This window comes from Apteryx mantelli, chromosome 3 (genome assembly GCF_036417845.1).
Source record: "Apteryx mantelli isolate bAptMan1 chromosome 3, bAptMan1.hap1, whole genome shotgun sequence".
In the NCBI taxonomy this organism is placed as follows: Eukaryota; Metazoa; Chordata; class Aves; order Apterygiformes; family Apterygidae; genus Apteryx; species Apteryx mantelli.
Genome location: NC_089980.1, coordinates 21,417,210 through 22,555,840, shown reverse-complemented (window position 1 = coordinate 22,555,840; position 1,138,631 = coordinate 21,417,210). Strand labels below are relative to the sequence as shown.

The 1,138,631-nt window shown below is 39.9% G+C and overlaps 7 protein-coding genes, 1 long non-coding RNA gene, 1 other non-coding gene and 1 pseudogene across 22 annotated transcripts; 5 read left to right on the top strand and 5 right to left on the bottom strand.

Annotated features, from left to right (window-relative positions):
- Window positions 1-2,266: 2,266 nt before the first annotated feature.
- LOC106498274 (uncharacterized) lies at window positions 2,267-15,019 on the bottom strand. 2 transcript variants are annotated; one of them, XR_001294940.2, is made up of 5 exons: window positions 14,582-15,019; window positions 5,425-5,551; window positions 4,312-4,393; window positions 4,037-4,199; window positions 2,267-2,731 (listed from the first exon to the last, which is right to left on the bottom strand). It is a non-coding gene; the product is annotated as an uncharacterized lncRNA (long non-coding RNA). The 2 variants fall into 2 exon arrangements; XR_001294946.2 differs by lacking the exon at window positions 4,312-4,393 and having other exon boundaries at window positions 14,582-15,015.
- Window positions 15,020-15,590: 571 nt separating this feature from the next.
- Window positions 15,591-36,552, bottom strand: BROX (BRO1 domain and CAAX motif containing). 2 transcript variants are annotated; one of them, XM_067292901.1, is made up of 13 exons: window positions 36,486-36,552; window positions 34,316-34,446; window positions 30,653-30,759; window positions 29,022-29,118; window positions 27,591-27,686; window positions 26,852-26,924; window positions 26,361-26,466; window positions 25,723-25,812; window positions 24,820-24,905; window positions 23,404-23,485; window positions 22,139-22,289; window positions 20,517-20,676; window positions 15,591-20,031 (listed from the first exon to the last, which is right to left on the bottom strand). In XM_067292901.1, exons 2-13 carry the CDS (start codon window positions 34,414-34,416, stop codon window positions 19,945-19,947), a joined length of 1,236 nt encoding a protein of 411 aa, XP_067149002.1. In that variant the 5' UTR covers window positions 34,417-34,446; window positions 36,486-36,552; the 3' UTR covers window positions 15,591-19,944. The 2 variants fall into 2 exon arrangements, with proteins under 2 accessions (XP_067149002.1, XP_013815064.1); XM_013959610.2 differs by lacking the exon at window positions 36,486-36,552 and adding an exon at window positions 35,592-35,847.
- A 248-nt stretch (window positions 36,553-36,800) lies between these two features.
- On the top strand, window positions 36,801-68,080 carry AIDA (axin interactor, dorsalization associated). 2 transcript variants are annotated; one of them, XM_067292899.1, is made up of 11 exons: window positions 36,801-37,027; window positions 40,497-40,566; window positions 47,405-47,458; window positions 49,614-49,668; window positions 55,258-55,321; window positions 55,773-55,879; window positions 57,893-57,904; window positions 60,661-60,783; window positions 63,516-63,638; window positions 64,137-64,254; window positions 65,206-68,080. In XM_067292899.1, the coding sequence occupies exons 1-11, from the start codon at window positions 36,918-36,920 to the stop codon at window positions 65,300-65,302; spliced, it is 933 nt and encodes a 310-aa protein (XP_067149000.1). In that variant the 5' UTR covers window positions 36,801-36,917; the 3' UTR covers window positions 65,303-68,080. The 2 variants fall into 2 exon arrangements, with proteins under 2 accessions (XP_067149000.1, XP_067149001.1); XM_067292900.1 differs by lacking the exon at window positions 57,893-57,904.
- An 815-nt stretch (window positions 68,081-68,895) lies between these two features.
- On the bottom strand, window positions 68,896-97,242 carry MIA3 (MIA SH3 domain ER export factor 3). 5 transcript variants are annotated; one of them, XM_067292897.1, is made up of 29 exons: window positions 97,212-97,242; window positions 95,999-96,132; window positions 90,370-90,456; window positions 86,369-89,327; window positions 85,077-85,358; window positions 83,201-83,310; window positions 81,700-81,831; window positions 80,421-80,442; window positions 78,199-78,287; window positions 77,969-78,046; window positions 77,772-77,882; window positions 76,915-76,986; window positions 76,599-76,703; window positions 75,681-75,803; window positions 75,448-75,571; window positions 74,502-74,557; window positions 74,330-74,420; window positions 74,054-74,192; window positions 72,716-72,817; window positions 72,565-72,625; window positions 72,406-72,441; window positions 72,238-72,305; window positions 71,859-71,956; window positions 71,649-71,780; window positions 71,373-71,441; window positions 71,173-71,249; window positions 70,950-71,021; window positions 70,155-70,311; window positions 68,896-69,782 (listed from the first exon to the last, which is right to left on the bottom strand). In XM_067292897.1, the coding sequence occupies exons 2-29, from the start codon at window positions 96,125-96,127 to the stop codon at window positions 69,451-69,453; spliced, it is 5,913 nt and encodes a 1,970-aa protein (XP_067148998.1). In that variant the 5' UTR covers window positions 96,128-96,132; window positions 97,212-97,242; the 3' UTR covers window positions 68,896-69,450. The 5 variants fall into 5 exon arrangements, with proteins under 5 accessions (XP_067148998.1, XP_067148995.1, XP_067148996.1 ...); XM_067292894.1 differs by lacking the exon at window positions 97,212-97,242 and adding an exon at window positions 96,757-96,907; XM_067292895.1 differs by lacking the exon at window positions 97,212-97,242 and adding an exon at window positions 96,757-96,907 and having other exon boundaries at window positions 70,950-71,018.
- Window positions 97,243-101,162: 3,920 nt separating this feature from the next.
- TAF1A (TATA-box binding protein associated factor, RNA polymerase I subunit A) lies at window positions 101,163-113,897 on the top strand. Of its 4 annotated transcripts, none has more exons than XM_067292891.1 (11): window positions 101,163-101,319; window positions 102,996-103,165; window positions 104,379-104,492; window positions 105,786-105,984; window positions 106,112-106,147; window positions 106,836-106,966; window positions 108,642-108,692; window positions 109,830-109,896; window positions 110,673-110,793; window positions 112,211-112,371; window positions 113,555-113,897. In XM_067292891.1, the coding sequence occupies exons 1-11, from the start codon at window positions 101,211-101,213 to the stop codon at window positions 113,695-113,697; spliced, it is 1,302 nt and encodes a 433-aa protein (XP_067148992.1). In that variant the 5' UTR covers window positions 101,163-101,210; the 3' UTR covers window positions 113,698-113,897. The 4 variants fall into 4 exon arrangements, with proteins under 4 accessions (XP_067148992.1, XP_067148990.1, XP_067148991.1 ...); XM_067292889.1 differs by having other exon boundaries at window positions 108,534-108,692; XM_067292890.1 differs by lacking the exon at window positions 106,112-106,147 and having other exon boundaries at window positions 108,534-108,692.
- Window positions 113,898-114,648: 751 nt separating this feature from the next.
- On the top strand, window positions 114,649-138,481 carry HHIPL2 (HHIP like 2). Of its 4 annotated transcripts, XM_067292888.1 has the most exons (10): window positions 114,649-115,561; window positions 116,820-116,875; window positions 126,234-126,886; window positions 127,947-128,090; window positions 128,457-128,788; window positions 130,258-130,384; window positions 130,769-130,914; window positions 132,474-132,555; window positions 136,784-136,866; window positions 137,677-138,481. In XM_067292888.1, exons 2-10 carry the CDS (start codon window positions 116,837-116,839, stop codon window positions 137,991-137,993), a joined length of 1,923 nt encoding a protein of 640 aa, XP_067148989.1. In that variant the 5' UTR covers window positions 114,649-115,561; window positions 116,820-116,836; the 3' UTR covers window positions 137,994-138,481. The 4 variants fall into 4 exon arrangements, with proteins under 4 accessions (XP_067148989.1, XP_013815171.1, XP_013815245.1 ...); XM_013959717.2 differs by lacking the exons at window positions 114,649-115,561; window positions 116,820-116,875 and adding an exon at window positions 118,435-120,068; XM_013959791.2 differs by lacking the exons at window positions 114,649-115,561; window positions 116,820-116,875 and adding an exon at window positions 118,435-120,068 and having other exon boundaries at window positions 132,474-132,569; window positions 137,677-137,763.
- Window positions 138,482-141,108: 2,627 nt separating this feature from the next.
- On the bottom strand, window positions 141,109-141,181 carry TRNAT-UGU (transfer RNA threonine (anticodon UGU)). The gene has a single exon. It is a non-coding gene; the product is annotated as a tRNA-Thr (tRNA).
- Window positions 141,182-210,850: 69,669 nt separating this feature from the next.
- Window positions 210,851-1,114,474, top strand: MACROD2 (mono-ADP ribosylhydrolase 2). Its single transcript, XM_067292887.1, has 19 exons — window positions 210,851-211,053; window positions 216,251-216,367; window positions 244,772-244,879; window positions 422,806-422,835; window positions 505,419-505,535; window positions 748,359-748,480; window positions 826,511-826,541; window positions 854,404-854,477; window positions 1,021,793-1,021,874; window positions 1,036,337-1,036,378; window positions 1,044,302-1,044,385; window positions 1,056,926-1,056,988; window positions 1,060,194-1,060,262; window positions 1,069,644-1,069,721; window positions 1,070,354-1,070,428; window positions 1,071,101-1,071,199; window positions 1,101,807-1,101,893; window positions 1,107,639-1,107,707; window positions 1,110,453-1,114,474. Exons 1-18 carry the CDS (start codon window positions 211,008-211,010, stop codon window positions 1,107,698-1,107,700), a joined length of 1,386 nt encoding a protein of 461 aa, XP_067148988.1. The 5' UTR covers window positions 210,851-211,007; the 3' UTR covers window positions 1,107,701-1,107,707; window positions 1,110,453-1,114,474.
- Window positions 329,630-336,965, bottom strand: FLRT3 (fibronectin leucine rich transmembrane protein 3). The gene is made up of 2 exons (XM_013959964.2): window positions 336,688-336,965; window positions 329,630-335,537 (listed from the first exon to the last, which is right to left on the bottom strand). Exon 2 carries the CDS (start codon window positions 335,490-335,492, stop codon window positions 333,543-333,545), a length of 1,950 nt encoding a protein of 649 aa, XP_013815418.1. The 5' UTR covers window positions 335,493-335,537; window positions 336,688-336,965; the 3' UTR covers window positions 329,630-333,542.
- On the top strand, window positions 638,743-638,902 carry LOC136991718 (U2 spliceosomal RNA; annotated as a pseudogene).
- Window positions 1,114,475-1,138,631: the final 24,157 nt, after the last annotated feature.

The window sequence follows — 1,138,631 nt, the reverse complement described above, 5'->3', positions numbered from 1 at the left end:
CCTTGATTCGTTTCCAGCTCATGTTCTCCATAGCTTTCCCTTTTACTGTGAATTCAATAAATAAATCTAATTTCAGCGCTTGCTGGGTGACTTTGCGGAGTGCTAGAGGCGAGGGGAAACCCAGGACTCAACCCAGTGTCGGCGCTGGCTTTCTCGGCCTCGTTTAGAGCTGATCCCGAGGGGGGGTCTCGTTAGCGGGGCTGCACCCGGGAACGAGCTGACACAGTGCTTTAACCCAAAAGTAGCAGGAGTAAAATAATAATCTGTCATTTTTCACTTTTTTTCAGCCATCTAAAATAGTGGTTGATGTGTAAGAGAATAAGCCAAGAGTAGCAATCGCTGTAATTTTCTGTGTTAAACATCCAGCTGTGGTTCCTTGCAATACAAACTAAATCTTGCAAAACATAAGGAAAGCAAAATATGTCTTGTAATACTGGGCACATAATTGACATTTTCAGTCATTTCAGATTAGCAGCAATTGCAATAAAACATATGCCACAATTCAGTGAGATCATTGGTTGTATTCATATAATCACCTAATACCTATAAAAAGAGAGGTCTGGAAAGGGATTCTGCAATGAGAGATTGAAGCAAGGGTTTCCCTAAGTGGCTACTGTAAATCTGAAAATATGATCAGTGTGTGTTTTGAGATGCTAGAAAGAAAAAAGGTGCAATTACCTAGCCCACAGAAAACATATGAATGGATGTTTTCTAGAACTCTCCGAAGAGCAAGCATTTCAGTGACAGTTTGATATTCACACTTCTAAGCAGATGTAAGCAGAGATCTAACCAGAAGGAAAGTCGTGTCTGGGGTTAAGATGGTTCTTTTCAGCATAACATTGTTTGAAAATAATCATGATAATAATACTGTAGTAAGGAAAAGAAAATTAGCATAATTTTACCAGCTGAAAATCTGTAAGGTTCTAGAGAAACTCTAACTACAGGAATTAGGCTCTTTCATCCCAGCTATCCCAGCAATCATGCTGTAACTTTAGGTTGTCTCAGAGGACTTCTCACACCACAGTGAGAAGCAATATGGCAGAAATGTCAAGAACAGCAAGAAGAAAAAGAGCCACGATTAGCCTAGGTCCATCTCATATCTGACTCCCGCAGCCAAACCCAGCGGAGGCCCAACACGGGCCAAAGTGATTCCAGGACAGTTTCTTTCCAGATGTGACACATGCTTCAAGGGACCTTTCTCTGGCCTGCGCAACGTGGGCTGCAGTGTCATAGTGTATATATGGCATTGTACTTGATTTTTTTTTTTTTTTAATTAAATGTTGTATATAAAATTGCATATAGGAAATATTGTCTAGATGGGTAAGTCAAGTGCTGAAATGCTAGGATAGGCTTGCTATAGCCATAGTTGTGCTGTCTTGTGAGTGTGCTTTATGCTACAGTTTTTAATTACATGAACACATACTGTTGTGTCCCAAAGAATCTCTGCCTCATGTAATGCACAGAATAGGCTGAAATACAGTTGCATTGTTACTCATAGACCTGGAATTTCCTAACTTCTGAGGGCTTGCTTCTACATTTTAAATAAAACTATGTATTCCTAATTTTTAAGACCAGAATAAAACATCAAATAATCTGCAGTCATCCCTTGCACGTGACAGGCCTTTGCATTTTCACCCCATTGCAAGGATAATTGGCCCTTTAAGAGCAGGCTGAAGTGTTGGAAACCCTCTGAGTCAGGCTGTCCGTTGTTTGCGAGTCAGGGTTTGCAGCCTGAGTCAGAGACACTGATTCCCGCCCCAGTTCCCGCCTTGTCCCAGGGGTGACTGGCCTCGTCCTCAGCAGGCAGGTCCAGCGGCAGTCCTGGACAGAGCATGGGACACACTTAATATCAAATTCTGCCCTTTAATCTCAAATCGTCCTCATTTCTTCTATAGGTTTGAGCGACTACTGAGTCATGTAGTATAGTTTCTGTAATTCTGTGATGCTTTCCCTTTTTTTCACAAAATAGATCTACAGAATATCTGTTTTGCTTCGTTGAACCTCCATTGAAGTACACGAACCTCGAGAAATTTAAAATACATCGCAATTTTAACTACATAGCTGCTGTCTTTCAGTGCCATCTAGTGTTCACATGTGAGAAGATGTTGCGACTAACGGAATTGTTCCTCATCTGATCTATTTGCTGTAATTAAAACATTTTGGAAATTCATAGATTTCATTAATAAAACTTATCACTGTAAATTAATAAAATATGCCTATGTATAAAAATTAGAGATATATCTATTAATATTTTTATTTTATGGCATTAATTTCTGACACTGATCTCTCTTACATTATTTAAAATCAATAACACTCACAAATCAAATGTATATATCAGCTATTTACTTCTAGCTACACTGTTCGTGGGGACTAAATAAACTACTTCAAAAGGCAGCAGTTGCAAAAAAAAGAAATGCACTGAAATAACCTGTCATCCAACTTCATTTTCAGCTCTCCCAAAAGGAAGTGGCCACCAAGGTCAAAGCCCAATCAAAATTTACTGCAAAGCTAGGAGTGACAGATCTTTCAGCTCCTCTAGTGAAAAGGAGTTGGGTGGCTTTTGGTACATAGAGAAGAAAAAAAAGAGGGATTATCCAGAGGTCATCAGTCTTCAGCTTCTTATCTTCTCTCCCTTGATGTCTTTCTTTACAGTGACTTCTGGTTCTCATCCTCGTCCATGATCAGCAGCTAAATAGTTCATGACCATTGACAATGTCTTTGTCTGGCTTTGCTATTAAACACATAAAGTTGCTTAAGATAAGAACATGAGGGACTTATGACATTATAAATTAAGATACAAATTCTGCATGTAACAAATAAAAGGAATATAAAGACAGAATTTCATACAATAGTTTTGTGCATACTCTGATCCTTGAAAAAAACAAAATGGAAAAGATTACACTCCCACCTAGTCATGAAAGAATATGAAAGTCATTATTATCTGAATTAGTCTAGTTAAAAAGAAAACAAGGCAAGGTGCTTAGTTATTTTCATTCCAATGAGAATTTAATTTAATTAGTATAATTTCAGATCACATTTCTGGCAGCTGTGTTTATCACACTTTCTTCAAAGGATAGGAATTAGCATTGACTGACATTAGCATCAAAGCTTATTTATCCACCCACCCACATTCTCCCAGCCTCCTGAGTCTGTCTGTTTATTTAGAGCTTTAGTAATACCACAGTAAATACGATTTCATTTCAGAATATACACATTTTTGTCAAAGCATTTAGCATGGACTTCTTATAACATCATGTTACAACCCATCATTGTAGGTGTGACAAAAGAACAGCGAGAAGTGCTACAGGATAGATGTTTTAAATAATAATAGATTGGGAAGACAACAAGGACATGGAGTGGGATCTGGAGTTTCCGTTTCCTTCTTTTTGCCAACAGCATACCTTCAGCTGTTGAAGACTTCTTGAATCCTAAGGCAGCCAGGTCATTGGTGTTTGAACTTACAGAGTTTGAGGAAGCTGGGTCCTACTGAAGACTCAGCTGCCTTTTTCATAGCTGCTTTGTCCTTGCCAGCTCGTAAGGAGGCATAAGCACTATCCACTCATTTACTGTGCATAACTGTTATAATCTATTGTGAACTAAAAGTCATTTCTCACTGGTAAAGGCCATCTTTTATTTCTTATTTCTGCAGCACCTGGCAAAATGAGACTCAATCCCTAATTAGAACTTCTGGAGCACAGGAACAGCGTAAACATGCAATAGCTCAGCTGCCTTTCTGGAGGCTCACATAGACTACTGCCGCATCAGACAAGATGCTGAAGATATCAACAGCAGGAATCTGCTGCCTACACTGCAACCGCAAGCCTTGGGGTGACAAAAACAAGGAGTTAGGATAGGGGCCCGAAGGGTTTATTCTCCCAGTATCATCAGTAGCTTGCATATAGTTATGATTATTCAGGGATAACAAAGAAAATAAGAGGAAATAATGCCACAAGAGGAGACACAGCTCCTTTCAGTTGTTTTCCAAAAAGGAGTAAAGCAAACAACTCTATTTTAATTTTCAACAAGTGGAACCCACCTGACTTGTCGTACCAGTTTCACAGCTGGGTAACCTGTTAAAGATTCCCTCCAAATCTCCATCACATTTCCTTTTTCTCACTCTTGCTCCCAGCTTCCCAACACTGGGAACTTGAACAGTGAACAGCATAGCTCTAAGTTGCCTCCTCAATAGGTATATGATTCTGAAAAGAAGTCAAAATAAATTCAGTTTAGATTGAGCCATACAAGTATAAATTCAATTAGTTACCCTTTGACTGAATATTACTCCATATTTCTTCCATATGGGAGACATACTTCGTTACATCTTCACTGAAAGGACAGAAGAACTGCTACAGACAGAGCCTCTAACCATTGCTGAAGCAAACTTCCCAGAGACCTGCAGGAAGAAAGGAGATGGTGACATGCAAAGAACCTCCTGTACCAATATACTAACACCTGCTTGCACTCCAGGGCTAAATGGTAGATGAAAGTTTAGTAACATGTAGTACTGTGCAAAGTTCATTGCAGATGTTGAATGAAAATTGTAAATTCATAATCCTTCCTCAATTCTCTCTCTCTCTAAAATTCCTATACTTGCTACAGTAGTATCTTCAGCAGCTCTATAATTGCTGCAGATTATGGTATGGTGTACACCAGCTTATTAATAATAAACCTGGCTGCGTTGTAAAGGTCACTCTCTTTTACAGCACAGCTGCCGAACCTCTGTGCAGCAAGGCTGAGAGCCTCCCAGAGGAGGGGGGATCTGGCCGCGGCAGGCAGGAACCTTCCCAGCCGTCCTGTTCGGAGGAAAGCCATTCCCACTAGTCCAAGGCATTAGACCCGTCTGCTCTTGCTGATATTGTACAGGATACTGGACTTAAGAGATAGCACTTGCTCTTGCTTCGGGGCAACAAGGCCGTGGGAACAGATGAATTTCATTAGTACAGATGGCTACACCTGGAATTTTCTGTAAAAGCAAAAAATGCTTCAAGATCTGGTTCCTTTAGCATTGAAGACTGTATATATCAGGTGCTAAAGTGTCCAAAAAAAAAAAAAAAAGATGGGAGAATGACTAATGGGAATAATTTCCACTGTTCTGACCACAGCATTACATTATAAAATCCTAGGACTTAACATGCAGAAGACTTATCACAAGACAATGGTTCTGTGTAATGGAAATCATTTATGTTTCAATATTTCATCCAGCAGTGCAGACAGGTCTGTGGAGTGTTCCACATCAGCTGAAATATTTATTGATTCTGGCCACTAGTTTACATAGCAGGAGTTGAAAGGTTAAGAATTCAAATCTCAAATTTTAAAATTGGGAAGAAAACAGAAATGCCAAGGAAACTAGACACTCAGCAGCCCGCAAGAGGGCCTTTCAGTCATTCACATCATTTATTATGCAGAGATGGGCTAAACACTCACTTTTGCTTGGAGGTCGTGTCATTTTCAGTCTTTCCTGTGAGACTCAGGCATGGGTTATAGTGTGATTTGCATGTAGATGAACGGATCCTCTGCTTTCAATGACTATGTTTCGGAAACTTAGTTTTCACTAGTTCAGAAAGAAAAAAGCTTTTGAGGGGAATATTACTACTGTGAAAATAAAAAAAAACCCTGATGTTCTAAACCATTACACTCAGTCTACCTTTCTTTTTTTTTTTTTTTAAGGAAAAAAAGGCACAGTACATACAACAGAGCACCACTGATTGCATTTTCAGCTGACAGCCCAGTGACTGGAGAATTTTGTTTATTCCATTTAGTCAGCCAGAAACCACACAGACCCATACAAAACCAAGTTTGGAACATGCTTTTCCTCAACTACGATGGAACTGTCAGGGAAAAGCATATTTTAGAAATCCACTCAAAATGTTGTCCAGAGAACTCATCTTGCATAGCACTTTCCATAATGCGCTCTTCCAGATGTTCTTCTCACTGTCTTGATGCGTGTATGTAATCCAAAAAGTGCAAGTAGCTTAGGCAATCTTCAATGTCTCATAATGAGATTATTGTAGGAGCACATCAACTAGGATAAGTATATTCTTCTATTATCTTGCTTGTTCTATAAAGCCAATATACCTTCTTATGATTATTGACCAAGATTTGAGTTTGCAAGGAAAATGCAGAAGCCAGAGAGCAAGAATTCATAAAATCATGATTATTAGTGTTCAGCCACTTGCTTTATTGAATATTTAAAAGGATAAGCTTTACACATTTTCAGTCAGCTAAAATTATTTTTTAAATCATTCTGCTACTCTGATGAATGAGGAAAAATCAGTAGTCACCCAGAACAAAACAGGACTTGAAGACTGCATTAAGTGTTCCAGAATATTGAATTGCGCTGTACTGACTGAAGCAGTACATTTTCCATCTTGGAGAAGTAATCAGCTAATAATGACGGGTCCAAGATCCATGCATCAGAAAGTAAGAGTTTCAGTTAAATGGGAACCAGATGGCAGAAGCTCCAACTATCTCCTTAGCTTAAATAAAGTAAGTTGTAGACACTACAAAGGCCATATTAGACCCTTACTGAGCTCCTTTCTCTCTTCAGTGATGGTGTTGCTCTTTTCTCCACTGAACACAGAAATCGTGCTGTGCTGGGCAGAGGGAGGAGATGTGTTACTCCATGGCCTGCTAGTGATTCATTCATGGCCTATAAATTATTTTCATCAGGGACATATCAGAATGGCAACATTCAGTATTTAATAGCTGAGACACTTTATGGATCATGTTCTGAAATTTCATTAATCTTTGCAAAAGTACTTCTTTGAGAAAAATCCAGTGTCCTTAACTGTTTCATATTCAACACCTTGTACTCCAAGGCATTTTTCACTCAAAGAGTGTTTATCATTTCTCTCAGAACCCTCTTCATCATCTTCAGGTTCCTGAAGACAAAACAATACAACATTCACTAGACAAAATGTAACTGATTTTAGTGACTTCCGTTAGGAGCACTGACAAATGATAGCTATCCCAGTGTTTCTAGATACCTTGAGTATTAGTGGCTCCATTGCATAAGGCTGATATATGGCTGTAGCTTACATGGTGAAGAAAGACACTTGCAATATGAAGAAGCCACAGAACATTTAAAATATATCTTGAAAAGCAACAGAGTGGAAACACTGGCTGCAAACCTGCTATTGTATTTTAGAAATAGACCAGTTTTACTTTAATGACAAAAAACTGCATGAAGTCCATATTAGATATGGAGCTGGAAGGGTGAACTGGATTATTTTACAGCCCAGGTTTCAAGCAGAGTTCCAATTGCAAAGTCTCCTCTGTTACCCTTTTACTCTCAGGTTACTCCTTCCTCTACGTAAGCCCAATAAAATGTGATTAAACAGGCTTGTGTAGATGTATCGGAGGTTTAAATTTAAGACAGAGTTACCAGGAAATAGAAATAGCATTTGATAAAGAAGAAATCAAACCCAAGTGCACAGATCTCTGGATATGTCAGTAGATCTCCTGAGTAGATCTGAGATCTCCTTTTAAAGTTCTGCTCTACCACACCTACAATTTGGAAAACCACACCACCATTTTTCTATGTCCTCTATTTCGAAGTAGACATTCACTTTAAAGAACAAACTGCCACAAACTGGAACTTCAAACCTTAAAGGAAGTGGTGTGGTGACTAATTTGCAAGAATTCATGCCTGATTCATCTCTAAAGTTAAAATTCTATGTAAAATTATCAACTTAGAATTTGAAATACAGACTCAGACATTTTCAAAAAGTTTTTGGGTGCCTCCACCTATAATCAGTCCTCAACAATGCAAAGTGAGCTTAAAATGAGAAAGTGTTCATAAGCTTCTATTCCCATATGTTAAAAAAAATAAAAAATAAAAAAGCTCTTTCTTGTAAAATTTTAGTGCTAGAAGAACTGGACTTCATTGCACTTTTCCTCCATCCTTACTTACAAAATGTCAGCTGCTTGATCAACTATGCAGTGTTTTCTCAAGAAACACTGGGACGTGCCTATGATCAACTAAATGTACAGTAAAATAACCATTATCACAGCAGTCAATAGCTGGTTTCTCAGCATAACAAAGCAGGGCAGCTTATTTGTTCCTGGGAGGAATCAGTAAAAGGATAATTGCAGTTATGCTACATTACTCAACAAGATTACCCAAGAGCTAACAATATTAATAAAACCAGGAATGTTGCAACAGAGTTACACACTTCTAGACACTTTCAGTGGGCTGGTGATAGAAAAGGAAAAACATTTTAGAATTAGATTTTAGGGAGTGGTTTTGTATTACCCACATTCCCAAGAGGTCTTTGCGATTAGACAAAGTTTTCTGAGGTGCTCTGCTATTTCTTGAGATTTATCCCTATGAGGTCCTGCTAACACAATACCCTGACTTTGGCCCCCAACTTGGGCAAATATTGGTCCCCAAAACCCAGGTTGATGTTGATTTCTGATTCTGCTACCAGAAAGTGATACTAGAGCAAACAATCTCACCTCCGACCACTAGGAAACACATCTATATCACCTCTGCAGTGCACCTCCACCTTATCAGCCTGGGGAATAGCACTCCTAAGGTCATACTGACTTTTTATTTGTCCACTTTCAAAGATCATTTACAATCAAAATCCAGTTTAAATACAGTAACTTCAGAACATATAGTACACTAGGACTGGTACACTTTATAACACATAAATTAACAATCATAGTCAAAGCTCTACTAAGGCTTTGAAATAATTTTAAGTAAAACAGTGAAAAAAAGTATTAAAGAGCCAAATTTACTTTGACAGCAAACTGTTCAGGGTTGAAATTGGCTTGTAACATCTTTTGTTGCTTAAATCACAGTAGTAGGGCTTAATAAAGCACAATAAAGCACATCCTATCCATTCTCCTAAGCAAGATACATATCTTATCTATCTTATTCTGTGTCTTGTAGTATTCGTCTATTGCATATTTATATCTAGGTTCGTTGAGGCCAAGCAGTGTGGCCATCTTACCTCCAAGGAACTCACAAGCTGAAAATACACACAAAAAAAGAAATAGTAACTGGAACATCCTCCTTTTACTAAAGGGCTTTTTGCAATGGGCATTTTGTGTGGTGGCAGAAAATGATATGCAACAATCATACATACAAACACATAAGATCAGAAGAGAAGATGATCCTGGGCATATCCATTTATTTGGTGCAAATCTATGCCTTACTCAAGAAAACTCCTTTTTAGCCCAGCCTTTGAAATTTTTTCCAAAGGGTTCTCCAGCATTTCTGGGATAGTCATACCTCACTTACCCTTTTTACTGTCTTTAAAATGTCTTCCACACTATGCTTCAATTAAATCCACCTTGGTTTAATTCATCGTAAGACCTCATTACTACCTCAGAAGAATTCTCTCTTCTATCTACTTACATACACCTGCCTTGCTCTGTATAGGGGAAGAAGAAATGGGTTTGACATCTCTTGTATTGTAGGAGGCTGCTGATCTTTGAAGAAAGTGAACTCATTGCAACTTCTTTCAGGCCCTGCCTCTACAGACACAGCGCTGCCCTGCCTGCAGTGAACCGACAAAAATGGTCTGGAATCAGCCTCAGCCAACAGAGTCATAGTCTCAGAAAGCTGGCATCCAGACAATATGTTATTGGCAGCAGTTATTATTATGACCCATTTTCTTTTTCTTTATGCCCTCAGTTCCTGCCTCTAGGCCAGTTTCTACTATTTCACTAGTCCTTGTGCCTTTTCTTTATTTGCACCATGCTTTCCATTTAGTTATGCTAGTCCAATCTCAAATGCCCAGCTGTTTTTCCCAGACTGGTTTATATTTTGTTTGAACATAACTTATTTGCTGCCTGCTAATTAATATACCTTACTGACTGTCATACCAACAGTGATATCTTTCATTAAGTTTATGCGACACTTATCTGAAACATTATTTTCAGTTGTTGTTAGAGCTGAGGTATTTTATGCCATGCAGGAAAAAAGGGACTTCAAAATGTTAGAAAACATGAGTATAATCATGGATTTTCTTTAGTCCACATTAAAACAACTCTTCAACCTTTTCACTGCTGTAAATCACAGAGATACCAGAGCATTTCAGAGTCTTGAAATCTGGCAGGGGCAAAGGGCTACTGATTCAGCTTTTGCTATCCTTTTGAAAATTTGCCCAGGATCCAAATACCCAAGTTGTAGAGAAGATCCATAAGTGGAAGGGACATGGGGCATTTCACAGAATTATGGTTTGTTTTTTTTTCAGAATGGTTAAGTTTTTCAGAAAGATGAATTTAGATTGGACTTAAAGAGGTTAAAACAATGCTGAGTGGCAGAGTCCAGTGCTTGAAAGTTAGGAAATATGTTTTGGAGTTTGTTTCATTTTGGAGGGGATCCTAAATCCCCTACTTATCTTGAATAATGGAAAAGGGACTGTGTATCATGCATCATACTTCTGCCTACAACTCACACCTCCTTACCAGTGGGACAGAGCAGGCAATGACTTTGGCTGGATGAGAACTGCAGAGTGAGGAATGCCGCTGTCTGCAGCAACCTCACCTGTAACCACTGTGAACCTGGCAGATGCCACTGAAACTGAAGCCTGGGGAGTGAGAAGGAAGAAAAGGTGGTTTCATAATAAAGGCAGCTGAAAGGTGACTCAGAGAGTTAGATACTACGGCAGGCTCTGCCTTAGAGTTCCCATATGATCCCTACGTGAATTTTGACAGTTTGTAATTGCATGATGTGTTCTTGCTGGGCTCCAGTTTGAAACACCTGCAGTCTGCTGGCAGAAGTGTTGACCATTCATAGTTGCTATAGAAGGCTACAATAGGAGCACTATCCACAGTGTAAAACGCTTAATGACCCATAGCATTTCTAACTGGATACCCTAAATGCTGACAATTTTGGCTCTCATTTCTCTATTGTAAAAATTTATATTTACAGAGCATTCAGATACTTTTTGTGACACCACTCCTGAAGAGCCCAGGAGGAATGAACAAGTCCTCATTCTGGACTGCATTTGGATGTTGCACAGCAAATAAAAGAGGACAGACTGCATGGGTATATAAAAGACACTAAGAACAGACCATGCACTCTTGAATGAGTAACTATCCTATCCATAAAGTCAGGCAGTGGTCTTCCGGAAAAAGTGGTTCATGATCTTGTAATTAAAGCCTATCATGATACATAAGAACAAGGGACTGAACTGAGATTCCATAAGCAACCCTAGTTCTAGCTATTCATACTTTTTGAGTAACTAATATTGCCATCTTAAGTTGTTTTTCGGTGTTTAACTGCAATATAATAATTTTTAACTAATACATTGTATGGTAATAAGCAAAAATTATTCTAAGCATCTGCCATAATGTTATAAATAGAGATGTGGTGTTTATTTTAAAAAAACACTGGCAGGAAAAAGTATATTTAATATAAGAGGATGGAATGAGAACAAATAGCTTCATATGGCTGCAAATAAAAAGGGTCAGCCATGGGTCTGATTGTTCTTAGAAAAATTGTTTTTCTGTGAAAGAATATACAGAGATTAGTTCACAATATTTCACTGTCAGCACAGAGGGACGTACAGAGCAGGGCTCTGCTTTGGACATTTATACTTAATATTTTCATTAGCAAATGGGTTGATGCAATAGATAATATATCTATAAAAATATCTTTGCAAACAAGCTGAGAGCAATATGTAAAAGAGGAATACAATTCAAAAGAATGTCTATAAAAGAAATAATTCTGAAAAAAAAGGCTATAAGGAAATAATTTCAGGGTTCTGCACTTAGCCAAGATGGGAAACAGCTGCTTAGGTAGCAGTCATGCACTATTCTGCCTCCATGAGCCCCAGCTGGAGGCTTCTGTTCTGTTTTGGGCATGACAACATTTGAAAAGCATGTGGCCCTGTTAGAGAATGTCCAGAGTTACTCATTCTTATTGCTGTCCTATCTCAGAAGTAAGACTAAGGCAGAAAGATGCAAAGAGCTGGTGTTGTTTAGACTACAGATGGAAAAGCTAAGGGGAAGCATGGCAATAGTCAAATATGGAAAAAGATAATGAAAGACAAAAGAGTAATTTTGTTAATAGGATGAGAAATAAACTTAAAATTCAGTCAGCAAGATCTAGGTTAAACACAAAGAAAAGCTTTCTAATGGAAAGGGTAACAAAACACAGAATTGATTACCTAGGGAGGTGATGCAGTAACCATTGCTAGGAGTCTTTTAGAATAAATTTAACAAGCATGCCAAGAATGTCCAAATGGACAGACAAAATGCTCAATCCTTAATTAGAATCATCCTATTTTGATATTATTGCAAGTGCTTTCCGCCACATTGTTCTAACTATGAAAGTAGCACAAAATTTATAGCGTACCTCACATGCTCTATTTTGGTAATTAGCTACTTTTACAATTATCAGGCTTTTGCCATTGTTTTTAAATTGCTCTTTTACCCACACTGAGGCCACTTCTAGTTACCCAAAAGCAACAGGAGTTCCTGTTTTGCTATGGTAAAAAATGTCCTTTCGAAAAGACTGGTAGGCTAATACCAAGCTATCTAGTCTTAAATTCTTTCATTTTTCATACTGTTTATGATGTCTGACTGAAGGAAAATATTTAGTTTGAAGTATTTTAAATCCTGGTGATAAACCCTTGAGATAATGCCAGGAAATATTAAAAAGAGGACTTTGTTTTTTGAATAATGATTGCATTCCAATTAATCTATCCTTAAAGTAAGCTAATCAATCATTAACTTACTTAAAGTTTAACTTACTTCAGAATAACATACTAAGAAATTAAGTGGTTGCATTTCAAACTGTTCAAAACCAGAGATACAGCCCCCAGGAGAGTCTGGACTACAAAGCAAAAACAAGAAGAAAGCTTTAATGTAAAAAACAAAGCCAAGTTCATCCATGAAGTTGCACTAAACACTGTCCTGTACCATGCAGCTGGCAATATGAAATGATCCACCAGCATGCAAAGAAGAAAACTAGTGGCCTGTTTAATTAATCTCCTCAGGCTGTTGTCCCTGGCCAGATTCAGATAATATATCATGTGCTTTGAATAATCCCTCCATGAACAGCAGTTTTCTTAACTACAGTGAACATACATAACAGCTATGCAGCGATCTGAATTTGAAAAGATGTCTCAGAGAAATATTACCTGGAGGCACTTGTGGGAGTAAAATCATTTGAACCACTTCCAAAATCAGGCCAAAATGGGGTAGTTTTAAATATTTTTACAGACTTTTTTCCTTTCCCCCTAGCAAGAGCATCATCTTTCAGACAAATGACCGTGCTTAGCTTATTAAATGCTTTAGTTTTTTCTCAGGTCTTTAGAAACTTGTTTCATTCATGCTGCATTCCCTTCCTCCTGCTATCCCTCCTGAGCTCCAAAAGACCAATAGCTGGGGCTCACTATGCCAAGAGGCTGCTGCTCCTCCTGCTCCTCTTCTTCCTCTTCCGTGCTGTGTTCTTCCACGGCGTCACCATTTGCAAAATAAATTATCCTCTTTGGAGGTTTTGCTCCTTCAAGGTCCTTTTTGTCCCTCTCCCTCTTCTGTAAGCTAGCATCCTCTTCTTGCTCAAAGATGCCCATCAGGAGCACAATTTTAGTATAGTAGATATAGAAGGTACAAGGCTATTCTTGATGTTTAAAGGATTCTTATAATTCAGAATAGCATGATTGAATGTGAGGATTTCTTTTAACCCATCTTCTCCCTGAATTATAAAGCATTCCAAACAGTTCAGTCTAGAAAAAGAGACAAGAGCCCAGGACTAACATCAGAAATAGCCAAAAACCAACTTGTGCACAGCTGCTTTAGAGCAGCTTTTGAATAGCTATGATTAGCTGCATCAGCTACGGACTCTTCTATTGATCTACAAGTATGCAGCTTTTTTCAGTTAAGTCAAAATATACAGTGTCATTCAGTAGGAGAAACTGAAAATAAAAATGTATTAAAAAAAAAAAAACTCAAGAGGACCAAATCCTGCATCGTAGAGACGGGCCAGTATCTCAAAACATAAGCCTACATGCGTAATTTGCTGTAATTAAACAAGCAACACCTCAAAAGGGCAGCAAAAGGCTGACACCCTAGACAAATTACATTTTTTTAAAGATTGTGCTCCTTTTATGCCTATTTTTAATTAATTTTTGCTTTTTTTGCTTGCCTAACAACTTGATCTTTGGTGGGAATGCCCAGTAAGGCCTGCAGAAATATTTTCATTTTTAACTGAAGTTATAAAACAGAAGATACAACTACACATCAAATAACTAAAAAATCCTTGAGAACATACAGCATCATTGATATTCTCTTAATCAAAAGTGCAGTTATATTTGTGTACTGCTATTTATTCTTTATTTGCATCTCTCTTGCTGTAAGCCAGTTAGGGGAAAATAGCATACATATATTTGTTACTATATATATGTGAGACTTTGTTACCGGATAAAAGTTAAGGAAAATAAAGATTTATAATGATAAGAAAATTAGACAATGAAATTACTACCACAGTGCCATACAAGAGTAATGTATCAAAGCTCCTTATGGTAGAATTTTAGCATTAAGCCACTTTAAGAAGCTATGGCATCAAATAGATACATTTGTGAAAAATACCTGGCATCAACAAATTAAAAAGGAAACTCACCTGTAGAATTTCTTGGGGGTTTTCCATCACATAAAAAAAATGCTGAAGAAAAGTATTTCCCATGACAAATAAAGAGGAGAAATAAATTTACTCACTTAAAAAAACCCTTGCCTTGCAGCATTAGCGGCAATGCAGAGAGGGTGGCAGATGAGAAAACCCAAGCTTAGAGCTAGAGGACGCAACTATCTGAAAGGACTGCTTGTATTTGAACTGTGGGTAGCTTCTGACAATTTGCAGGCTTAGCCTGAGATTAAGAACAGGTAAAATGGGGAGCGGTGCAGCAAAAAAAAATCATGAGGCACAAAGGCACAAGCCTATGTAAACCGATACTCTTCACGAAAGTGTTTAAGAGGCAGCTGCAAGTTTTCAAGTATGCTATACTTGGGAGTAATTTTTAGTATTCTGCCTCCTTAGGCTAATTTTCATATAGAAACTGAACCAAAGCTTCAGAGGCTAAGTCATTAGTGTGTGTTTTACACAAAAAATTGAAAGAGCCAATGCTGCCTCTGAAAATGAAAAATCATGTTTATCATGTTTCCTACTAACCTATTTGCCATCTGCTGGCAGTTTAGAGAAGTGTCCAGCAATCTGCATTTGCCAAATGACCCTTTAATGTAGTATACTGAATATCCCGCAACGGCACAGAACTTTGCAAGCACTCCGATTTTGCATTGGCACACAAAAAACAAGCCTTAAAAAGAAAAAGCCCAAAACAAAAAAACCCCGAAGTCTGGAAATTCCACCTTCTCTCTTCCTGCCACATAACTTCATGTGCATAATTGTAGCTACTAACTTGCTTCCTTATGTACCCAAATCACATAACTGTGTGAACTGTGTAACTGTCACACAACTGTGACTTGCTTAGTTAAACCCTCCTTTAGACATACTCCAAGCATAAAGTGTTCTCTTTTCATTACTATATTTGAATTAAATTGGAGAAAGTAACATTCGACACAGACTCATATTATTTCTGCTAAAAATTTTAAATAATGAAACAAAAAATAACACATTGATTGCTTATTTTTATTTTAAATAGTATTCTGAAACTGGTGGTTATATACAAATTTTCAAACTATCAAACCTAAGACTGCATGGTGACTGTCTTCATAAAATAAGGCTGTTTGAATGGAATAAACCATGGTGAGATTGACCAATTAATTAATCAGAGTATACACTTGCTTGAAACACTAGTTTGTAACCCATAAAGACGCCAGCGCCAAACAAGGTGGGCCTTACTACACAAAAAGCTGATCAAGAGCCCCCTCTGTTGCTGAGTGACATTTGTTGGAAAAGTGTCTCCAGTGGGGAATGATCTGAGCAAATCTATGATCTGTTGTGGAAGGGCAGCAATGCTGCACACTCAGGATCTGGAAACAGAACCCCACTACAGGGGTCTTCCATGCCAGACAGTCATTTTCAATGGGTTTTATTCCTCCCTTAATTGGGCCAGTCTAAAAAAACCCCATCTAGCTCACACTGCTTTGTTAATTTGGCAATAATGATCTCTAGAGACAGATTTTTAGGGATAAGTAATAAGCATAAACAGGATTGATGTTAATGCTGAAGCTTCGGTTTCAGATGCTAGGCATAGGAACGAGACGAAATATTATATATGATCCCCCAGCCAGTAGAGATAAACTTAGCTTTTCTTAATTGACATGGAAAACAGATGAATTACTGTCTCATGTTCCCTCTGTACTGAAGATAGAGATATGCTTCATAAGTTCATTTTATACATAGACAATTAAAAATACATTTTAGTAATGTTTCCCATAAAAATTGTACCAATACCACAGTACTGAAATCAGCGCAACAAAATTAAAAAGACAGGAAGGAATATTTACAAACACATTGTATTGTACTGAAATTGCAAGATTAGAAATTTCTAAAGTGCAAAGTTGGCTATATTCTACACAGATACAGGTATTTTTTCTTGCTTATACTATGAACCAATACCATCATTACAGACACACCACATATTCATGCTGAACATTCAAGTGACCAAATGTTATCCTTAGGCTGACAAGCAAAACTCCCCACTGGATCCAGTGGCAGGCAGGCATTGGCATCCAAGGGCTAAATTCAGTCCTTCGGTTCTAGGAGTGTCACACACCAGATGGAGATTAACTGCTGTAAACCCAGGAACATGAAGCATCAAGAAGTGTAAAGGTCTCAAAGTCTAATTCTTAGAGAACTTAATGATTTGCTTTTTAGTATACTAAGATGATCAGTGCGTTTTTAAAAGCACAAAAATAGAGGGCCCAATGCTCAGTATTTTATTCAGCAGCAGTTTTGTCCTAGTTCAGACTGAGCACAAGTTTTTAAGACATTATTATATGAATGACATCTGCAGGTTTAGCCATCAGAGCCTCTAAACCCAGAGACAGGCCACAAAAATGGGCTCTTGCAGCATGAGGATATTAAAAAGTCAACATTCAAAATACATTATTAAAAAAAATTATTACAGGAAACCATAACAGAAGGAAAGTGGCTGCTAGGTTTCCAGATTAACTGAAACTCCCAGTCAAGTCACCTAAATTCCTCAGGCTATTGGACAGTTATTCTAAATATTATGTACAATAATTCTCACCACTTTCAAACAAAACCAAAGAGAAAAACTGCCTGTTGACTGACAGCATTCTATATATTTGCTTGGCAAAGCAAACAATCTCAGGTTCCTTATTCTTGGGCAAAACCCTTCAATGTTTGCCATAGGATTTTAAACTACAAGTAAACAAAGTTCGTCTTGAAAAGCAACATAAGTAAATTAGTTTGTTCCATTAGGCTATTTTTAAACTACTACATCATATTTACTGAAACAGCTATGGCATAAGAGGTTACACAGCTAGGCTTAAGTAATGCCATAATCTGACACAATCCAGTTGCTTATACCCAAAGCTATTTACAGGGAATTTGATTCAAACAAACCACTTGGTTTGAGAAAGCCTCCAAAGAATTAAAAATTGCAATTCCATAAAATAATCTTTTCTAAGATATTTTTTGGGAGTGATTTAGTCAAGATTTGCTCTTTTTATTTTAAGATACACATACACTGAAATACACCCATGGTGAAAAGCCTCACTGGAAATGAGTCCCAGCACACATGTGTGCATTAGCAAACAAAGGTGAGTCTGTGCCATAGTGTGTAGCAGATGGGAGGGAAAGTGAGGGGGAAGAAGGAAAACGGAATCTAGTGTGTTTAGAAAGAACCATTAAGTAGGTTGAGACCTATCAGCATTGACAGACACAGACTTCTGAAAAACAATGAGCAACTGACAATTCATGATTATGAAATCCAGTTAATCGAATCCTGATCCTTAAAGGGGTCAGGCTAAGCAGATGCAGATGACTACAGCTGTAATAAGTTTTTAAGGGTATTAAAATCTGTATTGGCAGAGTAGCTCCACACTCCATTCTGGCAAATCCTAAACTCAGTCTTTTAACTATGCAAGAAGCCTAAGAAGTCAACTGATCAAGTTATGAAGAGATCTGAGTAATTCTTCATCAAATACACCCCAGTCACCTCTTTCTGTATGCTGTGCAGTTGGAAGGAATGGACATAAATTTCTGATATAAATCTCTCTAGATACTTACTACCCACCACCCACATAAGCCCCTTCAAAACAGAAACTTGTTCTTCCAAAGTGATCCTCTGGATTTTGTACTTATTTTTAACGTGCAGAACTGGTTGAAAGAAAGATTTATCACTGGATGGAGTGAGTTTTGCATTTGATTCACCCATGGCAGTCAGCATTAAGATCCTCTTTGTCTTTTACAGCAATGAATTGTGTACTTTGGTCCAATATCCAAGGAAGTCTTGTGTTCACATTAACCCCCTCTATAGCTTTTGTTCCACAAGCCTTCAAGGAGCTACACACCTGGTAAGCTGGTCCAGTCCCACAAAAGATTTCAAACACAGAACCACTGAATTAGTGGTTCTTGCTTAGAAGAGCGAAAGGTGAACCAAACCAAACAGTACAATGCAAGGAATGTGTTCACAGTATCTGTCATGCTAAATGCATGTATCACCATGCTTTGTTTAAACAGGAACATTTTCAGGCTGTTCAGTTTCTTTCTCAGATAGAATGAAAGGCAGCAACTGGGACCTGGAGACTGCAAGGCTCTCACTTCAACACACACACCAGATATCATTCTTTTACATTTGCAACAAATCAGAAAACTTGTTGACATGGATGTTTTGGAGTGCTCAGTACTAAAGAATACTGTCAGGTTTTCCACAGTAGGAAGATATGGAAGAAGCAAGTTCTACAAAATACTTTCCTCCTCAGTCTTCTCTGGACTTGGCTTTCGGTAAATTCTCTTCATATGCAGCTGATTTCAGTGTGATACTGAGAAACTGTTTACATACGGTGTAAAGGAAATCTAGAGCTTTATGTCCCAATTGTGTCATTAGCTCTTCAGCTAAACTTTCCTACCTGTTCTCCTGATGGCTTCTTACAGACACTACCCAGATGGAAACAAAGCATCTTAATTACAACCCCATTATCTTATGCATGACAACTTCACGCATCCAAATTGAGCTTTTCTAGTGCCAGGGGATTTTAACCATCTGCAGCTCTCAACCTTTTAAAATCTTTCTAGATTCAAGAACTATGAATGAATGACACTGATGCATTACCTTTAAGAGCTTCCTCATTACTTGCTGCATCACTTTCAAATGCAATCTGATATTAAAGGATTTTAATTTAAGGACAGTCAAGCTAAAATACCTTACTGTAAACTCTGATAAAGGAACCCAAATCTATAAAGGAAAGAACAGAGTCCAATACTTTTAGAAGAATATAAACTGTGCTCCAATTATGCAGAACTTCAAGTTTTCCAAATTCTGTGAAAGTCCTGTGAAACACTGTACAAATGCTACATAACAAATCCAGCTTTTCTTCAGTCACTACAGTTAAGTGAATCAGAACATGACAGGGAGTTAAGCCTTTGGGACAAACCTAAATAAACATAACTGTTCATGCTCATATCTGTTCGTAGAATTTGACATTATGTAGCATATAATTTAATGGAAAATCCTCAAGTGTTACAGCCATGATTTTTCCTTTGCTATTTGTGGGTAGAAAACTAAACCCATAAAAAGAAACTCTCTAGAGGCACAATAGGGACATTTAAGCCCATTCATTCTATGATATTCCGCTAAAACCAAAAATAAGTCAAATATAAATACATTTCTTCCAGAAATCCACCACATTCTCAAGCAAGATAGACTCATACTAATAAAAACAAATTAAATTAGTATTCTAAATTAAAAAGAAGAATCAGAAAAAGGAGGATCAGAACTAAGAGCCCCGAAGTCCAATTCATATAGTTTTAAAGGGAATTCAAAGCACTTATGGCACTTAAGAAATCTGGCAGCCGCTGTCTTTTTGAGGCTTTATATCTGGTTCCTTCAGAGGTTTTACATCTTCATCTGGTTTCGGTTTAGCCTGCAAACAAAAAGAAAAAAGATTTAAAATACCACAAGTAAAAACCACTATGTCTGCCAAGTATTCATGTACTGCTAACTTTACATATGCTAATCTAATAGTCCCCTCTCTTCTCAAAGCTGAAGGCTTTGAACAAAGAGGGGGGAAAAAAGTCAAGTCTTCTCTATTTCAGTAACCTTAAATGGATCTCTTTTAAAAAGAAACTTTCTGTAGCATTCACTCCTGAAGCATCTCAGTATCTTACACACGTTACTGAATTTCCTCCTACTCAGGACTTGGTGACCCCATAACTTCCATATGCTGACAGTGCAACAAAGAGATTAACTGACTTGCCTCTTTGCACAGTGGAAGTCTGAACTCAGGTGGTAGCCTGATGTCTATGCCCTGCACTGAGCTGGGGAGCATGTCAGAAGAGCAAAATGGCAACTTTGTATTATACATACAATAAAGCTGATGGGAAAGAACAGTAAATAAGAGAATCTTACAGTGTCATCCTTTGGCCTCTTGGTGAGATCAAATGCAGCAAGTGTTTCAGGAGTCCAGTGTGCATTCAGGGCAGGAAATTCAAAAGGAACAGGCTCTACTAAGCCATAGTTTGCTTTCAGTTCCAGCTGGGGAGCCTCTGCTGGCACCTTTTGAAAATAACTGCAATAGAATATGGTAAGATGTTTTAAACACAGCACACTATATCTGCGGGTCTCATTTGCAATTCCAAAGGAAAACAGCCTGGCCTTTCACAGTGGCTACCATTGCTGCTCTCATTCCATGTCATTACGGCATCATCCGACATGCATTCTATCAACAAGCTTCACAAGAACAAAAGCAACTCCTCCTTGACATTGTTCCTCCCCAAATAACTAGTTGGGTTCTTTCCTATTTGATAACCATTCTTCCCAATGCTTCAATGAAAAGAGCAATTTTTGCCCCGCCCCAAAATCTTAAAAATCCAAATGAGGATTTAAAATACCTCCCAAAAAAGGTGAAGAGGCTGATACAGCTCTTTTCCTCTGCTACTGCAAAATCAGCTTTGGTATTCCAAAGTGCATAATAGTACCAACACTGCAACATCCATAAAGACTTGCTACAATACACAGCCTGAACGAGGATATAAATCTATCCTATTTGATAATAACTGAAAACTGACAATTACTGGTACACACTACCCTGCTTCCTGTGCTCCAGGCAGAGCTCTACGGCAGGCATATCTCTGAAGACATGCAAGGGTTACCTGGTTTCTCCTTCACATTTTGGTTCTAGAGGGACATGGATATGTTGAAATCTCCAGCATATTGCTGTTATAAGCTATGAACTATCAACAGTTATTGAAACCAAAGCAGAGTAGAGCATTTTTTTCCTTTCTTCAGTTTATCTTGATGTACCTGACAATCCTTTGTGTTTAGTCAATTCCCCTACTATACAGGTCTTTAAATATTGTAAAGGAGGAAATATTATCTATTATGGAATACTAAATCATAAGAGGAGAAGAGGAAAGAAGGAAATCAGCAAGAGAATTCTAAAGCTGAACTAATAATGCTATTTTAAACTGCTTCCAAACTCTTTTTGGAAGAGACAATAACTAAAGCATACCCTATTCACACTATTAGTTACGCTAGTAGAGCTCCTAGCACTCTAAGCATATTCTTTACTGATGGCACGACTGTGTTTCAACTTTCCTGCTAGCAAGGCACAATAAACTACTAGTCTTCTCCATTTCCCCTCTGTCCTCTTTGCCTGCTAGACCCCAGCAGCAGGGAAGAGGGCATTAGAGCAACACAGAAATCTCTGCAGGACTCTCTCTTGTGCAGAAGCAAAAAGAACAAAAAGGCAGATGACAGAAGGAAGAAGACAGCTTAACCTCTCCAGCATGTCAGTCCAACCTGCCCAGCTGAACTGGCATAGAACAGGGAGAGGGCAACAGTTAACACCAGACCGACAGTAAATCTGCTGAGAGGATGTCAAAGATAAATTTGCAATTCTGCAAATTACATGCTGTGCCTTAAAGGTGTATCAGAATTGGAGAGTAAAATTTACCATCCCATCCCAAAGCAAAAGCAAATGAGGTATTAACAATCCATACAGAGTACTATACCAACCAGGAATTACTCACATGAATCCATTCTCTCTCTGGCATTTTTCTAGAGTGTTCTTAATCAAACTTCCTAATTTCCTAAAGAAGAGATGTCCAGAAGGTTTGGCTGTAGTCCCAGGTCCTTTGGTTTCTCCATATTCTTTGCACAATGCTTCAGCCTTGGCAAAAACTTCACAAGAAAGCATTGTAATAAAAATCAGTTACATGAGTCTATTAAATGGCAGTTCTGATTTACAGTTGCTTTAGTTTTAAGAGATACCAGACTCCATTCAGGCTTCTTATTTCTTGGAAATAAAATAAACATGCTCAAGGGCAGCACCTCCAGCCAAGATTTACTGCATTCAAAAAGTGACTATGAACAAAAAAAAAAGATAAGCTTTCTGGGTAGGGAGAAGGGAAGAATTCTTATTTGTGGGGCAAAATATATGAGTAAGCCTAAAAACTCTGGAACACAGTAGGAAACACGAGTGGGTATGAAGGTGTCTGTGCAGTGTTGATACCCAAAAATAAACAGTAGTACAATAAGGGGTGGGGAAAGAGGCACTTTTCTCTGAACAGAAGGCACAGTAAAAAAAAACAAGATTTGTTTTATGGAAAGTAATCCAATTTAATTTATGCTTTCATTCCATTTTTCCCTTATCTACTTTTGAAATTGATATTAAAACTTTCAAGTTAGATGATTTGAATGTTTTTATTTGTTGTGGTAAAGTAACGCAGTGCAGGCCACTGGGATACAACAAAAGTCACCCCTCTTTAGGCAAGACAGTTTGAGCAGTATCTTTGCATATAAGCAATACCTTTGAAGAGAAAAGGATGGGGGAAAGACCCTGAATTACTGTAACAACTCTAGTTAGCTCCCCTAATCTGCCTTCCAAAGGAACAGAAAGGACAGAAAGCATCAAAATCTGTTTAAAAAAAAAAAAAGCTTTGAGAGGAATCATAGTGTATTTTTACTATTTAATGCATGATACTGCAACTTTGTGATTTGGAGGTTGCTGTAACTTAACACACAGACCAGAAAATACAATGACCAGACAACTGTTTTTTAAATGGTAATGTAGACGGCTCAAAGCCAGTCTTCATAGGCTGAGAAGGAAAGTTGAAATTTTCTGCAGCCCCATTATGAAAGACAGTCTTCAGTAAGACAGACCTAAAACAAAATATACTGCCTCTGTTCAAAACTGTGCTGGATTTTCACCAGGAAAGCAAACACCACACAATACAGCAAAATAAAACACACGTGTCATCATCGCACCCCGCAATCCATTCTCAATCACACTTACATTTTTCTGATTCCTGTAGAGATCTGATTGCTTCCCCACACTTATCACTGGTCAGCAAAGTCTGACCATGGTAACAGTATGCCTAATGAGAGAGGACAACATCATTATCAGTATCACTGGGCACTTCCCACACCAGTTAACTTCTGCTCTTCCTTCCTTCCATCAGAGCTGCATCTCTTTGAAGCTGTCATCACCTGCAGAAAGCTGACAATTTGGGAAGGCAAGTCAAAGCAGCACTCACCAATGACTGAGCACATTTACGCTGAACAATGCAGCTCAGCATACCTATTAGACCTAAGCTAGGCCTAAAGCAAGCTGTCGCAGGTCTGGATGTAGTTTAGTCAACAGCAACTTGGAGCTTCAGGAGGGCTATTTTACCAAAAGCAGTAGTACGTAGCCTAATTCTCTCCACTGCATCAGTGTGTAGCATTAAATCCCACCAGCAGAAAGATGATGAACCCCAGTCAAGTTTACAAAAGTGAAGACTAAAAACTAAACCACCTGAATACTCAATAACTGAGACTGCAACCAACATCACATAATCTAGAAGAGATGAAGGATTCTACTGCCTGTTTGAGATATTTTGCCATAGTCCAAATAACTTTTGCACCCAAAAAACTCCCATTCCAGCAAACTCATGCTTAAAGATAGTACTGTATTCTGCTGAGAACTGAACAGCCTCTTTTCTATTATTAGGAGATACTGAGTTTAAATTACTTAAGTACCAAATTCTGTAAGCACAGAAATATTCCCATGAACTAATGCATACGTTCCTGGCTATACCATCAGAAGAGACATGAAAATATTACCTAACCTGCCATAGCCCATTTTATACAAATTAGGTACTTCAAAAAAAGTACCACAGCTCTGACTCTCCCTCACCTCTCATGCTTGCTAAAAAACATGCAGCTTTTAGATACAGTTTTAAAGCAAGATAAAGATGACTTGCACTGTAAAAAAGCCTGAAACTAAACAGTTAAAAAGAGCCAGATCATAGGTTCTGACATAAACAGCAAGTCCAGTAGCGGATGATCCCTAAAGTGCCACTACACTTGCTAAGAGATCAGTCACACAAAAGGGACAGGACCTGGAATGGCAACAAACATTATTTGATGCGGTTTCATTCAGAGCTTTAGAAAAGATGATCATCTCTGAATTATGTCTAGAATCAGATTGTGATACAGATAATGGAAGATAAGTATTATGCTCAACCTGACCTGATTCACTTAGAGATAAGTGATGGCAATAAATTCTATATAGCAGGAATTTCACCTGGCTCAATAAAAACACTTCAAATGCCATTGACACTGCAGAGTATCTCTTCACAGCATGATAACAAGGTCAAGACAATACTCATCCCCCATTCCCTGTCTAGACAACATTAAAAACTGTGAGCAATGTCAACCCAGTACTTACATAGGCCATATAGAAACAGGTCTTCAAGTTTAAGTACTTCCTCCATTTACCTACATAGGTTGGATCCAAACTGGATAATGTTTGATCTATGAACAGGTAAGCAACATTACTCTTTAAGACATTTGGAAACATAAAAATCCTGTATAAACTCAAAGAGCAGAATTCTTAAAGTCAGCAATGGATCTTAACTACAAAGTGGTTAGAAACAAGTGACAAAAATGATTCCTGCAAAGGCACAGAGAAACCATGAAAAAAACAAGTATGCAGTTCATTGAGCTATCATGCAGTTGCTCCTAGAACCCCTGGAAATGCTGTCCACTAAGCCTGGAAGGCTAATTTTCCTAAATACTTTTAGGCAGCATTTCCAAGTTTGTTCCTAGCTTAATTTCAAGTAGTGACCTAAAAAAGTCTATGTTTGTTACAGTATTCCATCTCCCATACTGACTCCTGCATTTTTGCCCTTTTCTGACTCGCCTCAGTAAGCCCACAGATCAACTTTCTTATTTGGAAGGATGTACATAATTAACCTGCTGCACGCTTTACAGTCTGCATCATACTCTGCTTGCCAAAGAGAGCTGAACATGCTCTGTTTACATCAACCATTTGTTTGCTGGCAAGACCTGCTATTACATATCTCAAGACATTACTCTGTCTTCTAGCTCCTCTCACCAGCATTTCCTACTAGTAGCTACAGAAAAAGATGCCTACAAAAAAATAAGGCCTTATCAAAATATATCTGTCACATTGGTAACTGAAGCCTTGAACACACTAAATAGAAACTAAACATGCAAAGCGTATCCACTGAGAAACAGCATTAATACCACAATTGATGGGCGGGTGAAGTATGTCTGCTGGCAAGAATGCATAAACCAGGTCACTAAGGATACAAAACAAGACACTTACCAGCTTTTTGGTAGAAGTTAGCTGTTTCATAAGCAAGAGCAGCTATTAAACCTGGATTATGTTTCAACTCAATAGCCCGGGCAATTGTCACTGAAAGAAAATCCGACACCACAGTACTAAAGTCTAATTGAAAATGTCTCAACAAACCTAGAAAAGCTATTTAGCATTTTAACACCCCTGCATAAGCAGAAAACAAGTATTATATTCTCACAAGTCAAACAGACTACAGAATGAAGACAGACTGTTACTTGAATAGGATGATTCCAAATTAATAGAAAAACTGAAAGAAGATTAACCAGAAGACTAACAGAAGCACCAAATATTTTTAAGTAAATGAACTGGAATTTATGTTAGGTAAGAATGGTGTTGGAGAGACTGCATGAAAGGAAAAAAGGAGGGGGGAGGATTGTCACAAACAAGTTCTTCAAAACTGGTCAAATTTGTAATATCAGACTGATCTTTGGTGTTTCCTCCTCCTATAACGGGAAGTTTCTTTGGAAACAACCCTCCCCACTAAGCCACAGTACTTCAGGAGAAAACTATCATCGCTACCAAGTGGACTTCATGAGACATCAAAGAAACCCACAGATATAGACTGTCACTTCCCACCCCCAACAAACATGCATATTTAAAGATACCTTCTTGAGCTTCAGCTTGGCACTGTATGATGTAAGAGTCTATAAGTCGAGCTTCTAAATCTCTTCCCTTTTCTACAGGTGTAATCAATTTTGGAATATGACTTTCCTAAGTATAAAGCAAGTCTCAAAGTTAGTTAAGCTTAGTATCACTATCGCTAATTCAAAGCAAGTCCCTAAATGGGGAATATTTGATGCTTTTCCTAAATGGATGCAACGCTGAGTGAGGATCACAAGATGCCTGGCTACATTGTTGCACATGCTACTGCCCAGACTTGATTACTACTCCACTGCCACTGAGAAAGAGCAGCAGAAACTGAGTGGTAGCACAACAAAGTAATACCCTTTTCTTTTCTGTATCATTCAGAGAGTAGGAGGTGTTTGTTCAAATATTCTCTAACTTCATCAGAAAAGCAAAGTCCTTCTAAGACAAGAAGCCAAGTACTCTAATCAGAGACAACTTAGGGAACAGACAGCAAAGAAAATTTTTCTACCTTCAAATGCTTAAAAATCCCAGCTGCTATCTTCAGGCTTCTGTGAACATCTTTCGCTTCATCTTCTGTTATACTAAGAAAGGGCAGAACACAGAATGAATCACAGAAATGTTGGTTGGAAAGGACCTCTGATGTCATTTAGTCCCACCTCCTGCTTGGAGCTGGACTATTGCCAAAAGTAGAACTGGTCAGCTATGGCCTTGTCTAGCTGAATCTTGGTGTCTTGCAAGAACAGAGAGCCCACAGTCCCTCTGAGTAACCTATGCAGTGCTACCTTTCTGGTGAAGAAGTTTCTTGTAACACCCAATCACTAAATAAACAAATGAAACTAATTTGGGGAAAAAAAAGTAACACCTTGTACTGACTTTCAACTGAAAGGGAGCCTCAGTGTTAAAAGCCAAGAGCTTTAGAAACCTGTAGGGTTAAGAGGCAGCAGAGCTGTGATTTTGGGAATTCAAATCTTGGAACTAGACATCTAGAGTAGGACTGATGAAGAGTTTATTTACAGCTAATGCTTTCCCTATATCACAGTCATATAGTATTAATACACTGTTCATAGATGCAAGGAGGGATTGAGGTGCACTTGGACATTAAAGCACATGAATGAAGGCCAGCTGCCTCCTTGGAACTTATAGCTGTGTCTGTTGGACATATGCTACAGCAGTCAAAACTCAGAACCTACTAAATTTTTCATGGAATATTGCTGCAACGGAATTACTAAGAAAAGAAAAACACTTACTCTTCTTTTCCAGCGAGTCTTGATGCATATTTTGTGTACCACAGAGCTACATTAAATCCCATGGAAACCAGTTCAAACACTGCATCCTGCTGGGAACTAAAGAAAGAGACAGAAATCCCAAAACAACCTCCAAACAATTTAATGCTTTCCATTTTGTTCTGACAAATTCTCTTTTAGAATTCTGCAGCATAAGTTGGCATTTCTCTCTGTAAAATAGTTTTAATTTAAGAAGTCAATAATTTCCAATTCAGAACTTCCTATTTGTTGAAATGACTAAAAGAGACTTCAGTTTTTGCTTACTCCCTCCAAGAGCTCATAATTATAATTTCCCATATTCAAATGCCTACCCTTCACATTTGGGAACTTTTATTTTAAAACAGTAACTTGAGATTTGTTTAGCTTTGGGTGTGGCTGACATTTTTCCATCTTTTTTTTTTTTTTAATTGCACATTTTGTGGAAAGCCTCACTCTGGAATGCCTACTTTAAAGTTGTAGCTGCTAAGTTCATTCTACATTCATTGCTACATCTCTCAAAACGTATTTTATTGCAAGCATGTATATAACTGCAGTCAAATGGCATGTATAAATAGCAGGACATTTCAGAAGTTAAAAACATGCTTGTTCTTTGAAAAGAGTTAACTTGCCATCACAAGCTCAGTGTAGCTTAGAAACTAAACATCTTTAAAACGAAAGGTGTGAGTGTGGGAGAAATAATGTTGGCACAAGAACAAACGGGTACAACCGTGAGAAAATTAAGAGAGAATCCTAATCAATATATTGTCTTTCAAGGGGAATAAAAGCTGTAAGGGAATTGAACACTACTTCTAGATAACATTTGAAAAATCTGTAAGTGTAATTATACAATGGGATCATCAACAATAGCCAACAGGCGACTGAATAATCCAGGAGGTTCTTTCCAGATCAATATTCCTATTTAAAACAAAAACTTTGTTTGCAGCTTCCACATCTACTAGGAGTTTTAGAGAACAGGAGCAAAAAAATCAGACTCGGAGCAACATGTGGACTTCAGAAAAGTCAGAACACACTAATCAAGCAACAGGGCCAAATGAAAGAGTCAGTTTTAAACAGCAGTAATCTATACTATCACATTTAATTCACAAATACTCTCAAAGCTCTTTTTTTGTACTCCTCTAGCTAACTGTACATATAATTTGTAGAAGGATTCACTGTGTTTTAGTTGATCCATCATGTAACTGCATTATCACAAATAAGGCAACACATGCTTCAGAACATTCAGCACAGAAGAGTACAGCAATTATTAAAAACATAAAGCAACAAGCTTTTGGAAACTACCGTGTGGCCAAAATTTTGCTACACTTAAGTTTTCCCTCACACACCAGCTGGCACAGGTGCATGTAACAGACCAAAAGAAAATATCTGCGTACCCTGTAATGGTGGAAGCACACATACCTTGGAACTTGTCCTTGTAATGTGTCTGTCCATTTGAAATTCTGAATATATCGCAACTTGCATTCCTGGGAAGAGTCATCCAGTGAAATAATAAAACCTATAAAATAAAACATGTACCAAAAGGCAATCTCAAAATGAGAAACAGAAACAAGTAATGAAAGGAATGGGGACCAATGAGAATACAGATATAGATAAAGGAATGTTTTTGCTGTAGAGCTTAAAGATCTGTGTTATTTCCCGAGGCTTTTATTCCTCAATATCTTGAGAACAAGGCTTGCAACAAGACAAAATAGCTAGCATAAGAAACTCCTTGCCCAGTAGCTTATCAGTTCAATCCTGTGAGTTGTGATTGTTCAAGGAAAATCTTGCAGATGTCTGCACGCCCCCATATGGTGACTAGTGGGGATTTTGGCTGGCCCAGGTACTGGATGGCTGGGGCTACTCAAGGTGAGTCCATGACTGTCCCTGCTACTACAGTGGTGACAGGGGAATTTCAGGAGAAACTGCTTGGTCAACAGGGAGAGGAAAAAGGGCTTGTAAGCAAGGACTCGCTTAGAGGTCAGCTATTTTATCTCAAGGGCTGCAGGAAACTGATTCTTTATAGCCAGCTGCTCAGAAAGGGACAGTGAGCAGGAAGGAGCTCTTCCTACGGGATGTACAAATGCTAGCATATGCAGACCCAAGGAGGAATTTTCTTGCGTGAAAACTGGCTTACGCCTGCTAGCATTTTACAGAGTTCAAAAATTCAAGACTTGCAACAGTAGCCATTTAGGCTACAACGCTAGATGTTGTCAGATGTTCAGAAAGAGAGAATAGTTGTTTCTTCCACATGAAGAAGATTTTAGCGACCAATTATGGTGCTTTCTTGAAGACACTCTTCAAATCTTGTCTGCAGCAACTTGGACTGTTATCTTACCTTTATCTAGAATGTCTAATTAGCTTACACCCTCCTAGAGACTAAGTGTGCTACAGCAACTTGAACTGTTTCACTTGCCACAAAGTGGAAACAAAACAAAACAAAACACTTTGTTTTCATGAATCAGCTGATTTCTGACAACTCTCAATCTTAAGTAACTTGTCCAAGTATCTGACTGCAAAGAGGAGGTTATCAAAATATTGGTAGGAGGAAGGTTTCAAGGAAATGCATCTGAGCCATCATAGGTGACCATTTACTGAAAATGTAGATACTACAGTAACAAGAAGCTATATATGCACCTAAGATAAGCAACAGAAGTGTAAACCGGCAAGGAGTCTATTATCTAGCTTTAGACAAATCAGGAGTTTACACTAAAGAACGACCCCTATCGACTAAGTAATAGATTCAATTTATTCTAAAGGAGCAATTCAGTACAACAGTCTCCAGCAGAAAGCTGAGTGAGGTTAAAAACAAGAGGACAGGACTGCCAACACCTGGTACTGGCAGGTCACAAAGGATACTGAAACCTGTAGAAAGGGCCTGGTGAGCGCTCATGATTGGTAACAAGCAGGGAACCCACAAAGATACTTGTCTTCCTAAGAAGCACAGAGCTTCTTTATATAAGATTAGTACAACATATACTCTTAGCAGTGTCATTAAAACTCAAATTATATGAAAGACCTCTTGACTTATCAGCAGTTTTGCATGTTCCTACCTTGCAAGAGTGAGAAGTACAAGTCAGTTGCATTCTTCATCATTTCTGGATTACAACTCAGGTCAGTAAACAGCTCCAACAGTCGTGTTCGAGATAATCTTAAATCACTGTACGGAGGGAAAAAAAAGGAAGAAAAAGGAAACCAAGAAACTCTACACCAAAATATTCTATTAAAAAAAAATGTACCCACCCATGCATACCATCATAGCTTGCTCTTTTAGCTAAGAAAGTGAAGCTGGTGTTCAGCTTAGCTATCTTAACACAAGGAGAGGTACTTTAGTTACGTAGGTGACTCTGGTGGTCAAGGGTCTGGGAGTCCAGGTAATTTTCTCCTCAATCCTGCCAGTGAGGGGGAAGGATGGGAGGAGGAGGAGACAGATTTTCTAAGTTAACAACTGGCTGCGCCGCTGGTCTTGGCAACAGGGTTTTGGTTTCTACTATCATGGGACCCTGTTTGAAGATCAACAACTCATGAGGAGAGATGGGATCCACCTCACTAAGTTGGGCACATGTGCCTTTGCCAACAGGTTGGCCAACCTGGTAAGGAGGGCTTTAAACTAGGAAAGATGCAGGAAGGGGAGAGTTATAGTGACAGGGTAGTTGGCACTGTTGTGGGTGTTTACTACAGGCCACCTGATCAGGAAGAGGAAGTCGATGAGGCCTTCTACAGACAGCTGGAAGTAGCCTCACGATCCCAGGCCCTGGTTCTTGTGGGGGACTTCAACCACCCTGATATCTGCTGGAAAGACAACACAGCTAGGCACAAACAGTCCAGGAGGTTCCTGCAGAGCACTGGTGACAACTTCTTGACATAGGTGGTGGAGGAGCCAACAAGGAGAGGTGTGCTGCTGAACGTTGTACTAACAAACAAAGAAGGACTGGTGGAAGATGTGAAGGTTGGGGGCAGCCTTGGCTGCAGTGACCATGGGATGGTGGAATTCAGGATCCTGCGTGGAGGAAGCAGGGCAATAAGTAGGATTGCAACCCTGGACTTCAGGAGAGCAAAATTTGGCCTCTTCAGGGACCTACTTGGAGGAACCCCATGGGTTAGGGCCCTAAAAGGAAGGGGGGTCCAAGACAGATGGTTAATATTCAAGGATCACCTTCTGCAAGCTCAAGATCAGTGCATCCCTATGAGTAGGAAGTCAAGCAAAGGGGGCAGGAGACCTGCGTGGATGAGCAAGGAGCTCCTGGCAAAAGTCAACCAGAAGAAGGAAGTATACAGAACGTGGAAAAGGGGACAGGCCACTTGGGAGGAATATAGGAACGTTGTCAGAGTATGCAGGGATGCAACGGGGAAGGCTAAGGCCCGTTTGGAATTAAATCTGGCAAGGGATGTCAAGGACAACAAGAAGGGCTTCTTCAAATACATCAGTATTCATCAGTATTCTCAGGAATCCGAGACCCTGGAGACAAGAGAGAGAGTCTGGAGAAAGGAAGACTTTCCCTTGGTCGAGGAGGATCGGATTAGAGATCATTTAGGCAAACTTGACACCCACATGGGCCCCGATGGGATGCACCCACGAATGCTGAGGAAGCTGGCGGATGTTATTGCTAGGCCACTCTCCATCATCTTTGAAAGGTCATGGAGAACAGGAGAGGTGCCTGAGGACTGGAAGAAAGCCAATGTCACCCCAGTCTTCAAAAAGGGCAAGAAGGAGGACCTGGGAAACTACAGGCCAGTCAGCTTCACCTCCATCCCTGGAAAGGGGATGGAGCAGCTCATCCTGGAGGTCATCTCTAAGCATGTGGAGGAAAAGAAGGTGATCAGGAGTAGTCAGCATGGCTTCGCCAAGGGGAAATCATGCCTAACCAATCTGATAGCCTTCTATGATGGAATGACTGCCTGGGTAGATGAGGGGAGAGCAGTGGATGTTGTCTACCTTGACTTCAGCAAGGCTTTTGACACTGTCTCCCATAACATCCTCATAGACAAGCTCAGGAAGTGTGGGTTAGATGAGTGGACAGTGAGGTGGATTGAGAACTGGCTGAATGGCAGAGCTCAGAGAGTTGTGATCAGCGGCACAGTCTAGTTGGAGGCCTGTAGCTAGCGGTGTCCCCCAGGGGTCAGTACTGCGTCCAGTCTTGTTCAACTTCTTCATCAATGACCTGGATGAAGGCACGGAGTGCACCCTCAGCAAGTTTGCTGATGATACAAAACTGGGAGGAGTGGCTGATACCCCAGAGGGCTGTGCTGCCATTCAGAGAGACCTGGACAGGCTGGAGAGGTGGGCGGAGAGGAACCTCATGAAGTTCAACAAAGGCAAGTGCAGGGTCCTGCACCTGGGGAGGAATAACCCCATGCACCAGTACAGGCTGGGGGCTGACCTGCTGGAAAGCAGCTCTGCGGAGAAGGACCTGGGAGTGCTGGTGGACACCAACTTAAGCACGAGGCAGCAATGTGCCCTTGTGGCCAAGAAGGCCAATGGGATCCTGGGGTGCATCAGGAAGAGTGTTGCCAGCAGGTCGAGGGAGGTGATCCTCCCCCTCTACTCAGCCCTGGTGAGGCCACATCTGGAGTACTGCGTCCAGTTCTGGGCTCCCCAGTATGAGAGAGACATGGCACTACTGGAGCAAGTCCAGTGAAGGGCTACAAAGATGATTAGGGGACTGGAACATCTCTCTTATGAGGAAAGGCTGAGAGAGCTGGGCCTGTTTAGCCTAGAGAAGAGAAGGCTGAGAGGGGATCTTATCAACGTGTACAAGTATCTGAAGGGAGGGTGTCAAGAGGATGGGACAAGACTCTTTTCAGTGGTGCCCACTGACAGAGCAAGAGGCAATGGATACAAACTGAAACACAGGAAGTTCCATCTGAATATGAAGAAAAACTTCTTTACTGTGAGGGTGACAGAGCACTGGAACAGGTTGCCCTGAGAGGCTGTGGAGTCTCCTTCTCTGGAGATATTCAAAACCCATCTGTACATGATCCTGTGCAACATGCTCTAGGTGACCCTGCTTGAGCAGAAAGGTTGGACTAGATGATCTCCAGAGGTCCCTTTCAACCTCAACCACTCTGTGATTCTGTGATACTTAGCAAGAAGCTAATAAACATAGAAAAATCTTCCTATCTCCTCTGAATACATAAGACTGTCCAAAATGGTCTGTACTTTAAACCAAAGAATCAGATAGCAACAGATAACCACTACACACTATCAATTTCTTGTTCAAACACAGACTAAAAAGAGATATTTCTTTATCCACAAAGAGGTTGGGTGCAGGGGAAGGGAAGAGAAGTAACAAGCAGAAATATTCTTCAATGTTAGAATGGGATGAGCACACGAATAAATAAGAACAGATCTGCAAAATAAACTGAGATCTCTTTTCATTATATTCCTGTCTACAATAGAACACTCATGCCTTATTCACTTATGGAAATTACTTAAAATAATCCTTTTGCAGAAGAGTGCACAGTCATCAGAGACACAATGAAATGTTTAGTCTTTTGCCTCTGAGTTATTATAATAGGCCTTGCTATACAGTAAAAGACTTGAAAACTGGATAATTCATTCTTTGTAATGAACTGCTCAATGCTATCAGTGTTTTATTGTCTTCCAGCCTACACATTTCTAGTATCTTCAGAACAAAAATTTATGAGTAACCATCACTTGCCAAGATGTCCTCTAAACTGTGAGAGACAGACTGAAGTTGATCACAAGCACTTACTTGCAAATCTTTGTTGCACCAGGAGTGGTAGCTACCCCATAAAAATTGAAGGAAACAGGAGCTGTAGCCTTCAAAGGGTTGCGATGAAACCAGTGGGTCATTTTCTTTCTGTAGTGTTGATTATGCCAAATCTAAAGAACGGAAGGAAATGATTAGCTCTAGTGACAGGTAAAACTGAGGTGCTGTATGTGTCATGCTTGTCAGCTCAGAAAAACACATTCAAAATGTAAACAGTTAGAAAAGAAATGAATTTGCAAAATTTTACAAATAATTACAAGGAAGAGATTACTTGAACTTGAAGCACTAAGCTTTCATAGACTTTGTCTTCATCATCCACACACTTAGTATTACAACTTCATTTTGTTGAAATACATAATTTTTCTGAAACAAAGTAGGGTAGATATATTACTGCATATTTTCTTACTCAAAAGAACAATTATTAGCTCTTCTATGAGGTCATATATTTCACATCTTAAGTTACAGGTACATCTCAATTTGTTGAAGTCATTATGATGTGCCTGGTCAAACTATTACTAGCTTTTATTGTGCCATTATGAATATAAAAGAAACCAAGCTGCCATTACATAGTAAACAATGCTGTAAACATGGATATGGTTACGTACATGCAACAGATCGGGAAATTTGGTAGAGTACAGCTAAAATGGATTATTTTCTATTCTTTCATTTCAATTTCAGATAACATATATAATGTAAGCATTCCTATGAGATGCTTTTACAAGCTTTTCCCAGTGGTGAACTGTGGGAGGATGAGGTATCATGGGCATAAGCTAAAACAAGGGAGGTTTGCACTGGATAAAAGGAGAAACTTTTTCACCACAAGGACAGTCAGGCAGTGGAACAAGTTGTCCTAAGAGGTAATGCAGTCTCCATCCTCAAAGTTTTTCAAGACGCAACTGGAAAAGCCCTGAGCAACCTGGTCTGACCTCATAGCTGATCCTGCTTCAAGCAAGAGGTTGGACTGGAGAACTCCTAAGGTCCCTTCCAACATGAATTATCCTACGATCTTTCTTGAATCTGTAAATTCATCATCATAAACACTGTGCAGCTTAGCTGAAAGAAGCAGATCTGCCAAAGTAGCTATCCCTTACTGTATTCAAGGTCACTGACCAGCACTTTGTGACTGACCTCTCTATAACCTCAATAACTATCAATGAATCTTTCATCCACCTGCACAGCAACTCGGTTTAACAGCGGACAGACGCTAAGACAACCTTCAGGCTCATTCAAGGCAACAGACAGTTTGACAGGTGCTTACCGAGAGAACACTTCTGGGCAACTTTTATCACCTGAACCGTCTTTTGCTCCCTGCAGGTGACAACTCGGCAGTTTTTACTCGACGGGGGGGGAGACACTGATCGAGACAGGTTGCGACTCCGGCCCACCTTGCTGCCCGGCCTCCCCGGCCGGTCCGGGCCTGGCCGCCTTCCCCAGGCCGCTTCCACACAGCAGCAGCACCGTTACCTCGCCGAAGGCCCCGGGCAGCCGCCGCGGGCTAACGGCGCCCCGGCACCTGCCCGAGCACGCGGCGGCGCGGCGCGGCTCCCGGCGGCGCGAGTCCCGCTGAGTCCCGGCGGCCCCGGCAGCAGCCGCGCTCCCCCCGGCCGCCCCGGCCCAGTCCAGCCCGCCGCCCGCACAGGCCCCGCCCCGGCGCTTCCGCCCGCGGCCGCTTCCGCCCCTGCCCTGCCCCGGCCGCGCGCTGCCGTTGGTGCGTCAGGCAGCCCCCCGCCGCAGGCGGCGCGAGTGCAGAGCGGATGTCATCGTTCCGCGCGGTACGGCCGGCCGATCGCATCGATCCCGCCGGTTGTCCCGGCCCCCCCCCGCGCCCGCCGCCCTCCCGCACCCCGGCGGCAGCGAGGCGGCGCGGCTGCCCCCAGGCCGCCTGCGCCAGGCGCGAGTGGGCGGCGAGCCCGGGCAAGGCCGAGCTCCCCCTGTCCGGCACTGCCGTGCCCCTGGCGCACGGGCGCTGCCCCGGCTCCGGCCCTGCCCGCCGCGGCGACGCCCCGGGCCCGGGAAGCGCCCGGGGAGGCCCCACCAGGCCCCGCGGCCCCCCCGCACCACGCACGGGGACGGGACGGGCTCCGTGGAGAGCAGGGGCTCGCCGCGGCCCGGCGGCCGCCCCGCCCGGCTGCACAGGGGCGCCGCTACTCACCGGGCACGGGCGAGCTTCCGCGGCGGTACCGCCGGCCGGGAGCAGGGGAAGAAGCCAAGCGGTGCCGCCCGGCCGCCGCCGCCGAGGCCTGCAGGGAGCGCCCGGAGCCCTCCGGAGCGCAGCGGCCACGGCCACGTGACCCCCGCCGCCATGACACCTACCGAGGCGGAAGCGCGCCCCTCCCCAGCCTGCGGGCGGGCCAACGGGGGGCGGCGGTTGCCTCGGTAGCGATGGCGCCGGCGGGGCGCGGCCGGCGCAGCCTACCTCGCTGGGCGGCGCTGGCGGGAGGCGGCCGCAGCGCTTGGTTGTCGCGGCGGCTGGGCTGGGCTGGGCTGGGCTGGGCCGGCGGCGGCGGCGGCGGCGCTGGCGGGAGCGGCTGCCCGGCGCGATCCCCCGGCCCCGGGGTGAGCATGGTGCCCTAGTGCTGGGGCTATGTCGGAGGCGGCCCGGAGCCTCCTGCAGCGCTGGGGCGCCAGCTTCAGGAAGGGCACCGACTTCGACTCCTGGGGGCAGCTGGTGGAGGCCATCGACGAGTACCAGATGTGAGTGGGGCCGCCGCGGGCCGCGCCGCCGCGGGGGCCCGGGCGGGAGGCGCGGGGGCGGCGGCGCCTAGGCCTCGGGCCCCCGCCCCGTCGCCGGCGCCCGGCGGGCTGCCCGCGGCTGTGTGGCGCGGCGGGGAAGCGCGGGGCAGGTGCCGCCAGCCGCCGCTGGTGCCTCCCGTGGGGAGGCGGCGGCCAGAACCCGCCCCCGGCGGCCCCGGGCGGACCTCTGACCGGTGGCTGCCCTGCCCCGGCCCCGGCCCCGGGGGGGCCCGGCGGCGGCGGCGGCAGCGAGGCGGGAGCCACCCCGGCCGCCGCGCTCGCGCGCGCCCCGGCAGCCCGTGGGCTGGCGAAAGCCGTGGCTGGTGCACCCCCGAGAGGGTGGGTGTACCCGGGGGGCCCCCAAAGCACCGGGGAGCGTCGGTGCTGTCGCCGGAGAGCCGCTGCTTGTGTCCTTAGAAACACCCCGAGAGCTGTAGCCAAATGCGCTATTTTAGTGCGCTCTTGGCCGTGAAGATGGGAGCTCTTTCCGTGTGGTCTGAGTAGTGCAGGATGAGTTTCTTCGGTGAGTTTTCTGGAAGAAGTCCAGAGGGTTTGCATTTGTTCCCCCAGAGAAAGCCAAAGAGATGCCATCTGAGAAGTCTTCTAGAGCTATTCAGGGCTGCTCAAGTTATGGGCTCTAACTCTGTGCTGGCTGCTGGCTCACCTGCCGTTCAGAGCAAAGAGAGTGCTGGCCAGGTGCAGCACAGAGTCAGGAGATGCTGTAATCTCATCAGGTCATTCCCTCACCAGATAGGATGGGTGATGCAGGTTCAGTTATTTGCAGTTTGCTGATGGTCTTTGGATCAGGGCAAGCTGTCACTGCAAACCTTGGCACTGGGATGGAAAGAAGTTCTTTTCCAGATCTGCATCTGAGAAGAAAAAACATTCGTCAGAAAGTAAAGGAAGATATTTTGAATAACTGCCCTTATACAGACATCTGTGAGGTGTCTAGTAGGACCCTAATGCTCCAAACCATCATGACAGTCTCAGCAGTCGGTTTCCTTTAATGACATTTTTCAGGCGTTTCACTCTGAGCATACTTCACTAAGAAGTAAGGTCTCTAAACTTCTGCAGACAGTCCAGTTTGAGAGTTGAACTATAACTTCCATTCCCTTTCTCCCAGCATCACGTGTATCTGACAAGAGCTGAGGTGATCTCTGTGCCCTTGCTTCCTTCAGACTTCATAGCGGTGTGATGTCTTTGTAAGAAAGCTTGCCTTGGATAGTAGTACTGTAAGATACTCTCTCAAGCTTATCAGTGAATTTCTGCTGAAGGACAGAAGTAGTCAGTAGACGAACTCTTTGGGGTTCCAGCATGGAGGAGAAAGGGAAGAGAAGATCAAAAGATTACAAGGAGATATTTCTTGGAAAGGAGCAGAACCTTCTCAGTGTGCATATCCACTTGTAGTATCACAGATGGATTAATAGCAATTTCAATCAGTAGGGTAGAAGCTGCCAGTAAGAGGCACAGAGTGAGATATCTACTTGTAACTCTGGAGAGAAATATCATCATGGCTTTATGCTGTTGCCTGCTCAACCGGTAATCTGCAATGGGATTAACAAGTGTGTTGCTGCAGGTGGTTAGGTGCAGCTAACATTAGCAAGGTCTGTACTGATCAACATGGGAAGGCTGGGGATAATTTGAGTATGGTGAGCTTGCTGACACTGAAGAACATTTCCGTGAGCCTCAGCTAGTTCATTTCATGGATTTAACGGCTGTTGACACAGAACACAATTATTTGCCTCCTGTGTCCAGAGGGACCTACATCTGCTTAGGTCTTTATGTTACTCCTGCAAGTGCAGGAAGCTTGGCCTAAAGATTGTCCTATGTTCAGTCAGGCACTCACTCATGCAAGAGCCCTCTGAGCCATCATCAAGACCTTCTCTGTTGGATATCCCTGTTGATGGAACTTGGTCTGATCCAGCTTTGAACAAACTTAGGGTGGGATAACAGATGCATTTATTTGGATTAGGGTGGGTTTTTTTGTATCACTGACAAATAGAAAGATTGTTGTGTTACTGATGCTTGCACAAATGTTAATTCTGTAATGCTGTTTCTTGTGGGTGGCTTATTGCTGCTATGGTGATGTTTTCTTAAATCATGATTCTTCAATGCTCTATGTATTGTGCATCCGACACTTGCCTTGTATCCTTTCAGGCACACCACCAGGGTGGCAGGAGAGGACTGTGTATTTGGGTGCTAGTATGTTTGTGCTTTTTGACTTTTCTGTCACCATCTTCTCCCTTTTATAGAGGAGGGTAATGCCACTGAGTTGTGTTGTTATCTTGTCCCCTTTGGTTGGTTTTTCACTAGCACTAGTTGAAAGCTACAGTGGTGACTTCAATCCTTGTGTCTTTTTAATGGAGCTTATTTTTTTATAAAAAGTAAAGGAAGAATTGGGTTCTGCCGAAGACTTTGATGGTAATCTGTTTTGATGGTAATCTGTTTTTGTGTATGCTTCTATTTTAACCCCCCCCAAATCAGGCTAATGTCCACTGCACCAGTGGTGAGAAGCTGAATTCCTTTAACAATGTAAAATTGTGAGGAGATTCCGGACAGAAGTGTATTAAGATGTCTTGAGTACTGTTGTTGTCATTGGTTATTTCTCCCCCCCTGCATTTTTTTTTTTCTAAATTATTTACAGGGAATGGCAACAATTGCACAGAGGTTTTGCTTGTTTAATTTTCTCCTTCCTCCCCGGACGGAAACTATAACTCTTCCCATAGATTCCCTTCAAATGCTCTCTAGCTTCCTTTCGCTTTCTTGTGCTATTTGCTTACTGTTACTTTCCAAACCCCTTGATACTCTTGCCTCCGTGGTGATAATGGGTGGAGTCTCAGCTCCACATGTGATGCTGACAGGAGCAAATGTGAACTAATACACCCCGAGAGCCTTGGCCAAGCCGCCCTGCGCTTGGTTTCCAGCAGCAGGAGAGCATGTGGCCATTACCTAGGGCACCAGCTGCCTCTCTGCCTGCGCGCGCTCGCTCGCTCCTCCTGGCAATCAGAGTTGCCTCAGATTATCCCTGTGAAATGCATGGGGGCTTTTACTGCAGTGGGTCTTCTCCACAGGCAGTATAGTGTTAGGTTTTTTTGTTTGTTTGTTTGTTTTTAAAAAGGGGGGGGAGAAAAAAGGTCAGTACTTGCAAAAGGGGCTGTTGGCTAGAAGGGCTTCCTTACCTGTTCTCCCTACATGATACGTTATATATGTAGTTATGTAGTTATTCTCCCCTAATATAGTTGTATACTTTGTCCATCTTCTGTGTTGTTGTTTTTTTTTTTCTTAGTATGGCCTACCATAGCTATAGAAAACTGTGTGAAAAGGAAACTGTTTGGAGCAGTAGTCTGGGGCCCTTTTTCTGGAGACTGTGTTGGGGGAGGGGGGCTCTGCATTGTGTTCCCACTCTACAATTTTGTTTCCCCCCATCCAGATTAGCAAGACATCTACAAAAAGAGGCCCAGTCTCAACACAACAACTCAGAATTCACAGAAGATCAAAAGGTACGTATTCCTGTTTGCTCAGTCAAGGAGCTTGACTCCATAGATGTTGATGTGTGTTATGGTTCTTTGCATCTCGCAGACCTGAGTGTTAGAAGACCTTTTTTCCTCCCTCAATGTATAAACAGAAACAGAGCCCAGCATGGCTGAAATGGTTGCTATCATTAGATGTGACAGATGCTCTGCTGTGTAATATTGAATGTCTTGCATGCTGGCCGGAGTCCTTCATAACCTGGGTTTTTCTTTTTTTGGGTGACCTCTCGATAACTTGCTTATACAACGTTAGCACGATTTATGGTGTGAAGTCTGAATACAAAATGTCTTGAACTGCAGACGTCCAGGGGGGTGCATGGAGGATGTTAGCTTAACACATGACACCTGACTGGGAAGGGTCCTGGCAGAAGACTCCCTATTAGTCTCTTAGAATGTTATTTGTTTATAATCTTCAAAAATTTTCAAATGACTTTAGTCCTTCCTCTCTCCCTCAGCTGAAAAGGCTGTTTCTTGTCTCAGCATCATGTTGATGCAATTCTGTGACAGGATTTAAGAGGAAAATGCTGATTGAGTTCTCACACACTCAAGCATCTTCAGTGTAATAAAACAAAATCTTTTAAGAAATATGACCCTGATAAATTTTAGTATGTTGCATAAATGTTTTTCTGAGGAATACCTAATTGGGAAATGCCTGTATTTCCAGACTTCTAAGTAAGATCACTTGCTTGAGCAATGGCATTACCTGAAGAGTGACACTTTCTGGCCCAGAAACCCAAATATCATATTAGGGTGCTACAGTAATGGGATCTGTGTTGGGAAATGTCTGCTGTGAAAATGGGTCCTGGCTACAGAAATTAGAGATGAACTTAATGTGTTTAAAAAACTCATCTGTCACAAAGAAATACACCTTTACATAGAGTCTGACAGTAGTTTCCAACTTCCTTGACATGTACCAATAAAAAAGCAAAGAAAAAGCCTTCCACATCCTACTTACCTTTTGTAAAGAAGAGGATTAGGGTCAGGATGTGCCTAAGCAATCATAATCTAGAGAAAGATTGGGACCACCTTTCCTGAACTGAGTGTTTGGGAGCTTTGTTAACATGGGACTGCTGTTCACTCTTTGGTTGTTTCTGCTCTCTGTCCCTTGCTGATACCTTCCTTCATCATTATTAGCTCTAGTAATTTTTACTGCTCTGTGGATGCTTTTGAAAGCATGGTTACTTCACGAAGAAGAAGCTGTTAATGTCACTGTGGAGGCATCATCTTCTTTGAGTATGGGAACTAGAACCATGCTGGGCTTTTGCTTCTAGGTGTTCCCTGAGTCTTGTGGAAAGGCCCTTGGACAAAATTGGGGAAGTAGGTAAGGTCAGCCATGAGGGAAGGCCTGGGAGGCTCAGGAAGCAGAAGTAACTGATCTCTGATGCGAGATGCACAACTGTGAGCTTGTATTAAGGTGACAGTCTTCTGAAAAGAAAAAATGAGGAGTGGCTGTTTTGAATCTCTGCAGAGTGATACCTGTTTCTAAAGTGGATACAGCTTACAGAAGAGGTTGACATTTAAATGTATCCTTTGCTTTTTGGCAGATCAGAAAGGGGCGGATGCACCTGATTTTCAAAGAGCCTGTCATTTGAGCCTCACTCTCAAATGGCGGTGCCTGTTTTATTAGCCACATACATACCCAAACTCCTCAACTTGTTGTGAGGTGTTTAAGTAACAGCATTCTCTTCCCCTCCCCTAGCAATAGTAATGCTAGTCACAGCAAAAATGAGTCCTGTTACTGCTTACAAAGAAGCACTTAAAACTCTTTATATAGCAAAATCTTCTAGTCTGACATTAAGCTTCTTACTCTTCTGGTCTTTCCTATTTCTACAGGAGTTGGGCTGATATAAGCTAGTGATCGTGAGCAATTACTAGCAGCCTTCAGTCAGAGTGTAGGAGTAGAGTTTAGCACACATTTTTCCAGGTTTTCAAGCAGTATATTTCAATAGAAGCATATTTTCTCTCTTCCCACCCCTTAAAAATCTACATACCTAAACATCTACTTTTGCTCAATTCAGTTCCTGCTGATGCATCCACTAGCATGCTATTTCTTCCTCCTGTTTTTGGAAAGCCTTTCTTTCCCTAATTTCTTGTCATTTCCAGGTACTGTTTGTCATATGAGAGCCACCTCTTTGTTTTTCTGAAGGCAGATTAGTATGTTTACTTCAGTGTTTGTTCATCTGATTTCACTGGCTCAGACTGAGCACAGAATTTCAGATTGGGGAAGGGGGAAGGCAAAATCATGAAGCTAATTATAATTCCGTCAATCTACCCTCGTTCCAGTCTCTATGTAGATTTGCAACTAGGTGTTTCCCAAAGGACCATGCACACTGTGGAGAGTTACTGTGAAGTTGTCATTGTTTCTAACTTGATGTAACATGTGGGGAAGATGGACCTAAGCAGAGATTTCTCCGTACCAAGGAAAAACTACTGTCTTTGCAGCTGTGGGGAAAGGAGAAGGCTAGGTTCAAATTCTCAGCCCTATCTCTCTCTATATTAGGATTATTTTATGTATCACAGGTGATGGTGCAGTGCAGTTTATAGCCACATCATAGTTGATGGTGTATTACTTGCTAATTTAATCGTGCAATCTGTTAATTCAACAACACTTGATGGATGCACCAAATGCCTTCTTAGGTGTAAGTAGTGTGAACTAGTTATCATTTACCTTATAGTAAATGTATAATTCACTATAAGAATTTAAACTTTTCAATATTCATCCATTTTACCTTTTTGCAATTGATCTGAAGAGTCTGTTTTGAAACACTGTGTGCTACTTCATTTGATAGGGAAGACTGGTCTCCAGAATTCAGTGTTCATTCCTGGATTCTCAGCTTATGGGGGCTTGTCTGTCTTCTTGTATCTACTGCCGGATGTAATTCTGGAGTTTTCATCCTTAGGGAAGATGGTGTCATGCCTTGGATAATTGACAATGTTGGAATCTTCATTAATGATTATGAACTTGGTTGAAGACTGCACAGAAATACTGTAAACAGCAAATCATTGTTTGTGTTTAAATCTAGCCACTCTGCGATGGTTTTAAGGAGGCTGTGCAACACTTCCATCACCTAGAAACTCCGTATATGGGATATTAGCACAATATTGTTACTGACAGACTTACCTCAGCCTTAACATCTGCATCCCAGCTTTCTTTATTTTGCCTTCATTCCCTAAAACCCATCCTCATTCATGACCATCCATTGTATTTTGCTTTGTGAATTGATCCACTTAGGTTTGGCCATGGTTGTCAGCTTGCCTCCAGCTATGGTTATTCTCACCCAGTTCTCCACACAATGAATGTGACCTTTCAAGCCCTCTGCTAACCACAATTGTTGCTTCTTGTGTAACTTTTTTGTGCTAAGCTAGTATTAAAAAATCATGCGTTTTGTGCAATGGCAGCTTGCTGAAATAACAGCGTTGTTGTATAGTCTTAGTATGATTCATTAAACTACTGGTCTCCTAACAGCCTAGACCTCCCTTTAAAGCCAAACTCTGCTCTGGCTCTGTATTTATGCAAACATCTTTGACTGCATTACAGTTAGCACAGTCATTACTCACACAACTGCACAGAAGAAACCTTGACTACAAGATCAACTGACTTTTTCCCTTTCTAATCACTAGTTTACATAAAACTGGATCTTAACTATTTTAAACTAGCAAAGTTAATTATAACTTCAGTCCTTCTAATGAAATGCAGAATGTTTTCCCTGCTGGAAAAAAGAGCCCTTGCATGGGATAGTTGCAGCTGAAAATGATAGCAGTGTTTAGCTGCATTTTTAACTTTTGGGTTGGGTGTGGTCCCTTAAAAAAATAGTTATGAATAATGCCTGCTGGGAGCTTGCCATATTTCAATAGATTCCATATAAAACCTATTCTTTACTATTTTAAGACTCCCAAACTCTCTTCAATTAATCTGTTTCTAGAGCCGTTATTGCCCTTCAGCCCCCAGGAGCCAAAGGACAAACATTTTGTATAGCTGTCAGTCCTATTAAGAGGTTCCTAGTTCAGGCAACTTTAAGAATACAGAGTTAAGAATCAGCAGGATAAGGGACAGTAGCGTTGCTGAGCTTATCAGTGAATTAACAACAGAGACATGAGCTGAGCAGCATTTGTTGAGACCTCATTCACGGTGTGGGCTTAATGCTCTGTGTGGGAGACCGTGCGAGGAAGAGCAGCGTGAAACTGTTTACGTGTTCTGACTCCTTTGTGGAGCACTCGGACTGTGTGCTAGCACCCTGCAAACTCTGAACCCTCTTTCTCTGGTGCAGTTGAGGGGTTGTGATCTAACATGGAATTGGCACTCTCTTTGCTCGACAGTCAACACCCAAACCATAGGAACAGCTGGCTTTTTGCAAATGTTAGAGTTGTAGTCAAACTTCAGAGATTTCCCCTCCCTTCCCAAGGGAGCCTCTGTGGATTCCTCTCTTTTAATCATTATTTCACACCTTCTTCTTTGAGGCTCTACCTTTGCAAACATACCTTCCAGATGTTTTCAAATGTAAGAAGGAATTTCTTGTGTTATACTGTGGCTGATTAGAAGGATCCAGTGCATTCTCTCCCTATGGATTGAGAATCTGCTTCTGTAGTCCTACCTGGTGTCCTCCCACAAAGCCTCAATCCACAAATCCCGTGTGTGGAGTGTGTGTCTGAAGGTGTTGAAATGAATCCAGGACTGTATGTGTTCCTTTCCTTTTCAAAAATCTGTGTTTTCTCAAACTATGCTGGAGATCCAGCTGCGGATCTCTGTTATGTAGCAGAAATTATTTCAGGGAGGCAGAAGTTTGTTGACTGGACCTAGACTGTAAAACAAACTGCCACAGAAATGAAAAACCATAGTATTTTTTACTCTGCCATGTTGCATGCAAACATACAGTCATGTAGCTCTATATTAAAATTCCCAAACAACACACTGCTGCACACACTGCATCCCAGGGAGAGGAGAGAACAATGTGTGTCCTGTGCTAAGACACATCACTCACCGCTTTCTTGGAAGGTGCTCAAAGAAACTGAAATCTTATATAGGACCTCCATACAATGGACAGTAATGTAAACTACAAGGATGCAAAGTCTGGATTAATGCCATGTTGTAAAAGAGTGTTTAAAACCAGAGGAGATACCAGTTGGGGAGAAATGGCTTTGAAAGCTTTGATGGGCATGTGGTGGCAGATGAAAATCAGGTATCTGAGGCTTTTACAGACTCCAGCTATTGGCTTCACCCATAAGGTATTGATGTCTGATCTGCTCATGAATCAACTCCTGAACTCTTTCAGCTTTCAGTGTGGCATAAGGTAAACTGTAATCGGAGCCTCAGCTTTCAGCCCCGTACATTGAAAGTAAGGGTGGCTGAGGGGTTGATTTAGACACGGTTCTGACATGCCATTGCGGGAGAGTCAGTACAGATGACTGGGGAAGTTAGCTGTGAAAGCAGGCCCATTTTTTATCTGCTGCTGCAAGTCTCTTGGAGCCCTAATGTAACACTTCCTTTAAAAGGAAGTTTTGGCTTTTGACTAATACCACTTAATTTGCCAGGTGCCCATACTCTTGAAGTTTTTCGATGCTGGAGTTGCGCACTAGGACGTCTTTTTCTTCCCCTTGCATCCAGCTTAGAGGGAGAGCTGTTTTTTTGATACTGCCTAATTTAAAAGAAGAGAATGAGTTTCAGGTGCATATTTCAACTTTTATCTTCCTACTGGGGGAAAACTTACTTTGAAAATAAACTGCTTTTTTCTAGATTCATTGTTGCCATTTTTCATGCCCTATAAATGTTCTACAAAAGTATTGGACTTACTTTTGGCCTCACCTGGGCAGATGGACTTACTTTTTTTTTTTTTTTTCCACTAAAACCTTTTAGTTGATAAACTTGTGGTGCTCAAGCAAGGTAAAAATTACTCTGCCACTGTGTCCATTTGATGTGAATTACAGACATCTTAATTCCTCCAGACATTTTTCAGTTGATAGTAGTAGAAACTAATTTGACTGCTGCTTGAGGTTCTTATTTTGTGAGACATAAGAACTTCAGTAGCATTGTCCTCAAAGCAGACTGCTAGAGAATGGCTATACTGAAGCCCTTCCCTTTCTTCTACATATTAAATACAAACACAAAGTTATGTCACAGTTCTGCTGTGGGGTGTTTTAGATGGCTGACAAGTTTGAATCAAAGAAAATCTATTTGATGCTTCATTCAGAGTTTAGATGTCTTCGAAAATTAGAAAAATAAAACATTAGAACAATAATCCCATTTATATTTCCTTTCCCACCAAACCCACAAAAATGGACTGTGTTTTTTTCAGTGCTGAGATACTGGGCATCCATGACTTCTGAGGAGGGCTGACTTGGTCTGCTAACACTATAAACTAGATAAATGAACTGTAGGCATGATTCCTAAAAGGGCAAATTAGAACAAACCACTCAAGTTCTCTAAAGCTAATATACTGGCTTGTTTTGATTTTTTTTCTTTTTTCTTTTTGGCTCTTCCCTATCACTTCAGAGTAGTTGAGTTTATAAACAATTTATGATGTGGTAAGCATTATTACGGTTTCTGCTGAGTGAACAACTCCCATCTGTGCTGATGAACCATGGGGAAGGGAGTTCAATGGCAGATGTTTCAGTTACAACTATTGCACTTTCAGTAAATTTTGCTTGTATATGAAAAAGCTTTTGATGCTGAATGATCTGATACCGAATAATAGATTTGAAATCTTTGCAGGAAAAAACAATTGTTCGTATTTATATTTTTTTAAGAAAAGAATGTCAATATGGACAAATGCAATTTCAGTATTAAATTATTTCCTCTTTTTTTCCCTTTCAGAAAACCATAGCAAAAATTGCAACATGCTTGGAACTGAGAAGTGCAGCTTTACAGGTATAGCTCCTTTTCCCATGTGATTTCACACTTCAGTGATAGACAGCTGTAGTGCTTTTTTAGCTAGTTTAGTGTCTTTAGACATAGCCAAACTTCTAAAAACAGAATGAACAACCCCATTAATGCTTGGACTTTCCAGGCTGTCAACATAATAGCTCAGGTGGCTGCCTGAAGATCTTTGAGTGCTTGTAAGAGCATGTATTAGAGTTTGTACAGGAATGAAACTGCATACTTTGTGCCTCTGGTTCTTTGTCTCATTTTCCTCCTGCAGAACTGATTAGTTTCTCTGCCTAACCTATGTGCAAGAGTAGGAAGATCCTTGGAGTGACCCTTGCACTAATCCAGCCTCTTCACAAGTCATGAATTGAGCTGAGATGTGGTAGCTTGGGTTACTGTATTAGCTCTTTCCCAGTGAAGGATGGCGGCAGGCAAATTTTGCACCGAATTACTTACAGCAGCACCTCTGTCTACTTCGTGTTGCTGTTCAAGGTACAGCAGATCCATTGTGCTGCCTTCAGTTGTCTGTGAGGCTGGGGGAGAGTGAAAATCTAAGCAGCAGGCTGGAGCTGGACTAATGAGGTAGGAGCTGACCAGTCTAGATGCTGTGCAGCATTCAAAGAGTTATTTAATTAGCTCTACCTGTCTTTCTGTTTTGATCCAACCTGAGGTCTTTGAACAGTGGTACATTTGTTCTGAGTCACAGTGGTTTTGTGATGAGGGCAGACTCTCCGCTGTGAGACAGTTTAATAAGTCAGGTCACTTGTCAGAGCAACAGCAGATGATGCAGAAACATCCTCAGCTGCTGAACTGAAGAGACCCCGTCTCATAGGAACAGCCTTCCTTGTTGTTGATTCTGTATTGTAGCTTTGTTCAGGGGTTTATAACCGGGTTCATGGCCTTTTTGTTTGTTTGGGGTTTTTTCTTTTTGTCTTTTGGGGGTTTGGGTTTTTTGTTTTGTTTTGTTTTTTAAGTAAGATGAAATGGAAGTCCCCCTGACCTTTTGAGGAGAATAAAAAAAGATCTTGTTCATTTTTGGTGACACTGGCTTTTCCTGACTCACCCTTTCCCCAGTTGAAGCTTATGTCACTCTTCCCTCAGCAGAAACTCAAGAATTTTATAACCTTCTGTGAGGGTACTAGAACTTCTCATCCACCTCACTTTGAGAAGCGTTTTACATGCTGCAGTTTTGTTACGGTTTCTTAGCAGAGTTAATGAGTGTGGTCATCTTTTAGTGTTCTTCTAACAGTATGCGTATATTCACTATCCTGTAGTCTTCTTTGGTCCCTTGTTGACACCTAGGCAAGATCAAGAGAACTGTCAGGCCTTAAAGAAGTGTTGAAAACAATAGGTAATCCTAAAAGATGCTGAGGGTGCAATTAGACAATAGGTAATCCTCTGCCAAAAAGAGGATGTCTGGTGTCAATCCCCTTATTTGCACCATTTTTTTTGTGCTGTCTCTGCCACTCATCATCTCAGGATAGGCAAGTTCAGCTCTCCAAACTGGTGGTGAACTAATTCAGAAGAAAAAGTTAATAACTTTTCTGTAGAGTTAGTAAGTCAAATAGGCTTACTGAGAGAAGCAGACCAGTGCCCTAGCCAGATGAGGAAACTGCATGGTCAGGGTTGGAGAAGGCAGAAACAAGAATCCCTCTCCCATTTGCAGCAACCTCTTAGGTTGGCTGTTTTTTGTCAAACTCATCCTGAGTATGCTAATTTCTGCTGCTGTTACAATGTTGGAAGTATTTCTTCAACTACTTCTGGAGCATCACTTTGCAATCTTAGAGCTTATCTTGCTTCAGAATCGTTTGATTGGGGAAGAATTAAAACAAGTCCCTCTGTCTTAATGTTCCCATGTGTAGTGAGTACAGAAGATCAACTAGCTACTTTAAAAATATTTATCCTGTGTTAGAGCTTGGAATTTTGGATAAATTTGTTGCCAATACATGAGAAGTAACATACATTCTGCCTCATCCATGAACCTATTCTCTGTTGGGGAGTTTTTGTTTGGGATTTTTTGATGACATAGCTTTGAAGTAGCTTGATATACTTGAACTAAGGACATGCCTTACATGCTTATTATAAGATATGGTAGCTTTGTCTGGGGAGTGGGGGGAAGTGCATAGCAGGTTCTAACTCTTTCTTTGTAATGTCCTAGTCCACACAGTCGCAGGATGAATTTAAGCTTGAGGATCTGAAGAAGTTGGAACCAAGTAAGTAGTATCTTTGTTTTTTAAGTGAGTGACATTTATCATTGCAGTGGAAAATCTGACAGCAGCATGAATACTGACTGACCACAGTGTGGTTGGCCAGTAATGCTGTTTTCAGGTGGTTCTTCCAAATATCTGATACCACATAGACAAAACTTGGCATGCATTAAGAAATGTAATGTGGATATCTTTGAAGTATAGTAGTCCTAATGTTTCAGATAATGTATTATTTTTTTTCTCTAACTTCATTAATTCTTTGGATGTTAATTTTGCAGAGAATAGTATTTTAAGCTGTCAGTACTGCAGTGTATAATCAGGTGTAATCTATGAAGTTTGACCCTTTACCTCCATATTACTTATTTGAACAGAATTTCAACACTTTGTGGTCTTCCTACTTGCAACATCAAATGTGTTTTTCTTTTAAAAATATTTAATGTGCACTCATTGTAGCCAATCACCTGTCACCTACCATGGTAATGCTACTAGACTAATGAAGTTAGAGTCAAACTAAGGATGTGAGTCAGTCCTTGGAGGGTTTTTTTTCCCAGCTGATCCTGGATCAGTTTTTGGTATGTCAATCCAGAAATAACTTTCTTGTAGGAAGTACATTTATCTGCTACATTTTCCTTCTGGTAACAGAGGCTGCTTTATTTTCAAAGCATCCCTGTGATCAGATCTTCCACATCTAAACAATATTATCCTGAATGCTAACATTTCTTTTATTCTTGGGGAACAGGAAATGTGGAAGAGCTTCTTTCATGCTGGAAAAAGTTGGTTCTATTTTACTCCTGCCACAATTGTACCATTTAGGGGAATATTGAGATTAAACATTGTAGGTAGGCAAATGTTGCTGTACTCACTTCATGGATAGCTTCTTCACACTCCCTTTCTCTAAGTAACTGGCGCAAGATCCTACAGGAAGCTTATGGTGAGGCAGGGCATTGAACTGAGGTTCCTAATGTCTCTACCAAAGTACAGAGTCCAAATGCATTTAAACTGTTCCCCCAAAATGGAAAGTGAAGGTACATAACAAGAGTGCTGTGTCTATGAAGACCATAAACTCAGGAAAGGATTTAAGTATGTGTTAAAAGTATTATTTCTTTCTCGTGCTGCATATTGTGTGTCTGGAATCTGCATCCTGTGATTCGGGATTATTTCATACCAGAAACCTAGGTACTCCTGCTCTTTGTTTACAAGGTATTTTAAATGTTGTAATCATTTACTGACTATGAATTTTAGACTCTGCTATGTAAATGGTCTGCGAGTGACTACATGAGGAGAGAGGGAGAGGAATCATGTTTTAATTGATCAAACTATTCTACAGACCAAAGGAAGTGGATATTGAAGGGTTTAGTCAGAATTTGCATTCTGCCTAAAAGACTTACTTAATGCCTTCCTTGAAATGCCTCCTTTTCTTAAAAGGTGAAGTCTTAATTTACACTGTAACAGTCCTGTTCCTTATCTTGCCCTTCCTCATAGAATTGATTTTTAGCTGTCAAAAAACTGCTCAGCAGTGCGAACCACACTTAGCCCACTCTTCATACAACAAGCAACTGTATTAAAACTGAGGGAACAGTGTGTGGCCATCAGTCTTTAAAAACACTGAATTATTTTCCTTGGAGGAAAATGGGTAGAATGGGTGCTTCTACAACAACAATTGAATGCTGCAGTTCTTCGTGTTGCTGTCTGACTTGGACCGTTCTGATAATGCATTGACCTGTTTCTCTCTGAACTGGGCCTTTGTTTTGTGGTTTTTAAGAATAGCTTGTTGAATAGGTTAAATCTTAATCAGGCCAACACCAGCCATTTCATAAAATATACTAGGAAGTGTTTTAATTTAGCATTTTGTCGATTTCCTCTTACATCCTACCAAAATGGGCTAAAAACTCTGGACTGGCAATGCAAATAAGTGATTCCTCTGTTAGGCCAAGTCAGTCTGTTAGGGTGCAATGAAAACGGTTATTCACATAATATGGGTTGTTTTAATTACTTTTGTGTGTCAGATTTTCAAAATGGCTGAGAAATTTGGTTTTGGTGTTGTTATAACAACCAGGACCCTTAGATTTATCCATTTTTTTCTGTGTTGTAAAGTCTAACAGTTTTTCTACTTGTTAAGCTCACATTTCATGCCGCATGTGAAGTAAAACAGTTGGCTAGTTTTGTTTGTTTATAGGATTTGTCACTGAATCTTTCATGCTAGAATAATGCTATAGAAAGGTCTGTACAAATAGTTCTTTTGAGAATACACTGTGTGAAATCATTACTAGCACACTGGATCTTGCAAATCCTTTTCTTGTGAAAGCTTATACCACTGTTAATACACATTAAAAATAGGTGGGCTGTGACATCCCATATAACCAGTACTGGCTTTCATGTGTAAATGGGATGAAGTGGATCAGGCAGTGTTCTAGTTGAAAACCAATGCTTTTTGCCGGGCCAGTTTGGTGACCTGCATGAGAGTTACTGCTCGGTAAGAGTGCAGTTGGGAGCATGCATTCACAGTGAGGACAGGACTGTCCCTCCTGCAGCAGCCCCCACTTAAAGAGTAATTTTATGATTGCTATGAACCATCTTAAGTGTCTGTGTTCGTAAGTGTGATAATTCTAGTCACTAAGTGACTAGTGCCAAAGCTCTTAGTATGTATGTGTTACAAGACAAGTAGGTACTGGGGAACTTGATGTTTGAATTGATTTGTGTATCATCTATTTAAAATGATATACATTACAGGTATACCTCAAAGGCTGTCCAAAAAATTTAAATGGACAGTGATCTTTACCAAATGAACGCTTACTGGTCTTACTGCTCATGCTGATATTCTCATTTGCCATCTTTCAAGAAAAAAACAACTGCTGATAAAAACAATGTGATATTGTCCAACATCACAAAAGAAATGTCCCTCTTGAAAAGGTAGCTTCTGCATGTAAGCCTGCCGAAGAGTCTTTAAAAAAGACTTCTCGTGGGAAAACCAACATAAAATACAGGATAAGTTCCTGGGGATCTGCCTCTTAATTCTGAATTCTGCGTTAGCGGCATGGAGTCTCTGTGGACTGTGTTCTCAGCAGCAGCATTATCGAGGGGAAGTGCTCTTTCCTCAAGAGGAGATGCGTGCTAAAACAAAACAAAACAAAAAAGTAGCTCAATAAGTTTGGGTATCTTATGCAGGTTTTCAAGGGAGAGTCTTACACATTATAACCTAGTGTTTCTCCTGTATCTGGTTATATTGTTTTAAATAACTGAAATTCTAATTTTTGTGATAGGTGAAAGAGGGTTTTCTTTTCCCCCTAGAAGAGCGATTGTTACATTGCTTTTGCATTGGTTAGCTTTATCCTTAGTGGCTTTGAGTAAGTGTTTCATCAGACTGAAGGCTGCAGATACAGTACTTGTCCCTGATTACATGTGTTTAAAGGGGCATGTTTAATAAATCCCAGTAGTAAGACTTTGCAAAATTATCCTCTGTTGGTGATTAAACAGTGTGTATACGTAACACCGGGTTGAGACAGTGACAAGCTTTCAGACGCTGAAGCTGTTTGCTTTTTCTCTGTGGCAGCATATTTTGTGCCCTCTAGTGATGGCTGGCGTGAATTACTGGAAGGCTTTTCCAGAGGATGTTCGTCCACGCACTAGAAAGAGAGGAGATCCTGGTGCGGGCCCAGCGTTACAGAGGCGGGAGGAGGGCTGCTGTGGCTTGTATTGCTACTTTATAATCTGTCTGTGCTCTGTGAGAGATTTTCCCTTCCTGAGATTCTTCTCTTTGGGGTAGTTTCACTTTCCTTCTCTGGCATGGTGCAGCTCCCCAAGGCTGGGGGAATTCTGAGAGTGATGAAAATCCCCTTCTTTTCCTGAGCCTCGACTGTGCTCTCAAGTTGTCATCTGCTGCTAATCAACTGCTTTCCTTTGGGGAGGTGGCTGTGGTTCTTCGCCAGCATATTGAGATCTCCGCCGATGATCCCGCAGGGCAGGAGGCCCCGGCAGAGGGAGAGGTTTGGCGTTTTTAAATATGCCATCAGTTCTGGCTGTCACATCTCTGACTGAATGCAGCTTAAAGCTTTCTGTATATCCGTGTACTGTGTCCAGTCAGAATTAAGCAGCTACCTGGTCTCTCACATGGTGGTACAGAAATCAGAAAAAAGCAGCATGAACAAAGACTGAAAAGGTTTGCTCGTTTATTCATAGTTGCCCTGTGGGGTTCTCTATTCACTGTAGGGTTTGGATGGCGTCTTGTAAGTTCACGATGAAGCCCACACTGAATGATGTGAATATAAAGAAATAGAGGAGCTCTCCTGGTACCCTGGCTGAATTGCCACGTGCAGAGACTGAAGGGTCTAGCAGTGATTGCTCAAATGTAACTGGCTTTTTCATACTTATGAGTATTTGTGTGATTTTAACGCTATTTAAAAACATTTTTGTTATCATCCAGAAGGCGTAAGGGGAGATTTCCAAAGCTTGCTATGAGAGGGCTTATTGCAAAGTGAAACTCAGTGAGAGGACTTGGCTTTTTGCACTCCCCCTCCCTCCTGGCCAGTCTCAGATACTCATTATCTGCCAGGAGATTGCCTCCCCTGCAAGCTCTCTCTCTTACGTTTTTAGGTCCTTTAACTATCATGACTAGAACAATACTGCTGAAGAGAAAGTAGGCACATGACCCTTTTGGAACTCATTAACAACTGAATATTGAACAGTCATTTGGCTTGAAACTAACCTAGTTTTTAACTGGTCCCTGACATGCAAATTAATATCAGCTTGCAAATGGATATCTAGGTTTTTTAAATCAATATATGTATTTTCTACTGCCTTTGTTTAGCACTTTGAAAGTGCCACCTTCAGCATCTCTCAGTTTAAATGCTTATTTCCTTTTTGTGTTGTTAGAAATATTACCTTTACTAGTTAATGCTTTTAGAAATACAAGCTAAATCTAAAAGTATGGTAACTAAAACTTGATTAAGTTTCCTATGCAAAAGGCAAAGCTGTGAAATTTCAGCGAATGCTGGAGAGTATAGCTGGTTTCTGTGGATCTTAATGCTCAGATACTCTACTGCATCTCTTCTGAATGTTTCTAATCTGCCCAGACATCCAAGGGAAGTAAAATTCCACACATGCATGAAGAAGTGGGAAATCTCAACTAAGTTATGTGTTCCCAGCATGCCTGGACTTCTACAGTTGCTGTTTGGATCTGCAGCCTATATGTGTACTTACGTCTGTCAGCTTTGGAGCCTTCAGTCTGTTTGGAGCTGATGCCAGTAACAGCACAACCCTCCTCTGAAAAACTACCAAAGATTGCTACCATTACCCCAGGGGCCTGTAGCCTTTCCTCATGATGCTTTTAGTTATTGCCATATTTATCTTCCCTGGCTGTGTAAATGTGGTAGTGATTAGGTACTGGAGTTGCAGTTAGCCGGTCTGAATGCTATAGTGATATGACTCTGACCAGGACTGTATTTATGTTTAAAACATGAAAAGACGGATTTTTTTGGCATGATATGATGTTTTTTGTGAAGATGCTGTGACAATGGACATAGCTCTGCAAAGTGGTGAAATTAATCCTAATTTACAGATATGGATTCTTAGCAGTTTTTTTTTTTTCCCTCTCTACAGTCTTAAAGAATATCCTCACTTATAATAAAGAGTTCCCCTTTGATGTTCAGCCTGTCCCACTCAGGTAAGAGAGAGGACTGCATCACTGGATGTACAGATAAGTGTCTGAAAGGGAGCATGGTCTGGGAACTAGTGTACGTCTGAGACGTGAGAATTTCTAGAGCCACACACATGCTGAATTGCTTTTGGTAAACTGCAGTTTAAGAAAGAACTTTTGAATTCTGGTTATCTAGGTACCACTAAAAATTAAGCCCTTGCTCTTTGCAGTTGGTAGGCCCATAGGTGTCTCTGAAATTGCATCCTTTTTTGTTTGTATACTTTCTGCTCTCTTTGTGTGGACTGAGCTCCTGCAACCTCTGTCAGGTTCCAGAGGGTACAACAAGTGGCTAATTAGAAGCATGAGATGACATTAAAATATGTTGCTTCATCTCTACACTAACATGCTGACTTGTGAGTGGAAAGCCAGATGATAGCTCACTACCTCTGGTCTCACTTTTCTTTTTCATATTTTACAGGAAGATTTTAGCACCTGGAGAAGAGGAACACTTGGAATTTGAGGAGGATGATGAGGAAGGAGGAGCTGGAGCAGGGTCTCCAGACTCTTTTCCTGCTAGAGTTCCAGGTAGGGGCGCCAGCCTACGTAGCATACGTAAGTTCTGTCTCTGAGAAACCCCTTTCTCCACCTGTGATCTGAAAAGTTTGGATGAGGAACAACAGGCTAATGTAAACTCTAATGGTGTGTAGGAGAACCATGAAGGTGGCTGGTGTTTTTTTTCCTCAACAAACCATTTTTTATTGCAAAACAGATAACCTGTGTGATGGTACCATCTACCTTAAGTAATTCATCTTTATTTCTTTTTCAAACTTAGTATTTTCATTCCATGCACTTTCTTAATTGTATTATGTGAAGTGTTTCAAAGGCATTCAGATGTAAACTGTGGCAATGTTTGCTCCTGTAAGTAGCATCACCTCCTGCTGGGAATGTGATAAGTTGTTGCTGGTTAGTTTTCTGTTGCATTATCTGGTGAGAACAACAGTTTGGATTTAAGCCCTGCTGGGGAAGGATAAAGATGGGTAGCACTGGTTTTACTAGCTTATGTTCTTGTCCACATGAAAGCATTTGTAGAAATGGTTGTACCTGCTGATTCTGGAGAAGGTCTTCTCGTAGCTTCAGCTTTTGACAATTTACTAGGTAATAGAGCGGTACTTTCCAGTGGAAGGTCTTTTGGTTGCTGATCTAGTTTCTTTGCAGAAAAAATGAGTTTCTAGTTTTAGAGCAGCCTGGGAAACTTCTGAGTTCTGGAAAGCAATAACAAGTAGGGAAACTAGTGCTGGAATTATGGTTGAAAGAGCTGGGGTGTAGCATTACTTATACCTGAAGAAAACATGACCCTTTTCTTAGAATTGAGCCCATGGGTGCCACTGAATATTGTCCCTGTAGGCTATACTGATGTAGACTTGCAGAGTCTACAGTTGTTTACAGTAAGCTCACGAATAGGCTATAATACATTGTAATATTTCATTACTGACATTCTACTATCCTTATCTTTGTAATCCGTCATGATAAATCCATATGTGAAGATACATTCTGTCTGTCCTGATAGAACTTTCCATCTTTTGGAAATTTCATTTGGGCTTCCTCTGAGTGTATGTATATTTATCTCTAGTTATATTAATGTCCACAATTCTAGATTTTTCTGAGTGGAATTTAGCATTAAATCCTGCTTCTGCTGTTTGATGCTGACATCTCTAGGCAGCTAGATGGTTGACAAGTTTGAGGAAGAGGGAGACACACATTTCTAGGGTCTTTTTTCTTTACCTTTCAGCACACTGGTTAGATAAGGTTTAAGATGTGGAAAAAGTGAGAGAGATCTTGAGTAGCTCACTGGAATGGTGGTGAATCAGTAAGGTTGTGACCATTTACCATGGTGCCAACAGTTAACCTCTGTGCAACCCATTGAAGCTATATGGATATAATGGACATGGTTAGGGGCCTTGTATGTGCTTAAGAAAGAATCAGAGTTGACAGTAGACAGGTTGAATTTACAGTTAAATCCTTTTCTAAGAAGTCAGATATCCAAATCAGAAAGAAAAGAAGTTTGGGGCATATATTTTCTTACAGAATTACTCCTCATGATAATTCCATGCTTTAAGAGGAGGTGATAGTAATTCCTAAATTTACTGATGTTTTACATTGTAATCTTCATGAATTGCATATCTGTCTTTTCTGTTTGTTTGGTTTTTTTTTTTTTTTTTTTTTTTTTTGCATTAAGATAAACTTTCCCATAGCTATGTTAATCTAAACCCCCTGATTTGGTTTTGTACTACTTTGATAACACAGACCTTGTTTCCCTGTTGAATGTAAATTTTTGTGCGGTTTTCTCAGCTAATTCGATGTTGGGTTGTTGCTTTCTCTGGATAATGAGGCTTAAACCAAAACAGTTTGCAGCCTTCTAAGCTGAGCCTTATAAGTCTTAAGTAGATTTCCTTATTGAATTGATAGAACTGTGTTGCACTCTTTGCTTCTATATGCCTTTAATCCACAGTGCATAACTGTATTGTCTAACTGACCATGATCTTGTCTTCTACATGCATGGCTTCATCGTTATCACATTGCACCATTCATCTAACTCAGGAGCCAATGAAGGTATGATAACCTTTTAATACATACTGTAATTTCTTTGATCATGTTCATGTAGCTGTGACATCCTTCATTTAGCTCTTAATTTCAACCCTCAAAATACAGCCTCTGGTAAGAGTCAAAGAACTGAGCGTCTATTTGTTGATCTTTATCTGCCTCCTGTGCCAGAAAAAGGGAAGGTCATATTTGGTGATGTACCTTATATAGCGCTCTAGAAGTCTTGTGCTAATAAAAACATGCTGACTTGCAGTGTTGCCAAAGGTAGGCATAGCTAGCTTTTCTTTAGTGGAGTGCATGTTTGATGGGAAATCTTACACTAAATGTACTCATGTACTTATGACTTCAGTCCTATAAGGAGATGAGCTGATCCAATGGCATGCTGCCCCTAATGGTGAAGGTCTCCTGGCTGTGTACTCCTTTATTCCAGTGCTGTGCTGGCAGCAGACTCTTTTGTGAGCCATTTCCATTTGTGAACCCAGAAGGAGACTTGTTGTTCTTTCCCCTTTTCCTGGTGAGCTGAACTGGGGGCTGGGGCTGGAGAGACAGGACCCCTCTGTCTTGGTGGCAGTGAGCTGTTAGATTGGCTCCTGAAGGTGAAATGCACCTGTAGGAGGACACTTATTTCATCTGTAGGTGCTCTGTGCCTTCTCTGGCAATGACTCCCAGCCACCACGTCTGAAATGACTGCCACTTCCCTAATGAAAAGCCTCAGTGTGAGCCTGCTAAAGGCTAATGGGCCCAAGCCACGATGGCAGACTGGCATTGCAATGGCCAGCCCTACTAAAGATACCTCAGAGAGGTTACTGTCAGCTGATGTCTCCTATGTGAAATGACTACAGAGGCTTCAGCAAAAGACCTGCTGGGTGGCTGTGGCTCATATGAGCCGGGTGTATAGCTGCTATATTGCTTTGCTGGCTTGGCTGTTCCTCCAGCTGAAGTGGCAAAGAAACCATGTTTCCTTAGACACCATCTGTCCTACTGTTCTCTCACCCACTGAAAGTGAGCTTGACTTTTCTGTTCATTGCAACTCTGCAATTTCTGAAAAGCATTTTGCAGTAGATTTTTTCTTAAGCCGATTTTTTAATAATAAAAGGCAAAGTCTGATGCATCTATTAGGTTATTTTACATGTCAAATATCCTATCACTTGGTCCCTTTGAGTGATGGATAGGAAAACTGGAAGTTACAGCTGATTATGACTCTTGGCTGGACATGCTGCTCTTTGGAGGTAACTGAAAAGTAGCAGACCAAAATTTTGTGCCAAAGAGAAAATAGACTTGCTTCTGCCTTCCATAAGGTTGAAATGAGAACCCTGACTTTGAACATCTGTTCAAGAGATATAGCAGGATGAAACAGTTGTGTATATGCTTTTGGGCAGCAATAGATGTTCTCTCATAACTTTATTTTACCATTTCTCACTTTATGGTCAGAAGCCCATCCTGTTACTCCAGAAGGGTGGGTCAAATTCTGCCGTGATATGTTCTGAAGTGTCCGCAGATGTGGTACCAGAAGGTCATGAGTAGTAGCTAAGACAGAAGTACTAAAATGTACTGTATGGTAGATGTGATTCAAGCCTTGCTGATGATCCCAAGAGGGGGACTGAGTATGGGTGTGCTCATGAAATCATGCTGAAGCTGTGGCTTTAGTTCTAAGAGCAGAATATATGGTCCCTTTTCAGAGCCAGTCCTGCTAATACGGCAAAAAATCCTCAGTTCTCCAGCCCTTCAAGAATATCAGGGAAAAGAAGGATGAAGGAAAGCCCTCACTGGACTTGCCAAAGGAAACTATTAGTTTAGATCTCAAAGCCTTGGGATAGCGTTTTGTTTTTGTTTTTTGTTTTTAATTAGAAAATCAAAACTCTAAATGAAACTTGCTCATGAGTCTAAGCATTTTCTGTCTTGGTGCTTATTCGTTTAATACTAGAGTCAGGCTTTAATTAAGCCTGCCAACTTCTTCTAAAATCACCATGAAGAAACTACCCCGTTGTTGATTACAGAATCCCATGGCTTTCAGTGAGTTTGTACAATTTGAATTTCTTGCCAGCTGCACTCTATTCCTTAGTACTGCAAGGATTCACCTAAATTGACATCAGCCTGTGACCACAAAGATACCTGATGTTAAAGTTTCTTCATACAGAGCTAGTAACTCCTTCCTTAAAGCAGAAGGGATGCAAAAACTATTTTCCCCCACTTCCTTTAAGTCCCTGCCAATGGGATTTAGATAATTAAGAATCTTTCTTCTGCTTTCCTTTTGTCCAGTGGGATTCTCAACAATGCCATTTTCCTCCTTATTCTTCCAGTCTAAATGCTCAACATGAGGCCAAGTCATGTTCAGTGGGGTCAGTACTCCTGATTAAGTGTCTGAACTTCCTGCACTGCAGCTTGAATCCAGCCTCCCAAGTTTAATTCTTAAAAATGATATAAATTGAATTCCATGCATGAGTTATTTTGCATGAGAGCAAGAAAGAACACTTTAAACAAAGTTCCACTCTGTAGGGCATTACAGTTTTCTGTGGATTTATTTAACTTGAGGCAGTCTTGGGGGTTTTTTGGTGCAGGCTTTGAAGTCTGTCAAATGATGTTGTGTATCTGTGTACACAGACTTTCCCATAGTGCTGTGTGCTCTCAGGGTATGAATCCTTAGGCTTTGAACCCTCTCTGGAGAACAGCATCTTCCATGAAAGATGATAAACAGTAGATGGAATAAGCAAGGCCTCTGCTGTAAGATTACTTAAAGGGTTAATAATATGCTTTACTCTTTCCAGGTACTTTATTACCCAGATTGCCATCTGAACCCGGGATGACTTTACTCACCATCAACATAGAGAAAATTGGTCTGAAAGATGCTGGGCAGTGCATTGATCCTTACATCACAGTCAGTGTAAAGGGTAACGATTTCTGTTCCTGGCTCCTCATATCTGGTGTGGAGAAAGTGTGTTTTCTGAAAACTGTATTGATTTTTAAACCTACAGGGAGAAGTATTTGTTGCCTCTTTTTGATGCTTGCATCTTCTGTTGTGGACTTAGGGCTTTTATTTTAATCAAGGATAGGAAAATTCTATATTTGAGAGATACTGAGAGGTGAATCTCCTCCCTGCTCACTGAAGGAGAGACACTTGTCTTTGCACCCTGGGGTGTTTTCCCCAAGCTGGGAGCTGAGTATCAGTGACTTGGCAGACTGTACTTCTCTGTCCCATATTCTTCAGCTAACTCTGGAGAGCAGGTCCCTTTGGACTACTTGTACTCCCCAATACGTATTGGTTTCTGGACTTTGTGGAGGCAGAAAACCACCCCCCACTGGCACCATTATAAAGTCAGGAAGCAAAGCTTACAAGCGAAGTAAAACATAAAATGCAGTTCAGCCTTGGCAGTGAAATATCTCAGCCAAAGTCTAGTGGGCTAACAGCCCCCCCTCTGATAGCTGCCTTGAGTCTGGAAGAACCTCTCTCTGTCAGTCCAGGGTAAGTAGCATCAGGATTTCTCTCTATTTCAGATGGCGACATAGTTGATGGCTTTTGCTTGAGGCTAAGATTTTTGGTATTCTGAGTCTTTCTACTGGGAGTATCTGCCTCTTCCTCCTTCCCCATTTCTTAGCAGGAAGCTACTGTAGTCAGGATTGCTTACCCTTAACCTGCCCTGCTTGACTCATGCTTATCTTTACAATTTTTTGAGGTATATCATTTTTTGATTATCAGATAAAAAATATGTGGCTGAGCCCACATCCTCTAATTGTGTTTAGTTTTGATAGTGACCTTGTACATATCCTCTCTACATGTGCTATTAGAGACTAACGGTAGGGATAAAATATTTGTTAGATGTGTAATCAGGCTGCTTCCTCCACCAAACAAGTTCTTTGGTGGAGGTGAGGGTCATGGTATCTAATGTCACTTGAATCCCAGTGATGCTTCAAATGTTACCCGACAAATATGTAGACAGAAAGCTTTATCTAATCCTGCTTCCTGTGATGATTTTTCAATGGTCAAACCTTCTGCTTCACTCTGAAGCTTTGAGTTGTTCTCCTGGTTAGGGTGGAAGGCTGAGACATGACTCTAGTCTTCTCCAGCTGATACACTTGCCCTTTTTGTTTTCATTCTGGGAAAAATGCAGTATTTATTTGTTTATCATGTTGCTGTAGGTTTGCAGCATTATTTTTAGATTATGTAACTATTCTTCAGGCTCTGTTTCTCTAGTCACTTTTGGATCTTTCTTTGCCCCCAGTATGCTAGAAAGCTGAGGGACAGTGATTTCAATGGCAGGGCTAGCCAGACAGACGTGGTTTTGATCGAACTTAATTCTTTCCTGTTGAGTTTCTCTTGGCCAGCAGGGAAATACCAGTGCTAACGGGGTTCTAACACTGAATCCTGGAACTTATCAGAATTTGTAAAGCAAATAGTCAGTGTTCCCTTCCACTGAAGTGTTTGCCTTTCTTAACGTTGTTTGTCTTCAGAGCTAGCTTTTGTTTCCTTTCTGGAGCTAAGGGAGACTGTACTTTGTTAGGTTTGTTTTCCCGACAAGTGTCTCTGTTAACAGGTGGCGCTCTAGTTGCAGGCTTTTAATAAGCAGTTACCAAAGCTGCCAAGTAGTGGTGTAGAAAGTAGAATCAAAAAGAGTATGGGAGGCTATCATCTATTCTGTTAATAGTGATTTTATACTTTACTTCTCAAGATTTTTGGTGACAAAAAGTAACTCTGAAAAGTCATTTTGTCTGTCTTAAAAGAAGCCTCAAGATGCCTAGTAGTCACTTTCCCAGTCATCTTATACCAGGTCTGCTCTGCTATTGGCTTGGAGTGAGGTTTCCTGCATCATGCAAATGCATCATTGGTGACCCTTGCCTGCTCCCTGAAAGAAGTGTGTTCAGGGGCACTTTTGGGCCCCAGACTGAGCCTGTACCCTAGGCACACTGTCCATTACGTACTTGTAATCTTGACCACAACATTAGCAACTTGGCTCCACCTGAGGGAAAGGAAGCACTAATGAGAGAGAAGGAGAGTAAGAGGACAAAAGAGCACAAAGGTGCTGGTGTAAACAGCAGAAATTTATTGAGAAACAGTATTGTCTGTTCCGGCTTGTGCTTGATCAGCACAACCCGTGGCCAGTGCCGACTGCAGGAACGCAGCCCAACGGTCCCCGTCCCTCTACCTGTGAAGAGTTAAGAGGAGTAATGCACGCTGTGCCTAGGCAACAAAGCAAGGGGGCTGCAACGACTGCAGCTTGTGCAAGCTGTGCTATTTGCGCCATGCAGATCCTGTGTGGAGGGGAGCCTTGCGGTGCCTCTGCCTTTCTGCCTGTTCAGTGGCAATTCTGAAGCCCTGCTCAAGTCCTGCTTGCAGAGGGAATGGAATCCTTTGCTGGCAGCAGCAAGAAGTGTCCTCTTGAAATAAAGAGGGATAGTTCCAAATTTTCTTCTTAAACATTGTCAGAAGTTCACCTGCTTTCTCTTTGCAGTCAAAAGATAAGATTGCCTGTAGAGTATGATTGCCCCTTTTTAAGGTTAGGGAAAAATCCAGATGGACATTAATTTTCTGCGGATGTTTTAGAAGTTATTGTTAAATCTCTTGAAGAAAGCAAGACTTTAAAGTCTGAGAAGCTTCTGCCATTCTCATGGTATTTCTTTCCTGCAGATTTGAATGGGATAGATCTGACTCCTGTGCAAGATACTCCTGTGGCTCTGAGGAAGGAGGACACGTATGTCCATTTTAATGTGGACATTGAGATCCAGAAACATGTTGAAAAACTAACAAAAGGTATGTAGTGTCAGATATTGGAAATGGGGCCCAGGAGCTTTCAGAGTGTAGACACTAGGCTGCTCCTGATCTAATAAACAGGTTGTGCATGAGCTGCTACTGTAGGGCTCAAAATCCAGAAGTGGATAAAAATAGACCTTTACATCCTGTCTTTTTCAAATTGGTCATTGTGATGACTTGCAGACAAAAGAGGAATGAAAACAGATAAAAATGCAGCAGTCTGCTCTGTTACATATTGAGTTGCTTTATGACCTTCTCAAATCATTGGACTGTCATAACTGTTACCTGTATATGAGTAACTGAGTTGGGAGTGCAAGCTCACGTGAGTGTGGTGAGCAGTGTAAGAACATGGTGTATCTTTTGAGTAACTTATGAAATTGTTGGAGATAATTCTCTCCACTGTATGTAGAGCACCTTAATGGCAGATAAGTTTTCTGATAATTGTTGCCCATAATTTCCTTTCCATACTAACTTTCTAATAAACTACTTACGCTCTAGGTGCAGCTATTTTCTTTGAATTCAAACACTACAAGCCTAAGAAGAGGTTTACTAGCACCAAGTGCTTTGCTTTCATGGAGATGGATGAAATTAAACCTGGGGCAATTGTTATAGAACTGTAAGTGACTTGCGGTTATAGATGCCCGTGGCAGGTGCTACAGAGGAAACGAACTAGGCTTCAGTTACAATGAGTTGCTTGTTGCATCGAGGAAGGTTTTATGGACTCATTGGATTGACTTCCATAAGAAATATTCTACTTTTAATAAGAATGGAAGATAAAATGCTTTTAGACAAATAAAATGGCTAGAGACCTTTCTCAAAACTAGACTATTTCCAAATGAAATTGTGGTGTCTGTAACTGAATGAAGTTAACAAATTGTGTGTGGGAGTCTTTCATTTTGACCTTAGCTTGAGCATCGGATCAGCTGTATAAGAAAATATTGAACTCTCGTGAATTTCTAGTACAGAACTTCTATAAAGGAAATATGATTTGAGATGTTCGATATTGATTTAAATTTGAATTTTTATGAACATTTCAAAGCATTGTCTTTTTTTTTTTTTTTTTCCTCTAAGCAGGCAAGGAAATAGATTAGCCAGTTACACTGCAGTGTTTGTGATGTGCATCCTGTCCTTACTGTGTGGGTGAAGGTGTGTTGAGGGAGGTCTTTGGGGGGTTTTTTGAGAAAGAAGGGGAACTTGCAATTCAAAGCATCTTGAAGAAGTGTTTAACAAATGTCTCCATTGGCTGCAGTACTTCTGACATCCTGAATTAACTGGTACTGTATTTCCTAGGTTCCAGAGTATTATATCGGGAATTCTCCTTACATAAAGCTTACATGATTTTAAAAATTGAAATCTTTATTTTGCCAAAATAATATTCCAGAGAAAATACTGTTTGGAGTTTCTTCATGTGAATCTATTCATTATTGTTCATTTCAGTAAATCCTAACAACAGATGTATTTGAAAGATTATGGCAATAGGATCTGGACAGGACAAGCTTTTTAATATGCTTTCATTTTCCTGCATAGTCTTTAGCACTTGCATTAACTTACTTTCTTGTGGTTACAGGTACAAAAAACCCACTGACTTTAAAAGGAAGAAATTGCAACTGTTGACCAAGAAACCACTTTACCTTCACCTCCATCAAACATTGCACAAGGAATGACCCTATTTGTGAGACTTCTGTGAACTAAACCACAAGTCTGGTAGCTGTGTGTAGTAGCCTTAGCCTTCAAGGGGCAAGAAAAAAACAACTGTATTCATGCCAGTAGGTCAAATGGGACCATCACATACTGCACAGCACTACTACAGGGTCAGAGGCAAGCCTACCATTCAAGTGCAAGTTTTTTCAGTACCTTCCGGATACAGGTTTTTCTGAGAGCCCTGAAAAATTTTGACTGCTTTTCCTAATTTTGCTGTTCAGAATTTTTTTACCTTAACCATTATTCTCCTTTGCCTCAAACTCCACTGAAGGATGGAGACTGCCCCTTTGCCAAACCTGTAGCAATAAAGATGTGGCAGGCCTACTAACCTGGCTACACTTGCTGTGCTATTGTAGTTCCTCTCATCTGCATTTCAGAGTCCTCTGTAAAGGGCTGGGTGGCAGAAAACCAGGAAAAAGACAAGGTGAGGTGGGAAGGAGCTTGAGCTATCGCAAGTGGTGTAAAACGAGGGAGAGGAGGATGCTAGGTCAAGGCTGGGAGACAAGCTGGCCTCAGAAGAGCTCATCAGTCAGCTGGTCTTCTTTGATCAGGCTAGGAGGAGGAGATAACTGCAGATGAGAAAACTGAACTATGATTTTAGCAGCTGAATCTTAGTTCTTAGACTTGCCCAATCCACTTTTCCTAGTTTTAGATAAAATATATATTACAAACCTTTAAATCACAGTTACTCCCAGGTAGAGTTATTTTTTTTTCCTGTATCTTGTCACAGAACAATTTGCAAAGATGGGTGGAGAAAGAAGAGAGGCTTCATTTAGGGCCTCATGCTCATCTTGGGGGGGAATTTTACTGTTTTGGTGATAGCAGGACTGGCCCCTTAGTGTCTAACAAACAGTGTCAATTATTTTCCAGAGCTTTTAATAAAGTAGATCTGGCTAGCAGGTTGACCCACCTTTTACATGAAACTGCTGTTTTTTATGGAAACTGATTGTATGCAGTTTTCTGCATATTTTGTGCAAGTCTGGAAACTTATTCTAAAATTACCTTTTTATGTAAGTAGATAGGATTATCCTTTATTTTCTATATTATTGATTCAGTGTGTAATAAGCTGCAGGACATTGGCTTATTATAACACAATTTCACTCACTTTTTGACCTAATAAAGGGACAGAAGTAGAACCCAGTCAAACCTTTCATATATTTGAGTGGATATTTAATACAATACTTTAAGGTCTGATATACTTCTTGCGTATCTAACTAGTGCCTAAATATTCTGCTATGCTAACAAAAGACCCAGCACCCAAAACAGTGTCAAATGTTAGGTTTTTTTAAACCATCTGGATGAAGATGTATTACTAATTCCTCTTCTCTGTCATGTAACATTAGGATGTTGCAGAATGCTTTAAGAAAAAGGATGTTACTTCTCCTTGTGACCCTTTGTCTGTTCATAAGGAGGTATTCAGAATTCTTTGTTTTACCATATTGATGAGGATAAAAAGCTGCTTCTGAATGTCCTTATCTTCTCTCTTTTCCTCTGTTCTGGCATAACCAAGGACATAAACTTTCCTCACTCAACACAATTATTTAACTGTTATGACAAAAACAGCAACAGTTACTCAAATTCCATTAATGGTTGAAAAAAAAACTATAGAAGTACAATTGTATTTTCCTGTTTACAGGTCTTTGAAAGACCCCCAGTGGTATTATGTCTGATACTTCAGAATATCAAGTCCTAAAAAAATCCCCATGAGTTACGGAAATACCTCTAATTGATTGAGGCATGCCAGATACCATCCAAAAGAAGGATGCATACATTCTTAGAAACAAAACAAAAAAAAGCCAGCAACTTTATCCTTCAAACTCTGTAAAAAGGCTGGACAAATCCTGATGGAGCAAAACATTAGTTTAACTTCTACAGTTGCAAATAAATCTGAGTTAAGTCAATAGCTGTATTGATTTGCCAACAGTGCTTTGCTGGCTTAGGCCTCTTTCTAACCTAAAAATCTATAGCACCAGGCTTTTGCATGACGCATACATCTCGTCTTGCTCAGCAAGTGAATATTCTGTGGCTCTGTCTCTGGTCTGACATCCTACTGTTTCTTTTAGCGTCACTCAATACCTGGTAAAAGCACTGAACTAAGTTGTGCGTTCTGCCTGTGACTAACAGCATGCTTGCCCTCCTCCTGCTGCTCCCAGAGGATGATTCCTTCCAGCTGAAAGTTGTGTTAATGCTAACTGAAGTGGGCAAGGGAAGAGACATTAAATATCATAAAACTTTGTGTTGGGGAAGAAGAGATGCTAAACTAGGAGAATCCAACTTTCAAATACATATGTTCAATGTCTATGTAATTAGCCACCATTCAAATTGAACATTTTCATTTGAATTACAAACCCACTGTTTCAGCTACTTACCTTGACTCTTCCCTAGCTTGTAGATGTCTGTATTAACTCCAGTTATATGACATGTCAACTTTGAAGTATTTTTGTTAAATACACAAGTAGAGCTTTGTATTTAACTAATTGTGAATTAATGTTTGTAGTGTGAAATACCATTTTTAAAGTTGCTTCTATTCTTTGCATTTTTTTCTGCAAACTGGCTTTCATTGAAAGAACTACTCCACAAAACACAAGCTCCTACATGTATTGTTTTATGCTTTAGTGATGTTCTATCTTGTCTTTCATCTTAAATCTAAAGCTTACTACTTGTACTGTAAGAATGTAACACCTACATGACAAGTTTAATGGCTGCTTGTACTCTGGCAGTAAAGCTATAATGGTCTTTCATTAGGTTTTTTTATTATTTCTAATTGTTTTCTCTTCCCCTGTTTCTCCCTAAGTATTTCTGTACAGAGTATTGTTAAAACTGCTTAGTGTCTAGATAATTGGCCTGCTATGCCCAATATTACATATTTCTTCAAAGGGCTAACCCTTACCTTCAGGGATTTCATTGAACATCTGCAGGCGTACAGTGTGTTTTTAAAGTTATCTCATGTTCTGTGTATATAAGCTGATTTGAAGCAATATAGGTTAATAGGGCTTACTTAAAACCACTCTGCTTGAGGAAAAAAAATTTTTTTTTTTTTTAAATACAATGTTAAGTGAAAAAGGCTGTAAAACACAGACTTAATGCCAGGGAAGCTGAATTGTTCTTGAACACAAAGATTTAAACCTCAGTTCTCAAACCCTGCTTAATATGCTGCTTTCTGCCTCTTCTCTTCTGAATGCTCTAGGAAGCCAGTTTTGAAAGCAGAAAGTGGTTACTAAATTTCTTCATTTCTAGAATCCTAGAGCCCTAACCTGTATTTCTGAACTAACCCCATGATTGTGGCATTCAAGAGCTCAGGCTGTCCATAGTTTCCAGCACTATACTGCCTTTCAGTTGAGGTCTGCATCCCCCACTATCTTCATACATGAAGCAAGTCAGTAATGTGCTAGACCAGTTCAGCATAAGGTTAACACAATCATTAATTTTACAACCTATGCAATTACTCAGCCTTGATTCAGTTCTTAACTTGATCATGGCTCTAGCATTCTTTGGTTACATGACTGAAGCGATGTCCTTTCTGAATAAAAAAAGAAAAAGGCACTGGAACAAAGTCTTGAGGGTTTAGCAAAAGGAATTTTGCTTTTTATTATAACTTGCCTTTGAATACAGTATCATTTGTGCTTCTGATCTCTGACCAGACATCTTTAAAAAAAAAGTCCTTAGACTCCTATGTAAACCCCTGGTCTACAATAACTGCAGCTTAATGATGTGATGGAGAAGGCAGGTAAGATAGCATTTTACTTAAAAATTATTTCCACAGGAAATGATTTGATTTACATTTTTCACGAAATTAGTTCATTCACCAATTGGTTACATAGGCTACATTTAATTAAAACTAGCCACACCGGTACTTCCTTTCTATTGCACGTTTAGAGTAGGTTCAAGTCCATCACAAAAAAGTTCTTGCAGCCCAAGAGGATGGATGAGTTTAAGGTGATCATAAATGCACATAAGATGTCTGTAGCAATTGGATAAAAATTAATCCTGCAAAAGCTGAAATATACTGAAATGAGATAAACGGCTTTGAACAGAGAACCATCTTCTAAAGTCCTGACTGCAGGAAGTGTGCTAGAGTCCATTCCATTGAGCTGCTGATCAGACACTGCAGTTATGGTTTCTGTGCTGGAGGCTGTGTATAGTCCTTTGAGCCTGCCGGTGGTGGTGGTGGTGGAGGGCTTGCTGGGTAGTCTCTAGGTCCTGATGGTGTCAAGTCTCTATTAGGAGAAGGCGTATAGTCTCTCAAGCCAGGTGGGGGTAGCCGTGGGCCTGGAGGATAATCTCTTGGGCCATGAGGACCTAGGGGTCGAAAAGGAGGATGCCCACGTCCATATCCTCTTGGATCTGGAGGCGGTAGTGAGCCAGGAGGCAGATCTCTCATTCCTAAGGGCGGGCCAGGTAAGAAGTCTCGTACAGCTGCAGGTGGTAAGGGAGCACCACGAACTAGAAGAAAAAGACACTGAGTTAAGAGAAATTTTGCTCAAATCTAAACATTAAGCTCCCAACTTGTTCCTCATTTTGTAATTTGTTGAAGCATCTCTGGGGTGGATCACTATCACATGCAGACTTCACATGCCATGAATTATATTCTAGTGCCTTTTGGCAGCTGGTTTCCAGTTTAGACTTAACAGGGAGAAACACCTAGAAATTAAGGAGGCTTGAAAAAAGCCTGTCCAGACCTACTGGGCAAGACAGCTAAGCCTCATGAAGAACAGGGAAGCTGTGTGCTAAGAGATGGCAGATTCTCGGTTCTGCAGTAGGCTTCTGGGAAGCACAGGGGGAGATCAGTTTCAGGACAAAGCAGTGGAACTATACCTAGGGGCCCAGGAAGAGGTCGAGGCCCAAAGTGCCCACGGAGAGGAGCTGGTGGAGGTCCATATCGAACAGGTGGTGGAAGTGGAGGTCCCATCACTGGAGAGGTCATGATAGGTGTCCCAGGGAAAGAAGGTGGGCCTTTCGGACTAATATTAGCCTGTGCAAGATTAGGTTAATACTTCAATGTGTGACTCACTGCATCAGAGAAATATTGACACTGCTGAACACCACGATCACTCACCCAAATGCGAAGAGACAGAAGAAAAATATATATATTAACCAATTGGAAAATAGCAAGATTCACTGCACCTTCATTGCCCCTTTGCACAGAACATTGCTTGCTCTACCTAGGAGTGAATACTTAGTGTACCTTCTGGGAGGACAGTTTTAGCTAAAGAGCACTTCCATCCCTTTCAAAGTGTCCTTGACCACCCCTTTGGGCCTCAGAGCTCCTAAAACAGCCAGCAACCCTCCAAAGGTAAAGGGCCTGGCTCCTTATTTTACATATGGAATAGTGCTTAAATACCACAGGTAAGACAGCTTCTCAGGATTATTGTTGTAGTCACTCCAAAGTGAAGTGTTTGTCTGCAGTCCTTAACAAGAAAGACCTCATTTTCTCAATTCCATGAAAATGAAACAGCAACTGTTCATCATTAAAGAGACCTTTTGAGACAGAGGTATAAGCCCTTGGTTAGTTTTGCAGAGCATTTTGTTATTTAGAAGTTCAGAACACCAAGCCTGTTATTCCTCTCCACCAAAGCAGAGTAACACCATATTCAGTCTCTGAATACTCACTGTAGCTGGTTCAAAAGATGAAGATGAATCAGTAGTTACACAAGGGGCTTCAGACTCTTTGGGAGAGGGCTGCTTTTTTTGGGGAAGGGGGGGAACGGACAGCAAATAAGGATAGTGACATGATATAGACAAGACAGAACATGATACAGTTAAAGAAGAAGCAGGAAGTACAGTAAATCACATATTAGAAATGCTTCCTGAAGGTTTTTTTTTTCCAGCTTACCACTCCATCCATTGCTGCAGAAGGGGAGGAGGTTCTTGGTGCAGTACTGATCAGGGATGCTACTGCAGGCCCCAGATCTGTAAAGAGAGCCGCAATTGCATGCCTTATCCTGCTTTGGGCAAAAGGAAGATGGTTTTTCAATTTCTGAAATGAAAGAATAGCTGAGTGAGTTGCAGTTGGCTGCATGCCACATAACTTACCAGGAACAGACATCCTTCCAGATAGCTCTGGTGGCCTTCGTGGAGCAGAGGGGCCATCTACCACTGTACCTTAAGGGAAACAAGAACCCCACAGAGCCTAATCAACACATGCCTGAGCTATTTCTATTAAAAAACAAAATAAACAAAAAAACCAACAGGTTTATTATAAAGCAGGTGTCAATACTTACACTACCCCCAGAATCAGACCAAAACTTAGCATTCTTGGGGTTTTAGCATGAGAGATACTTGTGACAGAAAGGAAGCTTCACCACTTACCAAATTCACCTCTTGAGCCTTCCCTTCGAGGAGCAGAAAGGGGACGACCAGAAACTTCAATCATCTGTGTGGGAGAAGGATTTCCTCCACTCACAGGCGATGGGCCAAAAGAGCCATCTCGGCTTAAGGGCCCTACATGAAAGAAACATTTGATTTACTTCTCTAAACTGACTCAGAGACCAAAGTTTTGGGAGAAACAGCAGCATTTACCTCTTCGTGGAGGGACCTGGCGATCAGGTCTGCCTGGAGTTGGCTTGACAATTAATGGTCTTTGAAGCATGACAATTTTTTGGTTCACTTCTATTAATCTATTTTTTAAAAAAAAGATTTTTTTTATTCAAGTAATACATACGAGTTATTTATTATGATGTAACACTATCATAAGCAAGCTGCATTGTGAAACATTAGAGTTTTTCACCAAGAATGTGTATTTACACCATCAAAACAGTTTAACTAGTTTAAAATTAGTAACTCAGATGTGCACTGCACATTCCAGGCTAACAAGCACTTGCATAGTTTGAGCTTCTTTTCTCCTAAGTCACACAGAGCATGTTCAAAAAGCAGTACAAATGATCTGTCCTGTACTTACTTTTGCCTCAAGTTGGCTGCTTCTCTTTTTTCTTCAGCCAAGGCCCTCTCAGCAGAGCGAGCAATAAGCTATTAGGGGAAAATATTGTCAACTGCATTAACTGCACCAACCTGAAGCTAAATGCAAAGTGTTTGCTTTATACAGTCTGAAAAGGAAGAACATTCTTACCCAATTGTCATGTGCCTTTTTCTCATGAGCAGCAATCTGAGAAGAAAATAAGTGTTTTAGCTTATTTTTTCCAAAAACTAATACTGCCAACAACTCACTACAGAGCATTAGAATGATGAAGTAAATTGTGACACAGTAACAAGCAAGCAGGAAGTTTACCTGATTTTTGTAAGATCGCTCTGTTTTTTGCAATTCTTCTTCCATATCTTGAATCCTTTGCCTGTCAAAAAAAAGAGGGGAAGGGGCTTAAATGAATTTTCTTCAACAGCTGAAATAAAGGAAAACAACAATCTTAAGAAACTGAAGTTACTTGTAAACTTTCACTTCCTCAATGGCCAGCACTGCTTTTTCATCTGCAGCAGACAATTTCTGCTCCTTCTCCTGGCGCTCATACTCTTCCTGGGTGAGTTTTCTATACAGTGGAAAAAAATGTTTATGTATGCGTGTGTATACATACACACACACACACACGTATATGTATGTATAGACACACAGCCTTTTTAACCTTATGGTTCATCAATACTTGCATTTTTGACATTTTTCTAGTAGTATTTAAAAGAGGCCAATAATGTGTTCATGTCTTACAATAGCTATCCCATAAGAATGGAACCATTAAACTAGTATGTCAATTATGGCTAATAACCAATTCAACATAAGCCATTTCCTTAGCTACATGTGGAAACAATTTTCCCCAAGAAATTTGTGGGAAGTCCTTCATTCAAATCAAGAGGCAGCAATGGGCAATGCAACTTCCTAAAAGTTTTTGAAGGAATATAAATCCTTCAGCTACAGAGGTCAAGAGGAAGCTTTTCATGAAAGGTGGGTTATCCTTTACCTCCCTATTACGTGTTTACTACATCAGAATGCTGAGTAACGAGATCAGTCAGTTTCACTTTTGAGCCTCAATACCTTAAATTCGTTCCAACCTTGTGCTTCAGCCCAACACACACTTGAGCCCTAGAACTTTCAACTGCTTCTCTACCAGAATTTCAATTTTCCTGAAGAATTTTTTAGATGAAAATATCTGAGTCATATCTCAAATTTTCCCCACAAAATTGAGATAGTATTACAGACATTTCAACAAGTGAGTAAAAATAAATGAGGAGTGAACACAACTGAGAAATACACAGCTAGTTCTTCACTCCTGGTAATTAATTCATTTCAGCTATTGCCAGGAACCCAATCTTAATTTAGCCCTTTGAAAATGCAAAAAGCACACAAGGCTAAAATACTAAGTTCCTACATTATGAAAGATAGATTCATTGAACTGAGGCTCAGAATAACTGAAACAATCAATAGTCACCATCTTCTCCTTGTCATTTCTGAACAAGATGACACACCAACCACAGAGTTTGCAGACCAAGCTACCTGGACAAAAGTCTGAAGTTTCACCTGTTTCCCTCCAAAAAAGTTTTTACACTAGAAACAATATTGTGTGTGAAAAAAATTGAGTTTTTGAGAATCTGTGGAATGGCAAAAAAAAAATAAAATAAAAAATAAAAAATTTGGGCTTCAACCATACTGAAGCAGTAGCCATCACCATTCATTCAATACAACTTGAAGTCATTTGAGCCTACTGAGCAAAGATCACTTGAACAGTGCATGTCATACAATATGCTCTCTTGTAGAAAAATAATGAAAGACTTACTTCTGGAGCGCCATCTCTTTCTGCTGGTAAAGTTCACTGAGAATCTCCACTTTCTGCTGTAATGTTTTGCATTCATTTTCCAGCCGAGCTTTGGCTGACTGCAGTGAACAGGAGTCATGTTCTAATTTTTTTATTTGCTCTGTTGGAGAAACAAGGATAGGTGAGGAAGTCAAAGGGAGTTGCTATGAGAACCATTATGCAACTTAAGTGTTCTAAGGTTTCTTTTTAAGCCACAGACAGAATTTTTACAGCAAACAATTCTTTTGCTACGGCTACCTTCTAGCTCATGTCTTGCTGTTACTTCATCACTCAATTTGGATTGCAGAAGATCTCTGTCTTCTTCAGCTATGGATAACATAGTTTTTACCTGAAAACAGGAGCAAGAAGTTTATCATCATATGTACAGCAGTAATGGGGCTGTATTTATTAGATATCTTGTGCAGCATACCCTCGAGACATCCATCATTTGCTTTATCTGAGTCTTCATCTTCTCACTCTCATTATCTAAGAAAAAAAAAAATATATGTATATTTTTCCCCCCATTTCTTAACCCCAATTCCCTGGAATCAAAAGATGTTAATAACAACATACTCCACTTTTTAAACTGGGATAAGTTTCTTTACATGTTGAAACAAAGGGGGAGGGGGAGAAGGGGGAAAACAAACACAGTAGTAATTATCTGATATCGCAATTCAGTGACCAGCACAAGAGAACTAGAACATTTATTCCAAAAGGCATTCAGAAGGTTTTTTGTCACTCCTTCTAGCCACCACACTAATATTAATGCGAATGCAGTATCTGCTATTGGAAATAGTATCTGAAAATCAAGAACTGGGAATTTCCAGCCCATAGATGATGTAAGGTTAAGAGAGAAAGATGAAGAAAAAAAGAAAGAAAAACAGGTCTTCAAAACCAGAGATATAGCAAATATGAATAACAGCAAGGATTCTATACTTCCTAAATAGTTTTGAAAACTTCTATTTCAGTCTCTCACACTTAAAAAATGTGATTATCTAAAGTAGTTATATATGCTGAGGTACCCATAATACTTGTACAAAAAATAAACCTAGCATAACAGCAAAGCTGAGATTCTCAGATTTTGCAATGGTCTTAACTGCTAATCTTTAGGCCCTTCATCTTTATAGCTTTCATTACACTTACAATACACCCAAACACTATTCTAAAAGCAATTATAATCCTCTTAACCATTTTTTCCCTTGGAGTTAGGAAGCATTTTGTGTTGTTTGAGGATTAAACCCTTCAGTCTCTTAACTCATAAGCAGCTACAAGCATGGATTCTCCCTGTTCCCCATGATAAAGCATATAATAAAGGTGGTATGTTCATGTTGTATCTACCGTATGTGTTTAATAGCCAAAAGGCAGGATTATTGTACCTGGTAACTCTCCATTGGCCAGATCGTCTTCTGTACTCCATTCATGCCCTTCACCATCCTTCTTAGCCTCAGAGGCAGGAGCTATGTCAAGCTGCTTCAGCTGCATAATGCAGTTAGTTAAAACCTAATGAAGAAATCAAAGGATCACTCAAGGAGTATTGCTCTGCATTCTATAAAGTATTCCACACTATTTTACAGTGTGTAATATTCAAAGCTTGTTGAAGAGAACTTACTTCAATTTCATTTTCCTTGTAGGCGAGTGCTTCTTCTATGTCTTTCTGAGACTTCTGATACAATTTAATTTGCTCACTGAGCTCAGTATGTCTCTCACTCCAACCTTCAGCTTCTTTTAGTAGCTGTATGAAGAATCAAGGCAAGGTTTTTGTTTTTTTATTCTTAGTACAGGATAGATGTAATTAAAGTCTTTTACTACTAGCTCTGGTGATAACTGATCACCGAAGATCACAGAAAAAGGGTAAGATTCACAATTATCCCATTCATCACTAGTCTACTAGTAGAACTGGATGTTGGAAATCTTTCTGCAATTTATATTACTAGGCACTTCTACAAATTTGATGTTTTTTCATTCAATATTCCAACATTAGAACCAAACTGCTCACATGCTTCAAAAATAATAGGAATTAACTGCAATCCAGTGACAACTAAACCAGGTTCCTTAAAATGACTATTACTTCATATACAGAGAAAGAGAACATAGATATTTGCAATTAATCTGTAGAAGGACAGTCATAACATTTCAAGGCTAAAGGGCCTGCCTATCTGTCTTAGCTTCAGAACTGCTTCTTGGCAATTCTTTAGTGTGACTTCCTTCAGTCTTGTCCCCAAACAGAATCTCCTGATCACAGGGACCATCACGTCAATATAGACTTTCTATGAAGTTACTGATAAAAACTGAATCACTGGAACTGGCAAAGCCATCATAATGGAAACACATGGCTCATTTGCACAAAAAAAACTGTTAAAACAAGTGGTTTAAGTTTCATCATAATACTATGAAATACAAAATCCTGACGTGTTAAGAAACAGAGGAGAAAGAATCAGACTGAAGTTATACTCAAGAAGACTAGGAAAAATGTCCAGACATTTCATTCAAAGGAGAAACAAAGTTGCCTGGCCTGGAAATAACTTACTTGCTCCTTGCTCTTTTTCAGCCTAGCATTCTCTTCCTGCACATGATGAAGCTCAGATTTCACCTTTTCTTCGCTTAGTTTAGCTTCATTAAGGGCTATCTGCACCTATGTATTAAACAAAAATGAACAAAAAAAGAGAGAAATTTAAACTGAATGGAATAAGAACTACATATTGCTTGGTAACATATAAAGATATACACGCACAAACAACCTGGAACCTGGCAAGCTAGCATCTGCTATTAGATCTTAGACATGAGTTTTCCCTGTACAAAATATTGTACCTATGAATGTTGAGAAGATGTAGGTAATGCTTTACCTCCGAAAGCTCTACAGAATGCACACTGATAACTTCTTGAAGTTTCTCCAAGGACTTCTGGGTTTCAGAGATCTATATAAGAAAAAGATGAGCAGTGACTTTGCATTAGCCTGGTACATGCCTTAGCATGTAATTATTTTATCTGTATATTTTGGAAGCATAAGAAGAAATTCAAAGCACCAACCAATCCCTAATTAGAACAACCACTGGACTAGTAGCACCACAGCGCTGCCTTAACAGCCATGCAGAACATAAAAACAAACTGGAGGTTAGAATCAGCTTCCCCCGTGACTCTGCCTGTCTGTGGCTGGGAAAGTTCCGTGTTCATCTGCACGGTCTAGAACGAAAGTACCACGTGCTGCTGTCATTAGCAATAACCTTTGATCAAAAACAACACCAAAGTACTTGCTGGAACTTACCATTATTAGAACAAAAAGGGGGGGGGAAGACTAGAAGACCTACAGACAACAAGAACAAGGGGCAGCTCAGAGTGTCACTCCTACTGAAGAACTAGGTGCTTCTCCTCAGCAAAAGGAAATTTCTTATACCAACCTCAAAGCCTCAGCCCATATTTTTAAGGAACTTCCTGGCTTTGGTAGGAAGCACTAGACCAGCCCAAGACTGGAGTACATCTGTTTGCATGCGAAGGCACATAACTGCAGAGATTCATCAACATCTTACAGAATCAATATAAATTTCAGTTCATCCCAAGTTCAAGGGGGCAATTCATTTCAGTTCTCCTTCTGAAGTGGTTCATCTTGTTTGCTCTACCTCTATCTGTTCACCCATCAGAGAGTGACCACCTTTAAGGCACATAAGTTAAGGACAACATAAGCCATTAGTGTGATTGCTCTTACCTTGCTCTGTTTCTTCTCATTCTGTTTTCTCTCTGTTTCAAGCATTGTGTGCAGGTTTTTTACTTTGTCATCCAGCAGACGATTTGTTTCTTCCAGCCCTTTGACAGTATCCTAAAAATAAAGGACACATGACCGACTAAAGCAAGTTTTTATTAATGTCTTTACTTTCAGTACAACAAGAATGAACTGCATGTTACCTTAAGCTCTGCAGCTTCATCTGAGAACACATTTTTTTGTTTTTGGGCCACTTTCACCGATTCCTTTGCTTCCTTTATCTAAGTACAGAAACAATCAAACAGAGCTGAGGAAACCGTCAACATAATATTCAGTAAGAACAGAAAATTAAAAGATATTAGCTGTTGTATTGACTGTGTCATTAAACCAAAAATAGAAAGTTATGAAGCATGACAAGAACACAGAATGATACCTTCTTATCGTACTCTGACATCTTTTCTAGGATTTCTGTTTTTTCTTGTAGAAGGTTTTTAATCTTTTCTGCAAGTTGCTTTTCAGTCACTAGGAAGAAAAATAAAGTTTGCAGTAATTGTACTTCCTGGAAAAAATTCAGAGCTATCATTACTACCACTTTAGGGAACATTTTCAAGTAGGGACTAAAGCACAAATCAGGATACCGTCAGTTCCTTGGCAGTCAGCCCCTTCTGCAGAAGTCTAAGCATCTTGAGCTTTCATGTAAAGTTAGGACTCAAAACAACTTCAGACAGTTAAGCACCAAACACTGACACAAAGCATATAGCTCTTGCATTTGCTTCATAGAAGCCAGTCACAGAATGCACACTAGAGCAGACTGAGGTGCTTGCTATACCTAGATGATATATGTTCAAGGGAAGAACTGCCAGTGAGGATGTCAGCGCACCCTCAGACTGCTGCTCTGAGACTCAAGGAGATGCAAACACCTTCCCTAACAACCAGTTCTTTCTGCTGTACTGAAACTGAAACTTTGGTCAGCAAAGAATAGGACAAAAGCTTTGAAAGATCTACTGTGAACAGAAAGACACTGTCAGCTAGCAGATGGCATGAGTAAGCCTCAAAGAGCTGCATGCTTTTCTAACAGACACTATTTCTGGATTTCACAAAGGGCTGCGATCAAGCAGCAGTTTTCTGAGGCATACGTGTGTTTCTCAATCTAAACAGCTTGCTGACCAATCTTTAGGATTCAATGCTTAGCATACTTAACATTACATTACTTTAACATACTTAAATTACTTTATTGCAAATTAATTTAGAAGAAGCATCCAATTGGCATTCTTTTTCAAGTCCTAAAGTGCCCCCATATTTGACCATCCCAAGCCTCATTTGCCTCACAGCAAATCCTGCAGCTCAAACAACAGGAAGCACTGGTTGTTCCAATCACATCCTACAGGTTGTAATGGCAACTGCTACTCCTCCTTCCTCTCCCACATCAGGGCTTTTGGACTACAGGATCCCCATCCCTTCCTGCTCTGCTGAGAGGAGAGGCAACAAACGACTGCTGAGAGATACAAGATCATTCTCAGCAGTTTAAACGAGGCATGAATCCCTGCATTAACTTGGTCTCCTGACTTTACTACTGTGATGAAGAGTGGATAACAGATTTTGCCAGTGGAGTTCCAAATGAAGTCTATATTTTAATGCATTTTATCACTGTTAATATTTCATTTCAGATAGAGATTTTAATAACAAAATGAACTTTATCATGCTTGAAGAATATTTATTTGCTCTTAGCTTTAGTAGTTTCTATACTCTAACATACAAAACAATATTTTGAAATAAAAAGTGGATTAGACATGTTCCTCACTTCTCTTTAAGAATGGCTGCTAAGCAGTTTCTATACCACCAATACTAGTACTTCCTCCTCAATAATATTTATTTTACAGCACAGAAATCTTCTTGCAGACCTAAAATGGATTTTTTTCAGCTCATCAATTCTGCATTAATCATATAATAAGAAACTGCAGTATAACTACACCAAAACTAGAGGGGAATGACAGATAAGAAGCGCAGTTTGTGAAGAGGAAACAGGCAGAGAGTTCATGAGAAGACAATTCTTCCATATTTTTGTTTTGCATTCACTTCTGAATTTCCGCAATGGTCCTACTTTGAATTCTTATCCCTTTCTATTCAGTACACTTTAATTTTATATATTTGAAGCTGGAGAAATGCTCTTGTAAAAAGCTGTGTGCTAGCCACAGAGTATGTGTATTCATGTTTTTAGGAGGTCTCTTTGCAACCACACAGTAGCCAGTATCAAGCTCCTCTCATCAGAAAAGGCAAGATGTATTAGATGCTGCTTTTTGCAAGAAGGAACAAGCAAAAGCAGATTCACTATTAGTCAGAAAACCAAAACAAACTCTGCCCCACTACCACCCTAGCAGCAAACCAAAGGATCACATTTAAGTTTCATAGAGTGGAGCTTTTCCTTGCCCTTATCTTTAATTTGCAGGTGTGGGCTGCATCATTTCTCCTCAGCCAAGCACATTCCACATCCTCAGTTTCAGAAGAGTATCATCTATAGGCCTTACACTTAACCCTACACTTAACATTCTCCTGGAAGAGGAGGGAAGATAAACACTTGGTCCTCAGAAAATCTTCAAAATTTGTATATGCATAAACGTAAGCATCGAGTACACTGAAAAGTACAGCAAAACTCACCTTGATACATTCTACTCTTTACCTACAGAAAAAAAGAAAAAAGTAATTAGCCGTAAAGTGATAACTGAAAACTTTTATTTATTTTTCCTACAAGGAAAAAACATCATCACTTAAACATACATGGATTAAAGAAGCATATGGAAAGTTCTGTACACCCATCACTGCCAACAAGAGTGTTGAATAACACTACACAAACAAGCTTAAGCAGTTTTCTAATAAAAGCTTCTAGGTTAATGCCCTATCTTTGGGCCTGAGTAAAGGTCTGATTACTCTGGCACTAAAAGGATACAAATAACGGACCACATCCAAGTTGCCATAAAGAAAATTAAACCATTTTTATCAGGCAACAATCATGGACTTTCAACATAAAAGATACCTGCACCCCACTTTTGGTTCACCATTTAAAGGAGGGTATGTTTGCTTCACTGTTGCTCATTTCAAAATAAACACCATTAAAGAAGAAATGCAGAAGCTATTCTTTTTTTCTGTTATATATTAACAGTATTTTGCATTTGAAACTGATCTAGTTCATTAAATATCAAAGCTAGAGTAATGAAAAACACACCGATGTTGTTCCAGATAATATTTAGTTTTAATATATTTTTATAAAGCAAAGAAAGTATTCCATAGATTTCAAGCGCATATCATCAATGAACTTGACAACTGAAAATAATCCGTCTTATTTGTTTTTCATATATCCATTCCCAAGGAGATATACTGATATATTTGAGAGGTGGTGTTTTTCTTGAACAGAAAGTTATCTGTGTAGGGAAGAGGGGAACAAGTGCAAACTGTGAAACAGATTAGGGAAGGGGCTTTGCAGTCAGAATAAAAATCAGGTTTTTAGGTTTCCAGATGTGGCATCTGCAGTTAAAAGCAACTGAACAACGTGAAGGGGGGAGGATTAACTGCTTGTTTTGGAGATTGTTAGCAACAGGCTCAAGCCCATGGAAGGCATCTCATCCCAAAGACAAACCGACCCTTTTCTTCAGCCTTCTAGGTTTACACCACACTCTCCTATTTTGCTTTGGGAACTGCCTCAGTTTACTAAGAAATCTTCAAATGAAAGCTAAAGGGAATGCTTTCTTAACTTGAAGAAAATAGCTTCAGCTATTAAGCCCAGCATTAAGTTCTTCTTAATGATCTAAATGGAAAAAGTAAAAATGCAAAAGACTAGATACTGCTTTGACACCAGCAGTGCTGAAATAGTTTAAATCATACAAAAAATGCACTCAGTGGGTTAAATATCAGCAGGCTTGCAAGCATGAAGTATACTCACTGAAAGGCAGGTTCTCCAGAAGATTATAGCAAGTGTGGCAACTCCCACCAAGGCAGTGATAATGACAGGCTCCCATGGAAGTCCATGGAAATCAGGCCCAGGACGGATATCCTCAGGCAGGGTAGCAACCAACTAAAAACCAACAACATTGACAACTATGAATATGTTTTCATTAATACTCAGGTAAAACGCACAGTCTGAAAAATGCTTTTCTTGCTCTCATAAAAATCATAGAATCATCTAGAGCTTTCCTGGATCTGTCTCAGAATGCAGTAAAGAACATGTGAAGAGAATGAAAAAAATAGGGCAGCTTTTCTATAAACTGAAAATCAAAAACAAAGCAAACTGCAAAGCAGTTTAGTGCCTGCATTACTACTCAAAAGTCCGAATATCTGAAAGACACCTGCCAGGAACAATCTGCAGGCAAAAAACCAGGCTGTTATGTCAAAACAAGCAGATGCACACATTTTGCATTAGAAAACACTAGCGGTTATGAGATTCACTTCAAAATAAAACTATAAGGATAGAAAAATATAGAAAAAACAGCTTCACATCTGGATGTTGAAAACAATCCAGTGAAAATGGCTAAGATCTTTTCCCAAGTTTTACCCTCATAAGTCTCTCTCTGAAGACCGTAAAGCACCAACTGGCTGAAAAAGGTGCAAATACCTGGTACAGTTTACAATGCCAATATGGAAATGGCTCTTGAAAATAAACCATATGATGTGCACCACAGAAACTACTCCCTCCTCCCGGATCAAAATTCACACGGGCACGAAAAAAATTAAATTTGGGGCCTTCAAGGGCCAAACTAGGGCTGTTAAACCTAGGAAAGCGCTCTTATCTTCTCAAACACCCTCCCTCCCAAAGCGTCAGGGTGCGACAAGCTGCCACGCAGCAATTCCTCACCACGTTTACAACGGCGGACGCCTCCGCTCGCTCGGGATTTGCCCTAAATCGGAGAGGGGAGAGGAAAAAACAGCTCCTTGCTAAAGGGCTGGGAGCGGGGATGACCCACGGCACCAAGTCACCCCCCTCGGGGACACGGAGCAACGTCCGCCTCGGCCCTGCAGGCTCCGCGTCCCCGGGGGGTGGGGGGGGTGACTCGGTGCCTTGGGCCCGAATGGGGGCGCCCCTCCCCCCCGGCTCGACGCGGCCGCCCGCGCGCCCGTTAACGGCTCCCAAAGGCCGGCGACGCGGAAGGGCGGCCCCACCCGGCGCGCGCCCCCTCCTTCCGCCCTTCCCCCCCGCTCACCTGCAGCACCGCGGCGGCGCAGCCGCGCGCCGGAGGCCCCCTAAGGCGCGCGCCGGCGCCCGCGGGCTCCATGGCGGCGGCGCCGGCGCCCCGGCGCGAGCCCAACTTCCAAGAACACGTCAGCCCGGAGTGACCCCCGCCGTCAACCCGCCGCGAGCGCGCGCGTCATCGCCGCGCGCCGCGGCGACCCGGAAGCGGCGCCAGCCGCAACGGCCCCGGCGGCCTCCCGCCCCCCCCGGGACTCACCAGCTGCGCGAGCGGCCGCAGCCCGTCCTTGGCCGCCGCCACCGCCTCGCCGAGGGCTCCCCGTGCGGCGGGACCTGCCTCCGCGCCGGCTCCTGCGCCGTCCTCGGCGGCTGTGGGCAGAGGGAGAGCGGCGTTCACCCCGCGGGGCCCGGCCCTGCGCGCCCCGGGCACCGCGTTGCCCCCCCCTCACCCCCCGCCCCAGTGCGGCCTGCGTACGGGGGGGGGGGGAGGAATTTCTCCCTCTCGGCTGTTAGTGCCCTCGGAGGCTACAGGGAACCCCACCAGCATCAGGGGATGCGCAGCCTTCATTTAGGTGAGATTTCAAACTGTGATCCCTGTTTGTCCAGGGCATTGAAGAAGAGGCAGAAGTCCTCAGGAATGATAGTGATTTTCCTCTGGACTTCATTAGGAAAGGTGCTGTGAAGAGGGACAAGGAAACAGAGCTCTGGTTGTTTACACAAGCCTACCTCAAATGCACACAGTCAGCAGCTCCCTCCCTCTGACTCAACAAAAGGGGGCATACTCTTTGATCCCTAACCAAAAGACCCACATCAGGTTCTAATAAATTTACAGCACTGTGAGTACAGTGCAAGAGTTTTAAGTCATCTTTATTTCTACCCTGTGCTGAAGCTTGCCTCCTTCCCTCACTGCTATTGTTGCCATGAATTCACGTTAGCAGATTCAAATAACCAGTTGCATAGGCTGATGTTATATCGTGGAAGAGCTTCTGTAACCAATGGTGCTACAAATGCCTGCCCTATTTCCTCCCCAGCATTTCCAGCAGGCTTCATTGTAATTGCTGGCAAACAACATTTGACCACAGTTAATTTGATGTTACCATGAAGGAAGGGAAGAACACCTGACTACTTAACCACATGCTAGTAATCCACCAGCCATTTAAAATTCATTAAGTACCTTTACATTAAACATAAAGTTTCCCTTAGTACTTAAACTTGCTCAAAAGTGCTTGACTGGGGACAGAGGTACTATACCTTAGTAGGATCCTTAGTAGGATACAGAGGCTAACAAGACATGCCTAAATTTTGTCTAAATCCTCAGTGAAACATGGTTTGTTAAGCAGATGATGATCAGAGATGAATACATACCAAAGCTGAGCTTAGCAAAAAGAGTGGAGTCAGAGCCAGTTTCATGCCAAAACAGAACCAGGGACAATGGCAGTAATAGGAGCTCTCCTACCTCTCTCTCTCTCTGTCATAATGACCATTCAGCACAGCTCAGCACATGCACCTCCAGAGGAAGAATGCCTGAGTTTAATTTTGTCCTGAGAGGAATTGAGTCAAACCTCTTTCTCCTACTCCAACAAATACCTTAGTCAGAAACTACAGAATCGCTTGAGTGGAGCTACACTCCATCATTCCTGGAAAAGTATTTTTGGCAGGAATATAGTCCAGAGTCATGGGTTAAAAAGAGAGCCAGAAGAGACAGAGCATGATTCTACATCCTAGTGGTTAGATCATCAGTCCCTTCCATAAGAGGGAGGAAACCTCAGTCTGTCCTTCCAATGTGGGTTTTTTGGTTTTTTTTTTATTTTTTTTGTTTTTTAATGCACTACCATTGTGAGACACAATCCACCACGCTAGCACAGGGTTCTGACAATGATGCTTACAAGAGAACTTTACTTTTGTAGTGCAAAAAGGTAGTGGGGAAAAAAAAAAAATCTGTCTATTAAGATCAGTGTAGGCTAGAAAATACTGCCACTAGAGACTCTGTCTTGGATTACTGAAAAAAATGTTAGAATTATAGTACATATAATTAAAACATTAGTGAAAAACCTCAGTATTTGCATAAAAGAACCAGTCAACTGTACTCATCTTTAAAAGCAAAAGAAGAAAACAACAGATTTCAAAAGTTTTACCTGCAGCAGTATCTTCCCTGGAACCTTGTCCTGAATCAATCGACCCAAAGGAAGCATCTGCTGGTGGCAATCTGCTTTCGTTGTTGTACCCTTCCTCGGCATGCCCAGCATCTGAGAAGCTGGTCTCTTCATGCTCAGGTGGAATGTTAACAGCTTGCTCATCCTTTTCAGTAGGCAGAACTGGCCTCTCATGGTCTGGTTGCTGAAATATCTGACTGCTCTCATCAATGGCATTTGGGTTCCTGAAGGGAACTCTGTCATATTCAGCTTCTTTTGCAGCATCTATGGCAACAAAAACATGAATTTAGCATTGAACTGATATGCATTTCCTACTAGCAGTTGTCTCTAGTGAAATACTGCATTTGACAAAGCCTTGCTGACGCTTTTTAACACCAGCTTGTATGTTGCTTTCATTATATTCTTAGTCAAGTTTCAGTGACAACTAATTAAATGTTGATATGGAATTTATGCAAGGTATCAACTACTGACCCGATAGTGAGATTTTTTTTCATTGTTGGTGATATGAGTTTATCAGAAATTACATGCTGAACATTTATTACTGTGAAAGGAGCCTTGCTAAGAGTATATCTTACTGCCTTACACATTAATTAGAAAAAAACCAGCAAGTTTATAGCAGACTCTAGTGCAGGTTCTTCCCCCTGCCAAAAGATAGGTTTGTTCAGTATTTCTTCTATTTATGCACCATCTTTTATGAATATGGAAAAAAATACGATGATAGGGACACCTGAGATTTTAGGTGTACGTTTTTAGTGCCTGAGTTTTGTATTAGTCACTGCACATCTTAGAATTACGTGCTAGTTTGGGGAAAATAATCTCTAGACCCTGTAGAAAATTCAGCACATGCTACAGATGTGAATCCCTATGTTGTGGGGGGTGGGGGAAGGAAGAGACCCAAGTGGCTCCTTCTAGCCATATCTATCCACTGATCCCACTTCCTTACGCAGAGCCTGGCTCATAAGAACAGACATGCAGAGCTCAACATTTTCTTTCTCAGGATTTCCCAGGGCCACCCATCATCATGGCAAAAATTGCATCAAAAGTAAGCAAAATCCCAGTGATTCCTCAGGACCTCTTCCAATTCTGCTTCCTCAACCCCTTCTTAAAGCTCCTCTGGGTTACATAGCTTGGTCTGGGATAGGGTTTTACTTCCATTTCATCTATTCATTAACTAGTTCAGGTTTAATGTTTTATTATTTTTCTTCTGCAAACATAGAACACAATTCTCACAAACTCTCCAGAACAGCCATCATGCATGCATTTTAACATCCTACCTTCACGATGGAGCTGGTAATCTTCCTGTTCTGGAACAGCTGCAAGTGGGACACTCTCACTAGCAGATGAGTATTTGCTCCTTAAAGAATATATTAATTCTTGAATATCATCCATCAGTGCACTCTCTTCATCATACAAATCCATTTCTTTCACCACCTCCTCTTTATTTTCTGCCACTCTGGAATCTAGAACTTTTCCTACAACGTCCATGATACTAGATTCTGAAAATTCAAGTATCTGGTCCAAAACTTTTTCTATTTCTTCATTATTATGACTTGCCTTCCGAGCAAGCTCCAACTCTATCTTCATGTCCTGAAACATGGCTTCTATCCTAACCACATGATGGAGCCCAAGGTACTTTTGTAAACGTGCTATACGCTTTTCATCAAGGAAATCCCTCATTATTGTGAGCTGTTTCACAGACTCACTGTAGTCTGATATGACAGCGTCATTTATGGTCACTGAGACAGCAGGGCTGGGGAGATACACAGACTGCTGGTGATCATTTTTTGTGTGCTCTAAATTTTGCATCTCTTTTGAGTCTTTTTGTGGAACAGCCTCTGGGAGAGGTTCTTTTCTTTGGTTAAAGTCATCGCTGTCTTCTGTTTCAGAAGATTTGAAATTATGTTCTTCCACAGCTGATGGTTCTTCAGCTTCAGAAGACTCCTCGTCATCTTCCTTGACACGTTCCATTTCATCCAGTTTAGAGTCTTCACCAACTTGTACGTCATCCTCTTTGTTCCCAGTCTCAATTGCATCTTCCATGCTGATCATTTTCTTTGCTTCCTCAGAAAATGCATTTATTTCCTCTCCTGTTTCATCAGTTTTGTAACTAGGATTAGCAGTTCCTGAAGTAGCTTCACTTAGTGCTTCTAATTCAAGGTTTGTACTTCTAATATTTAGTTTATTACCTTGTACATTTGCAAGTCTTGCTTGTGACAACTTTGCACTTGCAGCATTCTCGTCCTCCAATAGCTCTTCCTCTGCTTGTTTCAGATCAGGGTCTTCTTCAGCATCCAACTCTTCAGATTGGAATTCTTGTCTTAGTGTTTTTTCTCTAGCTAAATGTGTGCCAAGATAACTGTCTGAACCTCCATCCTCAGTACGATTAATTCCTTGCTGAGTAAAATTCCCTGTATTAGTATTCTGTGTGGTGCCTTTTGATTTTCCTTCAGGGAAACTTTTCTGAATGCTTTCTTCAAATACTGTCTCCTCACCAAGATTTCTTGAAAGCTGTTCTTTCACATCTGCCTCCGAATACTCAGTCTCATTTTCCCATGGCCTGGGTTGCTCAACTGCTTCTCTACTCACATGCTGATGGTTTGGGTCTCCCTCCCCTATAGGGCTTTCTTTCATGTTTACGCTTTTTATTTTAGGTTCTTCTTTAAAAGGGGTGTTTTTTAGATTTTCCTGATCAGCCTCTGTTTGTTTTAAATCTTCTTCATGTTTCAGAACTTCTTTCTCCACAGCAGGCATTCCATGCTCCATTTTGTCTTTTAAGAGGTCAGTATCTCTCAAGTCGTTTTGAGATGCATTTTGTACCTCTTCCACTGGTTTGGCTGAAACATCAACAGAAGGCTTATCCTCTGCTCTTCCTTTCTCCTTTGTTTTCTCCCATAACATTTTGTGCTTTAAATCACTTTCCAAGATCTCCTCCTCCTCCAAGTTCTCATCATCAGTGTTTTCCTCCTCCTCAATTGTTTCAGCAAGTGGCGTTCCTTCTGGACTTCTGTTGATGTCACTGAGGGATGGTTTTAAAGCATCTTGCTTGCCTTTAATAGATGATTCATCTCCTGGACTAGGGAAAACATGGGAATCAGGCACAGATGTACTCTTCAGCTGTTTAGTATGTGATTCAGTCCCACCATCCATGAGCTGTTCTTCAAACTGTTCAGTATTATTTGTTTCTCCCTTTGAACCAGGATCGCCTGCAACTACAGGTTCCTTTCTAAGGAGCTCTTTGGAGAGATCCTCAAGTTGAGGTGTTGCTGCTGCTTCTTTCTTACTAATTAGCATTACCTCATCCTGCTTCTCCTTTGTTTCTACAGATTCAGACCTATCCACATTTATATTGTCACCTGACCTCCTGCTTTCACTGAAGGCATGCTCAAGAATTAATGTATCTGAATCATATTTTTTCTCATCATCTTTTTGGTTATTTAGCTCTGTAGCACCCTTTGCATTTTCATCAAGTTCATTTTGTGACTCAATGCCATTGTTTTCATCAGCTTCCGAATCCTCTAGGGATACAGTTTCTTCTTCTGTCATAAATGACAGCAAAGGAATTTCTTCAGGCTGATCTGCAAAGTCTTGTTCCTCCTCTGTATAATGAGCATCAATGCTCAAATCTTCATTAAAATCATCTTCCGGTGATGTAACAAGGCTAGTCACCTCATCATCAGATACAACAGCATCAGCAGTGGAGCCAAATTTTGTTTTCAAGTTCACAGACAGCTCTCTGTTTAAAAGTGTATAGGCATTGGCTTCTTCACTCTGTTTGTCAAGTTGACTGGTTTCATCCTGAGGAATACTAGTGTTTTTGGTATTTTCACTTTCTAGCCCTTTTAGTTTCTCATGTAGCATGCCTTTCAAGTGCTCATGTGCAATTTGATCTCCCTGAGAGTTTTCTTCGTGACTATTTACACTGGTGTCTCCCCCAGTGTTTTCAGTTCCTTCTGTAAAAGGACTGTCTATTTCTTCTGTCAAAGAGGGGGCTTCCTTGTCTTCCTCTGTGTTTAGCTCAAGTTTGTCCATCTCCAAAGCAGCAAGGAACTTTTTTGTATCAACCTCTTCCACCTCTTCATCTCTTTTGATTCCTTCAACTGGTTTTGTCCCTGAATCACTTGATTCCGTTTCCCCTTCATTTGGTATGGTCTCTCCTGATGACTTCAAAAGCTCATCCACATTATAATTATCAAAGTCATCCCTTCCGCCATCAAAACAAACAAAATCTGTTTCCTGAAATGGGAAAAAAAAGAGTGTCAGTCACAAAAATTATTATTTTCTTTATTACAGTGATGAGACCCAATCCATTTGGTTGGTTAGAAAGAAATACAGCAGCAAAGTAAGTGTTATTAATTGTGCCAGATTAACTCCTTGAGTCCTTAACCAAAACTCTCATTGAAATCAGTGGATGTTTTGCCCAAGAACCCATTAAAAAAAAAAAAAAAAAAAGCTCATGATTAGCCAGTTCTAAGACCTCCTAGTGAGGAACAAATTGGAAGTCAGCAATGGAGTTGATAGTGTTATAATACCACCATATGCATCTTTGAAATAAGAACAATTCCATTGCCAAATGACAATGAGGAGTTCTTAATTGTATAGAGGGAAACCAACTTCACTGAGCTTATTTGTCCCAGTCTTCATTAGTTGGTCCCTCCTCCAATAACAAACTCCTCCACGCAAGACTGCCCGTCACACAATTTCTAAAAAATAAGAGTGGTGCAAGCCACAGAATTCAATTTTATAATGGTCTGAACCTGTCTCCACAAACAGGCCTTACTCACACAATTCTGGAGTTAATGAGCTATTAGTGCATGAAAACCATTTATGTGAGGAAGAGTTGAGGGATCAGCTCTAGAATCAGAGTGCTAATAGTGCAGATTTTGTTTCTGATAGTACTTTAAACTTCTGAAGTTTGGAAAAAAATTCTGAATACATACCAAATAGCCTATGTGCAAGCCAGCTAGCAACATTTCTAGAGCTTGCTAATTAGAGGTATTCAAACAGGTTTTGTTAGAAGAAAAACATAACATTCAGAAAAAGAAAAAAAATAAGTGCCCACATTATGGACTGATGTTCACCCACCTATCCACATACATATCTGCACAAACATTCCACCTCCCCTGACATGTATGTGCATGTGCGTACTTATGTAGTTGCTGACTTACAGAAAAATAACTAAGGTTTACTGATACTCCTATTCTCCTCAGCGATTTTACTGAATGCTAAGGTAGGAAGTAGTAAAAAGCTTAATTAAAAAATAACAACCAAAACTTACATCTGTTGGTAATTCTAGCTCCTCATTGGTATAATTATGGTTTATTTCAAGTAAATCCTTTGGAAAATATCCAAAATCACTTCCAACCTGCCAGAAAACAAAAGCAAATAAACAAGAGTTAAAGAAACTGCTGAAATCATGAAATTATGAACAAAGTACATGTTAGAATCCTAATTACAGACACTAGTCACAAATACATCAAACTCAAGTATTTCTAGATGAAGTTTAATGCAATGAATAGAAGAAAATAATTAGTAATACCTGATTTGTACAAGAGTTCTCATGGAAGTTTTATACATATAACTTTCACAACAGCTTTGTGTGGCTGGGAAGTTTTATTTTTCCTGCTTTAAGATTGACTTATATAACAAATTATTAGGAAAGTTAGAAATGAAACCCAAGCATTCTGGCTCACGTGCTTTATCTGCTAATCTGTGCTCTCCCTAATACCATATTTGTCTTGAGTATTTTCTTAATTAGTAAGCAGAAGAGACTCTGACTAGTAGGACTTACCTCCTTGTAGATTATTATTATTGTACAGTAATAATATTGTAGCCTGTAAATATACTCATTTTGTAATTCAAGGAAAAAGTATTTCTTAGAGCAGATTTTATGAAAATATAAAATTGTACTCAAGTTAATATAATAATCTAAGACCTGTATGCAAAACACACCCCCTCTGCAAATATATTATTGATCTTTAGTGACTACTGTGAGCAACAATTAGTTGCAGGTAGCTATTTAAAAGCAAGGTAACAGCTGAGACAAGGTAAATAGTGGAAGACAAGAACATCTCTTATCACTCACTGGATAAGATCTACACAGTAATGCTCTCACTTGAGAGTTCTGACAGCTGCTGTCAAGAAGCCAATAATAATAGCATGCTATCACTACGCAGATTAGATAATCCAGGCAAACAGAGCCTGGTGGACACACCCAGAAGGGTAGAGTTCCTAGAGGACCAAAACGTCCAGGAGAAGAAAGTATTTCTCATTTCCTGAATGTTTTGTTATAGGAGGAAGACAACTGCCAATTTTCTTGAAGAGTTTATTTCTGAAGAGCACTCAGTTAAAGATCAAATTAAAAAGAAAAACAGTTATGTCAAAACAATTAGGGAAGCCAAGTTTTGTTACATTGATATAACTGAAACCAGTTAAACTTGGCTGAAGTTTTCTGGATTTACAATGGCATAAAGAAGAGAAAAATCTCCAGTGGATAAGATGTATTTGTACTTTTTTGTTTATGCAAGCAAAGTAAGTGCTGATATGTTATGGGATTTCCTTTTGCATTCAAATCCTACGTTCCATAGTTAAGATTTCTAAAGTTAGTTATTGGGGGGGGGGAGGGGAAGAAAAGAAAAAAGAAAAAAAAACCCACACTATTAACTCCCTCCCTACACACATACACATTTTATAAACATGCAGCAGACCAACAACTAATTACTCTCTTATGGAAAAGAGATCCTGTATGCAGTTTTTATAGCGCAAACCAGTTCTTGGGAATGGAAATTAAACTGGACAAGCCAAATCAAAAGCTTGTTCCTGTGTTACATACTACAGTTTTACTCTAAACTGACACATTTCTCTCCACAAACTCTTATTCCAGTTTTAAAACTTTGCAAAAACAAAAGCCAAAGCTTTCAAATAGCCTCCTTACAGACTAATCTCCATGACTATCATTATAATTAGACATCGCAATTTGGAACTGATTTAGTATAATCCAAGCTGTTGACTGCACAAGTCCTCTGCAGTGACCCAGTTTGCAACTTACATGGTTTATGACCTGTGCAGGACCTGTGTGCCCAAATTTTATCTGTTCCTCTCCCTACAATTCCTATCCTGTAAGGGAAAAATATGTCAGCTTTGTACCATTAGGCAGGGAAAGGAAACATTCTTAGTTCTGTATGTATATGATAGAGGAAAGGCAATATGCATGCCAAGTAAAAAGGGAGAAAAAGATACATCCCTCAGACCATTCAGGGGACAGCTTCACTCTCTTGTCAGCTACAATGCCCAGGGTGGAAAACAACGTGTGGGTGTGTACAGCATCTGTCCCCACCTGTGACAGCAGCCAGCTGTTGCAGGTTCACCAAGCACCACTGACCAAGAAGCCAGTCCCTCTGGCTACTCTACCTACCTTAGTGACAGAAAACAGGGAGTTTGGAAAACAAGATGTTCAAATGTTTTTAATCTTAGCCCACATCCCTAAAGCACAAACATCAGCAGGAGGGCTCTCATCACAGGTAGCAAGAACTGCCAAAACATTGGTCCAAGGAGGGTGTTGTTTTGGTCTGCCCTTACTAAGTGCTGGCATTGTTCAGAAAGCACAGAAACAATAGGAACAAATCCCCTGATTCTGTGGGTCTTCCAGAAATACTCTGTCTTCTGATCTTACTTTAAATTTACTTCACCTTTCTTTCTTTTCTGCTATGTCCCTACGAGATTGGGGGGGGGGGGGGGGAGGGAAACAAAAAAGCAAGCAATCAGCAGTCAAGTCCATTTCTTGAGGCCAGAAACGTTTTCTTCAATCATGCATCAAGAAAAACAAAGCTCAGATCTTTGCCATAAGGTAAAATAATAGTCTTGCGCAGCAAGAACATGAAGCATCTTTGCTAAAGTGTTTGTTAAAAAAGAGCAGTTTTTACTTGAGTTATCTGAAATAGTTTTGGAGTTCTGGACCCTGCTAAAGATGAGGGGAGTGTGCAGAAGAACCATATAAGAAAGTCCGTATCACAAAACTTGATGATGTAAACAATGTGAGGTGTATGCTCAAAGAGGAGGCTAGTTTTAGAGTAGGACATGGAGCACTAGACAATGAAAGTACCAAATATGCTCCATCTCTGCCTTTGTGAAAAACTCAAGTGTTTTTTGGACTTGAGGTATTCATGAAGATTATAACATAAAATCACTCAAAATACTGTCCCAGCATTTGGCTTTGCAGTAATAACGAGGTTTAGACAGCTCTGCTAAAAGCTGCATGCCGTGTAATATAGAGAATAGATACTATAGCTGGGTTCCAGAATTTTTTCACAAGTGAAATACTTGCAGAGCTCAATGGGAATTCTGCAAGCAATATTGTACAAAGTATATAAGACTGGGTTCATAAAACAAAGATTCTGTTTTGTTAAAACAAAGATGTTTACTGGCACAGGTCAAAACTCAACAATAGCTCGATTAGGGCAGAGTGAACTTGATAAGTCAAGGCAAATAAAGCCCAACTCCAACTGTTTTAGATTTTCTGGCCTAGATGAATCCTTTCTTGTTAGATCATCTCCTTTCAGGTCAATAGTATTTCTCATGGCTCCTCAAAATCAATTCCAGGATTAGAACCTGTATTTATAACTTGTTTGGAACAAGCCCCAAGTTCCAGTAGTTCAAGCTTCTCACACACACTTTCCCCTAACCTTTGTCCCAAATCAAGGGGGGAGCATCTGCTAGGAACATCCATGAGTTAGTCACAAATTAAACCCTCCATCTGCAAGGGGAAAAAAATCAAAGCTTAAACATTATAGTAGAAATTCATACAATATATTTCAGACTATAAACTTTTCATAAAAGATATGATTCAATGACTTCCAGTTTTCAAAAAACTGTAGTTGGTTAAGTTGGAGTTATCCCTGGATTTCAGTTTTCATTATGCTCTAAGAAATGTTTTCCCCCAAAGCTTTGGCAAATAGAAAAAAGCAGTAGGGTCAGATGACAGACATGAGCACATGTGAAGTCCTGTGACGAGATTCCCAAAGGGGCTGCAGCAGAAGGTAACATGCCTTCCACTGGAATTTCTTTGAACACAGACCTCACAAGGTGGCCTGTTTCTAATTTGCAAACAACAGCCTCTTCCCAGCTCCAGGACACTGCATAGCAGGCACAGCTGGTCTGCATAAATCAAGTTGCCCAGCTGAATCTGGCACGTGAAGTCATATTGCAGGAGAGAAGGACTGCTGCACTATCTGCAAGTGCATGACTGCAGGATCAGCGGCAGGGTCAGGCATGCCAGCCCCCTACTGAACATGCAAGGGTAGGCAGGTCTCACCACTCTGCAGCATTTGCAACCTATTTGTTGCATTATTAGGATCAGTGCAGAAGCAGTCAATGAAATTGGTGGTGGTGTGGGGGGGGACCACAGTCACAGATTGAAAGGAATTAGTCTGTATTCACTGTCCTAAGGGCAATATAGGAAACTCGGCAACACAAAATAAATAAATAAGTAAATAGGTGTTTTACAATTCTTTCAAACCTGCCAACTTCAGCTATTATTTGCTAAAGTCAAAGCAAAAGTCCTTTTAACTCAGAGACACACACCTACTGGTTGCATTAGCTATCTATCAGTGAATATAGTTAAACTGTGTATTGACTCGCAATTACTGAAAACCTGCAGGTCTGATCTTACACCTTGTTAGCAGAAGATGCAAAATTGGCCCCTGGTTACTACTTCGCATCTGAAGAACTGTTAGTCATGAAAACCTGTACCATCTAATTATCCAGATTATTTATGGTACAGTACATGTCAGAAGGGAATTACCAGCATGATACAATTATAAACTCTTCTCCTTTAACCACATGCTGCAATTTTCTGGTCTCTTCTGTGTCATTTTAATTGGATTTGACTCCTGCTGAGAGCCTGGCTGTCCACACCCAGCCTGAACAGGTTAGAGAAAGTGATACATCCTGCTTTTTGCTAAACCACTAGTCCCACAATAAACACACAGGTGTGGCTTTGACCAGTCTAGACCACTGTCAAAGGCAGTATATCTCTGGTAGCAGAGCAGAGTAAGGAAGGAGGCTGAAGTAAACGATTCTGACACAAAGAACAAGGGAAGGAGAGGGGAGAAAAAAAGCAGGGGGAGGGAGGAACAAGGAGGTGGACTAAGTAACCTCTGAACTGCCAGCATTTTTGTGGGAAGCCCAGGAAAATAGTTCTTTTGCAGGGATATCTCAGAGGAGATATCTTAGAGGAGTTGAGAGAAGTTTTCTGTGGAAAAACTGCAGGCTCACACCCAGAGAAGCACTTGCTGTAAAGACCTTCCTTTCACATTAACATTGCCCTCTCGGAGTCCTTACAACTGTTCTGCAAACTGCTGCAATCGGTTACTAAAGCTGAAAGATAGACCTTTTAAAATCCAATATACCTTAACTGTTTTTAGTTTTACTACTTTTTTTCCCCTCCAGCTGTGCATACAGCTTAGATAAAAGGGGGAAGACAGCAGCTGAATATTAGGACAAGAAATTTATTTGAAATACACGTTGAACAATCTTTAGCAAGATTACACAGGGTGCATGGGTCATGGGTAAAAGCAAGCTGAGGCTTAAGTCTCTCTAGGTGGGAAGGGAAACATAGTATCTACTAGATAGGTCCATGGGCCATCAGTTAGTGTTGCAATGTGGGTTTTTCAACACAAAGAAAGTTTCCTAAAAGAAATTATGTTTATCACATATTAGCATGCCCATTTTCACAGAACTTAATGTTTTAGGTTTGATGCAACCACACACTAACCTCAAGACAAAAGAGCATGCATGACATTTTTTGGTAAAAGCTTAAAATTTTCTCATAAGAGGCAAAAGGAAGAAAAAAGGATTACCAAAGAAAGTGCCAACAAGATCAAGTGGAATAAATGCTTTACAGTACTTACGCTTCCAGCCCAAAGCTCAGTTGATTTTCCTATTAGTTTGTAATATACATACACTGCTTCTCCTTTCTTAAAATTTACAAAACGACAGTCTGGACCTTTGAAGTCCTGCATTGCCTTCCCTCGGCACATTAACACTGTACAAAGAATACAAAAAACAGAGCATTACTTCAAAAAATTAAAGGTCACAGTTCTGTGGAAAGGATCTTTGCTAATCAGCAGGAAAAACGACCTCTCCGCACGCACAGCTTTTAAGCACTGGGTCAAGAGATGGGAACGTAACTGAAAGTACAACTAGGATAAGAAAGGAAAAATACTGTAAAAGCCCACAGATGGAGACAAGAGCTTAGTAAAGCACTTGAGTATTACATTTGAGAAGTGCGCTATGAAGCCAGTTATTAATATTAAATAAGAAGGGCTGAAAGATGACATCCGTTTCATAATGAATCAGCCCGTTTGTTACTCGGGGTATAAACAGTACCCAGCCGGCGTCTGTACGAGGGGGTTCTGCAGAAGAGAAGAGCTGCGGGAATCGGAAAACTTGCCCCAAGAGACCGAGCGGGTAAGTAAATCCCAGCCCACCCCGCTCCGCCCCGCAGTTTCACAGCATTTGCGCGTGAAAACAGCGCTGCTGAGAACTGCGCGCGGCCCCCCGCGCCGCCGGCACCGCTCCTCGCTCCCTTCTCCCGCGCCGCGCCGGCAACAAGTCGCCGGGAGTCCCGGCGCGGCGCCCCGGCGCGGCCCGGCCCGGCCCCACTCACTGCTGCACTCGGGGTCGGCGCAGCGCTTGCGCTCGGCGAAGCGGCGGCCCAGCTCGGCGCCGAGCGGCCGCGGCAGCAGCAGTAGCAGCAGCGGCGGCAGCAGCAGGGCGAGGAGCGGCCGAGGGGCCGGCGGCGGCGGCGCTGCGGCCATGATCGCTGGGCGCCGGCGGCAGGGAGGGAGCAGACACGTCAGCAGAGCCGGCGGCAGGAGGCAGGGAAGGAGGGAGGCAGGCGGCGGGGAGGGCCCCGCGTCCGGCGGCGGCGGCGGCAGCAGCGGGCGGCGCCCGGACCCTCCCTCCCGTCGCCATCGCGCCCGCCCCCAACCCGCCATGTCGCCTCCGCCCACCGCCATTTCGCCTCCTCCCGCCCCCCGCCGCCATTTCGGCTCCGCCCCGCGGCCCCGGTCTCCAGGCGCTGACGAGGGCCGACCGCCCCGCGGCGGAGCCGCCACTTACGCGTGTGCTGGCGCTTCTCGTCAGCTCTTCGCTACGTCCCCGACAGCCGCGTTAGCGCAGGCAGCCCCAGCGGGAGAGGAACAGCGGTTGCCGCGGTCCTGCTCGAGAGAAAAATGGAGTGACTGTCTTCCCCGCCGCCTTTTGCGGCGCGTGTTAATCCTTCAGCGAATGGAAAATTCCTTGTACGAAGGGCGCAAGACATAGCCCAGGAGGGGTAGGGGGCAGGTAACGGAGTGCTGCTGCTGGCTTATCAAACGGCAGATTTTCCCCTCGGCAGCCAGAGGGCAAGCTCTGAAGGTGCTCCAGAAACGAGCAGGAATGCGGCAGGACTGGCGGTCAAGGGCTCTGCCTCTCCGTGCATATCAAAAGCGCCCTTTTAAGCGACGCATTTGCAAGCGCTCTTAGCATCAGCTCTTTGGGGTTTATTCTGCAACTACAACAGAAGCTGATCCTCCTCTTCCACTTACTGCCGGCCCTTATCACCAGCAGTTAGCAGTCACCGCTGCTGATTGCGTTAGCGGTACTGCTCCTGTTCTTATCATATCCTCACGGTTATTGATTTTGTTTTACATACTCTCACTTCTACAGCCCCATGAGCCCTACAGCTTGAGAGCCAAGCATAGGTAATATTACATGATCTCTGAAAATCAGGTATTTTATTTTTACTCCCCTCCCTCCAGTCTAGAGCAGTTTAATATTTTATCACATTATGAAAAGGCATCAGGGCAGAAATAGGTACCTTCCTAATTTAGTCCTGCAAGGAGAGGCTTCAGTGTCTCACAGTCAAACTTACCTTAAACATCTCACCACTCCTTATAGCCCCATCTTTCCCGAGATTAAAGAAACACCTATGTGCTACAGGAATGCAACGGTTCATCCAGTATTATTTCCTCCAGGAAGGTGCCCACACGTATTCCCTAGGCCTAGCACGGTATCGTGGCTGTAGAACGCAGTATTTGCTGATTGCTTCCCTGGAGTTTTGTTGACGTTTCTCAGTTTCACATCCTATAAAATGAGGTGATACCTACTTGCTATTAATGATACTGTCTGAGGAAAAGCTCTAGGAGAGTCTAACTCATAAAATTTAAATGTGGATTTCATCACAGCTTGCAACCAGCCTGAGCTGTTAGATGCAATTCTCTTGAAATATACCCCATAAGAGTTAACTCCAAACATAAACATAACAACAGATTTTACTGAAAAACTATGAAATACAAACATGGCAAAATTAGAAAATTTTAACACACTGCTGTATATGGAAACTAGTATATTCAAGTCATACAATTTATGAGACTAAGAATGAAAGACAAGTAATTTTTTCCTTAACATTAACATTTCTTGTGGTTTAATTCCCATTCTGATCTTTAGATCCACTTGCTGTGAAGATATAGCTGTTGGATAATTCCCTGCTAGCACCAGGTTATCAAGCTTATCTTTATTAAAAGACCAAGATAAAAAGTAATGGTGTCTATGATCATAAAAAACAAGTGCAGGAAAGTGAAATGTGAAGAGAAACAAGATCACTTTTTTTTTTGCATGAGTCATTGCCATTATTGTACAATAATGAATAGCTTGCTGTCAATATACATACATGGGTTTACCACTGCAACCATCCAAAACTCCCTACAATTTCAAGTATTTCGTAGTAATGATATGTATGCAGCTTTCCCTAACGTGTGACACAGAAGAGGAATATTTCACTTGTTTAGATGTTTTAGGCAAGATTTCCTTCAGTCTTCAACCCTAATCTTGCAAACGTGTATTCAATTTCAAGTATGAGAGTAGTCCCATTATGCACATGGAATCTTGATATCTGTACATGTTCACAGTTATAGTTTCCCCATCTCTCCTGCACTAAAGCATCTACCAAATGAAAAACTAATACCCATGAGTAAGACCAATTGGCAAAGTTCACACAGGAATCAGCAAAGACACAGAAAAATAGAAAAACCAAGAGAAACATATATCTGCCTCTAAGCAAATGCGAGAACTTTCAGAAATAAAGCGGGGGAAGCCGAATACTGAAACTAGGGTATTGATGTAACAGAACATCAGAAATGTAGGATGCGACACCGCACTTTAGGAATACCAAAAATCAATGAGACACTCATACAAGGTGCTGATTATATAAAGGGTAGACAAAGAAAATATGTAATAAAAAAGGTTTATAGTCTAATTAGTTGAATAAGTTAATTGTATCTACAAGTAATACCGAATACTTACGAACTGAAATTCTGGGCCTAAATTGGAAGAGCGCGAGATTAAGACTACACTCTTGTGATAACACCAGGGACTGTGAGAGGCCAATATCAGAAAAAAAAGAGCAAAGAAAACCAGTAAGGTGAGACTTCTGTTATCCCCACATAGATTTATTGAATGTCATAGTAGGGTATGATACTGAGGTTAAATGTGTAGACACTACAAAAAAACTGCCCTGCCTTAAACTTTTCCCTTGACACCTGTTCTGGATCATAGTTGAAGACAGGACACTGGAATAGATGAACCTTTCATCTGAGCCAGTATTTTCACTTACTCACCTTCACCTGGCAGAATTGTTCTGAAAAAAATGTACATTCTTATTCAGAAAGCAGGACTTTAAACATACCAAAACACTTGAAGGTTAAGTCAGTTGCTGAAAGTGATTCAATGAAGCAAGTTCCAGCATAAATTTATACAAACCATGCTCTGTGTAGACAGACTTCTAGAATCGGGGTATCCTTTAGGAACACAGGCATCACTATTACTCTACAATGCACAAGACTGATTTGGGGTCCTTTTCTTCCGTAGAAAAATGGTGCTCTAGATTACAGACCCACGGAAAAGTACCAGTACACCTAAAGGAAGAAGGTGACAACCGGATCCAGTTAATGATCACTTTCAGAGTTACTAGTCGCAGGTGTAACAACACTCTGATGGTGCTATGTGTTAAACAGTTCTCTGCCAGCTCTTGCGCACACACCCAGTAAGTCTCCCGTTCTCCTTCTATTTCCTCACCCTGCCGTTTCTCATTTCCCCACCTCCACACGCAGATAAAAGCCAGCACATCTCACGAACACGTGCTGCCTGGACCTAGAAGGCTTCCTCCGGGCAGCTAGTGTGCTGCACTTCCTTGGCAGAGCCTGTGATCAGCGACAGCTCTCAGTCCCTGTGCTGCTCACCGCAGGAGCACAGCGGTGAGAGCAGCACCTTCAGGCCATACAAAACCCTTACGGCCCACAGCCCCCAGCCCTGCTCTAGCCGGCTGCTGCAGGTAAACGCACAGCCCCCCCCCCCCCCCCCCACACACACACTTTGGGATTTATTTCAGCTGGAAGCAGCCACCGCCGCACCCTGACCCGCAAGGGGCGCTCGGCACTGAGGGTGAGCGGCACCTTTCTAGGGTCGATCCCAAGGCAAGTACAAAGGACCAGGGCACCTGCCCACCACGAGGAGAGCAGACGAGTAACCCCACTCGGCACAACCCCCTCCTCCCGCGCCTCCACTTGGCCCCCGCTTCACTGCGCAGGTGCAGGCGGCGATCCCCACCCCCTTTCATCATGGCGACGTGGTTGCCCAAGTTCTTCAGCGCGCAGGCGCAAGAGGCAGTTTTCCCCGTTTCATCATGGCGGTGAAGCTGCCCAGTGTCCACAGGGCGCATGCGCCCTGTGAAACTTGGGCAACAGCTGGCCCAGGCTCTAGGAGCCAGAGGCTATTTGGGGGCGGGAAAAGGTCGTCATCTTTAAACTGAGCTCCGGCTTAGCTCGCCAGGATGGAGCGGCTTCGCCTTTCTCACAGGATAGCTTAGCGGCTCAGCTTGGATTAGACAGACTAGAAACTGTAGTCAGGTCGCCCCGTAGCGAGGCCGCCCAGAAGTCGACCGCCAGGGTCAAAGATGGCCGCTGCCGTCAGGCGGTGCCCCCTTGTAGTCGCGTGGAGGGTCACGTGAGGGCGGCTCGCGCAGCGGCGCCGTTAGCGGCCGCCGTAACGGCCACCCGGCGTATCGGCCCCTTCCTGCAGGCCATGGACAGCCTCATGGAGCGGGCGGCGCCGTGCCCTGCCGCGCAGGCGGGCAGCGTCCTGCTGCCGGCCCTGCACCTGCCCCTGCTGCCGCCGCACCTCTACCGGCCGGGTAAGGGGGGAGCGGGTCCCTGCAGCCCCCGCCGCAGCGCCTCGCGCTCCGCCGCCCGCCCCTGCGGCCTGAGGGGGGAGCGCCGCCCGGTGCGGGTGTCCCGCCGCCCCCGGGGTCCGGCTGCCTCCCTTCGCCGTGCACCCTGCGTCGCTCCCCCGTGAAGAGAGCGAGGAGGGTCTCTGGCGGCCCCCCCTTTTCCGTGGTCTGCGCTTGGCCGGCCTGTCTAGCGGCCTTTGAGGTGCTCCAAGGTGTCATTTCTGCCCCGTGCTGGGAGGTCGCAGTTAAGCAGGAATGACGGGTGGCTGTCCTGTGGCAGTCTTGCCCCTCTCCCCTCCATGTGGGCAGCCCGTGCAGCCTCGTGGCTTCAGGGGCCTGGAGGATGCTTGGTGCCGCAGAGACTGATGTCTTTAATGTTAGCATCCCTGTGTTGTTTCTCCGTTTCTGTGGGTAATAAGCTGCATGTGGCTTATTCTGCATTTTCACTATTAGTAAATAAGGGTAGTTGAAATGACTATACAAAAGTATAGTGGATGTAAGTAACTGGAAAACCTCTAGCAAAGTTCTTGTTTCAAATTATTTTTGTAGTGAAACACTTAGCAGAGCCTTTACATCAAATCTATCTATATCAGGTGTCTTCTCAGCAGCTTATATGATAGGACTTACCTACAGTAACCATAGTCCTTGATATAGTTAATCTTTCAATGTTCATTGTGTTTTTCTATTCTAAGTAGTTGGAACCTGTGAAATTAAAAATAACTTAAATGTTAGCCCAGGTGTGAAGACACTATTGCTCTACTCTAAGAAGCTTCTTTTAGAATGGTGGATATGATCTTGGGTAGGTTGGTTAGAGGTGATTTTGTACAATGCACTGTAATAAAAGTGCTGCCGGCCTATGTTTGAGTCATTGCTTTGCCTACAGCATCCATGTAGGAGCTGCTTTGGCCAGCTCTGCATCTTCTTTGCAGTAGGTTTTTGTGGCTTGAAAATTGTTGCAGGGGCATGTTAGATCATGGCATGCAAATATTACATAGCCATGGACTTTAAAAAGATGTGGAAACAGATTCAATTTTGTGCTATAACAAGGGCAAACCAGTGTCTTGCACCCTTTATGTAAAAGGAGTAAGTGGCCTCCTTCCCATTTAGTACTCACAAGAGAATAATTTGCTATGTGTGTCTTTGTGTTTTGCTTTTTGTTTTTAATGGGAATTGTTTAGCCTTTATTACTGGAATGGCCCATTTGTATATGTGTATGTGACACTTCAGCACAGTGGGGTCACAAGGTCAGTTCAGGATTAATAAAGGAAGAGAGACATGTCCTCCCCCCCCCCCCCCCAATATATCGGAAAACACTACTAAGTTACCGAAGCACCATGATTTTCTAATACCTCTAGGGAAGTAGTGTGCAACAGCTAGTTCTTGGCTATTTCAGAAGTGTCTTCATCTGTGTTGCTTGTGAAAATGCTATTTTATATTGTATTTACAGCTTTTGTCATAATCTGTTGTTCTCCTGTCAGGTTTTTCAGAAAGTAGGTGTGTTTACCTTCAAAGGTATGTAAGTGAAGATCGGTTTCTGTAGTGTCTGAGAAATCATTTTTTCTTTGATAAACAGAGAGACACACTAAAAGGGTAGGCATATTATTATTTGAATGAATACTGTTTTTTTTGTTTGTTTTTAGCAACTTCCCATGAACACAAATTAAACTTCAGGAAGAGCAAGGAAGCATGTTTAACTTACATTCAGGATGCCATGCTACAAAAGCAGTGGAAGAGGGCTGCAGAGTTTCTGACCTTCTATATTGAGTCATTGGAGAAAGACTTTTCTACAGAATACATGGGTCCTTCAGAGGTAAGTAAGTCAACGTTCTTTGTCGGAGTTCTTTTGCAGTTGAAAAAAATAATTGCAAGAAGCATCTATAGTACTTCAGGGCTAACAGTTGTCTTAGTTAAATAAATTCCATAGGCTTGATTTAGGAAAAAGTGTCAAAGATAAGACCTGAAAAGTCAGGAAACTTTCATAAGCTAAGTAAGTTCCTTTTTGTTTTTTTGTTTGTTTGTTTGTTTTTTTAATAAAGTCATTGTATAACAGAGAACGTATGGATTTGAGCATGGTGTTACAAAGGGGGAAGAGTGTCAGTATAAGCAGCTATTCAAGTACTGATAGAGAAGTGGAAGGTCTTGGATGACAGGCTGCAGAAAGTACACCAGGCTTTGTTATTGGTAATGCTCAAGGCGGTATGTTGCCCGATTACTCATTAAAAGTATGTCAGGCTGGCATCTGCACAAGCATGCCTCTGTGCTACGGGGTTGACCAGTCTTGCTGGGCATTGAATTCTGCTGAGATCTGTCTTTCAAGAGTGCTGATAAATTATTGTACTCTCTGATGTCCTCCCCAACAGTGTTTAGTGCTCTGGAAAAGTTCTCTTGACTTGCAGGCTTTTTTACATAAGCCAGTGCCACAACAGATGAAAACTGGGCTTTGTACAAGTGAATTCCGTCAGTGGCATATCTAACAAAAGTCGTCTTAATGTAGTCTTCTAAAATGGAGAAGCAGTAAATGTATTTGCCTCTGGCATGTCATCAGTCAGAATCTGTTTGAAAGTTAGTGGCTTATTTAGGTCTTTACTAGCTTTTCTAGTACCTACAAAACTCCAAACAGGTACTGAGATAGAAGCAGGAGGAAAGGGATCAAGCTGAGTTGTTAAATAAATGAATTATGTATACCCTGCACTTCAGCAGGAACATATCAAAGAAAAACAAGCTTTTCGGTAACAGGAGGGGGAACCTTCTGACATGCAGTTTCCATATGCTTTGCTGAAGTGCTGGACTTTTCATGAGCAATTGTGAAGTACCCACTGAATGATTATAAAAATGTACTAGATAATCATGTAAGTAGCTATGTCATTAGACAACACTTAGAATTCTATTTTTAATTTGCAGTTCAAATGCGTATTTTATTCATATGTTACAGTAGCTACAAGCTTGCTAAGATTACATGTATGGTGACTGTTTCCGTTTTTATAAAAAGGTTATTTTTGGATCTTTTTCCCCCTCATTGATAGATGATTTGGAGAATAGGAACAGAAATTCTGTGCCATCATTCGTATAGCAGCATGAAAGACTTCAACTCTTTCATAGAACAGATGAAAACTTTGGGAGTAAAAAGGTATTTGAAGGTAAGAGTGTACTTAATGCAGCCTTGATGACTTGCCACACATGTTTATCTAAACATTTACTTGAGTATTACTGTTTCTGAAAGTTCTATATCTTTTAGGGTGTATTACTGACAATAGTCAAGGATTGTAAATCTGTGTTACCAATTCCATGATGTTTTTTTAATGTTATTTTATACCTACCAGTATCTCACTGGTCTATGTATTTGATCACAGTTGCATATTGTCAGTCCTTAGTAGTCTCTAGATCTCTTAATTGATCATTTACTTTGAAACCTCTATAAAGCTGGGGCACGTGTGAAAATCAGTTTATCAGCAACATCTAATTTCATGTTAACATCTGCAAAGTTTTCTTTGTGGTACTTCATTTGGCCACTCTGCTCCTGACTAAACTATATAGTTTAACTTAAATTTTTGCTGTCATTATCTACTCACTTTTCAAGTAGTTAATCTCTATATAAAACAGTAGGCCTTATACAGTGGACCCTTTTGTCACCCAGCTGTTTTTCTTTGTCCATGATGGCCCATTCAAACATACATTATTTTGGTCTTTCTGACTGTTTCTCATCTGTGACAATGTTTCTGCCTCTCTTGTCATACTAGTTCTAGTAATCGCTTGTGAAGAACTTCTGGCAAAGGTCTTCAACTTAAGGCTCAGACTTCTATCCATTCCCTGATCAACATGACAGGGTAATAAGACATCCCTCTTTCGGGTGTGCTGCAGTTGGGTAACCAAATGAAAAACTCAGCAAATGTGAACCTGACAAGATTTCCTCAGGTCATTTCTGAATCTTCTAAAATAGATACAGCATTGACTAATGACAAGCAAGCTTTGTGACAACTGCTTTTGATAAGTACCACTGGATATAGACCACCTGGGTTGGTGATTTTCTGCCCCGCAAATTATCAGAAGCTTTAGCCTTCTCACTTCCCTGGGACACATCTTAGTATCCCAGAGATCCTTTTCATTCATGTTTTTCCAGCATCTTCAGATAGATAAATTGCTTAGGTTCTAGGCACACCCCTTCCCTCACCCCTCCCAGGGGCATTTGTATTCTCGCATTCCTGCATTTTTCTCCAAAATTCCCTGTAAAGATACTCTTTGGATAAGAGAATACATGTAAAATGCAATTCTAATTAAATTGTTTTACTAACAGTGTGTTTGGAATACTTATATGGATTTCAATAGTGAGGTTCTTTTCTCTCCCTGTGCTTCTGTATAGAACTTTGCTGCATTGCTAAGATTCCCTCCATTTATGATGTGACATGCTGTGGTATGGACTGTTTGAATTGTAGGTGTGTTTGGAGCATGCCTTTCATCTCCTTTGTAATGGACAAACAGATGAAGCTTACCAAAACTTGTCCCTGGCAGAAAGCTGGAGGTTTGGAGAGCAAACAACTGCTCAGGATAAAGAACTAAAACTGATTCAGGCTTACAGAGGACTCTTGGACTACTATAGCTGGTCTAAACAGAAGAATGTCCTGCTAGAGTATGGTAAGTCCTAGTACTGCTTTTTGTACTGAGCTGTACATTTCAACTTGCTTATTCTTGCGGGCACCATGGTTTGAATTAACATTTTTCTTCATGTGGGCTGCTCTTCTACCTTTATCTGCATAACAAGGCACCAAAGGGACCTCAAAAGTTCAGAGTACAAACGGTACGTAATTCTGTATCACCGGTGATGGTGGTGCTGGGAAGACATACTGACCAGCAAATTTCTTGGCGCTTTTTAAAGAGTCTTGAAATGCTGTTCTGAAACAAAGTAACATTCCCTCCCACCATCACAGTTCTTGCAGTATCACCTAAAACAATGGCCAAAGGAATGTATCTGTCTATAGCAGTGGCTTCTTTGTAGGTGCATAAGGGTTTGTGACTGCCACTGGAATTTTGAGCGCTAACAAAAAAACCTCATGTGTGTTTGGGTTTTCTGTTTAAAGATAGCATGTATGGGTTGCTGCTTGTGCGTGACCTCTAGCCCTGCGGATACCTGCTGGCTCTGTGTTATTAGTTGCATTGGATCTCTGCTTGTTTCTATCGAAAATTCAGTATTGAATTTGATTTGTAGACCTTGTATTGGTAGTGTCTTTTCTTGGAACAGTGCATCTCATGTCTGATGAGTCAAAGTTTGGTGAATATAAACGTGAATGCAGAACAGTGGAAATTTCTTGTTGTTCTGATACTGAGGGTTTGCTCTGAGGATTTTTTCTTTTTTTGTTTGCTTTCTTAAAAGTTCTGTCAGTCGAGTCCTTGCTTAGCAAAATGTGATCATCTCAGGTGTACCACTTCTTCAAGATACCTCTTGATTAACAAAGCTAACTTTGTGTCATTCTGTCATATTTTGGTAGATAAGGAAGGATTTGAAGACTTGTCTGTTGAACAGGAAATGCACAGTTCCTTCCGGAAGGCAGCAGTGAACTTAAAGGAGATTATTCAAATACCTGGAGTCTGGGATGTCTTTGTGAAATGCTATGTAGATGTAAGAGCATGTTTTACAGATCTCAGTTTTGTGTTTCCCTGTCTGATTTTTCACTGTCAGAGTAAGATATGTCTACAGTTTTATTGTGTATATGTGGGTGACAGTGAAATATTTTTAAAAGCAACGTATCTAGTACATGCATCTCATTGGCTTTGATTTAGAGCAACAGCAGAGCCTGTATAGAATACAAACAGGGTTTCATCCATGCCTTGCCAATAAAAAGACAACCAACTTGCAGATTTTGTTTTTATAGTAGTGCTGGTAGAGAAATTTGAGCACAGCTGCTTTTTTAAATTTCTGAACACAAATTCTTTGGCAGGACAACGAGAAAGGAATTGGTTTTTTTCTGATTATACTAAACCTTAAAGACACCAAACATGCAATCCCTCACTTTCTTTTAAATATCCACTTAGAAATTCTGATCAGGAAATAAAATTAATCTTAAAATCACTTTGAAATTACTGTTGCGAAAGGAGTGATGCACTTCCTTCGTAAGAGGGAAGCAGAGCACTACATTTGTTGCAGTAAGACAGCGACTTAACAAAGTCCAATCATAAATAAGAACGATTTAACGAGGTTCGATTGGCAAAGTTCACTCAGTTATTTACTGCATGAAGGACAGGGTCAGATGCATGTGCAATAGAGACCCTCCCGTTGAGTCATGAGGTTCAGACTGGACCCCCTTGCTTTCTAAACTCCTTCAGAGAGGAGCCTAAGTGCAGCTGGGCCAGTCCTAGTCTCAGATTTGGTCGATGGTTTATGTCTAAAGGATTATGTGCGCAATTAGTCAGAGATATAACTCAGCAAAGTTTCGTGAAGTTTGCAAAAGTTCAGCATGCTATTAATCACTTACCGAGGATCTGTCGCGGGTAAGGAATCTCTCAACCTCGAGGAGTAACCTTGAGAGGCGTCCCTGCTTGAGAGGAGGTTCTGCAGTGCAGCCCGCTGCCGTGCAGGAGAGCTCAGTGGGCTCTGGGCTGCCCCCTGTTTATCGGGGGGGGGGGGGAGATGATTGACTCAGTCGTATTTGCATGCTAGACGGGCCTTAGTAGGCGCATGCTCAACTAGCCCCTACATAGGTGCTGCTTACAGGGAGGTCAGGTTGAGGGGGAGAGAGCACATCAGTGGGGGGGAAAGGAGCACACCATCACAATTACTTAATATTTGTAATTATTGATAAGCTCTGACTTCTCTTACCACATCTTATGGAATTTTACCAGGTACTGATAACTGCCAAGTTCTCTCATTGTGTTTTCTCTTAAAAGACATGGCAGACTGCTGCAGTGTCTTTTTCCTGTGAAGAAGTGATGGTAATTCTTAAACAGATAAGTGTTAAAGGAATGTTCTCCTATGGCTGCTTCTGTATGTGAATTTTTGTCTGCATGTGATAAGAGCAGTAGCGTTAGGGACCAGTAAGATTAAAATAGACTGATCCTATTCTGTTCTGATATGCTGTATTGTTATATACAGACTCTGCTGCTGGACAGTTCTGTGGCAACCCAAAATTAGCTGTAAGAGTTTGATTGCCCATATGTGGCAAACGAATGATAGACTTATCTTTTCTTAGTTGTTGGAGTTCTACGGGGACCATGATGAAGCCCGCCAAGTATTAAGTGAATATGCCTACAACTCAAAGTTTCCTGCTAATCCCAATGCTCATGTTTACTTTTATCAGTTCCTAAAGAGACATGGTGAACCAAAGAAGTCGTTGATCTCTGTGCTCAAGGTATATATTATATAGTAGATATAGTTCATGTTGCATGGTGGTCTGACTGTTCAGCTGTGCTCCTGTTACTTTATTTGCCCTGTTACATTCTCTGTGGGAAGTAGACAACTGGAGGAAAGTCAGATGGAGGGATGCTGATGAGCAGAGCAAGCAGCATCCTTTACTATCTTCCTTTCCTCTGTTAGCTTAAATTCAAGCCTCTGTTCTGCCTGTGTAACTTAACACACCACAGCTTCTTTAAGTCAATAACTCTAAGCTCAGAGAGGATGTTTGTATGGTCCAGAAGTCTGTACCAGCAGTATTGAACATGATGTGTTGATTTCTGTTACAGTTTGAACTTTATTGTATTAAAGAAATGACAGGGTGCTTGCTTTCTTCACAATTGTCTAGCAATTAGTTTCTCTGCTTGTTTTCAATGAGCCATGCATTTAAGCTACAATACAACTTTGTTTCTGCTGACTGTTGACAGACAAGACTTTGCTGTATTAAGCTTTTGTATAGTTGCTTTTGAATTCCCACTTTCCTTGCCCTTGCTCACTGATCTTGGTAATTCCTTGCCAACAGTGTTTTATTATCTCTTTTGCCACTTGATGGCACTAAAATACTTTCACTAGGGTGGAAGCTTTAACACAGCTTCATAAAGTTGACACTTTTAAACTGTAGCCTGTGGAAATAAAATTCTGATTTCCCAGAGTTGTTCAGCAGTGGTTTTATAAGCTAATCTTTTACAAGATAGTGACAAATCAAAGAACTGGTCTGAGAGATCCTGAAACTATTACCCAATGCACAGAGCGGTAAACAGGGGAGTTAGAACTGGCCTAGGAAGGAGATGATGTCACCCTCTAAAAAGGAGATACTGGATATAGATTTGGGCTGCTTCTGGAGGATGTTATATTTTTATGCAGTTTCTTGACTCCCATCAAGGTATTTCATCTATCATGTCACAGGGTAGTGTCACAGAGCTGCAAAATGGCCCTTAGATATTTGTTATATCAAGACACTAAGGTACCTGATTGCTTAATTTTTCTAATTAAAAAAAAATGAATAAATCTGAAGTTTGTGCTTCTACCTGACTAAGCTAAGTCTTTGAAAGTTTTTATATCAGAAATGATGTCTCTGGTTTTTGTTCTTTTTCAGATTTTGCATGATATTGTTCCGTCTCATGAACTAATGATAGATTTTAATACCATGCTTCAAAAGTCAAGTAAGTCTTTAAATATCTTTGCTCTTTTCCTTAATGTTAATCTGATATCTAATGATATTCTGAAATTATTTTATAACCCTGTGTGCTCCTTAAAATAGTTCTGTTTTAAAAAAAAATCCATAACTTTCAGATCATAGAAACCTTGAAGTCAGTTACTGCAGGCATTTACAAGCTTCTGTAAAATGCTTTTCTAAGTTAAAAGGCTGATCAAAGCAAAATGTTGTAACACGTATCTAGGATATCAAAAACACTTTTTTTGAGGTACCATAGTCTGAATGCCAGACTTGCTGTTCCCTTGTGGAGTCTCTAATTCTTATGCCTTAGTTCAGTGTTATTGAATTGCCCCCCTCCCCCCCCCCCCCCCCCCCACCCGATAGCATCTCAGGACTTGAAATGTCACGGAGGCAAGGTGTTCAGTTCCCATGGGCAGAACAAATTGAACAGCAGCTCCATTTGGGAGCATTGATTAGTGAGCTTTGGAAGCAGCAGCTGTGCTGCAAGCAAGGGCAGTGCAGGATGGGTGAGCAGTTCTATGTGCACCTTTTGCATGGGCAATGTTTGAGCAGAATGGGAGTAGGGACAGAGTGTCTCTAATATGAATTGTGCTCTAGACCCAGAAAGTCTTCCTTTACTTAGTCTCTTGGATGAGGTAGTAGGTAGAAGGGAAGAACCCTCAGCAACAAGGAAAGTAGCAATGTGTGGGAAGGCAGGATGAATGGAGAACTAGATTTCACTTGTGGTTGCTTACTAATGAATTCAGACTAATTTAATTTCAGAGAAAAGAAAAAAACGTCGACTAGGGCTAGAGGTTATTTTTGCAGCCTTGGATTATGCTGGGTGGAAGGAAAATGTAAAAGCATGGAGTTGTTTGGCAAGACAAGTTAAACAAATTATAATGTAAGTATGGAATCTCTGATAAAACGTACTAAAAACAAATTTGAGTGTGTCTGGTCTCCACCTGTGGACACTTGACAAAGTGATCCTTTATCGAGTTTGTCTTCCATGCTGGTGAATGGAAGAGTCAGCTGGCCTGCTCTGAGTTCTGTGGCAGTGCTTGGCTGCAGCGTGCTTTCATGAGGAGGAAAGAAGAAATATTATTGAAGAGATTCCTGAATTTCAATTATCATCATCGCCTGAAAGGGTTTTTTTACCAGGCTATGTGCTTCTGCAGAAGGAGTTGTTCAGATGTTTAGGTAGCATTTGCCGCCCGTCACCATTTTTCCTCTTCTTGGGGGGGAAAAGAGTTTTTGGGTCTTCTGAATGTCTCCTGTGCATACATTACTTGGATTTGTTTGAGAATCCCTGGGTGATGACATGGGCACAGCTGGCACTGTATAGACTGGTGTGTTGTGTTCTTTGCTGTGTGATAGTGGTAACTGTTGAAGAATGCAGCCAGTGTAGTATCAAAGGCTGAGCCAACAGGCCCAGGGATTGATGTATCCTGGTCAACACTGACAGACATGGACTCCAGAGGGAGCCGGCTCCAGGCAATCCATGCCCAGAAGGCCTCTAATGACTAGACTTTATTTTACCCAACATACAACTTTAAAAAACAAAAAACAAAAGAAAACAAAAAAAACCCCAAAAAAAGCCCTGTATATTTACAGTAAAACTAATTCAGTACTTAGTTTGACCCATTTTGCTCTTTCCTGGCTCCTTCCCTACAAGGCTAATGCCCAGAACTTGATGCATTAAAGCTAGGAGTGTTGATGTATATTGCTAGTAAAAATGGTGTGATACTCTAACTTTACTTGCAGTTTTGTGTTTGAAGACACAGCTTCAGAGTATCTTGAAATATACTGAGTATTCTGCTCATTTTTGGAATATCACTTGCATATTATAGTTAACTTCCATTTCTGAAATGCTTGGTTTAAAGTCTTTATTGTGTAACAGTTATTGGGATAAGTTAGTCTTTGAGTATACAGACTCTTAAAAAAAATATATATATATATATATATATATATCAAAATACTAACTTGTTGACAAATTTGTCAATAGTAATAAGAAAGTTTTTTTAAACTGGCACGCAAGTCAAAAGCTTGCTTTGTTTCACCATAATCTGTGTCACTGTAAAATCTAGAGACTGCTAGAATTTACCTCCTGCCTCATTAACATTGCCAGGGATAATAAAAAAAAAAAACAGTGGATGTTTCTGCCTAGTTCAGTGTTTCAGTTTGCAGTGCAAGGTCAATGCATCTATGCTAGCAGTTTCTGAAACTTGTAGTGAGCTGATTATAAAAATCAACCCTCCCGCCCCCAGTCATCATCTCAGCCCAATTTAAACTCTTCTATAACTTGTTTTGCCTTTTTCAAGCTCTGAGAAGCATCTTGACTGGATCAAGCAGGAGTGGAACTCCAGAAAGGACTGGTGGCCGGCCTTCCATTTTAGCCGCTACTTGGCAAAAAGGAATTGGCAGGAAAATGAAAGCCTTGCGTATGAAAAAGCTCTGGTGGCTGGAATCTTACTGGGAAAGGGTAATATTAAATGTTTCCTTTTCACTCCAGAAATATTGTCTAGTCCTAGTCCTAATGAAATAGGATGCATCTGATCTACTCCCTTGAAGAAAGACAATTTCATACTTCTAGGGAAGATTGTCTTCTCTGAAGCTGAACATGAGAAAAATATCCAAAATGGTTTGATATTTGTCAGTGAGACATATTTCACGTAACTTGTTTCATCTTGGTTTAAAGTTCTGTTTTATTTGGCCTTGTTGAGCAGTCTCAGTATTCTTGTTTATAACCCTGAAACCACAATTTCAGAAATACACAACGTGCTCCTGAGTGAATGTTGTGAGGACTGTGGAGACTTTACTTGCTGGATGCCAGTCTAGGCAGTGTCCCAGCAAATACTGGGGAGTAGCCAGTGCTTAAGGGTCATGAGCATATCATAGTACAAGAAAGAGAAGGAGGGAGGCCTTGAGTATAAACTGTCAGCAATTTGATAGGAAGGTCATGAAGATCATGACCTCCTTGGTAGCATTCTTTGAAATGCTGACAAAACCAAGTGGAAGATCAAACCAAGAAGCAGCCACTGAGCTGAGAATGAGAAAATGGCGTAGAGAGCATGGCTTGTAGACAAGTTTGGACTTCTGGATGGTCACTTTGTTCTTTGTCAGCTTTGCTATAACTAATACCTTCTGGACTTCATAAAACAATTTCTCATGTTGAGAGCTTTTTCGTTTTCAGTAAAATGTTATCAAATGTCTCCTGGGCTTTTATCTCTAGATGACTAATAAGATGATTCCAGCTGTGACTTTCTTTAATGAACCTATCTGTGCTTATTGGTGTAAAATAAAGTCTTATATGAGTCTGTATTTCACTTATCCAAGATAATACGTTAATGTGTGAAATAAATGCTTCTTTACACTTTTGAAATCTTACTTTCTAGTATATCTGAAGAGTAAAACAAAAGAGGCGTGTGCTGTGTCTTGTGGAACATGTGCATGTTTTATGGGTCAAATGAGGACTATATTTAAAGCTGCAGCTATGCCTCTAATGTGCCTATCTTGGATTATAACATTTTATTACTGAAAAACTTTGAGATGCTTGTGTGTAAAGATACTGTTATTTTTAAAAAAACAGAACATTTTGTTTTGGCTTGTATCATGGTATAACTTACATCATGGTATAACATCACTTTTTTTTTTTTTTCTGTTAGATTGCAAGTACTTTAAATATGTATCACACCAAGGCTGTAAAGATCAGAAGAAAAGGCTTCGGACACTGAAGAAATTTGTGAATAAGCACAGTCCTGTCTACCTGAGAATATCTGGTCTTTCAGATTCTTCTGTACAAACTTGATTAGATATCCTTAAGGTTCTCGCTGTACCTTTTCCTCTCTGTGAAACTGGGTTCGTATCAGTGCTACCCTAAAACTTATAGGCAAACCCTATCAGCTCAGTGCTAGACTTTGTTTATGTTTCTGTAAACAACTTGGTTTGTATTTATTTTATAATGAAATCAATATATGTCAACTGATAAGGTTAAAGGATTTCTTTTAATATTAGTCTCATTTTTGTGAAATGGAAACAAAATTGTTTTCAAATACATCTTAAAATATTTAATTACGGAACAGAATTTCTGTGGCAGTAGTATAGCAGGGTTGATTCTTCTTGTATTTAGATACACAGAAGCTGATTTAAATGGCTGCTGGAATGTAGTTCAAATCCATTCAGGATTAGCTGTGGTATTCATAATAAGTGGAGTGTCTAAACCTAGGAATGCTGTATGATGCAGTGCAAAAATATACTTCTCAACCTGTAAAGGTTACAAAACTTGCTGCTTATAATTATTTTTCCTGAAATAAATGGAAAATGAGGCCTATATTGTATTTTTGCACTGTATATTTAGTAGAATTAGAGGTCGTGAAGTTCTATTACAGTTTGTTCAAATGGATGATGCACTTCGGCATATCCAAAACTACTTTTCAAACATGTCATGCTTGTGGGTTGTGTCCGGTTCAGGAAACGCTTTCGCTTCCTTCCTGGTAGGAGGGAAGGAAAGGTCATCTCAATTGCATGGCTACATAGGAAAGCTGGTGTCACAGTGCTTTGAGAGAGCAAAGAAACAGAACTACCAAAAACTCTACTGCCTGGTGGAAGAGGTTTGCTAGAACGTTCTTGCAGTCCTGCTCATGACAGTTGAAATATGTGCTGTTGCTGCTTCTGGAAAGCAAATGCTAATGTGTTGTCACAAACTAGCCGTACAGTTGTTTTTGTTTTGTTTTGTTTCAAAAAAATTTTTTTTCCAAATACTTGCTTCTGTTTTAACTTTGCTAATGACAGCTCCCTAGAACTCTGGTGGATGAACCAACACAGGGGATGTCTTTAACAGGACAGGAGAGTAGTATATGGATGAGAGTAGCTGTGCTTTAAAAGCTGAGTGTTTGTTATCTGGGAGTTTGGTCTGGGTTAATGTTGAGCCTTGTGAAATGTGCTTTGACTCTTAAACATTAAGTGAGCCACTTGTCGTAACTTCAAACTTAATCTAAAAATTAACAATTATCCAAGTGACTCCTGATCTGAGCACTAGCTTAGTTCTGACCCACTAACAATGCTGCTTATTCTGTAATGCTCAACATTTTGCTGGAGGTCTTCCACTCAGTTTTGAGTGGAAGCTTTGAGCTTTAGATTGTGATGCTGTCCCAGTTTTACTAAGCCATGTGGTAGCAAGCCAGCATTACACATCAGGGCAGATCATCTCCTCTGTAAAACTCGAGATTTGCTCAATATTACAGTTAAAAGTTTAATTGTAACTTAGGGTTTTTCTAATATTCTTGTGAGAAGTTGTTTTTCCTGAACTCTTCTCTCAAAAGAAGAGGGTTTCAAGAGTTTAGTTTCGGGATAAGTATTTTTAGAACTGTTGATTTACACTGGGAGAAGGGATTAGCATTGGGATATGAACAACTTTGAGTCTTCAAGTACAAAATCTTTTATAAGAAAAGTGGCCTTTGATTTCAGACTTCTGTAAAAAGCTGCAGATGACTACTCTGGAATAGTAAAGGGATTGAATGCTAGTGTTCCTGCTGCTTGTTGAGAACTCCCATGTAATTTTCCCTCTATCCCTTTAGCTGCCTGTGGGAAATGTGTGTACCTTGTAGCAGCTGAGAATCCATCTTGTCACTGAGGAAGAAATGGGAACCAAAGCAGCAAAGATCTGAGTAGAGGTGAGGAGAATGAGAGGACAAAGAGCAGCTTGATGCCTTTGAAGAATCTATTAATTGTGCTTGTAGCTTTCTTCTGTAATCTTGGTTGTAACTGTTGTCAACTTTAAGTGCTCAGACCTAAGCTCTGGAAATAGCATATTTGCCAACACTGTCTTACCCCAAATCCCCTGGGTTAGGGAGAGGAGGGAAGGGAACCCCTTGTTTGTAGTTCAGTTCCTCAGAGGTTCCTTTTGTAGCTGGTTTGCAGCCAGGGATTGTTTTCTCTCCTGGTGCTGGAGCTGCAGGGCTGCAGTCTGCAAGTGGAAGAAGAGCGCAGTCCCAGCCTTGACATAATCAATCTCAAGCATTGCTCTTTCTTGCCCTGTAAAAAAACCATGCTATTACCCAAGGCTGTGGTATTTACACTTGAGCCAAAACTGCACATCTCAAGTCCTGAGTGGAATTTCCTGTGCAAATTATTCAACACATGCTGTGTTTTCAAGCCTATGCATTGTACTTTGAATATGGTAACTCCCAGTGGACGGGAACGTTCTTTGGCTCTGTATTCTGCAGTTTTCTTATGAACGGTCCTCCTCATCCTGTGTACAAAACTTCTGTGTTTTTTTTAATTTATTATATATATTTTTTTTTCCATGAAACAAACATCACATACTTTACTACTCTCCTTTATGCTGAGATAAGGAACTTGCCCAGGGAAACCACATCTTCAGGTCCATAGACCCAGTGCATATTGTCCCTGTTATTCCACCTCTCATTCTGGTATTTTTAGTATTCAAATCTAATTTGATGAAGATTTACACAAAACTGCAATTCATTTTAGCTTTACTCTCTGCCTTCCCTGTTGTCTCATCCCTGTTTGTGATGCTGCTGCCTCTGCTTTCCTGTTTTAAAAATTCATGTCTCACCACAGATCAAGAAGAGTGAGCTAATGAGGTGTCTGCTGCTTATAAAGCATATTGATCCCCTTGTGCTTTGACATCTCCCCCCTCTTCCCTTACCTCCTCTCCCCCCACTTCCTGAGCAGCTGTCTCATACTGGAAGCTTGGGCAAGACTTGCCTTATCTTTCAGAGCAGTGTAAGCATGTTGTCAACACTAAAAAGGGTATATCCATTACCCTTGGAGTGGTGCCTGCTGAATCAGAGAACTGCTGTGCTGTGCACTGGTTCGACTTTACAGTTCTGTGCTTTCAGTAACTGGTGTTCTGATCTGTGATGGTAAATGGCAAGTTCCACTGAGTCTTGTTTTGTTGCATTTAAGGAATTGCTTGAGAGGATATGTTGGCTGAATTAGACCGCTCACTGAAGAGTTTTCAGGTAATGTTAATAGTCTCTGTGGGAGGTTGTTTTCTGTCCTTGTCCAAACTTGATTAAAGCTATTCTAGTTTTTATACCTTCTTCAGATGAGCAGCAAGGAATATTCTTGCCTCCTGGTCTGAAGTATCAGAAGTGCAGTTCTTTATGAATGTAAATATTCTGAGTTTTTGTCTAGAAGCACCATGTCTCCAGGAAAGGGAGAGAAGGGCTTAAGTTCTCTTAACAGAAAAAGTCAATCTGATGAATAAGGTTAGTTACCCCAAAGAGCTCAGTAAAGCTAAAGGAATGAAAAGCACAGGAAACTTGAAGGGCTCTAGTTACAAATGAAGAATACGCAAGGATCCTAATTTGTCGTCCTTGCTGTTTGTTGTGGTTTCAAAATAATTGCACGATTGCCAGGGGATACCAAAGAAACGCTTAAATTTCAATGATTGTGATGTTTGAGAGCAATAGAGTTAGACTGGTATTTGAGGGGATCCACATACTTGAATTTTAAGTGCTTTATCTCATGACAGTACTGAATCTTGCAGCTGACATATTTCCAAATCATTGAAGCTTAAGCAGAGACAATATTGTCAACAGACTGCTGGACAGTCAAGGTGCCACAATTTAGAGCCACAGCAAAACAACAGGTGATGGTTTAAAAACCCAGTGGTGTCTTTTTTTCTTCTTCTTTTTTTTTTTTTATTTTTTAAACAAAACAATCATTTCCCAATAAAGACTAAGAGACCAATAGTCACAGAGCATTTCTAGCTGTTGCTTTGCACTGGTTATTTTACTGGGAATCTAGAACTGGGAACTTCAATTTCCCCATGAGCCACATGCAGCTAGACTGTTGTGAGTAAGTGATGATGTGTGGGGAGAGGGGAAGGACTTTTAAATGAGCAGAAGTGTCCCTAAACATGACATTCTCCCTTCAGCTTCCCTTTCCCCACTCTCTACCCCTCTGCCCCATGGAGGAAGAACAGTAAGTAGAAAGTTGTGGAAACTGCAAGAAACAGCAGAAATGACATCTGTGCATTGGCTATAATCATTTCTCCCAAGATTTGTGGGGAGGAGAAACATCTAATTGGCATTTTATTTTTTAAAGGCAGAAGCTAGAACACTCCCCACAGCATGTGGGGTTTTTATATTGAAGAACAGTCTGGATATTGAAGCATGTCTGAAAGTGTTCTCCCCTCCTCCCCCGAGGTGGTTGGTTCAAGGCTAGCTGGACACACCTGAACATTTTGTCAATGTTGATCTACCCTAAACAGCAATTAGATTTTTTTCCTAAGCTGAGATTTGTGTAGCCTTGGACTATATGAAACTTATGCAAAATGACTATGTGAAGATGGATTTTCAAGTTATAAATGATGCCTTCATGACTCCTTCTGGAACCAGTGTCCTTTGAAATCACTGCCTGCAGGTACTGTAAAAGTGCTATGCAAACTTTAGTGGTCACTTAATGAGAAAGGAGCTTGTTTCAAATGACGGTGTCTCTGGGTGAAAAGGTTCTGTAATACTGAGTTGCAGGAATTGCTAGTTTCTTGCTAGTGCTTCAGAAGCAATAGAACAGATTGCAAAGCCTTGTTCTTTAAGTTCTGTTGTACAGAAATGTCTAGCCGTTAGGTGCATGCTAAAGGCTTTTCCTCAATAGAATCAGACCTGCTGCATTACTCCTATGGCTGTAAAGAAGAGCACTACTCTCCTCTTCATTGGATCACTTGGGCTCACAGTTTGAGGAGTGCGCTGCTGTTTTAAACTTGTGTGTCTCGTGATGTTTACAGCACAGTGGTGATGAATGTTATGGATGGGTGTAGGTTTGTTGCTGTGTTACGAATAGTGATGTGTTTTCCTCTCGCATACACTTGTTTTTGGTGAAATGGTAAAGGATCTAGGTTGTGGTCAAAGGGGTCTCTGCTTGCAGAAGAGTGGGGTTAGGAAAAGGTGTTGTTCTCAGAAACCAAGGTTGAGTACAGTATGTACAAACATAGTACACTTACACATGCAGCTGATGCTGTACTTAGCGAACTCTGGAGGGAGCTCTCAGACTGCTCTCCAGAGAGGAGATAGCGGGCAGAAATCTCATGCATCTTTAAGTATCAGTTTAACAGCACCTGGGTCAAAACCACTAAAATCAGTTAGCTTAAATGCAGGGTTACTGCATAATATCACAGCTGAGTTCTGGTTGTTTAGGTGCCTTAAATGTGTGTTTTCTGCTTCACTATTTTTGAATTTCTTTTCAATTTAACCCTGAATTTGTACCTGGATTTGGAAGTTCCTGCAATACCTCTGTAAAGCTTTTGGTCTTGAAGTTACTTGTACCTATGGTCCGCTGCTGCCTTAATGTATGTGTGTGTGTGTGTGTGTGTGTTTTTTGTTTTTTTAATGATCCCTGGTCACAGGGTAAGAATCCCTGTTCAGTCTTTATGAAACCAGGCCCAAGTCTGGTCCATTTTAAAAGTAGAGTAAAATGGTAGTTAACAACTGAGAAGAATTCATCTTGTGTTTTGTAAATGGAGAGAGAGAATCAGATTCTGTATATAGGTATCATACATTGTATTATTTATTTTGTGTCCATATTTCTTCATGAATGATTTCTGAGCCTATTTTAAACTAAGCTGTAGGATTAGATTTGTGAATGCTTCTAGGGACATGAGAAATGTCCGGGGGGGAGGGTTCAGCAGTGTGACGTGTGAAATACCAAAGAGGCAGTCTGCAGGGTTTCTCTCCAGCCAAATGGTAAACTTAGAAAGAGGGAGAGAGAATGTAAGCAAACCTGGGCAAACACTGAGCTCTGCAGCTGGCAAATAATAAAGCACAGAGGATGAATGAACCATACCATGAAGAGGTCGAGAATTTCTATACATCTGACCTCAAGAAACCTCCAGTGGAGAAAGTGAATGTTTGGCCATGCACTGGCGGGAGCAGCAGCAGCTCTGGAGTTTCCTTTTCTTGCCCACATGTCTTTTTTTGCCTCTCCTTGTTATGCCAAATAAGCAATCTTCTGGGGCATCCTCAGTGCCTGGATTATGGGCCGCCTTTCCAGCCCCCTTTTCACTTGGAGTTTTGCACTGCCTATGAAAACTTTGGCTGCTGCGACCAGGAGAGAGACAACAGCATTGCAGCAAAATACTGGGAGATCATGGATTATATTGATCCCCAGGGGCATAAGCTGTGTGGAGCATATATCAAAGATATCCTGTGTCAGGTAAGGCAGAAAATTAGCATCTGAATCCTACACTTTGGGCTGACCATGGGGGTGGTTTGTGGTTCTGATTGTCTTTATAGCTGTGTCACTCTGAAAAGAGGTGTGGGAGCAGGGGGAAAGTGGGCTGTCATGTCAGAGTAATGATACCTGATTCCCAGCATGCATTTTGTGAAGTGCCTTGTGTAGGGCACCTCGCTTTGTGGTATCTGGCAATATATAGTGATGTTTGATAGCAATAATGATTTATGAATCATTGCCCAGCTCATGATGATGGGAATCCTGCTGCTCTGTTTATTTTCTTGTAACAAAGGGGAGAGTTACAGATCAATATTTATTTTCTATTGTGCTTGCAGCTACTAGGTGGTGGATGGCAAATTCTACAGGATCAAATGATACAAGAATTATCAGGCACAGTATTTGGATTCCTAGGTTCCATGAAGGATGTGTTAAGATTGTGTTCCTGCCTAGGATGCTTCAAATGTTGTGGTTATTAAAATATAACAACGTTTCATAGACAGTAGCTTCATGTGGCTGCATGGTCCAGATGCTTCAGTTGCTCCGTTTCTTTCAGTGCTGTCTTCACACTGTCCATCTGGCTCACAGAAGCAGGTATTTGCAGTAACAAAAGACCAAGGGCACAGTTCTTCCTGGGCTCTCTCTTTTAAAAAAAAGAGCAAAACTGACCTGCCTTTAACAACTGTGTTAGTCATGCAGAGCAGGACTTAATGCATGCCAGAACACAAAGCAGCCAAAAGACACACTTGTTCTTAAGAACACAAAAAACTCTTCTAATTAAAATTTCCTTAGCCTTAAAATTTTATTTGTTTATCAAATGTGTTGGATACTGATGGGATTCTGGCATCTCCTTGGAGAAGAATAATTTTTGGCACTGGGGCTAAAAAAGAGTAGGCTCAGGGTTCTCTCTGTCGTTTTACAGTTGGTAAACCAGAAAAAGGTGCATTATAGGTCCTAGAAGAACCACCAATATTTCCGTTTAGAAAATCTTTTGCATTTTGCAGGTAGAAAAACACAATAAAAATGTGACAATTGCCTCTTTAGACTTGGATTGCTCATTCTGCAGGACATAGTTTAATTTCACATTTGATGGAATTGTATTTTACAGCATATAAACACACTGGGATATATATTTTCTAAGTAATGAATTCAGACTCTTTCATATCTTTCTAGAGTAAGATTGCTGTAAAGTATTTGATGGTAAGGAGCTTGTAATTGCATTGTTATGTTGTCTTATTCCTGTTCAAGTTAGTGACAGCCATGGAAATAATGTTGGGTTCTTTTGACAAGTGTTATTTGGCTGTTGAATTAGTGGAGGAGCAAAAAATCTACCAAATGGTCTCGTTTTAGTGATGTCACTTTGCTGGATCTAATTGTTACTGGTGATCTCACTTGGAGGGGGTGGAAAATGATGACAGATTTCCATTCTACCCTGTTCACAATATCCTAATAATTAGTAGCCACTACCTGTGACATGTCAACACATGCTTAGTGCCACATCAAATACAAGACGACACACTCGCATATGCTATCTGGATGTGATTCTGCTAAGTGCTTATTACCGTTGTCTACACCAGGACATTGGGTAGACCGCTCTCAATAACAAGCACTTTTTTGATGTTGTTAGTTTGGAACTTGGGACATGAAGATTAAACACAGAAGCAGTGACAGATGAAATAACATTATTGGTTTTTGTCTTCTGAGCAAAACACATTTCAAGAAAGATATAGGTGCTTATTGATAAACCTAAATTCAGTGTCTGCTCTAATACTGTGAAGATAGCATTATTTCACATTTTTTGGGGAACTGGAGTAGTAGGGATGCATTGTAACACAGCCACAGCAGCCCATTCAGTCAGGTGTTTCTTCAGTGCCCAAAACAGTGGACAGTAAACAACAGTCCAGCTGTTTTTTTTCCTTGCCTTCCTGGTGTGGTAGTGAGTGGTGTGCTGGGAGTTGAACAGAGGAAACTGTTTTTGGTGACTGCAGCAGCCTCACTGGTCCTGCAGAGCCCAAGAAGGAGCTACAGAACGCCCCTTACCTTGGCACTGTAGCTGTGTGTTTCTTTACAGATGGAAAATGATTGATTGGGGATATGTTCTGGATCATAGATTTCCTGCTGTCACTCTAAATCAGCTGTTTCTATTAAAAACTGACTTGAAGAGGCATCCAGATTGTCTATAAAGCAATCTGGCTCTGCTTGGTAGAGCTACTTCAGTTTACACCTGGCAAGATCTGGGGCTATATTTGCCAGTTACGCTTGTTGTAAATGTTTGCAGGTTTAGAACCTAGCCCTCAGCTGAGCTGTCCTAGGATTTAGCCTAAAAACTGAACACGAAGCTCTGAAAACTGCCTGTAATGTTCTTAAGGAGATGTTGTACAAGTTGCATGGCTGCTGAAACTCACTGGATGCATACCTTGCTACATGTGCTAGAACCGTTGTATGGCCACTGACTGAGAGAATGTTTCTCTACTCAAAAAGCAGTCTTGTTCAAGCTGATTGAAAGCCATGATACAAGCACGTGACAGGAGCCTAGTGCAGGCAAAACAACATATTTCTTAAGCCAGTTTTAATCTGAGGCCTGACCTGTGATTGCTTGAACGCATAGTGTTAGTCTATTGTGTCCTAGTTTGGACCAGTAGGAGATTGTGTACTGCACATACAGGTCAGTGCTTTAGAGGTTCTGTCTCCTTGGTGGGGGAGGGTCTGGTGTGGTGATAGGCAGCCCCAGCTTTGTAACGTAGCATGATGTGGTTCTGCACACACTTATTTGCAATGACAAGGAAGAAACCCGATACTCTTGCAGAGAAACTATTATAAAGTGGCACAGAAGTATCAACTTGATCTTAGCATCTTCTGCTTCTTCTGCTCTATTAAGTATCTGGATTAATTGTACTGTTTCATGCACACTAGAGTGAAATGAATGCAGACAACCAACAATTACTGCAAGGCCACGTAATCCTGGGAGTTTACGTCCACCCTGAGGAATGCCTCCACCTCGTGCATTTTGCCAGAATTGTGCTGCAGACATTCTTTGCCAGGCAAATGATGTGTGGGAAGCTGAATGACTGGAAAAACAGCAACTGCTCAGGGGCTACACTTTGAGATCATGAACTGTAGGAGACCCTCATACTGCAGACTGTCAGCAGAATGGAGATGACTGAGCTCAGAGGTGCTGAGAAAATGCCCTGTCTCAGAGGAAGCTGCTTTACTGTTGGTAGTAGCTCTCATATCCTGTGCTGGGAGTTTGATTCTGTTCTAACTCCTACTGAGGCAAATTAAAAATGTTTTCAGAGAACTTAATAAAGTTATCACTGCAGAACAGAATGGAGAAGAGCTTTAAACTGCAAGTGAACTGTGGAGACTCAGGTGCAATGAAGAACATTGAACTAGCTGCAAGGACACAGTGGGTTCAAGTAAGCTTTCCAGAACTCAATATGCAATGCAGGTTAGGCTCTATCTACTCTTTCCCACCTTTCTTGGTGAATCCCTATCAGGCTAGGTGACTTCTAGTCACTTGAAACTAGTACCATATTTTGTGGAAGCTGCAGTTTAACTAGAAGTTCGACATATTTGGGTGTATATGAGTGCATGCTGGCAGAAGCTGAGGGGGAAAGCAATGGATAATGGACTTACTAGACTGGAGGAACACGCCAGCCAGTTGTGGTTGAAGTGCTTGCACCAAAGCTGCTTTCTTTCAGGGAGACAAGGACAGAAAGGCACGCACTTGTGGCTTTGGCTTTTTTGGACAAAAGGTAATCAGGACATAATGGTGCCCTTCTTTGTTCAGGGAAGAGCTTAAACACAGGAAAAATGCTGTGGTTTTGTCATCTGAGGCTGGGCTCAGGCTGTAAGGGCAGGCCTGGGGGACTTGTCTTCACTTTGCAGATGGAGAGTTCTGATTTGGAAGGAGATGAGTGTGGCGTAGAAAAGAGGTACAGACCACTGACACTCACACAGAAGAAGTCTGTCCTGGTATCTAGCATTGACCTGGGACAGCTTTGTCTATCTTCGATTCCTTACAGATGTGATGTCAAAGCAACAGAAACCAGTTTGTTCCATGCAGTTTTATAATCAAATAGCAACAATGAAAAGTGAGAAACCTAGCACATGATCCAAGAACTGGATAGGCCTTTGGTACTTTGAAGAGATCATATCTGTTCTTAGTGTGGTCAAAAGCCATTGAGTTCTTCTGTAAACAAAGGATAGTTTGCTATGCTAAGTTTAGAATGAGGGTCTCTAGCCTTCACATTCAGTATTCTGGAAAGGCTGCTATTTGCAACAGAAATAATGACTATACTTACATAAATGCCTCAGATTTGTTTAATGAATTTTGTTTAATGAAGCAGAAAAAAACCCCTGGTATAGTAGTTCTTCATTCTTGGACTTGTCTATGTACTTACCTTCCTACATATCTGTGCAATACAAACTCTGGATAGACTTTTTCAGGCTGCTGACATGAAAAACAGTAAAATCTTTCTGCAGAATTTAGCTCCTTCTGTTAACTTCTGCAGTTTTGTGCTGATTAATATAAATAGGTGGGATTTTAATAGAAATATTTTACAGAAGTTCTGGCCCAGAATTTTTGCAAGATGAGGAATTTGAATTTAAGCACAAATTCAAACACAGTGCATGATTTCCAGTATTTAACCTGTATTTTGTGCAGCTAAAAATTTACTTGCAGATGAAGGTGTATGATTATAGATGCATGCATTTGAAAATTTTGCCCAAAGTGACTGTTTCCAAAGATCATGTATAGAATCAATGGTACCTACATTAATTGCTTAAGATAAGATTTATTTATTCCAAATAGTTTTAAATCTCAACTATAGTTGACTTCAGTGATACTCTACATGTGAGAACATGACCGTTGTACAGCATCAGGACAAAGATTCACTTAGCCCAGGATACTGTCTGACAGCAGCCAAAAGCTGTTGGAGGAGAGTATAAGAGGAGAGCAAATACAAATACTTCCGCAGAATATGCTCCCAGCCTCCAATCCCGTTCAGCTTAGGAACTTCCCGAACTGGATGTAATTTCTGTGTATTTAGTGATCGTCAGTGGCTTCTTTCATGCAGTCATACAGGCTCCCCTTGAACCCATATACATCTTTAGCATTTACAGTTTCTTTTGACAGAGTTTCACCTCCATTTTTTAATCTAGCTTCTGCTAGCTTTATCTGATGCTCCCTCACTTTTCTGCTGGGGGAAAGAGTGAACAACTGATCCCCATCCATCCTCCACTGTCGCTTGTGATATTTACAGATCTCTGTCAGACTCTTACCCCACTCTGATCATCTCTCTTCAAGACAGCTCAGTCCCACCTTACTTAACTGTTCTGTATCTTGGTGGCCTTTCACTTGTAGTTTTGCCATGTTGCTTTTGAGAAGGAGACCAGAACTGTGCAGTGTTGAAGGTGCAGGTCAACCGGTATCTGTTTTGTTCGTTCTTTCTTTTCTAACACTTGATTAGAGCTAGGTATGTGCTTAAGTAGTTTAAAGAAGCAAGATCTACATATATCTGGAAAAGGCAGTGATACCAATTGACTTGAAGGATATGACCAGATTTGGCACTCCATTTCAAGAAAGGGAAAGTCCAGGGAAGAGCAGTCAGCGTGACAGACATATAGAAAACACCACCTGAGGGAGAAGATTGAGGGAAGTGGGATTGCTGGTCTGGAGAAGACGGGAGGCTAATGTTCTTTAGAGTGCAAAAAGTTGCTACAGTGAGGGCATGAAAAAATTCTTTTCCCAGTCTGTTAAGAATAGGATACGAAGTACCTGGTTTAAAATCTAGCGGCAGAGACTAGGGAGATCTCTAATGCTAAGGGTACTTATTGACAAGAACAGATTGCCTGTCACTTTCTTAAACCTCTAGTAATGGAAATTCCACAGCATCCCTAGACAAACTTCTTTTGGGAATAATTTAGGTACAGCTGATTGTGCTTTGGTAAAGGAAAGTACTACCAGCCTCTGAATTCACTTTAGCCATATTCTCTGTTTTTTACTATGCCACTTCAAAGATGATTCATTGCGCTCTTTGCCTTACTAATTATTTTTCATTTTATTTATTGATTTGCTTCCATGAAGGTATCCCTGCTTCTCCTGGATGTGTGTACACTGCCACATATTTAGTTTCTTTTACTTTCTAGGAATGTTCTCCATATGCTGCACATCTTTATGATGCAGAAAACCCTCAGACGCCTCTTCGAAACCTCCCAGGACTTTGCTTTGACTACTGCTCTGAGTTTCACTTCAACTGCCACTCCGCTATCAGCCTGCTGACTGGTGATAAACACATCCAAGAATGCTGCGAGACAAACAAGACGCGCTTCTGTAACCTCCTTAACCTACATGATAAGGACTACTGCTTCCCCAATGTGCTAAAGAACACAGCCCTCAACCGTAACCTGGGCTTGGTGGTGGAGGACCGCAAAGGCTGCCTCCAGCTGTGCCTGACAGAAGTTGCCAACGGCCTGAGGAACCCAGTTTTGATGGTCCATGCGAATGACCATACCCATCGCATGTTTGTAGGTGAACAAGTGGGTGTGATCTGGGTCTACTTACCTGATGGCAGTCGGCTGGAGGAGCCCTTTCTGGATATTAAAACTATAGTGTTGGCTACACCGTGGATAGGGGATGAGAGGGGCTTTCTGGGGATGGCTTTCCACCCCAAGTACAAGTACAATGGGAAGTTTTATATCTATTACTCTTACATGGATAAGAAGCAAGTGGAAAAGATCAGAATCAGTGAATTGAAGGTTTCAGCATCTGATGTCAACAAAGCTGATCCACACTCAGAAAGGTAAAAGTTCACATTGAATGCTACTGTATACCATGATGAGGAATGATTTTCTGTCCTTGTCCTCCTCCTTCCTTGCAGAACCAGCAAATTTCCAATCCCAGTTTGCTTTAGGCATGTGACTGGACCTGTTGTGAAGCTACTGGAGGCAGGGTGGCTCAAGGTCATGTGGCAAACTAGATGGAAACAAAACTGAAACTAGAACCAAGGATCTGGACTCACAGGTTTCCTTCCATCTCCATCTTGTACCCTTGCCTTTTAAAAAGCAGTACGTTACAGCCTTATCTGGAATTAACATCTGCCCTGATGTTGCTTAATACTGTAGAACAAACTGAAAAAACTTTCTGGTTTTAGTACTCACTACAGGGATGTTTCACTTAGGGTACTATACATTCATCTAATTGATCTGATATGTGCTTCTCCCTCTCGTTCCCCCCTGCCCCCCCCCCCCCCAAAAAAGAAAAAAGCTAATTATCAGTCATGAAGAAGAATTTGTTAATAGTACAAACTCAAAATGAGTTTCACAATCACCATAGACCTCAAAGATCCTTCTAAAGCCCTCAGATTCACCAATTACTTCTCATATAGGGAAACAGAACCCATTTGTGACAAGCAAAGTTTCCAGGTCAACTGTTCCATCTAGGCAAAAGCTTTATATATTTTTAGCCTTGTTTTTAGATGAGTTTTGATATTCTTATGCCTACAGTGATGGGTGAGTTCTGTATCAGAAAAGGTGTTGATAGGGCTGGCTAAAGCCCTAGTTCATGGGCTGTCAAATGGCAGAGAGGCCATGGTGCTATATGGTTCATGGGAAGCATGTTTCCTCAAGGGACTCTGTACTGAAAGGACACCTGCTAGAAAGCATGCAGCCAGCCTTGTGCTGCAGGTTCTTCCTGTCAGAAAAAGGATGCAACTCAGCCCTTGCACTGTATTTGACAAAGCTGAAAAGACTGTACAGCTGGGAAATTTTGATTTCTTTTGTAGAACGTGTGATGCAGTGCTTCTGCAAACTAACCAAATGTTCAGTAGCTGCATGTGGAGCTATTTCTCTTTTTCTTTTTAGGAATCTTCTGGAGCTTGAAGAACCAGCTGCTAATCATAATGGTGGACAGATTCTCTTTGGTGTGGATGGTTATATGTACCTGTTCACAGGGGATGGAGGGAAAGCTGGAGACCCTTTTGGAAAATTTGGAAATGCTCAGAACAAGTAAGTAGGAAGGCAGGCAAAAGCCTTGAGCTGGTACACCAAGAGATAAGGCTTGGAGGTAAGGCAACATGGAAGAGCAAACTAAAAGAGCTTCCCAAAAGTGCTTGTGCATCTGCAAGTCAGTCTGCAGTATTTCAAAAATTAGTTAAATATTACATTTCGAAAGCTGAGGGGACCCACTTCCCTGAGAGGGGAAAGAGTCTTTTGTGACTTGATTGATTGCAAGACATACCAGCTGTTGGTTTATTTCTTCAGGACAGAGAATTTTTCTTCTGGAAAGGGGGAAGGAGGAGAGAATTGTTTATACTTTCACTTGGTTCTCATGCTGGGGTTTATAAATCTGTCTTTATCTGCCATTTTCTTTAGGAGCACTTTGCTGGGAAAAGTCTTGAGGATTGATGTGGATGGAAAAAGCCCAGATGGAAAGCCTTATCGCATCCCTCCTGACAATCCTTTTGTGTCTGATCCCAAGGCCTGCCCTGAGGTGTATGCTTATGGGGTCAGGAATATGTGGCGCTGTGCGGTTGACAGAGGGGACCCTGTCACAAGAAAGGGAAGAGGGAGGCTCTTCTGTGGGGATGTTGGGCAGAACAGGTTTGAAGAAATTAACATCATCGTGAAAGGAGGGAACTATGGCTGGAGAGCAAAGGAGGGATTTGAATGCTACGACACAAAGCTTTGCCATAATTCCTCTTTGGGTAAGGAAGAAGTTTCTTGCAGGAGACTACTTAAAGAACACTTATTGTGCTATATGTATTTAATCAATTATAGTGCCATTTTTCCAGTGAAGCTAAATCTATTGTTATGTGTTGAAATGGAGTTTGTTTACTTGTTAAGAGCAGAAATCCCTTCTCTCCAGTCTTAGAGCGTTGGGGTGTAATGATGTCCTGTGTCTTCAGGGAATTTCCTGCCATGCACTGCACTGAATAAGGAGTTTAGGGTCAAAGCCTGTGCCTCTTGCAGACAGTTTTTCCAGAGTCAGGAAGACAATAGATTGGGTTTAAGTACAACAAGTAATATTTTGCTTTCTTTAGAAGCTCTGAGCCATGTCTACAGCTAAGGCAAGGGGACCAGGCTGGGGTTGAGATCCTGAAACAAATCCTATGGAGGGGGCAATGTACCCCAGCAAGTAGGACACTGCAGCAGAACACCCAAAAGCTATGCTCTGCGTCTGACTGTGTGTGACTGGACAAACTGTCTCTTTCTGCCTTTGTGCCGCTCTCTCTAAAAAAGAATGGATACCACTGGTCTTTGTAAAGATCTTGGAAAAGCACTGTAGAAGAACTGGGTATTATTATAATGTTCCTTAAGCCATTGGAAGCAAACACTTGGTCTCAAGCTCATGTAGATGATTCTGAAACATTTGTATGAACAGGCAAGTGTAACTGTGGAGCGTGTTATTAATGTTTCTCCTCTTCAGTGCTGGTATCCACATGGCTCTGTTATTCTAAAACTATTCTAATAGTGGTCCAAGCCTCAGCTGACAACACACCTGCTTTAGATTTTGCTGTTAAACCACAGCTTTTAATGAATGACATTTATCCTCAGCATTAAAGACAAGCTATTTGTTCCAGAGGAAAAAAGTGAGGACAGGACTAAAATTTTGTGGGATTTGAAATTCTGCTCCAAGTAAGGGATGAATTCAATTTTAATGTTGTCAGAGGCAAAGCCTTTACTTTTTATAAGTCTCATGACGCATCTTTTCTATAGATAGTACATTTATGCATGTTCTGTGCTGAGAATGACAGCAAATCCATAAAGGTGTGGAGTTGACTTGCAACTGTTTGATCGCATCCTCTTCTGAAGAAATGCTGGCATTTGCCAAGACAATCTGTTCAAATGACTGGTGCCGTGACATACCTATAATATTTCCTGCAGGCTGATACTGTTCTATATTGCTTACTGGATGCAAAGAATCTTGGTCCTATGCATTATGGAAGTTCACTGACCAAGCCTTGATGAACTACACAGAAAGCTCTTTAAAGCCCCTGAATCAGTTCTGTACTGGAGTAAATAATCGAATCCCTACTGAAATTTAACTATGCTGTTTATTCAACTATACCAGTCCTTCCAGTCATTTTTGTGCCCATCAGTGTTACTGACCAATTGCTTTTTGATGCTCCCTAAATGTAATTCTTTCTGCTTTTCATGCATATGCATTTAATAGATGACGTTCTTCCAATATTTGCATATGGCCGCAATGTGGGGAAATCAGTCACTGGAGGTTATGTATACAGAGGATGTGAATCACCCAACCTGAACGGCCTGTATATTTTTGGTGATTTCATGAATGGGTAAGATGGAATTCTTTTCTCTCCAGTTCCCATTTTGTACATGTATTTGCCTTGTCTGAGCAGAATAAGCATGTCAGAGCATCCTGAAACCTTTGAGCTGGAGTAAATGAGAATTCCAGATGTCTGGGCATTAGATTAAGGGCTCTGTTTGACCATTATAATGACATTCTGATTGGGATCTGAACTTCCTCCAAGTTAGGGTCCTTAGGATAGTGGTGGGATTTTTTTGTTTATTTGTTTTAGGCCTGTTTCTCCTAAAGAAAAAATTAAAGCTAGTGAACATTCACAGTCCTAATTGACATTTTATTTCAGTAATGCATAATTTTGGCAGGTTCTAATTTTGATAATGGAAACATAAAACACAAGGTTTTATTTTTCATCTAGTCGACTTATGGCTTTACAGGAAGATGAGAAGACAAATAGATGGAAGAAGCAAGATATCTGTATTGGTAACACAAAAGCTTGTGCTTTCCCTGGAATGATCAGTTCTTACAGCAAATTTATCATCTCATTTGCTGAGGATGAAGCAGGTAGGGTATCTCAGTAGCCATATCTTTACTGGAAATTGTACCCTGTTAGTTTTGTGTTCTAGGACAAATTGTGTTGAAAGTGAAATTATGTTGCACCTCATAAATGCTACTAAAGAGCAGGCACTGCACAACAGGTTTGTAGCTATCTCGGCATGGCAGGTAGGGTTGGTGTGTGGTTCAGAGATGTCTCCTGCCCTGTGAGGCTCTTGCAGGCATGCTTGATGGAGAGCTCAGGAAATAAATCCTCATGTGAACTGAGTCTGAACACTTCAGGCACACTGAGGAGTTTGAACTCGTGTTTGTTTCAGGCTTATCTCTCCTTTTGGTGCTGTTTATGCTGCTCTATTAATGAAAAGGCTATGTCAATAGTTTGTTCTTGCACTGTAACAGCTCATCCTTACTTGAGTTCTTATAGTTTGTCTGAATCTCTCCCTCTTTCTTAGTATAAATTCCTCAGACTTCACAACAACAGCACTTCACTTTGTGGGTTATAGACCAAAGCTTCATTTGGGGATGAAGAAAGCCACTGATTTCAAAATTTAGTGCAAATGTCTTAATGCACAGGATTATTATGGTCCTGATGACTAGAACTTTCACCAAATGCATATGTTGTTCATTTTTATACAAGTCTCCTGACAAAGGCCTATGTGATGCAAAATATTTGCAAACTTCTTGAGAGAATCTAGATGTGCTTTAGCAAGTTCTGATATTTCACGATTCAGCAGAAAACATTTTTTTAATGGAAAGATCCTACCTGATCTTGCTTGCATATTCTGTCAGAGATGCAGGGAGACCTAGGAAATGTGGCTTTATTATGAAATATGTACAAATTTTTTCAACATGTGGATGCTAAATGTCCCTTCTACTGGCTACTCTTTTATAAACTAGTGTGGTGCTGTAATGTAATTTGAAATGCAAACAATAGTTTTGCCTTTTTTTTTTTTTTTTCCCCCAAGCTACAATAATTTGCCTGGATACTGTACCAGTGGCTGCTGAAGGGAAGGCATGAAGAGTAGTTGCTTTCCTCAGTCACAATATAGTAATAAGAGGCTTCTATTTTACATGGATGGCCAATATAGCTCCTGTTGGATTTTTTTTTTTTTTTTTTGGCTATGGTTATGAGATGGCTAAATATTTGTTGATATTTGTTGTGTGGTTTTTCCCTCTATTTGTAGCTTCTGGCTGCTTCTTTGGTACAAACAAGCTTTTAAAAATACATATTTATGTAGAGGAAAGTAACCTTTTAGAAGGCCATTGACATGAAGTAATGAAGGTTCTGCTCGTGCATTGTGCTTGATATAGGACCGCTAGTTCTGCATGGTACGCTACTGAAATCAAGAGCTCATTCTGTGTCCCCAGCAGTCTGCCTACACAGGTTAGGGTGAGACCAAAGCCCCCTCTTTGCAAGTAAGACACTGACTGAGGGGATGACTGAAGGGGTGTTTTTTTCTGACCATGTGAATTAGTGGAAAAGCCAGGGAACAGAGGGGAATGAAGAACAGGGATTTACCTTGTCATTTGCATCTGAAGGTTTTCTTACTTTTTTCTTCTCTCTTTAGGTGAGCTGTATTTTATGTCTACTTCTTATCCCAGTGCCTATGCACCACATGGGTCTCTCTACAAGTTTGTTGATCCTGCAAGGTTAGTAATTAAAGGTCAGTTTTTCTGTGCCAAATTCTTCTATAATCACTATGTGTTCTACAGCTATCACACTAGATAAAGAGCACTAAGTACTACTGATACACAGTCTTAGCAACCCGCACATCCAGACTTTGGTCTCTGTTAGCCTGCTGTACATCTGCTTCATCTTTATCAGTTTCAGTGAAGTTATTCCACACTCATATCTGTGCACCTGGAAATAGATCAGGTTCAGAAAATAATGTTTGCTTGTTTGCATGTCTAAAGTATAGCACAGTGGTGCCTTAAAAAAAATGACAATTCATATTCTTCAGGGTTGTGAAGGAGATAGATAATATTTTGTCTATACTTGAGCCAAGGACCTTGTAAAATTAAACAAACCTAATTTTGCAACAGCAGAGAGACTTCTCTCTTCTGTTTTACTTCATACTGGCTGGCATGTATCCCTTTCCATCATAAAATGCAGGTAAATCACAGTAAAAGGCTGATGGTATATGACTGCATGAAGAGAAATAGTTACGGTCTTCAAGGCTTTTGCCCCATCTCATAAGTTCAAACCTAGCCCAAACTGCGTAAGGCTGAAATTAAGTTGCTAGTGAAATAGAAATAATGACACAAATTGATGGTCTTGCCAAACATCCTAGCATGGCTTGATTTTTCTACTCAGATATGCCTGGGAGGTTGTCCTCCAGCCTTTGCAAACAGGCCCAGACTGGGGCGGGCCATGCGGAAACTGGTGACCTTATGCTCATGGATGTGTGTGCAGCCTGTTTGTGGGAGAAAGCTGGTGCTGCTAGTCCTCACACCACCCAGCATCTGTGTACAAAGGACTCTGATATCCTGGATGGTCTCAGTAGTAGTCTCCCTTGCTGCTAAAGCAATTTAAATTGAAAACAGATGTAGAATGCTTTACTGAGGCCAGCCTCTGAGGCTCCCACAAACTCTGGCTGTTACATGGTGAGGCTAATGCAGTTTGACAGGATTGGCTATGAATCTTCCTCAGGCTGGTTAAAAGGCTATCATTAAGGTAACTGAAAGGCACTGGGAGGCAGATTCTTCCATGACTTACTGCCATTTCTGACTTGACAGTAGTACTGTGGGGATGTCTGTCCCTGACTGCATGCAAGGAAAACCGGCTCACTGGAGTCATCATGTGCCCTTAAGAACTGCCACTTGGAAGGCAGATGAATAACTTTGAATCCTTGATTAATTTTCCATGTGAAAACCCTTCTCCTTATGGAAAGTGGGGGAGAGGATTAGCCCACACTGTAGAGACCCTGATGAAGGTCTCACATAGATGAATATTAAAGCTGATGGTGGAGGGGAGAAGGCTGTGAGAACACCTCTTGCAGGTTAGGCACCTAATTCTCCCTGAAATCAGTGAGACTTAAGTCGTCTAGTGAAAACTTCAAAAATGCCTGCATTTGTAGAGATCTGAAATGACACCAGATCACTGTGAAGGACTTTGGTTAAATAAAAAAAAAAAAAAGTGCAGTCCACAGATTAGCTGCAAGCCCTCTAACAAAAAAGAGTGAAACCTGGTGGTTCATGCAGTATTCAAATAATAAGTGGAACTTGAAAACAGAATTTTCCAGGCATTTTTTTTTCCTTTTAAGCAGTTATCCCTGCTAAAGTCTGCTTTTATAATAAGCATATTTATGCAGTTTTTACCTTCCCAAGCTTTTGGATCTTGCTAAAAATCATTAAATGAGTTTCAAATCGTCCTGTAAGGTAGATAAAGTACTAATGTGTCTATTCTGTTGCTGAGACCTCAGACACTAACAACATGAGGAAATCAAGAAATGTTTTCTTGGGAAGGTAAATCAAAAATTAGGTAGTTCACCCAAAGTCTGTACCAAGATGGTGGGAATAGGACTTTGAGTCCTTTACTCTAGATGACTTTGCTGTAACTACTTGAGGAGACTCCTGTCTTTAACAGCTTATTGTCTGCCAGGAAGCCTTTGAACTGCGTAAACTGTGGTTGACCAAAATATAAGATTTTCATCTTAACAAAAAAAATATTGTGAGCTAGCCTAAACACAGAGAGTTTGAGCATCCTGTGTTTTATAAATAAAAGCCCTGCAGCCTCTGTGTGACTGCTTAATGCTTCATCAAGACTATTGGGATGATAAATCTTCTCCCCTTGCTGTCTGTAAAGCGTGGAATGCAGCTTTTTGTTTTACAAGCAGCCTGAAGAAGCCTTTCCAGAAGGCTGCCTGCCTGAGAACAGTTGGAGGGGCCGTGCAGTAATGCACAGTGTTACTATGACTCCATGGGGGTAGCAAGCCCCCCCTGCCAACAGTAAGGTGATTTTGTTGCTCTGAAAGGTTTTCTGGAAACAAGCCAGTTCCTCCTTGTGCTTTTGGAGCTTTCATATTCATCATTTCTAGAGCAGGATCAGGCACTTAATCTGTTGGCTCATTGGAATTCTATTTTCTGGTTGCCCTTGTTACCTTAGCCCCTGTCACTGTTCAGCTTTGCCCTTGTCTGTTTGGTTAAGCACTTAACAAGCTTGCCCGGGGTGTACAAAGCACTGGCAGTTCCTGTGGAAGTTGAGGTTGCTTGGCTATGGAGCAAATCAAGTCCTGACATCTCCAGATCCTTGACTGTACTCTGGCCTCCTCCTGATCCCATTATGAATAGAGACTATCCATTTTTCTGTGCAATTTAATGCTGTTTATAGGATTCTTCTGTTTCCTCCCCCCTGTGAGCTATGGCTTGGCTGACTAGTTCCTCTGTGACACCTTGCCAATGGGTGTAGTCCTGTTCTGTCCAGCCCACGCACTCCCTGCTTCCTGCCCACACTTCAACACACACATTGGCAAGGGTAGCAAGCCATACAAATGCCTGCTCTGAACCGGTGGTGGGACCACTGCCATCTCCCTGAGGGCAAGCCTATAATTTCCCTATGGACCTCACAGAAAAACAGAAAGCAGCAGAGCCAAGTGTCCCTGCTTTAAGTTTGTCTCTCAAACAGTGCTCTGAGAGACAGCAGAGGGGGGGTTTGACCTCTGCCTGGATTGGTACCAAATTCCCTCAGTCAGGAGGAGAGGGAAGAGGTGTTAGGTGTTGCTTCAAACCCCCCCCCCCAAACATGTTCTACAATCCTGCCTTAATTAATAGCCTGTTCTTTTTTTTTTTAATTGAAATGGTGTGGAGGAAACACTTGGCAGTTTCCCATGTCTGAAGGAGAGTGCTAGTTAGCTAGTTACAAGAAAATATGTCGTCTCAGGTCATGCTTTGCTCTGTGCTATTAAGCATAGCAAACTGGAAGAGCCTGCTCTTATGTGTCTTAGAGCAGTTCCCGGGGGGGAGGGGGAGGGCAGAAAACACAGCTATGTTTCTCCTCTTTGTATCCCCCCCTCCCCTTCCTGTCACTTAGAGGTGACAGCTTTGCCTTGGAGAAAGTGCACATGGTGCTTTTGTACTGGGGGAAGCTGCCAGGGAATGCCAGCAGGAGAGGAACTCGAGTACAGCTTCTCTGCAGCCATCACTTCCTCCTGGTTCCCTTCTTTTGTAAACCCTCCCTTCTCGATGTAACAGTACCTTATAACCAGCCAGCACCCTTGGCAGGTTGTGCTAACTTCTGTGGAGCTGCATGGGAATATTCTGCTGAACGGACAGAAATCCTTACGCTGTACTGCAAGCATGCAGAAAGCATTCTCACTGACTGGCCCTATGCCCGTGAATATGAGACTCCCCCACCTCAAGGTGGGATGCAAGAGCCAGTATTGGTGTGGACAACTCAAAGTGATTTGGAAGTCTGAAATATATTGCATTATACCAAAAAGGTTCTGGAAATAGTGATGCACTGTACCTCCAGCAGCAGAGACATGTAACTGAACATGCCTAATCAGCATTCTTGACTTAGTGGTGGGCCATAAAGAATATTGAACAGGACATGCAGGCAGGTCAACATCCCATGGCCTAACACACCAGCTGTCAGTGATGAAGAAAGAATCCAGACTGCATGATGGCATGAAGTTGGCCAAAATGGTGGTAGAAGAGAAACTTCAGGATTCCAGCTGCTATTAGTAATCAGACAGGGATTTCATGGATTGTACCCCTGCATTAGGCTCAGATTCCACCAAAATTGCACTCTAGGTGCCTATGTGCTTTTATGCCTCTTCCAGCAGAGGCAAATGACAAGGGAGGACTGATATGTGCCTCTGGAACAAATAAAATTCTAATGATTTCTCAGATATCTGCATATCTTTCTGTGTTTTTCAAGGAGAGCTCCACCAGGGAAGTGTAAATGGAAGCCTGTCCCAGTGAAAACAAAGAGTAAACGTATTCCATTTGCTCCACGTGCAAGTAAGTTGTTAGGCTTTATTGTTATTGAGAAGCAAAACTGTCAACAGTCTTAAAGGTATGTGATTGAAAGGGTTAGTGATCTTTAAAGCACTGAGCAGAAGCAATCTTTGAAGTTAGATAATCTTGCTTAATGAATGCTTCTGTTGTCTAATTGATACAATGGCTTTTTAATCCCCATCATTCTAAATCTTGTCAAGCAACAGTGTGAGTGGGCATCACAAGGGAATGGATGGCTTTGGTTTAGGCATTGGATTTGGACTGGGAAGTTCTGAGTGCCTGTCCCAGCTCTGCAACAACCTCCTTGAGTCAAATAATGTAATCCCCCCATGTTACAGAGCCTTTTCCATAAATCTAGGGGAGTTAATCTTCCTTTCTCCTGGCCTTTTTCAGTCCTAGGACCTAAGCAACTAGAGCAGGGATTGCCTCTTATTATTGAGTAGAAGCAATGTTTAGTGAGGTGAGGTTATGTTTTCTGGGATTTCCAGATATTAGTGTAATATGAATAATTTGTAATGTTAAATCTGCCAAAGAGAAATGTGCATGCTTTCATCTTATTTCTGGACTTATTTTCCCAAATATATATTAATCATTTCTCTTCTAAAACTAAACACATTTTATTTCTAAGAAGTCCAAGGCACCTATGATAGAAAGAAAGAAGTAGGCAGGTTTATGCAGTCTGTATTTCTTTTCTTAGACTGTGAGATATTTTTCTTAGCTGTAGCTCTAGTAAGACTTTATATCAGCCATATTTCTGAATCAGCCTTTTGCCTCAGAGCAGAGATGCTGAAACATGTTAATTACTTTCCTCAGAGACCATCCTTGAGCTGCTTAATGAGCCTTCAACAACCCAGCCTCCTGAAAGATCATCTTCCCCCACTGGAGTCACCCGAACAATTTCTTCTAAGAAAGCTAAGAAGACCCAACCCACTAAAATAAAAGCATCAGCAGTGAAGCCAGCTTCAGCTGGTAAAAAGACACAAAAAATCAAAGCCAAGGCTAAACGTTACAAGCCAAAGCAGAAGGTGAAGGTGACAAAGGTTTCCAAAACTACACCAGTGCCGTCCTTGACAAAAAAGAACTCCCACCTAACCAGAACCAAGAAGCTTCCCCAAAGAAAGGAGCAGTAACTAAGGAGAAACTGGTGGAGAAAAGAGTAGATTAAGAAACAGCTTTTGAAACTGAGTGAGATTCCCAACAAAGCAAGTCATTTAGAAGATGGTAACTAATTTGACAGGTAGGAAGAACACTTTCAATAGAGACCAAATTAAAAAAAAATCAGTTCATTTGTTATGCCAATGATGTTTCTTGGGGTAAATTCAGTATTGATCCTAGGTGCTTTTCCATTAATGTCAGTCTATATATTCTATTAAACTTTAACAGCATCAATATCCTAATGTTAACTTTCTTTGCAGTTACTGTTGTGAAGTCCTTTTCTGACATAAGTAGTTATGAGAGTCTCTGATAAACATTTGCTGGTAAGATTTGGCTTTGTATGTCTATGGCTAACAAATACAAGTGCCTGCAGCTTTCAGAGCAGTTATAGCAAGCTTGCTAGTAGGTTTGCATCTTTAATACAAAAATATTATGAAATAAACATGTAAATGATCTCACCTTTCTTTCAGTGTTATTTTGTGGTCCTGAACACTGAATTTCAGCTGAAGCAGATTTTAAGAGTAGTCACCTTTCAGATGATGTAATCAGCAGTGATTTTTTTGTTAAACAGTAGTTTCTTCAAGTTATGGATCACCTGCAGGTCCCACAGGATGCAATTTGGGCTAGAAATGTCCAGCAAATCTTTAACACCCTCCTCCTTCCCCCCCCCCCAAAAAAAGACAGAAAACAAACAAAACCACAAACCACCCCCCAAAAGGCCAGCTATGGCTGGGCAATTTCATTGAACTATCTGCTGGCTTCTAACTGAACAGATGTTTTCTGTTGGATTCTGTCCTCCTATGTCTCATGACATTATAAAGTTCCTATGTATCTTACACCTCTTGTATTATATAAGCTGCAAGAACTGATTTTTTTCTTCCTCCACATTCCCCAAGGTACCCAGAGGTACCCAGAGCAGAATTATTGCAACTTCACTGTATGGCCAGTTTAGACAGTTGAAATAGCTCCAGCATGCATAACTGTTTCACCAAGACTGCTAATACTCTGTGTGCGAGAGGTAGGGCCATGGACATACCCCAAACAGGCCCATTTCCCTCTTGACACTGCGTGGGGAAAAAGCAGCGTTCTCTGAAGCTGCAGGTAATAACCAGAGGGGCACAAAGACATCACTCTGAAGACAGAGAAAGGAATCTTTCCTCCAAACTGTCTGCAAACTTTGTCTCCCCAGAGCTTTAGAAGGGTCCTTTATTTAACACTTGCATTAGAAATCATTAGACTTGAAGCTCTGGATTCAGAAGCTTAGCACATCTCTGAACATAACTGTCAGAAACTTGTGTGTCTAGGGGCAGTTACTGTGCAGCTCTCCACTGCTGCATCTTTTCCTTTTGAGCACAGGGTACAGTCAATGTTGGAGCTAGAGCCCCAAGCTCGAGGGTTCCTGGGGGCTCAGCCACTCTGGCAATAGCTATATTCCTTCGTACACAGAGCACACTCTGAAATTAATTTGCATGGGCATCTGCAAAGAGAATTAAGCAAGTGAGGATCACTGCCCCTAAAAGGGTTATATTATTTTTGGTGTAAGCAGGGGAATCCTAAACCTCAAATGTTTTCTAAAGAAGTATATTTATTTGAGTTGCAGAGCCACAGTCTAGCTTAGCCTGTGCCAGCACCTCATACCCTTAGGCTAAGATGGAGCCAAAATAAATTGCATCATTTTGCAAGTTCAACTTAAAATGGAACTGCTTTCAAAGTTATGTTTTCTCCTACTGCCATCTTCTGGACTTGCCTGTTTGGGATGTAATGTTGCCATTAAGCGAGGTTCAACTTGGAATGGTACAACTGCTGTGTAGAATAACAGCCTACAGCATTTGAGACAAACTGCTTGAGAAGGTGTAATTGATAACTAGCTGTAGGAGTTTGGTAAGAAAAACAACCCTCAGGTGTAAGGCAAATACCGGCAGAACAACCACACAGCTCAGCTGACCAACTTCTCATTTTCTGGGGGCAATCCATGGTTCTTTCATTTAGAATAAGGTGGAAGAGACCTCAACAGGTGCTGAAACCCAAAACATAAAAAAAATGGGAGCTGCCAGGTAAGGAAATGTAGTGTCAGCCTTTCCTTGTGTCAGCCAAACTACAGTCCTAGCCTGTTACTGTTACTCCCTCCTCCTCGCACAGAATCAGCGTGGCTGCTGATGGATTTTACAGAACTGTTATGGAAAATGCAACAAGCGGGAAGAACACAAAAATGTTCTGCTGTCCATATAACTCAGGTCTTCACCCAATAATCGTAGATGCTGGGGAAGTTTAATGAAAATGGACTTGGAAGTGGCCAGCCTCACATGGTCTCATTAAGTAGCATTGCCTGTTACCCCTCCTATATTCTCCCATAGGGCTAGGTGCTAGTCCAGCTCTAACAAAACATTAAAGCTTTTCTAGGGAAGAGAAACCCTAAAGGAAAAAAGAAAAACCACAGAGAAAACAACTGGCTGTGGGAGATAAAGGAGTGCGAGGGTCACAGGATCAAAAATGCATTGCTTGGGAACCTGAGAGGGACACGGAGCAGGGCATCCACATCTCCCTTAAAGATGCCGGGGGGATAGATGCTGCCCGGCATTGCTCTGCCAGGAGACAGGGGAGGACAGGAACGGAGGTGGCCCCCACAGCTGCAAGGAGCCCCCCGAGAAGCCTTCCCTGGGGCACCAGCCGCCGGGGCTGAGAGGAGATTGATAAGGAGGGCCGCGGCCTGGCCGGGCCTCTGAAGGGGAGGGTATAAATAAAAGGGGAGGCACAGCCAAAACTCTTCAGAGTTTCCGAAGGGCCTGGAGAAGGGCCTGTGCCGAGGCCTGCTGCCGCCACGCCTCTGCGGGATTCGCCCTTTACCCGGACCCAAGGGAGGATCCGCGGCCGCTGCCCCGCTGTCCCTGCCGGATGCGAGACGACCCCGCCCCAACGGCCGCCAACGGCCGCGCGCGGAGGCGGCGCCCCCTGTCGGCCGTGGGGCCGTGGCCGTGAGGCGCCCGGGCGACGCAGCGTAGGCCCACTGCCCCGGGAAGCGAGGCCCGGGCGGCTCCGCGACTGAGGAAAAAAATTTACCCGTCTTGGCAGGCGGAAAACGAAAAGCACAGAAGGCCCCAGCGAGGATCGAACTCGCGACCCCTGGTTTACAAGACCAGTGCTCTAACCACTGAGCTATGGAGCCACCTATCATTTCCACCCCTGCCGACAGGTGCTGTGCGCTTCGGCGCCCGCCCGCGGGGCGCCCGCCCGCGGGGCGCCCGCTGCACCCCTCTCCGCGCCCCCGGCGAGCACCTGCGGGCCTCGCGGGTGCCGCCGGGGCGCCTGGGCGGGCGCTGCGTGGCGGCAGCCACCCGCGAGGCCTCGGGGAGGCTGGAGCCGGCTCCCGGCATGGCCCCAGCGGCTGCCGGCCGCCACCGCCCGCCAACGGCTTGGTGCTGCTGCTGGGCCGGGCCGGGGCCTGCTGCTGTCGCTCTCGGCTCGGGGACTCCGCCGCCCTCTGCCTGGGTTATTTCACGCAAAGCCGGTTTTCCTCGCAGGGAGGGGACTCTTGCCGGCGCAGGTGGCCGCCTAGGCCCCGCCTCTGTAACTGCCCGCGGCTCTTCTACACCTGCAACGCATCTAGCCCGGAGTCAGGGAAATGGCAGGCCGCATGGGGCCTGCTTCTTGTCTCAGGGCTCTCTGAGGGCGTTTTGTCCTTCTGATCCCCCTACTCCGAGTCCCATCCTTTGCGTTTTCCCTGGATCTGTTCCCTCCCCCTGGAAAAGTGACCTGTGACTGTGGTGAATGCTGGTCCCAGCAAGCTCACCCTCAGGGTATCCCCCCGGGGCAGCCAGGTTAGTCCTGCCCAGTTTGTTAATGGGGTATGGTGCCTGCAAGTATGCTGACTGCAAACTCAGGATGAAGTAGACTTGTGTATAATTAAATATGCTGTTGTAATGGACAACGTTTCAATGACAAATTAAGCCTTGCAAAAGGATTACCTCAAGGATTGCTACAATATTCTTCAGTCCTTAAACCATCTAGTTTTGTAATCCATGCTGTGAAAAAGCTAGTAGGTGTTCCTCACAGTGGGAGCTGATTCTACATTTTGGGATATAGAGCTGCACAACATACAATTTTTTGCAAAGTGAAAACTCTTAAAAAAAAGTTTAGAGATTATAATCAACTTGGTGTTGTAAATCTTCTCAGCTTTTGTGAAACCTGATGGTATGGAAAAACTGTGGTTTAATTTTCTTTCAAATAAACCACAAAACTAGGTTGATTAGGATATGAACTCTACTGCGAGATAAATAGGCATTGTGTAGCCTTAATTTTTCTTCTCAATTTCACAGAATAATGAAGTTTGAAGCTGCTGAAGATTTTCTCTTCCTTGCATAAGAAAGCCAGTCTTTCACATTCAGCTCTCATCCATGAAAGTTTGGATAGAAGTGAAAAGGTAAGCTGTGAAGAGGAAGTTGAGAGACCCTGCTCTGGAACAATACCCTGTGCTGGGCTCTCTCAATAAATTTGATTCCTGTTGAACACTGGAAGCACATTTTAGAAAAGCAGACGTGACTTGCTAGGTGCCAGGCTTAAACAGAATGTGATAAAAAATAAAGCTCCTTGAAATGAGAATGGACAGAAAGAGCTGCATTAAGGAATTAAAGACCTTTTTTCCATTCCACACTCCACAATCATGAATTAGGTCAATCATGAACTAGGTCTTTTTTTTTTTTTCTCTCTCCTTACACCTTTGCTTTAAATGGATATGATCTCTGCAGACAAACAAAACCAGTTCTGGTGAACTCAGTCTTTTTGTTTATATAAGACAGTATAATTACTTTAAAATACCTGCTTCTGACTGCTGGTGTGGCAGCTGATAAATTCATTAAGTTTCACATTTCTCTGATAGTTTTTTTCCCTTCCCTTTGAGGATGGTGATTCTTTAGAGATGGTGAAGCTCTTTTGAAAAGGGCTAAAATGTCAGTGGTTACAGGCTATGCCTTGGGAAACTGAAATATAAACATAGCTTGTTTTATAACTTTCCTTTTAAACTAGATAGGAGCAGAACTGTCCTATATCTTTCCTAGAGTAAGACAAACCTACTTTAACCAGTCTAGCAGTGCTGAGCAGCAGGGTGAACCTCAGAATCAAGCTGTCTGTGGTAGTATGGCTACTTGTCACCTTCATCTTCTCACTTAGTTGCAAATTCTGTAACTCTGCTGTAATTGCCCTGCTTCCAGATTCCTTTTACTGTCTCCTTAGCGCTTACTGTGAGGTGGCTTCAAATTCTGTGTAGCAGACAGTGAGAGTCTGTCAGACATGCTGCGTGGGATTCAAGATATGATGTAGATATCATCCTATCAGTAAGTCTTCTACTTTCCCTTTATAATGGAAATTAAGGAAATGACATGCTTCTAGGATGCAGTTCATCTCATCTGAAGGTAGACCTCTAAAATAGCTTGGCTGAATCATGATCTAGGAATGCTTGTTTCTCAGCTGACTGTACAGAGAGTCTATGCTGAAAACGTCATCAGTTAAGTGGGACAGATCTCACTGGTCATGACAGATTTTTTACCAGCAGAATTCTGCTCGTGGCCCACATAATCAGACAGATATTCCTCGTGAGATGTGGCTGGGGATGGACACAGCAGTTGTTTTAACAGGCACAGCAGCACTACACAGCTCCTGTCTGCAAGCTACTAATGCTCTTAACCAGTTCATCCTCTCAGGCCATGTTTGCACGGGAATAAGCTTTAGTGTATATTAGGACCTTTCTGATTTAATGTTTGAAATAGCTGGAAAATTCTCATGGATAAAATGTTACAATAAGTTTTAGTATTTACATTATTTTCTATGTACTCACTGAGACCCATTAGGACTAGGCCAAGAGAGTTTTTAGAGAGATAGCAAGATAAAATCTATGTCCAAAAAAAAAAGATTTTAGTTGTATTCTGCAACTAAATACAAAGATTTAGAAATTTAAGCGTTTAGGGCAATAATACACCTGTCTTCTCTTCAGGCTGACGTTATTACTGTTGAAAGCCAGTAGGTGGAACCTAAGTACGGTGTAAAAGGAAAGGGATAATACGGGTCCCTTAACAGACTTCAAATGCTAAAAAGGGTGTGTGTGGTTTTTTTAGCTCACAGTTTTTTTAAAAAAAATCTGTAGAACAAATTACCTTTAAAGATGTGCCCCAGACATGAAAAGATCTACCTCTGTATATGCTCGATAAAGTTTCTGCTGATTGGAGTAGGATTAAACTTATGTTGTGTGTTCCCCTTGTAATATCAGGGCTTACCCAAGCATTCTGTCTTTTCATCTGGTTCAGTGAATTAGTGCTGATTAAAAGTGGAGGGCTAATGACAGCTGTTTAGTGAAAAGCATGGTAAAAGCAAGCAGGCAGGCCCTTTGCAAACTGCCCAGCTGACATAACACATTTGGCTTTCTCTTTCATATAGAAGAATTCTGTAACAGAGTCACTCCCAAGGTAAAAAGGAATACTTAGTTATTGGAAGGAGCATACAGAAAAGTTTTCCCCTTCCTGAGGACAGCTATTAAGAAGGAGCAGGATATGAAAGATATATCCTAGACTTTCTCTACTCCAAGGAAAATAAGATGTTTAGTGTAATGTCAGATGCAGTCTTGCCTTCAGTCTGGACCAAGGCTGGTATTAAAAAATAAATTAGTTGTTCCTGATTAGCTCTCTGCATGTTCTTACAAGCCCTCAGAGCAAATGTGTTTAACTGCGTGTAAAGCTGATGTCAGTAGCAGATGTCAACCATGTTACTGTGAATTTACATCCATCTCATTGCTAAGAGCAGTGTGCTGATCTCATGCGTATTCCATATGATCTTGTTGCCATATCTTATATTCAAATGCTAACAGGAGAAGCAAATCAAAGGAATGACTCTTCATACAGCTGGCTCCTGAATTATCCCTGGAAATTCTGTTGTACTACAGTAGGTTTTTTTCTAAACTTCTTTGCCTGGCTGTCCATCAGCTCCCTGCTGAATTTGGTTTTACTGCTATTTTGCAGGATTCATCCCTTTGTTCCACCAACCAACTTTGGGCTGCAGTGGTATGAAATAAATAGCAGTGGCAGTTTTCTCTGCAAATGTGGTGTGCCTCATAACAAGTTGTCATGGCTTGCCTACCTTTGTCCTTTTCACAGCTGATTCTCTGTGTCCTGAGGGCAGTCTAGTACCCCATGGTTTATCTCAGCAGACATACAGATCAGCAAAACTGGCATGCTTGCCTTTCTTTGTCAACATCTGTGAGAAAGGACTTGTAGCATAGCTCTTGTCCTTTTATGAAGCTGGATGTTCTGAAGGTTTTAGTTGTGTTTGACATATCCAGAAATATTATTTCATTTCTTAAAAGAACCCTGTAGTAACCTAAAGGTGTCTGTATGTTTGATATATTCATTTTAACTGTCAAGTTCTGGCGGACAATTTTGTCTTGTACAAACACAATGTGTTTTGAGTAAAAGGCTATCAGTTTGGGTGGACTTTGGAGCTGGTCCTTGGGGTATTTTGAGCATTGAAAGATCTCAGAATGTGGTTGTCTTGGCTTCTCTTCTGCATGTGAAATTTTCAGGTCCTGTTTGATCAAGAACTGCCTGAGGAAATGTCCTATTGTTCTGTGGTTTTGACCCAATCAGTCCTTTTAAAAAGACAGTGTTCTTTAAATTACACAGGAGTGATCCATTTGTCCTTGACACGTGGAGGACAACACAAAACTGTGAGCTAGAATTAGATAAAAATCGGTAAAAATAAACTTCCATGTTTTTTTCACTAACAGTTGCTGTTTGCTACAGGGTCTGGATAATGTACCACAAAGGCTATGTACAGGTTTGAGCTTGTGCACTGCTTGCACCCCAGCATGAGATCATGGTGTGCACCCTTCCCCTTCTCTGATACCTTGTTTTCCACAGGAAGGAAGTTTGGCTATCAGTGAAAATTTGTGTGGATTTTGTTTCCTTGGGATGTAGTTACAGGGCCAAATATGAGCCAGGTCTCATATTTGAGATACCTGGAACCAGTGCATAAATTCAAGGGATTTTGAGAACTGTGGTCTGGGTATCACAGTAGCCCATATCCTCTTCTTTGCTTTTATTTTTTCATGATTTAAATAACTTCAGCCTGAGATTCATTTCATGCAGGAATTCCTCACCTACTGATTTGTGGTACTTTGTTATTTGAATGCTGACACTTTCGTTTTCAACCCAAAACAATAATGAAACTGAGAACAGGGCTGTCAGGTGAGGACATTCATATCTCCAACAGCTGTGGTCAATGAGCCAAGCTTGTGCAAACCCAGTGCTTAATCAGCTGGGGGGAATCTGCACATCTTGTTTGCCTGAGTCTGCTACCTAAAGGATTTTCTATTAGCTAAAAGTTTGAATGAATCATTGGGTTGCCTGGTGTTATAAGCATGTGTTGACATCCCACCTGCTGTAATTAAAGACAGGGATGTGCTATTAAAAAAAAAAGACAGCAGTGCACTGCTGGATTAAGGATAATCTTTTTTTTCCCCCCCAATTTTGTTAATATTCAAATTATATAGCTTGACTTATCTCTGTTTGTCTTAATGGCAAGACCATTAGCTGTGATGGGCATGTTTAGCTCTGGAGACACTTCTTCAGTTCTTCATGATCACAGGACAACAATGTTATGGAAAATAGTTTTGTCAGCAATGTAGGAACAGAGCCTGTCAAAGTGAAGTATGGAGGGCGAAGGCAACCTGCCAGAAGGAACTGTTCAATAGTGAGGACTGTCAGCTTGGGGCACAGGTGAACGAAGTTCAATTTACTGCAGTTCTGCAGACCTCAGGTGAGTCCTTAGGTTGATCAGACATCTGTCTCTTCCTAAATTCCTTACCTGCAAAATAGGGATAATAGTATATCCTCAATCTCAAGGAGATGAGATACATTCAAAGAGAATTATGAGCTGCTTGAGTATTGCAGTACTGGGGCCATAGTCTGATAGATGGAAGTATGGAAGTTGCAGTGTACATGCACTGTGCAGTTATTGTATGTTAATGAAAGTTTCTGCCACTGATAAACTCAACAAATTAACTCATTTAATCTATTGGGGAGAAGGCAGTTAAACCAGCTATATCTATTGGCATATCTGAGAACTTTAAAACTGGACTTAAGCTTAATATCATTAGATAGCTCTGAGTTCCCATGGAAAGAAAATACCTTTCCTGACATATAAAAAGCAGGTTAAATCTTCCAGATCATGATTCTCTCTGTTTATGTCTCCTTTCTAAAAGGAAACCTGTTTATGAAGTCTGATTCCCAGTGTTGGTAAGATGCTAAGTTACTTAGAATAATAGTGTTCTTGTAGCTTTGATGGCCCAAGGATGTGAGGCAAATAGTTTGTCTAGATCCGCTGATATAGCTAGAACAAAATAGGTCCTATAGAAGGCCAAAAACTTTTTTTTTTTTTTTTGCCTATGTCATTTGGTCTTATACAAGCCATATATATCTTTCCATATATATATGTGTGTGTGTCTGAGACATATATATGTCATATATATCTTATATCTTTATACTCTGAGCTATTAAGAATAATGAAAATGTTTAACCTTAAAACTTTTTTTAATTCAATGGGGAATATTCTGATGATATTTTTAATTGCTTCTTTCCTATTGAGAGTTGAAAATCAAAATGAATCAGAGCTCCCATTTTTGTGCTGCCTTCCAAATACTTTACTGCTGCTGCAAATACAGCAGTCTGGGTAAAAGCATAAGCAGTGGACAACTAAAGATTGGGGCCTGATCCGCTTGTTCGCAACAGAGAAATCCACAGACTTTGGATTTTGGATCAGGGCAATTTGCTTTCATTTGAACTGATTCCAGAATATGTGTGGGAACTTAACTAGGACTAGAGGATGACGCATTATATAATCCAGTTCTCATGACAGTCTCTTGGGAGACATGACTCTTACGTGGAAATGATCTGCAGATTTCAGTTTGTCTCGACATGGCTAACACATTTGTTTGTGTCTTGGCTGAAAAATAGTTTAAACAGTGAAAGCAAACAGGTGGCAGATAACTCTGTGTGTGTGTGAGAAGGTCCAAAATTGAACTTTTGAACTTTCAAGCAGAAGCCTGTTACTTGCTAACTACAACCAGTACAGGCTGGGTATAAATTTTGATAATACCTGGACTAAAAAGAAGTGGCAAGTCTCAAATCCTCCAGTTAAAGTCCTGAATCCTCCAATTAATAAAGAAGATATGAGACACAGCCACCAATTAGAAGGCTGATCATGTGTTATGCTTTTGCACTCTAGACTTTAGGTTGGGAAAACCAGAGGCTTGGGGTATTGGAAGGAAGAGGAGGCCCAAAAGAAGGCTTTCTTAAAAGAAGTGATTTTGGAAAAAAGAAGGGGGCCTGGAAAGAAGATGGTGAAGAGCCCAACTGGAGGAAAGATCCTGGAAGTGGAGGAAGATTGTGGAGGTGAGAGAACTGCATAGAGATGAATTCTGGGGTAATACATGAGCATGAACTGACACAACTTTCTGCCCGACTTTTCTGGACCAGCAGCGATCTCTTTGCCAGGAAGGGAAGCTGAGACACAGTGAATGTAGTGCAGTGTGGGGAGCAAGTGATTTTGTGAGCTAATCAAGTAGGGGAAGAGCTCTAATCTCGCTGGTTCTTAAATAAACCCCAGTATCTAGATCCACTATGTGTTGCCATCTACTCTGTTCCACCCATGACACTCTGCTGTACTACATCTGTAGTGGGAAAGATGTGGTCCACTCTCACGGAATGAGAAGTAATTCTGTTTATTGAACATGAGAAACGTCATTCTGTATTGGCATCTTTTCTTGTCATTGCAATGTTTTTAAGAAATAAATCAATACAGTTAATTTTAGTGCCTGGGCAATATGATTGACAGTTCACAGGGGAACAAGCCTCTGGTTTTCAATTAGTTACCATATAGGACAGCTTTGATACAGGCATTCCCATACTATAATTATGTCTCAGTGATAGCCTGGCAAACTTTGTGGAGTTTGCTTTCTGTTAGGACTGTTAACAAGATGTTACCTGGAGCAAACAGTGGTCCTTGTAATGTAGGCCTTTCTTCTCGGATTGAGACAAGACACAGAGGGTCTTTTGGAGACCACAGCCATTTGTTACTGCTCATCTGGTAGGAATTCAAACTGAAAACCTGGAGAAGAGGGAAAGCAAGAGACTGTATGAAGTAGCTTTTTAAAACTATTTCAGATTTAAGGTTAGGACTCTATTTTGAAAAATGTTGAGAGGATCTTTGGGAATGCAAGATTGTACCCTGAAGTATGAAAAAAACCCCAACTCTTCTGTACTCATGCAGTTTTCGTAGCAACCTGATATTCTTTCAAATCAAGCCATGACAAGTGCGAAGTGCGGTCCACTCTGCTTGCTGAATGGAAACTCACTTCGGTATCATTTATTTGTACCTAAGCATGTCAAGCAGGCTGAAGCCAGAGCCAAGCAGAGTTATACTGGAATTTATCAGAGGACCAGGATTCATTAAGTTACTTTACACAAGATCAGTGGGACCACTGGGAATAGCCTTGATACTTTACTGCTTTCTTGGCTTAGCTTCAGCGAGGTTTGATCTGCCATTGCCTCTGTATTACCATGGAGTATTTCTAAACAGGGGGCAGATTTCTCTGGAATCATCTTTTTAAAACAGTCTTTCATACGTGGATGTGTATTTTGGACAGTAACACACAAGGGGAAGTGCTAAGTGCTGATATTTAATGCTGGAATAAAGTAATCACAACCAGTTTTATGAGAGCTGCTAATCAGAATTAGATACAGATGGAAACCGCCATTGGATCCTCTGCAAGACTGAATGCTGAAGTGTAACTTACTGTTGGCAATCGTACCTCAAAGGTTTTGGCCTTGGAGGTTGCGGTAAAATAGGCTGCTGTTGCAACTGATTAATATTGCTTTAAAATGACTTGCAGTACATTCATCTGCAGATTTTAAAATGTTCACAGAAGTGCATATGCCACATGTTTCCCCCTAAAAATAGAAACAGAGGCATGTGGGAGTTCACTGGATTGCCCACATTTTTTGCAGTCAGCCAGTGACAAAAACAGTAAGGGAATCCAAGAATCTTTGATTAGTCTTGCTCATTTGCTTCATGTACGATTTAAGAAATAGAAGCCCTTTTATAGAGGTTATTTTTTCATCAACTCCCATTTGAGGGCATCCTCTTCAAACATCTCTCCTAGACCTCTGATCTTCTTCCCCTTATCTCTGAGTTACATTAGGATCTTAAATTGGTTCAGCTTTCTCTATGCTTGGTTTCAGTGCTCTAATTGTATCACTGATACAGCTGCCTCTGTGCTCTTACCTGGGGTCTCCCTATTTTCTGTACAAATGGCTGCCACACACAATGTAGGTAACATCTACAAGCTTTCTCAGTGGCATACTAACCTGCCAGCTCTTGCTGGCTCTGTTTGGAGCTCTGCATTCAGATTTGTTGCGTGTGCAGCAGATGGGCTTGCTTTCAAACTCATGACAACTTTCAGAAGACATTGTAAACATTTCTATTTCTCTCCTGTTAACTTGACTTTCTAGACAAAGGAAAAAAAGGGGTGTTAATCCATCTGATCTTAAAGGAAAGAGTTGATATGATGTCTCTCTAGAAACTGATAGGGAGGATGGACAATGGAAAGATCAGTAGAAAATCTCTAAATTGGGCAATCATCTGATAGAAGAAAATGACACAAAATGCGTCACTGCGAAGAGAAACGTTAGACTAGCTGGATTTTTTTGGTGGAGTTAATCAACAGTTAGTTTGTACTGATCTTGTTTAGCATTTCATTAACAATTCTCGTATAAAATGTAGTGTGTTAACAATATTTGCTGATGACACTCCTTTTGGAGATAAGACAGGACTCCAGCTCAACTTAGTAGTGTAATTAAAAGCTCATCTGTCCTTTTTGAACACCTTCATGATTATTTTATTTGTATCTGTGCCTTCTTTTAAGTGGTAGAAAAAAGATTCCTTGAGCCCCTCCTTTTTTTTATTTTTTTTTTATTTTTTCATTAGACATGTTAAAGGTTTAGTTTGGCCAAACTACTTGAAAAAATGTAGAAATGTTCTGAGCTGTCGATGAGCTGTTGATGTATCGATGAGCTATCGATACCTATTGATATCGATGCCTATGGATGGGTTTGACAATGGGCAGGCATTGATGCCCCTCGATATTGAGAGGTATCAGTGTCAGTATCGGTCAATGCTGTCGACTAGGAAAATGGGTCGGAGACAGAAAGCGATTGATGCGTGTGGAGATGGAGAGGTATCGATGTGTTTCGATAGTGATGGCTATGGAGAGGTATCGATCTTGAGAGAGGTATTGATGCCTGTGGATAGGGATCGATATGTGTGGATGTTGTTCTGAGGTGTCACGTATGGAAATGGCTACTCCTGGAGGCGTGTTGATGTTGTGAAGGGTCAGTGCTGATAGTCATTGGTGCCTACTGAGAGCAAAATGGGTCTGAGAGGGAAAGGTAGCAATGGCTCGGGAGACGGAGAGGTATTGATGCCTCTCGATAGGCATCAATATCAATAGTTACCTATCGATACCTATTGATATTGATGTCTATGGATGGGTTTTGGCAATGGGCAGGCATTGATGCCCCTCATGTCACGGGGGGTGGGTATTATTATTGACTTTGGGTTTATTGCAAACAAGTTGACGGCGATACAGTGCAGTCATAGCAAGTGAATTTTAGTGTGCATTTGTTATTGCCCAAGCCTTGGTTTCTTACCACTCGAATGGTTTCTTGTCAGAGGTTCTCTTAACTCCCAGAGAGTAACCTTGAGATGTGTCCCAACTCAAGGGGAGATTCACCGCTGTGCAGCCTGCTGCCGTACAGGAGAGCTCAATGGGCTCTAGGCTGCAGCAGTATTTATGGGCATGGAGTTTGACTCATGGTCATACAATATTTGGTGTGGAGATGTACCTTTTTGCTGACCTCATGCTGTGTTGGGGAATATATACCCCTTTTTGCTGATCTCATGCCTGTTTCTGGCCTCACCAGTTGCAACCAGTATCACCTAGTTCCTCCTGGTCAGCACTGGGCGCTGTCAGTTATTTGTGGTCAGCTGGGGCCCAAGATAAGGTGGGGCAGGGGAGGGGTAGCTGCGCTCCGCCACACTTTGGGCCGGAGGTGGGTGGGGGAGTAGTTGCGCTCCACCACAACTCGATATTGAGAGGTATCAGTGTCGGTATCGGTCAATGCTGTCGACTAGGAAAATGGGTCGGAGACAGAAAGCGATTGATGCGTGTGGAGATGGAGAGGTATCGATATGTTTCGATAGTGATGGCTATGGAGAGGTATCGATCTTGAGAGAGGTATTGATGCCTGTGGATAGGGATCGATATGTGTGGATGTTGTTCTGAGGTGTCACGTATGGAAATGGCTACTCCTGGAGGCGTGTTGATGTTGTGAAGGGTCAGTGCTGATAGTCATTGGTGCCTACTGAGAGCAAAATGGGTCTGAGAGGGAAAGGTAGCAATGGCTCTGGAGACGGAGAGGTATCGATAAATATTAATACCTACATATATCGATATCAAACCCTATTGATAGGCCCCGAAACCACTTGTTCTCCACAGGCATGCATAGCTCTTGCTCTGGGGCCAATGTTGCTCTCGGTAGGCGCTGATGACTATAGATATGGACCGTTTTTCATAGTGACGGGTCTTGATGAATAGCAATTTCCTACCTATCACTAGAATATTGATATCAAAGCCTATTGGTAGGTCTGGAATTGGACAGACATCGATGCTGCTCAAGATGGAGAGTGAGCAAAGTCGATCCCCTTCCATGGCTCCCAAGAGCAAAATCAGTCTGAGAGTGAAAGCCACAGATGCATGTCGAGAGCGAGTGGCATCGATGGCTATCGGCAGGGATTGATTGACACTTCCCAATAATTATTGGCACCTAGTGCTTTGGATCCCTGGAAGTAGGTATGGAAATCCTCTTGAGGCCTCTTGAAATCGAGAGGCATCACTGCGTACCGAGAGGGATCGATAGTTAGGGATGTGGTGCACTAGCGATAGGTAGGGTAGGGTTAGGGTTGAGAGAAGGAGAAAGTGTAGAGGCGCCATGGGCGTGGGTCTCGAAAGGGGCTGCTAAAGGAAGGTGTTCGCTGTCAAGAGACACGTCCTGCGAGGACTTTGTGGTTGCGGCCAGAAATGAAGGCTCTTAATGCCAGCAGTGGCTGGGAAAAAGCTTGTTGTCTTCGGGTTAGGTTTGAAAGCAGGAGCAAGCGTATAGGCTCCATGGGAGTGGTTCTCGAAAGGGGTTGCCAAAGGAAGGTGTTTGCTGCGAAGAGAGCCGAGAGCCGTCCTGCGAGGACTTTGTGGTTGCGGCCAGAAATGAAGGCTCTGAATGCCAGCAGTGGTCGGGAAAAACCTCGTGCTCTTGGGGTTAGGGTTAGGGATAGGGTTAGGGTTAGGGTTGAGAGCAGGAGAAATCGTAGAGGTGCTGTTGGCGTGGGTCTCGAAAGGGGTTGCCAAAGGAAGGTGTTTGCTGCCAAGAGACGCGTCCTGTGAGGAGTTTCTGGTAGGGGCCAGAAATGAAGGCTCTTAATGCATTCAGTGGCTGGAAAAAAGGCGGGTCGTTAGATTTAGGGTTAGGGTTGAGAGAAGGGGAAAGTGTAGAAGCGCTGTGGGTGTGTGTGTCGAAAGGGGCTGCCAGAGGAAGGTGTTTGCAGCCAAGAGAGCCATCCTGCAAGGACTTTGTGGTTGGGGCCAGAAATGAAGGCTCTTAATGCTAGCAGTGGCCGGGAAAAAACTTGTGCTCTTAGGGTTAGGGTTAGTGTTATGCTTCAGAGAAGAAGAAAGCATAGAGGCGCCGTGGGTGTGGGTTTTGGAAAGGGTCTGCCTAAGGAAGGTGTTTGCTGCCAAGACATGCATCCTGCGAGCAGTTTCTGGTTGCGGCCAGAAATCAGGGCTCTTAATTCCGGACGTGGCTGGAAAATAGCTTGTGTTCTTATGGTTAGGGTTAGGGTTAGGGTTGAGAGCAGGAGAAAGCATAGCTAGCCATGCCTCTCAGTTTGCACCGCTCCGTCTCGATGTCGAGAGGCCCCGAGGCCCGTCCCTTTGCATACCTCCTCCTAAGGATCGATAGCACTAGGTGTCCGTAGGTATCGGTAGCGGAAGCTAGGGATGCCTGCTGAATGCCATGGCTACGTGTTGCTCTCGACAGGCATCTGTGGCTTTTGCGCTCAAGGCCAGTTTGCCCTGGGTAGGCATCGCAGGCTATCGACAGGGATCCATCTGAAGATGGAGCGTCAGCAATGCGTGTCGAATTCCAGACCTATCGCTAGTGGTTGAGGTACATGATAAGTGGCTTGATGCATAAGAAGAGCAGGGGGTGGTGTTGGGGGGGTGTATTAACTAGATGGGGTGGGCGTATTAAGTGGCAGGGGGTCGTAATATGTGGCTGGCGGGGCGTAATATGTGGCTGGCGGGGCGTAATATGTGGCTGGCGGGGCGTAATATGTGGCTGGGGGGGCGTAATATGTGGCTGGGGGGGGCGTAATATGTGGCTGGGGGGGGCGTAATATGTGGCTGGAGGGGGCGTAATATGTGGCTGGGGGGGCGTAATATGTGGCTGGGGGTGCAATAAGTGGCGGGTGTGCTTAATAATTGGTGGGGGGCGCTAAATGTCATAGGGGGGTGTACTACTTGAAAAGGGAGAGTAATAAATGGGAGGGCAGCAGTTGTTGTGGCTGGGCGATAGTGCTCGATGTCGAACGCCCTCGACGGGCCCCGAAAGCGCTCCTTCTCGACAGGCATGCATAGCTTTTGCTCTGTGGCCGCTGTTGCTGTCGGGAGGCACCGCTGCCTATCGACATTGACCGTTTTTGATAGCGACAGGCCTCGATGAGTATTGATTTGCATATGTATTGCTGGGGCATGACATCCGTAGCTAGCCATGCCTCTCGGTACGCATCACTGCGTCCCGATGTTGAGAGGCCCCGAGGCCCGTCCCTTTGCATACCTCCTCCTAAGGATCGATAGCACTAGGTGTCCGTAGGTATCGGTAGCGGAAGCTAGGGATGCCTGCCGAATGCCATGGCTACGTGTTGCTCTCGACAGGCATCTGTGGCTTTTGCGCTCAAGGCCAGTTTGCCCTGGGTAGGCATCGCAGGCTATCGACAGGGATCCATCTGAAGATGGAGCGTCAGCAATGCGTGTCGAATTCCAGACCTATCGCTAGTGGTTGAGGTACATGATAAGTGGCTTGATGCATAAGAAGAGCAGGGGGTGGTGTTGGGGGGGTGTATTAACTAGATGGGGTGGGCGTATTAAGTGGCAGGGGGTCGTAATTTGTGGCTGGCGGGGCGTAATTTGTGGCTGGCGGGGCGTAATTTGTGGCTGGGGGGGCGTAATTTGTGGCTGGGGGCGTAATATGTGGCTGGGGGGGCTGAATATGTGGCTGGGGGGGCGTAATATGTGGCTGGGGGGGCGTAATATGTGGCTGGAGGGGGCGTAATATGTGGCTGGAGGGGGCGTAATATGTGGCTGGGGGAGCGTAATATGTGGCTGGGGGTGCAATAAGTGGCGGGTGTGCTTAATAATTGGTGGGGGGCGCTAAATGTCATAGGGGGGTGTACTACTTGAAAAGGGAGAGTAATAAATGGGAGGGCAGCAGTTGTTGTGGCTGGGCGATAGTGCTCGATGTCGAACGCCCTCGACGGGCCCCGAAAGCGCTCCTTCTCGACAGGCATGCATAGCTTTTGCTCTGTGGCCGCTGTTGCTGTCGGGAGGCACCGCTGCCTATCGACATTGACCGTTTTTGATAGCGACAGGCCTCGATGAGTATTGATTTGCATACGTATTGCTGGGGCGTGACATCCATAGCTAGCCATGCCTCTCGGTACGCATCGCTGCGTCCCGATGTTGAGAGGCCCCGAGGCCCGTCCCTTTGCATACCTCCTCCTAGGGATCGATAGCATCCGTAGGTATCGGTAGCGGAAGCTAGGGATGCCTGCCGAGCGCCATGGCTACATGTCGCTCTCGACAGGCATCTGTGGCTTTTGCGCTCGAGGCCCATTTGCCTTGGGCATGGATTGAACCCTTTGAACATGTAGGTATCGTAGCCTGTCACACTATTGATCTCAAATCCTCTCGATAGGTGTGGAATTGGATAGGCTTTTATGGTGTGGAATTGGATAGGTATCTGTGTTGCTCCATATTCAGGGGGATGGAGTTCAATAGGTTTCGTGCCTGTCAAGGGGAAAATGGGAGTGAGCATGAAAGCCTGTCAAGATGGAGAGGTTTTGAAGGCTGTCATCAGGGATGGATACAGAAACTTTAGCAATAGCTCTTGATGCCTCTAAGTGGGTCTGGAAATGGAGAGGCGTGGATGCCTCTCGAGATGGAGAGTTACTGATGCGTCCTGAGAGGGCTCGATATATCTGGATGTGGTGGCCTAGCGGTCTGTCTGGAAATGAATATTCATCAAGGCCCATCGATGTCTAAAACGGTCCATGTCGATAGTTGTCAGGGTGTGGGGAGAGCAGCATGGGCCGCAGAGCATAAAGTATGCAAGGGTTTGGGGAAGCAGAGGTATCAGTGGCTATTGATAGGGTTTCGTATCTTTATCGATCGATTATTACGCCACCCCTGCCACTTTTTGCGCCAACCCTGCCACAGCTAACGCCCCTGTGCACTTAGTACACCCCTTGCAATTTATGAACTCCCTGCTGACATATCATGCCCCTGTGCCATTCATTCTTGATTTCGATATCGATGCGTTTCGATAGGTGTGGCATTGGATAGGCATTTGATGCTGCTCGATATTGAGAGGGGTCGATGTCGATACGTTCGATGCCTGGCAAGAGGAAAACAGGTGTAAGAGCGAAAGCAATCAATGCCTGTTGAGATGGAGAGGTCTCAATGGGTGTCGGCAGGAATGGATACGGACAGTTATTGATAGCTATCGATGCGTAGTGCTCTTGATGCCTCTAAGTGGGTCTGGAAATGGAGAGTTCTTGAAGCCTGTTGGGATGGAGAGGTAAGGATGTGTCCCGAGAGGGATGGATATGTCTGGATGTGGTGCCCTGGCAGTCTGTCTGCAAATGAATATTCTTCCAGGCCCGTTGATGTAAAAAACGGTCAGTGTTCATAGTCGTCGGTGCGTAGGGAGAGCAGCATGGGCCGCAGAGCGAAAGGTAGGCATGCGTGTGTGGAGCGAGAGGTATTGGAGCCTATCAACAGGGTTCAATATCAATATTGATATCAATAGGTGTGGAATTGAACAGGCATCGATGGTGCTCAATATTGAGGGGGATCGTGATCGATAGGGTTGATGCCTGTCAAGAGGAAAATGGGAGTGAGGGTGAAAGCAAGAGATGCCTGTGGAGATGGAGAGGTCTTGCTGGCTGTCATCAGAGATGGATACGGACACTTAGCGATAGCTCTGGATGCTTCTAAGTGGGTCTGGAAATGGAGAGGTGTGGATGTCTGTCGAGATGGAGAGGTATTGATGTGTCCCGAGAGGGCTGGATCTGTCTGGAAGTGGTGGCCTAGCGATCCGTCTGGAAATGAATATTCGTCAAGGCCCGTCAATGACAAAAACGGTCAGTGTCAATAGTCATCAGTGCGTAGAGAGAGCAGCATGGGCCACAGAGAGCAAGGTATGCATGTGTATGTGGAGCGAGAGGCATCAGAGCCTGTTGACAGGATTTGATAGCAATCGATACCTCTCCATCTCAATGGGCATCTCTTGCTTTCATCCTCGCTCCCACTTTCCTCTTGCAAGCCTCGAACCTATTGACCACAATCCCCCTCAATATTGAGCACCATCAGTGCCTTCGAATTCCTCATGTATTGTTAGGGTTCAATATCAGTACTCGATATCAGTACTGCATGAAAGGCCAGCGGATGTCTTGCCAAAATCCGTGTGAAAAACTCCCCTAAAGACACAGTGGAAATTGCTCAAAAGGAGAGTAGGAAATGCCACCAAAGGCGAGCGGGATTTTTACCAAAATCTGTGCAAAAAACCCTTCTCCCAAGACACCACAGAAATTCCTCAAAAGCAGAGTGGGAGACGCCGCTACAGGCAAGCGGGAAATTTGGTGAAATCTGCACAAAAAAGCTCTGGCCAAGACACTGTGGAAATTCCTCAAAAGCATAGCGGGAAATGCCACCAAAGGCAAGCAGGATTTTCAGTGAAAAGTGCATGAAAAACTTCGCCCTAGACCCTGCGGAAATTCCTTGAAAGCAGAGCGGGAGACACCACCAAAGGAGAGCAGGAAATCCAGTGAAATCTGCATGAAGAAGCTCTTTCCAAGACACTGCAGAAATTCCTCGAAAGCAGAGCAGGAGATGCCACCAAAGGCAAGTGGGAAATCTGGTGAAATCTGCATGAAAAACTCCTCCCAAGACAGTGTGGAAATTCCTCAAAAGCAGAGCAGGAGACATCACCAAAGGTGAGTGGGAAATTTGGCAAAATCTGCACGAAAAGCTCCTCCCAAGACAAAGGGGAAGTTCCTCGAAAGCAGAGCGGCACAGGCCTCCAAAGGCGAGTGGGAAATGCAGCAAAATCTGCATGAAATGCTCCTCCCAAGACACTGCGGAAATTCCTCGAAAGCAGAGCGGGAGATGCCGCAAAAGGCTAGCGGGTATCTCGCCAAAATCCGTGTGAAAAGCTCCCCCAAAGACACGGTGGAAATTGCTCGAAAGGAGAGCAGGAAATGCCACCAAAGGTGAGCGGGATTTTCGCCGAAATCTGTGCAAAACACTCCTCCAAAAACACCTCGGAAATTCTTGAAAGCAGTGCGGGAGATGCCGCCAAATGCGAGTGGGAAATTCAGAGAAAGATGTGCCAAAAAAGCACTGCAGAAGTTCCTGGAAAGCAGAGCGGGAGACGCACTAAAGGCGAGCGCGAAATCTGGTGAAGTGTGCATGAAAAGCTCCTCCCAAGACACTGTGGAAATTCCTCAAAAGCAGAGCAGGAGACGCTGCCACAGGCAAGTGGGGAATTCAGTGAAATCTGCGTGAAAAGCTCCTCCCTAGACACTGCTAAAATGCCTCAAAAGCAGAGCGGGAGATGCTGCCAAAGGTGAGTGGTGAATCTGGCGAAATCTGTGCCAAAAAAGCGTCTCAAGACACCATGGAAATTCCTTGAAAGCAGAGTGGGAGACGCACAAAAGGTGAGTGCAAAATCCAGTGAAGCGTGTGTGAAAAGCTCCTCTCAAGACCCTGTGGAAATTCCTTGAAAGCAGAGTTGGAGATGCTGCCAATGGTGACTGAGAAATTTGGCAAAATATGTGTGAAAAGCTTCTCCCAAGACACTGTGGAAACTCCTTGAAAGCAGAGCGGGAGATGCCACCAAAGTGAGCAGGAAATCCAGTGAAATCTGCATGAAAAAGCTCCTCCCAAGACTCCCAGGAAATTCCTGGAAAGCAGATCGGCACATGCCACTGAAGATGAGTGGGAAATCCAGCGAAATCTGCACGAAAATCTCCTTCCAAAAAGCCCCAGAAATTCCTTGAAGGCAGAGCAGGAGATGCTGCCAAAGCCAAGCAAGAAATTCGTCAAAATCTGTGCCAAAACATCATCCCAAGAGACTGTGGAAATTCCTCAAAAGCAGAGAGGAAGACGCCACCAAAGCCAAGTGAGAAATTTGGTGAAATCTGCGTGAAAAGCTCCTCCCAAGACACCGCAGAAATTCCTGGAAAGCAGAGAGGGATATGCCGCCAAGAGTGAGTGGGAAATCTGTCGACATCTGTGCAAAAAGCTCCTCCCAGGACACCTAGGAAATTCCTGGAAGGCAGAGCAGGAGATGCTGCCAAAGCCGCATGGGAAATCCAGTAAAATCTGCACAAAAAGCTCCTTCCTAGACACCGTGGAAATTCCTGGAAAGCAGAGTGCGAGACGCTGCCACAGGCGAGCGGGAAATCCAGCCAAATCTGCATGGAAAAGCTCCTCCCAAGACACTGTGGAAATTCCCCAAAAGCAGAGCGGGAGACGCCACCAAAGGCAAGCAGGAAATCTGGAGAAAGATGCGCCAAAATGTTGTCTCAAGACACTGTGCAAATTCCCTAAAAGCAGAGTGGGAGATGCCACCAAAGGCGAGTGGGAAATTCAGCAAAATCTGCACGAAAAGCTCCCTCCTAGACACTGCAGACATTCCTGCAAAGCAGACTGGGAAATGCCACCAAAGGTGAGCAGGATTTTTGGCAAAATCTGTGTGAAAAACTTCTCCCAAGACACTGTGGAAATTCCTTGAAAGTAAAGCAGCAGACGCTGCCAAGGGCAAGTGGGAAATTTGGTGATATCTGCACAAAAAGCTCCTCCCAAAACACCACGGAATTTCCTTGAGAGCAGAGCGGGAGACGCCACCAAAGGCGAGTGGGAAATCCGGTGAAATCTCTGTGAAAAGCTCCTCCCGAGACAGTGCAGAAATTCCTCAAAAGCAGAGCAGCAGACGCTGCCAAAGGCAAGAGGGAAGTCCAGTGAAATCTGTCCGAAAAACTCTTCCCAAGACACCTTGGGAGACACCTTTCTGAAGTGCCTGTACACAAATGCACACAGCATGGGGAATAAACAGAAGGAATTAGAGATCTGTGTGTAGTTGCAGGGCTATGATCTTGTTGCGATTACATAGATATGGTAGGATTGGTCGCATGACTGGAATGCTGCAGTGGATGGCTACAGGCTCTTTAGGAAGGACAGGCCAGGAAGGCGAGGAGTGGGAATGGCCATTTATGTGAGAAAGCACGTTTAATGTATGGAGCTCTGCCTAGGGGTGGATGATGGACTGACTGACAGCTTATAGATAAGGATTAAGGGGCAGACTAACACGGGTGACACTGTTGTGGGTGTTTGCTACAGGCCATCTGATCAGGAAGAGAATATAGATGAGACCTTCTACAGGCAGCTAGAAGTAACCTCGTGATCACAGGCCCTGGTTCTCATGGGGGACTTTAATCACCCTGATATCTGCTGAAGGAACAACAGAGCAAGGCACAAGCAATCCAGGAGGTTCCTGGAGAGTGTTGATAACTTTCTGATAGAGGCGATAGAGTAGTAGGCGATAGAGACCAACGAGGAAAGGTGCTCTGCTCTACCTGTTACTTCATTGGAACCTTCCCCCCCTCCCACACACACAATATAAGTTGTAGCCAGAGTCACAATTGTGTGAGTGTTGGACTTTGTTTTTAGTTCTGTAAAAAGATGCATCTTCACAGTTCTAGGGTTTAACTTAATGACAGTGTAACCGTTTTAATAAAAAAAAAAAAAGTTCCTATGAAACTGAAGGATCATGTTTCTTTCTAAAACATGCACGCTGCTGGATGTTTGCATCTATCTCTGATTAACAGTTGTATTCCATATGTTCTAAGAATTTAAATGCTGGTGGACTTCTACTTTTAGTTTATTCAAGAGATAGTGTTTAAAAGTAAGTATTAAAGTATTTGCAAGAAACATTTTTAAGTTCATAAACTCAATATGAACCTTTTGGTGAAACAGAGAAAAGCATGTAGCAGTCCATTGCTGGCCTCCATCAAATTGAACTGTACTGTTCCAGAAAAAGAAATTCTTATGCAGGAGAAATGTACTCAGGTCTATTGTTCAGAAAGGGTCACTGAAGAGACGTGTTAAAGTTTGTAAATACATTTTTTTAGAGACTATATCATATTTTATCCAGTAAATCAGTGCATCTTCATTCCCAAGTAGCTAAAGAGCAGAGATCTTAGTAAAGTGGAAATTGAAATTCTTACCCTTCTTGTAAAATGTTTTGGGACTGACAACAGAAGTACATGTAAGTGCGAAGAAAAGCCCTGTTTCCCAAGGAGTTTCAGATGTAAAAATGCAGGTATGGGTGAGTTTGGAAGCTCTCTGCAAGGCCAAACAAATAAAGCAGCATTATTGTTCATAGTAAGACTTGCATCATAGTCCAGTATTTATTTTTCTGTGCTGTGATTTTGTAGGACAGGTTTTTACTGTCTACTGAAAGCAGAACATCTGTGCTATGTAATGAATGTCAATAGCCATTGAAATATATGCGGAATGTAATAGGTCCCTGCAATGTCAGTGCTGTCTTCCACTAGCATTCTCTTACATAACGCAGAAATTACATCTAAAGGAAAAAATAAGGTTACTCAATTACAAACACAAATCTTAACTCTCGGGAGAAAATGAGAATATAATGTTAATGAGATTTTGCTTGGGAAAGACACTTCAGTGCTGCAGTGATGAGAACAGCAAAATATTTCTTCACATGACTTTCATAGGTCAGAGATTTTCTGTTGAGTCATTCTCACAGTTTTCTTCTGAAAGAGTTGCATACGTCTTATGGCTCAAGTTTTGCAATATAGTCCCAGGCAAACTGCTATACATGTTTGTATCCTCTTCATGCAACAGTCAATATTTGGTACTGGGACATAAAGAGACCTCCATCAGCCAGCAGTTCAAACAGAAAACTGTTTTTAGAGTGTTTTCCTAATAATTATATTTTCAGCACGTTCTTACAGAACAGAATTTCTGAGCATACTTCATAAAAGTTTATCTCCAAAACAATGCTCACAATATTTTTACTAAGTGGTACACCTGAAGACTTAAGGTACACTTTAAGTCCTTAAATAGTAATGACTTACAACATTAAGAGTCAGTGTTTTATGGGCCAATTAAGGTTGTGTTTTAATAAAATATGCATCTTTTCTTTTGGATAACGTTTTGCAGAAATATAAAATTTGATTACTCCTAAGCATTAGCTTTTTAAGTGTCTGCATTTGTAGTTATTGTCACTTCTATTAAGTTGTTACTTTGCGGCTTGTCCTGCTCTGTGGAATACAGCTAACTGTGGTTTGTGTTTGTATTTGACTTGATTTTTCTTCTCCAAATACAAAAAGGCACAATATTTTATAAAACACTCTGAAATCCCTGTTCTGGTAAATTTTAGTCAACGGCTTGCAGTATAAATTGACCACAGGAGAATGAAGTTCTACCTGGAAGGGAAATGTCATTTGAAAGGGTACAGCTACAGTAGATGAACAGATGTGTGATACCCCACAACACCTGCTGTTTTTACCAAGAAATGGAATAGCAAAGGCGAAAGAAGGAAGCTAAGTCAGGAAAGGACAATGGCTGACATTTTGTGTAGCAAACTTTAAGTTCAAAATAATAACAAAGACTTAAAGAAAATGTATTACTTTTTTTTTTTAATCTTGATTTAGTAAAAAGTAATTTTTTTTTCTTTAAGCTTATTTAATACTTCCAGTTGTTTAATGTGTATTCTTTCCATTTCACCACTTCTAGCTCTGCATTACCCTTTATGTAGTGTGGGCGACTCTCTACTAGTTTTTCATTTTCAAGTTGTGTTGTTTAGAGGTACCCAATCATAAGCCACAATGGTGTGTTTCTTTCTATTTACCAAATGAAAGAATGCACATTATTTCTGAACTGAATGATAAGTTAGGTTGCCACAAATGCTTTGGCTTAAGACCTTGACATTCATTCCCTCTCCAAAGACATTAATGTCAGGAAACTCAATTGTCTGAGCACTCACAGAAAATAAATGCAAGAAGCACCTTGGTATGACTAAAGCAAACTCACGGGAAAAAAATGAAAGTCCATGGATGTTTTTCAGTGCTTTTCGTAACAGCCAGAACTAGAAACAAAAGAGAAATTTCAACGCAACTGTGAACTGTGACTTTTTAAATTCAAAAATGAATGGATATTGATATGAAAAAAGGTGACCAATTAAGATGTCTACAGAACCCAACAGCAAATATGTACTTTCTGCTGATGTGATTACATGTGTAAATAAGCAGTGTAGCTGGCTTGTATTATGTATGCTTTTTTGATTACTTATGCAGAAAGTAATTGCATGTAAAATCTGACAGTGGGTAACACAACTCTTGTGGCTAGAACAGGTTTGCTGCTGTAATCTGTGGCCTCCAGATTACTGAGTTCTCACTATCTGTATTTTTCGGTGCTGAATTATCTTGTGTTCACTGTTGTTTTTTAAAGCTGATAATTATTACTGCGTGCTGCTCTGAAAGGGAATAAAGGATGTAGCTACAAATAGTGAAGCTGGCGTTTATGGCCTGCATGTAAATAATGGCATCACTCTAGTTGGTCCTAGACAGTTTCAGGGCTGGAAGGTCCAGTCTAAGGCAGCAGGCTCCTCATGAGTGTGCCTCTGCAAAGGAAGAACAGGAGGTACAAAAAATTGAACAATGAATCTTTCTCGTAGTTGTGTCATACTGACATACATCAGGCTTCATACCTTTTCCCTATCAGCCATATTGTCCTTCCACTCATTCAATAATGTTCTCTGAATAGGCACTTTTCTGTTTGCTGGTTATTATTGCTCAGGCAGTGAAGGACAGAGCTTGGAAAGTGGCTTGAAAGTTTTCCCTGTCTTTTTTTTCCCCAAATTGAATGGCAGTGGCTGTTTAGAGCAGCATATTTGTTATAGCTGTGTGCTCAGTCTGCAAGTAGAGGCATTTGATCACTTACCACAATTCCTTTGTTTTGGGACATGAATGAGAGAGCACTTTTTCTTCCTCTTCTTTCCACCAGTAATAAAAAGTACTATTAACATAATGATGTTTGCAGCTATGCCAGGGAAACTGTGTTTCTTTCATGTGATTGCACATGTGTAACTACTTAGAACTTGGAGGGGGGAAAGTATGAAAGCAAACAAAATCCCACTCCATATACCACAGTTACAGTAGCTCCACAAGCCTAACCAAAGTGAGGAGTAAGAAAATTTTCCTTCATCACTGAATGGTGAATAGAGCCAATATATTACAAATTTATCTAGACCAGCACTCTGAATTAAAATTTTCTATTTTTACAGTTTTGTTCTGAAGTGACTTGGCTGCCCCTGCAGATAGGCCTTGGAAATGGACTAATGTAAAAGTTTGAGAGTACAGATAGCTGAGTCACTAAAAGCTGTCTTTTTTTCTGTGTATTTTTCTAGTCTTTAGGCAGCCCAGAGGAAGGCAACTATTCTAGATTATCCCTAGCTGATGGTACAGAGGTGTATTCCAAAACCGTCCAATCCCCTTTTGGCTCAGTTTATCTAATGCTGATTGCACAGCAATTACCTCACTACCACAGAGGGACGCTAAGTGAGAATCACCAAAGGGAGAGGATAGTCAATGGAGTGTCAGAGCACCAGAGCTGAAAGACCACACAACTGACTTTCCTTATGACTGGTACTATTTCAGTGTGTACCTGTCTATTATGGTCTACTTCATCCTTCTTTTTAAATTTTCTCTCATATGGAAGATTGCCTCACCCAGCCTTCTTAATCAGGGTAATAATAAATTAGCTGTAATAATTCAAATTATCAATTACTATTTTTGTTCATGTTAATTTTCTATATGGTCGACTTTTCCATGTTACTCAATGGAGGACCTAAACCATGTTCTTCCATACACACTGGACTGAACATGGATCGAGTACTGCTGTAATCAGCTGTATCATCTGTTCTGCAACTTTAGGACTGAGACTGTCTGATTTCAATTCTAGGAAATGTATTGCTGACAAAAATAGCAAGATATAGTTCAAGTTATTTTTTCTACAAAACTTTGATGAAACTTTTTTTCCTTTTATGTGTTGTTAAAATGAAAAACATATGAAGAACTTCACTTTCTATGATAGAAATCCTGTGATTTATAATCAGTAGGAGAGATATGAGGAAAGGTGGTGGGGGAGATGTTTTAAGCCAAAATCCATAGAGGATATCCCAAATAGAAGGACAGTAGGAAGAAGGTGTTAAAGTAGTGACAGAGAAAACTATGAAAAGGACTTGGAAACAGGACATTTGGAGTGGATAACTCAGATGGCACCATAGGCTAAACAAAAGCCTGAGGTGTAGGTTCAGGTAAGAGTTGTAGAGTTTTGAAGCTGAAAATGAAAAGCTTGAATCTGATGTGAAAGATCAAGGAATGACAAAACCAGGTGCCAAGAGGGAGTTTTAGCAGCAGTACTCTCAATAAATGAAAGAGAGCAAGATAACAAGCAGGAAAAGGGATAATGTCAAAAGCATCTGCTATGGTTTCAGAATCAGAGAGAGAGGAAAACAGATTTAGAGAACAATGAGAAAGGAAAGCAGATAGGATTTAGCAGTATCTTAGCTAAAGGAGAGATAGGTTTGAGAGTTCTGATGACAGGGAAGAAAAGAGAAAGTTTGATAGAAGGGAAAAAGATCTAACAAAGTGGAAAAGCTAATTTTTCATTAGTTAGCTAGAGGTGACAGGACACACCTTCAGTTCTCCTGCTCAAAGTGGGAGCTGGGAGTACAGCCAGAGATGAGAAGAGATTTAGATCGTTTAAAGACAAAAATGACTTTTCGATGTAATGAGAACAGGTGAAGTCATTTAGGTGAGAGAGATGAAGGGCACCAAAAGAGCTCTCCTCTGGATTGCAGGAAATGGAAATTTTTCTTTATCAGTTTATTCAATGTGGTGAAATTGTAGAAAGAGGAGTTATAATGTCAAGGAAGAAATGAGAAGTAATATGGAATGATAGATGCAATCATCAAAAAGATATAAAAAAAATACTATGGAGATGTGTTTGGGACTTTGCCAGTGTCTTCCTGGTCACTCTGGTAAGTAAAGTTTCAGAGAACTGAGGAAGGGAAGGCAAATATGTGCTGTAAATTGAATGAGATTAGAACCAGCAGGGCAACAGGAATAATTTGAAAACACTTCGAAAAAGTTTTGGAGAGTGGTTAGCTGGAACAGATTCAGTAGAGATTAGAGACTGAAAATAAGAGAACAGTCAGTGTGGGGAGTGGTGTGGACTGACGCTATGCTGTAAGAGAAATTCAGGGAAAGCTCAGTATTTCTCAACACTCTGAACAAGTTTGTGTTTTAATGCCCAGTAGTTGAGGGAAAAATCAATTTCCCCTTCCAGAGAAGATGAAAACTGACTCCTGTGGCTGCTTCTACCACCTGAGGGAGTAAGTCTGCTGCCATTGTAAACAAGAAGAGGTCAGCCACAGAGGCCTGGCCACCCCATGCAACCCAGAGAGTCTCTTCTTGTCTTCTCCAGTTGTGCTTTTTCCATTGCATCAGCCTGCAAGGCTATTTTCTTTGCCTTCCGTCTTCTCTCTCTGTAACTGCTTGCTTTGCTGATGATAGGTGAATGAATGTGAGGAAAAATATACAAATTGTTAGACAAAGGTAAGGATGCTGATAGGGATGAAATCACTTGAGAAAACATCAATAGCAAAATTAACCAATTTAAATGAGCAAATGTTTCTGTTTTCAGAATAAATATCTTAAAATCTAGATGGAAAAGTTATGTCTGGCAGCAAGAGTAGGCTGTTTTAAAGATACAGGTGAGGTAGTATTTAAGGATATCTATTTGCTTCATGCTGGCAGCTTCATAAGATGCACTCCATTAGTTTTTGAAGGCTTCAGTAGAGTCCTGTTTGCTTCAAAACATCTTTGAGTTTTTCACAAGCCTTTTGTGCCTAGGGTCTTGACTGCTTAATTAAGGGGCTTCTAATCTGTCTTTGTGTCATCACCACATAGGGGCACAATGCATAATACTGAATGGGACTGAATGCCTGAACGACTTCAATAAAGGACCTGTAAGACATTTAATGTTGATGTAAAGACCTCAAATGCCAGAGAACCTACTGCAGACCTTATTTTCAGTGGTTAAATACTTTCACTTTAAAAAAGTGAACCTTATCTTGAGCTTTAAATCTTCAACTTCCAGCCAGCGAATAGATTATGGTTTGCTATATTAGACTGTTGCCCTTTACTGTCAAAAAAATCTTCTCCCTCAAGAGGGGGTGGTGATCAAATTACATTTTAATACTTTACTGGATGAAGAATCAACTAAATGTTTTTTTTAGATCTCAGATTGATCTTGAAATACTATTTAATTAAACTAAGTACTGTATATTTAAAAAGGAACATCTTTTTACCTGCTTTCTTCATTTTTTGTGCTTAATTTCCTTCATTTTTTTATGAGGGAACAATTTTTTTTTTTTTTTCTGGAAGATATTCATTTAGCTAAAGACACCTTTTTTACAACTTTAGTGGTTGTAGATATACAGATTATAGATGGTAGATAATTTTTGATGTAAAGTGTATTCATGTATGATGATTATAAATGAGTAACATGGTGGTTGTACGGCATGAGGATTTAAAAACCTGTATAGCTATTGTTTTTAATGTTTAAGGCTTTATGATACATATTGTATGTTGTGAACTGAAAATTCAAAAACAAATCCCTTGATGACAGAATAACTAAAGTTTGTAGTACCAAACCAAATATGAATTGATTTCACCAATTTGAGAAGTAAAATATGCAGTACAGATGTTCTTAGACCAGTTCACAAACACTTTAGTAAAGCTGTACAGCAAACCAGCAGTAGAGCTAAGTGATGAGATTTTACATTTACGCAGCACATGCGAGCAAGCAGAGGGACCTTAGTGTTTTAATATGCATAATCTGTTCTATGGTTTAATGAGCTATTGAGCTATTGGCCTAGCACCCTAGTGAATAGGCCTTCAATCTTCAGACATACAGTGAAAGTTTTGCTGCTTCTTTCAATTCAATTCAACTTCTCTGCTAGAATTTATTATTTCCCTAAATACAAGCAGCTGCAAAATTTCATTACATTTTATAGTACTCCTTTGTGCTATATTTAACTTTGTGTCATTAAGTGGATTACATGCTTTCCTGTTGTAATCAAGTATAAATCAAATACAATATGGAAATATTATAAAAAAAAAAAGCAAGAAATGCAATACCTTTTCAACTGTCATTCTGAAATTCTTCAAGTCAGGAATATTACTCTGATGCTCATGTTTTCTTCTAGAAACACCTCGCCAATTTAAACAGTATATCTTCTTATAGATGTCATAGTGAAGTCACAAATATTGTACAAATGAAACGTTCTCTGTTCTTTCTCACTTAAATCCCATTTAAAGACAATTCTTTCTCTGTCTATTTTATCCTGGGTGACTTTGATCTTCAAAGGTTTCTGTTGTGTATGGATCTTCTGGACAACAGCAATCCTAAATATTAGTAGAGCTTAGGGGACAGGGACAAAAAAATCTGAATCTAGTAAGGGGTTATCCATTAACTTGTTAAGTTTTGGGTTTCATTTGGTAACAAAATAACAACTTTTCTATTTCCACTAGCTACTTAGTATTAAATACATGAGTCTATATGAGAATTACTCATGAAAACTTTCTTCCACTTTTTTTTTTTTTTAAATTTGATCAAGGCAAGCATTGTGGACCTAAACCTGTTGTCTTATGAACTTGCAGAGTCCCAGGTGTAAATTCAATGCATTTAACATCTGGCACATAGCTAAAGTACTTCAGTTAGAATTCTCTCTAGAAATAACAGAGGGATTGGCCAATCGAGAAATTTGATCTTCACCTAAGATTTGCATCACCCTTGAAGGCACCTTTCTTCCTTTATAGGATAGTGCAAGGGCACCACACTCCTAATCTAGGTGCCCCTGTAAATACCTACGGTTGGGGGCATGAACTCAGTGGTCTTCACTGAGCTCAATGTAACTGAAATTCTCAGTGTGACTTGGTTCTATATCTTTGGAGACAAGTATCAAGTAGTATGCAAATCTCCAGCATTTCTCCAAGGCTGGTTCAGATATGATTTAAGTATAAACGAAATGTATATTATCAGTTATCCCAGTCTGTGTCGTAGAGGTATTTCTTGTGATAATACTGTTGCTAACTCTAGTTCATCTAGTTTCAAACTTCATCAGTAATTACATCATTTCTAAGAGCTCAATTCTATTCCCAGCTCTATGGGGTAAGCAGCAATGAGAGGAAGGCTAGTTTACTACTGCACTTAAGAGAAAACAAATGGTTCCCATTACGTATATGTGCTGGCTCTGTTTGGCAAAGCTCTGCCCTCTACTCTTTTCCCCTCCTGCATAGTTATGATGTAGTAGCAATCAGCCCATTCTGTTGTCAGTGCCTGAGTCAAGCTACAGCATTTTCACAAAAAGAACAGAGGGCAGACATCTTACCACTCTTATTTACCTGAGCAACTGCATTAGACCTAGCCATTATCACAGCCTTAATTATGGCAATTTATCAAATTAGACTTAAAATAATACATACCTTTTCCCAAATGCCAAATCACTAGCATTTCCTGTTTTTGCTTCTTTACAAAATAGTAGGAAGCTTTCTTCAAAACAAACAAAAAAGACAACTTTTTTTTCATGTAAAGCTGAAACAATTTCAATATGTTTTACATTTTTGCTTTGTTTCATGTGGACTGAAAAGTGCTGAAACACATAAAATGGCTTTCCCTGGTTCTTAATCTGTAAATTCTTGCACAAAGGGGTTAATGTATGTGCAGTTCCACTCAACAGAATTATTCATTACAGGAACATAGCTGTAGTTTAGCATGGGAGATGGAAAGTGGCTGAATTTAAGGTCGTATGAGAACAGTTGCATATTTCACCTGAAAAGACTTTCCTCTAAATAACAGGGTCAGCTTAACTCTGCTAGAGCAATACAAACCAGTATATTGAAATTCTTGTTGCAGTGAATCAGTACGTATGGAAGGCACATTACTTTTTGTGAAAATATGAATTAATGTTAATAAGTATTATCACTTAAAAATACTCTCCCTAGTCTGCCCCAAATGATGATAGTGTCTCCAAAAGTGCTCAGCAAAGTATAAAATGTAATCAATATATATACATTTTATATATGTGTGATTTATATTTACATCTTTTTAAGAGGGCAAGCCTTAGGCATAAGAAAGCACTTGCATCTTTTTTATTTTGAAAAGCCTTAAGGTCTACACTGACCTAGAAAGTCAGAAGTTGTTCCATCTTCTCTTTTGATAGTAGGAATAGAAAGAGAAGAGATTCACTTTCTGATTTAATTACTTTTCCTACAGTACTAACACGAGAAGAAACTTTCTCCTAGTTTCATTGACTCTGGCAGTGTTATCTGAATTATTAACTGAACTTGCGAATTTCACTTCAGAAGGAATTTAAATGGTTAAGATTTAGGACCGGAGCACCTTTCTTTGAAGCTGCCAAGAGTGAGCAGAGGAGGAACTCCTAATCAGTGTTAGCACTGATGTTCGTCCTTCAAGTTAGGAACATCCTGGGAACCTGTATATATCTAATCAGTCAGCAAAAAAACAACTAGCTGTAACCACGAGTGAACTTTCTTCATTATAATATCATTATGATGCTAAAAATCACACCCACTAGGATGAAGACCCCTAATTGTGGGGAGACCCTTCCCCACTGGGCATGCGTAAGTGCGAACTGCAATGTAAGCAATATGCAAATAATTTAACCAATCATGTAATAGGGGCAGAACAAGAGGCAGCTCTTGGCTGAGAAAAACTGTATAAATAGAATGATAAAGAAATATTTGGTGTGCTAACTTTGTGGATTTACCACCTAGCACCCGACTTTACGCAATCTCAAAACGATATCTCGACTCTGTGTGTGGATTGACTTGTTGCACACCGGGTAACGAATCCCCGATTTGGGACAACAGCAGCTGAGGTCCCCCTTCAGCTGGAGATCTAGAGCTTACTTTAATTCCAGATTTGCTACTTATATCTTTTTATATCACATTTATAATGGTTTATAATTATTGCAATATTATCAACTGTTAGGATCTAGATCAGGGCTTCATTATTCTGGGCAAAGTGAAAAGAGTTAGAAGAGCTAGCTTCCATTTTAAAAGCTTTAGAACATAATCTGCTATTCTGTGAGCTTTTCAGTTCTGTAGACTATGTCTGTGTCAGCGAACAGTGTGGAGCAACGGATGTGGATCTGCAGATTTAAAAAAGTGGTGTTGCAGACTCAGTGTGCTCACTATATGCATTTGGGTGGGGGCAGGGGGATATTTTGGGCTAGTTCAGATCTCAGTCTATGAACAGAATGCCCATTAATGGTTAGAGTGCACTTCCAATTTAGTTTCATCTGAAACTCATCTAGTTAACGCAACTCCAAAAATATGAGCCAGAAAATCTGAGCCAGAGCAGGTAAGTGGGACAAACAGGAGATTTACTTTGAAAGTGCATTATTAAGCAAAATAGACACACCCATGATTTGGTGGAGGGTAAAAGATGCTACTGAAGTAGTTAATACAAACACATGATCTGTGCCCAAGGAGTTTGTATGCTAAGTACACAATCAAATCCATGTATCTGAATAGACTCCAACTGAAATCAATGGATTCATACCTTCCAATGAATCCCCAGTCTCTTTTCCTCTGTATGCCCAAAATACAGGCCCTAATGACTTATACAATTACAGTCCAAGTACTTTGGTGTATGACAGTGACTGGTCTTGAGCAAAATTCAGAAACAGCTGTTAGACCCTTGGCTAAAACCCATTCACATAAATACCCAAAACAGTGCTTCCTTTCACGCTGCTTCCTTTTTGGTTCCATGATCTGATTTTTTTTTTTTCCCCCAAAGTGGAACAATTTTAACACAACATTGAGAGTATCCCTGAACCCTCTTCCCTTATGTTAGCCCAACACATAGCTTAATGGTTCTCAACTTTTTAAACTGGTATATCTTCAAATTTTTTCTAATTTATCAGCAGTTTGTAAACTCCAAGAGCTAAAGCTGAGATGAAATAGCCGTATATAGCAAAACAAAGATATCAAGCCAGCCATTATATGTTAAATATAATCAATGAAACTATGTATAATCTTGATTAGCTAACTAAAATAAACATGTACAAGAAAATATTTCCAATGCTCTACTTTTCTCCTTTTAGTAATTATTAAACTGTTCAGAAGAGCAAGAATAATATCTAACTGTAAGATCACTTCTTACTATTGGAAAAAAGGAAAACTCCTGAACAAGTCAGTACAAGGTGGGTTGTTTTGAGGGGTGGGAAATAATACCTTGGCTCTACTATTCCTTTTGTGGTATGATTCAGGATATCTGACATGACTCCTGGTCTTGTGTACCCAAGAATATTGGTGAAATGGGAAAGCCTCTAGCAAATCATAATACTGGTTGCTTTGCTAATGGCTGAACAGAAGCCGAGTCTGAGAATAAGTAGATGACTGTAGGAGACGAGCAGGTATAGCCTCTGCTATTTGCCTTCTGCGAGGCAGAACATAATAGAGTTGGAAGAAGTGTCAGTGCCAGAACTTACACTGGAAATTAACAACAGTTTGCCCTTCATATGGCTGCAGATACAAGACCAATAAGAGATGAGAAATAATGATCATATTTACCAGCATTCAGTGTGTTTATGCTAGCTCTATACTTAACATTGTTAAATTAACATAACAATTTCAGGACCACTGGTTTTCAAAATAAGATATTTCCTGGCAACATTTTAAATAATGTCAGTAATTCTTTCTGCCATCACTCATGTAAACTTGATGTTCTACTGATTTTGCATTACAGATAAAATAGTCTTCTAAGAAAACAATCACAAGAATTAATAATATAAAAAACTTCAAATTGCTTACATCAGCTTCAAATGATAAAATATGGTTTTAGTTATTACAATTACAATTTCTCATGATGCTCACTGTACTTTGGAAACAAATGACAAAGCTAAAAGTAAGAATGTATAACTTCAAAAAATGTAGCTATGTTGTACTTGAACTGCAATATAATCTTGTGAATTAGGGAAACTTCTAGGTAACACTTCAATATTAGGGTTAACTTTGCTCCTGTCACTACCCACCTACCACTTATAGAATGGAACGCATCACCAGTTCCCACAGGAAGCTTAGTTGGCTCTGTTAAATAAATTACAATGGTATGGTTTTAAATTGTATGATAAAACTTAACAACTACTCTTGCAGTTAATGTAGGGTGTAGTCAGTTGTAAAGAGAAAAGTATTTGGAGAAGCCATAACTCAAATGGTTGAGCAGATTTTGCTTATAACATCAGTGAAGCAGTACAGGTCTCATGAGCTTTGGCTTTGCTGGCTGAGCTTAATTTCTATGAAATCTGAAATGTAGTTCTCTCCTGCTTTACAGGACTAAATAGGGCGTAAGTATAATCAAACATGAAGCTATTAAAGCTGTAAAATTCTAGAGTCAGATTAATTGCATGGCTTAAAGCACTAGGGTGCAGTTGAAATTTATTTGAGAAGCAAGTCTACAATGACACAAAATGTATAAACATCTAGTGGAAAATTTCACAATTTTTTTGTGGAAAATGTCAGCTAATCAAATCAAAAACATTTTTCAGGAAAAAGTATATTCATCTGATTAGTAAAAATTTCAGAGAGAATTTGGAAATTCTGATAAAAACTGGGGAAAGAGTTAATTGGGTGGTGGTGAAGTTCAAGTTCCTTCTCTGTGCAAGTCATCTGTTTTTTCATTAAAAAAAAAACTTTTGTTGGTCATGGCATTTTGATTCTTTTCAGTATTGCCTACTGTAAAACTATAGGAAGTGTCTCAAAGGAATTACAGATCTGTAAGGAAAAGAAATATATTCTTGAGGATCTCTGTGGGAGACTAGAGTAGTCTGCCAGGCAGAAATTTCAAAAGAAACATTGCTTTGGGACTGTGGAACATTTGAAGAACAGTGAATTACTATTACACAAGGCTTTTAGTTCCTGCTGAACAGATAGATAGATTTCTTGTAGAAGATGAAGTTATGAGTTAATGCAAATCCCTAACATATGTGACAAGGAAGTGTCATAGCAAAGTGGGAAAAGGCCTACACTGCTGGAGCTCTAGCAGGATGAATCTGAGGGAATAGTGCCTTAAGTGTCTTTCTGTGGGGTACATCAAATGAAGTGGAGCTGCATGAAAACTGTTTTACTGACAAAAAAGTCTGGTGTGCTGAGAGTAGAGCAAGCAGGTCTGACTAGCAGGAACATGGAAAGGAGGCTAGTGGGGCTGGGACAGCAGGTTCCTTTTCTTCTCTCTGCCTGATGCCATCCAACAAGGCAGTGTGCATCAACTCCTCTGTAGTGGGCTGGATTTCACTGAAAGGGTAGGTATGTATAAAAATGTGCCAGGTGCTGTATCCCACTCCTCTGAAATGCAAACTTACATGGGGAAGAGCAAATGCAGATCCTCCTGATGTACTCAGTGGACTTAATCCAGCCTTGAACCCTTGTTTCTTTCATCTTATGAAGGAAGAAAAAAAAAGGCAAAATGAGTGAAGAGAAAGCCCTCACTTTGGAGAAGAAATTATTTCTGAATCCAAAAGTAGGCAAAGTTGACACAGATAAATAGTTCTTGGTCTGATTAGCATGCAAGTCATTTACAGCTATTTATGTGGCTTTTTCCCTAATACTTTTGTCCTAAACTGATCATGTCTTGCTTTACAAAAGGGAGCTGGTTATCCACTGTTTTTCTGTCATTGTTTCTGAGGCAACAGAGCTGTGCGGGTGCTGAATTACACTCAGAATAGTGGAGAATGATCGCCATGAATTACAAGCAGGCTTCAGGTCAATACCCTGCTCAGAAAGAAAAGGAACAGGTTCTGATCAAAGAAAGATAACTGCTAGAGGTCTGAAACTTAAACAGGGTCATCGTCCCCGCCCCCACCCAGAATCCCAAGTTCAGTCAACTCCAGAAACATGGTAATCGCTACATGGGTCATTTACCTAAGTATTCTAGTGGTTGCAATAACTATTCGTTACAGTACAGCTATTAAAGTGATGGTTCTTCCCCCACCCCCACCCCTCTGCTATAGACTTCCTTTCCTGAGCATATAGAGAGTTAAGCAGGAAAGCTGTTATATTAAACAGCTCTTAAATAAGGTGGAACAATGAGGTTGATTATGACTAGTGTTTATAAATGCCACTGAAGAAGGAAAAAATCCACATAGGAAATTCTTACGTCTATTAATGCAAATGATTTTCATGCACATGGATTTGGAAAGGTCTTAGTCTAAGTTAGCATAATTTCCTAGATTTATGTGAATAACAGCACAAGAGATTGATAACCTTTCCTTCTGAGCAAATGAGTAGAGGAATAAAGCTAGGAATTCAAATCAATGTCATCTGATGAAGGGTAAGCTCAAGCCAAAGAAATCTGGAAGTTCAGTCTGCCTAAGACACAACTTAGCACATAACAGTTGAAAAAATTTATTCAAAGCTGCATGTTGGCTAGGTTAAAGAGGTCAGACACTTTACATTCATTAAAAAGAGAGATGTTCCTATGCTGAGAAAACTGATTTGTTTGCTGAGACATTCAGCTGGGATGTAGAAGACCTATGTTCAGTTTCAAGGCTTTACATAAAAGACACTGCATGCCCCCTGGACAGCTACTCATGCTCTGCCTTGGTTCATATCTGAGAAACTGGTTTAATAGTTCTTTTGCTCAAGGTCATACACTAATAACCAGCTGAAAAGATTACTACCAAGGTGTTCTAACTCAGAACTCAATCCACTAAAAGTTAGTTCAGAGAGACAAGAATGGACATTTTCTTTCTATAAGTTTTGCTTATGAAATCTTTTCTCAATGGAACTCCTTATTCAAAACATGCTCTGATGGATGGTTATTTCCCTGGTCTAATGTTTACTGATGTCAGCAGAGATCTTTCAGTGTTTAATGTTTTTCTTCTGTCTTGCTGCAATACTTTATGGTCAGGGGACCAGCTGCGGAAAAATGCCCAAGAATAAAAGCTCTTGGTATGGGTGTGATGATACAAGGATCCAAAAAATGAATTGTAATCGTTACATCATTCCTAATTAAAAAGTAATGGTAACCTCTTTTAGTTAAGAGACTGTGTTAGTGTAAGTAGTTTTGGAATCATGATGGTTTGAAGTTATAAAGGAAATAAAAGATTATTTAATTTAAGATCTAAATCAGCTTTAAATATAAATATTCTTACTTACTCTTTTTATGCCTATCCCCGTAGTCTGAACTGCAGAGCACATTGCAAAGACACTGAACACTGACCCAATAAATCCTGCATGTTTCATCACTTAGCTTTTGAAGATATAAGTGCCTTTATTTGACCTTCCAGACTTCTTTGCCTTGAGACATACCCTTCATTAATGAACATTGACTTGAATTTGCCGGACTTTCCACCAAAGTCTGAGAATAACCTTGAATGAAGTCCGTACGCAGGAAACAGAAGCAGAGGGACTTCATGTGCTGCAACATGTCCTGCCAGAAGCTTGTTTCTAGTATCAAATCCACTCAGCGCATGTAGCGATCTTTTTAGCAATTTACCCTCTGTAGGGAGAGTTCAGTACTGTGGCTTCTGACCAGAGTTTTTCTAAACTTTAAGCTCAAACAGACAGGTCTGCTGTGTAGACAGTAGTGTACACTGGCTCCATTGACCACCTTTTGCACATAAAGTGAGCATGACACTTGCCTATCTGGACTTGGATATATAATATCTATTGCATACTATTCAGTTCATATTTACTGCCTAGTAAGTTTATGAGGTTATGAGATGGCTTCGTAAAAATGTTTTGGTAAGACCAATAGGTACTACAGAGTAGGAAAGCCACAGTAAGTCTATCCTGAAATCACATTTCAAATGACTTTAATGCATAAATTGAAGTTTCCACAAATTTTCTGTATTTCCATTATGTCTTTCTACATTTCAAGACTTAAAGTATTGTGATTCTGCAATGAAAATTCTCCATGTTTTCATTTTAGCCACTAAGCCTGGGGAAACATAGAGATGCTAAAATTTTCAACATTAGATCAATATATTTTAAGAAAGTGTTGAGCAAAAAAACCCCTCATATGTTTTAGCTACAGATACAAATAATATGGCTAGGGTTGTGTAAATATGTACATTAATAACTAATTAGAAGTCTCATTCACAGCTGGGGGAATTAAAATTTGTTAATGCAATGAAGACATTTAAAGCTGGTACAATTAAGAGGTAATTTGCTTTTTTCCTAGGAAAAGACTTATTTCACTTGCCAGTTACTGATCTTTTGCAGGCTCTAGGTAGTACAGATCCAGCATTTGTCACTGTTGGCCTATTTCAAATTAGATCACTTTGAAAGGGAAGGGAAACTGAAGAAGGCAAATAGGAGAGGGATGCAAGAGTCTTCCTGTTCTGGTGATAGTTAATTTATGTGCACATGCATGATAATGAGAGGAAGAGAGTATTGGAAGATAGAGGTAACAGGGAAGACAGTCAAGTAATTTGTTATGATAGGAGCTAATTACTGCAGATACTGTGAGTCTTGTTAAACAAAATGTTACACCTTTTTTTTCAGACTGAAACTTTATTCCAAATATGCAATGGCTACGTACTAACTTTAAACAAAACTATTCTCTGACTCCTTCAGTAAATCTAACTAATAGATGCTCATCTGGCTTTACAGATCTTTCCTTAAAAAAAAAAAAAAAGATATCTTCAGAATAATCTTCATATTATCTGACTTCACATGTATCAAGAAAATTTTTAAACTCAATTTGTTTTTGACTGAATTGGAACTCAAGAAATGTACAGTTTAGTACTATATTCTACTATATCTTCAAATGAGTAAGCCTAGTCTTGATTCATGACATAAAATGCAAGGTCAGTTGCTAATAAAGTTTATGATCTTTGATTAAATCATGGATGAGGACTCTGACATAGCATGTAAAACTAACATATGTCTGTAAGAGGCTTTGGAATGATTACTTGCCCAGCTGAGCCCCACTGGGCATTTAATTCAGCATGAAATCCATGAAGAAGTCATGAAATAAGTTCTGTGGTTTTTATGCCCCATCTCAGACTCAGGAGGTTATCTTCTGTAAGGCCGCTGTTCAGCAATGAAGGTAAGGACATGCGTAACATGCATATATTGGAGCATATCTTTAGCTCCTTTAACAAATAGGACTTATGTGATTGTATGTGTACACTAAAATAATTCTGTACTTTTCAAGACAGTTACATCTGTTTTTGATTATATAATTATACTTGAGTGTTTGATTTGGGCTTAAAACTGGATCTTGCTGAATGTCCCTGTGAAAGTATAAAAGTTGGATACAGACAGCTGTAGAGCTGATCAATCGGCTCAGCAGCAGCAGATGAATCTCTGTGACTGTGCTCTTCAATGGTGGTATTAGTGGAGATACTTAGCTATGTCTGTGCAGACAAAGATTCTCTTGCGATTGATTCACTGGAGCAGAATCAGACAGTAATAAATTAATTCCTATGTGCAATTTCTCTTCTTTGTGTCACATGGGCAATTCTTCTACAGCACTTTGTAGCAGTCTGATGTTGCTGCTAGAAGCTCTGCTCCTCACCACTCTGGACCCTGGGAAACTGGAAAATTTTTTTGAATTTGTTTTCTTGTAGTAATATCTAAATCTCCTGTTCTGACTACTCTTTTCCTCCCCTTTGGGGGAACGTTGCCATACAGAATCCAAAGAGGAAACTTCTGTAGACAGGATGGGTTCTGCTCCCAAGTTTTATCCCTATATCTACCTGTAGAGAATGGCAGATGATGAGACTTTTACTTCCCACTATCAGTTAGACGGTTTCATAGTCTCGTGTAATTCAAATCAATTTCCTTCTTTGATGCAGGTTGAATGGCTTCCAGATGCCACATGCACTCCCTATGTAGTCAGACAGCATAAAAGATGCCGCTTCCACCCTGCTTCTCTAGTACCACAGAAATGCTATGGAAATGCAGGGGACCTCAAAACGATGTTGGCTCATCCATCTGATTTTGTCAAAAGACAGTTGGCCCTCAGCTACCTTCCTCAGACTGGTCAGGCCAAACTCCAAGAAAGCATTGATGAAGTACCAATTGAGTAACCTTTCCTCTGGATTTAAAAGTTACAGTGGGGGCTGCACCTATGACTGATCTTTTTTAAAACTTTACAGGATAGCAAAGGCACTGAATTGGTTGTGAGGATGTGGCTACAGGGTGTTTTCAGAGAGCTGGTGGTGGTAAGGCCCAAGGCTGATTTGTTCCACCAGTATCAGCTCCATCGGTATTTAATGTGCATGGATGTGGACAATGCTGAGGGAAGGCAGGGAGATCCTGAAATTACAAGATTTTGCTCTGATGAGAATAAGGAGGATTTCAATTTTTGTCTCTCCTGGAAAAAAATAAAATTGTGTACAATCCCCTTTCTCTCACTTTCTTTTTTTGTGATTCACATATCCTGATTTTTTTTATTATAAATGGGAGCTACATGACAAGCTTATCTAGTCATCATTTTGGTGGTTTTAGCCTTTAGTCTTTTCACATTCAGGTGCTTATTCAATAAATACCTGGAACACGATTTGTGATGACTGGAACTTTCTGTAAAACTTGGCATGTCCACAAAGTATTTCATTATAATCTGGTTTTGTTATCTTTCTGGTAATGGTTTCTGGAGTAGTTTTTATACCTCCAAAACAAATTATCTGATGAACCTGGATTGAGAAATAGGATTTAGTCCTAGAGCCTGAAATTTCTAGGTAGTCTTCAAATTCTATAGCTGAGGGATTTTTATGAATGAAATAAGGAGCTGCACACAAGAGGTCATCAGGTAAGACATCTTCCATAGTATGTATATTATGTGAAAATGTGTTTTGAAAATTCTGCCCTCATTTGATATCTAAAATTATTCTACTATGCATTATGCAGTCTTTAGAACTATATTTTCTATGCCATATTATTATACAGTGATAAGTGGTTCAACAATTTAAAAATTAATATAATGAAAAATATGCAACGAGAATATAGACTTTTAGTATGACCTTTCCAGTTTGTACAGATAAGGGAATATATGAAATATAATGTTATCACTTTAATCTATGCTACTTTGAACATTTCCATGCTTATAGTTTATTAGCAGTAACATTTTTGCTGTGTAGGTTTTGTAACAGTTATGTTGCTTAGCAACCTTAACTCCAAGATAATGATGTCTTACTGTCTGTGATTAAATAATGTTTTTTTCCTGTATTCTGTTTATGATATATCTAGCTTTGTTATTTGTTGTTTGCAAACTCTGCTCTTTATTTTTCATTCCAAATATAGCAAGGTCTGTATATATTACTCGAATAGTTTTATATTGCAGAATTTACCACATAGAGTCATCTACTCAAGTGAATGCAAATAGCACAATAGTATTATGGAAGAAGGAAAAGCACTGTACAATAATACAAAGAACACATGATGGAGAAGCAGTCTGTAGAATTAATACTGAAACTGATGAATAAATCTAATACCTTTTCAGCAGAAGTGCATTGCTAGTAACTGTACATAATGCTCTAGTTCTATGATTTAATTTTCCTCTTAAATAAATAAATGGAAAGCTATGGGACTTCAGCCATACGTAATGCTAAACTTTGGAACTGACCCAGAAAAGTGTAATACTATACTTTAAATGGCAGCAAATGTCTTCAGACACTGTTCATAGATAGATCAATTATTTTAATAGTATTTATGGAAGTCCACTGGAACTTAATACTAATAGTATTATGAGCTAATATCTGAGGGATGGCACACATTAAGATGGATATTGGGTGACTTTATCTATTTAATATATTTTGAAAGATTCTGCTAATTCCTGCAGAGCTTATCACCATGGTAACAGTGTCAGAAATTAAACAAACAGCAAAATTTAAAATTGATCCATCCTGAGTAAGGTTCTGATGGGCTCTAGAATGTCATTTGAATACTGGGACCCAAATTTAAGAGTGGCAGCTCTTCAGCTAATGGTACAGCCCAGGCCTACTAGAAGGAGGGATTCTGTCCCCAGATTTGTTCTCTTATGTACCATAAATTACTTTCCAGGTTCCAATATGTAGGAAGTGCTGGTTTTGGAATGGAGGGCTAGATAGGAGCTACTGATGTAAACTGCCTACTTCCAACAGATTGGAGATAAATCAATAATACTTCATGGTGTAGACATTTGTAACTAAAATATTAAGACTGGTAAGAATGCAATATGAATGGAAATGTGTGTATGTGACAGCATCAGAAGTAAGAGAAAAACAACTATTACAAGAATGGCTTGTATGGAGCTCTCAGGACACTGCTCCCAGAACACCCTACACAGTAGTAAAATTGAGGAATATGGTTTTTATATCCAAAGGAGAAAGTCCAGCAGGAAAACATATATTTCAAACAAAAGGAAACAGACAGTGAAAAACCACCTTAGCTAAGATTTATGTAGACTGAACCGTGCAAAACTCTGAAACAGAGGACCACCCTATAACAACTATTGACTCCAAAAGTGTGTAAAAATGTGTCCCAAGACCAGTTCATCATCACCAGCCGAGTCAAGAAGAACCCCAGAGACATAATGAGGACACAGTAGCTGCCATCCCTTGTCCGCTGTGTCATACATCAGTAATCCTGGCCAGGCCGCCTGGATGTACATGTCTTGGTGCTTGTGAGGATGTGGCTATGAGAGCATGAGTGAATGAAATCTGTGGGAGAATGAATGTGAGGGTTTAAAATCAATTTAGAGATTTTGTAAATAAAAAACATCTTCCATAAAATCTTGCGCTATATTTTGTTAAGCTGTGTTTCCTACAGTGGGTGACAGTAGCAAAAGTAACTCATATAACTAATGAAATTTGTATGCCCTGGTATTTTCTTTGCTAGAAGTCCTTAGATATTAGTAATTTTATTTGTATGTCTGTTTGGTATAGATCTGTGATAAGAGAAGTGCAGTCAGAAGTAGTTCACTGATTTCTGCAAGACATTTCCTAAAAGCATCATGTCTGTTAGGTTCAGGACATAACAATGGACCAGACAGGCTGTCAAAGTTCATAAATGGCTACAAGAGTCAAGAACAAAGCACCAGCTGCTAAGACATAGGTGAACAGCTTGTCTTTTTGCTCCAATATTACTTTCATTCTAAATTCAGTTAACTTTATCAAAGAGATGTGAACAACTCCTTGTAGCATGACATTTACCTACCATTTTGAAGGGCTTCTAATATATCAAGTTGCTTACAGTTCCTAACTGTTTATTTTTACATCAACAATTATCCTTACTTATAAATACAGAATTTCTGATCTAACTGAGCGTTCTGAGTAAGTTTTTAGTGACTGGACTTGACTGATTTTCATGGCAATTTTTGTTATGTGAGGATGACAGAAAACATGAGGAATGTGAGGAGAAGGCTCAGGGGGGATCTTATCAATTTTTATAAATACCTGATGGGAAGATGTAAAGAAGATGGAGCCAGACTCTTCTCAGTGGTGCCCAGTGACAGGACGAGAGGCAACAGGCACAAACTGTCACACAGGAAACTCCCTTTGAATGTATGAAAAAATTTTTTTACTGTGAGGGTGGTTGAACACTGGAGCAGATTGCTCAGAGAGGTTGTGGTCTCTCCATCCTTGGAGATATTCAAAACCTGACCGCACATGGTCCTAGGCAACCTGCTGTAGGTGACCCTGTTGAGCTAGGCAGTTGGACCAGACAATCTCGAGAGGTGTCTGCCAACCCCAACTATTCTGCGATTCTGTAAAGGTATCTGCAATATGCAATTATGATATTGTCTATAATTATCTTATTGTTACAGTAGTTTCTTTAGACCAATGGTGTAAAATGTTGGTATTTGTGCAGTCTTAGATCAGCCTGGAATTTCAAAAATATTTTTGTAAAGGACATTTTAAAAAACAGATGCATCATCTCAATAGAAGTTAGAAGGTAGCTTGTTGTAGGATATAGTCTCTCCACATAAAGTGTTTGCTTCAAATGCATACTTTGCATTTGCAAACACAAGATTGTGTTTGGTGGTTTGTTTGAATCAGAAACCCTCTCTGGTCATCCAGCTTTTGCCATGGTTGCCAGGAATTCAAGCAAACCAAAAAGCATCCTTCACAAGGAAATTAATGCAGCCAAAATGCAGAAACCTTGTTAACAGCAATGCTGAGGCATAACAGCTCATATAAAACACCCTCTTCAATGACAGGGAAATCTGCTATGTTTTGTTTACGTTCACTCTATTCTGTATCTTGCACCAAATGAGCATACACATACAAGTCAATCTTTGGCATCTGGAGACCTCCTACACTTGAAATCAGATATAGTATAGCTAAAACACTTTTACTTTTGCTGGACTAAATATTAGTCTGTACAAAACAGCCAGTGAGAAACATCCAGGAAGCTATTAACAGACAGACAAGGTTGAGGATATTGTCCACTAATAATTATGAATAAAATTAATAGGATTTGGAGTACCCAATTTCTTTTCATAATGAGATCCATTACAGAGAATTCATTGTGGTGAATGTTGGCTGGTTCTGGAGCTGAAGGTAAGCTAAAATGATAAAGGGAGTCATAATGGGAAGTGAACCTTGTATGATTCAATAGAAAACTTAAGCAACTGGGAACAAAACAGAATTTTTAAAGGAATCTTTATAACCCATGAAGTCAGTGCATAAGTCACTGCAAAGGAGTTTACTCAGCCCAAAATTTTTCTAAATGATATTTAGTATATAAGATACTTGAGAAAATCAGAAAGATTGCATTGTGATAAACTAAAATATTTTGTATTTTTTTATTACAGCTAACGTTTTCGCATGGGAAAACCTGTAAACCCTGATAACGTTCAGAGACAAACCTGTAACTTCAACAACTAAATAGAGTTTTCAGTGGTAATGTACAAACATTTAAAGAAAAATAATCAAAACAACTATCATATTATAGATTTGTTCAAACTTCAGGTTTAAAACCTTCATGGAAAATCATACTTAATTTTTAGTTAATCCTTGTCATCCCTGTAACCACAAAATAAAACAGAGCTCTAATACCTGAGATTGAACAAATGAGATGGAACACTCTATTCCAGTATGAATGAAGTTCTGAGCATATTAGTCATTTTAACGAATAAAAATGAAGTAGCTTATAAAGATTCAGTGGCCCTCACTAAAATTAGTTATTCTCAACACTGATCAGGAAATGTGATCCTCTTAAAAGGATCTCGAAGAGGATACTGTAGCCTTGATAATATATGCAGTCCCAATTTATGCGAACATATATGTAAAAGTAAACTACATCTTACTGCTTTTCAAATATTTATACGCTTTCCAGCTGAGAAGTGCTAATTAAAGCTTTATTTACTTAAAAAAATTACTGCTTACTGCTTGGCTTTTATAAGATCCTTTTTTACCAAGGTGTCATATAGCTCCACAGCTAGAATGGCATTATTTGCAGGTGGCCAGGATAACAGAAGAATAAAGCAAGAACTAGTATTTCTATTGCCTTCAGTTTTCCCATATCTGTTGCTTTGTTGGCACTGGTAGGTTCTAATTCAGAACTGTGGGATTCAAATTTAGTTATTTAATTTTAAAGTTTCCCAAGGCCTCTAAGGATAGTTATAGAGGGTGTACAGAACCTGTCTGAACACTGCTAGCTATCATTCCAGAGTCTGCAAGCTAACTACAATATAATTCTTTGGCAACAGAGACCTTTCACATTCTGCTTCTCCTCCCACACTCTCAGAGCAGTAGTTTCAATTCAATGTGACTATTACTTGGTAACTTACTATGGCGACATATTAATGTCTGGTTAGGGTTAATAACATTAAAGAAATAAAAAAGATGAACTGGAAGCTAACTTTTAGAGATAAAGTGCCTTGTTCAGGCTTACACAAAGCCTCTGGTGAGAGATGGGACTCCTAAAGCCCTTGCACTTTTTAAAGCCAGACTCGGATGTACAAAATAGGTGCACGCTTTCTCTCTTCACTGTCTTTTCCCACCTTCTCCCCGTGTTCTCCTTTGACTAGACAAATGCTTGACTGTCTTCTGGTGAGTCAGATGGAGGAACAAGTTGAAATTAGCCCTTTTTTTTTTTTTTTTTTTTGTCAAATTACTTTTAACCGAGATCATTTCCCTGTCACCAACGCTTGTGCCAGTGCCAGAGGAGGATGGCATAGGGCAAGAACATGGGACCAAGGTAGATGTAAGTGTGATTCTTTCTTTTGGCACCAATGCTCTTTGTAATTCTGACAGTGCCAACTTAAATTTTATGTGAAAATATAAGCTAATTGTCTTTGGTGTAAAGGAAATTCTGCTTAAGGATTATCAGAGTGTTTAAGCTCAACCAGCTGAAAAAGCAGAAGAGAAGAAAGCATTTTCCCACATTTCGCCTAAAGTGATCACGAGAAATTCTTCCAGGTTGGAAATGTATTGTTCTGAAATCTGATTTCTGAGTTGAAAGTACATGGTTTTGGAGGCCTTGTTTCTACCTTTTTTCTACCTCTATTTTTTCCCTTGGCGAAGAAGAAGAGGGACAGCATGTGTATGCATATGTACGTGCATGTGTATATGTGTTACATTAATGCTCTGCACCTTGGTAGTCAGTTGTGCTGTTCTGGGGAATAAATGGAAAAGCATTTACTTAAAAATGAAAAAAACATGCCATGCAAATTCTCGTTTCAAATGTTTGCCACTAAAATAAGTGTTTGGTGCTGATATTACTTAATAAAGGTGATACAGGTCGCAAGACTGCAAAAGTTGAAACAGAGGAGTATTTTCCCTCTTGTAGGGCACCACAGCCATGAGCGAAGCTCTGAAGAGACTACTGCGCATCAGACAGCAGCTCTTTGTAGAAGGGTGTCTTAGCTACTAAAATCTTTCAATGCAAGTGTCTTACTACTTTCTTGTTAAGCATGCTGGATACCTATTTGTTTCTACCATAACAAAGATGAGCGAGGGCACTCCACTTCAAGTTACTTCTTGAATTTTTTAATAGATTTGTGCTCTGAATGGCTGCTAGAGAAGTATAAATTGCTGTTTCATTATGAAGAACATGCTTCTCAATCTATGTTCTTTCATCTTCAAGTTCTAAATTAGATTTTCAGCTATTTTTGTGTGTGTTATTAAAGATAAAAATTAGCATTACCTTGCAAAGTTCTCTTTTGCTTTCATGGTATGTTAAAACCTACATCTACTTTAAGCAGATGCTCATATTGAAGATTAGAACTTATAAAATCTATTACAGCTTAATGCAATATTTTATTCAGGTAATATTGTGCCTATAATTATTACCTTGTTTTTAGATAAGCTGCAATCTTCACATAAAAGAAACCGTTACTTTAAGTCTAATTGAGTTTCACTACTTTGAAAAGCTTTGTTTCAATACATTATTTCTTTATGATGTAGATAATATTTTATATAACTTCATAATTTTTATAAAAGTATTCAATTTATAGTAGTAATGTATTGATAAAATACAAATTATTAGCATTATATTATTATAGTGTGGGTAATCACAATATAATTGCATAATGTAATGTTTTATTATAATATTATGAAATTATGCATGCTATTATCACATTTACAGTAATACAGTTTGTGTTTATGACATTTGACAGTGGTCATACAGTTCAGACCACAGATATGTAGACTTTGAGAGTGGGTGCACAGACCACCACTGTGCAGTGTTCACCAGCTCTTGTATACCTTGAGAGAGCAGTGAGTGCTGTCAAGGTTGGTCTAGATCCCTTCCAGTTCCCTGTTTTTACATTTTTTAACTTTTTGACCTTCCCCTCCACCTATTTTATTTCTTATCTCCTGTAATTATATGTTTTCTCCCCAGTCTCTTGTTCCTCCTGCCCTCCTTAGGAAGGGTACTTCAGGCTTAGCAGGAACAGGTTTCTGCCTATCCCAAAAAGGAGACTCAAAGGAACAGTGGCCATATGAGAATGTTTCTGAAAGATCAAAACCAGGGTGAACACACAGGATATTTTCCAGTCTCCATCTACTGGGTAGCTCAGAGACTTCTTGACCTAGGTGTGGTGCCCAAGTATTTAATAACCCTCAGGGGATTTATTTTCTGTGAAGTTGTCCAGTCTCCCCTTGAACTCCTGTAAACTTTTGGAACTCACAACACCTTTTGGCAAGGAGTTCCACAAATCTACTCACCGCTGCATGAAGAAAAGTTTCTTTTGTTTGTTTTCAACCTAGATCCTAATAGCTTAATTTGATCCCCCACAGTGTTTGCTTTGGAAGAGGCAATGAACACTTGGCCTCTATCCAACTCTCTGTACCACTCACGATTTTGTAGATCTTTGTCAAATCCCTCCTTACTCATTGCTTTTCCAGACTGGAGAAAAACATGCATTTGACAAGTTAAAAAAAAAAAAATCATTCTGTAGAATGATGGCCAATATTCTGTTACACTCTGTGAGTAACAGATGGTCGTACTTTCTGCTTTTATGCTTGCCCTGCCTTTATCATCACTAACAGGGACTGTCCCTTTACTTGCAAGGTAGTATTCCTTACCATAATGAGATTCACTGTGGCCTGCCAGGCTGCTTTGCAGGCAAACAGAACCACAAAAATGAGGCACCAATAGGCAAGTGACATTTTCTTCTACCTTATCTAGTATCTTACTAAAACAGCTTTAGTAATGAAGAGTTAATCAACAGAGACCTTCCAATGTATTTTAAAAATATTGTCAATCACACTAAAAGTAATGTCACTCTATCTGCAATCTGTAGTTAACATACAGAAAATGACATCGTCATTTCGATCACCTTCCTCAACAAGGAATCATCTTGCCCGGCTGGCAACATTCCTCCTAATGCAGCCCAGGATGCCATTGGCCGCCTTCACCACGAGGGTGCGTTGCTGGCTCATGGTCACCTTTGTGACCCCCGATCCTTCTCTGCAAAGCTGCTTTCCAGCAGGTCAGCCCCCAGCATGTACTGGTGCATGGGGTAATCCTTCCCCAGGTGCAGGACTTTTCATGTTCCTTTCATTCAATTCATGAGATTCCTGTTAACCCATTTCTTTGGCCTGTTAAGGTCCCCCTGAATGGCAGCACACCCGCCTGATGTATCAGCCACTCCTCCCAGTTTTGTATCCTCTGCAAACCTGTTGATGATGCACTCTGTTCCATCTTCTGGGTCATTCATGAAGATGTTAAACAGTATTTGCCCCAGTATTGACCCCTGGGGCACACCACTGGTGACTGTCCTCCAGGTGGACTTCATGCTACTGATCACGACCCTCTGAGCCCAGCAGCTCAGCCAGTTTTCAGTTCGCCTCACTGCCCACTTGTCTAGTCCATACTTCTTCAGCTTGTCAATGAGGATGTTATGGCAGACAGTATCAAAAACCTTACTGAAGTCAAGGTAGACAACATCCACGGCTCTCCCATCATCCACCAGCCATCTCATTGTTGAAGGCTATCAGGTTCGTGAGACAAGATTTCCCCTTCATAAATCCATGCTGACTACTCCCAGTAACCTCCTTGTGCTTCATATGTTTTGAAATGGTTTCTGTGATTACTTGCCCCATCAACTTCCCAGGGGTTGTGGTAAGGCTGACTGTCCTGCAGTTTCCCGGATCGTCCTTCTTGAAGACAGGAGAGACATTTGCTCAGGAATCTCTCCTGATCACCATGACCTATCAAAGATAATCAAGAGTGGCCTTGCAATGACATCAGCCAGCTCCCTCAGCACTCATGGGTGCATCCCGTCAGTTCCTATGTGCATATCCAGTCTGTTTAAATATTCCCTAATCTGTTCATCTTCTCCCAGACTTTACCACTGGTCTCAGGGGCCTGGATTTCCTGAAGGCTGATCTTACTGAGGTTAAGAAGGCATTGAGTACCTCAGCCTTTTCCATATCCTTTGTCACCTGGCTGCCATTCTCATTCAGCAACAGGCCCACATTTTCCTTAGTCTTCCTTTTGCTGCTGAGGTACCTGTACAAGCCCTTTTTGTTGCCCTTCACATCCCTCAACAAATTCAGCTCCAGATGAGCCTCAGTTTAAATCTAACATGATTTTAGATAGATTTACCTAATTCTAAGATCTGTTGCAAATTAATCAGGCTCTAGTAAAGGTTTTAAGACTGAGCTTTACAGATGCTACTCATTACTTGAAGCACTAGTAATTTAAGAAGAATTAAAATGAGATCCCCAAAGCAATGCAGCCGTTGCTTTTAACTTGAGTTTCCTGAATATAAGTAATCTATTTTCAGATTAGTATTTTCAGTGTAGGCAAACCAAATTCTCCTGGACCTGGTATAGCTGACAAAGCACTTGGAAATGGAATGACCTATACGAAAACTGAAGTAATTCATTATATTGTTCAAACTGACCTTCTCTGTTCAATACTTTTCCCGTAAAAGAATGCATAGTACTTCCTGAAGAGACAAAATTTCATTGTCACTCAACTCAGCTGGAACTTATGTGAAACAGGTAGCTTCTTATTAGAATTGTTTGATAATTAATATAAATTTTTATGGTAATTTTAAATATTTAATTGATTTCCAAGTAGGCATTAAAAGAAGATTTGGCATAGATTATTCAATACTCTAAAAGCACTAGCTCAGAAAATTCTTTTGCCTCACAAATCCCTCTGACACATACCACAGCACTGTAAATTAGTATTGACCACAGTATAGACAAAAAATCTGCATATTTCATAGTTGAAAATGCATTGAATGTTGTCCTGAGTTTAAGAACATTTCATGTTTTTCCTCCAACTGTGACCATTTCTTTGCTCTGATCTGTGTTGACTGCACACTTTTCCCCCACTGAGTCACTCACTTTTATTATGAATCAATAAAATTTTAAAGAAAACTTTTTGAAAATATTTTCCTAAAATACATAGTCTACTCTCAAACGCTAATTAAGTAAGCTATGACGAATTGGGCCCTCATTCAAAAAAACACTCAGTTAAAAAATTAAGCAAATGCTCTAACATTTTACCATATGGAAGTACCTTTAAGCACAAATTCAAAATTAACCCTGTATGGAATTAACATGCTGAATGGGGAAAACAAATCATGTTTGTAAGGCAAAAAGGTGAGCACCCAGAAGTCAGATGTAACTCTTCTGTTCACTGACTGATCTACTGTTCTCTTTTATAGAGATAGTAAGGAAGATGAGACTGAGGAATGTGGTCTCTCCACACTTGATCTGCAGGCAATAGAGGTGGTTCCTTCTACGCGTATGCATTACTCCTGCCTGTAGTTGTTTGGTGCATGTATGAATAAATTTTTATACCATATGCATGAAATGTGAGGCAGAAATGACCTTTTACCATAATTACCATGGTGACAAGCTTCATTTTGTTTTCTATGAACTGTTTATTAATATTGAATTAACTACAGTTGACACCTGGAGTAGACAAGATAAAACATGTAAAAGTAGAATAAAGTGAAACTGAAAAATTTAAAGTACATAACCTTTACCAGCAGCATCTATTTTTAGAAAAGCTTTTGCATTGTCTTATACAGTCAGCATGCTTTGCACAAGACAAACAGCATGTGGGGAAAACAAGTATTTACAGCCAAGGCTGTTAACTTGCAGAGAAGCTGTGTCTTACATTCTTAATCTTTGACTTTCATTCAATGTGCCCTGGATATGAAGAAGAGAAGAAATTATGCCCCATTTTCATTCAAAACCATTTTTTAATTTCTGATGTATACATAGGTGTATGTATATTTCTATACATCATATTTCATTCATTCATTCAGCAATAATAACTGAAATAAGATGTTACTTGCTTCTCTACTTTTATTCTTAATATATAGAGAGTATAAATTAAACATAGTCTTGTTACACTGCTGTATAAGCTACTGAGCCATATTTGCAACATTTGTTAAAACCCAAATCCCATAAATAAAACATCTGAGAATTCAGCTTAGATGGCACAAATGTGCTCACATATTGTGTGAATGGAAAGAATCTAGCCCTTTTCTTAGCTCGAAGGAAAACAGATTAAATTTGATAGCAGCAAATAATGTGATCAAGAAAATGTACATTATATTTATTAATTTTTAATAAACATGAGTAATAGTCCATTCTCAGTGCTTTGCACAAGACATTTCATTAAGTATTTAAGGATTCTTCTTTCTTATCACTAGGAATTGGTAATATCAGCTAAGAGATACCTCCAGTGTCATCTGTGAAATCCAGTATTTAATGATATTTATTATTTGTTTGATTCCTCAGAAAAGAAAAAGCAAGAGAAGGTACAGTTGTATGACACTTGGATCTTCTTTTTATTGCTATCAATAATTTTGCACCTGTGCTTCATTTTTTTTCTAGAATTGTTCTCATTCTAAGATTATGTTGTTTTCCAGACTTCTGTATTTGCTTACATTTATGCATCACAATTATTTCAGCCAAGTCAATATGTTTCTATATTTTGCAGACTTGAAACCAAAACATGCATCTCAATAAATTAAGCAAATCTGATAGGCTATTTCCAAATGTAGTATTTTTCAAATGAACTTCAAATGCAATTATTTTGGGACTCTCTTTTTTTTTTGCGAGTTGAGGCTCACTCTTTAGTAATGTGTCATGAAATGTTACCATCTTGATCTAAATTCTAAGCACCAGGTGAAGCTGTTCCCTGGGGTAGTGTGTCCCTTTTTAGTGGTAGCTGGGCCAGCATGGACATTTGTAAGGCTGCTGGCTTGCAGCAAACCAGACTTTTAGCCCAGGATCTTGTGGTTAATGCTTGCAGATCCAGAAGGCTTCACTGCTGACCACTCAGCAGCGCATATGATGTAAAATACACTCACTTCAGTGCAAGAGTTTGTTTTGGAGTAGGGTCCAGCATTTCTCTGGTAATTATCAATTTTCCTAAACACAGTGCCATAATAGTCTATTGAAAGTAAAGATCGGTTTTGTTCCAGGCTGTTTGCTTCTACTTAAAAATAGCAGCAGTGTCAAAAGTGTCTGAATTAAACTGAAGAGATCTTATTTTGAGCCACCATGTGGCTGTGAATTAAAATTTTTTAGGTACACAATTTCTTAAGTCACAGTAAGTGAGATCCAGGCTATTGTGGTTGTCTTGTATTAGTCTTTACAAGCATGATAGGCACTGTGTGATAACTGCTTTTCTTAGAGGTTCCGTCTTTAACATTTATTGAATTTTGGTGACAATTCTTCATCATATATTGTTGAGTTAAGAGTCTTATATTCCTGATTAAAGCACACAAGAGTCCTCAGAAATTGTCTAACTTGTGATTTATTTAGTGCCAGTGCCATGGTCAGCAAAATCACTTAAACATTTTTTCTAAATGTCTGTCTGACTGCATTCACATCAGCCTCACCTAACATACCCAAATCTGAAAGGTCATGTTAGGTTTCATTCATTGTAAGTCAGTATAGCCTCTGCTGACTGCCTGGGGTTATATACAGATCTAGTGAAAGTAGCTATATGCCTTGTTTTATTGTTGTTTTAATTTGACCTATAAGAAGAAACCACATTTCAGTTTTTATTCTACAGAAGCTGTTTCTTAAGCCAAGGAACCAAAATTCTGTTTTTCCCTAAAGTTCTTTTCTGTCCCATATTTGAGTAGACTACTGAAAGGTTTCTGTGGTTTCTGAAAAGCTTACTGTTGTTTCCCTATACTATTAAAAAAACCCAACAAACTACACACAAAATATATTGTTCATGGCTTCTGACATAAATCTTGTTAGTGCCTCTCACAGTTATTTCACATTTTGGCCTATTCTTGATCTACTTGTCCTTCAGGAAGGGGAATCTTACAGAAATCTCTTCTATAAAGGGAGAAGCTTGTAATTCTTCTCAGAAATCAAATTCCAGTATCCTCATTATGATTTCATTAGAATTTGGAGGGCAACTTCTTTAGTTAAGGTAGATCCTTATCCCATTTAGTTTTCTCTTTCAAGGCATTACTTTTTCAACTGGAATTTGACAACATTTTTGAAATGGCATTTATGACCATCATTACTGTATTTAACCATCATTAAGGGCAGCTTGTGCTTTTATCTACAGCACCTATCCTTTAGGACTAAAAAACTCTTCAGATTCTGTTTAGTCCCACTCAGATGCAGGAATATACAGTAAGAATCCAGTAAGACTCTATCTTCGGACCACTTTTGACAGTTTTATACAGTCTACTTATATTAGGTTAGCATACCAGAAAAAGAATCTGTATTGTCAGACTAATCTGAAGTTTATAATCATGAAGATACTATTGCTGAATCATTATAGTATTTCATTTGAACAGCATAATGTGAAACTGCATATGTCAGGTGATGACCAATTAAACATAGAAAGAAAGGTAGAGATAGAGCTTTTAGAAGGCTGGATAACATAAATGAAAAAGTTTGCTGGTAGAGTTATATCAGTAAACAATATAGTGGAGGGTTAGTACAAAAATATCATTAAAATATTATTCGCTAGTGATTCTAAATCATAACTTTTTTACAGGGGATATAAAATCATTTTTCTCTAAATAACTACTGCTAGGATTTCTAGTTTCAGAGTTTGCATTTCCCTTTCTCCTATTCATGATTCACATTCTACTGGCCTCTTTAATTTAGTCCTTTTAAATTATTTTTATCAAATTAAGACCAAACTATCTTATCTTGGTATTATACTATTAATATAATTTGTTGTTTTCAGCTTAGAAGTCTTGTTCAAGAATACACATAATTTACACTCTGGTAAGACTTAATTTGCATGAAGGAGTTCAACTGCAGCAGCTTTTCTATTTTCCCTCAAACATTTTTCACATTTTAAACATGTAACAACTCTAGATCACCTTTTCCATAGCTTGTGTAAGTCTATTAAAATCAAATGTGCTTCAGGCAGTAAACCAGCCTAAAGCTGAAATACTGACTGTGACCCTTTGGAAAGAAATAAAGAATTTATCTGAAGAAGCGTTTTATCCCTTTGGCAATGCCACAGTTAATTACCCCTGTTCTATTGTATGTCTAGCATGTATATCACCATCCAATGGCCAGAGCAAACTGAAATGCATTGTTATTCCCTATTTCATAAAGAAATTATTTTAAAATTAAGCTGATATTGTTATTTTGGAATGGGGAAAATTGTGAAAACTTACTGCAAAACTCTGTTAAGACAGGTAGAATCATAAAGTTCTTAGCAAACCATTAATCTAGCATTTTTACATCTCTTAAATGTTATGGTACAAAGCTCATGGTGCTAACTTAAGTTGTACATGCAACCAGCATAACAGAAATAGAAAACAACTAATCTACAATTAAATCATAGCTGAACTTGTGACTGTTTAATGTGAATTTTACCTGCTGTATCTAGATATATGGCTTAGTGTTGGGGGACTGACATAAAGTTGTTCTGTCAGCTCTACTCCCACTAACCTCATTACTCTCGGATTTTTCCCTGAGGCTATTTCTACCCATTTTGTACAACTAGAGCAGCATGAAAAGACTGAAATTTTGCAGAGACTTGAGCCTAAGACATGAACTACTAATTTATCTAACTTGTTTTTGTCTGAATAGCTGGCTTTCTTTGTACAAGAAACTCACTAAGAATAAGCTGTCCAATTAGATTGTCAGAAGGAACATTTCATTATTAAGGTCTGAGGAGGAATGTTCAAGGCTTTTCTTTCGCATTTTTAAATGTCATCATTCAACAATATTTTTGCCATGCCATTTCAGGTTATTTAATTTTTATGCAGAAATTAAATATGGGAAATGATCAGCAAATAAGATGAGTGTCAAAAGCAGAAGTCATCATGAAAACTGTTTTGCTCTCTTTACTGAGGCAGCCTATAGTGATAATCTTTTTAAAAAATGGAATACATATTTCAATCACAAAAATTACTGTTTCTATTTCATAAACTATAAAAGTTCTCTATGCTGAACATAGTATTTTTCTGTTTGCCATGATGTTTACCTATTTAGTTAACATTATTTTTCAAAAGCAATTTAAGCAATGTCCAAAGAACCAACTGAATTATTTAATAAACATACACTGGTTTCAGACTGATGTTATAATAAGCAATCTTTTTATTACTCCATATGAAAAGCAGCAGCAAAAAAAGTTCAGTCTAAAATACATACGAATCTGTGTCAGAAAAAGATTAGCAATAAAAAGCCTATGGAAAGCACCCTATGATAACACTATTCATGGATAAAAACGTTCTTTGAAATAGCTTCATATTTCAAATAAAGACATTGCAATGCAACTAGATTTATGCATAAAAGGAGATAATATTTTAAAAATGCACTACTAAAGTAATTACTCTGATAGATCTGGAAGCAGGTATTTGGTAAGCACTTCTCACATACACCACAGCTATAGCTTAACACTGAAAATAGATCACAGTAAGTAAATGGCGTCTTCCCAAATCATGTCTCTGGGATATTAATTTAGATATTAAAAACGAATATATCCAAAATCAATGGCCACTTTTAAAAATGTAGTTGCATTCCCATATTCTAGGGCAACTCTAGATGGATTTGGGGAATTTCCATTCCCACCTGATTGCTAGTTTAAGAACAACTCCTGGACAGATTTATTGGTCTTAGAAGCACTAAGAAGTACTTAGAGTTCACTGCTACTTAAGTTTTTCCTATAATAATGTTTCATTTCACCACAATAGTGATAATAATGCTATTGTTATATCATAATTCTAATACTAAGATTTTGTTAAAAATTTGCAATTTAACCATCACATGAGAGAGCACTTACTATAAGTAACTGATTTTAAGACACTAGGCTTAAAAAATTAGCTCTCAGTTGCTCTGCCCATTTCAGATGCTCAGCTTTCAAATATGTATCACTGACTAGCTATGTTCTGGTAGCCTATTACCAGGAAGATGTATGCAAGATGGGAGAAGTTTGTAGCTCAGCTGAAAACTAGTAAGTCTGTCTGTAGTAATATATTCATTTACAAGATGGAGCATGACTTCTGTGAGGCGGTGGCTATTTACTGATTTCACTGCTGGCATCCTGAGAACAAATAAAAGCCAGCATATCCCACAGATTTTCCTGCTCCACCCTGAGCATATGGCACGGTGGCTGGACTTTGCTGCTGTCACACAAAACCACAGAATCACACAGAATGGTTGAGGTTGGAAGGGACCTCTGGAGATCATCTAGTTCAACCCCCCCTGCTCAAAGAGGGTCACCTACAGCAGGTTGCCCTGGACCCTGTCCAGATGGCTTTTGAACATCTCCATGGATGGAGAACCCACAGCCCCTCTGGGCAACCTGTTCCAGTGCTTTGTCACCCTCACAGTCAAGAAGTTTTTCCTCATGTTCAGACACAACTTCCTGTGTTTCAGTTTGCACCCATTGCCTCTTGCCCTGGCCCTGGACATCACTGAAAAGAGTCTGGCCCCATCCTCTTGACACCCTCCCTTCAGACATTTATACACGTTGATAAGATCCCCCCTCACTTTTCTCTTCTCCAGGCTGAACAGTCCCAGCTTGCTCAGCCTTTCCTCATATGAGAGATGCTCCAGGCCCTTAATCATCTTAATAGCCCTTCACTGGACACGCTCCAGTAGCTCTATGTCTCTCATACTGGGGAGCCCAGAACTGGACCCAGGGCTCCAGGTGTGGCCTCACCAGAGCTGAATAGAGGGGGAGGATCACCTCCCTCAACCTGCTGGCAATGCTCTTCCTAATGCAGCCCAATGGCCTTCTTAGCCACAAGGGCACATTGCTGCCTCATGCTTAAGTTGGTGTCCACCAGCACTCCCAGGTCCTTCTCAGCAGAGCTGCTTTCCAGCAGGTCAGCCTGTACTGGTGCATGGGGCTATCCCTCCCTAGGTGCAGGACCCTGCACTTGTCTTTGTTGAACTTCATGAGACTTCTTTCTGCCCATCTCTCCAGCCTGTCCAGGTCTCTCTGAATGGCAGCACAGCTCTCTGGTGGATCAGCCACTCCTCCCAGTTTCGTATCATCAGCAAACTTGCTGAGGGTGCACTCTGTCCCTTCATCCAGGTCATTGATGAAGAAGTTGAACAAGACTGGACCCAGTACTGACCCCTGGGGGACACTGCTAGCTACAGGCCTCCAACTAGACTTTGTGCTACTGATCACAACCCTCTGAGCTCTGTCACACAGCCAATTTTCAATCCACCTCACTGTCCACTCATTTAGCCCACACTTCCTGAGCTTACCTATGAGGATGTTATGGGAGACGATGTTCAAAGCCTTCCTGAAGTCAAGGTAGATAACATCCACTGCTCTCCCCTCATCTACCCAGCCAGTCATTCCATCAGAGAAGGCTATCAGATTTCCCCTTGGTGAAGCCATGCTGGCTACTCCTGATCACCTTCCTATCCTTCATATGCTTGGAAATGGTGTCCAGGATGAGCTGCTCCATCACCTTTCCAGGGATGGAGGTGAGGCTGACGGGCCTGTAGTTCCCTGGGTCCTCCTTCTTGCCCTTTTTGAAGACTGGAGTGACATTTGCTTTCTTCCAGTCCTCAGGCACCTCTCCTGATCACCATGACCTTTCAAAGATGATTGAGAGTGGCCTTGCAGTGACATTGGCCAGCTCCCTCTGCACTCATGGGTTCATCTCATCAGGCCCATGGACTTGTGGACATCCAGTTTGCTTAAGTGATCCCTAATCCAATCTTCCTCCACCACAGGAAAGTCTTCTTTTCTCCAGACTTTCTCCCTGGTCTCCAGGGCCTGGGATTCCTGAGGGCAAATACAGGCTTGATGTCTCCTACTACTTCTGGTACAGATTCACATGGGAACATGTGGCCCTTAACATCTGCAATGACCAGCATTGGGCAGCTAAATTTTGAATGCATGTAGCTTCACTCTAAGTGCCTGGCAGGCACTTCAAGTGGTTTATACAATCAAATAACAAGCACAGTATTTCTTTAGGATGGCCATGTTCAGGAAACTCAGGATCCACATGCTGGCTGACCCTACCTATTGCTCAGTTACACAAATGTGAATGGTGTCTGCTCCTTTCTGCCATGCTGAGTATGGCCTACCTCATTAACAAGGCACCCAGAGGAGAATTAAACCATATTCTCAGCTCCTTCTGGCTTCCATAGTATTGCTTTTGGATAGCTGCAGATACTACCTTGCAAGGATGCACCCTGAGCATCCTGAAAGCTGCTTCCCAGGTGGGCACTGAATGCTCAGCTCCAAAGGTTCCCTTAACAGTGAACATGGTGGATTGCTGGCTACCTATGCTACTTTTAAATGACTGGATGGATGCATCCCTGTGTTAGTCAAAATACACGTAATTTAAGACAACTTTTCAAATTTATTAGCAGAAGAGACAATATCACCAATTATAAGGACCATACAGAGCAGTCAGTTTGTAAGGGACTAAGCCTCCCTCCTGATAAATTATACTTTGAAATGAATTTGCTTGTTTTGAAACATTTTTAATTCATAGTTTTAAAAAGTGTTTTCCATTTCTTAACATTTCCATTTCTTAACATAAACAAGTTATCAGTAAAGGTACATTTTTTTATAAAACTGTCTTGTTTCTTCTATTCAGACAGAATGTATTTGGGAGATAAATTTTCTTAATTTGCTAACTAATAATATTATTCTTTTTCTTAGAGATAATCCTAACACCTTAATAACCCTGTAGGATACTTATTAAAATATGAGAGAGTAAATTCAAATGAACACACTACAGCCCTCTTAAGAGGGCTTCCAGGAAGGGATCACTGTAAGAAAAAAAGGAGATTAAATTCATTTTCCAAACTATAACAAAAGATAGCATGTAGAGCATAGTTGTAAACACCTGCATGAATAGCCATACTTTAAATAGTATTTTCCTGGTTAGCTAGCCATTTGTTCTCTAGACTGCTATGTATGAGCAGGCTGAAAGTCTGCATTTTCCTCAGAATAGATAATTTGGAGACTTTGCTATGTATCAGCCTTAATTGTACTTCTTCTTGTAAATAAGTATTGTAGGATTTATGATACAGAGGATGCCAGAACCTTTGACAAACTTGTGTAGATGACCCATGGAATAGGATAAACAATGCTAAGACCTTTTGCATTACTGCGTGTCAAAAAAAATGGCCTGGGAGGAAGACAGCATTATAGAGCCATGGTGGTGATACTGAATCATGGAGACTCCTCAGAGGAGATATAAACAGGCAGTGACCATTATTCTAGCCCTATCCAATTCATAGTTGAAGTGAAGCACTTTATACTCCCTGCTTTCTCCAACATTGTTAGTACCTAGGCCTTGGATTTTACTCACTCTGTTTCAGCCAAAGTAAAAAAGAGGCTTTACTGTTGAGTTCAATAGGAGCGGGCTAGCTCATAATACAGTTCTTGACTGACTTGAAGAAAAAGAAACAAATCTGTTTTCCAGAGTAAGATCAGGAAATACTTGTGAATCATGGATTATTGTTAACATGTATATTGGAATTGTTTTTAGCTCATTAAGGAAAGAAAAGTCATTAATATACTAGCGACAAAAAATATTGTAGTGAGGTAAAACATGTATTAAAGCTAAAGGTGATGAATAGTACAGAAAATGAAAGTTAGAATTCTGGGTTAAATCACACAGATGTATTACATGAAACACAAAAATATTTAATGTTTCCTAATTTTTAATTTTTTTAAAAAGAATTATGATGTTAATAGCCTATTTACTATATTACATACTGTAGTGTCAATAATACCGTAATTTGCTATTTAATAACACAAAGTAATCAAATACAATTGATGAGGAGGACATTTTAATTACCATCATTTAGCCTGAGTAACAGACATTATGACTCTCCTGTACTCCTTACTTACCTTTACTCCTAAATTATAAACAATTTTTTGCAAAACAATACAGCATAACTAGACTAAAAATAGTGTGCACAAATTAAACTGTTATGATGACCAGGTGATCAAAGGTAAAGCAGTCATTGATGTTACCTTTCTCCCTTCAGACCAAACAAATAATTTAGGACAATTTAGTTGAGAGGAAAATAGCAAAGTGGATATGTGGTATATTGCACTAAGATAAAAGAAAAATATAAACAAAAGATAGATAAACTTTCACACTGTTAAAAGCTCCTGAAAGTCCTACAAGTCCTGAAAGACTTGTAATCTAGTGTGAAGTCCAAGATGACAAGCAAAATGAATGTACGGTAAGAAGGGTAAAGGCGATACACTCATATAGTTACATGTGGTGTTGTACATCAGTTGATTGACCTGAAATTCTCTAAAATATTTTATAAAATTTGAGTGATGAAAGTACAAGAGGGCTGTTGATAAACTTCAGCAAATCCAGCAGAAGCTGGGACAGGTTGCCCAGAGAGGCTGCAAATTCTCTGCCCTCACTCGGAGGTTTTCAAGACCTGACTGGGCAAAACCATGAGCATCCCAGCATGAATTCAGTGTGAGCCTGCTTTGGGCAGGGGCCTGGACTAGAGACCTCTCACGGACCCTTCTGGATGAAGGGAGTCTGCAGTTCCATCATTTTGTACAAGCTATAACTCCGTAGGTATCACAAGCACTATCTCACTAATAACAATTAGCTGAGGTACTCCTGTAACTGAAGTGTGCCTTGAGAAGTGACTTGCCTCTACTCTACAAAAGGTACACAGGAATTTCTGAATTTAAAACAACAGAATCAAACAGAAATAGAGAACCATGAAGAGAGGGCAGTGTTGGTTAAAAAAAAAAAAAGGATGGAAAAGCAAATGCTTGAAAAATTAATTCAGTTATTTCTTGCTGCATATGAACGAAACATTTATTTTAACAGTGTAACTCCACTGATTTTGATGATGCAGTAGCTAAAAGCGTGCATATCTGCTAAAATAAAAAGAATAAGATGTATACAACTTACATTCAGGATGGCCTAACTTCTGTATTAGCTTTGCACTATATATAATTTTAAAATTTTGATTTGTCTTTATAATTATTATATCTTTCACCTGCTCTCTCAGTGTTCATTGTTTCAACTCTGAACCACATCTCTTAGCTCTTTTTTAATGTCTGGTTACAAAGTTGTTGTAAAGGACACTACAGATAAAATAGCTAAATAATGAAAGTGAATGTACCCTCTGGTGAGTTCTATATTTTCTCAGTGGAGAGTATATGACCTTTTTTCATTTTTGACACTTGAAAGCTTTTTTTATAATGTCATTTCAGTGTAATTTTATACAGTGAACGTTAGATGTCTTTTAAAAGTGCTCCCATTTATTGTTTTAGCAACAAATTAGTTCCCAGCTCTAGTCCCAGTTGCTCAGCTGGATAACAGGGATTTGGCACAGCATGTGCAATAAATCACTCATCTGCCCCTTGCAGTCTTAAAACACAAATCGAAGCATAGATGTGGACATGTACAGTGACAGTGGAGGAACTTACAGAACAAAATGCATCTTCTCTTCTTATAGGCACCCCAGATAACCATTTATAATGCCAGGATGTTGGGTTTTTTTCTGGAAAGAAAGAAGCAACATTCATTTAAGGAATTCTACATTTAGGAAATATATCAATTACTACTGCAGATTAATACCATGTTTTTCTCTGGTAGGCCTGAATGGAGTTAATTATTTTCCGTGCTTGCGAAGCCACTTGATGATATGACTCTTTTGACTACAAGAAAGTAGTACATAGCCAGTGGAGGGTCAAGCTCCCAATGGTCACATGGTACATAAGTAGTGTGTATGAAGTCAACAGAATTATTTTTATGTACTTTAAGCTTGAACACATGGTTAAGCCCTGGGGTTTTTTTTTTTGTTTTTTTTTTCTTTTGAGGTCAGTTTGACTTTTTCAATCTATTTGTGCTTTCAGTCTCCATTTTTACTGAGGACATTGTAGGCTGAGCAGGAATTCCACATTTTTAAGGGACATACTGAAAAGTGTTTTTCTGCTTAAAAGTTTTCCCCTTTAATAGGTGCTTTCTAGAATATATCTTAGGTCATTCTGATACAGACTGATTAAGACTAAATGGTAGCTAGCAGCCACTGGCAGAGACCTGAAAAAACTTCTGCAAGCACAGCCATCAGAACTACAAACATCTAAACTATGGCAAACTTTCTGGTACTTGGGACAAGGGTGACAATTTGGCATTCCACTCCCTACTCCTATGATTCAGATCTAGGGTGAGACACTTTTTTTTTCTTCCTCTTTTCCTTTCTGCAGCAGGAATAGTTCCTGGAGCAGGAGACAGTTTCAGTCTAGATCAACTTTTGTTTTTTCTTGTATTTTTATCTCTTGCATATGACACTGATCCCAGAGGGGAGCCCAAGGTGAATGTTCCTGTCTTTTTTCTGGCTCCTCTTCTGTACATAAGAATTCATATCTCTGAGTTTCCTTTGGAACCTCTGAAAAGCTCTTTCTTCACTGTCTTTGCAAATGTGAATTTTGATCATGGGATAAAATTTGTGTGAACAGTAACATTTAGTACTGCAGTAATGCAGTACTGCAAACAGTAACTGCAGAACTGAGTTACACCATGGTAGCAACTGGATTAACTAACAAATAGATCAATCTCACATGTATACATGATCAAGACTGATATTTCTGAACCACTATTAAGTTTTAGGACTTCTACAAAGCTTGGGAACAGGTTCTACTCTCATTTAGATTACAAGGCTGAACTGCATTAGGGAGTTATTGTGTTGGAACACAGTTTCTCAAAATAGTTACCTTAAAATAGATCTGATTTCAATCTATAGATTTCTCTTCCAAAAATATTTGTGATGTTCTAACAAATCACATAAAGACAAGTGTTTACCTAAATACTAGAAAATAAAATTAATAATCTTAGTGGTCAAAAACCCCCACCTAAGAACATGTCTAAATTAAATTATTATTATTATTTGAATAATTATTCTAAATTAATTGAATCAGTGTTTTATTTCTCTACTATTACTAAAGATCATTTCTAAATACAAATAAAACCTCAGTGGATAAAAGATATTAAGCGAAAATACTATGAATCTGACTACACATGAAAGAATATCTATAGTAAATCATATAAACAAACATATCATCAGTAGAGAAACATTCTTTTTCTCTCTGTTTGAATAGTTTAGTTACCACATTATTTGATGGACCAAAATGTATTTGCCTGACAAAATGCATTAAAATCAAAAAAACTGTAAGGAACACATGAGTTTCCTTTCATCTTTCTCTCCAGTCACCCAGCTGGACAAACTGAGCTTGTAATTAACTTGACTCCTCTTTAGCTCATTTGCCCAAGGCAAAAAGCCAGAGAAATTACAGGTACTTGTTAACTTTATAACAATTTATCAAATGCTTACAGTCAGTTAACTCCCTCTCTGCCTGTCACTGGGCATAACTTTATGAACAGAAACTTGACCCAGTAGCTTGAAAGTTCAGAAGATAGGATACAACTCTCAACATAAAAAAAAAAAAGATGAATGTTGTACATTTTATGTTTCAAATGAATATTAGCATACCTGAAAGAAGACATGCTAATAAAAGGTGATGTTTTATCAGCAATATTGTGGAAGACCAATGAAGACACTCAAAGCAGTTTCACCAAGTGATATGAATGGGCAGAAGGTAACACTTAATGCTTAGTGTACACAGGCCACAAGTTTGCATTAGAATTTCCAGCTGTGGAACTGTGCATTGGCACAGGATTTCATTGAAATCAACCAGCCTGTGCATAACACACTTGCGCCTGCTACACAAGGAAGCTCTGATTTAGAATTTAAGAACAATGGCTCTTAAAATATATTTTTTATTAAATATAAATCATTCACATCTAATTATATATTTTTCTGTTGCTCTATTATTGGTATATCACTTATGTTTATTAGCTACTGAAATTATGCATTTCAAAATGTGCATACATGTACATCAAGTAGGACTATTTTCCTAATACTTGAAACTGTACACATAGATCTATGTGGCAACAACTTCTGATGGTTGTTTTCATGATGAAGAAAATACGATACATTTGCTTCTTTTTAAACATTGAATTATTTCTTGCAGAACTGCTCAGTTCAAAATCTACAAATGTAGGGTCTGGCACTGCATCATGCTGTATTCATGAACATTCATTTCAGTCCACTTGCACCTGACTCAATGAAAGACTCTAAATCATCTGCTTGCCATGTTTAAGCACTCTCCTCTCTCTTTTGCACAGAATTTTGCAAATGCTCTCAGGAAGATCAGCAACATGTGGAATGACCTACTTCCATTCCTGTCCTCTCTATTTCCCCAGTAACTGATATTTTCATCCTTCATTTAAGATCTACTTCTCAGATCAACCATGAGCCTTCTCTTTTCTCTCCCTTTACTAAGCTCTTTCACTCCTCTGCCTCTTCAGAAGAGATGTCTCTTGATCCTACCTGCTTTTTCAACTGGATTGACTGCCTGTCCTGGCCTCAGCTGGTCCCTGTCCCCATGGAGGTGCTTGATGCTGGGGGCTGGGGGCTGCCTCCTGGCCTGTCCTGCTCCCTCAGTGGGGCAGTGGGGCACTGGCTGGCGAGGCCCTGCCCTGCTGGCCCAGGGAGCACCTGCAGCTCCTGATGCCCGGCCCCCAAGGATCTGTCAGCCTGTGCGGTGCCCTGACAAAATAAAGGACCTAGAATAGCATGGTACATTAGGTATGCAACTGAGAGTAAGTCATCATATTGGAGAAAACAGAATTTGAATGACCGAAGCACCACACCGGAAAAAGAGTTTCTGCCTGGATTTAAGCAGAGGTCTCTGGAGGTACTGGAGTCCAGCATAGGTCCCATATCACCAGCTCTGTATACAGCTGTTGCTCGCTGTTTCCACAGTTCACTTATTGCCCTTGGCCCTCGCTCTTCAGGCGCACCAAGGACCCCACACCATGACTGACCCCCAGTTGGGTTCCCCCAGTGTGGCATCTGTCATGACAGTTTCTTTATTTTGGTTGAGATGATTGAGAGCAATCGTAACACTGTGTGTAGGTGCCCTAACGTTTGTTTGGCCCAACAGTTCAGCAGGCTGAATTCAAAGAATCTAAGCTGTAGCTCTCCTTTGGTACATTTATTCTGTTACTTATATAGTGCATTATTCATTTTGTTATTAATTTATGTTTCATATTATGCCTCTAACAGGAACTCTCTAATTGGTCATTACTTTATCCATATGCTAAATGTTCATTTTACAACCACTGGTAGAAATATATATTCTCTTCAGGCCACATATCTTTTAAACACTATTTATGGACATTTCCCACTTCTGTCTTCCTCCATAGAATGTCACAAGTGTGTTCACTAGGCCTTTAATGGACTAAATACATCCAGATCATTAGTATAATATCACTTTCCTATCATCAGTCACATTTTCATGCTCATTGTTTCAACAGAACATTTTAAGCCTTCAGAGCACTGCTTTAGCCTACAGTGAATATAACTCACTAATTTTTTTGGAAAACTAATCTCCTATTCTTTAGCTGATTGGTTTTCATCAAAATACTGAAATACTGCTTTTTAGACAATTTTTCTGACTACATTTGATACTGTTGATCGCTTCTCTTGATTGCTTCTCTCAAAGATCACTATCTTTGGCTTCCATGCTTCTGTCCCAGTGATTCTGCTCCTACTTTTCTGGCTATTTGTTGCATTGGTGGGTTTTGTGTGGACTTTTCCTCCTTTCCTCTTCATTAAAATCTCCTGTGATTTCTGTTCATGCTCAGTCTACCACTTTGCTATAAATCTAGCATTATCCTTGAACAATCTCGTAGACTTACATGGACAGTTAAGTGCCTGCCTAGAGGAAGAAGTTAATTACTGTATTGTGTGTTATACATATTAGCAGTGTCTAAGCATCACTCCACTATCAAGACATTGTCTGTTGGGAGACATTCCTTGCTTGGTAACAATGGGCAAACTTACCACTTCAGGCTAAATCTCTGCTCAGTGTTAGGAAAAAGGAAAATAAAAGGTATTTTTATATATATTTAGTGTTATGCCCCTGTGCCTGCTACCCTGTTGCAGAAAGAAAAAGACATTTTTTCCCTGCTTTCCTTAGCTGTCATTGCAGTGTGTTAGTCTGCTGCTAGCATCCAGGGACCAGGATTATTATTCTTGTCATGTGGTCATTTTCTTCCCTCTGCTGACAGAGAGCCACAAACTTGTTAGACAGAAAGTCTGATATATTTGTGCCTTTGTTAGTTCAAAATCCACCCATGGTAGATGTTACATATACTCAACCAGGGAAAAACTTCTTTCTTTGTAAAGAAATTAGGTGTGTTCCCCAAACAGCCTTTCTAACAGCCCATTTCCCATATATTATTCTAGCTTTGGCTGTGGGAATTGTATGCTTGCAGACAGCTGTGGAATGATTATTCATGTTTCATATCTACAAAGCTGAATGTTTTGTTCCTATTCAGGAACAGCAGGGAAAGCCTACCCCAAGGTAGCTGGTAAATGACTTACGATTTTACTTGACCTGGAGGATCAGCGATCTTTGGAAGGTTTAAGGATTCCAGAATCAACAAGTACAAAAAGCAAAGGCCAAGCCATGCTCATAATGAAGTCAGTGACACAATTTCTTATTGCTCCAGTGGAATCAATTGTACCAAGAGCAACTATGAAAAAAAGTATAAAAAGCAATAATTATTCTTGTTGGAACTGGAAAATTTGAACATTCTTATTTTTAGCTTGAAAAAAAGTTTTAGTCCCTCTTTTATCTCTTCTTCCATTTTGGTCCTGGCATAAATATCAGGCTTCATAATCTTTTCCTTTTGTAAAAGTGTACTTTTAAAATGTTTTTTTTTCCCCAAAATTATGGCTGTTTTAGCTGCTTTTACATATGAAATTGAAGAATGAATGCAGATGCCCTTTATGGGAAGAGAATTAAGTTTTCTCTCTCTCCCCTTCTAGTCCAATAAACATCAATTTATAAAACCTGGAACAGATCCCACAGGGCTCCAGAATACTTAACAAGTCAGTAAATATGGCAGTGATCTAGAATATGGTTCAAATACCTGCTCTACATCAAACAAGCAAGCCTGATTTGAACTGAGATCTCTTTTATGCCTGTTTACCTGTTGGCTTCTCTCACATTTTCATTATCAGAATCACAAAACTTTGCTTGGGCTAGCAGATCCCCTGGCCAAAATGAAGAAGTCAAGAAAACAGTGAAAATAGAGGATAATGTACCCTTCTAAAAGCAACCTTTCCTTTTATACAATACATTTAAATTAATTATAACTGTTATAGGATCTAACACAAAGTGCACAGGGGGTGAAGGCATTTTCCTGTTTTGTGTTTCCTTTCCAGGTTGTCAGAGGATCACTCTCTGTGTAAAATGGTTACCCACTCTGTGAAAGTGGCTTTATTTCACCAAAGATGAAATAGCTCCTTCCTGACATAACCTGATAGAAAACATCAAGGTGCTACAAAGCCTCAAACTGCTGAGAAAAGAGAATACAGAAGGAATATTAGGGGGCTGAACTGGGATTATTTGCAAGTGGTAGTACGAAATATGGAAAATTTTAATAGAGATAGTTCTGTCTAGGCAAAAAGAGAACTAAAAAGGATGGTCAAGAATCTTTTAAGGATGAGAACTGCTGAAGAGAACTGGCAGAGAACTGGCTAAGGAAACCTGCTGCACAGCAGGATTACATAGTTGCACCTTGGTATAGAGAAGGAAAAATCTCCATCAGGGCAGACTGAACCCATGAACAAGAGAATTAATTCTAGTAGGGGGAAGACTAATTTTTCTTTCATGGAGGTGAAAAGGCAACTATTAAACTCAACCTGTCTGCAAAATGCGGGCAATGTGGCCAGTCCCGGAGAGTGCAGAAAAACTGAGGCAAAAGTCTTCTGTATTTGTTGGTTGGCCAGAAAGAGGATACCTGGGCTGAGTGGGCTATGCATACCCATGACTTTTTACCCAAACCTTATGGCATAGACTAAATAGTGAAATGCCTGGAACTTAGAACAATAAAGAGGAGTTTCAGAAAAGAAATTGTGTTTCTCCCCAAACCTGTTAAATAAATCTATGGACAGAGGAAAGTCATTAACAAAAAAAAAGTATCTTTTTTTTCTTTCAAGCATAAACTATTCCTGTACTCTTCAATTACACTTAGACTGTATTTTTACTGAAAAGACTTTTACAGTCTTACAGCTTAACTGTGAAAGTTGAGACTTGCTACTTACACGTTTACAAATCTATAATCTCTTAATTCCCTCAATGCAATATCTTTAGACAGTTTCTCAGTAAAGTGTTTTACCTTAGGTTGTCTCTTTCATATATATTTAGGAGGAAGATGGCAGTTTTCTGTAACTTTTAAAACAGAAGTAATTTGTAATTATCTCATGATGCTTTCAAGCACTTATACCAGGGCTCAATATCTCTTTTAACACTGTTCTATGTCACGTCACTTGATTTTTTCATTTTGCTTGTTGAAGGTTTTATAAGCAGCTTACTTACTAAAAAAATTGTACTGGCAGAAAGACAAAGTCCATCCAAATAATCCATACTTTTTTATGTAGTATTAAAAAGAGGAGAAAGTTTTAGATATGCTATGTTGTGTCTCACCTTTTTGGTTACAGGTGAAGCAAAAGAATGTATCACTATAGGAAAGCCCATTCCTAACCTGAAGATATATGTAAGATCCACTCTATTTGTATGATTTAACTCAAATGACACATTATTCATGTGGACAGATGCAACTTTGTATGTTTGACTCAAGTCAGAAGGCATGTCTAAGTCACACTGTGAAATACCCTTTATATCTAAAGATGTGCTTGTTGGTTTGTAAACTTTACATGATAAGTTAATGGTCAGAGCATGCAATGTGACATACTAATCTTCTGGTAACACCTATGGAGGTCGGAAGAAGCATCTGCCAGCACCCAGTTTGTTCCAGGCCAAGATTCATTTGCCTAGATGAAGAAGGGCCCTCATGTCCATGTGTAGTGCAAATTAAGCTAATAGGATCCATATGGCTACACAATTACATGAAGTTTTTATATATACACAGAAAAAAATAATCTAAACTCTTCCTTGCAGTGCTTGCAACCCGAGCAGGCAACAGCTATGTAAGAAAAAAAGACAGTAAAAGTGAACACAAATGGCTGGGATAAACTTTCATCAACTTTCAGTCTTCAAGAGTAACGGAATTTGTACAGGGTGTATGTCTGTAGCAGTGAATTAGATTTTTCAAAACAATAGTACAATGAGATTAAAGTGCATATACTCAGTAAAACCCCTGCCTAGAATATTGACACAGCACCTATGCCTAAAACACATATTTTAAAAACTGCTTTTAATATTTCTACAGACTACTCACTTTCCCACTTACCTCAATGTGTGCAAAGAAAATCAATGAGACAATTGCACTTTTCTTCAGCTGATTTCTGTTTGAGTACTTTAATACTGTACTAGCCCTACCGCAATGTTTAGGTTATTGATTTTATTTTTTCAAGTTTTCAGTCCAGGATGAGTTTTAAATTGAAAACACTTAGACCCGGGTCATTACATAGCCTGGATCATTACAGAGCATTGTTCTAGAGCCGCCAAGCTGGATCTAAGCGTTGGGACGTTACTCCGTTAATGCTGAAGCGATTTCCCCCTCCTTCACCCTACCTAGCAAACCGTCCCACGGTCCTGCCTGCTCAGCTCGACCCCGCTCCGGCGGAGAGGGGCCGCTTCTGCCCTCAGGCCGCCGCCCGCGGCGCCGCGAGGGGCGGCGCGCGCTGTCCGTCACCGCGCGCGGGCTGCCCGCGCCGTTCAACGGCATCGCGGCCCGCGCGCGCCCCGGGCTCTCCAGGACCCGCCGCCGCCATGCCTGGTCCCCACGCCGTCGCCTAGCAACCGCTCCCTTTCCCCCCCCCGGCCAACCGGCCGCGCGCTTCGGCACCGCCCGCAACCCGGAAGCAGAGCGAGCGTTGCCCCGCCCCTGGCCCGGCGGGGCGGGGCGAGCGGCTCGGCCGGACGAGGCCCAGTCCCGGGCGCGGCGGGACGACGCTGCGGGCCTCTTCTCCGGGCGGCGAGGCAGGTGCCTGCCCGCTGCCGCCGCGCACGGCGAGCTAGCGTCGCACCAAGCACACCCCGCAGCCCGGCCCGGGCGCAGAGCTCCGTGTCCCCCGCCCGGGGGCGAGGCGCCGCACGGAGGAGCTCGCCCCCAGGCCGCCTACCCCCGGGCGGCCGGTGGCCGCCGTGGCCTGGCGGGAGGCGAGCTGCCTTTTGCGCTTTTCTCCGCACCAGCCTGCCGCTTTAAGGCCCCTCCCGGCCGCCGCGTTAGCCGGCCCGGGCCCGGTGGCGGCCGGCGGAGGAGGGGGCTCCTGAGCGGCGGCTGCCGGAGCCAACGGGCGGCGGGGAGGGGGGCGGGCGCTGCGGGGGTGTCGGGTTAGAGCGAGGCGTGACCCAGCTGACAGGCGCCGTGCGGAGCCGGGCGGGCGCGGAGCCGGGCAGCGGCGAGCAGCGCACGGTACCGGCGGTCGCGGGCGGCGCGGCGTCTCCCCGCCCCATCTCCTGTGAGCCTGGGGAACCTGCAGCTCAAAGCCGCCGCCAGCCACAGCACCATGTACCCCGGCAACAAGCGGAAAAAGCTCTGGCGGGAGGAGAAAGGTACTGCTGCCTCCCCCCGCGCCGCGCCGCGCCGCCGGGGCAAAGTCCTCCCGCCGCCGCCCCGCGCCCCTCGCAGGCTGCTCTCCGGCGGGACAGGCCGCCGCCGCCGCCCCCGCGCCCGCAGCTTCCCGCGCCGGCAGCGGGTCCCTCTCGCCTGGTGGCGGGGGGCTGCCGCGAACGCCTGCGCCTCGCCCGGGCTCTTCGGTGCCCGCCCGCGCCCCGGCGGGGCGGCGGCGCCCGGGGCCTCCCGCCGGCTCCTGCCTCCTGCGCGCCCTTTTTCCCTCCCCTTCTCGTCCCCGGTGTGTTTTGCCCCCCCCCGCTGGGCTCTTCTCCGCTCCCTCGTAGCGGGGACAACTTAGAGCGTGGCTCTCGGGGCGGGGGGGCTGCCCCATCCCCCCACGCCGGGGCGGCGTGCGGCCCCTGCCCCCGGCTCGCGCTGCCGGTCGGAGCGCCGCCGTGCTGCGCGAGCGCGTGGTAACGGGCGTAACGACTGCTCGCCCGCCGCGGCCGTTGGGAGAGGCGGGGCGGGGGCAGGTGCGGGCCGGCCTCGCTGGGGCGGCCCCTGTGGAAGAGGGGCACCGCGGGCCTGGGGGGGAGGTGCGTTTCCTAAACTCCCTTCTCAAACTCCACTATTGCGAGACTTTCTTTCTTTCTTTCTTCTTCTTCTTTTTTTTTTTCCTGAAGGCTGTAAGTATTAAAAAAGTAGGGGAAAAAAAATTCCAACGTGGGTAAATAACTCAATTTGTGAAGAATTTCTGCTGTAAAACTACTGCATGGAAGAACTCCTATTTTAGATGGGAAAGGAGAAGTTGTATTTGCTGGAAGGTACACGCATAATCAAAACATACCTTTGCTTTTTGAATGTGTACGGCTTCTGCTGTTTATGGGGAAAAATGGCTTACTTGTATTACCAATGCCGTGCCCTGTGAGTTCTTTAATCAGTGTTGATTACACCAGTAGGAAATATTTAGGCTATAGTGTACTTGCTGCCCCCACCCCTCTGGAGTCTTAGTCTTTATTAAAGAACTTTTTCCTTCTCCCCCTTCCTGCCAGTGCTATCGTGTTTTTAAAACCAAGGCCAAACATGAAAGTTGACATCTCCACAGACAGCATGGCACAAGCATTTTATGCTGACCTTGCCATTTCGGTCTTTTGTATTGACCATCTGGAAAACAATGCAGTTATTAACACAGTAATTGACCCAACAAAAATATATTATTGACATCAACTAGTAGAAATCGTTTCAGGAAAACTAGCGTTGACTTAGCCTGGAACTCTTACAAATAATTCAGAGATACATGAGGATGAAGAACAAAACTTAAAGTATGATCTACTGGTGTATTTTTGTTTTTCTTTCTTCCATCATCTCTATGATATGCATATTTGAAGTCAAGAAGACAAAAGACCTACTCAAGAGAGAGAGCTCATCCTCTTGGTCTGTGGCAGAAACCAAATATGCAGCTCTAAAGAAAAATGTAAAAGCACAAAGAATTAATAAACGGATTAGCTTCTGTCAAACACAAATCTGGAAGTGAGTTATGTTGCCTACTGTCTTCTTTCAGAACTGTCTTGCAAAGAATGTTTCTATAGTTCAGGTGAGACAAGCAACTTCTACCACGTAGTTAAGTTTGTGTTTTCAGCAACAGAAAAGATGCAGTTAACTCTCCTTAACACATTTATATATAAATATTTTTATATGTGGTCAGCTGTTACTAACTTGTGGAGATCTTCAGTGCTGCATGTTGTTATTTTCTAAAATACTGCCTTTTTTACTGGGGGCAGGTGGGGAAAGGATTATGGAAGGTTCTGGTGAGTGTTTCCATTGCTCCCACTTGCCTCTTTCAGTCCTGCTGCTGGTTGTGACTGTCTCAGTTCCCGTGGGGAGCTTCTGCCCAGGCTGGGACAAGTGTGAATTTATAGACTGGCAGGTTCACTTGAACCCTCAGTAAGGAGGGGGTCAAGTTAAGGGACTGGACTGCAAGTTGGAAAAGCTGAGGTGCAGGCATATGTTGTCATCTTCTTAGTCTGCTGTGAAGATGATGGTCTCTATCAGTACAGTGAAAGCCATCACCTCTGAGGTAAGGTAAGAATAGCGAACACGAATTGCAGCTCATGAGCACTGATGAAATTTTTTTGTTTTGTCCAGTGAAGCATGTTTCTGAGTGTTAGCTAGCCAGAACTTGATACCTGTCTGCCTGGTGAGTTTGAACAGTGTTTGCCAGTCTTCTGCTCTAGTAACCGCTTTCCAGCGTTACGGTGGTGAAGTTGGCCCTGGATGTTTCAAGTGAGGAAAACTTCGGCATTATCATTTGCATTGCTCTTCACCTTGTAGCCCTCTGTGACTGTTCTTACCAGGTATTTTCTTTACTACCTGTCAAAACTTTAGAGGCCCAGCTTCCTTCCCTCTTCCCAGATTCTTTTTGAAAACAAATTTTATGCTGGGTCTGTCTCTGCCATTCCCAAGTGTTCTCAACCCTATGTAAAACTAATAGCACCTGCAAGTTCTGCTCTTCCCACAAAGTTCTGAGTACAGGAATCATTTGTAACCTTTTGTATTGTAAAGTGTGGGGGTTTTTTTCTTAAGAAAGAGGAGGAAAAGAGGTGCAGCTTGCTAAATCGTTCAAACCCACTGACAATAAGCTGCTTTCCTTAATTACTTTTGTGGTAATTGAGAAATGGTCCACATTCTCCCAGGGTGGATCTTGCTGGAGAACCATTGAAACAGAATAAGGACAGAACTAGTGCTGGTTTCAGAATCTTGGGCATGAGACTGGTCTGTCTGCAGACTTTGAAAGCACTTCATTAAACTACATGCAGGAAACTACAGATATTAGAAGCATTTTCTAGGAGACTTGTGTGCAACTAAAACTCGGTTTAAAGTCTCACTGCTGACTTGCCAGAGTCAAGTTTTATAAACTCTTCCTATAGAGAATAACTTGTGTTTTTTGAAGGCAGGGTGTTGACTTTGTACCCTCTTCGGGAGACAGTAGTAAAAACTTTCTGTGCTGGTTACTCCTTCAAAGCTGATGCATACATGTGTGCACATACACAGATGCAGTGTATCTAATATCTTCAGGTTTGCTTTTCTGTAATACCGCTAACGTGCATGCAAAATATCTTGTATTTTGCATGCCTGAAGACTAGGCAGTGGAGCTAAGTGCATATCCGTTATGCATAATGGCAATTGTAATAACATTGGATATTTACAAAAATAAAACTAATTAAGATATCAAGCCTGAATAAGGAGAGAGATTTTTTCTTTTTTATTTTTTTTGCCAACTGAAGAAGAAATCAAAAATATAAAAATGTTTATATTTTGGTATGGGAGTCTGCTCAGGATCTGCCTTTGGACTATACTGATTAGTCTGCACCATTAGATTTTTTTTTTTTTTTTGGAAAACAAAAGGTAAAAGTGACTTTTTTGGGGGGAGGGGGAAAAGTTTGGTCTTAGAGGCAGTTTCCATATTCCACTCATCCAGTATTCCTTCAACTTGGTATGAAAATACTGTTACTCTTTGTGTTCATGTAGTCCTGGATGTCAGAAGTCAAATATAATATTGGTCTACCTCTCTCCCCCACACCCCTCAGAATACTTGAATTATCAAGTATTGACTGATTAATGTGTCACTATGGTTCAGCTGCAGCGCCACTGCCAAAATGTGTACAGAAGCTTGATTGGTGCATGGAATGTGCTCTACTATTTTTCCCTCCTTCCTCCTTATGGAAGGACACATCTTGTGCAAAGCTAATACTAAGCATTTAAAAAAGGGGGGGGGGGGAAGAAAAATACGGATTGTGTTCCTCTGATTCCTCTGAGCATATCTGTCCTGCTTGGTGAGATGGAGAAGTAAACAGGCTTGTGATTGTAATTTAAAAAAAAAAAAAAAGTCTTAACCAGTGAACAGGATTTAGCTGAAGCTGGTAGAAACAGCAGTTGTGGCTGCTGCTGGGTTTGTTTGTAGTGTTGGGTCACTAACTTTTTTTTTTTTTTTTTCTTGGAACTTAGCTGGTTTATAGCAAAGTCTGAAGAAGAGTGAAGTTGGCAGTAGCTGTCATAGTTGTACAAACTATGAGGCTTTAGTTTTTGTGAAATGTTTTTATATTAAAAACAAAAAAAAGTAATGGTGACTGTTTCTCAACATTTCTCCGGGAAAAAAAACCCCAACCATCGATATGTATTTTGGTGTGATAACTCTGTGTTATTAGCATGCAAAAAAATTTTTAGCTTTAAAGCTTAACCCATGCTACTTACTTTTTCTTAAACCTGAGTTCCTTTTTACAGTGCTTTAAACTAAGTGTATTTGGTTCCTGCTGGCCTTTTTGTGCTTTTTTTATAAATGGTGCATGGAAGTGGGCTTATCTAACACTTGGGGATTCTCATCAACCACAGTATGTCAGTCAAACTTGCATACTTGTATTACTTACTCTTGGGTAACATGTATTCTAGTGTTTTCTAAATCTACTGTTTTTTGGTGCAAAATGGGGTTAAATGCTGTTGGAAGTGTCTAAAGCAAAGGACAGCAGATTTCTCTTCTTTAAACTTACATAACTTGGAGAACAACTAACAACCAACCAAAAATCTTTCCTTTTTCCCCAAGAGTCTAGAAAATCATGTAAGATTTGCTTAAGCTAGTTTCTTTTGTAATATGTTAACACTTGCTTTGTTAATTCTGTGCCATTCTCCCTGTTTCTCCCTGCTGGCATTTGTAAATCTGACTTAGTAAAATATATATTGGTTTTGATACTCTTCAGGGTTTTTACAAAAATTTCTGGTTTATGAACACAGAACCTAAAGAATATATTTTAATACCTGAAAACTATATATAACATAAGTTTCATATTTAGTGAACCTGCTGTTAGTTGTCTGATCCTTGAAATAAAGTGACAGGAAGAAGTAGTGCAGTAGTGGTGGAGGGAGGAAGTTTGGACAGCTGAGAGAGCAGTGAAGAGGCACTTATTTTTTGCTGAACTGGGATATCCAGAAATAGGTGCATGCCGTTCTTCAGATACACTGTGTGTTCAGCTCCTATTATTTGTAGCTATTTGAATCACCCATGCTTGTTTCTCTCAAACAGAAACTGTTTGCATCAAGGACACTGATTTGGTCACTATTTGGCCAATGTGCAAGAACATAAGAAAGCTTGCAAGAACTACTTCTTTTTTTTTTTTTTTTCCCGCCCCCCCCCCCCCCCAACAGAGCGTTTGCTGAAGATGACCTTGGAGGAGAGACGCAAAGAGTATTTAAGGGATTATGTTCCATTGAAAGATATTCCAACATGGATGGAAGACACAAAAAGCAAGAATGACAGTGATGGTAAGTAAAGTGGGGGATCTTTTTAAATGGAAACCGTGCTGTTTTCTTAGCTTGAAGTTACTTTTAAGAGAATTGAGACTTAGAATCCCTACTGTTAATAATGATGTCAGTCTTATGTGGGGACAGAAGTGCTTCAGGGGAAAAAAAACAAATTTCTTAAAGCTTTACTAGTGTCCACTAATTCTGCAAGTATCACCAAACAGTCTTTAAGTTTGTAAAATAGCTATTCTCTGCATCAGTTTTACTTGCAGATACTTTGACTGGCAGCCGTGCCTAATGAATGTTGTCTTCAAAACTAAACTAGCACAGTGTTATGGGGAATCTGAGCAAAATAGTGTTGTTCTTGTTGGTGGCTGAAAAACAAAGTGTGCAAGTTGTGGTGCTTTATGAAAATCCAGGAAGAAAAGAAAATTGGATTTGAAGGCTCTGTTGAAAATAGCATTTCTTACTTGTGGTCCTACTTGCTTTCTTGGGCTGAGGAACGTCAGCATGGCCTGGATAACTCCACTTCTTAGTGTGTGCAGCATTATCGTCAGGGTTCCCATCACCAGTAGGCTTGTTCAAATACTTAGTGAAAGATGGGCAAAAATGTGAATCTGACTCGCATTAAAAAAAAAAAAAAAAAAAAAAAAAAGACTGCATGGTTTAGGCAGATATGAACATAATTCTAAAAACCCTGCCTTCTAGTCCTCCTTCATCCACATACGTGTGGAAGAAGAGGGACTTTGATCTGGTCTCCTCCTGCTTTTTCTTTCTATATCTTGTTATCCTACTTGGCCAAAGCTTGTTCTCAGAATGTTGCTACCAGGACTAAAGTGTCCTCTGCTGCCAGTCTTCCTACTTCTGCAGATATGGGACTAGTTTTTCAACACTTTTGTTATCATTAGAGGTGAATGCTGGCCAATATGAACAGGTGAGTAGAGTAATCTTGTGACCGCAAGAGAACATAGTCTTTCTGGTAATATTCCACAATGAGATGTAGCCTGGAACTAATCAACTGTTTTTGATAAAATGGGAAGGCTGTAACAAGTTTTCTTCAGTGCAGTCTGGAGGAGCTAACAGACTTGCTGATGCCAGTTTCATAGGCATATAATGCTGTCATCTATTCCTAAAAGTGTTTTGAATGATTTTTTTTTTTTAAAGTGAAAATGTGTATCAGAAGACGCTGAGCTCTTCAACTCTGTTTGAGAGAAATAGGTGTATTACAACAGTAGCTGTAGACCTTTACAGTAGGTCTTTTGTATCTTATACATCAAGAAGTTTGTCCACCTGGAAGACAAAGGCTGCATAAAAATGGTACATCAAAAGATTACCTGACTTTTCCAAGTTCATTTAGGACATCTTTGATGCATGGGAATATTCAGTCTGTCAATCTGTCCTTCCTATCCTAAACTATGGTTTTCTTTCTGAGTACTCTAGAATTCTGTGTAACTTGCTAAATTTCAGATTCTACTTGGGCTGTTGAATGTGATAAGGTGTGGATTTACATTGTGATTGCTCTTATACCTCTCGTAAGCAAAATGTCAGTGTCTAATATGTAGGTATAGAATCATGCCAGTGGTGAATTTAATTTGTAGTACATTCTCTTGCATTCTTTCTGTTAGTACCTAGTACACTGCAAAAATGCTGCAAGACAGAAGCTGAGCTGAAACACTTTTTTTCTTTTTTTTTTTGTCTCCCCCTCTTCTCTACTACTTAAAGCTTTTGTTATACTGTGTATTCAGGAGAAAATACTCAGTCACTTGTTTTCTTTTATATATTTGTTCAAAATAAGCCATGTGGAACAGTGAACATGTAGAAGGTTAGACTGCTGAAGTACTTCTACATTTCAACTGAACAGTGCAATTAAAAGAAGCTTGTATATTAATGTGACTTCATCTGTATCAAACTTTGTTTCCCTTAAATGTTGACTTCATTCTGAAGGTATCAAGAGTATTTAAGAGCTGTTCTTCTGAACTGAAATACTGAAAAATTAGAGTTTAGGTCTACTTGCTGATGAGAACTTCTGCTTCATATACTGGGACGTGGAGGGCAACTAGTACAACGTAAAGAAAATTGTGGAGAGGGCAAATAAAGCCCTTATGATGAAGTCTTTGGTGGCTTGAAAATGCCATGCCCAAGTTCTGCTGTTTTCTTCTAGTGAAAGGCTACTTCTTGCAATGACAAACTAAGGTGGTCTGAAGAGGAAGGGGGAAATCAGTACACTTGACAAGCCAAGAAAACAACTGATGAGGAATGGGAAAAAGTTCTCTATCATTTACTCCTAACACTGTATACTGTGAATAAATGACAAATTGATTAGTAAAATATTCAGAAAGAGTGATGAGACAAATTGAAGGAAGGAACTAAGAACAAATAAACTGAAATAAGTGTGATCAATCACCTGCTGGAAGTAAGAAGTTTTAGGAAAAGGGGAGAGCATCCAGTGTCAATAGATATACTAAACTAACTGGGAATGAAAGGTGTTCAGTACTGTACAAATTTTGGGACTGACTTTTTTCATGAATGTTCATTTAATAAAAAATCATTGGATGAACAGTGCAGAAGTTCTGTGGTACCAGTTTTTAAATCTGAGTGAGTTAGTGGAGTGTGTTGTGAGATTTCAGTTAGGCACACCTTTTTATTATCTGGAAGTTTAACAGATGAATATTAAAAGTCTTTGGGTAGAACTGCTGAAACTGAAATAGTCTAAAACTTTAATGTTGGAAAGGAACCAACCTGACTGCTAGAGTCTCTCTACATGTTCTTTACTGAGAAGTTTGGAGAACATACCTTAGTTTGAGTAGGAAAACATTTCCCCACCACACCCTTTGGCATGAAATGGCATTCAGAATTAAACTGAAGACTACCAGTAAAGCCTGGTGTACGCTGGTCTTAAAGTAAACTCTGACAAGCCTGGAAACCTTTATAATTGAGGGATGCATAGCACTTCCCCCCCCCCCCCCCCAAGCTGTGTATAGTTTTGTCTTAGTTTTACTCTTCTGTGATGAAAATAAAAATCAATAATTTTTGCAGGTTTCCTTATAGGGAGGCGAGTCTTGATTAGTCACAAGAAATTAAGTTGCTGTATATTTCGACATGGAAATTGGCCAATATTTCTGATGCTTTTTGACTGGAGGGAGGAGGGGGGCAAATCGGGGAAGTAAGCCTGATACATGCTGCTCTGAACTGAGGGAAGCAAGGCTACACTGGCATATGCGTTTCCGTAAGGGCTGCCTTTTCAACATTTCTGGCTTTTGGTATACAGTTTCGCAAAGTTGGACAAGTGGTCTTCAGAGATCAAGTATCATAATGTTGTCTGTTTTCCTTCCGCTGCTATTATTGACAAGTTGTCCTTCTTTGCCTCATGGAGGGAATGATAGGAAGGGAAATAACTTCTTGTTCTTGAGGTAGTTCTGTAAACACAAAACCTTTGTTGTTTTAATCTCACTTTTTAGAGAAATGAGAAATTGTGTGCTTTGGAAACTAAGAATGACTGTCATACAAGGCTATTTGGCCTTGTATGTACTGCAATCCATCATTCCTCCCATTTCTCATCCTTCATAAATAGCAAAGCCAGATCAGCTGTTGTATTATGTGCCTTGAAGTAGCACTCCTTCCTGACAACTAATGAATTTGTTTTCTGAAGCACTGGAATTTGTATACCTTTATTTCAATGCTATTTATTAGAATAACACTTTATGCTAGATGCTTATCCCGAACAGCACTGTTGATTTGTTTTTGTGATGCTCAGTGAATAAAAAGTCACAATGTAGAGGAATAACTAGTATGTGGTTTTTTTTTTTAAGTTTGCTTTTTCATGAATAAACAGTTACTCCAGAAGATCTCTTTACTCTTCAGTGAGAAACTTTGGGAGATGACTTAAGAAAAGCTTTCGAGGAAAAGTTTTCTTAAAAACAGGATCTTGGGAATTGTTGTTGCTGAGTTTGTGCATCATGGGTAGAAAAATGCTTTTTTTTTTTTTTTTTAAAAAAGAGATCAATTATATAGTTTAACTCAAGGTACCTGACAGTCCTGCTGTATCCCAGCCTGGGAGATTCATTGGTGTATTCATTTGTGTAGGATGCCAAGAAAAAATGGTGATTTTGGGTGATAAAGAGATTTGCTAATGATAAGAACTGCTTTTGAATAGATGATTAAAAGGAAGGCTATAATAACTCCTGAGGGGTGTGGTGTTTTTTATGAAATGATGTTAGGGTCTATAGTTCTGTGTTAAGCAAATCTTGAAATATGTTTAGATGTCTTGACTGTCTCTGGATTTTCTTAATCTGCTATATTTTTAGAAAATGATATGATTCAAACAGTATTCAAATTAATCCACTTTAACACTGAAGGTTTTATGTATAATGGTAAGGTCTGGATTTAATAAAAGTGTCTTGGCACTTTAAAATCTGTAGCTTTCTGAATAGTCCAAGTGAATTGACCCAAGATTATAGAGACAAAGCATCTAGATAAGCACCTGAAGATGCTTATTGTTGCAAATAAATTACATAGTAATACTGAGCTCCACTGACCAGTGTTTCTTGATGATTAGTTAACCACAGATAATACTGGCTGTTTCAGAGCTTTTCCCTGTGACCCTGTTTATGATGTGAATATCTGTCCTGCAGTAACTGGGAATCAAGTTGATGATTATTGTAAATAAGTCATCAAACAGCTAGCAGAAAGTAATGCCCCTACTAAGCCACAGTCAAATACAACCAGTAACCTGAAAGTAAGAAATTGCATCTCATTTAAACCACTGATTATCTTCTGTGGGTCATTTAACAAAGAAAAAAAATTTCTACTAGAGCATTAAGGTTTTTCAAAAGTTGCCTGAACATCAGTATGAGTTCTCCTTATAACTGTAATAGCTATGTAGATACAGCACACTTAAAGACCACCCCTGACCATCAGCTTGCATTTATCTTCTTTCCTCCTTCTAGTGGTTTGAACAACTGTCTTTAGAACAGACTTGTACCTGAGTGACAAGGATGAAAGTAAATTGAGACATGTTAGCTCAGTGTGATGCTTGCTTGCTTGCTTGCTATCTGTCAGTCAAAAGAGAACTGTGGTCTAGCTGCTGAAATTCTTTGCTTAAGTTAGTAATTCAGGAGTTCTTCAGTTGAGGCCACATATGAAATTGAAATAACTTGCATGCCACAGTTCAGGACCTCCTGGTACTAGCTATGACCTTGAATGTGAATTCTAACTTCACTTAAACTCAGTGCTGTATTTGTTTTTGGCTTTATTTTTTCAAATATTGGCTTGCTGTTTTGTTACTCTTACTAAACATTTTGTCACAAATTGTCTTGAATTCTTTTTCTCTTCTCTCTAGTATGTTTAGGTTAGGTAGCTAGGTCACTTGAATACACATGGAGAATATTGCTTATTAATTGCTGTGTATAATACCTTATGGCAGAGGAACCGCACTAAAAGACTAAAGTCCTTTCTGCATGATTTCTATGAATTGTATGAAGATCATGATAGTAAGGTATTTTAGATAATTATATGAAATGACTTTCCTTCTATGGATGTGGTTATAAGTCTGATTACTTGTTTTTGTTGTCTGTCCTTGTTGTGCATATGTTAAGAACGCAATAAAGGAATTGGAATGGTAACAGCTGTAGACCATGTGTGCAGCTTATTAGTATGTTCTGAAGTCGTCCAGAACTTTGCTTGCCCATGGCACAGTGGCTTAAGGCTGAGGTGATTTATGCTTGGTTGCAGCTGATTTCGAAGGCTACCAGAGCAATAGGGAATAACCGGAGTGCTGTATGCTTTGCTTGTTCCAGGCGCTTTGCTGCCAGCTGCAATTTGGGGATCTGCCCCAATGGATGCAGGATTGCAGAGCAGTGCAGAACTGACAGTGTCATCTACAGACTCTGCGCACCTTTCTGTCTTTCTAAACATACAGCTTAGGCATTCTTTCCAAAGATAGCTTTGAGATGCACAAAGATGTCTAAGACCTCTTTGGATGCAAATTTACTTGAGAGTAAATAACCTGAGAAGTAACAGTTTTTTAGGTGGGCTTGGTGGTACAGGCAAGTATTACCATTTACTTAGTGTTATCCCTGATATAAATGGATATACAATCCAAACAGTGAGTTAGCATGGTGGAAAAACATTATGGTAAACAAAAAGGAACCAGTGTGTGTTCAATTGACCTTGTAACTCCCTGATGAGCAGCATGCGTTTAACCTTTATAGGATGAATTAACTGTCTAAGAAGTGACACTTGTATTGCCATTCTTTTTAAAGTGCTTTGGAAAAAAGAAATCTTGCTTTCAGCAAGTGTGAGAGGCGATTATGAAAAAGCAAAAAAATCATCTCTCTTATATAAATTAAGAATTTATAATCTGGTGTGGCTAATTTTCTCTAAGAAAACAAATTGCTTGTTGTTGATATCATTAAAAAGACTTTTTCCTTTTTAAGCTGATATTCCATGATTTCTTTAATGAGTTAAGGACCTTTACAAACTTAATGCTGTGTGGAAGTTGATACAGTTGTCATTTGTGGCCCTTCTGTATGCCCCTGAGAGAACCCTCTTCTCTTGAATGGCAGCTGTCTCCTTGAGCGGCAAGGATTAACTGTAAGAAAGGATGCTGCTCTCACCAATAAGTTAGTACTCCTACTGAAACTCTACAAGCTCTCAACATGCTCCAGAGTAATAGTAGGTGGAGATGCAAGGGGAAGTTAAATATGTGTCTTTGCCAGAAATAATATGCCTAATGCTTAAGTGCTGGTCATTTAGATTAGAATCTTGACCGGATTAATAATTCTAAAACCACTCTGTTCCCTGAAATATAAGAACCAGTCCTTTTCTGTAGTCACTGAATATATTGTGCAATGAAGTTGAGTACAGAGGTCCCTAAGGAAGTGCCAGCCTGAGTCAATAAGTCCAGATGATGCAGTGCAATGTCAGCAGGTAGGCTAGCTCAGGTTGCAAAGAAGTATAGCTTTATCAGCAGTGATGCTGTGTGTAAGTCAATATGTGCTGTTCCTCAGAAACTGCTGAAAAAGTGTAGGTTTTCTGAAATTCTAACTTGGAATTTTTCAGTGGCTGACTTGGCTAATATTCAAGACTACTAAGAGAAAGAAGAAAATAATACTTTGAGTGAGACAGCAGCTTAATACATGTGTGCAAAGACTGATAGGTCATATATTTTTCTTGGTTTCGAGTAATATGTGCTTATGGATGTCTTTTTTTTTCTCCTCTGCAGAATTTTTCTCCTCTTTTTGCGTATGATGGATGATCTTCCTTTTGAGGAAGCGGATTGCAAGATCAAGTCCCCAAATTAATTTCTTGCTCTACAAAGGCAGTTCCAGTAAATGTGGCTTTACTCAGTGTGGTAGCTTGGCTAAAGCCATAATCTGTGACTTGTGATTAAATGATGGCATATGTCCTCAGTCTTTTGCAGAGAGATGTGAGCAAGTGTGCCAGTCTGAGTAGAAGCTATGTGTCTGATTAGCTTGAGACCAAGACCAAACTGTTAAGCAATGACAAGGGTACAACTTACTAGTCTTGACCTGGTGCCCTGCTGACTGGCTATGCTACTTTCAGGTAGCTTTAAGTGTAGACAGAAGGAGCTTATGTCTGCCTGCAGAAGACTGGGAGCCTTCCTGAATTATTGTATTACTTCAGCTAAGATTTGCTGCCTGGGACTAATAGCAATTAGTGACCACATCAGCTAAACCTGTCAACTACTGTTCTCTGACTGGGGGAGGCTTGCATCAAGTCTGAAAGTACACTAGTATCTTTCTGTGGTGGTGGTTAAACTCCCTTGATAAGGTAGCATTGTCACTGCCGTAGTTTAAGCTCACTGTGCTCTTTGGATGATGTTAACCAGCTTTCATGCATAACTGCGTTTGCTTCATGCACAATTAAATACATGATTATATGTGTGCTTAAAAACCCAATCACTGAAAACCAAATAAGCTTGATTTCTCTTGATCGGTTCACTGGAGCCAAACTGATCGGTTCACTGGAGCCAAACTGCTCACCATACAGAAACATCTATAATGAACTGACTAATATCATGAACAAGTTGTAGTACTTCCTATGCAGAGTCGTGTGTGGCTTCCTCTGTGAGGTGGTATCTAGATGATATGCAGTCAGAAAATACAGTTGCTATAGAATGCATTAGCCCTGTAGGAAGTGTCATGTACATGTCTGTTACATGCCCAGAAAATGTCCTTGTGTGCTGCAGGGAAGGCTTAACAATCCTATTTAAATGTAACCTTTAATTTTGCACAGCTTAAACTGTTGCAATTATAATTTTTCATGTGGCTCCATTTTACTAAGATATGTTTCTTATATAAATGTGGGGGAAGAAACAAATTTTGTGCACAAGAAAAGTACTGAAGCTTGTGGCTGGAATGTGGCATATTGACTTATGTTCACTGAAGTGTATGTCATAGGGGCCTTTACCGAAGGTTCCAGCTGTCCTTATGGATAGGACGCTATAGGATGCACATCTTGCAAAAGCAGACTTTTCTACCTTGCACCAATATAGCCAATACACTTATATCTGAAAGGGGAAATAATTTTCTACATGCAGCTTTACACTGATAACATCTCTAGGAGCTTGTAATCAAACACTGAGTTAGAAAACTCTGTTTTATAGTTTACCAAGAGGAACCTGTCCAGAAGGCTCAGTCCATCCATAATGCAGATTAAAAAAAGTGTAGAACTGTTATACATCTGTTCTGCTTTAACTTATTTACTTGCTTTTTCCTGCTGCTTGCTTTTTTCATAGAGGCATGCTTGTGGAATGTATGGGCCTTTTCTGTTGTCTCTTAGAGACTGATGGTTAGTATGTGAAATGTAGGTTACTTCTCGTATTTATGTAGCAATTGAAAAAATTCTAATTGAAGAACAACCTATGTCAGATTGATTTCTGTATGCTTAATGACATCCTTTCTGTATGAATAAGGAACTGCTTGAAAAAGGTGCTGTGGGATTCTGTTCTTGTATATACACATACCCTTTCTGTGTGTTGCCTTGCTATCTTTTTGTGGGAATACTTAAGTAATCTCGATTAACTGAATTCAAACCCCAGACTTCCTGCAACTTTCACAGAGGGTATGGATCTGCTAGGATCATCTTAAATATAAAGAAAAAGCAGAGTTTGATTTCCTCCCCCCCCCCCCAATTGCCACCACAGTTCTTACAGGGTGAAATTTTATAAGCGTATGGCAAATGACTAAATTCAATCAGAATAGATGGTGCTAACAAACATGTGCCTATAATGGCTATGGTGTGATATTCTAGGGTTGTGAGGTTTGGTGTGGAATTTTTTTTCTTTTCAGGTAGACAGGCAGAAAAAGGCAGAAGGGCTAAATCTTTCTCTTAACTGCTAAGGAGTGTGTACTGCATTCTATTTTTAAAGTCCTTAAAGAAAGCCAGTAGAACTCATGACATTAGTGGGTCTTAGTAAAGTCGTCTTCAAACATTAAAGACTTGGTCTCAAAAGCAAGGTACAGAACTAAAGTCCTGTTGTTTCTTAGAGTAGCAAATTAGATGTGGTACCTTAAAGAAAAGGCAGGGGGGCACAGCGTAAGCACTACCCAGGCCCAACGACTTCATGCAGGAGACGTTATCTTCTGTGCTTGTATTAAAAACTTACCTATCTGTCCCCTGGTGCTAGAAAACTGAAGTTCCTCCTCTCGTTTGGTCAGCTATTGCAAATTTGTCTCAGGCAGAGAAACTCCTGAATGATAATCCTGTGAAATGTTTGCTGACAGTTTTGGAGAAGTCTCATAGTTTGCTGGTAGAAACTCTTTTATTTCCAATCTCCCCACTCCTGCACCTGGGGGGAAATAACCCCCCAAATGCTCTGTTGCTCAACTGTACAAGCTGTTGCCAAAGCAATAGTAGTGAATTTGAAAAGCAGAGAATGTAGAATAAAAAATGGTTGCTTAAAAAGCTAATGAATTCATGTGGTTGTGTGTTATGAACTTATTTTAATCCTGCTTGATGCTACATGTGCTGTGTACACCTATAAAATGAGTTTACAGTTCTTAGTAAAATAAGTGCTGCTGAAGGTGTAACACCTGATTGCACATAAATAGGCATTCTTTTTTCCAGCCAGTTTGTAAAGTTGGATTAAAGAAGAATACTGTGCTGTTAGTGTAAGTTTTGGGTGAAGGTTTGTAATTACCTCAGGAGCTACTGGATTGTTTTGAACATACCAGGAATGATATTATAAATGCAGTGGTATTACCGAGCCAGAAATCTTACAGTGGATGTGATCTACTTGGTCTTTGAAGGGATCTGACAAGCTGGGATCACTTGTAGTCTCTTCTAGCTTTAAAGAAAGTATCAACATATATTATACTTTCTATACTCTTTATTGCCTCAGAGAAATGTTTTTCTCTCGGTTTTTGAACTTCTGTTGTTAATTGCAAGCTCTCTATAGTAGAGAGAGGGTATAAAGTAGGAAGTGAATCTGAGATGATGCGGTGTAGTTCTTGTCCCCATATGATAAGCTGACTGTTGAACATACTTCAGTCCAACTTGCACTGCCATTCTGGAAGGAGGATTTGTGTATCAAAATTCTTGGTATCCCTCAGATTCAGGTACTGATAATCGAGCTTGGGCCAGAACTTAGTAAATATGCTATCCAGTGGCATTTTTATTCCAATGTATAGTGACAAAGCCTTGAGTCCCACTGAAACCTTACATTAAAAAAAAAAAAAACAACCAAAAAAACCAAACAAAATAACCCAGGCAGTGACTGAGTGCATTTCTTTAAATGTGCAAAGCGTAGCTCCTTCTGGGTCACAGCTATAATAGCAACCATGCCTATGGACCTTAAATAGTGAAATCTCAAGCCAGCATAAGCAAGCAAACCATAGCAGCTGGATGCTGACTCTCCAAATAAACACAAAAATACCCTAGGGCCTCAGCCTACTTACATTGTGTCCTTTGCTCTGTCACTGTGCATGCCACTGAAGTGAGAAGACTTTGATTTATGAATCGACAATTGTGTGTCCCTGCAGACCAGGTTGTATCACAAATAGGGATTGAGTATGTATTCCTTTTCTTATTCTCCTTGTTTGCTATTACTGCTTTCTCCAACTTTCTTCTTTTGTACTGTTGCATCCCATAACAAGTCTTCACCTTGAGTTTGCCAAAAATTTCAGGAAGAGGCCCAGCGTTTATTCTGTCTCTCTCTCCATCTTCCTCCCCAGACTTAAAGGGTTATTTTTTTCCTCTCCATCTTATGTTTGGGGGACAGATAGAACTGTATGGGATAGTTTGAGAAAGGGTAGGAATGTGACAGTGTAGAGACTGTGCAAGACCTTTGTAATACAGAAATAACTGCATTTTGCCAGTGTTGTATGGGTTGTTAGGACTGACTGGCTATTTTTTGTTTTTACCAGTTCGTATGGTGCACCACTTCTGCTACTCTCTCATTCTTCCTTTAATGTATAACATAGCCTTCTAATGCAATGTCATGGCTGAAAAGTAGTGACTCTTATGTACAAACCTGTTCATGGGCTGCTGCTGACTGTGCCACCGTATTAACACGGACCAAGTGACTGACTTCTGGGCTATTTGCAATACTTTTTTAGAGAAGTGTGTTTACAGCAGTTGTTGAATTCCGTTAAGGTGTGGCTCATTGGATATGAGCTCCTTAATTAATGAGTAGACATTAAATGATGCTCATGTTCTCACTTGGGGTGTTTGATACTTGAAGAAAGATCTTGAATGGGAGAGTTCCAGGACATCTTCTGACCTAGGTGATGGGACAGAGTGCACCCTCAGCAAGTTTGCTGATAATACAAAACTGGGAGGAGTGGCTGATCCACCAGAGGGCTGGGCTGGCATTCAGAGGGATCTTGACAGGCTGGAGAAATGGGCAGAGGAACCTCATGCAGTTCAACAAGGGAAAGTGCAGAGTCCTGCACCTGGGGAGGAATAACCCCATGCACCCTCAGTGTATGCTGGGGGCTGACTGCCTGGAGTGTGGTTTTGTAGAGAAGGACCTGGAAGTCCTAGTGGACAACAAGTCGACCATAAGCCAGCAATGTGCCCTCACAGCAAACGTGACAATATTCTGGGCTACTTCAGGAGGAGTGTTGCCAGGCAAGGGAGGTGATCCTTCTCTTCTCAGCCCTGGTGAGATACACCTGGAATACTATGTCCGGTTCTGGGCTCCCCAGTACGAGACGTATGTGGACTTACTGGAGCAAGTCCAGTGAAGGGCCACGAAGATGATTAAGGGATTGGAGGATCTCTCATGCAAGGAGAGGCTAAGCGAGCTGGGACTGCTCAGCCTCGAAAAGAGAAGGTTTCAGGGGGATCTTATCAGTGTGTACAAACATCTGACAGGGGAGTAAAGAAGACGGACTCTTCTCGGTGGCACCCAGTGACAGAATGAGAGGTAATGGGCACCAACTGAAATACAATAAATTCTGTTTAAACATAAGAAAAAAAACCTTTTTCACGGTGAGGGTAGTTGAACAAGTTGCCCAGAGAAGTTGTGGAGTCTCCATCCTTGTAGATACTTAAAACCCGACTGGACACAGTCCTGGGCAACCTGCTCTAGGTGACCCTACTTGTGCAGGGGATTTGGATGGGGCAATCTCCATAACACCCTTCCAACCTCAGTGTTTCTGCAATTCCTGTTGTCTGTATGCCTCATAAGCTCCATGCTTGGCTATAGTCCTCGGCTAATCCAATTAGCCCACTTTGTAATTAGCTGAAACAGAGCATATTAGCAGTGTGTGCAGCCAGAGAGAAGGTGTTAATCATCAAATGACTTAGACTTGAATGTTGTGCTACATCTTTAGTTTGGTAGAAAGTGATTTGTCAGCGACAGGTGTTTCTTCCTTGTCTTCAGGTTCTGACTGCGTTTAAGTTCAACAGTCAATCTACACTATAAATCTAAAGTATTACAATGCTGTCGTGGAGGAGTGATGCACTTCATTTGTAAGAGAGAAGCAGCAATATGTTTTATTGATATAAGACAGTGATTTAGCAAAGTTCAATGGTAAATAAGACAGTGTTTTAACAAGATTCGATGGCATGGTTGTTGTGGAGGAGTGATGCACTTCACTTGTAAGAGAGAAGCAGCACTATGTTCACTGCGGTAAGATAGCAACTTAACAAAGTTCAATCATAAATAAGAATGATTTAACGAGGTGCGATTGGCAAGGTTCACTTGGTTATTTACTGCATGAAGGACAGGGTCAGATGCACATGCAATGGAGACCCTCCCGTTGAGTCACGAGGTTCAGAAAGGACCCTCTTGCTTTCTAAACTCCTGAGAGGAGCCTGGGTGCGGCTGGATTTACTCCTGGTCTCAGGCTTGGTCAACAGTTTATGTCTAAGGGATTATGTGCACAATTAATCAGAGATATAACTCAGCAAAGTTTCACAAAGTTTGTGAAAGTTCAGCATGCTATTAATCACTTACTGAGGATTTGTTGCAGGTAAGGAATCTCTCAACGTGGAGGAGTAACCTTGAGAGGTGTCCCTGCTCGAGAGGAGGTTCTGCAGTGCAGCCTGCTGCCATGCAGGAGAGCTCAATGGACTCTGGGCTGCCCCCTGTTTATGGGGGGGGGGAGGGGGAGATGATTGAGTCATAGTCATATTTGCATGCTAGACAGGTCTTAGTTGGCACATGCTCAATTAGGCCCTGCATATGTGCTCTCTCTCCTTCAACCTGACCTCCCTGTAAACAGCACATCTGGGGTGGGTGGGAAGGAGCACACAGTCACTAAGGTACACTCAGTTATTTACTGCGTAGAGGATAGGGTCAGATGAAATTGTCAAGGAGACCCTCCCATTGAGTCATAAGGTTCAGAGTGGACCCCCTTGCTTTCCAAACTCCTTTTCAGAGGAGTCTGGGTGCAGCTGGATCCAATCTTAGTCCCAGACTTGGTCGATGGTTTATGTCTAAAGGATGATGTGCACAATCAATCAGAGATGCAACTTAGCAAAGTTTGCAAAGTTTCAGCATGCTATTAGTCTCTTACTGAGGATCTGTTCTGGGTAAGGAATTTCTTGACCCCGAGGAGTAACCTTGAGAGGCGTCCCTGCTCAAGGGGAGATCCTGGCATGCAGCCTGCTGCAGTGCAGGAGAGCTCAACGGGCTCTAGGCTGCCCCTATTTATGGGGACATACCAGCCGTATTTTGGTTGGCACACACTCAATTAGCCCTTGGCTATTGCGCTGTTATCTGTGTCCCCGGAGTCCAGTTTGAGCCGGATGCAGCTATCACGACTGGACGCATCCATCACGACTGTCACTAGTGGTCATCACTTGAGCTGGGTTATGGGTGAAAGATCAGGTTGGGGCGGGGAAGGGGGTGAAGCACACCGTTACAAATGCATCTGTGAATGCTTTCCCATGATGATAAAACATATGGAAATAATGCTTATCAGGATTTAAATAAGCGATTACCTTTCCTGTACAATCATTCTGTTAGGAATAAAAGCAGGCACATAATGTAACACATCTTACATTGTGTCTTTTCTAACATTCTATAAGTGTATGTAGAAACAAACAGAATGGAAAGCTGTGTTAAATGTGAGGTTAGTAATTGCTAATAGTTTGCCATTTTTAATCTGACTGTACTAGGCATTTGTAAAACAAAACATTTAAAAAAAGAACTGAAGAGAAGAATGCACAGAGTAGCTTAATAGAATGGTTGCTGCACTTTTTTTTTGTCTCCAAATGTACTCAGTATTTTGCAATAACATGAAATGTATTTCTGCCTTCTCATCAAGGTAATCAAACTTTATGCTATCACTAGAATTAATTTCATGTTCAAACTGTAGCAAAGAATTTTTCTCATGACTCGCAAGGATTAAACCTAATTCTAAGTTTAAATGAACTGACAGAGTCGTGCTGTCAAACTTAATTTTGAAGTAAGGGAATACAATCATGCATCAGTAGTGTAGTGCTAATGTGAAGGTAGCATGGTGCCAAAGGTCATAAGGAACTTGTTCTGCCATGCTGCTTTTGGACAAGGTAGTATTCTGTTTCAGTACTGTGAAAGCAAAGATAAATTTGTCTTAATGTCTTGCTTACTGCTAATGTTTAGAGTTTACCCCAAGATTTAATATGGATGGGTACACAGTTGCAGCCCTGTGGTGGTAAATGGGAGGCAGAACTAGATTGAGGCATGGGCTCCTTATTCAGGGAATTAAACAGCTAGTTTGATTTCCATGTAGAGATCTAAGATGAGGTTGACTCAAATTGTGGTACTCTTTCAAAGACAATGCTAATGTGCTGGCTGCATTTTTTTCTTACAGTGCTACTATACTAAAACTTCTTTGCTCAGCAGCCCAAGAAAAATGGAAACAGTGTAATAGTCCAGCCCTTTTGTTGAGAATTCCCTCTAGCAATAGAAGGGGTGGCTTGTGTTTGGGGTCAGTGCTGGGATTCTTGTCACTTGCTAAGGCCCTTTGCCCAACAATGTTTCCGATCGTATTGCTGGAGAAGTCTTCCTTATGGGGATACGTGTTTCAACAAATAGTCTTTGTAGCAAGGATGAAATAGCAAGAAAAATTTTAAAAATTTGGCTTAACTTGAGTTATTTCCTTCAGTGAATTCTAAAGCTAACTGTAAATGATGAAAGTCTCTTATTTTTAGCTTTGTTACCTGCAGTGCAGTCTGTTGCTTCTCTTTTTATGAATAAGAGGAGAAAAGCTTGAGAAGTCTGATTTGCTAAACAATTCCACTGTAACACTACAAGCTTGTCAGCCTGGCTGCATTATGTCCTTTTCACTTGTTCTTCCTTTGGCTTATTCTCATATCTACTTTTGGTCATGGAATGCCTAGACCTTTTTTACTGTAGGTATTGCTTTATGCTGTGGGGTTTTAATAACTATTTTTACTACTGTCTGTGCTCTATTTGTTCATTATCAAGCAGTTTAAAACTGAAAATATATCTTTTTTTAACAGAAGCTCTTCCAGTTGCAGTATTTTTCGCCTGCCTCTAGATGAAAGCTCCTTGGTATTGCTGTAGGGATTTCTGTAAGTGGATTTTTGAAAATCGAAACGCTTAAAAGTGTGCTAGACTTCAAAATCCTTTTCTTCTGAGCTGAAGATCAGAGATTAGGTAGGTCACACTTTCAACACAGGTATTAGTCAACCATGATATTACCTATTTAAATTTAAACCTAAACCTTGAATACTTATATGCAATGAAGGGGAAAACATGTATCTAAAAAACCAAGAATCCAGTTAAAGAATACATATTAAAAAGGAGCTCTGTTGAAATACCTCTACTTTTACATTGAAGGTTTTCTTTTGGGGAGGAGAGAGGGAGTGTTTTCTAGTTAGAGATGAAAATGCACCTTTTAAGCTTTTCAGGTAGCAAATATTTGATGGAAACTATGCAAACATTCTGGATATTTTAGCAATGACTGTGGGTTCAAATTTGTTTTACAGCGATGTTAGCTCTGTGGCATCCTTTTACATTGGTCAGTCTAGTATACTCATGCCCTTTATGGGGGCTCCCTCTAGTGAGCTGTTAGATAAGTCCTTTTTTCTTCTTAGTTCTGAAGTACTTAACATCTTTACTTCCAAGACACAGTTTTTGTTCACTTAATTTTATTATGCTTTTTTTATACATGTGTAAGCTGCTCATGAGTGGTGTATCTGTCTTTTTCCTTTGGTGCAAGCTGGATGGAGTTGTAATGAAGCTGAAGACTAAGACTGCCTGCTCTGCAGGGGTGTGTGTGTGTGTGTGTAGGGGGGGAACCTCACTAAGCTGTTTTCTTCTGTGCAACTCAAGAATGTAAAAATAGGTGGTTAGTTCCGCCGAAACTACTATTCTGTACTGTCAACTTGTCATCTAAAAGTATAAAGCAGCTGGGGAAACTACTGAGGAAAGTGTGGCTTAAAACCTTTTTAGAAAAAACAACCCCACCCCCCCCAAACAAACAAAAAAACTTTTCAGAATGTTAGTGTTACTGTAGCTTACCTGGCTAATGAGGCCTAGCTATTTGGGCAGTTAATGAAAATAAAAGGGTGGAGGGCTTGGAGAAGACTGAGATCAGAAAACAGTTGAGGAATTCCTGACTGTTATTTGAAATACTGGAGATCTGGCATAGGTGGGGGAACAGGGCCCTGTTCAGTAGGAAAATGGGAAGCACTGTAGTTAGATGGGGGGGGGGGGAAGCACACTGATAGTTGTTCTGCAACAAAAGATCTTGGGATTGTTGCAAGCCAATGAAGCTGTGATGTTGGTAGAAAAAGGCCGATACCATGCCAAAACAGAAATATGGTAAAGCTGAAGGAAGCTGGGTTGGGTAGACTGAATGATAGAAGACTATGGGATGGATCTGGAGGAAAAAAGTGGGTGTGGGACCCAAATTTTCAACTGTTTATGTTGAAGACCTTTTGAACTCTAATATATTGCTGGGGGCGGTAGTGGCTAGAGAGTTTGTGGGTCTCCACTGTTGTGCATCTTTAATAGTCTAAGCAAAACAGAGTTTGGGAACAGTATGACAGGATCAACTCTACCTTTCAGGCAGGTAGATACGCAGTGACTTAGTGATGTTACTTCCAGCTGTGTGATCATCAGTTTCACTTCCTGATAGGATCTACAGTAAACTTGTTAGCCATACTAAGGTAGACTTTTTTTTTTAAGAAGCTCTGGAAAACTGTCTTTATTTTGTTTAATTTCTATATTTGACACTTTTCAATATATTGCTAGTTTTCCCTATAGAATGTTATTTCTTGATGTTCAGTCAAAATGACATCACAAAGAGATGGGGATGATCTGAATAGGGCTAAGCAGGCAGAAAAGTTTGAGAATTATTCAGATCAGAAAACTGGCAAAGAGACCCAGAATAGATGCTCAAAAAATTCAAAACTTAATTTTATGTGTTACTTTCATGTTGGGCATTTCCTTAGGGTTTCTGTTAGCTCCTTACCCACTTGTGAATATGGAGTTTTTTGGCACGTGTATTGGGTGTGGGGATCATTTTACATGTGTCTCACTTTCCTTTTCTTGTCTTTTGAATGAATGGGCTTCAATACAATGTAATTGAGCCTGTGATCATTTTAGGATTACATTTCTATCATGTGCTGTGGAAGGAATTTAGAAAGATACTTCAAAGGTTTGTTGGTGAATATTCCATTTGCCTTCTTTCTTAATTGTTTTCTGTGTGTACCAATTAATTTAAATTCATCTGAACCTGAACACTAAATGATTGTGAAATCTGTCTGTGTGGGAGATCATCAATTTGCTGATGCTTTTAGCTGAAGATCTTGAACTAATGGCCCTTTATTCCAGAGCCAGGGCTGGGTTTAACTGGTTCTGGGAAGTTATTTGGGATGAAGACTGTAGGATCATATTGTTTCAGGAATTGGACGTCCAGACTTGAAATTTTACAACATGTGTTCACGCAAAGTCAAACAAAAAAAAAAATCCCCAAATGTGCTATATTCCGAAGTATTAAGAATCTTTATGCTAGTTTTGTAACCTTACAAGGTGATCTTTGTTCTAATCTCAGTGCTCTGCAATGCAGCTGTCTGGTTTTACTGCGAGTCGGTGGCAAGCAGTGGAGAGTAGGGAGAGGTGGGATCATACAGTTGAACCTGAGTCCCCTTTTCCTTGGGTTCATCTGTTTTACAAACCTCTGTGGGGCTGGGCAGGAGTAAATGTGAACAGATTAATTAAACTCTTCTGTGGCTCTGCATTTAATTTTGCTGGTATGCAGTTTTCTGTGTGTAGGAACAGCAGATTTGGCTCAGAACCCTTCAGGAAGAGGAAGAAGTTAGTTCCAGGTTACTGATTTAGAAAGAATTTCACAATGAAATAAGATGAGAGGAAGAAAATGCCACAGGTGAGTGAAGAGAGGATAGTGGCAGAAGTTAGGTGGATGAGGAAACAGCAGAAAGATGGGCTTTGCTTTGTTATTTTGCTTGGAAAACTTTTGACAAAACTCTTCAATATAAGCTAGTGAAATCCATTCACAGCTAATGCTTTTTAAAAACCAAATTTGGCACCCTTGAGGCCTAACAGGTACAAATACTGTGCATTGCAGGCTGTTGAATTGCAATCTGAGGAATTTCTAGAAAGGGGAGCAAGAGCAAATAGCTTGTGGCTATTTAGCAGGTACTACCTGGCATGCTTGGGAAGAAACATCTTTGCTTGCAAAATCACCTTCTAATATCACATTAGATGGACATTTTTTACTGACTTGGTTGAGACACTGGTTTTCCTTGTTTACCTTGGCTTAAAAATGTAAGTTTGACTATACAGGATCAGACCAAGGGTCTGTTAGCCCAGCTTCCTTTTTCTGTTATGGCCAACTGAGGATGCCAAAAGCAGAATATAGGAGCTGAGAAAGCAGACCGAAATACTTTTCGGAGATACTGTTTTAGCTTCCATCAGCCTGTAGATAGGGGTATCTTGATCTGGCAGTAGTATCTTTGTGCTTAATATGCTCCAAAGGATCTTTTGGTATGAATTTACCCAGTTGCTGTTTGAATCTGTGTAATTCTTTGCTGTTAATGCTGTGGAAGAGTTTCATACTGCATGAAGTGGAAGGATTTCTCTCCCCCCCCCCCCCCCCTTTTAAATATGTAGTCTAATGGTTTTATTTTAATGCCTCCTAATTGTTATGTTATGAAAAGCAGCCAACAATCTTTCAGTTTACTTTCTCCAGCTTCCCCATCCTCCCGTCCCATTGCATTGCTTCCTCAGTGATCTCTTTTCCAGTTTGTGGAATCCTAATTTATTTTGGACCTTCTCTGTGCTTTTTCAGTTTAACAACATTCTTGCTGAAGTAAAAGTCAGAACTACACAGTTTTCTGGATTGGGCGTTCTGTGGATACATACAGTGATAGAATAATGTTTCTTCCCTCCTTCCATTTTTCATGCCATTAAGTAGAAAGCAAAGCTGTCAAAATTAAAATTTGATACAGAAATGTATAGGAATTATTAGAGGAAAAGACAGGACAACCTTAGGTAATTATGACTTTAAACAAATGTTATCTTTTTAGTAGCATTTTATTATGTTAAATTATGAATCGGTTGGTGTAGTTATATATTAAATGACTTCCATTCCTTCAACTCAACATTAAAAACTACATAAGACTAGTCTTTTGTTTACTGCTGAGTGAATGCAGTATCAAATTTTGTCCAAATTAACTATTTTCTTAAGGGGGGAAAAAAGGAAACACCAGTGCCATGTCAGAAGAAAATGGTCAGGTGAAAGATCTGTGTTTAGCTCAGTGTCCTGTTCTGACAGCCAATAACAGATGCCTCAGGAAGAGCGTAATAGCAGGACAAGCATATGGTGATATTTCCTTGTATATTCCTAGCCACCTGTTGTTTGTACCTTGGAGATCTTTTAAGCCAAAAGTAATATCTTTCTACTTAATAGCTTCTGATAGAATTTTCTTCTGCGGATTTGTCCAGTTCCTACTTTTTTTCTAATGCAAGTGTATTTTTTGGTATTCACAAAAATGAATGGGATAAAGACTTTCCGAATTTTTTTTCTCACAACTCATAGCTGCTGCAAAAAGGCTCTCCCTTCTCTTCAAATACAAAAAGAAGACATTAGTCAAACTCAGTCACCTGTTTGAATTCTAATCTTACTGAGACAAATTAATTTTGGTTATTATATTAACACAAGACATTAACTCTGGGGAGGGTCCTGAGCTTTGGTTTCTCTCAGTCTTTGGTGATATACCCAGTTATATATATATATTTTTCTGTTTGACTACTTCCCTTCCAAATGAGGGCAGTACTCAGAAATGTATTTCTTTTCAGATTCTGTATAAACCTGACTTTTCCAACAGTGTTCAAATGTGTCACTTCTGTTCTAGAGTACTTGGCTTAGGAAAGAGAGAGCTTCTCTTTGTTTTCTTGTCCTTGAGATTCCTTTTGAATGAAACTTGCCAGACCACTGATATTTGTTCTTTCAAAAACTTGTCTCCTTCCTTTCTTCTTCCACTTGCATGAGGTTTCAGAAATATACTTGCTTTTGACATGAACACATAATTGTAGTGCAGTATCTGAAATGTTAATGTGCTTAAACTGCTGTTCAAGTCCATTTTTAATCTTGACTGGTGTCTGTTCACACAACATAAAACTGTTCTAAATCTAAGAAAAATCTAAGATTAAGGAAAAAATTGAATAACAAAATTATGTGAAGGTGGGGAAATAAGGAGGCCAAACAAATGTTGTTTATTAACATTAATGTTCTGATGTTTTGGGGGGGTTGTTTTTGCTTTGTTTTTTTCTTGGGGGGAGGGGGGAGAGGGCGGGCAGGTTCTTAAAAGCACCTTCCAGTAAAAGCCTGTGTTTAAATTTGTTCAAAGGAGATTGATATGGGGTAGAAGGTAGGGGTAGAGACTTAATACTGGGAGAAGAAAGGGTCCAGAAAGGATCTCTCCTTGTGTAGGCAAAGAAAAAAAAAAAAAAAAACCAAACAGATAATGCAGAAGCTATGGCTCGTACTTGAGACTGCCACAATCCTATTTTCAATAGCATTTTAGTTTAATAAAACAGGTGAACTGAAGGCATACAGGCTTATTGTGAAGGTACTTTGTACTTGATAAATTTTGCCTGTGAGCAGTGAGAAATCTGGAAATGAATGAAATAGTAGCAGTTCTTCTAGCAGAAACATTCTGTCTTACTAGACAGGGCAGTCTTTAGTGTTCAGCTGGATGATTTAAAAAAAATCTTCCAGTGCTTCTTAAATTTTGCTGTAGATGTGCTGGAACATCTATGAAGGTACTGCAGAAAACTCAGTCTTTCTCTCTTTCTTCTTCTTTTTTTTCTTTTTTTTTTTTCCCTTCTGCTTTCTTCTTTGTCCTGAAAACTTGGTGTTTATAATCTAAAAGTTACAGGACCCAAAAAACAGTTTTTCTGATCTTGGAGTCAGTGGTGCCTCCATCTAAAACTGAAATGGACTTTGTAGTAGTCTTTTGATGCAGTTCTCTATAGAACTGGAATGTATCTGAATTTACTCAGCTTTACAGCTGCTCTGCCTTCAAAGTATGTTGGGAACAACCAGTGATGAGATGGACTCAGTTTGATTTGTTTGTCAAGTGGACTGACTTCTCTTCAAATACTTCTTTCTTTGAGTCTGAAGGTGTTTCTTGGGTCATGGGCACAGCTGTAAAAATTACTTCTTTGTTGGTGATAAGCTGTCAGAAGCTACCTCAATAAGCTGTCATCTGCTCTGTCTTTTGGTCAGTTAGCTTGAGCATCAGTACAGGCTGGGGATAACGTAACTACACCTTCTGTATCTTTTGTTGAACACTAGCGTTACATAGCAACCACTTCCCAGGATTTACTTCTTGAGGATGTATGTACAACTGTTTCAGAAAGAAATATTCTCATTACACTAGAAGTGCATGGTAAATCTGCCATTGCTAGGAGTTTATTATTGCATTAGTATGTTTACAGTATGTTTACATGCTCTGTGTCCTTTGCATAATATGTAATGCCCAAGTGTTGCTGGCTTCTCCTTGTTGAATTACTGTATCATGAATTTGAGGTTCTCGGATATACCTGAAGACAGTGCATCTTACTTGCTCACAGATCTGAGATTCAGCATCTCTTTGTGAAGAGACCTTGAAGTAAGTGAATGCAGGGTTTTTTTAAACCTGAGAAGCAGACAAAAATGCATGTAGTGAAGGAAGAGATTGGACACAAAGGTGGGAAGTATGTTATTTGTAATTACCGGGAATGACTCTACTGTCCCTGCCAAGATGACTAAAATGATTACAGGTGAAGAAAATACCCCAAGCAAGATATCAGTTTAAAGTTTATTAAGAAATGCTGTCTGCCAATCCCAGAGATCTAATGGATAGCAAAAGGAAAACAATTCTCTCTCCTACAACTCCTGGTATTATGTCAAGCTTACTCTTTAAATCAGAGAGATATTAGTAGATTAGTTGAGTGTCTTTTGTGAATGAGACTGCTGTCTGTCTTCTGTCAGTGTTAAGCATCTTTAAGCATCTTTCTGTAACAACTAGAATGAAATAAAGTTTGTTTGTTTGTTTTGCTTTGTTTAGAAATGAGGGTAATCTATGTAGATGGCCATGGCAGCATGTGGTTTTACTTCTGAACTATGTTAGAGATTGTGATCAGGACTCTTGAAACAATTCTGGGGCAGTTAATGGACTAGCTGAAAGGAAGGATTATAGTAGATAATTCCCCCCCCCCCCCCAAATGAGGCAGCAAGTTTACTAATGCTTTTCAGTGGGGTATGAATCTTGAGAATGGTTCTGCTGAATGCAGTAGTCACAGAGGGTGAGAATTAGAGGTGAACTTGTGAAATCTGTGGAGGATGCCAAACCATGAGGCCTTATGAATGTGTGGAACAGCTGTGTTGTGTGTCAGCCTACAGAAAGAATTAGATGTCCCTTACTGTGCTATTCTTTAGTCACCTCACCAGCGAGGTTGTCTCTGCTCTCTCACTGACTCAGAAACTAGTGATAACAGCAACCAGCTTCTGTATTGTGTATCTGTTCTCTTCATGTCTCCTTCTGGTGTTTTTTGTTTTGAATTTTTTTTTTTTTTTTTATGATACTGGCAGAAATACCTTAATATCCAACCCCTATTTTCTATTTAAACTTAAGTGGCTTCATTTGGAGACTTGTATATGTATATGATTTGAGTTATGGTAACTGGTCTTTCAGTACTTTAGCAGAAATTGGAGAGGAGAAGAATTGTGGAGTGTGTGTATGCTTTAAGTTTGGCCAGAACTTTGATAGTACATTAACTGGGGAAGGAAGGGGGAAATAGTTACGCTTGCTCACAGAATATAGTTATGTAGAAGGCTGAAATTGGACCATGCAAATAGGTCACAAAAGTTGATTTTTTTATTTTCATACGACTCATCAGCTTACCTGTGATTATCTCCTGTGGGAAAACAATATAAGCAGTATAACACTTACTGGGTTAGAATAATCCCAGATTCTTAATATGTTAATAAAAACTTGATATCTTTATACAGAAATACTTTCTTGGTTCTGGCTAAGACACTGAAGATCTGGTGACAATGGAATAATAGCTTTAGGAACTGAATACTGAAATAAAACTCACAAATACACATATCTGAATTCAAGACTACCTTTATGCTGACACCAGTCATAGCAGCAACATGTGTTCTGGTGGAAGTGGCATGGATTTTGCAGTATGCATATCATAGTAGATCTAAAGTAGAATGGAGTTAAGTGATTATTTTTGGGTGGTTGAAATAAATGATGATTTCTGGTATCAGTCATTTGTGCTGAAGATAGAACAGCAGCAACATCTAAAATATTTAATAGTTTATTTTCTTATTTCTACTTCTGGTTGCTTGTAATGCTGACAGTTTTGAACAGAAACCTGTTTGGCTTCCCCTACAAGTTAAAGTTTAAAAAAGAAAGCAAAATCAAAAACCAACTGAACAAAGTCCTCCCCAAATATCTTCTTATCTGAGGTGTTATAGCTGTTTTTATAAAATAATGGTTGCAAAAAGTTCAACTTACTGAGGTTCAGACTGATTTTTGTGCTGCTACATAAAAAAAAAAAAAAGCTTTGGAATCTCAGACATTTGGTGCAGGAACTAAATTTGTCACTGAGGTGAGCCTGAATCAGAAAAATACTGTTTGAGAAAGCCTCTTAGTGTTTTGAGGAACACCCATGACAAACTTAATTCTTGCTCAAAGTGCCTTTTTCTTTTCTCGGTGTGGATGTGTGTTTTTGGGTTGTGTTTGTGTTTGGTGGGTTTTTTTTGTGTGTGGGTTTTTTTTTTTTTTTTTTTTTTTTTTTGATTAAGCAACTTGAGTCTCACCTTTTTTTCGAGTATTTCATAAGCCTTTGAAATCTTCTTTTGTTTGTTTGGGTTTTTTGTTTGTTTGAGTATTTTATAAACTTTTTTAGTCTTTTTATCTCCAGACAAGTTGAGGTTGTTTCAGTACCGTGGTTAGAGGAGAGGTTAGGCCTCAGAGCTTGGCTCAATGTCAGACTGCACACAGAGGTAAAGACAGGGTTGTCTTCAACACTTCCTTCATTCTGTCTTATGATACTTCCTCCAAAGCACAACTCCAATTTTTACCAGTTCTTCTTCTGCTTTCCTCCCTTTCCCTCTCGTTCTCTTTGCTTTCCTAAGGCATACCTAGCTTTGTCTGTCTTCTCTTATCATGATTTATTTAGCCTTGCTCCAGATCCTAAACCTGGAAACTGTGATTCGAACACAGGCCAGCTCCTTACTGCCTATCTTTGGCAGTAATTTGGTGAAAATGCTTAACTTGACAGTACAGACCCTGTTCCTGCTTACATGGAAGCTAACTGTCAGTTCTTGTGGATTAGAGATTCCCAGGGACACCGAAATCATTTCAGAAGGGAAGATGGATTTGCTGGGCAGTCACTTTACCTCACTCCTTAAATATTTATCAGTTGAAGAAATAGAATGTTCTTTGTGCTCTTCAGTCATATTAGTAAAGCAGGCTTTGTGTAATAGTTTGTGAGGCAAGTAAGTGTGGTTAATTCCTTAAGGTATTCGCTACATCAGTGGTCTGAAATATGGCTTAATATCAGGTCCAACTTTAATCTGCCAGCATTGCCGTCTTCCACGTGGTAAATGAAATTCTTATCTGTTTAGCCACTGTTTTCATTGCATGTGCTGACTGGAAGCGCTTAATTTCTGCGCTTCTCCTTTACAAAGCAGCTTCTGAGGAAAGCATCAGTATGTCTGAAAGCATTATCTGTTAACAGCCTAAAGCTCAAACCTTCCTAGCCTACTCTGCTTGGTAGATGCAGTTCCCCGTATTAGAGGCTGCTGAATCTGGTAGCCCAACAGAGGGGAGGCTGCCGCAGCTCCTCGCTCGCGGGTCCAGCCAGTAGCAGGGCTGACCACGCATTTGAGCCCAACAGAGGTGCACCCAGACACACTGGTGCAACACATATATACATATACCCACGGCTTGCCACACAGACAGAAAACGGCACTCGCACAAACAGCACCAATGGCCTTATCCTGTTCCCCTCTCTGCCTGATCAAAATGAAAGCCCGTTAGTGGGAAATATATACATATATATACATAATATGAACCCCTGCGGTACCTGGGCTGAGACGCTCAGTCTGGGTGGTAGCTCTGCCTGGATCCTCGGTCTTCCTGTTTTCTGACACCTGGATGATGAGGCCTGCAGCCCTGCTGCTGGTGTTCCTGAGGTGTCCCGGGGGCTGGTGGCCCCCTGGGGAGGGGCTGGGCCAGGGGCTCGTGCTTCTGCAGGGGTTATTGGGGTTCCCCTGCCTGCAGCTGTGCCTCCACACTCCTTTGTGCAGGGGGGGCCAGCCTTTTAGGGGCTGATGACTCTCCTGCAATAGCCCTGGCATCTGTGGGCGCTTCTGTGGCATGCAAGTAGCTAGTGGGAAGCTGAACGCTTGGAACAGCTCCAGTGGCGATCTGTTGGCCTGAGTTTAGCTTCAAAAACAAAATGTTTGATTAGTGTTACCTGCTTCATAGAGTGTATATTTTTTTACTGAAAGATGCAGATTAAAATTGCTAGTAGTAATTTCATCTGCCTCTGGTGGCTCAGGAAAAAGTGCCCCACTGTGTGTGTATTCTCAATTAGTGAGCAAAATACTTTTTTTGATGTGTTCTCCTTTGCTGTTCGTTACTTCCAAGAAGTTATTTGGAATGAGCATCTGAAGACAGGTCTGTGCTGTGGACGAGCGTATGAAGTTGTTGAGCACCAAATCTAGAAGAAGCAGTACTGTTGTGTGATGAGTGCCTGTGAGGATTTTAGGCCGGTTACATCAGTCAGTTCTGGACTTACAGTGTAAATTTAGTATTTAGGATTGATCTTAAGGTTGACTTTAACTAGCCCAAGCTGTATGATAGTGTTCCTTATCTAAAATGTACCTGTACTAGAGCTGCCTATATTCTGGTACTTATTAAGTGTACTCCTAAAATATATTCTGGGTTTTCCTTTGCTATGCAGAGTGGAGTTTAGGAGTTAGCGTGCAGGCTGCTTCTCTCTCCTCCTGCGCTTGGTGGAATGTGCTGTACTGGAGGGAGGAAGGGGGCTGCAGAGGGCTGTAAGATGGGAGCATGGTCCTGGGGGCTTCCTGAGCCCAAGGCCTGCAGGGAGCACATAGGGTCCGCACCCTACGGAAAGAGCGGTGCTCTAAGGGGACAGCCTCATCTCCCAGGAAAGCGGTACAGCTCCCAGCCCTGGGAGAGCTGGCGGTGCAATTGGAGAGCAACGTTTCAGATAGCGGTGGCTTGAAGATGTCTTGGGTATAACCATTAAGTGATCTGACATGCTAGAGATGATGTAAATATCTCTGCTGTGGTGTGGTGTTGAACAAACTTTTTTTTTTTCCTTAAGAAAAGAGGTATACTCTAATTTGTGGAAACTGATTAAAAGGTTGATGTAAAAAGTAGAGGGCTAGCTTTGTACGTGCTGTTTCTCATCAAATCTTGCCTTTGAGGTTTTTTTACTTGTAAATAAATTTCACTTGTTTTGAGGGCTGAAAACTATTTCCCCACCTAAACTGTCACTTCAGCAGTTCAGTTCTTTTTCTGGTCAATATGTGAGCCTAAGCCTCTTGAGGTTTGGCTCGAGTCTGAAAGAACTAATATTCCCCCCCCCCCCCCCAAAACAAACAAACAAACCAAAACGCCACCAACCACACAACCCCCCCCCCCCACGCCTTTTCTTAGTTCTCTGCTAATGACTTGGGTGTCTAACGATGCACAGTCATGTTAAGCCTATAGGCCCCTGTGTGTTTGTAGAAGTGTTTGAGGTGACTGAACAGTTCTACAGACTGAAGCAATGAAGTGAAGTGGTGGTTTACCAGAATAAGCTACATGTTATAACATATTTTAGTAATGATTCTTTTGAAAGCTAATGTATGCGGCATCTTTCCTTTTCTTCTAGTTGGGCAATTGAAGATGGCAAACTGATAGACTCCAGGTTTAAATTTGCTTGTGTTTTTTGGGCGTGGGGGGGTTCTTCTCCCCACTGCCTACTATCAGGACTAGTTCTGAATTGGGGTTGTTGGCAAGCTGCGTGCTTATGGGTTTTTGTATGTATTCTGAATATTTGGTTTTGTGGTTGGATCAGTTATTGCTTCAGCGGTATCTCTCTCTCTCTTTTTTTTTTTTTTTAAACCATGGTGGTTATCAAAGAGAATTATTTGATGGAACTAACTCCAAAAATATGTACGAGTATACAGACTTAATCAAACAGTACTTAGACAAGGACTCAGTGCTTCATAGTAGCTAACGTTTGAAAACGAATAGCAAAAAGCAAACAGTGTAATTGTAGGGAATTGCCTGTGTCTTTGTGGGGTACCGGTGCCCTCTGGAGGCAAAACAGAGAAATGTCCCAGGCTGACAACAGTAGTGACGGGAACTCTTGGGTACCTGCTTTGAGCTTCTGAAGAGTGATGTTATAATTACATTTGTAATTCGGTTTTATTACTTTCTTTTTTGTAGGTGAAAACACTAAAGAAGACCCACAGGGGAAGAAAAGTCTGAGTGAGAAAGTTTCTCTTTATAGAGGTGATATTACATTGCTTGAAGTTGATGCCATTGTTAATGCAGGTAGGTAGTTAAATGTTTTATGTAGTTCTGTCTCGGAAATCCATTATAGCGCTACAAATTTGAATTTTGAAAAGCTACATAAAACAAAAATCCAGTGGAAAGCTGTCTGGAAACTTTATGTATCTCTTCTAATTTCTGTATATTGCATCTGTTCATCTTCTGTGCCATTACTGTGACCAAGATTATTTTAAAGCTTTAATATGTAGTCACTAAGAGACAATACTTCTCTTGCATTTATTTTTTTTAACTTAACTTGAATAGCTGAGACTTCACGCTTTATATTGTAGATCAGAGCTTAAGTGCTGAACTGCAGTCCATTCCAGGTTATTATTATAAATCAAACCATTTGTAGACTAACTACAGTGGAAATTATTTAACAATAACATAATAAGAACACCGACTTACTGTTTTATGTGATTTGCATGCTTGTTTTTTTCTAAGGAAAATGTAATCTTTCAAATTTCTGGACATGACCTCAAAAGCTCTAAATGTTTTAAGACCTAGTTTAGTTTAGTGACCATGTCTCCATGTCTGCAACAGAGGTGAAGAACTGTGTGTAGTATGTTCTTGTGACAAAAGACTTCAAAGATACTTTAGAGGAGCGAAAAATGCTTAAGTAATGAATTTGCTCATGTATTATATTATAATCAATTAATTTGGTTAGTTTGGAGAGACTATGGGAAAGTGTTCTTCCACCCTTTGCCCCTTGTCTCACCCACATCCCCAAAGTAACATGGTATGTGTGTCTTGGGGATGGAAATCTTTTTTTCCTGGTATTTGGCTAGCATTGTCCTTAATGGTTAGGAGTATTGATTCACTTCAAGAATTAGTTTGTGGTACTACCTATACATTTATTGGAAGGAAACATTGTGGTATTTTCTGTGTAATGGAACAAAGTTCAGAGATCCCCAAGGTTGTATTGGCCAAAGTTGATCGGTTTACCTAGTGCAGTAAAAAGCTATGTGGAGATACTGGTTCAGGTCTAGGAAGAGTATAGTTTGCCCGTACTACATGGACATTAATAAACCTAGTCCCTTGTATTATTTGATGTTATTTCTATCTGCATAACTCCCTTCTTTATAGTGGAGACATGCCAGTGGATTTAATGGAGTAGAAGTAGGCTTCTTAGTGATCTTAAAATGCTTTTTCACACTCCAGCAAGTAGAGAGGATAGTATTTGCGTGCAAAATGTTTTTATTAATCTTGAGTTTACTGATACCCAAAAGCCAATTAAAATCAACAGATATATCAGTATTTTACAGAAATGATTAAAGAAAACATCCAAAACCACACCATAAAGCAGAGGCTGAAAGGCCTGAAGAGGGGCATAACACTCTTGAAATACCTAGAAGACTGCTGCCAAAAAAAAAAGGAATTTTTTTCTACTCTGTGTATTTTGTGTGTAGGCTAAGAGGAGTGGGATGTGGGCATAACAATAGAGATTCAGATTAGATGTTGGTAAAACTACTTAATGGAATGGAAAGTGGTACTCTGGTAGATTAGCCTGATATGTAACAACTGTTCCAGGTCAGGATGTTGGTATAGATGGGTTCTTGTAACTCTTCTAGTTGTTTTCTTCTGTAATCTTTAATGAAGTCAATTAGATTAAAATAATAACCTATGATTACCTTGAACAATCAAGTATCCTGTGTATGTCAATGCAATAATTAAATCTTAAATGTGAGCTTTTGATTTACTCAATGTTCACCCAACATATGAGGCCCAGGACTGATCCTCTTCCTTTCTGTAAAGAATTAGTTTTTTTTTTTTTAAATGTTAAACCTCTCAAACTTATTATGAAAGATAGCTGGAAATTTAAATGAGAAAGAAGATGTTTTAGTTCAAGATCTGTGTTGATTGTACAGAAAAGTCTAATTGTTGCAGTGAGAGATTTTGAAATCCAACAGTTTCAGTGAAATTGTAGTGTCTTTTTGACAGTATTTAAAAATAGTTTCTCATCTCTATTATATTTTTGCAAAGAACCCAATTTTATTTGCAGAAGGAAAGAATTTTTTAAGCCTGGAAGAGAAAAAGGAAAATATTCCTTGGATTTCTGACATATAAGAGGGACAGTGCTAACTGAATTTCTTTCATTAAGCTAATGAAGGGGTTGGTGGATATCTTATGTAGCTAAATACAAAGAAATCACTGATCACTGCTGAAGGAGGATCCTCTTTTCTCCTGCACTCAGACAAACAGACTGAATGTTACTTATTTTCTAAAAGTGTTCTAAAAATATTTTATGCTAAGAGGTCAACTGTGGAAATAGTGGAAGTAAAAGGTTGTGGCTTATCCTCACGTTATCAAAATAGCCAATTTTGAAATCATTCAGTTGTGATCAGAGTGAAGATTTGTTTTTTCCTCTAAAGAGTGACTGCAGCACTGAGATGCAAAATGACTGTCAAGGTAGCTGAAAAGAGGAACCAGTGTGCTATTTTTGCTAAAATCAATGTGAATTATGTAATCCCATTAGTGTATTATGTTTCCAGAATGGTTCCCTAAAACTTCTGTCCTAGTAATTGCATTGCAGACAGGTACTAGTTCACCTTAGTGTTTTGCCTAATGTATCCTGTTATGTTAATTTCCTTCCCTCCTTTTTAAGGATTCTGTTAAGGTTTGTGCAAAAGTCTTACTTTTACTCCTTTATCCTTTTCTGCTTTTTCAATATTACACTGTAAGAACTTGAACAGTTTCTTCCTTGAGGCATGTTCTTTATTGCACAAATTCATGATAACTGGCCTTTTGAACAAAATAAATATTTTGGATGTCTTTTAATACTGCCTCCAAAAGTGCTGTAAGCACCTGGACGTCAGATGACTAAAATCAGCCAACTTTCAAATAACCTCTCTTGGAACTTGTCTGTGTATGTTTAGGGGAGGGAGAGAGTTCATTTGGTTCCCCCTGCCCCTTCCCTCTCAGCTGAGTTGTGACTGAGCAAATTATTTCCCTCTGTGTCTGCTTGGCTACTGCCTCTGTTTATTAAACTGTGGACCACAGGGCAATATGATGTTCTCATGGCCTATGTGGGTATGATACAGTAACTCTTTGATGTTCACTGGAGTTTTTAAGATGTTATTGGAAGAACACCACCAACAAAATAATAAGCTCCATGATTGCTGGACTACATATTCTCCTCACTTCTAGGTGTTAGGTATGTTGTTTGTAGAGCAGCCAATCCCAAATACAGAAATAAGCAGCAAAAGCCTCAGTAAGGCTTGAAAATCAACTGTGAAGTATTTGTAATATTAGCTAAGCAGTAAGTATTATTTTTTTTTCCTGGGCTTTTTAATAAACATAGGAAAAAATCGGTACTTTTTTGCTATTTATATTATATTACATGTTATTTTTTTAATTTGAAGTAGGTACAGAAGTTGAATTTTCAAAGTGGGTGTGATATGTATGTGTGTGTACTTTAGATGCCTTAAGCAGCAGTTCACCACTACTGGTCTCAAATATTCATTCATTCATTACTTGCTAATATATGTTACTGGTTCAGTGCTAAAATAAGATAGTGTGTACTAATGTGATTGTGAGTTAGTTTTCATTAGGAGCAAGAATGAGGGAAAAGGAACACAGTTATGTGGGGGGAAAAAAAAGGATCCTTCTCCCTTATTTTTATTTGATTAGTAGTGGTAGGGATGACTGAACACTATAAGAATTGGTATTTCTTTTTAGCTTTGAAAACTATTCTTGGGCATCTATAAAAAGGTGTGATATTAAGAATGGAAACCTTTCATCTACAGGAAAAGGAACGTAACCATCTGTTCTATTCAAGTTTTCTGGTAATAAGTGTATGGTGCTACTTGTAAATTAGCAACTGGCCAGTTGCTACAGTGGTAGCAACTAGAAGGTTTCTCCCTTTGTAAACTGTATGTGACCACTGGAAATACCGCTAATTCTCCCAAGTTTTGGGAAAAAGCTATTACCTTTTAAAAGCAATATTTTTATGTTTGAGAAAATAAATTGGAAGTGATATCTTACTCTGCGATAAGTAATGAAAAGAGTTGATGGACAAAATAATTAAACAACTTTTTATTTCCCTTTTTCTACTGATCTCTACTGGAATTTAGTTACTGAACCTCGTACTGTTCAACAAATGATTTCCCACAGGAAATAATTTACATATCTGAATTGAGATTCAGGAATCATTTCAGCTAAAGATGCTAGTTTGACAGCAATAAACTGCAGTTTTCTTAGCTCCCTTTGTGTATTGTACAGTGCCTACTGTGAGAGAAGGTACGCAAAGAGGATGATATATCTCTTGTTGTTTAACAGGCAAGAGTGTTTTCAGGAAGTGGGTTATGTCTAGATCTTTTTCATAGGTCTGTAAGAATTTTAAATGCTTGTCCTGCTATATGTCCCTGTCCTGATAATTAAAGCAAATGGTGTTGGAAAAAAATGTTCAGTTTTGCATAGGCCATATTTGCTTTGCTTATTGTGTAAGTGGTTCTGACTGGAGTTTCTGAATGATTAGGTTTACAAAATGAAATGACCACTTTCCTATTAGATCTCAACTTTTTCTAATAAAATATGCTTTTCTTCCCTCAGGCTTTTGATTTCAGAACTGTGTTTAGTAATAAAGCAACAGATCTTATGCTGGACATTTATTTATTTATTTTTCTTTTCTCCTTCTTCCCCCTACCCTTGACCTTGAAGTATAATCTGATTGCTTAATTTTACGAGGCATCCCATTTTTGTCATGTTCAAAAATAAACTTCAAGGTAGAGGTATTTTATGTATTGAAATTGTGAACGGAATATATTATCTGTGAATTATGCTTAAACGAATATGTAAGCATAGATACTAGCTGAACTACGCCTTTCCACATAAACAGCTTGTTAATGTGCAATCAGTCACTGCAGTTGCCTTGAACTTGGTGCTTAATGAACAGGTGGGGAAAAAGGATGAATTCTGATCTGAAACATATCTGACATCAGGCAATTTCTCTGATTGCTAATCCATTTCATTTGGCAACTTAATTTATCACGCAAAAATTTCATCTAGTAGCTGCTGAAGTAGAAATTAATTCAGAAGTGGCCTGTCTGAATCAGTAGCTGGGCCTGAGCTGGTATTGCACATATACTTAATGGCCCTCTTTTTTAATAGGGGTCAGTAGTCCTTACTCTTAAATTTATAGCTGAAGAATGACTTCATATTCATTCATTTTGAAAATAAGTCACTTGAGCCAAATGTTCCTGCTATTGAAACTGGAATCAGCAAAACAAATGAACCAACCTTGAGTTGCCTGTAAGATTTTTTTTCCTCTGTGGGATGTTTGCACTTATTTAAATTGTTTAAACTGGACTAAAATGGTTCCTTACTCTGGGAGCTTCTTACTGATTTTGATGATTAGTAGCATGTTTCATGAACACATTCTAAATGTTCTATTATCTCTGGTGTACAGATAGGGAAACTTAAAACTTGTGTTGAAATCCTTTGCAGAGAGTCATCTGGCAGGTTAGTCTGAGTTTACTGCTTTGTCTTGCAGACCACGCTGCTTTTGTAGGTGTAACTTCCTCTAGAAACAGAACCAGTAATGCTAACAAATTGTTGTTGTTAATTTGCTTTTTCATCTTCAGTGTGAACAGGTTGTGCTTGCACGTAAAGGTTTTTCAAGTTAATTTAAAATCGGTGCAGTAATACTTGTGTATAAAACTCCAGATTCATTTATATGTGTTCTCCACTTTTTCGTCAGAAAAGTCCATGTCAGTAGCTGAGAGAATCAGTCATTCTTGATAATCATAGTATATGTGAGTCAGTTTACAACCAATTTCTATGAAAATAGCTTAAACATTGCTGATGAGTAGTGGACATCATTAGATTTTCCCCTCTAGACAGAACAAAGCAGTTCTGAGTAATCTGATTACACTCTAGATCTTCTCTTTACTTTAATACTGATTTGGAGGAAAAACAAAATCCGTGTAAAGTGATAGTGATTGAGAGGATGAAAAGTACGTCTAGAGGTTCAGTTTAATTTAGGTGGATTATTGTAGTTGCTGTTTTGGTCAAGCAACAGTTGCTCTAAGGATGTGACAAAGTTAAAATTGAGGCTACCTCAGAAATGTACTGTAACAAGTGATTAAAATATCATTTGGTATATTTGCAAAATATGATTAGTATAATTCAATTTAAGAACAAGAAAGAAAGGATCAGCAGTGCTACAGACAAGTTGAGGATAGTTTTCCCTCTTTTTGGAGCACTTTGGGGGGAAGAAATGAACTGTAATCCATTAAAAATGCAGCTTTCATTAGAAAATTAAAACTTTGCCTCGGTTGGGTATGGACTGATTAGCTTTTTCATTTTTTGGTAGCGACACTAGTGTGGTAGAAAGCTATAAGGAAGGCAAATTCACGCTTGTGGAGGATCTCGCCTGTCACTTGTGTGTGGCACTATTGTATCCTGTCGGGAACCCATGCTCAGCTGGAACTTGGTATGGAAAAGGAACTGAGCTTTAACGTGAAACAATTTTTTTTGATAGCTTTATCAGGCGTGTTAGTGACTTAACTTTTAAAACTTGTATTGTGGTGTGTTTAAATCAGAAAATGTTTTCTGTATGCTAATGTATTCTACAAGTTTGCGTACAGTTGTATCACTTAACTAAAAGAGAAGACTTCTGGGAGCATATATTCCTCAGACATGGGCCTGAGCATTATCCTGCCTAACTGTGTGTTCTGCCTGAGAGCAGGTAGTGTCAGATGATGTAATGAAGATCTAAAACTTCCATGCCTATGAGGAAAGCTATGCTGATCAGCCTGCCATATGGCCAGATACTGCAAACAGGCACTTCATGTTAACAAGCAGTGGGACACAAGTATTAAATGACTTACTGAGAAGCCGTAAAAAAGCAACAAAGAAGAAAATACACTTTCTATTGGAACAGTGCACTTAAAAGGCTCTTTAAACTAACTGAACGTGGACTGAGCCACCAGCTCTGTCAAAGCAAGTTGAGCTTCAAAGCAATGTTATTTGACTGTTCACTTATTAATTTCCCCACTGGCATAAAAATCTGAGTGGAGTGACATGAGGATGCAGTATATATAAATACCCTGGCACAAAGTCAGATGGCCAAGTATATCTTATTAGGTTTTTCTGACTGGATTTAGCATAATCTGATAGTCTTCTGATAATCTAACATAAAATGGACAAGGTAAGAGACATTTTAGTAGCCTAATCTGACCTGGTGGACTATGGTGCATAGATTTACTTAACACTTTGGTCTTGATCCAGTGCCAGTGCTTTCATACCACTGTTTACTTAGACTGGTATGGTCTCCTTATTTCTTTGTGCATCCAATTTTGAGCCCATTTGCTGTCTCTTAACTTAGTGCATCTTAACTTAATGCTTCTAAACTCCCAGTGCAGGAACTGTCCATATAAATTTAGTGTTGCTGATATTTTTGTTCATTAAAAACAAAACAACCAACCTGCCAAGGTGCTTTACAAATACAAATAAAACATTCTGAGTAACTTTTTGACAATTTCTAGAATAGAGAAGGAATGGGGTGGAAGTAGAGGTACTATCTGTGTAACTTGTCAATTGCCAGGTTTACAAGAAACTCGGTGAAAAGTAGTGCAGGAAACTGCTGTTTTTGTGCTTTCATTTGCTCTCCTTACTACTTAGGCTTGTATTTGTCCACTCAGACTTGGCTAGTTTTGAATGCTAAAACCAGGAGGTGTATGTGTTGCAAGCAGGGCAGGCAGAGCTATGTGGGCTCTGCTGAAGATGAAGATTTCTAAGTGTTCAGTGCTGAAGGTCAGTAACATGCTGTGAAATGTCAGCCCTCTCCATTGAATCATCTTGTCTCAGATTCTCTGCCATGTGACAGTATCCGTTGCTTCATTTATCCTTGGTGGCTGAAGGGATGGTAACTTAAAATGATTGCTCCTGTTTGTAGAATTTTTTTCCTATGTTCCAGAACTGTGGTGTGGCTTTTATTGAGCATCAAACTACCATGATTATTGATCCTTCATGCTGCAGTTACCCTGGACCTCTTCTTGTATGCGCTTTCTAGAGAAGTCAAACAACAGCGGAAAAAAAAAACTGTAAAGTTGGATTTCTTAAAAGCCTCTAACTTCTTAAAAATTTTAAATATTTGAGGTACTTTGAGGTACTACAGGATGCCATGAATGCTTTCTGACAGCAGGTGGCAATAGTTTTACTGTTATTGTGAAGCCACTTCTTGGCTATAAATCTTAATTTTTCCTTGACACAAAATCAGTACTGACTTAAAACAGAGGAAACGAAAAGCATGTATCCTAAGACTACATATTGGATGGGCTATTGATATGGTTCATACTTATTAAATGTCTAATACATTTTCTTACATGTGTTAGTGTGTGTCTGGAATGGAATGTGAGACGGATATGGTTTGGAAGAACCTTAAGGATCTGTTCTACTGTATATAGAAGTATATTTAGGAAGCACATTGCTTTCAACTTACCATAAATTTAACAGTGCAACTGTTTGTGTCATCCTGAGTGCACTGATTGAACGATGTGAGGTAAATGTAAGAGACTAGTCAAGATAACTTTGAATAATTGTTTCATAATATTAAATCCACTTTTAAATCAGGACTTTCGTGGGATTATCTGAAGGCTTTATTTAAAGTTAATAATTGCAACAGTATGTTTTTAGTCAAGATATGCAAGCAGCATGTTTTTTTGTCAAGCTTTTGCATTAGAGGCTTGACATTTTTCTTTTTTTAATAATTGAAAGTTGTTAGTACCCCAAAGGAAAGACTTTAGACTCTTGTCTTTGCAATGCCTGCAAAATCTTGACAGCATATGGTCAGCTGGTATGCTAAAATTGTGCCTGTCCTGCTGTTGTCCCCTCATACTTCTCTGGCCATGGGTATGTATTTGCTTTTTCATACTTTATGTTCTAATTATAAACTTATTGGAATGGAGTAGATTGTGTCTCTGTTCTGGTTTTGTACAGATCTTAGGTCGACATGATGTCAGTCAACATAAATGATACATAACATTTAGCTTGGGAATTAGTATTTCCATGCAAAATTTAATCACGTAAAAAAGATATGGATGAAATTTGAAGAGGGGAAGGTGTACTTTGAATAGACAAATCGCAGTAACTAAACTTTAGGTTTATCTGATCTCATTTACTATACCCAGAAAATGGGATACCTGCTTAGCAAAACTATAGTGAGAGCTGATGTTCAAAAATACTGTTGTGTTGTGGTCTGGCTAACCTTGTCTCTCTCCTCTTCGTTCCCCTTTCCCAAAAGGCCTTGCTTTGGTTAAGTTGTCATAACTACCGAGTAGAAGACTGATGCCTTGTATTCTATCCATTGTTAAAATTTCTGATTTCCAATTCATCAAGTGTTTTGCTGTTTGAAGATTTTTGTGAAGCTTTCCAGAAATGTTAGTCACTTTAAATATAGTTTCAGTTACTTGTTACATAAATAATTATGGGCTGTGAAATGTAGTTTAGGCTTTGTTTTGACCTACAGCTGTTAGCTTTTCCTTTTTTCAGAAAAGTCAGTTTCTTTCTTTATGATGTTGCAAAAATATTCCTGACTTCAAAATTAATGTTGGGAGTACAGCTTAGCTTTAAAATCTGGACTCAAAACCCATTTATGTGACTTGTTGTCACAGTCATACAGATTGGTAGTTACAGATAAATACATATCAAGGCACAGAGGAGGTTTGTAAAAGTGGTGTCTGCTTGTTAATCAAAGTACAATGGCTAGCATCATTCGTGTTATTGGTAAGTATAGGCGGTCAGGCTCCCATATATTTATATACTTCTGTTCAGAGTTGTGAAATATGCTGTTGAAATGCACATGGTTATTAAAGACACTATAAAGCCCTACATCTTTTTTACAACAGTGCAGTGATGAGCTACTAATGCTCACATAGCAAATATATCTCTGATTTCTGTAGAATTTATAACTAGAGATGATGAGAACATTAAAATTCCATTCTATTCCTATATAATAATAAATGGAAGTAGTTGATACCTGGTATATCTAGTTGCAGACTGTCCATGGACTCAGATAGTTCTGTCAGCTGTATTTGATTTGTATTTGGAATGCTTTGAATTCCAAATCTGTGTTAGAAATGTTTTTAAATTTAAAGTGTGCACCACTTGCTTTTTCAAGATAATTTTATTCTTCTCATGTCATCAGATAAAACTTCTTATTTAGCAAAGATATGCTGTTGCTTTTTACTGTATCAGACAAGGTTACAGAGGAACAAAAGTCTTCCAAATGATGCAATATGTTATATAATATTAACTGGCAACCCATTTCCTTTACACTTCTAAGAATTTTAGATGTGTAGCATATTTCAGAGAAATTCTTGTTGGTTTTTCATCCTGTCAGTTTCAGTCCCCTTTCATGTGTTTGGTCCATGAGCTACTTAAGTAGTTTTGAATTTTTGCAAATCTGGGTCCTGATATTATTTCTGAATTTAAGATTAAGTTTTATAGTGGGTTCCAGAATAATCCTTTAGTGCAAATGGTAGGATTTATCTGCAAAGATCTCTAAACTGTATTGGGAGAAGTAACAGAAATATGGAATTAATGCATGCCTTACTTCTGAAGTTCTGAGACAATTTTCCATTTAGGTTGACCATTAACTTTAAAATAAAGCAACTGAATCTGCAGAGGAGGAGAGGGTGGACTAGGCCAAATGTAGCAGACTTTAATTTTCCTTTGATTGCTTGCATGTATGCATCTCTAAGTGCCTGAGGCAAGATAATTTTTTGCCTTGTATCACCAGTAGAGCATTGTTTACTAATGGTTCTAGTAATGGCCCTGACCCAGTTAATTACAGCTGTTTACTAGTAGGACAAAACCCAGCATTGGGTCAACATTAGGGTGGTTCCCCACAAAGGTCCACCACAAGAAGAGTTACTTCTCCACCAGGCACCTAATTTCTGGCAAAATAAATCTGCTTGGATGGTCCAAACTTGGTGTTTGGGCTTTAAGCCCTACCCAAAGCTTTAGGCCAATAGTCTGCAGTATCGGAGGCTGCAAGTCTACTCCAGACTAGTCACCAGCACCAGTAAATGAAAATAAAAACTTTTTCCCGAATCCAAAATGAATCTGTTGACAGAAAGTACATGGGATAATTTCAGGTGAAACCCTTTATCTCTATGTTGTTATTGGAGACACAGCATAAGGTTTTGGTTCTCCACTTCTTTCTTTGTGCCCATGTTCCATGGGTTTAGTTGGATCTGTCTTCTCTTTCTTCGTGGTGGCATCATCTGAATCAAAACAGGATTTGAACCGGAATACCTACCCTAGCAACATCTCTGCTACCTTCCTATTCTCTCCCTTCCCCTAGTGCTAGCAACTAGTGGAACAGCTTGTGTTGGCTGCAGCCTCCCTTTTTACCCTTTTTGCTCTTATCCTTCTTGGGGAAAAAGAGTGGGAGAGGGGAAGTACAAGCCACGTTGCCTTTTCTCCTTATCTTTGGAAAGGCCCTTATGAGGTGTTATTGGATGTAGCCTTGTAATTGCAAATCAGTAATCTCAAATCATGACCTTTAACCTTGGTTTTTGCAGCAATAGGTGCCAGGAATCAATGAAGTTGTACTGATATGTATAAAACAATTTTGCCTTATTCAGGCCAGTGCTAATCATCCAGGACAGCAGAATTTTGTTCTTTGTTCTCTTTCTTGTCAGCCTCTTTAGAAATCCCGGGCTGTTCTACTTTGCCTGGGGGTGACAATGAAATGGATGGCTCCTCGGTGTCTTTGCCGTAGATATCGTGCTTCGGGAATCTCCCGTGAGTGCCACTGGAGTTGCTTCACCTTCCACAAGCCCCTGATGACAATTAAGTCAATTTGCTGGTGCAGGTGTGATGGAGCGACGTTAGGACAAGTTGCTTTTTTTAAGCCGGGATATTGAGTGAAAAGTTTACTATTCTGCTTTGATTGAATTGAAAACTGAACAATATCGTTACCTGTACATTAACATATTGGCTTGGTACATTGATAAGATTTTTCCAGTGATATTATCACCTTTGCTGGACTTCTTGATTTTATTAAATCCTTGATTTTATTTTGCTTTTTTTGTTGAGGAGGAATCAAGCAAACATGCATCGAATTTGGTGCAGTAGGATGGTCAAGCACCACTTCTCAGCCGTAAAGGATCTGGACACAGGCTGGCAATTTTGGGGCCCTAGCTAGGGACTTGCCTGCTGGAGTGGGGAAAGGACCTGGCCTTAAGACACCTACCCTGAGAAAGAGGAGATGGACACTTTTGGATCTGGAGCTCTCTTTCTCAAAGTGGTCTGTAACTGGATCAAAGGATTATTTTTGAAATTTCCCAGCCAAATGCAACTTTCCTACTGCTAGAAAGATTGATTTGGCTTTATGATTTTTGTTAAACAAAGTTCTCTTAGATAGTCTTACTAAATACATATTTTTCTTAATTTCTTCTGTTCTAGCTTGGGTCTAATTTTTCTTCAGTCCTTATGTGAATACAGTGCTATCAGCCTGGAGTCTTCTGATGAAATGGAGGATGATTTAACTTTAAAATGTTGAACTTGGATGCTGGCTGGTTTGTTGTGCTGAAATCAGTTTATGGATTTGCTTCAACTTTTGCTTGGGGTTATTGCATTTTTTTTTTTTTTTTCAGACTTAAGATATTTATATATATAAACTTTTTTAGTATGGTATTTCATTCTTAGTGTCTATACTGCAGCATTTAATATGTGCACATATTCAGACTCACTGTTTTTTGTTAATTTTATTTAGCTTCAGTTGTAACTTTTTTTTCTTCAGTTGCTAAGTAAATAGTCTGAACTATTAGCATTCTATTTGGCATTGTGCAAACACTGAAGATAAATCCTACATAATTAGCCTGACTGTGGAGTTTGAAGTTATGATCCTCAATTCTGTTCACTCGCAGTATACCTCTTTCAGGTACGTACAATGGATCATTGGACTACAAAGAAAATGTGCATATAAACCAGTAATAACACCAGTTGCTGACGAGCCTTAGCTTTTTGATTCAGCTTTTGTACAAAATGGTCCAGGTATCCCGTAGTAAGATTGAGATAAATGTATTATTATAATGTAATGGTACACTGACATACATGAAAGTACTGTCGTCATATTACAGAAGTTATATACAATCTTTCTTTTAACTATCCGTCCTTTAGATGCTCCTTTCTTTTTCTGTAAAGTATCATATTGAATTTTCCTGGGATGAAAAGCATACATGCATATGTCAAGATACCTAATGGGCGGAGGGGCAGGAAGGAAAGGTGTGTGTTTGCTTGTTTTTAATGTGACTTTTAGCTTGCTTACTTTTTTCTTTTGGAAACCTTGCTGTGAGAAGCTTCTGTGTTAATGACTGTAGGACTTCCATTTTTAAGTATCTAAACTGTATTGGTTGAAATAACAAAAATCTGAATCTGATACTTCTGAAGCATTTCTCCTCTTTTGTCCAAAATGTTTGCTTTTCATGGTGCACAGACAGCTTCTTGGTCCTAACAACTTACTCTTCCAAAGTTTAATGTATAGCAGCTTGTCAGTTTTATGGAAAATGCTGTTTTTAAATAAGGCAGTCATGTTCATTGGATAATTTAGGCCTTGAACCTGGAAAAAGCTGTACAAGTTGTTAAATTGCAGTGTAGGAGTAGTCACATTCACTTTGGTAGGGATTGTTCATACATAAGTTAAGGATGTATATAAGTCTTAAAATGATATGTTAAAGGACTATTTCTCCTTTGAGTGTTCTTCCAGTATTTAATAAAAAGGCACTAATTCTTGTTCTGTTTAAAAGCTGTTCTCTAATCACTGTAGTTCATTATTTCAGCTTCAAAGTGTAGTTTGTACAGAGAGGCAATGAGGTGTATCCACATCTAGAAATTAAGCAATAATCATGTAGTTTGGTGTTTCAACAGGCTTTGTTCATTAGTAAGTACAATGATCCATTATAAGTAGTCGCTGTAGTCGTGATGTTCTTAACATTCTGAAATTTAGACTCTCCAGAACAATTTTAATATATTCCTGCCTGAAATGCTACCAGTTGTACTAAATGCTCTTCCAGTGTCTTGGTGTGATGATAACTGTTCTGGAGAAACATTATGGGACAAATATCGGGTATTGTGTGTATGTGTATATGTGTGCATACATGACTTTGACAGATTTACCAATAATTCATGCTTGTGCCTAGAGGAAGGAAAACAACTGTAGACAGGTAGAAAGACTGGAAATGCTTTTTGAAAAATCAAAAGGGATTCTGAGAAATTGAGGAAAACCAGAAAAGGGGAAAAATATAACTGAAGTGCCTCACACTAGTCGGAAAAGGAAGTTGGCACTCGAATGCAGGTGGGCATATGCAGTATAAATTGTTAGTGATTTGATGGTTTTGAATTACTGAAACTCATCTGACAACTCAATGGATCTAGCTCTTGGTGACTAAGACAACATCTGCAAATCCTGAAGTTTGATCAGTAAATCTTAGGACACGAAGAGATGGATGCTTCTTACTTAAGAGCATAGGAGAGAATGGTAGTGCGCTTTAAAGGTGTGAGTGGGAGGGAATTAGAGAAGGTCGTTTCACCAGGATGTTGTGAGTTGGGATTGTAATGATACAGCAATTTGGAAACTTCTAAGTAATAAAAACAGTTAACACTTTATTTTCAGTGAGAAGGGTCTTTTTGTATGCTTCAACTGTTCCTGTGGAAACTGCAAACCTAAGATTGTCCTGGACAGATGCATGAGAACCTGCAAGTTGGCAATTCAGTGAATTTACATTTACATGTGCATTCCCAACCTTAGTGAAGTAATTTAGTCTGAAACTATATAATTATTTTTTTTGTTAATAGTGTGTGCAAGGTAATTGTAAAATGCTTGCATGTAATAAATGGGTGGGGGGTGGGAGGAGTTTTATTTTTAGATTTTTGTTTTTTTTCTGGTATTCTTACTTTCGGTATATGAAACTGAACCATCTATAAAAGTTTGCTAACTTTCACTTGTGCTTTATAATCCGGAATGTACTTGTATTCTAGAAATTGTGCAAGAAAATGACACAATGTGAGAAGAACTCTAGATATCTTTGTACACGGGATTTGTGTGCACTTCTGTTGAAGTTCCTGTGCTGCATGCGTTGCTGTTGTTCTTGAGCACAGATGCAGCCCAGTGCTCTGATGCACACCAGTGTTTAGCCAGTAAGACAAAGTGCAAAGAGATAACTCATAACCAGTTGACTATTGATGTTTATAGCTGATCCAAAGAAATGGCAAACACTGTATAATAATCCCAGATGCCTTCAGATTATACTGAGAACAAAAGGTAAGTGATCCCAGACCAATATTTGTATATGCTTTGGCTTCTAACAAACATCCCGTGCTTTACAAATGAAGACAGAGCTCCAATGACTGCCTGCTCTGTAGTTCTTTAGGTGACTGCCGCACTGAACTTGCTTCATCTGAACTACGGAGACTTTCCATCGCTAGAGTGTGCTAGCATCCCAGCTCTTGGCAGCACGGGCTGGCTGCGAGCTACTCTGCCCGCTTTCCCTGCTGCTTAGCGACCATGAATTTTTCATCGTGTTGCTCTGCTGTCACCTGGGCAACTGCCCGGGTTCCCCAGTTATTTTCTTTGTGCGTTACACCATGCTTCCCTGCTCTCTGGTGTGCTCATGTGAATGAACGAGTTGGTGGCTTGTTAGCAGAGTACCTGCGTGCCCCAGAGGAGTGTCATGTCATTAAGCATTATAATGTTGCTACTGCCGCCTTTGTTTTGCCAAATAAGAAGCCAGTATGAGGTTGCCAAACTGATGGCTTTGAAAGATTTGGTATCAACAGCATTTAGTTAAACTCTTTGTAGGCACTGTGTAATAATGTTTATGGAGTTGGCCTTTTGAGCTTTGGTGATAAATGTGTGGAAGAAAACACAGACCAGCCAAATAGGCCTATATATGGAAGAAACAGAGCACAGGGAATACATTGTTCTGGATCCAAAAGTTTTCAGTTCCACCATTTTAAAATAACTTTATTAATGTTCCTCCAAGTTACTTTTCTATAGAAATTGAGAGTAACTTTTCTTTTTGGTGTTTAATGCTATTATGTTTGGTCAGGAAAACTTCATACATAATTAAATCCTTTCCATATTTTAGTAAAGGCTGAGGCCGTTTGAATGTCTAGCTTGAGGAAAAATCCAAACTGCAAAAATGTACTTAAAAGATTTTTTCTTTTTTTATTATTTTGACTATCCTGGCTTATTTTAATTAAGTTTGTCCTCTAATGAAAGTTGCATTCTGTGAAATATAGTGGGAAATCCATAATTTTTTCTCTTTGATGAAGATTGTGGCTGACAACTCTCCTCTGCAGGCATAATGTGAGTTTCTATCATAATAAAAGCTCAACTGTGCAGGAAACAGTTTTCTTGGACAGATCTAAAGTTGTGATGTTTCATACAAAAACAAAGGACCATTATAGATCTTAGTACCTTGTATTTAAAATGCAATGTGAGATTAACTTGTCTTCCTTAACCATGTAAGTGAATGTGTATTTCATAAATAACTTCTAAAAGCAAAACCCTACTGAGAAAAAGCTCTATGTTATGTTAACATTTCTGTTCTGGAACACAAATGATAAATATTGGATTGTTGTTTAATGCTCTACCAGAAGGCAATCTAATAAAAATGCTGGTAAATCAGTCTGAGAACCCCTGTATAAACAATAGATTATCAGTAGTTCCTGAGGGTTGGGCTACGGACAAGACAAACTTGTGTTTTTACTTGCAGCTGCATATGCTATTACTTGTTCCAGTATTAATCTCTTATTTCAGTCTCTGAAGTGGGCAGGTTATCTTGTGCAATTTAATAGAAAACTGTAGGGAATATGCGCTTGGGTTAGGACAGCCGGAAAAAATACTCTGGTTTGCTGAAGCGTTCTTCTCTTCCCCCCGCTCCCCCGTAACTTTGACCCTGTGCAACTATAGCTTGTCCGAGGACTTTCTGTCTGCATTCAGCATGTGGACAGAGTGGCCAAATCACCGACAGACAGAATCCCTAAGTGGGGTTAGTATTTTACAGCAACATGAAAACATTGTTTAATCTGGAAATAGTTACGGATGCTAATACATCTGCAATTTGTGCCAGATGGCCATTTTCTTGTCCAGAATGATACAAGCTAAAACCAGACCCCCTCCCCTCCCTCCTGCAAACAGGTCTAGCAGTTTAATTTTGTTCAGTGTGTGGAGGTGTTTTGTCCAGTGTCTTTAATTCAACATGATGAACATAATTTTGGCATACCAACTGTTGAAACGTTTAACAATCTCTTCTCAGGTCAGCAAGGAATGAACACTCTTTATTAATTTTGCTTCACTAATGTGAGAAAAAGTGTTTTTTTTTTTTTTTAAAGTATATGTTAAAGTTATAAAATTTCTTGGAAAGCTAGCAAATGGAACATAACTATGAAGAAATTAAAGTAATTGTACTGCAATGCTTCACTAGGAACAGAGAGCAGTCTGGGATAAAATTATTTGGATAGAAGCCAAAGCCAAATTTGGTTCCATTTTAAGCTAAAACTAATTAAAGTTGTCAGGTCTTACAGTGGTCAAAGGTTGCTTAGCTGCTACTTGAAATAAATGAATCTTTTTTTCAGTCAGTAAAGCTAATAGCTACATGTTTTCAGCTGTCTTCATAATCAAAATAAATCCCAAGAACCTTCTAAAACAATGTGTGTTTACCTCTGCGTATGCCTAGCCTGTCAAGTAGTATATTCTGGCCATAATGTAGAATAATTTTCTCACCTTTGGATGCTTCACCAGCTCTACCCATTAGTCATTTGTCTATGCTTGCCTTCCCCTTTGTTACTTTATTTCATTTTGAGAAGGAGGAATCTTTATGAAGAAACTTCCTCATGAAGTGTAACTTTAAGATTTTCTATTTCAGAAAAGATGATTTGTGTCATTCTATGTACTTAAAGCCACTGTTCAAGGTTTAGGAGAACAGATACGGATCCCTAGAATATAAGGTCTGCTAGAATATTTTTTAAAATGTCTAAAATATTCTTAGCTTATAAAATGTCATATGCAACATGCATGATTGAACTCAAATTTAGTTTAATGAACTGTTGGTCATGAAGATGGTTATGAGTTTGCCACTTCTAGGGGGTGTAAACTTGGGTGTAAACCCTGAAACTCGAATGGATTTTTTTATCACACTAAACATCTGATGATTAAACATCTAATAGATGATAACATCTAATTATTCAAAATATGCTTATGGCATTTTCAACAATGGAGAGCCTATAGTCACTGTAAGTAACAGGATTTTTACGAGAATCTGTATCGGAAATAAGTAATGCCATGTATAATAAGGATACATTATCCATGTATGCTGCTTAAAAATTTGAAGTCGTTAAAAAGAATGGATTTGGGAGATTTTTGCCATTACATGCACATTTATGTGGAGATAGTGTGTATACTCAAAGCTTGATACCATAATGTTAAACTGAATTTTTGCAGTCCTGCATTTTGTAGTTTGGTGGTGGAAAGTTTGAAAGTGTCTTTGCTGGTGTCCAGCTTGCTGCCTTTACTTACCTGATTCTGCATTCCTGTGTGACCCAAAGCAGCAGAAACCTTTTGGTATGCTTTACATACACACAGAGTAACGTACTGGTGAGACGTAAAATCAAGACGCTTTTAATCACGGAAGGGCTCAGGCACGGAGCTGGGCAAACATCTGGGTTAAAAGAATGTTTCTTGCCTTGAGTTGATAACTAAAAATAAATCCTTGTTTTGCATTACTTATCAGTCCAACTGTTTTCCTTCCCCTCAAAAAAAAAAAAAAAAAAAAAAAAAAAGGAAAAAAACAGGTTGAATAACTGTCCTGTTCTCTCCCCTCCCCCCTCCCCCCAACCTGGTTTAAAGCTTTATTATGAAATTTAGCTGAATCTGTATTTGGAAATGGAGGGGGGGGAAAAAAAGCTAAGAAAATGTGGATTAAAGAGGTTGGCATTGGTCAAAGCTACATGAGGAAATTCTGGATGTATTTCACTTTCAAATGCCACTTTTTGCTAAATAAATTTTTAGCTCTAAGGTTTCACCCAGCTCTGCTATAGACTTAACATAAAATTTAGATGTTAAGCTTGACTAGCTAAATTCCAGCTCTGGTAATTAATGGTTTGTCCTTGCAAATTCACTTTAGGGTTTTTTATTCCTCTTTTCTTTTTTCTGTCCTGAGCAGCTTTGAAGTGGTACTTTAGGTATACAATAATTTATTTAATATAGGATATCTGTTGTGAGTGTTTGAATATTATGAAGAGCATTGAGGAGGCAAGCTTGAAAGTGTGAGTTGGGATTGGATGTCAGTTGACTTTGTGTGCTTTTGAATATCTCAGCCCTGGTATCTGGTTAAATTTGGTTAAACCGGCTTTGCATGTTAGTCTTCGAAAGTAAAGCTTAGAGGTGCTTTTATATCTATGTTGCTGAAGATGTTTTTCATGTATGAAAATTGTAAACATATAAGACTAAACAGGTTGTGTAAGACTTGCTTTGTCTTTGCAGTGTCAATGTATAATTTCAGTAATAATTAAGCATAATTACGAAGTAATATTGCTTCCTTTTTTGTGAGCGTTTGTTGTTGTTTTAAGCTTACATATGTACTAGCTATAAGAGAAACTGTTCCACATAAGCTTTGAACAGCAGTTTCACCAAAGAGACTTATTTAACTGGAATGGAACAGCAATCTAATGCGACTGTAACAAACCCTATGGGATTGAGATTGCTTTTAGTTATAGCAGGTGTTCCCTAAAATAGGCTTCAGCAATTTGTTTTCTCAAACTGTGAGGCAGGTAACCCACCTGACTGGAATGTCAGCTTATAAGACTTCCATGGAGTTTATTCCGATTTGATCAATGTTTTATGTTAAAAACAAAACCTTAAAAAAAGTACTTGTGCTAAGCGTGTTTGAAAAAAAGCAAGAAAATGCAGTTGTTGTATTTCATCTTTTTGTAAAACGCTCTTAAAAGAGCTTATTAACAACAACAACAAAGAAAAAAGTTCTTGTCATCTGTTATAAGCCAGAAGGTACTGAAGGTGTTATCTGGATATTGTTGTCATGTGTTACCCTGTCGAGGGACTTGCCCACCACTTGGTAGTGGCACTTCCTCAGCGTGTATTGAGAGCTTGCCCTGCCTTTGCAGAAAGGCAGTGTGGCTACCTTGTGCTCCCCTGTGAGTCTGGGGAAGGGGGGGGTCAGCCTCTACCTCCAGCATCGATCAGCAGCCTTTAAATGCTAACTTTTTCTACAAGAAATGCATTTTAAATCGTATTTGCTGTTACTGCTCTAAAATTCCTGAAACAACTTTTTTCCCGAACCACTCCTTTTGTAGCTGTCTTAATTCCTATGGAGTTGAAGGGAAGGCTGGCTACTTTTATAGTCTTTCAGAGGAACAGAGGTAATTTAACTGTTAGACTTCTTTTTCTTTAACCTCTAAATCTTTTTATTGAAAAAGCAGTTAGACAGATTCATAGTCAGTGGATCATAAATGGATAGTGGAAGGACTGGACATAGGTATGCTCTGTAACATCCTTACTGCAATGGTTACAGATGCTGGGGGTATACAGTTAGGATGGACTGCAAGCAGTAGCCTGGTTGATGCGTTCTCCCTGAACGTTATCCCCTATTGCTACCATCAGAGAGGAAATACAGGGCTAGACAGACCATTAGCCTTACCCAGTTAAGGCACTTCTTAACAGTATTTTTGAGTAGGAATCTGTTGCTGCTTAAAAACTACTCTAGTCAGGTTTCTCAGGGCAAGTTGATTTCCCCTCCTTGGCCTGTCATCAGGAATAAATTTAATTTTGCATAAACACATTTGCATTTATTTCTAATAGCACTGAAGCCTAGAATCATCCTTCCCTCCTGGGAATAAATGCCATAAGCTAAGTCTACCTTCTTTAAATACTTTTGCCTTTCATGTTCGTAAGTTGCCTTGTAATGATTGACAATTCAATTATTTCAGCAACATATAATTATTTAGTTACTTGCAATGCCATGGGGTGAAACATAGGTTTATATATATTTATATTTATGTACATATATATGTACACACACACACTAGTGGTTAAAACCAACCAAGACAGTGACCTGGAGCTGTGCACAGTATTCGTGTAGAAATATTCCAGTGACCTGAATGTGGTACCTGTTAGGGACTGGCTGCATGTGTGTCGTTGGGTACATTGGTAGGCAATAACCATTGAAATAGAGATGTACATCCACTTTTTTAACACAGCATTTTAATCGAGTACAGGATATAGGAGAAGGTCTGTTAAATTGTTTCAATGTATGTAACACAGTTAGGACTTTTTTCATGTGAAGTGCACAGTGGATTGACGGAGTTCCTGCAAATTCAGTTTAAAAGCTGTCCTGACAAACTGCATTTGGCCTTCTGACTTGCTAACGATATCTAGAAACCTTGTGTTAAATACCAAGACCCATAAGCCCCAGAAAAAGTAAACAAATCAAGAAAAGGCATGGATTAGCTTGTTATGTTGTCCAGGATGACTTGTTTCTCAGTATGCTTGTGGGGATTGGTTCCTACTGCCCACCAGTTATTTAATTCAGTTTTTAAAACAGAAATTTGGTGGAAAAGCTACTAAATCTTCCTTTTAAAAACAGAAGGGCTTTATTTGTATGTTCTTCTGTTTTTTGGTTTTTATCATCCAGCAATTAAAATGAATGCAAGTATTTATTTATGAAGGCACTAAAGCTTGTAATAGTTTTCTTGTTTGTTATGGGGGTTGTTTAATCTTCGTTGAGGGTTATCAATGCCCCGTAGGAAATAAGCAGCAACTGCATGGTGGGGTATTGTGGTGGGTTTTCTTTGTTGTTGGAATCTTAGGATTAAATTATGATTATAAAGGAAGCAGGCCTTCAAAGAGTGATGAGATAGTAACTCTAGTGTTTAAATGTCTTGTATAATCAGTAAAGTTTTTATACTTTCAGTCCTCCTACATCCAAAGATCATGTTTCATTTTAAGTGAGATTATATACTCATAAGTGATGCTGTTTTCCTGTCACTAAGTAATTAAATGTTATATTGAATATTTAATATATATATATATATTAATTCACTATTGTTAAATAGTAAATAGATTCTTCATTTTTCTTACTAACCCTTGAACAAGTAATTATCCACTGCTTTAGGATAAAACATCCTCAAAGCTTCCAGATTGCAACTAGTAAGAGAGATTGTTTTGTATCTGAGAACTGATTGACCACAAATGCTAGTTCTGTTACAATTCAGTTATTACCCATAGGCTGATCAATACAGTGCAAACAGAAAAACTTCAAGTCAAGTCAGAAGCGAAACTAGCACTTTCCCTGCCAGATTTAAATGAAACAGATACTGGCTGTCTCCAGCACAAATGCCTCCGCTTTCATCTGTGCGGTCTGCAGTTGAAGGACAAAAGGGGAGATTTTTCTAAAGCAGTCATGAGAATCAGGAGCTGAAATCCCATTGACTTTTAATGAACGTTAGGGGCAGGCATGTTCTTTGTGCATCAAACTTGCCTCCTTTTCCTCAATTGTCTAAGCTGCTAATAGTGGATGTGTTTCCGTGCTACCTTCTGGACGGAGTTAGTAACAGTTGTTGTCTGAGTTATTCTCTTTGCTATCTTGCCTGAGCTGAAATGTAGATCCTGTTTACTTCTTCCCATGAAGAATGGTCTGTAATCACATACCAGTCTCAGTCCTTCTCCTGCATGTAGTGTGAAGCCTTGTTCTTTGTATAGTAAAACTAGTTTAAAGATAAAGCACTGAGAACTTATTGCTCTGTTGTTGTATCCTGGAGCACTAGGTATTGTGATAAAATATAGTTAGAATTTTCTGAAGATGTCCTGTCATTCTGTCATACAGGAAAAATTATACCTGGCATCCTGCAAACGGTGCTGCAAAGGCTGCTTTCAAGTAATACTGGAAATACCTTTCATGTACCTATATGTGCCTATGCTTACAGGAAAGGTTGTTTAAGTTCCAAATATTTCTTCCTTCCTTGAATGACCGAAAAAGTTAAGTGAGCTGAAAGGACTGCTCCCTTCCATTGTCCTTTCCTCTTTGGTAATGAGTGCAGATACTGCGGCAATATATGCATTTTACAGTATTGCAGTGGGCAGGCAGTGTTACTGTGTGGGGGTGAAAAAATGTCAAATGAAAAGCTTGAGAATAAGTTTGAGCTTTTAAGTATTCCTGGAAATAGCACGGAATTAAACCTAGTTTTAAATCTTAGTGTTTGTGCTCACCTATCAGCTGGTTCCTGTCTGCCTCTTCCCTGAATGCATTACATATCAGACGTCTTCAGTGCTAAAATCTCTGAGAACTTAAAATAATTTGTGGTTGCTTTCAATAAAACTCTGCATTCTTGATCCCTTCTTTTGTGTTTGGAGACCTTTGTATTTTGTATGTTTAATTGTAGTATTTGGTTTTAAAATATGAAGCTAAAGGTATCCAAGAATGATAAGTTTAGTTTGAAGAGTCTAGTTTCCCCTATCTTCCCCCCTCTTCTTCTGTAGTCAGTGAAAGGATGCACTGGGGGAGCTTCTCCAGCAGACTGTTTTGATTAGATGAAACGTTAGGCACCTGCTCTGGATCCCTTGCAGGAAAATCTTTCTCCACTGTGAGAAGGAAAAGGGGAGATTAAGCTTCCCAGAGCAAAACTAGATATTGTGAGTACCTCCACTTTCTGCATTATTTTAGGGATTAAGAAAGAGATGCATCTGCCTGAGATGTAACCCTCAATGATTTTTTTGAAAAAGGTCTTTGGATGCATTATGGATGAAGCAAGAGACAAAGTGCTTTTTAAAAAGTTTATCTTGCGTAGTCATGCTATATATGAATGTAGAATCTATACTTCTTATAATGACTAAACTGTTGTCCACCTTTTTGCTTGTGGCATTCGTCCACAGTTCAATAATCTATCTTCTTTATTATACATATAAAAAATGATGAATGACCACTTCATAAAACTATGCAAATACAGCATTGGAAACTATTGAAAGCGATCTGGGCTAACCATTTGACTTAAGTTTCACAAATACCTACACCCCGCCTGAACTGATCTTTGCCGAAGCTGCTGTTCTGAGTTCTTTGCTGAACCTGTTCATCTGTGAAAAAAGTGTAAAAGGATGTTCTTGCCAGTTCATCTGCTTACCTCTGTGTGCAAAGATTATTGTTATGTTGTAAATGGATTTTAGTTCAGCATACCACATCAGAAAACTCAGTTACTAGAAACTAATGTAGTTTCTGTAACATTATGAAGTAGTCTACGCTGGTGTTTGTTCTTCCCGAGGGTTAGAATATGTTTTTCTCGACCTGAACAATTACTACTGGAAAATTAAATTGATGTCTTTTATCTTAGCTATTAATATAAAACACTTCAGCTGTTCTGTCTGCGTCTTTATAATTATGTAACTTTTTTTTGGTTTTATCTTTTCAATATAAACAGTTTGCTCATGTAAGAACTGATTATGAAAGCATAACTCAAAAGAAACTAGTCTTGTGTGCCTCTGGAAAAAAAAAAAAAGAACATAAGGGCAGAAGTATGGTAACATCTTTGTCACTGATAAGGAAAATGATTGAAAAGGAGGAAATAGGGAACAGTTTTAACCACTTGAGCAATGTTTTCCTGGCTATAACCAGTAGATTCTTCATACTGAAAATGGACTGTTACCTCATGCATTGTCTTCATTATCTGTGTCTTATATAACGCTTGCCCAAAACCTAAGCTGTTTTGAGTGTTTTGATAACTGAGAATGTGACAGAAGGTTATTAAAAAGTAGAGATCTTGAAAGTCTCCAAAATAATTAAAATGCATAAAACACAAGGAAGTAACAGATGGCAAGCAAGTGTTTGAATTAAACCAATAACTCTTTAAATACATAACCTTAACAGCTAATGTACTGACATGGCAGACTGTACTAAAATTCCTACTAGCATTGTTTTAATGATTGAAAGAGCTAAAGTATAGTCTTAGAGACTATATTAACAAAATTTTATTAGTTTGGTGGATTTGAGCTTTGAACTCATCCTCCTCACCATCTACATGGATTATAGTCTTCTCACCAGTGTTTCACAAATTGTTAAATGGGGCTGGCAAATGAGGAAGTTAGCACCTTTCACTTTTTGGTTTTTAAAAAAAAAAAAAGGTTTTGCACATGACTTGCAATGAATATGCTCAAGGCATGGATATATTTCTGAGAATCTGTGAGTTTTGTCTTGGATGCAGAACCTGCAGCATTCACAAGCCAATGTCATATTGGGCCTCAGTCAGGCGCCTGGCGCAGGGACTGTGGAAACCCACCTCGGGGGCTGCTGCAGTGCTGCCAGACCGCTGCTCCTCCGAGGGGCCTTGCCTGGGAACTCGTCCCCGAGGTCCTTCTTCCCTGGCTGCCCAAACCGGTGCGTAGTAGTTGTCTGCACCCCGCTCAGGGAGAAGAAAATCAGAAAGTGAGGCAACCACTGATGCAAATCTGCCTTGGAGGCATTCTTTTCTAGCCCCTCACATTGAAACCTTAAAACAGTTTAATTTCCAAAATGTTATGTTCTAAAACTTGAATCATTTTTAGTAAAAATGTAACTGCCTTTTTACTCTGTAGCCTTATCAAAATTAACATGTAGTTCATAAAATACCTATTTTTTGCTGCCTGTAGCAAATTCATTGCTTTAGATCATCAGTATTTTTCACTGTCAAAGGGTTGTGCATGGAAATTCAGTATAAAAAGTCTGAAAGTTGTGATATTACTCTGGGTATGATATTATCCTTAGAACTAGATAGAATATCTGCACAAGTTTCTGTCCAAAATGGGAATGATCACAGAATAAACGTATTGTAAAATAATGCTTAAACTGCAAAACTAAATAAGACTTTGACACAGAAACCTAAGATGGATAGTTTGTTAAATGGACAACGAAGAATTTAAGTATGTAAATAGAATGTATTTGAGAACAGTTATTTTTCCAATTGATTTAAATCACTGGATGTGTTTTTCCAGTGGCTTACTTGACATATTAACTAAAAACAAACTGGAGATGATCAGGACTGTAAGAACTGCACTAGCACTGTAAAGTAAAATCATAGCATCAGGAAACTTTTAATTTGCCTAATATATTTTACCCTAAGCGATACTTTCATCAGCGAGACTAAGGGTATAGTTGTGTGTGTTTTGTAATTGAATAAAGAAGAAAATACTACAGAAGCTGTAGCACCAGGGATAAGAGTTGAAAACATCACTTGTTATCAGTTTCATCAGTGACTGAATGTTTAGGTGCAAAGTTGGACATCACACAACAGTATTATCAGTTTTCAAAGGTGTTTTTCATATTTCTGTTTTTGCAAGCTTGGTCAAACCAAGGGCCTGCTTCCTGCAGCAGTATCTTGTTGACTATGCTATGACAGCACTAACAGTATGATGACTGCTCCCTGACTCCCCAACTATGATTGCACAAACAACATAATTCTGCTGTATTTAGATTCATGAGTAGGAGAAATGGGTTCTGTTGCTAATTCTTCAATTTAAACTACAAAATAAACAGTTTAATAGTATTAGAGCCATTAACAGTATGTATATTGTCATGGTAACAAGGACACCTGAGATAGTGCAGGTCTAATCTGAATTTTTCTTTTGCTAGAAATGATTTAATGGAGTATTGTTATCCTCTTCTTACTTCCGTATCAAATCTGCATATTTTATAAGTAAATGCATTTGTTGGAACACCCGCATTATTTCCAGCTTGCAGACTGCTTTGGGTATCCAAGCCAGGTTGTATTATTTGGTTTTGTTGAGAGTTTTGTGCCAGTCTTCAAGACAGATCCTGTACTTCTTTCCATGTGTATAACTTTCAGAAAACAAGTGTGTTGCAGAAGTGAAAAATTTCCTAAAGTTTTCCTAAAGGCCTTTATACATTTTTTTGGTGGTGATAATTTTAGTTGAGCAAAATTCCTTGGAACAATTCCTTGGCATTATTAAATGTTACAATTAATGGAATTTCTTCTAAAGCAAGAAAAGTAACTAGGGTTTTGGAAGCGGAGCTCCCCTGTAGGTAGGGAAGTTAATGAAACAGAGGCAAGGAGACCTTGTGCTACCAGAAGCTGTAGCTTGTAGCTTTTCTGTTTGTGCTAAAGCTGCTCTGTGCTTGTCTTTGAGTCCAGACTGCTGCATCAAAAGGAAGAAAAGTATGGTTTAAACCCCAGCCTCCCTCTTGTTACTGTCTCTTTTTAGGGAATTTGGGGAGCCGTGTCTCGCCATTTGTTCTGGATAGGGACTGTCCAAACTGTGTTCTCCCCCAAACAATGCAGTTGCATCAAAATAAAGATACTTTGGTGGAATGATATTTTGGTGGAACTTTGAAGACTTTTTTTTTCCTTAAAGTTCATATCATTTAATAAGGAATTTAATATTTGCAAATGAACAGGATTTGTGAACATGCGTACTTGGCCTTCTCTTGGTCAAATCTTATTTTTTCAACTCCTGACTTCTCAGTGCTTTTGCAAGAAATCAACAACATTTAAATCTCTAAACATATGCACTTCTCAAGGCAGTATCTTCTAGAATGATTTCCTTCCTTTCTTGATCAAAATTTTGCTTTCCATTTCCTCATTTAAAAAATTCTGTGTTTTTTAAATACAAGGCAAGTTCATTGTCTTAGAATTCTAATGAAAAAGTTTAATAGGATATCAAGATACTGTCTAATGAGTCCATCAGTTAAAGTATTTTAACAAAAAGGTAAAACCAGATAGGGATTTTTTTTTTTTGTTATGACACTTAAGTTACATAAATATTTTGTGTTCTCTCTTGTGGAAACTCTTATTATCTTTATTATCTTTACTTGCCTTATGATAGTAATGCTTGTTTAGTCATTAGAATGTCATTGCCAGATATTTTGAATAAATTGTTGACAATTTTTTTCATTCTGAAGGAAAACAAATTCAAGAGTATTGAGTTATGCCAGAAGTTCAAATGAGAAATTTGAAAACTCATAAATAATTTCACTTGGATTTCTAATGAAGTTGACAGGCAAGAAAATAAATGGCATGCATTTTTATTCATTTTTGTTAAATTCATTATTTAATTGAAAAAATATTTAGAACTTCTGACACAATGACTATTCCTTAAGCCTTTCGTTTGTATCAGTGTCTTAAATCCTTTTAATTTTGTTTAACTGTTTTTCCCTGCCTTTTTATGTATTGTAAATGTTCTCAATTCAGACATGTGGGATCTGAGTTATGTTTGAATGTATTTTTTGCATTTGTTTATCCTTTTGACCATAAGACAGTATTTGTTTTGTGAGTCTACTGAAAAGTTTTATCACTGACTGTAAACAAGAATACATGCTTTTCCTTAATGTATTTGTTTTCACCTGTCTAAAGATGTTAAAAGCCTGACAAATGAAAAAGAGGTTATTCTTAGGAAGTAGGTTGGAGTGAGAGTATGTTCTGTTGAAAGCCTTAGAGTCTTAGGCAGCTGTTGTGGGCAACCCTGAAAATTTCCCTCTTGGACTTGGGAAAGAAATTCAATGGTTTATTTTAAATTAATGTACTAAGAAAGCATTTGTTGGTGTTTCAAACATAAATACCTTGATATAGGAGTTATTTTATTGAGCTTGTCTAACAGCTGTTTATGGACTACGTTTTCTTCTTCGCCCTAGAGCTAGTGTTTTCTTGTTTGTTCTTTTTGCCTCAGTGTTGAAATTATGATACGCTTCAGTGAGTGGACTTCTTTAGGGTCTTGGAGTAGACTATATAAGGCCAACATTGCTTTGGAATGTAAATACAAAGGAAAAATTCAAATCTGTTTGAGACTGCAGAGTAATAAAGAGGGATGGGAATAGTTATAGAACTTGGTTGTCTTATTGATGTCAGTTTTTCCTTACAGTTGCATTGGACAATGAGATTGCTTAAACATTTTAGCTTGAGTAAGTTAAGCTTAAAATAACTCCTTGATTTTCCTTGAAATCTCCCACAGGTCTCATGAAAAGCCTTTGTTAACTAACGTTTGGCTAGGTAATAATAGAATAACTGTGGCTTTCAGGTGTGTTTTAGCAGGGAGTTTGCTGTGACTCTGCTGTGCTCTGCATCAGCATTAAGCCTAAGTATGAAGCTTTCCATTGCCTTGGCTATGTTAACTTTTCCTCTGTCAGGCTTTACTCATCATCTCGCATTTTAAGCATTTTCTACACATAAACAAATTATTTTGAGTTATACCTGTTCTGAATAGATGTGTTTGGAATTCACCATGCCAGTTTTACTCCTAAACTATGTGGTTATGCAGGTGACAGACTGGAGAGGCATCTCTTAGACGAGAGGAGAACAAAGATGCAGCATAGGTGTAATAAAGCCCAGGCGCTTATCTACTTATTTTTGAAGAGCATGCTTGTGAGAAGAAGTTATGGTTTGGAAATTGGAATAAATCTGAGAGAGCATAAATGTCAACTGAATAATAGGGGAGACTTTGGAGCATTCTCCTGAGTGAAAAAGTCTTAGCAGCTGAGCTCAGTCATATGAAAGAAAATGAAGCAAACTGTCCGCTAGGAACCAGCTCCAAGTGGAGGCATGGGGCAATCTCGTACAGCTTCCTTCTTCTAAAGTGGTGGTGAAGGCTTTGGGCATTTGCATTTTTGGCTGTGAGAAGCAAGCTATTTGACATGCCTATTTATAACTTTGGAATGCTTATTAGGAATAGAATCAGAACTCCTTTGTGGAATAAAATTTATAATAAAGTGCTGCTGTTATAAGGAAAGAAATGCAAGTGAAAGACTTCTGTTTCTTTCAGATCAATTAATGTGTTACAGAATGAGCTATCATTGATTCAACAAGATTCTTATTAACCAGGTCCTCATGAAGCAAAACTGCAAGTTAGCTTTTGTACGTTGTAAGCAGTAATAGTATTCCTTTCCAAGTAACTTGCCAGACTTCTTGTGAATCGATAGGTTCTTAAATTAAATGAGTCTTGAAACAGGGCAGCAGTGAAGCAATTTATGGGATAGGTTTATAATCAACTGATAATTCAATTAATGTAGCATCTTAACCACTTGTCTCTGATTTAATTTTTTCCAGATGTTTAGCTTTTAATGAAAAGCTCTTTAGAGACTCATGAGGAAGGCAACATCTGGGGAGAGAATTTATGGCAAGTTTGCATGGAAGTAAAGAAATACTTCTTTAGTAATTACCTTCCATATCAACACAGAAGCTTTGGGGATTTGGACAGGGTTTTTATTTAAAAAAAAATATATATATATATATATTTTATATATATAAAAGCATATAAGCACCAGTTTATACTGGCAACTATTTTTTATTGGTAATCTTTTTGTGGAGTTGGATAGAAGTACAGCGTTGTTGCATGGCATGCACATAGTGGTCAGCCTTGAAATTTGTCAGTTTTGCCTAAACACGGTTAAACTTGCTTCTGTGTTATGATAGGACTTAACTTATAAAGCAGGAGAATTCGTCTTAAATACCGTAAATAGGAATGCAAATGAAAACAAGAGCTGTTAGTTTTGAATTTTCTTTTGTAGTAGCATAGAGGAGAGAAGAAAAAAAAAATAGGGGCAGCTAATGTGATTCTAAGAAACTTAGCCTGCATCATTAACGGTCAGTTGGAGAGAATCTCTCAATCATTGTTAACACCCTTCAGATGGAAAAGCAGAGTCTTGATATGTCAATACATCAGCAAAGATTTGATTCTGTAGCACGCTATAGTTTTTTCTACAAATGATCTGCATTTTTCTGTCCATATACAAATATTTCCAAACCAAAAAAATCCCCTGTAATAGTGATTATCAGTGTTGGATGATCTTGCTACTGTTTCTTTAATTCAAGTGGCAAAGTGATTCTGTTTGTACATATTTTGTTTAGTAGAGTAGGATACAGTAATTGTAAGTGGTAGTGCCCAAACCCCAAAAGAAGTCGAAAATGCTCTTCTGAAGCTCTGTCTTAAAGGGACAAACAAAATGCTTTGAGAAACATTAAAGGTATTAATACAAAGACTTTCCTCTATTTTTTTTAACTTAAGTTTTATTTTAAAATGCATATTTTTTCCATGTTTTATATCAGATATCTATATTTTTGTTTAAAAAAAAATCAATTAGAAATTCAAGCCTGGACAGCCTTAACAAAGAACACTTGGAGTTCTTAAGTCCCAGGACACTTCTGCTACTTCTGTTCCACTGAGTAAGGTTTAAACGTATCTAGAGATATGTTTAAGTAAATCTCCCTTTACCTGCCTTAAGACATACATTACTGATACAATACATAGAACTGCCTATCTCTTTCACTCAAACACAGCTATGCACTTCTGTAGGCGCTCCCCCCCCCTTTTCTTTTTCTTTTTTTTATCCCTTTGGAACTGCCAGGAGGCATCTCAGACTCCATTCTTCTCCCCTGTTATAGGCAATCTTATGCTTTGTAATTTCAGTTGTTCATTTTTATAGTTTTCAGGAATAGGTAATTTTTTGATACATTTCTAAATCTAATGATGCTTTAAAAATGTTTTATGGCTTTTAATGTAGTCACTTCATTCTTTAGTTTCTGGATGTGATTTCTGTTGTTGATCAAGTTAACTTTTGTTCTTACTATTTAGATAGCATGTACAAAAACTGTTTGCATCCAATTGATATTGCCGAATGTTGATGCAAAACAAAATTAAACACTAGGTTTAAATAATGGACTTGTTTTTCATACTGCTTGTTTTATTGCTTTCTAATATAACTGTAATCAGTGAATATTATAAACAATTCATATCACTGACACAAATAAAACAGGATTGAAATTTTATGCATGACAGTACACAGACTGTTCATGTCTAAGATGCAGTTTATTTTTAATAAACTAACAGTTTCTATTTGCAAGTATAACCATGCTTCTGAATGCTGCTTGGGTTTTATTTGTTTTTTAGAAGTTGTACTAGTTACTTCACAGTTCTTTCAGCCGTAAACTAGTGGTTCAAGTCCCACTCTGGAAATCTGAGACTGATGTTCTATCTTGATAACCAGGACTTTCTCCATTTAGGAATCCTAGAGAAAAATATTTAAGGCCAGTAATGAGTAAATCTTCAATAGTGAAGTAAGATATTTTTTCCCCTCTCCAGAGTCTCCTGGAAGCAGTTGTAAACCCAGTCTTTCTCTCCTGCATGTAGGTGGCATGTGACTCAATGCAGTGTCTACTTACCACTCTTTTATACTCAGTTTTTCCACTACTAGAAGAAGAGCCTATTTAAAAATAAAAAAAAAAATGAGGAGAGGAGGATTTAGGGGAAGTGCTAAGAAGTGCACTGCACATAGAGTAGCAAGCAGCTCTTTTCCCAGAAAGCATGGTTTAAATAGCTGAGAGAAGGGATCTTCATAGAGAAATCCTGAAAATCAAAAGCAGGGCAAATGCCATGCTGACAGCAAAAATATTAATTTCCTGACTACTCCTTGGTGAGGTGGAGACAGTTTCATTGAGAGGGTAAAAGTGAATGGGGAAAAAAAAAAAAGTGAAGGAAGGGGTGGTATGATCAGGCAAAATGGCTAAGGGGAAAAGGAGAATTGAAGAGAGCAGATAAAGTGTGGATGTTAGTAAATAGATTTAGAGGACGAAACAGGTTGATGAGATTTACCTGTTTTCCAGCATGGGGGTACTCTAGCCAAAGAAGTAACAGCTGTTGTATATGATTTCTTCTGTTTTGGGGAATAGTGACCAGAAACTATTTTCTGCAGAGAATAGAAGTCTTAATTTCTTTCAGTGTTAATCAACATGCAGCCTGCCCTTTAAAAAAAAAGGGGAGGGGGAGGGGGGTCAGTTATTACTCCTTTCAGTGAGATGCAAATTATTCCAGTAATATCAATAAAGTTCATACAAGATATACTGTACTCATAGTTTTAGCTTTAATGAACTAAACCAATTATACCATGTCATAACTAACCAAGTAATAATAAAATATATTATTATATATATTTTTTTACAAGATGCTCTGGGCTTGTAGTTCTCAAATTTAATATACTCATGTAATTGCACGATGGTACAGTTCAGCAAGTGATCTGAAAACCCTTAAGTTGGAAGTAGTGGTGAGTGCACAACTTTATTTTCAACTTTGTTTACACTTGCATAGTCTGCACTTCTGCTTCTGACAGAACCATTGTTGACTTGCAATAAACACAGAGTTGCTGAATTTCAGTTGTCTGATTTGAAAGTCTGCATGCAAGAAAAATGTTTATCAATCTCACATTTACATTTCCTCTTTTATTTAAATGAGCCAAGGCAAGCTATGACTCTTTTTCTATAGAAATATTTCTTCTGCAGACTAAATAATACAATGGAATTAGCCTCTCGATTTCAACTGTCCAAGTTAGTCCTTCAAATTTCTTCTATAGGCAGTGGAATGAGAGAGCATCTCCAAAGGCCAGTTTGACCTTTCCAAAATAGGTATCTCAAAGCTAAGGTAGGTTCTCCTTTGGAATTACTTACTTCTCTCCATTGACTGTAGGCAGAGATGGAAACTGTTTAGTCTAAGCTAATTATTTAATTAGAAGTAATGACTGGTAACCTGTAAGATCATGTAGCCTTTAGCTATATCATGACACTTTTCTGAGGAAGTTTGTGTGTACAGTCCTGATTCTGACACTTGCCAGCTTCTGAGTGTCGCACTTGACAGCTGTAGCCTTTTTCATGTAGCTTTTTTATACACATTTTTTAAAATATTTTTTTTAAAGCATAAAAGACACCCAGGATGTCTGTACTTAATAACTTAGTTACTTAAGTTCAAGGAATGTGGATGTGATGCGGACGAGGCTGCGAAAGAGGACTTGATACCATGTCTTTTTTTCTTCCCTCGATGGCAAACACAATGTCATAAAATTCAATGTTTCCAATTTTTGTCAAAGAAAGTTGAGTTCAGTGAATGAAGACAGCCTGCCGGGCACACTGACAGAGTGTATTTCTTCTGAAAACAAAACTAAAGAAAATGTGGATCTACTGTATTAATAGTCTGGAAATGATCTAGACTTGGTTCTGGTTTCTTGCCCTTTTACTAACAGGGAGTAGATCAACACCTGGGGAAAACTTGTGGTGATGGCATGCATAGAAGAAAAGCATTGGTAATCAGCCAGTTCAGACTCATTGCCACATGGAAAAGGTTGACTGTTTTGGTTGGGTTCAACTGAGAGCTGGTAATGAGCTGTATATAAGATATTTTACCGGTGTTGTATGCTATTGAACAGATGATGCAAAGGGTCGTTAATGACCAAATGGCAGGCGACACACCTCCTTCTCAGGAAGGCACATTTTGGTGTGAAGTGTCTCCTCTGAACTTTGTATTTTATTTGTGAGTTGCATGGAAGGAGTGTTCAGACTGGATGTTGTACTCTAAATCAGTAGTCTGTCTTCAGCTTCTGCTTTCTCTACCTGCCACTGTATTTCATATTGGGTTGTAGAGTATCTGCTAGACACAGAAATATGGATCAAGAAAAATTGGAAGCAAGTTTGAATTTTATCTAAATACAGTGTAAGGGAACAGATCAGAGAAAGAAGGTAGTGCATAAAACAGCAACAGCTGATACCACCCACTTCCCCCCAGCCCCAAGTTTTATCAGACAGTTGACAGAAAATAGCATTGTTGGCATTGAAGAAGTGAATGTGATAAAAGATAATGAAACAGTTATTCAGTTCAACAACTTTATGGTTCAAACTTCTGTCTTTGCTAACTTCTGTATTTGCAAATATTGGTCATGCAGGGGCTAAATCACAGAAATGCTTCCAGGCGTTTTAAGCCAGCTTTGTGCTGATAGTTTAAACAAGTTTCAGGAAATTAATTGAACAATTCCCAAGGCAAGTGTTGGCTAGTAAAACACCAGAATCTGAAGACATTAATGAAGGTGGTGATCACATCCCAGGTCTCGGAGAAAAAAATTTGAAGCATTCAAGACTAAAGGTAATTAAAGCTTTAGTTGTTTAAGGAGCTTGTGTGGACTAAACTTAAGAAATCGGTTATATGGGTCCAAAGTTTTAAAGAAACAGAACATAATTGGTTTTGTGGGATTATTCATCATAATCCTAGGGTCTAGTTTCCCAGCTGTAATAGTTCGCTCAGAATTCATCATTGCATATATGAAGTTAGGATTGTGTTTTCCTCTCTTTAACATTAATTTACATTGAATTTCATTTGCAACTTCATTGTTCAGTCACTCAGTTCTCTAAAATTCTTCCATAATTCTTCGGTTAGCCTTTGTCCTCGCTACCTTGATGTCTGATCTAATGAAAAGCAACTCCAAGGAAGCAAAACCGGACTTATTTAAAATGAGGTGAACAACCAGCCTGTACGCTGAACAAGACAGAAACAGAGTACATTTTCTGGAGAATGAAGTGCCTGAAAGACCGGAGAGGAGGGGCTGGCTGTAAAGGTGAACATGCTCTGTCAAGGAGGCAGTACTCTTATGGGCACAGTCCAGGACATAAGATATCACAAAGGGAGAATGCCTGAAAAGGTGGGTGTCAGGAAAGCCTATGTGTCGGTTATTGACAAGGAAAGAGAGACCTTTCAGACCTTAATCTTGGTCTAAACAGATTAAGTGTGTTTTCTTTCACTCTTTCATCATTGCCTTTTATGGAAGTTTGTAACAATTATCTATTTCACATAAGTAAATGGAGACTTTTATTTTCATTTAATTGAACTTGGCTTTAGTTGATGATACTGTTTACACTGAGATGAAATCATTTCTTGTCGGCCCTTGAACTGGGACTCCTTAACAAGGTGCTTCCCCAGCACATTCTCCAAGTATCCAAAGGTATACAGTATGTGTCCTCAGATCAGCTCTGTAGACTTGGTTGAGCAGGTATGGGGCAAGCGTGGAGGGACTCAGCCAATGATGTGACTGGTGGTAACTAGGAAAGCTGTCTGACGTGGCAGGATTTTGCAGAACATGCTTAAATCCAAAAGGTCATGAGGAAGTGTGATTTATCTAATGCACAGGCACTGGAAGTCTTCATTAGTTGATGTCTCATGCTATGTGATTGGAGGCAGGCACGTAATGCTCTATCCCAGTAATGTGCTGTTGCATGGTAGTTTGGATGCTAGCTCTGTTCCTTGTGTTTTCTAACTTAACAGTCTTTCTTTTTTTCTTTTTTTTTTTTTTTTTAATATAGCTCGAATTAAGCCTAATGATCATGTCAGCTTTTCCGTTTGCTTGCTTTTAGCAGGAAGAAAGAAACAGTACTCTGTAAAATAACATCTTTCTTTATTCCATTACAAATAAAAGAATTTAGGGAGCAGCATATAGGGTATTGAAAATATATCACAGAATATATCCTGCAGAAATAAAGGCTACCAAAATTTAAGTGGATTTAAAAGCATAATTTGACCAACAGTGGGTTGCTCTTGAAGCTGGCCAATTAATACCAAAGTAGTAAAAATTGCTTCCTTTTTCATGTTATATGCTAAATGTTTTATGTTTAAATTTTTGAACCAACTATGTTCCTTCACAAATGAGAACTCTTAAGCTGAAGGGCAAATGGGCTGTTGTACCAGTCCTTTTATCAGTTGAAGGAGATTTAACTTTACCAGCGATATAATTTTGATTATTTCACTTTCTTGAAGAGTTGGCAGAATACAAATGACAGAGACTCTCAAATAGATACCTGATATTTCATGTCATTAGAACTAATGCTGCATTTGCCATAATGTTACAAAAATGCCTTCAATGCATTTGTTTTCCTGGGAGTGAATTCCAGATGTTAATTTAGAATCTGCCATCTGCTTGTTTTTGGTATTTTTGTCAAGTTGCAGGTCAAAATTATGACTTCTTTGCTGTCAAGAGAATGCCAGCATTTGTAACACCAATATCTTATGCTGAATGCTTTTCTGTAATTGCAGTTTAATTTGCATTTTTGCCTCAACTTGCTAGATGAAATGCATGTATGGTGTGAATCTGATAATTGTATGTGACCCTTCTTGCATGTGTGTGCACACTGTTGGGTTTCTGGGATGCAAAACTGAGCGACTCTGCAGCTCTGAATTTTATTCTTTTGGAGTTTGTAGAATAAATATTCTAATCCTGGGAAGCACACGCTGTCTTTCTCTTGCAGAACTGTTGAAACTCCTCCTTGATGCAGTTGATCAAAAGCCTAGTGTAATCTTGATTCTATTATTGTAGCAAATGTTGGGTTTATCACTAAGTGGAAAAAACCCCCCAGATATTAATTATGCAGTTGCAAACTACATTTCGGTAACAGCAAAAATAACTGTCACTTTCACATTTGGAAACATGCATGAACAGTGTATGCTAACAAATATGCTAGGATATTTTTTCTGAAAGTCTGCATTTGAATTAATGTAAAATTATAGTGAGATGCGGCCTTACTCTAAACTCGTTATAGCTTCAATCATTATGTTAATATTAGTTAAAGATAAGTAGACTTAATCTCTTTTCTGGCCCATGTTGATAGCTTTTTTCAGAATTTGTCATTCTTCTCTCACTGTACCTTTTACCTTCTCACATGTCCTTCCTAAACTCAGTAGTAAAGCTGTGTATGTTTTCTTCAGATATCTTTTCCTGTGATTTTTATTTGTTTGTTTTGTTTGTTTGCTTGTTCATGTGTTCCTGTGATAATTTGTCAGGTAAAACAATATGGTTAGTTAACAGGGCCTATGTGTATTGTTAAAGCCTATTTCTAATTAATTTTTCTTCCACGTGAGTTTAAGAATCTCCTTGATTTCAAAGTGCTAAGACCCAGTTAACCTGTCGATAAAGGACACATTGTTGAAATACCTGCAAAGCAGCATGTTGTCTTCTGTGCAGAGCTCCTCTGAAGACTGTGATTGTAGGAGCATCTGGAGCTAATGCAAACTTTAGTAAGTCAGTTCTGTGGCAAACAGTGTCTGAAAGTACTTCCTACAGCTTTATGGAAGCAATACATATGCGCACAAGCACTCAACCATCTTTTCAAAGCACAGTATCTATGTATGGTTTCAGTGGTAGTTTGGAGTTTGGAGTTTCATTAAAAAGTGCATTAGCGGCTTTTTGTTGCACTATCAGATGAAAAAGTAGTGCAGAAACAAGTATGGTTGGAGAATCAGGTTCCCTTGGGCTGTCATTTTTGCCCCAAGGACTTTAAAGGAATTTGTGCTGCTGGTGGTTAAGTCCTTAGACCAGGTATAACCGACATGCACACATGAGCAAAATAATGCATATGTACAACTTAATTTAGCTTATACTTGCTATGTGTAAGTCTTCACTGTAATTTGTTGTACTTGCATTACAATTATTCTTATTGCTACAGTTCTGTAAAGTTGTGAACTAGCCACTGAGGATGCTAAATGCTAGTTTATGAATGCTTGTGTTGTCTAATGTGTTTTTCTTTTCTTAATGATGCGTTACAATATGCAAGTCTCTTTCTTTAAGAAGTAACCAACTTCACTTTTGCAAGATTTGCTTTTAAGCAAATTTTATTTCTGTAGTGTAATGCCACAGTAATGAATAGATTACATTTAAAAGTACTTGGTCATACACATTATAGATAGTTAAAAAATGCTTTTGTTTTTCATTTAGCTTCCAGTATTTTGATTTTGCCTTGGTTCTCTTTTTAGATTTATTCCTTTCTCTTTTTTTTTTTTTTTTTTTCCTTGCCAGGAATATGTTCTGATACTTTAATTTAGCTTCCCTCTTAAAAAATAATCTCATATGAAATTAGTACTCCATGAGTTGATATTTGAACTACTCTTCTGAAATGGACCATAGTCTCACTTTGAAACTCTCAATAGTAATCAATACTGGTTGGTGTTTTCAACAATTCTTTCTGCGATTGAGTTAACTTAATTCATGCACACTAGTGCTACGAATGGTTGCGTAAAATATCTTTCCTTCCATTAAAATGCTTCAGCTCAATGATACCAGACAAATGAAATAATGGAAGAGACCATTTTTTGTATGTAATTAGAAAAAAAGGGAAAAGAGCAGTAACAAATGTCTCTAATTTATTGGAGAATGAATGAATGGGTTTCAGTGACTTTTCAAAAGGCAACAAAAGTCTCTTTTGTATCTGCTTTTATAACTGAAAATCTGGTTGATTTGATTAAATGTGCAGAATAGGAAAACATTTACGCCAGTATAATTAAAAGATGCATGTAGGTATGCTCCTTCCTCTTACACCATTTTTCCTTGTTTTTATACAAGAAACTATAAAATTTGTTTTGACACAGTTATAATGGAAATACTTTTTTTTCCTGTAAATCTTAAAAGCATTGAGGAAATAGGCCTTGTTTTCCTTCTGTAGATTCACCTTCTATCCTTTGGCTATAGTCAGCTTGAATTTTGCCATTGTTGCTGTTATGCCTATTCTTAGGAAGCTTTTTAAATGCTTTAAACTTTACGCCTATTATTAGGAAACTTGAAAAAACTTGTACAGCCCATCTCCTGCTGTTCACTGGGCTTCACTGCCACCACAAAGTGAAACCAGCTCAGAGGGCTCTTGGCGGATTGGTGTTTTTGCAGAGCCAGGCATGACTGTGCTCCTGGTTCATCTCCCTTCTCCTCCACTGCTGCAGGCAGAGACGTTTGGACCTCATCTCCCATGAAGCAGGTCAGAAGACGCACACATTTTCAGAATGATTTGAAATGTAGTCTAATGTAAACTATTGCTTATATATGGAGACAGGCACCAAATTAGATTCTCTTGCCGTACCTGTAGTTATTTATCCAGATGTATATCTGCTGATAATTGGCAGCCCTGATTTAATCAATTGCTATTTCCAGACTTTTAAGATTATTAAAATCTACCTGTAAGTCTTAAGGTTATAATAGTTGCTGTATTTTCTTGATGTGTAGATTTTTGCTAAAGGGATTCTTGAAGTGGTTTATGTACGTCATCCAGAGGGGAAAGAATTCATCTGTAAATTTTCAGTTACCTCTATTAAAAAGTTATGTACACTTGTTGTGGACTCTAGTAATAATAAAAAAATCTTCATGCAATGTATGCATGTTGCACACATTCTTGTGGTGTTGCAAAAGAGCACAAGGTTTCTTGGGTGGTTTTTAGTTCTTCTGCTTTGTGCTCGCTGCTGTGTGCATTAAGTGTAAGCACTGTTTGTTTAAGTTTACTTGAAAAAAACAACAGGCTAATATCTAAATTATAATTTTTCAAGCTGGAAACTGGAAAAGATTATCAAAAGAAAGCAGGAGCTTGTTGCAGGGATTCCTTTTTCTCCTGCCTGTTTAGCTCTCTTCTAGGACCTAATTATTCAGTATTGGATGGCAGTGCTCTTTCACTTGTTCAGAGTTTCGGGAGGTGTAGGGGTATGTGAGAAAACTCTAAGATTATGGAATAGCCAGGGAAAGCAAGGCGAACAGGTTCCCTCTCTTCGCTACTTCTCACCCCAGTAGTTTAAATAAGGCACATCCATGCTATTTCATTTTCTTGCCTGGATCTCAGTGGCTTTATCCCTACTGGTTTCTGCTAGTGTTTATATGCATTGGCAGGCCTGTTATTTGCAACCTCTTGCATACCTTGTTGTGGTCTGTTAGAGTGGCAGACCCCCACAGGCTGAACAAGTAGTCTGGGAAGCTGTTGGAGGATGCCAGTTATTACTAGTAATTGGACTTTTTGTGGGGGGAGGTGTAATGTGCACAGGAGTCTTCTGTTTCCATTTTGGACTTAAGGGTTTCTGGGGAAAATTAGAGTTGCTTTGTTAAGGCTTAATGCAGACCTTAAATAGTCACTGCATCTTTCATTGTAATGCAAAAATAAGTCCTGCCTGACAAGCCCACTGTATGTTGGTAATTTGATACTGGATTAAAAAAAAAAACAAACCTAAAAGTTAAAACTATTTACAGTGCAGAGCTCAAGCTATATTTTAGAAATAGGTGAAGGGGGATATATATATATATATGTGTGTGTGTATACACATATACATGTACGCATATCTCTTTCTCTATAAAATATATATGTATATATAAAATCCCTTCCCATATGGTGTAGGTCTTAGACATTGAGGGCTAAGTATTTCCCTGTTGAAAAATCTTTCCTGTTTGTGAGAAACACTTGATATATGGTGATCCAATTATTAGTAACTATTTATGATCACTTAAAGGTAAGATTGCAATTATGTAACAGTGCTGCTTTGATAGTCAAAGTGTAATTGTTTTCATGGAAAATGTGTTAAAGTTTTCAGTCTTAAAATTTGGCAGAGAAAGCCTGCGTAAGCTTCAGTTAAATAAAATCATAAGTGAGGAGGCATTTGTTCAGAGCTCACTTGAATTTTTTCCTCTCTCTCTCACTAGCTCGCTTTTGTTGGTTTTCAACAGCTACCAAGTAAGATATTGCAACGGAAGAGAAAGAATTTGCAATGTGCCAGGAGTTACAGGGCTTCAATAATACTGTGAAAAATTTGCCGTTAGATACATTGTGTCCACTACGAACTTGTATGAGATTTGGTAACTGATATAAAATTGGAATTTGATTGTAATCTCTTGTTTTGTCTCATGGTGCTTTTAGTGGGTTTTCATTTAGTCATAGTAGCATTGACAGGTTGAATTAGGTTTGTTTTCATATCTTCTTTATTAGTGCTATAATGAAACCAAGTTCTCTTGGTTTCTGTATCTCATGTTTCATGTATCATGCTGCCAAGTAAGCATAGAAGTTACTAAACAGTTTTTGGAGCAGACAGTTCTGGTATTGATTCTGTTGGTGAACATCAGCAGAAGCTTTTAGTAAGGGCTTCTGGAGCTTTCAGAGGTGGTCGTTGCCATTTTAACATAATACTTCGGAGTACTGTGTGCTTTTGGCAAGAAAACTTTCCAGAGGACTCACTCCTGTCCCTACTAGCACTGCTACCAGCCAGGGAATCTGAGCAAAAATCCTCTTTGCAGTACCTTCTTCAAATAGACCTTGTATTGGAAGAATTTGTTTGCTAGCTCTAGTTGATTCATAGTCACTTGGTTTGCAGGAATTGGACAAACAGTTCAGGCAGTGATTTGAGTGCACAGGGCAAGGAAGGAATATTAAGGAATATTAGTAAGTGTTTTCCTTTTTCTTTAAAGAAAGAAAGAGGAAAGAAAAAAAATTTGAGTACTGCTGACTAAATCATACTCTTTATTATGAAAATGTTTAGCTTATATGTTGATAGAAATAGAAAAGTAATCATTGTTTTTGCATAAGGACTAATCATGTCCTGTAAAGCAGCTGGTATTGCTTTATACCAAATAGCTGGATGCCAAAGAGAATTTCTAGCATATCCTACTCAAAATATTGAACAGAAGTATTAGGGGAGAGAAAGGATGATTCGTAGCGATAAAGCAGTGAAAATAGTAATAAAGAGGAAAGTAACTGCTTCAAACTTGGGCAAGGGTGTTTTGGGGTAGGAATGTTCTCATAGTAGTATGATGCCACATGATAATATGATGCTGATCTCTGTGAAATAGCTTAACTGTGCTCAGGTTTTTCACAAAACTATTGGATATCTCTAGGGAATCCATTTAATGCCTATACATAGGTAGGTACATTACTTGCATTTATTTGACTTTTGAAAAGAATAAGAATACACAGTATTTAAAATTCCTTGCCTAAGCTGTTTGAACTTCAGGAAGACAGTTTATATCTGGTGATGCCAAATGCTATTACAGATATACTTGACTTGCCACTTTTTGTTAAGAAACACAGTGCTGTAAAGTCTCTTAGAGCCTTTACAGACAGGTACAAGTAATGTTGAATGTGGGGGTTTATTTTACCCAGGGTGGGGGGAAAAGGGGGCAATACTTACTGAAGTTGAAATCGAATTTTATCAAAATCCCTGAAGACTCAGTGAGGTATTCGTAAGACTCAACAGAATAATCCCATGTAGGACATGCGCTGGCAAAGTCCTGAAGTTTTACATCTAGGGAATGTGAAAATATATGGCAGATTTCTTAAGTTTTATAGAAATCGAGTCTGGGAGGCAGAGTAGGTTGGTGGTTAGATCAGTGGTTTATCTTTCCTTAATAGTGGTGCCCTGAAAGAAATTTGTCAGCTTAGTTTCAAAATGTTGTGATCGTGAAAAACAGCAGACAGAGTGTACCAAAATTTAGGATGCTCCATTTCGAAGCAAGGTAAAAAAATTACAAGGATGGAGCAAACATGTCAGGAAATACAATATTACTTCATAGTTCTTTTCCCTTACAAAACATTCTGTGATGCAGCTTTTCAAGCATAATGACACAGGATTTCATGTAAAATATCAGTCAATAGAGAATACTTCGACAATAAAATTGTTAGCTTATTTGAATTGAAAAATACATGAGGCATGTTATTTTCTGAAAGAAAAAAATTCATTTTTAAAAAAGAAGTCCAGATAGTATGCAATAGGTGATTGTACACTCACAGTAAATGTGCTGAAATGCTGAGTTGAGGAGTAGAATAGCTGTATGAAACAGATGAGTAAAACAATGAAACTCCTCTTAGAGAAAAGTAAGCTGAGACAGGGGTACAATGATAACTTACGACGTGTTTACCTTAAGAAATTATTCATAAATCAACACAAATGGTAAAACAGTGATTGGTATAATAACCAGAAATGACATGATAGCTATGAATCAAAGTCGATTTCTTAATATGATCACTTTTGCGATATAAGAATTTACGACGTGTTTTAAATAGCAAGTTACTGGCATGTTCACTTTCGCAAGAAGCCCAAATACTAACTAGAATAGCAAACTTGCAAGGATTGTTTATATGATGTCAATATTCATGTTTAATAGGTTGTATTATAAATTTTGAATTATTCTTGTTCGAGCCTGATTACTACAAGAGCTTGTATCATTTGAAGAGTAGTAGACTTTTAACTTTTATTGCCCATCTAATTTGCAGTAACAATAAGTGTGTGTTGGCATTTTTTACAAACAAGATAGTGTACATTTTTTTTAATAAACTCAGATAACTTCTTCAGTGATGCTAATGTTAAAATTCTCTTAGACTGTATTTATGAATTACAGGCCATGGATTTTTTTTTTTTTAAGAATTTATTAATTGGGTAAATAATGATTGGTTGACTAGTCAGAGTTGTATATTATGTCTGTAGGGTACGAAAATTATCGGCCTTTCTTGGCGGGTGTTCCCCTCAGAGAGCACACACTGACAATCTCAATTAAGTGAGGGATTTTGATATTGCTTATATAATAAGCATTGTCAAAAATGTGTACAGTAGCATATTTTACTGTGGTGTCTGCCACTGTTCTAAAGTAATAAATTCTCTGAAGTAAGTTCCTTACATAAAAGTAACCCACGATAGTCAAATATGACACCGATCATACTGCATTGTTCTTGGCTCTCGCATACAGGGAATGCTATCTGTACGGACCACTCAGAAGCTGAAGAAAAACCAGTTGTCTAACAAAAGTGATTTTTTAACTGGTTAAAACATCCTAGAAACCTTCAATATTTTGACTTTCTCAACAGTTTCATTGGAAGTAATATTTTAACTATCAAATAGTGTCCTAAGTAATAGCACCTGGAATTTATGCTCCTTTGATATATCCTGGAATCTTGAACATGCAATATGTGGTGACTGGGTGTATGATTTTAGTTTTCAAATGTTTTACGTATAAGGTCCATGACTGCCCTTGTTTTATAAACATTTAACATCAGTCAGTCAATAGTAGAACTACTGTTCCCTTTATTTAAACAGACAGCAAAATCAAAGTGTATTGGGTAATGCAATATACATATTTATTTAAACAGACAGCAAAATCAAAGTGTATTGGGTAATGCAATATACATATTTTTTGAGAGAGAGAAAGGAAGGAGAAGAAATAGAAAATGCTGTCTTTTCTTTTGTTCCTGTAGACCCTAAGCTTGGATTGAGCTTTAGATGGCCAAACTTGAAATGGGTTAGTCCTCATGGAGCCTTATATGAAACTCGAGTCAAAACTTTGTAAAATCTAGATCCTGATAATTAGGTGAAAAGTCCCTATAATGGACTTGGCTAAGGTGTTTGAATTTGTTTAAAATTAAAGCTTCTGTTTTACTATTCACAAGAAAAGTCTCTCAAGCATGAAGAGGAATAGTTAATTTTTTTCCCCCAGTTTCATTCCCTCATAAAACAAGAGGATATTTGTGTACCTTGTGTTTAACATAACAGAATGAAAAAGGTGACCAAACGTTTTACTGAGCACTTTCCATCGTCTTCAACAGACACCAACCAAGGAATAATCTCACTGTCCTTTGTTAGTGAACTCAGTAGAATTATGTATTGGCCTAACAAATTTAGTGCATATATTGATGCAAGAATGAGAACAATTTTATAATTCTAAATAAAAATGTCTAAAATGCCCAGCAATTTTTTTGCGGAGTGTCTGCATAGATGTGTGTTAGGGAAAAATAGGTTGTTCTGCCCAGATGAGAAGTGTTGTGTTTCCCCTGCTGTGTCCCCCACTGCTGTCTTTCCACCTTCCTTTCCTCTCCTTGGCTTCCTGTGTTTTCCTCCAGTTTTCCCTGCCTGCTGGCTGGACCAGTGGTAGCATGCACCGTGGCTGTGTCTGTGTGTGTGCTGGTCTGTAAGGCAAAGCAAGCGACTGGTGCTTTTCTTCAGGTGAGATGTAAACCTAGGTCCCTGCAATCCACACAGACTCGCTGATTTGTTGCCAAACATGTCTGAATATCTTTAATCTCTGTGCCTCTGTTGAAGTTGCTCAGCAGGTTCAAAAGCTGCTCTGGGGGGCACGGGTAGACAAGACGGCAGCATCACAGAAGTCCCTCTCCTTAGGAGCAAGAGTTGAAAAATAAAAGCAAGATGATGTCCCCTTCTCCGCTCAGAACTAAGAATATATTTGCATTGTACTTGGCCTTTGACAGCAGCTAAGCGTCGTGTCTCTGGTTGCCTCCTCGTCTGTCTGCCTTGGTGGGGTGAAGCAAGTGCTTCCCCGAGAGCCGCAGTTAGAAGTCGCATACTCTTTCAGACTGACGAGTGAGTGCGTGATCATGTAGCCGTAGTGATCCCTGTACCCACCATGTCCCAGGAGAAGAGGCAGGGGCACGCGCTTTGTTAGCCCTACTCTGGAGGAGAACCTTGTGTGAAGAGCTGATGGCCTGGCCAACTCTCACAGCCCTGTGAGCCCCAGGAGCTGCGCCCATGTGCCTAGACGGCCGACTGTAAAGCCGTTTCAGATGCTTTGGGTATGTGAAGCCATCCTCATGGGATGGGAGTACGGCGGCAAGCTGTAGGCTCCTGACACCCTCCTGCTGCTAGCACCTGGGAGTTGGGCAGGATAGGCCAGGTGTCTAAAAGCGCACAAGGCACCTACGTTTAGACTGCTTCACTGTTTCGGTTGTTTCACTGCGGTTCTTTTCCCTAATACCAATGATTACACTGGTGACAGTTTGACCTGTACCATTATCTAATGTTTCTATCCATTATATGTGTAACAATTTACTACTGTTTTATAAGGTACTTCAGCTCCCTCAGGCACAGATATTATTTACTGTCTTGATTTTAGCTTCATGGGTCACCGTGCTATTTCTACTCTTTTGACCCCAGCTGCAGCTGCGCTTTCTTCTGAAAATGGAAGACTTGTCTAAGTTCAGGCAGGCAAATACTGATTGCCACTTCTTTGTCTGTACAACTGTCATGTTGAGTCCTTGTTTTCTTCCAAACTGAATGAAATAGTTGTTTCTTAGGCCTGGCTTATATCTCTTTGATATAACTATTTTCCAAAACATTGCAAAAAACTGCTGTTCTCTGCACCTGAGCTGCCTTGGCCAGTATCTTCTGCTCGCTGTCTTGGGATAACACCAGTAGATGGGGCTCTCAAAGGCTGCCAGTAACTCGAGGTCTAGAAAGTGTGAAATAATATGGGTCTCATATTTTACTTCTTAAAAAGCTTGTTGTTAATGGTGCTTAGTTCTTAATTTGAGAATGTGGTTGATGTTTGTTAAAATAGTTTCTGCACAAAAAGTCATCAGAGTTGAAAACAAAATATGTGTTATTATAAATGTAATAAGTGTGTGTGTGTGTGTGTGTGTATGTGCAGGAAGATGGGTTTTAAAAATCTTAATGCTGTACCAGTTCATCACCTGTACTGACAGTTTCCAGGCTCTTTCACTTGGACACTCTGTCATTCATCAAAATTTCTCATTTCTCTTTAATGATCTGTAATTGATAAAGGAATATGGGATGTAGACTGGCTGTGGCCCTTGGTCTCATTCCCGTTCATGTGTAAAAATTTCTATTTTCCTTCCTGAGGACAAACTTTTGTTAGACACTTCTGCATTCATTTAGAAAATTTCTGATACCTAATATACCAGATTGTTTTGCACTGGTATCATCAAATTTCATCAAATTTTCTGTCTTCAGATATTCCAGAGGAGAATCTGTTTTTTTTCAATGGCTATGTCAATGTGTGTATTTCAAGACCTTCTTGTATATCTTAAGCTTGTTTGGCTTTCATGAGTCATGTCAGCATTGTATTTCTCAAGGTGGTTAGGGAATGATTTATTTTTTCACTTCAGAGTTAGTTTTATTCTTCTGAGGAAAAAAATGGAAGAAACAAAGCACAGGAAAACTGACAGTATGACACAAATCCCTGAATATATAACAGTTGCAGTATGTTCACACATTATGGGAACTCTTGCCTTTGTGAGCTGACTTACTTCCTTTACCAGAGTTCTGAAACTGATGTGTTTCTTATGAGAAGTACAGATTGAGACCATAAAAATCTAAGGTCTTATATCTTTAGTACCATACAAATGGTGGCTATGAGTAGGCTTACAAATTTACTCCCCCCCACCCCAAGGCATTCAAAAATAACAGTATTTCTAATTTCTCTGGGTAGTTCTATCTGTTATGTAGTCCACGGACTAAAATACTTTGTTTATTTGGTGTATGATGTATATAATACCTAGTTTATAGAAATGGGCTTGTCAATTTAGCAGAAATGGATCTAAGATTATCAATTTTATTTCCTCCCATCTGTAATCCTCCCATCTTGGCTTCTTTGTTTACCATGTTATGTCTGGGAAATACAAATGTTAGAAAGCTGGTAGAAATCTTACTTTGACTCAAATCAAAGTAACCTAATTCTATTGCTGCATAGGAAATTAAAGCTTAAACCTTGGTATTCCCAGATGATCAGTTGTTTTTCAAGTGGAAAACAAATATATTTATCCAGGAAGCTTGACTCTGGTAGCAAGAACATGTTGTAGTGAAGTTAGGTCACTTCCTCCCTCAAATCAGCATTTTTCTGGACATGTGGCGCTCTCAAGACTCCTTGCCTGAGTGCTAGCTGGTGATACACGACGAGCTCTGGATGTGCTGGGGAGCTAGAAATCACATAAGTCATACCCCACCCCCCAACATGGGAAAGTCTTTAATCATAAGAGAAGTTAGCTTCTCTTGATGTGACGCACCAATAGAGGGGTGTCCAGGAGTCTTTCAGATTCCAGGATTAGTCACGCTGAACTCGAGAGACCATCATTTGTCAAATATAAGAATTTATTAGAGCTAAGCGGTTCTATGCATATGACGGATGCTGGACAACACTAGACAATTAACACCAGACAGTGTACAAGACAAAACTAAAAAGTATAGTAAAGCTAGAAATAGAACTAAAGATATATATATATATATATATATATATACACACACACACACACACACACACACACGGTAGAGCTCTGATATATATATATATATATGTTTATATATATATCAGAGCTCTATGGTTAAGCCACGGGTGCACTGTCTAATGACTGTTCTTGCCCTTTCCTTGTCCTTATAAAGCCACCCCTCCAGTACAGTTTTCCCCAGATTGTTCTCATCATGCTCCAGCCGCACCAAGATAATTCAGGTTCTCCCCTGGCAGTTGGCATCAGGGGCATCCCTGCTGATGGGTGGGATGTCGGGTCCACAGGCCAGCTGCTGGTGAGTCCTAGTCCACACAGAGGTATGTGGCTTACTTTATTTTAGCCTTCCTGGCCTTATTTCATTGTCCAATTGATCAATGCCAGACCACAGTTACACAACAGAACAGATGGCCTTGACTGATAACAGTACACATACCGACAGTACGGATGGTCAGCAGGTAACTGTACGCTTTTTCAGCAGATAACCCAGTGCAAAATTCCACAGTACCTAGATGCTTATGGTGCGAGTCTGTGGTGTCACTTCCCCTTTGCTGACTAGGTTTGTTCAACAATCATGGGGTCATTGGAGGGCTACAGCAACCCCGCAGTGTGGTGACTCTGGCCTTGGTGCACCTGGGTGCCTCAACTCTTGGGGAGGACCCCAGAGCAAACATCTCTTCTATGGGCTGCACCATCCTGAGTCCCACACTTGCCTGTGTTGCGCCTTTCACTTGACTTGATTGATAGATCATCTGTTTAGCTTGAATTCCTCAATAATTCTTTCTTTGGAGAGCTAATAGAGAAGATGGTACCAGGGTAACTCCAATAGTAGCTGGAATCTGTGGGTCCTTTGACTACTCGTTATGGCCTGCCCTCACTATTCCTTGGGGCAACAAGTTCCACTGGCGCTCTACCCACTGTGTAAAGAAATACTTTTTTTAACCTGTTTTAAATTGATTTCTTCCTAGTTTCAAGTGCCCTTTAATTTTGTGTTGTGAGAACAACAGTTCTGCATTCAGCTTTTCCGCTACCTTTGTCATTTTGTAAATCTGTACTGAATCCCACCTCAGCCTTCTGCTTTCCCGACTGAAGAGTCCCAGCCTTCCTAGTCTCTCCTCCTAATGCAGCTGCATGTGTTTGGTTTATGTTTTTAGGTATATGAGGGTTTGTGTGGGGGCTTTTTTTTTTTTTAAAAAAAAATCTTATATATATATATATATATATATATATATATATATATATATATATAAAATCTGGTTGATCCACAAGACTTGGCAATGATTACATTCTGTGTTTGCTGGGAGCTAAGCAGCAGTCAGGCTAAACCTTTTCACCTAGGAGAATGTCTTTGTAGAGCTTTTGCTTTTTGTTATTGTTGTTTGTTTTTTTTTTTTTTTTTTTTTGAGACTTGTAAGTAATTGAAAATTGTCTTCAATGAAAAATCTCAATGTGAGATGACAAAAACTTAATGTAGGAGTGAGGCTAAGCCACTGTGTGTGTGTTTTAATTTGTACGGAAATAAATCTTCTGCTGTACTAGAATTAAAACAAAACAAAAAACCCTCAAATTCACAGATATGGTTATTTGACATAAATCTTCTGGCAGCTTAATGTTAAGAGTAGACAGGACCAAAACTGTCTGCATAGACCTGAGTTTCACTTCACTGATTACATGTATTTCTTAAAACTTTAAATAATACTGAGATGTCAGTGAAGTACATGTAATGGTTAAAATGCATCTACTGCTGTTTCATATCTAATTTTTATTGGTTGGTTTGTTTTTACTATTTGGAAGAGATTTTTTTTCTCCTGTGTAGCATTCTAGAAACAGACATTATGCCAGAAACATACAAATAAGTTTAGAACTGAAATTGTCTTTTTTTTTTTTTTAACTCTTCCTGTTTTGTGGAAAGCCCTCAACATAGGTGCAGAAGAGCATTGGAATTGTGAGAAGAGGAAGTTGCATCTTAAATACACGAAATTAAATAGACTAGAGAAATTAAAAATCATTGTTTTGACAAATTTCAGCAACCTGAGAATATCGAAATTGCATAGAAACGAAATTAGGGAGGCTAGTCTGAAAACAAGTACAGCATAATTTCCTAGAGGGCCAATGTTTTTGTTGCTCAAGTTACTTTAAGTGCAGCAGTAAATACATTCTTACTTTATAAACAGCCCTTAGTAGGTATCAGCTTAGTGTTTTTTCTTCATATTTTTTTCCTCATTATTTAACACTGGGTTTATTCTAAGACTTACAATACTAAATTTTAGAATCAGATGTCGTCTTGATAGTTCCTCAAATGTTAGAATCTATATTACCAACTGTATCCAGTGCTGCATAGAACAGCTGAATACATTCCTGGAGTAACCTTGGGGTAGATTATCTGTCAAAACTTTTTCCAGTCTTTCAGAATTTTTTTTCCCCTGAATCAGATGCTAAACATTTAGTCACAGTAAGAGCTGGGTTGTGTGTGAGTAATTTAGTAGTAGCTCTTTAGTCATGCTTATTTTATCCTAGGCTCCCACCACCCCACACATGGAAACGATAAGCTTGTATTGTTTGTAGTTGCTTGATGGTATAATCTTTTCTTGATTTACCACCATAAAGGTGTGCTGTAGTCTCATTTCAACAAAGTACCTTTCCTGAATCAAAGCAATATTCTTCTATAACCAAAATGGAAATTCCAGCATGTAGTTATATGTTCATTATTATTTGTCCCCCCACCTCGCCACCACGCACACACGATGCCCCTTGCATATCAAATATTGCATTATTGCTTACAGAAGAAAAACTAGAAAGTTCTTATGGTCGTTGCCCTGCAGTGCAAGCTGTAGGCAGCCTGCACAAATGCCTGCCTCATTCGCAGTGAGTTGCAGAATCTTGGTTTAAATATTTAGTTTTATTTCAATCTGAAATGTGCCTTTCTTTTGGAGAGTGTTTAGTCAGTTGCATTTTTTGGTGTCCCCGTTCTCCTATAAAGACTATTTATTCTCTGTAACTTTTGAAATAACTTCTTATATATTGTTAAATTTATCTCTGTTCTAGCCCAATAGTCAGGTAGCCAATAACAGTAATTGGTTAGGCTGTCTGAAGATACTTGGTAGATTGTCCTGCACGGGGACATGCTCTCTCCCCTGTTTTGAGTGAGGTTCTTGTGGTGTTAAAGCCAGCATCTGCCAAACTTCCCAGCAGAGTTCTAGGGCTGTAACTCCAGTCTTACTAGCTGGGCGTCTTAGTGGTTTAATTTTTACAGTAATTGATGTGCTGAGCAGATTAACAAAAACGCTTATAACTTTTTGTATCAGCTCCTTGGTTTTGTATGCTCTTCTATTTCAATAAACTGTCTTCTGTTTCTCTCTCTTTACTTTCTTGATTTACTTGCTGTGTACTTATTCTTTCTTTCCAGTCTTTTTCTTTGTCACTGATTTCTTCCATTTTCCTGCCTTCCAAGTTATTTTAAGCAGTCTCTTCATTCTCTGTTTCTTTGTAACATCTGGCAATTTCTACTTTATGTATTCTAAAACTTCCCCAAATGTATATTTGCTTACCTTTTCCTCTCATCTCTACTCCTTTCATTCTCTTGCTGTTCATCAGACTTGCATGTGCTTACATGCTCTCATATATATCATGCTTTCAATTTTCTAGCTTCAAATATTGTGTCTCGCTCTGGTTCCCAGCTGCTCCGCTCCGCTTCTCTGTAATCTTACGGAGGAATGATGTTAGATGGGCTTTCAGTGCAAGCTCCGATTTCTTCCAAAAAGAAGTGGATAAGAGCAAGCACTGAGCTCAGCCTTTCCAGTAATCTGTGCAACTGAGAACGAGCTCAGCTTCAGGACTTCTTACAAAGGTGTCACTCTAATGCCCCAAATGGAAAACCTAGCTTGGTACCTCGCTTCGTCTGTTAGGTGAATGTTTTTCCAAGCATATTTGACATAACAAAATGTGATATGCTTTTCTACAAAGATGTATTTTATATAATGGAATATGAAGACAGCTTCTAGATACTTTCCATAAAAATAAATCAGAAACTTGAAGAAATACACTACCTTTTGTCATATATCTTAAACAGATTATGGCCAGCAGATATTTTGAAGGTCTGTGATCTTTAGTCTGTATCTTCCTTCTTTCCCTGACTGAAAACACTATGCAGTGTACTAGGAGTAAATAAGGTGTGTGGTGTGTGTGGTTTGGTGGGTTGTTTTTTAAGGTTTTTTTTTTTTTTTTTTTGTTCAGATTCGGAAGGCTTCGTATTTTAACAGTAGCAAAGTAAGATAGGGAAAATGACATTATTTTGTTTCAAGATAGGGTAGAAATAGCCCAAAGATCCAGAGTAAATTTCTGTGCTCATCACTAACTCAGCAAGTTTTTAAATTGTTTTCCTCCCTTTTGTTCTCTTATTTTCCTTGTGATGTTCTGTCATAATTTTTCATTCATAAAAACGAACCCCTCAGATTTTTGGAGTTAGTGATACAAAGACACATGCTGGGTTGTACTTACTGGAAATTGTGTGTGTGTGTGTGTGTATATATATATATATATATTTTTAAATCTTCAAAGCCTATTTTAAAGGGAAGTTGGGACATATTTAAAAGTCACCTGTAACTTTTAATTTTGAACTAAATAAATTTTTAGAATATCCATTTTGAAAGTATTGGGGGGGGGGAGGAGGGAATGTATCTTTCCTTCAGGACCACTTTGAATGGGAGGTTTATCAGGCGTTTAGAAAATGATCAGTTGAACTTTTTCCCTCCATCTTAATCTGTGTAATGTCTCTGTACTCAGAGTACTGATGGAATTGCCAATACTTAAAGCATGATTTCTTGCTTCTTGGGCAGATCCAAGTTGAGGACTGGGCCCTGGTGGAAATTGCCCATGTTGCCAGCTGTCCCCTGGCGTAGAGCTGTGCGGGGCCCATTGCCAGGCAGGACTTTAAGGCGGATCTGTATAGAGCTCCTCTCCAATGAATACTGGAAGTCTTTGAAACAGAAAAAAGCCAGGTTTTATTATACTATAAACTAGAATAATTGACTACGCAGACAGAAGTCAAGTGATATGGGAAGGTGTAAAAGAAATTAAAAGGTTTACACGCACCTTTCCTTGACTGTTGTGTCCTGGCAGGTGGATTCATTTTCCCAGCCTTGATTTCAATTGCTCACTAACTCTGTGGCAGCAAACGCTACCTCTGCTGTCCTTTGGGAGTTTGTTGTCATCTCTGAGAGTTGGCCGTTCCTCCCTGCAGTCTCCAGTTCGGTTGTGAATATCACACCCTTCTCCTTCCAGGAGGTGCCGCACAGCCCTCTCTTTTTAAAGGAACATAACATGATTGTAAACAAAAGAAGTATAGTAAATATTGTCTGTCAAAACAGCATAAGTTAGTTCCTGTGTTATCAGTAAAGTTAAGTTTTTAAGTTATCAGTAAAAACTGTTGTTCCTACTCTTTTGCTGTAAAGCCCAAAGAATTTAATTTACTCATGGAAATGGGCACTGTGGGGAAGTATTCTGACAGAGGAAAGAGCTAAGGGATGGTGAAGAAGTATAAACCTTACCTTGAGTCACGGTGTTCACTCATTTTAGTGTTCCCTTTATTTTTTAATAAGGACATAAGAAAGGTTATACTAGTCCATCTGGAGTAGTATCATGTCTCTGTGACTGACTGCAGTGGGACACTGAACAGTGAGCACACAGTAATGTTTTCCTAGAGTCCTCTCTCAGCCTCCTTGGACTTGTAGCTCAGGGACTTCTTGGGTATAAGTGGTCTCTTTATATTTAACATTTGTCATTTTTCTGCTGTGAATTTGTCGAGTCACTTTTTGAGCCTTTTCAAACTTTGCTGTAGCTTAGCTATTTGTATTAGTTTCTTTTAAACTCACTTCTTGCTAATTTAATTGATCTTTGCCTAATTCTTGCATTAGAAAAGACAGGGAAAAGTTGTTCCCTATCTTCCTTCTCTATGCCGGTCCCAGCTGTAAGACCTCCACCACTTCTCTTCTCAGTTGCCACTTTGCAGACTGAAGATTTCCAGTCCCTTATACTTAAGCTGTCAGTGGAATTCATCATGTTGCTGGTAACCCCCACCCCAGGTTGCCTATGAATGTTGAGCAGCATGGGCCTGAGCTCAGGTGCCTCTGAGCTTTCACTCAGCATCCTTGTGTGTGAAAACTCACCAGGTGTTCCATATTTCTATTTGTTGCCCATCTTTTTAACCACTTTGATGTACATGTGAGGACGTCGTGTAGCTGAGAAATGAGGAAATAGTAGACATCGTATTCCTTTTTCAATTTCAGTTTATTTTTGTTCTGATAAGAACTTCAGTGAAAAAAGATTTAAAGTTTTGAAAGACAATTTGTTCTTGGTGCATGTTTAACATGAGTTGATCAGGAAATAAAACCATTCTAAAAGGACTGAAAATTCAGAAAACTTAACATGTTGGGACAGAAAAGAAAAAAATGAAATCTCTTTCTGCTCCTGCTTGACTTAGCTTTCTACTTAAGTAGCAGCACTAGAAAGCAGGAAAACTGATTGGTGAAAATAATTATTATTTTTGTAAATAATTATGTCAAAGTGCAATTGAGAATGGGAAAGGCATCTGCTTTCACAGTGCAGTTATAAATGGCACAAACCTAATAGTAAATTATAAGAGTTCTCTGAGGGACTTAATCCCTTGTCTCCAATACAGGCTATTGTATATATTTGCATCAGTGTATTCTATTCCTGTTAAAATAATTGTACGTTTAGTAAATTTCCCAGTGACGTGGCAGCCTTGTAGGCAACTTTGCAATTATAGATCAACAGTGCTCATATTCAAATAGAATATGTATTTTGTTAAATTTACTGGAGCTAGAATGCTATAGTCTAGCTTTTTGTCCAAAGCAGTCTTAAGAAGTGCTTGATCATATAATCGTTCTATTCAAAGGATAACTACAGTGCCAAGTATAAAGAATTTATTAAATGAAAATAATACTAAACCCCTTCAAAAAGGGTTTTATTGAGTATTTGAATCTTAAAATGGTAGGGAAAAGAAATGTTTCTCTCCGATTAAATTTCTGTTTGTCTTGAAATTTCAGAGAGAATAGGTCTTTGTTTTTTTTACATTGTAGAATATTCTAAATAAATTGTGTTATTTGTAAATATGAATACAGGTTTTCCTATCTTGGAATGGGTACATTGACTTTGCCACTTTAAATGCTTGTTTTTGTCTTCTGTGCATGTGGGGAAAAAGGCTCATGTTTTGAAGTATAATGATAAATTTTAAAGGGTAAGAGAGTGTATTCTATTTCCTTCAGAAGAAAGAACAAAAAATTAAAAAAAAATCTATAGGTGTTCTTTTTTTGCTTTCTGATCCATATTTGGGAGAGAAAAAGCACAGTGACATTTTGTAATCAGGTGTATTTTGAAGCAGATAAAAGGGGTCATCTGTATTTCCAGTCAAGTTCTGCCAGTCTTCTCTCATTTAAATATGTTAACATGACAAAAAAACCTTTGAGTCACTGACATATGCTTTGAAAAGCTTGGGCTTTTCTTATTCATTTCCCTTAAATACTAGTGCCTAATTATGAGCTACATTAAAGATTATATAAAAGGAGGAAAATCTGATGCAAATCTATCAAATTTTCTTTTTGTTTTATAGGCTTTCTAGGGGCTCCTTCCTAACTGGAATAGTAATAATGACAATTTAAAAAAATTGCTGTTACTTAAGGGGTCTTTTCTAACCACAGAAGCTGGACAAATTGAAGTTGAAAGGCCCTCTCCAATTAACATGTCATCTTTTGCTCATGTGCTGGATTTTATACTGATAGCCAATTAATTACAGCTGTTTCAGCTTCCATGATTTTAGGCCAGATCATATACATTGCTTCTCCCTCTTGATGTTTTTTTTTCTTTTTTCTCTCCTCTAATATTATAAGGAGAAAATAAGCACACCAAAGATAGCACTGATAAGTTAGGAAGACAGCCTTTACCTAAGTGTCACAATTGCAGCATTACACTAAAATGGTTATATTGTGTATTTGATGAATTTCTAAGTACAGTGACTTCTTTGCAATGACACTGTTTCTTTTCTGGACAAAGGTTTGAAAAGTAAGTGCAGCACTGAGGAAAATTAGGATTATTAGGAGAGTCCGCATAAAATTTTTTTTTTAGAAATTACTGCAAAGGGTAATTGTCAATTTTTTCTGTTAATTGAATCATGAAAATATTATATTTCATGAAAACATTATATACTTATTTGTAGAGAAAGGAGTGTTAGATTTGATAGACATGTTTAATTTTTTCTATTCTGATACTTTAATTTTTGGATTAGGGAATTGCTGAATGGCTACAACAAGTTTTAATGCCTTACATATTTGTAGCCTCAGAAATACCTGGGCTTTGGTAATGTTGTCAACAGATTTAATTTAAGTAGAATCCTGATTTCTGTCTTTGAGGTATGGGGTTTACTTTCCAACTTTACACCTTGGTTTCTTGATAATTAGTATGTGCAACATAAAAGAATGTGGAGGTGGCAAGAAAGTCAGCTGAATATTTGAGCAGGTTTCTACATCTGATCAACATTCTTCCAGAAAGCATTGTCCTACCAAACTGTCTGGGAGCTCAAAATAAAGGCTATTAATCTTCATGTATTTATTGTGCGTCCTGCCTCATCTGAAGGCTCTGTCTCAAGAGACTTACTGCACTTTTCTTCTTGCAGTTTTTTTTTTTTTGCAAGTTTGCAAGGTCAGCAGTTCGTTTCACTAGATGCTGACTGTAGTTTTCACTTGGCCTATAAACTATGCTTTGCACCCACAGAGCTGAAATCTGTGCACCTTATGCCCTTACATACTGATTTCAACTCTTAGCAGTGAAAATATTGGTTTAAAAAAATGCAGTTATGAAATGGGATTTTGGGGTGTTCTTTTTTTTCCCCTCTGACTTTAAATATTGCATAATATTCTCCTTAGCCTTCAAATTTTGAGTGAAGCCTACAGTTGGTGACAGATGGCTGATTAAGTAGAAAACGTGTGCATGAGCCATGTTATTAGAAATGTATGTGGCCGAACCACATTAGTACTAACCTCACTTGTCATGATTCTGAGAGGTTCATAATGCTTATTATGAAATGCTGAAGCGACAAATTAGCCATTAGGATTTTGTAGTCAACACTTTTATTAAGTGCGTGTCGTTGCAGGGTGTTTTGACCTCAGAAATTACTGTAGTAAGGATATAATACTCTGTTTTCTGCCACCTGAAAATGTTATTCTTGGTGGGAGGGGGGAACCCAGTGATTATCAAATTAGAGGCAGTGTCTTAAAAGTAGCACTCAGGATTTCAATATATACTTCTAATTTCACTGAATTGAAGAGAAAGTTACAGACTGAGGAGGTAGGTGGGTTTCTTTAGGAGGTGGAGGTGGAGAACTCATGGTATCTTTTCCTGTAAGATCAGGTTCAGGGATGGTTAGGGCATGGGATGAGGATGGTGGACACATGGTTTCACAGTTGAACCAGAAGAAAAACAGTTGTCAGTGCCTATATTTTATGTTGTTGGTTGGACAAGGTTAGGGGACAGCAGCACACAGCTATACTGTGCTTGGCTGGTCACTGAATATGAAAATATATACCTATTTTATACACACACACACTCACTCACTCACACTCACACTCTTTTTGTTTTAAGCTGCCCTGCTCAAAAGCTGTAGCAAATGTGTTGTTTCCAAAGTGGTGATTATTGTGGTGCTGGTGGAGACCTGGTGAGAATTTTAGGACTTTTTTGGTTCCTTTCCCATCGTATGTCAGGAACTGTTAACTTGAAGGTTGTGTATACTGAAATAAGCTTTAAATTCCCAGATCCTACATAATATTCTGTTCTTTCCTCCTTCTCATCTAAAGGAGGAATAAAGGGCCCAGGAGTGATTTTGGATCTGTAAAACTGTATTGGAATGAATTAAGTGCTTCTCATACGCAAAATAAATAGGCATATATTGAGTTCATCTACTGTTGAGTTAATAAAATATGTCTGCTGCTTAGAATCCATTTCATTTTGTTTTATCTGCACCTTCTAAATAGTTCTGGTTTCAATTTATTTTGACTTCAAAAAAAATTGTTTATTTGGACATTATAAATTGAATTGTCAATTTCATTATTCTCCTCGTGCAGTTCAATTTCAGGCTTACCTGCATCAATGAAAAAGTGTTCCAGGAGATTCTTCTTTTTAATTGAAAAGATCTATTATTACTTGTGTGGTTTTTTGTTTTTTTGTTTTTTTTTGTTTTTTTTTGCAAAACCTATGTAGAAAGTTGCACAGTTACTAATAATCTGGGATTTCCCTAGTGCATTTTTTTTTGCTTGCTTTGAGTATTTGCAATTAGAAGCATGCATCTCAATGGGATAATTAAAAAATAATTTACCACTTTGAAGAAATGGGTCTCTTCAGACAATCTGTACTGCTATTGGTTAATTACTACTAATTTTTGGTTGTTTGATACTGTTCTTCCTGACTTGACATCTGCATAATGTAGGAGCAGATGAGAACAGAAATTAAGTCCGATATTTGACATGTCCTCTATTCAGTTTGACAGAGTAAGGTGAAAAGAGATTAAACATAAAATTGCCAAAGTGGGACTTGAGCATGGCTGGAAATTTTATCCTATATACAAATAAATAAATAAATAGATATATCTACTCACATGCAAACACACACTGGTGATTTAGCAACTGTTCAATTGCTTTTTGTTATACCAGCTGAAAAACCTGCCTATTGCAGTGTAGTATGCATAAGTTTAATACAGAGTTGCTGTGAATCTGGCTGTAAAACCTAAACTTTTCCTTTTTATTTTTAATAATTAAGCTTTTACCTCTATAGTTGCTAAGGAAATATTTCCACTGAAAGTCAGAATGCACTGCGAAATGAAATCATTATGATAGCTGATAAGTAGCCTTGTATCTGTCTGTGTGGAATGCTGTGTTAGTGAATCTTTGCTATAACTGGGTTCCAGTTACACAGTTCATCGCTTTAACATTTAGTTGACCCCTCTCTCCCACAAATACAGATGTTCCCTATGCCTTCTGAGATGCCCTGGGCACTACTCAGGAAACTTCCAGTGGCAGCTTTGTAATACTGTTACAGGCGTTCAGAACAAAGATGGATTTTTAATTGAAATGCATAAATATATCTGTTAAACTCAATATAAAAAAAAGTTTATTATTCATTCACATCTGAGTAATATTATTATTTGCAAACTATCTCAAATAGTTGGACTCCCCAGTCTACTACACTCTACTGTTTAAGAAGGAAAGATCTTGCAGCAGTATGTGTGGGTTAATCCTCCTGCACCATGTTAGTTCTTGTCTGGTGTTACACATAGTGTTCTGTGCGTTTCAGTTGGCTTCAAAATGTTTATTTTTGTCAATGTTAAAACTATTCATGAAGCATCTATTGAGCCACAATGGAGGTGGAGATTATAGGATCTAAAAGTATTTTAAAATATTCTGTATTTTTTAACATCATAAAAGCACACAGGCACACAAATTTGGATAAAGGGAGAAGACAGCATTTCAGTTATTAGTGCACTTTTTTTGTTCAAAGCAAACTGGCATTTTCTGTAGAGTAGCTGGTGTGAAAATTTTCCTCCTAGTTGTTGGCAAGAGGTTTGTGCTTATGCGTGTGCATGCAGAATACAAATTTGATATTCTCTCTCAAGTAAATAACTGTCATGAGCTTCAGGAAGAAATTCTGCTAATAGAGCTGTGAAGCTAGAACATGTTGTTTCCTTACTTGCATCTCCAGTAATTTGGCGGGGAGGGGAGTGGAAAGAAGGAGAAATCGTCTCTTTGCTAAATGTTTACCCAGTATCTACCCAAGTGAACTTGACGTGTCCAAACACATCTTCAGTGTGAATTGCTGGGGAGGGAAATGGGTTTTCCTGGGTGATGTGGGGCAAGTGGGGTGCCTGGAGAGGAAGGAGAGTTTGGGGCCCGAGTGGAGACCCCGCAGTGGGTTGTGGCTCTGGCAGCCGGTGCGTGTCCTTGCCGCCACAGAGCCCCTCGGAGAGGTGCTGGGATTTCGGCTCGCCCCGGAGGGCTACCATGGCTCCCTAGGCTTTTCCACGGGGGGAAAGGCAAGGGGGAACAGCTTGCAGAGACAAAACTGTCATGCCCCTCTCTGGAAGGTACTGTGTTGCCTTGAAACTGATAGCAAACCTCTCTTTCTGGTGTTTTGTTTCTTAAAAAAGTTTCTTTTTTTAATTTTTTAATCTAATGGGAGTCTCTAATTGTTCATGGACACATGGAGAGCAATGATATAAATAGAGTGCATGCACAGAACATAAAGCATATGTGATAATTATTTTGTAGCAAATGGAGGTGAAATACATGACAAGACCATGATGAGAATTATTAAATCTGATATTCAGTTTGGGTCTTGTAGCTGTTACACAGTGGTAGAAAGTTTGTTTTATTCGGCTGAGACAAGGTTATTCCAATTAGCTGTAAACATGGACATATTTATTCAGAGAAAAAAGGGCACCTGCCAGAGTTCAGAGATAGCTTACCCATGTAGCTGTGACCTTTATTGATCCAGAGGCACAGTTTCATTTTTTTAAATGCTCCATTTTGCTTTTGTTGACTGCAAAGCAATAAAATCATATTATACTTCAAATTTTTCTTAATGAGAAAATAGCCATATCCCAGTTTAGAGAATTATTATGATAAATGGGCAAAATCTGCTCCCATATAAAAAACTAAACATTTTTTTCTGTTCAGCAGCCACATAGTTCACAAAATATGATGACAGATGCAAACAAACAAGTTAAAAAACCCATACAATAAGACCGCAACAGAACTTTAAAAAGGGTGAGTACAGAATTTGAAATGAAGCCATCTGTCTCTTTATGTTACAAAGCATTCATTCTCTTTGAGTATGTAATTATGTATCTGGCTTTTCTGTTGCTGGATTTTTGTATGAAATTGCCCCTAAGAAAAATAGAGTTGATTTAGTATAATGTAAAAATAACTTACTTGTGCTACTGTAAATTCCCTGGAGTACTGGGATGGAGCAGTAACTTTCTTTACTGTTCTACATTTAATTATCACCATGTCTTAGATGGCCTTATATAACACCAGTGGACTCTCAGTTAACAGTTTACTGGCTTGGCGGTTTGTCAGCAAAAAACTCTTTCATACTGTATCAATAAAAATATAGCAGATTGGAACAATACCTTCTTTGACTTCAGGTAAATTCTTCAAATGCTACTTCTTTCAGTGACATGATTTTGGATTTGGTAAATGTTAATTGTCACTGTTAACTTAAAATTGAAAGAGCAGTTGAACTGAATTTTTACAATGGGCAAATTGAGCAAATTTCAGTATTTAGCCTAGAGTTCCGGCACTTTTCTTTTTAAAAAAATTTTTTGAATAAAATATTAGCGGTACAAATAATACATGCGTTTTTAAGAATCGTTCAAATAAGCCATACTCAGGACCTTTCAGTCTCTTGTTTCATTTAGTCATAAATGATCTAAAAATAAATATGTGTGTGTGTATATGTATACAACATACATATATATATATGTGTGTGTATTCAGTATTGTGACTTAGTACTATAGTAGAACTGAATCAGATAATTTTTGCTTGGACCACAGTTGAAGTATAGTGGTGTCCCAAAGAGAGGAAGGACAGTACACAAGAATTTCTCTACTGCTGTTTAAATTATTTTATTGCTTACATAATTTACTTTACTTTACAATGAGACTTTTAAAAGAAATATAGCATAAATGTGAAATAGAATCTTCCAGTGTAAAAATTAGATTGCTCTACCCCCTTATATTGGCTCTAAGCTTTATTTAAAATTCTTGATTGAGGTGGTCACAAGTATGAAAGCAGTACTAGGATGTATTTTGGCACAAAAACTAACAATGCAGTTAAGGGAAACATTAGAAGGAGAAGGAGTAAAGTTTGATCTTGAAGTACTGAATGCACCTTTTAACTCTGAGAGCTTGGGAGCCTTCAGCATGTCTTTATTTAAAAAAACAAAAAACAACACCCCCCCACCCCCGAATAGTTCGATCCTTTACATAGTAAATATCCTTAACTTTTCTGCTCAGTTTTCATTCCGTGCCCTGTCATAGTTTTGTGTTCAAAAGTTTAGTGGCATATGTGTGAGAATACTAGTTTTTGAAATAAGATTATTTACCTTTTTCAGTTCTTGTCAAACTGTCTAACAAGATCATGTTTGCCGTCAGGTAGCTTAGCAGCTTTTTATCAGCTTAGTATCACGCACCTTCTGTGCACTGTTTGCTACTTTAATTTCTGGACTAGGGCTGCAGTAAGTTTAAGGAGGTTATGTGGGATGGAGGAGAATGAGATTCCCTTTAAACAGTGATGTACTCATCTGTCCCCAGGTTCAGTATCAGCTGATATCTGACTTCACGTATTCAAACATCTTTTAGTTGATGGTAAGAAAGACAATCTATTTTTTTTCCTACGTACAACCAGAATCTTGGCTGTTGTGAAATGAAGAGTTGGCTTCAATCTACATTTTTGAAACTTACCCACAGTTTTGGCTCTGAAACAATCTGCTAAAACTTGGAGGATATAAAAGAAAACTTTTTTTTCTTTCAGGTCACTTTTATGTAAAACGTCTTTCCTTTGTTCTTAATGTAGTTATGTTCTATTTTAATGTGCTTGTTATCATCGATGAGCAAATGCTGATGATCTGCAGTCATCCTTTTCTTAACAATTGTGTTCCTTTGGATAGCTGCCATTCTTGTGCTCTATTCCAGTCTTTCAGTAGCAGATGCTTATTTTAAAAACAAATATTAATACATTAATATGCAATGCTCAGTGTGGCAATTTGAGAACACAGTTAATGTAGTTTTCCCATTCTATAACACTTTCTTCCTTGTATGCAAACTTTGATGGAATAACTGTAACATTCCTTTCAAAGTTTGAATATTAATTTCATGCTGGCTATAGGAACTAGTAATAATGTAGGCTTTGAAAACACTGGCACTCCAAAGCAGTGAAGGGTAACTTGCAATATCTTTAGAAAAGATGAAAATTCTATCATTTTCAAGAATATGTGGGGTTTATTACGTTCGATGCTAAAGGATTTTCTTATTAATTTACCAATTTGCCTTTTTAAAAAAGACAAACACCGAATACCCTTTGTGAAACTATTTGAAAATAGTCCTGTAACATGGAAGAACTTTAATTATGATAATGTAGATGCTACAGTGAATGGGAGGCAGTTGTTGTGTAGTTTCTGCTTGCCGACAGAAAACAAGATGTTCTGTATGTAAGACATTTCAGTTTCAAGGGTTTTGTTAAGGGTGTCTACACACTGGACCCCATCCCCTGCAGGAGAGGGGTGCTTTTGAGATGATCGCTAATATTGTTTTGTATTGACTAATCGCAGTATTTTATTTCCATGTTGTGAGGCTTGCTTTCCAGTCAATTTAGTAGATAAATTGAAGTTTAACAATAAGTTAAATTGTTCAACAGTAAGTTTAATTTTCCCAACAGATGTTCACTTTAAAAGGCTGAAAAGAAGGCACCTTTTTAATTACCTGAAGGGTGGTGCTCTGACCTCAGAGAGTGTAAGGCTGTGGAGCTTTCCTGTGGGTCAGCTCCATGGTTGCAGGTTCTTCGTTGGGAGTGTGCAGAGAAAGGTATGGAAGGTTTTAGGGCAGCAATATTTGCTTCTCGAACACCTGTTCCCTACTTTCTTCAGAAAAAGACAGTAAGCAACATGGAAGCATCGCGCCAAACTGTGCTGATCTTAAAAAAAAGGAAGTTTCTCATGCCTCAGGATCATCTCTTTTAAATGGCATTTGCTAATTTGCTATCCTAAAGGGTTATAACTGTTAATGTTCGCAACTGTCTTCATCTTAAAAAAACAAAAAAAAAAACAAAAAAAACCCAACAAAACTTTCAATGAAGACCCCCTCCAAACTGACCAAAAATAAATGATTCTGTTGGTTTCAGTAGGACTAGGTTTCATCCTCTACATATTCTTGTATTTTCAAGTATGATACACAGCTGAAAAACATTATACAGTATTGAGCATAATCAACGTTATTACATTTCTACCAGCAGAGCAACAGAGGCAAAGAAAACCTATTTTGGTTGCATGCATTAAGATCTTCTTTACATTGATGCTTTTTTTTAGTTAATGAGTTAGGCATTTCCTTATTTCCATTTCTTAAAGTACATTATTTTAATGATATTGTAATCACTTTTTACATTTTAAGGCTTTCTCTCTGAAAACATTACCTGTGGTATTTACACAGGCACAGTTATTATATAGGTACTTATGTCTGATACTGACTTTTAGAGCACAGTAGGGTTTTTATTTATTTTTTTTAAGGAAAAAAATGTAGAAAATTACTGACTGCTGAAGTACTTATTTTAGTCTGACTATCAGAAAAAAATCCATTTTAATATGTTCTGATAGCTTTACAAGTATTTCCAGAATATGAACTGATAAACAATAGACTTGGGTTCCCTAAATACAAGCATATCTTATAAATGCTTATTAAAGATAATTGAAAAACTGATGGCGGTGGGGGTGGGAACTTATAGATGAGTTTTGCTTTAGATTAAAGCTTTTTCCCTGAAAGAAATATTGGTGGAACAGAGCAAAGGAATATTGCTTATTGACCGAACTGTTTGGTATATTACTCTTCTCTTGGTCAAGAAATACAGTTTAGAGTTACTCTGCTGTGCCCTTCTTTCCTGAAGAAGTGGGGAGATACCATTCTAATAACAAGAGGATTAATGTTGTCTGTGCAAGCTGTCACTTAGTCTAAAGAAAAAAACAGAATTATGGTGAATGGGAGTATTGATGAATAAATTTCCTTTATTTAGTATGTTTCAGTGTTTGTTTGGTATCTGTGAACCCTCCTGTCAACTTGCGTCCCATGTGGCTAGCCTTACGGCAGCTTTTATGAACCTCTAAGGAAAACCCATCTTCTCCTTCCCTGCCATCCCCATAGCCTGCAGTCCATGCAAGTCCAGCTGCTCTTTCCTCTGCTGTTACACATCTGTTTCTAGACTTCAGCCAAATCTGTAATAATATTTTGGAACAAAACGTGTGTGTGATGAAAAGAAATAATTCTTGAACATACATGCTTTCTTTTTTTTAAATGTCAGGTTTTATATTCTAGTGAGCTTTCTCATTTTACAGTATGCAGAAAGTAGTTAGTATTTCTCAGAGTTAGAAGAACAGCAGGTAAAGAGTTTTGCAGATAGTCAGTCTCTGAGTTCTTAGAATGAAAATAAATATGCTGATAGTTACCAAGGAATGAAACCATCGTCTAATTTCCCGTAGTCTGATAATTTTCAGTTACTACTAACCATGGCCTGATTTGAACAAGCCACATGGAAGGGAACAATTTTATGTATAGGATTATTCATTACTGCAATCTTAGTTTGCCGTGATCCTTCATTTAATTTGCTGTTTCATATTATATCATAAAGAATTAAAGAAACCTAAAACTATGTATGTAGGCAGGTTTTAGGAATTTCTATGTACTATTTTATATACGGTCTTTTTACTAATATATATTTAATGTCAATTGTGTGATTCATTACTAAATAGTTCTCAAATACATGTGTTTTTGAACTATTTCACAGAGTTTATTTTTTTCAGTATACAGTTGTTGCTTTTCTTTTATGGACAGTCCATGTATTCAATATATCAGTTGTAATATTTGTGACGAAATGGCCACATCACTGATGACATGCCGAAGACGACTGTGTACTGGCATTTGTCACTGATGATCAAATTAACATTTCAGAAAATGTTGACCTACGTTTAATAGTTTGCCATTTTTGCATATGCTAAGAAGTACTGCAAAACCAGGGCTTTCTCATTCAGCTTCTTAATGATTTCATTTGTTGTAGGTGCTTGAGCAAAGAAAAATATTTTGTATATTCACCTGCGGTCATTATGCATGTGACTTGCAAGCTATGCTCTCTGTTAAAGAGTATACTGAGGTTGAATATTACAAAGACTCCTTTACAGATGGCATAACTTGCATTTGAATTCAGGAGCAAGGTTTCTGTAGAGGTCTTTCAGATAAATGAGTATTTTCTTTCAAAGTGCCTTTTGGGATTAGTATCTCCCTAAGATTAGTGTGTTGAAAACCTTCTGCGTGGCAGTTGTAACTCTCACCTTGGGAAAAGTTCCTAATGGATTCCCCCTTCTCTAGGGACAGTTAAATAGTTTTACCTTTAACTAAATAAATTGGATATAAAATATGTATGAATATACATTATTATGCTTTGAGACAAATTGAAGGTATAAAACCAAATTGTACTCAGAAAATGGTTTGCTTTATCTTAGTTGTAGGGAAAATAAAAGAGAAAAATCCAACATCTATAAATGAAATCAGTGGTTTTTTTTTAATCTGTTTCTAATTGAAAGATGAATCCCTTTGATTACTTGCCACCTTCTTGAAAAGAGCTTAGTCTTTGTGAAACAATCTTTTGTCTTAGAGATATTTTGCATAAATATTTTTCATTTTAAACTGTGACTGGAACATCATAATATGGCACCTAGAAAATAATACTGGTGAAAACAATTGTTTTTATAAACATACATGCCATTATGTCTGTACATCAGACCTTGTGCACAAAAATCCTGTGCAGCTTTAGAGCTCTTTGATGTGCAGTCTTTAAGGATAAGAGATTAACCTCTTTCCCCTGTAGACAAAGAGTTCTTATTTTTCCTCTTTACACGGGACCTTATCCAAATGTCATCAAAGTCTATGGAAACCACCCTTTTTACTTCAATGGGAACTGAATGAGGAACATAATTTCTGTGGCCCAGGGGGGGGAAAAAAAAAAAAAAGACAGAAAAATTTGCAGCAAAGTAGTAATTGCATCCAGATGAATTTTTCTAACCAGTTGTGAGGCAGCTGGTGGAAGGGCATCAATTTGACCAAATTCAGCATGCCAGTTGTTTCTGTACATGGGAAAATCTGCCACAATCTGGAAGTAATCAGTATGAAACCAACAGGTCCCTTTTAAATGAGTTACAAATAAAAAGGCTAGAAAATCCTCAGTATATGGTATGCTATGCACAGTGTGTTGTGGAAGGGTGTTTTAGCTTTGAGGGTTTTTCAGTTTGCTTTTTGTAAGCATCGAGATGTATGTGCAACACGAGGTACACCGACAGTCTTCTATTTATCAGCTTTTGTTTTATTCCATGTACGTGATGCAGGCTGCTGCGCCCAAATCTTCTGTTAATATATGAAATAGGACACATGAAGTACTGAGAAGAACCTAGCCTGGTGACTTGGGTGTGAAAGTCCTTGCTCTGTTCTAGGTAGTTTTCTGGACCATAGCTGAGGAATCGCAAACGTATCAAACGCCCGTGTGTGGACTGACGGTTCTGAGTCAGTGAACTTGGGCTGGTTTCCCGAGGATGACTGACACTCGTAGACAGCCCTCGCTTGATGACGTTCTCCGTGCCTGTTGCGTGGGCCCCTCTCCTCCTCGCGGGAGGGAGACGGCCTCCCGCGTGGCCCTTGGCGCTGCGGGGCAGCGGCGTGCGCAGCCTGGCCTCTGCCACCGCGGCCGCGCCGTGCCCTCCCGGCCCCCTGCTTGGGCGACTGCTCCTGCTACTCGCGCTTTTCGTCTGCTGCTCCTGCCCCAGCTCCCTTGGCGGGTCCCTGCCCACCCGGGACCGTGGTCCTGCTGCTCGGAACCATCCGGGGCCGCTGTCTTGCCCGGGGCCACCATCGCGGGGCCCCCGCACCCCTGAGGCGGCAGCGGTGGCTGGGGAGCTTTCTGGTGAGCGCGCCGAGACGCAAAGCAAAGTCCCGGCTAAGCAGTGGAACGGGCAGCGTTTGGCCAGGGAGGGCGAGAACAGGAGAAGACGGTCATACCTGTGCCCCCGCCTCCCAACGCAGACCGGAAACGTATCTCACCGATTTAAGGGAAAGTGTGATGCCCCGAGGAAGGGGAATACGAAGGCAGCGGCCCGTTATCTTTTCCCACTGGGTGAGTACTGAACTGCTGAGCTATTACGGCCTGAAAAAAGTAGGTGGGCACAAAAGAGGGAAGAAGCTAAAAATCTAAGAATATATATGTACTTTTTTTTTTTTTTTTTTTAAAGCTGCGCGCACAAGAATGGAAGCACTCTTAGGTATGCTTTTGAAATAGTTGTGATAAGTAGGGGATATTTTTAATGTAAAAATGGAAGGAGAAGATGGAGCAAAAGGGAAGAATTTAATAAAAATGCACTGATGGAAAGACAGCAAGAGGTAATATACTCCGGAGCTTCTAAAACAGAGAACCGAAATTAACTTTTTAAATTTTATTATGGCTAGTTGAGCTGCAGTGTAATACGGTAAATCTCTCAGCATTATGTAATAAAATTAGTCAAAAGATGACACAAGCATAAACAATGCACTGATGAAAAAGCCTTGCAGGGCTTGTGTTTAAATTGGATTATGCCTGTTTGATTTATGTTAGTGTGTAAGTACACTCAGCTCAAAAGTCTTTGTGGAAGCATTGACAACCTCCTATCTTTCATGAGTTCTCTGTTCCTTTTCTGTATTGTTGAAGGATTGGAAGTGTATTGCTGGATATTATAAAAAGTATTGCCAATTATAGATTGCTGGGAGTGAATAAGTCAAATTTCTTGTGCCATCTGAGAATATAATTAGGTACAAGCAAAAAGCCATATATTACCATAACATGGTAAATGATGGAATTGCTCGATCGTCTTGAATTTACTTGGCTCTTGGTTCTTTCTCGTCTTAGATGCCCACAAAACCCACCAGCAGAAAACTTTCACTTGAGGATCAACGCGTCTTATAGGAAACATTCTCCTTGTGTAGTTTAGATTGAAGGCGAGAGCTCTTCCTATGTTGATATTTCAGAAAAGAATGTAGCATGCAGGTCTCTTCTCAGTAGTGTTCCTGATGATACCTCTGATGTCCCTGTGGTACTGATGATGGTGGTGACTGCTTGTTCACCTGTATGATGTGTAAGCCTGCAAGCAGTGCAAACACTGGTAGCTTTTTCGCCTTCAGTTTTTTTTTTTTTTTAAACCTCTTACAAAGCTAGATGAATGTTTTTAATTTGTGGCTGTAAAAAATAAGAGAAAACAGAAAAGGCTTATCAAGTTCCATACTAATTCCTTGCCTTGTGTCCTGTCCTTATTTCTGCTCCCCCCATCTTTTTATACAAATATCACCTGATGCTTCATCAGTATGTTGTTTTCAGCTGTAGTGTGCAAATATTGTCAATATTTGTTTTAGTATCCCAAGACACTAGAGCTAACCCTTTTTACTTTGCTTAGAGTAATAAAGTGAATATGTTTTAAATCTGTGTTCTGAAAAAAAAAAAGTGTGCAGCTGTTAGAAGTTGGTATATAATGCAAGTTATAAGGAAAGTAGTGTAACCCAGTTGGAAAGCTTAAAGCATAAACATATTAAAACTGAATACATTTTCATAAAATGTAATCAGTTTAAATGAGGAAAAAAAACAAGCATTAAATATGAACAAGATAATGCTAACTGCTCTGAGAAGAAATAGGATGAAATATGACCTTCCAAGTGCTCAGATATATCTGTGCTTTGAGAATTCTGTTTGCTTCAGTTACAAAAGTGTTCTTGGGTTTAGTTATTTTTTCCTCTCCTGATAGGCCAGGAGAGTTGGTGCAGTAGCAGCAAAGCAATTAGTGCGTTCTTGTCCCTAGTGATGTGGTAGGTGTGTAATCCCATTGTCTTTTGTTGAGGTACACATCTGTACTCTCTTTTTAGGACTGCGTATTAAATCGAACAAGTATCAGAATTCTCTATTTGATTATACCTGATCTGAAGGAGGTGGGGATTTCTTATGCCTGAGCATGCTGGGTGGCTTGGTATGCTGGTTGGCATGCCCCAGCTTAGCCTGTCCTCACATAGCTCGCCATCTGTAAGGCTGATACCTGAATGGGATGTGAGTGGGAAGGCTGCTTCTTGAGTGGTGCAGAGATGAGGTAACTTTTGAGGCTTCAGTGGGATCCCTGTGACTTAAGTTACTGATCTGTATATGCTTATTTATGTGATGATGCATGAAAAAAAACAGCCTTGTCTGAGCCTTCCATCTTGGATTGGGTTAATAAGATGCAGAGAGGTAATGCTATTCCCTTCATGGTCTTGTTCCACCCACATGCACAAATATGGATTTTTTTTTTTGTGAAGTATGACTGTCAGGGTGTACATGGTCTGAATTCTAGGCAGTTACACACTCTTATTTTTCATGTACAGCTCTTTATCATAATTTGTGTAACTAAAACTAATATATTTGGGACAATGGAACAGACTACAATAAATATGTTCATAGTCCTTTTTTTTTATTCATGAACCTTATTATATGCCAGAAAAATGAAATCAAGTCTGATCCATAACTATCAAGTGTCCTTATCTGCTTGACTTAATGTTGTAAAAGTATTGTTGGGGTCTGAATTTAGGTGTTTCAGAATTGTTAAGCACCTGAATGAAGTTATTTATTGCATTTTGAGAAGGCATCATATTATGTTTTCTTTTTTTAATGAAGATCTCCGATAATCTGGCATTTAGTTTTCTGGCACTTAATTTATGGCTTCCTTTGGATATCTTCATTTATGTTAGTGTAAATGCTCTTAAGGGATTTTATATTAACTGTGACAATATTGTTTGCATACAGAGTTACAGATAAATAGCTGGCTTTTCAGAAGCGCTCATTGTTGGATGAATCTCATCTCATTTCAGTCGGTAGTAAATCCTTCATTAGTATCAAAAGTAGTATAGTTAAGGCAACACATGAGCACTTTTGAAAATCATGTTCTAAAAAGGTGTCTGTCTGCTTGCAGGGCTGACAGGATAACAAGCTCATTGCCTCTGTTACAATACTAGAATTTTGCTATTTGCATAATATAGAGCAGTAATACTTATTTTATAATTCATGAATAAGTCTTTCAGAAAGTAGTTTCAGACATGAAATGAAACTTGTGAATGCTGCTTAAATAAATTGCTGGGTTTGAATCCATTTCGTTGTGTATCAGGAAGCCAAAATTATACGCAGATGTCCATGTCCAAAAACAGAACATAGGCATTTGAGCATAAATGGTTTCGAACAAGTATGGTTGGGAACTACTGAAATGGCTCTGTATTAGGTTGTGCACACAACAGCTGAACTTGGCTATTGGTTTGCATTGTAAACGTATTGGTTTAGTTAATTAGGTGGCTATGAAGAGAAAAAGCTGGATTTAAAAAGAATGGATCAAAACAAACCTCTTTTTGCTATTTTATTGTTATGGGATAATGCTAGTACTGGAAAAGTCCTGCAAGCTTTAGAGCTGAAAAGAACTGTGGTAAGTTTAAAAAGGAATACTGTGTGAGAGGGAAATTATTTGTAGAATCTAGTCTTGGACACGTGTCTACCCTAGAATCGGAGAATAAATTTTGAGTGTGTATTTAGTTAGATTGCTGATTAGATTACTAGCAGAGGATAATAAACTGGTAGTTGAGATACATGTGTGTATAGACCATTCTAAAATAGTTTTCCTTCAAAATGCTTTCTTACAATTTTTAAAAAATATAGGGGAATTTTGTTCTAAGAGGCTTCTAAGTATGGTCAGAAACTCCCAAAGGGGAGGTAAGCACATGCAGAAGACAGGTGAACCTGCTAGACTGATCTGGTTAATATGTAACATACCGTAAGTCAGGAGCCATGTTACAAGTAAAAAATTGGGAGAACTTCCATTGGGTTTCTATAGATATCAGGTCTAACACTTCAGTATTCTGTGTGACTAAAGATGTCGCTGGAACTATTCCTGTGGTTGCAGTGCTTGTCTTTGCTTAAAATGTAAGATAAAGCAAGAGGTGGGGCATATGAAGCATCTGGTGGTGTTCCTGCACTGCGTGACCTTGTTTCTTAACAGTAAGACCATGGTATTCACTTATGTCATTAAAGTTATGTGAAGATGAATGTGGAAGTGTTTGCAGATCCACTGACTAAAAAGCTACATAGAGAAAGGAAGAGTTGAAATACAGATAGAAAAAGGTAAATACACGTATGATGTGACAAACATGATAAAACTTAGGGAAGAGCAGCTTGGGTTATAAAGAACTTTCTGCCTCTTTCATGTCTCAGTAATTAAATGGTGCATTTTTATTTAACTTCTTTTAAATAAGGTTATAATTAAGCAATAACAGTGAAATATGAGTTTGTGCTTCAGCAATTGTCTGCAGCTGACAGAGACATGCCCAGAGCAAAGACCAAGACATTTTGTAAAATTAAAAATTGAAACAAAGCAAGAATAATTATTACAGAAACAGGAGACAGATTATATGAGTGTAAACACAGATTGCATTAATTTTTTTAATGCTATGCTGAACTGAAAAAATGTAAAACTAAATGCATATCCCTGTAATGTGGTCGCTATATCATCATCACAAATTTTAAGAATTGCATCTGTAACCAGATAAGATGACACTATCAGGTGCTTTTAATTTAAGTTTAATCTATTGGAGAAAGGTATATTTAAAGAATTAATTAAAGTGTTGTTCACTATATAATAGATTTCCTTATAGAAAATGAGTTAATTGCAGTATTGCATGTGATCTATACTTTACAAGCTGTTTTGTGATGCTAAAAAGCATCTTAACATGGATTATAGGAACACTGCCACTTTCCATTAAGTAGCTTGTTTCCCTATTATTTAAGTACTTCTTGGGACAACTAGATGATGATGATGATGGCCGCCTTTTTGTATCAGCTTGAGTAAAGATAATTGCTGGTCTTCCCCTGTCTGTGTCAAATAGTCTATTTCAGTTTCTGTTCTTCAGGGAATTGCTGGCACAAATTCTCAAAATATTTGAGGTAATCACGTACAACGTGATTGCATCATAGTAATCTTGTATCTTAAAAGAAGTATTTATAAGGTGTTCAAAATATCTTAAATATTTAAGTCTTTCAACACTGATTCTTGATAATGTATCACAGAGAGTTTAATTTTTGTCTGTTACGCTTGTACATATAAAGTTACTGCTGGAGTTCCTCAAGGATTAGAGCATTCCTTTTTTAGTATTTTCATTAGCAGCCTTTACAAAAGAATGAAAAGTGTGCTAGAAAAGTTTGCTGATTCCAAAGTTGAGAGATACTTTCAATATAGGGGTGGATTGGATTATTTTATGACAGGAACTGCTTGCTCTGGTGTTAATTGGTTTCAGGGGAATGTACTTAAGGACTGATGATATTAATTTCCCCTATAAGCTCAAACTCATCATTTGATAACAGCTAAGGATGAAGGTGACCTGCTTGTATTTAGAAAGATGAGTTTAAACTGTCATAGGTCAAGGAAGGGCAATTAGGATGATGGTCGAAGGATCGGTAAGCCTTTTTATGAGTAGCTTGAAAGAGCTTGGCCTTTTCAGCCCAGCAAAGTGAAGTCTGAGGAGATGTAAGTGCTCTCCATAAATATACGGAAGAAAGAAAGGATTGAGTTATTTAAGCCAAAGGATGGTTTTGGCCCAAGAAGAAATGGGTATAAATACAGAATATATTTAGGCTGGAAGATGAATTATTTTCTAAACCTCAGAAGTGCGAGCTTCTAGTATAGCCTTCTAGCATGAGCAGTGGGAGCAGATCATCTTACCTCTCAAGAAGGCATTTGATCAATTCATATTGTTGCACGACATCTTGCTTTTGTAGCAGAAAGCTGAAGGAAGGCGTTTTTAGTCCCACAGCTGTGAAATCTCAAGGTGTTTTCCACTACAGATGTAACTACTAGTAACTCCCAAGACACTGTGTTTGTACTGTTTCCTGTCCTGGAAGAGGAATTGTTTGGTGCTTCCCTGTGGGTGCCGTACCTTATGCATTAATCAGTTTTAGCAAATCCAAAAGGTTAAGTGTTAGAAGGAGGTTCTCTTCAGAAACTTGTGCTCAGTAAAGACCAGTGATTTGGGAGCTTACTTTAAACAGTTTAAAAGAAAGAACAAAGCTTCTAGGGAAGAAGTATTTTAAAAGCAAACATAACGTATAGGCTGGGCTGTCCGCCTTTAAGATTTACTTCTCTTGGTGGTTACGTGGGCAAGCTAGACTTCTTCAGACACCTACGAGTCAGTGCCACTCTGTCAAATTAGCTCAACTAAAATAAACCTTTCTCCCACTCTTTGCCTGCTCTCAGCCCTTTGAAAGGGAATTACCTTTTAAAATTTGCTGGGGTGTTCATGGGGTTTTTATTCTGTGATTTTAAACAAGTTTTTAAATGAGTGGAGGGGAGGCAAAAAATGTCAACAGCTTTAAATATAGTCATTTAATGGTCTTACCTTTTGAGCCAGTGTTTGTGGAGAGATTGCTTATCTTGAGCCATTCTTCCCTTTTTTTTTTGCCTATTTTTCAGGAGAATGGCTCCTGTTGTGTTAAACCAACAACTCTTTCTGTATAGGTCAGCATATAGTATTAATAATGAGCTTCTATGCCATAATTATAAATGTCACACACACTTCTTGGAGTGAGAGTGACTTTGCCTGGATATATATATATATTTTTTAAGCGTAACAGTAAACATGGGAAATAGGTGACCTTCTAACGGAAAAAAAATCGCTTTGATTAATTAATCAGAGCTTTTTAGCTTTTGTCTTTTAAAATACAGCCTAAAAGACCAACATTGTGGGGTTTGTCTTCAAAGGCACCTATTTTAGGAAAGCTAAAAATGAAGTTGCTGTGAGATAAGTGTACTCTGAGAGAATTTTACAGGGCTACTTGCAAGTGAAAGCTGTGAGCTTTTATTTTTCTTGTGAACTCAGTGTGTTCAAAAGTGCTCAGCTTTGATGAAACTCTGCTTGCAGCAGAATAATATGTTTTGTCACTGAATCAAAAGGCAGCAGAATTAGTGCTGATAAGTACATACATATCTGTGGTAGGCTTGGTTTACAACAGAAGTGGCCAGCCTTTTTGACTCAGTGGAATTTGTCAAAGTCTCCATAAGGATGATAGCTACAAGATAACATGTTGCAAACTCCCCCCCGCCCCCCAAAAAGCAAAGCAGTGGGAAAGGTGCAAAAGTATTCATAGAGGGAAGATGATAGCAGCTCCCCAAGGCTCTTGCTTTTGGCTTGTCATGTGGATTACAGGCATCACTGGGATGTCATCTTTAGGAGTTCCTCCTATTTTATTTCTTCCAGCACATTACTCCATTCCAGCACAACATCACTCAGGAGATGAGGTAGCTGCAAGTGATAACACTAGTTCTAGTTGTTTATCAAGGCACCTGTGGCTGAAAAATGATGAGTTGAATGTCAGCAATTTTGTTTTATTATGAAACTAACCAGTCCTATAATGCTGCAAAAAAAAAAAAAAAAAAGAGAGAAGATTTAGTTTATTAAATTAGTATTAATGTTCTGACTTGCAACATATTTACTTCTGGATTTTGGGTTTTTTTTTTTAGTAAAAATCACTTAGTGTTACTAATTTAGCATAGAATGATGATTCTGTATATAGGAAAAATTTCAGACCATATGTTTTTTTTTAAAGCACAATGACTGATTAAAACTTAATTTCAAGGGAAAAATGAACAATTATTATACATTAATACTGTTTCAAAGAGAATGGAGAATAGAAGGAATTTGAGCCCTAATAGTTTTTTTTTTCTTGTTTGCACTGTGGCTGTGTGTAGGTTTGCTTTGATTTTGAGTGGCCTAATCTATGCTTTTGTGAGTTCAGAGTAAGTGTCATGTGAAGAGAAGTCTTATAAGGACAAGTAAATATCACAAATTTTGCAATGTGAAACAGAAGGTCTGATAGGTACTTGCATGGACTTCAGTATTTGAATCATGTTCTGCATGTAAGTATTAACAGCAATGTTTTCATATCTCCTTAGTACATTTTACATTATTTTGGCATCTTGTGCTGATACTGTCTACCTATGGTTTAGCGAAGAATTACTGTCAAGTGTAAGGCCTCTTTCAAGATAGTAGCTTTAAAAATCATCAGTGAAGAAACAGTATTATAAAAAGGCTTTAAAGGGCTTCTTTAAAAAAAAAAATTGTTCTAGACACAGGAAGTAAATACTTTCAGGATTTTTAAATTGAGTTGGAATGTGGAAGTCAATCACTACAGTGAGCAAGAGTCTTTATTTCCTGCTAGTTTTGTTCTAATATGAAATACCTGAATTATCATTGCCTCTCACTGCATAGAGAATATTGTTTCTAGGCAAGTACAATGATTACTACTGCAAAATGGTCAATTTAACAACAAAAAACACAGCATTTTGCGGTATTCAAAGAACCTGTGTAATCAGCATATAATAATATACCACAAGTATTAAGTTGTGAGCGATTCTTTTACATTAGAAAGATGGTCAAATGTGGGTTAGCCCACAAGCGAATAAGAGTGTAAAGGTCTTGGCCTACTTCTGAGTGGAAGTGTATCAATCAGATGCCTCTCTGTTGTGTTTCAGCCCTTCAGGGAAATCCTGGCAGTTTTTCATTTGCCGTGAAAGTCCTGTGCTGCGGTTTCTAATCTGGGAGGGCTCTTAGTGCTGCTGTCATCGCCCAAGACAGTGAGTGGGGTAGTTTGGGTCAGCTTGCACAGCGTCCTGGCACCGCTGGCATTGTTCTTGTTCGGGTGGTTACGCTGCACCCAGGAAGGGTAACGCTTAAGCCCTAAATTTGCACTATTTACTCATGTCATTTGGATACGGAATGCCCTAAAATAACCTTGATGCTCCTTTTAATTTTTCTGTGAAAAGATGCAAAAATTATTTTCATTACAGTTTTTTTTAGTCTTACAGGAGTCATGTCTTTCATCTCAGCATAGTGTTTGAAATTTCTTGGAGGAACTGAGGACTTCCCTTCCTGTTCTTTTTACCGTTAAGCCTATGGTCCTTTTAATGAAGCACTTACCCACTAACCCACTTGACCAAATGGTAGCTGTCAGGTGACATCAAATGATAGAAGTCTCTGTGGTTTGTTTGTTTGTTTTGAGGTGAGGTGAAGTAGACTTTTTAGGAATCCCCCCTCTGTTCATGCAGAATAAATGTAATGTTGCTTTTCGGCATATTTATTTATTCTGTATGCTTTATTTCTTTTTGTGCTTGTTTTCCAAACATAAGTAATGCTAATTTGCACTTGCACTACTGTTTTATCTTGATTACTAAGGTGGCTGGATGTTGTAAAGATTAGTGGTGACATTTTGAAAGACTAGATACTTTGCAATATTCTTAAATTCTGTACTCTTTCTTCCTTGTTTTTCTGATTGAGCCACTAGGTAAGACTTCAGAGGCAGCTTCCTACAAATGCAAAAACAATGAAAAAAGTGATCCCTGGCCTGTTTATCAAAGATGAAGGAAATAGCAAATGCAGCTGTCTGTTGGCCAGATCTGGAACAGGTGACAGCATCTACAGGAATTTCCTTCCTTACAGGGGAGAAAAAGCCCCCCCTGACCCTATATATGCCTTTTTTACAGGTTGTAAGGCATGAGAACAAATGCTTTGGCAAGTTTCCAACATCTGTAAATACCTGGCGTGGTTATTTCCTTTTCTTTAGGAATGAGAGTGAAGAAACTGGAGGTAGGCAGTGATGAGACAACAGGAGAGCAGCAGGTGCAATTGGAACAGCAGTAGCCGGGCTCTGCGGGAGCAGCTACTCCTGAAGCATAACGATTAAAATTAGCTATGAAAGCCTCCCAGTTTCTGTGACTTTTAAAATAATGTTTTGAAAAGTGGAAACATTGCCGAGAGTCTGAGTAAGGAAGTTGGTTATTCCATTATCACTGAGATGCTCTGTTTCTCTCCCTCTTCTTCTGAGATTGCTTTGCTGAATGTCTAGAGGAAACTATTTTGCTGTGGGGAAGACTGCAGCATGTACTAGATGGATTTATCAATTGTGTCATAGTGAAGGATTAGAGCATATTCAGAAGTGAACTGTTTCTGTATTTAGGCATTTCCTTGTTTACTGTCTTTAAGTATCAGCTTGTTCACTTTATGACAGTACTGTAGAGATTTGTATAAATGATTTCAAAAAGACAATGTTTTATTCACAGATTTAAAACTTAGAATGCAGTCTGCAACATATGTATTTGACATAGTATCTTACTGAAACTAATAAGCAAAACAGAATAAAATATTTTTTCTTAAGAGCTAGCCATATTTGCTAATAATTTTCCCTTGAAAAGTATTTTGCCACTGGAATCTTTGCATCACTCAATTGCTGCAGCAAGTTTTACATAATCCAAAACAGGATTTTGTCGATGAAAGGATACTACTGAAGTATTCAACCTGTTAAATGTGTTTAAATTGATTTGAGTGATTATATTAAAGGATGAAGTTAGTCTTTATTAACATAAGGACAGGTAACAATGCTTTAGGTAAATATTTCTTAATTTAAACCCAACAATATTTGATGTGAGGGTGAGTGTTTTCTATATTGTTAGGTATTCTGTGATTCTTGCTCAAATAAATAAATAAAAAAAACATAGTGAATTTCCTGTCAAAAATGTGCTGATTGCGGCAGCTTGCCCAGAGCTAAACTCATTGTAATAAAAACTCCTGGACTGGAACGCGGTGCCATTTATGTTATTTGGCTCCCGAGTTGTTTTTGCAGTGTATAAACCCAAAGCAAACAGCTGTCAGTTTGAAAGCCTCTGAAGAGCCTTGTCGCTAGGCATTGCTGAGTTCTGGTGCTTGGATTCTTTGAAGAACATGTCAGCTGGGCCCTGGCAACTAGCAGTGGAGGCTGAGTCTTAAGAAGCTGAAAGCATTGGATTAGAACAGCTTACATCTTTTGACTTTGTACTGGATCATTGGATTGAAATCACTTTGATATATGCTTTTTTTTTTTTTTTTTTTTTTAAAGTCTGTGGAATTATACATTGGGTTTCTTGCTCTTTAGTTTTCCAATGACTCTAGTAGCTAGTTTAAAGTGGACATTAAGACAATCAGAGCTTACTTACCGTATCAGCATGGTGTTCCTCAGTGGGACTCAGGATATAACCATTAGATCTATATCAAAAAAACAGATTCCCTTCTCAACGTGATGTCGTTGCTTTGGGAACTGGATGCATTACTTGCGTGAGCAGCCTCATAGGTTCTTGTTTTGTCAATATAGCTAGTTTTGTGAAACAGATTTGTGAAACAGTCTACCTGCAGCATATTGTAGCACACTTCCCCCCAGTTCGCATCTCTAGTTTAATGTATCTTCTTCCTTTCCCTTTTCTTTAATACTCTAAAAGCTAAATTGGCAAACCATTTTTTGTGCTTTTAATATTTAATTACTAACGTGATACAAACACTAATAAAGTTAGTGGTTGACAACACAGGGAAAATGGGAAGACATTGAATTTTATATTAGGTTGTAAGTTTTAATTGCTGCAGCATCAGTGATATATAGCCTGTGTGCCTTAGAGGTGGACTGTGGGGTGGAAATGGTATACCTTCTACTGAGTTTCTGCTGTTAACAAAACAGTATTTCAGAAGGTTCCCTCCTGCCCCCTGCAAATGCCAGATTATTTCATTCTTCAGAAACTAGAAGAATACTTTCTCTCTGAAATTTCCTCACAAGGAAATTTTATGCCAGAAAGAAGAGAGCTTGTCATAGAGAGTTTTCCAAATAGGCAAAATTGAAGCTATTTAGTGGCTTTGGGCCTTCAGTTTAGAGTCTTCATCATAAGCGTGTGTCTGACTTCATGAACTGTGCTACACATACCTTCATTTACTTCTATAGATAATATTTATTGAGATATATGAGGAGGTTTATAAAGAATGTAGACCTTAATAATAAAAATATGCAAAATCTTCAGTTTTAACACATCTTTTCTTTTTTTTTGTGGTATGTTTTCTGTCCAGAAAATTTATGTTGCTTCCTTTCTCTGCCTTTTCCTTTCTCTATATTTTTGAATTTTGTTGGTTAGTTTTCTTTATCATCAAAGGTTTGTTAGCTCTGGGTTCAAGTTACTAGTTCTAGTTTAGGATTTTTTTTTTTTATTCTAGGTTGAATGCAATGTACAATTCTAAATTGGAGCTGCAAGGCACAACTTAAGTTGGCAATAAGAAGAGGAAATGAAAAATGTTCCCAAGTCACAGAAGGAGTTCTGTTGACAGCTACAGGGTTTAAGCTGATGATAGCTAGGGTCAGGTATGAATTCAAATAGACTAAACCCTAAAATTTCTTTTACAGGTGAAACTGTGCATTAAGTCAAAATATCCATGCTTGAAAGCTATGCCATTTGTGGTTTCATTTTTGAAATTTTTTTTAAAGTCTAACATAGAATAGCAGTAGATTTCAGATTTTGGGGTAGTGCCTATTACTGTGCTTGGTTAGAGGTTTGGCTGCATTTGGCTCCTCTTAATGCCTCTGTCTGCACTAGAGTAATGCACTAATCAGAGCAGCCTTGTAATCTTTTAGGTCCCCAGGCCAGCATATTATGAACAAGACCTGAAGGCTTATTGACATGGATAAGCTATGATAAACCAAGTAGCTGTTCTTTCTTTCAATATTATTCAACTCTCAGTAGTAGAAAACCTGTATGTAAGTTGTTTTGTGGTGGTGTACCTCTCCCCCAAAATTCTATTTAGTTGACTCTGATTATTTGGACTTTCTCAGTACAAACATAGGGCAGGAGGAAAGTAGGAATGTTGAGAAGAACTTCTAGGAATTTGGTGTTTTGTTTTGTTTTTTTTTTCCTTAGAATTATGTATCTCTAAACTCAGGTAATAGTTGGAGATCTCCAGGGTAAATATTTTATGATGTGCCTACCTTGGATTTAATTGCAAACTCTTTCAGAAGAGTTTATCACCATTCTGTGTGTATAAATAAGCATGATTAGCAGTGGAGAGTTTTGTACTTGCAAATCAGTCATATTTACTACACAAATGCTCTCAATGGGCTTTATTTAAAAGACACACAGACACACACACAGCTTAGAGGTGGATATGGGCCTGTTTAGAGGCCAACCTCCTTGACCCTTCAAAGTACTGATTAAAACTTTTTTCCTGTAGTCAAAATAAAGATACACAACTTGGAGAGCTGTGAGTAGTCTGTGGGTGACATTCCCAGGGAACTGAATCCTTTGAGGCCCCACTGTTCAACTGTACCACGGGGGCTTGGCCTTAGAGTATTTGAGAGCCTTGGAGTATCCCCCATAGCCAGCTGTGTGATACAGCCCTGGCCTGCAAGCCATGGTTGAGCTGTTTATGAACTACGTGCAGCTACAGAGCTGCTTCCTGTGCTCTCCAGCTTTTCTCATTTATATGAGGAAATCGCCTGAGCTTAGCAACTTGACTCCCCCAGTGGTATTCTTCTTCTGTTCTTGACTTTTCACTTCATTGGGCCATCAAGTGATGAGTTTCACAAGCCAAAGTAACTTCAAAGATCTGGGACTAGTGATTTTGTTTGGTGTATTCTGTATGTCATTTCCATATCAGGAGAAACAAAAAGGTTTTTAATGGACAAAATAGATAACATGCCATTAAAAAGTTGTTAGAGTAAAATAATTGCTTTAAAGACATTAGGCACAGAGGTTCTGCATTATCAGCTAATGTCTTAAAATTATGTTTACTTGCTAGGTTAGCACTTTACCAGTATATGGCTTTCTATCTTTTAATGAGCTTATTTTCCTTTTGGGCAGTATTCTGTCGGGCTTCAAAAATAAGTGTCTTCAGTGTTTCTTGTGAAGATTATTAAAACCAGGTAAACAAACAAAGAAACAAACAAAAAAAAAGCAACAAAAATGAGTTTCTGCAATTGTCTGCATTTTTGTTCTTGTTAAAACTGTGTAGAAAATAAAAATAAATTGGTGGGTCTCATACTTGTTTCTTATTAGGGGATTGCAATGCAAATAACTTTTCTTTCTTGTGAATGTAATTTAAATAGAGGGTGAGCATGTAATGTAATAAACGCTATCTAAAAGTGCCATAGGGCTTGTAAAGGCTGGGTTTTGTTATCTGCTTCCAGAGTAATAGTTATAAAGTGACTTTTAAAATCCTCTTCCTTTGCATAACATCAGTATTCATGAGTACACATATAGAGCTAGAGCGTAAGATGAGGTGTAAGGTAAACGTACTTCCTCTGACTCCTTTTGAGCTGCTAATACTTGTTCTAGTGATTTATAACACGATATTAATACAGCAGACTCAGAGTTGGACAAAAGCTTAGGTTTGATATGGCCTACTTAACTTCATGTTACCTAGCCTGATAGATTTTTGCTTCTAGGCCATAACTTGGTATGTAAATGCAGTTGCACGTGTGCATCTCAAAATTCAACTAGATTAGAGGAATTGTACAGAGTTTTAGAGGAATTGTACTCCCCCAAAACTCCTAAATTTTACATAGGATCCTATAATGCTGAAAACTGATGCAATTACTCTAGTGCAAATCTTCTAATAAAAGCAAGACTTTAGGTTAAAATCCTGTAAAGCATTATTATAAGATGAGATGGGAAAGTTTATGGGGTGTTACATTAACCAACAGAACCTGCCTTAAGTACGTGTTGATGAGGGATAGACATAAAGTTAGAATTGTGCCAACCAATACACTTTTATATTCAATAAAAATTGGAAGCTTTGGAGTTAAATGACTTATGCTTCTGTTCCTTAAATAAAAATAAAAACCAAGACCAATACCTACACCCCCTAGAAAACACTTGTTTTAATCTAATAATCTAGTTACATAGTAGGTATTTATCAGAGGCTAACACCACTGGAGGAAATTAGAATTACATAAATTGGATGTGTATTTCTGATCTTATTCTTTTTTTATTATTTTGCTTAAATTATACATAATATATCCCTTTTGGACTTCTGTAAATGATGTTCCCCATATTTAATGATTAAACAGCATCAAGCGGGCCCTTGGTTTTGAACAGTTAAACCTTCCATAACTGCATCTATAGACAGATATTTCTTAGGTTCAGGAAGGGAACTGGAATGTACGCTAGCACTTGGCCATGATACTCTCCTTTTTTTTGATTACTTAAGAGGGCTGCTCAGGGCAGAGTATCAGCCTATACAAATACTATCAACCAGCTTTAATTAGCCCTATTGAAACACTTCTATTTTCGTAACTTATTTATTAGTGCTCCTACTGAGCTAGAAGGTTTGGGTCTGATTTAAAAACAAACAAACAAACAAACAACCCCCCCCCCCCCCCAAACTTTTCAGTTTGTGTTGTACTAATATGGTGTGAGGGGGTTTATACCTTGATCCCATTCCATTTTCATTCTAAGAAAACAGGAAGGGGCTCTTAACTAACCTCAGCCACGTTTTATACACTTCACTTGTGAAATCCTGTAGTTCAGGTTTCAGGTATAGCTTATAAAGAATACTTGCTTAGTTTGTGAAATGTGTGTTGTGTGGAAGTGAATCCAGTGATACACTAGGACATATCTGGAATTGTTTGAGGTTATAGTGCATGAAGGAGAATTTATTGGTAGTATGTGTATGACAAGGGTTCAGCTGCTTGCAAGCTTCTGGCACCATTCCTCCTTTGAGAGGGTGCTGTGTCAGAGCTGCGCGCGTCTTTGCTGTGGCCTTTGACTAGACAACGGATAATCTGAAGAATGCCAGAGGGCAGTTTTTCTCGCTTGCTCTCTTTCTCACTTGCTCTTTTTATTTTTTTAACCAATTTTGTTGAAGTGCTTTGGTGCTCCACAATAGGGAGGGAATGTTCCGTAGTGATCATTTAAAGACTACATTAAAATGAGTGGTGACCTATCTTGCTTGGTGTCAAATGCATGTGATACTTGTTCTGAACTAGATGCTCTGTCACTGTTTTACTGAGATACACGTTTGGTGTGTTTTTTCTCGGGGTGTGTGTGGGGGAGGAGCAGGAAATGATTTGTTGAAATGGCTATTAGAATAAAATCAAATGTATGTGTGTGCTAAAAAGATGTAAAACAACTGTAGTCCAAAATCTTCACTGTCAGTGAAGGAACAATTAATTAAACAAAGATTATTCCCAAGGTGATGCTGAAACACTAAATTGTTAGGGTGCCTATATCAATTTGTAAGTAATGTTAAGCTGTTATTAAAGCATAAGATATCCATGCCATTCTGGTTCCATCCAAAACTGCCTGAAACAAATCAGATTTCGATAAATTGAGGCAAATGGCATTTGCCAGTTCACCTTTGAAGATCTTATCCAACTTTAGTTTCAGGTGAATATGGAAAACTTTGTCTTCTTACTCAGCACAGAGTTCTACGTACATGCTTAGTGTGTTATGTCTTCAGTAAATTATCTTAATAGGAAATAAGGCTTTATTAGTTTTGCTTGTTTTATTGGTTTTGCTGCTCTACATTCAGTATGTACAGCATTGGCACAATATAGCTTGCATGCTAACTTGTGTAGTATCAGTAGAACTGGTAACTCTGTTCCAAAACCAAAATATTTTGATGCTAACAGAGCAATGAAAAAAGAACGCAGTTGTTGCATTTCAGGCTGTTTTACAAAGCTAGGAAATGAAGGGAAACAATAGTTTACAAATGAAGCAGGTTTAGTTGCAGAAGTTACTGAGACAAAATGAACATGATTTCCAAAGTACCAGTTTTTTTGGAGTCAACTTTTGGGTTAAACAGCACAGTGAGCAATTCAGGATAGGATTATAAATCAAAAAAGGATCAATAATAAAGAATGTAAAAGGTACTTGGCATAATATTTTAATATGGAGGATGCTGATTAAATTAACTTTGCACATATGTTTAGGCTATATTGGGAAAAAAATTCACTCTTTTATATATGAAATTAAATATTTAACAGTACACTGAAATAACAGGGATTAGAAGATTATTTGAGAGAAATTTGATGTGGATTAATTTTATTTTGATAAATGTGAGTAAATTGCTCAATGTGATTGTCTCAATCTGATTTGTCTAAATATGTATCAACTGTCTAAAAGAATGGATTTACGCATGGTGCTAGAGAGCATTGCATACTATAGCTGTAGTGCTGTGTTAAGCAGAATAGTCGTGAAGAGACAGACATAACATGGAGTGGAAATCTATGTAAATATTAGAAGAAAAAAATGCATTTACTCTAGTTTGAAATCTTCCACTTGCCATTTTAATACAATGCACGTTCTTTAAAAGTTGCTGTAGAACCTGAGGAAGATCTTGTATGCGTGAATGTGCCAGGTTTTTTTTTTTTTTCCATTGATATCAATTGGATTAGTAACATATCACCGCTCCCTGTAAACCTTGTCTGGTTTTCCACAAAGGATGGAATCATTTATCCAGTTTTTTACCCTCTTTTTGTTGGAAGCAAACCTAGAATGTCTAGGCCAACGTACTTGAAGTTGCTCTGGATTTGCATACTACTGTCTCATAGTACATAAATTTTACATGAAAATGTTCTTGTACTTAAGATTCACACTCAAATTTCTTCTTTCCAAATGGTAACTTTTTATAGCCCATATGACCTTTGCATTGGAATCATCTGATGCACCATTACTGGGCTACCTTGGGGTGATCTCAGAGGAAGCATGGGAAAATACTCATCGAGTTTTCTTTTGCCCTTTCCACAACACAAATTTGGAGTCAACTAGGGGAGCTTTTCTGAGAAATCCTCCCGTAAAGCTTGAAAATCCAGCAAAACCAATTTAATTTTGCTACTGGAGAGTTGATGGCAAAAGAATAATCTATTGCCAGTGACCCTGCCATTGAATGGATCTCAGATTGAAGTTTCCCTATATGCTAGTTTATGTGAAGAAAAAACAGTCTGTCTTCTCCATCTGTGTTGGCTTTCCATTCCCATTTACTGTGTGGGAAACTTTTTGCAGAAGAACATAATGAGGCTCCACAGGCTTACTCTTGGCTTTCTCACCTTTCTCTAGATTTGTACTTGATGAGAAAATAAGAGTAAAATAGTCCTGTTTAGTGCATTACACAGAACTGTGCACATAATTATTTAGCATGATATGCCCCTTTCTGTTACTTTTGACATCATGAATCCAGTCAGTGCTCCAGCTAAAGAAGATGTGTTTGTTTAAGGTCAGTGGGGAAGCACAGCGCTACTCCTCGGTTGTAGACTGCCCCCTCCTTCATTGCTTGGAAATTGCACTCTTTTTGAGGGTGGAGTTGAGGAGACAGTACTGTGACATGGATGGTTTGGGGAGAAACTTTCCTGGCCACATCTGGAAAGTGCGGTGAAAAGAGCCATGTAGGTCTGGAAGTTCTGAGTCTGCGCAGTTAGACGGATCCCTGGGAGGAGGGTGGGTTACTGACTGTTGAATTCATTGATCTCAGTGTCTGTAACTTCTTTTTTTCTGTTATCTTCCATTCTGTACCACTTTTGCGGAAATGGACAGCCCAGGCATTACTAAAATTCTCTTAAAGAAGTTGAATTGCATTTTGTATACATTCTTTCTCTGTCAGAAATGTTGTCCAAAACATTAAGTATTTGTATGTCCCTCTATCTTTTATTTGCTGCTGTAGTTGAAAGACTCATTTATATCTCAGAGGGTACTCCATAGCTTCCCTCCCTTTCATTGTTGATGTACTTCGAAGTTGTGACAACGTGTTTTCACAGTAAATAATCATAAAAAAAAAAAAAAAAATCTGGTAGCGTGATAGTCTGTTGAACAAAGAAACAGGCAAAGCTTACAACCTGAAAAGTAGTAGCTTCTGAGTGGATTTTCTATCAGTGCACTGCAGATGTGTGGCCTATGGTGTTAATATCTTAACTGCATTAGTGCACATCAGGGAAAGCAAAACACATTATTCTGTACTGATTTTTCAACTTTATTCATCAATAAGACCAATATTTTTCATATTTAAGTTAGGTATGAAAAAGTGGGTATTTTATTTTTTTTTTGTTCTTTTTTTTTTTAAAAAAAAGCTGGATACACGTAGCGTTGGATCAAGGCACATACAAGACTGGCCAAAGGGCGTACAATGCACTTTGGTTTCTAGGTCAAGAAACAAATGATTATGGCAACAAAGAGTGGCTTAGGGTTTAAACATGAAGTAGCTCATAATTCACTAGGAAGCCAGAAAGAAACATTTTACCTTATAGATTTATTATGGAATTTCTAGAAAATTGTGACAGTAATGGGCAGTATTCCTGACTGTAATGACAGCATTTTTAATAAACATCTGTATACTGTGTTTGAGTATATATGCTTTAAAATAGCTGTATTTCTATAGTTAGAATTTATACTATACTGTTGTCTGATTACCTTCGTGACTAAATTGTTTTGAGATCTTGCTTGTGTTGCCTGTTTGTCCTCATTTTTTTTCCTTATGAACTGTATTTGCAATACTTTTTCTGTTCCAAGCTATTTCCAAGTGTTTTCTCTGTCAGTCCTCCTGCCCTTGTCTCCCGAATGCCTGTGATCATCCATCACTGTTTTCTCTATAATAAGCAGAAAACTGGTTTTGGTAACCAGAAATCTAACCCCAAACTATATTTACCCCCTTAGTTTGTAGAACCTAGTGTGTTTTTTCTTCTTCTTCTTTCCCCCCCCTTTTTTTTTTTGTTAACTCCTTGTTAGGAATTTTATTATACTTACTTCCAGGGATCAGTTTTTTCACTTGTCAACAGCTTGTCTCATGCATATAATTGGCTTGATGATTATCTTTTAAATTGGATCTAACCATTGTTGAATGGATATATCCAGACAGCTGATATTGCCCATTACTACACACGCTTTTGTTTATTGAATATTGTTGTGGTTTACAGATTTAATAGACCCAACATTATAATTCTGTGAGTTTTTGCAACCACTTCTTAATCTTCTTGATTTGCCAGGTTTAACATTATTTTATTAATACCAAAGTGAAAAATGGCCTGTGCTTACACTTACAAGGATCTCAGATGAATGTTCTGACTGCTCAACACGGCAAGAAAATTCACTTTCACAGTCAACAAGTCATCTTACTCAGTAGAACACAAAAGTTAAATGGTCTGTAACTTCAATATTAGCAAGGAAAATACAGTACAAATTACTAAAAAATACTAAAATATAGAATTGTGGTCAGGTATCCCCACTACATTAATCGCAGCAGTAGCCTGAAATTTGAAACTTTTAATAAAAAGTTCTTAAATATAAATTATATGGCAAATGTACAGTACATTGCTTTGTCAGTTCTCTTAATCCAGTGTTTTGCAGTAGAACAGCAACCTTTAAAGTCAGTCTTTTCTTGTTAAAAAATCAAATCAGTCTTTCATTTCCTTCAGTATCATGAGTGTGAATGATCTGAATCTGGAATACCACTGTCTCTGTAGCTTCTGTTACTACTGCTTTCACTGTGGCTGTTCTTATACAGATTCATTCCATTAGGTGGGAATATGGTATGTATTACAAATTCCTCCTTGGACACTTGATCGCTATTTATTGGTATCATCTGAAAAGAAGTCTCCCTGATTTCTAGGATGGAGTTATCCTTTTTAGTTCCTGCTTCAGCATAGTCATCTTTTCTCCTGCGTCCCTTGCTGTACGCACAGTTCCGTGAGAATAAGGATCCATTTCTATGAACATACCAGCACACTAACGCCAGCAATGCTATAGCTACTAGAGCCACGGCACCTCCTATAATGGCAGCCAAAGGTAAACTGGAATTTTTGTAAGGTTCCTTCTCTTGTTCTCGGTTCAGGGTTGTTGTAGGATTGTACATTTTAAGAGGTGCTGTTTCAGTCTCGATGCATTCAGGAGTTTCATCTGACAGATAGGTGTTACTGGTTTCCATGGGAACCATACATACACGGTATGGTGATTCTGGTTCCAGAGCTGTAAGTAAATAGTCATTCCTGTCTCCTGTAACTATCGTTTCAGTTATAGATCCAAAGGCAGGGCTGTGACCCATCTTGAGCCAACTCAGTCTTAAAGCAGTCATTGGTAGTGCAACTTTCCAAGAGATATGAATAGTCTCCGTGCTTACAGATTTCACAAATATTGTAATAATTTTGCGTACTGGGCTTTCTGTGGTTCTGTAGTTCTTATTCAGATTGTGAGTTTTTATGTCTGGTTGTTTGGTCACAGAAACTGGCCAGTGTCCTTGGGCTGGATATAACGTGTTTGGTATTGCGGTAGTGATTTGGATGGTGCTTATTATACCGTCATCCTTACAGTCAAATAGTTCTGCGTTGAGATCTTTGATAGCCATTCCACGTACTTTTTCTGGTGCCTGACACATCAATCCACGTACATTAACCTTTAAAGGTAATGACTGTAGCCAGTCGCGTACCCATTTCATTTTGCACCCACAGTGCCATGGATTGTTGCGAAGAAACAATTGAGTGATGTTGTCCAGATCATCAAAGACACCCTGAGGTAAATTGCTAAGATTGTTATTGGACATATCTAACCGATACAATTGCCTTAAGTAAGAGAAAGCATTAGGTGGCACGCGATTTATATGGTTTTCTTGCAGATAAAGCTTTCTTAGATTTGTTCCTGGCAAATTTACTGGTGCGGCTGTAAGCGAATTGCGGACCAATGACAGTTCTGTAAGATTGACTAAATTCATGAAGGCTTTGTCTCCTAATCCATGATTATTTAGAAGATTTCCATCTAAAACAAGGCGTTTTAGATTTGTAAGGTCTTGAAGGGACAGCTCTGAAATTGTGGAAATACGATTATCATCCAAGCGTAGCTCTTCTATCGTTTTAGGCAAACCCCAGGGAATGGTGCTAAGGTGATTTCGAGAGAGAAAAAGAAGTCTGAGATACATGTTGTCCCGGAAAGCTCCATCTTCAATGCTAACAGCAGAAACTGAATTATCATCCAAATGCAGTTCTTCCAAATAAGGAATTTTTGAAAGTGAATCATAAGTAATGGTCCTTATATTATTTTCCTGCAAATGCAGTTCTTTAACATACTTAGGGAGGTTGGTAGGGAATTCATCTAGACTGTTGTGGTATAAATATATTCTTTCCACCCTAAGCAAGTTCTTCAGTTCTGAAGGAATCCCAGCATTATTTATTTGATTGTTCTGAAGGAAGAGGGTAGTAGCATCCTCTGGGATTCCTGTAGGAATAGATGTCAAATCGCGATCATTACAATATATGAAACCCACATCACAGCGACATACTGAAGGGCATGGTTTGGCACTGACAGAATAAGGTGCCATGTCAAGTAACAGCCCTATTTTAGTCCAAATTAGGAAGATGTTCCAGGTTACACTAATCATGGTCAGGAATGATGAGATTTGTATACAGTTCTGATCTTCAACAATCTAAAAAAACCAAACAAACAAAATTATCCAGATCATTATTAAAGAAACTGCAATGACAATTCAACATTACAGAAGACATCTGAAATGCATACATTAAGCTAAAATTCAAGCTCGTAAACACATCGTACTTTTCCTTATATCAGTAATTGTACTTCTGCCTGTACTAACTCAATTTGATTTACAGATTATTCCGTAATTTAAAATAACTTTAAACAATATAATCGAGTATGTCTGATCTATGAATTGTTTTATTTAAGCAAGAAGGCTCTTTCTAAGATTCCTCAACATTTCATGTATAGAGACAATCTTTGTTCTCAGGTATTAGTTTGAAATCATGTTGTGGATTTTTTGAGAATGGAGTAAGTACAGGGCTAAAGTCAAAGCAAAGTCCAAGTAAATCATTCTACATCTGAAATATAAAAAGTAATTCCTAAGCCAGCTAACTATCTAAGTGAGCTATAAAACCCCTCCTAAGCTCAGAAGTTCTATGGTACCACTCTTTGGGAGGTTCAGAAGAGTCCTAATGGTAATTAGTTACTAAGTAGAGAATACAGAGAAAAGAGCAAAGACCAAGTAAAGACTCTTACAATTTTTGAGTGCTCAATGTCTCACTGTATATTTTACAAATACTATAGCTTACTTTTAGTCTTGTTTCTCAAACTAGAATGTTTAGAAGGGTGAAAGTAACAACTGGTAGCTTCAAAGCTGGCATAGCTATTAGAGCTACGGCTTTCTAGTTGAGTGGATGGAATATTTCATTACATGCTTAAATTCCTGTTTAAATATTTGTCATTCTCAAAAGTCTTCTTACTAAGCAGTACACTAATAAGAGACTATTTGACAGGTTTAACCACATTTTCACATCTTATTAGTTCAAACTGTGCAAGGTAGAATAATATAAATTAACTCTTGAGACTGAAATTAGACTTTGCATTGGTATTGTGTTTGTACATTCAGCTCAAGTAATTAGCATTTTTATAGCTTTTAAGACAACATAATTCAATTACTATTGTAATTACAGCTGTGAGAACTTCTGTAAGATGACCTATACATTAAGCAATGTTACGACCTTCTCTCTTGTGGGTTCACTTATTAATTGAACTTTATTCTCTGAGGCATGAAAAGGAAAATAAATTAATATTGATCCTACCGTATTTAAAGGTATGAGTAAATTTTGTGCTTGAGGATATCCAGTAAGAGAAATTTTTTTCTTGCGAGTCTCTTTTGTACAGTTTACTCCATGTAGTTGTTTTTTCTTGACTGTGTTTACTCAAACGATCCTTCTTGGTAGGTATGTTTCCAGACTACTGGCACTATATTCAATGAACATTCCAACAAAGATTTATCATGGTGCATAAGCACACCAGGCTGTGGAACAGAAAAGCTTCAACTTCCTGTCACTGTGCCGCAATAAGACTTCTATTTTTGTCTTCATATAAGGTCTGTGAATGAAGAACCTCTTCTGTCTGGTTTAATGCTTTTAACAGGAATAACTTTCTTTGTAATTCTTACAAATTCTTCTGTGTAGTGTAGTAGTCAGAGGTGGTAATTTCAGCTCCACATGATGGAAACTATTCATTATGCTGAGACTTGAATGATGATAGCCTCTTCGGGAGGTCAGGAACAGGGTTTTTTTTCTGTCCAAAATTATCCAAGTATAAAGTTTGTACAGTAGCTACATCCTGATATATCCACACCTCTTTAAAAGAACCGTTTTCCAACTTTCACTTTTTAATACTACTTCAGAATTTGTAATGCAGAAAGAATTCCCTCCTTGCAAAAGAATGCAAGTTATTTTACTGTAGAAATGTTATTTAATTCAGATGGTTTTCTTCATAAACAAATATATATTATTTCCTTCCAAGAAAGCTCTCCATCTAAAGCTTTCCTTGAACTGTTAATTTCCTGTGAAAGTAAAAATAAATAAATAAATAAAAAATTGCAGTTAATAACTGGTGGACACTAGTACTCACTGTGTTGCATCCTTATATAAACTATGTTTACTATATACAGCTAGCACTTTCTTTTCTCAAAATATTGGTAATTCAGCAAAATACAGAGCTATTCAGAAGTGCATGTTATGCTGTCTAGTCTCATGGTGTTGCAGTTTTGCTGGAGCTACCTTTTCCTTTCTCCCAGTAGAAGGTAGTGTCATCCTCAATCAATAGACAGTGGAAAAAAATGTTTGTAAACTTTGACGCCTTTCCCCCTTGATTGCTAATGGAAGTCCAGCCTCCTTGGAGGAGGCTAAACCAGCTTGCTTTTCATTCTTGGTAAACTGAGGTAGACAACGATCCTCATATGTGTGGGTTTTGTCTACGAAATGTACTCAATATGCCAAGCTATTTGAACTTTTAGGCTGTTTTATTTGACATGTTGCACAGTGGAATCAGTATTTAGATTAGTATTTTATTAATCTGATTAATTTCGAAAAAGAAAAATACCCCAATCTTGGCTATTCCTTTTTCTTGATAAAATCTAATTATCTGATTATTTTTGAATGGTGCATTTTAACTTTGAATACGTCACATCACTCTTGCAGAGAGGCATCCAATGAGATACCAAGTATATGTTCCTTAAGAGCATGTGGGTTGTATCTGTCTGAAATAGAAATGGTTGAACCTGAAATGAAAAAGTCTTAACATCTGCTTATCCCTCTCATGATTGCATGTAGTCGAATAAACTGAGCATGATCCACAGAATTAAAATGCTACGAAGAAACTGCATGCTGAATTATACTTGTTTAGCTCCTCTAATATGAGCATAACTAGAGTTGCTCCTGGTCCATCATAAAGTATTAGACTTAAACACAGTCTCTGTTTTAAAATGGTCTTTTGCGATTTCAAGCAAGCATCATGAAGTCCTGATTTGGTAGATCAGTAATACTCCTACAGCAATAGGAAACTTGCACTGATACAGAATTATTGTGACATAAATGCAAATTATTTTCCTTTTTCACAGAATAAAGGTGACCATAAAAGAAAAGGAAAAGCCCCACTTAGAGATAGTGTCTACTGAGGGATTGGTAAATCCTTTTTCTTCCTGATGCTGCTTTCATGCTAATCTGAGCTTTCTTTGCACCCTTTTTTGCACCCCACCTTGGCAGAGAGGTGGGTATCTTAATGTATGCTTTATATAAGGTAAAAACTCAATCTGCATGGGCATGTTTTGGAGTAATAACAGAGCGCACTTTTTAGGGTTTGAGTACACTTGTGCAATCAGTATTATAAAATGGAACAGAAAGACTCCATATTCTTTGCAATTAAGTAGTAGCCAACTTTCTTGGTTAACATTACTAAAGTGTTTGTGGAAACAGAAGTCCAGAATCTATTCCTAAAACTTTGAAATAACCAGTTTTTTAACACCTATATAAAAAACGATGTCTCTTTGGAACTAGTATGAAGTTGTGATAGAGGATATTTCCTGGAAGCATATTGTGGAGTGGGAATATAAATTTGTTGTTAAATAGGCCTTTGAAGGCTACAATAACTTTTAAGAATTTATTATGAAGAATCCATTAAATTGCTGTTCTTTAGAACTTTTAAAGTTTTTAGAAGTAGGCTGTAAAAAATATATGTTTTACTAAGCAAAACAGAAGCTCTAATATGCATACATCTTACACATGAGAAATTAAGTGCATTTGTTTTACCTTTTTAGATTATAAACTGTTTCCTCTTTGCTCCATTTTATAGTCAACCCTTCATTTATTGCCAGTATTGTATTAGTGGAAAGGTAGGATTAAAATGAAAGCACTAAAGCTCATTAAGTTCTTGGAATTTTTTTATCCCTCCTCTCAAAATTACGTGAAAACAAGAGAGAGAAATAAAAGCGGGTCTCTTTGGAGAAGATGACACTGTTTCAAAAATGTGGATTAAGACTATACCCCCCACTCTCTTCTCTAAACTTAGAATAGTTTTCTTCAGGTTTTGATTGTTTGATATCTTGCACTTTTTATCTCAGGCCATAGCTGAAAACAATGTTTTTGCATATCAAAGGCTGCAATGATCTGTCTGCAGAGAAGGAGGGAATCCTGCTGCCATGCTCAAACTTTCCTCTTCTTGAGCTGTCTCTGCATATTCCCTGACATCAAGTCATTATAGTTGATCCTGCAGGATGAAAAGAAAAGTGACCCCCACTGGTACAGACACTGTGTCCAGGTTTCCACATCATCAAATTGGGAAGCTTCATGGATACATGGTTTTGAAAGAACCCATTAATTTTGAACAGAGCAGAAAAAGATGAGTTTTAGAAGGTATGTGTAGAAGTTCATTTTTAAATGCAAAAACTACTTTTTGTTAACAAAAGTAACGTTTGAGCAACTGAGCAGCAGCTTTTATGCTTATCTTTATTCAGAGCTGAGTATTTTCATGAACTTTGCTGAACTGCATGGTTAAATTACTTTTCCTGGGACATTGTGTAAGCAAGTATTACAGATAGTGGTAATGTGTGAGACTTGTGCCATATACTTATCGCTGTAGTGCAGCTAAGCAGGGGGACATTTTATTTTAAAATGTTCAAGGTAATTTGCACTATACAAGAAAAATGCACTGCAGAAGGACTTTGTATTTATTATAACATATGGAATCCAGCTGCGCTGTCTATCCAGTACACAAACAACAATAACAGAAAGTTTTAGTATGTTGGAAAAGCTGAAATTTTTCTAAAAATGGTGCTAAAGAGATCTTTTCTTTCCAAGATATGATACAACATGAATAAAATGAAGAGCTGCCTGAGTTTAGGTCACATAAGGCTTATTTGAATTTCTAATATACCTCTGTGTTCTCTGACAGGAATTATGGTAGCTGTGAAAAACAGTGGCTTATTTCTACCTATCATTCAAAGTAATAGGGGGAAGGGAGAGAATTTGCTGACCAGTATTTCTAGGTTATAAATGACAAGAGTAACTTTTAGAATTAAATTAATATTAGAAAATATGTATTTTACAAGCCTAACAACTGTGCTTAATCAGTGTACTTATTATTAAATTTACTTTTATTGCAGTATTACCTCCACATTTATTTAGAATCTGAAAGGCATCAGAAACACAAAATGTGTTTATAATCTTCTAAAATATTGGTGAAGTATCTACTGTATACATTGCCCATTTAGTTTACAAAGGTCATGGTTCCTCTTAAATAACTTCACAAAGTTTCTAAAGAAGTTCCACAGCGCTAATCTATACTTAAAACAATGCACATACTTTGTTTTCTTAAGTGTATTACTCAGGGTTAGTCGATAGTGACAGCAGAATGCTTTCTAAGCACCCTGTCTAGGAGTTGAAATTTCCACGATCATCATATTTCAGGAAGGTGCCCCATTCTTTTGTTTAGTGTTAGGCAAGCAGAAGGTCCTCTAACTGTCTTTTTAAGGGCTAAAGAATGTAAAGGTTTTTGTTAAAGTGATAGTGAGCTTTTCAGATTAGGATGCCTCTCTGTGTGTTGGTGGAATTTGTTTTGTTTTTTCTTGTCAGATAAGGTTTTATTCTGACTTGTAGAAAACTATATTTTGATTATTTTTCTTTACCCTTTCCTTGTGTAGTAACTGAACATAATATTGCCTTTGTAATTTTAAATCGTGTCTTTAAAACAAAAATGCAAAATTTGATGTGATTTTTCCCATCAAATAAAAATGAATCTTAATTAGAAATGGATTCTGAGTAAAAGCTTAACTTCATGCCTTTCTTGTATGGCATAAAAAATGAGCAGAGTCAGTATTTGCTGTAGACGATGCAAATGAACTGAGAATTCTTCAACTTATTTTCTGAAGTTTGCTTTTTAAATCTTTTCTGGTTTTAAAGTTGTTAGGTTGAAAAGACACTGTTTCATACTCTATTTATACTCTTGTTTTGTCTGCTCTGCTTCTATGAAGGTTGCACATGGATTGCTTAAACTAAAAAAAGCACTTTTGGGGGCAGGGGGTGCAATGGCTTTTTGTTTTAGTGCTCCTTGAGTGTAGCCAACTATGGCTTCTAGGTTTTCTTTTGAGAGTTGCTGATGAAGTAACTTGCCCATGCTTAAAACAAAGAAATAGAGAACAAATGCTACCATTGTTTCAAGGTAAAATCCATCTTTCCTTCTTGACAAATTTAGGTGGAATTGTACCTGCTACGGAGGTCCTAGCACCAAAGTTGAGATGAAACAAAAGGTTAAGCATATTCAAAAAAATATATTACTCAGATACTGAATAATGCTTCAGTAGTTTTGTTTTTTTCCATCTTGAAATACTTTATCTACTTTCCGATTACCGAATTTGCTTCTTGAAATATAATACAAAACTTTGAAAAAAGTGAAGCTGTAAGATTGTTTTAATTCTTATCAGTAATAATAGGAAGAACGTATTTTGTGATAATGTAATATGCTTATGGAATGCTTTTCAAGATGCCTGCCCTAAGTGATTTTTTTGGTCACTTATTAAAAATAAATGTAAGCAATCGTGTATTAATTCTTATGTGCATTCTTGTGCTTTGAAGTGATAGTAAAAACTTCAGAAATACTAGCCATTAGCATAGATGTTTCCTGCTAGAAGGAGACAAAGATGGCCATCTACCAACTGAAGCCACTTCAAATAATTGTAATGCAAAGTTTGCAAACTCTAGCAATTGCTTTGATTAGCCACCGTTGCCTACACAGTATTTTTCAACTTTCAGGTATTGGTTACAAAGGGGAAATGAAAAAACAACCCAGAAACGCATCTTTATTTTGTTCTTGCTGTAAAATGTATACACTTTATTTTTGAAGATTAGAGCTTGCTGCGAGTTTACTACAGAGTTTTTTGCCCACTGGGGGGTGGTACACACTACAAAAACTGTGCTTTTAAGAGCCACAAGTCAGATGTTTTTGCTGCTGTCCAGTTTTCTCTGCTTTAATTACAACAAAGTCTCCTGTTGAGAAAAACAGAGGCAGCCTCCAAAGGGGGAGGAAAAAAATAATCACTCTTTTAGAGAGTTTACAGAATCTTATTTTCCATGCTGACTTTATTAACTACAGTATTTATCTGGTCACTCACCAATTAAAGAAAATGGTATGAATGTATGAAAAAAGAGTGAGAACTAGGGTATTAAACATATGCTAAGGGTTGGTCATGGTTTCTGGTATACAGGAGAAGTGCAGAACACAGGAAAAAAATACAGATTGATTAAATGTAGGTGGAAAAATAGAAAAGCTTTTGATAGTATGACTAGAACAATTAGAATAACCTCTGTACATTTTAACATAATTAACTGGCTTTCTATGAACCCAGGTCTACCTGTTGTTTGTGAAGCATCTGAAAAAAGATCTTAAACAGGACTGCATTGTATGGTTTTTGGAATAAATTAAATGAAACTTGAGGGATTTTTTTGAGGAAGGGAGAGAAGGGCACTCAAACCTCTTAAATTTGAACTAATGTGTGGCATATATTGACAAGAAAAATGCATACAGATCTCTCTGTATTACAGCAGATGATTCTTTTCTTTGTACACTTGACAAATGCATTTTTCACTCTAATTCAAAGAAATGTTCATTAAGATGCCATATCCCCAGGCAGTAGATGGTGAGCATAACTGATGCTTCTATCTTCTTGGACAGTATATTTTAGGAAATAAAATTGGGGTCAGGATAATTAATTGTTTTTTAAAGTATGAAAAATTTTGGTCTCTTTTTTTTTCTCTACACTTTATTTCTGCGTAGAGAATTTACATCAAAATACAAATTGTGAGTCTTCCTTTTCTAAGTGGTAATAAGAAATTCCCTTCATATTTCAGAGTTCAGCTGATATCTTTTGGAGGAACAAGATTTAATTGTAAAGTAATTCTGTATTTTGGAGGAACAAGATTTAATTGTAAAGTAATTCTGTATTTCATCATTACTACAGCGTATAAAATATTCATCTGTACTTTAACTGACCAGAATTGATCCCTTTAAGAAGGGAAGTGACTTATGTTCAGTCCAGATTAGTAACCCATGGCTAACAATACTCCATGGATTAGTTAATTATATGCAATCATTGTTGCTGTAACATGTTTGCAATACTTCTTGCAACTCTGACTTGATGTGCCAGGGTTGTGCTCAAACCCCTTCGTGGTTGTAAGAGATTATTTAGGCTACTTTAAACAGAATGACTATACCACAAATGCAGCTGGTCTTTGCACAGCAGAATTTTATTTGCCAGTGGTCTGTTTTTCAAGAATTAAGCAGGAAAATCAGAAAAACATATCTAGATGATATAATCTATCACAGATGTTGGAAAACAGGACTGCTGTTTGTAGGTGGTGCTCTGAAATGTAGGAATACTCAGTCTTTGCCTTATAAATTAAGTTGCAGTCTGTGGTCATATTCAAGGACTAGGATGGTAAAACAAAGGAGTGTGGCAATTCTAGCAATTGTGAAGCAAGATTTTTCTGAGAAAATGTAGAGATGAGGTAAATTGTTCATAAATACTTCATTTATTCTTCTATTTAACAAATGCATTTGTTAGAAGTTTGTCTGCCATCATATAATCATTTAATAAATTGAAAACAATGGAAAAGTTGATTAAAACTAGGTAAGGACGTTTTGAATGCTGTGAATATTATCAAGTAGCTCTTTCCAAAAAAAAAGAAAAAAGTATTTTTTGAGGAAACTTGGGCCTGTTGCATTCCTTCTGTGTGTATGTGCAACCATTTTGTTCTACATAAAACGAACTGAGACTTTGCGTGCTAGTCTACACAACACACTTGCTCCTTCACTGGAAAAATATCCCCTCATTTTTAAATATATGCAGCAATGGGGGTGTAGTTTTCAAACGAATGTAAAATCTGTACACCAAATAGTAGCAGAAAGCTTTTTTACGACTGCCTGCCTCTGGCAATCTGGTCCTAGTCCATGCATGATGCGCTGCCCTAAAGCTTAGCATGTTAGTTTGCCTCCCCCGATCTGTTGCCTTACTATGCGGGTCACATACGGCGGGTGTCCATGCAACGCATCTGGGCTCTACACGAATGCAGCCGGAGGAGCGTTCTGCTATCTCTTTCGCGGGAGTTGACTTACAGGGCTCAGAGGCGCCGCTAGCGTCGGGGCTGCCGGCTTGCGCGAAGCCCTTGCGGGCTTTCAGCCCCGGTGCCGCTGTTTGCTGAGCCGGGCGCGGGGGCCGCGGGGCCGCCCGGGCAGGGCAGGGCAGGGCGCGCCGCAGGGCCCGGCCTCCCCCGGCGCCGGGGGGCGCCGCCGCCGCGGAGCTCCCGCCGAGCCCCCCGGGCGCCTTGGCGCTCCCCCGGCAGCGCCTCCGCCTCTCGCCCCGCGCAGCCCCGCGCTGGCGGGCAGCACTCGCCCCCGGCACTTACCTCCGCGGCGCGGAGCGGAGCGGGCAAATCCCAGTTACAGCGCGGCGGCCGCCGCCGTAATTCCACTCATGGCTGAGCGCGGCACAGGCGCGCCGGGGCCGGGGGAAGGCTGCGGTGCGGTGCCGTGCGGTGCGGTGCGGGCGCTGCGCTGGCGCGGGGCAGCCGCGGAGCTCGGCGCGCGCCCAGCCCGCCGCGCGCCCTCAAGTTGCGGCGGCAGCGGCGAGGCGCGGGGGGCGGGGGCGCACGTCACCGGGGGCGGGGCCGGCGGGGCGGGGCGGGGCGGGGCCGGCGGGCGCTGCCGGCGCTAGGGGGAGCCGCAGGCGGCGCCGTGGCGGCGGCGGGCGCGGCGGCTCGGCCCGTGGCGGGCGGCGGCCGCCATCCCCGGTGCGGGGCCCGGGCATTCCCGCCCCGGGGTGCGTCGCTCGGGCGCTTTTAAAAAACCGGCTTTGTGTTCTGTGGCCGCTGCGAACGTGCGTTTGCGTACGCAAGGGCGGCGTTCGCCCCGAGCAGTGCTGTTCTTCTCGTAGGGTTTTCTTGGAAAAAGAGCCGTCGCCCGCTAGCGCCTCCTTTCGGGGCAGCGGCAGCGTGAGACCCCTTAGCGGCCTGCGCCGGCCCCGAGCTTGGGAGGGAGCGTTCGCGTCGGGCTTCGAGGGTTTTCCCAAGGTGTTAGCACTCCCCGCTGTCTGGAGTCAGGGAGCGGGTAGCAGCTGCCTGTCCTTCTGCTCCACCCTGTGCAACGCTTGCTTGGAGAGGCCCTACTCGTGCCCCAAGGGGCTGCGATTAGGAAAACGGGGCACGGGAGATCTGCGGTGCTTATTTTTCAGCAGGGATTTTTGGTTGGAAAAAAACCTCTTCTCACAAAGAAAACTTTAAAGTTTCCTTTTACTGGTAGCTTATTAAGTCACAGGCATGGTGTTGGGTTTAGGAGATGCTGTTGATGTTTTCAATGTGTTTTTAGTTTTTCTGTCAGACTGTTGGCTTCTTTCAGGGCAGTCAGTTGCTGCCTTGGCCGGTATTGTGTTCTCTTTGTTAGCTTCATTTAGATTATTGTGTCCGTATCCTTGTTTGATGTAGCGTTTTGACCCGGTGTGTTCATCAGCATGAGGTTGATCATATCAGAGTGGGAGGCAGGCTCGTGATAAGGGATGTGTTGACCTCAGTTGGTCAGCAACTGCGCTTTTGGTGTCAGAAAACAGCAAGGCCAAGCTCCATTAGGTTTAAAGAGAGCTTGATTTCTTTAAAGGCTATGGAGACCACTGGAAACTCGCACTGTCTTTACCAAATTTTCAGTACTGAAATTCCATTTATTTACATTTTAATACAAAAGCTTTTCTAGTTTGTGCTGTGTTCAACTGTCAAATCTCATCTTTTCTCAAGAGGAATTTTAGAGATTTTTGAATACTGCTTGTTGTATCTGATACTTAGATGTTTGAAATGTTATATATGTGCCATATTTATTCAGCTGATCTGAAAAAAAAAAATCCTAGATTGACCTTCCTAGAGAACTAGGGGAAGGATTTTTTTTTTTCCTCTATCATTTCAATTCTAGCCTTTCCATTGGGAGAGAAAAACTAATGATACATTGGTATGAAGTTAATGTACAATGCTGTATATCTTTATTGAAAGTCCAGTCAGAGCAAGTGTGGTCTTAATTAGTTCAGTATATATGATTATACTGCATGCGCATTTTAACATATATATGATAGGTTTTGTATATGTGTGTGTACTTATATATATATATATATTTGTATATACAGACATGATATACAAACATAGGGATGTCTAGTATTACAGTATATCTGTTTTTGGTTGTGTAAGACAGAACAGTAGACTATGGTAATACAGAATGCATTTTGAGATGCTCTGAATATTGTGTAGTGTTTTTTTTTTTAACCTGAGATTCCATTAAGATTACAGCAGCATTTTTCAAAAATGCTGCATATTTGGTCTCTGTCATGTCTGACTTAGTTTTATCGGTTAACAGATTTCGGCCTATGTTACTGTGCCTTGTTGCTAAACCTTAACATACGTCCGTGCGGTATTCATGAAAGACATGTATGGTACCTATTCAGCTATCTTTCAGCATTCCAAGGCTGGCCCAGCAGTTATGGCACTAATTGGAAATTACAGTAAATATTCTTGGAGAATTCCAAGGGGCATATGAGAAATAATTAGATTTTGCCAGATCACAGGCGCTTTAAAATATCGAAAAGTTCTTAATATGCTATCATAAGCATATTTTTGACTGCTGCCTTTTATGCAAACTTCTTAAATGTACTTCTTAAGAACATGGTTAGCCTTTGAAATACTCTTCACAACAAACTGTTGTAGAACTGTTTGAGAACTTGAGCACATTCTTATTTTCAAAATGTACAAATTCAAGGCCTCTTGAATTCCAAGAGAACTGAGAAACTCTTTTAATACTGATGTAGTTACTCTTATGTGGGGTATAAAAATATGCATAGGTAATACAGATGTATGAAACCTTTGCAACATAATGAGTTCTTTTAATTGAATTTCCTGGTTAAAATAGTTTCTTCACCTGTATTTTGTATATAAAATTAATTAATGCTCATGACACGGAGATTAAAGTTCTTGTCAGACCTATAGGGAAATTACCTTTTGGAAGATGTGGCAGTTTTGTTAACACTTAACAGGCTGAGAGAGTTGAGAAGACGACATATCAGACATTCAGCGTACTAACACTAGCTTAATATTTTTCAAAGAATTATAATGCAAGTTTATAACATACGCATGTAAGGTGCTATTAGGTCAAAGAGATAATGACGCTGCTTGTTTTTTTTCTAAGCACCCTGCTGGTATGATAAGAATCACAGTTCTGGGAACTGCCCTGAGCCAAAGGTTGACCTGAATGACTCTTGCTTCGATTTGTCAGGCATTTTGGATACCCTTTGTTCTACTGTAAATCAGGTTCCAGACATAAATGTTTATGGGCAGTACATTTATGAAATGTTAAGAAACCAAAGGCATTGACCGGGAAGTGAAATTGAATCTGAGGTCCCTCATTCTCAGGGTAGAGGACAGACAGCTGTCTTCCAGAGTGGAAACGGAACCGCTTCTTCTTTGAGCTTCTCAGGGACAGATACCACTTAGATAAAGCCGGGAGTAATAGTTTGATATTCAGTGCAATACTTTGAAATGAGTGTTAGTGGTTTTTAGCTTTAGGTTTTTTGTATCAGATTATATTGATTTTCAAAGCAGGCTGTTCCAAATACAAGCTAGGCATTTGTTTTTTGTAGAGACGTCTTAAGAAAAGAAAGCCCTGTACATATATGAACTTTTGTGCGATGTATGTCCTATCAGGTTTTCTGACGTTACCTAAGTACAGTTTCTCAGGAAACATGTATTGCAGTTTGTAAGTGTAATAGAGTTTGGTCTTTAAATGATCTGAACTATTTTAAAATTGGAATTTAATTTTGAAGAAATTCCTTCAGAAGTAACTGTTTGTCAAATTCAGCTTTCGGTGTTATGTGTATACATAGAGTAACTCATCAAAGTTTGTGCAGCAACTCCATATCTAATGCGACAAAAGTGAGAATGTAATCATGAAAGACAGTCCACAGTAGAGCTAAAAAAGTATGAAGAGTCTAAAGTTAAATACTTGTGTAAAATCAGTTGTGCACAAGTGTGCTGCTTTTTTTCCTCTGACAGAGGAATGTTTGAGAGATAATAGTTGTAATTGTAATTATTCTTTTGTCTGTCTTTAAGGTCCAGGAGATTAAACCACTGCACCTGTGTTTTCTGCTATTCCTCTATACATTCTCTCCGTATTCCTCTTTTCAGCTCTCTTTAATAGCCCCAGGTAAAAGCCCTGTCAACTCAGAGGCACCCCTGATGCAACATCTCTATTTTTCCTAAGGGAAATAAACAGTTTTGCTTATCAGATTGTGTGCTATTGATAGCAACATTAAAAAACTTAAAGGGCTACATTAAATTGCAAGCCTGCAAGAATGCTGTTTATTTGATTATTTACAGAATACATAGAAATGGCCAGAGCGAGCTGATTGGGTAAAGTCTATACTAAGGAAGTCTGTTCCAAATGCTTAACACTGATTGCTTTTTGTATATAGAAGACAATTTTCTAAGTGTTGATATGCAAAACCACTGTGACAAAGTTTTTAGGAGAGATAGAAGCCAAATCTTTCAGAAGTATCTGTAGCATTTTTGCATCCAAACTTGATGAAGTAAGCGATGCTGTTAGAAAAGAACAAGCTTCCCATACACTTGATGTGGGCTTTGAAAGATCTCCACCAAATGTGTGTTAAAGGAAGGAAAAATAACACTTCCCCTAAACAACCTTGAAAACTTTAACTGTGATTGTTAGTAATGTCCAGTATGTGCCAGGAAGAAACTTGTTGAGGACCATCTGCCAGTCTTCCCTCTTGTATATGTTTCTTGTATTGGAAAATTCAAGTTTTTATTAATATAGCCTATACTGAGCAGAACAAAGTGGTAAATATGTTTTTATGGTGGTATACCTATTTATATAAGGGCTTCCTGTAGTATGGAAACACTTAAAAAAACAAAGAAACAAACAAAAAAACCCCAATCCCCCTGAAAAGGTGAAAAATTCTGGTGCAGTGGTGGTCTTGGGCTCTTTTTCTTGGAACTTTAATTGCTGCTTATGTGACAGCTGCCAAAAGCTAACCTTTAAAAATAGAGATATGGAAGTCCATGGGGATTTGTTGCTTGCTAAGAAGGGACTTGGAATGGATCCTCTCCTTACTGCTAGTGTGTCTGTTCCTATTTCCCCAAGTGGTGTCTGTATATGTGAACTCTTTACTAATCCTACTGTTGACTCTTTAGATATAGCCAGACATCTGCCTGTGTTCATGTTTTCTGTTGGTTTCATTAGGTCTAGCAGGTATATATCTATTTGAAGATTAAATTTGTTTTCTCCATTACCTGAAGAATTGAGTTTTCAGGAGACTTTTTGGATGACAAATCTTTGTGGGTGCTGGAAGTTAAATACCAAATACAAAAATGTTACCATGAGTGCACCTAACTTACAAGTGATCTTGAAGTATGTGGTGTTAGTTGCTTAGAAGTGAGCATTATTTGATTGTGATTTCACTTTGATAAATTAAGACCAGCTCTCACATTGAATACCATAGCTTGAGATTCACTCAAACAAATATCTTCACAGAGGAGCTAATATTCCTTGGTAATAGATTTTATGGTGAAATTTCCCTTTTTCTGAGGTAGAAGTTTAAACAATCCACGTAGCTAAAAGACTAGTTTTGTGTTGGTACAGAGTTTTCATAAATTTCAGTTCTTGATCATTATATTCTGAAAGCTTGAAACTCACTTTCATTTTTTCAAGCTTAATATTTCCAGGTCACTGAAACAGTTCTTCTCCTGCTCCTTTCTTTTTGTTTTGTTCTTGATAGCCCCAGAGTTTTTGTGGCATCACTCTCCCTCTCATCGTTGTCGTCTCTTTCTGCTCGTGTTTCAGTGTATGCCTTGCCTCTTATCCAGCCTTGTCTCCTCCTGTTGCAGTGTCCAGTAGTTGTTCTTCAGCATATCAAACACATGCAGGAACTTTTACATTCCAGCTCTTTGTGTATTGATATTTTGCCATGTAGAAGCTCTTCTGCTGAACTCTCTTCTCTCCCCCCATTTTATATGTTAGAGAGTTTCCTATCCTCTTTCCTTCTCCTTTTGGTCCCAAATTAGCTGAGCACTTTCACAAAGATCTAGTCTTGTAAAATTATGGTTTTGTGCAGAGCTATACTAATTTGAATATTTAGCATACATTGTAAATTAGGTCAGTTGCCTAGATGTAGTGCTGGTGAAGGCTTTGGGTGAAAGTTTGATTTCTCTAATTAATTAAACCCCCCATTGCATGTGAATCAGTCCCCCCAAAGCATTAGTGTGCTATTTCAGCCAAATGTACCACCCCCCTTGTTTGCTTTGTTTGTATCTAGTCTGTGTTAACATCTAGCAGTAAGCTACATTCTTTGCATTTGCTAATCTGCTTGTGTAACATCTAGTTTTGAAATTCAAAAGGCTGGGTACCAGTGTTGAATGTATGAATAACTCAGAAGTGTTTATTCTCAGGAAGGACTACCTTTACATTGTTTGAACAGATTTGTTTAGTTGTAAGTAGGGGTGATTATTCTGTCTTTTTCTATTCAGTAAGAGAAAGCATTTCAGAAATGGCTTTGCATGTCAGCAGTTAATGCCATTAGACAACACATTAGCAGAAAGTTATAAGTTGATACCATGATTAAAAATGAGTTAACAAGAAGTTTGGAATTTCCCTGGCCGTGAGGCGTGTAGTTAGATTTGATGAGATTCTGACTCAGAGGATATACAGCAGAAACTTTCTCAGTTGTGAATGCTGGATCCAGAGTTGCTTGTCTGAGAATCATCTCCACTAGCACCATCTGTGTGAGTCAGTGTGGAAGTTAGCTTGTCTTTAGCATCTGCTGGCTGAATGTGATGCAGAGAGCAAAGAGCTCCTTAAGCTAAACAAAAATAAAAGGTAGTTATAAGGCTCATTTCTTGGTATAAGAAGAAAAAGTGTATTCCTTCACATTTAAGTTTCCAAGTTGTGCATTATTAATCCTAATTTTTACCTTTTACCGGTGAAATTTTGTGTAGAGCTTACCTGGAAAATAAAGGGTATCTCCTTCCTGAAGTGTTGGCACACTGAATGGAGGCATGCTGTTTTCTTGGAGTGTCATAAAGCACATTCATGTTGAGGATTTCCTGAGTATTTCTAGAGCAACCCCTCTTCAGTTTTCACCCATGTCCCAGTTGCAAAGGCTAGAGAGAATGGCAAGTAACGGTTGTGTATGGAGAGAAGCTCTCCACTGGTGAGCACTTGCCAAGAGCTTGTTGGTAAAGCAGGGAAGTAAAAAGAAAGCCTGAGACTCAGGAGCTGTTTTGAACAAGTAATGTGCATGTGTTATTTAGTTAGTATGCCTTGCTGCTACTGAGGATGAAATTTCTTGAAGTGGTGAGAGGCCAAGTTTCATGGGAATGGGTTCTGAAAGTCATTTAAAGCTTCGTATCTGGAGCAGTGTTCTATTCTCCCTTAATCCATCCTGATCTCCTTCCCCAAAGTTTTTGTTCTTTGGCCTTTTGTGGACATGTACTAATTGCTGTTTCCACTCCCAAAGCCTCTGGGGGGACGTTGGGAATCATGAAGAAAAGCAACCTGTAGAAACCCATAGGAGAACTTCAGCTCTGTGACTCAGGAGGATGAAGGCATGTTGCCTGACCTGCAGGGGGATATGGCAGAGCGTGATGTGCAGCAGTGCTGTGAGAGAGCCGTGTTGTGCCTGAGGTGGTGATAGCAGTGGCTTTGTTATGAAAGAACAGAATCCGTCTGACTATGTCTGGACTGTTCAGAGGAGAAGTAGGAGACTGCAAAAGGCAGGATGGAAGTTTTGAAGTACTGCAGCTGCTATTTGCTGAAGACTTTCATCAAGGTCTTGTATTTTCTCCAAGATCTTCGTTTTTCCTCTCACCTTAAAACACTTAAACTAACAAAAGCAAAATAATTCCTTCCTCTTCATATACACAAAATACCATGTTTTTATCTCCCCTAAGAGTGGTCTACATTGTAATAGCTTTGTGTCAAATATGGTGACAGGAAAAAGGTTTCAAAGGTGCTTGACAGTCTCTCTGCACGTACTCCTCCACCCTAAAAACCACAATTCCCCAACAGCATTCAGTGCCACAAGGTTAATCTTCATTCCTTTTGGAGAGGAATTTGAGAGGAGGTACGTGCCCTCTGTCAACCCAGTAGGTAGAAGTAAAGGTCTATAGTGCAGTTTATAGCGTTGGTGATGCCATAGGCTTGGAATAGAGAGATCAGTGATATGTGCTCTTGAAGGTGGTTTGGCTTTTCATTTCTTGGCACAGTAGTTTTGTCTCTGGAAGGGATACACATCCAGAATATAAATCAATTTCTAATTATCAGGTATTAAAATAAAACTTGCGGGTGCAAAACTCAGTGTTGTATATTGCTGTGAAAGCAAATGCTACTTGATGGTGTCAAAGGACAAGCTGGACTTACAGTATGAATTCAAAATGGTATTTCTGTGCTTCTAATTAAAGCTTAAGTTTATCTGTTTCTAGACAACTAAGCTTTCAGATTCTCACACGTGAGCTTGTTGCTCTGCTATTTAACTTCCACTTATTGCCAAAAAAACCTTAGAGAAACAGGCCCAGTCCCCCCCCCCTTTTTTTTTTGAATGGAAGGTTTTGCCTTGTAATTTTTGAGAAAGATTTAAGATACAAGTTAGATGTGGAGCAGTTACTGACTTGACCTTAAAAGCGGTTCTTTAAAATTAGACATTACTAAAAACACCAGAGGTACCTGAATTGACACGTTATTTATAGTTATTGTATACCTGATGTATATCTCAGTATGTGTTTTGATAGATTAAAAGAAAGATGTTTGTTAGAGTAGCAACGTAGTTTTATGTATAAAACTTTACTTCAAACATTTTTCAAGTAAAATAACAATAATCTCCCCTGAGACACAAAGTTTGTTAGAAATAATGCTCCAAACATTTGCTTTTGTGCTTTTAAAGCACTAAAAACAGAAGTCTGCTGTGCAAATACCAGCGGTGCATCACCCAAAATCCAAAAGAAGTTTAGGAAGAACTGTTACAACTGCATTGTGAAATTACCTTCATGATGAGATATGAACATATCTAAAACATATCCCTATGTGAGGGATGAAAGCTCTGTTTGTTGTTAGTTTACTATCATTTGAATTTATTTTTATTTTATGTTACTTTACTTCATTGTTCAAAGCTCTAACAAAGCCTATTTCACTTCTTCATCATTTTCCCAGGGGGTGTAGAGGGAACTCGTGATTGCAATTGTAAATTCTCTAGTGAGCAAGTCATGATTGCTGTGGATTGTTCAACTACAGTCGTTCCGGGGCAGCTCTGTACTCTGTGCCCACAGTGCAACCTAGAAGTGTATAACAGAAGGGGACTCCAGTTATTGAGTTCAGTTCCCCGACACTCCAGGCAAGCACATCTAAAAATGGGCTTTGACAATATAGCTGAGCTGTTATAACGGCTGGCTGCTACCGCAGAGGGCAGTCCTGTCTCCCCCTTTGTATTAGTGCTTGGGTTTGGCTGGTCGTTTAGTGAGCTAGTTCAAGGAACTAAGTATTTTCTGCTGGTATTGCTTTTTTGACCCAGCTCATGATGGAGCCAGGCGAGTGCTGGTGTCTGTGCCACCACAAGACTATCCTCTTCCACTGCAGTTTGGTTTGTTAGATCAGGCTAGCTGCACTGTAAAGCTGAAGCTGACTTATGTGATCTGCTTTACCGGTTTGCCAATATGCTTTTAAGAAAGATAAGAAAGTAAAATTTTAAGCTTCAATAGGTCTCTACATACTGTTCCCAGATTCAGTGGAAGCTCTCTGTATATGTGAGTATGTGTGGGGAGCAGTTTCAAGTAGAATGTATCAGCTGGAAAAGCAGCTGATCCAGCTCTGAATGACAGCCAGTGGCAGTGCACGCCACAAATCGCTGCTGGCTCAGTTTCGTTTATTTATTTATTTACTCCACCATTCTGTGCTGCCTGCAAAACAACTGTAAAGCAGTGCTGCTGCTAGTTAGCTAAGGTCTTCCACCTACCATCACCATTCAGTAGTTACTTTAACACTTCTGTCTTAAAGCTCTCATATAAACTTGTCCTTAGAAGATGTGCGTGTTTGGCATATGCAGCTATCAACTTTCTTATGGTTTTAGCCTGTCGTGTTTCTACAAAAACAGATTCTTGCTTCTTTGCTTTTTAACTTCTGAAACTGAGTAATGCTCAGTTCTTTCTGTAATCTGTGATGCTTCATTTACTATATTTTTAAAAGTGATAGATACTGTAACGTGCTAGGACTGTTAGAGCAGAACTGCGTTGTTGTTTTCCCAGTTGTCTTAGGGATTTTAATATGTTGGCACAATGCCTCTTTGAAGGGATTGTTGTATTGGCATGGAAACTGGCAATTTCATCAAACCGTGTGGCAGGTGCTCATTTTGTCATGACTAGCAACCCTTTGCTTTCTTGTGATGTGGTGCTTATGCTGTTTGAGATTTAAAGTAGAAACAGTCTCTTAAAACTATTGACAAATTGTGTAGCATTGATTCTGTTAGTCACCTGAACAACGGGCTTGCTACTTCCGTATTTCCAAAGACGGTACCCTGCATTAATCCTATGTAACTAAATGTGAAAGCCAAGCACCTTTGTATCCAAAAGTGTTTTGGGCTCTTTGTCTTCCTGGAAGTTATTAAAATTGACCATTACTTGCTTTTGGAATTCCTGCTGGAAAACCCATGATGTTAACCCATGTAAACCTGGGAACGCTGTGCAAGAATGGTGTTGGCTGGCAGCGTGTCCTCTGTTAGGAGACCCAGACGCGTAAGAGACTGTGTGCCTGCAGAGCATGCTCGTATATGCTGACCCAGAGAGCAAGGAGAGGTTATTGTGTGTTTATGAATTTTTACTTCAGTTAGCAAACATGTTGCTGTGTTGTGTTTCGTGTTTGCAGCAAAAGCAGAGGTAAAGAGAGTGAAGGCAGCTCAGGTAGCCAAACCATAACTAATTTACAAGAAAAATGATGAGGCATTTCTGTAACAGGCACTGACCTGTTGCTGGTCTGTGAAGTATTGTACCTTTCCTCCTTGAAGCTAAAGAAGTTTAATAGTTTTTACCTGAAAACTTTCTGATTCTATTGAATAGCTCTATAACACTGTAGATATATTTGGATTTTTTTTTTTAATTTCATGTCATGGCAGGAATGTGTTGGCTGGATTATATGGCTGAGTCCTTTCAGGATTGTTTCAAAAGTGGGTGTTGTAAATTTTGCAGGCATTTCTATGTTGTTTAGAAAACAGATGTTATTTGACACCTTCACATCATTTGACTTTTCCACATTAACAGTAAGAATACTGCAGACAAGGAGGACTTAAAAAGCTGTGTTGTCAATTTGTATCCCATTGCTTGTCAGCTCCTTTTCCTCTTTCTGGATGGCTTAGTCATCCACTTAGTGGAGTTTCTACTTTAATTTAGATACTTGAGGCCTGTGTTTTGGCTCTGTTGTTTGCAACAGAATTAATAGAATACGCCTTTTTAAAATTTAAAACAATTATTTTGTAATAGGTATATTGTAGCAGAGAAAAGGAATTGGTTAGAAGTGCAGGGGTAAATATTCTGATAGAATAAGAAAAACGATGCCATTTAAAACAATAAAGGAAATATTCTGTAGCTTCTAGAATTATTTTTATAATTGAGTGTGACCGCTTCCCTCCCAGGCTGTACTCTGCACACACGTGCACATACATATGTTCCTTACACCCCAAATATGTTTGACCAGAGAGGCTAGTTTCAGGCAAAAACGTTGTTAGGGAAATATCAGCCCTGGAAATGGCAGCTATCAAGAGATTAGAAGTGATTGAAAACAAAATCTTGTAAAAGAAATTCTAATGTAATTGTAACATAATTTGCTGCTGCTTTTGCTCTGCTATGGCATGATTAAGTACTGAATTTGAATCAGCTTTAAAAAGAAAATGCTTAGTTTCATTCCACAGCACAATTGGCAACTAAATAAAAGTTCAGCCTGGATTTTTTTAGTCCTTTTTTCACAGAGAAAGAAAAATGTACATAGTGTCTTTTGTATTTTGCAGAGAGGAAGTATAGCACAATAGACTGTTGGAGGAAAGCAATTCTGATAATCAGTTTTCTGTACTACTTATTACAACTGGTCAGAACTGGGTTTTAATTAAATTTTAGGGATAAAGGACAATAGTGTGTGCGAAGGATGACGAGTCAGCTTAAACTTAGAATTTCCTGGCTTTTATCCATTTCTGTGCAAACTCAGTGCTACTTAAACATATGACTTCAGACATGATTCACTTGTATAGAAAGTAGTAACTGTTGAGGTTTTAGATTTTCAAAGAATCACTCTTTTGACTTACAGAGTAGGTATTTGCTCATCGATGGGACGTAGGAATGTTTCCCCCCCTCAGTGCAGATCTTCAGAGTTGTGTGGGGGTTTTTTTAACAATAATTTAGCAAGTTTGTTATTTTTTGTTATTTTAAAATTAAACTGACTGTGTAATAATTTCAGAAGGGTGCTTTATTAAGAGCCAATGCTTTTCCACTCTTAAATGAGTGTTTACAGCCATGTTGTTCTCTGTCAGCTTCAGAGAGGACAAAAGGAATCTAATATGCTCTTACGACATACAGCATGATCTCCTGTCTAATGGAGGCCCCACAACCTCTCAATTAATTTTTTTTATCCGAGCTATCACAAACACCCTTGGAAAGGCATCTGCTCTTCAAAGGTGAAATGAAGATTCTAATGCATATCTTAAATAAACTGTTGTACGATTACCCTCCTAACTACCCTCACTATTAAAGTCTGTTATCTCTAGTTTGTGGATTAGTCTGGCTTCACTGGGTTTCGACGTTCTCTGCAAGATCAGTAAGCTGCTTTATGAAAATTCTCATACATCCAGGTTCTTAATAGCTGCAGATATATCACTTAACTTTCTGTTGGATATGTGTACATGTTACATTCCTTAACTTGCCACCAGTGAAGCAAATTTGCTCAGTCTTAATTCCTTCCTGTAGAGGATTTCTAGAGCTTTTTTAGACCCATTAACGTGTGTTTTTCACAGCATGGATACAGCTCTGACAGTTACAGCGTCAGCTAGTGCTCTACAGACCGTTTTAATTCTTTAGTGATTGCATGCACACCTTTGCATAATTTTTGCCATATTTTAGTGTCAGGCTGGCAGTCCAAAGACCTTTTAAACCAATTTTGTAGAATTCCATTTCTCAGATATAGCTAGTGTATAAAAAAAGAAAAATAAGAAAAGCTGTCTTACAGGAAGCTTGGAATTTTCTTTCTGTATTCTTTAATAATCGCAATCATACCTTAGAAGCCTGAACTTGTACTCCTGCGTGTTTATTAATAAAAAAGCACTACCATATCAGCGTCCTCTTCCTGGGGCATGTTATTTATTAGATGATGGAGCCTTAAATAAAGTAGACACATTTTGGAGGACCTGAAAATACTATATTGGCATAGATTTAATTTGCCTTTTACATAACCAATTTTTAATAATATTTTTTCTTGAAAATAAGTGTTCACATAATCAGTAACCTTATATCTTGCACTGAGAAATGGCTCTCTTGCTGTGGAAGAGGACTCTGCTTGATAAACTTTTACTTTATACTCATGTAGGTAATCACTGCTGCCAAGTTAAAATGATATGTTATGTACGTGCTGTGCCGTACATGTGCAGTACATGTTTCAGTAATAATGTGAGAAATTTTAAAAAACTGCCAAAATAAATAAGCACACGATTTGGAGAACTTCTGCATCTATCAGCTTTTTAGTTGGTATTTTAGATTATATCTTATGGTTCTACCTGGTATAGGTTGGTATACCTAAAATTTGAAAAGCTTTCAGGCTTACAAAAATATAACTGTAAATTAGCTAATTTTAATCTAGAACTAATTTTCATTGACTAAATTGTAAACTACTTGAAAATGGAGGCTCCTGTGAGTTTTGCTGACACATCCTTAAAGTGAGCATTGCTAGCTTCACAGTACATAATTGTATGAACAATATTAATAAGCCTAATTATTAAGATTGTAAATGTTTGGATTGCTATTTGTCACAGCATTTTGTTAGGGCAAGTTCCTATACTTTGTTCTAATTCAAAGGCATATGCTGCTTTTACACAGATGTTCAGAATCAGTATATTCTGACTGCTTATTCGCACTCAGTTTCGTGAATCATTTGAAAAGGAATGATGGAAACAACTGACAATTTTACGAAATGCAATCCCAGAAACACATTTATAAAGACTTTCAGAACGATCCCTTTCTGCCCTCTCCCCCCAAAAGCTTGAATTGACAATAAACTTGATGCAGGAATATGAAATTGATACTGGCTACCCATTTTTTCCTGCGTTCGTGCTGTAAGTGGTGCAGGAAAGGTTGTTGAGTAATTTTGCTCAATCATAGGTTATATATTGCTTTTACTGAGACCAATTTTCTACTTTAGACAACAAAAGCTCCAGCATTTTTTTATTCTAATAGCTGAAAAATTATTTCAGCTAGTCTTGCTTATCATATAACAATAAAGCTTTAGGGCAATTGACCTGATGACCTTAATTCCCAGGAAACTGTCACATTTCTTCTTTCTTCTTTTGTTCAGCCCAACAATGTGACCCAAAATACTACAGAGCTTTAAAGTTTCTCAGCGTTGTAAGGTCAAGCTTTGGTCGCCATAGTTACAGTTCGGCTCCGCGGGTCAGAGGGCAAACAGATTAATGATGTCTGACACATCTTTAAATGGTTCTTACACCGCTTGGCCATGCGGTAAGCAGCTGAGCATATTTGATACGACAAAGGCCGCCTTAAGTCTTGCTAATGGGAGGCTCTTTGGAGACATCTGATGGAAAGGTCTTTTCTGCCGCGTGAGAATGCGCAATATTGAGCGGTGGTGGGCATCAGCGGCGGGCTGTTTCGGCTCACACTGTCAGAAGAATATTGCGACGAGTGGATAAATAGCTGCTGCCACTCTGTGCCTTTCTTTCTGGTTATCTGATTCTTTTTCTTTTGTCCAGGATTCAGTCCAGTGGTTAAAAGCCACAGAAAGGATATAAAATAGTAAGCTGGAAGAATACATTAACATTGTTGATTAAATACTTGTTCTCTCCCTTGCAGCAGTAAGATGACACACAAGCAGAGAATAATGTGGTTTATATGCCTGCTTCTTGTTAGTTATTAATAAAAACCTTTCTTCATATGTGTAATAGTCAAATATATATTAAAAACATATCTAGGTTCTTCCTCTAGATAATGAGACTTTTTAAATTAAAAAAGGAAATATGGTTCACTTAATGAATTACTAGGTTCCATATGGAATAGGCCTTAGTAGTTTTGTCTAATGTTACACATTTGTGTCAGAATTCAAGAAGACTAAGCAGCTATAGGATCCTTTAAATTTACAAGCAAGAAGCTTTTCCTTTATAATATTTTTTGCTTCACACACCTGCACTATTATGCTTTTTACAGAGAATGAAGAATGTTCCACTAAAATGAGGAACCGTGGATTGTCTCACATCATCGTTATGTTAGACTGGAAAAAAAGAAAGAACTAGAGAAGTACTGTCATGTGCACTGTCTGAATATCTTTAGCAAGCCCCTGATTCTGAAACACCATCTGTGTGAAACTAAGCCTTCCATGAATTGATACTTCAAACGGAAAGCCAACTAATGGCATGTTTGAGTCACCAAAATGAGTGAAAGGGAGTTCATCCTGAAGTATGTAAGCAAAACGAACATTTTTCATTAGATGTATTCTTCCCTTCATCAAAATCCATTATCAATTCATCATTGTGATAGTCGACAGCAGGAAAACAGGGAGAGTAGATCTGAAACTAATTTGGTTGAAGAGTGGAGGTCAGAGCCTCTCTTCAGCTTGCTGTGCTGATTCTGGCAGATGGCAGAGTAGCTTGGATCCTGGGAGGGCCTTATTTACCTGCGACTTCTTCACCTCCTTTTTATGTGATTGGCAGAATCACATGGTATTTCCTTTTCAATACACTGGAAATAATTGTAATGGAAGAATTTGGAAACCAGATGATGAACAAAATAAATGCTGATCTGTCAGGGCTTATTCTCTTCTGTGATATTAGTGGAATAACAAACAAATGTTTCTAATTTTCTAAATTTCAATCATTAATGTGTTACTTCTGCCTCTGGAAGGTGGGGGTCTTAGTTTTTTTTTTAGTTTTCCTAAGCCTGTTTTACCTTAATGTTTGGTATTTTAAAGATTCCGTTCCTTTTAGTCTAAAGCTTTATGAATGCAAAGTTGTCTTTATATAAATGTTAAGGAAGAATGCACTATTTCAGTGAGGTTTAAATAATTTTGTTGTTGCTCTAAGGGGAAAGAAGGGATCCCTTATTTTCTGATTTTAACTTTTCAGCCCAGTATGATACATTACAGCCTGTTCTTTTATAGCTCTCTGGTCGACTTGGCCCAATGTAAAGTTTCCTTTTCTTCCGTTGAACGTTAATATAGTACTTGACAAGTAAGTGTTATGCTCCTTTCCTTCTGTTCTCATTGCCCTTCTCCCCCAAAGCCAAATTGTTTCACTGATACTCTTTCATCCTTCTCTGCAAAAACACTCTGTTTTATCACCTGTTTTTTCAGACTGCTATGAAGCAATTTTCAACTCCTTCAAGTCCTCCATTGTATAAATTCTTCCAGTTTTACCAGGGTTTAGGAAGCTTTCACACATGAACTGAGTTTAAGAAGTTAACTGATTTTTTTGAAGAGTATTTCTCTTAAGAGTAATTCAGTTTGTCTTACCTTTGGGAAAACTGCAGGCTTTCATATATGTTATGTACCTAGATGTATTAAGTTCTGCCCTATTGTAACTTAGCCCGTGATATAAAACCATACTGGAAGAGGATATCTAGGATATCTAGACCAGGGTGAAAGCTGCGAACACAGAGAAAGAATTTGCATCAACAACAAGTAGTTGCTAGAGCACTATATATTAAATGAGTGAGACCTTGCTTCTTCCTGTGGAATACTGCTGGTCCTTGTACTCCTGCCATCCTGGGACAGGGAGGGCTGTTTTCCGTGTTGTCCTTTTAATGCAAAAATATTCTGCAGCAAGATGAAGAAAGAGAAGCAGCAGCTGCAAACTCTTTCCCTACAACACCGTTCATCTTTCGATGCCCTATCTATAGAACAGCTAAACAAAGGTATTTCTTAATGTGGCGAGTACTGAGCTCATTTGTTTCCTCTGGGAATTGTCAAATACTGTTGCTGGCATTTAACTAGGCTGTGATCATTTGCTGATCAGGAATGACACTACTCTTTACGATCATTATTTTGAATCAATTTTATGTGATTGACCGAATCACATAAATAATAAAAAAAGCCTTTATAATCACTAGCCAGCTACTGAAATGTGCTTGTGATGTGGGAAAATGCAAGTGTGACCTCATTTTGTATATATATATATATGTATATTTAGGCATTGAAATATAGGCTGTGTGGTAGCTGATCAAGAACCCAAGATCCCTTGATTTCTAGAACCTTACTGTGTGCATTTCACTAGATAGCCTATTAGTATCATTTGTAGCTGTGTCCAAAATTACATTATTATTCCATAACACTAGAAGAAAAGGAAAGACTCTGTTTCCGTGTCCCAGTGATGAAGCATATTAAAGGCGTTTGCATATTCTTAATGAAGAGTTGACTCCACTGGAGGCAGACTACCAGAATATGATAGAAAAATTGTAAAAAAACAAGCAAAAAAACCCCCCAAACCCAAACAAAACTAAAATTATAGAAAATATGGTAAGAGGAAAAAAAATATTACAGTGATTTCTGGCTGTGAATTTTGGTGCCATATCCTTCCACGATAACCACTAGAAACAAGCTAAACAAACTTTTGCTAAGTTAATAGTGAATTTGTTTGATAGATCTTAATTCACATGTACTTTACTGTAATCGCATACTCTGATGTATGTCTTGTCTTTATTAAGCACACATATCCTTCATCGCGTCCAATGCAACCGCTACATGAAAAATGGCAGAGGAAGATTTGTACAGTCTTAATTGGCCTTTAGCTGTATGTAGATAATTTCTCCTCAAATTCAGGAGTGTGTGTTCTGTAATATTTTTATTTGTATGTGGGAGAGTAGAAGCTCGGCACTGTGATGCTCCGTGCTCTAGTGTGGGATTTCGTACCCACGCCTGCTTCATCTGCGTTCTTCTGCATTCTTACGTGGTGGCTCGTTTTTCCAGGAGCAGGACATACATGTCCATCCTGATCTGTAGCTATTGGTCTTGACCCTGGTTTTGCTATTGACGCCTAAGGACATTGATGCCTATTGACTTCCACATGTGACGTGTAGGACATGATATGAACTGTGTATGTTTGGGCAGGGAGGGAGTAAAGGTTAATGAGAAGCGGGAGAGTTAGGTGGAGGGGATGATTTATATCCTAATAGAAATCAAAAGGTGACTGACTTTTGCAGGGACGTGCTGGACAAGGGGCATGTTCAGCCTGGCAGGAGCAGGGGAGCCCGACACCACTGCAAAATCTCCACGTGAAGTGACTCCTTTTGTGCTGCTTAAGAGATGCCTTGAAGTGACTGCAGGCAGGGTGCACAGGCCCATGGTTTTCCTTATCTGCTCTCTCCTGCTTTGAACAAAATCATCCTTTCTTTTGCTGCTGCTTTTAGTATAGCTCCACAAAGCCTCTGTTTTTCTCGTGCTCTCTAACGTTACCCCATCAGTAGTTCTGTGTCTGAGCTTTCACTTACAGTGAAAACTCCAGGCACCGTTATTGGCCCATGTCTTCCCCTATCTTAAAGTAATTCTTCTTCCTATGGTCTTCAGGACAGCTAGTGCTAGCCACTTCAAAGGTCTGGTTTCCTTCAGGGAAATAGTTGATAGGGATGGCAATTTCCATAATCCTTTATTGATGTTGATAGAATAGCTATGATGTATGTGAGATACAATTCTTCTAATTTTAAGTTTTCAAATATGTAAAGTTGCATGCATCTAGAATATTATTAGATTAGGTATCCTTTTTGTTTTTTTCCAATAAAAAAGCTGGATAAGATGAGGCTCAACACAAAGTTTCACAAAGGGAACTCTTCAAAAAATACAAAATATTTTAATTATTTTTTCAGGCTATTTGGTTTTATGTTAGTCTTATTTTGTGAAATAGAGTTGCTCAAGCAAAGCTTACAGTGAATTTTAGTCTACTTCTGAAAAGCAATTTTAATGTGTCGTAATTAAGTAACTTCTGGTATCTCCACATTATTGTGTACAGTTATTTTTATTTTTGCTTGTTAAACTAAGCTTTCTCTTGGTGACTGCCACAATGCCAATTATCCCCATTTCTTAAATAAAAACCAATGCTAGGCTCATCACCATATAAAAATTAACCTGTTTGGATAAAAATTTTTATGATTTGTGTGTCTTAAAAAAATGCATTTGGGAAGGTTGAAATGAAGACTCTTCTTTTTAATGTGAAGCACATTGTAATTGCCCTGGACTTTGAAAGTGGGCATTAGATTCTGAAGTGTATTTTCAAAGTGGTGTCCTAAAAAATGTGGCTTGTGCAATTGCAGGTGAGGTGCAGGTGCATGTGTACAACTAACTTTCGAAACTGTTTGCCAATTTAAGGCAAATATGACTTAAGCGATGGGGGAAACTTGTAGTACTCAAGTACACTGACATGCCGATTTTTTAATATGAAGTTTAAAAAAAAACTTAAGTGTCATATCTGATCTGATTGTCTACTATTATAAATGGTGTCTGGCAGAGTGGATGTAATTTGTGTACAAAAATCAAACAAGTGCTTAAGGCTAGAAAGTACTACAGCTTCTATAATATCATAAATACAAGCCTAATGTAGGCTGCTTGTTCAGGCTGCTTTTTCTTTCTTTATTATTCTTTATTATTTTTATTTCTTTATTAAATCCTGTCATCAACTGTGCACCACTACTTAGGTAATATTTCATTTTAATTCCATTCATTGTTAACATCTTCACTTTTTTTTAAAGCATCTGATATTCCTTTTTGGTCAAGAACTCATTTAAACTGCCCTGGAGTCCTATTTGCAGCTATATAAATGGTTTTCAACTGTGATTATGGTCCTATTTCTCAAAGGTATACGAGGGGAGAAGCACAAGGGTGCTTCCTCAAATCTTGCTTAGGTCCAACAATGGCAAAAACAAATTAGAGACTATAAAACTCATAATGGCAGATTTAGAGAAACTCAACATTTGGGAAGGGTTTGCGGCAGCCAGGTTTCTTTGCAAATGTTTTAAAGTATAAACTAATAGTGTGACGTACCTAGTATTAAAAAAAGGGGGGGGGGAGGTGATTTAGAAGCAGAGTAGGTACAAGTGAGACATTTTTCCTCTGATAGAATTGGAATAAGCTAATCATCTTAGAGAAAGCTTGAAAATCAAAATGCATAAACAAAGTTCAATTTAGTTGTACATGTGTGTCCTTTCAGCTGGGCAGACCAAATTATTCTGATTGTTCCTCATCAGAGTTTAGTCCTCCTGTTTCTTTGCTGTTTATATTAACTTCCATTAACCTACATGTTTTGAGTGAAAGTTTAAAATGGTCTCTGAAAATTGCTTTCATCATTTCTCAATTTTAAAATAAGTATCAACACTGGATTACCCTGTTCCTATAATAGATCAGTTTTAATCCACAATAATGTAATTCAGAATGACTGAATGCTTTTAAATGAAAGTTTAGAAGTTTAATTTTTTTTTGGTCAGTGTTTTTAACAGATTTGTAGCACAGGTAAAAGTGTTGTGTTTATTGAATAGCAGAAATTATATATTAAATTAACTTAGGATTTCTTTGCTTTTGCAGTTGAGCTATCTTGTTGCACTTTAATGTAATGCACTTAAAATAATAAATCTATAAATCGAGTAATCTATAAATCGAGTAGTTTCTGTTCTTTCAAAATCATCAGTGATGAATACAGTCTAATGATCTGACAGTGTGTGTATATATATATATATGCATATATCTTAAGCATTGTTGTTTGCTGAATAATTCATGTGAAAGCTCCTCATAAAGCTTGTCTAGTAATGCACCTTTGAAAGGCATTACCATCAATACCTGACATGACTTTGATTTCCACTAATGATATGTAACCAGGAAGATTGCTCAATCTGTCAGTGTGTATAAATCATTGCATTTGGGTGGGCAAGGAGACCACTCTATTTGGAGTTAGGGAGTGGAAAACCTTAATCCATCACTGGTAAACTTGATTTCCAGATTTTGTTTTGTTGTTCTATTTTAGGTCTTTGTTTATAGCATTTGATGGGTTTGGAGCTTGTAAGAGGTGAATTTGAAAGAGAAAATGAGCAGAAAAGCATTTATTTAATGCTAAAATAACAGCACCTAATTCTGGTTTGAATAAGGAGAACTAAAATGTACAGTAACTAAAGGTGAATAAACTATAGATGAAGTATGAACTACTAAACAGTCATTACATTCCATTTTAGAAGCAGAACAAATAAATGCAAGGAAAAAAAGCAGGGAGAACAAAAATGGATTTTTGAAGCCAAACACAAGCAAGTAACACCAAGAGTAAAGCTGGAGACCAGCTCAGTCGTGACTGCATGCAAAGATGCAGTGGCTAATCGTTTCTTCGTGCTTTGCACTGACACAGTGTGCCTGTGCACACAGACACAGGCTGTGCATACGTGGTTTACTTTATCCTTATTTCCCAGCTGAAGAATTAAAGATGCTTTACCCAGTGCTATGGAAGGAATCGGTATGGAGCCAAGGTTAGAATTTAATCTGACCAAGCTTTTAGTGAAAAGGAAGCACAGGCAACCTATAGAATGTTTTCTTGAATGGAAAAAATAATCTGTGTAGTAAGTGAGAGTTTGGGTGATAAATACCACACACTTTGTAAGAAATCAGTTTGTGATTTCACTCCAGTAGTGGCAGTTCCCTTCACAACCACGTCACTGGCTGATGCTGTTGCAGCGAAGCAAGGGGAATGAAGGGCACTAGAATTCCAAGTTTTACAAAAAGCGAACAACACAGCCGTAATGTTTTACTCTGGTAAGGGGCTGTCTTAAGTCTCCAAGTAAATATAACAACTTTTGAGAAGGAAGAAGCGAGAAGCAACAGGGTAATAGAGCTGCAAGCACTGAGTAGGATAAGCTTGAAATAATTAAGCATTCCTGAAAAAATGCTTTTTGAAATTATTACAGATATATTGCACAGAGGGCATAGGATAGTCTAAACGTATCCAGGCCTTTTAAATTTGTCACACTAAATAAGCATCTTGGAAAATAAATTACTGTTAAGTACTGTGTGACACTACTCAATGTATCAAAAACTGGTTAAAGAATCGTGAGCAGACTAGTGCGAGACAACGCGTTCAGTTGTTGAGTCAATTGTCCTTTTACATTTCATGGCAGTCATCAGTATACGTGTGTTTTCATTGTATCTGTTTGAAATGAGGGATCATAAACAAACATGTTTACTTTAAGGCAGTTTGTAGTTGAAAGAAGTTCAAAAAATCCAGTATATAAAAAGAATTAAGAAAGAAAAAAAGGAAGTTATTTTCTTTCAAGGTGAATGTGTTTTGTGCATCCAGGAAAAAAAAAAAACGCCCAGGAAGTGAACGAATAGAGCACTGGTGATCTTGCGAACCTAAAAGTCCCTAAAAGTCCCTAAAATGGGACTTACTAGGTAGTAAATAGGAAAATGATGAGAAAAACTTCACAACTTGGTTGTTCTGTGGAGGATTCAGACTTTTTTTTTCTAGAAGCAAATATGACAACTGGAACTCGTGACGCAAAGCTAGCAACCGCTTGCCGTACTGAGGTGGACTAATGAAAAGCACATCGGGATTGGCCTCCCTAACGAGCGAGGCCCTCTGCGGCACCCTGTGCCTCAGACGCGAAACACCAGTAAATGCAACCACTGCCGTAAGGTCTGTTCTACCATCCTGTTCCTTCCCCTTTTGCTCCCAACATCCTCTTCCCTCCCCCTTTTCTCCCCACACAGCTCTCCTCGGAGGGCGGTCTGAAGCTAGTGTACAAATAGGAAGCTGCTGATAGAAGCCCTGTTGGAAGAGGAGCTTGAGGGGTACTCTTTACCTCAGGTTCAAAACTTAAGTTCTTATGTTAAGAACCAAAAGTAAGCGAATACTAACTTTTCTTTAGGAGTGATAGGGCTGTAGGATGTTAGACATGGATAAAGAAAAAGTATTGAACAGAACTTAAAAAGAAAAACAACAATGCAGTATCTTAATTGGATCCTATAAAAACATTTATTTCAGTACGGTAGTTACCCTTTTATTGTTGTTTTGCAGTTTCTAAGACATTATAGAGAAATCATTTAATTTCTATGTTTACTTTAAAATGAGTTAATGCATAGTGCTAGGTTTTCTATTTTATGACTTGCATTACTGCTTCACTGTATTAAAACCCTTTTTTAGTTCTTTAACCAGAAGAGATCTGTTGATAATTGAAATCTAAGAATCAGCTCTCTAAACAAAAAAGGGACAGATAACTTTTTCTCTATGCTAAAGTAAACACTGATTAAGTAGATGGTGTGGAAATAGAAAAATGAAAACAAAAATGTTTCTGATTTTAGATTCCCTTCTTTCAGTGAATAAGGATATTTAGCATGGTGCAAGGGATGCCTTGAGGCTGTTTATGTGGAAGCAAAACCTGAGCATTAGTTTTTTGGTTCTCACAGCTTTCTGACTTGAAGTGAAATTATTTGCACATGCTGAAGAACCAAAAATGAATAGCCCTGATTTATTTGGTTTTAATAAAAGGAAAATGATTTTTAATTGACTAAACATATCTCCTATTATAGTCTTTAAATAGTCAACACTGCTTTTTAAAAAGCCTTTAAAAAGGAAGAATTTTTCCCTTCTCTTGTAAATCTGGGCTTGGAGGGGCGTTCTGTGAAGTCCTTGAAGCCCTGCTGGAGATGCCTGACCCCCCAGTCTTTCTATTCTGTGCAAACTTCATCTATTGCTCCTCTGTTTTTAACTTTATCTTTGTAACTGTAATGTTAATTTGTAACAGAGCTAACAGTGAAGTTCTACACAGACATTTGATTGCCTTTTTTTCCTCCTTAATCAGAAACAAATATTCTTTTTGATTTTGGTTACCAGATACGATGTCATGTCATGATTTGCCTGGTTTTCATGGATTTTCAAATAGTACTGGATGACCAGTCACCACTGATTATTGTTCTGTAGTGTAGAATTTTAAGAAGAAACAGTACAAAGATGGAGATTTTTCTAGCAGTCAGATTAGAGTTGTATTAGGTCATGTTCGAGAATTGCTGAAGAAATATTCTGAAGAAGCTTATTTTTGCCAATGATGAGCTGCTTATTTGATTGAATAAATTACTCAATTCTTGACAGCTGTCAATCTTGGTGTCTGCTTCTGAACCTTTGCTTCGCCTCAGTGACCTTCAACTCTGATTCTCTTTTCAGTTTTATTACTTTGTCTCCTGTGCTCTTTCAAGTTTTGGCCTATGTGTTCACTTCTCCCTTTTGAGAGACAAGCCTTTCATTGCTTTGCTGGAATCCACTCAACATGCAAAGATAAAAGTAGGCTGCTGTTTTTCAATTCTTTTTTTTTTTTTAATAATACAAAACCTTCTGGGAAAATAATTTATTTTAAATCAGAAAAAGAGATCTAATGACAAATGCTGTAGTGCCCTTTGTCCAGAATGGCTAATATAAGATATGTATATATAAAATATACCTCAGTTGGGAGGTGGCTGGCTGGAAATAAAGATGAAATTGCCGGAATGAATATGTACATATCTGTCCAGTTTTTGACGTGAACTTTGACTATCACATACCTTGAATTTGGAAATTTGCTGAAATTTTTCTACAACAAAACAGTGGAGGAATGTCTTTTAAAATTTTCTGGAGCTGTAGCCTGAGTTACCTTTTTTGATACAAATCAGAACTTTTTCTGCAGTTTATAGATAAAGCATTAATTTTGTTATATCCAGTTGTGAATTACGAATAAGAATGTCTAAAACATGAAAAGCTACATAGACATTTCCAGACTATTGATTGAGATTAGAGATTTTTAATTCTTTATTTTTACAAGTACTCTCAACATACCATAGTAGACTAATCTTACACTTATTTTAAAAACTTAAATTACATACATCACGCTGTGTATTGAACTGAATGCAACATGCACTATTTGTATAGTTAGCACTACTTCAGAATTAAGTTAATTTTAAAACAGAAATAAATTTGGAACAGTGACAGAACACTAAAGCCTGGAGGCATGGATTCCCTCCCCAGCATCTATTGCACTCAATCCATTGGCGTTTATTGCCCTGGCTCAAGAGCGTGTGGGTAGGTAAGGAATTTCAATACCTAACTGAGAAATTTTGCCAAATGAGTAGTCTGCCAGTAATTATGTAGGCATATAATGATGTTATTTTTTTGTAATACTTTACTCAATATCCAGGAAGAAATTTGAATGTTATCAAGAAGGGAACTGGGTTATCACCTTATAATTGATGCCTTCAAGTCTGTCCATTTATTCATAATAGTTTAAAGATAAAAGGCTGCTCTTTCTTTATGTCATTGCTGCAGACAGCAGATCAGACAACGTATAAATGTCCTACATTTAATTTTGAAGTTTAGCATAGTTTTCTGTATCTCTAAAATACCTGTTCCGGTTCTGTTTTATAGAAGATGAAATTAACATCTATATATAAAACCTGTATTTACTTGAAACTTGAAGATGTAATTTAAAAAGAATTTCTTCTGTATTCCATTGTAAGCATGGCAATATTTCAAAGTTAATGGAAAATTCTGGTGCCTGTAGAATCTTTGACATGAAAAAGGAACTTTTTATCTCTATTCCTGTTCTAATGCTTATGCACTCCTCTGCGTGTGTCAAATTTGCAAAGGTGTCATATGTGGTACTGTGTGTTGCTAGGTGGCAGAGATGATAAAAGATGAATTTTCCTTATTCCTCTAAATGATTTGTATATTGGTGACTTTTTTTTTTCCTGGGGGTGGTGTGATGGTGGGGAGGAGAGGTGTTAAATTCATGCTTATAAAGCAAATAATAAAAGATGTTCACACCTTCAAAAATACAATCAAAATGGTAGTTTGGCCAAAAATATGGTAATTCTGTAAATTCTTACAAAATGAATACTTGGCTTCTTAAGGCTGAGCAAACACAATTCTCTCAGCCTCTCATGTACACTTGATGCTCCAGCCCCAAAACTGTCTTGGTAGTCATTTATTGGACTTGCTCCAATATGTCAGTGTCTGTCTTGTACTTGGGAGCCCATAACTGGACCCAGAACTCCAGATATGGTCTCATCAGTGCCAAATAGGGGGGAATAATCACCTCCCTGGACCTTCCCTAGAATCTTGGTAGTACAATCCAGTATGTGTTTGGCCCTGTTTACTACTGGGCACACTGTTGGTTGATGTTAACTTGTTGCCCACCAGGAACTGCAGGTCTTTTTCTGCAAAGCTGCTTTTTAGCCAGCCAGCCCCCTGTTACTGGTGCATGGAGTTATTCCATCTGAGATGCAGCACTTTGTGTTTGCCTTTGTTGAACTTCATGAGGTTCCTGTCAGCCCATTTCTCCAGCTTGTCAAGGTCCCTCTGAGTAGTAACTCTGCCCTCCAGTGTATTGAATGCTCCCCGAATTTGGTGTCATCCACTAACTTGATAAGAGCGCACTCCATCCCCTTGTCCAGGTCACTAATGAAGACATTAGACAGTGTTGGCCCCAGTATTGCTGCCTGCAGGATGCTGTAACAGTTAAACTTTGTACAGCTGAGACCAATCCTCAGAGCCTGACAGTGTAGCCAATTTTTCACCCACCTTATTGTTCATCTATTCAAAGCATGTCTCACCAATTTGGCTATCAGGATGGTATGGGAGACTCTGTCAGAGGCCTTGATAAAGTCAAGGTATACAATATTCCTTGCTCTCCCTTCATCCGCAGAGCCAGTCATGTCATCACAGAGGGGCACCTGGGTTGGTCAGGCATGTTTTGTCCTTGTAAATATAAGTTGGCAGTTCCCATGATGCTCTGCAGAGGATGGATAAACACACTAAGGTGTTTCTTACAAATACAGTTACTTTCTGTGCCATGCATGAGGATTCTTGATGTAGCAACGAGGTAAATAGTTAGAAGTGTCATGGCCAGCATCTGCTTTTTTGTCATGTCCGCCATGGAGAGAAGCTTGGTTAGACTCTAGCTAAGTCAGCCAGAAACAATATGTCCTTTTTATTCCTGGAGACGTGACCATCAGTACTCAGAAATCCTATGACAGGTCCTGAAACATGCCTGCAAGACTTTTGGTTTTTGTCCTGCAGGAATTTCTCATCTCAACAGTCTAGTCTATTGACTCCGGTTCCCTTTAGTGGAATGCCACTTCTAAGCATGAGAGGTAGAACCCAGCGATCTGCCTTCCATCAGGAGGGTTTGTACCCTTTATCTATCACCAGTTCAAGTAATTTTGCTGCCTGTACTGTCTGTTTATGATAGTCCTCAATTTTTAGATCAGATACTGCTCCTGCTGTAGATGCTATTCCTCCATACTCTGATTATTTAAACATGGATGATCTCTGTATAAGTGTTTATAGGAAGGCCTTGTTTTTTCCAGCAGCTTTCATGAAAGCTTGCATTTCCGCAGTTCCTAAATAGCTTTAACTTGCTATAGAGGATACCTCTAATCTCAAACTCATGTTTTTGGATGAAACATTCTAGCTCAAGGTAAGATCTATCTTACCTACTCTTAGACATCTAACTTTTACATGCCTTGATCGGAGCTAGCCCTCTGAGGTTCCTGTTACAAACAATGGAGAGAAATAGATGTCATAGAGTGGTTCATCTTGATCAACTTAGGAATTCAAGATAAGTTAGAGTAATTGCTATATTAAGCCATTTATTTCTGCCCATCATCTATGGAAGCTTTGATGTTTAAGTATGAGCTAGGTGAGTGAAATCCCAGCCTCTTGTTGATTATACTAGATTCATATTTTCTACTTGCTTGATTATGGATGCTTCTCTTATGGCAACAGTTCAGTCTGTTTAATGTCACAAATTAAATGACAGATACGTTTTTATAAAGAGATTTTGAGGTTAGCGATGTGTTACAATTTGAATGATTGAATGTTTTTTGATGTGACAGTTATGTTGCCTAACTAGAAACTGGTATTTTCTGAGTTCTGAGGAGAAAATTCTGAGGAAGGTCAAATGGATAGCACTGCAGAAAGATAGCTGACAGCCCATTCATGGTGGTCTGAAATTTGCAGGCACAAACAGTATACAAACATTGACAAGACATAAAAATCAGTAATTGTGAACTATTTTATTTTAATCTTCATAGTCTCTATTTAGTATTCTGTATTTAATGTTATATTCTCAATTATCTTCATAGTCTCTATTTAGTATTCTGTATTTAGTGTTATATTCTTAATTTCCCCTTGAATCCCCCACTCAAGGGTTTGGGTGTTGGGTTTTTTTTTGGCACTTGTCAACTTGTTGGCACTAGCTGTCAAAAAAACTTGTTTGAAACGTGGAGACTGGCAAGTATGTTTGAGTTAGCAATAAAAGCAGAAATAAAAGTTAATGTAAAAGTCTGAATTTATTACAAGCTTTTTTTTTCTATAATATTGTCAACTATGTGTTTGGTGAAGAGGATTGATAACATGGAAGCTGTTTTGTCTAAGGATTAAGCAATTAGATGACCAGTTGTTCCTCAGAGAGAAGATAAACCTGACGTTGATGATCTATGAGATAATTCCCTGTAAACTCTAGACTGGAGCTGAATACTTGTACTTTGAGATTTGTGTAAAGTTGTGGGAACACTCCATTGTTCAGGAGGAAAGAGATTTTTGTGGTTGAGTTTTGATGTTTATTTTAGAGCTCTTCAAGAGCATGATAGTATTTGGAAGATACTTTATTAGCAAGTGAGGTTGTCACATATACATGATAAAATGCATTTTAGGATGTACTTTTGCAATTCACCAAATGGATAACCCTGTGTTAAGTGTAGAATTTATAGATAGAAATACATTGAAGAATATAGTTCAATATTCAGAAGCATACCATTTATAAGAGGCAATGAAAACATGTCTTGGTGTTTGGAATTGCATTCTTTCATAGTTCATCACCAGCAATTTTGAAAGTAACTTCTACTAAAATACTCTGATTATTTTCCATGCTGGAATGCAAGAGCTCTTAAAGTTTTATGTAGCTTTTATTTTTTGAGTTTTCCATTCTGTTTTGAATGACTTGCAAGGAATTTTTTCTTCTCTTTATGCATGTTTTCCTTCACCAAGAAGGAAATATTGTGCTTTCAAAATGTTAACCCTTCCAACATCCCTGCGTGATACTCATGCATGAATATTGTCTCAGTTTACAGGGCAGTTATTTCCCCAGAGCTACAGGAAAATATTGTGAGAACTTGGACTAAAACTCTTGAGTCCCTTGTTCTAAAGCTTGTGCTCAAAGAGCTAGATGATGCTTTTCTGTGTGGTGGCAAGCTTTTTTGGGTGAGCCAAGAAGCACTGGTCACATCAGAAGTGTTTTGACGTGAAACAACTATAATAAAACAAATCTCTAAGGATATAACTGTTGTATTTCTGAAAGACGAATGAGATCTTAATCCAATTCATGGTAAAGCACCCTCTGACTTCCGTGAGATCAGATTACGTTGCAAGTATTGAAATGCTGTCTAAAAATCCCAGCCTTTTAATACAACTTTAAAAGTAACTTGTTAATAATAAATGCATTTCTATCACCTTATCAATATAAATTAGAGATAAAAAGATGGATATTATTTCCATTATATGTTAATATTTAACTGACTCCACAGATTTTTGTATACAGTATATAATAAATGAAATTGCTTGTCTGAAAGATTCAGCTTTGGATCTTAGTAGCTCTTCATTGTAAATTTTCTATATGATATTTAATATTGGAAGAAGATTCCTAAAGTAATTTTAAATAGTATTTGAGCTCTCTGATAGCCTTTAAATTTTTGCAATGTTGTTGTAAGAGAGTGACCTTTCACTGCTTTAAAAAGAAAAACAAATAGTGCCTTCCCCAGGAAAGCAAATGCCATCTACTGTATTTAGACTAAAGAGTTAAGAAATCATCCAGGAAAACTTTTTCTTTCTCTCATTGGTCTGCAAACGTAAATGCATGTTAAATCTTCCAACAGTAGGCTCTTTAAATCATTATAACTGCTTGTTAGATGTTCTCAAATGAAATATTTAATACACTGAAATATATTATCTATGTTTATTCCTTCCTGACATTAAAAGATGGAATGAAATATTTTTATTAAAAACTGAAGTGTTGCTTCTGTTGTTTAGTTTCTTTATTGGAGTTTGTCTTGTAAACTTACAGCTTATGAAAATGCCTTAACAATATGTTTAATCTACTTATTGGAGAACTCTTAATCTAGTTCTGACTGCCCATTTTCACATTAGCCTAAATTTTATTAGGCTGACTTATTTTAGAGAAAAGATGTATGTAGTCCTTTTAAACAACAGGAATAGCAAAGATTATTTTTGATTTACTAGTTGTGCGAAAACTAAAGCATATACAATTCCATATACTAATTCATTTTTGTAAATGATCCTGCACTGTGAAGATTTTTGTAGAAAGGTGGCCTGTGATTCTTCTTGCAGGAGAACTGTGAACTTTAGGATCATCTGTCAAATTTGTTCTCTTCCATTCATTCATTAATGCTGGGTTTTGGTTATTTTTGTGGTATTTGCCTACTTTCTGTATTTTTTTAATTGTAGCCCATGAAAGCCTCCCCATTTTGTTGGTAAAAGGAAAATGTTTACTTTTTTACAATGTCCCCATTTATCTCTACAGCTCTTTGCCTGGGGGTGTGTGTGTGTACGTATTCCTTTGCAGATATGAATTATACTTTCTGTCTAGAGATCATAAGTTTTTTGAAAGCGAAACAAAATGATTAAACTGGAGTCAACTACATTATTTGAAGCTGCTGTATCTGTTTATCCTCATAGTGCTTAATCCTTGACTTTGCCTCAGGCTACTAACCCAAGCTGGTTATTAATTCCTTAAAAATTCCCTGAGCCAGTGTTGCTGCTGTTATAACTTGTTTCAGACTGAAATGAAGTTGACGTTTTTCTTAGCTGCATCATCTTCTTGCTGTAATGTCGTAGGATCAAATGGTTACAGCAGTGTTGGTATTTGTGAGTCGATGTGAGTCTAAAAAATTCATTTCTGGTATAGCAGCTGTTTAGATTTCTCAAGCTAAGATTTGGGACGTAAACTACTTTAATGAAAAAATTTCAGATCTTTGGGATATATTCTCTGTGTACCTACAGAGGACTACTCATTTGTACACTAAGTGACCTATTTTGAAGAAACCCATGTTTGCACTATATGAAACAGAAAGAAACCAGTCTACAAGATTGGAATCATAGGTCATTGTGCTGTTGGAAGAGAACAAAAGAGAAATTGTAGTGAAATACAATACCAAATGAAATATTATGGGCTTCTTTTTATATATATTTTGGAGCTGATTTCACAAATTATTTCAAAATGCTACCAGGAAAAAAATGTTGGCCCAGTGTGTTTGTGCCAGATGTTTTCCTTTCCTGACCTTGCAGACCAGCTTCTTCCAGCCTGGAATTTTATCTTTTCTGTTTTAATAGAGTCTTTCTTATAAAATCTAATAACATGCTGTAAAATTGCAAAAAATCAGGAGAAGCAAAACAGCCTAGTGAATTATCTCTTAGCAATGAAACCATTCCATTCCTCATCGGCTGGCATGAGTTGTCTGATAGGCAGTGTAGTGCAGACAGTTTGTGCTGCCTGAAGCCCAGCTTGATGCTGACTGACTCAGCGGAGGTGGGGGGAAAGTGGCAGAGGAAGGATGAATCTGAAGGATGTGACGGTGTGCGGAGCCTCTGCTCTTCTGCGCCCAGCACACAACTGAGCTCACGTCCTGGAAAACTCCCAGTGCTGTAGGAATCCTGTGTCGCTGCGTGTAGCTCCATGAAGGCCTTGCGAAGTGGAGGGAGCAGAATGTTTCTGCAAAGGTCTCACCATCTATTTGCTACACTTCTGTTTAATTTATGAAGTTACCCTTTTGTAGACCCAAAGGTTATTTACTACGTGCTTTACATCTACATTGCTGGGGCTTGGAGTGAAAATGTTTCAGAATCGTCATAAAACCAAATTAAATATGGTAAGCAATAGCATAATTAGCTTTACCTTCTGAAATCATCATGCCACCATTTCAAGAATGGGAAGGTGGTGTGGGAGAAAGAAGCATACAACTGTCCGGATAGCCAACCCATTTTGCCAGATCTGCTCTTAAATATTTGAACGAATTCTGTTCCCATTGCTTCTCTGATTTGCCTTTCTTTTTTTCAGGTAAAACACCTTTAAAAGAGGAAAAAAATCACCTAAACACCTGCATTTCCCCCCCCCCCCCCAATTTTTTGTCTAAAAGGAAATTTGGTCTCCAGATTTCTATTTCAAAAATAAGTGTGTTAAAAGCTCACTGCATAATTGAACTGCCACAAATAAAATCCAAGTCTACTTTTATTACCATCCAGGAAATTATACCTAGCAGTCATCTTGGAAGAAAACTCCCTAGGTACAAAAGAACAGCCAAAGGAGGCTGTCAGTTACAATATATAGTAATATTTAGCAATCTGCTCTTCACTTACTCACAGAAGTCCAAAATAAAGAATACATCTAAATGTCCAGATGTGTCCAGCTACCATCTCACCTTCAGGCTGGACGCAGGAGCGTACTGGTAGCAGCCAGGTGTGCAGTACCACCACAACAGCTGTGCACGGGGGCCTGGTAGATGGCTGATAGCACAGTCAGCACTCAGATGATTTTCCTCTTGTCACTACCCATTGGAGAACTGATTTCACACTTGATTGATTAACCCTGTTGATTATCTCCCCATGAACTTTCTTTTGCCCAGCTGGGTCTGAGATGGGCATTGTTGGGTCTGGATATGTTTAGTTGTGCTGCTGAAAGGCACCAGCTCATGTTACAGACCACACTGATAACCTGGTTTGTAATCCTTTCCTAGGTACAACACAGAAAGTTATTGCAGTGCATCTTTGTATCAATTTTTAAGAAGACTTAAATATTAGAATAATATAATGAAAATATTTAGTCCAATACATTATGTTTATTATGTTTCATTGACCTATTTGTGTCTTGTTCTATTTGTGTCACATCATTGTAAAGTATCCTCTATGCTCTTAGTGCCAAAAATGTTTCGCATTATGATTTAAAAGGTACAGTTAATCATTATAGATAATTAAAGTAAAACTTGTGTAAGGAATGCTGAAGTTTTGTAAGTATTAAGCCAAGAGAGTGTCTTCTGCAAGATTACTGTAATGAATATAATGTGAAATAATTTCAACCATGCTAAACAAATTTACTAAATATAATCCATATGTAGTATCTCACCAATTTCCCTATTACAGCATTTGTGGGAGACAAAGTTAACAGAACAATCAGAAGTCTATAATTAAGAGGAAAGTAGCCCTATGGTGTGTCACTTCCAGGCAACTGTTTTTGAGTTGGTGAATGTAAGCTCTACTTCCAAGTTTAGGTTCAGCATATTATTTATAGTGTTGTCCAATAGCAGTATAATGGCTTCCTTAAGTCAAGGATTCCTAAATGTGATATATAAAATGCTAGTGGTATGCAAAGTGCGTCAGAAATTAATCTAGACACTCAGCTACCTTTTCTCCAGGGGGAAGAGGAACACTGTCTCTGGTAGCTGCATAAACTTTCCTTAGACCTGAAAAAGTTACTACTTTATGTGGAAGAATAAGGGTCTAGGGTGGGAGGATAGGGCCCAGCACAAAGCGGGGAGCTGTTTCTATTGCTGTCATTGTGCAGCAAACTTTCTCTTTTGGATGATGGTGGTACCAAAGCAAATTACATTGGGGAAGCCGGGATCGAAGTGATGTAGTCTATAAAAGCATTGGAGAAGCTAGTTCAGACAAGTGTTATTTCTTATGCGTTTCAGCTGTGAACTAAATGCTGGAAATGAAATATCTTAATCTTGAGAAAGTAGAACACATTTAGTTTCAGTGTTCAACTTGGCTCTCTTGCTTGCACAAAGACCTGTGAAGATTTGGAACATTCAGCAGAATTGGGCTCAGTGTCAAAACAGTCTGGAGTTTGATTTAAGCTTAAGCTATGTGGATCTTTTTGTTTCAGCGAAGTTTCCCATTGCATATTGAGATTCAGCTCCCTCAGATCTGGAATGCAGTCTCTGATAAGCGGGAGAGTTAGCAAGGGTTAACAGACAGGAGTGCTTGATCAGAATAGCTAAATTTTCATAATGCTTCTTGTGTTCTCAGAACCCCATTTGCAGCGCTTATGCTGCTGCAGGAGAAGGCTGTGAACTTTTGGCAGAGAGACAGCGAGCCAGAGCTATTCAAAATGTGACCGAAGTCTGCAAGGGGAATGGGGGGGTAGAGGTGGAGGGGGGGAGATATATATGTTGGATTACAGATCTGCTAGTCAGGAAAAAAGTGAGCCATTTTGTTCCTCCCACTATGTTGATATTATACAGCCCCTCTCTGCTCCCTTGCCTCAAATGCAGCCTTTACGGCGTGATCTAGTTGTTTCAAGAGGAGTTCTGCTCTGGAAGATGTCCTCTTTCTTACTCGACAAAGCTGCCAAAGATTATTGAAAACCTGTATCTGTGAACTTCAGCGACAATTTCTATTAAACTTTCCATCACCAATTTCTATGGTGATGCATGAACAAAAACACAACTTGACTTTCAGATCCAAAGCTATTTTTACAAGGCTGGCTGCTAAAGACAAACAAAAGAAACCAGTTTCTTTATAAACTGAACATACTTGACATTGAAAGTCGATGAGAGATTGTAAGACCAGAACTCTGCTGTTTACACATGCAATTGCTTATGGAGCAAATTAAACAGTTTAATAACCTGACCGCTTCCTCTTCTGTCTTCCCTGAAGGAAACATAACACTCTTCGCCCCTTCATGTTCCTCTCAGCCCATCCCTTCACCCAAAAACCCTTAAGGGATTTTGTCCATGAAATCTGCACCTTCTATTAGCTGTGCCGGGCACGGCAATTGGAATTTCTGGAATGAGATTCAGGGACATTGTGTGACCACTACTGCCATTATGCAAATGGTCATTTCTTCCCTTGCTAATTAATATCAACTAACCAAGGGAAAAATTAAAAGCTGTCATGTGCTTCAAGGCCTTTTTTTATAACCTCTGGAAGGAAAAAAACCTCAAAAAGCAGTTGGTCAGGGAAGTGAAGTGGGTTAATACCTATTGATGCTCATTGCCACACACAAGGCTAGCCCTCCTCCAAGGAGAGAGGGAGAGTGGGAGGGGGAGAGGTGTGAATGTTTTTATCAGAAGGTGCTTTTAGCATGGTGCCTAAGATGAAGGAAATGACATTCTTGCGGTGCTCTGAGGGGGGTGGAAGGATTAGTGGATCCTGAATTAGGTGGTTCAGTAATGTGTGTATTTTTTTTCAGTCCAAGAAGTTCTGCGTAAGGCCTTGGGGGTTCTGCATTAGTGTTTTTTTGCCACTTAAGGTCTCAGATTTGTACTTTTCAAACCAAATAAGATGTGAATTTTGAAACTGCTTCAGCCTCCTTTTTCTTTTTCTTTTTTTTTTTTTTTTTAAGTGCTAGGTTCACTCCAATGATGGTTGATTTCTGTTCTTTTTTTTTTTTTTCTGAAATCAGCTTAATTGTGATATTACGTGGGTTAATTTTATTTGTATGGTAATAATTTAATGCAGCACATAATGTATTGAGATCCTGTTGTGTTTTTTTTTTAGTTGAGTTTACAGTCCCTTTTTTTCCAATGTGGGCTGTGGTTTCATTACAGTAAGTTCCTGCTTTGGATGCAGAGACTTACGTCAGATTCACCAGCTGCTGCTCTCTCTAAATAGGCAGCTTGCCAGTACCAAGGATTAGCTGTGTTACTGTTTGTCCCACCAGTTGTTTTTAAAATCTTTAACTGCAAAAACATCCTTGTGTGTCGTCCCTGGAACTCAATTCCTGATACTTACATTCCTCATTTGCCTTCAGGTGTTCCATTATGCTTGCACTTTAGATATTTGTTTTGGAAAATGCTTTTGTAAATATATTTGTATTTTCTTATATGCTAGCAACCTTCCGTATGTATATCTTTTTATCTCTGTGTCTTAGATGATGTCTTTTTGGAAGAGGGTTTCCTTCTTCCACCACAATGGCTAGAGTATTTAGATGCTGTCATTAAAATGCTTGTCATAGCAGGGTAAATCACTCACTTTCTGATAATCCAGGATGAGAAAACAGAAGGAGTAAGCAATGTTTATCTGAACCATGATACGCTTCACTGACTTGTTGAACAATTTTGTCAATAAAATTACATCCATCCTACAATAGTGAATTGCTATAAAATTCAATATGGTGTTTCTGTAGGCCGTGGTTTGGAGACAGTGACTCTGGGAAGTCCTTACCCTTCTCAATCTGTCAGCTTCACTAATAAAGCTGGATTGAAATCCTAAACTGACTCCTAATTTAAGGTGAATTTCCATAGTCGTACCATATGGCTATATTTTAGATGAGGCAGGTATTTGCCTTTCAGGGGTTACCTGAAAGTACTAAGAGAATGTATTTCCACAGAGGAGCTGAGAGACTGTGAATAGATGGGAACCTGGGGCTGAGCACCTCTCAGTTCTCAGAGCAAAGCTATACCTGTGTTATTGTTTGCGCGCTATTTCTGTGCTTCCACGAGAGCATCTTGGGACATATCATAGGTTTCTTTCAACTAAGATGCTTCTACAGTCTTCAGCTTTCTCCCTTGCCCAAGTTAATTGTGACAGTTTTGGAGCAGGAATGTCCTCTAGGGCAAACAGTGGGAAAGTTACTGGAAGACCATGAACATGTAGATGCATTTGCTGCTGTACTCCCTACAAAGATGACAGGTTTTAGTTCAAGTTTAAAAAAGAAGTCTGAATTGTAACCACACACCAAGCCAGATTCTCCAGCCTGGACTTACAGGATCTTTGTACTTGCATCAGAGGTGATTGTTTTGGGCCAAAACACGCGTAGGAGCCAAGGCAAAGTGAGCAAATACAGACTATAGTGCTGTTGCTCTGCTCCAGGCTAACTGCTTCTCTCCAAGCTACAGAATTTAAATTCTTTAATCACACTAGGTTGTGCTGAGCATGGGTTTTAAGATTCCCAGAACAGAGTTATAGAAGGTTTATTCTCAAAACAAGAAAAGCATTTTGAGGCCTGTAAGATACACGCTGTGAGTGTAGGAAAGAAAGGTACGTGGCGGGAGCAAGAGAGTAGCTTGGCTGGGAAAGAAAACATGATAGTTTTAAAATTATCCGTTCCCTCTTTCCCCCTAAATACCCTTCAGACAGAATCAATCATATGGGTCTTTAATCTCCAACTCTTGTTTTTTCCAAACTCTGGATTTTGCCAGGGAGCACAACTGTGATCAGACATGTGTGTGGAGCTTTAGTGTCTTCAGGGAAATAACTGCAAAAGATGCAGTTTCTCCATGTTTTCAGCAGCGCACTATGGAAAGTAGACTACCCTTCAGTGGTACAGCATGATGCTCGTAGCTGAGCTGCTAACCAAATCGATGTGTTAGAATTTATGGCGGAGAGGAGGCTGAAGCATACTTAGTGGACAGTGTGCTTCGGGATTTAATTAGGTGTAACAGTCCCTCCAGCCTATTAAATGTTTCCCAGATTATATAATAGACAAATTCTTCTCTTAATGGCAAATGCGAAAGTCCTTGCAAAATATAATGAGTTTCAATCTTTGTCAGTAGCCATGTGTGATAGTAGTATGTGTATATTTAGATTATTAGTATGTGTGTTGGGTGGATGAACAGGGAAAGGCTTTCATTTAGATCTCTTCTTGATGTGGTAGCTATCATGAGTTCTTTAATATAGATAGCAGATAACAGTGGCTCAGCAGTGGGTGGCTGAGTCAGCCATAGCATACACATAACTATACAGACTGGTGCCTGGTAAATATTTTCTGAGAGCTGCTCAACATGAGGAGCTCTGCTGCTGTTTTGCCTGCTGCTGCTGCACTGCTAATCTTGCCCAAGCCAAGTGGTTTCTCTTCAACGAGCTCTAAACCTTCCCTCCTCGTAATTGTCTCTTTATGCGTTTCCGGCCAAGAACTCAAAAACATCATCAGGTGATTTTTTGGGGCAAGCGTACTTTTTTAGCATTCATGCATCATCTAGCTAAACGATGTGTCCTACCCAGTGGATTGTGCAGCAGTATCCCATGAATGCCCGCTAAATTTTCAAACATACTTCTTTTGATGGATTTAAGATCACCTGAGGCAGCCAAAGTAATAATAGGAGGAGGAGAAAAAAACCCCTAATTCTGATTTAAGAAATGCTGGACTTCTATATAGTTTTATAAATATGTATAAATATAAATATTATAAAAGTTCATTAGTACACACGCAGCATCTAAAAAAGGCATTAATTTACCTTTTGAAACCAGGTAGTTCTGAAACTCTTGAAGATTATGTAATCTGGGAATTCAGTGGAGGAATATATCTGATTTGAATTTTTAAAAAATGCTGTCTTAATATTAATTTCACAGGTAAGGGAGTTAGATTTCTTGTGTTCCTCTTGATGGACTCTTACATAGTGCACAAGCTGAAAGATTCCAGTGTATTTTTTTTTTAATTACAGTAGTGTGTCTCTTAATATTTTAATGCATAGGCTGTCAGTAGTTTGAATGGCAGCAGGAAAAGGTGATTGTGTTTGATGCTTTGAGAGATGAGACCTACTTAGCAAGCATCCTATCTATAAAAAGTTCTTTTCTTTGTCAAGTGCCACATTTCATTTTGTACGTGACATGTAACTACAATGGCCCATGTCTTGTTGGTTTTCCCTGGAGATAGAAAATACAAAATCCTGCAGTTTTTTGGAAGCATTTCATTGTCCCACGCACTGATACTAAAGATTGTGTAAATGATGTCTGTTTAATTGTTGGCTCATTATGCTGGAAAACTGACATTGCTATGCCACTAAATGATGGTCTGTGTTGAGGAGAGGAAAATATGCTTTCTGACATTAACCATATAATGGAGTACCTTAAAAATCAACTAGATTTAAGAAAGTTAAAGAAGGATGATTATAAAAACTCCCAAGTCCAACCAGTGAGAATTAACTTTTAGAGTAGCCTGAACTGTGATATCTGGATGACATTAGCTTCTGTTGAGGTGTCAGTTAACAGTGTGGTCTTGACAAAATGGTTTTATTGTTCCCCAAGCCCCATTTCTTTGTCTGTAGTTGGCAAGCCATTCTTTTGATGATTCAGTAGACTGTCATAACAATCTATTGTCTCTGATGATCTCTTTTATGTCTTTTCTACATGTCCTCTTCCTAGACCACATTAGCGTGCAGATTAGCAGCAGATTAAGTGCTGCTTACGGGTAAGCAACTGTGGGCTAGGCCCTGATCCAGCAAACCGTTAAGTATGTACCTAGTTTCATTGATGTCAATAGTGACTATATGCGTTCTTAAAGGTGAACATATGCTTTGGTGCTTTAGTGAATCAGTTGGCAAGGAAATTGCTAAGTTAATGCCAGGACTATCATGAAGAGGAGAAAGGCTTCTTTTCTTCACTGGTGCTTCTGCAGTGTTGTCCAACAGAGCTTTTTGGAGATGTTATCTGGAAACGATTTCAGATTTTATTATGGGGGAAGAATATGACATATTTTCTTGCAGACAAGAGTCATGATTCCACAATGACTTGACTCACAATTTATGAAGAAGTGCTTATATCTGACTTGGGCAAATGCTGCTTTGTCCCTGGTTGGGTTTTGTCAAATGGTTATGTCAAAGTTTGTGAGAGAGCTTCATGCTGTTTGTTGGTTGGATCTGTATTTCTCATGTAAAGAGGAATAAGATTCTCTCCAAAAATAGGTAGCTAGATCTCCCCTGAAGAAAATATTCTTTGATTTTGCTAACTTCACTTTTGTGTTCTAATACAAAACATTTTCTAAGTGCATTGCACATCTTTTTAAAAGAAGCATTTCCCTCTTTCAAAGTTGCTGCTGGTGTTTCTGAACTTGCTTATGAGCTGGGTGCTAAAAGGTAGGCCATCTAGCATCCTCTACTTTTAGAACGTGACTTTTGTTTTTAGATCTCAGAAAGCCTGGGGAAATTAATAACCCATTCTCACTGGTCTCCTGATTGCTGTGCGAATATGTTAGCATTTGCCTAGGTATTTAGATATAGTATGGTTCATTAAATAAAATATACAGATTCATTAAACACTAAAGAAGGAAAAATGGTGTTCATTGTATTGGCATCACTTCAGTCTTTAGTTTATTGTAGATATTAAATTAATTCTAGTTTCAGAGCACATTCTAAAAATATGCATAAGTTAAATTATTTAATATAATTTTCTTTTATAAATGTCATAGAAATCTTATTAGTATTGCCTAAGTAAATTGTCTGATTTTGCTTTATACTAGCAATAAAGAAAGGTGTATGGGAGAGTTGATGTAGGAAGGATCATTCAAAGCATAAGGAATAAAAATAAATTGCTTTTCAAATGTTTCTAAGAACCCAAACCATATACATTTTACACTCTAGTAATACACCCCCTTTTGTAAAAGAACTTTAAAATTTTTAAAATAAATCAGGATCATCCTGATTTGTTTTGTTTGAATACTAACACAACTGTGTAGCATTTTAAAAATAAATGTTAGAAATCAAAATGACTTTAATGTAGGCCCATATTGAAGATACTAGTATGCAAATACATCAAAACAAAAGAATTACACATTTAAACTGAAATTTATTGGTTTGACTGTTATTTGAAGGTAGTACTCTGTGTAGCAGAAACAGTGTAGTGGATATGCATCCCATGGTAGGTTGTAATCTTTCTTATTATCAGTTCAGAACTGGGAAGCTGCAGATTCCTAGAAAGTTATGCTAGTGACTTTAGGAAAAACAGTTTTTCTTGCTTTAATCTCATATGGGGAACTGGTATACTGATGATTTCACATCCTTAAAGAATCCCTAGTTCTCTTCTCAAGATCAATACCTTTAGTTTTAAAGTCCAGATTTCAGGGAGAGGTGTGTCAGCTTATGGGAGGGCTGCATTTCAGATGCTCTTTTAGAATTACTAACACTGGGAGGTCAAGTCAGTACCCTGAAAGGAAAGTCTAAAATGGTATGAAAAGAGTGTTCTGTATATAACAAACAATTTGGGTATTAAGCTTGTATAGTCTATATGAAAATCACAGCTTCTCTAGGATATTGGTGCTTTTGTGCTTCAATAAAAGAGCATTACTATAATGAGTTAATCTTATGAAGTGGATTTTTTGAAATAGTACTTACAAAAGCCCTGTAAAGAGAATACAGGTGAAGATGTCGAGTTAAATTTTGTTTTTCTTTTTATCATTCAAGTTGAAGATGGCAATTAATGCGGTCTTCTTGATCTTTCTGGGTTTAGTCATTCAGCATAAAGCATGAAGCTCTCAATTCAAGCCTCCATACAGGGAGTGATTGCTTCCTACTATGCTGAATAGGGCTGTTTCTGAACTGCAACTGTATCTAATCAGCAGAGAGTGGGCTGACTTCACACCAGTTACCGAAAACACATTTTCATAAGGTTTCTTTGCTGATAAATATCCAACCAGAACTTTCTTATATGTTGTAGTGTGCATAGCTATTGAGAAATGTTTAGAAATGCATGTACAATATCAACCGTACAAATACAGGTTTGTAATACTTCTTAGCATATTCATTATGAATTCTTGAAATGTTAAGTTATCTCTGTCCTACAGTATATCTGTACTGAGCAAACTCTGGCTTGGGGCCAAATCCATTTTACAGCTATCCAAAACAGTCTTGTGACCAATCAATCAAGCTTACACTTATAAAATGCCCATAGTGTAAGCACCTAAGGCACTGTGCATAATCCATACTAAAATAAATATGATATACTATCTCTGAATAGTGAAGTCAGGTGAAATTAGACATGTGCCTCAGAGGTTCTAGTAGATAAAAGAATCCGGTTCTGTAGAAGGAGATGGTAACACATGGCACAAATGCACATAATTTGTAAGGCAGTCACACATTTAAGATGTGAATGGAAAATGCATTGAATGTCTGAAGTGACTTAAAGGATGGTGAATAAGAAGATTTTAGAAACGGGACACAATCAATCAGGCCACACAAATTTCTTCCACAAGTTAATGCTTAGTTCTGAGGAGAAGACTGTCCTGTCCTCTATCACAGTCATCTTGAATGATTCCGTGCGCTTCAGTTGTAACTAAAATTTGCCTGTGGTTAGGTGTATTGATAGTGGACAGCCATCATGTTCAGTAGATGATGCTGTGGGAACACTGCACATTAGTAGCCTAAAAGCTTATTTTAGGCTGTGTAGCCTAAAAGCTTATTTTCTTTAAAAAAGGAAATAAACCCCATGTCACAGGTAAGAGAGAGTAAAATGCAGCCCGTAGTGTATCTGGATACTGGGGTTTATTTCAGACCCAGTGAGATGAGACCTTCATCCTCTGTGATTATCTCACACATTCACCTACTACTCACCAGCTTGCATTAGCTAGCTCTCAACTTCGCTTCCCAGCAGGGAGGTTGCTGTGGCTGGGGAGGTTGGGTAGAAAGTTGTACTGGTCCGTGTTGTCCTGCTGCTTGCAGTTACCAGCTGTGGGCATCACTGGCTAAGGTCCTTGGGCATCCCCCGGCATTTGCCTCCATGCATATCCCTGATCTCCAGGACCTTTCCTCAGCCAGGATCTTTACCACCTTCTTTCTGGGACCCCAAGCTCCCTGTTTTCCCCATCTAAATAGTATATGTGCAGAAGCGCAGCACGTGATCAGCCTCCTAATCTGTGTTTCTATTTCATGTCTTTCTATTAATTCTAGGGTTCAAGACATGCCACTAAAATCGCCAGCCAGCCCATACTGGCTGCAGCTAGCATGTGGCAGGCTTGTGTTTGAGAGTTCAGAAGTTCCATTTTGGCCATTCCCCTGCTTCGCACGGCTCCGCCTGCAAACGCACAGTTGTCTGCCAGCTCTTAGTGTTCACAATTTAAGCTAATTTTTGCTGCTGACACCCCAGCAGTTGGCCATTGGTAGGCTGTTTGTGAAGCTGTGAGCATCTAGCGGTTCTGAGTGTGTTGCAGCAGTAATGGTCGAAAGAAAGCAGTGGTTTTTGAGAAGGGATGAAATAGTTTAGACAATGCAGACCTTATTCTAATACAAGATTCCAGTACTTCTTGTGCAGGTAGAAAGATTGCTTCCTGCTAATTCTTGGCTGGATAATTGACTGCCTTCTGGAACTTCATTTCTAGCCTTTTTAGCTTTTGTTGGTAAAGATGCAAAAAAGACAGATAAGCACAGAAGGACTGTATATTGTGTATAATTCGTTTTGTGGAGCTAGAACATCTATTTGAATGTGCCATTGATTTACCCTGGCACTAATTCCTGGTGAGTAGCTCTTTTTGAAAGTAGCTACAAGTTGGCATATTTGCAGGAGCATTGAATCCTGGCACAGAGTCACCATTGTATTAAAAACATGATGCGCAGTGAGTCTGGAGAGTCTTTGAAAATGAGATATCAGTAAAAGCTATGAGTTGCATTGTTATTCTCAGTACATACAGCATAAGAAAACAGAGCGAGCTATATATGTAACCAATAGTGTGCAGTCAGTGGCATGGATTTTTCTTGCAAAATGTGTTAGTGATGCTGTGTGTATTAAGAATTTGTACTCAAAGCCACTTTAAAGTCCATATGGTATCTGTTATGATTGCCTTAATAACAATAACATAATTATGGGTATTATAACTTTATGAAATTGAATGTGGAACAAACATTGCTTGTGAGCAGCAAGTTCTCATAAGAGATGACAGCTGTTTTAGAAACAAAATTATAGCTTGTTTATTGCATGTATATATTTGAGCTGGGCAAAACATAGCAAAAGAATGAAGTTTGTAAAAGAACTATTTCTTGCTAAGTGTAATTTTCCAATAAAAAGCTAGTTGTATACTAATGAACAATAAGAATGGGTTTATTGAAAATAACATTTCTGTATAATAAGACACATCAAAAGTGTGTCTCTAGCTGCAGAGTCTGGTTTTTGTTCTCCTTTTTTGGAGGGAGAAGAGGAAAATGGAGAGAGGAATTCCTTCAGAATTCTGAGTTTTTGCTTTGTAGTGGAAAATTTTTATCTAGAAGAGATGGCTGTAGTCCTCAAATAAAGCATTTCACACCTCTGTAAAGCAAGGATGGACACATCCTGGGCCCCGATGAGCCCAGAGGAGAGAGAAGGAAGTAGCTTCATCATCCTTTGTATAGATCATGAATATATATATTTGTATAGCTATAATGAAAATTCTCTGCGCTCAAATCTCGCAAGGGCAGCGCTGACCTAAGCCTCCCTCCTGTGCCTCTGCCCTGTCAGGTTACCCCAAGCTTTAGGTGTCAGAGTGCCTCCAGCACGGACCGGAGGATCTGCGGTGCTGCAGAGAGGGTCCAGCTTTGCGCGGCCATCGTGCGCTAGACGTGGATAGCCAGGCGGCCAGCGTGGGTCTCCGTAGCTAGCGGCAGGGGCTTAGGTCTGCGTGCGCGTGTTCCCCCCACCCTGTCCCTCCTCCCTCCCACAGCACAGCGCTGTTACCACTTGAATTCCCAACAGAACACCCCAACTTTCCTCCGGCTCTGCAGAAAATCAAAAAATGTCTTCACTGTGGCCAGGAATTGAAAAGATTGGTTGCAAGAGGTTAACTCCATCAGATGGTTGTCTTTTCCCGCTTTTCCATTCTCTTGTTAAATCTCTGCCTGTCTGAGGTAGCGGTGAGTACCACTCACAAATTCCAGGCGCCTGAAATCTTTCACGCCCCGTAATCTTGGCCTTAGAAATGATGGCCAAGCCTTTACAACAGATTGCAAACAGAAGTGTTTAACAAGGAGTATTTTAACCGAAAGTTAGAGTTGTACTATTTACTTGCCTGAGAAATCTGTATCATGTGTACGTTTTAGGAGCTTGTTGAAGATGCCAGAAAATCCGAAGTTTTAGCTTGCACATTGCTATTGCAGAGGCAATCACCCTCTCTCAGAATTAAAGAAATGCAAGGTGGGAACTTGCAAAGTGATACTGAGGGGGCTGGGGTGGGGACAGGAATTCTAATGGTTATCTTCGTTGTGGCAGATGAGCTAGAGCATGTTTTCCAAGGAGGAAAAAACCTACGTGCAATACAGATATACAGTCATTTATGTCAGGGCTTATAAAGCATCGGATTCAGGCACAAATACAGTACAAATAAAAACTAGGGTTCTTGCATACACAGAAAAAAACTTTTGTTCTGTGTGAAGGATCTTGGCATAAAAAGAGTTTTCAAAATATTACAAGGCTGTTAAAAACTGGTTCCCCAGCATAAATTAATGCTAAATTTCTTATGTGTGCTGTGACAGAGTTTCCCATTGGTTGTGTCTCACTGAGATGTAAAACTAGGAACAAGAATGACAGATCAGATTTACCCTGCAGTGATATTCTGACAACACTGTTAGACAAATTCCCTGTAACAGAGGAGGAAGGTTGATCGTAGATAAGTTAGGCTACAAAAATCAAATTCAGCGGTTTCAAAAGTCTGAATGCTGTGAGGAAAAAGAGATGTGAATAGAAATTCTGTATTGTCCCAATATAGGTTGTGTATTTCATATGCATTGTTAATATGTCTGTGGACACCCTGGATGAAGGACCGTTGCCTGGAGAGCTGTTGCACTGTAGTATAAAGAAAACCAATGAGGAGGAACTGGGCAAAAAGAGAATTCAGGGAATGGGAAGGTTTCAAGTTGTTTGGAGACTTCCTTGCTAGCGTGGGCTTACAGGCCAGCCTGAGGCTAGATTCAGCTCTCATGTTTGTCCTGATTTCAACTCTGTATGGTGCTGCTGGCATTTACTTGTATTCAGCCGAGTGCAATGGGGGTCTCAGTTTGGAAGAGTGCTTCCGAGGGCTGCAGTCGTGCACACTGAACGTGAAGGTCTGTGAAGCATGCGTGTGCAGTCATCCTCACGTGTAGAGCCATCTAAAAAGGCAGGGGCTCATTCCTGTGCCCCTGCTGCTGCTCAGCATCTGCCACGATCGTGTGGCACAGCGTGTGGGGCAAGCGGATCCTCGGGAGTCTTCTGCTCCACACCGCTGGTCTTCAGGCATCTCCCGTGAAATCCAGCAGCAAGAGTTTTTGTGCCCTGACAATTGGCAGAGGTAGCAAGGATATCTCTTGCTTTATGCGAGAGCTTTTTCCGGGCGGCATAGTGGAAACTAATACCGTATGATAGCTTTCACTGAAAATACTTAATAAACATGGAACTCCTCCCAGCTTTTTAAAAAACAGTTTTTGGGGGGAGAGATCATTTTAAAACTAATAAAATGCCAAATGCTTTGAACAGCATGGCAGACTGTATCATATCTCTTTTGTGACAGACATTATTCTTAACTCTGTGAAACCGGGGGATGTTGATTATTTATGTGCTGATAGCTGTGTTTAAGTATCTTTAAATTGTATGGATCTTGTTAATCTCTCTGAAACCCATTATAAAACATAATGGAGTTTAAGAACCCTGGATTTTTGTTCTGTGGCTACATCATTTTTTACCATAGCTATGAAATGGTTTTTGGTCTCATAATTTTATGGGAATGTTTTATAAAATAATAACCATGTTGCTCAGTTTTGTCTACAGTCTCAAATGTGATTTAGAGCAAAGTGTTTAAAAAAAACCATTTTGTAAATTGCCAGAGCTCACTACCTAATGCATTGAATTACAGATGGAAAGAAATGCTAGAGTGGGTTAATAGAAGTATAATGGCTGATCCTATTTGGACCAGGCTGCAGTATTTGTAAAATGTGTACATTTTAGATCTGTGAAGCTGTAATTTAGAGGCTATACTCATTCCAGTGTTGGCATTTGTGTGGAAATTATTTTACTAAATTCTAGATTACTGTGCACAGAAATCAACAAATATGGTTACATTAGGCAGGAAAAGTGAGTGTCTTAAACAGTAATGTCAACAGGTTTTCTATTCGCATGCAGGCCTGTCTGCAATTTAAAACATTCAGGGAAACTTTCAGATGGACTGCTTTTCCATTAGGAAAATGTCTGTGGTCGAAAAATTGAAGTTTTGATGGAAAAGAATTGGATCTGGTGATGACTTTTTACTTCTAGGGGGAAAAAAAAAAAGACAACTTCTCTTTTAGCATGAAATGTTTGGATTTGAAACAGCTCCCTCGCTCTGATTTTTCCTAATACAAGCTCAAGTTAAAAAAAAGTCTAGAACAAAATGTTACACTGAAACTAAAAAAGAAAGAATTTTTTTTTCAGAAATGACTGGCAGAAAATTATGACTTTCTTTTTGCTTTCTGCAACTTCAGAAGATGAAGATTTTTACATTTGGAATATTTGGCACAACAGACGATAAAATTCTAAACAATTTCTAATATCTGCAAAGGAATGAAAACAGCAATAGTATTTTTTTTTTTTTCCTTTCAGACTTTGTAAGGTGCACCTCAGTGTCAGAGAAGCTGACTGGGTATTACAATTAAGATTTGAGGTGATAAGTTATATTACTTAAAGGGAGGTGTTTTCAGTTCTAAGCAAAATAATTAACGTCTAAGATAATATGGTAGGTTTGCTGGATTTTAGCAATGTTGTATTGGCACCATTAATACTCAAGAGTACTTAACCTACTCTGAATTCCCAGCTTATTTGTTACTCTGGGACATTATGAGTATTACTGCTGCAACTGCTGCTGTTCGTCGTTGCTGTTCATGAAGCTAGCATTTGCTGACTGAACAAGCTGTCTGTTGTGATGAATCTTTTGAAGGATTAATTTAGGAAACAGTCAATCTTTCATAGTGATTTATAACTATAGAACTGACTCAATGAAAAAAAAAAATCTTGCTGATTACATCTGTTCACGTTTCGTAGGTGCGTACTGTCATTCATTACGATAATACAAGTCTTGATTCCCCGTCAGCTGGAAGACTTCCTTTCACTTACCTGGACATTGAATCTACTATGAGTAAAGATTAAACAGATCTGTAATTAAATAAGCATAACTCAGGACTCTCTTTTGCCTTGTTGGCATAGTTGGCTCCATCTGAAGCTTATCTGCAAGCCCTATGGTAGTGAAAATGAGCTGATTTATGCCAGTATGACATAGCAACCCTTTACGCCAACAGGAAAGGAGATGCAATAGGATCATGTCAGACTTCATTTAAAAAAGAAATTTTACACAGGACTAGGGTAATCTCCAAGGTGACCCATTGTTTTTCCATATGTTTTGAAAGTTCCAAACATTAAACTTTATATTTTATAAATTGTACTGATTATCAGAAATCAGTTTTCAGATGAGTATTCTGGTACCAAAAACTTGTCTACTCTTTAATTCTGTAGTGTGTCATGGCGAGTTTTAGTAGGACATGAAAAATAACATTGCTCTGGTAACACAGAAGGGGATTGCACTGAAATACTGGTAAACACAAAGAACTGAGAATTTTCCTCCGCTCATTTCCATTGTCAGATATGGACCAACATGGATTTCAGGAGAGGAGTGCCTGAATGATGCAATACAAGCTGAGTTTTGTTTTTGTGCTGTTGTGGCTCAAGACCAGATCAGCACCTCTCTTGTCATCAAAAAGAGATATTGCATAAAACTATTCCATATGAAAATGGTCTGTCTTGGTTTGTTTACTTTCAGGTAAATGCCTAAACGAAAACTTTAAATAGTTGGTCATTTAATGATCAGAAGAATTAGCTGAGTTGTAATAGCATGCTGTTTTAAGGCCCATTGTTTAATTAAACTTGGTTAGGCTAGAACTGAACTTGACAATAAAGCAACATCAGAATTTTAATGCATTTTCAGACAAGTAACTGTATGCTGAAATGTGCATTCCCACTGAGTAATCCTGCTACTGAAATATTTGCTCTTCTGGTTCTGTATCTCCCTGTTATCTTGAAGATGATTCCTTGGAGATCAAGGAGTCAAGCCAGCCGTCAAAGTAGCAAACTTAAAATTCATATTCAAAAGTGTTGACAGTGAAGGAGAAAACTGCTTCTACACAATCTTGATTTGAGCATTGTGATCTGCCTTTGGTTTGGTCCAAGTCTGAGCATAGTACAAACAACTTAAGAACTAAGGGTATGACCATTGTTTTTTTTCTGAACATAACACGAATGTATAAGTAGAAAAACATACCTTAAATTAGCATAGTCCTTTTTTTGTTCTTATTTTTTCTGGCTAGTCAAGATTACTGGGTTGATTAGACTGTGCATATTAGTTTGACTCATAATACTCATTTTAATAATTAACCTGTTTCTTTCTCTGTGTTTTTGTTTGTCCAATCAGCGATTGAAATATTTTTGTTTTGCAAAAGAATGTAGACACAGTCAATGTAAATTGATCTTTTAATTGTATTCATCACATTGACTTTGCTGGAGAGGTTGATAATCTGTAAGCACTGGGGGAAGAAATATCAACTCAATTTGTTACAGATAAATATACAGAATTTTTAATATAAATTGTATATTGATAACAGCAGCAACACTTGAAGAACAACAATTGCTCAGATTAAAAGGTATTTATGAAAATAGTTGTCTTTTCTAATAAGCAGTCTTTAATCTAAAAGTCTTATCTAATCTTTAATCTTAAAGTCTTATCTAGTAAGTCTTTAAATATTATTCTGCAAGTCCCATGTTTAAAACAAGAATTGGGTAAAATTGGCTATGAATATTCAAGTAAGGTTCTTTAATATGCTGGAAGTATAATACCCCCCCCCCCACACACACACTCCCACTCCCAGTCTTGTCTTATATTTTTCAGGTCACATTTGCTTCCTGCAATAGGAAAATGACAGGAGTGTTCTTAATACAGCAATGTTTTGTTTGGAACACATTCTTATTCAAATTCCTTTTGTTTTTATTTCATCAGCAGTTAAAGAAGAGCTTGTCAAGACAGGGTGCATACCTTTTATCCCAAGATGATGAGGTCAAAACGCTGTGACATGTTAAATTTTTTTTTGCTGTAAATATATTCCAGACAATTCTATCTTTTGTATTCTCATCAGAATCAAAGTGTATTAAAATACTTGCTTTAACTAAGATCCGTTGTTCCCCAGGAGTCCTTTAGCATTATTTTAACATAATGAAAAATATTACTCAATTTAAAAATACTGAAGGTGGAATTCATGCTGATGAAATTTGCTGCTTCTTTCTTCTCTACGTGAGTCAATCTCACTCTTCTTTCTTTAAGTTGAGGATTTATGTAGGTGCTTTCATTGGCACACTTTGCACATGGATAAAACCATTTCCATGAAGATTTGTCAGATCAGTGAAGAAAAAGCAAACTCTTATGTCACAGCTGAGGCTAGAAAGGATGTGAAAAGATCTCTAACATGTTTGGCATAGATAAGGCTCATAGCAAAGAAATTTCTTATTTACAGAAGATTAGTGACTAGCTCATTCCGGCTAGACAAAATTTTGTGAAATTTTAGGTGGGGATATACAAACTGATGTGGCGCTCCCCACCCTCACGCATCTCTTCTCAATCCATTCCTCCATTTTAGAGCCACAAATTCAGCCTTTGCTTTCTGGTGCCACCACAAATGTCTTTGCCCGCTTGTAGGCTTTCTACCCTTTTTTTTTTTTTTTTTTAGTACCATTGTATTTTGCCTGTGACTTAAAATGTACTGGGGAAATTCCTGTTTATAGTCCTTCTTAAATCTTTTAAAGGTGTCTAAAATGATCGCTCAGAATCAGTAGTGACTTTTGAGAACCTTGGTCTAAGGCTTCAGGATTGCAAAAGGGGTTAACAAAAAAAGGAATTTAACAAGAGATTTGTGTGAGGCAATAACTCATTGGACAGGAAAGACAGAAAGGAAGGAGAAGCATTAGAGTAGAACACCAGTGGCATAAATGAAGGCGTTATCAATGGCAGAAGAGAAATAAAATAGAGGAGGATTAGGAAAAAAGGTAAGACTGAGATTTGGCTATATGAAGTTCAAAATACAGAATGTTGAAAGGTTTTTTATGAGGTTTTCTGCCTTCAGGGAGCTTGTAAGGAGAGGTGAATTTGAATGGGCTGTGAAGAATTGAACCTGCTGCCAGGTTTTTTGCAGTAATTTTGAAGTCACTGTGTATTCCTTCAAGAATCCCAACTGATTTACACAATCAGGAATTTGGCCTGTAACCTCGGATAGCCACTTGATCCTTTTGTTAACTATGGGTAGATGAAATACTCTATGAAAAACTGAAGTATAGGGACTGGTAACTGAGGGAAAAGAGAGAATATGGAGGACTGCAAGAAATACATGCAAGGTCAAGGGGACAAATCTGAGAGTAATGTAGGGACCCACCCTATAAAAGCGATCAAGGAAGACTAACGAAAGGAAGTAAATGGCAGCAAGGTCTGACCGATTATCTCAAGCTCTGACAGAAAGGTTTTTCCTCTTTTATCTTATACTGTTCTCTGAGGAAAAAGTAAATGACTTGATTATTCAGCTGTGAATAATTTAAAGGGTTTGGAGGGTTGAGACATTAAATAAAACTTTACAAAGTGCAGAAATATTTTTCACTGACTTCACTTAACAAAACAAAAAATAACAAGGATCAGAGGAGGTTGTAGTCCTCTTTAAAACAATCTCCTGTAAATTTGACTTTTTTTTTTCCTGCCCATGTGAAAAATCTGTTCCCTTCTAGCTATAACAGATGATAAGCTAAGGTTTGGCAAAGTAATTTTGCCCTGACTAGAGGTGACAGCTGCTATCTCATGTGATAGCTGTCTGAAACGAGTAGCTCGGGAGAGGTGGACCAAAGACCGTAAAAGGCACACATAAAGAAGATAACACCATTGCAGAGAAGGTGAGTGAATTCTTTGCATCTCTGGAAGAACCCTGAGAGATTCATACTTCAGAAAACTTTTTTGTTGGGGACTCAAAGGATCTGTTTGAAGATGAAACAACTCTGAAAGAGGTTATGAAACGAACTGATAAAATCAGCAGTAGCACATTTCCAGGATGAGATAGTATTTCCCCAACGTTCTGACGGTACTCAAGAATGAGAAAGGTGAATTGCTAATGATGTAAACATTTAGCTAAAATAGATGTGGTGTGTAAGGAGCAGATGTAATGTCAGTATTGTACAGATGTCTTGGGGAGAGCTCGGAACTGCAAGCTACACATGTGCTGAGCAAATTACTAAAAACGGTAATAAAAATTAAAAACTTTTAACACCTGGTTAAAGATAACCAGCAACACGTTTGGAACAAACAAAAGCCAGACTTTCTGTGCAATGGGAACTAGGCTTATGCAATTTGTTGCCAAAGGATATTGTGATACAGTTTAAAGAGAGGCTTGACAAGTTCTTGGAGGAGAAAGCCAGTGAGGATTAATTAGAAACTATTGCCAACTGAGGAATTCCCTGAGCTGAAAGCATATTGAGTATTGGGAAGAATAACCATATTTGGGAGTATAGTACTTGATTTTCTTCTACTTTTCTTTAGTCATCTTTTTATAGCCTCTGCTAGAAGTAGGGTATCAGGCTAGATGGACCTTTGGTTTTAAATAGTACTTGTGGTCTTTTCCTCCAGAACACCATCTGCCATGTATGAGAGGCAGGTTAAAGAAAAATAAATACACTGAAGAAAACAGAATCTGCTCGAGAAATGAAGTGGGAATGCACTGGAGGAGGTCAGGAGACCAGTCTCATATCCCTCGTGTTGTCTGACTGAACTCCTCTCTTTCTCTCCATCTATCTGCAGAACCACACAGAGTTGTCAATAAGAGGGCAAGGAAATGCTTGAGTGAACTCCTCTGAGTTTGTCCTGGTCTCTGAAGTGGTGAAAGGAGTTGCACAGTCTGTTTCTTAGCCCATGCTCTGGATTACAGTACAAAAGACATGGGTGGGAATGTCAGGAGGGGGAGATCAAATAATAGTATTTGCTTTTGTTTTAGTGACTTACATTCCTCACTCTTGATTACATATTATTAACCTCTGATTTTTTGCATCACCACTCTTTGTGTTCCTGCAAGCAGCATTAGCTGTTCTTTGGGACTGGGGATCGTCTCTACTCTGTTCCCAGGCTGGTGTATAGAAAGGGAGGAACAGGTGCCTCTCCTTAGGGCAGGATCTTTCAGATCTTGTTTTGCTGCTCCTTTACGAAGTGGCAGGCTGTCTTTTTTTTTGCTGAGATTAGTGGGCATGAGCTTGTCAGCAGAAGTGCTCATTTCCCAGAAGCAGGAAGTGAAAAAGGCAATTGCAGGGGGGCAGGATAAAAAAAGATTAAGAAAGAAGTTGTACATAAAAAGCAAAGTTGACTTCAAACTGTCTGTGAGCCTCCATGTTGCTGCAAAATAAGCCTTATTGAAAATATGAAGTATGCTTATCAGATCATCTTTTGGGGAATAAATGGCACATGTAGCTTCATTTTTACTTCAGTCAGCTGCCTTGTGATAATAGCTCTCTTTCTTGGAGGGCCCCAATTTTTAGAGTTAGGCTAAGTAATGATTTTCTTTCCTGTCTTCTTGCAAGAAGAGACTGTATTTTGATTTTTTTTTCTTACTCAGTTCCTGAGGCTGTAAATCAGAGAAGTGATGTATAAAACTGGAAGTGTGGAGGTCCTTGGTTTCCATTTGTACAGCTACTAGAGTATTAAAGTAGTATGATTAGGAAAAATCCTATTGAACTTTCCACATTAAAGTATTGTGTTAATATGACTATGCAAATTTTTCAGTTGTATTAAGTTCTAATTCCTACAGAACTCATGCAGAATTGATACTTTATTGTCCAGGCACAGTAAAATGCCCTTACATCAGAGAAATGCATGTCTAAATAAGCAGAACACAGAAAGGGTGTAAAATAAAGTGCAGGTTGTATGTAGGTCTTCAGAATATTACATTACTCGAGCAAGTAGAGGCTGCCGTCTGTTAGGGGGCTGCTTTCCGTAACACTGCGTCAGCCACTTTGACATGGAAGCATCGTCCAGTGGTCCAGTGGCACTCGTCAGGATGAAAACGTGATCCTCTCCGCGTGTAGGTACCACCGTAGTGGTGTTTCTGCTGGGTAAAGGAGGCAGGTAATACTGTTGAATTTAGAAGGCTGTTATTCTTTTAACTGTAAGCATAGTTTTGTGTTGGTTTTTTTTTTTCCCAATCACTTAATTTTTGGCAGTATGTTAAGACCTTTAAGTTGTTTAGACCTGTAGTTAGTGACGGAGAAAGCAGCGGCATTCAGTCTGATGCAGGCATTATTTTATTTTCAGGGATAAGAAAGCCAGATTTGCTTTAGAAAGAAAAATCAGAGGAGAAATGTGATTTAGAGTGAAGCCTACTTAACACTTGCAGTAATAAAAGTTATATATTCTTGGACAGTAGTTTGTATTGCAATGATTTATGAATTTATGATTGTAGAGATGGGTGACAAGCAAGATTATAATTTTTTTTTTAATTACAGTTGATGGTGTTGAAGCCAACAGAAAGATAGTATGATGGAAAAAAGTAATTAGGATCTTAAAAAAAAAAAAACAAAAACAGCCAAAAGCAAAAATCAAACCCAACCTTGTATAAAGGCAATATTATTAACAATTTTTCCATTGCTACAGATTCAGTAGATTCAGTTTTAATCCAGAATAAAAGATGAAATAAACTTGCTAGAATATGAATAATCATCCTCAGTGCGTGAGAAAGCATGGGGAATATCTGTTTGTAAAAATTGCTCATTCTTTGGCAATCAGTATTTACTCATTTTAATTAGGATGTAAGATAGCCTGGCATGATTTCCATAATGCATATTAAAGTTTAGAAAAAAACCTGTTTATGCATATAAGGGACACTTCCTAATTTCTGTCCTTCTAATTTCTAAACATACTTCTGATTATCCTGAAGTGTCCTCAGCAAAGCTTCCATTGAATGTGATTGAACTTGGGTGATAAGTTGTTTAGTGACTCTAAATACTGAGTCACTTGATTTTAATTAGTTAGCTCTAGGCACCCAAGTTTGAATTCACTGTCTGGGTTTTTGCATATATGCATACTTACATCTCTCTCTCTCCATATATATAAATATAAAATGTTAATAAGAACAGTATGCTTCTTAAATAATATTATAAATACTTTCAAATAGCTAGCTTGTTATCAGTGTTATGGGCATGACTTCTGGAATATGCCCTTCATTGCAACAGTAGCATCCAGTATCCCAGCCTTGTGATGAAGTGAGGAGTACCTGCCGTGGAGCAGGAATTTAAATCTCTCCAAGTCAAGAAAAAAAGGAAAGATGCAAATTTTTTAGAAAGTACATATGCAGTGGGCAGTTTGCTAGGAAGCCTGCTGAGATAAAGATGCTTGCCAGTTCTCACAAATGGTACCTAGTTTTGAATTGCCTGGTTTGTGGTAGGATCCTTATTTGGCTTGGCAACCTGAAGAAACTGGAAAAAAAAGCCTTCATTGTATTTTCTCCTGTCTAAATTAAATAAATATGATTTTGGCCCATGAGATTTTTTGTCTGTTTGTTTTTCTTTCTTCTGGGAAAGATTTTGAAAAGTGGGTCTGGCCAGCGTTACACCTGCGTGTCTTTTCCCTTTAGTCTGATGCTGTTAACATAGCAGGTTTTTCACTGACAGTAATGATGAGGCAGGGTGATGCTATTAAGTTAAATGGTTGCTAACCTCCTGATCCTTTTAGTAGTAGTTTTGAAATTCATGGCCTTTAAAGTCATGGTTTTTTGAGAGCCAGGATATCAGCCAGGAGTTTATTCAGCTAATGCTTTCTATTGTTTGTGGTTTTATTCAGGAAGTACAGTGTTTAGTTAGTGCTTTGCTTTTGCTTCCCAGTTGTTTAACTTTTACTCCAAATGAATCAGCTCATTTCGCTGCTGTTGACGCAGTCCTTTCACTTGAGAAAGAGGCATCTTTTAGTGTTTGTTAAATGTGCAATGATGAAGTGTTTTAACTGGTCCAAAGGTTTCCCCTTTTAATTATGTAAAATTCAAGAAAAAAAAAAAAGCCACAGATACAGATCTGATCTTTCTTAGGTTTTTCTAGCTCTCTTAGCACTCAGGCAAAAATAATTGAAACTCACTCTGCATTCTCTATGTTCAATTAAAACATTGTGCATTTGGGTGCCACAGAATGAGCAGAAGCCTGGATGAGTACCTTTTGCTTACATTTTTGTTCATGCTTCATCCTTATTTTGGCTCTTCATAGCTGTGAATGTGTCAGTGTTTCAGTGGTAAAGGAATTTTAGACTTTCATGTTTTGCTGCATAAGAAGAATAAAATCAAAGAGGAGGAAAACAGGATGAAAAGAGAGGTTGCCAGTCATGTGTCTTGTTACATTCTCTACTTTATTGCACAACTCTCAGCTCTCTCCTTTAGTTGCCGGATACTTGCTTTGGTTACCTTTTCTACCTTCTGATCCCTGGTGGGCAGCATACAAAACACATTGTTTTTGGAATCTTCTTTGTATGGTGAAAAAGGGACAAAACTCATGAAACAAATTTCTGTTAAACAGTAGTGTTGAGGAAGGACTCCACTGAAAGATCTACCTTGGGCTGCAAAATACTGCACAGAACAAGTATGCTGTATATCATGTAAACATTATTACTGTGTTCTCCATCATGTCCTGCTTAATCAGTAAGAATATGTATTGCAGTGGAAAGCATGAGTTAGTGTGCAGTGTTCTCTGACTTGCCTGTCAGTGACTTGAAAGGTAAGCTAAAAGTCATGGCACATGTCATGAAATACTGAGTTTTTCATAATATAAGCTGTTTCCATTCTGTTTCATTTTTCTCACAAGTGGCATTTTGAAAGCATCGTGTTTTATGAAGAATAAATATCTGAATGGTTTTATTTCTGGAAGGTTTATTTAAGGGAAAAGTACCCATATCGTACCCATTGTGGAAAAAATAGCTGATATATGTCCACCCACTCAGAATACAATTCTACTTTGGTGGATTTGAACCGGGTCTCCTGAAGACTTTCCTCTCCTGCCTCTCCCATAATCCGGCTGTATAAGCTCCTCTTAATAAAGGTAAGAGTTGCTCACGTGTTCGCCTTCAGAAGAGTTTCAGGGCTCTTGAATACCTAAGCTCTAATGACATCCAGGAACCAGATTTCCTATGGCATTTGATGATAGTCCGGAGAGGCAGAAGATACTGGGCTGTGCATTTGGCAATCGTATTTCTTCTTAGAGCTACTGCTTTATGGAAAGTTTGATCTGCACAAATAAATGCTTAGTACTTTATTTACCCTTAGAGAGATATGCAGTAGAGTCTGTATTTAACAATTATTAGACAGAATTATTCTTTAAATATGATTTCTCTCTGTTTTCTGGATGATGTATTACCAATGTTACATTTCTGGTTTAAGCATCCTTTTAATCTTATCACACCCAGTTACAGATCCCAGCTTCACCCCTGAGGAGTTCCTCTAGAGTGGGTGGCAGAATACTGGCAGATCAGGTGTATGCTGTAGAGCCTCCAACTCTGTCATTAATTCTCATTTCCACTATGTAATTCTGTGGGTAGAAACCAGATGTTGCCATCAGTATTCCTCAATGAAAATACATAATAAATATCAAGCAAATGATGATAAGTAAAGAAACTTGGGGCTTTAATGTAAATGTTAGTCTTCAAATAATGTTAGGGGAGGGGTAGCTGTTTGACCTACTGCAGTTAAAATGTAACTGGAATATAGGATTTTGTTGTTTTATTTGTTCTTAATGCATAAACAAGTAGTAGAAAGGATGGGGAGAGTAAATTTAATTTGCAAAGAGACAGCTCTTCAGAGACAAATCTTGCTGAACCAGAGAGGTTAAAATAGTACTCACTGAGTACTAAATTTAACTTTTACCGTATTTCCTTCCTGGCAGTTGATTAAATTGTCCAGTCTCAAGGGAACATTTTTTTCACATTGTAATAATCATTGGTATTCAATATCCAATTTAGGTTGTTTAATAATTCAGTACTCATGATGAATTTTCGTAAATGAAGCTTTTTGCATATACATCTGTATTGTAGTTGAAAAATAGCTTAATATTTAGTTTTTATACTGCACATATACATTTGTATCCCCCAAACTTCTGCTTTTCAATAAATAATGTGATTCCACAACATGTGTTTCTTTATGGTTTCATAATTAAATTGCCAGCATGTAACAGACACTGAGGGACCAACTTTAAATAATCTGTCTGATGTCCGATTAAATAATCTTAAGGGCTTTGTTTCTGAGAGGAAAAAATAACATAATACATATTAAGGGTAATAACTACTCTTCAGTCAATATACCTCCCAGTCTCTTGTGACCTATTAACTCCCAAGCTGTCAGATAAGATTTGCTAGTTAGCAGCTACCTTCTCTCTCAAGAGATCCTTCTGATAAATTCATTTGAATCTGAATTTGTCTCGGCTGCGCAGGGGTGTGTTGTAGGTATCGTCCATGAAGGATGACTCTGAAAGGTTGTGAGGTTGTAGGCAGTATTTACCGGGGCCTGGAAGAAGAAAGGTTGTTTCCTCAAATATGAGTATTGTTTGGATGACATCTGGTTTAGGCATCTACTAGCGGCTTGTTTCCGTATTTGCTTTCTCTTTAAGTCACTTTAATCTGGTTACTGAAAGCCGCACATGCTAAAACTGAAAGACAAAACGTGACATTGCAGTGAAAACCAAGCTCGACAGCAAACCGGAAGAGGGCAGGTTGACAGAGAAGCAGATGGCATAGAGGGGAGTAGGAAAGCAACCTGTTCAGACAGCACAAGCCGGCGAGGTGGAGGCAGGGGCACTGGAGGAGAGGCCCTGGAGAGGGATGGGGTACTTACCATAGGGCATGGCAGAGAGAAAATTACATGTGTAGAGTCTTGGAAAGAGCGAAAACCTGTAGGGCTTAGCCCAGGGAGAGGAAACTCTGCGTGGAACTTGAGAGGCATGAGCACTGACACTGGCTGGTTTTTCTCTGCATTAAAATCTAGGAGACAAACAGTCGTGGTGGCCCTGATACTAATGTCTCACGCGGGCACCAGCATTATCGCTCTGCTCAGTAGTACCAATTGCCAAAGGCCTTACAAGCTGACTCGCAGTAAAGTAGTAGTACAGATTCTGGCATTTTGGGCACAACTGTCTTTATTTAAACATATGTGCACTCTTAGAAGGATAAAATAATTATATAGGACAGTCTCTTCCAGGAATCTCAGGCCAAATAAAAATAATGAATAATGTGAAAGTGCAGCTTTTACTTGGAAGCTCATACAAGCCAATTTAAACTTGGGTTTATGGATGGGAAAAGGTGATCTTTGGATTGGTCTCTGATATATTTCCACTTACTCATGGCAGTGTCCTGTGAGCGTTCCAGTTCTCCTTTGTACTCAGGGCTTACTTAATTTCTAAATGTGGATTTCTTGAGGAATAGTTGCATGGGTGAAAAGCTGGATTTTTTTTTACTGTGTGTTGTTGGACCATATTGTACTGAAACAAAAATGTAGAGAGACTTCCAGACCCCAGTATAAGGACTGTTCAATATTTTGAAAAAGACCTAGGCCGTAAGCTACTACTAGTACTGGTCATGTAAATCATTAGTACTGGAACAAATCTCACTTCTTAGAATCTCGGCCAAGTGGCCCAAAGTTCCCTAAGACCTTTTTTCAAATATTTTCATTTTTATAGACGAGCCACTGTTTTTTCTGTCACATAAATGTTATTTGCTGTCCCTTGTTCTTATACATAGTGTGGATTTCCAATTCTGAATATACATGATGTGAATGCTGTAAAGCTTATCGGTCAAATAGTATTTCTGAACTTACAAAAGGTTATTAACAAAACCTAACTTTTAGCCTAGCTGCCATCTTATAGTCACTGGAAAGAGAGAGATCCTTCTGTGGGAAGGGACGTTTAGTGGCTACATCCACTTCCTGCTCTGACTTGCTTTCTAGAAGGACTGTTGACTACAGAGGGAACCAAGGAGATCAGTACATTACCCTAAAATTACAATTTGTGAATACCCTTCAAAGTATAATAGTCCAAACTGTTATTTACAAATTCCTGATTTTTTCTGTGCTCATGTGGTTTCAGCAGCATTAGTTAAAGTTGGTTAGGTTAGCCTACATTTTTGTCATTACATATATTTGCTATTACAGTCTTCAAATGCAATCCATGGAAAAGTAAGAGCATTAAACATTTGAATAGTAATAAATATCTCCTGCCTGTGTTCTGGAGGTGATATATGTAACCATTAACAAAAACAGGATAAAATGGAAGAAAGAAAAAAGGAATATAAATTGGGAAAAAAACTATGAGTAACTGGTACAGTTTGAAGCTGCTATAAGTTTTGGTAGTTTTGATCTTCAACAAAAGAAATTAGTATTTTTAAATTTATCTAATTTAATAAGGAATATTACACAATTTTTAGTTACAGGATTTTTTTTTTAATTGCAACTGAGTACTTGTTCAAAGTATTTCTTGTTTAACAAAACGAAAAATGATATTTTACTTTTAAAAAGGTAATTTTAAAAATATTCCTTCGGGACGTAGAGAGTTTTCTTGTGGTTTCTAGTCTTTCAGAACAGATACTGTGAATGAGCAGTGTTTTCCATCGTTTATAATAGACTTTATTCTTTCTAGTAAGCTTTTAAAATCATGTGTTACGTTGGAACATGTAACCCTTTTCACTGTTTTTTGGGGGGGCAGAAAACTTGCAGATGCTGGTAAATTAGTACATGTGTATTCAGAGACGGTCATCGTCAATCATTAAGGAGGCAAAGATGAAAGAAGTTTCTTAACCCATTCACCAATCATCTTTATTAATATTGGTTAAATGTGGTTTATATCTTGGGAAATAATGCAACATCCAGATCTGTCTTGTTGGCTTTTAATCAGCTCTGTCTAAATTTGATGACCACCAGTTTTATACCTCCCATGTCTGTACTTAAGATTTACCCGTTGAATATGATCTTGATGACAAACTTAATGGAAGTGCGTATATGGAACAATACTTTTCCACCATGGCAACAGTATTAAAACACTTCTGCCCTTCTGGTACTCTTTTTTTTTTTTTTCGTTGGCTAGGAAAGCAGTTAATGACTGGGCACTCTGAGAGACTTGTACAGGTGGAGAAAGCCACTGCCTTTTTTTCCCCACTTGATCCATTGGCCCAGTTTAGGTCAAAAGTCCCAAGATACAAAGTATGTATGTATGAAACAACTCCTGTATTAATAAATAAACAAGAAATAAACAAGCAACCCCCCCAAATAACCCAGCTGTGGCAGAAAAATATGTACAACTCTTTTTTTCATCTTGTCAACACTAGTCCTATAGTGTTTTCTCTCACAGTGCATTAAATTGATTCCATTGGGGTCATTGAGATATTTTTTCCTGTATAGGTTGTGAAAACACCTACTTCTGTCTTTAGATGTCATTTTTCTAAAAGTGAAGAACTTCTCAGCGAGGCCATACTCTGAAAGCTCAAAGTTTAACTCAAAGCCTGGTTTCTCAAAGCCTAGTTCAGGACAGAAGCCTCCCAGGGTCAGCGTGTGCCAAGTCACAAGCCAGGCTGTTGTACCAGATCTCTTCCCACATTTCTAGTTCCCTTCCTTTGCTCCAGCTGGACTGACAGGCTGGGTTTCTTTGTGGCAAGGGTGCTGGGTAAGGAGATTAGACGGAGCAGACCCATGGACATTAATTGACAGAATGAATAACTGGCTGGAGGAGAAGGTCAAAGCATCTGATAACAGGGACTTTTATTACTTTCTTCAGTAACTGCAAGAGGTATTAATTTTGACTGTCAAAATAGACTAAAGCAGTATTTAGGAGCTGAAGATTATTCATTTAAATTATGAAAAGCCTAAAGTTACAGTGATGGATGTTTTGGAGAATGCAAGAGGGGACTAAAGTTATATTTAAATGTGAATCCACTGTGAAGCTGTCATAACATCCCTTACAATAAAAAGTGAAATTGCTGAGCTGTAAGATTTGTTTTCTGAAGCTTTATTTATGACATATCCTGGATTCTGCTTCTACTGTATTTTTCAGATTAGAGAATTTAATCTTTTGAAGTTTCACTGTTTAGTAAGTACTGACACTTGTGGTGGTTGTGGCATTAGAATGTTCCACACAGTTCTGAGTTTCAGCTGGGTCCTGTGGGAGATTGATGGGTTATATGAAAGGACCTTGAACCTCCAAATGGGCATCCTGTAGAATTACTAATTTTGAAGAATAGAAAATAACTGTTAAGTGCATTTATTCTTCTTAAGAGTCCTTTGGTTCCAACCAATTCAGCCAACCAATGGTTGAATTTATATTTATGAAAAGATGTTTCTCAGAACAGAATGCATTTCAAGTCTCAGCTTCAATGAGATGGCAGTGATAGAATAGGTATTAATGTCCTCTCCATTATAAAATTAATGTGAACTGTTTCATTTGCTAATTTAGCTTTTTTCATTTTAAAGGACTATCGTAGGTACTTACAACAAATATACTTTGGTTCTTTTTAAGATTAATTTGGAGATTGTAATGGTAGAATACATCAACTGATTGCATTAATAACAGTTGACTTCATGCTGTCTTATGAGATACGGTTAGTGTGGGCATTGATTTGTAACAGAAAAAGTACCCATGATGGGGGTATCAGACTGTTGAATATCCCCCACTAACATGCACAACTGATTTTTGTGCTGTTCGTAAAACTTTCTTGTAGGACCTATTGCAGTTTTTTATAAATATAATTCTTTTAAAAGTGTCTCATAGATATAATCCAAACGGTCTTTGCATGTGCAGAATTTACAACATGAACTGAAAATACAGTTATAGATATTTTGATATATCTTCTGGGGGAAAAATACAGACAAACATAGGCAAATTTTTTGGCAGACATTCTTTTGTCACAATCCTTGCCTGTATTTGCTTCCTTCTGATTAATGTTTCTTATAGTCTCTCTGATGCCGTCTTATTAGTCAGATTTCTAATTGTTGATCTTGTAGAGGAAAAGCAAATTTTATCATAAATGGATCAGGTCAAAAAGCTATCAGCTGATAAAGCTGTACTAATAGATTATGCTTCTGGAATATTTAAAGTTTAGATTCTTCCCCCATTTAATTCAGTGAGAGTTTTGTTAGTATTTCAGAAGTCAGAATTTTCAAGGATTTGCAAAGCACATGCTCTGTAGCTTTCCCTATCTTCTAAGAGAAGAAAAGTTGAGGAAAAACTTGGCAAGGAGCTGGATAAAATGCCCTTTTAAGTGTTTATGATAAAGCAGTTAGGAATGGGTCAGAATACACGAAGACATCTCATTATAAGACGATCTAGAACTTTCAAAGCTTCGATTGAGATGCATTGTCCTATCAGATGTACTTGATCCCAGTATCACTACAGTCCTTTAAATGTTCAAAGCTTGATATTTTTGAACAAAGGTTGTGAATAAGTCACTACATTTACATAAGTTTACGTTTTGATATCATTGATTAGATAGTCCCTTCAGAAGAGCACAGTAGAATTAGATGCAGGCATGGTGTGTTTGCTCAGGAAGATACTACTTTTTTCTGCAGTTCTTTACGAACTAAGGGCACTTTTAAAGATTTCGTGGCTACAAGCATCTTGGAACAGAAAGAGAGACCTGTTAAAAAGTGTGTGTGTGCTGTGTTGCAAAAAAGTGGACTTTTAAAAGATACAAAATATTTCTTCAATAAAATGCATGTTTTGCCTGTTGCTGAAGTTTATTTAACTCACCTTTCTATGTTTCTGTGCAAATGCCAGGATGCTAAGTACAGCTATGTTTTTTTTTTCACCCTCAATTTTAATTATTGAAAGATTGGTAAAACAAATTAGTTAAAAACTTGTTTTGGATTTGACCAGTTTTCATTTTGGAGGACACTTTTTGTCTGCATTAAAACAGAATTTCTCTTTTCCACAGGATATATACATTATTACAAAATACAAAACTGGATGATTGGTGAATTCAGCAGAAAGAAAATGATTTTTTTTTCTAATATTTATAGCCTTTTAAGTGATGGATTGTCTCTGTTGCTTGGTTTTATGGCAATTGGTTTCCCACTTTCCGTAGTGACCAGAATGTCTTCCAGTAATAGTCACCAAACTACTCCTACCTCTTTCTTGTACAGATCAGATGACTTTAGAGTACTAGTAGATTGTAAACTAGCATTTTAAATGAGATTACTGGGATTAGTCGTCTTGACAGAGAAGATTTAAGGTGGACTTGATTTAGGTCCTTAAAATTACGAAGTATATCATAAAGCCATTTTGGTCAAAAAGAGAAAATAATTAAAATAAGATGTAATGAAAGAATAGATTTTTTGTCTATTTTAAAAGAAATAGATTTATATACCATTGCATTTTTCTGATCAGCATATAAATTTCCTTGTGGCAAGAGATAAGAGAAACATAATGAAAAAATCAGTTTCTAAAAAGGGAGTTTTATAAAACTAAGAAATGCTTTGGCTGTGAAAATCAAGTGGAGGAAAACATTCACATGCATACTTACTGATATGCATATATAGGACTGTATTTGTAAATATGTATTTAATGTAACAGAATTGTTTAGGAGACTTTCCATCTCAGTATTTTTATACAATATGAAAGAGGGCATTTCCATTAGCAGGTTATGCTTTTCCTTTCACTCCTTTTCTGTTTTAGGGATTCTTTCCTTTTCATCTCAATCCGCGACTTATTGGTTAGGATCTGTTGTCCTGCTGGTATTGTTCTTCAATTTGTGTTCTGCTATAGTGTTTTCCTACACTTGAGATGTTTATCTCCATATTTTCCTTTGGTTCCTTTCTCCATGTGGACGGCTGGAATACTTCTGGTTTAGAGATCCGACAAGAAAGGCCTAGCCTAGTTTTTCTCTCTGCTTGCATGGAGAGCTCTGCTACACCTGAGTTTTACAGCTTCTTTCTTTTGGTGAGAAAGACAGAATTAAGACATTCTGGGCAGTGCATGTTTTACTTTTCCCTTGCTCTGTATAGCAAGCGTTCAACCAAAACGCTGAGTAGGAAATACAGCTTTAGGTCAGCAGTAGAGCTGGACAGGACCAATGTAATCATGGTTTTGCAATACTGAAGTAATAATCCCTCCCCCAATTTCACACCTTGTAAATAGCCCTGAGCTGTATTTTTGACTTGTGGTTTGCCCTTTCCACCTCTTTATTCGAATAGCTGTTGTCATAAGAATATTTGAATTTGATTTTATTTTCAATCACTTCCTCTTCTTCAGGTGCAGTACCAAACTGTTGCTACCCAGTATTCTTGCACTACCACATGAAGCATTTCTTTGTTCTAGTGTGAGAAGTAAGGGTTTTTTTGTTGTAATTTTCAGTAATTAAACTGATTAGAATTAAACTGATGGGGAAACTGCATTTGATTACACAGGCAATATAGGGGAGGTGAAATTCATCTAACTAGGTTCCTTTACAGCCTTTAGGCTTTTAATAGCTGAGTTAATTTCCTAGAGGAATATGGGCTGATTGAAGGAAAAGCTATAATCATTAATTGCAGTAGATTTAATTCATTTGAAATATAAAGGAAAGACTGCCTGAAACTTCAGGAGAAGTAAGGAGCTGTACTCCTGTAAAGTTATTTATTCCAGTCAGAGTAATAGATTTTTTCCTTCCCATAATAAATTCTGGCAAATTTTTTGAACTGTTTCTGTTGTTTATATGTATCAGTAGGAGTGATATTTTTAGGTCAAAGGATTATTAAGGAGATAAATTAGGGGGGCATCTCTTCCTACAAATCATGAGCATAAGCTTATACTATGTATTTCATATCTGTGACGCGCATTAACTAGAATGCAAACTTTATCATGGATATAAGACTCGGAAAAGATGTTTGATGTTCTTATCTGTCTACCTGATGCTTCAGAAAAGGGGCATAAGATGTAGTTCTTTAACTATCCACTGAACCGTTTCTTCACTGATGTGGTTATAGATTATGAGATTGTTGTAGTAGTTTTCCAAGAGGAAATAGAATTTTCCGTGTTCAATATAGGCTTTTTTAAATTGTCATTTAATTTCTTTCTCACTGAGGATTAGGGCATGTGACTGGTGTTCTGGGGCCTGTCTCTAGTAATTGCCACTAGAAAAGTCATTTTATACGGATCTGGAAAGATGATTCATCACCCTTTTCTCTGAGCAACTATAAAAACATGCTTTACCTGCCTTACAGCTGTGTTCATACATAGCGTAAGATGCCTGTAATATCATTTCATATTACTGGTCACTGTATTCATATAGGCAAAGTTTGTATGGCACCTAACAGCCTTTCTTTTCTCAGTTCATTTTTCAAAAGTACTCAGCTGCCTCAAAATTATGTTAGCATTAGAATAATGAAATAAAGTGTTTGCTATACACCAATTAGATTATAGTATCTCTGTTTTTGTTTTTTGGATATGGAATAGATCATTGTGGGTACATACTAATGGACCTGGATGCAAAAGGTCTATATGAAAGCTTGGAGTTTTTTTAAGCTATTGAATTTGCCTGATACATAGAAAGAACAATTAATTGTTAAAATAAAAATGTATTGTGTATCTTTGTTTTAGAAAGTTGCTCTAGATAGTTGGGTTGTATATGATGCAGCACTAGGGAGAAAGACGACTAAGCTTAGACCAGACATATTCCTTCAAGTGTTTTTTGTGCTAACTTTGTTTGTCTCTCTCTTTGCCTTACAGAAAGATTTGTAAAAACAAAACTATAGAAGTGTTTATTTGATAAGCACTTAAAAGTAATATTAGAAAAAAAGGAGCAGCATATTCTGGAATGATTACTAAGGTTTCCAACATTTAGAAAAATATTTGAAAATTTTCAGTCTAATTGTGTGTAGAAGTTGTTTGTAGGGTGTTTTTTTTTGGTTTTGCTTCCTCTGTCTTGTCCTCTGATTAGCATATTGCAGTCCTTACATTGAAGTGTTCAGTCAGAACTACCCCCAGCAACTAGGTGGTATGTCAAACAAAAAAGCTTGGAATTGAGTTGTAGTGCAGGCAGAGGGTAAATGTTGTTCGCTTATTTCTTTTACATGGTGGTACTGCTCTTGAGGCAATTGGCAAACTGTTAGTAGAAGCAGTGAAAGAAAATGTTAGCAAAAACAGCAAGTGCAAGCAGTTCTTGCGGTTTTAGATAGTGGGCATAGCTAAAAGGTTTTGTGGTGGGATTACTTGTGGTGCTGACTGTAAATTAACCACAAACATCTTTGCCACAAGGGGGGTGAATTCATATAATCTGTCTTGGGTTCCTGTAACATAGATGTTCTGCATTACCGCCTGACAGTGCCTACCTGTCTCCATTGACTATTTAGGAAAATTAGTCTTCTAAATGTGGTCTTCTGATTTGCATCCAAAATATGCGTCTGTTTTGGAGAGTTCAAATATGTTGTCTAACTGGGAGTAGTGCTGCACAAGATGGTAGCAGGAGTACTGGTTGATATTGGCAACCATATTAAAATTTCACTAGTGGAATTAGCAGAAAGCAAGTGTGGGAAATTTTAGGGATGACTCATCAGTGCATAGATGATAAAGTTATTGATTTGCTGCTGTCGCGTGAATATTTCTGTTTCTGCATGGCATTATTAGCATGTGGCAGTGCAGTCAGTCTACCATCCTGTTGGGCTTCAGAGAAGATTCTTCTCCAGTCTAACCTCAGTAAATTTTTCATCAAAGCCTTAATACTGTTTCTGCCAGGTACTACCTGCTTGAATACACACTCTTATAAAGAAAGTGCCTATTTACTGCAATTTTTTTTTTATAAAAGCTTTAATCTTCTTTGTAATTAAGAAGCGCATGTAATCGTAGTTTTAAGGAGCTATATTGAGAGCATAACAAAACTGTCTGACTCTTTACCTTACTTCTCACGCAGACATGGGGGTAGCCAAGGAGCAGGTACACAGCCAGTACTCAGGAAAATAACGTGCAGGGTTGTAACAGTTCGCCAGGCAAGGAGATAGGCAGTATGGCTCCAACCTGACAAGCATTGAGATATCTCATGAACTCTGAATAGCTGCAGCTAGGAAAGATTAGAAACCCCCCAACAACCTGACGGGAAAGAAGAATTGTCCCACACAATCTGAAATCCTGTCATTCCTACTGATTTCATCTAGGCTCTTGGCTCCGTCACGCCTTTGAAAATCTCTACAGGCCTTCACATCATTTTGATTACTTGTGATCTCCCTTTTCTTTAAAGTTCCTGAACAGAGATTTTTTTTCAGGGCATGTGAAAATAGTAAAGTAACAGTAACAATAATTATTGTTTTTTTTCCTGTATTTTTTCAAACTTTGGATTATGTTTTTCAGTTTTAAGACATATCATGGATTGTGTGCTCCAGGAGCAGTAAAATGGAGAGGATCATCAATCTCTTTCTCACTAAGCTGGCTTACTTTTATCATAAAAGGGGCAATGTCTGATATCTCTGGTACAGTAAGTTGATGGCTACACTTTATTCCTAATATCTTTTATGGTCTTTTCAAGATCTTTTTAGCTTTAGCTTTTTTGAAATATTCAGTTAAGATAAAGTATGAGTAGTATATTTGACAATAGTATACAGATAGATTTTAGGACAATATTCTTATGGACAGCGTTAAGATGTATATTCCATATTTTCTTGTAGGTTATTATTCCTGGTTTAATCAAAATATCTAGTTTATTAAATTTTCCTTTTCTTTATAAAGCAACATATGACTGTTACTGTTACAAAAATATTTAGCCTGATAGCAACAGTTTAGGCCTATGCTTAAAATCAAAAAGGTAAAGTAGAATAGATTCTGTGTTTCTTCTATACCAGATTCTATGTTTCTCCTGTAGTCTGGCTCACACTGACCACAGCGGGAGCTGCTTCTAATTGCAGGCTATATAAAGAAATGGTCATTAGAGAGGTTATATATCATGTTCATATGCAGAGAAAGTTACATTTGCTCAGCTGGATATATTTTCAAGTAGGCCTTATTTCACTGCTTTACTTGCAGGCTCTTCAAATCTTGCATGTCTGTGCTAGTTGCTTGCAGGAGCTTATAATTCATTGTCAAAATCTTCCTTCCAGGCTGCTCTTGCAAAAGCAGTGAAGTAACACCTTGCCTTCCTCTAACTTTGCAGCAAAATTTACAAGTAAAGTCTTGTCTGCATAGCTGGAAAAAGTGCGAGGGTTGTTTGGGTAGGGAATGAGGTGCTTTTTTGTTTTTTGTTTTTAACTTAATATTGTTCATGTGTGTTAATTCCCTAAGAAAAAACAACAGTGAAGTTATTTACTAATTTTTCTCTGAAGTACGCTGACTGATGTCAACCCCAGAGCTGTAGCTAGGTTTGACCTTGCCTCGAATGCCTTGGAGGAAAATGAAAGTGCCACGGGGTGTGCCTGTACCACAGGCTACCTTTTTCTGCTAGGTACCCTCAGGAAAAATGTTCTGTTCTGCTGTCAAGGCAAGGCCCCAGGTATCTTCTTTTTAGCAGTGGACTTTGATTTCATAATGACCTAAGGTCTTCTATTGTTTTGAAACCCAAATATTGAATATTAATACTTCAATGCTAAAATATCATAGTTTCTATTACCTTCTGATTTCTTTTTGATCTTCATAAGATAGTTGTTGCTTTCTTCAAACTTTTTGTAATCAGATAACATAGAAATCATTTTACTTCTGGGAATCAAATTTTATACAACTGTTTCCTAACAAAGGAAATTGAAGTGAAGTCTTGTAGTTTTTAATTCCTTAAGTACCAGACCAATGTTAAATAACTAACTAACTAAATAGACTCATAGAGTGGTGTTCTTGTGTACATGAAGACTTTTGGAGGTCCAGGGGTGGTTGTAATTTTGAAAAGACAAAAGCAAAGTAAGCACAAAGAACTTCACTATAATTTTTCCGTTTTCCAGATAATATGTTCTCATACCTTTGGAATATAGGGAAAATGCATGAATTGTATAAATTTCACTAATTATTTTGAAAAAATTACTAACAAAACTTCTTTTGTCATTGTGCAAGTAGAACCTAGGACTACCTCTTACTCTGTTTTGCATAGGCTTTTAAATATTGATGATAACTTTACACAAAAGGGTTAATTATATACTGTAGCACTTTGATTTCCTTTAATGTTACATTTAGAAACCATACAAATGGTCCAAATTCTGAGATGAAGAATTGGCTGTAGTAAGCCTGATTTTTTTTTTCTCACTATTCTGCCCTGAAGTAGTTGCTTTTGCTTTACATTTCAGCACAGCTATGTTTTAAAATAACTTGATGATCTAGAAGGCAATTTTAAGTGGTTGAGCAAACCACAAATTGACACACAAAATGGATGAAATCTTAATTCATAGTCTTCTTTTTAGCATCTGGTAGTTTGTTACAATTTCTCAACTTGTGTTTTAGAATGAAATTATTTCTGCTTTGTGCATTTCTCCTGTTTGCTCTGAAGAATGTGAGGAACATGAAAAACAGTGTGCTTTCTAAAACGGAGTTCACACAAAATGTGATGATGTATGATTCTGTACTTACCAGCTAGTTTTAGTCTTTTCTAGTTCCTTCCCTTTCAAATTACAGCTTCTGATTCAACAAGTCTGTTATCTTCTCCCTTCCAAGGATGAGATCAGCCTCATAAAACAGGTTCTTCTAACTGTCCTTCACAAGGTGGGGGTGGAAAGCCTTTTTCTTTTGTATCTCTTTCTTTTCTTTGATTAGGAATGGGTGTTTCTGTCCAGCTGAAAATCATACCATGTTATTGATATAAAGGATGGAATTCCTGCTCTTCAGGATTTCACCTGAAAATGTTTTGCTGAGTTGTGTTTGGGACTGCAGATTCTAAGATCTCCTGGTGAATGTTATTCTTGAAAAAGTTCACCTGTTTTTGGGGTGTTCTTTTAAGTTACATTCTTTGCTATGGTTGACTGTCTTTCCCACCAAGAAGCAATTATGATAACTTGAATTCTCAGGCTACTGTAAAGCTTAGGCACCTTTTTTAGATGGAGCTTAACCTTCAGTCTGTATGGAAATTTATTTGGAAATTTTTAGTATATAATCTGTGCCAAGTGCTTTGTCTCTCATGTGTTTTTGTCAGTTAGCACGTTAGACAAATTTCTGTTAATTTTCTTTCACTCCGCATTAGAGCAATCAGTGTATTTCATTGTGAGGTAACAACCTGTCATTTTGTTCCTTCTACATTGAAGATACACTTCCGATTGATAGCTGTGTGCTTGTTTGGATACTGTTTTCACAGTCTACTGACACAGGTGACTACTGTCTTGTCTCTGTTCAATGCCTACATTGGGTGGTTTGTTTTTTTTAAACCCTTGGGATCAGATTTCAGAGATGTTTTGTATATGACTGATTAAACTTAATGGGTGTAATATATATCTTTTAAAAATAGTTTTCCTGAATAAAAGCATATTATAATTTGAGTTGGTAATGTATTAGAGGAAGAAAAAACCTGAAAAGTTATGACAGTTATTGTTTCCATGTTGAATACAGAATGCTGCAAAGGCAATTTCCTTGTCAGACCCAACTCCAAAAGTCTTATTAGTATACTAATGTTTTTTTGTTTAATCTACCTATGAAGTAGCCTTTAGAAGCTTGAAATTGGAGATAATGACTACTTCATTTGCAAAGATGACAAAACTTAGTTAAAACAATTTGGTCTCTACAGAGAATTTGTTGAGAGCAAGGAATAGAACAGCATAGGCTGTATAACCCAAATAAACGGCAAAGCCATTCGTACTAGGTCCAGATATAAAACCTATACTTTTAATTGCACAAAGCTTCCCATTAGATTTTTATTAATCTTTAAACGATTTTGCAGAACGAATTTGCAGTATGCACTTTCAGTATCTGAGGAAAAAAGTAAGGCACTGAAAATGCCGGTTCCTTTCCTTTATATCCCCTTTTACTGCCACAGACAACGGAAACTTCATAGAAACACATTGTTTGGATGCATTAGGTTGTGCTTCTAGGCATCTTGTCTTTTCAGAAAGAGAGCTTGAACCTGGTACTTTTACCAGCGATAAAGGAGACGGGGAGACCTTCGCTGCCGCGGAGCTGCGAGGCGCGGGCCGGCGGCAGGCAGGCAGGCAGGGCCGGCGGCAGGGCTGGGGGCCGGCGGCAGGGCTGGGGGCCGGCGGCAGGCAGGCGCACGGCCGGGAGCGAGCAGCGTGACGCCCTCTGGCCAGCGGCAGGGAGGAGGGGGCCGGCACGGGCATGGGCACGGGCCGGGCAGGAATCCCGCGCTCTCTGTTAGGAGCCAGCTTCAGGATGGCGGGTTAAATTGCAGCTCAGCTGGTTGGCATTAGCCTGGACGAGCAAAGGCTCCTTCCGAAAGCAGGTGGTTGCGCGCTGACTATTTTGTGTGGTAAAAAATAGGTTTCAAGAGGGGTTTGTGGAAGTGGGTGAACAGTTCTGCTGAAGCATTTTTCAGTTTCTTGGATCCACTTTTATTTTGGAGAGATTTTAAATAGTAACCACAGTGTTTACCTGTTGAGACGATAAAGGTACAGAGAGAAGTGACTTGTTTGTAGAAATCTGCTGGATGGTAGAAAGCGGTGAAGTAACTTAGTGCTACCCGAGTTGTGGGGCTGTTTCTCGGGTGGGGTTGCGTGTGTGACACAGTCACGCCCTCCGCACTGAGTAAACCCCTGAAGGCCGTGTTTACAAAAGGCGCGTAGGTGTCTGAAGATGCTAATGGTGGAATTTGCCTAAACGTTTCAAGCTGATCCTGCTTCAGAGGCTGGGTGGCTTTTCTCATTTCCACTGGGCCCTTCTTGGCATCGTTAGGCACTTACATAACTCTGCAAAACTCGCTTCAAGTCTGTTGTTACAATGTTAGTTTATCTCTCCTCACTGCAGTGACTTTGCATGCAAGGAAATTCTTCAAGTAAAGTTAATTACAGTGGCGAATATACTGTGCTATAGTATATGTAGCTGTATTTTTTTACTATATATACTTCAAAATTACTTCATAATCTTTAAGCCTAGAGCTTTAAACTTTTTACTGTAAACCACCAGAACACATCTTGCGTGAAAATGGTTTAATGTGCAGGGTATGGTTGCTAGCTCACATTTCTTTTGTTCTCTCTGCTTTCTTGAGAAAAGATCAAACAAAATGCAGTGAAAGGTAAGGGTGTCTCACACAACATGCAGAGAAATGTAGCTTCCTGTTCCATAAATTAATGCTACTCTGTTCACAAGCTGCCTGTTATGATGTTTTATTGATGAATAAAAATGGTGTCTGAGGCAATAGAATGTCTCGCATCTTACAACATTGCCAGTTATAAAGATGTCATCTTGAATAAATTTCACAATTAGAAAGTATTGACAAAAATATTTAATCTTTTTACATAAAAATAAGCTCAAACATCTGCTGCCAAAGTCAGACAATATCAAGTAATCTTTTGAAAGTATATTTTTATTATACTGACAGATGCATGGCTGCATGACATAGATGTCAATTTAAGTTACTAGTGCCATTAATACTTGACAAAGACATGCTCCCAGAAGAATTTACGTTTTTAAAATGTTGTCAGATGAGTATATGCCAACTAAAAGTAACCAGAGTTATTCAGCTATGTTGTTAACAAAGCTAAAAGCCTGTTATCTCCAGAGACATCACAGAAATATGGTATTGGCTTCATTTTTATTTTTTTAATTCAACAGAATTGACAGCAGAAAAAAACATTTTTATGTCTGTAAACATCCATGTAAGCAACATCCTTTTTTCACTTTTTATACCCTTTGGGTTATAGTGCAGGAAGATTTTCGGTTTCATTTGAGATGAACTTCTTCAGCATTCATTTGCTTTCCACAAAATTTCAAATAATCCTACTTTTTGAAAAGGACATTGTTGTGAAGAGAACACTGAAGAAAATGTCAGGACTTGTGCCAGAATTTCTGGTCTTCATGTTCAGTCAAAAATAGTGGGAAGCCATATGACTTAACTTATTAAGAAGGCTGAAATTTAAAACATTCCTGTTCAATTCTTATTTGTCAAATATACTGGTATACTCATTATTCATATTTGTACATTTTATTAACTTGAGATTTCATTGCTGGTATTTCATAATGAGAAACTAAGCTTACCCTAAATTCTTTCCTCCCAAGTCTTCCCCCACCCGCCTGAAGTGTTTTGGAAGGAATTTGGTTTCTTAGAGCAAGAGGTGAGTTTGCTGGGTAGAAGAGACCAGCACTCATGGAGTTTGTTTAGTGGTGCTATGCTGGTGCTGCTTCTCCTGTATGTTAAATAGAATAAAAAAATCTAGTCCTTTGAGGTGCTGAGTCAAGTGAAGTCTGGCAATTTCTGGTTGAATCCAGGGTCATAAACATCTCATTAAGGGCCAAATCATTATGCTCAATGAACTGGCACAGCTTTTTTAAAAAAGGATCAGTGTTTTCCTTAGAAATGAGCCTGAACTTTGTAGAAATGCTATGCTTCTAATGCATCTGTTCTCTGTGCTGAGGCAGACTGCGAGGAGGGTGAGATCTGCCTCAAAATCTAGAGGTCAAGACTCCTTTTACAGTACTGGAGATGTGCAGGGTCTCCTGCACTGCATTTTGTCTCATCCTGAAGCCAGTATTTAAAATATACCATGGGAATTGCTCCAAAAATGTGTCTGTTTTTCTCACTGAAGCCTATGTTAACTGGCTCAGGTGCACATATTTAAGGTTAGATGAGCTTCCACCTCTGCTGCCTCTTGCAAGTGACTGTGATAGCTAAGTGAGGTGTTTTGGATGAAGCTTTATCAACATGTGTAACGTTTCATAGTCTGACCAGGAAGTTACATAGTTGTGGCTGTCTGACCATTTTGTGTCATGACTTTTCTTAGTTCAAGTGAGTACATATTAAAATTGTATTTCAAAGTCTGTATTTTGGCTGGATTTTCAGAGTTAATGTGCAGGAATCTGTTGTAGACCACAGTTTTTAAGGACACAATTTTAGGAAGGTTGCACAGGTCAGCTTGAAAGGGTATCATGGGGAATGAAATGAGGTACAAGAAGTCTTTACTTCACATTTCTTTGGAGCCACTCTCACGCTTATTTGTTTTCTTTCACTGTTCCTTGTCTTGGCAATGAAATAGCCTTGTCTTTTTTCCCCCAAGTTTCATATGACTTCAGAATCATGTGTTCAACTCTGGAATAGAGAAATAAGGACAAGAGGTTGACCAAGATGGATTTACTAGTTCTCTACAAATGTTGTCATGTGTGCTATGTAAGACTGGACATGCCTTGATTTGGGTGGAGGAGTAGCGCATGCAAGCAGGGTAATGGTGCAACCTGGACGGCAATGTGGACTGCATCAAGTTTTGGAGAGTGCTACGGCTGGTTGCTCCCACCTACATGGTCCAGCCATAGTTGAACCTCCACAGCAGGAGCTCATTTCAAGGTGTTTTGCTAGGCCTAACATTTTGGGAGCACTGATGGATGAAATTCAAGAGTGGATTAACACTGGGGGACTGAGAAGAGAGGCCGTATTTGCTCCTACGTAATGTGGTATGATTAGAGCCGTGTGGTTGTGCCAGCCTGCTCTCTGAATCCAAATTAACTGTTTGTCCCTCACAACAGAAGGTGAAAATCGTAGTGTTGAGTGCTCTGGCTGGAGAAAGGTGTCTTTAATGTGCAAGGTGGCAAGTTACTTCTTTAATGCTAAGGCTTTCCCAAAAATGAGAGAGAGGTATGTTTCACTGAACCTTTTGGGTACAATCTGAAAAACTGGAAAATAGAAGTTCTTGTTTTTTGAGTGACACATTATCTTTCTAGAAAGGATATTGCAAATATAGTTCTGTCATGGCCTTTCCTGGCCTCTTAGGAAAATAGTTTGATATTTCCTCTAGTATGTAAGCATAATGCTTAAAGAAAAAGCCTATAACATAAATTATTACTGCATTTCTAGTAGCTTTAATAGATGCACTGCAGCCAAAAAGCTGTTTGAAATGTTGTTGCTGTTTCTATAGAGAAGTGTGTGATGCTGACTTGTACTACATGTTATTAACAAGTTTTAGAAAGTATTAGAAAGATGAACATTGTCAGAAGAACTTAGAGAAATGTAATTCTCTGAGAAGTCAGCAAATGAGAGTTTACAATGGGAATGTTGGCTGGGTATCAGAAGAAATGTTTTTTCAGCAATGGAAACTTTTCTAACGGTGAAATTTAGCAGACCTTAGATGTATCTCTCAAAGGTAATATTTGAAATCCTAGAACTTGACTCATTCAAAAACAAGAATGGAAATTGTAGATTCATCCTACCATGCCAAAAAGAATAATCTTGCATTGCAGATTCATATCATTAGATAACATCGTTATTTTTATTTTCTTCTGATCTGAAGTATGTTGAATTTTATCTCAGACGTACTCATTTTACTGCAGAGAAGGTGATGTTACAAGTTAAAGGAGTAGTTTGGGAGCTGCTGTAAAAATATCTGGTCATTTTTAGTTTGTGTCTGTCTTTAATACTGAATTTCAGTGAAGGCAAGAGCAGGTACATATATAGAAATTGAAGTTCAGTGACACTCTTTGCAGTATGTACGCCCACATATTCATTACTATTATTGCATCTTTTCAAAGGCAGTTTATATATGGCAATATTTGTTCCTTCCTTCATGCTATGCAATATAACAGCAAAGTAGCTGTGCTGGTGATGTGTTAGCAAAATAATTGATTCATGAGGTGTAAATGTGTGAAAGTTAAGTTAATTAAGGATCTTGAGGTAATCTAACAGTTTGCCATAGCCGAAAGGGAGGTGTCGCACTATCTGTGTTGTCGTCGTCTTCTCTTTCCTAGTCACACGTCTGCAACTTGTGTATCTCTTCATGAGCTAGTTCACCTCAGTAAAGTGTCAGAAAACGGAACCAAGAAAACTAGTGGATAGTTTTCAGCTGATTTACCGAGTTGAATCTGAAGGAGGAATCTCGAGAACAAAATAGAGAGGATGTCACTTGCCAGGGATGAGTGACAGAAGGAGAAGGGAGGCGGGAGCCTTCCCGTTTTGTCAGCAGAAGGCTGTGTCAGACCCTCTCAGCTGTCGCGTTGAGTGAATGTGACGCTCAAGTGTGGACGATTGTGCTAGTCTCTTTTTCAGTTTTCTGTTTTTTGCCTGTGCCTCTTGCTCCAACCTTTCTGTATCTCCAAAAAGGGCAATTCTTTGAAAATGGCTACAAAGGTTGAGTTGGCAATTAATTTTAGAAACAAAGATTTGCCCAATCTTTCTCCATCTGATCTTCTAAGGAACTAGATCCAGGCTTTGATCAGAAAGATGAATGAGAACATCCCTCTAGGTTTGGCCTGAATGATGCACTTGTTCAATGAGAGAAGGAACTGCCAGTCCTAGGATGGCTAACTTCGTGTAGTTTGTGGTTTACTTTGTTTTTTGAGAGATATTGTCAGTTATGTTGGATATACAGGAGCATATTTATTCCTTTAAAAAGCACTGCATTTTAAATAATCTAGAGCCACTGTTTGGATACTGGAAAAATTTATTCTGCGTATCTTGCTGCCTGCTTTTGTGCTGGAGCAGGGAGCAGTTTGCTGTCTTGCTTCTCCTTTACTAATCAGCAAGACATAAGAAATACCAGTGTCCACCTATTTTCCACTTGCTTTTGGTTTTTCATCTGCATTATTATATGAAGGGAATTTGTTTCCCATATGGCTAAAGGGTGACTACTTCACTCGAGGCAGGTTTAGAAGCTTAGGCTTTTCTGTTTTGGCCTCGACTGTGAAAGGAAAATGTTTGGCTCCAATTGTACTAGCTTAACTTGAATGACAGTCTTGGATCACCATACTCTGAAAATTGCTCTCCATAAATGATTTATCTGTATTTGACACAGATAGCTGGGTAGTTGTGTTACAGAAGCAATTAAGCATACTAGGTGAAATCCTAACTTAATTGAAAACAATGATAAAACTCCCATTGTTTTCAATGGGGTCAAGGTTTCTCATCATCATGCTCAAAGGTCCCCTGTCATAGAAAATGAGGAGAGCTAATCATAAATTGTATCAAAGTCTGTTTAGGTTTCTCTAAAATGAAAGATGGTTTTACTTAATTTGTTAATCAAAAATAAATGTGGTTTATAGAACTATAAGTTCAAGATTGCAGTTTCAGGAGGTATTCAGCACATAAAGCTTTTGTAATTACTATTTTATTTATTAACGTATAGATTCAAAGATATTGCAAAGTAGTGTAAAGGTAAATACTGTGATTATAATTTATTTTAATAAAAAGATTGTGTTTGCACTAAGTGTTTTTGGTTAAGTGTAGAGTAACAAAGTTATTGAAACAAAAACAATGGAAAATCTTATGTCATATTTCTTCTGTTTTTTTTTGTTCCATATACATTTAGGAAGCTCAGTGCTAATGATTCTCCTTTTGTTCTTCTTACAGCTAATTCCAGCCTTCTTGGAGGCGGAGGAGGTAAGTCTTTGCTTATTACTGTCTTTGCTCTTAAACATATGTGAAATATATGCTGAGGAAATGTAGAGTTTAGTTGTTTATAAAGCAATATGTGACAAGTTCAAAATACGGAAATGTAAAATTACTAGATGGGAAAAATCACCTAAGTCAGTAATGTTTACATACAGTCAGGACACAAGGTTTGTGACTGTTCTTGAATCCATCATACCCTCTGGTTCAGATTAGTCCTGATCTGTATAGGGGGCTGACTGAACACATCAATGAACTGAACAGTGTTATCTTATATTGCATTTAATTAGTTAGGATTTTTATTTAAGTTACTTTGAGGGAACCTTGAACACCTGTTAAATAAATTGTTTTTTAAAATTATACATTAAAAAATTAAAACAAGGTAAAAAGTCATTGTAGTAAATTAATGAGCCTTTTGTTTGCAAGTTCTTTTTTTTTTTTTTCTTTTTAACTGGGTTGTTTACCCCATTCTGTTTGTGAGAAGAATCAAGTTAGATTTTGATACAAATCTTTTGTGCATGCAAGAAATGTTACCATCATATCTGCTAGTAAGACAAAGAGGCAGAAGTGCATATAGTGAGTATTGTTTGAAAATATATGTATGCTGTTTTCTTTAAGTAGATTGGTGCTATTTTGCTTTTTGTAATACTGTAGTACTGTGGCCATAGGAGTTTACATGAGTGTTAACAATTCAGAAAAAAATCATGCAGTTTTAGATTTCAGTTTTCTGTTACTTACTCTGCCTCCCAGAGGGAAGTAAAAGAGCTCAGTTCTCGAAGTTTCACAATGTAGTAGCAGTACAGGCAACTACTAATCCTTCTTCCTGGCTAGAGTTAAAAGGACTTGAAGATCAGAGCTTACATATGCAAGGATAAAGGAAAGGGCTCTGTAAAAAGACAGAAGATTGCTGTTGCTTGTGAGACTGAGGATAATAAGTCAAGGCTTTTGTTTTAACAACCTTAACTGAATAAGCAGCTATTATTTGTGAGCCATGAGCAGGGGATTGTCACATGAAAAGGTGCTTCACAACTGCACTGAGACATTTAAGTAAAACTGTTCATGTTTCTCAGCTAGGTATCTGGTCATTAAAGTACAGAGAAGCCTTACCTGATAATCCTGTTGGATTAATCTGTTTCTGATTTGAGTCAGTTGTTTGCGCGCACCAAACTTTTCTTTGTTTAAAACATAATCCTTTAAAAGGTAATCCTTTACTAGTGATTCATGTTCATACGGCGCGATCACTGTACCTTCTCTTGAGTGCTTATGCTCGGCTGGTAACTTAAAAAAAGTCAATGCAAATGTTCAAATTCCAATCAGGTTCCTAGAGCAGTGCTATTGTAAAAAGGCTTTGGTTATTGACTTTCAGTAGTATTTATTCAGCTGGACTCTACTTCAGAAGGTGATACCCTTTCAGCATGACACTAGGTAGTGGGGCTCTCCCTCTTCGCTCCTCCTGTGGCAGACTGGACGAATCTGTTCTGATGGTCAGCTGGGATTTTTCTGGTGTCTTAGGGCTCCCTTTTCTTCATTCCCAGTTGTATCTCTGGGTCAGACAGCTACATAATTCAAAAACTGACTTTTGTGACTATATCTGACCAGTGTTTTGTCTAGTAATCATAGAAAGTGAAAGACACTTGTTCAAAGAAGATAAAGCACTCTGAATCTAAAATAATTTTCCAAAGGAATAGACAAACAAGCTAATGAAACTTCAGATACAGAAACAGTATTCCTTGCAACCGCTGTCCATCTGGAGATCCAGATCCAGAGCCAAATTGTTTTCTGCCACTGAAAGTATCTGTCTGGATGGGAAAGAGTTGGATTTTTTGTCTAACTCAGTTCTTTACTACTTGGTCTGGTATTTCCCCTGAAAGAATGTTTGTGAAGTCAAATCGTTTACAGCAGTCAATAATTGTACAGTTTCTCCTCCTGGCATTTTGCTTGTTTGAGCACCTATGTGTCTTGTGCCACTGGTTTAGTTCAGTCTGCTTGCAGATTAAAAATATATATACGATGAAGCAACTCTCACAGATGTTTATTCCAAATCCTTTAATCTCCAATGGACAGATAACTGCATATCCCATTGCTTGAGATATAGGTAAAATAGCCAAATTGACTATTGTGTAGCTTAGAGTTTGACTGATAGCAAAGCCAACAGTTAGTAGTAAGCACTCTGAGGTGACAGTGAGCTACGCTCAGTTAGGTTTCTGTCTTATCCCAGGTCACTTCCACTATAGACTAATTTAGGCTTTCCAAGTCTCTTAAAGAAAAATCCTGACAAAAGAAGCATCTTTTCAGTAGACTCACTGCTGAGAATTTCACTCTGAAATGGTCTTAATTTTGGACAGCAGCCATGGGATGTTTGAGCCTCAGTCCTTGAAAATGTGTATTGACTGTGCTCTTTTAGACAAAAGCAGTCAAAAGAATTTTTTTAGGTTGGCGTTATCTAGGAAAAGCAGAAAAAGGACACCTAGAGCCCAGACAACTCAACTCCTGCATTGTGCTTGTGACCAATTTGCCTGTCTGAGTGTTGGAGGAGAATGAAGCCAAGGTCTGTGCTGTGTAGAGTCAGTATCTCTTGGGAAACTAACCTGTTATTGGGAATGTTCATTTTATATAAAAGAGAACGTATAATTTTCAGTTGTAAGGTTTTGGATTTAAAATTCTAAATACATTTTTCCCTTTTCCAGAAGTAAGTGACAGCATTACTCTGCGTGAAATATTGCTAGTGAATTATTAAAACTTTATTATATATGTAAACACCAGTCGTCTTTTGATTGCAGATGCTGAATATTTATGATAATGCATAATACCAGTATAGTTTTTCCATTAATGGAATTCAGATCTCTTCAATAACGCTTGTTAATTAAATCTCACTGTCACCACTGGAGGTATGAATACATATCTCAGTTTTACAGAATATGAAAACCAGAAATTTCAGCTTGTCCAAGTTCATGAAAAAGTTTTTGTACTTTTGAGCTGCACTTTGAGCTGTTTTGTCACTCTTAGAATTTAGAACTAACTCTGAAATCTTTCTAGAATTGAACACAAAATAGTTGGAATTAATTATTTGAAAATCCTGATCTAGTATTTTCACAGTACTCAATGAATACATTAAAAAGAGCTTCTGGAGAAGTATTTTTGAGGAGCCCAATGGATAACATTGTTGATAAATGTAACACACTTATTTCTAAGTTCAAGTGCTGATGGGTTTGGGTTGCTGCTTACCAGTTCTGTGTCAGCTCAGAGCCATGTGAGGGTATCTATGTGTACTTTGATTTCATAGAGTCAAAGTAATGATTTGTTCTTGGATTCCAAATTTGAATAATCTGTTTTCATTTTATGACTATTCTGAATGAAGAGATAAAAGTATGAAAGATACCAGAAAAAAATTTTCACATAACTATTTAATCATCAAATCAAGAAACCTACGATAGAGTCTTAGAAGAATCTTTAGTTAAATATAAATGTCTAAGGTTTCTTTCTGCTTTTCAATTAACTCTGAAGCCTCCTGGATTTTATTATGAGTTTGGCGAGCAAGCCTTTTTTCTTTTTCTTTCTTTACAGTTTTTAATAATTAATTTTTAATTAGGAGGAATAGTTTGCTTTCAGGTGTAGATTTAGCACATATTCAGCATCTCACCACTCCTGTTAGTTTGTGCAGAGCAGTATGACTTACTTGCGCATCACGTATTATTTGTCCTGTTCTGTACAACAGTGTAAATGTGAAAATTCTTACGGAAGTTACCTGCGTTTGGAGGAGGTGGGGATAAAACATTTGATAGTTTGAGAGAAAGAGGTCTGTTCTAAAGATTTATCATGAGTTTTGGCTGTTCAAAAATTGAAATGCCCTATTTTGCTTGGAAATTCTTTTTTTCTTATATTTGTAATGGAATGCAAGTGTGTGATCTCATGTACTTTGTCCATTAAAGCAAAGTGAGCAAGATCCAAGTATTTTCCCCTCCATTGCTGTTTTGGAAAGTCTGTTTTTTTGTCCTTCCTCCCTTCCTCCTGCCCCCCATTACCTCTTTTTCAGTTATTTCCTTTGGGGATTATTTTTTCTTTACTGTATTTGCTGACTGTAATCAAGTTCTTGTTGCATGATAATTTCTGGATTGCCTTTCTTTCTTTGAGCTTGAATTGAGGGTATATATAAAATAGCAAGCTAGTTGTTTTTTTTTTCCCCCTCATAAGATTTTGTTGCCTGTGTTATTCTTAGTGGTGGAGAAGAAAGCATCCCAGTTTAGTGTGTCATCTTATGAATGTAATTTTTGTTAGCCGTGTACTTGAAAGTGATAATTTGTATTTACAAACTCTGAGAGGAGACAGACTATATTAGCAAAACATTCTTTTGGTAGCATTCTTTGGACCAAAGTTAAATCAGTTGCCCTGAAAAGTCTGTCTGCTTTGCTGTCTCGCTTGCTGCGCCTTTCTCTTTTTGCCAGTGTAACTACATCTTTTTGAGGGCTTTAAAAAAATTAAGTCCTATATAGGCGTAAGTATGTTAGTATATCTTAAATGTAGACCAGACCTATCTCTCTAGTCTGCCAAGATACAGTTTGGTAGGCACGTCATTTTAACCAACTGTCTTGAAACAGAGCACTTGTATTCTCTTCATGAACACTGTGTGAAATTGGGGATGCTCTCTACATAATCAGTCAGCCAGACTCCATTTTGAAAGTGGGATTTGATTGCCTTCTGGGTTGACCTTTACCTCTGTTGCACTATAATAGTGACAAAAGCAAATTTTGTTTTCTCCTGCTGGAAAGAAATTACCATTGACTGACTTCTATCTGGGAAAACTGGTTTATTGGGAGAGAAGTTAGCTATTCAACATGTGCAGCCTTTTGCTGAGACTGAACACACAATCTCATGCCGGAGGAGATAGAGTTTGCATGTGGCTATGTACACCACTTCAAAATGGGAGCAGCCACTGCAGGAATCTAATGAAATATTCTTCCGAGCTGAACAGAGATGGACTGAAAAGGGAAGACTGAAGTAGACCAAGTTGTTCAAGGTATTTGTTGTTTTTCCAGCAAGCTGGTGTGCAGCAGGAGGCTGTTGGCATCCTTAGGGCACCTTCAGGGTGAGCTTGGGGCCTGGGATGGAGTAAGTGCCAGAGCCATTTGAGGAGCATTTAGGTGTCTACCTGTGCAAGCACCTGCTGCCCCTTCAGACCAGTAGGCTCTCCGAGATGCAGGCACAGGTCTGGCAGGCACGACACAGGGTTCGGTGGAGAGCTGCACCTTTCCCCAATGACAGCTGAAGGTCTGATTGGGACTTTGGAGCAGCAGAAATAGCACTAGATACCAGTGTTTAAGCAACTGAATTGTACCATTTGTGTCCAAACTTGTGGTGATTGCTTGAGTTGTTCATCTTCAAACATGGAAATGGCAGGTGTGTAACAAAACCATCACGAGTATTGCTAATTCTATACAAATATAGGATAAATGCTCTTCGAGTGCTGCTACAAAGTTACTGGTGTTTGTCTGCCACCCTGTTTATTTGTCAATTAATTGCAAGCTAATGAGTTCAAAAGGCCAGTGATTATCCCCTCAGTAGTGGCAGGAAAGAACAGCTGACGTATTCTTTTAGTATCTCTCTTCTTGGCCAAGGATAAGTTTTTACTATCACAGCTGTGACTTAGATACACTACTGGTCATTTTCAGCCAGTGTCTCTCCAAAAAATACTGATTTTTTTTTTTTCACTGTCTGAATAGTAGCTTGACACCGACTTCTTTGGCAGATGAATATTCATGAGCTTTAGAAGTGAAAATTGTACAAGCGAAAACTGGAGGCAGGAATGACACCCCCATAATAATGTACGAGAATACTTTACGTAGACTAGCCCTATGCTAGTCCCTTCAGTTGTATAACAGGAAGAAGACAAGCCTGCTCCATCCTGAAGCAGGATGAGATGCTCTGGATTTTGGATTTCACAGGGCTTGAGCTTGATATTTACATAATTTAAATGCAAGTTGAGCAAAGGTTTAAATCCAAAGTTCAAATTTGTGCATGACGTGCACATAACATCAATATATCCCTTGAGAGGAGAAGAAAAAGAGTTAGAGAAAGGAGCACAGTCAAGATTCTTTCATGCAAGAAAATAAGCAATATTATTCTGTATTTTGTATGTCAGTTTGTTGGCATTTTCTTGTATCATGTCAAATAAATTTGTCATATTGGGGTGTGCTTGTAACAAATGGCTTCATGGAACAAATGCACCGCTTTTTGGATTTCAGCTAGCTTCTAAAACCCACTTGCTTTGTACACTGCATCATCATATTTTAGGTATTTAGATGATAGCCATGAAGGTACAAAAATTTTCCTAGCAAATAACGATCACGCAGCAGAACCGACAATTGAAGGCCAGTGGCCACTGGCCTTCGTTCCGAATAGGTCTCTTTTTGTTAGAAGATGGCTGTTGCAGTCCTGTAGGATTTTTTGCTGAAGTGCTTTATCGCTTTTTACTATTCGCATGCTGTTCTTTTTCATCTCTTTAAATAGATGGGGTTTGAGAGGTGCTGTATCCACCAATTCCCCCACTATGGCAGTACATCAACCAATTAAGATTTTAATATTTATGCAGTTATGTATTTACTTCTGTACTGCTGTAATAGCAATTGATCAGGGCAGTTGATAGCCCAGTCGCTCAGCATAGAGTGTAACCTTTTCAAGGTGTTTGGTTCAGCCCAGGATCATCTTATTATTTATAAGATTTTGTTGAATCAGGCCAAAGCAAATGAATTTCTCTGTAATTTAACCTGTTTTATAGAATTTGTTCAAACTTCCTGTGTCAACTAGGTCTTTCTGTATAGGTCAGTTATTCTTGAAACTTCTTTTATTTCTTTCTTCAATCTATCTATGTATGTTTGCTTTTTGCCTTCTGTTATTGCAGTGGATATTTATATGTGAGTTTTAGTTCAGCTTTAATTAAAATTGGTGGGAGGGGGTTCATTCTGTACTGCATCTGGAGATACAGTGATATAAATAAATAAGCATAGTTTATTTCAACCCCCCCCCCCCCAGCCCACACTCCCCTTTCTGGAGTTGCCATGATTGTATTTAAAAATGTGTGTCCTATTTTAAAATTTGGATTTTTGTTTAAATATGATGTATAGTTTGCTCTTTGGCTAGATAGGGTGCTACTTTCCTTTATCCCGTTATTTTACACATACTTATGGTAATGGGTAATAATCGTAAACAGGAAGTCTCTGGATGGATTTTTAAGTATTTTAGTTGTATGTTCCCTAATTATATCCTGTTAATTACACTTTGCCAGCAGTTACTTAAATAGCAAAACACTTTTTTTTCCCCCACAGGAACTGATATAGATATGACAGACAAGGTGTTAACTTTCATGTTTCATGGCATGTGCATATACGATGACTTATTTTAATGACAGATTTTTTTAAATTTGTCCAGCCAACAGAATAGGAACATGATTGTACGTTTCTGTCATGAGTGTAATGTGAAATGTAATGTGTGCAGATCACACACGCTCACTCATATCTGTCCTCAGCTTTTTGATATTGCTGCTGTCTTGACTCAATTAGGCATTAGAAAGTAGTATTACATGATTCACTCATCAGTTGCTGAACATGTTGAGTCCACAACACCCTGAGCTCCTGCTTAATTATGGGACTTGTTTCCTAGTCTGGAGGACTTGGATCTCCCATAGACTGTTGGAGTGATTCTCCCTGTTTTCTTTTGTTTTCAGATAATTACATTCTTATCTACCTACAACTGAAAAATGAACATACATGGTTTCTTCCTTTTATATATATATATGTATACACATATATATGAATCCTGCAGTCTTTTCAGAAAGCCAGGCTTTGTGTGTGTGTATGTGTATGCACACACATGTATATAAATAAATAAAAAAAATATGGTACTAACTTTGTTAAACCAAGATACACCTTTAGTTCATGGTCATTGAGAATTTAAGGTGCTCATGATAAAAATCCGAGCAGAAAAGGCAGGCAGTTGTGTAATAAATAAATAAATAATATATATATTTTTTTAATTTCATATTATAGGACAGATCTGCAAGTCAGGTTGGGAGATCAAAAGCCTTCCCTAATCCACAAATATCACATGATGTATATGGCAATTCACAATATGTTTTTTACTTGAATTGTACATCTGCTCTAACAATGTTAATCACTTTTCGCATATAGACAAATGTATGTCTTACAAAGATCATATTTAAACATGCAGTAGGCATTTGTGTATTTGTATAGATATATATTCATAGGTATATGTATGTATTTTCTCAAGCTGGAGAATGAATGCAACATGCAGTTAACATACGATGGTTTGTAATTTGTCCCAGAAGTACTAAGGTTTTCAAATGCTTCTGTGTACTTTTTCATATAACAGCAGCTATATTAAGCAAAGGCTGCGCTTATATGCAGAAAATACTTTTTTTTTTAAATTTCCATTTGACAAGGTGTTGTGCGAGCATCTTGGGATATTTAGATATTCCCTCCCTAGTTGAAAGTGAAGAGCACAGCTCCTGGGATGGAAACAGAATCGGGGAGTGTAGGAAGTGACACACGTGGCCATGTGTTATACTGAAAATACAGCAAGTCAGGCATTTCAGTTTATATATTTGCCAGTCTACAGAAGTCAGTTTTAAAATAAAGCATTTGGTTGGTTTCTGTGAAGAAAAGTCTGTAAATTGGGGCACCTGTCAAAGTTGTTCAGTTCCATGCATAACAATCTTGGCCGTGTTCCTTTCTGTGAGAAGAGGGCGAAGTCTTCACACGGCAGTGAGGGCATGTTTTGTTAGGCGTGAGTGGTGGTGGTGGTGGTGGTGGTTTTAAATCTGTTTTTGGGGTTTAACGTCTGCATCTATTCTCATTTGTCCTGTAACAAAATTGGTATGTTATTCAGTAGGAGGAAATCCCTAAGTTCAATTTTAAACATTTTAAAAACACATCTATTTATTTTTACAGCTGGGATTAAAACAAATAGAACAAATGAAATAAATGGATAATGGAAGTACTTGACTTGTAGACAGAGAGGCACTTCTAAATATCAGACCATTTGCTGCAGCTTTCACCCTGATATGGGGGAAGAATCTCAATATGTAACAGAGACTTTTTCTTGATCAGTAGAGAGTTCTCTAGAAGTGTCTCTAGGCCCCAAAGCTCCTCACTTTATATGTCGAATACATACACATGGTATAGGAACAAGGCATGAGAAAATTGCAACAAATATTTACTCAACCTTGTACTTAATTTTTTAAAAAGTAGCCTGCCCAATAAAATGCAAATATGTATATTGCATAACACTGGCACCTCCCCAGAAGGAGGGAGAAGGTAGCTGTGACTATGTGCAGTAATGTACTGAGGCATGAAAAATTGCATCCCCTAAAGATTAGAGATTGATTCTGAAATTGGGAGGTTGTCCTCTTGGTAAGGCCGCAGCTCCTGTAATTGAAAGAATGTACAATAATTTATTCTTTTTCTTTCTAATGAAAACAATTATTTCTTAGTCGTCATATTTTCAGGGAAAATCTTGAATATAACTCAGGATTAAACTAGAGGCAAGCAAAAACCAAGTATCAACATTAGTGATATCAAACTCTCTTGCTGCTTAGAATGAAAGATTATGAAATCAGGATTGCACTTTCTTTCTATTTCAAATTATCTGCTCTTTCCGCAGAGCTTCACCTCCCATTTATAGCCTGCTCTTTGCTGATTACATTTTTCCAATGTTTCTTTGTTCTGTGTTAAGCGCTTATAAATTATGACATGCCGCTTTTCAAAAGCCAGGAAAATCTCCAGCAGAGCATCTGGCAAAGACAGTTGAGTCTCAGAAAGATTTGTCCTTCGTTGTTTTCTGTCTGCCTATCCCTACTGCTCTATTCCGTCCAGTTTTGAGAACCACCCATCAAACGCTCGACAAGAAGTGCAATGAATTTTTGACATAAATACAAAAAAAACCAAATATGGTGGCTGACGAACTATTTGCTAATAAAAGATTAAAACTCTTATGTATGTGGAACTTTGCTTTTAGAGCCAATGGAAACTTCCAAATCCCAGCCCGTCTCTGCAGTTCCTCATCTTTCCTTGCTGATCCAGCTGGTTGGTAATGCAGCCGTCTAAGGCAGTTCCTCCTTCCAGTTGCTGATTGTCATCCTCATGCCACAGGACAAGCTGCAAATGGTCTGCTTCTGTGCTTTATGTTAAGGAACAACCAAAAGAGGACCCCCTTCCTAGGGCTTTTACTTCATCGTGGACCATCTTGTAGATTCAGTTTAGACTTTGTTTTTAGAACTCATTGTACTGGGAAACAGTGAACTGGTATGAGGAGGAGTGAAGGAACTGGAGGCAGGAACCGCCGAAAATGACTTTGTCATGAAAGAAAACACGTGATGAACCTCATCCGTATGAGCTTTATTATCACAGAATCTCAATACTCCACAGACCTTTGGTGCTTTTATCCTAACTGCTCTGTAAATAGAGAAGTAATGTTTTCTCCATTTTACAGTTGAGAAAATGAGATATGGAACCTGTATGTTTTGCAGAAAGTCCAAATAGATAAAGAGCAAAAATCAGATCTCAGAAGGCAAGTGTAGCTCGCTGGGATTTAATAATGCTTGTATCAGTTTTGCAAATAGAATGAAGAATTTTAATTTTAGTACTAGGAAGTTTCATGGGTAGAAACAGGATGGTATTTGGAAAAAGAGAAAACATATTCTATTCAAAGTAACATTCTCATAATGAGACCTTAATTAATGGGTTATATGGCAAATTCTCTAAGGAATGGCAGAAGGACCACCAACTAGAGAGGTGATACTACTATATAACCAGTTTTACATTGACCAGATAAAATGCAGCTATGTGAAAAATGTGATGTATTTAAGGCTACCACCATTAATAACTATAAATAAATAGCAATTAATTGTTCTTATTTGGAGCTTCTCTGTATAAGTTAAAGAAGGGCTGTTTACTTTTACTTTGAATTTGTATATTATTAATAATAATGCATTTTAAAATCTTTTTGATTACAAAAAGACAGTCTTCCAGATTTAAGAAATGTATTTATTATTGACCACATGTAGCCTATTCCAACAGCAGAAGGATTTTAATGATTTTCCCATTAAAAATGCTAGGTTATAATTATGTGTAGAATACTTTTGGGTTTTTTTTCTTTACAAAGGTGCCTTATTGACATCTTTTTCCTTGTTCTTATGTATATACATTGTAATGTGTAGGGTTCATAATTCAAGTTTCTTTTAAAGCTAATTTATCTTTCTAAAATTCAAAATCAAATTTTTGTCTTTTAGACTGATGAAGCCTTAGTGTTGCCATTTTGGCTACATGCACAGTAGCAAAGAACAAAATATTTGTTGTCACACTTCTACTGTTACAGTTTAGTCTGTTGCCTTTATATTATGAGCTTGTTTCTCTGGGCTATATAGAGGCAGCTGTTTTAATTTTTACTTGACAGGGCTGCAACTTTAGCAAATTCATGTAAGCCTCACAAATCATTCACAAATGTGAATGATTAAATCAATTATGTCTTGGCTGAGCGCTCTGTGAGTGTATTATACACACAAAATGTTAAAAGAATGCTATTAAGGTGCAAAACCCAGTGCTTAAATGTTAGGAAGTGCCAAAATTAAAGTTGCCTGCAGGCTCACAGTTTCTATGCATATATGTATTATGACACTGCCTTTAACTATACGATTGCACTGTTTTTCCAGCTGGAATCTCTTCTCGATTATCCTCTTTGTTCAGCGTAATCCCATGTTTTACTTATTATATACTGAAACCCTGGTCTGCAAACCAGTGTTTGCTATGGTACTTATCAGTATAGTATATGATTTCATAAGTAAATTAAAAATTTCATAGGTAATTCGTTTGTCTTCCCCAAACCAGTAGTGTTATCTTTACACCACCACCACCACCCTAATAAAAGCAGTATTTAGAGTTAGAATTCTAATTTTAAGTGTCCAAGCTGTGCAACAGGGGCCTAATTTCCATATTGCTAAACACAGTTCCTGTAAATTCTGAGTGCTTCTGCAAATCAGAGCTTGGATATCAGCTTAGGCTGTAATGCAACGTTATAAATTATCAGACTGCAAAGTCACCTTGAAGTTCCCACCCTCTTCTCTCCTTCTTGTTCCCACTCCCACTACCTGCATTTTACAATTTACCACTCCTTTAGTCATTGAAAAGTCTTTTGACCTAAATGTATATATGAGGAAGAGTTTGGTTTTAGGGAGGGTTTTTTACTTGGACCATTTCAGATTGTGGTCTAAAAAGGTTTGCTTTGACATAATTAGGCAGCAAAAAGGTGATGGAGAAGAGAAGTGATGGGTATGGAAACATGCAAAGGGGGACGAGATGAGTGGCAACTTCTTAGGTCAGGCTTGCGGCTGGATAATTGTAATGGGAGACCCTGTTGTCAAACGTTTGAGGGTGGGGAGTAAGAAAAGAAGATACAATTAGCAACATGTGTTTGAGTCCATTTTGGTGGGTGTGTTTGGGTTCAAGAATCCTGTGGTAGGGAGAGAATCCAAGACAGCCTGTAGCTGCCTAGACCACAACAATGTTCTTCTTGCACTGCTCGTCCTTGGAGGCAGCTTCTGTTATGAGACACCCTTCTCAGTCTCTAAAGCAAGTAGACTGTAGACTGAATTGGAAAAGAGTTTTGTGAACTAAAAATGCAAAACAAAAAAAAAAAAAGGATAAGGAAATCGAAAGTGAAAGTTTTACTTCTCATGTTTTCCGGTGCATTGATACTGTATTGTGTTACTAAAAAAGATCTTGTACCTCATTTTAAAAGGCTTTAAAAAGGCAGAAAGAAATACTTACTTCCATTGCGTGACACCTTATTATTTCATCAGCAGGGTTTTATCTTCTGCCAGTTGATTGCCTGGGTGACTGACAGTGGGAGGTGGTTAGCATACATGTGGGCCAGTCGTAGCTGGGGAATGAGACATACTTTGCCAGTTCTGTATTTTGTGCGTGTTTATTGGTGGTAGGGGACTGTTGAAATGTGGGAATACTAGGTTCCATGTCATGATTTTCAGGGGAGTATTAGATCATCAGTCTTTTATATTTGTTCCTCCCTAAGTTTATAATACTATTGTTTTTGTACACTCCAAGATACTCTTTGTGCAACAGTGATTTCTTTGGCAACGTTGCTTCCTGTTCTTGTGTTTACCCTCCTTTCCTAATTAATCCCTGTCTTTACATCAAAGGCTTTCTTTATTGCATTCCTGTTTAGCCAGGAGTAATGCCATCCATTCCTGGATAACCTCATCTGTTTTTTTCTTCTCTTCCAGGGTCCCTATTCACCTCTCCCAAGCTCTTCACCTGGTCTTAAGGCTCTCCTGTCCCCTTTCTAATTTCTTACCCTAATCTTCACTTCTGAAAGTCTGTCCAAGTCTCCTTTTCTAGCCAGTCCCAGTTTCTTTCTGTTCCCAACTCACTAACTGATTTCTTTGTTGGGAAATGGTTACTAATTTTCAGTCCCAGGCCAATTTCCCGGATTATCTTCTCCCTCTCTGAATTCACATCTGTGCCGTTTCCTTGCCAGCTTCAGATAAACTCTTAAGCCATATCCTAATCACAGATTTAGTTACCAGTCTCTTGCATCTTGAATCCTACCATCCACCCCTAACTCCAGGCAGAGTCCTTTCTCCCTTCCTTTCACCAGTTTGTACAGTAATGAAGGGAAAAGTGTTCTGCAGAGCCAGTAATTTGTCGAGCCAAGTTAATTCATTTCTTAAGCAAATGAAATAGAACTGCCAACTTCAGACTTGCTGAAGGTAAAGAAAAAGTTTATCAAAACCTATGGTTACAGTTGTCATCTTTGTTTAACCTTTAATCATAATTTTGATTTAAAATGGTAAGCCCAACCTAGCTGTTCTGTGGTGGTCACCTCTGTGTGACGTTCCATGACTCTTAGGAATGAAGGCAGTATTGTCAGCGTAAAGGGATAAGACCCCTGGTGCTACCAACTTCTTTGTGTTTCTTCACCCTTGATGATTTGGCAATAATTTCTCCACAGGGATTATTTGTTCAAGGGTGGGACCTCTGTTCAGTCCAGATATAACCCAGATGCAGTGGAATTTAGCCTCTTCTCTGGGCTTGCAAGCAGTTAGTGCTCCAGCAAGGACTGCCTGCCCTCCTAGTAGACAAAAGATTCAATAGAAAACTTGTCCCTTGAAATGATGGCTTGACAAAGAATTGGCAGATTTATTAGACAATTATTTTGAGTCCCTTTTTACAGAAAAGTAGCATGACCTCACCATAGATTGAGACGAGACTTCTTATATGTAGTTTATATACGTAATTTATATATGTAGTTTATATACATAGTTTATATACAGAAAACTATTGGAATGGTTGTCAAAAAATGGATATTAATAACATCAGATACAGATAACAGTCATATGTGAGTTTTGAAGGGAATTTTCTCTGCTGACAGGTCAGTTTTTCATCAGGAGCTGGAAAACTGCAAACATATGATTATTCAAATAAGATGGTATCTGCAAATAGGATATACTAAGCATATACTGTAGAGTTCATATGCAGTATTATTATAGTCTTCTCCCTTGAGAGTTGATTCAGCAGAAGTATTTGAATTTTTTTAGCATAAAGAATGTGGATGTTTAGAGGAAATTGTTTCATTGTAAAGGAAAAAGTAGCAATGCACATCAAAAATTAAATATGATTCTCTCTTTTTCAAAATTAATACCCAAATTTGATGCTATAAAAATTTAACAGTTGTGGGAGAGCTCCCAAAAGACTCTTCATTATGTCTCGTTATTACAGCATATGTGAGGCCATAGTACCTTTAGTTGCCATAATTCAATGGTTAATCAAGAAAAAATGTTTCATGGCTGCACAGCTGGATAAACTTACACATCTGTAAATTTTAAAGGAATAATCTTATGCCCCAAAGTATTTTAATGTGAATTTTGCTTCAAAAATTCATTAAGTGGCCTTCTTATTTTGTATTTCTTGACTGCATGGTAAAATTAAGGTTCAGACCACAGATTTGACTACTGCTTCTTTGGGTTTTCTTTACAAAGGGAAGGGTTGTTTTTTTCCCTTTCTGCAAGGCCAAGTGTGATTGCAAGCTTTTACTATTGCAGCACAAGGAAGGCACAAAGCCCACAGTGGTGGGTGTGACAGGTTTACCATCAAGCATATGGTTGTATGTTTTCAGAAACTTTCTGAATTCCTAATTATGTTTTCTTTCATTTATGTTGTCTAAAACCTAATACTTCTTATTGAACAAGTTGTATCCTGTCTCTTCTGGAACTGCTATTGGATAGCAGCTTAAAAATTACCCAGCTTTAGATGCTAGCTTTAGTTAAATGCCTCCGCTGACAGGAGAGACACTGTGATGAAAACTCATTTAGCTTTAAGTTTGAGAGGTAATGTTTAAGTAACTTTGAGTGCATGAAATAAGCAGGAAGGCTGCCCTAGGCTCTAGGAGCTTCTTAGACCAAATTAATGCCCTAATACTGGGAGAATATTTACGATTTAATAATTGAGGAAAGTTGATTAAATATGCAAAATATTTAAATACCCATTTTAAGTTCTCGTTAACTCCTGATAACTTAAAGTGTCCTGGTATTTAAAGATGAGCAAACTTACATCAGGTTCAATTGGGCCTTCTAGCAGTATGCTGATTTCTTACGAGATACAATGTTCAGATTCACAAGGTGATGAGGTATACAGTTGTATTTAGTCATACTGAGTTTGATCTCTCACGACTGCTGAAAAAGTTAAGTCGCTTGTCTAAAAGCACAAGGCGAGAGGAGCCCTCTGCGGTTTGAAGGTTTGTTTGTGAGTATCATTCCCTCAATGAAGATGGCAGAAGATGACTGGGAAAGTTCTTGTTTTATTATCACTGTGGGGATCATTTCTTTCCCTCATGTGAGTCTGCACACATACAGCACACCTGCTGATCTTTAGCTGGTCCAGGGAGGAATATCTTAACTATTTTAAAAAATTGTATGTGTATTGTAGATATACATACATATATATATGTGTGTATGTGTGTACATCTATATTTTTATATATTGTATATAGCTTGTATATATAATCAGAAGCGTAAGGCTGCATCAGACAGTATTACTTGCTTAGGTCATTTGTGATGGGTACTCGTCTAACCTATTCCTCATTTTCTACTTGCTAGTGACTGCAGCTTCTATAGGCAGTCTACTTTAATGCATCACTGTCTTTACTATTGGAACATTTTTTCCTGAAGTCCTAAATGATTTTTTTGTTACCACTTTAAGCCTGAAATTAAAGGTTTTATGCTGATTTTGAGGGTGAGAGGGAGGGGAAGCTGGTGCTGCAATTCAGCAAATATTTCAGGCTACTTCAGTGAATCAAATTCAATGGATGGGAAGGGAAACATACCAAGTGCAGGAAGGTATAAGAGCCTGTATGAGCAAAGTCTGTGTCCTGCCCCCTGACTCTTTAGGGTACCTTGGATGGAGGAAAAGAACCACCTTTCTGTTGGACCAGGGTTGTACAGCAGTTATTTAGGTCTTCCACAGATTACAAATCTTCTCTAATGTTTTCTTTTGTTACTGGTCTTAAGTACTTTGTCCTCATCTAAGTGCATCTTGTTGATGCTCCTATTTGGCCCCATATATACATCTAGGGAGGTTGGGCAGAAGGTCATGTGGGTCCACTCTGTGCTGCTGCTCGCAATTACCAGCCTCGGTCGTCACTGTTCAAGGTCTCTGGATGTCCCCCGGCATTTGCATCTGTGCATGTCCCTGGTCTCCAGGACATTTCCTCCAGCCAGGATCTTCACCACCTTCTTTTTGGGACCCCAAGCCTCCTGGTTTCCCAATCCGAATAATGTATGTGCAGAAGCCCAGTATGTGATCAGCCTCCCAGTTTGTGGTTCTGTCTTATATCTCAATTGGAGGGTTCAAGATATGCCACATTAGTCCAGGTGTTACCAAAATTGCCAGCCAGCACCTCCTGGGTGCAGCTGGTGTGTAGCATGCTTGTGCTTGAGAGTCCAAAAGTTCAGTTTTGGACATTCTCACACACGCATACACACAATTGTCTGCTGCCTGTCGACCTTTGCAATTTGAGCTATTTTTCACCGGCACCAAGAGCATAAACTGAGGGAATGCTACATATGATAGTGGTCAGGTTCTGGATCCCTTCTTTTTAAAATATCAGAGAGGTATGGAGGTGTCAGTCACCTCACCTCTACTGTGCAGTGCAAGGCACCAGGTTTTAAATCATGAGTACAAAGTATGCAGTGAAATTGTATTGTGACATTTCAAAGTCTAATCTGAAGATCTAACAACTTTCTTCAGGGTATATTAAGTCAATCACAACATCGAATCTGTGAGGAAAGCAGGACCCTGTGAGGCAGCCCACAAGGATGAAGAATCAGGACACATAAGCAGTCTGTACACTCATCATTATTTTCTGGGATGCCCAACCTGGTTTTGCTTTTGTAGTGCAAAATGGTCATAAACTGAAACACATCTGAATTTCTGGAGAGAGAAAACAGACAACACTGGTACTTCTGCCTGCTCCTTTGTGGGCAAATTTTTCCCTGCGACACAGTTGCCCTGAAGTTACAGCAGGGTGCAAATGGCTGACTCCTCCTCATCTGTGGGAATAAATCAGACGTGAGCTTTGTAGACTTGGCAGTTAAGCATTTCCATTTGTAGAACACTGACATATTAATGATGGTAATTTTGCATTTGTTACTACATGCCTAATCTAATTAAGTTTTTCTTAGGGTACAATTGTTGTTTTCTGTATTTAATTATGTAAGCACCAGGTGCAAATGTTAACAGTAGCTGAATTCAGAAGGAAACCTTTTATCTTGTGTTATGCAAGGCCTTTTTCTCTATCTTTAATTTTGCAGTTAAAAAGAAAGCATACAGTATTTGGTTGTTCCAAGGATTTATATTAGCATTTCTGATTGATATGCATATGAAGCACTAATGAGGACTAAAAGTTTATATTATTTCAGTTTAAATGTGTTTAAAACTATTTATGAGGTCTATGGTTTTGGTTTCAGGTGTTGCAATAGTTCAGAATCCTTTTCTCAGCTCTACTGCTGGTTTTGCGGATTGGCAGACTTCCCACACACCACGACAGATCTGCCCCTGTCTATTTGAAAAGGTTTGAACTAAGTAGGGATCTCTTGTCTGAATCTGAATTTCATGGAACGCTGGTAAAACTGCTTCTGTGACTGCTAGCCTAGCTGTGAACTTTTTGCCACTGTTTCAACAATGCTTGTTTAAAAGTTGAAAGAGAGTTTTCAGTAGAATTCTTTGCCTGGAATAATAAATTCAAGTATTATTTTTAAAGCTCAAGGACCTGAGCTTTGAAATGATGTAAAAGACTGCTCTGAGGCAAGCAACTCTCAAATAAAAAATGTTGAAATTGTGATGTTAATTTTTAAACAAAGTGAACAGTAAAGCTTTCTGCATGTACAATGGTAATTGTGTTAATCTATTATGTAAAAATAAAGCTTGTAATTTTTATTTTCTGGTTGTTGATTAGTAATCTATATTTACATAAATTTGCCATTAAATAGAAAAAAATAAGGTTGATATATACTTGTTCTAAAGCTATTGTATCCATAAAACATTCCTGTCACTAATGAATGAAAATTGTCTATAGAAGTGTTTTCCAGCCTCTTCTGATTTCTGAACTGCTATACGTTTTGTAGCAGGATTATGGCTCACATGTACAGTGAGTTTAAGCCTGCTGCTGGTGTACAGTCTTTTCTTAATTATCTTTTGTAGATTCCTGGCAAGTAGACTTTTAAGCCCTCTGTGAACCACAAGTCAAAAGTAGTGACCTTGAATACGCGGCCTTTCATTTAAGGATCCTGATGTAATCCAGTACATAATGATCACTTTTGATCCTGCTATGGAGTGTAGTTTTCATGGTTGAGTGTTGAACCATGCTTGGTATAGAAACCTAGAGGTTTGTACTCTTCACATAAATGCTGGTGTATGTCTGATAGCATCCCTTGTTTTTATACGAGATCCAGGCAAACAAGCCACATCTTCTAGTTGTTTTGACTTAAAGTTTGCAGTGTTGTTAATGGTAGAGATTCCCCCCAGCCGTGCTGCAGTTCTAAGAGAGCTCAGTTGTTTCAAGTTTGGTTTGCTTCTTAGCCTTCAAGGTTCAGATTCAAACTCCACTGCTTTGATGGTTTATCACAAAATTTGTTCAGAGGCTTCCATTTTTTAAGGTACTCTTTTAGCTATGACTTGATTATGCATTGCATCAAAGAAAAGTGGTTGAAAACTTTAAAACCACAAATAAAATATACATCAATGGGTTACAGTAATGAATGCTAGCATAGTGTTTCTTCAGAAAGAGGCCTTTAGGGATAGAAGACCATGTTTCAGGTGAGGTGAAAAATAGTAAACTTGACTGCTGGGAATGTTCTGCTAGAGTTAGAATAGTGATTAGGTTTTACTAAAATTAAATAAAAACCATTAAAATAGATATGTTTAATGTTAGTTCATAAAAGTCTTCATACTAATGTCAGGGTTAATTAATTCTTTCCAGCAATGAGGCCTGCACAGGGATCGGAATAGTAACTTGTCATTTAGTTCTTTTTGATTCATTTTTGTTATTCCTGCTCCACATTTTTTCAACTTGTGGCCACAAAGTAGTACAACAATGTATTTGGGTGATAATACACAGGCCACAATATAATGGAAGCTGATATCTGTTTCCATGTAGGGATGCTTGGAAAAAAAGAAAATAAGACTATCTTGCAAAAAAAGTGCTGGCCTCATTAGATGCAACAGTGTCTCAAATGGCCCTTAAGCAGCACTTTGGCTTCTCCAGCTTCACTGCATGAAAACATGTCTAAGTAAGTTATATTATTTCAGGACAGTGAACAGCTTGCTTCAGATCCAGCAACTGTGTTTATTCCTTGATTTTGTTTTTTCTCCCAAATGAAGAATGTCAGTCTGCATCGTTTACATTTAGATCTCAAAACAATTAAGCTAAAACGGCTTCATAAGGTTTAGAGCCAGCTTTCCCTCAGAAAAAGCTTTACATTTAGTTTTCAAAGTCACGCAGTAAATAGACTTATTTTTGTTTTTTCAAGCTGGTACGATTGCATACGTGTTCATCTTTCTGAATAGATTTGAATGCTGTTGATTTTGAATTGTGCATATTGGCAAGGAAACTTAGCCATAATTTCTATACAGTTTTTTAATTATCTTTATGAGAAGAACAACTAACTGACTTATTGTATCTTTAGAAAGATTTTTATCTTACTCGTATATTTTTTTTCATGGAAAAAGTATGGTAGAAATCAGTAAAAACTTGTTTGCCTTTGATACCAGGATCAGGTACAAACAAAATTCAGAGACTCTTTGTATTTTTTTGTGTCCTTGTACTATATCCATCTTTGAAGAACTTTTCTAGTCTGAATTGAGCTTGATTTGTAACATAACTGTATTGCTGAAGTGCTTAGTCACAGAAATATTGCAGCATGAAAGGAACTTCAAATAGTCCTACTGTCGCTAAATTTTAGGGGGCCATCCTGTTCTCTTTCCTTCCTTTCCCATTTCTGTGTTTCATCATCCTATTGCTGTACTATCACAGTGCACATTGCTGTATGTGCTATCATATATTTCTTTTTTCCCCTGTTGGAATAACTGGCATTTCTTTCTCAACGGACAAAGCCTTCTATGTAATTTTCCCTTAGAATGAGCCACTGGAGCTGACTTGCTTTTCTTATGGGGTAAAAAAAAATTGAAATGGGTCATAAAGCTTAAGACCCTCTTAGCTTCCTTATTGCTTGATCCTGAATCTATTTTCTCATTTTTTGTACCTGATTTTGTTTTCTCTACGTGGGATGAAAGGGGAAAGCCTGAGGTGGCTGTATGAATGAGCTGTGTTCTGTACTTTGCTGCTTCTTCCTACCATTTCTTAGCAAGGGTAAAGCCTTGTTTCAACCAAGAGGAGAATGGTTTTTGTACGAGCGTGTGCTATACGGGTCATACGTACATGTGACTGAACAGATGAGAACCACTGTTACTCAGCTACTTATATGGCTGTCTGCCATCTTGGCCTGCCATCCAGGACTGTATGAAGACCTTGTGAAGCATGGGCAACGTAGGACATCTCTTTTGTATCCCATGCGTGTTTGCCCCAGAGCATATCCTGCCTAGTCTCCGTGGAGCAGGAACAGCACTTTGGAGATGGTGTCTGCTTCTTTCATCTTCTGATCTGAGCAAGCCCAGTGTGGAGCGTCCCAGAGTGTTTTTGTTTTTCTCCTACTTTTTAGGGGACAGGGCAGGTATGAAGCCAGGTAAATGGGAACTCAACCCCTTGCATATTTCTCCTTCAGACCCTGGTAGTCCCTCTTCCTGAAGCTTCTGCCTAGAGAGCCTCTGGCAGAAACCTGGGGGCTGTATCAAAAGCAAAACGACTGCTGCCAGTCTTGGAGGTAGTCTGCTCCCTGGAGATGGTAAGTGGCGGGTACAGACATTATCCGTCATCGGGCCGAGAGAAGGGTGCTCCCCATTCCCAGGGCTGATGCTGTTATCTCTGATTGCCCCTGTGCCCTGGCTTCCTTTCCCCAGTAGCAGCACTTGAGATGAGCATCGTTCTTCTGCCAGTTTTGCAGGTGGTGCACCCACAGTTACGAGCTCTGCTTATCAGCTGGGGTTGAGGGGGCACCAGGCAGGACTTAGCCACTGTTGCATATACAGTTCAAAATAATTTTCTACTTCCTTGGTAGTTCTTGATGAGTTTTATTCAGTTCCATTCTAATCAAGTTGAATGTTTTAACACACTGTCCTGCTTCAGACTTTTTACAGAAGGTAAGTGTAACTTTTCTTAAAAAGGAAAAAAAAAAAAAATCCCCTTTCATCTTTCTGGGGAGATCACTTTATTCATGTGTAGTGACCTGGCTCAACATCTGATAACTAGTGTGTGACTGAAAGTTCCTCGTTATGGTCCCTTCTTGCTGACCACCTGGAGTGCTTCATTATTAATGTGAACTTCAGGTTAAATTTTTAGATCCGTGCAGGTGCGTCCACACTATTCATTCCAGGCTGGTGACACATGCCTAGTGGATAGACAACAGCGCGTGAGGCTGGATGCATCTAAAAGCGTATGGAACACTTACTATTTTGACACCATCCATATGAGAAATATAAGGACTGAAACTTGCACTCTATGTTGGTTATAATCCTAACTTCTGCTTTCCTTGGCAATCATACTTTGTTATATGGGCCCTTAATTTCAGCACCTAGAGAAAAGAAGCAGAGGTGTCGGGGGGGGAGGATAAAAGGGAAGCCACACTCTAGTTTAAGCTCGTAACAGAAAAAAACTTAGTTCTTACTCCAGACATGAACGTGTCTTTGGACGTAGATGTTAGTTACACGGCAACCAGACACTGCAGAGCCCTCCAGATTGCTACTGGTGGTGGTGCAGGATGTAAGTAATTCTACTGTTGCAGCTTGGATGCTGTTAAACTGATGAGTTTAGGAAGAATCTTGCCTCTCCTTGCTGAAAGCTTAATTTTGACTGTATTTCAGAATAGTTGCTCAAGCCACCAAAACTCCACCAATTATCCATCCTTGCATCCTGAAATCAAATAAGTGACCTACTGAATTAAATCTCTGATCCTAATTTGTTTTGTTTATAGTCTAAATAAATAAAAGAGTGAAAGACAACAGAATACGTATCACCATCCAGATGAACACACAGCTCTTATATTTGGAGGACTATTCATTATTTTCCCTTTTTTTTTTTTTTTTTTCTTTTTTTCAAGGGAGAGTTTCTTTGGGGACTTTTCTTCTCCCACTTTTCCTGTTTCCACATCTCTTTAAAAACAAACAAAAAATAACAGAGAGGTGAATTCATAGAAGCAATGAAGCTGGAAGGACAAAGGGAGATAGGTTGAAAAGGAAGAGGAAAATAATGGTTATAAATGTGTGAATGGGAACAGGAAGAACAGGAAATTTGAGTGTGGGATTGAGAGCAATGGGAAATATGGGCAGGAATAAATAGGAGGAAAAGAAAACTTCTGAAACATGTCATTATTTTCTTTAAAGGAAGATGCTAGCCTTAGTAAGATAGCGTCTACTTTGCTAGTGAAAGACCAGATCTTGACATAGTCTGTGACAGAGTATATCTGCTTAAAACAAGTAATAAAATATATTAATGCTTTTTATGAAGAACTAAAGCACCCAAAGGTATTTTCTCAATAGCTTAATATTTTAAACAAGTATCTTTCTCAAATGCTGAAGGATTAAGGGTTTTTAAATCTTATACAATTATATCTAATTTTGTGTGGTTGAAATCTTCCGAGTCATTTGACTGTTTTTAAGCTGAATACGTGTCGATAGATTTTTCTTTGCACGTGTTAGGAGGAGTGTGAGTGCCCTGTTTTTCTAACAGGTTATCATAGCACCTGCTTTAGCTGAGTTGAAAATAACATATGGTTTGAAAATGTGAATTGCCTCTAGGGTTTAATTTGATTTCAGTGACTAAAGGTTTAGTCATGATAGTCTACTTTGAGTTGAAAAACTGATAGACAATTAATTGTTCTGGTGACACTGTTACCTTCACAGAACAGAATTTCATCAAAACAGCATTTCTGAAAACTTTGACTTTATGCATAAACTTAATCCGTATGTTAGTCCTCTCTCATTTGTATATGAATGCATCAGATCTGACAAATCAATGTACAGGTTTTTTAGATTCATGATTCCATTCTGGGCCAGTATTACAAGAAGATGAAATCTTTCTATTATGCCCAGCTCTTGGGCATTTTGTTTTTCCTTTCTTTTTATTTTCAGCAAATTAAATCCTTAGGCGTAGATCTTCTACATTTGCTGTTAGTACAGTGATTTTGCATTTTGGAGTTTTTTTTCAAATGTGTGAATATATCCCGTAGCATTTTAAAGTGGTAAATCACTATTTAAAAAATAAAACAAGGCTGAAAGTCTACTAAATAGTTTAATTAGATGGATATGAAGTGATTTTAATTTGTACATTATTATTTTTTCATTTACACCTCAAAGATATTTATGGGAAACCATCCAAGAATTTGTATGTCACATTTAAAATGTGGCTGGAGAGTGTCGTATGCGAAATAATTTATTTTTATTGCACTTTGGAAAAGTGCATGTTTAAGAGTGAAATGCTTTGCTTACATAATTATAAAACTCCAGTGTATAATATGGGTCCAAAGGTCTTCAATTTATTACAAAGATAGGACTTTAATGACAAAATAATGGTGCTGATGTGTCTGTAACTTTGCGATTAGATATTAGAGAGGTATCATATCTTTCGACTCTTTCTTATGTGATGTGACATTGGTGCCCCAGACATTTTTTACTGCATGAGCAATCAACATAAACGAAAACTAGAAAGCATTCATGTTAAGACAAGAAGCAGTGTAGGTTTCAATAAGGTGACTTCAGAAAGCTGTCACACAGATATTTCACTTGAGACGTTCTGGTTTGACCTCTTCCTCACCACTCCTTTCTTTTGTCAGATAAAACAGAAGAGGAGAAGTTTGTAAAACCCTCAAGAAAACTGACAGTTCCTTGTAGAGTGTAGCGCGCTCTAATTTCCATATATTTTCCTGCAGAGGAATGGCCCTCTAAGAGCACATTAGCCTTCAACCTTGGCAGGTGTAGAAGTAAATCTGCAGTATTATGATTGAAATGTTATACCTGCTTATTCTAAAACTGACATGATAGGTGACAAATGACAGAGGCATTACTGGGTCAGGTGAAGTCTTTGTCATAATCCCTTTTCCCCTTCCTTTTAGCTGGTGCAGCAAAGAGAATCCTGTTTCAAGGATTATTAACACCACCTGCTACCAAATTCCTTTGGGAAGGACAAGGGTGCTTTAGATTCGAACACTGACTTTGAAACATGCAGGAAAATGGCACAATCTCTGAAGATACTGTAATGACTGCTTTGGTTTCGTTATTTGTCAGTCTTTCTACTGTGAAAATGTATTACTAAGGATATAAATGCTGTTTCTCCCATTTTTAATGTAAAAATTATTAATTTAACATGAATTGCTTAAACCCTTGAGTTTTGCAGGATTTAGACATGCAGCTTGCCATAGGAAATTGTGCAACGAGACTTAACTGGTATCTGGGTCTCCCTTAGTTTTGGATAGCGTGAGTAGAGTGTTCTATCTACATAGTACAGGGATTTTGTACTCATCTTACCTTGCCAACAACATTTCATGTTTCTGTAAGTTGTAACTTGCATCTAGTTCATCCATAAGGCAGATTCTCCTTTCAGAAACACTCGTGGAAAAATTATTTCTCCTTTTGGTCAACTACTGTTGTCCTTCTTTTCCTCTGTGATTCCTGTAGATCCACTAGGAAGGAATACAAAAGCCTCACTGGCGGGTCACATGGCTCAGGCATTGCGAGGGATGCACGTTGGAGATCAGAGAGGTCTGAAGAAGGGTGTGTGCCAATGCACCACACTTCCCAATTTTGCCTCAACTCATCTCCCATTCCCAGGTTGGCTTTTGGACTTCTTCAAAAGACAGATGAGGGAAAGGTGGGGCTCCTTTTAATTGACACTTGGCATTGATGTGGCCAGTTTCCTGCTGGAACTGCCTAAAGCAGAGTGTAGAGAAAACAGTGGTTGTGGGATCTTCTCATCTCAGATGCCCCTGGAACCAGGGAGTGAATCCCCCTGAACCAGGGAGGGTTTTTTTTGAGTGAAGTCATTGCTGATTGATTTGTCAAGTGATTACATGCTCAGATGCGATACAGGAAGGTGTAGTTTGATTCTTACTCACTACTGCGGTGATGCCTAGGAGTAGCTTCATATAGTACGAGGAAGATGGTAGTCGCTGTGGAGCTGTGTGTCTGTAGAAATCACCTTTCTGAACTTCTTTCAGAACCATATTCAGCATCAGATCTTTTTGTTTGTTTTCTTTTGTGGAATTTTTTTGACCTTGCACTTGCAAAAAGGGGATTTTGCAGCTTAAAAAAAAAAAATGCTTAAAGGACCTGCTTCTAAATAAACAATACTGAATTGCAGTAAAAATAATTGCCTTTTGAGGGTATGTCTGTCCTTTCTAAGCTCAAATGCCTTAATGTACCTAAGCATTAAGGATGCTTCAACTCATCAACAGGAGCTTTAAGCAGTTGGCACACTTTTACTATGGAAGGCGCTGCTGCTGTAAATATAAATCCTAGAAGATCTTTCCACATAAGTGCTCTCTCTTAAAAAAAACCAAAACACACAAAAAACCCAACTATACCTGGATCTCGGCTGCTGCCCCTTTTGTCCTGCCTTCTTCTGTCTGCCCCTTGACTTGTAACAGAGTCAAACTTACGCTGCCAGAGAACCTCCCCCGTCAGCACCTTTAGGACTAGGGTGTTTTTCACAACTTTAAGCTTTGGAACCTAAAATGATGGCATTTTGGAAAGTTCTCAGGCAATATCTATATAGGTGCTGTTTACTAATGTTATTGTTTACTCATGGGATTTGTATGTGTGTTTCTTGAACAGTAGTTTTCAATATTTGAGTCATAACGTGTCAAATTTTTCTCTTAATTCAGAAGAGGACTGTTGGAGAAGAGAATTTTGAGAAGTAATCATTATGCTGTGAATTGAATATATGAGATTGTGATTTCTGAGCTAATCTTCCAGTCTGTTTTAGAAAATAAGAAGTTGGGGCCATTTTAAGCAGTTTTAAGAACTGTATATATATACTGTATGTAATAGACTGTAATAGCTACATTTACTAAGCAGCAACTCTTTGTTTTGGTGAAAGCTGGCAGTGGGAATGGTTTTTTTTTTGCTGTGCATTAATCACACATGTTCACAAGAAGTGACTCTCAGATTAAGACCATTGTTTGGAGAACAGAAATAATAGCTACTAATAGGTAATAATAGGCTTTATTCCCATCAAATCACTAGTTAGTGAAAACAACTTATTATTTTAGTAATACTAGGACTGATAAAGCCTGGGTTCATGTGAAAATGTGGCTCTGAGTTGATTCTCAACTCAACCGAAGCATTTTTCCCTGCAGCTTGGGCATCTGAAACCTGAAAAATAATTACAAATCTTTACTGGTTTGCCGGAGTTTGTCAAAGACTTAAGTAAATATTACTAGACTGAAACTTTTGAGTCTGTAAATGCAGTAAAAGAATGCAGTCTTAAGCTGAGAAAGATGGGGTTGATAACCAGTGACAGCCCAGATAATAAATATGAGCTTGAGTTTATTCCTTTTATTCACAGAAACATCAAATGACAGGGAGATTGTATTGGTGTGATTTAAAAGCATTATTGCTAAGCTGTAATGAATCTGAATCTGTTAATGTCTACCAATCACTTGGTGGTGGTAACCTGAGGCTTGGGGATAATAACTTGATGCTGGCTTTTTTCATGCTAGAGGCATGTATGTGTGCGTGTATCTATAGAAATGTGTCTATGTGTACATCCCTGGAAAGGTGATGGAGCAGCTCATCCTGGAAGCCATCTCCACACATGTGGAGGAAAAGAAGGTGATCAGGAGTAGTCAGCATGGCTTCACCAAGGGGAAATCATGCCTAACCAATCTGATAGCCTTCTATGATGGAATGACTGGCTGGGTAGATGAGGGGAGAGCAGTGGATGTTGTCTACCTAGACTTCAGCAAGGCTTTTGACACTGTCTCCCATAGCATCCTCATAGACAAGCTCAGGAAGTGTGGGTTAGATGAGTGGACAGTGAGGTGGATTGAGAACTGGCTGAATGGCAGAGCTCAGAGAGTTGTGCTCAGTGGCACAGAGTCTAGTTGGAGGCCTGTAGCTAGCGGTGTCCCCCAGGGGTCAGTCCTGGGTCCAGTCTTGTTCAACTTCTTCATCAATGACCTGGATGAAGGGACAGAGTGCACCCTCAGCAAGTTTGCTGACGATACAAAACTGGGAGGAGTGGCCGATACGCCAGAGGGCTGTGCTGCCATTCAAAGAGACTTGGACAGGCTGGAGAGGTGGGCAGAGAGGAACCTCATGAAATTCAACAAAGGGAAGTGCAGGGTCCTGCACCTGGGGAGGAATAACCCCATGCAGCAGTACAGGTTGGGGGTTGACCTGCTGGAAAGCAGCTCTGCTGAGAAGGACCTGGGAGTGCTGGTGGACACCAAGTTAAGTATGAGGCAGCAATGTGCCCTTGTGGCCAAGAAGGCCAATGGTATCCTGGGCTGCATCAGAAAGAGTGTTGCCAGCAGGTGGAGGGAGGTGATTCTCCCCCTCTACTCAGCCCTGGTGAGGCCACACCTGGAGCCCTGGGTCCAGTTCTGGGCTCCCCAGTACAAGAGGGATGTGGCACTACTGGAGCAAGTCCAGCGAAGGGCCACAAAGATGATTAGGGGACTGGAGCATCTCTCTTATGAGGAAAGGCTGAGAGAGCTGGGCCTGTTTAGCTTGGAGAAGAGAAGGCTGAGAGGAGATCTTATCAATGTGTACAAGTATCTGAAGGGAGGGTGTCGAGAGGATGGGGCCAGACTCTTTTCAGTGGTGACGAGCGACAGGACGCGAGGCAATGGGCACAAACTGAAACACAGACACTTCCATCTTAACATGAGGAAAAACTTTTTCACTGTGAGGGTGACAGAGCACTGGAACAGGTTGCCCCGAGAGGTGGTGGAGTCTCCTTCTCTGGAGATATTCAAAATGCGCCTGGATGCAATCCTGTGCAATGTGCTCTAGGTGACCCTGCTTGAGCAGGGGGGTTGGACTAGATGATCTCCAGAGGTCCCTTCCAACCTCAGTGATTCTGTGATTCTGTGATTCTGTAAGAAATACAGCTATAGGTATGTACTTAGCTGTTTTCAATTCAGTTTCACTTTTTTAGCAATTGTAATGGTTGCAAAGGGATGTTGCTGTATTCACAGCCCTGGGTGGAAGATGGGATGATTCATGGTTACGATAAAAATGTGCATCATGAGAAATATACTTGAGAACTGTTGGTTAAAAGTATCTGAAATGGATAACTTCGGGAACTTGCGAGAAATGGAAAACAACTCTACAAAAAAACCCAGGAGTGTTTTGAGGTGATAGATGGACACTGAAGTGATTGACAGGCCTCTCGCATGAGCCTAATCTCTGGAAGGAGGGAAGTCTCGGAACAGTACAGCGCTGGGGGTGGGACCTGTCTTGTTTGTTTGTTCCATCTCTAGAAGCCAAGTCCTGGGTTTCTCCGAGAGGTTGAAAGACTGCTTTAGACTCCTCTCAGGGCAAAATTAAATTGATCCTCAGTGGGTTATCTTCTCTGTGCTAGTATGGGCCTAACTTAGAAAGCAGAATCATGTTCTTAAAGTTTCTGTTCTACCTGCATTTTATAACAGTCTCTCCTAGTATCTTTTAAAATACCACTGCTCATATAAAACTCTGGGATTCTCTCCAGATGGATTTGCTGGTGTCCATACGTCAATGTATATAATTTAGGAAGCAAGGATAATTCATAGGTGAATACCAGAAAATAGCAAAGGATATATTGTTGCTCTGATTTCTGTAAGCCAGGGAGGAGGAGGATAGTGTGTCTTCCCTCCCATGTGCCATGGATGGTATAGGGAAAAGAGAAGAAGTTTGCAGGGCTTGGGAGGAAATGGGATTCTTGTTAGCAGAAAGGCAGGAATAAGATGACAGCGAGTACGTGCGGTACTTCCTTGCATTATCTGGGTTGCTGCAGAATCATGGCGGGAGACAATACAACCTTCCCGGGCCCAAGATCATCATCCTGTGGTCTGAAATGAATGCTGGAAATGTATTTCAGAGAGCAATTTTTAAGCTTCTTTGAAACATCACTGATATGTTAAAATGGTAAGTGTTTTCATTCCATTGCGCTGATTCAAAGACAAACCGTTTGTTCAAGCGTCTGTTGTTGCAGTAAAGGCAAGCCTATAGCAGCAAACTTGCAACTGGCTGAGAATGTGATACCTATGGGAAACCTATAGCCCTCTAAGGACGTTCAGAAACAATAACAGGCATAATTATAAACAAACCAGGAGTATTCTCAGCCTTTTCAGAGGAAGGGAAAAAGAGTCAGTTCCTATGTATGCAGGATTTCTCTCAGCACTGGCTATGTGCCATTGAACAGATAACTTCCACTGTACCATACAATAAATTTTTTTAAACAAGTGTAGAGCACTAAGAAGATGGTAGAAATATCTTCATTGCCAGTCTGGAGTATGCAGTTTTTAAAATGGAAATAAATGTCTCCTAACTTGCAAGAATAAAAATATCCTTTGATGCTATGTAGGTCAGGAACGTAGTTTGTTCTTCTGCTCCATGCAGGAATTTTGATGATTCCATCAGATGCAGAATTCCTGTGTGTTTCATTTTTCGTTGGTGTTGTGCATTTATTCCCTTACATTAGTATACAACACTTCATGGTGCATATGAACGTCTATTTTGGAGCAATGTCATTTGAAATCATAAAAAGTAAAGAGAGTACATGACACATGCCTGATTTTCTTTGACACATACATATATCTGTTCCGTAAGTGCTCTAAATGACAAAGAGTCATTCTCTGTTTTTTTAATGCACCTCAGCATTGTTATTTGAAGTTCCTTTCTCGCGATAAATAAGTGAAAAGGAAATGAGGCTTTGGAGTAGATAATGTAAACACACACCATTTCTGTGTTTTAACTGAAATGAAATTAACACTTTGTTTTGTAAAAACATAATTACTGTTATACTTTCCATGCATTTGAACTTAATACTGGACTGGCCAAGCTTGTACTGCCTTCATTATTTCAGACATTAGAATGGTTTTACACAATATAGTATTCCGTATCATAAGGATGAATGACTTTAATTCTCTGCTGACTTTTGCACATGGAAAAAGAAAAAAGGATTTTACATGAATCAAGATTCTTTAAGTCTCTTGATATTTCTTAACTTGGAGATGGGCACAATTTAATTTTTTGGAATTAAATTTCAGTGTGGTGGTGTATTCTCTGCACATGACACTTGAGTCTGTGCTGCATGTATGTAAAATAAAATGAGAATTGGTAATAAAATAACTTAAACATGGCACAAAAATTTGTAAGTCGGTGCACAGGCCTTCCAAGTCCTAAGCTTGTCTCCACTTCCTAGTCAAAAAAAATCTGTCAGATTTTTTCCCATCCCCCCAATTAGAAGTTGTACCAAAATGTAGTTTCTGTCTTACTTCACTCCCCTGCCCCAAAGCCTTTTTGATTCAGTCTTTATATTAAATCATCCAGACATGTTCTTGAAAGTATTTGAACCTTCTTGGCCATTTTTGTTTTAATTCTGAACTGTAAAATTTAAAATTTTGTGGGGTTATAAACTAAAATCTGGACCTTGTAACAAATTTTTTTGTGTTTGTTTTGGTATGTATGTGTTTCTTTCTTCCTTGCATCCTGAGTTCAGGAGCTGAAAAGGGACTTGTATCTCATTTCTGTCTATCTTCTCTTTCAGTACTTCATTGGTGTCGATTTTGCCCTTGACCTAAGTGTTTATATTGTGATACAAAATGGTGGTTCCATAGTAATAATAGTTTCGTATTTTTATCCCTCTTCATTTGGGCATGTCTCTGGGTTGGAGTCAGATAACTTAAGAGCCTGTCCACACAACCAAAGGCCTATCAGCTTAACTTTTATCTCCTATTCTTGCATTTTATATTGAAAAATAGAAAATATATTCTCTGTGGTTTCAAATCTAATAAAATGGCCTGGACTTAATCAGCAAGCAGCATATTTAGATTAGCTTCATAATCTGGACAGAAGGAAGTATTTGAAATTCATTTTTGTGTGTGTCATCTTTAGATGACAGAGACCACTTCACAGGAGTCTCCTTTGGTCTCGGAGTGGCAATTAAGAAGCTTTCTCTCCCCTTGCCAAAAGTATAAACTAGGGCATAGTAAATAAAATACTTACCACTTGAGAAATTTCACCTACACTGTCAAAGTTTTATGAAGATAATTTTTTTTTTTTTTAAGATACGGAATTAGTGTCATGCTATCTAGTTCATGTCTTTGCTTAGGAATGAAATACAGTGGGGAAGAACTACTTTGTGCTCAGTGTTTGTTGTAAATGTATCACATGCAGAGAGAATTTGAAATGACTGTATAGGTTTGGGCCTACCGGGTAGTAGCTATATTGGTGCATTTAGATACCATTTAAACATAAGTAACACCACAACCTATTAGTATCAAATGAAATAAAAAGCATAATTGACTTTTAAAGGTTCTAGTGTAGTCTAGAATGTCTAAGAACCTTCATACATCTAGCAGGTGCAGAGGATTTTGTGAACATGGGCCCCAGGTTGTTAAAGATATAGGAGACTGAATGATTAAAATGCAATACCGTTCTCATGCTGGGAAGGGATCCTAATGAAGCTTTATTGCTTTCAGATAAGGAGGGAAATGAAAAGATTGCTTAAGCTACATGAACCATTCAATGTGTAGTTTTCTCAGTGTGCTTTGGCTGGAACATCTTCAGAGCCACACACAGGCTCGTGATACTTTTCCAGTGAAATAGGACAAAATACCTACCTGCCTGCCAAACCTGCTTTCATAAAATACTGACTAGATAGCTTTTCTGAGAGGAGAGGAAAAAATTCTTAAAGTTAAGCGATAGTGTATGTTGGTGATCAGCGTAGACATGTAAGACTACTGCCAGGTAAATGATTATTTTTAGGAATACGTAGAAATGGAGAAATAGTCTTGGACTGTTTTTGTAAGCTGTCCACTACTTGAAGTGGCTGTTGTCACAGTCATGATTTCAAATACACATATAATTATCAGTTTTAGTTTCTAAGTACATATAAATTTTTGGTGGAACTGAAATAGTCAATGACATGCTCAGGGGTTCCAGCTTTGATTCACTAGTAGCAGGTTCAAGTTCTACAGAAAACTGTGTTTTCTCTTATGCCTTAAAATTGATATGTCAAAAGATACACTTATTTAAGAAAAGCAGAAGGCTTGACAGCTTATATGTGTCTGTCTTAATATTTTTTCCTCCCTCTTTTTCTTTCTGTCTTTTGTTTTTATATTTCCTTCATGACTTTTAGCTTCAAGTCTAGATAATAACAGGTATTGTCTTCTCTGCGTTTGCTGGAAGTTTCAGCTATATATTGCGAACTTCCTCAGCCTTTAAATCAAGGAGTTAGGGCTAATTAACAGCTGAGGAATGTCTTGCAGCTTTCAAAGAATATTTGAATTAAGAAAAATTTGGTCGTAAAATACTGCTAAGCATAATTCTAAACCATCTAAATGAATGTTGTTTTCTCTGAGACAAATTTCACTCCTGTGTTACTAGAACGTTATTTTGGTACCTTTCTATAATGTTATCCATGAAAAATGGAGTAGAAAAATCAGGTTTCCTAATTAAAAAAAAGGAAAGCATAGTATAGCCAGAGGACTTGAAAGTTCTGTATCCATCACTATTTGCACACTGCAAAAATCCTTTTTCCTCTATGAATATCACTTTTAAAGATGACTAATTTCTAGGATGGCCTGCCTAAAGAGTTGAAAAATTATACAGTTTCAAAATATTGATCCTTTGTATACAAATATATGCACTTTTTCTACTAAGTTGTCGGGAAGACCTGAATGATTATGTCTGATATTAGATCACTGTGTACAAAGGAGAGACATTAGCTTCTTAGTCATCAGGAATTGCATAGGTTCTGTCTGTGGTTTTAGTGTGGACTGTTTTCTGCATAAAAATTCAGAGTTTGTATACTCTGTCCTTGGTTCCACTTTGCTGTTTCATAAATTGTTTTTATGTTATAATGCTATTCTCTATATAGCTATTTTTCCCCCTTTGCTTTATATGAAGTGAACATGTTTCCACAAGTAAAATTGCCCAAGCAAGTGTTTTTATAGCTCATACAATGGTGTTACAAACTTTCAGTCCTAACTTTGAAGTGTTTTTTAAGTATAAAGGTAGTTCAAATGTCCACAAACTTTTGTTCCTGTTAATAACAGTTTGGGTCATGCATCCGTTCCACAGCTAGACTGAGGCAACCAGTTTGTTTTAAAATCTGTCAGGGGTTTAAGCCTTTCAAAAATTTGAAAAACAATGAGCTAGAAAATTCAGTATTTTATTACTAAATCCTGAACCAGGCAGACTGCATCCATGTTTTTTTTTGGTCTGAATGGTTTATGCCAGAGGCACATTCAAAGGTAACTATAGCAGACTAGAGAATTTTAATTTCAAATAAAATGGTATGATGGTTTATGCTATTATTCACTCACAGTGTCAAATGTCATTAATCTTTATGTCAGTATTAGGGGTTTAAGAAAAGCTGAACGCCCAATTACAAAGTACTTACAAGGTACTTACTGCAGCTGTTTAAGGAAGGATGATGGTGGGTGGGTGCGTGAGTGAAAGGGCTGCTTGCACAGTTCCTGTCACTAATGATAAATTATATCCAAGTACAAAATTACTATTTAAACTAGTGATAATTGTTTTACTATTTCAAATGTTAGTGCATTAAAATATTCATAATTTGAGAGGTTAGAAAAAATTCCAACTTATAAATTTTTCTTTATGACTAAGTATTCTAGAACTGTTGTATCAAATAGGCCCTTTTATTGAAGTTCATCTGTAAAGTACAAAACATTTCACCCATCACTGAAATATATAAAGTGCAGAAAGTTGAAATGCATCAGGAAAGGTTTAGAGATTGATAAACTCAATATCTGAGAAAAATACTTAAACTTCATCATGAGATCAAAATGAAAGGGCAGATAAAAAGAGCTTGGGTCAGCTTTTCAAGTGTAATATTCTTTGCCAAAGATCCCGCTCCTTCGTGCTTCGATTTAATGTGTCGGGGCAAAAGGGCAAAGGTTCGCGTGATTGCTGGGGAGGGTACCGGATGCATGACAGAGCAATTTGCTGAGTTTCTCCGGATGAATGTGGACAAAGCTGGCATGTCTTTGCTCTTTGTCTCTGCGACGGTAGCCTTTAACATAGTCCTTTTTGTTCACTTTTTGGGTCACTGAAAGTCATTTATAAAGTATTTGGGATGAAGAAGGCACATGCAACTGTTTTCTAATTTGTCTTAATTGCTTGTCTCCCCAAATGGTTAACTCACATTTGTATGTGTTCAGCAGTTTAGAAAAAAAGGTGTTTGTTCATATATGAAATCTCTGTAATTGCCAAAACCATTAGAGGTGTTGGTGGGTGATGAGCATTAGACCACCTAAAATCTTATTTTCTAACTCTTCCCACTTTACAGTGCTTGATGATAATTTTATGATCTGTAGCACATGACTGCAATTGTACTTAGTCCTTTTTTCCCCTGGGGAAACATTGGGTGATTCCAAATTCTCTTGCTCAGTGGCTCTTGATGGTGGCGTGGGTATTGACCCTTTCTTGTGGTGTTAACATCCTGAAGACTCGAGGTTGCCTTGGAGTTCCAAAACAGGATGTGTCCCTTCACGAGTCAACCTACTTTGTAGTAAGCAGAAGCAATTCTGCTAGCATAGATGCATCTCTAAAATTTTCTTACTTTGTCAAAATACAATTATTTCTAAGTCACGAGAATTCTGAAGACAGTCTTTTCTGTTTGGTGAGATCACACTACTGATATGCTTAACTTCTAAGGGAAATGGAAAAGTGCTAGCTTTTCGGGTTTGTAGATTGAGGCATTGATCCTGCAATTGAGTATTCCCAAATAGAGGGACTTTCCAACCAGATGCAATGGTCTGTTCCAGAAATTTGTCATACGCTTGGAATCATAGTCCATACAAAATATCTTCTTGGCTTTAAGAGCTGAATCTCTTTGTACAGTTTGTAGAAATAGATCAGAGACTTTGTGTGTTTTGCTTCATTTAACTCAACTTTATTCTATTATTGCAGAAGGAGAGGAAATACCTTCCAAGTATAAGTTTACCATCAGCAGAACTAATGCAATGTTTTTTATACATCTCGTGTATGATACTGGTGTTCAGTAAGTCAGTGGTAGTAGCAACAAATACCTTAGATCACAATTAATTTTGTTAAAGAATGGCAAGAGTACTGATAGCCGTGAAAGCGGAGGAAAAGACTTTACAATGTGTTTAGGCTGTTACCTACAAGAGCAGTCTGCTTCAATCTGTGTGCAGATTCATTCTCGTTGCAGTTTTGAGCAAAAGAGGGAGATGACTAATGAGACTACAGTAGGTCATTTTACTGTCTGGGTTTGTGTCATCACAGTAAATAGTCAGTGCTAGGTATTTAAAGGAAATGATTAAATTCATGAAGACACTCTGGATGTGATTTGTGATTACCAAAAGCTAATGGAGTCATGCATACGGGACCATGGATTGTCAATACTTCAGGCTGCGGAAACAAACCATTATTTGTTGATCATACTTTACAATTATCTTATAATCATCCTCATTTTATGTTATAACTGCCTATTAGAACAGTTTCAATTGCTTTGCTTGGAAGGAGTGAAAAGTTTATGCAAAAATATGTTACGCAGCCCATACTGACCTGTGTCTGGGTGGGTGCCCAGCCACAGGAAAGGAATTCAGCAGCTGAGCGTTGGGAACGACCCAGTGCGTGGGCGCAGCTCCGAGACTTAGCGCAGGACTCCTGCTCTTTGGCCGTTAATGTTTATGGATGCAAACCAACAGTTTTGGTTTGAGAGCTTGAGCCGAGTAATGCTTCCCTTCCCCGTTGCCTAACTTTCAATCTTGTCTTTCGGGGAGTCATAATTTTACCAGTTTGCCAGAAATGACAGTATCTGCATAGCTCTGAATATTTAAGACAAATAACAATTATTAAAGAATGCTAACATACTATCTTTGGAAATAGCACTTACCAGCTATACTTTTTATGTGAGCATGTTGTCTAAATGCAGGCCTCTGTTACATTTGTGCCTCCCACGTATAAAATGAGTAAACTTTCTTTTTTGCCTTTTAGTATTTTGTGCTGTGTCTTAAGACAAATCAATATCCAAAATTGTAACTAGCTTTGTTGCAATATATTTACTATTTTTCTTTTATTTTTCCATAATTCCTCTGCTGACTCTCATGATGACCTTTAATCTGGTCTTAACCCTGCCTCTGCCCTTTAAGGTGGCATTGCTATGAAAGAATAGGAATGGCAGTTGTATCTAAATATGCAGTGCATCTAAGGTTGTTTATATTTAAGACCCATAACAATATATTTCTTTTCTGAGCTAACCAAACCATGTACATGATGCGAGAAATCCCTACTCCTAAATTCAGATGCTCTATCTCCTTAGGCAGCATTAACACAGTGCTGAAAAGTATAAAAATGTGTAAAGCTTTAAACTCTCAGTGCATTCTGACCTTACACAAGGGCTGGGAAGACTCTTCTGTTGCTGCTTCTTGTAGGTATTCAATGACTGGGGGGTGGAAGGATTTATTTTTATTTTTATTTTTTTTAAGCTGAAGAACAAGTGAAATGAATCTGTTTCACTCATTCTGGGTCCAGTTCTGTAAACTGCTGGATTCCTGTAACTGTGAGGTGAGGGCATTCAACATCTTGTAGATCTGATTCCTTTGCTATTATCCATGTCTGTTTTCCAGAAAGTTATTTCCATGTCTTTTTCTGAGAAATTTTCACAGAAAATTCGTTACCCCAGTTCCTTGCTCAGCAGTCCAAGGAGGAAGCCTGCAAAGATAACCAAGGACCGTGTGCTTCAGCCTGAGGTGTCTCTAGGTGTGGGTGCCTGGGGTCCTCCCCGCCCCTTGCTGTTCCTAATGTGTTTGAAACGGGCTTGTCTGTATTTCACCGGATTATAGTATGCAGCTTGCTTGCAGCTCTACGGACGTTTTTGATTTGAGCAATATTTTCATTTGCATTAAGAACATAAGCGCTATGGTAGGTGAGGATCTATTTTGAAACCTAGATATCTGGAGTTACGTGATGTCACAAAAATCTCATCTTTTGTTCGAAAAGTGACTGTTTCTCATGCTGTAGAGAGTGAATTTCTCAAAGTGGTCTGTGACAGGGAACCTTATGCTGGATATAAACAAGACACGTACAGCATGGTCCTTCTCTGTGTAGACTTCACCCGCTTCCAGCAAATCTCGCAAATGTGAACCTGAATAGATCAATATGAAAATAATCTTAGAGTTTTTAAAGATCATACCATGCAAGCTAATTCAAAAACTGCTAATGTTTGGACTGTCAGTCCTGGGAGTTGGGAATCCTTTTATTTTGGCTGCACCCTCTTACTACCTATAGTTCAGAGCAAAAAGAGAGTCTGCGCAGAGTTTCTGTTCCAGGTGACAACTGCTCGAATGGGAACCTCTTCCTCTGTCAATTATTCATTTGCTTTTCGGGAATGCAGCCCTTGAACCTCTTCCTGCCTTCTGCAGTTCCCTGTTTCAAATTCTTCCATCTGTCCTTCATTTGTGGCTACATGCTTGAGGACTTCTACCTGTAAAGCTAAAATAAACCTTGTGTAAAACTGTATTCTTAATGGAATGTAGATAGGATCCAACTTGACTTAATTTCTATTTTTCCAGCATTTAAAGTTTTTTGTTTGTTACGTACAAGCATGGTGGGAGATTCCTCTCTTCCCTGTTTATAACTATGATAAAAAAGTAAAACACTTCAGCCAAAGTATTGTCTTTCCTTCATTGGCTTGGTTTTGTGGGATATGCATCAGGACAACGTACTTGCTCGTACACAACCTGCTTCGTGACTGGAGAAGATAATATGTCTTAGGAAAATAGAATATATTTGTTGGGGAAACACTTTGTGTTCAGTACAAAATGAAATTGTGTTAGGTATTTGTTGCTAGGCCAATCTGTTCTGCCTCTTGTTTGGAGAAAAGTTTGAGAAGAGTAAAGCCAAAACTGGTATGTATTTTCTAAGTGAAAACACTCACTTTGATAAAGAGCAGATCCTTCAGATGCATAGCCTACATAATTTATACAGAAATTATAAGAGTTAAATCAAGAGAAGCCAAGGATAATTTGTGCAGGGTCTTACATATCTGAAAGAGTTAGCAGTCCATCACCCAGGCAAGGCCATAAACATTTCTGCACAGGTAAAACCTGGTGTTGCAAAATGTCCAAATCAAACATCAAGTTTGCTAACAGGAAGAAGCCTCTATTTACTTTAAATACATAATCCAATTCATGTGCTTGCTAATATTACATCTGTTTTTCCACTTGTACTGGAAATCTTTTTCAGCGAAGATGAAAAAAATTAGATTTGTTTTGAACAGTTTCTAAGATGAGAACTTTTTTGTTTTATGGACAGAGTGAGGAGATAGAAGAATAGGGAGGCTGGAGGGCAAGTTATGTTCTCGAGGCTAATACATAACTCCTTAATCTTTTTGGTTATATCAATTTGTCTGCAAATTTAGGTTTTGACAGTCTAATACTGGTTTATTTTATGGATATGAGTTATAGAGAAGCCTCTCTGTTCTCTTGTAAATAAATCTCAGAGTTCCCAAAGGAAGTAAAAATTTATTTACCAAAAACCATTTATAACAAATTAACTTTTTGACAATGAAGGATATCTATCTAGAGCAATATACTTGTATTTCCATTGCGAAAGAAGTATTTACTGTTGGCTGAAGTGATTTATTTATGCATTGATTTGCTAAGCAAAAAATAATGATGAATTATATAAACTAATCTGAAATGTGTTACACATAACCTTTTTTTTTTTTTTTGCAGCCCTTTACATCATTTTACGTTTTTATGACACTAATAGAACTGGATAAGTAGGTGAGAATTGATGTACCAAACCTGCTAGGAGTAGAACTGTTCATTTAGGTTGTCAAGTAAGTCATCCTTTCCCCTGACGCTAGAGAAATGGCACAGCATGTTTCAGGCGATTAAAGCAAATTTACTGTTCAGTCTTGGAGTGCACTATTTTAAAGTAGTATATACTCAGAATAATGCTTGAAAATGGGGAAAAAGTGGATTTTATGAAAGCGAATGACATGAAACATTCATGTAACTAGTATTGGGGAGGGAAAGAACCACAGCTCTGTAAGATAATTAAAATAGCTTGTGCTAAGAGCAACTTTTAAGCTATTTGGTTGTAGATGCATCATTTTGAAGTGACCAATAAATTCTGTCAATCCTGTTTGAGAAATCAAACGTGGTCCCGGGAGCTTGTCAGGCTGAGACAAGTGAAAGCCATGTTATAAAACAGAACATAATGCAGGGAGAAGAGAGAAAAGGACAGGAAAATATGTCTGGAAAGGTCAGAGATATTCTCACAAGTATTGAGTGGCCAGTTTTCTACTGATGTGTGTATTTTCCATTTAAAAGTATCTGATTTATTGTGCTGTGAAAATAATAACAGTTTTATAATAATCCATTCTAAAGATTAATTATTTATGCCCATTATTAAGGTCAGTATATTCTTAACCTTATCTTTAATTTACAGAGGTCATAAAAATATCTGAACAAGGGCAAGACCACTGTCTAGAAAGCAGATATGTGAGCCAATAGCTTTGAATCGCTTCCAAGCGGTTATTCTGGGCTGCGGACCAGCTCTGCATATAATACTAAGAAGTGGTTTTTGGGAGTCAGTTCAGAGAAGATTACTCACTTGATCCAGAGCTTCGTAGACAAGGTTCCCAACCCTCCTATGTGCGAGGTGCAGGTGTCTCGGCCCTCGTTCTAACCCCCCAAAGGACTCCAGCCTGCCCAAGTTTGGTAACGAAGATTTGCTCCTCCTGCCTTATTTGGTGCACAGATGCTTTTTGTTTGACTTGATTCAGGGAACTGTGTTGTGTTGAACCAGATCAGAATTTGTTGCTCCCATGATAGTCTGTGAAATAGGTCATACCCAAATAGCATTAAAAGAATTGTATGGCAAAAGCTGGTGACTGTCTTTTTTAGCAAATATTTTGAACACTAAAGCAATTTAGAAAAACCTTTTAACATACAAATCAGTCTGCAACACCTATGTGCATATTTTCTCATATATGAAACAAAAGGTTTTGTGTGATAGGAAAAAAGATTTGATCTCCAGGTAGTCCACGTTTCTCTAAAGCAGAAATTGTAGTCAGTGATACAAGATACTAGGAAGTCACTGCTATGTTTCACAGCTGAGATTTATAATGAAAAACATTTTCATATGTTCTTTTTATTTTAACTCGATTCCTATCTACGAGTTTGTTTTTGCACTTTTAAAACATTTCCTTCCTGTTATCAGTAGATGTTCACTAATTAAAAGCTTTCTAATTGTAATGGAAATTAAGTATAGAGGAAGGAGGTAAGAATAAGCAAATGTTTATAACTAGCTTGCAGTCGTTCTGGGGTGTAGTTACTTTGGATGGATAGATGGATGAATGGAGTTATTAAAAATAAAAAAAATAAAAACATGTAGAAGCTGTGGGTGAGAAAAAATGGATAAAGATGGACTACTACCTGCGACAAAAAGCCTTATGTGATTCCGTAGTCAGAAATACAAACTTGATTAATGGTGTGTTACTTACCTTTCTGTCTTAAGGATATTAGGATGACTGCATCTAGACGCGTCAAATACTGCTGCTCTTTTAATTTTGTTCTCCTGCTGAAGGGGTATAAAGTTGCAGCATTCTGTCTGAAAACGGTAACTAGACTTTTATTTTTATCAAGGTGAAGAGCCGTGTAGGCAGCATGTTATTGCTTCTGACCTAGCTCCCTGTCTGCTCTGTAGCACTGAACGGGTGCTGAAGGGGTGCTGGGGGGGCGCAACGTGATAAAGTAGGTCTCGGCTCGGGTAGTTCTGAAGCTATTGACACAAATTACGGCTGCCGGAGATAGCACTGCGGGAGGCCGCGGTGGCATCTGAGTGCTGTCCCTTTGACGTTTCGCCAGTCTTGTGTGGAGCTGGGCTGAATATCGGCTGAAGATCCTAAGGGCCGCATTACAGCATCACTTTGCAAATTTATTTCCAGGGTTTATTTTTTGGTGTGTGTGTAGTATTAATGGTGTTCAACAATGTATTTGAATGTCTTCATTTCAGATGGTGGTGATTCTGACAAAAATAGTAATAGTGGAATTCCTCATGATCAGCTAGATGGTGATTTTGCATATCTTTTTTTTTTTTCTTAAAAGAAGAAAGGTTGTAGATAATAGTCCTTGGAGAATAAATCTGTCTTGTTTGACAGTGGAAAACATATACTTATTCCCATTATTCAATGTATGTGCCAAAGAGAATAACTAGTAATGAGAGAGGTACCTGGCAAGGGTGCAAAAAATGTACTAATTACTTTTGATGGGAAAATTAGATGTGAATTTATTGAATATCTGCATCTGATATATCCAAGACATTTACTATTAGTAATGATAGGAAAAATGAAGAGCAGCTGCACATTCTGAGGACCCATCTCTTGGAAACTTAGCGGGGATCACTGATACTTAGCTCTTACTATTCAAATGAGTATCAGCATTTTGCTTCATTTTGCAGGGCTTTTTTCATTCTAGTATTTGAAAAGTTTGGGTGGGATGGGTACTTGACAAATACGCGTAAGCATTTACTAAGCAACACCTATACTCTCAACCATATGGTGACATTAGTGATATTAATACTTAGCATTGCTAAAGCCCTTTTCATCATCAAAGGACACTGCACAAACAGATTGGAAATGTTAATCTTAGTGTACAGAGAAGAAAAACTAAGCAAAATAATTTTGATACATCTTTAATGGTGAGATCTCTGGGGAGCTAACCTTAGATTCATCATTTTTCTTATTCCCCGTCTGTTCCTCTTAGCAGCTGCACTGCACAGGGATTTTTCTATTTCCTATAGCTGTGCTGGGAAAATAGAGATGGATGGAGGGATGAAAAAAAATGCAGAACACTACATACATCCTTACTAATCCTGGCCGATGCTGCTGGGGGTGGGTTCCTGGTTGTGGGGATCTCGCGGGGGACCAGTTAGGGTGGAGGTAATGCAGGAGGGGCAAAGGAAGCGGGAAGAAGGAACCCCTCTGTCCCCGCTTTGAATGCCGCTTCTCTCCGTGTGATGTGGGTTTAGGAAAGAAGAACATCCCTGAGATGAAACAGTCTCAGAAGAGGGATTGACTCGGCAGGAGCCTGTAAAACCAGTTGTATGTGAAGCTCTCAGAGGTTGGATACATTCCTGATCTCCCCATTCCCACCCTGTTGTATCTTGTCCTGTCTGATCCACAGCTGTGTGTTCGGCACGCTCCTTTTCATCTGTCGTCTCTTAAGTGCTTCTTTTTATTTTTAGCCTAATACGAACTTTATTACCATCTTCCTTTCATTCTTTCTGTCTTTTGTCTGATTCCTGATTCTCTTTTCATTTAAATTGGCCCCCTGACTATGCCCTTTCGTACGTTGTCTTTGTTGTTTTACTTTGCTAATAATTTCCTTGCAAAACACCCTTCCAGCTGTAGGCAAGAAACATGCGTAGCTCACATGGTATTTACTGACCATCAGTATTCACTTTGCACGTTGTATTGGCAAATCCTCGTCTGTTTTGTTAGTTCTTGGGAGGTGGGATTGACTGCTGCATATTGGGCATTTAGCGAAGGAGGCTCTCATTTCACAGAAGGTTTTATCCTATCAGTATGTGTTTGAGTGATCACAACTTTGTAGCTCACAAGCAGTATAAAAATGCAGTTCTGTGCAGTGCCAAGCATTTCTTCCAAAGGTTCAAAGCGCTGTCAGCTCTCCCTGACTTGAGGGCAGGCAGCAGGTTATACTCGCCTGGGTCGGATCACTTTACTGCGACAATTTATTTCAGTGTGCTCAAAGTCAGATCAGTACTGGCTGTTTGAAAAATCTCAACCATAAAGTTTTAAACATATTGTTTAGTAGTTCAGGTTCCCAAAGATGATCTTTGTCTTTTGCATACAGGCTTACTACTTAAGTGTGAGAGAGGGACAGAGAGAGAGAGAGACAGAGAAGAGTGTGTGCATATGAATACATATGTATGTGAATGTATATGAACACATACACATATATATATTCATTAAATTGACTTGGGACTACTTTTGTGTATTCACTATATGAACAGAATATAATTTTTTTATATGCTTCAGTGGCATTCTAAGTTATTGTTTTAAGAGTTAATAATGAAAATATTCTAAATATAGTAATTTATAACATTAATGATAGCTTTAAAATAAGCTATTTTCAGTATGTAATGTAATAATAATACAAGCTTAATATAGACTATGATAAAGGATATGGGGCAGGATTGTCTGATCTTGATTTTTTTAACTGCATTACTTGCTTGAACACATTATTCATTTGCTATGGTCAAAATTAAAAAAAATCTGGAATTGTTTTCTTAGCCGAAGGAAAATATGTGAACAGTAATAAGAAGACTGGCCATGTCAAAATCTGGAATCGTTCTTCAAATTTGCTTTGAAAATTAAGCTTTTAACGCCAAGCAACTGGCTCTCTCAAGTATCTAGTTTCAAGGAAAATACAGCAAGCAATAAATTGCAGTATCAAATGGCCACTGTAACTAAATCTCATTCTTCCTTCAGTGGCCTCAGGACAATTGGTCTAAAGTCTCCTTTAAAGAAAAAGGCTATAATTACTGTTTCAATTGTTTTGCTTTGCCTTGGATATAGAAAAAGTGGTTCCTCCTCTCTTGTCCTTTTTATGGATATTTTAGCTTCATCTTTCAATGTATGAAAGATATTTATGTCTAAGCAGACATACCGTCTGTAAGTTTTAAAAATTAAAAGTGACTAAATGTAAATTGACAGCTTGGTCCAAGCCACTTTTTGTGATAAGTTGAACAACATCAAAAGGTATTGTTTATAACATATACATTTCATGTTTGGTTCTCAATGAAATATGTACGGAAATTGAAATTTTTACCTAAAAGTGATCTGCTGATGATGCTTTTTAATTTTAATAATCTTAAGGCAAAAGCTAATTTAAAAAAATGGCTCATGTGAATTCCTGTGAAATTTAAAACCTTTTCAGTCTTCTTCGGTTTTACTGGAAATTAACATGCAACATTTCACAGGAATGAGGGTCTTGCCAGCTCTAAGCAAAGCTGCTTCTACACAGTTGCTGATATTTATAATCCACAATAGAGAAGAGACTGTTTTATGAATGTTGAGAAAAGATCAACACTAACACCTACCAGATGGGTTGTATCAGGAGAACATTTGCTAACAATACTTGATATTAAAGACCTGCTGATACCTTGTGGAAAAGATTGAAAAATGGTTCTGAGTAGATTAAAGATAAAGGCTTTTAATGACACAGGTTTCGCAACTGTATATGTTGTTTTAGTGGACTAATTAAAGGGATCTCATTCTCTGAATTAGTTGTTCCACATGTCAGTTTATTTGGTCCCAGATTCTTTTATGAGAGCATAAGTTTTGATGTCAACTTTATAATCTTAAATAGATTTCTGCTGTTGGATTTTTTTTAAATTCGTATTCACAAGCTTTTGAGAGAAAAGAAATCATTTGGTTATGTATTTAATTAAGTAAGTTTAAGAAGGAAGCACATGGTGAAAAGATCATTTCATTTGTACTGTGACGTTCCGGTATTTCAGGATGATATAGTTATTAAGAAAGGAAACTGCTTACCAGTTTGCAACTGGGGATGAAAAGGAATTCAAAAGCAGAGAGGTGGAAGTGCATTGTAGACTATTTCTTTTCCTGCAATGCATGCATGGCAAATAATGGATTTTTAGACACTAAATCATTCATATTCTTATTTTTTAAAGAAAATTTCTTGTTGCTCTAATATGAATTATTTGAAAAACAAGTCTGTTGAAATTTACTCTTAGTACAGTGCCTCTGATTAATCTTACATAGTCCTGTCCATCACAGACAAATGCAAGCAGGCTAGTAGTATCTTAGAGGTATTAATCTCTTTCACACCAGGAACTGATGCAGGGAACAATGATGATCCAAGGTGACGATAAGGAATTTAAAACTGATTTTCTTAGTACTAAGCAATGGTCCTACCTACTTATGTGATACCAAAGGAAAGAAGCATGGTTAAAATGTTTAGAGCATTCTTTACTTTTATAAGTAGAGCTAGAAGCAAATGCTTTTAAGATGGCTTGATCCTTTGCATATCAGCCATCTTTTTGTTGCTTGTAAATTTACTCACTAATTTGATTAAAATGAAATATTCAGTGCGGGATGTTTATGTCAAGCCTAATTATTTTACATATTTTTCAGATAAAATGGCATTCCAGTTTCTAGGAATAGGACTGTAGTCATTCTTTTCTTTAAATAGCCCTTGCACTCCTGAGTTTCAGAGTACAAATTTGATATTTGGCAACAGAATGACCCTTTGCTCCCCTTATGAAAATCTTTTGTTATTTGGACAACCTCTAAGTAGCAATAGCTTGCTTGTACAGACTGCTTAAATTTTAACAAATACATTCAATAAAATGTCTATCTGTCTGGAACACTCTCTGCTTCCATGAAGAAAGAGACTTTCTAGGCAAGTGTGTTTCCATGCACTTCACAATCTCTAACATGCAAATAATAATGCATTTTCATTAGTATGAAAATAAACTGAGGAACATAATTAAGCACACAGATACTTCTGTGTCAAATGTCACAAATCCTACAAGGATATTTTTATAATTCAGTTTTCATGCCTGGTTTTGAGAAGCATGCGAGCATGTCTGTAAATTAAACAAGCCATTTGGCCTCATGCCGAACAACAGGAATTTAAATTTGGATTAGTTATTGAGCATCATCCATTCTTTGCACTGAGTCAGGCAGGTGTCATTTGGGGAAAAGTAGTCACCCATGCAGTATAATACAACAGGCGGAGTTAAAGATGTATGCACAAAATTCAGACTGGTGTTTCCTAACTCTCAAGTGTTTAGCCATACAACCTTAATAATTTTCTTAAAGCATAATTTTGATGTAAAAAATAAGCATTTTCTATGTAGCTTGTGGTATCCCTATCAAACTGTGCTGAGAAGATACATATTTGAAAGCACATGGAATAATTTGGTTTTATTACACACCTTAAGCTGCTTTGACTCCGTTCGTAACGTCAGTCTATCTTTCCTCCTGAAATTTGGTTGATTAGAGTTTACAAATGTTGCTGGATAAGGCTGCCTCTGTGAAGCATGTCTGCGGATACTCGTCCAGTTGCTTCAAGTCGAGGGTTTCCAAACGTTTTCGCAGCGTGGAGCGCGCCTTAGCAGCACTTCAGGCCGTGGATTCTGTGTATTCTACTTCCGACTTTCGGTGTAGCCTTTCTGCTTTATCAACACTTTGGCAGTTGTTCAGGAGGAGAATAAATATTTCAGGGGTATTTTGCGTCTGTTAATGCAGTTCGGCAGTTGAGGAGTACCCATTGCTATCAGATAATAGCAGGCCTATCTGTAATACCAATTCCTTGCTAAACACTGGTGATTCATAGCTGACAGAACGAGAGCCCATGCCATAACTGATATTTTACTCACAAATACTGTAAATTTCAGATAATGAGCTAAGACTACATTTCCTACCTTGTCTAAATTAGTTATCTGCATCAGTGCCTACCAGGAACTTTTTCATCATCTCGGAAACCTGGCTCTGGGAAGGAGACGTGCTCTTCGTTCCCGAAGGTGAGCTGCTGTTCGAGTGGCAGACTTAGAGCCAAATATTGCCTCGTTGTGGAAGAGGCTTTGCTGAATAGAGCTGAACGCTGCCTCGCTTGTACGCCTGAAAAAATTAAAGTGTCATTGACATTGTAGTCAGTAAATCAGAAATTCTAATAACGGAGCCCACAGCAACATGAAAACGTCTTTTGCTTTTAGAAGAGGAACTGTAACCAGAAGACTCTATTACAGGCCCTTATTGCTGCCTCAGGGCACAGCTTATAGGCTGGGACGTAGAAAAAATTCCCCTTCCAGGTAAATAACAATTACGTTTTGAAAACACCTAAAGCAGACAAGAAATGTGGTCAGACTGGCACTTGCTTAACTAGCTCTGTTTTAAAACTGCATATGCACACGAGCTAACCCCAGGTTGTATATTACCTGGTATTTAGCGGTTGGGTTGCCTTGGCTTAAGCTTTTGATATTTAGAAAGCGTTAGAATTTCTGCTTCTCGTTTCCCCGTTCGCTCTCTGCTTCCTCCTGGCAGCCGAGGGTGGCAGTGCCCCCGGAGGAGAGCCCTCCTTCCGCGCGGCGTGCCCCCACGGCCCGGCGCCGGGAGGAGCGAGCGGCAGAGCCGCTTTGGAGAGGTCTCCCTTCCGCGGGAATTTGGGAAAGGCGATCCCCAGCGCGGAGAGCAGCAGGGAATGACAGTGCTTCTCCGCGGGGAGCCCCGCTGCGAAAGGGAGGGAGTCCCGCCGCCCTGGGCCGTGCCTGCAGCTGCGCTCTGCCCCGCTTGTGGCGCGGAGGGCCACCATGAAGAAGCCGTAACTCCCCGGTAAATCTACTCATCGCCTGGCAGCGGCTGCTGCCACGTCTCTCCTTTAGCCTTTTCCTGCTGCAAACACATATCTTTTACAATTCCCAAACAGAGTAAATGTTGAGGGTTTTTTTGTTGTTTTTGTTTTATTGGAGAGTCTCACTTTGAAGATGAGACTTAGTAGGTCATCTCTTCCGTCTTGTGGCACATTGAGGATTGTCCCGCAAAAGCTGCGATAGCTTGTCCAGCTTAGTGCTCCACTTCCCCCTGGAGACTAGGCTTCGGACGATAACCTCGTGCATCTCGGTGTCAGCTCCTTTGTCAGACATGCCGTATAAATGCCTGGATTTTGTAATGCATTGTGTCAGCTTATGATTCATGTTTTAAAGGAAGACGTTCCTTTACCTGTGTTAATAATAACATCATAAAAAGTTTAAAAAAAAGCTTTAAAAAAATCCATTATTTTATGCCCTGTTAGAACAATTTCTAGGGCATGAACAGATTAATGGAGCCGCAGTCATTTTTGTTCTGTTTTCTTTTGAGATTCTGCAGTACTTGAATTGCACAATTTGTTTGTTTACAAAGGCTGATTTCTGTTTAATGCAAATAAAAGAAATCTAGCAGTCGCATGTTTTACAGAAATCCCCCTCTACCACATGGTATTTCTACAAGTAGAATTTTTTTTACCATTTTTTTGTCAAAAATACCTTTTCTGTTGGCAAATTTTCATTGAAAAAAATTCAACAGTATTTCTTTTATATAGTCTTCAGTAACTTACAGCATCCTGTGTCAGAAGCTGTTCCAGTATTTAATTATTCATGTTAATTATGAACCTCATTTCTGTCTGAACTTTTCTGGACTCGGATTTTAACCACTGGAACTTGTTTCTGTTTGTTATATCAAAGAGCCTTTAATGTTGGATATCTTTGCATGGGTTGCAGAGACTAGTAGGAAGAGCCTGTGTTTTCTCTTTCTTTGGGCAGACAGTTTACCAAATTATTACCCCTCTTGTCCTCCCAGCTTCAGATACGGTTATTTCCAGGCAGAAGCGTCTTGGTTGGCTCATGTTTAGGGTGATGGAGTTTCTTTCTTGTGTGAGGCTGGGAAGCCACGCTCCAAGGTCTTGCTTCTGTTATATGCCAGTAATTATCAGTAAGAACTGATACGTAATACCGGACATCTGAGCCTGTATTAGAGTCATAGGTCTCAGCTGCTGGTTTGTTTTGTTTTTAATGGGGCATATGGTCCTTTTTTTCTTTTTTTTTTTTGCTTTGAAAAAAATACTAGAAAACTCTCTGGTATTTACATGACTATTTAAATAAGATATTTAAATTATGGTTTGGGGAAAGGGGGTGTGGGGGGGTTATTCTGTGTTTCCTAAATATGTGTTCATAGTACTTAATTTGATGTTTTTATCACCGTGTTGCGACCAGGCCCCTAAGGAGTTTGTCAATGGCAGCCGCTTCTGTGTTAAGTGATGTTTGCATAACTCTTGACACACGGGTATCACATAGTCAGCCTACTGCAAAAAGCTGCACCCTGGGCACCTTGCAGATGTACACCCTCTGTGAATAGTGGGATATGAGCTCATCGAGATTTTATAACTTAGGGTGCAATGATAAAGTGAAAAAACAGACATAAAATGCTAGGAAAAATCTGAGGAATAAAGTGGCAGTTTCTTGCATCTTATATTGTAAATGATAGAGAAAAACAAGACAGAAACACTTTCACCTGGTCCAGCCGAAGGAACGAATGACACCCCACCCAGGTTTTGCCAGCTAACGCTTAGGGGAGATGAACTGCAGCCGAACTAAACCATCCCCCTGCTCCTGCTTCTGTGTCCGAGCCAAGAGAGATTGCTGTCATGGAAGGAAAAGGTAGTCTTAGGTTCTGATTGTTTTTTATATTTTTAAGACAACACAGCTGTGAACTGGTCTGATGTCACCATCTGCAGATATGACTTCTTTGTGTATTTAACCTTAACTTTCAATCTCTTGGCATTTTAATACCATTTATTTAGATTGTGACAGTATTTTTATAAGGATTTTCACTCTTCAGTTACAGACATCTATTATGATTTTGAAAAAGGATGAGGTTTCACCTCAGACCTTCTTAGATTTGAAAATCTATAATTAGCTTGAATTTCTAGTGAACTTGCCAGTATCTCTCAGAGAAATAATCTCATTCCTGTAGTATTGACTTCCTTTAATTTGAATCTGTGGTTTTTCTTTCTTCCCTGTAAAATTGTTCTAGATGTTGAGGCCTTCTCAGTTTTACAGTGTCTCTGAAGATAAAACCTTAATAATAACTGTGAGGTCAAAACACATTTTTCCAACCAACTTCTAAAAATCCTGGAAATAAAGTTTTGTAATCCAAGTGATGGCAGAACTTTACGTATGGTTACACAAATAGCACGGCTGAGATGTACCCAGGGAGGTGTAGCATTACCTTTTCGAAATTTGACATGCATTTATATAAATTTGTCCTGTTTGTGTCACATAATGAATTGAAGCAATGCTGCAGGCAGTTAATGAGGTTAGCTCCGCTTTATAAATATTAACATTTGCAGAATTCTTCTATGTATATTACAGCATTTGAATATTACTGTGCTGTACTGAAACTGGTGCTGTTAATCTTAACAATCAAACAGAAAATGTGTGGCGATTGCTATTTATTTGGAGTTTACATAACTTTTTGCTGAGATGAATGCCTTTTACATTGTCTTTTCCAACCTATGAAATGTCATTTCACATTAATGTTTTTATTCTGAAAGAAGCAAAATGTATTTCCATTTCCTAGACTGTTGAACTTCCATTACCAGTCTGTTTTCAATGTCATTTAGGCTTTTGTGGTGACTTGTAATATCTAGATATTACATCACAACATTAATATATGTTGTGATACTTCTTATAGCTCTTCCTTTGCCTTTTCTCTTCCGTGGCGAGGGCTCTTCTTGGAATTCATTTTCCTTTCTCAGCCTCCAAGTGACAGCTGTTTCTTGGACAACTGGATAAAGGTGCAAAGCAGGTTTGCTTGGACTGGAAGGGCGCCGTGTTTCCAATGGTTTCCAATTTTGTGTTAGCCAGAAGTCTTGCCCGCAGGACAACCCTTAGTCTCCCATCACATTGTAACTGCAGCCCGTCCCCAGTACTCGTCATCAGTTTTCTGATTATCCTGTTTGAGGGTAAACAGAGTATGCCGGGTCTCATGCTTTGCCCAATAAGGAATTACAAAGAGACTATGCGCAAAAATAATTATTGTTTGGAACAGGAGAAAAGCTTACAGAAAGAATGTTTTTTTTAAGGACAACAAGATACCCAAAATAATTCTGTGGTCAGGTAAATTGGATTACACTGGAGGAGGTGGTAGGCGAAGCTGTAGCAATACCCTGAGTTGACCACAGCTCAGAAGGGGATCCGCCAAAAACTTTTCACTGCAGTGCTGCAAGAAAACAGAAGAACCTTTAAACTCAAAAATCCACAATGTGTTTGAGCATAAAGTGGTCTAAGACAGGATGAAAGTACAAAAAGGTTTGTAGACAGCCTCCCCCTTTGCCCTGGCAGGCAGTTCCTTGCTTTCAGGCTTGGTTTCAGTCACCTCGATGAAATGTTTTGATTGCAGCAAAAGCTGTGTGGTGCCCTTAAACAGCAGGCGGTTGACGGGAAGAGGCTTTCGGGGGCAGGCAGTCTGCTCCTGGCTTCCTGCGGCAGTGCCGGCCGGCGTGCAGGCTCCCACCTCCTTGCTGTGCTTCCTGCCTTTCCTGGCTGCCCAGCCGGCCGGCTGAGAGCTGCTGCTCCGCGGGCGACCAAGAGCCACTCTCCCCCTCTACCCGGACCCTTTTTCAAGCAACGCACAGTAACTTTCAACTGGGAAGTAAAACAAAGTAAAGACTACTTCTCCTAGGAGGTTCCTTTCAATTCAAAGAAAAGACCAGAAAAAATTCTTTTTGGTGTAAAACTGCTTTCAGATTGTATCACTTTGTCAGAATTGTTCTGGAGTGGGATTGCTCTTAAAGTTTGGATTAGATAGTAAAATCTCTTGCAAAATTGATTTCTTCTCATAACGCAGTTAAGGTTTCCCTTTTTCTCCATTAAACCTGCCATTCTTACCTACTTCTTAGGATATATGTAGACTGTGGTCACTGCTTTGATTAAAACGTAAGGCAGATGTCGTTCGAGTGTTGGCAATAACCTAGACCTGTTGGAGCCTGGAGTTTAGGTTAGCCTGAAAAATCCACTGAAGAATAAACACCAAATTAGTTACTAACTTATGCTTAACTCTGTTCTGCCATAGGGATTTTAAAACAAACACAGCTATCTGTACGCTGCCCTGCAGCACAGATATAACAGTGCAAGTCTGCTGCTTAGGTCGAAAGCTTTGCCGGTCGGTTGTTTCAGAAAACGAGCAGCCTCGGCAGTACCGCGCACCCATTTGGAGCTGCCCTTCATTACAGCCTGGCACAGCCTCCTGTGAACTTAGCATTGCTTCACTGCCCCTCCTGCCCGAATTTCAGTAGTTTCACCACTATTTTGCCACTTTGAATGAATTCAATACTGTGAAATCTTATTTTAATGTCTAGTGTGTATTCTTCACATACTTGTGATCTGCCAAATATATGTGTAAAATTCCAGAATTTCCTTGGCTGTGTTCTTGGGCTTGTGCGTGTTGTGGAGAAGGCAAACATTTCTCCTAAAGTATCTGAAGTAATGAGTTTCCTTTGGTTATTTTACTGTTTTGTAAAACAGTTATATGAGGCAAATCCTTGACAAAACAGATTTTACTTTCTTGGAGAGATGCAAATTTATTACTTGACCATCAATTTCTGTGTCTGGCTGCTGTGTTACTTCTGTAGTCAGTGGGAGTTTTGCCCTAAAACATATAATGGACAGTATAACTTCTGCTATAACTCCTGAATGTCGTCCAGATTAAACTTTCAGTACTATGCCTTGCTCAGGACTACTAAAAAGCAGCACTGTACTAGCACTTTTCAGAGACACAGCTACCCCAATGTGCTCCTAATGTGACTGAAGGATTTCTGCAATTGAGCCAAAGGTAGAAGGACTGTAAAAGCAGGAGACATGAGTTTTGACACTTCTGCTTACTGCAAATTCAGAATTTACCTATTGCCATGTAACTGGCCCCTACTTGGCTTTACCTCTTCTCTCCTATTAAGTGATAAGACTGCACTATATAGCTTTTCATAATATACCCATCACTGATTCCAAGTTTTATGATTTGTTGCATGCGATATGTTTTGATTACTTAACCTTTTTCATTATTCCTAAATTAACTACATTTTAAGATGAGGTGTGGGGTTGTGAGACAGACTGTTCAGGCACTTTGTCTAGAGTTTGAATCATAAACTACATCAATGATTTTTTTAGAAAGCAGAAAAGAACATCATTGTCTACAGAAAGAATTGCAGTTGTGGTCTCTTGGCAGCAGCATGTGGATCTTTTGTTTTTATATCTATGAAACTACACTCAAAAATACATATGAGGTTTGTTCACCATTGCCTCTTGTTCATAGAGCTTTTTGGTGTAAATGATTTAACCAGATGTTTACTCACCAAGAGGAGACAAGTTCAAGCACAAGTTAACGTAGTGCTCAGTTATCAAGTATTTAATTCTCAGCAGTGGGCTGTTGTTAAACAGGTTTTGTCTTTCTGTATGATATGGATACTGATTAAATAGAGGATTAATTTATACATTGAAATATGAGAAGCAGGTAAATCATAGCAAGTAAAAACAGTAGGAAAATATTGAATTGCTGCAAGTAATAAACAGAAATAACATCAGGTGGTTTTTAGTATTTTATGTTCAATATGGCTTTCCTGTTTTTGCTGGCGGTGACGTTATTAGGTCTGTCTCCAATTTGTTTAAAAAACATGCCCACGTCCACTTTTGCGTTGGGAGCGAAGCGGAAGCACGCGTGGCTCACTCGGAAAGCCCTGGAGCGCTGGCAGGAGTCGGCTCGGGGAGGCAGGTTAATCCTCCGCAGAACGGGGCCTGCGTTCGTGTCGTGGCGACAGGTCTGTGCAACGTCACGTTCAAGAGAAGAGCGCCTCGCAAATCTGTAATAAACGGAAAGCACGACTGAAACACCAGCAGTCGGCTTGGATGCCGTTTGTTGGTGACAGCCCCTTCGCTCCGTGCTGTGGTGGAGGCCAGCTGTTTTCAGCAGAGGCGCAGGATGGACAGCGGCGGGTCTTTGGGGCATACGTGCCCTTTCTCTGCTTCCATTGCACGGCCGGGCTGTGGTATCGTGCTAACAGGACCTACGCCGTTCCGTCGGCCCCGAGTCGCCGGGGCCCCGTGGCTCCCTGGATCTTCATGGCGTTTTATTCGCGGCTCAGTCAGTCGCACAGTTCCCTGGTGGCAGCAGCAGAGTGAGGCAGATGGCAAAAGACATTCTTTTGTCAGAAGAGCTGAGGTGGAGCTAGGAAAATGGAAGGGGAGAGTGTCAATATGGGCGTATGTGACAGGGAAGCCAGGAAGGACAGACTATGACAGTATAAAGGAAATAAAAAAGCAGGAAAAATCAGCGGCCTGTTTCTTTGGTTAGTATAGCCCATTGATTTCCAAATATTCCTATTCCAATTGGTCTTTCTTCACACATTTGTATGAAGGCAGGGGATCTAGTCGTGCTATTCTCACAGTCTGTATTCCTTTCTGGCCTTGAAAACTAAACTAAAAACTAAAATGTTCCACATGTAAGATATTGTGCTTTGGTGAGTAAAGGTTGCTTCACCATCAGCCCTTAGATTTCCAGGGAATCTGAAGTGTTCCTCTCAGAAATGGGAAATGCAGTCAGAAGCCATGGTAATAAATGAGATGCAGTACACATGGCTATATAAACTCATGCAAATTACATTTGTACTACTTTTTTCTGTGACCATGGAAAACTAAGTCACAAGTCATCAGGTTAGCAAGTACCTTTGTCTCTTCCATACCCTTACGATGAAAAACCCTCAAGCAGATGGTGCTTCGCTGCTCTGCAGCATGTCATTGGATATGAGGAATCCCCCTGTTAATACAGTTCCCAATATCTGCCTTGCTATTCCTCCCCTCAGCCTGCTGTCTCATCTGCTCTGTTACAGTCTTCACCACTGCTTTCCACTCCATCACCCCCTTGTGTGACTTCATATGAGATTCACTTTTTAATAAAATAATCCAGGAATAGCGTTGTTGTTAAAAAAAAAAAAAAAAAAATCAGTGATTCTGTAATATCTTTATAACAAGGCTAGTCACTTTTTTTTAATTTGTTTGCGTGCAAGTAATTTTCAGCTGTGCTACCAGGATGTCTGAGCTGGTGTTCAATAAGTTCTAATAGTACATTGCAAAATTGCGTTTCTTTTTGACTTTCTCAGCACACTTGGGCTTTTTTCACCCCTACACCCTTCTCTTCCCCCCTTCAGCTCCCACCTACACACCTGAAACAGGTTGACAGACTGTTTCGAGCTAATCCTATATGGGTAATGTAATCCTAGAAGTTTGTGAGGAAGCAGACAGCGATTTATGGTGTAAAAATCATACCCTTTTCACTTCTTTACAGATAGAGATTAACTACTCAACTCAAATATTTTTAAAACATTCCCATCAAAGAACATGCCTGTCTCACATGAGTCAGAAAAGCAAAACACTGGAAAAATATACAAGCATCTGGAAACAGTGCACTGCACTGGAAATTCTGGGTCTGGCCCAGCTATGTTTTTTGCCTACAGTATCCATATAAATGATTAAAAAAGGACTCAATTCTTATGAAGTCTAATTTTATTAGATCTGATATGCCTTCCTGAACCTTTTTACTTTTCTCCCGATTTCCTCAAATCTGGAATTTTATGGAAGTTGTTTATATCCTCCTCTTCTACCCTGCCCTTCCAATAACTCTTGAAAAAGTCAAGTATTTCTAGCACACATGTGGCTTTCTGCAGATCAGCTATGCTCCCTGAAACAGTGATTACTTTACCAGATCAATTTTCTTGGAAAGATTTCCAAAAAACGATCTAATACACCCTATACATTAAAATACTTAAGCATTCAACAAGTGTTTGGCGAGACAGAAGGATGTTCTTGGAGTTAATATTCAAAGAATACAGAACATGTAGTGTCTTGCTGTGCTCACAGTGCTATTACCCATTTTACGTTTAGCTGCCTGCAGATTTTTGCAGCCTTAGTTTTTGCCCTGGTCTGCGATAGTAATTCTTGAGCTGCAAACATGCACGTTGAGAAAGACAACATTCAAAAGTGGCTTTCTCCAGCTGTACGCTCTCTGTGCTTGTTTAGCCATTGAGAATTTGTACTAATACATTTACTTTAACTGGATGTTCAGCTGATTGACTCTGTCATCGCCTGATAGCTTTCTGGAGACCTGGGGATTTGGAGAGGCCTGTCAGAGAGTGGAATGGCCCTTTATCAAACCTAGGTTTAATTTTTCCTCCTCCTCCCTGAAATTAGCTGATTGTTTCTGAGGTGGTAGATAGACAGTAACAAGGTAAAAACCGTAACAGGACAATATGTACCTTCACTGAGAACAGATGGGGTCCTGAGGAAGACCTAGAATCTTGGAAAGGACTATTTTTATGTCTTTGTCTTCCTGGATTTTATAGACAGACAGACAGACACACACACACACACACGCACACTCTTTCATCTCTCCCTGAGGTTTCCTGTCTCTGGTGTACTGGCTATGAAGTTGGCCCATTGCCTTAGAAAGACACAAATTTTTCTCTTTGCACGTGTATCTCATCTTTTTGTTTCTTAATAAGTGTTTTGCCTATTCTAGCGCTTATGGCAAATTTGTAGAAAAGTAAGGGTCAGTGATGGTAAGCCAAATAAGGAGAGAACACATTTGGCTCTATTGCTTCTTACCTGTTGCTTTGTTCTACCAAGAGTCTTTGTTCCACTGGGAAGTTCTTGTATCCCGCTGCCTCTGATGTCAGATGAGGGTTTAAAGTTCTTTTATATACAGTAAACATATACATACATACATATATATATATACACACACACATATACACACACACAATGTAACTATAGTTCCAGGTGGCTCTAATTAGTGACTATGGCACTATTGTTCTCTCTCTGCCAAAATGGAAAAACAAAAGACCATCCCTGCCCTGAAAAGCTCACAGAATAAATAGAGGACAAGAGACAACAAGCAGATGCAGAAAGCAGGCCTGGAAAGCACAGTGTGATGGAGAGATGGTTATGAATTTTGGGTAAGGTAATAGTCACAGCATAGCAGCTACCAAGTCATTGTTGAGGAAGTCTTCAGGCCAGCAGCTGGAAGCAGCTGGCTTGTTGAAGCAGGCTGCTGTAGGTGTTTATTGTGGGTGTTTATTTGTGTGTAATCCATACACAGGGAAGGGAGCAGCATCAAACACCTAATACTGAAAGCAGTAAGATGACATGAATCTTGGATATAATCGTTATTAGTGTGAGAAGGGAGGGAAAGTGTTTTCTCTGGGTGTGCCGAGCCCACGAGAGGAGAAGGGACTTGTGTGCGGAGCTGTCTTGCGTGAGGGTGACCGTGGTGAGAATAACCAGCCTCACTGCCAGCAGAGCAGGGCTGCTTGCCCTTTTTATCCTCGCTCTGTGTGGTCTTCAGTCCCCTCAGCTTGCTGGCGGGAGGAAGCAAATGGAAGCTTCTATATCTCAAAGTTTTCTTCTTTTACCTTTGAAGAAGGTGTGGGATTTATGAGCTCCAGATATTAAAAGAAGAGGGAACTTCACAGACACAGTCCTTTTTCTCTGTGGGTAGCAGATGACCAAGGGCTGCCCGACAGTGCACCATGGACACCGAGCAGCATTTCTGGCCCAGAAAAAGGCTATTGACTTGCTCTGCAACTGGAACATTTTTCTCAGCCTATTCCCTGGCGCAGTGCTATTGCTAGGACTCCAGATATGTTTGACTTTGCTCTCTAGTTTTCTGTGGAAAGTTGGCAGCAATTATTTCCTTGAGAATATGTTGTCTTCAGGATGTAGCATTTGGGATCAAAACTTCTTTCTTTGGCACTCTCCTCCTTTCCTGTGGTGTCTTGTTGCGTCCCATCCTCTTGTCTTCCCAAATTCACAATGGGAAAAGATCTCGGTGTCTGTTTTTGCTTATCACTCCCACTGCTCAGCAGCTTGATTTCTTCTTATTTCTGTCTTGAGAGAGTTTGTACGTCAACAGCAGAGAGTGAGGTTTCTTGTTTGAGGACCAGAAAAGGCAATGTGAAACTCTGAAGTGCTTCTGCTGTTACCTGTACTTAACATGGACTTAAGTTACATGTTAAAAATATATAAAATCTACTCTTTTTTAAGCTGATTGCAGGAACTGTACTGATTCTGTCCACATAAGCCAATACAGACATTGTATTATAAGAAGTTTTTGGAAAGAGGGTAAAATATGATAGTCTAATAAAACATCTGATGATTTTAATTTCTTATGTTTAGATATGGTCCTTAAATGTTAAGGATCATAAATGAATTAGTTTTAGCTGGCGCATAATGTCATGTTTAAAAATATTAAATTTAATCTATAATCATGAAACCTTTTTTTTTCCCCAGAGTCTTCAGGTATTATGTAGTGTACTCAATTTTCGGATATAGATTTTCAAGGTACTAGGCTGAACTATACACTTTTCTCCTTCGTGATATCCAGAAATTTTGAGGTGTGAGAACATTGTTCGTTTAGAATGCTTAAAGGTCCTCTTTCCCTTTCTCCAGTGTTACTCAGTATTAACATTCTGCTTGGGTAATATGTATCCAAGTTAAAACAACATAACAAGATCAGGTGGGTAGTAGAGGTCTAAGCTGCCTTGATTTCTTCTCAGAAAAATTCCTGAAATAGAAGCCCAGAAGCCCAAATAATTAATTATTGACTTTAAAAATAAAAGGAAGGGAAGGGGCAAGCTACCAAAAAAAAAAAAAAAAAGTGCTGCCTTCAGAGAATACTATTTATCCACACATGAAAGAGAAGTGACCTGTGTTTCTCATAAAGTAAAGATTATTGCAATTAATGCTTTTCTGTAAAGGTTTAGTTCTGAAACATTTTCCTCTGAATTACAAGAAAAGGTATAAATGCAATATCAGAGAACACAAAAATAAAATGGATATAAATTAACAGTGAATTGTCATGAGGAATTAGCACTTCCTATCGTGATAAAAATCTACTCTAAAAAGTGAAGATTTTTTTAAAAACTATTTCCCTTCTCACAACCCGTCCTTGAAGAAATTAAATAACATTGACAAATCAGACACTTTGGTAGAGAAAACAACCTAGATGATTAATCTGTTTAGTTCTCTGACTGACATTTACACAGCTAATTGTGTAGTGCTGATGCTTCTTTAATAGATCTGAATATTAATGGAAGATTTGGTTAAAGTTGAAAGTTGTTTGTTTAGGAATATCACTGGAGAAATAAGAATGCTTCATCAACTTCAGATTTTCATCACAGGTTTTATGACATATCATGGAACTTAAGTGCTTTTATGACTTGTAAAAATTGCTTCAATATTTGACATTCTGTGCTTCAAGGAATCCTGATTGGCAGTTGATTAGCCTTTTGCTCAAGTCATTATCTTCTTTAGTGAAATTAGTTGGCTAGAAAATTGCATTGTAATTCATCAAGGGGAAAGTAACATTTCAAAAGCTCTTGAGAGTATGATCCTTTTTATTTAGTATGCAATCTAAGTCATTTTCCTAGCATGCTCTTCTAAAATGTACTATTCATCATATTATAGCAATAGGTATCAAATTATTGTATTCGTTTTCTTTTCAGTCTTTCAGTGAAAACAGGTGATGCCTGCCTTTAAACTGGCTCATGAGTGCTGTAGAAAGATGTGTGTACAAGAAATAGAGTTGGGCCTTGAATCAGAAACATAATGAAGTTTGAGTTTAAAAACTAATCTGAATATGAGGAAAATTCCTCTATTGTTATATTTAACACAATGATGGAAGTCAGCTTTTTTGATTTGAAAGGAAAATGTTTTGGAAAAATTGTGGCAATAAATAATATACAAATGTTCATTGGTAAAGTGACACAATCATATTTGTAAAAAGAACTTCAGTCTTACAAAGCCTGTAGCGTACTGCGACAAATAGGACAATAGCTTTGATAATGTTGTCACTCATTACCTAAGTGGAAAACAGGGTGCCTGAATTACATTGCTAATTAGGTGTTAAATGTATATCTAATTTCACGTTCATGCTTAGGAACAGTACGAGGAATATGGAGAATGCCCCGTTGCTGTTGCAGGGCTGCAGCTTGGGGAGTGGCCCATGGGGCACGGTTTGGGGGAGCAGGCTGGAGGTCATCTGCTAGGAGCCATGGGTAGGACTTTACCTGCCCTGGCATCAGGGGGCCTGCCTGCCTCCTCCTAGCTGCTTTTCTGCTCTGCCAGGCAATTGCGAGAGCTCACCGTGCAGGTGCCTCTGAAGGGACAGCTGAAATGCGGCAGTAGAAACCGCACCATTTTGAAACAGTGGTTTTCGAACCATTTCACTTGCAGACACCCCAAGTGTCATATACGTAGGTTGACCTGGGTTAGTGTCTGGAGGTTGTCCTGCTTTGAGTGAGGCTGGACTACGTGCCTCCAGAGGTCCCTGCCCATCCATATTTCAGTGTTTGCTGTATAGCATGTTTTATTTGGTTTCCTTCTTGCCTTTTCCTTCTTTCCGTCTTGCTATTCTTGTTTTACAATAAAAGCAATTTTCTGTGGTGTTGTGGCCCACACTGGAGATCACTCTCTTCTAATTTTCTTGTTCTCTTTCGCCTTTACTCCTCCTTAAGAACCCCAGCTGTGTGTTAACATCACGCCTTGTTAGACTCAGAGATGGGTTTTGCCACAATAAGTGTCACCAAATTAGTTAACTTCAGATCATGAGATAATTCAGTGAGGTTCTTTTTTGAGGGTGTTTTCCTACTTTTATAGCATGTGTGTTCTTTAGATATTTTAAAGCAGCATCTTGATATTAGAATATTTAGATCAATTAACTTTATACTTAATTGGAATACAACCAAATGTATACCATATAAAATTAGCTACTATGCAGTTATTTTCCGATGAAACTTGATTCCTAGTTTGCTAGTAGCATTTTCCTACACAGGAAGACAGAAAACATTTTATCATTACATTTAGGTTCCTCCTGTAAGGTGAATGTGTGAAAGAAAACATACACATCAGATGAAATAAGAAAATTCTTTCTTTGCGATTTAATATCAGTTAAGTCACTGTACATCCTTTAAGAACTTTATTAAAAAGCTGCTTTTGCATATAGCTATTGAAAATAATGGCAATCTGCTAGCTGTCTCATATAACTTAAGTGTTTCTTCTTTGTGCTAGAATATGTTTATTCTTACTTCCTACCTCTGCCTGCTGCTTCGCTGTGCCATTATCTATTGCTGTTGTAATGCTGCTGCTGTATTGCTACTGCTAGGTGAGTAGCAAAAATCATCCGGGCAGAAACAAGACAATCTAAAGTGAATGTGCTATACAAGCTCTGAAAGAAGAGTTACAGAAAGCTGACTCCTTAGTTTAAAAGTCAGGATGTTTTGCATTCGTGTGTGTGTGTTCCCTATCTTTCCTATTTTAGTTGTTGTTATAATAATCACATGGGGTTTTTCCTAATGTAAAAAACCTGAAATTTTTGAATTGGTAATAAAACAGACTTAGGTTACACTCTGTCAAAAATATTTGTCTGAAGAAGTAATTAAAATTCATGAATGCTTCTGGTAATGGAGTAATTGTCCCCTAAAGGTATAGGGCACTAGACTGGGAAAAAACAAAATTAAGATCTTCCAACAAAGAAAACAAAATAAATTTCTTTAAATGACGGACTGCTTTGAAATTTGATCTGTGTTATTATACCTTACCTCTCAAGCTTATGGATTGCTTATTGTGTTAAGAACAGAACTGCGCGGTTTCTTCAGGAAGCGTTGCCAGCTGCTGAGCACCAGCACAGAGCTTGCAGTCTTAGAGGTCAAGGCTCTAACACACGAAGAAGTATCACTTCTCATGCATAAAACATAGGACAGAGGAATTGGTCATGTCTGTTCCCCTCTTCTCCCCCAAGATATTATAATATAACATGCTTAATAGGAATGTCACAGCCTTTAATTGTTTACAGAAGTCACAGTGGCAACCACTGTAATGATGATAATACTTTGCATACCTGTAATCCTTCTATCTGAGGAATGTGAAATACTTTACAAACATTAGTTAAGCAAGTATTATCTTTACATCAGTACTACTAAGTGGTCCTACTGGAATAATCGAGTTGCTATTAACTGAATTTTCTCTCCCCTTCGTTATTTCACACGCTAAAATAATTGCCTTGTTTATTGTGTGCTCCGAGTTCCTTATTTTCCCTGTTTCTTTCATTTTGTGTCTTTTTCTTTAGGATTAGGTTTCAGAGGAGGGATCTTTCATTTTTAAAGAATGTTAATTCTGTAGAATTGAAACAAAAAAAAGAAAGATAAGTTAATAGGTGAACGTTTATAAAGTTTAAGAATCTGTAAGACTTCCGTTTCCAAAGTCAGATGCTCTACGGCCCTGTCTCAGTGCCTATTGCAAAGCAGCTGGAGAATACGGTGCTTTTTGGAGTTTTTGTAGAATTGCTGGAGTGCCTTTTAAAAAGAGGGAGACATATGATTAAAAAGTTACTTGGCAGTAGTGATGGACTAGTGTATAGAGTTCTAAAGCTTCTTGGCAGGATTTGTGCAACTGGTCTGTCCAGGAAAATCAAAAAGTTGCAGACAGCTTTTCTCTAACCTCACAGGGTGCAGTAAAATACAGCACTCACCACTCAGGAGGCGCTGCCTTTCTAAATGCTGCCAAAATACATGCCTGTGCCACGATACGGTACTTTTTTATTAAACTCTCTAAACAAGTGGAATGAGATCTACATGTTTCCTGTCTCATTATCCGGAAGGAGCTGTGTTCTCTTCGTTAGGGAAAAACGGATTTAGATTCTCTCGTAGGGTATTTCACTTTAGGATGCGCGACTGCACTGCCTCGCTTGCACCGAAGGTGTGATGCAGCAAAACCAACAACAAGTATTTTCTCTTTGGCTTTTGGCGTTGATGGGCGTTTTGTAAACTTTGGTGGTGTCAGGTCGAGAGGTCGCCCGAAGGGCACGGGATATCTCACGGTTGCGATGAGATATGCTTTTCTCGGCTTCGGACTGAAAAACGTTGTTCTGTAGCGTATTTCTAATCTTTTTCTCTGACAGACTTGGAACATGATGATGCCGGGTTTGAGACGACAGAAGGGCACATGACACCTTCTAGATTGTCACTCCAGTTATTCGTCACCGTTATCAATCCCAGGAGAATTTTCAAAATCTGTCCCACAATTTCTGCAGCTTTTCTGAATCTTCTTGGGCTCTGAGTTGAATTAAGGGTGTTTGAAAAGAAATAACTTTGTGTTAGGTTCCCATCCTCTAATATAGTCACTGTGTTTGACAAATGATCCTCCTTTTATTGTGGAGCAAAAGTTTTGTACAAGGGTAAGTTTACACTTGGAATTCGTAGTATTTCTTTAACTCGGTAAAATTGACTAGAAGCATAACAGAAGCTCTGAGGCATAAGGAAAAGAAATCAAATTTCATGTTTTCTAATCTTGCACACATTAAATTTCTGTTACAATGATTTTTAAGCTGCGGTGTATGAGGTCAGCTATGTTGCTTGCCTCTTCTGGGGAAACTCTGTGTATGTTCCTGAGTGTAATAACATCCTTTTTTTTTTTTTTTTTTGGATAGTTTTCCTCTTCAGTATTATAAAAGAACTACATTTAGGCTCTTGGCTCTTGGGAACTGTTAATGGTTTTGATTCACTAAAGCACTCTTGGTATGAACAGATAACATTTATCATTTGCTTAATAACTGTCACTTTATGTTCTAACATTGAATAATTGAAGGTAAGATAGAGAAAATGCCTTTGTTTATTTAACAATGCCATATGACTGTTCGCAATCACTTAAGAAAAGAAGCTGTATAGCTATGTATGTGAAAAGTATATTGGCAATGTGGGTATTTCGGAACAGCTTGTTTGTTCTTGGAAAAGGCATATGTTTGACAAAAACTTAATTGTTGTTTTCCCATACCTGTGCAAAGAAAAGTACATGTTGTAGTTAGCATGATGCTTTTGTGCGTTCATTTGTGTATCTAAATATTCAGGAGAGAATCCTTGCAAAATATTCATTTTTGGAAAGACCTTCCAAATACCACGTACTCTCTGTACTGTGCTGTATGGTATTACACCCAGTTTTGGGGCTCTTGAAAAATGATGCATGTTTCATCCTTTTAAATCTGTTTCTTCGTTGCTTTGGAGCAGATTTTGTTTTCATGTGTAGTGAAGCGATATCTAGACCAGAGTAACTAAATGAAGCGCAAGAATCGGGGAAACAGCAAGTACAACAATCACACCTACTGTAGCAGAAATGGGAACCGAGCCATGAATATCTAATTGACTGTAGTGATGACTCTGCCCTGTGCAGACATTGTTTTTGAGTGTATTTCGATAATGGTTCATTTTTAACCCTTTCTCTCACAAAGCTGAAGATCAGGATACATTTCCTTAAAGAGTTTGTGGGACAGATGACAACATGGGTGAGGTTTCTTTCTAATGCAAGGAGTCCTGCATGCTGCAAGAAGTTGCTCTCCTAATTGCTTCCTGCATAATGGGAATGGTTTATTTTGTCCTTGAAATCTGTTTAGTTATGTATTTATAGAGACAAGAACATTGGGAATCTTCAGACTCATCCCAGCATTTCTACTGTATGAAAAGTTGTTTTGCTGTTTTTGTTTTGTTTTGTTTTAAGGGATTACTCCCTTGGTAATATAGTTCTACTGTTGAGGTACTTCTTCATCAATTTAAGTTTAAGCACATCCTTAGGGCAGTAAGCAGAAAAAATCCAGGTTTTTAAGAGGAAGGAAAAGGCTTTTCTGGAGCTATCCTGCAATGATTTTTAAGTCCTCGTGGGATTTGGGAAGTCACCATGGCCAAGGTGAGGCCTTCCAGGTTCAGGCAAATACTGTAGATGAGCAAGTGAGCTGGGCCCAGAATCACAAAGGCCTTTTATGATGTGAAGATGATGCCATGGACTGACTAAGTTCTTCATGTAGTTCTTCATAGCAAAGAACCTTGTCTTTTTTGGGTAATGCTCTTAAAATTTGGCTCTGTGTTTGCAGGGAAAAAGTTTACCTCTTGATTTGTGGGAATTTTAATTAGGCCATTTTTTTCTGAGAACCTCTAGTAATTGCATTCTCCTTTAAAACGTGCAGGTTTATGAATAATAAAAGTGAAAGATTAAACATGCTTACCTAAAGTCTTTTTCTTTTCACTTTTTAATCTGTGTTTTCCTGGGGTATCTATTTGAAGTATCAAGAGGACATTATTAGTTTCACAATGATTAAATTTACAGCGACTAAATATAGTGAAAATGCTATCTCCTGGAGCTATTTTGTTGCTTTCAAGTAGTTAGGCTTGCAACACTAGCTCGTCTCCTATTTGATGGTGGATCTGCTGAACATGAGCAAAAAGGCTGAGTGACTTCTTAGTCAATATTCTGCCAATAGATGGGAGAGGGAGAAGTTCAAACACTAATGTGCACTGAGTCATTTAGTCAATCACATCCGCGGTCTTTGCTGTATTTCATAAACACTGTGAACACACATACACGCACTTCACTTAGTCATTCACAGATATGCAGGTTGTTACAGTGAAACCTGGACTCCTTGAAGGCAAATACGATTTTGTCAGGGGTTTCTTGTCAAACTGGAAAGGCAATATGTGATAGGATCCATTTGTTCATTGCCTATGTCCCATTCAATTTGAGCAGGCTGCGTATTTTGAAACACTTTTATTCTGGTTTCTGTGTGCTGTCTGCCTGCTCTCTATTTTCTGCTATTAATTAATTGCCGTCCTATTATTTATTCTACTGGTTGTTTGCAGATGTGTTTGACAGAGGGTTGCAGGTTTCAAAATAAGTAGTTTTCTGCACATTTCTCCAAAGAGGTGTCCAGAGAGAAGAGAATACCTCTCTAAAGGAAGGGAAATCCAGGGAGACCCAGCCATTACGAGTTTGGTTTGGCATCATGTGCCTGGCCAGTCTTTCAGATTCAGTAGAGCATGAGAAACCTTAACCTAGCTATCAACAAAAATGATAAAGGTTGGAGCCATGGAAGAACTGGGTTTAGAGCAAGCGAAGGGAGACTGGAGACCTGGGGCATTCTGGAGGCATAGGGAGGGCCTGGAAGGTATTGCAAATACCACACACCACTTTACCCTCAGTTTCCCTCTCTGTTTTTCCCTATTTGGTGTCTGTCTGCTTTGCAGAGTAAGTGAAATCCCCTAATAAAAAAGCCATTCAAAATGTTGAGGAGTTGTTTTTCGTGTGATGAAAACTCTCGCACTCAAATTATGTCTGGTCCATAAAGCATTGCTCAGTGAGATTTGTATTCCAGACAAATATTCTTCTAAAATCTATATCTATGCTGACATACACATAATGCATTAATGGAAAAAGAATAGTACTTTGGTGCTTGACAAACAAAATTTCCTTTTAGTTTTAAACAAAAAAATTGCAAAGTTTACTTCATTGGAGAAACTGCCTTTCAAAAGGTTATGAGTGGCACTCTCTTACCCTTTTAGTACAGTCAGGCAAAGCAAGCAACTATGTCCTACTGGGTTTTATATGCTACCATTTTTGTTATGTTTTTGTTAGGTCATTTATGTAAATGTTGTCGATAGGCAAATGGATGTGTTCAGGCAAAACTATACTTAAACACCATGCATTGCATACTAGTTTGAACTAATTAAAATCATATTGTGCAACAGGTCAATAGATCAGGAAGTTGGCCTTCTAATTAGAAACAGGTATTTATTAAAAAAAACCCTTATCCTGGTTGAAAAGTAAGGGCAAAATTAAAAAAAAAATCTTGATCTGAGGAAAAGGAATCTTAGTGCTGGTTCTCTGCTGAAAGCTGTGTTAAAAGTCAATCCTTTCTTTTCTGAAGTATGCCATATTATGTATTGAGAGATTTGAGGCTTTTAAATTGTTGTTCATTAGGGATCTGTGCATTCATTTCCCTTCCCACAGTGCCTGCCCATATTATGCATGCTTCATTTTGCAGATAACAAATGGCTGGCTTCCACTGGTGGAGGTCTAACTGGAGTATTGAGATCTGTATTATATTTGTTGTCAGTTTGGATCTTTCATCCTCCTTACTATTTAAGCTACACCTTTTTGTTGTGGTTCTTGCTATTGCCACAAATAGGTACCTGGCCAAACTGAATAGGTGTCTTCTTGAGACTCTTCGAGAGAGCCTTTTGTGCCAATTATTGTTTAGCTTTCATTCTTCCATGCTAATAATTGAAAAGCGTTTATTTTCAATAACATGTAAGTGTTGGGTGTTGTTTTACCCTGGAGCATAAACATAGTTATTAAAAATAATAATGATAGAAGGAGTTTAGATGGTAGAATAGCGTCTCTTTTTCTGTAGATTTCTACCACTTCAGAGGGAGGAAGGCAGAGCTATTTCAACCTTGTTTTTGTTCTATAAAGGAAAGTTGAGCAGGGGTTGGACCTCCGGACATCTCATCCAACCTAAGTTATTCCCTGTTTATATATAAGTTGAAAATAAAATACATGAATACCATTAAAACTTGTAAATCTAAAATGTCTATTTATTGCAGTGAAAAGCATTATCTTTCCATAGGACCATGAAGAGCTTGTCTGTACAGTTTGATGCTAGGAATACTGAAACACATGAAATATTTATGGGGTGGGATTATAAATTAACCATAACTCTTCTGGAGACTGTTTTACAAAGTGTTTCACCAGCATATTCACACCTTCCGCTTATTCAATTTGAACAGGGATGTGTGTTTGACAAGTACTTAGCTGCATAACTTTGTATATACAGTGGTGTTATACCGTGTGTGCGCGTGGGGAGGAATTACTTTTCTTGGTGTTCTTCCCATCAGAAGTAACTAGAAGGACGGTGTTGGGTTGTTCATGTAAGTCATCGGGATGCTTTCAGAGAGGCTCTCCGTCACTCCTTCAGTCGCGCTGCTCCCACACGCTTCGTCCGGAGCGTTACCACCGTTGCGGTTACCAGCGCAGGCAGAACGTGTTAGTCGTTCGATGACGAGGCTTGTTTGCGCTTTTACCCTAGGGTGACTGATGAATGTTTTGGTTCTGCCGTGGCTCAGTTGTTTGTTAGCGCCTGGTTGCAAGTCAGACTTTCGGGGTGAATATCCTCTCGCGCTGACTTTCGTGTGTGGCTGGTGCGGAGTTTGAGCTGGACGTGATTGTTGCTTTGATCTTTTGCACTTTGCTTCATATAGCTTGTTTGGGCTCAGGAACAAAACTTTTGCCCTCTTAGAAAACAGAAAATAGTATTACTTGGGTGTGAGAATTGGGGCTTTTGCCCCTTAGTTGCAGGTGTGCTAACTCAGACATTGCTAAAATTCCTGAAAATTTCAAATAGGTTTCAAATAAAAATAATATTTGCAGGGTGTATTTACCTTGGTGTTTTAGTTGGGGCCTAGCATGTGCTTTGAAGCAAATCCCGACTGTCCTCAACTGCTTTAGCATTTGGCATCATCGAGTATCTCAGAGCACGTGAAGCAGAGAGCTTCTGGGTAACGCTAGGCTGGAGGATATGCTCCAGGAGCCCCCAGTGCGCGCACCTGAAAACTGGCATTTGGGCCATGGAACCAGGCAAGAGCTAGTCCGAAAAAAAGAAAAAGATCACCCACCTCCCCACCCCAAAAAACCCGACACGTGTATAGTATTATACCATGGGTTCTCAGCCACAGCTGTTTTACTTTGCAATGTGTTCTTACTCGTCCTCAGTTTTTGCTAATGAAGATGTAGCCAAAGTATTAAATGTAGCATTCATCTTGAAATGGAATAATGTAGACGCGGCTTAATATACCCTCTGTATAGGTAGCAAGCTCTCCAAGCTCCCTTGCCAAATTCACCTTGCTGCCGTTTTGTAACCCTGCATATAACTTCTCTTTTGCAAGCTTGTCTCTGCCTCTGAATAATGAGAAAAGAAGGAGGCAAAGCTGCTCTTAAAAATCTACTTTCTTACTGTGGGTGGAGTAATATTAAGACTTCACGTTGAAAATTGTATTGCATTTGACAACGTTGGCATAAGCTCTTAAGATTTTTTAAATAGGGGTAAAGATTATGCTCTGTAACTGTTTCCAGAAAGGAGGCAGATTTGAAAGTGGGATTAGTGCCCGGGGCCAGTCGCTGGTACAGTATGTGGAACGTGGATCTGTTCGGGCAGCGTTACATGCTGGCAACTGGTGAGGAATGGTCCTCGCGCTTTGCTAGTTGGCATATCAGAATGATCACATGCTTCTAATAGTATCAGACTACATTTAGATATGAAACACATATGGTAAAAAAAAAAAAATCAGCAAACCTAACGAGAACAGATTAACTCTTTATTTTATTTCTCTGCAGGCTTTTTAAACTGGAACTTTCCAGCCTTTTTCTAAAATACTAGAAATTTACTTTCTTCCCTTTAAATGATAGCTGGAAAAGAAAATCTAGACGTTTAAATATAATACGAAACATCATAGAATTTATATTGTTCATTCTTTCTACTTGTATGCATCTTTGAAAAATTTATTTTTATATATTGGACATATGTGCATTTGAATATCTATGTTTACTGTTACTTTAATGGGCTAAGGTTGGGCTGCTTTTTGCTTTTAAAATCATATCTCCTTGCTCGTGTTTTATTTAGTTAATACTGCTCAAATTGCAGAAACTTAGGACAACTTAGGATGCTTTGGGTAAGTTGCTGTTGAGAATCCTCTCTTGAAATTCCAGTTAATACATTCTGGGTCCGTGGATCATTGCTATGGCACTGATGGTGCTTACGCATTCATTGCTGCAGACTGCAGCTCGCAGTGTTGGCACTGTGGCTTGTTTGTTACATGTGACGATCACTTTATAAATGTCAATAAAATCGAGACAAAAACCTCTAGTACTACTGGAAGTAGCAACTCAGTATTTTCCTCATTAGTTTTGGCAGCAAAGTAGTCTTACAAAGCAGTATGCAATAAAACACCAGCCAACAGAGTCCCACACTGTGGGTATAATTACATATTTTTGCTTGCTAATCAGTCGAATTTTTCTGTGTACACTATTATACTTTAATGGTTCTGTTGCAATACCAAATTTACTACAATGTTCTCTTGAAGAAAATGGGACATAATAATTTTGTGTTTACTACAAGAAGATATTAAACTAAATAATACATAATGATGCTGCACAGATTAACCAGCTCTTTAGTTCTTATCTCTCCTTTAATAGTGTTTTAGGACAAACATAAAGTTATTTGGGAGGGAATTACCAGAATTACTGAGCTGGTAAATATAGCCATTTGAGTGGGCTGTCTTGTTTCTGACTCGAAAACTATTAGATTGTAATTTTAAGCTGAGCTTAGTACTTTCATTTCCCTTCCCACGACTCATGGGGCAAAAGGAGGCTGCAGCCAGCTCAGATAAGTAGTAAGCTCATTAATTACAGGCCTTACCTTTCTTGGAGGTGAAAAAGGCTTGTGTGGGACTTGATTAAACAGGCTGTCGGAGTGTGGCACTGTGGAGGGCTGGATAGGGAACGGCTCGGAGAGCTTCTCTAGGCAACTTCTGGATTTTGAATCTTCCATTAAAGGTCACTTGCTATTACAAGGCTTTGTTTCCTACTCACTTTTTCTTTTCTTTTCTTTTCTTTTCTTTTCTTTTCTTTTCTTTTCTTTTCTTTTCTTTTCTTTTTTTTTAAATTATTTTTTGTCCAAAGCAATTGCATTACAAAAAACAAGTACAGTGGGCAATGTGGAAGGCATTTTTTTAATCTAACATCCTTCCTATTATCTTGTTTTTTTCTGATCTTAAATAAAAAGGGTAAAAAAAAAAAAAGCACCACACATCAAAAGTTATTCTTCCTTTTGTTTTTATCATGGTCATGCAGTCACTGAAGTTCCATGTTGTTATTATGAACAAATTTGTATTAGAAGATCCTAGATTAGTATACTTTTCTGTTTAGCTTAAAAATAAAACTTTACTGTCAGAGACATTCTGTCTAGCAGTAGAAGTGGAAGGTAGGGTATGCTGATTATAGCTTATCCCCTTTATGCCATATATAGCTAATTCTGTGTAAAAGCTGTGGTGATGCCTCTAATGTTTTTCTGGATTTGACAGATTCTGTAATGAACTCTGACATATTAGTGATTTCTCAAAGAATAAATAATTTTCTTTCTTTTTTCTATTTGATTTGTGATACAGCTCTGTATCAGGATATAATACTGTTTTTATAGGGGAAATTGCACTTTGTATATGTGATCTTTTGCATGCAGCCTGAAAACATTTGGTATTTCAAAATTAGTGCATGTTGATTGTGGCCTAGGTCTTTAAAATTCCCATTTGGAAAGCATTTTTCTTAGATTTGATGCATGTCTTAGATTTGATGCACATATGGTTTGTCATAGATTCCAAACAAGAGGACAGAATATTTAAGACTTTTTACTGATAATTAGCTCTTATGCTTGTCTTAAAACCCTGTTTGAAAGAACCTTGTTCATACATCATTTTCCGGTTAATCTAGTGTTTACCTTTTCTTCCTTGTATTTATTCCATTTGAATACATTGTAATGTGTTCAATTGGATTTACCTATTGCAAGGCAATTTTTGTATAATTAATACTGTTAATTAATCTGGCTTCAAACAGCACTCCAAATTGAGAGGATGTTTCTGTGATTGCAGGCTGAGAAGTATCTCAACCAAGGTTTCTCTCTTCAGTGATTCATGGTAAAAGCAAATTAACACAACTGAAAATGGTCCAGGAAATAAGTAAACCAGACATTACTCTTTAAATAATTCCTGGTTTTCCTGTAGTCTGTTAAGACTTATTGCACACAAGAGAATATCTCCTTGTTGATGCTTAGTCTTACTCCTTTGTATATTAAGTCCCTTATGTCATGGTGGCTAACTTTCAAACCAACTTTTTAACTTTATATATATATATATTTATGTATGTGTGTGTATGTATATATATGTGTATAGTTTAAATCATGATAGTTCTTATGTAAAAGAAAATGACATGCTTTGAAAAGCCTTCGATCTGTGTTAAGCAGAGTGCCATAACTATTTGTCAGTGTTTGTCACTATTAATACCATTTCAAAGCTTGCTCTATGCATTGGTTTTCTCATTGAATTCACAGTCTAACTCAAGGACTTTCTTGACATGCAGAGCTCTCTGGAAAGTGGATCCTACTTATATAAAAGCCATTCTCTCCTTTAGTGACTGTACCTGCTGAAACAGCTAGCCGCTTGACCAATGAAGGGAAGCCTTTGAAACTAAGATTTTTTTTTCGTAGGAACGTGGATGTGCAAAACATCTGTAGAAGCACTGCCTTCAGAACTGGCCATACTTCATTTCTGTAACTTACCTTTCCCCTATTAATTTCTTCATCTTCTCTCTCTCGTGGACAATGCATCGCTTAAACTGCATGAAGATTCAATGACGGCAAACAGTCAAGCTGAACCCCTATTGGTAAGAGAGGAAGGGAAGAGATTACTCTTCAAAACAAGCAAGCAAAAAAAGATGCATAGAAGTCTTAAGTCTTGAAAGCTTTTTCTTGGCAGACCTGCCCATCTTTTGTTTTCTTGCCATTTTTTTTTAAGGGAAGTGGAGCTCTTCAGTTACATGGAATTCTCCTTGTATCACATCTCTTTTCAGTCTGGCTTGGGCTTTCTGTCTTCTCCCAGGTTTTTTCAAAGCTTTAATGTGTTCTTTTGCTCTAGCAGTGATGTACAATCTGCTGGTGGTTGATGCACCCCTGTAGCTAAAGAGAAACATTGCATTCTCTCATGACAGTGTCTAGTATAGTAATATTTATTTGGAACTTTCACACAGAAGCTTTGTACTTTCATACAGAAGCTTTCATGTTTCCAATCTGCAAACACTTACCTGAGAATGCCTTTGCTTCCATATTCTCTGTAAAGAGAAGCTGCTAGATCTCATCCCCTTGCATTTCAGTGGGGAAAAAATGGTTAATGTTTGACATTATTTTACTTTCAGTATACCTTTAAGACTATCCAGAAATGAGTTTCCAACAGCCTGTTGGACTGCGAGGATGCACCAACAGTTATAAGGCTCCCTTTTACGCAGTCACTGTACGATTACTTCTCAGTAGCTGGTTCTCTCTGAATCCTTGACCTGTGCCTGACAACTGTTAGCTGATCATAGTGAATAGATTTGTATAATCACTGTGTGATTACTGCTTAATAACTGTACTCTGAATATGCAAATATCTATTCTGGCTAATATAATTCATCTGCCATGACTGGCCCATGTACTTAGAATTTTCAAAACGTTTGCAAGTAATAGAGCATGCTATTGCAGTCTCCTGTCTCTTCATGTGGAGCCCTAAAATGCCAGATCCTACAGAAAAGGAAAAGATTTGTTATTAAAAAAACAAACAAACAGAGTTATCAAACAACAGAGTGGAAGTGCCTGTCTGTGTTTATTATAAATGGAGAAAAAAGCAAGCAAAAACTTTCTCACTTTGCTATATTTTTTCTGCTTTCACTCACTTTTTTTAGGTTAGCAGCATACTTTTACTCAGAATAACATGCAATATTTATTTCTGTATTAATAGTGCTGTCCACATTACTTAGAGGACAAAGTACAAGATACAGATCCAAGTGCTTATATGAGTCTGAGGTGCTCGCACAATGTTCACAAAAAACAAGTCCCAGTAAGTGTCTGTTAAACTGGCAAATGAAATTCAGTATTAATAAATGTAGAGTGATACATAGAAGAGGAAAAATATCCTAACTTCACGTGTAAAATAATTGGCTTGCAGCTGATCATCATCATATAGCAACAAGATTTTTGGCGTATAATGGACAGTTCCCTGGAAAAATATGTTCAGTACTCCTTAGCAGCCAAAGAGGAAATTTAACATTAAGATTTGCTAGAAAAGAAACAAAGCACAAAAGAGGGAACGTTGGTATATACCAGTTGTGCAAATCGATGGCGTGCTTGCTTCACAAACATTGTGTGCAGTTCTGGTGCTCCCATCTCCAAAAGGATACAGGAGAACTGGAGAATGGAGACGAATAATCAACAGTCTGGGGCAATTTCCACTGGGGAAATGACCAAACAGGTTACAATTCTTCAGTCAGGAAAAAGAGGTCTGAAGTGGGATGAGAAAGAGGCCTGTGGAATCTGGTGTGTCATGGAAAGGGTCAATTGTTCATGTCTTCTGGTGTAAGAATTGAGGGCCATCAATGAAGACATTGAGTAACAGGTTGAAAATTAACATTCTTCTCACCGTAGTTAGCTAATGCCAGAAGGTGAGTAAAATGAGAGAAGAAGATGAGTTAAAGAAGATGAGTTAAAAGCCTGTGTGGACTCAATGAGAGCTTCTTCAAGTTCATGGAGGAAAAATGTGTTGAGAGCGATACAGAAAAACATCTTGGTCAGGAGGATCCTGAGGGGATTGGAAGAATAGTCTGTGGAAGCACTGCTAACTTCTCTCTCTCTCTCTCTCTCTCTCTCTCTCTCTCTCTCTGGTGGTTTTCGTTGTTGTTGTTGTTGGGTTTTTTTAAGCATTTGCCTTTGGCCAGTGTCTAAGATAGGTTGTTGAGATAGATGGATCTTGGGTCTTGGCAGTTTGTTCATTCCTCTGTTCTTAATTTCATTTACATGCAGTATGAGAACATTAGTGAATGCCTGTTTTTCGCATGTGAGTATCATTGCCCTTTCAGGCATGTTTCTTTTGTTTTTAGATACTTGAGTTTTTTACTTTTATTCAGAATTTCAGTTAATGCTTCAGAATAGTGTGGGGGAAAAATAGACTGCATTGTTCTACATACTAGACAGAGATTGATATCATAGTAGTAGCCTAATTTCATCAGTAACCTAAGGGGCATTGTGGTAAAAGAGAGTTACAGCAAGATTTTAAGAATAATAATGTGGATATTTACAGTGAATTTCTCCTATGATTGAGAGAGGAAGCACAGAAGTGCTTATTAAAAAAAAACAACTGAGTGGATGAAAAGAAGATGAAAAGTGGATGAAGGAGGTCAGCACCTTAGTCCACTTGCAGGTGGGAATTGACTTTTCTGTGTGGAATTAGAAATGAGAGTTAGGCAAAGCCTAAGTTGCAGAGGGCTTTGAAAGTGAAAAAAAAGTTCCAATGTATATAGACATTTCTTTAGTAACTTTTTGGTCATATGACAAAATAATGTGCAAATCCCTAATGTCATCTCCTTGAACTTGCACAGTATCATTAAGTTGAAGGCTGATTCAGAATCCTAAATGTTAGGGGAAAGCTTGACTAATAGAATTAAATTTGCTTCTCCAAAACAGGTAGAGCAAAGATTGTTACTAACCTGTTCCATCAATTTTCTGCCTCTTCAGAGGAACACATCTATAATTTCTATCACCCGTTAGTATTTTTAATCAATTCCATGTGCTTTTTTTTTTAGTGGAAATAAGAGGCTGTGATGGAGGGTTGCATGATATTGAACTTCAGAGTTGTTTTCTTTGTAATTTTTAATTTTTCCAAACAGAAGTCTTGTAATAGCACTCTTACCATAAATTGAAATCCAGGACAGAATGAATAGGCATCCTAGGGATGAAATGTGGTTAAGACTTGTTGTCCTTCCGATCTGTGTGGTATCTAGCTGCAAATAGAGCACTGTGACTGTCTAGAAGGTGAAGGAAAGGAGGAAGAAGAAAGGATTTAGGAGTCCCCAGAAGATCCCATTTCCTCATGATGATACCACATGAAAAAATATGCAGCTCCTTAAGATGAGAGATGTCGATTCTGGAACCGGTGAGCAAGTTCAGATGAACGTGAACGGATTTTGGTTTAGTAGTATAGCCTGAAAGTTCACCAGACTTCTGCTTATCGCTTCAGTTATTGATAAATAAGCAGTTTTTCTGCTTGCTACAGTGAGGTATTTAGGACTTAGCTGTCTCATTTCCATTCGTAAATGAATATGCAATGTCAGGTGTCTCAACACTAACACAATTAAAAGGAAGTGAATGGCTTCTTCGCACATGCCTTAATGTCAGGGTTTTGGAATGGGAAGAACTGGAGACACACTGTTGGAGCCTTTCCTAGTTCTTTTTTTACTGCCAAAAGTGTGACATTCAGACAGGTTTATAAGACCCATGTTTCTCTGAGCCCTTCTGCTGCTTGAGTGGGCTGACAAAAGTGTGAATTCTGTTAACATTATAACTCTGTCTGCAGACGTGGAGCGGAGCACTCGGAGACTAAGAAACATGACGTCCTAAGTGCGAGATAGGATAAACGCTTTATTCATTGGGTAGCTGTTTATGGAAGGGATTCACCAGTAATTATTGCTGACATGACAGAATGGCTTTTACTTGACTTTACATGTATTTTTTAATTTAAGTTTCTGCTATCCCAAAATACTTGACTAAATTAAAAAATCAGCTGCCAACATATGTGGCTTTACTATTGTTTTGTATTTTTGTCAAAGTAAGAATGATTGCTTTTGTGCACTAAGTGTAGAACAGACTTAAAAGGTCTGTGAGTAAGTGAGCTTTATTTTGAATCAGTTTTGACTTGTTTACTTTTACCTGTCTTCTACCTAGTTTGTATCATGGATGCTGGTTATGTTGGATCTTTCAGCTGCTGCTGTTATGTTTGAATGTGAACTACATCTAGATTAAGGACATCCTTCTCATAATGCATGCAGTTGCTTTTAACAATTAATTCCAGTCACTTTTCACCATAGCAGACAATAACTGATGGTTTTTAATGTTAAATTTGAAAGATTTCGTCAAACTATATTCTGAAATATGAGTTTACCATGTGATTCAGTGTATGACTTTACAATAAGGCTTACGTATTAATGCATATATTATCCTAAGTAGGTTTGTTCTTTGCCGTTCATATTAGAATAATGGTATTATTCCTTCTTATTATTACGTTTTATTCCACTTACTCTGCAGCATGGTTCAGTGGTGGGAGCAAGGAGGACCTGGAATTCCGAGCGTGGCTCTAATGAGGCCTGTTGGCAAGCTCAGCGCGCTGATTCCTAAATGCAGATAAAAGTCTTCAAAAAACTTTAAAGGGAATATGAATGGGCACGTAATCAGTAGCTTGAGTTTCAAAGATTTTAACCTCTTAGTTTTCTCTGTCTTGAGTTAACTGAGTATAGGCACTAAGCATTTCTGTATAGAAGAGTATTTAAGAAACTACAGATTTAGATTGACTGTGGTAAAATGTGACCCTAGATCAGTGAAATAGCCATCTCAAAATATACAGTACCTCTGTGCTTTACTGTGTTTTTAAAATGGAGAATTTTAAGGCTAAGTTAGATCACGTTTTTAAACTGCTTGAGATCTTGGCTAAAGAGTACTGTATAGATGCTAAGTATTTAGAATTAATTATGTTGGGGGCCTATAAACCAGTGCATTGATTAAAAATCCTCAGTTCATTAAACTTCCCAGTGGCAGAGGCCATCTCTGTAATATAAACTACCATTCTGAGCAGCAGCAGCTGACTGGCATCTGTGTTATCATCTTTTTAAGATCTCCACCTTTGCTCATGAGATGAGCAGCTGTTGTCTCTCGCTGGGCCGGGTTTATTTCCCCTTGACATCACTCTCAGAGGTGCTGTTGCCACTTCCCCTGTACCTAATTCCCATGAACTTCCTAGAGATACTTTACCAGTTTTGCAGAATGAGGTTGCTTTCTTTTTTGGTTTCTAAAAACGTCCTTTGCGGTGATCGTTTTGGAAGGGTCCACAAGTACAGAAGCCCTGCTTAGCAGAAGTGTGCTGCAGTCTGGTGAAACCAGCACCCTCCTAGGCGTCCCGACAATATACCTGCTATAATGACACTTCTCTGTTTATGTTCAGGCCTGGCATTTACCATGTGGAAGAACAGTACTGCTTCATAGATAAGTCGTGCACGGTTAACTTTCTTGAATAAGTAAGTCTCCTGAATTTCCTGGTGAAAACCAGAAATAAAAATCCAGAAAACCACCAGAGAACACGAATTAGTATGGAGGAAAAGAGTATATAGATTCTTGAAATATAAGATGATAAATCTGCATATGTTGTTTGCACCATAATTTCAATTTATCCAGAGTCGGACTGCAAGGTCACAAAAGAAGTTTGGGACTTATTATTCCCAGAAGGTTTGCATTATTTTGCTGTGGTGTTTGATTACCTTACCATTTTTTATTACCATCTGCACTGCAAGGCTAGTTTTGCTGAGGTTATTTTTTTAAGCAGCATCCCATGACACCCTTAATTCTGTGTTTCCTGTGCTTTTGCTTCATTTGCAATTTTAAGAGATTTTCTATATGAAATAGATTTATTCTGTATTGTATCAGTAAATTAGCTTGTTTTTCCTCTGCAACTTTAACCCCTTAATTCTGGACAAGAAAGTTGCTTTACCAAAAAATAAGTGAGAAAAGATTTAACTTTTTAGAATCCTTTACTGTGCAATACAAAAAGATTTTGTCAAAGATTTCCATTTTTTAACTCATTGTTTTTTAGCACACCCTCATTTTGTCTGGGAGTTTTATTTTGAAACTTTTGATTTTTATCCAGGTATTTTAATTATATTCAGGTGACATCTTTGTGCATCCAAAATCATTGATTGCAGTACCATTGAGAAAGGTTTTTCTTCATTAACTGCTTTTGCTGAATTGTTAGGAGAACAAAATGTTGTCCCTAGTGAGTCCTAAAACATATGGATGCATGCAATGAAATGGCTAATATTATTTTTAATGAAAAAATTTAGGAGTAGTGCTTCTGATACAAAGCTCTCTATTGGGTTTTGTATCTTTAAAGCTTCGTGCAAGCATGAATTGTTTGAAGTATACAGCAAAATCTCAAGCTCCTTATGTCGTACTGCAGCCCTCAAGATAAAGTTCATCTACGTAGGTCTTCAAAATTGAGAAACTCCTTGCACTGTGCAGCGCCAACCAAGGCTTGGTGAAACAATAAGTATACAGTTGCGGTTTGTGGTGGGTCTCCACGTGTGACAGTGCAGTGAACAACTGGATCTTTTTTAAAAAGATAAGGCGGCCTGCTTAAGTCTTCGTAGTCTTCTGAAAACAAGAGTTTTCTGTGTTTTTCTGACCATTTAAGCTCACAGGTGGGGTTGGGGCAGGGTGGCCGGCTGTGTTTGGGAGGGGAAAGCCGGGGGAAGAGGAACCGCTCTGTGGATGTTTGCTGCCTCACGGGTGGCGTTGGAGCAGGGACCCCCGACCCTCCGTCAGGACTCGTTTAGTATTAATGGGATCAAAACCCCATAGACATAACTTGACGTATAAGCATGAAAACCGTATCGAGAAGCACGGTTTCAAACAGGGCAGTTAGCAACCCTCTCTCTGGTACCTTCAAGTGTTGCCAATACTTAGAAATGCCAACCAAACGCCCTTGTCAGCTACGACTGATGGTCTTGTCTGTGGCATGTCTCGTAACTGCAAAGTGACGGGTCACTTGTGTATATAAATGATCCAAGGTACGTATATGATTTCCAAAAACCTGGACAGGAAGGCAGTATGAAGAGACCTTGAGAACAAGTCAGATTCGAACATAAGTGCCTGGCTTTTTACAGCCAATTGCATAAAGAAATTCCAGGAAAGAAACAGTAGGTTATGGCTTAACGTTTTCCAAATCTGTTAAAAAAAAAAAAAATGCAGATGAGCATCTATATATCAAACTGATTCGATAGCTGACATACCTGAAACCAATATATCAAAAATTCCTCACTTTCTTACAAAAGTATTTTGGCAGCATGCCATTATTCTCATGTAAATCTCTTCCTCCTTACTGCACAGTAACAATATATCTTTGGCCATCATCCCCTCCTCCTGAGGTTGTTGCCATTATCTGTAATTTCCAGAAAGTTATCATCTTAACAATGCTTATCTCACTCTTAGCTTATATTACTAGTCAGTGCACACTTTCAGAAAACAAAATTTCTTGCATAAATGTTTTGTGCATCCCCTTTCCATGTTTTTTTGAATAAATACAGCTAAACCATGTTTTAGCAGAGGCAGAAGTATCATATTTAGATTTGCTAATCCACTCTATCTTTGCCAATTTTTTTCTTGATGTTATGCAGAATGCTCATATTTGGCAAGAGGTTTCGCTGCTTGGGATTTTGCTATGAGAATTACTGAACTTATGTTATATATTCCATATATTATTGAAAATATAGAATATTTCTAGCATGATTTATTGAATTCTCATTAAATGGAAAATGTGTACTTAGATCAGAGGTCATCTGATCAAATATTTCATTAAGCATGGTAGAAAAAAGTTATTTAAAAATTATGTGAATTTGAGGGGGGGGAGAATTATTCTTCTGTGTAATCAGTCAGTGGAATATATCAAAAGCTAATGTCTAAATTTCCATCTCTGCCTGTCCAGAGTGTTCAATCATTTCCTGTTATGCCACCTTTATAAGAGAAGCACCTGCGTTTACCTGCTTGTTTTGGTGGATGCCTTCCATTTTTCTTGTCATATGCCAAAACTGGTTGTGATAAAATTTTATTTTCCTCAGTTGAGAATTTAATTTTTTTCAGTTACCTTTTTGTCCTACTGGAGGTTGCTAAACACTTTGTTCATAGAGCCTAGATGCAGACCTGTGAGGGAAGGAGGAGAGCGAACTTACTGCAGGGAGCCAGCAGGAGCCCATCAGTATTTTGGTTTTCTCTGCATTACAAATATGCTAAAATTAACACAGTTTTGGGGCAAGAGGTTGATTTATCCAGATTATATTCCCCCTAGATTTTATTCTTATATTCCCCCCAGCTACCCCTGAGGTGAAAGACATCTCCCTTGGCTGAGGGTTGTGCATAAAGTGCTAGTCCTCAGTCTTAGTGCTTTTTTTATGTTAATGTCTCAGGAAATATTAATGTTGGTAAAAATTGTGGTGCTTATAAATATATACTTGAGGTTTCAATGCATATTGAGTTACTTATCCTGCTTGGTTTGGAAAAGCATTTTGTAATTAACTTAAAATAATTAAACAGGATATTATGAGCACAGGACAGATTTCAAACGTTCTTTTTTTCCCCTTGAGGTTACAAAATATTTTTTCTTGCATTAACATCTTGAAGTATATTGGGGAGAGATTTCAAGTACATTTAAAACAAAAGTTCAGCTAAGGTAGGGTAAAAAAGCTTCTTGTGTTAGATAGTGCAGAACTTGCTTAAGGCTGGTGGCTTGACACACATTCCTTTAAATGAGAACATTTTAGAAAATTTCACTGAAAGTTTAACAAGACATGATTCTGTAATTATCTTTCTGACTAATATAAAGTGTTTCAAAATGATGTTTTTAACATTAATGGCACTAGGTCCAGGATGAGTGTGGAGTATTAGAAGGAATCATTTATCCAATTTTATTATGTCTTCTGAATTTTAACAATTAGCAATGGCATAGAGTACCTCGAAAAAGGTCACAAAGTTTTCAGCACTCTGTAAAATAAGGCTTCTCCAGATAAATACGATGCCTAAGTTTTTTCTTTTCTTTTCCTAAACTTTTTGCCATAATTACAATAAATGGTTTCTTTGTATGTTGAGATGGCAGAAATGCTGTGCCGGTGGGTTTTTTTTGTTCTGTTGTTGTTTGTTTTTTTTTTTTGCTGCTTGCTGCTATTCTTTTGCTGGCTCCCGAGGGCAATAAGAACTGTGCACTTTACTAATTTTCTTGCCTACTTAGCTGCAATTGTAACCTTTAGTAATTATTATTTAATTAACTCCAGAGTATTGCATGAATAATGCAAAATAAATGTTTTTTAAAAAAGGTCAAAACGAGGTATTTTTGTAAATTTCAAATCCATAAACATTATTTCTATTTTTTTTATAAGGCAAGGACAGTGATTTTAAACAGGCTGCGTAATACTAGAAGAATCAGAGGTATGCAGTAAAAGAGAATTTGGCATTTAGCTGGGAATCCAATTCTGTTTTCATAATTTATAATGAGAGTTTCCTAGAATCTTGCATAGGACCCATTTCTATTTTTGATATTTAATTCTGCTTTACATTTTCCAGGTATTTTCTCTCCAATTAGCTGCTGTTGACTCCGTTTAACTTTTTGTTGTTGTTCAACACACAGACTCTGATTTTAGCAGAAGATAATGTTTGTATATTCTTGTCTGCCTGTGTATAAATCAGTAGGTCTCCCCTGTGCATATATAAATGAGCAGTAAAAGTTTGTGACCATACGTTTGTGTGAATGCAACATAAAGATTGACTTTTAATAAACAAACGTGCTGGGTTTATTTTGCAGTGGATGGCTGTATACACAGAGCTGCTGGGCCCTGCTTAGTTGCCGAATGTCGCAACCTGAGTGGCTGTGAGACTGGGCAAGCGAAAATCACTTGTGGATATGAGCTACCTGCAAAATGTAAGTGAAATCTTTCTCAGCGTTTTTTTGTTTGTTTTAAACATGTGGAGCTGGTATGCATGTTTTATTTCCCTGTAGTCTAATTCAGCAAGGTATTCATTTTACAAAATTAGCAGCGAGACTTAATTAAGCATGTTCTGTAATGTAATGTCCTCCCCTCAAAGCAATTCAGGCTTTTCTAAATTATTATTTCACCTATGTTATCCAATGAAAACCTACACGTCTTTCAAATATAAAGCATCCTTCATGTTTATTTTTTTGCAAGCTAAAACGTATTCTTTCATATGCATCTTATAGGATTTGAAATGCTTTACGAAGTATGAACAAAATATACATTATCAGATTTAAGTTCCATCGAGAGAGTTCTTGGAAATGTTGCATATTTCATATTCTTCATGCAGATTGTTGATTGTGAATACTTTGAGAGCTAAGGAGATCAAAGTAATGTGCTGTGTTTTCAGCTGCGATGTAGAGGCTGATTAGTAATTACTGTGAAGGCATCTGTCACACTTTAGCTTTCAGTGGCATGCGGATCCGTGCTGGAATGTTTGTGCGCTTTCAAAGTGCAATTGTCCAAATTCCCATCCTTTTGAAAATAGGTAGAAGGCTGTTTGACCTTGTTGCATAGATGCTGAGTCAGTCTTGGAAAAAAATTAACATACTGATGGCATGCTGATCAGGCAGTCTATTACATAAAAAAATAGGAAACCTCTTCAAGTTTGGATCTTACAGAATAGTATATTATGATATGATGATACAAATATCAAGAAAGCATATCAATAGAATAGAGCGTATCAATAGAATTCAAGCTCTTTGTTCATATGCAGTCTGTACTAGGAACATGGTTCATTCAAATACATTCAGATCTGCTGTCTTAGTTTGTTCTAGGCTGTGTCCATGTCAAATCAAATACACAGTGCAGTAACAGGAATCTTTTTTAGGTTCCTGTGGCCTTTCAGTGCCTTAGGTAAAAAAGAAAATTTTGTTGATTCCTTCTTTGATGATGACGAGAGCTACTAATTATTTCCTTGACAGAGATAATTGCTATATATGGGGGAACTGTGCTATGTTTTATACTTAGATTTACTACATGTTATTGATTAATTGTGAAAGATTAATTTGGCTTCAGGGAAAAAGTTGAGCGAGGTCCAGGGAGGTAGTTATGCGGTGTTTGTATATGGCCAAAATCTTGAGAAGATTCCTATATAACAGATAGGATTGTTAAACAGATGACATACTGTACTTTACTGAGAATTATTCACTTGTCCTGAATTGTGATGTTCAATCCTTCCCCTTAAAAAAAAAAAAAAAAAAAAAAAAGAGAGGGCCAAAAAAAAGGTGCTGGTCCATGGATGCATAATTCATCCCATGTATTTTAATAAGAGAAATTAAATATGAAGAACCAAAGCAACAGCCACTGAACTGTGTTTGAAAGGGAAGGGGTCATGTCTGAGGCATGGCCTCCCTTTAAATTTTATAGCAGTTTAATGGGTCTTGCGTCCATTAGGTTTTGCAGAGCAGGGTCCTGTTTACAGTCTGTAGGAGAGATTTTTGTTTTGTTCTCTTTGTAGGAATAGCAAGCAAAACTATACAAAAACCCCTCATCACTTGCAGTCTGTAATAAAACCTGTAACCACAGGTAGAGAAAAGGCAATATCCTACCTAATGAATATTCTTAGAAATTAAAATTCAATCAGAGATGTATCTCTTTGTATTTGGTCTTACCTCAACATGCGGTGGGGACAGGATACAGTAAGTGATGAATCACAGAATCACAGAATGGCTGAGGTTGGAAGGGACCTCTGGAGATCATCTAGTCCAACCCCCCTGCTCAAGCAGGGTCACCTAGAGCACGTTGCACAGGATTGCGTCCAGGCGGGTTTTGAATATCTCCAGAGGAGGAGACTCCTGAGCAGGAAAAAAAGAAGGAAATGTGCAGTTTAAAAGCAGAGGCTGAGAATTAGATACTCTTAGTTTCTTAAAATTTTTTTTCATTTACATTTTCATTTTGCATTATTCTAGGTGTTTCATAAAACACATTTGTGTTGACCAGCTGTTTTTTTCTTTTCCTGTTTGAAGCTCGTGGTTGTAGGCTCATAAATTATTATAAATCGTGGACCATTCATTTGAAACAGCCAAGACTTCATGTTTTTTTGTTGTCATGTTTTAAAGAGATTTGGAGGCACTTGATATCTTTTTGTCACTCTGTGTCAGTTTGTCATAACAATATGACAATTTGACTATAGAAACAATTTTGCATCCAATTTTTGCGATGAAAGCAAAAATGTACCAGGAGGTCCAAACTTTACCATCCAGATGTGTGTTACGATGCAACTTTGTGTCAGCAACTTGTTTTGAGGTTGTAGATAAACGATAACTGCTGGCTTCTATAATAAGAGTTTGCTTTTCCCTTATCTATTTGTATATATTGGACCAGCTGCACTGAACCGTTAAGAGGTGGTGTAGTGTAATGTTGTCTCTGCTCTTCTTGTGCTTCTAGTTGGATGGGTGATATTAAATGCGAAATGTATTTCCTAGCATGCTGAATTTTTAGTTTTTGTGATTTAAAAGAATGAATGTTCCAGTCATATACCCCTGGGATTTCACCACCTCTGGTTCTTGGTCCTGAAAAGCTTTGCTTGGAAACAGTTTGCTGAAATCAGCCAAGCCGCTTCAGGACATGGCAGCCCGCATATGTGCTGTATGATGCAGAACTTGGGCTTGGACTGAAAACTCCATGTTAAAGAAGATTAGTATTCATACTTCATGCAGCATGTTGCCCGTTTTTTTTTGTTGTTGTTGTTTTTTTGTATAGACAACTTGGTGAAAGCTAGAATAAGTTTGATATTTGAAGGAAGGCATGCTTTGTTAGGAAACTGGTAGTTGGTAAATAAAATCCTTTGGCAATCTGCTTTGTTATCTATTCTATATTTATTGTATACTTTGCTGTGTTTACTTATCTTAAGTAAGAATGCCTGACACATAACTCCTTCATAAACGAAAAACTGAAAAATAACGTCTGACTGAAAAAAAAGCCAAGCATTATGGTATAGGCTGGCCTTCTGTGTTTTGCTCTCAGGCTGGTAGTTGTATCAGTCAGAGGTCAGTGTGTGAAATACGCAGGTAACGGTCAATGTAATGCATCAGTGCGAGAATACGTAAAATAGCTGAATTTTCTCTCGTCTCTTTAGCCTAATAGAGTGAACAGACCAAGATTAACATGTCTATAGCCTAGACATGTTGCTTTATAAACTTCACAAGGTATGTTTTTGAAAGCCACAGAACAGTCTGTATGAAAATAGAAGTGAAATCAAAATGAGTTTTCTAATTACTAGTTAATGTAACATTCAGTACACTTTTACAGAAGTCAGTGCAATCACCAGCTGTCTTCTGTGCTGCAGAAGCCCACGCAAAGCCCCCCCAAATGCCAACTGAGTTATTTGCTGAATAGATAATTTGGTTGATATCATGTATTGTTGTTTTTTAGCAAACACCTATATAGGCCCTTGAGTTTCCATACTGCTTTGGAGAGTTGAAGAGAGAGTGCTTTTTGCATTGAGGTATTTTTCTTTAGGGCTTATCCAGACTGATCACAATTACTTCACTTCTGTACTTCAATATTGTTCCTTTTCAAAGAAAAGTTCATTCTAAATATTGTACAACTGGTCTTCAAACACTGAGCAGTGCTCTGATAACGTCATGCTTTAAATAGCAGGTGAACAGGATCTGTTTAAAGCTGTACAAATGCTTGTTTTCTTTCTCATTTGATTAATAGTCTCCATTGGTTCTACTGGCAGAAAATGGTCTGACTGTGAATTGTGTTTATAGCTGGAGCTGAGGGTCCGTAGCAGCCTCGTGGCTTGTTATCTGCTTGTAGAGGTTCGCAATAAAAAAGAGGCTATCAGAACGCATTAAAAAAATACGGTCCAATTCTACAAGGTATTTAATGGACTTAAAACCAGTTGAAGATACGGTGATATATTCAAAGCAGGTAATTGGTACGCTCACCCTGGCAGGAAAAGGGCCCCCAAAGTAACTTTCTCCTACTGTTAATATTTGTAGTAATCATTTCCTCCTTTCTTTGAAAAATGTTTGATAATAAACCCCCCAAACCTAGGAAAATAAAATCTTATGGCCTCTAATACAGGATCGAGCCAACCATTGGTAAATAAAATCTGAAAGTAGAAGTACCTGGCTGGAAATGCTAGGCAGTTTTTAATACATTGGTTTATGTTGTTAATAAAGCTGTATTATTTAGAATAAATTTTTCTGCTTGCTTGATATTTTTAGTACTTTAAGCAATGTCCCTTAGGAAATGCCATCTGTATGCGTAATCTTTTGGTCCAAAGCTACTGTGTAGATCAATCTGGAGTAATAATGTGAATGTGCTCTCAAAGACAATTCCTGCTGTGAAATAAGCAGTTAGTAGGAGTGCTAGTATTAAACGCAGTGGGAGAAATCAGGCTTTAGATTTGTTTAATCAGATTAAAAAGTGGAGATTAAAAGTGTGCTGCTCCTATCATATAGATGTGATTTTCAGTGTTTAAAAGATAAACGTTTGGAGGGTATGATTTTAAAGTAAGGCTGTAAAGGTAGTCATTTAAATCTCTGCATATTTGTTTTGAGATTGCTTACAGAATTGTAATTAGAAGGTTAATTGTGCAGAAACACACCTCCAAAACTGTACTCCGGTACTCCATAACTGATCAATTGGAAAATGAACTTTTTGAGCGTAACATTTAAACATATTATACAAATTCCCAGGATTCCACAACGAACTATGTTTCAGGTTAATTTATTGTACTTACTTTTAAAACCTTGATTTCATAGTATGTAAAATTTGATTCAAATAATTATAAATTTCTGATGTGCCAAGAGTCAGAAAGCTACTTTCTTCAGCAAGTGAAGAGAGGAACCATTATCTTTGCCTGGCTGTTATTTTGTTACCTCCTTATATTTTGGGAAAGTGGTTTTAAGTGTGTGAATCAAAAAGCCCTCCTGTGAATCGAACAGGAAGGCGTTCCCGGTGAGCCATGCAGCGCCAAGAGAGAGGATTGCTTAGAGAAGACTAACGTGGCTCCTCGCCTTTATATGCTTTGTCACAGCTGAGTAGCATCACTGTTTTGTCAGCATGATGCCCAACTTGTGAGTTACTGCCAACAAAATGATTTAGCTAGAAGAAGCTCTAGAAGGGTGTTTTACTGAAATAACACTGAGCTGCAGCAGCTGTTTGTTGTCCCTTTTTGTATTTCTTAAATCTTTATCATTGCTTAAATAATAAAAACAAAATTTAAAAGAAAACAAATCAAGTTAATGATAAGCAAAGGTCCAAGACCCCTTTTTCTTGAGTGCCATTTTTGGTGTTTAGATTTCTATGGGAAAGGATTTTTTTTATAGTTAACAAAACCATTTATTATATATTTGTGTGTTTTTCTTTTGAGTTATGTCTACATTTCAAAGCTTTTTTATAAGCTCAATTTATATATTTTATAGCTGTCTTGCAAATAAGTGCAGTGATGTCTTTATTGTGTTATAATTTGGTCTAATTGGCTCCAGTGGTCTTAATGACCTGCTGTATTCACCATTAACAATAGCATACATTGCATATGCTGCAAATGTTGTGGAAGGGAAATATTGATGATTACTTCTTCAGCACGGAAACCTGTTTAGATTTTAGAGAGGGTTTAATGGTTTTATTGTAAAGCTTTATGGCTTGTCTTGCCCTTCTGTGCACCCCTTCCCCACAGAGACTCACACCCCCACCTGAAAGGAGAAGTAAGGATTCATGGGGGATGTATTTATCGGTTTCGACTGAACAAGTTCAAACATCTCCTCCTTTTCCAAGTCCTCAGAGTCTATCATTAGTTTGGGCAGAAAAGGGCCAAATACTGTAGCTACCAGTTGAAAAGTGTGGATATGAATCAGCAAGAATATACAGTGTTTTTTCTTAGATATGAGCCTAGCTCATATAATTTTTTAGTGGATGTTTAACTTCTGGATGGACCAGTGTATGTTAATGCTATGTATAGTGTCATGCTGCATGCCTGTTGTGGTTAACTTACGGTGCATGCTGCTGGAAGCCCTTGTTTCCGATCAAATTGTTCGATTGGTGAATGCATGCGTTGTGACTGAAGGAAATGTTTTACTATTGATCCTGACTGTTAAACCTAAATCCTCTTCTAGACACCATTTGTCACCGTCCACTCATCAGACAGTGAACTGCAGGACAGGAGCGGGCGCAGACAAAATTCTTTAGAGGATCGAATCGTTTTCTCCGCAGTGGAGTCCACTGTTGGTTCGTACCGGGTGTGAGAATAGGCTGTAATGGTAGGCGCTAGAAACCTGGTGTCATGAATTTCCCTCGCTGGCAATATTTCTGTAATGCCGAACATGTGCCATTTCTGTGAAGGTCTAACTCCCGGTTTTATTGCAGCAGTTCTGGAACTGGGTTTGCAAGGCAGCGTGACAGTCAAGGGCATCCTCGTGGGTTGGGACGGCAGGGACCACGTGTCGGCCACCGAGCAGGGGCTCCCGCGGGTCAGCGCCCAAAGCGCTCGCTCGCATCGCCTCTCCGGAGACTCCGGGGATGGCACAGGCAGCCCAGGCTCAATCTGCAGGAGCCCACATGGGATGTTGAAAGCACCGAGGTGTGAACACTCTCCTGATGTTTAATTTCTGTGTATGGTGCTATTTAAAATGTCTCTTAATCCAGTCAAAAATAATTTTCACTGGAACACATCTTTCCACACTGATAGTTTATATTCGTTCTCCCAGACATTTTGGCACTGGAGTGATGCGTTGTGCCCCTAAAGGCTAGCATATTTTAGGTTCTCCATAACTCTCCATATCTTTCTTGGATATAGTTGATGTTTCTGTTCCAATAGTAATGAGAATAAAAAGTCAAATGTTTAGTAGAAAAATAAAATTTCTGATAGCAACAGCTGACAAGGGACAGGGGCTGCAGTAGAGGTGTTTTGTGCTCCTTTCGCTGCAGTGGTTGTTGCAGCTCTTGCTCCAATACATTCCCTCCGTAGCCAAAAGCCTACGCTCAGTATTTGAAAAATTAATCTTTGATGCATGAGATTTTGTCTGCCTGAATTTTGCTTGTCTCATTCTAAATGGTGATAGAAATTGCTTACTGTAGTAAAATACAACATTAACCTCATAGTGTGTTGGCACTGCGTGATTTATGCTGGTTTAGTCTTTGAAAAATATGCAGCCTGTCTCCCAAACCTGGATTTAGCTTATAAAATATGTTGGCACAGGCTTGGGGCTTGAACTGGAACACTAACTGCTGATCCTCCATCTCCCTAGGGTGGAAAAAGGGTTTAAAATTGTAGCCTCTTGGAGGTCATTAACTTCATATCATTTCTTCAGATAAATATTAATTATATTATTGTAGCTGGAATGTTTTTTTTAAAACAGCGCAGCCTAATTTTCTCCCTGCAAGCAAAAGTACAGGATTGCTTTTTGTGCTGAATCTACATATTAGTTAACCAAAATGAGGACAAATTATTTGCAAATGGAAATAATCAGATCATAGGTAATAAATAAGGACATAGTTATTTTCATTTCATAGGCTTTTTTTTTTAATTATCCTCCACTCACCCACAAACCTTGCTGTTTAGTTGATGTGTAAAACTGCTAATTTGTTTTTATTTTGTTTTTATTTATTCTGAATATATTTTGAAAGACTCTCATGAATGAAAAGTTGGACTCTGTTTCAAGAGGAGTTCTTCACCTGTAATCTAATTCCCTTATAAAGTGGATAGGATAGGAGGATTGCATAAAATGGTTTAAAGAGAAAAGATCCTTGTTTCACCCACCAGAGGAATCCTGAGGCTGTTTGACAAAGGCCTGAATAAGATTCCTTGACCAAAAGTCTCCTTAAAACCCAAGCCAAACATTTCAAGAATGACAGCTGACTCTTCAGGAAGAAGACACTAGGTGTGAGACTGTTGGGGTGCAAAAAGTATCCTAATTGCTGAGGAAAGAGTCTAAATACTAATTAACTAGATAGTCAGAAATTGGTGTTATTTTGTTTGCTCTAGGTGCCGTTTCACTACTAGTGAAAAGATGCCTTCATCCAGGATGTTCTTCCTTTGGGTATGGGGACCTAGATCACATGGATGATTTTTGCTGTTGTGGAGCACTGTGAATTTATGCAAAATTGGCTTCCTGGTTTGTAGCTTTCTGATAGCCTTGCTCCTTTCTTAACATTGTCGTCTCACAGAGATGTTTTTGTTGTTGTTTTTTTGGTTTGAACTGTTTGGTAGAAGGTGAAGAAGATGCATTAGGTTTTACTTCTCCATTTTTTCCTCAGACTTCTTAGAACCTTACTTCCGTTTTTGGCATTTGTCAGCTTTCGATGGTGGTTATGGGGATTCTTAAGGTATCAATAATCTGCTACCTTTTTACAAAAAAAAGAAAAGCAAGAGGGGAGGGATATGTTTTTATTGCTATATATATTTATCTATAGCCATACATTTGTGTGTATGTATATATATACGTATTTATCTATCTATCTATCTGTTCTGGGTACATGCATAGTCAATATTGCAAGATATTTACATCTTAGTGTGACTGCAAATGTTCTGCCAATTACTCTCTTCTGGAGAAATGAGCAGTTTGCAGCATCTTTTAGGTTAACTAGCTGATATGAATAATTAGGTCCTGGATGTCACAGATTTTTGGCTGTTTTATAATACTCAGAGAAGAAATTTTGTTACTTTTTAGGGTTGAAGTTTTATTGTGGGAATACAAAATAAATTTGAAATACATTATCTATAGGGATCATCAGTCACTCTGATCTGGGTTTTGCAGCTTTTTGTGTGTCTTCGAATATTAACAAAAAAACTGCAGCAAAACAAAATGACCCACCAGTACTCTGAATGATTGCTTATAGTTCCAGCTCTGAGTCCAGGAGAAACATAGATTAATGCAAAATACTGTATTTTCTGTTTCAAGTTTTTTATAGCTGTTTCTGCACACATGCTGGTTTGTAGGTGAGTATAATTTTTATTTTATAATTTACGCAGTAAGAAGCCAGAAGAAAGTGTTAATTAAACAACTGTCACCAACCTTGAATTACATGTTCTTACATACTCCTCTTAGTCATTTGTCATGCTACAAATCTCTCTTCTGGCTCCTTGACAAGTGAGTTACACTGAATTAGCAGTGGTCTGAATTCTGTTGTATCCTCTGCTGATGCATCAGCGAGACTGAAAGAGGAATGTCCTACCATTTATGTATTTCGGCAAGGCAAAAAAGAGTATGTATGATACATCATTCCACAGTTCTCCTTAGCGTGTTTCCGCTTTAGTTTTCAATAAAAATATTTGGTAGCTTTCCAGTGCAAACCAGGGGTAAAAATAAGTAAGTACATAAATGAGAAATGCATTGCAACCCTAAAAATGACCTCTTTGATATCTAATTATATTTGTGTCTGTCCTGGTCACTTTTTTTTTTTTTTTTTTTTTGCCACTTCCTTACTATGCTCTCTGCGTAATTTTATACAGTGTTCATGTTAGAATTAAAACACATGGGTTGCTTTTAAGAAAGTAAGATTACAGTAACAATATTGTTTAATATCTCATAGCCTTCAAGAGCTATAAATAGCAGGTCATCAAGACTGTCAAGTGTTTAAAGTAGCCATGAACGGAAAGGAGGAAAGAGTTTCTCATTGAAGCTTTCTTTTAACAATGGCATTATTCATTTTTAATTCTCCAGTGGAACTGGTGGAACTCCACAGATGTTACATGAAGCAGAGAGGGAAAGCCCCCTGAGACGTGGAGAGGTGTCATGGATAGCAAAATAATGTAATATGATAGGATCTGAGAGCCTGCAGTTTTGAAAAATCACAATTCATTCAAGTAAAAGATTGCATTTGTGTCAAGTGTAAACCTGTCAGAGGTGTAATCTTGTTTAAAACAACTTTTTCACAAAATGGAGCAGAAATGTTTCCAGGGAAGACTGTTCATTTAAAATTAATTTGTTGTAATACAGCCTTATTCATGGGAACCTGAAAGTGAAGTCACAAAATAGAGTAGAGACACATGAATACTGTTGGACTTCTTTCAGTTTAGGGAGTGAACATAAACAAGGACACAAAGGATCTTCTATCCGAATCTTATATTTGGCAATGAAAGACAACTTCAGAAATGAGTTTTGGCTTTGAAAGAGTGGCCAGAACTTAAAACTGTCTCCCAGCCACTGCCAGAATACCCTCTTATTGCATGATTTTCGAAGGGCGTAAAAACTCTCCCCTTTTTGTGATTTCTTTGTTAAAGGGTATTTATTATCTATCTTGCTTAGTGAGTGTATATAAATTGAGACTGCATTCAACATAAAAATGAGTTTTATGCAAGTCTGGTATTTCCTCTAGATGAAAAAAAAGAAACCTTGATTTGAAATTTTATTGCAGTTTTGGCTAAAATGTTTCCTATGTTGTTCTTGCCTGCCTCACGCGTTCATACTCATGACCTGGGTTCACTGTTGTTGGTGCTGCCACCGCTTTGGCCTGTCTTCCCATTTGCCGGTTTCGATAAGGGACACCCCAGACTAGTAAGTCATATAAAAGCTAAATCATGTGTGATTGACTGAAATGCCAGAGTTAGCACAGAAACGCTTAGGGTGGAAGTAAAGAAAACTTGTATGTGTTCTGCTTTGGGTGAGGGATTTCAAAGGTGTCAAGAGAATGGGCAGAAGGTATCATGTCGATGTGTGGAGGTCTGTGATCCTGACAGATACATAGAAGTCCTATTGCAGATAGAGATCCGTGAGTCCGCTTTCCTTATGGAACTACGCAACTGGGGTATCTGAATTTTTTCTCCTTTTTCCTTTTAATTTAAATATTCTACAAGTATATAGGTTCCCCAGACACTTTTTGCCAAATTAATGCAAGCTGTAAGAGTTCAAGATCTCTAAAATCACAGTAAGGTTTCTTTTATCTCAAATTTTTCCTGTCTTCTTGTTGATTTTAGAAAATGCTTTATTTAGTTTTTCCACGGGATAATTGTTGCTGCATGTGTCAGAGAATCTCATGTGACCGTACCTAGAGGGAGAGTTTGAAAATGAGAGAATAAGGTGGTTTGTTTGTTTTACTAACACTTCGATAGGGGCCAAGCAATTATGCATAAGAAATCAGAGAGAACAGCAGGAAATCCCTTGTAAGGTAGAGACAACGTACGTTCTAAAAGGGAATTCTGTACGGAGGACAAGCGAGGATTTGCCACAGGAGCTCAGGCTACTTGGGCCTCTTTCACACGTCGTGGTGCTGTTTGGTGTTTTTTTGTGCTCCTATGGTATATGAAGAAATTGTAGCTGCACAACTCCTTCATCTTCCATTGGTTTCCTTCTTCCAGACAGATCAGGACTGCACTCCTCCCTTCAGGGGTGTAGAATTTAAGCACCTGTTTAAAAATACCAACAAACAAAAGCCCAAATCCCTTGTGCATAACACACGAATGTGCTGGCATGATAGCAATGGGAAGTGGAACGTTTCCAAATCTGACTTGGATTGACTGTTTTTTAACGAGAGAGGAATTTTTTTTCCCCAGTTCCTTGGAGTTTTCTGTGCTTAAAAATATCCTTTGAATGAGTTCCAGTCACGGAGGGGACTTTTGCGTCAGGGTAGCTTACCCCTGAGAGCAGACCGAAGTTATCAGTTCATTTCATCTGATCCATTGAACAAGCATCAATTTCTGTCACCACTGCCTAGTGTCGGATTTGAAGCAGCAGTGTATAAGCAAAAGGCTCTGTAACCCATTACCAATCTCGTTCCTCATAAGAGTCCTTATTTTCTTAAATAAATGGAGATTTGTATTAGATGCAGGTGTGTAAAGTCACTGTCTTCTGTTTTTCCAGCCGCCTATGTTTTAAATGTATCACTGTAAAATGAACGCATTGTTTCTTAATCTGTCCAGTCTTTTATGAAGTGAATTCAGTGGCTTTAAAATCAGGAAAACTTTGGGCAGGTCCAATTGCATTGAACCCTGCTCTCAAAAGAATGTGTCTAAGGTTTTCACCTTTTGGTAATGCCATTTTTGGCCACATATGTGGTACATACGTTTGTTCTCTTCCCACACTTTCCTCACTTTTCCCTATTATCCAACCTGCCAGACATATCTTCCCACCTGTGGCATAAGAATTTAATCTGTTTCTTTGATATTGGGCCTTGAACTTAATTATTAGCTCCAGGCTATCCTACTTAACACAAACTAGTGTTAATATGCATCTAGATTATTGTATATTTTATTGCAAAATTTGTAACATGTACTGTTAATGTTTGGAAAACAATACATTACCTACCATTGTTTAAAAAAAAGAGGCCCTATTTGCTTACAGTAGTTGTTATGTCCAACAGCAGGAGCTGTGATTTGGCTCCAAGCCCAGCATCCGTTATATCTTGCACCTTTAGCCTCCAAATTGATAAAATGGCAGGAGTACAATTAACAGATTTAACTACAGTGTCTCTTATCCAAATGTTCTCCCTGGCAAGGATGCTGTCTCGCCCCCTGCCCCTCTTGTTCTGTGCTTCCCTCCAACAGTCTTGGTTTTAGGTCTCCCCGTCTTTGCCCTTCCACCACTTTCTTGGCCGGTCACTTTTTAGTGGTGGTCTCTCCTACTGGTATCTTCTCAGAGGCTGACAGAGCATCCTCTATCAGTTTAGTGCTTTCCCAACCATCCCTCGTCCTTTCTCAGCTCTTCCCTTTTCCATTCGTTGCTGAGCTTGCTTCTGTTCGAGGTGAGCTCTTTCTTGGTTTTAGTGTTTTCCGCTATTTCTTTATGGCACCTACTGAAAGGAACACTTCCTTTTAGTACAAAGTTGGGTCTGAATCTTGGATTTCATCAAAGTCAAACTGTTTTGAATTAAGCTTTAGGGTTCACTCCTGAGCTTGGGCTATAGAGAAACGGAAATGCTGTCATCCCAGAAGCAAACAAAAAGAAGACTCTTTCATTAGGTATCTGTATAGCTAGGCTAACAGAATTTCTAATTGATCTGGAAGGACTTGTTTCTCAGCTAAACTAAAATATTAATTCAGGTGGTAGTTATTCAGCTTGTATTGTGAATTAACTAAAGATACTTCATTTTTTCATTTTAGTTATGGACCTTGTTTTAATATATGCATCAAAAAGATGATTGGCATTTTTTTACTGTGTGAGGTGTGATATATACAATACTATTTTCTATATGTACAGGAAATGCCACTTCTTTTTTAATAACCATAACAGTAAATCATTGCTTGTATATCATTGATCAAACCATATGCATTTTAAAACGCATTCCTTAGGTTTCCTTCTTGTCAGATGTTGAGAAATGGTTGATTGCAATTTCTCAAAGTCGCAAGAACTAGTCTAAGCTTGTCTTCTGATCAAATAAAATCTTAAGACATAATGTTTTATAACAGACCAGACTCTATGATTAAACATACAGTTTTAACTTGTGAATACTTGACCAAGTAAATGCCGTAATCAACAGGAATAAATGGCATGTGATGATTTGCTGGGTGTGAAAATCCTCCTTTGTTAAGGCATTTGTTACTTACTTTCATGTGATGAATATCATCTGTGATCAGTCTTATAGCTATGAAGTTATGAGTTTCTTTTTTTTTTATTGAAACCATTGCTTTCAGACAGTTGAGTTTTGGGTCTTTGTGGAAAATTCTGTATTCCACTGGTGTTCTGAACAATATTTCCTTACCTTTCATACTGTAACATTATTCGTGACTTGTCTTCCTATTAAAAGTGTTTTGAGACTTTGGTGGAAATTCTGCTTTTTCTCTTTTTAAGTGAACGTTGTTTTTGAAAGCTAGAGAGACTTCTTTGTTTCTTAGCTTACAGTCTGAAACAGCAGGCATTTAAAGTACAAGGTTTCTGTGTAGCCAAGAATTGTGATATCCTTTCTTTTGTACATTTATGTTTGAAGGTATTCATTTGAGAGTAATTCCAAGTAAAAAGAAAGTCTCTTGTGGTATAGTGGATGTCTGCAGGTGTTCTAATCTCCTGCTGTATCACTGTCTCAGAGACGTCACCTTCATGTTTAGGGAGTTCATTCGGGCTAATCAAGATTGGCAACTCTGTGCAAATGAGATTGTAAATAGAGCTTGGAAGTGGAATGTATTTTAAAGAAGTTGTTTGGATTGAAGAGACTGTGATATATTTATTGTTCTATTTTCCTCTTCCAGCTGAGTGCTGTTAACATTTTCATATTTTGTTAAATTATATTAAAAATGAAAAAATGTAAAGGGAATTGGGGCAGGTCATTGATACATCCTGCTCTATACTGAATAACCAGTCATACTTGATTTACTGTGGTCTGCATTCAGAACATAATTGTAATGTATGGAGAATTCGCTCTTAACAAACAAGCTGAGAAAGAGAAGAGCAAATCAGTTTTCCTTCTTCATTTTAAAGTCTTTTCTTAAGATCAATTTTCTGAAGGCAAAAGGTTAAATTATGGGTCCTATTTAGGTAGCTCTTTTTTTAGGAGCAGTGAGAGATGTTATTAAACTCTGTTCCCCCCTGAAGTCCTCACTAAACTCAGTGAAGTTGGCTTGAAAACTGACAGCACTTGGTTGCCCTTTATGAGTAGTTAGCTTATCCTTATATTTCTGAGGACTTGTGGAATTTGGTAAATCCCTTAAGGAATAAATGGGATATACATTATATGTAAAGATTTCTATCTGTTTCCTTCTCTTTTATTGAGATTACATCAACATGCAAGGTCAGTGAACTAGGCAGAGGCTTTCTCTACTACTATACCATTCTGGCAATGCTGTTCTTCTTCTCATAAGAACTCCCAGTTTTCTTTCTTCAAGTTTCTACTTGACTAAAGAAACGTTTGCATTGCTCTTTTGCCCAGTTCCTAACAATTCCCTGAGGAGCTGTTTTCACTTTCTGTAGAGCATTTCCATTTTATCTTTGTAAGAGAGAAGTTTTGGCATCTGTTCTTTTTTCTACCCTAATGGGATTGAGTTCAGAGTTACTTACCCAACCATTCCTACATTCCTGCATATAAGTATAAACCTTCCAAATACATGGAACAATGACCTTTACATATCAGAAGATTAACTAAACTGGAGAACAATAAAACATAGTGAAGCAGGAAACGTCAAATGATGTGGAATGATTTTTGAAGCTTATGTCAGTTTTGTTAGAGCTTTATTTTTACATTCCTATACTTTTCAGATTAAATGACAATTGTGAGAAATAGTAGGGTACACTTTATCTACTTAGGAAGAGAAAGAAAAGGAACAATTTTTACAAATAAAAATAGCATTTTGCTTGAGAGGAATGATGCTCGTTATTTGAGACTTCTAAGACCGAGAAATTCCAGTCCGCCCTCTCTTAAAGATGTCCTTCTACAAGAGGTGTTGCAGCTCACCTGGACAAAGTGGTGGCAGAAAATTTTTGGTTGGAAGTTCCTTTTGTCAGGAGCTTAATATTGTTTGCAGTTCTTTTGTGACATTTAAAAGCAGTTATTTAGGTTGTGGTCGGGGCAGTCCTTAGTGATGGAAACAGGGACTAGTTTTCTGTTTAGAGCTTGTGCCCTTCATGTTAAGATGGTTACTGTCGAGTTAAGTAGGCTGAGTAAATCTGTTTTGATATTGTGGATAGCGCTACAATTATGTATGATCGTATATGATCATGTTTCTCAAATAAAGGAAACCTTTATAGAAAGACATAAATGAGCACAGATCTTTACAGAGAGTAGCAGTTTCTGCCATTCAAATACTTTTCCTAAGTTTGTTTTTTCTCATTTTCTCTGGGCTTACCAAGACGTAGTTGATATGTGTAATTCCAAAACAATGGAAAGAATAACATTTTGGAATGAAATGCCCTGCTTTTGGACAGAACAAACACAAAACTTACTCAGTTTTGCTGTGATTGTTGAGAGAGAATGGTTTGTTAAGAGATGTATAATTGTGAAAGTATTTATTCTTTACATCTTAAGTTGTCATGTTTAAGACTGTTTCCTACAGTAGAATACAGGCGGTTACTAACTCAGATTGTCAGCATAAACAGTCAAATTAGAATTTCACCATGTGAATTGTCGTCCTGAGGAATTTGAAAGAAAGTAGCAGTATTGAGATATGCTATTTTCCCAGCAGGGAAGGCTAACTTGCCTTCCCAAGAGTTGTCCGTCACTTCCTAAATACCTTATTCAAACTCTGCATATATTTCATTTGTTTGTGATAGGCACAGAAGTGGGAAGTCTCCATTCAGCCCTACTGCTCTCAACACAATATCTAACAAGGTTGACAGATCCTGTAATTTGTTTGCTGCTTCTATTCTTTTGTTTCTTTTTCCCAAAGTTACAAGAGAGTCATATTCCTACTCCTGTCACTTCTTGTGTGATAAATACACTTGAAGTGTACCTACATTTGAATCTCAATCTTCTGCTCTGAAGTAGAAGATGACTGCGCTTGCCTAAGTCAATTTTAAGGATGGAAATAATAGACTTCAATGACTTAAAATTGTCTTGCCTAAATCTGTTACTAAGTACTAATCCTAACAACTCCAGTGCTGATTTTAGGCTCTTGTTGGATGCCTTTTCAGAGAGATTGCAAAATGAGTGTGTGGGTGCTAGGCACATGTGAAAATCTAGCCACTAAATAATTCTTGAGATACCTCTTAAAAAAAAAAAGAGGCACCTTGGAGCCTAAAAAGTCTGGCTTAAAGGATGCCCAGGTTTGAAAATCAGGCCAGCAATCTGTGGTTGTTACAAAGAGCAAAATGTTTTAAAAAAATGTTGCTGCTATTTGATGCACTGGGTTGCTTGAGGGCACGATACTGCTGTCACATCTCCATGTAGACAGTTCCATGTCCTGGGAGTGTCCCCACAGCCATATAAGCCTAAGTTAATGACTTAAAGAGTTTGGGGGAGAGAGAGGAAAGGAAGAGGAATTTAGGACTTAGACCAAATTCATAATTGAGGCCAGAAAGTTGCCTCTTAGCTTCATGACTTTTGCAGCATTAAAATGCAGAGAGATGTGAAAGGAAGAGGAATAATTTGGTAATGAGGTGCTGTATGACAAGTTCAAGGAGCAGTTTCTGTTTTGTGGCTCTGTGTCACAGAGGTGTTTTTATTAAATGATTGTTTCATAAAATGAGTGGAGAAGTGGTTGAAAATGGGGGCGTATTGAAGCTTACTGCAGTAAACTATCATTAAATGATGAAGGTTATTTGCCCTGTGTAACACTTCTCTGCCTGTGGTGATTTTCTGAAGACCAAATCCAGTAAGACTCTGGGTACCTCTGGAGAGCTGCTAAAGCCCACAACTTGCTTTACAGGTTCTTGGCACCTTTCAGGCCTGGATGGAGGAAGAATGCACCTAACTTGTTGGAACAGAGTGATCTCTGAGTGTATGGAAAAAATCTTCCACCCATAGCCTGACTTGAGATAGGGTGTGTCCCGTGCAGTTTGGGATGGGGAAGATCATTTCCCGGAGGCAATCACAGTCCTCCCGCGGGTGCCGCTCCCCGGCGTGAGCTCAGAGGGCTGTGTAGGAGGAGAGCGGTTCACTGTGTCTCCGGTCTGCTGTCGAAGCCTGGTTCCCTGGGCAGCAGCAGGAATCTGCTCTGCAGTTAGGTTCCTTTCCTGCGCTTGCGTTTTGCCCTGCGGTATGCATGGCTTGTGTTTGGCATGTGGTGTATTGCTTAGTCGTTCAAGGGAAGGAGAGGAGAAGCTTTTCAATCTTCATTATGCCATTTTTCAGTGGGTATAATGAAAGAATCCAGTATGTTGAATATTGAAAAGGATTTAGGCCCGTTTATGCATTCATTTTGAATTCCTCATTTGTGATTCTTCAAGGTGCAAGGTGAAGAAGGAAGATTTGGAAAGTACATATTTCCCCAGCAGGTCATTAGTAATGAAATAGCTAACTTTGTCTTTTAATTTATATCATTAGTAGATCAAACTTCCAGTCATTTGTCTTAATGCCTTTTTTTTCCCCATGTTTAATAGATGGGCTAACGGTTTAAATAAAAAAAGGGGGGGGGCCTGTTTCATCATTCTTTCAACATTCAGACAAAGTTAGTCCAGCTTTAAGCTTTTGGTGCTAACATGTTCTAACTCTGAGCTGCACCATTGGCTTCTAACCAAGGGTTTTGTGAAGCATGGAGGATCCTGGTGTGTTTGAGATAACAAAACATATCACATTAAAACATTTCCCTTTGTTTTCCTTTCAGTCTTTCATAGAACAGAGGAATTTTTTCTGTAGTGTTTACTGAGGGACTCAGTGATTAACTTCTGGAAAATAAAATTGTTTTCTTGAAAGACATAAGTGCTTTAACCTAATACTGAAGCAGCAGGTGAAAAATAATAGTGAAGCCGGTTTTAACGCATGAAGTGGAGAATGTGTAATTGAAACAGTATGATGATGAAAAGGCATTATGTGAAACTGTCAGAAGTCATTATAATACACTAATTAACACGCTTTGCACTCTTAGCTTATGCTGTTGTGGGCTAGTAATTCCTCCTATTTTGTCTTGTGTTTTCATTAACTTTGTCGTCAGATATTTGAAAGAAGGCAATCGTATTTCTTGACAAAAAAGAAAAATGCTTTATTTTTTGCATTTTGTGTTAAATGCTATTGTTAGAGGAACCTCTCACCTGCAGAAGATGGATTTTCCTCTTGATAGCAGTTTTAATCTAATGTGTAAGGTTGGGTTTTGTTTTGTTTTTTCTTAATATATAGAAGAAAATACAGATTATATTTCACCCTTGGTAGGTAATGTCAGCTTGTATGGGGGAAACCTTAGTCTGTATGTCTGACTGATACCTTGGGGCCCATCTACCTTGTGTTGCAAGTCTTACATGTTTCTGAAGAAAGCCTCCTTTTAAACATAATAAACATAATCCAGTAGATATTCATGCCTCACAGAACTTGCAGGAATCGTTCAATATGAAACTACCCTGTTTAAAATGCCATCATAGGGTTTATGCACCACCTAAGGCTGATTTGAGGTCATAATAATAACTTAAATGATATGTAGGGCAGGTATTGGTTCCATACAGTGACTTTCATCCATTGCACTCAATTCAGCTAATCAAATTTTACCATTTAGCATGTTCTTTACGTATTTAGCATTGAATTTTGCCAGTGCTGCTCTGCTATTCACCATGACAAGTCTTTGTGCTGTGTAGCTTAAGGCCTGCTACAGCTTTTCAATACCTTTCCTGGCTCCAAAGTACAGAAAGCAGGGCATACACTTCCATGCAGCCTTTCCCAGCTGGTCCATATTTCAGGTTCACTTGATCAGCCCTCCATCCCTACATGTCCTAACTGATTTAAAGCAATATATCTGACAAGGCTTCCCTCTGTACTGCTGTGTGTAGCCATCTGAGTAAATCTTGCCTCAGTTAATATTTTCTGGAATGAGGAACCAAAAATTAAGAATGAAAATGGATAAAGTACCACGTGTTTAAGTAAATCTGGAAAGAGAATGAGCACAACGAAATCAGGCTGCTGTTTCTGTCCTTGGTGATAGATCTGAGATGGGAACAGTTCTTCACTCCCAAAGTGTTTAGAGTGATTCTACTTCTGTCTAAGTCCAAACATGGAAAACTTGAGCTCAACGAAATGAAGAGCTTTAAACAGAAGATTCTGTTTATGGAAACCATTATGCAATCCGTAACTGTCACGGCCTTTCGTGCTCCAAGGCGCATGCCCTCGTGCACGGCCCTGCTGAGAACACCATTCACAGTTAGTGCCCTAAGGCATATCTCCAGCGTAGTGAACATCTGTAATTTCTAACCTAAGATTGTGCGGCAACTGTTGGCAGACTGTTGACTCCGTGATGGAAGTCAGCCTAAATGAATTACTTCACGGCGTTAAGAAACGGCAGCTCTGTGAGGTACGAGCTGTCCCGTGTGCCTCAGTGGCAGGTTACCGTCACGTTCGGGCAAGTCCCTCCTGTGAATCCACTGGGCTGGGAGATCCCAGGAGAGAGGAGTTTTCGGGGAGGACGTTGCTTGGGTCAGGGAGCGGGTACCAGAGCGGGAACAACGCCTCAGGTGCTGGGGGGAGCCTGGGGACACTCCGGCCATCCTTAAGGGAAAGGCTTCCTCGGGGACGAGGGCGAGGGGGGGCAGGAGGCACCGCGCCGTCTCTGCCTCTCCGGGGCGAGAGGGCGCAGTGCTGCTGCCGCTGCCAGCCACTCTGGTGCTGCTCCAGGGTGTTTTTCCCAGGGGCTCTGGCTGCCAGAATCTGTTCCTGAGCTTTGAAGCAGATGTTGAAATTGTGTTTCCTCCTCCTTATGTTTTTGCATAATCATGTGAGAAATCACCAGATACGCATCAGTCCTGCTGCTCCTTCAGTACTTTATAATTTCTCAAGATCTTGGGGATAAGGCGGACCTTTCAGCTGAGATCCTGTTCCTCGCTGGGTTTAGCAAAATAGGTTTTATATTTGTGAAATTTTGCAAAAGCACAAAGGAGTAAGTGTTGGTTGTTTGTGAACAGCCATTGGGAGACGCTTGTCTTCTCCCCTCAGTGAACGAAAAACATCAAGGAACAGTTTTGGAAAAGGATTTTCTGGTTTTGGTATTTACGGTTGTGTCTTCACAACAGTTCTTACCTATATTGCGCTCTCAGTTTGCAGAATTACTTAAATGATGAAAAAAGTATGAAAAAATATTTAGGTCCTTCTCTCCCATTTTAATGTGTCCAGAGTGATTTTAAAGCAAGACCTTCCTGCAATTTTACTTTGGAAGCTCTTTGATGTTGTGAATAATAGGTATAATCTGAATTATACCTACAAATTTTAACTATGCTGCACTGCTTATCTTTTAAAATGAAAATGTGCTCGATTTGCTCAAGTTTTTTTTAATGAAAGATTGATTTCTCTGTATGTCATTTTTAGATTGATTGATTTGCTTTTCTGTTGGTCAGGGCTGGCCGCTCGGTTGTTACTGGCTGCTCTGGAACGGTATTAATGTCTGCTCAGTGAACTGAAGGTTTGTCAAGGGTAATTTTCTGTAGCAGCTGATCCAGTGTCATATTAATTATTTCCTCCTTTAATGAGTGTTTGAGTCAGGAAGTAATAAGATTTACATACACAAACCTGATTCTTTTTCCTCCTTTTTGGTAAATGTACTGTACCTACCGAACTTAGGGTATGGTCAAATAAACTGAGAAAAAGGAGATTAATACTAAATCTCTAAGATAAAACTTGCAAGTATGTAGTGAGTTTCCTGATGATAAGCCGACTTCTGGGATGTGATTTAAGTACAAGTCTTCTCCTCTCTTCTCCTCTCTTCTCCTCTCTTCTCCTCTCTTCTCCTCTCTTCTCCTCTCTTCTCCTCTCTTCTCCTCTCTTCTCCTCTCTTCTCCTCTCTTCTCCTCTCTTCTCCTCTCTTCTCCTCTCTTCTCCTCTCTTCTCCTCTCTTCTCCTCTCTTCTCTCTTCTCTTCCTTTTTTTTTCTGTTCAAACTGTGCAATGCACTCGTGAAAGATAATTTATTCTTTTATTCTTATTTTTTTATTAGAAAAGAAACCACTTAACGCTAACACTAGAAAAAGATTTGCACTTATATAACAAATCTATTAGGCAATCAAAAAGAGCTTTCTAAACCTTACTCTATATTACTTTCACTTGCACTGTCAGATATTTATAGTAGAAGCAATTATATTTGGTGGTAGTGGTGGTGATGGGGACAGACAGGATGGAAAACGGTTATAAAATGCCATTTCTCACAAATGGCAGATGTCAAACAAAATGTAAAATATAAAGGTGTCATGTAAGGTCTTTTCTCAGAACCTTTATTGGAAGACATGAGTTTTACTGACAGTGTATGACAGGAAGCTTACATTTTCCAGGGTGGGCTGAAATGTTTCGGAAACCTATGGCAGCCAATCTCAGCTGTTTGAACCTTTAGTTTTCACATTTTTGATGCAGCTAGAATGAAATGAAAGAAGCACTGAAGAAGCACAAAGGAAGTAATTGGAACCTCATCATGCTTAATTATTAGGCATGTGTTTAATTTTAGGCACATAAGCAGGCCTGCTGAAGAGAAAAGGACATATTCTTTTCACTGCCTAATATGACTTTTAAAAATGTATGCTCTCAAGCAGTTGGATGTTTTTGATATTTTTGCAGAAAAATCCTTGCAGTCATCCAGTTTTGTAGGTTTTTTTAATGTATTTTTATTTTTTGTTAAATTTTCATGGAAATAATCTGAAAATAGCATTAGTAAAACTAAAAATGTAGCCCTGTTTTATTGCCTTACTTAAGGTTCATATCCAGGTATGCAACTGCTAATTGTGCCATTTTTATTTAAATACAAATTAGCAGTCTTCTGTAGGTTGTTTCTTTCCGAGAGTCATCTCAATTAAATGAGAAAGGTTAAAATATCCTCAGCTGTAATGTGTCCCCCACATTTTTCTGCTAAAACTTTTATATGGTTGTGTTTTCCTATGCGTTGTTTCTTTTCCTTTGAATTCTTGCTAGAGGAAAGATCCATGCCTGGGGGGGAAGGAGGAGAGGACTGTATAGACCCCGATCCTGCAGACTGACTTGCTGTAGACAGACGGTGGTGATGATTATAGCTGGTGCTGTCGACTACATGAAGTAAACAGCATTAAAAATGAAGCACGCATAGGTTCCAGGGTCCGAGCTGCCAACAGATGGACACCTCTGTCAACTCCTATTTTTTAAAAACGAGAAAAATGTTTTGCTTTTGGTTTTCTACTGAATTGTTTTGGCAGCTCAGCTAATCCTTTGCTTGCATGAGAGGTCGGTTAAGAGCAGTCCGTGGGGGAACCCGTGCTTTAAGGATGCTCTCTCAGCTGCCGCGCTCTGGATTGCAAGAGGGAGTTGCTGAGCTGCACCAGGAGCTGTGGCAGCGCGAGCTCAGCAGCCGAGGTCCTCTGGTTGTTTCTTGAAACAGTATGCGTCGTGTTGGCGCTTACGCTGGATTCGTGTCTTGAAAAGATACACTAGTAAATTCATGTGTTTCAGTAAGATTGTGGAGAGCAAGAAATACCTCAGCAGTTCAGGATGGTAGCTGGAAATTCCCAGTAAGTGTGATATAAGCTCTGGATTGCTAAAGTATATATATAAACCCACACAGTGGCAAAATAAGAAACCCCAAAACATACATAAAAAAAGCAAGGGCACCTCTTTAAACTCTTCAAGGGTATGAACACCTCTCTAGAGAATTTGAATACCTAGGATAGCCTACTCCAAAAAAAAAAAAAAAAATCCATTAGCAACTGGTCTCTGTGCGCTTATCGTACAAATGGGAGTTGGTGGGTTATATATTTGAGGGCAGCCAGTGACCAGTGTGATCTATTGGCTTTTTTTTGAGCTGGCAAGTGGTAGCGCAATGCCTTCCTTCCTGTCCCCTGCGCGTTTGCCCACGTGTGAACGCTGCGTGAGGAGCGCAGCGCTCGGCCCAAGGCCGCGTGTGGGACCCCCGGCTGGCACCCTTCCCAGGCACCCTTCCCAGGCACACCTCGCGCCCTGTGGTTCGGCTTTATTTGTCTGCAGGGCGCCAGTGGTGCGAGATGTAACAGTTTGTTTCTGCATTGCATGCGTTTCTCCCTTGCATGCTTTCTTTTTTTTTTTTTTCCAGTTCAACAGGGAGCATATGTTCCTCACCGTTTGCATTAATGAGCCTTTGATGCTGTTACTAAATGTGGCAGGTGGGGGAAATTTATCCTTGATTTCTGTTAATGATTACATACAGTATTATTCATTACTCATTTAAAGGAGACCTGTTCTTTTTTTCTTTTCTTTTTATTTGCCCCCTTCAGGCTGGATGCTCACCCCTTTCTCCCCCAAGCCCAACACCTTTTGTGGCACCAGATTTTTGAAGCACATAAAGAAATTTTTGTTCCTGTGTCCTATATTGGCACATGGAGAATTTCTAAATAAATGTAGCTTTCTGCTTAGAGTATCCACATCCATGAGATTACACAATTATATCAGTAAAAATATGTGCCTTCATGTTGTCATAGGAAAATTTACTGAGCTCAAACAATGGAGACCTGCATTTTTGGTCATAAAAGGTAAGAGCTTTAGATGTCTTTCTGTACGTCTGGCACTAGCCTGATATTTTACATGGATGCTTTGTGTTGTCAAAATTTGTTTTATTACAGCAATGTGTTGCATTTGATTTTAAGTTAGACTTAGGTCTACCTTTTACCTCTAGAGATGTACAGCGTAAGTTTTCCCTTCTGGAAGTTCAACTGTACTGCTATTCTCATTTTTAATTCATTAGGAGGCCCTGTAGCATAGAGGCTGAGGTGTGTTTTGCGCTCCTAACTTTGTGTTGCAGATGTGACAGTAGAGCCTTGAAAGCTCAAGAGGATCAACTTGCAAAGAACATGGCAAGCCAAAAGGTTGTCTAAAACCATGTGTCCCCGGACCTAACCCCATTGCCCTGGTCTTTCTCACTTGTTCATAGTCATATGCTTTTCAGGCTTGCTCAATAACAGGTTTGCAGCCCTTTGACATCTCTATTAAAAAATGAACTGACAGCTTTCCAACAACAGCTGGTGAAGGGCGCTTTTAACTGTTCAATATGAAATGGATGACCCCCACTCCCCCCACAGTTCACCCCCCCATATTTCACAGTTTGTCTCCAAGTTCAAACTAATATTTACAAATTTTTTTGTTTCTGTTTGTCATTGATTTACGTATATATATTATGTGCTTTTTACTTTACTAAACATTTCCTTATGTGGGAAGTGTGAAACCAACAGTCTTGGCATGATTTTTTTGGCGTTGGGGCTTTATTTGATAATTGGTTAAACTGCTTGTAAAATGTTCGCTATGTTAAAGTACTCATATGCTGCATCAGTCATTTTTCTAAACATTTTTTCTAAACAATCAAACCATGCAGTTCATTGCAATCGGAATTGTTCCTGTGATTTAAACATAGCAAATTGAAATCTAACTTGGAGCATACCATTGAAATACTAAAGCAACTATTGGTAATTTAATCATTTCTTTATAAATAGGTCGATTTCTCACTAATGTCCCTGGTTAATCTTACAATTAAGTATAGAGAGAAAGTCAAGGGCTTTTTGTAGTCTGCTGCCAAAGGCTTTACTGTATTTTCAACAAGGAAATAAATTCATAAAGTAAAAGCCCATGCACACATTTACACATTCCTAAATGCAAACTTTAAAGCGAGTTTCCATCTCAGTATTCAAATAGTTCTCTAGACTGATGGCTGTCATTTTTTGATGGTTTAAAGTACAAGGTCGTATGTTTATGAAACATCCAAGGGATTAAATCTTCAGTGGTGACAGTAACCAACATCTAAGCAAAAATCACTCATCTGACTCCTGTGATCTTCAGCCACCACTATCACTCCATGGAGAGCTCCACAACCATGTCAATGTGCTTTCCAGCTTTGATCCCTGACTCTTCTGCTGAGTTCCCCTAGAGTGGCATTCCACTTCCCTGACCATCTTGTATGTAAATTGTTTTCAAATGAGTGAACTAATCAACATTGCAGAACCTTAATTGAAAATACAACTGATGGTGCATGTCAGTTCATTCAAGTTAGAAACGTATTTCATAGTTCCCCAGAGAAATTAGCATCTCTTACTCGAACATCCCAGCCCTGCAAAATTTCCATTGTCAAATGCCAACTTTTAACTTCTCTTCTTTTATAAACATCTAAGAAATATTTATCAAAAAATTTCAAAGATAGCCAGCAAGAGAGTCAGGAAGAAGTTTAGATGTTCCCAACAGAAGATAAAATGACCAAATGAGCTTGAGATACTGAACCTTACAACTCCATTTTGGGCATGCTCCCTAAAGAGTCTTCAGATATTATAAAAAATCCTTTCTGCAGTGATTCTTTTGGGAAACTGTCTGACTATGGCAAAATTGGGAGGTAATGGAAATAGACCATAAGTTTCTGATTGAGGAAAAATCAATTTCTAAATAAAATGTTCGGACAACACTGACCTCTTCAGCTGTATGGCATACTGTTTATCCTGGTTTGTCTATCGTTGCTGCACTTTGTTGAGGGTTTGCATTCCTTGGTGCTCCGTTGGCTTCTTCCCATTGTAACTGGAAAATACCTAATACATTTTTGGGTCTGGCTTTAAGTAACTATCTAGCAAGACTAGTGAAAGCAAATGACAAAGTTAATGAGGTTTTTTTTTTTCTTCTGCCTTTTAAGAGGGAAGAAACAGTCATCAGTGTCAAATTGCTTCAGTCTCTACCCTTATGAAATGCACTTTGATTTCGGTGCTCAAAATATATTAGTCTTTGCATCATGCTCGCAACAATTATATTTACTCTTTATCGTATGCAAGGTATATATGCAGTGGTGATCCATCAAACACCTGTGGAAGGTATTAAGCTGTTTCTACTTTTCTCAGCAAGATCTTCCGATGAAAACAGGAAATACCTGGTTGGTAGGCATGAGAAGGGTGACCTGGTGACCTGCAGTACACCATGAGCCTAAACACAAGCAAGCGCATGCAACATTTTAGGTCAAGCGTTCCACTTCCTTTTCTGTACAGTTGTACCTCTAGGTCATTGCTATTATGATTGTTACTTTTGCCTTAACATAATTCCTTCCCCCACCCCTTCCAGTATATTAAATGAATAAAGTGGTTCATGTGACTTGAACAGCTGTACCAGGAAGTTTTTTTTTAAAACTATTCTTATTTTTAAATTGAAGAGGTTATTAAAAAAAGAAGTACTTCAGTAAGTTAAATTACTTAATGCTGCACATCCTTGGAACCCTAATCACTTCCAGATGGAGCAATTCATACTTCTAAGAGAGCACTAATTTGAAAGTGAATCGGGGGCTTGGGTATATGCATCTTAGAGCACCCTTGTACATTGCAGAGCCAAAGCCCTTAAAAATTAAGCAATCTAGTTTTGAAAATAAGTACTTTATTTTTAAACCTTATTTAAGTAGTTCCCATTAAAAATAGATTTTATTTCCTGATGCTGCTCATGTGGTACTCACAGACGTTCTTTTGAAACTGCAGTAAACACAGAAGACAGGAGAATGGAAAATCTAATTCAGTGAAATACCTTAACCTTACTTCTGGGAAGGTAATCTGTGTGCAGGTGAAAGTGAAATATCTGCTCAGATTCCATTTGAGGCGTTTCATAATGTTTACTAGCTTTGCTGAATAGCTCACAAAATAGTTTCTTCTCACACATTTTGTTTTCAAAGGCTATTTTAAAATTCTCTTTTTACAGTTAACTGTTTTCACTAATTGGACCATTTCTGTTTTGTCGTACGGGCTTGAGGATAGAAATGTATCACTCGCCACTGCAGTATTTGGACATAGCCTGTGTAAAATCAATGCAAATTCAGTGTTGCACCTTGTTTCTTGGCCTCTTGGGGCACTTTCTTAAGACAGCACCAATTTCTTTGTGATCTAAACAGCTGCATCTTTGCCCCTAATTCTATCATGTAGGCTAGTGTTCGCTGCTAAAATGGTTCACTATTTAGTGGTATTTCATCCTAGAGAGTATCCTAGGCTAACTTCTTGTTGGCCAGCGTCATAGCTGTCACTTAAACAGAGCAGTGAGAGAGTCTGCTCTGTAGCTGAAAAGAAAACCTTGTCAGTGTGAAGCAAATTTTCGATTCTGTTTGAATTTTTAGAGATCTCTCACGGGAAAGTGTCACGTTTGCTTCAATGAGTGTGATTTTAAGAGGTAGATGGTACCACTTTTAGCCCCATTGTTAGCTATTTCACTGCTTATCAGAGGAAACAAAAGGAAAAGATAACTTATCTAACATATAAAATGAGTCTCCTGAATGTTTCCTGTTCCTTTTGTGGTACGGGTATATGCAGAACATGGTAATGCAAAATTCTGCATGATCTTCTCGGGTGGATTTTTATGTTGGTGTCAGCAGAAGGTAGGCATGAGAAATACGGTTTTTCTCCTTGTGCTCAGAAGAAACCAAGCTAAAAAACAAGGAACCTGAGTTGTACTGGGAGAAGTAAGACCCAAGTGAATCATGCCGTATTCGCTGGGATGTTGATACCAGGATAACACCAAGTCTATTTAATCTTTTGCTACCTTGTGACATTTTCTATTTCCATGGTGATCTGCCACAGGCAGATTCCAAATGTAGTTCCAGTCCCAAGTCATATCAACGTGTCCCTAAAGACAGTGGGAACTGCTGACACTGAGACCTACCACGAACGTCGGATCAGTTCAGTGTTTTGAGCCACTGTGGCATTGCTTGTAATAGGAAGAGGAAGAAGCTGCAGCACAGTGTGTGTGGTTATTAGCCCAAGTGTTATGTTTTTCCGTGCTTTTTTAATATGCAAGGTGGTTGCTTTCAGGGGAGAGAGGTTTTATTTAATGAGTCCTGTTTAGAAAAGGAAAAGGGTCCATTTTACCATGTTATGTGCATGTCTGAGGTTTTTTTATTTTCCTTGAAGTTGCTGTCTTGAATCCTGAAACAAGTTATTCTGTTCATTAGATTCAATTTGTTTTTTTTTTCCCCTATCTGCAGCCTCAGTAGTTAATGTAAGGATTTTCTTGTTAAATATTGAGAGATTTTAATTATCTGTAAATTTACTTTCCACATTTTCCTCTCACAAATTGTCAAACAAAAACTAATTCTACATATGAATGGGTCAAAATACAGTGTATATATTTCTCCAATACATTTCAAAAATCCAGTTTTTCTGAGATTACAGACTAAGTATGTTTCCTACTGTGGCATGTATTTTTTAAGTTGTGGGTATGATATATTTTAATATTAATGTATTAATTTCTGAAAGTTATTGTTCCTGTTCTTACTATGTATCTGTTACAAACCCCATGCACAGTTAGTGACATATATACACTGGTCTTTTTCTCATTTTAAATCCATTAAATGCAACTCAGGCAAAACATGGACAGTTTGTAATAATTCTTTTGCTTTGGTAGTGAGGTGATAATAACTTTCATGTTGTGAAGAGTATAGGAAAGAGCAAAGTAACAGAATATTGTCATTAAACATATACCCAGCACCTCATGAAAGTAAGTAAACCTACAGTGTTGTGTTTGACAATCTCAAGTTATTGGAAATACCTCTAATTTTTGGATAATTATTAAAAGTTTTTTCTTTCGAAGGTTTATAACAAAGCAGGCGTATGTGCCATGGTGTGTATTTAGCAAACATATTTATAAAAGGTGACATTGTAAAATTATCTAATGTAAAAACATTTTTTTCTGGAACAGGTCGGATTCCTGGGATACAACTTTTAATATCTAAGTGTGTTGGTTCAGCTTAGGCTGTAGATTTGAGAATTTGCTACTGCTCATTTTATGAAAGCTAAATTACAAACAAAAGACTATGTACTCATGTGATATGCTAAGTCTAGGTCTACCTTGCCAGCTGGTCATCTGCCAGTTATAAATTATCCTGTAGGTATTTTCTTGTAGAATATGGATAACATACTGCAATTTCTGTATTTAATATATTAAAGTACAGTGCAAGGCAATATATAGTCAGCATTTGCCTGCACTAACTGCACAGTAGGCATATGCTTTTGTTCTAAATGTAATCAAAACTATGGTGTCTCAGATACCACTTAGTGAAATCTGTTGGCAAATGCTAGGATATTATTGTGATGACTACATTTTTAAACGCCTTAAAACTAAAAGACGTTGCTGCGTCTGCTGGTTTTTGAGGCAGTGATCTTCTTCTGGCAATGCAGTGCAAACAGGTAACATGCTAATAGTGACCGTGTTCCCAATATTCAGATCTGTACTAATAACATGGGGAAAGAAATCAAAATCATCGCTCTGAGGCTTTTCTGCATATTGCTAGCACCTGTTCCAGAGGTGGCCAGGGATACGGGATATGGTCACGGGTAGTGCCGTAACTCGGGCTGGAGTGCCTTGCTGTTCATTGGCAGCACAGTTTTCTTGCGTTCAGAGGAACATCCATGAGCACGGGTATACTCATCATATAGTGTCCTGGAAGTTTATTATAACATATGATATGTGGCTTAGTACTGTTGTTAAAAACCACATACAAATCTTGCTTTTGGATTCAGTTCAGGTAGAGGGAGTAGGAGATTACTGCATGGTGCCAGCCTTTGTTCCTTTTTGTAAATCAGCTTAAAGGTTGATGCAAAAGCATCTTTGAAGATTCAAACTCCAATTAAAGCAATAGTAACCTAATCAGTCATTACAGCATCCTTGATTTAATGGCCTGAATAGCTTAACTTTTCTCTTTCATCTTTGACCACACCTCCATTTATTGTATTTTCATCTGAGAAGTCAGGCATTTAAATAGCTTTTGAAAGTTGGCATCCATACTTGAGGGCCAGAATCCTTTCCTCTACTTTAGCTCTTCCATAAGAGAACTCGAGTTCTATGGGAAATGTTTATGCATTTCAGTAACTGGCATTGTCTGATGATAAGTGCCTGTAAAGAAGGGCTTGCTTCACTTTTCACCTGCCTTTAAACTTTACCATTCCGTTAGAGGGTATGAGCCCTATCCAGAGAAGAAGTTATACCCTGCAGTCCTGAGGCACAGTAAAAAAAGAAACATCTTTATAAGTCAGAGCAAATTTTAAGTTCTGAGCCAAAATCTGTGGGTTTCTCTGGACTTTGGTTAGTGAATTAAAACCCCAAATGTTTTCATAACTATAACCTTGAACAGTTGTTTTGGGATAGATACCAATAAATATAATGGGTCCACTGGGAAGAGACAGAGCATTTTCAGATTTATGAAGGGGAAAAATCAATAGTCTCCCTGAGGCAGTATAAGTCATGAGTAGTACCAGTAGTTTTATGCAAAGTTGACAATATCATGATATATAAACTCTTGGTTTGGAATTTTACCAGAAATTAAAGTGGCATTAAAAGGAAAAGCAAATGTTTTGGCATGTGTATTAAGAAGGTGGTTTATATTTTTTAGCATTTTGCACAGTAAATTCCTTTCAACTGAGTAATAAAAGACGGTTCAGAAAAGATTTAAGAAGAGTTTGGTTCTCAAACCGCATCTCTCTGCTGAATTATTTCTTTTTTTTTTTTCCTCTCTCCTTTCTCTGATTAAATGTATCTCTCTCTGAGGAATACTCGTTCTGTAAATGACAGGTCATTCATACTGCTCTTTAGCAAACTGGTTGTAGTGGAGCTAGGAATAGATGCTGCTTTCGGAAAAAAAAAAAAAGTACATGCTATTCAATTATGTTAGCATTTAATTGCAAGTGTTAACATCTAAATACACAAAAGATTTGTTAAGTCATCTGCTCTGTTCCCAGGCCTCCCTGGATGATCGTTCTTCTCTGCATTTGTTGGTTTGCTTTTCAGTCTGTTTTTGTCTCAATAAAGGAAAGAAAAGGAAAGGGCATTCAAGTTTTTATATATTTTGGGGGGAAAGATAGGTTCTTTCTGAGGCAGGAGGAAAAGCAGTCCTTCACACAACACGGACCAACTAAGCAGAATTCAATATGTAAGTAGCATGAATTGCATTTCTAATCTATACCCGCTGGAAAGTGTACTTCCGTTGTTAAAGTATAGCTTACGCAAAGCTGACCTTTCTTTGTGAATGAAACAAAGGGAAAGTCATGCTGCAGTCAAAGGATTTGGTTTCAGTGCCTCCTGTAGGAGCGCAAGTCCGCTCGCAAAACACCTCAGCCTGATCCTGTCCTGTCAGTAGTTTTAGAATGATGATTTTTCATTTTCCAGTGTACGTTACAGTACGTCCAAATGGTGCCATTGTCCATACTCAAGGTGTTTCATTGCTAGCTGGTTGCATCGCTGTGTCGGCAAGGAGTTTGGGATTACTCCCTGGTGTTGCTTCGTCGCATCACGAGCACGGTGTGTCGTCTGAAGACGATGCACAGATTACACTGGGAGCGTACGTGTTTATTTTGCCTCAGTGTATTACAGATTTTGCTACCGTAGTAAAGGTCACAGAATAAAATGATAAAGGATGGTTTTGGAAATTTTAAAGTAGCATGATTATACTTCTCCTACAAATAAAAATGTGTTCTTTCTACTGGGAAATCATGAAGCCTAAGAGTATCTGAAAGATTTTTTTTTACTCTTTGTCGACAGTGAAAAACATTTTAAGGAGCTACTTGTTTTCAGGGAGGCTGGAAGAGAATTCTGCTTAGTCCTCGTTAGCTATGTTAATAGAGGTGTAAAGGAGAAGACGGCTGTAGTGCACGCTGGCAGCTGTGCACCAGGCTTTCTGGAGGAAGCCCGAGGCCGGGCTGCCCCGGGCACATCGGCCCAGCAGCCCTTTGAGGTGGGCGAGACGGCTAGATATTAACCTCTGTGCCCCAAACCGCTGCGTTGCACGCGGAGGAAACCCGTGGCCCTGGCGTCTGCGTAGTGCGCGAGTGTGCAAGAGGAAAGAGTGTGCAAGAGGAAACCAACTTAAACATGCAGTTCTAAAGTAAGCTGATTTGGCTGCAAATACACCCAGGGAGCAGATCAGCTGAGCTTTAAACAGTCATTTTTCAGCTAAACATGCTATAAGGTAAGTCATAAATTTGATCACACTAATATTTTTGAGCTGCATTTCATCCATTTATTATTCTGGAGCTGGAGATAGTGGCAGTGGGTAAATAGAGTGGCTGTTCTGCTGCACGCTGAGACACCAGGAGCCTTTTCTCTCCTACGTATTATTTCAGCAATGGTAGTAAATTACCCGTATCGCGTGTGATATTATTCAGTAAGATTTTCATTTGTCAGTGCAGCTTCCAAGATTTCTTACTTAGGTTTCCAGGTGAAAGTTCTAGTTTTGAGGATTCAGATGTAGTAGTAATGGCTGGGATTCCCAGTATTTTCACCTGTTTGGGGGCAGATTATACTTCTAGTCAGAAACTTGACTCTTGGCCTGTAAATCAAAAGAATAATTTCTAAATCTATCAGATTGTGGTGCTCGTGAAACAATTAAGTTCACTAAAAATAATATACATTAGAATAATTTGCAATAGATTTTAGACAGTTTTGATTACTGTGCATATACCATGGATATGCACTTGTATTAAACAAAAATCTGATTGACTAAACACTTTCACAGTCAGGGTTGCAAAAGGGAGCACTGCCATAGTCTGCCTCAGGTTAAAAGCTTCAGTTCCTTAAAAATACTCCGGTGGAGACACGGAGTCCACTTGGGAGCCCATGGCATGGTAAGGCCTAGATTGACGCTACCTGTCTTTGGCCACTTGCCTGAGTGAGCTGCATTCAGGTGTCTGCAGACAGGAGCAAAGGAGGCGCCCGCCCGCCTGCCTGCCTCCCCCGGGCGGGCGTGAGGGACGGCTGGGCTGTCACTGCAGGCACTTTCACTGAGTGCCTGAAGGCAGGGTGGGTAAAGACAGCCCACAGACACAGAAGAACAACGATTTCTTGTTGGCAAACCGTTTTTCATTCTTTAAGAGGGTGGCAGGACACGTGGGGAAGCTGTATATTTAATAAGGTCTGTTTTTTGTAATCATTAAGGTAGAATAAAATATTTGTTTCTGTTACAGAACCCAGTGGAAGGACCTCTCATGGGCAGCAAAGAAGGGGTTTTAAAGTAGAAAAAGCTAATTTACAAATAATTTATTATCCACTGTATCGATTCTTTATGCACAGGGCTAAACGCATTGTACATTAGAAGGTAGATTACTATTTTTTGTACATATGCTTGAGAAGTAAGGATCTCTTTTGGAGAAAAAAAGTTTTTCAGCACAGATGTGCGTTATGGCACACTCCAAGAGCAAGTGTAGCCACCCAAATTTGCTTTTCCTATTTCAGTCTTATTAGTATTTTCATCACCAACTTAAAATTGATCAAGGAAGACAAGTCCTGGCAGCCATGAAATAAAGTGCTGGAAGCAGGCATTGCATTTGTGAGTGCTGTACTATGGCAACCCTAGCCGTAGCGCGTACCAAGGCATTGCCATTTGAATTTTGGTAGATGAAGGGACTAGCTATAGTATTAGCAGCCGTTAATCTACAAATGGAACAGAGCTTTGAAAATGAAGTGACCTGGTTTGCTAGACACAGTGCCATGCCTGATAGCTGTATAGTAGCTTTCCAGTACTTTTATTTTTCAAGAGTAATGACATCTCTCACCCATGCAGTGGTAACAAAACTTGCCATGTTTTTAGAAAGGCGATTTCATTGTATTGTGTAATCTTTTTTCCCCTTTTCACCTGAAGAGCGACTACATTTGCTTTAAAGCGTCGTGGTAACAAGAAGCGAATGCATTCTGTAAATTTGAGCATATCACCAAAAAAACCCCACACCCTTCTATTTTGATTGTTGTTCAGTTATTTTACACTCGGAAATCTGCTGTTGGCTTTGGCCATCACAGCTTCTTACATCTTGGACTGGTGCTGTGCTGCTTAATGATTTTCTCATACCAATTGAAATAAAAATTATATGCTGAATTGGAATTGCTTTATGGTTCTTACAGTGGATAAAATATGTTAATTTGTGTAAATGCTCTTCTGAGTGCAGATGCTCACACTGAAAGCATGCTTATCTTAAAAGCTGCATATCTTTCACTCTGGCCTTCTTTTATATGCACAGTTTATTTTTTTTTAATACATGTCTTAATTTTTGAGAAGTTTTTAAAGGAGACATTTGAAGCTAACTGAAAAAAACCTCCTAGAGTTTTCATAAATATTCATGGTTTTGCAGAAAATCTTGTTACTGAATTGTATTTTCTTTTGAGGTTTTGTGTGTTCTTCCCCTTTCCCCCTTTTTTCCTTTATGCTTCATTTCATTGCTATAGATTAGCAAATCAAGAATGCTAGGCTGGCTGAGCCATTATATGCTTCTGGTATGTGAAGTGTGAGTGTGCTCACTATTGTCACAGAAGTTTTCTGTATCTTAATAATATGTGTGATAACAGAAAAAAGTGAATTAAGCAGAGTTAATATGATGAGCTGTTTACTTTCAAGATTTATAATATAACATGCAGTGTTTGCTTTATTTGCATGTCGGTTGTTTAGCTTGTAAACAGAAGTGCATGCAAGTTATGTTTGAGGTCGATAACCACAATATTGGACGTTGTTAACAACATTAAGAAGGAAAATTTAGACAGTGAGAAATTTTTTCTTTTTTTTTGGTTTTCTGGAAATACTTCTGTTTGAATGCTTCTTATTCTAAAAAGTGTTACTTCAGAACTCAGCTGCTAAACTCCTATTTTGAAACTGATGGTCATTTAATTTAAGCTAGAAGACAGCTTGGTTCCCAGGCACAGATATGAAAATAGACTACTGTACTTTTAATTCTGGGAAAGTTGCTTTTGTTTGATTAGACTAGATTAGATTGGAATTATTATTCTGATCATTGAAGAGATGTCATCTTATTCTCCCCATTTTTAGTAGAGCCTCTTTTACTAGAAAGAATTTGGTAGAAGTGGTGCTAGGTAAATCAGAATTAAATATCCAGTACTAACTGCTGGACAAGACCATTGCAAATATTGACCTGTTAGAAAAACACAACAAAATGTATGCAGCAAAATATGCTGATACATCTTCCTTACAACAAAATACAGGCATATATAATGTTAAAATCATAAAATATTCATTTTTCAGGTTTTCAAGTCTACACCTGCGGTAAATCGGTACACTATATAATACATAAAAGATGGACTGTGTAGTGTGATAAGAGTAATGAATTTCACATTTCCTGCTACGAAACCTATGGAGCCTGGTACCAACTGATCATAAATAAATGCCCAGTCAACAGCAATGTCAGTCCCTGTAACGAGAACATCAGGGTAAATAAATCAAATGTTGTTTAGGACATTTTTCTCAGTAGGAAAGAAATACACAAGTGCTTTCCGGATGTTATTCACTGCTGATTATTCACTGCACACTTTTATTCCATCTCATTCACTGAATTTCAATGTGTTAGACATTTAAGATTCAGTCGAATGCGGGAGAGAGGGTAAAAATGGCAAAGGACTAGGATATTCAAATCTCGCAGGAGAAGTGAGTATATAAAGCTGAAAGCTGGCAGCACACTATAATAGCTAAGACCTGTAGTCCTTTTCCCTGGTCAATAGCTTAGTCAAAAAGACAGATTTGCATATATTACAAAGATATCTTTTAATAATATATTTCTCTTTTAGACATCTACCCTGTTTTTTGTTTTTTCACCGTGTTCAATTTGCATTCATATTATATATTCCTGTCTGAGTAACGTATACGCATGCTGTCATTTTTACAAGACACATCAATGTTGTATTTTGGGGCAAAGGCATGGGAAATGGCTTATTAAGTCCCAAATTCTTCTTTTACTGTTCGCTGCAGAATGCGTTGGATTGAAAAATTATAATGCAGAAAGCTGCGTTTCAGTTTTTTACCATACCTTCTGCAGTTTCCAGCACTGTGTTGAGGAAGGCTAATTACTGAGTCCACAAAGAAAGGTTTCAAATTCATCCAGTTTCTTGTCCTTCCCGTTCCTTATTTTGAATACGGCCCTGGGAATGGAAATTGCAGTGGTATGTCTCCAGTCATGGTTAGAATTGTGCAATGGATGAGAGGTCCTGAAGAACTGAGCTATAGTGAAAGGTGGATATGAAAATATAGTGTGTGGATATGAAAAAAAAGTGTGTGTATGTTTATGTGAAGATACGCTGACCCGAAATGAAAATTGATACAAGTCATCCCTAGAAGCAAATAATTTTAAAAAAGTTAAAGCTTGTAAATGGCTATTAACCTGTATCTGCTTTATTAGTAAGTACAAGCTTTACATCCTCTGGGCTCATGGAGCTTGCATCCCACTGGCACGGTATTTAATAATCAAATCAGGAAGGAATCTGAGACTTAGATTTTTTCCTTTGTTGGAGATGAGCCACAGTGGAGCACAAGATTATTGCTGTAAGTCAGAAATTTTGCCATACATGTGTATTTTGTTATTGCTTCTGTTCATCAGTATTCTTGTTTAGTGCCTAGAGGTTTAAGATTTCTGCCCATTCCCATTTTGTTAGCATGACTGAAGCTACCAGAGAGCTTAAGAAATGAAGAGCTTCAGAGATGAGTTACATATGTCGAATTGCAAACCAGCGATGCTCACGTCATCAAGTCTCCTCTCTCTCAACAAATAGCCCAAACTATATAATCATCATATATAAAGATTATGAATTGCCTTCTCCTACTTCTTTCAAATGCTTTTGAGTAGGAAAGGTCCACCAGCATTTACATGAAAGACAAAAACCCAGTTTCTCTAATGCTGTACTTCACACTGATGTGAACCGGAACAAGCCTTTGGTGTTTTCATAGCAAGAATGTCAAGGGACTGAAGCTCCATTGCAGGATGAGCAAAACTGCCTCTCTCTCTCTCTCTCTCTCCCTCTCTCTCTCTCTCTCTCTCTTTTTTTTTTTTTCCTAATTGCTGAAAGCTGACAACCCTCAAGTGAGGAGGAGAAGAAAGAGCATGATCTCCTCCAGGGAGCAGCCAATCTGGCTGTGCTTGCTGAACAGTGGTTTCTGGCTGCAGAACCACTTTTGACAGTCCTTAGGATCTTTTCAGGAGATCTCCTGGGTTAAAATTGCTCCAGCTGTTTGTGCTCTGCTCCAATGCTACTAAATGAAATGGTGTAGAAATAGCTTTAGAATTTCTACAAATTGTTCTCCTGGTAGTTTAAATGGTAATTTTTGACTTGCTGAAAAACTGTGCCATGGCAGAGTGGAGGTTATTCTGTCTTGCTCTTCTGGCTGTGTGCCTTATGTAACTGTGAAACAAAGATAATAAAAATTATGTGACCTAGCTTATTGTGAAAGCCAGATCTATGACCTTTTATAATGTTGAAAACTATAAGTTTTGTGTGGTGAACAGATCTCTTAGTGATTAATTCACAGAAATTACACTTTGTCCTTTTTTGTTTGTTTGCTGTTAGGGACTTTAGATATGTGTTATAAATATCTGAACTCTCTAGAAGCTCTCAGTGTAAATTATAATAGGAAATTAACCTCCCTCTTATTTCTGTACATTTGGCATCATAACTTCCTTTAAGTTGGAAGCATACCTTACCTTTACTCGTGTTTAGAGCAAGAGAGAAGCATTTCCCCAAAGTCAGCAGATCTTTGCTGTGTAGCGGATGTAGGTTATGATCTCCCATACCCTGTTGTTGTAATCAGTAGACATGCTGCACAGTCTTAGCTGGATGCCACAGTAAAATGATATTAATAATAATAATGCCAACTTCCAGTACAAAGCTTGAATACTATGGAGACGCTTAAGTTGATGACGTAGTTAATTTCTGTATTTCAGCTAGGATGCTAGTTTGGTTAATGTAGCATTAAACAGAGAAGTGAAATGATGAGTTGTAGTCTATTTAAATAAAATTTAATAACTAAACAATTACTTGTGAACAGTAGGCAGGTAAAATTAAAAATAAAATTATAATTTTGAAGTGTGTAACTTGACAATCCATTGTATTCATTCTCTTCAAATGCCTTTCCCTTGCAGATAACATGGAGTCTGTATAAATGATTTGTTAGACTGATAATCATCACCTTGGTAGCATTATGCTCAAGCCCTTTGTACGTTAATTATTTCTGAATGGTGGGAGAGAACTAGGTGTCTACTCAGTCTCAACACTTAGCTACAGCGAATAAAATCAAAATTTCAACCAATCTGGTGGAGAAACTTTAAAGAAATGAGCATTTCTGGATTTTACTGTAATGCTTTGGTTCTGTATGAATGGCAATGTGTTTTAAGATTTGAATGGAAAGCTGCATGCCAAACAGTATCACGATTTGTGGAAGTTGCGCAGTTTCGGTTGTGTATGATTTAAGCAATGCTTTTTAAGAAGGAATATCGAGTGTCAGTAATGAGTTGCATTGCCTTGGGAGAAAGGACAGTGATAAATGGAAGAACCAAAGGTATTCAGCAGGTAAATGCATGTTCAAAAAGGTATAATTGATACTAAAGTAAAGGAGTGACCATAAGTTGGACATAGTCAAAGTAATAGGAGAGGATAAATAACCTGGGTAACAGTATTCTGGATGTTATAAAAGAGACAATAGAAGATATATAGAAGCTGAAGAATAGGAAGATCCATTCGTCTAAATAGAATACAATTAGGACCTGAATTGGAAATGTAATAATGAAAAGGTTGAAGTGATAGCTCTTACAAATTTTGCAAAGGGGAAGTAAAGAAAAACTGTTGTAAACACTAGAAAGTATTTTCACACTAGAAACACTAGAAAGTGTGAACTTCAGCTGATAGCAAAGAAGTGTAAGTGTTTCTGAATGTTGGGAGAAGAAAGGGTTCAACAGTAAAGAGGAACTACTGAATTTTTGCTCTTGTTGTATTTGAGATACTGGTCTCCTCTCCAGGGTATGATTATTGGAAATGTGTAAAACACCAAGGAGATGAAGGCGAAAAGGGTTATAAAAGAACTGGAGAAAAACTAAGTGCTCGTTTATTCTTCTTTACTATGGCACATGTAGATTTATTATACTAAAAGAAAATCATGATATCAAATGAAAGAGTAAGGCAGACATAAGTCAACACATTTAAAGGACCTGACGTAGTTGGTTTAATGTGTTTAAGAGCCTAGTGTATATCCTGATGCGTCTCAGATGAAACGTTCATTGATGTGTTCTAAAAGAAAATAGATGAAAGAACCTCAGATTTTCAAGGCAGGTACCATTTTTTTAGCTGTGAAATCTGACTGCCAATGCATAAAGATTTCCTGTTAAAACAGAACAAGGGAAAATGGAGATAAAATCTCTTCCATCAAACTCTATTGTATCAAAGCATATGAGGCAAATCTTCCTCTCATGGTTGTTTGAATCTTAGAGGAGTTCTTGGTCCACAAAACGTTGTGACCCTTTTGTTTTGTCAATACTCTGCTGTAGCTTTTAGGGGAGAAACTGAGTGGAAGCTAGCATGGCCCTACAAATAAATACCTGACGTTAATGTAACTAGCCTCAGATGAAACATGGGAACGCGTTGCATGTTGGCAATAGGCTGTCAAGGCTTCAGAGGGCTTTGATATCCCCCCCCCCCCCCCCCCGCGGGCCACCCCCCAATCCTGTCATTCCGATCACACGCTTTAACCCCTCTCTGCCATGACTTGGGGGTTTATCCTGTAGCCTGCTTTGACAATGAAGCAGCTGTCATTGCTGGCGCTCTACTACTAGTCTTTGAGTCGGAAACATAGTTGGAAAGAAAGGAAGACTGAGCGACGCTGTTGGGAGAAAACAATTCTGACTTCTGTGCCTGATGTATTACGTTGACAGAGGAAATAGTGTAAGAATTAAGAAATTTTATGTTTAGTAATATCACACTGTATGTGTGCGTGCTGTAAACAGCTTAGGCTACTGAAAACCAGTCTTGATTTTTAGATTGTAAAGAACTGTACAATTTTCCTTGACAGAAAATAAATTGCAATTAATATGGAAACATTTGGATATATTGCATGCAGTTTCTTCATGTTGTAAACAGAGGAGGAAGAATGGAGTATTTATTTCAGAAGTATCTTAAGGGACTAAGGGGCTGAATTTTTTTAGGCACTATTGACTTTTTTTTATCAAAGTCTCCACCCAGATGATCTTAGTATCTAGGTTAGATATGAGGTGACACAACAGAGAATAAGAAAACAGTAGGCATGGGAAAGGGAGAGGAAATTTGCATAAGGTAAATGAAGCTCTTTGATTGCACTTGGTTGCACAAGATAATGGGTTAGTGTGGTCGTTTCTTTGGGGAAGGATTTTATTTTTTGTTTATGAATGGATTTAAACTGCAGAAGACTAATGCTGTGGCTCAAACTATTCAAACTGAAAGGGAGGATTTGGCCTAATACAGTTTGATAGAAGCATCTACTAAAATGATTCAGAAGGCTTTTTCTGAGTTTCTTTGATCATGTAGCTTTCAAAACATAATCAACCTGCTCTTTGGTTCTGAAGTAGGGTATTAAAAAAGCAAATGTGCTGCATAACATCTTGCTTCCGCATAGCTGACCAACTGCATCGCTTAAGTCTTCTCTTGGAAAGAGGCAATAAGGACTAGTATAGTTTTTTGCAATTTTTCTCACTTGTTTATTACATGAGTCATGCGGTACAGTAATGCAATGCAGCCCCCACACTTGGGGACTGCTATACTACTACCTCTGGGGATGGCATTCCAGCACTGTGAGAAGTGCAATGCCACTTGCGTGGAAAAGTAACATTAGTGTTTTAAGTATGTATCTTGCTTTTATCTCCCTTTTGCATATTGTTGTGCTTCTTTGTGTTTAGAGCTCTGTTCCTTCATTCAGCTCTTCTTCTGTCTGCTTCCAAACAGCCTGGCATTCTTTAGACCTAAACATGTCTTCGTGACACAGCTTTCTTTCCCTTATCATCCCCTGGGTTTCTTCCAGCCTCTGGAGAAAAGAGGTGTTTACGCTCCTCATCTTAGCATTGAACTTTTGCTTAAGCAAGTCGGTTAGCTGCCGTTTCTATGTTGCGCGGTTGGAAATACGTTGCACAGTATCATAGCGATCTGCAGTAATGACCTCTGTGTATTGGATGTTTACTTGCTTTTCTGCGCTTGCTTTGGTTTTGTGATCTTACCACATGAAAGAGATTCTTTGCACTCGTAAGCTCCCATGGGCATTGATCCCTGGTCTTTATCTGTGCACACAGTTGTTCTACGAGCACACAACAGGTGGAAAGCTCATCGTTATTACAATCCAGACAGGCAGGTATGTTTGTGTTCTTAGTGGATGCGTTTGTCTGATTCCCTGGACGAGATAGCAGGTTTGTAGACAGAGTCTGTGTCCAACACTCGAGCTTGTTTGCCAGAGATCGTTAGCTGATCTTTCCTGTCTCCGAAGTGAATGAATTGCTTTTCATTTCATTTCAGCAACTAGGAATTTGGGATTTCTTAAATATTACACTGAGTTTGATTTTTTGAGGTAATCCAATATAAGTTTTGTAATTTGTAAGAGCTAGTATGCAAACTGGTAGCTCAGCGGTGATTTAGGAAGTGTTGCAGCTATTACAATTAGGAAATTGGGGACCGCTGTGATGGGAGTATTCTGGCAAATCTCAAAACTTCAAAGAAGCATTTATTTACGCTAAACTACTATGCAATTTATCTCTTAACTGTTAAAACTGAAGCATTAATCAAACATACTAGTGAAGCCTTAGGTGTACAGCACTGTAAGCCTGATGCTGTGTTGTTGGCTCTGGTGGCTGCAGACTATGATGGCTCTTCAAATCTGAGCTTGAGATGGCTCAGCTTTTCGATGAGGAAAGCCAGTGAGTGTCACCTTTCCTCCCCAAGCTCCCTTGCGTATCACTGATATGCAGATATGCTTTTTCCAAGCATTGGGACCAGTCTGGTCCAAAGGATTACATCATCTTTTCCTAGGTCAGAACTCGTCTGTTCTGGCATGTCCAGAGGGGTTGTTATCTCCTCAGCGCTGGGCCATTCTGGCCTCTTCAGATGGGTGTTACCTATTCGGAGACTGGGTCCTTGTCATCTCATTCCTTCAGGTCGCTGCAGACTGGGTATGATTATCCTAGCCTTGCTATTTTTATTCAGTTATACCAAGCACAGGTACTATAAAATATTTCACTTCCTACCCTATGCCAAGGCCCCTTGTGTTGTGTCAGGGTGAGGCATGTGTTTCACAAGTAGGCCTCATGCCACAGTTGAACGGGGATGGTCCCGAAATGATATGCACCTTACGTCACCTACATCAAAGAGCATTACAAAGGAATTCAGCTGCAATTCAAATCCTTTCCAACTGAAAGGATATCATTTGGCATTTTTTTCCTTGAAGGCTACCCACACGTTTTCTTTGTGATCCAAAGGCAGATGCCTGTGTAATCTGTTTATCTGAGTGATGTCATTAAAGGTGTGATCTTACATGAAAAGTTTTTGGCTGTGTTTATTTTATAGTTGCATTTTTCCCTACGTCTTTGCTATGAATCTGCAAGTGAACTCAGAAAACAAAAACGATGCCCACCTCAAGTTACTCAGACTTGAGCATTTTCAGTAAAAGGCATGTTGTGGGATTTTTATTTTATTTTATTTTTTTTGCAGATGGCATATGGCTTATGCAGAAGAATGAAGATAATTGTTATTGTTCCTCTGTAATAAATATTATTGCAGAGTGCCATCTTATACTTTGCTTATAACTACTTGAAAATAGTTTGTTTTCCTGCTTTTCTTTTCAACTGGTGTTCACTTGCTTTTATAAACACGTGGATTTATCCAGTAAAATTTACCATGTGTATCTGTCTAGCAGATAATTTGTCTTTTACAACAGCTGTAGCTACACTGCAGCTGGACACTTACTCTTCTTCAGTTATAGAAGGAATGTCCTGCCTTGCTTGACTTATTCACAGAATCTGGTCTGTCACTTCTTTTCTCCCTAGTTATTTGGTTTACTTCAGGTCAGTGTATGACAGGGCTTCATTAAATAAATAAGAAAAAAAAAAAAAAAGTTCAGGAAAGGCTGTCTGATGGATCATACCTTGACTTAACCTGACTGATGAGATCCCCTATGTTTTGTTGCCTCCTAACTATTTGGTGCAAGTGTACAAGTGTGTCAGACTTGCCTCTGAATGTTGCACCTAGGCAAGGAATGGAGCTCAACACAATCCCGGGAGAGTCTTTGTAACAAGGGGAAACTGCATCGCCTGTCCAGATTAAATAAAATAGAACCCCAGTTTTATTTAAGCTTTGAAGAAATACTGTCATTTCTGCTTCTTTAGTTCACTGAAATGGAAAGAAAGATCTTTTCAAAAGCAATCTTTTGTCTTACTTGGCAGATATAGCCTTCAGGAGGTGAACTTCCAAATGGTGACTAAACTTCAAAAATATAGTCTGTGTAATCACATAGTGTAACTTCTTTAAAGAGGTAGATGTTAGATATGTGGCAACATCATGGCTTGCATATATTATAGTAGCTTCTCCAGAGGACCTCTCCCCTTTCTGGGGCTGTAGCATGAGTTGCAGGAGTCTAGAGGAAGAGCATCAGGATGCAGAATATGTTGCTGCAATCTTACTGTAAAGCACAGAAAAAAAGTTTTCTTCTGCTCCTTTCCCCTTTTTAGGATAAAATGTGAAAATACTTCTTGAGCAGTGAGGAAACATGCCCAGTTACACCATCCTCCCTACGCACTGGCATGTTAGTCACTACGTCTTACTGAAATGGGAGAATAGTGTTTTGCAGGGCTTCAGGGAGGGGATTTCCTATCTTCCTCTGCTTAAAGAATCCTCTCTGTTAAAACATAATGCTTCTTCGTCATTATTAAGTGTTCCAGGGTGGAATGCTCGAGTGAATCAGAAATTTCCATTCTTCCAGCAGAGAGTCCTTTGAAAATTTCTGAAAGGAAGCATATCTTCTATGGATTATGCACTGCCATAAATTTTGTAGTTCACTAATCAGCTCAGTGTATGAACATGAACTTTACAAAACTTAACCATCTATAATGGTTTTTTCACAGGATCATTGCTTCAGAGGGGCTGTGCCACCCTAAGACACGAAGGCAGTATGTATTAAACAGTAAATATTTCCTTGCTTTATAAAGAAATCTAACCTGCTCAGCGTTTGCATGTCATTACCCTGCTCACAGCTGTTTATGAGCGGTGCTGCTGTCTCAGCTCTGGGAACGAACAGGTTTGGGCATGCATTTGAATGACATGAGTTCGTTCTGTCTGTTTTGCAAGCCAGAGTTGTGGAAGTATCTCCCATACTTGGCTTGACTGTTTTTCAGTGTAGCAAGCCTCATTTTCCCAGGCAGATTGTTGTAATGTGCTAATGAGCCTCCAAAGAATATAAAATATGTGCTCCCCTGGTTGCACGTTTTCTAGTTCAAAAGCTACTTCTCGTGGCAGACCCAGGTATAACAATCTGAAGCAATCTGAGATCTTGTTATGTTGTTTGCATGTCCACACCCAGAATGCACATCTAGTTTGCTATTGTTTTATAACAGCAGTGTTGGCTGAGACCTGGATATTAAAATAAAGATTTAGACTGATACATATATATTTCTGGATACACTAATTTTCCTTCCATATTAAACCAACACTAATTGCTTCTTCAGAAGTAGAACACAATAAACTAGAAGGTAAATATATTACATGCTGCTCAAAGATAATCTATTTAGGATGAGGTAGCTTTACTCTGCAAAGTTACTATAAGCCATGTGAACTACATGGTGGAGTTAGGACACTGTATGCTATATATACACATATATATGCATCTCCTGTTTTGCCATATACTAAATTCCTTGTGTAGAATGAGTTCTCTGAGAAGGTAATCTTTATTCCCAGGTGCCCTTCTGTAATTTTTGCTTCAGGAAAAAAATAGGTTCCTCAAATGCAACTTGGCTTTCCTGTATCACAAACGTCATCTCCAGCATAAATAGACACCTGCCAAATTGTCAGTTATCCTCATGATCAGAGCAGCCTCTGTCTTAACTCCATGCCTGTAGAAGACCTGTGGCTTGCTTGATTGCATATTGGCTGGCTTGCCTGCCCAGCTTCTTGGCTTTTCTGACTCTGATAATCAGAGGAATGAGAAGGTGTGGATATTCCCACCACAACATCTTGAGTCTTCTCAAGCCCCAGCAGGACAGTATAAGGTATTGAAGTCAAATTTTGAAAGGTAGACTTTGACCCCCTCCCCCCCCATATTTCTACAATCTTAACCTAATCACCAAATAACTACTGTATGTGTATTCCACTTGTGCATTTTTGGCTGTACACAGCCAATTAAATTTGCATAAGCTTAGAATTGTAAAGTTGGCTGCTTTGTCTTTGAGATGTTTTGCCAAATTCGTAAATGGAAAATAGCTAGGTGGTTTTAATGACACTATCCTGTGTCAACTGAATATAATTTTTTATCATTAGTAATCCACTTTTGAAAAGAAAAACAGATTTCTGAATTTATTGTGTTATTTTCCAGAAATGCTTTGCCAAGCTCCGTTCAAGAAACAACTGTTCAATAATATCAAAGATGCACTGGGTGCATGTTCTTCTATGGTTTCACAAAAAATTTGGAAAACTTTACTTTTTGCTGTTTTTGTGGATGTACAATGCTTTATTTTTACAATGTACCTGTGATTTAGAATTCTTTTTCTGCTTTGGCAGAAAACAAAATTCGCAACTTCAGTAAATGGGCAATGTGGGTCTTACTTTGACACCTATTTGAAAGTGTGAAATCATTTTTGGCAAAGACATAATGCTTAAATTTATTTCTTGCTATAAGCCAGAACAAAGAAGCATGAAACTTTTAAAAGTGTTACAAACACTGTATTAACCAACTTAGTACTATGCGCTATTACACCTGTGATCTTTTAAAAACAAGATGTGTTTTTTTGTTTTTTTTTCATTGATCAAGGTGAATTTACAGACATCCTAGTAACTGTTTGCTGACTTGGTATGAGAAGGTCCGTCCGCATGAATCTGGTTTGTTGGAGCATCTGTACATCCTGGCAAAAGGCAATAGCTCATGCAGACAGAACTCAAGAAGTATCAACTTCAGTCTGTTACTCTCAGGCACTGGTGTCTCTCTTGCTCATAATTCTTGCGCCGTGGCTGCTTTTTATAATATTCTTTGAAATGAGTTAGTTATATAAGGGTTCAGATCAAAAAACCTTGTGTGAATCACCTTTGCTCCTTACAGTGAATTAGGGAGCTGAACTTACCTGTTCACCATCTGCTTCTTCACTGGTTGCACATAGAGGAGTACTTCTGCTAAACACATTCAGTGGGGTTTTTTTGTTAGATTTCTCTGAGACCTTGATATATGTATATCATTAAATACTCATCTCAAAAAATTCTTACAACAAAAAAGGAAAGTGAATTGATTCTAAATATTGACATGAAACATGTTGTTCTTTGCTCTGTTGACAATTTTAAGTGAGTAAGATTTTTTTTTTTGTCTAATTTAACCTCTCCAAGCGTTCTTCAAAAAAGAAGAAAGGAAGTTTTCTTGAAATAGGTGACAAATGAAGAGTGCTGTCTGTAGTATAAACCCTAATATATTAGTGTTTTGTGAATGAAGCAGTGAATGTCTAGGAAAAAAAATTGTCTAAGGAGAGAGGAACATACCATGTGTTTCTATTAAGACTGTAAATAGTTCTATTAATGTCAGCGGTCCAATATACTCTTGGCATACATGGCGGTGTACAGTGCACCACTGCTATATAGCTGAGATAAGTATTCTTTTCAAGGATGACTGCCTTTCAGCATTTTGGGATTCTTCAGTTTATTAATACAGCTTATACAGTTAAGAAAATATTCAAACTTTTTGTTACTTTCAAAGGTATTATTTCATAAACGTTTTGTCTCTATATGCAATGACTTTATACAACATTTCTCCAACACTGCTAGCATTAGGATTTGTATTGCCTACTGTCAAAGTGCAGTAGTTTGAAAAGAAGTGTGATATTTATTAGATCTAATTGTGCATAATTTTTGAAGGCTGTTTGACATCTAAGAAGAGATAATGTTTTCACACTTTTAACGTTTGAATGCTGTACTCTGTCTTCACACCAATTATGCCGCTGTAACCCATGAAGTGACCTTTTCTTTAGTTTTCAAGCTTCTCCTTTTTATTGATTTTCATGCTAGAAATTAAGTAGATACTCTGCTTAAAGATTTTGTAAAGCATTGGATTTTTCTGTATTTGTACTGTTTTCCTCCGTGTTCAGTAAGGTACAGACGTTATTTGGAATTAATGTGCCTTAACGTCCTCTTTGAACCTAAAATTCAGATTACATTAACATTTATACAAGGTAATATTTGTGAAGAAAAATTTCAAATGACTATGAATTTTTCAAAGCATTTCTACAGTCAAGGCTTGCTTATTGTTCATTGTACAAATTATAGTTATGCCTTGGATTATTAAGTGTTTGATTGTTTTTAATTTCAGAAAAGCTTGGAATTTCCTTTTAGGTTGTATAGCATTTATTTGCTTTCTTATCCAAGTAGGGTCTTTTTTTTCATTAGATTTTCGTATCTGATCCAATAACGTGTATTTAATATCTGCATAATAACATTTCTGTTTAGATTTGTATCTCTTCTACATGGAATGTGAGATTGAAACATATTTTATATGTACCATGAATACCTTAAGAAAGGAAGAACAAAGGACAGTTAAAAAAGATAAAGAGAAGTCATACTACAAAATTTTGTAATGACATTTAGGTGCATTCTGACATCTTAAGATGATGAATCTGGGCATTAGGCCTCTGAGGTTACTTGTCTTCATTCCTTAAATAAATATTTTAATTCACAGCTAGTAACTATAAAAAATACTTGTGTACTCTGACATGTTGGCGTAACAAACTCCATTGGTCCTTTGAGAGTAATGATTTGCTGAATGACAGTTTCTTGATTATTTTCTTCACTGATTATTTTCTCTTTTGAGTGGGCAGGTGAAACTGAACTAAGGAAGCAGAAGTGAGTGAACACTGTTGATGGCTGTGGTTGCAGTGAGTAAGGTTTTTTAGGAAACAGATGGGTGTCTGCTGGCACTGGAAGAAAAGGCATTCATTTGAGGTCTTAGAGGGTACCTTCAGACTTCGATTGCAACTGCATGTGAATGAGGGGCAGAGCTCTCCTGTGCATTGGGTGGGAAAAGACAGCCAGGGAATGGGAACTAGAGATTCAGAAAATGTGTCTTGGGCAGAGAAACCTGGATGAAGTCTTTGCTTTTTAATTGAGTATTAGAATAAGAAGACCATGATAGCTACCAAGTAGTCAAGAAAGGTAGGCTGAAGAAAGGAGAGGAAAACAAAGATATAACTAAATGCAGAAACAAAAAGGTATTCATAGTATACTTAATTAAAAATTCAGTTTCTGTAGTGGAATTCAGATGGAAATCTGGGGAAATGATAAAGAAAAGGAGACTCTCTGTTATCCACTGAAATATTTGATGAAAAGGCAGGTGAAGAAACAATTTAGAAGAAGATATATTTTCAGTGGAGACCAGGAAGAGGAAATCATGTAAGGGAAAGGATGCAACAATGGGTACAGAAATACCAGCAGGAAAGGCATAAGTACAGTACTAATTTTGATGAAAATGGAAGGTAGGTAGAACAGCCTATGGAAGAATATCAAATTCTGCAAGCGAACAGAAAAACTTCATTTCCATCTTTAAATGTTTCCAGCAATTTTTCTTAGAAGACTCTTCAAAAATGAAAATAATGAAAGGCTGAAAAGGTTATGGTACATTTGGAGTAGCATGAAACAGTTAACTTTGGAGTATATCCCAAAAAATAATGCCCTCAGTTCCAGTATGTGGTGGTATGGTAGTGGCTGTTAGGAATCATTTAAGGTCAGAAGAGGGAGCGGAAGGGGAGAGGAGGGGACCAGGGTGGAAAGGAAAGAGAATAGCAAGACATTTTTGATGAGAATGCCCGAATTTCTACGGCTTTTCCTCCAGTGTTAAATATGTCAGACATGACACAGTGTGTCTTCAGCAAACACTAGATGGAAACCTTATCTGTTTTTAAATAATAAAAACAAAGCAGCATGAATGTGTTAAATTATAACATCTGGTATATTAACATAATATCAACTCATAGACTAAAGAAACATTTAGTGAAATACAGCACCACCAACCACAAGAGTGGACTCAGCAGACCAGAGCAGCGGACAGCATGACTTGCATGTCCAAACATGTGATCTCAGAAATACAAGTTGGAAATTGCATAGTTATGAATTGGAGAAAAACTCTGTTTTCATTTTGAAGACCTAACATAGAAAGGATGTTCTGTTCTTTTTACTTCGAAGGATAGAAATATTTTCTTGCCCTAGACAGAAATGTCAACTTTGTGATAATAAAACTTGTAAACAAATGGGACTTGTCATGGATTCTGTGGGACCATGGGAGATATCGTCAGGGCTGTATTTGCTGAAGCAGGTTTTAAGTGATCCATTTCTACTTCTGTTCTTCGGGTGATGTTTTAGTGCTAGACTGTGACAGCTGCAGACTTTTAAAAAGAAAAAAAATTAAAAGCAGTCTTCATAATGAATAAAAAAATATGAAAGTGAGTTACTTGGACCACACAAGTATGAAGAACATATTGGTTAATAGAAACACTAAATAAAGTGGCACCAGTGGGAGTTTAAAAATTAAAAAAGAATGTTCTTATTGGTAGCTAGTAGATTAAAACATGAAATTTAGTAATGGCTCATCCAAACATAAAAACCTAACTAGAAGAACTTCTATGAAAGTCTAGAAGTTGTTGTTTTAGGAATGCATGTATTTTCATCCCCGGTTCTCTTGTTACACTGGAAACTTTCAGTTATTTTTATATCACAGAAATACTGTATCAGGTATAAATATCATATATTTTCCTATTAAAGAAGTCCAGTTGTCTTTTGGCAACTAGAAAAGGAATGGAAAATACCTTAAATATCCATTTGATATTCATTTATGCAGTGCTGAAAAGCCATATAGAAATTCTAGGAAGAAATTATTTAGAGTCCCATAAAAATAAGTAAGATTTGTTATTAGAAGGAAATTGCTCATATGTAATACTCATTCCACACTCCATTTGATACAATTTCGGTACTGCTCTGTCTTAGTTTCATTATTTCATGGTTAAGAGGGTTCTCAAACTAAGTCCGGTAAAAGCTGGGTGTACACGGGATCAGTAGACTTGAACTTATCAAATTCTCAGGCCACCATAGGAGAATGTTCTGGGTAATTTTTTCTCTGTCTCTAGTAGTTAGACAAGCATCTAATGTTTTGCATCAAACAGTTTTGCTTTAGTAGATGGTATCTTTTACTTATCCAGCTAGCTTCTGACCTGGAGCAAGGTACAATGCAGCTATGTTTTTAAGTTTTTAACTTCATGCACTCCAAGTGACTAGAGCCTGAGAATGGGAGAGGGCCAGTTCTCATCTCTGATTGATTAGTAGCATCTCAGCTGGGGATATTGAGTTTAATGAAGTGCATCTGTCTCTCATGAAGGCCATGAGGGTTTATGCAAGAGTCAAGGGTACAGAGCAGGACGGCTCCAGCAGAAGTCTCTGGTTTAGGGAATTATAATGTAGCCTTTGTGGGGAGCCTGGCTGGGGAAGGATTCTGGAGTAAGCAGATTGAAACTGAAGTCATGCCCTAAATTTCTCTGTAGATACACAGTTTTGATTAAACTTTTTTTGTTGCTGTAATACAGATTTTTCCAATTTCTTACCCTTTCTCTGACCTTTGTCCAATAATAGCATATGTGCTGTGGTTGGGGCAGCAAGGATGGGATTGTTTCCCTGCAGGTCTCTGTTAGCCTTCTACCCATGGTCCAAAGACTATTTTGATACTAGTCTTTGTAGGTGCTTTTGTTTATAATGATTTATTTACTTAGAAGTTTTTACTTTTATCTCAAAACTAATTTCAACATTGAAACCAGTAAATACTGTATTTCCCAATAGTATAGCAGAAGAGATTAAAAAGAAAACAAACTACTATGTTGTTGTGGGACCAAGGTCCTCTTACCCAAGTAATCAGTATTCAACCATTAATTCTCTTCATTTCCCAAAAACCCAAATCTCTTTTTTTCAAGGTTGCGGTTAAAAGGCATTCACATATCCAGATGGCTTATGGGCATTATCATGACTTCTGACTTGAATTAATGTTCGTGTGGAGTTCCATTTTTCTTGTTTCTTTATTTGTATTGGCATAACTTACAGCAATGATGCGTTGGCAATACATTTCACTTGAATCTCTCCTTCATTTTTCTGCAGTTTAGTAGTGACCAGTGGTGCCTGAAAACAATAACAGTATTTCAGCAATCTGATAGGTGTTCACTGTTTTAAGTGTTATATAGACTTTTCCTCCAAAACCAGGTTTTCATCATTGATACTTGGCATCATTGATGGCTTGTCAGTGGAAAAAAGAGTTCAACATGGGCATGATAAATGAGCTTGAAACTATGTGTTGTTGCCTTAGAAGGTTTAGAAATGGTATTGCCTGGGTAGATTACCCTGTGGATACCATCATTTTACATGTTACAGTAATAAATGCAGATGCTACATCTTTATCTCTGTTACACACACTGACATCTGCCATGAGTATTATATGCGCTTGCTGAAAAAGAGCTTTTTCCAACACCCTCAATAGAGCACAGCTATGTTCTGAAATGAACCTTTTTCCACATTAGCTGCATTTATTAATGACTCCTGCAGAACTTTTTTCATATCTACCAATTCAGAAATTTAACATGTTCACCTGCAGCACATTGTAATTCAGTTCACTGCAGGAATATTGAAGCTCAACATTTGCAGATAGACTCTATTTCACTGAACGTGATGGATGTGGATATAGATGCTCTGTACACTGAGTAGGTTGCAGGTAAAAGCAAGTATTCTGTCTTGCACTCAATATGATGAATGTGAGGCTTGAATGCCTGGATATTGAAAACACACATTGCTTGAATGGACAGGTGTACCATATCCACACTTCTGATCTCTGCTGCATACCTATCTACACTACTCATTTTCTTTGGTGCCTGCTGTGTGCCAGATTGCAAGTCTAGTAGAGGGGGAATTCAGTCTGAATGTAAAACCCAGGATTTCTGTGCCACTAATTAAGACAACACAGGAAATATCAAGGAGCATCTGTTACCTATTCTCAAATATTTTAAAATAAAAAAGCAGGGGATGTTTTATCCTTTCTTTAGAAAGCTAGCCTTTGGTAAAGAAAATAAATACAGGCTGTTCATTGGGGTTTGGAGTTCATTTTCTAGAAGGGACTGCTGGTTCGCAGCCACCTCCCAGCGATCCAGGGTACCTGTGCTTCTTTTTCCACTTCCCTGCTGGCCCTATCAAAGGTGGATGGGGCATTTTTGATTGCTAGTAGTCCAAGAGCTGTTTCAAGTTTCTTACAACTCAACAGTCTGGAACTGAGCAATCTTCCTTGTAAAATGCCAGTATAAGATGAAGCTATGTGATCTGGTGGACTGAACCAAGGGCTACTTTAGTCTCTGACGTGGGCTTCTTTTACTAGCATTTTCAGAGTGGCACAAGCCCAGCCTTTCACCCCGGACAGCCAGAAGCGAGCCCTTGCCGTTTCCACTGGATTGCGTGAGAGCACAGCAACCCTGGGAAAAGCTGGCTGGTCTTTATTTAAGAAAGTAAATAGAGATTATGGGGCTATTCAGAATTATAAGTCTGATCTGGAATCAATATCCATTGCCTTTGAGAAGGGGTTCTAATTACTGTTAAAACCTAAGGTGGAGCACAAAGGCTAGCACTAAAAGAATGCGTAAGCAGGGAGTGGCAACTCTAAAGGGTAAAAATGGCCAAAACAAGAGACTGCTGTTAGTGAGGAGTCTGATAAAGAAGGTAAAAGATATATGACTCAGAAGAAAAAAAGGAGCTGCAGAAACTTAACTGAACTGAAACAGAATCTCAAGTTTATTACGCGGAATAGATTGCCGTTCTCAATGGCACACCTGTGTTTCATTTCTGACTTGAGTTTCTGCAGTCACTTCTGATAAAATACGAAAAAACTACTTAAATGTCCTCAGGGGGTGAAGAGGGCTTTGCAGTGTTGATTAATAGAATATGAGCTATCAAATCTGAAAGGCAGCTGTCCAAAAAACCCAGAAGGATCCCTCTGACACACAGAGTGCGAATGCATGCTGTTTGAAATGTTCATTATTATGATGATAGTATAAGGCTTAGTGCGGTGTGTCTTGTAGTCCTCTGTTTTAAGGTGACTGAATTTTCGGGTGGTTCTTGGCCAAGTGTGTGATCACACATCCCTGTAATGCGTAGTTGTGAGTGAGTACATTTCATGAAATACTGGTAGTCTGCCTACCCTGCTACCCTGTAATTCTCCCTTCTGCAGTTATAGCAAAGGCCTGGGACATGCATCCTTTTTGACTGCACCACCCTTTTTTATATAACTTTTTGAAAGTACTGTTTGTGTTTTCAGAGTGTCCCTTCGTTTTTAGGAATGAAATGTCTTTTCTGAACAGTAGTGAATTTAAGTTTGTACCTAATGAAATGGGCAGGAAACATCAGGCGGTGTTTTGCAGAACAGCAAAGGAATAAAGACTGTGTCAGGCAAGTGCAAGGGGATGAGAATTCACAAGAAATATTTCTTCCTACTACACAGAAAAAAACCCAAAACATAATTGTGCTGTTTGCATTCCAAGACCTGAAGCAGCTGGTTTGCAATATGATGATTGAGTCATCCTGGCATCTTAGTGGCATCTTAATGGCATCCATTATCAAATCCTTGAAGAACTGCACGAAAGAAGAATGTTTTCCAGGAAGCATAGGGTTTCTTCTTGCTCTGGTTAGTCTTTGCCTTCTTGTTAGTTGGTTCTCCTCTGGTCATTATAGTTCAAATTTTGGATCGCCTTTTGGCTCTGGCATGATAGAGTGAAAATTGTACAGGAAGCTTGTTTTGAGGACAAGAACAGAACCTAGGTCTCTCTTTTCCACTCTGTCTTCAGCATTTAACAATATTGTTCCTCTTTATTTTAATGTAATGGGAGAAACTGTTCTCTTCAAACAGTATAATGTAATGTTTGTTTATTTATGTAAACTTGAGTTTATGGCCTAACTTGTAATGTGCATGTGCAAAAGGATAGCATTCTGATGACCTTTCCTTAATTCACCTATCCCATGATTTTTAAGTGCATGACCTCTGAAGCTCAAACAGTGAGTTAACATAAGAGTGTTTTCCTATTTATTTCTGCACTAGAAGTCTGATAATGTAGTACGTATCATAATTGTGACCTTGTGTAAACTTCACAGCAGCAGATTTAATAGACCCTGCTAAGTTAAAAAGAGACTTTGGGGCCTGCGAATACTGCAGAATAAATACACATCCCTCTCCTTAATGTGCTGGAATAGGTATGTAGGTATGTTTGACTTAAGAGTTATGGACACTTAGGTTTTTCTCAGTGCTTACAAAAACCAAGCAGACAAATTTCTAGAGATGTTCAGCTTCATCAATGTACAGAGCAGATAAACATATTCAGGGAATAGAATTTCACTGAGAAATGTAGCATGGATTCTTGCTGTGAGAAATGAAGTTTTTGCTTTCCAAAACCAGTCAATCAAAATAGATTTTGTATACCGCATATGTTTGTTTTAATAGCTTAGTCTGTGCATATAAGGAGCAAATACTCAATAGTATATAAGTGTGAAGTAGAAAAAGATCTGGAGAGCTATATTTGGCAAATAGTATTTCAGTAGTACTATTTAAAGATTATACGATTAGTCTACAGAGATTTGCAACTGTAAATGGCTGTCATTTTTAAGAAATGTGTAACCTCTTGTAAGTCTTTCTTGATAAAGTTTGATATTGACAGTTAAGTATGTGATGTGAATTTTAAGCAAGAGCACATGGGCAGGACAGGCCATGTAAGATTACTAGGTGAAGCAACTTCAGCGTTTGTATCTTGTTTTGAGATCATTGTTGAAGCGCACTCTTATTCTGATTGCCATTTAAATGTCTGGACATCTAAACGCATTGGAAAACAAGGTTTGTCTTAAATATAATATTATTAACCGTAAGCATATTTAATAATAATTTTCATAACTTTTATTTATAAAAATGTATTTTAAATGGAATCTTCTTTTACCTTTTGACAACCTTATGTGTTGGAAAAACATCAAAATAGCATCCCTGATAATTTCATTTCCAGTAATGTTTGGGCCATAGTGGCTAAATACAGTTCACTTTCTTTTTGTCTCTGAAACTTTCAGGCTGTTTTATGACACCCATCACAGTCTGTGCTCTATGCACATACACGGCTTGATAAGAGAGAAAATTATAAAACTGGCAAAGATGAATTTTGCCCTGAGTGATCTCAGGATCTAATTTTTGGTTAGTGAAGGAACACTCCTTTGAAGTGCAAAAGCAATCCCTGTGTTGAAAGACTTGGACTGCATAAGTGAAAAACAGTTTCTTGGATATTTTTCACTGAAAAAGTGTGATCCATAGATGATAATCGAAAAGCAAACTATTCAAGTTTCGTCTCCTTTTGTTCTTCTAAATACTTTGTATTCCTACTCTGCATTCCTGATGCTGCGCTTTGACATTTGGAGATGAATGCCATCTCACATGGTGACAACAAGGCCAATTCAGCGTCCTTCTGTAGGACATTAGGCTGTATGTCCTGCTACATGTAAGGGATTAATTAAACAGCTGTGAATAGCATTGTTGAGACAGAAAGGTCACTGTCGGCACTTCGGGTGCTTGTGCTAACCAGTTATGCTGGGAGGATAAAATAATGCATTAAGCATAATTAAATGTGAATTTGAAATGCTTTAAAGTAGAGCCAGTTATTGTCAATTAATTGACTTGGTGGCATTTTTGTAAGCAGTTTGCTTCAGACTTCAGTCTCTGTTCATGACATAGAATATTTGTGTATTTTTTGACAAGGTATTTTTTCTTTTAGTAGCCCGATTCAGTCTTCATGTCAAGTTGCTACCCTTTGGCTGTATAACTGTATTTATAACTACTTTATCTATCTATGTTATCAATCTGTATCTCCTGCAAAGAGGAAAATATGTATTTGGAAAAACACCACGTCTAAAGTCTCTTTTGGATAAAGGTCTTATTCCAGTTGCCACCACTCTGTTATGTAAAGATGAGCTTAAGACACAGGCAAAGAAAAAGAGCTGCATGGGTAAAAAGTCCAACTTAGTGATGAGAAAACTGAGCCCTGCATATATGCTTGGTGTCTTTGCCGACCGCATTTATCACACTGTGATGTTCTCTGCCTTTTGCCTGTCTTCTACAGCATTCAGAGCCGGGGAGGCAGAGGTGGGGCAAAACTGAAACCTCGCAGGATTTGTTTCCTTGCGCCGGCCTGAGTACACCCGCAGGTGCTAGCAGCTCTGACCTGGCTGCTCAGCCCCGCTGCTGCGGCTGCGCCGGGGGCGATTCCTGCTTCCTCGCCTCGGGGCACGAGGTTGGAAGCAGCGGGTCTCCGCCAGGAAGGGAAAGTCCCCGTGTGCGTCGGGCTTTTTAGAGACGTGGCCTTGCATGCACCCGGGGATGCCTCTGTGAAGCTGCTCTGTTACCAGCGGATGTTTCTTTCATACCCTTTACTGGCAGATAGGCTGCAAATTATGGCCCCTCTTGGGATCTAGGCTTTGCATTACTAAGCGGCGTGCTGTCTTTTTTATTATTACTTGTATAAATTGAGCACTACTCTTTCAGGTGCTGTGAGACTGGGTAATAAATGGCAGTCTGTCACAAAGAGTTTTCAAGCCAGATTATTTTGTGGGTAAGTGAAGTGGTGAGGCAATAGACTGCTAATGCACAAATTGTTGAGGCAAATGGTAAATACTTAAGTATCCATTTAACAGTCATGATAATTTCTTAGCGCAATGTACTGGCATTATTATGTTGTAGTAGTGAGTTCATCACAAAGCCATCTCATACTGCAGTCTGTTTTTAATAACTGATACAGTTTTGCATGTTTTCCTTTGAAATGATTTCACATTCATGGTGGGTTTTTTGTTTGTTTCATTTTTCCAAAAAAATGAAGAGAGCAGAAATCCTGACTATTGTGCGGGCAGGCTGTTTGCCGCAGCTTTTAGTATGTGCAGATGAAGATATTTATTACAGGTATTCGGCTGGCTTTTTCTCACAACGACAGGTTATCACTTTAGTACTGTAGGGTAAGACTTTAATTGCATTCATTATGTTTGGCGGAGGATTGCCTAGGATAGCCTCTGAGGATTAAAACTGTTTATCTGGCTATGAAGAATCATTTGGTAATCTGCCAAAGCACTCTAGTTGTAAGGGGAGGTTTTTCTGTCAAACTTAAGAACTACACAGATAAACAGATTTTCTGTGCAGCTCTCTTTGGTGCATGAAACCATTAGCTTAGGACACCTGTATCTCAAAACACTCAGGTTACCTCGTCGGCATCAGATACTTGTGCTGAAGTATTAAACATTTGTATTTTAATCCTTGAGGTCATGTTAACATCCTTTCTTATCATAATATTACAAATACAATATCAGAGGTTGTTTTGGACTTCTTTTCATGGTTTTCCCCTTCAGTTGATAAATGAGTCTTGACAAGAACAGCTCATTCAGTGTATAGTAACTGGTAGCTCTGATTGATTGTAAAAGAAAGCCACAGATTCAGCAACAGTCTTCATCTTCTGGAACTTTATTACCCCCAAATATATTTTCAGTCACGATGAATCCATAACAAATACAGAAAGTGCCACAAAAGATGTATTGATCTTTGTTGTGAAAGGGAAAGTAAAGAACTAAAAACAATCTATTTGAGCAAAAAATAATTAAACAGGTTAAAGCAGTAGTTAATATTTAATAATTGGTTTTATTTTCTTCTTCTAACTGTATCTATTGTCCTCTCAATATGACAGAGGAAAATATGTGCTCTTCTCCCATGCAATACATCCAGATGATGCTGATAGTTTCAAAACTGTGCATCCCTTTTTAGCAAAGGAATGCAGCTTTCTATATTAAACTGTGATGAACTTTAGTTAAATCTGAACTTGTTTTATTTAATGCTGTTGATAGACAAGTAAGTTAAACCTTTATATGTAGATACTTGCTCTGATAGGAAGATTCTGCAGCAGTGCAAAGTCAGTCTCCTGCATTGCTAGCAGAAGGCTTACTGGAACAATATAATTAGTTTATGACTTTATGCTGTGTCTTTGATGCACCATGTTAAATTAACCTTTATCTCCAGACAAGATATAAAATGTTTGTAACAGTTCACTCTAAAGGGTGGGGGAAAGGAACACTCTGTTAAATAAAAAGCTGACACATTGCCTTAGGCAGTCTGCTTTCCTATTGGCTCTAGGAGGAATTTCCTATCTCCCGAAGGCCTGATGCCTCATAATTTCTGGGGTGGGGGGTTCTTCTTTTTTGAAGTCCTAGTTTTCTCAGATATTTTATGAGTAACAATTGCCAAAAGAAAGAAAGAATAAAAATAACCAATATTTCTGGACAAGGTGAGTCATCTGCTAGCCTGTCTCATCTCCAGTATAAGTACAGTATTTGATGTGAGTAGCCCTGGAAAGCATTCTGGTCCTTTAACGCTTGGAATCCGTAACAGAAAATTGATCTGATTTTAAAACATGAGAGGTGATGTGTCTCGCAAATGCTTTTCATTGAGAAAATGATAATCAAATAAAGTTTCAGCAGGACTCGAGTAGTTAAGCTATCATGTGTCCAATAGAAAGAGCAGTAACAGCTGTCTGCTCCAAACAAAGACATCCTTTTCCGAGTTTGTTTCGGGCCATAATATATCAGAGGTTTTGGCTTTACAAGTGTGTTTATGGACAATGAAATACAGTCTGCTTAATGACACCGTAAGAATGGAGAATGGGAAGAAATCCTAACCTGTGAGTAAATAATTTCTTCACTGAATTCCACTTAGAGCTTCAAACTGCTGTCTGCTGTCAGAATGGTGGGAAGTCCTATTTATCTTTACTGATAGGCACTTCAAAAGTTTTGTATATAGTGTGACTTAACATGTAATATGCCTCTCTGTTTAAAAGGCCTTCTAGGGACTTTCATTTCAGAGACTGCAGCCAGTAGGAACCCTGATGCTATGTTGAAGATTGCTGTGGGAATGCCTACAAATAATAACCATTTCCACACAAATTAAAATATAAATGAACTTGTACATAAGCACTGTTGTCAACTTCAATATTGCAGATATTACTGAGCTTTAATGTGTTTTTCTGTCCACTTTGACAGAAATTCTTCCCTGATTCATGCTCAGACATAATACTGCCCTCATTTAGAAACTGCTCCAAAGCCCTCAAAAGTCTTCCTTACTGAATAGTGAAATTTGGATATGCTATCCATCTTATTTTACTGGGTTTTTATGAGGATTATTGGGGGCAAACTTTGCTTCCCTGTGTGCCAAAAGAAACATTTTAATTTGGAGTTCTGTTGCTTTTCTTAGCTTTATCATCTGTGGCACCCTAAGTTTCTGCTGAGGTGAGCCTACTGTTGGAGGAGCATGGAAGTAGGTCCCTCTGCCAGATCTTGATGTCTTAGAAGCTTTAACGTAGATGGATGCATGAGGCGGGCCAGCAAAAGCTCAGTGTATCTGTGGTCACAAATTTTACACAGCTCTTGCATATGGAAACAATAAAATCATTTAGTGATGATGTGGCAAAGAACTGGTAAAGGTGGGTAAAGGGGCTGAGGACTATCTGTAACCTGTCCTCCTTGTGCTTCTATAGCCCTTAAATCTAACGCCTGAAATGTCTCTTCCATTTTTTCAGATGGTGGAGTGAGTGATGCTGTGTTGCACTCCTCCACTTCCATTACACTCTTATTCTTGCAGCCCATTTGGGCTGCTTTGGTGCTCTTTCTGTGGTTGTATGTTTGGCTAATGGTTTTGCATGGTTTCATGTTAAAATACAGAATTATTATTATAATCAGTAAAGAGACCACAACATTACAGACTTCCACAAAATTCTTTCTTTTCAAAACTGGAAATAGTGCTGGGGGGGGGGGAGGAGGAGGGGTCCTTTTTTTTTTTCCTTTACTCCAAATCACTGGAGTGCCAGCTTCTGTAGTTTTGAAATCCCAAGTGCACTTAACACTTCAAGATTTCTATGCAAAATACGCAAGTTCACACTACCAGCCAAGTTTTTTTTTTGTGCTGACACTGTATTTTGACACAGTCTTAGTGTCATGAGCTAGATTTTAGGGAAGGGGATGGTAGAAACATTGGCATTAACTTAACTCGGTATTCAACACTAAATGATAAAAGTGTTACTGGCTTTGGGAAATACCGTCCTTCTCCAATTCATGGTATAAGGTATTCTCACCAAGTGACAAGTTTGCCCTTCAGTCCCTTGCAAAACAGACAAAAGAATGTACAAAACCAGTCAAAATAATTGCTTCTGTCACCTCATTAAGATGTTGCATTAACATGACTAGCTATAATTGCTTGTTTATCACAGGAACATTATTTTAAACTTTTTTTTAACGTGTTCTCCAGATATTGAATCATGCATTCTTTTTTGAGCTATTTTTAAAAAAAACACCTTTTTTTGAGGGAGACTTTTTCATTGGAAGTTTAATTGATCTGAGAATTTGTGCTTTGTAATGCACAAAAATGAAATGCCTCAGAGGGTGTGTATGTATGTGTGTGTGTGTGTATGTATATATATATATATATTTTTTTTTTGGAATGATCTATTGTATGAGATGACTAAACCAACAGGCCAACTTTGAAACTCAGGCTTGGCTGTTATGTCTGTTCTATATTCAGCACTTAGAATTAGGACATTTTTCATATAATCGTGGAGTCCTTACTTGATTAGGTAACCTATAGCTTAGGATCTTGGAGGGAGCCCTGTTTGTTGATCTGTATGAACCTAGAGGCCATTAACTGAGGGGGTCAAAGGGTTAATGGAAGAAATGGTCTCTGCTTGCCATTATCTCGCAACGTTCTGCTGGAATGGAGGAAAGATAACACTTTTTTGCCTATTTCTGTAGGTGGTTTCTAAAAAGGTGACCTTCGTTGTGTGTGACTAAATAAAAGATTAAATGCAAATACAGAGGCCAAGAGAAATGAACTTATGCAAACTGCTACTGCAGAACCACACTCCGTTATATGACCACTTCTGTGGTGTCAGGTCAAAAATCTTCCTAGGTGAGTAAAGGTTGCAGAGACTGGATTTCTTACTTTCCCTAACTTCCTTTTTGTATGCTCTGTTGTTATGCTTTCATGTGCTCCTGAAGAACAGCACTTATTCTCTGTGATATTTACATATGTGGAAGACAGAGCTTGGAGACAGATGAAAGGAAAACTTCAGCTTAGTATCACATCACAGGACCAAGGGTCATTTGCTTCCCGGTGTAGTAAAAAACAGCGTGAAAGGCCACAATCCACAGTAACACGCAGCCGAAGTCAACTCTGTAAAGTGACAGTCTTCTCACAAGTAGAAGAAGAAAACATGATGGCAAGCGGGCAAAAAGTGCTGCTGGAGCTACTCCATAGAGGGTTTGGAAGCTGGTGGCTGTAGTATGGGAGCGGCAAGCTGCTTAACATGGGGCACTGCTCGCTCTGCTGAGCCAAGGCGTGAGGAAAGGTGCAGCAGCTTTTTCTAGAGCTGGTGGTGGTGTTTTGGTTGAGTGTTGTTCAGAGCTTGCGACCTGCCTGAAGAGCGTCATGCCTGAACGTGGCTTGTGCAGGTTCCTTGGGTGGCAAAAGCTTCAGGCTTACCATGCGGTGCAGAGCACTGCTGACGGCAGCGGATCTTCACGGTTAGATCCGACTGCTCTTTCCTCAGAGTCAGAAGACGATAAAATCACCGGACTCTGGCCGAACCAAATTCCAGCTGTGCTTTTTACCTCACGTTCATTGAATTTGTGGAAACTGGGAGAGAGGAGGGGGTGACCCATCTCGAATCTGGGCAGCTCTGTTGAAGGCCATAGGGTTTTAAGCTATCAGAAATGTTGCTCTTGTGACCTCTGGTGAGAAACTGTAACTTCATTAAGCCTCTGTGCTTTGAGCTCCCTGTTCAAGGAATTGGGGATTTGGGCTCATGCACAAAATCTTGAAGGAGGTGTTGGTAGAAATTACTGTATGTCTTGCTGTGAAAGGCTTGGCTCCATATGAGAATCATGATTTCAGACATTTTGAAGAGATCAGTAATGAAAAAGAATAACAACTGCCATTTTATTGAGCATGTATTTAATGTAAATATACAGTTCATTCTGCAGAGGAAGAAGGGATGTTAATTGTAAATGTATTTACATATTAAATATGAGGGCCTCAAAATCTTTAGTAATATGGCCTTACTCATCTCATATTTTATATTCTGACAGACTGTTGTATTGTGTTGCTTCAAATTACTGTAGTGGATCCAATAGCACAAGGTAATTTAGGAATGCCTAGAAGGCTGTTGTCGTCTTGAATTTGGTTCTGCTGGGAAGATCTCTCAGACTTACGGACCAATTAAGTAATTTTCCTGAGTTTTTAAAAATGCTTCAAAAATACTGGAAAGCATTAACAAAAAAAGTATATGCTCTTCTGCCCCCCAACCCTGCCATTTTTCTCAAAGAAATACACCTGGCTCTTTAAATTGTGGACAAGAATCAGTATATTCTGCCTCTTTGAAGGATTTCTGTTCAGAAATCTTGTGGAACTATTTGACATATCTTATAAATTCTTGTATTAATCATTAATGCTACTTACAGCTTCAGTTTTGATGCAAGGTTGCTCTTTTGAAAAAGTAGAAACAAATATAAAGGTTGTCCATGATATATTGTGTAAAAAGGTCACCGATAGAGCCAAGCCTAAGTAAGGGAGGTGACATTATGTCAGAAAATTGGATAAAGAGCTATTCACGAGGGACTGGATTAACTCTCTAGTGAATGTGTTCCTGTGAGCAGGGGAAGGGATCCTGTGGCGGGACAAGGCGGGAAGCGCTGGCTGCCGGAAGGCCGCGGCTGCGTTTCGTGGCAGTGCCACCACCTGCCTAACGCCTGCGAGGGAGAGTGGTAGAGGGGCAAAAGCCCATGCAACCATTTTGCCAGGAATCGATGCATGGAGCTTCAGCTTAGTCCAAAAGATACCAAGTAATTATTTTAATAGAATTTTTAATGCTGTGCTAAACAACAGGATATTCTAGATAGCCTCCGTTTAGCTCCAGAGGTACATTTCTTGTTTCCTACCTTTGTCTGCCTATTGTTTTAAAGCTGGTTTAGAACAAAATTTGGAGTAGATGAACTAATTTTGACTTCAGGTTAGTGTCAGTATGCCATTGATTAAATTTGATACATACATATATGTGTGTGTGTGTTTATGTGTGTGTGTGTGTGTGTGTGTATGTGTGTGTGTAAAAACCAAACATGTTACTAGGAGGAGTCTAAAGCAACAGTGTGTCCTTTTTTTGAGTCCAAAACCTGGTTGGACTCATCACTGGTGTTCTGTTCTTGATTCCAAAGCTGTTTTCTAAGTTGACCTAAGTACAAGTACCCCTTAGTACTTTTGCTTCAAAATACTTTGTGTTCTTTAGTCTGTAAGGGTTCGTAGGGCATGATGAGGCTGGTGAAGAGGTAACAAGCCAAGTATCAGCATCACGCCCGAGGCGTTTTCTGTTCTGGGCCACTCTGTAGCCGTGCTGCTCATCCCTGGATTCTGTGATTCTGAAGTTAGCTTGAGGTTGTTGACAGCGTAAGTCACTGCTGTCACTTGATTTCACTAACCCTGACAAGATAACTGGGTTTGGATAAAACAAAGGGAAGTAGAATTGCTTTTGTCTTTAACATTGTACTAGATGGCTCTATTCTTTTCCCCGGTGGCTTCAGTTATTTTGGGTCAAACCGTAATTCACTTTTCCATTTATTTTTTTGTCTCCATTGCCACAAGACGCACTAAGGAACGCGGTCACGGTGAACAGGGCCATGTCTTTGCAAAAAGCCCGCCTGTGGAAAATATTGGGCAAAATTCTGCTACTGTTCTTGTCACTTGTCAGTTTTTCTTTTAGTTTCTTTTAAAGCTACTTTATTTCTTTTCCAGTGCATCACTTTCAATGTATTAAACACTCCAGTTCTTAAAATTTCAAGTGCTTTGACTATTTTTTATTCTTCCAGAATGAATATGGTGATTAAAGGTATATGCCACACACGTTAAAGGTATGCTGAACATAAGAGACACTTTGGGGAAAAGTGTTAGACCATTGCCATTTGTAATTAAGACACAAAACAACTTGCACGTTTTAAGCAGTTGTTAAAAACTCTGACTTCAGTCTGCCCCTCATCATATGGTTCATTACTTCACTGCACTAAACTAATATGTGGTGAGTCCTGTTAAACAATTGTGCATTTTTCAAAAGTTGTTTGAAAATCTTTCAGCAATTTTCTCTTTTTGTTCCTTTTTCTTGTTGTTGTTTTGTTGCTTTTTATCACTTTTATCACGCTAATCTTTTTCTTTGCCTATTTTGATTTGTAACACTTCTTTTGCCAGAAAATTATATATAGTCTGTATATAAAGTATGTGTAACTTATAATATCTGGTTAATTTTATTGCTAAAGGAAAAATAGATTTGAGGTTTTCCTGTCATATCTACATCCATTTGAGGTGTTTCTTGGTATGCATGGCCAATAGGAGTTGCATAAGCTGAGCTAACAAAATGGTTCTCTACCTTTGCAAGTGAATAAATAATGGTCATTAAGATAACCAATTAACTCGCTTTTGTTCATTTCAAGGGGGGAAAAATTAGTTTCATGTAGCTTCAGTGGTGATATCATACATAAAATTCATGTCAAGTCACTCTTGATTATGTAAAAGATTTTAAACATTTTCTCCATTCCCCTGTAAAGATTCTTTCTCACTTATTTTGGCTTCTGTGATCTCAAGCCAGCAGACTTTTTCTTTTTTTTTTTAAGGTTGAAGGTTAATTGGATAAAGCATTTCTTCATTCACGTTTCAAAGTCTTCTGTCTGATTTTTCACTTTGTAGAAAGTCTTTGAACTTCTTTTGGAATGTCAGATCTCTAAAAGACTTCATTCAGGGAACCCAAATTTTATCTTATGGGTTTTTTTTCCCCCACTTTGGGAGAAAATAAATGAGTTTTAGGCCTGTCTGTGGACACTGCACAGCTAATTCTATCTACTTCATAGACTGGCCACACGTGTCCAATAACTTCTCCTCCAGAGAGCGCCGATGCCCTTTCTGACTGATGCACGCATGATGGAACAGCACACGTGAAGTTCGTCCACAGCATTTGTGTGGGGCCACCAGAGAGGTCTTTTCTGGGGCAACCGAGAGACAGAGCTAGAGATTGTAGAAGAGCTGTAGATGCTGCTGGGACTATCAGTCAATGAGGCAGAAAACACTGTTGTTCTTCTGTAGCTCTATAAAGACTTACGGGAGGAGTAGTAGCTCCTGAAAATTTAGCTGTAGCCTACAACACGCGCTTGAACATTGCTGCCTGTCAAGTGTTGGAAGGGTGGCAAAGGATGAGGCAGGACTCCTGGCTTGCCTTTTGTGCCAAAAAGTGAAAGAATATAGTATTCCTTAAAATACTATTGAGGAGATTGGAAGATTAGGGAGGGGTAGAATCATTTAAAACTAAAACTAGTGTGGATTTTTTTTTTTTTGATGTATTGCTCTTAACATCAATACATCCTCTTAACATATTGAAATTGTATTATTAAAGACTCAGGAAATTCACAATTGAATTTTTAAAAATATATAATGCTGTAGAAAATATCTCATGAATAAGGCCTTTTGCAGTTGTTTTTCTGGAGAATTGCATGTTTTAGAAATAATTTTTATTACCTTTATTATTTTTATTCTCTATAGTAGGCTAAATTATAAATATTTTGTAGATGCTGTATTTTGTAGTTATAAAAACATCTGACAGGATGACTACTAAAAGTGATGCACTTCTCTAATCTGTGTTTTCTGACATGGATCTTTTATCTTGTCTTTGAAATGGATTTTTTTCATATTTTCTGGTATGCTTTTTTGCTGTACGTCTTTGGCACCCGATAATCCATACAGAATTTCATTTAAGGCAAAATAGTGACTCCAGCAGAAAATAAGTGGAGCCTTCTCCCGTGCAAGTTGTAATTGAGGTTATGGCATGGCCTATTGCCTTTGGCAGAATTCTGTTACTGAGAAACTGAAACCAGGATTTCGCGGCTGCTGCAGTGTAAGCAAAATGAATTAATTATTAGAGACATAGGAAGAATTAGAGGAAAAGAGAAAGGTTTCCTGAGTGAAATACAATGTATTGACTTTTGGAAGAGAGGAGCAGAGCAAACAGCTTAGTAATGAATAATCCAGTTTCAAGTAACTAATGACTTCTTTACAGGTCTGCAAGAGTTTTTCTGCTGGTTATGTTGGCTCTGTACTCCAAACTTTATTAAATGGGGCTTAGAAAATACTTTTTTTTTTTTATATATAACTCTTGCTTTGGATTTAACTGACTCTTTGATCAGTGGCTCTTGTCAGCTATGAAGTACAAAAATATGATTCACTAATATTACTGTCTCTAAGTCATTTTTAAATATATTTTTAAATTAATTGCAAGAGCTCTAACCTCAAGAAAAGAAAGCGAGTGGAAAAGAAAGAAACAAAACTTGTTTTTGATAAATGGAGGGAAAGCTGGCCTGAATAAGATAACACCTAAAGCTTATGCTTCCACTTTAAGGACATGAAATATGCTATTGAAGTAAGTCTTCACAGGTGTGTGCCTCTTAATCTCTTGCCGTATCAAGTCTTTATGACATAGAGGCACACAGGACTTACGAGTTTCTATGTATTACCTACTCTATTACCTACTCTGCTTATGATATTGGATGGTTTCTGCATTAATTTAGGTCAGCACAGAAAAATAACCAATCCATGTTTGGATTCGCATACGTGTACTGATGTAACTTTATGCATTATGACCTGTCTACTAGATGTGGCAGGGAAAGGAGTAGATAATAGGACTGTTGAACACAAATAAAATGTAGCAAATCTGGCCCTTTCCTGTTATTACCCATTTTTATGCTTGGATAATTTGTTGCTTAACTTTTCCTTGATTCTACAGTTTTATTTTTATAATTTCTCAAAGACCTTTTTTTTTTATCAGACATCAATTAAGCCATTTGTCATTATTTTCTGAGGGTCAAAGAACGCTGTGAATCTCTGTGTGCTTGTAAAAAGTGACTTTTTGATCTCCTTTGAGTGTTTTCATCTCTCATCAATCTCATAGTCCCCAAATATTCAGCTCTGGTAGTAGGAAGGTGCTGTGTGGACCTCATCAGTTCAGTCTCTCTTTACTGAGCTGAAACTGTGGGATCTCTAGGTAATAATACAGGTAATGGTACAGCACGGGTTGCTTTCATTTGTCTTAATGATATTTTAACATCATTTGGTATCACAGGAGCAATACCACCGTGATGGAGTTGAACTAATGGCAACAACAACAACAAGAAGAAAGGCTTACTGCCAGTACAGGAGTGCAAATTCAACATGATTGATGTTTCTTAATAAAAAAAAAAAGAAAAGAAAAGCCCTCCCTATTCTTGCTTTGAATGCTGCAGTCTAACTCTTTTGATTTTATTACGAGGACATACTGAAATAAAGGAGATGACTGAAACCAGTATGTGCAAAAACATGGGGTGTTTTGGTTCTTTTTGTTTGTTTGTTTGTTTTAATGAAGATAGCTGGATTTTTTGAAAAGCTGACAAGAACCAATTCATAGCAAGGAAATAATTGTGGGTTTTTTTCTTTAAATCTTTTTATTACTATTTCATGAACATATTCTTCTTACACTAACAATCAAGTTGGTGAGAGCAGGTAAAGGAGAATAGTACCTGGCAGTTTCTGTTATCTGGAAAGTTTCGGCAGTTTTAGTGTCATCTTTTGTTACACGGTAACTTTTTTTGTTTGTGTTGCAGTTGGAAACATAAGCTAATCATATCATATATTTGATATATGTTAGCATAGGCCATCCACTAGCCCTGAAAATCAGCATGCCATCTGAGCGTCAAGAACACATTTAAAAAGCTTGGGTCAGTATTTATTTTATTGATTTCTTTTTTCAGCTCTAGACATAGAAAAAAATATTGGGGGGATGAATTCAAGTGCGCTAGTGATATTCCTTTCCAGCAGCAGTATATTTACTAAGGGAAAACGCTACTGGATTATATACCCTAATAAAAGAGGGTGGATCCACCATCATACAGTGTCATTCTCTAAGCAGCCCGCAGTAGTCAGTGCTTATGGTTAAGCCTCTGCCCTTTGTGTTTTAAAAATGTGAGACGGATTTTGCAAACACAGCAATAGATCACAGATTTGCATGGTACTTGTAAGAGTTTGCAGTAGTGCCCTTATCTCCTTGTTTTTCCTCTTTAAAATTGATCTTGAATAAAAGTGGGAAGGATCTCTAGATCTCTCACTTATGTAGAGCTGTAGTTTTCACCCTGCAAGAAAGTCTTCTAAGTTTTTGTCCAAAAATAGGGAAGGTGGTGTGCTTTGGAATCTTTGGTATGTCAAATAAAACTGTTTGTGGTGGTATGAAATCCAAATACCTTTTTCAGTAAAGTAGGTAAGGTCCATGCTAGCAACTAACAGGGGAGGAAAACTGAAGAATCTTACCTTGAAGTCATGTGTTTAAAAAAAAAAAAAAAATCCTCTATGAGGTCAGAATATGAATCTTGCTGAAAGTCAGTTGGACTTGTGCACTTGAAATAGATACCTTTAAAATTTTGTATCTTGTGCGTGTGAAATAGTCTAGATTTTGTATACACATATGCTAATCTGTTTAAATCCTGTTTAGACTGATGTTGTTAGAATGATTGAAGAAGTAAGGGAAAAATGATCTCTCAAGATTATTCACTGTTTTTTTTTAAACATGCTTGATATTTTTATAAGAGAGTGTAGTTTACAATTCTTTTCTTAGTGCTAACACCCTGAATTGAAAATTATGGCATAGCTCAGGGATGAGATGGATTGAAGTGCTTTTTATTACGGACTGTTCCCAGGCAGAATGTTTTAAGCAAATTGGGTAATGGAGCTAAATTGCATTATATGGGGTGCTGGCCTTGAAGTGATCTTTCTATTATGCCTTCTGATAAAACAAAATCGCATTTGAGTTGAGTAAAATGATAAAACAAATGAAAAATGGCAGTGAGTAAAAAACAAAAATTCATTGTGGTTTGACTGATTAAGTAAATAAAATAGAAAGATAATCCACAATGTTGAATAGGTGTTTATTTTAAGATATTTGATAGAGAACATCCAGTCCACTAGAAGTTAAAACAGACTTTAATTTTAAAGGATCCTGGATCATAAGCAGATAAAAGCTGACAGCACAGCAGAGTCCATAGCCATTTGGATCGAGAGTGCCTATGTCACAGTTACGGAAATGGAGTTTAAAGGTTGAAGTCTCCCACGCCCATCTGAAATTTTGGCAGTTTTGAAATAAGAAGGTGATGTTGGCCATACTGGTTCAGACTGAAGATGTGTTTAGCTCGGTGTCCTGGCAGGGGCCAATAAGGAGTTCTTACAGAATTGCATGATGTGATACTTCTTCAGAATATTGTCCCATCTTCTGGGTATTTGTAGCAGAAACTTCCTAAGCCAAAGACAGAGTCATTTTATTTAATAACTCTTAATAGATTTTAGTTCCATGAATGTCTCTTGTTTTTGAATTCATGTAATGCTTAGCATCTGCAGCGTTCTGCCACATTTTTTTCACTGCTTTATTACATGTTTAATGAAGAACTGTGTCCCCTTGATTTTCTTTAGTTTTTCTTATAACCTCCCTGCTGCAGTTTTACCTTTCTGCTGTATTTCTTGCATGCAAAGAGGTAGTGAACAGCTGCTACCTTCTCCAGGCAACTCAAGATACTATGATCTTTCATCACGTTTTTGTAAAGTAATAATTATCATAGCTGATATTTTAAAATACTTTATGTTAATAAAGACAAGGGAGCGGAATTTGTGGGTTTTTTGGTATACTTAATGGTTTCTTCATATTGCACATTGGTTTGGTTAGGGCTCCATGATGAGTTCCTGGCACCCTTAGTAGGGTTTGAAGGAAAACCTCCTGGCGTGCTCTACGTTATGAGAAGAGGGTGGTGTCCATGTGTTTATATAAATCCAGGTAATTACTAAATTCCCAAAGGGATATTGTCGCAGAGAAGTGATGCACTTCACTCGTAAGAGAGAAGCAGCACTATGTTTTTTGCTGTAAGATAGTGACTTAACAAAGTTCAATCATAAATAATGATTTAATGAGGTTTAATTGGTGAGGTTCACTCGGTTATTTACTGCGTGAAGGACAGGGTCAGATGCACATGCAATGGAGACCCTCCCGTTGAGTCACGAGGTTCAAAAAGGACACCCTTGCTTTCCAAACTCCTCCTGAGAGGAGCCTGTGTGTGACTGGATGCAATCCTAGTCCCAAATGTGGTCAACAGTTTATGCCTAAAGGAGTGTGTGTGAAGGAGACCCTCCCGTTGAGTCACGAGGTTCGGAAAGGACCCACTTGCTTTCTAAACTCCTTCTGAGAGGAACCTAGATCTGGATCCGATCCTAGTCTAAGACTTGGTCAACGGTTTATGTCTAAGGGATTATGTGCACAGTTAATCAGAGATATAACTCAGCAAAGTTTCGCAAAAGTTCAGCATGCTATTAATCACTTACCGAGGATCTGTCACAGGTAAGGAATCTCTCAACCTCGAGGAGTAACCTTGAGAGGCGTCCCTGCTCGAGAGGAGGTTCTGCAGTGCAGCCCGCTGCCGTGCAGGAGAGCTCAATGGACTCTGGGTTGCCCCCTCTTTATGGGGGGGAAATGATTGACTTATAGTCATATTTGCATGCTAGATGGGCCTTAGTTGGCGCATGCTCAATTAGCCCCTGTCTGCATGCTGTTTACAGGGAGGTCAGGTTGAGGGAGAGAGAGCACATCGGGGCGGGGGGAGAAGGAGTCCACCGTCACAGATATGTAGAGTTATGTTTTCTTTGTTCTGATTTTTTACAACTCCAAGGTAATACTTTTGATCTGCATTAGGGGTTTATGTTGCACCCAGCTCTGTTCTGAGGCATGCCTCACCTGTGCTGCTCCCAAGAGAGGTCCCTCCATGCAGCAAATACCCTTTTTCTTTATGCAGTGCCAGTGCTGATGTGACCGTATAACTTAACTTTCCAAGGGCAGTGCACTAGAGTGTATTTACATCTATTTTATTTTATGCATGTTTTGCTTTACATGCTTTAATCAAGTTGCTGTAGCAGAAGCAAGCAATCCTATTACCGTCATTATGGTATATCTCTTGGGGCAGTGAACCCTAATAGTTACAGCTGAGTGCTCTGTGGGATGATATAGTTCTGAAGACTGTAAAGAGATACTGAAGTCTTCACTACTGGATTAGCTGGTTCAATAATTCTTCTCTCTAGCGGGCATTAAATAACTTGCAAAAGAGTCTGCTTTAATAAACATCCTGTTCATCAGCAGTCATAGCAGAGGTCAGTGCCAAGTGCGCTCTCTTTTTGATACATACATACATACATACGCATGTGTGTGTATATATATGTATATATACATATGTATATGCATGTGTGTGTGTGTGTATATATATATATGCTTCATTCATATCCTTGACTGGTGATGATACAAACTTCCCAATCTTCTCAGAATATTTCTCTGACAAGTGAACTTCAGTCTCTAGGTGATTCAGGCTGGCCCCTTTCACAAAGAAGAGAAGCGGGCAACAGTTTCAAGATAGGATAAAACAGTGTATTTCTTAAAATCTTCATAGCTGCTGCTGCTGGTTTATTTGAGAAGGCAGGCAGGCAAAACAGAACAAAAAAAAGAGTAATTGAGAAAAGTGAATGCTAATCTAAGGTTCATAAAATGGACCTCAGAAGTTCTCATATTTGTCTTCCTCTTTCTGTGATACTACTCTTGTCGTCATAGATTGTCTCTGATACGGATATGGTGTGCTATTTTATAGATAAACCATTTCTTCTAATATCCAATACACATTTCTAAGAAATTTTGTAGCATGGACATGATTGATGAGGTAATATGGCCCCAGTGCATCAAAGTTGTTAGGTGTGGGCTGAAGAACCTGGGTGAACTATGGCTGATGGGGGAAAGTTCTCTAGTGGTCTGATTTAAAAATTCATCTCCCTGTTTGTATCCTGCTTTCCTGCAGATTGCCATCTTTTAGTACTAACATCCCCTTGCCTTCAATATAGCATTGTAGTATTCCAACGTTGGTGCTTCGACAGGGTGCGTCAGAGAAAATTTGGAAGAACTCAGTGTCCCTAAATCAGAGCTGGGTGCGCTTGCCTTTTCAATTTGCTTATGTTCAGCAGTTTGAAAATTGGTCATTTGGCCCTGAGGATGTATGTGTTCACTCTGTTAATATTGGTACACCCACATTGTTACAGCACAGTTAGTCTTTACCATGTAGGTAGAAGATGCTGTATTCCACAAGGCTTTTGAGCTTTCTTTTAGTTGGATTTTAGGATGTTGTGCCTTGGGGACCAAGTTCAGAGATCTTCATTTGCCTTTCACAGTGAATTTATGGCCCTCAGCCAAATTAAGTTCATGTGCTCTCCTGATGCAATGTGTGCATGGGCATGGAAGCACAGATAGAATTTTAAAGTTCTGGTTTTTCTGTAATGGGATAATAGAAAGTCTTTAGGGAATTGGACAATAATTTCCCAATTATGAATGGGCCTAGGAAATGAGTTTTCAGTTTCGCTAATGTAAATCTTCACTATGCCCACTCAATTTGCTATCTGCTTTGCCTCTGAGTCTTCCCTGAGAAGTGCTTCAACACTTGTCTAGACTGATTAAGATTCATATAAATAGATGCTTTCTATATGAAATGTATTTTGGCACTGTATTGACATTGGAATATATTACTCTCTTAGCCTTTTAGCAGTTGAGCAAATTCAAATAAAATGAAGGTTCATTTCTACAAGGTGGTAAAATGAACATAATTGGGTTAATATCTTAATCTGGCAGCCTAGAATTAGATTACATACCTGTATGCACAAAATTTGATTAGGGAAAATCAGATTTTCCATTCCACACACTCCTTTTGTGACCTTTGGATATTCCATCTCATTGCCTAGAACAAGTCAGTTTAGAGTAGCTGGTCCAAATTTACAGATGTCACTGATTCCCCCCCCACTTCCCCCTGAATTGTTTCTTGTCCATCCTGTTTTCTTACTGTGGAAGAACACTTATTCTCCCTTAATATTCCTAAATAAGCCAATGGCATTCACTACAAAAACGGCAGTAACATGAAAAGGGGTTTAGTAGTATTTTGGCAGGGGGCTCTCATAATTATTTCATAGCAGTTTGTCTGTGATTCAGGTATCTTGTCAAACATAATATTCAGTTTTTTGTCTTTCTGCCTGTAAGTTAAAAAAAAAAAAAAAAGGAATTTTGGAAAATGACTGAGATGAGTCCTGGGATATTGACAGTGATTAGTTTGATTTCCTGGTATTTTGCTGTATGAACTTATTTTACTTATCAGTTCATATTTTTGTTTTTTTCTGAGTTTTATGTTGCTAATAGTGCTGCAGTGGGGTTGGTTACAAAAGCACCATACTAGGGGAAGGAGGCATAAAGAGGCAAAGCTTTGTCTCTTAAAAGACTTCCAGACCGCCTCCACAGAAGAACCCAAGAGGCTGGTTCTTCCTAGGGGAAATGGCTTTGCTCCGTATTTTCTGTTTGCTACATGGTACTGCCTGCAGCACTTCACCTAAATCTTATCTCACACACAGAAAAAAAAGTTGTTTTACATTAATCACTTAAAACTCAAATTTAATGTGGTCAAAATTAGCAATTCAGCAGACAATTTAAAGCATCAGATTAATAGATTTTGAAGCCTCTACTGTTAGAATGAACAAATTAAGGCATCAGTGATGATTATTTAGACTTGTAAAGATTAAATAATAGCAAAGCTGAGGGTCGGCAAAAGTTATTTGTACAGGACAGATTGATCAGCCCTTTGTTCTGTGGTCAGGAGGCGCAGTGGCCCTTTCTGTACGCTATGAGTTATGCTGTATTTTCAGTGATGTGTGCTGGGAGGTATCACAGTGACATGCATCATCCAGGAGCTGCATAAAGATGATCTCTGTGCCCTGGCGTGTACCTGTGGGAGTTTTATATGAAAAGTTCAGCTTACACTGTAGTATGGATGAACTCTTTCCTCCTGTTGCAGGACTTTTCTGCCTGTAGGTCTCTTAGAAGTAATTTTCTTCAGTAGAAGCAGTGACAATAAAATGCCGGGCATTGTTCATTTGTGTTTTACTTTTTAATTTGCTTTTTCTTACTGTGCAAGCTTTGTGTGTATGTGTGTATATATCTACTCATATAAAACAGGTTTGCAATGACTACTTCATCCTCAGAAGTTTTTGTCCAATTTTGTTTTAGGAAATATTTTTATCGAGCTTGCTAACAGATGGCGCATACGCACATATTATGTATATCATTGTAACAGCTACAAATGAACGCAGATGAAACTGGTCTCAGGATTTCAAAGGCATCTCTAAATTCCTTATACTGTGCGGGTTTGTGTTGCTGATATGGTGCTTTTGTGCATGAGCATATATTGAATCTCAGATACTTCCGTCCCCCCCTTTTTTTAATGTTTGTTAACATGGACTGTTGACCAATATGCAATTGCTAAAAGAATTAACTACATGTTAGTTTGTTTTAGGCATGGATTGGAAGTGTGTCCTGAAGATGCCGTAATAATGAATTAATTGTACACCTGCACTGTTTTAACTTCTAGATGTGTTATCTGGGAGAAAAACTATCACAGAATTTAAAATGATCCAGAGTCAGGTGATGAAAATAATTTAGGGGCACAAAATGAATGTTGTATGGAGAAGGATTCAGAAGATTGGTATTGTAGAGGAAGGGATAGAAAACACTGAATAGTTGTTAGATCTGTAGAGGTGAGAGCGTGGTTTGTTTACAGTGCAAGAATTAAAGGGAGAAGTTTAAAGAAGCTGAACAAGCTAAAGAGCTCGAAAGCTGATATAAAACACGTGTAGTGCTTGATTAGTCCTGGAAACTCTCGGCGCTAAAATACTAGGCCAAGCATTTAACAGGAGTAAAAGCAAAGGGGTGGCTGGGATTAGACATCTGTAGGGTTAATTGCTACCTGTGGAGTGAAAAGCTGCTGGAGATGCTCTCTGCTCAGTCCCCTGAATGAAACCTGGTTTCCTCCGGACGTGTCCCCTCTGTCACCCGAATGTCCCTGGCGAGTTAACGGCAGCTCCTTTCCCTCTGGGGCCTGGGAGCCCCTGCCCTCCCCGGGGTTGGGGCTGCCTCTCGGGTTAGGCGTGACGTGGTCCCTTGGCCTGCGTGCGCGTGCGCGTGCGACAGGGCTGGCCGTGCCACCAGGCAGTATGTACGGCTGCACGCTGCTGCCTGGCCTTCGCTCGCGGGGAATCTGCGCGGTTTCCCTATGCGGCGGCCGCTTTTCGCGCTGCTCTGGGAATGTGCTTGCCTCCCAGACGCCCATGCCCTTGCGTTTTCGTTTGGATGAAGTTGGCCAGAAGGTTCAAAAGTCACGTTTTGGTGGTGGAAGAAGGGAAGCAGTCGTGGACAGAGCAGCTGCATAAGCTTTCTTGCTATATGTGGCTAGACCTAAATGAGAAAACCTGCGTTTTGGAAGTAATTTCAATGACCTCGCTTTAGGGCAAAAGACGAACTCGGGTTACATTGACAGTGTGGAGAAAACATTTATCTTTAAGCATCATGTTATCCCTTAACTGTGTCCATCTGGATTTCGCGTTTTTTCCTCTGAAACATCTGGTGTTGGCCACAGTTGGTGAAACGGCACTGAAACAGTTGAACCTGGCTCGGATAAACTTGTCTGGCAATTCTCAGGCTGTTTGGGCATTTGTCTACCACTTTGTACTTAGTTTTCCTGGTTAATGCAGCTTGGAAATACTCTGTTTCTTTTGTACATGTTGATAGTTTATTTTCTGTGTGATCAAAACATTTTTATTCCTTCTGAGTGTTGCTAAAAGGTAAATTTCTGGCTAGGGCCAGAGTCAGGCTAAAGGAGGAGAGGGGAAAAATTCTGTGTTTTGATGTCAAACCTTCATACCATAAAGGCCATGCTAACTAGAACTGTTGTTAAAGCCTTCAGGGTATATGGACTTAGGTTTTCACAGAACCACCAAATGCTTGACAGAAAACTGTTAACCAAAAAGGAAAATCTATATAAAATTCTTTTTTTTTTTAAACCAAACTGACAGAAATTTTTTAAAAAATTGGGAAACTGGAAGCATTGCTTTGAAGAGAAAACGTTTTAGTAGATATCTTTCTGGCACAAAAAACAATAAAGCAGATCTTGATTCAGCTCTTAATTTTAACACTTCCAAGAATATAGATAGTATAATTATATTTGTCTGTTAAAATTCATTGATATGATTAATTTTCAGGATCATTATGAAACAATATTTTTTCAGTTAAATTTTCATTATCTCTTTGTATAAAAGCAGTGGAATCAGTTTTTGCTCCTCTGCTTCACACATTTGTCTCTAGCTAGTCTAGAATTTGAAGCACTAAAATCTTTTTATACCCATTTTAAAATCTGAGGTTATGTGGTTTAGAAGCATCACAGCCATGTGTCAATGTCTTCTTATAGACAGAGCAGCGATAGTTTCAGAGTGAAACGGTTTTAAGGGAATGGGAATGTAGCGCTCTCCATACATGATCTACCATCCGCCTGTGAGAGGCTGAACCTAAATGATGCAAAGCTCCTTGACTCGTTGATACTGTTCCTCCTCACATCTTAAGCATGACAAATGGAAAGTAAGTTTGACCTAGCTGACAGAACATAAGGGCCAAAGGCAGCATATTGGTGACAACAACCTGACTTCTCTTGAGATTTTTTTTTTCCTTTTCTTTCATTTTGCCAGGGCCGAGGAAGCAAGGTTAGTTTGTTCTGTTCTTTAGAAAACAGGCTTCCTCGGAGAATCTCCTGTGTCTGTTTACTGATGAAACCTCAGCTAAGTAGGTGCTTTGTAAAAGTTGTTTTCCCAATAACACTTTTTTTTTTTTCCTGTGAGCCTTCAAAGAGTAAGGCCAAAAATCCATTAATGTGTGCTTGATCTTGAATAAATATGACATGTCCTACTTCTGTTTCTTCAGGAGGAAGGAGAAGAGAGATTTGCTGACGTGGTAATCTTTACTGTAATTCTTGACGCTGGAAAGGAAGGATCTATTTATATATATATATGTATATATATATTTTTTTCCCTTCATCATCATCCTTTGAAGAGAAAGCTTACAGTCTTGAAATTCATAAAGAGCTATCCCTCCTACCCAGCTTGGACTCTCATACAGAGAACATCCTTTGCTAAGTCAGCAACATCCAAATTCTTGCCTTTCAACAAGAAAATGTTCAGAGGGATTGATTACTGTTTCTCTTCTTCTCTTTTCTTTCTTTCTCTTTCTTCTGATGTGCACTAGTAAGACAAAAGTTAAGTCTGCTGCTAAGGCTTTTATTTCCTTAGTAGATTCAGCAACTTACTGTGGAAGCACTTCTTGTCTTGCAACCTAGCCAAATGAAAGACAAACACGTAGCAGATCATACATCTTTTTTCTTTTTTTCCTTTATGTGTTAAAAGACTGCCCATCACTCTGATGACAGTTCATTTTGGCACACACCAGAATCAATAATTCAGTTATCTAATATTAAAGAAAATAACATTCAGACCTGTATGTATGTCAGTAAAAATAAATTACAACCTTAAAAAAGCTGAATAATATTGAAAGTAAGTAATTCTCATGCTATTTGTGGGAAAAGGAGAGATTTCTTGCATTTGAGAATATTTTTATTAATAAATTTGCCAGTCAATAACACATTCACTTGGCTTATTTTAATTGCTCTTTAGAAAACCATTTTACACCTTGGAAAACTTTGGTGTGTGAAATTCTGTTGCTCAGAACTGAATGGGACTTTTGCTGTTGACTTCAGTGAGGTCAGGACTGCATCCATTATTTTTTTTAACAGTGTTAAATGGAAAAACAAAAACTCTTGCTGTCAATAACCGTTAGTTGTGGAAGTACATTGAAATTATTGCTGTAAATTTAATGGCTCAATAGGTCAAAGTGGTTCAAGTTATGAGGGCATGCTAAGATACTGCCACGGTGTCTGAAAAACCATAGTGCAGTGATTCCTTTCATTGTTTTTTGGCATTTATTTCTTCTCCTCGTACAGATCGCTGTCAAACTCTTTTTTGGAGGGGAGGAAAGGGGACAGGGAGGAGCAAAAAACCAAACCAAATCTACACTACAAAGTCAAAATTCTTTTGTGATATCTATTTACAAATTTAAAAGGTAACCACTAAACCATGGTTGAATACATTGCTGTAAAATATAGCTACTGAGTATGTTTTTGCTTCTTAGCTTTTCCCTTTTCGCTATAAAATTTCTGCTTGATTGGCTAGAATTCAGTGAAACCTCTCATTAGGGCACCATGGTTCATTAGAGCTTAAAGAGGCATCACTGAAAATTGAATTGGCTATGCCGTGATTCTCTAGTTGCTGTGATTAGTAATTGTCTGATATTATGCTATGGCCTTTGCATGCACAAGTCTTTCTAAACTCCATATGATTTATTAAAGGGTTAATTTGTTTAATACTTAAACTCTGAATCACAGAATCTGCATACAGTATCTTTCAATGACAAAAAATATAAGCAATGATACTTAGTATTTTTCATTCTGAAATATTTTAGAAAATTACTGTGATAAAACACTAATTTTCTCATTTTGTTTTGTTCATTATTTTATGACTTGAGGGATGAGAATCTGACAATTCCTTAGACTTGCTAGTGTCTTTAGTCAGACTAATATCAAAGAGGAACAAGGGCCACCATGAAAATCAATCCTTTTTAAGACTTCTCTCCCCATCCGCCAATAAATGGAATACTAAAGCATAATTATCTTTCTTTTTTAAAAAAAAATTAATCAAAGTTAGAGTCACATTTGCCTGAGCACCAATATGGTTCTGCATATGTAATTCATTGGCAGTAAAATTAAGTCTGTCCTGATTTGAATAGTGGATTTAAATGTATGGAAAGGGAAGGGATGTAACTTAAGTAAATAATGAATGTTTTAGTGAAAACAACAACAAAGCATTTTTTCATCTGCAGGCACAGAGAATCCTATTTGTCTCCCCGAGAGGACAGTTGTATCTCTAAACATTACTTGCAGGTAAAAGTGGTGGGGAGATCATGAAATATGAAGTGATGGCACAGATAATGTATCCACCTCTGCTCTGGAGTGATGATGGTATGACTGTATTTGGCCTAGGAATTGGTTCCTTTTTTGCCCTCCATATAAAATTCTGAAATTTTGCCAAGTTCTTGCTCCTTGATATGGCAGTCTCATTTCTTAAACAGGCAGAAAACAATTCTTTCTATGTGCGAGCTCTTTGCTGCCTTGCTTCACTAGAAGATGGTGGCAAAGGGTGCAGAGGACCTCGGTGGAAGACCTTCAGGAGAGGAGAGGTGCTGGGCGGCTCTTTGGTGGAGTTGGTTGCAAGCGCCTGGGGCTGATCATGCAGGACCTGCCCAATGGGCTGGTCCCAGGCTCGACTCCACTACCGTGGCGCGAATAATGACGGCGACTGTGCCACAGACTGTCCAGCAGCCCTGAGACATCAGCAGCTCAGTATTGCATTTCACACTGCTTTACTCATCGCTATCCAGCCCCACCTGGGAAATTTTTGCTATAATGACCTAGGGGGTGTTGATCAGATTGTTTCCCCTAGCTGCCAAAAGAAATATTCATTTGTTATTTCCACATTTTTATATGTATAATAGGCTGTTAATTGCCAAGACATTTAGGGGTAATATGTAGCTGTAGTTCAGCTGGGAGAGAGTTTTTGAGTTGGAGGAACTGGTTCGAGTAGGGTTTGCTAGCCTTTATTCTGAATATTGTCATCGTTTGTTATTATCAAACCTTAGCAAGAATATTGAAGGGTTACTGTTAGTATCACATAAACTTGGGTTTAATAGAGAGCAAGAAGCAATTATAATCTCCATTTTAATCTGTGTACTCTATGGAATGAAACATCATGCAAAATTACTGGTTTTCTCTCTGAGGAGCTAGAACACACTGATACAATGACATTTATTTAATCACGTAAATAAGAAGGAATTATGAGACAAAGATGTGAGTACATAACATAAGAACAGCTTTGAGATATCAAGACACAAAATTTACACTTTCTGTTCCATTTCTATGTAATGAACATTTAAAGGTCAGGAAGAAAGGCTAGTATTTGCATTTAAATTGAGATATTTTAAGCAGAAATGGTGATTGCTGACCTCTGTCCTGACTTGGGGGGGGTTGTTTGGTTTTTAGGTCTCAGAGTGAAGGATCAAAAAATAGGTGAAAACGCTATAAATCAGTAAAATGCTAAAACTAGTTCTCAGGCTCTACTTTTTGGTATCTATTTTCACATAGCTGGTCTTCATCAAACTGTGCTGTGTTCAGGCAACTTAATCAGACGCTTTGTGTAATCGTAACCAGAAGCTGGCCTCTCCAACATAACCCCCGTAGAATCTCCCGAAGGTGAATATTTAACAAATTCAGAGAATCTGACCAAGAGTATCACAGATAACTGGAAACCCACAAGTTTGAGCTCTCTGTTCGCCAGGTCTGAGCACTTGCATTACTCAGTTCGTGCGTGGGAGGCCTGAGAAGTTTAGGCTGTTTGAGTGCCTACGATTATGCCCAGCGCATAGGGGAGTAAGTTGTAACGTTGTCATGGTCTGTTGTCTGTGTACAAAACGATGCTCCAACTTGGGAAGCTGGACACTGGTGTCTCCAGGAGGCAGCTGACTCGCACTGTGCTTGTGTTTCTGCGTGCGTGCTGCTGCTGCTGGAGGGCACTTGGTAACCTTTAGCTGGGTCCTGCCACGTTCAGCTACTCGCTTCCCTCCAGAGCAAGTAATGCATGCGTCGCCCTGTGCGGTTGGGAGCTGAGGCTCCTGTCTTGCCTTAACTCATGTTGAGTGGAAGTCTTCATGCAGCAGAGATGGCTTTTCCCATCCTCTTCATCTGTGGTGCAGGTAGGCTAGACGAAGGGTTATGATACAGCCGCGGCGTCTCTGCTGTTTGCGTGGGCAGTGTTAACGCACAAGTTGTGGTCTTGAGATTCAGGTCTGCTATCGTTTTAATACTGGCAGCGATTCTGATGATACTACTTCAGGTAAGAGCTGAAGAACCTTCTCTGCATATGAAGTGTTGGATTTTCAAAATACACAAGGATTTAGTCCCTCCTAAAGATGGAAATCTATGAGCTCAAGAATTTCTAAAATTTAACTTTGTTTTATAAGAAATTCTTCCTGAGGGAATTTTACTTATGGCGTTACACTGCTTGCACCAGCGTGTGGGGAAAATACCACATTATGTTCTGAGAACTGTCTCTGAGATGTCATCTGCAGTGTCTCCTGATCTGTCAAGATCGGCAGCAAAATTTTTACGTATTTGTTAAAGATCGTTCTCACTACAGGGGTGTGTTGAATTGAAAATAACATATGGTAGATGGGAGGGGTACATATAAAACACACAAACTGACATAAATTGGGAGAAATACTAACTACGTTTTGAGAGGTATATTTGAAGAGAAGCCTGCTATGCTTAAAAGTGGTAAGTAACTATCCTTTTTACATACAATGTAATATGCTGTAGATGATCTTTGTAATTAGCTAGCATTTAGATCTCTGTATATTTATTCTCTTTAAATATATGCCATATATTTCGAATGTAAGGAGGTGGTTTGAGTAGTTTGAGATATTTCACTGACTAAATTTCCTTGATAATTTCTAGGTTTAAAATCTCGTGACTGTGGCCTCTTTTTGTCATATTGAAATGTGAAATATTCATATGAGCTCCCAGAAGCTAACTGGCCAAACTGGCACATGTGCACAGCCAGAAAATGGGAGAAAAACAAAAGCAGCAGGCAAAGAGTCGCTCCCCAGTAATGATTATACCTTAAGACTTACTGGTACTAATATGCTCAGCTAGAAATATGAGGTCTTAATTGATCCTGCCCTTTTAATAAATCATGTCCAGTCTTAAAGATTCCTGTTTGCAGAGACTTCAGCGGGGCTGAAGGGTCAGCCCTCTTTGCACCTACTGGCCTCTCAGCAAAGGAAGAAATCCTTCTTCGGGGAGTCCCCGGTTAGGAGCAAACCAAGATATTGAATTTCTGGTTTCATTTGTGCTGCCTCCTGAGTGGCTTCCAAAGCTACTGGGGTGATTTTTGTTTTTGTCTGAACATTTTTTTGTCTGAACATACGCGTTGCAGTATGTCTTGGTCTCATGGTGCTGAGGTGTCAAAACATTTGCTCAGTCAGAAATGTGCTTTCTTTCTTGAACATGACTTTCTGAGTCTTGCTTCCCTTGAAGGAAGTGCTTTTTGTCATCGTGTTGTTTTCTTAATTAATTATTTATGATTAAGTTTAATTAGTAGTGGTTATCCCTCTTCCATTTCTGGGGTCAGTTTTGTAACAAGACCAACATCTCCCAGTGATGGACTTAATCTTTGTTTCCTTATTAGCATTGGGGGATGCTGGTGCTCATTGCTGACCAGTCAGGAAAATGAAAGTTCACAGCTTGTAGCAGCTGCATTCCCTAGTGACAAAATTCTGCCTAAAGAGAAGCTGCTTGAACCCTGCTATGTTCTATTTTTACTTTTAAAAGAACCTTTTTAAAACTGATGAGTTTACTTTTTGTGTGTGGACCATTACATCTGTATGTAAATAAGGTAATGATTTGAATTTCAGTTCTTATTAAACAAGATGTACTCGTAGCTGTATAATCTACTAAATCTATCTGCTAAAACTATAAGTATATATTTTGTAATTGGGGATATAAAAACATATTCTGTCTCAGCTGAGTAAAGTAAGACTATTTAAAAGCCCAGATTGTTAGTATATATGCTTCTAAATTCAGTGCTCTTTAATCAATTTTAGAATCAGAGTAACAAAAATAAGAATTGTGTCATCTGGAGCTGTGATTATTTCCATCAACAGCAGCAGCTTAAAATGTGGCTTGTATAACTAAGGAAATAAGTTGGAAATATAAAAAAAAAAAAATCCCCAAAGACCATAACATCTTAAACTGGAGGTTATACAACAAATACAAAGCAGCCAGGAAAACTTACGGTCCTTGCTTTTTGCAGAGCAAGAGGTGAACTTTTGACAACTGACTGAGGCTCCTTGTCTGCATATTCCTAGTGTGAGTTATGTCGAGCTTCATGTCTTGTGACATTCCACTGGGACCAGTTAGTTCTTCACCGCTATGGCCAAATATCCTTCAGTATATTGCAGCACAACCCATTTTTACAAGTGACAGTAGCATTTTCACATTTCTATTGGGGACATTCATGAGGGGAAGAAAATAAACGCAGTTATAAAATTAAAAAGATAATTGTTCAGGAAAATTAAATGGTAAAGAAGAAAAAGTGATTTAAACAAAAGTACAGAGAGCCAGCTAAGGCTAGGAGTTACTTTTGTTTTCTCCACTCCTGTTAGTGTGAAAACTAACTTGCTGCAGGAATGAGAAACTCCTGTGTTAACCTATAGAGAGGAAAAACAGCAGAATACATTTGGAGTGCTGTGAACCTGGTTTCGCTAGCTTCATTTTGATTTCCCTAGTGCTAATAGCATAGAAAACACCAAAAAAGTTGGACTAGCTTATTAAATACTTCGCTATTTAAACATGCATTGCACAGATCTAATTGATAGTTGAGGGCACTGAGGGGTAGTGTTTAGCTATGAGTGGGGCAGCCAGAGCTTCTGGATCCCATGACAGCATAGGCATGATAGTAAGCTGGAGCTTTCTGGTGATGTGTAGTACAGAAGGAGCTAAGAATCTGATTTTTTTATTTTATTTATTTATTTTTTTTAATGAAAACAACATAGATATATGCAATCCTGTGGGAAATGAGATGCATTTTCTGAATAACATATGGTAACTGCATGACAAGGAAAGAGGTTCTCGATTAGCATCAGCAGCAGATTTTTGTTAATCAGCCTTTGCTACCCCACAGGCTCCTCGGCTTTCATTTGGGGAGCTGCCCAAGGTTTGAGATTATATTTTCAGCAAAATGAAGATCACATAAAAATATACCTCAAAATATTACTTTGCATGTTAAAAATCCTGGAAACAAATGAACATCCTGTGTGTGTGTGTGGCTGTAAGTCGTATTTTGGAAAACAGATGAAATCCAATTTGTGCCATCAGCTCCATTGAAATAGATCAGGAATGACTTGTCTGAGGCAGTGAAATCACTGTTGAAACTAATCTGAATAAATTTCGCAGATGTGATACTGTTGAGCTTTTTGGGGGGAGTGGGAGAGGTTAAACAAAACATCCTTTATTCTCTAATACCTAAGTATTTTCCAGTATTGTGACTATTGAGATGCAAGCACATTACCTGCAGATGGATAAACATGTATGTCTTTTAGAGTCAATGCCATGAATAGCATAAATATGGCACTGTATTTGCTTGTCTCTATAACAGGCAATTTCATAATTTTCTTTTTAGTAATGTTTGAAAACTAAGTATAGAAAAATATAAAACTGTCACAATGCGTAATGATATTGGCAGCTTACTGAAAAGTTAATCATGATGCAATTAAGGGTGTTCCTTTTGCTTTTTGACCAGTAGATGTTTGTAAATTGAAAAAAAGATACAACTGCAGTAGGGACATGCACAGTTATGCAGTAATGAGGATAGTACAAATTTCATTTGCTCAGATATTTATCATATTGTACCTTTGCATGGACATGATTTTCAAGGAAAAATAGTCACACACAGTCAAAATAAACCACTGCAAAAATGAATCCTTTACTCCTCTGCTGATCTGGTGAAATTTTAGCTGTGCCTTCATCTTCATAGCCTCACATTTCCAGTTCCTTTTAAAACACACGTTTTAAAAAATTTGACAAAACTAACAGATAAAAGATAGAATTAAAAGTACAGAAATATATAATAATGTTTTAAGGTGACAGTTTCCCACTCTATCATGTCTTTGTTGTATGATGCCAAGAACCATTTGTTAAAATTTACTTACTCTGAATGGATTTAGGCCCTGTGAAGTTTGAAGTCTCTTCTTTGTGCTTAGCTTTTTTTTTTTAAAAAAAAAAAAACTACTTGGGAATGTGAAGATTCTAACTTAGTCTGACAGATCAAGGGAAATTTCAAGTCATCTTTTCTGCCTTTTTTGTGTTCCTTTTTTGCCAATGAAAATATTGCAGCATGTAGATTGTCAGTCATCAAATAGCACTAGAATAGGCTTCCTTGTTAGTTTTGGCTGTCAGCGCTGTATGGAGCATAACGCAGAACAGTTTCAACCCCTCAGTACCTGCACAAAACTTGACATAAGGATGAGACTTGGGTCTCCCACCTCTCTTTTTTCACTTCCAGGATTACAAATAAGATTTTTCTCAATACACTCTACGTCTTTATAGATTTGCTTTCACAACACAAGATCCTGATGTGCTTACTCATGCTGTGCAGTATTTTATTATGCATAGTATATATTTTGATTTAGTAGCTGATAAGTTTGAGGATATGAGAATATGGCTAACAATATTTAATGTAATTGAAAAGTATTCTATAATTCTTTTTGCATGAAGTCGAGAGAAAGATGACACACACTAAGAAGTAGATTTAATTAGGTGTCAGCTCTGCTAAAATAATTTGTTTAGAGAAGCACCTGGCAAAAGTTGTCCAAGGCACTGTAGGCTCTTAAGCAGACCAGGCGATTCTTTCAGGGCTGCCTTTGGCTGCTCTCCTTCCCTTACCCAACTTCTGACAGTGGTTGGTCTCATCCTTGTGACAGGCCCTGGAGCCCAGCCAGAGTCTTTAACGTGGGTCATCTCCACCTTTCCACTGATCCCAAGGAACCACACATGCATGGGAGAGCGGACTTGTGCTGGGCATCTGCCACTTGCTGATTGGCGTAGTTCAAGCAGCAGCATCCTGATCTGCCGGGATCAAACACTGAAAGCGGTGGGGAAAGTAATCTGAATATGCAAGAGAAAATCATTCCCTATCCTGACAAGCCAATCAAGCACAATGAAATTGTATCTCATTGGACCTTGTGGCTAGAAAAGTGGGTTGCACTTGGAAAAGTACTTCTGTGCACCATGTACCTTGCCAGCTAGGACAGATCATGCCCTGCCTTGCTTAGACCTCTTTCAAAACCAAGTAACTTAAACGGGACCTGAGGACATGAGCCATAAACCAGAAAAGGTCCATGACCTTCTTCATCCTGCTTGACCAGTCAGTTCTGCCCTGTCTTTGATGCTTCTGTAATTATACTTTCTTATATCAGCTTTGTATTGTGTTAGATGTTTTAATTAAAAATAGATAGTAAAATAGCTCCCTAGAAGTAGTAACCGAGGCATAAAATTCTTCAGGGTACTTTGCTAAAGTTAGGCTTGTTTTCATCAATTTTCCTGAAGGACATGGAGGATAGCTGTCACTTCTGTGATCTCAGTTATATACGTTAAAGCTAAAGGAATAGTTAAAAGGTTACAGCTGGAATTGACCTTCAGACTGTTTGCTGTTCGGATCTTGCATGTGCTGGCAGGTCCTCTCAAGTGAAGGTCACTGCTTTAGCATAAGTTTTCCACTTCTGTGTAACTCTTACCTGCCTCATAAAAATATTACAGTCAAAGTGGAAATTACAGGGCTCTTTACTTTCTGCTTCTGAACAAGTAAGACTTGCATTTTAAAACTGAAAGAGGTGTTTAGACTATTAATCAGGACAGGTTTCTGCCCTCTGTATTTACTTTTTCCTCAGTAGTTGTATTAGGAGTGCTTCTGTCCATAAGTTATTGGTTACCCGTTATTAAGCCTAAAATGTTTTTCTTCCTTTCATCCATTCACTTCCAGTAATATCTACCTTCAGAGTATCCCACATAACTCGCCTTTGTCTTTTGCATTCCTCTCCTTTACGGCCATGGAAACTGCTAGGCCCCACGACTATTTAAGCATCCCTTAGCTGAACAGGGGCAGGTTTTTTCAAGAGTTGTTAGACGTGCTGTTTTGTACAGGTCTTGCGCTACACCACAGTATCTCCGTGATGGCCGTCGTTTCCTAAAGCACTGAACAGGGCTGTGGGACAAATTCATGCCACCGGTGTTTGTTCCCTCGCTCTGTCCCCCATGGGAGAAGTGTGTGTAGCACCCAACTGCATTTCTGCTTGGTCTCCCGCTGCTTTTCTTCAGTGTGGGTGAGCAGCCACTTAGGTAGTTAAATGCTAGGTTTGGTGTGCAGTTGTGAGTTTGTTCACTGTATCGCTGAAAAATCAGGCCAATTACATTGTTTTTTTAAATCTCATTTTATATACTAGTCTTGCCAGCTGGGAGTTTTAGTTTTTCTCTTCTGAACTCTGTGCGGTTTGTCTACACCAGTCTTGGTAGTCAGCGTGGTGTAGAGGCTAGGCACTAAGTTGGAGTTCCTGGCTTTGGCTCCAGCTTCCTGTGTGATCTTGATAAATCATTTACCCTTATTGCCTCAATTATGAAGCAAAAAGGGATTATATTTACTTATCTCAAAGGTGCTGTAAAGTTAAAATGCTTGAAAGCTCCTCCACTTCTAACTCTTGCTAGTTGTTTTATCTTTATTCTTTTCTGTATTGAACTTTGTCTTTGGTGTATCTTCATGCTCTTTTATGCTCTTTATTTTCTTTCCCCTCCCCCTCTTTCTCTTAGGTTGCCTTGCACTGTCACTGCCCGTTTCATATGTTCAAAGACGTGTTGCCCTTTCATACCGGTGTAAGAAACACCACTTGGAAATTGTAATGTACTCAGTTAAGGCACGCTAACTTGGTCGGTAGTAATTACTTTCTTACATATATGCCTGTATTCTTAAACAAAATAAAATCTCTTTAAGTTTTGAGCTGGAGCACAGATTCCTGTGTACCTGAACTGCTTCCAAATGTGCCTGTGTGGGAAGTTGTATCCTTTATCTTCACATCATCAATGAACAAATATTTTATGCTTCTTCATGTGTGCCTATCACAGGGATTAGGTAAAAGACAGATGAATAAACAATTGTGCGAAAATTGGTATGCTCGAAACTTGAGTACTATTGTTCTTGTTATTTGCATATTCATTTTACATAATAGATTGTTAGAATCACAAACCCCTAAGATTTGCTTTTTGTTTTGGTTAGCTCATTTTACTTGGGGCATAAATGCCAGTATCTTTTAAAATTTTACAGTAGATTTGGGAATCTTCTCCCTGCACTTATTTTTGTAATGATAGAAGAAATATTTGAAATATTTGTTATTTTTAAAGAGCTAAATCTACACTGCATTTTAGAAGAGGCTTATGCCTAGCTTAATGTACTAAAGATGCCTTGAGACAGATTAATCAGCATTGCAGATGAACACTTATTTGTCCCTGGGTGTTCTGTAAATAGGGTGCGCAGTCAGGCAGTTACTGCCAAATACCCTCTCTTTTTTTCACATCAGCCCGCTGCTAGACAATTTCCGAGTCCCTTTTTCTGGACTGCATTCAACACTCTCCCTGATACAACCTGGAACGATGTTTATTTTGACTCCAGAGTCTGCTACAGGTTCCAGGCTCGATTGGCAGACTCCATGAGAGATTACTAGAAATGAGATTTAAGCTCATGTCTCAAGCGTTGGACAGTGCTGCAAGCCGTTAGCTCGCGGGGCAGGCGGGGAGACCATTCTTGCTCCTGGTCCTTTCTCTCTTGCTTGCTCTCTCGCTCTGCGCCTTGCAGGCTTTGGGATTTGGCTTGATGTACCTTCTGCCTTCCAGGGGTTTCAATCTCATGGAGCAGATATACAACTGTGGAGTATGGAGTCATGGCAGATGCTTTTATTTTTGGCAACGGGTCCATTCGGAGGTGGGTTCATTTAATGATCCAGTCTCTGGCTGGAGTTGCTGTTCCTCTGCAATGAGCAAGTTGGATAGTTTACCATTTGGAAGCTAAACCAATAGCATACATTCATGAGGATAGAGATCTGCAGGCATCAGTGGGAGCCGTTCTTGCTCCCATGCCAGTAACTCTCATGCCTTAAACACGGAGAGACGCTAGCTTGAACTAAAATGTATGTGGGAGTTGTGTGCTCATAGTTACTCCCTCTGCTGTAACGTTAACTGTAAGGTATCAATTAGAATAATGATTATGCTGTTTAAACAGCACCTGTTTTTCTATTTTGAATTGGCACTTTAAAAGCCGGTGATCAAGTTATTGCTTTATTAATATAGATCTGGTGAATATACTAACTAATGACTTCAGAATTTGATGTGACGTGAATGTTCTATTAATGCAGAGGAAAAATTAGGCTATCATCTCTGTCAAGCAAGAAACAAAGGGATGATAAATGGGTTGAATACTTATGCTAGCTCCATGCAGTTTCACACAAGTTCAAGGTACCACCCCGAGATTATCATTTGAAGCGTTATTTTTAGAAGGAAAAAAGAAGAAAGTGAGGTGGCACTTGCCATGTGTTACATCCACTGACTGACAGTAGAATGGGACTGTCCTAGGCACACACAACAGGAAAGTCTTGATGTTTCCTCTTCAGCATCCATCTCAGGTGGATACTTCTGTGCAATGTTGTAAATGAAAGTTAAATGACAGGATTTTCAGTAAACTTGAGCTTTATCATCTTTGTTTTGTCATTTAAAAAGCAATGAAGCCCCCTACAAAGAAATTGCATTTCCCGTGTTACAGGGAGCTGTTCTGTAGTACCTGGAGCACTTATGCTAAGGATTGGCTTAAGGTGTTCTCTCCTTCAGGTATAGTTTAACAGAATGAATACTGCAACCATTTGTTCCACAGATATATTCCTCTAAAAGGTTTCTTTATTGACTTTTTTCAGTGTTCCCTTTCTGTAATCTCTGTGGAGTTATAATTACTAGCCCCGGGTATCCTGGTTGAAGTCCAGACTTTAAGAAATTGAAGTTTAAATTGAAACTTGTCTTTTGAAGTGCTGTAGAAGGCATTTAATATAGTTGATATAATATGTATTTTTCTGTTTACGTTGTTGGATAAATAAGACAGAAACAATAGCTTCTGTTTGAATTTTGATATACAAAGTTGGAGTCCCAGAGCAAATGTCTGTGTGATTAAAGTGGTACTAAAGCATTGTAAAAAACTATTATTTCAAATATGCTATGCTTTGTTTTGCATATATAGTTAATCTATAATGAAGACTAGTTAGTTAAAGCAGTTCTGGTGCATGTACTATATATTGAAGTCTAAGAAACTTTTCAGTGGTCCCTGTGGGCTTTGGATCAACCCCTCGGTTTTAAAATACTGATTAAAACAGAAACTCAATATGAATGGGAAACCAAGAGAATGAATAGTGAATGTGGTGAGTTAGCAAAAAAAACCCAAAAGAATGCATCCACGAGTGTAATTTGTTCCTTTGTTTTTTGATGTATCTGGTTTCAGGTACTTGCTCAAAAGCCATCAAGTAGTGGGTTTGGCTGTACCTACCCATATGCTTTTTTCTTCTTCCTCTGTTTTCTTTTTTTAGTAACTCTGTTATTTAATAGGTTTTATTTTACTAGTATTTACTAGATTGCTATGCAATAAAATATTATGAATAGAGAAGATTTAAGTAAGGACTACCACAGCTCTACTGTACTAGTAAGGCTTGTCAAGCATCCAAATAAAAGATAAAGTGCCCACTGGAGGACCAGTGTTGTCACTTAAAATATGTTAGCCTAAGAGGGAAATCAGGAAGGTTCAAGGTGTCTGCTATATTCTTACCTTTCCTAAATCACATTCCTCAGTAACGGAGATGCATGCTTTTAAAAGGAAAAGGGAAAACAAGGCTCTCTTTTGGACTGCTCTGTCTTGCTCTCTCAAAGACCAAGTCTAGGGCTGGCAGGAGAGCCAGTTCACTTCAGGAACTGCTCCCAAAAGGTAGGACATGCAAGACTGCATCAGGTTGGGCCCCTTTCTATATTTCACAGTCCATTAAGACCATGTCAGGACACTTTGCACAGGCATATGCAACATGCCTCTAGTTTCATCCTATAAAATGACCAGCCTTCAGGGATGCAGCATAGTCCTTGCGTTATTTCAGGTAGGTTGAACTAGAGAAAAACAGCATGCAAAAGATACAATTATGCCTTCAGCAGCCAGGTTACCACCACAGAGTCCAGAGGACGTACTGTCGTGTGGCCGTACCCAATAGCGTGCTTTGGAGATAGCCAGCCCCAGGCATTATGGACACATGAGCCAGTCTTTGCCACTAGCCTTCAGGGGCAGAGATCCTTCTCCTGAGGTTTTCTTGCCCTGATCCCAAGCTGGATCTGAGGAAGCTGCTGATAAAACAGAATTGGGTCCTTGTGCAGGTCTCTGTCAGGCTGTGTAGTGCTTGCCTTTATTCCATGAGCCGCCTTCTTGGTGGATGGTGCATCTTGTATTTTCTAGTTTTGTATTTGTTTTATAGTATTGGTAGCAGACACACACTCATAAAAGGTACTTAACTACTGCTTCTCTCTTTTCCTCCAAAAGCAAGAAAGTCTGTAACATAGAAAATAAAGAACAAACTTGTTCATAATACAGGCAAGTTGAAACGTTTCCATCTTCAAATATGAGTGGCTGTACGAGCTTAATTTGGGCTGTGTCTCCAGAAGACTTGCATTTTATGATTTTGGTTCATCCACCTTTGTCCCTGAGCGAGCTTGTTCTCATTATCTAACGTGTCTTTAAAAAGGGTCTTTTTTCCCATTGTGACACCCAACATGTGGTGGCTTCCATTTTTGAAAAGACCGTGGCAACCTTTTGTCCTCAGGTTCTGCCTTATAAACCAGGGGGTGGAATAATATGTATTTTTCTTTTCAGAAGCTGAGGTAGGCTTACTTTTCTTTTTGAAAAGATTTGTGTTTAAAGAAGCAGCTGTGTTGTGTTTGCTGGGTTTTAGCTGTTTTGTCATAACATGTGATCAATCTCCTTTAAGTGATATATCCAGTGAGGATGTATTATGCTGGTGCTCAGGTATCTTTTAAATATTTCTTTCAGTTTAGTTCGTCTGGCCTCACTGAAAATTCTGGAAATTACATTATGTAGCCTATGTTATTAGCTAGGGTTGGTCAAGAATTTTCCAAGATAATATTTGTCCTTCAGAGCTCACCAGTTCCTCAAAAGTGAAATGTTTTGAAGTATTTCACATGCAGTTGATGGAACTAAAGAAGTAACTGAGAGCTGTGAACTAGTTGTCTGCTTTTTCAAGTGTAATCATTTCTTATTTTTATACTCCTTTATAAAGTTGGTCACTAACTCAGCTCTTTCCCCCTAGAGTCTTTGTAGTTCACATTTCAGAGCTCTGTGAGCAGTGAAGAACGCATGCTTGATAATAAGGTGTGGATAAAGACTTGATAGACAAACTAGCCTAAGGACTACTTAGCTTTCGTTTGTATCAACTCATCCACTCTGTACGAAAGGAAGAGAAGGATTTTATTTGAGAATGAGCGAAGTTTTAATATGCAATCAAAAGTATATAGTTCTGATAATTTTCATGTATTTTAATGTTACTGGAGAATAAAAGTGTTTCTGTGTATCCCTCACTTGGTGATGTTGAATAGGGCTCCAGCGGGAATACTTCTAATAAATTAAAAAATAACTTTCCTTCCTGTATTCAAAGGGGAGTTTAATGAGTTTTCACACAGTAAACAGTAGTGAGTTTATGAGCAGTCCTACCATATTTGTGGTGAAGGCTATGTAAATTACTCTGATGCATATTTATTCATTTACTTCTTGTGGGAATAAATTTAGGGGCCTATAAGCATGTATCAGAATTTATTCCAGGGGAGCAGACTTAGGAGGACGGCTTATTATCCCAAGAGGGGGATTAAGGTGAAATTAACAAGTAATTGAAGTTATCTTTGATCGTGATTTTTTCACTCCCTTTTTTTCCCCCCCACTCCAAGCAAGTGAATATTTTTGATGTTCAGTAGAGCAGTACAATGCTGCACAGAGAAGCATACTGTTGAATTTTCATAACAATGTTTGTAATGCAAATGAGGGACACTTCAAAACCGGGTTGATTAGCATTTCTTAATAAAATGCCAGACTCCGCCTTTTTCTTCATTAATTCTATCAGCAGATTGCATAGCTAGATTTTAACGTTAGTAAATTTGAAGTGTGTGGTGGCTTCTCGTGATATAATTATTTGGTGGCTCTAAATAGTTTCAGATTGTGCATTTAAAACAATTCCTCCAGCATTAAAGCGCTGCAGTGAATTAATGAGCAGTTTGTCACCTCTGGGACCTTTGCTTTGAAATCCAGTCTGGCTTAAAGTGAACTCCTACCATCTCAGGCCAGCAGCTGGTAAAAGGTTAGAAAATGAATGAGCTCCGGGGACATCACCGAGTTCCACAGGAGCATATATTTACTTAGTGCTGGTTTTCAGAGATCAAACTGGGGGAAATACAGAGCTGCGGTGCAGTTCCTCCCAAAGACGGCATCAGCCAGGCAGAGCGTTCCCCCATTTGCCTGCTCTCAGGAATATGTTTCGTTCTGCTTTCCTACTTTCTGCAAGGGAAGCATGACAGCACAGAAACTTGAGCAAGAGAATTGCATTCCCCTTCCTGTGTGTCATTTAATTGTTTTTTTTTCCCCCCTATTTCTCTGTTTTCTTTTAATTGCCAAACCTTTTCCTTATTCCCTTCTCTCCTATGTTTCATTTTTAAATAATTTCTTCTCTTCCTTATCTCACAAGTCTAACTTTCCCTCAATGTGTGTTTTTATTGTCCTTTTCCTCTCAATAGAAGAGCCATCAGCTATCTTGCCTTTCACACTGTGGGGGTATATTTTCTCCCCTGCTAGAGGCCTGGGAGGAATGAAGGGAATGCTATCTGTTGCTCTTTTTTTCCCCATTAAAAAGACTTCAGAGAATGAAATGCTTGTTGTGCTGCTTTGGTTTTAGAAGAGAAACAGGAATGACATTTTAGGAACTTTTAAGTTCAGAGCATCGATAAGAGCAATAGAGCAAAAGTCTCTGCCTAGTTTTGATTCCATTTGGGGATTGCTTTTTTGGTTGAGTTTCTTTTCTTAAATGCATAAGTAAACAAGAAGCTGAGTTTTCAGAGAAAGTATTTAAATAATACATGCAACCTATGATGAGCATTCTCAATCCTCAGATTATACAACTGAACTTGAACATTTAAAAGCCATGGAAGAACGGAAACTATTTCCTATCTCTGGAGAAGCTCTGAAGTAAGGATACTTTTATCTAGCACCTTGCTAGTGTTTTCCTGCATGGAGCTGGATCATTGTTATCAGACTGTGTAGCTGCCTATCACGACTCAACATCTTGTTTCTTCTAAGACCCTATGTAGATTTTTTTTTCTCCAAAGTTGAATTTAGAAATGTATAACAGCCTGCTATTAGCCATTTCTTAAGCCTTCTATCTCGTACAACCACTTGTCATTTTATCTGGTTGTGGATTAAACCTCAGCAATCAGGCCAAGGCTTGCTCCATGCCGGGCAGCTGCTTCTCGTGGCTTGACTTAAAATATTGCAAGGAAGTCATGCAGAATTCACTGTTTTCAGTACTGTCATGTAAGTTTGGCATTTAGTTTAAAACAATGACTAGTGTTATTGATGATTGCCTAAGCTCTTTGCTAAGTTGAATACATTATATTGAGTCAGATCTTAACTGTTGTAAAAATAAATGTGGCTCTAACAAGCTGCGTGGTTTTACTATACAACAGCTAAATTTGTGTGTGGCAAGCTGGGTTAATGGCTTTTGTTGTCCTCTTTGTTTTTGAGGGAGAGAGGTGTGTTATTTCAAAAAGATGGTTTGCTAAATGAACTGAGTGAAAGAAATTAATGGAAATATCTCCTTCATTTAGGGGAAAAAAAGTTGATATGTGTTCTTTCTTTTGGTTTTGAATTAGAATCACAGAAAAGTCTAGGTTGGAAGGGACCTCTGGAGATCATCTGGTCCGATTCTGTTGAAAGTCTTAGATTTCAGGCTTTGAATTAGGTTAACTCGGGCCTGTTAAACCGAGTCTTGATTATTTCCAGCAAGGAGCTTCCACCACTTCTTTGGGCAGCCTGTTCCAATGTTTAGTTGTTCTCATGGTGAAGATTTTTTTTTTTTCTTTTGCTTCCTGTCCTGTGAACATGTATCCTGATAAAGGGAGTAACTCCATCTTCTCTGTAACTGCTTTTTAGGGATTGGAAGGTTGTGGTCAGATTGGAAGGTTGTGGTCAGATCCCCTGAGCATTTTGGTTTTCAGGCAGAACAAACAAAATTCCTTTGACCTTTCTTCATATGCCAGGTTCTCCAGCTCTCTAATCGTGGTTGCCCTCTGCTGAACCCTGTCCAGTTTTTCAATGTCTCTCTTGAAATGTTTGGGTCGGGGGGGGCCAAAACTGAACACAGTATTCCAGGTGTGGCCTACCAAGTGCTGTGGAGAGGGTGGAGGAATCACATCGCTTGACGCGCTGGCCATGCTTTTGCTGATGCAGCCCGGGATACAGTTTGCTGTCGTTGCTGCAAGGGTGCTTGGCTGACTCATGTTTAGCTTGTTGTCCGCCAGGACCTCCAAGGGCTTTGCAGGAGAGTTATGTTTGCTTGTGTGTGTCCATACCAAGCCATGTAGGCTTGTATGTGTCCAATTCGTACAGCTGGTCCCTAACTCAACTCTCTTCTACTACTAGAGGCATCTCTAATGTTTTTAGCTTGAGTTGTACTGGGTCATGATTGTTTTCAGAGAAAACTTCTGGGAGGGAATTACTTTACCTGTGATTGTTTTCTGGAGAGAGGACAGGATGTGTGTATACACCACACACACGCACACACACACACACACGCACACACACTCTCTCTCTCTCTCTCTCTCTTTTTGCCTCAGTGTTCTGACACTAATGGAGCAGAACTGGTATTTTAATTTCTTTAGGCCTATAGGAGCAATCTGCTTCTTGATCAGAAAGAAAGACAGACTGTAAGAGCCCGAGCTGTTCCCATGTTGCGTAGAAGTGCCTGGATGGCCTCAGATCCTAACTCCTGGAGCTGCTGTTTGACCCGCATTGAACTTGCCGGCTTCTCATCCCATGTGGTTTATCTTTTGCAAACTGACCAGCTCATGCTTCCCATTTTCCAGGCCAGGCATCCAGAACCTGGTTCCAGATCAGGGGATGCAGAACTGTGTTAGTGTGGCCTCAATTACAGCACTGTGCTGGGTTGTCAGTGGGCTTGCTGGTCTGGAGCCCCAAACAAGCTCCAGTCTGCTGTAAAAGTGATGTAGCTGCAGCTCTTCCCCATCCTTTGCTCAAAATGTGACAGCTATGTAGACCTTCAGGTGTCTGGTCTATTTTGCAACATGGCAAATGGAAAAAAATAAGGATAAAACCCCAAAAGAGAAATAATTGCAGTTGTTACAGAACATGAAGTGCTTTATACCTGTACTACTTTCAGAGTCTGCAGACCTACCAGCATCCTGTACTGCTTGACAATACTTAAGTAGGGGTCTTGATAGACCCTAAGGGGTCAACCTCTCTGTTAAGCCTGTGGGCTCTCTGCGTGACTGCATTAGCTCAGTTGCTAATGGTATTTTTTTTTCCATATCACAAACCAGGTGCAATTCAATGGAATGGGAGGAGCAGCTAGAATGCTAGCATGGTTAATTATGATAAAATGAAAATGCAAATTCACTCAGTAATTTATTTCAACAATTAAATGAATTCAGTCAGGAAACCAGTAAAAAGAGATGATAGTGTTGCTCAGAGGCAGTTTTGTTGGACTCAGCCTGGAATGATGGATGTGTTTTCAGCGGATGCTGAACTGACTCCCTAATCCTAAGGTATCTTTAATTGCATAGCTAAATAAGGATCAAGGAAGCTTGATCTGGAGAACCAAGAGATGATCAGCACAGAGTCTGATAAATAGAGAGATACTCAACATATTAAAAGTCTGAATTCTTATTAGATGTTCAGAACTTGAATGACTACTTTGAATGGCTTTTTACCTCTTTGTATGTTTTATTTTGCCCTTTTTTTTTTAAGGTAAATATGGCAAGTTTCAATTTAAGCTTGAAGGGCTTGAAAGGATCTTAGGTTATTAACATTCACCTTTCAACAATGGTTTGGTTATATGGCTTATTTTAAATAAATCTTCAATTAATAAAGAAAAACAAAGACCATTTCTCTGGTAATGATAAAAGCCCAGTGCCTTTTGTCAGTAATGAAGCAGAAATGGTCCTTCTTTTCTGACATTACTTTTAAAACTCCAGTTACTTTTCTTTCTCATTTTCTGTCATTCTGAAATTAAAAATATATACAAAATTATGCCTGCAGAGTTTGATGAATGTAAAATTCCAAAAAGTTAAATGCTCAGAAATGGAACTAGTTTGATTTATATTAGCTGTCCTACTGAGAGCGTTTCTTTGCTTCCAGGTATAAAGGCTAAGGAAAGTCAAACAGTCCCCACATCTGTTCACAATATAATACTCTGTATGTCGGATATTGCAATAGAGGTGGGTCTAAGCATTAGGCCTGAGCCCCAAGGGGCTGTGCCCTTTGAAGGCTGCTGAAATCTGCTCCAACTTCTAACTGATGGGAAGGAGGAGAAAGAGGCTGTCATATTCTGATCATGACACCTGAAAGGATCCTTACTTTCCAGTAGGAATATTGATCTGAAATGCCTTATTTCCCCTGACCCTGCTCTCACCGGTTCCAGGCAGAGATCCATTAAGTAAAGGCAGTAGCTAGAGCCAAAGTGGAAAGAAAGCTGGAAAGTATGATCATGAGTTTGATCCTGAAGTTATAGCAGTGCTGAAATATATTGAATAGGTATTTAATGGATTGTGACATTCCTACTAAGAATAAATTCTGATAAGCAAAATAAACCCCTCCAATTAATCTCCTCCATGATTCGTTTAGATTAAATTTTCTACAGGACTTGTATCTAGGTTTATCGCAGTCGTCCTGGAAGATCAGCTTGCTAGTGGTGAGTAGGAAATTGTATCTGGAAGGGCATGGTAGGAAGTGGGATCCATTTCATCAATTTCTTAGGAAATTAAGTTTTCAATTAAAAGAAAATGAATTTATCTTCCTAGAGATAGGCCTGTAGAGGCTCACATTTGGAAGATTATCATCAAACATCCGCAAACAGATGGCTCCCATGATCTTTAAGTACTTCTAACTAACCCAAGCAGAGGAAAATCACTACAACTAAGAATCTTGTTGGGGATCTGTAAAATGGACAAAATCAGGTGTGGGGGGTTTCCTGCTGCTCAGAGCTATTAGAGTTATTCATGTAGAGAAGGACCTATGATCAATGGTGGAAGAAAACAGATAAGGGGATAAAAATCCTCAATTAAAGTCAATAAATTAAACGGAGTTGTATGGGAATGGCTTTCCAATGACTTATCTTTTTCACAAAAAGCTAGTTCTTCTGTTGGAGAAAAGTCAGTTGTTATGATTTTTTTTCTTAAACAAACAAAAAACTCTGTAAAATCAAACCAGTTCCCTGATTCTCTACTGCCAGTCTGGGATACTTATGTTGACTTCATTTTTCCTGGGTTGGGGAGGGGGGGAGAACACTGAGAAATAAGAGTATCCCAGTGTTTGGTAATTGATATTTTTAAAAAGTTAATATTCTGGAAGCTGTCATTAAAAAAGGTGAATAAATGTTTTCTATATGTATGTTGAAGTGCTGCAGTCTAATTTAGTGGCAGTTACTCTGTCTGGTCCAGTTGAGTTTGAAGTACGCAGCAGAGCTCGAGGAAGGTGCGAGGTTCCTCTTTTCAGGATTTCTTGCCTCTCCTCTCAGTGCTCCTTTCACAAGTGTTTACCTATTCCTCCTGAAGTATTTGCTAACATTTGCAAAACTTGCCAAAATATCTGGTTCCATAAGAAATTCCACTTTCTAAACCAAGGTTCCCACAGACAGTTTGATTTATGTTCAGGGAGGCAGGGCTTTTAGAAGGGAAGAGTTTATATTTACTGTCAGTTGGTGCTAGGTAGACATTTGAGAGTGCTCCAGCCCTCCCCCTTTCTTCATCCCACGCGCTCTCTTTTGCAAACCTCCTACCCCTACAGACGTGCCAGATAAACAGAAACTGAACCACTCGCTACTGCAAATCAATGTGTACAGCTGGACGTGGCAGAGCGAAAACAGAAGAATTCGAGTAATCCCGTATTTGCATTCACGAAACTATGGAGAATTTCTCTTCAAAACTGCCAAAGCCTGTATGTGCAATCGATGCAGAAAATAAAGATTGATGGCAAGGCCAAGCAGGGCCAAGCACTGAGCAGGAATGTCAATTTGTTTGAAAAGGGCGGGGGGAAGGATACTGAAAGGAAAAATATTGAAGGACAAGACCTGGAACTGGACAGCAGTCTAATGCTTTGAGGTATTGATCCAAAAATGCCCTTCAATTTTTGTAAGGAAAGATACTTTGGTTTCCCTGGAACATGTAGGTACAAATAGCTTCAAAGTAACTCAGGTCAAGAGAAAATGCATCTAAAATCTGGGGGAAAGAGGAAGCTTCTGTCATTTTGTAGAACCAAATTAAGGTCCATTTCACCATTCTTGAAATGCAGTCCTAATTTTGGGTTACTGGGGTCCAGGACTACAGATATAGCTTGCTCGGATGGCCATCTGTTTTTAGGAATTTGTAAAAGTCTAATTTTAAAATATTTCGAAGAGAATTAAAGAACAGCCTGATTTCTTTCTTATTCTGTGTATATTGCTGCCTCTGAGAACAGAGAAGTTAGGAGAGTGCCTTGTGTCCTGCAAATGGTGTTTTCCCTGCTGTATAAATGAATGCAGGAAATGCCCCCAGAGGAGCATATTCCTATTTTTTGTATGCAAAAGCATTGTAGTGTGAAGAATAGATACAGAAATTTTTATATGTATGTATTTATATGCATATATACGTATAATACTACAAAATTGTTCATAGTTCAATCTCAATCTACTGTAGTTGCTGAGTACTGATATTGACTTAAAGGAGAGCAGAATAGAGCCATTAGCAGTGAATAATGTAATGAGAAGTTGTTAGAATGTGAGTGTTTACAAAAGTAACAGCGATTATACAAACTAAGTCAATGGTAATGTAGTTGCTGGAAGGCCTGTGGAATGTGATACATTGGAACATCGCTGTATGAATGCTAGGTTTTTTTCCACAATAATTTGAATATTTTTAAAATTTGCTTTTATATAGGAATACAGGAATGCCAAGTAAAACATGTTTTCCACTGGTTATAATGTTTCTTCATGCCATGTCTAAAAATGTTCATGCAACATGTGGAAAGTTGAGATTTCCTTTCAAAATTTTCCTCAATTTTCAAATACTATGTTGAGCTTGCAACATTAAAAAGAAAAAAAAAGCAGCACAGCATAATGTGACAGAAAGGAAAAAAATGAGAATGGTTCTTCAGCATCTTCTCTTTGGAGGTAATGGCTAACCCTGTATTTGATTATGTCATTATACAGATGTGCTGTTTATTATAAGGCCTATATTTGTATCATTCAAATGCAGCTGGAAGATTATTAAGGAACTTTGCATTCTTCATTGCAAATCAAAACTGATTCTGTGCGCACTGGCAAAAGCTGAAGCTTTCATTGACAAATGTGTACGATATCTGGACTTAGATTTCATATTTTTTAAAGCCAAAATTCATACTTTAATGTTTTGAAGGATGTATTAGAGAACTGTCAAAATGTCCTTTTAATAATTTTAACAATGACTCAACATTTTTTACAAATATTTAATCGGTCTTTTGCCTTTTAGTGCGAAAGTTAATCTGTTACTAATCTGTTACCTTATTAATATCTCTTTAGTTATACAAATGCTCTTTTCACAGATGTGTGCATGTGCAATAGAAGATTGAGTAGTTTAACTCTAAAACTTGGAATCCAATCCTGAGGCACAGATGCCTAATTCAATTATTCACAATTCCTCATTTTGTTAAGCTAGATAGGAAATAATAGAAAATAACTTGTTTGAGTATTGCAGGTAGGATGCTTTGTGAGAGAAACAAGTTTTCTTTTTTTTTCTTTTTTTAAACACCCTTTTATTTCACTTTGTGTAGAAAGTAAGCTAATGCAATAACTAGAATTGGATTGGCATGTCATATAAAGGAGGGAATAGAGTTCGCTTTAGAATGACTGTGATGAATGGTGGGCATGGGTAGACAAAGTGATTTGGTGGTTTGTAATATGATACGTTACCCCAAACTTTCAGAAGTTGTACTTCCTTAATCATGACAACGGTCTCAAAAGATAGCGTTCTGTGGATAGCAGGGCAAATAAAGCTGTTTTCTGCAGACTGGTGTACTCGATCACGTAACCCCACTGCGATCCGCGGCTCGCTCGGGGCCCCGAGCGCTGAGGGCGATCTACCAGGGAGGGTGGTACCGCCGGGGTCTCCTCACTTTGTCCTCAGGTGCCTCCCTCCACCCAACTCGTGATTCCCGAAACTCGATGGAACTTAATTACCTGCATTTCCTTCCCCTCCCACCCCAAAGTCTGATGGAAGCTAATAGGTCCCAAATGCATTAGAAGACTTTCCATAGAGAGGGATGGGTAGGTAGGGAGATGGGATGAAATGGCTCAAGCCTGGTTTATGTTAGGAAGCCAGAATCAAACTAGAGACCATATGTGTTTTATAAGACTTCATCTAGGCTTTGGAACCAATGCAGAGGTGGTGGCGGGGGAATGTGCACAGAATCACAGAATCACAGAATTGCTGAGGTTGGAAGGGACCTCTGGAGATCATCTAGTCCAACCCCCCTGCTCAAGCAGGGTCACCTAGAGCACATTGCACAGGACCGCGTCCAGGCGGGTTTTGAATATCTCCAGAGAAGGAAACTCCACAACCTCTCTGGGCAACCTGGTCCAGTGCTCTGTCACCCTCACAGTGAAGAAGTTTTTCCTCATGTTCAGGTGGAACTGTCTGTGTTTCAGTTTGTGCCCGTTGCCTCGCCTCCTGTCACTGGGCACCACTGAAAAGAGTCTGGCTCCATCCTCTTGACACCCTCCCTTCAGATACTTGTACGCGTTGATAAGATCTCCTCTCAGCCTTCTCTTCTCCAAGCTAAACAGGCCCAGCTCTCTCAGCAGCCTTTCCTCATAAGAGAGATGCTCCAGTCCCCTAATCATCTTTGTAGCCCTTCGCTGGACTTGCTGCAGTAGTGCCACATCCCTCTTGTACTGGGGAGCCCAGAACTGGACACAGTACTCCAGATGTGGCCTCAGCAGGGCTGAGTAGAGGGGGAGGATCACCTCCCTACGTACATAACATATATACACCGTTCAGATATACTCCTGACAAAAGAGAAGCAGGTGAAGTAGAGATCCTATGAGAGATTATCCAAACCCTGCAGTTAACCTGGCCCATGCTCCTTGCTGAAGTTCCACTCCAGACCGTTGAAGACTAAGGATGACCGCAGTAAGACAGACTGGAGCTGTGGTTCTTGTCTAGGGATGGGTCCGTGGCAGACACTTTCCTTCCTGACAGCATTTTCATGCTGTGCCTCCGCAGTTTGAAGTGCAGCTGGTGTATACTCAAGTCACAGCGGGGTGTCAGCATGGCGCAATGCTTGGCAGGAAATCAATTCTGAGCTATTCTGCCATCTACTGAGGATAGCTTACTGAAAACTGGGACTTTTAGTGAACTTTGGGTCAGATGAATAAAGTGTTCTAATTACCAGGAGGCATCTTGCTGAAGAGGAATTGAGTTCTGAGAAGTAACAATTGTATAAATTAGCATAAATTTCAAAAAAAACCATAATATCAAGAGATTTTGCAAAACTTTCAGCAAATGTTGTGTGCAAGAAGAATGAAATACTGGGGCTCAGATGAGGCTGAAAGAAGAAACTCGTGACAAGGAAAACTTACACTAACTACTACTAGCAGTACAGATGTTTAGGCAAATTGAATGTTTGAATATAAAAGGTGTGTGTGCATAAAAGGGTCAAGACGTGTATTTGTGGCAAAGTTGTTTCTCTAATTGTCCCTGTTTTATAGAAGATAATTCATCTTTGCATTCAGAAGTTTTGAAACAGAATCAAGGTGAACTCAGCGAGTTTGGTCTTTGTTTAAAGCATATGCAACAAGTTATATACAGCAGGAGCCAACCAAGCAGAACTCTGCCTTTGACAGCAAAGATTAATGACCCACCCTCCTTTAATTGATGGTATCCAAAGTGTGCTTCTTTCCCTCAGCCTTTATCAGCTAGCAGAGGATATTTCAGGTAGATACACACCACTGCTTACTGAAGTTAAAATGGATTATTTCATGTATTGTTTTCTTGGCATTAGCAGGAATATTTAAAAAGAAAATCTGCAGTATATGAAACAGAACATATTTTCTGTAAACCTATTATCTTGATGGCCGTTGATGTTTTAGGGCCTGCCATGATCAGTTTTATTAAACCATCCTGAAAATGGAGAGCAACTACTAAAGACCAGAGCTGTTGACCTTATATTTCATTAGTAATAAGATTCTATTTATTATAGTTACCACAACCTTCCTAAAAACTGAGGATTTTTTTTATCCTTTGCCATGTGAGGAACATAGATACTCATGCATGCTGTTCTTGTACGTTGTTTGAATGAACAACAAAAAAGTGGAAGTGGGCTGAAAAACATCTGAATGCACAAGCACTGTTTTCAGCTCAGAGTGTTAGTTTGCAAGCAAAAATATGCAGCGGTGTCGTAAAATATTTTTTATTTTGGTTTGACAAGCAAATCCTTCAGGACTCAGGTGGACACATTTGTGGCATGGTTCCCCTTAGAAAAGAATGGCATCCTTTTTAGCCAAAGAGTGGTTGAGCCTGTCTTTTTCTGTTGTGTTAATTTTCATGTTTATGATTGTGATTCCTATCCTTAGTCTTCCTGTACTATAAGGTAGTAGTGCTTTCATACTGCATTTTATTTACAACTTTATTTAGGCTTCAGGAATCAGTGCTTTTGCTGTGTTTGACCATCTGATTTCTCCAGGTAAGGGGGGAAAAAAGGCCTATATGATTCATAATCTAAGCAGATTTCTGGTTGAGATAGGTCCCAAAAGATGCTGAAAACCTTGGTAGTATTTTGTGTGGAGCTTGATTGTCTCTTAAGTTGGATTGACTTTTTCCTTTGGACTGCATTATGCTGCTTTGTGAAGAAGTGTGTCTTTGTGGGGGTATTTTTTTATATGTTTGTTTGTTTGTTTGTTTTTTTAAAGAAAATAAAAGGGAGAATGAGGATATAAATTCAGCTGAATAGTGAAGTAGTTTCTAATGGAGATGGCACTTCTTTTTTTTTTCAGAATCAATGATAAATAGATAAACGAAATCTTTCATTCATCTGAAATGTCCATTCACCTGAAACAGGCAACTGTAAGGCGTTATTTTTCTTAGTAGGAAGCTATTAGGAAACAACTTCAGCTGTTGACCCGTACATCAAACTGGAGTGCCTGGACCCCACTCAGTGATTTGGGTTGTGGCTCACACCGTGTCTTACAGAAGGCTGCAGTGTAGGTGGAGCCCCCCATTCTGCTGTTGCCGCCAACACACACATTTTCCAGAGCGACGTTCAGGGAATGTATTTAACATCTGTGGTTGATCAAATAACTCGTGTGACTAGGCGTGCAGTCTTGTCTGAAGGGAAGGATTTCAGAGCAGTGGAAAATCCTCATTGGCATAAACATAGAAACAGGCTGTGGTGACACACTCTGAGGCATTAGGTAGAAAAAAGCAGAAGGGTCCTTTCTTGTAGCAAAAGGTCTTGTTTGACTGTACCAGCTAAATCATGAAATGGGGAGAAAAAGACATATTCCATGAGTCAAGAAAAATAATGCATAGAAGAAGAAAACAAAGAACGAGGTTAGCTCCAAAAGTTATTTAATTTTTTTTGGTGCTGAAACCCGATCTGGGGAAACACCTACAGCTATGCTTATTTTGTCTATACCTGTCTTTCATGCTGTCTGCATGCAAAGTACATACAGAATAATTTATTACAAGTTTCAGAATTGATTGTCTGCAAAAGCCTGTCAAGAGCAAAACATTAACTGGGCATGGAGGAAAATGTAGTTTTCTTTTGATCTTCTCCTGACATTGCTGGAAGCAGAGATAAAAATACAAACAGTGTGTATGACTTTTTTCTTTTTCTAAGTTGTTGTCCCTTTAAACAATGAGTGAATGTTCCTATTGCATAACAGAATACTGAATTCCTAAAATATACTTGTCTAAAGTTCTTTTTTTAAATCAGGAAATTGTAATTCTGTATGACAAAATGACTAAAACTGAAAGTTTGATGGAGAAGCTAAGGTAAATTGACTTAAAGAAGTTCTTTAGTATACTCATGTAAAAGCTGTCAAGAAAATGGCTAATTTAAATCTCAACCAAGGCACATGCCAATAATTTAGGTATCTCTGTCTTTTAGAAGTGTTGGGCTGTCTTTAACATCCAAAGTGGCAGCTAGATTTTAACTCAGCTCTTTTATTTCAGAATGGATTAATAACTACTTGCCAAAACAATATTGATATTAGACAGATTGTGGACTAATGATAGGTTTTCTGATGCATAGATTTTTAGCGTATGGGCTGGAGGTCTAAGTTCTCTTATGAAATATTTTAACAATATGCATTCCCTCATTCTCCCTCACTGGCGCATAAGTATATGCTTGACAATGAGCTCACAGTGACACTTTTCAAAATAACTTAACATAGATACTCATTTTCAAAACTGTCACTTTCTTGTGATAATTTAATTATTCCTTTTTTCTTCAAAGAAAACTTTAGTCTATTTGCAGATCCCCATGCACATTTTTATCTCCTGCTTTTGGAACGGGCGCATTATATTACTGAAAGCTAACAGCGTAAGAAAAATCTAGAGACTGTTGCTTACAAATGTAGCTTTTGGTATTACAAGTGTGGTTGGTTCTTTAAATCAAAAAGAAATATTCAAATCTGATGGAAATGCTTATTTTTGCATTGAAACTGCCATTTAAAAATGAATTGCATAGCCTACAGTTATTCATGAATAATAATAATAAGCTAGATTATAAATTTATACAAGTTAGTATTGTACTTCTTGAAATTGTGTATTTGAAGGAAATAGTGTTGGGTTTTTTTTGTTTTCTTTTTAATACGAAGGGCTTTGCTTCTTCCAGAAGGCTTAGGAGCGAGCATTTTTGTCTGTTGAGAGAGAATTTTAATAGAAGTGCAAACATGCTTAACATGGCTTAAATGTTGCATTTAATCAGTTTTTTCCCCAAGATTTCTGGTTAACTACAGAACTCCACTTGGTCTTTCTGGAACCTGGATGGATAACCATTTTGAAGAGGTCGTTGTCTTGAGGAATTATCTTATTTGAACATAAAATGCCTTCCAAATAGTCTTTTTTTTGTTTCCATTTGGACACTCGCAGTGCAGTTAGCCTTCATGACTTCTGTTCCTCGTGGACTGCAGACTTCATGGCCAGAGGGGCCTTTGCGCTCGAGCAGTCTGGCTTGTAGTGTAGCAACCCACAGTACTTGCCGAACTACGTGCTTGCACCTAAGATTGCCGTCTGATTCAGTGACAATAACTGTGGTCAAATGACTATATATTTTAGAACAGCATCCGGCTTTAAGGACATTGTGTTATGAGGAACCTCTCTCACTCCTTGTTACCTTCCTCATTGGATTAACTAAAGACATATGTCCTGTTTTCTGTTCCAGTTTTAACAGCTTCAGCCTCCATTCGTAGGTTCCTGGAGCATCCTTATCATCTAAAAAGTTTTGGGGTGTTGCCTGTCTTTTTTTCTTTTGTATATACTTGTAGACTGATTGGTTAGATATCAGTGAAATATTTGCAAAATTCCGTTTTCACCTCCCGTACAAGAGCATTGTTTTGGTGATTTTTTTAAACATGCACCTCCATGTTTGGGTCTGTCTATCTACATACATATGCACACACACAAAACAGACAAATATTCACATACCTTTCTGTATGGGGGTACTTGCATTTTTTAATGTAAAAGTAGCAACGGCACTAAAAATACGTATTCCCTTTCCCTAATACTGGCAGGGTGTTTGAACCTATAGAGACAAGGCCTTGCACATTGAGTTGAAAAAGTGACTGTTTTAAAAACTAGAAATGTTACAATGGCATAATCTCCACATACTATATGGTATGGATCAGGCAGTTTATGTATTTGGTTAGTCTGTTTTCACTTCAGTGCAACGGCTTGCAGCTGCAGCCTGCGCCGGTGGCAGATCAGAAGCTGCAGCGCGGTATCGGCCCGACCTGGACCGTTTGTCTTGGAAGGGTAACTGTTTGGCTTCCAGCATGCTTCATTCGCCCGGGTCGCCCTTAAAAATAAACAGAGTCCGAGGGAGCCGAAGCCGCCTCCCCTGTGGCAGCCTTGTGTGGTTGGCGGTGGAAGCGAAGGCAGCGGCGCCGCCTCGCACCTGGCCTGGCCCGGGGGTCCCAGCGCCTGGCCAGCCCACGAGGGCTCCACCACGCGCCCTTTCTGCGCGTCTGTGAGAGCCAACGCCTGAAAACCCCTTGGCTCACCCGGGCTGCGGATGCTGTACTGGCCTGCCCAGGACAGGCAGTGAGGCAGGTTGCGTCGTCACCCAGCGTCAAGAGCCTCCAAAAACCCAGCGCTGCTTCTCAGCCTTAGTCTTCGTCTTTATTTTTCAAACAGCCCTCTCAAGTTGTGTTATTTCATTTAACAAAGCAAATTCCTTCCCTGCTTTCTAGTATTTGCCTGCCTGGAGGGCCAGGTCCTTCTGGAAGCCGGACTCTGCGTTTTGGGGAAAAGGCCCGCCGAGGCTCACTGCTGGCACGCAGCACCGGCCGGAGCTGAGCCTGAAGCTGGTGAGGCTTCTGCAGGGTTTCATCAAATTGCGGCACCTCCGATGTTTCATTGTGCTAAGAGGGAATTCACTGGGGATTCACCAAATGATTTGAAAACGAGACTTCTTTTTTGAGAAGAAAAGTATTCAAATAGCGGTAGGTGGGATAATTCCATTAGTTACTCTTAAAAAAAAAAAAAAAAAAGCTCTGCAAACTGTTTTCAGCTTAGTCTGCAAAAGGACATAATCTGTAAGAGCAGATTTATAATGTTTTGCATTGCTTTAAATATACTGATTAAAGCATAATTTATTGATTTGGATGTGGGCCTTTGCAGAACGTTGCAATGTTTAAAAAAAAAATCCAAATCACAGTTGCTTGTGTTTACCTTCTAAAAAGATGTATTGTTTCTGTCGTTAAACCAGGCCTCAATTAATGCCCTAAAAGCGCTGAGTGACTTGTGCTCCTAGCATCTCAAGTCCTGGTGGCTTAGAGTGATATGTTGGCGCCGATAGCACTTTGGAAAGAGGTTCAAAGTTATTTAGCCTCTTCTGAAAATTTCACACCTGAGCTTCAGTAGGCCCTGACATCTATCGAGCTGCTGTGATGGGAAACAGGGTGGCAATGCAACAACTTGCCTGTCACCTGTCAGGAGACAAAGACCTTCACTGCCACTGATCCAGCGCAAGCCTGAGGTTGGTGTTAATACCTGCCTAGGTGCTTCTTACACCGAAGCATTGCGCCTGACGAGTCGGGCTCATGCAGTATTTATTTGGGTGGAGGTTTTAATCAGATCACTCTTTTGATATTCGGTTGTGCACACAATAAGACCAGACTGGTAACAATTGTGAAAATACACGTACGTAATGTAATGTATGTATGCAGCCTTGGGATGTGAATTTCATGTTTAAAAACTTGCAAGCACAAGCATATGGGCATACAGTAATGTTTCTTGCCTCACTGTGTGTATTTTGGACTGTACTTGTTTCTGCCCTGGAGTAATTTGGAGTGCAGTCTGAACTGCTTGGAGTGCTCTATTTCTTCTTGTATCGGTTCAGGTTCAGATCAACTCACTTGCAGCTCAGCATTTAACACAAACTTGGGCAATTAAGGTCTTCCCCGTGGCATCTTACCACACGGTGTCAGGCCGCAGCGCTGTTCACATAATCGCCTTGCCAAGCCCAACGACAAGTGTTTCCTTGGGAACTGGTGGGAATTTGTTATAATGCAGTGTAACCCAGTGGGGTCTCGTCTGCAGCCAGGGCAAGTTGCCTTGCTAGGTGATACGATCATGGGAGGAAAGGCTCCGTAAAAACTGGACGAGGGAGTCTCCTGCACGCACGTTTTAAAATACGGTTGCATTGTCACTAAATGACAAACCTGCAAGACTTGGTAAGGCTCATTTAGTAATTCAGTTGTGAAGTGCTGCAAAAGGTTTTGCATTTTAAATTTTCAGACAATTAATTTGAAATAGAAGTGATTGTTTGGAGAGGTATCATGACTATGTAATATTAGTGGGTTTTTTGTTTTATTGTGGTAAACTTAAATTTAGAATTGTGTTGGAAAGGTAGACGCATGTTTTTAATCTAAAGTATGAAAGTATGAAACATTGTATTCCAGATACTTGGATTACATCCTCATCTTTGATTTTACTAAGAGTTAGTGGTAGGAATTGTTTTCAGGCATGTGATTCAAATTCAGTCTTTGGCAAGAACCTTGATTCAGGGTTTAATCTAGAGTTTGACAGGGCTAACGAGGAGGAAGTAAAGTTATTTACCAAACAGCACTGAAACGGCGCCCAAATTCAGTACTAAGCACCTGCTCCATGATTTGCATAAAGCTAACCTGTGTGTTCACTATTACTTGATGGGAAAATACTGCAGCTCCCCTGTGAGGACCACAGGAATTTCCAGCTTTTGTTTTTCCACTGTGTTTCCTTCACCTCCTTTTTCAGACTGTGTTCAATTCTTGAGTTTTCTCTTTGAGTCAGATTTACTGCGTCTTAATAAGAACGAAATGCATATTTCCTGGAGATCAGGATACTTTGGAAAAAGAGCAGCTTAATGTTTGCAAATGTTATCTTGCATCTTATTCACTAAGTGGCCTCAAGAAATAGCGTTTTTTTTCCTCTCCTTTTTCCTTCCTTTCCGTTCTGATTATTTTTTCCCTGCCTCTCTCTTGCCCTTTCCCCCTTTCCCGTTGTCCCATGTGCTTGCCCCTTGGTCGCCGCCATTGCACGAGCACGGAGCAGTGAAGCTCCTTTGGCGCTGGTTCCAGCCCGTTCGGTGGCCGGCGCGCGTCTGCCGCCGGCCTCTAGCGCACGGCACGAGCGGCCCTGCGCCGGCAAAGGCCTTGGGAAGGCCCTCGCCTGCCGCTTCGGCGCCTTGCCCTGGGCAGCCCTTTCCCGTGTCAAGCGCGCCCGGCCCCCTGAGGGGAAGAGGGCTGCGCAAGGCCGTGGCTCTCCGCAGCAGCAGCCTCCGCCTGGCAGGAAGGCCAGGGGGTTCATCACCTGCGCCCCAGTTTGGCACCGCTTCCGGGGCTTCTTAAAAAAAAGTAAAAAATCCCCCAGACTACCAACAAACTCCTTATCTCCCTCTGCCTGATAGTCGCTACCTTATTTTTTAGAGAATACGTATTAGTATTTGTAGAGTATTTGGCACTAAACTTGCTTTTAGATGCAAGTTCTAAGTCGCTTCACAAGGTACGTGCAGAAATTCACATTAGCAACAGATGTTTAAGCTCCACCTAAATAAGGCGTGCTTTAGCCAGGTGATAAGCTTGTTGCTAGGCTGGAATATTGCTCCGGAGTTATGAACCCTGAATCCCTTCTTCGGGCTTTCACTTGCTGGATTCCAGATGTGGAAGATCGTGTATTAAAACACTGCTGCCTCTCTTCTATTCCTGTAAGATCAATTTCTTCCTCTTCTTTCTGTTTTGAACTCCATCTCCTCCTCTAAGCCTTGATTTATTGATTCATGAATGAGAACATCAGCAGCAGTAAACAGGGCTCTGTCCCAGTACCATAATTTTGATGTGATTGCATTTATACACAAAACTGACTGTTCTCTGGCACTTTAAATACAATTTGTTCTCTGTCCCATACATTTCAGCAAGCAGGTGCTTTTCTTCCTTCTCTCATAGTAATACTTTTGAAAATCAATTCTTAAAAAAAAATGCGGTAGAGGCTGATGGAAGGAAAGTATCAAAAGCACAAGAAAACAGACATTGTAAAGAGATTTCCTAGGCAAGGGTGCTCCCAAGCCTGTGGGCAAGTTGCTCACTCTATGTATTTGCTTCCAATTTAATTTGCAGATCGTAGTAAAATTATGCTAATAATTATAGTTTATTATTAAGTATTAGGAATATTTATAAATATTTATTAATAAAATTATAAATTGCTATAAATTATTAGCTTTAATTACCCAGAAGATTTTTTCCCCCAAATAATAGAAATATTTTGCCAGCTGTAGCATAATTATAAGATATGGATTCCTTCTTTTGACACTGCTGCAGGTATTGGTTAGCAGAAAATCAAACAGGTATATCTCCACTCCTTAAGAAGAAATTTATGCGTGTGTGTGTGCATGCACGCTGTTCAAGTTTTAGCATCCCAGTTATGGCATTTTTTTATAGCCCATTCTATGCTGGGTAGACTAAAGGAGTATATTATATTTTTTTAACATGCAGGGCTTACAGTGCTAGATAATGGTTTGTCCTTCTGTTGCTTTGCAGCTCTTTCAGGAACAAAACAACAAACAGGTGGGAGAAGTACTCATTTGAGTTTCATATTGTGGTGTGGATGGTCTTAAAAGGATTTTAGAAATTTATGGCCTCTATCATCTGAAGTTCTGCTCTTTCAAAGCATTACAATAGGTTGGCTGCCGAGCTCTGCATTATTGTGCTCTACTTGAGCTGTTTGGAATATTACTTTGAGAATTGGAAGGGCTCCGGGGTGCTAAAACTGATTATGAGATTTTTCTTTGCTTGACAAGATGAGCAGGCCCATGTGAAGTATAAGGCAGTTATGCGGATTGACGGCAGACAGGTTTCAATCACAGAATCATGTTGTGTTTTGCTTGTCTTGGAGGTGGGATGCCAGCAAAATTGAGTTTCAAGAGGATAATTACAGCCCAATCAAATCCACAGGTTAAGTTTCATGGCTTTTTTTTCCTTTATTTTTTTTTAAAGAGATTCCTTTCAGTCAATTAGTGTATTCTGAGTGTTCTTTGGAAACTTTATAATGTTTCTTCCTGAAAATCAGAATAAAAGGTAATTAACAGAGTAAAAACTGCAACTGCCCCAAAATGTTGATTTTAAAAGTTTTAAAAGTTTAATAACGTCAAGGGCACCCAGTCCTTATCTCTCTCATTTTTCCATCTGTTCGTGAATATTTGTCTTCACTGTGTGTTTGACAACAGTTTTGTGTGCGAGTATTTCCTCCTTTTTCCAGGTAGGAGCCTCGGCAGGCTGAATAAGTGATCCCAGGCTCCAGTTACCCAGCCCTCAGATAACCCTTCAGAGTCAAGTACCTGACACTCTTCAAAAAGCAGGAGTCAACTCTAGGAATGGGCATTGGTGTTAGTGGTAAAATAATCCCTTAAGATAAGCAGGATAAGCTCTGAAACCAGGCAAAAACCCATCTAGGAAGTAGTAGTTATACATTCCTCAGCAGCAACTCAACATGCGCAAGTCCCAGGTTCTCCTTACACAATTTATTGGTCTTTGGCCGGAGAGGTTGGCTCAGGGCTCTGGCTTTGTTTAATCTACTTTCTTGACAACAGACTGTTTGCTGCAGTCCCTCGTTTTCGTTTGTCCGCTGCAAAGCCTACGTTCGGGTTCCTGTTGCTTGGACGGTCCTTCTCGCTGGTCTGCATTTCTGAGTTGGGTCGAGTGGGGCCCCCTCCCCAGCCCCGATCGCCTTTCTCACACAGTGCTTCTGGCCTTTCCAGACCTTCCTCTAAGCCTTCCCAATGTGACATACGAATATTTTAGGTAATGTCCGGTCTCCTCCCTTGGTTTTGTATGGACCGTCTCCTTCCACTGAGATCCCAGTTGTTGGAGGCCCACCCTGACCTTTGGGACTGGTCCTTTCCAATTTTCCAGTGTCATTTTTCCAGTTTTTTTCCAGTGTTCTTTTCCAGTGACATGCATTAAGACAAATTACTTCCCATGGGGGGAATCCTGTGCGTAGGTGCTGCATGTTTCCGTAGAGTTCCTCAGTGAATGTCACGTATGTCAGTGAACGTCATGGTTCTGAAATCATCCCATGACTCTGGGGGCTGGGGAATTTTAAAGTATCTAATTTGCAAGATTTGCAGTAAAATCATGCAAATACGCATGTGCCTTTTTTGTTTTCTCTGGATTTAGGCAGATTATAAATTCTAAGAAAGGTTTTATTAAAGACAGAACCTTGGGGCTTGTTATTCCTAATTACATCACTTCATACTGCTACAGTGTTAGTACAGACTCCTTGTGTCAGGCACAGTCTCTTTTCTATTATTTTGAACTTTTCCTACTGTTTCTACTTCTACTAATTATACTTCTTGAACTACAGCATATCTGAGTGTAGAAGGCTGTTTTACCTCTGGAATTTCACTTGTGTGGTTCAGCATTGCAGTTGTATGTGAATTGATAGGTTTTATGCGGAAGTGTATTTTTAGTCTGGAAGCCAAACTCCCAAGGTGTCTTTGAGGAAGTTCTCCAAAACTCCTGGAATAAAGTTTTCTTACTCGGCATGGCACGGCACGTTCGTTCCTTGCGCACGCACAGAAACACCGTTGGCCTGCAGAAGGTGTCATTCAGCAGTCGTGGCACTTGCCGTCTAACTTGAGGAGAATGTGAGAGTTTTTAAAACCCAACTAATGGAAAAGACGAGCTGTTCGTGTTGACTTGCCCAAAGCTTCTGGTGGGCCTTTGAGCCCGCTGCAGCCAAAGGCAGCCGTGGCTGAGCGCTGCCGAGGCTGCGTTTCTGCCGCCTCCCCGCTCCCGGGGTGATCCTGGGCAGAGCCGCTGCAGGCTGCGTCGTCAGCAGCAAAGGGCCCTCGCTGGCTGGGTGAAGGAGAGGGCCGTGGCCCAGTGCCACAGGGGACGGTGCTGCGGCTGTGAGCCTCCCAGCCCCGGGCGGGTCGGGCTGGAGCACGGGAGCAGGAGGCGATCCGGGAGGTGGGACGGGGGCAGAAACGTTGGCCCTTGGGGGAGTGGAAGAAGGCTCCTTTTTGCGGCAGCGCCCGATTGAATGGATGGGGAGACTGTGCTGTAAAACGGGTGTGGGGGGGCGTAGGATGTGCCTTCTTGGAGTGCGGGGTCTCCCATGGAGCGTGAAGGGAGCCGCACACTTAGTTTATAGTAGGCACCGAAACTTGTGGTAGCTCCATGAGACTGTGGGAACAGAAATGTATGATTGGTGGAAAATAATGTAGCTTTTCACTTTTAAATAATCGAAGGTGGCTGGCAATAACCTTGGGACAAAATATAATTAAAGTGTACCAGTCCAGATCCAGTTTAAGCAATTTTGCTGTTTTTCTTCCAAATTCATTGTTTGGCACTGTATAATTCTTTAATACAAAACAGTTGTTTTCATTTTTAATATGTTGGTTGCAGGAAAATTTATGATGCATTTGTACTTCTCTGCAAATATTCGAGTGCTCTCCTGGAAGAAGGTATGCAATAAATAACATTGCTTCATACGCACAGTGGATGTTCAATCATTTAATAGTATAATAAGAAAACCTTGAACTAAAATCCTTGTGGACTCTGAAGATTTTTTATTAGATCTTCCAATATTATGTACTTTAATGGAAAACTACCTTCTGCTAGCATATATCCAGTCTTATTTTAAGATTAAAATATAGCAAAATATTTACTGTAACCATAAAAGAGCAATATACAGAAGAGAGAGAACATATCTATACTACATTATACACTGTATTTTAAAATATTTACATGCCTTTTAAGAATACTTTTACGTCGGAGGGGCTGATGATACAGTAGTGCTTCCTTTAGCTCAAGTTTGTAAATATCAAAATCAGGAAATAGATTTTTTTTTTTCAAGTTCTGATGATCACTTTGAATTGCTTTGAACTCACAGTTTCTTAGCAAATGGGATGTTGGTTTTATTTTTCAGTGCTGCTGTTATGTAAAAGAAAAAAAGGTAATACTATAGTTTTCTCCTTGAGAAAACTTAAAATACCCATGGAAGTTTTAAAGTCTAAACAGATATAGTTATATATGCAGCAAAGACTGCGTGTAAGACTGACAGTGCCAAAGCCTCTGAGCTCAGGGAGTGACTTCATGAGCGGGTGTCACTGGCAGACTTTTGTCATCTTCTTAGGACTTATGCCATTGAGCTTCGCTTTCACACCCATGCTCTATGGGCCTTGCCACCCCCATTTGAGCCTAGTAAGAATTCATTGCATCTGAAAGCACGTTTCTAAGCCTTTTTGTTTAAGAAACCAACCTGTGCTCTGAAAAGTGGGTGTAGGGAATGTGATTTTTGCATTGTATTTGTCCTGCATGCAAACAAAAATATTTGTTTGTCTTTAGCAATTGTAACAGGAGTTGGAGAGTCAGGCCTCATGCTTTCTGACTTACTAGCATCACCCTACCTGGCTTCAAACTAAATAGTGAAGGCACATGGAGGAGATTTAAAGATAGGAGCTATCTTTAACTTGTTGCCCTTCAGGATAAAATTGCACTTACAAACTTTGAAAAACAGAGAATCAAACTGCAGTTGCACTAACTCTGCTTTGATTCAGACAGTGGGAAAAGTCCCATGTACATGAGAGCAGAATGTGTCCCCAGGGTAGGTGCAGTTAACAGTTTCTTCCCTGCCCTCTAAAGAGGCAAAGCTAGATTTTGATTGTGTCCATGCATAGCCATATAAAACCACTGTATCACCAGTGATCAAAACTTGATCATGGTCTGGCTCCTGAAGAGTTTCGGTGTCTCCAACGATGACCACTGCCAGTATTGCGGTCCTGCACCATGTCATATGGGAGGGCCAGAATGTCAGGAGCAAAGATACAGTCATCCACCCATTCATGGAAACATCCTGCAAATCTAGGTTTATTAACAAAACACTGTGTTCCTTCGCTCTCTGTTTTGGGGGATTTTCCAGGTATAACTGCATGGTGTTAGAAAACTGGGAATAAAGTTATAAATCATCTTTAAGAAACCTTTGCAATACAATGCTTTGTTTCAGAAGGTATTTGGTCACACATTTGCTTTAGTACCAAAGTGGAAATAGGTTGAAAAACTATTAGAAGAAAAATCTGTGGAAATTATTTTGCACTGACTGTTGATTTTAAGCTGTGGTTAACAAAAACATAGTGCTTCGTACAGCACAGCAGCTACTTTAGACACACACATGTCTTTTAGTTCCCTCTTTATTCTGAAAACGTGGAGTGTGGTACGCTTCAATTCCTTTGCTCGCTGGAAACGTTAAAGCCTTTTGCTGTTCTAACTGATCCCTGCTTGGAGTTTTTCATTACTGACGCAATCTCGAGGTGAGCATTATAAAGTGAAGTATTGTTCTTGATCTCACTGAGAAGCAGTAGGGAGTCAAACTGCAGGCATCCAATGTCAAAATAGCCTTTTCTAAAGAAGTTTTTCATGTGAGGGTGAAGTGTGTTTAAGGCTGTGTTTGCTGATCTTGAAGCTCAGGATGTAACGAGTAAAATGACAGAAGAATATGACCTTGCAAAGAATGAGGTGGATAAAATCTACATGGGCTTTGGGGATAATGGAAACGAAGCACAGTCCAAATGAATGAGACCTTTAAAGGTTGCCTTTCCCTTCACAAAGGTTTTTGATAGGATATGAAGCTCCTAACAAACCCTTAAGAAAAGACAATTATAGTACTATCCATAGGGTTCAGAATTCAAGGTGTTCAGACTGGCAGCAGTTTGATAGCCACAGAAACCATTTCCCATTAAATCCATTTAACTAGAATAAAAGATTTTTTTTTTCTTTGTGTGTAGAATATTTAGTGATTAATTCTGTTCTATACTGTTTTCACTGGTGAGATTAGAGCATCTTGTGGAAAATAATTATCTTAGTGCATACTGTATTTTATGAAGTATTGATTTGCCTTTTCCAGTTATAGAAAATTGTAAAAATACCTTTTTTTCCTCTCAAACTGAATTTATTTCTGCAGCTGCGTCAGATTGGAAAATGCTGCATGAAAAGCTAGTATTTGAAAAGCGCGTTATATTGAGTGGTTTTTTTTGGAACTAATTTTAAATATTTCAGGGGCAGCCTTCTTCCACAGCCACCTCTTGTAATGCATTGGTCCTAATAGGAAGAATTACTCCGCTAGGGGAGATGGCTTTTGCTTCCTATGCAGTCACCTTATCCCTGATTTTCAGTGTGCTAAAAGCTTCTTCTTCTGTCCCCTGACTTCACATAATTCAAATGATTCTTTTTTTTCTTTCATTGTAGAGTTTTGTTCTTGGAAAAGGGAAAGAGACCTGTGTGTGCGCGTGTGTGTGGGGGTGGTGTTTGTTTTGTTTTTTTCTGTCATAAATCCGATTTCCTAGGAATTGAAACGTAGTTTTAGGAACTATGGAAACAAAATACATGTTCACTTTCATTTTCTTCTAGTATTTTGCCTTTCTATGCAAAATTTCTCTAGGCACCTCTAATGACTGGCACCAATCACCCATGGTGCTGCTCTTGTACCTGCTCGTGAAGTTATTCTGCTGCTCCCAGTAAACTGCATGAACGCTCCCTCTCTGCCCATCTCAGTACTGTGCTTTCTATTTCTCCTTTCCTGCTAGATTTCAGCTGTGATTTCTTTGGTTGACATATGAACACTCAGAAAAAACAGCCCACAGCTGCAGCTAACCATTTGACAAGGTGTGCGTGAACCAACCAGCCTCCTCGCTGTAGTTAGGTCCTTTAGTTGGTCTGCTGACACATCTCAAAATTACACTCTCTTAGCGAAATGAATGCAAAAAGCCCCCTAGTAACAGAAGCCAGTCTGGTTAATATATAAAAACCCTATTGTGTGCATTCAACTCCCCCCCCCCCCCCTTCAATGTAGGATTGTTTTTCCCTTGTATTTTATTGTTTCTAAAGGCAGTAGCAAAGCTTTGCCCCCCGGCAGTTAGCAATCTCTGGTGTGCCGCGCCCCCAGTTCAGTGCTTTTTTGCTTAGGCTTGTAGGACCGGCACCCCACGGGGCATTTTGCAGTGTCTTCTCCACCCGTCCCAAGCAGTTCTCATCATTCCAGAAATGGCTTTCTTCAGCTTGTAAGATGGAGAGTGAGCTCCCTTTAGAGCTTGATACACCTTTGCTTCCCACCGCAGCGAAAGGGGTGCTGAGGTAATGCAGTGAGATAGCTGGCAATCTGAGTTGGAAATAAAATACCCTTTTTCTGTGATATACTCAACCTTTTCTGCCCTGGGGTTTAAAAACTGAGGTCTACTCTTTAATTTAGCGTTCTCAGTCTGTACACTGGAACACTGCTAATGATTCAAGAGAGTTAACAAGATGGTAGCAAAAATCATGTGTCAGGTAAGTCTGACCATAAAAATTCTAGAGGCAAGGCAACGTGACTCATGTCGATGGATTTTTAAAACATAATTTTCTGTCTACTGGAGGCCAAGGCAGAGAATGTATTGAGTTCATTTGCGTCACACTATTTTTCCAACTCCTTATTAAATCAGACCTGAACTAAGCATACCTTTGAACAACAGTTAGTGTGTTAGGAACTTTTTGCTAAATAGAATCATTCTGAAATTTAGAAAACATCTGAAAGATCTAGATGGCTTCAAAACAGAGACATATCTTAGCTTTTTGGATTTGCTGTTTTTCTGTAAAAGCAGTGCTCCCAGGGAACAGGCTGGGATTCATGATTCACCAGCTCATTTATTCTTATGAGCATGTCATGTGTGTCAGTTCTTCTGATTTTTTTTTTCTCTTTTTTTTCCAATGCATGAGCTTCCTGTGGGCAAGCTTACTGTGCGTCATGAATGCAAGGGCATGTGTTCCAAGAAGATTAATATCCTTTTCTCATCATCTGTGATTTGTAGAGGTAGCTATTTACATCATCTTAAAATGTGAAGTGGTACATCTATTATTTAACCTGTCTAAATTTTTGTTAATGCTGGAAAGAAGTTCACTGTTATTCAGTAAGATAGTTACTTTTCATGACACTTTAGCATCTGTTTCTGAATGATATCTTCAGCTCAGTAATGAAACTTAAATCTGCTTTGGAGCTAATTCATGTTAGTGATGGCATGTGATGCAATTTTAAGCTGTTTGTGTATATTTAAACAAAGATTGATTTACACTAGTTTCTTTTCCAGAGGAGTACAACTTAAACTAATTCTTATTGATCCAAATACATTTAAAACTGGTTTAGAAAATTTTCAAAAACATAAAACTCGCAAATCTCTCAAAGCCAGTTTACTTAAGCATTACTGTCATGGTTAAAAAGCATGCTTTCATGACGACTGACTGATTGGTAGGTTTGTTTTTTTTTTCTTGGCAATATCTTGACTTAGTTCAAATGAGATGGAAAAATACATTACCGTACTCTAAAGTTTTGGTGCAAGATTGCTGAAGATGCTTGGATAGGTGTATTTCTCAGTAAATAGATATTTTTCTTACCGTAAGTCTGCAACTAAAGGCAACCCCCAGAACTAGTCTCTGCGCAACTGTATGCCACATGTATATTGGGGTGTACAGTCAACTGACCTGGAAGTGTTTTGTCCCTATAGAAGTACAGTAGTTGAGCAACCAGTTCATGGCTGCCAGTTCATGGGCCCAGCTCAGGAAACACAGCTGTGAACTCTGTCTTCTCCATCAGAAGAACAACAACACGTTTTGCAGGTAACCTCCTTTATAGGTTCTGTCAAACCTTCAGCAGTCATCCATATGTGTGCTTTTCTCCTAAGACCAAAAATGTACTTTGGAGGCCGCTCCCATCTCCTCACGGGGCATCCTATCTATCCCCTGACTTCTTCCAGTTGGGCTGGGATCCTTTTCAGATGTAGCAAAGTCTCCATTTTTTTTAGAGCAGGAAGAAGAAAGGGTGATAATGAATAGCCAGTTAATGAGGCAAGAGATCCTTGAGGACAGGAACAGCAGCTAAGCTTGTCTCCTGCGCTGGCCAGCAGGGTCATCCTCATTGCTGATCCTGTCTGTGGAGGGGATGTTACAGAGCAAAGGCATGAAATACCGGATGCTCACCAGGCAGCTTCAGGACGATCCCAGAAGCTCTTTGAAGTTTGGGAGTACTGACTTACTGATGGTAACTGCCCAAGTGGTTAATTTTGACGTGTAGTTGGGGTTGAATCTACATTAAATTTTGACCAGCATTTATAGATTCACAATGTGGTGTAAATGCAGTCAAATGTCTCATTAGATCACATTGCCAAGGCAAAACAAAGCGAAAAGTATGTCAGCACTATCCGATTAACAGCAGAGAAAATTGAATCCAGTAAGTCTAAACAAAATTTGCTTTGGTCCCTAGTTTTGAACATACCTTTATTATTTTTAATGGATTGAAGCTGACAGGAGATTTATATAAGTAGATTTTACATAATTCTAATGAGAATCTGAGTCCTTTGTCAGTGCGCAACAAAATCCTAAATCATTCATAGAATTTAAGATGGTGTTAATGTTATCCAAGATTATTTACAGAATAATTTAAAATAGCTAAATGTTTCTTCGTAGTGTACTGGACACATTCATGGGCTTATATGTGGTCTTGCCAATTTAATCTGGGTGAACATGCCCTTGATTGTTAGCTCTCAATGTTACATATGTGGCACACAGGTGATGCAAGTATCAGTATTTTGGGTACACTGTTACTACAAAGATAATTATTATGGAATGTAGAAAACTGCAAACTTGAAAATGTTTGTGTATGTGCAATACATTAAATCATTCAAGTAACAGTATTGAAAGTCCTTGAGACAGCAAACAGGCAGTAATGTCCTTAACCAGTAAATGGATATACTGAGATTCTGTAATCTGCGATAAGCTTTGGTGAGTACCGATGGTTACTGATGAGTGTAGAAGATAGCACTGTACATTTTATTCAGACTGTGGTGAGGTTAGCTGGGGGCTGAGGGATGTTTATTGGTCAGGAGAAATGGTAGGGAGACAGATGAAGGAAGACCGCTGAGAGCCAAGCCTGCTACCCACTCATTGCCTGACTTTGAGGGGTGGGAAGCAGGTACCAGATGTTCTCTACCTTGTATCATGTATCAGCTGGACTTTGCTTTTACATCACAGGGGAAACTTTACACTTTGAAAAGGAACTTGAGGTCCTGTGGAATGAGAGAGACTGTATAACCATATACCTTATAACTAAAACTGCTAATGCGTCTTACTCCTAAACCTAAAAATCAGCAATACAGCAAATGCGGAAATACGCAAGGTCTTCGTGTTGTCTCTTCTTGTCTCATTCTGCACATCTCATTTCTGTGGTTGTCTCAGCTGCTCAAGTAAGAGTTATAAAGTTGTCAGTGATGGGTTAAGCAGACTGATTTTTTTTTCCTCCCATAAAATTGATTGAAGGGAGTGATGGTTGAGTCTTGTGCAAAAAGAAGCATGTCAGTCGTTTATGTCAGCAAAAAGCAGCAGCAGTTAGGTCATTACAGTATTTTTGTCAATGGCAGCTGCTATCAATATCTGCTCTTTTCCCAACAACTGCTGATATGTGATATCAAATTAGCCTGGCCAACTCCTGTTCTTGTCTATGGGGATAACTAGAATAGCCTTCTTGCAACGGCAAGAAATACTGTATAGATTATTTAATCTTTGTTACATATGTAGCCTATTCTTTCTAATATCTTCTTTTGGTAAGGCCTTTTCTGTTTTCTTTGCGCATAGGGGCACTGCTGAAATAACATATTAAGTAAGAAATGGCATTTTCTTGCTCTCTCAGTAGTAGGCTTCAATTTCTGGGGTTCATAGACTTGTATGAAATTTATCTTATCTGTGTCTCATGATCTGGTGACTATTTAGTAATAATGGTCACCCACACAGTGTGCCTGGACATCATGCTGGTTGGTAATGAGAATGCCTGGAGTTTTGTGAAGGCGCCAATTAATCATCATAGTGCCAATTAAAAAGGCCATTAGAAATACTGTCTGTAGCCATCCATCCTGCATAGGTATTCTCTCCTGAAGAGGTGTGTGTATAATACAGGCTTGCACACATATGCATCCTTTTCCTGGTCGATACGACCTGATGGAATGATTGTGCAAAATATATTGGCAGTGGGATTGAATTGATATTCAGTCTGATACCATGTTTTAGTTAGATCCCACATTTGTTCCAGTCTGCTGGATCTCAAGCCAGTTGGTTTTTTTTTTTTTGCAAGTGGAACATAGTTCTTTTTATGGCACAGTTACACTTAGACTCTCATTGGAATTGTGCTACAGTATTATTGGGGTATAATTTTAATACATGATAATATATTTCTTTTCAGAGCAGGGACTTTAGTGTTTCACAGCTCCTGGCGTGCAACCGTGTGTTAGTTCAGGCCTCCAAGTACTCTAGTAACATAAAGAACTGTGGGTGGAGCAGGTAGCTTTTTTGCCTTACATTGTTTATTACTTTTCATTTTGAAATCCTGTTCTCAGCTGCTCATAACTTCTTTGTGTTTCTCATGTTTGGATTGAGATTTTTTTTATGCCTGTTGTGTGCTCCAGCATGCCTTTTTTTTTTTTTCTTTTCTTCCCTGAAAAGTTCATCTGAAAACAGTCAGGCCATTTATGAGAACAAGAGTAAAGAAGAATGCTCTTTTGTCCATATGAAAACGCTCCCCAAACTTTCTGTTTTATTGGGAAGCAGAGCTCATTCTTTGGGCAAGGATTTGAAAATTATTAAGGGCTTATGTTTTTGTGGTTTTCCTTGTAAAAAATCTACCTAGGTTCTTCAGAGTTACGAGGCACTGAAAACGCCTGTTGTCTCATGCTCGGTAGACGTGCTAAAGTTTTACAGCTGCGTTTTGCCAGAGCGATGGGCTGGAGCTCAAGGGGAGGAGGACGGAAGAGGCAAGGCTGTGAAGGAGCAGGGGCACACGAAGCTGTAACAGTTACAGCACCCTGATCAGGCGTCGGGAATTGAGCTCAGGGTTTGTCTCTGCTGTTGGCAGATGCTTTATGGAACACTACAGCAGACTACAGTATATATGGTGTTGTTCTGTCATCGTAGAAGACAATCTGCTACTTCTGCCCTCTGTTTCAGTTTCTTAGGTACCAGATTTTTAATGTATAGATCTACTGATGTTGATGATGCTCCTGTTGGCATCAACGTGCTGCTCCGTGCTGGGATTTCAGTTTGGCTTTCCAGTTTACTTAATCAAAAAAAAAATCCAAACAGGCCAAGTTCAGTCTCTTGCCGAGAGATGGCCCTTTGCTCTGTTTGCTTCTTTTTCTAAGTGGACCCACACTAGTACGCTGCACACCACAAAAAACAGGACGATAGGAAAGATTTTGCGTTCAGAGCAAAATCCGGAGGGTGTGAAATGACTGCCAGGAATGCCAATAAAGACAATTATTAACTGGCTTCCTTTTAGTCAGCAGGGGCCTCCATTTGTCACTTGTGTTGGGGAAGAGCAGCTTGTGCCCAAATGTTGAGAGAGATTAGAAGGGTGAAATTTTTAACGAGAGTCTTTGTAATAATAAAGAAATACAAGGCTTGTATCTGTTAAAAGCAAATTTAAAAAGGAAGCCCCTTTCCCGCCCTTCAACTTAAAATCTTGAGATTATCTTAAATCCCCAAATGTGGCTTCGTTGTTCATTTCCTTTTTAACAGAATGTAAAATAACAGGAGCTTGAGGTTTTAGTCTATTAAAAAAAAATTAATCCTTTTTCATTATAACTTCTGGTAGTGTTTTAATTAAAGGTATTAGAAGAACTGCCCTGTGAGACACATCTTAAAATGCTTGTACAGTGTGCTAGGAATAGCTAGGAAATGGGTTATGTGCGTAACTTGTTCGCTTACTGGGAAGTAGACTGATTTGTGTTATTCTTGACTCAGTTTATCATCTGCAACTTGATCGTGCCTTGCTACAGGATGAAGAGGAAGAATGCCATTGTGCATGTTCTTCGCAGTTCATAATATATTTAACAAATTGAGGCTGTTTTTAGCAGTGTTCAGGGGGTGGGTTTTTGTCCTAAAAGAAACCACTCCTTAGCTCCAGTGTAGAATGGGAGTGTCACCACTTCAACAGCTGCCAGTGCAGCTCATCTGGGTTTGAACAGAAAGGTTTTGTAGACTGAGGTTTTAAAAAAATGTTAATTTGTTTACATACCACGTAGACCCAGTAGACTTGTTTAGATCACCAGAGGCCTTGGAAAGCCCAAGTCTATGCTTGTGCAAAGGAGCTTGTGCAATTCTGCTTATTCTTTAGGCTATTATCTTTCTGCAGGAGATCTGGTTCACTTGTAAGGTGTCTTTAAGTGCTTTTACTTCTGTATTCAGTTAAAAAAAAGAATTAAACAGGTTTCTAAATTCAACTAAAGTTACTGGCATATAAGCACATAAAACCAATTAATTAGGAGAAACAGGGTTACTGTTCAGAGACATGTGTTTGTACCTGGAAAAAGACAGTGCGTGCTGGTTTCTCTGCTTGGACAAGAAGGGAAGTTATGTAGGTTTGCTCATTTTGTTTTCTCTTTGAACAGCTAGTAGCTAATGTCAGTTAAAACTTTTTTTTTTTTAATTTGTTTAACTGGCAGTGGGCTGATTGACCAGCCGTTCTGGAAGCAGGTGGGGAAATCTGTTCAGGTGCCCTTTTCTTAAGTCCTCAGGACCTCACCTAATTGCTAGGTGTGTAGAGTGCCTGTGGCCTAATTCCGCTTAGCCAAACAACTAATATCCATTCAGTAATCTGGGTGTTCCCTGTATGCTTTCCACAGACAAATGTGCCTTAAGTTTATTTAGTAATTATATAATAAATCTAAATTTATATTGCTGTGAACATATGAAAGGGAGCATAAAATAAATTCCTATTTCATTGCATGTATGCATTGTACAATCATTAATATACTCATAACAAAAGTTAGGTCCAAGTGTTTCGTCACAAAGAGGGGAAATACCCAAATGTTCACAAAAGAAAAAGTATTTGTCTTGCTATTATTTGAGGATGTATAGAGCCCATGAGGAGAAATCTTTGTCCATTACTGCATGTTATTAATGAATGCCTCCTGTTCATTTAGAATTTTTGTATATAAGAAACTTAATATTAATAGACTTGCGTGTATGGATTTTTTGAAGTGCCTGCAGCAGTATTTACTTAACTGTAAATTTCCTTTGGCGGTTTTGCCACACCAGCATTTTGGCAGAAAGCCCCAAGGTGAAATTGTATATGCTTCAGATGTCTCAACTGATTATGCCACTAAATAATTCTAAATGATATAATGCAAATAATAGCATTATTTAAAAAATAATGAAAGATAAATAGATTTTATAATTCTTCTTAATTTAGGTTTTACAAGATGCTAAGTCCTGAAGGATTTCAAATGATGCTGTATGTGCGCCAACAGGTTGTTGCTGTACTAGCTGTGTCGTTCTGCTTCACCATCTAATAGGTCCAAGGACAGAATAGATAAACTACTCCTTTTCAAAGTACCCATAATACTTATTTACATGGTTTCACTCTCTGTACGCGAGAGAGAGAGTGTGTGTGTGTGTGTCTGTGTATAGGCAGTAAGTGAACTGTAGCCACCGGCTTTACAGAGCACTGCCAGAGTTCAGAGAAGCCCCGAGAGCAGCGTGGGAACGGGTTTAAAATCCAGGATAACTGGAAGAAATGACTCTCCCAAGGTGTCAATTGTCCATGTGGTGAATTTAAGTGCACTTTTCGTTTCCCTGTCAATGAGATGGAAACGAAGCCCTCTCCCTGGGAAAGTGGAGGCAAGCTGTCATGCAGCGTAATAGCAGCTTGCAGAAGAGCTCCGTGCAGGTCCTGCAGGATGCTGGAAAGCTCACCAGTTTCTGTTGCCTTCCTTCCTTGCCTCCAGACTGCACGTTAAATGTAGCCTAAGGGGGCAGGAGGCGAGGCCTGGAGTCTTACCAGGCGTGTGGCACAAACGAGTAAGTGGGAGAACAGACAGCTCTCGTCGAGATTATTTCCTTTATTCCTTCTGAGAAAGCAAGGGAAGACTCTGACACTTCACACCTGACAGAAGCGTTTGCACAGGTTCGCTGCCTCATGAGCTTCCTTTCGATATTTTGGGCAAAGTAAACAAGTGTAAAATGGAACCAGGGACAGAAAAGCAGAGGGGAAAAGAAAGGCCAGGTCCTAGAGAGTGAGTTATACGATGCTAGCCTGTAAAGCTTAGGAAAAAGCTGTTTAAAATTGCTGAATATGAAGCAAGCATGGCCTGGGGCAGCTTTCCAGCGTGACAGCGGTAATCACAGGCCCGATAGCTCGGCCTGGCAGGTGAGGCGCTCAGGAATACAAGTCCCGGGAACGCTCTGTGCTGCTTACGCGCCCAGAATGAAATTCTTGCGTCCGGGCTTCCCTGACCGCCTTCGGTCTCTCCCGTCCTCGCCTTCCCTGAGCGTCTTGGTGTGCAAGCGCGACCTTTCTGATCTGCCTCCGCGGCGCTCTCGGCAGCCTGGGCGCCCTGAGCCGCGGCACGCCTCGGGGTTTGTCACGGGGCGCGCGGGGCCTAGCCTGTCGCCAGCAGGCTTCTTACGGGTGAGCCCCGGTCGGTGGGGAGGAGTAGCTGCAACCAAGCGATAAAAACTCATGTTTGACGGAAGATCCCGGTGCAAAATTTTGCGTATTTAGTGGGCCAGGAGATAGTCAGGCCTTTGTGTTGTTAGTGGGCCTGCGCCCTAGGAAACTGGCAGGGAACTCGGCCTGGCGCTGCCAGACTGCACTTCAGAGTCTGAGGTTTCATATGAAAAAGGGGGGGGAAAGCAAAACAAACAGAAAACCCTCTGTACCCTGCAGCTGCAGAGAAAATACTCAGAAACTCGCTGTGACCAGAGTTGTGTTGTTGTCTTGAGTCAGCAATCAGCTTGAAGCAATACCTTTGAGATGAACGAACTGTGCTGTCATTTCAATGCATGTGAGCTATGAAGGCTGACATGTTTGCACATCAGCTAGCTCATTTCTCCTCTTTTTTTGCAGAAACCTTGGTGTAACATGAGTTGTTTGAGCAAGTATTAAGATAGAAAAAGAGGAGCAAAAGGGAGGTTTATTATTATTTGTGTAAATTATAATAAATGCTATCCTTCCTTCTTTTCCTTCTCTTCTCTCCCCTTCCCTCCTCCCCCCAAAAAGCAAGCAACTTTTCAAATTGTGGAGAAAAAAGGGATATTTTTCTTTGCCCACCGGAAAAAGCTTTAGTCATATCCGGACTCTTGAAAAAATCGAAACGAACCCCCCTTCTTCCCACTAACTCCTACAGTCTCCTTAGTGCCATATGCCCCAACTTACAATTATCCAGCGTTTAATACACTCCGCTTCTTCTTTGACAACTATAAAATGTAGTCATTGCACAGAGTCAGGAGGCAAATCTGTGAAGCACAAAGAATCAAAAATGTGGCAACGGTTTAAAACAAATGTAGTGAATATTGAAGCGAATCGTGTACGTAAAACTGTATGCCGATGGTATTTGTTCATTTCTGTACATCTGTTTAAACTTTCCGTCTTGAATTTACCTCCAAAGTGCTGCAAATTTCCCTTTTGGCGCCAACTCCACGGAATTTATGCTTAGCAGGCTGCAAAATACCTGGGATCTTGTACCTAGCACTCATAATCACCCCGAGGAACCTGCTGGTCAGTGGAGAAATTGTATAGCTGTGTGGCTCACCTCAGGTTTGCGCACTGGAGCTCAGCAGAAGAGCACTGTGATTGCCGATAACTGGTACTGGGTGAGCCCCGCGAGGCTCGCTGAAGAGTCCCCGCACGTCAGGTTTGTCTCCAAAGCGTGTCTGAAGCCGTTGAAGTATCTGAGAGGTAATACTTTGTCATTGTGCGAGCCAGGAGCCCTGTGCAGGGAAGGGCAAGGGGACTGCAAAATAATTACTGGCTCTGCATTTAATTTGAGTCAATGAAAATGCCAGAATGATTGAAGTGTTTATGCTGAAGATCAAGGAGCGCGATCGGAAGAGGGTAATCAAAACCAGGGACATCTTTCTTAAGCTTTTTAATATTTCTTAGGGAGGAGATAGTGGAGGGCTGTGAGCGTACGGTGAGGGAGTGGAGGAGGGAAAATCAGGATCAGGGGTCATGGCTGTGGGAAGCGGTGGCTTAAAAATGACACATAAAAATAGGAATATGTTTTGCTTGACAGTGATGAATGGATTCTCTGGACTGAGGAGGAAGACTAGAGGTGGCTTTGCGCTGGGGAGACAGTAATTTGATAGTGGCAGTTACAGGTGAAAAAGTTTGCAGTTAAAAAGACTGTGAAAAAATGACTAGTCTTAATTATGCATGGGTACTTGTGGCCCCAGGCCTCGCTTGTCCGGGTGGCTCTGCTTCCCCGCAGCAACTGCTGCGGCCCTTCTCAGCTTGCCACGTTTCCCTACACACGATGTGATGTTCCCAGCCACGTTGCCGTTCCTCTGAGCTCCCACCACACCTGTGCCCAGGGTCTGGGCCTCCCTCCCAGCAGCTCGGCCGTGCTCTGCACCCCCCTGCCCCTTGCCGCTGGCCTCGCCAAGCTGCTCGGTTGGCCTCCGAAGGTCCGTGAGCGGGTGAACCAGGCTCATAGAGTCAATAGTGCTGTATCCAGGTCTAGAGATACGGTTTCCGGGACCATATCTAAGTCCGGGAGGTGGGATCAGTCACACCTTGCTTACACACCTCTCATATGCCAAGGGCAGGAAAGCGTTTGCCAATGTCCTATAGTTTCACCTCTCTGCGAGTGATAAAAACCCAGGATGTTGGCAACATTTTATGTACCATGGGATAAAGCATGTTACAGGTTGCTGGCCGCTGCTGTTCAGTGGTGAAGCACGTATTTTGCGATTCGTTGGAGGTGCGTTTGCACAAAAGAGATTCTGATCACGATGAATTATGGAAATGTCGATAAATAATCACATTTTAAAAGGTAATAAACTGACTATTAATTTTGAAGGTAGAGCGCTTGGCAAACATTAGCAGCAGCCCGAGCTACCTACCTTTATGTAGCTTCTTCCTCCGTAGCCCCGGGCCTGAGCCAGGCCCCAGCAGTGAAAAGTGCTTCTGCAGGCACCGTACGCCTGGATTTTGTTGCACTGAGTCATGTGCGGGCTTCAGTCATAACTCAGCCATGCAAGTGCCTTACACACATGTGACGTCAATCCATTTCTCAACTAAAAATACTTAGTATATTGCAGTTTAGACTGATGCAATTAATTAGGTGTCCAGGCACCATAATGCCAAGTCTCACTTTGTTTTGAAAGACTGTGTATGGAAAATGGAAAAAATAAATAATGATGGAATGCCACGTTTAGTGTATTTCTCTTCTTTCACAATTCATTGTAAAAATGTGCCAAAAGTTTCTTCAGAAGACATGGGTTAAAAATAAATAACTCTTTCATACTTCAGGTCAGGGTTTAAATGCTTGTCTGAGCACTCAGGAGTTTCCGTGCAGCTAATATTTGCTAAGTTCAGATCTGTACAAGATCACAAACCAAGGCAGAGATTATCAACGCAAATGACCCATTTGGGGAAATTCTCATGTCTGTAGGCCCAGCCCCCTCCCCTGCCTTTGCTGGACTTGAAGGCTGATTAGTGTTTAGACATCGCTTTGAGATAATGGTAATGTGCTTTTTAATTAGCATCAATATTTCTAATCTTTTGGGGACGAATAATGTGCTGCTTTTTTTTTACCCCTTGACTGTTGACAGATGGCCACTTATTAAACATCATTAAAATTCTGACATCAATCATTTTGGGGCTTTTAAAATATGCTCGTGATTTAAATCAAATGATATAAATGGGAAGAAGGTTTCTCACACCAGGTTGGTATGACTGATGCAGTGCTGAAACAGCGTTTGGTGGAGACCTTGTTTTTTAAGATGCTTAAAGGATAATCTCTTGCTGACTCGTAGTTTCAGCATACGTGTGTATATTAAAAGGGGCTCTTGTATGGAAGTTGTCTGAAGACTTTTGAGACATAGTTACTATTTAAACATTTAGAAACTTGAACTTTTAAAAAGTCTGTGCTCATGTGGAGAAAGCATTTCATGCATTTACCTGGGAATTCACATTATATGTGTGTTCAAAATACTGTGGAAAATACACAGCAAAAACTGTAAAGATGAATTCTGGTGTGTTTTTTGCAGTAATGCTTTATTTTCCTTGGTGCATTCTTGGTTAGAAGCTCTACTTTGTCATTTGTGAAACTTTGTTTAAAGGGTACAATTACAAAATGCATTGTGTCCTTGCTCATCTTAATAGCAGTATTAATTTGCAGGAAGGGGCAAAAATTATCTTGCAGAGTTATCAAGCAGTGTTTAGGCTTTTTGAATGCTAATTAATTCTGAGCTCAAATGCTGTACCTGCTGTTTAAAAGGCTGGCAGCTTGTATTCATCACCTGAGTGACAGCTGTTCCTAGCCTTTTTTACTTTTAGAAAGAGGAGGAAAGGTTAACTCTTTCCATGCTAATGACTGCCCTATTGAAATGACAGTTTAAATGCCCTTTGGTGCATTCAAAATTTAAACTTTCAGGATTTTGTCTTTAAACTCTGGGTGCCAATTTTGACAGCATCCTAGATGAAGTATTGATGCTAGTATGTCATTAAAAGAAACTGCTAAATGTTTTCCCAATACGTCGTTAGTTTTTCTGGACAGAAAAAAGTCTGTCTCACATTTGATGTTAGAACCAAATCTTCCACATAAGCTAGAAAAGAAGGAGATAACGTTCAAATCTGACTTACCAATACGTTTACAGTAAGCGAGGAATCTGAAGAATTTTGCTCTTGGAGTCAAATCTTTTTGTTTGGTATACTTACTGCCAAGGAAAACATTTATTAGTTGTTATTCAATTAAATGTTCTGTTAAGCTATTTAAATGTCATGCAAAATATTTTAATAAAGAGCAGTGTTCTATTTTGTATGTTACATTCAAAGATCATTGAGTTATTTGTTAAACTAAACTCCTCCACACTACAAAGAAATAGTAGGGGTTTTTTTGTAATGAAAAGGGGCTTAGAGGCATGCAGATAATTTAATTTAATCTGAGAGTGAGTATCATCTAGTGTGATGCAGATGTTTATATGCAGGTTTGAAGAGGATTATGCAGTCTGTCTGAATGATTGAGGAAGTGAGATACTAATATTGGATTAAGTTTCTTCTTTTTCACAGAGGAACAGATAGCTAAACATGCATTTTAGCTCCATCCATCCATTCTGTCCTGCCCTCCGTAATTAAAACATATTAATTGTGCTACATTTTCTGTTTGAAAGAAATATGAGACAAATCAACAGTTGTCTCATGTCAAAGGGCATCGCTTAACTGCGATGCCAAACAGATGCCAAATGGAATTCCACAAAGCTTTCAATTAGTGTTTCAGGGTAAATTCAAGGGATTTTTTTTCCCCTCCTACTATAAAGGACTGTAAAGTCTGGTACATACTTTGCAGTACAAGTATTTCAGAAAGACTGATGTGCAGTAGTCATGTCATGATTATTATAACATTTTCATTCTCATTTTGGAGGCCCTTTATCTTTTGGGAAGCTCAGGGTGGACTTGACTAATGCCTTTGGGATCGAAATCTGCTCACATAGGCTTTTACGCATTTTGATTCAGCAAATCTCATTAAGCACACATTTAACTTTTACTGTTCACTGAAAGTTCTGTTGACTTCAATAGCAAATTAAGCACATGCTTAAATGTTGTTCAGCACCTTAGGGAAAGGTGATTAAAATAAAGAACAAAGCTATACTAACAAAATATTTTAACTCATTAAAATCCAGTAGATTCGCTGACACTGATTCACTGAATACTTGTTATTAAAAGACAGTTGCCTTGTAGTTGGCTGGCTTTCTTGTGCAGTTTAGAATATCAACCTCAGTATATTAGCTAGATATTTCCCTTGTGAGAATACATTGCCTTTTACTCTGACCTACTGTTCTGGTCTTGTAAATAATTAGTGGTTATAGTTAATGTTTGAAAATGCAAACTGGAGAATATCAAGTTTACTAAGCTTTTTTACAAAGTATTCTTGAAAATGTAAATTATTTTTAAGATTTTTTTTTGGATGCAAGTTATTCAAACATCTTTTGTTACTGCTCATTCACTTGAAAAGACATTTTTAGTCCTCACACAGGTGATTTTTTGAAAGGCAGTTTCACAAAAAGGCACAAAAAAGCTTTAGCACTATTATCTTAGTTTTCTTTGTGTGTGGACGTTTCGTGTATTAATTTATTCTAGAAATTGATAAAGCAGAGTGATTAAAAATTATGCTTTAAAAAGACTGAGATTTAGTTTTGGAATTAGCATGTAAAATATCGTAGTGAACGCAGCAAGTGTTAAGAAGATGCGCAGCAGCATACAGTTCTGGCCTTAGCATGTTATTTATTAAAACATCTCTCAACTTTTTAGAATTTTATGATATATTTTCTGTCCCTTCTCAAACCCCATGCAAATACATGAAATTTGTAAGACTCCCACATGTGTCTGAGAGTAGCGGAGATTTGTATTCCTCTAATCCATGGTGAGAAAGTTCTGAAATAACTCCATAATGATTCAAACATCAGAAGATTGCTTAAGTGTTTGAAGGAGTGGGGCGGGCTGCCTTTTTTTTTTTTTTTTGTAGTTGATCATAGAGAAATATCAGACCAAGACTGGAATATTTTGGAAGGCTGGACATGTCATCATTAGCTTACTCAAGTTCCTGTCCTGCAGACATTATCTGTAGACCAGCAGTGGTAAAAAATGCATAGGATGGCTCCTACAGTTGCACTGTGTGCAGAATTTTATCTCACTGAATTCCTGGAGTGAGTTATTTGGCGTCTGTAGTCTGTCTTCAGCTTCCTGAAATGAATCTGAATGATAAATCTACATAGTTGTTGCTACAGTCTTACCATGATTCAGTGTCAAGGTGCGCACTGAGTCAGATGAAGAAATCTTCAAGTCTGCTGACTTGCATATTGCTTCTTAACCACTTGGCAAAGATCAAATGTAGCGTACTTTTTTAGCACTTTGGGTGTCTGTTACATCCTCAATTTGAGTATTTTATATTAAATGAATTTAGGGGGCTGGGAGATTTACTAGGAGCTTGCACCATCCTCTCCATGTGTGAAGCTATTGCTGTGTTTCCAGAATGGTGGGGGGAAAAAAAACAATCCAAATCCCCAGTGAGCATAGATGAATACTAAGGGAAGAATAAGAACAGAGCAAGAAGCATAGATTATGCTTCTCTAAAGTATGCTCTTAATCCCCACCTATTTTCAGCTAAGGGGCTTTCCTGAGGTTCAATAAACTCTGTAAAAATAATAATAACCCCTGTTAAAATAAAATAAATAAAATAGTACTTTGGGTTATATTTAAATCTTGTATTCACTGTCTTCTCAATCCACATTAATATCCATTTTTTAGTGTCCAATAATATAACATCAAATCATCTTCAGGCCTAGCCGTTACTTTGCACTTAGAGGATACAGTAAGCTCAGCCTCAATCACTTTGCTTCTTGAAGAGCAAGTTCATTGCATCAACGTTGCTATTTATTTTCACTGACCACTTTTAGAGATGCTATTTTTCTGAAGAACGAGTTAAAGTAACAATCGGAAATAATCCCAAAAACCAAAAGAAAGAAATATACTCCCTCAGGGTGCGATGTTATACAAAGGGTTATATTTTGTGTGATTAAGGACCATTGGAAAGAAATAGATGTGTTCAATATCTTTGAGGAAACACTGCTGTCACTGGTGTTTAAAGCATGTTCTGAAACGTGTGACAAACTGTGGAGAGCTGGTCTTTAATCAACCATTTATTGCCCTTTGCTCCTGCCATTTTATGAACCGCAGGTCCAGAGCTGTTCATACATGTAGAAATCTGTGGGTGGCTAATGCAAGCTGTATTTACTCGGCGCTAACAAGGTTACCTTTGAGGTCTGTGTAACCTAGCAGGTGGTGACAAGGCTGGCTTATGACATCTTTTGAAACAGACTCAAGCCCCCAGTGACAAATGGATATGACAGGGTGAAAACTGGAAGTTTTCTTAGAAGCCGAGTGAATACAGTTCAGATAGAAACCATTTTGATTACTCCCTCCATGACATAAAGATTTGACCCTTCAAGGATCTCTTACTAAGCCTGTGAGGTAGTACGGGAAGGAGGCACTGGTGTCCTTGTAGATTAGTGTCCTTGTGTTGGGTCTCATTACCAAGGCACCTTCAGTTCCTTAATTATTTGACCTGCCATGGTTAATAGAAAGACTATCTAGGGAAGTTAATTAGGTGTGACATTTTTGGTGGTAGCTCGGTGTGCTCCCAAATTAATTGCAATAAAATAAAGTAAAAGTAGCCCTCTCCCCAAACCCCATCCATTCTGTTCCTTGCATGTTGAATTGGTTGATGAGTTCTTAGTCATTACTTGTGGCCTGGATATTTAAATTAGGACATGTTAAATAAAGCTAATATTTTGCCCCCCCCCAAATCTCTCTCAAGTGCTTGTGAATTGTGAATATCTTAATGATATTATTAAATAGTGAAGTAAAATATTTTGATTTTTTTAATTGCTGTTTAAAAGCCAAAAGTAGTAGTGTCAACAAATAAAAATCCACTGCAGCAAAATACCATGCTCTTACTATGCGAGCTACTCTGCTTACAGACTACTGTCAATATACCGTGTCTCCTGGCAAGGAAGCTTTTGTTTGTCGTGGGAACAAAATGATTGCTCCTCATTTTTCTTGACTGCTGAGCTCTTTAAGTGAAAAGCATTTTGATCCTGGAATAAATATTGATCCTCTTTTTTCTCTCTCTCTGAGAAAATTAATTTAGTGCAGGTTATATTCACCCAGGTGAGATAAGGGCAACTCAAGACCCAACAGGCTACTTAAACCCATGACACAGGCTGGCATGCAAGAAGTGTCTTCATTACCCTAGGGTCAACATATATATGCTGGCTCTTTTGAAGTGCCTCTCCAGGGGGAGAGCAAGGGAGGTTTCCTGGGCTGTCTGTAGCAAAAGTAGGACTGTAGACTTTTGTTTTTCAGTCAAAAAGGACTGGAATCTGCTTTTCTTCATTCCTGTCCTCCTTCTCCCCCTTTCTGAATTGTTCTGTACCCTAAAACCAGGTGGCCTCAGGGAAATGAAGGGCAGCAATGCAATGCGCCCTCTGGGGACAGCAGTGGCACAAATGGAAGGATTTGCATTTCTCCATGATGATATCTACCACACAGAAATCCTTTCCACAGTACTTGAGGGAAAAGTAGAGAGGCTAGCAATAGTCAAGTCTTTCCTGCAGGAATTTGTAAACAGGCTGACAGTTCAGAGAGGACACAAAATGTTGAGGTAAGGACTATGGGGATGTGTTTACAAATCTCAATATACATTGCCATGATCACTCTTCTACTAATAGGGGATATGCAAATCCCGTTGGAGAGAAGCTCAATGGCATATTCTTGATACGCGAATTGAAATAATAGGCCAGAACAATGGGAACGGTTGGAGAGATTTCTTTAGAGGACTGCATACTTCCACGTTCTTCTCTTTGCTGCTGTCTTAAAGACATTGCTGCAGGAAAGAGCAAAGCCTTTGCCTAAGACTAGATAGACAGATAGGTCTGTTGCTCTCTTAGTATTTGGCATCCATGTGCACGCCTATTAGATGCAGTGCATAAACCCTTGTTACTACAGAAATTATATCGTGCAAGTACCAAATTTCCCCCACCTAAGAATTAACTTTCATTATTCAGTTAATAGGCACAATACATAGATAAGATAGCTTGATTCTCTTTAGAGAGAGATACCTATGCTGGCTTGATTTGGCCATTATAAAAACAGTAATTAGTGTTCTAAGAAATTAATAGTGAAATTTCTTGCAACGTGACAAGCACTGATATTTGTGAAATCTGTGTAATTTCTTCTAACATGCTGAATCACTGGATATTATTGGAAAGCTATTTTTAGATTTTTATGTTCTGTATGCTGGTCTTTGTATTACAGTATTGGCCATTTCCTTAGTAAAGTATTTTGAAGAGGTGAAGAAAAACAATAAGGATTGTACATGTCAAGCACGTTATCATCATTCTTTTGTTCCAGAGTCAATACTATTGAGTTAATATTGAATTCTCATTTTATTTCATTTTTGATTTTGACTCTTTATATGTTTTTTTTAAATTAAAAAAAAAACCAAAACAGCTAGCATATAAATAGAAGTCACTCCTTCTGTGCCTCAGAAGCAGAGCGTAATCCTGCCATTACTTTATGAAAACAGTAAGGACAGTATGAGAAGATTTTAAGCTAAAATGGGGACTTTCATACAGCCTGTATTTTTTCTCCTCAAAGAAATGCGTTTGTGGGGGAAACAGAACTGTTAAATTGATGATTTATGAGATTCAGCACTAATGTCAGACTTTGTTCTGTTATATGAAGTAACACAAGGAAAATACCAACATATCAAAGGACCAGCAACAGAACTTGGTTGAGCTTGTAGATATTTTGAGAAAGGAGATCTAAAAATTGATTAAACAGCAATGAGTGTTTGAGGCCTGTCCATGTGAGATGTAACAAAAACAAGCCTTAAGCAACTTGGCTATTTCTCTCAGAAGGATTTTCTCCAAAGAGAAAGACACAGTATTTATGTGCAAAAGCAATTGGATATTTTTAGAATTATTTTGGGTTCCTTTATAGTAAGACTCTGCATGGTTAGATAATAGATACAAATCAGATAAGGTAACAATTTGTCCCATATGTGTAATGTGGTCTTCCAGGAAAAAATTACAGTTTATTTCCTTCTAGGTGCAGTGCTCATTTGGCAGTAAATTAATTAGGGTTAAGATGATTACTACTTGCTGTTGTTCTGCACTCATGACATGGTAGGACGCTAGAGATCTACATGCAAAACACATTGGTGTATCAGAAAATAAATAAAATATCTGTGCTTATTGGTTCTAGAGCTGTTACATGATACCTTAAATAAATGACTTAATTCCACACTCAAAATACCCAAGGGTGTAATAGTCTTGAAATGATTGCAAGTACTGTATTCATTTTTATTATTGTTGTTATTAACTCAGATTGCATTAATTTCAGAGCTCTTTCCTCATTTGAGAGCCTTTCCCCATGAGACCGGAAGATGATCTGTGTAGTGGGCCCTATCTGCTCTACTGCTTTATCCTTACTGACACTTGGACAAATAAAGGTGACCCTGATGTAAATTGAGCATCCTAACATGATTCTTGGTTAGAGGTTCCCTCCATGGTCTTTATTGATGGACAGGACATATTTGGAGGTTCTCCTAGTGGGGTCATGATATGGATTGCTTAGTTATTCAGTACATGCTGTAAAACTGGGTGGTTTCCCTGTTTCTCTTTGAGAGGAGATCAAAAATTCATGCAGCAAAAAGGTAAAGACTTTCAATGCTTGAAGCATTCAGATAAGACAACAGAGAACTATGCATGCGTTTTCCTTTGAACGTAGAATATCCTTGGGCTTGGTGTCTATATTTGTCTAAACGGAATTGTTTTGTATGCTTATTCCAATTATCCTTTACCATTTTGTTTTGAAACATTTTTCTGCTTTATAATTAATTACAAAACGTTCTTACAACGATATTGAATGTAAAGGTATGTGTTTCTGCATAAATGTTCTTCTGTGTTAATACTGTGCAATACTGTCTGAATGAGGTGGATGGAAAATCAAGTGCTGAATCTTTTAAAAATGCATTTGAATGCTATCTCAAAGTGGATATTATGAGGACTGAATATAGCCAGAGCTTAATCATAAGCTTTTCCCTTTCTTGACAGCACTGACATTTACTTGTTTCTGCACAAATAGATGAATCATAGCTAACGAGTTGTTTTGATGGTTTATAGTGTTAATGCAAAACTAAGGCTCATACATTTTGACCCTATACCTCTGGATTAACTGTAGAAAACTGAAAGCCTAAAAGCTGATGATTTGCAAAAACATATAAACTGCTCTAAAAGTTGCTCCATTCAGTAGGCTTCAACGTGGAGCAACAAGCACTGGTGAGCCAGGGGTGACTGTACATGGAGTGTGCGAGCCAGTCCATCATCCGGTGGACATTTATAAACTGAGTATTTATATTTATAAAATATGTTTATATTTATAAACTGAATATTTAGTAACACTCTTCTTTCATCTGAAACTTTACCTGTGGCTCTTACTGTGAGTAAAATTGAGTGGTATTGTATGATCCCAGTGGATTTGATTCACAGCAGGATATTTAATTAGAGGGTTTCACAGCAATACTGCACTTCTAGCCATCTGCTTGTAGGTCCAGATATCCTCTGTTTGGGCAAGAAAAAGAAATGTGGGTATGTGAAAGAGGATTGAGCAGGCAGATGCTGAAGTTGAAAATACTGAAGTTGAAAAAATAAAGCTGAAAATATTTACCTGTTCCAGTTTTAGTACCTCTATATTATTGTATGAAGAACAAAGTAAGAGAGTATGGTGTTTCAAAGTGTGTAGATTTGCACCTGCGACATGTTGTTGGGTACTGGAACAAATTTTTGGTTCCAGAGGTGGCTTACAGTAGTGAGTTTGGGAAGCATCTTACGAAGTATTTCTCTGGGAAGCGGTATTAGACTTTGTGCACAATTCACCTCAGGTAGCAAATTTAGCCCTTAACCCTTCCTGTTTCTGTGATTTTAAAAATATTTTGCTGTATGTGGGGCTTTTTAAAGAAGTGGATATCTAACCCAAAGGTCGTGTGCTAGCCTTCAAGTTTAACCTTTTCATTTTACTTGAGACTATAGAAGAAGATAAGGGGAAAATGTTGTCAGCGAGTTCACACAGAGGATGGAGAGTGGTGGTGCTGGGAAAAATGCCTTCAGCGCCGATTCGCTTCCTTCTGCTGCAACAAGGCATCTGTAGTCTCTGGTGGGTGTAACCAGTCTGCGGGAAGCTTTCGTTCCCGTTAAACCACAAGTAAGTCAGCAGATCATTTGGGAAATTAAAGACACGTCAGAGCTGGACTTGTGATGACCTGTTTAAAAAAACAAAAGAAAATGTGGAGGGATGGTGAAGGTGAGGGATGGGGAGAAGGTGAAGAAGGGCTTTAGCAGCTACAGGTATACTTCTCTCCGTGGGATGGTACAGCTAATGCTGCGGTGGTGCCACAAGACGTCAGCCAGCCGTAGTGGCAGGTCTCTGCCTTCCCTGCCACATACCAAGGGGAGAGCCCATCCACAAACCAGCTCATGGCTGGCAGCAGGGAAGGAACAGGGCTTCATGTTTCTGGGCTGAGATTAACTTAAGTCTTCTCTTATATAATAGCTGATTACAGCATAGTATTCAGGCAAATGTGTATAGTGTAACAGTGCATCAATTATTTTGTCTAGTAATCAGACTCTTCATTTTGTGCTGCAGGAACAAATGCCTTTTTCAATTACTTTAATATGCTGCACTCTTTAAATTAGAGGGTCTATAGACAACATATAAACAGCACTCTCCAATATTATTTCAGAAAATGGATAGCATGTGTGTTCTGTCCGCTCTTCTCCAAAAGAAACTGCAGAGCGACTTAGATTCGTGTTATTTGCTTCCATATGAGCAGCTCTGACTACATGTCCATTCCCAAGGATCACATTTGCTGCTTTTTAACTTGCAGAAGGCTGCGTGTCTATTTGGCATGCTTTCAGTGGAGAATTGCTTATCCATGCCTGATCCAGACTGGTTTCACCTTCCAGAGGAAACTAGCATAGGTCAAATGTTGGCAAGATGGATTGAAAAGTGTTTCCAGCTGATCAAAATGCTTTTGGTAACGAAGTGGGGGAATTTGAAATCTAATCTATTCTGAATGGAAAAACAGCAAATAGTCCATGTTTCAACATGAACAAGCTATTGCAGTTTCTGAAACATTGCCATATATGAGTTTTTCAAGCAAAAAAGACCAAGAATCAACCAACTTTGCATGAGGGGCACAAGTACAGAATGTCTTCTTTTTATGGCGTGTGGTGTGCCAACAGAGCTCTCTTGCTGGCTGGTTCATAACGATGCTAATGCCTACACCTGCACATGAATGTCTCCAGACCGCTCTTCCTTCTCCAGTTCTTATGTTCTTTGTTTCTGGCACTTCTGATTTCTTATTTCTTTTCCTCCCTAAAATCTCGCTATTCTCCTTTCCGTATTTTTCCCCCACTCATTTGAATATTCATCGTTCCCATCTTTTCTGTTTTTCTGTTCTGAGCATATTTTCTTTTTCTTGTTTTGCTCTTGTTTGTGATGTGGTGGGTTCTTCCATATGCTTTTTCTTCACAAGGACTTCCTGTATCGTGTGACACTTTGAGTGAAGAGTGCGTTCTCAGTTGTTACCTGTCCCCCTGTATGTGGGAGAGTGTGTGCTGTGAGCCTAGGAGGAGAAGAGTGTGCATTACTGATCAAGACTGTTTTATCCCTCCTCGATTTTATTAGCTGCTTTTCCTTGCCCTCCGCTCTCTCCATGCACCTCTGGCTGTAAGCAGAGTGTAAGTCAAAGTTAGGGCAAGTCTCTTTCAGGTTGCCTGTTGAAAAACAGAATAATGATGGGAACTTGAGTCCAAGACTCACTGCTTCATGGATTTGGAGATGCAGTCTGAAATATCCAGGATCTGAAGTGTCCAGGAGAAAAAGCAAGCAGAAAAAAGCAGCAGGCCTGCACTGCCCTGGAGTGCTAAGCTGCCCCTTCATGGCTAATGAAATCCCTTGTTATTTCATTGCCCCCCAACCTGTTTGCACATTCCAGATTTCTGAGTCAAACTGGTGTGTGCAAATTTATAGCATAAATTCAGTGCTAAATGAGGCAAGGAGTCCTTACAGCTATGTGTGCGAAATCTTGAAAAACAGTTTTAAAATTTCATTTCCCCTGACAAAGGCAATCAGCAAGGACAGATTTTTATAGTATAGAAACAATCTTGTTTGACTGTCTTGAGCAAATTCTCCCACTACCGACTGACTACTGGTGAGTAAGTGGAATTTCTAACAAATCCTGTTACAATGCGTCAAACATAATGTCTCTAGTTGCACTTAATTTTTGGAAGACTCAGTAGAGGTTTATTTTGACACAACCATTTTATAGTGCTTGGAATATCTTCATACTCTAGTTTGCTGCTGCTATAGATAATGAATGACCACTTAGTTAATGTTTGACGGCAGTTACAATACACATCTCCCAAAGTTAAGTGTCCTTATGTCTTTATATGAGAATGACCTTCAGGGACAGTAAACATATTGTTTGGCATCAAGTTAATTACAGACTTTATCTTCCAAAAACATTCATGTCACGGGTGGGATAATTAAGATGTCCTTGCAAGTGAAAAAAGTTCTTGAGTTATAGTAATGTTCCAAAGTAGGTGTTAGAAACTGAGGTCACAAGAGCATTACAAGCACTGCGTACTCATGTTGTTTTGACTAAATAATTCTCCTCTTCAGGCTGTATAAATGATAGATGGACTTTACTGCTATGTGTAGTGATATATTCTGTAAGTTTGTGCAAAAATGCAGGGATTTGGGTTGTGCAGTGGTGTGATGGACAAGCAGAACTGATTTTATTTGCTTTACTGGGGGATTCATTGCTAGGGTTTATTTTGTTTTTCTCCCCTTTCCTCCTTTTAAGGCCTGCATCTTTTGTTAAATGGTTAGGATCATGTTGGCTCTTTCCAATTTTATAATGTGAACTTCATGGTGATAAATAGCTAATTATTTGCAATTGAATTAGGCTATGAATTTAAAGATGACAGAAACAGATGTACTGGTGATTACCTTCAACGCATTGCTCGGGGGATCTAAGTTTAACATAGTATAAATACTGCCCAGAAATGTTATTTCTGAAGTGGAACAGTGCTACTATTGAAGAATCTCCCTGTGATGTTAATGAGTTCTGCAGTATATGAATACCTCCAGATGAATGCATCTCAGCTGTGGCACCTGTGTTTTGTTTTGTTTTTTCCTGAAGAATTCAGAGAGGGAGAGGAGGTGCTCCAGTGGTGAGAAGTTACGTCCCTATTCTGGCATTTTGAATCTCCTCATCATAGTGAGCAGCATATGTTTTGGATAAAGTTGTTAAGCTTTTTTTTTTTTCACACTGTGCATTCAAAGGAGGGCACTGAGCATTTTTAGAAGATGGAGACCCAAGAGGGGTGTGTGGTGGAAAAAGCTTGTTTTCAATAAAATGCCCAGCATATTCAAGTTGGTTCTGTGGGACCTCCTTCAACAGCAGTGTTTATCAGATGGCTGAATTATGACAGGACAGAGCAGGTTAACTATCTCCACGAGCCTTTGCATTAACACAAAACTTGCAATGAATACTTGCACTAATGTACTTCTAAGATCTGAACTGCAGTATCTGAAAAAAAGCATAGACTCTGCACGTTACCTTTGTGAAAATTTGATTCAGGAGATCATCTTTCTACTAATCAGATAATTCTGAGCTAGTTTTCAGTTTCAGTTTTTCAATTTGGAAACCTCATGTTCCAGCAGAAATAAGTCATTCCTTTTTTAATAGACAGTACAATTTTGGACAATGAAATACCTTGAGAATCAGTTTTATTTTCTTAAAATCAACATAACATTCCCTAAGTGTAGCCAAGATACATTGCTGCTGATGAGTCTTGCATTGCAAAAATGCTGCAGGACTGTGAATAATTGAAACAAACACTTTTAGACCTATTTCTGTGAATACATTTGTGCTTTGGATGATAACATTTAAGCAGCCCAGCATTAGAGAACAACAGAAAAATGGGATCTAAGCGCAAAGACTTTGACTGATAACCAGGCCATTCAAGTGTAATGTAGCACACAACACGCTGATATCTGACTGATAGAGTAATACACAACACGTCCAAAGGGAGCTTATATAAAATGCAAGGCAATGGAGTAACATTTTCAAAGTGCTTAATTGCCCAAAGAGCCTGTTTAGCTGACTCTCTTAGAAGTTAAACTCCTATATCTTTACACGTGGGAAAACGTCCGTAGAGATGGGGGCGTGCTGTGCACAAGAAAAGTGAAATGTCCGGTCCAGGGCGCTACGTTATTAAATGGCGCTGGTTTGTGATTGTTGCTGTGCAGATCAGAACTTAGGGCTTCCCCATGTTTGAAATTCGTCTCCAGCCCTCACGCGGTGCTTAGGTCACGTTTGTTTTACCTTCTGCAAGGTGGGACTCGAGCAAGTCGGTTGGTCTTCTCTCAGTCAGGCTGCGGTATGTCTTTAAAATGAAGTATCACCGAACATCCTGGGACACTTTTCTTTTCATGTAAGCTAAACAGGTTTTTTGTGAGGGAGCTTCTTGGTTTTGCTTGTTTTTACCTTTTAAATATGTGATCTCTCCTATTGATTGATTTTTTGGGGGGGTGGGCATAACTTATTTTCAAGTTGTCTGTGTTGTTTAGCAGGTTTATCTGTGTGTTTTACTCTCTCTAACGTGGCTTTGCTGAACTGTGTTTGAGGTGAATTTTTCTGTACAACTGTGTGCAAGTAAGTGTTCTGATAATCCTTTCTTTTTAAATCAAGCAGTTTAATACCTGCTTCTGTCACTGTTATATGGAGATGAGAGCTTTGACCTATTTTTAAAAAGCTTTAAAGATTTTTCACTTTGTGAGCCCCAGGAGCACAAAATTTTAGACGCTGTGTATTAGGCAGTTGCCATTAGGGTTTGCTGGGGCATACGCTAATGATGTTTTTCTTTTAATTGTTTTCTTTTGAAACCGAACTTACTGGATTTTTTTCTTCTCATAACCCGCTAGTAGTCTCTAACCTTATTATTGCTGTTCTGCATTTGACTTTGACCTGCGGTGCTGGCTTCAGTCTTCTTACATAAAAATTACCTGGATACTACTAAAATGTACAGATTATTCAGTTTCATGTGCATTCAAGCAATGGGCATACAAGTTGATTGGTATACGATTACAGTTATTTCAAAAGTGACATTTACCCCAGAACTATTTTAGGTTGTTGGCACTGGAAAAAAAGCATTTTGTTAATGCTATCCCGTATTCAGTGGCTTTGATGGTACTTGTTGCAGATGTTTCAGGTGACTGTCAAAACTTCATTATCAGTGATAATATACTAATGCAGTAAGTTGACGTAGGGAATGACTGAGTGACTATCGCAATATATAATTAGGCTGGTGTAATATGATACGTTTCCACTGATCCTATAGAGCCTTTAAATGAAATTTGTTTGAGGCTGAATTCTCTTGCTGCATTGTTACCATTCCCAGAGTGGCTGCTACCACTTTTTTCAGACTCCTAGCAGGATGAGCCTCGTTACACAGCTACAAATATACGATGTGCTTTTAATACTCGTATCACTGGTAATAATAATCCCATTAAAGAATTAGCAGAAATGTATCTCTGTCTAACCCAAATATGTCAAATCAAAATACATTGTGTATTACAAGTATTTGCAAGTATTAAGTCATTTGAGAGCTATGGCATCGACCAGCTTCTTGCCTGTATAAACAGAAAAGTTGTTTGCAGGGATGTTTGTCTGCACAGTAAAGAACTGGGATTTTAATGGAAGTGTTCCAATAGCTGTCACTTTCTTCCTGAGAGTTTGATAATTGAAAGGTTTGTTGTTGTTTTTTTTTTTCATGGAAGATGGTTTCAATTATCCAAATCTAGTGGAATGTTTAACTACCCCTCTGCTGTCAGTGGACTTATTTACATTGGGATTTTGACTAAATTGAGATTACACATATCCAGATGTTATCTGCCCTGGTGACTTCTTTTCATTTGCGTTGGCAAAGGATTTTATGGTAGATTGCTCTTTGTCGGTTTTCACATTAGCTATTGCAAGCTACATTTAGACTTCTCTTTCTTAAACTCCTTCCACTGAACTGTTAACTCCTAAACTTTTGCTCTTCTTCTCTAAGGATGAATCCTCATTTTGCTATAGGCTCGTCTCAGTAAAGACTATAGGATAGGGGCTGTGGTATCCTTTGCATGGCTATACACACAACTAAGCAGTTGCTCAGTTTTATTTCTTAGTGTAAGAATGGGGGGGGGGCAGACTCTTTTCAGTGGTGCCCAGTGACAGGACAAGAGGCAACGGGCACAAACAGAAACACAGGAAATTCCATCTGAATATGAGGAAAAACTTTTTCACTGTGAGGGTGACAGAGCACTGGAACAGGTTGCCCAGAGAGGTTGTGGAGTTTCCTTCTCTGGAGATATTCAAAACCTGCCTGGACGCGATCCTGTGCAACGTGCTCTAGGTGACCCTGCTTGAACAGAGGGGTTGGACTTAGACGATCTCCAGAGGTCCCTTCCAACCTCAACCATTCTGTGATTCTGTGATTCTATAGTTCATAGCCTCATACACTTTGGGAATGTGATGCCATTTCTGTAAGGCTAGATTGGAGTCTTGCATTTTGCCGTGTGTAAAAAGAACGGTGGTGTCATGCTGCCCAAGGGGCAATGTAGGAACTGAACAGAGACCAGGAGACTGATTCTTGCTGCAGCTTTTCTCCTTGGTTAAAGTGAAAAAAGCCAAAATCCCAGACAGGAGAACAAAATCCATATGATCAAAGTCCAAGGCAAACTTTTCTTGCTCTTGTTTTCTGTTTCGGCTTTGCGATGTTAAGGGGCTGAGGTGTGTCTGAAATGCCTCCGCTCTGCAGTGGCCTTCAGGGAGGTTGGTGGTGAGCTTCTCCTTGCCTAAAGCTGCTCTGTCTCCAGTGGCTGGTGACCTACAGCACAAATAGCTTAGGCAGGGGAGCAAAGGTGCCTCTTAAAAGTAGCTTACAACAGAGTTATGTTGCACAGAATATTAGTGGGGAATTTTACAAAATATTGGCCAGGACTACTCAGAGGTAGAACTTTAATATTAAAAAAAATAGGAACAGTTGAGCAAAAGAATCATTTAATTCATTGCTACAGTGTCATTTTCCAGCACTGGCAGGGGGGTAGTGCCTGGCCCAGAAATGTGCCTTATAGGATGTGCCAGGTTGAGAAGCAGCCTAAATAAAGAAGTCGATTTTTTATGTCTTTTGAGTGTTGAAGATGTAAAGTAGGTGAGTGCTCAAGCTCTCAGCAGCAATCAGACAGAGCTGCAGCCAACAGAAACAGAGGTCCAAAAGTGTAAGATCCTAACGTATGTCTTGGTGAACCTGTCTGCTGTGTTATTTTTCAACCTCCAGACCTTCTGGGTCTAAATTAAAGCGAGTTCACGCTACTGTTCATGTGACTCACAGATGCATACTATTTAACTTTAGAGCTGAATGGAGGTCCCCTTATGAATGTTTATACAGATATAGGTAGATTTAATCCTATTTGCAGGCCTTTAAAATACCAACTTCATATTTTAAGCCTGGTTGACTTTAATTGCAGGATTTAACTTCAGAAATGTGCTTGGGTTTTTCTTCCCTCAATCACATTAAAAGAAATCTGAGATTTCAAAACAGTAAAAGTAATGAAAATTTATACGTTCTTTTAAATATATGATTTAAGCAAATCTGTGAGGATATCATAGCGGGATTGGAATCAAGGTGTTTTTAATTGCTGTTACTACTGTTTATTTCAGCAATGTCTGAAGATTAGCTTTTCTCAGTAATGTAGAAGTACATGCGGACACATTTGTAACCTAAGTAGCCGGGAGTGACCGATAGTGGTAGAAGTTTGTGGTAAAACCCACAAACAGTTGATGTCAGCAAGTAATTTCAGCAAGGCCCAGTCACTTTGAATGTGGGAGGGAGGTGGGAAAGGGAGAAGGAAAGTTGGTTATGAGGAATTAAAATAAATGAAAGGGAAGGGAAAGCGACAGGGGGAAGCATAAATGGTGCCAGTGGGCAGTGAAACTGAGCTGAAGAGATGTGGGAAGGAGCGAAAGTAAAGATGAGCTGTTGACCAGAAGACCAGTCAACACAGGAAAGCACACCAAGACTTCAGAAATATTTCTGAGTTAAATATCTGCTTTTGGCAGCTTTAGCAGCTGCTCTTACTAGCTGGAGAATCTGGCTGAGTTTCTCTCTGAGATTTCTCCCCAAGGCCACATGATGGAGAGAGGTTGGGCATCTGCACTGAACTAACTGCTGTTAATGAATTATGATCAATAATTAGATATTTTTAGATATGTGCCCACAATATACTTGGAGCTGTTCAAGAGGTAAATGCAAAGCTTATTCCTGTCCAAGGAAGGTACAGAGACAGGCACAGAGACAAGTTGTATGTTACAGTGGTGGTATTGGGGAGGTTTAGGGTATCTCTTTTCCTCCCCTATTTAATTTTATAACAGATCAAATGTTTGTTTGATGTTGTGAATGAATCAGATTTTCAATAGACAATTGACTGACTGCATAATGACCTGATATCTCTATAAGATCTGCAAGATTTAAGAGAATTATTTTTAAAAGGTGGTTATGAAAGACATAAAATAAATATTACCATCTTATAGCACCTGCTGGATGGGGTGCTAGCCTATACTCTTAACTTTTGTACAAATTTAAACAATATAACTTCTAGATACAGGAACAATTGCAGAGTATCATGAAAAACGGAAAGATTCAATTACCATGTGGTGCCTACTTTTTTCCATTGTCCTCCCTGAAGACATCAGTATTACATTCATTCATTTATTTATTTATTTATTTTTAATTGGAGAATTGTGTTAAAACCATTAGAATTAAGGGAATTGTCGGGTGTTTGTTTTTTTTACGGGATGATTTTAAACAGAGAGATCAGGACTGCTGCCTGTGGGCATGTAAGCTTGGGGAAAAGGGTTAGGAAACCTCCTGCGTCTTCCAGTCAGGGGCTTGGCGTTTAGTTGTGTTGCTCCATTGGCAACTGTGGCCTGGTCAGAAAGGAAGGGCAAGGGCAGCAGTACGTTTACCGGGGCAGGTTTCTGGCTTGGCTGGACTTCCTTCAGCAGCTTCCAGTGGATCATTCTCCTATTTACTCCTTGCTTTGTATATAATTAATTTGGGCTGAAAGGCTGCTTTTTCACCGAGTTCAGTTTTAGCTGCTCCTTCAGAGAGCAGGGCCAAGCTGTCAGCCTCTGATGTGTCTGCTGGTATCAGATGTCTACTCAATTGCTGATAAAATTTACTTAGAACAAAAGAAAATGTGGGCTCTGCTTAAAACCGGAGATTCCCACGTCCTGCTCTGCAGAGCTGGCAGTCTGAAGCAGCGGCACGTCGACAGGAGCAGAGCAAAGAAAACAGGGTGAGTGGCAGAATTAAAATAATTCACAAGTACTCGGAGAGATGGTGGGAGCTGGCAGGAGGGCAGGACGGCATTACGCGGAGGGAAACCTGGGCGCCAGAGGACATCGCAGCGGGTTGTGGGCCGTTGGGACGGGCGCTGAGGAGGGAAGCAAGTGAGGCAGTGGGAAGCAGGGGCACTTGTTCGTTGTTGTCTGATCCCTTTCTCTCCTGGCATCTCTAATGTGGAGGTTCGTAGCCTCATGCTACGTACGTGCTCTGGCCCTGGTCCCTGGAGAGAGTACAGGGTGCCCAGCAGGTAGGAGCTGTGAGAAAAGGGTAGATTTAAGCTATCAGGTTGTTAATTTTTTAGGAGGGGTCTTGGGAAGGGCTAGGGAAGCTGGGGTTCATCTCTCTAAATAACTCTTGCCAGAACAAAGAGACGGAGCTGGTACTCACTTAGACCTAGGAAACTTAAGAGCACCTGAGTACATAAAATATCTAGTTTTTATGTAAAAACTGCAGCTGACACTGTTTCCCAGAAACTTGAAAGGTTGAAATAACAGTGGGAGGCTTAGGAAAAGAGTGAAAAGAAATCTCGTACGAAGAACTGCATGGCTGATTGCATCAGTGCCTTTGTGTCAGTGAGTCTTCGCCAGGAGAGGTGGATGAAGGCTGTGGAGCATGTATACACATATGGTGGCATATGCATGCCTTTTTCTTGTGAGCTGCCATTAACAATAACAACTGTTCCTTCTAAAGGTTTCTAGGATTTATATTTAAGTAAAATGTTCGGTGTCTGTCTTCATCTAAAACACATGCAGATTTCCAAAGTCAAATATTCAACTCTGTGTTTCATTTCATGCTTCATTCTTACTAACAGGCAAGCTGGACTAGATGGAAGTGGGAAGCCACAAGTTGTTTTATTTGAGAAAAGAAGGAAAATTATATAGTTTGCTATGAGAATAATTCAAAAAGAATTCAAGCCTTAAAATCTCAATTATTAATTACTTTGCCTCTTGAGTTTCTGAATTGTTGCTCCCAAAAAGCAAAATGAAATGAAACTCCTTTACCAAAACTGTCATTTATCAATCAAACTCTTCAACCTTTTGAGGACCACTGAAGTCTACAGCTACCCAGCGTAGTTCAGTAAGTCGCTCTCTGTTGACGTGGCGGCTTCCCAGTCTCGTTGCACAAAACGTGTTCCCTCGGCTCAGGCATGCCTCGGCGTGGTGTCGTGGAGTTGTCTGCATGGAGATCTCCCTGGCTCTGACCAGGAGCTGCAAAGAGAGGGAGTGTGCTCCCAGGAGAATTCCTTGTGACCCGATTGCCCCCACTCTCATATCCCCTCACTTTGGATTTTTAATCAAAATGGTGTGAATCCATTTTCTCTAGACTATAGCTGCCATAATTTTTCTACTGTTTCACCATTGCACTTACCTTTACTTATATTATTTCTCAATTTGAAATCTGGACAGTGTAATATGAATGAAGAGGGAGAAAGTAACATATATGGGCTCAGTTGCTGATATTTGCCCTTATTTCTAGAACAGGAAGGTAATTTCTTTACCTTTTAATCCTACTAATCACACAAAACTACCAAATTTTCACTTTTGCAAGAAGCTACAAAACCAGTGCGTAAATTCTGGACACTTCAGAACCAGGAGGTGTTCATATTTTTGTCTTGAGTTCCGATCCGTTTTCACTCTTTCCTAGAAGCGTTTCCTTAGTTTAAATGTGCTGTACCTGTCTTGAGCATGTGAACGTTGCATTGGTTCCTTTGCAACGAACAGCTGCAAGGAGGTTGCAGGAAGGGAGAAGATACCAACTAAATTAGTGGTTTAACTGCATGGCAGTCAGCAGGGTTTCATCTGCGATACTGGGTGCTTGTCTATGAATTCTGGCAGAAGTTTCCGTAGTCCCAGAAAGCTCCTTGTTTTGCTGGGGGCAATTCCAATGAGCAGCATCTTCTGACACATTCTCTGACAACAGATTTCCCGATATTTAACCTTCACAATGTCAGTGTAGCAAGCTCAGGTTTTTCCCTCCACACCATGCCATCCCTAAAATATTTTCTTGGGTGCAGTTAACAGTCACCGTTAGGCAACTCAACTCTCTAAAGCCAGGAAACAGGATTTTCTAATGTGTTATGATAATCCAGAATGCCTTAGTACTAAAGCAGCATCCCTTGACTTTTTTTATGTCAAGAGGATAGGTGTCACAGAAACCATGTCTTATCCATGCGCCTGTTACCTTGGCTATCAATTGCTTTAACACCGCTATTTGATGTTGGAGAATTTCTGGATAAAGTGACTGTCGTAAGTCTTCATATTGGTAAAATTCCCGAAATATAACTGGTACATTCTCTTTATTATATATTCTGTACTTCAGCCTGTTACCTGCTGCTGAAATTGGTAAGGTTTTTGCTTTTTTGTTGTTGTGATTGTTTTTTACTTTGAAAGTTCAAAAACTTTTAACGTGGCGATGTCATTACAGTATATATACTCCATCATTTCATGATAACTCATGTAAGGTGGTAAAAAAAAAAAAAGGTTTATTCCCAACTACTATTCTATATTAAAGTTATGGCAGCTGTGCTAAACAGCTTTGTAAACTTATGAAAGAGCAAACAATACTGTCAAAAACTGAATTACTGAGTTTAAAGGGTATAGAAAGCACAGCTTGTTTTAAGATTGAATTATGTGTAGAATGTCACTGTTTCCTCTCTAAAACACTTAGAGCAGAGAAGTCCTGAATCCATCCGACAGATGATGAAAAAAATCTGAAGTGAGCAGAACTTGCCCTACTGCCAACCTGCAGATTGGATGTCAGGATAGAGCACAATTTGTTTCTTATGAAGAAGATGCTGGTAATAAAGTTTATATAAGATACATTAATTTGTGCTAACTTTCTGAAACTTTCGAAATACGCAGAGATTTTCAGAATGCATAGTAGTTGCCTAGCCACCCTGAGAAATACCACTTTCACCTGCAAAAACATACAGGTAAATCTCCTTCCTTAAGTGCATTCTGAGCTCTAATTTATCATACTGTTCTAAGGTTTATCTGTCATCTAATATAGGAACAGAATTATGATTTCCCCAAAACTTTATCTGTAACTATCAGAAAACAAACTGATTTTGATTGACAAAAGCAATATTCTCATTGTATTGGTAAATAAAGGGTACGGTGTCTTAAACTGCGACACCAGAGACATACATTGTTATATATATGCTTTATTCAGTAATTTTGACTCTAGTATAGCAGATGTGTTTTGGAATTTTGGCCTATCAGAGCATCAGGTGTGAAAGGTCTGCATTAACATTCATGGGATTTATTGTGTATTTTGCACTAGAACTGTGAAAAGATTACTCACGCAAATCTCTGCACCTGCAGACGAAGAATTCTCCTACAGCGATAATAGTTTAAAAATCTGTCATTTTTCTGTGGTTGCTAGACGCATGGATTTGAATGCACCATTCCAACTGCTAATGGATATACAGGGCCTTTCTGAAGGGAATTTGTATGAGTAACAGATAGGCTAACAGAAGAACAGGACTTACTGGTTGAAGAGGTTAAACAAAACTCACGTTGCCTTTTGGGTGGAGGGAAAGCAGAATCATTCAGAGACTTCACCGGAAGTCACAAGAGGGGAATGTGACAGTGACTGATGAAGGTAGTCTGTTATCAGATGCTTCATGAAAACTTTGACTTCCTCTGAGTAAATTACATAGCTTGCCCAATGCACAAGTAGAGAATTAATTTTATTGCATTTTGCTGGAAATCTGTCAAACAGCATTCAAGCCAAAATTTTAGAAGAGAAATTGCATAGTATATTTAAGCCAATCATGTAGGTGATGTTCTCTTTGAATTTAACTGCTTTTATTGTTTGGTAAATAGTGCTTTTGTGAAAATGAACATTTTCTATCAAAGTCTTCTAGATTTGTATAACTAGGCACATAAAGCACAGCCATTTCACATTACTTATAAGCTTTTACTGTACAGTAGATATGTAAATAGGTCAATCATTTTCATCTAACTTCTATATTGAGATTTTCTTCTATTCCTACCACAGCAGTATTTAAGTATTATTTAAGAGAATTATGTTTTCACACTTGCTTTTAGCATTCATGGGATTGTCCATCCCCTAGGCAAAGAAAACCAAGACTGGGGAATAATCATTCTGTACAGGCTGTGTATTGTGAAAGTGTTTTTTCAGATAGGAAAGCTCTGAAGGTGTTCACGTTCGCAAAGTTCTTTGCACAAATCCTTCCAAAGAAGGGTGCCTGCAGCCATCCTGGGCTTAACAAACTGCACAGATCCAAAGGAGTGCAGCAGACTGGCAAGTAAAAATGGATGTATTATCACTCACGTGGCTGGGACTTGATCTCTTGCATGGCTCTGGAGCTCAGGATCATGGCTTTGAATCTGAATGGATGTGGGCTGGAATCAGCTAGGAGCATCTAATATCCATGAAGGACAGCAAAACAAATTCATCCCTTCTTCCTTCTTCTCCCTTCATGCAGAAATGCCAATGAATGGTTCTGAGCTGCTACGCTTTGCACAAGCTTGAACCTCTGCATTGCTTCTAGATACAGCATATGCCTGTGTACGGCAGGAGAACCAGTATGATGCATGTTTGAATCACCATTGAGGGGACCCTATCTGTGAGTCAAGAATTGAGTTTTAAACCAAATGCAGGCTGGAGAATAGCTTTTAATAGCAATTATTTTAGTTGATCATCTTAGTTAAATTATGATTTAAGCATGTTTCTAAGCTTTCCATCATGCCGGAAACAAGGGTTGGGAAGGTGCTACAAAGGGAAGACATTCCCCAGGAAGTCCTTTATAAAAATACTCGCCTCGGACTTGTTTGGGTTTGTTATGTGCCAGGTGTTCCTTTGTGCAAGAAACTGATACTCTTGGCAGTCCTGCATAATCAGGATTTACGCATCTTCTTTTAGGCTGTGGAGTTGCTTGTAATCTCTGCACTTTTCGCAGAGACAAAAGAGAGAGCAGGGTTTGCACCTTCTACCTGACATTGTGCCTGTGACCTACATGGCTTGAGGCAGGTGGCTTGCGGATCCTGATGCGGTTAGCCTCGCTGTAAGCCAAAGTGGCATGCTAAAAGCAAGGCTGGTTTGTAACATAGGCAAACTGTGTCAGGATCCCAGGTGAACCAGCATCTAGGGATTAAAGCGTACTGCTGCACCCTTACAGCAGAAGGCGCCAGTGGTTAGGTAGTAGCACTGGTCCACTGTGGCTCTGTGCAGAAGTTCCTTGTATGGCTTCCTCATTCGTGTAACGCCAACTACACCATGCAATCTGAAGTGCTGTTAAGTTAAAATTCCAGTGTAATGAAATGAATAAACAAATTGAAAGAATCCGAAGTTCAAAGACCTAGGAGGCTAATACAGAAATTTTCATTACACATATAGGTACTTGAGGATAGTTCAGGAATAGAATACAGTTGTCACTAAATCTCCACAAAAAGCCTGTAGTGGTTTAAGAATTAAATATATCTTGTATTTCTTTGTAAGAGGTGCTGAAAAGAAGATAGGCTATTCTTACCAGTAAAAGCAGTCATCTTTTGTTTACTTAAATATGAACATTTTACATTTTGCTCCAAAATTTTTATGGAAGACTCAACCGAGTCATCAACAGCCTGTTAACTGACTTGGGTTTTACTAGCTGTGTTTCTGCCTTAGAAAGAGATGCATATTAGAAAAATCTCAAAATCAGAACATCTGATTTGCCTTTGCTACTTTTAACTTCAGGCTGGATGAAAACCATTTTCTGATCTTCACTCAGATGCAGCAAAAGTTTCATAGGGAGTGCTTCTGCTCTCATGTAGGTAGACTGCATCATCCATCCTGGAGAATTTTCTTGCTTTACTGCATTACCCAGCTCTAGATTCAAGTGGGGCAGGGAAAATGTTTTTTTTATCTCCGGGAAGTTCAGCAAGATGAAAGTGCGTTTATACTTTGAATAATCATAATTTTGGTTGAGACTTGGTTTACTTAGTTATATATTTCTCTCCCTTACAGGTTTTTTTTCAGTTCTCTAATACAATTTATCCATTTCCTTACCTTTGATTTTTCTAGGCATAATTTACTTTTTCATTTTTCTCCCATTTCTTCTGTTAATAATCTCCGTTTTTTCACTTTGAAAAGTAACCGCATCTTTCTTGATCCTTTTCTGTTTCATATTTGAACTTATGTTCACCTCTTTACTCTCTTGCATGCTCCATTTTCTTTTCCTTTTTAGTCCAAGTCTTCCTGTGGTTTATTTGCTTTGTCTTTTCTGGGGCTTTTGCTTTGCAAGCTTTAAACTAGATAATACAAAATGATTCCTTTATCAATGAATCAGTTAATCTGGTATCCTCATATTCAGCTGTATTCTGTTGTCTCTCAAAGGCCTACATTTATCTCTAGTAACACTTAATGGTGCTGTAACACTTTAATTGTTAAAGCACCATTAAAGATAATTAAGCAATTCTTTTATGGATGGAGAAGCATGGATAAAGAGGGAGACTGCTCATAACACTGGATTTTTAGGTTTTCATTTCCTACTGTTTTTCTCTAAGATTTAGAGCCCCTGCGTCCTTTGTGCCTTTGAAAATTTTCCTTGAAACAATTTGCCTAAAGTGACGTGTAAATCCTGCAGTGAGACGTTCCCATGCGCGTGCTCAACACCCTGTGTTGGGTTTCCTTGGCACCGATGAGCAGCGTATCCAGGGATCACCTCTGGTGAGGAGTTTGGAGAGTTACCAGGTTGCACAAACTTCCCTGGCATCGTACAGGAGGCACAAGATACTAACGGCTGAGAGCTGGTTATCCCTTGCTAGAGTTGTAAAATCTATGGTTTATGATTTTTGCAATGATTTTTTTACAACATTTTGCTATGATTTTACAAAATGTCTTTTGTTAAATCAAAGCGACACTAGTTGGTTTTCAAGAGCCTGGCATGGCCCTAGGCAGCGTAACACAGGTTTCAACATGTGCGTAACGGGTACTTTTCTAAGGCTCTTTGTAAACTTTAAATGAGAGCTGGGATGAGCTGCAGCTGCCATCCCAAAATCAAAGTGCAGTTTGGGGGCCAAGGGTCTCCTCTGTCCCTCACTGCTCATTAGGAATCCCTGGAAGGTTGGCTGTGTTCATTAATTTTATTTTTGATTTCAAGACCCAGCTTCAGACTGCCTTGCCCTTGTGCAAATGCTTTGATTATTTCGGGGTTGTCCTTCGTGTGCAATGAAGACACGGGAGGAGGGGATGGCAGACTAGCCTTTTTTTCCAATGCAGCCCCTGATTCTAGCCTGTTCTTATAGCACAAAGTGCAATAAATTAATTTTAAAAAAGCTTTTGAAGAGGCCTCCATTACTGGGTGACAGCAGAGTCCTCTCTATTATGTTTGACCCTATTTGACTTTGAACGTTTATTGGGGGGTTTTAATATTTTTAAGTAACTTTGGCTCTTTAACTTTTAACACTTTCTCCCAATTAAGACGACCAGGCCTCAGACTTATATATCTCCTCTCAGCTTCTGCTGACTGATCATGCTCTGGGGTAACTCTCCCGACTAAAATTGCACAAAGGCTTTTGGAGCGGGGGAGAGGGCATATTTGAACTTCTCTTTTTTAGTTCTTTTAAAACTGACCTCTCTGTGGATCTGTCTTTAATTTCAGGAGGCATGCTGCATAAATACTATGTGCTTATTGTTTGATACAATGGCATTTTGAATGAGATTAGTTCCTCTCTCCCTTTGAAATGAAGTATAACAGTAAAAGGTCTCTTTTGTTGTTTTATTATCATTTTGCATCAGTGTAGTTACTGAAGAGTCCCACTGACTCATGCCATTAGGACTGTAAAATTGCAGAATGTCAGACAACCCACTTCCCCAAAGGCTTGAAATCTGTGAGAAGAAACACACAAAAGATTTTCTACAAATAAATATGCCGGCCTTACGAAGCCTCTCCAAACTTTTCAGCGAGAATACAATGCGCAGCCTACACTGAGGCCCTGAAGCGGAGCAGGGAGCAAAGGAGCTCGTGCCTGCGTGAGCGAGGGGCTTGGTGTGCCCTGCGCTAGTCCCAGGGTCACGTGCGGCTCTGCTGCCACTGGAGACAGGCCAGAGTGTATCGTGTTAAATGCAGCGTCACGGTGAGAAAAGTCCTTTTGGTTTTGAGCCTGTGCATTTTTCACTTTGACTAATAGAGGCGAAGGATGTTGAACGGCTAGCGTGTAAGGAAATTGATCTCTTCCTTGTGCGAGTGTTCAGGTAGCACAATCTCTCCCATTCCTACAAGGGAAGAGCTGTTTTGAAGAATTTTAAAATTTTTCTGGAATTTCCACTTCTTAAGGTAATTAAAGCAGCTCGTTTGCAGTCATCGATAGGTTTCTTTAAAAGTAGATCTTAAAAAAACAACACACTCTTATTCACTGTGGAATACTAGGAAGAATGTCTTAGAGGATCTTGAGAAACCAGAAAAGGGAGTGTGGAGATTTCTTTCATATTTATTACAGGTTTTTTCCACCCCTCCCCCCCTCCAGAAAAGGAGAACAAATAAAAAAACATGTTGTATACATAAGTCTGTTACTTTGAGCATATAACCCCTTTGCCTGATGTCCATGCCACAAAGTCCTGTGGAACTTCTGGAAGGTGTGCCCGGAAACCAGGGAGGGTCACGAGATAAAGGAGATGAGCTAAAAATGAGGATGACTTGGCAAAAGCTATTACAAAGTTCTTCAGTTGTATGAATAGCACAACAAAAAGGAGGAGAACGGGTCTTGTGTGGAAAATAATAAAAGCTTGTGCTACTTGTGGGGAGTTGGCTGCTTGGCAAGGGTGACCTGGGGAAGGACCCAGGTGCACCTGGGATGATTAGCTGAGGAGAGGGTGGTGATAAGCAGCTAATGTGATGCAGCTGGGGAGCAAAGACGACTGCAGCCTGCAGTGCCTCAGGACAGGAGCAGGACAGAGGCAGGAAAGGTAAATCCCTGGAAGATAGTGTACTGTTCTGATAATCTGTGTTCAAGAAACTGGGACAGGCAAAGAGTTATTGGACTTTTGGAGGAGAGAGGGCCTTGCTTGCTGGATGAAATGAGAGCTTGTCTCTTTAGTCTCGAAAAGTAATAGCTGAGAGGCTGTGCTATGTGTCAGTGCAGAGGGGACATAAGCCAGGCAGGGAGATTACAGTGACATATTAATGCTAGAATAAGCTGACCATGTCTGTTTGAGCCTGGAAAAGAGAAGTCCTTCCTTAATCGGGTTCTGCTGTGGACTTGGGGGCCGGGAAGGGAGCTGAGATGGCCCTTGGAAAGCTTATGAAAGGGGCTGTGTGATGTTGTCCTTCGTGCAGCAGGTGGAGGAGGCCCCTCTCCCCTGTGTTCCCAGGTACCAGCTGGATGTTAGCACATATTACTACCGGTTAACATGCTTTTAAGGGAGATTGCCTATCCAGAAAGTCATATGAGGAACCTTTTGTACGTGCTGCAAAATCTCTCATGACTGTGTTCTTCTGTGATTTTTTTTTTTTCCTGCTGTTACTTTTGCTGAGGAAATTTGATCTGGAATTGGTTTGGAGGCTATGTTAAGATGGCTTCAGTTTATTGTTCAAAACATAAAGAATATGCATAAAAATAATGACTAGTGATTTAGGGAAATATTTCTAGTAGGTACTGTTTGTTTTACTGTTTTCTGATGTAGTGGTGAGAGTAAGTTATATATCATCTAGTTCAATGCAGTTATGCAATTTATCCTGTTTTTGGTGTTGTACTTAGAGACCTCAACAAATCATGAGATATAACAACTGTTGATTTAAAAAAAAAAATCCACTCTAGCAGAGTTAAGTGTGTTGTTTTGCCCTTAATTCTGCCTTTTCCTTTCTGCATGCAATCATTTCTATTATTTTGCCATCATTATCTGGTATAATGGAAGTGAGCTGAAACATTATAAGCACAGAATTGTCTTTATTTTATAGAGAGATTTTTAGAAAGAAATGGATTGTGGCAGGGGATTATTATCTGAAATACACCAGCATACACAGATAGTGTCTTCCATATTTAGTGGAACTACAAAAATATTCATAATTAAATGTCTGAGATATGGAGTAATTTTCATGGGAGCCATTTCATATAATTAATTTCCAATAATTGCATTACTATATAATATCACATCACACAGGAAGATAAATTCTCTGAACAGTAGTTGGAAAATATAAGTGGCTAATTCTTTGGTTACTTACAGAAAATAGATCCATACAGAATGGCTCCTTGCAAGGAGAATAACGCAGAAGCGATGTAGTGGCATACCCTGAAGAAGCAATGCAGAGCTTCTTCTAGCAGGACTTTCTTAGGAGTGCTGAACAACTCATGCTTTGGGTTGGGGTAGACTTTTATTTATATTTCTGCAGCTTCATGGGTCCAAATTACTAAAGAGTTTGGCTTTTGGTTATTTCCAGCTCACTTTGAAATAACAATGTGTAAGAAGTCTTTGAAGTAAGTTTACTTATGCAAGCTACTGAATATAGCATTTTTTCATTAAAACATAAGTCTTCTGGCTTACAGTATATTTCAAGTTCCTTATGTGTTCTATAATAGCTAATAGGAGGCCTGATTAAAAATGCAGAGAACTTGTCAGAGCGTAAGATGAGATTTGCACAGCTTTTGGGCAGCTTTCTACGTAGGAAACGAAGACCTTCCTTTCATATTGTTTTCAAATCTTCTGTGCTCCCCACCCACTTTTCCATTATCTTGTAGAGTGCTAGTAATACCAATGAATATATTGCGAATGTCAGTTAAAAGCAAAGTCTCTGTCTATTATAACTAATGAAAATATATTGAATTTAATATACTTGGTTGGAGATATTAGTTTCTGACAGTAAATGATTGCTCACACTAATTATGGTCATTATCATGCAAGTGGAGTGCATTCTTCAAGCCTGAGGTATTACTGGTTTTGAAACTCAACTGTTTTTGAAGTTAACTCAGTATTTTTTGAAAGCTAAGCTTATTTTTGTGTGTTGTTACTTTGTTGGCCACTTTTAAGGGAACTGAGTCCATTGTAGCTCAATAGGCTGGCAAGGAGGTTCTGACGTATTCAGAGTTATTTGGCTTGCATAGGAAGCTGGGGAAAGGCAGCATGTTAACTTGTTGGATTTTTTTCTTTTTCCAGATTTTTTTTCTTTTTATTCCTTAATTTCTGCCACCTCCATTTCGTTTAGGTAGGGAGTACCTCAGGATAAGGGGAGTGTCAGCACAGATGATTCAAGCCACCGGGACCCCAAAGAGGCTTTCCAGGCCTCTGGGAAGAGATGAAGGGTAAAGAGAAGTGCTGACCAAGTACAGCTTTCGTGAGCTGTTTGAGTATGAGCTGAATTTTGAAGTAAACGCTTATTAAAGGTGGACGCTTCAGGTGCCTCAAGGTGGACTTCCAAGTCAATGCGGTTCAGTAATGCTTTTTCATTTTGCCACTTGTTTCTTTTACAAAAGCTTGCTTGTCTCAGTGTGGTTATTACTTTGTGGACTTACTACAATTTATTAATATTTTCCTATTTCTAGGCAAACTTCTATGTAAACTGGAATTTCTCAATTACTGATGAGAAACTCCTCAATTACTGGTATATTCAGACACTACAGGTATTGCCCATAAGATGCTTTTTCTGTTTTGCATTCTGACCCTTATAGTAAGTCAGATAATTTAGGAGTTATTTCAAATATGGAGTGGGAATTCTCAGGGGACCTATAGAAAATGTTATCCTGAAGCTGAATGTAAGCTAGTTGCCTGACTGTTTAAAAAGTTGCCGGGTTTAAAAAAAATAATAAGGGTAAAAGGTTTGGCCTCATGTGACCACTGAGTAAGAGAGAGTTTTCTGCCTCACTGGGCCAATTGCTACACAAACAACATTACTGTCCTTAAAAACAATGTTGGCTAAAAGTACAGCTTAATCTTTTATTTGGATTTGTAGGGAAAACCATGTAATATTTCAGCTGTAAATGCACATGTATGTATGTCTGTCTGAATGTTGGTTTGCTTAATGGTGATATTAATTTTAATTAAATGTGAAAGTGCCTGGAAGTTGACCAAGGTTCGAAGTCCGAGGGGAGCGCTGGACCGCAGAGTAAGGCTCATCTCTGGCCCAGCGTGCTCTCAACCTGAAGGTGAGGCAGGCGGTTACTGCATAGTTTCATTACTGTTGTTTTGGGATGATTAGGAGAAGATCACTGAATAGAAAAAGAAGGGGGGGAGAGGAAAGAGTAGGTAAAAAAAACAAAAAAATCAGAAAAAACCTGTGGGAATACGTGATGAAAGGCAGAGTGCAATTGAGGTGATGATGGTGTGCAACAGGGGGAAGGCAGGGGGGAGCTCAGAGCAAAGAAGCTGCGTTCAGCTTTGGAAGATGCCCTGCCTGGGCCTCTTTCCACGCATAAATCACTTCAGTAGCGTCTCTGCCATCTTCTCTCTCCCAGCCTCTGCCCCCCCCCCCCCAAGGACCAAGTTGCCTGGTGAGGCGTAACACTGAATAGTAGGCAGGAACTTAATTTTCGAAGGAGAATTTACCCCCCTTTCTGTCTTTTCGCCACGTGGGTGGCAGCTCTGACCCTCCCCAGCTGGTGCTGCGCGCTGGTGCCGCGCTCCCAGCTCGGGCCTCAGGCTGCGGCTCGCTTCCGTCGCGCCCCGGAGCGTGGCTTTGACCTCTGCCCCTTTTGGTGCCTCGTGCCTGCCGCGGGGCAGGGAGGGCCGTCCGCCCCGCGTGGAGCAGCGCTTGGCGTCGGAGAGAGCTCGCACGCTTGGGAAGCGCTGGGGTGGCCTCGGCGCTGCGGCGAGCCCTGGAAGACCGGCGGTCGTAAGGCTGGCGCTTGCACGCGCCGGGGGGGAAGGCGCCGGCCGGGCACCTCCTCTGGCCGTGTTCGTGGCGAGGGCGTTGCTGAGGCGAAAAGGGTAGAAAAGAGGCCTTTGAGGCAATGAGCGCCCAGGAGCGAGAAGATATCAAGCGCATCTCAAAGATGATAACTTCCGAGGGGTTTCTTTGGACCCGGTAATGCCCTGGACTGATAATTCCTTGGCTTGATAGGAAGTCTGCGAGTCTTTAACTCTCTTTCCATCGAGTTTGTGGGGGCTTTGGAACATTCCCACAGTCACAATCTGGTTATTACGGGAGTGTGCTTAAATTAAATAATTTCCCTTGTCCTGAGATTTATTTGAAATTCTGGATAGATGTGAAGACGAGTGATGGCAGAGACTTGATGCATATGTTTCCAGATCCCTTCCTTGTGAAGATAAGTCAGGAGGCAGAATTAAGCGCCGTGGTTGGAATATTTTCATGTTGGTGGTTTTGGGCTTGAAATCCTGCTTCCAGCAGAGTAAGAGATGAAACGGCTCCGTTTGACGGTGACTCCGCATAGAAAAGTTTGTGTTTCTGCTGTGATAGTATGTTTGGGTTTCAGATCTACATGTGGTTGCTTTCCCCAAAATACCAAAATAAAAAGAAGAACCAAGACCCCTTTAAAGCTTAGACATTTGTTACCCTAAAATAGGTAAGAAACTTGTGTATCGTGACGTGAAGCTGTCTCCTGCAAAACAATAGGAGAAGGCACAGGAGCATGGCATCGGGTGAGTGCAGGTTTTCCTTGTTGCTCTTTGTTACCCGAGCGGGAGTAATACTGTAAGCTGATGTGACCTGTAACCTCTGACGTGTTTACAAAAGAAGAATTTGTGGGATGATATCCTAAAAAAACTCTAGGGCTGAGCCTCAATTGCCAAGACCTGTGGTCTCGGTCCAGGAGAATCTACAAAGTGGTACTTAAGATTAACACCTGCATGTGTGTTTTGGTTTGTTTTTTTTTTTCCTCCTGAATTGGGCTTTTGAATATGATTTTTCTGATTTATTTTTCTTAAGTTTGTTTGCAATAGCTATAATTCACATGCAGTAATGTACAATTCATAAACTGTCAAACTGGTTGCATTCCACATTTTTCAAAAAATTTAAAAGGATGAAAATATTTGGCAAGCATAGATAATGTATTCAGGATACTATCCTGCTTTGCTCAAAGTTCCCCAGTACAAAATTTCTAATATTTTTTAGTGTGTTTGGCTTATATACAATAAGAAAACGCTGAATTCTACAGTAAAACATATTGGATTTAACATACCTGCTTGAGAAAATCGGTTTCTGTCAGCTGCAGCCGATTGTTCATTTTAACTGTGACTATTGTATGGTTAAGTGGGACATGTTTTACAGATTAAGGCATAAGACTCTCTTCTTCCCCCCCCCCCCCCTTCCCTCAAGGACACAGAAATATATAGAATTTCAATTCTAAAGTGTACTGCATGCATGTGTGTGCAGATTTGAAAGAAATACAGAATGCAAGGCCTTGCTTTTTTAGGCATGCACCATTGGCTGTGCCTTTTCTGTTTTACTGCTATCAAAGAACTATTGCCTTGACGATACATAAGTTATGAGAGCTGAATTTCTGGCAACTTAAAAATGTACAAGTGACGTTTTCCCCATTAAAAATGCGAAAGTGCAGCCACTGATAAATTAAGGTAACTGCATGCAAATGCTCCATGTGTATTCATTTAGCATATGGCTTGGACCAGCTTTTGAATGACTGATGGGTTGCTTCATATTACTCAGCAGATATGGACACGAAGAGCAGGAAATATCTAGAAGCAGTTAATTCATCTGTTCATCCAGCCTGAGCAGCTCTTAAAATCTCTGCAAGGTTTAGCTGCCTCTTCAGTTTTCCTAATGTGTATAAAATGTAGTATCTACATTAATTAGTATTTTTGGTAGGAGGCCAAAAGGAGGAATGCATTTGTTTCTTAATAAGAAAATAATTATTGTATAATTCGTTTGGCTACATCAGCATTTTGCCATAGAATTTTCTTACTAGTTAATGGTAATCTTTTGCAGAGGAATAATCTTTCTTCTTTCAGTGGCGAAAGTTATGAAAAAATAAAGTGTAAGCTGCAGTGTCTGTATTATGTGTAGTATTCAATACTATTTGGAATATGCATTTTTGTTTCTATTTATTTTCCATGCTTTTTTAGAAAATCTATTGGCTGTTTTCACAAGCATTTAATGGACCAACTTTTTTATTCTTTACAGACATGGCCTGCGAAGTGCTAGAAGGCCATCTTCTAATCAGTAAAGAGCATAACTCTAAGAAAAGAAGTACCTTTGCTGTGTCCTACTAAGTATATTTAAATAAAAATGGCAAAAATTTTAAGACCATACCATATTCCCACTTTTACCCTTCCTTACATAGTGGAAATTTGACAGTTTGAAGGCAGGTAGGGAGCTAGTGATACAAGATTTCTAATTACCTTTTTTTCCTATAGGTAGTCACAATGTTGTCCAAACTTACTGCCGTTTGATGTTATATCACTGCTCTTTTCCCCCCTTGACCGCCTCCCATCATTTGTGAACAAATCATTTAGCAGGTGACTGTCTAAAGCTTGTGGCTCCAAAAAAGGAGAAAAACTGGTCGCCAGGAAGACTGCCTAAACACACAAGAATTGAGTAGTTGATACCACCAATAATGGCCTGGCCAACACAGGACTGATGTTTCTTAGTTGACAAGAAGATGAAAAGAAAGGCACGCATTTAGACCATCTGTATGTCTTTAAAGTGATTTGGGAAGACATCTGATTTCACTAAAGCAACTAAACATTCCCAAGAAGATAGTAGTAATCTAGGGAGCTTAAAGGTGATCCTATTTTATTTTTCTCAAGGATAATTGGAAACAGCTCATCTGAGATAGCTTCTGTTTCCTCTAAGAATAGACACAGTTTACTGAAACTGGAAGACGTAACTACACTATTCTCTGGGCTTAAAATATTTTAATTTTCTTTAATGAATTTTCCCTTCTGCTTTCCCCCTACGCACTCGTACGTTTTAGCTTGGAATGGATCCCAGGGCAGACTGTTTCTTTTCGTACAGTTAGCCTTATTGCACCTAAATAATTTTCTCACATGCACTCTGTAAAAATTAAAATTACTTTGCTATTTAGAAGAAAAACAGGGAAATTATGCTCTTTAAAAAAAATGCCTTAATGAAGGTAGATATTACTATTGAAACTATTGTAGTGCTTTCTTCAGGTCAGTATGAACTTGAGTTCAAACACAGAATATGTTTTTCAGGCTTGATGAAGGTAATTTTGTGGCTGCGTGTTGTCAGGGTTTTGTCCTGATTGCAATGAGATATTTGGACTCTCCCAGTCTGCATGCAGGTGGTGGGTAGCTGGCTGCATGGTGTTTGCGTGGGCTCACGTTTTGTGAGGAGTGCGGTTCTCTTTGCCTCGGCTTCTGCTTATGATACGGGTCTGAGTTGGTGAGTCCTTGCGTTTTTCAGGAGGAGGTAAGCAGCTCACAGGTTATGGGCTGATCACGTCTCTCGTGTCACCTAGCATCTAAAAAGGAGAACTGGCTGCAACATCATAATTAGGTCTTCCAGGCTGTTCCCCAAGACTCACTTCAGTGCCATTACCAGCAACACCCAGCAAACAAGAATGATCTCCCTCATGTCATCTTAAATTCAGTTAGTCTCCTCCTCTCCCTACAGCACTAGGCAAGGTAAAAGCTTCCAGTGACACCTTACCACTGGTTAAACAGTCCAGCTTAAAGGACTGAGCTGTCATCCAGGTAGAAAGTGGAGTTCCTACCAGCGTCTGCATTTTCCCTTGAGTGTTTCTAGTAGGTTGACCATCTTCAGAAGAAGGTCAGTGTCTGGCAGCCTGCATATGCAGCCCTCCTGAGGCAGCAGATGCATCAACTCAGAACTACAGGCGTATCCAAATATGCAACTTAAAAACCCTTACTCGTTTGCTGCATCTCTTTAGGATGTTTCTGAACTTTGTGGATAATAATTAGCTTGTGTTTGTTTAACGAATGAATGGGTGATTTGTTGCTATTTCCTGTGTTGTTACCTGGAGATGAATGAGATGAATCCTCTGGAGAAGTCATCTCTTAAGACATGAGTGCAAGTAGTTTTCCTATTGCTCCTAAATTGGTAGCAGCATCTTTGTGTTGGGATGCAAAGCAGTCAGTCCAAATTTGACAAACCTAATCATCTGGTTAATAGAAAAAGTAACATCAATGAATTCATACAGTTTGGATCTGTGTAAATACAGGTCAGTAGGTCATTTTGAAGAGGTCTCATCAAATGGTAAAAAGCTAGATTTTTTTTTTTTCTTAGAAAGGTTTGTTAGGCATTTAGGTTACTTTCTCTACTGCTTAGAATAGCTGCAGTTGAATAAATATGATTGTTGCTGGCAAACAGGGTTTGCCCAGTTTTTCATTACAACATCTTGTTGGGAAGGTTGTTTTGGGAAGATTCTGACTTGTCATGATTGTCACTGCTGGATTAAAGAAAAGTTTTTATTTTACTTTTTCTAAGTCAAATACTTTGTCACCAGCAAAATGATCATTGTCTTCAACTGGTTTACAGCTGTCACATGGGAAGGGAAACATGTAAATTAAAAATTTTCATTTCAAAGGAGTAAAGAAAACATTTTGTTTGTAAAGAAGAACTAATTTTGGGTTATATTAGGACATACTTTTGATAGTCTTTTTTTTTGTAATTTGAAGTGCCTCTTTGTAGGCCAACCTCATATTAGTCCAGTTGGGTATAAAAAATCTTAGATTGTATTGGTGTAGATTAAAATAATACATGATTTAAAAAACCCCAAAAATGTGGTTTGAGTAACATTCCTAAAGAGCACAGCCTTCCTAGATGTGCCATTTTAAGATGATTGTTCAACTTGACACACTCTTCTCAGTTTCTGACCTAACATTTTAAAATAGTGGACCAGCTATGATGAAAACTTGTGAAGGTGCTTACTTCTCATGTTGCTGTTTTTTTATCTAAGTTACATTTTTTTGTGTCTATTGTGATGGGTCCTTGCAACCTTTTGCCTTATTCTAGCTTAGCAAGAAAAAGCAATCATGACATTATATGGTATTTTAAAACATCTGTGGTTGTCTCCTCATTTTCAATGGTATAACTGCATTAAGAAAGGTGAGTCTAATGGTATGGATAAAACTTCTCTAGCGATAACTTGTTCCTAGAGCAACTTAAATCTATAAATAATGAGCATTCTGGAAATGGAGTGTCTATGTCTACTGTTAGAAATCAGAGCTTACAAATTTTGGTTTTGTAATTGGTGTGATGTTTGGCTTCAGTAATTTCAGTCATGTTAACCTTGAAGTAAGGAACCTCAAGCTGTTGGTGATTTTTTTTTTTCAAGCCTTTTGAGTGTTTTGTTTCTCATTTCTTTGGGCTCTTCATCACAAGAAAATGAAATGCATTTAATATAACGATGTTACAAATAAATTTTGTTCTCTTGTTACAAAAAACACTTTTATTTCAGTTGCTTGCATGAGGAAAGAAAATTAAAAACAGGTGATAACAGCTCTACTGCTTCCAAATGCACTTTTAAGCAGACACTAACAGGGCTGCTGGGTTTATAGGCTTATTGACAGACAGCAAATGAATTTCATCCCTTTTCCTCTCTTCCCTGCTTCTTCCTTCTTCCTCTGCTTAGCTGCCCTTTTCTGGGCAGGCAGAACAAGTGAGGTGTGCAGCAGATGAGCTGTGCTGCCCGGCGGTGTGGCACAGGCTGCACGTGGGGAAGCACCAGCCTCCTGACTACCCTGCCCGTGAATTTGGGTTGACTGCTTTTTAAGTTTCCTCAGAAAGGATTTTAAAAGACTAAAATAGAGGAAAGGTGGATTTGATTTTATTATAAGATTCTGCTTCAGGAGTAAAATACCCAAACTTCACTTAAGGCTCAGGCTTTAATGCTGTAAATAGTTTAAAATAGTATATAAAAACAGTTGCTTCGTTGACCTGTTTCCCTTTCCTTCCTCCTCATCCATTCATTTTCTGTGCCTTGATATGTTGATGTTCCCCTGACATATGATCTACTTGTTTTCTTTCATAAATCAGGGCGTTGTTTCATGTTTCTTAATCCTTTTAGTTTACTATTGTTTTAAAGACAGCGTTGGAGCACTTAAGAGACTGAATTGTGTCCAGGTAGTTATTTCTACATACTAAAAACAAGGAAAAGACTGCTCGTGTCCCATTACAGCCACTCATGCTACTAGCCATATTGCCTTTTTTGAAAGCTATTCCCTAAAAAATTGTCTGTGTATTGTCTCAGTGCTGTGTTTTCAGGCTCTTTCATATGGAGCTGATGCACGTATTAAGCCAAGGAAGAAACAAGCAGCTAAAAAGGAGGCAGAGAAGGTGCTCAATTTTTTGCATCGTTATAGGCTAACCAAGGTCTCATTCTGTTGCGGACATGCCTGGCTGCTGGAGCAGAACCTCATCTAATATTAAGTATTTTCTCTATCTTGCATGTGTTACCTTCAGATCCTTCCTTGTGGAGCTGGCATTTTTCATCAGCACCTCTACAATTCAAATGGAAGAGGCTCTTGCAGGTTGCCTGTTGCCAAATATGTGCATACAAATGATTATCACAGTCGTTCCTTACCAACGGGAATGATCACACTGAATTTGCTGACTACTCTGTAATAGAGGCTATATTATATTCTTGTTAATTCTTTTTGATCATAGTTAGTGATGAAAGCACGTGGAAGACCATATAGGCTCTCTATTATTTCATTTGCAATCATGTAGGACCTCTATTACTTCATTGCAATAGATGCACAGTGTTTTTGTTGGGCTTCTGTCAGTTTGCTTGCGTCCTCTTCCAAGTCTGTGGTAATAAATATTTAGGTGGGAAATATTCCTAGGTACGAGTTAAAATATTGTAAATAACATTTTCTCTGAAGAAGTTGTCCTGAAATACCACATATTGCCATGAGGCGTTTAGTTTTTTTAATATTTGGACATATAGTTTAAATAAGCAAGTTTTGTGAAGTGTACAGTTGCTTAATTTTTAATGCTTTATATTTTATATGGTGACTGTCCTTTGCACATGAAGTCAAATGCTTTTACTGATGTAGTTGTGTTTAACCTAGTATGAAATTTTCAGCAATAGCATCGTGAGTGAAATTTGCATATTACTTCATAAACTATAGGAGTTTGCAATTTAATGTTATTTACAGTGATCTGGAAGGGGCAGAAGTTTGTTTGTTTGTTTTGTGGCATCGTGCCATACGGGAGAGCAATTGCGCATACAATTATGCTATTAAGCTATTAAAGCCAGTATGAAATTTAAATAGAAGAGTTGATTTTGTGCTCAAATATGTTTAGTTGAGAAGGTTGTAAAAAAACAAATCAGCTCTGATAAGTAGCTGGGATTATTTATTTATTTATTTTTTAATTTTACACTTCAGTCACACTTATTTCCTGTTCAGCCACGTTACGTGCTTGTTAAATGCACAAGGGATAGAATAATTTTGGTGGGACTAATATACTTTTAATAGCTTATGCGCACATAGTAAAAGAAAATTAGCATTGCCAAGAGAAACACATTTTAGGTGAACTACTAGTTAAAATGTATAGATGCAGATGTCATGTAGTTATTTGATGTATACTTTACAAATGCCCACTGTAGCAAATCTGTGACCTACTAAGGTCCTGATCCGCCATTCATTAAACTGCATGAGAACTATTCCCTCTTTTGGATCTGATTTGTAAAGGCAAGTGAAATTGTAAGTTATAAGGCATTATTATTTTATTTTATTTTGTACCTTCATACAAAATGCAAAACCTATGAATGTTTTGTATAATGTCAAGTTTGGACAGCAAGCCTTCTTGGTCATCTTGCTGGCTTTCCTCCTAATTAATTCTCTGATTATGGAAAATAAGCAGTTGTTTGACCTTCAGAAGAAATACCTGTGGATGAAGCTGAAGCTACGGCTAAATACGGGAATCCTACGGAGGCAGCTTGTCCGCTTCCAAACCGTGGGGTTGCTGTGGCAGTAAGCAGCTCCCACATGGAAAGCATAAGAAAAATTAGGCGAATATAGCCACAACACATTTTTTTCTCCAAAAAGCCATTCTTTCATCTTGAGACTCTCTCAACTCCCTAGATAGCCTGACTTATTGCAATGTAATTCTCTTTTTTCTTTTTCTTTTTTTTTCCTTTTTTCTGTGCATAAGGAATATCCCAATGACACTTTTGTTTGGTTGCTCAATGTGTTTTGTGTCAGTCAGCAGAGGAGGAACAGGGCTGTGTCTAGGCAGAATTGCTATTTCAAGAAGAAAACTGCAAGCTCCCAGGATATTAAAAAAATAAAATAAAAAAATCCTTAGCTGCTGTTTCAAATAACATTTGCTTGTAAAATACAATTAAATAAAAAAAAATCTAATTGAGAACCTGCAGAATTAATGCTTGTGAAAACGCTTTGGAGGTGTACTGTGCTGGTTCCAGTAGCAGTCTCTTAATCTGTTTTCCTTGGCGCGGGGATACAGGTTTGATGCCTTATTATTCGGAGTAACCAGTTGCAGTGGGGCCCGTGCGCTGGCAGAGCGCTGATTCCCGGAGGCGCGCGCGGGGCGACGGTGCTCGGCTTCGCCGGGGGCTCGCGGCGCGGCTGGCGAGGTGCCTTATCAGCGCTCCGCGTCTTGCTGCTTAATTACCTCTGTATGCAAAGCTGAAAGGGGAACCCAGGAAAGAGAAGTGTCTCTGCGCAGCAATAATCAATAAGACCAGCAGTATTTTAGGCCTCTGGAGATCACAATTTAGTTGTTTTGAAAACAATCACAAGAAAGACTAATGATGTAGAACGTGTCATTTGCTGATTGTTGCTGACAACTTGGGGGAAAAAATGTGCTGGAAATGAGATTAATTAAATATTCTGTTTATCTGATTGCATTAGTGAAGGTTTGAAATATTAAGTGTAAATTATCTGCGCAGTTTTAAATCAATGGAAGGTTTTACTCCCCTTCCGGATTGCACCTCTTGAAAAGCTTGGGGGACTGCACGCACCCTGCCCGGTCCAGCTGCATTTTAAATTAATGGGTTTTGAAGCAGCGCTACATCACGTGTTTCTAGGATAGCACTGTTGTGATTATTGACCCATGATTAAAAAATTACTTTTTTGTGATGAAAGTGAGAGAGGCAAGAAATGCCTTTTTTTTTTTTTTTTTTTTAAATGTATAAGGTCGGAGGGGGAAACACTCTGTATTTTTTCTGTTAGATTTCTGCTAACCTGACTGAAGGGACTGTTGGAAAGCACTCCAGGTTTTAAGTGGACCAGATAGTACAGTCTCTTACTGTGGAGTTCAAGCACAAATGTATTTCTACTAGGATAACTTGCGTTTGGGTTTTTGTTGTTGTGGAGTGTCTGTGTGTGTACATGATCCAGGTGAGTTATTGCAGCTGTTTGTATGGTAGTGGTAAGTCACAAGGTTTACTTCTGGGATTAAAATTGCTAGATGGAGGAAATTACCTATTTAATAGCATGTATCATTCCAGCAAGTAATATGCTATGTTCAGACCATTTTCTATGAAGAGTTACGTGTAAATAAGTTAAAACGCAGAAAATATAGAAACAACTTCCTTTGAGAACCCAAATAATAATGTCTGAGGACAGAGTTGGGAGCAAAATATAGTCTCTTATGTGAATTTATTGCAAATGGAAAATCAAATTTTATTAAGAAATAAATCTGAGCTGCGTAGCAGCTGATATGAAGACGTGAGCAATAAGGATATGAACCATATAAATGTCCTGCTATCTCTCTTAACTGGTTATTTTGGTGTGAAGTTGTCATGATTGCCCGTGCTCAGGTAACAAGTTAGTTCCAATGTGCAAATTTAAAGTGTAAAGGTTTCTAAAATGAGCAATTACACTGTAATTGACCACACTTTTGGAGGCTTGGTTTGCTGACTATTTCTGAGTGTCAATGTAGTGAAGTTGCAAAAAAAAAAAGTGTAAAACTGAGCATAGTAATGGGAATGTCATGCCTAAATTTCAGATGGGAACTGTTCTGTTTCTCTTGATGCTTCTGAGGCTGTTTGGTCAGTACCATACTGCATTTTCCAATGAAGAAATGAGACTGGTAGGAGGTTTAGGAAGCATGGCCTGTGAGCAAAATTGTAGGAGTTGGTTTCATCATTTAAAACAAACAAACAACAACAAAAAAAACATGGCCAGGTCTTTCAATTTAAAGACTTCTATTTTAAAAATACATGATAATTGTTTATTTTCCATGTCTTCAGGGGAAGGACAAGAAGCAATTGGTTTAATCTGAAGCAAAGACGCTTTTCCTTGAATGTCAGAAAACCTTTTCGAAGTCATAGGGTTAAAGTTGGTTTTCATGGCATCTCCCTTATAAAAGAAGAATTTATAAATATTCATCTATCTAAAACAGTCTTGTAAATATGCAAATGTGTTTCTAGAGAAGGCTTGGGACTACATAATCTTTTCCATCTCCATATTTCTCTGATCCTCTGGTGATTTTTATTTTTCTTTCTTTGACCAGGAGAAGTATTTGAGTTGTTCATCGGTAGTTATTTCATATGATTGATTCATGAGAAAATGCACTGAAATTCATTTTTAAGCTGCGGGTAGTAGAAAACACAACCTGCAACCTCTTGTAATTTCTGCCGTATTCTGATACAGAACCAATTAAACAGACTGTTTGAAAAGACAAATTTACAGTGAAACAAACCAATCTTTTTGCAACGAGTTTACTCCTGAACTCTCTGCTCCTCAGATTGGCTGAGATTGTATGAGTCAATGATAAAACTTTAAAAGTAGTTCTTGATAATGGAAATACTGGCAGTATCTTGGCTACCGGGTAAGCAGGCATTGCTATAAGCATTTGTGATGTGTGTTTACCCTGGCTCTTGGTGTTCTCTAATCGGGCATCCTTTTTCGGGCTGGGTTTTTGCCTGCTCTGGAAAGCTATTGCTTTCCAGTTCTGTAATTCTTATGTCCGTATAATAAATCTGGGATGGAGAAAGAATGTGAACAACATACCTTGCAGTGTTCCTGTTGTCTAACATACAATTAGGAAGATCCTGATATTTTACTGAGAACATTGGCAACTGTTAACGTAATGGGAATTAAACACATTTGGTTGGAATTAAATGCATGAGGTTGGTTAGCCACAGTCAGTTATGCTGCTCATGGATTTAGGCCCCAGCTGTTTTCTGCAGAGTCTCCATGTGTTGCCATCAGGACAGAGTAGTGTTAGCTTTAACTAGATTATTGAGGGCATGTCTTCCTGGTCATTGGCAAGCAAACGTGAACCAGCTCTGCCTAAACCTGGAGCTGACGGGAAACTCTCCAGCAGGGCTGGTTTGATGGCAGACCTGGTCTAACCTCCTTTTCTTCTTTGCCTGGGATGTCAGCTTGGCTTGGAGAGCTAGTAAGGAGAGCAGTCATCACTCAGCATGAAGGGTGAGCTCATGTCTACAGAAAAACCATCCCATGTGGACAGGCCCTGCGTCTCTCACTCTGTGTGTGTGTGTGTGTGTGTGTGTGTGTATATATATATATTTTTTTTTCTTCTTCAAGTTCTAGTCTTTTAGACCATTTGTTTACACCTGTGTTTTATTGGCAAAAAGTTTCTAGTCTTCCTGTTTGGGAAGAACGTTTTCAGAACGTCAATACTGAAGTCTCCAGCGTTAGGAGGCTTATAAAACTTCTCTTGCACTTATTTTTAAAAAGTTAAGGTTTTTAATTGAAGTTCTTGTTTATTTGTTGACATGACTGTTTAATTCTGAAAACTTAGTAGGAAGAAAAAATGTGTAGTGCTGGCTTTTGGGGATGTTGAAATGCAGAGGAGCTGGTGACCTGGAGCGGGAGCGGTGGGTGGGAGTGTTTTGTGGGGACAGAAACCCCCTCCGCGCTGAACTCACAGCCCCGGCAGCCAGGGGGGGCAAGAAGGCTGTTTGCAAAGGTTGGGTTTAGTGCAATAGGTGAATACTACAGGCAAAACAGAACACATGATTTCAAAACTTTATGCATATGCTTGGGGAAAAATGAATGGAGGTAAGGTTAACGTTTAGCAACCAACTTCAGTTTAGCCATGCAGCTCCTGGATAGCCCGTTTTCTGTTCAGGGGGAGCCTGACTTTTATAGGAGTTTTCTGAAAAGAGGCCATTTCTGCTTGGTTCTCAGATTGTAGTTTTAAATTTTCTTTGAAACTGGAAAACAAGAGGCAGTCTCCGCTCCAGCAGGACTTCCCAGGATGGGGCTCGAGCTGGAAGGGCCTGTTGCGTTCAGCAGTCCGGGCAGACCCGGCAAAAGTGAGTCTTTTCTATGTTTGATACAGAAAGCAAATAACTGGGAACAATGACGCTTTTGTTGCTCCGTAGGAGTTTGTGGTTTGGGACGTGGAATGAAATGCCGTCACTGCTGTAGGCGGCCTGCCCCGAGCTGGCGGGTGAGGCACGGCGTGTGCTCGTCCTGGTCAGGCTGCTTTATTTTACCTAGCACCGTTCTAGGTACGAGGTGAGGTGTCTCCTCTTACCAGGAAAGACCAGGAACGCAGGACTGTCCCTGCTGCACTAGTATTTGAGATTTTAAAAAAGAAAAAAGGGGGGGAGGAGAAAAAAACCAAACATGCTGAAAGTAGTTACGCAAGGGACTTCAATAACAGTGATTTGCCACGTGCATATACACTTGTAGTACACTGATTTAAAAGAAGTAAGTGGAAACATTGGAGCATAATTACTTCCCAATAATCTCCTTTTGAGGTTTCTTCATAGAACACAGAATTTAATTTTTTGTGAAAGAAGATAAACTGTTAAACTGATACTTAAACATTTTCAATGAGTCATTTATACAGCTCTTTGTTTAAGAATTATTATGAGCAAGACTTCTAGAAACTATATACCTCTGAGCGTCAAAGCTTATGACTTTTAACATAACACCAAAATTAAGGTTTTAAAATGAGAGGGGAAAGGTTGCTATCAGTTTAGTGAAATATAAAGAGGCCTTGTGGCGGTTTTCTCCAAAATTTCATGACTTTGGGGCTTCTTTTGGTTTCTGTTTTTAAACTGTTGTTTGTGTCTTCTGTTTCTTGAATTTGGGCTCGGGGGGTAATGATGCGTATAGCTGCACTGTCTCCGTAGCAAAGAAGATAAACACAGGGTGGAAGAAAGGGCTTTAATTTTCAAGGAGAGTGACGGTGAGCAAGCATTAGCTATGTTTATTTGCAGGGGTGGGAGAGGGAGGGTGCTACAGTGAGCTTTTGGTTAGCTGTAGAGAAAACTTGAGTTTGAGATGTATAAAGAGGCTTTGGGGAAATTATAGACGTTGTTATGGGCACCTCACTTCTGAAACTTTAATATAAAATGTATTTTCTGAGCAGTCTACTGCTAATTTTCCCACACAAATACATGCCTTTGCAAATATCTTATGATTTTAATTACTGGAAAGGAATTTTCTGCATTTAGTGTTGTCGCTCAGTTAAGGCCAGTCTGGAAAAAGACATTTGCATAAGCCTTAAGGATTTGCTTCTGTGCTTGGATATCCGGTATGCGCAATATCGTTTATAGAGACGATTAGTTTATGGCTTGTCGATTTAGGAAGGCTCATGTTGAATATTAAGAAAATACTTTAGAAAGATTCATTTTTAGCTAAAATATTTAATCAGTCATATCTTATAATGCTCATTCTTGTTATTCTTTTTTTTTTCCTGATACAGGCTTTCTTATTTTTTTTTCTTGGCTGCATTTCTGAAGTTTTTCTTGAAGTGTTTTTGCTTTTAAACCATGCTTTTCAGAGTCCAAAGAAAGACAATGAACTAACTAGTTTTCTGGAAATTTTGCATTGATTTTAATTTAGCAACATGACTAAATTGGGTAAATTTCTTCAAGGGGTTTATTGTATTATTCACTAAAATAACAATAAAAACACTATTAAATCTCAGTGTGCATTTCTGAATCCAGTAATAAAATAAGTAATATGGCTGAAGAATGCGCATTGAAATTAGCTTTGACACTCTATTTGCTTTATGTCTAACTTTATATTATGATGCATTATTCACTGATAATACATAGGCTACTTTATTAAGTCTTAATCAAATGCATTTTATCATAAGTGTCAATTCAATGTTTTGCTATTGTATTTCTGTTTTAAAATACTGAGCTTTTTGTAGGGGAATGATGAATGTAAGGCAGTGTGGTCAGGAAGAGACAGTTTTATATTGCTGTTTTGTGAAATTATCTATAAACTGTGGTTTTACATTGTGTCTTAAAACATCCATGGATTCAGCCTACTTTGCTTGCTTAGATGCAATTGCAAAATTGGGGAAGCAAAACAGTTGATAAGTGTTTATCACACTTAAATGTGTTAGAAAGTGTTTGGAAGTGTATCTGAATGAGAATTAAGCTTTTTTGATCACTACGGTTTGCTGGCACTAGAACTAACAGGAATTACATATAAGTTGACATATAGTGTGTATGTGCAATATATTATATAGTATTTTACATATAAAAATTGAGACAGATAATTGTGTATATTATGCATAATTAACTGTGTAATGCTACAACTAAAGATATACATGCTTGCATATGATTTTTTGGGGGTTTTTTTTGCTTTTTTTACACTACATGTTTGGGTTTGCACATACTATAATCAAAAAGAGAGTTCATCTGGCTTGAAATTACTGGCTAATGTACAGCAACAATTAGTAGGTGTCTTGAATTAAAATTGTGGTACTTCTTCCTGCTTTCCTAGCTTGGCCTAAGTGTGTCATAAAATCTTATGAAGTTGGATGGTTAGCCTCGTGTAGAGGTACCTCGAGAGTGTAGTTTTGCAGAGGTTAAAATAAAAGAAAAAGATGATAATTGTGAATTTTTAGTATCTGAAGGTTTGCACTATTTTCCATGCAAAATCCAAACTTTAGAATACTTAAAGAGTCTAAATGGTTGCTCAACCCTCTCCCATGTGGGAAGCAGGAATTAAGTGGCTTCCATGTCATTAATGAGTTTCAGTTTTGTTTCTGCCATAAATTTACATTTTTCTGCAGCAACAGACTTGTCCGACCAGAAAGCAACTGCTAGTTTTCATTAAGAGGTACCAAAAGATAAAACAACCCATTTACTTGGACTAATACAAAACCTCCATCCATTCCCCCCCCCCCCCCCCCCCGTAAAAATCTGTGTTAAGCTTTACTAATACTAATGGGAATTAAGCACACGCACGGTAAAGAACAAACCTCTGAGGCTGCAGCAAACTCTTTCATAAACAAAAGAGATGTTGAGATGTTCGTTACTGATTTTTTTTTTCCCCCCTGGCTGACTAAATTTTTTGGTAAAAACACACATCATGACACACACAGCATTATTTATAGTAGCATTAGGAGGTTTATAAGCTCAGAATCAGTCCAGTAGTTGAAGTGTTACAAGTTCTGGCTCTTTCTTCTCAATTTTATGGCCCTGAAGGTATGGTATCTAGGAAAAAAAATAGGACACTTAGGCTAGAAAGGGTACAAGAATTTTTTCATTTGTCGGTAGAATAGAAATTAAGGTAGAGGATAACTGACTTGCCTAGGGCATGCAGCGGTTCTGTCTCAGCACTGTGAAATAAAATCACATCTCCGTGTGCTTATCTGGTGTCTCAGTCGGGCTGTGCTTTGCTTCTGACTGTGTGTGTGTTTAATGACCAAAAAATAAAAAGCTTGTATGTATATTATCAGTGTCACTGTACCAGTCAGACTCAGTCCTGCCATCCTCAAATGCTTAAAAGTCTCTTTAAGTGATTCCTGTTTGCAGCAGCAGCTTTTAACTTGTAATGGAAGGCAGTTAAATCTGTGACCTGCCATTTCTTGCATATATGCTATTGGATGCTGTTCCATAGGTACTTGAATGGATGAAATTAGGCCTGTATATAAAAGACATACCCCTGCCTTGAGCTATGAATAGCAGATGGAATGGTGTTTGAATTCACATATTTGACTTTCAGGCTTATACATAGCATTCACTCTTATATGATCACTTTCTAATATAAATTTAACAGGTCTGTAGGGTTGTGAAGACAATATAACGAGCTGTAAGGAACTTGGATGGCCTTAGCTTGAGAACGGGTAGAAAATTGCTCGTATGCTGAGAGCATTAACAATATGCTGAGGTTCAATTTAAAATTTTTTAATAAAGCTATTTAAATGACAGACTGGAAGTAGGTGTCAGAAAATATGTGGATTTTCTTTTTGTAGTTCATAGCATTTTTTTTCATTAAAAAATTTTTTTTTTTTGATTCAGATTGTTGTGGCTCTGTTTGGGGAGATCTTTTGGGGGAAAACGGATACACCTGTAGTTGAATAGGAGGCTTTCCTAAATTGGTACATGAACGGTTTGATATTACTTCATAGGTAGAAAACTTACTCTGCTGGCAGTGCTATGGCATGAGTTGCATGAAGATTGTTTTGATTGTCCCTTCTGGAAACAAAACCCACTGTCAGCCCCCAGGGTGCCTGCGGCACCTTTTTGTTTTGAACAAAAACGGGTAAACACCAGCGATACCTCCACCATCCAGTCAAAGCCTTCTGCTTTGGTGGGTACTGGGTACACGTCAAAGTGATATTGTCCCTACTGTGAAAAATAGTTTCTCTGAAAGCACAGACTCACGAAGGGGAATGGAGAGCATGTACAAGCCATTGAAGAATTAGGTGGAGAAACTGGTATGGCTTTTTTTTAGTTACGTGTATATTGCGGTTCAGGCTTTGGGTTTTTTTTTTCTGGCATTCATCAGATCTTTCTATTAAAAAAAAAACCTTGATAGATGCTGTAACGTTTTTCTCACTTCACATACTTCATTTTTATGGCTTCCAAAAATTCGGTTTGACTGCTTTTTATAAGCTGGCACCACAGTACAGTGTTTAAAGTTTTCTAATAGAAGAACGTATGAAAGCTACGGCAACCTTTTGTCTGTTTGTGCATTCCTACCAACAACGAATGTACTCATTGCTTTTAGTATTTTGCCAGTGGGATTTACAGAGGTTTTTTCTATAGACTTTCTTCCTTCACTTGTAGAAAAAGATGTTTTCAGCGCTAACTATTTTTGGTCTCAAATATGCCTGTGGCATTGCCAAATGATTTTCTTTCTTCTTTTTTTCTTCTGTGTGAAAGTAAAAAGTAGTATAAAGCTAGAGAAGTGATTGACTGAAGATTTGCTAACATGTCAGGCTTCTGATTCAGGTTCAGAGACAACAGAGATTTTTCTAGCTTGAATAGAAGAAAACGGTTTGCAGTTGAATATGTATACACAAGCATTAAGTCTATCAGATTGGTTAAAAAAAATCCATATTGTTTTTATGTTTCTCTGTTCTTTATTCTGAATTCTTTTTGGAGAAATGTGAACACTGCTCAACCTGTCTTGCAGATAAACTGATAATTCTCTCTCGAAAAATGTGTACAATTCCCATAAGCGGATATTAAGTGTCAGATCTGTGCCACAGTTGTGCTGGAGGGCTGAGAAGAAGGAGAATTTATCACTGCTCTTTGTGTGGCTCTGCCAGCGTCTGAGGTAGGACTGACTTCTAGGAGTTTCATCCCTTACTACAGAATTTTCTCTGCTATTATCCTCTGTTCCTGAAAGCCACTTATTTTCCTCCGTTCCCCACAGTTAGTCCATGGGAACTGCTGATGCTGGAGTCCCACATATGTGAGCTGCACATGCTGACACACATATCTAAAACCCATATTTCAGGTCCCCGCTATTATTGTTACCAGGGTAAACACAAGACTATAAAGGACTATAAATACCAAGAGTCTGACATTCAAAATACAATCCGCAGAAAATATCCTTCCCAGAAAGATGAAGGCAGGTAGCCCTTCAGAGCCCTTCTGATCTTCCTCCTGTGTTTGCCCTGTGCTGGGGAGCTATTACTGCTCTTCATCACATGAGCTCTGAGATCCTGGAAACGTAATGTATTATAAAGTATGACAGTACTGCCCTTTTAAAATGTGTTTTAAAAGATATGTAAAAGTCTAGCAGTAATTTGCAAGTGAAGTCCATTTTCCCTTTGGGATGTCATAATTATTTTGGAGGCTTAATTTGTCATGTATTCCCTGCTGAGTTCTTGAAATATTAGTTTGCTTTCTTGAGGTTTCTCAAACGTACAAGGACAAATTCAGATATTTGGCCCTCTGGCTATAGCTGCTATTGACATAACAAATATGTGACTTTTTGTTTCTAGTAGTGCTGATAATGTGGTATTCAGGTCCTTGATGACAAACAAACAGATATGTATGCTGTGGAAGAAAATAACAAGCCTCTTCATAAGAAGCACAACGTTCATATTTTAAGTCATTATACTCTGAAACGTAACATTTATCTTGGCATTCGGTTCCATTCTGTACTCTTGAAGGCCCCTCTCTCATTTATTACTGTTAGCATACCATAACAAATGTCTTTCAGATGTGAAAAATCAATCTTCTCAAAAGCGTCTCCAGTAGTTATTTGGGTGGATTAATGCAAGGTGTTAGGAGAGTAAGGTTGAAATGAAATGTCATAATTGAGCAGCACAAGTCACCAGAGAAATAATAGCAAATTGATCATGGTTCCAGCTTTAGAAGCTTGGGGGAAAAGCGTGCCTAAGGAATAAACTCAAATACCGGTATGCACCGCATTAAATCCTGTGGAACGAGCAGATGCTTTGCGACTTAGGTTTATTGAATACAGCATGCCGTTCTCTACTTTGCAAAGTTTTGGTGGTTGGCCCTGAATCTGTTTTCAGAGCTGCTTCATAGTCCTGTGGAAAATAGATAGTCGGCCAAAAATAGATGGGCTTAATCTGTAATTTATAACACCTCAGTGTTGTGTCATCTCATCTAGGCCTTGGCACCTGCAAGGAGGAAGATGAGTCGTGATGGTTTTGTCAAATAGGAGTTGCAGAAAAATAATTGTGTTTATTAATAGTGGTTTGAATCAGAAGTCTACACGTGCTGCAACTTTTAACCGATTTGAGGTAGAGCAAGTCCTCTCAGAGTAGCTGAGGGAGAGTTGTCTAGATACCATGTTCTAGCAAGGTTCCCCCTGCCCCTTTAAAATGCTATAGAAGAACTTCTGTGAATAAGACATCACCTACGTTTACACTGTTCTCTGTGCAGTCAGTTGAAATTGTGGACTAGACATTGCTAATTCCTGACACATTCTGGCGATTTTCCTCAGTGTCTGAAACTTCTGTGAGAGGGGGAAGGAGGAGGGTTCTTAATATATTATTAATAGAATAATATATTATTAACACAGTATACTTTGAAAGCAGAGGGACACTTTATTGTACAAACATAACCTCTTCCCCCCTGTATTCTCATGGTCTTAATTTATATAGATGATCTTCCCTTTGCGGCATACAAATAAACGTGGAGAAATGAGAGATGTTTGCTTGTGTTAGGGTTCCTTGTGTACTTTCAGTGAAGGAATGTCTTCATTTTCTAATGTCTACGCATCAAATATGAAAGGCAAATGTAGGAGGGGAAATAGGCTCAATTGGTTTGTTTAGGCAAAAACTTGAGTTAAATGTTGGTAAGGCTTGGAAATTTTCGGATTTTAGGGCCAGAAAGAGCATTCACTGTAGGGCTCCACTATAATCCATTCACGGCAGTGAATCTGTTAGTGACCCATCAGGATTTTTTTTTATTTTTAATTTTTATTTTATAATAGCCCATGCCATGGGTTAGTTTCGTTTGCATTGTAATGAGCCATTCCTTTTCCAGAAAGTGTCAGTGAGGCGAAAGTGGCTGTATGCAAACTATGCACAGGTCAGATTCTCTGAAATCTGAGTGCTTTTGTGGCAATTGGGAAACTAATTATTAAATGCCAGTTGTCACTGCTGTAAATGCTACAGCTGCAAGAGAAACAAGATTCTGATATAGAGCACAAAGCAGGAGACCACAGATGTTTCAAAGTCAACCCTGAGTTGAAAAGCAGGGGGGAGAGGAGGAAGCCTTGTTCTATAGTATTTTGACATCAAATTCATGGATTTGAGTTATGCACTGTGACTTTTTTTAGTGCAGATGCAGAAGAGGGAATTGAGAGAGAAAAGGGAGCTGTACAAGGCTTGGGAGAAGAGAAATGTTGGTTGGGGGACTCAGTGCGTATCTCAAAACAGGTTTCACAGTCTGTGAAGAACTGTGTTAGGATGGACGTTTAGGGCAAAACTCTGTTTGCCTAGACCAACTAGATATTGTTTTGGTAGTGATTAGACTGTGATTAGATATTCTAGTTAATATTCATACTAACCTGCACAGGGGATATACTTTAGAGCTTAATGGTGTATAAACTTTCCAATATCAGGGATATAAACCAGATGCTTTAAAGTTCCCAGGCTGCTTCCTCAGTTTACCAAGCATACTCGAGGTGAAACCCTGGCCCCTTTGAGTTGAATAGCAAAACTCCTATTTAGTCCAAAGTCAGAATTTCTTTTGGGGGGATTTTCTTACATCCTTCCAGAGACTTAGCAAACTGGGCTGCTGAATACAGTGCATCTTAAAACAAAATCATTACAAAAGACGTTACCGCAGGCTTTTCTAGATGATAAATGATTAAATTAACTGAGAGAGATGTGCAAGTTTGCTAAATGGTGATTTTCTCCTTCCTTGCCCTCAATTTATTTGAATGCAGGTTGATCCTTCTGACCAGGATATCCTTGCTTCTTACTTTGAGATCCATGTTCATTCAGGAGCCCTTTCAAAGAGAGAGCACTGAATGCTCTATATTTAAATTCTGTGTATTCATTTTGATTCTGCATTGCTGTATCAATGTGCCTAAGCACAACAGACACATGTAGCCATACATTGCACTTGAAAGAGTCTCCTTCAAGGTGAACTGTAGCTTCTGTTTATGAAAAGCGTTTATAAATTAGTAGAGATGAAACAATAAAAATTCAAAAACACTGACAAATGAAATGGTTTTGTTTAGATGGTAAGTAATTCAGCATGGATCATTAGAGTAATTAGAATTGTTTGTTCATTTGAAGCTGTAAGAATTCAAAGCAGATGGGATTATGAAGGAAAGAATAACCACCCTTTCTGTATCCTTCAAGAGAGGTTTAAAAATAACTATGCAACGTTAATAACACTGAGCCCTGTAAGGAGCTCCCAGCCGCTATGCTAATGCTGTAGTGGTGCTTTTTCCTTTCCACACAACATCCCCTTTGATGCTTGACTGAGTTTCCTTACATGCAGTCAAAGGACAAAGCTTTTGAAAATATTAATCTTCCAATTAATAAACATGGTCTTTTTAAAGTTTACCAGGAGATTCCGATTAGAGAGTGCTCATGTTTCTAGAAGAACCAGTGACGTGAGACAGGGCAATGATTTAAGCAGTACAACACTAAAGTGACTAAAGACATAAGAGTATTAAAATCTGTTGCTTTGCACCAAATCAAAGCTAGAATCGAAGCCATGAGACCTAGGCTTAGCAATGGCGAACTGAAAGCATGGCTCACAAAGGTTGGGTGAGGGGCACCGAGATGTGCTCGCCGTTGGAAATACGGATGTTACTGTCGTATTGGAGGCCAGTGTGCAGATTGGACAGGGGCTTAGTAAGCAGGGAAGAGCAATAAAGAGCATCGCTTAGGATTTCCCCTTTCTTGTGTTACGTGCCAGCGTTTGTGTTGCGCCCCCATCCAAAGAGCCGTTCTGTGATTCTCGGAGAATGCTGTTATTTCCTCGTGGCAAGCGCGATGGCAAGGGACAGCGAGAGTTTGCTCTCGAGACGGGGCTGCAGCTGAGTCTCCGTGAGGAGTCGCGGTGCTCAGCCTGGCCGTGGGGTGCAGGTCCGCAGGGGTGTGCGTGTCCCCTGCTCGTCCCTCGGTCAGAAGCGAAGACGGGGCAGCAGCGCTGTAGCGCCTCAAGTGTGCTGACTGCCTGAGGGGTCCTTCCATTTGAATCCGAGTCCAGTCCAGGATTAATCCAGTCATTTTCCTATTTAGAGGGAATTTAGTTTTCACAGTGCTTGTGCAGCATTCTTGTACTTACATAACTTTGAATTTGTAGTATGCAATCGAACCAGTAGAAGGAAATATTCCTGTTTCAACATATGTCTCAGCAGTACTGTCTCCCTTTTTGCAGTCTTTAGCCTTTCTAAACAAATAGCAGTTGAATTGTTTTTAGGAAAGCCAAACTTCTTGCTAAACTTGTGTAATATTTTCACTGCTCCACAGTGTTTTACTTCACTGACTGTAAAGGAAGCCTTTGCTGCAGGTGGTTCAAGGTAGGGGTGGTCACCACAGAGGTAGCCAGTTGCTTCTCAGAGGACCAGAGATCATAAACTAGAAATTTAAAGGTAAATCAGTGGCTCCTAAACCATTAATTGTTACAACATAAATCTAAAAGGAACGTTTGGTGGGTCAACTGGCCAGATTTTAGTGGGGGTCTCTGGAAAGAACAGAATTCTAAAATAAAAACAGTTTTTACAAATGAAGCAACAGGCAAGCCCAGACTATTTCTTTTCCAGTGTGCTTGTTTCTTAAACATGCATTACCTTTTTTCTTTTTTTTTTTTTTTTTGGGGGGGGGGAGAAGGAGATCTTAATTCTTCTGTTTTAAATAATGTATGCAGTTAGTACTCCTTCAGTGCTTCGGGAAATAAGTCTGCCAAAACCAAGATCAACTTTATCTAATTTAGTTTTTTCTAAACACAAAATTAACTTAATTCACTCCAACTGTGGGCTTTTTCACTTGCAGTATTCATAGCCTCAGCTGCCAGCTCAAACTGTGGAAGTTTACAGAAGTTTGGCACTATTTAGGATCAGTATTTACCAATACTGAATGTCTTTAAGATTGTTGCAAAAAGGGATTTGAATTCCATGTGATTTTTGAGAATCTGCACTTCACGCAGCATCTTTGGGGTAGCTACTGGATCCATACAGTACCTTCTTATTGTTTTATGGGGCTGCCTGACGTAAGCATGAAAGGATATTGTTTGAGACCCCAGCTTCTCTTTCTGTGATAGCTATGTGAGGATGTAATTGAATTGGGTTGTATGAAGTGGTAGGAATCAAGGGTTGGGCATGGCTTGCTCCCTGTTGATCTTTGGTCAACCTGTATCATCATGGGTAAATCTGTTCAATATTTTCCTTAATGACCTGGATGATGGAATAGAGTGTGTGCTTATTAAATCTGCAGACATTACGGTCTGGATGGTGAGTATACTGGAAGGCAGCAACAGAATTCCAAGTCTTAGGTTGGAGAAACAAAAATTGGATGATGCTCAATATGGACGGGTGTTGGGCTACTAGATTTAAATAACTGAAATCAGCTGCACAACTAGAAGATAGATAGGAGGGCTACAGGCAAGAACCTTGGGGTTATAGCAGATCACAAGCTGGCAAGCAGTCAACAAGATCAGGTTACTGCACAAAAAGAAATCTTATTTGAAAGCATGAATGGGGTTATATCCTGCAATGGATACCAAGTAGTTCTCCCAAGCTCTGTTCAGCTTTGGCAGAATATCAGCTTGGCATACTGTGCCAGTTTGGAAGGGGAATAACCATTTGGACAAAATCTGAAGGAGACTGGTTGGAGGTCTAGGAAACTCGACTCTGCTAGATATGAACAGGAGATATTTCACCGGAAGAAGAGAAGAATAAAGGAGATGTAAGAATTTTTCAAATACATGAAGTCTTACAGTAAAGCGAAAGGGAATAATCTGTTTTGGCTCTCTGTGAAGGACAGAATGAGCAACAATGGGCCCAAAGCTAGGAAGGGAGTTGGGTTAGAGGCTAGGAAAAACTGGCTAAGATAGCAAACTACTGGAATAAGGAACATGGGAAGGCGACCAAGTTTCCAACTTGGAGTCTTTAAGGACAATTAGAAAAACACCTTGTTTAGTTGATCTCCTTTAAAGCTGAGAAATAACTTTCTGAAATCCCCTCCTGAGCTATTCCTGGACTGGGTGCTTTATCCTGGCGCCTTCTGTGCGAACGGGATTTGTGCACAGGTGCCCTGGCAGACCCCTGTGAGCGTGAGCAAGTGCCTAGGTTAGACTTGCTGGGCTTTTGTGCGTTCCGTCGCTCTGCAGGTTAAACGCACAAGAAGTGCTGGTACTTATGTCTCTTGTAGGTGATAACAGCCTTTTTCACAACTAGAGAGTATCTTGTGTGGCTTCCTAGGAGAGCCACCCGCTGTAGCGGATTATAGCCCTGCTGTGGGTATGCCGTCATCCTGAGAACTGTCAAGTTGTCACATGTGAATGCAGCTCACATTTTGAAAAAGCAGGTTTTGGAATAATGTCTTCATTAACACCAGGGGAGCATAGTAACCTATAAGACTTATGAAGAAGTGGTGGCAGAGAGGGAAGAAATGTGGTAGCCTTACACATGGATGGCTCCTGATGCTTCTCCCTGTAATCAGATATTCCAAAGATATCTTGAAATAGACTGTGCATTTTTGTCTTTGAAGAATATAAGAGAAAGTTCATTACAAGTATAGAAAGCAAGAAGGTCGGACACCTTGCTGCTTCGCTGAAGAGTCTGATTAATCAACTGTTGATCTATAGTGATAGAAACAATGTAATTAGAAAAATAGATTAACTGTAAGTAATCTTAAGTAGCACAGCATTTAAAAAATGGTGTAGAAGGAAATCCTCTCTTGCAAGTTACATCCAAAATGCATTAGTTTCTTGTCTTGTATTTTGTGAGCAGGTTACTTTTCATTTAGAGATGAAGCATCGTCTACGTAAGCAAAGTGCATCTTTTAGCTAAATAAGTGGGGTGACAACAGTGTGGCCCTTCCAGGCTCCGGCAGTATGGCTGTTGCTACACTAGCAGCATCGGCGCTGACAGGGGAGTAAGCTGTGCCAGGATAATGCATCTTTACAGCATAACCACATCTATCGTACCGGGGAGAAAGAGTTTTACCTTTCTGGTGGGGGAAAAAAAATCCCCCAAACCCAACAACAAAATCTCTCCCAGCCCAAACCCAACAACGAGCAGCAAACAAAAATGCTGTGCTTCTGCCTACGCAAAACAGTAGTGCGTCCGCAGCTGGTGCGTAGCTGGGGAGTAGGAGGACGCAGCATCTCAGGGGTTGGAGAGCAGCTTTGTCTGCAGCCTCTTCGGCCCAGGAGCTGTGCGGTTTGGGGTTGCAGGTCCTCTGTGACTCTGATTTGCTATAAATGCAATGCGACTAGGGTGTGAATGCAACTTATGCAAAGGGGTCTCTTTCCTACCTGTTCTCTGCCTCGTTATACACCATTCTATTTCCCTTTCTTTAAAATCACTTGTAGAAACCATTTTCTTTCCCCCTTTTTCCCTGGCTGTCTCCTCTGCCTTCTCCCCCTTTCTCTTTCTTTACCCTGGTAAGCTTGAAGCTCACCGGGTTTGGCAAAACAGACGGGTACCTCTCACGGAAAGACAAAAGCCTTGTTTTTGCCTCTTCTCACCAGTACCCCGTGGCCATAACCGCTGTCCTCCCTGCCTGCGGAGCAGCGCTGCCTTTGCTCTCCGCCAGTCCCGAGGCAGCCCGGCGCCTGCGGCGCTTGGCCCCTGCCCCGGCGCTGACAGCCGCTTTGCAGCCAGCAGCCCAGCTGGGGCAAGTCGGGAGAGGCGCAGGTGCGGCACTAAAGCCGGCAGCATGCACCGCCGCGCTGATCCCGCTCTGCGAAAGACCTGAAAGAATAGCTTGCGAGCCGCTTCAGCTAAAAGCCGTGGGAAGGTGAACCAACTATCTCTCAGTCTCAGGACTTGTATTTTGGTAGCGCTCGCTGTTTTTAGAAGCTTAGCCCAGCTTTGTTTCTGTTGTCAATAAAAATTTAATTTTATGTGTTTTGCATTTGATATGCATCATCTCTTCTTAAGCCTCCCCTAGTTACTCAGCCAGTGACGACGTCCAAACCTCTTAGCATCTTGCTTTCTCAGACATCAGCACAGAGGTAGCTGTGGGCTGGAAAAGCTTTCTGGTTGCTTGCTTGTGACTGAGGTCTCTTTTTGTGTGTTTTTGTGTGTTGCAGGACTTTCTTTTTTTTGCTGCTGGTCTGTTGTTCCCAACCCTCCTCCAACCCTCCTCCAGCAGAAGCCCTGTTTTATGTGCTCATGGTGGGACACCTTCCTCACAGCCTGTTTCCTCCTAGGCTTCACTTATCTCAGCGCTTTCCCAGACTCTTGCCCTTTCCTTTCTTTGCCTCACACAGACGTTCTAATCTTCCACCTCGCAGCTTTTTCTGTTGTTCCTTCCTTTCTTTTTTTTCTTTCTTGTTTTTTTTTCCCCCTCCCTTGTTTTGTTGCATCTTTCCCTCAGCTGTTCCCACTCCCCAGCGGCTGCACGTGGTGCCGATCACTTGCCAAGTGCAGGATGTCCAGTGGGGTTGGCCAACACGTGTTTTCGCAGCTGCTGTGTGAATTCAGAAGGGACGTTTTGGGTACAGAAGCTGCTGTTTGCTTGCCGCTCTGCACGCATGAGTTCCCAGTGCTAGCAGAGGCCCCCTGCGCGAGCCGAGGGAGAACGGGAAGGGGATTTCAAAGCGGTCAGCCCTTTATCCCTAGCTTAGGGATTAGGCCCGCAGTGGGTGGGTGAGATACACGACTCCAGTTCTGCAACGTTTCTCTCCCCTGCATCTAACGGTCCAGTAGGATTTCAGCAGTGGGCACACTCATACACTGAAGTTCAGCTTATAGGTTAGACTAAGCCCTTTTCTGTACGGAAAGAAGGCATGCAAAGATCTTTAAAGGTCACAGAGTGGGTGGTGGTGGTGAGACAAGACAGTGCTTTTGGCTGTATGCAAGCACTAGGGGAAGCTAGCTGTACGGGCTAACTCAGGGCGGGGAAGATGGTGCTGAGGTTTCATGGTTCCAGGCTTCTCTTTCCTTGTAGCTGCGGTGGTTGGTGGATTAATGGGCAGAGCACAGAATTTACTTGCTGCAGCGTTTTTTGCAGTTTACTGCCCTGGCGTGTCCGAAAGCTTTGGAAAAATATTATGTCTTGCTTGAAGAGACTGATTTCTAAAAACCCGCACAAGGAGAAGCCATGCAGCAGGATGGAGACAGTAAATAGGTGGAAAACAGTGAAATTCAATGAATGGATTTGAGATTTTATAGCCAACTGCTATTAGATGGAGTTCCCCTATACCTGTGTGTTGATATTAAAATCATGCAGTTCAAAAGCTTCAAATGCAGTGACCGTGAATGGCTCTCGGCTTGGATCAGTGTTTATCCTAGTCTGTTCTACAGCCACATGGCCCTTATTTTGCAAGAGCTCACTGGGAAACCACTGCAGCTGCTACTTGGGAAGAAGCTCGGGATGGTTGCTGGCACGGAGCGGCTCTCGGCATATGCAGCTAGTGAGGTGGCTGGCTGATGTCTCCTCAGAAAACAGCAATACTGCAGTTGCCTGTCCCCAGTGACTCGGGAAGGTGGTATCGGCAAGCAGCTCCCGAGAGGGAGCGTGGCAGCAGGAGCCCTCTTTGGGGCTCGCTGGCTCGGGCTCCCGTTAGCCTCGTTCCAGCCAGCCTCACTGGGAACCGCTCTCCTATTGCAAATCCAAACCAAGCAACTGAAATTGCCGAATGAGCCACTCTCTGGAACTTGAGGTGCAATTTCTCCCTAACTGGGACATAGGGTGAACAGCACACCGAGTGGATTTTTTTTTTTCCCAGACAGCACAAAAGTTTTCTAAAATATATTGAGAGAGGTGCAGCTGCTTAAAATTCTAAAAATTTTAGACATATTTTTCTGGGCATTGATATTTGTTATTTTACAGTTTTCTTTGGCTGCAAGCGCTATTTGAATTGAAATCCTGCTGTAAGTCTCTGGAGTTGTAAATCTTTAATTTCTATTTTCAAAACATCCCGCTAAAAGCAGAATTCAATATGATTTGTGATTGCTTAAATGTGCAATGTGCCTCTATCATGCTTTTCAGCCAGGACTTCTGTTTATGATAGTAGAGATAAAGTAATTGTGAGCCTAAGGGGTTATAATACTTTGGAGTTGATAGCTTCTGGTTCTTCCTCCCTTTTTCATGTCTTGATTTTTCTTTTGAAATTTAAGGTGGCTAGGCCATAACGGCTACATTGAGTCAGATGATTTTTCGTTGCAGTCTTTCTAGTCTCCTTTTTTTTTTCCTTGATCTTTTTGTTTTTGTTTTTTCTTTTTTTAATGGGAGAATCTTCTGTTTCTCCATTTCATAAGAATGTGATTCATTGTTTGATTCATTGGTTCACTATTTAGGGAATGGTTTTCTACAGTTTTGGTTAAATGCATCAGCAAAGCATTAAAGAGGAGCCTTGAAACGACATTGTTTTGTTAATTTTCATTATGTTTTTTTACCTACTCTATTCCATTCTTGAACGTTATTTAAATAGAACTGCTAGGGAAAGCACAGAAGAGCCGCGTCTGTGCAATGTACACCCAATATGATGGTGTAATTTGAAAAATATTGAAGTTCTGACATTATAATGAGTTAAATTGCTTAACATATCTGCATGATTATTACCGGCGTTGGGGGGGGCGAGGGGAATGTTAGTCTGCTGACCTTGCAACTGCAAGGTTAAATCACCCTCTGTGCTGCATCGGACGTGGGACGGTGGCAGCTGATGGCTCAGTCATGTGTGCCAGTCCACCTGTAGTGTTACAGCTAGCAAATTAAATCACACTGTGTAGAAATGACAATGGCCTTGTATTTTAGGCCAGCAAACATCAACTTTAATGGAAGCTCATGTGGAAGAAGTCCCGTTTCCCCCCCCCCCCCCCCCAATGGATTGTTTTCCTAACTAACGTATTCCTTAAAAAAAAAACAAAACATATCCGAGAGTAGAATTCAGAGTCTTTCTTTCCTCTACGGAAAGAATTTGATCAGCAAGTTTTCTGGGTACTAAATACCTCGCAGTTCTGAATATGCTGTAGTGCCTTCACTATGCTGCGCCTCACATACTACCATAGAAAGGATTATAAGGGAAGAAATCAATGCAAAACCATTCCAGTAACTAAATAGATCCCTATTAGTTTTCAGGCAATTGATTTTTAGTAGGCATTTGTGTATGTTAGCTGTTCTTTTGCTTTGAGTGAGGTGGTATTTCCAATTAGATTTTTAACTGTCAATGATTTACTAAACACATTATGTTATTGGTTATATTCTGCACAAGGAACAGTTGCAAAAAAGAAAAAATCTCTTTCTGGTCCAAGCGAAGGCTGATTTTTTTTCTATTATGCCATTGCTGCAGATGACTTTTCTAATATGTTGATTTTTCCTAATGCCATTGCTTTTCATGATTAGGTTTGGGTTTCTCGAGAAGTTTATACTATGATCAGATTGCCTTCTTGGAAAATTCTGCTTTATCATTTTAGTCATGTAGAGAGCATCCTTTTAAGGAGGAGAACAGTTTTAATTTTTTATTCCAGTTTTACTGCTTTCCAGGTAGTAGCATCAGTGCATGATTAGACTTGGTTAAATCAAATGTAGGAGATACAATGTGTAGTCTAAGATGAGATCAACCCATTTTGTTAGTGTAGGGCATAGGTCCTAACTCTTCCCCTTTAAGCGTTGTATTCATAACATATCATTAGAAAGAAAATAACAATTTGTGTTCATATCTTACCTGCTAAGCCATTTGAGTTTCACCAGATGAAGCTGAGTTTGTAAGCCATCAAAGGTGACTAACATGACAGTGGTGACAGCAGGAAAGTCTTGCACTGCAGTAAGCTGAATCTATTGATTTTTGAAATGAAAGTTCAGTGGAGAAGCTGATGGAAAAAGTAACAGAGCACAAAAAGACAAGCTGCACAACTGATTCAAATGAACCACCTGACTGTGAACATCCATGTGAAAGAAATGCTAATGCAAACTATGCAGGGGAAGAAAAATACTGCAAGTAATGTGACTTCTCAGGTATAAATAAGACAAATTTTCTTGTGGAAAAAGAAATGTTAGTAGTTAGTCAAATAAACCAAAGTGTTCTATGATGTGCCTATGAAAATAGGAACTGAATACGTGAAGTTTCTCTCCATAAACCACTTGAGTACGTAGTGACAGAAAGTTCAACGGTTCTCAAGTACTGTTCGTCAAAATTTATGAACCTGAACACACTACTTGATCATAACGTAGTGAAAGAGGAATGCAATGGAAGTCCATCATGGTATGTCACTGGGCAGAGTAAAATGTTTTCAACTGGAAAAAAAAATTGAAAATAGCTGAAAGGCAGCTGTAGAGGATGCAGAGTTGTGTGTCACTCGGTATGCACCCACGAACACATGGTTTGTGGAACGTAAAGAATTCAGATACGGAAGAAATGCCATTTACAAACATAATTGGCTTTCCTGGAGTGAAATTTAGGGAAAAACGGATGAGGCAGTTAAAATTTTCAGGAAAGTCACTTATATTGATGAGTGAATCGAGCATGCTTTCTTAGGGATGTTTGTATGAATTTATAGTCTGGCTGTATATGCAAAAGCCTGGAATAGAGTTCCTGAGAACTTGACAGCCAACCAGTGGACAGTTTGGGGCACAGTGCCTGAAGCTGATCAGAAGAGACGTCCATCATTTAAGAGATGCCACCCAGGACATGGTAAGGCATTCTTTCAGAAAAAGGCGGCAAAGTGCAAGGAACAATCAATGGGACACTTTTATTGTCAGCATAAGAATCCAAAAAATGATATAGTTGTTTTCTGTCAAGTCAGTCATGCAACATAACTGGTCTTTCATGAGACCACTAGATTTTCTGACCTGAGTAGCCTTGCTGACAAAATATGGAGATACAGAGACATGGAAGACGATACCTGGAATTAACAAAAATCAAAATAAAGATACCATTGTATCTGATACAAAATAACTAGTCTAACACATTAGTAAAATTGCATAAATATACACTGACTGAAAAAAACTGATTTGATCTAAACTAATTCTTTCATGAAGTAAAAAGGATCTGGGCATTGCTGTTCAGGCCTCATCCAGCTAGTAATGGTCCGAGAGGCCTACTGTAATTGTGCTTTAGTTTTAGAATATCATACAGATTCTGAGTTATTTGATAACCAAAGCTTGAATTTTTAGTGGGAAAATTCAGTTGAAATTGGGGGAAAAAGAATCATTCTGAAGTGTTTCAATTCAGTGTTTTTCTGACTGTCACAAAAGCCCACTTGAAGCCCGGATTTTTTCAGTGCTGATCTACTGTTTTTCACAAGCACTTCTACATCTTCTGTTTATTCACAATGAACTTCATTTGCACCACACATGAAATATGCAGCCATAGGTATTGGAAATATGTGTCAGGATTTATTTTTCAAAATGCTTTTCAGTTTTCTTGTAAACGGTCCAAAAAATGGTCCAGATGATCAAAATGAAAGAGAAAGCGCAAGCCAGAATGAAATGTCAGCATCTGTATGAACTTGAATGCCAAGCAAATGTGTGGATAGACTGTATCCTTCACAGGAATACATATTATTAATCGTGTGGGGTTTTTTTTCCAGCCTTTAAAAAAGGGAAAAAAAACTCTTAAAGAACCCTAAATCTCTGATTTTAACTAACATAAATACCTTTATGTCAGAAACAATTTAAAGCTGAAATCAGATGAAATATAGTCAAAAATCCTGAAACAGCCAGCATCTTATGTAGGAATGAATCATGTGACTAGTTTCTGGCTCAAGACAACCAAATCTAGAGCGGCAGCGTGCATCCTATCGTGTTATAGCTCTGTATTATTATGTATTTAACCTGTATCATTCTACAATTTTGTCTTTCTGTAGGAACCTAACAGATGAATAATTAACCTGCGTTTCAGCCTTTATGTTGTGTATTAGTATAGGTAGGCAGACAGCTTTTAAGCAGAGAAAATACCTAAAATCTGTTGGGGAAACATTTTGAATAAATTCTGCTCTAAATCTGAGGGGATTGTAGCGTGAAAGCGTGAAAACAGAAAGTTCAGTGCTTGAATATCTAAAATTAGATATCACTGTAAGTGCTAATTGAGTAGAAGTGTATTTTCAAAAAGCTGCTTAGAAAGCATATTCATATGATGACTCCTTCTCTTAAAATGCTCTGCTTTTATCCTTGCAGGGTACTGCATCAGCACAGATCAAAGTCATCAGACATATGTTGCTTTACAACTAATGTACCTATTTTCTTCTTTTTCTAAAAGATATGCCAAATAAAGAGAGTTATTAAGCTTTTCAAGACAATTCAAATAAGATAAAATTTGTCGGTGTTGTTGAGCTGCCACAACCAAATGATATAATGTCAACATTAGAAGAGCAAACTGCTCCCCACACAGTCTGCTAGGCTTTTTTGCCAGTCAGCATGCACCATATTTTGTTCTTGAATATGCTGGGTAATTCTGTGATAACTCCCCCAGGCAGCGATGGAAATGCTTCAGGTAGCTCTCGAGCACTTCAGCAGCTTGGGATGTAGGGGAAGGAAGGGTCCACGTTGCGTGGGTATGGTCGGCCCAGCTTTCTCGCTGCTGTTGATGACGGCCGTGTGGCAAACGCGCCCTCTCGATGAGAGCTGCGTGTCTTGTTGCTGCTCGTGGATATGCAAGTGGACCGCAGGGTGCTGACACCTCCCGTGTGTCTGTGTAGCAGCCGCGCGTTGTGGAGTATGGGTGGAAGCAGATCACAATAAGGTAAAGCTTCCGGTGAGCCTGCCATTCGGATCTGTAGCTGCGTAAACACAAGGAGCAGAAGAAAACTATAAGCCATAACCCTTCAATGTTGTATCTTTCTTCCCCTCCTTCCTTCCCCCCTTTTGTTTTAATTGCATTTAGCTACAGGGTTCAAAAGAAACTGAATACCCAGGTTGTGTGTTGTTTACGTAGATCTGCATAAAGGAAAATAAAGGCTTTGCTTTTGCTGCCACTGCATTTGTGGGACTGTGCCAGCTGCATTAAGACGTTTCCTCTTGTTTAAAATGCAAGACTGGAAGGGAAGAGATGTGCTGCTGCCTCGAGTAGAACTGTGCTAAACTTCTGAACGTGTTCGTTGTCCACACAAACCGCCCTTTAATGCTTTGAAGAGATTTGATGGAACCGTAAGCAACTTATAAGCTTTGCTAAAGTAGTACAGCTCGAGTTTACGATGGTACAAGTTAACACTTAATGCCAGGGAGAAGGAAGGCTGGGCAGATAGGAAGAAAAGAATTAGAGGGATGAGGGAAATGTATGGCATTTGCAGTATGGTGAAGTGTGTGATTTTTGTATGGAGAGGCATTGCTTTCATTTCCCAGCAGCAATCAGTTCAGAGAAATAAAGAACTTCAATTACCTTACTACAGAAGATGTTGGAAGTTGCCTTTAAAATTTAGGGAAAAAAAATCTCTTAAGAAGCTTAAAAATGAAATCTGCTTTTCTACAGAATTTCCCAAACTCTTCCTTGTATATGTAGTTTGTTACTGTAGGGTTTCCTAAAAGACATTTGACTTGTGACGTGACTACTTTGCAAAATGGAAGTCAGCATGAAATCACTAGTTTTTTCAAAAGATTCTGTTAAAAATAACTAAATAGGCTTTCAGGAAAAATAAGGGGAAAATCGTAGCTCTGCGCTTTGTATCTTGAAGGCTATAGTGTTTGTTTGGTGTCGAGTGTCTGTTTTTTCAGGACAGAAGGCAGAACATGCTCAAAGAGGCCAGGGCTGGAGCTAGGGGAGCTGAGCTGAGCTTTGGGCTCAGCCCCAGCCTGGCCCTGTGGCCTGGAGCAAGGCAGCTGGCTGCTCCACCTCCATTCCCCACGTACCAAATGGGGATCACAGCACTGCCCACCCCTGTGGTAGGAATAAGTATTAAGGGTGGCAAGGTGCTAAAATATGGTCATGACAGAGCTATATAAATACTTTGGTCTGAAAGGCAGAGCTCCAGTTGCTGAAGAGCACACGGCAGAGACTCCCGGAAAAGTCCGTTTGGTGTTGGGTATGCTATCAGCTTATCACGGGCACGGTCTCCCTCTATCTCTCTCCTTTGCGTTAAGATTTCATCAATAATTGCGCATAACTGCGCCTTATAGTAACTTAGTAGTTTCCAGGAGTTTTCTATTAGGATAACATAGTCATCCAAATGGGATTAATCAAAATTATTAATTTATTAGTATAAGTACTTACTATAAGTACCTCTGACTGGAAATTGAAGTTGATTATAACAGAAATTACTATTATCTTCACTACTTTTTTTTTTAACTTCCCATGCAAGTCTGCTGCATGATTTCATTTAATGACTTTTTTTTTTAACCTGGATCTTTAACGTATTCTTTCCTTTTATTCTGTTCGCCACACTGAGTTGTTCTGTAGTCACAATAGATAGTCTGATCCTTGTTCAGGATTTCAATTTTTAATCATAATCAGAAATAAATAATATTCCAGAACATGGTGACGTTTTCCAAATGTGTAAACTAGGGAGAGATGATAGCTCAGGTCCAGATCTTTGAAATGTAGTGCAAAGCACATTGATTATACCTCGCCTGCTGCTTTTTGCCTGTTACGCCAGTTTGCACTCTCTCATTCCAGAAAATTAGTTTCTATTTTGCAATTATATCAGAAAGCATTGGGCTGCTTTTATATATTTGAAACTTCCGTCTGAGTGAGTTGGACAGCTTTATGAAACCATCCAATCCTGAATTTGTGACTGAAGCATGTAATATAATAGAGATATTTGAGATGGGGGCAGGGCTAGAAATGTGGCACAAAATAATGTTTTCTAGGAAATTGTATGCATAAGTCAGGTTTAATTCCTTTCATAACTGGTACGATGTTCTGCAGACAATAACAGAAATCAAATTGTTGCAGTCTGACTGAAATATTTGGGCTCTGGTAGTTTCTTGGAGCAAAGCATCCCACAGACCCGGTTGAAAGCAATTACTCGAATTAGAGCTGCAGAGGAATTGATTATGCTTATGTGCAGCAACATGAGAGAACATCCACGTTTTTATTCCGGTCATGAAGATGATCTAAAGTATGTTTGTGCTTGCTTACTCTTTTTTCATCTCTTACTGTGGAAATGCTTCTGGCTTCTCCAGCACACCTGCATGCTCATGATCGTGTACGAGTGTCAACACCGTAGTGAGGTGAGCCTTGCTGAGCGCGGGGGCTTGTCTGTCTTCCATCCTGGATGCTGACAGGGTGAAAACAAGGAGGGTGCAAGCTAGAAGGAAAGTCTGAACCCACCGCTTGAATTTGGGAGGAGCCATGAGAGTTAAAGGAGAAAGGGAGTTGGCCAAGCGTTAAGGAAACCCTTCTCAAACACAGGAGAAAGGGGTCCGCGCTCCTAGTGAAGTCAGTCAATAGCGGATCCCTGCTCCTTGCGTCTATGGCTATGAGAACACGCAACCCTGTCTGTCTACGGCTGACTTCCCCCTGCCAAGGACCTGAGTCTGCTCACATGATTGCATTGTAAAACCAAATTAGTTGTTGGGTGGTTAAAAATAGAGAAGGGAAGTGCTAACCTCTTGCTCTTGCAAGAGTGGATGAGCTAGTTCAGGAGAGTCTGTCTGCAAAGTGCATTTAATGCTATGTTTATGTGTTATGCAAAATATATGTAAATTTATGTGAATACACATGCAGAATCGCTTTGACCCTCAGGCTGTTGGCAAGACGCCAGCGTGGCCGTGGGTGCTACAGTAATTTCCGTCTCTATATTCTGGCAATTTACTGGGATTATATTATCATTTTATTTTTAATGCGAGTTCTAGCCACTTGCCAATCTGATTGGTTCCCCTTTCACCATCAGCTTTGCAAGCACATATAAGTAAACAACCGTATTTATCACCCCCGGGATCAGTAAGTGCTAATAAAGTTGCCATCACTTGCATTTAGAGATTGGCTGTGACGACGGACGCGGTCCGCACGAGGCAGGAGCGCTGCGCTGGCTCCCCAACCTCAGCCAGAGCGGGGTCGACACGGGAACTGCGTGCTTCCTCCCCACCGCGACGTGTTCGCCCACGGGGGGAAATGAGAGGCTGCAACAGGCTCCAACCATTCGGGGTTTCTTCTTTGCTTCCTTAAAAAGTGGCTGCAGCATGCCCAAGGGGGCTTCGTTTCTGGAAGGAATATTGCCTGTCCTGTTGCACCTGGAAGCTCCGTAATTAGATTTTTGAATGTGCAAGTTAGACGTCTGTCCTAAGCGTATACCTCTGGGAATCCCTACTAGCATGTTGCCTTCATTAAAGGATGTCTCTGGCACATTGTATCATCACAAAAAAAAATAAATAAAAAAAAAATGCTGTTAATGCTTAAATTTTTAGGTATTCCAGTTTCTGGTCTCTACTAAGCCTTTTTCAAAAACTAATTGTTTGCTGCTCCTGTCAGATATTTCCAATGTTGAAAGTTTCAGTTGTTAGATTTTTGAAACAGTTGTTGCAGATGGAATTAATCAGTCAAGATTAACAGCAAGTTACTTTTTCCAAAAGCAGCGCTATTTGGTCACTGAATTAGTTTCAAGCTAGTATTTCTTTTGCAGGGCTGATTGTATTAAAAATACAAAAATAATTGCCGTATTAAAGCGAGATGCTTGATTTATGGAACAAAATGTTTTTGTCTGATTTGCCCATGAAACTGTTTCAATTATAGGCTCCCACTCATGTAATCAAGTATGTAAAATAAATAAAAAGAAGACGGATAAAACATCTCTTCCCCCTGGGCTGTATCCAAGAATTTTAATTCCTTGTAAATTAACAGGTCCACTTGTATCTTTTGGTTTTGTAGTTTCCTTTGACAGTAGCAGGATGGGGCTGACAACATTTTCGGATGTTAACTTTTGGGTTTGTAGTATTGAATCATTCTTCATGCATTTTCATTTCTTTGTTGTTGCCAGTGAACTTGCTGTTCATCAACCTGTTATAGAAGTTGGAAATATGACCGAGCCTGTCCCCAAATATGTCAGGGTACGTTGTTTTTGAAGAATATATCCACCCTGTGGGTTTATGAAGCAGAAACATCACTGCCTTGAGATACGCATTAAAGCAAGGTACTAAATATCAAGTTGCTCAAAAGAAATCATTTAGAGAAATTTTCATGAAATAGTTGAGAAGAAAAAGTAAGCGAAAAATTTGCCATATCTCATTATCACGTTTTTTCACTTGAGGTTACTTCACAGATGCCTTCTTTCCACATGGGCCCTCGGTTCCTGCTCTTCACCCGTTTGCAGCGTTGTGATCTGTCCTTTTCGCTGAGCAACCTCTGCTCAAAGCTGCTTCAAGTGGCAAACACAACCCCAACGACTGGGCTGTAGGTGCATCTCCTACCCAAGGGTTGTCGCGTCTCTAGTCCTCCTCCCCGTGTGCAGATGGGAGCTAGACCAGGAATAACACAGGATAGGATTTCTCAACTGCTTTGTCAACCTATGTGTGATACTTCTGTTACGCCTTGTCGCAACTGTGGTCAATGACTTACTATTGATAGTATTGAGACTGTTTCCCCCCCAGGAGGCACTCTCTTGCATCCTTTTGCTCTTAGATTGTACTGCTTTTGTGTTTCTAGTAGTTGTAGAGTCTCCTGTTAGCATTGAAAGTCATTTTCTAAATAAACAGCAGCTTCCTTGTTTACTGAATAGAAAAATATATCGATAGAAATGAGGTACGGAAAATGAGACACCATTCCAAAAAGGGTGAAAAGTGAGAAGGAAGTAGCTTATAGAGCTCCGATGCTACTAACAACATCATAGTAGCATTGCATTTTGGAGATGAGCAGCAGACAGGCACACAAAGACTATATTCATGCACAAAAAAACCCCACTTTCACAGGTTTAAAGGGTATTTGATGTTGCTTACTGCCCCAGAGTTTGATTGCAGAGTCCTGTAGCATTCTGCAAGCATCAAGTCCTCTGTAGCACTAAAATACCCTTTGTAATGAAAGATTTTTTTTTTAATGAAATAAACTTAGTTTACAATCTTACTTTCTCATATCAGAAGTTGTTGAATTTTCTTATATTTAGATATTTAGTTTTATACTGATGCTCACAGAAAAGTGGATTTTCTGGATTAGTGGATTATATTTGTTGTGTTTCTTTTTAAGTGAAAAGGCTTACAGAGGTTAAGTACTTAATAAGCAAGAATGCCACCTTCATCTGTTAATATTGATATGGTCTCTCTTTGGATCAATGCTGAGCTGAATCAATGATTATGATGGAAAGGGGAATATTTAGATAGAAAAAAATTGATTCAGTTGTGATGCCAATCAAAGTTGTCACTGCATCTCAGTAATAAGGTGATTAAAAAGCTGTTCCACTGGTCTTTAACTGTACTACATAATAGTGCTCATTTGTAATGCTGTTAATGTAGTCACTTAACTTCGCTCAGTGGTTAGAGATGTCAATATGTCAACCACATTTAAAAAAAAAAATAAAAAAATCCCCTAGACCAAATCCCAGAAGGACTGACAGCTATGGAATTTTTTTTCTTTTCTGTAGGAGTCTGTTTAGTCAAGGACTCCAGGCACGTCTAATGTAATCTTAGCATGGTCTTGAATCCTAGGCTTTCCTAAAACTTGTTTCCACTAAGGCTTTTACCCCTCCTCTCCAGATATTGCTTCTGTTCCTAAAGGGATAGTGTGCAGTGCTTGACTCTGGACTCTATTGCAAAGGAACATATAAGTTTGCAGTGTTTCTCCATTTCTTTTTCCTATTGATTTGCTTTTGTGTTCCCCCTTTTTTCAGTAACTCCTTTTCTTTTAGACTTCACATCATAAGAATTGCAAGAGCAGGGGGAAAAATATTCTTTGCAGTGAAACTCTTATTTTGCTCTTATTTGAACATTGTTCATACCAAAAGTTTAACAAAATTACATCCTGTATTGTAAGGTATTTCTCTCTTGTTGTCTCCTTGTGATACAGTACTTTTTCATACCATATCAGATGACAATACAAAAATTACTGTAGTTTCACAATCTTATTCAGATGTAGAAGCTGAGAAATAGAGAAAAACATGCTATACCTGAGTCCACTTAGGAAAACTGGCAGAGCAGAGAGAGTCCCAAGTTTCTTAAAAGTAGCTCTGATACCAGCACTGGAACTGTAAAAATGTTCATCCTTCAGAGGGTGGTTATTCATTGCAGAAAAACAAAAAAATTAGACCTTTTTTTTCAATAATGAAAAACTGAGAATAAGTTCAAAATTTGCACATAGGCATTTCCCAATACTACCTTAATGTTATGCAGTCTTCATAAGAAAAGTTGCAGTGATCTGGAGTCCTCAGATTTTAATGACCTCAGTCAAAAGGTGCAGTAGGGATCTGTATGTTTGCATGCTTTTGATCGATGGGTGATTTTTGGTAAAGGTCTGTCCTAGTTGTTAGCTGCACCTACAGAATTTATTTTGTTACCTGATCACTGTACAAACGTGATCGTTTCGGAGTTGGTAGAGGACATCTGTTCCTGTTCACCTCTGCCACGCTGCGGTGTTTGGGCAGGTATGCGAGATCTGGTCTTGGATGACTGCAAACTAGATTGTCCGGAAGAGGCCCCAGTGAGAGAGAAAACTGGGAAAAAATTTAGATGGACAGATGTGTTTGTTCTCCCTGAGCCGAATAAGTCAGCTTTGAAATTGGTGTCATGTTTAGTTTCTGCTACTTCTTATTTTTACATAGACTTCTCCTACCAGCACGTTAATGTGAGAAGATGTATATTATAAAGAAGGTAAATCCCAGCATTTGTTTTTGTTTTGAAGGCCCACGCCTCTGTTACACACATGAGTTAGCCACAATCTGCTTCATTTTATTAAAAAATAGAGGTGGTGTTTGTGAGCTGCTGGCAAGTTGCTAATTTGTCTCTTAGGTGTATAAATGTCAGATGGCCTTGGAAGTAGAAGTACCACCCTTCTGGCTTTGTTCAGTTGCAGTACAGAAATACATGCTTTTTAATTGTTAGCCTCAGGATCACAGAAACAGGAATGCGATCTCATCAGCATGCACTCGAGGCTTAAGAGCTCCGTGCTGTTACATCTGTGCAATTTAGGAAGTTTAAAATAGGCTTTGCAGATGTTGGGAGCAATGGAGAATGTTGTTTACTTTTTATTCATTTCCATCATATGTCATGCTCTATATATGAATAGTCAATCATATTGGAGTATATCTTCTATAAGGATTTCCTGAGCTTTCAGTGTGTCTTGTTTATAAATATTTAACTTTTACTTGTTAAATTTGGGTTAGGCAATATTTCCAAGGGTCTTTTTTCATAAGTGTGAAACACAAATTAATTAGTTCAGAGGCACCAAATCCAGAGTTATTGATAGTTTCACCAATACAGATGCATTGCAATGGTACCATGATGCTTCTAAAATAAGGTATTAAAAAATATTCATTGAAACAGCCAGAAATTTAGTACCACATATCCGACACTTTGACTTGGCTTGTGTTACTATGATAAAATTAATGTTCAACATGCTACAGTTTATGGTTATAGGGATACCAACAAAGAAACCTTAACTGTAACTTCAGATATGTTATGATTTTTTTGAAAAAGATTCTCTTAACAGAAAATTAATGCAACATTCATTTCAATAGATAGTATAGCTTTGTAATGCTTTTAATTTTGCTTTAGCATGGACCCAAATGTGCAAATTAGCTATTTATTACAGTAAGATGTGTCAGCATATCAGTCATGCCAATGTTACATTTTTGAGCAATTTATGATGCTTTCATTAGTGCATGAATGCTGTATTTCATTACTACAAAAATGCATTCCTCCTCTTTTATATGAGTTCCTATCGCAGGAGCTTTCCGCCTGTCTGTTTTCTATATGTACATGCTATGCTAGGTAGGAAGAAATAAATATGAGATGAAATTCAATCATAAGCTTGGTATTTGGAGTTGCTGCCTCCTTGGTCTGCCAGATGGCTGCTAATATGCAAATTGTCCCCATAACTGAGGGAGTAAAGATGAAAGTGTGCTGGTGAGCTGGTAGGTTTTAGATGTTTCCTTGCTTTACTTTGGTAGGATAGAGTAAAATGTAACGCTAGTATTTGCTGTTGCTATGGCCAAATTTTTTATGCTGATTCCACTAGCGACTACGGTTTGGGAAGAAATGTGAATATCTTAGCCAACTGGAATTGCATTGGACTGTAACTTAGCATTCATTCTGGGGTTTTGGTGTCCATGTGTTCATAACCACAAATCTTGTTAAATTAGTTCCAGCACTTGCATTTATATGTGCAGTATTTTATCTTTAAAAGATAAACTGTTATGCATCTACATATTTTAGTGTGCAATCAGACTTTAGTGTATAAATGGTCATCCTTGTTGCCAAATTTTGCTTACGAATTGCTTGCACTGGTAAACTCCTTCTAAATCATAATTCTTCAGTAACATAAAATTATAGTTATTCAAAATACAAACCAAGTAATGTTTGGTTTTGAATTTACTCCATATGTGGTACTATTTTCACACATTCTGAATCTAAAATTTGTTGTTTTTTCTTTTAATTTCTAAATGACATGCTGCTGGCAGTTAATATTTAAAATAGGCACAGAATGTAAGTAATTGTTTTATTGCCATCAGCATATGTCTCTCCGTAATTGTTTTGGCGTGTGTCCTGGGATGAGTTAGGAGGTAGCAGCCGCAGCTCTTGATACTCTCTCCTCCCTGCCTTTCTTTTATGTCATTCTGGTTTTCCTTTGTTGCAAAGAAATCGTTTTTTTTAGTATTCTAGACTAAACTCTTACCCGCGCCCTGCTGTCTCCCAGTTTCTTTGACTGGGACAAGGTCTACTGTCCAAAAGTGTCCGATATTGGCCAACATATAAAAGATGTTCTGTTTCCCGATGTGGAAAACAGCCCTAGGGGAACTAGTGGGTGGCTGACAGTCTTTTCTTTCTTACAAAACCCAAAGAAAAATAGCGATGATCCCTCTCTAGTCAGGGCCCTGGAAGCGGGCAGGTACGCCTCCGAGCTTTACTGCCCAAAGCAGCCCTCGCTGGAAGGGCGGCACGCGATTCCTTGGACTTAGCCGGCGAGGAAGGGCAGTCGGGCGGCGGACTGGAACGGGGCGGGAAGAAGCTGCCCCTGTTTCGGGGGAGCGTCGCTGCGCGCGCCTGCGAGTCGGGAGGAAGGCGCGAACGGCGCCGAAGCTCGCCAAGGCGTCTGTCGGCCAGAAGTGCCGCGGGAAGGTGCCGGGGGAGGAGGCCCTGGCCTACCTTCGTGCCTGTGGTTGCAAAGTGCAATAGTGACATCCACAGACGGAGGTCTGGCACCAGGAGCCCTGCGGCGGCTTCGTGCCTTGCCGTGGTGCAACCCTGCCCCCGGAAACAGCGACCACCGCTGATGAGGTCCAAGAACCGCTTCAGCCTCGCTTCCTCGCCTTTCAATAGATGGATGACAAAATAAACTTGTAGGCATGTAACTTTGTAATTATAGATTTAAAAAAAGATTTAAATGAGGGATAATAATTTCTGCTTTCTGTTTGAAACATGATTTTGAAAATCAAATATTTCTAATGTGTCCCAGATTAAAAAAAAAAATTATTAATGTCTGAAGGGATAGAGCAAAATCTCAACTATACTTAAAACTATAATATATGCTGTGTTGGCACTGATCATTTCGTGATATGTGGCATGATTCCTTTAATCACCTGTGAAAACTTTCCCAAGTTGTTAGTTTTTTCTCATTTGCACAGCAATGTCATTCTCTGTTTTTCGAGAAAAGAATAACCGCCTGTTGGCTTATGCAAATAAATCATCTCTTAATGCACTTGAACCAGAATGATTCCCAAAGGAAGATGAGTGGCAAATCAAACTGGCTGCAAAGGAAAGTAACCTCTCAGACCAGAGTTACAAATGTTTTATTCAGGTGAACAAAGCGTCTTTATTTCAGCACTTCAATCCATTTTCCTTTTTGCTTTTTTTTCCAAATAGTGCTGTCATTCTGAAATGACAAGGATTGATCGTTAAATTACCATTGCATAATTTACCTCATCACTCCTCTCTAGACAGTGTTTGATTGAAAGTTCAGATCTTTTGATGCATATTACTAATAATGGAGTTTTAAAAGTTTTGGACAGTATCTTACAAATTCTGACAAAAATGCAAACAGTTTGCTATTTGAATGATTAACTTACTAATTAATAGCTTTGCGAAAGAATCAAATCTGTTGTTTCTAATTAGTTAAACGATTGCATTCTTGGCGCATCCAAGTACGGTAGATTTTTCCAGTATTACCTCTGTATTTTCTTAGTTAAAACTCTGGATATTAACTTTTAAACTTGGATAGCTTCTGCAGTAAATGTTTTCAAAGTCTCTTAAGTATTGCTTTTACATTAGTCTGTCATGAATTATTTAGGGGACAGTTTTGTAAACATTTATATAGTATTGTCATATTTTTAAACACTATAAAAATGTCACTGTTACAAAAAAAAGATGTTCTTGGCAAAAGTTCTCCAGGTAAGCCAATACATTTCTGCGAAAGTGTCCTCTCCCAGCTGTCCTGTATTCCATAACTATATTTGTAGCATTTGCACATTGAAAGGTTTCTCAGAAAGGAAAAACGCAACTGGTAAATGTTGTATTGCTTTTGCCAGCTTCCAAAGCTAACGGAAGGGTGGTTGGCTGCTTTTTACTGTACGCGTGGCCTTTTTTTCCCCCCCCCTTTTCTGAAGGTTGCTTTTCTGCGTCTGTTGGATCTTGCTGTCTCTGCCAGCAATGCGTGTGTTTCCGCACTGGAGAGGGGTTTGGATGATGCAGCCTGGATGCCGCCGCCGTGCGCGGGGGCGTAGCTCCTCGGCCGGCCCGGGAACGGGGCTGGCTGCGATTCTGGGCCGTGGCCTTAGCTGCGGGCAGATCTGCCTCTCCGCTTAAAGCCAGGGAGAACCAAAGCTGACAAACGTAGTGAGAAAAGAAAGAACTAGAAACAAGGCAGCTTATTGTCCCTGTTGCTTTTAATTAAAATCCCAATGCAAAGTTTACCAAGTGCACACTGCACAGTTCATGCTAAAGGTCAGTAAAAGCACATTTAAGCGCTCATTTGTTAAGCAGTTACTTTTTAGGCAAGGATTTTTGTTTCTGGCAGTATAAAAGATTCATTTATATCTCTAGATTACATTCAACAATGTTCTTGATTTGTTGGTTTATTGGTTTTGCAATATTTGCTTCTGATGCCAAGCAAAGGAAACATGAAGTAATGAGTGATTTTAAAAAGTGTGTGTGAAAGCAGCAAAAGTTCTGTAAATTAAAGTAAGTTCTTTGTAAGGAGAAGGTTAAGAATCCCACATATATATTTTTTTATATATATATATTTTATATATAAAAAATGTGTGTGTGTACACATGCATATACACACACAAATGTACGCATATTTAATCAGAGAGGACCTACTTTTTTTTTCTAAGAAGGCTCTTGCAGATGGCCTTTTTCTTTTCTTCTCTTTTTAAAGAAAAGGTAGTTTTGTATTTAGATGTATTGAGGGTAAGCTTTGTACTTAGTTTTGCAGGAATGGAAGTGAATACCCAGATCATTGTAGTCATCTGGTCTGGCTTTTTATGCCTCTTCTGTGCAATGCAGGAAGTGTTAGAGCTGAATTTGCCTGCTATATAAAATTGTGTGGTGTAGGTACCCTGTTGACATTAGCTGCTCCATAGAAGAGAGGATTAGATTTGGCTGTGTTCAGTGTGTTGCGTACAATATACATGGCAACTGCTTCATCAGCTGGACACCCTGACACTGGAAAGTCACATCTATCTCAGTGGTACTTTTGCTAAAACCCTTTTGAGAATCCATATGAAGTTAATATATCGTATCCTCTCATATGCACCTTAGTCGAGAAAGTGAAAGCTACTGAAAGTCCCAGATGTGAATCTGTAAGTGGCTGGGGAGATGTAACCAGACAGTTGTAAGCTGTTTTTATTGATTCCTTTCTTCTTTAAATTCCGGACCTATGACCATGATCTCGCCAGTCAGCAGCACAGAAAGACCATGACCTTGTTCTTGCTGAAGTCAATGGGAGTTTTGCTGTTGACTTCAACAGGAGCAGGAGTGCAAGGTGAAGGTGAGAGAACTGGCTGTGGCTCTTCAATAGAAAAAGCGTAACATTTCTTATTTCTTTTGTGTAATATTTAACTGTTTAGGTCTCTCTGTATTAAACATCTACCCAACAAAGAGCCCTGCTCCGCAGGAGTTCATTGCAAGGCTGAAGTGAAAGTTTTATACTGTTACACAGCATCACTCAGTTGTTCTCATAAGGATTTTATTACTTGGCATTATTATTTTATGTATTGTAAATTAAAGATGCAGAGAAATAATGAGATTTATTGAAAGCCTTTTTTCTTCTTTTTCAAGCAACATAGTATTAGTTTTGTTTTTAAAGATGTTGAGCACTGATTGTTGCTTAGTGTTCCTGATAAAAGGGCCTATCTCTATGGAAAAATAGTAAACAAATTAAATAGCCGTATGAATTGGAGGAAGGACACCAGTGTGTGTGTGTGTTGGAGCTGTGCAGGAGTTCATCAAGAGCATAAATCATTTTTCTGAAGGGATTTTAAAGATTCTTGGGTTGTGAGCACAGGCTGAGTTCCAGTGCTTTGTCCCTGAAATCCTGCAGAAATTTCTTAACCTTAAACATGGGGATTCTTCTATATGATCCTGCATAGGTCTTTTCAGCAGCAAGGACCAAGAATTTTTCCTGACCAAAATTTATACTTCTGAGACACAAGTGGTAGAAATATGATGCATTAAGAAAGGAGTTTAGCTGGCAAGGTGTTTCCTGATTTCTCCAGCTGAAATGACAATTGTTCATTAAGGGTCTAAATATGCAATCTTAGACTTTACAGAATTCAGGGCAGACTAATTATAATGAGATGATGATACACCCTGGATCCTTACTAATCCTGGGGCTAGAGTACGAGGTCACTAATTTGTGGACTGAGGACCAGACTTGCAAGTATTGTTGGTGTCACTGGATTTTTTAAGCCAAATTTGTATTCTCATGCTCTATCTTTAATTATTTGTGCTGCACCCAGATTTCCTTTCTGAGTTTATGGTGATCACAAAAAAAGTTGGTTGCAGTTGATTACTTTGTCCACCCTTTCCTTTACCTTTATACCCAATTCAGACAACTCTTCAGTGAATAACTGTCTTCTGCGATCAAATGCCCTTCGGATAGTGTGGAAGTGGGAGCTTCTATGATCTTTAAAGCCAACTCTGGTTTTCCCTTTGGAGGAAGAAAAAACATGGAAAATCAATCTCTGTGTTTTTCTGTTCATTCTAATCACTGGTTTGTATTTTAAAGGTATCTTGTGGTCAGAAGGACTAGCACCCAATTTTAAACAAGAAAAATCCTCCCAAAAGAATGTCTGCTGCTGTCTTAAAAGGCAGTTCACGGGACTAGGCATTCCTTTGAATTTGATATTATTTTTTATTTTATTCAGAATAGTTTGCTTTAATCATGCTTGACATGGGTCGGAAGGATTGGGAGGAAACCCAGGCAAGTGTTTTATCGTACCACTGCAGTGAACTGATCATGAGGACTTGATGCTATGCAAAGCACTGTGCTGGGTTTTTGTTTCGTTACTCTTGCTGGTATTTTAAAGGAGAAGGTGAATATCATTATCTTGTTTCATTTATTGGAAAAACAAGCAGGTGCATGCAAATTGTCTTTCCCAAGACACCCAGCCCGTCAGTGCTGAAGACTAGAAACAATAACTGGATTGTCTTGGATTCTTTATGGACAGCCGTATGACAAGTCCTGCCCGAGCTGCAGGAGGGGAAAAGCAGGAAGGGGGTTTATGGACTTGTTTATCCTTAAGGACTTTTGTCTTTTTAGGACTAAATTTCCCAGTTTTCATAAATCTAAGTGAAAAGAATTAATAGAGTAACTTATTTTTTTCAAGTTGTTTTCCTGTGTTTGGTGTTTGAAAAAAGTGAAAAGTGTCCTCTGATAAATACTGGCTGTTCTGAAATCCAGTTTGGTGTCAGTATTTATATCTGATCCATGGCTTTCAGTTTTGCTTTAAGGATGTGAAGTTATTGACAATCCTACACATCTGTGCAAGGATAAGTAAATGAATTGTTATTAAGGAGTGTTGAAAGAAGTGATTGTCGCTGAAGAGTTAGAAAAATGTTAATGTCAAAATTGACAAGGAGGTAATTATACTTCAGTAGTTTCGTATTCAATTGACATTTACTGGCAGGAAATCTGGAGAGTATTTTATGGGCCTATAGCCTCCTCCTCATTCACATTTTCTGCTTCTGTCTTTTCTCTCTTCCTCTTACTCTCATTTGTCTCGTTCATGTATACACACTTCTATGTGCAGTCTATCAGGAAAAAAATTGTAAAGCTCCAGCCCTTCTTCTTTCACTGGACATAAAAAGATTGTTTCATTCACACTATAACTGCAGCCTGTAACGTGATTCATTTGAAGACGTTATCAGTCATGAGAACAATAAGGGTCCTATTCTGATGTTTCATGTGCCTTCTGGGCCTTCGGTTCTCTGCAGTTTCAATGGGGGGGGCGGGCACGAAGGCAAAGTCCTCGGGGGCGGTTAAAGCACACAATATTGGTATTCTCTCCTATTGACTTCCTAGGTGTTTATTAAGGCGTTGGCCAGAAGAACTGCAAAGTTTGGTTGCCCCCCCCCCCCCCCCCCCCCAAGGAGATAAAAATAACAGAGAGGAATGAGTGGAGAATCAGTGTGATGGTTTGAGTTTTATTTATTTATTGAACTTTCTCAAGCTGGAATTGGCCGTGATCAGGAAGTTTATATATTCCATTTCTCATGCTAAGCTGCAGATTCTGACAGTTCAAAAACCTTTTCAGGCACTGTCCCAATGCATCCAGGAATTCAAGCTGTTTTCTTCATCACCTGGGCCGATGATGCAGACACCTGAATCATCTCACTATTTAGCGTACCAAAAATGCTGTACTCGCTTCAGTGCTTGCTGTGGTATGACAGTCATTTTGGGGAAGCTAACAGAAAGTTTAACAGTCCCTAGCTGGCGGCTCCCTCTAGAGCTGCAAACTGCTGCGCTGTGACCTGCTGTCCCCCTCGACACAGAGCAGCTTCAGGTCCTCCTTTTGTAGGGTAGATCTCTCCTCTTTCTCCTCACAGTACCAGAAATACAGCCCCTCAGAAACCAGATCAGATTGGGTATTTATTTAGTGAGTGATACTAACGTTGCAGAGATCTGTCCCACGATGCTTAGTCCTGTTTAGAGTGTATGCTCTCATTGTAGAAGTTGTTTCTTGCTGTATTTGGACAGGAGCTAACATAGGAGACTGTATTTTTTTGCCTGTAGAAAGTGGAGTATGAAAAGTAAATGCTGGACTGTGCTGAGCACCTGTAATTTCTGTCGATGGAGATGCAGATGCCAGCCGCTCTTCATAGCTGGCCTTACAAAACAATCAACTGGCAATTCCCAGGCAGAAAGAGCTGGGGCACTAATTTTGGAGGTGCTCAGCACCATCTGCTCTCACAGAATTCACGTTACTGAGGAGAAGGTTAAGTGGCTATTTAATCATGGTCTGTAAGTACCCACTAAGGGATAAGATGTCTGGAGCAAAAGGACTCTTTAAACGAGCCGGCAAGATCCAGTGGCTGTAAGCTGTGGCCAGCAAAGATCAAACAGCAAATACGAGACTCATTTTTCAGTGAGGGTAATTAGGAGCAACTTGCCTTTGGATGTGGCTAAGCTGCCCATCACTGCAAGTCTTTACATCCTCTTACGCCCTGTTCCAGTCACAAGTAGTTGGGCTAGATGGAGGCTCGGCTGGGAGAAGCGGCAGGACGGTGTCATGGCGGGAGTCCCGCGAGAAGGTAACGCAGCCCTTGTGGCTCTGAAGCAATATCCGCGGAGTCCTGGCGCTCAAAACCCTGAGTGCCAGAGGAGCGTTTCCTACAGCAGCTCTCCAGCTTTCACGATTATCTTTCATTCTCAGCGAGCTAGAAAAGTCTCTTTGTGTACAAAAGGTATATATATGAGCTCTACAGACGAACAGCTACGCTACTGATCTGGGAAATCTAAATTCAAGTCCCTGATCTGTGTCAGCCAGGACAGGTTTGTCATCACACATTGCACAACTAGACAATGAATAGAATTGAGTCCAGCCCTCCCGTCTTCTTAGCCGTTGCCCTCTTGACCCAAATGCCTTAAGTCTAGCCTCAAAAGCAAGTTTCAGAAGAAAGTATGTCTCTATGAAATGCCTCGACTCCAATGAAATGTGGTATTTTCATTAAAATTTCCAATTAGATCATGTGCTCGGGACCTGTGAAAATCGGCTTTCAGTGAACAGGAAATGAAACAATCACATCGTGATTCTGGCTGGAAGAGGCTGGAGGAATTTTTGCTGTTTCATTGAACAGATAATGCAGTTGTGCAAGCAGAGGATTAACCATGACAATCTTCTCGGGGGGGAAAAAAGAAAATGTTTTGTTGGGAATTCAAAGGAGAGAGGCCAGCTGGGGCAGGCAGTGAAAGGTCTTTCAGTTGCAGGGCGCGCACTGAATGGAGCTGCAGAGGATCCCAGGAGAAAGCAGCGCGGGAGGGTGGGCAAGTGCTGTGCTATCTGCCCGGGCATCGCTCATCAGCCCATAGCGTGGAGGAGTCCGGATCAGCGCGCGCAGCGCTTGTTTTCATCCTGGAAACAGAGCCAAAGGATATGAGCAGAAAGAAAGACTGAGACTGTACCCTCTTGCTCGCAGGATAGGATGTTTTACAGTAAATTAGTTGTGGTGCTTATTGCTGGTGTCCACATAAACACTTAGATGTGTGTTATGATCTAGGGTATTTACAGGGGATGGTTACCAAGGTTTCATTTCTATTTTGTTTGTTTTTTTTGGACTGCTTTCTTCATGCTGAAAAGATTGTCTGCAATTTGAACTTCCCAGACTTGCAGCAGGGAGAATACTTTCTGGCAGTAGTACGAATATTTATGCAGCATCTGTTTCTCTGTGCTTATATTCATCATCCCACAGATACACCCATTTTCCAGTTTCTCCAAATGGTCAATCACTGTATCTGCATCCTCCTCTGTATACCTGAAATCTTTGCACATGTAGCACTTGGATCTCCTTGGTAGGATCCAGTTGGTAGTTCTACATTGCCTGGGGTCTGGGTATATATTATTCACACAGGATGCTTTTTTTTTTTTCATCCTTTCTTTTTTTCTGAAAAATGATTAATAGTGGGGCTGGAGGGTGGGGAGAGGTGTTAAAATTCAAACCCGAGAGAAGCTCCAAAGAAGAAGAGAAGCCCGTCCTGGGAGTCTCCGGGTTTGGGTCTGGTGGTCCCCGCTAGTTGCTGTCCGCAGCAGGGCTTCGTTCTGCCGCAGCAGCACTGCCCTTGGCACGGGCACTGCAGAGCGTGAGGGCCTGCTTTGGGGCTTTAAAGAAAATCAAGGGTTTCTAGAAATGTAAGCTTTCCCTCGACTCAACTGTCATTTATACGTTGCCCTGTTAATACTACCAAGTTAATACTGTATGTGCCTGGAAACAAATGCTTTCTCATTAATACTGAAAAAGTCTGGAAGCTATTGTTTATATACTTTTTTTGTTGAAATTAGAATGTATCAGTGGTAAAAAGGATGTTATATGGCAATTTACATGGTACTTGGGGCAAATCAGACAGCAGGCATAGTTGACATGCGTGGTAAAATGCAGCAGTTAATATTTTGGTTCCTTAATTTATGTCTGAAGTATTATACGGGCTTTAATTTTCACAGAATAATTATAACTTGAACATTTATATTTAGCCTTTCAGATGGCTTGGTATGTGTTTTTTCCACATGTTTTAAGTATGGCTGAAACCATGGCTGAAGTTCAGAAACTTTAAAAAAAACATTTAGAAACTTTATGTACCAGAAAAGACACAATTCTAAATAGTGGGATGCTTTTTGACAATGATCTTGATCTACGAGATTTGTCCTATGGTCATTGCAGAAGGGTCACAGGTGTTGAACTCATCACAGGAAATTTCTGTGGTGGGCTCAGTGTCCAATCTGTGCCAGAACTGGCCAAATCCTACCATGTTTTTTTAGAGAGCAGCCTTATTATTTAGCAGCATGCTACTTTCCTTCCTAGTTGAACACAATCTGATCTTATTGAATAAGATGTGACAAGTGTAACAAGATACAACAATAACAGAAGATCAAAAATAGTATCTTCAAAGCTTGCATTGAAAATCTCCAAAGAGGGCTGCAGTCTTTCCCCTTCCACCCCCCCCCCCCCCCCGCTACACTCAAATATTAGAAGGAGTTGTTCAAATAAAGTGCGCCCAGGGGAAGGGGGCATAGATGGCTTTATTTTGAAGAAGAATATACTTGAACAAACTCAATCACAGTCAGGTAACCACAAGTAATTTGGACTAGCATTTGGCATTTTACATGTAGGGGCTTCATCTGAAACTATTATCGTCAAGGGATTGGGGTGGATAGGGAGGGAGGGAGAAGGGAATAGACTAGATTGGCTTCTGTATTTTGGCAAAGAAGATTTAGACTTTTGGGGGAGACATCTGCTTTATTTCACAGAAACAAAATGCAGCTGGGGAAGATGATACAAACCAAACAGTAAGGTGCAAGGTTAACAGGAATAGCTGAGACTGCTCCTAAGATACTGGTGTATTTCTTTGAATAAGATAATATATGGTAAAAAGGACTTAATGGGGTTTGTATCTATTACCAATAATGCATTTGTAATCACTCTAATATTGTGTAAAACATATTGTTTTGCATTTACATAAAGAGATTCATTTTTGATGATGTATGTTTAAAAAAAAAGGTGGATCAGCAGTAATGGGAAGAACTGATCTATTTTGAAATACATGAAAAATATTATAACGCTGCTAGTAGCATCATTTAAGTAGGTGTCTTTTTAAAGCTGACTGGATAAGAGTTGTTTCTGCCAACAGCTGCTCGAGCAGATTTAACGGGGCCCCTCGCAAGTCTGCTGGTTGGACTTGCTTTGCCCAAGTGCCCTGTGTGGTTACCGCCAGCGAGAGCAGAGCTAGGGCTGTTATGTTGAAAAGTGAACAGTCCTGGTGAACGAGGCAGGAGCTGTCAGCGTAAGCTCTGCCGAGCTTAATTCAGCAGGAATTTTCCCTGATTACGGGGAGATAGAGATTTCTAACCTTGTCTACACTGCAAGACCAAGCAAGCTGCTGTCAAATTGAATTTTAGTTACATCCAGTTTGAGGAAAAACCCAACAAATGAGAGGAATCCAAATGTAGTCAGGCTCTTGCTGATGCCGTGCCAAGCATGCTACAGGAGTGGCTCCAAGCAAGGACAGTGAGTGCGGTGGTGGTGGTGCCAGCTGGGATGCTCTCTATTCATGGGAGAAGGGTCCCTCAAATCCTGGCTCTAAAACACTAGGTATTTTTGCAGCGATATAAATAGGTGCTCAGAAGATGAAGATTTCACTAATTGTTGCTGTCCACTTAGCCAACGTGAGCTGGTTTTAAACTATTTCAATATAAAGGAATACTTTTTTCTTTTTTTTTCTTTTTTCTTTTTTTTTTATTTTGCTGGGGAGGTGGTGAGGGAAGCTGGGTGGGTGCCCAGGACGGTGCTGGAGCGCGTGCCGGGAAGCAGCGCCGGTGCGGCCGCCCGCACTCCCGCCGGGCCACCAGGGTGATTCCGGCAGACCCCGCTGCTGGGGCGCTCACCCGGCATCGCTCTGGTGCGGTCGCCTCTGGGTCCAGCCCGGGAGGCACCGTCTGCCCGTGCCCCCGGTCCAATGCAGAGCGCTGCAGCTGCCTGGGTTTCCCTGAGATCTGGGGGAAAAAGAGAAATGCCCTTGTATATTTTTGCGTTCTGTTTGGTTCCCGATTATCAGCCCCGTCCTCACTGAGCGCTCTCTAGCAAGAGGTTTTTGGGTTACTTATCCCATCAAAACAGTGCAGACGTACAGAAATTCTGGCAGCCTGCTATTTTATTACTGTTTCTGCAAAACTTTAAGGGAAAACATTTAGTGCAAGCTTTCTGTTGTCTCGGTCATGTGCAACAAGGTATTTTCAAGGGAAGTTTTGTATATTTCCCTAATAAACATGTGAGTGAGATAAAATAAGCCTACATATTCAGGAGAGCATACAGACAGATACATGCATATATATCCTTTCTTATATGTTCTGATATCATCTTGATATGGTTTTGGACCAGATAGACTTGCATGGTTCTGGACTGAATACTTTAATATATTTTAAAATATTTTTATGTTTTAAGTATATTTATAAATATATTTTAAAATTATATATATTTAAATGTTTGTTTGTGCATTTACTGACATTTTTTATATTCTCTGATATTTTAATGAGAGCTTTCCAAATCTAGATGCATAGCTATTCCTTTTTATGAAGAAAGAGGAGCCAAAAATGTGTTTTATGTGTTTTTGAGTTGCTCCTACTGATTTCAGTTGGCAATTTCTAATGAAATGCAAACATCCAATTCCCATGTTCAGTGTGAGAATTAAATATGAATATGACATAAACACATTTAATTATCAGATGCTAATTTAAGCTCTTTTCTTGTGTTTATAAGCTCCTTTCTTGTATTTATAAGCAATAGAATCAACATATGTTTCCATTGGTTTGCCATGTTTTATAGCAGTTTTTTTTAAAGTGTAGGTTCTTGGTGTTTATAGTCTTAAAATATTATTAAATATTTCTGTCGCTACCAGAAATACTGTATAAATCACTTCTGGTAGCGACAGAAATACAAAACATTTTAAGATGTAATGCTTCAGTAGTATGAGAGGCTTTGGAAAAAGTGACAAAGTTTCCTTTTAGGCTTCATAAACGTATCAGTGGTTAAAAGTGCAAAATACACTTTTGACGGTGTATGCAAGTTGCATGCATTTTCTTAGGCAAAGACATTTTTAGTGCTTGGTACTGTTTTCTTTTATGTTGTAGCAGCTAAATTATAACCCTAAAAAACAATTCACTTTATAATTATGTCTCAGTTAACATCTTAGTTCAAGTAGGAGTTGTTAGTATGGCAATAACATATTGAGCGCATGTTTTGTGCGTTAAGTCTTTGTTGGATTCTGTTAAATCCTGAATCACACCTATGTAGTGATTAAAAAAAAAAAAATTTTTTTTTGCCTTACATGTAGCTTATTTACACGGTGCAAATCTGCATGGTGCAAAGTAAAATGAAAGCCTGTCAGAAAACCCCTTGTTTTGGGGGAGAGAAAGGGGGCAAGATGTTGTCAAGAAAAGAGGTGCATGGGGTGATTTCTGGTTAGAGGAAAAATTTGGGTTTTTCCACTTGTGAGATGCAAGGAAGGCACTTCATTGCCAGCCCTGGCAACTTGGAAAATGATCTTCCAACAGAAAAAAGGGGCACAATTACTGAGTATTGGTGAAAAGAACTTCTTCAGACTAATCTAATTCTGCCCAACATGGAGTTCATTCCATTAAAGAGAATTCTGGAAACTGGCTGAATGACAACTTATGTTTTAATGCAATTTTTTGGCTGCCTGCCTCCTCCAAAAGTCAAGGGTCACTGCTCAATAATTGAGTATAAATACAGTCAGTGCAGTAGGCCTTCGCTTCAGTCATGCAGAACCAATTTTTAGTTTGATGCTATCATTGTTGCCTATTTTTAATTGAAACCAGTGTGAGAAATACTGACATGATCTCGTAATTACTCTGCTTTTCTTACGGTACTGCCTGACTCTGTTCGATGTGGCTGTGATTGCCAACATTCAAACATAGATGTGTCCCCAAGCTTGGGAATTGGGAAAAGGATTACCGTTTGATTAAAAACAAAGTACCAGGGTATTCATTAGGCTGTTAATCAAATGCTTCTACTAGTGCCAGTTACAAAGGTTTAATAGGTTTAACGTTGGGCTGTGACACAACCCCAGCAGCCTTTACTGTTCTTACTGAAGCTCAGTGTTCATCCTGGGGAATGTATTTAATGTTTATTCTCCAGTGAGCGTTTCCCCCTTTCCCCAGATGGAAAGAACTGAACCTCTAGTATACATCAAGCATTTTCCCTCAAAACAATATACTTAAAAATAGGATCTTTCCTTGAAAGTCATCTTTTCTACCTTGTTAAAATTACCCAACCTTCCATTAATGTGACCTCTAGAAGACTAGTATGGTATATCTTTTTTAAAGAGATTCTTTTAATCAGTACCTTTGTTGTTAATGACTGTTGTACAGCGATCCTTAGACACTGAAAAAGACCCTGTCAGTGTAGGTGATCGGTAGGTCATAAAAAGGGAAGTAACTTGCCCCTGGTTCGTAAGTTTTGCTGCTCCTCACCAGGCTCTGTGTCTGCAAAAATCCTCCCACAGTATCTGATGCCCCAGAGGAGGGTGGAAGTCCTAAATAGTGAATGTAGGCAATGAATGCAGTCACAGAGAGAAGAAAACTTCCTTCTCAGCAAGGGTCAGGTTTTGAAATTCATACAGCAGTTTCTCTCAGCTTTGTGACTGAAATGGTCATACACAGTTTATCTTGGTGACCTCTTCCAGCACCCTCAACCTTAAAAATATCTCAGGAAAAAAAATTCAAATATAGCTTTACAATACAATTACTATGCAGAAAAATGTGGTTTTCCTCTCCCATTTTGAAAATTGTGATGCTGAAATAGAAGGGAGACAAAAGGACCCAAATTGTTTGCCAAATATGGCCATTTTGGGGACATCTCTTCTAGTCTGGGTGTTTTCAGACACCCTCTAAGGTGCTTGAGGGATGTATTTCTCAGTGACTGTCCCTTGACCCTTTTTGCAGGGACCTATTCATCTGTTACTTTTTCCTCACGTATTTATAAGTCTGTTCCTTAACTAATTAGTAACTCTTTTATGGACTATTGCAATCTGAGCTCTTTGATTTGTGAGATAAGTGATGGAAGTAAATAGCAATATTTAGCTCAAGTGACAGCAGCTAATGCTTTCATATCAAAACATCTCATTTCCTTTTGTCCTCTGTGCATATCTAAATTTGTTTTGTTGTCTTTCAAGACTTTCTCCTAAGATAAACCTGGAATTTCAGAACTGATATAAGCATCTAAACAGTTTAATGTTCACTTTGGGGACTCCTTCCGGGTCAAACTGATCTCACTGTCTGTTCAGGGCAGATCTGGTTATTCCCTTTCCTTTTTATTAGTCCTATGGTAGTTAATATTTCTACCTGTTATGGCTTCCTTCTAAAAATAATTTTATTGTATCAATATACTTGAAGATACTAAAATCCACTGGTAGCTCTTAACTCTCCCATTCACTTCATGTGGGGGACACTCCCTGCTGGAAGACTAAGTTTCCAAGTTTTCATTTCTTTCTGTGTACTGAGTGTATTGTTAAATATTTGAACGCTCTCAATATTTAATCACTTAGGTTTTTCAAAGCTTAAAAAAAAATAAAAAAGAAAAGCTGACAATCCCTCTGTTTATTTGTAAGCAGGAGGCTCAGGTAGGGGATTAGGCGCTGTGGCAGTACCAGTATGAAAGGAATGTTTGGGAAGACTCTGAAATGCAAATTTGGTGAACAGCCTACAAGGAGGGAACAAAGGCAGGGATTATAGGAAAGAATTTGCAAGCAAAAACAGATTAGAGGGACTTTGTTTTTCTCATTAGTTTCTGTTCCTTCAGGAGATCAGCTGCAGATCAGTCTAAAAACTCAAGAGTCCACTTGCAGGTTCTGTGCACTTGAAACTGTTTTGTCGTCCCCCGCTCCAAAAGACTGACTAATTGGAAAGAAAAAGTGTATGTGCTCTGCATAAGCTGATGGGTAGTATAGATCTGCATGCTTTATATAGCGCTCTGATTTCTTAGTTGAACATGTTCCAGTACTGGGAGACCTTGGTCCAATCTCTGCTCTGGCCTGCATGAGCTCAGAATAAAATAAATAAATAAAAATCCCCAGAAGTCTGTTTTTCTGAAAGTTGTGCAGTAGATGGGTAGGGAAGCACGTACGGGTGTGAATTTCCCTGAGGACCGCTGTTCCTCTGTTGGGGAAGGCAGGCCAGGAGTAACCTGGAGTCTTGCTCTCGGTGCTAGTGCTGGCTCTGTGTGAAGCCTCTGGGGCAAGTAATGTTCAACGGGACCAGTCATTCCTCTAAAATTACCTGTTTTCCCCACTTAGGCCTTCAGCAAAGAACCACAACATTTGCGCGTAGCACTCACTGGGCCTGTTTTTGAGAAAGTGGTGCTGTGAGCAGCTTAGTTAACTGTGAAGGAGGAGTTTTGCTTCTAGCTTCAAGAAATCTTCCCTTCTTGGTATGAAAAGCCCGCCAGGCCTGCGCTCCCCTTTGGAGCGCAACTTAGTGATCAAAGCCCTGGGCTGACCACTGAGGAACACCCAGTTACAGCGGGAATTTCCTAATTCCATCAAAAGTGATTTATCCAATAGCTAGGCCAGCAGGGTAATTGCAGTCTGAGATTCACATCAGATAACCTGAGCAGACAGGTAGAACAAATTAAAGAAATAACATGGCGGAGATGGTGGCTTTGCGGAGCAGAGCTTGCCCAAGTTCTCTTGTTTCCCCGTATAATGTGGGCACCTCTCTGGATTTCTCCGAACCCCTCCAACTCGTATGCCGCTTTCCACCGTACCGACTTTCATCGATTGCAGTGTGGCAAATAGTTGCCGGGACCCATCGAAACCGAGTCTGCAGGGAGACAGGCTTTTGCAGTTCATCTGACGGGTGATTTTCAATGATCGCCTCCTCGAGCGTACTGCCGCTTGGTGCGCGCCCTTCCCGGCTCTGCCTCTCGGCCCCTGGCTCCGCAGGGAGACTGCTGCCCTCCATCCCCGCGGAAAGGGCAAATGCGTCGCTGCGAGTTTCCCGTAGGAGCTGTCAGAGCGCAGAGTTCTTCTCTGAAATTGGGCATCGATACATTTCATGCAATTTGTGTTCTGTAACAATCTCAGTTCTGATTTTCTGTACTTTTTTTTTAAACTCTGAATGCAGTTTGTATCGCAGATGAAGGTCTGCCCCTCTCTGCAGTACATATGCTTGCCAGACCTCTCGGGTCTTGTTGTACTTGGGCACGTACGTGACAAACACAAGTTTTGCTCACTGAAAAGTTTTTGTTTCAAGGCAATTAGAATTAGTATTTCTTCTGACACTGTTATGCCATCTGAAGCCTCTTTATACTTTTCTCCTGGCTTTCAATTCTCTCTGCTTTGCATTTTGCCATGTAACATCAGAAGGGATAAGTAAATGATAAAATCGGGTGGTTTGGCATAACCAGGAATAATGCAAAAGGCCATCTGAAGTACCACGTTGGGTATTTGTCAGTGGGAAACCAAGCTCCTCAATCCTTGCTTGAACCAAGAAAGTAGAACAGCATAATTTATATCTTAAGGAACTACAGTTTAACTTTCAGTGGTCATCAGACTCTGAATTTTTGCACAGTATATTGCCGAGAGACTTCCCTGTTACTTTGTTTGCTCTGAGCAAAGTGAGGTTGGTAAATACACTGCTCTTGTTCTAAGAGAAACACAACTTAATAGAAAGTAAAGACTTTATTGTATAAAGTCAGAATTTGATAGGTCAATATAGAAAATAAGTTGATGTTCTAGTCCTGGCAAGTACACCTCTTGATGGTTGCTTTGTTCGTCTATAACAAATAGATAGTTATAGCTACAAATTTTTCCAGCTTATAGCAAAATTGATAGGTTGTTGGGTTTTTTTGACTGCTTATGCTTGAAATACAATATGTCTTTTTTCAAAACATATAAGGGAGGCTCTCAGAAAATGTACATGCTATGAAGACACCAGCTGGCAAGAAAAAGCGAGGAGAATAAATGTGCCATTAGCTATTCAGAAATATTAACCATACTTTGCCTTAAGAGTTGTAATTGTTATTCACGTTCTTCCCTGTTGAAGAGGTTTTACTATCCTATTATTGTATTATCTTTATGCCTGCAAATTGTACTCTTTGCTGATAATATGCATGAAGTAATGAAATCTGTAAGTATTTGTGAGCAGTAGTCCCATACACCACTGTAGTACTTTTTAAAATGAAAATCAAATAATTGCAGAATATGATCGCATAAAATTTACATTAAGTATAACTATGGTTAGACATCTGTTAGATCCTAATTTTGGATCTAGGTTACCTATGATGTGATGTTTACTGGCTTGCTGCTCCTCTGTCACATGGTAGGGAGCTTGTGAGAGAAGCCTAGGACTTTGTCATTACTTAGATGGGAGAGTGGTACTGCAGGATTTATTTATTTATTTATTTATTTATTTATTTATTTTAATTGTGTCAGGACTTACTGGACTTTCCACTAAATCTGTGCTGACGTTAGAATGCCGTTGTGCACTGAACTTTTAAAGACACCATATTTATATGATGTCAGAGTTAAAGACTGGGACTCTGTGGTCTTCAGTGACCCTTGACATTTTTTGATATCAGTACATTATTATGGTTGTATTCGAAATTCCAAGGAGAATTTACAGTTAATCCTAGGGTTCAGGATAGAGGGTAATTTTGATAGTGTCCCCCCACCCAAACAAAAACAAAAACCTGTGCCTCGTATTAATCATGGAATGACCCTCTTCTTTGTAATATCAGGTTTTTCCTCAGCTTCTTGAGTGCATTGGGATCTTTCAGAATAAAAGAGCTGTATATAATTTAAGATCACAATCATTCCTCTAGCTCCCAGTGACAGGTTTTGGGATCTAACATCTGTTGTTTAACTCTTTCCAATAATTTCTGTGTTGGAACAGGGCTCTGTCTGTACTGGGCAGAAGCATCCTGCAAGATGCTAATGATTTGTAATTGCAAGCCCTCTACAGAGCCCTGCACCTACTCATGGCAGTGCTGTCAGGGTCTTGTTGCAGTTATTATTTGTTCCACTTATTCACAAAATAAATTGTCTTAGCTTCAATCCATCTGTGCTGGAAATGCCTACAAAATTTCCTCCAATGTGGACAGAACAACAAGCTCTGCATTTACACTGAGGCAGCTGGTCCTCTAAATTTGTCTTTCATTGCAGCGCTTTGAGTTTTGAAATGAAAGTAAAAAGTCTGCTCCTGACAGCAGGTCAGTGTACTCTAGGATGACAGCCTCAAACACCTATTTCTGCTGAAAGTCAACAGATGTTTAGTTCTTCCCCAATACTGGCTGTTTTCCTAAATACCGGCCTGAAGACAAAGAGTGGGGGAAGGCAGCGCGGTTTCTAAATGGCACGTATTCGCAACATATGCCTGAGCTCGCGTGGAGACTCCTCCAAAGCTGGGTACAGCTTAACCAGGAGATACCCAATTTGGTTAGATTTCTTAAAATTATATTAATTCTTGCCTCCGTTGGCCAATAGTATTTCTCTCCTGTTTTTTCTCCTGGTAAGAAAGCTGTAAATTTCCTTGTTTGTTATGAAGTTGCCATGTAATCTATTTATAGCAACAGTATTTTACGGTATGGTCATAGAGCTACCAGGAATGCGTAGGGGATTAAGAAACAGTTTTTATAAACATCCTCAATATAGGTTGCCTAATAAATGAGATGATGGCCATCAAGTTGATTTCAGTTCATTCAGCTGAAAATTGAGAGTCTGATTTTGGGTAAGTGGTAGGAATGCTATAAAACCGGTGCCTGAGAAGAAGAAAACTGCATCATTTATCACTGGGTGTAGTAATGGCACTTTGCCTTATGTCAGAGCTGCTGGTCCAGCTTTGCTAATCATTATCAAGCTCCTCTGATTTCCCTTGTCAGTGTAACACTTTTTTGATGTAAGGCTTGTTTTCTATTCCAAAAGAAAGTGGTTCAAGAATGAGTATTAAATTACTAGGTGGATTTGAATGATTGACTCTCATTTTGCTACTGTTGAATTGCTCAAAAGCTGGTATGAAGGTGCTTCTCTCTAGAAACTTGTTTCTATCATTATATGTAATCCAATTAGTTTTTTTTTAAAGAAATGTAGGTCTTCTAATGAAACTGATGGCAAAATGAAATTCGATGTTATGTTTAAACTCCAGCTCAGCACTGAGCAGTGTCGCTGGCGAATGTTCATACTTGCAACTGATTGACCCTGCAAGAATTTAAATGAAAAGATGTGGTTATGTGATCTACTGGTCTTCATATGTATACTTACATTTGAGCATCTGTTTAAATATGTAGATGCATTCTGTGGAAATGACTAGTTTACATGTTACTTGCAGTGTCTAATTTGGTTTTCTTACACAGAAGCAAAAGGAAGAAGGAAAAGGAAAGAATGTTTTTCTTGTGTTGTTTTGGTATTCAGACAATTTTTAGAATTAGATTTAATGAATCTTTCTTGAATAATAGATCTATGCAAAGAAATAATGTTTTAAAACACAAACCTGCTGGATTTCTGTGTTTTCACGTTAACGCAGCCACCAAGTATCGTTCTGAGGAGCTGCTTTACTGCGCTTCCAGACCAGGCATTTCTCAATGAGATTCGTTAACTTCTGGAAATTTGGCTTTTTTATGTCCATATTCCCAATCAAATGCCAGAACTTGTGTCCCACACCGTTTCTCCATTGGCTTTGGAAGGTCTACAGCAGTTTATAGAAGAAATGCTGTAGCACAGTGTGCATATCTTCATATGCATAAGCATCAATGAAAAACAACATTGTGCCTGATTCCCTTAAATAGTACGCCACTCTTATCTTGCAGAATTATCTTCGTTTTCTCAGAAACGGCTTTTGGGGCTAACAGGGGCAGAGAGCTGTAGAAATGCAGTGGAGAAGGGGGCCCAGATCCTGATGTGCCGGTGGCAGCGCAAGAGCTGGTGCTGACCGGAGTCGTGGCTGAGTTCCTCCCGGCCCGGGGTCTGCCGCGCGGGGAGCCGATTTTCTCTTGCTGTGCCAGTCGGGAGAATTGCTCCGTGGAGGTGTTAACTCACGCAGAGAATTGACCTCCTGCTCTTGAGCAGGAGTATCAAGCCTCTGGGTAATAGTATTGTGTGCTTCCACTAACAAGAAGACTGATTTAAAGTCTTATCGGTTATGTTCCCATGTGGACCTACGCCAAGGAGCTTTTGTTGAGAAAACTGTTGAGCTAAAATGGAAATAATATGTGCTCTGGGGGAATAGCAGCAATATAAAAATATTCATAATGGTTCGCGTTTAAATAACACGCTGCAGCAGCGTTCAGTGGTTGCGCGTTGTGGGCGGCGGAGCGAAGGCGCTAGGCTCCGACTGTTGCGGATGGAGGCCCTGTGCCAGTGCCGCGAGCCCTCGGGCCCGCTGGGAGACGTGGTGCGTGGCGGCGCTTCGCGGTGCAGTCGCGCTGCTCGGCCCGCAGGAGCGTGGGTTCGGCTTTGCGGCCCCGAGGAAGGGGAGAGGCCGCCGGTGGCGTCCCTGCCCTCGCGCGGGCAGCAGCGATCGCTGCCGAAGGGCTCGAGCCCTGCCGGCGGCACGGCTCAGACGGAAACGCGGCAGCTGCCGCCGTCTTTGCCAAAGGCCTTTCTTTGGGTAGGAGCGTTCCACGTTTGAGAGAGAGCACTCATGTCCGAAATAGTTTATATTTGATGCCTTTTGGTGCATAGAAGGCTGTGGTGTTTGCTCAGCTGGCGTTAGTAAGTGCACCGATACAGGGGCTGATGGGGTAAACCTGGCCATTCCGAATGAATTATTTGCTTAAAGTGTGGAATAGCCTACTTCAGAACAAGCCAATAAAATAGTTTAATAAATGTGTTAATTTGTACTGATTAGTTTCTTTTTTTTTTGCTTCTGCTTCTTAATCTCCGACTTCTCTTGTTCTCTCCTACTTTCATTTATCTTATCTTTTATAGACATAAAATAGATATTCTCAGATATTTCCTAACATGGTAGGTCAGTATTTCCCACTCTTTATTATAGGAAGAGCAGGGGCAGGCGTTGGCAAATAGTGGTTTGTTGATGGTCCTGAGTCCACTGTGTGCCTGTTTGCACAGAGACGCAGATGGTTGTCCAGAAACATAGGTATGTGCAAACCCCAGACAGGAACAACTATTTTAATTGCTCACTCTCCTTCCTTCATCTTCATTAAGGTTCTGATACAAAATCCCCTTCCCTTGCTAATCTCCTTACACACTCTGTATTTGATTTCATAAGCGCTTCATAACGTCTACAAGAACTAACAGAAGAGATCCTCAGACGTTTCAAAGCAAAGTGCTGTTTCATTCCAGTTGGCTACACAGTGCAGTCGTACAGCATGTGTACCAGAGAGCTTTTAATAGGCTAATGGAAGGGGAAAAGGAGCAGCAAGAAAACATACAGCAAATGTACTGGATGCACTAGAAGTACACTGTAGTCCAGTGCTGAGAGGTGTAAAATACTGTGTCTTGCAGCTAATAATCTGGAATGCCATTACCACTCAGCCATGACCTGAATTATTGGTGACATACAGGCTGGATTAGGCCTTCTGCTTCTCGTACCGTATATCCAAAAGTTGACACTTAATTATGTTGTCTCACAGCAGATCAAGTTTTACAACAGCAACAAAAGATTAAAATGGTTTTAAATTGGGGACGTTCAGAGGATGAACAGCACTGTATTATAGGAGAGAACTACAGTCAGCTGTGTTGCCATCTGGGCGAGAAACTTTCAAGTGCTATTAATATTTAAACCTTTAATATTTTTTTAATAGTTGGTAGCATTCCTAACAAACTGATTAAAAGTCTGCAGTGAATTTTAGTGTTAAAGGATGCTGCAAATATTATTACAGGAGCAATTAACATGAACAGAACTATAATCTCATTTACTTTCAAGGTATCTTCTTCAAACACCAGTACAGTGAGGGAAGCAGATCAGATTAGGTAGTGTGTATAGCAATGAATCTACTGTATTGCATAAACCTTCTCTATTCGACACAGAAAAGGACAGTACAGACTCTCTCTCTCTTCTCTGTCTCAGCAGAGCTTATCCATATTTATTTCAGCTAATCTTTTGATTCAATGTGGTAATCACTTAAATATCCTAATTGGCTAATTTTATTATTACATCAACTGCTAATGTGCTAATTGTTTTCTTTCTGTGAAAGTTACAAAATACTACTCAGTATTGATTTGTTTATCTTCTGCTCCATTTATTTCTATTAAAATATGGTTTGATTTAATTTTGTATTTCAGAAAATCATTATCATACATAAACATGTCAATGAGGAAGGGTAGGAGCAGAGTGAAAAGGCAGAAGCACCGTTAAACAGAAGAGATTTGAATGCAAGGTAGAAATCTTGGGTCTAAACGAATTTGATGTGCAGTTGAAACAAGTCTAGCTGCATTTCATTCATCTGGTTTCCTTGCAGGAAGATGCAAAAATAAAAAGCCAATCAGTGCAAACTCTCCAGGGTTTTAGTGTCCTGGTTTCTGGTCAACAAGGCGCAATTGCTGCTTTACTTTCTTGAAAGCATCATCCCTTTGAAAAGGCTCACGTAGCCGTGCCTAATTGCTGAGAGCATCTTTGTGCAGGGCTCGGAGCTATGGCAGGGATTTGGCTCCCCAGCACGGGGCCGCCGTCCTGCGGGGCGGAGCGGGGACGGCTTCTCCTCTGGGTGACACAGGGCGAACGTACGGAAACCTCTAAGCCCCAGCTGGCACCGGCTTACTCCATTACAGTCAGGACATAAAATCACATGATAACCCTGTTTCATTAGTTTGTTTGCTGTCTTTTTCCCGAGTTAATTACTGTGATTGCTGTGTTAGTTACTCCAAAGGCTGGTACCGGCATTTCCTTAGTGGTCAAAAGCAGGTAAATGCCAAGAGTGTGATGCAGTCATTTCCTTTTTTTTTTTTTTTTTGCCTACTAGCTTAATTCCCATTGAAGTCAGCACTGAATAGAAATAAGATTATGGTTGTGCTTAAAATTGAGCTCATACTGAATGCAGGACCGTGGCGTTTTTCACCTTTTGCATTTACTGGGTCAGGCCCCCGTTTCTAGTCTCCAGAGTTGTAACGCTGCAACTAATTTCAAAAATTCTATTCAAATGTTAACCTTGCAGTATTTGCAGAAAGTGCCCCTGGATCTGACACCTCTGGTGGAGATGGGTTTCTTTTGTTTCAGAGCTCTTAGTGACTGTCGGGATGGCTAACAAGTTTCTTCTTTATCCTTTCAGAGATAGGACAAAAAAAGTATTTGACATCTGACCTGGATGATTTCTCCAGGCCTAGTTGCAACACAGCGTAGACTCTGTGCACACTTAATTTAGGAGTAATCCAAATATTTTGATTTTGAACTTATATTTTATTGATGAAAAATAAGGAAGAGGTTTGAATTTACTGAAAACATAGATAAAATTAAAGAAATTAATAAAGAATTTGGAAGGGTCATCTATACAAAGATTAGGTTTAAATAGGTGAAATATCACTAAATGCTCTTCTCAAACTTTCTCAGGTCTGGGAAGTTTCCAAAATGAAAAAAGCCTCTTTTAACAGGTACTTGTATTGGGCAATTTTATTACTTATTGGCTATGTTACAATAGTATTTAGACGGTTACCTGTTTTCTTATCATACAGCACAGTTGATACATCCTCTTTACATGATGTTAGGATGCCTAGATGGCTTTTTTGTAGTCATTGGACTTCCCATGTTGTCTTTGATGAATTTCTGAAAAAAAAAAAAAAATTCTGTGACTTTTTGTGCTCTGTAAAAGGTGATGGATTTCATTCTCTGAGGGAGATTTGCTTCCTCGCAGAAGACCTTTTCAGGATTAAAATGTGACAAGGCCTGTTGTGTTTTCCTAGAAATTGAAGAGTTTTTATGTGAAAAGTTTTCAGGATAAAATATATTGAGCTGTGTGTCTTTGCATGTATATAAAGCACACTTCCATCCATTGTGGTTTTTTTTTCTATCATCGCATCTTTTTAATGAAATAGGTAGTTTCTGAGTATTCAAATGAAAGGATTTGGGCAGGGGGTGCAAAAAATGGTCACTCCTGAGGCTGTGGAGTCTCCTTGTAAGCCTCTGGCTTTCAATGCGACTGGAAACCTGTGACTTTAGAAAGGATAGTGTTAGTTCCCAGGAGTTTTGGGGAGAAGCTGGCTGCTAGTAAGGCTTCTGCTTGCCTCCCTTTCCAATACTATAGTATAATTAGTCACTACTTCCACAGGAGCAATCCCTCCAAGTTTATTTCCGCACAGGGATACACGCTCTATGCGTGTTAGCTAGTCCTGATACTAAGTTTCAACACTGTGCATAGCTTCTCTCTGCAATAGTCATCTATCACTTGAAAGAAGCCTTTAATTAACAGAATCCTAATTTTAATAAGGTACTGAGCCGTGATCTTGTAAATTCTGCTGCACAGAGAATCATTTAGTTCAGGTTCACTTATAACAATTCTCAACAGCACCGCGCTTTTTATGGCATTGTTGAACGGGTTTTGATGTTAATCTAGAAGCCATCTTTGGAGTGGCCGTGTCTGTACCTTGTAAACACGTTTTGAGTTAATCGAGTTATGTTTCTTCAAGGAATGGTACTGTCGATTGTCTTCTGAACAAAAAAAAACCTCCCACTGTGTCTGAACTATTCACCCTGTGTCTGCCCTGGGATTTGAAAGAGATTCACTGCACTCGACTCCTTTCCAAAAGCATCTCCGCTGCGACACCTAGGCCAGTCAAATGCCATTATTTTCACAGAAAGCGCTCAAGTTCAACAGTTCCAGCAAAGTAAATGGGTTGTGTCGCTTCCCCCACCTCTTCCCTCTCCCCCTTGTAACAGCAAGAATGAATGCTGGATTAAAAAAAAAGAAAAAAGGAAAAAGCGTAAGGCCCTGACTGAGACTCGCTGGTGGAGAGCCGTGGCGCTTGACGCCGGAGCAGAAGGCTTCCTGCCAGGTTGCTGTGCCCTTGCCGGGGAGCCAGCTGTCCCCAGGCCTCCTGCCGGGGCAGGTGACGGCAGCGGCGAGCTGCTCTCCCTGGTCTCCAGGGCAGAGCCAGCGGCTGAGACTTGGGGTCGGAGGGACCCGGCCAGGGGACGCCTTTCGCTGAAAAGGTGCCTTCCCAGCTGATTCCCAGAGCCACCACTACCTGGAGCACACAGGGCAGACCTCCAAGGGAATCGCTGCGAGATGGTTTATTTTCTCGTTGAAGTATCATCACTTGGAGTACGCCATTCAAGTTGTCGTGTTATTTCAACGGGGCTGTTGGAAATACAGGCTGCCCCACGGATCCAAGAGCTGCGTCGGCAGCGTCGAAGCCTTTCCCTGACGATGGACCAACGGAGTATCATTCTCATGGGTTTTAAGCATCAGGTATCCAACTGCTTTTCCATAGCAAAGCAGAAAGTTCAGAAAGCCCAAAGCATGGTGCACATTTTTCTAGCTAATCAGCACATAGTGGTTGAAACTGATTATTAATGCATTATGAGTAAGCCAAACACCCCCACTTTTGACTATTCTCTAACTATTTTGGATCTCTGCCAACAGCTTTTTTATAAATACTGTGTTTTTTTCATAAAATAATGTGTTATTTAATATCATACTGATTTACCATCCATTTGCTTGAGTACATAACATTATTTACATCTCTGTACTGTCAGGATTAACTTTTGAAGTATGGATTTTTGTTTGCCTGTTTAAAAAAAAAAAAAAAAGTGCATTTCACAGCATTTGAGTACGGCATAATTGTTTAACTTCCCCATCAATCTCTATTTCTTATTATCAAAGAGATGCATTTCCAGAATTTTTTAACTGATGCTTTTGTTTGTATTATTCATAAATGGTTTTGTACTAAGATCAGCAAATGATGAGAAGTAATTTCTTTTGAAACTAAATGATCTTCCTATTCAGGGGGTTTTAAAAAGAATGCTTAAATCAACATTCAAGTTACTCTTCAGACTCTGTTTATTTTAACTGATGATACATTTTCATTGTCTTATTGTCCTACCCACGTTGTGATAAGAATGTAGAATTAGACCTTCTGGCAGTTGTGGTTCATACTATGAATAAATGTAATTCGATCTGATTTGTTCATCAGCTGCTAATTGAAAACATCAGCAGAATGATTTGCATTTTAGTCTGAAGCGCCAACAATTTTTTTTTTCAGATTTCCACATAAGTGAATGTGTGCTTATTTTGGCAATCTTATTTCAGGAGATGTTATTAGGAACTTCTTGTGGGGAGCATGAGAGTGTTCTTCTTGGACTTGAACTGTTGTTGAACACTTACAGCTACTCGACCAGTTTTCACAATGTGTTGTCCTGTAAAGTAATAAATGGCCCAGATTTTCTACACACTAATTAAAATTCCATTTCTCATGAATTCCTTAATCGAGAGCAAGTCATTATGTGCTTTGTTGATTCTTAAGTGCAAAGATAATTGCAATGGGCAGCATGAAAGTGGTTTGATTATTGCCTGTCGACTCCTGTGAATTCTAATAGGTCTAATTGCATAGCATCAATTCATCATCTCAGCATCACTTCTTTTTATTATTAGCTCTCTGAATTGTAATGTGCTCATAAAGAAGTGTAGTAGTATATCAGGGCTGACATGGTACCTGGCCTATTGTAATTTTCCTACTTTACCTAGTGTTACTATTGAAATTAAAAGTTTATTATACAGTCCCCTTTTCCAGAAACTAATTGTAAAATTTGTCTCCATGAAGAAAAGGATACTGTCTTTCTCTGAATTTGCATTTGTAATTTTTCTACTAAATGACAGTCAGTGCTTTTTTTTACTTTTCCAGATCATTCTCATAAATCCTAGCCGTGATGTGTTGGTTGAAAAACATCTGTCAGAGGCTTGCCTCTTTGTTATTGCTGAATATTATTTACAAGATGAAGAGTCTACAGTCAGGTGAACTTTCCAACAAAAACTTTATTAGTTGAAAAGCAGGAGAAAAGGTCCAATTAGACATATCGAACTTGTGTATCGGGAGGGAATCAGGGCAGCAAAGGAAGGGGTTTGGGTTTTGCTGGATTTTAGTGCAAAGATACAGAAAAATCTTAGCTTCACTGAAAGAGTTAAGATCTTATGTGTTTTTATTAAGCCTATATCCATATACAAATGTTTAAGTTATAAAATGTTTATGAGCACCGTCAGGGCTAATGTGGGCTAAATAATTTATTCCTGAAAAATTTTTCTGTTGACTTCTCTTAGAAATGGAAAAACATCTTTGTGCTTGCACTGAAGGTTTCCCTCTTTCTACAAAGTTATGGGCATAGTGTAATCCTCATCTATCCCCTCAATAAGACATCTTTGCAGTATGAAATCACCTCTTTCGTCTACCGCTGTAGCAGTACCTGTGGACTTCTCAAAATACTAGCAATCAGTGCTGGAAGTAGTTTTTAAGCTGTACCACAGTCCAGCAACATTAATGACTTTTACACTGGAAATTGCATTGGTGAAGCCTTTGAATTTGGCTTTTTCCAATGCATTGTCTTCAAACGTGGGAGCTACATTGAAAACATTCGTATGTATAATGTCACGGTGTTTAATCTTGATTGCTATCAAGCATTTGGGTTGCCTTGAAAAAATACTGGCTGCAATTTCATGAAAACATGCAAAACCACCCATGTAGGTTTTGTTTTTTCTCTTTCTGTCTTGCCTAACATGCTTGTTTGCTTGTTCGACTGTATATTGCTCAGTTGGCAAGGTCAGCTAAAGTGTTTGCTGCTTCCCATGCTCTGAATTCTGGCTGTTTGTAAGCAAGAAGAGCCAACATTATTCTTGAAGCAAATGCTTTCACTGTGAAAATATCAGTATGTCTTTCTGACAGCCCACATGAGGGGAGTCAGCATTGTGGAGTACCACTTTGCACACAATCTTCTAGAAATTCCACCTGGTCCTCAAGCAGGAGTTAAGATGGGTAATGTGCCCCTGCAGTGTTTCCTCTTTGTCTGGAGAAATGATGGATTGCACTCATGGGCAGCGCGGTCTGAAAAAGACCATTTTGCTTCCATAACAAGCGCAATAAAATTTACAAATATATTTCTCCATATAGTGCCCAAGAAACGGAGCAGCTCATCTCCACTGGGTAGAGCCTCGCGTTGGGGGATGGCATGTTGTTCTGACACCTTTGTCACCTGTGCAGCTTTGCCATTAACAAAGCAATTTTTATTATTATTTTTTTTAAGACAGTGCCATATTTTGAAATCATTGCTACTGTTTCTGGCCCCACTTTTTGAAATTCTCAATTTCTGTACCCCTATAACATACTGAAAGAGCCTTAAGTCTGAAACTCTCCAATCGTGATTATCGTGAAATGGTTGCGACAGGCTAATGCGACGCTGCAGCGTTACTTGGAGTATAGTTCATTCTTATGTGCATCTGTTGTTTCTTCTACAGCAAGGCTGAGCCCAAGACTATCCTTCAGCAGTTCTTTTAGGTCATTGCATGACTTCCCAAGAGGTTGTTTAAGTATATTTTCTCAGTTGAGCTGAACGAGATATGACACCAGTGTTTTTCAAAGAGCTCTTCCTAGCAATCTTACCTGCCGTGAAGTAGAGCATTAGCAGTGCAGTATGCCTCCGCTAGTTGCTAAACGTCTGCTTTGCGGTGTGTGTGTTTTGTCCTTACGGAAAAAATAGTCCTCCTGCTTCTTTTTTTGTGCACTTCCTCTTGTTGCAAATTCAACTATTTACAGCTTCCATTGATGCAAAACACTTGTTTGTCAAAGCTTATTTTTCACTTGAATCCACCTGAACATTACATTTTGTACAAAATATCATACCACAGTTTTTGTTAATTATCCTCATTGGGTACATTTCATTTTTCCGCTTAGCTTTTATATCCAGCACCATGAGCACGTTTGTGGTAGACTAAATTTATTCAGCTCCTTTCCACCTCAGTGGTACTTTACCTGTTTCCTTGCTGCACTAAATTGCCACCTAAGCTGGCAGCTTTTGTGCCACAGTGGCGCAGTAGCCTGGCAGTGGAGGCGACCCACTGGCTTGGTAACTGCCCGTGATAAGTGTGTGTGTTTTAACAGGAGAGAAAGTATCCGCCGAGTCAGATGTTGTGACACAAACGTAAGCCAGACAGCAAAGCTGCCTGTTCTAGGTTACTCATGTTGTCTGAAGGGTTCGGAGGAGCACTAGCTGTGCGCTAATAAAGCATGCCGGCAGGAAGGCTGGGGCACTGAAGTTCTCCAAATCTGTTGGGTTTTTTTTTTCAGACTGCATCTGCAGTGTGACATATAGCCTGCGTAGATGCACGTGGCAGTTATTTTCCTTTGTGTTTCATCATACCCTTTGCCACTTTTTCCTCCTCGGATCTGGCGTGCTCATGCCCCTCTGATGCATTGGGTTTGCTTTTAAGGGAGGTTGCAGAGCAGTGAATTGCAAGCACTTTACGGTTGCTTCGTTGCCAGCTGATGAAAGTATCTTGCAAACTTGAGTGCATCTCTGGGGAAGAGACTGGGAATGAACGGTCAAAGGAATTTATCACGGATACTCTGCACGCACTGCATTTCCACAAGTTGGTATCTGGAGTATGTTGATAGCAGGAGGGCACTTCAGTGTGGTTTCAGCTGCCTAAATTAAAATAAAATTGATGATAGAAAGTGAGATTCCTCTCCTAGGCATGAAGATTCATGTTACGGTTCAAAGAGCTGTCCAGTTATTTCTCTTATCACACTTGTATGAAGCAATTAAAGTGGCACTGCCAACTTGAAATCTAGTCAGCTTTTAAAAATAAGTTAAGATTACCTTCAGGTACTGTGTATGTCCCTCTTTCCATTGACAGTGTTTGTTATGTGAGTTTGCGAGAGAGGTATTGATAGTAAAGAGGAAAGTTAAAACATATTTCTTGGATTTTTTTCCCCTCTTTTTTGTTGCTATGTGAAGGGCTCCTAGAAAAAATGGGGGGAAACAATTCTGCAGGAGCTGACTATACACAAAAGTCTGTGCAATGCAGCTTGCTAAATGTACTGAAAGTACAGAAGAGAAATACTTACTTACTGTGAAGTAAATTGGAGAAGATATCTAGATGTTTCTTGTTACAATAAAGAAGTAGTAGAAGTGCGATTTTTCAGTGATGCCCCTTAAAATGATAAAATGATAAAGGTGCATTCCCTCTTCAGGGAAGAGGTGTGCTGTAACTTTCTCTTGCCAGCTTTTGTGTCCTTGCTTATCTCTAAGCACCTTACTGATTTCAGTGGAACTACTCCTATGTTGGAAAGCAGTTTGCAAGTTCAGAGCTATAAACACTGCATTTATTGCTTATGAGGAAAATACAGTATCCCCTATATGAAATGTAGTACTATAGTGCGGTCCCCAAGTTTTCCTCAGCTCTGGCTTTTTATACCCATAATATGTATTTTTAAAAATGTTTAATGGTTTCAGGCTTTCAGGTTTGTTTTGTTTTGTTTCCTCATTTTTCTCATCCTTCTGTATGCACTCCTCTTTGGGAGATGGTAAGTGGTAACAACAGGCTGCATGTGAATCTCATCCCTATTCCAACACTGGTGTGTGTTTGTGGCAAGAAAAAAGCTAAATTTTTCTAGAATGGTTTCTTAAGTGTCAGATTTTAAAGGTAATCAAACCGATCTGGATATTAGCAGCTCCTTTAAAAGATGCATGGAAAGTCTATAACTTCATCACCTTTTTCTTTTCTTTTTAATAAAGGCAAGCAAAATCCTTAACAAACCAGATATTCTCTACTGTGAAGGCTAAGTAGATTAGAGAAGTGTCACATGAAAAAGATGTACTCCAATTTCGGAGGTGGAAGGAAGTTTGTTTATTCTCAAGAAAAGAATGCATAGAAAAAGAGGATAAAAAAATGAGCGTGATAACTTTTTATAATGTGCCACCATCAAGGAATTGATGAGCCACAGTAAAGCTATGAATATAATAAAATTTTCCTTGAAACTTTAAATCATACTTTATTACCTCTTTAAGAAGCTCATAAAACTTCCTGTTAAGGAAACAATTCTTTCTGTCTAATTTTTTAAAATCTTTTTACCTAAAGTGATTTGATGGAAGAAAAAAAGGGGGGGGGGGAGTATCTGTGAAGTTTGTGTCTTCCCTAAAGGGAATAGACATCTTTCAACTGTAAGGCTGAACTGCTTAGCAGATGTGGCATCTGCAGTCAGAAGCCGGTGACTCAACCCTCCTCTAGAAACTGCTGTGCAGATGTGGTATCTCCTGCCTGCAGAGAAAGGGAGCAGACACATCGCTTAGGAAACCACTTCCGTTGAGTTCAGTGGCAGGTACAAGGGCGAGAAGTTACTGGGAGTCAGAGAAGTAGCTGCTCTCTGCCTTGGGCTTTGATAGAGTCGACTCTCAAGGCAAAATTGCTCCCAGATACGAGGGGGTAGTGTTGGGTTGAGATTTTGGAGCAAATAGATTTGGTCTATGTTTTATTTGACCATCTCATCACAAGAGTGGGGCACACGAAGTGACTAAAGAGAGAGGATGTGCTCACGTGGAAGAGTTGCCTGGTGTAAGTGTCCGTCCTCGCTTGTCTTCCCCCAGGGCATAAAATGGCAAGTCCCTCACCATCCTTTTTGGTGCAAGTGGGGCAACAGTAGAGCCTGGTCTGTGACAGCAATGTTTAATTGTCCATTACACCAAAGCATTAGGCCTTCTGAGGGCCAAAAAATAGTTCAATCTTTTAACATTTGTGTAAAAAAATAATTATCAAAATCTTCTTTCAGATTCTTTTATAAATGCAGTTGTTATCAAGCCATGACATTGTTTTGTATGGCTGCGTTAGGCAGATAAAAATGGTACTGGCGCTCTTGCCTGGTTACACTGGAATTACACCTGGGGTTATCCTGATGCTAATGTGTAGTTACGAGTTGTTTGGTTTGGTCTTCCAAAAACTTTGTTATAATCACCAGCCCTTTCAAAAGAAGATCAGGGTAATTTATAAGTGTTTGTGCTCGTGTTCGTGGTCTTGAGTAATTCTTACAGGCCAGGCAAAGACCTAATAGTCTGAGTGATTCAGTAGAGGGAAAGAAAGGGAAAGAAAGCTTTGCAATAGTGACCAAACCCTTGTTCTGCAAGAGGTCTGCGAACCTACTTGTATTCAAAACCTCGATCAAGATTTCTGGTTAAGGTTTCTCATGGCCGTGGCAAACCTCACACGCCCTTTTGTGGTTTGTTGGTTCTTTTACCGTAGCTCTCTTGGGACGCTTCCTTTGTTTCAGTGCCCCTGCAACAGTCTCAGCTGAATACTGAAAGGTGCCTTAGTAAGAAATATTAGTGACATGCAAATTCTGCTTTGATTAAAGAAAAATTTTTAAAAAAGAGAAAAAAGGCTTTCGCTATAATTTGCTGTTTAATCTTAGTGCACTCTGTGAAACTGTTTGGCACTCAGAAGGAAGACCCAGAATTTTAGTTCTGAATTTAAATCTTTTCTGGGTAGAATGTTGTTAATCAGGTACTAAATTCATTAATGAGGCTGAGTTTTTTTTCTGAAGGGCAGATTTATGCCTGAACCATGTGATACAGCAGCAGAGGTAACCAAATCAGCTTTAATGGAGCTGGGTTGGACACTAAAAGCAGCCCAAGCGTGACAAGGGGGGAGCAGTGTTTTGAGAAGCTGAGAGCATTAGCTCATTGCAGAGTTCTGGGCCTCTATAATTAATCTGGTTTTCAGTCTTGGAACTGAGATTAATTTAAAAAAACAAAATATTTTTGCAGCTTTTTATATTTTGATTGGTATTGCAAAATTTTAAGGGTCATATTTTCAAGTTTTTCTTTGTGAATCAAGAATCAAGCATGGTTAAGTATATCTTGGTTTTACGTGGCCTGTTGCTAGTGTATATTCTTTACCATGCTGCATATTGTGTTTTGAAATTTTTGGAGAACAGCTGACTGAAACTGTTTCTTATGAATAAGCGCTCTCAACTCAAGGGCGAACCAGTTCAGTTTTAAGAGCTGATTGTTAAATTATCAGCCGAATAAAAACCAAACAAACTCCAAACCATCTCTTGCTGCTCAGTAGGTAAGTCTGAATAAAGAGAATCTGTGTGACACATGCTTTCTGTCACGTAGCAAACACAAACCAAAACATAGATTAGGACAGCTTTGTATATTGACTTGTCCACTTGCAAGAGTAATGGGCAGCGAGAGGTGGAGAGCACTGCTCGGGCCAAGGAGGTCTCTTGGTCTGTATGTCCTGAGCCACTCGGTGAGGAAGGTGCATGGCAGATCTGCTCTGCTGTTAGAGCAAAATGATGTTTGCCATAGCGTGAGGAGGAACAAATACGCTTTGGGAGACACAATTCCTTTTTGTCTGCCCTGTTTTCCTGGTATAGTTGGATCTTTTTTCAGATTTGTGTTTGCAGAGGGGAACCAGGATAATGTTTGAGCATTTCTGCTGCAACCACGTCAAGTCCAAATTAAAAAAGAAAGCAAAAATAACAAGTCGTGGCCATTGTAGTTTCATGTTAAGTTGTGTTGTGCTCCTTTCACGTTCATTCATTTCACACTGCATTATGAATATCCCAAATGGAGCCGTTGCATTTTAGTTTTGCACATAGGCAATTATTTCCCTGGAAGCTGCAGGGCCGTCTGTCTAGTCACTGCTTTGACATCTGTCATCATAGTACTAAATTGCTTTGTAAAAGCTATTACTTTGGGATATAATATAGTACCTCTTAATTGAACCGCTTGCTTTTCTTGTCTGAACAGAGCCGACTTTTGTTTCAACCGTTAATGGGGAGACTGTGCTGGCCGTTGGATGCTGTAAGCGCCGCTGCCTGGAGGGAGCAGCTCTGGCACTATGCTGGCATACTCAGGCCTTGTGTTTTATGACTAGCACGAGTGCCAAAAATGCTCGGGCTCTGACTTGCATGCCTTAATTCTCTGGCTGGCTGTTGACGTTGTGGCGTAAGGGTTGTGGACGAGCTCTCTGCGTTTCTGGCTTCCCCCGGGTCGGAGCGATGGTGCTCTGCTAAATGCCGGCTCTTGAGGACGGGTCTCGGCGCCTCCCCGCAGGATCCCTCGGGCTCAGCAAATCCTTCAGCTTGCCCTTTGGGAATATTGTTTTCTAACTGTCCCTGCTGTCTTGAGCCTAAAATATATGCGTAACACACAAAGGGAACCTGATCAATCATTTGCAATAAATGTACTCTTTACCTTTTGTTGTGCAGACAAAGCTATCTATATGAAAATAGCTCAACGTTTTTACGTGGATGATTTTTAAGTATCATAGTTTTTGCAATTAATGAAACATTGAGTTGCCCAAAACACAGCTATGTTAATACTGAAAGGTGCTTTAAAAGGGCTAAACTTTAAATTGAGTAGTGCTCATTAATTCAAGCCAAAAAATTCAGGCTGTCTCTTTAAACTGCTGAAAATGCTTTATATATATAAAAATATATATTTCTCTGCCTATAAGTAATTTGCTTTACATAATATTTGATGATTGTCCATAGTTTGAAGGGTAAAAAGATATAAAGCAAATAAATAGGCCATAACTAAGGAGTTGTGTCATACACGGTAAAGTTTAGCATAGTGCAATGTATAAAAGATGTCTTGCATTTAAAATATTGAACTGATCTAATCTAGTTTTGGAGACATGAATTACTAAATAATGTAAATTAGGCTATGGTCATGGGGCATTCATTTAAATTGAACTTAAAATAACAGTTGTTTATTACACATCAAAAATGCACGTTTTATGTACAAGTGCATGTCACTAAAGACAGAAAATGAACAAGCCAAGCAAGTTTGCTTATCAAAGCATTTAAGCTACATATGTTCCTTAAGAACAGTAATATTCAATATGTGAGAATATGTGGAGGCAATTCAGCTTCCCATCAATTGAACTTCAGCTACTCCTTTTCATACGGTGGGTGCTTATTGTGTAAATCAGCTGGTAGGATTTACAAATGGAGCCCTAAATGCTCTGCCTTTTTGTCTCCCCCCCCCGCCCCCCCAACAACCTACGCTGCAGTCGCTTCCTTCTCAAAATTCATGCAGTTGGTGCTGTGACTGGCAGGGCGCAGCTTCATTATGCAGTGTGCTGGATGCCCGGTGCTGGCTCCGCATGCGTGAACGGGAGCGGGCTGTAATCGATCCTCGCCTCGGTCCGCTGATTCCTTAGTGGCGTGAATGCGGTGCGCCCGCTTCTCCGAGGGGAGAAAGGAGAGAAACTTATTCGTACTTTTTTGTTTGTTTGAAAAATTTGTTTGGCTAACAGTTTTGCCATCTAGCTTTCCTTTGCAAGGAATGAGAAAAGAGTATTTGGAAATTATGTCCGAGTCCTCCGCATGGGCTTTGAATCAGTTGCTTTTCACTTTATGCTTTTGTATAAAGTTGTTTTTCATCTTTGCCCACGCTCCCTGCCCTTCCTCTGTAGCACTCGGGATAAAGAGCTGCGTGAAAAGCACAATGTCAAGATTTATGGACTGATTTCTTTAATGAAAGAGATCAGAGAAAACAAGCCTTGTTTGTCTTTCTACATGTAGAGTTTGTATGAGAAAGCAGACGTGGTTTCATTTTGCACTGGCCTGCGTAGGAATTTGAGGCAAGAGCTGCTATGGTTTTGAAGTGTTAATTAAATGCGCAAATTGCATTTATTTTCACTGATGGCTAAGTAGCGACAGATATGTTTTAAATGTCTGAGTGCCCGTAATACCTCAAGGTAGTTTGTAGTTTGCACAAGATGCAGTTGCCCACTTTCATTATAGTGCTTCAGAAAAGAAAAGAAAAGAAAAAACTAACCAAAAACAAGCAGAGATGATACAGACTGTGTGAATTCACACATGCAAATGGACATATGATTGTCACAGCTCTTACGGTGGCCGCCAACATTTCTAACCAAACGTCTGAAAATGAAAGGACCAAAAAGAGGACAGCAGAGTGAATAAACTCTCCTTGCATCAGCCACATGTTGCAACACAGATCTTAGAAATGCCAGTTTAAAAATAAATTGTTTCCTCAACCCGAAAGGTGCTCCAAAGCGCAGTAGGACAGCACAGATCTGTGCTGAAGCTTTCTGCCAGCCGCCCTTATCTTCTCTCTGGAAGGATTTCCTTAGGAGAAATATCTCCTTTCCCATAAACATTGCTTTAAAACTAAGCAGCTTCATTACCATTAGAAGCAGTTTGATCCATTGCTGTGGCCTGAATCACAGATGAATATATACCTTCCTCTGGGGCCCGCCACCTCTGTGTACTATTAAAAACGTAAGCAAACATTTCTGCTATGTATACAGAGAAAATGATTTACGAACGTGTGGATTGCAGCTCTCTTTCAAAATGAAGTTTCTTATCAAAGTGCTTGGCTTGGAGACTGACTGTAATAAATCAGAAGCTTTAAAGCAATGCTGACAGCTTAATTTGACATAAAAATTAAAATATTACAAATGGTAGCTGAGACATTTTCTGTGAGAGCTGACCGTTATGTATTTTACCCTCTTTGTTTGCTTGTTTTTAAAGAAGGAAAACCCCCTGAGGGGACACTTTGGGGCAATGTTATCTCTCTTGCTCCTGTTTGACCTCATTAACTTCTCAAAGTGCGAAACAGTGCAGGAGCTCCAAGGAGCACGGCAAGCTATTTGCTAGCAGCAATCTCTACCAGGGTTTTTCCAGCCAACCCGAATCCTTTTGGTAGTTCTCTGACCTTCTGCCAGTTAAAAAATCTTTGGGTGATGTTTCCCTGTTTGACGCTGTGGTGTGCCTGCATGCCAAGCTTGGCTTCTACCTGCTGCCGCGCTTGTCCTCGCTGCACCTGCTTTGCCCTCTGCAGTCGCTTTGCATTCTCCTGCGGTAAAGCTCAGCCCCGTGCAGAATTCCTGTCCGGTCCTTTACCATCGCTTGACTGTGACCTAGAAGTTGTGTCTGCTGTGGGAAGACCATGCGCTTGCTGTCTCTGTAGGAGGGGATGTTTGCCCTGGGTAGGCTCACGTGGAAGACCATCAAATAGGGCTTGCCCATCCGTGACGGTGCCTGGCCAGCAGGGCCGGCGGCTCGAGGGGTTGGCTGCTGTTGCAGGTGGCCGGGCTGGGAGGGCAGCAGCTCTGCACCTTCCTTTTCCCTTGCGCCAATGCTCAGAGACCTCCGCTCACCACCGCAGCCACCCTACTCCAGCGCTGTCCGATGCAGGTTCAGCCAGGCTCTGGGCAGCCGGTGGAGGATGCGAGGGCAGAAAGGAAACTTTATCGCGACGGGCCTGCTGGAAAGTTGGCACAGTCTGTGTAGATACATTAAAAATAAATGGCTCTGCTTTAGCCTGCGAAATCTGATCTTATATTAACTGCATGGGCTGGGGGTGGTGGTGGGAAGTTGTTTTATTTTCTGGTTTGTTTGCTTTATGTCTGTGTAATCGCAAGAGATTTTACTTTTCTGCAAACCTTAACGCATTGTGGAGTAGGTTAAGCACAGTAATGTATGGTTTAGGTAATGTATGGATGCACTAATTTCACTGATAGAGTACAGCAATAAAATCTTTAGTTCCCTGTGTGTCTGCTGAACATGAAACAGACTGAGACCTTATTAGATATTGCTCTGCTAGTAAAGTTGCGCTGTATCATGTGTTTATGAATATTATGTGCCTAAGAAAAGCAATTTTTGAGGATGATAAACTTTTAAAAACAACTGCGGTAGTCGTCATGTATTGCAAACCAATTCATAACCATGTTCAGAGTCCCGTCTAAAGAGCTGCCTACTCTCAGCTTGTAAAAATTAAAATGTAAAAGCCAATAGTGGCATTGAAGGTTACCTATTTACCTGAAGTGTCTGGTGTGGTGATAATGAGGTGGTGATGAGGCACCATCAGGAAGTTCTGAAACAAAACGACAAGAAAAGTCTTCCCGTTTGTTGAGCTGAGCATTTAATAATGGAAGACTAGAGGAATGGCAGTACAGAAAGACCCAAGCATGAGTTTTGGGATGTGGGCTGATCCCCAAACCTCTTCTTAGTGTTCACTAATAGATTGTTAATTTAAGCCATTGGGCTTCAGCTTTTGAGCAATTGCACTGTGAAATGTTAACTCTGCCTTAGCAGGTGGTTAGAGGGGCTGCTTTTTTCTTAATCATCTTTTACACTTTCCTGTTAAGTTTGTTCCATGGTCACTCCTGTATTTGCTTGTGGGCTGGTGTGATGTTGTAAATTTAAAATGTATCACAGGACCTCTGATGCTAGTGTCTGTAAGTGCAGAATGGCCTTGAGTGAGATCAGATTTGCTAGTATATTCCTTCCCCTAGCTCAGCTTGGCTCTTTCAGAAGCAAAGATCAAGACATAAAGTCAAGAGATGCTTTTTCTTTCTCTGAAGCTGCTAAAAGCCAAGTGCCAGCACACTCAGATAGAAACCTTGCATGGAAAGTTTCAACCTGAAACAAACTGCTGTAGCCACAATGCGCAGACACCTCCAGTTGCAGTGTTTCCTAATGGGAGTACTTGCACAACCTTATCTCCACAAGCAGAAGCAAATATTAAACCAGCTATGCTCTTTCTTCTTCTCTAGGCGTTAATAGTTCCCAGGTTATTACAGTAGCAAAAGTGTGTGTGTAAATTGACTGTTCTCCAAACTCATGGGTAGAAGCACTCTGCTGGGTCTGATGGCCTGCTACCGTCCCGCTCATCGGTGGCCAAAGCCCCAATACCGGCTTCGTGGCGTTGGGGAGGGCTTGCTGCGGTTGCTGCAGAGCAGCTGCGCCATTCAGCAGAAGTCACCCAATCTGTCCATCTTGTTCCCACAACTAGTGGAAATTACTATGATTAAAACCGAAAGTAGTTAACCCTCTATGTGCTTCTCAGTATGATGGGGTTTTTCTCATAGCAGGTAGGAAGTCTGGCTTCTACGGGTTTCGCCGTTTTCCGTCCGAGCCGATTCCTCTGTGTTCATGGCCACTGGGGTTCTCTTGCATGTTTTTACTCGCTGAACACTGTCAATCATGATTTAAAATGCCAGAAAGGAAAGCTCGATTGCTGCCAGAAAAGTACCGTGAAGGTCCTGTACCTGTTCCAACCAGAGATGTTGCAAGCTAGTGGCCTCCAAGAAGTTGCTCTTTTCTAGAGTGAATTTATGAAAGATGGCACTGCCATTGATTGCTGCTGCTGTCGTTTGCAGGGGATGATAAAAAAAAAAAAAAAAAAAAAAAAGGATGTACCTGCCACCAGAACTCATTCTAGTGTGTCCACACAGGGTGCAGAAGAATGACATTTGAAAAGTAAATGTGCTTACTACTTGTCAAGCGTTTAAACCCCCCCCCCCCCCAAAACACCAACCAAACAAAAAACCTTATTTTTCATGACCTCTTTTAGTTTGTAGATTTCTCTTCCAGCTTTTTTACTGCAGGCTTTTTGCTTCATTTTTCTGATAGCATTTTAAAGACTTTGTTGATTGATTGCAGCATCTGATTTCGATGAGTCCGGAGGCATCCTTCTTAATAAACTCCCTCACTGTACTTTCTGGTTTTGTTCATTAAGCTTCTTCAAAGAGAATAAGATATTATTGTCTTTTTGCATAGTGTCTCCGTCTGTTCTGATGTGAGAGGAAAGCGTATACCTTGAATAACTAATACGTTTGTAGGTCAGAACTTGTCTCCTTTTGAAATGGCTGCTGAGAAAAGATGCGGTGTATTACGTAAAAAATTAAGACATATGTATCATATTCTGGTGCTGAGATATTTATGGAATAAACTTACCCAGTGAGTGGGTCTTGAAGGGGTGAAATAACTGTTTCAAGTAGTTGTACAATCCTGAAGATTTAAAATATTTATGAAGACATTTCATTTAACAAGGGTTTAGTACATTTTTCTGTTTTTTTCTTTAATCCAAATGTGCTCCTAGTTTGAAATTGAACCTTTACAGTTTTTGGTTTTTATTTAATCTGCCCAGATATGTCTGATTTTGTGATTATCAGTTACAACAGTTTTCTTACAATATTATTCACACCTTTGTGCCTAGGTAGAACAACAGAAGGGGGATCGACTTGCATTGTAGTTCTGCAGAGAATGTAATTAGGAATGTAATTTTTTTTTTTCTTTTTTTGCAGATGTCATCCATACCGTTGGGCCGATAGCAAGAGGCCATCTCACTGACACTCATAAAGAAGACTTGGCAAATTGCTATAAATCCTCAATGAAACTGGCAAAAGAAAATAACATCAGATCAATTGTAAGTACTGTAGGAGAACATATTATTTCTTCTGTTTTGGATCTTTGTCTCCTTGTTATAGTATAATTATAAATATAATGATAGGCATCCAGAAGGAATTCTTGCTGTATGTGATGTGAAAAAGAAAGAAATTGGGTACTGTTTGGCCAGAATAATTGTTACAGAAAGGGATGTGGATATTTTAGAAAAATAAGAAAAATTGGCCTGGTAGGAAGTATACTAACAACTGTCCTATTATGAGAAGAAATGGAGTGAGCTGCTCCCATGGTTACTTTTACACTGTTTAAACCTGGTAAAAAAGGTTTCAGCCGCTGGTCAAGTGCATAGCTATATGCAGTGTTGCCTCCTAAACAGCTGAGAAGTGATTAATCTGTCACTTATTCTGTCCGCATTAACGTTTCTTCCTAAAAATGTAAGTATTAGCCAAGTGACACGGTTTATAACATTACCTTGCCAAAATCCATTATCATAAATTTGAAATAGCCTGTTATATGATCTCCCATTTAATTATGAAGGTTCTTTGATTGCGTGAAATACATGTTATACTTTGGTATATCAAAAGGCCAGATTTTCAAAGCCTCTTTTGCACACAGTTCGTGACCACATGCGTGAGTAGTTTGGCTCTTAGGTTGCAAAGCATGCCCGTGCCGCTCTGTTTGGGTGCACCGAAGGCAGCGGTGGCTTTCGCAGGACTGACGGAGATGGGGCAGAGGCCGGCAGCCCCTCGGCTCGTGCTTCTGTACCTGCTCCATGATCAGGTGGGAGAAGCGCCGATGCGGAGTTGGGCAAACCTGGCTGTGAACGCTGTCTGACGACTCTCAGGGTAAAGTAAAATCTCAGCGTGGAGGGCATGCTCAGCTAATATAAATCGTCATCGCTCCGCAGTCATGAACAGCAGAGAGTCTGGTCTTAGGTGTCTTTATTTTACCCTGGTACAGCTATCGAAGATCATGTTACTTCTAATGAAAGGGTACAGCCCAAGGCTCTAAGGAAACCATTTCTGAATAAGTGACCAGCTAGGAAAAGTGTGAGGTTATTAAAGCAGAGTTTGGGAGGGAGTAGGTGGATGTAATCTGGCGGAAAGAGTCAAACCAAAATTATTCACACTGTAAAAATGGAAGAAAATGCTGTTTCTTAAGTGCTTCAAGTAAAATGACAAACCATACCATGACTTGATAAAACTTTGTGCAGCAAGAAACTAGCTGAAATCCAATTTGAAAGCAACACGGGTGGTTAAATATTCCTACATGTATGCTAATTCCTTCCCCCAATTTTGCAAATAATCCCACATTCATTATGGAAATTGTAATGTGATGTGAGCTTCATGAGGTGGAATTTTAGAACAACGAAGAAGTTTTCTTCGGATAGGTGGAATTTGCTGTTGGTAATTTATTCTGTCTCTGTATCTAATTACTGGAGTAATGTGCAGTGTACTTCACAAAGATCAGATTTCGCCCCAAAAAGGAAGAGAAAGGGCATAGTGTTGGGGTCATATGTATTCATCTGATGCTGGTCTAGCAATACAGCATTTTGCTCTTTCTGTTGTGGTGCAAATACTATACACTCAAGTTCAGACTACTTGGGCAAAAAGATTTTTTTCAAGAAATGCATCATTAGGTTAATTTAGCTGAACTCTTCTACCCTTTTCATCCACTGTTGAGAGCATGTTATAAATCACTTTTTTGTACCAATCCAGAGAGGATGCAAGTTGTTATAGAACTATGACTCTTTCATTCACAATGTAATGGTTTATGCTATTTGCTCTAGAAGTTTCTGATTAATTCTTTTGCCTGGCAAATGGGCTGGTGGCTGCTGGGTAAGGAGGAGTTTGTTCAAGATTCAAACTTAGATGCTCATGCCAGTATTCCTTTCTGCAGCTGTTATTTTTTGTTACCTATTACAGGTTCATTTTTGTTCCCCATCCACGGAGAGAAGGAGCTGCTCCCTCTCCAGCTCTGGAGTTTGGGCTCTGTAGCTCAAACTGCAGCAGCTGAAGTCTTTAGCTCTGGATATCTAACCTAAATGTTGAACCAAGAAGGAAGTTATCACATCGCTGTGATTTCACATCTTTTAGGTCATTGCAGCTGGTTGTATGATAGCTTATATGTTTAGTGTGTTAGAATACATGTTTTTTAGATTATTTGATTAAACGTTAATTGGATCATCAGTGTTATGTCAAGGTGAGATGCTCAGTAACGGAAAACTGTTGATGTTGAAAAGTGTCAATTGAAGGGGAAAAAAAAAAAGCTTTTGGGGGGAAGGCAGGGGAGTTGTGGAACTTTTGGCCTGAGTAGTTGGGCTCTACAGAATGAAGACTGATAAATATTGCGTGCTTCTTCCTTCTTGGAGAAAACCATGCTCTTCAGACTTCACCTGCTAACAAAATCCTTTCTGTACTTTTCAAAATTCTGCCCAACTAGCCCTCATTATCCAGCCACTAAAGATGGGTTATACCAAATGCGGTCGTTAGTTGATTTTTTTTTTCCCCTTTTAATGTTATGCACATAAGTTAGAACTGAAAGCAACCTCTGGGAATGGTTTGAACTCTTCTCTGGGGTGGTTTAAACACTCAGTGATGTTTCTCCATCCTGCTGCGGTTCTGATCGGAGGCAGTATGATCTCTGTGCTGTTGCTCCCACCTTCATCCTTGTTTCCTGCCTTTAGGCTCTGGGCAATTATGTGCGTCTTTTGGGGCATTCAGATTAGTGAGAGCAAGGTTCCTAATATGAAAAAAAATGTGAAATAGACTGTGTAAAAAGAAGAATATTAAACTAACAAAGGCAAACCTGCAACAGGCATCCGTTAATGCTAATATACTTGCAACTGTTGGGACCATATGGTGGATTCTGTAACTGTGGGACACTCTAGGTGGTGGCTCGGGATTTAACATGGAATCATAAAGATTAGTTATGGGTTATATGAAAACTAGTGTCATGTTTCAGTAAAAAAAGATGCCCATGGGAGAAACCATTCCTGCATTATTCCCTGGCTGGTCGGGGGTTGTTGACTGTGCTCCTGTTGGCGATACAAGCGCTCAGCACCCCAACTTGCAGGCCACAGCTGCGCCAGCAGAGAGGCAGCCAAGAACCCGTCATTCACACCAGCGTTAGGAAGCTTAGCAAGTGATACAGATGTTAAAGTCCACATAGCAGATCGTGAACTGTTCTGAAAAAGCCTCAAGCCTGGTGATTTCAGTGATGCTGCGGGAAGGGAAGGCTATTTGAGGGTCTACCCTAACGAACAAGTCAAACCTGGAGCAATGCAAAATGTATAATTCATTCCATTAAGGAGCGGTAGATTGCTGTGATTTTGAGGAGAAGAATACAAAGTGCAAGTGGATTTCACAAGCTACAATCTAGCAGAAAAAGAGGAAAGGGAAAGGAAATCAGTAAAATTATGTACAGATTGTGGAGGCTTGTAGAGATCAGGTGCAGTGAACAGAAGTACTCAAGTTGACTAGAACAGGTGACATCAAAGTGTGGACTGGATTACAGCCACAGATACCTTTTGCAGTAGGGAGAAGATGATCAAAAATTGGGAGAAAAGGTTACTTGTGTAGGAATAAGGAAGAGAAAATCAGCTGTGCTGAGTAAGGATGCATTTTGCTCGCCTCTTTCAGGCAAGCATTCTCATTTCAAGATGATGAGATGCACATGGGCAGGAGGAAACAGAAGAATTTTAGAATAGGGGCTGAGTAAAAGCAAGAAAAGCAGTGCTTATGACAAATAAATAGGTATTGATATAGCAAGTCCTGGAACATTGAAAGAATTAGCTAGAACAGAAAGCATGGGAGCACTAGCAGTTGTAGTAAGTCAAAGAGAAGTGGGAAGGCATTACATGATTGTAAAAATGTGAATGTGTTACTTATCTTTAAAACAGAAAAAGCAGCAAGTCCAGAAATTACAGCAAAAATAATAGAATAACTGTTCATATTGGTTTGAATGTGAATTATGTCATAGGATTTAGAACTGCTTGAGGCATTATGAATGAAGAGTGATGATAAATGGCAATATCAAGTTGGACAGAAGTGTGCAGGGTGACTTAGGGTGCACTACTAAGCACAGTTTTAATTTAACATCCTTATCAATGATTTTTGAAGAGTGCATAAACAACTCTAATTACATTTACAAATGATGCTACATTAGGCAGTGTTGCAAACACTAGAGAAGGACAGCGATATATGATGACAATTGATTATAAAGACTGCAATTATAACCTCGGCTAGCACCCACTGCAGCACTGGAAGGGAGTTTGTGCCTTCGTTTCAGTGGAAGATAGGTCAGGACCAAAGCTGACAGCTGCAGTGTAACTCTGCATGAAAAAAGACAAGGTGGCATATGGTGGTGAAAAATAACCCAGTTCACAAATAGTCAAAGAGAGAAGAGCACTGGAAAACCAGCATAATGAGGGAAAGGTCTTGGATAACAAGCCTTAAATTAGATATAGGAATGAATTGTCTTGTTTAGGTATTACATATTGTTGAGCTGCCTGTTGAGAATTGATGCATGCCAGAAAGGTTATAGTCTTTGTTCAAAATGGACTGGTGAGAGTAAGAATAAGATTCTGAATAGCTCAAATATAAATATAAATGTATATATATGAATGAAGATTTTTTACATACTGAGGAAGAGAAACATATCATGATCTTGAAACACTGTGTAAAATGTAAGATATTGCTTTGGGAGGGAAGAGAAGAATCTAACTGTGTATATGACAAAACAACATTTAAATGGTGTTGCTGATATTAATTTGAGTTGTATTAATATCCAAGAGTCCCCCCCACGGATCAGAGCAACTCTGTGCTAACTCTTGAGGGAGCACTGAAGTCTCATCTGAAAATGTTATAATCTCAGTATATAAAAAATGTGATGGGTAAAAGCAGAAATGAGCTGAGGGAATATAACGAAATACCAGTCAGCGTGATTGCCAAGGTTCATAATTCACCAGCAGCCCAGCCATGGGGCCAGGATTTACGTAGGCATTACAGCAAAAGAGTTTCAGGAACAGATTTGATCACCCATGGAGTTGTTGAAAGAGAAATCCTACAGCCCCTGAAGTTTGTGTCCTGCTCCCATTTTCTCAGACCTGTTGTGTTCATTATGATGCATCAGCTATTTTCACACTAGAGATTGTAGTCTCTTTTAGGTGAGCTACTCCTGCTAGCTTTCAGGTTTCCAAAGTAATGTTTGTGTTTGTACGTGGTGTCTGGCGTTCTCCAAAACACGCAGTGCTTTTTCCTTAGCATGTTTTGTTTATGTGGTTGCGCCCACGGAAGGACGCTTATGCTGTTCCCTGACTGTTCTGTGCGGTTATTGGCACTGAGTGAAACCTTTTGTGCTAGAGGAGTTTATTATTTATACAGACCTCTGTCTGGTTAGGAGGAGACTTAAGACGTTGTTTCTGTTCATCTCCACTTAAGTGTTTACGGATCAATGGGGAAAAATTATTTAAAGTAACAAAAAGAGTTTATTTTAGCAGTCAATAGTTGGCATTTAAGCAAGTTAAGTTTCTTAATGTAGAGAATAATTTTCTAACAATGTAAAAAATCGTTTTATGGCATCAGCCCCTTTAACACGTTAGTAGCAATCGCTGTCTTGCATCTGTTGAAATGCTGCTTTCTGAAGCGCTGGGCGCGCAGACCAGGGGAGCTGTAGTCGCCGTTTTCAGGGGTTCGGCTGGCCCGTTGTTTGCACGTTGGTTGACATTATTGACTGTGCGTGCCTTTCTCAGAGGACCTCTTGTCCTGTTTTGCTTTGAATGTGCTGCTTGGAAGCCATTTGATGCACCACAACTTGTCAGTGCGTCGAGCACTTCCTGCTTACCCCTGTGCAACAAATGCAGTAACCGCCTGGCCAGGGCTGAGGGTTAAAAACAAAGCGCAGCAATTTTTCTGTCGCATCCCTAGAGTCAGACTGGGAAGAGCTGATGCTAATCCTAGAGCCCTCCTAGGTTGGTTTGCTGTTGCGTCAGAAATGCACACCGAAAATCTCCGCCTGTCCTTCTGCCTGTCCATTGCCTCTGTGAATGCAAAGGGCGTTTTTTGTATATAAAAAGGGAGCAGAGTGGTTCTGCTTAAAGGTTACGAAGGAGAATGGCTATCTACAAATGTTACGACGACCTCGGAAAATAACCGTGGGCAGCAGCCAGAAAGGAAGGCTCATGGCTCCAGACTCACCTGGGGCTTGCTGTGCTTTGCTTCCGAAGTTAGGGCATGGATTCGATCGAGTCAGCTGCCGAGACCTGCTCACGCCAAGGGGCGGCTGCAAGGCAGCCCTCTGGCCGTGGGCTGGCCGCTAACTCGCGCGGGAGCTTTGGTGCTGGGTGCTGCGACAGTATGCTGAATAAAGCTGGAAGATGCTGTTCAAAAGCCACGTTGTGCATCAATGTCGTAGTGATCTGGGGCCTCATGTCCATGCAGACGATGCATATTACTAGCTGTGTGTATACAGTACTTTTAAATCACAGTATTGTTTGAGGCTTTGTTACGTAAATATTCCTTTTGTACAAATATTAGGTTAATCTACTGGGACTCCCTCCTCATATCCTTTTCTAGGTGTTTATCATAAACAAGTGTCCTTTACTTGAATTTTATTCATTGTCCAGTACCAATACTAATAATACCAACACTAGCATAGCTCATTTGTACAGAAACACAATCTATTAATTATTCAGAAGACCACATAAATTCTTCAGGAAAGATGCATGTCACTTTATCAGTCTATAGTAGTTCAGAAATAACTGAATTATCTTTTTAATTCTCTTAAATATTTTTCCCCGCCTCCAGTCATGGATTTTAGAAAGAGGCTTTGCGGATAGGCAGCGATATCCTTGGAATTTGTGTTTACCTCTAAAAGGAAATTGTGCTTCTGATAGGCTGCACTGGTTCTTTGAGCTTTGAGTAGAGACGTATTTTGAGCCACTGTTATGCCAGAATTATAACCCAGGGATTTAACCTTTTATATCAACCTTTTAATATCAATTTTGAACCCAGAGTGATCTTGGCTCCCCTTTTCCTAAATTATAAAACTCATCAAAGCAGGAATTTTACTAGAATTGTAGGCAGGCACTTCTTATGGTGTGCTATAAAGGATTGCTCTAGCAGATTATTTTATGGTATTGCATTTACCTATCTTGTTTTCTCATGGTGCAGATTTATGTTTTAAGGAAAAGCCTTATATATATATATATTTTTTTTTGAAAGATATTTCCTGCTGAGAAAGTTGCCATAGCAATGAGTTATAAGTCTGAAATTTCTAAAGGTTGACTTTATTCTATCATCTGGTTTTCTGATACAGATTCATATCCATCAGTCAGAAGACTGACTTTGGAAGGAAATTTCTGCAGCATCATAAATCTGTTCCACTTAATTTGTTTCCTTGAAACACTTGTTTAACTTGTGAGCTATGTGATGACTGATCTTCCAGTTTCAAACTGAGTTTTGCTCTCCAGCCCAGCCTTTTTTTTTTTTGCTTAACTTTTTTTCTCCTTTTAGATAATTCCCAGACAGTATCTTTAAAAAATTATGCTACTGCCTTAAGTTTTTAAGTTGCCACAATTACCAAAGGTTTTGTTTTGATTGTTTTGTTTTGTTTTTTACATCTGCGTCAGATTAGGAGGTTGTGATCTTTTCTTCCGTATGTAGAAATAGCCACAGCTAGCCATGCATTTGCTAACTTCAGATTAATCTGCTGCAGTGTGTTCCACATGCTCCCAGCCACTTCCTCCAAAATGATCTTGGCAGGCTGGAGAAGCAGAGTTATGATTCAATAAGGATTTCATTAGATAAGCTGGAATTCAGCGAGATCAAGCGTAGAGTGTTTCACCGAAACAAGGATATTTATTGAAGCAAGAGCGGTCGAGGGGTGCCTGGCTAGGCAGAGGTCCTTCAGCAAATACGCTGGGCTTTGTAGCGGCTCATGCGTTGGGAGGGGGGCAGCAACGTCACGGCCTTGGGGGGGAAAACGAAGCCGGAGCCGCCCTGAAGGGACACCTGGAACGGGGGAGACATGGGGAGCTCACTGCTTGCTCTGCTTGCTGGAGCAAGCTGTGTCCAGTTCGGGGAACTGGGGAACGTGTTTCAGCCAGGGATGATTAGCGGGGCTAGAAACGGGACCTAGGAAAAGAGTCAAAGAAAAAAGGGGCTTTTTTAGCCCAGCAGACTAAAGGGGAGGAGAGGAGGATTTTATTTATTTATTTATTTTTAATTTCTAAAAGGCTGCTGAAGAATAAAAGCTAATAAACTGCTTTTCTTGTCTGCTTGGGGATAGGACAAGAAGTTACAATCCTAGATTTTAGCAGTGGAGATTTAGGTTTAAAGATTACACATAATTTTCTAGTTGGAAGGAGAGTAAAGCCTTGGGAAAATTGTTTGGGAAAGTTACGGCTCCATCAGAGGACGTGTTTAAGCATAAGCCAGGCAGATGTTTCCCACAAGAGGTTTGTGCTTTGGCTGAAGAGACGGACTCGGAGTCCCTTGAGTCTCGCCTGGTTTCTGGTAGAGCTGGGACTTACCAAATCCGTACGCGCACACACGCCCACCCCAAGGGGGTGTTGTGTTGATTTGGCCACACAGTCACGCACTTCTTTTGCCTTCCTCTTTGTGACATTCGCTCCTTGCCAGTGCGTTGGGGGGAATGGATTTCCTGTGGAGATAAATGCCCTTAATTTTATATCTCCTGCTCTCTGGCTACCCCTCTTTCCTACCACAGAGGGCTTTACTGAGAAGGCAACCGGTGCAGTGTGTTCTACAGGCATCTTTTAATATTTTTTTTTTCTAAAAATAATCCATTTAAATTTTGTTTCTGCCACCGCGCAGGTATATATTTGGTATGTGTTTCCTTGAAGGAAGTGGATTTGTTTTATTGGATGCTTGAAACATGTTACAGTGTTGGTTTTCTGTGGCCAGCAGTGGAAGGAGCAGCACTGAGGGATACACGGAGCAGCCACCGATAGCCCATTTCGTAATGACGGGTCGTGGAGAAGTTATTTGTGATAATGGTGTGACCTGACGTGACTCTGCATTTTTAAGTATAATGTGATGACTCCTCTTTTTTTTTTTCCTTGGTGTCTTTAGAAGTGTTTTGAATACAGACAGGGGCAGATACAGCCCCAAACTGAAGAGGTGCTTGGACTTCTCCCATGAAGCCTCATGATGCTGGGGCTTAGCTATTGCCCTCAGTGGCATTACAGAATAAACAGCATCATGGAGAAGTCGCCGTTCTCCAGTTTGTTGTTCCGTGATTTTTAGCGTTGTAGCGGCTTTGTAACATGGTGGTTTTGCGAGGGAAAGGGGAAGAAACCTTAGTTATTTTTGTTTGGTTTAATGAAACACTAAATACACGCTTTCCAAACCAAACTTGACACACACACAGGAAATGGCTTGTTGAAGAGCAAATTCTGCAAGTTTGCATATGTGATGGGTTTGAAGTGTGATCATTCCCAGGTCACCCTGTGGGAATCCTGTGTTTAAAAGGTTGAAACTTCCGAGAAACGTTGCCTATTGGCTTGGTAATTGGGCAACTGTCTCATTAGGGAAGGACAAAGGACGAATCTGTCAGACAGTGGGCTGAGAAGCTAGTTATATGAGACAGCTTGTAAAGAGTAGGCATTGCTGGAACGCGGACACCAGTAAGGGCAAGGGAAGAGAACGATTTATATCTCACTGCAGAGGAAATTTGTGCTGAAAAATCTTTGATTGAAAAAGAGACGAAAAATATAAATGGGCACCAGTGAAATTCTCATTTGCATGGAAACACCAGATGTCCAGAGTGAGCCGTGGAAGGTGATGTGTGTCATAGCTCAACAGCAGGCAGGACTCTCTTACTGGGGAATTTCGCTGTAAAAGTTGATGGCACTTGCAGAGCCCTGGCAGAGTCCGTATAGCTGGTGAACTGTGACCATCGGGCGCTGGGCAGAGTCGTCGTCGTCTTTCTGCTTGAGCCACCTCTTCGCTGGCATCTTATTCCCGGTTTGTAGGCTGCTTACACAGCAAGGACAGTCCACGTGTGCTATGAAGCTGCGATCTGTATTCAAATTTAGGGGTTTTACCATGATAGAAATAATGGAAAATAATAGTTGCAACAGCATCTGATTGTTTGACGCAGACCACAGTGCCCGTTTTTGTCATCTGAAGTGCAGAGGAAATCTGGTGCAATTACGTGTTGAAAGCGGAGAAGCAAAACATTAAAAGCATAAATGATTCTGTGTATCAGATGGGCATCATATTACTTAGCTAGGTAAGAAAAATATGCGTTGCATTGCAGCATAATTTCTATTTAGGATCAGAGTAAACATACTGGAAACCGGTTCTGAAAAGTAAACAGAAGGGGCATGCTTTCATGAGCCTTATTTGCCAGCCCATTAAATATGTTTTCCCTGAATGGCTAATAGTCACTTGGGGCCATGTACATTGTACAAAAATGATGCATCATGTCTTAGCTGCGTATACAGAAATAGCAATTATCAGTAGTTAGACAAAAAAATGATACCCTTACCTGAGAGGTTTGTAGTATTGTTCCAGTATGATGATGTCACATTATCTTTTAAGGCCTGAACATTCAAATCAATAGAATTTGTCTAGTCTAATTAAAGTAGTATGAGGGCTATAAAACTATTAAAGTAGTATGAGCGGAAATATTCATTTCTTTAATCTGAAAAACTGTTCTCACCAACTGTAAACTACGTGCATTCCATATTCTAGTAAATAGTTAAATAGCCTTATTTTTTCAAAGTTGCTTATCTACCAGTTAGAATTTCAAGTTTTTCTTCATAGCAGATAGATGGAAGCTAGTATAACAAATTGAGTCATTATTTAGGGTAAACAAAACTGTGATAAAAAAGATGTGTATTGTAGCTTGACTTCCCATGTTTTGTCATAGGAAGATATCACTAAGAGGGAAATTTTTATACTGGGATAATTATAGGGAAATTAATTTTTGTTTTGACTTTTTGTTGTTATCTCCCTTCCTTCCTAAAAGATGACTACCTAGGATAAAGCTCTAAGGCTACGACACACTTCTGTAGACTGCAGCTCATTTGAGCCTTTGCTTTACTAACAGTCTTGTTAATTTTTTTTAATCTTTTCAGATTGGAATATATAAAACATTATATTGCAAATGTTTTCTTTTTCTAGAGAAAGAAATCAGCCTATTGCTAGTTTTTAATGAGCTGTTATACATTTCTGAACTATCTATTACACATACTGGATGGATTAAAACTATATTAATTAAATCTTTACCTGTGTGTATTCTTCACAACTATATATTCCCAAAAGCAGAGCAGATGTGCCACAGTATTTTTTTTTCCCATACCAAATGACTTAGTTTGAGCAGAAATCTTGGGTGATGGTCTAAATCAAGAAAATCTAGAAGATGTTAGGACTGAAGTATCCATTAATGCATCCTCCATGACTGGCTGATGCTGATTCTGCACTTTCATAAACCTAGTGTAGTTATTTCCTCTACTTGTGCAAAAACGATGAAAACTCCAAATGTGTGAGAGCATATGTGAAAGGTAATAGAGCGTATGCCCAACAATTGTTCGTATCTACTGCCTGTAGGTATTCCCTGTTAAGGAATTCATCCCTCCCAGAGGAAGCCATGGATAGGCACTGTAGAGTGAGTTTTATCAGCACGGTTGTGATGGGTTTAATTCTCCTGATTTGCAAACAGACGATGCCGTTTCGCTATGACCCCTCCATGCTCCTGGTTTTAGCTCGACCTTGAACCCTCTGCAGCCACCTTTCTAAAACCGTTCGAGCTGAAGTTTTCTCCCTTCTTCAAGTCCCTGAAGCCGAACCTCCGGATGCCTGTGCGGTACGGAAAGCGCTGGAGCAGCCTCCTGCAGGAGGGGGAAATGTTACCATTAACGATTCTGGGTTGCCAAAATGTTTTCAATGTTGATCTTAAAACTTTGTCTCCTGTTTAGTTCTTATTTATGTCCTTTCTAAGTCCTTGTGTGAGCGTCTTTTCCAACTGGATCATTGTGCATCATAATTTTGCTTTTCAAAGGAAAATGCACAATGGTGCAAAGCACTTCTTCATGCAGCTGCTACTTGCAGGCATTCCTGCTTGACCTTTACTATCTATTCTTCCCTTCTCAAATACACCAAGACTAAATTTGGTGACAAGGACAAGCTCAAGACAAATGTAAGTCATCAAACAGTCATTTTTTCTTTCTTTCTGCTGAATTAATGTCTCCCTTGCATTCTAATCCCCCTGTTTACATACCGTAGTACCATATTTGCTTTCTTTAGCAGACAAACAGTGTTACAAACATCATATTATTACTTACTGCAATCTTGAGTCATTATGTTTGTTATTGCCTGTAGCTTTGTTCCTTTTAAGTGTTTATGTACTTCTCTTCTTTGATTCCCTCATAATGTGTTTTATAATGTTAATTCCTATAGGACATTTATTTATCCGTTTCCCTAATCTCTGTCTCCTTTTTTGTTCTGTATTCTCATGTATCTTCATTATTGCTCTTTTTTGCTTTTTTTATCATGTACAAAATTGCCATGGGTTTTTGAATATTGGAGCTGCTGAGTTGAACCAGAGTACTGCATTACATAGAAGCAGAGTTGTACCTAGTGCTAACTAAAAAGGCAGGCACGTAAAGATGCTCTGTTTATCTCACAAACTCGTCTTTTTTCCATGGCCCAAGTACAGAGGTGAGGAGTGTGACACATATGCTGAATTTTTTATGCGGTATTAATATTTGAATGATTATAACTTGCCAGTTCAGAAAACACAGCTTCCTGTTATCTTAGGAAAGCAAGCAAGCCTATAGCACCATATCCAGGCCTATTTGAAATCAAATACAACAGGTTTGCTAAAAGATGGGAGTTGTAAAAATAAATCAAAACTGTTTCATTAGAGCGTTAACCATTTGGTGGCCTGGGAAGTACATTACTAAAAAACTGCAAGGCAGCAACAGTGCCCAGCATTGGTTCATTCAAATACCTAAAACTGCAGTCTGAGAGGATGTATATCCATCTTCGTCATATTTCATTTTAGGACTTCACCCACAGAAACTAATGACAGTAGTGACAGCTAATTCTACTTGGGCACGGTGGTGGTGGTGACTACAGCTTGTAATCAGGCATTAGAAACACCCCCCTTGATGAATTTAAGAATGCTGAGCCAAATCACCTATTGCACTGGTGACTTTAATTAAAATTGCTACTGATGGATGTTTTTAAAAGCCGAAACTGCTGGTGCTGTTTATCACCATTTATTATGCATAGTTTCAGTGGTATGTCTGTTGCCTTCATTTATAGTTTTGGGGGATGTTGTCATGAATTTGGCCTAAGCAGAATTCTTTTTTTGGAAAGCCTAATCCAGTGTCATCAATCTCATCTGAACGATTTCTGTAGGTAACAGAGAAGATCGAAATAACTTGTGAAAATATTTACTCTACCTGGTCTGAATGTTTGCCTGATTTTGATAACTTCACAAGTATATCAGAGGAACATGGAACAACGGCATTTCTGTGTAGCATTGCAGTGGTGCTGGGTTTCTCTTACCACCTGTCATAAATCTGCATGCAAATTTCCACTAGGCTCCGAAAACATAATGGCATTTTCCAGCTAGACAGGAGAGCTTGCGGACCAATTCCAGTATCAGCTGTGATGGCCAGAGGTTCAGTATGAACTACAAAGCCCACTCATTCTAGCTAGATACTCAAGAATCTAGCCCCCAAACAGCTGTCATAGCTGCACCGTGTATAGTCCCTGAGCTGGGTCGGTTGGATATGTTAGTATGATTTATCATCATACCTTTACATTGCAGTGCAGGTGTACTTTAAGTAATTTAAACCATTTTCTTTATTATCTCCTTGTCAAGAAAACCAGCCTTCACATTTTCCCCAAGTGGAGAAGTGCTCTGAATAAGTATGCAAAGTATCATGTTACAGAGTGGCATTCTGCTGAATCCCTCGCGCTTAGTCCTGCCAGACGAGGGAGAGCTGAGATGCTGTATAAAACAAATGTGTGCACCTTGCAAGTCTTTGTGAGGTGGTTTGGGGAGAATAATGGAATGCTACAGAAGTGTCAGGGAGATTTTAGTTAAGTGACAGGCTCCAGAAAAGGCTTTGGAGTATAAAATACCAAGTTAAATTCTCAGTAGTACCTAAATAACAACCTGGACTTAATAAAAGCATTTCCAGCCAAATAAAACGTTAGATAGCTTGGATTAAATTGTGAAAGATTTTGCTGGTTAAAGATAAGATTTCTCTCGTCCTTATTCTGATGAGTGAATGGTACATATTTCAGTCGTTAAATCCATAAGGAAAAACAGTAAATAGGCAGGAATGCTCAGGAGCGAATGCAACAGAAGCATAGCTCAGGAAGAGCTTCAAAATCCTACCCAAGCCAAACCTCAATTGTGTGAATGTTTGCAAAGAGAGTTAATTATAATCATATGCATAGTTCTTTTTAGGAACAGTGCGATTAGTGGCATAATGTGGCAAATTGGAGTCAGAGACTTTCTAAAAGCCTCTAGTGTACATTGATCATATAACCATTCTGTGTCTCGTTTGTTATGTGTGTATCAGGTGATGATGTAAAATTAAACTCTCCCTGGAGACAGAGTCCTCTTAGTTCAAATAACTTGTAAACAATAGTGGAGCTATTAATAGTCATAAGGATGCTCCAGCGCTTGGAAGAATTGTTTTATATTGACAAAAAGAGTTAATCGCCATGAATGAGTGTCCAGACGTATGCCTTATAATGGTCTTTTGAAACCTTCTGTGCCTTAGGCAGTCTGCTTTTTTTTTTTTTTTTTTTTGCTTTTTTTTTTTCCTTCAGTGGCCCAGGAAAGCCTAATGTTGTAAATCTTGTGGGCATCAAGGAAAGCACTGTCTTCATAGACTTAGATTTAGGGCCAATGGGCTATGTTTGTGTCAAGTGTAATGATCATTAATTTAGGATAAAAATGTATTTTTATAGGTAAAATTTCTGAAGGCATGAAATCTGTATGTAAAGGGTACAAACATGATGGATCACTTTTCTATTTTTCCCTAGCTTTTTCTAGTGTGTTTACTTTATGTTAAGCTCTTCCAGAATATATTGTTCCGGTGTTTTATACTGAGGAATAAATAAATGGAATGCATCAGGCTTGCTCTTGATGGTGAAGAGTGGGTTTGTAGATATACCACCATCCTCTCTCGAGGTATTACCAGGAGAAATGAAATCTTTCAAGGACTCTTGAACACAATGGCATCGAGCAGTTGCTGGGTACACATCAGAAAATGTTTGTTTTTACAGAAACAAAAAATGCAAAATGGTTTGACTGTCTTCCAAATAGAGTGATCATATGGTGTTTTTTCCCAACCACTGTGGGGGAAAATTTGAACTCAGCGGAGGCTATTGGAGTCAAGATTCCACTCTGTGTCCTGAAATACTTCATAGAGTGCGAATGTAAACTCTCAGCAGCCAAAATGTCTTCAGTTTTGCATAGTGACTGCAATCATTAAATGCTAATCAAATCACTGATTGGAGAAGGGAAGGTGCTGTACGTATTCTGGTATGTTGTGCATCCACCAGTTAATCTCAGAAAACAGCGTCGGTGGAAATGATCGAAGCGGGGCGGTGTTCTGCAGCAGAAACATGTCAGAATTGGAAGTTTCTGCAGAAAGATTTACATGGTTTTCTATAAATTTTCATTTCTAATGTAACATGAGTCATCTTTACTTGGGATTTCGTTGCAGATGTGCTCAGCTGCTGCTGCAAGCCGTTTAGATGTGCTTATTGTGGCTGATGGTCCCTGGCTCCCAATCAGTTCAATGTAACAAAAATGATTAAAGGCTTTAAGGAAAGTGGTAATTTAAAAGGCAGAAATGCTGGTATACTTTGAAAGCTAATAGGCAACTTTTGCCATGAAGAGCAGACGAAGCCACAGCAATGGAAGACTTGCAAATAATTAAACATGCAAGAAGGGCTCAATGCAGGAATAACCCTGCCTCATCCAGCACGATACTCTGTGTGCAGTGAAATGTGTGGCACAGATTTCAGACTGATGAAACTGTAACATGTAATAAATACAGTGTGGACAGAGAACTGAGACTGATCTGATGTTTGCTTTATTTTGCTGGCATTAGTTTTAACATTTTTCCCTGCCAAAATAACCTGATGGCATTTACGTTTGGCTGACAGGCTGGTGTGTGTGAGCTTCGCGGAGGAAGCGTGTTCTCTGGGTCCCATTGACTTGACTGAGAGAGGAGAAAAGCCTTGGCACACTGTGAACATGGCGCTATTCCTGTAGTCATGTCCAGCATGGAAAAAAAGACACACGTAAGGGGTAGGGAGTGAAATCTAATGGGACTCTGAGCGCGGGATCACTGACAGAACGGAAAGAGTGAAGGTTAATGTAATAAAAAATGAGGTCATCAGATTAGATGGACGATCTGGTTACAGAAGGTAGTTTCAGTCACAGTGCCTTAGACCTGAAAGGAGACAGGATGGATAGCGAGTGTTGGATTCTTGTGTTTTGGGTTTTTTTTAGTGTATTCTGGATCAAGGTAAAACAAAAGCTTGGCTGTCTTGGGAGAAGCCTTGGGAGGTGACCTCAAGGTTGTGGGCTCTGTGAAAAAGGCCAGGATAAGAGGCTAGCGAAGAAAGAAGAAAAGCGGAGGCTATCTGAAAGGGAAGGGGAAAAAGGTGCTAATGTTCATCCGGTAAAGATTTTCACAGTGCAACTTCGAGTTGTTTTACTTTTCTTTGGGAAGGCAGTTATGGGCAGAGGCAGGCTGTCACCGCAGAGGAGCCGGTTCTACATCAAGGAGTGGCAGGAGCGTGCTTGTGACCCTATAGGCCACATGCGCGGCTGTTAGTTATTTACACTGAAATTTGCTCCCTCTAGGTAAGGCACGGCTGTCAGGAAGCAGGTATTGCTGAATCCTGATTACTCGCTTTCCACCTACTACTCAACTGGTGTGGGCTGGAGGAATATGGAAGTCCACAGGGATGCATGTAAAAATAGTAGGGGCTGTCAATGAAAATCATAAGCCGACTCATTAATGCAGTCTTCGTAGCATTGGGAAGAAAACTGAAACTTTTCCATGGCACATTCAGAGTCAGTAATTAGCCAGTGACATTGTCAGTGTTGTACCGGTGTTTTTACAGCAGCTAGGAATGAGCCGTTCTTAGGCAACCAGAGTCTCATCACTCTCGAAACTTGCCATTTAGCCTGCGCAGAGTTTTGAACGGAAGCAGGCTGGGGAAAATGCACCTTTCTGAAGCCGCTGCGTGGGAAGAAAACTGAGCTAACGGCAGGGCATGTATTGAGCGTGAACTGCTGCGTCTGCTCTTGAGCACTGGTGCCGTTTCCTTAAGCCGGGTGATTTCCCTCTTCACGCCGCTTCTGCAAGGGCGAGCAGGAGCTGGTGGCGTGCATCACGGTGCTGTGCGCTCGCTCCCCGCAGCTGCCGAGGGACCCGGGGGCGCGAGCTAGCACCGCAAGCTGGTTCCTTAGCCCTGTTTGGAGGCCTGGGGAGTGCTTTCTGCAGTTCCACGGGGGTAAACTGCTTTCAGCTTCCTTGCTCCCTGCTGCCTTGTTTCTTATAGTCAACACAGAAGGCTGAGAGATGGCTTGCAAATACATTAAAAGCATATACACCTTAGTATATGTTACTCCTAAGAGCTGAAGATTTCCAGATTTTTTTTGTCATTATATAGATAACGTTAATTATGAGTTTAGTTTTGAAAAGTCTTTTTTTAATGATACTAGCAATATTTATGTAATGTGAGAACAGTAATGTAGCTTGAATTATTTTTAATTAGGGTTTCTACATTATGTTACCCGGATAAACCAAAAAAATGGGGAAAGGCTAATTGACTTACCTTGCCCAAGTTATTTGAATGGCTTTGATAACATTTAACAGCATTTTATTAAACTCGATGGAGAAGTGAGGGCGATGGACCGTTTTGTTCTTCCTGCTACGTTATTTTTAGTAAGCGTCTAGGGTACATTTAGATAAACTACAGAGCTAAGTCTGAACAAGAAAGACCTAAATATCCAGTGAATTACTTCTATTTGCATTGAGAAATTAACAGTAATTAGCATTCAAGTTTTAATGATATTGTATTTGTGAAGCTGATAAGGCCTCTGGGAGTGTGGTTGCAAGAAACTTCTATTGTTTACTCTATGCAAATCTATCCACTTAGCTTTAATTAGAGGTTGGAACCTGGAGCAATTATCAGCAGTTGCTTTAGTATTAATGAGCTTGACAGAACTGTCCATCATAATGTTTTATGATTGAGAATCATAATATTGAATCCCAGTTGGTTCATCGTTCAAAGAACTTGCAGCCTTCGTCAAGCCAATCCATTATATGCCGAGTATTTAGTTAGTTCCAGCCACTGGAAAGGCTGAAGTCCTTGCAAGTTCGTAAAGCTGCTGTTTTCTGCATGATGGTGTGAGAATATATGAAAGAATTCCTTTTAAGAAGGCATACATTGCCAATAAAAATTTTTAAATAAATTATTCAAAGAGCAGCTACATGGTTGCAATTTAAAATTTAGTTGCTTGACGTCCGAATAATACAGTTTACAATAACTGTTGACTGATGAATTCCCTTGCAAAATGAGACAAAGTCTCGGCTGACACGGTGGTATTAGTATTGCCATTCATATTCCATTTTTAGTAAAGGTGAATGAGCAAGATGTAAGGAAAAGGGTAGAAAAAGTTGATACTGGCTAACGCCTTAGATGTTTTTATTTCACAACGATTGTAACCTAAGCACTAACCCTTGGCTACTTTTGTGGTTGCTCTTTAGGGTTCTCTGGAAGAAGAAGCTTTTGTGTAGAAACAAAAAGCTTCTAGCTATCTATACAGAGAAAAAAATCTTAGAAAATGTCCCTTGAAGTCAGTATTGCAGTGAACACTGTTGAAAGTTTTCTGTTTTTATACTTGCTGCTTCTTTGTGAAACACTTGTCCCTTCCCCAAGCCTTCGAGTGAATAGAACAGGTACTTTATAGAGGTATATAAGCAAGTTTTACCTGCAATAGCTACTTTCTACCTGTGCGATGGTAGTTTGATACACAGCAAAACACAGTTGTGAACTTGGTGCGCCCTGGCAGGTAGGGCCGAAGCGAAAGTGCATTAGGCTGTTGCCCGGCAGTGAACAGGCGTCTCTTCGGGGCGTGAAACGCCGTGCGGTCGCGCCCGTGCTAGGACCGATTTATTCCTCCAGCAAAACCCAGCTTATCAGCCGTGAGCCTTTTAGCGAAACCATGCTTTATAATTTATTTTCTAGGTGAGCCGAGGGAGGTGAAGAGACTAATCCTGTATCATGTAGGCAATCATTTGTTTTTATTGTATTGGTTTGTTATTCAACCGTGTTGTATAGGAAATACACTATATAGTGATGTTCTCAGCTATTTTATGTCTGGGAAAAGGCTAGTTTATAGATTGTCAAATAAATAATTGTGCTGACTTGATGAGAAGCCATTAATTACTAACCAGCTCTGGAATCGCTGCCCCTCCGCTGCCGGCCTGGCAGCCGCTGCCCGGCTTGTCCATCGTAGCGGCCACTGTGGCATAAAGACATAGAATTGTAATCTATAGTTCACATAGTGTCTCATAAGTTGATTTAAGCAGCAGACCACACAGACTACTAAAGGATAAAAGGCAGCAAGGAAGCTACTTGCCTTAACGAGGCTTATTTGAGCTGCACGTTGCCTGTTCGTTACTGAGCAGTGAAAATGAGAGCTGTTTTGCCCCTCTGGCATAAGAGGAAATTCAAAAATTGCTGCAGATATTATTTCCTTCTTGATGCTTTCCCTGCTTTTATAATTTTTATAGTATTTTATATTATTTATGTTTTTCATAATACTTTCGCCAACTTTATAATAATAAAAAATGCATTTTTCAGGACCTAAATTACGTATAGCATTCATTTTTCAATGGGATGTTTCCTCCATGGTGATTTAATCCTGCACTAATTCACTCTAAAGCCTGTGTGTGGTTACAAGAAAATGGTGAACTGTCTTTTTAAGAATAACACTAAGCTTTAAAAAAGTTTTGGCCTGCAGACCATTTAACATCTATTATACATTATTTTTTTATAGAAGAACATCTAGTATTACATATTTAACATTTGTTATCTTTATTTATGGTTCTTACTAGTTATTATGTTCATAATGATAAAAGATCCATAAATTGCCAGTGAATCAAAACCATGCTAAGCTATATTTACTCAGGCAGTTAGGCAGTGTTTTTGTTGTTGTTCAGGGCTCTTGTTCTTGTTTCTGTCCCATTGCTCTCTTATATTTATAGCTATTCATGAGCAACAGCTTTGTTAAAATTTTGCAGATACGTGACACATTTAACATTTCTTAAAGCCTTCCACTGGTGGTATATTTTTGTTGGTGTGTTGCTTCACTTTCATGTTTCACCAGTTTAATTTGCACTTTGGATATCTGGGTGGTGGGAACTTCCAGGGGGGAGGTCTGAGTGTTTTGTTTTAATTATCATTATTATTATTTTTTTATTGGAAATTGAAAACAGACTTAACATTATGCTTCTCTTAGGAAAGATTTTGCCCACTTTCTGATCACATGTGAACCATATAAAATGCTAATCACATTGAACATACTAAAAGTGTGGAAGTATGGATTGTATTTGCTAGGGTGCCACAGGCGTTTCAGAAGATACGCAGTGGTGTTTGCTCTAGATTTAACTCTTTGAATTGCTTACCTCAAATCTCTTTTGCACTGGCTAAGTGGCAAGTCTGATAAGTTCTCTCTAAGCAATGCAAGGTCATTGCAATTCATTCTCACTGTGGAGCAATCACTTTAAGGCATACATTTCTTATTTAGTAGAGAGAGATGGGACTTTGTGGCTGCTTTAGAGCAGCTTTGATCTTTTTTCTTTTTTTTCTTTTTCTTTTACAACTGTGCACAGTGGTAATTACAGTTCCTTTTAAAACATATTAGAGAGGTAGGTTAATAAGTGAAAAGGGAATTTTCCGTCATTTCCAGTGTTGATGAATGCATTATTAGCTCCCAGTTATTCTGCAGATGCTATTTCTGCTAGATAAACGGGAATGAATGGCGCTTGCCAGATCAGCTATTTAAGGAACTGTGTTTTCTGCACTCAGCAAGGAATGGCTGCAGTCAAGTCTACTCGTTAAACCGAATCAGGAAGGCTGGGTGTCTGTACGGGTTGCTGGAATATTATGTTACCCCAGCTCTGATTGCTTTGTACCTGGCAGACCAAAAATGCTGCTAGAAAACTCCCTTTTTGATTAATGCAGAACTGCTGGTCTGTATTAAAATATACCAATTAGTGGCCTACTAGTACATTATTTAAAAAGAAAAGAAAAGAAAGTCAGATTTTTAAATCAAGGAATAGTAAGTTTTACAAATTGTCCTAACCCTTAGGTCTGCATCCTTTTTGTCTGAGATTAGTTTGGCCTAGACAAATTTCATGTTTACTAGAGGCTGTAATGGAATTTCTGAGATCATAAATAGTAACATAGCTAAGTGATCATTTTTAATAATCCATTGGCAGTATTGCTTAGCAGGGCAATGTGTACATTTCAAAATGACTTCAGCAGAAAGTTAATCAAGCTTAGTCACACTCTTTGAATGGCTAACTTCTGCCTAGCAATTTGGTTTGATTCCTCATATGCTATAAGAAAAGTAGTTTTGTGGTTTCATGGAAGATTATCAAATCTAATAGCTTTTCAGAAAATTCTGCTGTTAAAGAATGGGATAGGATTTCCATGATTTTTTTTTTTCTTCCCGTGGACAATATTGCAGGAGTAACCCTGACTTTCTCAGTTTCCTTGAGTCTTGACAGTTGTAGCTCCTAATGTGGTATAGTTAGCGTTCTGGATGTATCTGCTTGGATGTGATGGAGGAAGAAGATGACAGCCAGTCAAAACATTCATGTGATGCCATAGAGTCTTTTTTCTTATTACACCAGAAATTTGAATCTCATATTCATAATTTCAAATTTGTGTGCCATGAAATAGAAAGCAAGAAAAGGATTTCCTGAGCAAACAACAAACACAAAAGCAACTGTAGGAAAACTATGACTGCAAGCTGTTTCCCATATTATCTTTAAAATGCTGATTTTCAGAGATTCAACAAAACCTGAATTCCTAAGAGATTTTTTTATTGGATCAGTTGTTCGTATAAATATTTCTAAGCTGGCTTTCTTTGTTGCTAAGCATTTTCTTGGGTATCCTGATATGAAATATTTGGGGAACAGACAACTGTAAGGAAAATTCATTTCACAATATTATAATCAAGTCAATAATTGCTTTAACAATGCCAGTTTTCACAATGAAAATAACACTAAAGGTAAAAATAGAGTAGGTGTTTTCTGAAAGAAAGGTTTGTTTATGTTTGATCAAATTTCTCTTGGGAAGATGTCAGTCCTTTTTAGGATTCTCTTACAGAATTACTTCTGCTGAAAGAAAATCAAAAATGTTTTCATGGGACTTAGCCTTCAATCTTTTTTCCTTTAGCACTAAGGAATTTAAACGGAATTTAAATTTTCCTCCTCCATTTTTTAATTATCTTTTCCTAGATTCTTCTACTTTGATTTAGTAAGCTTGTCACTCATTTGCAGTGTTTATCTGATGTCTAGAACGCACAGAAGTCATGCAAAGGTTTTACAGTAGAGTGGCTTCAGGATAAAAAAAATTACTGTTTCATAGCCACCACAATAAGAGGTCAGCATGTCTCTTGTGTGATTAGTTTCTGTCTCAGGCTGGCAGCAAGAACATCTGTGATGAAGCATGCATGTTCTCAGTGTGGTTCTCCCTTGGCGTTTGAACAATTAATGTCAGGACAGAAGACCTGAAGCTGGTAGTGATGTATGGTTCATACAAAGAAAAAAGAAAATTTGCTTTTTCAAATGACTTTTAATGCGATTTGGTACTGGTGTGATCTAAACTCCCTCAATAATGAATGGTTCTAGGGGAAGATACTTCTACACTCTACAACGAGCAGTAATGAGGATTGAACTAACTGGGTTTGGGGACAGTGAAGGAGAGGAGCTTTCTGTTCTGTGGAAAGAGGAATTAACCATCAGTGCTGTTGTCTTTACAGTGAAGAAGTAAAGAGATTAGTTCCAATTGATCAATCATTTCCTCTGTCAAGCACCATGTTATTTTGGGCTATTCCTTATACTTTGAGAAATCAAGGTACAAGAAGAGGTACCGTTATAAATTGCAGTTTGTGGATTCTTTTTTGGAAAGTACTACAATTTTGATTGCTTGGCCTATGTTACAATTTTGGATGATTTGAATTTGTATACAGGTATAATAATTTTTTTTTATTTTGTTGTAGGCAGTTCATCTGCTATTCCTCTGGGGTGGCTGCAGTGTTGGTGCTGAGGAAGAGCGGTGTTCTCTGGATTTTGACTCTTGTCTTGCAAACTAGAGGCAAAACTTTGCAATCCATACTCAGATCAGGAGACTGGTACTAAACTATTATGCATTCTCCTTGAGACATTCTTAGAGGTCACATTATTGCATAGTATGAGATGGGTGAATTTTTTGAGGTGGATTGCAGTTCCCCGTTCCCTTATGTCATTCCTATTAACTAAACAAATGTCAACGCTGGGGATAAAAGTCTGTTCCCATTTCATTAATGGGATTTTTCTATCAATTTCAGTGGGGTTTGATTTCAATCGATATTACGCTAAAAATACTTTTTATAGAAGATCCACAAATGTCTTCTTTATAGATTACTTATTTTGGACACAAGTCATAAGCATAGTGTTAAATTCTGTGTTGAGGCACCTTGAAAGCTGACACATGGTATTTTGCTTCCTTTAGACCTGCAACAGCAATAGGCAATAATAAACCTTTACAAATGTGCATCAATTTTTGTACAGCCATCTGGCTAATCCTGTAAATAAAATATGTAACAATCAGGAAAGTAGTTACAGCCTATCTAGCGTTGGTGGTATGAAATCAAAATTGTTGTAAATTTAATAATGTTTTAATCCATAGCCCCCTTATCAAATTGCTTTGTTCTTGGAGCAGAATTATCAAAAGTTTGTATTGAATCGGACCAAAGATCCTAACTAACTCAGTGTCTTGTCTCAGAGTGGCCAATAGCAAATACCCACCTAAAAGTACGAGCAAAGGAGAAGTGTACAGTGAGTAATATGAATATTTTAAATCTTTATTTGCTTTTTTAATCTCTACGAAGCACTGAGCTGATGTTTTTGTAGAATTACCTGTAACTCCAAGCTCTTGTTTCTGAGTTCTAATAGCTAAATTGCAGCTTACCATTGTGTAAGTAAAGTTAGGAATGTTTTTTCAATGTGTGTTAGTTTACATTTGTCAACATAGTGTTTTATCTGCCATTTCATCACCTAAGCAGTCCATTATTTTGGCATCTTTCTGCAGCTGTTTGCAGTGGGATTTGTTTTTTAGCCGTCTCTAATAGTTTCACACAGGTCCAGGTCCCTGCCAAAGGAAAGGGTTGTTGGTTGGCTTGTACATGTTTTCCTGGTGGCTACTGGCAATTTGTGCTAAGCCTAAGAGGAACGAGCCAGGTGGGTGACTCCTGGGACATTAGTCATAAGGGTTGTAACTCTTCAGAGTATCTTCAGTAACAGGTTGATTACACCCAGCGTTGTTAGAAATGCTTTTTAGCTTTGGTCAAGCTTCCTTTGCCTGCTTTCGTTTCTTGACTTAAGTCTTTAATTCATCAGAGCTTTCTTACTGTGTTAGAGGTGACTCTCTCTGGCTTTCTAAAGTCCTCTTCATCTGACATGCCCATCTGAACTTGGTGCCGGCTTAGTCTTATTTGGCTTTTATAGGAAATGCTTGTAGAACCAGAAGCGTTGTACCCTTGTAGATGTTGGGGATATTTTTATACAGTTTGAGGCTTCTGATATCAGATGCTCCTTTTGACAGGCCTTAGTAAACATCTGTCAAAATTTACAAACTAATGCTTCCTTTGGGTTACTGGTTGCTCCGCTGGTGGCTCCAGAAGATCAGCATGCCTTTTCTGCTGCTCCTCTTGTTTGTGCTGGGATCACGCATGCTTTTTTTCATATATGAGCCTTTCTCCTTGGATTGCAAAAAACTATTCTCTGACACTGCCTTTTTATGTGGCATTGGCGAAAGGCGTCTTTGATGAATTTCGTAGTGAACAGACTACATATTTCGAGAGTAGTAAACTAAGCGAAGCTGCTGTCTGCCTTTGTAAGGATAGATGCCTCTGAGAGACATGGGGATGCTTGGCTCCCAGCAGGGAAAGTGAGTCAACAGCTGAATCCTGGTGTGAAGCTAATAAAGGGGTTTTGCTTAATATTTACTTCTTTGTCTTTTATTACTGTCTTAAGAACATTACCTCAGAAGACTATTTGTTTCCAGAGAAGAAATGCCACACATCTGTGCTGGTGTATTCTTGGAGGGAAATGGAACTCGATGCCTTAGGCAGCCTCATTAATTCTTGTGTTTTTTTAATAGAAGAATTTAAATATGACCTGTTAGATTGTGTAGACACCTTGTGTAAATTTTCTGCCCTGATCTGACTGCATTTTGATGAATGTGTGCCTGGGGAGAAGCAGCACTTTTTTACTTCCTTAGAGAAAAGTCATTTAGTCTGATGAGGATTGTCAGGAGTATTTGTATCTTTAATTATTTTATTATCTGGCGCATCCTCTGACATCCACTTGAAAATCATAGGCCATCCAATTATAGTTTCATAAAATTATAATATTAAGTCTGCGTTGTGGTGTTTGCTCCTTCCCGTTCTCTTCAACACACTGAAAGTTTCCCTTCATTTGAGGAAGAGGAGCTTAAGAGCTGTATAATCAACTGTGCAACCCCTTCATGTTAAATTTTTGGCTTATCTACACTCATCTTTTCCATCCAGTGCAGATGTCTGAAAAAGCAATGCTGGATTCATCCGTGTCCTTCGTTGTAAGAATGCTTGGGGATACTGCTCCTGTCTGTTTTCTACTTAAAACAGAACTTGCCAAAGAGAAAAATGCAGCAGAAGGCCCTTCTTTCTTCCTCAGATGCCATCTACCTGTTTCCTTTGTGTTGTCCAGATGATTAGCACAACTAAGTTAAATTAAGTGCAGTTGTTTCCATTTTATTTTTTCTGTTTAGTTTGTCACTTCATTTTCAGATCTCACAAAAGCTGAGAATGCTTGAAGGTTTGCCCATTTTTTCCCAGCTGTCCCAGCTGGCTTAACAGAATACGGCTAGCTCTCCCAGCTAGCGTTGCTTAATTGATTGCATTAGTCGGTCACGGCTACATGGGGATTTTCCTGAAGACAGGCATCACTTGTTTGGCTTGGCGAGAGCCTCGTATCAAGCAGAATTTCTGTCAATAGGGGTATAAAAATCAATTCTTAATTTTCAAGGGAATTGCTTGGTGGGGTATACTTCCCTGAGGAGAACCTGTGTGGGTCCACCCGGGTTAGAGCATGAAACTAAATAGGTCTCACAGCAAGGGTTTCTAGCTAGGTCTCTTGTAGACTCTGTGGTTTTCCCATTTTACTACTGGTGGCTTCATATGGGCACAGAGCGTTTTACTCTTTGTCCATTTACTCTACTGTAAGACCACTTAAGGCAGAACCAGCTCTAAGGTTCTTTAAACTTATATGTATTGTCCTGGTTTCCCTTCAGAAATGTAAGGAGCAGAAATGAGTGAGAGAGTGATTAAAAAGAGAAAAGGAAGACCTGGGAAGGAGGAGAAAGAGACAAGGGCCCTCCAGGAAGTCAGGGAGTGGGCAGGTCCATCTTGGTGGTCGCCTTCAAAGTTTCAAGAAACATAAAGCAGTCAGACTGTTCTTGGTAATGGGACAGATCTGGAACATTTCAGATGTTGAGTGGAAAACCCATTTAAAAAGCAAACATAAAATCTCTGTTTTACAAATGGAGAACATTCTTGAAAATACAATGCAGCTTTCAGTGTACTTTTTGGAAGGAAAGACGTCCAAATCCCTTCCAAGGAAATTTTCCTTTAAAGGAGTACTGTATGGGGGATTTTAAAAAAGTATGACTGATGACAGGACGTAAAATACAAACTGGCGAGAAAAGATGCGACTGAGATGTGGGGCTGTGTCTAAATGATGATCAAGATGCCTTGCTCTTAGATGGCTAGCTTTAAATAAAAAACAAAGTCCTCTCCTCCCTTTTGCAGACTAAGTGATACTTCAAAACACTGTAAAGGTACCATATGAGATTTTATATGTATAACAATGAAAAAAAAAATTAACAGAAGCTGTATTGGGGAGAAAAAAAAATAGTGCTTTATACATTTAAGTGACTACCATTAAAGGAGAACTTACTTTCTCAATAATTACTGCACTTTATTTTCTTTGTCAATTAATCTTTTGCCAGAGAGCAAAATTTAAATGTCAGATTTAAATGATAGTTTTAATAATTTTCCTGTTTTTATTCCTGTTACTGGGAACTTTTAATGAAGATTTTTAAATCATCACCAGTCATATTTCTTGATAATTAAATACAAATTTCATAATCTTACCACTTTTAAGTTGGCCTAAAATGATGTGGGAGATTTTAGGAGGCTGGTTTATTGCATGTAGCCCAGGACACACTGTTTTAAATCTGTCTGTGTCTTAGAAATCTTGCAAAGCTAGTGATTGAGCAGCTTTCTAAGATGCATATAAATCCTTGTTCACTCTCTGAAAGTGATAGATGGAAGGTTTTGAAATAGAAACAGGTTGTGACAAAGCAGCTAGCGGGAATATTGGATTCTGAAAGATTCATTAAAATCTCAAAATCTGATCTCACAGGCAGGGAAATGCGGTTCTGTATTTCTGTATGATTTTTGAAGGACCATTGAAAGATGCAGCAGTTTAACTGCCTTATTAATAACACTTTGCTGCTCTTCTACCCATCAGAGCTTGGATAGTCAGAGGTCTCTCACTGTTTCACTTCAAAAGCTCCCATTTTGCTGGACTTGTGTGTTAACAGTTAACGCTTTGGTCCAGCTGCAGGCTTTGGCAGTTTTAACTGTGTCATGCTTCCAGTGGATAGATTGGCAATTTTGTGTTGAAAATTGGGAGGGGATAGGCTCATGCAAACTTCATTATTTTTTAAAATCAAGTATTTGGAGTTCTAATTCAGTTTTTTGAAGGAAAAAATGGTGATTGAAAATGTCATGCTAGCTCATTGAGTTCTCTTCCTGAAAAAATATGAAGCAGAAGAGTGGTTGTCAAGCAGAGTAAGAAAGACAAATAATGGAAAAGCTACATAGGATTATTTTATGAATATGCATCACAGAAAGAATAATCTTCCTCTACTAATAATGAGAGGGCCCATACGGATGTGGTTCTTCATCTCATTCAAATGTGAAAGGGAAATAGTCAGCGATGTATCCGAGTTTCACTTCAGAAATCTCACGGGTTTTATTGCTTCTTGCTGTTTTTAAGACAAATGTTGCAAGCACAGTTCCAGAGATTTCTGAGTCCTTCGTCTCCAAAAGAGAGCTCTATCCCTGATTCATTCTCAGAGCTTCAGTCTAAACTTTGGGACCAGTGTAAATGCTCTCTCTTATTTAATATTAAGAAAATGTAAAATTTATTGAAACCATTGGCAAGAAGGTTATTACCAAGCCTGGTAAGTTTATTTCCCAAACTGCCTTGTGGTAGCGAGTTCCACAGTTTAATCCTGTGTTATCAGAAAGAGGCTTTACTTGGCACACAGCTTCACAATATGAAAAAAGGAAAACAAAACATTGCTTTTTATTTATATTAACCATTCTATGTACTTTGGTCGTCTTCCTTCTCATTCATGTTCCTTCTGACATATGAGCCTACAGAATATTTAAGGCAGTTTGAAGTGAGCCAGCTGGGACACCAAACCCAGCAGAGAACTGTCGCATGGGCTTTGCTCAGGCTGATTGGCCTTGCTTCATTGTGCGTAACCCTGTGCAAGGTAGACGTAACTGAACATAAATGATTCCAGTCTTTCCGATTGCTTTTCATGAGAGCATTCCCAGGCAGTTCAGGATTCCCTGAACCCTCTTCTGAACCCGCTCTAATTCTACAAAATGCTCGTGGTGGTACTTGGTGCGCTTATCATCTCTCAAATCATGCGTGCTGACACCTGCCTACTGCGATGCCTGCAGTATCTTGCTTGGGCTTTCCTTACAGCAGCGATCCAAGTTAACATTTTTACAATAACAAAGTACATAAGGACTGTTACAAGATATTTGTTATCTTTAACTCTGGGTTAACTTGATTTTATTAATGTCGGTCCATGAACTTTAGTTGAATGCTTAATGCAGTCTAATATCCTCAAACAGTTTATTCCTCTACTTTCTCACCCATCCTTAAGGCTTAATGTGTTCTCTTTCATATTCTGCTGCTCCCAAAGAATTGTTTGAAAAGCTGGGGCTGGTTTGCCCGTGCTCAGAGATCAGTGTGCGAGTGCACATGAAGCTCTGCAAGTAGAATTGGAAGTCATGTAAAACAGAACGTCTTTATCAAGTTAGTTTTTGAAGATTTAGAGCAATCTGAAATGTAGAGAAAGCCATTGTCATATTTTGCCTGTATTTCTAGGATGGGAGTTTCCAAAAGAACAATAGGTGAAAACTCTCTTTGATTTACCTGGGAACAGAATTGCCAAAGCAATTCTTTCAAAAATATTATCCCTCGTGGTTTGTAGAGTGCTATCAAATGTTGCTGAGCATCCTTGTGCTTTAAAAAACTGTAGCACACATTCCTTTTCTATGTAGACATGCGTTTAAACATATTTAAAATGTTATGGTGATGTTTGTATAATCATTGGTTGAAAAGAGGAACAGCAAAAGTAAGCAAGTAGATGATCCACCAACTTCCTTCCTTTGCATGTATGCATTACAATATATTAACTGTTCCTGAGATAATACTCCATTATTTTAGAGGTGTGGTATTACAGTTAGGTTATCGTGGAAGGTTTTGTATGTAGTGGTGGAGAATATTGGTTTCTGAGTTGTTTGAATGTTCTAATTATTTTTGAAGTGAGAAAAATGAGGTTATTATAAACGTTGTAAGAAATATCCCATGACCAAACATATTTTATGGATCTTTCCTTTCAAAACCTTTGAAAATTATAAAAGAACAATGTAGAAAGCTAATAGATAGTTTGAAGGATTGTTTGTTTGAAGTTGCAAAGTGTTCTGTACGAATACATATAAAGTTTGGAAGATTACACTTTTAATTATGATCTGTGGCCACTTAATAGTATGAGAAATGTAAGAGTTACATTGGCATAACGTTATTGATGATTCAAGTTAGGATGAATAGATCATTCTCTTCATTAGTTATACTAACACCACAGTTTAAGATGACAGAATGACTGGTTGCTATAGCACTAGAGGACTTCTGAAGAAGCGGGGATAATTCATAATAAATTGGAGGTGATTCTTTGTTTCTGAGAGTGGGCCAAACCGCAAAAGTATCTCTATGTATGACTTTTCTCCTTCCTTTCTCAAACCCTTTTTCAGGCATGCGTCAGCATGTCTCTTGTCTCCTCCAAGCAGCGGATAATCGTGGTTAGGTTTACCATGCTGACTAGCTGTCCTGCAACTGGCAGCCAGAAGGGGTTGTCTTGTTATCTCCCAGTTTCATTTTGGGTTTTCTCAAAGGCAAATACTCTCTGCAGGGGTGGGGGGGGGGGGCGGGTGAGTGGGGGGAAAGTTGATCAAAAGCCTTTATTATGAATACTGCTGGAAAATGAAATACCTAAAGACAGATAAAAACTACCTTATTCACCTCTCATCTAAAAAAATTAGAGAGTCTGCACCGTTGAAGTTCCTTCCTCTTGGAAAAGAAAGTTTGAATTCTGACCTGACTGGGAAGCTGTAAACCCATTTACAGCTGGGATTGATGAAATGCAGAATTTTTACCATGTTCCTTGTGCCGATTTATCCCATGTAAGTTGGATGCTGCATGGTTTCCAGTCAGTGATTTAGTGCCTGTGCATAAGGAGTACAGAAAATGAGGCTGGAGGTACTAGCAAAAACTACCTTGGCTCCTTTAAGTGTATCTGCCTATGCAATATACCACTCCTTCCTTGGGGAAAAAACAAACAAACAAAAAAAACCCCTGACTTCAGTTAACATGCCACCATTGTTCTTAAGAGTTTTGTACATCCCCCATATATAGTTTCAAAAAGTTTTTCCAAATCAAAATAGTGTTCGTTGGAAGACTTAACTACTTACCACACTGAGGGATACTTGCCAGAAAAATGTCAGCTTTCAGCTCCTGGCTGTTTCCATACTGAAGTGGTTCAACAAAAGAATTTCTTTTAAATAATATTTTCTTGAAAAATGTGTTTTGACTGTTCATGCAAAAATGGCTGAATCAATTTCTTCAAACTACCCAGAAAAATTCAACTTTGGACACAGTCTGACAGGTGAAAATTTCAGACCATATTGAAAAACTGAAATAGTCTTAAATGGAAATGCTATTTTTTAGACAATCTTAAAGCTATTGCTCTGCATGCTCCTCCATCTATTATAACAAGTCTGAGAGAATTTGGCATAATATTAATCTGTAAAGATCCATTTAGCAGGGGCATAGATCTGTGAAGGGATGGTATTAAGCTAAATAACTTGCTGAATCAGGGTCTCAAACATTAAGTAAAACTAACTCTTCTAACTTAAATAAATGTGCATCAATGAACAAGGGCAATAGATGATATAGGGCAAACTTTTAAACTCGATCTTTTAATCCTTTTCTATTTCTGCCCATTGAAGGCTGCTGCAAAGCTGCCAGTATCTGTTTGATCTAGTAATTCTGCGAGCCATATGAACTGTACTTGCTCAACTTGGCTGCTTTTTTACACCCGTTTTTGTGGCCAAAAGTTTCTTACTGTCACAATATCATTTAGATATCCCATAATGAGTGAGTTTCAATGAGTAGATCAGCCCTAATAGCCATTGCTGCTGCTGCCCAACACGTGTGATTAGAAAGGGACCACCAGAGCAGTAGGTTGTTAGTGTGACCTGCTGATATACATGAAGTAGTTTGCATCTCAGAAATATTTTCTTGGGTGATCTGCAGCTACAGATAGCTACTTGGTGTATCAGTTATGGCTGGACTATTTCTCTGCACAACTGTAAGGCCTAGAAACTTTTCTTTAGGAAAATGTGAGGCTGAAATCCTGGTGCAGACACATGCTTCTGAGTGAGAGCTGCAGGCTCCCGCACTGTTACCTGGTGCATTATGATATCAATACATTTATGAAATGCATCGTGTTATATCCACATGGTTTCAGAGCTGTACTATTATATCACTGTAGATGTTACTATGAATTCCGTTTGAAATTAATGAGAGCTTGTTTAGTCAACCTGCACGCTTTTTGTGTTTGTAGACTTGTCCTCAAAAAGGCACATTTCCAGATTCTCAACATAGGAGAACAACTTTATGGACAGTCAACATCAAAAATACATTGTGTTTCTTCAGAACATCGTTACCTTGATGACACTTCACTATACCAGTACCAACATAACTTACCCATGTTTTTGAGTGCAGGGTCCTTGATGTTTAAGGAAGTTTTCCAGCCCATTCCACTTAGATCTTCTCTATCATAATTTAACTTTTTCCTAATCTTATTTCTCTCTTCAGCAACCTTTTCAATACTGTAATGCCTGAAAGATTCTTTTAGATTATTTTTTATTACTACAGTACAACCAGGCTGTTATAGCTCAGTTGTTGTCCCTCTCCCTAGATTCAGTACTTAGACAGGGCTTGCCTTACCTGGATCAGACTCAATGTCCTTCCATCCCTGACTCTTGACACTGGTGAGCCTGGATGTTTCAGAGAGGCAGTTCAGGTTTTGAGCTACTGAAAAGGGGGCAAAAAACTTTGTTAATGATTTGGGAGCTCGAGCTGAGGTTATTAATGCTGCTTTATTTCTTCTTAAATAGAGGAACAGGTGCATATTCTTCAAACTTGGCACTATTTAATGTGTAGATAACTAGACAGCTGATATTTGACAAAATCCTGCTAAAAACAAATCTTGTTCTGAAATATAAGACTGAGGTGATCTTACGGCTGTAAAGTAGCAAAATAAATGGTGTTTTGTTTGCCTGAATCAATGGTAACTGTGACAGTAAATACATTTTATCAGTGCACTATTCTAGATTAGCAAGTTCTTTTATTGTTTATAATGAAGCATAGATAGCATAAACACTTAACTTAGTTTTCTAGTGAAAACATTTATAGTAAATATTTGCCACTCTCTCCCCCTTCTGTATTTCTCTTCCTCCCTTTTCTTCAAAAAAGGGATAAATCAGTTCTAAGGATTTTTATGTATTTTAGTTAGGTATTTTTATGTATTTTAATTAGTTGTTTTGCTAAGAGATTGCTAAAAGGAGGACCTGAAAAGCAAAAGTGAGAGGAAGTGCATTGTATGTCAAGTTGTATATCAAAAAATGTCACCTGTCACTGGATGAATTGAATGGATTGAGTTATAACCTGGAGCTCATACTCTGGCCAGGCCCATATTTGCATTGCCTTGCTGCAAAGCAATCCATAAAACCTCTGAAGCAAGTGCTGGACAACTTGTCCAAGTTAGTCATCTTAAGTAGATGTGCTACCTGTCGTCATACCATGGGTGGGGGGAGACACGGCACCCTTGTATCTTCTGCTGAGATTGGGGAGATGTACTTGGACAGCCTGAAAATGAGGCCACTCTTCCTGTGGGGCCAAACAGATGATTTAGAGTGTTTGAGCAATTTGTCAATTTGGCCAAAAATTTCTAGCTCTGCAGTGGGGATATTACTCCTCCTTTCACCAATTTTGAAGGTTGGTTAATGAAAGCACTTGGATAAGCTGACCTCTGAAACTGGTCAGCTTCAATAAACCCCCTTACTGATCTGCTGTGTGTTGTCATTACTACAACATCCATGACTGGAAGAAAGCTGTAAAAATTTTATTGGGGGGAGGGGGGGCAGAATTGGATCTAATATGATTCCTTCCTCCATGACAGCTTCTCTCTCTTTAGTCTCCTGGGTTCAAAACAATGGCAATCAAGTATGTATAAGGTTTATGTCAGGTGTTGAGCTGCTTTTCTAATTTGAGTATCAAATTAAACATGGCTTAATTGAAGACAATTGCATTATTAATGGTACCATTTTACTCTCTCACTGGAAGTTAATTTTAAGATGCTAAAATGGAGTATTTCCAATCTCTGGTACTTGTTTAGAGTTTTCCTTTGGGGTGAAAAAGCCCAAGCTCTGTAAGAAGAAAGAATGTTTGATATAGTGAATTAAATCAGTCTCTAAGGAATGTTAATGAGTCTAATTACTAAAAATTATGTGATGCTTGATTGTTTTACTAATTTGGGAGGAGCTGGTGTTTTATCTTAACTGCAATAAGCAGCTTTAATGACATTTAAGAGAACCTTTTCTTTGGGGAAAGAATGAATCCAATTTTAGTTTGTTCTTTCATTTGCTTTTCGTTCTGGGCAAATATTTTCAGATTATACTCAAACAATTAAGGTAGGATTCTGTTTTGGTTATCATAGAATATTAATCCCCTAAGATATTATTGCACACAAGTGAAGATTAGATGGGCTTTAGTAAAGGGCAGATGTCTTTCAGTGATGTCTGGCATTTTTTTATGCTATGCCCTAGAACCTTTGTTTTGATCTTTTCAAATCACATGGAGAAAATATTGAATCTAAGTTAGAGACGGGCAAATAGTTATGACCTTCATTTGAGGCATTAAACCTTTGTTTTGGAACAAAGATTTTGTTAGGCTGAAGTGCTGTAGTTTGAATTTAGAATGAGGGTAGAATTGAAGTTGAGGACAAGCTAAAGAAAGTATGTTTATTCTCTCCATTTTTGTTTGAAAAATGGATCGAACACATATACTAAACACCCAAGTCAGTGACTCCCAAACTTTTTGGAGGAAATGGCCACTCTCAGAGCCTCAGCATCTGAGGAAAAGCATCATCATTCTTCACTGGTAAGTGTTTTAGAGCTGAGACGTGGCTGTATTAGTGGCTAATGTGATTTTATGGAGCAGTTGCAATCTCCTGACAGTGCCTCTCAGACCGTTGGCGTGGCACCACCGGCCCAGGGCAGGAGGCGTTGGGAGAACGGGGAGAGGTCTTGCTTGGTGCCCTTTGAAAATGAAGCTGTGGCTAATACAGTGCATACTGAAGTGTCGCTCTCCGTCGTGTCACCCAAAAGCACTAGCGCCTTCGTCTCTCCAGATCCTCCATTTCAGCCGGTTTCTTTTAATCTACTTTTTTCCGCTTGTGAAATTACTTACCATAACTCTGAGATGGGAGTACTGATTATACATTTTTTTTATTCTCTTTGTATTTTACATGAAGAGAAATATTGGTTCCAGTAGCTAAGAAATATATAACAAATGCATGCCGGCAGGGAGACTTTGGCAAATGACATGGCATTTCATTTTTTCCTCTGAGTTAATTGCGCTTTGCTTTGGCTCAGTGTCTCCTCTGATGTTATTCTGCTTGCAGAGGCAACTTTGCTGATGTTGCTGCACCTATTTCTAAGGCCAAGCATCTTTTTCTTTGTCCTCACTTATTGTATATCTTAGCTCTGTCCTTAACACTATGGATCGGATGTATAATTGTATCTCATTACTTAAATCACCAATCACTGTTTGCTACAAGATTTTTTTTTTTTTTTGCCATGACCAGGCCTTTTATTATTAGCCATTATCTAATAAGACAAATCTTGACCAAATAACCTGAGAAAAAGAGGTGAGCTAGAATTTGTTTCAGGAATACCCATAAATTTAACTGTGCTAATACTGGGAGCGGACATGGACACTGTTTTAAGCAGAAGATTACAGAAGTAAAATTCATTCCAAATCTGTCTGGGCTGTTTTGAGAATTTCTCTGTCAAGGTTGTTGTAACTTTTATTCCATTCCTTTTAGCTTACAAAGCTCAATGTGAACTTGAAATTAAGCAAGGCTGCATTTTCTCTTTTCCTTTAGTCTTTTCAAGCTGAAAAGATGTCAATGTATCTGTACATCATTATGTGCGATATATGAATGTTACATATAACACGAATGAGATTGTGCCTGATGAATTGATCTTTTTTTCAAACCGGTGTTTTAGTAATGTGCTATGCTGACAAACGAGAGATAACTATTGAGGTGTTAAAAGGCTGTTACAGAAGAAGAATGTTCTAGTCCTGTAAAATGATGCCACATAAGAAAAGGAAATGTTTCAATACATAGTTGGACCCCTTTCAGGTTTTTTGAGTGTAGCTCCCTCTCGCTGTTTAAGACGTAGGGTGCGTGTTTAAGTCATTCGGAATCAAACAGAACTGGAATAAAACGTTTGAAACTTGGCAAATTTGGTTGACCTGGGTTCCTTTTCATGAAGCATTTGGGACAGAAAGTATTTTCTGGCTCTGTATACTTATCTTTTACCTATATAATATGACATGAGCATTAATTCTGTAGCATGGCCAAAATATGCAAGTGATAGCAACATTACTTATATAGTGTTCTGCACTGACCAGTCAAAATGGAACTCTTATACTCAATTCACCTGAATTAGATTCTTGTAGTTTTTCCATATGAATGGAAAAATGTGAGCTGTGTTTTCACTAGATGTAATAGGATACGCTGGATTGAAAAAAAAAACCCCTGGTGGCTCAAAGCTTTTTTGCAAATGGCTGACATAGACACACATATGATTCTTGTAGTCGTGGCAGTTCCAGGCGCAAGCTACCTACTTTCTCTATAATTTTGGAAGTAGCTTTCTTAGGAAAGACCCTCCACTCTCAGAAACGTCAAACTTCCATCAAGTCTTATCTAAGCACCTTCAGTCTTGTAGAAGTGAAACAGAGCTTTGCCCGTGCTGTGCTGCTTTAAATGTAGTTGTATTACTATGACTCTGTTTTGGTTTTGCTGTGTTTTGACAAAGTAAGACTGTTGGCATTTTTATGAACAATGCTTTTTCCTTTGAAATCAGGTTAGTAGATTTATGAGTATTCTGCATGTTAGCAACCTACTAGGAGTGAAGAGTTCATGGCAAATGGGAGAAAAAAGGGTGCTGGTGAAATTTTGCCTTGCAGATGTCACAGCACCATATCATTCTTCTTGGTTAGATTTAGCTGTGACTGTAAGAGTGACAATAAATTCCATTTACTGTTAATACTTGGCATGTAATTACCCCCAGCTACTTTAGCCATGTTTGATGCAAGTATGTTTGTTTGACATTTGTATAACAGTTTTGGTCAAACTGTTGTAAACACTCTACAGATGTAGAGAAAAATAGCATCCCCACAAAGCCTAAAAATATGAAATAATGTACCTGGAATGGGCAAAGAAAGTGCATGGAAATCATTTTATGTTGCATGTTTTCTTCTACTGGTTGTTGATGTTAATTTTTCTCAAATCAGTAGTAGAAAAGCTGTAAATGGCTGAATTTTAGTTAAGGTCCTAGCCAGAGATTTTCAGGTGTGTCAAATTCACTGAAGTGCATTTAATTTTACCTTAATTTTGTTACAAATGAATAGACTAGCGCTCTGAAATTTTTGAAAATGCTTCTCAGTGTTTTTATGGGCAATGGGGAATATGATGTTTTTCAGCAATTCACTTATGGCTGTGAAAGTAATACACTCCTCTTGGATGTTGCAGCTGGACATCCGGTTGGGCAGTGTTTTCTGCAAGGCTCTGATCTTCTACACCTCCACTGTGTGCTCTGTGGAGATCTAGAGATGCCTGCCCTTTTCTTCTCCAAACCTTAGACGATGGAGTAAGCAAGATGGGAAGACAGCAGGGTGCATAGCTGAGATAACTGGATTTGCTGAAATCTCAAAATAGATTTCAGCAAATCTGAGTTTTAATCTTTTAGAGAGTGGGAAGGAAATCTATACTTCATCTTTAGCTTTGTTGACTGAGGTGATTCTCTTTTATTATCTAAACTAGTGCTTGCTTCTTCCATTCCTGTCATCAGGCTCCCCTAGATGTACCTGGTAAAACTGCTATATATGAACTACTTCACAGAGATAAACGTATGAATGTGTTTGTAGGACACACTATCTTTTAATGATGAATATGTAATTTGTATTTTAATAGGTTTCATCATGTTAAATGAGCTTGACAATTACACCTCTGACCTTTGGATCTGTTAGGTGCCTACTAGAAGCTGCTTCAAATACTTTAGAATTGGTCAGCTTCTCTGTTCTGTAGAGGCTTATGATATGAGCTGATATGAAAGTAGAATTAATTCTCCACTTCAGAACAAATTTGCTACAGATCGTTATTGAAGTCAACGGCTTGAAAGTTTGAAAAAGTACGTGCAGAGCTACTTAAACTCTCTCTCTCTCTCTGACAATTAAATGAGTCATTCTTTATTTATATGTATGTATGCATGTGTATATATATCATTAATGAAAACGGAGGTCAATAAAGGGGAATTAAGTGACCAAACACACAGTTGGTGAGAATATATTTATTGTTGATACAGGCATAAGAAATGAGCAATAATGAGTAGAAGACTTGCATTCTCCTTGTTCCCTATGTATTACGTATATATATTATATGTTATAGCAATAAGATTCATGGTATTATCCAGAATCAGTTCTGGCATTTTACTAGATCAATTAATATAACTCTGTCCATTTGTGCACTTGGATATGTCCATGAATTGAGTGAGTATTCAGAATAAAATTGCTTTTCTCTGTGAGGCAGTAGAAAACAGAGGGGTTTTTTTGGTTTTTTGTTTTTTTGTTTTAATTAGCACATTTGTATGCTCCCTTGATATTATAGGCATTGGGGATTACATGAAAGCCTGATCTCTTAGTGTTGTCTTGTCTTTCTTTTCTAAAATTAGAATATTGAGTTTTGTGGTGGTGGTGGTGAGGAAGGCAACTCCTTTGCAAAGCGTAGAAGAGTTGTGCTGACCTAGCACTGTAGCATGGTTCATTAACAGAGACACAAGGTACTCCCCTTTTGATATCAGTTCTTCCTAATATATTGGAATCTGTAAATGCAGATTGGATTCATCATTTAATAATATGCCCTTATACTTTCCAGTGGCATATGAAAGGTATTTGACTAAGCCTTGTTCACTGTTGACATTTTTCTATGTGCATGCAAAGCAAACTGAAGTTTTAACTGCACAGAATAGCCTGTTGCTGTAAAGAATCTTTTTGTGGGGTGAGGAAAGAAGTTTCTATAACCATAGGGTTTTGTCCATACAAAAATGCCTACATTTTGAATTGCAGCTAGTTATTAATGAGCCACATGCAGACTTCCACGGATTACAGTGCAGTACTCTTCTATGCTATAATTCATGAATATTTTTCATTGAATCACAGAATAGCTGAGATTCAAAGGGACCTCTATAGGTCCTAGTCCTGCTCAGAGCAGGCTCACCTACAGCAGGTTATCCAGGATAGTGTCCAGTTGGGTTTTGAATATCTCCAAAGACAGAGCATCTCCACAACCTCTCTGGGCAACCTGTGCCGAGGTTTGACCACCCTCACCATAAAAAAGGCTTTTCTTATGTTCAGATGGAATTTCCTGTGTTTCAGTTTGTGCCCATTGCCTCTCATCCTGCCATGGGACACAACTGAGAAGAGTCTGGCTCTGTCTTCTTTACCCTCCCCACTCCCCCCATCAGGTGTTCACACACACTGATAAGATCCCCCTGAGCCTTCCCTTCTCCAGGCTGAACAGTCCCAGCTCTCTCAGCCTCTCCTTTGATGAGAGATGCTCCATTCGCCTAATCATCTTTGTGGCCCTTCGCTGGACTCGCTGCAGTAGCTCCACGTCTCTCTTGTGCTGCGGAGCCCAGCACTGCACACAGGCACACAGCACTCCAGATATGTCTCACCAGGGCTGAGGGCAGGGGAAGCATCACCTCCCTCGACCTACTGGCAAAGCTCTGCCTAATGCAGCCCAGGGGATACCACTGGCCGCCTTTGCTGCAAGGGCGCGTTGCTGGCTCCTGGTCAACTTGTTGTCCACCAGGAGGAAGGCCAGGTCCTTTTCTGCAAAGCTGCTCTCCAGCAGGTCAGCCCCCAGCCTGTCCTGGGGCATGGAGTTCTCTCTCCCCAGGGCAGGACCCTGAACTTCCCTCTGTTGAACGTCATGAGGTTCCCCTCTGCCCACCTCTCCAGCCTGTCCAGGTCCCTCTGAATGGCAGCACAGCCCTCTGGTGGGTCAGGCACTGCTCCCAGTTTTGGATCCTCTGTGAACTTGCTGAGGAGGCACTCTGTCCCTTCATCCAGGTCATTAATGCAGATGTTAAACAATACCGGCCCCAGTATCAACCCCTGGGGGACACAACTAGCGACTGGCCTCTAGCTGGACTTCGTGCTGTTGGTCACGATGCTCTGAGCCCAGCAGTTCAGCCAATTTTCAGTGTACCTCAGTGTCCACTTTATCTTGTCCATGCTTCATCAGCTTGCCTATGAGGATGTTATGGGAGACAGTGTCAAAAGCTGTCCTGAAGTCAAGGTAGACAACATCCACTGCTCTCCCCTACTCTACTCTACTCAGCCAGTCAATCTTAGAAGACCATCAGGTTGGTTAAGCATGATTTCAAGATTGTTTTGTGAATCCATGCTGACTACTCCCAGTCACCTTCTTGTCTTTCATATGTTTGGAAATTATTTCCATGGTTATATGTTCTACCACCTTCCCAGTAATCAATGTAAGGCTGACCATTTTTATGTGGAAAAGTTGTATTGCAGGAAGTAAACATTGAATTTTTATGTAAAGCTTACATTTTTGGAGTTCTTCATTGAAAATTGAAGGGAACAGAGGAATGGAAGGGAGGGAAGAAAAAGTAGACTTTATAAAAACCAGAAGTTTATAAATAGCTCTTCAGATCAGTATAAAATCTCCTCTGTGGCCATTTACTAAGCAAGATTAAGACAGAGCTGCCACTGAAATCTGTGAAAAGCCTCCTATCAGCTTAGATGGAAAGCTGTGTAACGTCAGAAGTCTTGATTCCTTACCTATCAAGGTAACTGGGTCATTGTTGTCTTTCTGGGGCATGATCAGGTATATACTTCAGCAAGTTATACCATACAGTGTCATTTAATTTAGAATCTTCTTTTCTTGCCACAGATGAGGCTGATTCATTTTATTTTTGATAACTGCATTTTAAAGGAGAAATCATCAACACCATTGTGTCTGGCAAGCTTCCCTTTCAGATGAGCAACCTGTCTCTTTTGCTTTTCAAGCATATGTCAGTGTGTTACAAATACTATTTGGGACAGAATGATGATCAAGTGCAAGTTATTTTGTCCTGGAATGAGTTAAATGACTTCTGATGCAATGCTTTGAGGACCACAGTCTACCAAGAATCATTTCTGTTTATTAGAGTGAATCCTTGAGGTCACTCTCAGCATATCAAAGCAAAAATCTTAATTAGGATAAGTTCCAGGCCTTAGAGAAATTGATTGTGATAGCTTAGTAAATTGGAAAAGATCTGAAGAGTGTATTGTTCTTAGCGTTGTCAGTGCTGAAATTTTTGATTGAGTTAGAAGAAGAGTTTTAGTATCTTTTTTGTATGCAAAAGAGGCAATACTGTTATGCATTGGTTAAAGTAATATATATATATTTTAAAACTTCATCTACTGAAATCAGCCAGACAAGTGTATGTTATTAAAATAGTTCTTGCATTCCTCATTTTTAATTAATTCATGGCCTTCCAGTTACTGTAGTTTTGTAAATCCATCCATTCATGGATTTTTGTATGGATATGTTTGTTTATATACGGACAGAAGATCTTTTTAGTGTAGAATTTTAGTGAAATTTATTATGCAATATGTGGAAGCAGCCTAGTTAACGTTTCTGTTGCCTTCAAAATTACTGTGTACTACTTTTGCCAGTTTGCTCCCATTTTGTTTAGACTAATTTTGATCCTCAAAGTGAAAGGATTAAGCTATCAAAATGATATGCAGTACTGCCAGATTTTCCAGAAACTTTGGAATAGTATGTTAGCCTTTCTGTACAAGAGACTAAATCTTCTTTTGATCAGGAGGGAAAATTAATTCAATAGTGTCATCCTGGGCCCAAGCTGGCATTTGTCGACATTGCAGAACCACCACCTAGTTTGACACTTCTTGCTTGCCTGATTTTAGAGCAATTTAGAACTGAACTAACAGGTGTATTTTAGATGAAGATTCATCTGTACAAGCAAAGCTCTTCAAAGAGTTTGCCCATAGCTGCTGGCACTCTGCCTAGGGCTGTGTTGGAGTTGCCCTCACAGATCAGAGCAGTAGTCCATCTAATTCAAAGTTTGCTATCTGACAGCTTCTTCAGAAGAGCAAGCAAAGGAGCCTGTGGTACACAGTTGAGAGATACTCTGTCTTTTACCTACTGTTAATCCCTTATTAGGAGAGGCTGTCTTAAACTCTCATGCACGAAAGCTTTATCTCCCTTCTGGATTGTTTATAATGCCAGATATCTTCTATTCAAATTTAGCATTCAATATTTTTATATCCTGTTCATCTGTTATTTTCAGTTTTATTTTCTTGCAGTTAGTTCTGTATTTAATTCTGTATTGTCTTTAAAAAAATAAAATAAAACCCAAGCATACATTTCCTTTTGCATTTTCAGCTTTCTGTTTTGCAATTTAATTTGGTGCCACTTTGATCTCTATTATGAGAGGGACTAGAAATTCCTAATGCACATTTCTTAGGTAATTTATATTTACATCATCTTTTGTTTTGTGTGCTTTCATCTCTATCTGTGCCTTCTGCGCTGTCCAGCAGTATAGCGATCAGAGTGGTCATACCAGATTTGAGCAGTGAAAACAATTCCTGTTCTGTCGTGCAACGTAGGTAATGTAGGCATGTTGTAAACAGCAGCAGGACTCGCTTGCGGGCAGAACTCAGCTCAATTAAAATAGAGCATTCTTTTTTGATTTCCTGCATGATGTTTTAGAGATGCAGAACATACAAACTCTTCCTGCACAGCACCATCTACCATGAACGGGCACGAGACAGCGATACTGCACGTGAATTTTTTAGCTGCTGAATATATGTGTGCCTGATAGGTGGATTTTTCTTTTAAGTACTATCTTTCTCATAAATACTGCATTACAAATGGTTACTATTGGCAAGAGGAAGTAAGAGAAAGCTGAGGTGTGTGGAGTATTTCTGTTGCTGTTATGAAAGTACAGTCAGTCAATTGCTGTAATTATTTTATACCATAAAGTACCTATATTTTCTAGCTATGTGCCTTCACTGTTATTTTCTTACAGCCAAGTTTGATTTATGACACTGAGCCCTCTTGGAATGCTGCTGTACATTAGTATAAACATAAATCTTTTCTTTCTTTTTGAACTAGACGTTCCTGCTTACCCCAACTTGCCACTATTAAATTCTGCAATATCCTCTGCAAGTGTTTTCCAAGAGTCAAGGTTGTGGTGGCCAGATAGCTTTTGTTTTTGTTAAGGGTGTTAAAACGATGAAAGAGCCTATTCTTGGACCTCTCTTCCACACTGGGCATATTAGCACATAATTGCATAATGCCTCTCTGGCCCTTCCTTCTCCTTTATAAAAATATGGAGGGGAAATGACAGTGTGCCGAATAGTTTATTGGATTTTTTACTCCTGTTTATGTCCTGCTTACACTGTATCTTAGTGACCATGCAGTCAAGGTAAAGGGGCAACCTGGAAACTTGAAAGCTTCAAAAATAGCTAGAGAGGAAAACAGTCTTTAACATCTGGAACAGAAGAAAAGGACATGCTTAACTGACATATTTCAAGTTCCCAATCTGCAGTAACAGCATGCTGTTACTAAGCCAGCTTGGCTCTTTATTATTTATGATTTACAAGTGATTTTAAAAAGACCTTCTTAATAATGGTCCCATTTCATTTCTGTCTTTTCTGTAACCACTTTTCCTCCACTGCTTCATTTTTAGCTCCAGCATTTCAATTGCATAGCACACAGAGAGCTGCTGTTAGGTTCTGCTTTATGGTGGGGTACATTTATATGCACTAGCGAAAGTACATTGTGTGTCGATCTTAGGCGATGTATTTCATCTCACACATTGGTTTTGAGTATGTTGTTTTTAAGAATGAATGGAGAGCGAGCAAGCCGAATACAGCGTTAGGAGGATGTAGCAGCTTGGCCAAATCTATCACTGACTTTCCTAAGTGACAGAGGCAACACTGAGGCAATCAGTGCAACTGTCTGCTGTGCCTGCCAAGTACCTACAAGTTATATTATGTGCCAGAATACTTTCCACAGCTTGGCATGTGTATTCTGCAATGACTTGAGTCAAATGCGGATGCTCGAAGGAAATATCGAGGAGTAAGAAAGCCAGTTTTGCAGTTCAGTGTGAAGCTTAGAAATGGAACAAATTATATTGATAGACCTTCTGTTGTTTACAGCAATTTTGAACCTTTAAAAATATTAAAGCAGGCGATTATTAGTTTTCTGTCTTGACCTTCTTCTGCTTAAACATGAACTCCAGACTCTTCTTGTACTGTTTATTTGGCCTCATTTCTGCTTCCTTATTGTTTTAAGGCATTTTCTTTTTTTTCTTTTTTCTATTGCTGTCCCCCTGCTCCTTGAGATTGCTTCTGTTTGGTGAATAATAATATAAAAAAAACCTTTAACCAGTCCTGACATTCCCTTTCCTAACAAAAATGATTGAGGAAGTACTTTTCTACTCCTGGGCACCTTCCCCAAAGATTTATTACAACTGGGGTTTAGTTTTGGCTGTTGTACAGAAACAGCTTGCTTCTCCTGTATTTCGTGATCTCCCTCATGTTCCTGGTTATGGCAGTCCCCTGCCTCTTCTTCGTTCTCCTTGCCCTTGGGAGACGGGGACTGTTGCTTGCCCGTGAGCTTGCCTCCGCGGCGCTTTGCCAAAGGGCGCTGCCTCGCGGGGGCCGGGGCCGCTCTGCTCCCTGTGGTCGCCGTGCTGGGCAGCTGGGCGCCCAGGCAGCCTGCGCCCTGGCTCCGGAGGGCGGTGGGCACCCACCCTCCGCCCCTTCCTCCCGGGCAAGAGGCGCCACGCAGCCCCGCTTGCAGCGGGGCATGTAGTTCAAAACAGCAGTCACGCGAACCGCCGACTGGTGTCACAGTGATGATCCTGCCCTTGGCACTGCATGGAGATTAAGTACGTATGTATTAGTTGAACGCGATGAGTGAGGGAGCTGGGGACGAGGGTTTTGACCCGTGTGACGTTCCCTTCAGACTGATGGTTCCTTCCATGGGACCCCCTTGCTGGGTACGAGGGAGACGAGTGGATGAGCGCATTCAGGGAAAGGGAAGCCATCGGGCAATGACGAGAGGTCAGGAGATTGTTCAGAGAAGTCACTAAACTGTAAAATTAAAAACAAACTGTTGTTTTTATTTCATGTATTATATCTGATGTGCTGAGGAAATGGATGGGATGATATAAATTAAGTTAAAAAACAAAGCAGTGTGTCATACACCTAACCATGAAAATGAGTACGTTGTCTACATTTTTCCCATAGAGGGCCTTAAATAACGCTTCTGGATACAGTAGATAGCGGTGACAGTCCCATTTCTCGGAGAAGTGCCATGTGGAGCCAGCCTTGTGAAGTGCACAGCTGCATGATACAATACAGAAGGCAGGCTTGTTCGACTAGATGGCTGGGCTTTGATCCAGCTGTAGGAGAGTCCTTATTACTGCTTTTGGGATAAAATCCCCATAAGCTGATGTCACTGTTGAAGGCCCTGTGGGAGTCCATGAGGTGGTTTTGCTGCTGGTGCTTGCAGAATTCAGCTGTCGGCTTGGCTTTCATTTGAACCTTATTTTTACTTGCATTAATCTTGACCACTTAGATCTTCCTCTCCCATTTATTGTTTAACTTTGTAGGATTTAATAAAATTGAAAAGATACTGATTCATCGCTGTGCCTAGGCATCATAGTCATCCCTGTCACGATGTCAGGTGCCTATTGTAGCAGGCTAGTGGTTTTGCTTGGTTTCCAGGCATCTGCACAGCACACGCAATTAATATGATGCTGGTGCTTCTCTAAACAAAGCTTTGGGATTAAAATCAACCATACTGCACTTTCTAAGTACATCTAGGGAATTTCTGGAAGAAACTTGCATTTGAATCCATTGATTCATAGTGATGTAATATAGAACGTAGTTGGTTTTGAGCTAGATTGTTCTTTACAGAAATATGCAGGTAGTATATAAGATAAAAACACTGCAAATTCAGTATAAACATAGGCAAGACCTTGTCAAAACTAATGCAAGAGAATGACATGTTATTTGGAAATGATGAAGTTTAGCCGCACAAGCAGTTTTTATCTTTCACGTCTCCAGTTGTGCTGTCATGAAAATGAAATCTTTGAACAAGGAAACAAATAATTTCAATTAGCCGTGCTCAGGGTTCTACAGAGAGCACCTGATTTGAATGAAATACCTGAAAATTACCAACAAACTCCTTCAGAGCTTGCATAAGGAAAAGCAATAGCGCTTCTGCAGTGGCAAGGCACTGATCGGTGCAAGGTAAGCTAGCGGGGAAGTGTTTTGCCAGTAGTGTTCAGGATCCCTTCCCATGCTGTGCTGTGGGTTGCGCGAAGCACCATAGCAGCCAGCTCTTCCATCTGCACTACAGCCGGCTGGCAGCCACGGGTAGAGCGTCATCAACAGCCTCGAGGGGATACAGCTTCCCAGCCAATGAGTAATCTGTTTGGCTGTTTTGCATTTCGTAGATTGATTTTTTTTAAACTGGAAATTGCCAAAGCGGCAGCCCACCTGCCAGCAGTCCGGCCTTTGCCAAATAATTTGTGCTGGCATCCAAATCATCTGGAACGTCCAATTCAAAAACGGAGCCGCGGGCGGGAGGAGAGGAGCACTGAAGACATTTTGAAGCTGTTTCACTGTCAGGAAAAGGTTCTTAAAGGAATACAATTCTCCTCGACTTGTGCCTCCTCGAAGGGTGCAGTGGTTGCCTGCACAGTCTGTGGCCTGCAGCAGGGTGCAAAGCAGAGATTTAAGCAGTCCGAGCCGGTGCATGGAAGTCCTCCAAGGACAAATCCACATCCTGCAGGCACAGGGAGTGGGCAGGGGGACTCGGTAGGTGGCCCTCTTTCCTCTTGAGTCTGTCCCGCAGGCAGGGCGACAGGTTTCTGCAGCAGGCAGACCGAGGGTTTATGGAGATCCTGCAGCTTAGAGTTGTATTAGTTAATGTGAGAGCAGATTAAATTCTAGACGAATTGAGTTGAGGAGCATATGAGCACTTTTGTGTGGATCAGGCAGCCAGATGAGTTAAGAAATTGGGGTAATGAGAACATGGATGTAGAGAGATAAGTAAGAAATGTTGTGGAAGACTGCAGCTGTAGCATCATCCAACCAGCGGATGCCACAAAAGCTGGATTCTTCTAAAAACCAGGACATCTGAGGACATTGAGGCCTGGAAAATTTTGGCTTTAGATATATTTGTATGAAATCTTAAAGAGTTTGAGGCTTCAGTGGTGAGGGAGTTCAGCTCTGCATTATCTTTAAATCTTAGGAGTTTTGTTCCAGTGGTGCCTTCAGCCAATTTTTTTGGGAGAAGGAGGTGTATTCTATCAAATCGTATATGCTCAGTGCCTTGTAATAATATTGATCTTGTCTTTTGTTTTTCATCCATCAACATGAAAGCAATGCCCCAAGAAACACTGGCATCCTTATATCCCTTTTATAGATGGGAAACCAGGGCACAGAAAGGTGAAGTGATTTGTCCTGGCAGAATCATGAATTTGAATCCAGGTCTCCTGAACTGGATGGTGCGCTAGCTTTCAGGTGAAACCCTTCCCTTGAACGACGTCTTGTGCCCATGTGATTACGTACTAATAGTCTGTTTGCAGGCTACTGCATTTCAGATATCTTCAATTCCTGTTTACTTTGGACAGAGCCAAAGGCATTCCGCAGCTAGCCAGACCTAGTCTCTGGTACATAAAGTTTTCTAAATAAATGTCTAAGACCCAAGCTGTAGCAAACCCTCTTTGGCACATGAACAAAGTTTTATATGCCAGCTTGTACGAGCTTGGCAGAGGATACAATCTTGTGCAGTCAGGCTCAGCAAAACATTGTATTCAGACTCAGCAAAGTATTTAAGTATGTGCTTAACTTGATCATGATTTAGCAAATCATGTAAGAACCTTAATGTTTTGTTCAGCTGTGGTCCGTAGTGCAGAAATTTATGTTAAGTCATTTTCACAATCAGAACTCATGTTGTTTCTTACAAAAAGAAGAAAAATGCCAACTGCAACTTCTGTTAATTTACAGTTATACAGTTGCTACTATAAATATAGCCCTTTCAAAAGACTTATTACAAGAATACTACAGTTGATAAAAGATGCCTTACATTTTAAGCCTGGAGAGCAAGTAAGACATTCTAAAGAGAGATTTACTTGTGTAAGGCCAGTGAGTTTGGGGGTACAGTGGTTACTGTGTTCCTTTCTTCATTTTATTGCTGGCTAATGTAGTTATTAATTGCCTCAAAGGAGGATTTATCCAAGAGGAGATATATTATCTTATGTAGATATTGGTAAATAAAGCTGTTTTTAATGCTTTCTTTTGTTTGCATGAATTTATGGAGTATACTTTACCCACATTTCCAGTCACTCTTTGTATTGGGTATTTTTCTGTCAAGGCATTTTGTTTGCATGCCAGCATTGCTTACAGATAGTATATTTTGTACCTTGCTATTCATTTATAGGATTGTTTTTAAGATTTGGCATTTTCATTACGTTTTGTGTGTGTGTGTTCTTTTCTTCTCTGTTTGGCATAATTATGCACTCACAATTATTACCTGCGAAAGTCAGCTAAACATTTCTTTGCTTGAATGTTAATCTTTCTCAATTCTTCACCCACTAAGTGTGAAGTTAATAGTATTGCTAACTGGTGTCTGTGAGGCTGCATGCTGAAAAACATTTCACGTTAACAGGGTAATTGAAACTGTAGCTAATGTATTGGTCAGAGTTGATAAGCTTTCTAAAGACTTCTTGCGGGGATCTTTCAGAGAGGTCTGGTGGCAGGTGTTTTAAAGAATAGACAGTGCATGTTGTGAACTATTCAAACTAGAAGTTTAATGGTTCACATGCTATTTCGGGTGCTGGGATCAGTCACTTTGCCTCTTTTGGATATTGGAAGAACTGTTTAAACATTGTTTTTCGTATTTTTGCAGCTATTTTGTTAGATAAAAGTTTTCAAGCCAGTACATACTGTTAAAATATAAAGCACATTAACGTATTAAAACTCATTTAAGAAGTCTGTATATTTAAACTAATTATTGCCCCCCACCTATTTTTAAATGTAAGGGATGTGTTCACAGCTGCTTTATTAAGCGTGAATTTAGCTTTCTGTAAAACATCTGCGTTCTCTCTCTGTCTTTTTAGCTGTCTGTGTAAGCTAGTTCTCTGAAATTTTACATGACTTTGAGTTTTCACTTTGGGGAAGCTGGATAAAATGAGAGAGAGAGGTACAATCCATCCCCCTTAAAGTTAGTGGCAAAACTTTCATTGTTGAGTAGCGCCATGTGAGTCTAAGCTTGCTGCAGATCCTTTTAGAAGATTGGGCAAATTGGGTGGCATACAGATTCCAAATTGTTTTGGTAGATTTTAGAGACTAAAGCGTCATTTGTTACACAAGCGTAAATCACTGGAGGTAGTAGTATGGAAAAAAATTGGATGATGTCCTCAACTTTTCTTGAAGAACAAACCTTAAACCAAGAAATTCTGACTGGTGAAAACACTCATGATAGCAGGTGACCTGTCCAGTGTGAGCTTCTGTCCGTGGACCTCTGCTGCTTGAACTGTTAGAACAACGGAGAGTCACGGGCTGCTGGGTAAGGAGAGGCTGGAGGGAGGTCTTGAGGCTGGAAGGTAGGGACACAGTGTGAGAAACAGTAACATAAAAGAAATGTGGATGGTGGATGGTTCCCTGCCAGAGGTTTCTCCTTTTTTCTTTTCTTTTCCTCCTGTTTTTAGTTAAGGTTTGTCTTTCTTTAAGCTGTGTCCATTAAAGTCTTTAAAGCAAAATGCAATCTTTCCAGAAATATCTTCTAGTAAACTGCAGTTGCTGAGTACATAATAATTATTATCTGACAAGGTGCTATGAGTGCATTATAATATGTTCAGACTACATTATGATAGTGGTTCTTTCTGGGTTTGGACTGTTGTAAACTTTTTAAAAGTTGCCTTCAGGTCATGGAAAGGGAAGCAATTCGAATGTATGGTTACTGTAGCAGCTATGGTTTTTCCCCATGAACCTCCTCACTTTATTTTATGTTATTGGATGTTATATTGATAAGTGCCCAAAGTATCTCAGTATTTCCTTCAGGAGTCCCATGTGCATGCTGAAGCAAGGCATGACTGAACCAGCTCCTGGGGACCTGTGCACAAAGGAGCCTCGAGGATTGCGTAGTTACCCAGTCCTGTTTTCTCACAGGAGCGTGCAGAAGCATGACAGCAATTGCGGTAGTAGTCCAGCTTGCTTAAGCACGGTAGCATGTTTTGCCTAACATCAGAAAACAGCATTATCTGTGCGTAAGTAAAGACAAAGAGTCGTACTGGTATCGGGCAAGGATGCAAAGGCTTTCCTTTCTCATTGCAGCCTTTCTCCGTAGTCAGAACTTAAATAAAGCTGTGGGAACAGGAATTGGTAAGACTACGGACTCCAGAATATTACATTTTGAATAAGGACCAAATGATTACATGTCTGGCAACCTCCACCCCACAGAAAGAATTTAGACTTTTCAATGCACCAACGATAGTCCTGGTAATCCCCTTAAGCTTTCTTATGGCCACAAAGAGCTAACAGCTAGCAAGACTAGAGCTCTCCCAGGATCTCTAGAAGCATACTGGATGAGGCTTGACCATGACAAAGTTAGTCCTAACCTGGTTAATCTTCTCCACAATCTAGATTGATGGCTAGAAGACAAATAGGCACAATCCTTACGTTGAGTCAGAATGGAGGATTTTGATCGAGACTTTATATACAGTATAATAACAGAAATGACAGATTGCTTTGTCATCGCTATAGTTCTGATTTGGATCTCCAAATACTAGCTTTTTAGGACCCCCCCCCCCCCCAGGACCTACATTCAAGAAGTCCCTGTTATGCTCACAAAATATGAACAAGTTTGTTACCAACTGCTTTTCCCAGTGGCGGATGTGCAGGTCAGTCTTCGTGCTGCTGACACTACAGCTTTTCTCTGGCATTCCTACAAAAGACATATTTATCTTAACATTATGCTTAGCAAGCTTCCTTTGACATGTGATTTCTGAATTTTACTGAGACAACACCTCAAATCTGGACTTGGAATGGGAAAAGGAAAATCTGGAGTTGTTTTTACAGTTCCATTGAAATACAGTTTTTCACTTTTTTGCAGTAGCTTGTCCTGTCAAGGTCAAGAAAGCTTACTGCTTGCTGGTTGTTAGCATATCAACTTGCAGCAGACCTGAAAGGTAATCTTACAGCTCAATGGGGATTTTACAAGATATTTGCAGTATTTTAAAGCAGTTATCTAGAAGAGGTATGTGTTTAAAAGAGGAAAGGTGTTCAGGGACAACAAACTGGAAAAGGTAAAACTTCAAAAACATTTGTGCCCCTTAACTAGAGGCTCTTTAATTTTCTTTAGTTAGTTGTCTTCATCAAATTCAATCGATTTTGGGGCACAGAGGAGGGAGGACTACTTAAAGACAAGACTGTATTGGTAAGCTAACATGGAGTTAAAGACCTCAAAGTCCAGAATTTCCTTCCTTTTTTTGCTGTGGTTTTTGGCTTCTCTTTTGAATCAATTTTTCCTCACTCTAGCAGGCATCCTTTTGAAGAGCTAATTCTATTCCTAGATGGAACAAAAAAAGCAGCTAGGACTATATCTGCTTGCCTATCTTGCATTAACAAGGGCTTTTTCTGCGGCAGAATATTTCTGGTGCAGTGACATACCAAAGAAGCCTTATCCAGCCGCACATTCCACAGTACACTTGAAAAGAATAAACTCTGAGCAATTATCCAACAAGTGCTTTACAGGTTATGCACCAGTTCTTACTTTCTGCAGTTAATAAGTATGCTAGTCAAATAACATAAATCCTGGATCGTTGTGGATATTAATGAATATGTTGTCTCTTAAAATGAATTAGGGTGGCAGTCTAAAAAGATCCCAGCAGAATACTGTAACTTAAATTCAATAGAAAAAGAATTGACATTTACTGCAAGCACACTCCTGTCTTTCTGCTGTAAACTTCCCAGCCTGAGAAAACAGTATATTTTAATAAAGATATTTATACAAGATTTACCTTATATTTAACATTTTTGATTCTATTATCAACCAAAACATTGCTTATATTTATTGAAATCCTAATGGCTGATTGTATCCTTACCTGATACAATCTTTGTTGTAAAATGGTATATCTTGCAGACCTACACTGTTGTTGAATGCATATGTAAGATTTAAAATGTGCTGAATTAGAAGCAATGTTATATATATGTGAATGCTTCAGATGAAAAGAACATAATGGGATAGAACTTTAATTTTTGTAATATAAGGGGTCAAAAAGGCACAGGTTTGACATTTCTGCTGAGTTAATTTGAAATTAGCTAGATATAGGTGAAGCTTTGTGATCACTAATGATCTGTTTGATTGCTCAGTCTTTTCATTATCATTATCCTTCTCTCCATGTTATTTCTGGTGTTTGTCAATCACTTGAAAATTACCTTCTTAACTCTTTTAGGACCATCCTTTCCGTTTTCCTTCTAACTGCCTTCTTCAACTACCTGCTGGAAGAGCACAGAGAAAGTGGAGCTAGAATCTCTACCACGTACCTTGCATTGTGTGAGGGAGCTCTTACATTTAGAGGACCTTAGCCAACTTTGCCAGGAGAGTAAAGACAGCTGCAGTCTTCTACAGAGATCTCTCTCCCTAGTCCAGAAGCTTGCTTTTTCAGTAAAGCAAAGATAGGATAATTTTAAAAATGACATTGAAAGTGTTAACTGCATCTCTTACCCGCTAGACGTGTAAAGAATTATTTGGCATAAGTTTTTGATAGCAGAGATTGACAATTCAAGACTTGATGTGCTAACAGATTAGTCAAAGATGCAATACGAATACAGCACAAAGCAAGTCTTTTATTCCCAGTTAAGATCTCAGATATGATATTTTTAGCATACAGAGTAGACTATAGCAATCTGTTAAGGCTAAAGACAAATGGGATCTCGACAGCCAATATCACAGTCACCCAAAATGTTACCCTGGTAATTAGAAGTTCCCTCGAACAGATGCCCAGTTTCTCTTTGGATTAGCTGGAGAAATAAGATTTCTTTTCTGAGGTGTTCCCATGCTAAACCGTTCAGGCAAATCCCAAACTCTTAACTCATATTTTATGCATTTGTAAGCCTTTGCTGGGCTCCTATGCTAGTAGTTATTTTGGTATCTTTATAGCTATTTGCTAGCCTTACAGTTAATTATAAGCTGCAGCAAACAAACCACAAAAGCTACTCACACTTGTTAGTCATGTCCATACTGCACTCTTTGCAGACAAAAGGAAAATATACGTCACTTCCCTGTTTTGTATAATAGGGTTTTTCTGTCAGCTTATTCAACACCAGGCATCCTTCTGGCTGGTACAGCTGCAATCTGGGAGGGCTGGCATGCGAGGGCCTCATCGTAAGAGCTCTGGTGCGTGGGTCTTGCTTCCAGGAAAATGACGTATGGGCTTTTTTCCCCTATAATTAAATCAGCCCGTGATGATGATTGCATTATTGGCCTGAATAAAGAAAATCCATCTTCTAGCAGGTTTGTAAGGTAACAGTAATGATTTCTGTTGTCCAAGGTATGAACCAGAAAAAACCCATCTTATTAATTTTGGGCAGCAGCAGTCTGGGAAGTTAAGTCAGAGCAAGTTTTGGCATAACAGTTTTCTTGCTAACATCCAAACGGCGATCATACATTTGGTAGAAGGAAGGTAAATCGTGCTACCATCTTTGTAGGAGGGACAACATAGATTAAACTACCTAAAAATAGCTCCAAGAAGTAACCTACAAAAATAGGTTAATTAAATAGCGAATGGGCATTGGGAGAGCAGACAGGGACTAATGCGATCATTAGGTTGACTCTATGCTAAATTTATTCAGTAGCAGAATTCATTTTTTTCCAAGGTTAAAAAGTGATAATTCAAGACGGCAGAAAGCTATAGGTCAGCTGACATGAATTCCTGTCTGCCTCCATTCCCCAAAGCACACCAGTCTTTTGGGGATGCTAACTATATTCTTTTTTTCCCTTTTTTTTCTTAAGTGCATTGCACAATGATAAATGTGGGGATTTCTGGCCACTATCATAATTTTAAAAATGGATGTATCTATTTTTACATGTGAAGTTATGTCATACAACAGTCAGATTTCAAAGACGGCTCTGGTGAAGCCTGTTGTTTCTGTAACTCCAAAACAATGGGCAAATATTTTGGTAAGAATGTCAACAATTTGGAGCTAGTCCCATTTTACCCATTTCTTTGTTGTTTTTTCTGAGGTATTTTGCTTACAGTGGTTGAAGCCTGAGAGTGTGAGTAGATGATGTGCAAAGATGAAGTCCATAAACTTCAGCTGCTCATTTTAAACTGGGGATTCTTGGTATCTGAATCCATGTCTCACCACAAATAACAGATCAGATCAGAGAAGCACGGTACCATCATGCCTAGAGAGCCCAGCCTGTCTGCTCAAAGGAAAGAGGGGAATAGCAGGAGATAAACATCATTTTGCAAATCTAGAGGCTGTTTTTTCAGCTCATTTTTATTGGGATCTGCTGGGTTTTATGATGATCCACTCAGCAGCACACGAGCTTCAGCTTTGCTGCATGAATGAGAAGCTTCGTACCTGCTTTCAGGGCTAGAGATGATACTTGTGGTGCAGCTACTCTTCAAGAAAAAGAACTCTTAAAGTTTGCTCAGACTTGTAGAAGCCATCATACATAAGGCCGAATCAAGGTAGTATACCTGGCACAGGTCTGGATATATGTTGAAACCTGCCATTGAGATAATCCTGCTATTTGGCTCTCAGTGGCTCCTGAATGGCTCTAGGAATTTGAGCACAAGAGTCAGGATCTCAAAGCTTAGACACCTCACAGGAGACTTATTACAGGAGAGATGTGAGCTGCAGGCATTTTATTTTAGCAGCGTTTTCCCAATATGTTATATTTTGTGTCCACATTTAAAGCTGGGGGGTGCATCTGTCTGTAGAAGACTGTCTTAATGTGCGTTTCCCGGGCTGCAGCTCCTGCGAGAGGGAGCCGCAGTGACGGAAGTGCTGTGACTCTGGAGCGCTGGCAGTACTCAGAGTACTGTAGTTGAGGGCACAGCCAAACACTGGGAGAGTTGCTTAATTCCATCTGGGGAGGTAGAGAGGGGAAGTTTCATACCAGTGTACCTTGCAATCAGAGAGGCAAGACAGATGTTATGGGTGTGCTTAATCCTACATGCGTGCTGTGCTCTTGAAACCTTGTTTTCCTTTGCTTAATATTGTTAAAAGAGGGAGGAAGTCCTCTTTGCAAATGCAGGAGATACCTGTACTGGTGGTAGACTTGGGTATGGGTGTTGAGGAGGGCTGGGAAAACAGTTGTGAGTGTCACCATAAGAGGAAATAGGTGGATGGAACCTTTTAGCCACAGGGTTTGCTGGAATGGCATCAGGGCTGTGCAGAGAAGATCTAATACAACCGTCTGTCTGGCAGAAGCCCTCAAGTTCCATTGCTGCATCACCTTGTATTCCTTGGTGTGTGACTCTGCCTATTTCTTCGGGACAGGAATCCCCATCTGCTGTGGTACGGGAATCAACCCCTGACTTCACCTTTCAGCATTGACTGACTCTTTGCAGGCTTGGGGACTGCTGAGCTAAGAAGTTGCCTGTGGCTGTTGGTTTCTTATTGTTAGGGAAACAGGACATTTTTATGGTTTTTTTTTCCTTTTTTTCTGTAAACTAACAAGATTACATTACTAATGTACCTAACTCATGTTGCTGATTTATTGCATAATGAAAATGACTCTGCAAAGCCCCAGGCTTGGGCTGGTCAGTGAGGGCAGATTATGCTGAGAATACGGGCTCTCTGAAAGGTTGCTCATGTTGATATTTTCAAAAAATATAAACCCACAAAACTCTTTCACAGGTAGAGCACATATGGTTATTTCTGCACTTTTTACAAAGTTTGATTAGCAGACTACAGTTAATGTGGGAAGCTTTCAGAAGGGATATTAGAGGTCTTTTCCAGAAAGAAACAGTGAAGGAGAAAGTCTACAAGCATTTGTTTGATAGAACATAATCCAGCTGTGGTAATTAGATCCCAGTAGGATGTTCTGTTTTTTCTTCCTCCAGCCAAAAATGGATATACAGTACGATGTCGTTGCTTCAAGGATACAAATTGAAATGGAATATTTAATGAAGATCAGGGTAGCAAAAACAAAAGCAATTTAATTTTGCTCTTGGGAGCTTACTGAAATGCAAATTAATCCTAAAGTTTCTGACCTCTGTATTCTTTTTAACAGGTGAAAAGGCTTTTCAGGGTTTTCTTTGTTTTCATTTTGGTTTGGTTTGGTGTTTTTTTTTTTGTAAACAACTAGATGCTTTCTTTAATGCTTTGTTACAAGGCGTTATAGGATGTCTGACCCTAAAGCACATCTCACAGTGAGGGCTGTTTGTATTGCACTGTTCAGTATAGAAAGGTAGATGATGTGGCTCCCATTAACGAGCAGTTGATGAACATGAGATTTAACTACTGAAAAATAGAAAAGCTGTAGGTTACAGAGCTTCACAGATATTGTAGGAGACAAGTATCTGATCGTATTCTTTTGAACACAGTTTTCAAGTAAATATTTCAACATTTTAAAGAAATAACTTATTTCAATAGCAGAAAAGGGGAAGAATGTCTGTCGTTACAAGGCAGCTGTATAAATCGTGCTGACTGAGTGAAGTGAGAAACTGAGCAAGTTTGCCAATACTGAGCGTTGTACCTGAAGGTTGCTTGCAGCCTTAGCACCTCAGCGCATGCAGTACTGCTGGGTTTTGTGAGCTGGCTAGCACTGGGTCAGTGCTCAGGCTGTGAGCCTGGAAAGAAGTCCTGGGGCTCTGCGAGAAGCGTGTCTTTCTGGAGCTGCTGCCATCGTTCACAAGCAGGGTGTCAGGCTCATCGCTGCTGAGGCTGGACGAGGCGGCCGGTGACCAAGCAATGCAGTCAACAGCTGATGTGCTGCAGGATGGTCCTCTCGGTCAGCCTTGCTGGAAGAATAGCTACATGCTGCTTCCAGAATTTGTGCTTCTGATCACACTCTGAAAAGCTAGGTGCAAGGAAAGCTCTTTGGTGATCAAAAGAAATGCTGAGATTTTTACCCGGCTGTAACAAGTATCACAAAAAGGAGATGAATTAGGCAGCTATATGTCTAACTCTGCTACTGATTTTATTTTTCTTTCTCCAGATTTGAAAACTCCACATTAGGAATTGAAGTTGTTCCTACCTCAACTGTGGGTTGATGATATAGTAAATCTATTTTGGGGGGCTCTCACTTCTGCAGTAAGGCTGCCACAGTCATGTGTTAAAGAACACTGTTCTGTTCTGGCATAAAATCATTACATTGGCTGAATTTTGAAGATTTTGTCATATTATGGGTTACCTCTCTGTGCCTCACTAATTTTATCCTAGATTAGAGGCTGCCTGTTACAGTATAACCAGGTTAAAGCCAATATAAACTTTCTATCTGATGTTTTGGCCGCTTCAGCAGAAACAGAGTCACATGTCCGTCTGAATCCAGGTTGAGCTCGTACCACTGATGGGACTGGCCGTTCACAAATCCTCTTTAATGAGTGTGGCATGATAGCTATCAGGGTTTCCATGATTTGGAGAGTCAGGCCTAGAAGGTGAGGCACATCCTTCAGCAGATACTTAAAATAACTCAGTTCATGCTGATGACTTGAATCAAGATTTTTACAAATTGAATGAGATGGGGCTTAGCAGAAAGACATACAGTATCATTTGATTATAAAGATTATATGCAAAGGAGAGGAAATAAATGGACAACTGCACGAACGATCTTAATTGTGGGGTTTGGGGACTTTTGAATGCCCATATCAGCAGCATTAAAAAAAGATTTTAAGCCTATTGTTGTAGGCAGAGTTTTATTATATGAGTTCCCAAGAGCTCCCCTTCAGATGTTTCCCGTTTTAAATGATCTGGCTGGCTGCTCGGAGAGCTTACCTTTCCAAAAATGTGCAAGGGGTAGAGATGGCTGTATAAAAGTTGTTTGGTGTGCTGAAAGAAATGCTTTGACAGCTTCAAAGGTGTTTGTGTTTGAAAATAGTCTCAGCCACTTGTCTCAGCTTCTGTCTTTGATGTCATGGGATGCTCTATAACAAAGTCTGTTTATATGTAAATAGTTACTTGAGAGAGAAGTCAGCTTAGTCAAGAATATACAGCAGCCTTCCTGGGTCTCGCAGGTTTTACAGAGCCAATAAAACCTCTTATTATGGCATGCTGCAAGTAGGCTGCTTTGGGTGGCATATCTGAAGCATTTAAATCCTCAGAAATTCCAATTTGGTCCTTCAATAAGGGACTACTTGAGACAGTAGCTCAGAGGGAACTTGCTACTAGTTTAGGGTAGATTCAGCTGAGGCTGTTGCTGCAGTTCTGGTAGCATCCAGAATCTGTTCTTTCTTAAAATGTGAAAGATAATGGTCTATTCAAGGACTACTTTATAGGTCAGGTTAAGATTTTCTTGCATCTGACTGAAAACCAGGTAGGCAATGTCTGTACTGAGGCGCCTCTGCTTGAAATGCTTCAGGAAATGGCTTTTGTATGATGTGTTTCTGTAGGATTTCCAGATGTGCAAGATGTTTGCTGGTGTATTTATTATACCATTGTGTTGGTTGGATGTCCTTAAATTGTGGTGGGATATAGAACAACGCCTATGTGGAGCTGCTTTTCACCTACTGAGTATAATTCACTTTCAGCTTTGTTTCCTCCTCATTTATCCTCTATCAAGAAAGAAGTGAACATACTGGTGAGACTGAAAATCATTTTCTGTGGCTGAGCTACCACTGTGTGTTCCAAGTATGTGAAATGAACATGATATCAACACAAAGGCAGCTAAAGGAAAATGTTTTTAACGCTGTCGGGATCTGAACACAGTGCGTAGATATGACCACTGACAGTCCCATGGGGGACATAATTGACTTCCTCTCAACAGCAGGAACAATTACGGGAAAGAATGTGCGCTCCTTTCCTATTATTTTTATTTGAGTAGATCATTATTTCTACTAAATAAAGGCCAGTATTGCAAAATTGAGTGCTTCAAGCTTCATAACTCAACATAGAGCAGCCTCAACATCAGAAGAAGCAAGTACTGGAAATTCAGCCCGTCTGTGTCCCAAATAATTCCAGTGCTGATCCTGCAAGCTGTGCCGCTTTAGCCCAGGGCTGGGGTCTCCCTTGGAGCACTGGATTGTAAAATACGCTGGCAATAGCAGGCCTCTGTCTCTAGTGGATCCTTTCCCATTTTGGCTTGTGAAATTAGGGGTTTGATTAAGGCAAGCAGAGTTGCATTATTCTAGTTTCAGGATTTAGACAATTACAAATGGATTTTAATGGCTAACTGTGGCACAGAGGCTGTGGAGAAATGTATTGTCTGTCACTTTTTGCTGGAGCAAAACGTGTGACTTATTATTTCATTTTGCATTTAAATAATTAGAAACAAAGTACACTTGTGGAGACGTGGAGAAAAATGTACCAAATACTTTGGGAAGCGTAAACTGTTCTGGAGTAAACATGATCATAAATAACAGTTGCATAATTCGATAGTTCAGATGGATGTGTCTTTAAAATCACTAAGCATACATCACCCGGAGTGAGATGGTCAAAACATGACTTAGCAAGGATATCCCTTGTTATCGGAGAAAATTGCTGGCACACATTCAGTGCTATTTGCAAGTTCTTCTTGAAAGGGTAAAATATTCTGGCTTGCAGAATTTTGTAATAATTAGTAGTGTTTTCAGAGTATGAATGTTTGCGATAATTGAAAAGGAAGCGTGATGTAGCTCGTACTGAAGTTCAACTGTAGAAGGAAACAAGTCAAACCTGAAAGCCTTCTCTTCCCGTATGTGCTCCTAATACAAGAGTCTAAATTGCTTTCTGGGAATTATCTAAAAAGCTTTGGGGTGAGGCTCATCCCTTTGCCCCCTTCTCCTCTTCTTATTTTTCCAAGCAGCTACGTGAAGAGTGGTAAATTATTTTGCAGGAGAGACATGCTAGCATTTCATGAATTAGGTCCATTACTTGTTTGTTGTTGGAGTATTTGCATTAAAATTAAATCCACGGGCTAGATTTACGGTTTATGGTGTATGCGGGCCAAACACTCTTTGAATTTCTTTAATTCTGCAAGTGTCCTGAGAGCAAAGCTTGTATCTTCATGAGCTTTCTCCTTCTAACCCCCTTCATCTCCCAGTTTGCCAGAATTGGGCGTAAAGTTCCAATTCCCATACAAGGCTTTGCTCTAATGGCAATTTGTTACCGGTGTCCTGTAACCAGTCCTTCAGTATCCTGAATGACGGCAGCTGTAGGGATTGATGGGAGAGGTGGCTACAGTTTAGCAGATCGTATATGTTTTTTCTGTGTGCTGCATTATGGAGTTGGCCATTTTCTGTACCGTACCATAACGCCATACCTGTGACTATACCTGTTTTAACAGAGAAAAACACATTAGTGCTGATATTAATTATGGATGAATTGGCAGCCACACTCCTGAATTAAATTATTTAAGGGGGTTTTAGCTTAATCTTTATATTTTAATGTTCTGCTTTTAAGTCCATAAAGAATTTATGGGTTGTCTTTACTGACCTCATCAATAGAAGAGACCAAATCAGTCACAGTGGTGGTTGTTTTTATTGCCATTGTGTTGAAGAGCACTGCTTAAAGACTAGGAGCACACTGAATAGGTGGTGTTAGCTGTCACGATTTGAAGTGGTCTCAGCGTAACACCGGTTTATCTGTTGTCAAGGTTTTTTTCCAGTGTTGATGTAAAAGAAAAAGGTTTAAGGAATAATTTAAAAGAGAGAAGTGAGGCAGCTTTGTGCCTCGCTTGTGGTAAGTCCTTGATAGTCAGTTGAATTGCTTCAAATATACTCCATAAAACACAGTGTCTCATTATATAATTAGTCAATGCGCTGCCTTATTTGTTGAACAGTGCTTACTGTTCTGACATTTTTTTAATAAAACCTTGTGCTCTTAAGAAGAACAGCTGGAGATCTGCACTGGTGCTGTCCACCCTGTGGCCTGAGGAGTGAGTAGAGGCAGCGATGCTGTCTCCATGGTCCGGGTGCCAGGCAGTGCAAGGACTGATGGTGCCTGCAGTGCAGTGACTAACGAAAGTCAGAGACTGCCCTGCTCAATAATGCGTAGCATACAAGCTATTTATGGTGTTCGTTACTAGAACAGGTCAAAACTTGTCTGAAATGTTATGTGTATTGGGCTCCCTCCTCTCCATCCATTCCCACTTGTGTTTAATATTCCTGTTTTTGCACAGCGCTTCCTACTTGTTGCAGGCACGGTGTGGCCTCCTTCGCTGAGCTAAGGACGGCAGCTGCGGCTGGGCTGCCTGTAGCCCCACAGGTGGTCTCACGCTTTCTTTGTGGCACCATCTAGACTAAGAATGCTTGTGCAGCAATGACAGCCTCCCTCTCATTGCCAGGTGTGGTTGAGAAAATGAGGAGCATCATCCAGTGAGAGTGGACAAAATATTTTTCACAAGACAGAGAAGTTGATAGCTGTTGGAAGTTCTGGATTAACAATCAATTAGTAGATGAGAATAAAAAGAATAAAAAATCAATTCTCTTGATGAAAGAGGCCAACAGTAGTATTAGAGAGGGCAGTGTCAGGACCAGTGTTGCTCAGCATATTTAGCAGTGTTTTCAGATGAGCAGTAAATAGGGCTGTAGCTTGCTGATGACTCAGAATGACTGACATTATATAAAAACTTCAAAATCTTTAGATAAAAATTGCAGAATCCACAATGGATTCATGTGAATGACTAAATCATGGATGAGTTCTTTAGCAGTTGCAACTCCCTGGGGAATAATTCTCTAAAAGTGACTTTGGACCACTTCCTTGAAAACGGTGCTGGCTGGAAAGGCAAATAAAATGCTAAGCTGTCTTATGTTGTGGCTATAAATGATATTTTTATTAGGGGGCTGTATAATTTGCATGTTGTTACCAGATGGAACACTGTGCTACAGAAAGGGTATAGTAGTAGTGAAGTGAATAGTGAAGGATATAGAAGTAGTGAAGATCTGTCACATATTTAAAATATTATGACAGTTAGTGTAGTCCAGATGCTCTTGGAAGAAGAGTCTAAAAGGTGCCTCCTCCACATGTTTATTTTGTCATAAAGCAAAAGGGCGACGATAAGATGGCATATTTTATTTTTCCATTTTGGAGAGCTGCTCATGGCTCAGGGAAGAAGTCCTTCATAAAGCTTCCTACAGCAGTGCTTTCAGCAGACACCGGTGGGCAGGCTGAAGGCCAAGGAGAGAAACTCCTCCAAGGGCAGGCAGGGTGAGGTGGTGTCCTTGCGGCTGGCGGCAAACGCAGCAGGAAAATGGAGGCTCTGTAGTGTCCTTTGTGGCTAGCCCTGACGAGTGTGACCCACATTGCTTATTCCTGTCCCGCCAGCTACGTGCGTCTGAGCCAGCACTGGCAGCTCAAGGGTCTCGGCTGTTTGCTGCTCCAGTAGCTCTCCTCATGAGTGGCAGTTCTTGCATTTCTGCTGTAATTTGCTATTTGCGCAGATTTTAGCCTATCAAAAAACTTGTATTATTTTGCTGGCTTTCCATACTTTTTCCTGATAGTTAAGCAGAAAGATCTTTGAAGACTGTAATGGCCATACTGGATCTGACCAAACATCCATCTCAGTACCCTGCCTCTAACGTGGCCAAGGCCTAGTGAACAGTGTGAGGACAGGGCAAGCACTTAATGCTAGTTGTCACAGTGCTTTCCTAGCTCCTACCTATTTATAGCTCAAGGACTCCCTGATCCGCAAATTCTGTCTTTGCCCTTTAAATCCCTCATTGGCTTTTTCTCAGGTGAATTTAGAATATTGATTTTCAACTCATACAAACTTTCTTGTGGGGTGTCTGCTGTGCTTTATGTGAAGAAGTATCTCATTTTGTTTGTTTGGCACTTGCAATGTGCTGGTTTCGTTTGATATCCCTTAGTTTTTGTCCACCTGCAAGGTTCCTTTGAAGGCTCCTTCGTTCTTGTCATTGAGGTAATGTACTGTCACTGTGTGCCACATCATAGTAACACAATTTTATTGTGTGGGTTATTTGATTATAGGTATTCACTGATGTGTAAAAGGGACAACGTGCATACTTTAAGTGGAACTTTTTTTTTTGTTCTAATTTTTTTTTAACTTCAGTTGTTTGCTTTTTTTTAATGTAGAATTTGATCTTGGTATCTGTTAAGTTTAATAGTGTTTCTTAGTGTTATATTGCAAATGATTTAGCCTTTTAATTTAAATCTGCAATGTGATTATTATCCAAATATGTTTCTTCCTTCAAGACTGAGCAAGTCTTGGAAGTAATAGTAGTTTTGGAACATTACTACGTTGTTCTTGATCTGGTGGTCAATAATGTCAGCTTTAAGGGAAATAATCACATTATGGATGTGTCTCCATCTGCTGGAAAATACTCAAAAAGACCCACATTTTGCCCATATGTAATCTCCTCTTTGCTAGCTAACATGGCAGCAATTTAGCAAATGTGTGCGGCAGGTCTGTCAGATGTGGGCGGTGGATGAGTGAGTCCTGGGTGGGGGGTGAGGGAGACAGAGCAAGAAAGAAAGCCAGAAAGGGACAGAGAGAAGCACTCTTTCCAAAGGAAATATGTAAAAGGCCAGAGAAAATGGAGTAGTGCCTATGTGAACAACCATAAAATCTCTTAACTAGTTAAAGGACCATTTAAAGAACTGGCAAAACAGATGGTACGTAAGTTAAAGCTGTACAGGAGCAACTTACCTTCTGAAGCAATTTCAGCAAAGCGGTTATTTCTGTGGTTGTTACTCTAGCGTTCAATCACAACATGCAATTACTATAGCAAACCTGTCATATTGCACACATTTTCACACTTGTCAGAGAAAAAGTCATAGATTAAACAATATGGTTTACGGTACTGTTTAGTTATGAATTTCATAACTGTATTTTAATACAAGACAGAAGTGTTCTGTTGAAGCAGAGCTCAAAAGAACAAGAACCAGGGGAATATTCTCAGGAAGAAAAACAAGTATTGTTGCCATACAGATCCCATTAGCACAAATGGAAATTTCTCAGTGTTAATACCTTTGCATCAGGCTGAAAACACAAGCAATTAGAGCCCCATTTTGGAGTCATTGCATGTGCAGAGCTCCCACTGAAATCAATGGGAGCGTGGAGAAAGGGCAGAAAGAAGAACTGGGGCCTTAATACTAACATTTTCTTTTTTGCTTTTATACAGTCCTTACCATCCCACTCAATACAACCTTTCAGTTATTTCTTAATTCTCTTCAAAGTATGTGAAAATAAGAAATTGTAAAACCAGTTTTTTAAACCTTTTTATAAGACATTACCATCAATAGATGCAAGTTCTTCATTTCATTCATTTTCTCCATTGCTCTGTTTGATTGCTTTTTTCCTGTGCTGTTTGTTCTCTAGAACTGATATCTATTTGACATACATAGCTGTTTAGACGTATATATGCTGCTTTTGTCTCTCGCACTAAACGGTTTGCATGGATGATAAAGTATTAGCAATGCAAGTGGTTGTTTCGTATAACGTTTCTTGAATAATAATGCAGTCTCTGGTTTAGACCTTTTCTTGTCTGTCTCTCCTTTAAAAAAAATCAAAGCAATAGCACAAGGATCCCCAAATGCTTTAAAAAAAAGAAAAAAAAGAAAAAAAGAAAGGGGTATCTGGGGGCAACTTGACCAGAAAGGACAGGGAAATCAAAGTGATAGCTGTATTTTTCATTTGATTAGTCAGTGCAGTTTTCTTCATTCATTTGGGAAATGTGTTAAAAAAGAAAGAGAAATCTTTATGCCTTTTCTTCTGTTTTGCTGCTTTTACTATATTAAAAATATATGCACCAGCCATTTCCATACAAAGCATTTGAAAATAGGAAGAATTTGACAAGGCTTTTAGTGTTATTTGAATCCGATTCAAAAATCTGTCTGGACAGGAGGACATAGAAAATTAAAGTCACACTTCCATTTAAAACTCTCAACCTTGTATTTTTGCAGCAGCACCCAGTGAGAGAAAGAATAAATGTCTGGAAGAGGGTGAAAGCTGGAAGAGATTAGAAAAAATATATTCTCTAGTTTTTTACTTGCTTTTCCAATGTGTTTGATGGCCCTTCTTGCACTGACATTGAAGTTCTGTTGAGAAGTATTCTGACACATTTACAATGCCAAGTGAAGCATAATTCACAATCAATGAATTTGGTCAAAATACTGTCGGAGTTGATGAAGAAATGTGTCAGGATGTTCAAAACCGGCTTGGCATTCCTTGAAGACTCCTTATTTTCTGAGGGCCCAGTTGAACACGTTGCCACTGATTTTTCCAAAACCCTCTTTCAGAGAGAGTGTTGATTTCCATTTTGTGAACCAATCCAATGTACCAGAAATGAGGTGTCCTGAATACTGGGCCATTTGTTGGTGCCATTGGCATAGCTTAACTAATTTGTTTATTTGCATCGCTCAACAGCAATTTTAAAGAGGAAAACCAGTAGGAATCAGAGGTGGATTGAAGCTGCGGAGCTTTTGCTGATTGCCAGGGCTCCGGGTCAAGCCTCAGAAGGTAGTGAGGTGCCAGGAGTGGCTGTGCTCCTTGCACAGACGCTCTAGCAATGCTGAAAGCAAGAAAGGGCCTTAGGAAAAATCTTCAAGGTGGATCTCAAAGCAGATGTGCCACAGCTGTAAGGGAAGTTTCTGTGGAAGCGGTGGATGGTAGCCGTCTGTCATTTGTGGCAGATGGGAGGATGGAAAGGAAAAGGTAAAGTGGGGTGTCAGAGCATAAATAGGGAGGGGAAAAATACTGCGTTGAGGGAGCTGATGATAGCCGTATAAATAGCTGTAGTCTGTATCTGGGAACCCTAGGAAATAAGTTAAAAATACAAATAACCTCCTTGGTCTTTAAAAAGAATCTCAAGTTGTCTTTGTCATGATTTATGTGTCTAAGCCCCCTCAATAGAATTACAGTCGCGTAATCCACAACTGCTGTTATTTATTCTGGATAAAGAAGGCAATTTTGACTGTGATCTCCCTTGACATTTCCCAAGATCTACTCCTGTCTCATACCTTTCATCATCATGTACTTCTTCAAGGCAATCAGTGGCTCTCTTACCTCTCTCAAAAAGAAACATGCATTTCAGTCACTCACCCTGGACCAGAGTGACACAGACATTACAGGTTAGGGGAGATCAATTGCATAGCCCTGCTCCTCTTCACCTGGGAGCATCTTTGAAGTGTGGACAAGGTTGGAATCCAAATAAGACAGTAGCCCACTGTATCAAAGTGGTTATGGTGGCAAGAAAGAAATAAAATATTATTTTACTCAACAAGGTATCTTCTTTTTTTTCATTTTACAATCTGTGTCAACGGCAGTTGGAACTATTAGACCTGCATTAAAATTACATATTACTTATATAAATGGGAGCTATAAATATCACAAATAGTAAAACTAAAATTGCGCTGAGGTTCAGGAGACAGCATGTCTAAAACCTACAAAATTAAGGACATTTAGAGGAAAGCCTCAACCTCCCTCTGCCCTTAATTTACCTCATTATTCTTAGTTGTCACAGAATGATCTCAATACTACATTAATGTCATGTAATGGCTTTTTCTTGCAAGGTTGGCTCAGATCTGAGTCAGACCACAGTAAAAAGTGCAACTATATTTTTGGGGTATGTTGGTTTAGTTGAACCAGTAAGGATAGACTAACCTAGCGTTAAGGATGAAGCAGCTATTCATTGTCACTGAAATCAGTAAATACTTTTGTAGCTAAGTATCTCCTTTCAAATACTTTCATATTAATACAGGCTTGTGGGTTCTTACTTCTTTTTCCTTTCATTTAAAATATTATAAATGCAAAGCTAATGTTGATCCAGAAGTGTGGCACAGCACTGATTTGAATCAGGGCCCTGCACACTGCATTTGAGCTTGTTAAGAGTGTATTGCTCAAACAGAAAGACCTGTGTGGAAGAGATGCTAACATTACATTAGGGATGTCCCCTCCTATCAGCTTGCCTGGATTCAGAGGGGGGGATTGCAGTGCCTGTATGCTTCTGAGCACAACGTGTGTCTCTGTTCCTGCATCCCCTGCGGTGGAAATCGCCCTGGACTACCAGGAGCCTGTGCTGTGGCCGGCAGATCTGATTTTCACAGCTGTGCTCCTGGACCTAAGGATAATGTGCAAGATTCAGGCTGCTGGGTTATTCTTGATTAGCCCTTCTGAGAAACAGAGCGTATTAGCTTGCCTGGAGCACTGCTGTTCCTGGTGCCTGCTCAGCGCCGGCGCGTGTGTTTGTGTGGGGGCAGGACTGTGCCAGACAGACGTTCTCCTGGACTCATTTAAGCTCTCCCTTGCCATTACACCTGTGAGGCTGACTACCATATATGATGATCTCATGAAGCTGGAGAATTTGAGGCCATCATTTTTTATTAGAAGTAATTTTGTGTTGAATCAGTGGAAAGAATATCCCTGTGGTTAAGACTCGAGAGAGAGTTCCTTCAATATGCTTTCTGCCAAACATGTATGATTTCCTGTGCTTAGGGAGGGATTTGTTTCACCTAAATTTAGCTTAGGTATCTAGCTTCACTCTGTAGTCAGCAGTTCCCCATGAGAGCAATTCATTTGACCTGAAACAGCTGAATTACCATCTCTATTAACTGTAGAGAGAACTTTAGACCAGAAGTCCAGCCTTTAAATGGCTTAGCTGAGCTGAAGCTGGATTCTGGCTTTCCTCTTTCTTTATGTTACATGCGTTAAAGTGAAGTCAGTGGGTTTTTGCAGGATGTTGTGAGGAGAAATATGCTGGTGGGGGTGAGATGTCCAGATACTACTGTGAAGGAGACCTCTGAGGCTAAATACTTGGAACCCTTAAATACACTTTTTTTTGAAGTGAGTATTATTAGTCTTCGAAATATATTTTGTATCCTTCATTTAAAAAAAAATAAAGGCTATATCTGAGTTGTTCTTACAAAGGAAGTTTCATATTCAAGCTCCTCTTCTTCATAAAATGATTAAATACTGATCCTTCAGTGACTTTAAAGGAAAAACTAGCAACTGTTCCATGTTCTGTGGTGCTGGAAGGGCTGATGCAATGCAGGACACAAAAGAGAATATCCCTTTCTCTTTTTGAAAAATGCAAGGGGATTTTAAAGTTCTTGCTCTTTGGCATCCAGGAAACTCATAACCATCCTCTCCTGGGACTAAACGTATGTCAGAAATCTGGTTCAGAATCATTCTGTTGTCATCCATTTCAAGCACAGTTCAGCATGGATTGGGACAGAAAATAGTTAAACTGAGTTTAAAATCTGTTCTAGCTTCTCATTCAGTGTTCTGTTCTTTCCTCCTCCTCTTCTGTGTTTTTATTGCTGTAATTGGTGTGTTTCTGTATTTCAATTGTAATGGCTTCTGAATGTCTTAGGCAGATGCTGTCTTATAAATCCAATTATTATGTGTCTGTCTGTATTATATTATTATGTGTGAGATGGATTGAAAACCATCTGGACTGTGAGGCTCAAAAGGTTGTGGTCACTGGCACGAAGTCCAGCTAGAGGCCAGTCGCTAGTTGTGTCCCCCAGGGGTTGATACTGGGGCCAGTATTGTTTAACATCTGCATTAATGACCTGGATGAAGGGACAGAGTGCCTCCTCAGCAAGTTCACAGAGGATCCAAAACTGGGAGCAGTGCCTGACCCACCAGAGGGCTGTGCTGCCATTCAGAGGGACCTGGACAGGCTGGAGAGGTGGGCAGAGGGGAACCTCATGACGTTCAACAGAGGGAAGTTCAGGGTCCTGCCCTGGGGAGAGAGAACTCCATGCCCCAGGACAGGCTGGGGGCTGACCTGCTGGAGAGCAGCTTTGCAGAAAAGGACCTGGCCTTCCTCCTGGTGGACAACAAGTTGACCAGGAGCCAGCAACGCGCCCTTGCAGCAAAGGCGGCCAGTGGTATCCCCTGGGCTGCATTAGGCAGAGCTTTGCCAGTAGGTCGAGGGAGGTGATGCTTCCCCTGCCCTCAGCCCTGGTGAGACATATCTGGAGTGCTGTGTGCCTGTGTGCAGTGCTGGGCTCCGCAGCACAAGAGAGACGTGGAGCTACTGCAGCGAGTCCAGCGAAGGGCCACAAAGATGATTAGGCGAATGGAGCATCTCTCATCAAAGGAGAGGCTGAGAGAGCTGGGACTGTTCAGCCTGGAGAAGGGAAGGCTCAGGGGGATCTTATCAGTGTGTGTGAACACCTGATGGGGGGAGTGGGGAGGGTAAAGAAGACAGAGCCAGACTCTTCTCAGTTGTGTCCCATGGCAGGATGAGAGGCAATGGGCACAAACTGAAACACAGGAAATTCCATTTGAACATAAGAAAAGCCTTTTTTATGGTGAGGGTGGTCAAATCTCGGCACAGGTTGCCCAGAGAGGTTGTGGAGATGCTCTGTCTTTGGAGATATTCAAAACCCAACTGGACACCTTCCCGAGCAACCTGCTCTAGTTGACCTTCTTTGACCAGAGGTTTGGACTTGACAATCTCCAGAGGTCCCTGCCAACCTCAACTGTTCTGTGATTCTGTTTGAAACAGGAACAGGTATCCTTTTTCTCTTTTTTAGGGAAAACAGTTCTATTGAACATGTAACTTTATTACTGAGGAATTTTAAATATGAATATTTTACGATTTTTAAAAATGTGTGCCAAACTCTTAGTTTCTAGTTCCCTTATAAGCTTTTCATCCTTACTAGAGATGTAGAAATACTTTTAAAAAATTAAAAAATAAAAAGTCGTCCCCCCCAACTGAATTTATATCTGCAGAAATCAAATATAAATACTTTATTTGACCAATTTTCACTCTCATTCTTTTTCCAGGCAATTAATTTAGCCATTACTTTTAATTACTAAAAGATAATTAATTTAAAATTATTTAATTAAAATTTTGTGGGATTCTTCAAGTAATGAATATTATTAAGTAAATTCCATCCTATTTCAATAAATACTCTTCTTATACTTTACTCTCTTGGACCACTGACCTCAATGCTAAATGCTAAAGTAAAATAATTTGCAAATTTTGGTAGTGATTCCTCAATTCTTTTTCACATTCGCATTGTTGGCTGACTATTATTTGGTTAAAGTTTGTGATTATTCTAATAGAAACTAAAATCGTTGTTGGGTTTTCTTTGCTGCTTTTGTAGCAAACAGGTCATCAAAGAAAGAGCCCCTCAGTCCCCTGACCAATTTAGTTTGGTGAACAGGAGTCATCAAAGATGTTATTTTGGCCCTTTTAACCTCGCAGGTGGCTTCTATCAGTACCTGTGCTTCTACATAAATATACAGACTTTGTAGGAAGCTTTTGGATAGGTTTTTGTTTTAAATTTGGTTACTGCTGTGCATCATTTTCTAGGCCAGCTGTCCTTTGATTGTGTAATACTGACTTACATTTTGGTAAGTGAAGGTGTATAGAAAAATATTAATCCACAGTATAGGAAGGATGACTTCACTTTTGAGTCTCAATCTGAACTTTAACTTGAAGTGTTTGGCCAGCATTTTGGCAGCCATCAGTATTCTTCAAGAACCTTCTCTTAGCTGGCATGTAAACTTCTAGGTGCATAAAATCACTGTGCACTTTTGTTTCTACCAGCAAAGTCCCCTTGCTGCTAAATGTCTTTGCCACCTACATGCCAATGTTTCTGACAGTGCTGAATATCGCATATTGTGAATCTGCCAGTGTGCAAATAAGGAAGCTGCTTATATTAATGTGTAAATGTTTGTGTGTGATCTGCTGTATTCAGAAAAACACTTCCATTTCTGTGGAAATTACTACTTTCGTATTCTTTAAAGATAGATTAATAAACATGCTAATATGTTCCATAATGAAAGCTGAGTTTAAACATTCTCATATTCAGTTCTTCCATTTATTTTTTTCCTCTTCATTTTCAGAATGTGAAATTGCATTAGTTTTCTGTTAATAAGTTTTCTTTGAATGATAGTTACTTGCAAAATTTGTTGTTCATTAAATTACAGCTCAGAAATGTAACAAATATAGAACTCAAGGCAGGAGATTAAGACTGGCAGATAACATAAGGGGTTTTTTTTTCCTTCCAAATAATCATATAAGGATTCCTAAAATGTGACAGGATGGTATTTATTTGGTGTTTTATGAAATGGTTTGGTTTTGCAAGTTTAATCATTCTAGTAAAGGTAATGGAAACTTGACTCTCAGCATTTGATGTTACTGCTACCTTAAATACCTAAGTATTTACTCAGTGAATATTCTGTGCAGTTCAAGAAGTAGTACAGTAGGCCCAAAAGTTTATAGCTTTGTATGCCTTTTGGAGTCATGTGACTTTATAAAGTATATGATTTTCAAAAGCATCTAAGGGACTCATTTGCAAAAGGAGCTTGGACAGGTCTATAGGAGTGGGTGTTGCTGATATTGAAGTTAGTTCACATACATGGAAAAACGATGATGTAACCGGGCTTAGATTATAGTGACTTTGAGAACTTAAGTTGGGGCAGACTAACGGTTACAGCAGGGAAAAGGAATAGTGTTTTGCTGGTCCTCCTGGTGCTAACTGGCATTGCTTGCTGTTAGACTAATGCTGCTTTGCACGCTTTCACCCCTCTCGCTGTCCCAGAGCTCTGTAGATCAGCCTGCTACCGAGTTGCTGGCATAGGTGATGCCATCTGCAGTTGCATGCTGCAAGTTAGTGTTGGCACAACAGAGCTGTTGGTGTTGCAGTATGGCCATGTGCAATCTGGATTTCTTTGCTCCCCGGGAAGAGATGGGTATTTTGAGAGCCCTAGAGAAGAATGGTTGCTGCAGGGATGTATCCAAAGTCATTGTAAAAGGGAAACCAGGCAAGGTCAAGCCTTGCATGTTCATCATCCCTTGGCCAAAAACAAGGGGTGGCAAGCATTTTAGAAGAAATCCAAGGATATAAACCAGAGCCAAGATGTATTTGTTATTTAACCAAGGGGTAGTATGGGGGTACTGGTGGTTAATGCTCTACTGAAGCACTCCAGGGAGTGGGCCACAACAGGTAAATGGTACTATCGTATGCACCTGGTGTTATGTGTATGTGTACCAACTGCCCAGGTGGATGTTGCCAGGATGGACATGGATGAGCTTGGAGGGCTTCCCAATTTGAATCCCTGTGCTTGTATGTTCAAAATAATGATTGCAATAGGTTTGGAGTACGTGCAGCTGAAGGTTAAATATCACATGTCGGCGCTAAAAGAATTTAAAGGTTCTCTGTAAGCTCATCAAGGACCATGCTCTCTTCCATTTCATAATCCAGGCTGACAACCACAATTCATCTCAAAAAGTCAGCCATGCTTAGACAGGTGTCTGCCAGTAAGGACTAATAAATGCACGTCACCAACAAAAAGAGGGCAACTAAAAACTCCTTACGTCCAGCCACACAGAAATCTCTTCCCCTTTCCATTTCCTGGTCTAGGTATTTACATTCCCTGCCTTCGTAGCACCATGACCATGTGCTCTGAATGATAAACTTGCACTGCTGTATTCCCCCCGCATCTCTTCTCCACCCACTAGATTCAAATGATAAAATCTTGTCATGAAAATAAGTGATTCACTACTCTAACGATACCATTTAAAATAGTTTACTTTGTGGTTTAGCTGATACTTAGCTTTCATAACATTGCACTACAGTCTTGGTAACAGCACTTCAGAACACTGTGATGTATATGCCGTAGCTCTTTATTGTTGCATGTTAAAAGATACTCATATCACACTATCTAGACATATATTTTTTTTTTTTCTGGCAGAAAGCATAGTATTTAGGCAATAAATACATGTTGGTTTAGGTGCATGTGAAAAGTCATAGAGATAGTAAAGTGACACGAAAAGCAGGACACTGTTAATCCCTGAAGTTCTTTGCAATCATTATAAACATTTATTTACCTTACAGTGAACTTTCTGAAAACACATGGGAATTTAAGGTGCAAAAAGTCCTGTATTACTACTTTAACTGTACAAAGCAGAGCTTGTTCTAGCATAGGTAGCTCTTTCCCTTGCAATCCTCTGCAGAGTCCCTCTAGCATTCACCCCAGCGTGTCACAGCAGTGCAGAATCATCAGGGCTCTTAACAAGCAATTTTCTCTCTGCCCACTCAGCCGCCACTTCAGTGCACAAGGCAATCACCAACCATATGATCAACAATCTAGCAAAGGTGCTCAGTATCCTTCTTTTAAGACGCGAATGCCTACTGCACAGAAGGACTCATCCTACCGTAATATTTTGGTATAAATGAAGGAAGCTGAAAAACAAAAACTTGGCTCCAGCTTTAAAAAAACAATGAACTGCAACACCTATAACAGAGCATCAAAGGTGGTGTAGTCACCTAGGTACCTAGAAGGTTGGCTGAGTTTTGGGTTGGGTCTTCTGAGTGGCTGGAGGGAGCTCTTTCTTCTTGTTGAAGCAGGGATTCAAGTTTCTGTGCATCTGACATGGAGAGTGTTTTGGCACTTTGGATTTTGGACCTTTATTTTGGAGTCTTTATTTGGTCTGGATTTCAGTGTTTTTGCAGTTTCTTAATGCTGCTAAGAAGCTATAGGGATAGTATTTCAAAGTGGAAGACAGGTTAATTGTTTTTGGTCTTTAAAAAACAGATAAAGAACAATAACAGCATCTTCTTGGCCATCATGGAAAATACACTTGCATTGTTGCAGTGTAAAGGCCAAAACCGAGGACAATCTTCCAGGGACTGGCAGATTAAGAGGGAGAAGGTTATAAAAAGAGAATGTGGACAGATAACTCCTTGCAACGCTCAGGATTGCGTGGGCCTTCAGGAGGCTCCGAAGGAAGATGACCAGGAGAGGGAGGTAACCATCTTGAGCTGACACAGTAAAGCATTGCCATAACTGAGCAAAGGCTGGCTGCTTCCTCAGATTATGGAAAAGGACAGGGAGATGAAGGGGCAACTTCTGGAGCTCAAAAAAGAGCAAGCCACTTGTTTGCCTGCATCTTTACCCTGTGTCAGCTGTCTGCTCCTCCTCTAGGATCATGCCCATATCACAGGTCCCAGAGAGCTGTGGGTACATGGAGTGAGTTTGCTGCATGGACACTCCACTGGTGCTATCCGCTCCTCCAGACCGAGATGCTGAGAGCAGCAGTCTTTTTTAAAATCCTCAAGTTTAGATGCGAGGTTTTCTGCAGCTGCATCATAGGTCCTAACTAGCAAGGAGAGTGACCGGGAAGAAAGCCATACTGAAAGTATACAGCACAAGGCCAGATTTTTCCATCTGAGGGAATCTGAGTTACCTCGAAGCTTTCTGGGTTAGCTTGTGTTACTGTTTTGCATGGAACACATTTAGTTACTTTATCTCCCAAAATGTTAAGAACTTTTGACTTTGTTATACAGTTAACTAAAAACTATTTCTATTTACAATTTTGGTGAAAATAAGGACTTTTTAAAAAAAGTTTGAGTTCTTTGTGAAGATTCAGTAATGAAAGTCGCATGAGGGAATGGCTCTCAAGCATAAGCACTGATTATACAGTCTCCATTCGTGAGATGATCAGAGAAGGTTCAACTTGTATTTCATATTATTTTTGTCTACTGTGTCTGGCAATGTGCTGGAAGAAAAGTATTTATGTTGTGTGGGGCTCCGTAGTGGCAGAAATGACAATGGGATGCCCACTCAGAAAGCTGAGCACTTAATTTAAAGAAAGTCCTTGCTCTGTGGAAGCAATTATGAGGACTGCAGTAGGAGGCATCTGGTCATGCAGACACAGCGGTTGTATTCATTTAATAGGTAACAGTTAATACTTTGCAGCTCAGTGTGAACTAGAACCCCTTGCAGACAAGCCCTTAAGTATTTAAATACCCAAGTCCCTCTTACTGAAATGTCTGAGAGTCCAACTTGGCCTCCACATGGTGACTATTGTAAATTTTCCTCATGAAACTGCATTATATTTCATCCTAATTAGCACTGCTAGCTGTAGTCTTAGTAAAGAAATATTAGATTAAAAAGTATGAGAGACTAGGCGCCCACGTCCTCTCCTGAAGGAACTAAATCAATTCCAATTCTACAGTATTCACAGAGCTGATTTCATTTGGCCTCCTTCTCTAGATGATGGCAGCAACATAGTATGAAACTGTTGCTGTTATTACTTGTGTTTTATTCCAGAGTTTTATCCATTTGGAGTGTTGTCAGGGTAGCATTTCTTATTAGCCCCCAAGTAAAGCAAACACTATTTTAGTAGCAAAGAAATTAAAGGTTAGTCAATAAATAGCAGTCACTTGCAACAAATTAAGATGAAAAACGTTTTGTTGTGGCAATAGGAATGAATGCTTCCTGCTGTGAAACTGAATTTTTTATTGAAATCAAATATATAATTAAGATATTATTATGCACAGAAAAGGTTAGAAACCTTAACATCTTTTGTCCATAAGCCAAATATTTTACTGTGTTGGTATCCATGCTGTGAGTTCCCCATTACTGCTCTGCCAGTAGTTTCAGCCTGGCATCTAGACTAAATTGTCTCTCTAGGAGCCGAGAGGAAACGTAGTTGATATGCGATCTCAGGTATAGGCCTTTCTTGAATGAATAAAAGCTCTGTCATATTTTATGAAATTACATCTGCTGGTTATACTCTGTGATCATCTCTCAATGAGGGAGAGAGCAGAGTTCATCTAAGTTATGGCCACAGACAGGTATTTGGAAGGAACTAGATGGGATTTTACACGCTCTTGCAGCTTCATTCAAATGTGTTTCAGGTCCAGGATGGAAACTGAAAGCAAGGTTATGATTATGATGTGTCTACACAGTAATTTTAAAATAGGTGTATTAAACAGCACTTGCACACAACACCAAAATTGCTAGGTGAAGATTGCTAAACAGCCTCAGAGCAGTGTAGCCTGTGAATGGCAGCGAACAAACGCGATAAAACGTCCGTCATGCGATGCAAGAAAAGCAGGTCTCTAACCTCTTCTTCTCGGAGCAAAGCAGAGAAGGAAACGCAGCCGCCTGGCATTTGCGAGGCTCCCTTTAGGCAGCCGGCTCCAGCGGCCCAGCGAGCACGGCCGCAGTGCTGAGTCTCATCAGCGTGCGCCGCGGCCCATCTCGGGAATACCTTAAAGGTCACCATCGGGGCTTGAACTAGCTCCGTCTCGCTTGAACGTTGTGTCGGCCGGCCGCTCCTTGCGCAAGTGCCGCGGCTGGCGAGGGGCACTGGGGCGCGGAGCCAGCCACCGGCTGTGCCCTGCGGCTCCCAGACTGGCTCTGCACCCGTGGCCGCCGGCGGCCGAGCCTCTGCTGCCACGTGAGGAGGAACCGCGCGGCTGGTGGGACTGGAGAGTTCCCCGAGGACTGTGTCCCCTTGTTTTTTCCAAGTTACAGGACCAGCAGGAGAGGGAACCTAAATCCTCCGCTACTCATTCCCAGTGGCCGGGAGGAGCAGGCAAGACGTGCCATTAATCTGAAACGCAGCACCTGAATTGGGAACAATTGTGCCTCTTCCCATCTGAAATTTCCAGAGTGGCGAATTTTAAAATCTGTTGTTAGTCTGGACAAAACCATCCTTTCTGCCTCTTTTTTTTTTTTTTTTTTTTTTATTGCTACAGAGTCTGTTGCCACCTCAGCCTGAGCTCTGTAACCGTATGCATTTTTTCTGCTCCATTCCTCATTTCCTTAAAGAGCTGATTCGTTGTGATTTATTGGGTACAAACTAAAAAGCTAAGTATTTTTCAGGATGTAAGTTGTAGTGGTTGTGAGAAGGAATGAGACTATAATTCTACACCACTTTATTTGACATAAGCATTTTCAGAGGGGAGGGGAGGACCTATTCTTTCCATTAGACCTCTCCTTTCTTAATCACCGTTCCCTAATTAATTCCCTGGTTAAATGTAAAGCAAGCATTAGCTTTGAATAATGTTTTCCTGTGTGACTAAACAAAGAAGAATTCCCTTCTTTTGTATCGTGACTCATCGCCGGGGGATCTGGTGCAAGCCTGAGGGCAGATATTTGAGACTTTTGTCCCAGGTGCTCCTGTACCTCTGAGCTGTGTTTTCTGTCCATCCAGAGGTGGGAGGCGAAGGTGGTGTCACGTATCACCTGCAGACGGGGGAAGCTCTCTTGTGAAGCCATGCTGGTAGCACAGCTTTGGTGTCTTCCAGTGGAAAGCTGAGTCCGACTCGCAGAAATGCAAATCTCTAGACAAAACATGCAGTTAGGAGAAAAGTAGATTGCTATTCATGCTAGCGGTGTATATTTTTCCTCTTAGTAGCTGTCTTCTGTTGCACAATACGCTTTCTTTGGTGCCAAAAGTGATGCAAAAAGGTTCCCTTCTGTTTTGCCTGCCACCTTCTCATGCCTCTCCCTGCACCGGTTTGCAGGCCTCTGGCTTCAACCAAGACAACTGTGTTTCAGCTCACATAGTAAATCGGATCGCGGGAAGAAATGAGGTTAAAAGAGAAAGCCCCTGAATCCAAAAAGACGATGTGGTGAACAAGGGCATGGCAAGGAGCAGATAGGGGAGAGGGGGGCAGTGATTAACCTGAGCGAGCATATTTTACCACCAAAGAAATGTTGTCTAACTATACCAAGGGATAAGACTCTTTTCTACTCTACTGGCTCGTGGCATTATTTTTAACTCAAAAGGAAGTTTTAATAATAATTCTGGGTTTGAATGTTGCTGATAGCTCGAGGGGAGGGACAGACTGCCGCTTTATTAACAGGGCAGCAAGGAAACCATATGGAATATGTTTCACATAAAACCACAAAAACGCCTGTGAATTGAATGCCGTAACAGTGAAGGCTGCAATATGTAATCTCATGGTGTTGAAAAACAGACACTTAAAAATACCCTTGGTTTTGATAAAAAGTTCAGAAAACAGAAATCCCACTGATTTTTTTTTCTTTCATTTGTTTTACAGGCATTCCCCTGTATTTCAACAGGAATTTATGGTAAGTAAGGTCTTAGATGTAAGTTATTGCTTACTCAGTTTTTCCTCTTATTACTATTTTCAACAGCGGTATTTCGCGTCAGGTGTCTCTCCTGCGGGTTTGGCTTTGGGCTGCGTAGCAGAGGCCGCGCAGTGCGGGATGCTGCTGCGCGGGGAAGGGGCTGCGGCTGTGCAGCCGGCGAGCCGTGGCCCGCTGCTGTGGTCGCGCTTCTGCAGCTCCCGCGGCCCGTAACCCCGCAGCTATGGCCGCGACAGCTAAGAGCTGCCATGTGACCAACCCTTCCGTCCAAAAGGCAAGCAAGCAAGGTTCCCCGATGCCCGAGACTGGGAAAAAAGTGTGTTTTCCTCAAGCAAACCTGCTTGAATAGCCTGAAATTATCTCAGCTCTCTTGAGTTTTGCTTCCATGTGTTTAACATAATGATTTATATCCAAAATGCGGCCTGAAGAATTGGAGGGAAAGGAGTATTGTGAAAATGCATCATTTACTTTGTTTCAATTTTAAGGCAACCCCCAACTAATAGTCAGCTATTTTTTGGTTGGTGTTGTGAAGGAAGCAAGCGTGATATTTAAAGGAGGAAAAAGGCAAGCAGTCCCATATTTGAAAAGAAATATGGAGACATTTATGAGAGGATGTGCAAATTTACCAGGGGATAAAAATATTTTCTAGTTTAAAAATAATGTCAGCTGATCTTTCTTTCATTTAGCTTTGTTAAGTGCATACAAATGATGATAGGTTGGATTACTTGTACTAATTCAAGTGTTTTAGACAAACCAGCTAAGCAGCAAAAAAAAAAAAAATGCAGTCATCAAGTACCACGGTAGTATGACAAAGCTGTTGCTATGTGAATATATAATAATTTTTATCTTTTTAACTGAATTAATTTAAGGATTGACTGATTAGATGTTATGGATGGAGGAAGATTCAAAAAACCTGGCATGGGTACATATGGTTGTTTCTTGTTTTTCAAGGAAAATGTAAAAACTTCTTGTTAAAAACTGATTGTTTTGGTGATTGCAAATCTGAAATAGGCTTCAGAAGGTTGAATCTAAATTACTTTTAGTGCTGTATCTTTTTCTGCTAGAACTGCACTTTCATTATTCCAGAAGAACATACAGATGCTGTTTCTACAGCACTAGAAGTTACTGAATATGAATCTGGCTTCAGATAAAGCTCCCCCTTAGCCCTTCGTTTGATCCACCGCTTGCACCTTCACAGGCCTCCTAGTTCTCGACTCTTTGACTTAAATCTAATTCTTGTAATCTTGACATGGGCACGTTTCTGTTACTAGTGTACAAAACCAGGCAAGACCTGATGCAAATATATGGGACTGGGGTAAATCAAATGCATAAATAATAATAGTTCATTTTATTAGAATTGGCATGGTTGATAGAAATCATCCTAGCAGGTGAGGAATATGATATGAAGCAAGAGAAGAAAGTTAGAAAGAATCTCTAGTTAGAAACTTCAGCTTCCTTTCCTGAAGTAATGGGTGCTTTTCTTGAAGATAACATTGATTTTAACTGGAAAACTGTGGTGTTTCTGAAAAATAGAATAGTTATGGCAGAGGATGTTTCAATAATTATTTGTTGTTTTCAGCTTTGTAAAGGAATTATGGTATATTTCTGCGAGAATATTCTGGTTTTCTGGTGCTATTTTTTGTTGTTTGTTTTGGAATATGATCTCTAATTGAGTTTACTGTTTACATTTTAATAAATGCTTTCTATTCCTCAGTGGAAAAAAAAAAAAAAAAAAAGCTTAGCTGGGGGGAGTGAGAAGAGCCTTCTTTCCAGACTCTGAAACGTACTGTGGGAAAGCGTAGCAATTAAACACAGGACGCTGCATCAGACTCCAGGCGTCAATATTTTCAAGAAGGCTTGACAGCAGTTACAATGCTAAAACTGTATTACGTAATATATTTGAGGTTTAAGGTACACCCAAACCCCACAAAGCTATGCTTTCATCTGGTTTTAGTTGCCTTTTTCCCCCTATAAATGCACATTCCTTTAGAGAATGTCAGTGTCTAGACAAGCAAGTGGGTCAACTTCATTTCTGCTGGCCAAACTGGATAGTATTACTTTACAGGTTACTTACTTCTGAACTATGCCAATAAAATGTTATTTAAGGAACACGCAGTCCCGATTTCTCATCCCAGAGTCATACAAACGCACGCGCTCTCTTCAAAATCCATTGGCTGAAAACTGAGTTTCACCTCCAGATGGAAGTGGACAAATTTGCAAGGTTCCAGGGAGTGGATCCAGTTTAGGAATCTGGATTGCATTTTGCTCAAGGTTCTAATAAATGCTTGGTTTGCTTGTCTTTTTTATTGTTGTGAGAGGCTCATAGTCGCAATTCTCTGCAGAGCAAACCTTTCCGGTTTGCCTCGCCGCAGAGCGCTCCTTTTCTCTCATAAAAGGGAAACGGGAAGAAGAAAGCAAGCCTCTTAGCGAGGTTTGGCAAAGGGCAGCTTGCTTCTCCTGAGAGGGGGTTTGACAGGGAGAAAGTCTGCCTTTCCTCCTCCCCAAACACTCTCCCGACGCTCCATCTCCACCCTTGCAGTTTGGGATGTCCCAGCTTGAACGAGTTAAAGTCCCGACAAGGCCAGAGGCATTTGCCATTAAGGCACCGTGCCAGGAATTAAAAAAAAAAAAAAAAAAACTATTTAAAGAGCACAGGCAACAATTTCACTCATGAATGATCTTTGTTTTAAAAGTCTGACGACTTCAAATGAGGGCTTAAATCTTTAAAAAAATGAGGTAGAAAGCACCAGGTGCTGACTGTCTGTAAAACAGAAAAAGGTCTAGCAACAGATACTCTGGAAAGAAAAGCGTTACCTTTCCCTAAACGATCCGTGTCATCTCTAACATGCTTATAAACTGATAATCGCTCCGAGAAAGCAAAGGGTACGACGACTCATCTCTCCGTGGATCCCTGGAGTTGCTCTCTTCCGTTGCAATAGCGCTTTCCTTTGTAACGGCAGCGCTGAGTTTCAGGAGTCACGCTGCTTCGGCAGCAGCGCCGGCGGCTTGCCTCTGTGCCCCGGTGCCAGCAATCGCCGGCTGCTGGAGTCGCAAGCAGCACGTCGTTGTTCAGTAACGCTCAGACGTGAGCGAGAGCGCAACATCAGCCTTACCAGAGGTTTCCTGTAGGCCAGCTAGGTTCTTAAGGAGTTTCTTACATTTTTTTTCCCTCTTTTCCCTTTTTCAAAGCAATTTTACTATCTGCTTGAAAAGAAGAAAAAAGTGATAAAAATAAATCTTCAGACAAATCTGTAGGCCACATGGTAAAAACTGTTATTTTAGGCTGTATTGCATCAGATTTTCATTTTACCTACAGTGATCACCATTTACACATCCACTTTCCCCATAATTACCATGTTGTTATGTCTGAGGTACTACCAGAAAAAAAAAATCAGTGATGGTCTTACAACAGTTTTTATGGAAGAGCACCTCATTTTCATGTCTTCAAGGAGTTATTCACAAATTGTGATGTTTGCAGCCTGAAAAGTGAAGAGGGATGTCTGATATGGCACTACAAACATTACAACCTGCAAAATTAAAGCAAGGCTCTGCAGATGGATGTGAGAGGACAGGAATTTTCATGCTTCGTCACATAGTCTGTTGAGAGATGATTATGGGGCGGACTACGTATGGAAGGACTTGGAGATGTTACGATCTATGCACACCTGTTTGCTACCTTCTTGTTATTTTGTGGTAATACAGGGTTTGGCTTCTGTTCCTAGATACTTATCTTGGTAAGGTAAGCTGTTTTCTGGCAACATAAGCAAGTAGGTAGATGTTCTTTTAAACTTAGGAGAGTGTTACAGAGGGGAAAAAAGATAAAATTTAAAGAAGAGAAGTCTTCATTTGGTATTTATTTTTGTTTCTACATCAGCGTAGCTGTGTATTTTATCTTAGCTTGGCTTTCACTAAAATGTTATCAGTTATCTTTTTGAAGAAAAAAATGATGACAGTCCTTAGGTTTTGTTACAAATATGCACTTGCATTTCTTTTAAAAACACAGAGAGGAAAAGGGAAGAAAAAGACCAAAAGCTCTGAAAGCGCAGAATGTGTCTGAGGTGATTTAGGCAGTGGAAATGCACAGATTCAGCATGTTTTAAGCACCCTTATTACTTTGGAGCAAGACTGACTTCTTTTAGAATCAGGCCACTAATGCTTACTTGTAGCTTTTGGCCTGGTCATGGCAAAACATTGCAAGGTTAAATTTATTATGTGTTGCTAAAGGAGAGTCTGAAAAGCAGGCTCAGGAAGCAAGGAGGAAAAAAAGGGAGCGAAGTAAAGTAGGCAGCGCATCCAGTGTGCAGAAGCATGTAGTATGTTCGCAAGGCACGACGTAGGGAGGCATCGCAGAGCCCTCCTTGGGCTTTGCGTTCACCTGGACGGAGAGGCCCCTCGGTCGGGTGCCAGCTGGGCGCGCGGCTGTCATGACCTCCTGTACGTTCTTCTTGGCACCCGTGCCCAGCTCGTCCTGCCGGTCCGCGGCAAGCGAGAGCCTTGGCTCTTCTCCCAGGGAGGCGATCCAAGGTAGGGTATAGCACAGCATTGCCTGGCAGGTGTGCTGCTGCGGGACTGTGAAAGCCCTCTGAACATCTGAGGCAGACGGCTGAACCAAATGTCTCCAAAGGCAGAATAAATTCCTGACGCGGGGCTAAAGGTTGAGGCAATCTATTTCCATCTGTTGGTTCTCGTTTTCTGTTGGCCTTTCATTCCTAGGATATGTGTTTCTTTAATGAGCAATTCTAATAAGGGTTGCACTCTCTTCTTCCAAAGAAGGGGAGTTAGCTGTGAATTTTTCAGAGCCGCTAGACACGGGAGTATGATAGGTTGTCTTCATCTCAGGTCAGGTGCTCTGAGTCTCTGCAGCCATCGCAAGGGCCTGACACTAAAGGTGATCATCAGCATTAAATATTGTGGCATCGATAATGGTGACCTAAGGCTTCCAGGAAGTTTAAAAAAAAAAAAAAAGAAGTGAGAGGACACAATATTGTCATACAAGATCTCTGTGAGCAGGGGTGGGGGAAAAATCCAGTAGCAGACATAGAGAAACTTGCTTTTAAGAAGATTCTGTGATATTACTAAGCCGAATTTTGGCCTGATCAACAGCTCCTCATCCCTCAACTCTGATTGCAACGACATTTTTGACATTACTGTGTGGATTTAACAGACATTTTTTTGTAGCTCATTGGGAAGTTAATTGTATTTTGTCATTTACTCCATAATTTGGGTAATGTAATATTTTAGCAAAAATGAAGATTTACTGTAACTCATTTTTTGTAGCTTCTTTGGGAGTGTTCACCAGTTAACTGAGATTATTATTAAAATTAAAAATAGTAGCGGCTATGAAATGGCTATTATGATATTCAAGTAATCCTAGAAATCTGATTACTACTTGTATAAAAATTTGTTACATGCATTATTTAACAGTGTTCTTATTTCAGACAGTGTAGTATTCGTGATTCTAATTTGTCTTTCCCCATATTTTAAATACTAAAAAGTTATTACTGGAAAGTGTAAATCGATGAGCTCTCAGCAGTCTAAAATTAACATTCATATGACACATTTAGCAAGAAGCTCCAACTTGATTTCAGAAGAGAGACTTAATAAGCTCTATTTTTGAATGGAAACTGGCATTTTATGGATATCATAGTTAGACTATCATGAAATTTATCTATTCTGAAATTCTTGCTGACTGTCCAACTTACAGCATTTCTGCTGAATATTAGATGAGAAATCTGAACCTTGGTTAAAACAGCATTTAGTGACCGTCTTTCAAAATACTCCTTCTAAAGCTTAGATTTGTAAACATTGAATACTCTCTCCTCATCTCCTTCCTGGTCTCACTTTTTCTCTTCCCTTTTCTCTTTAGGAAGAGAAAGAGAGAGAGGGCCTACGTAGTTGCTTCTTTCCTTTAAAAACAGTAGAAGCCCAAAGAGATTACGGCTTTGTGAAGTCTGTAAAACCAGTAACATCTCCAAAGGCATCAAAAACATATTACCCTTTGGGCACTTTTCTCCTTTCTTCCATTCACTTTTTTATTTTTTTGCAGGCAAACTATTCTGCAAAATATAAAATAGCTGGAAAAGATTTCTGGTATCCTGAAAACATATTGCTGATATCAGATGTAATGTTTGTTTCGGTGTTTGTGGCTTTCCCATTCCTTAGTGGCCTGAATCTCTATTACCAGGATGAAAGTTAAAACTGTGTGTGAGTTGTGTATCAGTTATATCACTTACTTGCCTCTTTTAAACTTTCCTTGCTGATGTCATCATGGTAGTCCTATATGTTTGTCCTACAGCTTTATAATCAGGACTGAATCTAATTTGTTAAAAATTTAAGTAAGAAAATCAAGATACATGGACCTTGTCCTCAAGACCTTAAATTAACATGATGCATGCAGTATAAAATATTTTCTGGTAAAAGGCCCAATTATCATTATGAAAAAGCTTTCTCTGATGTAATCTTGACTCTCCCCCTCCCACCCCAAAATGAACATGTCTCTAAAACTGAACTTTGAGCCCAGTCTGTCACTAAATCTCACCATCTGCATTGACTTTAGTGAGCAAGATGCATGCTATGGCATCATGGAGGAAGCCAGGTGCTGTGAAAGGATGCCCCTGTTCAAAATTATGCTATTTCACTTTATTTAGCTTTACATTTATAAAAGGGAATGAACTGGCTTAGCACAACTTAGAAATTATTGACTAGAAGAGATGAGAGGCTATCATTTGGATAGCTATTCAGATAATTAAGTCAACAGGTTAAGTGTGTATATTGCTATTCATGACAACATCTCTACATACATTTTTCATGTTGAGAAGTCAGCATTCAGAAGCAAAAACAAAGAGTTCTTTAGGATTCTCTAAGGCCATGAGCACCCTGGTCCAGGTTTGAAATTGCTCCTGCCTTGACCAGAAGGTTGGATTGGGTGACTTCAGAGGTCCCTTCCAACCTGAGTTTTTCTGTGATTCTGAGTTTCTGGTATATTTTCTTCAGTGACAAATGAGATTCATATCACAAAATCACCCCACTATTTCAGATCCTTGGTGAGGTTTCATCAGGTGCTGTCGCAAAGTAGTATTTTTTGTAAAAGGATAGCATCATGTTGTTGTGGAGTGTCTTTTAACCATATTCCTGAAAAAATGTCATGTGATAACTTAGTAATTATAAGAACATCTTTTTCACGCCTTCCTCATTTTCATTACAGAAAGTGTTGTGTATGAAGTATTTATTACCTTTGAGTTTTAAAACATTGTGAAAAGAAAGATGGCTAGTTTAATGCTTCCAGTCAAATTTCATGATGCGATTGAGCTTTCTTGAAAGGCGGAACTTTATATAAAATTAACCCAGCTGAAGAATAGGTATCATCTTGGCAGCTGTAAAACTACTACTTGGCTAAAAAGCTTGCACCAGAGCTGATGTGTGCCATGGTAGTGGTGAATTCATTTACTCATGCCACTGTGGCATAACTGGTATTGTATGTAATCTTAGTTATACATCACAAGTTCTGTATACCTCAGCAACCAGAAGAAGATTTAAAAGTGCCTATGGGTAAGTTTTCTAGTCCTAGATCATCACCCACAGTCATTTTAATACAGAATAATTGTTCTGTCTCACATTTACAACTGCAAACTGTTGGGCATATTCAGTTAGTACTGAATTCCACTCATGCCTTAAAACTTCTGTGAGAATAGCATAGTCATACTAGTCCATGCTTGTGTTTCCTTTATTAGTTTTAAAAAGTCCCAAGACACTAAAATTGACTAGGAATAATAATTGTGGTGTGATGTATATTAATTAGCTTTGCCTCAAAGGTATTAACTATATCCTTTTGAACTTCTGTAACTAAGTTAGGTATTAAACATGTCTTGGGAAAAGAGCTCCTCTTTCTCATTCTTTGGTTATTTCTGGTGCACAGGGGTACTCTGGTCCAAACTAATCACAGAATATTGTGGAGTTGCCCCTTTTTTGCCCTATTTTACATTCTTCATGGCAGGCATTGTCTCTTACTGTACAATTTGTGCAATACCTATGTACGCCAGAAGTATGCGTGAGAATACTGGAGCTTTTAGGTGGCTTGTGAAAGATCAAATGCATTGCTACTATGGCAGATACCTTCTCATTCCCTGAAACAAAACAAAAGATTGGCAAAGCAGACCTGCTATTCTGTATTTAATCAAAGTACCCGAAAGTGAATTCGAAGGTGTCTTTGCCTCCAAGGGTCATTCCCTGTATTGTCCTTTTACTGCCTCTGTGTTAGATAGGAGTGCTACCATATATCATTGGAAAGGGCAACTGCAGCCGAGGCAGAAGAAGAATAGAAAAGTCAGGCAATTCAGTGTAATGAATGACTAATCCTGTTTCTAAGCAGAGGGTTCTGTTTATAAGGGTTCTGTAGTTCTGCAGCCTGCAGTTTTTTGAAGGTGGTTGCATTAATGAAAGGCTGCCTTAGGCCTGGAAGAGAACTTTTTGTCGTAAGGACTTGTTTAAATTCATTGTGTGCAGTTGGCTGTTGGAAACTCATTCACCTTTCTTCTGCCTGAAGATGAGATTCCCAAGAGACGATAGTGTAAAATACAGTGAATTACAGCAATGGAATGGAGCATCTATTACAGTGGGCTGAATTTTTGTAAGGGAAAGAGGAGGGGATACAGAAAACCAGTTCTGCTTCATTTTAAATTATTCTTTGAAATGCAAAGGGCAGTATACATCAGCCTAAGTCATTGAATAGAAATATCAAATCCCGGTAATTTAGAAGTTCATTTAATTCCTTTTTTTATTCCTGCTACTCTCCTGTCTATTAGTTTTCCTTTCCTAATGCCTAATGTGGTTTAGACACACTAGAGAATTTTAGAATATTCATTTATTTTATGGCATATGATTAACAGCATCCACCTTTTTAGCTCAGACTTTATAAGATAAAGGTCATGAAGAGTATTTCCTAGGTGACCTACCTGAAACTTTGTAAAGTAACAGCAGACAAAATTATTTGATGATAACACAAGAAGGAATTAATGGGATAACATTTAAGCACTGTATTCTGGAGATACCATTCTGGAGACAACCTTGAAATGTAAATTTCAATAGCAATATTTTAACTGATTTTCTGAGATAGCAGAAAGTGAGACTTGTATACATGCTTTACTTTATGCAACTGGAGTAATTTACTAAAAGTTGTGACAGTGCATAAAATCAATTGCATGCATGAGTTTTCAGGACTGAGGCATTATTTCTCAAATACCAATAACTAAAGCCAAACTCACTGCTATATATGATGCAAATATGATTAGTTATTACTAATAAAAACTCAGGTAGTTCTGGAATTATTTCTGTCTAGTTATCTATCAGGATCCTATTATTGGATTTAATATATTTGTCTGTATCGCTGAAAGATTAAATAGGTTGCAAAAATGTATGGGGTTTACTGCAGAGGAAACACAGTAAAGCAAAGGAAACACAGTCAAAATTCACCTTTTTTTACCTAAAAAGTTTGAATGCTTTTAACAGCATCTGTACAGGATAGAATTGTTGCTGGTTTTGTCTACTTAGCAGTACTGGTATTCACATTAAATTCCCCTTCAGACTTACTGGGGGTGAGAAGTCCAGAAACGAATCTGTGCACCTTGCTGAAGTGCGTTACGTCAGAAGTTCGGTACATCTTGGCAAGGTGACCACACAAATAAATGTGGATAGCCTTTTTGTATCCCTGCCAGGCACCCAGGGTAGTAGTCAACCACCTACCGAAGAGCTGCTTACAGAGGGGGATGGGAAAAGTCACCTTCTGCTTCTTTAAAATACCCTTTGGGTCAGGTTTCTGCTCAACGGAGCCGAATTCAGTTTATTTCTGAGCTGTGAGGACTGCCGAACAGCCCTGCGTCGTGGGGTGTTGTGCGGGAGGACTAACTGTAATTGGCAATCCATTTCTTCATTTCCATGCTGCAGCCAGCCTGGACGAATTAATCACGCTCAAACACGGGCTGCGCGGAGGGGCGACCTACGCAGCACAGAAGAAAAATGAGGCCGCGCGCTGGCGTGACAGACTAATCCTTCAGCTCGCCCTGTCAGCCTGACCGCGGGGACTCGGCGGTGTGCCTGGCGGCGGCGCCTGCAAGCAGCGGCTTCGCCCCGCGCGAGGGCTTGGCCGGCGCGATGGCGGCCGCAGCGGGCGATTTTGGGTCCGATCCTGTAGGGACCGAACGGCTCCTTGGTTTGGGCGGACGTGTTCTGGCTCCTGCACACAAACCCTGTCACCTCAGTGGCTGCTGCTAACAGGTCCGAGCGAAGGGAACTCGTTTGTGAAGTTCGCCCAGGGAATAGGGCATAGGTGGTTCTGGATGGAAGGGAAAAACCGGCAACCTAAACGATCTGAATTTATTCTGTCAGCTATGAAAAAAACTTGTTTTAGTTAGCTTGCTTTCCACATTCTTCTTGGGACGGTGCAGCGTGTGCATGACTCCCAGAGTTACATTTGGAATAGGAGGCCCTGTTGTAACAGCTCTGCTCTCAATAATGGTGTTCTTCTTCCCTACGGTTATGATTTTAGGTTTTCATCAGGTAACTAAAATGGAAACAGGACTAAATTCGCAATGGAGTGTGTCAGTATACTTCATGGCAGCTGATTTGCACTAGCTGTGAGAAGTTCCACTGCATTTAGAGAAATAGATTTAGCTTATATTAAGTGACTCTGTTCACTTTGACTGTAACTTTGCTGACTCCAGCAGAGATGTAACTGGCAGAAATTTGGCCCCTTGTGTCATACCTTTCTTACAAGGCTCAGTTTTGGCACAGAAGACTTTACTGTCTTGTTCTTGAAAGAGCGAGTATCTAACCCCTTGGAGAAGGCATCATTTTAAAGTCTGATTTGTAAACCATCTGTATGCATCTCCTTTTTATTCCCTTCACTATTTTACTTGTATACAAAAGACTGGAGTGCTTGCAGTCATATATTACTACATGATAAACTATATTTATCATTTTCCAATTTACTTTTGGACAATGCAGCAAATCACTGATTTTTTTTTTCCTTTCCCTCTCTCTGATGTTTGAAAGAACCCCTTAACAGGAATAATGTATAACACTATTTATAGGGTAATAATTTACTGTATGTAATGCTGTGACGCTGGAAGACTTTCTGTCCCCTTCTATTTTCATTCTTCTCTGGAATAAGAACATTAAAGCTTCACTTTCAAAGAGCTGGTAATATCCCATATGGAAAATACCATCTCTCATCACAGATTGTGACCGCTCTTCTGTTAAAAGCCAAAGTCTGGTTTGCTTAGTCAAATTGAGTAGCACTTACTGGTCTTAGGTGATCACTTGTTGAGGAAGCTCCTGTTCAGTATGAATAACATTATGTTGGTCCTGCATGGGAGGGCCTGGTTCAGTGATTCCTGAGCTAAATAAGGACCAGTATAAATGTTAGCAATGTTCCAGCAGACAGCTGGTACTGTGTTTTCTATATCCATTTTCCCATTTCTCTGTTTTTGTGATCAAAAGACTATTTCTAAAATGAAGAAGATGACAGCATGAACAGTTGGGCATTTAGGTGAGAAAAATACGGGAAAGGAAGATCTAGAACATAATCTAAAAAAAGGCAGTTCCATCTTTAGGATGAGAGTTAATCAACTGTTTCAGCACTGACCAGTGTCTAGTGTGTAGCTGAAGCTTTATGTACCAGTTCATTACCCAGAGTTGGAAGAAATGAGCATCAGTTTTATGCAGAATGCATAGCTGTGCAAATTGCCCCATGTAGGCTGTGAGCTGTAGACAGTGCAAACATAATAGCTTTTCAACTGATGCAGTTTTATGGCTTCAGAACATTAATCATTTTCTTATGCCTTTAATTACTGTAAGGTAGTTACGCTTGTGTCCATAATAGGTGCTATCATTATGCCACTGATAGGTTTTTAACCATTCTTTTTGTCATAGCTAGTAAACATAATATAGGAGACCATTACAAGTCCAGAATGCTCTTTAACTGAATACCATTAGCAACATTACTGCTGTAAGGCCAACAACATTTTGAGTTATATTTGCTAGTTGATTATAGTCTTCTGTTACTTTTCTGTCTTTAGGAAGGAGAGAAAAGAACAATTCAGTTCCTAAACAGGCATTGCCTAATTAAAAGGTGGTTTTTGTCTATTCTGAAAAAATACAGCCTGGTTCCCAAAGCAAGCAAGAAAAAAGTTGCTGCATTTTCCACAGTACTAACTACAATGAGGGGGGGAATAATGCTACTTAAATGCTTACCAATAGCTGACCAGTGCTCTATGTATCTTGTTTTATTTTGCTGTGGACTTCATATGTTATAATATACTAGTTTTCAGAGCAGCAATATTTTACTGACATCTAGTAGCCTCATCTTGGAGGAGGCTGTTAGATTCAGAGCTCCCTTCTAATCCTAGCTGTCCGCCATGGTGCAGGTAACGAGAGCGCGTATTGGCGATGACTCTGTGTCATTCCTAATGAAGACTGCGGGTTGTGCAACCTTATACCCATCTAGCTATTGTACGGCCTGATTAATGAGTTGTCACTCTTTTATTGAATATAGGTAATCAGAAGCAGCAATTGAATTTATCATCCTTGGCAACCAAGAAATGCAGAATGTACAATGACAGATGGATTGAATATACGGGAATCTCTAGCTGTTTAATTTGTGTACATATGTAAGGTTTTATCAACTTACCATGTACATTTTCAATGGATGTTTTCCAAAACTGCGCACGAGTGACGTGAAAGCATGCAACTGCTCTACTATTGAATTTCTTTAATAATCACAGCCTGTTCAAAGTGTCTCATTAAGGGCAGTGATGTTTTAGTTTTGGAATTTCAAGCATTTAATGGTAAAGAATTAATTTTCTAAGTCTTTCTTAGCTTATCTCTTGTCTTTTGATATTTCTTCTCCTGGTGGTTGACCTTCCTGTAAGTTTCCCATGTTGATTACATGGCATTTATGCTGATCTTAACCCAGTTAAACACTTTTTGAGAAGAAATAGATAGAAATGTTTCTTCATCAGCAGTTATGTCAATAAAAGCATAACAGTTCATATACATACATTATGTATGAATTACCTATGATTTCAAGAAATTATCTAACTAAAAAGAAACAGTTATTCTGTATAAAGAAATTATGTTTCTTCAATAGACTAATTTTCACCAATTATTAAAATACCATGCTACTTAAGGCTTCTGGTTAGGAAGAAGTCACCTTGACATTTGCGCTTTGAACATATTTCACCCTTCATTCCATGTTTTATCATTCTTGATGTCCTAAATTTTCTCTTTCCTCCACAATTCTTTTTCCTCATCTACTTATTTTTTATTATTTGTTTTTATGACTCTTACTGTCAACATATTTCATTGGTTTCTACTTATTAAGCAGTATGGATCTGCCTGAATTTCATGTGCAGTCTTAATTTTGTGACTTTTAATGTATGATCCCTGCTTTTTAGATTACTCCTCAGTATTTATTGCTTGTTTTTGGCACAGCCTACTAAATACATTAATATCTGTGAATCTCTAAATTATAATGCTCTTCTCTTCCCCCAAAATGCCAAAACTGATGATGAAACTCTCTTCCTGTTCCTTCAGAATAAATCTAAGTATCAGTTTACTAAACACTAGGAGGTAATCATGTGCTTAATGTGATCCTGAATTATCTGTCTATAATTTCCAGAATCACTACTATAAAACAGGATCATCACATTAATACTTATTGGACTCACAGGTTTATTTTAGAAGATACTGTGCTGAAAAAAAAAAAAGGATACTGTGCCAAAAAGCACCCAGGTAATCTGTAGGTTAAATGTTGCAGCGTTTCATGCACCTTAAGCTGCAAAGGCCTCGTTCTTATGAGCACTGAGCAACGTCGAAGCAGGTAATTCCTGGAGGGAACAGCAGTATCAGAACTTACCTGGAATCACATCTAGACACTTTCTGGCTATTTCAGTTTCACCTGCACCCAGGTGTGTGTGCGCCCTGAGACACCCGTGTCCCTGCCTTAGCTCCACCAGCTCCCAGCACCTTCCCACTGCCGGGAAGTCATGCCATCCCCAGGTCTGGCAGTCCATGTGCCCCACACGCAATAGCAACGCTCACTAATCCAGTTCAATCCCAAGGAGTATGGTTGGAAAAAAAAACCTGGACTGAAGCTGTTGAAGCTAACCGTCTCTCTTGATTTGGACCAAAGCAAGGGACGTTCATAGAGGCACCTTGGCCAGCAGATCTGAGCGAGGAGGGACTCCTCGGAGACAGAGATAAGCTGCTTGAGGCAGTAACATCTTCCCTTGTTACAACTGGATTTGGAAGATGATTTCTTTCCACTCTTCAAGCTTGCTTTGTTAAAATTAGAGTATTTTTTTCATGTGCTCACTGATTTTTCAAAAGTACCTCCATTCTTCGGAACTGTCTATTATTTTTGGTGTGTATCAGGAGGTTTTTTCCCATGTTTTACATATACAGAACACAAAAAAGGCTTATGTGGAGTCTAATGGGGACTGATAGGAAGCAAGAGCATTATTAACATTTCAGCACAAGAAACGTCCCAGAAACTCACACATGCATCATTTCCTACTTTGAGTTAGGACTATTATGTCACAGTTGCTCTTTCTTCAAATAGTTTTCTAACCAATTTTGAAACAGTTTACATAAGCTGGTAGGACTGCTATTCTTATTTTTTGTTTTCTTCCTGCTCTTTCAATCTATGTAAAGAAATTCTTCCAAATTCCTATTGTTGGGGGGCTTTCTTAATTTAAGTTCATGTTCCCTTCTTTTGGTGTTTCCATGAACTCAGATTACCTTGTAGCAATTATTCTTTCCGTTCACTCCAACTCTTCTGTATCTTAGTGAGGCCCAGTTGTAATCCTTATTTTCTAAGGAATACAAATCCAGCTTCTTTGACCCTTCTGACTTCTGGAGATCTTTCTTTCTTTCAGATGTCCACCCTGTTTTTCTCTATTCCTATAATACTTTTAATTTAAATGCAGAAAGTTGGATATGGTGTTGTATGGCTCTATCTATTAGGGTGTTAGTATATCTTATTTTGATTTAAGTTTAACCATTTTAGATAGAGACTGTACTTTTGTTAGCTTTCTAAAATAATTTTGAGTAGTGATGTTCAAAGTTTCAGTTGCATAAACCAAACTTTTAACCTGTTATTCTTTTCTTGTCTCCAGGTAGTCACTGTAAGCTCACTAGCTTTTATTTGCGTATGTATCAAGCTGCATAAGATTATTTTACCAAGCTTATATATAAATATGTAAAATCCAAATACACATATATATTGATCCCATTGGTTTTGACTCATTAGTACTGTAAGTTTTCTTGCCTTGTGGATGTCCTCTGTTTAGTAATTGACATATAAAAATCAACGTTGTTTCTTGTAGAATGACTTTCCATTAGTTTTGTAAATCTAACCTGATTTGCTTTCCCCCCAAGGTACTTTTTTGTGGTTTTGAGCAAATTCTTATGCTGGTCTCCATTATTTGCCCCTTCATGCCTTCATTTTCCATTCTCTGCCTTTCTTATAATTTCTGTCTGCATTTTATTATGACTTAAGTTTGCAGTCTTTCAAATTGTGTGTTCTGGTAGGAGAAAAATACAATACCAAGAATATTTTATGGCAGAGAAATCTACAGTAGAGAGCAAAAACTTAATCATAGATCAGGAAATATTATGAAGTTTTGTTTTCATTTAGATACATTCTTTGCCATCTTGTTCATTATCACTGTAGTCAGGAGAGTTTGTGAAATGCCTAGGCTCTACTTTCTTCCTTTCAGTTCTTTAATTTTAAGATGTAGAGCTGCTAGTAGCTCTTCTCTACCTCCAAGGTTAACTCCTGCATGGAATAGTGTAAAAGCTCTGTTTCTCTGGTTATCTTTATTATCTGGTTATCTGCCTGAATCCCCCGACCTCTCCACGTACTGTCACATATAGTCCTTGGTAATTTTCTTTCCTCTTTGCAATTTTATTTTTATACTGAGTTTCCACCAAGTCAAAATCTCTCTGACTGGTTCTGATCTAGACCAACTTCCAGTACAAAAATTATTCACTGGAGGAAGGGCATAGGACCTAAGGGGAGGAACCACAAGGGTTCTGCCCTGGAGGTGTCAATTAACCTGCCAAAGTTGTAGAATGGAAAGAGATGCTTTCATCCAATAAAAGCACCCCCATTGCCACCTGACGTAGTAGTAGACGTGTCTCCACCGTGCCTGCTGCACTGGGCACAGCATCCGTGAGCAGGCATTCCTGTGGAATCACTGATCACTGGTGACATTGGGGAGCATGAAGTGAAAGGCTAAAATTTGTTAGGCCCGGTTTTACTCCCTAGCCAAGGACCCCTCTCTGGCGATGCATCCTCCTTAGGGATTTGGGGAAGACTGTGCTGGGAAAGGTGATGACATGGATAGGAGATTTAGATAGAGATACTTTTCACCACTGAAATAATCCAGGCCCGACTCAACATTACCACGGTATTCTTCACAATCTGGAGATGCACAAGTATTGCATTGATACAAGCTATCTTGAATGTAATTGCATAGAAGGAGAGCACCCTTTGACCTGATAAAATTAATGGGAGTTATGTTAGTTAAAGCCAGTTAGTAAGTTTGCTTCTCATGCTTACCTTCTCTTTTGGTTATGTAAAAAGCTCTTTTGAACTGACCCACCTTCTTTTTATGCTTCCCCTGCTTAAAGATCTCTCTCTTTTTTTTCCTAGTTTGTTTCATTGCTTAATAATCAATGGTATTTCTCCATCCAGTAAGTTTATAATGCTTTTCCATATGCCTCTCAGTAATCCACCTGGGATTTCATTTTTCTGAGAGGATTAGGTGTGTACAACTGTGGTGTAAAGTGTGGATATCTGACTGGAAACGAGAGTTTTCCTGAGGCCTAGTGAGGGTCATCTCGTGCTGAGCGTATACACAAGATAGATTTAATAAAATCCTGGAATAAACCACCATATTTTTGCTGCCACATGGCCACATTTACAAGGAAATTGAGGTTGGAGGTCAATTTTCACTTAAAGACTCTGGTTGGAAATGCCTGGTTTTTAAGTGCAGGTCTTTTAAGCCCACTTGTTTGACACATGGTAAGAAATTTACATTTAAATTGTCCAGATGAGCTGCTTATTTGTGCTGAGTTGTTGGACAAAAGACATTTCTTAGTCGTCCATATCCTTCACAGCTTGATCTAACCAACATAGTGTAGGCTCCTTCTTTTCAGATGTGGGCATCGTTTCTGACTAAACTCACTGTAATTTGCATTGGCATTTGTCCTTCTCCTGTACTGGTTTGAATATTGTTCAAAATAGCATAGAGAACTATTCCTATTTTCTGAAGAGTGGCCTCTCACAAAATGAAATAATTTTGCTAAAAAGCCAGATATGCCAACATAGGACTAACCAGAAATTTTGAGATATGTTAAACCTTTCTAAACATTAGGAATTTTCCAATACCTAAAGCAAAACACATTTGCTTGTATAATGATCCAAAAACAAAAAAAATCACACTGACAGCGCTTCAGAGTACATGCTGAAAATGCTGTTTAAGACAAGTGTTAATAAGACCTAAAGTTCATATCAAGACTAAATTGGATTTGAATTTGTGGGATTGGAAGTGCCATTAACTAGTTATTTAATTTCCTTTTTGATTGAAGTGTGCAAGACTCAGAAAATGCCTAATTGTGAGTGAAATGCAAATTAGGAATATTAGCAGAAATCATATTAAAAAAAAATACTTGTTTGACAATTAATGCTGTGATCTTTTAAAAGGATGAAGAACCTGATGAAATCGGGGATATTTTATTGATCAACTACTGTCACTTGGTTTAAAAGGCAACTGATGCTAGGGCTTGACTTCTCAGTCAAGAGAAGTGTTGCAATAAGGAGGTGTTAACAAAGGGGTATATAATCTAAATTTGTCTATGAGAGAAAGAGACCTTAAAAACAGAAACAAGATGGGAGGAGAATCAGTCAGGATTTTCCAAAAGATAAGACAGTTTGGTATTTTACCTGTTAGTCCTAAATTCCATAACTCTTTAGTGTATGAGAAAAAAAAAAGTGTATGAGAAAAAAAAGTCTTCAGTGCAACATTTGGAGTAAGTGTAGAATAGTTGCTGGCCGTTTCCATATACTTTTCTTCCACTTCACAGAGTTGCTGCAATACAGCTGAAATGAAATAAAATACCCAGAATACATTGGTTGATTGCTGATACATATATAGTAGCATAAAAGCAAATAAGGTGCGCTTGTAACCCTGCTGGACAAAAAGAATATGTATTTTAAGATGGAGCTCTTCTCTTGCCAAGCAAATGATTTCTACAGAAATGATACAGCATCTTGGTAAGGAGAAAAAATGCTTCCTCGTAAAAATTTAATGCAGAAAATGTTGAGATAGTGCAGTGATGTGTCAAGTCAGGCAGCCTACACAAGCACTTGTTTTAGCAGCATTCACGTTGTGTGAATTGAAGTAGTATGAAGAGCCCTAATGTATGGTGAAGAATAGTAGCCATTAAGTATCAAATCTAAAATGAACCCCTCTCACTATGTCTCCAAAATATACTGGCATTTTTGAACTCCAGATTATCTGGAGATATTTCAGTTTTTCATCTGTTGTAGATCTGCTGAATACAATAGCTGCTGGTCTGTGTGACCCTTTAGTACGGTTTATCACTGCCCGAGGCAAGAATGGAAGAAAAATCCACAGTCTGAATAACATACACAAGCCAAGAATCAATAATGTATTTGTTAAAAAGAGTAAACTAAGTAGATTAAATATGCCTCACACAGGATCTTGCTTTTTCACCCAACCTGCCCTATAATTTTTTTCCGTACAAGTCTTTAGGGGAAAAAGATAAAAGAACATCTTCGTTTCCTATTTTTCACAAGGAACTGAGGATATGCAGTTTCAGCTGATTTTCTTTACGTGCTCTTAGGAAGTCTTTGATTTCCTTCAGAGAGGAGATAAGAAGTGTGCTTCAGTAGAAATAATGTCACATTGTCTTGTTTGTTCTTGTGTGCGTATGGCCTTCACCAAGTACTCTGTTGGTTTTAGATAATCCAGCTAGGTCTTCGGGTTGCATCTGTCAGAGCGATTGAATGTGGTGGAAGTGATTTAAAGGACAGAGCTGGGCCGATAACGCTGGCCACGCTCTTTGAGACTGCTTTTTTGTCCATTGCCTGCGTATGTTTTATTCCATTAAAGTTTCTCAGGCTTTTTAATACTGTCATCTCCTTTCACTTTGCTGTGGTAGTGTGTCTTCCCTCATGTCCCGTATACACATATGCATCCCCAAGTCCTCGCACGTCTCAGCTTCCGTTGCAATACGCTGCCTCTTCTCAGTCAAAGTGCTCTGAGCTCTGGTGGAGCCAGCAGTGCCGGCAACGTCTCTGCCCAACCCACCCTCCTCCCCCCAGCCCGTGCTGCAGCGAGCGCACCCGTACTCCCCGGCAGCTCCTCTCTCTCCTCCTTTTCCTCCATCCCAACCTGCTGTGCCTGGGTGCTGCGGGGGTCTCCCTCGCTGCCCTTGGGTGCTGCCCCAGCTGCTGGCACGCAGGTCCTCTGCAGCAAGGAGGAGAAAGCGCTGGTCGTGAGCATCTCGCCCTCCTCTCCCGCAAGCCTGTAGCGTGGGCAGGCACATTACTAGACATTAGGGACTCCACCAAGGACAGAGAATATCTCAACTCCAGGCAAGCCTTCAGTTAGCATTTGCAACCAATTGCACAGTGCAGATGTGTAGGGAGCTGGGCGCTGCAAGTTGCAGGGTTGCACAGTCCTTACTCTTATTGCTAAAGAGCAGATCTGTGGATGCTTAGGCTTCCCTTGGTGCTTATAGGAATTGCATTTCAGGGAGGACCTGGAATAGTGTCAGAGGTTAAGCAACACTGCACTGAAACACCTTTTTTTTTTTTCTTTTTTTTTTTTTGGTGACCTACCAGTTTCTAATGGAGTTGGGAGAGGGTTTGTTTGTTTTCTCTCTTGCAGCATTAGCAAGGCACTTCAGGAAGGTAGGGTTGTTTCCCTACACTGTGGTTCAGAAGAGAATAACAGGGCATTTTTATTTAAATCACTGGGTAGAAATAGATGTTTAACCTTGTTTGAATTGTACCTACAATCAAGCTTATATCCCATCGCTGTTCAATTCAGTCTATGATGGGAGATTTCACGGTTGACCAGTGCTTTGCACTTTGTCTCAGATTGCTTCTGCTGTAGTATGTTGCCACCCTAAGAAACAACTTGCTTGCTATATATGGATGAGCTAAGTAGCAGTTGAAATATTCTGTGTTGAAGAACTCATGTAAATGTTATAAGTTCTTTCAATTAACATTTCTCTGCAATACACTCATTTCTGAAATAGCAATTCTGGATATGGTCTAGAGTATGTTTTAAGAAGAACGATGTACGAGAACTCATGAAGAGTTGTATGTATGTGCCTAAATGGCTGTGCATAAGTTACACAAACATTGCATATACACTCTCATAGGCAACTTTTATAATTACATAACTACCTGGGAAAGCATATCTTCCACTTGCATTTGCATTATATGTACTTTTTCTTACCATATGGGAAGGCTAATTGCCAGGGTAGTGAGATCTTTTCCCTTTCAGTGTTCTGGTGGGATCTTTCTGCTGTTCCCCTGTTATGTTCTGCTTGAAGCCTTAATGTTCCACATGCGCATTTCGAAATACTCTGACAGAGAGAAAAGATCCTTTACATAATGCAGTGAACAGCACAGCTCTGAAGCGGTTTGCTTCCCAGAGCATCTCTGAGTCTTGCTTGCTATATTTTTATAGAAGCCTGTAAGAGATCTGATCTATCCATAATGTGGTCCCCCTGCAAGCATGCTCCCTATAAATGCTGAAAGAAGAATGAAACCAAAACCTTGACTTCTAATAAAAAAAAATAGTAACTGCTGTAGAAAAACAAAGGCTCTTCTGCAGAATCCCAGTGCAATGTCTCCTGCAGTAAGGTATCTCTTAGGACTCGCAGGAAAGCTGCCTTTCTCTTCAGCAGCTCACGTGTTAAAACACCTTTTCAGTAAAGGGTTTTCTTTTCCAATAGTAACAAATGTCAAACAGCTTAGTCAACTTAAATTGTAGTTTTTCTTCAGTAGAATCATAAGACTTGTTAGCACTCACCTCTCTACCTGCTCATATGACCTAAATAATTATAGTATACGTCTCTATTCAGCTGGCACTTTTAACTGAATTATGTGACAATTATTTTCCTAAGGATATCAGTGTAGAAGCATGGAAAGTGGTAGAAGCATGGTATGATGCTGTGTGTTTTGGGGAAAGAGCAGATGACCTGCTTTTTCTTGAAACTTGGCCATTTGCTTGTGACTGACCTCTCTTAGACTGAAGCTGTAAGCTGAGTCCAGGTGTGCAACTTGCACAGCAGCGAAAGCAGCGGGATTGTGGATGATGGACGGGGATTGCCATGCTGGTCTGGCAGGAGACAACTGTCAGTCACGTGGCAAAGAGTACCCGTTGGCATCTCTTCTGATGGGCTGAGGCTGAGCCAGCCTCGGTGTCAAGAGTGTCAGCAGGTCTCAGCCCACAGTTTGTCTGGTTTTCGCTGACTTGCATGAGCCTTGTGGTGTCCTCTGGTGCCAGCAGAATGCTAATTGACCTTGGTTGGCTTAATGTGGGATCACCGAGTTCCCCGATGCATTTCTGGAAACGAAGAAGGGCTCGCTATCATTTCAGTCAGCTTTGTGTCATCGTAACATGGCAGAAACGTTCTGTTTCGTGAATTAGTTTCTAGATGTATATTTGGGGGATTTTATTAACTATCCTCTATGAGCTGCCTGTTTATCGTGTTAGTGGTTGAGTGCATTTGGCAATCATTCTTCAGGAGCTGTATTTATTTTTCTGTTGCTGCTGAATTTTTTCACTCACAGAAAATGAAAAGGCATGCTTCTTGCTTGAGAGGAGCTGAGACATAATGATTTCTTCAGAAGAATGTTTTGTTTATGCATTTTCAGAATTTCTCATTTTCCTTTTGACATTTTATGTGCATGCTAATTAATTACCGCTCTAACACAGTCTATAATGGATACAGTGAATATGTGCAGCTTTGTTTCTTGGGGTAACCGGGGTAACAAAAAGGTTACTGTCTTCTCACAATATTTAATTTCACTATCCTTCTGGGAGTTACTTTTTGAGTAGACAGCAAATAAGGTTTTCTTTGGCTGAATGAGTTCAGTGCAGCAAGGTAGATTATTTAGCAGAAGGCTCATGTCTCTTCTCTTTAGTCTTCGAGGTAGATGATTCAAAATAAGGCACTTCCTTTTCAAGTTGAGACTATCCAGAAAAATTACCAAGCTAGCAACCTGTCAGCTTGTTTATAAAATTGTCACGTGACCATGGTTAAAAAGAAGAAAAAAGCCCAACAATAGCAACAATCTAAGCTTATTGGTAGAATGCTAACATCTCTGCTTCCAGAAAGGGCAGATTTACCATGCTAATGGCAATCAACCCAGCATCAGTGAATTCGTTGTGACTACTAAAATACGTCTCTGACAGGCTGATTATATGGGATCGTTGCAAGATTACACTCCTGCTTGTTTCACAACTGAAGGACAACTGCATGCATTGAGTAACCCCACCTCAGGCTTGCCGGCTTTGCATCTCATTTGTTGCCTTTTATTGTCATGCAGCGATATAACGGAAAGTGTTATGATTACTGTGTCATCAGTAGCTGGGCTTCACCCCTGTGACCCTAATGAAGCTCAGTTGTTCACATGTCTGTTGTGATTCAGAAAGCATCTTTACCCCGGTAGTAGTAACTGGGTTTCATAACATATATGGGATGAATGTTTAGTGCCTTTTTTTCTTTTTGTTTTAAACAGAAAAGTCTTTTCTTTTCCACACCATCTGGTGCTGATGATTCCCACGTACCAAGTACTTGATGCACAGTGGAAGTGCCCTGTCATACTGACTGCAGAGGGGGCCTTCTGTGCGCTTCCACACAGTGTCAAAATATGATTGTTGAGCTACTATTGGAAGAGCTTCCTTCATACATTATTAACTATCATTGACAAATATGTAAACTAAATAAATGGAAGTTACTGTTTTTTGACAGTCATGTTTATGAAACAGTGGGAATCAGGTTTGATTTGAGAACATAGGACCAGTCTAAGAACTCACACGTCTTGATGTATGCACAAACAGGCTAGTGTAGATATTCTTCTGAGAAAGTATGAGAAACTCATAACCAGTCTTTATGTGGCTGTGTATTTGCTTCCTTTTTTTTTCTTTTCATGATTTTCTTTGAAATGAAACCATCAAAACTGTCAGATAAGTATATTACGTTTGTTATGAGCCATTTAGAGACTATAGAGAAAGGAATAGTCTGAAATGAATAAAAACCTATCCAGCATTTAGGTTGTACTAACAAGAAGTGATGCAGATCTTTTTTGCTAGGATGAGTTGATTTACAGAGAACTTTAGGCATCTCAGTTAAACTGACAAATTATAACATTTACCCCTGCCGCTACTGAAGTGATTTTGGGGATTGACATTTCCCTGTTAGTATTATATCGAGGTAGATGTAATCTGCTGCTATCATCTTCCGCTATATCATATTAGAGGTTGATTATTTAGTACTTGTGTTTTGCTAATGGGCTTTTCATGGGGAGGTGCCATTACCTGATTGTAAGCTGGACATTTTTAATAAGGTGCTACATTGATTGAGCAGAATAAAAGAGAATAATAAAGCTACCAATATCTCTATACAATTTGGGAGTCCCTTAAATAGATTTATATTACTTTTATTTCACAAAGTCCTTGTTATACTTTTATTTATTGAGCAACTTATGGTATACATTTTCCAAATACTGCACAGACAAATTAGGCATACAGTAATAGACATTCACAATAGTGTGAATGTTTCTCTACTAAATACCCAAAAGCACAAAAGGCTAAACATTTACTCTAAAGTGTCTGACAATGGGGAGTTCATCACATATATTCAATATATTAATGAAAAAGGGGGACTTTATTCTTACCAGTTGCTTTTCATGAAATAAACAGAAAATTTAAGGGGAGCTCCAAAGTGTATATGTCCACAGTTAATATCTTCTTCAGTTCTTTCCGGTCTCCATCTCTAAAACAGTACATTTATTTAATATCAAATGTTTCAGAATAATTCTGCAAGCTCTTACCATCTCTTCTCTGGAAAGCTATGACAATGACAATTGCACGAACTTGCATAGCATACAATTTGTTTCACAAGGTGTTTCTCAGGTCAGTGTTATAACTTCCAGGAATAAGATGGTAAAAGTCCTGGAAACAGATATAGAAGCTTGAAGACCTTTTAAAGCTTTCGTAGACTGTCACTGTGTATAATATCTGTGCAAGGACATACCAAAAGCAATACAAGGCTGATGGTAGAAGGGTGGGGAGTATGAGGGCATAGTCATTCCTCTAAGAGAGTGAATGTAATAGCATATATATTTGTTAACAGCTAGCAAAGAGGAGGAGAGGAAATTTCTTAGTTTGGCTGCGGCTAGACTGATGCTGGTACCCAAGCCCATGTTAAAGCTAGCAGTCACTTCTCTAAAGGTATATGCAAAGACAGCTATCCTGTCTTGAGTGACACCAGAAATGTTTAGCTTTGAAGCAACTGGGCGAAGATAAAAGAGTTTCCATAATTGTTTCCAAGCAATGTGCTAGGATTTTGGAATAACAAGTGCTTCTGGAGACATAGCTGTGTTACAGGCTTTTCCCATATGGCCGGAGGGCAAGCACATGGAGATGGTCAACCCTAGCCCGCTTGCCAGAGGCGGCAGCATTGAAGTAACAGAGCAAAGCTTAGCCTTAGCCATGCATGCACATGGGATCTCCTTCACCCGCCTTGCTCCTCCCAAGCCCTGCCGGATTTGCCTCGGACCTTAGTCCTTTTTGAGCAGCTGGCTTTCCAGCCTCTGTCAAACCTTACACTGACTTGTTGCATGGTCGTTGAGCTTGCACCCACTGCAGGGCATCGCAGTAATGGATGAAACCTTGGAGGAGGACCCAAGAGACGGTGGCTACTTGCTCCTAGGCTGTGCTGTGCTTGCGGGGTTAGGAGCGAATGCTGTTAATAGATAGGGAGATGTTATTAGTGGGCTCCGCAAAACTGGGGAGGGCTGCAACAAAATTCCCACTTGCTGAAGCCACCCTTCTGGCGATAACCCACGCTGGTTTTGTGTTGTGGCAGGGTTTGTTGCCTCCATGCCAGCTTTGCCGCTGGAGAGCCTGGGAAGCCAGGCCCGTGTTGGAGGGCTCTGGATGGTGACAGGCACCCGAAGAGGTGCTGGCGAGGCTGTTTGCCTGTGCCTCGCGGCGAGTGCTGCTTTGCCTTTCCGTGCCCTTGTCCTCCTCAGTATTCTGGAGGAGCACTCACTGCAGCAACACGGGCCAGTGTCACTCTTATTACTTCACCTGTTTTATCTTTTGTGAAATTGAGCCTTTAGCCAGAATTGTCTGAGCTGCTGCTCCGGCAGTCGGTTAACTGTGAGGCTCCTCGAGCTCATTTCTCTCCCGTAATTTGATTCCCACGTGCTCCCTGAGATTGCTTTCTCATGGAGGGGAGGGGTGCACGAGGGTGCGGGAGCAGACCAGAAGCGTTGCGGCAGGCAAATGTAGCTTGGAGATAAAAACAACGCCAAAACATGTTTTAAAAGATCCCATCTCACTTTATCTCCCTTTAACCCAGTCCTATAAAGTAAAACGTTGTTCTGTTGCCGGCCCCATGTGCAGACACGGCGCACCAAGCAGGAGGCAAAATTCCAGCCAGCTTCCATGTAAAGCCCCACAGCTGATTCCTCCATGGCAATTACTAGCAGTGTGTGTAAAACAGTAATTAGATTTTTTTTTTTATTTTGCTTCTATGGATTATGAGATATATTCTGAAATCATATGCAGAATTCAAGGTTTTTTATTTTCGTAGCTAAACTATTTCTTTGGCAGAATGGTTACTTAGGGTGCGTAGCTGAGCCCCGGGTTTGTAGATAAGCTGCTGCTTAAGATGGGTTAGTATAGCAGTAGCTTTCTAAATAATGTACAGTTTATTCAGAGATTTATGATTCTATAAAATTGCCAGTGCTTTATCACAGCTTTGGGCAAATACCCTGCTGCAGGGAGGCAAAAAGAAGCCTGAAAAGTGAATCTTGCTGGAGGGGGGATTCTTCTTCTGCAAATAAGCCATTCTGTGCATAAACAATGGCATATCGCTTATCTGAAATACCTATTTCTCCCTCTGCATGGTGTTCCTTGCGCGTCCAGGCAGCTCTACCAAACTCGGGGTAGGAGAATTACTATGTTATAAAGTCCTGGTTTGTTAGATAGGATGTAATTAATTTGAGCAGATGGTCTGCTTAGAGGTCTATTATGTTATATGAGCAAAATGAGGCTTTTAGACGGCCTGGCTTTGGGTTCTGTTAGCGTTCATTAGTTTGTGGCGTAAGACATATGCTTTGATAATATCAGCATCGTTATTAAATGTCATAAGAATATATGTTCCCAGCAGCAGTGGAAGTATCCACAGTAACAGCTGTAGGATCTTTGCTAATTTTCCATCCTGGACCTGCAAAAAAAGATTATGCTTTACTGTGAAATGTGTGCAAAGGAAGCACAATACTGAATGTTGGTATTAGCCATGCATTGACTATTTTAACCCTCCCCTCTTAGATATTGGATAGCTCTTATTTATCACTTCAGAACCCTTACAAACCACATCTTGTTGTGGGGTGTAATGGTTTGGGACAGGGTGCAAAGAGGGTTGGGAGGTTTTGTTTGTTTGTTGATGTATTCACTACTCTAGCGGTGCACGAGTTACAAAAAGGGCAAAGGATGAAGGGTGTAGGTGTGGAGGATAATGTGCTGAATTGAAAAACTGGGCACATGTCCTAATTTTTGCAGGGTCTGCATTTCAGTTGGTGGTGGGAGGGTAATGAATAACGTTAAAAAAAAAGCGCTGTGTCCGCAGATGTTTGCCAGATTGCAGGACTGTTTCTGTGGAGCCCCAGAGCTTGCTTGTGCACTCTGCCTGCAGCTCCACCTCTTCAAAGGCTGCTCTATTAATCTGACCTACCGAGGGCTATTCGTACAGCTTATGGGGTTTTATTTTTAAGTCCTCGCAGAAATGATTTGCTGCCCTCCAGTAAGGAATTTAAAGGAAAATTAAATTAAGGCTGCCTAAGTAATGAAAGCATCTTTAGATTTGATAGATAGAGATCATCAAAGCAGAAAGTCTGTATCCCTGGAAAGATTTTTGATATTGTTTAGTGCTGGGGGGAGTTACCATCTCCAGTATATCATGAAATATCAGGCCTTAAATTCATATGCTTATGCTTCATGAATTCTTTAATCTCTAAAGTTGTTCAGTATGTTTTAGGTCATAAATTAACAGATTTCTAAATCAAATAGAAAAATTATTTCTATCCTTATGAGGCCTACAGCATTGGGATCATAGTTTTGTGTAATTTTGCTGACAGATGGATTAAAGAAAGGCCTTATGCCTTAAGAGACATCTGAATTTTTCTTGTATGCTATGAAATGTTAGCCTAGTATTTGTTACTGTGATATGCATATTATATTGTTGCCTGCCTAGTATGACACGTGTATAACTACCTGTTGTTTCTGCTTCTCTTGAGCTGTAGGGCTTTCCTAACTAGGGTTGAAAAAGTAATTTCCGATTTAAAAAAAAATCACTTAAAACTTTATGCAAATTTGAAAAGTAAAGAATTGATCAACTCTAATCCCAAACTAGTGCTAGAAAAAAAGAAAGGGATCCGTTTTCTTATCTGTACATAAAATACGTGTGCCTTATATTTATCTTTCCTTTCCATTTCTTCTGTTTTTAGGTTTTCCAAATGAGCCTGCAGCTGTCATTGCCCTTAACACTATTAAGGAATGGTTGAGCAAGAATCATAATGAGGTATGGAATAAAATATATATTTCTCAAACTGTTTAAGATTATGGTCTTTGACTCCAAAACTGTGAAAAGAGTAAACATAGACTTGATCCTTGAAGTAAAGATGTATTCTAAAACAGATGAAATCAGGTTAGGACAATATAGCCAGGGGAGGATTGTTACATTTAAAAGCTATATTGGAGTTAAAGGGAAATACCTTTGTTTGAAGCCATACTGTGTGTTTCCTGTGCATTGTAATCTTTCCTGGCAAGTAAAAGACTATTCTCTTTCTAAAACTGCTTCTGAGTGTCAGAGTTTTCATGTAATAATGAAGACATTCCTGGAAAGGAAATGTATAGAATAGTTGTCAGTGGAAACAGCCGCCAAGGTCAATGGCTTTCTAGGGGTCACTTTACAGTAAAGAGCTGTATGATAGTAATTTTGTTTTTTTGTCTTCATTAATTTTTGGTTTGCCTACAGTTTAGTGTTCCTTTCCTCTGGAACACTTACTAAATATCTGATATAACTGTGAATTTTTAACAAGACCAGTCTTCTTCCAGTGACAGTGTGACGGTGATTATTTTTACATGACAAAATGCTTTCAACAGATGATCTCCATACCCTGCTTTCTGTCTTCCTCTTTTTTTCCGTTCTTAGCAGGCTGATAGAATATGTTCATAGCATTGAATTGGAGAAAAGCAGCAAAGAAGTGACAGAGCAAATAAAATAATCATGATGTCTTAAACTGAAGATATGCCTGTTCCCTTATAATGACAGCCAGTAGACAGCTAGAGTTGTTCAGAATTTTTGTCTGAAAATATTTAACAAAGCATCCAGTGGAGAAATGCTGGATCCAGAAGCATAATTAGTAGTATATTTCCTTTTGCAGTATATTTTGGGGGCTTTTTTTATGTCAAGAGAATCTGATATGCAAAGGTATGAATTTAGCAGGGGGGTTTACTTTTTTTTTTTTTTTTTTTTTTAAACCAACTCTGAATTGAAAGGAAACACTACTTTGAGATTTGAATGCTAAGTTGAGATTTTTGAACCTGAGTTCCAAAAAATACATTAAGGAGCGCGCCTGTTTGGACACTGACTTTTCGTAGTACTGAGCTCTTGGTAGCTTCCTGTGACTTAGATGTTTGAACAGTGAAGTAAGAGTTTTGGATGGACAGTCTTCATTAACACTACAGATGCCCAAGTATGGTCTTAGCAGCCTAGCTTTAGGTTTATATTTTTGAAAGTCTGGTCTGTTTGTATGTAATTTTTACCCACAGGTGTAAGGCTAGAAGCTCTACAGTTGTACTATTTTGCCACATCCTAATTTCCCTTTGTTGTGTGTTTACCACATAATTTAAAAAATAGGCTAAAAATCTTTTTTGGTTCTGGAAGCAAGCTCTTCATTCTCAAAAGCTGAATATGCATTATATATACACCCCTTAATTGCTTTTCTCTTAATAATGTTACAAGAAACCTGACTTTATTTGGTAGAGTAGACTGTGTATGAAAAGCTTCATAGAAGTTTTCTGGATGAGGACTATTTTCTTCAACGAGTTGTTTTGCTGTAAGGTTGGACCATTGCTTATCAGCTATAAAAAGACTTTCAGGACACACTTTGAGTCTTGCCTTTTTCTTCTTTTTCTTCTTGTGGCCTGACTTGGTGTGGAACCTCTCCTGTGCCCTGCTGGTCACCTTGCCTCTTGCTTTTGCTTAGTGTGTCGCTTCAGCATTTTTCTGGTTTCTTCCATACACTTCAGATAAACTCCTCCTCTTGTTCTCAGAAAGCTCCAAGTCCATCTTGGAAGGAGAAAAGGTTCACAGAGCATAGCAAATAGTGATTAAATTGACAGCCTTCATCATATATCTTCATGAATTTTGCCTGAGTTATAAGCACTTTGGAACAGGAATGTATTTCAACCTGTGTTTGCAAAATGTCATTGTATTTATGATCTGCGCTGAGTAGGGTGAACTATTAACACTGAATATGCACAGTTCCTGTAAAACCACTTCCTGTAAAATATTTCCTTCTAAGTCTCGGCCTTCTTGGTTGCCTAGCTCCAAACGTCCTTACTTGCTTTCTACAAACTCCAATCTCATCTGAACACTTTTTATAGAAGTAGCTGTAGTTTACTATGTTTGTTCAGTATTTTTGTCTGAAAATACTTTGTGACCATAAAACAATTGTTAAAAATTACCCTACTGAGCTTACATCATAGTGGGGTGTGTGTGTGTGTGTGTGTGTGTTTTTTTAAAGTTTGAGCTTGTATTGCTAATGCTTGTTATATTGTGTTTCCCAACATCCTTGATCAAAAACTCACTAAGTCAAGGTCTGATGCATTTTAAGGCATGTGATGCATGCTTAAATGTTACATGTCAGTGAATATGATTAAGAAGTAATCCTCAAGAGCTTTGGTTGATTTCTGAAAAAAAGTGGAGTAGTAGGTTTCACTCAAGATGCATTTTGAGTGTAGGGTTATCCATAGCTTTGGCATCACTGGGTGCCACCACTTAGCAATAAACTTATATGCAGACTTAATTTTGTTCTAGAAAAAAAAAATCCTTTCTCATACAATGCTTTCTGTTTGTAAGGCTTTTCCACTATTTACTGACTTGAGCTTAGAATATGGCATACTAGCATGTTTTGCATGTCACAAATACATCAGCAGTAAAATGAAAATACTTACCAATGCTATTGAAGGTAGCAATAATTTAGGTTACAAAAGGGATCGTTAAGAAGTGTACAGTTGTTGGGATGCTGTTGTTTAATGCTTGCAACCAGGTGAGCATAATTTAGCTGGCTTAAATGAGTTGATATCTCTATGCCAAGTGTGAGCCTGATGCACTGCATTTTGTTTACATTTATTCTCTTGGATTTGGTTTTGGGTTTTAAGAAGTAATCCCATATATCACCCAAAGCTTTACCCAAATTTAGCTCATGGTACTACTACAGAAATGAAGGGGACTTTCTGTATCAATAGTAGCTATTACTGCAGATAACCACATTATATAGTCCTTTCTATGAACTTCTGTCATAAAGATAGAGCAACTCCCACTGCACCCACTGGGTATTTAAATCCACATGTCGTAGCCTGGAGCAAGACCTTCAACGATTTGCAGGGAGGGCAGCTTTTTGAAGGGTTGCCCATGTTTCACTCCGGTTATCTCTAAGCAGAAGCACTGCCCTGCCACTGCCTGTGCTGTCAAAATGAGCCACGTGTCCTGCTAACAGCCTGGCCCTGGCGCAGGCCTCCTGCCCTGGCCGTGTTGGAGCTCAGTGAATCAAAGTCAGCTCCGTCCTTTCATTCCTTCTGGTGCGGTCTGTCTGGTCTTTGCCTGAGGAATTGTGCCTCTTTTTGACCCAGTATGTTCGCAGAATCCAGATGCTGCTCCTTTAGTCCCAAAGATGTTTGACAGCCGTTTGTCCACTTGACAGTGTCCAGTGCCAGTTGTCCTAAATAAAATCTCTAATTCTTTGAGCATAGCATGTGAAACTCTTGAGTGAATTCAGAAAGTTTTAGTGCAGGATATAAAGCCAAAATTACGGTCCACTCCCTAGGAATTGCACCTGCATGACAATATGCTTAGTAGAACCTGATAAGTAGATAAGATGGATATCTGACAAATTTGTAAGTCTTTTGTTGCGCTCCACAGTAGCGGTGTCTTATCTCTCTCCCTGCATCCCAGGAAACTGTGACCAATCTGTGAAAGATAAGGCAATATTGTTTTCTCCTCTCTACCGTCATGGAGTACTTCTCTCCTTTGATGCTGTAATGAAGATTTTATCCAAGCTGGTATTAATTCAAAATATAAATAAATCAGTGTCTGCATTCCTTAGTCAACATGGGGGCCTGAAAATACAACCTGCACGACCCTATTCTTGCAAGCTGTGTTAGAGCCTTACAAAGTTCACTGTCGTAGTGTTTACAAGAAAAGTGATTTGCATTTAATAAAAGGTTTTCATACCCAAGTCCATTGTTGTGCTTGACCCCTCAGGTGTTTGCATAAAAACTTATTAGCAGGCTCAACTTCCAGCCTCTCAGATGAATGTCTCATTGACATGCAAATGGAGTTAGCTCCTTTCGGAGGTTAATTGTTACAAAGCAACACATAGATCTACTGTAATTTACTGAACGCTAAATACCAGCCAGGCAGGGCACCAACCATCACAGCATAGCAGCCTAAAACTTAACTACATAAAGTTCACTAGGGAGAACAACAGTATTGTAAGTGATGGTTTGTACTTAGTTGTATGTAACACGCAGCACTGTTCTGGTCTTGAAATGCAACTCTTAGTCAAACTAATTTCTGGTCATGTTTTACACCAAGGTCTGCTGACTTGCAGCCAGAGGGCAAATCTCGTTTAGAAACTGGTAAATGGTGTTATATTGTACGCGTAGAAATCCCTTGGAGCAAACTCACGAGAATGGCAGTAGTCAGCAGTACTAGGTTAATTTACTGCAGACCACCTAGGCTATCTCTTTAGCAAGCTACATTTTCACATTTCACAAGGTGCTCTAAAGGTTTAATAGAATTCTTCAGAGCACAAAATAGATTTGGATCCCATCCTTTAGGAAATTATACACTGGGATTCATTTAAAAATGCACATTAAGCTCTTTGAACAGTTCAGAATGTTTCTTTCTGGGATAACTTGGCCAGGTCAGAGATATTGCCACTTGATTTCCCATCATATGGCACAAAAGAAATGTGACACCTTTGGATACTGGAACCCCTATGTTTTGGGGGTTTCTTTGCAGTGGGGGGGGAGGGGGAAGAGAAGGGGTTGGGTTTGTTTTTCTTGGCAGATATCTTTGAACATATGCAATGTTAAAAATTATTATTCGCTTTTCCTTCGGGATCATGCTATGTGTCTCAAAAGGGCAAAAAATAAAAAATACTCAGTGTGTGCCTTGCATTATGTCACTGACATGAAAAGCCTCAGGACCTTTTCACTGCTCAAGAAAAGACTTTAATTTAACAGCACATTTAGCTCAAAGTATTGTTCTTTCTCTTGCACAATATCTCACAACGTTTATTATGTGCCCCAGCAGAACAACAACAACCAGGAGAGTGTGATTGCAGTGTATGTTCCATTGAAACCACTGATGCAGATTAAAAGCACAGAGATGGGAAATAAATCAACACATTCCTGATTCTTTTTCATTAGAATCACTACTGAAGAGATACTTTTTCTTATTTTGCCTGAAGTGGATGAGATTTAGGTCCATGGGTTTTAGCAAGCGTTGTACAGTTCTTATTTTGGTGGTGGGATGTTGCATGTTTCCAGCAGAACAGGATGAGCAAAATCTTGATACAGTTGAAATTAGTGGAACTCGGTGTTCAGTGTGGGGCAGGATCGCTGTCTATATACTCCAGGTAACCAAAGTTTTCAGGAGGAAACACCTAGTTTCTCAAATTGGGTATGCCGAAATGCAAGTACCCTGCACCAGTGCTTAATTTTGAATTAAGTGCAGTGCTGCGCCGCGGAGGCCTGCGCCTCGGAGGCGGGGGACAGCAGGGCGGGAACGCTTCTCGCGTCTCGCCTGTCAGAACTGGGCCAGTCTGCTGACAAGAAGTTGCCTTACCTCCAGAGCCAGCGAAAGCAGCAGGGCAAGAAGCCAAGTTCAGCTGGAAGATCGTTCTATTTTTTACCTTTCCCTCCCCCCTCCCTTTGGTGGTTTCAGCAACCTAATTTTGGCTCCTCTGTCTTCGGAGACAATTAAGCAAAGTGGCATCTTGAGATGAGGCCTTGTCTTTATCTCCATAGAACAATGCAGATGGAGACGGAGAGTCTTGGAAAATGTTGTCTGATGCAGTTTCCTTTAATGTAACATCAGATATGTTCCCCCAGGCATAGCAACTACATTTCTATGTTTATTCCAAAAAAGGAGTTGAGCAGCTAGCTAGCTGACAGTATTCAATTAATGAAAGCAAATATATATATTTTTTAAATGAACGAATGCAAGCAACTTCCCCTAAGATAGTATTACGTCTGTTTTTGCTTGACTAGTTTTCATGCTTACAGTTTTACAGTTGTCAACAAAACTATGTATAATTTTGAACAAGAATATATTTATGCCTAAGGTAAGATCTTTTATGACAAGTTTGGGCCTGCAGTGACATGTATTTATTTTAAAGTATATTTATTACTCAGAAATAAAACTCTCAAAATATGGGTTTATATCAAAGCCACTGACAGATCTTCAAGGACAGTAAGGATGCCGATAAAAATGCAGGCGGCTATTTTGGTAGCTCTTCTATGCCAGTTTCATTTGATTAACATAATCTTCCCCCCACCCCCTCCAAAACACCGTTCTCTTGGGTAGGTTAAAAAATGATCTTCTTTCTATTTCTACATTCTAATTAGGTGGTAATCATATGCTGCTCTGATTGAAATGAAAATCAGCCATCATGCCACTGTCATCTCGCTGAAGTCAAGGAAAAAAAATGCTTTTCAACTTGTACAAAATTAAAATGATTTACTTGCTCCATGTAGCTCCTCTGTTCCTGGGCTCAGAGAGATTCAGTGCTGTCCCCAAAGCCCAAACCTACCTATCCTCCCAACGGACAAGTCATTTTCTGGAGCGATAAGTAAGCTGCCAAGGCAATGATCCTTCCCCGTGCGCTCTTCAGAACACTGCCCAGGTGCAAGGCTGATAAAGCCAAGCACACAAAGCCAGTGTTCGCTGTACGCACTACTTTATTTATGAAGCTTAAAAAGCTTTTGTTATTTTTGATATGGCTATTAAGAGAGGAAGGCGGGAGGACGTCCTTCTTAGAGGGACCTGGTGAGCACTGTGACCCTCTCGGGTGCCCTGCCTCTGTGCTTCTCACTTGTGACCCCAGTGCAGAGGGACCAGGAGAGGACGCGGCTTCCCTGGCCCCTGCCCCTTCCCCCCGAAATCTGTTGATAGTCAAGGAAATCCATGTGTCCTCTGCATAGTGTAGATGTAACCAGAGAAAAAAAACAATCAATACATCTTTGTAAAGATTTGCGTAGTAGTACACTTAGTGTCCTACATAAATAATGACTTATATAACTCCATTAGGGCTAATTAGTGCCACTAATACAAGACAGGTCTCTGCGTGGGCTCTGTCATGTTTATCGTAGTTAACTGTCTAATAACTGAACTTTGTCAAAGCATTTATTCTTTCAGTTCAGGAATTGGAAGAATCATTCCTTGCAATTCAGGGGCAATTCTGGTACCAGGGAACTGAGCAGCTACAAAATTCTAGAAGTGTGTAGCTAAATTAGCAAATTATCTCTGGCTGATGACTGAGTTTCTGCTTTGTTTCTTTGATTTGCCCTCCCGATTTCTGTATATTCGGATGGGCCTGGATTCTGTAGAAATGTGTGCCAAAAGGCATTTAAATATAAATTGAAAAACTGATACAAATTATTTTTTTTACCCCATTACTTCTTGTGTGACAAAAATGTCGTTAAAACGTCCCTTTATTTCAGTACTTGCTTTTAGCGGGAAATCCCAGTAATTTCAACTTGCATCTCAAATCTGCCCAGTGCAGAAGAGAAGTATTCCTTGCTACAGGGGTATGGAGAAATAAGTAAATAAATGAAGAATAACAGCCCATGTAGTTCCAGTTTGGCCGCGAGGGTTTGGCTCTCTGAACAGCCTCGCAACAGGTCTGAGCCCAGGCTTTGCCGGGGGGATGTGCTGGCTGGGCACAGCCAGGTCTGTTGCCTACAATCTGCCCAAAGCAGCGTGTCCAGGGTGGCGTGTAAGGGTGAAATAATAATAAAATACAGTATTACATTGGCAACTCTCTTACTGCAGCAAGCATCAGATCACCCTGCAAGGGACCAAGCTGGTACAAGCTAGCTAACTATAAAGAAAATATTTTGCCTTGTTCTGTCTTTCTGTCTGCAATTTTATCCAGCCAGCTCCTACTATGGTCTCGGAGAGTGTTAGCCATCAACAGCAGGTCGCAATCAAATCTACGCAGAACACAACCCTCATGGATGCGCATGGCCAGACTGCGTTCTTCACGAGAAAAAAAATGAGTTTATTGCTGCCAGAGTACAGCATCTTGACATACAGTTTGAGATATATGGTTCTGACATTTAATAAGTTAGATGATATTGGCCACGTACTTCATAGGGTCTGTACCACACTGTGCTCCTGGGAAGGTGAAAAATGGGTCTGTCCGTGCCATACGAAACAGCAGAGCAGACGAGAAGAGCACCGCAGACGTGGGGAGCACTGGCAGTGAAACCCATGGGCATGTGAGAACGACTGAGGGGCTTCCATGGTACGATACCTGGTAATTAATACAGAAGAATTTGTTTAAATCCAAAACTGAGTACAGCTTAAAGGTGCATATCACCTGCTTATTAAGACTTCAGGACAAATTATTTGACTTTTTCATTTATTTGGGATTAACGAAAAATGGAGAATAAATTGTTCTTAAGATCAGGTATGAACTTCTCTATTTCAGAAAGTAGCAATAAACGTAAACAGTGCTTCTTGGCCAGGTTTTGGAACAAAGGCTGCAAAAACTACTTGCTGAGATTCAGACCTTACTCCTGCCCTAATCTCTCGTGAGATAGCAGAAGTTAATTTACATTTTTGCTAGAGAACCTGGCAGCACTCACAAGCTGTTTACAAGTACTAAATCTAAATTGGGTTCATTTACCTAAGTCTTATTTTATTTTTTACATTTTAAAAAAAAGAACTCATCTGCTTTAAGACTAGTAAAATAACTGGAAAACATGTTCAAACCAATCAGTGGTTAAGAAGGCAAATATTGGTTGAGGATTAAAGCAGAATTAAGTAGGTTTAAAAGCAGCATAATTTTCCAGTTGAAATAAAAGTCACCACGGCAGACCATAAATGTGACATGCAGTTATACCTTGTATATAGCCAGATTGGGGTTGCCCGTATCTCTCTGGTTTTCCCTCTTCCTTCATCCTGATTCAGGAATGCATTGTAATAATCCTGGAACTCAGCTGTGTGTCTCAGTTCTCCCAAGTTTGGGATGCTTTTCTGAACCAGAAATACTATGTGTGTGTTTTTCCTTAGTTATTAAACTAAAAATGCCACATGCTAATATGCTGCCATATGCTTTAATACTGTAACCTGAAATAAAATTCTCAGAACCAGGCAGCTACATGTTTATCCCCTGGTCCATTAGTAGACAATAAATCCAAGGGAGTAGGTGTATCTTTCTGTTTTCTCTCTCCCACAATAAAGTCATGCCTTTCGTGAGCCCATCTTCAAAGGTCCAGATCTGATGAGGTGTGGGAAAGTGTTTTTCAGGTTCTGCATTCTTTTCAGTCCTTTTTCACCCAGCTTTTCCATACACTTATCAGGGTCTGTGTATTTAAGTTTCAGCCTTGTTATATGTGCTCAAGTTGGGGGGAAGGGTATATGTGACTTCCAGCCTCTTCTGCTGGAAATTTCACCTTTCGTTTAAAGTCCCTTTGGGCTTTGTAAGCCGAAAGGTTAAAAAGCATTCTCCATCTAATTGTGTATTCATAATCTTATCCTTTAGTTGAGATGTTAATGTATAAATGCTGTTTTATTCCTAAAGTACAGCATGTTTGATTAAGTTCATTAATTCTTTTTAATTTCCTCTTGTTTTGCAAGGGTACGTGTCAAATATCTTTTTCATGCATGGAAAAAGTCTTTGAACTTGTGTTGCTGCTTACTGTTTTGAAGTGAATGCACAAAACCTTGCCCCAATATGAAAGAAACTTATCACACAACACTTTGAATCCCCTGAATTTAATCTTATAACTTGATACATATCAGATGATAACCTTCTCCCTGTGGGCATTTAAACAAACATCTTACTTTGGGACTGCACACTAATATACGATGTGTATGATGATAACCTCATGATGGGGAAATTTTTCAGAAGGCATAACAGAAATTACATGTTTTAGTCCTACTGACTTTCACTGTGACTTGGTTGCCTAACTGCTCTGCGTTCCCTATTATAATCTCTCCCTATAGACACGATGTTAAGTTCATTAATATTTACAAAGCAAATATATTTCCCTTCAGACAGTTGAGGCACAACTGCCCTTAATTTTTGTTGGATTATATGAACATTGATACGGGTTTATATAGTGTAAGTGCAAAAGCTAATTAATATGTGTACTTATATTAGAATACTCTAGGCATTTTTTTCCAGTGTGATTTTTATGGTGCAAATCCTATCAGAATAAAATCTCATTGTAACTACAGGTTGCTTAAGTGTGTGTGCTCTTCAGGATGGGATCCGTGTCTTCATGGGAATTTGGAAACTACCTGGCATGCTTTAGGTACTGAAGCCCCTATTAGCAGGATGGAGATATGGAAATAAGAAATTGCAGTATCACAGACGATCAAGGATACTTGTAATTCAAAGCATTGTGTGTAAAACCAGAGGGTGAGCTTCTATAGACTAACACTAGTCCTCAAAGCTCTCCTAAATTTTAGTAGAGAGAATTTTTGCAGCACAGTTGCTAATGAGGAAGGGCAGGCAATAGTATCTTTAATGATGGCAGTGTTAGACAGTGTTTGTTATAGGAGGTAGATGAAAAGGCTGAATTCTCCAATATTGAACGTACAAACTGTTACAGAAATAATAATTGTATATTTACTAGAACTTGTGTTGTGAGCATATTTGGGCTCGCTCTGAGATAGAGAAGTTTTGAGGGACAATCCCATCACATACAATTTATAGCCATGCTCTTACAAAAATAAATCTAGCTTATATGATTCCTCAGATTAGTGGAAGTTGAGAGGGGAGACTTTTAGAGAATAAAGAATTCTTTATAGACAGATAATACAAGTATACGTATTGCTCCAATGCTAGACTGCTCAGGGAGCTAGGTTTTCCGAGTAAATGGTAGGTAAGCCGCCTTTATTGGCAATTTCTGGTCACCTTCCAGGTTTTGTACGTGGGAAAGAACCACCCTGCTGCGGTCCTGTGAATAAGGGTCTGTCAAAAGAGGGAAGCTGTGTAGCAGTGCATAGCCATGAGTGGCGCACGTGCTCTTTCCCTTTGTTCAGGATGGGGAGCAGCAGGAGCAAGGGAGGCCGGCACCGCGGCTTTTACCAAGCGTTGCGGGAGCTTTAGGAAGTCAGCGAGGTACTGAGAAGCTGTTTGATCTGGTTTCTTATTTCCTGGGTAGCCTAGTTGAAAGTGAACGCCGCGAGAGACTTTGAAAAAGCAGCGTTAGCGACTAGGTCTTCTAAAGCTTGGTGGTGGAAAAAGTTGATTTTGGATGTCCTACATATCCAGAGCAGTTAGTCTAAAAATGAACTCCTGTTACAAGGATCTGGCAGGCCCAGTGCTTCTTGCTCCTCGGTTGTACTATCTTTCCCTTTGCAATTTTTTCCTTTCAGACATCCCTGTTCTGCCCCCACGTGAGCTGTGAACTTGTCTTTTTACACTGTGCTCTACTGCTTATGCATTTAACTAAGCACTTTGGATCAGGAGAGAAGCAGCAAAGACTGCACCTCTGCTCTGGTCTCTCCTGTGTCTTGCAGCTGTTGTTTTTAGGTAGGGATTTCAAGTACAGGTGCTCCTCATTGACCCCGTGGGAAGTGGCAAGTTGGATCAATTATTTGCCATGCACGTTTGCTGTTGGCAGGATTCTTGAGAGCCTTATAATGGCACAAACAATGTTACTTGCTAGTGCAAAAGAAAGTTGCAATTGGTTACAGCAATTAATATGCAATTAGGAAGGCATTCTTTTTTTTTCTTTCCGAGTATTTTTTTTTCTGGTTATTTTTAGAATTTGAATTTACTGAATGGTTCAAGAATTCCTTTGGAAAGAAGGAAGGGGGCAGTATGTTTGCTGCATGAGCTTTGATTTTTCTTCCTACAGGGACGCTGAGAAGCACAGACAACTGTTATTTATAACAAAATTGGACATGAAATGCTATCAAGCTATTTACTATCTCTGAACTATAATGCAGCAGCTCTCTGTTTTAATGATGTATTGTTGTTTATTATGCACTGCATTACTGCTCAGACCTAAATTTGTTTAGAAAGTAATGAGATTTGAACTTAATTACAGTGTATCTTTAAATACAGTCCATATGGACCAGTTAAGGCATTTTAGAAAATAACTGTATTTGCAGCCCAGGGTGCTGACACTGTCAGGTAGGATGCAAGGAGGAAGGGCTGAAGGGTGTTGGGCTGGGGATGTGTTGAGACATCAGCATTATCAGAAACGACAACCTCTGTGAGCGAAAGAACAGAGCAATCTGAAACCCCTTCAGTCTTTGGCACCGCTGCTGAGACCGCCAACAAGGGTGTCGATTTGTTCCAGCTCCTGCAGCATTTTTGGTGAGGGCGACACTTGTCGCTTTGGAAGTGGCTCGAGACAATCAGCGTGTTTCACACGGGGCCACCAGGCAGCCGCAGCTGCTGTCTGCGCTGGGTCGCGGTCACCTGGGCTGCGTTTGAACCGAGGGCCTTATAAGCAGAAAAAAAAATGTGTTTTATAAGTAGTCTCCAGAGCTCTTGAATCCCTGTTTGAGATTAGATTAATTAGCACCCATGTGAGTAATCCCAAATGTAGGAATTTAGAGCTGTTCTTTCTTTTTTTTCCAGATTATTTTCTCCTAAATGCTTTAGAAAGATGGTTTTGAAGAAATGTTCTGTGGTTAATGAAAACATATATGAATATAAAGCCATAAATGGTGTTTAATTTCTGCGTGTTCATCAAATGCAAATATGTGGCAAGTAGAGGGTTTTGCTGGCTGGGTGGCCTCTGCGGGCTGTTACTAAAAGAGGTCAGATTTGATCTGTGAACTTAAAACCGCAAGTGAACTAATTAATGTGATAGGAAAATGTTGGGAAATGCAGGATAATTATTTGGAGAACTGGGTCATAATTTCTTTTTCAGTTAGTCTTCTAGCATGTTGCCACACCACAGTGCTTTCCATTAATAATGAAGACGTTTTGGAGATACGGTATTAGCAGTTGGTTGACTGTGGCTAATTGATGTATTATTGTATTCCGGTACGTTCTGTCAGGGACTGCTGCGAGTGCCTGAAAGGCTGCTAGGGAGACATAAAACAGGGATACCCGAGGAGAAGTTATTTTAACCTAACAGTCTCGGAGTCAATATATCCTCATTCGAGAAGGGAATTTGCTAAAATAGGTAGAGAATTTTGGTTTAGAAAATACTGATGTAATGAACCTAATAAATTTTGTCTGCGGGGACAGCACATAAGCTCCTGTAGGAGCAGGGCAATGCACTGAGCCTTCAGAGCGCTTTAAAATCTGAGTGACTAAATGACATAAATCCATTTACTTACGGATTTAATCCAGGCTGCTTTATCAAAAAATTGGAATAATGAATTGACAAGTAGTTTAAGAAATCAACCATATATGTAACTGAGGCATACTAATTACTGTCTTTTTTCCCCCAAAGTTAACAGAGCTGACAATGAATGCGTCTTTGTTTTCAGAAGGAGAACTAGAGAAGGGAGACTGAAAGAAGGGGGGGCGTTGCTTCTTGCGAGAACAGTTTTCTAAAACCAGATTAGTAGTGGGATAGCAAGCCTTTCACCTCCAGGTCACTCGATCAAGTCCAGGCCATTTTGTTCGCGTCTGAGAGCTTTGCACCCTTTTCACTAGTGTGGCCTACGCAGAACGAAATAGCAAATGTGGTTTTGGTCCGTATCACAACTGACCTGACTCTGGTTGTGCTGATGGATATCATATATTGAAAGAGTCTGATCCTGCATTCGCGGCACCCAGCTGGAGATTTTGCTTTTCTCTCCAGAGAAACTGGGATTAGGCACAAAATAGCAGGCAGTAGCCTCTAGTGCTGCTAGCTTCAAATGTTCATGGGCGTATAAAGGAATTTCTTCTTGGATGTGCTTATGGAGGGAAATGGAAGGCAAGGACTTCAAAAGAACTGAAATTTTGATCACGGAACATTTTATTGTACAGTTAATTACGTAAAATAGGCTGAGCTGAGATAAAGCTCTTAGTAATTTTTTTGCTGTGTGTATAATTAGATATACCGAGCTGTTTCCTCAGCTAGTGTCAGTCTGCTTAGCTCAAGTCAGTTTGCATCAGCTGAGTAGCTGGACCCTGGTATTTATGAAGCCGTTGACTGTTTATTATGCCATAAGAACACTCAGCCAGGCTCTGTACCCTAAGGAAATTCAGGCCAAGATTTATAAAATAAGAAAAATAATATTGGGTTCATTTTCAAAGTAATGATAGGCTAATCTCAGCTTTCAGCACTATTGTTGGAAGCTTGTTTGAACCTCTTGTGACTACTTTTTATAGCAATAGGGTGTAAAAGTAAAGAACTACCATAATATTTTGGGGACCTACTTGCATTTTGGCAATTTGCAAAAAAACTTGGGGTGGCGGTATTCTGCGCTTCGTAGGCTGTGGTCTGAAGGCAGAAGTAGCAGATGTGGAAAAGCTGAAGTCTGGAAAAAAACAGACTGAACTCTAGAAAAGCCTTTATCATTGAGTAACGTAGGAACAAAAGGGTAAATGAAGTAACAGCCATTGATAATGAACAGCCAGGATAAAATAATATTACTCTGAATGCTCATATTTTCTGCACTTTCAGAAGTGTTTTAGATTTGAAAAAGGGAGAAACTGCCCGCATGCAAGCTTCCAGATTCTGTTTTTGAAAAAAGACCCTAAACGTAACAACTTTCTCATGCTGTAAGAATTCAAGTTTGAGGCCAGTGATACCCTGGTGCCTGCTACAGCTGAAAACACAGAGATCCAAAAGAGTAGCAATATTGTATATTAATTAAATGATTTAAAAGTAGTAGTTCATTTGTATCATGCATGACGACAGTCATGGATATTTTTAGCACTGTATGTCTTGGAGTGTCCAGTTTCTTACACTTTGTTTATATGTTCAACACTGACAGAAACAGGGTTGACAGAAAGATTAAAAAATATTTTAGAAAATACCAATATTTAAATCACTGGGACTAAAAGTACAGTTTTTGTTGAATTAAAACGAACATGGCTGTTCTGTTTTAGAGAGACTTTCACTGAAGAAATTCAGAATTCTCTCAACTGAGAGACTTGACTTTATATGGTCAATATAGCCTAGGTAATATTTGTGTAGAGAAAGAGCATGACTGTTTCCTCAGTGGTCTGCACCCAATGTGTTGCTGCTTCTCCAGGCAAGATAAGAACTTCAGTCAATGATCAGTGTTGGGGTCTGATGCTGTATGCTGAGGTTAACAGATTCACAGATAATAGCTGCACTCATTTTGTTCCATTCAGGATAAGAAGAAATATCTTTCCTCGTTGCAGAAATAGTCAATTCTTTTGTTAGTTCTTAAATACTGGTATTTTTTAACCATCTCAGAATAGTTATACAACTGACAGAAATCTATTTCCATGCACTGAGTGGGAGTGGTTTGTACAGCTTTTGGACTAACTTAATTTCACTTTTGTACTTACGTACGGGGATTCTGTAATATCCTATCTTCCACTGTGGTGCCAGAGAAGTTTAATTTAAAAGTTTACACTACACCTACTGATGAATGTGGTAATTTTCCTTAGAACTAATTCTTCTTTGAAAAGATGGTTTGCTTCACACTAATTATTTCTCTATTGTCCTTATTTGCAGCACAGGCATTTCACTGCTCTTCATCTTAACTTATTAAATCCTTCTTGCTCATGCATGAAGCTGGACAGCTGGATGCCACTAATGGGGCAGCTAGTGCTACCCTGTGGTCTATAATCAACAGTCTGTTGCCACACATTAGCATCACACTGCATGCCTAAAAGGACTAAAAATTTGATTTGTGAAGCAACAGCTGATTAGTGATGATTAACAAAAAGACTAGGGGGTGGTGAATATTGTGTAACACTGCTTCCATCCTTTCAGAGTCCAGCAAAGAATGGCATGTATAATATGGCACTGTGAACAAAAATAGATGAACCATTATTTAAATGTTTTTATCACTAATCATTTCTCAAAGGCTGTTTAAAACCAAATACATTTAATAGCATTTGCATGAAAACAGAGGTGGAAATTATCATAAAATCATGAGAAAGAAGGTATGTCTGTTTAATTTAAACAAAATATGTCAGTTCTTTTTTTATGGTGTCAAAGCAATAGCAGATGCCATAACCATGATAAATAAATAAAAATATCATATTACTAAATGTACCTTAAATGCCTTTCAAAATACAAGACTCCCACTCATTGAGGTTAATTTGTATTCTGTAATGAGACATAATTCATTTTAGATACATAAAGAGATATACTAGAAAAACTAAAGTTGCAACAGGTAATCTTGAATGGCCAATGGAAATATATTCAACTTTTTCAAAGTAACCTTATTATTCCACTATGGTAGCTCCATTTCTTCAAACTGCTCCACATACATCATTCATAGTGGTGTGCAGAACTGTTTCCTCTCATCATCTACCACTGCAGTTATGGATGACAGTTCTTCTCTTCATTAAAAAAAATAAACCCCCAAACCTGTGGGAATCCAACCATTCCTCTAGTATAGAAATTGTGTAGAAATAAACAGAATTTACTGTATTGAGGAGTGAGAGCTTCCCAAATTAGTGTATGTTATTTTAGGTATTCACAAACAGTAATCTGCAAGTGGTCTGTGTTTGAAGCAGTGTTTGCAGGGATGTTTACCAGGAAAGTTTGGCAAGTGAGTGTGCTGGCTCATGGAAAACATTCAAATTCAGCAGTGGTTCACTGGTCCCCAAAAGTTGTGAGTCGTCATAATAATTGTTCAGTGGAGGTAAGTTGGTGGATAGTGTGGGCTGAGTTAAGTTTCTGCCTCTGTCTCTGGATGGCCCATCTCTCTTTGTAATGTGTCTATGTAAACCATGGCTGATACCTACATTAGTAGAAGAAGCTAAAACTCTGGATCCACATATGCCAAAACACTTCCTTCGTGTTTTGCATATGGGAATGACAACAACAAAAAAGAATTACACCGACTCACCGACTGCAATTATTTATTTTTACTTTTCATTTCTCTATTGCTAAACCTGCCTGGATATATTGTGAGACTTACAAACTGTAATAGGTTCAGAATTAAATGAAGGAATGGTTCCATTGTGAAACTTCTGGAATGAATCATATTAGAATGTGAATCAGTAAATCAGAGCATTAAATTGAAAGTTGGTGGTATTGCTCTAATGTCATGAGATTCAGATGATGGCAGAATAAACTCCTCCGTGTCCAGACGATGCTGGGACTCCTATGGTCTTCTCTTTCGGTTTCATGCAGGGTCAATCCCTTCTCTCTATTGAATGAGAAAAGAAGAATCCCTAACTGTGTTTTGGCACTTGGGTTTAAAAGTAAAGATTTGTTGTACCATTTGAATATTTCCTTTCTCTTGTAATCTCATTTTGTAGAATAGGTTATAGTTTTTAAAACGCAGGGTGTTTAAGCTGTCAATGCAGCCCAGTGTATAATCTCTTTCACTTTCACATGCTTTTCACTTTCATTCTTCTGCCTTTACATATTAATAGTCTAGCTAGTGTCCTTCCCCATCCCTCATCCTGGGGACCTCAGTATATTTCTCTGTTCGTCTCCTGCTTTTCTAGTGTTGCAGCTTGGCCAAGAGAGGAAATGATTTTTTCTGCTGTTACTGCTTTTGCTGAGGCAGGACTTTGAACGGAAACCACCGTTCATCTTTGCAGCCTGCATTCAGCTGTTATCGGGGCTAGAAGAATCATGGCGTTGTCCTGAAATGCCCTTCGCTGTGTGATATTGAACCGTGTTGCCCAGATTTCAGGTTCTTGGCCCGACAGGCTAAGATCAGGTGTAAGCAGCAGTTTGGAGAGAAAAGCCAATTAAGTGGAGGATATGGCATTTCCCTGTTTCAGTAATGCCATGAGCCCAGATATGGTCTATGCTTACCATGAATTAAGTTTGCATTTTATTTTTTGGGCAATAAAAAAGAAGACCTGATATAGCTGTGTCTGGAAATGATGCACCTGGGAAGGGTTAAAAAACAAACAACAAAAAATTATTTTGTCATTAATATGATCAAACTATTATACAAAAATTTGTATACATTTCCCTCTTCCCTCCATCATCCTTTCCCCAGCAGCTACAAAAAAGCCTAAAATATTTACTCTGAAAATTAGAAAGAAAATGAAAGAGTTGCTGCACTCTCAAACCAAAAAATTATGTGAATTAGAGAACTGTTAGTGCACTTCTGAGGTGACTATAGGCAGAGAAACGTAATGCAATCAAAGTGTACATAAATAGCCTACTAATGCACAGACTGTTTCAGTTCATCATTGTAGTGGACATTATTAAGATAATTATTTTATCCTTCATGACTTGCTATTCTCTTGTCCTGTTATATAAATCAATCCCGTCTAACTAATATGTTTTGAGGGACAATTTTCATCTCCTCTTACAAAAAAGGATTATTGCAAAAGGCAGCCTTATTAAGGACTTGTCACTTCAGAGATCTGGTGGCAGTAAACACTTGGCTGTTCATTTACTGGCAGGTCACGTTTCAGTTGAAAACAAAAGCGATGCAGGAAGTGGCATGTAAAAAATTGGTTGTCTAACTGGGTGCCTTGGCTGGTTCCATTTCTTGTCATTTTGCTTCAAATCATATCAACTTGTGTTTAAAACAATGTCTTCAGGACATTTTATTTAACCTTCAGAAGTTCAGGAGGTACCACTGTAACATATATAAAATGTATATCAAGATCCAAGCTGCAATTAGTCCCTGACATTAGTCTTTTGTAGACATCTTACTGCTTTACTAATTATTTGTTTGGTTAATTGAAAATCTGAATGTAAAATTCTAAGCTAAAATTATGATTTGTGTTTCAGCAATAGTGTGTTCCTTTCCTACACCATGTTTCTAGTTCAGCATTTAGGTACTTTTATATATTGAGAGCTGTGGATCGTTAGCCCAGGGCTGTGGCGCTACTGAAATAGCTGTAGTCGTGGACAAATGCAGGGTTTTTCAGTGGTTTACAGAAGTGTTTTCTCGGTGCCTAGTTGCTTTGCTAGATTCACTCTGAAAGGCAGTATGGATGAATCTGTGGTCTGCTGTATTAGAAATGTATTTTCTGCTTCTTTTGGAAAGGATCGTTTGCAGCCTTGCAGCTGATGTATTTGTAAAATACAGTGGTTGAAATTTGACTGCCTCATGTAGCAGGATGAGGCATCACCTGCTCAGATGGCCTGGGAGGTGTGTGGAAAGCTGCTCTGTGTATCACTGAGTAGGTAAAGCAGCGATTCTCCTTTCCCTCCGTGCCTGGTATTTGAATGAAGACACCTCAAATAAGAATTTGGGTCAGCTCAGTCCACTGCAGGCCTTTGCTTGCCAAGGAAGAAGGAGGTTGCCACCTTTGCAACCATCCCTGGCCTGCTGGTTTCCAGTGGAAGAGGAGTGTTCGCTCGCCCTCCAAGAGGGTCCTAGCCCACGTGGTCCTGTGGGACCTCCTGCTGTAGGAGGGCAACGCCATGTCTTGAAGCTGGCAAAGCATTTCCAGGCCAGCAGGTTACGGTTAACTCCTCACTACGGAGTTCTTGCTCCTTTTTTCTGCCTCTCCCTAGCTTAGCTACTTCCCATATGCTTACATTATATATAAGAAGTTTGGGGGAAGATGGTCTGCCTGTTTCCTCTTTCATGTCCCCTACACAGGCAGTATTAAAAAACAGGGGAGTGCTGTTAATACTTCATAGACATCTATGCATGTTTTGTGCTTATATATAGAAGAGGTAAAACTGATGACTTGCAAATATGTCACTAAATGCGATTCTTCCCCCTTTCCCCTCCCAAATAGTAATTCAAAATTTCAGCAGTCTTAGTAAGGACTTGGGGCTAGCACATTGTTAAGTATGTGTTGTACACTACAGGAAGCAAGGGCTGGTAATGAAGGTTGTGTGCTATACCAAGAGGGAAAGGAAAGTGTTGTGGGTCGGGTGTTGCATTCTCAGTTAGCGGCAGACCCGAGTTCCCTGTGATGAGACCCGTTCCCACTCACTGCTTGTGGAAATGTGCCTCATGAACAATCTGGCTCTCCCATGTCTCAATCCCTAATACACTTTTTCACAGGAATATGCAAAAGGGTTTTCTCAAAAAGGAGGAAGAAAACCCACACTGCATAATAATGTTTATTTGTGGGTATTGCTAAAAAAAGAAACATGGTGTTGGGACAAGAAACGAAAAAAAACTAATAGTCACCTAAGCATTTTCCAGATGATTATGAGCAATCAGCCATCTGTAATTTCAATTGCAAATCCACAGTTAAATATGTTTTACCTTTCTTTGTGGACAGACAGGTCTTGCAGCTCTTGACTCGGGTTGTCCAAAGGAGAGTCACATGGGAGAAGCAGTATGAGGGGGTCATGCAAACTTCAGAGGGAACAAATTTAGTTCCATGCTGGTAAATGTATATGAATGATTGTGTGACCAAGGCTGAGCGCCTACCAGTGTCTACCAAAGTAGACACTGCAGCTAGTGCTGGCCTTAATGGGCATGAAACAGTCGCCATGTACACATGTTGTTTGAAATTAGCTTTTTGATGATTTGTGAGTTCACTAAACATAATCAGATTTATCTACGTGACTCTTGGACTAAACTGACCCAGTTTTTGGTGTTGATATGAAGTGTTACTACGTCAATATGGTACCAGTGTTGCATGAGATTGGCGACTTCAGAATATTTGTCAGTAAGTTTTGCAGATTTTGTTGTTGCTGAGGCAATAAGAGTCAATCAAGCAGTGCTAGCTGATTAGTCTGCAAGTATTAATTCTAGACATATGTTGGGATGATTAGAGAAATGACAGTGGCAAATAGAAAAGACTATTTATAAATAATATATATTAAAAGGTTATTATTTCTCTGGCATTTTTGTTCTGTGGACTTCTTAATTTGTGCTTTTGTAAGTCTGTGATGTACAGCTGTTATTTAGAATATGGTAAATATAGGTTAGCTGTACTGTAGATTTGCTTTCAGTGAAAATACAAGTATCAGTAGGGAGCTCATAGGCCTTTTCACAGTGGAGCATTTCTGATTACATTTGGTAAAGCCAGGGAGGGAGTCAAAGGCCTACACCTTTGGGTTAATTGGATGAACACATACTAATACATAACTTTTGGTTGTATTAAGCTGCTGGGTGATGTTTTTGAGATTTTTGGTAGGATTATTGCCAAAATACCTACAACTCGTACATTTTAAATTGAAAAAATAATATAAAAATGGCAATTTACTCTGATTGCTGCAATGCATACTATATGAGAAGCACTTTAATGCTGGGAGAAGGCAGCCCCAGAAAATTAGATTAAAAGCTATTCTCTGGAATCCAGGGTTTTAACAGTAATTTGCTTCTCCAGAGTGAAAGTGGAAGGACATGAGGCATTGTTTATGATTGCAATTAGGGAGACGATAAAAGAATAGGCAACAAGTCTACAGCAGGTCTGCCAAAGTGCTCCGTGTGCCGGCTCCATATCCTTGCCAGCGGTTCGGTTTCCAGAAGGAGTTGGCTTTGCTGAACAAATTCAGCAGACGAGCGCTACTGCAGTGGCACGAGGCAAAGCAGTAGTGACTGGCAGTTGTCAGTAATGATGTATTGCCCGCTGGTTTTGTTCTTCCTCATGCACACGGAGGTGAACTGGCAGTGTGGAGGTTTTTTACCTCTTCCACACGGATTGTCTTTGCTGCGCAATGGAAACACTGCAAGAAGGGGCTCTCGTTTTCTTGTTCTGTGAAACGGTGAAGAGAGTCAGTTATTTCTGACACTTTCAAGGCTGGTCTTCAGTAAGAATGCTTGAGAATGAAGAAGGAGACGACATATTAAAGGACCCGATGGCTTTTTCTTCAGTGTTTTTCTGTACCCCCCTCATCTCCCTTTTTCCCCCAAATAAGAAAGAAACAAAGCAGCAGCTTTCTGACACTCATCACAAACATTAATTATATTGCTATCTTTGGCTTCCAGGACTAGCAGATTATGAGGAATGTAATAACCATTTTGACTTTTTGAAAAGTGTTCTTTATGAGTATGGTTAAGTAAGAGTACCAGGTCACCAAGTAAGGGGAAATACATATCAAAAGAGTTTGTTTGATTTTGGAATAAGTATTTTATTTCATAAAACACTTCTTCATTACTTATGGTTTGAGATAAATATATCTGGCAAGTGTGTAGTGGCTAAGTCTCTACCCCCTCCCCCCTATTTTTTTCTGATCTAAGCAGGCAAAGTTATTTCAATCTTGAATTAAAAGTTACTTTGGGGAACAAACTCTGATTTGTATAGTGCAGAGTGGTAAGTTAGCTTATTGATACTATATAATTCTAATCTTTTTTATGTAGGACAAGAAACCTTCAACGGTTTGCAGCAGCAGCACTCATATAATAAAAACTTCTAACAAATGTGTTAGTTGTAAAGGAACTAAATGCAATCTCCCTTCTGAAGAGATCCTAAATGAAGTCTTCCTGTACTGTCATTATTATGGAAGGATGCTACAAAGAACTGATAATTACTTGTCCAAACAGATTTATAATTTAATTCACATCCTGTTTCCTTTAAAAGCGGCACTGAAAATATATCTAGCAAGTGCCAGTTTAAAATCATACCTAAAATCTAAACCTGACCAGTGAAAAACACGATGCTGAATATGTCTTTTTGAGTAACATCAAAGATCACTAGAGATATGTTGACAGGGAAGCTATTCAAATCTAAATGTACCTGATCTGCTTGTTATAATAGAAAAGTAAGTTTTTTAAAACAATGGTGGAATTTTAATTTAAAATTTAACTGTTGAATAACATATATAAAAAGAATTGTTTTTAAGAATATATGGAGACAATGCAAAAATGAAGCAATTTTATCACCACTAAAGTATGATTAAAATCGCAGTGCTAATTCCTAGCTCATGTCAGAGGAGCCTGGACAGCTTATTGTACATGAAGATCTGGCCTTATGTGGCATCTAATATTTAGCCAATATATGTAGCTGCAGGCTTTCATCCTCTATCAGAGTAGAGTAGCATCTGTATCTATGCAGATTTCCACTGTAGAGCTATATTACCAAATTTCATGAGAGAACTGGATCATGTTTGTTTGTCTTTAGGTTGGTCTTGGAAATTAAATTCCCTTTAATGAGTAGCTATTTCGGGATTTGTTTTTTTTCCTAGATTTTTTATTTTCAATTTTCTCAACACACCTTGGGCACAGATAATTTAGTATTTTACATGTCAGAGTATACGATTTCAATGAATGGTCTAAGTATTCTTTGTATAATCCTGTAAAATTTACTCCCAATTTTACCTTTTATTTCTAACAAGGGACATATTTAGCTATTCAGGGCTATTCTTGCGTAAGACTTATGAATTTCAACTGATTAATTTTTTTTTGTCCTCCCTAATGAATTTTCCTAATCCAAAGGTCAGAGTTCAAAAGGCAACATAGCTTCCCTGTTAAGCTATTAAACAGCTGAATGAATTTTTAAAAAGTGCCAATTTATGAAGCTTAGCACTTTTTTTTTTTTTTTCCTGGGAGGGCATACTATCTAAGAGCATGGTTTTGAAAGCCTCTTGAATCTGGATGTAACACTGGCAAGTTTGCCAAATTTACTTGTACTGTGACTATTCCTGCTATGTTGTAGGAAGTTCTCAGTGCTTCCAGACAAGGCATACAAGACCTTTTGCACTACTGGACTAATGGTAAGGAGGATGTTGTCTGCAAGTATTTTTTTCCTGTCGGTACTTATATCCCTGCAGTGTAACAAAAGGTCGTAAATGGACAATAGAGTGTAGTCATCAGTGAATTATTCTTTCCTTGAGACCTAAAGGAAACTGCTGAAGTTTTGGGAGAGGTTTCTGTCCCTTTTTTCTACATCAGTTTAGGCGGATACAGCTTGTTGCTCTATCTGAAGCATGAAGATAAAACTTGCATCTGGATTGTAAGGGGCAGAGGATGTTGTGGTTTCAGTTCTTTGTTTAAAAATAGTTTATTTTTCTATGCTGAAAGTCTCCATGGATCTGAGAAAATAGTGTATATGTTTCGGTTGCTTTGAAAATTGGCTATTCTTCTTCTTACAATATGCATGTATAGGCATGACGCTCTAAGGGTGGAGGGCCAAGCCTTTAACTGATGTTAACAGCAATAGGTTGGTTGAGGTCAGTAGTCGTTTCAGTGTTCCTTTTTCCCACTTGTTCAAGATCTTCCCCAAAACATTCTCCTGGTTGTTTTTTTGTTAGTGTTGGCCAGACGTATACACATATATCTCCCTTTGCTACCGCTGGCTCTCTGGTGCTAAAGACACTTTTTGCACAGGTGAAGCAGCAGACGGGGTGGTTACTGGTGTCTGAGAGGAAAGTAGCAGCTGAGTGACAGTTTATATCAGTTCACACTTCAAATAATCTGTTGCAGAGGGTTCCATTTTCACCTGTTTCTCAGAGCATTGCTGGTGGCTGGGGAGAACTGCGCTGAATTACACTGTGCGCGGGAGAAGTCCTTTTTGCTGAAGAGGTGACCTGCAAGACTGTGCTCGCTGTAAAAGTTCTCCTGCACTGAGCTAGGTAAGACAGGCAAGCAAGTTATTGCAGGATAATCAAAGAAATGGTGTCCATTTAGTTCCTTCTTTCACCTCTGTGTACAAGCAATGTGTAGATTAGCTTTGATATCTTGCCTTGGGATGAATTACTTTAAAATCCTGTCCATTTTCTTCCCTTGACAAACATTCTTTTTATATTTTTATCCATCCACACGCTGCAACTAGTATCAACTGTAGAAGAAATCTCAGTTGAAAGAAATCTCTTAGGTGGAGATTCTGGTATCATCTAGTGTCAATGCTACCCTCACTATGCTTAGTAAAATCCCCGTGGGTGTTTACCTCATGCTTATTCTCTTATCAGTTTGAGAGATGCTTTTTTAATATTGCCATCATCTTCCAGATTGCAAGGGATAGGGAGTAACATCAAAAAAACCCACAGTGATTCAGGAATCCAGTAAGACTGACTAAAATTTGGATTTATTACCAGAGCTTTTGAAACTTTGCCATTAGCCCCTAAGGTTCAGGATGAATGCAGGGCACGCAGGTGTATGACTATTCTTGACCAAAGGTGAATATTTTACATATGCCTTTATTACTCAAATGTTTGTCTTATTTCAAAGATATCTCATACACGTAAAAGCCAAAGTTTCTTTAACTTTTGGTGAAAACTCTCAAAGGATTTCCGTGAGAATTAGTGTCCTGAATGACTAAGTAAGCTTTGGAAATGTAACTGAAGCTCCTAGACAGTGAAGTACTTCTGACAATTTTACTTCAGTCGTTGGACTTGGCTACTTCACGTAGAAATACAAACACGCCTGAACTGCCAGGACAGAGCCTCAGAGTAGCTGTTGCCGTATGTCCACTGTCACTTCTAGTCCAAGGTTCTCTCCACCAGTATCTTCATCTGATGGTGCTACTACATCGTAGGCTGGTCTGTGGGTATTGTGCCTAAGAGAAAATCAACGTACCTTAAAGCAAAATGATAGCGCTTTTATTTTAGAAGGTCACTGAACATCTTTTTGGCATCTGGCATTTATATATTAAATGGGGATCCCTTCAAAATGACATTTCGGGTAATGAAAACTAAACTGGTTCAAGGCCTGGTACATATCCACACAGTGCTGAACCAATGCCAAAACACATCAGTGCTTTTCTGTGGGATCAGTGACATTTAAGACCTGATATTATGAAACCATCAGAGTCAGAACTCCGTGCCTTCTCCTAAAGGCAAGTTGGCATTCATTACTTTGTGGTGCTGCAAGGGCAGATTTTTCCAGATCTTTCAGCTTGTATTTGGGGTTAGTAGGTGCTTTTTCTGAAACTGCTACAACTTCTTGAGCGGTCTTTTGTGGCAACAGAACATACGTTGCACCATTGGGCCCATTTGGCCATTGCAGTGGTTGACGTCTATAGTTGCTAACAGTCAAGTCCCTTGGTGTGAATGAGTGTTCTGGGGTGGCATGAAGCTGGTATTATTTCACCTTCTTTTGACTCCTAGCAGTGGATATGGCTGCAAGAAAGGACATGCTCAGATGATTCCCTTCTGGTGGAAATCATTGACTAGTTATACCAGATCTGTTTGCTTCAGGATGTGAGCCTTTTGTTTCCAGGTTGCCCACAGCCCATTTCCAGTATTGGAACAAGCATTTTTTTCATATGAAGTAAAACATTCAAATATATTTTGTTTTAAAAGTAGAGACCTGTGAATTAGCATATAGTGTCTTTTTGTGCATGATAATAAAATGCAAAGGAAGATTTGACTCAGCAGAAATTCATTGCTTATATGATTTATAGATATAGTTCAGTGAACTGTCCTGTTCTAAAAAACTTCTTACTGTGAAACAACACCTCTTCAGGAATTCTGTGCAGAATATTTGACAGCTAATATGCCTTTTTACCAACTGCACTGTATTCCCATTGCACTTTGCCTCTTCCAGGTTCCTTTACTTCATTTGCGGTCTCCTAAACTTCAAAGGCATCAATCTACATGTGTTCATTTTTTTTACTGAGTCTCACTAAATTTATTCTGCGTACAAGTGGAGATTCCCACATATAGATAGTCTCACAGTGAAGTGTTTATTTAATTTGTCATTCATTTCTAAGCAGGTAGCATTTCAATCAATTTATTTATTATTAGGGAGGCTTGAGCTTAAGGAGAAATCCAATCAAATGATGTTCTCTTCGTTGAGAAAGCATATATCATGTGGCTATACTACTATCCAGGATGCTGCAAAATTATGACTTTTGGTAAAGGTACAAGAAGCACATCGGAAGATGAAAGAATTGCATGGTATGCATATGCAGTCCAGTTAGTACTTATGTGTCTGTAAATCAGTGGTACAAGGTAAAAAGCTGCAAATCAGCTACATGAGACCCCTGTTGATCATCTAATATAATCCTGATCAACTGTTTAGTTCTGTGTTGTAAGCAGATACCTCCCCTAGGTTGTCATCCAAGCTCCTCTCCTTCCTGGGTTTTGAGAAGAAAGGAAATAGTAAGTACTTTCTCCCAAGTTTGGTTGCTCTGAGAATTGATCCCTCCGAACTGCTTAGCGCATGCACAACAGCTTGAAGTAATACATCTCCCGCCTTTGTGAATGCATGGAGCACTTGTCGCTTTTTCTCGGCAGGATCAAGCCATGTAGGCAGGCAAAAGCAGCCAGTCTTTTACATTCATTTAACTCTTACTTCTCTAATTTTTATTTAAATCCATCACTCTGTGGTGGCCCTGTAAGCTCAGATGAAGCCATCTGCTGAGTGCATTTCACAGGGGGCAGAAAGGTGTGTGAGTGTGTATACATATATATACATATATACATATAAATATTTGGTCAAGTTTCTATTATTTCCTCATATTTGATAATAAATGTGAATTAGCCCTCCTTTGGGAGTTAGCAAAGGAGGAAATGATGAAAATTCGTATTTTAGCAATCTGTGCCCTATTGGCTGCATTGAAGTGAAAAAATGGTTTGCAAGTCTTTGTAAATGCACTTGTAACTTTGAGGCTTGTGAGAAGTAGAGGGGAGATATCAAAGCTGTTTGTCAAATATTTGGATTATTTTGTCTCTGTGTATTATCTGTGCTCCCAAACTGATAGTTTCTATGAATTTGGCATAGAAAAGAGTATTTGATTGATTTGTGATGTCACTGTCATAGGGATTCACACTGAGTTACTGATTCTCTTGCATTTAACACCAATTTGCAAAGGTAAATATATGAAGTAAAAGGCAAAGTTATATTTATAGTGAATGCTTTGTTAAAGAAATTTCCACTGTCTTGAACATTATCAGCAGAAGTGAAATTATGGAAGCTACCTAGGGAGCCAGATAAATTCTATAGAGTTTCTTAGAGCACTGTAAGTGTAATAGCTGCGCTAGCAGTTTGTGTGTCAAAACATGCCCGTCTCCAGTGTTTTGCTGTTAACAATTTGTCAGAGACTGTTCCTTTTTCTTCCTGAGAGTTCACACCTAAGCTGTATGTTATTACTGAACCTACATACTTGATACAGACTTTACCTTTCTCATGAATATATTAGTGTTCATTATGTCCTCTGTCTCAGAATATATAATCCAGTAATGTCCATAGCAATTCTATAAATGATCATCTGTAAAATATGATGATACAGATTTTTGCATTAGGCTTTATCCTCTACATTTCTTCTGCCTCTCCATTTCTCAGTAATCTTTCTCAGAAGGTGATCCGTCCTATTCATTACATGACTTTTTGATACTGAATTTGCATCAGATTAAGATAGCTGCATTCCTATGTTCATCCATGTTTTTTTCCCCTCATACTGTTTTTCTTTTTTTCTGGACCTTTTCAGGCTAGATTTTATGTTTTGGTATGAAGTTCCTTTTCCTTTGGCACCTCTAAGCCATTGCAGATCTTGAACTGAATTTAATCTATGGTATATAAAAAAAAAAAGATCTGCTGCATTAAATTGGCTCCTGGAGCCCTGAACCAACTCTGGATATATTTTTTTCTTCTTCTATCTAGATAACGCTTTTAAGATATGGTACAAAAAGCTCTAACTAGATAATGTTCGCTTCCTTCCTCCCGAGCAGATTTCCAGCCAAATGTTTCTTGCCACTGAGGAGACTCAACTACAGAGCACGTCTCAGAGAAAGAGGAGCTGCAAATGTTCCTACTTGTGTCTTTCCCCAGACTGCAGAATGAGTCAGATTCTTGGATGGAAGAACCCTGAGATACTCAGTCTGAGCCAGAAAAAAACTTTTAAAATGCCCCCATGCTTTTTAGAACAAATGCAAAATATATTCCACTCCCATTTAAGCTCAGTATCCTGCAACCCCCAGGTCCCCCCAGCATCAAGTAGTGGAGCTGCACCATAAGAGACCAGCACCATGGTGCCTTTTCCTGCCCACCCCACTCCCACCAAGGGAGTGGAAGCAGCAACATTTTTATCCTCCTTTGTACCCAGTGCAAATAAGAAAATGGAAATGTCAGTGGAAATACCATCCTGGCCCTAGAAAGAAAATAAACATGTATTTCTGATCAGAAGCCTATTAGAGCACGTCTAGTTATAGCCACATCTCTGAAACACATGATGCAGCTTCTCTGTGTGTCCTCATAATTAATGAGATCTGCCCCTTGCCCACATGATTGTTCCAGTGCTGAGTCCTCATTCAGTGATAAGCAACGGAGTTAGTTCAGTACCTCTGCAAGTGGTACCTGGGCTGGGGTTTATGAAGCTGCTCTACACTCCTCAGGTGGGGTTGGCCACCGCAGCAACTACCTGTGGGCTCTGCTGCTGTGAGCGGCCCCTGCGCCTTTCTTCACAGGGCCTTTGCGGACTTTCAAGCTCCGCAGCTATTCCTTTGGCTATCCTCCTCATATATATGTTTGATAGCACATTTGCCTCTGCCTGCATTTGCTTTGTCCAAATATTAGCCTTTCATTAACTGATCCTTCTGAAATCCGAATCAGATGTAGGTGTTTGATGCGAGGAAGCGCAGCTTGCTCTCACCGGCTCCTCACATGCTGTCCTCTTCTAACGGGTGTCAGGGAAAAGGTTCCTGGACGTTTTGCCAGGAGCAGCATCTGGCTCTTCGCCACTCTCCTTGAGTGCTGTATTTGCAGCTTTGAACTTGCCTCTGTGTATATCACACAGTTAACATGTCACCATCTTCCATTAGCCTTCTTGACTGCTGTGCACTTGGTGGCAGTTTCCAAAGGCAGCCCTTAGATTGTCAGTAAATTGTAGTCTCTGTGTGGCGAGTTTTTCGAGAGTCTAACTTTCAGGGGGAAGTCCTCTCTTTTTATCTATCGCATTGCAAAGTACAGGAGTTCAGGTTACATGTTCTCAGTGCAAAGTAAATAAGATCTACTGAGGACCACATGAATGCAGTCAAAATTTTGGCTTTGTTTTTACATGGCATTACTTCCTGATAAAACCAACACTTTTTTCTTATCTCTCCCCCACACCACCCTGCAATAAATCTTAACGTGATTTACTGCTGGATGATATGTGCAAAGACTGGAGAGCTACTCAGTTTTGTATCCCTAACTAATCTTAGTAATACACACATCAGAGTTAGTTGTGGTAGCAAAGACATTTTATTATGAAATGCTTGCTTAGTTTTATAGGCATATCGATGGGAAATATCTTGCTATTTTACTAAATTCTAATTCTGTGGTTATTGGTTTGGCACGTGCTGGTAGGTAGGTGTTTTTAAGGAATCGCAAGATGAAACTAATGTAGTACAGAGTGCTTTGTTTTCTCTCTGTGAGGATGGGTTTGAAAAATTGGTTTCATTTTTTATGAAATTTTCATGTGGCTTATTCAGCAAGAGAGTTAATGCCTGGTAGCTGTAGAATCATTTTGTTTATCTAAAATGAATTATGCATGAATTTACACCTAATGTAAGAGCAGCACCAGTTGTGATGAGATCAATATCCGTTGTGGATAAAATTCACCCCCACGCTAGCCTCCAGCTGAAGGCCTATGCATCACTTAAGTCCTAATTTAAAGTCTTAAGCGAGACTGAAGTGGTTCACAAGTTTTATGCTGTCTCTCTGCACAGGAATGAATTTCACCCAGTACACACACAGAGAAGATATATGCCCAAAGACCTTGATGCCTCAGGAAAAATACTTAGTAAATTTTGTTTCCGATAATTTTACTTGTTGCTAATATCATGATTTTATTGTGAGCTTTGCGTGGCTTGTTTGCCTTACAGCCTGAGGCCCTGCCATCATGTAATCGCACAAGAATCTTAGCTTTCATAAAGAAGGAAGGAGTTTTCCTTTTCTGGTGGCTACAGAGGAAGCCTTGTAGACCCAGTGTAGAAGGCTAACAGAGGAGAAGATAAATAAAAAGAATCCCCATGTGTTTTATTTCTGTTATTAAACCAGTCTTGTAAAAATGTAACATAAGAACATAGAAATGGTCTCAGTGACTAAAACCAAATGTGCAGCTGGCCCAGCTCTGCTTCTCGCCATGACCAGCCCTGGGTGCTTCAGGACAGCACAGAAGAATCCGGGTACATGGCATGTTCGGTCCCCCTTGCTGCTCTTCTGCCAAATGCTAGCAGTGAGTATTTTAGGTACTTTTGCAAATATATTTTTGTTGGACTGGCATCACAAGATAATTAGCTTTTAGGGAAGTACTAGCTGTGTCTTGTCAAATTTAATATTGTCCTTGAGTCTTTTGCTGTGGCCCAGTCCTGCTTGCAGAAGCTGCAGAGATTGATATGTGTTTGGACAGCGCTGGCAGCATGAAATTTATTTGTTGCTGATCAGTGCCACTAATGAAGCTTATTTTGATGTAAACAGAATAGTAAGTATTTGTGTATGTGCCAGAGCAATCACAGAGTTTTGACATAACAAGCTAGATGTCACCTTAGATAAACAACAGGAATTAAAAGCTTCATGCGTTGTGGAACTGGGGATCCAACACTGTCCTTTATTCTAATTGCAAGGAGTTTTTGTTGAGCTTAAGGTAGTGTTGTGTGGTGACTCGGGGAATATTGGCTCTGTCAGTGGCAAGGTCATCTGATTATGAATCTGTATCTAAATTCACAAGCAGCTGCTCACACTAATGGTCCTCTGACCTCAGCAGGACTCCTTCTGTGAGTTTTTGCACTTATATGAATAAATAGATTTTCATTCTGGTTTACACAGTATGTTATTTTTGTTTGTTTAATGTTTTTATGAAATGATCAGATGCCTCATTGCAGCTGTTTCCAGTTCATTCCTGAGAACTAGACTTGTAGTTTATATACCAGTTGGTTTGGCACTGAAAGAACAGTCCTCGGCCACAAATTTCTCACCCTTCAGGTTTTATTCTTTAAAATTTTGCTTAGAGAGCACTGATAACAAGAGGAGAGAACAAGTGCTGTTACGATTTAAGTAAAAACCTGATGCTAATGCCACTGGCCGGCCAGGCTGGAGAATGCTAGTTGTGTGTGGAGCTCTGCATAGAAAGCAGCTGTTCTTCAGGAGTTTTCTGATTTCTTAGATACTTCAAAACCTTCAGCTCTAAGTGTTACTCTTCTGACACACCTTTCTTTAACGTCTGAGAGGACACTAACTCTTCACTAGCTGTCAAGGCAAAGTGAGCCCTGGCTGCAAAGCTAAATAAAAATCTTTTGCTGCTTATTACTTATTTTTATACTCATTAACACGGTCAGGTTTGCTGCTCAGTTAATAAATAGAAGCAAATGCTGTTTTTTTTCCTCACAATAAAATGAATAATTTCTTAAATATGCAAAGTGTTAAGAAATTTCTCCTGTATCTATTTCTCAGTCTTCAGACTGTTTAGGAACGGTTCACTGGGAATATTTGCCATTCATTATTTGTGGAGAGCTAATTAGACTTAGAAGTCACATGGTGATGTTGATGTTACAGGGTTGAATGAGCAGCCAGCTCAGCATGAATCAGAAAGTCAGCACGTGAACATACTGTAGATAATTTGCTTTTGAATGTTTTTGTGGGTAAGATTAAAATGCACTGTTGGTGAGTAGCGGTGTGAGTAAACTCATGTGCTTTGATCTTTGTGGGTAATGAGCACAAGATAAATGTTCAGGAAAGTCTTCTGGAGTGAATTTGCAGAGAATATTTTCTGTCATCACCCATTGTCTGCTTTGGCCATGAGAATTTGGGTTGGATCTTTCTGAGTAGCATTTTTATGTGTGGAAAGATAAATAAAATTACATGATGTAGATTTATAATGAGAGTTGTTTGATTCCATAGTTGTAGCTATTCAAAATATAAATATATTATGTGATTCTATTAACACTTCCATGTTTTATCAATAGAATTTAATCTAAAAATCATTGCAGTGAAGTAGCCTACTAGATGGTGATATGAAGATGGTATCATTACTGATTCACACAGGCTTGCTCTTAGCTGGCCAGAGATAAGATTACTAGCTATCTAAAGTCAGGTAAGATGCTGACGAGAAATTACAACATTTCAGATTTATGGCCTATACTTATCTTGTTCAACACAATTTTTCACCTGAAACAATTCTGTAAATTAGCTTGGGTCTACAAGTGTGATACTCACAGCTCTGCAGAAGCCTCAGGTGGAAAACAAAGCTTTTTTTTTTTTGTTTTCCCTGGTTTGAATGTAATTTACTTGGGACGCACTGCCACGATCTTTATTTCTCTGAAGTCATAAACAGAGCCCTGACTTTCTTGACTTTTGGAGACCTGCTGCTGAACTATGTCTTGTGCAGTGAAGCATACTGACTTGGAGGAGGAAAATTAAAAAGGGTCAGATACATCTGTGTTTTCTGTCAGGCATGTCCTGAAAACAGCCATTCTGGGAACATCATAAAAGCTTTACCCATCTGTCCAGGTCAGGCTGTTCAGGGAGTCTTAAATTCTGGCATCTCAGTGAAAAGTGCTGTGATGATATGAGGCACACTAACAAGATAATTTTCTTGGATGCTGAAAATTTGACACAAGCAGTGGATTTGTGTCATTTTTTTCACACAGAAACATTCAGATTTATGGTTCTCTTGAGTCAGACTGTGAATTCTCGCTTTTTACCCCCCCCCAAAGTCCTTGTTTATATTGAGGTGATTTACTTACAACAAAAATGAGCTTACTGTGTGAATTGTGTCAAGTAAATAGCAGATTTTGATATACAACCCTCTTATAGTTTCCCTATTAAATGTAGTGTGTTATTTATGGTTATATGTTTCCCCCTCAGTGATCTTAAGTAATAAAGTGTGTAGTGCAGCATAGTAGCTATTTTTAACTTCTGAAGACCTGGTTAGAAGTTGATGCTGCTTTTTCTTAATTCCATCCCTTCGATAAATTGAACACGGAGACAGATACCCACACAACTTTGGACCTTTTTGGTGTGTGTTTTACAGCCCATAGGAAATTGTTTGTGCAGGATGGAGAGTTTTCCCGCAGCAGTTTGGTCAGGCGAGGACGGCACCTTGCCTCGGCCGGTGCTGGCACCACGCGGTGGCCCCGGCCCCAGTCCCGCAAAGTGCTAAAGTGCGTAGCGTCAGCCTGGCCCTTGCTGACCGGTCCCAGCATGCGCTGAAGTACTTTGCTCAGTGTTAATGCAGCTGCCTGGCCAGCCTCTTGTCTTACTCAGTACTCTGGAGTGGCATGAAACACTAATTATTATCCCAAAACATAACATCCATATATGCAAGATAAATATGTACTGTACCGGAGAAGTAGAATATCAAGCCAAAGATGCTATCCCTTTCTCTTGCTGGCCAAAAGACAAAATGCTTAGCAGAGAATATTTTATTACCATCCAAACTTATTTAGCATCCAATTTATTTTTAAATATGCCATTCACCATGCAGAACATCATAAACTACTTTATAGTCAGAGATAACCTAGAGAAAGAATACTTTAGTTACAAACAGTTAGTTGCAGGCAGCTGAAGAGGGAAAGAACAGTGCATTGAGAAGCAGTAAAAAATAAATAAATAAATAAATAAAAAGCTGAAATTTAAAAGTAGTAAAAATGCAAATCAGCATGCTGAAATGATTCATTGTAAGCTGTTCTCAGACATGTGCACTGTTCCTGCCATGATATTTGCAAATATTAGCAATATACTGTGTAGTATACATTCAGTCTTCTGAATTCTGGAGTGTTAGCATGAATGAGAGAGGCAGGAAAAAAAAAAACTTTTCTGGGAAATTACCTTAGATTTAGGGAAAGAGAACCCAATGCAGGTGAATAAAAAATATTAAGTACTGTATCGATAATGATCACAAATATCTGTTCAGTTTTAAGAAATCGGAAGTTTGTTCCATTCCTATTTTCAAGGTCAAATTTGATATTGTGGTGGTCTTAAGGCTTTGGCAAGCTATTGATTTCTTTAAGGCATTTCTCCAGGTGTTTTAGAAGGAAGTTTTTCTCTGATGCTGTGACCAAAAAAATGCTTACTCCATATAAATCAATAAAAGCACCTCACGTTTCTTCTGCACTCATGGCTTTGCTGAGAAAGAGGACAGCAAACACTATGCTTAACATAGCATAGCTGTTGCGTTAGTGCAGAGAGTCACGTGGGCCCTGCTATAAAAGATGCAGGGTCCTTGATCCGCTTTGCATTGCCAGTGATCTGCCAGTTAGGGATTTCTGCCAGCTAGCAAAACTGCCTGATGTTATTGCCGTTTTTTTTGTTTTTGTTTTTTTTCTTCTGTGGATAGGCAAATGTTAAAGATATGTGATTCACATAAAAAAAGGATAGTCTTTAAGTTTAATCCCTGAAATAAAAATGAACCTCTTGGGAATAGAAGAACATGCAGTCAGTCTTGCTGTCAAGGTCTGTCTTTATCCTACCCGTCTTGAATTTCCTCATTTGTCTCTCTGAATTTATCTGGAGCTCAACGCAGGAGGGGCAAGCTGTGTGTGAAACGCTGTTCTTGCCTGACTGTCAGGCCTACCTTGGTCACTTCAGAGGATAAGCTAGAGTTCATAATGGAGTTCGTAAGAGTAAGTCCCGAGTGTAAGTTCCAACTTCTGGGCATTTTCTCCGAATAATATTGGAATGTTTTGGTGCTTATAGACTGGGTTGGGCAGGATATGGCTAAGCTGTGTCATAACACAAACAGTTTCCCTTGGACACTGTTATTTCAGTCTGTGCTACTTTTTCAGAAATTAATGCTTTCAAGAAGAAATCTTAGTCCACTTAATGATGTTCAGGTAGTTTTAATTTTAGACTGCTTGGCTGTAAATGGCAGTATATTTTAGAACCCAGCCTAAGTAACAGCGTAGACTATCCCCAACTCAAATAAGATCATAGAGTCCTACTGATCAAACAGATTTTTCCAAAGATGTACTTTATTTGGACGGAGAATTATAAATTGCTAAGCAGAAATAAAATGCTGACTTTTTAAAATTAACTTTCTACTATGGGTTATCATCAGCTGCATGGCTCTCTAAGTAGAACAGACTTTTATCATGTTTTGTTAGTGTATTCTATATGAAGTTGCATAAAAGTGACATATCTGCCACCAGTAGACCGAAGCTAAACACTGTCATCACCACGATTGCTTTGTTTTCTGAAACCAGCACTTTTTGCATCTAGTCTTCAGTGACAGGGTTTTGCCTTTGGCCTTTGGATAAAAATCAAACAAAATCATTCTGCACTGAAATTAAGATGGGGAAAGTGCACAGTATGATCACATGGAATTTTCAGATAACTTCTTTAGCCTTTGTTGTTTATTGTGAATTATTTATCAGTAGTTACCATTAAACTGGCACGTAAAGTAGCTTTTAGCTGCTTTTTCCTTTGTAACAATATGAACCTAGGGGGTTGTTGAAAGAATTAAAAAAAGAAACAAGACAAACCCTGGTGTAATAAGAGATACTACAGCATCTCTGCTTGACATCTTTATGTTAAACAAGAACTTATTTAATGCCCTGAGCACATATTGGTATGTGTTATTTTAGTGTGACCACCATTTAGATCATTGTGCTATATGTAGAAGTCCATTCTCTAAAGAGGTAACAGTCTAATTTGAAATAGAAGTGTGACAAATGAAAGGAATGGAAAGGGATAATAGAGATAATACAAACTAAAATTGCATTGTTACCCTGGCTGTTTGTTACATGATTGCTTGCAAAAAGTTTGCTTTTTTTTAATCAGCTATTCCCAGCTACTACTTAACCGTAAGTGGTTGGCTGTTTTCTTCTACGCTTCAAAGCAGAGGTGAGTCTTAAGGAGGGATTTGAAGGGGAAGAGAGATAATGCAGCTTAATTCAGTTCAGAGACATTTTTCTCTTCCAGGAAGAAAATGGCCAGCACTGCTTTGGAAAAAAATCTGTGCTGGACAGTGGCATCAGTATTTGCTGCATGCTGGGGTAGTAGATTGGAATACAGATGCAATTATCTTTTTTTATGTCTTTGAGACATGAAAGAGTGATAGCAAATTGGGCAAATTACTTTGCATTTCCTATGGAATTGTCATGATTGTCTCTGGGAAGGATTATTTATTAACCAAGGCCAGTATAATAAACCCGTTTATAAGAATTTGTTTTATTTGACTTTTCCCGATTAGCAACTGTATTGTCAGATGAAGCCTAATGTGGTGATACTGCTTTTTTTGGTAGGAGTAACTTCATGATTTTCTGCATCTGTTACCTTATTTTATTTTTTTTTCTAAGACATCTCACTCTCTGTCCTTTTTGCCATCATCAGGATTTGCAGTCTTACTTAGATAGCAGTAACTCAGATCCCTTCTGCATCATGAACGTCTTTTTCTTGCCATACTGGGTTAGTGCTTCCTGTTTCTCATTTCAGCCTTTTTTCCTCAGCTATGGCTGATCACACCTTTCACTATAAAAGTGGTTCTCATCCTGGCTTAGTTCACACATCCAGAAGCTATCTCTAACTGTCAATTTTAGCTGCCCGATCTGGCAGCTCTCAGCCCAGTACAGATTAGTTTCTTATTCTCAGCTTAGTATAGATTAGTTTCATATTTCTGACCCAGCAAGATCCTGTCCTAACCTTCGCTCTGTCTGCTCCTCTCGTTCCCATAAGAAAGTTGGCTGGCCACAAGAAGGCGAAGCAAGGAAGGATTGGAGATGCCGCTTTTCATCTTGAGCAATCTAGCCTGACAGTTGCCCTGCGTTATTTCCTATCTCTGAGAGGTGCAGACTCTGATTTAGTTAAGCTTCTCCCATGTTGTGACCCTTTCTTCAAATAACCTGGCAGATGGCTCCCCCTTTCCTGCCTCCACTTGTCTCAGGAACGTGGAGGTAATTACGATTTTGCTTTTTTTCTGCCAGAGACTGAAATTTTTTCCTTCCAGGTTAATCCCACAGACACTTTTCAGTTGGTCCGTTCCTCAGAATAAGTCTTAAAAGCCTTATGCTGTCTCTATTCATACCAGTAATTTCTTCTCTGTGAGAAATCCCACTGATTTCAGCATTGCTTTGGAAGTAAGGTATTCCCAGTGTGCACATGGATAGCATCATCTCACTCATTAATATTGACTACATTACGGAAATCTACTTCTCTGAAAAATTAAAGATAGCACAGATATGGACAAAATAAAGACATTCACTGAGAAGGTAGGACAGAGATGGGGTGCCTCACAGGACTTAGTAAATGGAAGCAAATGTTATCATAATAAAGGGGGAAGCCAAGCTCTGAAGTCCTTCCATAAATGTCCTCAAGTCATGGCAGGCAGCACAGTCTCCCTTCCAGAAGTCAGAAAGACCTGACAATATGAAACAGCTTCTCTAGTAGCAAGGAATGGTAATAAATCCTTCAAAGCAGGGACAGCCAGTCAAAAGAGGGAGACAAAGTCATCTGGCCAACTACAAACTTGTTAGTCCATTCTGAATAATATAAAGATTTTTAGAGCAAAAAAAGAAAGAAAGAATAATTAAAGGCACAGAGTAAACCTGTGAGTTAGGGAAAGCTGCGATAAAATGCAACCATGACTTTGCCGAAGGTAAATTGTTTCAGATGTCACTTAATACCTTTCTTTGGTGATGGACTTGACTTGTTATTTGAAAGGAAAGCATTAGATCTAACTTACTTGCATTTTAACAAAGTACATGATGCACTATCATATAGGAAATAATAGTTAGCTGGAGAAGGTGGAGATTTGTGGAGAATCGTATGGTGACTGTGGAACTGGCCAAGGTTGTGGAAACGATGAGCTCTGTAGATGGGTAATGGGCTAGAGGACAGTAACTGTTCTCAAACTGTGGCTGTGGTTCTGATTTTCTTTATTTCCACTGTTGCCCTTCATGTGAGAGTTAGATGAAAGCAATGGAATTTATTGATGACAGTTGGGAGTCACTATCAACACATCAGCCTTTTACAGGAAGAACTGTATGGTTTTGAAAAGTGAGTAACAGAAACATGATTAAATTTGTGGAGCAGTTGTATGGTAACGCACGTAGTGGTTAATAAAAATTTCTGCTACATCACATAGGATCATCAGTTTGAAACGACAGGGGAAAAAGACTTGGGATTACTCTGCCATATAATGACTGGGAGGGAGCAATGTGATGAAGCCATGGCTGAAGCCATGGCTGAGGCAAATGCAGTCTCGGGAGGTCCTATGTGAAATACTTTAGTAAAAACAGGGAAGCAGTCATGATGTTGAAAAAGACACTAGAAAAATCTAGCCTTGAAATCTGTGTACAGTTATGATTATTCATGTTTAAGAAGAACGAACAACGACTGGAACAGGTATATAGGAAGAGCTGCTGCAATGGAGAGCTTATTTCATGAGCGAAGGCTAAAAGGATTTGGCTTGCTAAACCTAGCCAAAGGGAGCTGAGAGGGGATCTCGCTGCTCTCTGTGCCTACATCAGGCAGGTAAACACCAAGAGCAGCTGCTGAAGCTGGAGGGTGATGCTGGCACAGGAGCAAATGGAGACAAACTGTCCACGAATGAGTTTAAGCTGGCAAGAGGATGTTTAACTACAAGAGTGGAGAAACTGCGAGCAACCTGTCCAGTGGGGACACAACAGCTTCGTTAGTTTTGAGACAGAGCTTAATCACTTCGTGGTTGGGGGCTTATGACTTCTTTGCCAGGGGCAAAAGGAGGCTGCACTCTGTGAGGCGGCCTCATAGAGTCCAAGTTGCTCTTGGGCTAAATTTGCAAATGGGAACAGCTAATGATACGGTGCTAATTCTGTATTTAAGCACCTGAATAAAGATAGTCTGGGGCTTTGGTTTCTGAAGATCTAGGTTTTTTGCATAAATGTCTAAGTACTTAAATACATTGGCCAAGTAAACACCAAGAAGAGCTGCTGCAGCTGGAGAGCAATGTAGCAAAATATTTAAATGTAGTAAATCTGTAGGAGCCAGATGTGAGGCACTGAGGTTTTAGAATCTGGACCTTAGTATTTTAATGACAGATATAAAAATGATCTATATACTCTGTTGTTTCTTCAGTTAATATTTATAAAATGTGCATCACCTAGGATCCTTGCAGAGTTACTAGAATGAGGACATTAGATCCCCTGTGTTGCTCCTATCTATACAGGAAACTGATACAGAGCTGTAATTTTCAAAAGGGCCAGTTGTAATTATACTTTGACATTTCTGAATGGCCGTATTCCACACTCACTCGGTATTTATGTTTTTTAAATGTGTGTAACGTGTGAAGCTCACAAGCTTCAGGAATATGGCAGGGTGCTATACTTCAAGCACCTTTCGAAAACACGGTTGTAAAATAGGACAGCGTTAATTCCTCTGAACAGTGTATTCTGTTTTAAAGACAGCAAAATAATAAATTAAAATATTTTTCATCATTCCCTCAACCCCTCCCATTAAAAAATTATTCTCCCAGAAAATAAGATGGAAAAAATAAGGGCCTGACCATAGAGATAAGCTAATATACTTTATTGTTCACCAGAGTATAAAAATTAGCCTTGTACTGGACTGGAACGGAATCTCAATCAAGTATTTGCATAGCATTTATCTAGGACAAGGGAACAGTGCCGTATATATCGGCCTGGGCCGACAGAGGCAAGAGAGGGAGCTTACGCAGCCTTTCAGACATGTGGTTCTCTTTGATCGCTGCTGAAGCGGAGGATGGCATCTTTTCTTTCCTTTTGTGTGTACCTTATTTCTTGGTATTAAAAATAAGACTTGAACAAATTGATTTAAATCAGCCCAAACCTGTGCTTGGATTAGATTCCCCCTAAACTTCCGTATGCTTACATATATTCCAGATGGTTTATACGTCCCCAGTTTAGTATCAACGGCAAGTGACACACTGAAAGAGTATTTGCTACATCAGTGTAGTCCTTGAAAGATAATTACACTGTCAGTTGCTATCACTTTAAACCATAGCAGTAAAGATACTCGGTAAGTGTATTACAATACAGCCCCAAACCAGTAACAGTTTCAAGTAATGCATTAAGAATTGTTAGCACATTTTAGTTGCTATCCTTCTAGGTTGTTATGTGCAATGCAACTTTGACAGGCATTTGACAGAAAGTGCCTGCAGGTCGTCTTTTGTTACAGGCTGTAGAATATGTAGAAAAATTAAAAACGATGAAAAGGTGGTGTCGTGTGCTCTAGGGGAATATGAATGAGCCTGCCTCTTTTTCCCTCTGCCATTGCACCCTCCGTGTATCGAACTATATTTTTATTTTAAACTTCCCTCAACTTTTGCTGTGCTTTATTGTGCATATCATGTTAGAGTATTCCATGGAACAAAGCTCTAAAACACTTCACGTCCTGCTGAGGATGTTGTGCCATTGTTACAGCTGCTAAAAGGCTGGTAGATGGGAACATCGTCCTTGGGTAACAGAGCTATATATCGTAGGAAGAGAGAGTAGATCACACTGTAGCCTGTAATAAAATCTTTATTTATGGATAGTATTTTGACCATTCTTTTTATAAATGATGCAATGTTTTCCAATTGTTGGTGGCTCCACTTAACCTGTAGGTTAAGCTGTAGCCTACTTAATAAAGGTTTCTGAGCAGAAGACTTAACAAATGCAAATTTCCTTTCAGAATTCCCAAGAGAGGTTGAATAGGTGGAAACAGAAACAATGATAAAATGCTTCTAAGGACAACTTGTAAATCTGTTAAATGCTGTAGTCACTGTATGTGTGATTCAGTAATCAACCCTTTCAGAAGAAAAAATGAGATGTTCTCATTAAAACATTTCTATTATGTGGGCTAATAGCTTGGGTGATATTCCAGAGGAATTTTATTTGCTCGTTTTGTTTTAGCAGAATTGAATAATTTTAACAGAACACAGTATTTTAAGCAAGTGGATCATCTTGCATGATAATGCTAAGCACTGCTTTCTTGTGAATCTGAAGAGAACTGGTTCAAGTATTGGAAAAATGGCACGAAGACTTTAATAAAAAATAAATGATATTGCACAGATATGGCAAAATGTCAAGTACGTATGTACACTTAAGCAGCATTAATGAGGATGAACTTTGCTCATAAGGAGGAATGTTTTTTGATAAAGTAAAATTTTAAAAGTCATTGCATTTAAACCATTTTATTTCATTTTTAAAAAGTAAAAAAAAGTTGAAAGAAGACTGAATTTCTTTGGAGTGTGATATTAAAATACAGCGCTTTTCACCTTACAGTCACATGCTCCAATCTGTGCCTTGGCTGTTATGGTCCTGTCCCAAATAAAATACTTAAAAATGACATGGAGAGGACCACAGTTAATCCTAAAATCCTCGTGGGTCTTAAAGTTCATTTGCTGAGCCATGTTCACCCATCCCTTCCTGTTTTGCTGGTAGGACCATCATCCAGATAATGAATAGAGGCTGGCAGAGCTGTGAGGAGGTCTGAGGCCAACACACCAGAGAGAAAGAGAGCGTCTCAGGGCTGCTCCTTCCAGGAGCTACTGTCGTTTCAGCTGGCAGCATGGTTGGTCCTTTCCTCGTGAGCCTCGGTGAACAGCAGCACAGTACACAGAACGGCTAGTTTTACAGAGCCCTTACCAGAGCCTGGATAGCCATTTTGGTGGTGCTGTGTGTTTGAAAGAGGAAGGGAGAAAAGAAACATCATGTTGTGGCAAGAAGATGTCGCATCTTACATTATTATTCTTTCCCTCTGGGTGGCCTTTTTATGACTTATTTCTGGAGGTTCCCGTAGAGGCTTTGTCTGTAGTGACCAGAATCATTATCATTTGACAGCTGTTAGCCTCTGTGAAATCAGCTGAATAACGGAGGCCAGTGCCAGGTATCCATTTCACAACGCAAGAAGTGTTATCGTGGTTGGCAGTAATTGGTACGCTTCTTGGCAGTCTTGCAGGAGCGGTGAAGGATTGAACGGACATGCAAGAAGGAATGGTCACCCCCTTGCGGTCCTCGGGGAGAGGCATGTTGGCAGTGTTAAGCTCCATGACATAAAAATGGATGAATAGGATTTCCTTTCCAGGCCTGTCATTTTATTTTAGCTCTTTTTTTTTTTTTTAGTGTATAGGAAAGAAAAACCTCTAGTTAGCATTGTTGAATGTTAACCTGGATCTGTTTGCATACCCAAAGCCTGTCTCTAGCTTGCGGTTTCAGGGGAATCTCTTTGATTCCTCTTCTGTACTCTCAATGAGTGAGATTTTTTGCGCTTTTATAAACAAGGGTCTCTGTATCTTCTAAGGAAGAAGAAGGACCAGATGATCAGTGGTGGACTTTTGGGGTGTTTGCTGTGTGGTAAAAAGCATTGGGGTTTAATCTCATACCGGTTCAAATTTTCAGCAGAGCAAAAAATAGTAGAGATGCTGGCGGCTTGCCCTGGATCTGTGTTATAGGTCTGTGTATTGCATCAATATGCAACAGCAAAATAAACATATAATGACCTAACACATATAATTTAGGGAGGGCTAATACTGGGATTGATGTAGCCCAGTATGTCCCATTTTACGACCTGCTTTCAGTTGTTTAAAAGTTTGCCAAGCTTTCGCTATGTTTTTTTTTTCCCATGCACAGATGGCATGTGCTTTGGACAAATCACAGCTAAGCAGAAAAAAGATGCTGTTGTTTCAAGGAGCTTCATGAGGATGTTGTGTCACACCATATGTAGCAGAATTGAGAAGATGAAAAAAATGATGGATGCTCGTAAGAGAGAGGCAGGAAAGGAAGGCCAAGAAAGCTGCCTAGAAAACTAGTGCCTGCCTGGGGCTATGCATGAGTGATCCTGTATGACTTTAACAAAGTTTTTCACATGTTCAAGGAGAGATGCTTTGGTGTGTCTTTGAACAGCTAAAATGCTAGACTTAGTGTTAATGAGCATAAGCTAAGTCAGATAGGATGCTCAGAAACAGTGGACGTTATTTTAGCTCATCGTTCTTGTTGTCCCCAGTTCTCTTTTTGTAAGCTGTATTACAGTATTGCTTATTCGCCTTGCTGACACAAATCCATGAATGCGTGTAAAGCATGGAGAAACACTATACTAGAATACTAGGCAAAGTTAACATTGCTTAAGAACATCTTTAATAGCACACAGTTAGCAAGATGGGGATGTGGAAAAGAAGTACTTACCTCTTGAGTTCCTGTTCTTGACTAGAGGTACAGAATAGTCAACCTGAGCTTATTTTGTGAATGTTAGTCTGTTGTGTGCTGGTTAAAGAAGGAACTAAATAAGTTGACTTGTTAAAAACATGGTGAAATTTGTGCTTATATACGAAGACAGGGATTTGGGTGTTAATACCACTTGTCGATTTTCCTGATTTATTAGCATCATGTTTGACGCAGTCAAGAGCCAGTCAGGAGCTACGCACGTTTAAACCTGCTGGAGGTTGATATCTAATATAGCTGTACCGACTGATGCAGATGCGCATGCCAGTAAGTCATGGAAGTGAAGTAGGGAGAGGGTTTTTCCCTTGGTTAAAGCAAGGAGTCTCTCTAGTAACCACTCAGGACTGGCATTGTGTCTTAGAGAAACATTTGCATCTCCAAGGAAGGAAAGCAATGATTATTTTATTAGAAACAATAGTAAGACCATCTTCTGGCTAAGGAGAGATTAGAGTGCATTTTGGAATGAAACATCAGATCTGTCTGGACACCTGGGAAACTTCAAAGGGGAGATTAGCTGTGAAGGCTGATGTGCTCAGTGAAGATGGAGCCCCGTGAAGGTGTGTGCTGGCAGGTGCTTCCAAGGGCTTCTTTTAGTGGGAGCTCCCTAAGGGGAAACTCTCCCTCCCAGGCACGTTTTCTGACTAAGCTCAGAAGTAGGCACTCTCTAGCAGATGCAACCTGAGGCGTTAGCAATGTGCAGAGACTGAAACTCTGTGTGATAAGCACGATGTATAAAGGAGAGAGTCAAAGGAATTTAAGCATAGCTTTCCTTTCGTTTCTGCACCCCTGCCTTTCATGACGCTGTGCAACTGTGCCGCCTGTTTTGGGTGTTCCGAATAAAACACTTTGATTTTTGTTCATCTTGAATTGACTTTAATTAAGCGTGAGCTTAGGACATTCCTCACCTGAGTGGGTGTCATACCTACAGACTGGGGTCTTCAGACCCCTTACCTGGGCTTCCCAGCTACCTCCTGCTCCATCCAACAGGTAACAGAGCAAGCACCATTTTTGCTATGCGAGCTGGATGGGACAGCTGGCTCCGCGGGGACAGGAGTGTCTTTCAGGGACTGCAAGTGTTGAAGGAGCCTGGCTGGTATTTGTAAAATATGGGAGTGCCTGCATGAAACCAAAGGTTTCGGGGAGCATGTTGCACGTGCTGTTAGTCTAAGCATTATTTTACTCATCTTTCTTTTGTACTTTGGGAGCACAGCAACCACTGAGCTGGGGGATATTTTGTGATTTATCTGGATTTGGTTCCAGTGAGTATGACTTAAAGATGATTAAATGGACCGAGCTTTTGGCTTGATTCTGTTATAATTTCATTACAAAAGTTTGAATTGAACAAAGTAAAAGGCAAGTTCTGCTTTTACCAAAGAGCCTTGTTAAACGGAGAGAGCCATAACCTACAATTCACAGTTTGCTAGAAAGGGTTTGGCAGGACCTTGAAGTGAAAAATATGTACATGCATAGAATCCTATCATGCTATTTTCCGTTTGAATTCACCCAGCCCAGAAAGGTTGAGACAAGCTGCTGATTGTTTTCTAGTCTGTCTTGTCAAACCTCACTTTGCATGTGTGCAATGTCATTTTACTAAAAGTTTTTAGGATTTGCAAGCCTTGCTCGCTTTCCCAGATTTGCCAAAAATAACTGCTGTTTCCTAATTTTATCAGTATTAGCCTAGATTTACACTAGTGCTGCTTTGATTTCAGTATTAGCTTGTGAAGCTGTAAGAATTCATGTAATAAAGTGTGTTTTTTTTCTTTACTTAAAGGGTGTTTTTAGTTTTGCTGGAAAAGGTGTTTGTACTAATTGCCTGTCAAACCTTAATATTTCATCTTTGTTCTTCTGATAACCTCCTAAGAATGGTGCACATATCCTCCCTAGGGCAAACAGTAGTGTCATTGAAACCACACTTACTTAAGTTAAAGTAAAATAGTGGATATTTAAAATGATAAATACTGCTTTACATGCAGTGCTAGCTGTGCGCTGTGGAATGTCCTCACGTATTTGTTTTGGTGCCTGGGATGATAATGTACAATATGCAGATAGAGTGAGCAATGTTATTAGATACCTGTGGACGTTGTAAACATATGGTGGGACTTATAAACATCTATTGTCCTCACTGCACATGCATCCCTAGGCTTGTGACTGGGTTGTATGAGATAACATCATAAACATCTCTCCCGCTGAAATTGTCTTCTGTGGCAGTAAAATAGATGGGGATGAGGGCTTCCACCGTGCAGCTATTCACTGCAATTTTACATTAAGTTGTAGGAGAGGACAATGGCACTATTTTTTATTAGAGCAATATGAATGTTTGCAAAAAACACTCGCATAACTCAGCACACACAGCTGTAAATCCTAGGCATTTAGAGCAAATGACTTAGTAATATTTTGATTAACTCTTATTGTTTCTTTGTAATACTGCTCTTTTCTCAACCTGTGCAGCAGATCATTTTATTGAGTCTCTTTGGCCTTCTCCATATTTCTTTTTCTTTTTGAAAAAGCTCAGCATTTATTATTACACAGATCCACACTGTTGGTTGGGAAAAGGAAAGATAATCCTTTTCTTTCTGCTCTTCTCTCTTCTCATTTTGGGGAAGTTTGGAAAAATGCCAAAAGTCAGTTTTTCCCCAAGATTTGATCTGGGAAATTTGTACCTACATTGTTGTGATGTTACCTTAAATGAAAGTTTATTAGAAGAGAAAAAAAACATAATGTATAAATTTTTAAGGCATATTTTATATGTATAGAGGAACTAGAAAAGGTCATCCAGAAGAAGCCAATGGGTAATCGCACTTGTGCTAAGGCTCCTTAGCTGAGCTGCTTGGAACTCTGCTAGCCTCAGGCACAACTTACTCATCTTATTAAGGAAAACAAGTCAATGTACATTTTCATAACCATGAAAGGAGTCAGAATTTTTTAGGTGTTTCATCCAGCCTCAGGGCCAATGCTACTTATTTTGCACTGTATAATCGTAGTTACTATTCCCCAAGGCAGCTAAGACAAATAGTGCGGAATGCTTGTGAAGTAGCAAAGGCTGAAGTAATACGAGACCCTAATATTCCTATTCTTTAAGGAAATCTCAGAAATTCACTCTTTCTTTTATTAAGAGTTATACAGAAGGAGCTTATTTTTGAAATTATATAGTTTTTTGAAGATTACTTTCCCTGACCTCTGGCAGGTTTTGGATTTTTTTAAAGTGGTTTTCACAGGAACTTATTGATGTATGCCTTAAGTCATGAAAAGAGTGAAAGATATGACCTTAAAAATATGATCTATAGGAGACATTTTTATTTAATTTCCATTATTTCTGCTCAGAAGCATCTGAAACTGGAGTTGTGAATTTCCCTAAGACCACATTTTTTCCTTCCGCATTTTGCCTAATGTTGCATACATGATGTAGTTAGTAAAACGTAACTTCTTGCAAGGGACAGACCATGCTCTCCAGGATGTCATGCTTAAAATCTGGAATGAGATTATTTTTATTGCTGGCCAATGTAGCTAAAGGGCATGGAGGAATTAAGTTGTTTGTGATAGAGTTTCTAGCCAACCTTCCAGATTTCCATCTCCTCATTGAACCAGGCTTGTCATCTTCATTAACTTCATATATTAACTTATTTTAATTAAACTCCATGCTTGTAAAATGAAATGTTGGTTGAATCAGGGTTTTCCTAATATGAGATGCTTCCTTTTTTTTTTTTTTTTTACCCTACTTGTAAATATTTTTCTGACCTCAAATAAAGATAACAGTATGTGTTGATATTCTGGATTATGAAATGTCCCTTGAAACACCACAGTTTAGATTTTTTTTATATGTGCCTTCAGTATTTCCAGGGCTATTGTTATCTTTCCTGAGGAAGAACCTGGCTGTGAGAAGATGGTGAAGTAATTGTGTTGTACTTTGGAAGTTGATTCCTCTTCTGTATTGTCTGCTAATGCAGCTGAGAGGCATGCTGCACTGAAGGCTTTATTTTGTATTTTTCTCCAGCTTGTTTTTTTTGAAACTGCTCACAGTTGATTGCTTTTAATTTTGCTTCTACTCTCTTACTAAGATTACACTTTTTTTCTGTGAATTCTTTTACAGCTTTCTTGTATTTTTTCACTTACTCCTGAGTCATTTTAAGAACCCAAAGGCCTTGCACAACCTGTTGCTCTCTATGTGAATGCTGTGTGTTGACAGAGGGCTTTCCATCAGGTGCACAAAAAATCTGATTTAACCATTGTCAAACCACTGACGGCCCCATTTGGCCTATGCTTTAATTCAGCATTGGCTTACTTAAAGAGATTCAGGGACTACTCTTTTCTGAAGGATGATTGAGCCTCTCCAAGCTTTTATTTCTAGGCTCAAAGGACTAGACATTAGCTGTATGGAAGTTATGTCTCTGGAGTTGTTCCTGTTTTTACTCCTGTGACTGAAATCAGAATCTAATCTTAAGTTTTCAATTCTGATATGTTGATCGCACTAGAAAAAATGTATGTTTGATTGCCATGGGTCAGAGCTCATCTGTCTATGTTGGAAAGACATTCTTCACTCTGTCAAGAAGTTTGCAGTTTTGCAAGCATGAATAACTGCTTTTGCAGAGAACATGACTTGTTGCAACTGCTGAATTCTCCTCTGCTGACCTGGGGTTGAGTGTCTGTTCCTCATCTTCTGCTCGGAGTCTGCCGAATGTTTGGAACCAGGTAGCAGCTGAAATTGGAAGTCACCTTTGTCAGGAAATTTTTCTACTGTGAGAAATAAAATTGTTTGAGATGCTTCCTCTCCTAGATCTGTATTTCCTATAAATTTTAGACTTAATACTGTCCTGAGTTTTCATTCCTTTATGTTATATTATTAGTAAATGTCTATTCACAGTTGTGAGATGATTTTCCTTTGTGAGTTCATCAACTTGTATTGTTGCATTGCTGTTTTGATGACTATTAGAACTAATGTTCAGGCTCAGGAGGATGTGAACCAGTGAGTAATCCCAGCTCACTATGTGAATTATGTATATAGCTATTGGCTGCCATCTCCCATTTAACAGTGTACTTCCGGATAATGGTCCTGCTGATTATAGACTTTTTTCATATATAAAAATGTACTTCTCTGACTAGATCATAATTAAGCCAGGAAGCACGTGTTTAGTTACGCTGCTCAGATATTTTAATGATTTACTATTTGCACTTGTAAACTTGTCTAAGGCCTTCAAATTGAAGCTGTTCAAGGACACTAAGTTTATTACAATCTGTTAATCTCTTGGCATGCTCCGGGCCTCTCTCAATGGTACTATTAATGCTGTCCATTATATTCTTGCTGTATGATTGTCTATATCTGTTCTATCTCTTGCTGGTGTTCAGTTTTTTGAGCGCAGATGAGCTAAATGACCACCTATTACTAGTTATGCTGATACAGTTAAGCACCAGACTTAATGAAGATCCACAGCTTAATTAATTAGAGATTTTAGAGTCTGAGATATGTAGAAGACAACTAGCTCCATGTCAGCAACAAATCCTTTTTTCCTTACTATGTTACAAAAGAGGTACATAGGGCTGTGGCTGTCTCTGAGGTATTAAGAGAGACTTGTCTATTCATTTAGTGAAAGGTACAGTAAATTCTTGATATGATATATCTGCCTATTAATAGAAATGTTCTACTAACATAACTGTAAAGATATTAGGGTCAACAATTTCACATCCTGATTGGATCAGGAGTCCCTCAGCTTGAAAAGACAGCATTTGCTTTTGACAACTCCGAGGTCGAATGTATTGTGGATGTTCTTGTGCTTCAGTTGTCCTGGATATATAAATATATAGCACATGCCCACATGGAGGCAAGATACAAGAGAGGATCTTTTGTAATGCGCAGTCCCAGGTCGTGATGCTACTTGAATTGGAAAGGTTTGACTGAAACATTTTCAAAAATCCAGCAGCAGAATTTGGACCCCGTTGGACCCAAATTCTGGAGTTGCTGGGGCTGCAGCTCCTGGGTGTCGCCAAGCCTTGCAGGTCCTGATTGCTGACCGGAGCGGAACAGGAGCGGCTGCTGCTTGAACAGCTCTGGTTAGGCACTTCACGTGCACGTGTACGTGCACGTACAGCTGTGGGTACTTGCACTATTTAGGCACCAATTAGGTTGTTTTTTCTGACACTGGTTACAGAGAGCTATGAAGTGGAAACGTCCAAAGACGTCTTGCCCTCCGGTTCTGTTAGTGGAAACTTGTTTGTTGTATTTGCTGCCTCTGTACCCTGTATTAAATGTTAAAAAAGCTGATGATGCCATTTCTGTCATGTCAGGCCACTGTGTGTGCCTATTGCTTGAGCTCCTGAACCTGTGACAGGGATGAAACACACCTTCCTCTTATTAAAAAATCTTAAACTTGCCTAAATTTTTGAACTAACGACAAAAGTATTAACCTTGATTTGCATGCTTGGGCTATCTTCTCATCTTTTTGCCTATGGTGTCCCATTCCCACACTGCCTATGAAAACGGAAGCACATTTCTGCTATTCTTCTGTTAAACTTATTTTACCTTTGATCATCATGTAAATTTTTGGCCCATTCAAGCAGATCTTTTCAAAACGCAATCCACTGAGTAGGGGTTTTCAGTCACTCTGCTTCACAAAGGCTCGCAATCTAGCTCTTTGTTCCTGGTGTTCGACTTGCAGTCCACGCTCCCTGTAATAGTCACTTGTTCCCCTATAATTATTCGCAGCCCTACTTTGGCTGTTTGTGAGGGAATTTGTCCGAGTGCTCCCGTGTACTGTGTCTGCTGCAGATGATGCTGCGGTTGCTGTGTCCACTGCCTCTACAATTTGAAATGAAGGAGAAGCTGTGCAAGCACCTGGAAACACTTCGTTTTGACCTTGCAAGGTCATAGGCAATGGTGTGAATATCATCGCCCTGTCTTGCAAGGGTGTTCATCCATATCCAAGGTTACTCCCTCTGTGTTATTTTCTTCTTTTTTTTGTGGATTAGATCTAGGAAATATAAGAGGATTGGGGATTATTTTGCAAGGATTTTAAGCCACTTATCAAAGTATACTCTTTTTTCTTTTTAATACTTTCTTGTTTCTCATTTCTGAGTTTTATTCTGGAACAGCAGCCCAGAACACAGAGCCTGATTCTCTGCTGTTCAGTTTACTGTTCGGTTATTAACCTGGTGGCATACTTTTGCCTTGCTCCTTGCTCCACCCTGCAAGAAAACTTCTGATTGTTTCTGTATCTCCCCTTGTGCCAGAGCAAAGGGGAGCATGGTGAAGGCAGGTTGGTCTTTCAGCCGTTTCAGGCTGTTGCCAAAGACGAGGTAACCGAGCGCAGCGCACAGCTGCGAGGGCGGCGATGGGCCGGTACCTGGCACAGGGTGTCATCAACATCCCCTCGGCCCAGAGGCAGGTGCTCCAGGTCAGGTGAGGGCTTGTGAACCACAGCTTTCCCCCAGTCCTAAAGCATGCCTCGATGGGAATGCCTGGAGCATACATAGTGATACCTACTGCTGTCCAGCCCTTACGGCATCAGCAGGAGTACAGACTTATGAGCAGTGTGTATGGATATATAGGTATGTGCAAGCTCTAGGTCTGCAAGCAAAAAATCAGATCTGTGTATCCAAACTTTTTTTTTTGAGTGCAAAAATTTCTTATTTTTTAAATCTAAGTGGCATTTATCAGGCAGACTAACACATTTTGTTTTTGTTTTGTGTCGTAAGCAGTGGGATGTATAGGTCGGCCTTTTAATAAAAGCCAAGAACTACTGTGGCTGCAGCAATAAAAAAACTCTTACTGCAGTTGGGTATCTGTTCATATGTTATTTGGACTTAGAAGAATATAATTACACGGATTTTTCATTTTCACAGTATATAGCTGAAAGCATGTTTACTGTTAAATTGCAAATCCAATTATAGTACTTATAATTACACATAGATCTCAAAAGATTGTGTTTTATTATTTAGGCTCTAGAATCACTAATAGGATTGGCTATTCTTTTGCCTTTTTAACCAAAAGTTCTCAACTCCCTTTTCCCCCTCTTACCATTTATAAATTGCTCCTTTAGGGGAAGTCTTTTAATTTGATTTTGCACGTGTAGTGTGTCATTTGCTACTGTGTATTTCAGAATGTTGTATAGTTCAGCATACTTTGGCCAAAGTTCCTATCTTTTTCTCAACTGACTATGCAATGGAGTTGTTTTGTATCTAAGCTCTGGTCTTGCACAAGACCTGGCTTCGTTGCTGATTTTTCATCTTCTTAAACCTTTCTCCTCCCTGAAATGCTTTGAAGATAGACCTAGATGAGATGCGAGTTCGGCCCACGTAATCTGGTTGATAATGCTAGGAGTACTATTCCTATGTATGAGTGTTTTTGCTAATATTGGTGTAAGTATTGTAATCTGCTCAAGTATCGGTTCTTTCACAAAGTTAATATTTTTTTTCTCTGTAATTTGTTGATATTTATTACTGGTTTGGGTTTTTTTCCCTGCTACCTATCAGACAGTAGTTATGTCCAAAGATATTGATGAATGAGGGTGGTAGTAGTTCCTTGACAAATATTTTTGAAATGAAGTGTTAGATTAGACTGTGATTTGCGAAATATTGAAGTGTGGAATCATTTGGTTTCTTGTCAGGTTTCACCTGAGCTAGTTTACCTTCCAAAGTGTTTTTACCTCTCCACCTCCTCAGTGGTTCAATAAAATAATTTGACAACTTCTGTGGTGAGCGAAACAGCTGCTTATTACTTTCCCAAATGGCAATTACATGAGTTTTGGGATGTTCTTTGAAATCTCCCAACGTAACTTGTGGGGTCTGCACGGCAGCTTTGGGGAACGCCAGCTTTGCAGCGCTGTGCTTCACATCCCCACGCTTCTCTCCCACCCTTGAGTGCAGGACATGTTTTTCTTCATTTGTACATTGATGTAGAGAACTTACCTTTTAGATTTAGATTTCGCTAGATGTTGAAGTTTATGTCAATGTTATAGGCTCCAGTAGTGTTTTATCTGCTGATTAGTCTTATAATGTAAAGTGCCCGGTGATGCATTGCATAGAAGATGCTGTAAAAATAGTTTATGGTGTGATAGCAAGGAGAAATGTGGGGAGTGCAGATTCATTTTATGAGACGAGCAGGAGTCCCCAAGCAATCATTCGTCAGCAGTAGTTAAAGATTAATTTATCTTTGATCATTGAACCTTTAACAAACATGTTTTTAGCTGGAGTAAAATGATTATATTGAAAATAATGTAAAGGGAATTTATATTATATGTTTGTGGTATTTTTATCTCTTGAGAGAAAATATTTGAACGTGCATCTAACTTCCACACTAAATACCTTCTGCAGTAATGATGTTGAGGAAAATAAAGACCACACTTTCTCATCGTTAAGTGAACAAAGTTTCTTCCTAGGACAATAGCAGCTGAGATTAAGTAACAGTTATTTAATACTCTTTGTATTTGTGTTACATTTTTGTACATATTGTCTACATATCTGTGTACATTTAATAATAATGAAACACAACCATCCTATATAGAGAGATGCTCCTTATTGCAAACATAATTGTTTCTTGAAGCTATTTTTCCAATAGTCTCTCATGTTCTGGCTTACCTGATGATCAGTCCGCTGGCGAGCCTTCCTTGGCCGTAGCCGTGGGCAGCAGGCATCTTGACTACATAAACGCCATGGATCCGCTTTGGGGTTTTGCTGGCTAGGAAAAAGCTGGGCACTGAAAGCGTTCTTTCCGAGAACCTCAAAGCTCTTCGCCAATATCAGCCCGCTAAGCTGCAGCCAGCCCTGGTAGGTAAAATCGGTATTACCTCCTTAGTTTTACAATTGGGGGACATAAGGCTCAGACAGCTTTAACTGATGTACCTGAAGTCCCTTGTGACTTTTTTTTTCCAAAGGTATGACCAGCACTCCTGAATCTCAGCTTTTTCTGAAACTTTTTAAAACATTACCAGTAATTTTTTTTTACCTGTGTGAGTACTGTGGAGCACATTCCTTCAGCTCGGCTTGAGGCTAGAGCTACGTGCAATAGAGACACGTTTTTCCTGTGTGGGTTAGCTTCCATTAAACATAATTCATGTCTGATGTTAGCATCCATGAGGCTTTGCGTGAACATTTTTCAGAGAATGGTAATGCGCATAATTGTTAGCTGCAGCAAAAAGGATCGTCTGGGGATGGTTTTGTCTGCTTATGTTTTAGGGACAGTTCTGTTCCTCCACTATTGCTGAAGTCAATGAAATTAAAGAAAATCAGCTTTAGGCCACAGAAACACATGCATTAACTTTATTTTTCAAGGTACACTGGGCTGTATTTTGTGTCTGTGTAATTAGATGACCAACATTTGTAGCTGTGACATTTGGTCTTAGTATCAGCAATGTAATATGGGATTGCAAATTACTTATCATTTTTAAAGTAAATATTAATGTGGAGAAAATCATCCTCTTGTCTTTTCTGTTTTGTGTTTTGAACTCTGAATGTAATGTAGATATATAATTGTGACAAGCTATAGAGTTTTCTGATATCTTGAACTAGCTCAAAATTCATAAGATATTTAAATACATTTTTTTAAGGGAAGAATTTCCTGTTCCTTTTGTCTTCATTTTGATCTGAAGAAGGTTTTTCAGGTTTCTTTTAAATAGCAACTAAGATGAGACAAACTTTCTGGAAGGTTTGTGGAATGAAGCATGGAGAAAATATAATTGGAGACTTATGTCACCACACAGCTTTAAAGGCTGGAGCTATAAAGAAAGACCAAATACAGCAAAGCTTCTTGGTGACTCTGAGGTTGTGTTATGAAACAGAAGCAGTTCAGCCTTGCTGGAATATAGTGTCAGCTCTCACGTCAGATTTTTTAATGGTTAGATATGTGCATGTCCACTGCAATACTTCTGCTTCGTATATGCTTGACCATTTCATCTGGGAATCCTATCTTAGAATTGCTGTCAGTAAGATATTTCTGCAAGCTGAAATTTTTCAAGAGTGACATATATGCCAGGTTTCCATTGGTTAAGCAGTGAGGTGCAGCAAGGTGCATAGGCGGCCCAGTCGTCTACAAAGATGGGAGGGTCATACTGGTGCTTAAAGTCAGATGCTAAGGTTACCTCCCCCTCTTCCTCCTCCTTTGCAGAGAGCAAAGTGCCAAGTGGTTGTGGATTTCAGTGGCGTTTAGGCATGTGCATGCTTCCAAACCCTCTAACTGGTGTTCATTCCCATACCTTCACAGATGAATGTAGACTTCTGTACATTTTTTCCTACTCAGTTGCCATGCCTCCAATTGACAACTGGTTTTCCATCAGTTAAGAGACAGGATGGATTTTCTTGGGTCTGTTGTTGTAGCTGTTGTTATTAATTTACCTTCAGAAACAGTTTTGCTTCTAATTAGCTTAACGGAATGGCATGAAAACAGATGCTTTTTCCCTTCTAGTTCTAGATAGCCAAAGAGGGTGGGGAGTGGCGTGAGAAAGCAATGCTCCATCACCTCCCTGCGAGAGCCATTTAAAGATAACTTCTGCTGAGGGCTTTTAATGATGTAGCAAGTGTTTCATAGGACTCATTCATATTGTAGATGTCTAGTTAACGAAACTTAAAAATGTTCCTATTAATTATTAAAAGGAAAAGACTTGGTGCAAGCTACCAAAATCTACAGGAGAATAGTTGAGAAATGTTGAAAATTTTGAGAAGGAATATAATAATGTGAAAAACAAGAACAAATTGAAAAAAAAACCACTGTATAATATATGCAGCGTTTGGTGAGGTAAAAAAAAAAAATTACTTTTGCTGTAGACGTTCCATTGTGTAAAATACAGAAGCTGCATAGGCATCAGTCACAGAGGTTATTCATATAAAAGCATGTAACTTTAAAATTCTGTTTTTAAGTGACTTTGCTTCAAATTCTAAGACTTTTAGTGGAATATAAACAGCTTTTTCCTGTTTCTGATGGGAGGATGATTAATATACCTTACTAATGAAACTGGAAAACAATATTGTGAGTGTTCAAATTGTTCAGTTATCATTTTCTTAAAATAACAATCTAGAACAGAAATTCAGTCCAAGTCCTCCTGAGTGGCATTGTTGTAATAATTGAATATTGGAGTTAATGAAATATTGAAAGGCTTCCACTCCTCGTTTTCTGTCTTGCCTGTCTCTTAGTGAGAACTGTAGTTAATAAGCGTGGAGGTAGCACAATTGTTCTGTTACCCTCTCAATATATATGAACTTCTAGAAGAAAGGAAAATTTTAAACCTACAATTTAATATCTTTTCATTGTCTAAGAGCTGCCTCTTGCTAAAAAATTTTATTTCTGTGTGTTGAAAGGCTTAGAAATGAAATATGCTAATAAAATAATATCTGATTTGTTATCCAGAGGATAATTTAGTGCAGACGATTAGAAAATGTTGTGGGGAATTAGGAAATATATGGCTCATATTAAAATGTAGTTTTCAGTTGAATGTGTGACAAATTTTTCTGTTCTATTTTTGCAATAAAAATTAGATTGTGACTGCTAATATTAAATGGGTGTTTGCAAGACAAAAAAGGAGGAGGCTTTGTGATAAACTCAGATCTTTGCACATTATCATCTCATGCTGCAACCCTGCGCAGCTTCGTTCTCACCCATTGAGTCTCACCTGGCGGATTGGTAACGCAGTCTTGTTTTCCTCTTCACTTTGTTAGACAGAGGATCGCTGGTATTTACAGCCATTATTCAGTCCATGTCCTCATCAAATTTTGTCCTGCCATTCAGAACATGGATTGGTGCCCTGAATTCCCCGGCAGCAGGGCTCCTGGTGCAATTGCTGTGGTTAGAAAAGCTGCCAAGCTAAGTTGCGCTAGTCGTGCTATCCTCTTCATTACAGAGAGATAAAGCTACGTTTTCCTGCACGAAGGGTTTGTTGTTCCTCCTTTATTGATGCAAAGTACTTCTCACCTTCTGTTGCTATCATGACCCCTTCTCTTGCACGTTGGCAAGGGCACAGAGGGAGCAAAATTAAATTTATGGTCTGGCCAAGTAATTTGATGGAGGACTAAGGAGAACGGTGGGGCAAACTGACCATGAGGCCCTGAAGCCTCGTTGCACCTACCGACGTGTGCCCCAGTCATCCGCACGGCTGGAGAAAGAGGGTCCCTCTCCCACCACGTGGGAGAAGGAGGGACCCAAAGCAATGCTCATGCAGTGGGCGCAGCAGCTGTAATAGCCAAGGTCTCCTTTCCGTGGGGCGCCCACCTCGGCCCCGTTGCCCCATGACGGAAACAAGCACATTCCTTCAGAACCACAGAGCTCATGTAGCGAATTTGAGGCACAATCCTAAAACTTTGTCTTGAAATGTTCTAATAGCCATGTTTTCTGGAGTAAAAGATTAATGTAATCTATTATATTTAATCGAGATCTCTGGCAAATTTTCAAAATCTGTCCAAGCATTTGGGCAAATTTAAAATAGTTCAAACTTCAAGAGAATATAGAAAGTATTAATAGCAGATTTAGGAGAAACAGTTTGCCTTTTGCTTTTCATTTGGGAGGGAATATATGCTTTTTTTGATGTGGCTGTCTGAAGCTGGACACATATAGAAACAGCCTAGTTTTCAGAGGGGCTGAGCACCTGCATTTCGCACTGAATGTGATAGGACTGTGAGAAGTCCTATCCAAAACTCTTACTGAAGAGTGGTTAAAGTAGTAAAAAGACAATGCAGTGGTTGTGTTATGAATGGCTCAGTGTCTAGGGTGAGTGGCTGGACTAATATTTCTCTAGTTGATGATTCTGTAAGGATCTAGCAGCACTAAGGACACATGCAGCCCTCAGACCTGTGTAAATCTGATCAGAGCTTTCAGCACCACACACAGCAAATAGAGCTGAGGTATCAGTGCCCTTGTAGATCCAAAAATCAATGAAGATTGAAGAAATTGTGAATGCCCCTCATTATTTCCAGGCTTATTTTAATGATTCGGATTCATCTAGATGTTTTCATTAGTTATGTTTATATGTTTACAATAACAGGACCCAAGTTTCCTATTAGCAATAAGAAACCTGAAATTGCCATCAAAAACATTAACTTCAGTTTAAAGCAGCAACTGCTCAGTATAAGGTAATGTTTTGAGGTACATTAAAAAAATGTGGATAGGAAACCTCACAGAAAATACGTGTTTTGATATAGCTCTCTAATCCAGCTGTGAGGACAAATATTTCATCTTGCAATTGGCAAAGCTGGCAATTGAAAACCGTGCTTGAGAATGGGGATTTATAGCAAGATGACACTGTAATGACTTTTTATGGTTTCGGGAGGTTTACCCCATTCCTGATTGTTACCAGAAGTATAGTAAACTGAAATTGTTTGCCTAATAATTGCTAACACGTTTTTACAAACTTCTTCATTAACCTCTTCCCTTTCTAAACTCAACGTCATTTAACACCAAACATCTAAATTTTATAATAAATTGTCCAGGATTGATTATTTCTCACAGCTCATACAAAAAAATGAACAAGATAAGCAGAAAGCAAATGCATTCAGCAGGCAACTGAAATGCATAGCGCTGCTCGCCTTTTTCAGAAAATTATAAACAAGGATTATAAATAAGATGAACTAATGGATAAAGAGATAGTGATGAGTGGGGTGAGAAAGGCTGAGAAAAGCTATATAATAGGAATTTGTGGGAGCAGATTTTTTATATATTCAATATAGTTTCAGGGTTTCTCGTATGTTTTCTATGATTTTGGAGAAATGAAAGGTCAGGCAAAAATAACTGTACTTCCGGTATTCATTATGAGATTATTGGCCTCCTTCGTGTAGGATTGTCCACATCAACACATCCTTCCATAATGCATGTCTTTAGGTATTGATGTGTGTAGATGTCACCTAGGGATGAAACAGCCAATTGAAAAAAGCAGTACTCATAAAGTTGCCAAAAAGTTTGAGACATATCCCATTGACTAAAGCAGTTTCATACCACTTGCCTTTTGTGTAATCAATAACACTTAGCCTAGTATGACTCCATCGCCTAAATGAAATAAGCTTTGCTCTTAGTTTGTATGGATTGTGATAGTGTAAGCTGGGCTGCAGTCAGATGTTATGAGACCGTTGGCTAGGATGCTTGGGTAAATGATTGCATGAGCATCTCATATAGGATTAAATGTCAGGCTAGACTGTGTATTACACATTCATAACTTGGCATAAGCTTTGTCCACTGCAGGGTTTGGGAGGGCTTGGTATATACTCCATAGCTGAGAGAAACCAAATCCTTTGGTCCCTTTAGGAGCCTTGAGGAAAGAGTTAGATGATGTGTCCAATTGATTTGAAGGTCTCGGTTTGCTTCCTGAGGACAAGAGCCCAGCAGCCATTGTTGCAGGCTGGTGTCTGGCCTGGGCCAGGACTTTCCTTCTTTGGAAAAGTTCTTGGCCCTGTAGTGATAGGCAACCAATTGCAATTTCTAGCCTTCCCTCAGCCTTGTCAAGAATAGATGAAAGGCAGCTGATTGCTCAGCTAGTCTCTAGGTGAGTTATAAGCCCTTCAGTTTGTCTCCTTTCACCCAGTCAGTTCTTCCCTGGGACCCCAAATATGAGAGAGAGAGTAAAAATTCGCCCTGAGACAATCCTAAATCCATGTTTCTTACTTGACCAGCCAGCCAGTCCCAGTTGGCCAAACCATCACAGCCCACACCCCTCTATGTACAGAAATGTGACTTTAAGTGATTTAGCAGTTCTATTGATGTCAAGCTTGGCCTATCATCTGGGGACTCCAGAATCAGGACTGCTTCTTTTTAAGTCTCATCAACCACAAAATATACATTCATCATGAAAATTAGAATGGAAATAGAAGCCAATATAATTATTTTAAATGATTAGAGGAATAATGGAAAGTGTAGTTAGCAATGTTCTGATTGAAATTTAAAAGAGAATACAAGTAAGAAGCTATGAAAATTGAGGACAATTCTCATGTTTATCCTAGGGTTTTTTACTGTGTCACGATTTTGCGTGATTACTGTGTGGCTTTTAATACTGGCAGAGAAGGCACATACCACTTTCAGCTAAATAAAAGAAACCACACAAGGGGTAACCACTGATGCAGCACACTCCTGCAAAAATTACAGTTTGAGAGGTCTAACAAAGTTTTATAGACTAGATGTTTACTGTATAGTATGTTTATTGTATAGTAGAGGTTTATTGTATAATAAAAATTACTGCTTATTCTTTAGAAAGTCCCCTTCAGTGAGATACAGTGTTTTTAGTCTATGACTTTGAAAGGCACACTCTCCATCAGTTTTAAAACTACCTGACTAAAAATGATCATAAATGCCCATTTCTTCCATGTACTTATGTGCATTTAATTCAGTGTCCCTCAGTCTGAAGAGTTTGGAGTAGGAATTTTATGTGAACCTGTCTCTCAGGGTTGAAAGATGACCTGACACTGAGTCTTTCTAAAACTGACTATATGGACACTTGTATTAAATGTGTATCTTATGGAGTTCAGAATCATTGCTCATGTTATGGATGGAAATTATACATGAATTTCTGGAAAAATAAACAGAAGAGACAGAAATTGATAGCTAGGTAAATAACAATTGGAACCAGAAAATTAGACCACAGTTTTATGACTATAAGTAGTATATCTATGCATTACTTCATCACACAGAAGTACAAATTTTATCTGATCTGATGTGGACATATGATCAAATTACCGGAAGCATGTGATAAAGAGATTGTGATAGCTTTAATGGGCTATAAGGAATGAGGAAAGGGGTGGAGACACAGATAGCTCCTAATACAGCTTAACGCCTACTGGGGAACCATTAACTCATCCAAACAATTTTTGACTAGCGTGGTCTTGTGGAGTAAATTTATATCAGTCAATCTGCCTCATGGGGCTGGAGACACTCTTGATTTAAGACTAGATATTGAAAAGCTGGACTTTCTGTATTATTTATCCCACAGCTACCATGGATCTGTCTATCCCAACTGTGTGTCAAATGGACTCTGTTGCAAGGTTATATATCTTGGGACAAGGTCTATACATCATGTTTACAGGCCAAGGTGACCCCCCATATTTTGTAGAACTGTTCAGTATGATTGAAACTCATTAAAAGATGGGACTGTGATCTTCTAGTGCTATACTAAGGGAGATAACATTTCTAGGTTTAATGCCAGTGCGAAAAGGCTTAGACAAATAGATACGTAGCCTTACTACTGTGCAGAGTGTTAGTGACAGAGTGATGAAATTGTCCATTTCTGCTGTCTGTGTTTAGGAAAAGCTGTTGCAATTTCAAAGCCAAGTGAACAGGACTAAAATTTTTTGGAAATTAATTAAAACCTCTTGAGATTCTTTTGCTTTAACAAGAATTGCTGTTCTTTGCATTGATTTTTCTGGTTGGTTATTCTTGTAGACTGTGATGACTTTTTTGTAGATTGCAAAATGACTAAAAAAAATGCAGATTTAGTTTAATTCTGGATCCCTCGTTATAGGCAATATTTTGATATGTTTCCTAAGATCTGAATCAGATTGTCCCATTTGAATGTCAGCCTTTGCTTCAGTAGCAGAAGTGCTTTAAGTCTCTTTTCACTTTCATGACAAAGGAGAGAAGAAGTTCGTGAAAAGCTAGGGAAATCTACTCAATATACTATGAAAGTGAATACTGTAAAAGTAAATGACTGCAAATCCTACAGGGACGAATCAGGAGAGAAGACTAGGTGCATAAAAATATTTAAAGCTTCAGAAAGACTAATGGTGCCTGACGAAAGCTTAAGATAAATTTTACAAGCTGATGTGAGTAATTTGCAAATTTGGAAGGACTATGTTGATATTTGTAGACGAGACAGAGGAATCTCCATAACTTCTAAAATATAGAATTGGCTGCTAGTTTTTGGAAAGCAGAAATAAAATTTGTTGCCCATGTTAATGTTGTTATTAAGTATCCTTGGCATTTTACTTATCTTTTCTTAAAGCAGACTAAATAGAGTGTAGTGTTACATAGTCATATGTAACACTGAATATCCTTTCTGTAACACATGCATTTAACTCTCAGATTTTGCTTGTCAGTGAGCAGCATATCATGTTCATTTGTATCTGTTTGATAGTTGTAAAGTAACATGAATATTTAACAGCTTGATAGAAGGTATATTATAAATCAACATTGTTATATTAATAAACTTTTTAAAAAATTAATCAATACCTAAAGGGTCCAATGATAATTTTATGTAAAGTAAACTCTTGTATCTTTTAAAATGTTCTCCTTTGTATATTCATGATGATTGAAATTGTCTATTTTATTCCGCATCATACTTTGGCTAAGGAGTGTGCTAAGGGTCCAATTATTCTTTCATATTGCTGTATGTTGTTAATATACATAAACTTGATATTTTCATTTGCAAATCTCAAAGCATTTTACTAATGACATCATATATATCATTATATTCAATTTGGTGCATACAGGGGTCAACAGCCAGACAGAGCTGTTTAAGATGCCCATGTAGATGTAAAAAGGAAGAAGCTGATCTTGGCAGAGTGAGTTCAAACACCCAAGTTTGCTGCTTCTTCAGCCCCAAGCATTTTTCTTCAAGAACGCACATATCTTGGTGTATCTGTCCTGTCTGGATTCACATTAAGAGGTGCCAGTTCTGAATAAACACAAATATACAAATAACCAGAATGCAATTGCAGTTACAGGCAGTATGTTGCAGAGTCCACAGTCCACATTTGTTGACATGTCTTAGTTGTCCAGGATGGCATGTGTTGAGTAGGAAGGAGAAAACCTGTTCTTTTCTAAAATCAGAACTACCTGTTTTTTTCTAATTTTGTATCAGATAGCAGCATGGTTCTGTCCCAAACAAGGCAAACTCCATTTTATTCTCTATCCGATAACTTTCTTGTGACAGTTTCCATGACTAATGACAATCTGTAGGGTTTCTGTACTTTATGAGATAGCATCACCTTTGGATCTTGAGTTCCATTGAATCCTTGAATTCCAGCTAATTCTAAATAAGTAAGAAAGAAAGACTGCTTGAAAACAACCCAGACATTTTTCACAATATGGAAATAATTTTGAGCAGCTAATCTAATTGGCAATCCAACATTTGCTGCTAAAATGCAAAAACCAAAGTAAGATTCAGAGTAAGACACACAGCTTAGGCCTTATCTTACTGTGGTTATTGGTTTATGGGATTATTTAGAATTTAGCTTGTGTGTTTGTTTAAGATAGAGTTTCCTATTGCTGCATGAGGCTGCAGACCAGGCTTCCATTATGCTCTGCTGTTTAGACTCAGGGCCTTACAAAACTTTTTATGGCCTTTAACCTAGATGACGGTGTTGGGGATTCATTACATGGTTGCCTAAGCACTTTCTTTTTATATCAAAATGATTTATATGTTCTGTACTCTTCCCATTTCCTCTTTTGAGAATGTCAGAAAAGGAGGATGAGTACTGCAGTCTGTGTGATTGATACTGTGCTTTTGAAGATAGAAGGGAATTATTTAATGCCAGGGGACTTTCCAATTAGTTCTATATCCTACCGTTGTTTAGAATTACCGGCTAAATTTGTATGCCGGGTTAGCTTAAAAGTTTCTGTTGCAGGCATAGTAGCAGAACCAAGACCTGAGAAACTAATGTCAAATACTTTTTGGCTGATTATCATATTACCTAAGCTGAAATGGTCTTCCAGATCTTATTCAGGAATAGCCCCTGATATTTAAGATGTTTTACACCAGTAGAGGGCCAGATCACTGGCCTTAAGGAAATGTCTCCCTATAAGCTATTGGAAGTGAACTTCTTTTACTGGCATTTTCCGTTACTAATGAGGAGAAGCAACGCTAAACATGATTGATGTTCTAACCTTGTTGGTCTGCCCCAAAACTTACCAAATAAGGTTGACACTCATAGAAGCCAAGGTTTTAATAACTGATAAGTGTTTGGAGACTCTCCAGCCCCTGGACTTTTGAAGTGAGGCGCTGTAACGCTGATTCCCAGAGGAGGGAAATGGCTGAAAAATTTCAGGCGGTTCTGCCTTTGGAAGGGATCCCCAGGAAGGGGCTCCAGGAGTTGCCATTTTAAGAAACGTGTTGGGTGATGAATCTGATGTTAGAAAATAGTGTCTCTGCTTTCGAAAAAGGGGAGTAAGACTACTGTAACTAAACATTAAAAATCAGTGACAATTTTAAAATTAGACAGAAGCCCGAACAGACAAAAGCAAACATTGTTTCATTCTAACCAGAACGCACAAGATTTTCTCTCTAAATGATAACTCAACAGTTTGCATAGTTTCCTGCTTGTCAGCTGTACCAGACACCATTAAGTCACTTGCCAAGATTTTAAGAATCCAGCAAATTCTGACATGAAATATGTGTAACTTTTAAAGAAACCGAGTATTAGTGTAACAGCCCTGTTTTACATACTTCACTGGGAGGTAGTAGACGTTATGTTCTTTATGTATCATTGCTCTCAGCTAGAAAAGCTTAGCTCATGTTGCATTATCATCATCTCCCATTCAGGTTTACAATGGCAGGGACAATTTCTTGAGTAAAAAGATTTTCCTGGAAGTATCCTTTCCCATAGAAGCATATTTAGCAATAATATTTTTGTTTTTACATCTCATACGTTTCAGTAAAAATTCAGAAGAACTGTTGACATACTCCTGCACTTACTCCAGAAATGAAACAACTATTTGTTAGGAGCGATGAAATTCTATGTAAAAGGTCTTTCTAGTATTTGTGATAAATCATTGTGATTACTCTGCTTCACTGCTGCATAGCCATTCTGAGAAGAATTTTGCCTTTTGCATGAATAGAGAAATATGAGCACCACTTATGAATTTTCTTTTTATTTGACCTAGACAATATGTCATTTAATCTATGTAGCTATAGATTGTATAGGTTGAGAGAATCAATTACATTTTGTTACTTCTTGCTAATCGAAGTAAAAATACAGACTAGCAGGTAATGTGCAAAGGAATTTATCTGTCATGTTTTCTACAAGAGATTCAGTGTTATACTTTTTTTTATTAGAAAGATCTCAAGCAACAAATAATACTAAATCCAGATTCTCATTATTGAGCAGATTCTTGTTACAGCAGTGGATGAAGAAACTCACATTTCTTTAAGGAAAAGGGAGAATAAGAAGTACATTAGTGTAGAAATGCCATAAGATTGATGCATATTGTTTAAAAAAACCCTGTTTCTGCAATTCTAATGAGTGAGCTTGTCAACTGTCATCTACACTTATGTAGGTAGTCAGGATTAATTTTTTTTAATTTTTTTGCAAATATTCATATTTTTTTTTGTTCAGATAATCAACTAAAAAGTATCTGCCCGTTGTTACCTCCATTTTAACCTGAATGTTGCATTGTAATGAAACTCTTTTTTTAACCTTATCCCATTAAAAACTTAGATGAACTGAAAATCTCTTATATCTTCATTACCCACTACTTACCTGTCATCTTTTAGGAGGTAAAATAGACCCACTGAACTCAATTCAACTAGAAAATTTATAAAGTGCTAGTGGTGTGAGTATTGCTGGTCTCCCACTTATTATGCAGAAATATTAATTTTGCATTCCACTCATCCTACTGTCCAGCAGTTTTTATGCCTTTTCATCTATGTTGTTTTTATGAATCTAAATCTGAAACTTTTTGCAGTGTTGGTTCACTCTGGCTCCATTGAAATCAGTGGGAATATTGTCACTGACTTCTGTAGGCCATGATTTCCTTCATAGCCTTTTACTACTTTTCGTTTGTTTGTTTTCTTGACAAGTAGCTTCCTGACTGTTCTGTAGAGCTTCTGACTGCCACTGTAATCCAGATAGCAATATGCCAATATGTAGAAATGTATAAACTTCTGGTGTATGCATACGGTCATAGTTTATATCTACCATGTTGACATGAGGACACCTACCCGGTGGTAGTAAATGGAATCCCCAATTGCCCTGGATATTTGCATACGGCAGTAATTCTTAAAATGCTGTCATCTTACTCCACTTATCATAAACAAACTTAGGGTGTTGAGGGTTCCTGACATTCATCCTGTACTCAGTGTGTCTTGTATCTGGATTTTTTTTTTGTGCATTTGGAAATAGTTTGCCTTTACAGTAATTACATGAAAATACAAAGGAGAAAATGGTGCTTGCGCTTTCGTTTGTGTTAGTTCATCTGTGGAGTGTGAGAGAGAGAGGTTCTCTTTCTTGTGCCGTGTCGGGACTGAGACGGGCTGTGAGCCCGTGGATGCTGTCTGTCCAGGCATATGCCTGCAAACCCTAGCTAATGTAGTCAGTTTTGCAGAATACCTCCTCCTCTTTCACAACACTGCAATGTATTCACTCCTACAAATCCTCCCTATTCCTTTGGCTCCCAATGCTCAAGGCCAGTGCCTAGCAATGCAGTTCGAACACTCTGTAAAATACAATCTTTAAACGGAAATAGCTAGATTATTTCTCTCTCATTTTTATTTTACTTATCAGAACTCTCCATGTCCTACTTCAGGGTCATAGAGATGGTCAAGCGGTAAGGTCGGGGCCTTTCTTCATCATCCATCAGTCTCCAGTCGCATAATCGCACTTCAGAGCTTTAGTGGGCAACATGAGCTTAGTGCGAGTCATGCCGGTCCTCTCCTGGCTACACGCTGGGAAGCAATGCAGGCACGGCGAGCTCCTGGTGCTCCAGTGCTGTGCGGTCCTTTCCGCCTGGTCCGGGGGCCGGCTGTCGTATTGTGACTTCCAGTCAATTCCCTGACTCTCTTCAGGGGCCAAAGGTTTCCGAAAACATCCTAGGGCTTTTAATAGAGCCCTGTACGTAAACTGTTGGGGTGGGTGTATTGTAGGTTATTACCTCCTGGCTGTTTGAATTGGTTGTCTCCTGGCTTAGTCTGTGATCACACAAACCAGTTATGGCACATTTGAATTGCTTTCCTGGATCAGGGTCTTGCTTGCAGGGCGATGCCACCACCATCGTTGTTTTGAATCCAAAAGAGGTAGATAAACCTTTTGGGTATATAAACTGTATTTCAGTGTTGGAAATGTGGTCCTTCTCCTTATGCATTCTCTCAAATCTTTTTCCCAGCGTGTCTTTTTGCTCTGACACCACTGACCTTAATCGTGTTCCCTTCTGAGCGTGTTCAGCCGCTCGCCGTTTGCAGCGTCTCTCCCACTTGTGGCTGCGGGTCTCCTCATGCGCCTCCCCGCTCCCCGCGTGGCCGGGGCTGCTCACCCCTGGAGCAGGTGCCGCTGGGTGCCGGGCCTGTCCTAGGAGATGTGCTCGGCCTGCCGAAGCCCTGCGGCTTGCGTTATTATTGGCTGGGCTGTGGTTTGGGATGCTCATACCAACCAAGATCACGCAGGACCCAATTATTCCTGCACTTGTCTCACCAATTCCCATTTACCACTCGAAGTCAGAAATTTTCTAAAGAGAAACACAAGCATAGGAGAGGTTTTTGTCTTCTTGACAGAGGCTTGAAGGGGGAAAAGCTATAAAGAAGCTTTATATTGGCAAGTACTAAATGGAAATCAATTAATTGGAACCTCAGGCTTTAGAAAAGGGTATTTTCAATGTCTCATGTCTTTATGTCAGGCATTTTGAATCACAGGCTGAAATCATATGGTCTTAAATTTAGCTTAGCTCTAACTTTATAAAAATGAAATGTCAAATTGAAGAGAGGTGATTCTTTTTTTCCCCTTTTCTTTCTCTTCCTTCCCCCTCCTCCCCCTCTTTTTCCAGGGAATGTATTGTGTCTTGTCTTTTTTAAAGCTCTATTTCTTTTAGCGAGTCTGACTCCTACTGCTTTTATTTTGTGTATTTCAGCATCTGTTTGGAAACGTATAACTGACTGGCAAGAAATTGCTCAGATTTATTCACATTTAAGTAGTGTTTGTGTCTATCCCTTGTTACACAGGATTTCCTCTTTGCTTTATTCTTGAGGGCCATTATGTCAGACAAATGCTCGTGTGCAGAACAGAGGTAATTCAATGTTGTGTCATGGCAGTATCTTTAAGGTTCACAAAAAGCCCTTCTACTTGCTCCGTGAAAATACGGTGCCCACTCTAAAGCTGCTCAGCCAGCTTCATGGGTTTACAGCAGCTGCAAGTCTCCCTTTGGTGGCTCCAGACCATGGGAATTGAAGTAAGCTCTCCTGCTAATGTGAGAAGCCGTGGTAGCACAGGCTGGGAGCACCGCGCGTTGGGCTGCCCGCTGCAGCAATGCCTGCTCCTGTGTTTCCGTGCGAAACCCTCCCGCTCCGCTGGAGTGAGGCGTTTATACCTATCAGATTAGAGCAAACTCATTTGTTCACCCATTGGTATGTTTTGAGCACTCTGCAGCAATTTCAGCTGTAGCGTTTGATAGATAGGGTTGTATTCGCTTATGGAAGTGCTTGAATACCTGTTTTATTATTCCGATCATCCTTCCTGTGCCGTTTGCAGTTGTGGCAATAGCACGGGTATGTCCTGTTAGGCTTGCTCCCCTAAAGAGGCCCCAGCCTGGCGCTGGAAATATTTTAAGACCTAGGCGGTCTTGCTCTGAGTTCGTCAAAGAGGCCCTGGAAGGCTGGGGCAGTGCTACGGCTTTGCTGGTCACCACGAAGCTGCCACTAGTGGTGCTGCCCGTCCCGCGACAGCTCCCTTTGGGACCAAAACCGAAGAAAGACAGGGTGTGCTGGGGCAAGGGAGGGAGGCCGGCTTGACGAAGCAGGTGGTCGTTAGCCACATTAGGTTCGGCGTTTGCCGTAGCTGGAGCTCAGTGTCGCATAGCGTTGCCGCATCCCTTGGGAAGTGCTGGCTGCTCCAAATTCTCACTTCCTCTAATGGATGTTCGAGGCACTTAGCGCCTCGCGGGAGGCCTTCAGCACTGCTTAGTGTTGGTCCCCTTCCCAGGGCTGCGCTTGGGAAATAACCGGCTTTGCAACGCAGAAAAAAGTTTGTTTGGCCACCCCTGTGTGACATGTGGGTCCAATTACCAAAGTCAGTGGGTTCTGGAAATTTTTTGGATAGTAGAGACATAATCTAAAACAAGGAATTCTCCATTACGTTACATTGCCTCTGGGCAGCAGAGTAAATCTAGGAAGCAAAGGACTTGATGGAGACTGTAACTCATCCTGGTTTTGTTTGTTTATATACATTACATTGCTCTGCCACTTTCACTCTTTCACTCATTTTTTTCTCATCATTCTTTACCCACTCCCAGTTCTCTCTTCTCTTATCACATTTCTACATCAGCACAACTTTTTTGATTTCAGAGGATCCACTCCTAATTTAATCGAATGCCAGCAGCGTGGACGTTGGAGATGTAATTTACACCATCAAATTAATTTGGGGCCAGGCACTTCTCTTAAGAGCTGCACCTGCTTTCTCTAGGCTGTATTTAGTGGAATTTTTCCTTTCATGTTTAATTCATATTCCTTCTGGGAAAATACTTAGCGAGCTAACTATTGAAGTTAGGGATGGGGGAACTTAGTGCAGCCTGTAGTTCTATAATGCAGATAAAACATTTTCCAAACATTCTGGATATCACAAAATGAGTTTTAAATTATGTGAATTTCTCCCCCTGCTCTTTCTCATTATTAAACCCATGTTCCTTTTCATTTCAATTTCATTAAAAGCATATATTTTTCTGCCCCAAAGGAAAACTTTAAAAAAAAAAAAAAAAAAAAAAGACCTGTGGTTTGATCACTGGCCCTTCCTGCTAACAGGAGAGAAAGAAATAAGTTTTGTCTTGTGAAATAATCTGCCATTTACAATATTCAGAATAAGAAGCACAACTCGGTTCTCAGAGATATATCAACGAACATATAAAGAGTTAAGGAAGAGTATTCATGGCTTTGAGGTCTGCCTGGGGAGCACATGCTTTTATCTGAAGTTAATGATTTTAGTCAAGCAACTATTTTTCTGTGGTTCTGCCTAAAAAACCATCTCATACTTATTGTCAGCAATATTTGAACAGCTTCCTCCCTAGTTTAGACAGAGATCAGTAAAGACAGATGGCCTAAGGTACATGGGGTTTGGAACAAACCATTAATACTTAGAAATGTTATTTGCTCTTTTGCTACCCAGTTTTTCACTCTTCCATTTTTTCAAGAGCAGTTAATCCCTGGCAACAACAATGCACTTTTTATGGGGCATGAAGCAAGATTTTGTGACCATGTATTAAAAGCTCAGTCCTGCAAGACAGCAGAAGTTTGTCAGTTGGGGTGTGGGGCAGTGACTCCAGCAGTCTAAGTTCCTTGCTGGTCCTATCCCAGGATGATGGGTGTTTCTAAATCAGTTAATCCGGGTGTTTCTAAATCAGTTAATCACTGCTGCATTTGCGTCTGTAAAATGGGGAAATAATATAGACTTAAACAAACCAAAGATGGTCAAAAACCACCCATCTCTCAACAATGTTGTGTTGATTGACCATTAGGAAACTGCGATACATCATTTCAATTCTTTGTTTTAGAAGCCTATGAGACAATTTTTGACAGACTTTTTTTCACCTTCATGGGAATGAATAGGCAGAAGTTTTCTGCATCATGTGTAATGATAGTTTGGACTGCTCCAGTAGCTCATACCTTTTTGTAGACCCCTTTAGTACTCGCAGTAGCAAGAAGCAACTATACTGTTGATATATCTAAGAAAACATATGAACTAAACATATTTGTCATTGGGTTACGTGAAGACCTTGTTATATGTACTTAAGTTTCCTAAAAAGCCTGGGCTCATTAACAGAGGAAAAGATGTTTTTAGCAATTTACCTGTCAATTTATTAGCAAAATTATGCTCCTATAAAGATACAACTTTTGCAAGGTCTTGTGTCAAAAATGATAAACATTCAAATTGCTGGCAGCAATCTGTTTCTGTTCTTGTATTCTACTCTGCTAAACATCCATTTTGAGCATGTACTTGTTGGTAGGAAACGTAAGAATTCAAAGGGTGAACTTACAATTTCAGGACAGTATTTTGTTTTCTGGTGTAGAAGGAAACAGCTTGCAGTACCTTTAAAGAGCTCAAAAAAAGCCAAAAACCAACAAAAAAACAGGAACAGATTGCTCAGCCTGTGGCTGGGCTGGTACAAGCAATCTGTGCAAGATTTCTCCAGAGGAAAAATCTTGAGACAGAGAACTTGTGCTGCTAAGGAACATGGAAAATTTTTAAAGGAGCAGAAGCTGTACTGTGCTTAAAAATAAAAAATCCCAGTGAATTCTGCTGTGCCTGCTCTTCTGCTGTTCAGCCTGCATCCTTCTCTCCATAGTTCTTCTGTTATATGTGAATCTGCTGCCAGACTAGAAGTGGAGGCTGTGAAGCTTTCACGGCCGGATCTGTTACTGGGACAATCTGGTCATTTTTTGATTAAGCTTTTGGTATACTGCAAAACTTCTCAGCTGTTATTCGGGCTGAGGCTTATTCATATGTCCCATTTTTTCAATATGTAAGTTACAAAATAATTCCTTAACTGCTAAAAACCTCTCTTGGAAGATATATCTTGGAGTCCCAAACAGGAGAAGGAGCAGCCTTACAGCTTTATTGAAACACACCTTTGTACAATATACGTAAAAATTTGTAGATAATCATAAATTATGATTTACAATACTTGGTTGCCTTTATCCTCACCGTCCAATGTATAGTTGTTTCCGGATGCAAATTTGATGCAAAATCAGTGCTATGATGCTTCCCACAATGTTTTCCTGTGTTGTTTCCTTCCGTAACTGCAACACTGTCCAGTCTGTGTTAGCTCGATGCCTTGCTCCAAAGCGAGGCATTTCCTCTCCTAGAGGAGGTGCACAGCTGAGATAAACAGAGACTTTGGGGCAAATTGCGTCTCTGCTTGATGTGGTTTTGATTATCTGGAATTTGTTGTAAAGTGGGAGAAAAGCGGCAACAAACAATAAGGGATAATTCCTCAGTTTGGCAGAGCGGTGCTCGCTTTGCGTGCTGCTTGGGCTAGAAATTGTCAGCTGCCGTCGACGCTGCCCGTTGGTGGGAGAAGCTGCCTGAGACAATCAGCTGGCCCCTCTCCAGGGGTGCTGGCAGCCAGGGTAAAGCACAACCTGAATAATAAATATATTAGGCCGTGGAACACAGTCAGTTATGGTCCCCTTTAATATACTGTTTCCGTTCAGTAGCATGCCGTAACACATGCCAGGCAGGATTTTATGTTCTAGCCACATCCTGGATCGGTTCCCCCCCTGCCGCCTCTAGTTTTTGCCTCTGGGCTAAACAAGATATTGCAATTCTTTGGAAAACGACCCAAAAAACACCCATTTTTCATGCCATTGAGAACATATTCTTGATTTGGCCATTCAGTCTCCAGAAATGCCAAGCTATACATATGGCTTATGAGCGTGTGCAAGGCGTATCACTTGTTGAAAGCCTTATCCTCTGGTGCTTTAAGACTGTCTGGATCATTGTTGTTCACCCTGTTCTAAGACTGTTTGAAGAAAATACCACTTTTATTTCTAATTAAAATGCCTGCAGATTAAATAGTGTGAGCTTTTGAAAGACTTCCATAGGGATCTGTGCCATTTGCAGTAGATATTGTCAAAGGAAGTCAATGAGCAATGACAGCTAAGTCATCTTCTATCTAATTGCCTGAAATACATAGCTCTCCCCTCATTTTCTTTGTGCATCTTGATGACTGAAGCACATACAGCTTAGCATACGAAGGGAGTTTCTTTTAAGAAACCATTTCTTATAAGAATAAAGTACTACATTTCTGTATACTTAGAAAACGGCACTAGTACTGTCACCTCAATTATTTTTTGAGGGAGAGAGTGCAGAAGTTTTAAACAGGTCTTTATTTTGTCTGTTGTTCAGAAGCCTATTTAATGCATATATTTAATTGAGGGTGAACTCTCTCCCACCAAAGCACGAGCCTTACTGTGCTCAAATCCTTGCTGCCACTGCTAACAGGCGCAAACACATTTCCTGAAACGTTTCTCACCATCTCCTTCATGGGTCCAAGCAACCTAAATTGATGTCGCTCATCCTGCAGCCCAGGCTACTGCTACTTCTCTCTAGCACTGGACACATCCATGCTGTGCCTAAGACTGGAAGATTTTAAAGATAAATGCTTTCTTTTTTTACTAGCCACATAACTGAAACTCTGGCCCAAGCTGCTATCATCTCACATTTACTACAGTCTGTAATTTTCTCTGGGCCTTCCACATTCAGCTGTGACCTCCTCTTATCTATTTGGGATGCTGCTGCAAAGGTCATTTCCTTAACTCTTGGCCATCTCCCTCCTTTCTTTGTATCACAACAACTGCAAGTTTTCACTTCGGTGGCCTTTTTTCCCGGTGTGCCTCATTCCACACTAAGAAGTCAGCTCCTCGGCTGGGCCAGCCTCTCACGCTCTCATATTCTGAGACGAGGTCTTTTATGCTTCTGGCAAATGATTCCCTGTGTTCTCCCTGAGAACATTCAAAAAAATCTGCTAAATGCTTTAAGTCCTTCCTCAAAATGTCCTTTGGCATAATACTTGAAAAATAGTTGACATCTTTCTGTCTCCTCTGTTGTCTCTTATACCGAGACTGTAAAATTCAGAGCTGCTTTTTTCCTGTTTGCACAATACTTCTTCTGTGAGCCTTGCCCATGCCTATGACCTCTGAAGCACTGTTGCTGGGCTGTGACAGGCTGGTGATAAGGGAAGGGGATTGTGCCGGATGTGGAACGGGTGTGCGTTATGGTCATGCTCTTTGCAGTTAGAATCCCCATGGTTTAACACATTTCCAGTTGGCATTGGGGGGTGTTCCCAGATGGTGAGAAGACTCCGTATCTGCTTATGCTTTGCTGAAACATGCTGTACATAGCATCCTTGGCACTCCAGAAAATACACCTCATAGATAACCAGCTGTTCTTCGTTCTAAGAATAACAGGCTGAGATTTGCTGCAGAAAGTATGAAATCTCATCATAATCTATACCAGGCTGGATCTAGTCTACTTTCTGTAGTTCAGTGTAAATCTTTGGAAGAAATAAAAGGAAGAAGTGTGCTCTTGGTGGCTACTCTCAAGTAAAGTGAAGAAATAAAATTGAACATTTTTTATTGTTTGTTAGTAGTCACTGTGCCTTTTTTGTAATAAGCAGGCGTTTGTCAGACACGGGACTCCAAAATCAAGGTATTTACAGAGCGGTGGTGATTCAGATTCAGAAAACCATATGGCATGAAAACTGCTCATCTCTTTCTCTGAAAAATGAGTGACAACAGTGCCATCCCTTTGTACAGTATGATCAGAGGCCTCATTTCTAGAAGTTTTCCTTTTGTTAGCAGAAGTCCCCTTGGCATCTTTTCATTAATCCCCTGTGACAGCACACAGACTGGGGAGCCATGCACCAACAGTACAGTTCAGCTGATGCCGCCTGAGAGCATCGCATTTGCTCGGTAGGCACAGGGCACCTGGGCCCTGCGTGCAGTGGGTGTCCCACGCTTGTTGCTCAGCGGTGCGCAACATGCAGGCAGTGACCCCATTTCTGCATATTACTGTAGCAAAAAAAAACCCTCATGAATTTCAAGTGAACTGAAATTATGCTTATATGGTAAGGCCTACAGCAGCCAATTCAGTTCTTACTGCAGTTATTACAAGAAGGAAATCAAGTCTTAAACTGAAGTCTGAAACGTATGAGGAAGCAGTTGCGTATCCTCATTCATGCTGTTTATGCCTTTTTTTCCTGTGTTGACATCCCCCAGAAGCAAGGTGCAACAGCAGTAGATTGGGGGCAAAGCTCCATCATCTGCCCAGAGGAAGGTCATTCCTAATCCTCTTTTCCCCTTCCATTCCTCCCCTTTAGTCAGAGATCCTTTATGTTTTTCCATATTCCAAAATTTTCTGTCTCTTCTCTCTCCTGTGTTTGTGTCCTTCTGCCTCATTGTCATGGTGGAGTGCAGCCTAGTGTGTACAGGCTGGAAAACTCCTGAAAAGTATTTCTGGATTTCTGCTCCATGGGAGTTTATTTCATGAAGTAACTGGCTACCCAAATCAGGAAGCTGGCGTATTACTAGCCAGGAAGCCAACATGCATCTTATCAGGATAAAAATAGGAACTTTTGTTCCCTTAGCTAAACTTAAAAGGCTAGACTAAACTCTGATTCCTTCTAAAACAAGACATCTTTACCTAGGACTGCATTGATTCTAGCAGCATTCACTAAGTTGTCAGCTTCAGCTATGGTTACCTTTCTGCTCTGCTGTATCTCATTATTAGATCTCTGTTGCTGTTGGGTGTGTATTATTTTCTAAGACTGAGCAGACTAATATCATCAGCCATAATTCTGTGGGTTTCTCCTGAAGCCATTACCATAATTAAGATAATGATATTTAAAGTGAATGTTTATTTCATACTACTTTGTATGACAAAATATAATTAGATGTTTGGCTGCATATGTATATGGTTGAAAAGGGTTTAGTATTTTGAAAGAGGCTGTAAGTTAGTCTGAGTAGAGCAGCATTTTAACTCTTAAGAGTGAGTGACTGAATTATCAAGCAAGTGTGCCATGAGCACACCAGGAAACCTACTAATACAGAACAATGAGACTCGATTTGCCTCCACTTGAGAAATTGTTTGCCCAAAGTGACAAATTTAAATTTGCAAAATTCCCAGAAATGTTCTGTTAACTGTGCTGAGTTAATCTTGTAAATATTTATCTGCCTTACATTTGAAAGTAGAGGAAGAACATTTTCTTATCACGCTCTAGAGTACAATGTGGAGTACAACATTTCCCATAAAAGATTGCTTATATTGCCCACAGTGACTCTTAACATCGGACATCCTGGACATGGAAGCAGGTTACAAGTGAATGAAGCCTGTTGGATATTTTGTGATTCTAAACCTTTCTTTTCTATTTGAAATGACAAGCTTTGGAAGTGTTGAAGTCTTACGATCAAAGTTGTGTGAAAAAGAAGTTGCTGTGATTTTTCATGTTGACATTTCAGGCCTCACTTGATGCCATTTGTTTAGTCTTTTAGATGGGACTTCCATATTTTTTGAATGTTAACAAGGATAAGACAGAACTTGATGAGATGAAGTGCACCTTTTGTGCATCTCACTTGGCCTGTTAAGTGCCATATTAAGAAAAATATAATAAGGGAGGGTAGGGGAGGATGACTTGTCCACTAAGTAACCAAAACTACAAGTACTTTGGGCCATAAAGGGCTTCTTTATAGTCCTCAGATAGCAAGAGAAAACAGAGAAAAAAAGATTTAAGCTTAAGTAGGTTGACTTTTTGCAAAATGATTTGAGTGCTGATGTAATTATTTCAAATTGATATTTTTTCCAAATAATGGTAATGATTTGAGTTTGATATTAGCTAAACTGTTTAGAATCATATCTTTGAAAAAGCCCTTTCTTTATGTTCACGCTCTCAAGAAGTCTTGTTCTAATGCATGCTTTCTTAGCAAAGTCCCTAAGAAGGCCTCACTTTTTCAATCATTTCAGCACACGCTAGCCCCTCATCCATTTCTCCTTTCCAGATACCACCCTTCTGGATACTTCCATCAGCATGAGAAATGATTTCTCCATTTTCTGTCTATCAGTGGTTCCTGCAAATATTTATCTTTCCTCTCTTTAGTACAGTGTTGAACACTGTGGAATGACTCTCAATGTTGATTTTGCATCAGCATTATTCTTTCTCAGAGTTTCTAGTTAATATCTTTGTCTCTTACATTGACTAGATCATGCATCGGTGAGATTAAGTTACGCTATGTCTTTGGAACCATTCCTCTCACTTTCTAGTCTTATTTACCTAGACTAGACGGCTTACCTATATTTCCATTACAAATCTTTGCATAAAATTTCAATTTGAACCTATTGCTCTGATGGTTTCTGAGATACATTACTGTTATGGTAGTGTGTCTTTTACTCAAAGTTGAGCAATTTGTAGTAGATACAATTTGGGCTAGCTCTTAAAGGTGCTGTTCTCCTCCACTTCTCTAAGTACTTGCTTTATACCAATTGAATATTTATTGGCAAGAATCGGTAATCAAGCACAAGTCATGGTCAGCGTACCTAATGTGGCTGCCAGAGAACCTTTGCCCGTCCAGCACATACACTGAGTGTAGTTGGCCCTGTAATATCTGCTCTTTGTTCTGCTGGTGTAGGAAGCATGTTGGAGCAGTCAGGCCACCTTGACATCAGGGTCAAACTGTCAGAGAAACAGATCACACTGCAGCCCCCTGCAGCTGAGCTTTGCTGAGAATTTGCCTCATTCTCCAGTTCGATCAGTGTGAGTCACTGAAATTTTGACTATGGTTGAAACAAATCAGCCTTGCTGCTGGGGCTTGGCTATGATCTAACAGTAGCCCACTGAAACGCTGGTTGTGAAAAAAGGGTGGCCCTGCACGTAGTGTGGATGTGGGAAAGGTTGTGATGTACCTGCTTTATTCACTCAAAGTTCTTTCTGAGGCTAATACACATACAGATTTCTTCAGTGCAGCTACTGATCAGAAAGCATAGGAGCTTGTCTCTTTGTATGTCATAGGTGGAACAGAGTAAAGCTGATCATTTCTTCTTCCTAAGGGATTTAATCTCCAAATTACTGCAACCATTAGCCCTTACTAGTAGGGCTAGTGTAAAATAATGAAGAAACCCTACTTTCTGCCACAATTCAAAGCTATAAAACAAAATAAGATATGAAATCCTTGGAATAGGTCTTTTTTTTTTTAACCACTGAACCAGTAGGGGCATGGTATAGAACATTTTTTTGACACTTTATTTTGTTCAAGTGCACAAGTTCTTAACATAGTCTTGTGCTCTTGTAGAAAGACACACCATTCAGAAGCAAAGAGAAGGGGGGAACATTTGCCTTAGGGCCTGCGCATATGATGTGCAAGCTACTTTGAGGGAATCCACATTTCTGACAGCTGATTCACAGAGGTCAGTCATTTCATTGAGTAGGTTCTGCATGGATGATATCTCACTTCAGGGTCAGATGGAGATGTCGTAACCACATCTCTGTTAATGTTGTAAATTTTAACCAGAAAAGAACCAGCGCAAATACCATTTCATCACTGTGTGTCGTAAGACCCATTGTTTTTTTCATTGACTACTATTTAGATGCCAAGATAATGGATAATACAGAGCACCTCTACCTGGACATGTTAGTAGTAGGAAGGTCTGTGACAGTTAAGAGCAAGGTTGGGAATTTGTCAGGTCTCGGCTCTTCACCACCACCTTCCTTGTGAAATGATCCCAATTCTAAGTGGGCTCAACATGTGTAAGAGTGAGTGTTCACATATACACATGGTAGGCAGGGGCAGAGGAGCTAGCAAATAGGTCTCGCATAGTTTGCCAGTGTATTTTCAAGCAGGATCTTTCTTAAGGATCTTCTTTCTGTTCTACTCTCAACTTGTTTTAATCTGAAATCTAATTGTGTATTTCTTTTCAGTTTTAATTTGTTTCAGTTCAAGGTTCAGTTCTGTTCACTTTCCTATTCTTGAATGGAAATTTTACTCCCATTGAATTTTATAGGAAACTTTTTGGTTTAAGTGAAATTGGGGTTTTGTTCCCTGTGCTTAGCTGTACTACAGAACATTTTGCCAGATCTGGTGAAATATAAGTATAATTAAGCCATCTACAAGATTAATCTAGACACTGCCTCCCACCTGAAGCTGATTGTAGGGTCAAAATGTCTAATACATTTGGGCTGATGAAAGGTACAGTTAAGATTTTTGAAGAGAGACCTGTAAAGATGCACCTCCTAAACTGATATTTCCCTGCTTGCATTTTCCTTGCACTGAATTGTGCACTGAAAATCTGAAAAGGAGTACAGAAAGGACCGTACCACTTTAGGGAGGGGAGAGGCATAGCAAATGTTGACCTTTTACAGATGGGTAAGCGTGGTGGTTCTCTAGTGGTCAGGCCAAAAAGAGTGAGTATTACTATCGCTGCTGACCAGAACAAGTGTCCTTTAGCTCAGGTGACGAAGAACAAATGTTTTAGAGATAAAGGGTAGAGGGCCCGGTTCTAGTGACTTCATTCATGAGTGCATTTACCTATGAGATTTATTTTATACTACATCTCAGTTGTGTATTGGTTGAAAATAAACCTTGTCAATGAATGTGAAGAACTATTGGAATCACAATTTCCTGCTTTCCAGATAACCAAAATGGTTAGAAAAGTACTTTTAAAAAATAAATAAATAAATAAATCAGAAGTACCCGAATATTTCAAGAAATTTTTATTAAGTTTCTTAGTAGAATCATAAGCATTTGCAAGTCTGTTCTCTGATACTTTAATTCAGAAAGCATCCAAATTTGTATCCATTTGTTAAGCTTTGTTTCTTTGAAGTTACTGAAGGCTGACATGCTAATTTTTAATGACACCTTTATGTCTGATCAGGAATGTGCAGATTACTTGAATTGGCTCTATATGTATTTAAGCTTCCTCTTTAAAGCATATTGTCTTTGTAGTCTAACAGAACTATTTCAGCTGTCTGGTGCTACTTGCTGTATATAAGCAAATGTTTAAAAATCATGTACTGGGATATGTTTTACTGTGAGATTTCTTTTAGAATGATGCTTGACTGTGGTAATATGCAGGTTTTAGAGGAAAAGCTACTTTGAAATACAAGGTACATTTAAGACTGAAATGGCTTCTTCTTTGGAAAGAGCTGTCTAGGAACTTCAGTGCTTGTAGTGTTTTTGAAAATATGCAGAATTCAGCAGACACTAATAGCATCAAATTATTTTTCAGTATGTGTTTTTCAGAGTTCTGTTACTCTCATTTTCCGCCACTTTCCTCTTTTGATTTACTGGCTTTGTGTGTGAGATTCAGTACATTTGGGCAGATGCAAGCTGCTGGAAGTAATAGAGTTAGAGCACTTTGAAAGGCTGAATTTTCACAAGTGGTTTGGGGTTTAGATGCTGGGAGCCATTATCTGGTGCTTCAGAATAACATTTAGAGAACTTGCTCTCATGGCAGAAATTTGAAAGAGGTTATTCATGGGTTGTATTTCACTTCTAAAAAGTTGAGTAAAAGTGCATTGCATTATATTTTTAAATGAAGAAGTCTGATTGAGCCGTACAGACACATTGTAGAATAATATATTTTCAATGGCACAGATCACTACTTTTATTCCATGTATTCAGAAAAACATATGCTCCCAGAAGCTTTGGAGAGAACCTTTTCTTCTTGCCAACTATATATAGTATAGCGAGCGTTTCCTTTAAACTCGAGCCAACATCCCATGTAAACATGATAAAGTTAGCTATGGCAGTTTTATAGTGCAGCAAGAATTTGTGGTCTTATATTGTGCATTTTTTGTTGCTGTGTTTCTTTCACAGCTATCCATTCTGTCTCTGGAGGTTGGTTTCATTACTTGTCACACAAGCAAGTTTCCCCTGTTTTCTCCCTGCCTCTCTGTGATTCCGTGTCCTCCACTTATTTTATTTGATGTTTGCTTTCAGTAGGGTTTTTCAGTCCTGACAAAATCTTGAGGGACGCCTGTTTATAAAGTACCTAGTGCATTATTTCCTCACATTGTGTCCTCTTTATGGCATGTCAGATGGAGTACTGTCTCTCACCAGCAACAGAGGGAACGGGGCCACCATAAAGTGGAATAGAAGGCGCAGGCTGTTGCAGTGGCTGTGCATTCATTGCAATCGCCGTTCCAGCTACAGTGGGCCAGCTCTTACCACAGATTGCTCTGTACGCGCGGGCTGTGCACAGCACAGCTGGTGCTGTCCTTTCCTTAGCTGTTTTGCTGGTACATCTGCAGCTGAAATCCCGGGCAGCTTTTCCTAGCTCTGCTCATGAGGCAGGCTGGAGGAGAGCAGTGCCACACCAGTTACGCACGTGCTTTGGATGCTCTTGTGCACTGCCACCTTCAAACAGCAAATGTAAATGTGTGTGACCTACACGGATGTGGGAGGGCGCGTCCTGAACCCCTGCCTTCTGCAGAGCCTGCCTACAACGCGCCGGTAGGTTTCAAATTACATCCAGGATAAATGAATATCAGCTTTTTTGGAATATCATCATGCAATGCAGTGTCTGCAGGGAGCTGGAAGTTAACAAGTCATCTGTGCCAGATTTGCAGAATAAGAAAATATAGCTGCAGCTAGAACTGGAAGCTGTGTGGGACAGGGTGTAGGGAACAGGGCAAGGTCTGAAATTCTTCAAAAGAAAAGATGGAACGTCGTAAGATCACTTCTAGTAAAAATCTGCATCCTTTCAGCGGAGCTGTAGCTGCAGAGGAGATCATATTTGTAATTGTAGTCAAGGTGTGTATGCTGGTAATTAGATCAGATTTTTCCTCTCTGGTTTAGAAAAAAAAGGTAGGTGTATCCATGTAGGTTTGATTTCCAAGCTCTGATGTGATCAGTTTTGAACTAGTTTTTTAAAAAATACATAAGGTTTTGAGTGGGTCTGAGGTGGGTTTAGAAAGCTTTAGGCCTCCATACTGCCTCTGTGTAAATGCAAAAACATAATTATTCACACCCTGTAATTATTTGAATATCTAACTCATGGATGTAATTTGAAACCTACCTTTAACAGAAGTTGCATTGAAAGCGTAGCACTTCCATGTAGTTTCAAAGTGATACCAAGATAAATCTTTTACTTCTCTATATGGACTGAGTGTTCTCTGGGGTAATTTCTAGCAAAATTTGGTGATGATTTCTGTAGTTGATGTATTCTACCTAGGGAAATAAAAAATGTGAAGTAAAACTTGGAATCAGCAGCTGAAATGGTCTCATTTCCTGCCAGACAATTTGCCTTTGGTTTGCATTGAAGTTAATGTCAGGCTGGAAAAAAATAATGCTCTGGTTTTATATTGATCTTCTTTAAAAATAATTACCCATATCTTATATGCATTTCAACTCTACTACTCCCGGTTTGAAAGAAATTGAGGTCAGAAGGCCTATAAATAACCATCTGGTCAGTAACAATACTGAAGTGTGATAGTAGTGGCGTTTCCTACAAATTTCAGGTGCCAGCTGTCACTTGAGGTTTGCCTACTCTACTTACGTAAACAAATTAGTCAGAAATATTTTGATTTCCAAAGTTGTTTATTTTTACATTTGGAGTGAGAAAGGAGAAAGATGTTCTTCATTCTCAAAGGGAAAAAAATTAAAAAAAAATCTGTTTTCTGCACAGTACTTTTATTCTGGAATATACTTATTTATTCTGTTTTCTGTATCCACTGTTTAAGTACATTTACAAGTTACGAAAATTCTAATGTACAATAAAATATTCTGTGCCAGATGTCCTTTCTCTTTGGTGCTTCACATTACCATGTTGGAAGAAAAACAAAGCCCAAGTTGCTCAAGGAACAGATGTTTCTACCCATACCCATGGCCCATTTGCCAGTGTTACATAATACATTTTTCTCTTCCAGGGACTGAACAGTTGATCTGAATTTTCTGTGATTCCAGGTTTTTAACGTCAGAAAGCAAATGTTCATAGCAAACAGAGCTGTTTATTTACAGACTCAACAGTTCTTTCCAGAGTGAGTTGGTGACTCGTGTCGCTGTGCGGCTGAGAAGGGCCATTGAGAAGGCGTTATTCCGACTGATGCACTGTTAGCTGCAACCTAAGATTCAAGATCAGAGCATGTAGTGTGTGCTAGAAGGAAGGGGGGAGCGGTTTGGTGGCCTCTCCGTGTGATTACAGTTGGGGAAGGTTTCCTCAGAGGACCCGTTGCCCCTTTGGCTCTTGGCCCGTTCAGCTGCCGAGGCACGTGGTGGGCTCGGCGTAGGACGGCTTTGCTTCCCCAGCGCTGGTGCTTGGAAACGCTTTGACCTGGAGAAGGAAACAGTGTTTGGGGACATCCCACTGTTTGCATGGCCCCTTCTTCCTCTGTCATCTGAGCATCCATGATTGGTCACTGTTAGAGACACTTAATTGGATCCCCTGTAAACCTTTGGCTTGATGCCACATAACTGCCCTCGGGCTGGAACTGGGGGATTCTTCTCAAAGACTTCAGTGTAGGATTATGCCAAAACAAGTGAAGTCAACCTCCAAAATCCTGCATTGTTTGCATCAGTCTATTTTTTTTTTGACATAAATAAGAGCCTATATGTTTGTATACATAAAAGAGACTTCTTATGTAAAAAAAGCCCCTGTTTCAGGCACTCTGAAAAAGCAATTGCTGATTTGTGCGGAAGGCTGATCTCACTCTGCTTTAGGTATTGATAGCTACCCATTGGATTGGCCTTAAGGTGCCAAAGTTTCCACAGATGATAGTAATCACATTATTCACTTTTGTGCCATTGGTGTGTTCTAGCCAGGCTGGACTGTGGGCTATGTAAATACAGGATAGAAGTTTGGCTTTTCTCTTTCACCTCTTTCAGAAAAATGAGATACATTGTGAACATGGACAGAGAGTCAATTTGGTTGTAAAATGAAAGAGTGATTCTTGAGAAGGGCATTAGTGTATTTTACAAATAGACTTTTAGAAGTGCTACTGAATGGCTGCCCTCACTTATAGGCAGTGAAGTCAGAACTCAAAACTGTTTAAATAAAATATTTGTAAAATTCATGAGGTTCCCGACTAGAGAGTTTGTAGTCAAACTGAGATTTTGTTGCTTACCTGGAGAATATCCTAAAACTTGGTGGATGGGGGGTGGGAGACAAACAACAACCCCCCCCCCCCCACTTGAAACACTATTGTTTAGCTCCAGTAATCAATCCCAGAAGACATTTACATAGACAATTTGATTGGCTCATTAGAAGTTAAACTCAGCTGCTGCCAATTAGGAGGCACTAATTTGCATAGACAACTTGATTGCTTTGCATTGTTAGAGATGGCAGTAGGGCTGTCATCTGAGGAAGTAACAAAAAACCCTTCCTGAATTGTCATACGGATTTAGCTGATCTGAAGTCAAGCGTCTTTGGCGAACATAACACAGAATACATTCAGAAATGTTTGTAACTTCTTCGTATCATATTTTCACTGTGTTTAACTTTGAAGCATAAAATCACTTTTTGCTGAGAATCAGATATTTAGGAAGATTTCAATCTTTCAGCCTACTACAAGGAGTGTGTTTGAGATGTCATGAAATAGAGCTTTTATGGGTATTGCTTACTGATGAGAGAATAGCACGGCGTGCAGTTCCCCAGAAATACGCATCATCTAGAGTTTGGATTCCTAAATTGCCTAAATCCTGTGGCTTTGAAAATAACTAATGATATAGCTTGTAAGATTGAGAGGCAGTAAAATGGCTCAGTTTCCAAAAAAAAAACATTTTCTGAAATGTGTATGAGAATATTCCATTTCTTTAAGGACAGAGACACATTAGCCATTAGAAGAGAATGTATTGCTCAGCAACGTTGACAGGTGGAAATCATCACGGTGTCATCCCACTTCATTACTGGAGCAGAAAGCTATGGAAGGAAGAACTATATGGTGCTTCTATGCAATTATCAGATTTTTTCTTCTATTTCTTCTGTTTCTGGCTTTTTGAGTAGAATCGTATGAATTTTAAGTGACAGAATATAGCAGAATATGTCAAGAGATAAAGCATTAGAAGTTTATAAGCTTTGTTTAGATGGGGAGTGCAAATTTAGTATAGCTTGTTCTGGTCTCCCACGCTAGGTTGCCACTGACTGCCTGCTTCCATTCTTTTTCCACATGCTTAACAAATTTCTTTTTTACAGTGAAGTTTTCCACACTGAGTCCTAACTCAAAGGTTATTTCCCAAAAAAAACAAAGGAAAAAGAGAGGGGAAAAAAAACCTGTTAAATTTACCATATTTAGTTTAATTGAACATGAAATTACAAGGTTTCAAAGTGGAATATATCCAGTGGTTTAGTTCTGTTTCCTTTCTGCTTTTTCTAAAGTACCTGCGGTCCTCAGTAAGCTGCTAAGCTGGAAATAATGTGTTGCTTTTACATCACAGACCACCTCAGACTGGTTATAATGGTATCATAAGTTAAGTGAAATTGTTGTTCTGTTTCTGGAGAGCATTAATTCTAGTGTAGCAAAGAACTGGTCGTTAAAGTTTGCACTTCCATAAGAAAAATCTTACAAAGGGACATTTCAGATTGTTTAATTAAAACTTTAATTGGGAATATTGCACTTAGTATAGAAGGTCAACGAGAAAATATTTTCAGGCTTATTAATTATAGCCAAGGATTAACTTCAGCTATGAAAACTAAAATCTTTTTTTAAGTGATATGTTTAGTCTTAGACATGCAAGTGCTAAAAGTGTAGAAGCTTTAGATTCAACCACTTTGGCTTGCGTGTGAGTAGATAATTATAGAAAATTGTAATATTGCTGAGTGGTCATCTTCATGAAGTGAATTTGAAGGTGATCCAACAGTCGGTTGGATTATGGGCACATGCTTTTTTCTGCTCTACTGTTTTTTCTTTCTGGACAGATTTGCCAGAGGTCAATGGTGAAACGGGCACAGAATCTGAATAACTCTCTTCGCTCTGAAATGTAGTGCCATTGTTAGGCAGTTTGGACAGAGGACTTCAGGATCTGGGGCCACTAAATTGGCTTTTTTTAAGTGGTGACATTTTTAAAGTATTTAGGAAAGGGAGGAAAAAAAGGCAAGGCTAAGATAACTAGAAGAATTTCTTTTAGTTTTCATTTAATTTGTCATCAGTTAAACTTTTCAGTTTGAGGCATTACTCTAAAAGGAATTCAGTATTATTTTTTCATAGTTCTTAGTATCAGAACAGTTACAGAAAGCTTCTTTCAGAAGTGGCTTTTTTGTGCCCTGTGTGAGCATCGTGAATTCAGGCTGGCTATAGTGGCAGTCTTTGAGAACATCACGCGTATTTATGGACTCTGAAGTTTGAAAACATCAGATCAGTGGGTCACAGTAAGCTTCTGACCAAGTAAATGCACCATTGTTCGTTCCAAATGTTAACTAGAATGATAACATGCCCATTTCCATCATTGCTCAAATAAAAGAGCCATTGAAAGCTCTTTGTTGCAGAAAAAGTCCCAGTCGAACTAAAATGCAGAGGATGTAATAAGTGTGCAGAAGCAGATTCCAATTCTCCGTGTGAACTGTCAAAACTGATGTTGCAATGAACTGCTAGAACAGACGTTGGAGCCAGGAAGGCGGTTTCCCTTTCTAGAGGCCCAAAGAGGCTTGCTATAAGGAGGCAATTGGGAGGGAGCCCGAGGGAGCTCCGCTCTCCGGCGAAGCCCTGCAGGTTCCTGCAGGATGGGAGCTAGTGACTTCCCCCAGCTGCGGGAGCGCGCCGTGCTGCTGGCGAGCCACTCTCTGTTAAATAACATACGTATTTCTCAGGATTTTTTTTTAATATTAGGAAAGTTTCACTTTTAATCAATAGTTTGAAATTTCAGTATTTGTTTATCCTGGTTGTTTGTTTATAGTTATTAGAACACATGTTTTGCAAAGCTGGATATAGATACAGAACATAGTCATTTTTAGAGGAAGAGTATGAATAGGGAAGAACTCAAAAATCGGTGTTTCTAGGCAAATAAACACTAACTTCAGACTTGGTAACTGCAAAAACAGTTAATGAGTGTGCTGTGTACAATCCAACATTGTAAATGGTAGTTTTAGTAAGGCACAAGGCAATAGCCGTTCAGCAACTGTAATATTTAAAAGGGAACAAGTTCCTTGCACATAATAATTTTAAAAATTGTCCTTCTATTTCCTGGGTTATACATCAGTGTGACTTTAGTGACAGCTAAAGGGCAGGTTAACAAAGTGAAAAATGACAGTTTGGTCTTCAAGGTGAAAAAGCGTTTGGCGCGTGTGGCAAAGAAACAACATGATGGGACACAGTGAAACCCCGACCTCAGCAAATCTGGTGGCAATTGCGGCATCAACCTTCCCGGAGTTGCAGGCTGGCAATGTTGAGTTGTTGCCTTCTTTCATTCTTCTCTTTGCGGAGTAAAATTGGCTGAACTGCTTCTCGGCCTTCGTAGGTTTGTTGCCTGCTCCCTTGGCCCTGCAGGTCCTGTGTATTGCAGCGTATGGATCAGTAGAGAGTTTTGAAGGATAAAGTATCATGATCTTTGTTGCTCTGAATTTATCAAGGCAGAGGACAAGGGGAGTTTGATTTTTTTTTTCCTGATCCATGAATCTTCATAATAATTGGCTGTGTGATTTTTAGTATTTTTATGTTCTTTTTCTTGTATATGACGGATATATCTTGATTTCTTCCCCTTCCCACAGGGCTATTAGTTTGTGTTGAGAAGGGTCCTGGGATCACAGTGTTCATGAATCCTTTTCTAACACATTGACTGCTCCAGGTTTTTAAGGTTGGACATTGGTCAGCTACATCTAAATGTTTTCCATCTTTGGGAAGATAATTTTGCACTCTTTACAGCAGTTATCAGTTCTATCCATTCTCAAGTTTCGCTCTGCTAGATATAAAATATGACCTGAAATGCTGCTCTCTCCCGGTTCACTGTAAACAGTGTATTTTAGAACTGTCGAGTGTGGGTATTTATGGTCCCATCCATGCTCTTTTATTTATCTTTATGACAAACCTTTGAAGTTCTAGCTAATAAATCAGGAATGCAGCAACTAGTTTTGAAAAGTACAAATCTTGGCAATTTTATTAGTTCCATAATTTACCCAGTCTTTTGGTTAATGCCAACAAAAACTGCCTAACTCTGGATGTTTTCTAAATCAGCTGATGCATCCCAAATATAAATCCATCCTCACAAAGACCAGAGGAAAAATACCTTAACCACCAAAGCTCCGCTCCGCATTTATATAATTGATCTGCTAATCTGTCCCAAGCTTTTGGAATAGTCACAGTAAAATGCACAGTATCACTGCCAGCCCTAAACTTTGCTGCTAACTGGAGTTTTCAAGCTACATACTTAAAAACTGGAGGCCTCGCAAATCATTTAAACTAAGTTAGGAGATGTGACTGCTGAACAGGTGTGTTAATAGCTCCCTGCACAACATGCCATTTAAAATAAGTCTGCTGCTGTGGGCTGTGTTGGCCCTCAGGGCACACTGCAAGGCTCGTTTCTTCCCAGGGCTGTGGGTGGCCAGTAGAGGTGACTGCTGCCTGGAAGAGAAGGTGGACGCGAGCCTTTTTGTGCGTACCTCTGCGCCTTGCTCTTTCACGAACGCTTCAACACTACTTGGCTTTACACACGCTATTAGTCACAGAGCGTGAATTTAAGCGCTTTCTTCAGTGTTTCTTGTAACAGCGTCTGAGTTGTTGTTGCATTTTGTATGGGTGCTTTTAGATGCTTATGATGCATACACGTAAGCATTTGAATGAAATAAATTAAGGACGTAATCCTTTATTTCTTGCTGCATTGCTTCGTGGTATACTGCTGAGGGAAACCACCCTTTTCTGTGAGTTTAAAGTTGTGAAAGAAAGACCAGCCAGCAGGTAACTGGGAAGACGTAGGGATGTGCTGCAGAATACAGGCTCTGCCTTTTTGAGCAGCACGGGGAGAAACCGCTGCAGCCGCGCGACCTCTTGTGCCATGGTGGTGGTGGTTTTCAGTGGGCTGGTTCCCTGTTAGGAACGTGATGTCTATAGAAAAACTTGCATCTGTTCTGTTGGAATTAAAATCACTAATTTTCCAACTTTTTCCTGACGGATCTTCCTTTCTCACCTACCAGCAGAGCTCCCTTTGTTTTAAATGCTGCAATTGGGTAACAAAACCCTGCCATTGAGTAAAGGAGTATTATCTGTAAAGGACACCAAGGGAAGTTAGCAACTTTTCCCGCATTTCTGGGTGGGGACTTGGGTGGTGGTATTTAAATTTTAAGGACGAACCCCTAGATAAGCAAATGCGGCTCTTTCTGAAACTGACTGCACCTAGAAAAAGCCAAGATAATGGTAATTAACAGTTGCTGTGCACTTGTGTACAGTAAATTGCTGTTCAGCTGTGCTTTTTACCTGCGTTTTTACCAACAAGAAAACGCTGCAGTATTTTCAGTGAAGTTCCAAAAAACTGTGTAGGAACACAGAGATTGCCATCTGGGCCAAACCGGTAGTCCATCTTATCTGACTTTCATCCCTGACAGCTGGAGAGCCTGAAACTAAAGATTATTTCCCTTTTTAAGCACGGGGACATTCTATGAGAACTAATCACTTCATCCCTAGTTTTGGCTAATATTCAGTGTCTGTCAGGGCTGCTTTCCTGCAGATGGTGTCGCCAGGACCTGGTTTTATCTCAGCTGCTATGACAAGATTTTTGTGTGTCATTTCAGTATAACGCCAGCGATTTGTACTAACAACCTCCTAGGGGAGGACGGAAAATCGCTTTGAATTTTTGTTATGATGAAATCAAAAATGGATGATTAGACAGCAAGAGCTGCATCTAATTATATTCAATCAACAGTCCCATCCTGAGACGTCGTTGTAGACATTCGCTGCCCTTGCATTTTAACGTTGCAACAAGAGTTTTGTTTATAAGTGTAAATAGTGGCCTTGAGGCACTTCGAGGCAACTTATGCTCTGCCTCTCTAAGGCTGCAGCTTTTTGGAATAATTTGCTTAAGTCTTTTTTTTTTCTTTTTTTTTTTGAGATTTGAAATATTAATTCACAGTGCTGCAGGTTGAGTCAAATATATTTTCGTGACATATAGTCAAGATTAATTTCAGAAACAGTGATGTTAGTGACTTGGGAGTGTTTAAGTATCAAAGTTTTAATGGATTCTCTTCATCTTAGTGATTTAATCACCATGCAGCAGGCATGTCATTGATTTTTAGGCATATTTCATTATTGACTCCAATTGGGAGTTCATTTTTAAAATCAATGGTGTGATATGGCCGTGTGCCTTTCTACTGTTTTCAGTAAATTATACAGTGCTATGTATTGGTCATTGGACTGTATGAATTCTGTAAAGCAGCCTTGGATACAATTTTAATGGAAAATACTCTACAGCTTAAAGTTGCTTCATAGTTTTTGAGAATCTGAAAAAGCAAGAGAAAAATGTCATTTGGGATGAACTTACTAAAGGCCCAGGGTCCGGAAACAGTGCCTGTTGATACATGTCGCAGACTGAGGGCAGTGAAACTGCTTTGGAGCTGCTGTCATTTCGGTGACAGGAGGACATTTGTAAAATTGGTGTAGAGTTCATCCTTTACCTTAAGCGATTGGCTGCTAACTTCTGTGGACAAAAGATCAGTGGCGCCGCTGAGCAATTTTAGGACCTTAGTGAAAGTCCTTTTGGTCTCAGTTCATCATCACTTAGCGTGCTCTCTAGGTTCGCACTATTTGTGTTTTTCCCCAGTTTTCTCAAATGTGGGTGCCTGCCACCATTTCTGCCACCAGCAGAGATTTTTGAGATGAAATAACAAAATCCTGGAATTTATTTGCTTCCAAGTTATGCTTAGCATTTTGGGGGGTAAACAGAGACAACCAAGTGTCACACGCCATAGTTTAGCTTGCACCTGTGCGATGCAAATAGGGAAACAGAGATTCATGTCAATGAAGTGTTGAGAAAGAATGTTTTGATAAAAATCATTTTGGGTAGGGGACAGTTTGGTACGAAACAGCCAAGAGAAGTAGTTTGATGACAGTTGACTAGAGACAGATTGAAAGATTTGTCCTTAGGGCAGGAATAGAGGAATGGAGATAGGAAATGGTGTGAAGGATTAACTGCACCTCGAAGAAAGGGAGGAGAGGGAGAATAATTGACAGTAATTTACAGCAATGATTTATATTACCAAAATAATGTTTCTAGTTAATGTTTCCAACCCTGAGGTTTCCATGATATTAATGACTGAAAATGACCCCTTTACTTTGTTTTAAATAAAGTTCAGTGAATACAGAAAAGTATCAAACAAACAGAAAATCTGCAGTTGATTTAAAAGGTGGGAAGTTTTTTACAGGCATGTAAATGTACTAGTTTTGTCCGACAGGGAGTAATCAGGAAATACAATAGGGTCAATTAATGAAATTTCATTCTGTGTCGTTAATGACAGATGAGATTGTTCATTTGGGGGGCTGACGTTTTAGCAACAAAAAGGAAGTTAGTTTATCAGCTTGGCATTGCCAGTAGCTATTACGGTATCATACAGTGTGGGTTAGGGAGCAACCTAAGATTCAGCTGTACCGCGTGCAACACAACACTTTGGGGTTCGTAAAAATTTATTGACTGAATCTTCCTTGTTCATGCGGGACAAGATTCAGGACCATATAGACAGAGCTGTACTGTTGCTAGGAGCAACACAGTGCCGAGTTGCCTACGCTCAGCCACCTGCCCATACGCTGTCTGCTTCACCTGAAACAAATTGGTAACTAACTGCAGACGTCTCTCTGACATTTACTGTTCGCCGTCCAAGGACTGACACCTCATTAATTCCTCCTGGGACTCCACTGTCCGTGACAGGCTTGAGTTACTGTAAACAATACGCTGAGGAATTTACTCATCATATTTTACTGTCAGAAACCTTTCTTCTGTAGCCATTTCTGTCTGTATTACGGCAGGGTGTAGCGGAGGGCTTACTACCATTCGTATCTAGGTAAGTTTTAAAAAGACCTCATTCTTTTGTAATACACACATCTAAAATGAAAGGCATTAAAGTTTGCAAGCTCTGGCATGGGCAACATGTTTAAAGCCATAAGTCAGAGCTTTCTTGCCATCATCTGATACCCTATTACTAACCTAGTGCACCCTTCCTTTTAAAAGTGACCAAAGGAGACAATAATTGGCCTCTTTCAGAGAGTAATAATAAAACTGTTATTAATGAAGTTTATTCCAAATGTTTCAAGTGCTAACTTGTATAAGATTTAAGTGTCACCAGTTTTTTTTGTCTTGGAAACCAGTATGCAATTTGCTTGAATAACATGCATAAATATTAGTTAGAATGTCATGAATAAATAAAGTTTTCTCCATGATTTTTCCAGGTGAAAGTGATACTTCAGCACAGATACTTAATCTTCTTTTAGCATTTATCATAAAATACAGAGCTTCTTGGAGAATAATTTTGTATTATAATTGTTCACAACAGCCCTAAGTTGTTTTAGTCCATACATGGGACTGTATTGTTCAAATTGTTTGGGGCAATATGCTACCCAGGGTTTAAGAAATAATAACATCTGGAATCCCTGTTTCAAGGCTTTTATTACAAGACTTAATCATTACAGGTGTCTTTAGGCAGGGTATACATCGCACAGCCGAGACGGCATGAAATACGTGAGACATCGGCCATTGGGAAAATTCCTCGTAAGGAGCCCAGTGAAGGACCTTTATTTGTCTGGCAGCCGTTTTCTTCTAACACGCTTGTCTGCTCAAGGGTGTGAAGAGGGTAAGCTAGGCGATGGGAATTTGTAGATTGCTGGCGACTCCGCAGTGCCTCACGGGGGGACCGCCTTGCCTAGGCTCCTTTCTTAGCAGGTGGGAGGCTCCGCTGTGGAGCGAAGGGGAGCAGGCACCTGCCGCAGCCACTTCTCTCCCTGGGAGCATCCTGCTCCGCTCTTGCTCTGCACGGTTTGCCAAAAGAGCCTTCAGGTGCCTAAAATGAGCTGTGGTGAATACTCGGCTCCTGCAATGCTACTACCTGTGTAGATTCAGGTATTTCCAATGGTTGACATGTTCTCAAGCGCATTAAGCTACATCTGTGAAAGATGCTCCTAATAGGGACAGAAAATAGCCATGCTGATTGGTGTGTAATAGCATGTTGTAAACTACTGTCCTAACTCATTTTCCGCTAGCTTTCCTGCAGAGAGCAGGCCTAATTTAAAATATCTAGAAACCTGACAATGACATATTGTACTTACTAGTAGAAGTGTGCATGAGTTGTGGTGATAATTTCTTAAAATAACTTGGTAGCTAATTATTTTAAACTACATTTTTGTAAGGCATGCAAACGGAATAAATTCTTGGCAGCTTTGTTCATATGTGCAATGTAACACAGCCTGATGAAAGCCCTTTTCTCAGCTGTGGCAGTGTTGCAAAGAGTATTGCAAAGAGCTGCTTCCAAAGTACGAGCAGGTTTCCTAACAGTAAAAAGATATATCTTTACACTCTGGAATTCAGGTGTCTCCCAGGAACTGTTACTTTGCCTGGTTGCCCAAGCTCTGGGTTTCTGAACGCAGCCCAGAGTGTAATTAGCTGAAATTAATGTGCGGGTGGCATTAGCTAATGGCGAGGCGAAGGAAGGGCTGCCCCCGCCAGTGGAAGCACAGAGGTTGGGGTTATAAAGAGACACGTGCATCTCTGAACCTTGTATCCATGCGGAGCGATCCCTCTTCTGAATGGCAGGGCTGCTCGGTTTTGAATGTATAACCTCTTCAGGGCTTTCTGGCTCGGGAGGAACCATTGCATCTCATTTAAACACCAGCACCAGAATTGTGTCTGAACTTTGTTTGGGCCGGAAGACTCCTCTTGTGCTTTTTTACATCTGTTGCAATTTGGCCTTGCTTTTAGCCAAGTCTTTCTTCCAACTGGATCATATATAGGGCACTCATAGGATGTGGTTTCTGAGCCCTTTCCTCTTAGATTTTCAACTTGTACCCCTCATGCATGACATTATTTTCTGCACCGTTAATTTTCTACAGACCTGATATTCATTCTGTGTAGCCCTGTCCCAGATAAACCATAGTACCAGAAACTTTTTGCTTTAGATTGTTTATGGCACGAAAGCTAAAGAGCTGAAGTGGTTTTGACCCTTTCTATGTAAAGCTGTCCATAGAATGGCATGATTATTTTGAAGAACTCAGTCATCTCTGCGGGTATCGGTAATACAAAAAGCACATTTAATAAGTTTTTCGGGAGCCACTTTATTACCTTATCATTGCTCCTAGTCGCAGCTTACTGTAATGGACTGAGCATATAAAAACCCCCTGGGAACTCCTGTGATTAAATTGAATTTCTGATAATGATTTGCACTGTGAACTTAAGAGAATCGTTTAAAGCCCACCTGTGAACCTTTACTTCCATACTGGAACAGCAATTTCACAGAATTAGTACTGAAACAATGTGACTGCTCCAGGGAATGAATGCTTGCAGTCTGGACCTTCATCTATCTCTGCTTGCTTCCACAAAAAGAAATGGGATACTTACCTGTCTCTCAAACTATTGTGAGGATTGATAGTTTGATGTTGAAGATCTTTTAAACCCAATTTTTCTTGTAGGAAGAACAAGGTAAGAGCTAATTACAATTGCCCTTTTTTTGAAAGACAAAATAAACGTTTATCTTTTCTATCATTGCTGTGGTTTGGGTTTTTGGTTTTTTTTGCATTTTATTCTTAGGCCAGTTTTTCTATGGCAGCATATATTAAGAATTAAGCATGTACGTTTTCAAACTCACTAGCAAAATATATGAAAATAAAGAGCTGATGGGATGAAACATGTATGTGTGTGTTTCTGGACTGGTGCCCTGCTGGTTGTGAGAAGTGGACAGTGGCATGCTGAGGACAGGTTGCTGCGAAAGAAAGAATCCACTTTGTGCCTCGAAGGGACAGCTACATGCAGTGCAATCTGGTTTGCACTTTATTTTTTTTTCTGGCATAATTTATGCATCTGGTATTGAAGATCTCATCCAGAACATTTCACAAACAAACCCTGCAGGCTGCATGTGTGCCAAAATAGCACTTTGTATTTTGTTTACTTCCCTTGCAGAAGATTGGTATGATATAAATTACTGCTTGAGAGATCCTATTTATGTACTTGCTTTAGACGTGCTCATTTTAGCTTCCTCGTTCTGGAACCTTAAAAAAAACAAAGCCTGGAAAGTTTGGAGCAGAAATAACCATTGCTTTATATTACTGCTTTTTACACAAGCAGACATAGTTACCAGCTCTCGCCCTTCGGAGGTATGCTGAGGTCTTGTGCACAGATTTTGCTGGCTGAACCTGTGATTCAAGCTGAAAAAAGTCAAACATCCAATTGGTGCAGAAGGTGCCACATGTTAACATTGGCAGCCCCACAGGTTCTTTTCAGATTTTTGCTTTTTATCAGCCCTGTTGATGTTTAGCTATTGTCAGGTCCATTTTATGGTTAATGTGATTGTCACACTGGAGTATGGAATAAACTCGAACTTAACAGTCTCTCTCTTTGTGACAGTGCTTCAAGCAGAAACCTCAGTGTTAGTAAATGTGGAGCCCTACCTAGCTTGTCTTCAGAACTGGAGCTTAAGCGTGAGACCCAGATCTGAGTTTCCCTTTCATCTGAAGGGCGAAAAAAAGAGCTGGTTTGGGATTTGTTGTTCCAAATTAGAAGGAGTTGTTCCAAAGGCCTGCTGTTAAAACATGCACCTCAGCATGTTGCACTGTTGTCTCTTACTGTGGTCATGTCAGAGGAAATGGTCGGTGCATGTTCAAACACTCTTCACAGTTATTGAAGGCTTGTATGTGCCACAAAGCAATAAAAGGTATTTTTGATCTAATGATAATGATAAAGTTGATCCAATACCTAACTAAAAGCTATGTTGCTGCAGATTTGGCAGGTTTTAGCTCATTTCTCCTGACCAGATGCAGGGAGCAGTTTGATTACTATCCACTCAACCGTGTTTGAGCACGTTGCTGGAAGTCCTCCTCATTCGTCTTTTTATCATCTGAACACATACAGTCCTCTCAGCCTATCTAAAAGCACCATTTCTAAAGTTTCCCTCTGTATCCTTCTCTGGATTCTGCTCACTTTGCCTATATCTTTTTTGCACTCCACCTGAGACTTCATCAGTGTTGAATGGAGTAACTACTCTAGGGTATTACAAATGACACTCCTGTTAATTCATTCCTAGAATAATGCTTTTCATCCTTTGTGACAAACAGTGCATCCCATTGTTTTTTTAACTTATTCTGTAATGCATGATAAACTCCTCAAATCCCATTTTGGTAGTCTGGCACTGACCGTTTGTATTTATGACTTCCGTATGGTAGGTGAAGCACTTCTCACTTGGCTTTGTTGATTTCAGATTGCTTCTCCAATTTAGCAAGATTTGCTTTCTAATTCCACCCTCCAAAGTCATTTCCCTTCTGCTGAGCTTTGGTTGTCAGTCGGTTTGATGTGTGTATTTATTCCACCATCGATGGAATCCATGATCAGGATGGAAGCCTGATCTGGAAGCTCCAGAATGGAGCCACCTACACCATGTGGAGATGTCCATGGTCTTTGGCCATAAATCACGGATAATCATTCCTGGAGTGCAGCTCTTCAGTTAGTCCTGCATCCATTCTGTTGTGAGTTTGTGTTAACCTACGTTTCTGCAGTTTGCTAGGAGACTGTCAAGTGGAATACGTCAAGAGCATTACTGAAGTCAAGATAGATCCCATCTGATGCTTTCTCTTTGGCCTGCTGTAGGAAACTGGGTTGGTTTAACAGCAGTTGTCGTTAGCGAATTCATTCCGGCCATCTTTAGGCGCTTTGTTATTCTGTAGATGTTTGCATAGGGATTGTTAAGTAGTTCATCTAGACTAAAATCTTTCCAGTTTGTTTTATTGCTCTGTAATTTCCTAAATCCTCATTCTCTTTCTGTTATTCCCTCCCTTGCCTACTACTAATCCTTCCGGATTTCTCTCATCATCCATGAGGAGAATGGTCAATATTCCTCTGGACTCTCTGGAGTAATTTTATCAGGCTCCATTGATAATTCTTTTACCTAGGTATATTTAAATGTATTCTTTCTCATTTTTTTCATCCCTTTCCTTTGTTGTTGAATTTGATTATGTTAAGGGTCTATTCATAATGAAACATTTTTGTGCAGAGTGAAGAAAAAAGGCTATGAATGCATCAGTCATCTCCATTTATCCATTACTTTAGTATTTATAAATAAAGACCTTTCATTTCCTTCATTTTTATTGCCACTGCTGTATTTAGAAGCTCTTCTCTTACTGCATCTTTTCCTTTTGCATTTTATATCCTTGTACCAAAATATTGTAAAATCACTGTCAGACTTGTAACCCACTAGTTCAGTAGTTGTAAGCAAGCAGTAACTGTTGTTTATTCTGCATGATAGTCAGGAAAATCTGAAATAGATACATAGAAGCTGCTCTCTACCTCTCTAAAATTTGTTATTTGTTGGCTTGGTATTTTTTCTGGCCTACAAGTATGGTAGAAGACAAATGCAAAGCGAACACACAAAAAGGAGGTAAATGTGGTTCTCTTTTTGTAATTTTGGCAGTGTTTTTCTGCACAAAATTCTGCTTGGATTAAGCTCTGCACATTTTGAGAGTGGTCATCAGCTGTGCTCATACATGCTCCTGCGAGGACCCAGGGCATAATTGCTTATGTGCCTATTTATTTCTCTGTGGCATTTTAGATGTTTACATCTCTGGGCCACCATTCCACCCTTGCCTTGGGTTCACCACCTCTTCAGTTTGCCAATGCAACCGTTTGTTCCAGGAAAGTTATCTCAGAGTTTTATTTTGAAAGAGAGGGGAGGGGATTGTGGTATTGTTTTTATCCTCCTCCCCACCCCCTTTTTTTTCTCCATGGTAGAAAAAACATTTGGCCTATTGTCAGAAAGCGACATTAGAAAAGTCCTTAGGAAGGAAATGATAACAGAAGTGCAGCTGGTAAAACTATATATATTGTGGACATTACAAAATGCCTGTTCTGTAGAAATGCAAATTGTCAAGCTGTGTGGGGGGTCAGAGATGAAAGGATGATCCAATAACAGAGAGAGGATAAAAGATAAATGTAAATGAGAGTGGAGTCTTTAACTATATTTAAAATGGAAACTGTGCTTTCGTAAGTGTTGAATGTACAAGAAGGCAGATCTAAATAGAGGTGAATTGGCAGAGTGGCATCAGCTTTCGTGGAACTCTGCTAATTTATATTTTCTGAAAATCTGGCAATATTTTGGAGTTTTAGCCATATGCATTAAATCCATTGAGCTTCATTTTCATTATTTGGAAAGTCACCAGAATCTTATGATGGAGCTTTCTTGGCCAGAGGAAGTAAATTACACATGGGATAAGTTCAGTGATATAAAAATGTAGCCTATGCATAAATAAAAGGATATAATTATGATAAGTAATGCTGGTGTCAGTTCTGTTTTTAATTTAAAAAGAAAAAGAAGCCCCTTTGTGAAGATATAGATTAAGATCTTCAAATCGCCTATGAGACTATGCCCGCTTACAATTAATTTTATTTTGAAAATTGCATCCACAGAATTCAGTGCACAGACTAACATCATAGATGTTGCTAAAAGACAAAGGCGTTTTACATAATTAAAAACCAAATTTTCAAAATATTGTTTTTAATGAAGAGGTTTACAAAAGGAAACCTGTAAATCTTTTAATTTTGGGTATATAGGAACTTAACAGGCAGTTTATTAACAGTTTTACTTCCTGACTACATTATGCATGCTTTGAAGGTGTTAATACTAGTCATTTTTCAAAAACGAAAAGTTTATAACTTTTTTCTAGCTCTAGCAGATGTGTACATCAAACATTTATAGCAAAAGATATTTCCACAAAAAATGAGATCTTGTGAAATAGTAAGAATTTTTATTATGTCTCTTTATGCACAAAAGCATTTGTTTACGGAACACTGTGGGCACATAAACATTAAAGAAGTAATGCTGTATATTCACAACATGATGTGTCTATCACTTCTCTTTGTCAGAATTTCTCCCCAAATGATACTTGCAATTCTAGAGTTTCTTACAGTTTACCCAGCTTTATACTCCTGATGGCATCCTGGAGCAGGGATTGACTGTTCTGCCAGGACTACTTGCAATGTTTGGATTTTTCAATGTCGGAACATTACTCTTGGTTTATTTGCACTGCAGTTGTTTCACCTTTCCTTATTCTTTCTTCTTTCCATCACTGGGATAATGGAGCATAAGCCTCCTAAGAAATAGAAGGGGAAGAAGCAATCTTGTTTTCTTGTCAGAGATGCATAGATTATAAGGCCAGAGAAGAGGATTGTGATCAACTCATAGGCTTCCTGGAAAAGACAAGATATAGAAGTACTCTAACTTTTAATTTCTTAATTTAGTTTTGAACTGGAATACATCTTTTCTTTTTTTTTTTTTTAAGCAGCTAGAAAATCCATCATTGGTAATGTCACTGAAGTTTCAGTTACCTTGCTGTTAATGTTTGCACCTTATTTCTAGCCTGAGTTTATCTAACTTCATTTTCTATTCACTTTCCTTAATCTGTAAGATTAAAGAATCTTAATGTCACATTAGGAGCTCATGTTTGGTTGATTATGGATTCAGAATCAAAGAATAATTCAGATTGGCAGGGAGCTCTGGAGGCATCTGGTCCAATCTTCTACTCAGAAGCAGGATCAGGTTGCTCAGGGCCATGTCCAGTTCCGTTTTGAAAATCTCCAAGGATGGAGATTCCACCTTATAGACCATTTTCCAAACCGTATCTCAAGAATTTGGCTATAAGATACTGTGGGTGATTGATGAAAGCTTTGCTAAAATTGTCAGCAACATCCACTGGTCTACTGAGTCATCTCGCCATAGAAAGCAACCGGGTTGGTTGGGCATGATTAGCCCATGGTGCGTCTCTGATGGTTTCTCCCAGTCACCTTCGTGTGCTTGGGAATGGCTCTGGAGGATTTGCTCCATAATCTTCCCAGGAACTGAGTTGAGCTGACTGACCTGTAGTTCCTCATATCCTCCTCCTCTGCCTTCTTGGAGGTGGACGTGATTGCCCTAAGTTTTCAAAGATGACATGGAGGCGGCATTGACTAGCTCCCCAGTACCCTTCACCATCATGATGGACATGTCCTTTTCACTTACCTCTTTCTAGAATAAAGTCCTTACTCTTTAAATATGGTCTTCATTCTTCATTTCTAGATTTATTGATTTGATGTTCAGTAGCAGTAAAGACTTGGTCTTTTTTGGTCTCTGCTTGGAACACATCCAGTTCAATTTTAAAACCTGTCAGTTAGCTGATCTTTCATATATTTAATGCATTACACTGAATTTGTAGTGTTCTTATTTCTTAAAATATTGCACAAAACAGAATTGCATACCTTAGGAAAGTTTATCATTTCAGCACCTTTAACTTTACTAACTCTGCAACATGTAATGTCATCAACACGTAGCTTGAGTTAGATTGACAAGATCATAAACATTGTTGATTGATAGATTCCTTCTTTAATTACTTACTTAAAAAGGCTATATTGCTTGTTCCATAATTTTGCCCAAGATAGATTTCAGGTGGCAGCCCTGTAACTACTTACGTCACTAAGTACTCTTTTTGCTATATTAGCATGTTTACTTTCTGCCAGTCCTCTTGAATTTCCATAGTGTTGAAAGAGTTATTCAAAATTGACATTGATGGTAAAAATTGCTCCTTGACAAATACTCTTTGAAAATGTTGGCTTATGCAGACCTGCTACTTTAAAAATGTCTAACTTGAAAAGTTTCTCTTTAGCATCACCCTTAGTTTTAGAATGAAATACAAATATTATCATTAAATGATATGACTACATCCTCTGGCTTATTTTCCAGATACAATAGAGAGAAATTTATTGAACTCTTGTACTTTTTTTACTTTAGTATTGGCAATTACATCATTTTCACTTACTAATCAACAAGTAAAATTTCTATGACTCCTTTAGTTCCTAACACAGTTAAAAAAAACTTTTGATACTCTCAGCTCTGATAATCACCCGTTTCTTCCATCTTCTTTTACTTCGCCTTTAGTTCCTAGCTGCAGTGCATTTTTACCTCTGCAAAGTCCCTCCCTTATATATCATGCAATAAAAGTAATAGAAATTTAATAGAATATTAAATATACTGTAATAGGATAATCTGTGATATTAATTGTGAAATTGCATTCATAATTTAGTGCTCACCATTGTGCATTCTTTGTTTACCTGATAAGGGTTTATGCAGTTACCACAGCTGGGGTAAGCTGTATTTTCAGGAATGCAAGACATTTGAAGGATGGGTAGAGTTGTTTTTTCTTTATTCTCTAAATCAGAATGTATAGAACCACGTGCTTTAGATTAGCTAATAAGCAAAAGACACAAAGCTCCAGGCTTCATCTTCTGATGTGCTAATTCTTGAAACAAAAAAAGAGCAGTGAAACTGTAAATGGAGTGCTCCCAATGTCTGACAACAATACACTTGCCAGAACGCCGAGAACCATTTCTTATCTCAGCAAATCCTCCCAGCCTTGACTGTCATATTAGCCAGTTTTATTCCTCATTGCTTGTCTTTGATCATCTGCTGCATATTCCCATGGGAGAAAGTTATGCCCATTTGCCTGTGAGCTACTTGCGACATTTAATGAGTATCTGCACATTCTATCAAGGTTTTTAACAGCGCTTCTGCTTGAATAAATTGAGCAATCCTTTCATTAGCTATATATATGCCTACTTTTTGTTCCTTTCAAAGACGATAAGACATTAGAGGGTTTATTTTGTGGGTGGACTTGCACATTGCAATTTTTTTTCTTTTAAGGGATGCTTTTGCCAACGTTTTCGTTTCAGCTGGATCAGACCTGATTTATACTGGTTTCTGCATTACTGTGTAATGCTATCTTTGCTGAGTCTTTTTCCAAAGAGACAGCAAAAGATTGCGTTTGTAAACACTAGTGTGTAAGATGTTGAAATAAAAGATATCTTATTGATTGTGACATCTGACAAGTTATATATCAAGTCATTTCCCAAAAGGGAATAATATTTGATGTCTTTTGGCACTGTCTGCCTTAAAGTGGTATAATTTTTTTTTTGATGGATCTTTACAAGCATACGCCTAAAAATTGCTATTTTAATGCAAAGCCTTCCGATTTTTTTTACTCAGATTAATTTTCCTCATTGTTTTCTTGCCTGTTTTTCTATATTAATGGTGAATGGTACATAGGTGTTAGGTATACATAGGTACACAGTTAACCATGGCAGAGTAGCCATGGGCTGCATACATCTTGTATTCTTTCTATTCATGTTGGGTATTCCTTTATTTTCATTTCTATCCTTATTTTAGACTGTCTGCATTTAATTTGAAGTTCCACAGTACCTGTATATTATTCCAAATTTGAAATCATCAGAATTGTCCATTTGTGGCAGCATAATTGTTTCCCTGCGACATCATGACTTTAGCAGATTATGACTTTAGGAGGAGGAAGAGCATCCAAAAGCAAATAGATCCTTAGCACAGAAAGCCCTTGCTTTGCTGCTGGGATCTTCAGGAGAATTAGGAAGGAAAGAGAGAAAGCTGACGACTGCCACGAGTGAGAGAAATGTTTTTCAAAGTTGTAAAATGGAGTTGCGTGGTTCGGCACTACGGCCCCTGTTAGCCAGCTGGGTCCTGGGGGGAGAGAAGCTGCTTTCTGTGCCTAAATAGGACAGTGAATGTTAATACGGTGGGTGACTGGGACACCACTAATCAATATAGGGCAATTAGATTATGGTGATAGGATTTTGGATGCTTTATGAAACCTCTGGATTTTTATCAGCATAATTTTGAATGTGGAATACTCAGGTATGCAGTTATGCTTTAGTAAGTTGGAGTTTGGGTTTGTTTTTTTTCTTCCCCTCAAACACTGAAATGTATTTCTGGTACAAGCTGCATTTAGAAATCAGGCCAGCAAGAAATGGGAACATTTTTAAAGAAGATTAACTATTTCTTTTTCATTGCTCTGTCAGGGAAATTTAATTTCATGCATAGATTAAAATTCCTTCTTGTTATTACAAAATGAAATGAAAACAAATCACCTTATAAAGATAATTTTCATTCTTCTTTAGAAGACTTGGAACAAGAGTGTGGACCATTTCAAGCTCTTATTTGAAATTAAAACATGCAGGAGTCTCCGAACTATGTAGGCAGATTTACTGCTCTTTTGAAGTGTTGGCGTACCGGTGGGAACAGAGGCCATCTCTCTGCAAAGCTAAGCCAGCCTCAGGTGCACTGGAACCTCATTGCTAGGTCAATTCTTCTTGTGCTTTCCCAAAACAGAGGGCTCCTGTTTGAAAGATTAGGCTAATAGCTATACTGAGGAAGGAAGGATAAAAAAATGCTGCTTTCAGGTATGCTGGAGGTAGTAGTTCCTCTCTGCAGCTTGCAGCCTGTGCAGCGCCAAAGGAGCAATGCCAATATTGCTTCTTTCTTAATGATTGCAAAAGGCCCCTGGGAAGCTGTACAGTGGTTTTAATTACTAGGGGGCATGAACCCAAACTTGCTCAGGATCGTCTTTGCTTCAGTGGGCTTTGCAGCTTGTCTGGCACATCTGCTGGGGAAGGATGTTCCCCGGACACGGCTGATGCTGGTCGGGGTTTCGTAGCCTCCTCTGCGGACGGCTTTGCTAATCCAGTGAGGCTGCAGAGCCCAGAAGTGCCAGCAGCGCTGAGCTCCTTGCAGCGATGGTGACCACCTGCCCTTCTCCTACCTGTCCTTAGGGAGGGAGCAAGCAGCCTCATGGTGAGGAAGTGGAGGAACAAGTCACATGCTGGGAAATCAGTGGCGGTATTTTCAGGGTGCTGGAAGCACAAGACAAGAAGAGTCTGGAAGCGTATAACTCAAGTCTCAATACGGACCATGCTCGTTTTGGGAAGCGAGCAATACTGCGGTCGGTTGGCCAGCCTGTTTGCAGGTAGGGATCGTTAAGGAGGAATTATTTATCGCAGGTAATAGATGCCTTAGTTTGTACTGAAGACCTCTCTCTTCTGGGAGTTTGATTTATAAATGAGCTTTGTTAATCTGCAGGAAGTATTTATGAGAAAGGGAGGAGGATTCGGACAGCAGCACTGGGAAGGGGGGCAGGACCAGGACTGGCAGATGTGTGTCACCAAGCAGATGTGAAAGCCTGAGTGATGAGCACAAAGGAACAATGGCAATTTCTGCGTCTGCAGGAAAAAAGAAATTTGAAGGGAGGAAGGAACAAGGGAAAAAAGAAATATGGCAAATCAAGGAGGGAAGGTCTCTAAAAAGAAGGAAAAAGATGGGTAAATGGAATAATTTGGCATATAATGAAGATACAGAATGGGAGAAAATACAGAGTGAATGGTATTAAAGAATATTATGAGGTAGTCTTTAGTGACAAAATAACTCATTATTTTCCTCAGCGGGGCAAAGTATTAGAAAAAAAAAGCTGTTTTAGCATAGCAGATAGACATATTTCATCAATTTCAAAAAGCAGAGAATCAATAACCAGAAATATGACATAATCCAGTGAAACAGGATATATTAGGACTCTTGCAGCCAGGAAAATCACACAGTGTGGGAGAGGAAACTGTACTACAAAGAACCATAGTACAAAAACCTCTCAGAAGGTGGTGTGAAGTTTTTTTTCTGGAAACTCTACAAATTAATGGTCTTTATCCTTTGAGGACAAGCTCAAAAGCATCTGTCAGCCAATATTGGGTCAGGGTGATGAAACACTTTCCGAGAATCTCTACTTTCATATCTTGAGAACTGTGTGGGAGAGGGCTGCCTAACCTCATAGTGCCATATAGGATATAAGCCTACAGTAAGTAATTCCAAAATATTTGGGGCGCAACATGTACATGTTGTAATCCAGGAGGATATAGTAAGTTGGTTTCAGGTCTCTGTTTTATTCAGACCCAGCTAATAGTGAAACTAGAGTGTTTTGTTACAGAAGTTGTATTCCTCAATGTTAGGAAAACAAAGCAGACCCCGCTCTTCTGGCCGCCCGCGTAAGTCTTATCTGGGCATTCAGCTAGAAACCATGCATCAATTTATGTACAGTTCCAGTTCATTGCAGTGTATTTGTTCTTACATCCTAAAATACAAAACAAAGAAAACGGAAAACAAGACCAGTAGGAAAAAAAAAAAAAGCAAAAAAAGAGTTTCCTTAGCAAATTGCAGAATGCCACAAATCCAAATTAGCTGTAAATTAACTGTGAACAGAAGATGCAGTGATGTGTTACTGGGCTGGCCCGCCACCCGTCTTTCCCAAGCACGTAGCTAGAAGGCCCCAGGATTTCCTCAGCAAAGCATTCACGTATTCATGTACCGCTAGTGGCGGTAGCCCAGCTGGTGTACAGGCACAGTGCCCACACTGTCCTCGTGGTGTCCTTCCTGCTGGGGAGTTGGGCTGACTGAAGCAGCACCTTCTCGTACCCCAACTTCACTGACTGGTTTTGCAACTTAACAGCAGCTTGTAAATCCTCATGGGAGGAGGAGGTGAACCCGCGTTCCCTGGCACTCTGGAAAAGGAAAGGCTGCGATGTTTAACCACGTGGAGGTTTGACAGCCCGGGCTTCACTGGGCTGTGATTCAAGGGATCTCCAGCGCTGTGTGTTTGCACATGTTTCTCTGTCTCGTACAACCCATTTCAGTGCTGGATTCACTTGTTCTTCCGACAGATCTTACTAACTCATGCAGTTTGGCAAATCTACCATCAGCTAGCCTTTTGCCTGCTGGAACCTGCCCATAGCATGCTACCTACAGGCTGTATGGGCAACAAAAAATGAACCAAAACACTTCCTCCCAAAAGTTTGTTACCGCTCATTATATAGAGAGGAGAAATAATTAGTTCAGTAATTGGAGGACAGAGCTCATAATTATCTACTGGTCAAATCCCCAATAATAAATTTAAAATTCTAGTTTTATTATATATTCATTGGCAATCTTTTAGTTCTGTGATACAGCTTAGCCCCTTTCTCATGCAAAAGATCATTTACTAAATGTATTCTGAATTGTATGGAAACTGTTGCATGTTACAGCTGGAAGTATTTTTCCCTTCAAACCATTCAGTTACTTATGTGACAGCTCCTTTAGTTTTATACCACAGTAGAGCAGATACACCAAATCGCTTCCAAGATAAAAGTGGTTTGAACATGTTCATGATTTTTAAAAAGGCAAATTCCAGATGTCTGTTAACTTCTGGGCTGCCATCAAAAGAGTGATGTAAATATTGATGTACCACAGATTTTTTTTAACGAAATAGCAATGGACTACAGCTACTAGCATAGCAAAGGTTAACAAAATCTGTTTTTTTCCACATGTGCTCTAAGTTCTATCTTTTAACTTGGCATAACTTAAGCTTTATAAAATAATGACAACATGCTGCTCAGAAAGCTTTATTTATAACTATCTCACCCTAATATTGCTCTTTAGTTGTAATTAGTAAAAATAGAAAATTATGTGCTATTAGTCACTTTCAAATTGATTTACAAGAAAGATAAATAGATTTTATAAATCTATAAACAGATCTTCTTATAAGACATCCTTAGTACAGACTTTTAGTGATGACATTTCTGTCAACAATTCTGTAATTAATTATTTTAAAAAAAGAAAGATTTCTTTTATTTCTAAATAAAATGCGACTGCATAAATAGAACACCTGAATTTAATGTTTCTGGATACAAAGATTTCCTGCCTTGCTTCCCTCTCTGCTAAAGATTAGCATCACTCCAGTCTGCGATTCCCGCTAGAAACACAGGAATGCTTGATTTCAGTTGCCCTTAACTGGGCTTGTCGCATGAGATGGTTGTGTGCAGTTATTCAAGGTGGGATTTAACAGAACATTAGCTACTCTGTTTTAACTCTCATGTGAACCCTCCCGATATGCTCTCAGAGTGCAATTATGCAATGTAGCCTGCTGGATTTTGTAAGTGGAAATGTTGAGTTGGTGAACTGGTGCGACTGCAGCTCACTTCCATTAGCCTGAGGAGAGAGAGGAGTTCAGTTCTTGCCCATGCTCGATGTCTGCTCCGCTTTGGTACTGTTGTAACGCCAGGAATACGATGAGATCTGAAGAAAGGGCATGGGATACAAGGAGGACATAAGAACAGTAACCATTTCGGAGCGATTTCATGAGATTAGGCTTCAGTTCATACATTTGCATGGAGCAGTTCCCATGACCATCACAAGGACATAGTGAAAGCACCCTGAGCAGATGCCATAAAAGCTTCAAGATACATATCTAGATAATGGTAAAATCTTTGTAGGGTCAGTAAACTACAAAAGAGAAAACAGAACTCTGCAGGTCTAGATTTAGGTACTCATTATCTGTTCATAACAGCTTATTGTCCCTATGGACATCTCTTTATCCACACCTTGGTGGACAAACCAAGCATTAATATTGCTAATGTCACTATAGCCAGTACGCAGTACGTTGATCCTTCTTCTTTACAATTGCCTCATTCTCAGAAAACTAAGGAAAGAACCCCCAGAAATGGATCTGAGACAAGCATCCCAATTTTAGGGAAATGGTCAAAGTCCTTATTTCATTATACTGGCAGAATGACTATTCTAGCAGCTAATAATGGCAGTTGTAATTTCTTTCTCATGTAAGCCTGTGCTGATTTTTTTCCTTTGCTCCTAAATGACAAAATAAGCTGAGAACAGAAAAAGATTTAATTGGGTCACTAATTAAATGTCAGGCATGGGCTGTCTGTTGAAACCGAAGGTTAACTGGTTGTAAGAGTGTTTGTGACATAGAGGCTCCAGTGTCTAGAGATATGCAAAATAACAAGACTGATTTTATGGAAGATGTTGCGCTCTGCCCATAAAATACATTCTTGGACTTATTATCGCTATTTTTCAGTTCATGGTATTGCCAAACACAAGAGATCACATAGTTTTTCTCTCTGTAAGTGCACCTTTTAAAATCAGCATATTAAAAGAAGCAGTAATTACTATGCTGTGATTGCAGCTCTCTCAGGAGACTATTTTTGTTCAGATTCTGGAAAAGAGATAGTTTTTGCAGTTTTAAAAAGAGATATTAAAATATAATGCTGAATTAAAGCCCAAAACTTTTCATATTTGGATCAAAAGATAGCTTTTTTATGCAATGGTACTTAGGAATTTATGTGGCTCACGTGACTGAAGAACCTGACACTCTTTAATATATTACAGAGCTCTTTCTTGGCATTGACTAATATCCCCATTTTATAGATGGGGAATAGAGTACAAAGAGATCAAGGTATGTCGACACTCCCGGTGGGAGTTCAATGTAGATAAAAGCCTTAGAAGAGCTATTTAGCCCTGGGAGTGTACGGAGGCTCTGCCTAGATTCCTGTGCCCTGGCTTTCATCAAGGTAAATGAACCTTCATGCTGATGTAGCTAGGACTGCTAGCTCATACACATTTCTGGAAGAAATCTGAAAATTTCCCATTCTCTCATACAGCAGAAATACAGATCTTTTTCTTTCAAGAATGAAACTGCCCCAGATGGTTCACTTGTGATAGTGCAGACAGAAATATTGTGACTCCTAAACCATGCTTTTGAACATATATAAATATAGATATGTGCATATATAAAAACCTGATTGTTTCCTAAAGACAAAAAGACGTTGCGAGTGAACGACAGCTGAATTTATAAAAAAATTTAAATAGTAGTTTTAAGCAGCTTTGCGCCACCGGATGCTGGAGAAGGATTTATGAACTTTCCAGATAATGAAAGGGTATTGCAGCATAATATTAGAATTTGACTTCACTGAAGGTGGTAAAAAAAACCCTTATGACTCTTACCTTGTGCCGTATGCTTCATTGGCATCATGATGATGGGTAACAAATCCCTGAAGTCCTTGTATTAGCTGAGTAGTGTATTAGTATTAATTGGGTGAGACAGATCAAGTAATGCCTGAAAACATTCAAAGAAGGCATTCCTGTAGCCTCTAGGTAAGTTTATTGTAGGCTGAAAGTTTTTTGCCTTTATTATGTCAGACTTGCGGCTAGTCCGTCAGCTCATCTATTGTTGATACCAAATGGAGATCAGATGGTCTGTTTTGCAAAGGCGGGTGACCTGCTTTGATCAGGATCCCCACAGTTTACAGTCAAGCCTGTGTTTCCACTTAAATAGAGAGTCAGCTGTCCCAAGGAGTTTCCCACTTGTTTATCACAGAGATAGCTTTGGGGCTGCTATTCCACCCTCTCCCTCTCCTGTCAAAAACTCAAGTTGGTGATTGAGAATAAAGCCTTAATGTTTTATACAAAGCCAGCTTTTTCCAGGCTTTCAACTGCCTTTGAAAACTGCTTTTAAGCAGGAAAGAGAACATTATAAGTTCTGTTTGCAAAGCTGACTCTCCTCTTTTTCAGTCAAGAAGCAATGTTGCTTCTCTGTTTCTTCTAACCTGTGAAATCAGAGAAAGGGCAAAACTCCCCAAACCTTTGCAAAGCAAAACCCAGATTCATAATGCACCCTCCACATTTTTTGCAAACTCGAAAATAGAGAGTTTTTAGTAGTAAACTATTAGATCACTAAAACCAAACTACCAAGATCACTGCCACAGAGTAAAGCCCACATTTAAGTGCTTTCCTGGGTCAGGGACTGCTCCTTCGCCATGTTCAAACTGGACCTCAAAACCTGTGTGAGTGCCCAGGAGGCGTTTCACTGTGTGCTCCAAATGTGCTGAGTTCTCAACCCTTTTCCCTGCAAAAGCAGAGGGGAAGGAAGAGTCGCCCTTTATATAAAATACAAGAAAATTAATTATACCACATACAGTAAACTGACAGTCACTGCATTGTACTGGGCAGATGGATAAAACCAGCTGGCCTTGGGCCAAAATTATTTACTCCCAACCCCTCTCCAGTGAGAGCAATTTTACCCCACTTCTTCAGGGTCTGTCTTTGTTCCTGAAAAGAATGGGAAGCTGGGCAAGCCCTCATCAGGGCGATGGAGACCTTTTGTCAAATGATGAATTCTGCTTCTCGTGTCCTTCAAAAGAAGCGTAAAAGCCTTCTGCCCTTTGCAGTGATAGAAGTAGTAATTCTGGTCAGGGTCTCATAATGCTCTGAGTATCTGAGAGGTATGGAAAAAGAGAAAGAACCACAGAAAAACATTTAACTGGCCTGTACAGGCAGTAGTACCAAATTAAGTTTGCTCTAGAGCTCTAAGGCTATATTTAATGTCTCTGTAGCTCTGACTAATAAAGTAACTTAGGCTGAAGATTCAGTAAAAATCTTCTGCAAAGTCTGACAGTTTTTGACTTACGGATCACTCAGTGTCATATCCTTATTCCTACTAAGTGGTGCTGTACTTCACGAGCAGTCATTCAGAAACCTATTTGAGATTTAAGGTCCTATTAAAATATGAAGGGGGCATCTTAGCATGTTTGGAAGATAGAATTTATATCTTAAAGTCTTGCTGCTTTCAACCTTCAGATTTTCTCTGTAGGTAAATCTCTCAGAAAGTTCATCTTGAAATGGAACAAAGCTGTTGAATAACAGCTATTTTTAAGAGAAGGTTATGGTGTGTTAGTCAGAGGTCACCCTGTGGCAGGCCAGTGTATTTTGGAAGATTCCCAGTGTCACCTATTGAGCTAGTTCTTCCCTCCTTTGTTGCTGTGCTTACAGAAAAGCAGACTGGGGCCCTGCTGAAATGTCACACATGGTCTGGTGGATTTAGCTGTGTGGAGTCTGCTTTTTAGCTTGCGACATTTCTGGAGCATGAGGGCACCAAATAATGGACCTTCTGCAAATTTCGTAAAGAGTTTTCAAGGCTGGGGTCTTGCCGGAGAAGTTGCTTGGAGTTTTTTAGTCACATATCTTTGGCAGCTCACCTATAAAAGTAACTGCTTGGCAGTTACTGCAGTCAAAATTGAGTAAAGGTTTCATTAAAACTCTTGTGCAAATGTATGTCACATAGACAAAATACTTTTGTGATTGCATTAATTTATTTTTTTTTAATTTGAAAGCAAGTGGTCAGACTTTTCTCAGCTCTGACTCTTTAGAATGGCTAACGACTCTTTCAGAAATGCTGACCAAATTCTGATCCTGTTAAAACTTCCTCCTATTGACTTGGTTTTCCACAGAGTTATGTGAATGGCTTCACAATTGCCCCCAAAAGTCTTTCAGAAATGGTAATGAAAGAAAGCAGCATCCGGCACAAACCTTATTGGTGATGGTAAGTGGCTGGCACAGGGAAGATGCAGGTGGATAGTCAGTCTCTTGAGGACTGGGTGATTGGTAGAAAGAAATAGTTACAAATACTGAGAATGGCATTGTTTTGCATGAGGAAAAGGAGGTTATGGTCTCTCAGTGCCATGGATACTTAGGATGGGACTCAATCTTTGATCTGCGTACAGAAGATAGAAAAGTTCGGCGTGAGTGTTGTTGGCCAGTAATGAAAAAGTCACCTGGAGTATGATCTGTGTTTGTCTGGAGTACAGCTAAAAGATACGTATTAATCTGAAGCAGTACCTAGTCTGATATGCATAATATACACATCATTGAATTGGTTAGTGAAACCACATTTGCATTAAAGATCCTCTGGATCTGCAATACTAAGTTTATTTTGAAACAATGGAAAAGCATCATCTGAACTGTACACAGATATTCACCTACCATGTTATTAACAACTCTTTCTCTGTATTAAAATACTTAGTTCATTAAATTACTGTGTTGTTAGGTATATACAGAGTAAATGGTTTAATTAGAGCTTGTTGGTTTAGCACCTGTGAGTTTGAGTGTTGAGCAGGTCAATGCCCTATGGATGGTAAAGAAATCAGGTGATGAAGAAGAGAGGAGTTTGTCATCTCTTCATTAGAGAAACATGAGAGGTCTGAGTTGAGCAAGGAATGTAAAGTGAACTTTCCTCATGATTACTGAAGTCCAGCTGTTGTTACTGGACAATGGGGACAGATATTATAAAGGATAAATATTGGAATTTGGAAAGGCAATTCTTGCCTGCAAGAAAGCATGACAAATGAGAATTACAGCATACCAAATATTTAGTTGTATTTACTGTGACAGCTAACAGATGCTGGGAGAGAATGTGATCAATAGTTTTGTGTCCCAAAGGGAAGGTCAGCTCACGCCAGATGTACCAGTTTTCTTCCCCCTTTATATATCATAGAGGATGTGTTGTGAATTGATTTAAATCTTACTTGAATCTTTCTAGGGAAGTATGTCTGTAATAGTGTTTCAGCTTTGCTGACAAAATAGGTACCATTAATTTACCCAGACTCATTCCACTATGCTAATGAGGTAATTTTGTTCTGAGAGAACAACCCATTAAGAGTAAAGTTTGTATACAAAAGCATAGCGCTTCTTAATAGGGTATGTGTTGTCTTTACTAGTAATCAGTGGGGAGTTTAAAATATGGATGTGTATGGTTTTGCCAGTTGTGTACCTTTTATATGATTTACTTTATCAAAAATATGAAGCTTAAGTTAAGCTTGGATACCGATTTAGATACAAGAATGAGAATCACTTTTACAGGAGAATATAAACTCTAGCGTGATGTGTTGTGCAAAACATCATTACTGTAGCATTGGAAGAAAATATGTAAACTTTCAGAAGAGACTCAAAGCTGATGGATGGTAGGTTATCAAAGATGAATTTTGACAGCTGCTTATCTTTTGATCTCAAATAAAGCATCTATTCAATTCTGATTTTTTTTAATCCTTACTTTATAGGCACATTCCAGACTAGATAGCTGATGCTCTATCTTAAAAATGGCAATGATTTAAGAAAAGAGATAATTAATCAATGTGTTCACCTTCAAAATTCATACTGTTGAAAACAGGGAAAGTTGTTACATCTCTGCTTACTTGAAAGCTAAATCTGCTGGATGCTGTCAAACATTTAGTTTGATGAAAGAAGGATTTTACAGATGGGTCCATCATTTTTGGATACCACCTGCGAATTGTGTCATGTGAAGGTCAACTGTATTTGTGGAAATCTATAGTCTCTTGGTGCTCAGAAAGACATTTCCTAGAAAAAACTGTTTATTAACTGTATGGTATGGTGTGCAGCCTACTTTTGATCACGCAGAGCAAGCGGCTATCAAAGAGAGGGCATTGCAAGGTCATTAAATTCCTTTTCATGCTGGGTAATCACACCCTCAGTGGTTACCCAGTTGCCCTCTACTCCCTGTCTCGCAGCAGGGTAAATTACAGAATCCCTGCAGGTGCCATTATTGATTTTAGTGTTTCGCATCTGCAGGTCAGTTATACACATGCAGAAAGTACAGGGTGTAGTTGGCTGTCATCAGGCGTATGTTCCATTTCATATAGTATCACCCAGATGTAAAGGTGGGAAGATACACGTTTTGTTTCCCTTCTGAAAGATGTGGCTGTTCCTCAGGCATTTGGTCTTGTTTTCATTTATGTCAATTAACAATATAAATGCTGCTTAAACGTTCTGTTCAGAAATGGCTGTTCTTTCGTGACCATCGGCCTTTGAGTTTTGGTTGATTATTGTTTGATTTACCTCATCTATGAGGATGATAGGAATGCAGGTGCAATTGATGAAATAGGAGTAAGTAATGTCCCCTGAGACTTCCAATAATGTGACCAAGTAGAACTAGTCATCAAAAGAGTCAGGTTGAGAGCTGGAGATACTGAGATCCATGATCCAATTGCTTTTGCTGTAGGTGCTAGTAGAAAAATCCATGACCATAATTTCTATTCAGTAGTTTAACTGCTTATCCAAATCTGAGCATGAAAAACCTTCCAGGCATTAATGGGAATCTGGTAGTTTCGTGCAAGTTTTCAGTGTCTCTCTTCATAGAATAAGTCATCTACAGTCTTTATGCAAGGTACATAGGGAGTTCTTGTACATTTCTTGCAATGAAAAATGGATGCCAAGTCCTTTAAAACACCTCTCCTTTGGCTTTGACAGCCTTAGGGCAAAGGACCTCAGCAGTATGTAAGAGAGATGTCACCTATGAAAGGGGCAAAGCAGAGCTGGGGTGAAGCTGCAAAGGAGGGGCTGAAGGCAGCTGGTTCAAGCCACGGGGCACACTCAAGGGTTAAGCCATAACCAGGTCCCTGTGCTTTATTGCCAGGCAGTGTTCTCAGAAGATATGGCCTGAATAAATTGTCCTTTATGTCTTGTATGGATTTAAGTTCATGGAAATTGTAGATATAACATGGTAACAAGTAGAACAACCTTTGAAAAGTGAATATATCTGGGGGGTTTTTTTAACAGTTTTGCAAAAATCCATTCTCAGTCTTGTGCCTACAGTGGAGATGTCATTGACTGAATTGTAGGTGCTCAACACCTCTGGCAACCAGGGCCTTTCCCCATGAGAACTGAGCTATCTGGAAAGGCTAAATTATTCTGGCCTTTCCAGAGGGGGTATACTTACATGATTTTCAGACTCTTCTTAATGGCTTTATTGTCGCTCCTTTCAGCAGACCTGGGGAGCTAGTTGTAAAGATGTTCACTTAATGTAATGAATAGTCATTAGCTGATGTTGCCATAAACACAGCAGAGAGCGTTCCTTGAATGAATGCTTCTTACTGCAAAAACCCACCCGTTCTCCCTCCTCCTCAATTTAGAGTACAAAATGTGCGAAGAAACAAAATTAGTTCCAGTAATCTACTTGTCCAGCCAGAAGTATATATAGCCCCAGAGCACTCTAAAAATTAATGTTTTCTGTTATAAATTACATTTCTCAAAATATATATATATATTTTTAGGAAAAACAACACATGAAACATTTTAAAATACTTTTGATTAGATAGACTTCTTTCCTACTGCAACAAAGTTTGGATTGGTTTTGTTGTTTGAAACCGTTCTCATTCAATTTAATGACAACATTCCCACACTTTTCAATTGTATAGGATCAAGACCTTTAAATATATTGGATTTTTCTGAGAAAGACATGAAGTATTGTTAATCTGACCCATCTGCTTGAAGTTCCTGGATTAGACTGATAATCCGACACAAACTAATTAACTTGGTTTTACGCTGGGCTCATAAAATATTAATTGTGCTCAAGTCTGTTGAATAATTGAATAGTAGATATGTCTTCTGGCAGTATGAAGTGCAGGCAAATTATTTACATTGGAAAAAGGAAGCCAGAGCTGCAGGAAGCTTTCTGGGCCTTTGCTGCCCTGCATTGTTGTTGGTTCACTAACGGCATAAACATTGATTAATGAATTTAGTAAAGACGTGACAAAGCTGCTGCTGCTGCTGCCACCTCATGTTTGTTTTCCGTTTTCATGACACATTGAGGTAGATATGAAATCTTGTCCAAAAGATTGTGATAAAACATTACGGTCATGGGAGAAATGTACTGTAAGTGGCATCTTTTAGCTGTAATTTCTGCCTTCCATCAGCAAGAAATGATTGAATCTACTAAATGAGAGGCTGCTGAGCCAGTTAAAGTATTATTGAAATGGATTTTGACATAGCCGGCTGCCTAAACAATCCGAGACTGGAGCAGAGATGGAACGCAGTGTATATATCCTGTCTGTGTATCATTTCAAGCACCTTGGTCTTTTCCCCTGTGGCTCCTGACGGTAAGCATTTTCCTCTGACTGTGGTGGGTGGAATTGGTATGACTTGACTTTGTTCCTACCTTGAAAAACAAGATCATACGACACTCAAAAATACTGGAGTAAGAAGAGAAGTTTGTCTAGTAGCTGAGTTTTGAGCTTTGTGAAAACAGAAATACTATGAAAATGTGTGAGTGAGGACAAAGGGGAACCAGCAGGAAAGGAACTTCTGGGAGGAAAAATATCTCAGTGTAGTTACAGTAGCCATGACACTGTGCACCTGAAAAGAAAGGTGACTCTGAATTGCCAGTTAAGGAAGAAATGCTTTAAAAAAGATCCTTTAATCACACTGAGGGAATACTTCTTCTCCTGTATGGTCTGCTTGCTTATAACAGGGCTACTCACAGAGTAGAGAGATATTACTAATTTTGAGCAGCTGCTTCCAAAGCCCAGCATTAAAAATGGAAAGGGAGTCACTAGGGGTTTCATAGGCAGAGAAATGTCTCAGGGGTCTTTTCAAAAAAAAACTAAAGGGCAGAAGGATGGTCAGGTGCGTTGGGTGCTGCGTGGGTCACGCAGATCGCTTTGGGGTTTCCCTCTCCTGAACACACTCGCACCACTCGTACACACCCTGTAGAGGTTCCTCACAAATCTCATCTCACCACAGTTGTCACTGCAGAAATGCTGAGCTAAGCTAAGTTGTTGTACCAAGGCTCATCTTCTTGTGCTGGTCTTCTGCCTGCATCCTGGTTGATGCTTTTTATTGTTGTTGCCATTGCTGATGGGTGACTCCAGGAATCAGCTGAATCCATCAGTTGAATCAATCTCCTGCTGATGCCAGAGGCTCCAAAATACAAATGAGTGGTCTGATGGGGAAGTTGGCTGGGCTGGAGCATGCTGACTAGCTCTGCCATCTGCATTTTATATTGATGCTCAATTAGTGGGCTGATCTGGAAAACTTTTTTAGCTTCTTGTAGGCAAAGCAAATTGGGAATGCTTTAAAATGCTTTCAGCGTTTTATACTTTGGAGTGTTTGGTACAGTGGAAAAAGGTAAGTGACAGATTTGCTTTATGTTTCTGTAAGGAGAGGTAATAACATTTCAAAAAGAATGTAGTTAGAAATATTATCTGGCAAAATCCTGGCACAAAAAAACAACTTATGTCAGATGGATTAGTCTAACATTCTCTTAATTGCTATCAGAGCCATGATATATAAAGTTTCAAAAGCATCTGCAAAAATGTAGAGACTTTATCAACAGGAAAATGTTTAAAATAACTTATAAAATAAACACAGCTTTTTATTCATCTCTGGTGAATTTTTCTAGGAGGATTAAGATCTCTGTTACATCAGCAGCTGAGCAGCTTGTGAGGTGTATCGTTAGCAAGTTATTGCTTCTGCAGATCTTTTTTGGCAAATCTGTTTTTATCATGATCTCAATCTAATCATATTCTGCTGATTTGTGGCCCATGTAGAGGATTCCTCTTTATTACCTTTGTGTCAGCTATATATTTTTAGCAGCGTAGGAATGGAAATCTACTTTGGAGAACTTCAGTTTCTCTTTCTGCCATCTTTGCTCCATGTGATTCCAACTTTACTCGCAGCAGGTTGGACGTTGAGGTTGAGTTGATGGATCAGACCATGTGCCTGAAACAAGAATAGTTTCTTTGTATCTTTGTAGATAAGCAGAATTGTAAAAAATATATTAATTTCAGTGGAACTCCTCTTTAAAAAGCTCTGAGCAAACAGAATAATGATATCATGGAATTGGCAAATTCTCTTCTTGCCTACTTCTTAGAACCTGTCCACTGCACCAATCCCAGCCTGGGTGCACCTGGCCATGCCCGGGAGAAGTGCACAACTTGGAAATGCTTCTAGCTTGCGCCCCAGTCCTGCCGTTTACATTGCAGGCTCTGCTGGGGGAGCTCAGTGCCTAGCCCAAAAAGCCTGGGCTTACTCAATGACAGCGTGCTGCAAGACCAGGACCAAGGACTGTAATGCATTAGAGGAGCTACGGGAAAACGTGAGGTGACACTTTGCTGCCTCCCACTGTGGCAGGCGCTTATCGATTCCCTCAATGATTCCATCCATCATTTCTCTCCCGTGAAAAATAGCAAAGGCTTCTTCCCCAGCCACTTAAAGATATTATTATGTTTTGTGAACACAGGACCTGACAGCGTGTATTACAATCTGCAATTGTCTTTTTTTTTTTTTAAATAATAATTAGCCATCTAATTGCATGTCCAAGCCTGGTTGATGCATTTGCATTTGTTAGTGATTAGGATTTATTTGAAAGCATGCTGTTTTTAATGTTCTGTCTCTATTTTCTACAAATGAAATTACAGATAAATTTAATTTTGAAGCAATAAAGTAAAAAAAAAAAAGCATAAATGACAACACTGAACATACCGATCAGTCCCAGCTCAAACAGCACCAACTTCTGCAAGCCTTAATCTTGAAGGATTTTGCCTTAAGTTCTGTGGAACTTGCCTGAGTAAGATTTACTCACACGAGGAGTGGCTGTAGGCACACTGTGGCTCCGTTACAGATGGAACCACATTTGCAATAAAGTTGCAGAACTAAGTACCAATTACAAGTATGTACCTGCCTAATAATTTGTTATTTCCAAATTATGTCCTACAGTATCTGTCTTTTTGTCTAAATGCCAACAATCTCATTTGTCTCTCTCCTACGCTGTATGTTCGACAAAGATTAGACAGAATAACAAATGATACCATTATCCTTCTAAATGAATATAGGGGAGACAAAATAAAATTAAGAGTGAGGCAGGAAATTGTTAATATGTTTATAGAATTATCATTATTGCATTAGTGAAAATAGTTTTTCATCTCCTTCTCTTTTTCCTTTTGATTGCAGGAGTGATTTGAGTAAAGCAAGATATTAGTGGCTTTTTAAATTATTTGGATGCAATTGCAGACAGATAGATATTACATTCATGAGCAAGAGGGTGAAGATAGGTATATTAGAGTAGAGGCAAAATATTTTCAAAATTCAGTTGTGATTTACAATTCAGATGAGCTGGTTAAAGATCCATCTGTAGGACTTACTGAAAAAATGTTATTTATTTTTGTTTGTGTTTGGTTTTCGTTTTCTATTTCTCTTGGAAGAGTGCAACATCTAAGGAAAAAAACTGTCACTGAAGGTCCTCATAGCAAGTTGCTTTGCATGCTTCCTTATACCATGCCCCCGTGATTTTCATGCTGTGCTAGAAAAAAAGGGATGCTATGAAGTAACATGGCTGCTGTAGTCTGGTTTGGAGGCCAGAGCACAAAGAATGAGAGCAGGAGACTGATGAGTAGCTCCTCCTCTAAGACACTGGAGTGATGGACTTATCTATGGGTGATTTGGGTGGATGCTTCCATTTGTTAGAAGAGTCTTTTTCACAAAATCTTGGGCCATGTATACCAAGTAGTTACTTCCTGAATAGTACTGGCTAGCCAAAAAACTAGTTTTTATATCTAAGGTTGTGTCCAGCCTGAAATATAAATATTCCCTGGTTGCATTGTGATCAGAAGGTCAAAACCTCTGAAGATCTACTGCAGGGGAGGTGGTGTTAGGCAGGGCTTGCTTGGTTAAGCTACAGTTTGTGTGCTGCTGTGGACAGGAGGGGTAATGTGGTGTATCCCCACAGCCCAGATGGGCTACATGCCGGTTACCACTGTAGGTCATGGGAATTTTTGCCAAGAGTCTGAATCAACATCTCTGAATGTCTAGCAAGACACCATAACTGTTCTGCCACTGTTTCTCCTCCACTTACGCCAGCTACTTAATTTGCAGTGTAAAAATATTCCCATTTATTTTTATGTGACACTGTACATGTGGTTAGACCTTATGGGATGCTTAAAATGTGTTTGTTGAAAAGGCTGCCTTTTGGCTTTGTGGCTCTTTTTTACTGTGGGCAATATCAGCTGGGAAGTAGACTATTTATGAAATAATATTGCCCACTGGCGGTGAAGGAAGAGGCAGATACATTAAGTGTTTTATGTCATTGTGACAGCTTTCAAAGCAGCTCATTCCAAGAATTTAGTCCAGGAGGAAAAAGCATTAGTATGTGCCTGGAGGAATTTTATGCTACAAAACCTACATATAAGTTCATATTAGAAAAAGATTACATCCACTGAACAAAAAGGCTGAAGATCTCAAGGGGCTTCAGTTTCATTACCAAGCCTCACAAAGCAGGTACAATGAATGCGATATGGCACATGCCACACTGCAATTGTAGCATTCAGAAGCCCCCTACTAAAGAATGTAAAAATGGCTTTCAGTAATGTTTAAAACAAGCAAGCTTTATTACTGTTGCAAAGCAGTTGAGAATTAAGAAACGCCAATGTTAAGAGCATTTGTGCAGCATGAATCCAGCTGCCGGTGTTGCTGTGTGCTCTGGATTGCCATCATATCTGCTCATGGAGAAGGGAGCTGAAGGAAGGTGATACATAAGCTGTTTATTTCACGTGTTTCCTAACTTTTTAGTGATGACAGCCTTTCTAGTGTTCTTTCATGTAGGTGTTTAAAAGCAGTTGCCTAGGGTTTTAAAAGAAGAAACTGGGATTATAAATAAAAGCAGCCTGGTGATAGAGCATCAGCTTGATGCCTTTTGTTCTTGTTCAGGGCCCTGGGTCCTTAGCTCCGAGAGGGGCTGGTGGCAGAAGCAGGTCACCTCAGTGCGACTCAGCACTGGAAGGGGGCCTCATGGACGTTGGCTGGTGGAGAAGTAATGGCAAGATGCAGCAGTGGCTTCTCCTCCAGGCACCATGCAGGAGGAGCTGTGGCAGTGAGCACAGACTCTTCAGGCTGAGTTGCCTGCTCTCCTAAACTGGACTTTTTTAGTACCCCCAAATTATTTCCTGCTCCGCTTGTCTTCCCGCCACCTACTCAGGCCAAGTGTTTGCTCGTGAGGCTCCTAACCCTGCTCGTGGCCCTTGTGCCTGCCCTGTGCCCAAGTCGCCGTCTTGCTTTTCGGTCTCTTGTTAGTAGGCTACTTCCCCACTTACTTGGAGCACAGCTCCCTTTTCATTGCATGTTGTCTCCTCCCGCTAGTCTCCACTTACCCCTTTCCATACCAAGTCCTCGTCCTCCATGCTTCTCAGACCATCTTGCTGTCCTCTCTCCCTCAGCTCCTCAGCCCCCGTCCCGACGTGGAGCTAGGTCAGCTCTCTCCTCAGAGCTGCCGTCTGGGCAGGGCTGCTGTCCCTCCCCTCCTGTCTGGCAGACCCTTTTTCCACATCTCATTTTAGTTTCTCACCAACATTTTTTAACACTTTAAAATGAGAAGCAAGTGCATAGTTTGACTTCTGTGCTGGTGACTCTGACACTGATTTAAACCTTCTTCAGTAATAGGCATTTAGAAGTACCATTTGTGGCAGGGGATTGCTAATACCACTGAACAAAATAGAAGTGTGGAGCCCGGTGGTGTTTTGATGGTTCGGTGGATTCCCACTGCAGTCCATGCTGTTTGATCTGAATTTCTAAATATCAGAGCACTTAATGCTGCCCGTGGGGCTATCGGCTATGTCCAAATGTAAAGCTGTAAAGTAAATATGAATGGTGATGTAATCTACAGTACGAATAATTTGCTTTGAGCTAAGTGATCGTTCTGCTGTGTGTATTAGATTAATCGGCAGCATCTTGGTATATCCAAACTTGGATTTCAGTGAAGAGAGAGAATTGAGAAAATATAATTAAAAAAAAGAGTACTTTATGCATTTATAGTTGCATATGCTCTGTGATTGCTGAGGTTAACAACTGCTCCTTTTATTTTTTCTGATTTTTCAATCATAAGATAATAGTCAGCCTGTTCCAAGCAGAGAATTTGGGGAAAATACTGCAACGGATGAACAACATTAGCAAGTTGCTAATAAATGTAATAGAAGAGGTATGCATTCCGATGTGCTCAATTTTGTGGGATTATGGAGTTGGCATAGTGCTGAAACTGGTTCTTATTATTCAGCTATCAGGCACAGGAAATGATTGTGTGTAATATTATCATTTATTTGATTTCTAATTTGGCTTCAGACAAACTCTATTACCCAAATATTCATCTAACTATAAAATTTGGACAGTCAGTATAAGCCTGCTGTTACGAACTGAATGATTCCTCGGCGTTCTCTGACAGTGTAAAGGATATGTGTATTCTGCAATCAATAAGAAGGCAGAAAGAATAAGGGATTCTCTTCAGAAACTTTGAATTTTCAAGCTCCTTTAAACAGTACACATAGGGTAATAATGATATTTTAATTAGAAAAAATTATACCTCCTTCCCCCTGCTTGAGGGGGACCATTTCATAATATAAAAAGCAAGATTGCATTTTATGTAATCATTATTTTTCAGAAGTGACTTGAACAAAGAATATCTTCATTGGTCTTTGCAGCTCTACTCTGTGGATACAGAGGCTATCACCACAGAAATTGCCTTTATTGAGAACCTGCCATAACCACCAGCTCAGTTAGGGACTGAAAATATATAGATTTTGGATGCTTCTGTGAGCATACATTATTCTTTTCTTCTTTTATATCTGAAATAGATAACATGGCATAATTAAAAATGAATATAATTTTACTAGTATAAAAACTGATAGCATGCCCTGTTAGATATTTATTAGGTACCTGCACCATCTTGCAGGTGTGACCATCAGGCTTAATTATGATTTATATTTATATTTGTTATGATATTTGGCAAATGCATACTCTAAAGGATAAGTGAAAATCTGGAAATACTAATTTTTCCTTTTTTTTTTTTTTTTAGTAAGAAGTTTAACATTGTATAATACGGTCCTTCTTTCCAAGTGTATTCATTTTTGTTGTAACTTCAGAGTATTTCAAAAAAAAACAACCAAAGAGCTAGGAATTTCCTTTTCAATTGAAGTGAGGAGCTGTGCTTGGCTCGGTGATAGCGGTGTAGACTTGGGGTAAAGCCAAGATGTCCAAAGCTGGGAAACGGGGTGACAGGTTTCCACTTCTCATTGGAGGGGCCATAACCTATGGTTTCTCGCAGCTTTGCGTAAGCGTTAGCCAAATGGCTAGGGAGACGCGCTCATCGTCCTTGTCCCCTATGTGCATGAATGTCAAGCAGCTCAACAGTGGCTGAGCAGACTGTCCTCGAGTTTTCTAAACAGCAGCTGCACACCATGATTGCAATCGTCTTAATAATCCGGCAAGTCCAAATAACAATCAATTCTGTGCTGTCTGCACATATATATGTATCACAAGCTTTTTTACCGTATCTCTGCTACTGTAGACTACTTGTCCGTTGCCTCTGTTATTTTGGCTAAAACTACGTTCAGGTAGAGCCTCCCGTCCTCCTAGGTAGCACTTATCTCCCTGAGACCACATGTGTGTTTGCGGAGAGAGCAGAGGGGACTGCCAACCGGGGAGGCCATGGCCCAAGAGGGCAAAGAGCTTATAAGCAGCATGTGATGCAGATATCAGACATCAAGAACGAATATTTTTATTTTCAAAATCATACGTTTGGCACTCTTTGTTCCGTTCCGGATGAATATGATGAAAAGGGTATATTTCAGTTATCTGTTGTTCATTTAAGAGCCATGGATAATTCATAACCTATAAATCTTGCGTAGTATTTGTACTTTTTGAAGACTGATACAATCCCATCTCCCAGTTGTAATGCAGTCAGGGCAGCAATGCAGAGGCTGCTGCCGTATCTTCTTAATTAATGTATAATTTAAAAACTGGGTGAGAATAATGGATTAGATGAACACAGATGCAGTGAAGGGAGATGTCAAACAACTATCTAGCAACAAAACCCAAAAGGCAGAAAAAATTCAACTTCAGCTTCATTTCGAGTGTTTTACTGGATTTTTTTAATTTTTATCTCATGAAGCAATATGCGGAAAAAACCTCAGCATTTGCCAGAACAGCAGTAGCTGTACGCTTAGCACACAGCAAAGTCTGCATTATTTCGTAGCTGTTTCGAGGGAAAGCATTTTTATCTTTTTTTCCTATGCTGCCTCAGCGTAATAGCAGTTCTTGCCATGTAGGTCAAGAGACCATGATTTTGTTGGTCTCTTTACCCTACCATCAAAAGTATATAAATGTTAGCTTATTTGAGTCTCAGTGGGGCTGTCTTTATGATTTTTTATTTTTATTATTTGGGTGCAGAGAGGGTGAATGAAAGGTCTTGTTAAACACAGATTGGAGCATGGAAAGAAAAAAAGATATGTATTGTAAGAAAGGGATGAGTAGTGCACTGTGTGATAGTTATGTTAAGCATCAGTAGATAACGCAGCGCTTTTCACAGTAAATAGCTGTGATCTTTTTGCTCCCTTTTTTCCCTTTCTCCCTGTGATTATGCTTCACTCTGTCTCTGGTCTGCTCCACACCTTTTGGCCTTCGGTGCCCTGCGTGGCGGTGGGAACCTCCGCAGCATCTGAAGCGCCACCGCCTCGAGCAGCCGCCGTCCTAGCGTGGAGCCTTGCTTTGGGTTCAGTCGAGCTCACTTTCAGACGCTCCTAGGAAAGTGCTTCCCCTTGCCCAAACGCTCTGAGTAAGCGCGAGCCGGAGCCCCGCGCGGGATGCATGGGGAAATGGCCAGCGTAGCAAAGCTGGCAGCAGAGGGAAGGCAGCAGCTCTGCCTGCTTTCCCTGTTTCCTACTCAACGTGCTCGCATGAACCTTCATCGCTGGTGGAGCTTCAAGATTAGGAGTTGTAGGTGGCACCCCAAATGGTGTATGCTTGCCATTAGCTATTGCTGGCCTCGTGTCATTTTTTTCCTCCACCTTAGGCCCAAACAAGGTTTTTTTAAAGGAAGAATAGTAGATGTTTTGTGTAATACTTATTTTGGAAACTTCTTGGCAAAAAGTGAATATTAGCAGCTTATTTGGACTAAAAAATGAGAGAATGAAATCTTTGACAGAAATGAGAGAAAAGCCTAGACAATTGTGGGGGCCCCGATCCTTCACGTGTCAGAGAAGCACGTCCGAGAGCTGCCCTGGGAGCAGCTCCCAGCGGCGAGCTCCAGGTCGCCCATGCGGCCGTCTGGGCTCAGCGCTCAGGGTAATAATGCTTAAGAAATGAAATGATTCCGGATATAGGATAATATGAAAATCATGATAATGTTACTACATACTGCTCTTCAATTGGGAAATGAGGTTTTGCTAGTTAACTCCATGTGTGGGGTGCAGATACCTGTTACAGTCTATGGAGAAGTGGGAGGGTGTTTGGATGTAATATACTGATGTCAGATTTTGTTTTAAAGTAATTGCAGGATTCTTGCCTGTGCCATGACTTCAGTTTGAGTTTAGCTTTGCCCTCTGTGGAAAAAAGACAAATTTTCCCTGAAGCAGGCAGGGCCGAAACCTTGGTGATTCAAAAATGTGAATCTGAAAATATTCCTATTTCAGCAGGTATGACTAAGCCATTAAACTTACTGCTTGGACAGACAATTTGGCCTAAAGGAAAACATGGTGTCTAGAGCCGGTCCTTCAGCAAGACTCCAAATGCCTCAGCTTTTGGGCTGACAAATGGTAACTCTCTGGTGACATCAGAGTAAGCCAGCAGTCAGGGTGGAAGGGAGAGAGCAGGCTGGCTTATTTTAGCTGTGCGGCTTTATTATGGCTTGTATCCATGAAAGTCCGGGGCTAAAAGTTTGACATTGATCTTCCCTATGGATGGGGATTAACTGTGGTGGACTCAGTTGTTGCAGTTTAACATTGTTTAGCTTAGTCCCCGGTGAACATGCCTCCATGTGCGCAGCTACACCTGTTTGCATGCATTGGTTTTCTACAGTTGGAATACATTGAAATAGTCTCAGAAAAATACTGAAATGAGTAGTATTCAGTTCATTAAAAAGAACTGCTGAAGTGCAAAAATGCCTCATATCTTATGCATCTGATTATAACTGATTATCTAATGCAAAGCAGTGCATGTATACAATATAAGCAAATATATGAGAATATTTTTTATGTATGGATATATTAAAATTACATTCATATTAAATATGTCTTCATGTAGGCATTTGCAGTAAATACTGGGTCAGGTGCATGGAGGTCAGCTATACTGACATTATTTGCAAATGATTTCAGTTCATTTGCGCTGTATGAGCAAAGCACATTCTTTTCCTTATAGTTCCTGCTTGCCATGTTTTTATATTGACTTGCCTCTTGTCCCTCGAAACACTGATGATAAAGACAAATGAGCAAATAAAATCCTCCGTGAAATATTCTGCAGTAGACTTGTCTTTCAGTGTAATGACTTTCTGACCAATATAGATGCTCTTTGAGGGTTAGTGCTTGACATGCCCATCTTGGTCTGTTAGTGTAAATTTTAATTTAGCGGATTTAATTTGTGTTGTTAAGTGGCAAGAATGTGTGTTATTGGAGTAATTACTGTAAAGCTATTTAATTATTGATTTCCCCAACATAGCGGGCTTGACATTTTACCAGATATAATGAAGGAAAAGATACACATTAACAGGGTGGATATGGAACAAACAAGCATTTTCAATAGAGACTTAATTCATTTTAATAGATATACAGTAATTACCTAGGAAGTAAGACTGTTTTCTTTATTGTGACATTAATGATTCAAATTAAGTGACAGAAGTGTAATGTATAGGTATATTATGACTGTGTGCAGAACGCCAGAGTCGTCTTATAAGAACTTTGAGGACACCAGCGTTGGCTTTAAAGCTGCATAAAACCTTCAGATTTGCTCATCTTTTTTTCTTTGAAGATGAATGTAGTGTTATAATAATATGTATTTACCCCCCACACACACACACACACAATCTTTTATTGATTTCTCTCTTTGAAGTGCATTTGAGAACAGGAATATGCTTGGCTCCTCGTTCACTTGCGCAGGTTGGGCAGAGCGGGCTGGTCTAACATAGCGCTCTGCCCAAAGTGGCTGGCAAACCCCTGTCTTTCATTTTAGTGAAAGAGACCCCAATGCCCTAAAATGCATGCTCTTCAATTCAGTTTGCTTAGAAAGCTAAAAGATTGAGTCAGCCATGCTGAGATTTGAATGTGTGATTTGGGGGATCCCTAGACATTTTAAAGTTGATTTGTAGGCTGGTAAGCTGTCTCTTTTCACACGAGCACCTACACGGTAGCTCAGTAATTCAGCCACAGCTCTCCTGGACAAGATGAAAACTCGCTGCCCTTTAGCTCCGAACAGCAGTGCATCAAAACTAAAAGCAAACATGAAATGAAGTCTTTCCTGCAGTGAAGTCTGGTACCTCTGAGAAGGAACATCCTGGGACTATTAACTAAAGCCACTGCTAAAAAGAATTTGAATTGCCGCGGATGCAGCTTTTTGCTCATTTTCTCTAATATGCTCATTACTTTCCACGTCCTTAGTTGCAGCTGTACCAGAGCTGATTTCCCTAGCACTGGGCCAGCCCATAGGGCCCACAAGCGTGCGCAGCCGCCGCACAGAAAGCGTCAGCTCCGGCCTCTGGCAGAGCAAAGGGCGTTTGCAGAAGGGAGCTGAGCTGCCCCAAACAGCACTAGCATCTCCCTCCTTCCTTGCCACGGGTTCACACCGCACCAGCTCCTGCAGGAGCCCAAAGTAGATTCCCTTTTAAAAGCAGCTATTTTACTACGGAGTAGCATTGTGCTTACTCCGGAGCGTTTCAGTCATGCAGTGGCCCGTAGATAAGCAGGTAGAAGGATGCTGGAATTTTTCTAGGGGTTGAGGAATTATGAATTGTTAAGATGCGCTCGTGTCCGGGGAGAGTGCCGATACTTGTGACTCGCATGCTCTTGGTGCTGTGAGTTACAGCGCAGCAGGGGGGCCTGTTGCAACGAGTCCTCCAGTTCTGCGCCGCAATCTGTGCATATGGCTGGGAGGTACGGCTGGGCACTGCAGGCCAAAATGTAAAAGATTTGAGGAAACACCCCATTGTGAATTGACTTTCTCTCCAGTTGATGGTATTATATAAAACGTAAGCTCAGATGCCTGCAAAAAAGCAAAGAGCACTAACAAAGAGACATAATTTCTGGTAAGTATTGAATATTGTGTAGCTCTAAAATGCAGGTTGCTCTAAGCAGCCATGGCTTTGGGACTTTTCTGCTTACTGAACAGCACCCATCAAAAAACGATAAAACAAGTGTTTTACCATAGGCATGTTCTTTGCAGAACACTTAGTTGTGCAAGAGTTTGGATTTTGCGTTGGGCAGTTGGGACGAAGTAAGCCTGTCTCGTTTATCCAGAGCTCTGTGAGCTAAAGGCACATTACCCAATCGGTGTTATGCCAGAAAGTAACAAGTCTTTAAATAGGTTGTTTGAAGAAGACACCTGAAACTTTAAGTCTGTCTGTGCCTGGCTTTTCCTGGGCAGCGTGCTCAGGCTGTGGTAAGATCTGGCTCCTGTAGCTAAAGTGAGAATGAACAGGAAGATTTGCTGCAATCTGCAAAAGTTTAAGCCCTGACGGAGGGAGGCTGATAGCGAAAACTGCTATTACGTGCAGTGCGCAGTGCATACAAATAAACAGGCCAGATTGCAGCGAGGCAAGTTTTTCTTTATTCCTTCAAAGCCAGCTCCCCGGAGCGTGTGGATCAGCCAGGGGAAGAGCAGCCCGGGCGCAGCTGCCGTGCCACTTGCCGCTGGGCTTGCAGCCAGCTCTCTGGAGGGAAAGCCCTGCCGAAGGTCTCCGCTTCGTCCCGGGAGCTCGCCGTCCCCACCGAAGGCAAAACCCCTGCAGCCAGCGTGTCCTCCTGTGACAAAGGTTTTGCAGGCATGGCAGCTGAAAACGAATGGTGTTTCCTCACATCTTTTTTCTCTGGTGCCGTTCATTGTGTAACCGCGTGTGACTAAATGTGTTAGTTTTGCTGATGAAAACTTCTTAAATCAAAAGACGTTTAGTCTTAGTTAATCCCTGTTCATGCCAGTTTACGATACTTGGCGGGAGGCTTGCCTTACGAGGTAAACCAGTCTAAGTGCAGCTATGCACAATTCCCAAATACCGGTGAGGCCTTGTCCTTTCGGTCCCATACCTGAGTGTTTCAGTTACTCAGCAATAACTCCTGTAATACAAAGTCAAAACACTGATAGGTTCCTGAAAGAGTGAGACTAACGGCAAGGCGGTCTTACGGATAACGAAGAGTGCAAGCAAAGGGAACTAGGACTCGAAGCCATCGGTCGTCGCTGCGCGTCAGCGAGCCTCTCCGGTTGCCATCCCGGCTTGTCAAGAACGAGCTGACAACAGCAGTGTCACGGATGCCGCACGCACACAGAAAAGCCGTGTTCGTGTCCCCTCCTTACCAGCCATGCATATTTTAAAATGATTACGTTGGATATTTCCTGTTGTACTAATAATATGATGATGGTCCTTCTTGACCCAACAGTCACACTGCACAGCTAAAGCCAGGTTTTTTAGAAGGATTCCTATTGAGGCAAGCTGTAGAGCGTAACATTTCAGTTTGGGGGGGTCACACATTTATAGTGAATTACCACCATTAGTTCTATAGGCAAGCTTCCTGATTATTTTTTAATTATGGTGGAAACCATATTCTTACAGGTTTATATATTTATGTCGTAATAGATAAATATGAAGAAGGAGGGAATATATATATATATATATATAAAAATATATATACATATGTGTATATATACAAGTACTTAAAAAAATAGTCTTCATTGTTTTGGATTTCTTGTCCTAATTTTTGCAGTTGCGTACAAATTTTTTGGCCTCTATCATATCCATAAAGTGTCAACAGCAAACATTTGAGCTTTGGAGGTTGAGGCTTCTGCAGTCTACTCTTTATAATAAAATCACACCCACTAGCTCACTCTTAAAGATTTCAGACTTATTCTATCAGCAGGCAAGGAAATGTGTTTGAAATGATAAATAATATTCTTTGAGGAGATTTTTTTCCTCAGATGATACTTGTAATGTTCTTTAAGTCTTACAGTTTTCAAATTACTCCCACTATTTATTCATTAGATCTGCTTATTTTTTGGACTTTTGGTCAACAAACATAGTCAGGTTTTTTTTAATAATTTAAGTGTTAGTTAAACAGAAAACAAAAACATTTGAATGGTTTGGGTAGAAAATCTTGCAAAGAGGCAGTGTAATGCACTTAAGAAACTCTGTAACAATAATCACTTCAATGAGCAATCAAATATGCATTCCTAAAATCTCGAGCAGTTTAAAAAAATGTGCCATTTCAAGGGTGACATAGCTCGTCTCTGTTTTGAAATTCATCTGCATTAGTGTACACTTGTTAAACGAGTATATCTAAATTCCCCTTGTCACGTATTCTAGAATCTACTTACACTTTCACCCATGCTCGAGTTGCACCACTTCCAGAGCACTTAACACGTTTCAAGTGCCTAAGTGCTAACAAAGTCTTCCTTACATCACAGAAAGTGCTGTTATTACAGCTACCCAAAAGGACTTTTAGGCATGCAATGGACAGTTAATAAACGTGAATGCTAATAATAATGAAAGAATGTTGCTAAAAGCAAGGTAAGGTTGAAGGGGCCTGTCATTAGAATTCACTTAAAAACACTTAAAATCCACTTTTGCTGCAGAAACCATCCCAGACAAACTACCCTCCCGCCAGAGGATTATGTTTGGAAACCCACTTCACAGTCTCTCTGGCCATCCCCTGAACTTTTTGATTCGAGGTGGATTTTGGTCTGCCTTTTTCATCCTCCTCTAGGTTTTCCCCATAGATGGTTTGTACTTCTTATCTTCGTGGGCTAAGATGCAGCGTACCGTATTTCCAAGCGCTGCACTTGTTTTGAGGGACAAACAGCAACCTACCCGCAGCCTTAACAAGGGTCTGCTCTCTTCCCAAGCGCAGGAGACACAGTTTACCGCCCACCCATGCGCACACAAACTTTTTAGTCGCGTTAGCAAGCACTGCACGTGAGCTGCTCTCAGTATAATGGCTGCTGAGGGTGTTTCCCTTCTGCAAGATCAAGCTGTTTGGACTCCCTCCTGAAAATCGTTAATTCTGTAATTAAGCATATGCTTGCGTTCTGGTGATTTTCAAGGCCCTCGGCGCTTAGCTCGGGCATATGCTTAAGTGCTCTCCTGAACGGCAGCCAAAATTTGTACCCGAAGACCCTGGTGGCTCCTGCCCCGGAGCCGTCTGTCCAGCCGCTCTCTGATGGGCAACGCTGCGCTGGCTTCGATGTGATGCAATGCTCCAAAGCTCACGTACCGCTGAGAGGTGCCATCTCCTTTCCACCAAGAAACAAAGTGCCATCTCAGAAACGTCCAGTGAGGTGAGACTGGCGTGAGCGAGCGCAGTCAGACTTTTGCTGTACTTTTGCCTAGAGAAGGGCAGATTAGATAAGCTGCTTACGAGGTTGCCAGTGCCAGCGGTGATAAGGAAGGCTGCGCATAACCCAGTAGGGAAAGGTTGTTTAAAATGTTTGTTTAACGCCTGAATTCAGCAGCCTTAAGATGTGCCTGCTAAATATTTGATTAGTTTTCCATCCAATTTGTGCCCATAGCTGGAGTTTCTGTGCATGTTTGCTTTTGCATTTGTGATTTATCTTGTTTGTACTACGGCTAGAATCCCTTTCAGTGAAAACATCGGGTCACACACAGCACAAAGGGACAAGATATAAAATGCTTTCCATTATTCATAAATGCAGCATACATGGGACCTAAACAGACACTCCACTTAAGAAATGAGAGATTTATATGGATGACCCGATTCATTAATCTTTCAAAACTTCTGAATATATTTATCCCAGAGGGGCTGACTCAAGATTTAATGTTTTGTCTTATTTTATTTCACGTTATTATGTTCATTATGTGTTGTGCATCTCCGTTGGAACATAAATTGCTGCCAGTAAATTAATTACTCGCACTGAGACACCCCAGTGGATGAATCCAGTTTTTCACCAGTGTAACCATATTATTTTCATTGATGTTAAAAAGTGATGAGAAACAGAAGTGAAGGAGTGGTGAATCTGATTAGGAATTTCTACATGGAAATAAATCTGTGCCTTGGCTAGTAAAACTCACATATATGTCTGTAAAAATAGTCATCTAAGACCAGCTTGCAGCATATATTTTATAAGGACTGCTTGCGTATTTAAATTCAAACGTCTTTTGTATTGCTCGTATTTATTAATTTTCCATCCATATACTTTGTTTTTTCTTAATTGTAACTACCATATAAGCAACATAATGTTCTGTGCCTGTATTCCTAACATCTTGCTGTAAACTGTAGTAAGTGGGGAAATTTTGAATCTAAGCTAGTTTTTATACTTATCTTAACTGAGAGTCCCCTTTTATTTACATTGGATCCACACCAAGGCATTTTAGTTATTCACCAATGAAAATGAGAAAAGAATTGGGCATTGACAGTGCTTTTAGCCCGAGTCTCGAGTAAGCAGTGTTCTAAAGAAGTAGTATAAAAGAAGTATAAAAGGCCTTGTGTAGTTTGACTTTTTAGACTTTTTTGAATCTTTTAGAAGAAGGAAGAGCTGCTCAGTGAGACTATCAAAATGTTGTCCATAATAACCTCTTGGTCCCTATTTAAGGCATTATTACGAGGTAGCTATTGCACTTATGAGCTGTATTTTCATGCAGCACTAACCACCGCGGTGGATCCAGAGACATGTGCAAGTGGCCTGAGTAGCACGTCCAGTGCTTCCTCCTGTCATTCTCTGCCCTCCTCCTCCTCAGCTGCGTTGGCTGTCGTCCTTACAGACCTTCGTCCAGGGTGAAAGCTGTCTGTTGTGAGCAAGTAAAACAAATGCTGCACGAATTTAATTCATTCTGAAAAGCATATAGAGTAAAACACATTTGTTTACTTCATGCTGTAGAATGGAGCCTTTAAGTCTGTTTCTAATTTATGCCAACTTAGAAATATGAGGTAAATGCAGAAATCATGCATTAATAAAATCTCTTTATGTTCCCAGCTGGCATGAGAAATAACAGTTGTGGTTCACTGAAAATGACTTTGGGCCAACACTTTTGATGTGATTTTAGGTTTTATTTTCAGCCATGCAAGAACTCTCTTGCGATGCTTTCTTTTTAGTGTTTTATGAGCAGTTAGTGTTTTTGTGTGTCACTGAAGAATGAGTAAAAAACCCCAAGTTTTCTTTTTCTAATTTTTCTGCTCAGAAAAGAGTATTAGAAAGGCCTGGTCCATCCTGTATTCATGGCCAGTGGTAGAGCTGGCTAAAAAAGAAAACGCACATTTGCAAATAGTTATTTACAGAATAGGCAATGTTAGTGATTTATTTGTCTGGTTTTGTCTAACAGGAAAATTTAGTGTTCAAGAAGTAACTGTTATTTCTGAGGTACATACTTCAGGGCTGAACATTAGACAGGTTTCTATTACCCATTCCCTCTTCCTCTCTTTAAAATGTGCGTCCTTCCACTTCTTTTTTCTCCATCTCTTTCCATCCGTGCCATTCCCTGTTTTTTCTTGTTCCCTTCTTTCTTCCTCCGTTTTCTAAATTTCTCCTCTTCTGAAAAGGTCTGTACTTTGAATACCCACAGTTTCAAGGCTACCCCAGTTGGAAATTAACTTTGCCAAAAAGAGAGATGTTTTCTAGGCTGTAGTGTAACAATATTAGTCTGTGTGTATTTTTTAACAAACTATTATGCCTTGTCAGTATGTTTCTTGTTTGAGAATGGCCCCGTTCATATTCAAGGATATAGAAGAAGTATATGATTAGTATGCAAATTGACCTCTGAAGTACACGAATGTACAAGACCAGCATCTCATTTGGAATAAATTGCCATAGTTCCACTGGAAATACAGAACATCAGCCATGAAAAGAGGCAGTTCTGTACTGAAGAGAGAATATTATCTAGTAATTGAAACATCCAAGGACAGTAGTTTCTGACTTCAACCTGATATGTAGGCTTTTTTTATACGTAGTAGAGCAAGACGTTTGTTAGAAAGTCTGCTTTGCTTAAGATATTATTGCTCCTTAAATAAATGATGTTGTTCTAGTTTTTTCCTGTATTGTGAAAACACTGATATAAGGCACTGCGTATATCCTTAATCAGAAGCTCTTTAAAGGCACAAGATGAAGTGCATTGACTTGAGCGTCAGTATGAGAAAGATTTTTTTTTTCCTGAACAAGGAAGCTTTCCTGAGTCAGCATCTGTGTTGCCATGCTTATAACCCCTGAGACTGAGCATATATGGCTAATGATAGGGTAGTCCTTCTCAAAGTAATCCTCAGCATGCTTTAATACTCATCTCTAACATAGGAACTATTTTGGAGTCAAGGGTTGTTTGGTCCCCAGGCATTTCATCCTGCTGCTGCAGCCATTAATGCCACAGACAGTTGTTTGTCCTATTGATTGTCAGGTTAACCATCGTTATTTGAAAACATTGTCTGACTTGAGCTGTGTGATCTGTAATAGCTTCCTAAATATCTGTCCCAGTTCTGCAATCCTTTTGCACTATTTAACTTGAAAATGCGATGAATGAATCAGAATGGGATTTCTTATGGTGTGATCAGTGAATCATGCTTTTGTTGTACTTCAGCATATCATGGTAGAGGGCAGGACTTTAAAATTAGCTCAGGATTGGTCTATCTTTGCTGTCAGTGAAGTCAGTGATAAAACACCCATTTTTGTCAAACACTTCCAGAAATGCCACACATACAAGTCCATACTGTTAATGAATGCCAGCAAGTTCCACCCAGAATAGTTATTCCTTGTGCTATTTTATTACTGGATACACTAAGGGAGGCTTTTCTCCAGCAAAGGAAATTCCAGTACATATGATTTGAAATCTCTTGGGAAAGCGTTTTACTGGAAGAAAATTTCATATGCTTAATAACTATGCACTGTGTTTAATTCTCATTCTGCAAAAAGGCATAATAAAAAGTTCTTCTTTCTTGCTCTTATATAGAATGACATTTCTCTACCTAATAGCATTTTAAAAATATGGCTTGAATTCTGCAAACATTTCTCACTGTTTAATAAGGCTGGAACTTTTCTTATTTATTGATTGCAGTTCTCTCCAGCTTTATTCCAGACTTCTCATACAACCTTGGCAAGTTGCTTTATCTTTCTACATCATAAATTCCCCATATGTAAAATGAATTGAATAATTCTTACCCCACAGGGATTCTTGTGGCTTAGTTTATTAATGTGTGTAAAGCACTAACTAGAAAAAGGCAGCACAGAAGTTTAGAAAATCGCTATTGATATAGCTGTGAGTCTGCTGGCATTCAGTTATTACAGTCCAGAGGATGATAGGCTTCACATCAAAGCCACAGTGCAAATTTGTATAAATGTGATGTACATCTGGAGTGAGAACCGATTCATATGTTATGTTCCCCGAAGAAATATTTACTCAGCTGCAGGATATGTATTGTTTTAGCGGACATCAAAAATGATAGGAGTTTAAGACAGTGTACTGGCGGTAACCTAATTAACTCACTCTTGATCAAATAGTTTGGAAGCGGGAGTCAAAATAATTACATCAGCAGTCCCCACTGAAGACGATACGCTGGGAAATAACGTGGGGTCAGTCCTCCGACTAGTGTTAAACAGCTCAGCTTTGCTGGCTTCAGTGGAGCCACGCTGATTAACTGCAGATGAGGGTCTGGCCTGCACCCTTGCAGCTGGCAGCGAAGAGAGAGTTGGGCTTTTAAACAGCAAGGGCATTGTAAAGTTGAGCAAAGGCTTTACAGTTAGAAAGGTTGGGCTTTTCGCCGGCACTGAGAAATGTGTTTTGTAGCATACACTGTCCTGAAGGAGAAATTATGACTGTGAAGTGTTGGTGAAGTTCTGCATCTGTACGTCTTTCTGTCCTCTAGATCGATTAGACTGAGAATATATCTAGCACAATATACTATTAATTACTCACTGTGTTTATTCATCTTCAGTATATATTGTGTTTATTGCCGCTTTAGTTATTTGCTTGCTATTTTAACAAATTCAGCATAACACGTTCTTGATTATTGAGTATTTTCTGTGAACGTTGCTAGAGACATTTAATCTAATGTTAAACTACGCCAGAAGCTGATCTGCTTGAGAGGGAAAAATCTGCAAAATCTACACAGGGCACCTCAGCGTCGAACGTGGCATTCCCGGGCTTTCATACTTCCTGACCAAACCATGGAGGACAAAATCCTGGCTATGGGTGAAGGTTTTCCACTACTTAAATGTTTTCAAAAATTATTCAGAATGGTACCTTTTTAAACAGCATTTCTTCAAATGTTGTTTTGGGAAAAAGCAGAATGAATGATTTTGGTAGCTGCTTTGAGAATAGCCCAGATAGATGAAATTGCCTCTCCTTGTGAAAGGTGAGTCCTGCCTTCCTAACTTATTTGGCCTCATTCGGTATTCAGGGTGGAGGCCTCAGATGTCGACTTGAGACTTTTAGACCTTCTGGTCCTTTGTTTTTTGGAACATCAGAAATACCAACAGTACATTTTCATTGTTTCATCGTCTTGGACTTCCATCCCTCATCTTCCTGATTCAATGTTTGGCTCTTCTTCCATATTCAGCTTATTGATTTGTTTGTGCAATCATATGTATATTTTATATTACTTCACACTGTTAAATGGCTTTATATCTTCTGTACATTAAGTGATTTGCTAAAACCTCAATCCAAGCTTTATTATCATAGTTTGCAGATAAGGAGATGGAGGCTTAAGGACTGTTTTTCTCAAGAATGAGTCAGTGGCAGAAGCCAGGACCCTCCTGGCTCTGTACTCTGAATCACGTGCTTCCTTACTTCTCCGCATTTCATATGCTCTCCGTTCAGCATTCTGTTTTGCATTTTTTCACTTTTGCATTTCAGTGTGCATTTGCTGACAAGAAGGGGTGCTGAGAAAATACCTCAGCATTTTCTGTTTTCTGTTATTTTTTGGTGTTATAACGTTCATCATCTCTCTTCCAGAGGCGATCCTTTCAGGTGACACCTCCTTATTGCTCTCTTTCTTCCTAAGAAAGGATGGACTTGGGACTTTCCAACAGCTACAGGAATGTCCCTCAGATGAGAAACAAAGGTGTTAATAGTCCATTTTGTTCCTTTAGTCTTTTAAAGTGTACTGTGGAAGGTGGAGCAGCTAGTAAAATAAACAGCCCCTGGGTACTTGGCCCTAGGATGTGATAACATCAAAGACTAATTTATGGGTCTGTTTGCCAGGTGTCAGTTTGTTCACTGAGATAATTGAAGTTGTATGGGATTATATATTGGTTCAACAGTGGAGGATCAATGCATTGATTTATTGTAAATTGCTATCAACAGTTTAGGCATTTGCAGCACTTAGCAGATAGTGTTTATGTTTGGTGGTACATGAATTAGCACGGGAGATTCATACAGGCTAGCTATACTGCAGATTCAGCATTTTAAAATAAATTCTGCTTTTGGTGTGCTCTTTTGGGGATTTCTTGACTATTAGGAATCAGATACGTCATGGAAATCAGTAAAATATGAAATGTGACGGCTTACGCTGCTGCAGTATCATTCTCATAGGCCCCGCAGGCCCGGGCATAAGAAGCGTGGCATTTTTGCAGTCAGAGTGCCTCCGTTTTTAGTTTTGTTATGGCATGTGTGCATGTGTAAACGTGGTGGATTGTCCCCTATACACCAAGCTATAAATGCTTAGATGCCCATAAATGATATATTTAACTGATGCAGCATTTAATACATCACTTAATACTTACTGTGTATTAATTTGTTGTTTTAAAGCCTTTCCAAATAACATATCTTCTACAGCTGGTCTCTGGTGGCTACTCTTTGCGTACACTATTATCACATTTCCTGGAAAGAAATACTAGTTCTTACACTGAAATATATTTCTCTTCATGCCTGCCTTTTCCTCCAGCCCTTTTTTTCAGCTGCACCAACAGTAGGATTTGTTGGTAGACCAAAACATATTGACCTTCTTGTCATTGTGTTTTTGCATCTCCCTCCCTGATTACACCTAAGCACTACAGCTGGATATCCATATTCATGTTGCCCTAACACAGAAAAAATAGTCCATCTGCACAGACTTAGCAGTACATTCCCCCCTGAAAAAGAGAGCTTTACCCCATCCATCAAACTGGGAATATACTTTCCAATCCTGGATTACATCAGTGACAAACACGCCAGCGTCATCCTGGGTATGTCATTTTAACATTCTGGGATGAAAAAGAAAACTCGTAGAACAGAATCTGCTAGAATTGGAGAAAAACAGCCTGTAAATCCAGGGAAATGAAGATTCAAAAAGATGCGATGCTGTATATGGCCACACAATGAGCGGAAAAAGAGATTCGGAATGTTACGTTGTGCCAGCAGAATTTAATTAATGCTATGAGCAATGGATCATCCTGATAAGCTGCTCAGAGTACAAAATAAATAGTGAAGTGTCTGTAATTAAAAATAGTGTTTAAAATTAACTGACCTGCATTTCTGATGCATTTCTTACCCTTGCACTAAGCATGAACTATTCTTCCTTGCAATGTGCCTGTTAAAAGCTCTCAGTGCTGAGTGAGGAGCTGGAAAACCCAAGTCAGGCAGCCCCGCAGAAAGCTCCCGCTGATATGGCGGGTGAAGGGGGAGTTTGCTCATTCTGGAACTGGCCAGAGTGGCACAAATTGCGCACTTGTGAATTTGCAGGAGGCAGGACTAGTGTTTTCCACGTTTTTGCTGCCACGGTGGGATAAAACCACAGAGGGGTGACAGCTGCTGCTCCAGGGACTCTAACAAGTTGGTGCAGACTAGAGATGGAAATGAAAGCCACTTCTGCTCCCTCTAAAGAGCCCTGTGGAGCTCCCAGAGTGGAGACCTTCACTGTTTTTTTATGTCTTGAGCTTTGAGTGTATTGGCAAAGTTTGCAAATGTCCGTGAGTGATGCAGTGCATTAGCCCCACTGAAAGTGAGTGGAATCGATAGGCTAGGGTTGTTCAGCCACTTCTGCAAATGTTATCCTGTAATGTTAGCCTCAAAGATCAAAACATCAAATTGGATACACTAGCTTAAATGAAATTACCACTGCGTGCCAATCTTTTATCAGTCATTTTGCTTCAGGGCATCATCTGTTGTGGTCAGAAGGAACCTTTCCTATTTTCTCATGCTGTAAATTGTACGATAAGGGTCAAAATCTGGTCTAGGGCTCACCACTATCTTGGCTTCAGTTGGATTGATTAGTACTTGAATTAATCTTGCTAGCAGCAAAATTTAATCCAACTTGTTTTGAAGCATCTGGCACTGACAGGAATACGGGACACTTGGTCTATTCTAATATAGCAGTTCCTGTGTTTCAGAACTGAAATGAAGTTAATGTACTTTGGATGTGAGCCCATGGTCAATGGCCATCTATTAATGAGAATTGCTATTAAATGCAAAAATGTTTTAGTTCAAAAAAAAAATGGTTTGAACTAAACTCAGGGAATTTAGGAATTCAGAGTTTGGGATTTCTCTATCATTAACTGGTACACATATGCCTAATTACCAAGCCACATTTAGATGTGCCTCAGTAGATTGCCTGCTACAAAGCTCTTTGAATGTGATCTAAAACAAGCAAAAAAGCCTTAATTCTGAGTTGATTAGCTTATGACACCATACCTTGCATTTTGCATTTACCCGTGTCGCCCTTTGCCTTCCATCTCTGTCCCAAACCCTCAGTCCACAGAGGAAAAGCAGATGCTCTGCTCTCTTCCTCAGCCGCCTCCCAGGTTGGAGAAGGCAGGAGTGGAGAGCCCTGGCTGACTGGCGTGCTGTGAAGCCCCTTGGCCTCCTAGGTGTCTTGTGGGGAGGGATTATCACCTGGCAGGGCATTCTTTTCTTTTTCCCTTCCAGATTAGAGCAGAAGTTGCTTTGGGGACCTTCTCTATGGATATGACGCTAGTTGCTGCAGGACTGCGGAATTAAATTTAGCCTACTTCTGCTTAAATGTACTGCTTGCCGTCCCTGCTGAGAGATGGGAGAAGCTCGACTACCCGCTCCCCCAGCCATGCCCTCTCCCCTGTGGTGCATCCGCCAGCTGGAGCTGCCTGGCAGTGGGAGGGAGCCAAGAGATCAGATATTCCCTGTGTGCCTTTCCCACTCCGAATAGAGCACCTTTGTCCCATGTAAGACTGGCAAAAGGTGGTATATACGTGAAGGCTGGCTCATGCCAGGTGGTGTTCCTCCGTTGAAAATTCTGTAGTGTATAAAAATGAGCAATATTTCTCCTTAATTCCTCTTTTTTTTCTTCCTTTCTACAGCTGTATCTTCTTCTTTCTCGTCTCTCTTTTGATCTATAGTTATTTTCCTTCCCTCTCCACCCTTTGAAGCAAGTAGCTGTCATTTCATTCCGGTGCCTTGCCAGGGTGCTCCTCTTGGCGAGGAGGGAGCCGAAGGGAGGTCAGCCTTCCTCCCGGCTCTAGCGCAGGAGGCACAGACGCGGCGGGTCCCACACCGCCTCCCCGGCCGGCGGCAGTGCACTGGAGTGCATTTTTGCAAAGCTTACAGTCTTTCTGGCTTAACTGTAGGAGATCCCTTATTACTAATTGCACGTGCTTTGAAAAGAGAATTGTTCTCTCCTTTCCTTGCCTGGTATTATTACACAGCTATCAGGTATAGGTATGTACTATTACTGTACTAATGTGTTTGCAGCTAACCTAATTAAGCATGACTTTCCTTAGTGTTTTTATAGAAAACGAACAAGCCATTTTCCTTTCCTTTTTGCATTAATTTTACACCTGAAAGTGAAGCGCTGAATCAGAATCTATTGTGGTAAGGGTAGGGTATAGCAGTAAGGCAGAAATGTCCTATATCAATACAGTTAACAACTGTCTCATATATCTGTAGAATTTTAGAATGGTTCCTTTGAGTTTTTATTGAGTAACAACGTGATTTAAAAGTTTATAGAACATTAATAATGCTTCACAATTTGCCTGGTAAAATGCCTCAAAACTACTTGTCTTGAAAAGTTGACTTTGAACTTGCCTGTTTTTGAGGACTGCCAATGCCTTTTTATGAAGGTAAAGGGACTACTTGAGATAAGAACGGCAAACATGCTGCACTTGGTAGTATATAGAGAGGTGGTGTGATTGCATACGGTACTGAGCACTGCTAAGTTATACAGGTGTGTCGGCGTGTGCATGAGTGTGTGTGCCCATGCATACATCTTCATGGGCCTTCATCATGCCAGAGGCAGGGAAGGAGGTTTGCTGATTTGCTCCGGACGCCTGTGATGTCTGTACCTTACGCTTGCGTATGGGTAAAAACCCCTTCAGAAGGAGCTGCGTCAACCTACTTCGGCATTTTATTCTGAATTTTATACAGCAGTTAAATATTGCTTCTCATAAATACACCCTAGATATACCTGTGGTTTCTGGTTTATTAAGTATGGAAAGCCAATTCTGCATTTTAAAAGCAAAGTCATCCCTTTCTCTGAATGTATTTGTCTGTATACCCTTAAAAAGAAAAAAATCAGATTGTTTAATTACCTTGTTTCCTGCATGATGCCAGGGCTGTGGTTTAGTGGCATTGTTTGATATTTAATTAAAATAAAAATAGAAAGGAGATATTCTCCCCAAGGAGAAAAAATTGACTAATCAAAGGCTGCTCTACATTAGTGCAGAGCATTAATGCTTTCATAAACTGGTCTTTTTGACCTGCATTGGTTCGGGTAAAATTAGAAGCTACTGCCAATGCCTCTAATTTGGCCATATAGAAAGATTTGCAGGTATTTCCACAAGGCTCCATTTTGAATGGTTTATGCTGCAGCTTAATGTCCACCTGAAAGAAAGTCGTGGGTTAAAGTCGTGCGCTCCGGGTTAAGTGTTTCGCTGGCAAGCGGTGGGTGCTGGGCAGTCTGGGGTCCCGGGGCTCCGCTGCCCTCGCCAGCTGCAGCTGCTCCGCGCGGCCGTCTGCCCAGGGACAGCGGTGCTCTAGTGTCAGGTGCTGTTTTCCTGGATCCGTTTTCCGTGGGATTTTTGTTGCCCTGTGGCTTCAAAAACTTCCATTTGTTTTGGTTCTGCTGTTTTTAAATATGCTTGTCTCCTCCCCCCCCCCCCCCCCCAGATTAATGCGTACCCATTTAAGTCTTTTTTTATGTACTGAAGATTTTCCTAAATGTGAAAAGTGTTTCTTTTATGGAAGATTACTATAAGATTAAAGAGATAATGATAATATTTCTGCAGTTTAAAAAAAAAAAAGCATAGCACAAAGTGTTATGCCCATGGGATAGAAATCATAAGATGGTTCGAAAATATATAAAAAGCTTGTCATTTTCTGATAAATTCTTCAGCTTCTCAGGCTATTTTCCTGTTCAACTCAATTAGTTTCAGCTAAAGGCATCTAAAGGCATTTTCCTTACAACAATTGATGAGACTATTTATCCAATAATTCCTTTTATTATGTTGTAATTATACATAATGATTAATTTTTCATGCAGAAGGCTCAACTCTTTTTCTCTAAAATGCATCTGACAATTTTTAGCGTAATGCAACACTTCTGGAAAAGCCCGATACAAGTGAGTAATAGTAATGAAAGGTACAGATTTCTTTGAGCATTTGCTAGATCTCTAGTCACTGTTGTGGAGAGCTACCAGGTTTCACGGCGACTGCGGCAGTTTCTGAATGACGCTGTAGAGTTTTATAAAGCAGCTGCTGCCTTCCGTGGCCAAAGGCTGCCTGCCCTCGGCACTTCCGTGGGCCTCCTCGACGTAGCGTCTGAGAACTGTCTAACGTATTTGCTGGAGGCGTTTCTGTGAAACTTTCCAAAGTTAGGGAAATGTAATAGTCTCGTGTTTTCAGTAGGAGCTAAAAACTGAATGATCCTCGCTTTCTTTTAATTCTGAAGTAGTGATCAATGAACATAGATGTTGCTGGGATTTTGTTTCAGTTATCTAAGTCATCCTGTTTAGAGTAATCACAATCCTTCCGGAGCTTTTAGATGGCTTTTGTTTTGTATTAAAAGAAATTGGTGATATATGACCTCTAGATCCTTTGGCACTAGTGTATTCCAGTTCTAATGAGCTGCTAAAGGAATAATAAGTGCAGTAAACTATGTTTGTCACCACTAACGAGTATAGAGAGATCTGACTTTTGAGAGAAGTTGAACTAATTGATTTAAAAATAGTAGAATGGTCCCTGTGGGTGGCAGGCTACAGGCAATCTTCTTCCTTACTTAAATCAGAACTTTTAATATGTTTGTACTACTCCATGTGCATAATCTGCCCTCTGCATTAATTATTGGTTCTGTAGCAGCGTTAGAAGAGAGCGCTGAAAGTAATGGCACTCCTCCAGTTAGCGCCTTTGAGACATTGCTTGATTGTGAGATTAAAGACACTCCATGGCAGTGGAGTTCCTAATCACTATTAGCATATCCAAATATTCATATTTCTGCACTGAAGAAAAATGGATCAGCTCCTTTCTCCCTGTGACTTTAATGGAGCTGTGCCAATTTAGATCAATTTGAGATCTGTCTCATCCTTTTAGCTTTGCTTTGTTCTTTTGCGTTGTGGAAACAATGTTTGTTTACATCATTTATGCCCTATTAAGTTGAAATGCCATATACATTCCTGTACTTCTGTGTTTATCGCACAGGACAAAAAGACAGGCAATTTGTTTTTTATTCCTGTTTCCCTGCTTACATTTCTGTGGCTTGGTTATCCTACTGTGTGTGTGTGTGTGTGTTTATTTATATATGATACGTGTAAATTCGAGGCTGATGTGACAACTGGAAACGCACTTTGACATCTTCAAAGAGAAGTTGCCAGTGCAGTTCACAGTATTAGCAGTTTCCAGCTCAGGAAGCCATTCCTCGAATGAGAAGTTTGCACTGAGAATAGCAGAAATGTGCCAAACAGTTGCACCAAAATGGATTATGCAAGCCACTCCAGTTAGGTGGTAAGATATAGTGAACTTGTGAGCCTGCGTTCCATGGAGCGGAGTCAGAGCTGGGCCTGAATTCGTCTGCCTTCTCGGTCTCGGGTGAGTTGCCGAGCTGGAGGTAGCTCACCCAACCCAACCCAACCCAACCCAACCCAACCCAACCCAACCCAACCCTTGCGTTGCAACAGGGGCAGTTTAGAAACAGATTCACAGTTAAGCAGAGTATGAATCATTCCAGGAATGTGCCAAACTGCTGCAATTAAATACTGAATTTCCAAATACCTATTCCCAGAGCGTGGTAAGCTGTCAGGAAATCCCTGGGTTGCGGTTAGTAGCTCGCAGCCACTGGTTGCTGGTTTCTTCCTGAAAAACTCGCGGGAAGATTGCCCACAGTGGCGTAAAGATGTACACACAGATGCAAAGGTACGTGGAGAGAGGCACTGCCTGTGTGTGTGCGTATAGCTGACTGGCCTTTGTGTTTTTAACCTGAAATTATTAGATATAACAAGTATCAGACATTCTTTTTATTTGCAGGCTGTTTTTACTGTTAACCCAGCAAATGCTTTAAAGGTTAGGCAAGATTTTTGCGCCCATATGTTCAAAAGTGAAAAAGCAGAGTACTCCTTTCTAAAGCAAGGCTTATGAAGTTTCCCCAAGCGCTGCGTTCGGCCTGTGTGTTTCCAATCAGAGCCGCTCTAACAGCTCCCTTTCCTCTGCTTCTGTCAATCACGGTGATGGGGACACAGTTTAGGGGCCGTATGCAGAAGGAGCGTACACAAGCCTGCTTGTCTGTTAACCAAATTTAAGCACATGCCTCCCAAGTACCTCTTTGAAATATTACTCTCAATTTAGCTCTTTGCTGCAGGTGTCAAGCAACAAATTTCAGATCCCGCTTGTGCTGACATTTGCTCTTGGGGAGAAGGAAATTAGATTTCTACTAGTCTGAAACCAGAAACAAATGTTAGAACTGAGAGCAGTTTGTTTGAGCGGTAAGTTATAAGACTGCAAAAATAATGAAGTTGATATCTGAAGCCGCTTTTTGCCCTTCTATGCAGGAAAGCTAAAATGATTCCTTCTTTTTTCTTGGGGTTTTTTTCTTCTTCTTTTTCTTTTTCTCTAACATGTAAGATAAAAGGACAGACTTTTCTGATTGCGATTTCCCACTTCAGAATTGCCTGGCATTTTCACGCTTGCGTTCCCCAGCAGCCCAGCTGCCGCGGGAGCAGGTTCTCCTCCCTCTCCCTGCAGCTCCGTGCAGGGGCTGAGACTGCTTAAAAAGCTCTCCCCAGTTTGCAGGGCCCACACCAAGCCCCGGGCAAAAGTCTCTGCAGACCGAGGGGGTTTCGGTGCCTCTCACGGGTGGTTTCGGTATGCCAGAGCTTCCTCCAGCTCAGCTACGCTGAGTGCAGGCTTGGGACCATCCTGCCCACTTAAAGAATGGCTTTTTGCTGTGTCTATTGAATTTCTTACTTTATTTATCTAGCCATCCGCCAGGTATGGACAATAAAATGTTATGCATTATAGGCCCTCTTCCATCGATCCCATCCGAAGCAAGGCTGTAACTGTCTAAAACCACCGGAATCGGAAGGAAGAGGACCTGCTTCTCTTTTAAGTAAAAGAAAAAAGAAATGAAAGAAAAATAATAGAGAAAATGGTAGAAACCCCTGTCTCATGTGCACAAGGATTCTTTAAAGTGGTGTTAAGTTTCATTAATTGCTGTTTGCTCTCTGAGAATGATTGTGCTGTCCAACCTGTACTTGGCAGGTTGGAATTAGTCTGCGATTTGCTGAACGTTACAAAAGGCAAGTTTAGACAGAAGAATGGTTGTTTTCGTCTACATTATTTGACATATGTCACATATGTCAGAAATCTTGTTAGCGTTTAGGTAACAAAGACTTTCTTCTTGCACCCTTGTTCTAGGGGCCAGTTTTTGTAAATACACATTTCTGCTGTGAGATTTAAATATCTCTTTTTTCTTCTCCCACTGAAATTCATTATAGCATATTTTCAATAAAATACACAGCGTAGTATATGTTTTGTTTTTTCAGGAGATATTGTAATTAGTCCCCAGCCACAAGCTCGGTGCGGACGATTAGAGAGAGCATAAGTAATGAATCTTTGAATATTCTTTAACTGTTGGAAGAAGGCTTCCCTTTGTTTTTCAGACAGACATTTCTGTGCTAACAAATGCTGGCAGAATCTGCTGGACTTAGCCAGGGAACAAATTTGGCATGCCGCTGCCCTGTGGATTGCTTCTGCTGTTTCTGTTTGCAAATCCTACGGCAGTAACATGTTTGGAGATTGTCAAAAATTGGTGCGTGGGCTTTTGAGCTTAAAGATACCTTTAGAAATAACTAATATCTGTTGGAGCTTCCTTTTTGTTTTTTGTCATCAAAAATTAGAACAACTTTAAAAAAAAAAAAAACCAACTCCACCAGGCTTTGGCACCAGTCTGGTTTTGGTGTTACGGCTCCTCGCTGGAACTGTAGCCCAGTGTCTGTATCCTCACACAAGGACTGCCTTAGCCTTCATGATGCATCTGATGACCAGGATTTCTGGGAATACATTACCTTTCTTCACTTGTACAGGAGACCGTGGTTCAACAGGGAAATGTAGGAGAGTTACCTTTGCAATGAAGTTGTTCTTTACAGCCATTAGGATTCTTTCCGCTGTTGCACTCTAGAACAATGTCTAAAAATATTTTTTTCTCTCTTCCTCTGGCCTGGCAGTAAGTTTTTACTGGATTCCTGTCCATAAATAAGGAATTCGACTTAATTTAATTTAATACCCAGCCTTCAGAAAGGGAGTTTTCAGGCCCTTTGCAAATAAATATTGAAATACTTTAGGCCTCTCAGCCTAGTGCATACATATTAACACCATTGCTGGGGTGTATATATACAAAAAAAAAGATTTGGGGTTATTTCTAGTATCTTTTCAATACCTTATAATTACAGATGAATTCATCTCATATGTCTCAGACTTGTTTATATCCAAAATATTTTGAACAGTATAAAAAAACCTCAAAGGGGTGATATAAGATACTTTTCGCAGAGACAATAATATGATGACTAAAGGAGATGAGGAGGCCAATACAGATACCGCCCAATATTACAGTGAATGAGGTGCAGACAAGGCAGAAGATATATATTTATCCATAGCTGCAAAAGCATACTTATCTGTAGGCTGAACAGCCGCTGACATCAAAATAACTCCTCAAGTGACTCCGCAGCCTTGGCACTACTGTAAAGAACATGTTGGTCTCTTAATTTATCATTTGTCGGAATTTATTACGTGACCCTGAGGTTTAGTCCTCTTCTGTGGCCTCTCTGTGCACAGAGAATCATGGAGCCTGTCCTTCCCCCAGACTATTTTTTTCCTGGTCTCTTTTTCTCGTGCCTGTTTTTTGCCGCCAGGTCCCCACGGTGGGACGTTGCCCTTCCGCTCTCCTCAGAGCAACGTGGAGCCCCGTCTGCCTGGGATGCATCGTGCCAAGCGCTAAGGAGGCTTAGCAAGCAGGAAAGCCAGAGCGGCCCATTTGGATCCGCTGAAAATTCCCCTCCGGAAAACACAAGCGGGCTGCGTTGCGTCGGCCCGGGCGCGGGAGTGGCGCGAGGGTGCTGCTCCTCGCCTCCGGACAAACCGCCCGTTCGGACGCAGGGCCCCTCCGCCTCCTGGGGAGGCAGCGGGGGTGGCAGGAGACTGCTGAGTCCTGGCGCAGAGCCTGGGCATAAATCCATTTGTAGGGCGAGCGGAGCGGGCCTCCTGCAGCAGCGGGTCGGGGCGGAGGCACAAAAATACGCTGCTCTTGAGGAAGCGCAAGTAGAAGATGACTGTGGGGCTTTTTGGGGTGCAAAAGAGTTATTAACAGTCTTTCAGATGATAAAAATAGCTAATGCACTGTGGTGTGAATGCTTCGTAAAGAAGGGGGTACATGTTTAAACGTCCGGCTGTGTCCTGTTGGAAAGGCTGAAGTAAAATCTGGATTTCTTTGAGAGTCTGAGTAAGGGCTTTAGGAAGAGGCTGGTTTTGCTCGGTGCTCAAGTTCAGCCCAGCGATTTGGAGGTTCACAGTTCTGTTTCGGAGGCACAGACATCAAGGAACTTTTCAAGACCTATATTAGAGGATAAATGTTGAAGTGGTGAAAATGAAGTTAAAACAGACAAAAAAGGAAAAGCCAAGGAGTTTCCAGCAGGCAGGCACCTGCAACCCCGGAGGTTAGAGAGCGCCGGAAAGCGGTAGGATAGGAGGTCTGGCAAGCAGAGAGTCAACAAGGCTTCAGAGGATGGAGCCGTGCTGCTCCAGAGGAAGGGTGATCACCAGGGAGCAGCTTGGTTGGAAATTAGAAAGGATAAAACTAACTAACCACTCAAGGATTTAGGAAAGTTCTTACCTTTTTTTTAAGGAGACACGCAGGACTAAATGTTGTAAAAGATAGGTAAAAGATAGAGTTGAGTGAAGAAGCAGTTGTGCAGGGTGATGCCGTGCGGTGGAGCAGGCCACCCCACCCTGCGTGTGGCAAGTGGGCAAGCAGCACCGTGCGTCCTTTGCTTTAGGGCTCTGCCAAGGCAAAGAAGTTGTTAATCTAGGCACGGCGGTCGTGTGAGCAGGACGTTGCTGCTTAGAATTAGTGCTGTAGAATATGTAAATTTATCCCAAGAGCCAAAAATACCTTAAGTCTATTTTAAGTTGATACTTTAAAAATAGGCTAAATGAAGTAAGGAAAAAATAATGCCAACATATTTATGTATTCATGCTCATTATAGAAACATGTATTTTCATTACCGTATACATCAGAGGCGCATGTACGATACCATACCTCAAACAGATACACAGCTCTTCAGCAGTCTGTTCGACACACAGTTTTACTTCTTTCCCCTCAGCTACTTAAAGCCCATTAAAAATCATACTCATTAGAGTGTCACTTGACAACACATCGAGTGATTTGCTTCTAACAATGGTATTTTAGTGAAAGTTAAAGTGTATATATTTAATTTAAATGAAAACTGCAAAGTTATTAAGGTTATTTTATGAACACTTCTCTGCAAAGAGACACAGCTGGGAGGAGGAAATCTAACACAGAAGAGTGTATTGTGTGAAAATTATACAGAATTATTTAGCCCATTAGCTTGTTAACCAGGTGCTCCTTGCACTTAGCCTTATTTTCTGAACTTAGACTATGCCTAATATTTACTTGCAGGTAATGAGGTAATGTTGTTAGATTTAGAGGATACCTAATTCTTTCTTGGACTTCTTCCATTTTCAGGCTTTGGCAGTCTAACAGCTTGTCAAAGAGAGACATCTGGAATGTGTGATTGTCATTGGAGATGGCTGAAAATGTCTGTTACAGATTTTTTTGGACAGACGATAAGAGGAATTCAGCTCATTTTAAATTTGTTGCGGAAAGGATCTTATTTTCTTGATTAAAAAAAACAAGCCTTTGGAAAATGCAAGCTCCCTTCCCCCCATCCCTTGGTTACCCCCGTTTTTGGTCAGATACTATCAGTAGTTTTGGTGCTGAGAAATTTTAGCTTGGGTTTATAGGGAAAAGTATAAGTTTTCATAGAAGGAGAAGGGACTCTATGACAAGAGCTCAATTCTAATGTCTGTCGGCCCTCACGTGCATCTTCCTTTCTTATTGTATCTGAGCATCTTGGAAAGTTTTATATTTCTCAGTACTTGTAATCTGGCCTAAACTTGCTTCACTTGATTTCAATACTTAAAAAATACAACTTATTCTTATTTGTTCTTCTTTTCCAGTGCCTAATAGTGCTCTTTTTCGTGCAGGCAGAAAGAAGTCTCAGCACAGCATCCTAGCTTTTCTTTGATCAGTCCAGCACTTATTCTGGCACACTGTGCTGTGTTTCCAAAAATACAGCTTGATGCTGCTACCCTTACATGCACGGAAGAGGCCTTGCCTCTGTATGCCGCCGAAGCCCTGTAAACAGGCACGCTGCAGGAGTTCCTTTAATAAATTAGCTGTTAGCACATTCAAAACTTTTAAGCGATGGGGTGTTTTTCTGCAGCGAGGGGGGGAATTTTCATCAGATCCGACGTTGTTCTCGTCGTGCTGTGAGTTACAGCTCAGGAAACTGCCACCAGCATTATTAGCGGCAGCTCTGCAAGCGTGCTGAGGGAACGCTGTGGTGCCGAGATCGATTTTTAACCCTTGTGCTACCCCTGGTTTTCCCAAATGGTCAGCCACATGAGCGTAAGAGAAATCCATACGTAGGCACTGTGCATATAATCAAAGTATTGTCCCTGCTAACCGAGGTCCCGATCCTAGAAATGCAAGTATCAAGAGGATTATTTGCAGGACAGCTACTCTTGGTAGTAAGCAACATCCCCAGAGGTAAGAGGTCAAGTGGCTACCGGTATCTATTTGTAGGTGCTTCCCTCCATTAGGCTTTGCACTGCAACTTGGAGTCACGTGCTGCTGCCTTCCATGGGCTGGAGATGGTGGAATTAGATTCCCATAGGATTAGAGGTGCAATCCCTGCGCCTGACTTCTGAGCCTCTTCTGAACAACATGTCGTCATATTGATTTCCCTTTATGGCGAGAGGTGGGGTGATCAGGGGAAAGGGATATAGCTAAGCACGTTTCTACTTAGACAAGAACTGTTTTGGGTCTGCTGAAAATCCCGTTGCTGTGTAGGAGAAAATCCCCTGTTGCTTTCGAAGCTATTAATCTGTTTATGACTACTTTATTAAAAATTCCTCCCATGTTCTCATAAGGTTGCCATTTATAGGGTTAAGCATGCAGTCATCTCCCAGTATTCACTAGCTATATTTCTTCCCCGAGTGCCCTCTTACTTATTTAAACAATTTGCCACCATGGCTCTGTAATGCATTTAGGTAGTGTCCACAGGTAATTGCTTTAACAAGAATCACTAGCGAAACTGCTCTTTCAATACCAGCCTGGGTTGGCTGTCCCAAGATAGACTGTAAGAAAAGGAGTGTCATATTATGGTAAACCTCAATAGTTTTGGAGGAAATCATGTGAATTCCAAGCAGTCAGGAGTTCAGCAGCAAAAGTCAAGCAAAGACCACAACTATTTCTTTGTAGAAGGTCCAGCTGTGTATTGGGTATAATATGCCTAGGAGTGGTCACCACTGCAAATGGAAAGCAGAAGGGGGGAGCGCTGTGTGCCTGCCTCGCCTCCCTTCACGCTAACGTGAAAATCCTTGGCCTGCATTCAGTCAGCGCTAGTGTTTTTCTTGGAAGGCGCATTGGCCATCTTGTATGGGATATAATGCACAGTGTCTGCCCGAATATGGTTTCTGATGTGTTCTGCTTTTGGAGGTTTGGCATTGGCTGTTGGGCTTATGTAGTATGTTCCTTTAAAAACATAACCCCCCGAAAACCCTCACCAGAAAGCAGCGGCCAAAACAGCCTCCCAACCCATCGGCACGGGTAATTCAATACCACCACCCTATTCCTTTGCAGTTGAATAAACCAAGGAGGTAGGAAGGACCCCACAGTTTGAAAGCCGAGGCTATTTTGGGCTCTCACAAAAGCCTTTGCTTTGGAAAAGACGACATATTTGTTAAACTACTTAGGGAGTTAATTTTCAAGCACTAATGCAGACGTTAAAAGGAAAAAAAAGATGGTAAAACACATGCGGCAAGATGTTTTTGTTCTGCCAGGAAATTAAAACAATGGTTCGTGGATGCCGGTGGAGTTTGGGCATTTAAGAGGAATGCAGCCCAAGGGGCCAGTCTCCCCCGACACAAGGCAAGGCAGCGAGGGTGCTCCAGCTTCGAGTAGGTCAGGCAAGCCTCTGCCCTTCTCTGTTTGCAGATGAACGTGGAGAGGGTCTTCAGCTATCTTTTAGTATTGGTTTCCCCAAATTAGAAGTCTCTTTCTAGTAGAGGAGGCTTAAAAGCAATCAATAGTGTTTATCTTAGGAGACAGTAGTTCAGACTGCAGTGGAAGGAGGTGTAATTCACCCTTTCCCTTGTTACTGATTGTCTCATTTAGTGTAGCACTGCACAACAGCTCCAGGTTTTAATGCTGTAAATCCCTTAATTATACACTCACCAAATGTGTAAAAATCATTTAAAACTGTTAATCAGGCATTTCTGACTGTATCTCCCCCCTCCCACACTCATAGTCTGCTTGCAAATCACTACAACTTAACTATGTGATTTGTATTGGAAAGATTGTTTTTTTGGTTCATTTCACTTTATTATCTTTCAGCAGAGCTGTGACATCCACTTAGATATCTTTATTGCAATTGTTTCTTGATGAGATCAGATTGCCCACTGCAGCTATATCACAGTAAGATAAAATTCAGGCCGCCTTACTGCCTTTTGATGAGCTGCTGTAGCCTGGCTTCACAGAGAAACAGAATAGCACATAAAAGCCTGATAAAAAACATTTTACATTCAAAATTGCTCTGAATTAAGGCAGATTGAACCTTTTAAATAAACACAACATGAATAAAAGGGAAGTAGCTGATTCTAAATGTTACAATGGGGTAAAAACATAAGAACTCCCCCAAACAGTGATTTGTATACTTGTTTCATTTCAACAGAGAACACATTTCAGTTGCTCTGATTGAAAATATTTTTAACAGCTACTTTCTGTTGCCAGAACGTGGTTAGCAGCAGGTTTTAAAGTCTGTCCATGCCTGTACTGTTTACTGTAAAGCGAGCATTTTTGCTGCGAGTTGTGCTGCTGTTTACGGAAGGAATTCAGTCTGCAGCACGTCCCGCTCACCACCTCCAACCGTGGACTTTTCAGTCAAGCAACACGTGCTCGCAGGAGTTTGCAGCAGGCAATATCCCTGAAGTCATTAACTTTCTAGCCAAACCTACTAGGTCAGGTTGAACGCTCATGAGGCAAACCCTGCAGAAGGGTTCCGCGGCCGAAGGCAGGATCCCCTCCAGGCTGCTTCCGAGTTTGCTTGCTGCTCGCTTCTTGGAGAGGGAAGGGTCAGGTTTGCGGTGGATTTTTGAGTGCCGGCGCCGTGGTTTTTGGAGTGTGGCCTCCAGCCGACTGCTGCTGTGGTGCTCGCTCGGTGCCTGGCAGCATGGCTGCAGCGAGTCCTCTGTATCGTTGGTGCTGTTCCCTAATGCTGCTTTATAGGCTCCAGCGGAAGAGCTCTGTAGGGAAATAGAGCCTGGAAATGCAGATGCAAGTGACAGTATGTCCCGGGGCACATATTAAGAAAAAGCGCAACAGAGAGAAGCTTATTCTTGGAGCTGTTCCTTCTTCTGCTGCCTCAAATCCTCAGCCCTTTCTTGGCTGTTTCAGAGGAAAATGCCCTGTGCCACAAAAATGCCGCCTCCCTTCTCAGCACGGTAACGCGGAAATACCCATGCGGAGGCGCTTGCCCGCAGGCGGTACCGGGAGGGAGCACGCCCTGTCGCTCTTGCCCGTGGAGGCAGCCGGTGCAGGGAGCGTCACAGGCAGCCTGGCCCACGTCCCCTCCAAGGCCAAGGGCTCCCCCTGCGCTCAGCAGCAGCAGGTCGGAGCCAGCGAGGCCTTGCACACGATAGCTGGGCGTTTGCGCTAGATTGTATGCCTCAGCGTCGGCGGGTGTCTCGCTCGCCGGTACTGCTGAAGAGCAGCCAGTGCCGTCTGCCTCGGCGCCAGCTCTCGTGGCAGCTGATGTTCTCCTTAAAGCCCAACCTTTGGAGGCATGCAAGAAGCAGGGTTCTGTTGTTTCTTTTTTTAGTTATTTCATGTGCGTGTCTTAAAAATGTTTTTAGTCTTTGTAGTTGGAAAGTAGGGATGAAAACATGACTTGATTTCCTATAAGTTCCGAAATGCCCCGGCAGGTGAGATGCCCATAATTAGTTGCTGATGTTGTGATTTTTGAATGGATAAGGATGTAAGTAAATATGGGAGTGTACGGTGACAGTGTGCTTTCAGATCTGCAGACAGAACTGGGCACCGAATAACTGCTCATTGCTTTAGTCCCACAGATGCGGTATCATCCATCACTCCAAAAGGCTCTTTTATTAATAGGCTAAATGTTACCTACTGAGAAAGAAGATGCAATATTCATTCTGTACTGTAATGGGAAAATAAAGAAAGTCTTCTCCCCCAAGAAAACATCATCTTGCTGTGGAGTAAGAGGCAGTTTGAACCATTACATGACATCCCTTGAAAGTTTAGTTTTGTAGGAGTGTCGCATATGAAATGTTATAGGACTTTCATTACATGTATTGTAAATCCAAGTTTTAGAGGGTTGTAATTTAACTGCATATAGTCATTCTGCTTTGAAACTTGGCATAAAAATCACAGCCCCAGAGCAGATATTTTAATAACAGAAAATATGGGAGAAAATTGATTTGGCTTTTCAGAGCTTTTGACACATTTAAGTTGTTCCTCGGCACATTATACTCCGAGAGGTGAAATTTGTTACTGAGTTACCTGATGCAGGAACACGGAGCTTTGGGTGGGTGTTAAGTAATCTGCAGCAAGAAATAGTTTGGTTCTGATCACCATGACTAATGCAAGTGGAGGATCTGGAATGGGCTCTATGGATTTTAACCCTGAGGAATACTGAACATTGAAGTTGCAAGTTTAAATCAGTTGGAATCATCTCCCAGACCATAGCTTTCCAGAAAGGCAGTGAATACTTGTATGTGAAGTCAGTAGTCCTTACTGTGTAACAGGGAAAAGGGCCAGCGATTGCCTTGACTTTGAGATCAGGGACACCCCTGTCCTTTAACATGCTTGAGGTTGTAGAAATCTGGGAATTGGTAAGGGTTGTTGAAAAGAGGTGCCTGGTAGATTCATGTCTGTGATGGGAGCTGCCTGTTTTAGTTGAAGCAGTTTGTTTAAAGTGTTTGCATGAAAGCTGTTTTCATTCTTTCTCTTGTTCCTCCTCCTCCGCCATCAGAATAAAAGCCTAGGGTATTATGTAAAACGATAGCTTATTATTATTGAATAATGTCTGTGTCTGGAGTCCTGAATGTACCATACAGCTTTTTAGCACCCGGAATTACTGAATATGAAGCACGACCGCCTGGAAGCGATGTGCCAGATGAGAGCCTTTGCTGTTGGGAATCCGCGTGGCCCCGCTGCAGTCGCCCGGCTTTGCCTCAGTGAAGAGCCGGGGTCGGCCCGCTCCGTCCACAGGCGCCCGCTCTCCTCTGCCCGCCCCGTGGTGCCCCTTTCTCCAGCGCGCTCAAATGAGGAAAAGGCGTCTCTTTGTGAGCGCTGCTGAGCGGGCTTGCAGCAGCTCTGCCGAGCGGCAGGCTCCGCCGGCGCGGTGCTGCGGTGGAGGGCGTGAGCTTGCCGTGTTTCCCTTATGGCTGACGTATGCAGTGCAGCTGCCCCAGAGAGGTTTATAAACTTACATTACAACCACTGTAAAATGTTTCATCTGTTCTGAGTCAGTCAGTTCAAATATCCCTTCTTTCTTTTCTTTCCTTTTTTTTAACATCTCTAAATTAGATTCCCTACTTCAAGTGATTTGCCTTACAGTTCAATGTTAACCGTATCAGATATTTCCCATTCTTGTTTTTCTTTCTCCATTAGTTAAAGGCTAAAAAATGATGCTGGATAAATATACTTACCAGCTAGTAGGGGTACGGTGGGGTAGTTAATAAGACAGGGGTGTAGTATACTATAGACAAAGTTTAAAAGACAAAGACTTTAAAACTCTTTAAATCTGGACATCCGGACAGATTTGTGGAAAAATATTCTTGGCTAGGTTAATCCCACACAGACTAATTTATATTACGGATAGACATGTGTTTAAACAAATACAAAGCATGCATAAAATACCTTCTGATTGGAGAGCTGTAACAGCGAAGGCTCATATCCCCACCAGGTCAGCCGGGAAACTGAGGCCCCAAGGAGCGCGGGTCTACCCACCTGCCGGCAGTACGCAGGCCAGCTGTAACTCATTACAGTTCTCCTGAACTAGTCCCAACAGGAGAATGGTAAAGTGTTGTTGGTTTCTGCTTATTTTAGATTTAAATTTGCCTGCCGAATGGGATCATGGAGCAGCAATCTTGTGCAAGGTGGGGATAGCCGTGCGTAGTTTTTCAATGCTGGTGCAACAGTAGCGCTCAGAGGTGCAAACTGTGGCCTGGTGAAAGCTGTCTTTGCGCTCTCGCGCTTGGTTAGGAAAACCCATGCTCGTGGCAGTCGCTTCCAGCACAAAGGATGATGAAAAAAACCCAGACACGGTGATTGGAGGGGAGGAAATCACCTCGTGGAAATAGATAAGGACGAGACTGTCTAGTTCTTACATCACGCTTTTCAGCAGTAGATCACAAAGTAATTTGTGAAGGAGAAAGAGCCACAGTTCAGGAAGGAGAAGGGGAATCACAATTGGGTGTTATAGCCATTAAGCCCATTGCATCTTATAGATATGCAAGAGAAGTGGTTAAGTCCAAGCTAACAGTAGTGAGCCGCTGTTCTCTTATGTTTCGGACAAATGAGGAAGATACAATTTTCACATTTTCCCTTTCTTGCTATTCAGAGTTAATTACGAAGCTGTGAGGGCACCTATTAGGCACACATGTAATATATACTGTGAAGAAACCAGTAATGAACACATTAAAGAAAACTTCCAGCTGAAATTGAAACAGGGCCATTTACAGATGCTTTAGTTGATAGAAGTGCCAAATCTTAGGTTAGGTTTCGGCTGTGGGCCAAAAATACTTTCCACAAGAGGTGATTATTGTGTATGATTCATACAGAGAGTCCACATGAGTAAAATGAGTAATACTGCTTAGCTCTTAGTGTTCAAAGTGCTTTTACATTTTCAAAGTGCTGTGCAAACATTAGCTAATTAATGGCATAAAGTAAGTTACGTTTTTGTGCATTTAGCATTGACATTTTGACAATAAATGGTTTTGGAAACTTTGTACACATCAGTGCATTTGAGTAGCTCATATAAATTGTGCTAATGTTCTCAATTGTATTTGAGCAACATCTTAGTAATTTAGATGCCTTTTATCTTACGATGAGCAGACAGATAGAGGGAAGGTTATCTGTAGATAGCAACATACCGTAAATACGGTATTTCCTTTTCCTTTCTAATAAAATACAAATCTGTGTTTATTCGCCTCTGTGGCTTGTATGCTCTGGTCTGCAGCAGAAATAAAAACATTGGTAAAAAACAGAAACCACTAACAGCCATCATTAGCATTCCAGCTCCAGAAACAGAACGCAGCCTAGAAGATGAATTTTGTGGAACTGGGGTACCTAAGGTTAGACAGCGAGATTTGGTAAAGTGCTGGAACATCTGCTGGCTATTTTCAGGAAGCTGTCATTTCATTACCAACTATTAAAATTAATTTAAAACTGATCCCTTAGAGATGGATCTCTTTTTCCCTGCCTGATCCTTGTGAAAAATGTTGGCATACAGTTGACATTTATATCCTAGCAGATTTTTTTTTTTTAAGCGAAGGATATTAAAGTTGCAATATCCTCTGTGGAAGACGTTCATCAATTGTATCAAGCTGGCTTAATAACCTTTCACATGAGGGCATTTTGGCTGAATCACAGACCAAGCTCGTATGCCAAAACCATAACCACATCCACTCTCAAGCATAGATCTTCCTTACTGGTCCCAGACACTCACAGGTGCAAATACCTCAAAACCAGATGCTGAAGTGCGGCCATTCCCTGACTTGACCTAGTCCCCTGCTCTCCTTCAGGAATAAGTATTGTGCATAAAATTTTTGTGTACTGTTGGTCCGTGCTCCTCTGGAGCTGCCTTCTGGGTAGCGAGAGACGCTGCAGAGGTTGCCTTCCCATCACGCAGGCTCCTGACGTCATTTCTGTCAGGACACCGGGAGTCAACCATTGCAAAAACTCATGAAAATAACTCATCACTCTATAGTCATACTTATTTAACACAAACGCACATTTTGTCTTACCTACCTAAGTGTCTCAGGCAAGAATAGGGTGTAACTGTGACTATAAGAAGTCACTTAGTACAGAAAGAGTAAAAAACTTCTGTGTAGGAAGGAGATAAATAGACATTTTAAAAGATTATATTTACTTTACCTGGCATCTACCTGACACATATTAAATGAATGGTCCTGAGCTGATCTCCTTTCTGGAAGACACACTGGAGCGAGTATCCTGGGAGCAGTAGTGTTATTTCTAGTAGTACTGGAAATTATTCTTAATAGCTTCCTCTTCTGCCTGCTTCTGTCTTTTTCTGATGGCAAAAAAGATTATCTCTAGCATTAGAATGAGACACACACAGTATTTGAGAAAATCAGCTTTTGTCCTTTAAAAATGGTCTTTAATAGCTTGCATTAATGAGTTTTATTTGATCTGTAAATGACAGATAACTTAATCGTAAAACATTTTCTTCAAGGAGAGTGATAAAGTAATATTTACAAGAATGAGATTCAGTTCAGGTGTCACTACAAGCAATAGTTTCACTGCTGTTTCAAGTTGTGCAATGTGGCATATGTTCTTGGGGAAATAATTTTTTTAGAAGGACTGTTTTTTATCTACAACAAACCATTTGAATGAGAGTGTTGCAAGCTGTGTGTGTGTGTATATATCTTTCGTTTATGACCTGGGTAGCAGGTATGTTACCCCTTCATCTTGCTTCTGCAACAGGAGTTTTAATTGCCGTAATAGGGAGTAATTATTAAGTTTTCATACCAGTGTTATCGCTCCATATGTTCTTCCTCAAATGAAGGATAGAGAATAAACCGAGGTCCTGGGGAGGAGAGTCTGAAATAAACTGTAGATGATTGCAGCCGTAGTGCTGTTAGTATAGGTTAGGTAAATGCTTTCCACCTCTAAAAGTGCAGTTTTCATGATGCTTGTTGAATTTTTGAATACCTAGCTATAGTCAAACAAACTGGATGTCCAAAATGCTGTTACTGTCTTCACACCAGGGTAGGAGCAGCTTAGTTGCACTGGTCCAAAACTCATATGAAGTCAGTGGTCTTTGGATCAGGACTAACATCAACATTAATGTAGGATGAAGGCAAGAATGATTAAAGAAGCAACGGCAAATGAAGAAAATACTCTGGACAAGCTTCCTTGTGGAAATGCTCTCAATTGCATTAGGTGTAAGGAGCTTCCAAATCAAACTGTGTATTTTTAAAAACCTTTTTGAATCCGAAATCTTTGAGGTTCTGGGTGTGTGCAGTGTTTGGTACGTGGGCGTCATCCTGCCCCTTTCAGTGGAAATACTTGAGCAAGTGGAATTTTATTCCAGCTTTGCAACATCAAGCCAGAATTTTTTCCTCTGTCACTAATTTAGAAAGTAATGTGAAATGCAAAAGTGAGAGCACTCAATACATGTAAAATACCTTCCCCCTTCCCCTCCCCAAATGCACACACAGACCCTTGAGCTCCTTTGGGCAAGGTAAAACCTTTGCTTGAACTCAATGAAAAAATTGTTGGTGAGTTTATCACAGCCATAAATTTCCCCTTGCCTGTAACAACTTAAGTAAAAAGCGATTCAAGCCATCATCTGCTGCTTCTAGGAGCTGTTCCTCCTTCTCTTTTCGTGGGGCACAAACATTTTTGTACGTCCTCAGGAGCCCACTCAGGGCTTCTCAGCAGCGCAACCTTGGTGACTTCTCTTCTGGGGTAATGCCTGGCAGTAGCTGTCACCGCGAGCCCTGCGGTGGAGGCAGAGCAGCCGGGAGCCTTTCCAGGGCACGGGCCTGTGTGGCCCTCCCGACGGGGCTGCAGCCTCAGCCAGCTCTGCCTGGAGTACCCATACCTAAATTACTTTTAGCCATCTGAAGGGTCGGAGGTACCATATGGTCACCTGCTTTCCACCCTGCATGGTGCAAAGCAGAAGCTTTTAAAATCAGACATGGGACCATTTGAGATTTCGGGATCTGAGAACAGCCACAAAGGTGATGGCAAGGAGGAGATGGGGCTTCTGTCTGTTTTCAAGCATTTCTTTCTTTTTCTTGCGTTGTTGACTCTGAACAAGTAGTGCTGACTCCCTGCTGGCCAGTAGCAATCATATTGCTGGGTAGTACTCAGTACTACGACAACACTAGTAAAAACATCAAGAACAGAAGAATTTCCTGAAGTGAAACCTTAACCTTGTAGAGTCCAGCAATGAGTTTTAGGTGACAGTGGAACATGTCACCTTCTGGGAATTAGAGCCTACCACAGGTTGAATGCCCAAACAGGCTTAGGCTCACATAATTACTGGGAACTTTGGAGTACATAAGTCCAATTTGTACTAAAAAGATACTGAAAAATTTACTTTGCAAGATAAAACATGGTGCAAAAAGCCCGTTGGATTACTTGATTACTTGATTGTATGCTACAGTACCATCTTACTCATTGGAGATCCACAATGAGAGTATAATGATAACTTAATGTAAGCTGATGATTTATCTCCTCAAAAATGCATGGTTGTTGTGAAACTGTCTATCAGATATTTTCAGAGTACTATCCTTCACAAGCCCTTATTTAACACAGTTATATTTGCATGCATACCCTCTCTTCACATTTGCCATTTGTCACTGAGATAGCAAATTACATTCATCAGAATCCATTCATTCCCCCAGTTTTGCTGAATACAGGATTATCTTGGCTGTGTCAGCTGCCCTATGACTGGTAACTGTGAAAAATGGAGGTCGCCTTCAGATATTCCAAACATGTATCTTCAAAGGACAGTAGGTATTAAGCGAGACAAGATTAATGGGCTTTATGTCATCATCTTTGTGTGGCATAAAACTGAATTGTGCAGATTGATGGGTATCTTGGTAAAAACAAATGCATTTTTAAACTACTCTCTTGCCCCTTTCCTGACATGTTTTAGTGACCATCAGAAGAAATATACTGAGATATTGCCTTAAGTCCTAGGCTGATTTTACAGGTTATTTTCACTTTTCAGAAACTGAAAAGCTTTTAACTGTTTGACCACAAAGCCAACATGCAGGACTATTAACTACTGGCCAGTTTGTAATCTATCTGCATTTACATTAGCAGTACAAGACTAGGATGTCTTTTGCAGTATCAGCACTGTAGCAAGTTCAGTGCTGCAAATTGTTCTGTGCCTGGACATTACGGAGCAGTAGAACTGATTATAAGAGAAACCTTTGAGTTTTTCCCTTATTCTTGTTTGCATTTGAGGGGGGAGGGATGGTGGTCAAGGCATGTGATGCACGGGTTTGTTTTTGATCCTTTTTTTGTTTGTTATGCAATCATAAAGTAAATAAGTAACTAGGACAAGTACAGTTTTGTTGCTGGTAATTTGTAAATTCCTCAGAAATTATTGTCATAATTTTCTATTTTAAATCCAGAGCGCTTCTTTAGCACAGCCACTCTACTTGGCTGGCAGATGCTTTCTGCACACAGAAAATAACAGCTCAGCAAAAAGAATGGCCAGCTCCAAAAGGGAGAGCTCTGCCTGTCCTTGAATAATTCACTGTACTAAAAAGGTGCTAACGACGTGAAGTGGATTCACTCAAGGAGAATAAGAAACTTTTAAAAAACAACAAAGGTATTAGGGAAGAAGAGTTGTCAGTAGTGATTCACGCAATAAATGGGGGCATTGAAAGGATGTGCCTGAGGAGAAGTGGTGGTGAGTGGCAAAGCCTGTGACCTTTGCTTGGGACTACTGATGGGATTTTTTTTGTAGCACCTTTGCTGGAGGAGAAGAACGGCCAGGATTCTAGTCTAGTACTGTTACTCTCGTTCTTCGTGACCTTGGGCACGTCACATTTCCACACTGAGGTACTGGTCTATCAGAAGTATAACAAGGATATACTGCTTGCCTGTGTTTGAGAGCCGGGGGTAGAAGTACTTCTCTACCAGAAAGCATTACTGTTGTTAATATGTTTTGGTAACGCGGAGATACGCTTATGCCATAGCGATAATTGTAATGGTGTATCTGGTGCCCCTCTGGTAGTGGGAATAAGTTGTCCTCTTCTGTCAAATGTGACCAGAGCAGAACTGTAGGAACAGGAGCAGTAGAGAGGGAGAGCTCTTCTGACCATGTTTCACATTTCTCTTGGGTTTCAATGCCAAGTGTATTGCTAGTGTGTTTTGTTTTAGAGGCAAGGATTGCTGCAAAGCCTATATAACATTCCTCTGAGATGTTGTATATATTAGTATTTGAAACTCATAATAAATTTCAGGTGTTTTTTTTTTTTAATTGCCTTTGGGCTTTTAATTATTTTTCACTCCAAGCAAAGTAAAACTCATGAAGTAGGTTATTAAAGCACCAATAATAACATTTCTGTTTCTGTTTTTTAACTTAAGTAAGACCACCATAGAAAACATACCACTCTAGTTGTCACAAGCATAAATCATTTTAGAATTCACATGTTTTGTATTATTTTTTCTTTCAGTGACTGTCTAAGTAATATGATGGTTCAAGTAAGAGTTGCTTCCTCACAGTTAGTCCTCAATGAGTAGTTGCTCTTGATGTGAAATCATAATCTATTAATACCATTACTTGCAGGAGGTTTGCAGTAATGTGGATTTTTACTCAGATTTTTGCTTTGGATTCAAAGAATCTCAAAACTCAAATCCATTAAAATCAAAGAGCTTTGCACTGAGAGGGTACAACTTTCTCCCTCCCTCGGGAGGACTGAAGGGTGATCTAAAGCACGCCTGTTTGCCTGAAGCTCGGCTCATCTGGGTGGCTGCAAATTCAGGTGAGCATGAGCGTGTTTCAGCTCAGGCCTGCAGTAGATTTGAAGGTAGGCCAGCTGTAAAGATCTTAAGGCTAGGTGAATTGCTTTACAAAAACCATCACACAGTTCATTGATTGTCAAATTCACCATATCGCCAGTCTGATACCTCTGCCCCGCTTAAGTCTTGTTATGAGGATGGAAATGGTGCCTAAGCTTTGTATTTGCCATAAATACTTGTCTGAAGCTCTTTTCAAGAGTAATTCTGCAATTATAGACCATGATGTCATCCCAAAAGGAGCAGTCAGATAGACTGTATATTTTAATGGTTTCTGTGAAATTAGTAATAATATCAGGAGGCTGAATTTTAATTTACAGTGCTATGAAATGAGCAGTTCTTTTATATGGCCTGAAGCATTCTCCTTTGCAGAGAGTGTCTGAAAAATTCTTGGTCTTGCCCAGGGTTCATTTCCAAGCAGGGCATGGGAGGCAGTCCTCTTTGCCCTTTCTTTCTGGTTGGGCCGACAGCAGCTGGCTAACCGACCAGACGTGGACAGTGTTCACCAAAGGTAGAGCCCTCGGGGAGCTGGAGCACAGCTACTGGGAGAGGTAGGGGCAATGTCTGTGTTATTTTACAAGCCTGGTGTTTCCATCTGGTAGTTGGTTGCAATAGGATTCCTAAAGGATCTAACTGGGCAGCTGGTAGGCTGAAAGGGAAACCCTAAGCGTCAAGAGGGACATTTAGCAGCACTTTAAGGGGACAGAAGTGGACACCTGTCTCTTTGAAGTGTACCTCTGGATATAGTGAATTCAGTGCCTTGGCTTGGTGCAGGTCAGGGAAGACCCCAAGCAGAAAACCAAAAACAAAGAGGTGGAAAAGGGAGTCCCCGAACACTAGTGAGAGATGTGTGGGCTTCACAAGACCAAACCGAAACCCTGCGCCAGAAATCAAGGGAACTTCGCCCAGTGTACAGAGTTCAGGTGGCATGCTGGAAGCCTGGTTCTGAGGTGCATTAAAACCCCTTTTCTTATTATTCTTTGTTTCCCATGGCTGAGATGCTGATTCCGTGAGAGTATGTTCTGAAAAGCTGATTTCTGTGACTTTGTGCCCACTGGTCAGAGGCAGGGCAGTCTTGCCCGGTGCTGCAAGCCAGCAGGGCTGCCCAAGCCGTCCTGGCTGGACAGAGGGGAAGCCTGGGACTTCAGCCCAGGCCAGCTCTCCCTGCTTACAGGCACTGCACTCGAGGAGACTTAAGGGGTACAGATAGTTCTGAACTGTGGCTGTTAAGGATATGTCTGAGAAAGTATCTGAAGATTTCGGATACTGAAATTTGCATATCAGAAGAACTTTAATTCTTGAGGAGGCAAATGTTACTTCTAGACATTGCCAAGCATAGGTGCTGATCCAAGCATGCTGAAGTCAATGAAAAGCCTCTGTTTGGCTTCACTGAGCTTTGAATTAAGACCACAGAATGTTTGATAAATTAAAAATGTTACAACAAGCCTTTGGTATTAACTACTGCCTGATGACAATAGGTTCTGATGGGATTAGATGAGTACATTCTATAGAAAAGATTTGCTAAAAATAGAAAGAACAGAATGCTTCTTGATTTTCTTTGTTGTTTGTTACTATTAATCTGATGTGGGATTGGGAAACATTTTTACAAGTTACAATTGTTTTCCTATTGTGTAGTTTTTGACAAGATTTAAATTATGATGAAACTTGTTGCCGCATACAATAAAAAGCAGTCACTGCCTCCTGGGTAAAAAAGAGCCACCGCCTCTATTGTATCTCCAGTACCGGTCTCTTGGTACTGGAGAGACGCATGAAATATTTGAAAGTGCTGAAATGCAGTTGCTTTTGTTTTCATTATGAGTTGGGTTTTTTTCCAGAACACAAGGTGGCAATGGCATGGAAACACTCATTAGATAAAATTTTGTAGAATGTCTTCTCATCAGTTTTCTATTTAAAATATGTGTTTGATACGTATAGCTTGGAACTGGTGTATAACTAAACTATACCTATAACTACATTTGGCATGTCCTGTCGATTGTGCATGGCAATACCTCTTTGTAGTGATGCATAAGTATACCACCAGGTCTTCCTGTCCCCATCTAAACACACAGGGAAATCAGGTCAGAGGAACTGGGCGACCTGCCAGAGGCCACAGCAGAAGAACTGAGAAAAAAAAAGGAGTCATTTTCTATTCCAAAACATACCAAGGTGCAGCCACAGAGTGTAGGCTGCTGCTTCCATAGGTGGCTGTGGCGCAGACGTGCGCGCACACGGCCGGTGGGCTCCCAGCCCTTCCTGCCCTGCAGGGTCTTTCGGGGAATTTGGCACATACATTCAGTTTGTTGGGCAGGCAGTGTTGGTTTTCTTTTCAAAGAATCCGTAAGGAGGGGGGTGAAGCTGCCAGGAAACATCAGCAGAGCCCTGTTTTATTGCAGCCTCAGCTGTGGTGAGGCTTGCAGTCATTTCCTCCAGCGGCGAGTGGCTGGATTCGTGGCCCGTTCATCTTGCGTGGGCAGAGCTGTCTCTGGCTGGTAGCAGTGGTGGTGTGTTATGGAGCACAGCTATCGCAGCTCCTTCGTGCGGTCTGCAAGATGCCCTCGGCAGCTCCATCACAGTGCCTGCGCTGCTCTGTGAGTGCAGGCTTAGAGCACCCGCCCATCCCTGTGCCCCGCGGAGGGGCCAGCCTGCCCGTGGTCCAGCCTATCTGCTGACCTGCGAAGCCGCCAAGTCTGCAAAATCGTTCTGCGCCCGCCCCGCAAGTCTTGAGACGGGGAGGCTTTGCAGTCACAGCACCTCTCTTCCAGACCGTTGCTGGTATATGAGTGAATCCAAGGTGCATTAAGCCATCAACAAACCTGAAACTCCATAGATGCAAAGTGCTCTCACATTCACTGGAGAAAAGAAAATGAAGTAAATAACACAAACAGGAGAAAATGTATTTGTTAGCTTCTTGCACTAAGACCAGCACTGCTGCTATACCCAGGAGAGGGGTTTTCAGTTCATGAGATTTTGCTGTGTCCTTCAAGAATGCTGGCTTTAATGACTGACTCAGGGTCCATTCCACTGCAAAATAGCCTGAGCCCTCTGAGCCGTGCAAAGCCCCAGCAGTTTACCAGTGCCGATCAGGTGCAGCTAACCAAATCACAGGGAGGGCATCCCCCTCAAAATTAAGTGGAGCCTGGCAAATAGCATAGGTCCCGAGAAAAAAAGAATCTATGTACTCACAGCCTTGAGCTGTGAAGCTGCCTACTAAGTGAACAGCTCATGCAGTGAAAGTCCCTTCTTCCTGTGTTGCCGCACTCCTAATTTTGGGATTCTTTGATCCACCTATTCACAACTGTGAAGTGAGCAGAATTTAATCAGGCTCTGACAGGGGATGGTTGGTTCCAATACAGGCCTCCAAAAAAGAGCTGTCAATCAAGGATGAGCTTTAATACCTTCGACTTGCAGCTCCTTTAAACTTCTTCTGCAGTTGAGTGGTCTTCGGTCAGCTGTGGAAGAGCCAGTCACCTACAAAAGGCACTGGTGGCTCTTGGGCATACACGGGGGAGTCCCTCGGGGTTACTCCCTTTCCCTCTGTGAATGGGCAGCACGAAATGTCTAATCAAGTTGGCATTTCCGAGCCACATGAGAGGAGAGATTTCATCTTTGATAAGGAGCAGCTTTCATAAGTGCAGATCCCCAAAGGCCTGCTGAGCTTTTGTGAGCCAGCAGGCAAAGTGAATTTTGGATTCACTTGGATTAAACCTTTCCTTATTGTAGTCGGAATGGGAATGGTGAGGACAAGGGTTACTTTCCATACCTAATTTCAAGTTATTTTAGCTGCGGATGTCAGATAAAATAGTCAATGACTGGCAGGATGATAGAATATGGTTTAATTTCAGATTTACTATCTGCCAACACATGCCATTCAATCAGATAAACACAGGGTTTGAGCTGTCATCACAATATCTTATGCATACTTAAAAATAGGGCACTGTTTCACACACTGAGAAGAAATTGAACAGGTTTATATATAGGATGTATACAGTCAGGGTGCTAGAAAAGTTGAAATAGTCTGCCATTTCTAGAGAGATTCCCTATCTTTAAATGAAGGAATTATATTAGGGGAGGTAAGAATTCTCAGGAGTGCAGAAGTTTTATCAATGCCAGCTGCACAGAATAAATAAAAATAAAGGGAACACCTTGAAAAGCTGAAATGCATAAAATGAGGAAAATGTCCATAATGTTTACAGCAGAGAATGTAAGAACCATATAGGGAGCAAGACAACTCAGAACGTCTCTGTGTGTCGATATAATTCCTCCTCTGGTTCATAAATTTATGCCCTTGCTGTTTTGTCTGTCCTAGTTTACACACTGTGCCTATCACCGTAGGGCTTGGATATCTACTCCACTTAGGAGGTGGAGATAGAAGATGACATTCTAGAATAGCACAAGTACTATTCTAAATCAGCTTTTGCAGTAAATATAATTTAAGCATTCACAGTCTGAAGCTTCCATTCTGCAAGCATACCACTTTACCTAGGTGGAAACCCTCATCTAAGTGAAATGTGGCTTTCTAAATTCTTGTCAGCCTGGTGCTGTACATTATAAATATGTGGGTACACAAAGCAGTATGCCTTTTTGGCCCATGTACTTAACCACTGCTTGGGGTTGTACCAGATTATTTCCCTTGTGAAGAGTAATTGATGACACAGTGGAATGTTTTTTTTAGGTCTAGCCTGGTTTGTTTATGACGGGTGCACAGAATGGCTTGGTTCCCTGAACAAACAGCAGCAGGCAGTTTTCTTGCTCAGAGCAGTGCTGCTTTGCTTCCACAGCAAGCGCCGTTCCCCCAGCGCTGTGCCCTTCTGTGGCTTCTCGGTGCTGCTCACAAGCCTCTTCCTTCCTTAGCACCCCCACAACCCGTACTTGCACTCTCAGATTTCCTGCCTTTTTGCTTTCTCAGGTTGCGTAGTTGGCTTCCACTCAGAGGTGTCCTTGTCAGCAACCATTAGCATTTTCCAGCACAACTGGTTATTTTGCACTCTCTCATTCCCTTCGCTGTTCCACCAGGCTGCTCCAAAACAAGCCTAAAAGGCTGGCTTGAGCTCTGCAGCCTAATGGTAACTTTGAAGCCAAGACTTGTACTTTGCTTTGAAGAGCAGCTCTAGCACAAGGGCAGCATTTTCTAGTGAAGATAAGGGAAAGAAGGTTTTTTTTTTTTTTTGCAAACGTTCTTCCTGCAGCTCTCCTTGTTAAGGGGGGGAGGCTGCTGCTCTTTGTAGTGCGTGCAAAGGCATTCTTCAGCTCTGCTACAACACATCAGCATATTGCCTGTGGAGACCTGAGTATAGCGTAATGCCAGCCAAGATGCTGAATTTGCTGTTGCTTGGACTTCATCCCTTTCTGGTTAAGCTCTCATGCGCTTTGGAGGAAAACCTGATTATCAGTTTGCGGATCCCTCAGCTCAGCTGTGGGGGGAGTCTGTTCCACAGCTCCCTGCTGAAGTTGCGTTTTGGCTGCAGAGGCATTTTGCGCTGGGCTATGCAAATAGATAAAACAAAGAAATAGCAAGGCTAGAGAGAAGTCTTGGTGGCTGTTTTTCAATCTTAAAGGCGGCTTTGGAATTCTCTTTCTTTTTGTTTTGGTTGTTTTTTTGGCTCTTTTAGAAAAGCCATTTGCATACAGTGATGTCCCAAGCAATTTATTTGAAATCATTGGTGGGTGGCGCATACATTAGGGGTTGTGGTTTCATTGAGATGCTCAGCCTCACTGAGTAGATGGCATATTAAATGTTTTATTTACCCCGTGTGTTACCTGTCATCTAATCAGCTTTTGTTTTTGCTGCGTTTCTCGTTGTATCATAGCAAGAGTAAATGGTTTCATGTAAATTAAAACCACACGAAACCTTTTAAAGCTATTTTGAAATACTAAATGGTTTTGCAAATAGGTTTGTTGGACAAAGATTGGAAAAAGAGCTCTTTGCTTACCCATTTACTCTTTTGTATGCTTATTAGAAGCCCCCGATGTGACTCTTTCATCAAACATTGCATCCAGGTACTCATCTTGAATGCCAAGAGTCGCTTATACTGTGCTCAAGAGTGGTTTGCATAAACAGGAGGCAGTTAACAAGGAATACAGTTGTGAGCTGCAATTGCAAATGCTATTTTGTAAATTACAACACAGATGTACAATAAAGTCGAAAAATGACTTCCCATGATATTTTCCTACTTTCTTGGAGTATGAAACAGTGTTGGGTTTAAAGTTTCCTTGCTATTATTAAAAATTACTGCCAGTGTCTGTTGTCATGATTGTTTCACTGTGAATAATTTTGTTTCTTACAGGTGGATCGTATCATCTTCTGCGTCTTTTTGGAAGTGGACTACAAAATTTTCAAGAAGAAAATGAGTGAGTTTTTCCCTATAGGTAAGTATAGTGATCAAGTGCCATCTGCCTTTAATGGTGTTGCAGAAAGTCATCAGTTGGCATCCTTTTTTCCTTCCGTGCCTAAGCCAAATATTAAAATGTGAACTTTCTCTAAAGATCAGCTGATCCTGGAAAAACACATGCATTTAAAATCTACGAACCGATAAAACTACTTGTGATACTCCTCTTTGCAAAATCAAGGCCTCCTTTTGTATGCTGAGTACAGCTAGTTTGCTCAGTCTCTGTTGTATCTGTATCTGTTGTCTCTGCCTCCTTAAACCTGGTGTGTGGCGCTGGTTCTCTACTGACTATGAGAAGAAAATGATTTGCGCTAATGTGTGTGTCGCTCCTAGTGTATATAGCTTTTCCATGCACTCTGTGAGTGCTTTTCTCCTTCATTAATGATGCCAGTAGGGTTTCTTTGGGTCTGAAAAGATACCACAGGGGTTAGAACCCAACTGTGTCTGAATGAGAACTTTAAACTTGAGCTGTCCCTGTACAAGCATGAATCAGAGGAAAGATGGCTCTCACCGGAGCACTTGGGAAATGTTACCCATTCATCTTGTGTTTCGCACAGGGAGGTTACTTCTTGGAATGTAAAAAAACCTGGTAGATAGTAAATTTGTTCACCACCCCTTCCCCCCTGCCCATACCTGTGATTTATTTTTATCGCATTTATCATTAGAAATCTGTGTGCTCATTTTTTTCTATGAACCCTCACCCTCTCCTCCTGTTTTATGTTGCTTCCTGTGACATCGGTTGTACTCTCTGTGATAGGATGCGGATTTTAGTGTTTTCTTTTATCACCCATTTCTAAAATCCCAGTCACTTGAGTACTCCCCACGCTGTCTGTCTCTCTGGTAGAAAGGACCTTGAAGTAAGTAGGAAGCAGACCTTTGGTGTGTTGTGAGAGTCTCAGTTAATTCTACGGGACCATGTTATCACAGTGGCCACAATGTTTTTTCCTTCGCCTTGGTGGTCACTATGGAAATTGTGGTGTCTCATCTCACTAGAGCAAAGCTTTTTGTAGACAACTTTATAACTTCCAGTTTGCAATGCTCGGCAATGGAAATGTTAAAGACCTGTTGAATAATTAAGCTAGCACAGAATGTGTCCAACCACTTCATAATATTTTGGTCTGGAGCACACTGAACATGCTCTTCAAAGACTGCATTAGTGTCTCATCCATTCCTTGCATCACTTTTTGGCAATGCACCCCAGCACATAGGACAAAGTGGTGGTACTCTATGTTCTGTTGCTGACTCTGCCCCTGCCCTTCAGGTTAGGGGAGAGTAACCTACTGTGTCAATTTGTCAACAAATTAGAGTTTTAATACTCCCCTTCATTGTTAAGAACTTTGAAAGCACAGGTGAAAGCTTGGCATTGTTATTTTAAGTGTAAAGCCCACTTGGGTTTGAATCCTGAAAGACTAAAAGACGCTTTGGAACTGAAGCATGGCAAGCCCAAAGGGGAAAAGAGAGGAAGAGGGGAAAGTTATCTCTTTTTTTGGTTTGTCAAAGCCTGATGTTGAAGTGCTGTCTACAAAGCACCTGTGTGGTTGGATATCATGGTGTATAAAGGCTTTTAGTTGCAATATGCCACATTGTATAGTATGTTTATTCTCATCCATGGGAAGTTTTTACAGATTTTTTACAGGAAGTAAAATCAGCAATTTGTTACATGACCATAGAGAGCTGGTGGTAGTTGGGACCCTCTGAAGTGCAGCAGCATTCAGCAGTTTGCAGGTGTGTGACCATACAAAAGGCTGACCCAATATTTATGCAGAGAGCTTTCCAGACAGAGTGAGATTTTTTGGTTCTCAGCATCCTCAGTTAGATATAGATTTCTAAAAGATCTTAGGTCCATTTTCATAGGGTGCCAGCTGTGATTTTCTCATGACTAATGATTCTGAATACCAGTTTTGATATACCGTAATGGCACTGGTTTCCAGAAGGACCTGAGCACCCACTGGCTGATGAGCTGGAGCTTCAGAACGAACCAGTTTAGCATCTAAAATTGTATCCCCAAGTCAGTGAAGGAATTCCTATGGTTAGGTCAGTAGCCAGTGATTTGGGAGACCTGATTTTAAAGTCTTGTGTCACCACAGACATTTGTATGGCTATAGATGAGTTGCTTAGGTCTTTAACCTGTGAGGAGAGAGGGGGAGATAGGAAAGAAAGAGATGAACTCCCCAAATGGCTCTCTGTTAACGTCCCTGGAGAAGGAATCAGAATCCATGTCTCTCTCTCCTGGAGGAGCACCCTGACTATTACTCAACTAATACTTCAGTATTTGTGGCCTTTTGAATTGGCTTTTTTTGGCCTCCTGATTTGGCACTTTTCTTCAGAGTACCATCACTTCAACAGAAGGAGCCGAGGTTGGCCCCACACTGAATTGCTTAGGCCTGATGGCTTGAACACGAGCTCCTGGCGGTGTGGAGTTGAACGTTTGCAGATGAATGAAGACCTCACATTTCCCAGGAGTGCCCTCACCTGAGACCTTAACGGGGATCACTGAATGACTCTTGCATCTGCTGTTTATTTGTTCCTCCTGCTCTTTTGTGTATTGCCATCTGCATTTAACTCTTAGGCAAGAGACTCTGACTACTTCTCTGCAGACTCTCCTACTGTAAGGATGTTTCGTATCTCTACCAGACTGGTTTCTTGCACAAAGGACTTAGTCAACATGGTTCTCTGTCAAGGAATTAGCAACTATCTCTGCTTCTAGCAATAACTTCCTGATATTTAGATTCTGGAAGGAGTTGCCAAAATTCTGCTGCCTTTTTTTTTTTTTTTTTTTTTTTTAAGTGAATCTATTCACATAGTTAAATGAAAGTCTTTAAGGAAAGGTTTACCGTGAATTTGAATTGACAGGACACTCGCTGAACATTCACAGGAGAGAATAACACTGGGATATTTCTTTAAGCTTAGAGAAAAAATGCTGAGACATTTTTAAATATGCATCTTGCGTTCAGAAGCATTATGAAATATATCTACTTTAACAGATGTGGACAAAAATGCTTAGAAAGAAGAATATATTCATGGGGTTATATACATAAATAGTTATTACTTTAAACCTGGTGCATTAATAAATCCAAAAAGACATCCAAGTGCTTGAGCTAGTCAAGTGATAATGAAATGAAGCTAGAGTTACACCTCAGTGCATTAGAGTAAGTGGAATATAGATATAGGGAAATAGTTCCATTAGTTGAACATATCATTAAACCTATTTTGCAAGTGGAATGCCAAAAAAATTAGTTGTGTAATAGTACTGATATTAAGACAACTGCCAAGAGCCTTGTCATTCGCAAACTTTAAATATATAGGGAAAGAGGCAGACTTCTAAGTAATTTCATAACTTCAAAGTGTAGCATAGTTGTTCAGTAGCAGAGCAGTTGTCACAGCCTCAGCATTTCTGATTTCACCTCAGCAGTCCCTAGTCTGCACTGAACCTGAGCCAAAGCCATTGAGCTCAGCGTGGGAACGCCACGTCAGCTTTTCCTCCATCGCAGAAACTGTCCTCACGGTGGTCCAGAAAAGCACCGCTAGTGCTAGACGGGAGAGGGTCCTGTTCCACGCAGAATTCTCTGCCAGACCCTTGGGGTTTTGCCGAGAAGTTTTTGTATGTCCTGGTAGAAAAAGAGCAAGGGAGGGAGACTCTGTTTCTCTAGAACAATCCTCTGCACTTACAAGGATCACTCACATATTGGATGAGAGAAACAGTGATTTTTTTCTTTTAAACAATTGCATCCTGTCTCCTACTGGAATGAAATAGCCCGGATATTCTCCCTTCAGCTATATTGTGAAATTATCTCTCTGGTTAATCCAAAAGAATGCCTTGCTACATATCTTTCAGGCAAATAAAATATCCTTGCCTGTAATTCTGGTTCAGATTTGTAGCTCTTGCTCACATCATTGAATTCGTTGCTACTAGTATTATGAGTAAACTTTCTGGGAGAAGAGCTGATATTTGTATCTTTTTTTTTTTTCCTTGGGAATTCATTGTTTCTTCTAATAGAGTGCACGGAGTCTAGATTCTAGACATTATTTTTATTGCTGAATATATACTTATAAGACCTATCAAGAAATGGTATAAAACAGTCTTCCCTGAAAAGCTAGATTTACCAACATTTATTTTACAGTGATACTTACTTCTAGGATGCTATTCTTATGAGTAAAATGAAGCGCATTTTTAAACAGTTGCCAGCTGGAGGCAAAGACACCATATTTTTCTCCTTTATACTTTCTATTCCTAACTGCTTAATATCTCGGATAGATAACCTTGTAGGAACCTTTGGCGAATGCTTATTTTTCATGGTGACTGTTGTATATTATGAAAGGTTTATCTTAAATTGTAATGCTTAAAGTATTTCTAAATCTACCACCTGTTATCAGTGGATTGGAGAAGGGAATCGTTTTTCTGAAAATGCTCTTTAGGCAAAAATAATGTCGTAAAAGTTGCATACTGTGAAGCTTCAGTATTCTAGGTTATATTACATTCTTACTGGTTTAAACAGAGTAACAAAATTACTTCACTAAAGCATCACTAAATTGTTAGAGAGTGGGGAGGTTTGTACTTTATTAGACCAACCGATAGATGGAAGATGCAAGCTGTGTCCTTTCAGAGCTAAATGAAAGGATGCTGAGCCCAAAAACTTGTTCATTTTTTTTTTGAACCATATCCGTTGGTGTTAAGAAAAATGGAGAGAGAGAGTGAGAGAGCAAGAGAGAAATTGCTTCTTCCTGCAAAACTTTTTCTCTCCTCTATCTTGAGGTTATGACATTTAGTACATTTTCTGCTTTTATCCTGGTTGACAAAAACGTTGTCCTCCTTCTGGAAAGCACATGGATAAGAGCTACTCTCTTACTATTAATCCTCCTGTTACTGCAGGAGGATGCACAGCTTCCTAGTTGTGCACAAATGTGCAAATGTATTACAATTGCAGAGGAAATTCAATGTTAAGAGACCTACCAGGATTGGAATCAAACTGGAAACTGTCTATGGGTTGAATGAAGGGCCTTGTATTAAAAAGGCAGACCCCTGCACTAATACGTGAGTGAACTCCTAAGCAGAGACTGTAATTTCTGTACTGGTATTGAGAGGCATCACCCTCTCCATATAATATGGCAGACTTCACTGGGACTAAAGGAGTCCTTGGTATGAGCAAAAGAGTCATAATTTAGCCCTTAATAAGTAATCCTGTATCAAACGGGTAATTTGTTTGATAAATTTAGCCTCTTTATTTGCATTTGCAATGTTCATGAGCAGATTCGTTGCGTTCATTTGTCACCTGAATGTATTCCACAAAATATTTTTCATGGGCTTTATTTTACTGTGTGGATAGATGCCAAATGGTTTACTGGAAGTGCCCGATATCCTTTATTTGAAACTTCAGCTGCGTAGCGATTTGTCTCGTAAGTCACGTGGTGTTGGTTCCAGTCTCCTCACTAGTTCAGGCAGGCCTACAAAGGCCACCGGGGCTTTGAATCTCCCAGAAACACATGGTAGGAAGTAAGATTAGGGGAATTTGAAATCCCTTTTAGCCTTCTCCTTCTGATCAAATAGTGCTTTGCTGAAGGTTTTGGTTGCAGCTACTTTTACTGTCTCAGGGCAGAGTTTTCAGGCTGTCATTTTCATCGCCGATAACCACCTATGTGTTTCCAGAGGTTTAAACTAGAGGGCAGTCAGACTGTCATCTCTCTTTCTTCACTGCTTTCCTTGACAAAGCTTTTGAGGCAATGATGAGTGGGTCAAGCCCAATCTTCAACAGATAATACAAAGTCTAAATCTGTGTCCAGAGGCCTCCTGGGGATAAATGGAAGTGGCTGGGGCTGGGCAGAAGCAAGGGGCAGAGCTGGAGGGACTGGTGGTAGTGGCGGTAGGTCAGGACATGGCAGCAGGCTTTGGTCCAAGTTCTAGGGAGATCTGGTGTGTCAAGATCTCTGGAAACTGGGGCCTGTTTGCTGGAAGGAGGGAGAGAACGGTCGCTGCCGTGACCCCCACAACTTCTGATGGAGATGTGATCCTTTCTTTCATTTTAGGAGACCCAGGTGACTTTCTTGTTTCTCTAGTTTGTAAAACTTTTGACTTGTCACTTGGAGGTACTGGCTGGTTTCTGTGGCTATGCAGTGACGAGTGTATGACTTTGCATCCTGTTCCTTTCCAGGCTCTATAGTGAGCCTTTGAGAGCATCCAGGGTAATGGTCTCTATTTATGCCTTCAAAACCCTCTCCTAGGATACAGTCCTTGCTAGTTCTTTGAATACTTCCTCCGCCATCCTTGTTTGTCAGCCCTTCAGCTGGTAACTGCTCTCACTCCCTTCTCTTCCTTCTGCACGTGCTGTGATGCTGTGGCACTGGGGGCAATGGCACTGGCCAGCTCTGGCCTCCATGCCAGCGTTTTGCTTTTCTCCCAGTTTTGGAACCAGTTCCAATTTCCCCATCCTAGGGAATTTCTGCTTGTTCAGGCAGAGATGAGCGAGGTGGCTGGAAGGCAGTGGTGATTTTGGGGAAGCAGCGGCAGACTGATGGCGGTGTTCCATGGGTGGGAGATGCTGCCTGAGTGACAGACTCTAAAGGAGGTGTTAGAAACGCCCTCTGCATCCCCTAAAGCTGTCTGTACAGTGGAGGATGTCATCCTCAGAGGACTTCTGCCAAACTCCTCACTACAGGATGTTATTCGAAATGGCTGGGGAGATGTGCAGTCCCACTGTCTACCATGACAGTTCCTTGTCCCTCAGGAGTGCAAGCTTCAAAGAAAACACCACCTACCTGGGGGATCAAGGGAAGCCTGGACACCAGAATAGGATGCTGGCTTTTCTCTAGCTCTTTTTTATAGCACCTACAGATCCTGATAAAGTGCACTGCAACATAAATAGGATGCTGTAGAAATTGTTCTCAATCCGTAAGCCATAATGTTTAAAATATCTGTGCATTTCAAAGTGTCTCTGAAACAACTTACCTCATAAAATCTCAAGCTAACTGGAAGCTAAGGGCACTCATAAAACTGTGAATTGAAGTTTTTCCTATGGCTTTTTGTCTTTATCTGCTATGGTAGTGATTTTGCCTGTCCTGCCACACACGGATATTCTTTCTTAGCCCCTTTGGCCAGTGTCTCAATCTTGATGGTCTGTAGTGCAGGAGAAGGAACAAGAAGCAGCTCGGGAGCAGTGGTTTGGAGGCAAAGCCTATAACTGATGGCTTAGGTACTATTTTCAGCATCCTACATGGTAGGCAGACAAAGAGAGGTCCCTAGCTCCTTCTAACATGGCAGTGGGTTTCCAGTACCTAAGGAAAAGTTAATGGAGAGTTTCCTGCTTTCGTTTCAATCTTCATAAAGCTTCCTGGTACGATCCCTTCTGAACTGTTTTCTGACTGTCTGCTCTAGAGTTTGGCTGTGTGTTTGCTGCTGTGGGTTACCTCAGACTTCCCTGCTCGGATCTTCTGGTTGTACATGGTTTGACACATGCTTGTACTTTTGTCTGCTCTGTCGTCCAGAAAATTGCTTGCCTCCTCATTCTTGATACTAGTATTGCTTGTATCAGGGTACGGATGGATATTGGGACTGTAATCTATTTTAGCACTAGTGTCAGGAACTTTTGCTGCAGCTCTTTTGCTCTGCAGAGTGAAGCAAATGTCCCCTCTTTGGTCCAGTAGTGCCCTGTGGACTTCTGCCTTGCCTCCTTTTGAGAGACTGACGACGGAGCTTGCAGCCAAGTCTGGAGGTCTGGGGGGAGATGGCTGTTGGCACATGGATGTCGACTGGCTCCACATCCCTAGGCTCTCAGTGCCTGGGGCATGCCTGGGCCAGGGCTGGCGTGGCAGGCAGCGAGGGTGCCCATGAAGATGCGGAGGTCATACAGATGCAGGGCCCGGGCTGCTCCCTGTGCTATGTGGCAGAGAGAGCCAAGGGAGACCATTAGCAGTTACGAAGGTGAATATGGAGCGATTCTTTACTGTTTCATATAACAGTAGAAGTGTGAGGTATCCCAGGAAATGATGAATCAGGATCAAAATAAATGAAAGGAAGTGGTTTTTCAGCCGACACGTAGTTAGGGCAAAAGAATGCTTCCTATGAGGTGCTGTGGAGGCCCTATGTCCTAAGGGTTAAGAAGAGGATTAGCTAGACCAACAGAGGGCTGGTCCAACAGTGGCTATTAATCACCATAGTCTAAATGTAGCCTTAGGCTCTGGAGGAAGCTGGCAGGGAAAGGGAGATGTATTGCTGTTCTGTCCCGTACCCATCCCTGTGAGTTTGCTTCTGCTTCCCTGTCAGAGGCAGGCCACTGGGGTCAGATGCCTGGCCCCAAAAGGTGAGCAAACATGAGTTTTTTGCATCTTTTTTGCATCCTTTAAAGGGACATTTTCATCCTGCGGCGCTGAACAGAGCTGCATCCCATACAGAGCATTGCAGATGCATTTCATGTCATGCTCAAAAATATTCTGTCCTCTCTGGTCACTGATGCAAAGTAACTTCACATGCTCGAGTGCTTCTAATTGCAAGGGATGCAGTTAAATTCTTGCCTGTCTCATTCAATTGCTTCTGTCTTAGGTTAATGATGAGATTTTGTTAGGAGCCTGTATTTAGAAATGTATCACTGCCTAGAAAACATAGTTTCCTGTGCGACTACTACACTAGCATACTCACTTTAGTGAGTATTTGTGTAAATAAAGCTCTGTGGTTTTCACTCTTTAGGGGAATGGAGGAAGTAAGGGTGTTTTGAAATAGGCTTTCTTAGAACTGATGCATATTTTCCCACTGAGTGCCTCATTCCTTTTGTGTAAGGTGCAAGTGTCTGGGAAATAGAAATCCAAATCTGACCCTGGCTGTGAGCAACATTTCCTGGTTGAAACAATGTTGTCCAGTTCACTTGCAATTGGAATGGAAGCTACTGCCTAGCCTTTATATGAAGCTGAGGCTCATAAGGGTATATGTATTTTACTGCAGATCAAGTGATATGATGCATGAAAGAAGCCATCTGTGTGGTGACAAAAAAAAAAGTGTGTAACTTCTTAGGAGTCTGGTACTAAGGATTTCTATTTGATAGGCCTTCAAAAGCTACAAACACATTTTACATTCAGTGAGACTCCGGTGTTGTGGGACTGGTGTAACTAAGCAACGCAGGAAGAAAAACTGCGCTGATGCTGCAGTAAAGCCAGGAGGTACGCTGTTTATCAGTGGAAATTTCTGATAATGGAAACAGACTAAGCAAAATTTGCTCAAACTCGCTTAGCATCAGGTGGGTTTTATATAGTGCCTGTTGCTCTGTATGCAGGATTACGAGATACCAATGCCCAGAGCAAAACAAAAAAAAAAAAAAAGGAGAAAAAAAAGTTCTATTTCTTCTTCCAGTTCCAATACCAAGCCAGAAGAATGTGTTTTTCTTGTTAAGAATCTTTTTGTTTTACCTTTTTCTTTTTTTCCTTCTTCCTCTTATGAGCATGGGGCATGAGGGAAAGCTTTAGAAAAGATACTTTTTACAAGTTGACGTGAAAACAGTCAGGCCTGGGTTTAGTTGGTCTCGTCTGCCAGAGATTTCCAAATCTACTTTCCTTCAAAGAAAACGTTCTTTTTCCATGCTATGGGTTAATCTGTTGTATTCTGTCAGTGGAGAACTGAGTTGGAGGGATGAAAACAATCCAAAGAGCTAGTGAGCTCCTAGGGTATTGTCTTCATTATGTCCTAGGGGTTTTTTGTGTATTTTACTATGCTATAACAACATTGACTCTTTTGGGTTGAAATGAAGAGACAGTATATTACTGTGAAGGTCCTGTTGGGTGGCAGCAATGGTTTTATCCTATCAAAAAGAACTGATTTTCAATTACTAAGGAACAAAAGTAGACACAAGACTTATCATTAAGAAGTTTCCTGAGGTTGTTAAGATGACCACATAGATAGCTGGGTGAAGCCTTGGGACAAAGTCTAAGGACAGGTGTGGTAAAAAGAAATGTGGGAGAGTGGGAGCCCGCTTAGTCTTTTCCACTAATGGCAACCTGATAATCCTGTGGTTTTAATGTATTTTGACTTTACTGCAGCAGACTGGTGCCCTGGCCCATACTGTCACCCAGTCCAAGATTTGAATCTAGAAGCTTTATATTTGGCCAAGCAGAGACTGCCCTCAAACAGGATCCATTTTCCTCAATGTCACAAGAATGCTGTGGCACACGTCCTCTGTTATTCTAGTGGAAACTGTACAGGCAGATCATGAAATCCCCACTAGGCCAACGCTTTAGGGCAGGAACTTTTTTTAACAGGACACCTATTTTTGTACAGCAAATAAGCCCAACAGGAATGCTACAGCTGTCAATGCTGAAAGGGTCTATGTTTTTTTCAACTTTTTAAAGGCATCAGCAGTATGATTACCAGCCTATCCTTTCCTCTTCCTGTGCACCTCTGCCTGTCTCGTTGGTCTGTTTGCCGGTGTGGGTGGGTACAGGCTGCAGAGGGCACCCTGAGCGTCAAGATTTTGGCCTGGTCCCGTGGTGCTCACCCAGCCCTTCCAGTGATTACATTCAATAGATGGGGTGGCACTTGCAAGAAGGAGCAGAGACTGAGCCACACGGGTGGGCTGGAAATCAGGAAATGGCTGGAAATAAGGAAACAGTGGGAGAGTGCTGAGGAAATGAATAAAACCTGAAGGATGAGACAAGGAAACTGAGGGAAGACAGAGGAAGGCAGGAAGGAGGCAGAAAGCTGGTGCTACTGTGTTGTGCTGCTGGGGAGCGCTGGGTGGCTGGGAGGTGGGCCGTGAATGCTGATTAGAAAAAAGAGTAGCCTCCCACAGCTTGGAGCCGGCTCTTGCATAAAAGCTCTTCAATGCATGCACGGTTAAAAATAAAAGAATGTGTTTGCATGGTGTTGCCTCTGCACATGCTAACGTGAAGAACAATATAAACAGAAGTATGAGCAACACGGAGGAGGCAGTTTAATGGCTTTGGGGATTAGTGGCGGTATTGAGAGCCTTTCACCTCTCTGTTCCTAACATAAATCTAATACAGACTGATGGCTATAGCCATCTGGCTTGTGCTTGCTTGTATGGAACAACTAATGAGACAGAGAAAGAACCTGACCAGCGAGGCGAAAGATAAAAACCCAAGCAGGTATATGACAGAAGAAGTCATCCTCTCCTGTCTCAGTAGGAGGAATACAGTGCAATCACTCTGTTTCACAGAGCTCAGCAGGTAACAAGTGAGAGGGGGATGGAAGAGTAACAGACATCCCTTGATATATGTATCTACCAGGGAGCCTGTGACTTGAACAAATGTGTATGCTCTGAGCAACTTGCACCCAAATGTAAAGCTCTGTGATCTTTAGAGATGTAATTACCCCAGATAATATGAGAGTTAGAGGGTAAGTTTCAATCATAGATTAACTGTCAACTGTAAATTATTTTATACTTGACTGGACAGTGTTGTCTCATATATCACCCATCTAATACCTTAATTTTATAGACTATAGCCCAATTATTAGCTGAAAAATTTTACACTCTTAACCATATGATGCGTTTGGAGTAGGTGGCTTCCTTGTATCCCAGGCTTTCTAAATAATGATGGGAGGTTTTTTGAGGGTAGGCTAACCCTTCCAGAGAGTCACCGTTAGTTGTCCTCTTGCTCCAGGCTGCAAGGTCTATCATTCTTCTTCCAGCAGGTCTTCTTGCGTAGAGCTCCCAAGATCCAGGGCTTTAATGGGGAAGCCATGTGGCAGGTTGCTGTTCTGCTTTTCGAGACATAGGAATAGCCAAGAATGGGCACACATATATGTGCACGCACCCACACATGCACTAGAGAATGTTTTCCTATTTGGTGAATTTTTCAAGAGCTCTTGAGTAAGGGTGAGAGTTATGCAGGACCTCACCTGTGGGCTTCCAAGTGTGTGAGTTTGGGCAACTAGTACTGACAGTATATCTTTAAAGAAATGTTGCTGGCATCACAATAGATTCACTCTTGGGCTCTCTTGTGGTTTTATTCAATTTTGCTTTGGGATTGGCAGAGTCTGTGATAAGTATGTTAAACTAGAGCAAACCTCTAGAAAGCTTCCTGTAGAAGGGGTGAGAACATGCATAGGGAACATGGAAAATAAATGTAGGTATTACAGATTTAATTTATAGTAATCTTGGCATTGGTTTCCCCTTAGACTAAGCATGCAGAGCTTCAGGAAAAGATATTTTTACTTGCTTTTACTTCTTCACAGCGAGTAACCGAGAAACTACCTTTAGTATCATTCATTTTGTGGGAAAATGAATGTGCTTTAGCTATAGATTTCTAAAATACTATTTTTTATCTAAAAAAATTGGTTTTGGCATAGAGCTCTGACAACTAAACATGGTGTTTATCACTCCAGCCAGCCCTACCAAGGTCGGTGAAAGAGACTGCTTTATGTTTGATAGGGAAGCACTTCCACTAGATGCGTTAATAGTGTGAGAACAAGAATTATAGATACATGAAATGACTGGGGAGTGCTGTGTGCCAAAACAAAACTCGGATCCAGATACAGTCCTGGGTAGAATTTTCAAAAGCACCACAGTGACCTAGAGATCATGTCACAGAAACAGTTAGGAGCCCAACCCCCATTTGCAGAAATGTTGCAAGGACTTTACTGCCTTCCAGTGAGACTTAAGTTCCTTTTCCCAGAAAAACAGCCCTTAATTCACAATTAGTTCACAAAAGCAGTATTTGCCGCTTCATAATTATATTGCATAATGACTTCACTACTTTTTAATAACATCAGATTTCTTGTCTGTGTCCATTATCACCAGCTTAGAAGCTATTCTGTTGCTTTGGGAATTTCTTATTCCAAGTCACTTACTGAACTATAATTAAGAATTTCCACAGAAGACCAGGTGCTGTATGTATGTTAAGATATTATTTTATGCTGATTTAGTGTCAAGTCTTAGATTAATTTGAAATTTTATCATGCTGGTTTCATTATAAATGCTTCCATGGAAAGAACGTGTTATTGGAAACTGAATAATTAATAAGCTCTATGTTAACCAAATACTTTCTGAGTGGTTTGTTGAAAAATTTCAGGACTTAAGTTAAAAATCTTGGCTCCATTGAAGTCAGTGGCCCAATTCCCATTGCTTTCAACAAGATTTTTTGTTCCTTTTTCTCAAAAAATGCTTGTCAAACTCCTTAAAGTTTCTATATACAAATTCATATTTGTACTGTAGGGGTCGATGTGCCTTACTGAACTTCAAAGCAATTGTTTGCAGAGTAAGAAGAAAGGAAGTAAAATGTTCAGTGACTTTATTCAATCCTGATCCTTCGTGCAGGACTGAAGTGTACTCAAGAGAAATGTAACCTACTGTCATTTAGTGGCTTCTGAAACTTCTGGTCTCCAGAGCATGTTTGAATGTGATAGCAGGGGGAGAAGGACAGATGCAGATCCATCTTCTGTTGTTTCATAAGTCCCCATGAAAATTCGCACTCTCATAATTTTAGAGCTTGTAGCTGGAGTGCAAACATAAATCCCAGTGGAGGCCTCTACTATTAATCAAGTATTCCGTTCTCACTCCACTTAAAAAAATGTTTCAGGCTCCAAATCTTGATGAAAGCAGGGCTTCAATCCTCATAATGTGTGTCATAGCATCTGGGTCTCTGTGGAGTTTCCAGTGTAAAGGTCTGATCCTGTAGATTGGTTGTTAGTTTCCAGTATGGTTGATCATGATACTACAAAACTCCTTTGTGTACAAATGGTGGTTACAGTCTGCACAGACCCATGTTTGAAAGATGTTATGCTTTAAACAAAACTTGTAGGATTGCCAGAAATTGCACATGCCCAAATCCATTTAAAAGAGTATAAATGGAGTATGTATGAGTTAGGACCATAGTTGTCATAAACTTGTGTGATCAATGAGTTCTCCAATAGATGATTAAAGCTGTAGTAAGTTGAATGACCGAGATGTTAATTAGAGCTAATCAGTCTTTTCGTCAAAACAGTTTGTGGTAAGAAATTCCTTTGTTACCAAAATGTAACTTTTTGCAAAAGGAACCCGCTTTCTTGATACGTCGTCTTAATGATTGCAAGTCTTCAGTTCTTGGCTAGCCCAAGTTTGGACTTAAACCTAGATCCTCTCTGGCAAATTTATAGTAACCTCTTTGGTATAATTTTTCTGAATAACTACTTCTACTCTTAACATTGCCAGCTGTTCCCAGGAAACAAAGACCCTGTACCTTGACAACTAAACCAGGATCCACTTCACATTTAAAACAGAAAAACTGTGTTATAAAAGACAATGTGATTTCATTTTATGCAGGTCAGGATACAGCTTTGTTCCCTGTCTTTATTCCCTGCATTTCCTCTAATATCAAACCCTTCTTCTCCCACCCACCTCCACATCTCACTATAAGATGTTAAATGGGAGGAGGCAACCTAAGATATGAGCAATTTGAAGCATGGAATATTATATTTTAGATGTTTCCTGCTATTCTTATTAATCATTTTCTTTCAATTTTTTTTGTCAGATGATGATAATGAAGAAGAGACTGAGATGAGTGAGGAGACAGGTGAGTAAATAATATTTTATGCTAAAACATATTGCTTCTGCTAGTATCAACCAAACTGAGAGAGTTCTTAAAACTATTTGCCTTGGTTGTAATGAGCAGTGCCAATCATTCATTGCCAAAATTTACTACAAAATTGTTTTTTAGCATAACATAGGGAAAACCATTTCTGATAATAAATAATACAAGGTAAAAATGGCTAAGACTAACTTTTTAATGTCATCATCTGTTACGAGCCCCTGAGTGGTATTCAGTTGCTTTTTATTAATAACTAGCTTGAACATGAATGGGAAGTAATTAAAATTCTACAATGTCTTTGTCTTTAAAAAGGTGTGAATACAGCAATTCTTGAGTCATTTGCAATTGTGATTAGTGACCATGATTTGTGTGCAATGAATATATCAGCAAAACTTTCTAGCACACTCTTAAGTATATTGAACTTCATTAGACAATGTTTCAGAAAGTTTTTTTTCCTGGTTCTCCTAGTTTACCATTTAATATGAGTGTTAACATTTAGGGCTAGTCCTGAAATAGGTGAATGGAATTGAGGGATGAGGAAAAAAAGGCCTGAGGAAAAAGGAAAAGAAAGGAATGAGAATTAGATATGATGACACTGATTCATAGATGTTTTGGCTAGATGGGGCCTCTGGTTGTCACCTAGTCCATACTCCTCCTTGAAGAAGGACTGTCGCTAACACTAGACTAGGTCAGCTGTGGCACTTTCTTATTGAGTCTTGAAAACCTCCAAGGATGGGGAATTCATAGTGTCTCTGGGTACCTTTTCGTGTGTTGCACTACTCATATAGTAAAAAGATTTTCTAGTATCCAGTCTGAACCACCTGAGTTATTTGTGGCTTGTGCCCCATGTTGTATCATCTGCCACTACGGAGAAGAGTTTTGCTCCATCATCTTTGTGACTCCTCTCCAAGTACTTGTAGGCTGCCCTAGTTGTAGGATTGTCCCTTGACCTTCTCTTTACCAGATTAAGCCAGTTCGGCTCACTCAACTTCTCTTTGAAGGTTGTGTTCCCTATGCCCCTGACTTATCTTGATAGGTCTTTGCTGGGCCCTCTTCAGTTTCTGAACATCCTTCCTGAACAGGGCGGGGGAAGACTGGACATGGTATTCTACGTACAACTTCACTAGTGCTGAGTAGAGGGGGATAATAACTTTCCTCAACTTGCTGGCTACACTTCACCTAAAATTGCCTGGTATGTAGTTTTCTTATTGCAGTGCTGGCTTTTACTCAATGTGGTATCCCCTATGATTTCTAAAACTTCTTCAGGAGGGCTGCTGCTCAACCAGCTAGTTCCCAGCCTGTAGTGACTGATGCTTAGGGTTATTCTATCCTAGAGACAGAAATTGGCGCTTCCCCTTGTTGAACTTCATGAGCTTTGTGCTGGCCCAGTCTTCCAGTTTCTCAGTTCTCCCTTCTCTCTGGACTGAAACTCCTCTGTTCAACATGTAAACCACCTCCCATAATTGAGTATCATCTGCAGATTTTCTGAGGGTACATTCAATCTCATCGCACCAGTTGTTGAAGGTACTGAACAACATGGGCCCCACAATTGACCATGAGATCTGATAGGAGAACCACATGGAAGAAGGCAGAGATATGCCAGCCAGCAAAGAGCGATAAAAGCTTTTGAAGCAGTATGTTGGCTGGTTAAATTGGCAAGATTCTCCTAAAGACAAACAGATTATGATGATTTATGCAACCAGTTAACTAGCCTGTGAGATTCCTGAATAATGAGGTATATGCATAGATGTGTAAATATGGATATACACAGGTAGATAACTGATGTGTTAGCACATTCTTTTATGGCTGTTCTGGTGTGTTGATTTCATTACACATAAGTATAATTTTTTTTGGTGTCAAGATTATTTTAGTATAATTAGTGTGATTGATATAGTTGTACCTATATACATAAAAGTAGAAAAATGAAGACTGCCATTATATGACAAACATTTGCTGAAGATACAGTAGAATTTGCAGTATTCTTCTAACATTTCCAATTTCACTTTTTACAGTTATCATGGCATGTATATTTTTATAAACCCAATTATTTTGCGTTCTTTTGTCTTGTTGCTTTTATGGAGATTATGTAAATTGCATTTTTTTTAAAGCAGTTTAAATTAGAATTCAAAGGAAGTATATTTCCACTTAATAGCCAGTCACTTCTTTCTTGCCTTGTATCCTTCACAGCTTCATTAATTTAGGTGAAGCTACATAGCTGCTCTGGGAAATTATCACCAAATTAAGTCATTTGAGGAAGGTATTTTCACTGCATATCTGCTTTTTGTGTGTATAAAACAGATGATCTCATAGCTTCTCTCAGAGGTTTGCCTGTAGGGTGCTATGAACTTCAACAGCATCTATTGGCTGTTTCTTTATCTTTTGGAGATATTTTGGGAATGAGTGGATTGATTGGCAGCAGTCAATACCTGTATGGCCAAAGGGAAATGTTTTTTGTGTATCTACGCCGGTAGTGGGGAGTTATGCCCTTTTGACCTCTCTGTGTAGGAACTTTTTAATGATTGTAGGATGCATTTGCAGGAAAGTTACAAATACATACACCTCTGCATTGAGGGAAGGTTTTGTTTTTATACTAAGGTAGTTATCAGTCTGGAGGATATCTGCTTTTAAATGTTAAGAGGGAAAAATGGAGTAGCAACCTCTAGTCACCTCTTCAAGATATTAATTGAATAATCATTCTTCATTCCATTTGACCTCATGGGCCATGAGTCCAGCAGATGGAATCAGCAGTTGGCACCAATATTGATGATCTAGGATTGTTGAGCTATTCATATCCAACCTGCAGTCAAAGCTTGCTTTCGGGTTATTTCTCTAATTCCTCTGGAAAAAAAAGAAAAGAAAAGAAATGTTGGGTTCCTGGAGTGCACACATCCCACACTAGGTGTGTAGGACCTTTGGGAGATTCAAATATTCTAAATTTCACCTGAGTTCCTGTGCCTGCTACTTCCTACTGGCTAGGTGTTTCTGAAGGGCCAATAGCTAGCCAACAGAAAACACGGGGAAGTGCAGGGAGTCAAGTGTGATGGAGTCTGGTTGGATCTGTGCCAGTTTCAGTTTGGAGAATGTAATAGAATGAGACAGAGGCTAGAGAATCAGTCCTAATTAAAACCTGGTGGCAAAAGTTAGCAGAAAAAGAAAGTGATCCTGATGTCAACTGAAGTCAGTGGGAATATGTCCATTGACTTCAGTACACACCAGATTAGGCCTTGGGAACATCTAGAGAATTAGCCTAGAGTAAGGAATACCAGATGACCAAATGTGCATTTTATTGAGTGATGGACACATTAGGAGAGTAAACTGTCTTATGTTTCTACCACCCTGAAGTGTAAATATCTTATTACTCTCAAAAAGGCCTTTCTTTCTATGATTTCTCTTCAAAATAAATAAGGGACTATCTTAATTGCTTGTCTACCAGATACTCTCCATTAATATCTACATTAATATTGTAAAATCAACAGGCACAAATGATCATTTTAATGAGTTACTCATGTAATGTCACTGCATATATTGGGTATACTAGAATAAGAAAAATAATTTAAAAATAAGAATAACATAGTCTTATTAAATACATATATCCAAGAGCACTCCTTTAATGGCATCTAACTCATGAGATTTTAACTCATCAGTTTGTTACTCTGGATGTTTTATCTTGTAGCAGCTGCTAACATAACCATGCCATTTAATTCAAAGAGCCTTGGTGTTACAGTATTTCAGTTTGCTGTTAGATTGGCTTGAGTCAAAAGGACAGATGTAGTAATAGCAGGTACAGACTTTTGCAGTTTTTACGTCTCAGATTCCTTTATGAACGATATCCTACATCAGCAAAGGGTAGGACCAAATGAACTAGTAGTCTTGTCTACCTTTAACTTCACTGATTTAACACTGCAGAGTGATAATGCTTAATGTTTTAAGCTCCATTAAGGGAAGATTATTCTAAGCTTTAACTTCTGAAGGGCTTAGCTTTTATACCTATGGATTCATATATCCATGCATAGAAGCATGCAAAATAACCCCTAATACTGCCATAATTGTGTGCCCAATTGTAGTGATTGCACCTGGAAATTATGGAAGCATGTGCTATTATGAGCAGCATAGTTCAGATTCCTACACAATAATAGCATATTATTATGCATTGACATAAGTTAATTCTCTTACTATTCAAAAAAAAAGAAAAAAAAAAGAGTAAACACATAGAAAAGTGTTTGAATTCTGAATCTATATTCTTCCTCAACCCGTTCAGCTTCATCCCTTCCTGGCAGTGAAGCCTTTTGACCTCATCTGCGTGCAGGTTGCCCCACTGCTGTCTTTTGTTTCCCATCTAATAGTCATTCATAATAAAGGTCCTGTTAGTTATCCTGTGTCTGTCCAGAGCACCCTACTTCGCTACCTATTCATTACTTCAGAAGCAGCAACCAGCTAGGACAGCAGGACAAGACATCTTATTCACACAAATAGTAGAAGCCCTGTTACAAATGAGGCTGTATAAATATATTATTTCCTTGTGCGTTCCACTACGTACACACTCTTATACTTGGACACTTCATTTTGGAGGGAGAGTTTCTCTTTCAGTGAGAGGGAAGTGGGAGGCACTTGTAACTGGTGAGATACGGAATTTGTGAGGGATTTGGGGAATAGCTCGCTTTGAGATACACTGTAAAATTCAAGTGGCTTGCTGACCATGCGAATTAGCCTATAAAGAAAAGTCATTTCTCACAATCTTAGAGCTCACAAACCTTTTCATACGGATGGTCACTATTAGAAGAACTTTGAATGCAATCAGTTGAGACTTCTGTCGAGAATGTAAACAGAGATTTGCAAGCAGTGTTCCTGTAATATTTAGCCAGCTGTGCTAAAAGACATGTACATATTACTGTAGAGCAGAAAGGGTTAAGAGTTGTATCTTGACCATAATAAAAAGACATTATTTTGAAGCCTGCAAAAATCCCTTCTTTCTCTGGAATGAGGGAAATCTGCTAAAAAGCAATGAATTTGTGATTGAAATCTTATTCTCCTGGGACAGTCCCTCTACATCTTTTTGTGAGCATTTTAAGGTTCTCTGTAGAGTGCAAAAAGACCATTTCTTTTGAGATAGTAACAGTTCTGACCTCTCTGAATGTAAGCCCCCTCCCTCTCCGTCTTTGTGCTGTCAATTAAGATGTTGGCTATATTATCTGATGTATTCAGATATTCCTGAAAGACCTGGCTGGACACTTGCACTTAAACCTGATTGACATTTGACTTGTGGGACTGGAGAAAGCCTCACAGATTGGTTAGATGATAAAATTCATCATCAGAGGGGTGAGTGTTGATTGAAACTCTCCTATTGATTCGTCTCCTGAAGTGAATCATTGTCAACCAAAAAAGGGAAAATAGCAGGTAGTGCAAGGTGTCATTAGAACCAAAGACCAATATGGTCTGTTCTAAATATTCAAGTTATTTTTTAGATGAATAGGGGAATGTTGGCAGGAATCAATCTTTAAAAGCTTGGTTATTTTCAGGATTTCTGTCATTTGTATTGAAGTTCTTGTTGAACATCACCATTACTCTTGAGTAACCCCGTTGAAGGGTTGACAAAGTGTGTCTTTGTTTTTTGTTTTGTGTTTTTTTAACCTTTCTTTTCCCCCACTGTATTTCTTGTGGTTAGTTTTGCATGCTCACTGGGCCAGAAATAAATTGATCTTAGCACTTGAAAACTCTTGTTTTCCTCAAGATGTTGTATTTGAATTTCAAATTCAGATGAACAAATGTGATGACATGAATATGCTCTAATGTTACATGCTGTAGGAAAGGTCTATTTCCTGATACCAAGCCAAACCTCAAAGCATGTCTGTTTTGCAGTAAATCAGTTATTTACTAGTCAGTAAGGGCCCCTCCTGCTCTGAACTACATGGCATTCTGTAATGAAATAGAAATTCTGTGCTAGAAGAAATGTTTAGGAACAATATTCATTTTGGCTTTTGTTGAGTGAAATGCAGTATTTGTTCCCTAAAATTAAATAAGTAAAATTTAATTTAATTACTCACAAACAGATATCCATTTTGGAATGTTTCTTGACATTTTAAGCTGTTGCTTCCTGTAAATTCTTGCCAGTTTCCAAATCCAAGGCCTCTTGCTTTAAGATTTAAGTACAAAAGAATAAGCAGTTTCCCAGGAGGACAGGCAGAGAACATTTCTGAGTTTTCTGGGCTCTTTGTGAAGCCCAGGATTCACTCCCTTTTTGTCTCTTGAAAGAATACAATATTCTCCTTGATACTACCAATTCCTTTTCTGCATCCTTACTTACTTGTTTCTGACCCGGTGTTTGGAAACTTTTAGCTTTTTGTTTCCCAATACACGTAGTTGTAGAAGGGAAGGAGATGGATATTGCAGGTTGGTATCTTCAGCTCTTAGCAGAGCTAAGTACTTTAGGAGAACTGGGCATCTGATTGCTGAGTGTGATTTCCATATTCACGGACATCCAGAACAGTTGATTTTGTGGGGCATTTATGGAGAGATAGGAGTTTTCAAAACACATAAGCAATTTACAATATTTACATAGATTCTTTTATTTTTTTTTTTTTTGAGTTGCCAATTAGCTGTGACAGTTTGAGGTAATACCATGACTCTTATTTGCTCATGGCATGGCAGCGGGGCTAAATCAAGCAAGTTCATATCCCTTCCTAAGTTTCCTGGTTACAAATATTCAAGGTCTCCTGTACATCTCAGTCTGAGTTTTGGAGTCTTTTTCCAGTTATTACTATGTGGTTTGGTCCAAGTTCACATTAGCTTTAGTGCATGAACATGGACATCAGCTTCCCCACCTCATGGCCATCCTCCCAGTTTCCATCTCCTGCAAATTGTAGACAGTTTTTTGTGTCATTTGAATCTCTCATTCCTCTTTTGTGAGGTTGTGGGCTTTATGGCTACCGCCAGTGTTAGACTGAGGGGGATCCTAGGCAGAGCTATACTATGGGTTTTTACTTCCGTATATGTTTTGTTGAAGTGTGTTTTCATTAAATGTCTTAATTTAAAAGTGCCTTTTTATGATAAATTTCCAGTTCAACCTCACTTTTCTACTAACAGGCTGCCTCTGCTATCAGTTTGTGCCTTGAGGTCTATCTCAGCAAACAAATAATATTTTGGTGCCTTATGTTAAGGTCGCTGATGTGACAAGTTACTTTGAAAATGTTGTATAAACCCTTCATAATTTTTAAATTTTAACCAACTAATTTTAAATGCTGTAATTAAGTTGCTGTGAATAAGGGTGTTCTTAAACTTTACTAGCCTCAGTTACTCTTTTACTTAAGAAAGTTTCTTTTGCCTTCATCTGCCTGTTGTTTTCTGGCTAAAAGGTTGAATTTTTTTTTCAAATTTGAATGTTTCTACTTTGTAATGCTTTCATTTCTATAACTTTAATTCATTATCAAACTTTCTTTTCTACCACTCACTTTATTACTGTTTTCCATCAATATTCCTTTCTTAATATATTGTAATTTTGAATGGAGAATTGAGATGAGAAGAAAAAAATCATTTTTGTTCAGATTATTTCTCCATGGCTCCATAATGCAGTATAATATATACTCCTTTAAAAACTACAAATTAAAACATTATTCTTTTTTTTTCTCAAGAGATTAAGAGATCGTGAAGAAGTAGGTCAATTTAGTATGAGCTTTCTTCACTGCTGTCGTATGAAAGTTAGGTACTAATTCCAGCCCAAACTGAAAGATAACTATTATGATCCTTTTCTAGCAAATGATGCCGTAATGAATTTTTGTGATACAAAGGTAGGCATCAGGCATTGAATGATTGCTGAGATAAAATGTGCTTGTGATTGCACTATCATATGTAGTAATATTTGATGTGTTGATACAATTTGAAAATAATATATTTAATACATTTTTATGCTTAAAGAAGGATTGGAGCAAAAAGGCCAGGCTCCCTCTCCCACAACATGCAAAGCAGAGCAGCCTGAGGACCTTCAGAATGATGCTGAAGGTAGGTGGTCTGGCATCTTTTCAAAGCCATTAATTTGTTTTTCATTTTGGGGGGGAAGGGTTTACTCTGAATTCTTAAGAAAGGCAGCACAGCATACTTTCATTTAAGAATGTTATCTGTACACACTTGAAAAGTATCTTTTGGACTAGATCATGAGACTGTAATTCTTCTAAAGTATATTTCCTCTCAAGTTAGATTCAGAATTACAAATGCTGCTTTTGTGTTACAGGCTACTGATTATTGCTGATATAAAATGGAAAATTGTTGCTGTTTTATTTCTAACCTGTTCTGACTTTATGTAATTAATAATATAAAATGTGATGTATGTTGTGCAGCGCTCGGGTCATAGTCTGTTTGGTTGGTTAAACTGGTCAGATAAATCAACCACCCGCAGCAATACACAGGACAATAAAATTCTTGCTTTCCTTTTCTGTGAGAAAACCTTACTGTGTGCGTTTCCACTTCAATTATGGTCTTTATGGCTCCAGATCTTATGCAGCATATTACATCTGTCCATGGTTGAAAATCAAAGACGCTTAACATTAGGCTTACAATTTGTTCTGAAAAGAGTGCTTTCCTGTGCTTGAGTCTGTACAGGGCAGCTAGTCCATGTGTGCAGAGGCAATGCAGTCCACGGGCTTCTAAAATTGGAGTAAAGTGTCTTTTCAGAACATGTATCTCATTGGGAGAGTTGTTAGAAGATGTTAACATCAAAGACTACTATTCACAGTGCAGATTTTCATGTTGGTCTCGTCTGTGTGGAACAGAAAAATGCCCAAATGTGGGAGGATTCCCCTTGTGTGAAATAGTTAAAAGGATGAACCTTAATCTTTAATCCAGTTCACCTCCTTATTGTGGATGCTTTTTGACCTAATGTTCCTAAAATGACATGTCTCATTCTGCACCTCAACCAGTTGCTCTGGGAGCCTCATCATTTTGACCTGGTGCTGTACATTCAGCTCCTAAAATATTCTGGCTGGGGTATAGTGTGAGTCATAAAGAGCAGAAAAATGTTAACATCTATCACGTTAAGTAACTGCTAGTAACATCCTGTCACTAACATTGTGACTGGTTGTTAATGGCAGGTACTTAAAGCAATAGCTGTCATCACCTGGAAGGTGTGGGAAGACTCAAGAAATCTCATCCTAACTGGTCTTCTTTCCTTTAATGCTGCACTAAACCCAGCTGAAATTAAAATACCAATTTTGTGTTTGGATTAGAGAATTCCATGATGACAAACCATATGCTGATTTGTAGGCAGGCTAAATGGTGTGCAGGATCATAGGGGAGCGACATCCAGTGGTATCATTTTCCCTATTCCTAAATAGGGCAAACAGTGATATTTTTTATGGTATATTTTTATTTGAATCATGACTAAAAGCCATCATTGTACCGGGGAAAAAAAGTGTTGCAAAACTGCAGGTTTTTCCTTTCGTTTGGAAAAAGAGCTGATGTTCTTCCACTAACTATTTCTATGGTTTACTAGATACGGTCACCTAGTTTACTATTCCTGAAGAGGTTTCCTGCTGACCTACAGTTCACTTTGTGGAGTGCAAGGAAATGCAAGGGAAGGGCGAAGGGAGTAGCACGGCAATAGAATGACTGCATCACCCCGGAACTGTAAAATGCCTGGACGCTTTGAATTTGATGCTCTACCGCAGATTTTGCTGATGCAGAGTTGAGGCCTGTAGCACATAATCACCGCTGCAGAATTTAATCTAGCCAGTGGTGGAGTTCGCTTCTCCTTAGGCGGAAATCAGGCCCATAACATTTAGGGTTGAAAGTCTAAATTTAGACTGGAGAGTTGTTGTGATGGAAAAAAGTAATTAAAGTGTTTGCTGTGGGGGGTTGGGGAAGCAGCCTGGATCAGATTTCTGTGGAATTACCTACACCTCTGTTTTGAAGAGGAATCAAGCAGCTAGGCTCCAGATACTGAATTCCCATAAAGCTGCAAATTCTAATTCTAACGTGACACACCTGTGAGTCATTTCCATTTAAGTAAATGGGATTTGCACACATTTGTCTGAGAACAGAGTTTAGTTTCTATTGTTCTCATTATTAACTAGGATGTGGTTTCTGCCTAATTAAAAGAACTTTTAATGGCGAGCCTTGAAGATTAGGAAAGCTGTCAATAAGTGAAGTGACATGAACCAGAACTGAATATTTTTATTTGGTAGGGATTTGTCTTTATTTCCAAGAAACTGCCTTTTTTTTTTTTTTTTTTTAAACTTCGGAGTAGCTAATGCATATAAGCAGTCTCAAATAAAACTCAGTAAAGCCATGCTCTGCCTGAGGTCAATTTTGTTGAATTTTCCTCATGGTAAAACTGAAGTGCTTTGTCTTCACTGCATTTTAACCTCAGGATAGTTCACATGCTTTAGTTACTCCAAGTTAAAAAAAAAAAGGGGGGGGAGCTTTTAGCAATAAAAGCAAGCCCAAAGATACTTACATTTAATGCATGATATTATTTTCCCTTTGGTGCCATGACTAGAAATAAAATATTTAACAAATACATGCTGAGGCACAGGAAGAACTGGATTTTTTTTTCCTCTACTTAATTCTCAGTGTCCTTTTAGACTGAAGACAGGAATACAGCTTGCTCTTTTCACAGCCTCCTGCCATCCTCATACACATGCCCTTTGTGGCTGCCTGTAAAAACTGTTCCACTGTGTTCAGTAATATTTCTGCTGTATTTTGCTACCGCATGCCAAGCTGGTTCATTGGTTGGAGGTAATGGAGCAATATCTTTTGGTGCATGTAAAAGTCTCCACAGAAGAGCGTGGAAAGCAGGTTCCTTCATTATTACCCTCTCTGCAATCAAGGAAAGTTGAGTAAGTGGCTGTATGTGAGGAGCTTGTTTTGCAGTAAGCTAAAATAAACACTTGACATGCTAATGAAAGCAATTTTATACTGAATCTCTAAAGTATTAATGGTCTCTGTTATTATGCTACTAGATATATTGTTCTCTGCGTTCAGGCCATTGATAGAGAAAAGCAAGCGTGAACTGCATAGCAGATTTTCTTGTCAGTTGTTGTATTCAGGGGTTTTTCACTGTATTATGGGTTATTGTCTGGGAAAGTGGGTAGATTGGATAGATGGAGAAACATTCTTTACTTCCAGGGTCCCAGGAGTATTTCGGGTTTTAAATGTACAAGCATGCACAGTAATTCTTTTTTTTTTTCCCCTGGACCCTGGGGGGTAAAATCAGACAGGGATAATTTTGGCTTTCCTCTCAGTCAGGTGCACTCAGTGACTGTGTGATTATAAAGTCAGAGGTGAGAAAAATATGTTTGGCACTAAACAAAACTTAGCGTGTCTTACTTCAAGAGCTTTACAACACAACCTGAAAGTAATTACATAGACAAAACAGCAGTACATGTCACAGTTTAATAGCCACGAGCTAGCACATAGGTTGCAGGTCTAGTATTCTCATCCCACTTATCACTACCAAGAAAAATTAAACATTTTAAAAGAGGCTAATGAAACAAAATTATAAATGTTCCTTATTTCTCTTTGCTACTTCCCCAAATGTCTTTCTGTATGTCATGAACAGTGAGGAGTGTGTAACATTTTCTTGATACTGGGAGAAGCAAACCTGTTGGCCCTTGTCTTCTTTTGGGATTTCTCAGAAAGATATAAAACAGAGCCTGCTGAGGAGCTGCCTTGCCTATTCCTGCCATGGTCTGCAGGTGATCAATATTGTATCAAAGACAACTAATACATCTAATAACAGCAGCAGAAATGCCCGATTTGTCTCTTCCTCCAGGAGAAGATAATCAATCCATGCAGCAGAAGCTGTTTCTGTGCTTTCTTGAGGTCAGAATCCTGACTGCCCTTAGTCAAGGGACTTGAAGACATAACTGGAGCACTGCAAGTTGTCTTGCTCCAACTCATAAGCTTCACCCAAAATGGAGATTCTTATTGATAGGTTCTTGGTCACAAGAGATCACCTTAGCTGAGGCCTAGTGTATGTGTTAGGAGCTAGTTTGTTGGAACTGTGCATCCTGGATGAACTTTGTTTGTTTTCTGTTTGCCTGGTGGGAAGGAGAACAGTTTGATGGATAAGTTCAAGTCAGAAGGTCAAAGTGAACACAAATCACCTTTAAAATATTTGGTAGAGTTGGTTCCTTTGCCTGATGGGGTCATCCCACTACAGACCTCTTAGCTTTCAAGGGCAATATCAAATGTCTGAAATGTTGTTCAGCAGTGGCAGGAATCTAGGCTCATCAGCAAGCTCTTGTCTCACTCAGAATCAGCTCTGCTCTGTTGACAAAAGATGTCAGTCTTTTCATTTGAGTATACAATAGAAATGAGATGAAATGGAGTTGCATCTTACCTTGATAACTCTTTGGTTCGGCAGATCATGGTGATTAGGTAAGAAACTTGCTGAGAGGGAGACAACCTGGTTTCTCATCCCTTTTCCTAGAAAGTTTTTGTCCAGTAAGAAGAAGTCCATAGTCTTCCAACTGGAAACTAAGCCTCATTTAGACCTTAACTGCAAGATCAGAGTAAGGCTTCCACTTCATGTGGCATGAATTTTGCACCTTTGCAACTTCTCCCTAGCTTCATAGAGGGAGATGTAATGTGCACACCCACAACAGTCCATAGTACTGTGGCTTGCGCTGCTTTCCTCGGAGGTGGGCTTTGCTCTCCCTTGGGCTGAGGGTAAATACTGAACCCATGTCTTCCCCCTAGTGTGTTCCAGTTTTTGTGCTCCCCTCGGATAAATCTGGCCAGGCCTGCTGGCTGTGGCTTGAGAAAGAGTGAGCCCTGCTTTGTTTGTTCAAAGCCTGTCTGTCCTCACGAGGAAGTTCTGCATTCAGTTTCCCAAGGGGAAATAAAGTACCTGCTTGCAGATTTGCCTGTCATACCTGTACTTCAAAGAAAGGTGGATGTTCAGATACTTCCTTGTGCATGCAGATTTTTGAGGTGCTAAACTCTTCCTCTGTGATACAAGGAAAGTTTGGATATGCAGCTCTGGGCTTTGGATCCTGCTCCAGGAGTGGAGCTCTTAAAGGCGAGCCATTGTAGTGACTGCCGTAGCAGAAGGTTTGCGGCTGTGGTTAGTTGTATGACTGTGAATAACCTACCCTGTTCCATAGGTAGCTGAAGCAAGGGAACTGAAGTCCTGTTGAAGGATTTCAGGTTTCTGTGGCTTGCTGAACTGGGGACCTAAAGTACATATAACAGCTGTTGTGTGTTAGTATTCTACAGTGATGTTCAAAGCATCCTTTTTAAGGGCCTTCTAATGCTATGCAGAGACGATTTTCTCTTTCTTTAAGATATGGATTAATATTAACTAGATTTGACTTCTGATTAAGTTTTAAAATGTTCCCCAATTTATAGCAAATGGTTCTTTTGCCACTTGAGTAATTGTAGCTACATCTCTCTGTTGCATCCCACAGGGCAGTAATATTCTTCAATAAATTTCTGCTCCACTCATGATATGCTAAAAATGGACATCCAGACACATAATTATACTTCAAAAACACACATCCACTTATTTGGCCTTAAAAGTGCTGCTACTTATTAAGATAGCTTAGAAGTTACTGCATTCTTTTTACCACCAATCCAAATCCTTAAATAAACTTCTACATTAAGATAAAGTACTACAGAAGAAGTTCTCTGGGAACACTGTGTATCAAACATTCCTGTAAAATATTTCACCTTAATGCAGATTGGTTATATTTAAAGAGATGCTATTAACCCCTATCTGCTTTGGCTGATAATTCCTTTCTTCACTTTTATTTTGAAGTCTGCCATCTGTCTTGACTGATTGCAGCTCTCAGAATATCAGGTGATCACATCCCACTTAGCCAGGGGAAAAACAGGATGTTATCTCTGTTTTTATTTGGATTTGCTCTCCAAGCAAACCCTTCTTACAAGATTCTTTACTTTGTTGAAGTGGCTACTACAATTTCATTAAATTGCTGCGCGACTGTCACACAATGCCACTGTGAAAACGTGGCTCACTTTGGCCTCCACAAATTACACCCACTCCTGTTGCTTTGGCCATTTATCTGTTTGGGTTTCTTTTGGAAGCTGTATGTATATATATATGCAAACTGTACCAGGCAAACAGTTGCAATTCCTGTTTTCACACTCAGTGCTTCAGAGTTGATTTTCTTTCTGCTGAGCTGAGCTGAGGTGCAAAATACTGAGTTACTAAAGTGACTAATGCAATGTTGTCAGAGAAGAATTATACACAGTGACAAACCAGCGTACCTGCAGGGGATTCATCTGTCAAGGAATTCATTTCTCATTTCTAACCATTATGTGAATAAAAGTAAACCAGCGTGATTGTTCAGGTCCAGGGCAGAAGACAGGGTTAGTCCCTTAATTCTGAAACGTTAATGTGAAATAGTAATGTGCATGTTTTGGTTCACGTGGAATGGTTGGGGGTTTCTCTTAAGCACACCATGCTGTTTTCAACAAATGTGAGCTTCTGTGTTGCTTCCCTGTCCAGTTCTTTGCTTTATTACATTCCAGCACCACGTGATTTCGTGAACTGTATGCAAAGGATTGAAATAGCTTTTATGTTTTATTTTGACTGTGGCTCCGAAAAGCTGTGCTGCAGGCCTTACCGGTGTGCAGTTACCTAGTCTATCAGTTGCACAAAAAAAGTATGAATGAAGAGTAAATTGATGTAGTAAAGAGAAAATCTATGATTATACTATACCCATTCACATCTGGGGTCCCTCTCTTTCTCTCTTTCCCAGGACTGCCTGTAGGGCTAGGAATCAGGACTCCTCGCTTCTGCTCTGGGCTCTAGCAAGGGTTGCTCTTCAACATGCATCAAATCACTTTAGCAGCTTCTGTCCAATTTTATATACTATGATAACAGTGATAATTTGTGCAGCACTGTGTGTGTATTTTTTGCATCAAAATGCAAGTTGCCCTATATATGTACAGTGCATGGTGTTTAGGGTATGTATGGTGTTTAGGGTATGAGGTCCATATTCTGGATGTTTTGCAGAGCTCAAGCTCTGCATGCCAAACAGGAGATGGCTGTTTTCATTTGTTCTGAACGCTCGCAGTTGCAGGTAGTCAGAAATAGCAATGATCAGCACCTTTGGCAATCAAATTTAGATGTCTCATGCCAGGCACCTGTACTGCAATGTCTGAGTCAAGCTATATGTCACATAGAAGAATTATATCCAGTGAAAAAACAGCCTAGCACAACCTTCTCAGCAATGTTATGAATAAAATGAGCCAGGGCAAATCTGAGTGCCTGTGTCTTTCAAGCACCTACTTGGATGCCATAGCTCATGGCCCACACTTTATACCCTGGCACTTCCCTAGCTAGGAAAGGTATTTTGCAACAAAGCTCTTCTGGTCCACAGAGGAGTGAGGTGAGGGGAGCACTCCTATTGACTTCAGTGAGCTTCATATTAGGCTCCTGTATTTCTCAGAACTTTAAATAGGTGAAATACAATAGTGTTATTTTTAACCTCTGAGATAATCCCCAAAAGCTATAGTTTTCTCATTCTTTTCCCACAGTCGCCAACAATTCTTGACAAAATACTGCATGACAATGAAAACCTGTTATTTATTAGGCTGACTACTTAGCTGCACTCGGTGCATTGATAGCAGCGCATTCAGGTCTGCTGCAGTGAGGTAAATTGTTGAAACAGCAAGGGGGGAACAAGTCTCATAACCCCCTTAAACAATTACTGCAGATAATTCTTTACTAACCCCTCTTAAAATTTACCCCAAAGGGGTTATACACAAGGAGTGATTAAAACTGACCTAAATTGTAATTTAATTAAAAGAAATTGAAATTCAAACTGAAAATGTTTGGTAACCTCAGGCCAGCACCCTAATTATTCATTTTAATGCATTTATAGTTCTACAATAATGGCCTTTGTTTGTATGCGCTTTTTTGTTTTATGTCTGATATCATTTTTCCACTGGAATAATCTGAAAATGCTTGCAGGTGATATGATCTTGAGTATATATACAGATATATGTGTGCTTTCTTCTTTCATATTAGGAGTTCCACTGAAGTCAGCATATCTACTCATGTGTGCAGAATGTAACAGCTGTAAGATCAAGGCCTATATTTTTAATTTTCTCATTAATTAGTTTCCCTGTTATCCTAGAAGGACCTTCACATCATTAATATGATTGCCATGGCAATATTTTTGTGCTATTAAAAAGAAGGTTCAGAACTGTGGCATCCCTTATCTTGGTTGGCATTTGCCTTCTTCCAAAAAGCGTAGTCCAGCTGTGAGGTCCCCATGCCAGACTGAGGGAGATGTGTGAGGCTGCTGGCTCCTGGGGAGGACCAGCAGATGCCTGCATGGCAGGAGCCACACTGGGACGTAACAGGGTGAAACCCTGTTTTCAGGGACATGCTGCCTATGCAGATACGTGCGAATGGCAAACAAGACATGACCCTCAGGCAATGGCCTTCTGTATCATTTATTTCTGCTTCAGGAAGGAGTAGGTTGTTTGAAAGACCCTTACTCTGACTGTCTGTTTCTACCCTATACATAACATAGGTACCACTTCCTCAGCAGTGGAAACAATTTTCATAACATCTATGTTGGAGGGGTAAAAGTAGACTGTTTTGTATTGGTTAGGCAGAATTTATTCCTTCGACTAAAAATATGTTATCTGCAAATCTGCTGCCTTCTGGAAAATGTCTTTTTTCATTAGTTTTTGACACACTGGCTTTAGTCTTAGCTCTCCTAAATACATCTCTGACTACTTATGGAGAGAGGTGCTTCTCGAGAGGCATATGTGTGTGAGAATCTGGCCCTTGTTCAGCTCTGCCACAGGAGGAGCCAAGAGGCCGGCAGACTATTAGTATTTGTGACTTGCCATGTTTGTAGCAGGAGCAGTAAAAGATGCAAAAGCCCTCGTGCCCCTGGGCCCTTGCAGAGGACACGGGAAGAATACAAGAACCTGCTCTGGCGCTGCAGTCGAGAGATTGTCCCCTGGACTTTCCTTCGGTTCTTGTGTCATCCCTCTCCCCTCTGACTGCTGGCTTATTATTTATCGTATCAACTGCTTCGTTTGGGGGCTGCTACTGCAGCTGCCATATGACTGTGCATGCTAAATACCTCTCCTTAACGCAGAGTGGGCAGAGGCTGGCAGAGTATCCAGTTTTCTAGGTTGGTTAGAAGTGCTGCTTGCTTTGCCAGCTTGCTGAGCATGCTGATTGATCACTGGTTAGCCTGTTTACTACTGAATATAAATGAGGGAATAAATCATTTTGGGGAGTTTCCTTACAGGTCCCAAAGAAAAAGAGTGAGAGGGGAGAGCAAGCTCCTACCAGGCAGTAGTCAGCTTGGAAAAGGAAAGCAAAATGGCCAGAAGTATGTATTTTGGTCACTGATGTGCTTATTTTGTTTGTATTATGCTACTGTAACTCTCAAACTCCTGTTTTTTCAACTGACTGCCATTCTGGGGAAAAGAAACAGATGTTCCCATTTGTCTTTTGATGTGGCTCAAAATCATTTACATTTGCTGGCCTAAAATGACACGACATGTTATACACCACATTTTCTGTCTCCTCTGGAGTGAGTGACAGATTGTTGTTCAATTACTAGTATAATGGTAAAATAGATACTGTGAGGACAGTTCTCACCTAGAGGAAATGCAATTGCCAACTGCTGCAATAGTGTAAAGAGAAGGATGGCAGATATTGCAGAAGCCATCCAGAGAAAAAGACATTTTTATTATTAATAATGTCATGGCGAAGACTCAAGGGAAATGCACTGGGTCTGGCTTTTCTGACTGGAGAAGAGGAGAGCAGGGGTGAACAAAAATATGGAGAAGAGCTGGTTTGGTACTTTTTTAAAATGTATTTGCAGCTCTTTTTCCTTGAACACATGCTACTTAAAGCCTTTCCATTTGCTCTGCACCCAGCTCCAATGGAGAGCAATAATTACAAACGGGCTCTTCATCAGTAGAAGACACTTAGTGAGAGGCTCGTTAGAAGGGTTTTAGAAAATGGAAAAAAAATGTTTGTCAGACGTGCAGGGATTAGTCACTGTTGCATCCTCTAGTTTACTTTCTTATCGGTGTATTCATACTCCCTCCCTTTCTCCTGAGATGAAGAGACTCACCATGCCAGACAAAGCTTAACCCTTGCTTCTGGAAGTCAGTTACTTGAGCATTTCTTGTCCACTCTTAATTTTTTAGTGTTTCTCAATTCTACTATTTTTTTAATGTTTCCTAATTCTACCAAAGTCACTCTGTAGGCACAATGCACCCTTTAAACCTGCTTTTGTAACATAAGTTTGGTCTGAGAAAGTGACTTTACAAGAGATGGAATCCCTTGGGAATAAAGAGGAATACCTCAAACACCTGATTTTAGCCAAATAGCTCATGGTTATAGTCATACTTGTTTTAATGGATGTAGAAACAAGTATCGTCTAGCATGTAATTTTGTGTAGTGAATGCAGTCAGGTGATTCCTGAAATGATTTTTGGTGATGTATCGGTAGTTACTGTTTGTGCCTGACCTGCTTTTTCTGAATGTAAAGTCCATCTGCGTGAAGCAAAACATGTTGCACTTGGCCGTAAGGAAGTTCTTTAGGATTTGTCACCACTTATTTAACAGTGAAGCCCTGTTCTCTTTGGATCTGACTTAATGGTGAAGACTTTTCAAGTATCCTTCCGCCGTTGCGTTACGGTGGTGTCCTGAAAGGACGATTCCTTACCACAGCTCCTGAGCCAGGCGACTCGCTCCATGTGGGACACATGCAGGTGCAACAAAGAATTCGTTCCTTCTTTATTAATGGTTTGCTGCAAAGCTTGCAATGGCCAAAACTTAGGTTTTAGAAAGAAAGGGGGAGGGGGAAAGGAAAATGTACCTTCTAGTCTAGCTAACTTTCTGTTTTGTGTGTAGACCTCATGCATCGTCCTCGTGCTGTGTGTGGACCGTCAGAATGATTGAAAGAAAATTAAAAAAAAAAAGCGCAGCTGGTTTTATCAAATCATTTTGGTCATCTGTGTAATGCGATTTTTCTCCAGGTTAGACTCACTAACGTGCGAAGAAATCACTATCGCTAGGCTGGTTATGATCGGTTCAGAGAGTTACAAAGCAGGCAAGAGGCCCGAGTGCCCCCCCGATGGCCAGCAGCCAGCCCGGCCGCAGGTGGGGTGTAACGCTGGGCTCCTCTGGCGCCCGAGACAGCAGCTCTGCGCAGGGTCACCTGGCGAATGCTTCTCCGCTAGTCCCATCTGCTGGAGGCCGAGATGTATTGCCTGCCAGAAGAAGCAGAGCAACGTGCCTCCCTCTTTAAATATGAGCTAAATCCAGTGGGCTGCCGGAAGGTGCCCGTTTGCTTCTGAAAAGCACACGCTTGCTTGCTTGCTTGCTTGCTTGCTTTCTCCTCCCTCCCCCTTAATTGCATTTCTGCTCCCGTTCTTCTCTCCGACAGCCCCGATGTGCTGAGTAAGGTGGTGGCTCTTTCACCGCGTTGCTCCACGGAAGTTGTAATCAGAAAAATCCAGGAGCCAGAAGAGATCACAGCAAAAAAATATGTGCATCACCATCAAGCCGTTCACAGGCTGGGGACTGAATTTCCCTTCTGCTGGTGTGTGCGCGCTGCACTCGCTTCCTCAGCTGCCTCGGTAGGGCTGGTGCTCAGCTGTGCGTGCCAGCCGCCTCACCGTGCCGGCACGGGGGGAGCAGAGCCACGGCCGATACCGTGTGCTACGCCGCAACCACTAGTATTTTTATGAAGCTAAAAGAGGGCTCCTGACTGTGGAAAAGACAGATTGCTTGATTCTTTTCTAATTGGGCCAAGCACAGGTTAAGAAGGTTTGATCCTGTGTCCATAGACTTTCCCCAGCACATACTTTTCTCAGTGGTAATTCACTGTTTGGTACCTGCCTTCAGAAAGGGAGCTGGAGGGAAGAAAATGGATAATGAATGCAAATGCAAAAATGGAGAAAATTGTGAATGAATGTGAATGTAAAAAGGAAAAAAAAAATTAAATCCTAGCAATCTCGCCTTGGTTTATTTTGCTCTCTTCTTTGTAGTCATTTGTAATGCATTTTTATACTTTATGTTAGGTGGCTTTGAGCCTTTAAAATAAGTATCAGGCAATTCTCCCCCTCCTAGTGTCACCTTGCATAGCTATTAAGAGAGGTTCTGCAAGCCTAAAACACAGCCACCTGGAGGGTCTCGTGGAAATGGTACTGGAGGAAAACCATCCGAGAAAAACATCTTTATAAAATAAATAGAGTAAGATCAACCATCAATTTTATCTACTGTAGACAGCGTTTAAGGAAATATCTTTATTTGGTATACAGATATTTCCAGTGTTATGAACCAATTCTACCTACTGAGGTAAAATCTTCAATCTAACCCCTTCTTCCCCAGCTTGAAACGTGACTGTATTAAATGTAACTATTAATGTTTGCAGTTCTTCAGTTTACATTTATATCTCTCTCCCCTTTTATCACAGGACCTTGCTGTAAATCAAGAGTTTATGCTGCATTGGTTACAATTAATATTGCTGCCACTGTTACCAATAAAAGAATATATCATAAGTATTTTTTTTTGTGGTTTCCTTCATAGGTGATAACAGCCCAGAGGAGAAGCAAAACACCGAAGAAGCTGAGGGCCAGAGCCAAGAAGCAGGTTTGTGCTGAGTTCCTTAAAGGACTTTCTTGGGTTTTATCCACCTTGGTGAACAATAACCGTAGTCAATGCTATTGACTGAAAATGTTTGTACGTTTTCACCAGATTAACTCAGGGCTTGTGCACTTCTCCCGGGAGGGATCCCAGCGCCATTCATTATGAATGAATGTATTGCAATGCAGGAATGCAGACTTTGCTGTTTAAGTTACACGCTCCACAGTCCCTCTTTAAGGTGGCATATCTCTAGATAAATCTCTAACGAGAAAGAAATAATTTTCCCTCTTTGTCTACGCTGGAGTAGCACTCTGCGTAGCACAGAAACTGGGGGAAAGGAAATTGGGGGAAGGAGGAAGCAGTCTTTCTTTATTAAAAACTGCACTTTAAAAATTTTTTGAAGATATTTTCAGATTTTAGTAGATAGTCTGCATAAGTCTCAGGGGTTATGAAGATTTAAATCCATACAGAAAGATATTACATATACTGCAAATAAATGTCAGAGTTCACAAGCAGCGGGTTTTGCAGGTGGCATGCTTATAAATTATATGTTACAAGCTAGTAAGTTCAGTATTTTAAAATACAATACCACTCAATGTTCAAAATAGATTTTCTGTTACTTTTTCTGTTTCTGGTTGTATTTTTCATCCTACCAAACTTTATTCGATGCAAATGACAACTAGAATTAAGCAGTTATCAAAATAGCTGAAGTGACAGTCAAAATAGCTACAAGTCCCCATATTTCTTAGGGTTTCTTTTTGCAGTGTTACATGTAACACAATGCTTTTTGTGTTGTTTTTTTCTCTCCTAGTAGTGCAGGGTGTTGCCTACACATATTTAATTCAGAGCGTGTGAAACAGTTTTGTACAGAACCACTTTTTTAATCAGTCCTGAGAATTGTTACCGGTATCCGGCAGATAGAGCTGAGCAAGGCCAGTCAGGTCAGCCAGCCAAGTCATCTGGCCTGCTTACTGCATTGTGGCTCTTTCCAGATGTTACATTCATTTGAGAGCAGTCCTTTTTTGGTCCCATGCAGTGGGCGCCACAAATGTGAAGGTGCTGCATTTCTCCAGGGCATCCCATAGGCTGGTCTTCTGCAACAGGATCTTAGCAGCTGCTGCCGTCCCTGAGTGCTTGAAGTCCTTCCCTTGGTCATGTCCGCCTCACCACCTCTTCTTTCCATCCCCGCGAGAGGCAGAGTTGCACTGTCCGAATCCAGACTCTTTTTTGCACCTCTGGGTAGTCAGGGCGATATCTTTGCCTTGGCAATGTCAACATTTTAACAGTACCAAGCACTGCTTGGCTTCTTGCTCAGGAGAGCTCAAACTGCAGAGGTTTCTGTTTAACCCAATTACATTACTGTCTACAAGTGCCAAATATAGCCCACTATACCTGTCAACTATATTCACTCTGTCTCCTGATGGGATGCATATTTCCCTGGTATATCGACTCATGAAACAGCTGGATTGAATGAGCTACGTCTCATTTTTCCCAGAAGTAAAGAAAATATACCTCTGTAAATTATTACTCTGCTACTGGGAGTGTCTTAAATGCATTGTGTTTTTTTCCAAAATTGTCATTATGACCTGTTATGTTACGAGCTGCCAGACTTGGTTTATCAGAGATATCATATGCGTTCTTTTACTATCTAATATCGGTAGACATGTTTTGTAGCTCTCACGGAGAGCTTCAAAGAAAAGATCCAGACTTTTCAAGTCCCAGATCCAGAAAAGTCATAGCTGAGGAACGCATTTAGGTACATGCCTGAAGATAATGTTATGCCTACATGTAGTCCAAGAGTCAGCTTCTCAGCCATAGGCACACAGAGGAGTAGTACAGAAAAAATGATTTGTCTTTCCGCTTATCCCTACTGGCTCACATGGTGATAACAAGAGAGAGGCATGCAATTACTTTGAGTCAGTAACATAAAGCTAATGAATTACTGTTGCATTCCCATTTCCTCACTGTGGAAGCAAACATCATCGGGAACTTCTAGGGCTGCTGCTTCTCTGCCCTTTGCTTGGCAGTAGAAAATGACCCGATTTTGCAAGATACATGGTTGCATGCCTGAAATGCTTCTAATCACTATGAATGATAATTGTCAGGAGCAGTCTCCTCCAATATTAAAGTTCTTATTTGAGAAGGCTGTATTTTCTAAACCAAAAGGCATAGCCTTCATCTGAGTGTGACAAATCACAAAAGCATCACTTTAATATTGTAAAAGAAAATATAGGAGAAAAAATAGAAACAGTGTATTCTTACTCAGGCCATTACGTAGAGATTTATATATTCGTATTATACAATAGATGAAAAAGCCAGTTATAGTGTACGAAGATTGGCCTGAAATTGTTCAGCTATTACTGTTTTGTCTTTTTTTTAATCTAGCCACTATACTATCATCGATGAACTTCACAGTTAACACATGGGAAGCAAATAGGTGGGATTCAGAGCTCTTGTTTTAAACCAGTTTAAAAAAAGTCTGTGTGACTATAAGACTATATTAGGAACCATTTTTGTCAGAAGCATAGGAGGGAAGTCTTTTGAAAGAAATGTAAAACTAAAAACAAAAAAAAATGTTCCTAAAGGTTTTTGATTATAAAAAATGCCAAGCAAAAGCAACAGTGAAAGTGAAAAGATTCGATTAAATTCAGGTATTAGTTTTGTCTGTGAAATATCTAGTTACATCAGCATGTTCTACCATCGAAAATCTATGTGCCACTGATTTTCAGGGAGTTACTAAATTTAGGGCCTGATTCAGGAAAGCTTCTGTTTTCAGGAAAGCATTTGCATTTAATTATTTCATTTCCAGTGGGATTCATGGACATGATTAAAGTTGAGAACAGGCTTAATTGTTTTTCTCAAAATAGATGGATTTAATGAAAATAAGTATCTCAAAGCAAGTAGCAACACCAGCCTACCCGTGCAATTGATAGCTGTTACTCCCCCCGTAACAAGGGAAATTGAAATACAGACTTGATTTGGCAGTATGGTAATGCAAGCTTTACCCCAGCTTAGGGAAGAAGGTCAGACCAGTAATGCCCAGAGAAGACAACGTGAATGGATGGAAGGGCAGAAAATCGAGCCCCATACTAGTATCTTGATTCTTAGTCACAGAAACCACTGGAGAAGGTGTAATCCTTTTTTCAGTCAACCGGTTCCTCAGTTTGGTATTTAATGAATGACGTCGCTCTCATTTTCTGGGTTCTTACAGATGAGACGAAGCCTACAGCTGTACTCAGCCTATCATCATCAGAAGAAATAGAGCTGAGTGAGGATAAAGGTACAGATTGCAAACTGCATTTCAAAATATCCAATCCCAAGAGGACATTTCATAAAGCCTTATTTTCCTTTGTCTGGAAATTGCCAAAATCACAGTTAAACAACACAAAAATAGATAAATGCTTGGATTTTCATTTACAAAAGTCTTTGTAATGAACTGCTTGGCACCAGCTGTTCTGCTGGTAGGAGAGAGATGCCATGAATTCCTAAGTCCCTTGTTATGGAGGTAATACTAAAATATCATAGATGACATATCAGAAATGAACCTCAAGCTTGGGCTCACTAGGGCGGCTCACACGTGTAAAGTTAAGCATGCCCATCTATCTCAGCAGTATCAGCTCCCTACTCAGTGCTCTCCTGAAGAGGAAAAGAAAACACAATCACTATAAACACATCAGGAGGAGACAGAAGGAGATGAAGTCATAACGGAGAGGGAGAAAGCAATGTTTATCTTGTGCGGACTGTGCTGGGCACTCAGATCATTTAGTTTGTGATAAATATTTAAAAGTGTCACGGGGCCAAATGACAGGGAGTTTAGGAAACAAGAAAGAGGGATGATCTAATTTAAGTGTTTCAAGCTGAGCTTTTTCCTGTGGAGCTGTTGGTTTACAGATAGGAACCGGTGCACAGCCGTACCCTTTTTGATACTCTTATGATATCACACCATTAATTGCTTGTGCTGGCCTACAGTTTTGGGCATTTTTGCAGGGGCATGTCAAGAAAAAGCCTGGGTGATTTATAAAATGTTTGCTACTGGTAATTCAAAACAGGAGTTAGGCTATCTATAATAAATACAGTCTCTCAGTACAGCTTTCAAGAAAGACTAATAGAAAATTTTAATGCATTTTACTGAGATAACATAATTATTAACATCCATTAACTTATTTATTTTAAAAGACTTGATGTTTAATTCAGTGTCGCTGCTTGGCTCTCTTCTCATTTTTCTAGATAAGTGTGACGGGGTGCGAGAGCTTGCCCTTTGGTTCCAAAGGAACGTGCTGGAGTGCCCACATTCCTACCTGATTATGAGTTCAAAACCTTGTGCAGGTTGATTTAAGTGCTCTCTCAACTGATTGATTGATACGGCAGGGGGGAAAAAAAAATGCAAACCCTTGCCAGAGCACTGTTTTTTGCTATTCAGATCTTCACAGATTAGGGTCGTGGCAAGGCTAGTGGAAGGCAGAAATAGTGATAGATTCAGCCCTACTGTAATTGGTGATTACCTGCCAGTCATCTGTCTTTCTACTGACATTTGGCCTATCTATGAATTCTGTATCTGTATGATCGCCCCTTGGACACGCTCTTTATGTTTTGTAACGTGAGGGCCATGGCAGATTTTTGGCTTTGGATTTTTTTTTGCTGTGTGCACTCTTGCTGAAGGTCCCAACATTTTGGTATTGCTTTGCGTTCTTGTTCCTGACTGTGAAGTCAGTGCCTCCTCTTATGTTTTTCAGGGACAACACCAATCATCTCAGTGTGTGACCATTCCAGTTTTTTTGACTCATTGTATTAGGGGTCTCTTCTCAGGAAAGTAGCGAGAAGAGATACTGCCCTGAGAAGTCCTTTATTCCAACATGTAGTTACTCTTTGGTGTCCTTCCTTTCCTCAAAAATAAGGTGGAAAGCATCTAGTAAGGCAAAGGAGTGAGACAGACTCTCCTCTGAATATCTGGTTTGGGAAGTAGTACTGGTACTAAAAGGAATGGTGGAGGTGTGTGATACTTAGCATGCTTGGGGATTTGTTTATGAGTTTTTTAAATGTAAACAAAATTTTTGAAAGACCAGGTTTTCATCCTTGTTTGTATTAGTATATTTTCAACTTGTCAGGTTTTAGATTTTGAGTTGTTTTAAAATGAACGCTAGTGTTACAAAAGTGCTACCTTTTCAGAGACGGCACTTTTACAAAATCGTGGCATTTCTGAAAACACCTGCCACTCCCGAAATAAATTTCAGTCTTCAAACTGTTTGTCCACCGCGTTAACTCAGCTAAAACCTGCCAGGTTCTGGAACATACTCATTTCTGTAGTTTATCTTCAACTAAATGAACTGGATGTAAAGCATTTAAAGAAATTGTATTTTTCCAGTCTGTTCACCTAATTACTGTGAAAGGAGATTTGTGGCAAATAAATCTAGACTACATGCTTCCAAAATGCATAGTTTAAACAACTTGGAATATGAGGCTGCCAAGCCTTTTATGGAGCTATAGCAGTCTTTCAAATGCCAGTTCTGATGGGTGCACTGGAACTGGTGTTTTGACTCTAATTAGCATCAACTAGTAATTTTTCTGCCTATTCTTTCATCTATTTCTGGGGTCAGAAAATAGTAAACACACTGAAATATTTATCTTTAATTCTAAAGTATGGTGATATTCAAACCAGATACTGCTCTCACTTTGAAGGTCGTGCTGTTGCTTCACGTAGCTCTTAACAAATATTACCCATTGCAGACTGTCATAAACAGGGTTCTGCCAGTCCTATAGCAGTATAGGTCAACGTGTTTTGGTAGGGTCTTTAATGGACTTTGGGAGTTTAATTTTCCTGACAAGCCTTATTCTAATTCAGGAGAAGCTTCCTAGTCAGGACAGCACTTAAATCTTGCTGAGAACTTACTCAAGTGTTACTTTCCTGCTCGTCCACGAGACTTGATGCACATACATCACTGCTGTCAGGAAGTTCAAATATTTTTTCTTACCTGGGTTGTCTTTATCAGGACTTTTTTTTTTTTGGCGGGGGGGGGGAGGCAATTTTAAAGAAGGGGAAGGATGAGAACGTAGAAGGATTGTTCATAAGAAGTGTGTTGGTGAGCAGTGCAGGAATAATGTTTTCAGGGGCTCTGATTAAAATGAGAACCTACTGCGAGACTACATTTCCTGTATTATTGTGAAAGTATAGCTCTTCCTTTATTCATTCTAGAAGCGACAGTAGCACTGTCCAGAAAAAAAAAGTTCATATGGGCCCAATTTGCATGTGGCCTTTGAACAGATGGAGTTTTCTGAGTGCTCTGTCTTTCCTCAGAAGAAATGCGGGACAGTCATATTACAAGAACATCAATATGTTTGATGTTATGCTGTGGAGGTATCCTCTTATTTGAGTCTGTGCCAAGTTTCTATTTCCACTGTCTGGAAATACCACAAAGAAATGTTGAAATTTTATCCTTGAAAACTTGCATGCATATCTATTAGCTGTTGCGGGGAGAGCTGGCGTCTCTAGGCAGCACCTTCGCCGTGCTTCATTACTGTGCATATGGAAGTAGGACCTTTACGCACAGTGTATTTCAAGGTAGAGCTGCTGCTCTTTATGAAATGTAAGGACAGAACAAAGTGATTAAAGTCATTAATGTTTATGCGGCAGATAAAAGACATATCGGACAGGCTGCAGGCTCGTATGCCTGTCCACGCAAGATTGTGCTGGGACTACCAACTTGTTTTAAATGTACCATCTACTATATACCGTTGTGTGGTAATGATGACAAACGAGGATAGGTTTGAACCCGTGGTTTTAAAAATAGAGTGTGCATGTGTGAGAGTGTTCTGCCTCTTCTTCCCAGTTACCTGTTGTACCAATTACTCTTTAATGTGACTTAATGATGGGGCTTTCTGGCAGAAAAATGAAAAAGAAACTGCGGATTTAGTACAGCTGAAGAGTGAACTCCACATTATGGAATCGTGACAAAGTTCCTGTTCACAATACACTGATTTTAATTCATTAGCACTTAATAAGAACTGAATTTTCATTTGAAGGTCAACTAAATTAAATCGTATGCTAATTAATTTTAAAAATAAAGTACCGATTAATTATTTCCAGGTGTTCACCAAAGTCAATGTTCCTGTGGGAATGCTGTTTAAAGCAAGTCACCATTTTTCTGCATTCACTGAAATGGAGTCAGATTCAGTCATCTAGAGGGTTTATGTTGACAGAAACAGAATTAGGTATATGTCTTGGCTAGAGTTTAACTCTAAAAACTCACTGTGTGCAGTGCAGAAGCCTATAAGTATCCTGCCTGTAAAACATAATGGATCTTAAAATTCCTGTTTGGCCAGCTGTAGTTCTCACCATGGAAAAATCTTGATGTCCTGAAGACAGAAATGACCAAGAAGGGATAAAGTGAAAGATATAGCATTTCAAATTCAGGGGAGCTGTATAAATCGACATAAATTAGACATTGATAAGTGGGTGAAAAAGATTGACTGAAAGGCCAATATATTCAAAAAGAGGTGTTTAAAATCAGCTCTTAAGTATATATTAAGACATCTAAATGAATGACCTGATTTTCAGAAGTGCTGAACACTCAGCAGCTACCAATGAAATGTTTTTACTTCACCCTTGGGCTATGATTAGACCTGGAAAATTTCAGCCTGAAAAATTTCAATTATAGGTAACTGAAAAAGAACCTGTGTAATGGAAGAGTTTTAACACCCCCAACTCTAGCTGTGGCTACAGTGATAACCTTTCTCTCGCCTGGGCAGAATGATTTTTATGAAAGCAAATTGACTAACACAACCCGAATGGCATGGTTTGCGTTTTTTTTAAACCAGGTAAATAACCATCCCCAGTCAGCCAAATGCCTTTTTGCCTAATACCCTTCATAACAGTCGGTTTTAGCTTTAGCTAGTGCTGGTTATTCACTTTTCTTTTAAATCTGACCGATCTGTAGCACTGTGCATCCAGACCGGGTCCGGACCCAGCCTGGAGGTGAGGCTGGAGCCTGAGTCCGGACCCAGCCTGGAGGCGAGGCTGGAGAAGACGCGGCTGGAGGAGCGAGTGAGCGGGAGCCTTACCTGGCGGACCTTCCCCCTGCAGAGATGAGCCGCCTGGTCTGTTATCCGAACACTTGTACAAATCTCTCTACAGGTTGTTGTGCCTAACAAGGTCTGTTTTACCAAGCTGTATAAACTTGGGCTCAAATAAATCTAATCTGTCATAAAGATAGATTAAAATGAAATCTTGGTGGATATAAAAATAACATTTTAAAGTCAAAGCTCACGAATATCTCCCTAACTTCTCATAAATCACCATTTTATAGTACTTCATTTTAACACATTTTCCTCAGTTTATGAGGCAAAAGAATACCCTAATCATGTGGCAGCCTCTGTGCACACCATTACCTGTAATTTTAGACGCCTGCTTGATTTCTTTCACTCTGGAAATATTCCAGTCATTTTTCACAGTATCATGCTTAAAAAATAAAATGCACTGAACCCGTTTCTTTCATAATGGCCAGCTTTTTCCCTCTTTAATCTTCTTACAGCTCCCTAAAACATGGTGATTTATCTATGCTGTGTGCGGGACCCAGGTGTGTTGCACATTAGAAACGACTCAGTAAATAAGCCACACAGAGACTAGCTGGGGAAGTGAATTTTAAAAGATCATTAAAACCACTTAACATTCAGATCTTACTATTTCTCCTCTTCCTACGTATTTGCAAAATTTTGTTTGAGCAACGCTGTTTTATGCAGTCAAAAAAAGTATGAATGACATAGTAAAGGATGAGTTTTTATGCAGTATTTAGACAAAATAGTGTCTTGATTATTGTCAGGAAGGTAGGACTGATAGCTTATTGCAGGCTACACAGTTTTCCTGGAGCTGAATTCAACAAATAGTTGATAAAGGGAAAAGTGAATAATGTAGTTAAGGGGTATTCTGTCCTGCTTACTTGAAGTCAAAATGTTTTCTCCCAGGATTTTTAAAGGCTGGGGTTAATTCCCAGGTGTGTGCTGCCAAGCAGCCCCACAAAACAGTAATGCCGCCACTGCGGAGGGGTGTTGAGCGCTGCAGCGGTGCGGATGGGACCTGGAGCTGGGGCAGAGCAAATGCTCCTTACGTGAATATTGCCACTGTGGCTGCCACGGAAAAGTAGCCTTGGATGGACTGAGGGGTCAGACGCTTAGACGTGAGCAAGCACCCCGATGCCTCGAGTGCAGTAGATAAGCGACCTATCTTTGGTTCATTTATGTCATTAAATGTCATGTTGGGTTTGTTTGTGTGTGATCAATGATGACATTAGGAACTGTGCTACAGTGTAGTATCAGAAACACTGATTTTTTTTCAGTTCTGCCTGGAGGAATACTAATCCTTACCATCCCAGTTTGGGGTTATCTTAGGTAAACGGTGCCCGGCGTGTGTTATCAAAAGTAAGATACTATGTTGTGAAATAATACCCTGACTTGGATTCTCCAGTGCAACTTGATGGATAAGTAGCTGTGTTAGAAGAAGATTAATACTCTTTTATGCCATTTAAAAAATTGAGGTCGGTTCACTGGTCCGTTAGCGATGGATGAAGGCTTTAAGGATGGCCAGAGCTCTTTTAGGCCCCAGGATCATTTAGGACTATTCTGGTTTGTGCCAGTTGTATACGGCTATAAAGGGCTACGTAAAGGCAATGAACCAGCTGTTCCTGAGCACTGCCACTGCCCTGCTCCACAGACCTGCAAACAGAAGGTAGTATATAACCTGCAGGTGTGAGATGCCCACAGCTGCTTAGCCAATGAAGTGGAGGTAGCACTCTTGCCTCGTGTGCAATTTGAGAACAGCTTTTATTGACCTGTGTATTTAGTCTTACATTTTTACTCTTGCCTGGCTCAGATTTTCTTCATAAATCTGGGTTTATTCCTTTGCTTTATTTTACTCTTGTTAATCCTAAAAGTAAATCTGTCTTTGGACCTTTTGGCTTGAATATTTGATCCAATATTTGCATTTGAAAAGAAGAAGTCTTTGATATGGTCTTGACCTTAAAGATTTTGGAACTCCAAATCTGCATACTAATGCAATGACTGATCTCCGCTGCTGAAATGAGAGCTGCAGACAGTTGCAGCTAGGCAATAACTCCTGTCCATGCTCTTCTCTTCTCAGAAACACACTTTAAAAAAAATAACTTGTGCAGAATTATATTGCATATTGTCTGGAATAGTTTTGCATCCCATGTAAGTAAATTGCTTTCTTGAGCCCTGAAACAATTAGAAAGCTGTGTTCATGACCAAAGCGGAAGTTTAATACAAAACTGCAATCCCATAAGAATACACTGCGCACAGCTATTTATGGTAATGTCTGAAGCTGTGCCAAATAACACAGGTGGTCTCTAGCTGTGGTGCCTAATGCTGAAGCCCAGCATGGCTGGGGGGGGGGGGTCACGCTTACAGCTATATCCGAAGGGTGGAAGTACTGCTAGAGAGAAATCCCCAAAATGCAGGGTAACTGTGGTTTGCCATAAGCTATTTGATACTTCATGAAAGCCAGCAGCATGATGGGGCACCTACTTGCATCAGCCACACACGAGGCTCCCAAACTCCATTTTTTATTATTGACCAAAGTGTGTAATTGTTGTTCTGATACTGTGGATTGATTTTTGCATGAAATTGGAGTCATTCCTCATTCTGGGAGAAAAGGTGGCACCCATGAGCTGAGATTAAAGTCACAGGTCTGAAAGTAGAAAGTGCTGTGCAATAGCCTTAAGGGTCTGGGTGGAGAAGCTTGCATCTCCCACCCAAATCAGGAAAGAGTGCCCTGTGTTATCGCTTTTGGCTGTGTGAAGGCTTGTGTTCAGGCCCTGGTGGTAGAGTACTTAAAGAAGAGGACTCCTGAGTCCAGCACTGTTGGTACAGTTGCACAAACGTGCAACTAAATCATACACAGGAAGATTATAGTAACTCAGAATATGGGGCTACATGTGGTGCAACTCTTGGCTTGTTTGACATCCTGAAAGCTTTGTCATAGCCAGAATTTCATGCAATGGGTTTCAGGTTTTTTGGGGACATTGACAAATTCCCGACAGATTCTTACTGCCATTCCCATTTATACCAAGAAGTCATTCAAGTCACATTTTGATTAAACTTGCAATTTGCTGAAATTCTAATTTATTTTAGCTCTGATTCAGGCTGATAGGGTAATCCCTTGTAACTCATAGCACAACGTGGCATGCTAGCATGAAAGGGCAGCACAGTGGTCCACCGATAGCAGTGAGTAGTGTTTTAAGTCCACAGGAGGGTGAAAAGAGTGCAGCAAGGGCAAATTTCAGCAAATTGTACATCAGTGAGATATTCAGCTTTCAAACTTGGATTTATAAACTTATTGTCATGCAATGAAAAGAGTAAGAAGCTGTGCAGGTAATTAAATATTTGCCTTGGGGGATTATTTGCAGTTAATTAAAGCCACACACTTTCAGTGCATACCTGTTCTACAGATTATTAAATTTGGATCAGATGTTAACAACCCAGCTTTCCCACTTATCCATCAGAGATTATTCTTGGCAAATTTCAGGAACAGAGTTTTACCAGGACATCCTATGGTATATTGTAAGATTTGTTCTGCTATATTATAGAAAGGGACTTTCTAGAAGTAGAGTCTTACTAACACTGCCATAGTGTAATATATTATCATGCACCATAGATCTTTTGTCGGTGTTACTTGAGTTTTTCTGCTAGCAGCATTTTAGAAAGTGTTTTACTCTGAACTATAAATAGTGATTATCTATTAGCATTAGTTCACTTATCCCTGAAGTTTGCAGAAATGTCCAGTTACTTACATCAGTGGCCTTTTTTAACAAGGGTCTAACAGAGCTCTTTATCTAGTAAAAACTGTGTGTTATGCCAATGAGCAGGAATAAAAAGAGCGTAGCTCTTTTGCTGTGATTTCCTGACCATAGTGGAATATGTAATACATTTTCTCCATCACCACACAAAAAGTAAGGAGTGGCTTTTGTTAGAAAACACTGTTTGACATAGCAAAATAATGACCTGTGCTTGTGAAGACTGCAGATAGTGCAGAGACAGGATTTAAACCAATTTAAACCTCACTGTGCCCCTGGTTCAAGGTTTGGCTTCGGGCAGTTCGTTTTGCTAGTCTCCCCCAAAGTGAAAGAAGTCTTTGCCACGATAATGACCTGGGCAGTTCTGTCATTGGGTGAAATGAGGCTACAGTTTGCACTGAGATTTATAGGACTTAATGTTTGTCAAGTGTGCGGAAATCCAACTATGCAAAGTACTAGCATTGTTCTGAAAATAAGTCACTTAATATGTCAAGTGGATAGTTCATGTTGTTTCCCATAGCTTTGTGCTACTCCGTTCATTAGAAATAAAATTCTTGGTAATACTCCTGATTTTTCTTAGATATTCTTTCTTGCCAACTCTTTGTTTGAGGTTTGTACTGCGGCCCAAAACCTTTTCAGTAAGTGTGCAGATTCTGAAATCAATTTGAATAATTTAAACCCATGAGTATACTTTTATAGTATATAAATCCGGGGTCAAACAGACAGACAGTCTGTCAGAGTATGGGAATGCCAAATATGAATCTAGCACCTCAGGGCTACCCGTGTTTGAGGTAACTACCAGCCTCTTCCGGCATGAAAACCACTGCAGGATTTTTTCATTTGGTTGGTTGTTGTTTCCTCAGACTCCCTGAAAGACCCCAAAGGTGCGCCGGAGAATGACCCAGTGCATCCTGTGGTGTGTGAACAAGATCAAGCCGAAGGTAAAGTTTTCTATCAAAATTCCTGAAGACACAAATAATGAACCAGTTGGGAACCTTGTTCTTCCAGTTACAGCATTCGGTGGTTTTCCCCCTGACCTCTGCTGCCTTAGCAATATGCCTTCAGCTAGTAGAGGCTGGGCACCAAACAGTCTTAGTACCGTACTCTCTGGGGTTACTGAGAAAGAACTGGGTCTCCAAATATGTAGTTTTAATCATATTGATCCTGGGTCAGTGCATAACATTATTGTTACTGTTTTTTCTTTTCTTTTTTTTTTTTTTTGCTTCTAAAAGCCTGTGGGGTAATTCTGTTCTTCTGATAAGCTGTCAAGTGCAGGTGGTGTGCAACAGCTCCTGTGAAAAACATGTCAAGGCTGAGCTACAGGAAAAAAAAAAAAAGTCATTCAGGGTCAGTTTTGACCAGCCATTCAACATACTTAATGTTTAGAACTTATTGAGTGGTATGTTCATATATAAAGTAATTTCAACATTGTTCATTTAATAGGAAAAAAAGCAGTACTGGGCTGAAAAGTAACATGATATATGTTGGGTTTGTGTCCTGCTTTGATAAACTTGTCTTTGCACACATGCGCAGCCATCATACTGATGTCATTTCCAATTTGTCGTGTTAACAGGACAAGAGGATGTTTCTGCAGAAGAGGAGATGAAAACTGGGACAGATTCCCAAAGCTCCTGCATGGAAGTAGAAGGTACTGGGCATGCCTTGAAACCAATGAGCAAGATTACCAGGAAGAAAAATACCTGTTACTGCTCAGTCACCAGCAGTAGTGTTTAAGTTCCCTTTGTTTCCCCATACCTAGTAAGCCAGATCTGTTGAGCTGAATCGTCTTATGGTAGCTCTGAATTTGAGTTTGAGCAGGGGAGTAGCTGTGGATTCTCGGCTCAGGTGGTGAAAGCTGATTTTTAATGCCCTTGTTTAAAGAAAAAAAAAAAAAGATTTTTAATCATTTGCCCCGTTAAAAAAAAGTGAACACCGTATCTCTTATTCCTGAGGATAAGCACTTGAGTCTTGAACATGAGGTGCACTGAATGCTCTAGCCCCAGTCCAGGCAAACACTTTGGTAAATGTATCTTTGGGCTTGTGACTAGTCCCAGGGAAGTCCCAAGCTTAGAGCTAGGCACCTATTTTTTGTGCTAGGGCTAGAAAGCTCAGCATCTCGGAGGATCAAGGCCTTGCTCTCAACTATAGCCCCTTGGATTTCCTGGAGATAGCTGTGGTATCGGTACTTCTGGCGGGTAGGATCCTTTTCCTCTGCTGATGTTTTTAATGGTAATCTCTGTAGCGTATATTAATCGTTCTATACAATGTCAGTTCTGAAGAACCTTACCGTCGAGCTTCTGTTTTCATCAAATCTATTCAGAGCCATTGTTGAACCAAAAAGACACAACAGAAGCCAAGAAACCTTTGATTCCCAGTGCAGATGAAGATGAAGAAAAAGAAGAAGAAGGAGGAGGAGGAGGTAAGAAAGAGAATTCTATTGAGTTCTTACATTCTCTTATTAATTATAGATATTTTGTCCATTGCAAGGAAACATGGAAATAGCACATAAAGGTGATTTTTTTTTTTTAGTATCCTTTCTTCCCTATTGTTGAGTGTTCTTGTGATGTATTGGTCTTGGATTCATATAGGAAAATAAGTGCAAGAAAGTGCACAATCAGGTTCTAAAGTGACTTTAAAATAAATACACTTCTCATTGTTGGTTTTCTGTATTAATGTGCATAAGGCTGATTAAGCAAGCAATTTATGTCTATTAAAGTACCCTGTTGATCATGCTCACTAGAAACATTGAGGGTATTTACAATAAATGGGTATGAAAATGATTCGTGAGGTCATTGGTAGAGATTTAACTACTAATTAACCAAAACTAGTAATTCTAATAAAGAAACCAATATTTGGAGCAGGAACACATAGAGTCTTGCTGAAGCAATAAATTCTTCTGAGAGTAAACTATTTAAATCCTTAGTAATGCTTTTGCAAAGAAACTCAGAAGTTCAATTTTTAGTGTTAGACGCTCTTCTGGGAGCCCTACATCCAGCTGATCATTTGTAGTAGTCATATGATTGCATAAAAAGCAGTATATTATGTAAATAAATCTCTAACTGCAAAGTAATTGCAAGTTAATAATTATATGGTCTTCTGTAGAGCACAGAGATGAATTTTACAGTTCCAAACTAAAACCTGGACATGATCTTTACTGAAAATTCAGGTCAATACTAACTGTGTTGTCCTAATTATGAACTCCTTTTCGCAGCCCCATTGACACCAACTTAATTGCAAACTTGCATTAGTAATATTGACACTTATCTTCATTGCAAGTCTAGGTTAATAGAACCTCTTTGTTCATATACAGCTAAACAACATTTCCTCTCCTTTTTTTTCTTTATTGCCTATCCAAGTTGAGACTAATCGCATCTGTTTATTACCAGTCATGTTTTTAGTATCGGTTTTGTGTTTTATTACTTATGGTGAAAATAGACTTGCTATAATCCTTACCTCAAATCCAGGTAAATGGTATTGCTCTCCTTCAATTGCAAATCCAGGTTACATAATACAAACTCACACTGATTGCAAATACCAAAGTCATTATGTTAATTTTCTCCTAATAGAAATTATTTACATTTTATTTTATGCCTCATCAAAAGCAAGTTGGACAAAATGTACTTTCATTATTTGTACATTTCCTTCGCTTTAGTACTTCAGTGTCCCCTACAGCTAGTGACTGTCATTTAGTTCTCAGTGGAGAGATTATATTTCGCCATCTGTTCTACCTAGTATTAAAATATGCAACATTAAAGAAAAGAAGGTAATGTCAGAAAAGGGTTGTTCTTGGCGCTTTTCCTTTTCCTGCTCCTTATTTAAAAGGTTCTAGTACTAAGCAAGTAAATGATTCTTTCCAAACATTCTGGAACACGGTCCTACCTTGGGGCTCACATATTGCTCCTGTACAAGATTAGCCTGATCCAAAGCTCATTAAAGTTCATAGAAAGACTCTCGTTTACTTAAGTGAGCTTTCAGTCAGCTCCATAAGAGGAGATACTGAGCTGAGTCAACGCACAGGGCAGCAGCACTTAGGTAACTGCACTGATACTCTTTTTAGCTTCTTCAGAATATACTGGCTTTGGGTCAGGGAAAACGAATCAGTGCTTTTTCAGCTTTTAGGAAAGGAAAGGAAATTATGGCTTTCCCTTGCTTTGCTTCATTCTTATGGGTGTATGACCCTCAGAACTCATCTTGCTAGATACTTACAGTTTTGATGGGCGCATATTCTGCAATGATAGCTTTGAGAGCCACAATGCAAGGTGGTTCTTCACTAAAAGAGTATAAAAAAATCAACCTAAGTTCAGGCTGATAAAATAATACATATTCCCCAGAGAGAATTTCCATTAGAAAGAGTCTACCTGGCATAAAACAGAGACTTAATATGTAACACTGTTTCATGAAACACAAGTGCTACCACATAAACTAATTCAGTTCAATTGTTTCCCAGCCGCATCTACAGTACATTTGAAGTACAATAAAATGGCGTATTTTTGCCTAAGAACACTTGAAAAAAGCTAACATGCGACTATTATTCCCATGAAATAGAAACCCAGTCACAGTAGCGGATGTTAAGTGTCACAACAGTGCTCTTGACCTGTATTAAATCTACGTGCATTGCCAAATGTAGCAACTGCCAGACTGCAGACAACCTGCTCTGTCTTTTCTAAGTTTGATACTTTCTTTTTGTGTTATCAAGCTCATCCTGGAGCAAAGGGCAATGCGGAGCTGCCTCTCCCCTCTCTCTCTCACTGGGCGCCATTAGATTAATGGGAGTCGTCTGTGAGCTGAGCTTTCCCCATGGCTGGAGCTCTGGAAGCTACTAAATGATCGACAGAGATCAAAGTCCCTTTTCCAACCTATGGCTAGATGTCTGCTTGGTGGCAGATTGTAGCTTTAAAGACAGCCAGTAATTTTCCAGTGATCTGGATTTCCGTGGAAAACTGACTGTTTCTTGATGTTTTCTAAGTGGGTCTCAGTTTTCACAAATTTCTGATGGAACGCAGGTAAGCTGCTGATTGAATTTGTGCTGGTTTTGCTACCAGCTTTTCTCATGTGTGGCTGGGGATTTTAAGGCTTGCAGAGTCCTTTCTGTAAAGCCTGTTGGAATTCATAGCTCCAGGGTCTCTCCACAGTGCACATTACAATGGAGTTGTGGATCCTCGGGCTTTCGAGGTTGTGGGACAATGGGAGTCCGGAGGACTGAAGAATCAACATTTTGGCAATTTCACCACTGTTTCCCCTTGCCTGGCAGTTTGAAACAAGCCAGATTACCTTGAAGAATTTAATGACATAAGGCACTGTGTGTGTTTTCACAAAAACCTGGAGTTTCATTTTCAAAAATCAGTAATAAAATATAGTGTGCCAATTACTCCTTTTTTTTTCCCTCCTGTAACTTAGTTATATATTACTAGGGAGCAACTGAAGAAGATGCCTTTTTTTTTTTCCAGGTAGTATAATGCAGTCATTCTAGTTCACAAAAGAATAATGAAAATCTTTATTTCTTATAAGATTAGGGAATATTCTCTAATCCCTTTATTAAAAAGCAGAGCAAGTGGTGATCACTGACCTATTTGCTGACTAGGGAAGTGCACATGTTTTTAATGCTTAGTTTGGCAGCCCTTTATATGCACACTTAGAAATAGTTCTGTCATGTTCTAATGACCATGCTTTCAGCATTTAGTTATAGTTTGAATCAGCTCCGTTTTTCTACAAGACAACTTACAGCAAATGGAAATGCAGCTCATATTATTTGTGTGAATATGTAGCCGTTCCCTACCCTGAGCCTGTTCTCCCCTCTTGATCTTGCTATTTCCTACTGCTTTGTCTCTTGCTGCGTAAAGACATGTGATACGATGATTTCCCTCACCAATCATCTCTGGAAGTTGCTTAACTCTTTGGAGGATATGATTTCTGTCCGAACACTGGTAGATGAAGTAATGACCACAGAAGTGGCCATTATTTCTCTGTTTGCTCCTCTTCTGTGTTCAGACTCAAAAATTTTGTCTTATTGTCATTACACTGTTTGTGACATTATTCAAGCATTTGTGATGCTTGAAGAGCTCAACTCTATATTTGTATTTTCATTCCAGTTCTGTCAGAAACTCTTTTCTCTCAGGCCAAGTCTGCTAACTAGTCCAGCTCTTGCTGGACCTTCTCCTCTGTCATTTTTTCAAACTTTCCATCAATTTGAATTAAACACTTTCAACGGGATTTTGACTTGGGATGTTTCTCCCCACAGCAAATACATTTAAAATCAACTCATTTTATTTCTCAGTATGATCTGAGCACAAAGCGCATCTCTGAGTTTCCAGGAATAGTCTATGCTGTTTCATTCTGATGGCTGAAGCCGTACGAGAGACCCTGACATCATGACAGTGAGTGAGAGGGAAGGGGTGAGGGCACTACACCCACCGTGGCCTGGTGATTATGGCGTGCTCATGCATGCCCTAAAATTGTGGGCAGGGTGGCAGCCTCCCTGGGAAAAAAGCACGTTTGTTTGCTTGTAGAGAGCTCCCAAAATGCAGCAGCAGGTCATTGCTGAAGCACAATCAAGGAGCAAAGTGCTGTAATTAATGCCTGTAAAGGGTATATTAAAGTGCCCAGGGATTTAGCTAAGAGCAGGACACAGCCCGTGCAATTAGTATTTGTGTGCAGTGAAATCCTAGCCTGTTTGAATGCCCTATTTAGGCAACCATGTTAACCATCTTTTTGTGTATGGAAGATGTTAAAGCAGACTGAATGCACAGGTGGGGGGAGGGTTAACTTTTAAATCATTTGTGATATACATGATTTCCTGTAATGCCAGACTTTTGGTCACTGCCCATCTACTGTAAATTTGCATTCTGCCTGATTTTTGTCCTAGCTAAACCCAGTTTTGCTCGAAAACTTTGTTTTTTGTGAATAATCATGTAACTTTGTAGCCATCATTTCATCCATTCTTCTTTTAAACAGCTAGATTTCCACGTCATTTACCCATCTGTACTTTAGGAAAGCAGTATTTTTACGATATAATCTTAGAATCAAATATTCCAAAACTTGGAGGAAGAGTTCTCTCCATTTTTCTACAGTTCCATTTTTAGGATTTTTACATTGTTGCTATGGTTGTAAATACTGTCAAAAGAATAGCATTCTTTGATACAGTATTATGGTTATAGAGAAACAAAATACTTCTTGAAAAAGATCTTTTGAGATACATCTGACAGCCTTATTCTTGAGTCATGGCAATTGTAACTAGCTTTCATTTCTTAACCAAACATTTCCTCAGCTTCAAGTGGGGATGGATGAGACATCTTGGAAAAAATAGATTTTAAAATTGTCTTTAAATATCTTTAAAAATATATATTTTTTTGTTTTGGGGAAAAAAATGAATCCTAGGATATTTTGTAGTGTGGCTTCAATTACCAAAGGAACAAAAGAATAAATATCCTGAATCAGAAGTATGTCTAGGCTTTGGTAATAACCTCTATTAAATGCATTTGATGAAAGTGTTGGAAGCTCTGAAATGAGTTGTATCCAATCCAGTGGAGGAAGTGTGGCCTGACCTGTATTGATTAACATTCTGATACAAAAGTGTATGCATTCTGTATACATTTTTAATTTCTCTTAATATAAAATGACATGACTGTTATAATCTATTAATATGTGCTAATACTGTAAAAAGAATGAGAAAGAATGGACCATGAGTTAAAAAAAAGCAACTCTTTCCTTAAAATGCACTTAAGCCACAAATTGAGATGCTTTCTGAGCTATTGCAGAATAATATGGCCCTAAATTTGCAATGTATCTGAAGAATCTGCTTCAGACATTTATTGATATTTGGCAGAGAAAAAAAGTTCATCTTTGGACATTTTGCAGAAATGCTGGAAGTTCTGTGGAACCAGAAAATTGCAAATGGGTATTTAAACTCACATCTAAAGTTAAGCCACACAGAGAGGTGGACAGTCACAAAGCACATATCTGGGACTAGCTGGAGGCATGCCGTAACAAGATTATCGCTGGAAAGCCAAAATAGTGCCTTCCTACAGGGGATACCTTTAGGTTTTAAGAAATCTCACTTTTCATGCCTTTATTTTCTCGGGAACTTCACAAAACTCAAGTGAAGTTTGCAGTTGTGATATCGGCCAGATGAGGAGCTTCTGCAACAGAAGTCTGCTCGCCTGTGCTGTGGCCAAAGGGCAGTTCAGGCTCTGTCTCCTAGTGCAAAGCTCTTTGCTCTCTTCTGAAAGAGTTATAGCTGTGACAGAGAAGTATATTCGGTTTATTTCTGTGCCTTGTGCATGCAGGGAAACTGTGGGCAGGGGAACGAAACCTTTTAGCTTAGGAAAAGGTTTCTTTGGTGGGAGGGGTGTTTTTTCCAAGTTTGCAAACATTATGGTGATTTTCATGAAAGCACATAAAATGTTCTCCGGATGTTTGGGATTCAGGTGACTTTGTTTAAAAAGCTGCTGGACAAAGGCGAGGGTAATGCCCTTGTTTGTCGCTCTGTGTGAGCAGGCAGCCGTGGCGACTGCGAAATGGCCTGTGCTCCACGGGGGTGCTGGCGCGTGCAGGAGAAGAGGGCGGGAGTGCTTTTTGGGTCACAGCAGCTGTGGTATATTCATCGTGGCTTTGTTAGAAGGTGCGTGGCACACAGCCCGCCTGGTGCTTTCCCTGGTGGAGGTGGTGGGATTTGTTCCTTTTCTTGGTGCCGGCTGGTGCAACAGGGGATGCAGTCCACATAAGGCAGCGCGCGCTGGCCAGCGTGTGGACTCTCCTCTCCTCGGAGAGACGCGGCAAGTCAGCTGCAGACACCCTGTGGGCCTTACCTGAAGTTGCTGCCTGGGCTGTGCTGAGCAACACCATACATTAGCGAGACGGGGTGGTTATTACACTGTCAGTAGTCTGCTCCAGATATTGATTTCAACCTCCCGGGGGGGAAAAAGTGATTTTTTTTTTCCTGCGACAGAAAGAATCTGTTTCTTTTCATTATTCTCTGTATATCAGATTCCAGCCTGCATGTATGTAAAGAACAGGTGGTTCAAGCTCAGTTTTAAGTTTTAATTATTTTTCAGCTCTTTCAGTGACAAGCAAGATATTTTTTCTGTGCACTTTGCTTATAAAAAATAGAAAGCATAGGAAAATTTTCATCTTAAACATTTTGCCCACTGTCGCAGTCACTTTATATTATCTGGTTTGATGGTAGGGAACAAAAGAAAAGGACAGAAAGGAAAGAAAAGAAGAAACAAGAAAAGGGAATACTTTAACAATGATAGTGTTTAAGGTTTATTGTGTGCATTTGATTGCTTTCTTCATTTCATTTCCACTAAGCAGAATACAAATACTATCATGAATTGGCCATTTTTTTCATCATTTAAAAATATCTTCTCTTTGTTCCTTCTGAAAGTGTTGACAATGTGGCCTTTGTTTTGTTTAATTAACTCATGTTACAGTATTGCACTGAAACACATTCAGCATTAAAACTAATAAAATAATTTTTGGAACTCTTCCATATACAGTAAACAAAAAGAAGGAAGAAAAAGCCTCTGAGAGAGGCTGAAGGAGAAACTGGATATTTTTAATGGAATATTTTGAAGTACCATTTACATTTTTTATTTTCCATATCGGGGAGTGCCAGAAAATTTAAAGTCACAAAATCCCGTTGAAAAGCAGATGCTATGAAGTCATTCTAGCTTCTCATATGTTTATAATATTATTACATGATGTTATATGTTTCGTTCTTGTGAGCTACAAGGCTTAAAGGGTTTTAAGGCACTGATAATGACCTTTTAACATATGAAGACTGGATGATGGAATCCATATTTCACCTGGCATCAAAGTCTAGTAGTCTTCAGCTTTAGCCTCAGTCTCCAGGGAAGCAGCAGTACTTTATGCAAATGAAACACATATCTCTTTCAAATCATATCAAATGACATGCGAGTAACAAATGAAGTGAATATGCAGGAGACTTTGACATCTTAAAGACTTTTTCCGGTAACATATTGAAAGAGTAGGGTTCACTGGCCAAGGGCTGCACTTTTACAGATAGTGTCATAGTTAATAATATATCTGGAAATTAGGTTTAGCACCTATGGAGAAACGGCGCCATTTTTTAAACATACTGTACAGCTACGGAGGAGTCTATTTGTTCTACCAAACAGTGGGCTTAACTCCCATTCTTGGCGGTAAGAACTTCAGCCTTACAGTCGAATGGATCCACCAAACCTTTGCAATGCAATGGAGCTACCCGCAGGAAGAATTTGACCCCTCATGGACAAATTGTACATTCTTGTGTCCTGTGTGCAACAAAAAGGAGGCTTTCTATTGTTATGCACTGATTCCTTCTGGACTCCTGGCTCCTTTTAATAATGTTCATCTGTGACGGGATATGTGTTGGTCCGACTGAGCTGGCTCTGCAAAGTGGAAATTCTGTGCTTCCCTTTACTTTACATTATGTATAGTGTACTTTGCACTTGTACCAAGCCAGCGAGAAATGTCACCTAAGCAGAACACGTTATGCTCTCCAGGTTGTTGTACCATTTTATAGCCATTTCCTAAGTGTGAATGGCCACACAAGCTTGAGGCAGTGGAGACAGAATCTGCACTTAGCTAATGATTTTCGTGAAACGTGATGAGTGGAATGCAGTCATAACTAGGTGTGAAAAACACAAGTGTGGCGGGGAGGAGATTTGGGAGGACTTTTTTAATTTCAAATACAGAACAGAAACAAATTCAAAGAAAGCGGTATATGTCCTGGAATGAAAAGCTTCCCTCAGTCATTCTTTTCTGGTGGGGGGGCATTGTCACTTCTTCATCACTAGCTTTATACCTGTAGTTGTCCCCAGCGGTATGGGTGAGTAGTTTGTCTTGCTCTCACTTGAGCAGTATGGCATTTAACCACTTTTCATCCTGGAAAAGATCAGCTAGGTCAATAGGCTCACTTTTTAATTCAGCACTGCTCTGTGCCCTCTTCTGTGCCCCTGAATTGAGCCCAGGGCTCTCCTCCTGTCTCCAAAAGGCCGGTGCTTGCTTCTGCCCATCCCCGCAGTGTTGACCCTGCTGGGCAGGTACACTGTGGTTTCCTAACCACCTTTGTAGTCAATGTTCAGAGAGGAAGGCCAGTGCTACCCGAGGAGGGACTTTTGCTCAAGGAGAAGGTAATGTGTCTACAAAACATAAAGTGGAGAATGCACTGACAGGACATGACCCTGAGAGAGATTAAATCTGTCTCTCACTATTGCAAAACCTGAGCAGGAAAAATCCCACCTAATCTCATTCAGATCTTCCAGGCATTATCCTTTCCTTATATTTCTGGATCTTCTATTCCTTTTTTCTGCCTGTTATTCACAGTTCTTTGGCAGCAGGTTTTCTGTCCCCTCACCTTCCCCTAATGCAGTCAACAGTTGAGTGCTCTCTCTAGCAGATCTGGCCATCTGGAACAGTTTTCCTGCACTTGGTTGACTCTCATCAAATTTCACCTCCAGATGAGTGCGCGAGGTCACTGACGGTATACCTGGCCCATAGTGTTAGCCCAAGAGCCCAAGATGACCGTGTTTCTACTCAATGTGAATAATCTGTCAGTGATGAAACCAGCATTTAATCTCTCCTACATCCCTGTGGCTGCATCTGTGTCTTAGGAACACAGTGCGGTATCTCGGCGTCTTGGTGGAGGGGTGTAGCTTTTCTTTAGGGAATTAGGTGGATGTAGGACTTCAGGTTACTTAATAAATGAGCTCTGGCAGTCTTCCATGTAGCACTCCTGTGTGCTGTGGACCTGTTCTTAGCTGCTGTTAGACCATTCCAGCAAGGTGGGTGCTCTGGAAGACACACCCTGCACTGCAACTTAATTCATTCTCACATACTGTAGATAGTCTGTGGGCAACTACAAAGGACCTGTTTTGTCTGAGAGGCATGAGAGAAACATGAAGAGTACTGAATGGCATTTTCTTTTACCTTCCCTTATACTTACTGGGATGCTCATAGCTGAGTTGCTCTGTACCTGATTAGCACTATTCTTTGCTCAAACATTTCTTAAGGATTTTTCTCCCAGGTTGCAAATTCACTTGTGACTTCTATCCTGCATGCTTAACATCCATAGCTTTCCTCAGCCTGCAAATTTCAACCACAAAACCCCCTTCATTGTTGTTTCCCTGGTGCAGGATCTTTGCCCTGAAATGTTGAGACGCACCAGTCTTTTGTCTTATTATTCCCCTGTGCGGATGTGTAGCCTTGTTTGTTTGTTTTTTCTTCAGGCATTGGCGTGAAGGGCGTAGCTCCACTAGTAATCATAGCTAACACAGAGGCCAAAAACTCCCTTACTCCATTTACAGCATCGCGTCAAAAAACATTCAATACCTACATTGCTTGACAGCCCTTCAGAAACGGCATGTTTACGCGTTCAGCGTTTTCTCAGTGGAGGAAATAAGCAATCACTTACAGGCTAGACTATTCTTACCTGGATTGAAAATCAGTTAAACCATGTTTTGGATTCTGAGAAGAAGTCAGTAATCTCTCCAGTGTCCCCTGGTTACAGATAACAATGGTATATAGTTAGGGGGTCAAGATGGCAAAGCCACTGTCGCAGTGGCTGGAAAGAATTGAGAATCCCAATTTGTGTCCAAATCCTATCACGGTTACAAGGTATTTCATCAGTTAAAACGTGTTTGCTGGATGTTTTTTCGTGATCTGTCAACCTGAAACCTAGCACAAGAGCATCAAATGGGCACAGATGGACATACCTCAGGTGCTTCAAAATAAGATATCACAGTGCTGAAAAATCAGTGCCTAGCTGCAGCAGCTTGATTCAAGGAAATTAAATTGGCTGATTCTTCTAACTGTACAGGCAACAAGGCAGATTATCAGAAAAGCCCTCAGACTAACCAGGAAGGCACGTGGAGCTAGTCAGCAGGGCTGTGTCTTTCCCTCTCTGGGGTGCCAGTGTCTGAGCGCGGTGCCTCTGTCAACCCAGAGCCCAGCCCCACCTGCAGGGGATGGGAAGTTGACTGAGTTGGCTTGCTCTTTTGGGTGGACAGCAGCTACGTTGCCTTTTTTTTTTTTTTTTTTGCTCATTTCTGACTGTTGAGAGGTTTCCTCTCCCTGTGGAGTGCACTGACCTGTAAGCTGCTTGCTTTCCTTCAGCTCCGCAAGTCACGTGTTTTTTTCTGCCATGGCCCAACCTGCGCAGGAGGGATGAAGGGGACCTCCACTAACTACTGCCTTGCAGGACTGTCTCTGAAGTGAGGGATGGGGTTTTGAATCCTTCCAGCATAAGAGGGACTTGAACTCAGGTCTACTTGCAGCATGCGCTAGTCCGTAGGGTATTAGGCAAATGGTGAGCATTGACACGGCCCCTTTCCCTCATGTGGCTTTGAACAGTCTTGGCTGCTGAGCTTTGCATGGTTGCCGTGCATTGGACCTAGAGAGCCCAACTGCGCTTGTATCTCATTTCAGCCATGGACCCTGCCCTCTGGGATCTCAACTCAGGTGTTCAGAGCATCTGGGCCTGCTTCTTACCAGCACGCCCAACTTCCTTCAAGTATCTTGAGCTCACTGCATTGGCCTACAAAGCTGGATCTCAAAAGAGACCAGAGCTGTGTTCTCATTTACTGAGGCCTTCTCCTTGGGGCAGCAGATATTTTAGTTTCTCTTAAAGTTTTACAGCGTCAGTGCAGTGAACAAGGTTTTGGAGTGCTAAAACTGACATCCCCTTTGTTCTCATTTGTCTTGTCTCTCCTTCTTCCAAAGCAGTAGCTATCCAGGGTGCAGTAAGAACAACTATTGCTGTTGCTTTATGCAATTGCTGATTTTCTTGATGCTTGTCTCTCACAAATATGCTTGCACTTATAATCCTGGGTCTTCAGAAGCAGATTCCACAGCAAATGGCTCAATAACCATCCAGCAGTACTGTGGCTCCCTACAGTGTCAAAGGGCCAGCTGGAACATAGCTTCTCTCCAGGTAGGCCTTCAAAAGTGTGGATGCTTTATTAGCTTATTTTTGAATCTCTTGGCCCTGCAACACTGGAAAGTTTGCTTTTTTTTAAAAAAAAAGGAAAGAAAGAAAAAGAAAAAAGCCTTTAAACAATATTTCTAATATTGCTTGCTTTCAGCATTACCTAGGATGTGGAGGGAAATAGACTTTTTGGATGCAGTTCTGTTTGTAGATTCAACTGGCACTTAGAAGTATGTGAGCATGAAAAGCTGATGATAAGCAATTTATATATATCCAGTACCTATCTAAAACAACCCATGTTATCTTAGAAACTGATATATACAGGGATCACAGTATCTGCTTCTGAAATTGTTCCCTCTGGCATTAAATGCAGCCAATGTTTAACAGTGCTAAATAAAAGTGTGACAGTTTGAGACACAGTGATTCTTTCCAAATGAACCTTCAAGGCGAACCTAGTGGAGAGAAATGCTTGTTGAGATTTGGCCAAACAATAGGGTTAATGCCATTTGTTCTTATCAAAACTGCTACAGGATATTTAATGACCGCAGGTAGTCAGGGCCTGGGTTTTATATCTGATCCTGGAGACAGCAGTATAGTGCAATGTGTTAGATCACCAGTATCGCTTCCTTCTTTTAATGAGATCTCCCATCCAAGGATGGATATAACCTACTCTTGTTCAGCTTGCAAAATCTGCCTGGATCACAGCACACAGCCGAAATAATTGGGGGAGAATCTGTGTGTGGGAGGGAAGGAAATCGGCCGTGCGTATTCCCATCCCTAAGCAAGACGTAGCAGAGCGCTGCTTTTTGGCACGGGTTTGGTCACAGCTTCTGGTATCAAAACCAGCTTGCTCTTTGCTAGCCTGCACTCGTAGTCAGCTGTAATCATATCCAGCTAATTTGTGAGGAGAAGGCAGGGGAGAGGAGATATTCCTGGACTCCTCATTTGGATCGCACTTGCACTTTTGCAGCTCGTGGTTGACAAAGCCATTTGGTACAAAGATCGTTCCCATTTTGCGCCCTCCGAACGCTGTGATTTTCTCTAGGCAGTTGTAAGAGCTGTGAAGGCGCAGATGAGTCTTAACCAGGCCTGAAGAGGCTGGAGCACATAAGCTGCTTGCCATATTGCTTAAGCACCTGGGGCATTCGTTTGGAAACCTAAATGCAGGCTGTTCACCTGTATTGCCAAGTACAACAGAAGCTTCCTTCTGGCTGGCGGTGTGGTATTAATTTAAAGAGAGCACCATCTGCAGGGCCTTGGAGAACAACAAATAGAAGGAGGGAGGTAGAGAGGCCGCTGGAAAAAAGCCTTAATTCAGATTCAGGGACTTTCCCGGCCCCTCCATTACGTATGATTTCTAATTAACAGACGTGTCTTGGGGAAAGCTGCCCCAATTCACTTTCTTTCAGACGTTCTTTTCGTGAAGAGCTGTTTTTGCCAAGCCTCCTAAGCTCGTTTCGCAGGCTTTCACAGGCATTCGGTGCAGCAATGGTCTCAGTGACCCAGTAATTAGAGAAATCCCGGCGCTCGAGGCTGCCGCTGGCTGCCCCTTTGTCCTTCCTCATTGTTCCCGCTGCAGCTCCGCTACCAGATGGTCCGAGATTTTTCACCCTTTCCAAAGCTTCATGTTTTTCCCATCTCATCAAGCGTGTCTCGGCCGTGCTTAATTAGCTTAAGGCTTTTCAGTCACACCCCCCCTCCCCCGATTCTCCCCTCAGGAGATGGGTTAAAGACCTGAACAGTTTCAATAAAGAGCTCAGAAGGCAAAGCCTCCGCCGTTACGCATACCTGCAGGACAACGTAACGTAATGTTACTTCGTGTCAGGGAGCAGGCGTTCGTTCTCTCTTCTCTCTCCCTTCCTTCCTTTCTCATTTTTATTTCTTAGAAGGTTCGGGGATCCCCCTTGGTTCTTGGTGGCCTTAGGGAATGTGCCAAGTCTCTGGTGGTTTTTGGAGGAGGGCCATCACCCCTCGGCCAGGCTACTGGTGCTTTTAACCTAGTTCAGTCAAGAAGTTCTGCTTAGGTACTCCAGAATAAAGAATGGCAAACACAGTTAGCTAGCCAGTGCCAGGAGACTCTGCTGGGATGTTTTTTCTTGTTTGGGGGGAGTGTTTTGTTTTGTTTTTCTTAGTTCCTTGACTTGTTTGAAACTAGCTTGTGAGCTTTATTTACAGATCAGAGCAGCTGAGATGAAAGCTTTGTTAATTAACAGAAAAATAAATTTGCATCTTGCCTTGTATTTGACATTGAACAGCATTTGTTTCTGCATTGTCACACATGCACTTTTATTATTAATCTCCAAGCATTATCTGTACAACTGTGAATGAGTTTTGTTTTTTTTTTAAAAAAAAAAAGTTCTTTCCCTTCTCTCCTCCCTCCCCATGAAGCAATACAGAGAGCTGTTTAAGCATGTGAAGCACAGATTTTGTGTGGGATGTCAGATACCCCAGAGCTACCTGTGGACATTTGCCACGTAACTGAATTCAGTGGCTTGTGCTTTGCATGTACAGGCAAATGAGACCACCCAGCCATCAGGTGTTTGCATCACTACAGTTAAATACCTACTAATTTAGCCACTCTGGAGATAAATATTTAGATATAATTAAAATGGATAGCTGGAAATACATAATGTCTTTGGATGACAGAAAAATCTGGGAGGGAATTTCTTCACTCTCGTTAACACGTGGGATTTGATGGGAATTACTACAATTTTCTCTCTGACACTACCCTTTACCATATATGTAAAATAGATATTTACGGGTGTGCACTGCCCAGAGGAAAGCTATGCTTTACATAAACCTAGAATGAAATGCTTTTCTTGTGCTCCTACAAATCTTGGTATTTTTTTAAGCCATTGAGTGAAATAAAATGCAAAGAGTATGTTCTAAATGAATGCTCAGTCTAGTTTTGTGTCACAGGAAAGGCTTGTGACATTGCTACCTCCATTTGAGTAACTTGGGCTGTCCTTAAACAAAGGAGAGGGTAATTCCCCAGGACTGACTTGTTATTTACAGACCATGTGGTAATCTTTGAAGTGCTAACTGGCTTTTTTAAGAGAGATGCTTCATTTTTCTTTTATATTTGTTTTTCACAAAAAGGAATTTTTAGTATTTTTATGATGGCTGCTGCTTAGTTCAGATCCGCTGTGTAAAGATAACAAATGAGTTATGTGACCTGACATTCTCCCTGGGAATGTGTTTAGAGTGAAGCAAGCCAGTGGCATTTCAGTCTGCTTTTAAAGTAACTGGTTATAGGCTTTGTTTATAACAATTGGTAGAAAATGGCATTTCTCTGCTATTTTGCACCTTCCGTTCATTGCCCAGGAGGGGGAATGTCTGGACGAAGACCCTAGGACCCAAAGCATATGTACCTAGAATGAAATGCACTGCGTGAAGCTGCTCCCATGCTTTACCATGTTCCCAGCCTGTCCCATAGCTTGAAGTCCCTCAGGCCAGCTGCAGGCTTTGGAAGTGAAGTAGTGAGGTCTAACCCTTTGAAAGCCACTTCAGCAGGTACAAATTGCTAGACAGGCCTCACAGTTATTGTGCTGCTTGTCCTCCTGCTGCATTGCTGCTGGGAGTCGCATTGAGGGCTCCCAACACCAGAAGCTGCTCCACTTTAATGTGGGTTTCACGTGCAACTAACTGAGATCCTCTGGGCTTCTTCCAATCAACAGTAACCCCACAGTCCCCTCTGCTCAGTCACTTCTGTCTGAAAAGCATTGCAGAGCGACTTGGTGACCAAGACAGCGTCTGTGCCATGTCCAGAAATGTGGCTTTATTAAAGCTGGCAATGATGAAATGGAGGAGCAGGTGGTCAAAGGACCTCCTGAGGAGGAGAGGCATTGCCTGGAACAGTGAGGACTCCCCAGGGTCCTCGCTGAGCAGTCTCACTGCTCGTATGTCCAGCTTTATGTCCCCACTCAGGGGAGTAAAGTGGTGTAATGCCTTCTCTAGGTTCCCCAGGTTGGCTTTATCAGTGTGTAGATCACAGCTGGGGAATATGTCCGTAGAGAAGCTGAAAGAACAGGCAGGATGCTGGGCCTTTCTTGACTGTGCATGAGACGGTGGCTGAGGGCAACACGGAGGAAGCTTCTGCTCACAGTGTGTGTGCCTTGAGCAGAGGGCTGGGACCTCTGCTGAGATTTCTTGAGTCACAGGTTGATCCCCTTATGTGTCTGGATCTTTGCCTCTGTATGCTGGGTTGGAGCTTGCAGGAAGCACTTGAGTTTGTGTGATTTCAGAACTTAAGTATTTTCATTTTTGATTGGGATAATAAACATAATGAATTATATTTGCCAGTCTAGGATGCTGGGCTTGGTGGTTGTGAACTGATGAAGGCAAGAGGGAGGCTCAGCTCTCCACAGCGTTTTTCATCCAAAATTTCTCTAACTCAGGCACAGCAGGGACCTGGACATGAGTGCCACATCTCAGGTCTCTTTTGACACATAGCAGCCCCCAAAACCTTCCTGACCAGGTTTGTGCAAGTTCCGTTTCATAACAAAATACTTTGTCTTTAATCCAAAACAATATATTTCATGAAGCATTTTCTCTTGGCAAGAAGGCAACTCTTTTTTCACCTCTCATTGGTTCCTGGTTTCTGGAGACTTCACGGTTTGGTTGCTGCAAACCCCCACAAGCCAAACTGATTGGCCCACCAGCAGCCCTTGAAAAACTGAAATAAAACCAGTTAAGGAAAAAAAAAAAAGCCTTTACTGAGGCCTAATATTCAAATCACTTTTGCGCTCCCCTCCGGGGAGGTGGCCTTTGATTATAAGCTCTGCTGTATCGGTGGAGAGCTGGCTGCACAGGACCAGAATGGCACCACTCCAAGGACTGAACTTTAATGATGAATGTCACAAAATGCTGCTGCATGGGCTCGCCCAGGGGAAAGCGAGACTGTGTACAGTATGTGATCTGTGTCACCTGCAGTCCTTATCATTTCTTTCAGCTATTTGCAGAATTCTTTCATGTTTGGGTTGGGGATGGAGACGCATTAATTCAGAGTTAGTAAACCTAAAGATAGGCAGAAATAAAATGAATCTGAACTTTTAAGCTTGCTATAGCAAACATGACATGAAAGTGAAAAGCTGCTAAATTGAACTTTGCTAGCTTTAATTTGGGTCTATTTTCATTTTGCTTTCTATTGTACTGTGATTGGTACACTATTAAATAGTCTCCTGGGTAATGAATTGCTAGTATATGAAGGAAATTAAACAACTGAAGACTTTTGCTGGCTGGGAACATGCAAAAGGATCTTTTAAACCATTGTTATTGCTATTATTATTATTGCCATATAGCCATGCAGCATACAGTTCCCCAAACTTGAATGGGTAATATTGCGCTAGGTGCTGTACACTCTTGTCTCTACCAAAGAGCGCTACAGCCTAAACTTCACAGCTTTGCATACTTACTGACACATTGGGGATGTCCTTTTCATGATTTTCCAACAGAGCTGTACTGCTCTTTTACAAATGTTTCATCTGTGATCAGTAAGCTTCCTCCAAATTCCTGCTCATTAAAGAATAGCTCACTTAGCTCAACTAGGAAAACCCATTACACAAATGACCAATACATACTCATAAGTGCTTTCTGTTAGCTAGTCAGAAGCACTTCCCACTTGTCCATCCCTCCATGAAAATTGTTTACAAAATCAAAAAATGCTCATTTCCTTTTAAATTCAGAAGGGTTTTTTTTTTCAGAAATCCAAAAGTTTCAATTCATAATTTTGGCAAAACCCAGCAAACACTCATCTGGAAACCCTGGCGTTTCCAGGCCATTTTTGTATGGCTTCTGTGTGGTGCCAGGCCTCTGCCAGCTGCCCAGCTTGTCTCCAGCCACCACAGGAGCGAGAAGCTTTCACTTTGACAGCAGAACGCAAAGCAGCCAGAGCCTCTGAGAGGTGCCGCACACTGTGGGTTTATAAACTTACCATCTCTTCCCCCCTCCCCAGACAAATGCTTGAGAGGTCTTTGAAGCTTTAGTGATGTTTCGTTTCACTCAGCTTTCAAATTTTGCAAGGGGGTCTTCCTTAAAGAAGCCTAAAAACCATGGCAAAGGTGTAAATGCAGGCTAGCATCCTCCATGCACATTCCTCAACTCCTAATATGTAGTCCTTAAGTCAAAGTTAGCTTTGCCCAATACTCCCGAATTATGGCAGGTGTTACCAGGCTGAGGAGTAGCGGCACCTTGTGCTTAAGACCCTCAGAAGGTTTTCAATTGGCTCATGCCATTGCATGGGTATTCAGTGTGAACTGAAACAACCCTTTTAGGCACATGGGTTATTTTTCCCCCCAATACGCTCAACACCCAATAGCTGAAAGGCCACAGATATTTAACTTAAAGCACATCTCATTTAGGGATGCTTAAATCAGAATAATGGCGTAAGAAGCAAGCAAACAAGTTATTTTTTCTAGATTTGCTGTGAACTATAAACCCTCTAGGAAAGACTGCCTGTTTTCTATGTTACAGGCCCTCCTGTTCTGGGATATGCAGTATTTAAAATAGATTCTATATGGAAAGAGCTACCCAGATGTTTATTTTATTTACTAGCTTTCCCTGTGTACATACAAACAGCCTGTGAACAGTTGTGAATACAAGTTGTTTGTGGAGTCTCCTCATCCTGTTCGTCAGGTTGATGGGTTTTAGCACACCAAAGTGTAGTAGAAAATGGAAACTATAAAACAATATAACTTGAATTGTCTAGACCTTTAAACCTACTTAGGAAATCCATATATATTATTTTTAAAGGAAACCCAATAAACCTTGTTTTTAAGATTGTGGAATCTGCTATTGACGGGGCTGAACATAAACACAGTTCAAGGCCAGTGACTTAATTCTAGGTGACACCACTCCTAATCCTTTATGGCTGAATCCTTCGGTTTTATCTGCGACTCTGGGAAAGCGTCTGTCAAGGCTGAAGTCACTTGCACCAGGAGATTAGCAATTTTTGCATTCTTTTGAAAGCTTCAGTAATTCCCATGAAAGTAGCAGGCGCTGAGGTATTTGTGGAGACTGGGGAGTGGCAATCCTTAGACTGACTTACAAATTTTTTCAGACCTGGACCGTAAGAAATAATGTACAACTCAAGCCCCTAATTCTGACCCTAGTGCCATGTACTGGCATAAGTGCTGTGGCAGCTGTGTTGTCCTCCTGTTGTGGGCAATTGAGGGGAGGAGGAGGGGGGAGACATTGCTGCTGGTTGACCCAAGAGAGGAATCACTATATCAATTTCCCTTTTTTTTTTTTAATCTGGCATAGTTGAAAGCTGCATTATAAAAAGGCTTTGGGCATCTGCAAGTTCTTGAGCTAAGAAGCTCTTCGTTATGAATAAATCATAAAACATGGTCCAAATCCAGCAATCCAAAAGAGTTTAGCCTGGGGAAGTGCTTTTAATGTGGGCATATCAACTTCCTATAGCAGGACAAAAGTCTGCTGCTATCTACTACTAATGGTATTATTCTCCTCTGGCTGAACTGATAGAGGTCTTGGCTTTGGTGCTAAGATCCCAAGTTTAAGCCTTTAAGTTTTGTGGCACCCCATCATGGGAGGATGGCATTATAGGAGGGCTAAGTACAGTATCCCAGCCTGGGTTTCAGCACTTTTATATGGCGGGTGGCATTTCTGCATGTCCTACCAAACTAGCTGCTGTATCCTGGCTAACCTTCAGGACGTCATGTTGCAAGGAAGCCTTGTTAACCATCAGTTATTAAGAAGGTTTCAGGAACTATTACAGACTTGCTCAGCAGCATCAAGGAAAATTATAGTTATCTTGTTCGACTCAAGAGTCTGCCAGTTTTCATGATAGACACCAGTTTTATTGGAGTTCTGTAAATTCTGCTTTGGGAAAAGAAAGCAAGAGCCTTTTTGTTTTGTTTTGTTAATTATAATGTCACTGAGCTCTCTAAGCACAGGTTAGAGAGGTGATGTCATCTTTAGTGCAGTGGGAATTGGCACTGGATTTTTAAATCCATGTTTAGGATCCTAAGCAGCTGGCCTGATTTTCAGAAATGCTGAGCATATCCCAGAGTGGCATCCTTTGAAGCCAATTGGAGCTGCTGGATACTTGGAGCTTTTGAAAATCAGGATTTAAACCCCATTTTAAAATGCTCCTAACTTTAGTCACCTATTTTTGAAAATCCTGACCTGTGTCTGCTGGCATCTGCAACAATCTCTGTGTTAAAGGAGTGTTTGATGGAGAGGGAGGATATGATCCTCACTGCTAAAGGGAAAAATCCTGGTCTATTTAAAAGCATATTCTCTGATAAGAAATATATCAAGACAAAACTACTCTCCCCCCTCCTTTTTTTTTCTTAAAGATTTTTGTTTGGACTGTGTTTTCTGTGGTTTGTATTTTTGGCCTCCAGTTTCTATTTGGTGCCTGGAGATGTAATGTGACTTTGAGGAATCTTCAATGATGCAGAGTATAGGCAAGACTGTTGAGGAGAAATGGTGTCTAGGCTTTCTGCATGAGTTGCTCCAAGTTTTACCCAATGCCATTAAGAAAAATAGCAATGGTCTAGCCATAAACCAACCTTGGTCTACTTTTCTGTATTTGCATTTACTTTCTTTTGATACAATTAAGTCTGTGGTTTATTTCAGTCGCTATCTGAAATCTAGAGTAAATTTCTGACCCTTTGTTCTGCAGCTTATAGAATTGCCACATTGACTGCTAGCAGTAGGATGGACCTCTTTAAAAAATTGGAACAAGCTTATCTAGTAGGAAGTGTTATTAGGAATATAGCTGTTTGAGAGCCAGGAAGGCCCCCAGTACTTCTCTACATAAGCTGAACTGCAGGTCTGGTAAATCCCTGGACCTGGGTGTCAGTGTCGATGGGTGGCAGAGCTTGTAAACCTGACTGCAGGCTTCTCCAGTGCTCGTTACTGTGGCCCTGCTGCACCTTGCTGGCTGTCTCTTGCCCGCAGCTGGCCAGCCCTTGCCCATGGTCCTAGTCTAAAATCAAGAAAAAGGCAAAAAAAACCCTGAATGTTAGGTCATGGGAGAAAGGAGGGGAAAAAAATGTTCAGCTTAAAGCAAATAAGCCAGGTCCCTATCTTACAAAGCTGAGGTCAGCTGGGAAGAACGCGGGAGCTGTTTGGAGGGGAAAGGTTTATAGCTGTTAGTATGCTTTACATTATCTAAATGTAAATTCCTGTCTCTGATGTAACATCCTAGTTAGATCCTAGAATTTATGAACCAAACAAAGGATGAAATGTGAAAAAGTTGAGAAGAAAAATCTGAAGCTCTGTCTTTGTGTAATTCTTACTGAGAGCCGATATAAATGGAAGACAAATCAAAGGCAACAATAGCACCGCACATTTTATCTCACACACTGTGATGCATATTAGTGTTGTTTCCCATTGTGAGGCAGAAAGAACATTTACAATTTTAGCAAACACTGCATAATGGTTCTCCACAAGAAAGAGAAGCAAGCATATGACTGCCAGTACTGACACTTGCTTTCTCCTGGCCTGCAAAATTGCTTTTCTAGAAGCTCTATTGTGGGCATAATTTTTCTACCCCACACTGTGAATTTTGAATTTTGCTTGAAATTTTCTCCATGAAATAGGGCATATAAATCTCACTGATTTGGTAATCTTCTAAATCCAGTCTTTGGCATTGCCAGGAAATACCAGTCAAGCTATTCAATATGTGATGATACGCGCCTAAGGAGTGGATAATAACATTCAGGCTGGTAGGTGACGTTTTCCCAAAAGCCACCCCACAGAATTCTTCTTTTCGGTTGTGCTTTCCAGTGTTTTGGAAACACTCCTGGCTTCATGGGAGGAAGGTGAGTGTCAGAAGGACACCATCAGGTGCAAATATTTCAAGTATTAAACACCAGTTATAGGCTATTGGCGTCTGACTGTGCACCGCTGCCCCTCCCTCGCTCCCCAAAATGTCAGTAGTCAGAGCTGAGTTTTCCAAGACTTGCCACCAAAACATGCAATAATCCATCACTGCTGCTGCGGAGCTGAGAAGCGCCCACATTAGTAGCTGCGTTGCTGTTTGAGGCTGGTCTGTGTATCAGGGCACCAGGTGTGCAATTCGAGCTCCCCTCTGGAAGTACTTGCTCTTCTCTGTCCAACCTCAGCTCCCCATGGCCAAACGTGAGACGGCAAGTGTCCATAAGCGGGGTGCTTGCCCACCTTCATTTCTGAGGTTCAGTGCAAGGCATGTCTTTTCTCCCATTGGTCTGTATCTTATAATGAATTTAGCTAAGAATATTGCTGATGTATGTGAAGTAGTCCTTTTGCTTGAAAACTAGGCATCAACAAATTTGACAGTCAGTACAACAAAATTTCTTTGGAATATGAACTGTTATGACTGGAATATAAACACCTGAGAATGAGAGCTGAAGAGGAAGGTGCTGAATGATGCTTCTGCCTAGTGACACTCAATATTGCACAGTGGTTATGAGTTGACCTGGAGCTCTTAATCAGAGCAGGACAAGTGCAACATGCACTTCATTATATTGCAGCACTTTGATATCGATCCTGGGCAAAGATCTTACTCCATGTGGTTGTCTTAAAATTTTCTTCTTATAATCATCAAGTTCTCAGCAGAAATTAAAAGCAGTATCCATGCACAGGAGGTCATAAAGCTTGTGATGTGCTTGCTGACCCTCTGAATGTTTTTGTGGCTGGCTGATGCTGCCTCGCTGACTGCTGTGCAGGAGGTGGCCGGGCTTTGTCGAGGTAAACGGGGGCAGCGGACAGCTGACAGTGAAAGCAGGGAAGCAGAGAAGCCCGATTTCGGGCATGGCTCCGCTACAGAGGGCACGCAATGTTTCCCTGGCAGGACAGGAAGAATCGCCTTCAGTAACACAGCCACCAGCACCTCCATCTTCCACCACTCACGTAGTCACCCAGGTATGCCCTTCTTTACAGAAGGAAACCCACCCCCAGCACATTATTTATGAAAAATCTCTTACTGCCCTTGTACTTAAATGTATATACGCAAGTGTGAACATGTATGTTGTTGAAAAATCTTTTTTCTATTTCGATGAGGCACCACCCTGGTCTGTAACGATAGGCCTGAGAACTGAAATAGATGGGGAGCTCAGTAGCAGAATTATTCATTTATGGCAGATCTGTGTTTACTGGCTGCTTTCCTATAACTCATAAAATCAAAGCTGGCTGTAAAGCTTTGGCTTTGAAAGAGTCAAAGCAGAGCTCAGTTATAAAAACTATGGGTACAATCATTAATTGTTTTTGAAAAATAATCATTGTTGGACATGTGTCTCTCTCAGTAGGGGAAAAAGATATGAAAAACATCACCTGCAATGTCTTTGTTATTAAGTGCTGCCAATTACCACTTCTTTTCAAGCAAATGAGTCTCATATTCTGCTCAGTTTGGTTCTAGGAAGCTGATGGGTTTATAAAACTCAAAACAAGTGCTTGTCCTGGACTTGGTCAGTCTTTAGAAATGGAAGTACTCTTTCCAAAATACTGTCACCTGGTAATATCAAGATATTTAACCATATATATACTGTATACTCTACCTCTGGTTATCCAAGTTTTTATTAAGGTTATCTTTTTTTTTTTTTTTTTAACCTTTTCATGCCGCCTGCTATATCTTTGTATCACAAAATGTTTGGAAAGTACAGCATACCTGGAAGGTCACATCTATTTATAGAACTTGTTCCAACTATATGTGCCTCTCATTCTTGAGAATATTCTGTACTCTTTTAATTTGCAAAACTTAGGTTGGGGATCTCTGGATAAATAACAGGAAAGAATCTATTTCTCCTGCATGCAGTATTTTGATAGCCTTTCAGGTTAAACCATAAACCCTCCTTATTTACCCTTCTGCTGCTTTTCCCTGCTGCTTGGAAGCTCATTCTTCATATACTCAGCAATAGTCTTGAAAAGGAATTGAACGGGATATTTTCCAGGGCTCCTCTTTGACTCAGCACTAATCTCATCCAAATGCAGTGACCCCAGAAATAAACGGTTGCAGCCATGAGGGCGAGCAGCCCTGGCTGTGCTTTATCGGCAGCTCAGGCAAAGCCTGCTTTCACCCTGCGACCGTGGCATGCTTTTTCACCCAGTCATACTGCTCGTTGCAACCAGCCATGGATGCTCTGCAGAAGATGGGGGTGCTTGTCCAAAAGCTTTTGAGTGTTTGGAGGGGGCTTTGCTCTCTTTTAGCTCGTAGACAATTCGCTGTTATCTGTGTCCCCCCCAGGTTCTTACTCTCTCTTTCTCTCCCCCTCTCTTCCTTAAAATTCCTCTTTGTCATAATTATTGTTTCTGTTCGTGCCCAGCGCCTCCCTCGTTCTCATGCAGCTGCTCAGGGCGAAGGGCTGCCGTGGTCTCGTCTGTTTGGAGCCGTTCCTTTCTGACGGAAAGGGAGGGCTTCTTCACCATTTCCGAAATAAATGCAGCGTGGTGCTCTGACACATCTGGCCTACTTATGAGATCTGGGACCTCTTTGCTTTCAAAGTGTATTGGTGTGCTGCAGTTGCATTGAGATTATTTGAAATGCCCAGGAAATGTAGCAAATGAAAGATTGAAATGGAGTAGGGACACAGTACAAACTGATGGAAAATCTCACAGCAATGTGAGCTATTAAATTGTTCGTGATGGAGAGGAAAGGAAGGCCTATTAGAGCTACTGGGCACCTGGAGCAGCTCTTCAAAATTAAGGATCAGGTCCTCACCCCAGCTTTGTGGTGCAGAGAGGAATTAAACCTGCCATACAAGGACAGCTGGAGACAGACTAGGTGCATAGTAATGAACATGGTGGGTGTACAGAAAAAATGTGTTGTGATGAGAGTGGATGTATAGGTATCGTTGTGGCCGCCTGTGGTTGTTCAGCAGGCTTGACACTGCGGTCAAGGAGCTAGAGAAATGTTTCTGAATGCCCAAAGCTATGTTATCACTGATGAAAGCTGAGCCTTGGGAGACCTGGAGATTTCCTCTGCCTTACAAAAAAGGGTCCTCCAGAGCTCTAATTTCTCACACCTATGCAGCTTCTTAGGATCAGGAATCTAGTGATGAGGAACAGAATCAAAAAACTTATAAATTTAGTAAGTGGTTAAAAGTGGCAAGGAACATGACAGAACGGGAAAGAAAGGTAAATAATCAAGCTATTTCCAGAGATCTCTATGTGTTCAGAAAAACTGCTCTTTTCATAATAGCACTGAGAATACTATGTATCTGCCTCATTTATAGGCAGGGAAATAGAGCACAAGTGCATTGAAAGCCGTTCGAGGCTGGTAATCTATGAGTTTGAATATACCAGGCAACATTTTAGTTACGTTAACAGACAGCAATTTAAGGATGCAATGAAAGTGTCTGGGTGCTCCATTTCAGTTATTCCCTGCTGGAGGGTTCCTCTCCGGTGGCAGGTTTCACATAAAGAACTTGTGGAAAACAGCAGTGTGGCCTCTTACACAGCAAAGACTTTGTCAGAATAAAAATTCACAAAGGACTTTACTTAAAACGCTATGCCCTTGTATTCACCAAGGGCCTGCTGTGTGCAGGTTTATCCTGTTGCTGCAGAGATACAAAAGGTAAAAAGAGCTCCTGATGGGCATTAGTGATTTTAGCGACGCCCAATTTGTATGGGTCTTAGGGACCATATTGCTGAGAGACGATCCTCACTGCACGCCCATTCGCACCTTTAGGGAAAAGGAGGCATAATGTGCTTTACTAAGAGTATGTTTAATAAAGGACTGGAAGGGGATAGGGATAAGCAGATCTTAGACACTTTTAAATCACATTAGAAAGAGATTGTGGTTCAGCTTGAGCTGGGAATAGCAGTGACTGGCGGCAGTGCCGTGCCCTTACATACAGCTGCACGCGCAGACCCAGCGAGCCGACGTGCTGCCTGCCGCGCTGGCGGGCCGGGGAGCCTCCTTGCACGAGCTGCTCCGGGAGACGAAGGCAGGTTGCCCCAAGGGAGGGCACGCAGGGGCTGCAGCGTGGCTCCTGACAGCCCACGCAAGGCTCTAAGAAATAACGCTCAGCTCCTTCAAAAGACCAGCAAAGCTAGTGTCCCAGCCGGCAAACCCTCCTCTGAAATCTGCATCCTTTACTTGTCTTTTCATCTCTGTGGTGCCTAATTGCCAGATTTCTTTTCTTTTTGATCAAGGTAAAATATTCCTGATTTAACAGATGGAGACATTTGTTGTTAATGAAGCCACACTGAACAGCGAGAGGTGCCTTATGGCAACTCTGTTCCTGCAGCCTCTGCGGGGTTTTGCCTAACCTGTGAGTCAGGGAACAGTATCCAGGGGTAAAACTGCCGACAGATTTTAACATAACTAAATAAAGACGGACCACAACTGTTGTGTCTTAGAGCACCGAGAGCAGTTGGCTGATTTTAACGTGAGTGGCTCTGGAAGAAGAAAGTATGAATCTTTTATGTGGGAGAATTTGGACTGGTTGAAAGGATCACTCATTGCAGATGGAGGTATTGAATAGGAGTCAAGCTGAGCCCTTGTATCGTGGACAGCTTCGGTTCCTAAGTGAAGCAGCTTTTATAATGCTACTAAAATGCAGCAGTAAACAAAGTACATGAAGGTTTGACAGTAACATTAGCAAATAGCTACAGTGAAATGACTGGGAAGGAAAAAAACCCCCCAACTCTGGCTATTTGCAGAGCAAGAAAAATGGAACTGGTTTTGACAGATAAGACAATGCAGCTCTGGGTCAGAAGAGCTTTGTCTTTCATTTTTGTTGCTGCTAATGACAAATTGTGCCTTCAAATTTTAACCAGAGAAATTTGGATTTTTAACAAGCCTCTTTCTCTCAGGGTCTCCCAATTAGGAGAAGCATATTTACAGCTAAACTCAAGATAATAAATTTTATTTAGCGGGTATGAATCAGAGAAAACTGGATCATTCAGAATAACTACAATATAGTTTTCGTATTACATAATCACAGAGGTGAATTTTCAAGTTATATAACAAGAACAGAAGTGAATGCTATACAGATAATTCATGAGTAATTAATTTCCTCAATTGCAACTTGTCCACAGACAGGATATTATTTTCTCAGAATTCCTATGGTGTGACCCAAAATTCTGGGGGAGATAATTTACAGGAGTAATGATCTTGCCTTTTCACCTAAAAACAGAAGCAATTGCCTGGGACTGTAGTATTATTGATAACCTTTTTTTCCTCAAATATTCAGAACGATCCTAGGGCCAGGATTTCCCATGTAGTTGTAAGACTTTTAAAACTGGGGATTTTTTAAGATTTAAGTTATCTTGATATGCCCTGATTGCACTCACAGAACTCATTTATGCATGAAATCTGTTTTGTGTTTGTCTTACAACTAGTCCATGACCTTGAAACAAGCTGTGAACTAACTGCAGAAATCCAGATTCCTGATTGAAAACCCATTTGAGAAATCCCTTCCCCAAAGCCGGTGTTTTCTAAGGCCATTCTCAAAGGCCGGATTGTGCTGAGGGAGACCAGTCTCCCAGGCCCCCTCGACGGTCAGTGCAGACATATAGGCCCCGTAAGGAGGGCAAAGCCTAGTTCGTCAGGGAAAAATGAGTTTTGTGGATTGCTGTGTGTTATAGCTGCTAAGCCTGTATAGTTGCTCGCTTTTATCAGTTGATATAGATGCAAACCTTGTGCTAAGGAGGGGGAGAGGGCTTACATTTTTTACGTATTAATTTATCAAGAGTGTGGAAAATAGCTAGATGCCTGGCTTCCATACTTGGGCACTTTTAAAATTGATGCTACTGCACCAACACGTAGCACAGCTTCATTTTAATCTCATGAATTGCATGTGAACACGGAATCCAGTTTCTCCAAAGGAACAATTGTGTATTAACTGTAACCACGTGGAACTACGGACAGCTTGTGACTATAAGGGAGAAAAAGATTAAATAACGGTATGGAGATTTCCATCTTCCTAGCAAATATTTGTCTTGTGTTTAAGAACGCTTGGAGGCAGCCTTCCCTGAACTTGTAAGCCTGTTGTCACTAGCTTTGCTAGTTGTATAAGCAGCCTACAAAGGGTTATGGTAATCAACTCTGGCAGTGGTGCAATTGGAAATGGTAATTGAAATTGAAAGTGGTGTCTCCTAGGCTCCCTCTATTTCAGTAGCTCTCATCTCCTGCTCCAAGTCCTGAAATACGTCTCGTGTTTGTGCTCTAACCTCTAGCAATCACAGTAAGGAGCGGGGGAGCCTCCGCAGTGAATTGGTTGTCAGGGTGGATCTTGTTCTGATCAGATGCTGCTGTTTAGGGGGAATGGGCTCATTTCTGGGCCGCACACAGTCTTACGGCACAGCAAGCAAGGAGCTTTTTGGATAATCCTTCTTCCACACGCTTGTTAGTGTAGGGAGCGCTCCTGCCCCCCCACCCACGATGATAGCAAGGGACAAGATGAAGATTTATATTAACAGAGTTTCAAAGCCTGTCTGAAAAACAGCTGATCTAATGTACAGGCTTCCTCCCAAGGTTTGCAGTGGGACTCAGCTTTGTTCAGGTTTAAAATATCTTCTTCCTCATTTGTCCCTGAACGTCGCTTCTCGCTATCATTTTGTGGCTGATAATATCCAACAATCAACATAGGCTGTAACAACCCCGGTATAGCCAAAATCCGTTCCCGGAGGGGATGGGGAATCAGCTATTCAGACTTGGAAAGAAGACAGAAATGCAGAACATGCATTAGCGTTCTTCTGACAATGTTTATGGCCCTAAACCCTTTGAAAACTGATTTTGCAAATTTGCTACTGTTGTTACTCTTTCCAGTATCTCTGCAGGTCTGCTCCAGGCTCACCTCAATTCGGCCCCAAGCCACAAACTGCTAGCTTTTGGTGTTGAGGGCCCTCAGCTCCTTCTGCTTTCATCCATGCAGCGGAAGCCCTAATTAGCACATGCGCGCACATGCCTGCACGCACACATGCACAAAATGTCTTGCCTTTTATTAAGCTCTGTCTTCCCCTAGCGCAGTGCCAATAATCCTTTGCACCTGCCCGCTGCATGAGAGCATTTCTGAAGTGGAACCTGAGAAACCTTTCGGCAGTGTGGTGAAGCCATGAGCACCGGCTAGTTAACAGGACATCTTGGATAGGACCTGGAAACTTTGCACGGGTGTCTTTAGGAGCTGACAGGAGCAGAGGAACTAGGCTGTTACAGAAACCGGGAGTCAAGACATAACCTGTCATATCATGTCTATTTTATTTGGTTAATAGACTGTGGTTTAGAGGAGGCAAAGTCTGATTCACAGGCATCAGCTGCCAGTCTGAACGTGCTGGTGCTTAGCAGGGCTCCTGAATACACGCTGCAGACATCTGGGGTGGCTTGGTAGGAAACGTCTTCACTGCAGGCTGCGCTCATTGCGGGGAGGTTGGTTTTTTTCCCCAAAACTTTGTTCTCCATATAGCCATTTCCCCAGGCTGATCAAAATGTAGCACGACCCAAATGAGATCATTCAGTGTATCCTCCTTGATTAATCAGTGCTTTGATAGTCATCCAAATTTCATATTGATTTTGCTAGAAGAAATCGGTCAGGGATTTTGAGTGTACATTCCCAGCCTTATGCTTGACAAGTTCCTGGCATGGGCAGATGCTGCCACAAGGGAGGGACAGCACTTTTGTCCTTCGTGCGTGTGTAAGAGAGCAACGGGCAACGGGTTAGGGAAGCGTAGGCCTGCCGGTGCGTGGCAGCCCTCCAGAGAGAGCCTCACTCGCCCTCGCGCCGTCTCAGGAGCAGCCTCGGGGATTTGATGTGCGTGCGGAGTTGCCACCCCAGGCCTGTGCTGGCACGTGGCGCGTGCAGCCGCAGATGTTTGCAGGCTCATTTTTCGTGTGTACAGGGAGATGATTTACACCAGCGAGGAGGAGGTGGCGTGGTTCATAGGATGATTAGCTGAAGGATTTCTCAAGTAGAAATGTTGCAATGATTGGCTACACCTCCATCGCTGTAAGGTCGTCTATCACGTTTTCCCCCCCCCCCCCAGCAGCTGGGGGGAATTGAGCTTTCTAGTTATTTGTGTTTGTTTCTGCATTTGCTGAGGACTTGTTTTAGCACTTCTATGCTTAGTAAAAGCATAATGCAGTGGAAGTTGCCTCTAAGACTAGCATTGCCAGCATAACGAGCACAGAGGAGACTAAAATCTCCATTATAGTACATTAGGTTGCAGATACAATTAGAAATAAAACTGGCAGAAAACTTCAGTGTAGATACATGTTTATGGACAAAATAAAAGTAGCACATTGAAGTGCATTAAAAAAAAAAATAGCTGTCCACAGAAAGGAGAAAGAGGTGTTTAAGTGACCTAGAATGTTTTATCTGTCTCTGTTGCTGAAGACATGAATGATTTCAGCTTAAAAGTAAGCCATTTTTGAAGTGTTTCAGTCCTTGCTGTACTTTGCTGTCTTGTAATAACAACCAAAATGTCTAGATTGCTTAGCAACCGATAGCTTGCCGTCCCATAGTTCAGCCACAGGATGGGTGTGAGAGCCTTTAGAGTTGCCACAAAAGTAGAAGTACCAGGATGGATATTAACTAAAAATTGCCCTTTCCGCACCCTTAATGGTAGAATATTAGGAGATCTCTGTATGAAACGGCAAAAACATTCTATTTCCATTTTAAATGTTGCTAGGATATTGAATCTAAGTTTCCAGATAAGCCTGCAGCAGAAGAGAGAAAAATGTGGAATTCCAGCAATAAAATGCATCTCCCTAAATTCAAATTCAAGTTTGTGTCTGACTCCCAAGAATGTCTGAACTCTCACTGTGTCTGGTTTTATTCTGCTAGCTGCAGAAACTTTCTAAGTGTGATTAGGTCCCCATCGTATATTGCATTTTACGAGCAGACAGGGTTCTTCAGAAATGATGAGAAAAGGATGGCGGGGAGGCAGCAGCCCACACTGTGATGTGGTTTTAATAATCCTAGTTACAAAAGAGTGCAGATCTCTACAAATACTCAAGCAGTTATTTTCAAACCATGTTCCTCCCTCTATATCCTCTGCCCTTTTCTCTAATGGCTGCTGCTATACAGCAGCAGAGCCTATAAAGGTAAGAGCATACCAGAGGAAAGAGAAAAAAATGGCATGCAGAGTCTGAGAATTATATGTTAATCAGGTGCTGTAAGTGTTGATTTTTTTCCTTCTTTGGCTTGTCTTACAGGAGAAATGCAAGAGAAAGAGGAAACTTCTGCAGAGCCTATGAAAGTTGAAATTTCTTCTGAAGCAGCAGATGTTTCAAATAATGATGGTACGTTCCTCCAATGTTTTAGTTGTCTGAAGTGCATACATAGCATACCTTTCTAGGACTTGTTTATACAGTTCAAAAGTATGAGAAATATATTTGTAATCTCTTCAGTTGAGTCTTCTGAGAGTTTATGCCATCCCTACTGTCACCTGCTAGAGGCTTATGAATTTTTTTAGCAATTATGTCTGGATCTTTCAGGCCTAGATCCACATTCCTAGTGGCCTATCAAGATTCAATGGAGTATGTTTCCCATAAAATTGACCCATAGGATGTCCTTGGAAATCTAGTGGAAGTACCTTTTCAGTGCCATGCCACTGCTTTTCTCATTGACTCAGCTGATATGTTCAATTGGTGTGTTCAGTCTGCTTTCCTTTTAACTAAGCCATATTTTGGATCTGCTGTAACCTTGGTCTGGAAAATGATTTGGCCAAGATGTATCTGGTTACAACTGGAAGTCAGAAGAGAATATTTCTGAAAGTCTCTGTACTAGGGCCTGACTCTGTCATGGGGGAAGTATTGCTTATAAAATTACTCTGAACTCATGTGTTGACCTCTAATCAGTATTAAGCTCCTTCTAGCTCAGAGCTGACTTCCCTTCCTGCTTCTTCAGCGTTTCTGTATAGTTCAATCTGGTGGAAAATGGAAGTTGTCTCTGAAGAAATTTACTACTAATAAAACAATAAGAATTTTGAGATGTAACAGAAGTTCTGGTCAGGCTTGTGAACATTATTGACCTGAATCTCCTGGCTTGGAACTCAAGGAAATTTTTTTGTCATTGACTTCAGTGAGAGGATGATCTAGGTGTCTGGCAAAGCCCTGGCAAGGATTGAGTACTGGGACCCTACTCCAGCTCTGTAGTGTTTAAGCAATTCATACACTAAAAAATGACCTTCTGGTCTCTTACCATGCATAAAGAAGCACAAACCAGTGTGCTTTGATTTTTTTTGAGGCAAACCCTTTACAACTCTTCATGCCACAACATTTGACTCAGTGGCTGATTTTGATATTGGACTGTAAGGAAGTTTCTGCAAGAATAGGAAAAGAAAGCATCCATAATGGATTTTCTATTTTTAAATATTAGAGGCTGTGCTGTTACTAGGAAATGTGCAGAATAAAGCCAAAAGAGCCTTCTCTCCTCATCTCCTGAACAGGCCAACCAAAAAACTCACAGTGACATTAAAATATTTTAATTTCCGATCCCTGGAATGGTCTGGGGTACTTAGTTAAAGCAAATCAAAATTTTGTAAAAGAATATCTGTAGGGATTTCCCACTGGAAAGAAAAGTGATCACAGGGCTACTCTAATGTGTGCTGTAGCACAGCACAGCTGGTTCAGCTGACAGATAGCTTCTGCAGTGATGATCTTAATAGGTTTCTTTGTTTCAGTTGTTGCTTATCTTGTAAGAGCTTTTGCATTTAATTCATCTTGTAACTTCATTCTTTGTGAACTTTCTAAGTTGTACAAAAGGACTGGAATAGGGTGTCTACTAAGGCTGCAGAAAAGTACTCTGATATTAAGAAAAGTCTTCATTTCTTCACAGCTTATGTTGCTGTTGGGATCATAGTACACGGTTGTTTTTCATTTGATCATATGTCACATGTTAAAAAATATAAAAACACAGATCAAAACCCTCATGCTTTGTTTTCTCTTAAGGGTTAAGTTTCACTGAAAAAAAACTGAAGAATTTCTAAATGTACTGGGTACTAGCTGAGATTGAAAAAAAAAACATAAAAAGGTTCCCTGTGACAGTAATTTTTATGCAAATTGCCTATTTTTCTCTGGTCCCCTTCCTCTGCCCCAGGAGAGCTCATCACTTCACAGCTGAAAGCGCAAGAATATATCAGTCAGTACCTCTTGGCAGCCTGGCTCTTGTGTTTTAATTTCATGTACCATGTCACAGTGAAAAGTGCTTTATAAAAGCTACGAGTTTAGATAGATGAGGTAGATCTCAATATTGGTTCATCTAGTGGGCAGGGCTGTAATAGTGATATATTTCAGAAATTGCTATTATTTGAAAGCTGGGCGTGATACTCCCTCAGAAAAGCTGTCAGAGGGTGTGCGTGTAAGCCTGACTGGGTAGGTATATATGTGTATACAGACATACAGGTAGCTGTTGGCAGTCGCTGCCAGCAACCAGAGCAAAGATCCCTGGCTCTTGTGTTACTTGTACCCAGGGCAGATGTGCTGATTAGTATTCCTAATGACTACAAAAGCCGCTTTTGCTGATAGGTTTCCTAGACAGTGTTTCTCTGCTGGCATATATTTTTTTATCCCACCAAAGCTTCAAGGATTACGAAGGTAGATGTTAGTTTCCAGCTGGTATTAGGCAGATCAGACTGTTCACTCCTTTAATAATGGGGTTACTCATCCATTCTTTTTATTTCAAGTCTTTGGAAAGCTGCATCTTGACTTGCTGACACAATAGGGGGAAAGAAAAAGATGAAGCAATCTCAAAGGAAGTGTCAAACCTGAAACTTCAAATTGTTTCATAAGCCAGTGTAAGTTGATGAATGCAATAGCAGTAACCTGACCTTCACGTGATTTGCAGAAGCAATATAAAAGCAAGATCTCAAACAGCTAACACCATCCTGCATTTTATGTTGTTGATGTAATATCTAAGAAACAAGTAACTACCAAGTAAAAAGATGCACATATCCCATCACAGCACAGTAGGTTTGATTCAAAATAGACACGGTTTTCTTTCCTGAACAATCTGGTGTTATAGTTAAATGTGCTATAGCTAAGTTACATAAATGCAAAGTGAAACATTGTTTAGGAAGCAGCTGAAGAAATAATTATTTTTGCAATATGAGTCTGACTGAGCTCCTATTTAAATCGATACAATAATACTTTTCTTTCATCTGCCAGCCAGGCCTGCAGCATAATATCCTTTGGGGGAAGAATGCTCTCTCTCACACAGACAACTCTAAACTTAGTTTTCCATTCTCCCATTTACCTGTCTTTTTTACTTAGATGATGAGCTGTAACTCCTGGCTACTGACCTTTAAGAGCATGCCTTGCTGCTGAACTACATCCCCCAGTTCAGCAGAAACTGCAGCACTTTGACGAAAGTGTGCTGTGTGCTGGGTTATTTCAGCACCGGTCGGCTCCTCTTTGGGGGCACTTGCTTGCTTTTGAGGGGAAATCCTTCTCGAGTCATAATCTGAGAGCTGCCAGCGAGTTCACAGGTGGAGAGGGAAGGTGTGGACAGGCACTCACCAACAGGTCAGAGTTTAAGAAAAAACAGAACACAGAAGTGCAGAGAGAAAGGTCCATTTCCACTGCAACCTTGCCATGCTTCACTACAGTACGGGGAGCAGGTAACACTGAATTTAGGAGACAGGCAGCGTCCTTGAACTTCTGGTGCTTCCCAGAGACGCCGAGCTTCTGGCCTTTGTACCGTGGTGCTGCAGGTGTAAAAAGCCTGCTAACTTGTGTTAGCACTTTAACACTTCCACAAACCTTGGGAAGAGGCGAGAAGGCCGCTTGTGGCTTGTGATACAGGTGGATGTAGCTCACACAGGGCTCACCTCGTAGGTCTGACACTAACTCATGCTGGCCTATGAGTCATGTCCCCTGCGTTCCCCATGGCAGTTCTTCCCTCTGCACTTGCAGTATGTGCTCTACTGCCGTGCTATTCTACCAGCTAAATACAGAGGGTTTTGTAGGTGGCCTTGCGGTGACGTTTCACCCAGTGGTCTGAAGAAGCTTGTCCTTCAGTTACAAGATCTTCCTGTCTCAGTCAGCGCTGATGCCAAGAGCTGACCTTAGTCACAAATGCAGAAAAAATGCTAAAAACAAAACTTGCAGGTGCCTTAGCACTTCCAAGCAATCTGCTGCAAGTACAGTGCAGTATTTTTCTGTGGTGATTCCAGATGCCTGTCTGCGATTTCCACTGGCAAAACAATCCGATTTGGGGATTTTGTTTCTTTCCCACTGGCAGGGGCTCTAGGTTTCAGGATGCCTGCAGAGCTTGAGTGCCATTGCAGGGTTTCTCCTGCCTGAGAAGGACAGCATGGGGTTGCCTTTAAAGCACACCTGTGCGGTCTGTGATTTGGCCACCTGAATGTGAGATGCTACCTGCAGGAGTAGCGTAGGCTGCTTGTAACCATTAAAAAGGAAAAGGGGAGAGGAGGTATACTCATTTTGGATGCTGACAGAGCTGAACCTTGAGTTTTGAATGAAACTTTTGTTCTGAAAGCGACCTCTATAAAATTGTGAGCAAAGCCTCACGGTGCTTTCGGAAAGCCAAGCCAGTGAAATTGGCTGACATAATGAGGCTGAGCAAGGCTGCTGTCATCAGTGCACAGCAGCCTTTCCTTAATGATTTTTTATTAAGCATCCTGTCTTTGCTATGCAAATGCACATAAAGAACACAACATAGCTAAATGCGATGTGCATCAGAGCTCCATAATCAGGAGTGGATACTTTTCTTATTATTCATTGCATACATCCAGGAAGCCATTACAGTATCTGTTCTGCATATGTATGATGAATAATTTACAAATAATTCATCAAAATCCTAACAGGTGTATTGACATGATATTGACTCAAAGATCATACTGCCTGGCTCAAAGTAGCACAGTTATTGATTTTGGTTTTTTTCCCCCTCATCTTTCCTTAATTTCTAAATCTTTCTTTCAGGTTTGAATTTTTTCGCTGTCACTCACATCAAATGACCCATATTCTGCAGTTGATACTGCAATATAAAACAAAGTTTTTTAAAGCAAAGTGTTAATATAAATGGCCTTATTAAAATTCATTCCAGAACAAATACTAATACTAAAAATACATCTCCTGAAGCACCCCTTTGTTTTCAGTCTAGATGGGACTGATCCCACATGCCACAGTTTATATGACATTTTTGCACAAGTCATTTGAAATGAATTTAAGCCTTGTATTTAAATTGTTTCTTGTTTTCAGTAATTTTAATGAAAAAATAAGGTTGTTTTCATAAATTAATAGTGCACTAGTAAGTATAGGAATATTTCCCCTGAATCCTCCCGTAGGCTACAGCAATTTGCAGTTGAAGGACATCCTGAGGCAGCATCTCTGTAATTAGAGATGGAGCCACGTTCAGGCCACAGCTCAGTCCAGGTTCCCGCCTGCAACTTAGTCAAAAGCCTGAGGATGTTCAAATCAAAGATTTTGCTGTATTAGTCAAAGACTCTGTGCAAGGAATCCTTTTTGATGTCACGAAGGGAGGTGAGGAGATCTGCAGACCTCATTAGCATGGCTGATATGAAAAACCTCCCTGTCAAATGCTAAGAAATGCTTATGCATGTGTGTAACGCTCTAACCGCCGCACAGTGACACTCCGGTAGGAACAGGCAAAGGCCAAGACCACTCAGTCCGGTGAAACTCTAAATCACCCTTTGGAGGTACCTGTGTCTCTGTCTACGGTCTGTGGAGACAGAGGAGGGCAATTAAGCTCCTCGATTAGGCACGTCGGTTAGGTGCCAAAGTTAGACTGGATGAATTTGGGCCAAAAGGAAACTCTAGATCTAGAGGCTGGTGTTTCTGGTGATACTGAAGCATATGCCCGTGCAGAACTGTTTGTCAGGGTTTCCCTGTAACTGTGGACAAAGATGGCTAGCCTAAGAGACATTTTGGCAGATTTATGGCATTGAATTTTTAATGCAGTAATTGAACTCTGTCCCCTTTGGGTTAGAAGTGGTTGTTACTCAATGTGATAAACTTAACATGTATTATGGATAGAATTTGACAACTGTCTTGTTTTGTTTTCAGCTGAAATGAATAGTCAGGTTGAAAGTGTAAGCAACCCTACAGAAACAGAGCTGGAAGCTTAACTAATAGGTAAGACACTTATGGCTATTTTCCCCCTTAGAGCAAGTGTGCATTTTCCCTCCAGCTTCCATTTGAAAACTAGATTTAGAAATGACCATAATTAAAGTTAGACTTCGCAAAAAAAAAAAAAAAAGAAAAGAAAGACAGAACACAAAGGAAAAGAATTTGTCCAATACGGCATATATTACGCAAAAAATAAAAATATCCAGTAGACTTGGTTTGTCAAGTAAATATTATAGTAGCTTTCTGCAACCGTAACGGATTTAGACAATGCATGGTTTTAGATCATCGGAAGGCAAGACAGCACCAAGATAAGCAATGGAAGAATAACTGAGTGAACAATTTTTGGCATTGCTTAGGAAAATGACAAGCAATTTATACTGGTTGGAACCAAGTTCAGTTCTGTGCAATCTGTATTCTGGGAACAACAGGTTCATGTCAGAAGGGGTTTATTGCCCTTGGCTCTCCGATGCCTAACGTCACTTCTAACTATACTGCTGTAAAGCAAAGCAAAGTCAGGGAGCTGCTTTTTGGAGCTTTGCTGCTTTACGCACTGAGTGATGGTGCTGTTGCAGGAGTGCACAATGGTGGTTATTGCAGCAGAATTGTTCATATACTTAAACAGCTTCACCCCTGGATAAAAATGATTAATTTGCTAGGAAGACAGAAGTCCGAGGCCCACCCTCAATTAAAAAAAGCGGTTGTGATTCCTAACTCAACAGTACAGTTTTAAAGTGTTAATACACAACACTCCCTCTGTGGAGGGTTATAATAAGTTGCCAGTATCATATACAGCAAGATGTGTTATTTATGCTTGTAATGGGATTTCATGTAGCTCGAGACCAAATATAGAAGCTTCACAACAGTGGCAGCTGTATCACGGAGATTTAAAATACAAGGTCTTATTACCGAGCATACCCCTTTGTCCTTGTCAGCATATTGACAATATGCTGCCGTGCTGCTGGAATGAGAAATATGGCCGATGGGGGCCCTGTTAAAAAAGTATTGAAGCAAAACTAGAAGGAAGCCTCATAATTAAAATACTGCTTCCACAGTTCTTCCTGTTTACATCCCCTTTCCTAGCTTCTGGTTTTATGCTCTGTTAAAGAAAGGAAGGAAAAGAAACTAGTAAAATCCTCACTGATAAAAATACATTTAAAGATTAATTCCCTGCATTGGTTTAAAAAATGTATCTGACAGTTATTACTGCTTTCACATGATCTGAAGGAAGTCTGTATTTTGTGCTGCATTTTCCCATGGAAATTAATGTCTGTGAATGTTTTGGGCTGGAGTCCTTTTTGCTTTATGAAGGTGAAGTTTTAGAAGAATAATACCACAATTATCAGTTAATTAATAAACCTCTTCAATTCCACTGCAAGGCCTGGCTATACTGGCACTATTCAGAAGGGAAGGGGCCTGAGCCAAGGGTACAAAATGCCTTTCCCAGCATTTTAATGGCATGTACAGGATTAGAAGTAAAATTTGAATTCCTCCCAGCTCTCTACTTAAGTCCTCCCTACCCTGTTGCCACTGCTTTAATTGCAAGGAGCAGATCCATGGAGGAGGATTGATCAGCTTGTTAAATTTCAAAGCACAGCACTCCCCAGGGTCTTTCAGAGCCAAGGAGATCCCTTTGGTTACTGCATTTGGTATTTTAATGTAGTATTTCTAAAAAACGTTGCAAGGTCTAGCACCAAGGCACCTACTAGAGCTGGGATGTCTCCAGCAGTGGAAACACAGGGCAAAGTGGGTAGCATGTTGCTATGGAAAAAAAGCAACCTTCATCAGAGCTGTGGCTTTGCCTCCCTGATGTCCGTGGCCATGCTTGCTCTTGAAACCACAGCCGGAGACTCCCGCGGTTTGTTGGCGCGTTGTGGCCAGCCTGGGGACCCCGGGATCGCCTCAGAGCTTCTTCGGGGCATATTTATTTTAGGTCTGGAGAGTGTCTGGGTGAGCAAGTGCCTTCACGGCGCGTTGGTGCTACTGTGCTAACTGTGGCTGGCGGGACATGTTTGTTTGCCAGGGCAGAAAAGCCATGATTTTTAAAGCGTGCTCAAAAACCACTTTCTGTGCGAAACCCAGTGGTCAGGAAGCAGGGGAGAAGGTGGTAATAAAACGATAGTTGGGGCCAGGATAAGCAAGGCCCTGTGCAAACAGTTGGTCTGAGAAATGCGGAGAGGTTCGCTGCGCGCGAGGAGCAGGCAGGTGCTGATGGGTCGTGGCTCATACAAGCCGAAGAGAGGCCAAGCTGCCGCTTGGGCTCTTGCCCCTTGTGGAGGCAAATCATTGCCTTGGACTTGCTAATGGAGTAAACGTGGAAGGCAGGGGGAGGCCCTAATTCCTAAGGGAGCCCCGGGGCTGAGCTGCGGCAAGGGGGCAGGAGGATTTGCTGGGCACAGGCGGTCCCGCGGGAGCATTTCGCGAGGCTGCGGTGACTCGAAGAATAAATGCATGTACGAAGCTGCGAGCTAATTGTTATGGTAGCCTGTCAAGGCAGAAGCGCGTGCTGAGCTTGCCAGGTTTTCCTCGGTGGGAGGGAGAAGTGCCGTCTGGTTGCGCACCTGCAGGGTGCTGTGCTCATGTGGGACGCTGTAGAAATAATAGTGTCTTTTATGTATAAACCTTGTGACACGTGCAAGGTCTACAGCCGTGTTACAAAGATTCAACTTCGGTTCTGCGAAGGCTTTTGATAGCAATTTAATGCACAGTGCCTTTTTCTTTTTTTTCCTCTCTCGCCCTGTCCCCGTCACGAAGGAGCGCCACGCGAGACGAGGACAGCAGACGACGGCTGAACGGCAGGCACCGACATCGTACGGCATCATTGCGACTTCTTGGCAGAAAAGAGCACGCAGAGGTGCTCTGCGGGTTGGGAGGGGAGGGAGCTACGGGGAAATGCCTCCTTGCTTTAATTTCTCTTTGTTCTCCGTTGCGTTTTGTTCTGTAAACCTGTTGGAAAGAAGCATAACTTCCCAGTTCTAACAATGTTTTGCAACCATCCCTGCAATTACAACAGTTTCTTCTGAACCACAGGTCCCTGTGTTATATTAGGTCTCTCTTCTTCCTCCCCGCTCATATCGTTAGCCCGTCGGGGCCCATCCCTGTTCTAGCATCTTTATCTTCTTTCCCAGTTATGGTACTGTCTGCAGGCAACTTGTGGGAGCAACTTTATCCTCCTCCTTTTTTTTTTATTTTTTTTCCCCTAAAACTGTTCCCTGGGGTATAAATGGAGATTTGCTGTGAGAACACGAACCGCCACAAAGGACTGCAATCCGCACACGCTGATATACAGCAGCCCTCCCTGCGCTAGGGATTTGAAAGGAAGGCGGCTCCAAACTCTCCGAACTACCGCTCGCCCGCCTCCGGGCTGGCGGATCGGCGGGCGCCGAGGGCGCTGAGCCCTGCCAGCCGCCGCGGGCACTAGCTGGGCCGCTCGGGCGCCCGGGGCGGGCAGAGCCCCCGCGTTCGCGCGCTCGCCTTGCCCGCCCCGCGGCCTTGTGCTCGGCCTTTCCTTCGCTCCGCTGCTTCCCGGCCCGAAGGAGGGATCCGCGGCCCCTCGCAGCTAAACCGTGCCTGGCGGACGCCTCGCGCTGCGCCCCTTCGCGGCGTGGCGGGGATCCCGTACGCAAATCACGCGCGTGGCCTTGGACAGTCGGTACCCCCAGTCAGTCTCCCTCGTCCCTCGTTACGCCTGCGCGCCTCGCACCCGCGCGGTAGGTATGTCCTTAAAATACTTGTGGGCACCAGCTAACTACCTGACCCTGTGAGTGACCGAGGATAACAGGCATTTTGCGTTCAAAGACACCTTCAGATATGGCTTCTAGCTTTAACAGCTTCACACTGGATCTTGTGGGAGCCCTCATTATATTTTCTACTGCATATGCATGGATTTTTTTTTTTTAATTAGGAAAAAAAAAGCAATTAACAGTTATTTGGATAAGAATGTCTTGCCATATGTCAATTGTTCTGCCAGCAAATGCTGCGCTGAAATTTTTTGAAAAGGAACAAAGAGGTCTTGCATACATTTCTCAGCCACACTGTAAATGAACTTGACAGACAATACACAGGGTGGAGAGCACGCAACCTGTGTCCAGGGTGTGATGTGCTACAAAATCTTAGAATTTTACAGTGCTGCTGGTAATAATCTGACCATTTTGAACAAAGTAGTTGTGGTTTTTTTTCCCCCCAAAAATATGCACAAGTCCCAAAATAGTTATTTACTAGCTGCCCCCCACACACAAAAAACAAGGTGAAAAGACATGGAAATATATCCATCCTACTGTGATTTACTAGATTTATCCCAGCTATAGTAGGACTGGTGATAACATTTCTGTCGGTGTAACTGTGAGCAAAATGTGGCCCTAAATGCACATACCATTGGCTATAGCATTTGATGATAGCTGTCAGCTGCTGATTGATTTGAAAGGGTGTCAAGACAAACACAGATTAGAGAGGGAAGTACTAACCCCCCCCGCAGATGGCACTGTGAGCACATGGCCCCGAGAAGTGCTGCCTCGTACTTTGCAGCGTGCAGCTCTGGCCCATTTGCTTGCTGGGGGATCAGACGGATATTTCCACGTGCTGGCTCCTGGGGCGTTTTAACCTACATGACACTAGTGCTGAAGAAGATCTGAGGGAGCTGCTTCATTGCGGATTTCTTTCTGGAGGTTGGTGGATATGTAACGCTGAACGGGATCGGCTTTGGAAGAAACAAATGAGCTGAACTAAGCCTATTAATCAGTTTTACAGTATTGCTAGGTGATCCTAAATTTGCTACCTGTGATGCCTCTAGCCCCGTATTTTGGACTCCCTGTTCCCATTGAAGCATTGGTGCTGGTTTTCTTTCCCATCCCTGTTAGCTCGACAGGACGTGTCTTTTGCTCTGTGATTTTTTTCCTGCTGTTCCTTCACCTTGTTTCCAGCCGATTCCAGTTTTGCGGTCAGATTGTGTATCTGCATGATGCACACCTAGTATGTTGCTGTATGTTTTCCATATCTGATGATTCTGATTTAATTAGCCTGTCATAACAGAAGGGGGAGGAGTGGAAAAATATCTCAGGAGGAAGAGGAATAAATGCAGTAGGTGTCTCTCATATCAATTCCCCTTTTGTGTGTTCCCTGGGAAAAGACAAGGATAGAAGGGCTCCCTTTATCTAGTAAGGGGAGGGAACCACCTCCATAGGGCAGGAAATGAATCTGGAAAATGAGTTGCTCTGAGCTGTTCAAACTGCCAAGGGAAACCTGGACAGCCATGTCCTCAGCTGGTGTAAATTGACCTCGGTAGAGCCATGACAATTTATCCAACTGAGTATCCAGTCCTCTCGGCATTTAATTCTGATGATGTTGCTGCCCTGTGCAATGTTAAGTGAGCGGTAGGCTGCTGCTAGCCACATACCCTGTGTCCCTCACACAGTTGCAAGCCTCAGTTTTGGTGGGGGAGACAAAGAGCCACTTGGGAGACTGGCTATGGCGGTGCGATAAGATAGAGAGACAAAGACTCCTTGAACTCCTTGTGAAGGCTGACTGATATAAAAAATAATTAACTACAAAAATGCTTCACATTAGACACTCTCCTTATAACCCCTGACAGTAATTTCATTGCCATTTTCATTTAATCTTGGTCCTTGAGCAGCAGCAAGTCTTTGAAACTGTGAAACGTTTGCCTGAAGATGCAGCAGCAGAGGGTGCAGCCACGATAGGAAGTGTAAAGGAAGAAAATGTATGAGCTTATTAAATCCTTACGGTACAATTTTCAGATATGTCTATATCTTTCTTTCTTCGGGTGGAATTTGGTTTTTTGTTTTGTTTTGTTTTTTTAAACTAATCATAAGCTGGGTATGTTTGGGCAGTATGAGTTCTTCAGCTGTGTTTTTTAATTATGGCTGGACCAGGACCCCTTATTGCAGTCGCCATCGATTTTGCTGGAGCTAGAGAAATGCAGAAAGTAGGCTCTGCAGAATAATAAGAATCAAACCTGGAATAACTCCACAGTCTTGTGGATTTTGGTTTAAAACTAAAATTTGTTCCCAGTAGGTGGCATGAAGAGAACAGAAGCCCTTCAGTCCCGATGGTTGCATACAAAGTATCAGAATCTGCTTTTAATGGTGTAACTCCTATTTTTGAAAGTGCTCATCCCTACAATTAGGCACAATAATCCTCCAGCTAGTGACTGCTCTGATGATGGACATGTTTCCTTTCATACAGACTTCCAAAGGAGATGTCTGAGACATTGTAATACTGGGTCACATATTCACTGCGGCTAATTGTAAATCTTTCTATAAAGCACTGAAAAAGCCTCTTTGTGAATTAACACTGTTCTGCTTTATGCACTTAATTAAAAAAAAAAAGACATTTCTCTATATGCGGTGCATGCCTGCTTTGCTTTTAAAATGACAAACTTAGCAGAGTATGTTGGATCTATTTTCTTGGGGAATAGGGGTTTTTACCACATGATTCATCAAGGATTTGCCTTATCCTGACATTTGTGATATAAAGGAAAGTTAAAAAAAGCAATTTTCTTGATCAAACAAAAATACGTTTTTACTTAAACGCAAATAAATGTAGACTGTTGCTTGCAAAACGTCTTCTAATAGATGGTATAATAGCTATATGGGTTAACACATGCCTCTTTTGTTAATCTGTCATTTACATGCTGAATTTGCCTCTGTCTCTGTTATTTTTCCTTTCATTTGTGCCATACATTGGAAAACTTAAAGAAATGATGCCTTCATACTACAATGTTCGTTAAAGCAAAATATTAATAAAACTTGTTCAGAGGACATTGCTTGTGTATTTTTTTTCCCCTAGCTGTGCTGATTATACAGCAGTCATTTTGGACATTAATAACGGATATTTCAGGCTGGAAATGCAATTGCAAGTGCTCACTGCTGATTCCTTATTTAAATATATCGTTCACTTAGTAGTTAAGTCTTGTGAGAAATGGATCCCTCTGAGGGGTTTTTGGAAGGCAGTAGTGACAGATAAGAATGCAAACTTTTCAGCTTGAAGTGGAAAAGGTTGACTGGCTGATCCCATAACTAAACCGGTGATGTTATAAAAATCCTGGCGGTTACACCAGTACTAATTCCCCAGCACTCTGCACTTTCTGTGCTCATTTATTTCAGTACAGACTGAATGGATATAAGACATTGCAAAAATCAGAAAGGTGGCCTTTTATCTTCGCACTGCCCAAGTCTATAAGTGTACAGGTCCTGTCTTACTCTTGATATGCAAGACCAAGGAGTTAATCATTAATAACTGATTTTTAGGGGCCTGGCTTTGCGTGTTCAAAGCTTTCTGAAAATTGAATCACTTCAAGGTGTCTGAAATATGACTTCTCCTTGCCTAAAATAGTTTAACAACTAAATGGAGGAGGACAGGCACAGAAGATATTTGACAACGGGGAATGCCTAAATTTTTTCTGAGTATGAGGCTGAACTTTCCTGTATTACCTTAGTAGCAGTGAGCTAACCTAAGAGAGAGAAGCATCAGTAATATCTGTAAAACAAAATCTCACTGGTTTCAGTTCTCAAAGCTATCACTGTTTTACTTTCCTTCACTGGGGAACTTGGCAGTCTAGATGGAAGTGCCTGTTTTCTTCATTTCGTAGCCAGGATTCTCATGGTTCTGCTGCAAGGGAATATTTTGCTCTGTGACCGTCATACATTTTTAAAAATGAAAAAAGTTAAATTCATCTATCATACAAGAGCAAATATTGCCCATCCCATCCTCTCTGTGTAGCACAGTGCTGAGAGAAAACCTCCTTTGTTTGAAGATGAAGAAGGACATATGTTTGAAGCTCCATGGACCTTTGTGCTACTATGTATTTAGATGTGGACTAGGCAAAGAGCAGGTGAGTCTGCTAGGATAAGATGAGTGATAAAGTCTACTGTACCATATTCCTGAAGTCTCTCGCCAGGTTGACCTCCCTCCAGACAATGTTTGGAAAAGGGGTAGATTCGTGCGTGGGCAAGTAAATTCTGATGATGGTATTATTGCTCTGCTGATATTCAAGAGAGAAATAGGGAATTCACTTTAAGTCTGCAAATATGAAGGCCTAATTACCCCTTTTGCTGTTACACCTGAAAGTACTGAGCAGCTTCCAGAAGACTCAGGTTGTCTTGCCTAATTTCCATGTGAAGGCACACCAAGCTGTGCAGAAGCCACCAGTCCCTCAGAGGACTCTGTGCACTCTTTAATCAGTGCTGATTTTTCTCCCCTGTAGGAGAACTCTTTGCACAGATGCATGCTTCTGAAAAGGCCTTTATAACCTTTATCCGTTTCTTAAGGTGAAAATTGTGCTTTGGGATTTTAATTAGTCTTGTATTTTTTTTTTCCTTAAATAAAAGTGTCAGGAGACATTTAAATACCCTAATTTTTCGTTCCATTAGAATTATCAGCAACCCCTTAAACTAAGTGGCAAATCACTATTAATTCCTTTGGAATTCACTGATAAAACATTAATCATACTGAATTCCTCTAGAAAAAAAAAAAGTCCTCATCAAAGCACAGTTGAGCAGGTACAAAGCCCAGGTTCAGGCTGTACCTGGGGAGGGTACTCCATCTGGTGGCAGATCTGGGGGTGTCATTTGCGGGGGGCACTTTTAATTTCATGAGAGTTACATGGAGTTTCCTTCATATTTAAAAATATCAAGCACCACTCCTTGCTCGATAGAAGAGCATAACCTTAAGTCTCTTGCTAGAAGTTGGAATTGTTTAGCATTTTCATTCACTGCTGTGTATATTCATGTCCTATAGCGTTTCCATTGCCTGCAGTCAGCTCCCAACGCAGCCGGCCTCACGTGCGGGAGGTCCATAGCTCCACGGGTTGCCTTTAGGCCCTGATATGATGAGAAATCACCATGCTGGAAGAACTTCATGCCATAATGGGTTCAGCAGGCTGCGCTGGTGATGAAAGCTTTGGAGAAAGTGGTGCTAGAGGAGCCCAGGTAAGACTCAAGACAATCACGGGGCTTTGGCGGATTGTGGGTGAAACAGCATTAAGTCAACCTAAGGGCTCTCAAGCTATTATTTTTTACAGTCCTTCACGATATGTTTCTAACACATCTCATCCAGAAATAGCACAGAAAAGATGGGACTATGATCAGATGGTAGTTTCTGTTTTCACTTGAAAGATTATGTACAGTGGTTATGGTTTTTAACAGATGAAATTTGAGCAAAGGCCTCCTCTCTTCTCCTTAGAAATGGTGTTTAGTCAACGTAAGTGCTCAGGAAAAGCGCCAAGGGGGGTCAAGTTCAGCCGGAATGATCTCACTGTTTGTCACAAACTACTGCAATGAAGGCAGGAACAGGGCAAGCTTTTATTAATACAGTTCAGAATGGGCTTGGGAAACAGTGCCACCACTGCCGCTCTGTTTCGCAGGTTCAAAAGAGCCAGTCAGGTCTGTAGTAGGTACTTTGAACACCTACTCATTTCACACGCGCTTCTGAGCATCTGCTCACTGAAAGTGTCCTTCTGGGTTGGAAATGGAAGCCTAGACTTGACATTTTTTTTCATTCCCCTCTCTCAAGAAACCCAGGAAATATGTTTTGGAATAAAAGCAAAGTAATTTTCAGAGAACGACTGAGCACAAAATTATCAAATTGAAAGACTGTAGAAGTGAGCAGAGAAGACCCATGAACCGATAAGCATTCCAAAGGGCATCCTGAAATTAAAATTCCTTCCTCAAGCCTTTGAGTCACATCAGCTCAGCACCAGAGGGGTTTTATTTTTATTTTTGCAGAGGAAAAGGAAATTGGAGAGGCCAGGTGCTGAAGAGAAGGAGATTACTGATTTCCCCCAGCCAAAAAATTCTGATGATGATAGTTTCAGATTTTAAATAGAGAATGCTCAAAATGCATCTCTCCTGGTACATGCAGTACAGAGCCCGTGGCTGACTCATGCTCGCTGGAGGTGAATGGTGACGCATTGCCACAGCAATCAGAAGCTACGAAAAATCAGTGCCTTTAGTGAGTGCTTTTTGGCAATTATCTTAAGCCTTTAGGTACCTGTGAGGGTAGCGGGGCCCAGCTGCACCTGGACGGCCCTGGTGTGTTATCCCGGCCATCCTTGCACCCCCAAACACTCTGTCTGGGCATGTGACCGACACCTCCAACTTTTTACCTGCTTTGGCTACCTTCTTTCTCCTTATTGTGTGTTTTTCCGTGGGCTGTAATCGAACTGCGTATGCACCGCAATCATTTCATCATGCAAACAGCCACACATGCTTTTCCTTTTCCATTTTCTGCTTTCCCATATGTCTCTGTTTTGCAACATCAAAGGCTTTTAAGCTGAGCCTTTGTCCTAAGAGGGTTTTTTTATTGTAATATTTTTTTGTGCTCTGAAAAAGCATGTGATCGCTAAACCTGCCAAGAAAATCAATCTGAACCACTTACAGCCAGTTTAAAAAAAAATAAAACAAGGACTTTCTGAGCTGTTCAGAAGAGATTCTGATACTAGTGAGAGAAATTACTCTTCTCTGAGGAACTACCCTTTAAATTGAGAGAATAAAACAAGATGAGAGGCTGAAGAGGGATTTGACCACTCACAAATCAGCCTCTCTAATCATGCAAAAAAAAATAAATCTTTGTTTTGCAGCAAAATAGTTATGGTGGAGTGGGAATGGCTGAGAGCAAGTCATGGGGAGCCTATCTGTGTTTAGTGCTGTGGAGCAATCTGCCTAGAAATCCCAGTGCATGGCCTTACCCGGTGATGAACACCACCGTGGCCATGAGAGTCATGAGAACCCTCATAGGTTTCTGGTTGAAAAGTTGCTCCTGCTTGATACAGTCCTGGAGCTAAAAAAGGCATTTTTGAATGCAAAGAAGAGTGAGGTTTCAGGTTCCGTGCTGCTTCCTCTTTTTACTTTTACAAGATGGGAATAAATCCCCCTCCCGCGAAACACCCCTTCCCTTAGAACAGGGATCCTATTTCTAGGCGGACAGGCTCATATGCTGAATAAACAGCCCCTGGGTTTGGGGCCGAGGGCTGTCCCTGCCCTTTCGCCAGTCGAGGCTTGCGGGCGCCAGCTGCGTGCTGGCGAGGCAGCTCCCCGTGGGGTTGCCCCGGCCCAGGGCGGCGGTGCTACCACTCCCTGGGACCCACACGTGGCTTCGCAGCGCCTGTTCTCTCCCAGAGCAAAGCTCCTCCGGGCGGGGAGGCTTCTTTGCACTCAGCCATTTGAAATATGTATTTATTGAGATGTATTCATGGCGATTATCTCCTCTGACTGTAGCCTCTGTCAGGGGCTGGGAGGCCCCACTGTGCAGCGCTTGGCCCAGGTCCTGTATGAATAATCACTATTCTTCTTGGGAGGCAGAAGTTAAAGCAGGGAACATAACGTTGTGGAGCCGGACAACGATTAAGGACTAGGCTTTCTAAAAGTTTTTTCTTGGAACGGCCTTGAAATAACTTGGGGGGCAAGGAGGGGCGTAAGCTCTTCCAGCCCCAGATCATCTCCCAGAGCAGGGGAGGAGGCAGAAGAGTTGCCTTCTTTGCTGGCTGCCTACACTTCTTTGGAGCACTTTTGGTATGAAGTACTTCTGACCACAGACCAGAAATTAAATAGACTAGAGCAAATCTTGCAAAAGAAAGGGGGAAAAATTATATTTTACTGCCCGTGTGTGTGTGTCTTATGAGGAAGAGCACGTGGCATTGTTATGTAATATTGCACATACTGGCATCGTAAAATTACTGAAGACTGAAATACATCCTTAGCAGGAGCCTTCTTGTGGCAGGAGTCAGAACTGCTGTGCTAGGTTTTCGGGTCCCTGCCTGTGAAGAGCTGAGTTGCTCTGGGGGATTTTGCAACGGGAAGGTTTGAGCCCATCTCTTCTGCTGCTGCGTCATTCAGTGCAGTTGTCTGAAAACTCACGCCGAGTTTATTCCAAAACCTCAGACATTTTCTGGCATAAATTTTACTGCAGGACAGAAGCTGCGTGAACACTAAAACAATGTTTTAGCAATAAATGTTTTCATAAAGTTAGGATTTTAGGATTACTTCATAACCAAGGCTTAAAGAATTACTAAGAATTTGCAGCAATTAATTATACAGTTTTGCAGAGTCACTGATATGATCTAATAATTATGTCAGCTGTGGGACACATTGTTACAGCAAAAGCAGCCTCGTGCTCCTTGATTCTCCAGCATTGCCTCAAACTGCAGTATAGATGAGCTTCCCTTGCGGGAAGGAGATGTTATGAGACCTTTTCTTGGATAAGTGAGATTTCCTACATGATCACCTACCAGAGGATTCCCAGTCCCTCCTTGCAGTTTTATGTAGAGTTTTGGGCTGTGAAAATATCTGGTCAGCAAATTAGGTTTTTTGCCCCCTGGGCAAAAGTGTTAGCACCTTCAATTAAATGTTATTCTTTGCCTATTTCTACAGCTTAATCTGCTTTTGAACTCCAAAAAGAACAGTCTTGAGTAGCTTACATCTGTGTGGGCCTGGTTCCTGCAGGCAGTGGGTGACAGTGGTGCCCTAGAGCAAAACCCCTTTTTGTCCCCAGCTAAATCCAGGGTCTCCCAAAATGTTACCCCCTTCCCCCTACAGGCTGGTTGTTCAGAAGCGCTTTATCTTCACAGCATGTCAAATCGTCAGGAGCTCTTTCCATCCATTTCCTACAGAAACAGCATGGGAGGGGAAGCAAATCATGCTGGCACATCTCCCACTGCCCGGCTTAGCTTGTGGGCTAGGAAGTTTGAATATGGATTTGGGGTGTTCAAATTCAAGGCAGAGCTGCCAGCCAAGCCACAAGACAGGAGCAGCGCTTGCAGAGTGGGGCCGAGGGAAGCTGATTGCTTTCCATTTTACACAGAAAGTTCCCCAAGTTGAAGGAGCAGTCAGCTGCCAAAAATGGACATCTTTTTATTATGGCTATGCAGGATACCAACAAAATGACAATTTATCATTGCCCAAGAAGGCATTTTACCTAAAAACAGACACATACAAAAAAACAACAACAACAACAAGAAGAACAAACACAAAAAACCCAACAATTTGACAGAATAGTGATTTGATTTGCCTCTTGCATATAGGCTAGAGGGCTGCAGGTTCAGATTGCTCACCGCTTGCAGAGGGCACCGATCCTCCGCAACGCTTCTGCGGCGTCCCCTGTATGTGACGGCAGGCAGGAGCGAGTGGGAAGCCAGACAGCACTGTGTGGAGTAGCTAACAGGTAGCGACAGGCAGAGCCAGGTCCCACAACTATTCCAAGATTCACACTAATCCACCAAAGGGCTCTAGATCGTACAGCAAAAAAAAACGAGGACACTGGGTTCTTTACATGTAAATGTGTGGCAGGGGCGCTCAGCTGCTGCGTTTTAGCAGCCTCCTCAAAATCTGTTCACAAAGCAGTTGCACAGATCAGCAACAAAAATCGGTGTCTGAAATTGGTACTTGTCCCCAGCTGGAAGCAGGACAGGGAACATTTACGGCAGTGGAGAGCGGCTCCGTGCCGCTCGCTGGCGTGGGCTGGGCTGAAGCGCCTGTAGCAGGGAGGCACGTTTCGCACTGGCAAGCGTTTACCCCGCGCGAAAGCCTGGCGCGCTGCACTGCGAGCTCAGCAAGGCGAGGCGAGCCAGGTACAAGACATCTCGGTCCTGAACACTGCGCGGGGGCTAATGAGTGCAAGAAGCTCCGGGGAGAAGCCTGACAGGCCATTGAGCCAGGAGCGGAGAAGCTTAGGCGAAGGACTTTTGCCAAAACAGCTCAATCAGCGGGCACCCTGTGATCAAGGAGAGGGATTTACAGAATGCCAAACCGCATCATATGGTCTCACACCACCTCCTGCCTCTCCAGGCAGGCGCACGTCTGTTCTGAGATAATGACGGTGGCTGGCCTCAGTGATAAAGTCCTTGCAATTAGTACCCAGCGCACACCACACGTTTATGGCGGCATGTACCATGTGCGGCTGCACACATGCACACATGCACGTTTCTCCATAACAGACCTGAGGGACAGCGATTTTCCCAGAGACCTTTCCCCCCCTGGTGCTCCCATTGGTGCAGGTACATACATGAAACCATGCCTGTGACAAGAGACTCAGTTGCTTTGCCATCAGGCATGATCCAGGGTTGCCCTTGATGCCAACCCATGCTTCAGGAGAACTGCAACATGAATGCTGGGCTTAACCCCCCTGCAAGCAGCAACCTGCCATGGGGGATTTTGCTCAGGAGCTGTCTAGACACTAAAGGGACTTGACTAATCACAGCACAGCACAGTCCAGATGGTCAAAGAAGTTGAACATTGCAACATTAGCCCTACAAGGCAAGTTTCAAGGAAGACCGGCCCAGAAGCACATTCCCTGCAGGGTGCCCATCAGCCACCCATCAGCCCAGAGACCATCTGGACAGTGCTTGGCAGATCACCCTCTGGCCATGCAGGAAAGGGGATTATTGTGGTGGTGAACCCCTCCTCCCCGGCTTTGCAAGAGTGCTGAGGAACAGCGCAACACCCGCCCTGCTATCTCCAACAGCCGTTCCCTGCCGTCACCTCATCCTTCAGCTGCAGCCCTGGCAGAGCCCTGCCTGTCCCCATGCACCGCCCAGGCCATGTCCATCTCTGCCTCCCTGGCCGTGGCTGGGCCATTTGGGGGGTTGCCCTCCTATCGCCGTGGCCGGGGAGGCTCCCAGGGGCAATCTGGCCCACAGCACCCGCTGGGTGCTCATGCGGGCATTGGCCTCACCATCCCATCCAACCAGCAAGCCGCAGCCAGGAGGGCTGCTCCTTTTTCACTTGTGATGCCAGTCTACCTTCATGTTTACCTTAGTGCATGCGCTATTGAAATTAGTGTTAGCGTTGGGGTAGTCAGGGAAGATATAAAGCAAGAAATGTTTACGGCCTTTCTTAAATACTATCCGTTTAACTGGCTGAAGCAGGAGCGGCAAGATGAATGCTAATCTCTGCCTGACAGTATTTACACCGAGGTCTTGAACATGGGGTGTTTGAGCTGAATAAAGCTACTAGACATTTTTTTGATTTACGTCTCTGGAAATGAGATCAGTGTCTGCCTCCATGTGGTTAAGTTGATTTGTACCACCATCTAAATGCAGCAAACAAAATTTTAAAAATCTTGACAATGAAATGCATTTGTTTGGAGGTTGTTTTTGTTTTCAGTCAAATCTCCTGCCAAATGTGGAAGATAAAAGTAGAATTTCTTTTTTTTTTTTTTATGGCTCCAATCTGCATTTACCGCATATAACAAAACCTGTGATAAAGAGGAAATTGTCTGGCAATGCTGACATGTTTGCTTCTTTTCCTATTGCAAATGGAGGGCATGGAAAACATTTTTCCCAGGCTGCATCGGTTAATACGTAGTCAGACTCAGGGACAGAGAAAACTGTTGAAGCTGGTGGCCATCGTAGCTGCCCTTGATTCAGAGCAAACAAACAAAGTGCGCAAGCAATTAATCCCATTACGGAGCAGAGAGCTGCGAGACAGGAGCCTTTGCCCAAAACACGGACCGGGGCCAAAGGCCCATCAGGAGGCTGGTGTATACGGGTGGGAGGACTTCGCTGAGAGACAGATGCACGCCTGGGAAAGAACAGAGTCGGCAGAAACATGACAGAAGCAGACAGAGAAGATAGCAAGCAAGCCTTAGAGATAATAGGGAAGCGCTAGTAGCGTGACCCCAAGAAAAAGCAGAGTGCTTTTGACTAGCTATTAGCTGAAAAGGGATTTGGAGCTGTGAGCAATGAAAATGCCTCCTGCTGTTTTAGTCTTACTGCAGTTGGAGAAAATAGAACTGAGATGTAACGTTGCTTCATTTGCTACAAAGAAAGTACCCAGCTCACCAGCAATTCCTTCTGTGAGCAGAAACAGCCTGGGAGCCTCCCTGCCAATGGCTAACCTCTTACTTCCAACAAGGGCAACACTGTAATTGAAATTATTTTTGTAGAATTTCTGAACTGCATTGCTGAACCCCTTGAAAGGACCCTTTGGAAAAGCAGGCTTAGAGATTTGTTATTTTTCAAAACCTGATGGGCATCTTTGATAATCTAGTCTTGCCTCCAGACCAGAGATATTCCCAGGGACTCCTTTAACTCCCATTCTGCATGTCACTCGTGCTGCACAAGGCTGCCTTCAGCCTGCCTTGGAAAGAGGGAGGCCTCCTGTTCCTGAGTCTGCCCGATCCCACAGGTTCCTTCCTGCCAAGCACAGCTGGAATTTTAATACCTCGAACAACAAACTGAAAATGAAATGTTGGAGTCTGTGTCTTTCTCCGACTAGTGTTTTGCTGTGTATCTCCTCCTACCCAACCTTGCTTGGCAGACCAACTGGCTGCTTGAGTTCTGACCCCATGGACTTTCAAAAAGGCTTCTTTACCCTAAAATCACATTAATGTCGCACACAAGTAGAGGCCCTCAGCTTCTCCCAGCAGCAGCTCTTGCTATATCTGTTCATTGCCACTCCTCAGTGGTGGGCACAGCAGTCTCCTGCCACAGCCTCCTCTCTTGCATTTCTTTGCTAAACTTGACTGCAGAGCCAAACCTGTGGTGTCGGGAATAACTGCTCAACGAGGGGGTGCCTGGGTGGTCTTGCTGAAGCCAGTGAGGGCCATGACTTCAGGCTGACGGAGGAGCTACAGCGCAGAAGTGGATGCTCCAGCCTGGAGTCCCTGAAGATCCGTCTGAGTGACGGGTGAGGAGCTCCTGACCCCAAAATTTCTGTAATACTGGACTGCCTCAGCTGCACAGGGCACCAGCGAGCTGCTCTGCCTTGTCTTTCGCCTGAGCCTGTAGGTTTGGGTTTCTTCTTTCTTTTAAGCCAGCATGAAAATAGAAGAGTCTCTGTTGCAGACACTTAGTTAACGTAACGCACTGCTTGTTGTCCACAGGCTGCTCTGGCATAAATCTGTCACTCTCAGTGAAACTACAGCACCTTACACCAAAATAAGACTCAGCCCTGTGTTTTGATTTATCTGCTACTGCCACTGTAATGCAGCATATTTCAAGGGCACAATATACACAGGGCACATAAAAGGGATCGGGAGCGCCTCCGGGGCCCGCGGAGCTGTAAACAAAGACTGTCACAGCAGCAGTGTCGTCATCGTTAAACAAACCACCCAAAGCCACCTGTGCTGCGGCCACGTTTGGCCCGAGCGAGAGCCGGCTGTAAGGGCCCTGACGGGGGGACGCGGCGGCGCAAGGCTGTAGGGGAGGGAGCAGGCGCGGGCATGCACGGCCCCGCTCCCAAAGCGCAGGTTGCGCCAGCCCACCGTCGTGGAGAGGGAGAAACGTGCGGTGAAGTCCCACCAACTCCCAAGCTCCCTCGTGCCCCGGGTGGGGTGGGCGGCGGTGTGTCCCTCCCAAGCTTTTTGCTTGTTTGGTTCGGTTTTCTTGCTTTAAATAGTCATGATATCTCTGCAGTCTCCTCCATACAAATACAAATTAAAAAAAAAAAAAAATCGGTTAAACCCTGCTTAGTTCTCGGCCTCAGCGCTCCCGCAGCGCGGTACGTGCCACAGGCCACGCAGGCTTTGCACGAGGAAGCATGTCCTCCGTCCGGGTTCGCTTTTGCTGGCTTCCCATTTACTTGGCTGGCCGCGCTTCGGGCCGAAGACGCTGCTGTTACAAAGAGGGCAAGGGGGGGGGGGGGGGGAAAAAAAGCCTGCACACGCCGCGAGCACAGGCGTAGCGTGACGGCGGCTGCCCGCCGCGCTGCCCGGCCCCTCGTGGCCCCGCCGCCCCGGGCGCTCGCCTCGGCCCGCAGCTCCCGCTCCCGGCGCCTCTGGTTGCGGCGGCAGGTTCGCGGCGGTGATGCGCTGCGCGCCGGCAAGGCCGCGCGCCGAGGGCAGCGCTGCTCGAGTGTTTTCAACGTGGCGACAGCCTCTGGCCGGATCTGCGGGTTTCCCTCGGAGAGGCTTCCAGGCGGTCGCCACACGCCCGGGAGCTGCTTGCCCGCGCACGGCGTAGCAATACAGCGGTTCGGCAGGGGAAAGCGCTGGCGTGCTCACTTTGTCATGGTCCACAGAGCTGAAGGTCACACTGCTAACACCGCCTCCGCCTCGGTCCGCTACAGCGCATGTTCGGCTGGCGCTTTCACGGCGACGCCATCAGTGCTGCGCGGAAACTGCTCGCGAGTGAAAGGCTGGACGGAGCAGCCGTGCAGACGGCCTCGGACACGGCCGGCAAGCTGAGGCTGGGCTGGACTGCGCTGGTGGCTGCGGACTGCACTGGAGACGGTCGGCCGGCCGCGAGGTTGCCGCCGCTTTGCCTGCCTGCCATGCAGGGCTCCCACGAGTGCCTCCGACCCACAGGAGCTGGTGGGAAGGGAGGAGCAGGCGGCCCCGGCTTTCCCACAGCTGCTTCGCCGAGCCGCTTCTCCTTTCCCGCTGCTGCTCCCCCTTTTCCCAGCAAAGGACAGCCAATTGCTCTGCTAGTAAGAAGCAAACCGCCACGTCCGACACCCAGACTGTTTAATAAATGCACAGCGTAGGTGGTCCGTGACCGCGGTTTTGTCACTGTCAAGCCATGCACGTGCCAGCTCTTGCCGTTTCCTCTCTTTCCCCGTCTTCAGAAGAGAAGGGAAATTCAGAAGGCATGCTTGGGGAAATCAAGCATTTCTAAGGTAAGGTTCCTTAAAAATCTTAGCTGAGAACTCTAGCAAGTATCTATAAACATGCAGAGCTGCAAAGGCTCCATACACACAAAGGCACTTTCTATACTTAAACAAAAGCACGAAAATCTTAACGCCCATAACCTGCAGGTCACTAAGAGGCAGCGAGTTGCCGCTTACCCAGAGCTGGCTCCCGTCCCAGTGGCGATTTCCGCACAGACAGGAGCGCAGGCACACAGAGACGCCATCCCAGGTTGAACCCCTCTTTCTGAGTCTTATTGCTAGCAGAAAGCTACACTAGCACAAAAATAGCAGCTTTGGTCTCTTGTGATTAAGCTGAGTCTAAACCCATGGCCTTTTCAAGCTGCCAGCAATGAGATGTTTGCTGGTGGCCTGACACCAGGCCCTGCAGCCTCACCTGCTGGCCCGCCTGGTGCTGGTTTGCTGGGGGACCCGCACACTCCTGCAAGGCCTCGCACAAGCTTGCCAAGCTCTCTTGGAGGCACGCCAAAACGGTGTTTTTTTCTCCGATACAGGCCTTCAGCTCCATAGCAGCTGACAAATTCACAGCAAACCCCTGCAGCAGCAAGAGCCGCAAGCACGTTCGTCAGGCTCGAGAGATCGCAGATTCCTCACCCAACAGGACCGTGCCCGTAAGGACACGAGGCATCCGGAGGTGGAAGACAGAGCTTGCTTTAGAGTGTTTGCAACAAGAAACAATCAAAGGGATCATATCACTCTTCTTACCTCTTTAGGGTGATTAAGTTCAATGATTCTTGAAATCCCCCTTCTAATTTTCAATAAGAAGAGCAGTAGGCTTGGACTGAATGGTTGGGGTATAATTGCACAAGGGAGATAAGAAAACAAACACAAGGGAGGTGTTCTCTGGCACAGGCTTGGTGCAAATATGGAAATAAGTTTTAAAAGTCATGTCCCTAGAATATAATACTTGCAGCTGCAGGAAGGGGAGGTTCGTTTTTAGCACAGCAATTCCTCAAGTGCTCCAGCACAAGCACTCACTCATTCCAGCCAGGGAACTTAACTGAGGGACCGTGCTCATGCGAGTGGGTGTAAAGTTGAGAGATGGTAGTGAAATGGCCTGATTTATGGGCAGGTATGAATTTAGGATCTCTGTCACTGCAGATCATAACTCTAGTTCCTCGTGCCAAAAGCGTGTGCTGTCCCTGGCACGCAGGTGACAGGAAAGGGGGATTCAGAGGAACGCAGTGATGCAGTGTGGTAAGTGAATGGTTGCAGAATATGAGGAAAGATGGAGGAAATGGGGGATGGAGTGTCTGAAAACAGATCATAATGGTTATTACAGAATATCTAGTGACTGCATCCTACAGCTTTTGCTGCTATTTCCACCAATCTACATCTGATGCTTGCTCTTTCTCACTCCTTTGGAGGGGATAAAGTCTGTGAGATCAACAGTTTTCCTGCTTCCCATAAAAAACATCAGGCCCTGTTCTCAACTCAGATGATAGACACCAGCACCGATAATTCAGTGAACTCAGGTAAAGGGCATGGTGTTCTGCCCTTTGAAAACTAACAGCGGGGGAAGTTTGGGAAATTTTTCTGAGCACAGGAAAGTCCCCTTTTTTTCCCTCTCGGCAATTTAGTATGTTCCCTTCCTGTTTGCAGACTAATGATGCAAGCTGATATTTTAATGCAATATTCGCAGTGTCCCACTGCCCGCCACCAGTCTGAATGTTGTATCGCTGCCCTCTCCTCCTGCCGGTGGTCCCCAAGCAGAGCCCTTCTCGCTGCCTGCCCGTGACACCAAGGCTCCTGGCTCCTTCAGCCTCCTGGGCCAGGCTCTCCCCCCACGGGCTGGGACTGGACGCTCCCGGCCCCGCTCCCACGCCTGCCTGCGTGGAGCTGGCGCAGCCTGGACTCCCTGAGGTCTCTGCAGTGACCAGCACCGGGTGACAGGGATTTTTCCCTGCCCTTTGCAGTTCCTGTTACCTGGCACTGCTCAAACTGGAGCTGGAAGTGCAGGGACCTTTGCAGAGGGTTGTGCAGGGCTGGGTTTGGAGCTGCTGTTCAGGGCAGGCCTGCTGTAAGTTATATGCCAGATCTCATTTATCCTTAATGCTGCATAGCAGCATCTGGGAAAGGAAAGGCTGATTCAAGCCCTAATAAAAAAATAAAAATAAAAAACTCCCCAACCCCCCTGTTCCCTGGTAAGTGTGTTGCTAGAAATGTACTGGAGAGAAAAAAAAAATTGGCATGTTTTCTTCCATAAAATTGCCTCTGAGGACTTAACAAAGCCAAGTGCACTTGCAGTATGGGAAGGGGGAGAAAAAAAGAGATTAAAATAATTACAGCTTTCCTTGAGTGGGTCTGTTTAAGAGGAGATTAAAAAAAGGCATATTGAAAAATCCTCTTGACTCTAACCTCTGGTGAAAGTCCATCTGCCACTTACTTAAGCTCTCTCGGTCCTGCTCCCCGAGCTGCCCTTGCGAGGCTGCTGGCTGCTGGCCAGTGTTGCTCTGTGGATTTTGATGAGAGCGACTCTTTTTTTTTTTTTTCCGCCCCCCCCCCCCCCCCCCCCCCAAGAATGAGTCCAAAGATGCTGCCAGCAAAGACCTGCTTTCGGGACCGGTGGGGCGGGCGGCACCAGGGTCGGCAGCCAAAGGCAGCTTTAGCGGCAGAGTGCCGGAGCCTGCCGTGGAGCCACGTGGCTGTGAAGACGTCGGAGCCCCCCCTGGGCTTCCTGTGGTGTCCACTCACCGAGGGCAAACCTGTCACAGTGGCTTGCCTCAGACGAGGCGCCAAAATTTATTTGTCGAGACACCTGAAGAAGTGGCCTCATTTTGCGTTAGCCAGGTGCCTGCATCTGCTTTGAGGAGCCTCAAACCTTGGGCAAGCTTCAGAAAGAAACCTTTCAAAACACTTCTGGAAACTTTGGCTGATAATGAACGACATTACCATAAAAAAAAGGTCTCCCCACCACTGGCCTGAGGTGTGGAAGGGTCCATATTTTGGGAGAGGCACGCTGGGAGGGCAGGAGCACAGGTCCGGCCGGGGCGGCCGAGGAGCTGCCCTTGCAGTGGACCCAGTGAGGCGTTTGCGCCTTCCTTTGACTTTCATCCCTTCCCAGAAGATGCCACCGCTGTTGGCCAGGTACACGGGCCTTGGAGGTCCCCTGGGCGCACCATCGTGTACAGCCCTCGCTAGCTGCTGGCGGCGGCAGCTTGGGCTGAGCGTGCTGACGCCCCAGTCAAAGCCACCGAGGAAAACTCTAGCATTAAGTGGATGCTGTTAAGATATCACAGCGCGGGTCAGAGCTACATTTGTGAGGAGTGGGAGCAAGTTTGAAGATGGTATAGCCTAGGCTGGAGGCGGCTGTTGGACGGCTTTCAAAAGATGATGAGAAGCTGGGGAAGGCTCCATTATTTATTTGAACTTATTTAGTGATGTGGATGCATACTTTATGAAGAAGCTCAGTGGCTGTATATAATTCTTCGCCCTTTGTGGTTTGGCCCTCTACTTTGCCTTGCTGAACAAGTCTGAATCAGAACAAAAGCAAAAAGTGTAATTGCCGGTGTGGTTTCCATAGTGGAAATGTTTCTCCCCCAGCCCCTTCTCCTCCCGCTCTTTTTTCCAAAGCATGAATGAAATAAAATGGTCTAATAGAATGTAACTGATAGCAAGAGATGAAATGCATGCTGAGCACATCTGGAGGAGCCGTTGTAACAGTGCCACAGCAGGGGATTACTCAACACAGGTAACGCCATTATAAGATCTTTTAGGAATCCTTTGGTTTCTGGATGTTTTCATGATGCACGGTGCTATGAGCTTGCACGGTCAACTCTCCCTCCCAAATACCTAAGTGATAGTAAAGTCCAGGTTAGTTACTCTGCTTGGGGTGAGAGTGAAATAATAAAGACTTTGATGTAATCATCTGATTAACAAAGGTAAAGAGGCTGACATAACAGAAGGCCAGAGGGACAGGATTTATGAATGCTAAGTTCTCTCCTAGCTGGGCTTCTGTGGCACCATGGTTAATCAGCTTTCACTAACAGCCCATTAGCATTAATATCTTGTACCTTAGTGCTAAGGCTTAATGTTGCTTTATTTGTCAGGAAAAATATATTGTTTGACTAAAAGACAATGATGTTTAAGCAAATAATTAGTGTTAGAGTCGGTATGCATCAAGTGCTAAAATGCTATTACTGAAATTTCAGTGATTAATTAGTAGACCTGTGCAAAGAGTTGCTTTTGTTCAAATCCTGGTGGAAGAGGGATCCCATGCCAGCTCCCCAGGTGTCACGCAAGGGTCCTGACTCGCCTCAGCAGCTGTGAGGGGATGATCTGTGAGCATGAGCCCCTCCTCTTGCTCTATCAGCTGGTTTGCAGGAGTAGGAGCTTGAACCAGAAATATTCCCTATATTCAGCTAGAATTCATCGCCAGTTTTCAAAATGACCAGAATGATATTTTTAACCAATAGCTTATTTTCTAAGAAAATATTTGCTCAGCCCTCTGTTCAGGACATGACTGGGCTCCTGGGAGCTACACAGCTCTTCTGGAGGCAGCTCTTGTTTTCTCCAGTTGTTTGTCGCTTTTGATAAGTCAAAGTAGTCAGTGCTGCTGGCAACAACCATAAGCAGAGAAGTAGTTGTGAAGTACCTGTGAAGGACACGGTAAATACTCACAAAGCCTCTTTTCTGCTCAGCTAGGTAAGAAATGTGTCTTCTAGCCATGAGAGCTGTCTCCAGCCACCCGGGGCAGGGGGAGGCAGCTGTAAAGGTAGGTACTTCTCTTTTCGAACCCTCTTAGACCTGGCACTATGTTGGGTGCATCCATTTCCCTGTTGTTTCCAGTTTTTCCTTTTTCAGTGTGACTTTCTCAAGTATCCACTTCAATCAGCTACTGGTCTTGATTATTTTACTGGTAACTAAGCTCTCCAGCACTACCTTTTTCTCTAGTCATCATTTTGCTAGTCCTCAGGACACTGAATATTTGAGTATAGGGGTGTGGGGAGGAGACAGTAGAATTAAAAGGTCAGGAGTTAGTTAGATTTGGGCAAACACAGGACCAAGCCTGTGTTCCTACAGAAAGTGCTGAGGCTTGTGTATGCCTCCAGAGATGCTACTGTCAGTGCTAAAGCAACCAGTCCTCGGTGTCTCTTCCTTTAGTCCTGCAGCAGCAATTTGCACAGTTTTACGTTTTGTTTCTTTGCTGCATCCTCAGTCACATCAGCAGCACCTGCTTGCTGCCTCTCTTCTCAAAGCATGTGTAATTTTATGTGTATTATTTCTTATGGGCAATAAAAGAAATAAAACAAATTTGGTGGAATGCCATGAGCTATAAAAATGTCTAAGCAGCTCAGTTTCCATTTGGGACCGTTTTCCCCCCGTAGTCTCATTTGCTGAGCAGCACAGCTTTATGCATAGGTCTACAGAGGGTATGTTCTCAGTTTAATTACGAAAGATCGCTGCTGGCCACAGCACAGTGCATTGACTTTTCCATCCCAGGGCTGACATCAGCAGGAAGACTAGGTGGCTTGGGGGCCAGGCTCTGAGGCAGCATGGGCGGTGGGGGCTTGTTCAGGTGCCAAACCTCCGCAATGCCTGGACATGGGCAGACCATACTAAAATCCCAGGTTCGCCATGCACGTAGCTGACCTGAAGCCATACTGTCTACAAGCCAGGAGGTCACAATGAAAGGATTTTTAAAAATAGTCTGTGATTTTTTTTCAGGGAACTCCCGGAAAAGCAAGGAAGACTATCATCCACCCTGGGCTCAGTGCACAGATGCTCCTTCCATGCTGCACACAAGAAGTAACACGTATTTTTTTGTTACAGGAATGATCCTAGCCCTGGTCCCTGACTCAGGTATGGCGTCAATCCAACAGGCTTTCCGACTCAGGAATCCAATTTAGAGGCACTCTCGGAGAAAGACAGATCATAGCACAAACAGCAAATGTCCGGTACAATCCCAGCTCTGGAGACATCATTCACGAAATGTTTAGGCCAGCAGATAAACAGGTTTTGCTTGCATGCCAGAAAATTGTGTCTAGCCTCTCCGAGCAGGCTAAAGGAGTCAGCGGGCATTCACCGGCCTGCCACATGCCTTCTGCAATTAGTCTGGAAAGTAACCGCGACACCTGCTTTACAGACAGCTTCTCGTGGCGGCAGGCTCCGGAGACCGCACGTGTGTCTTGCCTCCATGCTGTGGCTGGGGAAGTGAGAGCTCTGCAACTCCTCCTGTGAACAGAGGGAAGACATTTGTTGAGAATTATTTTTTTTAGCTAAGAAGAGAAAGGGCTGGGGAGAAGAAGAGCTTTTGAAGTCTTTGATTATAAATTGCTTGGAGGGAGGGAGTGCCTTCTAAAGAGGTGAAGGAAATGGCCTGGTTTCAGTGTCCTCTTGTGGACAGGAGCAGTGGGCTCCTCCGCGTCCCTCCGTGTGGCTGGAGGCAGGCAACCCAGGGGCAGGCGGAGTTCAGCTCCTTAAGAATTTAGTTCCAGTTTCATTACAATTTTTGATATGCAGCCATCGTGTACAATAGCAGTAATACACCGTGGACTTTTTGAGGGCAATGCTTGGAAAAAGCATTGGAAAAACGGGGAAACCCCATTTATTTGGGTTTCTTCGCTGCGAGAGGCCTGCAGTGAGGCCATTGCAAGTGCTGTGAGCACCAGAAGGCCGTGAAGGCCGGAGGTGGCAGCCCCTTTGTCCAGGACCCTCCTGGGGCTTCCTGGTCTTTGCACCCACTCTTGAAAATATGGGCATCAATGGAGGCCACTGGCCTTTTCTGAGGCATGGTGACAAGTATCCTCAGCCCCTAAAAAGAGTCCCAAGAGCCTAATATTTCATCACTTCAGGTGACTTACTTCTTTGGTTAGGTCTTTGAGTTAAAATGTCAGATTAGGAAGTGCAGAAACCATTCCTAACAAGTCAGAAACAGTGATTATAGATTTTATTGCTAACTTTTTTTTCTGGTAAATTAAGGTCTCTGTGAATTTCCTTCTTCCTGTCCGCGTATATCCCAAAGGCAAAAGTATAATAACTGATGTGCCTCTCAGCACTAACAAATTAAACGTATTGGTATTCTGGAAAAGAGGCTGCGAATGTCATCCATGGGCTCAGGCACAGAGAGGCATGGGAGGGTCTTCTCCTCTCAAAGACCTGCGAAGCCGGAAAGGGGGGCAGAGCTGATGACCCTGCTACGCTCCCTGACTGCACCTCCCGTCCCTGCCTTCAGTCTCACACTGAATGCCTTTAAATATATTGTTATAATTTACAAAAGTGTTTATGAAAAATGGAACAGCTTCAACAGCAGACTGTGCAAGAATTGCCCCAGAAACTCACACCGCCTGGCGACGAGGGCGTTGAGTCCTCGCTTTGAAATGAGCAGTGCTGGGGTTTGAAATGAAATTGCTGCTACCTCGGATGCATGTCCACACTGAGAAAGGGGGGGAGCCCATCCCCTTGGGCCTCCCCAGGGCTGGGGAACGGCGCCTTTAGCTCTTGTACCTCTTACACAGGAATCTGAATTTCAGAAATACTGAAATGGTGCTTTTCCCATATTTAAGTTGTTTTCTTTCTTATGTGTTTTGTCATTGTCATTTTGTGTTTTTAACTTGACTCTGGCTATTCACTGCCGTAGGTCTCTGTTCGGAAGCAGCCTCCGGTGACCAGTGGTTATGTTTTGGGGTGGAAGCGCTGTGCCTCGCATACCTGCCTTGGGGTCTGCCCACCTTTCCTTTGGGTCCCCTTCTACACGTTGGGTGCAGCCTGGCACGAAGCCTTCTCTCCTCCCTCCTCAGGACAGTGCACGGCAGGAGCCCAAGACAGCAGAGGAGATGAGGAACTGTCAAACTGGTTATCATCTGAATCAATTTTTGTTACCGAGGGGGAGGACTTACTTGGTGGGATGGAAGAACACTTTGAGGAATTGGCTTTATTAGCTAGGAAGTTAGCCTAAAATTACTGACCTAGGGCAGGCTGATGACTCCTTATTCATGAGAGTCACAGTAAGAAAGTCCCTCTTACATTCCCTATTAGGGTAAAGATTGTATCAATTATGAAAGCTGACAGCCTCTATAAATTAAGAAATTTATGTGCATGTGCGTGTGTGAGAGTATTTCATACATTTGACAGGGAATACATGACCTTGGAGAGTAAGGATGTGTAAGGAGTGGTGCTGCAGCAAGATTTTTTTTTTTTATTTTACATGATAATAAAATTTTCTGTGCTTTCTGATGCTCCTGATTGCTTCTGCGACTCCTGAGGGGAGCGCAAGCCACCGGATGAGGAGCAGAGCTACAGGATATACATGCCTGTATCTATGTTGCCATGCCAACTCTCTGGAGTATTGCAATATTTGCTGTTTTATTTATTGCCCCAGCTCTTGACACTCTTTGAGTGGACCTTTTTTTTAATCTCATGATTTTACGCACATCTTTCAATTTTTACATTCTGACAGAGGATTTCCTGGTGGCGACAGTGCTGGGAACTGTTGAGCTGTTTCCATTTGCTTGGCTTTAGGACTGCTAAGCAGGGCAGGGGGTCCAGGCCTCCTTTCTGCCTCATTTTAGCAATTGCAAGAAAAACTGAATGATGGAAGTCTCTCATGCAGCGAATTATGAATCTCTTCTCCTTCCTTGGTCTCAGAAGAGGCCAGTGGCTCTGTGCCTTGAACCCAGCAGTGCAGCTTCGAAGCCGGCCGCACTTCATCCTGTGCAGCCCTCCTGGGCGAGGAGGAGGAGGAGGCCACGCATTTCGCAGGTGCTGGGGTCGCAGCTAAGGGCTGGGACCTGCCGAGGGAGGCAGGTGGCCCCGCAGCAGAACAATTAGTCAAAAAAGCCCGGCAGGCCAGTGCTGGCAGGGGCACGCAGAGCCGGGAGGTGAAGTGGTGCAGGGTGCATGGGCTCTGCTCCTCGCTCCATGCCTTCCCCCTGCTTTTTCTCCAGAGTGGAGCAGGGAAATCGAGTTTCATTAGCATCAGACTTCATTACTGCGAGCAACTGGCAGGAAGCGTAGCCTAATTGTTTCAATGTGCCTGTTGACTTCTCAAATACCTGTTTCCACGGAGCACTGAGGTCCCTCATTTCCCACCTCTACCCCCATGCGGGATTGCCCTGTTGGGGGAACGCAGCCCGCCGGCTGCCCCCTCTTCTGCGCCCCGACGCCTGGCGTGGGGCGGCCACCTCCTCTCCTGCACCACGGTCCCCAGGGGCCACTGTGCTGTGTAGCGGGAAGCTGAGGGAGTCCTTCTGAAAGAGCGGCTTTTGAGCCCAACAGCTTCCCATGGCAGCGGCCGGGCCCGGGAGCGGGCGGCAGAGCACGGCGGGGGCTTTGGAGGGGGGAGGCTGGGCGCTTCAAAAGCATCAGGTCCTGCTGCGCCTGCTTGCTGCAGCAAGCCAGCGTGGCAGATGTGATCTTCATTAATTCTAGGAACTGACGAGTAATGCTCCTCCTGCAACTATTTTTTTGACGTGGTGCGTGAGGAAGGTAAAGAAGTGTCAGCGTTACTAAGCTCAAGTGTCTCTATCACATGAACCTTGCATCTGTGGAAGGCTCCCGGGGAGTTAAATTACCATCAAAGTTACATTACACTGGAGATGCCATAACACAGTTGGACTCTGTTTCCACCTGGTGTGGGATTTATGTCTGAATATGAAAAAAATATTCTGGGATTTGTTTCTGAGGAGTTTTGAATGTGGCAGATACTGAGATCCAGGCTTTTCCCATGGCATGTATTCCAGGAGAAAGAACAGATGCTGGCCTAACTCCAACAAAGAAACAGGCTCAGAGGTTACCGGCGGGGTGATGATAGCTGAAGACCAATGGCATGAACAAATGGAGGGGGGAAAAAAGAAACATTTTAATATTAATAAATACCCCCTTGGCTAAGCTGCAGAGAATATTCATTTGGAAATAATTAATGGAGATTTGCAGAAGCCTTTAGCTATTTGCCCTGAAATCACAGACGATGCTTCAGAAAGCACACTGGTAATTTGATAGCATGTTTTTTACTCAACGTTGCTGTGCTCTTGAGGTGTGCTGTGGAGTAGTGTGTGGTACATATTGCCTCACCAAATCTTTCCTTCACTATGTTGGGTGGCCTTTTTCTGTGCTGAAAGATTTATATCCTTGCCCCAGGATAAGAAAAACCTGTTTGTATTCTTCGGTGTTTCTGAAAAGGAAAGGAAACATTTTCAAACTGCAAAATTCCAGAAAAGTTCCATGCCTTTCATGAATCTGCAAAGCTTGCACTCAAATGTGTTATGCCAGTGCTTATGTATGCAATTAATTTACATAATAAAATTTTAATAAGGATGCCTGATGAGTGCTCAGCTGTGTTTTGCCCATGTGCAACTGTGGAACCTGTGACTAAATATTCAGCACTAAACAGCACACGAATTAAGCCAAGTCAAGTGGGGCTGGACGTCAGGAGTGCAGGGCGCTCGTCTCAGTTCTGGCAGCTACTGGTGTAACGGTGGGCGAATGCTGCGCACGGGAGGTGCCGGCCCGGGGCTCCTGGGCAGTTCCTGGCGACGCTGGGAGTTGCAGCGTCTCGCAACCAGGCTGGGGCAGGAACTGCTGGGTAATTTGATTCCTCGCACTTAGAGGGGAGAAAAGCACCCGAGCCGCTCTCAGCATGTTGCCATGTTACACCTGGAGCTTTCCTTCCCGAGTACCCCTCTGCCCCGGGACCTCTGCGCTTCAGGGTACTCAGGGTGCCGCTTGTGGAGTCCAACCAGATTCATTTTTTGGTATGCAGCTCACACATTTATTACTATGCTTAGAGTGCAGAAGAAAGAGAAGAAAGTAATTGGAATGTTTGCAAATGCTGTCAGATAGACTGAGTGGAAATAGATAAACAGGTCATAATTTTTTTTTAAGTTTTTTTTTCACTGAAAAGACATTTTGCTTTGGGTCAGATTATTTTTTTGCTTGTTTTAAAAACATAACCTCTTACTTTGCAGCCATTTGTGATCACAAATGACACAAAGATCCGTCCTCTTTTGCTCAGCGGCTCAGTGACTAGAGCACTAACTGGTCTGATACCCTTCTCAATATCACCCTCCTCTCCTAGCTAAGTGCCTTGACTGTGTGCGACAGGGTATTCTGGGCTGAACGTTCCTCTCAATGAGGCTGTTCCACTTTAGATAGGATACTTGAATATTCACTGTTGCATGAAGTAGACTTGCAGCGTTCCACCTCACTGGTAGGTGCTCTAGTTACCAGAGCAGAAGATAATTGTTCATTTTTGCTGTCTCTCAGCTCACCCTGCAGTTTTTTTTTTTTTTTTTTTTTTAAGTGGAACAGCATCAGCAGATGAGACTGAGGAAAAACCCATGTCCATAGAGACAACTCTTCAGGGTATTATTCAGAGAGTGCTTTGTGTTCAGGTCCCTCCAAGTAAGGGAAAAAATTTGTGTCCAAGGCATTCATACGTTGGGTGAACACCTACCTGTGGCTGAATGACAGCAAAACTACCAACCTCATTTTCTGTGAACCTAGACCAGAGAACTGCTCCCTGCACTGCCCTTTCCTTGGGAAATTTCTCCTCAAACTGTTCTGCCATTTAGTGAATTTGGGTTGAATTTATGGATAGGCCAAGATGATTTAATTATAGTTCAAGCTCATTTCCAAGTAAATTTCAGCCAGTAAGATCTATTTCCCCCTGCCGAAAAAAAAAAAAGACCCAGCTAGGCTAGACTTGTTACTTCGGCCAGCCTCTTACCTACTTCTTCACCACTCTATCCTGCAAGGGTGATCGTTATTTTGGGCAGCTCAAACATATTAGACACTTTTTAGGGGGGCCCTGGGAGCACACAGGTTCTGTCCCTGTGCATGCTTGGTGGCATTGGCTACTTTATCTTCGAGGAAAGACATCTGGCAAACATGTCACGGCCTTTTCTCCAGAAAGCGTGGGAGCTGCTGCAGTCTGAAGGGCCTTTGGGCTGGCCGGAGGGAAGTGGCCCGGAAAGTCACCCATGCATGTACCTCCCGCTGCCCAAAAGTGTGTGCTGTCCCCAGCCCTGGGGAGGGGGTTGAACTGCAGCCTCGAGCAGCTTGCAACCTTCTCACTTCACGGTGCATTTTGTTTGTCCTCAAAACACAGAGTGACGTGTGGAGCCGCCAGCACAGCGTCCATTCAGTGGCGAGGTGGGGCAGCACGGAAGGTCTCAGAGCCCCTTTCCCAAGGGAAGCAGGGAGTCGTGCCTCTTCCAGAGGGAGCAGAGAAGTGCGTCTTGCCCCCCCCACTTTTTTGGATGCAGGCATTGGAGAGAAAGGCAATTTCTTCCTGTTCTGTCAACTGTTTGATTTCCTTCTGTTAAAAAAGCTTACAGTAAGACACGCAGTGTTGGGCCCCCTTCCATATTTTTGCTATTCTCTGTCTGCTTTTATACAT

Bases quoted from the DNA above. Each gene is read 5' to 3' on its own strand.
- BROX (XM_067292901.1), bottom strand. From the start codon at position 34,416: ATGACCCACTGGTTTCATCGCAACCCTTTGAAGGCTACAGCTCCTGTT. The intron at 22,290-23,403 runs GTAAGTGTGATT...TTTCTTGTGAAG, and splicing joins TCTACAGGAATCAGAAAAAT to TTTTTGCCAAGGCTGAAGCA. The intron at 20,032-20,516 runs GTAAGATTCTCT...TTTTGTTTGCAG, and splicing joins AGAGGCCAAAGGATGACACT to GCTAAACCGAAACCAGATGA.
- AIDA (XM_067292899.1), top strand. From the start codon at position 36,918: ATGTCGGAGGCGGCCCGGAGCCTCCTGCAGCGCTGGGGCGCCAGCTTC. The intron at 47,459-49,613 runs GTATAGCTCCTT...GTAATGTCCTAG, and splicing joins TGAGAAGTGCAGCTTTACAG to TCCACACAGTCGCAGGATGA. The intron at 55,322-55,772 runs GTAAGAGAGAGG...CATATTTTACAG, and splicing joins GTTCAGCCTGTCCCACTCAG to GAAGATTTTAGCACCTGGAG.
- MIA3 (XM_067292894.1), bottom strand. From the start codon at position 96,907: ATGGCCGCAGCGCCGCCGCCGCCGGCCCCTCGGCCGCTCCTCGCCCTG. The intron at 76,704-76,914 runs GTAAAGCATTAC...TTTAATACATAG, and splicing joins ATTCTGTAGAGCTTTCGGAG to GTGCAGATAGCCCTTAATGA. The intron at 71,442-71,648 runs GTAAGTGGTGAA...GTTTCCCTTAAG, and splicing joins AGGCTCAAGAGGTGAATTTG to GTACAGTGGTAGATGGCCCC.
- TAF1A (XM_067292889.1), top strand. From the start codon at position 101,211: ATGGACAGCCTCATGGAGCGGGCGGCGCCGTGCCCTGCCGCGCAGGCG. The intron at 103,166-104,378 runs GTAAGTAAGTCA...CCTCATTGATAG, and splicing joins AATACATGGGTCCTTCAGAG to ATGATTTGGAGAATAGGAAC. The intron at 109,897-110,672 runs GTAAGTCTTTAA...ATTTAATTTCAG, and splicing joins TACCATGCTTCAAAAGTCAA to AGAAAAGAAAAAAACGTCGA.
- HHIPL2 (XM_013959717.2), top strand. From the start codon at position 119,685: ATGAATGAACCATACCATGAAGAGGTCGAGAATTTCTATACATCTGAC. The intron at 128,091-128,456 runs GTAAGTAGGAAG...CATTTTCTTTAG, and splicing joins TTTGGAAATGCTCAGAACAA to GAGCACTTTGCTGGGAAAAG. The intron at 136,867-137,676 runs GTAAGTTGTTAG...TACTTTCCTCAG, and splicing joins TCCATTTGCTCCACGTGCAA to AGACCATCCTTGAGCTGCTT.
- MACROD2 (XM_067292887.1), top strand. From the start codon at position 211,008: ATGTACCCCGGCAACAAGCGGAAAAAGCTCTGGCGGGAGGAGAAAG. The intron at 211,054-216,250 runs GTACTGCTGCCT...CCCCCCCAACAG, and splicing joins GCTCTGGCGGGAGGAGAAAG to AGCGTTTGCTGAAGATGACC. The intron at 1,070,429-1,071,100 runs GTACTGGGCATG...AAATCTATTCAG, and splicing joins CTCCTGCATGGAAGTAGAAG to AGCCATTGTTGAACCAAAAA.
- FLRT3 (XM_013959964.2), bottom strand. From the start codon at position 335,492: ATGATTAGTGTAACCTGGAACATCTTCCTAATTTGGACTAAAATAGGG.